Source organism: Aotus nancymaae, unplaced genomic scaffold, assembly GCF_030222135.1.
Source record: "Aotus nancymaae isolate 86718 unplaced genomic scaffold, 86718_ANA_hifiasm-v0.15.2.pri h1tg000008l, whole genome shotgun sequence".
Taxonomy (NCBI): Eukaryota; Metazoa; Chordata; class Mammalia; order Primates; family Aotidae; genus Aotus; species Aotus nancymaae.
This window is the reverse complement of record NW_026988419.1, coordinates 6,714,103-7,867,535: the sequence shown is the minus strand read 5'-3', so window position 1 is coordinate 7,867,535 and position 1,153,433 is coordinate 6,714,103. Positions and strand designations below refer to the sequence as shown.

Below are 1,153,433 nucleotides of genomic sequence, written 5' to 3'. Positions count from 1 at the left end.
AGTAGGTCATCCATGATTACTTCAAAGACTACATATTATTCTGTTTCATTTAGGATAACTCTTAGCCAGATCTTGAGATCTAGAAACAGGAGACAGACATCTAACAACCTGAAATGCTTAAGCACAGTTGCACCTGTAAACAGAAATGTGCCACTGATGTCACCAGAATTCCCCTTTGTAAACTTTGAGGTCTGTAGATGATTGGGTTGAATTCAGAGTTAAAATAGAAAGTTATATAAGGCAGATAAATCTTAGGCCAAAGTTTTAAGTTTAGGTTTAACTCTTTCCCGACCCTCTAATGTCACTTTCTACCTTCCTAGTCTTCCTCAAATTCTAGATATTTATGCAGTGGATTTTATCTTTCTGTCAGCCACAGGGCACTCTAGGTTTCCTTGCCCTTGATCCTGGATTTAAATCCATGCAGTTCAGCCTCAGCATTGGCCAATCAAAAGTTTTCTACTAACCTGATCTATATGACTGTTTCAGAAACAGTTAATTCCTGCAGAGCCAATGAATCCTTGGATGTATGCTATAAAAATTAGGAAAAAGAAATTATCTTGCTGCTGGGGGGCTGAAGCCCAAGGTTTCTCCTGGCAACTTGCCACAGTGACATAAAAGCTTACCTAATGAGTCAACTAATGCAAGGAAATATGGTGTGTGTGGAGGGATAGGGTAGAGAGAGAGAGAGAGAGAGAGAGAGAGAGAGAGAGAGAGAGGAGATCTTTCTCTATCCCCTTTTCGGTCCATCAATTTATTTTCCTTCCATACTTGGAGATCTGAAGGTTTGCCAACCCTTCTTGTCCTACAATGTAAACCATTAAGCAATTTTTTCTGCAGTTCTTTTGAGAAGTAGGGTTACTCTTCCTACTGCTTTTACAGAACAGCAGGGAGGTGCATGGACTTGCTCCTAGACTCAAATCAGTCCCTTCCCCTTCCTGTGATACTGTCTCTCCACTGGCTATTGCAAGTGTTCTCTATTCCCTCCAAGCTCCTCCTTCTTTGTTCTACTTCTACTTCTTCGATCTCAGGAGATGGTTTACCCTCCTAGTTTAGATAAAAGTCGAGATGCTTAGGAATAAATTATTTCAAGTTCATATTCCCAAATTGAATATATTTATATGTGATCCATTTCTTTTTTCCTTGTCTCAATGGAAAGAACTGTCTCTTCTCCTACTTCAAGTTGATTCCCCCAGCATGGGCTCTAGATTTTATCCCTTCCAATTGTTTTTGTACTCCATATTTATTCTCTCTCTTTCTCTTTCTCTCTCTCTCTCTCTCATTTTAGGTCATTTTCTTTCTCTCTCTATCTTCCTGTGTCTCTCTTTTTCTCTTCCTCTTTGACCCCAAACCCCATCCTTTGTCTATTAACACACATTCACTCGGCTATTGAGTTACTAATTTTAGCAAATAAATACGCAAAGCAATGTATTAAATTTCATTTAAACAATGAAAAATTTCTTAATACAAGTATGTCCCAAATATTGCATGATATATTTCTACAAAAAAGTATTTGATTTTTTAATCTAAAATTCAAATTTCAAATATATTTCTCTCACAAATATTAATCTCTCAGAGCATCATCTTGATGTCACTATATCAAAAGATCTATTTCTTCTTAGGAGTGAAGACAGATAAGGAAAAAAGAGACTATAGAAAGCAGAAAATCTGTCCTAATGCACACATATATACAAGTGCTTTACACACACATACATGCACACCATACACACACCTCACTAACACACACACCTCACAACATTCATCTCTAGATCTCATTCTAGTCATTGCCCTCACTTTTTTCTCTTGACACTGTTTGCTTACGTAATTCATTTCTCAACCCCATCTATTCTGCTGTTGTTCCTATCATTCCCATTAGTCTGTTGAAAATAAGGTTATGAACCAAATTTTAATCATAAAATCCAGCAGACACATTTTGCCTTGACCTTATTCTGCTCCATTTCTTGTGTTTTACCTTCCTTTCTTCCTGAATTGTTCCCACCCAAAAGATACGCTGAAGTCATAATTTCTAGAACCTATACATACAACTCTATTTGGAAAATATCTCTTTGTAGATATAATCAAGTTAAGAGGAGTTCTTTAGGGTGGATCTGAATACAATATGACTGAAGTCCTTATAAGAAGAAAAAATTTCAGGCAGGGCATGGTGGCTCATGCCTGTAATCTCAGCACTTTGAGAGGCTGAGGTGGGTGGATCACCTGAGGTCAGGAGTTCAAGACCAACCTGAGGTCAGGAGTTCAAGACCAACCTGACCAATATGGTGAAACCCTGTCTCTACTAAAAATACAAAAATTATCCAGGCATGGTGGCGTGCACCTGCAGTCCCAGCTACTCAGGAGGCTGAGGTAGGAGAATTGCTGGAACCCAGGAGGTGGAGGGTGCAGTGAGCCGAGATCACACCATTGCACTCTAGCCTGAGTAACAGAGCAACATTTTATCTCAAAAAAAAAAAAAAAGAAGAAGAAGAAGAAAATTCAGACACAGAAAAAAACAAAGAATACCACGTGAAAACACAGACATGGAGGCAGAGAGCATGTAAAGGTGAAGGCAGAGACTGGAGTTATGCAGCTGCAAGCCAGGAACCTCCTAGAGTCACCAAAGGCGGGATCAGGCATGGGAGAATCCTCCCTTAGTGGTTTCAAAGGGAGCACGGTCCTACTGACACCTTGATTCTGTACTTCTAGCCTGAAAACTATGAGAGAATATATTTCTCATGCTTTAAGCCACCCAGTTCATGATACTTTGTTATGGCAGCCCCAGGAAACAAATACACTCAGCTTCTTTAACGCTCATGAAACTATTCTCTAATTCCTCCTACTTCTTTTCAGGTTTTTAAAACCTTATTCCTTCACTGAATATTTAAATGTTGCTACATACTGGAATTTGGCTTTCAGCTCTTTTTTTCTTCTCATTTTCCATAATTTACTTAGATAACCCCATCTACCACAAAGCTTTTACTACCATCTACATACTATATACCACATATACATACAACAGTTTACTACAATTAATGTTAGTTTATTGGACAACAAAGAGCAGAAATTATGGTTCTTTTTATGACTCAGTCTTCAGCACAAATGATGCTATATTGGAAACAGGTTACATTTTATTTATCTTGAAGAAGTGGAGGAATCCATGATTGAAGAAATGCATGCACTTTAAAAAGATGCCCATTTGCTTTTTTTTGTCCAAGAAGAGAGCCAGTCAGCTTCCCCAACCTAGTTGTGCTGATAGTCATTAAAATATTTAATTCTGAATGCACTATAAACATTTAGTCTGGTAATTATTGTGTGGCATAATGAGTCACGGAATGAAAACTCTTGACAGAGACTAATTCTGAGTATCTTCCTAACAGGCTTGAGCAACTGATTGCAGCACCAAAGAGCCTGAGTCCTAACTATTATTATTTTATTACCACTATATAGGCAATATGGGTTAATTGACTGATTGATTCACATTTCATTTCTTTACAGTATTGAGGTGTTTTACAAGAACATGTGCAATAAAACAATAATGATAATTAACAACCTTATGAAGTGCACTTAATAACTAGGGTTTCTTGGAGTACTGTGTGGGTGAAAGAAGAGAAAACATGAAACTAGGCTTAATAATCTAAAGAAATAAAAAGATGTAAGGTATTGAGTTTGAGAAAACAGTAGCTGCTTTGCAGAGAAACAACAGTCTCTTTGAGTTACTTAGGACTAGATCAGAGTACTCCAAATCCAATATGACTGCCCAATCTGTGTGCGACTGGTCTGAATTTAACAAATGGCCTCACCTCTCCATTTGCTGAGAGGAAGAGGGACACAAGCCGAGATCAGCTAACCTTCAGAAACAGCTGGAAAAGAGAATGAAATGTGAAAAACAATAGCCAGAAAATGAGTGTCTCTTTTGTAGATGACATTTTTATATTACTGAAGTTCATGAGGATTATAGAGACATCCCCAATCTCTATTATATCAAGTTGCTTAGTCTTCTGATTTGTATTTTAACTTAAGGAAGTGCTTATTAACCTGTTACATAAGTATATATAACAGGTTATATATATTTGAAAAATACTATCATAAGAGAGCCAATGCACATTGGTCTTCATGATGAATGCATCCCATTCTCAGTCACCTGTTCACACCACCAAGCACATGATTCCATTATCTCAGGTGCAATACACCCCGTGACTCTCCCAGCATTTGGCACAAAACTTACCTAGTATGTTTTGTATGAGTGTATTTCTAAATGGCTCGTTTCTTTTTTGCTTCTTTTCTATCAAAGTGTTTTCTTTTAGACAAACAGAGAAACATATCTAGAAAAACAATGAAGCACTCTGCCATGAAAGACCTTTAAGCAAAGCACGAGCCAGTCAAGATCTGTACGTGTTGATTACGGCCAATACATTCATCCAGCAAACAGATGCAAATGGGAGTTAGAGGACACAAAGCAGTAAAGTTTTCTCTTGTGCTGTGCTGCACAGCACCGCAATTATAGGCACATCTGCAGTCAATCATATTTTCTGAGAATCGAATGGAAAGGCTTTCATTTCATTTTTCTACCTGCACTGAAAACCAGATATTGCTATTGCATACATCTCAGCATCCTGATTTTAGATCTTTCAAATCTAGTCACAACATGACTTCCTATTTTGACAGACTCCCCTCCTCTTACACAGCGCTACCACGTGATGGCCAGCAAACAGATCATCAACGCTCTTTTCACAGATTCTGAGAAAAACTGCTGACTGGAGAATATTTCTTCACAGCAGGCAGATGAACAACAACAATGAAAAATGGATGGAAATAATGAAATATAGGATAAAGGAATTGGCAACCAGGAGCTTAGCTAACAGAAAAGGATTTGCTAGTTAAGAAATGGAGGTTGAACATGACAGAGTCGAAATGTAACCTTTACAAGTAGAATCCACAGGAATTCAAATTTGAAACGTTGGAAAATACAATGATAGAGCTGCCTTTGTTTAATGGTCATCCCGGTGTTTTAAGGAGAATTGTAAATTTTATGAAAGTGGAAGAGAGAGATAAAAACAATATAGTATCTTTTCTATTTTTTTCTAGAACAAAATGGATTCTAAAAATATTTGTGAGAATGCTTAGATAAATTAACAAGATAAGATACACAGATATGTCTACCTTCAATTTACTTCAACTAAATGATTTTTAAAATCTATACAACTCAAATAACTTTTGGTAGATCTGCCCACATTTCTAGATGAAAAATACTCTCTTCTGCTAAGGTTAAGGTATACAGTATGACCTTGAATTATAAAAACAACTCCTCAGTCAGCTTCTTTTATGTATGTGCTTCCTGTTGACTTTAAATTTGCTGTTTTTGTAGATATTTTCCTACGTTCTTGAGTAGGTCATAAAGGCTTAGAAGGTGACTAAGTCTTAGCTAACTGCCCTGTTTTTCAAGCAGAAGAATATGTTAATTTATAATGGTCCCATTAGTACATTGTATAAAATTGCTAAATATCTTCTCTCAACTGTAAACTCTGAGACTGATAGCAGAACTATGGAAACATGAAATATTTTATCTGAAAAAAAAAAAAAAAAAAAAAAAAAAAACAGAATCTGTAATCTAACATCCAAAAGTGGAACCCGGCCTGAACCCAGGAGGCGGAGGCTGTGGTGAGCCGAGATCGCGCCATTGCAGTCCAGCCTGGGTAACAAGAGCGAAACTCCGTCTCAAAAAAAAAAAAAAAAAAAAAAGGTGGAACCTGAAATCCCAGAAGGATATTTGTTACAGAATATAGCACAAATTGACATTAAACATTTAAATTTCATTTAGACAAAAATCTTCCCACCACAACTCCTTCAGAGGCCTGGTCAAGTTTTGTCCATTTTATTTGTGAATTGACAAAAATAAAGATGTCTATGACTCAGAGAGGAAGGGCCAATTAGAGACCAAGTGAGCCCACTGATTAATAGAGACATTAATATATTTAGAGACAAGAAACTTTTTGCTTAAGGCTGCATAATTAGTTAACTAGCTAAAGGTGGAGTTGATGAGCTTTTACCTACCATTCTAAGTTCATCTGGAGCGGATAGAATTCAGTCTTATTCTCATTTCAATGAACTTTGAGAAATGTGCTTACTTTTCATGAAGACTAACCTATTGAAACTGTAAGATCAAACTAATTTATTATATAAATAAATGTGAGACAAATAATTACTTCTCTGTGTATGTGTCTGTCTTTTTCTCCCTCTTAAAATAATAAATTAGGTAAAAGGTTTCTAAAGTACCACTTTTTGAATTAAGCTTTGCAAGATTTCCCAGAGTGTAACATGGGGACCATTGATCAGATGACATATTCTGTGACGACAAAAGGTCCTATGATTAACTACATTTAAATAAACAGGCTTAAAATGTTAGATACTATTGTATAGTCTTTTAATATTGTATATCCTTTCTATCTTATTGTTTGTCTTTTTCAATAGGATATAAAAAGCTCTGAGTAAGAGTCTTGCTTAACTTTATATGTTCCCAAATTCATCTGACTATGGAAGCTTTTTTTTTGCCTTACTCCTATGAGAATAATTTGAAATTATTGTTCAAAGAAACAGTTTCTGAGAAATATGTAGCTAAAAATTATGAACTGGGAAACTACACATCCAATCTCCTTGTGTCTATTGCTTAATTTCTGAGATGTCATATAAATAAATTAAAACTTAAAACCCAGCTGTCTCAAAACCCCTTTTCAGGATGATGCCAAGTTTTCCCAGACATTAAGGCACCCTGCCTGTGCTCTGATCTGGTAGCTGTGACTGGCTAAGCAGGGTGCTTTGTTGATGAAGATGGTCTCTTCAAGGAATAATCAAATCTGTCCACTGGAGGCAAGCATATTTCCCAATAATGGAAACACGATAATGCAGGAATAAAATAAAATAAAATAAATAAATTCTCTGTTTGTATGTGAACAGAGGAAAGAAAGATGGACACCCTGTTTGTCATGAGTAAGATTTTATCACTGAAATGGAAGAAGTAAGCCCACAAGCACAGAGCAGCAACAAGAGAGGGCAAGTATCAGAGCTCTCATCTTTATATCAACAGCTCTCAATCAGGGACCACATTCCCCTCCAGGAGATGCTTAGAAACGTCTGGAGAAATGTTTGCTTGTTGCCGCTGAGATGGGGTGAGGTAGGGGTACTATTATCATCTACTTGTAGAGGTCAAGAATGTCACTTATCCTGCAAGGCACAGGACAGCCCCCACAAGAAAAGAATGTTCTGTCCCAGATGCCAATAATGGTGCCATTGAGAACCCCTTGTCTATACTGAGCTCATCTATTTTTCACTTGGACAAAGTAGAACTTGTCAACTGAAGTATTTTTGTGTGATGGCAAAGGCACACACAACATTGCTTCATGAGATGTAACATGAAGACTTTCCCACATGTTTTCATGTTTCTATGTGACACTTTTTGTATGAGAAGGCTTCTTCTCCAAGGGAGTCATTATTAGAGACCGCACAACCGAGCCTAAGAGCAAACATGCATGAAACAACTAATAATATGAAATACAAGCAATGCCGTCAAGTTCTCATGGTGATAAATCACTGCGTAGAGGAGAAAGTTTAAATGCTCTGGGAGGATTTTGCAATTCTTCCATTGATTTATTGCCACTTCCTCAGATTGTCTTTTAAAAAATTGAAAGAAATAAGTCTATAAATAATCTGATTACAAATAAAACATATTTGATTAATGTCTATCAACAGTCTAAATAACAATAACCCCTCTTATTTTTAGTATTATGGATTTGTGTGTGTGTATACACACAAATATATGCATGCTATTCTTAAAATATTTCTTCCTTGAGTCTCCCAAATTAAGTTTGGTGGTGGACACAAAAACTATAACACTGCCTGATCTGGTTCTAAATGGATGTAAAATAAATATTTATGAAAATTATATTATAAATAGAGGAAGATAATGAAATAACAGTTCTATATCTCACTTGAACTGGCAATATGATGACACTGATAACACACACATATATATATATGAAACTTTATATAAAATCTTTATACACACATATATGTATACACATATATACATATATATGTGTGTGTATACATATATGTGTATATATATGTGTGTGTATTAAGATTATGCACACACATATATATACATACACATATATATTATACACACACACATATATGTGTGTATAAAGATTATATATTTTTATATAGTCTTTTTATATAGTTGCTCAAAGAACTACTTTATATGTATATGTATGTATATACATATAAAGTATACGTATATATATATATACACGCACACATACACATATATACATATAAAGTAGTTCTTTTAGCAACTATATAAAAGCTATATGTCTTGGTTTGTTTGGGCTACTGCAACAAAACACCATAGACTTGGTGGCTTATCAACAACAGAAACTTATTTTCTCACAGTCCTGGAGGCTGGAAGTCCAACAGTCACTGGCAAATTCAGTATCTGGTGAGGTTCACAGACAGCATCTTTTCACTGTGTCCTCACATGGCAGAAGGAGCATGGGAGGTCTCTGGCATCTCTCTTATAAGGGCACTCATACCATTCATGAAGGCTCTGTCCTCATGGCCTAACTCCCAAAGGACCACCTCCTAATACTATTACATGGGGAATTACATTTCAACACATGAATTTTAAGGAAACACAAACACTCAGCCTATAGCATTCTACCCCTGATCCCGCAAACCTTATGCTTCAAAGGAAATTTTAAAAATACATTGAACCGAATACAAATGAAAATACAACATATGAAAATTGGTGGGACACAGCTAATGTGATGCTGAGGAAATCTGTAGCACTAAGTGCACACATTAGAAAAGAGGAAAAGTTTGAAATCAATCACTAAGCTCCATCTTCAAAAACCAAAAATGAAGAGCAGGAAAAAATGAAATAAAAGTAAACATAAAGGAGAAAATAATAAAGAGCAGAAACCAATGAAACTGAAAAGAGAAAAACCATAGAGAAAATCAATGAAATAAAAAATGGAAAAGATCAATAAAATTGTCAAACTTCTAGCAAGATTGACAAAGGAAAAAAAGAGAGAGAATACACATGCTATCAATATCAGAAGAGAAACAGAGATATAACCACAACCCTTCAGATATCAAAAGGACACTGGAAGAATACCAGAAGCAACTCTAGACACATAAATTTGAAATTGTAGAGGATATGGATCACTTTCTCAAAAACCAAAAACAACCAAAACTCACCCATTATAAAACAGATAATTTAAATAGCCTTATAGATTAAAGAAATTGAATTTGTAATTTAAGAAATCCTAAAACAGAAATCTACAAGCTCAGGGGGTTTCACTGCAGAATGCTAGCTATAACGGTTTTGCAGATGTTCTTTCTAAAGCTAAGGAAGTTCCCTTCTGTTCTTAGATTTGCTTTTTAAGAGAATCAAAGACATGCTACAGAGTGGGAGAAAATATTTTCAAATTGCATATGGAGATGACCATAATATCTAGGATATATAAAGAACTATCAAAACTCAAGAGCAAAAGAAATGAAACAATTCAATTAGAAAATAGTCAAAGACATGAAGAAATATTTCACTGAAGAGAATAAAAAGATTGAAAATAAGCATTTGAAAAGGTATTTAGTATCATTATCCATTAGGGAAATGCAAATTGTAACTGCAATGAGATATCACGACAAACCTATCAGGAAAACAAAAGTAAAATATATTGACAACACCAAATGCTCTGAAGGATGTGGGCAAACTACATTACTCATGCACTGCTGGTAAGAATGGTAAATGGAACCGCCACTCTGGAAAATAGTTTGGCAGCTTTTTTAAAAAAAAATCTATCGTGCAACTACTTTATGATCCAGCAATAGCACTTTTAGGCATTTATCCCAGAGAAATGGAGACTTATGTTCACACAAATCCTGTATGCAAATGCATATAGAGATTTTATTTGTAATAGCCCCAAACTGGAAACAACTCAATTGTTCTTCAATGGGTGAATGATTAAACCAGTTGTGGTACATCTCTGTCACAGAATACTACTCATAAACAAAAAATAATGAACAATTGACACACAAACAACCTGAATGAACCTCCTGAGATTTATGATGAATGTAGAAAGTCAACTATAAGTTACATACTCTATCATTCCTTTTGTACAACATTCTAAAACTGACAAAAATTGTAGAAATGGAGAACAGACCAGTGGTTGCTAAGGATTAAGGAAGAGTGCAGATGGGATGGAGGACAGGGTGGTTATCAAAGTGCAACATGAAGTATCTTTGTGGCAGAAATGTTCTCTATCTTAATTGTATCAATGTCAATATACTGGTTGTAATTTTGTACCATAGTTTTGCAAGACATTACCATTGGTGAAAACTGGGTGAAGGCTACATGGGATTTCTTTGTATTGTTACTTGTAACTATATGAATCTACAAATATCTCAGAATAAAAATTTTAACAAAAAGCCCTGTCTCTAGGGCATGTCAGAGAACTTTTCAGTAGCCCCTTTCATCACAGGCCCAGTCCCAAATGCCTAGGATGGAAAAATGGTTTCCTGGGCCAGGTCCAAGGCCACCTGTAATGTGTAGCCTCAAGAATTGGTACCCTGTGTCCCAGCCACTACAGCCATGGCTAAAAGGGGCAAAGGTCCAGTTCAGGTCATGGCTTCATAGGGTGCAAGTCCCAAGCTTTGGCAGCTTCCACATGGTGTTGAGCTTGCTGGTGCGCAGAAGACAAGAATTGAGATTTGAGCACCTAGATTTCAGAGGATGTATGAAAACACCTGGATGTCCAAGCAGAAGTGTGTTGCAGGGGTGGAGTCCTAAGCTAGTGCAGAAAGGAAATGTGAGGTTGGCACCCTCTCACAGAGTCCTCACTGGGGCATTGCCTAGTAGAGCTATGAGAAGAGGGCTACTATCCTCCAGATCCCAGAATGGTAGATCCTGGAAAAGCTGTAGACACTCAATAGCAACCCATGAAACCAGCTAGGAGGGGGCCTGTATCCTGCAAAGCCACAGGGGTGGAGCTGCCTAAGGCTCTGAGAGCCCACCTCTGGCATCAGCATGACCTGGACGTAAGACATGGAGTCAAAGGAGATCATTTTGGAACTTTGACGTTAATGAGTGACCTATTGGATTTTGTACTTGCATGGGACTTGTAGCTCCTTCACTTTGGCCAATTTCTCCTATTTGGAAGGGGTGTATTTACCCATTGCCTGTACCTCCATGCTATCTAGGAAGTAACTAACTGGCTTTTGATTTTACAGGCTTCCAGGTGGAAGGGACTTGCCTTGTCTCAGATGAGACTTTGGACTGTGGACTTTTGAGTTAATACAAAAATGAGTTAAGACTTTAGGGGACTGTTGGGAAGGCATGATTGGTTTTGAAATGTGAGGACAGGGGATTTGGGAGGGACCAGGGGCAGAATGATATGGTTTGTCTCTGTCCCCACCCAAATCTCACCTTGAATTCTCGCTCCTATCATCCTCACTGTCATGGGAGGAACCCAGTGGGTGGTAATTGAATCATGGGGGTGGATTGTTCCCATGCTGTCCTCATGATATTCAATAAGTCTCATGGGATTTGATGGTTTTATAAAGGGCAGTTCCCCTGCATATGCTCTCTTGCCTGCTGCCATGTAAGACATGTCTTTGCTCCTCCTTTGCCTTCTGCCATGATTTTGAGACCTCTCCAGCCATGTGGAACTGTGAGTCAATTAAACTTCTTTTTCCTTTATAAATTACACAGTCTCATGTCATGTATTTCTTCATAGCAGTATACAAATGGACTAATACATCCAGGGAACTTAAAAAAAAAAAATCTCAATTCCTAGGCAGGACTCAAAATTTATTAGATAAATCTCTTAGGGAAGACCTAAGGATACAGTTTTAAGTTCTCAAGTAGTCTCAAAGTTGGCCAAGTTTGGAAAGCACTGTATTAAACTTTAGGCTTGTTATGGGCTAAAGTTTGACCCCTCAAAAGTCATAGTTAAAGCTCTAACTCCCTGTACCTCATAGGTAACCATATATGGAGATAAAACTTAGAAAGAGGTAATTAGGTTAAAATGAAGCTGCTAATCAAATATTACTAATCAAATATTACTGGTGTCCTTATAATAAAGGGAATTTGTGCACATAGACACCAGGGAAGGCTAGCACACAGAGCAATGACCACATGAACACACAGTGAGAAGGTATCTGACTGCAAAGCAAGACTACTCTCAGAAGAAATATGCCTATTGGACTTAAAAACTTCAAGAAAATAAATTTCTGTTTGTTTAAGCCCCCAGTCCTAAGTACCAGCAGATATTTTGTTATGGCAGCCCTAGCAAACTAATACAAGGCTGAAGCCCCATACATTGTTGAATAAAATGATATCAGAGTGCTTGACCTAGAGGCAAAAATGAAGATCCTAGCAAAAGTGGAGAAAACCCTGCAACAGCCATAAGAGGAAAGAATTGGGAATCATCCACTAGCACTGGGGTGTGCAAACTACAGCCTCCTGGCCAAATCTGACCCCTCGTCCATTCTTGCCAATAAAGTTTTGTTAGAAAATATAGCCATACTATTTAACTTATGAATGGCTGTGTCAGTTTTCAGCAATGTTTAATAGTTGAAACAGAAATCATTTGGTCCATAAGGCCTAAAATATTTACTATGCAGCCTTTTAAAGAAAAAGTTTGTCAGTTCCACACTAGAATGTCAGTTCCACACCAGCATATTAACAGCAAGGGAGCAGAGACTTTATCTTTTTAGTGCAGCCCTGTCAGTATGATTGTCTGCAATGATCAAAATATTCTAAATCTGTGCTGTCAGATAGCCACACATATGGCTATTTAAACTTAAATTAATTAGAACTAAATAAAATTACAAATTCAGTTCCTTAGTCTCATTAAGTACATTTCAAGTTTTCAATAGCTGCATAGATGGTCAGACACTACCACATTGGGCAACACAGGTGTAGTCTCACTTCACCCTTGTATTCTGAGTGCCTGGATCAGTGCATAGCAAATAATAAATGGGTATTTCAGAAATAATTGTTAAATAAGTATATGAGTAAATCAGTGAAAGAGAATGACACTAATTTTTTATTCATATATAGCATTACAAATACTCACATTTAATTAAATTCCAAATTATGACATCATAATATGTAGACTTGCAAAAATATATCCCTGATTCCCATTCCCTAGTTATTCAGCACTGATCTGGGTCCTGCTATGAAGGGACTTTGCACATGTAATTAAGGCTATGGATTTTAAGATAGGGAGATGATATGATTTGGCTGTGTCCCCATCTAAAATCTCATCTTGAATTGTAATCCCCATAATCCCCACATGTCAAGGGTGGGACCAGGTGGAGGTAATTGGATCATGGGGGTGGTTTCCCCCATGCTATCCTCAGGATAGTGAGTCTCAGAAGATCTGATGGTTTTGTAAGCATCTGGCATTTCCCCTGCTGGCACTAACCATACTGCCACACTGTGAAGAAGGTGTCTGCTTCTCCTTTGCCTTCCACGATGATTGTAAGTATCCTGAGACTTCCCCAGCAATGTGAAACTGTGAGCCAATTAAACTTCTTTCCTTTATAAATTGTGGAGTCTTGGGTATTTCTTCGTAGTAGTATAAGAATGGACTAATACAGATTATCCTGAAACAGCCATGTGAGCCCAATCTAATCACTTAAATCTTTAAAAGCAGAGAAATTTCTCTGGCTGGAGTTAGATGAGGGATGTTGCAGAAAAGGATGCTAAGAGACATGAAGCAGAAGTGGGAGATCAGAGAAACTAGAAGCATGAAAAGGACTTCTCGACCCCAACCCACCACTACTGTTTTGAAGGAGTTCACAAGCCCTTCCAATGTAGGTGGCTACCAGGAGCTTAGAGCAATCTCAGCAACAACCAGTGAGGAAACTGGGACCTCAGTCCTATAACTGCATGGCACTGAATTCACCTGATTAAGCCTGAAAATGAATCCCACATTTGCAGCCTCTGAAAAAGGATGTGGTTATGTTGTGAAACTCTAATCGGGGAACCAGCAAAGGCTCATTATACCTGAACTTCTGACCCATGGACACTAAGATACCAAATGAACGTTAAGCGGCTATGTCTGTTGTGTCTTACTCACAATGCAGACATTAGAGACTCCAAAAATTAGGTTTTTACAGAATGATTATAAATAAAACATAAATATATTCGAGAGGAAAATTCACCTCTGACCTAGCCTCCATCTATTCCTTCTGAAGACATTTGGGGGAAAGGCAACTATTGAGTACATGTTAGACAATCCTGCCTGGTACAAAAACACATCTTCAGACAGTGGGAAAGAGGAAAGTTGCAGTGCAGACCAAGGCAGAGGGGGCACAAAGGTACCAGAACACACCTCCTCGCATTCTCCACACCCTACCAAATCTGATGGTAATTAGGGCTTTGTAAAGAAAACCTCAAGATAAATTGGACTGGAGAACCTCTTTCTCAGGTGACACATACACCAAAAAAAAAAAAAAAAATCACAAACCATGTCACCGAGTCCCCTTCTCATCTTTCATCTTACTTCCTCTGGAGTCATCAGTTTTCTTTCATATATCTCTTGAGAAATCCAGTATATTATGTTTAACACATAATTATGTCATCCCCAAGGGAGGCCAAACAAATATATATCTGGCAAAGTTATATATACCAAAAACACGTAGCATCTAGTAAATTATTTTCACATGCCATTAAGATAATTACAGACATTTAGAAATAGAAATTACTTTAATGATAATCTAGTAACCCATCACCCTCTTCAAGGGCACATACCTCCCTCCAGGACAATGTCAGACTCATAACCACCTTCTCTTGCTCTGTGTCCAGGGATTTTTCTACTATTCAACTTAACCTTTGGGTACTTCTTGATCCTCACATCTTTGTGGATATTCTCATATAACTTTCAAAGGAATTGCCAAGGTTTCCCTATAAAACACACCTATTACTAGTAAAAGTACAGAGATATTTATAAGGTCATTCCCAAGAAAGAAAACTGACTTTTGTATTTCTTACATGATGCATGTTGCAATTTCATATTTTTCTCTACTTTCTTTTAGTCCTTGTTCATCGTCTTCTTTGCAGTAAACTTCAAACCAATACCATAAAGGGAATTTCTATATTGTAAAGTTCTGCCTATCTGATACATAATCAAGCTGTTATTATCTTTCTATCATGTGAATTATCATAAATTATGAATTATATAAATTATTATGCAATTATACAACCTTATAATATATTTAACCTGGTATCAACATTGGGACTATTTAGTCCTGTCACTGATGAGTGGCAGGTACTTTTTAAAAGATTAGAGAAGAGTTAATTTCTTGCTCTTCAAGATAGAGTGATTTATAATATTTCTGATCGTTGGTTTTATTTTTTCTCTATTATGAGTTAATTCATATTTTTAATAAAATATAATGTTCTCTTTTCCCATCTCTGAAGTGTCTTTTTTTTTTTTTTTTGAGATGGAGTCTCTCTCTGTCATGCAGGCTGGAGTGCAGTGGCATGATCTTGGCTCACTGCAATCTCCACCTCCCAAGTTCAAGAGATTCTCCTGCCTCAGCCTCCTGAGTAGCTGGGATTGCAGGTACGCACCACCACACCTGGCTAATTTTTGTATTTTTAGTAGAGTCGGTGTTTCATCATGTTAGTCAGTCTGGTCTCAAACTCCTGACCTCATGATCTGCCCGTCTCATCCTCCCAAACTGTCGGGATTACAGCTGTGAGCCACCGCACCTGGCCCTCTGAAGTATCTTTTGATGTATTCTGACATTCTTTATTGGTTCATTTCCAAGCAATAAAATAAGGAAGTAACTTACCATAAAAAAAGAAAGCTCAATGTACATGGTCTTAATAATTACAAATATAAAATCCAGTATGATATATATATATGAGAATTACAACAATGTGATTGAAGTAGAGCTTTTGTTGGTGATAAGTATTCATGTCATGATTTTAGTAATCAGGTTATTGATGGGATTTATAAGAAAAATCATTAAAAAATCAGGAGACAGATGCTGGAGAGGATGTGGAGAAACAGAAATGCTTTTACACTGTTGGTGGGAGTGTAAATTAGTTCAACAATTGTGGAAGACTGTGTGGTGATTCCTCAAGGATCTAGAACTAGAAATACCATTTGACCCACCAATCACATTACTGGGTATATACTCAAAGGATTATCAACCATTATATTATAAAGACACATCCACACATATGTTTATTGTAGCACTGTTCACAATAGCAAAGACTTGGAACCAACCCAAATGCCCATCAATGATAGACTGGATAAAGCAAATGTGGCACATATACACCATGAATACCATGCATCCATAAAAAAAGGATCAGTTCATGTCCTTTGCACAGACATGGATGAAGATGGAAACCAACATTTTCAGGAAACTGACACAAGAACAGAAAACCAAATACCACATGTTCTCACTCATAAGTGGGTGTTGAACAATGAGAATACATGGACACAGGGAGGGGAACATCACACAGCAGGGCATCTCGGGGAATGGGGGGCTAGGGGATGGATAGCAGTGGGGTGAGGGCCTAGGGGAGGAATAGCATTAGGAGAAATACTTAATGTAGATGACGGGGTGATGGATACAGCAAACCACCATGGCACATGTATATCTATGTAACAAATATGCACATATACTCCAGAACCTAAAGTATAATAATAAAAAATTATTCATGCTTAGATGAAAATCATTTCTTAACGTATCTGCCATAGAACACTCATATGAGACATGTTAATGGGTGCTCCTCATCAATTGGAACTCATGCTTGGATAAATTTGATAAATTATTCAGGCTATATTCTATTCTTAGAAAGTTGCAGTTGATATTAATGCATTAAATTTCCTGAATAGTCTGTAAGGAAGAAAAACTCTTTCATTTAGTTAAATCCAGAGTTCTTCAAATTTATTTAACTGAAATCTTTTTCCCAAAGAACATCTACTAATAGGTCAGAGACATAGTCTTAAGCAGTTATGTTCTACAAAAGTGATCTTGTGTACATTTCTTTCTAAACTCAGTTATATTTCCAATTTCAAACTCTACAAAATAGTGAACATTTCCTATTATACATGTTCCAAGTGGTCTGTATAAAATGTCTTAGGTAATTTGCACAGATGCATGAAATAAAAGTGTTCCCACTTTGGGAGGCTGAGGCGGGTGGATCACAAGGTCAAGAGATCAAGACCATCCTGGTCAACACGGTGAAACCCCATCTCTACTAAAAATACAAAAATTAGCTGGGCATGGTGGTGCGTGCCTGTAATCCCAGCTACTCAGGAGGCTGAGGCAGGAGAATTGCCTGAACCCAGGAGGCGGAGGTTGCGGTGAGCCGAGATCGCGCCATTGCACTCCAGCCTGGGTAACAAGAGCGAAACTCCGTCTCAAAAAAAAAAAAAAAAAGTGTTCCCAAACTTAAAGCACTTGGAAGAGAAAGGGATGGGTTTTCATCAGGAGGCATTTCATCCATCACTCTCATTCCGATTCCCCGTGGTTCCCTTCTATGCACACAAAAACAAGGTGAGGGAGCTGCAGTGTTCACCAGCAGAAGAGAACTCTGCTCCTTGTGAATGTATAAAAGAGGCTTCTGAACTAAATTTGTAAGAAAAGAGAACACAAAGAAAAGCCAGGGAGGAAAGGAAGCACCAGATTTCTATTTTGAAGATTAGACATGATTTTTATTTTGAAGTTTAGACAGGATAATGCATGCTAAGCTCTTAGAAAAATACATCCTGCATGCTATGGTTAAAATTATTATTACTAGTATTATTTTCAGAGAAGAGTTCCTTTTTTCTCATTCTCCATTCCATTTTTTTGACCAGAGTAAAGAAACAAAAAGCACGGCTCCCTCTGGGAGACTATGTCTGATGCCACTGCAGCCTCTCTCGCACCCTTACTCCTGTATCACAGGAAGTAGGAGTAAGTCACCTGATGCAACCATGCATGGCCTTCACCAGGGCAATATGCCCTGGTGCACAGTCAGTGTGCCTCGCGGGAGAACCTTCCCCTGCCAGTTCTCTCTGGCTGCCTGTGTTCAGGCATGGAGGAGCACCTGCTGGGACTCCTCATTAGTTGTACTCTTGAGCTTCCTATTTCTGCTTAGTATAGAAACTGAACCATTGATCTCTTTTATTTTCTCTTGTGAAACAGGCCCACAGCCCACATCTAAGTAGCTGGCTGGGTCCAGCTGCTGTCAATACAGAGAGGAGGGAGTAGGAGGATCCATATAATTCTTAGCCATTTTCTCAATTCCAGCTTTTACCAGAAAGTTTCGTAGTGTAGGGTGCTTTCAGCTGTACAGAACAAAATATCCAACAAAAATAACTTAAACAGTGGGGATTTGTTTAACTCACCTACGATAACACACGGCCATAGCAGCCCAAGGGTTAATTCAGGAATTCCCTGCCAGCTGGGTACCAGTCGGACTTTCCTGAGCGTCTGTGGGCTTTGTTGTTGGATTGTAAAGTTTCTGAGGCAGCGTGAAGCATCACATCTATATCTTCACATGATGTTGTCCAACAGCAGCAAGGCAAGGGTGAGGTCCTCCTTCAATGAGTCCTCAGAAGACTTCTTTAATCCTCTGGCCAGGGCTAGGTCAAACACCCATGCCGTGGCAACAGGGGAGGTTGGGAAAGATTGTATTCAGCATGTCTAGTCACTGGAATGGTGTGGGTCTTGTCCACCAGAAAGAAGAGAGATGGAAATGGTGGTTGGGTAAGCAGCCAAGAAAATCTACCTGGATGTATACATAGTCTAATAAATGTTGTTCTGGTTTACCAATTGTCCAGAGAATCTTAGGGTGACCCATCAGCTAGGTCCCGGAAGGGAAGGTTAAAGAAGTGGTAGATTCTTAAACCCTAACATTACAAAGGAGGAGAAGGGGGAAGTAAGTGATTACAGGGAGCAGCAGAGGGAAAGATAACAAAAGAAGAAAGTGGTATCCGAGAGTGAAGGCAGATCCTAGAGCCTTCCTGCTGGAGCCTGTGAGTGCTCCACCCAGATTCCCTTTACTGGGCTGGTGCATCCACCTCCCAGCTGCAGTGAGTGTTGGTGATAGGGGCTCCCAGCCACATCATTCCCTGGAAAATTGCCCTTGGCTGAAGGGGCCCACCTCAGCTGATGCTTAGGATCTGCAGTATGGGTGGTGGGCTCTAACCACTGATAAAAGGGTACAAAGCTGGCCTCTGCCTCAAAGTGGAAAAATTTCATGGTGCCATTCATAATCCAGACCCCCTGAGATCAGACTCAAGCTAGACGACAGCTGAAACCGCATCTAGTGGTTTGCTCAGTTTCCTCCCCTGTGCTCTCCTGCTTCCCTCTCTTCTTTGAAGGCTTCTGCTGGGAACACCTCCATCATTTACTTGCACAAGAATCCTTATCTCAGATCTGGCTTCTGGGGGACCTGACCTTAGACAGTCAGGAGTACCTAGCTAACAAGTGTGAATTGTATTATATACACAATGGAGGAACTATGGAGGTTTTAGAGCAACTGTGTTCTGAGGTGACTAGTCTGGCAACAGACAGGATATAGAAAGAATTAAGGATAACAGATGCCCCTCCATTACGAATTACCACACAAAAGGCATGGTCTTAAAATTAGGGGCAGGAAAAGAGAAAAAAGAAGGGAGAGACAAAGCCAAAGTGTTAAAGATTCCACCACTGTGATAATAGATAAATTTACCCAATAGAGCTGTAATGTTTTTTGTTACAAAGTATCTGACAACAATCTCTATAGCTATTATTTGGCAGCAGCCTATGGGTTAAAAGGTTGCTTTTGTTTCCTGCAGATAGCCTTAAAGTACTTTTATTTTTCTCTCCTTGTGACATTGACCACCCATATCTGCTAAGGATTAAACAAAATAAAATAAATTTACCGTTAGCAAGAATGACTTAAGCTAGATATAGATCTGTTTAAGGCATGATTTAGACTCAGGAGTGACGGAAGGCCCTTGTAGATTTTCTAACCCTGAAAATCCTTAAAAAGAGACTATGAAAATACCTGTGTTTGTTGGTTTAGGTGATCATTAACATGAGTCCATGACCATACTCAAGAGTTCCCTTGGAAATGTCCTTAGACAGCTGATTCTAGGCAAATTGACAGGGCTTAAAGTTACAAGGCAAAAATCTGTATCAAGCAGAAAACATATAAAAAAGGAACATATACTTTTAACATATAAAATGTTTGCAGTTGATGTTAAATATTTCTATATAATGTATTTGCTAGATATTGAGGGAAAACGTATTCATGTTCATAGGGGTTTCAAACAAATGTTACTATCATAAAAATTGAAAAATCAAAACAAATCTATTTTGATTTATCCTTCCTACTCCCACTTCAGTGAAAACTATATCTATTTAGTAAAAAAAAGTTGAGTTTAGTATTTGCATCAAGAAATATTATAAATTATTTGCAAAGGTAGCTATCTACTTGGGTAACTTTCAAAGCTAAGGACCTAAGAACAAGCCCTGAATGAAAGGAAAAACAACAACAACAAAACAGTTACTTTCTTCACACAGGTAGTCATGGAGTGTGATATTTAAAGTAAGAAGGTGCAGAGAAGGCCTTTGACAAAATTCAGCAACCCTTTATGCTAAAAACTCTCAATAAACTAGGTATCGATGGAATGTATTTCAAAATAATAAAAGCTATTTACTACAGACCCACAGCCAATATCATACTGAATGGGCAAAAACTGGAACCACTCCCTTTGAAAACTGGCACTAGACAAAGATGCCTTCTCTCACCACTCCTATTTGATATAGTATTGGAAGTTCTAGCCAAAGCAATTAGTCAAGAAAAAGAAATAAAGGGTATTCAACTAGGAAAGGAGGAAGTCAAATTGTCTCTATTTGCAGATGACATGATCATATATTTAGAAGACCCCATCATCTCAGCCAAAAACCTCAAGCTAATAAGCAAGTTCAGCAAAGTCTCAGGATACAAAATCAACATATAGAAATCACAAGCATTCCTATACACCAATATCAGAAAAACAGAGAGCCAAATCATGAGCAAACACCCATTCACAATTGCTACAAAGAGAATAAAATATCTAGGAATACAACTAACAATGGATATAAAGGACCTCTTCAAGGAGAACTACACACCACTGCTCAAGGAAATAAGAGAGGACACAAACAGATAGGAAAACATTCCATGCTCATGGTTAGGAAGAATCAATATAGTGAAAATGGCCATACTGCCCAAAGTAACTTAAAGATTCAACACTATCCCCATCAAGTTACTATTGACCTTCTTCATAGAAATGGAAAACACCACTTTAAACTTCATATGGAACCAAAAGAGAGCCCACATAGCAAAGACAATCCTAAGCAAAAAGAACAAGGCTGGAGGCATCATGCTACCTGACTTCAAACTATACAATAAGGCTACAGTAATCAAAACAGCATGGTATTGGTACCAGAACAGCATGGTACTGGTACCAAAACAGAGATATAGACCAATGGAACAGAGCAGAGGCCTTGGAAGCAACACCACACATCTACAACCATCTGATCTTTGACAAACTTGACAAAAACAAGCAATGGGGAAAGGATTCCCTGTTTAATAAATGGTGTTGGGAAAACTGGCTGGCCATACACAGAAGGCTGAAACTGGACCCCTTCCTTACACCTTATACAAAAATTAACTCCAGATGGATTAAAGATTTAAAGTAAGAACTAACACCATAAAAACTCTAGAAGAAAACCTAGGCAAAACCATTCAAAACATAGACATAGGCAAGGACTTCATGACTAAAACACCAAAAGCCAAAATAGACAAATGGGATCTAATTAAACTTAAGAGTTTCTGCACAGCAAAAGAAACAATCATTAGAGTGAACTGGAAACCAGCAGAATGAGAAAAAATTTTTGAAAACTACCCATCTGACAAAGGGCTAATATCCAGAATCTACAAAGAAGTAAAGCAGATCTACAAGAAAAAAAAAAAAAAAACCCATTCAAAAGTGGGTGAAGGATATGAACAGACACTTGTTAAAAGAAGACACCTATGCAACCAACAAACATATGAAAAGAATGCTCATGATCACGGGTCGTTTGAGAAATCCAAATCAAAACCACATTAAGATAGCCTCTCACACCAGTTAGAATGGTGATCATTAAATAATCTGGAGACAACAGATGCTGGAGAGGATGTGGAGAAAAAGGAACACTTCTACACTGTTGGTGGGAGTGTAAATTAGTTCAACCATTATGGAAGACAGTGTGGTGATTCCTCAAGGATCTAGAAATAGAAATTCTATTTAACCCAGCAATCCCATTACTGGGTATATACCCAAAAGATTATAAATCGTTCTATTATAAAGACACATGCACACATATGTTCGTTGCAGTGTTAATTACAATAGCAAAGACCTGGAACCAACCCAAATGCCCATCAATGATAGACTGGACAAAGAAAATGTGGCACATATACACCACGGAATGCTATGTAGCCATAAAAAGCGATGAGTTCGTTTCCTTTGTAGGGGCAGGGATGAATCTGGAAACCATCTTTCTCAGCAAACTGACACAAGAACAGAAAACCAAACACAGCATGTTTTCATTCATGGGCAGGTGATGAACAATGAGAACACATGGACACAGTGGGGGAACATCTCACACTGGAGTAGATTAGGAGGTAGGGGGCCAGGGGAAGGGAAGGACAGCAGTGGGGGTGGGGGTTTTGGGGAGGGATAACACCAGGAGAAATGCCTGATGTAGGCGACAGTGGGGACGGAGACGGCAAACCACGATGGCATATGTGTACCTATGCAACAATCTGCAGGATGAGCACATGTGCCCCAGAGCCTAAAGTACGACAACTAAAAAAAAAAAAGGTGCTGGGAGAGGTGGCTCATGACTGTAATCCCAGCACTTTGCGAGGCCAAGGTGGGCAGATCACTTGAGGTCAGGAGTTCAAGAACGGCGTGGCAAAATGGTGAAACCCTGTCTCTACTAAAAATACAAAAGCTAGCTGAGTGTGGTGGCACGTGCTTGTAGTCCCAGCTACTCGGAAGGCCGAGGCAGGAGAATCGCTTGAAACTGGGAGGTGGAGGTTGCAGTGAACCAAGATTGCACCAGTGTACTCCAGCTTGGTGGACAAGAGTGAGACTCCGTCTCAAAAGAAAAAAAAGAAAAAAACATAAAATGGCAAGAATTTGCAGTTTCAAAGCCTAAACAAAATTTTACAAAGCCCCTAATATGTTAATCCTTTTAATTTGGTAGTGTGGGTTTATGTTACAGCAAATATTTACACATTCTAAGTACTTAAGTATTTATTCACCAGTTTTAAAACATTACACATAAACTACAAGGAGTGTTGTTTTTCAAATCTAACAATACCACACTACGAAGCATAAGAAGTTTTTAATGACTCCAATTACCCTAGAACTTCTAATCTTATAATATACAGTGGTAAAGAGAGTTCTTTATTTATCCATTTATTGCACATGTATTTTTTGAGCAGCTATATTTCTTAGGCACTAGAGATGGAGTAGTAAGCAAAGAAAACAAAAATTCCTGCCTTCATAAAGATTGCATTATGGTAAAGGAGACAGACATCAATCAAAATAAATAAGAAATACATATATATAGGCAACACATACTATTAGTACAAATATTAATGCAGGAAAAAAAGGTAGGTTAAAGCTGGGATTTGGAGAGGGGAACAATTTCATATTCAAATGAGGTCCCAGAAGTAACTCAGGAATGGAAAACCAAACGTTTTATGTTCTCACTCATAAGTGGGAGCTAAGCTATGAGGATGCAAAGTCATAAGAATCATACAACTGACTTTGGGGATTTGAGTGACAATGTGGGAATGGGGTGAGAGATAAAAGACTATGAATTGGGTACGATGTATACTGCTCAGGTGATGGGTGTGCCCAAATCTCACAAATCACCACTGAAGAATTTACTCATGTAACCATATACCACTGGTTCCCCAAAAACCTATGGAAATTAAAAATAAGACTTCATTAGGAAAATTCAGTCTTCTCAAATGAAATACCTAAAGAAGGTGAAGAAGTGAATCAAGCAAATCTGGGGGAAGTAATTATCCTAGCAGAAAACCTGCAAGAGGGAACGATAATGCACAAAGGCTCAAAGAAAAACCAACATAGCCACCCTGGCTTTAGCCAGTGAAAAATGTAGTAACAAAAAAATTAGAGGGATGTTGGAGGCAAGATCTAGTCCGGCCTTTTAAGGAACTTTGATTGTTACTTGAGTCATCAGAAGCCATTGGAGACTTCTGAACAGGTTCATAACCCATCTGTTACTTTAATAGGGTAAATCTTTACTTTAATAGAAAAACCAGTGGGGTTAAAAAAAAAAAAAAGAGGACTATGGTTTTTGCTATAGTTTAATAAAAAGATGACAGCAACTTTGACTAAGGTAGTGGCTGTGGAGGTAAAAAGAGATAATGATATTCTACCAAATTTGAATGTAAAGTCAAAACAATGAGATTCTAATACATTTGACAGTAATGCTGACTAGCTGTAGAGTGGGAAAGAAGTCGTCAAGGATAATGTCTGAACATCCAGAAGGTAACACTTTCTGCCTGGGCTTTGAAGGATGGACTTACCATTAACTGGGATAGGGATGACCATTGAAGGAGCAGATTCAGAGTGGATATGAAGTGGATGTGAAGATATCAGTTTTGGATATTATATTACTTTGCTAGGGCCACAAATAAAGTGGCTTAAACAACAGAAATTTTGCCTTACAGTTCTGGAGGCTGTAAGTCCAAAGTCAAGGTGCCAGCAGGGTTATTTTCTTCCAAGGTCTGTGAGGGAAAGCCCTATTCCAGATCTCTTTCTTTAGTTTGTAGATGGCCATGTTTTCTTACATTTGTTGATATGGTCTTCCCTCCTTGCATATCTCTATGTCCACATTTCTTTTATAAGGACACCAGTCATATGGGATTAGAGCCTAAGCTAACGACCTCATTTCAGCTTGATTACTTCTGCAAAGACATATTCTCCAAATAGGGCCCCATTCTGATGTTCTAGGGGTTAGGACTTTGGCATATGAATTTCAAGGGACACAATTCAACCTGTCACTGACATCGAAAGAAGTTGACAAAATACTATGCTATCTGCGTCCACTGCAGGCTGAAGATTATTTTGAAACCATAATATCAATTCTGGAAACAGAGTGTCCACAGTGATGTTAAAAGGCATTTCTTAAAGACAGAATTCATCGTTCTTTTTGCTTGTTTCATTGGCTTTTAAATTCCATACACCAAATACCATTGTGTCTTGCAAATAGTACAAAATACTATCTAGGCATTTCTAGAGGTACAATTCACAGAAAACCTTGCTAACAGAAGCCTTTTTTATAAGGGCATTTAATCTTTCCTAACAAGATGTATGAAGTCAGGCAGCATAGGATTGAAGAATGCAGCCACACAGGCATGTCACTGCAGACACTGGGATGTTCATTTTTCACTTCTGCCTTTCAGTGTGGCTGTCATCCTCTGACTGTCTCTTTATCACTCCTAGATGCCTGCAACAGCTCCAGCTGTTATATGCTCACATGATAATGGCCACAGAGACGAAAGAGAGTGATATGATTTGGCTGTATCTCCACCCAAATCTTACCTTGAGTTATGATAATCCCATCTGTCAAGGGTGGGGCCAGATGGAGATTATTGAATCACGGGGGCAGTTTCACCCATATTGTTCTCGTGGTAGCGAATAAGTCTCATGATAACTGATGGTTTTCTTAATGGGAATTCCCCTACACAAGCTCTCTTGCCTGCTGCCATGTAATATGTCCCTTTGCTCTTCCTTTGTCTTCTACCGTGATGGTGAGGCCTCCCTAGCCATGTGGAACTGTGAGTCCATTAAACCTCTTTCCTTTATAAATTACCCAGTCCCAGGTATATCTTTATTAGTAGCATGAGAACAGACTAGTAAGAGAGTTACTCCTAAGAGTTCCTTCTCATCATGGCATCAAACCTTTTCCAGAAGCTTCATATCCTCCCACTCTTGCAGTCTTCTTTTCAGTGAGTCAGAATTCTTTCACATACCCTACTTTCAAGGAAAATGAGGAATTGAGTATCTTGTCATTTCCATCTTTAACAAGGGCGAGAGATTCTGCTCTCAACTCACAAGAGATGGAAAGCACAGTGTTTTCCACAGTAGATTCTCCATAAATCATCAAGGAGTAGATGATACATAATTATGGTGATGGAAAGTCAGTGATATCAGTATTACTATTTTCTTAGAGATAACTCTAGACTCCAGGAAATATTTCTTTAATATCAGATATTTGACATTATGATTTCCAATCAAAGAACAGATCATAAGCACTACCTCTAATATACTTTAGTTGTGTTCTCCATTTAGAATTGCTGGAAAAAAATAGCATAGGCAGAGAATCAAGAATGAGGTTGGACATCATACAACAAATTTTAAAAATGTCAACAGGCATGAGTACCATGCTTTTTCTAAATACTACTGCCTTTCAAAAGCCCATTTCTAGTTAATGATCATCTTCTACTTTGCACTGTTAATAATTTAATTGCCTAATCTATGTACTATTCCTTTTCTCACTGGAAACAAAAATCTTGCAGCATCTCAGTTGGGGTTATTTTGCCTCTCAGGAGGCATTTTTAAAAATCTAGTGACAGGTTTTGTCATTGCAACTCAGGGATAAGGAGCACTACTGGTATCTAGTGTGTTTTAGGCCAAGGATACTAATAAATATCTCTCAAAGTACATGATACTTCCTTCAGCCTCTGAACCATGGGGCTGAGATTGAGAAACTATTTCACAGTCATCTTCAAAATTCATCATTTAACATGACACGCATTTGGATTTTGCCAATTCTTATAATTAAGGACTTAGCTGTGAATAGCCACTAATGTCTCCTTTAACACTGCATTAATGTGAACTATTCAGGCTGAACAGATTTCTTTATGCATGGAAATTTCAGTACTCCCCAAGAATGTAGATACCTGCAACTTCACTCAGTTCTAAGCTGACTGTGTATGTTCTGGAAATATTTGCTGAAAAGAATTGAAATTAGTTTGATTCAGGCTAATAAAATTATCTTTGGCCCTTTGCAAATATCTCTGCTACTGGCTCAACTTAGTTGAAAGGGATTGAACTGAATGAAAAATTATGTTGTGAGATTCTAACAGAAGTGCTTTTAAAAACTGTTAAATGATTACAGATGACACATCTCTTTCAGTTTCCGTAAGAACATCTGAGAGAGATAACAAAGTAGTTTCAAGTGATTCCCACCAACAATTTGAGGAAATTAGAAAAGATGCCAGAAAGCCACATGGCAGCAGAGAGAAATGCAATGCATGGCTTTCCTAAAAGACCAGGAAAGGGAAAGTGCTGTGTTCTCTAGCTGTTCTGAAGGCCCTTTCAGTAATCAGCCCTCTATTCTTTAAGTTCCATATAAATAGTATTTAGACTTCTCATTCTGACCAAGTGCCTGGCTTTTTTCAATTTCCAGCAGAGGTTGATAAGAAGGATACTTGTTGTATGAGTAGGTGTTCTGTGTTACACTTTCTGGTAATTTGCTTGATTTGTTTGCAGTTTTCTTAAAATGTGAAAGAAAAGGGTGGGGGAGATAAGAGTGAGGTTTTTCTCCATTATGTTAAAGTGTTTGGCCAGAAGCTCCCCTGAGATTTTGTGATAGCTCATTTATAATACGGTGCAATTGGATCATCATTATACTTACACGCCATCTGTTCCCTTCTCTTTTTTACCCACTTGTTTCAGTTTTAACTATTTTCATCTGAAGTGATACACATTTGCTAAGAAAATCCCAAGCATATTTGGTGTAGGAGGACTTCTGGACAAGTGGCTTTCAGAGTATTGGAAGACAGCATTTCATCTAGCACACATTTATCTATTTCATTTAGAGCTGGTTTTTTTTTTTGAATGCTTGTATTTAGGAAGTTCATTAACTGCACATTTCACAGTTTTGCTGTTCTTTTCTCTTTAAGGATGCTATTTGGATTCAGGCGCACATTCAGGAGAGTTGGAATGGAGCCAGTTTGTGAAATTTGGTATCTGAATTTCTAATCATCTTAGATTATGAATTCTACTCCACACATCCCTTTCTATCCCCTGATACACATACATTATCATTGCCAAGCCTCTATGCCACAGACTGATCTTTCTCAACCAAATTTTAAATACCAAGATAAGCTAGGATGTATTCCTTCATGGTCATGCCTTCTGGTGCAAATCTTTTCTCCCACCCCAACAAGAAAGTCATTGGTACTGCTGTATCTTTCAGAGAAGATCAGTATTTTTTTGCTCTTGCATTCAATAATAGTAAAGTTGAAGAGCTTCAGTATTAAGCATTACAACAGATGTGTTACCCAGCCATTATTTAAATAATAAACATATAGTGATTTATTCAATATATTGGGGCTTCTACATGGTTGATATTATGCTAAACACTTCACGTGTTCTCTGATTTGTTCACACAATAATTTTAGGAGTTAGCTAATGATAGTCATCATTTTTTTTCAAAGAAGAATATTGAGATTTAGCGATAAATCATCAAGCCTTCACAGCTAGTAAATCTTGGCACTAGAGTCAAAATCAGATTTTTCTAACCTCAAAACCACACTCCTAACAAGTAAGTAAATTTGAATTATCTCACATGATGCAAAGTTTTCATCAGTAGCAATACTGCTGTCACTATCTCAGGGAATCTGCCCCACAAGATGAGACTAACTTGGTCTCTCTCTTTCCCATAACCAAGAAAACAAGCATGACAACTCCCCTGAAGTAAAGAAAGCAAAATGGTAAAAAAGAATGTCCTTAAGTCAGAAACTTACCTTAATAAATTAGATGCTGAGTCATATGTGTAAGTGAAAACAACTGAATTCAAAATGCTGAGGCTGTGGATTCCTTTTCAGAAAAACTATTTGGTCCTGCAATGGATTCTAAAATTCTATATATTTTTCTGAAGCTGTGAGTTAAATCAGAATTAAAAGTTATTGGATGCCTGTAATCCCAGCACTTTGGGAGGCCAATCTCCTGAGCTCAAGGTGGATCTCCTGAGGTAAAGAGTTCAAGACCAGGCTGGCCAACATGGAGAAACCCCGTCACTACTAAAAATACAAAAATTAGCTGGATGTGGTTGTAGGCACCTGTGATCTTAGCTACTTGGGAGGTTGGGACATGAGACTCACTTGAACCCAAGAGGTGGAGTTTGCAGTGAACCAAGATGGCACCACTGCACTCCAGCCTAGGGCATACCACAAGACTCTGTATCCAAAGGAAAAAGAAAGTTATTGGACATTAGTGTGATTCTGTACACTAACAATGAATAATCTGAAAAGAAAATAATTCCATTTAAAGTAGCATCAAAATGAATAAAGTGCTTAGAAATAAATTTAAGAGATAAAAAAATTGTACACTGAAAACTACAAAACATTTCTGAAAGAAATTAAGGAATACATAAATAATGGAAAGATGTCCAATATTCATGGATTGGAAGACTTAATATTGCTAAGATGTGAATACTACCCAAAGCCATCTACAATACCTATTAAAATCTTAATGACATTTTGTTGCAAAAATTAAAAACTTCATCACAAAATTCATATGGAATCTCAAGGAACCTCAAATATCCAAAACAATCTTGAAAAAGAACAAAGTTGATGGTCTCACACTTCCTGATTTTACAACTTACTACAAAGTTGTGATTATCAAAACAGCATGGTACTAGCAAAAAGGTAGACATATAGACCCATACAATAGAATGGAGAGCCTAGAAATAAACTCTCATGTATACAGTCAAATATTTTTTGACAAGGATGCCAAGATCATTCAATAGGAAAATAATTTTCTTTTCAAAAATAATAGTGTTGGGAAAACTATATATCTACATGTGAACAAATGAAATTGGATCCTTAACTTACAATATATAGAAAAATTAATCCTAAAGGGATCAAAGAGTTACATGTAAGAGCTAAAACTATAAAACTGTTAGAAAAAAAAATAGAAGGCAATCTTCACAACATTGGATTTGACAATAATTTCTTGTGTATGACACCAAAGCATAGACAACAAAAGTAAAAATCAATAAATTGAACAACATTAAAAGGTGAAAACTACTGTCTATCAAAATACACAATCAACAGAGTGAAAAGAAAACCTATGGAGTGGTAAATATTTGTAAATCATATACCTGATATGTGATTAATATTCAAAATTTACAAATAACTCCTATAACTCAACAACAAAAATCCAATTTTAAAATGGGTAAAGGTCTTGGATAGACATTTCTCCAAAGAAGATATACAAATGTCCAATAAGTATATGAAAAGATGTTCATCATCACAAGTCATTATGGAAATACAAATCAAAATCACAATGAGATGTTACTTCACACCCATTATTATGACTACTATCAAAAACAAACCACCATCACAACGAAATAACAGAAAATAATAATTATTGGCAAGGATGTGGAGAAATTAAAACTTTTCTGTACTGGGAATTTAAAAAAGGCAGTATGGTGGTTCCAAAAAATTAAAAATAGAATTTTTACACTCATTTGTAAACTCATATTCATAGCTGAATTATTCACAATATCCAAAGGGTAGAGGCAACCCAAGTGTCCATCAATAGATGAATGAATAAAGAAAATATGGTATATACATACTGTACAATTGAATATTTTTAAGACATAAAAAGGAAGAACATTCTGACAAACGCTACAAAATAAATGAACCCTCAGAGCATTATGCCAAGTGAAAGACGACAATCACAAAAATACAAAAACTGTATGACTCCACTTATATGCTGTATCTAGAGTAATCAAACTCATAGAAACAGAAAGTGGAATGGTGATTGCCAGGGGCTAGAGACATAGAAAAAACAATGTTGCTGCTTAATTAGTATAGAATTTCAATTTTGCAAAATGAAAAATTTCTGGAGTTAGGTTGCACAACAATGTGAATACATTTAATACTGCTGAACTGTAGACTGAAGGAGATAGTTGAGATGGTAAATTTTGTGGTATATGCATTTTTTTCACAATTAAAAAGAATTACTGGAGTTGATAAAGCACTTCCCAGCTGAAAAAACTAAATAAAAATGCCCCACAATGATGGAGATACGTCAAAGGGATACAAATGTCAACTAGAAGAGTTCAAATTGAAACAATTGGAGCAACAAATAAGCAAAGCAGTATTGGCCTCTAATCCAAAGTACAAAATAAATATTCATGAGTCCACTGTGAAGATAGAAGATCTACATAAATTATTTGAAGTTCTTTGCACAGAGATTTGTCTATTCTCCTTTATTTGTTTATTCATTTATTTATTCATTCATTCATTGTTGATTAATTGTTGTTTTTGTTGTTGTTAAAGACTTTGACCATTTTGAGGCATATTCATTAGATATTTTGTAGATGGACCTTCAATTGATATTGTCTAATATTTTTCTTATCATTAGGTTAGGGTATCATGTTTAGGAGAGAAAAATCACAAAGGTAATGTGTGATTCTTATCATATCATATAAAGGGTACATACTATTAACATGACTTATCACTGTTGGTGTTGACCTTGATTTTCTGGCTTAGGTAGTGTTTTTCAGGTTTCTTTTCTGCAAAATTACTCTTTACATGTAGGGACATTCTACAAAATACTGTACCAGTACTCCTCAAAACTATCAAGGTCATCAAAAACAAATTAATCCTGAGAAACTCTCACAGCCAAAAGGAGCATAAGGGAACATGATGGCTATATCCAATGTGGTATTTTGGAGGGAATCTTGGGACAGATAAAGGACACTAAATAAAAACTAAGAAAATCTGTATAAACTATGGACTTTAATTAGTAGTAATGTATCAATATTATTTCATTAATTGTGACAAATATTCCATACTATTGTGGGGGTATTTGCAGTGGGGGAAACTGGATGTGGTATCCAGTGGATGTGATATGTACTGGAACTCCATACAACTTATGTAACAATTCTATAAGTCTAAAACTATTCTAAAATGAAGTTTATTTTAAAAGATAAAAAAAAATGTGATTTAAGTGTGAGGAAAAGGCGAACATTGTTGTGCTAAAGTAATACTCATCAACTCAAGCGTCTCGCACAACATTTTGCCTACCCATCTGCCACGAGATTCAGAGTGAAGGACCTTTGACGGAGGGGAGAAAAAAGGCAGTAAATTAAATGGAACTTCATGTTTTGACAGGAAAGAACAATACTAAAAATTAAATAATCTATATTTAATGACAATGGTGGAAGAATGATCATATGTTTAAGTCGTCTTTAGACACATGTCAAAGTCTTTCTGAGTTTATGAGTGAAGACTAGAAAAGAGATTACTATTCCTGCTGTATAGAGCTGTTTTGTGAAAATCAGCATGTTCAGCAGCCTTTACACATGACTTCAGTTTCAACAAGGAAGTTAAGCAAAAGCCGAGTGTGAGCATTGTGGCTTTGGACAATCTGTATAGTTACAATTCTGAAAAATTGGCTGAAACATTCATTTCCTTCATCAGCAAACCTTCACAACAACCCGCAGTACACCTGCTTTCTACAAACTGTAAGATAATGAGGTTTAGCATCAGGTTATCAACCACTTCCACCATCTAGTTGTGACTCTTCAGTAATCCAAAGTGATGTCAAACACACTAACTACTACCAAAACAATTTCAAGATCAGCTAATGGCCTTTCGGTTTGCAAAAGCCATTTAAGGACTGTATCCATTGGCATTTCTCTTGTCCTTGTCTCAAGAAACAGCTGCTTTCCCATTTGCCTGGCAGCTTGCCAGAAAAACAGGCAGTTAGTTAACACAGAGCTGTCAATAATCCATGGTAGCTAGATTTGATAAAGTAATCAGGAGGGGATATCATTTAATCAAGGTCTTCCAAACATGGAAAAGCAATTGGGATTGCTAATCAGGTAATTGCAGGGGAGAATTGCTCAGAAATAATTTGTATTGAACTAATGGAACAGCAAGTCTAGGCTACAATGGGGAGCAAGAATTTTTATGCTAGTGTCATCCTCACTATAATTGCTAATCTTTGTGCAGTGCGCAAATGAGATGGGAATCCATTCCTCCATGGCACTTGGCTCCCTAAATGTCACATTTCTGGCTTCTGCAAGTCACAGATATTGAATAGGCTGTCTCTGGAGAAAACAGACTTTGCTGAACCTTTGAAAGAAAATATGGACACAGTGGATCACATTCAAAGTCACTAACATATTGACCTGATTATATCAAAATATGTGATTATGAATAACATGAGCTTCTACCCCAACAGGGAATTTAACATCCTGTAGACTTTTCTCAAAAATTCTAAGGAAGTGTCTTATGTGGATTCTTCTTCATTCACTTGATTCACAATACATCCTCAATAAGGATCCCAGGGAATATGAAAATTGGAAACAATATAATATTAAACATATTCTGATTTATTATTGACTCACATGATTTGTCAAGACTGCACATAATTATGACCCCTTCATCATTGCAAGGATAATTTAAGAGTTTCCAGTGCTTTATAAAATAGAGCAAGATAGAATAAACTCAAAATCAGCTAGCCTATGAAATAAAATAAAATATATTAACAGTACTAATGATTAAGAAAAGTTGTCATTTCATTTATTTATTCTTTTCACTGGAAAAATAGTGAACATTTGCTCTGTAACTAGAAAGAGTATATACTGTTACTCTCCACTGAACTTTTTGTGGATAGTTCATAGTAGTTGCTTTTACTCTTCTATTTTCCTAATTTATAATATTCTACCAATTTTGCTGTAATTTGCAAAGTAATAAATATGAAGTCAGAGACTCTATAGTGGAAGTCCTTACAGGACTCTAATTTACCACTTGCTAGTTATCTGCCTTGAGGAAAGTTGATTATATTTCTGATCATTTGTTTCCTCCTTGAAAATTTGGGATAAAAACAAATACCGACATAAAGTTCCATTGTTGTTTTAGGATGTAAAGTGCTTGACTCCACCACATGGAATATAGTCATTAGTTAATAAACCATAGCTATTAACAACTCTTCCTATTTTTATTTTTTATTTTTTTTGCCTACTTCATTTCTAAGGTGTACTGTAGAAAACTGCAATTCTTTCCTTAAGTAAAAAGTGAGAATAATTACTAATGTCTTCCTCCTTTGATAGATGCCAATCCTAATTCCACAACTTGATATGACCTAGGCAGAATTTTATCAATCTGTACAAATGTGACAGGAAAAAAGTTATTTAGTATAGAAGTACTCTCAGCCTTGAACTATCTCTACTCTGGTCATCCCATCTGTCAAGGAGAATCTCATATTTTCCCACTAAACTCCTTCCTCCAATCCCTGATATTGATTCTCTAAAGAAGAGTTCTATATGAATGGACTATAAAATCATGTGATGCAAACTTGGGAGTATAGAAAAGACTAAAAATGAAGAATTAAAAATTAAAAAGTAAGGAAAGAGGAGAGAGGCATTTTGGATGCAATAGTATCAAGAGAAAAAAAATGTTGATGGAGATTAAAGACTATGAATAATGAGAGATGCTGGAGAAGTCTCTGTGCTGTACAGAATAGATGAACAGAGAAAAAGGAAATTTATAGTTGTGTCTAAGATTATTTACTGAATGCATTTTAAAATTATTAGAAAAATAAGTAAAGGTTGAAATTAATTTTTAATAATGCTGGTTATTAGAAAGTGTTTCTTTCAGAAAAACATACTGCTAATACTGAACCATGTGGCATCTTGAATTTTATTTGGGTTACACAATACTGAACCATGTGGTATCTTGAATTTTATTTGGGTTACAGAAAATCTCCCACTCATTCTTTTCTTTTCTGCATAAACTGATTGTCATTGAAAAGAGCTACTGATCTCAAAGAGAACTATAAGACTAGCTCTTAACTGGTGGTTTGTTTGCAAGGGAGGAGGAAGTTGAAAGATAGTTGTTATCTTGCAAATTGAGTGTTAATAATATTCTGTGTTATTCTGTGATTTATAGGAACATAGTCTTTGAAATAAACTGTTACTATTATGCTAAATTTAATGTCCTATCCTGGATATCCTGGACTTGGATAGACTTAAAGAGGTACTGGTTTTAAGTCCCTCTTTGAAGACTCATGCATTCATTAGAAACTCCTCACACAGTTTTCTATTCATTAGCCTACAAATATTTATTAACAATTTTGTGGTGACAGTGAAACTTTTAAAGAGGGACTTAAAATTAGAATGCAGCTTTCCTCTTTAAAAAAAAAAAAAGTCTATAAACATACCAGAAATAAAAAGTTATAAATGTCTTTCACTGTTATTCAGACTGAATATTGATCTAAAGCAAGGGAACTTACCTTTTCAAAAAAGTTCATGTTTTTCCATAAGAACTTACTCTATGATATCTCAAAAAGCCCTACAGAACTTCGAAGTCTCTATATCCAAATAACACATGTTGCTCCTGGCTGTATAATTATACATACTTAGATTGACAAAATTATTCTAAATGTTATCTGAAGACTAAATATAAAAATAGCCAAGAGCATTAAGAGAAAAGAAATATAATGACAGGGACTTTACCAGCTTTTTATGAATAATCAGATATTAAAGTATATTATAATTGCACAGCAATCTTAAAGGTATAATAATGGCGCAGAAACAGACAAAACAGAAAGAACAGAAGCTCTATCTCCATTGTGCAAGAATGTTGACATTTGAAATCAGTGACTGAAGAGTACATAAATGGTGCTGAAAATAACTGGGTAAATATTGGCAAAAATAGATAATTCCATTTTCATGCCTTTCATCACAAATAATTCTTGATGAAAAACAAAGTAAAATACACATTCACACTAGTAGAAGAAAATGGTTTTCTTTCAACATTGAAACTTTAAGTGAAATATTAATAAATTTAACTATGCAAGTTTATTTTAAGAGGCCTTTTTGAAGTAATGAGAAAAATAATTGCTTATAAGATGTAATGACACAATTGACTAACATATGGAGGAGAAAATGAATCTGATCTCTGCCTCATTCCTTATCACAAAAAGCCTTTGAAATGCACCCAGAAATGTAACTAAAAATGAAGATAAAAAGTAATGGAAGGAAATATCAGTTTATGTTTCTATAGTCTTAAAATGGGAAATAATTTCTATTTATAACAAATGATTCAGTAAAGACTGTATTTTTAAAGAAATATTCTATATTGTAACACTAAAGGATAAAAAGGAAGTGACAGGCTGGGAGAAGTATTTGCAATACACGTTCAAGTCTACTTTTATTTTTTAAATTATTTTATTGTACTTTAAGTTCTGGGGCACATGTGCAGAATGTACAGGTTTGTTACATAGGTACACACATGCCATGGTGGTTTGCTGTACCCATCAATCCGTCATCTATATTAGGTATTTCTCCTAATGCTCTCTCTTCCCTAGGCCCCCAACACCTGACAGGCCCTGGTGTGTGATATTCCCCTCCCTGTGTCCATGTGTTCTCATTGTTCAACGCCCACTTATGAGTGACAACATGTGGTGTTTGGTTTTCTGTTCCTGTGTTAGTTTGCTGAGAATGATGGTTTCTAGCTTCATCAATATCCCTGCAAAGGACATGAACTCATTTTTTATGGCTGCATAGTATTCCATGATGTATATGTGCCACATTTTCTTGATCCAGTCTATCACTGATGGGCATTTGGGTTGGTTCCAAGTCTCTGCTATTGTGAACAGTGCCACAATAAACATACATGTACTACTTTTATAATCAGAGAGTAATATTCATTTTGTAAATTACTAATGATGACATCAATATTTTCATTTTGTTAACTTTTATTTGAGATGTTGATATCTTTGGGACCTGGCTTGCTCCAGACAAGTCATTTGAATTGAAGATATAGTTTTTAATTGTGCTAGAGTTTCTTTTCAATTCTGTAAACTTACTACCCTTATTTAATTAGTTTATTTATTCCTGTTATGGAATTTGTGACTTGATAGTAGATAAAGAGGAACTTAATTTCAAAAGGTTCCAGTATATAAACTGTCCGCTCAACGTTCTTCTTTACATTATCACACCTATCTTTAATTTCCCTCACTGTTTTTTTCTTCCCTCAATCTTAGAATAAGAAGGTCACCTTCATTTTCTCTCCTATTCCACAAGTAACGTTATTTCTGTTTGTAGTATTACTTTTCTCTGAGGGTCAGCTCACCAAATTTGAATAGTTCACTATTTTTCATAGCATTTCTCAGTGTGAGTCTAGTCTCTGTAAAATTGAATAGACTGTGACCTATCAAACACAGTGATCTAGACCATAGAGCTGGAGACCATTGAGTCCAACTTTACTATTTTTCAGATAAAAACTGAGAGGCTTGCAAAGGTTCAGTGAGCCAACAGTCATCCGGCTTGTTAGTGACAGAACTAGAACTTGACCCTGAGGTATCCTGGCCTTGTCCCCTTCCTCATACGGCCGATTGGCAGCATGTAACACAGATAATCAAATCCTCAAAAGAAAACCATCTTACACTTACTTCCTTTTATAGAGGGAAGAGTTGAAGCCTAAAGATGTAAACAGGAAATTGCTTAGGGTCAATTTGTTACTGTTGGTAAAGACATGAACAGAAATTTCATGTTCTATTCTCAACACACAGAGAGGTTGTGTATAAATCAGGGGAAAAGCTAAACCTGGTGCAATAGGGAACCCTGCTTCCTAGTAACAAATCACTTGGAACATTCGGAAAACTCGGTGCTGCCCTCTTGGGAGACTCACAGAACTCACTGGTAAATTAAGGTACTGATAAATCCTGAAGCAAATGAACTTATGTTTTGCATAACCCAGAATTTTCCAAATGCACATGACCAGAAAACCCTTTGTCTCAAAAAAACTGTCATCATCCTGTAGAAATAGTGTTTCACTGACATTTTACGGTATTTTTTAGTTGAGAGCAAAGAAACCTGAGCTTTAATCTCAGATCTGCTAATCCCTGTCTAGGTGCCCAGGGGTAAGTCTCTTAATTCACTTCACTTTCTTCAAGTGTAACAACAACTAATGGGGGAAAAACAAGTTCCATAGTCGCTCTCATCTTTATAGGTGCTTTGTAGCCTCATCTGTTACATATATGCTAAGGATACACACACACACACACACATATGTACATAAATAAGATTATTAGCCAAGATCCACAAGAATGAGTGTTTATGTACATACATGAAATACTTCTGGTTTCAACATGTCCCCTTTTCTCTTCTTCCAGTTAGTGGAGGAGGAGACAGAATTGTACACGACACAAGACAATTCTGCTCACATCCCACTGGCTAGAACCCATGCCCATGGCCATACCTGACTTGAATAAAGTGGTCTAATTTTGGATCCAGGAGGGGAATATGGATCTTGGGAGCAGAGAGGAGCAGTCTCTGAAGTTGTTTAACTGGATCTGATGTCCCATCCAATTGCAAATCCCAATGATCATAAGATATCCTAGAGTATGCTAAATATGTTCAGTATACGGCTTGGGGAATTATATATATTTAAAAATAATGCATAATAAACTAGTTATTGAATAAATGGTGTGAGGTGCTATATGATTTAGACTCATACAAGACTTGAAACATTAAATGAGAATTCAGAGACCCAGATCTTCATGTTTGCTATGTAGTCATGTAGGTTGCTTAACCTTTCTCAGTTTCAGTTGCTTTAAATAGAAAGAAAGGCCAGATGCAGTGGCTCACACCTGTAATTCTAGCACTTTGGGAGGCCAAGGCAGGCAGATCACCTGAGGTTAGGAGTTTGAGACTAGCCTGGTGAACATGGCAAAACTGTCTCTGCTAAAAATACAAAATATAGCCAGGTGTGGTGGTGGGCATCTATAATACTAGCTGCTCTTGAGACTGAGGCAGGAGAAGTTCTTGAACCTGGGAGGCAGAGGTTGCAGTGAGCAGAGATCACACCATTGCACTCCAGCCTGGCCAACAGAGTCCATCTCAAAAAAAAAAAAAAAAAAAAGAAAGATAATAATAACTATTAAATAGGACTATTCTGAAGACACATATGAAAGAGATTTTGTCACTGTAAAGCAACTGTGAAGAAATCTTTATGCTATCATATTTCTAATAATGGATATAATATATACTGGCTTCATTAGTAGAATTTTTGACCCCATTAACTAATATCTGAATACTAAATTATAAAAGGATGGCTTTATATATACTATATTAGCAATCATCTGGTAAAGCTTTAACTAAATTTTTGTGTTATATTTAACATTTGGAGGGATTAATAAAGTTTGTTAAGAGGACAAAATGTGCTAACCCATATGGATTCCTTAGAAGAGCAACTGCACTAATAAGGTCTGAATAAATATTACCATTGTTGTTAGGAGAACTGACAAGTGCTGAGAACGCATGATGTCTCCAGTGCAATGCCAAGCATTTCATATATTATCTTATTTAATTATTACAACAATTCTATAGTATAGTTATTATTATCCCATTTTCTGGATTAGGATAACTGAGACTCAAGTAGAATAAATAACTGAAATTTGAATTTTAAACTCCAAATAAATATTTATACCCTTTATTTTGACATTGCTGATAAGCAAATATTTTTTCACCAACTCACAACCAACACATCTAAGCCCACTTGGATTCCACAATGGCACACCACTGTCCTGTACTCTGATCTCTTTGCAATTTAGATTGTGATGAAAACAATTCAGTAGATGCTTATTGTGAATGATTTCTCCATTGCTTTTCCTAATCAAAGACTTTTATCTACCTTGCCCTGGGTCTCCTGGAGCAACTGATAAGGGGCACAGAGGACTCAAGAAGTTACTAAATAGCTGTAGGAGACAAACTTTTGCTGATGAAAGTGCTTTCCTATTAGTGCCTGCGGTTGCGTGTTTAGCATGTGAAAGTCAGGAGGCTGGACAGGATATGGAGAAATAGGAATGCTTTTACACTGTTGGTGGGAGTGTAAATTAATTCAACCATTGTGGAAGACAGTGTGGTAATTCCTTAAGGATCTAGAAATAGAAATACCATTTGACCCAGCAATCCCATTACTGGATATATACCCAAAGGATTATAAGTCATTCTATTATGAAGACACATGCACATATATGTTTACTGTGGCCCTGTTCACAATAGCAAAGACTGGGAACCAACCCAAATGCCCATCAAATAATAGACTAGATAAAGCAAACGTGGCACATATACACCATGGAATACTATGCAGTAGTAAAAAGGATGAGTTCACGTCCTTTGCAGGGACATGGATGAAATTGGAAATCATCCTTCTCAGCAAACTGACACAAGAACAGAAAACCAAACACCGCACGTTCTCATTCATAAGTGGGTGTTGAACAATGAGAATACACGGACACAGGGAGGGGACCATCACACACCAGGGCCTGGGTGATCGGGAGCTAGGGAAGGAATAGCAGGGCTGGGGGTACTGGGGAGGGATAGCATTAGGAGAAGTACCTAATGTAGATGATGAGGCGATGGATGTAGCAAACCACCACCATGGCATGTGTATACCTATGTAACAAACCTGCATGATTTGCACATGTACCCCAGAACTTAAAGTATAATAAATAAATTTTAAAAAAAAAGTCAGGAGGCTGACAGTGATTTTCTTTTTGCCCAACATGTCAGCACAAATATTACACCCATCATAGACAGAATCTTCCTGAACTCTTTTTTGGGATGTGCGTGTCTATTTACTATTTTTATGTTATTACAGCAGAAAGCCATAGTTCTTGGTGACATAAACACTTTTCATTTCTGTTCAGTCATTCACTTGTCCTCTTTTCTCCATTATGGTGCTATGTGACACAAGCATTAAAAGTACCAAATGAAATGGTACTTTATATATTTGCACAACATATTATGCAAACATTTGGTCAAACTGGGACAGCACATTTGGAAGTGAAGGAGAAAACTTCCCCTGAACACTCAGGAATTCACCTTGAAGCTTTATCACCAAGTGTCTGTGCTATTTTCCCTTTACCTATGTACTGTGTAGGTCCAGATTGGACACTCTTGTTAAAAAATGTGTTTAGGTGATTCAGAATAAATATAGACTTCTAGAAGACATAGGTTACTTACATTGGAATCATAGTCAACAGCAATTAGCTGTTCACAATAGTGTCCTCTGTTCATTTTAAAGTTAATCATTAAAAGAATAAAATTAAATTGGTTTGCAAGAAAATCATGTGTTCAGTTACCCACACAAAATATCCATTTGTTTAACAGTCATGTAGAATCTCCTAGTTTTAATGTCCTGTGTGAATCTATGATATATTACATAAATACATGATACAAATGTATAATATTTAACATACATATGCTTGCATATTATACATATTCGTATACACCCAACACGAACAGCAGTAAATGATGGGATCAATGACCTCTCAGCAATGTCAGCAATGTTCAGTGGGAGTACAAAGAAGGAAGTAATTACTTCTGATTGAGACATGGGAGTGCTTGCTCATATCTCTTGAAGACACTGCCCTGGGCTCTATCATTTGAAACAATTCTAATAAATGAAAAATCCAGAACAAGAATCCCAGAGTGGGAGCAGTATGAGTAAAAGCCAAAAAAAAAATATGCCCACTGCAATTGAATATTGGGAGTTATAAAGTATAGATAGTAAATTAAAAGGGAAGAAAACTGTAGGATGTTAGACTGGAGAAACAGTTTAGGAAAAAATTGTCAAAGACAATATAAGTCCCCCAGATAGCAACTTCAAATCTCTTGATAAACCTACAGATGGGAAGCCTCTTGATTGGTTACTGTCCTTACGTTGGCTTACAGAGTTCTCCCATACAATCATAGATGTATATCTAATTTAAGTATTTTATTTATCATTATCATTATTTGTAACATTATTAAAATATCATTGTAGGCAATGAACCAGGGGAAAAGAAAAAGACACCCATACAGAAGAACAGAGAAGGATCTCAGAAGCTCTTGACTGTCAGTGAAAGGTATCAAAAATGCAATTTGCATGAAATACACTCAGCTGCTTGGAAGGAGGAATGTTCCCTGACCATTAGAGTAAAGACTCAGTGCAAACAAGAGAAGCTAAAGGTTGTCTTTCAGCCCCTCGGGAGGGTTCCCTGGAGAGTCAAGGACACAGAGAGGATAGGAAGGACACGTGCAACAGCTGTGAGACACCAGGCATGTGTCATGGGGAGCAGGATCCAGTGGAGCTGCCCTGAATAGCTACCAGATGTGCTCCTTTGTCAATGACCTCATCTGAAAGAGTTCCAAACCAGATATGTCAAGGCTATCTTTTTAGGACTGATTGGATGATTGGATCATATGAGTTGAACGAAAAGTTTGGTTATTTGGATCATTGGATCACCCTTGTTTTTTTTTTTTTTTTTTTTTTTTTGAGATGGAGTTTCGCTCTTGTTACCCAGGCTGGAGTGCAATGGCGCGATCTCGGCTCACCGCAACCTCCACCTCCTGGGTTCAGGCAATTCTCCTGCCTCAGCCTCCTGAGTAGCTGGGATTACAGGCACGCACCACCATGCCCAGCTAATTTTTTGTATTTTTAACATGTTTCACCATGTTGACCAGGATGGTCTCGATCTCTTGACCTCGTGATCCACCCTCCTCGGCCTCCCAAAGTGCTGGGATTACAGGTGTAAGCCACCGCGCCCGGCCAGATCACCCTCTTTAGGTGACTAACTTATAAACCAATAATTCTAATTTTATTTCAGCAGTTGGATTGGTGTTGGCCTTCCCTTGAAGTTTATACAAGAGATCTGAGAGAGATAATTCTTTCTCATGGCAGAAGTTATTTTTAACAGAAGTGTAGAAACCATTTCATTACCCTTGGATATGTGAATACAAAGAAAATTATGAACTGAATCTTGTTGGAAGGAGATTGGAGTCCCCAGGGCTCAAGGGACAAAAGAAATGGGGGCAGAGAGCTGAGGTAGAAGTAACAAATTGTTCTGGAGACCCAAAGACCCTAGGTCTGTGCCATTTTCCCTTGTGAGAAAGCAGAGAGTACAAAGTATTTTTTTCCTTAGCTCTTGGAGGGACAAAAATTGCAGCCAGAAAGACTGGTAGAGATGGAATTCTCATAAAACTGGTTAGAGAATTGATTGAAATCCAAGTTCTTATTTTTCCCCTCACAAATGTAATCTAGAAATCAAGGCCTACCAATATTAAATATGTTATGCTTTAGTTCTCAAAAACCTCTACAGAATGAAGTGCCAAATCATTATATTTTGGAAAAACTGCCATTTGCAACATATGGGTAAACAATTACAAACTCAAAAACTGATATTAACTCTATCAGCTGCAATGCATACATCTGTTAGGATCAACATTGATATATATTTATTTTAATCTTTCAGCACCACTGTATAAATATAGCCTGTCAATGTTACGACACACCACACTGAATACCAACTGAAGCCCGACCTTTAGTTTGCTGACTGCATGAACCATGAATGCACCATAACGTTCCAAAGGACATAAGGATGTTAAATCTCCTCTACATTTTAAAGTTTAGACAGATTTAACTTCTCCTTCAACTTGTATTCATTCCAGCCAGGCAGATTCTGCACAACCCAATGGAATGTGTGAGGAAAAGGGTCAAAGAAAGTGCATCACAGTGAAAAGAATCACTGAGTGTACCAGAAGTAGATTTTACCTTCTGCATTACCATTTGGGTTAACTCAGGCAATCATGACTTCGGGGAATTTTTGTCTTTATTTATAAAGTGAAGAAAGGTAAACTAAAGCCGTGGGTTAAAATTTTAATTTTGATGATGTAACTTCTCTAGAAAACAGAAGTGTGGGAAGCCAAAGAAAAGTACTGAAGGAGCTGGAGTAGAGGTAAGAGTGGACCTAAGCTGTCAAACCTGTGTTCCACTAGTTTGCAGAACACACTGGGTTAGCTAATCCCAGAGGTTTACGCCTTGTCTAGAATCCTATAACCATGAGATTATAAATTACTTCTTTTTTTTTTTTTTTTGAGATGGAGTTTCACTCTTGTTGCCCAGGTTGAAGTGCAATAGTACAATCTCAGCTCACCGCAACCTCTGCCTCCCGAGTTCAAGTGATTCTCCTGCCTCAGCCTCCTGAGTAGCTGGCATTATAGGCATGCACCACCACGCCCAGGTAATTTTGTATTTTTAGTAGAGACAAGGTTTCTACATGTTGGTCAGGCTGGTCTTGAACTCCCGACCTCAAGTGATCCACCCATCTCAGCCTCCCAAAGTGCTGGGATTACAGGCGTGAGCCACCATGACCCACTGAGACATTTCTACATTCCTGGCCCATGAATTCTCCTGGTAACATAGGAACCTATCTTTACTGCCAAAAGATCGTGTCCTTCATTTTGTTTGTTTGTTTTTAAATCTGCTTATTCAATGCCTAAAATAATACCCAAAAACTGTAAGTGGCTCTTTGTAAAATAAATTCTAAACAGGGTATTTTTAAAATTTTTATTTAACTTACTTAGGGAGGATATTGAAGCCCAGTTGACATGCCTATTTGGCAGATGCTGTTTGGTTATTTGGATCACCCTCTTTAGGTTGCTAACTTATAAACCAATAATTCTAATTTTATTTCAGCAGTTGGATTGGTGTTGATCTTCCCTTGAAGTTTATACAAGAGATCTACAGTGTAGAAACCATTGTAACTAGTTTGAACATTCCAAAGTGAAGGATGGACCTAATATTATCCTTTCCATTAACTCCATTTATCTTTATCCTGGGACAGGGGACCCTCACAAAATCATCCTTTCCCCATTTTCTCATGAATTCAACATCTACATTCATTTCTTTTACATCTATTAGTTGAGCACACACTGTGTGCCAGATGCTGAGCTTTATGCTAAAGATGCATTGCTTCACAAAACCCAAAACACATGTTCTTGGCCCTCCAACAACATGGAGTCCAGTGAGGAAAGCCCCAAAAGAGGTGATAACACCAACATATAATGAGTACTTGAGAAGTGATATAACACCGACATCTTAAGTACCAGAATGTTATGGGTACCCAAAGGAGAGTCACACACCCAACCTTTTCTTAGCAAGGTTAAGTAAATTTTCCAAAGGAGATGATTCCTAAAATAAGAACGAAAGGACAATAGAAACCTACTTTGCTGGGAGTGGAAGAAGTCTGACCAGTGGCACAACCAAGGCCCAAGACTGAGATAATATGCTGTCTTCGGAAATATAAGTACAATTTTAAGAAAAGTATAGTTTTAGGGTATAGGGGTAGAAAAGATGAGGTTGATGAAATAAAGCCTAACTAAAGTAGGGCCATTTAAGTATGAGCATGATACAATTGGTTATACATTAGAGAGATTCTAGAGAGTTCCATGAAACACTCAGCTCATGCTCAATATCAGTTTACATTGTCACAATAATGCCAAATAATCAACTATCCCAACATTCAGTGGCTTACAATGGCAAGTGTTTATTTGGCACAGAAGACTTCAGGTGGGCAATTTGGACTGGATGAGGTTGCACATTCCCCTAGGCTCAGTTGGGTTCACCATGTCTGGAAGGGTCACTGACCATCAGTTAGCTGATCTAGGCTGGCTTAGGCTGGGGCAACCGGGAAGACTCAGCTCTGCTTCCCATGTCTCAACTCTGTGCATGTTCTCCTGGGAAGACAGAGGAGCTAGAAGGGAAGCAAAAATGTGTAAGAGCTTTCTCAAGTTTCTAGAGTCATCTCTGGTAACACTCTTTGGTTCAAAAAAAGATGCTTGTCTAATATAGCAGACTCCACCTATGGCATAAGAGGCTCCACAAAAAGCATGGTTTTGAGGCTGGCTGAAGTACTGTGGCCAGTACTGCCATCAATCCGTCATACATACAATCGCTCCTGGTGCTAGATTCTGTGTTTCCTAAGATGACAACAAATCTAAGTCCTGAATAATTTTATTGAATGGGGTCATTCCTTAAATTGATCACTCACCTACACTCCACCACCAGCACACACATGAGGTGCTCTGTCTTCAATTTTCTGGGACAGTGGCTTTCAGTCTCCAAAAGAGTAAAGGCAGTGGCTGCACTTTGGGGTAAATTAGGGAAGTAGCAAAATTAAATAAGATATAAATATAAGGGAAATATGTTCATACAAAGAGATTTGTTTTAGTAAACTTAGGAAATAATTTCATGTAATTAAATCTAAATAAAAGTGCATTAACTGAGGATAAATAATGTGCCAAATAATGTGCTAAGTACTTTTACAGAGATTATCTCAGGGCTCGCTGTCTCTGTCACACACACACGCACGTGCGCACACACACACACCCCCCCCCCCAGATAAATGTTATTGTTATATGATCCTCCCAATTTTACTATTGAGAAATCTGAGGCTTTGTGAGTTATATGATAAGTTAGCACCTGAAGTTGAAACCCAGCAGTTTGAGTCAATAACCCATTTGCTTAAATAATGTATGTCAAATTGTATGTTAAAGTGTCTTAGCCCAAAATGTTGTAAATCCCACCCTTAAGAAAAGCGTATGTTTGAAAAGATATTACCAAAGACTATCTCTTTCTTATATACTTTTCTTAAAAGTAAATGCCAAGACCCATGAACACTTTCTATAAATGAATAATTCAGTGAAAACCACAGAAATGTATAGACTAGTGTCATGGAAAGTCTGCTTTCCTAACAAGTCTATCTTTGATCAGTGATTCATTTACATAGATTCTGTCTACATGTCAATCCTCATGATTTGTGGCACTGCATATTTTAGAACTTGACATATGTATTCTTTTCACAAGCCACGTTTCACAGCAGCCTCCATTGTCAATGATAATGAAGAAAGCACGTCAGTAATAAAGCAAGCCCAGTTTCTTTCGAGACTACGTTAAGACAGACATTCAGGCAAGCCTGACAATTATTCTACCTTCGTGTGTATCACCAGCCTGACAGGTTCATTGTCCCTTTCCCTATGTGTTAGATATTCATTCATTCATTCATTCAAAAGGATATCTATTGAGCATCTACTCTGTGTCACGCATTGTGCTAAGCATAAGAGATATAATGGGGAACAAGTCACAAATTTATAATCAAGTGAGGGAAACAAAGAACAAAATCAAGTAAACAAATAACTAAGAATAATTGCAAGTTAAAATAAGATGTATAGGGCATACCTATACTATGTACCTATACCTATATGCCTATAACAAACTTACTTTCATTAGAATGATCAGGAATTGGAAATATCGGAGCTCACTCTGACATGCTGAGAAGAATGAGACTTGTGCAAGGAGTTGTCTTTAATCAAAATGCTCAGGGAACATAGGATCTGGGTTATTCAAATGTTCTGCAGTTGAGAGTTGACCAGGAGGCACTCTTATTTTCTCCTATATTGTTGGAATATAACAGCCCTCTTTCCTGCTTTGGTTACATACACTCAATCAGGATGAATTATGTTCACAATGCCCAAGGTCATGGTTCCCATCTTCACTCAAGACTTGATCATATCTCTGGGTTTCCAGAAACCTCCAAAGTGACAGATACTTCTTCCCACCCAAATGCTGGACTCTGGCATAGACTTAAAGACATAACAGGCAGAGACGAGCAACAGCTCATCCTAAACCGTATCATGGAAGTTGTCAGGCTTTCCACAATCCTTTTTTAATATAGGCTTTAAAAAAAAATAGCTTCTTTCTCTGAAAATTTAAGTACATTTTTTAAAACAACTTGAAAATGCCAGTTGAGTTTGGGTTAACAGACATGATAAAATAAATCTAAACATGTACACTGGTCAAATTTTCAACAGTTTTTTTTTTTTTTTTTTTTTTTTGCTAGTAACTAAGGGAGTTTTTTGCTTTGTTTTGGTGGGGATTTTTTGGTTTTTTTTTTTGGAATTTTTTTTTTTTACACACTGGGCTAAGCATTTATATTTATAACAGCCCATCATGATTTTTTCCAGAGTTCCCCATTCACTTCAGCATAAATATATTAGAATATGGTAACAGAAAACACCAACTCAATTGAGAAGGTAAAGAACAAGTAGCCGGCAGCATTTCATCCCATTTTAATTTTCACCAAAGTTTTAATTTCTCTATAGGCTATTTTTCAACTTTACCTATTTTTATTTAGTGCCCAAGCATTCTAACTGGACTTTGCTTAAATCTGTGTGTTTACCAGCGGGCTTTAGTTACAATGATGCTACACAACAAAATAAACAGGCCAACAAAGGAAAAGGAGAGAAATGCAATATGTAAAACATCATTGATAAACCATGTGTAGGCTTGCTGAGAAAATATATGTATCATGTCGCTTTGGTTTGCTTCTGTCTGCACTTCTGTGTCCTCTCTCAACTACTGTTCACCTTGTTCTCTGCCTGGGGACACTGACCTGCTCGGATTGGCTTCTGGTTGGGTTCCACCAGATGGAGGCATCAACCAGGAGAGAAGAGGAAAGAAGGAGGATGTGGGCAGGACATTTGTATGCCAGGGCCACTTTAGTTGTGTCCCTGGACTGAAGGGCACAGCTGTTCTTGAGGCAGCTTCCTATATTCTCTTCCCCTTCTGGGTCTCAGGTCAGTAAGTTCTGAGGTTGCTTCTCCCACATTACTGCACCACCCTTGTAATTTCCTCATATTTTGTCCACACCTTTCTAAATAGCCCTTGTGTGAAATCCTAAAAAAGAAATCTTAATATGTGTGTTGTTCATCTGTTTCTTATAGGGTCCTTAACTCATCTACTTATTATTAAAGATGTGTTTTTCCATTTTCCTCAAATATTTTGACAATTGCTGTGCCATAAAATTAAATTAATTGCACCTTATGGTGGAAAATAACTATGTATTCCATTCCTTTTCTTATATATTTCTTTATTTGATTCTCCAAATAACTCTAAGATTGGTAGAACAGTTTTCAATGGCCTTATTTATGGTTTGGAAAATGAAGGTTTAGAGGGATGAAGTAACTGGACTGCAGTCAACATATAGATCCAGGACCCCTGAAGTGTATGATTTCTTCTTCAAGACTCACTTCCTTAAACCATGCTATGAAAGAACTCTGCAAACAACTAGATGACATTTTATTACGACCACAAGATAACAACCATAAATTCTGTGTATGCAGAATCTAAACAAGAGGTCTTCAAACTACGGCCCAGGCCAAAGGTACCTGTTGCTTGTATCTACAAACAAAATTTTGTTAGAACACAGCTGCACACAGTTCATTTACCTATTGTCTACGTCCGCTTTTGCCGTTTGGTTTGGTTTGGTTTGTTTGTTTTTGAGATGAAGTCTTTCTCTGTCTCCCAGGCTAGAGTGCAGTGGCGAGATCTCAGCTCACTACAACCTCTATCTCCTGGGTTCAAGTAATTCTCCTGCCTCAGCCACCTACAGGCATGTGCCACTGCGCCCAACTGATTCTTTATAGTTTTAGTAGAGATAGGGTTTCACCATGTTGGTCAGGCTGGTCTTGAACTCCTGACCTCAAATGATCCACCTGCCTCAGCTTCCCAAAGTGCTTGGATTACAGGTGTGAGCCACTGCGCCTGGCCTGCCACCTTTTGGAGTAAAGCTAGAGAACACATGACCTGCAAAGTCTAAAATATTTATTATCTGGTCCTTTATAGAAAACATTTGCTGACCCCCAACTTAAGAAGAAAACCCAAAGTTTTTTCACAGTTGTCTGACTGTGCTGCTCAAATTAAAGAACCTAAATGTGTCTTAAGCCTCTCCTAAATTACATATTAAACATTCAATAATTTCAGGCTTTATTTTTGTAAAACATCCATGAAGGGTATTTTGGGTAACTCTAAGTTAACCAGAATATTAAAATAATCATAGTGTGTCATTCTCTGATTAATCTGGAAAATAGGAATTTCTCGCCTTGTTATATTATTTTTTAAAAAACTTTTTAAAAATAACACTTTGAAAATCCCTTTACTCTAAAGGGATGCTAGAGAGTCAGTTTAACTTTCTTTTCTACTGCCAGAAAATATACCAAGTAAAATACGGAACACTGAGCCCAAAGACCAGAAATTTTTAAGTTAAAAGTTGGTTTTAACTTAAAGAAAAGAGAAAATTGACCTTGATGGTATTTTGCATACAAATCATTAATGAATACTGCATCAAATATTTGCTTCAATAAAGGTGTTCATCAGAAAAAAAAAAGAGGTTTATTGCTACATGCAACTTAAACTATTTTAAATCAGCAGAAACAAGTAAGAGAGAGAGGCTAGAAATCTATTTCTTATTGTGAGGCTTCTGGAAGCCAGAGATTATAGTGAGCAGCTCTACTTTTCCACCAGTCCCATTTCCACTGAGCAGGAACATGAATCATATGGCTGGGCCTCCCCCTCCAGGGGGAAGCTGAGTATGTTATTTCCATTGGCCAATTAACATAAATCACTTCTCAGCCACAGAGACTGATTCACAGATGGGCCTGTTAGCCAAGCAAGGCCAAATCAGATTTTTTTTGTTTTTTTTTTTTTTTTTTTTGAGGCAAGAGTCTCGTTCTGTTGCCTGGGCTAGAATGCAATGGCGCGATCTTGGCTCACTGTAATTCTGACTCCCCGGTTCAAGTGCTTCTCCTGCCTAAGCCTCCTGAGTAGCTGGGATTACAGGCATGTGCCTCCACACCCAGCTAAGTTTTGTATTTTTAGTAAAGATGGGGTTTCAGCATGTTGGTCAGGCTGGTCTCAAACTCCTGACCTTGTGATCCACCCACCTTGGCCTCCCAAAGTGCTGGGATTACAGGCGTGAGACACTGCGCCTGACCAATCAGAGTCTTTTGTGGGGAATGGATGTTCATACTGACAGCATAAGACATTACTATCTTCTGAACTTTGACTTTTAAAGACCTTATGAGCTTGAAATGACCACTGGTCATTTTCACCACACAAGAAAAATCTGCCTGAGCATGGAGTCAACACAAAGCAAGCAGAGTTGAAAGAGGGGGAATGAGATAGCCTCCTGGTGGTCTCTATCTAAGTGCTCAAATCAAGGCCAGAATGGAAATGATCCAGCCCCTCGATTTCCCTTTTATGTGACTCACTACTTACTTCCACCTTCCACATAGTTTTTGGTAAAGTAGTTTGAATAGGGACTCATCTCATACAACTGGAAGATTCCTGACTAGTTCATGGTACAAAGATAAGTGTATAAATACAAACGTTTATTCACTGAATAATAACATGTGTATATATCCAATGTCTATCATGAACAAAACCTGAAAACATTTCCACTAGAGTGATATAAGCACATAGGGAAGGCTGGTGGAAGAGGATGGAGCTAGGCAGACAGAGCTGCTATTCAGAGAACCTTGTGGCATGTGCTGAATGGCACTGCAGTGTCAAAGAGGCACATTTGCTCAGGTATTCAACAAAGAATTATTCATATCAATGCCCACTCTGTGTTCTTGGCACAGAGCAGAAAAAGGATGGAAAAATGAAACATTGCCCCTTCCCTCATGAAGCTTACAGGCTCATAAGGAAGGTAGAATTCAATCAAATAATCTCATGGAGTGGAATGGAATGGAAAAAGGAAAGGAAAGGAATGAAAAAAGGAAAAGAGAGAGAGGAGAAGAGAGGGTATAGGAGGGGAGGGCAATGCTATATTTAAAAAAGTGAGAACGGTCATTTGACCTAGTTCAGGAAGTCAGGGAAGATTTGTGTGAGGACGTGTCTATAGCCATCGGCCAGGTGAAGATGAGCTGGAAGAGCTCATGAGAAGGGAAAATGAGTAGCAAGAGTAAAAGAAGGTTGGCATGTCTGGAGCACTGAGAATGTGGAGTGGAGTTGAAGGTAGAGGAGCCCTGTCTTCCTGCATTCTAAATAAAGTGACATGGGGCAATTCCCATCTACACCTGCTGTCCCTGGTAATTATTAATAGCACCTCTTTTTCTCAAAAAGAAAAATCATCCCAGATTGAAAATTAAATTCTATAGTCCCCTGGATCAAACCAAATTAGGTTAATGGCAACGTGGTGAAATTCTAATAATGTCTGGAGTTTAATGATTAGTAATGCACCAATGCTAATTTGTTAGTTTAGGCAATGCACCCCAGAATAATTTAAGACGTTAACTGGGCAAGGGGTATCTAGGAATCATCCGTACTATATTTGAAATTTTTATATGAATCTACAAGTATTCCATTATTGTTTACTTAAAAAATAAAACACCAGCAACAACAAAAAGGTAGACTGACCAAAGGAAAGAAAGTTAAGGAGTTTCGTTTTTATCTTTTTATCTTAAGGAGAAGAGAAAGGTACTAAAGAGTTGAAGCATGGTGGAGTGGTGAGGAGGAGGAGGGTAGTCCTCAGATCTGTGTTTAAACAAAGCCACTCTAGCTGCAGGTGGGGAAAAAACTGGAGGGTGCCTGAGTAACTACAGTGAGATTGATCTGGGTCCATCTTGGTACCTCAAGGAGTGATGACAGTACATTGGACCAGGAGATAAAGAGAATGGCTAGATACAGGGTTATGTTAAGGATGAAATAAGCAGTTTTTGTGGATTGCATATGGGATGCAGGAGAGTGAGGAGTTTGGAATGAGCCCTAGGTTTCTGTACATTTGTTAATGACTGGGAGTCTGGAGGGACAACACACAGGACCCTTCTGTGAGCAGACCATCCAGGGAAGTGGAGAAGGGTGGATGGATCCCGATATGGAACTGAAGGATGAGAGGACACCCATCAAGCCCCTGCAAGGATTGGCAAGAGCCAGACAGCACCTCAGTATAAGCCCCAGTGGAACATTCAGCAGCTTATCAAGACAATGTGTCAGGCTCCTCAGAGCAAAGTGAGGACCCAAAGGAGTTACATCAAAGTCCTGCTCCTCAAATGGGAACCCAAAGCCACAATACCATTTGCCACCATAGAAACAGGGTTCTGTGTGGTGATGAGTCCTGCTCTGTGAACTTCTGTCCAGCCTCAGCCTACAAGTCCAGCATGGAATGGGGCAGACCTACCTGGAGAAAAGAGGTTCTGTGAAGAGAGCCATTACCTGGGGGTGAGGGACTTTGGAGACCCCTAGACCTCTAAATCCCAGAACAGTGCCTGGGACATAGTAGACACTCAATATCAGTTGAGAGGAAGAAGAACTAGATGAAAGATACTGAGCACTGATCCCCTCACCTGTGAAATCAGCCCAATAATACATAACTGATAGAGTTAAACAAGGCTTAAATTAGACAGCAGTGTTGCCTGCAGGGCTGAGTTCATAAAAAGTACTAGGGAAGCTATAACTATGAAGGGATGAAGACCTGGGAAAAAATATACGTCATTTATATTTATTTATCTGCAGGGACCAGGACATTGCCTTTAATTAGCAATCTAATTATATATTGGCACATTAAAATCATACACATGGGGCATGAGGATTTTATTCCTTGTGGACAAGGCCACAAATGATTATTCACCATTGCATCTCAGGCAATGTAATCCACTACACGCTTAACAAATATCTGATACAGAATTTGTTTATTTAATTCTTCTCCTGCAGCCGACAGAGTATCTCTTTGGGAAGGTGACCTCTGTAGTTTTCTTCCCCACCTTGGCTAGGGTTATGTTTTTCTCACCAATTATAGTGAAAGTGAGTAGAAAGTATTGGGTCTCTCTGTCCCTGAAAGGAATTCACTTACTTCACTGTCATGGTCCACCAGTGACCAAGCTGTCCCTGATAAGCACCACAGCTTCCCCCAAGCCCTAGGAATGAATGAATTACCCTTGGGGTGCGTTGTGCAAGAAGAAAAGCCTGCCCATTCCAGGAATAGCCTCCATATCCAGGAAAGGTGGCAGCAGCTGTTAGTGACTCTCAGAGAGTTGGCTGGGATATCAAGGCAGACTGAGAGGCATAAATTCCGAGGCTGGTTTTTGAGCCAGTTAAGCTCCTGAAGGGGAAGCCCACTGGACGGAATGGGCTGTGATTTGTTGCTGCCTGGTCGGAATATGAGTTGGGCTCCCTGGAAGCAGCAACCCTGCTTAATTTACCTGTCAAATAGCCTGATGGATTTGTCCATAGAGTTTTTAAACAGAAGATAAAGCTCTTCACTCTGGAAGGCTTTCCTCTTCAGTAGGGAACATAACCATCACTTGCGTGGATTGATGTGACTAATTCAGGGCTCTTCAGCTCCACCCTGTTAAGCACTCTATCTCTACTCTCTAAATATAATTATTTGGAATGGAATTTAAAAGATTGCCCATTGTGTGCTCAGTTTATTTTCCAGTGAAGGCTCCAAGAAGCCAGGCCACCAGTAGCCGCTAGCCGGTGCTCTGCTAGCATGCCCCATGGCAGTAACTGAGTGCCACTCATTGAAGGTGGCTGGACTCAGGGATCCAGAGGAGCTCAGGGGGCAAGGAGAACTCACACAGCTAGAGTGTTCATCCCATACCATGACTCTTCACTAATTCTCAGTCTTCTTTGGCTCACTTCCCTAAGGGTTCTATGCATCATTCCAGTCCTTTTACTAGTAAACATCTTTTTGGGATAAAGATTAAAAAATAGACAATTGTTGGAGATTACTGTTCTCCTCTATCCTGCCACATGAGAGATACGGAAGAAGAAACATGGAATTCTAGGTTCAGGGTACCCATCAACCGGCAATACTTGGACTATGCCTTTCAACAAAAACTGAAGAATCTAGTATAAAGCCACTAATAAATACGAGTAAGCCTGTTTGATTCATGATTCTATAGCAACTGTCAAGTATTAATGTGAATTTATATAACATCATTTTGATCTTTTCTTTGCCAGCAATAATGTATAATTCTACTCATCTCAACAAAGTGAACTGGATACAGAAATTTTCCCATTTAATAAAATATTAATTTTGCCTCTTTTAAAAACTGCTCATTTTTTTTTCAATAACAGAAATGGATAATTCAGTTTCTTCTGGTGGAAAAAAATATTAAGAACAAAATACTTATGTTCATATGATCAGTGTGTAATTATTTTTAAACATCTACATTGATATAAAATAAATAATTTTAAGAGGATAAAAAAATACAAAGTATTTTTTAATCCTCTTTAAGCAATACATAAGTAGGCTAAGGGATTTCCTGAAAACAGTTTATATTTTAAAATTTTATAACAATTAAAAATATGCTCCAAAGCATAAACACATGTTCTTAATCAACATTCTTAATCTCAATAATGAACTAAGACAGGATATTTTTTCTTTTATTTTTAACCATGATTTCAGTATCAGAAATCATAAAACAAATATTAAGTAGAATAAAATGAAAAGCTTTATAGGAAAGAAAAGAAAAAATACAGTCAAAAATCAAATGACACTCTAGAAAAGCACGGGCAACTGAAGATAGAGTATTGCTATTTTAAATATAGAATTAATTCTTACATAGTAATAAGAAAAAAATATATAGTTAGCAATCACAATATAAAAATAGCATAGAAAGTTGTAAAGGCAATTAACCAAGAAAGTGAAATAGCCAACATATTGTGAAAATATACTTCTACTCACTAATAAAAAAACAGTTAAAATTCAGATTTGCAAAAATGTGAAGAATTAGTAATTAGAACGCATTAAAAAACACAATTAGTACACATGTGAAGGATTGGTCACTTTCATGAATTGGTGATACAAGTTTCAATTTGATGTGTTTCTGAAGAGCACTTTAGGAAACTGAATAAAAACTTTTACCTATCTACCTTGTCACAGAAATTTAATTTGTAAGAATATGTCCTTTAAAAAAATATGTGGGCAAATAATAGTCAAGGTTGTTCAGTGAGGTATTGTTGAGTACATTGTGAAAAACAGCACAAATGTCCATTAAAAGTGATTTGATCGGGCCTGGCGCAGTGGCTCGGGCCTGTAACCCCAGCACTTTGGGAGTCCGAGGCTGGCGGATCATGAGGTTTGGAGATCAAGACCATCCTGGCTAAGACGGTGAAACCCTATCTCTACCAAAAATACAAAAAATTAGCCGGGCATGGTGGTGGGCACCTGTAATCCCAGCTACTTGGGAGGCTGAGGCAGAAGAATCACTTGAATCCCGGAGATGAAGGTTGCAGTAAGCCAAGATCTTGCTACTGCACTTCAGGCTGGGTGACAGAGCAAGACTCCATCTCAAACAACAACAACAAAAAAAATGACTTGATCAATTAGTTATAATACTATATGATACACAAGAATATATGTAGCCATTTAAAATGTCATGAATCTACAGCTATTGAAACAGGTATTTTTTAAGGTTGTAATGCCAAAAAAAAAAACTATTAAGAAACAGCATGTGTTACTTTTGGTATCAGAAATTAAAAACTATGACTTATCAAAAAAAATCCAAAAATTATTTAAAAACATTTAGGGGAAATACCATAATCCAAGAGAGCTTAGTTTCTATTATGCCCCAACCTCAAACAAATATACATAGTTATTTGCATGTTCAACTTGTATTTATTTCTTAAGTATATACCTTATTTAAAAGATATTTACTTATCTTTTTGGCAGGGACAGATTTTTAAAGGAGATTTTGATTTATATCTTGTTTGTAATGACATTTAGTTTTTATTTCTAAGGGCACTGCAAATGGCAACCCTGCGCTTTCCACTTGAGAGTGATGCTGCTGACCTCGTCACCAAATTTCACCCCCAGGGAGGTGAAATCACCATGGATGCTGTTTTTTTTTTATTTGTGAACTAATGTTGATTCACTTATATTTTCTTAAATGCATGCATACATGTATAAATAATTAAACAGAGTCAATAGGATTTAATCAGGTGATATAGTTTCCCTATAGTGACTAAAATAGAGTGAAGGACATGAGGACTTGGTGTGTAAGGACAACGTTCAGAAAGAGTGGCTGGTATACTCTTTTGCTCTGAAGATAAGTGGGCCTAAAAGCAATCATATCCCAGTAGCAATAAGCATATCCACAACCTAAATGTTGATCTATCTCAGTGTCCATTACAGAGAACCAAAGGTCCTCAGAGAAATGACTGATTCTAGGACTGGGGCAAGAAATGTATATGGTAAGACTGAGACATTTTGTTCTGCCAGAAAGTAAGAAAGTGTTAAACACACGAACATGCACTCATGCAGCACAATGGCTGCATATCTCAAAGGGATACAGAAGACAATTGAAAAAACTCCCAATGGCTAAAGCTGGAACAATTTGAACAACAAATAAATACCATAGTATTGGATTATAACCCAAAGTATAATATACATAGCGGTGAGTCCATACTGATGTAAATATATGACTGAATAAATAGGAAAAAAGAGAATTTCCTATGCAGAGGAATTTCAAACAACTTAGGTAGATACTCTGTACCCCAGGAGAGGAAGCATAATTTCCCACTCCACCAGTGTGAGCTGATCACAGTGACATCTTTTTGAAAAATACAGTTTGGAAAGTAAAAGTAAAATAAAAATAAGGAGTAATTTTACAGTGGAGAAATCTGACACACACTACCTCAGCCAGGTGATCAAGGACAACACAAGCCATGATAAGTCATGTTGATAGAATGTGTCCTCGGTATGATGTGATGAGATGGAACTTTAGCTCTGTGCTTTTCACCCTCTAAACATATTATCGCAGCCTAATATTGAGAAAAACATCAGCCAGATCCCAAAGAAGAGACACTCTACAAAACAACCAACCAGTAAGCCTCAAAATTTTCAAGGGCATCAAAAATTTGGAGTGTCTGAGAATTTTTCATAGTCAAGAAGAGCCTAGGGAGATGAAGATGAAATGCAATGTGGTGTCTTATAGTAGATGCGAGAACAGAAAAAAGAGACTTGGTAAAAATTGATAAATCTCAATGAAGTATAAACTTCGGTTAATAATAATGTAACAATATTTGCTCATTGGTTGTGACAAATGCACCATATTAATGTAAGATGTTAAATTAGAGGAAAATGGTGTGGGGCATATAGGAACTCTGTGTACTATCTTAGCAACTTTTCTGTAAATCTAACATTACACTTTAAAAATTTATTTTTTGTAGGAACAGCATGTATTTTTTTGGTTTCAGGAATTAAAAAGTGCAACTTACCAAAAAAACAAAAATTATTAAAAATCATTTAGGGGAACTATCACACACAGCCCAACTGATTTTAATTTCTATTATGCCCCAACCTCAAACAAATATGTATAGTTATTTCAAATATGAAAATATGCATATTCAATTTGTATTCATTTCTTAAATGCCTTATTTAAAAGATATTCACTTATCTTTTTGTCAGGGACATATTTTTAAAGGAAATTTTTATTTATATCGTTTGCAATGCTATTTAGTTTGTATTTCTAAGGACACTGCACATGACTGCCTAAATGAAGTATAAATGAAGTCTATCCCGACCACTCTAAAAATTAACTACCCTGACCACTCTTTAAAAAGCCGTTATTTTTTAAAAGTGTTATCTTTTAAAGAGTGGTCAGGGTAGACTTCATTTAGTTATTCATACTGAGCAGAGATATAAAAACAGTAAAGAGGCCGGTCCTGTGGATATCCAGGGGCAGCCCATCTAAAGGCAATGTGTGACTGGCCCTTCCCTTTTGAGGTGGAACAGAGAGACCAGTGTCCTAGCAGTGGTCAGGGTTGGAGAGCTGGGGAGGGTAGTGAGAAAAGAGGTCAGAGAGGACCGAGGGCAGTAGGGTGTAGCATATATAGGAGCCCTAGCATATAGGGACCCATAAGCTATTTCAACGCCTTTGCCTGAGTAAGAAGAATGGCCACTGGAGGCTTTCAAGCAGAGGAACAAAACCCAACTCGCTTCGAAAAGATCCATTTTGGCTGATGTGACTGTGAGAGGCAAGGATGAAATAGGCTGTTTCAGTCATTCAGATGAGAGGTAATGGTGGCTGGGTCCAGTTTAACAGTGGAGGCGTGAAGAAGCAATTATATTTGATAAAAAGTAGCTATATTTCAAAGCTTTTTTTTTTTAATACAATGAGATATAAAGTAAGAGAAAGAGAAGTATCAAAAATAATTCAAAAAACCAACCAGGCATGGTGGCTCACACCTATAATCCCAGCACTTCGGGAAGCCAAGGGAGGAAGATCCCTTGAGCTCAGGAGTTTGAGACCAGCCTTGAGAATATGGCAAACCCCTGTCTGTTCAAAACACACATACACACACACACACACACACACACACACACACACACACACACACACAAAATAAGCTGGGTTCGGTGGCATGCACCTGTGGTCCTAGCTACTAAGGGGATCACCTGAGCCTGGGATGTCAAGACTGCAGCGAGCCAAGATCATGTCATGCCATTGCATCTCCAGCTTGGGTAACAGAGTAAGATCCTACCTCAAAAAAAAAAAAAAAAAAAAAACGTGCAGAGCGCAGTGGCTCATGCCTCTAATCCCAGCACTTTGGGAGGCCAAGGCGGATGAATCACAAGGTCAAAGAGATTGAGACCATCCTGACCAACATGGTGAAACCTCATCTCTATTAAAAATACAAAACTTCACTGGGCGTGGTGGCATGCACCTGCAGTCCCAGTTACTTAGGAGGCTGAGGCAGGAGTATTGCTTAAACCTGGGAGGCAGAGGTTGTAGTGAGCCGAGATTGCGCCACTGCACTTCAGCCTGGCGACAGAGCAAGACTCAATCTCAAAAAAAAAAAAAAAAAAAAATCAAGAAACATATGTTTTTTGTTACATATTTACACCTTAACTCATATCAAAAAACTTTTGGGGATTTGCCATATTTCATAAATCAACAACATTCAAGTCCCTTCATGAACATGATGGCAGTTATATTCTGTCCATTGCTCCACTCCGTGGTTTGGTCTTTCCTGCATCCAGTCTGAGGGCTGCTTCCCGCATGTCACGTTTCATCCTATTGTTTAGCCTTGAGGCTCCAATAAAGTGACAAATGGGCTGAAAGCAACTTTCCCAGAAAGGACAAAGCTTTGGGGTGCAGAGAGATCTTATTAGTGGGAAGCTATTCCTAGGAGAGGAAAGCACTATAATGCAAAAAGCATGTTTTCAGCTTTTTCTGAATAAAACAATAAGCTACATGTCATATTTTTAAATGCAGAAATACATGTAGATGTAATTTCAGTAAACCATGTATTTATCCATTGAACACTCAATTCAGGCCAATGACATTTATTCTTGTCTTAATGACCATACTAGGAAATTTTCTTTCATTATTATTAAGTAATAGAACTTGTATTTTTTTCAATTATCATTTTTATTCTAAAAATAAAGAAAATATTTTAAGTTACACAAATAGACACTGCTATATGGACAAAAGTTCCAATTGTCCTGAAATGGAACTGTAAACATATGTTTGGCACTGCCATATTATAGTTTAAAATAATCATTGACCACGTGAAAAAAGTCTGACTGTGACGTATGAAAGTGACCTAAGGTAACAGTATGAAATGTATAAAAGTAGAGATTACACAAAAGGAAGCTACACAGAAGTTGAGGGTAGCCTATGTGAAGCTGGAGAGAAGTTCATCTTCGGTAATGCCAGGTGAATTTTAGCTCCTTCTGGCATTTTTACCTCCTCTTGGATGGGTCTGACAAATTAGGAGTGACAAATTCACATTTCCCAGGAAAATTTTAACACTGGCCACCTTAGCACAAAGAAACCGATTTAAATTGTTTATGTAGTCTCCGTGTTTTGAAAATGGGCATAATCATCCTCAGAATTTAAATCATTTTAAGGATTCAGTGACATTACATATACATATATATAAATATAAAGTAATGCTATGTCAGGTACATGTTCAACAATTAATTACAATAGCAATTGAACAATTACCAATTACAATAGAAATAGAAAAATTATCAATTATAATAATAGTTGATATTACTGTCAATAATAAATTATCAATCATTATTATTAGTGGTGAAATTTAGGGTACTTTGAGAAGACCCCAAAAGACTGTCATAATGTATTTCATAGACAAGAGAAAAATCCTTCTAATTCTAATAAGACTATCCTCAATGTAAACTACAACCCCTCATTCAGCTACACAAGGACACAGAACAGTGACACGGGAGACAATTATGTAAATATAGCCACCATTCCTATTTTTGAAAGTCCTGATTTCAGACATTGCCTTTGCTTGTTTCTGTATACCATATTTCAGTGCCAAACAGCAGCTCCCAGCTTGCCACTGACATTCTGAATTAGCATAAAATGCCTTTGTCAAATCATATGTTCCCATTTTTAATTGTCAAAGAATTGTCTGCAATAATATTAAGTTTAATGACTGCACGCCAATCACATCACCTGATATATCTGTATTCCATTTAATATCCCATTGCCTCTGCATTGCAGAAGTAGACTCCATGAAAGAAAGGAAATCAGCCCGTACATCTGAGCTTTCAGTCCAAAGGCAGAGAAGCAGTGCAGGGCAAGCAGGAAAGGCAGGGTGCTACTCTCAGCCTAGAGCAATCAATGCAAATCTATGCCACCGTTAGAAGCTGTTTTAATTCCAGTAATAGACATCCTGTGATTGATAAATCTTTCATAGCTGCTTTCTATGTAACTGCTTAATTCAAGCCTGCTGGCAGAGGTGGTTGCTCACTTCAGCAAGTTGCCAAACCCAGAGTATCCTGCCTGGCTGCCAGCAGATTGAAAGGACTGGCTAGGCCATAAGTTGGGGCATGAGAGTTGGTGTGAAGTCAATGCATAATGTGATGAGTCAAATTCCATCAGCTTCCTCATAACACCAACACACTGACAAATACAACATTAGGTGGTGGCTGATTCCATGGCCATTTCTGTCTTGTCTTTGTTATGGTCCCCTAGAAATGTTTCACCAGGGATCAAGATTAATCCCATGGAAAGGCTTTGTCAAGAACTTCAAACTACCTGGCCTTAGATAATATCATAACCACATAATACCATAATCAGTCATAATAAATGACTGTTGTTTGCACGTGAATTTATTTGAGTACCGTCCTGTACTCCAGATAGGAAAAAAGGTTGACACAGCCATTCTGAAAAACAAATTTGAAAATACATACGCCTCAAAACTCAGAAATCTTAATTCTTGCCATTTACCCTAGAGAAAATATAGCACAAATTCACGGAAAACATGTACACAGTTGCTTGTTAGAGTATTGTTCATGCTGTAGAACTTATAGTAACAAAAATTTAGAAATAATCTAAATGCTGGTCAGTGGAGGAATAATAAAATTGTGCTGCAACTATGCTATGGAATACTATACTGCAGTTAGAAGAATTAAGGTATATTTTTTATTACAAATGTCAAAAACATTAGGCTAAATGATTCTTAAAAGTTGCAGTATGTATAGTTCATACCAAATAAAATACTGGTGTTAACTTAAAAATTATACACTAAGCAATACTTTATAAGTTTATGGAATATGTGTATTTTAAGTCCTCGATAGGAGACAGATAGTTAAGTATTCAGATTAGGTGCCAATGCACAGAAAGAAGTGGGAACTGAAAAAAGAGACAAAAGGAGACAATAGTAGCCGTGGAGTTATTATTTGAACAGTAATGACATTGTGTTAGTATCCTGGAAGATGATTGATTGAGTCAGTTTGATTCTGTGCACCCAAGGTCCAACATGGGGACAAGAAGTTAAGAAACGTCTTGTGAGGAGTGTGGCTTTAAGGACAAATGTGGTACAAGAAACTTGAGCTCTGCCTCAGCTCTTCCAACCAACCTTCCCCCCTGTGCCTGCTACAGTCTGTCCTCAGAAAAGGGAGCAGGAGGCTCAAACTTCGTACACTGTTTAGGCATTGGCCTCTGTGTGGACACTGCCGAGGAGGACTCCAGTTTCCAGAACAGTCTGGTGATACTGTCACCCTGTGCTGCAAGCACATCCAAACCATCCACTCACTGTCACCCCTGCCAACACTGAAGATGTTTCACAAACAGACTGGACCCAGGCACTTAGTAATCCATTATGCCATCATGTCCTCTGTAATGCTCTTCTACCTGGCTCCTAGACCAGGCTGACCAACATGGCAAAACCCCAATCTCTACAAAAAATACAAAAATAAGCCAGACGTAGTGGTGCACACTTGTAGTCCCAACTACTCAGGAGGCTGAGATGTGAGAATCGCTTGAACCTGGGAGGCAGAGGTTGCAGTGAGCTGAGATCACACCACTGCACTCTAGACTGGGCAACAGAGTGAGACCCTGTCTCAATCAATCAATCAATGGAAACAAAGGTGTCTCAATTTGCTTCCATTGACCTAGTAACAGACAAATTTCTAAAAACAGCCACAGTGGTTTAGTGGCTGTCTTTATTCACCTTTTCAGCAATGAGGACTAAATGCAGATGACATTCATGTTGAGATAATTCGAGTGTAAATTACTTTTAAATACTTCTTTCTTAAAATAGAGAAGGGTCTGTCCTTCATATTTGAAGTTGACATTCATTCTGGTTATTCATAAGGCAGTGTGGTGAAATGACTTATTAACACTTATTTAGTTTTGTTGGAATGTCTTGAACAGTTAAGTCCTTATAAAAGATAAAATAGATTTAACTTTAGGGTCTTTACTGGAAATTTGCTTGGCTCCAAGCTAAGTTCACAAAGTAGAACAGTAATAGTACCAAATGAAAAAACTCATGGGGAAACTCCATAGAAAGGAGAAAAATTTCCAAAAGTAATCTCTGGTCTATAGCTTCTGTGTGTTTCTTTTTGAGGGGATGGGGGGCAGCTCTTCCATTTTACTTCATGCATTAGGTGAGACACTTAATTGCAATTTTACAGAACCGTGAGGCTCTTATGCAGAGGCACCTCTCATAGCTGCAAGGATACTTCTAAAAGCTTGCCTGCCTTCTCATCATTGACCCTTAGCCAGCCTGTTCTCTTTTAACCATTCTACGGCTACCAACTTATTGGATCATTTCCTAAAATAAAGCAGAGGAGATCCCTGTGCTAACTAGACTTGTAGAAAGGGTTTTCCAACAGTGGAAACTCTTGGTTCATCCCTTTGGCTGCTTTTGATTCTGATAATGTGCAAGGAACTTCATGGACCCATCTCTATTACACCCACATGGTCAGTTCCCTGACCAAAGGCAACTGGGATCTTTGGCATTCTTCCAGGTTAAGGCTAAGGAAATTCAAATCCTGATGGCCTAAAAGTGTCTAGGTATAAGAATAGAATTAAGACAGAAAAAGCTGAAGGAGAAAGTCAGACTTGGCCATAAAACAGGCTCATCCTTAGCTTCTTGTGGGAAGACAAGAGTCCATTAGAAACCAAAGTAGAACCTCTGCACATATGCACCAAGAGAAAGTGTCTAAGAAATGGAGCAATCAGCTCTGATTATTCAAATAATAATAATTATAATGTCTGTTTAATCATTAGTTCTGAATAGTGTTCAAATCACTAGTTCTGAATAGTCATCAAAATAACAAAGTATTATACAAGTTAATACTAATTCAATCATCTTTAGAGTCATTAAATTGATTTCAGTAATAAGTAGAAGGGTAGGGGTATTTTATGACCAAATTATGAAAAAAGGAGAGCCCCAGGAGTGCTGAAAACAACAATAAAATCTTCTCAATTTTACTCCATGAAATCCTACTTAAAATACCTTTAGGAGGTTCACTACATTCTCTGTTCTCCTTGAGCAACATCCAGGAACTTATTCCCATTGGCAATCTGCAAACACGTGGAGGCGTGTTTGAACAGCCTAAAATGATGATCCATACAGATTCAGGAACTCCCTAATTATTTCCAGTTAGGCCCACAAAAGTGAAAGACTCGAGATGGCCCATAATTTGTATTGTTCTAGGGCTTATTTTAACTTTCCCAAGCAAAGAAATGGCTATAATTCTGTGTATACTACAGAACTCCATCTGCCATGGCCAGGACAGCCATATTATCTGATTATGTTCAATTTTATTAATGCATTTAATTATTAATAATATTTAATCATTTAAATAAAGGTGGCTTTTTAACTCAGGAATGGAAAACCAAACATCGTATGTTTTCACTGATATGTGGGAGCTAAGCTATGAAGACGCAAAGGCGTAAGAATGATACAATGGACTTTGGGGACTTGAGGGTCAGGAGTGGGAGGAGGGTGAGAGATAAAAGACAACAAATATAGTGCAGTGTATACTGCTTGGGTGATGGGTGCACCAGGATATCACAAATCACCATTAAAGAGCTTACTCATGTAACCAAATACCACCTGTACCCCAATAACTTATGGAAAAAATAAAAATAAATAAAGGGGGCTTTGAATTATTGACTGTATATAATTATTGAATGTATATAATTTCCCATTACACTTTGGTGAGGTTGGAGGATGCTAACCACAGGGCATTTTGCTAAGCACTGTGTAAGTTAGGAGAGGCAAATCCCACATATAATAAAGATGAGGAATTTGTAAAACTTGAGAAACATTTGAGAGCAGGAGATTACTTTTAGGAAAATCTGAGTGCCTTATGGAAGGAAAGATGAAAAAAGACAAAAGGAACCCAGGAACAACAAAAAAGGCCACTATATGAACTTTCCTAAGTTCTAAATTTTTTTAATGACACAACTCACTCATCTGCTTTTCCTGACAGATCTTCAGTAGATTCTACACTGACCAATGCTTGATTTTCTCTTACCAGAATGGGGCAGAACGTCGATAGATAGTTTCAAGATGATAATGAAGGGACAACTGACATCTGAGTTACCTATGGTGTGTTTCAGTAGTTCCCACCATACACTGTGTATGATACTAAGCCAATTTTCCAGTAGATTAATAGCTGAATCTCTTTTTCTCATCCATTATCTACATTATCTACATTGGTCAACTCTTATGTATTCACTCAACAAATATCCATTGAACACAAATTTTTAGGGAATACTTAGCTAGATCTTTGAGAATGTCAGAACTGAATCAAGCATTTATCTTGCTTTTGAAAGGAATGCAATCCAACAGAAACAGTGAGACCTAGGCATTGGTAATTATAATACAGTGTAGAAATTAAAGACGCTATAAGAACGGGAGATTAAAGCATTTTGTCAAAGGGAAAAAAGTTAATAAATACTATGTGGAAGATTTAGGACTTCAGTTTATTCTGAGATGAGATTTAAAATCAATAAAAATCAATGAGTTAGATGTTTCCAATAAAACAGTGATCCACAATTCAGAATTTTGTTGTGCTAATGGTTGCTGCAATAAAATCTTTTGCCCCCTTGCAAAGCTCATACTCGAAAGGTATAAGATTTGGATAACAGAACTAATCCATTATGTAATTCATATTCCTACCTATAGGAACCAAATGTGACATGAAGAATAACAGAAAAAAACCCTGTGCTTGGAGACTTTAAATGTACATGTTTTATTCTTCCATTTTTATAATGCTATAGCAGTATAAAATACCCAAGACTGGCTAGTTTATAAAGTAAAAATGTTTAATTGACTCACTGTTCTGCAGGCACAACAGGAAGCACGACTGGGAACCTTCAGGAAACTTACAATCATGGCGGAAGGCAAAGGGAAAGCCAGCCAGCACTTCTTATCATGGCAGAGCACTAGAAAAAGAGAGAGCAAACTGGGAAGTGCCACACACTTTACAAAAAAAAAAAAAAAAAAGCTCATGAGAACTCACTCATTATCAAAGAGAAGAGCAAGGAGGAAGTTTGCCCCCTATGACCCAATCACCTCCCACCAGGCCCCTCCCCTGACACAGAGGGATTACAATTCCAGATGAGATTTGGGTGGGGACACAGAGGGATTACAATTCCAGATGAGATTTGGGTGGGGACACAGAGCCAGACCATATGCAAGGTACTCCGTATTTCTTTGACATTTCATTATTTCTAAAAAGTGGAGGAGGCCAGGCACGTGGCTCATGCCTGTAATCCCAGCCCTTTGAGAGGCCATGGTGGGTGTATCACCTGAGGTCAGCAGTTCAAGATTAGCCTGTCCAACATGGTGAAACCCCATCTCTATTAAAAATACACATTTAAAAAATCACCCGGGCGTGGTGGCGCACGCCTGTAATCCCAGCTACTCCAGAGGCTGAGGCAGGAGAATTGCCTGAATCCGGGAGGTGGAGGTTGGAGTAAGCTGAGATCACGTCACTGCACTCCAGCCTGGGCAACTCCATCTCAAAAAAAAAAAAGAATAAAAATACTCATCCTCTATAATCACCTAAAATATGATATTTTCTCTTTCTAAAACTATGGCATTGGCCTTCCAAACTGGAGCTCAAACTAGGGAACAGGGACTTATAGAAGCTGAAAACTGGTAACTTTAGGATAATAATTCTACTAAAATTTTTTTAATCTATCATTTTAATTACAAAATTAAAAAATAATTAGATTACACAGAAAAAGATAAACTCCCAACTTAAAATACAATTGTAATGGGGGAGAAAGCAGGTTTTTAACAAAGAATATTATTCTAGGCCCTTACTCAATAGTGTGGATAGCATTTAAATTCCTTTATCACAGCTTAATCTGGTGCTGCTTTATGGAAGTGTTCATATCTGCAATGAGTCTCGAACCCCAAACACTAACACTTCCAACCACAAGCTAAGTGCAATTGTTGAATAGCAATACATTTATTGTAGGAGGAGCTACTGAGTTTTCACACATTCTCTTATCCAAAGCTGACTCTATTTCAGCAGAACTCTGCCACCATCTGTCATGATACCAAATATGACTGATCACAAAATAAACAAATGACTGAAAAAATATGTTCAATTACTTCCTTTTGAGCTTCCCATAAAGAAAGGGTCAATCCAAGCCAATGTTAGTTTGCTACTATTTCTAGCTTTCTATGCTTCTCACTGCCACTTCTTTCCTAATAATTATATATTTTCTAATATTGTTAGACCTAATTTTGTGTTTAAGCAAAACAGATATGCAGGTCATGCAGAAGTGTCTCACATTATATAAGTTGTAGATAAATTAGGACTGATTATTAAGTCCTGCCTTCTTTTCCTTCATCTCCCCACCCACAAAAATACACAACACACACAGACACACACACACACACACACACACATCCTAATCATTACATTTGGGCATGCTAAATAAAATAAACAAATGAGTCAATAAAATTTAAGCTCCTTATGCTTCTAGGTAGGACCTAGGAGTAAAGGGTACAATAAAGGATAAGCCTGGATCATGGGAATATCTTGCCTGGAGACCTCATATGAGGTCAGCACTTTCACTGGATTACTTTTTAGCTGTCATACCATGAGCCTTATCCTATGAAATTCCTACTTTTTGCCACTCAGATGTTGTTGAGAATATTTTTCATGATAAGACACAAAGATCTCTCTGTGAGCAACCACTGGAGAATTTTTTTTTCATTTCCAGTTCAAACAATAGGTGTATTTCTCGTAAGTTACTAGCTTTGCCTACAGGCGATGTGAGTTGTGAAATTCATCATGTTTCCTTTTTTATATTTACTGCTATGAAGCCCAACCCTAGATGAGTCCATGATCCATCTGTTCTTAAAACAGTCTCCCAGATACCTGGAGCACAAGAATCAAGGATGCCTTGCTAGTCTCAGATTCTGGCCTCACAGCCTGGCAGTGTGCAGCATGGATGCTAACTTAACTCTCAGTTCACCTTATTTTTCCTTAGTTCATGATCTCCTCACTTACATGTATTATTACCTTGTAGGCAGTTTTAATATATCTATCTTCAATCTGAAGGGTCTAACTAGATAGTTTAAAGCTGTAGAAAACCAAGCAGGTTTTAGAGCCCATCTAATGGAGTTCAGCTTCCAGCTCCGTCATTTAACAGCTGTGAGACCAAAGGAAAATTTCTTAACCTCTCTTGGTTTTCTCATCACATAAATTAAGAATAAAGGTAATAACTACTTCATAAGGTCATTACAAAGAGTAAATAGATTAAGTGAAAAGATTTAGCTATCGTGCCTGGAGGCTAGTAAATAATATAAAAGCATTTATGTCATTGGTGTATCCAAACTAAATTCTTCTTTGTGTTGTATCTGGTACATTTAAAACATCTTCTTAACATTCTTACCTATTTTATAAGTATTAAGCATCATTGTGAATAGTTAAAAAATGACAGTAATCTGCACAGAAAATAAAACAATTCCCCAAATTAAAAAGCAAGCTACAGAATGGGAGAAAAATATTTGCAAACCATGTATTTGATAAAAGGTTATTATCCAAAATATACAAGCAACTCCAGAAAACAAATAACCCAATTTTTTAAATGAGCAAAGAACCTGAATAGACATTTTTCCAAAGAAGACACACAAATGGCCAACAGGCATACAAAGAGGTGCTCATCATCACAAATCATCAGAGAAATAGAAACCAAAGCCACAATGAGATATAACCTCACACCTGTTAGGATAGTTATTATTTAAAAAAACAAAGAAAGAAAGAAAAAGAGATACCGAGTGTTGGTTAGAGTATAGAGAAAAGGGAACTTTTTACACTGTTGGTGAAAATGTAAATTGGTATAGTCATTATGGAAAACAGTATGGAGGTTCCTCAAAAAATTAAAAACAGAACTGCTCCAGCAATCCCACTTCTGGATATATATCTACAGGAAATAAAATCAGCATTTTTGAAGTCATTTTATATTATAAAATATTATCTTTTATAATATAGATATTATATTATATATAATTTTATAATTTATTTATAATTTATAATTTTATAATATATTACATATTGAAATATTATCTTTAACATAAATATTATCATTTTATATGATAAAAAAATTTTATCATATAAACATTTTATCATACCACCATGTTCATTACAGCATTATTCACAGTCACCAAGATGTACAAACAACCTAAGTGCCTATCAATGAATAAAGAAATTGTAATATACCAAGAGGTGAATTTTTTGTTTTCACCTCTTAGCATAATGCTATTCTAAAGGCTTGTATTTTCTTTTTATACAATTTTTAACCTTTACTTTTAAAGTGTTTTCTTGCCTTTGGCTATTGCAGAGAGTGCATCGTCCTGTCATTTGTAAACCTAGTCTGCTTTCTATGGTCATGCTATGAAAACGATGTGATTTTTGTACAGTTTATGCTGATGTTCCTTGTAATGTAGTAGAGTCTATTTTGCCTTCCCTATTCTTTCTCAGCCATTTTGTAAACCCCATAATTATGAAGTGATTGCTTGAGAAAATAACATATAAACATAGAATAGAGTAGACTGACCAAGTTGGTTTACAATTTCTTCTTCTAATGTGGTTATTTATAAGTATTTCTGAACCACTTGGCAGAGAAATTCACAATACTTAATGTTCATATTTTGAGTAAAGGAAGCTAAAGCCATATTTGCTTTTTGGTACTACCTGCATTAGGAAAAGGCTATGTAAGTTTGGTTCTCTACTGAAGTAATATGTAACATCTCAAAAAAAGTCTTGTATGTTTCATAGTTTTGTATTCAGTCAGTCATGTCATAGCACTACATCAAATACAGACAGGTAGTTCACTTGTTTACAGTAGTACAGTAACAAATTCTCCCTTGCAGCTTCAGACTGGTATCTATAGACTTATAGTTCAAATGCCTGAATATCCCAAGTAGTTCTTTATAAACCCAGTTGAGCAGAGAAGAGAGGTAATAGGGAGGTGCAGTGTGTGGAAGCTGCAAACAAGTAGGCCAAAATTAAAGTAATCTGCACAGAAAACAAAATAATCAACACAATAAAAAAGAAACCTGCAGAATGGTAGAAAATATTTTCAAACCATGTATCTGATAAAAGGTTATTATCCAAAATATGTAAGAAACTCAACATCAAGAAAACAAATAAACCAGTTTTTTTTTTTTTTTTTTTTTTTTTTTGAGACGGAGTTTCACTCTTGTTACCCAGGCTGGAGTGCAATGGCGCGATCTCGGCTCACCGCAATCTCCGCCTCCTGGGTTCAGGCAATTCTCCTGCCTCAGCCTCCTGAGTAGCTGGGATTACAGGCACGCGCCACCATGCCCAGCTAATTTTTTTGTATTAGTAGAGACGGGGTTTCACCATGTTGACCAGGATGGTCTCGATCTCTTGACCTCGTGATCCACCCGCCTCAGCCTCCCAAAGTGCTGGGATTACAGGCTTGAGCCACCGCGCCCGGCTATAAACCAGTTTTTTAAATGGGCAAAAAACCTGATTAGACAGAGTTTGCATCTTGCGCTGTTAGTATACCAGAGTTCCTATTAGTTTAGTGGTTAGATATGGGGATAGAGAACACTTTTTGTAATCATATGAACAAGCTGAACAAACTTAAAGTGAACATTTTTTCAGACCCAAGAAGAAGGAAAGAATAATCACCCAGAGAAGGCTCCACAACAAAGGCCTAGAGAAAAAGAATTTACCAGAACCTTATTCAAGCCAAGAAGACATCTGTCCCCAGCTAGCCCTCTCTAGCTTTCCTGTCTCACTAGGGCAGGAAGCCGCAGAAAAATACTTGGGAAGATCACAGCCCAGACACAAGTCAGGAAAAATACCAAATGAAGGACACTAGAGAAAGCCAAAATCTCTGGTCCTACAGCTACAGCAAACAATAAACACAGCACAGTTACCAGCCACATTAACATAAATCTTCACGCTAAAGGCCAGTTATCTCAGTTCCTATTACCCAATGCAACATGTCCAGCTTCCAACAAAAAAAGGATAAGGCATTCCAAATCAAAAAAAAAAAAAAAAAAAAAAAAATGGTAAAACAGTCTTAAGAGACATAGTAAACAACAGAAACAGACTCAGACATGACACAGATGTTTGACTTATCAGACAGGCATTTAAAATAATTATAATTAATGCATCAAGAGCTCAGTGGAAAAAAAGGTAGACAGCATTCCAGAACAGAAGAGTAATGTAAGCAAAGAGATAAAACTCTAAGAAAGAAACAAAGGGAAATGTTAGATATTAATTTCTTTAATAAGCACATTAGTACTCTAGACATTAGGAGATAGAATTGCTAAGAAATAGAAACAAATTCTAGAATTCAAAAACAATATGAGAGTAATATAAAATGCCTTTAATGGGCTCACTGATAGACTGAGAAAAGAATCTATGAGCTTGAAGATATATCACTAGGAAGTTCTCAAACCGAAACACAAAGAGAGAAAAAATTAAATGAAACAGAACAGAGCATCCAAGAACCCTGGGACAATTTTGAAAAGTATGATGTGCAAATAATTAAAATACTAGAAGAAGAAAAAAGAACAGAGCATAAATATTTGAGGTAGCAATGACCTAGAACATTCTAACATTAATGACCAACACCAAATCACAGATCCAGGAAGCTGAGCAAACACCAAGCAAAAAAAATATTAAAAAACCGACACCAACATATGCTATGTAGATTGTAGCAAACTAAAAACAGAGACAAAGTTCGAAGAAACTAGAGGGAAAAAAAAAATCTTACCTATAAGAAACAAGGATAAGAACAACAAATGTACCGTAACTCACCTACCACGAAATATACAATTTGAACAGCCCTCTAGCTATTAAGGAAATTTAACTCATAATTTAAAAACTCTTAAAACTGAAATCTCCAGACTCAGAGTTTCAGTGAAGTTTTTATCAAAGGTTGAAAGGAGGATTAACACCAATTCTACATAATCTCTTCTAGAAAATAAAGAAGTGAACACCTCCCAATTAATTTTAGGAAGTTAGAATTACTTTGATACCCAAAACAGACAAACATAGTACAAAAAATGAAAACTATACACCAATATGTCTCATAAATATAGATATAAAAATCCTTAGCAAAATACTATCAAACAGAATTCAGCAATATATAAAATAATTATACACTATAACAAAGTAGGATTTATTTCAGATAATTTAAGCTTATTAAACACTGGAAAATCAACCATTGTAATTTACCTCATCAACAAGGTAAGAAAGAAAAGTAATATTATAACATCAGTTAATACCAAAAAAGCATCTAACAAATTCCAACATTCATTTATATTGTAAAACTTCTCAGCAAACTAAGAATAGAAGAGAATTTCCTCAACTTAACAAAAAGATCTGAAAAAAAAAATCCCTACAGATGACAACATACATATAATGAGAAACTGGATGTTTTCTTCCTAAGGAGGGAAAGAAATTAGGCAAGAATGGGGTTTGGCTTATGCTCCCAAAAGACACAATCCCAAACTCCATACTCTGTAACATTGAAATCTTGGAAGGTCAAAATTCCTAAAGATCAAAATCTCTGAAGCCCAAATCCCTGTAGTCTAAAATCCCTAACATGTAAAATCCCCAAAATCAGAATCCCAAAAGATTAAAATCCCAAATGTTGAAATCCTAAAAGCTGGATTCTTGGGGAAGATTAGTGTGTTTTCTGCTGTATACGAGATTGGCTGCAGAATGTTAGGCACAACTATTACTTTGTTGTTGTCTTTATTTGCCAATTAACTACAAGTTAAGGAGATTACATGGGTGCCAAATTGACAGTAGGTAGATTTATGAACTTGATTTTAGGTGTCAACTTGAATGGATAAAGGAACACCTGGAAAGCTAATACAGCATTATTTTGGGTGTAACTGTGAGGGAGTTTCCAGGGAAGATTAGTATGTGAGTCTGGGTAGACTAAGTGGGGAAAGATCTGCCCCCAGTGTTGGCAGGTGCCATCCAAATGGCCAGAGTCCCAGTGAGAACAAATATGGAAGGCCAACTGGTCTGACAGCTAGGACAGATTTCTTCTGCTCCCTAGAACATCAGAAATTTAATTCCATTAAAGTACATTATCACAATGATGACTTTGTATGCAAGCATTGTGTGGATACATGAAAACACTGAAACTTTCTCAATAAACAGAGAGATGTTCTTTCTGTACAGTTGCATTTGTGAAAGATAAAATTTCTGGAGATCTTATCTCTTTGGACAAAGGGTGGTGACACACAGCAGTTTTTGATCATCCCCTTAAAACATTGTTCAGTACAGTATTTCAGATGGCCACGCTTATAAAGCTATGTGCACGCAATTACCAACCACAGTGATATGTTTTTATACATTTGTTTTTTGACTTTTTTTTTTTTTTTGAGACAGAGTTTTGCTCTGTCACCCAGGCTGAAGTGCAGTGGCATGATCTTGGGTCACTGAAACCTCCGCCTTCTTGGTTGAAGTGATTCTCATGCCTCAGCTTCTCTAGTAGCTGGGATTACAGGCATGTGCCACCACACCTGGCTAATTTTTGTATTTTTAGTAAAGATGGGATTTCACCATGTTGGCCAGGATGGTCTCAATCTCTTGACCTCGTGATCTGCCTGCCTCGGCCTTCCAAAGTGCTGAGATTACAGGCGTGAGCCACCGCGCCTGGACTTTTATTATTTTTTTAAGAGACAGTCTGGTTCTGTTGCCCAGGCTGGAGTGCAGTGGTGTGATCATGGCTGACTGCAGCCTCAAATTCCTGGGCTCAAGGAATCCTCCCACGTCAGCCACAGTTCATCTTCTCTTAACTGTTATACCTGTGTGACTGTTGTTAATATGCCTAAGCGTTTATGCTTGCAAAAGTATGTCTTATTATTGCCTATTTTATTCTGCAAAGTGGACTATGAAACGTTCTGTCATGGTTTTGTTTCTCAAATAAATTTCCTTTAAAAGTGGAAATACATTTTAAATAATTTTTATTTTTTATTTCTATTTTTTTCATAAATTATGATTTTATTTTCGCATCCATATCTTTCCTCCTGAAGAAACCAGGTCTCTGACAATTCAATATATATTTGCACAGGACATTTACATCATGTCCTGATATGATGTTGTGTGTCTTCAAGGACATGATGTCACACTTCAGAATCAATTTTTCTTTTTTATATAGTTCTCATTGTGAATTTTCCCCCTACCCCTTGCTATCCCTCCCCTGCCCAGCCCCCACACCCCAACAGGCCCCAGTGTGTGATATTCCCCTCCCTGTGTCCATGTGTTCTCATTGTTCAACACCCACTTATGAGTGAAAACATGCGATGTTTGGTTTTCTGTTCTTTTGTCAGTTTGCTGAGAATGATAGTTTCCAGCTTCATCCACGTCCCTTCATCATGTAAAGAACATGAACCCATCCTTTTTTATGGCTGCATAGTATTTCATGGTGTATGTGTACCACATTTTCTTTATCCAGTCTATCATTGATGGGCATTTGGGTTGGTTCCAAGTCTTTGCTATTGTAAATGGTGCTGTAATAAACATACATGTGCATGTGTCTTTATAACTGAATGTTTTATAATCCTTTGGGTATATGCTCAGTAATGGGATTGCTGGGTCAAATGGAATTTCTAGTTCTGGATCCTTGAGAAATTGCCACACTGTCTTCCACAAAGAATTTTTAATATTTTATTTCCAAAATTATATTTATGGGGTTTTCATCTTTCAGGATTTCAGCACTGGGGATTATGGTATTTGGGTTTCTGCCTTTCAAGAATATAAACAGCTCCCACAAGGATGTTCTCTTCACTGTTCTTATTAAATGTCATACTGGAAGGCTTAGCTATTATAATAAGAAAATGAAATAAAAAATATACAGGTTCAGGCCAGGTGCAGTGGCTCACACCTGTAATCCCAGGACTTTGGGAGGCTGAGGCAAATGGATCACTTGAGCTCAGGCGTTTGAGACCAGCTTGAACAACATGGTGAAATCCCATCTCTACTAACAAAAAAAAAAAAAAAAAATAGCCATGTGTTGTGGTGTGCATCTGTGGTCACAGCTATTTAGGAGGCTGAGGTGGGAGGATCATTTGAGCCTGAGAGGCAGATGTTGCTGTGAGCTGAGATCCTGCCACTGCCCTCCAGCCTGGGTTACAGAGTGAGGCCTCATCTCCAATTAAAAAAAAAAAAAAAAAAAAAAAAAAAAGAATTTGGAAAGAAGGAAATGAATTTGTCTTTATTTGAAGATGACACAATACTCTATATAGAAAATCTCAAAGGATCAACAAAAATCATTCAAAACTACAAATCATTATAGCAAGATCACAGGGTAAAAGGTTAAGACATAAATATTAAATGTTTTTCTAATACCAGCAAGAAACAATTGGAATTTTAATTTTAAAAAATAAAATTTACTGACAGTGGCTCATGCCTGTAATCCCAGCACTTTGGGAGGCCACAGGAGGGCAGGTGGCTTGATCCCAGGAGTTCAAGACCAGTCTGAGTAACATGGTGAAACCCAATCTCCACTAAAAATACTAAAGTTAGCCAGGCTTGGTGGCACATACTTGTGGTCTCAGCTACTCTGGAGGCTGAGGTGAAAGGATCACCTGAACCTAGGGGACGGAGGTTACAGTGAGCCTGTTTATTCCACTGGACTCCAGCCTGGGTGACAGAGTGAGATCCTGCCTCAAAGGAAAAAAAAACTACAATTTACATTAACACCAAAAGGAAATCAAATGCTTAGATATAAATCTAACAGTATATGTATAAGACCTATATAGAAAAACTACAAAACTCTGATTAAAAGCATCAGCAAAGAACTAAATAATTGGAGAGTTAATCAGTTTTTATGGATCGAAAGACTCAGTATTAGTAACATATTAATTCTATTCAACTTAATCTATATGTTTAATATAATCTCAAACTCCAAATAACCTGTTTTATATATATTGACAAACTGATTCTAAAGTTTATATTGAAAGACAAAAAATCCAATAGCAAAAGCAAGACTGAAGAAGAATAACATTGAAAGACTCACAGTACCTGATTTATTAAGACTAACTATAAAGTTACAATAATCAAGACAACGTGGCATTGGCAAAAGAACAGATACAAAGATCAGTGAGACAGAATAGAACATGTGGTATTAGACCCACACAAATGCAGTCACCTGATCTTTGACCAAAGCATAAAGGTAAATTAATGGTGCTGGAAATTTTCAGATAGATCTCAATTGAGCGACAGTCTAAAAAAGTTCTAACCAGTTTTCCTCCTAACGCTCAAGGTCATCAGAAACCATCTGAGAAATTGACAACCAAGAGAAGATTTAAGAGACATGGTGACTAAGTGTAATGTGTTATCCTGGATTAGACCCTAGAAAAAAAAAGAATTTAGGTTCAACTAAGGAAATCTGAATAAAAATGGATTGTAGTTAATAATAATATATCAATATTGGTTCATAAATTGTAACAAATGAACTATACTATGTATGTGGATTATAGAGAAAACTGATGTGGTATATATGGAAACTTTCATCTTCATAATTTTTCTGTAAATTTAAAGCTGTTCTAAAACATTTATGAAAATATCCTCTAATAATCAGCAAAAAATCAGTTAACATTTTGACATACATATATGATTTGTCTATACAAAAATATATTTTTTCACAAAAGGTCTTTTTATATGTACTGCTTCATACTCATCTGTTTTTTCACATTTCAATATATTATAAATATCCTTAATTTCAATAATCATGGCTATTATCATTTCATTGTACTATTATACAATATTATTACACAATTGCCTCATTATATTTATCTCACTACTTCTTGACATTTCTGTTGTTCCCAATTATTTTCTAAACAACTCTGTAATTTATTCTACAAAATGTTTAGTCTGTCACAATTAACTCTCTAGGAGCATTTCCAGAAGCAAAATTTGTGGGTAAAATTTGGATTTTTTCATATTAGTCATTCAAAAATTCATGTTCTCTTATATTTATTAGGAATTTTGCTGTAATACTATTGATAAAATAAAATATCTTTAAAATTTGTAAAATGTACAAAGAAGTATTTTTTTTTAAGAAATAAACATGCAATACTTAGGTGAAAGTTATCAGACATAAAAATGCTAATTGTCACCCATACAGTGTATATTTAAGCATCTTAAAGGAAGCACTCCAGTGATGCTCACACTATTAAATTAAAAAAAAAAAAGAATTAAAACAAGGAAGTGAGGGAAGAGGGAGGGAAGGAGACTAGGGAGAAATGGAGGAAACACCATGAAAAATTCATTTGCAAGGGATTTTGGCCTATGATCTTATAAAACACTGAGATTCCACTGAACAAAAGAAAATCTAAACAGTTTAAGAAAATTACTGATTGCATTCTATTTAACATCCAGAAAATAGTTATGGCGATATATTAGCACGTCTTTCTTATTGTCTTCATGGAGATAAATGAATAACCAAAAGGAAAATATCTATTAACTATTTATGTCTCCAAAGTGTCTTTCTAGTATTCCATATAATATTTGTATTATGATTTAATTAATATACATATTCACTTATTCCCAGGATAGCCATATTTTAGATAAGTGCATATTGTAAAGACACAATTTTGCATAACTTGTATATGGGTCTATGTGTGTGTGTATGAACATTAAAATGTTGGCTATGCAACAGTTCCATCTGTAGCTCCTCTTATTTGGAGCATGTATTGTTTTCGAGGTATATACATACACTGTACGAGGTGATTGATGTCATTAGGGAGGCAATGAGGCAGGTGCTTAAGAGCCAGTCTGTCTTGGTCCATACCCTGGTTTCACCACTCAGTAGTTGTACTACCTAACCCCTGTATTATCAAGGTACTTACTTAACTTTCCTGTGCTTCAGATCCATAACCTATAAAATGGGGTCATTAATAGTAACTACCTTGAAGGGAGTTGCTGTGAAGGCTTATAATTACATGTTATACAGTATATAATATGAGATTGTGTTTAATGTAATATATATTTTTATATATAACATTATGTATTATATATAACATATATGATTACATACACATATGTAGACACATGTACGTATTAGTAAAGTGCCTGTCAAATGGTAAGCACTCAATGTCTGTTTGTAGTTCTTATCAAATTTTCAAAAACATCTTGCAAGTATTGCTATCTCTGTTTTTCAGAGGAGGGAGCCAAGCTCTGAGAATCTATGATTTTCCTAAGGTCTCACAGCTAGTAAAGGACTCAGGTTATGTCTGAAAACAAAGCGTATGGCCTTCCTTTGAAGTACCACATTTACTGTCAATAGTAACTAATGTGATTATAGCATAGGGATGCATTTCTTAGGTTTATTATTAGAAAAAAGAAAGGGACTCTCATCACAAATATTTTCACCAAAATAAAGCTCAGTAATGATTTGTTATAGCATTATTGACAGCTTAAGGATGTTTGCTTCAATAGTCAAAAGAAAAATAACACTGGAAAAATTCTGTACAAGTAATAGGCACCAGAGCCAGAAACCAGGAATTCTTCAACATACTGTACAGACAGATGTAAAATTAAGGGGATGATTAGCCAACATGCAATTACCATATTAATTAGAGAAGAAAAGCCCCTATACATGAGAGAGGGAGCAAACTGACTTGATCACATTGGCATATCACAACTTGCAGAAGAAGTGTCAGTAAAGCAGGGCTGGGGGCTGTTGATGGGGCTGAGAAGGTGGCATACCAGAGCCCAGGAGTAGAGCAAGTACCTACAACTAGATAAGGCATTTCCTCAAAAGTGTTCATTCAACCAGATGCAAATTCAGCCCAAGCCAATTTATTAGACAAAGAATGGGAGCAATGCCACAATATATCCTAATGATGAGAGCTAGGGCAGAGAATGGAACAATTGTGTGAGTCAACAACCTCAACGAGAAAGAGAAACACAACAAAACAAACTCCTTGGCGGTGCTGAAGTTGTTACTTTCACTACAACAAAACAAACTCCTTGGCGGTGCTGACGTTGTTACTTTCACTACCTACTCTCACAATACATATTACTACCCGGTAAATATAATTATTATACATAAAAATTGTTCCTCTCCTCTTCTCTGAGTCTAAAACATCCAAGAAGGGACCACAAAACGTCAGGTAGAATGCACCAGAATTTTCAATATTAGGAAACCTTGAGCAGGAAGGATGAACAGAGAAACATAGCCAGACACATAAAAGGGGCTTCAATACAAGAGAAATGAACCAATCCAAAAAATCGAATAAGTATTCCTCAGTTTCATCGATCAAACTTTCTGCAGTAAAAGAAAAAAAATATTTGGGGAAAAGTAAAAGAGAACATTACACCTATGAATCTATATTAGTCAAACACTAAGAAGCAGTCCTCTGAGATCTGAAATGACTATTTTCAGATTTAAATTTATGATGGAGGCAGTGAAACCTTTGTTAGAATCACTTAAAACCCTAATCTATTAAAGCAGATGTGGTTCACAGATTAGTCAATAACTGAGAATTAAAAATGAATATACAAAAATGAGAGAAAAGATAAGAGACATAGAAGAGATAACTTGGAACTATGGCACACATGTAACAGCAGTTTAAGAAAAAGAAGACAGAGGAAAAAGATGAGACATAATATTCAAAATAGCTTGAGAAATCTTTTCCTGAATTCAAGGCTTGTTTAAAGTTTTAAGTCAGAGAGATTCTAATTGCCACACAATAGAAATAAAAAAAACTTTTTTTTTTTTTTTTTTTTTTGAGGTAGTATCGCTCTGTCACCCAGGCTGGAGTGCAGTGACTCACTACTACCTTCACCTCCCAAGTTCAAGCAATTCTCCTGCCTCAGCCTCCTGAGTAGCTGAGATTAAAAACATGTGCCCCCATGCCCAACTAATTTTTATATTTTTAGGGTTTTGCCATGTTGGTCAGGCCGCTCTCGATCTTTTGACCCCAAGTGACCTGCCCACCTTGACCTCCCGAAGTGCTAGGATTATAAGCATAATTACAGGCATTACCATGCTTGACCTGGTATATTCTTATAATATGTGTGACCATTAATTTTAAGTGTCAACTTGACTAGGTTAAGGGATGCCCTGATCATCGGTAAAACATTATCTCTGGGTATATCTGTCAGGGAGTTTCTGGAAGATTTGCATTTTAATTGGTAGTCTAGAGTAATGCAGATGGTCTTCACCACTGTGGATGGGTATCATCCGAGCCATTGAAGGCCTGACTACAACAAAAAGGTGGAAGAAATTTGAATTCTCTCTCTGTCTTCTTAAGCTTGGGCATCTATCTTCTCCTGCCCCCAGACATCAGCACTCTTGGTTCTCAGGCCTTTGTACTCAGATTTACACCAACAAGCCCCTCAGTTCTCAGGCCTTTGGATTTGAACTGAATTACGCCACCAGCTTTCCTGCTTCTCCAGCTTACAGATGGCAGATTGTGGGACTTCTCAGTCTCCATGATTGCAGGAGCCAATTTCCATCATAAATATCCTCTTTTATATAGATACATCCTATTAGTTCTATTTCTCTGCGGAACCCTGACTAACTCAGTATGTTTTATTTCAAAAATAAAGGAAACAATAACCTGTGAGAATGCAGGCAGAAAATAAAAGGGTTGTCTATACAGGATAAAGTATTAGTTTTATATTAAAATTCTCTTCACAATACAAAATGACAGAATGCAATGAAGCAATGTCACCTATGTTGATGAAAAATGGCTGTGAAATAGGAAATTCGTAGCAAGATGGGAGAAGAGAAACAGGAAGACATTATCAAACAAGGAAGCCCTCAGAAGTTATTTTAATTAAATATACTTTCTAAAAATATATCTGTAAGTCTAATTAACCTAAGAAAATAAAAGACGACACAAATACTAAACCTTACATATTACATTAGCTGTCTAGGGCTTCTGTAGCAAAATACCACAGACTGAATGGCTTAAACGACAGAAATGCATTTTCTCACAGTTCTGGAGGGTAGAGGTCTGAGACCAGGTATGAGCAGGATAGGCATCTTTTGACATCTCTCTCCTTGGTTTGTAGGTGACTCTCTTCTCCCTGTGTTCTCTTGTTCTTCTCTATGTAATCTGTGTCCCAATATCCTCTTATTTTCTTAAACAGCTTTATTGAGGTATAATTAATATACATAAAACTGCACATGTTTAATGTATACAGTTTGCTGAGTTTTGATATATGCGTAAGCCCATAAACTCACCATAATCAGGTGATAAATAGATCCATCACCTCCAAAAATTTCCTTGTGTTTTTGAGTTTTATTTTTTTGTGTGTGGTATCAACATTTAACAGGAGATCTACTCTCCCCTTAGGCACACCAGTCCTATTGAGTTAGAGCACACTCTAATAACTTCATTTTACTTTAATAATCCTTTAAAGATCCTATCACACTGGGCATAGTGGATCATGCCTGTAATCCTAGCACTTTAGAGGCCGAGGCAATTGGATCAACTGAGGTCAGGAGTTTGAAATCAGCCTGGCCATCATGGTGAAACCTTTTCTCTACCAAACACAAAATATTAGTCAGGTATGGTGGCACATGCCTGTAATCCCAGCTACCTGGGGGGTGAGACAGGAGAATCGCTTGAACCTGAGAGGCAGAGGTTGCAGTAAGCCAGGATTGCACCACTGCACTGCAGCCTGGACAACAAGAACAAAACTCCATCTCAAACAAAACAAAACAAAAAAAAAAAACCCTATCTCTAAATACATTCACATTTTGAGGTTACTGGGTTAGGACTTCAACATATGAATTGGGAGGGGACAGACCACCCAATAGCACATAACAGACATAAACAATTATACACAGAATAAAAGTCTAAAAATTGCCAGTTCAGTCATGAACAAACTTTTAAAGAAAATATAAATGTTAAAATTTGACTCAAAAAAATTGAGAACTGAGATTAATAATGATGAAAACTGTGTCAAGCTGTCAAATGAAACACAGCGGACTTTACTGGTGTTTTTCTGTGTTTAGACTTCCAAGTCACAGAAAAGGATTAAACAACAAAAACCATTTAAGATTACAAAATGAATAGAAAAGCTATAAATGCCATTCTATAAAACCAATGTAAGCCTGGTCCTAAACCTGTCAAGAGGGCTAGAGTAGACAAAAGACTGGGCTGCCCTCCTCTCTCTAGTCACAGGCAATGCAATTGGGGGATCCAAGCCCCAGGCCTGACCACTCAGAGACAGTATCTTTATTGCCATAAGGATTGGTTAGAAATGCTTAGATGCTCCAGTCTAAGTCAGTCAGCCTCCCAGGAAGACTTTTGCTGTAATTATTTGAAAAAAAGTCACTCTCTCTTAAGATCCAAGATTTTAAGGGAGATTAAAGCCTGGAAGCAGAAGGTCAGAACTAAGACTGGCTGTACTGTCTGTGGGGTTTAGTGCAAAATGAAAACTACTAGGAATTTCAAGATGTTCATCACTATGGGATGATCGTATCTCCCCCAGAATTTATATGTTGAAGATTTACCTCTCAGTATTCCAGAATGTGATCTTTTTTGAAAACAGAGTTATTGAAGGTGTAATTAGTTAAGTTACAAAGAGGTCATTAGATTGGGCCCTAATCCAATATGACTTTATCCTTCTAAAAGGGGGAAATTTGAACACAGAGATACAAAACACCATTTGGACATTGTATTAGTTTGTTTTCACACTGCTAATAAAGACATACCCAAGACTGGGTAATTTGAAAAGGAAAGAGGCTTAATTGACTCACAATTCAACATGGCTGGGGAGGCCTCAGGAAACTTACAATCATGGCAGAAGGGGAAGTAAACACGTCCTTCTTCACATGGAGGCAGCAAGGAGAAGTGCTGAGCAAAAGGGGGAAAGTTCCTTATGAAACCATCAGATCTCATGAGAACTCACTCACAACCAAGAGAACAGGATGGGGGAAACTCATTAAATTATCTTCACATGATCCCTGCCACAACACATGTGGATTATGGGAACTAGAGCTCAGGATGAGATTTGGGTGCGAACATAACCAAATCATATCAAACACGAAGGCAGAGATTAGGGTGATGCATCTACAAGGCATGTCAAAGCATGACAGCAAACCAGCAGAAGCTGGGGGCAAGGTACGGAACACATTCTCCCTGATAGCTTCAGAAGGAACGAACCCTACCGACACCTGTGAAACCATCAATTTCTGTTGCTTAGGGCCTCCAATTTCTGGTACTTCATTGCACCAGTTCTAGAAAATCCTAGTAACAGCAGAGCATTAAACCAAGCCCTGTGCCCTTCTCAGCATGGGGCTTGGTGGCAGTGCACAGGTTGCATGCCCATGAGGCCAGCCCTGCCTGCAGCTGTCCATACCACCGAGTCCAAGGAAAGCACACCTGAGGGGAAGGGCCTCAGGAGAGTGAGAGGAAGTCTTGAAGCCAGGAGTTAAGCTTTAAATCTAGTGTGTCACTTCAGGTCTCTGCAAAGGAAATGCCAAGGTCTGATTGGACGTGCAAGTGAAGTAAGTCTTCAGGGAAATGTCTCTGAAGGGTAAACAAGAGTGGAGGGGGCAAAACAGGAGAAAGCAGGGAGAGGCTTTCATCTTCATTGCTGGCCTAGCACCCTGAAAGCAGTGAGGGAAAGGAAAAGAATTGGGTAGAAGACTCATGTTTCAGAGCAGCTTAGAGAAAGTCCTGACAAGGCTGATGAGGAGCTCTAGAGCGAAGTACTCAAAGGAACACTGCGTGAGGTAGGAATCACCCAGCTCACTACACCTGCCCTGCTCAGTCATTGGCTGGGAGAGCCTAGGAGAAATCACGGCCACCACATGGACACTGTGGGAAATTCAAAAGGGTGGCCGCTGGAGGCTTTCAGTCAATGACCCTGGATCTACCAGCTGCTCTTAACGTGAGATCTGAATGATACAGCTTAATGACAGCCAGCAACCACATGTCAGATGTAGCTACTTCCATACACATTTGGGAAACAGCTCCTCTACAGTGTCTAGAACTTCTCTTCCTAAGAGAAACACAGAAGGAAGAGGTTAGCAGGATAAATTGCAGCCCCCATCTCTGCATTTGAACTTGAGACCATACCTGGTACTCATTCTCTTCCCTTTTCACTAACTATTTAAAATTTTCCTCTCCTGTGTTATCACCTCAGTAGGTCTTAATGGCTTACTTGGTGGTGTGACCCAAACCCTTATTCTCTAGGGATCTCAGCCTGGGGGTGCCAAACAAATCTGTTCTGGTTACAATGGACCAAAAAACACTAGTTGGTGCCCAAATGAGTCACCTGGGTTCCATATACATTTCTCTATTGTGTAAAAGCCTTACCTCCTCCTCCTGATCAGAATCAGTTACCCATGGAATAAAGACTTCCCTTCTCCCCTGCTCATCCATGCACACATGAACTTCCCAGTGCCCTGGAAGAAGCCATAGCTTATCATCTGCTGGACTGTATGTCCCAAATGGCAAAACTGCTTATACCACAGCTTGACCTATTATAGAGTCCTTTCTTCCTTGAAGCACCACTCACAGTCACCAGCCTTCCATGTCACCCAGTATATGAGCCGAAGAAGCAGTCCAAAGACCCAGGTACAGAATATGATGCTTCCAGGACCTGAGGTGGTTTATAAGGAGCTGTGCTACCTGCCATCTTAGTAGTAGGTAATGCAGGATATGACCATTTGGCTTTTACTTTGGAGGTTATGTTCTAGAAATCCCCTGACACCTGGATCCCTAAAATGTTTACTGAAGTGACAGGTCCTTGACTTGTCACTGAGTTCACCCAAATGCATGCATCTTATGAGGGTGTCCAACATACTAACAACTTCTTGCTCATCCTGCCACATCAACATCATGCCATCGATGTATGGTGTGAATGTGACGCTCCTCAGGACATGCAGATGTTCAAGATCTCTTCAGGTTGTATTATGACAGAGGAAGGGAGAGTTAACGTAGCTGTGAGGCAAAAGTGTAATTATTGTTATCTGTTCCTATAACTATGAACTGTTTCTGACCATCTGTTCTGATTGGAATAGAAAACAATACATTCAGCAAATCAATGGCCACATGTACTATACTTGAGGCCTGGATAAATCTACTCTAGCACTGATACCACATCTGTATAGCAGCTGCGATTAGGGCTACTTGGCTGACTTTATCTGTAGTCATTCTTTAGGGTCCATATAGTTTCTGCCAGGGCCAGACTGGTGAATGAAGTGGGATATAATGGGGGCCACCACCCTTGCATCTTTCAGGTTTTCAATGGTAGCATTAAGCTTTACCATTCCATTGGGCTGTAATTTTGTTTTGATTTACTCTTTTGGTGGAGGATGGGAGGGAGCAAAAACAGCCCACACTCCTGCCACACTCAGACACTGGCTGAGAGCAGACCAGGGAGAGGGTGGCCACTGAGTGAATGAGAAGAATTCAAAATGGTGGCAGGTGACGGTGTCTGCTAGTTACTCATTGTAGCCTGAACTCTCAGTGGGAGAACTGATTGACACACCTCTACAGTCACCACTGCTAGACCTATCTACACTTATACATCGAGCTCTACATCTCCATCTGTATTGAAATATGTCTATTTATCATACTAAAGTAAGATTTGTCACAAGAATTCAAAGATATTTATTCACCTTAGAAGATATTTTGGTGAAATTCACAAAATCACAAGGTAGGGTTGGGGCATATAAGCAAATCAAAAAATGGAAACAGTTTTTTATTTTCTTTGGTGCTTTTCTGTATTTTTAAAATTTTCAACATGTAAATCTTCTGAGATTGCATAGAAAGATTCATAGTTATTTTCAAAGAGAATTAAGAAACTTAGCTACTGGTTCTTTGCATCTAGAAATAATGCTTTCAGAACCTGCTGATAAGCATACTCTTTGGCCAATCAGACCAATCAAGTCTCCTGGTTCTTTCCAGTTCTGCCACATGCACAATGACATGCCTGCCACGAGGTTACTGTCATCTGCACCTCCTCGGTAGCATCCCACCTGTAAAGGATAATATGCAACTTCTCCAAGGGCCCCAGCGTGGTCTCTTTCCCTCTGAGCAACAACAGAAAGAGTCATGATAGATAGTATCAAGAAATAGTCACCTCCTTTGAACAGTCAAGGACTCTATAACCTGGAATAATATTGCCTTCACATAGACAATAAGATTTAATTTAGTGTTGTGGAGCCCAGCAACTCAGGCAACTTGCACATACATGAACCAAGAAGGCCTGGAACATTCAACAAGCTGGATACAAGTTGAGCCACAAAAGCAAACTAAGCACACTTAAAAATAACAATATGGATAAGAAGGATAATAATTATAATCTCTCTGGTGAGATAGAAGGTCACTGTGACCACCAGACACAATGCCAAATATCCTGTTGGCAGGATGTTTCCTTGGCCCTTGTGCAATTGTGAGCTCAGAGCCAGGCTGCAGGCAGGCACCAGCCCCAGCTTTCACTTGCTTACCATCAAGTGACTGCCACGAGCTCAGGTTGCAAATTTGTTTATATTTAGATGAACAGGTGTGTGGCTCCATTCTAAATCAAGTCAGTGCCCTGCTGTTGTCATCTTAATGCGCTTCATATAGCTGGAATAATTTAATATGGAAAAGGGCGACACTCCTACCCTGACTTACACTTAGGGCTGCACCCTGCTTGTGGAAATTTTGTCATAACTTCTGTTCAGATTCAGTGCATCGTTCCCTTTTAGCATAAATCTGCAAAGGTTCTTGTGCCAGTAGGTGGTTTCCTGCGAGAAAAGGAATGAGAAGGCCAGGTTTCTAATGTGGCTTCATTATAAGAGCAGGTTACCTCTTCCTCCTTGCCTTTGCAACCTGGGGATATTTTATAATTGCTGATTTTCAGTTGGCTCCTCATTAATATACCAACATTGCTGTGAAACTCAAATGACACTATTTAGGTGACTGTGCTTCATAAACACTAAAGAACTCCACAAATGCAAACTCAATATGATGCATGTAAAAGATCTTTATGAAGCTAAATACGCTCTACAGATAAAAACTAGTACAGTGGATGAAAGTGTCCTGCAAGCAACGTTATAAACGTCAGAAACACGAGAGAATTCAAGACCAGGAGTTCTCAAAGGCAGTGGCTTTTCAGTCACCTTCTTCAATTGTCATTTTATCAAGAATTCTGATGGAAATGTAACATATAAGGAAGTGGAAATGCTGGTTACACTGTAGTTATTCTGCTAAGTATTTAAGCTCTGGTATTTACACAGGTTTTCATTCTGATCATAAGAATTCTACAAACCAGGTGACAGGGATAGACCGTGTATCATTTTTTGACATCCTTAAAAGAAGTAGCTAGCAAGTGGGAGGATTTTCAAAGAGGGAAGGAAAAGAAAATTTTGTTTCCATTCAGATTTCACTTCTGTTTATCATAGGGATCATCAGGTGTTATTAAAAGTGATATAAATATTTTATACAAGAAATATTTTTGACTTTTTATTAAGTAGCTTCCTCATAGGTATCTCTTAATAAAAATTTTCCTGTCTACCAAGTGACTCCTTTAGCCCGTATTCTAGTGGACCTTCCACTAAATAAATGAACGAACGAATGCACAAGGACATTGGCCTTCAGAAGCACACATGACGGCATGGGCAGTTGGAATGCATTTGAGTTTTTCTTGGTCATTCTATCCTCATTCATGTGTAAAGTCTCCTTAAATGCTCTGAAGTACAGGCAGGTAAGATAGACGTGTCACTACAAATATGCTTACCTAACAAACACAAGATTCCCGCATCATAAAATCCAGAGGAGGAAAAGCCCTGGAAGGGCCTCTAGTACTCCCACTCCCCTGGACAGGAAATCTCTCTGCAACTGCCTGGCCATGGCCGCCCTCCAAGTCAGACCTCTACTCATCCAGGCCTCTGCTTAGTGCTGCGAGCTACCTGGGGCATCCGGCCCCAGAGTCTTGTGCACTGATCAATTTCTTGTCTTTTGTGGGGTTTTTTGTTTATTTGTTTGTTTTGCTTGGTTGGTTTTGAGACAGAGTCTTGTTCTGCTGCCCAGGATGGAGTGCAGTGGCATGACCTCAGCTCACTGCAACCCCTGCCTCCAGGTTCAAGCGATTCTCATACCTCAGCTTCCCAAGTAGCATGCCACCACATCTGGCTACATTTTTTTTTTTTTTTTGGCATTTTTGGTAGAGATGGGTTTCACCATGTTGGCCAGGCTGGTCTCGAATTCCTGATCTGAAGTGAGCCGCCCACCTCAGCCTCCCAGCGTACTGGGATTACAGGCATGAGTCACCACGTCCAGTTCAATTTCCTGTGTATTTGAGCAAAGTTCAAACTGCAGGTGCTAATCTATTAGAGCCTGTAGAAATCCTAACTCCTTGTCTCTCTTTCCTGCTCGGAAGTACTTGATGTTTTATCACAGTGAAAGGGAAGAAATCTCCACTTGTTACTGCCAACCTGGGCAATGGCATGTCTAAAATGGTTTAAGTTAGATCGAGGGATTTGTTTTTTAAAAAGTAAAACATTTCTCCTGTCTACTTTTACTTTTTTTTCCAATACAGAGATTTAAAAATTTTAGATTATTTAAAACAAGTGAGTAATGAAATAAGCATTTTAAACAGATCATAACAAACTGAAGAACACTAATGAGATTGATGGGGATGAGTGGAAGATGGTGGGGAAATGTCGAGGTGGGGAGATTGAATGGAGACAGAGGAGTGACAGAGTAAAAGCAGTAAAGGCCAACAGAAAATAACATGCAAACAGAGGAGGAGGACAGAGTGGGAATGAAGGAAGAAGGAAGGAAAGAAGAAAAGAGGGAGGATAGAGAAGGAGGAAGTAAGAAAGAAAGGAAAGAAGAGAGGGAGGAAGAGAGGTAAAGGCCAACGGAAAGACAGGATAACTTGCAAACAGAAGAGAACAGAGTGGGAGTGAAGAAAGGAAACAAAGGATGGAGAGGAAGGGAGGGAGAAAATAAGAAACAAAGGAAAGAAGGAGAGAGAGAGGAGAGAGAAGGAGAAAGGAAGGGAAGGAGGGAGGAAGGAGAGAATGAAGGAAGGACAGAAGAGACAGAAGGAAGGGGGAGGAGCAAGTTTGAAGGGAGTGATTGGTCAGAGGTAAATTACTCAATAGACTCCAGGTTACTTGCTATAATAATAATTGTTAATAATATTTATTGAATGTATACTATCTCCCAGATACTATTCTAAGTACTTTAGATGTAATCCTCATCACAACTCTATGAGTTTGACTCAATAATTATAATTATAGCCATCACTCTCAGACATGAGAAAGCCCCATATCTAGAACTCTAGGTAGTGACTGGCAGAGCCAGGATTCAAGCCCAGGTGGACTGGCTTCGTACTTCTCAGACACTTGTCTCTAGTCCCCTGCACCTGCCTCTTATTCTCCAAGCTGACCAGGCATTGCACTATCCACTAAGATTTCTATGAGCCTTACAGAAGTTGAAAGCAACACTCTATTTAGTGGTGTTAGCAGATTACAAAGTCCGTTGTAGAATTTAAGTTTATTTTCTTCAGTGATGTTTCAAAACATACTTTAGAAGTTTACAGATGCTTGGCAATTTTCTAGCTGTTTCAAGCTCCTTCAACAGTGCCAAGATTTTTAATTGCCTTATTGTTTTGGTTAGAGTGACTAGAGTGGCTTTATTCCTTGTTAACTAGAGGCTTTAAATAAAACCAGCATTTATTTCTGCTTCAGATCAAATTCTTGTTTTGTGGTCTAGTTAAGACTAAGTAGGAAATATGAGAGAAAAATGTTAAAAGCTAGGAATAAATATAACATGTACCCAATCAACGCAACCAGCAAATGTTTAGTGAATAAATGAAATCGATTAATCATTGCCTGATAACAGCTTTTCAACTACTTATAACAGTTTAAAGAAAACCTACTAAAACTCATTCTAGAAACCCCTTCTGAAAGTACCTGCCAGTAGAAGAATGGTTCCTAATGATTAAGATCAAAGAAGTATCATTTATTTTCTATGAGTCTGCTGAAATTAAGCTTACCATTCATCCAGGAAAATTGAGTTATTTTAGGTGCCTTAAACAGAGGAGCATTAATGGAAGAAATTAATTATTTAAAGAGATGTTGCATAAACATGAGCTGCAGGAGTGAAAAGGAAACAGGGCTCATACCCAGACAGTGAGAACAGATGCCCACCACTGCCCTTGAGCTGGAGTTCACAGTCTACATGCACTGCTGAGCTGCTGGAGATGCTGTCAGTTTCCAAAAGCAAGCAAAGCAGGGCAACTGTGGATGAGATGAGAAGTCATTTAGATCTCACTTGTATAGAGGGTGTCTAGATGAGCACATTACTGCAGCAGAAGTATGTACACACCACCCTGCCATCTATTCCAAGCCCCTTGGTTTGACCTTCTAAGTAGTCTGTACAAACCAACTATTCTCAAAAAATAATAATAAAAAAATGGAAGACATGCAGGAATTTGGTAAAAGGTATTTTATAATTGTCTAGTTACTTAAAAATAAATCTAGGGAGCATTTTTCACTGCCTACAGGAGTCTTTAAATGTCTGTTTTCTTGCCTCTTCTATGTTTGATTTTTAACATTGTCATTATTATTATTATTACTATTATTATTTTTGCCTTAACCTTAACCACTTTTCAAATTTGGTGACTTACCACATTTTCCTTCAGCTTATAAAGATAATAATACTTATCTGCCCTTTAAATGGATTACGAAATAAATTATTGAGTGACGGGTATTTAGCTTTTAGGAAAGAGTTTATTAAAGAACAATTCTGATTGTAAAGTGCCACCAAGACTCTAAGAATATCATACTAAGTCACTTAATGCAGTCAGAGATGATGTTCACATGTTTTATTATAGCTGTTACAGAGAGCAGTTATTTCAAGGAGATTGCTTTATTCTGAATCCTGCAGCTGATTTTGAGGTTGATGGCATTTAATTTTATGTATGTATTCAGAGAGAAATGAAATGACTTGATGGTGACATGCACTTCAGGATTTCTCTTTTATTGGATTGAAAAGCAGGTACTTAGACTTGCATTAACGTCTGAAGCAAAGAAAGCCATGATTGGCCCAATTTCATGTTAGAAAAACAGCGACATTTTGGAAATTAATTAATCTTATCTGGAACTGCAGGTGCATTACGTTAAATTTGATCAAATGCTGAATGGCATCTGCAGTCAAGCTAATTTCACTAAGGGCCAAGAAGATGGTGTTACATTGAGGCGGGGCTAGTCAAGTGAATCTTGTCCATCAGCACAGTGGGGAATCTGCTGAGCTTATAGATTTAAAATCCTCAAAACAATTTCCCTCTCCTTAGAGGTTTTCCTAAGTGCATGTGGATTTGGGCTGAGATTCCTCCCCGCTGGACCCACTAAAAAGACTTTTCCTCTTTCTCGTTGACAGCTCTCAACCTGTACATAAAATACATTCAAGAAAATGTGATGTGAAGGATTAGGTTAGTTCATGGATCATGGCATTTAAGAGGAAGAATCACCCTTGAAAGGTTAAGTTCAGGATTCACTTTCATGTGTGAGATATTGACTAGTAATCAGGAAGTAGGCAACATTAGTAAGATTGTATTTAAAATACAGTACCAAATGGGGGTGACTTTCAGTGAATTCTTGAAAATTCCTTTGCCATGGCATAGTATCATGGTTAGAAATATGGGAACTAGACACAGGTGGCTTGGGTTTACATCCTTACTCTATCACTTAGCAAATGTAAGATTTAGAGCAAATTGCTTAACCATTCTGGGGCTCAGTTTCCCTATAAAATGAATCCAACAACAGTACCTATTTCATAGTGTTATTGCAAGGATTAAATTAGTTAAAATCTGTAAAGAGCTTAGAATGTTCAGCACATAGTAAGCACTTCATATGTGTTTATTAAGTAAACAAAGTCCTTTCTCAAGACAAGAAACTCATTCCTAGCTTTGTATACATAATGCACGCAAGCAAGTTACCATGCTGAAGCAATCAATCCTTCTGAGAAAGAAAATCATGGATTCCCAGAGGCTTATTTTCAGAATCACTCATGTTGCTTCCAGACATTGGCTATTTAATCCTTCCAGAACAACCGAGAGAATTTACGCAAATAAACTTCTCCTTTTACAGAAGAGAATGCTGCTGTACAGGAAGATCAAGTGTTTTCCTTGAGATGACCCACAGAACTCAACCCTTTCTCCATGTTTATTCCATTACTAGATGCCCTTGCTGTTTGGCATGAAGTAATCCTAAATTGATATGAGATTAAAAAACAAAAAACAAAAAGGACTTAAAAGTGTAAGATTCAAACCAATTTTAAAAAGTCAGGGTATATATAGAGAAATGAATCCACTGTATGGTATTTATGCAACTTTTCAGAAGCTGGATCTTTTCTTCTGACAGTTGTGGGAAACTAACGAAGTAAGTACTGCCGAATGGACTTCAGTTTCCACTCAAATTCCCTAAGTGAGAAAGAAACTGAAACATGTAGCTGGGTTTTTAAAAAATAATGAGTTATGCATGTAAGTTACATTTAAATCCATAGAAACATGATTTGACTCTGCCAGGTCAAGAAAGAAAAATTATTATTAGGGTGAATCAGGGAGTGTGGAGAGCTTCAAGGTCTCTCATTACTGTGAGATGTAAAACCTGGTCAAGGTAGAAATGAATGTGAGAAGAGTGTCTGGTGGGGATGACAGACATGTTCAACTCTCCCCTCCAAATAGCTCCTTGTCGAGTTTTGAAAAACAATCTTTGCCCATAAAAGTTTCTTCATGCCAAATCCTGTTTGTGCAAGAGTCCTTGAACTTCACCCAGTCCAGCAAAATGTCTTACAGGCAGGAGAGAGGAAAGCAGGGAGAGAGAGAAGAAAAAGAGATGAGGAAAAGAAAGAGCGAGAGCCAGAAAGTGAGGGAGAGGGGGGAAGAAACACAGATTTTCAGTTATTTCCATGTTAAGTCATGGTTTGAAAAAAAATTGGTAACTTCTAATGATAATAATTTCCCCAAATACCAAAGCAATATATGCTCATTGCACAAGACTAGGAATTTTTTAAAAAGACAAAAGAAAATCAAACTTACTAAAAGTATTTCACTTCACTGTGAGTATGTGAATATGTTGGGCTACATCACTGGTGCTTCTTCCCAATACACACACACACACACACACACACACACACACACACACCTGTTTCCTGTGCCTATGAATTCATATAGATTTTTAAAATCACATTAGTATCTAAGAATATAGCTTTTTAGCTTAGTTTTACTCTTTTTTTTTTTTTTTTTTTTTTTTTTTTTGAAACGGAGTTTCACTCTTATTACCCAGGCTGGAGTGCAATGGCGCTATCTCGGCTCACCGCAACCTCTGCCTCCTGGGTTCAGGCAATTCTCCTGCCTCAGCCTCCTGAGTAGCTGGGATTACAGTCACGCGCCACCATGCCCAGCTAATTTTTTGTATTAGTAGAGACGGGATTTCACCATGTTGACCAGGATGGTCTCGATCTCTTGACCTCGTGATCCACCCGCCTCGGCCTCCCAAAGTGCTGGGATTACAGGCGTGAGCCACCGCGCCTGGCAGTTTTACTCTTTATTATATCATGAGTCATTTCCTATGCCCTGCAATATGTTCCATAGATTTTGTTTATCTCTAGCATATTTTATGCAATGAGTTAATGTAATTTATTCAATCAGTTACACACTAATGGATATTGTTTCCATTATTTTCTTAAAATAAATAATGTGTATATTTGAGAATCTTGATGTAATTCTAGAGTTATTTCCTTAGGAAAATTTTCTGGAAGTGGAAATTCTGAATCAAAGTGTATGAGTATTTTAGAGCATCTAATATATAATATTGTGTTTTGTGTTTTCTCTGGTTTTAGTGACAATTGAATATTAATCTCTTCCCCCAATATAAAAATTCCAGTTTATTAGGTAAACTGTTTTTCTGTTTAATTCATAATTTTTGCTTTGTTCTGCATTATGCTATTTCCTATACTTTCCTCTGGGTTCTATTTTATAATTACCTGTTTGAAGGATTAGGCAATTCATTTTTATTCTTTCTATAGAAACATTGCTAACTATTTTAAGTGAAATATCTAATTTAACCCTAAAAAGAACTCAGTAGATATTATTCTTAGCTTCAGTTTATAGATGATAAAATGGACTTAAATAAGTTAAACAACTTCCAAAGTTCACATAGCTAACAGATGATGGTGAAATCTGGACTTGATCTCCTCATATAGTGCAAAGATTCAAAGACAGTGCAATTCCTTACCTGTGAGCACAAAGCTGTGGGAACAACCCATGAGATGGATGGGTCCTATTCTTTCCTGATCTTCTCTTAGAATGAAGGATACTTTACATTTTCTAGCTAGGATAATGTTTTCTGTTTTATTTTGCTAGAAATAGCACGTATTAATTGAAAATTTAATGGCAATTTCTAACAGTATCACATGATACAATTTATCAAGTATTTTCCTACTGAAAACTTACCAAGAGTTTTCCTAAGAATGCTATTTTTAATGATTCTTACAAATGTTATAGAAATATTTGGAAAGATGCATTCTGTTTACACAATAGAACATCTATTATATATCAGATAAGTTGAATTAAATTTTATTCACATTTATTTTATTCAATTTTTACCCATTTTTAAATTTTACTCATTTTCAGTTATTTTCACAGACTTGTTTTGCCCCAGCCTGGGAATAGTGTGATGTCTCTCTTTCAATGCCTTCTTACCTTTAATTCTTCTGTGTATGATATTAATAATGCCTCCCCACTCTCTACTTACCTAATTTACTTTGCCTTTTCTTTTATTTCCAAGATTTTCCTTTCATTTGACTTTATAATTGAATTCCATATGTATTACTATTTGGATCTAGATTTTTTTTTTTGATACTCAACATTAATCCATTCACATTTATTCTGGTAACTAATGTGCTTGGTTTTTACTTTTGTTTTTTCTTTTTCTTTTTTCCTTTTTCTTTCCTTTTCACATTTCCCAAATGATATGATTCCAGCTTTTATTTACATTACATACAGAAGAAAGCTCCAGCTCTTTAGTCTGGGACCTGTCTTAGTCTGTTTGTGATGTTATAACAGAATACTTGGGACTGGATTATTTATAAAGAACAGAAATTAATTTTCTCACAGTTCTAGAGGCTGGGAAGTCCCAGGTCAGGGCACCAGAATCTTGTAAGGACCATCCTGCTGCATAATCACATGGCAAACAGCAGCAAGTCAAGCGTGCAAGAGACAGTGCACCCTCTTCTAGAAGCTCTTTTAATAATGGCATTAATCCATTTATGAGGGTGGAGTCTTCATAATCTAAACACCTCCTAATAGGTCCTGTCTTCCAATACTGTTGTATTGGGGATTAACTTTCGAACACATGAATTTCTGCAGGACAGATTCAAAACATTGCAGTATCTGTAAGTCTTTCTGGGACCTGGTCCTAACTATTTCTACAACCTCTAGGCATCCGTGCTTCCCGCCATGACTTCCAGTATACCTGAACTGCTTTGCATTCTTGCTTACACAATGCTGCTTCATGCTCTAACTTTGTGTTGTTCCTCTTATCAGTAATGCTCTTGCTGTATTTTTTCACCTAGCTAAATTTCATTGTCTTTCCCAGAACTATTCTGTCATCTCCTCCAGAAGTTTTCTCTGAAATATCCTCTGAAACTTCTAATGTGTTCTCCTAGCACCTTGCATGCCTCTCCCTGGGTGCTCTATCAGAATGTCTCTTGCCAGGAGAAGTTTATCAATTATAAATAAACGAATGTCAAAGAGACCTCTGTTTATAGTTACAGTATTTCTGCATGAGAGGTTTAGCAATTTACTAATAAAAATGTGGGGCTTTCTTTTAAACTGAAAAACAGCTGCTGTTACATAAATGGTTCTATCAATTCAGACAATGGACATGATCATAATAAAAACCATGGACACAGCATTGCAGTGATAGCCACTTCCATGAAAGTATGAAGAACAGCATCCCACACACAGGAATCGATTTAGATTTGGAAGCCACCTGTCTGTTGAGCCAATATATTGACGTCCATAAAGGTGACATTCTACATTATCCTTAAATAGCTCCACTCCTCTCAGCAATTGCTCTAACAGTCACCAGCTGCTGTGTCAGAGGTGTGCACCAAGATCTTACATCTATGCCAATAGCTCAGCTCCAGGATAAACAAGAAAGCCCTGAGAAGCCCTTTCTTAACTTTTTCTTTCTTAGTTCAGCTATGTCTCAGATCATGGCCTTAGCTTGACAAATCACACTTAAAGCAGGGACTGGGAGCTTTAGCAAAAATGACAGATGACACTGGGTCCTCACAAAAGCCCATCTTGTGACCCAGAATGTTTCAGGCAGGTGCCATCTGCACACAGGACAGGTACTTGTGCCTTTATGCATTGAGTTCTTTATAGCATAAGTGAAATAGAACTTCACAAAACTCCACACCCAGAGGGAAACAATTTGAAGGGTCTTGCCAACTTGGCAAGTGAATCTCACTAGGACGCTGTGCTGACAGACATCACCTCTCTCTGCAGGATTCCCACTTTTCAGTGCAACAGTGAAAAATATTTGTGACTTTTGAAAGAGTAAGAGCATCTGTCAAAGCAGGCACACACAAAAAAGAGTAAGAAGATGATACAAAGGGCCACGTCAGAGAACAACAAAGATTGGACATAATCAATCAAAGTTTGAGGTAGGGGAGAGGTGGGGATGCAAACAATAATACCAGATACAGCATGTGCCCTCTGGGTGGAAAGGAGAAGACAGGGCTCCCTTTATGCACTGTGGCCAAGCTTGAATTCACAGAGACCAATCAGGGACTCTGCTTTCCTCACTATTTTTGGGGTGGAATTTTCTCTCCCTCTCTCCAACTTATTTAGCTGGGATTTCTTTGGTTGCAAGTGACAGAAACTACAATCCAAACTTGCTCAAACCAAAAGAAGACAAGAAAAAAAAAGGAGAAAGAGAAGAAAGAAGGGAGAGAGTCGGGGAAAGAAGAGAGATGAAGTAAGGAAGGAAGGAAGGAGGGAAGGGAGGGAGGGAGGAAGGGAGAGGAGGGAGGGAGGGAGGGAAGGGAGGGAGGGAGGAAGGGAGGAAGGGAGAGGAGGGAGGGAGGGAGGGAAGGGAGAGGAGGGAGGGAGGGAAGAGAGAGGAGGGAGTGAGGATCACTCACTAAAAAGCTCAGTATTTGGGTCAGATCTGGGACACAAATGTCATTACAGCTCAGTCTTGCTCTCCTCAGTCCTGGACTCCGATTTTATCTTGTGTGGGCTTTACTCTCAGTCAAGCACTTCATTTTGTGTAGCAATAGATCTTCAAGAGTTATAACCCTATATTCTTGGAAACCTCCAAAAGAAAAATAGTGTTTTTTCCTCTAATATGTCCAAGGAACCTGAAGCTCCTTGGTCTGGATTTGTTTGGCTGGGATCTCCCATGCATTCCTGGAGCTCCACTGATACCACATGTCTGTAGAGACCATTGTCCAAGGAGTAAAGAGGCCCTGATACCAGAAGAGAAGGATTTTAGAAAAGCAGAAATAACAGAATAAATATTTTGTTGCATCACTGGTTTGAGGATGAGCTGACATGAAGTGTTTAGAGGAAGTTGGCCTGGTTGTCTGCTGAGCATCTTCTCTCTGTCTATGGGGAACACCATCTTTACTTGTGGAACTTCCCTACTTCACAAGCTCTAGTGGAACTGCCAACCACAAGACTCTGACTACAGCATGAATATGTGACTCAAGTTAGCCAATCAGATTTCCTCTCTGGAAAATATAATATTTAGCTCTGAGACACAAAGGGTAGTTGTAGCTGTGTTATCCAAAGACAGAGCCTGAAAGGGAGGGCAAGAGAGTCTGTTTCCAAACTCCCAGTCACCCACTGGTGCCTCAGTTCCTGCCCTTCCACAAGGCTCACTGCTCAGCTCTTCCTTCAATTCTGTGGCTTACTCAGTGTGTACCCACAAGTGTCCTATTGCTGCTTGTGTTAGGGCCAGTTTCTGCAGAGTCAACCTCAAAGCCTGACTGCAGTGGGGCTAAATTCAGAGGCTCTCATAATAGTCCACATTACCTTAGAGTTTTTATCCTATTTGCCAGTCTGTGTCTTTTGACTGGGGCATTTAGCCCATTTACATTTAAGGTCACAAGAACAGAAAATCAAACACTGCATGTTCTTACTCATAGGCAGGTGTTGAACAATGAGAACACATGGATACAGGGAGGGGAGCATCACAAACTGGGGTCTGTTGGGGGAACTAGGGGAGGGACAGAGCAGGTATGGAGGTTGGGGAGGGATAACATGGGGAGAAATGCCAGATATAGGTGACAGGAGAATACAGGCACTAAATCACATTGCCATGTATATACCTATGCAACAATTCTGCATGATCTGCACATGCACCCCAGAATCTAAAATACAATATAAAATACATTTTTTAAAAAAAGAACTCACACACTATCACAAGAAGAGCATGGGGGAAACAGTTCCCAGTTTCCATGATCCAATTACCTCTACCTGGTATGGTCCTTGACACATGGAGATTATGGGGATTACAATTCAAGATGAGATTTTGGGTGTGGACACAGCCATATGATATCAGTGATCAGTTCCTAGGAGCTACTCACACTCTGTCACATGGTCTCCACCATCTTCAAAGCCAAAAACAGAGAACCACCCTCATGAAGTATTTCTTACCTGCTTTAAATCTTCTTCTTCTGGAAGAGCCCAGATCCTCTTTAGAGATTATTTGATTGGGTTAGGCTCACCAAGGATAATCTCCTCATTTTAAGATCCACTGATCTGGGAATTTAATTATGTCTGCAAAATCTCTTCACAGCAGTACCTAGCTTAGTTTCCCTAAATAACTAGAAGATGCGAGTATACCAGGGGCCCAGGTCTTAGGGGTCTATATTAGGGTTCTCTAGAGGGACAGAACTCTTTAGAGGCATATATATATACACACACACACACACACACACGCACACACACACACACATACATATACATATATATATACACACAGAGGGATATATATATAGAGAGAGAGGGATATATATATACACACACACATATATATATATCTAGAGGGATATATATAGATAGAGAGAGAGGGATATATATCTAGAGAGAGGGATATATCCTCTTGATATATATATAATACATATATATATCTCCTCTTGATATATAATATATATATAAAACTCGATATATAATATATATATCAAGAGTTAATACTACTTAAACTCCTCATATATATATATATATATATATATATATATATATATGCACAATCATAAGGTCCCACAATAGGCCATCTGCAAGCTAAGGAGCAATGAAGCCAGTTCGAGTCCCAAAGCTGAAGAACTTGGAGTCTGATGTTCAAGGGCAGGAAGCATCCAGCATGGGAGAAAGATCAAGGCTGTGAAGCTAAGCCAGTCTAGCCTTTTCATGTTTTTCTGCCTGCTTTTATATTCTGGCTGTGCTGGCAGCTGATTAGATGGTACCCACCCACATTAAGGGTGGATCTGCCTTTCCCAGCCCACTGACTCAAATGTTAATCTCCTTTGGCAACACCCTCACAGACACACCCAGGATCAGTACTTTGCATCCTTTAATCAAATCAATTTGACAGTATTAACCATCGCAGGGTCATCTTAGAATTTTGCTACCAGAGTAGATTAAGGAAAGCTTGCCTGAGGAAGGGATAACAGAACTGGGGCCTAGAGGATGCCTTAGCTAGATGAGGATGGAGAAGGAACATCAGAGGCAGAGTAAGAGTATGGGGGAAAGAGTTGCTCTGATGAAACTGAAAGGAGGCCCACAGGTAAGACCACAGAGAATGAGGGCTGGCGAGAGGTGTGGGCTGCTGAGAGGTGTGGACGGATCAGCTGGACCAGATCCTCAGAGCCACGCAGGTCACAAAAGGACACTGGACCATAGGCAGTTGAGTTCTCCCCTCTGCAGGGGGCTGTCAAAGCCACAGGATACAGGAGAATCACTGCAAGCCATCTAGAGAATTTGTGACTCTGGGAAACACCAAGCCAACAGGAGTGATACTGAAAATACTTAATAGCTGCTTAGACCAGGACACCAGCCTTTGTGTGGGTCATGCTCTCCTCCACAGGCCCTGACTATGCGGGCCGTAACCCTCCTCCAACTACTTGCTAGTTTGTAAAGAGGTCTGAAGGGGTGTAGGGTATAATTTATCACCCAAACTGGGACAGTTTTGAGAATGGCAGGTGTAATCCAGAACTTTCCTGGTGAAAGCAAGAATAAGAGTCACCTCAGTCTTTTGGAACTAAAGCAGTGAATATTCACCAAGCAAAAAGGAAAATTTTTTAAATATCTCAACTAAGTCTCACTCATGCATAATGACTCTACACCAGCTCTATGCACTGCAAGTGAATACAGTTGAGTTCAGTAACTAATCTGGCACTAATTGTCACTCTGAGAAATTGTTCTCGCACCTCAATTTCCCTACCTCGAAAGTAAGCTTATTGCTGTTTCTAGTTTAATTCATTCCATGTGAATTTCATTTATATGGATTTATGAATAAGCGTTTCTTTCTTTGTCAATGTGTAAACTGCAAAATATCTCCTATGGCTTTACATTGTAATGCCACTGGGGAGAAATTTGATCAGACAAATAAAAATTCCTGAATGAACAATAGTGAGAATTGTGCTGAGAGATTCCATATCTTTAAGGTCTGAGGTTCTTTAATCCTAGACTATAAGCCTCGACCGTGTCTTTAGTCCCTGTGTAAAAGGCCGTTCTCTATAGGAAGTCAGCCAGCTGTTGCTTAGCTCTGTTCTAGAGAAGAGGAAATCCCCACTCATTTCACAAGGGTGAATATTTACCGTTCTTTATATATCCATATTTTCCCATTCCTGAGAGCCTGTCTCAAATCCCATCCTTCTTGGGAATTCCTGGCTCATGACACCAGCTGGTGGCTCTCCCTCAAGTTACATATTTTATACCTTTTGTATGCACCACATGATGGGTATTTTATCCCATAACACCCTGTTCAGTAAGTGCCTTTGTTTAACAGTGTCCCGTTTTTGTATAACTTCCCACCGCCACATCCTCAAGTATAACAAATCGGGCTAATCAGCTTGAGCCCCTAGCTCTGGGAACCCCTCACTGCTGCTGGGGCAGGTGGCTAAAGTTTCATGTGGCAAGAATGAAGGGAAAGCTGGCGGGAAAGCTGGCTGGAAAGCAGATCTGAGGCTGGCGAACACTCGGTCAGCAAATCGTAAGGATCCTACAGACAGCAGCTGAGAAACAGCACACCGGGCCCTTCCCCTTCCACAGGCACCATTAGAACACATAGACCTTTTTCTTGTCATCTTTCAACCTACACTCAAAGTTCATCTTCATCTCAACAGTTCCCAAAGACTATGTGTTAATCCACTCATTGAATTCTACCCTATGACTGTAAATCTTTAGGAATACCTCTAAGTATTGCAGCCTTCAACTATCTAAAGCAGGGGTTTATAAACTTTTCCTGCTTTAGATGGATGGGTAGTAACTATCTTAGGCTTGCAGGCCATATGTTCTCTGCAGTTATTCTCAACTCTGCCATCATAGTGGGAAAGCCCCATAGAAGATATGTTACCCACTGAGCATGGCTTTATCCAATAAAACTTCGTTGACAAAAACAAATGCTGGGTTGGATTTGGTCATTGGACCATAGTTTCTTGATCCCTGGTATAAGCTGAGCTTAACATAATATCCTACCAGTATGTCAGCACATGAAGTACAAACTGCCTGATTCATAAAATGCTTCAATTTTGCTTTTCTCAACCTCTCCTTTTTCCTCCCTACGTTAGGTCCTTTATCTCTCCGTAACAGTAAACATACATTTTACTAGCATGTCCTTCCAGGATATGCAAGCTTATTAGGAAAACTGTATACTTTTCTACCCACAATTCATATTTTCCCATTTCTACAAGCCTTAATGCCACTTATAAAGAAAGAAGTAATACAAATAATTTTTATCTCTGGAGCCATTTGAAACTGCAAACATACGCAGAGAAGATTGCCAGTTTTGAGCATTCACTGCAGCACATTTGTTGGGGGATGTAACCCCATTACTGCTGACTTGGTTTCCCATGTGTTTGTTGCCTTATCACATAGGAATGTGTGTGAATGCAAACATTTGTTTTGCTGTCTTTTTAATAGTATTTTTCGTATGACGCTGGATGAATGGAACAATCTGAATTTCTTTTTTTATTGAAGCGGCTAGCAGGGTTTCTAGATTTCAGTAAGTTCGTGTTACTGGATTCATAGAAAAATGTTGAATCTCTGCTGGAACTCCTTGGAGTTGGGGAACTTTTGTGTTCTTCCTCCCTTAGTGGAAGTCTGGGAATCAATGTAAGTGAATTTCTGAGTGTCCCCCAAAGCCTCTAATTACTTGGTCTTTTCTCCATCACCCTGAATGCCTCAAGTCTCATTCTTGGGGAGACTTATTTACAAGGAAGCGAAGCAGTTCTAAGATTGCTTCTCTGTAAACCTAATAATTTTGTCCTCTTCACATGAGATCAGGCTCGTTACTGTCATCTTATTAATCTGTATTTTTTGCCCCTTTATCCTTGTACTTTAGCCCAGCATAGGCTATCTCTTTCAACTCCCTGTTTCTACCTTTTTATCCCCCTCACATTACCCAACTCCTATTAGATGGCTTTCTCCCTACCCCAAAACAGTGTCCCTCCACCTTAGGACTCTTTTCTCAAAACTCTGCTGTGCTTCAACCACAGTGCATTAAACTTTTTATCATAATTATGCACATGTCAACATTCTCTATAGTGACAAACAGTCAAGCCTGGAATAGAATTTACCAGGAAGGAGCATGAGTCTCTGAGTCACGTGTTAAATACACCGAAGAGCTACTTTTCACTAAATTACTCCCTCCACTAGCTCTCGCTTTAGGGGTTGCTTAGCTCCAGGGTTAAAGGTGAAGCATTCAAATCACCCTTGCCTTTGATAATTCATACATATCTCTCTGCTGGTGAGCAAGCCAAGTACAAAAGCTAAAATCAGCAACAGTAGCACTTTCAAACGTAAAGCATAAGCCCACACCACTTTGAACTCCCTATGGGAAAAAGTGTTACTGAGGTCAAATGGGTTTTATTGTGGACCCAGGGAATTTTATGCTTTCTTGAGAGACATAGAAGAAATTTTACTATAAGGAAGATTGCATAAATAATGGTTATTAAAGTGCCAAAAATAGTTAAATGATAGTCATACAACACAGAACCCTTGTTTAAATTTTAAAACAAGCCGCCCTCATCTTAATAGGAAAAACATGTGTTTGCTAAACCCATGGGACCAATTCTGCTTTTAGTGAAAATTTAGAATTTATGCCTAAGTCAATAAAGCCTGATCAGGATTGTGTGCATGTGTGTGTGCAGGTGTGTGAGGTAGGTGGGTGTTCTCAGGGTAACAGAGAAGAAATGGGTGAACAGATAAGTAAAGTAACCTTTCGGGGAAAGGTTAGAAGCTGGAATGAGGACAAGCCTGTGTTCGGTAAGTACCTGCCACACCAGTATGGCCAGATATCAGTTGTTGAAGGGCAGCATCCTCTCTCGTTGGTCAATACTCATGTATTACATTCATTACCTATTTTTAATATCACACTCAAAGGATATCCTAAAATTCTCAGCACTGTAAAGCCTAATTAGTCTAATAATTTAAATTTGCTAGAGAAGGCATCAAAAGCAATTCATTATTTAAAGAGGGGCTTTTAACCCCATTTTATAGGTACTATTTCTCTTATTCTCTTTGAGTCATGTATTCCTCATATCTTTCTTTCACATTTCCACTTGTTGTCAATCAAGAAAATTCTGTTGAGTACTGGATTATTAAATGCCAAGCAACAAATAAAATTTTACTTGTACTAGTACAAAGAAATAAGATAGTTTGGAGTGGAGTCATTAGATATCATTTCATTTAGCATAATTATTGTTATACCTAAAATATAGTATAATATATAGTGAAAATATAAATTTTTAAAAATTGAACTATTCTAAGAATGAGGAAAATATTCAGTCAAATATTCAGAGCTAGGCATACAAAGTACCCAACTCTGTAGGTAACTCAGTCGAGAAAGGGATTTGGTGGATTCACACAGTTAGGTATTGGAAAAGCAAAGGGTCTTCTAAGCAAAGATATGGCAAGGACACAATGTCTGGGGCACAGTCAGACCCTTCTCTCTTCAAATCTCATCTCCATATGTCTTTGCAGGTACATCCCTACTCTCACGCCTGTGCTTGGTGAAGGTTATGGCTCCTGACAGTTCTAAGGTTGTATCTTTACAGCCTTTTGCCAAAGAGCAAAAACAGCTCTTTCTTTCCCAGGTTCAGTCTTTAATATCCAGGGGAAGGATGAGGATTTGTCTGAATAGGCTTCCACTCCAAGTGCTACACCTGAAGCACAGTAAGAAGACAGTTTCTTGTCTTAACATGTGCTCTTCAATTATTTTATTCATTAAGTCTTTAAGTTTTAACAAGTCTGGGTCTATTGGCAAATATCAGTAACTTACAATTAAACAATACAGCTACTACATTGACTAAGGATGCAATGGAACAGAAGACAGGTCTAGAGAGGAAAATGCCAGAGTGGTTAATGTGAGTGAGGTGTGTTCAGGAGATAAGTTTCCTGGATGTGAAAGAAGCTTTGCTGTTCGCCAGGTGTCAGACTCTGGGACAAGTGCTGAACCTCTCCAAGCCCCAATGTCTTCAGATGGCAGGCAGTGGTACTGCTTACCCCAAAAAAGCATTGTAAATCCAAATACAGAGCCTCTATCCTTTTCTTACATAGGCTATCTCTTTCAACTCGTTTCTAGATTATTTTTTCTCCCTCACATTATTCAATTCCTATTAGATGTCTTTCTCTCTACTCCAAATCAGTGTCTCTCCACATTAAGACTCTTTTCTCAAAACCCTGCTGTGCTCCAACCACAGTGTATTCATCTGTAAAACCTCCCTGAAAGGTTGATTGACTCCTCTGTCTAACCATAAATTTTCGATTACCCTGAGAACACCCAACACACACACCTGCACACACACATGCACACAATCCCGAACAGGCTTCATTGACTTAGATATAAATTCTAAATTTTCACTGAAAGCAGAAAACTTAAATCCCAGACCAGTACCTGATACTTGAATCAGACATACGTCAAAATATCACATTAATTAACCCTCCTTTTAAGTGTTAGAACTTTTGTCTTAAAAGCTATCCAAATGCAATAGGAATAATCACCTCCAGGGTAAATTTTAGCAAACCTTAGTGGATATATGATGTTCATTGTGTTCTGATCCACCTCATCCCTCATACACACTCATATGACCACACCAAATTACCAGCCCTTCTCTGAACCAGACCTGGGTTGACTTCAAGCCTCTGGGCTTTTGCACTTAAGAATCCTCTACCTGCATTGTCCCCTCATGCCTGAGCTCCCAAGCATATCCCTACACATCTTGGAAGTCCTAGCTCCTATGTCTTCCTCTGGTTTCCCAAAGGAAGTGCAGATTGCCTTCTGCATTTGCTGCATCAATTACAACAATCATCATCTTGCATTACAATTGTTGAGAACTTTCTCATCTATTAGAATGAGAAAGAAGACACTGTGTCATATGTTTTTCACTTTATTCCTAGAGCCTGAAATGACCAGAATATAGTAGGGGATTAATAAATACCATTGAAAAAGGGGAGGGATTCATTTTCTTTCATTTCAAACTTCAATGAAGTATAGAGCAGTGACTGTATTTTTTGCAAATCAAAAAAATAAAAAAACTACAAGATTATCAGTTCCAAATTTATTGGAGCACAAAGGTGTTGTTGAACAGTGGATGTTATTATCAGTTACCCTCTGAAAGTCATAGATTTTCCTAGAGTGCACATCTAAGATCTTAGTACATTATTCCACTAGTCCTTAAGGTAATATACTCTTTAGTCTAAGAGGAATTTCCCCCTTGTTTTAACAAGTGTGATCAGCCCCTGGAAATATTTGCAAATCTCAATCAGAAAGGGAACTTGTTATAGCACACAGACAAACTGCCATATGTGTGATATTTCATGCAGTAGAAAGCAAAATATTATAGGGCTGACTAGCTCATATTAGTGCAGGGATGTTTCCTGCACTAATGTATTCAACAGATGTTAGGAACCTTCCCTCTTTCTATAGTGTGCTTTAGATTAATGTGTTATGCTATTCCTTAGAATAAAAAGACGTTTTAAACTTTCATATAAATCTATATTTGTCTTACATATAATTTCTGCTAAACTCCTATTTTGACTCTGTATAGCTCCTTGATTTATTTTTTCTCTGTCCACACTCATAACCTAGGATTAAATGTGAGAACTTTCAAGTAATTGCTCTGAGAATACATCTAAATTTCATTTACTCTAGGCAATTTGAGAACTTAGCATCTTTATAAGGTAAGCCTAAGATCTTACAACACTTGCCTAATCAGTATGAAGCAGAGAGGAATAAACAGCCCACTGCATTTCCAGAGTGTTTTAAAACAATTTTCCTCTTCAACAACTCCAAAGCAATTACACCTGAAAAGATCCCTAACCTCACAGAGTATGCATTAGGTTAAAACTCCTGAAGGAAAAAAAAGCTTTAAAATGTAATATACCATATCAACCACGTGAAATATTTGTAGTATGTGATACTAAATGACCATCAAGACTTCTTAGAATAAAATTGTTCTTTTCCCCACAAAGAAGGCTTTGTTTCTAAAAGTAGTATAATGTTAATTCTATGATTAAAGACATAAAATTTTAGCTATGTTTTTCACATATATGCTAAAGTAATTTCAACTAAAATCTTTTGAAATACATGATTTTATTCATACAACTACTTGATTTTGTATAAGAGCTATTCTAAGACCCCATAACAGATATTGCAGTTATGCTTACAATATAATCTAAAAAATACAGTCTGGCTTTCAAAATAGTAAATATAAGACCTATCCAGGCTGGGTGCGGATAATTCCAGCACTTTAGGAGGCCGAGGGGGGCAGATCACCTAAGGTTGGGAGTTCAACACCAGCCTGGTCAACATGGTGAAACCCCATATCTCTACTAAAAATATAAAAGTTAGCTGGGCATGGTGGCCCACACCTGTAATTCCAGCTATTCGGGAGGCTGAAGCAGGAGAATCACTTGAACAAGAGAGGCGGAGGTTGCAGTGAGCCAAGATCATGCCACTGCACTCCAGCCTGAACAACAGAGTGAAACTCCGCCTCGAACAAAACAAAACACCAAGACATATCCAAAAATAATGATATGGCAAAGGATTTTGTGAGCCTCAAATAAAAGGCATGAATAGGAAGCACTATCAGTGGTGTTCAGAGGAGGTCAACACACTGGAGCAAGGGAGACTCTGGTGGCCCCTGCTCTGGGTACTGAAGGGCAGGGAAGATTTCTGAAAGAATGAGATGGTGACAGAACATTCTACACAAAAGGAAGAGTATAAACAAAGACAGATAGCTGGAGGACTGAATTATACTCAAGATTGAGATAAGAAGTCTCAAAATGGAAGCTCACAGACCAAACCCAACCCATGGATATATTTTTTAAATTATGCTACAGATTTTTTAATTCAATTGACAGCATTCAAAAATTGAAAAATTTCATATACAAATTCAAGTGCCTAGCTTTATGTTATAAAGTTAAAGATCCAGCAGTGGTCAGCAAACATTTTCCCATGAACACCATTGGTAGGAACTTAGTAGAAGTATTTACACCCTCCCACCACCAACCACTGCGTCTTGCCAGTTTTTGCCTATCGTCTCATAGTTCCCAGCGTTCACGTTTTCATGACCCAATGGCCCCTTAGGTGCTGTCTGAATGGATGACTTTACATAAAAACCAATTCACCAGAAGGGATGACTAGGGAAATGATAGATAATATTTGTACATAGGAGAGAATCCAAGTTACAGAGAGCATCTAACACCATGCTAGAGAGTTTGGATTTAATTAACAGAAACCAGAAACAGAAAGATCTTAGGAGTAACATGATCAAAGTTGTGTTTTAAGGAATTCCATCTGGAGGCAAGGGCAGGATGTCTTGGAATGCAGAGAAAGGAAGCCAGTAACAACAATAACAAAAGATGTCATTTACTGAATTCTACCAATATTTTCAGAAACTATTAGAACTTAATACATACCATCCTCAAGAGCTTGAATCCAAGCTCTACCTCCTACTAACTATGTGACATTGGATCAAATTATTTGACCTCTCTCAGTCTTAATTTGCAACCTGTGAAATAGTGGCTAACATAAATGTATTTGTGAGCATTAAATGCATTCACCCATTTAAAGTGCAAAGAACAATGCTTAGCCCATATAAACCAGTCCAAATGTTTGTAACTATTTTTTTCTCTTTCACTCTCAAATATGGAAGATATTAATTTTCTCATTTTATTGGCAAGAAAAATGATATTCAGTAATTCAAAAAATTTTGCCCAAGAGAAATAGCTATGACATGGAAGAGGCTCATGTCCAAAGCAAGCCATGATCTGGCCTCTTTACTGTATTATGCCACTTTTTATTGACAAAGCTTTGGGAGACTCACTGAGTCTCATTTTCCAAATGGCAGGTTGATCTGGCTCACTGGATGATCGAGAAGATCCATTGTTACCCTCATGCTCTGACTATAGTTTTTTTTTTTCTATAAATTGGCACATTCTGGATCATAGAACAAGAAGAGAAAGGAAAGAACTAGCCCACCTCTTATAATTAGGTGGCAAATTTTATTGAGTCTACCTGTCATCAGCCCCTCCATTGACACTCTGGATGTTATGGCCCTACTTTAGATCTTCATTACCAATCACGGAGCCTAAAAAATATAAGGTAAAATTGTGACCCTCTCTTCCTTAAATATTTTCAATGGTTACCCAATTTTTTTTACAGAGAATAAAATCTAAACTTTTAAGCATAATACTCAAATCTCCTTGCAATCTTGCTTACCCTACAATGCAGATTCTTAACCATGTTCTTCCTTACTTGGACATTCAAATGACTTTATACATCCTTCTATGTTTATTGTAGTACCCTTTTCTTTATACTGTCTATAAGAATTTTACCCACTCCTCAAGAACTCACACCCAACATGAGCCCTTTACAACCTGCTCCCTACATCCCCAAACGCTAGCACCTTTTTTCCTTCTCCCATTGTCCATAGCATACCATCAGAACAGCCACAACAGTCTGTGTAGCTGAGATACATATGTACAACCATCCCATCCCCACTTTCTCACCACCAGTCTGTAAGCATGCTAATGATGGGATAAGATGTCAATCATCCCTATTTCCTGATAATCTTAGTGCACTTTATTGCACATGCCCAAGTGGAATGCCAGGTGCCACTAACTATAGAATAGAAAAAGAAAGAAGGAACCTATTGGGGTAGCAGAAGTATAAAGATAATTCCAGATTTTATAATGTCTTATCCCACTAATATTTAAACATACAAATATTTTAGATAGAAAATAGATTTTGCAAACCATTAATAATCTCACAGTTTTTAACAACAATAAAGGGGTAAGAAAGACCTAATGAAAAAAATTCATGTGTGAGTTGTGATACCTATTTCATTTCTGTGGAATCATACCTTATCTATGTGAGTTAGAAGTGTTTGTGTCTGCATGTGTGTGTGTATGTGTGTGTATTTGCACAGTGATAGGGACAGAATTTGTTATGACTCACATGAAAGAACGTGCATCTCTGAACAACTTGGCTGGATCAAGTACACAAATAAATATTTTAAAAGGCATCACCAACCCTGCTCTAGAAGAAATACACTGAGAGTTTGTTTATCAGCAGCCATCTATCCTTCAAAGTGAATCTGGATGTGCAGTCAAGGGAAGGAAAATATTAACCTATTATGATAAATAAACAGAAGATTTAAGTTTAGTGTTGGTCCCAAAGAGATAAAATAGATAACAGTATTATACGGTAGCAAAAATTATTCCTCTGGTAATTATAACCATCTCATCTATTGCAGATTCATGATGCCTAGGGTTATGAGTTTACAAAATGGGTGGTTCCATATATTCAGCCCTAAATCCAAATATTGCATAGATCCTAAAAGAGCAAAGCCTTCTCTGATGCATGTGTGTTTATACTTCAAAGCAAAAAACGCATTTTAACCAACTTTAATGGAGCTCACTTTTGTTACATACGTGCAGCTTATTTTGACATACAAGCCATGCAACTGCCAAATTTGTCTTCCCAAAATAGAATCTGGCTCTGAAATCTAACATGGCAGCAATTAACCTAAGCTGCACATCAGATAACTTTGCATGGTCATAAATCTTTGTCATTTGCTTTAAAAAGCAACAACTGATAGCTAATAAAACTGGATATGTACCTAGCTGTAAACATTAGTTGTTTATCTTGCTATCATTAGCCCTCTTTCCTTGAGCTACATCATCTAGGACTCACAGATTCTTCATTGGCTATATCTCTGGGTATTACTGGGGCAGCTGCAAATGTCACTTTTTATCCCCAAATTATCTTTACATCTCTTATTTATTTATAGTGAAGGATAGAAGAGAAATTTTTTTCAAATTATTTGAGAGTGATGATTGTCTGCTTCTTAAAATGCATGGTCTCATTGGGTCCTCTCCTTGCAACTTTCATTGCCTAGCTCAGTGTATTCTCTGAGATTCTCTGAGATTCTCCTCTACTACAAAATGCCAGTCCCAGGGAATGCTCCACTGGACTATTGTCGAGTAACTTAAGGAATTGCTGAACGTTGAATATTCTTATAGGGAACATTCTCATGGGAGAGAATCTGAGAAGTCCTACCATACCGAAGCGAGCAAACAAACAACAACAAAAGCTGAATTGCCTTGGTTTTATCTGATATCTTTGTAGCATATTTGACCATAGAGCTCTCTCTTTCTTGTATTCATTTATTTTTAGGTGGCACCTATTAACATCCTGGAAAAATCTGCATTTCTCAAATCACATGCTGGGAAGCGCTGCTCCCCATTGGAGTCTAGCTCCTCAAGTTAGATGTCCAGCATTATCCTCTCCTTCTCCCACGTGCTCTTCCCAAAAAGAAGCCCAATCGGCCACCTTTCCCAAATAATTTCAGCAGGGCTGCTATTCTGACAGGTTTTAGGTTAGACATCTTGATTTTTGCTTTCTTGATTGTCTATAATCAGTCTCTCAGGAAGGCTTATGTTTCCACTTATATGAAAAGATTCCCTGGACTCACCTTTCCCCTCCCCATCTCATGACCCCACAGTGATTTTCAGCCCTGTGATGATTAATTTTAGCTGTCAACTTCACTGAAATAAGGATTACTTAGAGAACTGGTAAAGGATTATTTCTGGCTGTGTCTGTGAGGGCGTTTCTGGAGAATAATGGCCTGGAAGTCAGAGAACTAAGTGGGGAAGATCCATCCTCAATGTGGATGCACACCATCCAATCTGTTGCGGCCTCGAAAGAAGAAAAAGGTGATTTTCTCTCTCTCCCGCAGCTAGAATATATTATTCTCCTGTCCTTGGACATCAGAACTCCAGGCTCTCTGGCTTTTGGATTCCAGGACTTATGCCAGTGGCCCCTTGAGTTCTCAGGCCTTCAGCTTCGGACTGAGAGTTACACCATCAACTTCCTTGATTCTGAAACTATGGACTTGTTTAAGCCATGCTATTGGCAGTCCAGGGTCCCCAGCCTGCACACAGACAGTCACAGGACTTCTCAGCCCCATAATCACATGAACCAATTTCCCTAGTAAATCCATTCTTGCATCTTTCTCTCTCTCCCCCCATATATGTGTGTATGTATATACACACACACATACACACACACACACACACATATGTATATACACATACATGTATACATAAAATCATATGCATCAATTTCCCTAATAAATTCATTCTTGTATCTCTCTCTCTATATATACATATATGTGTATATGTATATATATGCTCTCTTTATATATATGTGTGTGTGTGTGTGTGTGTGTGTGTGTGTGTGTGTATGTGTATCTTCTGTTTCTTTCTCTCTGGCAAACCCCAGCTAATACAAGCCCTCACCCTCTCATCAAAGCCTAACGGTTGAGGCAACAAGCCCATAGCAGCCACTCTTGTCCATTCTTTAGTGTCAGGCTCACCTGGAGGCTCAGCATCTCCATGTCTTTTCTGATACTACAACCCAAAGGAATAACACCTTTACCTAAATTCCTATGTAGGTGGTTGGTACCACAAAAGCTTACCTTTAATCATTCTCTGACTGGGAGGTTGGAGGGCTGCATTGAGCATCCTAGGTAGATTATAAATTTCTTGATGCATCTGAGCCTTTATTGTCTGTATTTCACAATATATGGACCAGTGTTGGGCACAATATTTGTGTATAATGAGACAATAATCAGTGAAAAACAAAAATAATTTAAAATCAACAGAGTGGGAACATGAAACTCTCACTTAGGATGCTTTCCTCATTCCTAGACAAGTAGGCTTTGTTTCCCTTATTTAGACACTCTCCTGGGAGGGATTTCTACAGAAATAGACTGAGAACGCTTCAGGGCTTCAATTTCCTCAAAGGTGATAAAACAAACAGAACCTGAAACAGGTATCAAGGCTAAATCTAGAACCAGAATCTGAAAACATTAGAAATTACTGTGGGGGATTCATGATGATCCATAAAAAATCAATAAATGATATAGACTTTTTTTAGAAGGTGGTACCAAAATTTCTCTCAAAGCCTATTAAGGATGATCTTCTTCCTCCTTCACCCTCCCCAGGGTTCTCATCATCCATCAGTCCTGGGTGCCTGTGTCAGATGGCAATGCTTTCTTCTAAGTCCATGGGTATATCAGCTTAAGCTCAAAAGAAAACTAGTAACTTCAAATCAGTTTTCCTTTCACAGTAAAAGTTTGAGCTTTATAAACTGCTTATAAACAAAGTTTTGACAAGGACTCTATAAGAAACATTTCAGATTGGTTGAAACTATACTGAAATACTTGGGCTTCCTTTAGCTCAGAGATTACACTTTATGTAAAACTATCCAGATTCTATAAATACTCGAGAAAAAATAATTTTATTATAAAAAGTGACCATTTTCAATTCACTTTAATCACGTCCTCACAACGTTCTCTGTTTTGTTGTTCCTTCCATGAAGTTCATTCACCTATTCTGTGACAAGGACTCTCCTCAATGATGGAAGCACAATGTTTAATACAAAAGTCTCTGTCCCTAACTCCCAATTAAGTAACGTTTCCAAAAATCACAACAGAGTACAGGTGAAGCTACAGGAAATTGGAGATGTTCAACCATGGCTACAAGGGCTACCAAAACAGCCATTTTGATGGCATAGCCTAATACAGTATTTGCTTTATATCTTTAATAAAGGTGTATAACAAGTCCTGAGTGCTGTAGAGAATCAGATGATCAATTGTCTTCAGGAAAAACCAGAGAAAGTTCTGGAAAGTCTTTTCCTAAGAGGACATGTTTAAGCTATACCATGAGAGATAAGGAAGGAAAGGGCAACCCAGGAATGAGGACTATCAAGTGCCTATGCATGAAATGGTCAAACCGGTGTTCATTTCAGCATGGCTGGAAACCTGCACAGATACAGAGGCAGTGAAAGATGCAGCTGAGGAGGCAGGCGAGTGACAGTGTTCTGAGAGCCTTGAAAACGGTCCAAACTTTATTCCAACAGGAAATGGAAAATCATCGAAGGGCTACAGGAAGAGGAGCAGGATGAACAAGTACACTCTAAGAGCTGCTTCTGAAATAATGCATAGCACCAATTATGGGAAATTGTCTAAGAGCTACTTCTGAAATAATGCATAGCACCAATTATGGGAAATTGAGACAAGAAAGAGGGGAAGAGGAGACTCTATAGTAATCAAGTAAATGCATAATGAGGACCTAAATAAGGACAATGAAATTTAGTGCAGAAGCTCAAGTGGGGTTTAAGAGAGAGAATCAGCATCACTAATTAGAGATGGAGGAAGGGATAAGAGGAACACAGGAAGGCAAGGAAAGCGGCAAAGATGACTTCTAGGCAGGAAGGGCTATGTGATGTGTGGGGCCCAGTGCAAGATGATATTATTTGAAAATTATTAAGAATATAAAGATGGAGATGGCTGAGAAGAAGCCAAGCATAGGACCCATGGCACCTGGGCAGTTGCACAGTTCACGTGTCCATGAAGCTGGCCCTGCTTCCAGGTTCTCACTAAAGTGCCTGAATAGATGGTGGGATCGTTAAGCAGGATCCAGAGCACCAGAGAAGGTGTAGATGATGGAAGAATAAAATGAGACTTGGTTAGTTATGCTGATTCTAAAGTTCCTGTGGCATAGCGAAGTGGAAAGCTAGTATAAGGTGGTGACTGAAGCAAGGGCATTGGAATCAGACAGATCTGGGTTTAGGTCACAGCTGTTGTGAGCCATGAGATCTGGGTGAGTTACCTACATTTAACGTGCTTTAATTTCCTCCTCTGTAAACCCCACAGGCTAATGAGGATCAAATGGGATCACGTTTTAAAATTGTTAGTCAAGAGCCTGATATATGGTGTGTGTAAGCCATTTAGAAAAAGCATTCATTATTATTTATTACTATTATTATATCCAATAGGCTGTTGGTTGAGGGAGTCCAGAGCAGTCGATGAGGTTTGGAGAATCATAAATACACAGTTGGCTCGAGATAGTGGCAGCAAAATAAAATACATAGTAATCAGAACAGAGGTCTGAGGTAGAGGCATCAGCACTGAAGAGCACTGACATTTGATGAAGAAAGAAAGAAAGAGAAGGAAAGGGAGACAAAATGAGTTCTGGACCCTACACAAGCACAAAGCTTAAACAAAGAAATAAGTTACTAATAGTGGAATTTCACAATAGAAAGAGACCTGGGAGGAAATGTTTGGGGACAAGATCTCTAGTTAGGCAGTCATTTATTCCATCAATAGATTCCTCAGCCCTGCTTCCCAGATACATGCTGCAAAGGTTCCAGATGCTTCTTTTTCCCTCAAGTCATTTTTATGCAATTTTCTAGCATGTTTATTAAATTATAAAAATCTGCCTCTGCTTCTAAGAGAAAATAGCATCTGATCAGTTTTACAGCACTCTACAATCCTAACCATTCAGAGAAAGTTGTCCATTTTTCAATTCATCAAGAGTATCAAGAACCCTTCATATTACATTAAGCAAGTGTCACCGTTTAAAGGTTGCCTCACTCTTTTGACAATCTAACTTCTAATATAATCTTTAACCTACAAGATACATTTTTAATCTGTTTTTCTGAATCACCTTAGTGACTTATGAATATATTCATTATCCTAAGTAAGGGAAAATGGAAGAAAAATCTTCAAACGCTCTGCTAACTCCCTTAAATTTATTTAAGAACATAACTTGGGACTCCATTCTGTAACTGTAATACCCTTTCTGCTCAAGTTCTTCAATTATGCAAGTTCATAGTTTTCCGGGTCCTTTAGTAATTTAGCATCTGGTTTTTTAGTTATGTGATTTTTTTCCATTAATAATAAAAAATTTTAAGTTAAGTATCAGTTCGCAAAATGTACAAACTCAACAGGCAACCTTCGATAGGAGTCAAGTGATATTTTCCACTCAATGAGTGCAGCAGACAGTGGTTGGGTAAAGCACAACCGGAAATAATATGCAAATTAAAAGCACATTGCTGCGTCTTTAGTGCAGGGTGAATAAAAACATATTTAATTAATTTTATTGATGGCAATATTTTGACTTTCTACAGTGGACCATCCCTCCTTCAAACCCACTCAAACCTTCTGCCATACTCATCATCCTCAGCACAAGATTTTTCCAAGGCAACAAGTATCATTAAGAATGAACTCCTTCAGTGTCTCTCCCACCTCCATAGTTGTCTGATAGCCACTCCTCTCTAGGACTCTCCCCTCCTTCCTTCACCTTCTCATTGAGATGTCTCTGGTCACCTTATCTGAAATTAACAACCATAACACCACTGTCCTGTGCCTCTGAAACTTTCCATCCTCCAGCTGTGCTTTCTTCTTCTCTCTTGTACTTACATTCTGTAACATGCCACATATTTTACTTATTTATTTCCTGTCTCCAATGGCAAAATGTAAGCTTCATAAAACCAGTTATTCTGTTGTACTTATTGCTGCATTCTTAACATCTAGAAAATGCTGGGCACAAATAGGTACTCAGTAAGTACACTTGAATAAATGGATGCCTGACTTTCAGAATCAAAGAAAAACTTATATGCACTTTTTTCTCAAGGCCTAACCCAATGCTCACATCCGAAATCCCTGTTTTTCCTTTGACCTCTGGAAATTGTATCCTTGATGACCTCTGTCCCTTCCCTTCTTCACTCTTTTTCTCAGTAGCAAAACTTCTCTTTGCAAGTATGTTTCACTCTCCCATCCCAAAAGAAAAAAAAACCCTTCTCTTAACACTACCGCTTTACTATAGTCTAATCTTTCTTCTTTTCCCTTCTACTGTTTCCATTTGTATATCACCCATTCACATCTAACTTCTTATGGCAATTAGTGAGTTTTTCTTATAACCTGCAAGACCTCTTGTGGAAGGTCATCCCTAGGCCCCACCTCCTAGCACTCTGGTTTCCTTTCTATCCTTTCTCCCCTTCTTTCAGTGCTTCCTTACATCTTCTGTAAGTACCTTCCCACCGCACCCCCAAACTTCTTATTCTATAATGTTAGGGCAATACAGCTGAACTTCCTGCTCTAATAGAAATTTTCTATCTCTGCTTTCTAATACAACAGCCACACGTGTCTACTGGGTACTTGAAATGTGGCTAGTGTGATGGAGGAATGAAATTTTGAATTCTATTCAACTAATTTTCATTACCTTATATTTAAGTTTGCATAGCAACATGTGGTGGGGTCTTCCATACTGGTCAGCAGTGCCCTAGACAATATCATCTACCCTCATATCCTCTGTCACCTAAAGTCATTGTCAACTCCTCCTTTTTTTCAGCTAAATCTATGTTGAGCATCAGGCACTGTGCCAGCCAATTAAGAAGACAGACATCAACAAAGAGTTCCCAGTCTAGCAGTGCAGTTGGATTGGTATTATGAGACAGCAATTATGAGACATATAATGTCACTGCTGATAGGATACGCATGGGTAAGAACAGAGAAAGAGCATTTACATCAGTCTGACAGAATTAGGGAAGGAGCTTGTTATTCAGGTGGACACGGGAAGTAAAATGCCCCAGACATACGGCAGCACAGTATGAAGCACAGGCATAAAAGAATGCAGCAGACTCAACATCACACATTCGTAGATTCCCCATTCAACCACGACTTTCAGTCTTCCAATGTGCTTGCTTAGTTATCCTCATGAAAATCATTATCTGACCTCATTACAGCCCCCAGTTCACCAATCTTACTTTCTCTGTCTCTGGTCTCCTTTGTCTTTCTTTTTTTTCTTTTCTTTGAGACAAGAGTCTTGCTCTGCAGTGATGCAATCCCAGCTCACTGTAAATCCTGCCTCCCAGGTTCAAGTGATTCTGCTGTCTCAGCCTCCAGAGTAGCTGGGACTACAGGTGTATGCCACCACATCCAGCTGATTTTTGTATTTTTAGTAGAGACATGATTTCACTATGTTGGTCAGGCTGGTCTTGAACTCCTGGCCTCAAGAGTGATCTGCTTGCCTCAGCCTCCCAAAGTGCTGGGATTACAGATGTGAGCCACTGTGCCTGGCCTGCTTTGTATTTATTTCCCTTCTTGTTCAGATTAAATTCTGTGGTCCATCAGTATGACGTCCTAGTTGCAGTATTACTAAAACTTCCTTAACTTCCTTGACCTCAGTAGCCTGGGATAATATATCCATAACCTTGAATTAACCCAAGAATTCACCTTCTCCAATATTTACATTCTTGAAGCAAATCTCTGCTGAAGAAAACATGCATGTAGTCAAACTGGTATCAAATTCATGACAGTCAATCACAAAAGGACACTCAAAAATTATACTTTGTTTCTAAGAAAGGTTCTCTCTCTCCCTCTTTATAAAGTTTCTTTCTTTTCCTTCCCTCACTGCTCTAAGCTCTCATCTTTCCTTCTCACAACATTCATTTGACAAATTTGCCTCATTCCATAGCACAGGGTTCCCTCATCTGCCCTAAGTTCTAGAATAGATTGCATTAATGGCCCAGGTTCTTCACTGGTCCCTGTATTCACACTATTTGCCACGTAACTTTGTGTGCTCTAACTCTGCCTCAACCTTGACCATGTGGCTTATTTGGCCAACGAGATATTATCAAATATTACACAACAGAAATGTTCTCATGATTGGACTCCTGCTCTTACTATTTGCCACGACTGTGAGAAGATGACTGAACTAGCCACTAGAGGATGACATACGTGACCCAGCTGCCTCCAGCACTCCATCGAAGAACTAGTCAACCACCAGATATCTGAATTAGCCCAGCTGAGAGCAGAAAGAGCACCCAGTGGAAGCAGCCTGCATCTGCTCCCAACTTCAGATTCCTTCCTCAACAAAGTGTTCCCTCCGGGTGTCATTCTTTTATTCCTGCCTGGCCAAGGACTTTGTTCCTTTGGCAAGCCTCTCTCTGCTGCATCAGCTGTAGCTACCTTTCTACTCAATCCTCAGAATATGTACTAACATATTCTACTTTCTTCAGTACAAAAAAAAAAAAATGCCATGTGCAGTGGCTCTTGACTCTAATCCTAGCATTTGGGGAAGCCAATACAGGCAGATTGCTTGAGCCAAGGAGTTTGAGACTAGCCTGGGCAACATGGGAGATGCCATCTCTACAAAAAATACAATTGGCTGACCATGGTGGCACATGTCTGTAGTCCCAATTACTTGGGGAGCTGAAGGGGGAGGATGCTTGAGCCTGGCACGTCGAGACTGCAGTGATCCAAGATCATGCCACTGCAATCCAGCCTGAGCAACAGATTGAGATCCTGTCTTGAAAAAAAAAAAAAGAATAAACAAATAAAATGAGTAAATAAAAATCAAAAACAACATACCTGTAGATACCACCTCCTTTCTTAGCTCCCTTTCAGATCCTTAATTCTCACCTTTCATCCACTCTCCACCTCCTTGCAATATGATTTTACTCAACACTTCTCTCCTCTTAAAATGCTACTGTTAATGCCCCCAGTAAGTTACTTTTTTGATGCACATGTTTGTCCTTGTCTTACTATTCTAAGAACCTCTGGAAAACACTCTGTCCTTCTTAGGATAATTTTTTCTCTTTGACTTTTCTCCTTCTTCCTAGTTGCCAATTGGTACCATTCATCTTGGCCAGTGCCTACAGTTCAACCCAAACTCTAAGGAGCATAATTAGGTCCCTTCTTTCATCTCTACACTTGCTTCTTGAGTGTGCACAAACATTCTTGTGGCTTTAAACAATGCATTTATGATGATAATTCCCCAGTTCATATCCCTACCCTAAATTTCTCCTCTGAAGTCCAGACTTGTGTTTTCAAATGCTGACTACATATGTCCAATAGGAAGGTTCCCAAAACATTTCAGAATTAACATGGACACAAAGGCACTCTTGATTTCCATCTAAAAATGTCATTCCACACTGCTCTTATAAGTTAAAGATGAAAGTACCCATTTAGTGCTTGGGGCTTTAGAGGAAGGTGGAAAGAATCATTAATTATTCCTCTCTCTCTCTTTCTCTCTCTCTCTCTCTCTCACTCACTGTATCCCTATCTAATTCCTCACCAAGACTGTGCTTCCTATATACAAAATATATTGCAAATCTTTCCATTTCTCACTATTTCTACAGTCACCACCTCACTCCAAGGCATCATATTCTTTTACAGAAACTTTAATAGATTTTTTTAAAGTCTTCTTGCCTTCTCTACTGCTGGGATTCTCCACTCAGAATATTCTTCTGCAAATATAAATTTAAACACACTGTTCCCCTGGTTGGAAAATGTTTCTTCCTGCTCTCCTGGAAAATCCAAAGACCTGACTTTGGCTGACAAGGCCCACAGAGGATCAAGGCCTCTGCTTAGCCTTTCATCCATCCTTCAGGGGCCATTCCCTTTTCCCCCTGTGTCCAATCCACAAGGACTTTTTCCAAGTTCTTCAAATGAGAACTATCTTCTTTGCATTAGATTTGATGCTCATATTGCTGCTTCCACTTGGAACATTTTTCCATCGTCTCCTTTAGTCTATGTTGACAATGCAGTTGACAGTTAATCTTTAGTGAGGCCTCTTCTGGCCATCCCATGTAGGGTAGGCCTCCCTTAACCTGTTAGCCTTTCTCTTGGTGCCTTGCTTATATATTTCTCAATTCTGTATCCAAAATTACTTTTTTCTTTTATTCTCTTATTCAATCCATATGTATGAAATGCCTACTGTGGGCCATGAGATGGGATAGGCACTTGGGACACAGTTATGAACAGGTCAGCAAAACTCCCTGCTCATATATAACAAATTATGAGAGGATATTTCTAATAAACATCAACAATAATAATATATAAAGAAATTACATAGAACGATAGAAGCTTGTAAGTACAGTGGAACAAAACAGAGCAGGTTAAGGAGCAGTCAGGAGTACCAAGGTAGGGAGGTGGGAAGAGCTACAGTTAAGTAGAATGGTTAGGATAATCATAGAAAGGTGATATTTAAGGAAGGCTTTAGGATGCAGATGGAGTGAGCCAGAATAGCTATGGAAACATGCCTGGGCAGAGGCAGAAGGAACAGTCAGTTCAAAAGTTCTCAGGTAGGATGATGGCTTCTGCAATCAAAGAACCAAGGATGCCAGAATGGCTGGGATGAAATGAGAGATGGGGACACCAGCAGAAAGTGAGCTCTAAGAGTTAAGAGGTGAGGGGGAAGGCTTTTCAGGACCTTGGAGGCCTTCATAAAGACTAGTCTAGCTTTTATGCTAAATTACATGGGAAGTCATTAGAAGTTTTTGAGCAACATGATCTGATTTGTTTACAATGTCTATTTACTTATTTTTGTTTGTTTCCATCATTAAATGATGCCCCTTTAGCTTGTCACTGAGCATTCAGTGACTATTATAGTACAAAATACATAAATATTTGTTTAGTGAAAAAAATAAATGCATGGCATTACCCTATGATATTTAGCATGTCTACGGAATACAGAGTATATCTAAGAGAATATGAGAGGAGAGATAAATGAAAATTAGGGATACTACTTTAATGTACACTGTACATAAAATGGTAAGTCAAAGCACATTAAATATTTTAAAAAATTATTAACTTGCAGCAACCAGAAACTAATCAAAAGTACATATGTAATATGTGATAATTAATTTTATGTGTCAGTTTGGCTGGGCTACAGGGTGCCCAGATATTTAGTCTGGGTGTTTCTGTGAGGGTGTTTCTGAAATGCATTAACATTTAAATCAGTGGTCTTTGAATAAAGCAGACTGCCCTTCATAATGTATGTGAGCCTTATCCAATTAGTTAAAGGCATGAATAGAAAAAAAAGATTGGTTTCTTTTTGAGGAAGAGAGAACACCCTAGCAAACTGCCTTCAGACTTCATCTTCAACATCAGGTCTTCCTGTTTTAACAGCAGACACCATTCAGACTTGGATGGGAGCATGGGCTCTCCTAGGTCTCCAGTCTGCCAGGCTTAGACTGGAGACAGTAACTGAAAAATATAGTAACTGAGATAAAAACTCATTAAGTGGGCTCAATACCAGAAGACAAAGAAAAGAAAGAATCATTGAACCTGAAGATAGAATAGAAATTACACAATCTGAACTGGAGAGCCAGGTTGCCAATCCATTGACCCACCCTGCAGACATTGGGCTTTCCAGTTTCCATAATTGTGTGAGAAAATTTCTTATAATAAACCCTAGTCTCTCTCTCTCTCTCTCTCTCTCTGTCTGTCTACACACACATAAACATGCTATTGGTTCTGTTTCTCTGAGAGTTCTGACTAATACATAACATATATTTTCCCTATCAGTCACATGATAGATCTCACTGGGTAAACTTGGAAACGTTTTAATTTTTTATTGAATGAATCCAATTCTAAGTATCTCTGTCACATATATTTGCTGAAGATTTCCTGAATAACTGAAAAATTAAAAGCCAGTGTAGAGATCTCCACTTCCAGTCATTACAGGATAAGTGGTACTACATTACCCACATGTAAATACGTTTGAAATTGGACAAAAAATAAGAGGCAGTTGTTTTCAGGCACTGGTCTACTGGCATCTCAGAACCATGACCCTCAAATAAAGGAAATACCATGATCATTAAAGAAAGGAAATGTGGTAAGCCCCATATTTTTCCAGCCTTCCTATCTAGGGCAATAGTTAAACCACAATGGAGAAAAAAAGGCCTAACAAGGGGGCAGTGATCTCCCTGACCCGAGGAGGCAAAGACTAGAGCTTGAGGTTGCAGAAGCATCTAGAATTTGTAGGCAAAGTACAAGAGAGCCAAGAAATATACAGAGGTAGACCTAAGGGGCCTGTACGTGGAATTTCTAACATTATTGACCAAAAATCAGGATATACATACTCATGGCAAAACTATGGTTGGCCCAGCACAGAATGACTGGTATGGAACTGGGATCTGAACCAACATAACAGAGGTCATCCAGAGTCAGGAGGTTATAGGAGTCTCCACCCACTCCATATAGGGGAACTTACTGAGTCTCTCAGGCATTTCGGGAAAACCCTGGAAAGGCCACAAGTAGGAGTAAGAACTAGGCCTGAGGGTAAAGGCCTAAGACTAGAAACAAAGTTAAAAGTGACCTGCCCTGCCTACTTCTGCGTCTGGAAAGATGGAGTCAATGCACTTTTCCCTCTTCCTCTATCTAAATACAGCCTAAAGCCCTAGACATTATATATGAAGTAAACATAAAAAGACATTAAGAGGCGGAGAGTAAAAGACAAGCTGACTAAAGACCCAAGGACAGAATGGCAGTGAGTTCCTTAGGTTTTATTTTTATTTCACGTATCCAGGCTGGGTGTTGGAGAAACTAACAATGTGGAATTGTTAATGGACACAGACAGAAAAAAAAAGAAAAAAATTCCCAAAAAGTCTGCTTTTTAAAAGACCAGAAATGGGACAGCCTAGCAAGACAGAAAACTTTTAGACCATAATCAGTCTACTCCAAGCATATACCAAAGAATAAAAACTGCAATACCACACCCAACGCCATCATCAAAAGGTGAATGGAGAGCCTACACTGACATGGTCACCTGACTGTAATGAAGTGTCCATCCCCTCTTCATTCAGGTGGTATCAGAGGAGGCCTAGTAGCACCTCCAGGAATGAGGTCAACCATCTGCCACATCATTAGAAGCCAGGTAGACAGCAGTAAAAAGTCACTGCTACTCATCCCAGCCAGGGTAGTGGCAGGGAAGAATAATGAGGGGCCTGAAACTCCACCCCTACCCAGCAGTAATGAAGCACCTCTTCCCCTTTGAGTGTCAATGGCAGCCAAGTGGGGAAGCAGGAGTTCCATCTCTGTCTGGCAGTAAGAAGGCAGTGAGTGGTCTCTTCTCCCACCAGCACAGTATAGAGGGAGCCTATTAAAAAAGGTGATTTTAATAAGATCCAAACTCTTATACCAAACTTATACCAAAATACTCAAAAGCTCAAGATTCAATTGAAAAATCACTCATCAGATCAACAAACAAGAAAAAAAAAAATCTCTAACTGAATGATAAAAGACAAGCTATAAATGCCTACACTGGGATGACACATATATTTTAATCAGCTGACAAAGATTTTAAATAAATTATTATAAAAATGTTTCAGTGTGCAGTTACAAACATGCTTGAAACAAATTATTTAAATGTTTCATAAAAAACAGAAGACATAAAGAACCAAATGAAGATATTAGAACTGAAAAATATAGTAACTGAAATAAAAACTCATTGAGTGGACTTAACACAAGAAGAGAGAGAAAAGAATCAGTGAACTTGAAGAGAGAATAGAAATTACACATGAACAAAAAAGAAAAAAATAGACAGAGTATTTGAAATAAACAGAGCATCTGCAAAATATGTATCTGCCAAAAGACTTAGGTCAACAATGTAGTTAAAAGTCATATGAGTCATTAATAAAATACTAACAACTTAATAAAAAGTAGGCAAAACCTGGAGGGTTCATAAAGGAAGATATTCTGATGACCCAGGTAGATAGAAAAAGGTGCTAGCATCCTTAATGATCGATGAAATGCAAAATAAAACCAAAATAAAAACTTTGGAAAACCATCTGACCATTTCTTAAAAAGGTAAACCCTATCATATGACATAGTTACTCTATTCCTAGGTATTTGCACAAGTTTCAACATATGTCTACAAATGGAATTGAGCCATAATGCTTATAGCAGCTTTAATAATAATAGTGAAACAACAGAAACCTTCTAATTCATCAACAGAAACATATCAATAAATTGTGAAATATTCATACAATAATGTACCTGTCACTAATTAAAAAAAAATGAAGTGCTGATAAATAAACAATATTGGTAAATCTAAAAAGTATATGTTCAGTAAAAGAAGCTGGATGCAAGAGTACATACTGAATTAATCCATTTAAATGAAGTTCAACAACAAAAAAAAACAAATCTATGGTGATATAAATCAGAACACTGATTGCCCACAGGCTGTGGAGGTAGTGACTGACTAGAATAAGACCTGTGGGAACTTTCTACGGGGGTGGAAATAATCTAGGTATTAACGGGGTGTTAAGTATGCCAATGTTTTACACTTGCCAGAATAATAAATTGTACACAGTAAATGTGTTTTTCACTATATGCAAATTTTATCTCAACAGAAAAAACTTTTTACCATAGTAACCATTTCACTATGTATGTTTATCAAAACATTATGTTGTACACCTTAAATATACAATTTTAAAAATAAAAAAGTTCACTGTGTTGTGGAAACAAAAATCACATATCTGGCAAGGAATGATGTCAACAATGACCTGCTTAATATGAAATGTAAAATAAAAATGGTCTGTTGGCAACACTATTTGAGTTTTGAAGGACTGACACCATGCATCAAAATCAGAGGAGTCACATAAAAAAAGAAGAAAAACTAATCTAACACAGTATATGGAAAACTCACATGGTTTTTTGTTTGAGATCTTAAGATGTAGCAGTCAAAGTGGATGGAATCTGTGAGGTTTTATATTGATTTGACTTTTGAGTAAGAGACACTTATTAGAATGTACTTAAAGAAATGTAAATTGTATAATGTTTATTATTTCTGTGTAAAGTACCTAAGAGAAAATACAATTTCAAGATGGTATTTTTTGGCTGGGCATAGTGGCTCATGCCTGTAATTCCAGCATTTTGGGAGGCTGAGGTGGGCAGATCACTAGAGGCCAGGAGTTCAAGACCAGCCTGCTCAACATGGTGAAACCCATTTCTCCTAAAAATATAAAAAACTTAACCAGTTGTGGTGGTACGAACCTGTAGTCTCAGCTGCTTGGGAGCCTGAGGTATGAAAATTGCTTGAATCTGGGAGGCAGAGGTTGCAGGGAGCCAAGAGGCAGAGGTTGCAGGGAGTCAAGATAGCACCAGTACGCTCCAGTGTGGGCAACATAGTAAGACCCTGTCTTAAGAGAAAAGAAAAAGATGGTATTTTTTTGAAAATGGTTTCTATTATAATCACTATTGTTATTGTTTGAAAAATGGCAATTAAAAGAAAACATGGATGAAGAGAAAGTAAAAATGATGTTTGATGACAACGCCCTTTCTCTATCTTTTTATAAAGTTAGGTTGCACTTCAGATTTTATTTGCATTCAAAATTGGAGCAGATTTTCTCAGTGGTAACATATTTATAACCGTATATTTTCATCAATTAAAATACTTTATAATTGAAAATTTACTTGGAAGTTTTTTTAAAAAAATATAGCATATTTCTCATTTCTAACTCTACTATATAAGAAATGATGATTAATATTAGGAGAGGAAATTATTCTCATGCTGATTTCCGCTCCAACAGCTCTTACCTAGGAAAGCATTAATATCTCTGCCATGCTTCTTTAAATTTGTGTGTGTGTGTGCGTGTGCATCCGTGTGTGTGTCTTTACAAACATGACCTTCTGTTGAGTTCCTTTTATGTGTAATGCACCGTTCCAAGTTTTTAATCATATTATCCCATTTAATTCCTAAGAATTCTGAAAGGTAGCCATTTTATCCCCATTTAACATTGGGAACTCAAGCTTAGATAATTTCAATAACAACTCTAATGACATACATGTGATAACTGATGAAGCTCAAATTTCAATCTGATTTTGTTTGACTCTAAATCCCTTTCATCTAAATTTTCAAATTGTTCTCACACATATAATTTCATTGGAATATCCCAGTAACAATATGAAGTAGAAAAATGAAATAAAATTCTCATCAGTGTGGGAATTTGAGTAAGAGACACACACACGAGAGAAAACTGAAGCTTGATGAGCTTAAGTACCTAAGATTTGCTTTGAACCCGGGTCCTATACTCCCAAAATGTTTTGATTTTATTAAATACTTCAGAAATTGGAGATTTTTTAATTAAAAAAAAAGAAAAGCATGCTAAGTAAAATAAAAATCAAACTCCACTGTGCAGACATTTTTTATTCCTTTAGATCATCTTCCCTATGTCCAGGCTACATGTCTGCCTTATGGAAAATACTACTCCTCAACATAAAATCTGAGAAGCTATGGCACAGACTTATAACCCAGGCTCCCATAATCAGATATATCTTCCCTGAACATTGAATCTCATGATAAAGATGCAAGAAAACAGAGTCCATATAGAATCAATTTTTGTGGGCTGGGGACAGGGCAGGAGTAGCAGAATGAACACCTACATTCAGTTTGTAGGGACAGAAATACCCAGCAGTGGTGTTGATGGCACTGGGTGCCATGATTGTGTGCAGTGGTAATGCTGTAATAACTTTATGTGTTCTTCAGGGCATTGCTCCTGGTTGCATATCCCACAAGTCAGATCTCTGTCCTCTTGAAGAGTTTATGAGCTGTTGCCTATTTTCTAACAAATTTCTTTATTACTTAAATTAGTTCATTTCTGTTGCTTGCCATTAATAACACTGTCTGATACACCCATGATTGCAACACATTTCTTATGGGAGTCATATTTGGCTGTTTAAACGAGTATAACTCCTGAGTTTAAATATACATCAGAGCACTCCTTTTATTTTAAATATTGGTGAGGAAAATGCCTTTGTCACAAGGAGAAAGGAATAAACATCACAAAGCAGCCAACTTCTTTAATTTCACAGATCTTCTGTAGATGTTTAATAAAACCACTTGCCATTTCTTTTGTAACAGTGTCCTAGCAAATATGTTATTACTATGGGGAAATTTTTAGGCGGGAATGATTGAAATGACTACAGGATTTACTGGCATCTTGAAAACAGTAACTGAAACCAAAAATATTTTGAAATTAACAGTAATATCCAGTCACCCTCAAGAATTTCTACTTTTTAATCTTCCACCTTCAAAATTATGACATTTAGTGGTCTGCTGTTTATATATGGGTGTGTATTCCTTTGATATTTGGATAATATTTTTATCCAAATACTATTTAAAGACTATTCATAATGTACAGAATATGTTTTGAGGATATCTGCTTTATCTATGAACTCAAAATAGAGTAAGTATGAAAAATTCTACTGACCTGGAGGATTTCTTTTCCCTGACTGCTCTCAGGGGCAACCGTTCAGCAGGTTGTAATACTGGTGCCAGCATATCATGTTGAATCATCTCAAATTAATCTGTTTTTATCTCCACTGTCATTTGGAAACTGCTTTTGAGACCATAGGAGTATTTTGCAGTGTGGCAAAAATAGGCATTGTGGGACTATTAGCCACCTTGTGCCACAGGACGTGCCTAAGTCATGCTCCATGAATTCAACCTCTACTTGATGAAGAAGCACTTATGGAAACACTAGGCTTCATGGCTGTGTCAATCATATGAATCTGAATGCATGATGGACACAGCTTGGATAGCATGGTCACCTTGTGTTTAGTCTCTGTGAAGTCCCAGTAACAAGCTAGGGTCTGTCTCCTTTAAAAAGCAATTACTTGCTGAGGAAATATGGCTTTGCTCCAAACCTCTATAGAGCTTGCCACATGCTCAAAACAACAAACATAGTTTCCACAGATACTGTATCAGTTAGGTAAGACCATTGCTATAGTAAATAACTCCCAATTCTCACGAGTTTAACACAATAAAAATTCATTATTTAATGTCCCACTGCAATGTGGGTTATTTGAGGGCAGTGAAAAGAGAAGACTCTGCTCGATGCTCTTTTTGCCTCTCACTCCACCAAGTCCTCAGATCTCCCTATTCCAACAGCAGTTAGGAAAAGGGGTTTTGGAAATGTTAGGGGGCTAGACCCATAAGTGATATACATAATTTCTGTCAACCCCACTCGGTGGAACTCAGTCACCTGACTGCATCTAACTTGGAGGAAAGACTGGAACATGTAGTCTAGATGTGTGCCAGGAAGAAGGGAATGTGAACACGGATGGGCACTAGCAGCCATTTGGCAAATATTTGAGCTCATTAGATCCAATGGGTCATAAATGAATTGGTGACAACATCTTATTAGGTTCTGATTACATTAGCCTTTTTAAACAACTCTGAGCTTTGCCAAGTCAAAGACATTGTATCAATGTTCTATGTTCAGGATGAGCAAAGGCTATCTGCAGACTGCTGATCAGACCACACACAGGACAACATCCTTCCCTAGGCTCAGTGTCCCATTAGCACACAAAAATAACTTTACACCAAAGCTCCACTCCAAGCTTTAGACCCATCAGTGCCCATCTCTCTCCTCCTTGCCGTTTTTGGCTTCTATCCAACATACAAGTCCTGTTGTGATTCACTCCCTCCTAAGCTTGCATTCAAACCCCAATTCATCAAACTGGTCTTCCCTTTGGTCTAGTACAATGCAGCTCTGACAGCTATGTAAGAAGAGTGGGAAGATAACTGGGTAGGAGGAGTCTCAGACCATAGTGAAGTTCTGAAAAAGTCTTGGTCAGGCTAATAAAAGCCCCTAAGCAAAGGATGACCAGGAGAGGACCCCCACGTCTGACAGAACTGGTCTGGATCTAGTTCTGTCATCCTGCTTAGTTACTGGTTGTGAGCAGCCAGGGGCAAGAGTGAGCTTGCTGTGAATGTCTCAGTGGATCCTAAAGTTCTGGTAGCCAGAGGCTGCTAGGTGACTCTGTTTCCTATAGCAATTCTCTTGAAAGAAGAGATGAGAAGTACAACCCCATAGCTACCATATAGATCTTCTCGAATTCTAGTATCTCTTCTGTTTTGTTATAGTCAGAGTCAATACAAATCTCTGCCTCTTCTTTACACCTACCCCATATTTATTATGTTACATCGAAACTGCTGCTGATGCTGTTCATAATATCAGCTAAGACCAATTACCAAAGTTCTCTTACCTGGAACTCTGCCTATGGTAGGCCAATGAAGCATATCTCCACAAAGACCAGATCAGTCTTTTGGAAGAGAATAATTGCCTTAATTTCTAGTTGCCTTCATTCTATCTTGAGAGTGGAATACAGCTGATTCTCAATGTTTGAGAGATCAGAAGTGTAACTCAAGAGGCAAAACAGGTGAAGTGGGAGCATCTAAGCTTTCAAGGGTCTTATTCCCCTTGTCTACCTGAAGTTCAGTGAGTCAAGATGCAAGAAGATACCTTCAAACCCATATGTAGGTCCTAAACTACTACCCTGAATTTTAAAAACATTCAAACCATCCTGAGCATGACTACTTCTCCCTTCTTGTCCTATCCTAGCTAATGATCCTACCATCCATTTCCAATTGCCCAGGCTAGAAACCTAGGAACCACTCAAAACCATACCCTTTCAATCCTCTCCTGCCCTCAAGCAATCACCAAATCAAAAGTATTCCATCTTTCACATATCTTCTATCTACCCTCCTCTCAAGCTCTTATCACAATACACTCGGATTAGTACAGAAGTCTTCTCTCCATTCTTGCCCTCAAGATGGGCAGTTTTCCTTTACTATACTGCCGCAGTGATATTTTCTAATTGAAAATCTGGTAACATAACTGTGATACATCCTTCAATGACTCTCTGCAGATTTTAGGATCAAGTTCTAACAGTAGGCAAGTGTCCAAGGTACTTGTATTACTATGTTCTCATGCTGCTAGGAAGAAATACCCAAGACTGGGTAATTTCTAAAGAAAAGAGGTTTAATTGACTCACAGTTCTGCATTGGTAGGGAGGCCTCAGGAAACTTACAATCATGGTGGCTCTTTACAGGGTGGCAGGAAAGAGAATGAGTACCAAGCAAAGGATGAAGCCCTTGTAAAACCATCAGATCTTGTGAGAACTCATGCACTATTATGAGAACAGTATAGAGGAAACTTCCCCCATGATTCATTTATCTCCACCAGATCCCACCCTTGACATGTGGGGATTATTACAATTTAAGGTGAGATTTGGATGGGGACACATGGCCAAATCATATCAGCACTAAAGGTCTAGACCTGCCAATATCACTAATCTTGAATCTTCCTGCTCTCTCATAAGTCCCTCATTCCAGGCATACTAGATGCTTCAGTCTCTCAAATGGCAAGATGGTTCTTATCTCTATTCCATTGTACAGGCTGAACCTTTGGACAGAACACCTTTCCACCCCACCACTGCTGTGCTGCCTTACTCGTCTCTCAATCTCAGATCAAGTCTCACCTCCTCTGAGAAGCCTGTCTTAAAGACTCTTCTCTTTCCTCCAATAATATCCAACTATTGCCATATTTACCCAGCCAATAGTACAAAAAAAGCCTAAAGATCTATCTGCAAACATGCTTCACTCTTGAGGGAGTTAACTTGTTTTATTCATTCCTGTCACATTACTAACAAAAAAGGATCAGGGAAATACTGGGCTAAATAGATGTTTAAATGAGATTCTTTTTTTGAGTTGTCATCATATCCCTCCTAATGAAATTGTCAGTGGCAGACCTTGAAAGTTTCTGAAGTTATCACACACATAACCTTAAGATGCTTGGAGAAATAGAAATGGATCAAATTGATTATTTTAACCAGGGAAAGAAGCCAAAATATTTATTACAGTCTAGTTGTCTGTAAAAGAAAAAAAATACAAATTCGGTAATCCTTCAACAACTCCTAAGGGTCTCCAGGCATCTAGAGTGGCTTCATCTTAATTGGACATAGAGTTTTCATTGACTTCCACTATCAACAACAACAGAAACTACAAAGAAGTGCACATTTTCAGTGCAGCAGAAGCAGGATGCGCATGCCTTGAGTTTTGTATTAATAAAAATTTCTCCTTCAAAAAAACCTTATGCAGATTACAAATAGCTAATCTTATCTTAATGGCTCTTTTAAATCACCTGGTGAAGTTTATATCATTATTCCCAGCTCATATATGAAGAAACCAAGACCAGAGAAATAAGACCTGAACTAAGTAAAATGCCCTGTAAATGTAAAGTTCATACCTGTCTCCTCCATTTTTCCATTGGTCACAATCCTATATATACTTCTCTATTACTCATTAAATTTTCCTAAAATACACAGCTAATTTAAAAGGAGCACTCTAATTATATTTCTAATTACCAAAAATAGAGCTCAGTGGTTAATAGCAGAAACTCTGCAGAGAGCTGACGCTGAAAGCCCAGTTTGGCCACTTGCTACCTATATGACCTAGACCTAAACCCCTCTGTGACTCAGTTTCCTTATCTGCAAAACAGAGGTTCATAGTACCTTCCTCAGAGAATTGTTTTGATTGTTGAACAAGTAGATAAACATAAAAAAGACTTAGAATGAAACCTATACAAAGTAAATGTTAACTATTATATAACATTAAAAAATTAATGATACTATGGAAATAAGGATCTATGAGATTAAGTTGCATCACACAAAAAAATCATGCTTACAGTGTACAGTTTTTTTCCAGCTAAACAATGCCACTGAATTTAAATGTACATGCCAAACTAATCACTCCTATTTAATTACATTTAAATATGGATACGAAATGGGATAACTTAAATATACCATTTAAAATATGATTGACATCTAACTGTTTTATAAACATAAGGACTTTTTAAAATCTTTGATTATATTTTGAGAAAGTATTTTTTTTTTCTAGCTAAATTAGTAGGCTGTACTCTATTTCAAGTATTTAGGAATTTGTAAGGAAAGTGAAAATGCAAATGTTTCATTCGTGGAAATGAATGTTGATGGACATAAGTAATAATTGTCATAATTTAAGTTTAGATTTGATAAATATTATAAACATAAAAATATTCTGCATAATAATTGTTTTTCCCTTTTCATCCTCTATGTGTAAGTGTATGCTGATAAGCTATGTGTAAATATTAAAATTCCATTGTATTAATTATGATTTTATGGTGTTATACTAATTTAGAAAGATGTGGTAAGACAAATTTAACATTATTATAAAATAATGTAAAACACTGTTATCATAAAAAGGAAGCATTGTTATTAGTACTTCCATGCAATGAAACACTTCTATTGTAAACCTAAAACTCAAATGATTATATTTTCCTAAAGCATTAAGCAGGAGTAACCAGATTTTGAAGTTCAATTTAATTTTATCATATCTACAATATTGAGTAAATAATAAGGATTAAGAAAAACCAAGGTCCTGGATCTTGGCATGGATGAGCCTGAGCTCCTTTTGGGGGAATGGGAAGAAGGTGATGGGAAAAAGGTGAAAGCAGCTGAGAAAGGAGCCAAGAGGTCAGAAAGAGTGAAGGGAGCAAACAAATATCTGTACAAAAGAATATATGAGTTGTCCTAACTGTACAAATATTTCTACCAAGCAACAGTTGAATTCCCATGAAGTAATGGCCAAACCACCCAGGAGGTAGAACAAAGAAAAGTGGGAGATATTAATCAAGACATTCCACCACCAGTAATGAGGAAACAGCAGCATTTCAACCATGGGAGGACCAACTATCATGAATATCCATCCTGGAAATGCTTACAGAGCATTTAGGCTATTTAACTGGCCAGTCAGTAAACACATTGCTTCACCATAGTGATCCAAATAAATGATTCCCATTGAAAATATTTCTCCCTGACTCTCTGGTTCTAATCATCTGACTTTGCTTACTGGAGACTCAGTTGAGCTAGACATGAAAAGCAGTCATATAATTGTGAGAAGAAAATTTAAGATTAGCATTCAGGATAATGGTGTAACAACCTTTCTCATGAACTAAGAAAACACTGCATATTTTTGACTTGCTCTTTTTCATTTCAGTTGCTGTAAGAAAAGCCATTTCCTTTTATTCAATATGTTCTCTCCACATTGTCTTGCTGAAAAATCCTCCTTATTCTATACAGCATGGGTGGAATGCCACTCTCTGACAAAAGTCTTCCCTAAATTTTGCAGGCAAAGTTAACCAAATCCTTCCGTGTGCCTCGTTCACATTTTTGTTAAGACATTTGTTATATTGCTGTAATTATTTCCAGGTTACTCTGTCTAGTAGGTGATGGGCTCTGGTTGAATAAACGAATGAATGAGTAAATGAATAAATGGGATGTGTTTCAGAAGGGGAAATTATTGCTTTTGCCTCGTGTAATTCTCAAAATAGCTTCTCATAAGCTAGGATTTCTAAAGCTTTGAGTTTTTTTTTTTTTTTTAATTAAAGAATTGGAGACAACAGGTGGTTTCAGTTTAACTAACCTAAAATTCACTTTTCCGAGTCCATGTACTCATTTTTTTTTTTCTTGGTGGTGTCAATAGCATGCTTGGGATCAGTGACCCTTTCCTGTAAGAAAGAAAGGTCATTCTGATTTTTATTAAGTCCTGGCAATTTGCTCTTTAGCTCTCTTTGTTGTTCGGCTTACTAGAGTCTTGTGAATAGCACATGTCATGTTCTTCTGGAATAAAAGCTTCACAGAGTTCCCCCATCCTGCTTGAAATGTTGAACAACTCTTGATTTGATTTACTGGAAAGAAAGAAATGCTGCTCAACATGCACTTCCACCTGAGCTAAATCTAGTTAAATATGAGGAAAGAAAGGAGTGTTTGCCACTCAAAAAGCTCAAATTATACTGAAAAAAATCAAATTTGTGGATATTTTAACTCATATATAAACCAAATCAAACCTTCTTCTCCTACTACATAGGTAAAACAGAAAGAAGTATGGTGGTAAAAAGAATAGACACAATGTCTTGCCTCTTTCTTAATGAGGAATTTTTAAAATAAGAGAATAAGAGGCCCTTTATATGGGATCATTTAATTACATACCAGTGGAAGCATAATGATTTTTTAAGTGCACTCTCTCTTATTCATTAGAATCATAAGGTTGACTTTTTGCATTCAAGCTAACTTAAGTATCTTCTTATACTTTTCTTAGTTCCCATTCCAAAATAAAATCGTAATGTACAGATAATGTGCACTAAACAATGACAAAATGAAGTTCAAGCACAGTTACCGATTTTTGTTGAATTGTAATTTGTTCACAGATTCACAACTTAGAAGTAGAGACAATAAGAAGTCATTAATATTGGACCTGCTTTTCTGACAATAGATTAAGTAAAAAGAACTATCTAGAAATCATGCCTGAAAATACTCATTTATTCATTAAACAATCATTTTCAGTATTTCTACTATGTGACAGATACACAGTAGACACACAGAACATGGGTGCTAGGCATCCAACAGGGAACTATCAAACAAAAATGGAAACAGTCTTTGTTGTGGAAATTATAATGTACTGGTGAGAAACAGAAAAATCAAGATCAATAAATAAATTGTGTGTGTATGTATGTGACGTTAGATCGCAGTAACTTGACATGTACCCAGGAGAAAAGTAACATGAAAATGGAATAAAAAGGGCTGGGTTCCTTATCCTATTTTAAACAGTGTTATTAAGATTATTTATATCTTAAGAGTGTGTATGTACAGCTATAGTTGGATTAAAGAAAAGTGAAGAAAAAGTCAGTTGTCATCTATTTGTTTTAGTCACTTGAAATCTAGGCTTTAAATTCTGAGTCATGGAAAAATATAAAGAATAGGTATTAGTGATTATTTTCAAGAATGAGTCCCAAGTGTCACTTAGAGTAGATGAGAGATTCAGTAACATCTCTCAAGCATAACTTCAGTGGCACTAAGTCAAATTTGATTAGGTCCTGACATTGTGTCACCAGAAATAGGTATTCTTTTAACCAGTGACCTTTTATCTTCAGAGCATGATGTCAGGTCAACATTATAACAGAAAGTATCCACTGAGAAAAAGTATAAATCTGGACAATTATCTCTCAAAAGCAAAGTAAAATAGTAAGTTGACTAAAATATATTTGCAGCCAGACACAGGGGCTCACGCCTGTAATCCCACTACCTTGGGAGGCCAAGGGGGGTGAATGACCTGAGGTTAGGAGTTCAAGACCAGCCTGACCAACATAGTGAAACCCCATCTCTACTAAAAATACAAAAAATTGCCAGGTGTGGTGGCTTGCGCCTGTAATCCTAGTTACTCAGGAGGCTAAGGCACGAGAATCACTGGAACCTGGGAGGCAGAGGCTGCCAGTGAGCCAAGATCAAATCACTGCACTCTAGCATGGGAGACAGAGTGAGATTCTGTCTCAATAAAAATAAAATATACTTGAAAACATCCATTAGTAAAGTGACACAACTAATAGGCTTTCTTACTATAAGCAATACTAATTAAGTGGAATTTCCAAAGTTAAAGGTATAGCACTTCTCTACCTTAAAGGAACTTTTGAAATCAAAATACTTAACTCTATGTTTCAAAAGAAGATGCAAGGTGAATGGGATGAAATAATATGTTCAAGATTACACATGCAGTAAACTGCAGGGAAAATTTTATTTCTAACTTCAATTCATTTGTGTATTGAATTTATTCAACTATTTAGTGAATATCTACTGCATACTGAGTCCTGGACTGTGCTGTGAAGATACAACTGAAAGCAAGGATGTCAGGGCTGCCCACACAGAGGTTTCCTTCCACTACGATACAGAAAATGACAGAGAAAATAGGTAAGTAAGATCATTTCAGATATTGACAGAAAAAGGAACGTAATAGAGAACAATATCAGGGTACAACCTTAGAAAGTACTAGAAAGGCCTCTTTGAGGAAATGGCATTTGAAGTGAACTGAGAACGACAGAAAAGACCCTAGGAAGTAAATATTTAAAGGCAAAGAATTCTAGAAGAGTTCCTAAAAGAATAGAGATTGTAAACTGTAACTTCTCAAAGCAATATTTAGAACACTAATTTTCTAATTATCTACTTTATTGCCAGGATTTCAGAAGAAAACAATTTTTTGATTTAAGTGGTTCTGATTCAAAATGATCCAAAAAGGGCTTTCTTAAAAAGACAAAAAAAAGTGAAATGCCATAAATTTGAAGCTCACCTGTCTCCTCCTATCCCTTATATCCAAAATAATATTTTTAGATCCTATTTTTAGAAATAGGCATTAAAGAAATAATATGCCTATAATCACTGCATCATCAACATTTCCTAAAAAGGAAACACAAAGAATAGGGGAAAAAATAAAACAAAAAGCTTAGAGGTTAGCAGATCTGGAATCTTTCGTGTCCAGACATGATTTATGTCACAGACAAAAGCAGTAAGTTTGGACCACAATACAGAAGTGGAAGCTGGGAGAACGCAGAGCTTTGTAACTTCCCCAGTAAATCACAATTACCAAAACACCAATGATAAATAGCTAGAATCTTAGAGTATTTAATGGCTTTTACCATTGGCTGGCTTGCTGATCATTTGGTTCTTTTCCTTAAAAACTGGTGTTAGGTAGCTCAACCCCAACACATTAGTGTTTAATTGTGAACCCTTGGAGATACCAGCTATAAAATTGAAAAAGAATTTACTATTATAAACAAGACTGGAGCACTGGGGAAAATTCTCTTGCATGAATCCATCCTACATTTTTGGAGAGGAAAAAGACTCCAAGATAGCTTTAGATTAAAGAGAGAGAGAGAGAGAGAGAGAGAGAGAGAGAGAGAGAGAGAGAGAGAGAGAGATGCTTAAAAACTCAAGAGAGAACTTTAAAATAAAGAAAAGAACATTGCTGATTTTCAATTTTCAATGAGAATGTCTCCAAAAGAGCAATAAAGTAAGTTATTGGTGTGTCTATAAAAAACATTACTCAAAAGAACAGGTAAAACATTAGAGTTATCAATAAATCCAATGAAAAATGTTTTTACATAGACATAAATTCTTCAAAATTTTAATATTTTCTTCTTGCAGAATGACTGCAGTAACATTTACATGGTTTCTTCTAGTATCTTTATGAAGCAGCATTGGTATCCCTATTTCTGAGATGATAACAACTGAGACATTAAAGTTATTGAGGATAAAATAAAATGAGGAAATGCCAGAATCAGAATTACATCTAAAAATCTTTGTTTTTAATATTTTCTTTATAACTTCTTAACCAAAGTTATTTCTTTTACACTACTAAACTATATTGGTTGACCGTAATTTTAGCATTGGCTTGACATAGTAACACCTGAATATAAATCAATACTCCAATAGGATTTCCAGTTCTTCCAAAAGTTGAACACAACACTTAGAGTCAATGCTGCTTCCACAACTCATGCAAATCAATCCTTCAGTCATCGTGAATGGGATTCCATTCATAGCAAGAGCCTGCTCACCATCACTCTAAAATCCATTTCCATTTTTGTCCTCACTGACGTCAGTGAGAACTACAGGCAGAAAAAAGGTTTTTAATGAACCATGAATTGGTATTGTAAGCTGCTGTGATTTTATGTAAAAAATGTGTCAGACAAAACTCATCCTGAGCAGCAATGTACATACAAATGTTTATCACCATCATCTTTGTCTATCCTTTCTGGTTCATTTTGTTCTATTTGGTTAAGTTGGTGAGTTGATTTGTTGGTGACTTTAAATCCAAACATTACACACAGTAACCAGAAAAGAAAACACAAGTAGGAAGAGCCCTATCATAGTCATTACCACATAAAATTTACTTCACATTTTACATACAAAAAGTTTGTTCATCCTGCCAGGTTCATTCCTGAATTTGAACTACACTGCTAAATGTAGCAAGAAACAGACAGAGTTCCACACAGCCCCAAAAGTGGGTGGATTACAATTTATTTTAATTCTCCAAGAATTCTCTATTCTAGACTCACCTCACACATTCAATTTTATGAGTTGAAGTTTTAACTTAAAAATTAAACACAAATTATGAATAATGCATAGTTGAAACTAGTTGAAATAAAATGTTTCCTTCTATTATATAAGATGACTGCTCACCTGATCACCTGTCCTTTCCAAAACACATAATCTAATTTACCAGCATATAAAATCCCCAAGCAAAATATTCTTTTTAAAATATAAGTCTTTGATTTTTTCCCATAGGTAATATATCATTTCACAGGTGTAAGTGAATGTCTTCCTTCCAACCCTTTTTCCTTTTTGCCTAGTTTTCCATCACCACCAACATTATGACTAACCAAATAATCACGAACCACCATTATAGATTCTTATGAATCTTTCTAGAAGTTATATATATTGCAAAGTGTGCATTTTTTATTTTATGTAATTGCTATCATACAACTACAAATACCCCAGGGCTCTGTATTTCCTTGGTTCTATTCTGTGGAATCATTCTCTACACACACAAAGAGCTTACTCATTTTTTTAAACAAGGGCTTAAGGCAACTCATCCTGAAGGTTGCCTCTTGTCTTAACAAGAACCAAATGAAAACACCTAACTGAGTTATTTCACTTATAAAGTCCTGCATCCTGCTTTTACACTGGGTTCTTACAATTTTCCCCAGCCACGTGCTAAAGTCCCAACTTTACCTTCTCCCTCATTCTCCAGCTGCCATTTTTGGTCTTGGTTATTGTCTGTACATGCTTTTTCTTACTGCTGGTATTAGTCTGTTCTCACACTTCTATAAAGAAATACTTGAGGATGGGTAATTTATTGAGAAAAAAAGAGATTAATTGGCTCACAGTTCTATAGGCTGTACAGGAAGCACAGTTCCATAGGCTGTACAGGAAGCATGGCCAGGAAACTTACAATCATGGTGGAAGGCGGAGAGGAAGGAGGCAGGTCTTTATATGGCCAGAGAAGGAGGAAGAGGGAGGGAGTGGGGAGGTGCCACACACTTTCAAACAACCAAATCTTGCGAGCACTCACTATCACGAGAGCAGCACCAAGGAGGAAATCCACCCCCTTGATACAATCACCTCCCGCCAGGCCCCACCTCCAATGCTAAGGATGACAATTCACATGAGAGTTGGACAGGGACACTGACGCAAACCACGTCACTGCCTAAGCACCCAGCTGTCTGGTCTTCTGATCTCTGCCTGAATTTGACCCCTATTAACTATGAATATTCTTTTTTTTTTGATTGAATTGTAATGACCAATTTATTCTCTAATTTACTTAATTTAATTACAGTTCATTAATATGTTATAGTGCTTTTAAGAAGTTCACTTTTTTAATTATTATACTTTAAATTCTGGGATACATGTATAGAACATGCAGATTTGTTGCATAGGTAAACACGTGCCATGGTGGTTTGCTGCACCCATGAAGCCATCATCTACCTTAGGTATTTCTTCTAATGCTATCCCTTTCTAGCCTCCTGCCCCACAACAGTCCCCAGTGCGTGATGTTCCCCTCACTGTGTCCATGTGTTCTCATTGGGTTCAGCTCCCACTTATGAGTGAGAACTCGTGGTGTTTGGTTTTGCATTACATGACCCATTAGTTAATCACTGTTCCAGAATTTTTCCTATCTTTCTAAACTATTAACTTGGAATACCAACTACCTTTCAGGACGTCTTATCTCGGTTGTTGATTCTAGGTAAAATGCCAGGGTACACATAGGTATCTTTTTTCCCATGGGCACAGATTATCATGTTGCTTCTTTCCTTTTTTTATTTTATCTTTTTTTTAGTACTATTGTTAACTTTAAGTGGCATCTTTTCTCTCATATATTTCAGTTTGGTTTTAAACAATTCCCAGAGCCAAGTCCCTCTGCTATACTATGAAAATACTGCTAGGAGGGTTTATTAGTTAAGGTTCTCTAAAGAAATGGAACCAATATAATATTTTATATATTATATATATCCCATATTGGTTCTGTTTCTCTGGTGCATGTGCATGTGTGCATGTGTATATGTAATATATATGTACACATGCATACACATACATATACATATGGGGAGAGAGATTATAAGGAATTGGCTCACATGATCAAAGAAACTGAGACGTCCCTGAATTTGCTGTGTGCAAGCAAAAGGTCCAGAAAAGCCAGTGGTGTAAGTCCAGTTTCACTCCAAAAGCTTGAGAGCCAGGGCACCAAAGGTGAAGATCCAAGTTCAAGGGAAGGAGAACAATACCTGAGCTCACACAGACGGGCAGGAAGGGAGTGTGTCTTCCCTTCCTTCTCTTTTTGTTCTATTTAGGCCCTCAATGAATTAGATAATATCCTCTCACCCTAGGGAGTGCAATCTACCTTACTGAATCTACCATTCAAATTTTCAATGCTAATCTCATCTGGAACACCCTCACCGAAACACCCAGAAATATCATTTAACCTGGGTATCCTTGGCCTAGTCAGGTTGACACACAGGAAGCAATTTCTGTAACTACCCCCTTTCAAAACTTGTATTACATACTTCTTGAAAAAGCTTTCATCACCTCTTAGACAGTTTATGACATCATCTGAAACAAAGAAAGGATGCTTAAAAAGCAGCCATTTACCCCAGGACTTTGAGTCCACCTGCCTCATGAATAATTCTATGCTCTTGTTACTTACTATCCAGGAAAAGATAAGAGGTGGTGGGCATCCTTCCCTTTTTCTTAACACTATAATATTACTTGTCAATCAACTTAATGCTCCGCTTACCCTTGACGTAGCCTCGGGATACTAGAAGATGTGTTTTGTTTAAAGGGTACACTAGAACCACAAAAAAAGCAGAAGTTATCTTAGCCTCTTGGTTGCTTCTCTCAGTTAACGGCAGCACCATGCTCCCAGACACAGAAGACGAGAAACTGATAATCATCTTCAGTGTCTCTACATCTCTCACTTCAGCATTAAATCAGAATTCTCAATGCCTTTGAGATCAGACAGTGTTCAGTCCCAGGACACTGACCTAGCTCAAATTCCCTCTACCTCTAACATTTGTCCTCTTTAACCCATCTTACAGGTAGGCCTCTGAAAAGACAAATAGCTGATTTCCTCATTATTTTTATTCATCAGTCTAAGACACTCATTGAATGAGTCAGACTCCAAGCATGTGCCTGGGCTGCACATGCATGGTTACTGTGGATTACTCATCACACCCACAGGTGTGGCTCTTTCTTTCTCTCTCCTTTTATGGCCAAGGAATAGCAAAGTGGCCCAAGTCTTTCTCCACATGGAGGAGATCGTGTCATCCAGTTGTCTTGCTCTTCTCATTCATGTATATTTGAGCCACTAGACTCAAAAGGTATCGTGCTTGAGACAAGTTGGAGCACAGCATCCAAGTGAGGGTCTCAGCTTAGGAATAGCAAGAAGGTTTCTTGGGATTCTTGTATACATGCCATGTTGCAAGTCCATCTTACCAAAGTTCTTGGAATTGGGGAGTTGTGGACAAAAAGTCCAACCAACAAAAAAATATTATTTTGCTTTTCTTTGCATTATCCCCAAGTATGAACATTTCCCTTGGCAACTTTATGAGATGAGTGGTTATGGTCTTGTGAAGATTAGTATAGCAGACTACCAGTCCTGACAGTCCTCAGAATCATAAAAACATGATCCTATTGTTCATATCCAACCGTGCCAGATTCTTTTGTGAACACCTGATGTCCTGCTCACCTCCACTGGGTACCACATGGCACTTAAGCCTAAAGGATGTCATTCAAGATCATCCAATATCTAGGATGAAATCTGTCTTTACGATTTTTTACACATTGACCCTGAACCCATGAATCCACTACCATGAACCTCCTAAATGGATCCTTCTTATGCCTCCATCTGTATCTGTTATTTCTGCTCCCAGAAAGCTTTCCCTAAATCTTGACTTTCACTTGCTATACTCAATTCTTCCATATATATTCACTGAGCATCTTGTGCATGGCAGCCACTGAGCCAGGTTTCATGGAGGTTTAAGACATATAAGATATTCAAAGTCCCACCACTGCTAGAAATCTTACCAGATTCTTCTAGCTATTGAGAAAGTCTCCTATCTTTGCATGCTAGTCTTACAGTATTTACTGTGCCTTGACTATAAAAATGTATATATTTTCCAATTTTCTTATTGAATGGTAGACCTCTTGGGGAAAGATACCAGTTTTATTCATCCCTGTATTCTTCCATTATCTTGAAAAGAGGCATACATACAGATGATTTTTACATAATTAGTTAAATTCCATATTGTCTCATGGGAAAGTCAGGCTTGGAGTCTACAGTTAATGGCAAATTTGTAATATTAAGTAACAACTTTACTCCCTGTTTATTTTATTCCAAACACAGTCTGTTCCAAACAACTTGCATGCATTTCCCTCTCAACATCCCTAAAAGATAGGTAATATTATTATTTCCATTTATACAGATGAGGAAACTGAAACAGAAAGATGTTAAATAATTTGCCCAAGATGACACAATCGGCAAGTGGAAAGCCAGATCATCAGTGTTTATAGCAGAGGGAGGGCAGTAGCTTTCTGGAAAGCGCTAGTCTATTTCTCTTGCAATTTCTTACAAGAGTAGAGATCTAGGGACATACCAGACCAACCAGTCACAATATTAGAAGGAAGAGCACCCCTGAAAAAAATGATGAGAGAATCAAAATTACTGACTACAGTACAAAGAGCCTTTAAACTGAGATTCCAAAGACTTTAGGTTTTGGCCTGGCTTTGCCACTTACGAAATGGGTAATTTTGGATAAGTCACCACATGATCCTCATTTTTCTCATCTGGAAATGGGATAATAATGATGGCTTTGTATGATCACAGAGAAGATCAAATATGATGTTAAACAGGAAAACATTTGACATTAAGAGATCATTGCATGTATTAAAGAAACCACTGTTGCTTCACAGACTCATAGCAGGACTCACTCTGGCTGGCAGGGCTATTAGACAGGGAGTTTGTTAAGAAGTCCTAGTGAGGAAGCTACAGCGACAAGTTTACTGCAAGGAGGCCTCCATTTGCTTCTACATTCTGGGGATTCAGCTTTTGCTACACTGAGATAGTGAAGGAGAGGGTGAACAGAGTCTGTTTAACTCCAGAAGTTTTTAGTTGAAAGTCTTTTTCTCTTCATTTTAAGTACCGACCGAGAACTTCTTCCGGTAAATAAAGTGATTTTCACCTAAGTTTAAAATCTAAGTTGATATTTTGTTCTTTTTTTAACTTGCAAGACTTGGGAATCACAGGCCAGAACTGACAACATTCAATGTTCTAAGTAAGAATCTTCATAAGAGATGCAGAAAGCTCCCTAGCAACTTCTCCCAGTTCTTTATGTTGAAGCTGAATCTCTCTAGTTGCAGCGCTTGTTCCTGTGGCTTGTTTTAGGAGGGAACAGCTGGTCTGCAATCTCCATATAATATCCATTCATGGATGTATTAAATCGTCATGCATATTATCTGTGTTATGTATTCTGAAAGTAGCAGGCTCTTAGCATTACCAGCAGTCATTTTTCAGTCCTGTGCAAAATATACCCCCGGGAGCTCTTAGCAGATGTTTGGTAAAAATTATTGAAAGAAACAAGTAAAAAGCCTTTCCCCTGTTTTGAATCCACAGTGAGTCTATCATTCAAAAACAGCCACAAGGCATCTCAAAGTCTCTAAAAATTAGAAAAGATACTCTTTTGTGAGTATCCTTGTCCAAGTAAAATGACACACCATAATTAAATTCCAAACAAATATGCCATTTTTTTTAACACAGGAGAACATACTCATATTGCAGCAGTTATGTCTGATGCATGTTAAAATACTGTTTATGAAAACTAAAGATTTTGTCTGTTTTTGCCTCTAAAGTAACAAGCACGATCAGATTTTATGTAACAACCCAAATCAGGAAGCAAAGAAAGAAAATATAAAAAGAGAAGAAGAGAAGAAACAGCAAAAGGAAGAAGGGAGGTGAAGAGACAGTGGGAGGAAGGAAAGGAAAAACTATTTCTTATTGTTGCTGTGGTTTAAATGTGTCTCCTCCAAAGTTCAGGTGTTGCCAATGTGGTAGTTTTAAGAAGTGGGATCTTTAAGACGTGATTAAGTTTTGAGGGATCCTCCTTTATGAATGAGATTAAAATGGGATTAAAGCCCTTATAAAAGAGGCTTTATGCAGCATTTGGTAAGCTTGCCCTTCTGCCTTCTGTCATATGAGGATGCAGCAGTAAGGTGCCATCTTATAAGTTCATCAGACAATGAACTTCCCAGCACCCAGATCTTGGACTTCCCAGCCTCCAGAACTGTAAGAAAATAAATTTCTAGCCATGTGCAGTGGCTCACACCTATAATTCCAGCACTTTGGAAGGCCAAGGTGGGTGGACCACTTGAGGTCAGGAGTTTGAGACCAGCCTGGCCAACATGGTGAAACCCTGTCTCTACTAAAAACGCAAAAATTATCCAGGCATGGTGGTGCACACGTGTAATCCCAGCTGCTCGGGAGGGTGAGGCAGGAGAATTACTTGAACCCGGGAGGTGGAGGTTGCAATGAGTGAAGATCCCATCATTGCACTCTAGCCTGGGTCTCAAAAAGAAGAAAATAAATTTCTGTTCTTTATAAATTACCCAGTCAGCAGTATTTTGTTGTGGCAGCACTAAGACACTTTATTCATAGAAAACATATGGCAACTTTTCAGCATTTCATTTCTTTCATTTTCTGAATCATGTTCGGTAATACCTATGCTAGGAGAAAACTTAGGAATAGTGAATCAAAATGAAAGGGATATGTAGAATCAGATGAAGAAAAACATTTCCTTAAAGAAATACTAACCCCTGCATCCTTACACTGCATTCATCATTGCATGGGTTCCATTCCTAATAACTAATCGTTTCTTTTCTAATTTGGTTGACACAGACACCATGAGCTTACTATTGTTTTTTCAGAAGTGGACATTTTGTCCTGCCACTCAGTGATGTTCAAATTCCTTACTCATAAATATCCCCCTGGGTGTAAGTCAAAAATTCATGCCATAGCAGTTAAGAAAGACTATGGGCCCTACAGTTCTGTGCTTTGAATTCTGTGCTCTAAGCCCTCCCCTTGGGCTTAGAGCTTAACATGTTTGCTATTTCTGAGAAGAGAAGTAAGTTTCTAAATTATACATTGTTATAAGCATTTTAGTAAATAATCTTCAAGAAGAAAAGACATCAATTTCCATTTGTACCCTACAAAAGAAGAGATTGAACTTTAATAATATACTCACAATAAATACATGCCAAAATAAGCCCAGGACTGAAACTTTGCATGTAGGGCAAAAGATAGTGGGCATTTAATGGAAAGGAACCTCACATACCTTCTTCGTTACATGGTACCACGTGCATACAGAATGTTTTCCTCCTCACCACATAGAGCCACAAATGCTATCACCAAAGACAAATATCCTTTATATAGGAGTACTTCTATTGTAATTTAATAATTTTAAATGAGACATAGTTACTGTGAAACATTTTAGAAGCACGGAAATTACAAAGGAAAAATTAAAACTCCTCTTAACTCTGCTACATATTGATCACACGTTAGTGCATTGTCCTCCTGGATTTCATTCATTCATCCATTCATTCATTTATGTATTTATTTATTTTTTGCCTTTAACAACAGGTATTTATTGTTTCACATTTCAGGAAGTTAGAAGTCTGAAACCAAGGTATTGTCAGAGTTGGTTCCTCCTAGAATTTCTTGTTACACCTATAAAGATTATTCCTTTCTTACAAAATTTGGATGATTCTGTAAATGTGGCATTTTTCATTTAATGTAATATCGTAAGTACCTTCCATGTCGTATAATGTATTTCAAAAACTTTAATTGAGGCATGTTATTCCATAGTATAGCCATGACATCATTTGTTCAACTATCTCTCTATTGCTACACATTTGGGTTGTTTCTAATTCTCTAGTATTATACATAAATATTCTATAGGTATCCTAGTACATAAGTCTTTGCCTCATCTCTGAAGTTATCCTTAGTAATTTCATGTTCAGAGATTTATCCTAAGAAGAAAACCCTTATATTAAGGCTTTTATCTCAAATTATCAAGTAACCTTCTGAAAGACTAGGTCAATTCAGTCCCACAAGCTGAGAGAAGAGCAAGCATTTCCTGTGCCCATGGAAACCACTGTTATAGTTACCCTTGGCAATTTAAGAGTCATAACATGGTACATCATTGTCAGTTCTACATTCATTTTATTAACATTTCCATGATTGAACATTTGATTTCTATTGGTCAAATATTCACTTCTAGTGATAGAATCAAACTGTTGTCACCTCAGATCTACTTGGCATTTCCCTTACTCATCTCAGGGACAGATGGAAAAGGAGAAGGTTGGTATTTGTGAATTCTGGATTTAATTTGCTTTTCAGCTTTTTTCTTTTTTTTTTTTTTTTTGGTAACCCTTTCATTCATAATACCAGCTTCATTCATGAAATCTAATTCACAAGGAATTAAGGTATTTACTTACAAGTGTTGACACAGTGAATCACTGAAGCAAGTGAGTATTATAAGTAGATTCTTATGGATGCTAAAGAAGACATTTATAAATTTCAAAATATAAAAGGAAACGTAAGTCAGTAGGCCATGAGAAGATACTATAAATTCCCCCTCACTATGACCTGTGTGGTCAGTGATGAATTTCAAGGGTCTAATGTCAATGTTACATTGTAAATTATACATTTATTATTTTGTGTGTCAGTTATAGTGAATGATTTCATCAACACAAACAACAATAAAAACAATTAGTAATGTTCCACACACAGAATAGTATATTAGATTCTAGATTCAAAAAAAAAAGCATTGATGTTGCTTTAGTAGAATTTTGAAGGGCAAGGACATACTCATTACAATAGAGTGCTAAATGGAATGAGACTGTATTTTGAAATATTATACTAACTGACATTTTGTGGGCATTTCTGAGTATAGAACCTCCCAACCTTACCAACATGGATATCTTCTAAAACTCCCAGAGGATGCCTGAAACCACAGATAGTACCAAACTTTATATACACCCATACCTATCATAAAGTTTAATTTATAAACCTGGCATAGTACTCTTGCACCATGGGGCCATTATTATGTAAGATAGGGTTCATTGAACACACGAGCACTGTGGATGCCTCAACAGTCGATTCTACAACCCAGTCGGCTACTAACTCACTCGCAGGCTTGGAGCGTCTACGGCATGGAGGTTCAAACAAAGACAGAATTCATGCCCTGGGCAGGACACAGGAGGATGACACCAGATCAGAACAGCAGGCAATTTGAAAACTTATCAATTGTTTTTTTCTGGAATTTTTCATGTCATATTTTCAGGCCACGTTTGACCATGAGTAACTAAAACCATGGAAAGCCAAACCACAGACACAGGATTCTTTCTCCACTTTTCACTCTTTGCCCAATCCCACCAGCCTGAGTCATTGCCTTAGGGCAGGGCTGCAGCCAGACCTTAAGCATACAGGCTGAAGACCACCAGCCTCTTTTCTATTTTAAAAGACTCTACTATTTTAAAAGTTCTAAAGAGCTTTCTGATTTCATTGAATCTGAGGGTCTGAGAAGTGAATTATTCTACCAAAGCCTCACTCTGGATGGGGGAAAGAAGAGAACAACAAAGAAGTGATCAGAAGAGAGAAGTAGGTGATACTCATCATAGGGGCTCATCAGTCTCCTAAGAAGAGCCTAAGACAGTATAAAAACAAGAGCTGAAGCAGGCAGCAAATCAGAGACACACAGAGAGAATGGGGATGGCCACGCAGTAAACCCAGGCATCCCAGGTGAGAGACTGCTTTATACATTCTGGTGCTCTGGTGCTGCACAGAAGTAACAGGATAGTTCTCATATGCCCAAGAGGGAGCTCCTCAAAACCTAAGGCCATGCAGATGAAACAAGGGTATTTTCACAGTTTCACGGGGGGAATGGTTACTAATGAGAGTAGGATGGGCATCTATTTGCAGGTGACATTGTGGACTTGAAGGCTTTATACTTCCTTCACTGAAAGCACTTTGGCATATCTTAGATAAGATTCCCCAGCAAACAGTCTCTAAGATGGAGATTGAGACAGGGGCCTTATTGGAAAGAATATTGCCCCAACAGAGAAGTGAGGGAAGCTGAACTGGACAGAGAGAGAAGTTGAATTGAACTGTAATGTAATTACAGTGGAAGTCTCAGCCAATTGAGGCAAGGAGGCAAGGCCTAGGAAACCTTCCATCATTCAGTCTTTGGGTCTGAGCTGCCTCTGGAGATAAGAAGGGGCATAACCTTGGGTAAGGTGGTAGCCAGTAGCCAATGCCCCCAGCAACTGGAGAATGAATGAATCCATCTCCTTTATGATTGTGAAAAAATAGAATGGTATTCATTCTGGCCCACCCCTCTTCAACTTAGATCCACTTATTTCTTATAGCAAACTTATGCCATTTGGGGAAAACTTCTCCAGGATTCTGATTGGTTTTGTTCCTTGGGAAAGCATGGAAAAAGCTGCTTAGTGAGAGAAGCTGTAACTCTCGTCTCTGCAGGTGGTCTCAAGGCTGCAATTAACACTCATGCTTCCCCTCCTCTACTGCTCATACTAGATTCCCCTCACCCTTGGTTGGTGACTTTGATAGTCTAGAAGGCTTACCTGGAAGAGTGATACTAATGTTCTTACCTGAGAGATCTAAGGATCTAGTCACCTTGCCATTCCCAGGCCACACATGATGCATTTATCCATTTCACATCAAACTGCACAAGAGACTACCAAGAGATGCTCACATGGTTCACCTGTGTAGCAAACCAATTTCTCTCTAGCCCTATATTCTAATAGTGACCCTACTTCCTTGTAGTGACTGGGATCAATAACTCCTGCCTGTCTTTTCCTTATCTTCTGGTTTCTTGAACAAGTTCTGTGGCAACCATAGCTTAAAGTTCAATGAGACTCTCAATGTGGTTCCTGGTGAAAACATTTTCTCTCTGGGAATCAGGACTTTGAGACACACACATTCTAAAGTCCACCATGGACACAAATTCCCATTGTGGGCACTAGATATGATGGTTAGTGAGACCATCTCTAAAACTATCTCTTGCTTCCCAGGCCCATGTATTCTACATAATGGGGCAAAGCACATATATTGGTTATTGATTGAGGATATACCCCGCATTCTGGAGAATGGGAATCCATTCTGTATTTATCACATATCCATATGTGATATGACCAGGAGTTTTCATCTCTTTTGAGGTTAAAAACAATGTTATGCAGAACCCTCTGTCAGTGGGTGAAACATTCTTTAAGCCCTCAGAGAGCAGTGTTAGGAAAGACAACTTACTCCCAGAATATTCTGTGAACCTTGGCAAGATGAATTGCTACTCCTTACAGGATAGAAGAAGTTCAATGTAATCAACTTGCCACCAAGTGGCAGGTTGATCTCCTTAAAAGATATGCTAATTCAGAAGCTTATTGCTGGTCTCTGTAATGAAATCAGACTTAGTGAGAGGGAGCTCAGGGCACGGGGCCCAGGTATAGCCTCCAACCTTAATCCATTGCTACATCCTTCATGAATCCATTTTGCCAGCACTAGGCGACTGATGACAGAGGTGGTTGAAGTTGGCTGGGTAGTTACTCTACTAGCCTGTCTTTCATTATTGATGCTGTTAAGATGGACGCAGAGATCCACACACTGTGATCAATCCCCAAAGCCCATCCATGAACCTACTTGACCTGATGTTCTAGTCTTTTGCCTTCCAGGCCCCCAGCAAACGAGACATGTCATTCTGCTCATAAAACCATGTTTATTCCTAATTTTACCTATTTCTCCTTTTCACTGGGAGAATCTACCCTCACCACTGGGTTTCAGAACCATCCCAAATGGAACCATCATAAGCACAGTTCATTTTCAACTCATCCTCACAAACCAAGCTGACATTCTGTAAACCAGGCATGGTTTAGAGATAGCATTAGCTGTCATAAACCAGCAGTGTGAGGTGAAGGAGAGGCAACAGTTAAACCCTGTAGGCAAAAGGGGAATGAATCATGGTAACCTTACATTCAGCTTACATAGCTTACATTTTTATTCTCTGTCTTTTTTTTTCAGATAGAGTCTCACTCTGTCACCCAGGCTGGAATACAGTGCCATAATCTTGTCTCACAGCAATCTCCATCTCCCAGGTTCCAGCAATTCTCCTGCCACAGCCTCCCAAGTAGCTGGGATTATAGGCACATGCCACCATGCCCAGCTAATTTTTGTAATTTTAGTAGAGACAGGGTTTCTACTTGGCCAGGCTGGTCGCGAACCCCTGACCTCAAATAATTCACCCACCTTGGCCTCCTCTTCTCATATATAATCTGATAGATTCAGCTGTCTCTTGCTTTCAATCAGTGAAATTGACCTATCCATGAAGAGGTGGATATAAACAAATAAGATGAGAAGACCCTATGGAGCTTTAACAGCACTACCACATGACGATGCCCTGCTGCTGGATCCATCCTATCTTACAACTTGGTGGTTCTGCAAGAACATAATCATGATATGTTCTGGACACGAAGTCACAAGTATCTCCACTTGAGCCTAGTATCATGACAGCACTAGAGGTATCAGGAATGGCACAGTCTTCTGCTGCAGATGCTGTGACCTAGTTCCAGGCTCCTTGGGTCATTGGGTTTTGCAATAAAATGTGTCTTTTTCCCTGTGGTGCCACGTGATCTGCTGACCCAAGTGACACATTTCTTGCATGGCAACCGGGACTTACTGCAGGACCTTTTCCTGCGCCAGGCCCCACTCAAAGTTGTCAGTCTTCCATGTCACCCAGTAAATGAATGAGAACAGCATATCCAAATGTGACATATGCTAGTATCAGAAGATATCTATTAAGTATTATGCTTCTGTCTTAGTGGTAGGAGATGCAAGCTAACTAGCCCTGAGAAAAGACAGTAAATGTATGCTTTTTTTTTTTTTGAGAGTCTTGCTCTGTCTTTCACCCAAGCTGGAGTGCAGTGGTGTGATCTCGGCTCACTGCAACCTCTGTCTCCCAGGTTCAAGCAATTCTCATGTCACAGCCTGCTCAGTAACTGGGATTACAGGCGCATGCCAGCATGCCCAGCTAATTTTTATATTTTTAGTAGAGACAGGTTTCACCATGTTGGCCAGGCTGATCTCAAACTCCTAACCTCAAGTGATCTTCCACCTCTGCCTCCCAAAATCCTGGAATTACAGGCATGAGCCACTGCTCCCGGCCAATGTATATAATTTTTTGTCTCAAATGAATGCAAATTTCTTCTGATCCTACTTTCCAGTAAGGATGGGGGTAATACAAATTTACCAGATTACTAGCTGCATACTATGCATGATGGCTGTGTTAATCTACTCTAGTAGATGACTAACTGCTCTGACCTAGCAACTGTAATTGGGCTTGTTTCTTGGCATTTGGCTGCCTGAGTTGAAACCCAAACTTTATCACTAATTAATTTAGTGATAAAGTTTGGGTTTCAACTCAGGCAGCCAAATGCCAAGAAACTTTTAACCTTTCTGGGCCAATTTTTACATGCATCGAATTGAGATTATTATAGTATCTTAATCATATAGTTTTTTGTGATTATTAAAACTACAAAATTTACACGAAGTAGTTAGCACTGTGCCCGGCACATAGTGATCACCAAGTAATCAACCTTCATACGTTTGTTTCGCCACCAGAGTTAAAAGGTAGTTTGATATCAAAATTCATCAAACATAGAGTTTTCTGTTATATAAAGCACTTGAAGTAAATCTGAAATAATTTAGATTAGGGTACAATCACGCAGAAGTGTAAGTGAGGGTTAATTTTGATAGCACCAACATTGCCATTGATCACAAATTATTAATGCAATTTACAAATCAAATACATAATTATCAAAGTAGAACATTGGCTTAGTTATTCACTTGTCTAAATTTTACACCACTTGCAATGATTATGCTATCAAGAATTTAGTAATCATGCATATGGGATAGCTTCCCCAATATTTGTCTTTAACTCTAGCATGAGGTCTAACTGCTAACCCATGCCACTATAAATGTACCCATATAGGCTTAGCAAATTTCCCCATCCAGAATCACATCTATCAATATATCGTCCCTACTATGCTGGAAATTTGACAGTTATATGGGAAAAGAAATCATACGAAGAAAATGAAACTTCTTGCTCATCACAGAAAAGAGAAACTACCTCCCCATCATGACCTCCACAGTCTCTTAACCACAAAGCAATAGTGCTCTGCCCAGTCTGGGCTTCCTCCTTCTTTCTATATCACTGCGACTGTCTTAGCAGGGGAAAACAAAGCAGAAACAGAACTCAGCAGTTCACATTAATATCATCGTCTTGCTACCTGCAAGACAGAGTGGGAAGGATTGTGTGTATGCATCATGGTCAGCCTCCTGGTCCCTGGACGATGGCAGATTGCTGATCACACACAAATGGTGAGCATGCAGCTTGCAGAGGAACTAGCTTGCTGCAGCAGAGGCTTAGCGCCTGGCTGTGCCTTGAGCTGGCAGGGGCAATCTTCATATTCTATACTGCAAAATCACAGGAAGGGCTGTTTATAAACCTGTGAAAGGAGGAAGTTGATTTCAAAGGAAAAGGCTTTAGAGGAATTCCAGCTGCCTGGCACATAGTCTGTTTCTCCTGCCTTCATCCTCGTGGGGCTCCTGCAGCAAGCAACACAGAAATGACCATTGTAGGGAGAAAGCACCACAGAGTAAGCGAGAGAGATCAAGATTCTTAGCAGGCAAAATAATACAGTCAATTATTTCCCAGCAACTTCATTTGGGGGCTGGTACATGCATTTTCTCCTAAATTGCTGAATATCTAGACTTTATGTGAAGCTTATCAGATGAATATCCTTTAACCCCATTTCATTTGCAGTCCTTGAGTACTCTGCAAGTATTTCAGTGATTAATAAAACATACTGGTAAGGTAAAAGAAAGGTCCGTGCTGGATTTTCAAAGAGCTCTGAGTCAAACATTCTATGCAAATTCAGACAGAACTCAATCACAGCTCCAATCCACAGTCATCAAATACCTTGTTAATGTGCGATTTACCAACAAGATAAAGATCGGTCACACCACGGTGTAACTCTTCAGCATAGAGAAAAACCAGTGAAACCACTAGGGAAATTAGTTTTAATCGTAGCACATAACTGTAAATCATTCAATGGCTGGTCACAAGTTTAATCTGTTTTCCAGTTTTTCTGTTGTTTTGCTCCACAGAGCTTAGGGTGCATCTGAATTATGGCCAAAACGACCATGGTTTTACATTAAACTACACATACACACACACACACACACACACACACACACACTCACTCTTGATTTGAAACAAACATCAACGGATCTTACTGCCAGAAACCTGACAGACCGAGTAAGAGAGAGAGAGATTGAGAGAAAGAGAGAGAGAGGAAAAAGTACAAAGACACTCCCGGCACTCTGAGTTTAAATAGTTTCTCCTCACCTTTCTTTTCTCAAGTGCTAAGGATATTATTTTGGAATGCTTCTGCAGGACTCCAAAGATTATTGCTGCCATATTTCAAAATCACACCTAGAATTACAATCTCTATTCCAAGAGGAGTGTGAGCCTGAGCCCCAGGAAATGCTTTGCTCATGCCATTAGTAATAGAAACCCCATTAATAAATACCTAACATGGAAGGAGTTGCAGATTTGAAAGAACTAAACACAATACTGCACCCTTTTAAAATCCCTCCCTGTGAGTCACATTTAAGCCAACTTTTCTTACCTACCTCAGTCACCTCTAGACATGCTTAATCCCAACCTACAATATTGAACATTCCTGACTCCTACATTCCACTGACCCTCTAATCTTTTAAATCTCTGCCCCTACTCCCCTTTTCTACATTCCTAGGACTTATCAAACTTTTGTAATTCAGGATTACTTTGCATATTTACTGTGGGTCACCCTGGGATACACAAAGCTATCCTAGGACTCAGGGTCACTGCAGTCCCCGAAGCTGGAGGTAGGTGACATAGAAACCCAGATACTGGGACACTATCAAGTGTCCTAAATGCTGAATTTAGGCTGCCGAATTTAGCAAACAAAAATATAGGACATCTAATTAAATTTGAACTTCAGATAAACAATATCTTGTATAAGTGTATCCCATGCAAGGCTTGGGCCATAGTTACACCAAAAGGTATCTGCTGCTTATCTGACATTCAAATTTAATTGGATGCCCTATATTTTACCTACCAACCTTAGCTGTATATGAACATGGGAAGGAAGATGCCAAAGCTTAATTATCAATTACATCCCAGAAGGGCACCTCAGTGTAGATGTACGGGGTGATAAAGGATCCATGACCTGCCCCAATGTTTAGGAAAAAAGAGCCCACAGCAGCGACAACAAAACCAGGCATCGCTGCCCTTCTGCTATCCAATGCCCATGGCCAATATCCTTCATCAATCAAGACACCTTTCTGGCTTCAACACAGCCACTCAGGCATTCAGTACTAATCATCAGACTAGGCTTGTGAGGTGACACCTTTTAGCTATCCCTGGTCTAGACAGGAGTAAGAGTGTGGAAATATGTAAAATTACCCAGGCTTGATTCAGGCAAATCTCAATGGGTTTTTTTGCATTCTTCGGAAATCAGAAAATATATTTTTTAAAAAAGAACTAAAAACCTATTGCCTTAAAAAGCTGTGAAATTTCAGAGTCATCACTAGATAGCTCAGTTGGGGCCTTGATAGTTAATGATTCTATAGTAGTGATTCTTAGAGTATGGATTATAGTCCATCTGGGGCCTCCTGATAATGCACCTTCCTTGGTTCTTCCTACTATTATTTTTAAATGCATTCAACGGTTACCTATTGGCCACCTTCTAAATGGATGATTGTTACTTAATATCACTTAATGTTGTATGCACAAAACTAAACTCTTTAGTAGAGGCTGCTGAGAACTCTGATTCAGGGTCCTACATTACCATGTAATGCTGGAGAGGTTGCACAATTCTAATGGTGCACAACTTGTGGGATTCCTGTTGTTTTCAGGAAGCACATTTGATTATCAGTGTGGTCTTGGTCATGGTTTCCAAATGCTTTCTACTTATAAATTACTTTTGGCTTACTTTTTTCATTTACATTGGACTTTGTTGTGGATTGTTTGGTTAACCCCAGAGTGTGTAGTGATATATATTTCCATCAACGGCATTTGAAGACTGTAATTTTGCAATCACTAGCCTTTGAGGCATGTATACGTTGTGATTCGAATACGTATCATCTCTACCGCTTTGCTAAGGCAAACCACAAAAATGTGCTTATACAGTGACACGTTCCCTCTTCTTATTATATTCTTTTCCCTCTGAGGACTGGGAATGGATAAGTGGTCTGTGAGGTCTTCTGCTTTCTCAGTCTCCACTATGGTTACAAAACATAATTTGAGAAATACTTTTCTAGAGCAATAATATTCAACTTTGATCAGATATTAAATATTAATATGTTTAATGCATTTATTGATATCACATGACCAAACTTTTCTCATATCAAGAAATATTTCATGTCAAAAAACATTTTTGATACATATAATTTTAACCAAAAGCATGTCGCCTATTTTTTTAACCTTTAAGCTAAGCATGATTGACTCGGACCAATTCTTTTTCCATGAATATTTGTCTCCTTTTCTTTTACTTTTGATTATGCTTACTGGCACTCAGTTGCTAGCAATCAAGCAGTGGCACAAGCTAGACCCTTAAAAAAATGTGTAGGAAAAAATATCTTTAGACAGACAAATGGTTTTTCATTTAATTTAATTTTCCTGCAAATTGGGAAAATATTTCCAGTATTCCATTTTACTGCTATGCCACTTAGGGTCTTTAGGTGCATAAACCACATATTATGAACTATTAGAGAATTACAAAATCGATGCAGTGAGTCTTGGCCGGTATTCTTTTCTTAAAAATAGAATAGAGAATAGATCACATTTTGCCTCCTGAAAAGTTTGCTTTGTGTGTGTGTGTGTGTGTGTGTGTGTGTGTGTGTGTCTTCTAGGACACAATGTAAAGCATCTTTCTTGCCATGTGGGAGGGTGTTGGTTAAAAGTTTGTAAAACAGTGCTGTAGAGCAGAGTTCCTCAATCATATATATATATATATATATATAATTACAGGGGAATCTTGTTAAAATGCAGTTTCAGACTCCAATATATATCTGTCTATCTATCTGTCTATCTATCTATCTATTGATGGGGTAGTGTCTTACATTCTTCATTTCAATAAAACTCCAAAGTGATTCTGATGCTGCTATTCCAAAGGAACACATTTTGAATAGTGATGGCCAAGAGGAAGAGCCACAGCCACAGGCAGAGAATGACTAGCCCTCTGGAGGAATGGTAACTGAAACTCTTGACCCTGAATATCCTGCTCAGGATACCATAGCTGCAAGAGGCATCTTCAGCTACAGCATCTGACCAAGGCAGTCCTTTCCAACAGAAGACTGCACCTGCTTGCCTTCCCTTCTCTGCTGTCTCCTTTCCTCTCTCCCTTCCTAGTATGAGTATCAAAAAGTGAGAAAAGACTGTTAGCCACATATCACCAATAACAAAGAGCTCGAAAGAGGTATCGATAATATAATTGATGAAAACTCCAGAGATATAGTTGATGAAAACTATGGAAGAAAATCACCCCTGTATCTATTTTCTACCCTGCCACTCAAGTGATCAATTCAAAACACAAATCTGTGTCTCATCCCTCCTTAACACTCTGCAGTGGTTCCTCATTATCTGCAGATGAAGTCCCATCTTCTTCTTATAGACTTGGGACTTGCTCTGCTTCCCTCCAGCCTTAGTTTCCTCTAACTCAGTGTGCCTTTTCAGATCATGCTTTATTCTCGCATGTTCTCCATCTGAATAATATCTTCTCATCCTTCAAGATGCCCCTTTAAGAACTTTCCTAACTGTATTTGGTTCAGTGGTTCCTATGGTAATCTCAGCACTTTGGTAGGCCAAGGCAGGCCGATCTCTTGAGTCTGGGAGTTCGAGACCAGACTAGGCAACATGGTGAAACCTCATGTCTACAAAAAATAAAAATAAAAATAAATTGGCTTGGCATGGTGGCACACACCTGTAGTCCCAGCTACTTGGGAGGCTGAGGTGGATTGTTTGAGCCTCACCTGGGAGGTCGAGGCCTCAGTGAGCTGCGATTGCACTACTGCACTCCCTCCTAGGTGGCAGAGCCAGAAAAACTTTCCTAACTACTCCTTTCCTGTGTGAGTCAGTCTGGGCTACTATGATAAAGTAGCATAGTCTGAGTGGCTTATAAACAACAGAAATGTATTTCTCATAGTTCTGGAGGCTGGAAGTCCAAGATCGGGACGCTAGCTTGGTGGTTCCAGTGAGAGCCCTCTTTGAAGTTGCAGATGGTCAGTTTCTCATCGTACCCTCACTGGGAGGAGAGTAGGCAATGGAGTCTCTTTTATAAGGATTCTAATCCCATTAATGAGGGCTCCAGCCTCCACTAAATTACCTCCTAAAGGCCCCATCTCTTAATATTATCACATGGTGGGTTAGGATTTAAGGTATAAATTTGGTGGGGGACATAAACATTCAGGCCATATGCTCCCTGCATACATATGCATGCGCACACAAACCCTTGGTTAGATTAGAGCAATGGTTTCCAATTCTGGCTACATATTAGCAACATCATTATGCATGACTTTTTAAAATACTAATTCAAAATATTGATGTCTGAGCCCCACCCTTCCCTTAGAGATTTCATTGGACCAAAAGGTATCTGAAGCATATATGTGTGCACGCTTGCATACATATCTCTGTGTGTGTGTGTGTGTGTGTGTGTGTGTGTGTGTGTGTTTCCCCAGGGATGGCTCTGTTCCTTGGTAAAACAGAATTTCAAGTTCCCACATTAATTATTAACCACCTCCATGGAGTTTGCCTCATGCCCTGGTACTTAAATACACCTAACACTCTGGGATTTTCAGTGTTGGTCAATTATATTTCTATTTTATTTCTTCCATCTTAGGTTGCATTTATCCTTCAAAGAATTTTCCAACTAAACAACAATGCCCTTTTCAGTGAATGATTGATTTGCCTCTGAACAAAACTGTTATATGTCTCCTTTAATGGCTGCCCTACAAATGTCTGGCCCCTGGATATGATATTTTTAGTGTTTCTAAAGCAAACCTCAAACATCTGGATATACCTGAGTCAAGTACAAAGAGTATGGAAGTGGTATGATTATTACATTGTTTAGGAATAGCTGAAGAATAATTACAAAGGGAATGTGGTATGTCACTCTAAGAGTATTTTCTCCTTTGCTAAAAAAGTCCATCCAAGAATTGCATTTCTATATTCTGTTTATCTGTTATTATTAGAAAATTATGTACTCTATATCACATTACTTTCCAGGTAACTGAGGCTTCCCTTTTCATGTGTTTCATTAAATAGATTCTCAATGTTTTTTTAAAAAACACGCATGACATTTCAATTTTAATCATTTTTATATTAAATATTTCTAAGCCATATTACCTACATCTTTGTTTTATTAAACATGGAATTTTAAACTTGATTTACCTTTCTCTAGATTGTGTGAGCATTATGACTATGAATTTTTATAATAAAAATCCAGAGACTGGTTTTGTTTTGTTTTTGCTGTTGGCTACCTTTTGGCTAATGGCTTATCTATTTTCTTCAGATATTCCTTTCCTTATTCACTTCTTTATTTCAAGAATTTTAAACAAGAGCAAAATGACCAAGTCATTAGAATTGATGAGAAAGGAAGGCAACCCAACAACCATCTATGAATCAGAAAGCCTGGGCTCTAGTCCTGAACCTTCACTGAAACTCTATTGGCGTTATTTGCCTCTCCTGGGTATTCCCTTAATAATATTGCTACCTTTATCACGTGCTGTATGTAATTGTCTGTATCCCTTCACCAGACTGGGTACAGCTGGAGGGAAGGGGCTTCCCTTCATTGTCCCATAGCCAGCACAGGCCCTGGCAGGTAATATGGAATGAGGTGTTACGAGGAGGCTTAATGACAGTCAACAGCTTCAATTATTCTGGGAGTCAATAAGTGTAAATGACAACCATGGAGCTCCCTTACAGTATGTTGCAAGAATTTAAAGCAATAGCTTTTTTTTTCATTGCCCTGTTCTATTGGGACTAAATTTGCTCGAAATCTGCTCTGGATAAGCTTCTTCTCTGAATGCATTTTTCTAGACAAGTTATTCTACGCAAGTTGAAAACTCTTCATTTGATTATAATTCATCCAAAAATACAGGGTGAGATCTTACACATTTCCCTCCTTTCCTTTCCGTTCCTGGGCTTTTTAAGATGAGGTATTCAGACCCATGCAGAGGCATGTGGGAATAGAAGTGACCTCACAATGGGCGGAGTCCAACTTAACTCTAAGGATGCCCCTAAACCCTGCCTTGATGTACATATCCCATGATCCCTCTCACAGGTGTAAAGCTCGCCTCTGCTCCTGCACCCTTTAGAAGTAAAAGGAAAGAAAAACACACAAAAAAAGCTCTCTTAGGTTAGAGCTCTGCCAATAACTACAGAGCACTGGGCTGATTATTGTGGCATCTTACGAGAATTTCTCTCATTTTACATGTAAACCTTCTGCAGTGTCGGACTGTACTATTGTGGATTCATGTGCAAATAGATGAGATGCATCTAGTAACAGGACGGACAAGTTACTCAGGTTAATTTTTGTATTTTGATCCTTGGCAGAGACTGTTTCTGAAATTTGATAGGTTGGATTCTCTGTATTTCTCTTTTCTAAAAGTGCTTAGAGGGCACTAAATGTTAACTGGATATGAAGAGACCCTTAATTCAATTTTAATTGACTTTTCTTAGGACATACCACAAGAACTCTACCTTCCAATGAAAGATGTGAGATGAGTATATTTTATCTTTTTCTGTGAGGATACATTTTTCCCCTCTTGGATTCTTCTGAGTTCCCCAAGTCTATTTTGCCTTAGGTTGAGCTAAACTGCCAAGTAGAAGCCCATTGTTTTTATGCGAATGCTAATTTAGTTAGGTGATGGAAATTCTACCAGCCTGCTTCTCTTATTATTCTATAAATATATATGAGAGAGAGTTTGATTTGTTCAAGCTCTCAGTAATCACAGAACAGAATTTGTCTTAAATATCAAATCTGACTTGGGAAAGATTCCTCAAGGACTCACTAAATCCCTGTTGGACACCACTAGGTTATTGGTTTTATAACAAAAAGAGGTAGGAGAAAAATTAAGTGAAAAGACAAATGTTCATTTAAAAAAAACACAACTCTTCCAGTTGTACATTTAAGATACATCAGTAATCATAAATATGGGAAAGACATAGATTTGTAGTCATTTGTTTTGTAAATGATGTCTCCACATATAAGGAGACAGACGAGTGGCTTCCTGTGCAATTGTCCCTTCACTCCAGAAGTTTCATTATCTATATATGAATGCTAATTAATATAGCCCAGAATTCTTAGTAATGCTTGATTTACATATCTACCCTGGGGACCTATTTACCCACATTCTTTCTGAAACTCAATTGCACATTTGTCCTTGTGGCATATGGGAGAAATTCAAGAGGAATTTGGGATTTTTGCCAAATTCTCTAAATTCTTGAATTCAAACATCTTAAGCAAGATGAAACAGGAAAGCCAAAGGACATTCTCTGAGCAAGAGAACTCTCCCTTAGTCGAAGGAAGGTGATAAAAGTGTGCTTTATTTCAGGACACTTGAGTGGGCTGTGAGAAAGGTGGTGTACTGGACTGTTAGAAAAATTTCCTTCACAAAGCAATTTGAGAGAACGTCGAATAACCGTTTCCTTCCTATGGTTCAACAGGGATGTTAATTTGTCCAGAGAGTAGAACTAAGGTGGCCTTCCTTTATCAAGGAACCTAGGTCAGTGCTATTCAAAATGTGGAGACTGGCGCTGGTCTTCAAACTATTTGTTACTTTTCCATAATTTTATAAGTATGGGAATTGAAATGAAATAATTAAAAACTTTTCAGCGATTTGACTTGTCTCAACATCCAAGTGTAGGATCAGCAGACTGGTGTTTACACGTCTTTTCTTTCTTGATAGGTTTCTAGCAATTCATTTTTATAGTCTCTTACAAAAGCATGTCTCTGACAGATTGGAAATGAAGGATAAAACCTAATCTTTCACCTGGTCTTTCTACAGTTAGAGAAGCCCTGATAGAGGCTCTTCTAGATTGCCACTATCAAAGATGTCCCTGGTGATGAGCATAACAGTGAAGAAGAGCTTTTCGGACACAAAAGCAGTGGCTGCTCTGAGTGCCCCAATTGCTTGAAGTCTTGTTCCCAGATTGAAGTTAATCAATAGGGAGAAGAGATATTACTACTGCCAGCAAATATCAGACAGAACGTTGGAGTTTTTTTTATACTATACTTCCATGAAAAAAAGATATAATAATATTTTTTCACTAGGAAATGGTACCGTACTCCACCCTGACCCCAAATTACACAGGATCTCCAGATATTTAATAATTTGAAAAGCCAAAACTCTAAACTGGTATCTGGCTCTCACAGTTTCAACTGGGAGAGAGGAACATAGTAAAAGATGATTCATTTTGTAGGTCCATCATCCAGAAGAATTATAAATAGGATTGTGAACATGGTGGGACAATATATCTGTTATTTCACCAAAAAGTTAGATGAACTTAGATCATGTAAACGATTTTCAGATAATCACCCTAAGATAGAGGATCAGGGACTATCATAAAAGAATTATCGCTTAGGGATATTTCTTCAAGTTCCTTATTCCTTTCTTGAGAATATAAGAGAAAACCCACAAAACAGAATATGTATGAACTAGAACTAGCTAAACCTACTAATAAAGGCAAGCCATATCAGCATAGTCTGCGACTGGCAAAGTCTAGACTGTTTGTTGAAAGCCAAGCAGTTTTCAGTATTAACTTACCAGTGAATCAACTATAAGATACTGTCAGAGAAAACTAAGAAAGACTTCTGTTTGGCCTCATAGGACAATTTCCTATTCAAAATGACACTACCAAGTAACTTTAAGTCCACCTTTAAGTACATCTTCCATTCATGAAAGTACATCTTACATGCATTTAATTTTAGTTTCATAAACAATGAGAGCTTCCCAAAGGTGAAAGTCCTGATGACTGAGGTTCTCCGTCATATTCTTAAGCTCCTGAAAAGGAAGAGGATGCTCAGTCTCTTCCTTTTGAAGAGATGGAGAATGCTCAGTCTCTTCAAACCTGCTCAGCCTTCTTGGTCCTTGTTGCCTGGAGGTGGCAAAGCTAGCCATGGAACTAAATACCTTGAGTTTGATGAGCACTGACTTTCTATTTTGGAAAGTAGAACAGCAATGAGTGAGCTATATTTTAATTATTTTATTTAGATGTATACTTAGGGCTTCCATAAGTATGTTGCTGGGGCCTATAAGAGAAATATTTTGTATTCAGCAACTTCCCACCAAGGTAGAATTTGGTAAAACATTCAAAGATTCAGCATTCCTGTTGAGTCCTCAGCAGGGATTTGAATAGCACTCTGCTGAATTTGCCACAGACATACCTTTAACAGCACCCAAAATTGCATTTCAGAATTTACTCTCAGTTTTTGATGTTTGATTGAGAGCCTAGATTGAACACTGATGTGTGCTCTAGCATGAGCTGTGAAGGGTAGGATAGCGGGGTTCCTCCTCAATGTGCCACAAAGCTAAGAAAATAAAACTCTATTTCTCTTGCTTGTCTTTGTCTATAAATGTGTCCAATGCTCGATGGAAAGAGCCACATAATGAAATGAGGGTGCAGTGTCCAGAATACTAAAAAGGCATTTGTTAACTTCATAAACTGGACACATTCATAAAGCTTAAAATAGCAAACAAGTAAGAAGCTATTCCCTACCAAGTGATAGAAAAAGTCAAGAGTCCCTGCTAAACGATGTGCAATAACTTCTACCAGTCAGGAAAGTGGTGAGATAAATAATCAAAAGGTATTATCTTTATATATGGGTTGATGATTTAAACATCAGTAAGGCCAAAACCCATTATGCCAAATTCAGCAGGGCAGTGATCCTTTGTTGTTCAGTGACGCTGATTGAAAAGAACACACTCTGATTAGATTACCCAACGATTTCTCCCCTAATACTGGAGATAACCCCCAAGCCAAAGCAGGCACCTCCCATTAATGACTTAACCTGTTGTTCAAATGCAATTGTGGTTGAACCTGAAATATTTAAAGTGTCTTTTCATCCCAGAAGGAAAATAATAATAGAAAGAAAAAATGTGATATTTCCATTTTGCTGAGGTGTCTTGTTCAGCAATTATTTAGTAAAACTTATTTTTCTCCTCTTCCTCCTCCTTCTCCTCCTCCCTCTCTTCCTTCTCCACTTTCGTCTTCTGTTGCTACTTCATTTTCACTTTGAAGAGTTGTAAGAGCCGGCAATGGCAGCCCTACAACTTTTCTAGGGGGTTGGATCTGCTGAGGGGGAAGATCTGCTGAGAAGTTATACTTTTAGAAAATAAAAGTGAGTATTCATGACAGTTGTGAAATGACACCCCCACACACACACACACACGTACACACACACACACACACACACACACACACCCAAGCTTTCAGAATCTCTCTACAGGACAACTAATGCTGGTGGCTGATTCCCAAGGAAGTCTTTGCAGCTCCTGTCATTCCAATGACTTTATAAGCCATCATGGTAACTGGCAGCAATAGACCCACAGCATGATTCTCCCCCTCCTCCCCTCCTGATGCCCTGTGTTCAGTAACAAAATCTCCACCCACCAAACAGAGGACAGAATTAGACAAATATTGTAAACAAATGTCATTTCCTTCTCAATAAAGAAGACTTACAAATGTCAGAGAAGGCATTTGGTTCCAGGGAAGGCCAAGAAGGAGGAGAAAGAAAACAAAGCAAAACAGGCAACAAAGGCTGAAGTTTTAAACATGAATCTCTGTCTCAAAGGCTCTGTGTTTCTGAACTTGAAAAAGGTCATTTAACCTCACCGCTTGCATTTTACCACCCAGATTGGAGGGGCTAATTCAAAACAGAGCTAATCTGAGAACCCCACTGAGGTTAGTATTTCTAAAATGCTTCACACTGTATGAAAAAGAGATCCAGGTGCCAAATGCTATTACTGTCCACTCCTGCTATGTTGTAAATTGACCTCTAACCTTTGATACAATGGAGTGTGAAACCAGCTTTAAGATCTATGTAATGCCAAATGGGCTGTAAGAGAAAATTTAAAATAGTAAGCCTGGCTAAGTTAAGCTCTAGCATACCACAATTTCACAGTTGACCCAAAAGCAGTACAAATTCAAATTGTAGGGTACAGAGAGCCTAAACTTTGAAGTCAAGTCCCTGGAAAGTGGAAAGTGGAACGTGGAAAAGGGAGCTTGTTTATAATCTGCAAGTTAACCCTTCGATGGGGCACGACCAGGCAACAGAACTCCAGCTATTACTCTATGGACGTCTCCCAAGTTATTGAGTCCCACTAACTATATTAATATGGATGATGACAATTATGGCAGCTAACTTTTAGTAATCTCTACTACATACCTGGCAGTGTGCTGTGTTTGACATGTCTTATCTCATATACACCTCAAAACTACACAATGAGGGAGAGTCTGTTGCAACTCCTGTTTCACACAGAAGATAAATAGAGGCTAATTACATTGTTTGGGGGTCACTCAGAGAGTAATCAGAGAAACCAGGGAAGCCAGGGTCTATATTCATGGAGCACAAACCACTACAAAGTGTTTATTCTGGGGCAAAAAGATCTGGTTGGCAACCAGAAGGCAGCCAGTAAGATGTTGCAGATACAGTACTTTCCTCACTCATCTGACTCTGAGGCCATTTACCTTTCAACATTTCATCACTCTTTCCAGCTGGAGCTGAGGTTTTTATTGGAATGTGCAAGTTGCAAATGATCCTCTGGCCTTCCTTGTGTCTTCTCTGTAAAATTCTCATTGAAATCCATCATACCCTCAGCCAGGTCCCTTTCATGTTTTATTAGTCCATTTTCATGCTGCTGATAAAGACATAGTTGAGAATGGGTGATATATAAAGAAAAAGAGGTTTAAGGGACTCACAGTTCCACCTGGCAGGGAAGGACACACAATCATGGCAGAAGGTGAAAGGCACTTATTATATGGCAGCAGGGAAAACACAATGAGAGCCAAGAGAAACGGATTTCTCCTTATAAAACCATCAGAACTCATGGGAGTTACTCACTACCTCGAGAACAGTATGGGGGAAGCCGCCCTGATGATTCAATTATCTCCCACTAGGTCCCAACCACAACAAGTGGAAATTATGAGAGCTATAATTCAAGATGAGATTTGGGTGGGATACCACCAAACCATATGACATGCTGCTCAGGGTTTTTCTATGGAGCTGTAATACCCTGGAGTACCCCAGGCTGTATGCCCACTGTCCTCTCTCATCCTTGTTCTTGTCTTGTAGGTAAAGAAGATGGAGCATATTTTCCCCCTGAGGAGGACAACTGGTTTTAGAGTAAACCTGTCCAGTGAGTGTCTAGCAGGCCTAACTGAGCAGGTGCAGTCTTCCTCCTTCTGCTGTGGAAGACACAGTCCCCATGACTTCTGCAGTGGCGCCAAACTGTCCCAAACACTGTTGACAGTTGAGAAAAAGACCCCAGGAAACTCAGTACTCTAGCTTTTTTTTTTTTTTTTTTTTTTTTGGCTTTCAGATACTTTCCTCATCCTCTCTGAATGGCACTTTTTATTCTCAAAAGGTCCTAGAAAAAGCTATTTCTGGGTAATTAGAAAGCTGGGAAAGGTTTCCATCCAAAGCCAAAAATAAATTTATTTAAAAAAAAATAACCTGTCAATTGAGTTAGAGCCATCTTCTTTTTACATAGAGACCAAATTTATGTGGCCAATAGCTTCTTTTCTAATCGTGACAATATCCCTTTGGTGAAAGGTATTTGGGATTTTTTTTTTTTTTTTTTTTTTTTGCTCTGCTCTGGCTACTACAGACACCAAAATATGAGACAATGGCTCCCTATACTCCCAGTTCCTTATAAAGTGATGCTGAGAAATTACTAGCAGTGCCTCTATCAGAAGTTTCCCTGCTTCTTCTATTAAAGAATCTACCTTTACACTCATGAGCTTTGCCATTGTCTAAGTGCCTAAAGTTAAGGGAAATGAACAAAGCAAGACCTGAAAAAACTGGATTAGAACCTGACCAGGTCAGCGAGACCTAGCAGAGTTCCACAGGCCTTAAGAAGTATCACATGTAGGAGAAAAGTAGCAGGAAGGTTTAGAATAGAGGAAAAAAAAAGATTATTGAAAACACGATTCAGGGTAACTAATGAAGCAATAAAGATAGGCAGACCTCAAAGAGCTGAGTTCAGGACCCAAGTCCAAACCTCCAGGTTGGGGAGAGGGGAAGAGGTCAAATTCGAAGCCTGAGTATACAGCTAGAATTCTGGGATTCAAGTGAAAAAGTGGGAAATTGAACATTTAAGAAAACTTTAAAGCACATCTCAAAAGCAAGAATGAGAAGGTTGTGCTGAGACAATGAACAGCTAGGTCTGAAACAGTCCAATCGGGGTTGGTAGGAGGTGCTCCTCCTGCAGATGGGCAGGGCTTGGCAGGTGCTTGAGCAAAAGCAGAAACACAGAGGCCTGGAGGACCCTCTCATGGATCAGAGGCCTGGAGCATCCTCCCATGGACCAAGGTCCCAGAGCCTCTCTCATGGACTAGAGGCCCAAAGCCTTCTCTCATGGACCAGAGGCCTGGAGCATCATCTCATGAACCAGAGCCCCGGAGCATCCTCTCATGAACCATGTAATCTTCTCAAAGGCAAACATGCTGACAAATTTCCAGTGTTCATGCAGTGTCATAATTTGTAAAAACAATTATAATGTATTCATTGACTAGGACCAAAGAGTGTAGTCAGTGAATGTCAAACCTTTCTTTTTAGGGCTACTAAGCTTGTATTAGAAAAGAGCAGTCTTCTGGGAATCCTATAGACCAAATATTTTGGCTCTAATCTGATTCTGCAGAGAATCCTCATGCAGACCTACTCTGAAAAAAGATGCTCAGGGTTGGAGTGAGGCTCCTGAGCACTTACCCAAGAAATACCATTTCACCTATGCTAAGATCAGCTAATGTTTGCTAATTCAGTTACATTAGTTCATTCTTACATTGCAGTAAAGAAATATCCAAGACTGGGTAATTTATAAGGGAAAAAGTTTTAATTGGCTCACAGTTCTGCACACTGTACAGAAAGCATGATGCTGGCATCTTCTCAGCTTCTGGGGAGGCCTCAGAAAACTTACAATTATGATGGAAGGTAAAGTAAGAGCATACCTGTCACATGGCCAGAGCAGGAGCAAGAGAGAGAGATGAGGGAAGATGCTACACACTTATAAACCAGCCACATCTCATGAGAACCCACTCACTATCTACCATGAGGATGGTATCAAGGAAGATGGTGCTAAACCATTCATGAAAAATCGATTCCTATGATTCTATCACCTCCCACCAGGCCTCACCTCCAACACTGAGGATTATAATTCAACATAAGATTTGAGTGAAGATACAGATCCAAACCATATCACCAGTTCAAGAACACAACTTCCATCCTTCATTGGCTAAATCTGAGATGGAGGAGGGTGTAGTAAGCAAAATAATGGCCTCCCAAAGATGTCTATGGCCTAATTCCCTGGACTCGTGAATATGTTGTGTTATATGGCAAGGGAGAATTAAGGTTGCAGATGGAATTAAGTTTGCAACTCAGCTGATGCTGAGATGGAGAGATTTTTCTGGATGATCTGGATAGGCCCAATGCAATCACAAGGGTCTTTTAAAAGTCGAAGAAAGAGGCAGAAAAGGAGCAATAGTCAGAGAAAGCAATGTGATAATAAAAGCAAAGATTGAAGTGATAAAATGTGAGAAGAAATCAACCCATTGCTGACTTTAAAAATGGAAAAGAGGCATGGGGCAAAGAATGGTGTAGCCTCTAGAAGCTGGAGAAGGCAAGGAAACAAATTCTCCACTACAACCTCCAGAAAGGAACACTTATCTGCCAAAACCCTGGTTTTAGTCCAGTGAGACCCACTATGGACTTCTAGCCTGCAGAATTATAGGATAATAAAGTTATGTTGTTTTAAGCCACTAAATATGTGGTAATGTTTTAAGCTTCCATAGAAAACTAATATACAGAGTTTCTAAGAAGTTCTGAGCCATCAACCACACATGCATATGCAGGACAAGGGAGGTCGGCTGTGCAGAGAGAGTTTACTATATTGAATAGAAGGATTGCAATTGCTGTCTTCACAAATGTGTAGGGTGACTAGGCCAAGGCTATCCCTTTGGGTAGAAAAAGTGAGTGGCAGGCTGGGCGCGGTGGCTCACACCTGTAATCCCAGTACTTTGTGGGGCCAAGGCAGATGGATCACCTGAGGTTGGGAGTTCAAGACCAGCCTGACCAACATAGAGAAACCCCATCTCTACTAAAAATACAAAATTAGCCCAGCTTGGTGGTGCATGCCTGTAATCCCAGCTACTCAGGAGGCTGAAGCAGAATTGCTTAAACCTGGGAGGCGGAGATTGCAGTGAGCTGAGATGGCACCATTGCCCAGCCTGGGAAACAAGAGTGAAACTCTGTCTCTTAAAAGAAAAAAAAAGTAAGTGACTATGTGACACAAGAGTGAAGAGTCTAGGTTGAGAAGTCAGACAAAACTAGTTAGCAAGCACTTGCCATGTAAAATTATCAGAAAAGAATGATCTATGCTCTCTATTCTGGGGTGTGAATTGTTTGAGGAATGGAACTTTTCTCCCTCTGCATTCTTGTTTTCTACCTCTCAAATATAAGAGGGAAAATCGACCTTCTTCCCCACCCAAACTCAGGCTCACTTCTCTAAACCTATCAAGAAACAAAGTGTTCTACATGGAAGACAACATTGTTATTACTCTTCAAATTCACTCATTGTTTGGTCAAAGGGTCAAGTAACTCAAACCTTCCAAAACAGAGAGAAAATTCATAATTCCCAACTAATACAGAAATGTGTGTATTAAATGCTGCTTTTAATATTAAAGAGTCTTACTTCTCAAGCCATGTATGAAGAACACAGGTATCCAAATACATCACCATTTCCTTTGCCAGTTTTGCTGCTGGAAGGGAAAAAGGAAGTGGGGATGATCAATCCAAATCAGCTAGGATGAAACCCAATACTCTCTGTATGTTTTTCTACCTATTAGAAAAAAATATATTTGAAAGATATTTTTCCTAAGTGGACATTAATCACTCTTACTAAGCAAAAATTCACTTTGCATTATATTATTCAACTTTTTTCCTCTAAAGAAATACAGAACAAAGGGGATAGAAATATATTTCAGAAAAAGTTACAAAAATTGTCAAAGAATATTCATAGAAAAGGAGGATCATGGTGCCACGCAAGCTGCATAAGGCCTCTTTGTATCCCAGGGGCATCTGGGGAAGCCACATATGTGTGTTGCAATGTAATTGAATCATTTCTCTGAATCTGAGGGGAGGGTTTCGCTCTACATAAATTGTGGTCACAGAAGCTAAGTTCACTTCTGCTGCGTTTGTGGCCAGGAGAAGAATTACACACAATTATACATATTTGCTGGCCGTGCATAGAAACAAATCCTAAAAATAAAACCAACTATTCTATCAAGTTCTCCCAGCACACATCTATCAAATTTACAAGACCTCAAGAGTGTGAATTTGGAAACTAAAGAATTGCACTTCCCCTAAAATGATTCCCTAAGGTGTGTGGGTCAACAGAGAATGGAATCCTTCACAGTGGGACAGGGAGCCAGCAGACAGTATCTGGGTATGACATCGTCAATGAAAGACTGTTTCGATCACCTAACACATCTGCAACAACTGTTTTGGCACCCAGTTATTGAGTCCACAAAGGTTTAATTTAACAGTGCAAATACACAACTTGCTGTGTGTATCTGTGTATGTTTTTAATGAATTACATACAGGCTACTATTTTATAGTGGCTTCCAGCAGAGAGTGGGAAAAACAAGATTCAACTATAGAAGCTGTCTATATTTAATATTTCTGTTAGTTTTCTGTCTGCCAGTCTGGCAGATTGGTCCAATTGGAAAAACAACATCTATGATTGCTGAAACGGTTCCTGGCTACATTTGGCACCCTTAATCACTGAATGACACAGAAATCCCTGTCTGAAAATTTAAGGCAAAAGAGGCCAGCCTTTGTATATCACCAAGACTTATCTGTTTGTCTTCATTTCAAAGTCCAAAATCTAATGTCATTACTCAATTCAATAGCATAGCAGTCCACAAGATTTCACAAAAACAATGAAAACTCTATGTAAATCCTTGGTAAACTGATGTCATCAGTCTCATGTCACTATAAAAAATGAAACTGTCTCCTCTTTTGTTTTGTTTTGTGCTATGTTTCTAGGTCAAGAAAAAAGAAAAAAAAACTTGCATTCACTTCACTCAAATTCTATTTTTTAACAGTAAAAGAGTTAAAGTAAATTTTATATATTGATAGGTAACAAACACAATAAACAAAAAATAACTATTGGCATCATGTGCTTTAGACCACTATTTGGCTTACAAAATTCCTAAATGTGGTGAAAAAAAGGTTTTAAGTACTGAACGTGAAGTTAGAAGTGCCAAGTTTGAAAGCTGGTCCTGACTCTTAGTAGCTGGGTGAGATTTGACAACTCACTCCGCCCTCTGAGTCACTCAGTCTCACATTATTGCAAGATCAAATAGGATTCCATGCAAAAAAGCTGGCAAAAGACAAAGTGTTATTCAAACGTAACATTATTATACTAGAAAACGAAAAGAGGACACAATAGCTCGCAGGTAGTATTTAAATCAAAGTTTAACATTGAATAAATATATAATTCTTAAAGGAGAGGAGAAAGAAGACTGAGAAATCTTATTCCCAAACTTCATCAGTGCTCATCTGCACCTTTTGGTCCTACATATAATTAGTTTCTGAGAACTCAACAGAATGCTAATGGAAGTTTTGTTTCTATGCAAGATCCTGGCAATATGAACATCTCTTTCTTCCTCAACACTTCAACATTACAAACCATAAATTACTGCCTTAAACTGCTGCCTGTAGGGCCAAGTATCTTCAGCCCTTTGGTGGCAAATGATAGGAAGCACATATCATCAGCAGTGATGGAATGGCCGAGTGACAGGCACAGGGGACAACTGATAGCACTTCAGTGAGGCTTTGTCATGGTCGTCAAAATGAAGCATGATCTTTGAAGTCAGACTGTTGAGATTCCAATCTTGGATCTACCATTTTTCCTTTTCTCACTGTAGACTGGCATAATCATACTGCAAGATAATCATGTAGCTGTGAGGTTTAACAGGATAATTTAAGATAAGTGTCCCAGTCCTTAGCACATAGAAAATGCCCAATCAGTTCAGGCGCAGTGGCTCATGCCTATAATCTCAGCACTTTGGGAGGTTGAGGCAGGTGGATCACTGGGTCAGGAGTTTGAGACCAGCCTGGCCAAGATGGTGAAAGCCCATCTCTACTAAAAATACAAAAATTAGCCAGACATGGTGGCAGGTGCCTGTAATCCCAGCTACTCAGGAGGCTGAGGCAGGAGAATCACTTGAACCCTGGAGGTGAAGATTGCAGTGAGCCAAGATCACACCACTGCATTCCAGTCTGGGTGACAGAGCAAGACTCCAGAAAGAAAAGAAAAAAAGGAGAGGGGAGGGGAGGAAAGGAAAAGGAAGGAAAGGAAGGGAAGGAAGGAGAGAGAAAATGCCCAATCAGGATACTAGTCCTTTGTCAGATGCATAGTTGCAAATATTTTCTCTCACTTTGTGGGTTGTCTATTTATTCTGATAATTGTTTCTTTTGCTGTGCAGAAGCCTTTTAGTTTAATTAGGTCCCATCTATTTATTTCTGGTTTTTTTGCATATGCTTTCAGGTTTTTGGTTTTTGAACTCTGCCTGAGCCAATGTCCAGAAGAGTTTTTCTAATGTTATCTTCTAGAAGTTTTATGGTTTCAGGTATTAAATTTAAGACTTTGATCTATCTTGAGTTGATTTTTTTATAAGGTGAGAGACGAGGAGCCAGTTTTATTTTTCTACATGTAGCTTGCTAGTTTTCCCAACACCATGTATTAAATACCCAACGAACATATGTAAAAATCTTCTACATCACGAATCATCTAGGAAATGCAAATTAAAACTACAATGAGATACCATCTTAATACTGCAAGATGGCCATAATTAAAAAGTCAAAAAACAATAGTTTACCACATCCACTGGTGTGGATGTGGTAAAAAGGGAACACTTTTACACTGCTGGTAGGAATGTAAATTACTAAAACTACTATGGAAAACAATATGGCAATTCCTTAAGGAACTAAAAGGAGAACTACCATTCAGTCCAGCAATCTTACTACCGGGTATCTACCCAGAGGAAAAGAAGTCATTATGTGAAAACGACACTTGCACACATGTGTTTATAGCAGCACAATTCACAATTGCAAAGATATGGAACCAACCTAAGTGCCCATCAACCAACGCGTGGATAAAGAAAATGTGGTATATATACAACATGGAATACTACTCAGCCATAAAAAGGAACAAAGTGCTGTCTTTTGCAGCAACTTGGCTGGAACTGGAGGCCATTATTCTAAATAAGTAACTCAAGAATGGAAAACCAATCATTGTAAGTCCTCGCTTATAAATCTGAGCTAAGCCATGAAGACGCAAAGGCTTAAGAATGATACAATGGACTCTGGGGACGATGGAGGGAAGGTTGGGAGAGGGGTGAGAGATAAACGGCTACATATTGGGTACTGTACACTGCTCAGGTGACAGGTGCAGTAAAATCTCAGGAATTACCACTAAATAACTTATCTATGTAATGAAAAACCACCTGTATTACTAAAACTATTAAAAATAAAAATAAAAATGTATCCCTTTGAAAAAATTTTAGAAGGAAAATGCTCAATGAATGATTGCTATTATTCTTATAATCAACTGTGAGCTGATGTTCTGGAGTATTTTAATACCTACCCAAATTTTCAATGCCTAAAAAACTCTTAGGATGATATAAGTGAACATGTGAAAAATAAAACATTATGTTTTTAATAGTATATTGGTATGTTTGTTTTAGAATAAATGTATTTTTGCAATAAGAAAGAATTTCACTTCACTCTGCTCCCTCACAAGCACATGAGTTCAAGCTGTTAGCACCACATTCTAACCAATGGAGCTAACTATCCAGTTCACATTGTCAAATTGGAAGACAAATTCATTCTAACTAGCTTCATTCTCACGTCCCTTATCTGATCAGTCTTTGAACCCTGTCTGTCCAACCTCGGAACCCTCCCTCAGAGTCCCCAACCCTATGCCTGTGCTGACTCTGCTCTGCCCTGCACCTCACCACCTGTCTCTTCCACAGCTTCTTGCTCGCTTCATCTGTGTCCACACCTCCGGTCTCTTCCTCTTCAATCCACTGTCTACACTGCCACCTGTGTACTGGGTTAAAACAGTGAGCCAACCCATGGATACCAAGGAGAATAAACTTCCAATGGTATTTCATTAACCAAAAAGTTCAACTTTCTTATTGTGAAGTGCAGCTTGCTTCACAACCGGGCCCCAGACAACCTGGCAGTCTCACGCTCAGGCACTCCCTCCTCAGCGTCGTTTTGCACCTAAGTACAGTCACACCCTATGTAATGAATACCAGAAGGTGGGTGTCATGGGGACCAGGTCAGAAGCTGCCTTCTACAGCCCTTATGACCCATTGTTAGCCAGTTTTATCAAAAAACATACATGTGATACTTTTATCCCCAAAGTCTGACTCTAGTGCCCCTTTCTCCACTGGTTACCATATCAGGAGGGGAAGAAGGATGCTAGTTAATCGGGCTTCTCAAGTAACTAACACCACCACTGAAATTATTCAACTCCCAGCTGGGCAACCTTTCCATGGAATTGAACACTGGTTGATCTCTAAGTCACTTCTCTGACTACACATTTACCCAATGTGGAGCAGAATCCTGCTGAGGATATTAACGTCAACCTGTAGCCAGTATGCTCTGCACATATCCTTACAGAAACTTGAGAGAATTTACCTCATGTCCTTATCTGGCCCAGTGATCTCACATAACCACATGCTAAGGCCAAGTGTATACTTGTCATGCCAGCTCTCAGGAGACAAAAATATTAAAGACTCATGTGACTCAGGAGGAATGACACCAGAGATCATGTGATGCCAAAATTTAAACAACGTCTCAGTCACAGAGAGGCATTGAGAAGTTTGCCACATACTTCTCACCACAAAGGTCCTGTCCACGTTGAAGCACATCCAAAGGATAGGATTGCCTGAATTGCACAAGTCCTCCTGTGCTCAGGAAGTATTCTCCAGTGCCATGCAAAAGAAAAGGCTCCAGAGCTCAACTGAAAACAGCTAAGCATCACTTGGGACACCGGTATACTCTGCCCTCCAAGACCTTGAAGTCAGTAGGTTCTAATTAAACAAGAGCTAACCGTGTATAAATTTAAAACTACATAAGCCCACCATGAAGGCAGAGACTAGATTATTTACATGTCACCAGGACATGCATATTGTCATATGTGTAGGATATTTTATAGACACGTGGTTAGTTGTTTAATGAATTGCAAAGTCTTTGTTGTTTGTTATCATTGTTGTTGTCATTTGGCTATTGACAACCTTTGCAAATTCTTGGTTTGTACTTTTGTTATCATATATGCAATTGTCACATAAGAGTTCTAGATGGACAAAGAACTAGTCTATAGGGGTTTTTAAAATTCTTTAATCAACAACATGTAATCAGGAGTACCCAAATGAGAACTGTAGCCATATCAATTACCTGAAGGACTAAATTGTATATATGTTTCTTTCCGGGGTGTGCTGATGGACAGTGGACACAATGTGTGCAAATAAGAAGATAAAGTCTCAAGAGAAATCTCATGTAGCTGGGATTACACCATGGCTTAGGAAATGCTAGACCTTTTGGTTATGCACTTTCTGAAAACACAGACCATTTATCTGGCAAACAGTGCTACCTTGATATTTCCAGAAAAAATGAACATGTTCTGTTTACAGCTTTGTACTCAACTGGAGTTCAACTCTCCATCTTCCATAACAGAGTTTTCCAATAGATGTGTCTGAGATGATAGAAATGTTCCCTTCTGAATAGCCCCAGATGGGAGCCACTAGTCATGAGGGGTTCTGGGCACTTGAGATATAGCTAGTGAGACTGAGAAATGGAATTTTAAATCTTTATTAATTTAAAGAGCCATGTGTCTCTGGTGGCTGCTATATCAGACAACACAATACTAAAGGTTTGCTACTCAAAGTGTGGTCTGGGGACCAGCAGCTTTCATATCACCTGCTGCATTTCTGTTAGAAATGAGAAATCATGAATCTACAAACAGAATCTACATTTTACCAAGATTCCCAGGTAATTTGCATACACATCACAATTTGTGAGATGCTGCTCTGAAATATTCCTTGATAAGGCTGATTAGCTTCTGGCTCTTCAAGGGAATAAAATCCCAGAGGTCATGTGTTCAATGGAGAAACTAGAGATTATAATATTACTCCAGTAATCTTCCTAGAAAGATACGAAGATAGATAAATGACTACAGAATTCAGTCCTCTGGAGTCCTTTTAAATGTGATCTGTATAAAACCTCACTCAACTTTGTAAGTATATTCCTTAAAAATTGTCCACTGATACTAGGGAGAGGTCTTTTTACTGCACCTGATAGCTCCCCTAAACTTCTTGCTGATGTTGAAATTAGTTTGCCAACTTTTTTCATAATTAGAGATAAAGCTTCAAAAGCATATTCTCCTGAAAAAGAACATATAATGTTTACACAAGGCTAGTGGAAACAACATTATTTACCGTAGTACTAAATGCGATAAGGAAGGGGTTAGAAAGGGGACCTCCCTGGGAACTTAAAGTGGAAAGAAAGAGAAACAGCAGAAGTGAAGTAAGAGAGAAGAAAGAAAAGCCAAGGTTCCATGCAGCATGATATATAAGCTCCTATTCTGGACTGAGAAGCCATCATGGTTCCGAAATCACATCCTACAGAGAATGTTAATAGCCACTCCAGCAAACTAAATCCTTGGAATATTAGAGACATGCATTGGAAAGGTCAGAGTGCCTTCAACTGATCCCCATGTTGAACCGTTTTTCAGCAGTCATTTGTTCCCCAATGTGATTTGTCACCGGCAGGAACACCAGTGTTCCTTCTGTAGTGGATATCTTGTTTTCAGGGCCAGCATGCACCTTCCCTTTTCCCAATATTAGCTGTAGAATTTTATCTAGGGATTTACCTTCCAGTCTGTTTCACATCAGGTAGGGTGCTTCTCCTACTCAAAAGTAGAAAAGATGGCAAATTCTAACCATTAGCCTGGTGACTGTGATTGGTTCAGAGGATTGCACATTAGTCAATCAAAACAAATCAGAAACATGGACTTCAGCTTGGACTTCTAAGAAAGATACCCTTGTTCTATTTAGTTGGACTTGAAGCTATAAAGCATGGAATTGTGCCAGCCATTTTGATACCATAAGGAGAGAACCTCTATGAAAATGAATCCAAGTGGAACCTGAGTTCAGTGACTGAAAAGATGAAAAGGGTCCTAATGACCTCTTTGAGTATCTGACTCAAATCTCACCTGAAGCCATTGCTACACATTGTGCACTGTGTGAGTCAATAGATGGCTTCTTTGCCTAAAAAGGTTTGGGTTCAATTATGCATCTCTTTGAACCAAATGAATCCCAACAGATAAATCTACTCTCAAACAAATATCCTAGGAGGAAAAGAAGAAGCTGGCTGAATGCATTAACGTAAAAAATTGGTAAATGCAATGCTTTTAGTCTAATGTGAAATAAGAGTTGTCTTGTGAAGACTAAGCTTTCTTTTCTCCTTTTCTACTATGCACAGATTTCTGTAAATAAATGTATGGCAGGAACAAACTAAAATAAGCTCTGTAGTAAACAAAATATAAAAATTAACTTGTAATCATAAGCTCTCTGTTGTTCCCATTTACTTAAGACAGTGATAACACTATTCATCACGAATGAGAAATTACAAGATTTTCAAATGTACAATTTAACTACTTACTATCTATATTTTACAGATTAAGCACAATTTAATTTTATTATACAAAAAGCAATAGATGTTGGAGTACACACTCGTGGCTATCTTGTCTATAGAAAAATCTGACCTCTATAGGGAAAGCTGTGAGAATAGAAGAAAAAAAAGGAAGACAAGTCAGTGATATTTTCCAAAATGTTGAAAGCAGAATTTTATAATGGTGACCACGATTATTCTATGGCATGCGTTAAGATGTCTGGGTCATTTCTTATTAAACAATGTTAGCAATTAATTTGGAGTCTATTTCACGTACGACATTAAGTCATGTAAAACACATAAGTAACAACAATAAATCACTGTCAGGGTTTCTGACAGTGCATAATGTAATACCAGGCATAGAGTAGCATTCTATCTTGAGCCACTTTAACCCCTCGCACCCTGAAAGGAAATGCCAGTCGTGTGTCCCAAATCAGAAGTTCCTACAATACCAGAAACTTCCAGCATGTCATTGGTCTTTGGAGACTATGTGCAAAAACGCATCTGTACATAGACTCATTTTAACATGAATCCTTTTTTAGAGGAAGCTAAGTGCTCTGTATCAAATCGGGAATGAGAGTTGCAGCCAATGAAGATGGAAAAAAAAAAAAGATAGCTTATCCCTTACGGCTGGCAAAGCCAATTAGGCCTATCTTTGCTTCATGACAGCTATATAAAGAATTGGGGAGTTGAGAGTGTGGGCATTTGATATGGATGTGCAAACTAATTCTTTCTGTTGGCTTACATAAACAACATTTAGGAGAATATCCGGTAGATGTTTTTTTGGCCTCATTTCCCCAAACCATGTAAGGCAACACAATTTAATACACCCAGTGGTTTTCTGTCTTGTATACCAAAAAAAAAAAAAAAAAAAAAAAAATACAAGAGTTTCTTCAGAGAATTTAAGATGAGTTGAGGAGTCAATTCTAATTCTTTGGATTATTCCATTTGAAACTAAAATTAAGCTCACATTTACATGATATGCTTGATGACTGATTTTCTCAGTTTCTGTCATGTACTAGTGATACAGTAATTGTGCAATATGCAAATTCAGCACCAACATAAATTTTGTATTGTAATTTAATTTATTTGAATGCCTTTGACCCTTTATAATTTATCAATCAGTCTTTTCTACTAGGTTGTGAACTCCTAGAAAGCAAAAGCTTCATTTGTGTCTACTTTGTCAGTTCTTTACACATAGTGGAATCTCAACTGTGAAATAAATTTAGTATTGGTTTCTACAGAGAAGTATATTAAGCATTTCAGTTAATATTTTATGAAAGAAGCCCCACAAATAAGGTTAAATATGATTCTTCTGGACAGCATTCATTCTTATCTCACAAACGTATATTTTTAGACGTTCTCTTAAGCATAAGACCTATAGCAATAATATCTAGCATTCCCTGACTGCTCCCTCTGCGTCAGGCCAAACACTAGCACTCTGATTCCATTATTCCTTCTTTCTTCACAACTACCGTATGCATGACTGTGCTATCTAAATGTCACAAATAAGGTAGCTAATGCTTAATGTTTAAAGAACTTTATGTATCCAAGGTCATACAATCTGACACCTGGATTTCTTGATCTTAACTCTCACTCTATGCTCCAAAGCCAATAGGTTTTGCATGTTGATAAGTATGAGAAGCAGTAGAAAAGTGCCAAGTCTATCGGAGCAATAAGGAAGTACTTACCTTTAATACAAACTTTAATTTTTTTTAATGCATTTAAGCCCAAGGGCATATATAAGGATGATTGTATGAGATCTTAAATCAGAAAACTGTTTGGCTCATAAAGGTTGACATAAGCCCGCACCACTGAAAAAGCATTCTGCTGCATTCTCAGAGAAAACAGGTGTGCAGAATGGGGTATGAATCATGCAACTGGCTTGGGTTGGTGGGTCCACAAAGTTAGTTGAGCATGGGATATCAGCCATTCCCTGTTACATCAGCCACTTCTCCCACGTTTCAAAAGATGAACAAAATTACATAAGCCAAAAAATATTACAAGCATTTACTATGACAATTGAAGATGCTTGGCTGGACAAAAGTTACCCTGAAAATAGTTAATGGTGACTCATGTTCATTCTGACACAAAATGTTACTTACTTGATATTTTTATATAACTGTTACAATAACTTCATTCCCTTTAAAGGATTTTTGTAATGTAAAATACGAAAAATAGTCTGTCTAAATTAGCACTAGAAAAAAAACAACTTTTGGCCAGATGCAGCGGCTCAAGCCTGTAATCCCAGCACTTTGGGAGGCCAAGGCGGGTGGATCACCCAAGGTCAGGAGTTCAAGACCAGCCTGACCAACATGGAGAGCCCCTGTCTCTACTAAAAATACAAAAAATTAGCTGGGTGTGGTGGCACATGCCCGTAATTCCAGCTACTTGGGAGGCTAAGGTAAGAGAATCATTTGAACCCAGGAGGTGGAGGTTGTGGTGAGCCAAGATCACACCATTGCATTCCAGCCTAGGCAACAAGAGCAAAACCCCGTCTCGAAAAAAAAATAACCTTTTATATAAGGTTGAATCCATTTTATTTATTTTACCAATAGTCTATATTGCATTTAAGAGCTAGCAAATAGGGTGTGAGATCAATTAGGAGTATATCAAGAGGGCTGCATTATTAAAATATTCCTGAAATCTCTATCTATTTTCTTAAGGCCTCTTTAATAGATCCAAGGAGAAATATGTGGATATGTAAAACTAACTACTTGTCAGAACAGGGAGAAAGTTAAGGTTAGTTTTCAAAAAACCAATAGTAGGAGGCACTTTATCCAAACTAAATCCTTACCTAATGGAGGAAAAAATAAAATCCTCTTCTCCAATCATTTCTAGCTTTCCAAAGATTTTTTTCTGCCAAAGGCCCAGAACAAAAGTAAGAGAATAGCAATTTTAGAAACTGTTGATTCTGAGATTTGAGAGTATGGTTGGTACAGTTGGGGAAAAAAAAAAAAAACATTCGTTTTTCTCTTTGGGGTAGGAAAGAAAGGAGTTTGGGTAGATATTTGACCTATATATACCTATTAGGCACATTTTAAATTAGACCCTCCATTTTTCACCCCTTTCTTATTCAAATCTTTCATCATTCCTCAAGTCTAAGACCTGAATTCCTTGTTGGCTGCATTTTTCTCTCAGAGTACTCAAGTCTACGGTTATTCTGCTATTCTATATTCTATATTTCACATCCAAAAAAATTTTGAAATACATTGTTTCATTAAGTTTGCCCCAAGCTACATTTTTTTGGAGGATCATACTTGGTCTTTATTCTGTTACTGTCATTTCATTCCAACTCTGGATGCAAAAGAAATAAACCTGTGTGTGAAACTCACCATTATCAATAGGAAGTCTGTTTATACTTAATAATGGAGAATTCACTTAATCAACCATTCATTCAGTATTCAAAAACCACTTATTGAAAATATTCTAACAGCCAGTGTTCTAAAAGTCTAATAAGCATATTATGTATTCACTTAACATTTTTTTTTTAATCCTATGTCTTCTGTGTACCAGGCATTGCAAAAAACTTCATGACTTAGTGTCGAGATACCAAAGGAGATAGCTAAGAGGAGACCTAAATTTTCTGTTCTCAAAAAGGTAAAGATGAAGATGAAACATTTTTCTCTCTCAGAAGCATGAAAAATAAGGGGTTCTAGAATGTTCAATTATTCTTAGAAGTTCAATCTACATGGAGACTAAATAATCTGAATTGCCAGTTTTGATAATGAGGTGAAGATCACTAATCATGCCCTTTCTTAAATAACTCTTCCTAATGGTAAGGTAGTTTCTTCCTTTTGTTTTGGCTGGAATCATAGGCAACCTGCTAGAAACTGCATCTTCAGCTTCCTTTGCAACAAAATATGAGTAGAAATAATATCTGCAAAACTTCCAAGTTATTTAAAATAAAATACATTGTCTGAGTCCTCCTCCCTTTTCCTTCATCATGAGCTGTAAATATAGATAAATCATGGCCAATTTTGGTCATGCAGAGTTAGTCAGTGACCTAATGGGTAGAGGAAGACAATATAAGTGGAATCCAAGTCTCTTAATGGCCCCAGGGAATAGAGCTTCCTCACCAGGCTAGACCAAGCAGATGGTTTCATGAGGAATAAAAGACTACTTTCTTATTCAGACCACTATTATCTTGGGATCTCTTTGTGAAAACATCTTAAAACCTGTCCTAGGCGGGGCACAGTGGCTCACGCCTATAATCCCAGCACTTTGGGAGGCCGAGGCAGGTGGATCACGAGGTCAAAAGATCGAGACCATCCTGGTCAACATGGTGAAACCCTGTCTCTACTAAAAATACAAAAATTAGCTGGGCATGGTGGCATGCATCTGTAGTCCCAGCTACTTGGGAGGCTGAGGCAGGAGAATTGCTTGAACCCAGGAGGCGGAGGTTGTGGTGAGCCGAGATTGCGCCATTGCACTCCAGCCTGGGTAACAAGAGTGAAACTCTGTCTCAGAAAAAAAAGCAAAACAAAACAAAACAAAAAAAAATTGTCCTAAATAATACAATAGCCTTATTTTGCCAAATAATTGTAAGTTTCTCTATCAGTTTCCACACATACATTAAAATTATTATTTAAAAAGTGTCAACCATAGTTTCCAAATATTCAAATTGTATTCAAATAAAATTTCAGGTGCTACATTGCTAAATAAAACTTCAGTAAGCAAAGTTCCATAATAGCAATTACTCTAATCTTAGACAAAGCAAAGAAACAATGGCTAAATCATACAATGGTTCCTGAAGGACCTACTCAGACACCACACACAGTCACTTCTACTCACATTCCATTAGCTTAAATCAGTGATGAAGCCTGACTCAATGGGGTTGGAATGTATAAACCCCAGCCCCACCAGAAAGACACTGTCGCTCTAATCACAATGAGTAGGAATATGCAATCCTCTTACAAAGAAAACAACAAACAAATGGGCACAATATCACAGTCTCTACCACAACCAGACTTTAAATAAGTTTCAGCTATAAGGCTAATAATTTAAATGGGCTTAAATTTCATTCATATGTCTTTATCTCCTTTGTGTCAATTGGATCTCATAACTAGAAGAAAATGTATTCTATTTAGATATACTTTTAATAACATTTTAACAATAATGTTCTGGCCTTGTTACCTTCTATAAATAGAACCTATGGTTAGATATTAAAGCATTCATGCCTTCATTTCTGATATTCTCATTCCTTTACCTCTGGAATAAAAACTTACTTGCTATAGAAAAGATCTCTACCATTTTAGATCAAATTTACCTTTAGCTTTGGGAAAGGCAACCTTAATCAATTCATAAATTCCATCTATTAGAATTCAAAACAATAATTTTAATTTTATCACAAAATGATGAGTAAGTATAAGGACATAAAATATCCCCACATCATCCTAAAAAACTTTGTTTTTTATCCTCTTAATTTTTACTAAAGTGAAATCAACAAAACTTCTAGTGAGAAATTTTTTATCCTTGAAAGGCAAAAACAAAAACAAAAACAAAAAACCTACCTTTATTCCATTTTTAGTAAAGATTTGGTACATGACTATATTAACTATATGTTACCCTGTTCCTTTTTCAGCATTAACTACATCAGCAAAATAGTATCAAGTTGATCAGGTTAAGTTTTATAAAATTACTTATCTGTCTAAATTGATTATGCAAAAACAGCTCTAAATAATTATTTTATTTAAAACATAGAAGATTAAAAGGAAGCCCTATGTTAGTAAACATGAGGCTTGTATCTTAAAAGATGACTCAAATTTACTGTTTTAAGAAGCACCTAAATAGAGGAGTTTGGGCTTGGGTTAGAACATAGAAAGCTGCAAGAGACTATTGCTTTTACCTTAACAACCAAAACCAAGCCATGTCAGTTATAAAATCATAGTATTCTGAACCTACTACTGATCTGAGGATGCAAAGAGAACTAAATTCCAGAAGGCGATTAGTATTTTATAAGAGAACTATAGCTGTTCTCAACCCTGGTAGGCAGGCAATAAAGGAATCCATCATTTATGCAGGTAAGGAGAAATCAATTGAAATTTTAAGAAACTTATGACAACTTTATGTGAGCTAGCAAGGCACATTAGAATCCCAAGGAACATCAGTCACAGGGCACGTTTACAGACACATGTCATGCTTTTTTTGTGTGTTTTTACAATTCTCTATCATTAAATACTCAGGAACTCAAAGGCTAGGGGCAAGGCAGAAGAGCTAAGAGAACTCTCCCTGATACATTCTGAGTGGAAAGATATCTCCCTAGGTGCAGTCTGGAAGTTTGGCGGTAGCTTGGCAGTAAAGCACAAAGAGGAACCTTACCAGTCCTCAGCCCTGCAGAAGGGAAATTTCTGACACTGTTTAAAATATTTGAAGTGAGTAGTAAGTTACATTCAACTAAAGTTGCAGTCAAGCCCAGATCAAGCTTGGCTACAGATGAGGTTGGCCCAGACCCCAAATCTATCAGTTTATACCTGAAGGGGTATGATATTTTCTAGAGAAAAATATAATTTACCTTACACTCTACTGTTATGATATGCAAGATGTTTGCTATAAAATAAAAACATTATAAAGCAAAAAAAAAAAAATAACCAATAAAACATGACTCATGATAAAGAGAAGAAACAGCAAAGCTGAAATATGGCCTAGATGTTATGAATCAGACTTTAAAATAATTATAATAAAAAAGTATAAAGGATGTAATAGGAACAGTATACCACAAGTATGAACAGCTAGGGAATTTGAGCACATGCATGGAAATTTATATGTGAGCATAGCATGGAAACTACGAAAAAGAATTAAATGGAAATGTTAGATGTGAAAACAATATATAAAAAATGAAGGATTCAATCGACTTAATAGCAAACTGGATTCACCAGAGGGAAAAATCAGTGAAACTGAAACCAGGTTAGAAAATATACCAGTTAAAACACAAAAAAAAGGTAAGAAGAAAGAGGAGGAGAAAGGAGGAGAAGGTGAAAAGAAGGCACAGGGGAGGAAAGAATAAGGGGTGGGGAGGAAAAAGAAAGTGATAGAAGTATAAAAATGAGGAGGAGCGGGAGAACAAAGAAGGGAAGAAAGAAACAGAAGCGGGGGAGAGGAAGAAGAATGTTCAAGATTTATGCTATAATATTAAATGATGTAAGACTACCATAGTAATTGGCATTCCAGAGGGGGAAAGAGATTAAACAAATATTTGAAAATATAATGGCTGAGATCTTTCCAAAACTAATAAAAAATAATTCAACACCCAAGAAGTTCCATCAACCCTAAGAAAAATAAACGCAAAGCAAACAAAACCTGGACACATTATAGTTTAACTCCTGAAAACCGAAGATTGCAAAAATGAATCTTAAACCAGAATATATATATATATATACACACACACACACACACACACACACACACACACACACTACATAGAGAAAGAATAATATAATGAATGAAGACTTATCACCAGAAACAATGAAAAGCAAATAATAATATTGATAGCATGCCAAAGAAAAACAATAGTAAACTAGAATTCTGTATCCAGTAAAAATACTGTTTCAAAACAAAGTGAAGATGTTTTCAAACAGGTACAAACAGATAATCCATTTTCAGCAGATATTTACCATGAGTGATAAAAGAAATTCTTTAATCTGAAGGAAAATGATACCAGAACTCAGAGTTGTACAAGAAAGGAAGAGAACCAAGAAGAATAAAGCTGGGTAAATATAAATTAGTAATTTTTACATATATATATATATAGTATATGTATACACACACACACACACACACATACACACAAACATATACACACACACACACAGCTTTTAATTTAAAATACTATTGACGAGGGGGATCTGGCAAGATGGCTGAATAGGAACAGCTCCAGTCTGTAGCTCCCAGTGAAAGCAATGCAGAAGGTGGGTGATTTCTGCATTTCAACTGAGGTACCCGGCTCATCTCATTGGGACTGGTTAGACAGTAGAGATGCAGCTCCCAGAGGGCGAGCCAAAGCAGGGTGGGGCGTTGCCTAACCCGGAAGTGCAAGGGGTCGGGGAACTCCCTTCCCTAGCCAAGGGAAATTGTAAGGGACTGTGCCGTGAGAGACGGGTGCTATCCAGCCCCAACACTATGCTTTTCCATGGTATTCACAATCCACAGACAAGGAGATTCCCCCAGGTGCCTACACTACTAGGGCTCTGGGTTTTAAGCACAAAACTGGGCGGCTATTTGGGCAGACACTGAATGAGATGCAGTTTTGTTTTTTTTTTTTAATACCCCAGTGGCACCAGGAACACCAGCAAAACAGAACTGTTCACTCCCCTAGAAAGGGAGCTGAAGCCAGGTGGCCAAGTGGTCTTGCTCAGCCGGTCCCACCCCCATGGAGCCCAGCAAGCTAAGATCCACTGGGCTGAAATTCTCGCTGCCAGCACAGCAATCTGAAGTCAACCTGTGACTCTCCAGCCTGGTAGGGGGAGGGGCATCCACAATTACTAAGGCTTGAGTAGATGGTTTTTCCCCTCACAGTGCAAACAAAGTTGCTGCCGGGGAAGTTCAAACTGGGCAGAACCCATGACAGCACGGCAAATCTGCTGTAGCCAGACTGCCTCTCTAGATTCCTCCTTTCTGGGAAGGGCATCTCAAAAAGAAGAGCAGCAGCCCTAGTCAGGGGCTTATAGATAAAACTCCCATCTCCCTGGGACAGAGTGCCTAAGGGGCAGCTGTGGACACAGCTTCAGCAGACTTAAACGTTCCTGCTTGCCACCTCTGAAAAGAGCAGCAGATATCCCAGCACAGTGCTCAAGCTCTGCTAAGAAATAGACTGCCTCCTCAAGTGGGTCCCTGCTCTTCATGCCTCCTAACTGGAGACACCTCCCAGCAGGGGTCAACAGCCGCCTCATACAGGAGAGCTCCAGCTGGCATCTGGTGGGTGCCCCTCTGGGACGAAGTTTCAAGAGGAAGGAATAGGCAGCAATCTTCACTGTTCTGCAGCCTTTGGTGGTAATACCCAGGCAAACTCCAGCAGCAGACCTTTGGTGGTAATACCCAGGCAAACTCTGCAGCAGACCTGCAGCGGAGGGGCCAGACTGTTAGAAGGAAAACTAAAAACAGAAAGGAATAGCTTCAACATCAACAAAAAGCACTTCCACAGAGAAACTCCTTCTGAAGATCATCAGTATCAAAGATCAAAGGTATACAAATCAATAAAGATGCAGAAAAAACAGCACAAAAATGCTGAAAATTCCCAAAACCAGAAGGTCTCTTCTCCTCCAAAGGATCACAACTTTATGCCAGCAAGGAAACAAAACTGGATAGAGAAAGAGTCTGATGAATTGACAGTAGTAGGCTTCAGAAGGTGGGTAATAACAAACTCCTCCAAGCTAAAAGAACATGTTTTAACCCTTCAGAAGGTGGGAAATAACAAACTCCTCCAAGCTAAAGGAGCATGTTCTAACCCAATGGAAGGAAATGATGAACCTTGATAAAAGGTTACAGGAACTGCTAACTGAAAGAATAAGAGAAGAACATAAATGACCTGATGGAGCTGAAGAACACAGCATGAGAGCTTCATGAAGCATACACAAGTATCAATAGCTGAATCAATCAAGTGAAAGAAGGGATATCAGAGATTGAAGATCAACTTAATGAAATAAAGCATGAAGACAAAATTAGAGAAAAAAGAATGATAAGGAACAAACAAAGCCTCCAAGAAATATAGGGCTATGTGAACAGACCAAACCTACGTTTGGTTGATGTAACTGAAAGTGACAGGGAGAACACAACCAGGTTGGAAAATACACTTCAGGATATCATCCAGGAGAACTTCTCCAACCTAGCAAGACAAGCCAACATTCAAATTCAGGAAATGCAAAGAACACCACAAAGATACTCCTCAAGAAGAGCAACCCCAAGACACATGATCATCAGATTCACCAAGGTTGACATGAAGGAAAAAATGTTAAGGGCAACCAGATAGAAAAGTCAGGTTACCCACAAAGGGAAGCCCATCAGACTAACAGCAGATCTCCCTGCAGAAACCCTACAAGCCAGAAGAGAGTGAGATCTGGTACTCAACATTCTTAAATAATTTTTCAACCCAGAATTTCATATCCAGTCAAACTAAACTAAATAAGCAAGGAGAAATAAAATCCTTTACAGACAAGCAAATGCTGAGGAATTTTGTCACCACCAGGCCTGCCTTACAAGAGCTCCTCTTGTAAGCACAAATTATGGAAAGGAAAAGCTGGTACCAGCCACCACAAAATATAACAAAATATAAAGACCATTGATACTATGAAGAAACTGCATCAACTAATGTTCAAAATAACCAGCTAGCATCATAATGACAGGAACAAATTCACATATAACAAAATTAACCTTAAATGTAAATGGCATAAATGCCCTAATTAAAAAACACAGACTGACAAATTGGATGGAGTCAAGACCCATTGGTGTGCTGTATTCAGAAGACCCATATCATGTGTAAAGACATACATAGGCTCAAAATAAAGGGATGGAGGAATATTTACCAAGCAAATGGAAAGAAAATAAAAGTAGGGGTTGCAGTCAATGCTAACCTCTGATAAAACAGATTTTAAACCAACAAAGATCAAAAAAGACAAAGAAGGGCATTACATAATAGTAAAGGGTTCAATGCAACAAGAAAAGCTAACTATCCTAAACATATATGCACCCAATACAGAAGCACCCAGATTCAGAAAGCAAACTCTTAGAGACCTACAAAGAGACTTAGACTCCCACACAATAATACCAGGAGACCCTACAACCCTACTTTCAATATTAGATAGATCAACGAGACAGAAAATCAACAAGGGTATTCAGGACTTTAACTCAGCTCTGGACCAAGTGCACCTATTATATATCTACAGAACTCTCCACCCCAAATCAATAGAATATACATTCTTCTCAGCACCCTGTAGCATTTACTCTAAAGTTGAGCACATAATTGGAAGTAAAACAATCCTCAGCCAGTGCAAAAGAACAGAAACTATAATAAACAAAAGTCTCTAAACAACAGTGCAAACAAATTAGAACTCAGGATTAAGAAACGAACTCAAAACTGCACAACTACATGGAAACTGAACAAACTGTTTCTTAATGACTACTGGGTAAATAATGAAATTAAAGCAGAAATAAATAAGTTCTTTGAAACCAATGAGAACAAAGACACATGTACCAGAATTTCTGGGACACAGCTAAAGCAGCATTTAGAGGGAAACTGATAGCAATAAATGCCCAAATGAGAAAGTGGGAGAGATCTAAAATTGACACTCTAACATCACAATTAAAAGAACTAGAGAAGCAAGAGCAAACAAATTCAAAAGCTAGCAGAAGACAAGAAACAACTAAGATCAAAGCAGAATTGAAGGAGCTAGAGACATGAAAAACCCTTCAAAAAATCAATGAATCCAGGAGCTGGTTTTCTGAAAAGATTAACAAAATAGATAGACCCTGATAGTCAGACTAATAAAGGAACAAAGAGAGAAGAACCAAATAGACACAATAAAAAGTGATAAACGGAGTATCACCACTGATTCCACAGAAATACAAACTACCATCAGAGAATATTATGAACACCTCTATACAAATAAACCAGCAAATCTAAAAGAAATAGATAAATTTCTGGACACATACACCCTCCCAAGACTAAACCAGGAAGAATTCAAATCCTTGAATAGACTATAACAAGTTCTGAAATTGAGGCAGTAATTAATAGCCTACCAAGAAAAAAGCCCAGGACAAGATGGATTCATAGCTGAATTCTACCAGAGGTACAAAGAGCATCTGGTACCATTCTTTTTGAAACTATTCCAAACAACAGAAAAAGAGGGACTCCTCCCTAATTCATTTTATGAGGCCAGAATTATCCTGATACCAAAACCTGGCAGAGACACAACAAAAAGAGAAAATTTCAGGCCACTATCTCTGATGAACATCAATGTGAAAATCCTCAATAAAATACTGGCAAGCCCAAGCCAGCAGCACATCAAAAAGCTTATCCACCACGATCAAGTCTGCTTCATCCCAGAGATGAAGGCTGCTTCAATATATGCAAATCAATAAACATAATCCATCAAATAAACAGAACCAATGACAAAAATCAAGTGATTATCTCAATAGATGCAGAAAAGGCCTTCAATAAAATTCAACACACCTTCATGCTAAAAACACTCAGTAAACTAGGTATTGATGAAACATATTTCAAAATAATAAGAGCTATTTATGACAAACCACAGCCAATATCATACTGACTGGGCAAAAGCTGGAAGCATTCCCTTTGAAAACCAATACAAGATAAGAATGCCCTCTCTCACTTCTCCTATTCAACACAGTATTGGAAGTTCTGGCCAGGACAATCAGGCAAGAGAAAGAAATAAAGGTATTCAAATAGGAAGAGAGGAAGTCAAATTGTCTCTGTTTGCAGATAACATGATTGTATATTTAGAAAACCCTATCATCTCAGCCAAAAATCTCCTTAAGCTGATAAGCAACTTCGGCAAAGTCTCAGGATACAAAATCAATCTGCAAAAATCACAAGCATTCCTATACACCAATAATAGAGAGCCAAATCTTGAGTGAATTCCCATTCACAATTGCTACAAAGAGAATAAAATACCTAGGAATACAACTTACAAGAGATGTGAAGATCCTCTTCAAGGAGAACAAAAAACCACTGCTCAGAGAAATAAGAGAGGACACAAACAAATGGAAAAACATTCCATGCTCATAGATAGGAAGAATCAGTATCATGAAAATGGCCCAAAGTAATTTGTAGACTCAATGCTATTCCCATCAAGCTACCATTGACTTTTCTCACAGAATTAGAAAAAACTACTTTAAATTTCATATGGAACCAAAAGAGACCACACAGCCAAGACAATTCTATGCAAAAAGAACAAAGCTGGAAGCATCAAGCTACCTGACTTCAAGCTATACCACAAGGCTACAGTAATCAGAACAGCATGGTACTGGTACCAAAACAGAGATATAGACCAATAGAACAGAACAGAGCCCTCAGAAATAACGCCACACATCTACAACCATCTGGTCTTTGACAAACCTGACAAAAACAAGCACTGGGGAAAGGATTCCTTATTTACTAAATGGTGTTAGGAAAACTGGCTAGCCATATGCAGAAAACTGAAACTAGACCACTTCCTTACACCTTATCCAAAAACTAACTCAAGATGGATTAAAGACTTAAATGTGGCCAGTTGTGGTGACTCATGCCTGTAATCCAAGCAATTTGGGAGGCTAAGGAGGGCAGAACACCTGAGGTCAGGAGTTCAAGACCAGTCTGGCCAACATGGTGAAACCCCATCCCTACTAGAAATAAAAAAATTAGCTGGGTGTGGTGGTGCACGCCTGTAGTCTCAGCTACTTGGGAAGCTGAGGCAGGAGAATAGCTTGAACTCAAGAGGCCGAGGTTGCAGTGAGCTGAGACCACACCACTGCACTCCAGCCTAGGCAACAGAGTAAGACTATCTCCAAAAAGAAAAAAAATTAGACCTAAATGTAAGATCTAAAACCATAAAAATCCTAGAAGAAAACCTAGACAGTACCATTCAGGACATAGGTATGGGCAAAAAGACTTCATGAGTAAATTATCAAAAACAATAGCAACAAAAGCAGAAGTTGACAAATGGGATCTAATTAAACTAAAGAGCTTCTGTACAGCAAAAGAAACTATCATCAGAGTAAACAGGCAACCTCCAGAATGAGAGAAAATTTTTGGAATTTATTCATCTGACAAAGGGCTAATATCCAGAATCTACAAGGAACTTAAATTTATAAGAAAAAAACAACCCCGACAAAAAGTGGGCAAAAGACATGAACAGACACTTCTCAAAAGAAGACATTATGCAGCCAACAACAATGACCAGTCATGATGAAAAAGCTCATCATAACTGGTCATTAGAGAAATGCAAATCAAAACCACAATGAAATACTATCTCACGCCAGTTGGAATGGCAATCATTAAAAAATAAGGAAACAATAGATTCTGGCAAGGCTGTGGAGAAATAGGAATATTTTTACACTGTTGGTGGGAGTGTAAATTAGTTCAACCATTGTGGAAGACAGTGTGGCAATTCCTCAAGGATCTAGAACCATTACTGGATATATACCCAAAGGATTACAAAACATTCTACTATAAAGACACATACACATGTATGTTTATTGCAGCATTATTTACAATAGTAAATACTTGGAACCAACCCAAATGTTAGACTGGATAAAGAACATTTGGCACATATACAGTATGGAATACTATGCAGCCATAAAAAGAATGAGTTCATATTCTTTGCAGGGACGTGGTGAAGCTAGAAACCATCATTCTCAGCAAACTAACACAGGAACAGAAAACCAAATACCACATGTTCTCACTCTAAGTTGGAGTTGAGCAATGAAAACACGTGGACACAGGGAGGGGAACATCATATACTGGGGTCTGTCAGGGGGGTGGGGGTAAGGGGAGGGATAGCATTAGGAGAAATACCTAATGTAGGTGATGGGTTGGTGGGTGCAGCAAACCACTGTGGCACATGTATATCTATGTAACAAATCTGCACGTTCTGTATATGTATCCCAGAACTTACAGTATATTAAAAAAAAAAAAAAAACTGACCTCCTGTAATCTTAGCACTTTGGGAGCCCAAGCCAGGAGGACTGCCTAGGCCCAGGAATTGGAGACAGCCTGAGCAAGATGATAAGACCTCATCTCTACAAAAATTAAAAAAGAAAAATTATCTGGGCATAAAAATAAATTAATTAATTAAATAAAATACTATTGACTCTATAGGATGAAAATAACATCTGTGTATTGGAGGTACTTTACTTATATAGTGAAGTAAAATATAAAACAAAAATGATAGGAGAAAGAAATTGAAACGATTCTCTGTTAAAGTTCTTACAGTATCCATTTTATTTGCAAGTAAACTGTGAAAACATAAAGATGCTGTATTAATCTATTTTCACTCTGCTGATAAAGACAAACCCAAGACTGGGTAATTTATATAGAAAAAAGGGTTTAATGGACTTACAGTTCCACATGGCTAAGGAGACCTTACAATCATGGTGGAAGGTGAAATGCATGTCTCACATGGTGCCAAACAAGAGAAGAGAGCTTGTATGAGGATACTCCTGTTTCTAAAACCATCAAATCTCATGAGACTTATTCACTATCATGAGAATATCATGGGAAAGTCCTGCTCTCATGATTCAATTACCTCCGACTGGATCACTACCTCAACTCATGGGAATGCAAAATGAGATTTGGGTAAGTCCACAGCCAAACCCTATCAGATACATATTGTAACAACTCAAATACCTAATAAGTAAACAACTCAAAAAGTTACACACAAAATATGTGATCTCTTTAAAATAATGCAAGAAAAAAGAAGGTAGGGATAAAAACGAATGAGATTAATAATCCAAATAAAATTTAAAGACCAAGATGGTGGATTAAATACAACAATATCCAAAGGAAAAGACTATGAAACGAAAATGATAGAAGCAAGACTAACTGCATGAGCTTCACAAAATAGACTTTAACTATAAAAGTAAGTCAAGATAAAATTAAAAGATAAAAAAGGGCATACCGAACAAACACTAAGCATAAGAAATCTGGTATGCTTTATAAACATAAGAGAAAGTGGATTTAAGGCAAGCAGTATTATAGAGGATAAAGGGAAACATTTCATAGCAATAAAATGATAAATTAATCAGTTAGACATAGCAATCCTAAATGCACGGGCACCCAAAACAGAGCTTCAAAATACACAAAGCAAAAACCAATAAGAGTAAAAGACAACTCTTGCTTCAGGCCAAGAAGTAATAGGGACTAGAGTTACTCTCCCATGTAAGATAACATTTTTAACAAAAATATATGAAGCAACTATTTATTTTAAAAACTGTAGGCTGGGTGTGATGGCTCACGTCTGTAATCTCAGCACTTTAAGAGGCTGAGGAAGGTGGATCACGAGGTCAGAAGTTCACGACCAGCCTGGCCAAGATGGTGAAACCCCATCTCTACCAAAAATACAAAAATTAGCTTGGCATGGTGGCAGGTGCCTGTAATCCTGGCTACTCGAGAGGCTGAGGCAGGAGAATTGCTTGAACCTGAGGGGGCGGAGCTTGCAGTGAGCTGAGATGGTGCCATTGCACTCCAGCCTGGGCAACAGAGTAAGACTCAGTCTCAAAATAAATAAATAAATATTAATTTTAAAAAACTGTAAAAATGCATTAAAGTTTCACAATCTCTGAGAGACAGGAAACAAATGAGTTGAGTTCCAAAATTACTCCAAGCTTACTGGCTTCAGGTTGCAGCATAGGGACCAAGCAGGACCATAGGGATCATAGGGACCAAGCAGGACCTGGTAGAGGCCAGTTGGCTGTCAGAGTTGCAGAGAAGGAGCAGAGAACTCAGGGAGACCAGCACAAACTATAAGCCCTCTGGACAGAGGACTGGAAAAGAAGAGAGTTGCCCAGATAAAGATCCCAGGGGGAAGGAGAGTCCTCAAAGATCTCCCTCAAATATTCAGCAGACTACTGATAAGCACATGCTTATAGGGAAACTATCCAAGCTGGAGGCAGAATCACCCAAAAGGATTAGAGAGAACAATTATTCACATTCACAAAGGGCCAGCAATAGTGCCCTTTCCCACCACATTGGAAAAACCTCATGATTTATGGGGCATTGGAGAGAGTGTGTGAAAGGTCTTGCCTCAGTAATGGAGAATCATTAGGCCTTGACTGAGCACTGCTCCAGCTTTCCCTAAATTAATCTTAAAAGCAAGACCGAAAAGTATCAAATTGTTTCTAAGTAACTTAACTGCATCCCAGAATAAAGCTCTAGAATTTTCATAGGAATACAAAAAATAACCAGCACTCACAAAGTAAAATCACAATGTCTGGTATCTGATTAATAATCACAAGACATTCAAAGAAGGAGAAAAGTATGACCCATAATGAGGAAACAAACAGGCAATCAGAACCAACCAAGAGCTGACACAGATATTAGAATCAGTAGAAAAAGACATTTAGACATTTATTATAAAAGTGTTTCATGTATTGAAAACTTAAGTAGAGGCATAGAAGATATAAAAGAAGACTCCGAACTATTAGAAAAGAGACTACAATGTGTGAGATTTAAAATACACTAAATGAAATTACCAGCAGATAAATAACTGTAGACAAAAAGATAGTGAACTTGAAGTCAGAACAATAGAAAGTATCAAAATTAAGGCACATGTAAGAAGTTTTAAAAAATGAACAAAACATTATACAGCTATGAGAAAACAAAAAAGTTTTATGTATATGCCTTATACATGTGGACTTGGATTGAGCAAAGATGTTTTAGACACAAAAGCAAAATGTATAGAAGTATAAATTAACAAATTGGAATTCAACACCAAACTTCTGCAGTTCAGAAAACATTTTTGAAGAAAATAAAAAGGCAGTTTATCATCTAGGAAAATAAATTTGCAAATTATATATCTGAAAAAGGACTTGTATCAAGAGAACTCACAAAATCCAGTAACGAGAAACCCAATTATAAAAAACAGGTATAAGATTTGAACAAATATTTCACAAATAAGTATGTGAAAACATGTTCAACATCATTATTCTTTAAGGAAATGCAAAGTTAAAACCACAATAAGGTACCACCACTCACTTATTGGAATAACTAAAATTAAAAAACTGATCATACCAAATGTTGGCAAGGATGAGGGGGAACTGGGGCTCTCCTACCCTGCTGGTGCAGATGTAAAATGGTACATTGACTTTGGACAACAATTTGGCAGTTCCTTGAAAGGTTAAATATTCAACTAAAACATTATTCAGATATTAAATTCCAGGTATTTACCCAGGAGAAATTAAGGCCTATGTGTATGTAAAGATTTGTACATAAACATTCATAGCTGCTTAATTTACAATAATCCAAATTTGAAAATAACCAAAATGGTATTAACAGGTGAGTAGATAAACAAGCTGCAATATTTTCATACAATGGAATATCATTCAGTAATAAAAAGAAATGAACTATTAATCAAGCAACAGCATGGATACATTTCAAAATAATTCTGCACCAACCTAATACATACCTATAGTCCCCTTTATCTGAATCCGAAGAACAGGTAAAATTACTATCCAGTCAGGAAGTAGTTGCCATTTGCCCAAGAAAGGTGGGAATGGACAAGAAAGGAGCACAATTGACTTTTCTAGAGTAATGGAATCTTGATTTTGGTAGCAGTTATTTACATGAATATAAGTGTCAAACTTCCTTGACCTGAATACTGAAGATCCATGCATTGTATTATATGTAAGTAATGCCGGAGTACTTTGAAAGATGAATCCTGAAAAAGTAAATTCCTTTTTATACCACCCTTCATGTAATTTTCTGTTTTTTCACATTGCTATTGAAGATTGAGCATATTTTCCATATACATAAAAACAAGCTCCAGACATAATTAAAATATATCAGATACTATAGAGAAAATATAGAAACATTTTTTTTCAAAACACTCTCAAATGCAATTCCAGGAAAAGCAGAGAAAAAACCCAAAGTGATTTTCTAGACCAGAAACCTTCTCCAAGTTTAGTTTAAACCCCATGTTTTCCTCATGCCCAGATAATTTTCCTAATTTCAGTTCATCTGAGGATATTATGAATTAATATTGATTTTCATGGTCATTTGAAAATAAATGTTCAAAACCTGTATTCTCAGGCTTTTAACAACAGTCCCAGCCCAGCCAATTTAAATCACATTCCTAAGATCGTTTCCGTGTGTTTGTTGTTGTTGTTATTATTGTTGTTATAAAGTAAGTCTGAAAGTAAAGGCAAGATTTTTAAATTACGAAAACAAAAGTCCCGCTTTACTCACCAACTCTGGGCTGTCATCTAACACAACTTTGAATCTTCAGAGAACCACACCCTCCAGCAGAAGAGACCACACCCCTAGCCAGAAACCACCTCACTTCAGGCTGCTGAACCCACACAAGATACACCTGACCTCACTTATCTTTCCCACCATCAGAGCTACACCGAAAATGAGTAAAACTTGGACATTTATCAATTCATTTCAATGGACGATGGTGTTGGCTAAAAGATAATTAGGAGGGAAGAAAAGAGGAAAGGAAGGATTTAAAGAAGAAAGCAAGCAAGCACCGGGAACAGGCCAGCAGACTCAGTACCTATGCACTGCTGTTATTCGAGTCTCTAAACAGTGGAGAGAACACACCTGCCATACAGGATTGTTCACTGGCTTTTTTAGATTAAATAGCACACAACAAAAAGTGTGAGACTTGCTTGCGTTTCTTCACTGGCAGGATTTTGTGATATGCTTTGACATTTGAGGACCCTACCTTAATGAATTTAAAAGTTAGAAGAACTAATTTCCGTTTGGACACAGTTGTGTGCGTGTGTGGTGATTATGCTACATTGGTTCCTTCAAGGGAGAGTAAAGCCACACAATTTTAAGCAGGCCAGAGCATTCTCCTTTTAGGGCAGAAATAATTAAAACATATGTACAGCCTACCTATCTGTGGGCTTAGGATTGAAGAAATTTGTTCCTTATGTCTCAATGAAGCTTACAGGGCCATTCTCTTTCCGAGAAACCACGATGTGGACAGCACTTTCTAGGGTATGCCGAGTACCACCTGAATGATATTCCATAGAGACCAGGAGTTCCTTCTTCCTTCATTAAAGCATCCAAATTTGAATCTCAGATTGTTAGCCTATCCCACCCGGCTCCCATCCCTATTGCAGCCACCTCTCATTTCTCAAGGGCTCTAACTTCTGGGCCAACAATTCCTCCTCCTTTGGTGTTTCCTATGTCCAAACAGATGATTCTTCCATTATTCTGGTTTCTTAGATCTTTGAACCCATTCATGCTTAATGATCATGTTCTTCAACCTATCTTAGCCATTTCCTTACCATGCTCATACACCAGACCAGTGGTTCTCAAAGTTCCATTTTGCTATCACTGGAGAACTTACTAAAAATTAAAACTCTCATCCTCACCTCAGCCCTGCTGAACCAGGAAACCTGGGATATGGCCCAGCAATCTCTATCAAATAAGCCTTCAATAAGATTATGGCACCCAAGTTTGTTCCCAAGTTTGTTATTACCAAAAAATGCAACCCCTCTGTAATTTCAATTCCAAGACTCCCACATTCTGACCTCAATCTGATTATAGTACCCTAACTCCAACAACCCTTGTACAACAGGACCTCATATCTCCCCTAAATATGCCTTGAACTCACTTTCTCATTAATATTACTCATATTTAGGTTATTTTCATTTTACTCATTTAGCAAAAATTCAACCCTTGTTAAGAAAAAAACTTTATCCCATTTCTGGCCTATATGCAGTCCTTACAGTGACCTGCAATGCCTACATGATCTGACCTGCTTTCCATTGTCACCAACCAATATGAAAAGAGCTAAATATGTATGACTAAAGAAAATCGAGTATCTCTTTAAATGTATGGACACACCCTCATGGGCCTTTTGTGCTGCCAGGCAATCATCCTATGTTATTGAGAAAGAACAACTATCAGTACAGAACTTCTACCCTCACTTCCACCCGCCTACCTGCACATGCACTCTTACACTCTGCCTTCCCACCTGTTCCCCTGGACTCTGTGTGCTTCTATCTAGGTCAACCTCTTCTACTTGTATATCAGATTTCGTGCCCTCTTGCCTATTCAGGAATGTTGTCCTAGCACCTATCCACTCTCTTTTGCTTCCTCATTCTTCTCCCACTCTGCCAGATCCTTCTGACTACATAAAGCATGCTGTTATTCCTCCCATCCTAAAAAACAGTATCTTCCCCTTCTAATTACTGCCCTGTTTCTCCTATTTATAACACACTTCCTCCAAGAGTTGTTATCTATGCTTTTTTAATTTTTACAATTTGTCCTCTCCCATTTTCTCTTAAACATACTCATTAGGCTTTCACTCCCACCACTCCATCAAAATGTTCCCGAAAAAGTCATCATTGAGACTCCTGCTGCTTATCCAAGGGGCAATCTTCAGTCTTCCACCTGCTTGAGCAATCTAACATACTCAACACAACTCTTTCTTCCTTGTAGCACTTCCTGCCCCTGGCTCTCCCAGTATTCCTCCCACCTCACTGTGACCCTTCTCTGTCTCCATCCTCATCTCCATAGCAACTGTATACCAGAATTCCCTATTTCTCAGTCTTTGCTTCCATTTTACTTCATTCTTTACTCACTTCTTCAGTGTTTCCCTCAGAGGTTTTAAATACCTTTTGTCCTGACAACCTCAAGATTTATAGCTGTGGCCCCTACTGCTTCACAAACTCCACACAGGTATAGTCCAACCACATACTAGACATTTCCACTAACACACATTGAAAACTCAATATGACCAAACTTGAATTACTCTTCTTCCTCAACAAATAACACTCTACAGCTTCTCACCTCTGTTCAGGGTGGCCTCACACTTCTAGCTCCTAAAGCTAAAAACTTTCAAATCACTGTTGACCTGCTTTTTATCTTCCACATCTCCCATCTAAATCCATCAGCAAACCTGTGGACTCAAATCTGATGCCACAAAGTCCAAACCATCTTGTCTGTCTCCTGGATTATTGAGACAGTTTCCCAACATTATAACTTCCCTTTCAGTCTAATATTAACCAGTCAGAGTAATCCTCTAAAATCACACGTCAGATTATGGCATTCCTCTCCTCAGAAGTCTCAGTCTCTTCGCACCTTATCTAGTCAAAATTCCAAAGTCCTTACGGTGACCTGCAATGCCCTCCATGATCTGATCTGCTTCCTATTATGTCACCTACTGCAATGATCGCCTTCAATCATCTTGCCTCAGCCATGTTTGTCTCCTCGCCGTTCACAGAGCATGTCAGGCACTTCCTTCCCTCAGGGCCTTTGCACTTATTGGAAGGAATGACTTGCTTCCTCACCTCCTTTAAGTTTCTGTCAAAAATATCCTCTTCTCTGTGAGACTTACCTTCCCACCCCTTTTCTAGCAGTGCTTACCCTTCCTTTGCTCTATTTCTCTTCCCAATCCCTATTTCCTTCTAAAATGCTATGTAATTTACAAGGTTATGGGTTCCCTAAAGGCAGAATGGCCTACTTCATTTGTTTGTTTTATTGTTGAATACCAATTATGTAGAATAGAGTGCTGGAACAGACTAGTCATCAGTAAGTGGTTTTTGAATGAATGCATGAATAAATGAGTCAGGTCTCTAAACGGGAACAATAAGACAGACACTGTGTTTGCTGGAGACAAGAATAGGTCACAAAAGCTTGGGCTGTCATGCATCAAGACTCATGCTTGCAGAAATTATACAAAATTATACAAAGCCAATAATTGTTGCTTTTGCATGGGGAAAAAAATTTTTAAGTGTCCTTTCACCTAAGCCAGCTTTGCAATCAAAGAAAATATACAGAACAGATCACTTTTAACAGAGAAAATACAAAATGTGTTCCCCTGCATAGCACTACAGAGTGTACCAACGGGGCAAGCTAATTTAATGATTTCTCAGTGCTTCACCACTTATCCCTAAGTCTTGGCATCTGAGATGGCTCTCCCCTAACCCCAATGTTAACATCAGTCTCCTTACGCTATATAACTTCAGGTTCCTAAATTTTATCCCCCCAAATTTAACTTTTCTTTTCCATTTTGTCATCACATAACACACACAAAAATTAAGCTATTTCCTAAAAAAGACACGGATATTAAGGTCATGAATCCAAAAATATATATATAAGAAATCAGAACTAGGACAAAAAGAAGATTTACTTGACACTGTGCATAAGGTGTCTTCAAACATTTTGTAATGGACCAGATAGTATTTAGTTTAGATTTTGTAGGGCATATAGTCTCTACCTCAACTACTTAACTCTGCTACCATAGAGCAAAAGTAACCATAGACAATATGTAAATGAGTGAGTATAGCTGCGTTCCAATACAGCTTTGTTTGTGAAAACAGGCGCATGGCAAATCAAGCTGCTGGGCTGGTGTTTGCCCGCTCCTGCCCTGTGTCTTCCCTATCCAGCCAATCATTATTTCAGGGGTCAACACTGCTTCTTGAGTGAACAAAACTGTCTACATATTTTGTATTCAGAACAATTTGTGGGCAGTTATAATGACATTGTTTCAGAGTTTATGAGTTCTGAGTTGTGCTCAAATCATTTAACTTGCCTTCCCAGAGAAAGTGCTAAAGAATATTAGAGACAGCAAATGGGAAAGCTGTAAGAATTCTATGGAACATTCTTAAAAGGAAAATGCAATGAGTCTATTTATTCATATAGATAGCCATATTTATGTAAAGTGGGTACTCTGAATTTGTAGAGTGTTCAGAAATGTGTTTATACATCTTTGTCTAATTTTCTGTGAATATAATCATTGGGACTTGGCAGTTAAAATATAAGGATCAAATTTGTAACCATTAGAAAAATTGTTGAAAGTCACTGTCCCAGGTAGATAGAAACAGTAAAGATGGCTTAGTCATCAGAAGTAAAGATGAATTAAAATAGATTTGGGGATTATGTCACACTTTTACACCCACTGACCTTTGCTTCTTTAACTTTCACCAGGATATGTGGTATGACAGAAAGTGGCATGAAAGAAAACATAGCAGAGCCCAACATGAGAAACATTTTGTGAGTCCAATGCAGTGGTTTCAGGAAGTAGCTTTTTTGTTGTTGTTGGCAGTAAGAGAATGAAAGTGAAGAAACAGACTGGCAAACTTACCATGTTCCAGGCAGTTCCCCAAGTGCCATATATATATGTGTGTGTGTGTGTGTGTGTGTGTGTGTGCGCGCGCGCGTGTGTATAAATGAATATATATATTATATACCTAATTCTTAAGCAACTCCATGAGGCAAACATGAAGTCCCAAGTATCCAATGTCCCAAGTTTCCAAATGAAACAATTGGAGAACAGATATGGTAAGTAATTTCCCAATGTATCCTGCTAATTAGAGACAAGCTGATATTTAAACTTACGGAATATGGTTCTGGAGCTCATGCTTTTATTAAACTTCACTATACTGCCTCTCAACAGTTAACAGATTGAAAGGACAATTTTAATTAGGAAAATGTCAGCCCACCAGAAAGCAAAATTTTAAATACTAGTAGAGGAAGTTAGAAAGTAGATAAAGCAAAATTTCTACAAAGACATATTCAGGTGTAATTTTAATTTTAATATTGGAAGAGAAAGGAGACATTTTGAATTAAAACAGAAGGAAAGACATGCTAGGATGAAGATCAGGGAAACTACAGTTCCTTCCACCCAAGTAGAAGTGGAGAAATTAACAGCTGGCCAGTGGACACAGGTCAGGACCCTGGAGAGTACGGAAATAGCTTAAAGTAGCTCCTGTGGAAAACTCTACAGCATCCCCAAAAAGCTAAATCAGATGACCTGCTCAAGGCCCAGTGGAGGCCAGGTGGCACAGATTTATAATGGGCCCAAACAAGGAGCATATTCTGACACTAGTAAAATGTACCAATTGTAAATCAGTTATCTATTCATTAAGGCAATTTCTCTAGTGACCTGTTAATTTAACCTATTTCATCTATTATAAATTCAAAAGTTAGAAATTGTATCCCTTTTTAAAAGATTCTACACATCTGATTGACACTAATTCAGACTGACCTTCTCCCTAATCAGTCCAAATCTTTGATATTTTCTCTACTTACTATATTTCATCCATAAGACATGGATTTCTTTCAGATTTTGACATCTCAGAAATCTAGATGTCTTATACTCAATGATGAAATTGGGAGCATTTTTCCCCAGTGGTAAATGAAAGAATGATATATCTGACAATGTATGGTGACTGAGATTGGATGAACCACATCATTTACTTTGCCTCCAATTAATGCGAACACTTCCAAGCCAAGGAAAGGCAAGACATTTAGCCTCAACACTACTCAATATTCCATAGTGTCTTATGCTACCTAACACATTTCTATATGTTCTTTCCATTCACATCAATTTTAAGTGATAGATATTTACTATTTCTTCATTTCACAGATGAGCACTTTCAGAGAAGTTAACTCTCCTGCACAAGGCTGCTGGCTGACAGAGCCAGCAGCCTAATGAGGTCTTCTGGCACCAGCCTCTGCTCATCTGACTACCCACTATGATTATTCTTAGGCTTTTGCTCTGAATAAAAGTCTCACTACCCTACATTTCAACTAAGGTCTGAAAACTACCTGTACAACTTTGGTTGTAGCTGGCAACCTTTTACTCAACAATATAGAGCAGTAGCATATATAAGAATCTTACTCCAAATCACCTTTTAATCCCAAACAATAATAAGAGGCATAAAAGCTGCCTGCAAAACCACTTTCTACCCTTTTGATTTTATAAGTCACAGACAACAAAAAAATTTCAGATTCTATTTTCTGATAGGTAGAAGCCTCTTGTGTGCAAGAAAACAATTTATTTAACAACAAACAAACAAAGATCATGCAGAAAAACTGCTCTGCAGAATTGGGGCAATATTTTGAGCTGATGCAATGAATAAAGATAGCCAATGTCAGTCAACAGCCAGTGGAAAAATAACCCTCAACTTCGGATTGATTTGAAGCCTACCAGAATGACAGAGTGAAACATAACACAAAACTGTCACAAAAGTCTGTTATTTATAGAGAATTGAATTAAATATGACAATTGACCAATAAAATTACACAAGTTAATTCTTCTTTTCAGGCATCACAAGATGGTGTTTACCTTATATTACCCAGAAAATGGACTGCAGATGATGATGAACTTTCCTCAGATTAACAAGCAGCCAACCAATTTGGATGTCCATGCAAACAAAACAATCAAGCTTCCAAATTACAGTCTGGCTGAAGAATCAGAATTATTTTGAGAGTTTGGCAACTAAAACAAATAGACTCAAAGCCATAGGGTTAGCAGGATGCACTTGGAATGAGGGTCTGATTGCAGCCAAAGAGAGAGAGAAAAGGCCAAAAGAGATGCTAGAGAAAGAGGCTAGTAAGGAAATTTTTGAATACACTCAGTGACATGGACACTTAACCAAGTTCTATTATAGCCTCATACTATTAGACTCTAAAATGTATTGCTAAGGAATAGTAAATAAAACAGTGTGGCACTAAGGCAGGGATAGATCCAACACAGGTGGAATACAGTAATTTAGCCAAATCAGTGGAGACGATATTTACTCATGAACAATTGGTTTTGGAACAATTGGCCAGCAGCTTGGAAAATAAGGTAAAACTGGATCACTACTTATTTCCTTAAAACAAAACAAATTCTAAACAAATCAGAAATCAAAATGTTAAAACTAAAACCAGAAGAATACTAGGAGAATACATAGGAAAATATTTTATAATCTTGGAAAAAAGGGCTTTCTAATAATACCAAAAATCAAAAATAAAGCAGTTATTTATCTAAGAAATGACCACTACCTTTAACTCCATAAAATTGTAAAGTTTCTGCAGAGAAAAACATCTTCACAAACTTGGCTGAAGGATAAATGACAACATGGAAAAGAAATTTTTAAAACATATATCCAAAAAAACAAAATACCTACTTTTTATAGTTTCTGCAAATAAAAAAATCTCAAAATAAGAAGGCAATAGCTATTTAAAAGGCACTTTCAAAAGAAAAACTAAAACAAATGAATCTGTATGAACAATCTTAGGTGGGTGATAAAAATGTTCTAAAACTGATTTAGGATGATGGTTATACAACTTGGTAAATTTAATTTAAAAAAAGACAACCATTGAATTGTACACTTGAAATGGGTAAATTATATGACATGTTAAATATGCCTCCATCAAGTTGTTAATAAATGACTAATAAAATTTAAAATAGATGTTCTTCCTCATTAGTATTCAAAGAATGTTAACAATGCTTCTTCAGTGGTCTCCTCCCTAAGCCTCAAGGACACCACATTGTGCAGGTTTTCTTCCTGCCTCTCTGATAGCTCCTCAGTGTCCTTTGTTCATTCCTCTACTCTAGAGATGGCCATTCCTTGGGCTTCTCTGTGAGCCTCCTTTCCACTGTACCACGTTCCCTCCCTAGGAGTTATCACCTGCAGAGGTTCTGCAGCAACAACAGCAACATAGTGTAAAACAACATTCCAGATCTTCTTTCTAAGCTCCAGAATTATGTATCCAACTTTTTGCATGGCTGCATGCCACTTGGTCGAATCACCAATAATCTTCAGTGCCATTCCTGCCCCTGCTCACAATTCTTCTCAAGAAGTCCCTCCTCTATAAATGATATCTTTATTTTCACACTTGCTCATGGCAAAATTCAGATTTAGCCTAGGTATATTTCTATCCCTTGTGTACCTCATCTAATCCATTTCCTATTCCTATGAAATCTATATCAAAAATGCCTTTGAGTTCCATTTATTTCTTTACCATTTTACAGTCACTCTGCAGTTCAAACCATCATGATCATCTTCCATTGATCCAAGAGCATTCTAATTGGTTTCCACTCTTAGTCTGTTCTTCACTGAACTATTCTCCCAAAACTGAAAACACGATTTTTTTTTAAAGCAATTAAGATTTTTGAGGCAGACACCAAAGTACACCACTCAGATCCCACTTCAGTAAAGACTTGTTCAGGGGCTGAGAGTATTGCCAGCCCCTCCAGCCTTGTTCTAGCTGCAAAGAACTACCTTGCCCCAGGAGGTCACACTCCCTCCTGGGGAGGCCCTCATCCAGTGATTGATCAATATGAAGTTATAAAAGCCCAACCATCTCAACCCAACTGGGGACCCCTCTGGAGAATCATTCTAATTCCACTGCCTGTGGGGGCAACCAAGGCTGTCATTGGGCCCAAACCTCAGGGCGCCTTATCTCTCTGCCCAATCCTTCTTCCTTCTCCTGCTTCCACATGTGTTAATCCAAGACTAGTCCTTAGTTACATCCTTCTCTCCAGACTGGCTCAGATTGCGTCCTTGGGAATACTATATACAAGACTTTTGAAACCATGCGATGGCTTTATTTGGGTCCTACTGATCCAGACAGATTCCTCTCTTCCACTCTCCTACCCTATTCTGCTGCATGTTTGTTTTCAAACATGCCAAATTCCTGGAGGCCTCAGAATTATTATGCTTGGTGGATCCAAAATAAGGTTTTATCCTGATGATGATATCCAAACTACTGCAGACTATGGTACAGAGACCCCTCATAGATGACACATATTTTCACTTTACAAGCTTCTTAGTGGAATGGCTCTTAGAAGGCTTGACATTCTCTACAGCACCTGGCACAGAGCTTTGCTCACAAAAGAAACCCAATAAATAAATAAAATGTGTATGGATTAGGTTACTTGGCAGCAAATACTCTATTGCAGGACCAAATCACTGTCAACAAGAGCTTGCTCAAAACAGCTCTTCTACTAGCACTAAAGCAAAACTCCAAAGAGACAGGAGACAATTGACATATAAAATTTACAACTGTCTTCTATGGTTAAGATCAGAAATTCTTCCAAAGCAAACTAAAGTACAACCTCAGCAGTGACTCAGACTCAAGAAGTAGCAAGATGTACATTGGGCTATCTTTTTTCAGCTCCAGTTTATCACATTTCAGAAACTCCCCTTTAGGAAAGATTCCTTCTCAAACAATTCCATACTAAATTTGTCCTCTTCTCCTATTGAATCTTTGTGCAAGTAGATTCAAAGACAAAGAATTCCTTTTTCCACCTATTCATAGTATATCCTTTCTAATCCCAAGGCCCCTTACTTAATGCTATTTTTCTTTCCATTCAAGATCCCTATGAACAAACTCCTATGATTCCAGTTTGTGTGTAAATACACACAGTTAATTATGATGGACTATACATCCCTGAAGCTAACTGTGACCCCTTTAAGAAGAACCTCCTTCTTTAAAGGCCCTTGGAAATAAGTATGGTGATTTAAATAGCTGGGTGTGGTGGCTCACACCTGTAATCCCAGCATTTTGGGAGGCTGAAGTGGAAGAATCACTAGAGCCTAGGAGTTCAAGACCAGCCTGGGCAACATAGGAAGACCCCCATCTCTATAATAAATGAAAAATTAGCCAGGTGTGGTGGCACATGCCTGTGTTCCCAGCTACTCAGGAGGCTGGAGGGGGAGGATCACTAGAGTCCAGAACTTTGAGACCAACCTGGGCAACATAGGGAGACACCATCTCTACAAAAAATATAAAAAATTAACCAGGTGTGGTGGCACACACCTGTGTTCCCAGCTACTTGGGAGGCTAAGGTGGGAGGATCATTTAAGCCTAGGAATTTAAGGCTGCAGTGAGCTGTGATTGCACCACTGCATTCCAGCCTGAGAAACAGAGCAAGACCCTGTCTCAATAAATAAATAAAATAATTAACTAAAAATTTTGGAAAAAAAAAAATAACCCATTTGTTCCCAAAAGATCTCCAAGAGAATAGTACCATGATCATACAGGCAGGATAATGTATCTTTGATCATGAGTAATACATTTGTCTTCGTATTTTAGTATTGATAAATAAACAGCTCATATGATAAAAATCATTATTAAACAGCTCTTAAAGACTTGAGGAAGAGGAACAAGGGAAAGAAAAAACAGTTAATAGAAGTTGGTGGGAGAAAAGGGATAACAGATCACCTTTAAACAAGCCAGAAACTTAATTATCACCTTTACTTAAACCCAAACACCCAGTCTCTTGTTTCAAGGAGACCAACTCACAGAATATTTTTCATGACTAACCTTATGCTTGCAACTGAAGATTAAAAACTAAATATTATTTGACAAGTTTTTATATGATGACATAAAGAGTGGCTAGCGCCCACTGTTGACTAAGACATTTATGCCAACCTCCTTTGCCTGCCAAAATATAGCTTCAATAAGCACACATAAATTTTATTTTTAATAAATAACCACAAAATAGTTTCATAAACACACTAAACTGTGGATAATTGTAGCTTACAATGAAGATGTGTTACAGTTTCGGTAAATAGAAGTTACACAGTCTGAAGCTGGCACACGCTAACCCCATCGTATGGATTGATGTCAAACCAGCTCATGCTGGAACACCCTGGTGATTTTCTTGGTAAGAGGCCTACGTGCTAACTACTTGGGTTCCTGCCTTCTTCCAGCAGCCCTCCTGTTTGTCTATGCAGACATTAGGTTTCAGAGTCCTGAGAATTTAAAAGGATAGCTGAGGTCTCTGCTCGGTGTCCCAAAGGGTCTTTGCGGTAAGAAAAGTTCTTTATGCCCTGACCAACATGTAGACACCTATGATACTTTAAAATAAATAAATAAAGGGCATTTGGGGAAATAAATGCTGATGTGATGAGAAGGAACCAGTGAGAATAAACTGTTCTTTCTAACTAACTTTTCTTGGAATTTACATGTTCCTTTTACTCAAAAGATCCTTTTGGAAGAGTGTATTGCCTTTTCCTCTGTTGGCAGACATTTCTTTCTCTCTCTTTTTTTTTTTTTTTTTGGTATTCCTTAAAAAAAGCAACTTATTGAAAGCTTAATGATTTTTTTTCCTCTGTTAGAAATCAGCTTTATTTTTAAGCTTCTTTGACCACACGTGTGCTTTGATGAACTTCCCTCCCATTCGTGGAAAAGAGCTCTGGGTTCCTAACACTTCCAGCTCCAATTCCCCACATTCTCTTTCACTTCACATCAACCCCTGGGAAAATTAGAGTGAGAAAAGTCAAAGGGGGACTTTTTTTTTAATGTGTTGAGCTTCCTTTTGAAGACGAGGAAAGAGAGTTTTATCTCTAGTAAAAACAGGCCCTTTTGTGAAAAGGAGACGTGATGATTGATCAAACAGCATTCAGAATTCCAGGGATGCCAAGATATTGCTGGGATAAATGGTGGAGATGACCCAAAGACCCTGTGCTGTTTGAAAGTGAATAAAATTACTCCGGCGACATGTTCTGCATTCCTGTGTGTACTCCGCAATTTACATGCTTTACATTTTGCCTGTGGTTACCTTTCACTCAGGTCTTAACTCACAGTTGAATTTACTCAGCCAGAAATTTACTGGGAACCTCCGTATGGGATGTATGAAACTGGGCCCTAGGGCAGATGGGGCGGGCAGTGTGCATGGTAAGAAGGTAGAATAGAGTAAGAGGGTGGCCCTGACATCAAGGAGTGCTCAGCCTGAGGGCTCGGGATATCAGAGCCATGGATGAAGGGCCTCACGAGCACCCGGAGAGAGTGACTCACTCTGCTGGAGGTTGACCTCCATCAGGAGGAATGCCTCATAATGTTTTGCAACCTATGAAACACTGGCAGCCTGCAGTGCTGCCGCACAATTCTGTTATGTTTTTCAGCACTGCCAAGGGTAGATTTCTCATCTTAACCTCAGTCCTCCTCCAATCTGCATCCTTTACAATCCTAGACAACCCCCAGCAATAGCTCTCTAAGCAAACTCTCCCTGACTCCAGTTAACCGCTGTTTCTATCCTCACCCCAAATTAAATTCAACACTTTCCGTATGTTTCTTATTAAACAGCTATGCTTAGAAAGCTATGGAGGTCACAGAGGTACAAGATGTTGTGCATCAAAAAGCTTATCACCCGGCCGGGTGCGGTGGATCATGCCCGTAATCCCAGCACTTTGGGAGGCCGAGGCAGGCGGATCACGAGGTCAAGAGATCGAGACCATCCTGGCCAACATGGTGAAACCCCGTCTCTACTAAAAATACAAAAATTAGCTGGGCATGGTAGCACACACCTGTAGTCCCAGCTACTTGGGAGGCTGAGGCAGGAGAATTGCTTGAAGCTGGGAGGCGGAGGTTGCTGTGAGCTGAGATCGAGCCACTGCACTCCAGCCTGGCACCTGGTGACGAAGCAAGACTCTGTCTCAAAAAAAAAAAAAAAAAAAAAAAAAAAGACTAATCACCCAACGGGAGAGTTGGACACGTAACAATTTAAGAGGGAAAAAAAAATGTTGTAATAGAGCTGCAAGCGCTGTGAGCACTTAGACAAAGTAGTGACATGTTTTGGTTCAGCAAGATTGTGAAGTTTTCACTAAGGTTCTGGCAAGTAAACTGAACCAAGATGCACGGACACATTTCCTAGAGCTCCAAGGAACAGCACGAACAAAAGACCAAAGGTATGTGGGTAGGCAGCCAAGAGTGTTCGAATTTGAACGTGGCCAGGGCACAGGATACATGAGAAACAGAAAAAGAGAGAAACAGAGAAACAGAAAGAGAGCTGGAAGGGCGAGTTCAGGCCAGATAAAATCCAAATCAAGAAAAGTAAAAGTTACTCTGTGGGTAATGGGGAAGAGTTGAAGTTTTCCTAGGAAAAAAATAACTTCCACTGCCTTGTGGTTAAGAATGCTAACTCTGGAGGCGGTGAGGATTAGACAGGATCAAGCCAGGAGCTGGAATGGACCCATGTTAATGACCAAGTAAGTGAGCATAGAAGACTTTTAGGTAAGAAGCCCTGTAGAGGCTGAAATAAATATTTCCTAACATGGACGAGCAAGGCTCCACTGTCCTGCCATTTTTCCTTTTTTAGTAATCAAGGCAAGTAAGCAAAGATATCAGATGTCAATAGAATGAAATGACTATAGACAGAACTATACAGAACCAATAGAACCTTCTACAACAATGGATACTGAGCACTTGATGTGGAATCACTCTGACTGAAGAACTGAATTTTTCATTTTGTTTGATGTTAATCACTTTTAGTTTACACAGCCCTATGTGGCAAATGCTATCATATAGGGCAGCGTAGCTCTAAACAACAAAATTGTACTGACTGAACCAAGAGATTCAAAGCATTTTGGAAAAATTTACATTATTCTTCTACCACCCATCAGACTTCAATGGTGTTTCTGAATTTAGAAGATGGTGTCTATCAAAAGCCCCATGTTCATATATAATAAGATGCAGTGCCTGTACTTAGCTCAGGCATGAAAAAGCTTCAAAACATTTTCACTTTTAAAAGGGATCCCTTTAAGCTGTTCAGAAGGGCCATCTCTTACCCTGGTCTACTCAGGATTGCCTATCAGTGGGCACTAAGATCACAGAGGTCAGGAAGAGGTTGACTAGTTCTCTCTGACTTCGCAGAGAGGAAAATCTGCCCCCTGACTATCTATTTTCCAATGAAAGTTTCCCAGTGAGTCATTGCCCCATTATAACCTAAGCACAGTAGAATGACCATGGTGTGTCGTTGAGTGTTTTTGTAAGCTGATTTGTGGTGTTAACTTTCTGGATCATAGAAATGGTTTTGTTCAATTTTTTTTTTTCCGTAGGTTCGGAGTCAAGAATTATAATCAGCTGCTAAGACTTTGAATTCTCCAGGTAGTTATTTCAAGAACATCCTTTTGCAGTTTTCTTGGAAACTGATTCCTTGTTGTGTGAATTTTAATACATTATATGTCATGGTTATTGGCCAGCTATCAGGACACCTGAACTTTTTGGCAATTCACTATTTATAATCCATTATGGAATATGGTAAAATCTCTTATACACTAAGTAAAACCAGGATTAGATAACTTTTTACTTGCTTATCTCGCCAACAAAATATATAAGAGAAGCATTGGAAGAAATTTAGCAATGAGAGACTACTGAAATAACACTTAATTTACACATTGGTTATTTCCAGTAGAACAAGTATTTTGAAGATGGCTACAATAATATGAATCTTTGATAACCTTTAAAAACAGAACAGATTGCTTTGAAACCAGAATGAAAGAAATAGATGTTCCTAAAGCCACAAAGATGAAATAATGCTTTTCAAACAGTGGGTCACAACCAACTAGGTTATGAAATCAATTTAGTGGGTCAAACCAATTTTTTTTAATCAGAATATTATTTTTTCTTTCTTTTTTTATTATACTTTAAGTTCTGGGGTTCATGTGCAGAATGTGCAGGTTTGTTACTCAGAGTAAATTTTAAAACTAGAACAGAATAGAAAATATCAGTGTACTTCACACATATTAAAGGTAGAAAATGTTGTATTCTAAAACTATCAATTGTGTTTATGTCAGTGTGTTCTAAGTCGTGATATAAAAGAAGTATTTTTTATAGAGCATTACTTTACCAAGAGCTTAAAAACCATTGATGACCAAATGACAGGACTTGAAATTTCTTGCTGGATAGATTGTAGGTAACAAATATTTATCAAACATTTGTTCCATGCCTGATATTAAATTCATTTATAAGGTGAATACATGCCTACTTCTTTCAAATAATTTACCACCTAACAACATATAGACACAAATAATTATAACACAATGAGTACCATAATAGACATGAAGAGGCATGTTAGAAACATGACAGAGGGAACTTCCACTTCTGCATGTGACAGAATGCAGACAGGAGACATGAGAAATACTTCACAGAGAGAGTGGCATTTGATGTCATCCTTGAAAAGTGACCTGCAAGAACAAGAGAAAGGCATTCCAAGAGAACAGAACACTTGCTATAAAGGTTGCGATGTGACTTGTGCTATGCCTAGAGTCTGGAGTGGTACTCTAAATGTTATTGTACATTTTAGTCACTTAAGATAGGCTTCAAACTTAGAGGTGCAGTGAAAGTAGAGATAGTTTATTTTCATTAAGTCTGAATTATTAGCAATATGCTCGTGTTTGATTCAGATCTTAAAACCATTGCTTTTAGGAGCAAAGTTTTTCAAATGAAGACTTCCTCTCAAATGGGTCAAATGTTAGGCTTCCTAGGGAAGAAAACAAAAGTCATTTGCATTATAACGGGGTTTAGCAAGAAGTCACCTATGGCTCAGACTGCTTTGTTTTGGTGGTTTGAACAAAACAAATATTTATTAGAAAGCAAAATCACTGTACATTGTAAGAAAATCAAGAAAATTAGGTCATGCTTTGTTATAACCGTTATGGGACACACATCGTTTAACTTAATTTCACACTTAAAAAATTTACATTCCATGGTAGAGCTGGGAGTAGAAATTGAGGCCCAGAACATTAGGTATGTGTGTCATGAATAATCATAAAAGGCTTTAGAACCAATTTAGGCAATATTGATAAGCATGAAATTATAGAATAGAAAGCACTAATTCAAAATAAAACTTTTTGTTAATTTTTTTCTTGGTATTATTTACGTTGAGTGTGACTATATTTGTTATTTATTTCAAATCATTCCACTTTCTTTCCTTTTCCATGATTCCTAACAGAAGAGCTTTTCCAATAGTGTTTCAACTCACAGGCACTAAATGATATAGCAAGATATAACAGAACTTTATATATTAAGCAAAGTAATAGCTAAAAAGAGATCAGCAATAAATTATTGCAGACTAGGTAAATAATCTGTCATTCTTTTAAAAGTAGCATGTGTATGAGCATTCTTTCTTTGTGATAGGAAAACTATTTTAGTTATTTTTCAAACAATCTCAAAGAGTGAAGATGACTCTTGTATTTTAGATTTTGAAAATTCCATGAGAATTGCCACTATGAAGATGTAATGGCGTTCCCATGGCCTCTAACTTCCCGAAAGTGGCTGTTATTTTGTTTTGTCTTTTGAAAATAATGACTTGGATTTGAAATGAGAAAATGAATAGTAATATTTCTAAGCTTTGCCATAACAGAGTTTCAAAACAAAAATTAAACTGTCCTGCTCAGGTACCTATTAAATTTTTCAGGTCTTAGAAGAAAGAAGCACAGTAATTATAATTGCAGACTCTACGAAAGACTTAAAAGTCAAACAAATCCAAAAGAGTCGTAACTTTTTAAGGCGGTTCTCAAGTGGTTTCCAGGATAAAAAAAGTGATTATGAGTTTGTGTTTGGATTTGATTTTCATCCTGTGGGAGCAAACATTAAACCATAAATACATGTATCTTGGAGGAGAAACCCCAGCTTCTTTCCCCAATTGTCTGAATGCTCTAATGTCAGATTTTTCAAATTCTTCTCTACCTTGGAGAAAGCAGATATTTCCAGGAGCACCAAGATGGATGCTTTTCTTTTCAGCAAGACTTCAATTGTCTACCTGTTTATATAGGAGAAGCTCTGTAATTTCATCTCCACCACAGAAGACAATCATTATGATTACATGAGGCACTGGTTTAACAAGGTACACCTAATAGGCACTTCTGCTCATGAAATCTTGCACAAACAACATTCTTTCATTGTGCAACATGTAAAATAACTTCTTCATCCTGTTGTAGCCTCTGACAGTAAGGCACAGCATGCTACCTCTTGACTGACTTTTCACTGGAAAACAGAAAAGTCATCACTCTGTCTTAGAGACTGTGGCCTCTGTTCATGTAGTCTATATGAAAGCAGAAAACAGAGGCATTTTTCCCATTCTTTGCACTCACTGAGGGATTTGGGGTATACCACGCAACAGAGGACATGTCTCTCTAAGCACTTGGTGAAAAGAATGTGCCTCAGAGAAGATAGATAGCTTTTTGCAAACTCAATTGATTTCCCCAGTTTGTAAATTATAAACATCCTCTCCCTTATCCTCTTATTCAAACAGATGCATGTGCATGCGTGCGCATGCGTGCGCGCGCGCACACACACACACACACACACACACAATTTGAAGAAAGCAAGGCAAAACCAAAAGACCCCGTAGAGCAGCAAAAGCAAATGAAAGGAAGACAAAGCCTTAAAAAGAGGAGAAACAAATGTTAAAAGGGAACACAACCCAGGGTAAGAATCCTAGAAAAGGGAAAACGAAATATTTGAGCACTGCAAAAGGGAAAATATTTCAAAGGAGTGAACAAACACCCAGCAGAACTGCAGTTCATGAGTGAATTTATGAACTATCATTTCCTTTCAAGCCCGAAGGTGGAACACGTGGATCAGCTTCTCCTATCTTTCTCTAGTGCCTTGGCTGTTTCTGTGTTTTTCTCACCATATCTCACATTTTACTTTTGTTTTTATTTTTTTTCAAACCTCCCTCCTTCTCAGGAGGTGAATAGAAGGTGGCCCCTCTATAAATGACTATTATCCCTTCAGGGTGAGGAATGTGTAAGAACCATGTCAGGAATTTCAAGCAGCCCAGCAGCGTTAGGCTGAGGCAGAGCTGTTGTTTGCAGAAGGGAAAGCAAGAGAGCCTGGACACAGGAATAATGGAGCTGATGTCCTCTGAAATCACTGCAGCTTATGTTTCCCATTTAGGTTAAAAAAAAAAAAACTGATAGAGTCACAAAGAGGCACTATGAACTTGTAGCATTTCGCTTATATACAAAACTTATTTTGATGTGTTCCTTCCATCCATTTCAGACTTTGGGGCAAGAGAAGCAGCCATCTCCCAGAGTTTTTCAAATCCTGCCTTGTGCAGCAAATATCACAGCTGCACCCTTCCTGTATTATGCATTCATGAGGTAACTCACAGAGGAATACATTCTTTCCCACGAGTTGTTTTGCCGGAGTTTCTAGAGTAGAAAGGAATTAAGTGTAGATATGGCAGAGATCCCCAAATCTTCTAAAAGAGAAACCAGAAACCAGACTTAGCTGCTGCTTTTGTGTGTGTGTGTGTGTGTGTGTGTGTGTGTGAGAGAGAGAGAGAGAGAGATAGAGAGAGAGAGAGAGAGAGAGAGAGAGAGAGATGGAGATAAATAAAAACATAAATAGGTATAGATAGGTAGATTAGATAGATTGATAGATCTAGAAGAAGATCAACTATGTATATGTCAGAGGCATGTGAAACAGAGCAACTCCATCTTGAATAAGAGCTGGCTAAAATGAGGCTGAGACCTAGTGGGCTGAATGCCCAGATGATTAAGGCATTCTAAGTCACAGGATGAGGTAGGAGGTCAGCACAGGATACAGGTCATAAAGACCAAACAGGCTGCAGTAAAGAAGCCAGCTAAAACTCACCAAAACCAAGATGGCCATGAGAGTCGCCTCTGGTCGTCCTCACTGCTACACTCCCACCAGCGCCATGACAGTTTACAAATGCCATGGCAACATCAGAATGTTACTCTTTATGATCTAAAAAGGGGAGGCATGAATAAACCACCCCTTGTTTAGCATATCATTGGAAAATAACCATAAAAGTGGGCAGCCAGCAGCCCCCAGGGCTGCTCTGTCTATGGAGTAGCCATTCTTTTATTCCTTTACTTTCTTCATAAACTTCTTTTTGCTTACACTGTGGACTTGGCCTGAATTCTTTCTTATGTGAGATCCAAGAACCTTCTCCTGGGGTCTGGTTCAAGACCCATTTCCTATAACATATATATGCATATACATACACACACACACATACATACATATATATGTGTGTGTGTGTGTGTGTATATATATATATATAAAATGTTTCCCCATCTCACCTTTTTAAAGCCCTGTGTCTATTTTTGTGTGCATATGTCTTTTCACACAAAGGCGATATTTATGACTCACCATCAAAAAGTCACACAAAAAGTTACCTAAAGACTATTATGGATTGCCAATGACCAAATCATGACCCAAATTTTGGTCTTGTCCCAGAGGACTATATTTAGGTAGCAGTTCATCAAGAAGCAGCAAATACATCTGCAGGATTTAGACTCTAACACTAACTTATTTGCATGTGGTCCTCAACTTTTAGAGCCCATGTGCACTGATATGAAATCTCCTCTTATCCTACCCTCAAATTCCAGCCTAAATAACAGAACAGCTGTTTTTCATAAGACGGTGGAGATGCTGATGCTGATAATAATGGAGATGATGATGATGATGATGATGATGATAATGAAGTGATGGTCATGGTGACAGTAACAGTAATAGCAATAATGAAAACCATCAACTACGAAGAGTTACCATTTGACAGGCATTAAGCTAAGCATGTTTTATGGATTAATTTATCAAATCTTCCAAACAACTCCATGAGCCAAGACCTATCCCTATTTAACAGGTGGAGAAGCTGAAGCACCAAGATGTTAGGTAAATACTAAATTTCATACTCAAAGCCACACATTGGTAGGTGACAGAACCCAAACTTGAATGCAGAAAATTCACCTTTAGAACTTGTGCTGTTCATGTCTACTATCTGCTGCACGATGCCCATGCGTGTTCTGAACCACTGAGAGCTTGGGCTCATCCACCAGATGTTCAGGCCAGGCGTAGCGGGGATGAGGTGTGCATGTGTCTAAGTGTGAAAATGTATCCAGCTGACTATGGGCAAGTTTAGAGCCAATTGCTACACAATTGATTGGGCTTTGGAAGGCTCCAAAAATGTAAGGGGCCAACACAAGCAAACTGTTTCACAGTCTGGCTATTCCTTTCACACAGACAAAATCAGCAAGACCAGCCCTACAGCAATGCAGAAACATCCCTGAATGGATTCCTCATGGCTTTCCCAGCCGATGCACCCCAAACATCGATGATCCAAGACATGTCATTTGTGTTCTGATACTCCACCTGAGACCAAAAATAAAATGACAATACAATATACAGACCCATGACCACACTAGATAACAGACACCTGAGGAAAGAGGCAGAAACATTTTGATACTAAAGAGCTCTAGGAAGGTCCAAAGTTCACAGTACCCCAACCCAACCTCTCACAACTGCTGCCATTCACACACACATACAATACACACCACCACCACACACACACACACACCTGACAAGAGCCATCAAAATGGCAGACAAAATCAGTCATAAAGCACTAGACAAAATTATAAGTGCTTCAAAGGGATAATGAAAGTGAAAGAGGGAGAAATCCTTCATTCATTCTATACAGCAATCACTTATTCAACAAATATGGTCTATCAGTACTTACAGATATAAGTTAAGGAACTGCCACTTTAGTGCAAGAGATAGACAAATGATAAAGTATAGAATATTCACCATCTTTATACATCAGCCTTTTCTGTGAATGACTGTGTGTTATGTACATACACATAAGTTTTTTTAAAAGCAGGTTTGAATCAAATAACCTATCTTATATATGGATTAGCTACTGTTTGGGGGTTCTAAATATGTCTCTTCCCATGTAAGAGTTAGTGGTCAACTCTTACATATGATTAATTTCAAGTATCAACAAATCTTGACTACACAGTTAGTTTCTTTACCTGATTTTTGGCTCAATTCCCAAATTTCAAGCACCCACAACCTGACTTCAGACATATCTTCAAGTAACTTTAATTAATGTATGCTGGTGTGGTATAAGAGAGGACCAGGTACTATATTCCAATATGTACATAGATCTCGCCTTTCTCAAAAGGACTTTATAATTTGTTTTGGTAATGAGGCAGGTAGATAAATAACTTTGCCACAAAAGGCATATAAATTATAGTGAGAGAAAGATAGATCATATTTGGTAGAAGGAACTCAGACACAGTTTTTCTTTTAATTTAATCTAAAATCTTCAGAGAAAAGTTTTTAAAAAAAAAAAAAAATGAGAAGCTGAATTCATAACAGTTCTCAAATTTTTTTTTTTTTTTTTTTTTGAGACAGAGTTTCGCTCTTGTTACCCAGGCTGGAGTGCAATGGCGCGATCTCGGCTCACCGCAACCTCCACCTCCTGGGTTCAGGCAATTCTCCTGCCTCAGCCTCCCGAGTAGCTGGGATTACAGGCACGCGCCACCATGCCCAGCTAATTTTTTGTATTTTTAGTAGAGACGGGGTTTCACCATGTTGACCAGGATGGTCTTGATCTCTTGACCTTGTGATCCACCCGCCTCGGCCTCCCAAAGTGCTGGGATTACAGGCGTGACTCAAATTTTTAAAAATATAATATTCAATATCCTTTATATCGAAAATCTCAGCATTTTCTTGGGTTTCAGATGTTTAAGCAGCTGATGGACTTAGCCAGAGCCTTTTTAGAGGGTGTGAGTTTCCCCACACTTAGTAATGCCCACACTTGTAACACTTGTGGAAGAGAGAGCTAGTTTCAGGTATGGTTTGATTCAGAGGCTCAAATAATGACATTAGAATAAAAATGTCTCCATCTCTGTAATCTGCCTCCTATTGTGTTAACTTCATTTTCAGTCTCCATGCTGTGACTCCTGTCAACTCCAGGCTCCTTCTCCCAAGCTCAGTCTAGCAGAGAAAAGAAAGTGTTTTTTTTTTCCAGGAGCCCTTCCACCTTCTCTGGATTCACTCTTTCCCATCTCTACAACAATCATTGTGGTTAAGGGGCTTTGATGCACTAAGTGACCAAGCTTGAATCACAGATTCCATTCCTAGTGTCAAATATGGCCACCTACCGGAACCAGATGGACAGAGTAGAAGAAGATGATCCCTCAAAGAGAACAAAATGCATCTGATGCTGAGTGTTTCAAACAAATAGCCTCTGCACATCCTTCATTCTCAGGGAGATAATATACACATTCATCTTATTTTTCAGTTATGCATGAAGCATAATGAGGAATTCCTCCAATGAGGAATTTAAAAAAGCAAAAATATACTTGTGGTTTTTGAACCAAAGCTTCAATCTAAATAACTATTTCTTAATTCTGAGGTTGACTTTTAATGAAGGGGGTTCCGCAGCCCCTTGAAACCTTCATCTTCTCTTCTGTAAACTCTAGTCTCTCCTGCTGAGTTCAGTTATGCATTCCGCTCCCCTTCATGAGGCTTACCTTTCATTGATGGGAAAACGACTCTAAAAAGAAAACACATGTGACTCTCTTCAATAAAACACATGTCGAGAAATTGGGAGAAACAGCACCCTTCAACCTTGTCAACACATTGAAGCTAAACAGGAGAATATATGCAGAAGCAGGAAACAACCAGACTACACATTGGGTGCTTGTCTACCAGCCCTGCTCTGTTCTCAAGGCAAATTCTTACTGCAGAGACTGTCTAACTGCAGAAACTGTACCATGACTCTGAGAGCACTGTTCAGTGACAGAAATGTAGGAAAGGAAGAAAGACCATAAATGCATATTAATGAATTTATTCCAGAGCAGATCATCCTTTTTGCTAGCATAATAGTAAACCAAGACCAATCACAAGTGTTAAACACACTCAAACACCCCACCAAAACATACTCTTCCCCATCATCTGTCTTTTCAGGTGATTATCATTATATTTCCAGTACAAAATTTTTTGCAAAGGCATCTTAAGTTGCTTCAAATTCTCTTTGGAAGTAAGTGTGGTTATACATGAACTCCAACTGTTTCCTCATAGCAGTAAGGAAGATAGCCAGCCCTTAATAAACATCTTATGAATTGAATTAATAATGATGGCTAAAAGGGTACATGTGCCCTACTTGGGCAGAATGTCATAATTTTAACAGGGGCCTGCAGAAGCCTGTCTGGAGACAATGCCATGACTCAAAGGAATGACTAATATTAGGTATTTCAAACACCATGGTAGATGCAAGGGGGGAAACCGTCAGCTTGTACTGTATTTGGGACTTCCTGATTCCACTATTTATCTTGCCAATAAGTAGAATGAGTTTCATCTGCATTAAATCTGCTTACACTAAAGTAGCAACCTCTGAAATAAGTTTTGTCGTATCCACCAGCCTCATTCAAATTAGACTGATTTTCTAAATACAGTTAGTTTTTTGGCAAGATTATTTCACTCATAAAAAAATTAAACATGAGAACTTACATATGATTAAGAAGTTTTCGAAGAATCTTAAAAACATGCTTGATGAAATTATACATTTATGTGATGACAGCTCCTACATATTCAAGTTTAAACGCCGAGCTCCACGTATTACACAAATCCAGAGGGTGTTCCATGCATGTTGAACTTCGTATAAGTGGTACCTCCTGGAGACGGACAATGACGTGATCCAGCACATGAATCATTCTCTCAAAATGTGGTGTGTTTATGAATGTGTGCTTGTGGATGCAAACACATCCTACACCCACATCTTTATCTGTCTATACATCTCAAACTAGATTTGGTCTTTCCGAACTTTTCCTCTACACAACAGATAACAAACTGACTTGGGATTTCTCAGTGAATTTGTAATGTGGAAGCTTCCTTCAAGCCATTCATATCCCCCTACTGCCATTCTACTTTTGAGCAACTGTAAATTACAACTGCAAATGAATCATTTAGCCATGTAGGCCTTGTCCATAAATGTATTTAGGAAATTCATTTCATCCCTTTCTTCCTATAATATTATTATATACTTAATATCAAGACTTTTGTGTATGTGTGTGTACTTATGTGTGTGCACATGCATGTGTGTGTACATGCACACATGCGTGTGTCAGAGAGACAGAGAGAAACTAACCAAAGTATCCATTTATCTCAAAACCATGGCAACCATAAACAGAGTTCTTTTCCATAAATCAGGAGAACAGGTTGTGCAACACATGTCAGGAACCAAATACGTGAGCCTAAGCAAGGCAATTCTGCTTCTGAATCTTCCTTTCATTTTAAAATTGCATATTTAGTTTCAAATAAGTTATAATTTATTAGTTGGTGAAGGTCTACTTGGTAGGCTCAAAATATACAGACTATCCTCAGTAGATTCAACAGTGAAAATAAACTGTATACTTCTGTCAAGACTTACAAAAAGTCATAAGCTGAAAACAAAATTGAGAAATCTGACAGAAGGTGTAATATTTTCTTTTAGGTGAAGTTAATGTGAATTAATTGTATAAAGCTTCCCAATTCCAAAAATGAAAATCAAGCTGGACTGTAAGAGGAATAACACTTAGCTAATCTATTCAAACTGGATCTCAACCAAGTTTCCAGGGTAGAAGAGACGTATGACTGGATACTAGTTCCCAGTACAAGTTTCCATTTTCAAAATATTTCCTTTAAAAGAAAAAAAGAAAAGGGCAGAATACCAATTTTAAACTTTAAAGAAAAATATCATTGCCGTATATATTCCTGGAACCCTGCTTAGTACTGTCTCACTTCTTCCCCTTACCTTAGCATTTTTCTAAAAAGAGACATTGTCGAATTAACATGATCCTTTCTGTGGACAGGGCCACCATCATTTACTATCCCAGAGAAAGAAAGAGCAAGCTCCTACAACAGTATAGCATTTCACACACTTAATCCTTACCACTAAGGTAATCTGTTTATTTTCCCCTTATTTCCTCCTATATAGATTTTCCTATGAAATGTGTATTTACACTCTGCTGATTTATATCTGTGGGAAATCAATGTCTTTCTTAATGCAGAGACTTGAAATAATCCATTCTTAGTGGCAACAAGAATTACATTCATGGAGATAATTTGCCTGTGAAATACTACCCAGCAGTCTTTTGAGCCTGTGACCCTCACTTTGCTCTGTGGTGCATTTTGCCTCTCCTGATTGAACAGTGTTTGCAAACAAAATATATCCACTAGTAAACCAGGTAGGAAAGCCATCTAGTGCTTGCTAAGATGGTGACAGACAGAGATATATCATTCATTTCTGTCAAATTCAACTTCTTCCTACTTCTCTAAAAACAATTGTTTTGCAGATGAGTGAGTCGATGGTTGACACCAAGTTAACCAAGAGTTTCCTTACTGCTCTTAAGATCCCAGGGCTCATTAAGAGGGAGACATTGAGCCTGGAACTATGCACCTGGTATCACCTTTTTGTTTTGTGTATAACAACACTGATATCCTAAGTGTTTAAAAGACATATCCAACATACCACAGATGATTAGTGCCAAATTAAAACAACAGCCCTAAGTCTCTGGCTAGTGTTGCTGGTTTTCCAGGAATCTAGTAACGTGTAACATGTACATCATTTCAGAGTTGGTATATTCATCATTTTGCTACACATATACAATAAAAGTCACTTCAGAGAACAGTTTGGCAAAATCATCAATAGCTTACCAGGAAAAAGGAAAAACTTTTTCTCCTGCCCCATGAACTCACAGAATGGGGGCGCCCATTATACAGAGTGAGCAGAGGGTTGCTCTATCTCTATTAACTGCATTTTACTCCAGAAGTCTTTCTTAGTGGTATGGTCTTGGGGAAGAGTCAAAACACTCTGAATGGCTTTTCTATGGGAACAGCAGGGGAACCTTAGAGGTGTTCTGAGCAAAGAGACTCACATGAAGGCCATCTTGAGACCTTTTATTCTGATGAATCAAATCCTGCCCGGGTCTATAAAACTGGCTCTTCTGCTACCTCCTTTGCCTTCCCAAGAAAGGATCCAGGAAGGAAACCTTCTTCTCTCCCCCTTACCCATTCTCTCATCCACAGTGAAAAGGAAGATAAGAGCCTCACTTGGGAGAGTTGATGGGACCCTGCACCTTTGCTCATGGACCTCTCTTGGAAACGACTTGTCCTATAGGGCAAGTGCTTTCTTCCTCCTGTCTCTCCATCTGCCCTGAGAACAGCTCCCTTCACCCCACTACCCAGCTATACAGCCTATGACTGGGCATGTAGGTGGTCAGAATGACATTGTAGCATTGGGTCCTGGTTGCATCCTTCTTATATCCATTAATAAAATGTATAACTCTCTCCTGACCCTCAGAGGCTATTTCTGAATTGGGTCAGAGTCTGGTGCAGGGAAACGTGGAGATGGGATCAATTAGCCCCTTCAGAAGCTTATGTGAGGAGAACAGAGAAGAGTGACAGGTCCCAGGGAAACTCAGCATTAAATTGGAATGTTAACAAAAGAAATTGAAGCCAAGACCAAAGTGTTGCTCTTATGCCTTGGGCCAAGACTAAGTGGACATTTCATCAAATTTCAGCAGGGACGAAATAGAGTGTTACTGGGCCTACTTGGATTAAGCTGTTAATAGATTCACAGAAGAGGTAAAAATTGTTGCAGGTATTTGGAGAGAAGCCACAAGGGATTGTTACTGGAGCTGGAGAGGGAAGCTGGGCTTGAGGCAATTTAGCATGGTGGACAGAGCCCAGAACCAAGAATCTACACCTGGCTTCTAATCCAGGCTCTGCCTCCTCCTTGCACTGTGCCCTTAGGAATGCTCTCCCAGCTGTTTTTCTGTGATAATAGTTTCTGCATGCAGTTGTTTTTATGACAATGCATGCGGAAGCCCTTAGGAAACTGTGAAGAACCATGAAAAGGATTATCCTGTGAGGAAAAAATAAACTAGAAAATGATTAAAAAGAGACAGATAAATGAACACTTCAGTGTTTTTAGGCGAGTGGGTCTGAAATGAAAAGAAGACTATGACTTGGAAAGGAGAAGAGAAAGAAGAGAACTCTCTTAGGGCAGGATACCAAAACAGGAAGAGTGTGAAGAGACCCAAGTTCATTTCAGAGCCACCTTTCAATCTCTCTTTGCAAACTGGGAAATGATACCCCTGCCTCCAGGTAAATAAGCCCCATGACAAGCTGTACAGTTTGGGGAAACTGACAAGGTTTGCATTTCACCCCATTTGTCCTTTTAGCCAGTAACCCTGAGAGCTGTGAGACCTGCCCCACTTGCCCAACTGGGCATGCAGTCCTAAGGCAGCTCTGGCTTTGGGGTAATCATAAGCATCTACATTTCTCCACCTTCCGGGGTCTCCCCGAAAAGCTAAAATTGCAATCATACATGCCATTCTCACCTGGTTTTAAAGATGACATGATATACATAATACAAAAACACTTTGGAAAACATGCAGAAATTATTACAGAGCAGCCTAACCCAAGTCTCCGCAGCCAGGCAGGAGGAAGGAGGGGGACTGGGAGGCTCAGTGCAGTGTGACTGCGCTTTAGGACACGCTGCGTTTGGTATAAAGACAGACTGCAGCACATCAGGAGGCACGTGCTAGGCAGAACCATGAGGAATGCCATGGCTTTCCTCTTGTCATTCTTTAAGCTGTGGAAGTTTACTGTTGTATTCATGTTTTGTACCATTACCCAGAGGCTATGGTGACATTTTTGCATATTTAATCAATCTAATAACCAAAACCTGAGACTGTGTGCATATCACCTCTATTAAACCTCTTCACTCACAGCTATTCACTCATCCTCCCCCTCACAAGCCTCTCAGCCCTTTATTTCTTTTCTCACACATTGCCGTAATTTATTCATCTCAAGATGCACTTCTGTCTCATTTAATCATTTAAACAGACCTTTGGTGCCTATTTAATTGATTCTTCCTGGGTTTTAATTTGCATCTTTTGACTTTGCCATCCTGATTTCTTTGACTACCCCTCACTCTGCGTGACATATGTTTATGATTTAACAGGTTTCCAATATTCTGGAAGACTTCAGAGGACAAGGTTGAAAAAAAAAGGCTATTTAAAACAGAAATCTATTTGATTGGCCAGGAAACTGAGCAAAACCGAAAGCAAATGCTCTGTGGCTTCAGGAGACAGATTACTAGGGTCATGCTCAAATGTCAGCTACCCAGAGCTCACCTGGCCAGCTCCTGGGCCAGCAGAGGGCCTGGCTTTCCCCTCTGAGGATCCCTGCCAGGATGGGGAGGCAGGTCCATTGATGAGAAAAGGTGAGGGTTTCCTGTGAAGGGTTTCACTTTGATTTTGCATCTATGAAACGTAGGGAATGACTGTTTGCTTCTTTTGTGTTTAGATTTGCTTTCCGATTTGAGAGAAAAGGAGGGTGATTGGTATGGGGAAAACACACAAGTGAGTTAATAAGCTGGTATGTTCAGGAAAGCAGGAAGGAGACAAGTTATTCAGCAACAGTGTATTCTATAATGCCCATTAAGAACAAGATTTGTGATTTTAATTTTGTGCAGATTAAATGTAAGTGAAGATTCGTATAAATTAATGTCACCCATGGAAGTCCCAAATGATAGGATGAAGGAAAGGGAGGCAAGGTGCTATGAATCTGACTCCATAAGCTCATCGTGCAGATGATCCAATAAAGTGTTCCCAAGTCCCCAGAGGGGAACATAACCCTGGGTTTGGGTTTCACAGGTGATTGAATTTTTAATGGGATTCTGCCACTGACCTGACAAAAAAAATCCTTCTATTTTCATTTTCTCCTTGATATAATGGGAGCTATAAAGCAGAAATTATTCCCCAGCAGTATTATGCAAAGAAGTTAATATTTTTAAGAACCCAGAAATTTTACCATATGACAGAGAAGTGCCGAATATTATGGTGCCACATGCATTTATTATGTTCTTCAAAGGAAAAAATTACTCAAGTTTTAATCACAAGCATAAAATCATTAAACTTGCAATGTGGTTGTATAATTTCTGCCAAAAAAAAGAAAACATTCCAAGTCTTTCATTTGTTTTAATGAGCTTCAGAACCAGCTATTGGCACCCATTTTCTAATCAGTCCAATGGTTTGAATATGCATCCACTCTCTTATTGCTATATTTAAAACCTCCTTCATGAAAAGTGGTAAATTTACTTAAAAAGTATAATGTGCTTTTTAATAAACCAAGACCTTGTTATAAGAGAGAGGATGCCTTAGTATTTTCTCTCATATCAATTGTAAGACCGAAATCCTGAGTGTACATGTGTAATGTTATGAGTAATATCAATACCTCCTTTATGTTTTTTATGAAATCTCAGCCATTTGTGGGTATTAAAATGATATATGAGAACTGGACCCAGTCTGTCAATATATCCATATGTTTTGCACTTTGGTCTCAGACATAAAATTTTCCATCTATGATCCTCAGAATTCTGACTGGCACCACCAACATGACCAAATGCCAATTTCAGTTGCTCTATGATTATTTCTAAATCCAGCATTGTGACTAACTTTAGTAGCAGAATGGGCCTGAGCTAAGGAGCTTGGATCTGGATGTTCAGGAGATAAACATTTATGGAGATTTATTTAAAAGGAAGCCTGGAACCATACAATAGGAAAAGGGAAGAGACCCAGGCACAAGCCTCTCTTATTCTCTAGGATGTTCTTTGTACCAAGATACTGGAGAAAGCAGCTGAGGTGGGGTGGACCTCACTCCACTTACCACTCACCAGAGAGCGAACAGGTAGATGGCTGCAACCACCTAGAAGAGGTACCTTTTTCTATCCCATTAAGCCTACTAAATCCACATTTGGAAGAAGGTAGCCAAATTCCAGTCCTGAACCCTGAGGCTCACGGGGAACACTTTAGTCTAGAGGTGTTGACTCAAGGTTAGGAATAGTTCAACTGCACAGCAGGTGTAGAGCTCCAGTGAGTCCTGACAACTGCTGGCCGCAGAGCTCAAGTGATGAAATTCAAAGGAAAAGAGAAAATAGAGAGTGGTGAAAGTGATGGCACCACTCTAGAGGCAATGATAAACAGGTATATTTTGGAAACAAGGACAGAGCAGTTAAATGAGGCTCATACACAGAGGAGATATCAAAAGATATTTAAGCAAGGAATATCTGTTCAAGAAAGTCTGGGTAGTCCAGCCACAACAAGCAAATATCACGGTGAATAGCTGGCCTGGGCTTTTTTCAAACTCCCATTCCTATGGGCAAGATTACCTCCATAATTAAGTAGCTTAACAGAAGCTAAAGGAGTTTGGAGGGAGCAGGAACTGCTAGTATGGAGCATATTCTCAGTTTCAATGGTTCAAGCATATAAGGTCAGGGAGCCAACTGCCTATGTTGAAAAGAAGCAGATAGTGGCAAGAAAACGAAGATAGGAGGAGCAAGTGACTAAGCTGCAAAAGAAAAGCCCTTTGGACAGGATCTGTCTTATAAATCTTATAAATAGTTGCAGGCAATTCTGGGAAGGATAGGAAAAGAAACTAAGATAGACTTTTTTTTTTTTTTTTTTTTTTTTGAGATGGATTTTTGCTGTTGTTGCCCAGGCTGGAGTACAATGACCCAATCTTGGCTCACTACAACCTCTGCCTCCCAGGTTCAAGCAATTCTCCTGCTTCAACCTCCTGAGTAGCTGGCATTACAGGCGCCTGCCACCATGCCCAGCTAATTTTTTTATACTATTAGCAGAGACGGGGTTTCACCCTGTTGGCCAGGCTGGTCTCAAACTCCTGACCTCAGGTGACTCACCCGCCTCGGCCTCCCGAAGTGCTGGGATTCCAGGCATGAGCCACTGCACCCAGCCAATAGCTGTTATTACTCAGTTAGAAAACAAATAAACATTCACCAGATATTCTTATACCCTGATGTTTAACTTTTGCTTGTACATAGACTTACACATGATAATGAAGTAGGACAATTTATGCTATAATAAAATATAAAAATAAATACCATACATGATAATAAAATATCTGATTCACCAGTGTTCCCACTTGAAATATCACATACTTCTGGATGACAATGTGCTCTGATTTAGCCCCTCACTTTATGTTACGAGTTGTGTTCCCTGAAAAGATATTGAAATCCTAACCCCAGTACCTGTGAATGTAACCTTATTTGAAAAAAGGGTATTTGCCAGTGATCAAATTAAGACGAGATCATTAGGGCAGGACCCAATTTAATATAACTCCACTCCTTATAAAAAGGGGAAATTTGAACACAGAGACATACATACTCACAGAAATTAAACAACATGCTCCTGAATGATCAGTGGGTCAATGAAGAAATCAAAAATGAAATAAAAAAAGATTTCTTAAAACAAATAAAAATAGAAATACAACATACCAAAACCTAAATAATACAACAAAAGCAGTATTAAAGGGGAAATTTATAGCAATAAACAACTACATAAAAAGGGAGAAAAATTTCAAATAAAAAAAAACTAACAATGCACCTCAAGGAACTAGAAAAGCAATAATAAACCAAGCCCAAAATTAGTATGAGGAAAGAAATAATAAAGATTAGAGCAGAACTAAATGAAATCAAGACTAAAACATGCAAAAGATGAACAAAATGAAAAGTTGCTTTTTGTAAAGATTTTTAAAAAATCAACAAATCATTAGGTAGACTAAGAAAAATAGAAAACCCAAATAAATAAAATCAAATGATGAAAAAGAAGATACTGCAACTGATACTACAGAAATACAAAAGATCATTAGAAACTATTATGAATGACTATATATCAACAAATTGGAAAGCCTAGAGGAAATGGATACATTCCTAGATGCATATAACCTACCAAGATTGAATCAAAAAGAAATAGAAAACCTGAAGAGACCAGCGAGAGGTAACAAGATTGGATATTCTCCCAACAAAAAAAATTCCAGAATTAGATGATAACACTGCTAAATTCTATCAAACTTTTAGAAAACTAATACCAATTCTTCTCAAAATATCCCCAAAAAATATTAAGAGGAGGGAATTCTTCATAATGCATTCTACAAGTCCAGCCTTATCCACAAAACGAGACAAAGAACAGCAAAAAAAGAAAAAACAACAGCAAAAAGCAACTACAGGCCAACATCTCACATGAATGTAGATGAAAAAGTTCTCAACAAAATACTGACAAACCAAATCCACAGCACATCAAAAAAAATTCTACATCATGTTCATGTGGAATGATCATGGATGATTCAACATATGCAAATCAATAATGTGATATATCACATCAAGTGATGCAAGGATGATTCAACATATGCAAATAATGAATGTGATATATCACATCAACAGAATGGAGGACAAAAACCATATGATCACTTCAATAGACACAATAATCATTTGATAAAATTCAACACTCATTCATGATTAAAAACTCATGAAAAGAGAAGAAAATGGAACTCTTACTCACTTTTGATGGGAATACAGTACAACCTTATGAAAAACAATATGGAGGTTACTAAAAAAACGAAAAATATAACTACCATATAATCCAGCAATCCCAGCCTGGGTATTTGTCTCAAGGAAAAGAAATCTGTATATCAAAAATATCTGTACCACACTTGTTAACTGCAGCACTATTCACAATAGTTAAGACATAGAGTTATCCTAAATATACTTCAACAGGTGAATGGCAAAAGAAAATGTAGTATATATACACAATGGAACACTATTCAGCCAGAAAAAAGATTGAAATTCTGTTATTCACAGCAATTTGGATGAACCTGGAGGATGTTATGTTAAGTGAAGTAAGTCTGGCCCAGAAAGCGAAATTCTACATGTTCTCACTAATATGTGGGAGCTTAAAATGTTGAGCTCATTGAAGAGCATAGAATGAGTTCAAGACCAACCTGGCTAATACGATGAAACCCCATCTCTATTTAAAAAAAAAAAAAAATTAGCTGGGTGTGGCAGCACACACCTGTAGTCCCAGCCACTCAGGAAGCTAAGGCATAAGAATCTCAACTACCCTGGAGGTAGAGGTTGCAGTGAGCCAAGATTGTGCCACTGCACCCCAGCCTGGGCAACAGAGTGAGACTCTGCCCCAAAAAAATAAATAAAGAAAATTTTTAAAAAAAAGCAAGAACAGAGAGAAAAGGAAATATAGAGCAAGTAGTATAAAAAATAAGATGGCACATATAAATCCAGATATGTTAATTATATTAATTGTAAATGGATTAAATATTAAAAATAGAAAGACTTTAAAAGATAAAAAAATTATATTAACATATTCCATTTGCAAGATACAATGGAAAGATAAAGACTCAGAGATGTTAAAATTAAGGGGATAAAGATATACTATACAAATACTAACATGACAGAAAAATACTAGCTATAACAAACAGGTGTAGCTATACTAATATCATACAAAATAAGAGAATGATATTGTCTAATGATATTGAGGTCAATACAACAGAATATACAACAATCTTAAGTATGTATGCCTCTAGCAGCATAGCTCAAAATATATAAAGCAAAAAATGATTTTAAAAAAATCAACAAATGTACAAGCAAAGTAAAAATCTTTAACATACTTCTCTCAATGACTGTCAGAAGACACAGATCAAAGATTGGTAAAGCTAGTGAATATTTGAATAAATTGAACATATACAGAAAATTTTACCTAGAAACTCTAGAATACATTATTTTTCAAGTGCATACAGAAAATTTACCAAAATTGACCATATGCTAGGCCCTCAAGCAAGATTCACTAAAATCAAAAAATTGAAATGATTATGTTCTTTAAACACTGTAGAATTAAGCAAGAAACGAGAAGCAAGCATTTAGGTAGAAAAATTCCAAATGTTAGCTATTAGGTAATATAATTTTCAATGATCTATGGATCAAAATATCACCATAAAAAATTAAACAAATGCATACATTATCACTAAATCAAGTTCATTCCAGAAATTCAAGATTGATTTAAAATTCAAAAATTCAATATAAAAACACCAGTGTAATTTTTCATATGAACAGGTCAAAGGATAAAAATAATTTGGTCATCCACATTGTGCTTTAGCCAAGGCAACCAAACAAAATTTAGAATGGTGAGGGGAGAAATACTGTCCTTATTTTTAGATAACATGATATGACATATGGAAAATCCAAAAGAATCTACAAGCTACTTGAATTAATAGTTTATCTACCAAAGATGGCATATGAAAAGTAACTATGCAAAAGTCATTTGAACGTCTATATACTAACAACAAAAATTCAGAATTAAAATTTTTAAAAGGATAGCATTCACAGAGGTAAAAACATCAATTACCTAGAACCAAGTCTAAAGAAAAATGTTAAAGACTTTTACACTAAGAATTACAAAATACTCGAAGCCTGAGGTAAGAGGATAGCTGGAGGCCAGGAGTTCAAGGTCACCTTGGGCAACATACTAAGGACCCTTCTGTATTAAAAGAAAAAGAAAAAAAAGAATTACAAAATATTGCTGATAAAAAATAAAGGGGACCTAAACGTAATGCAGAGACACCATATCATAGAATGGAAAGATGCCATAGGTTGAAGAACTCAATATTAAGGTATCAATTCTCCTCAGACTGATGCATTGATATAAATAAAATTTCAAATAAATTCTCAACAGTAGCTTGTTTTTAATGGAAACTGTCCAAAATCCTGCAGAAATGCAAATGAATTAGAGGAGGCAAAATAGTCTTGATAGAAAGAGAACAAAATTAGAGGACTTACATTATCCAATTTTAAGACTTACTATGAAGCTAAAGCAACCAAGACAAGACAATCAATTTATCTAAGGATAAACAAATAAATGAAACTTATAGGGTCCAGAAATAGAACTTACCTACATACAGCCATCTATTTATTGCAAAGGTAACATTGCAGTACAGATCGGAAGTGTTCTTCTCAATAAATAGTACTAGATCAATGGATACTCATGGGGGAACAAATGTATTTGACTCCTATTTAATACCATGCACAAAAGTCAATATCTGATAGATTGTAGATTGAAATATTAAAAATCAAGCTAACAAGACTATTAAAAATAAGATAGAGTAACTTTATGAATGTGAATTAGGCAAAGATATTTTACACAACTCAGAAAAGAACTAACCATACAAGACTGATAAATTATACTACATTAAAGTTAAGAATAATTAATTGCTTAATATTGAACTAACTTCCATTAATTAAGAGAATACACAGGTAATCGATACTGAGGGGAAAAGTTTTTTTTGCAATGTAAAAATATTCCATGTGGCTTGTATCCAAAATATTTTTTAAAAGTCTATAAATAATAAGAAAAAAAATTAATATTCCAGTAGAAAAATGAGCAAAAGATCTGAACAAGCATTTCACACAAGAGGAAATCTAAATGCTCAATGAACACATTAAAGGATGCTAACAACCATTAGTCCTGATGGAAATGCAAATTAAAATCACAGTGAGTCATCACCACACACCCACCAGAATGGGTAAAATTAAGAAAGATGATCACACCAAGTTTATCAGAATATGTGGCAACTGGAACACTTAAATACTCATGGTAGAAACATACACTGATACAACTTAGAAAATAATATTTACTAAACACGAAGATATTGATATCCTAAAAACTTGTGGCAACTGGAACATTTAACTACTCATGATGAAGACATACATTGATACAACTGGCTTAGAAAATAATGTTTACTAAACACAAAGATATTCATATCCTAAACTTATCAATTCAACTCCTGGCAATACCTGTATAAGAAATGCATACATATGTGCATCAAAAGATTGGTACAAAAATGATCAGAGCATTTCCATTCACAGTAACTCAAATAAGAAATAACATCAATGACCATCAACAATGAAATAAACAAATGTTAATATATTTGTACAATCCTGTACAGCAATAGAAAAGAACTATTCTATTGCTATAGAAGCCTGTACAGCAATAGAAAAGAACAAAACACAGGTACTCACAAAAGTATGGATGAATTTCACAAACATAATGTTGAAAAAGGAATCAGGTACAAAAAAATACTGATTATTCCACTTAAAGTTCAGAAACAGGCAAACTAATCTATGGTTGTAGAAGTCAGAATACTTGTTACCTTTAGATAAAGGCAGTTATTCAATGGGCAGAGCCTAAGGAATACTTCTTGACTGCTAGAAATGTTCCATTTCTTGATCCAGGTAGTGATTACATGAGCTTGTTCACTTTTGAAATTCACTGAGCCATTGACTTATGATCTGTGAACTTATCTGAATACATATGTCAAGTAAAAATGTTTTCTCGCCAGGTGTGGTGGCTCACACCTGTAACCCCAGCATTTGGGAGGCTGAGGCAGGAGTTTGAGACCAGTGGGCAACATGACAAAACCCTCTTTCTATGAAAACTGTAAAAAAAAAAAAAAAAAAAATCCAGGTGTGGTGGAGCACGCCTGTAGTCTAGCTACTCAGTAGGCTAAGGTCGGAGGATAGCCTGAGGCCGGGAGGTCAAGGCTCCAGCAATTGTACCACTGCACTCCAGCCTAAGCAAACAAGTGAGACCCTGTCTCAGAAAAAAAAAAAAATTTCTTTAAAAAATTATACAACCACTCTAACCTTCAGTAGCACTTGAAAATATTACATGTATTTTGTATTTAATGTGCTTATTACCTTATTTTTATTTGGCATTTTACTATATCTTTTAAGGACAAGTACCATATTATGCATTTTGGTATCTCTAGCACCACGTACTTAAAGAAATACTCATAAACATCTATTGATAATGAAACACTCAGAAATCGACAAGCATAGATAGTTATGAGAGAATCATTAACCCATCCATGCACAGAAGAATATACTTATAGACATTCATATTTCCTAAACCATATACCAATCCTTCCTTCCAAAGAGTAAGAGAAAGAATACTTATTAAATGTTTACTATGTTCCATTCATCAGCCTAAAATTTAGAATTATATCAATGTATACTCTCAACAATTCTTTGAATTAAGTGCTATCGTTACAGATGAGGAAAGTGAGGTACAAATGATTTTAATTAGCTTTCGCAGGATAACATAACTATCAACACTCAAAGCCAGAATGGTGCTGTAAATTAACTGGAAAGTGACCAGAATAATATACATTTCTTCTTCTGGGTCTTTTTCAATGAATATAGTTTGAAGGGTCTGTCAAACAAAGTCTACAGCCCATCACAGCCTTTTCCAAGTGACCCAAACTAGGCAAATCAAACTGTCTGCCTGAAAGCTGGTCCTTGAGCAAAAGGTACGAACACCGGATTCACCCAGGAGAGGGAGTGTTAGGGGGAAACAGTCTTCCTTTTGTACATTCTAGACTCGCGTGTTAGTTCACCCAGTTCCTTCAGCATTCTCCTAAATTCTGTAAACAACGATACACATTTACAGTAAATTGCTTTTCTACTTAAGCAGGCACGATTGGTGTCTACAGTTGTAAGGCAAGTACCCTAGCTGAATAATCAAGAAACATACAGCAGCAAAAAAAAAAAAAAAAAAAAAGAGAGACCCAGAGCGGACCAGCAACTTGCTCAAGCTCCTCCGCGGCAGATGAGACGCCCCACGACTAATCATTTCTCCACTCTATTTTCCTAGCTAAGGGATAGCTTTTGTTCCTGGGTTGCTAAAATATAACTGGAGTGTCTTCAAGGTTCCCTTCACAGCACCTCGGCTTTCTAGGCTTTTCCTCACCTGCAGCTGACTTTCCCAAGTACTGTGATCAATGGACCAGCAAGCTCCAAATGCAACCTCCACGGCCTTTTGCAGTTGAGCACCGGCGGCTTTGCATTGTTCTGTTTCATGAGCCACTTTGCCCACTTGTTTGCTCCTCTAAACTCCTCATGTTGCTCAGCATAAGGCCAGCGCTCTGAGGCTGATCTGAAAGTACAAATATAGAATAATGGCTTCCTGTTTTCCAATTTAATTCTGGTTGTCTTTGGGTTAAGGAAAAGGAACCCTTTGTTGATGTTAAGTATGGGAGCTAAAGCATTATGCGATCCTCTCCACCATCCTTTTCACAAATAAACCCATTTCATAAAGGCACAGAGCAAGGGCGTTCTACCTGGCTTTTGTAAGTGTTAGCTACTTCATTGGCTCTGTTCACCATTCCAAACCTACCCTAACGTGTCTGTGTTGAAAACTATGTTAAATATCTTCAACTATCTGTTCTGCTCTTCATCTCGATAGTTAGCTCTTAGATTTAATATTCCAAATAATATTCTAATTAGACTAAAGTCTAATTCCAATCGGGAAGAAAACCTATTTATATTTGCATTTCTAACTTTATACCAAAACTTATATTACTGGCTAGAACCTAAGCAGCATTCTTACATTCTGCTTCTTGGAATCCCTCAAATACTATCAGACGCTCAAAAACTAGCATGTAGCGACCCAGGGGTTTGAATAACAAACTTGGAAAAGGACGGCCAAAAACAATAAATTGGCCTCCTTGATCTGAGCCAGACTCAGTCATGTATAACTACTGAGCTGGAATAAATAAAACCTCTGTTTTAAATGGTAATAAGAGTATCTGAAGCATTCAAATAATAAAGTAAAAAAAAAAATCACTTAAGTTTGTTCTAAAATTCCTAAACTATGATGTTTCTAAAATACCAAAGCATCAATTTAATTAATGGTATTATAACCCATGTGGAGCTAAACTAAATGCTAATGTAAATAAGGAAAAGATCATTTTGATTCAGCCTGAGAGCTCCTTGACTTTGATACAGAATATCTGCAGAAGAAAGTGTTTTTCAAACATTTCTCCATTAAGTACCATAAAAGTAAAGGGATTGGGAACATGAGCCCACTGGTTGGATGGTAAACACAGTAGAAAGTAGCATATCTCAAGCACTGAATGTCTTTTAAGCTTTGTGTCTGTCCTAAAATATTATGGTAATTTTGAGTTATTCCTTAATATCTATCTATATATAACTATATATAGTTATATATAAAATGTAATATATGTAACATATATAGCCATATGAATATTAAAATTATTTATCTTAGGGAATTTTTGTAATTTTTTTTTATTAAACTCTGAGTGAAGACAATACTTGGGGACAATATGTCATATTGATCCTATAAGTAATTGGACTCTCTGGCAAGCTATCAGTTACCCATAGGAGCACATATAGCCCATGTTAATAAACATAATTTTAGAAAAATTTATATATTTCCTAACCTATTGGCAAGCAATTCCTGATTATATGAATGTAACATCAGGAAGCATCTTGCAGATATGCATATTTCTAAAGGATTAGTTAAAGAATTAATTTGGCTCCTATTAGACAGACTCAAAGTAATAAGGGCTTAAATAAGATAGATGTTTAATTTTTTTTTTTCCTATGTAAAAGTCTTGGCTAATATGGTGGCCTGTGTTGGAAGTCAGGCCCCATCTGTTTTGTTCTGTCATTCTCAACATGGTCCACTCCTCTATCTTCTGCCATTGTGAGTATATCCAAGAGCAGATATTTGTTCTTCCCTAGAAATTTCAAGCATCATTCCCACTCACATTTCAAATGCCCAAAATTTAGTCACATGGCCATACCTAGCTGCAAAAGAAAATGGGAAGTGTAGTATTTAACAAAGGAGGATTATGCTCTCCTTTTCAAAAAAGAATCTATAACTAAATAATAAAAGGGAAATAGATATTGGAGAACAACCAGCAATTTCGGCCACACTCAGCTAAAGTTAATGACAGAAATTTGTGTTCAGTATTCAGTAAAAGAATAATAGAAATCATCTTCTAGATATTGTGGCTAACCAGGCACATGTATTGACTAATATTCCGTAGAGGTATCAGGCAATTAGAAATTTAATTTAATAAAAAGAAGCTCAAAGATGAAGGTACAAGTTTTTGATAATTGAAATTAATAAAGAGAAAATATTACACACACATATCCTAAACCAGGTGGCATTATCAGCAGACCTTTAAAAACTAAACTATGAACATTGGAGGAAACTGTCTTTTGTGGAAAGCATTAAAATATATTTAATAATTTATTTCCAGAGTCAAATAAAACAATGAACCTTTACTAGAGTACTTTGTTAAGGTAAAAATTGATATTAAAAAATTAAACCTGGGATAGCAAACTATTGTAGGATAGGTTTCACAGGAACCAGACACATAGATGGACCTTAACATGCAGAAGGTTGACTGAGTGCCCTTGGAATCACACCCGTTAAAGAAAGGGAAGGTATGGAAAGACAACTGGACACAAGGAAAAGCTGGGTTGCAATGCAGTTTCAAATAGGGCGTCAGCAGGGAGATTTGAATGTGATTGTCCTACCAGAAATTTTCCAGGGTAAAGCGAGGATGACTGTATCAATCAGTCATGAAACATGGGCTGTCCCTAGAAGGAGCTATGACTTGATAGAGAAAGTTTTCTTCAGCTGAGACAAATTAAAGGCAACTGACATTTTACAGCTGTCTGCTGGTAGCATTTACTGCACCTGGAGGAAAAAGTCTTTCAACTGTTGCAGGTTGGTTTCCCCAGAAACAGACATTGAAACATAGATTAACATAACGGACGTTCAGGAAGTTTTCTTGAGCACCTGTTAAAAGGAAGGAATGAAAGCAGAATACAATATTAATGAAGAATTCAGAAAACTCTGTGGGAAGCTCTGGAACTTAGACGTTCAGACTCATTCCCTGCTGGAGAGAGAGGGTCAGGTTTTTACACCCTATATTAATCAATCACTGGATGTGGGCCATCCAGAAAGGCTATGACCTTGGGTGAGGTGAATTTCTTCAGCCAAGACAATCTTCAAAACGGAATGACAGCTAGAGTGTTTTCTGGCAGCATTCCTAGCAGCTGGGGAAATAGGTTCTTCAATCCAGAAGGAGAATCCTGTTGTGCATTACAGTGTCCACTATACAAGATACACTGTGCTTTCACTTTATGGCCAAAGAAAAACTTAAATCATGCTTTACATGGAGAACAGTTTCAATAATTTATCCATATGAAACTGAAGGCATGTTGTCTTTTATTTTCCCAAAGCATATTTGGTAATGTTCACAAAAATTAAATGTGGGACTGATATATGAGACTTTATTATATAAATATTTCTATTCCTCACTCCTCCACTCTATTCTTGCCGACAAATTCCTGCCCTTATTTTCCTGAAATAATAATAATTATTATTATTATAAGGCCATAAACCCTTAATTCCCTCACCTAACCTCCTTTAGACCTTGCTCTTGAACACTGTGAAATAAATTTAATCCTTCTCTAAGGTAATAAACCCTCCACCTGCATTCTCAATTCCTGTCGGTGCACAGTTCATATACTCACTCCATCATCCCCAGCCATCTTCAAAAGCTCCTTTTCCCCTAACTAAATTCCCATATTTTGCACATTTCACATATTTACCCATTTTGAAAATGTCTTTGTTTGACCCTTCTGTTTTCCCTCATTACAGCCATGCCTCTATTCTTTTCCTTACCAAGTTTCTTAAACTAGCGTCATGCAATCATCAATTCATTTCTACAACCCCAGTTCTCTCCCCAGTGCCTTGCAGTCTTACTTCTGTCCACACTCTTCTACCCAAATATGCCTCCTCACAAAGGCTAAATCGCTTTCTTTTTGGCAAATTGAAAGTGTTTTTCTAACCCTCAGATTTGACTTTAAGCATCATGGGCAGGGAACACCTGTTGTTTCTGACACTCTACTTGACTGACATTAGGTTTTGTCCCTATCTCCCACCACCCATTTCCACTTTTTCCCCCTCCCCAAGTAACTGACTGGGCAAATTCTCCAAAGCTATCTTTATCATCTGTCTAGAGCATCAGAACTTTATCTTTACAATTTATCTTCATTTTCATCATTGCCCCTCTGCTGACCATTCAGATCTGTGTCTCTGTTCTGTCTTCTTGGGCAATTTCGGCCTGGATCTCCAGCTGTGTCAGGGACATTTCTATTTGGACAACCAAATAGAGAATGGCCACTGTATTAGTCCATTCTCACACTGCTATAAAGATATTACCCAAGACTGGATAATTTGTAAAGGAAAAAGAGATTTAACTGACTCACAGCTCCACGTGGCTGGGGAAGTCTCAAGAAACTTACAATCATGGTGGAAGGGAAAGCAGGCACCTTCTTCACTAGGTGGCAGGAGAGAGTGAGTGTGAGTATAAATAGGGGATATGCCAGATGCTTATAAAACCATGGGGGTTTTATAAGCATGGGGGATAGTGAGTGAGTCCCCAGTGGATGCTCCCATTGGATCATGGGGGAACTTGCCCCCATGATCCAATCACTTCCCACCAGACCCCTCCTTCACCAGGTGAGGATTATGGAGATTACAATTCAAGATGAGATTTGGGTGGGGACACAACCAAACCATATCAGATGCCTCCATCCACTTCCACAACTGTAATCCTAGAATTGTCACTTCTAGAATATACCATATGTACTCTTTCTGTCTTTACTCCCTCTATATTCCTATTTATTCTATGTATTGCTTCCAAATTTAATTAAATTTTAACATTTTCTTTCCTTTTCCAAAGTCCCTTTTCCCAGTCTAAAAACTAGAATCCCAACTCAGAAGCTTGGATCTCAAGACCCTTCAGAATTTGGCCCACCGTTCATGGCCAGCTTCACCACAGCTTAAGTTTTCTGCCCTATATTCACTCTTAACTGAAAATCTTTGCTCATCCTGTTTTCCTGAGTGGAAATGCCTTCCCTCTTTATTTCTTTTATTTAAACTTACTCTTCTCAAGATCCATATTAGGTTTAAACTGTAGGGCATACTTCATTTCTTCTAGCCTGCGGGGATATTCCTTTTTTCTATGCTTCTATAGTGAATCTCAACTGTTCACTAGAATAGCTTGTCACACAGTGCTTTATGAGGACACATAATTATTCCACATGAATACACCTTGTCTTGGTATTTATGTTATAAAGTTCTTAGAATACTCCATAAGAAATTACACACATAAAAAGAATTTAGTACATACTTTGTGAATTAAAAGTAGTTTTTGTCCTATCTACCTATATACTAGTATTGTAAGAATAACCTTAAGGTATATAGAATTTCCCAAAGTTTCAAAACAGTTGAAACAAATCCACACCTATGTATTATTAAATAGTGAGAGACAAAGTGCTAAAGTATTACATATAATTATTCACAAAAAGTAAAATTATTCTCCTTTTGTTGGATGGTTTTAATTTTTTCTAAATGAAAGGAGGCAAAGTTGTAATAAACAGCTAGAAGAGTAAATGAACAAAAAGAAATGGTCTCTTGTTTTTTCTTACTTAGAACTCTTTCATGAATTATTCTTAACGCTAAGTAAACTGCATATACATATATATATATATTTCCCCCTGAAAAAATTCTACTTAGTTTTCTATGTATAATTTTTATTAAACAAGACCACACAAATGAGTAGGAAAGAAAACATTTTGTCATCCTTATGCTCGGACACTTACGCTAAAATATTTTTGCCAGGAAGGAATAGACTAAACATGCATCAAGCCAAATGGAGACAATTACTTTAGAGACTTGAGGTACTTCTTATGATTTAAGACATTAGACCATAATTTGAGAATGTTTGGAAAAAGCATGCAATGGCTTTATGTTTCTGACCATCACTGCATAAAAGTCTGCATATCCAAAAGACTGTACAAACACATATGAGTGACTAATACTATTGTTTGAAGCTACATTTTAGTTTTTAAACTAACTTTACAAACATTTTTGAGGGTAGCCTCAATTTCTAATTAAAATAAATTGTGATCTCTCTTCTTTATCATCTCTATCTTAGCATTTCTCAGCCTAGGATGTGAGTGCAAAAAATGCATCTCTTCGCCACATAAGTTACTGTCAGTCATAACTCATTTATCTGGTCAGGATTTTTTTAAAAAAATTAGTTTCTGCTCAATGCTAGTATTCCTCTGAGGCAGGAATGTATTTTAGGGTGTGGCATGAGAGTGGATAGAGACAGTGGTAACATTTTCTCATTCATTTGATGCATATGATTTGAGCACTTAACTATGAGCAAGACTCTGTGTTAGATGCTGGAGATACAGCAATGAAAGAAACAGATACAGCCTTTATTCTCACTGAGTTTTTATTAAAAGATACCTGGACATTAAACAACTAGTAATTTAATCATAATAGTGGTAACTATTAAAAAGGAGAGGATAGTTTGGCAACCCAGAAACCCTCCAGAATTAGATCCCTTTTAAACCATTGTTTTTCTATTCTTTGTTTAGGAGAGATTTTATTTAAACTACTAGTAATTAACAAACTCCAGACCGTCTCTAGTGAACAACTCAGCATGACCCTGCAAACTTTTCAGAGAGATCAGAGTACAAGATTTTGAAATATAACCAACATGTTTTGACCAAACTTAACCTATGAAATTCGACCAGGATAAGTTAAATATAAACAGGTTTCTCTAGGAGTAAACATACATGAGACAAATATGAAAAAAATGTATGGTGAGCAGTTCCCAGCACAGCCTCCCCCAACTTCTCATTAAATACAAATGAACACTGGGCAAAAGAGGACACATTGACAACACACAGAAAAACTAAGATAGACAGTCAAACTAAAACCAGAATCTAGAAGGAATTGGCATTCATTATAAGGGGGTTGGATCTGGATTGTGAAACACATATCGAGACTTATACATGGCCTTGTGAATGAATAAAGACTCCTTGACAGAGAGGCTTTCCACCTCTCAGAGAACAGGCAGCTGGCACATGGACCCGTGGGAATTTCTCTGAAAGGGCAGAATCTACTTCCAGGCACAATCAACGCTAGGAGTAAGCAGAGCAAAATGCTATGGATGAGGCAGGCATGAACCAGACTTGGGAGCAGTACTGTTTTGTTTTATGTTTAATATTATTATGAAAAACAGTGGAGTAAGAAGATAACACCACAGTAGAGTAGAGGTACACTAAAACACTAAATGAAGGCCTTCTAGAAATGGGGTAATGTGTAAAACAGCCTGTACCTCATCCGAAAATCCAAGAAAGATATGAGACAAGGCCAAGGAAAGGAGCAAAGACAATAATTCACCCTTCTACTAAAAACTCTAAGTCTTGACTGTTCCTGCATTGTAAAAGTACAAGATAAAAGACAAAGGGGGAAGAAAAACTATTATAACAGAATGAAACGATTAGAACAGCATCTGTGAAGCTGGAAGGAAGAATATGCTTTGATTATGAGTTAGACGTAAGGATGTCCCTATCACTGGAACATGAGATGTGTTTCCATTCAAATCAGAAATAAAGCTAGAAGGCCCACTGTCACCATTATAAGCTAATTTCTGAAAGAGGCAGCTAATAAATCAGCCATGTAAATCAAGTAAGGCATATAAATATTTGAAAGGAAAATGTAGATTCATCATTTTCAACTAAAATCAACATAAAATAAACAAAATTAGTACTATCTAAAATGTTGGTAATAATCATTTTAAATGTAATAGATAAAATACGCTCTTCTAAATAAAAACATCTTAAATATTTTCTATTAAACTTAAATATTAAAGGCCCACATTAAAAAAATTAAAAACCTTAGAACTTTACTCATAGACTCAAAATGCTTTTGTATATATTATATAAGACTTATATAACGAATGAGTCTTCCTGTATGGGAAGTTTCAATATTATAAAGATGTCAATTCTCTTCCAACTATAAATATCAGATACTCCAAATAAAAATTAGGAAACTTTTGTCATAGATATGAAAGGCAGAGAGTGGGAACTTAAAAAAAATCCAAAATTCATTGAAAGAATAATCATGAGTACACAGGAAAAACAATTTAGAAAACCAAGAGTAGTAAGTAGATATTTTTCAAGTGATAAAATGTGTCATAAAAGTATATGATTCTTGTACTTTTCAAGTAAATGCAAATGACCTTTGTTCCGAACCATAAATGTAAGTATGCTCAAAACTGAAGCAGTGTAAAACCCAGGCCTGCGTTCACTCCAGGTCCCAGACTGATGAGAGTAGAAAGTGCAGAGGTTATAGTGGAACAGAACACAGTCTGCTTTTAAGAGACCCATCTTCTCCTGTAGCACCCAACATCCCTATTTCCCAAAAGGAATGACTGACAGAGCCAGTCCCTCCCCATCCTAGATGAACTGACCCTAATAGACAGACTACTTTATACTCAGCCTATAGTTAACACTGATGGGCATTTAATTCAAAGTCCAACAAGTAATAACTACATTAACAGACTTAGTTTCACTTGATATATCTGTCAAACTTATGAAGAAAGAAGTACTTTCTTCACATAACACATAAAACATACAACAAAATGTGGAAGGCTGTATTCTTCTCTCCAGGAAACCGTATGTAAAAATAAATTCTAAATAATCACAATTTAAATGACATAGGTGAAACCATTAATTGTTTAATTAAAGGTACATTTGTAAACATTCTAAAAATATCTTCAAAAGCAAAAACACAAAAATGATTGAGAGCTTTGGGTAAACTAAATTAGTTTCTTGGTGGAAAAGAGAAGGATGACTAGGCAAAGCACAGAGGATTTTTAGGGCAGTAAAACTATTCTGTATGATACCATAAGGGTAGACATCTATCACTATGCTTTTGTCAAAACCCATGAGATGTATAATTCCAAAAGTGAACCCTTATGTAAACCATGGACTTTTGGTAATGGCATACCAGTGCAGGTTCCTCTATTGTGATAAACTGACCACTGTGGTATGGGATGAGAATAGCAGGGGAGGATAGGCATGGGTAAGGACAGAGGATATATGGAAACTTTCTATACTTTCCTCTCAATGTTGCTGTGACTCTAAAACTGCTCTGAAACATAAAGTTTATTACATTTTTTAAAAGACCACAGGAGAAAAAAATTTTAATTTCTACAGAGAAATATAAACATAAACAAAATTTTTAAATGAAAAATTAAGAGGAAAATATTTGTCTCATATATAACAGAAAAATGGTTAATAATCTTAATATACAAATTGTGGTCAGTTTTTTAAAACATCTGTAAATACGCTGTTATTTTCCTGAGGCCACCATAACAAATTACCATAAACTGGGTAACTTAAAACAACAGAAATATATTCTCTCACAGTCCTGGAGACTAGAAGTCCAAATCAAGGTATCAGCAGGGCCCTGCTCCCTCAGAAGGCTCTAGGGGAGAGATTCCTTACCTCTTGTCACTTCTGGTGTGGCTCCAGGGGTCATTTGGCTTACGGCTGCAATACTTTAATCTTTACCGCTGTTTAATGGCCTTCATCTCTGTGTCTGTCTCTTCTACTTTTATGTGTCTTACAAGAATACTTGCCATTGGATTCAGGACCCACCCAAATAACACAGGATGATCTTATCTTCAGCTCCTTAATAGAGCTACAAAGGCCCTTTTTCCAAATAAGTTCATATTCACAGGTTCTAGGGGCTAGGACATGAACTTAACCTTTTTGGGGGCCACCATAGACCTACTACATGCAGCAATTTTTAAAATGGGCAACCGATATAAACAGGCAATTCCCAAATAAAGAAATAAACCTTTTAAAAAGTCATCAATCTTAACAGAAATCAAATGAATGCAAATATAAGTGACATTGAGACATCCTTTTTCACTCTCCGATGTTAAAAAAAATTTTAAATAATAAATGTCAGTGTTGATCAGGGTAAGGGATATAGACATATGCATAGGCAGCTGGTAGAAGTATAAATTGACACAAAATTTTTAGAGATCAATTTCTTAACATATATTAAAAGCATTGAAAATTTTTAAATGTATTAATTCAGCAATTGCTATTCTATGAATTTAGTATAAAGAAATGATCACATAATTTCTCAAAGACACACATACACATGTTTATACATATCTACACAAAGATGTTTCAGAATTCTTATACTGACAAAAAATCAGAAATAACTTCATCTAAAATTAAGGGATTTGTTGAATAAACTATAGTTACATCGTAAGACGGAATACTGAAGTGTCGATATGGCCAGGCATGGTGGCTCATGCCTGTAATGCCAGCACTTTAGGAGGCCAAGGAGGGAAGATCACTTGAGGCTAGAAATTTTAGACCAGTCTGGCCAACATGGTCAAACCCCATTTCTGCAAAAAATACAATAATTAGCCAGGCATGGTGGTGAGTGCCTGTAGTCCTAGCTACTCAGGAAGCTAAGGCAGAGAATTTCTTGAACCCTGGAGGTGGAGGTTGCAGTGAGCCAAGATAACACCACTGCACTCCAGCCTGGATGACAGAGAGAGACTCTGCCTCAAAAATAAAAGTAGATATATATTTACTGGCAGTGACAGATATTCACAGTATATTATTAAGTAGAAACAAGCTCTGACACATTATACATGCATTCTTATTAAAGATCTTCATATTTAATTTAGATTTTTATTTATAAATTGGAAGTCCAGTTATTCTAGTAGCATGGTTTTATACAAGCATCTTATTATAAATTCTATTATATATTACAGAGAAATGCCTGGAATCCCATTAGCTGTGATTTCACACATTTAACACAAATTTTCATGTTTATGCCTAACTAAAATTGTATCTTTTCTTGCTGACACAAAGATCCCCTAGGTGGGCCTCCAGTGCTGATGAAACTTGGTAGGCAATGGTGGCAAAGCAGCAAAGGACTGGGAAATAAGATGAAGGCAAGTTTGAGTTTCACGTGTTGGGCTCATTTCCTGGATAAATACTGATATACTTGGAGTTCATTTCCCTACTGTGTATAGACATGTTTTTTTTCCCCCATTGTAGTCAAAGATGGCAATGCAAACTGTCTTAGTTCATTCTTGCATTGCTATAAAGAACTACCTGAGATGGAGTAATTTATTTTTTTAAAAAAATGAGAGCCGGGCGCCGTGGCTCACGCCTGTAATCCCAGCACTTTGGGAGGCCGAGGCGGGTGGATCACGAGGTCAAGAGATCGAGACCATCCCAGTCAACATGGTGAAACCCCGTCTCTGCTAAAAACACAAAAAGTTAGCTGGGCATGGTGGCGCGTGCCTGTAATCCCAGCTACTCAGGAGGCTGAGGCAGGAGAATTGCCTGAACCCAGGAGGCGGAGGTTGCAGTGAGCCAAGATCGCGCCGTTGCACTCCAGCCTGGGTAACAAGAGCGAAACTCCGTCTCAAAAAAAAAAAAAAAAAATGAGATTTAATTGGCTCACGGTTCCATAGGCTGTACAAAAAGCATGGCTGGGGAGGCTCCAGGAAACTTACAATCATGGTGGAAGGCAAGGGGGAAGCAGTCATGCCTTATATGGCTGGAAAGGGTGGAAGAGAGTTGGGGGAGATGTCACACTTTTAAACAGCCAGATCTTGTGAGCATTCTATCATAAAACAGCACTAGGGGAATGGTGCTAAACCATGAGAAATCTCCCCAAGATCGGATCACCTCCCACCAGGCTCCACTTCCCACAGTGGGGATTACAATTATTCAACAAGATATTTGGGTAGGGACACAGAGCCAAATCAGATCACAAACAACAGGAAAAATCCTTTTCCTTTTTCTAAATTCAGAGAGAGATTGATGTTATTCCATGCCATTCTGTACTTGGTTCACTGTTACTATATAAAGTTGCTCTTTATATAAGAAAGTTTATATTCAGTTAAAGGTAGAGAAAATTGGACAAGTTCAGTTTTGTTTAGTGTCTTTCTCTCATCTTTCATGGTATCTGGTTGCTAAAGACATTTGGAAAGTCCTGGTCTCCCAGTAATGATAAAGAGTTCAACCCAAATAAATAATTTCATTGTTTCATATCGTGCCAAGTGCTCTTCTCCTACATTTAACCTCTAAAATAGGTTGGGTGTGGAGAATACCTGATTAATTTGCCATCTTTCTTTTGTCCCTGTTGTTGCTTATTTTTCAGACTGGGTGCTCCATGAGGGGAAATTGTGTGTCTGCTTTCCTTTCCCAGGTGCAATACCACTGCTCAGGCAATCTATTTATTGAATGAAAGATAGACGAACAAGGACTCAGCAGCCCCAGCCAGAGGCCAGGCCTGCATCATGAGTTAAGACCGTGAGCTCAGAGCAGATCATTCCCTTGACATTCAGACATATTCCTGTGGCCTTACAAACAGCCAGACTTTTGAAAGCTGGACAAAGGGAGGGTTTAGGGGAGAGGTAGTGGTCCAAAAATGTGTCCCTGTCCTATTCCTGGATTAGTCTAAGAAGCAAAGTGCACTCTGGAAGCATCGAGGAGTGAAGGGTGAGCACGGAGGATATAGTGTTAAGATACAGTCTCCCTTTCCACAAACACTCCCTTCGTGGAAGCCTCTCTTCTCCTCCTAAGCTCTATCTCTATTCCCTTCCACTCAGTGTGGAAGCTGCTTTCCTCTCCTCATTCCATCTTTCTGGATTCTCTCACTCAGTGTGAGAATTAGCTGTTTCTTTCTCTCTCCTTCTCCTGTTTCTCTCTAAATAAATAAATAAATCACTTCCTACAAACAAACAAAAAAAAGATCCAGTCTAGGAACAGGCAGGCAAGAAAATGATTTGCCTCTTCTTGAAGTACCATTTTGTATGTGAATCCATGTGTTAGGCCATTTTTTCATTGTTACACAGAAATGTCTGAGTCTAAGTAATTTATAAAGAAAGGAGATTTAACTGGCTCACAATTCTACAGACTATAGGAGCCTGGCACCAGCATCTGCTCAGCTTTTGATGAGGCCTCAGGAAGCTTCTAATCAATGCAGAAGACCCTAGGAGGAGGAGCAGCAGAAAGAGAGAAAGAGTGGGGGCGAGAGGTGCTAGAGACTTTTTGTTTTTTGTGTGTTCACAGATCTCCTGTGAACTCTGTGGGGGAGTTATCACCATCACTTATCACCAAGCAGATGGCCCAAGCCATTCATGAGGGATCCATTCTCATAATCCAAATGCCTCCAGATTACATTCAACATGAGATTTGGGTGAGGACAAAAATCCAAGTCATGTTAACCCATTTTTGCATAATAAAATCTCTCTGTATACCAGAAGACCCAATTTACTTATACTATACACGAATGTCAAAAATTTTAATCAGATAGTTTTTTTCCTCTATAACTGAAAAATATAATCTAATCTATAATCTGATCATTTGTGACACTCATCTAATGGGTAAGATGGGGGAAAAAGAAACTATGCTTTAGTCCACTCAATTGACTTGGTTTGAAGCATTAACTTAAACAATTCCTTGAGACCAGTGCCTACATTCTCAGGTCCTCATATTCTCCCCTGCTCTTCTCTAAGCTGGCCTCCAACTACATGAGGCAGGAGCATAACCAACAGCACCCTATGACAGAGAGGAAGAGACAGGGTCTTAGAATTCACATAGTGCCCCCTGTACAACCCTGGACTCTGCATCTGAATGGGTGAACCAAACAGCCCCTACCCTGGTGCCTGCTGCTCTGTCCCTGGCCTCATCCCTGGGCATCTTGCTGGCTGGTCATGGCCTGGGATGCTGGCTGGATGGGACAACTTTGTTCACCTCTCAGTTATGCTGAATGAAGCATCTTCCATGTCCCCTGGCCAGCCTGTAGCCCTTCGATCTCATCACTGAGAGCACTTGATGCCGCCTTTATAAATAGTTAAGTCTGTACCTTGTACCATCTACCAAGATGTTAATGTTTCTAATACGAACGCCTCTCACCTGCCCCCCTTAAATCAGTATAACTTACTTTGTTTCTCTCTTCCCCGGCTCATGTTTTGACATTAAAACCAAAGCATGTTACACACAGCAGTCACATCCTTCTTGGATTTTCTAGGTATGATTTTCTAAAAACAGTGTTCCAGGAATAAGCCTTTTTAATTTCCTTCCAATCTTTTAAGCTTCTAATAATATCACTGAGTATTTTTCTCAGTTCAAGAAGATTACTTCTCTGATATGTAGTAAGAATTTCCCCTCTTCTTGATGTATTCACGAATTCACAAGGTTGACCCTTCCACAGCTCCTTTCTCATCCCTCAAAGTAGTTCGAAATAAGTCAAAAATAGATAGATTTGGGGCAGGTCACCTTGGGCTACCTAGTCAGGATAAATACTAATTAAAGAGTTGAAAGCTTGCACACAAGTTTTCTGGGGTTCACCGGAAAGTTACCTGCCTTTACAGTTTAAAGTCCTGGGTAAAAATAGACTAGATAGATAGATAATAGGCAGGCAGATAGGAAAAATTTCCCAATCGGTGACTAAAAAGCCTATACAACATACTGTCTGTTTTAAGGAAAGACAGCTACAAATAAAAATCTCCTTTTCCAAACCATTGTACACTATTGATGGGAGTGTAAATTGGTGCAGCCATTAGGGAAAAGAGTATAAATGTTCCTCAAAAAATTAAAAATAGAATTACCATATGATCCAGCGATCCCATTTCTGAATATATATCCAAAGGAAGTGAATTCAGAATCTCAAAGAGATATCCGCACTCCCATCTTTATTGCAGCATTAATCACAATAGCCAAGACATAGAAACAACCAGTGTCTAATAACAGATGCGTGGATAAAGAAAATAATATATATGTTATGTAGATATAAATACCCACATATACTTATAATGGAATATTATTTAGCCGTAAAAAGGAAGGAAATCCTGTTACTTGCAACAACATGAATAAACCTGGAGGACATTATGCCAAATGAAATAAGCCAGACACCAGAAAGAGAAATACTACATGATCTCACTTACATGTGAAATCTAAAAAATCAAACTCATAGAAGAGAGCAGAGTAGGGTTGCCAGGAATTGGGGGTGGGAATGGGGGAAGAAACGGGGAGATGTTGATCAAAGGTCACAAACTTTCCATTATAAGATGAATAAGTTCTGGGAATCAAGAACAAAGGGACTGTAGCAAAGTGACTACAATTAAAGTTATTAATACTGTATTGTATTCTGGAAATTTGTTAAGAGAATAGATGTTAAGTGTTCTCATCACACAAAAAAATGGTAACTGTAAGGTGATGGATGTACTTGTGTTGATCATTTTATAATGCACACCTTAAATATGTTTATTTGTCAACTATACCTCAGTGGAACTGAAAAAAAATCTCCCTTATCATATGTAACCAAAGCATGCCTTCTTTGGTCAATATCAGCTGCGGAGGCCATGGAAGCCACACTTGCTGAAATCTAAGCTACATCATCTGCATGCCTACTTGGACACTAGCCACCCCAGCCAAAGCAAAGAGCTGGGCATCTCCAGGTGTAATATTGGCACCAAATGTCAGTATGCCCATGCCTTCTGGAGGTTTTCTATTCTAGGCATGACCTATGAAGATTTCTAGAGAAAAGGGCACGGGAGATCAAAATATCAGCTTTAATGAAGGCATGACTAGGTTGGAGAAACAGGTTCAAACACAAGGCCCAAAGAGCTTCCTCCTCCTTCTTCCTGAAATAAGCAATCTACTTGTCACAGACAGATCAGTCACGAGGGAGAAAGCATTTGCTCTGATTCGAGCTCCACTTGAAGGAGAGCAGAGTGGGCAGAACCCATGGACTGTCCAGCTTCCGAAGAGCCAATAGTCATTCATGCCTGCATTAGCTTCCTGGGGTTTCTGTGACAAAGTACCACAAACTGCATGGCTCAAAACAACAAGAAAATATTACCTCATAGTTCAGAGGCTAGACATCTGAAATCAAAATTGACAGGGTTCTGCTCTTTCCAAAACTTCTGTGGGAGGATCATTCCTTGCCTCTTTCAGCTTCTGGTAGCCCTAGGCATTCCTTGAATGGTGTCTACACAATTCCAGTCTCTGCCTCCATCATCACGTGACTGTCTCCCTCTGTCTCTGTCTTTACTTCTTTCAGGAACAGTCACACTGGATTAGAGCCCACAATAATGACCTCATCTTAACTTGATTACATCTGCAAAGACCTTATTTCCAAATAAGGTCATGTTCACAAGTACCAGGGGTTAGGATTTCAACATATCTTTTTGGAGGACACAATTCCACTCATAACAATGCCTGTGACCTTTAGTATATTTATTTCATCACTTAGAGAATCTGGATAAAGGGATATCAGAATTTTGCCCTCCAATACATCAGATAATGTGTGCCTTCCATGGAGAAGATACAGTGAGGTAGAAAAGAAAAGCAGAAACCTTCAATAAAGATAGGCTCTTATTCTGTGAGCAATACTCAAAGGAAGCAAGATTTAAAAAGAAACACAGCTAATTTTTACCATTACAGTGGATGAATAAGGAATTACTGGAACAGTTTTGATAGCACCTCTGTGGTAATCTAACACTTTGTGTTATATCAATATCACTATTGATATAAGTCATTTAATATGCCAAAATAAATGTGCATGTTTCCCTCATATACAAAATTATGTTCACCTGAAGGAAACAGCTGATTTATGGTTACATATTAAACATGCAAGAAAAGGGAAAATATGTTCAAGTTCAATAATAGTTAAAAAACACAAGTGAAAAAAGTGCTTTTGCCTTTCAAATTGGATATTTTTATGTCCATCAAATTGGTAAAAAATTTTAAGAACTCCATAGTATGCATCATTAATAAGGTTGATATATAAGTAATGGCGGTTTTTGCCAATGAAAGTGATACAAAACTGCAATTACTTTCGCACCATTCCAATAGCAAGGGCATGGATAAAGACACTCTCCTCGACACCATTGGTGAGGATGTAAGCTACAATTTTGTGGACAGCTATTTGGCAATGCATGTCAATCAGTTAATAAAAGAACTTTCCATTTGATTCAGAAAGTCTTCTTCTGGGAAATTACCTTGAAAGAAACTAAGTGCATGCGTAATAAGTTTTCATTATAAGATTTTCAACACAATGTTGTTACTAACCAGACACAAACTAAATAAGGTCTATAACTAAATAATAATATAGCCATGGAATAAACTACTATTGGTGACATTTGAAAAAGTGATGCTGTAAAATAAAGATCAGCAAACTATAGCCCATGAGCTAAATCTGACCCACTGCTTATTTTGTAAATAAAGTTTTGTTGAAACCCAATCATACTCATTCATTTATGTGTTGTGTGTGACTGCTTTCTCAAAGGTAAGTAGTTGTGAGGAAGATTATATTCCCCCTAAAATCATAAAGATTTTTCCCAGCTGACCCTTACGAAAAGAGTTTTCTGCTACCCGGTATAGAAAAATAAAAATGATATGGAAGAAGTTCCCAATTAAGTCTATAAAAAAGAAAGTTATGGAATAGTGTACTCAGTGTGAGTCTATGGTTTAAATGTAGATGTATTTATTTAATATACATGTACATATGTGTATATAGTCCCATACACCAAAAATTAACAGTCATTATCTCAGAAAAATAGCATGCTGAGTAATTTTTCTTTTTTTTAATATTACACCTTTTCCAAAATTCCTTCAATGAATATCTGTGTTTATGTATATACACATAATCTTTAAAATAGCTACTCTTAATCCAAAAATTTAATTTTTTAACTTTGAGCAAATGTCCTCACTGAGCTTTAGTGTCAGCCTCTGTTAAATGCAATTAATAATAGTACCTACCTCACAGGTCTGTGGTGATTAACTAAAATATGATACATGTAAAATGTGCACAAGACTGCCTGGCACCTTCTATTTATGAATATAGCATCCTTGAAGAGTCCTACTACAGATGTTAAATGCAGTAGGAACTTGTGCAAAATCAACTTGAGAAAAAAATATAAAGAAGTATTCACATCTGGCAAAGTAGCATCAAAGTGGACCTCAATTCTTATTTTAGCAAAATAAAATCTGACTTACAAACATTGAGGGGGAGCTTTTTGCAGGAATGGAGCCTAGTTTTTGTAAAAAACCTTTTACACATCTGTGTTTGGACACAGATCTCACAACATAAAATATTTAGCCAATTTGGCCCAATTTGGCTTATTATTTGGTTATAATAAGAATCATGAGATTCTTATTACAATCATGAGATTCTTATTATAACCAAATAATAAGTCAAATTGGGCCAAATTGGCTAAATATAAAGACACTACTTTTGCACAAAGACACTACTTTATTCTCTATTAGTCATTTATGTCTTTAAAACCAAAGAACAGAATCACCCTAAATGAGAAAGCAGTATCCATGTTTGACTTGCATATTAGGCAGGCCCCACAAAAATATCATAAAAGAGTAAGGTATAAGATGTTATTCCAAAATTCTTCAATTGTTTCATGTCATATATTTAGAGCGATAAACATTGTTTTGTCTATTTTGAGGTTTGATTTCTCTCCTAGAAAATATGATATTTCATTAAATCAGTATGTGTTCATGGTTTCTTTTCATCTCTTTTTAAATCTCCTCCAGTCATTATGTTGCCCAGAAGCCTTTCCAGATAAGAAAGCAAAGGATATTTGAAAATAACTTAAAACCAGACCAAATTCCTATGCACTCAAAAACCTAGGAATGCATAAATTATATAAATTGTGTGTTCTTGTTACACACAGTTAAAATTACTGTCGGTGCCAGCTGTCTTTACATCAGAGAGGATATTTTGATCTCTGCTGAGTCCTATCTATCTGTATAATTATTTAACTGTTCTTTAACCCTCTCAACTTCCATTCATCAGAGCCAACATCCAGGGTGCCTTCTAGAAAAACGTAAAACAGTCATTTTTGTTTTTGTGATTTATTTATTAAGACTTTTATATTAATGCCCCAAAGTGTTATACAATATGTAAAACTATTGAAATCTATGGGTTATGTTAATAGAAATTAAAACCAAAACAAAAATGTATCAAAATTGGGTAAGAGTACAAATAGGACATAAGACTATGATGTGTATTATTTAGACTGAAGCTGACTTTGCAGGAAGCCAAAACATCCAGCTGATTTAATTAAAGAAAAGAGAAACTCAGTTAATCCAGATGTCTGGCATCATAACATCCAAACACAGGAATGATTGATTGAATCTTTGACGTGATTCACCAGATGTTTTAGCCTCTTGGAGACAGACTAAAGGGAAAGAATTCGGATGGATTTAAAATTCCTCCATTTTTCCCTAGGTACCCAGTGCGAATCTTCTGTGTTTACAATTTACTTACCTTCTCCAACAAATCTCTGCACCCTTTGGTAATGGTATCTCACATTTTTATTCAGACTGAATCTTGGGATATTCCAATCAAGTAACAAATTGAGAACCAAGTGGCAATGTAAACAATTTGGTTTTCTTTCTTTCTAAATATATGGCTTCATGATATCTTACTCTTTTTTTCTAGAAAGACCACAGTGCATTCAGGGTCCCAGGAGCACTGTACCTGTAAAATCTAATAGGATCAGCTGAAATGATAGGTCCAGGAGAAACACAGTTGACCCTTGAACACCATGCTTTAGAGCATCATAGTTCCACTTATACATGCTGAGATAGCAAGACCAACCCCTGATTCCTTCTCTTCCACAGCCTACTCAATACGAAGACTACAAGGATAAAGATCTTTGTGATGATCCACTTCCACTTAATAAACAGTAAATATATTATCTTTTATAATTTTAATAACATTTCTTTTCTCCCACTTACTTTATTATAAGAATACAGTATATAACACATATAACATACAAAATATGTGTTTATCAACTGTTTATGCTATTGAGAAGGCTTCCAGTCAACAGCAAGCTATTCATAGTTAAGTTTTGGGGATGTCAAAAGTATGTTACATGTGGATTTTCAACTGCACAGGGTGGTTGACACCCGTAACTCCCATGTTGTTCAAGGGTCAACTATATTCTTGATAGGGATTATTAGCTTGATTTCTCTGCAGTGTGAACATTGGCTGTTCAGATTGCCTATAATCAGCTTACTTCGTAGTAAATCATTAATGAGTTGATGGGGAGATAAACTGTTTCTCAAAGGAAATAAATTAGAGACTGGCAATTACAGAAACAATAAGAAGTGAGTCTAAGAGGGCCTCTTCATAGAACCACCCACGAGGATCAGCAGGTTTGCCTGAATTCTGAATTATAAAGCCCAGCTTTTATTTGGACAATGCTAAAAGGCAGAAGCCATCCAAGGTGTAGGCAGAAAAGATTCTATCCTGTGCATAATAATTTGAAAGAAAGAAAACTGATGATTCCGTTATATCCCCACCTTTGACCTGAATTTCCCATCCCTGAGAGCAATGTGATGACAATACTCACATTTTATATCTGAATACAGCATCCCCTGCATTCTCTCAATTGATTGGCTTAATAATTCTTTAAGAAACGTATTATTAAACCCATTTTCCTTAAAAAGATAAAGTTTTGCCTAAGAACACACAACAGCGAGCCGTGATCCAGAACACAGATATTCCAACTGCTAGACTTACTCAGTACTATGAGTGACTCTGCAAATTAGTTATAAAAGACACATTGAGGCTTGTTCCAGGAAGACAGTAGGTAAAATACACACCCAAGAAGTTTCTTTTCCAGAACATTATGAACATAGCACCCAAGAGTTTTATTCATCAGAATAGTCAGTCGACACCTTGAACTTTAAAGGGGGGAAAAACAGAACAAGCCTACTTGGGATCCAAAAACTACTATAAAATCTCATGTGTTTGAAGACAGACTTTGCAGAGCCAAACTTACTAATTATAAACTCAAATATTCTGGAAAACAAATTTTAAAACATTCTACCCCAAAGAGCAATATACTTAGAGAAATGCCCATGGTATTTCTCTCTGAATTTCTAGAATTCTGTTATCAGCTTAGGTTTTCATGTTCCATATAATTTCTATTCCTAGAAGGCATCATGCCTGAAGATATATTTTGATGTTCTAAATCATATTGCAAAGAGTAACAGCAATGCAGTGGGTATCAATATGCAATCTCCAGACTTTATCCTGCCTTAAAGGGACCCAAATCCAACACTCTACCACTGATTTCATCTGCTTTCTCAGTCAACATCTTTTTAAAGCACTGTATCCTCAGCCAACCATCAAACTTCTTAGCTTTTTCACCCATAATCAACCCATCTCAAAAATCACCACCATCACTGAAGCTTTGAAAAGAAAAATCTCCTCTTTGGTGAACACCTTTGTTTACCCAGCATCATTCTGTTTGTTTTTGTTTGTTTGTTAGCAAGTGTTGCTCCTCCACTTGGCTGGGTATTTATGATTTGATTCTACTCACCTCTCCTGGCATAAGGCTAAACACATGGCTAAATTCAACCAATCAGAGAATAAAGTTCTCAAGTCAAGCAGTTGGTTTTGGCAAGGAATTTGATCCAAACTGAGCCAAATAGTGTCCGTCCAAGGGCTTTTGCTGGCACTATCAGAGAGGAAGGTTTCTCTCTTCTCTGGTGTTAATAACTGTAAGGAAAACATGTCTAGGAAACAGCATGTGAAACATATATGAGGAAAAGCCAATAAAGTGGAAAATAGAGCTGAAGATGGAACAAAAACCATCATCTGACCTCCCAGCTCGTTTATCCCTAAAAGAAACCACAACCACCTTTGATTCTTCAATTACAAACATAAGACAATAAACTCATTTTCTTTTCCTTAGGGTACTATGAGCTGGGTTTCAAGTTTGTATAATCAAGACTTCTGTCCAACATACTCCTCAACCTAACCTTTAAACATTTCCAGTACTCAAATTCCTAATCTCTTTAAATTATAGTGAGGCCAACCTCATTTTTAACAATGGAGTTTTGGAATCACAGAACTTCTAATTGACAGGGCAGCCGTGAAAATGTACCTCGATCTCCCACAATATGGAAAGTACTTGATTGATGTCTCCAGCTGCTATGTCCAGAATCTACCACCACTTTTGATCCAAAGCCATGCTTCTCACAAGCTGCTCCCAGCCAATGACTGAATGATGCAGGACTACTATAGTAAGCCACTCTTACTAGAGGTGGAACAGCTCTGAAGAGAGGCACTGGTTGTAAGGTTCACTGTCAGCCTTGCCAAATACTTTCTTATTACTGCACATTGTTGAAAATTCTTCCACCCAGCATTCCTTCCTTTCTTTTCTCTCTCTTATACAAGGGTCAGACCTATATGGTGGTCTAACAGCTGACCCAGGCTATGCTAGTGTCCTCTCTATTTTCACAAGTATTTTGTCAAGAATTCTGGCATGGTGGCACATGTTGTAGTCCCAGCTAGTTGGGAAGCTGAGGCAGGAGGACTGCTGAGCCCAAGAGTCCAAGGCTGCGGTGAGCTATGATTATGTCTTCGTACTCCAGCCTGGGCAACAGAGCAAGATCTCAAAAATAACAATAATTAATTAATTTAAAAAAAAAAAACTTAAATTCTGGTGAGTTCAACACTTTCACCCTGCTTGCAAGTTGGCCTGCATGTCATCCATATCATGGATATTGGTAAAACAAGAGCCTCTTGGATCAAAGAAAAAAGATAGATTTTTGCTCATAATACCAGCACCCAGAGCATCAGCATTTGCCATACTTATCTAAGCCCCAGATCTCACAGAATGACATTAAAAGGGCCAGGTGATGCTTCTACACGCAGTGAGGGAGGGAGAGTTATTTTTGTTTTTATGGGAGAAGTCCCCAGGCTTGGGAGCCTGAATCTCTTCTAATAAGCATCCAGCCTGCCTGATCTTTACCTTGGAGAAAGGTATTATCTTTATTATCCTGGACAGAAAACAACCTTTCGTGTGCTGCTTTGGAAGGAGACATGATCTTTATTTCCCAAGGATATTCACTATGTAAGCATGCATGAACAGACAGTCCAGCGCAAAAGCAGCCAGTGCCTCTGCTTATGTGTGGAAATGTACAATACATTTCTTGCACATCTTATCCCATCTTGGTCTCTAAGTCTAGGAGACCCAGACTAACACAAATGATGCTACTACTAGTTAGATTGTGTGGCCTTCAAATGTAAAAAAAGTATGCTTTGCCTTTGTTTTCAGCCTCCAGAGTGCTTAGTTTGGCAATTACGTGTTTATAGTCTGAGCCATGGAATTGAGACTAACAGTCTAGCTAATGAACAGTAGACATGGACTTTGAAAAGGCGTAAGGCATTCTTAAAACAGGTCTCCATATATAAATTCTGTTTTCTTGTCTATATTTGCTGAACAGGGACTGCTGCTGGATATTGATGCCACTTAGCCATTTCTTTGTCTCTGCCTGCTCTAAACAGCCACAGCTTCCCATGGTAATGACATATAAGCTGGGCCCATTCAGAACTGAGCCAAGAGAGATCCTTAGGAGCTCTCAGACCACTGGAAAATCGAGCCTAAGAGATGTACTCTTATTTTCTGCCCGCTCACTACCTAAATAAGGCTATATGTCTCAAAATGTACCCACAGGATTTTAATTTATGGAGGTGACTGAGTGACATCATGGAGGAGCCAATGCCATTGATTGAAAGAAGTTTATTACTTACATTTCCCAAGAGGAAGGGGCAGCTGCAGCCTGCAGGACCACAGGGGGAAGCACCAGTTTGGGTCAGGATGCAGAAACAGCAAGAGGAATGCCTAGGCCAGAGCCCTTTGGGGAGTTTCCACAGGAACAACAGGACAGGACAGGGTGAGCAGGTTAGGAATGGTTCGTTTATATCATCCTGGTGGCCTTTGGGGAATAAGAGCTGTCCCTAGTTGTGTAATTCCTGGAACTGAGTTGATAGACCAAGGTAATATTGGCTTGGTGTGTGTATTAGGATTCTCTAGAGGGACAGAACTAATAGGATAGATAGATATATAAAAAGAGAAGTTTATTAAGTAGTATGAACTCACATGATCACAGGGTCCCACAATAGACCATCCGCAAGCTGAGGAGCAAGGAAGCCAGTCCAAGTCTCAAAGCTAAAGAACTTGGAGTCCAGCATTCGAGGGCAGGAAGCATTCAATATGGGAGAAAGATGCAGGCTGGGAGCCTAAGCCAGTCTGATGTTTTCACATTTTTTCTGCCTGCTTATATCCTGGCCACGCTGGCAGCTGATTGGATGGTGCCCACCCAGATTGAAGGTGAGTCTGCCTTTCCCAACCCACTGGCTCAAATGTTAATCTCCTTTAGCAACACCCTCACAGACACACCCAGGTTCACTACTTTGCATCCTTCAATCCTATCAAGTCGACACTCAGTATTAACCACCACAGTATATGAGAGTTTGATTTAAAAAGATGGTTGCGGGCATGAACTCTGGATTTGTTGGTTTGCATCTGAAAGGCAGGCCCTCAGGGGAGAGTTTTGCTGTCTCTCAAATTTGGCTAGTCCTGGGAGGGGCAGTCCCTGGCTAGTTGACAAGGCCACAAACACCAGAGCATCAAAAATACAGGAAGATAATAAGATAGAGTTAATTGAATTGACCCTGCGATGAACGGATGCTAAACAGACAAATACAGAATTTAAGAAAGCACAATTAGAACATGGTGCCTCTCTATCTGTCTGAACTACAGATAGCACATACTGCTCACTACAGCTTTCTCCGAGTTTGGAAGCCCACCCTCAACTCCCAGTCAGTTGAATGGTGGAAAAGGGTGATCTTTTTTCAATAAAGTCATTCCAACTTTTCTTTCCCCAGACGTAGACTTAGTTTCTGGTGTCCTTTTATTCACTTTGACCTTCACCTTCACCTTCCTGATTGTTGGCTCAAACAGGCACCAGTATTCATTGACAAGGCTACATGATCTTTTGAATTTCACTGGACTGTTGAGATCAACTCAAGGGTCGAATCATAACTGCTCTCATGGCCACCTTCTTCAGCCTTGGTCCACACCCACCTTCCCTTGGTTTTCTTCCCTGTGCAGCAGCAGGCAAAGCCAACATCTCATCCTAGATTAAAGCTATCATGTTCAGCTCCCAAACATCACTTCATTACATGTGTAAAAAAGAAGCTAGTGATCATGGCTTTTGTGGGAGCCTAGAGGTGGCACTTCCATTTTCTCTCTGTCATGAGATCACATTTTATGTGAGAGTTTACCTAATAAGACCCATTTAGTAATAAAATGTCCTCATGATGAATTATTCAGACAAAATTGATTGAATGTTCAAATAATTCTGTTCTGTAGTGGATGTAAAGGCACTGAAGCAACACAGGGTTACAGCAAATCAGTAAACTTCAAGTTGGCCTATAGGTGCCTGACCCTTTTTGTATATTTAATTTTAGATCTTATCATGATTATTTCCCAAAATGCAGTGAGAAGGGAAAACACAGATCAGTATCAATTTTATCCACTTTGGAGGTGTCATCTATCCTGCCCTAGCCCTGGGCTTTTTGGGTTTTATTACTAAACAGTCATACTGATTTCTATTACAGATGGTTACAAACTGTGTTTTCCACCAGAAAATGGCAATGTTGTTCCAAAGGCGAAATAGAGCAAAACATAAGGACTAATGAAGGGGCCATTTGTTGTTATCTCAAGGGGTTCAATGCCAAAATGCAAGAAGGAAAAAGAGAGTTGCTGCAGGTATTGTGCAAGGAGTGAAAACAACGTCTGCTTTTTCTCCTTTCTTATTGCCTTCTTTGTTTTCTTTCTTTTCCACTCAGTGTGGTGGCAGGAGCAGGTTAAAGCTACATGTGAAGAGGTGGTTAACGTCATGTTAGGAGCATGCCTCCAAAGAGAGCTTTATTTGGTGAATATCCACATATGCGAAACACATGGACTTCACCTTGCCCTGTAGAAATGTTTTTCATTCCACGTTTATATCCTTAATGGAACAAATGAAATCTTATAATGAAAATTACACGTGTGCAAATTAACTACTGTATTGATATGCTATATTAATTATACTATATTAAATTATCTCAAAAATATAGCTGCTTCCATATTTTAGTGTGAGTTAAGCAAGATATGCCTATAATTCAGTGTAGATATTGGGAACTGAATTTCTTTTTTAAAAAGATGGTATTTTTCTACCAAATCATTCATTTTCATAGCTTCAAAATTACCTGAGCATAGATAGCCAAAATAAATACCTTATCCGTTACAGTGGGAGTTGAGGGAGAAATAAATGGAAATTTAAATTTAAATTGAGAAATCCTTGTCTGTTAAAGTTGTGTTTGTGAAAATAAGTAAGACACCTGTCATTTACATGCTTCAGTATGAAACACTTTAACCTCTCTCTATTGCCAAAATCTAGTGAGTTAAACCCATAGTCACAAGTGGCCAATTTGATCATTCTGTTTATGACCTAAATGTTATTTGAAATGATAAAGAGCATCCCATCATGGCTAGTATTTCAGTTTCCTATGGCTAAGTGTGTTTACTAAACATATACTAAAGTCAACACATTTATTGTCATGGATGGGACCTCTATTATGAATTAGTGAATAAAATTCAAATTCACTGGGGTTCTTTTGTATGCTGTAGGGGTAGGGGTGAAAGGCTTCTCACAGAATACTCTGACATCTGCTTGAAAACTAAAAAATACCAAAACCGTCAAAAATCTTCTGAGATTCCAATCATGGATTTAAATAAATAAATACTTATTAAAATGCAAATTTTCAAAATGACATCTAATTTGGCATATATACAAAAGCATCTAGGAAAATTAAAATCAAAGTTTGAGTTACATGGGCTCCAGTTGACTTTATGCTGCTGAAAGCACTGGTCTTTAAACACTTCCTCGAAATGCAGCTACATGATGTAATTAATAGTATTAGCAACGCAGTAAAATTCACTGTATGAAATAATAGATTTTTACAAGGACAAAGGCAATATGTAACAAACCACTTTTTTCCTAAATTCCTCATGAGCTCCATTGCCCCATGGATGAAGGCACTCTGTAATCATTCGTGCTAGTCTGGAGACTTCACTGCCTTGCAATACCACATGATCCCCTGTTTTCATTTATGGGAGCCAATGATTCACAGGGTGCATTGAGAAATCTTTTACCAATTAGATATGAAGGATCATACTCCCATCTTGATTTGTATCAGTCCTGGGTGGAAACCATTTTTGCCAAGCACTATATAGTTCATCAAAATGTGCTTTTCCCCATCCCCCACAACCCCACTCAATTCTAGCTTCGTTTCTCAAGACAAAGTACAGCTGTAAGTGGAATTCAAGAAAACAAGGTGGTTCTAACTTGCAGTAGATTCTACTGGGGAAAATAAATCCTGCAATCTATTGCTGTGTTAAGATTAAAGAACATCAAGACTAGGGAAAAAATATACTCTGTGTCTAGCTGGAATCCATTGCTGTCACACATGATAAAATATAACTCAAAGTAAATATGCTTTATTTGGCATATATATGGAATTTTGGCTTTACTACACAGAGTCTTTTAACTTTTAGCCAATTGTCATGCATAATACAGAGATATAAGTATAGTAAAACCAGCATGATATACAATTTCACAAAAACAGAAATATTTCCAAACATGCCAGGGTATGACAGAGCTGTAGTATTTCAAGGCTGCTTTCTATGTAACCCTGTTTACCACACTTGATTTTCAAAATGACAAACTGCTTCCAAAACTAGCAATTTTTCCTTTCCCCACTAATTGGTGGGAACACACTCTTCTCCATTTATGGAGCTAATGCTGCAGATTTGCCATTTTCCAGGCCCAAGTAGGTAGATCATGAATGAGTTTGTCACTAGTAGGGATACATTTGTGCTTGTAGAGACAAGAGGCTATTTGCCCCTTGTCCTCAACCTTGTGACCATCAGCACCTATCAGTAAGATGATGAACTGGGAATGGGGGGTACAAGCAGTGGCCATGGCTCTAGACTTGTGGATCCTCCTACAACCTTGACCTTGTGAAAGCCACTGAAGACAATATCCATAAGGCAGTGGATACTGCAGAACTAGAGCCAACAGCAATTTTCTGGGTCACTGCCCTATCCCATCAACAATTCAAAACATGACATTACAACATATTTTATGCCTTCTACTAAGTTCACTTTTGAAAAATGGTTATATACAGAGAGGCAAATCTGTTGACACCTTCTCAGACTTAGAAGAAACTTGATTACCTGTTCAGACACCTTATACTATGTTCAAGAATATTAAGGCAGCTATGATGACAATATAATAGAATAAGGAAACAAATCACTCTGCAATAATCAATTCATAGGTGCTTACTAAACATATTATATATATACAGAAACATATACACACACACACATATATATGTATACATAAATATATATGTGTATATATATAGTCACTTCTTCAGATATTGGTCTAGGTAATAAATATAAAGAAAACTACTTTTTTCAAATTTTTTAATTTAAGTTCCGGGATACATGTGCAGAATGTGCAGGTTTGTTACACAGGTATACATGTGCCATGGTGGTATGCCACACCTATCAACCTGTCACCTAGGTTTTAAGCCCTGCATGCATTAGCTATTTGTCCTGATGCTCTCCCTTCCCCTACCCACCTCAACAGGCCCCGGTGTGTGTTGTTTCCCTCCCTGTATCCATGTGTTCTCATTGTTCAACTCCCATTAATGAGTGAGAACATGCGGTGATTGATTTTCTGTTCCTATGTTAGTTTGCTGAGGATGATGGCTTCCAGATTCATCCATGTCCCTGCAAAGGACATAATCTCATTACTTTTTATAGCTGCATAGTATTCCATGGTGTATATGTACCACTTTTTCTTTAAATTTAAATTGAGAAATCCTTGCCTGTTAAAGTTGTATTTGTGAAAATAAGTAGGACACCTGTCATTTACATGCTTCAGTATGAAACACTTTAACCTCTCTATATATGAACTACTATATTGATATGCTATATTAATTATACTGTATTAAGTTATGTCAATAATATAGCTGCTTCCATATTTTAGTGCGAGTTAAGCAAGATATGCCTCTAATTCAGTGTAGATGAATTTTCTTTAAAGATAACTACTTTTGAAGTCTTGTTGAAATATAAACAAACTAGTACAAAGAGTTTCTAAAAATGAATATGATTGCAGGGCAATAAATCTATTGCTAATGAAACATGCATCAAGAATCAGTACCCCTTCAATGAGAAGTTCTCAAATACTCTATTATATTTAGGAATTTGTATGCACTGATATTTAGAAATGCTTTTAGTTGTAAAAACCATATTATAAGAAGAATAAACACTCTAGCAATATATAAGCATCTATTTATACTTTTATGTAGAACCTTCAAATCATGAAGATCATTGTCTAGATACCATTTTATGATTCTACTACAAACATGAACATACTAGTTTTGTTCTTTTGTGGCATGTGAACTACTAGTTCTAAAGAAAATACAATAGACTATCAGAAAAGGACAACTTGATCATTGAGACAGATGTAAGCATTGTGCAATACAAGATTTTATTCCAATAAAAATGTACTTGCAAGGAAAATACTTGGAACCTTAAGACAGAGCTAAATGATGCTTCTCCAGGAAACATTAAATACTAAAGCATTTTAAAAAATGTTTAGAAAAACCTACTTCCAATGAATATTACAACATTTACCATGGAGTAAATCTAGATTTTGTGGAGTCTTTAAAAAAAGAATCCAAAATTGTAAAAACACAATTAAGTATAAAAGTGAATATTTATAATGAGAAAATAAATTACAGGGAATCAGGGTTTTTTTTTTAATGTGACAAACATCACAAAATCTGAGGAAAAGCATTAAATTTTTAATTATCAAACACCTGATATACCTATATTAGAGGTTTTTCCTACATCTTGAATGCATACTCTTCCATGGCTCTTCACATGGAAATTATACTATTTTTCATGGAGAGAAGAGAGAAAAAGGCACTCTTTCTTCTAGCATGACTCAATTTGTTTTGGGGGTTTTTAGGAAGTTTTGTGTTATTGTTGAATCATACTCTCACTCTGTCACCCAGGATGTAATGCAGTGGCACCATCTCAGCTCGCTGCAACCTCCACCTCCCAGGTTCAAATGATTCTCCTGCTTCAGTCTCCCAAGTAGCTGGGATTACAGGTGCAGGCCACCATGCGGGCCTAATTTTTGTATTTTTTTTTTTTTTTTTTTTTTTTGGTAGACATGGAGTTTCACCATGTTGGCCAGGCTGGTCTTCAACTCCTGACCTTAAGCAATCCACCTGCCTTGGCCTCCCAAAGTGTTGGAATTACAAGTGTGAGCCACTATGTCCAGCCTATTTGCTATCATTGATAGGTTGTAAATACCCTTTCCAGATTTGTAGTGCTTTTTGTAATATCAGATAGGTTTCTGAACCGTCACATTTAGGAAAACCTCTGTCTCTCAATCTTCTCAAAATGTTTATATACATTTCAAGCTTCTCTCCTATGTGAACACAACTCAGTGTTGGTCACACTGATAAATGTATACCCTTATTGTGAATTACTAATATATTGCTGACAGTGGGGAAAGACCCATAAAATAGAAAATGATTCTCCATTCCACTTTGTCTCACACCAAAACATGTCTATTCATCTTGATAAACTCTATAAAACTATCAAGAGAAAAATGACATTTAGTTCACACTAATATCCTTATAAGTACTCTGGAATACTTTATGAGTGATCAAACTAATCACAAGTGAACATGATATTTCTAAAGAAATTTATAGTGAAATTCATGTTCCTATCTTTCATTATTTCTCTTAAATTATCTATTGAATATATTTATTCATGTCTTTTTTTTTTGAGACAAAGTCTTGCTCTGTCGCCAGGAGCCAGGATGGAGTGCAGTGGCGCAATCTCAGCTCACTGCAACCTCTGCCTCCCAGGTTCAAGCAATTCTCCTGCCTCAGCCTCCCGAGTAGCTGGGAATACAGGTGCACGCCACCACGCCCAGCTAATTTGTGTGTGTGTGTGTGTGTGTGTGTGTGTTTTTAGTAGAGAAGGGGTTTCACCATGTTGGCCAGGATGGTCTTGATCACTTGACCTCGAGATCCGCCCGCCTCAGCCTCCCAACGTGCTGGGCTTACAGGCGTGAGCCACTGCACCCGGCCCCAGGTCTATTTTTAAATTAATAAAATGATCTACTTTTGTAATAAAATCAAGAAGTTAATGACTTTTGAAGCCAAAAATTTTTTAACCTTGTAGGATAAAAATTATGATATATTTTAATAAGAACACATAGTGAAACTAAATAAAATGGAATGCTGTATGACAAGTTTGAACCAGTTCAAACCTCATGCTCAAGACAGTTGAAAAGTAAAGAGGATGTTAACAAATTTCTGACATTGAAATTGACCCAGTGAACATCTTATATATTTTAAGAATATCTCTCATTTGATTTTATTCTGAGGCAAAGCCAATCTGAAAGCAAAATATAATCCATTAAATATGATTACAATGATAAAAGTTATTACAGTACTTACACGGAGTATTGTGTCAATGACTACAACACCTCCTATTATTTTGTAATGTCTTGCAAAATATATCATTATTTGGTTGTAATAAGCAGTTTTAAATCTGTAGAGTTTTTTTTTTTTTTTTTTTTGCTGCTAATTCAAGTTCAATCAAACTGCTATGCATTCTGATCCAAAACTCAGAGATCTTTAACCTCCAGTGGATAAATGTCATGGCTGATAAATATTTATAGAACGCCTCAGCAAAGCTTCTGTTTGTTACAATTTTCTCCAAGAATGACATGACCTAGGAATTTCCTGGAATCATGTTTCTGTTATGATCTATAGAGTTCAGAGGTCTTTGCCTCATTTAAATATAAAACCCTAGGGAGGACCTCTCAAAATCAAATTAAGTTTTGATGTTTGACATTCATTTCACATTGAAGCCACATTTTTTTGTTTTTTTCTTTAACTTTTTATCTGATAAGCTAAAAGTTCACATATGAGATAATGTATTATAGAAGATGAATAGTAAAGTGATCAGGACTGACAATTTTAATGACATCAAAAAAGTTGTTCATCTTTAAATTTGTATTTTACTACTCTGTTTTCCCCTAGGTTTCTCCCACCCTACCCTTTCTCCCCTACATACATCCAGGCATACTCTTACATTTTTCATTTAGTTTTGAAAGAAAAATCTCCTTCCACTTGTTTAAAGCTAATTTGAGACCAAAGAATGAACCCTGTGCCCTCCTGCCCTTGTCTGGGATCTTGATCCATAATTTATCCCTTCTCTACTTAATTTTCAATTCCTCCTTTCCTTAGTCCCTAAATATCTTCAAATCTCTCTCATTTGTGAGTACCTGCCTTTTATCTCATTTGCCTCCCTGTTGACTTCCCCCTCTCTCATTTCCATCAGAATCAAGGATCTAGGACATGTCACTTTCAGATTTCATCTCTTATAACTTCTTCATCTTCAACACATTCTGAGGAGGTTTCTGCCCCTACCAATACACTCAAGCCTTCTATATCGCAAGACCCAAAGGACATCTTTGAGGCTGTATCTTATGTTGGCTTTCCACGACAACTCTTGACCACTTCCTGAAATTCCCTCTTGATTCCAAGCACCTCTCTCTCCTGATTCTGTCCCTATGATTCGCTCATCATTCCTTCAGTCTAAAAGTAGGATGAGCTACATATCTCTCCTCTTCTCCCTTGTCATCTTCTCTGTCTGCCATCTCATTCATCTTTGTGATTGCAACTTTAACCTATATGCTGATGGACTGTAAACTGAATCTCCACCCTAAACCTCTCCTGTATATCTAAGCTATACTTCCCCTTTCCTAACAGACATCACACCTATAATCACTGTTTGAAGCCTCCCTTTATCACTATTAGTAACTCCACAAGGACAGAGAATATCCCTGTCGTGTTCATTGCCGAGTGCGTGGTACCAAGCCTGGGATGAGCTTCCGAAAGGGACTCAATACAAACTTGCTGAGTTGAATGAATTGATGTTCCATAGACACATTACACTCAATGTGTCAAACGCAGACTCCTAATCTTGAGAAAACAGTCACCCCTTAAAACTGGTCTTCCTTCTGCATTTCCTGTCTTGATTGAATTTAACCAACATCCTTCCATTTTCTTTTTTCTTTTTCTTTTTTGAGACGGATTCTCACTATGTTGCCCGGCTGGAGTGTAGTGGTACAATCTCAGCTCACTGCAACCTCCACCTATTGGGTTCAAGAGATTTGCCTGCTTCAGCCTCCCGAGTAGCTAGGACTACAGACATGCACTGACATTCCCAGCTAATTTTTGTATTTTTAGTAGAGATGGGGTTTCACCATGTTGGCCAGGATGGTCTTGATCTCTTGACCTTGTGATCCCCCTCCACGGCTTCCCAAAGTGCCGGGATTACAGGCCTGAGCCACCGGGTCCGGCCCATCCCTCCATTTTCTTAAGCCCAAAACTTGAGGGCAGTTTTCTGACTCCTCTTTCCCTTACCTCCCATGTCAAAGCATTCATCAAGTTCTGGTAATTCAACTCCTTAAGCAGTTCTTTTGAATGAGAATCTGCTCTTTCCTTTATTGCCTAGGATCCTAACTGCTTCCAGGTCACCAGATGTTTCCATCTGGTCTTTCTTCCCTTGCACCTCCCCATGACGACCTCAGGGCTCTTTATAAAATGCAAATCAGGTCATATCACCTCATAGCTATAAGCTTTACAGTGGTTCTCCAACAGGTTTAAATGCCTCAGTCCTTTATAATATGCTTATATGCGTGTATGTATGCATGTGCGCATGAATGTGAATGTGTGTGTATGTATATGTGCATGTGTATGTGCATGTCAGCCTTTCCTGACCTCACCCTGTTTCTTTGTTCAGTCTTTCTTCCTATTGCTCTTCCCCTACTGCTTTGACTTTTGCTCAGCAATACCAGATACTTTACAGTTTCCCAAACCACACGTATTGCTGGAATGTCTGACAGGTTTGTCTTGATACTCACAATTCAGTTCAGAGGCCCTACTTCTCAAAGGCCTCCCCTGTTTCCTCCTATAGCTAATTGTTCCCTTTCTGATGCTGTCCCACTTCTCAGTATTTACTTCCACTGTTGCCTTGATGACAGAACTCTGCCAAATGTGTCATCCATCAATCCCAAGTCTTTTTTTTAAATAGTCTTTATTTTCTAGAGCTGTTTCCATTTCACAGCAAAACCGTGAAAGTACAGAGCTTTCTCATATCGCCCCTACCCCAACACATGCACAACCAACCCACGATCAGCATCCTACTCCAGAGTGGTACATTGGTTTAAACTGATGAACTAACATTTACACATGTATTAGTCTGTTCTCACACTGCTAATAGACATACCTGAGACTAGGTAATTTTATAAAGAAAAAGAGGTTTAATGGACTCACAGTTCCACATGGCTGAGGAGGCCTCATAATCATGGCAGAAGGTAAAGGAGTAGCAAAGTCGCATCTTACATGCTGGCAGGCAAGAGAGCATGTGCAGGGGACCTGCCCTTTATAAAAGCATCAGATTTCGTGAGACTTATTTACTATCACAAGAATAGCACCAAAAAGACCCACCTCTGTGATTCAACCACCTCCCACTGAGTCCCTCCCATGACAACTGGGGATTATGGGAACTACAATTCAAGATGAGATTTGAATGGGGACACAGCCAAATCATATCACACTGGGGTTTACTCTTGGTGTTGTGTACTCTATAGGTTTTGACAAATATATAGTGACCTGTATCCACCATCACAGTTCACACAGAGTAGTTTTACTGCCCTAAACATTCTCTGTGCTCTGCCTCCTTCCCCACAACCCCTAACAACATCGATCCTTTTCCTATCTCTATAATTTTCTGTTTTCCAGAATATCATATAATTGAAATCATACAGCATATAGCCTTTCCAGATTGTCTTCTTCCACTTAGAAATATGTATTTCAGTTTCCTTCATAGAGTTAGTGGCATTTTATCTTTGCTTTCCTCTTATCTAAGATAGTTCTGGTTACAGAACAGGTATCAAATAATTTTAGTTGCATTAAACCTATAATTTGTTGATATTGTATAGTTATTGGCATTTTCCCTTCCTTGAAAATACACTATTCTATGAATTCTCTGACTTTTATCTCTTATTTTAAAAGAAGAAAAGAGTATCAAGCAAAAAAATACTTTAAATCTACTTAATAGTCTCTTCCAGGTTTTTACACACAATTTTAAAAGATGATGGATAGTATTTTCCAAGTGTAATCCTGAGATTTGCAAATACACTTGTACTTTCCTTTGATTTAAAAGCAACTGTGTTCATTGACAATTGAATGCCTTGTTTCCTTAAAACTATACCTTCTGTTGCACTTACTTCCTTCTATCCTGACCATCTTTCCCTAGTCACACCTTTCAGAACGAAAGATAGCCTTAAGATTGAACTGACAAACTAAGTTTTTATCTATAGCAGTTATCTTGCCATCCTTCATGGAATTCTCTGAACTCATTTCAATGAGTTTTATTCTCTGTTTTCACACTGATATGAAGGCACACCCAAGACTGGGTAATTTATAAAGGAAACAGGTTTAATTGACTCACAAGTCAAATAATCATTCCACTCTCTGTCAAAATTAAGAGTATTTTGGCCTAAAATAAACAAGAATGCTTGGCTAATCCTACTTATTAAAACTGATTATTTGTATCACCATATTTTATTGTCCTGTTAATACACCTCAACTACCTGAAAGCATACATACTAATCTATTATTTATCCACTGTTGGTGAACATCAGAATTATGAAGAATGCCTCTAAGGTTAATATTCCCTGGCCGCAGATCAGTAGACATCCAGTGGGAACCAGCAAAATGCATCTTTAAAAAGTATCCCAGGTGATTTTGATGCAGATCATGTGAAGATCTGCTTTCTGAAATGCCATACTTCATATCAAAATACTTGCAAGCTAGTGGCTACTAGCAACAAGAAACTTCTCAGTGAAAGTAATGAGATTGATCATCTGTTAAATTTAATGCTCTATTCTAAATGAAAATTGCAGAGGCAAACCTAATTGATTTCCATGCATTAACAGGAGGAAAATAATCAAAATGTCTCTAATACCTCAATCTGTAGGACAGTTTGTACATAAAAAGAGAATAGTTACTTCACTAGTGCAGCACACTCTGGGTGAGAAAAATTTTCAAGAATCTGAAACTCAAGAAAATTGCATGTTCTAGAAGTAGGTTGGAAATTTTGAGAATGTGTTCAAATCTGGAAAGCCCCGATACGTTATTTTTCCCATAAGATTAAAAATACGCTTACTTTGTCAGAGAATCGACAATTGCATTTAAATCTACACAGGGACCAGAAAAGTTTGTACGGCTGAGACCGATGAACTGAAATCCAAATAAGAAAGCTATTTTTGTTATCTTCTCTGTTGACTCCACTGCCTTTCTCGGCACAAGCTCAGGCACATATAAGTGATATTATTCTTAATATCTCATACTGTTTTACTAACTGGTTATGCCAGTGAGATAATCTTGATATGCTTGCTCTCTACTCTTACTTAAATTGATAAATAATAATGAAATTATGTTCTCAATTAAAAGAAAGTAACTGGTGATTGATGAGATCACAATGGGATCTGTTAAAGCACATCATGACTTTGAGCTGAAGGCATATCATAATCAAGGTTCTCAGTAAAAACCAGGAACAAGATAATGGTCTCAGGGCTTTCTGAAAGTACAATTATGTTTGTTTTTCTTCTTTAATACAATAATGCTAGTGGAATCTTTTTTATTAGTCTGTTTTCACACTGATATGAAGGCACACCCAAGACTGGGTAATTTATAAAGGAAACAGGTTTAATTGACTCACAGTTCTACATGGCTGGGGGCCTCCAGAAATTTATAATCATGGCATAAGGCAAAGGGGAAGCCAAGACCTTCACATGGTGGCACGAAAAAAAGAGAAAGCAAAAGAGGAGGAGCCCCTTATAAAACTATAAACTATCAGATCTTGTAAGAACACACTACCACAAGAACATCCAATCACCTTCCACCAGGTCCCTCCCTCAACACCTGGGGATTACAATTCGAGATGAGATTTGGGTAGCGACACAATGACAAACCATATTAATCTTTTAAAATGCTTACTCAATAAGAAGACAAGAAATAGAAAAATCTCATGATACAAGAATGAAGCAGACCAATAATTTAGACCAATGATTAGAGCAGGACAAATATGTAAGAAAGTAGATGCATTGAACATTAATCTACCAAGCAGAGAAACTATCTCAATGAACATCAAAAATTTAAAATAAACCCCTAATAGGAAAGTCACGAATATTTTTAGCAGGTGAACTTCAGACACTTGTGTAGTGGTTGGAAACAATGCTATCTTTAATCAGGTGCCAATCAATTATACTGCAGGATCAAAGTCAACCCCTTCTCCCAGGAAGGACCTTTCTCTTATCACTATTCCCCCTCTCTAAACATCTCCCAAATTTAAGACACCCAAAAGAAGGAAAAAACATACAGAGAGGTGAGAATACAATGCATTATTTGTTTTTCAAATAAACAGTTATTAAGTATTTTGAGGGGAGAGATGAGAAGAAAAATAGGTAGTTTTGAAATATTTATAAGAATATTTTATATTTTAGTAATCTTTTGTTCATTGACAGTAACCTCTCCCGTCTCTTCCACCACTGTGACTTGAGTTTAATATGTAGGTTTATCCACAGAAGGACAACATCTTTTATCTGCTTGCTCTCTACAAAAACATCTTATCGTTTCTTATCTTCACTTAGTTGGACAGTAAATAGTTAATGAGCACCTAACCTAACATTTGTAAGTAACTGTGTCAGCACTGTTCAGATTGCAAACATATTCAAGAATAGCCTTTATCTTTATGAAATTTAGATGTTCTAGTAGGGAGAGAAGACAAAATGTGCAAAGCATCATATATTAGTCTATTCTCATGCTGCTGATAAAGACATACCCAAGACTGGGTAATTAGAAAGGGAAGAAGTGAATTGACTCATAGCTCCACATGGCTGGGGAAGGCTCACAATCATGGCAGAAGGCGAATGAGGAGCAAAGTCACATCTTACATGATGGCAAACAAGAACACTTGTGCAGGGGAACTCCCATTTATAAAACCATCAGATCTCATGCGACCTGTTCATTACCACAAGAACAGTATGGGAAAAACCACCACCATGATTCAATTGTCTCCATCTGGCCCTGCCTTTGACAAATGGGGATTACTACAACTCTAGGTAAGATTTGGATGGGGACACAGCCAAACCATATCACCCTATCATAGTAAAAAGAATGTGTTAGGTTGTTTATATGGAGATACCCCTCACATTTGTTTAGGAGAAGAGAAGACAAGTTTTCTGTGATGCGGTGACACTAAAGTTAGGCACAGAGAATAAAACTAAAAAGATTCAGATTGACAAAGATGAGAAGGAGGCAATCTGATTGAGGAACTTCTTGAAGAAAAGCAAAGTAACAGGAAAATGAGATAAATAGTTGTGAGCAGATATTCGGAGGGTAGAGTACACAAAGAGAGAAAGAGAAATAAAACTGGTATGTTATAGAGCAGATAAACAGATAATCTTCCAAATTAGGCTAAATTGTTTGGCCATGGAAGGATGTGGAAATGCAGCAGGATATAATAATTTCTGAGCCTCTGCAGTGTGCCAGGTAATGAAAGAGAGGCTGTGTGAAACCTACATCCCTAAACATCAACAGGGAGCGAGAACTGTCCTCGAAAATGTTAGCATAGCGCAGCTTGTCAGGGAAGTTTGAGAACAGAAAAGCCAAAATTTCAGGGAAACAACCAACAACCAAAGATCATTTCAGAAATAAAGGAAAGCTTAATTCAAGCATTGGTGAGGAGGGGGAAATGGAGGAATGCTTCATTGTGCCATTTTGATATAGTAGTTTTTATTACATCAGCATTTTCACCATGAGGACATTCTGAATGTATTATCAGAATACACAACAACTGGAGGAGTTTGAAAGGAGAAAGTGTTCTCTAGGGCATAACTACTCAATCACCTTAATTCCTTGATCAACTTTCTGTACAGAAGAAACTGTTTCTAATTCCCCCCTTCTTTTCTTTTTCCTTCTTTTTTTTAATTTTTATTTTTTAAATATATTTTATTGCACTTTCGGTTCTGGAGTACATGTGCAGAACATGCAGGATTGTTGCATAGGTACATACATGGCAATGTGGTTTGCTGCCTCCATCCCTCCATCACCTATATCTGGCATTTCTCCCCATGTTATCCCTCCCCACCTCCCCACTTGCTGCTGTCCCTCCCCTATTCCCTATCAACAGACCCCAGTGTGTGATACTCCTCTCCCTGTGTCCTTGTGTTCTCATTGTTCAACACTCGCCTATTAGTGAGAACATGTGGTGTTTGATTTTCTGATCTTGTGTCAGTTTGCTGAGAATGATGGTTTCCAGATTCATCCATGTCCCTACAAAGGACACAAACTCATCATTTTTTATGGCTGCATAGTATTCCATGGTGTATATGTGCCACATTTTCCTTGTCCAGTCTATCACCAATGGGCGTTTGGGTTGGTTACAGGTCTTTGCTATTGCAAACAGTGCCACAATGAACATATGTGTGCATGTGCCTTTACAATAGAATGATTTAGGACACTTTGGATATATACCCAGTAATGGGATTGCTGAGTCAAATGGAATTTCTGTTTCTAGATCCTTGAGGAATTGCCACACTGTCTTCCACAACGGTTGAACTAATTTATACTCCTACCAACAGAGTAAAAGTGTTCCTATTTCTCTGCATCATCTCCAGCATCTGTTGTCTCCAGATTTTTTAATGATCCTCATTCTAACTGGCGGGACATGGTATCTCAATGTAGTATTGATTTGCATTTCTCTAATGACCAGTGATGATGAGCATTTTTTCATATATTTGTTTACCTCACATGTTCTCTTTTGAAAAGTGTCTGTTCATGTTCTTCACCCACTTTTCAATGGGTTTGTTTGTTTTTTTCTTGTAAATCTGTTTTAGTTCTTTGTAGATTCTGGATATTAGCCCTTTGTGAGATGAGTAGATTTCAAAAATTTTTTCCCATTCTGTTGGTTGCTGGTTCACTCTAATATTGTTTCTTTTGCTGTACAGAAGCTCTGGAGTTTAATTCAATCCTATTTGTCTATTTTGGCTTTTGTTGCCAATGCTTTTGGTGTTTTAGTCATGAAGTCCTTGCCTATGCCTATGTCCTGAATGGTATTACCTAGGTTTTCTTCTAGGGGTTTTATGGTGTTAGGTCTTATGTTTAAGTCTTTAATCCATCTGGAGTTAATTTTAGTGTAAGGTGTCAGGAAGGGGTCCAGTTTCTGCTTGCTGCACATGGCTAGCCAGTTTTCCCAACACCATTTATTAAACAGGGGATCCTTTCCCCATTGCTTGTCTTTGTCAGTTTTGTCAAAGATCAGATGGTTACAGATGTGTGGCATTGCCTCTGAGGCCTCTGTTCTGTTCCATTTGGTCTATATCTCTATTTTGGTACCAGTGCCATCCTGTTTTAATTACTGTAGACTTATAGTATAGTTTGAAGTCAGGTAGCATGATGCCTCCAGCTTTGTCCTTTTTGCTTAAGATTGTCTTGGCTATGTGGGCTCTCATTTGCCTCCAAATGAATTTTAAGGTGGTGTTTTCCAGTTCTGTGAAGAGGGTCATAGGTATCTTGATGGGGATAGCATTGAAACTATAAATTACTTTGGGCAATCTATAAATTACCACAAATTACTTTATCATTGAATCTATAAATTACTTTGGGCATTTTCACGTATTGATTCTTCCTAACCATGAGCATGGAATGCTTTTCCATCTGTTTGTGTCCTCTTTTATTTCCTTGAGCAGTGGTTCATAGTTCTCCTTGAAGAGGCCCTTTACATCCTTTGTTAGTTGTATTTCTAGGTATTTAATTCTCTTTGTAGCAATTATGAATGGCAGTTTGTTCTTGATTTGGCTCTCTTTAAGTCTGTTATTGATGTGTAGGAATGCTTGTAACTTTGGCACATTGATTTTGTATCCTGAGATTTTGCTGAAGTTGCTTATCATTTTCAGGAGATTTTGGGCTGAGATTATGGGGTCTTCTAAATATATAATCATGTCGTCTGCAAATAGAGACAATTTGACTTCCTCCTTTCCTAATTGAATATGCTTTATTTCTTTTTCTTGCCTGATTGCTCTGGCTAGAACTTCTAATACTATATGGAATACGAGTGGTGAGAGAGGGCGTCCTTGCCTAGTGCCAGATTTCAAAGGGAGTGCTTCCAGTTTTTGCCCATTCAGTATGATATTGGCTGTGGGTTTGTTGTAAATAGCTTTCATTATGTTGAGATACATTCCATCGATACCTAGTTTATTGAGAGTTTTTAGCATAAAGGGCTGTTGAATTCTGTCGAAGGCTGCCTCTTCATCTATTGAGATAATCATGTGGTTTTTGTCTTTGGTTCTGTTTATGTGGTGGATTATGTTTATAGACTTGTGTATGTTGAACCAGCCTTGCATCCCAGGATGAAGCCTACTTGATCATGATGGATAAGCTTTTTGATGTGCTGTTGCAATCGGTTTGCCAGTATTTTACTGAAGATTTTTGTATCTATTTTCATCATGGATATTGGCCTGAAGTTTTCTTTTTTCATTGAGTCTCTGCTGGGTTTTGATATCAGGATGATGTTGGTCTCATAAAATGATTTGGGAAGGATTCCCTCTTTTCAGATTGTTTGGAATAGTTTCAGAAGGAGTGGTACCAGCTCCTCTTTGTATGTCTGGTAGAATTTGGCTGTGGACCCATCTGGACCTGGACTTTTTTTGGTTGGCCCTTGTTATTGGTCTATTCAGGATTTCAACTTCTTCCTGGTTTAGGCTTGGGAGGGTGCAAGTATCCAGGAATTTACCCATTTCTTCCAGGTTTATTGGTTTATGTGCATAGAACTGATTGTAGTAATCTCTGATGGTAGTTTGTATGTCTGTGGAATCGGTGGTGATATCCCCTTTACTGTATTTTATTGCATCTATTTGATTCTTCTCCCTTTTCTGTTTTATTAATCTGGCTAGCAGTCTATTTTGTTGATCTTTTTAAAAAACCAGCTCTTGGATTTATTGATTTTTGAAGGGTTTTTTGTGTCTCTGTCTCCTTCAGTTCTGTTCTGACCTGTTATTTCTTGTCTTCTGCTAGCTTTTGAGTTTTTTGATCTTGCTCCTCTAGCTCTTTCAATTTCGATGATAGAGTGTCGATTATAGATCTTTCCGTGCTTCTCATTGGTCATTTATTACTATAAATTTTCCTCTAGACATTGCTTTAAATGTGTCCCAGAGATTCTGGTACATTGTGTCTTAGTTCTTGTTGGTTTTGAAGAACATTTTTATTTCTGCCTTCATTTCATTGTTTATCCAGTTAACATTCAAGAGCCAGTTGTTCAGTTTCCATGAAGTTGTGTGGTTCTGAGTTAGTTTCTTAATCCTGAGTTCTAATTTGGTTGCACTGTGGTCTGAGAGATGATTTGTTATGACTTCCGTTCTTTTGCATTTGCTGAGGAGTGATTTACTTCCAATTATGTGGTCAATTTTAGAGTAGGTGCAATGTGGTGCTGAAAAGAATGCATATTCTGTGGATTTGGGGTGGAGAGTTCTGTAATGTCTTTTAGGTTTGCTTGGTCCAGATCTGAGTTCAAGTCCTGGATATCCTTGTTAATTTTCTGTCTCAATGATCTGTCTAATATTGACAGTGGAGTGTTAAAGTCTCCCACCATTATTGTTTGGGAGTCTAAGTCTCTTTGTAAGTCATTAAAAACTTGCTTTATGTATCTGGGTGCTCCTGCATTGGGTGCATATATATTTAGGATTGTTGGCTCTTCTTGTTGCATTGATACTTTTACCATTATGTAATGCCCTTCTTTGTCTCTTTTGATCTTTGTTGGTTTAAAGTCTATTTTTTCAGAGATTAGAATTGCAACTCCTGCTATTTTTTGCTCTCCATTTGCTTAATAAATCTTCCTCTGTCCCTTTATTTTGAGCCTATGTGTGTCCTTGCATGTGAGATGGGTTTCCTGGATACAGCACGCCAATGGGTTTTGACTTTTTCTCCAATTCGTCAGTCTGTGTCTTTTGAGTAGGGCATTTAGCCCATTTACATTTAAGGTTAATATTGTTATATATGAATTCCATCCTGCCATTTTGATGCTAGCTGGTTGTTTTGCCTGTTAGTTGATGCAGTTTCTTCATTGTGTTGATGCTCTTTAGCATTTGGTATGTTTTTGGAGTGGCTGGTACCGGTTGTTCCTTTCTATGTTTAGTGCTTCTTTCAGGAGCTCTTGTAAGGCAGGCCTGGTGGTGACGAAAGCTCTCAGCAACTTCTTGTCCATAAAGGATTTTATTTCTCCTTCACTTATGAAGCTTAGTTTGGCTGGATATGAAATTCTAGGTTGAAAGTTCTTTTCTTTAAGGATGTTGAATATCGGCCCCCACTCTCTTCTGGCTTATAGGGTTTCTGCCAAGAGATCCGATGTAAGTCTGAAGGGCTTCCCTTTGTGGGTAACCTGACCTTTCTCTCTGGCTGCCCTTAGCATTTTCTCCTTCATTTCAACCCTGGTGCATCTGATGATTATGTGCTTTGGGGTTGCTCTTCTTGAGGAATATCTTTGTGGTGTTCTCTGTATTTCCTGGGCTTGAATGTTGGCCTGCCTTGCTAGGTTGGGGAAGTTCTCCTGGGTAATATCTTGAAGAGTGTTTTCCAGCTTGGATTCATTCTCTCCCTCACATTCAGGTACACCTATCAAACATAGATTAGGTCTTTACACATAATCCCATATTTCTTGGAGGCTTTTTTCATTTCTTTTTACTCTTTTTCCTCTAATCTTGCCTTCTAGTTTTATTTCATTGAGTTGATCTTTAATCTCTGCTATCCTTTCTTCTGCTTGGTCAATTCAGCTATTGAAATTTGTGTATGCTTCGCCAGGTTCTTATGTTGTGTTTTTCAGCTCCATCAATTCATTTATATTCTTCTCTAAGCTGTTTAATCTCATTAACACTTCAGCAGACCTTTTTTCCAAGGTTCTTAGTTTCTTTCCATTGGGTTAGAACATGTTCTTTTAGCTCAGAGAAGTTTGTTATCATCCACCTTCTGAAGCCTGTTTCTGTCAATTCATCAGAGTCATTCTCAATCCAGCTTTGTTCCCTTGCTGGTGAGGAGTTGTGATCCCTTGGAGGAGGAGAGGCATTCTGGTTTGGGGTATTTTCATCCTTTTTGTGCTGGTTTCTTCCCATCTTTGTGGATTTATCTACCTGTGGTCTTTGTACTTAGTGATTTTCAGATGGGGTCTCTGAGTGGACATCCTTTTTGTTGATGTTGAAGCTATTTCTGTTTTTTAGCTTTCCTTCTAACAGACCCCTGTGCTGTAGGACTGCTGGTGGTCCACTCCAGACCCTGCTTGCCTGGGGATCACCTGCAGCAGCTGCAGAACAGTAAGGGTTGTTGCCAGTTTCTTCTTCTGTTATCTTCATCCCAGAAGGATACTCGCCAGATGTCAGCTTAAGCTCTCTTTATGAGGTGTCTCTTTGGATATACAGGAGTTGGGGAGCTGCTTGAGGAGACAGTCTGTCCCTTATAGGAGCTCAACTCTGGGCTCTGTTGTTCCATTCAGAGCTGCTGGGCAGATACATTTAAGTCTACCACAGTGGTAGACGTGGAACTCATAACCACCTTTTTTCCCAGGTGCTCTGTCCTGGGAAGGTGGGGCTTTATTTATACTTTCCTGACATGCTGCTGCCTTTTTTCAGAGATGCCCTGCCCAGCAAGGAGGTAGCCTAGTTACAGTCTGCTAGCAGAGGCATTGCTGAGCTGCCATGGGCTCTATCCAGGTGCTGTGTGAACTTCCTTGTGGTTTTGTTTACAGAGGTATAATCAGAACTGCCTCAGTAATGGTGGTCTGACTCAGTAATGGCAGACTTTCTCAGTAATGGTGGACTGCCTTGGTAGTGGTGGATTGTCTTGGTAATGGTGGGTGCCCTTCCCACCACAGAGCTGGACCACCCTGGGTCCAGCTGCGCTTGCTGCGAAACTCAACCCAGAGTGTTTCAGATTACTGGTCTTTTTGGGGGTGGGACCTGCTGAGCCAGATCACCTGGCTTCCTATTTCAGCCCCCTTTTTTTCATTTGAATGAGTGGCTCTGTCTTGCAGGCATTCCAGGCACCAGTTGAAACAGCCACCCAGATTTGTGTGAGTTTTTGTGTGAAGACCTACAGTGCCAGCTGAAGCAGCTGTGCTGGAAACCCATAGCGCTTTCCAGCCTGGGAATCTCCTGGTCTGTGGGCAGTAATAGCTCATTTGGAAATGTGGTGATAACTCACCCTATGCATTGTTCTCACTGGGAACTGCACTCCAGAGCTATTCCTATTTGGCCATCTTGGATCCTCCCAGCTAATTTTTCCATTTTTATTCTTATTTCCCTAAAATTATCTTAAGATAAATTCTTTTTCCATAGAGACAGTTACAAACCAATAACTGATTTATCAATCTATTTTCTTTAGTGTGTTTGAGAGCTTTTTGTTCATTTATTTTATTTTGATTTTTGAGACAGGGTCTTGCTGTGTTGCCCAGGCTGGAGTACAGTGGCACAGTCATGGCTTGCTGCAGCCTTGACCTGCCGGGGCTCAAGGTGATCCTCCAACCTCCACCTCCCAAGTAAGTGGAACTACAGGTGCACAACACAATGCCCAGCTAATTATTATATTTGTTTGTTTTGTACAGATGGGATCTCATTTCATTGCCCAGGCTGATCTCAAGCTCCTGGCCTCAAGTTATCCACAAATCTCCACCTCCCAGAGTGCTAGGATTATAGGTGTAGGCCACCCCACCTGGTCTGTCTTGTTTTTAATAACAAATTTTTACTCTTCTGGGTTCTATTAATGTGAATGTGCTAATTGGTTCTCCAGAGAAATGGAACCAACAGGAGATTAGATAATGATAGATACAGAGATATATTGAAATGCATCATAAAAAATTGGCTCACTTTGTTATGGAGGTTGAGAAATGACACAATCTGCCATCTACGAGGTGGAAACCCCAGGAAAGCTGGTGATATAAATTCCAGTCCACGTCCAAAGGCCTGAGAGCCAGGAGTGCCCATGGTTGGTATAAGTTCTAGTCCAAAGTCAAGAGAAGACTCAGGTCTCAGCTCAAGCAGTCATACACAGAGACAGAATGATAATTCAGCTGTCCTCCACCTTTTTGTTCTATACAAGCCCTCAATGGGTTGGATGATGTGCACCCACATCGGCCATCTGCTTTACATAGTTCAAATGCTAATCTCTCCTGAAAATACTTTCACAGACTGATATGGTTTGGCTCTGTCCCTACCCAAATCTCAACTTGAATTGTATCTCCCAAAATTCCCATGTTTTGTGGGAGGGACCTAGAAGGAGGTAATTGAATCGTGGAGGCTGGTCTTTCCCATGCTATTATCATGACAGTGAATAAGCCTCATGAGATCTGATGGGTTTATCTGGAGTTTCTGTCTTTGCTTCTTGCTCATTTTCTCTTGCCACCACCATGTAAGAAGTGCCTTTCACCTCCTGCCATGATTCTGAGGCCTCCCCAGCCATGTGGAACTGTAAGTCGAATTAAACTTCTTTTTGTTCCCACTTTCAGGTATGTCTTTATCAGCAGTGTGAAAATGAACTCATACACAGACACATCCAAAAATAATGTTTAACCAGATATCTGGCCATCTCATGGCCCAGTCAATTGGTCACATTAAATTAACTATTACATTGCTCCTTTCAGCAGCACATATACTAAAATTAGAAAAATACAGAGGAGATTAGCATGGCAATTTGATTTATAAAATTTTATAAAACAAATAATTAATAAATCATTACAGTGAATTTTCTTTTGTGGCCAATAATTCTACCAAGTCCCATTTACCCAGGTTATATTTTTAAGAATCTAAAAATTGTGTCAAGATTTGATTTGCCATCAATTTGTTAGAAATATCAAAGTTTACCACTTGCCCTTTAGCTATGGCTAGATTTATTTTCCATTAATTACACTACTGGTATTGTTCATTATGATTTCTACTAATAGACTGATGGCTTGTATGTTTTTCAGGAAATTCATTAGAAATTTATGAAAAAAAAATCTTCAGATATCTCAACATTGATAAATTGACAAAGTTATTTAAGGGCTCAGAAATCTTATTTCAAAGGTGTCCCTAGTTACCTTTCCCCTCAAACGTAATGTTCTTGGTCACAGTTTTCTTAATCCCTTACAGATTAGACAAGAACAATGGGATCTAAATGAAGCCACCTTCACAAAATAAACTATGACAGTGAGAGAAGTCTAGTCTGGCTAACTCCCCCTTGCTTCTAGCCTCACAAGTGAACTTCCTTTGCTCATTCCTGTGTCTAGGACAAACTAACTATGGTAGGAATTTTATTTATAGTTTAACTATAAAACAAAAATGATACTAGTTCCTTCCCAAAACTAACCCCTTCCTTGCTTGGGGACCAAAACCACCCTTATAAAACCTAATGAATTGGCCACAAGTTTAGAACAATGACTCAGAAGTCATGTAGCTAGAGGTCACAAGATTAGTAACTTCCCGGATTGCTCCTATAGGTAACATTGCTATTGTAAAACCTAGAACTGCTATTTGAGGTATTTTTCAGACCTTGCATTCTGATGGACCAGCAGGCACCACCAAGCCCAGTAACCCATACCCAGAAACTGACTCAACCAGTCTTGTGACCCTCACTGAGGAACTAACTCAGCATAAGAAGACAGCTCCAATCCCCTGTGAGTTCATCCTGACCCAACCAATAAGCATTCTCCATTCCCTAGACCCCTGTCCACCAAGCCCATCCTTGAAACACTCTAGCTTCCAATTTCTCTGGGAGGCAGATTTACATAACACATCCCATCCTTCTACTTGAGTGGTCTTGTGATTATTAAACTTTCTTTGCTGAAACACCTGCTGTTTTCTGTGCATTAGCTTTTCTGGGAAGTGGACAAGAAGACACCATCAGGTAATTACAGTCAGTTTCATAAATTGTGGGTTTAAAATGAAAGTATCATGCTGGACACGGTGGCTCATGCCTGTTATCCTAGCACTTTGGGAGGCTGAGGCTGGTGGATCATTGAGGTGAAGAGTTCAAGATCAGCCTGGCCAACATGGCAAAACTCTGTGTCTACTAAAAATACAAAAAAATAGCAGGGCATGGTGGCATGTGCCTGTAGTCCCAGCTACTTGGGAGGCTAAGGTAGGAGGATTGCTTGAACCTGGGAGGGAGAGGTTGCAGTGAGCAAGATTGCACCATTGCACTCCAGCCTGGGCAACAGAGTGAGACTCTGTGTCAAAATAAAATAAAATAAAATGGAATGATCAAAACACTCCACTCCAATGTGAAAACCACTAAACTAGCAGTGCTGAAAGAACTTCCAGCTGGCTAGATAAAGTTGGGAAGAAGAAAATAAATAAAAGATTAACTCATGATTTTGAAACTGGGTGACATGTACTATTAACAGCATTAATGAAATTGAAAATTCCTCATCATGAAATCTGGCATGAATTCAATAATAAAATCTTGGTCATTGTTCCTGACAATGTGTCCTCAGAACACCTCAGAGGCAGAGAACTGGAAATCAGGTAGCAGTCAAGATTGGAAATAAAATGCAGATTAAAGGTCTAAAATTAACACACAGAGAATAGCTAGGGAAAGAAACAAAGAATGGAGCATAGCAAGAAAGTAGGAATGAGCATAGAACTTTAGAGTCATGGAAGAGGAAAGCTAGTGAGGAAAGCTACAGAGGAAGTTTGGTCAACAAAAAGGCAGGAGAGTTGGGAAGTGTGTCATGCAGAACCCAAATGTTTTAGTCCGTTTTCATGATGCTAATAAACACATACCCAAGACTGGGTAATTTATAAAGAAGAAGAGGATTAATGGACTCCCAGTTCTACATGGCTAGGGAGGCCTCTCAATCATGGCAGAAAACAAGGAAGAGCAAGGGGCATCTTACAAGGTGGTCAGCAAGAGAGAATTTGTACAGGGAAACCGTTCTTTATAAAACTGTCAGATCTCATAAGACTTATTCACTATCGCAAGAATAACACTGGAAAGACCCACCTCCATGATACAATTACCTGTCACCAGGTCCCTCCTACAACATGTGGGAAGTGTAGGAGCTTCAATTCAAGATGAGATTTGGTTGGGGGCAGAGCCAAACCGTATCCCCAAGGGAGGAAAACATTTCTGAAGGAGAGGAATGGCCAACAGAAAGAAGCACAGAATTCATCGTTTACTCATTAAATAACAGTCAATCACAGCTATGACTTGGGAATTTTGATAAGCACTAGGGAAAAAAAGGTTTCTGCCCTCAATGAACTCAGAGAACCAACAAATACAGGAAGAGGAGTATCATTATACATGAACACAGAGAAGGAAGGAGTAGCAAATAATTTATTTACAAGTCTGTGAACTGTAAAATGACATGCACATAAAATATTATTAAGAAAAAAAGCTGAGAAAAGGCTTCTGGACTTGAATTTGAGGAGACAGATTATCGCTAACTTTCAAATAACATTTCAGTCAAATACTGTCTTTTTCCATACCTATTTTGCTTTCAGTAAATCCACAGAAAGTCTGCATTGCACTATATCAAAAGAACAAAAGAATAACTGATTCTCTTGGAACTCATCTGAATTAATAATCCTTGTCATAAAGATTAAGAATCATGGTACCCAGTGATGAGACTAACTAAATGTTTGATCCTAAAATGATTGGTTTTGACATAACTTCTGAATTTTAAAGTTCTGCGCCTGGTGACACTGCTCTAGCCCTTTAATATTCTTTCTCAAGGAAACGCCACAGAACACTAATGATTACTAATTGGAAGAAACAGAAAGAGCTCTATTGAACTGTTTCTCAAAGGAAAATATCTAATGAGTTACATTAATAAAAATAGACTTCGAATATTTACGTTAAATAGCTCTTTTACATTTTGTAAAGTGAACTTTGCTATGTTATCATGTTCTAGATTGGCTTTTTTTTTTTTTTTTTTTCTTGGTGAGTTCAATTTTCGAAGTTTGACTGAAGAAAGATGCAGATTTCAGTATGGGAGAGTTGTTCTTGGCCGATTAGAATGGATAGAGGAAGAGACAGGAGAGTGAGCCAAGCAATGGGTGGAACACTAGCAAAATTCAAGGTTCTTTAAGAACAAGTATCATAGCCTAGGAGAGTGTAGGACAGGCTAGTAGCACAGGAGGTCATGCTACCTAGGTTAATTGTTCTGAGAAAGCAGGAAAGACTCAAACAAGGATGGTCATGGTACCAAGGACAGTTCCAAGTAAGTCACAATTCTTTCCTGCTGATTGGAGACTTTCATTTTGGGGACCTGGGTACTTTCTCATCCAGTATTAATTGTCCTAAATGAAAATTTCCTGGCCAAATGCAAAGTGCTTACATTTTAAATCTCAGTCTTCCTGCGGTAACCATTCCACCTCCTTTATATGGAACTCTTATCCTTCCAAAATTAGGCCAACCATATGTACAGCCTTGAGATTCAGTCTGAAGGTCTTCAAAGTCTTTGTAGAGTTGGCAAAAGAGGTTTCAAGCTCTCCATGAGCAGAAATCTTATTCACAGTGATTAAAACACTCTGGAGGCCAGAATGGGGTCCCCTACCATGGTGGTCTCCTCTTCTCAAAGCTTGGACATTTTTTCTATTAGTCATTGATCAATTAATCATCAGAAACAGCATATGTACTGCATTTTCCATTTACCTTCTGGCTCTTATCTTGGTCTTCTCGATGTAATCAGGGACAATTCCTTAAACATACTTTTTTTTTTTATAAAGAGTCTCTCTCTGTTACCCAGGCTGGAGTGCAGTGGCATAATCTTGGCTCACTGCAACCACCATCTCTCAGTTCAAGTGATTCTCATGCCTCAGGCTCTGGAGTAGCTGGGATTACAGGCTTGCACCACCATACCCAGCTAATTTTTGTATTTTCAATAAAGACAGGGCTTCACCATGTTGGCAAGGCTGGTCTCAAACTCCTGACCTTAGGTGATCTACCAGCCTGGCCTCCCAAAGTGCTGGGATTACAGGCATGAGACACCGCGCCCAGTCCTTAAATGCACTTTTGCCTTCCCTTGTGTATGTGGTCCAGAGCTGTGCACATGTTGATATTCCACTGATATCTGTCAATTTTATTTTAAATTACTGACATACCTCAGAGAAGTCTCCATGTTCTCTGATTCTGCACTTAGTTTAATTCTTATGAGATGATTAGATCTCAGCAAATCTGATGATTTCTTTTTACTTGTAATTCTAGTAAATATTAATGAACTCAAATACATAGCTTTTAATTATAGTGAAGATGTTTTGAGATTTACTCTTCTATCAGCCAAGAATACCAACTGATTCTGATTCAGTAAAAGGTCGAGGTTTCTTTCTCTCTTTCTTTTCTTTTCTCTCTCTTTCTCTTTCTCTCTTTCTTTCGAGATGGAGTTTAACTGTCTTTGCCCAGACTGGAGTGCAATGGCACAATCCCAGCTCACTGCAACCTCTGCCTCCCAGGTTCAAGCAACTCTCCTGCCTCAGCCTCCCCAGTAGCTGGGATTACAGGCACCTGCCACCACGCCCAGCTAATTTTTGCATTTTTAGTAGAGATGGGGTTTTACCATGTTGGCCTAGCTACTCTCAAACTCCTGACCTCAGGTGATATGCCTGCCTCCCACCCCATCAAAGATAAAAGTTTCTATCAATCAGAACAATGAAACTTATACTATGTAAGCAGTAAGCTTCCTATGCATTCACTGCTTTACTCAACAAACAATTATTAAGCACCTACTACATAACTGACATGGTAAATTCAATCTCTCCACTCTTCTACTTTCTTCATGAGGAGGGTTGTTCAAGTGCAAAATCTTAGGGGAAGAAAGGAAAATATATTAGTTTCCTATTGCTACTGCAACAAATTACCACAAATTTAGTGGCTTAAAACAAAACAAATTTATCATCTCACAGCTCTGGAGATCAGATTTCTGAAATGAGTCTCACTGGACTAAAATGAAAGTGTTGGCAGGGTCGAGTTCCTTCTGGGGACTCTGGGGAGAATCCATTTCATTGGATTCATTCCAGAGAATTTTACTGCCTGCATTCCTTATCTTCTGGCCCCCTTCCATCTTCAAAGTCAGCAATGGCAGACTGAATCCTTCTCATATCAAATCATCCTGACTTCTTCCATCATTACATCCTCTTTTCTGACTTTGACTCCTCTTCTGCCTCTCTCTTCTACATTTTAAAGACATTGGGCCCACCCAGATGATCTAGGATAACATCTCCATTTCAAAGACAGGCCGTTCAGAACCCTGATTTCATCTGCAACTTTAATTCTCTCTTGCCATGAAATTCAGAGTGAACATATTCAAAGCTCCCAGAGATTAGGATATAGGCATCTTTGAAGGGTCATATGCTATCTAGCAAAAGAAAATTAGGGAAAACTTAGATTTATTGCATCCCACTTGTATCAGGCACTATGCCAGGTGTTTTTAAATTTATTTCATATCCAGGACAACCTAGTAAAGAACTATTCTTATTTCCACTTTTGCATATGAAACTGTAGTGCATAGAAAGTAAGTCGCTTGCCATGTACCACAGCACTATCAAGTAGTAGAACTTGTATTGAAACCTGGGTCCATTTGACTCCAAGATCCATGATTTTCTCTCTATCACATTGCTTCCCCAGCACAGTCATTTAAGGAACGAGCCATCCAGCATAACTATTGCCAACTATCTACCTTCTCTATTGAGCATGAGGTTCTATCAATGATGTACAACTGAATTCTGAGTTATTGACTTATTTATTATTAGGTAGAAATACAGCTTTTATCTTCAAAGAAATTGCAATCTGGATTACTAAGTTATGTAACATTACAATAAAATTAATGGTATGAAAGAGTAAATAAGAAGTGTTTAATACAAATGCTAAGGGCTTGAGGATTTCAAAGGAAAAAGAATCTACTTGAAACAGAAGTTTTGCTGAAGGATGCTTTGGTCTTGATCTGGAACTATGGGGAGAAATTGGGTGGCTCAGGGTGGGAGGCTGTAGGTGACATAAGGCAAAGCAAGCCCAGTGACATGCTCAGGGAATCTGAATGAAGCAATCCCTTATTAACAAGCAGCGAATGAACACCTACAAATGTGCCAGAAAGAGAGAAAACTAAAACAAGAAGCAGGGACATAAAAGTCTATACATGTAAACAACAGAGTAAACAAGAAGGTAACATGTTGAAAACCATTTGGAGATAGTATGTAGAATCTGGAAGAGGGGAGATGATCTGAGAAACTTATACAGGAAGCCAGGAATGGCATACTGTGAAGGCCTAAACCACAGTGAAATAACAGAGAGGCAAGACACTTTGGGCAGGTGGAGAAGACGGGGAGAGAGACATTACAGATGGAAGCGACATGTCCAACACTTGAACCTACAAAATTATAGAGAATATTCTACTAACAAAAAGTCAGGCAATTGAGCTGACCTGCAGTTATATGTGATGAGGGATTTGATGGGAAGGGTCTTAATGCCATCAAATGGAAGCTTCCAGCTGCAAACAGACACACAGGGTTAAAACTAGGTCTTGCAGCTTTTGAAGAAAAGCCAGAAATTGAGACATTCATGCAAAATATCAACATCTGATTTTTAATCTTGGCCACTAATGAAAATTTTCAAAGACAATGTAAGTCAAAGCAGACCTAGGCATGGGCCAGAACTGGCCTGAGAGCAGACCCTGTGAGGACACCGTGAGAAGGTGGGCATCTATCTGCAAACCAAAAACAGAGGCCACAGAGAACACCAAACCAGCTCAGATCTCGATCTTGGACTTCCAGCTTCCAGAGCTGTGAGAAATACATCTCCATTGTGTTAGCTACCTGGTCTGTGGTATTTTCTAATAGCAGTCATAGCAAACTCATACAGGGATGTGTTAACCAACTCTAATTTTAACAAACTAAGGAGGACTGCCCCTCCACAGGGGGATAAGAGACTGGGCATTACAGAGAAGAAGGGGAAGGCAGAGTCAATTCATTCAACAAATTTCATTATCAAAGGAAAAATCAAAATAGCATGCTAACCAGTATCTATGCTCACTGACTCATTCATTCATATACATATATATAATTTCTGAGGCTCATAAAAACAAACCTGAAATATTACCTGTCTGCTTAAGCAGTCTCTCAGGGAAATAGCGTATCCTTCCACCTTCATAAATACTGTTTTGTTTGCAATGGGTTTCGGCTCACTGGTTCTCTTCCTTTTGTCCCTGGGGTCTCTCTCCGGAGTCCGATGCTCCTTCTAACTCTTCTGGCATTTAGGCCTCAGCAATCCTAAGACTTTCCTGAATCCCCAGCCACGCCACCTCCCCTTATCTTCCGTGAAGGCATCTCTGCCAGTCTCTGGTTCATCCCTGAAGCTAGCTCTTGTTTAAGCCAGTCCAGGTTCCCCCTCCCAAACAACGCTGGAGGGTTCAGGAAGCTAAAGGAGGAGCACCGTAAGGAAGTGTGTCTGAGCATGTGCGTGGCGTCCCAAGGGAACCCCAGGTGTGTTTGAGGACTTGTCTTTTAAACACAGCTGAATTCAAGAATTCCAAAAGGGGATGGGCTGCATGAGATCAAGGGCACAGGTAAAAGTGTTGATCCTAATGAGCTTCTCACTGGAAAAAAGATAAAGGGGAGTGCACAGAAAAAGCAAACTGGGAGATTCCGCTCTGCCTGGTGAGTTCTCAATTTTCTCAGCAAAGTCTAAGGGGACTGACTGTGAGTAAGCTGACAGCAAAGACTCCAAGAAGTAAGTGGCAGGGTGGGGGGTGGCAGGGAGAGCTGGAGAGAGTGCTGCAGCGATGTGTCCAAGTGTAGATGGGGCAAGGGATTAAGCCTAGCCAGAGAGAGGCAGGAGAAGATAGTTCCTAAACAGGGTCAAAGGTCAGGTTGTCCAAAAGGCTAAGACAACTGGCAATCAAAAGCTGTGCATTAGCTTCTGTGATGAAAGGTGAAAGGCCAGAAAAAAATGGCTCCTACCTTGCCCTGGTCCTGTCTCCGTACACGCGATGTGTCACATTTTATCCCAGCATTAAATACCAAGGCATTTATTATGTAAGGAAGGAATCAACTACAATTAAACGCACAACCAAGATATATTGCAAAAGACCATCCTCATTACAGATACACTTTTCTTTTAAACTTAGAAGTTATTCTAAACATACTTTCCTAACTACCTGCATTCCAAATTCCAAACTCTATTTCTTTGATCCACTTAAAAGTGGAAGCATTCTACTCTGAATCAGAACACGCAAACAGTGCAGCAAAGCAGCCTAGAGACCCCTGAGCACACCTCTAGGAGAAATGTTAAAGCTTGTGTTTTAATACAACACACCTGAAACTGCTGACAACAAAAGCCAATTTTCTGCTGTATTACTGAGTAATTAAAATTATATAGATAAAACCATTGTTACAGAATGATTTGGCAAATGTCATCATATTTGTTATATTTTACTTTGGTCCTAAATTGTACAAGGGCACTACATATTAACCTAATCACAGACTTTCTTGTTGTTAAATCATTCTATTAGAAGATGCCATTTTTCTTTTGAAAGAAATCTTTTTAAAGACTTTTTTAAATGATGCATTTATCAAAAATATGAAAATTGCAAAAAATCTAATTGTATACTGCTTTTGAGAAACTACATCTACTATAGAAAATAAGGTAATGTATTCAAAAGATTATAAAAAGATTATTATGACAGCTTACACTTGTCCCTGCTCTCTACTTTCCTTCCTTAAGTCGGATCATCTGCCTTTGTAAAAGAACCAGAAAATAACATCCATGTTTGAGTATCAGTGAGGAGATTTATAACTTCCTTAGGCATAATCCACTCTGCCCTAATTGAGTAGCGTCTGGCAAACTGGCTGGATGGAGCTCATGCAAGGATACATCCTCAGACGAGGTTTCTTGATTCTCAAATGCTGTGACCTGCAGACAAGTCAGGGTCATGTCTCCACTCCTGACAGCGAGACACTTGGCTTCAGGCATATGGTCTCATATCCGAAGCAAATCCATTTAATTTTTTATTCCTGCATTTTACTTACCCCATCAAATAAGTAACAATTTCCTATGTCCTAAAGATTCTTTTTTCTACTCAAGTTAGAACAACCTTTTCCAAAATGTGTGGAGGTCTTTGCATGCTTTCTAAGAAAAGGAATACTCCAGAGAAGAATGCATATTTGTTTGTTTGTGTTCCTGTCTGTCTGTCCGTCTGTTTTGTTGGTAATTTGCTTAATCAGTACAACATGTTAGAACTCTGTTAGACCAAGTTCCGATCTAAACATTGTTATTTAGAAAAACTGCTTCCTTGCACTTGAGCAGCAAAGCAAGAACAGATTTGTCAAAGTACTGGGTGTGTGAAGGATTCCTGCTCTCCTGTTGAGCTGTGGATCCAGCTTCATCCGCATTTCTCTCCCACCAGGCATCCCCTCACCCTTTGTTGTGAGTGAGGGTATGAATGAGTTTGGTCTGTTACTACAGGTACAGTTGCCTGCCTGGAACCTCAAAAGCAAAGCCATCTGGATTGTAAACATTTTTCAGACGAGGTAGGGCTGCCTTTTGACATGTACCATAAAAATCAAAGCATATTTTTTATAAGGCCAGGTGATATGCAAAAGAGGTGTGGATTCAGAATATGAACCAGGTGAAGCTAAAAGGTTTTTCTTTTTCCATTACCACATACCTGAAGCTCAAACCCAAGTAAAAGGTAAGACTCCTGCAAATCTTCCTGTGACATCTCAGAAGTATCCCCATTTACATGGAACTACTAATTTTTAAAATACTTTTATATAGTTAAAAACTCATGTAATTTTGCTTCCATTTACTTCTTAACAGATTACTGCCACTAGTCAGAAACTAACTTCCTAGAATCTCCTGATATTTGAAGATTCTATTTTTTTTTTTTTTCTGATTTGTATCACTGTTAGTAGAAACTGTAAAAAGAAAACCTCTTATGGAGGTTAAGACATACTCCCATGGTTTGGGTGGGTATGGCATTAGGTATGGTATGGTGGTCTACCAAAACCAAGCAAATATACACAGGAGCCAGATGTTAAGAAAATGGGCTTGGGAAATAATCAGACCCAGACGTTTGTCCTTTCTCTATAAATGTGTGCAACTATTTAAACTCTCTAAACCACAATTGTCCTATTTGTAAAATGGCAATTAAAAATACTGCCTGATTCCTAGCAATAGCAATTCTTCCAACTGTTATTGAAAGAATTTGCAAAGACAATCCATGTAAATAAAGCACTTAGCTCAGTCCCTGGCACATGATAAGCTTTCCTTATAATTTTAGCTCATCATTATTAGACACCAGAGCCCTGGACAGTTACCATGGGGCTTGCTTCCATAATAATCTTATATCTAGAAAGTTGACCTTTGTGAAACTGATATAAAAGTGATGCTAATACCAATGGTACATTGAGTCTACTACTGAAATAAAATCCTTCAGTAGGGGAGACTTAGGGAATGCACATTAACAAAAACAAATCCGAATTTGGAAAAATTTAAAGCAGTTGGAGTGATTGATTTCAAAGTAAGCAGTACACTGCTTATCAGTGAACAAAAAATGATATTCAGAAGAAATGAGATAATGTACAAACAACTTGGTTTAAAAAGAATTCAAAATATGCTTTACGAGGTACTTACATACCACGGTCACATGTCTGGTTTTCTCCAAAAGGGAAATGTTCAATCACTGACGTGGAATCCATGGCCCAGGACTTGGCCACTAAAACCATAGAGGTTTTGTGAGAATGAGCTTTGGCATTATGGCACAGACATAAGAACGTTTTCAAAGAGTGGTGCCACATTCTATATCATGGCATAAAGTACAAAAGAGCAAAGAGAAGGCTTCAGGGTAAAACTTTAAGAATTAGAACTCAAAACCAGTACAATAAACATTACCCTATCACTTACAAACATGTAGTCACCTAGTAAATATTAATTCTGTCTACTTCTTGCACTTTGGTCAAACAGGATGGCTGTTTGAGGATGGCTGTATAGAGAATTGCTTCCCTACTATGAACACCACATAGTTTGAATATGTCTATTTCTTCACTACCTTAGTTGGGACAGGTTAATAGAGGAAATAGGAATGATAAAAACGAGATAGATCTGAGTAAGTTTTATACCCCAGACAACTTGACTCCTCTCTCTTCCTTCTTAGTTGTTCAGTACAAAATTTTTTTTTGAGACAGAGTTTCACTCCTATAGCCCAGGGTGGAGTGCAGTGGCTCGATCTGGGCTCACTGCAACTGCTGCCTCCCGGGATCAAGCTATTCTTCTGCCTCAGCCTCCTGACTAGCTGGGACTACAGGTGCCCGCCACCATGTCTAGCTAATTTTTGTATTTTTAGTAGAGACGGAGTGGGGTTTCACCATGTTGGCCAGGCTCGTCTTGAACTCCTAACCTCAAGTGATCTACCCGCCTCAGCCTCTCAAAGTGCTGGGATTACAGGCATAAGAAATGAAAACCAGACAAAACCCTGGGAAATGCCAGTGCTGTCAGGATGAGGGTAACGGCAATGTCTATTTCCATGAACCCTTAAATGGAAATGTTGTCATCACCCTCCTAGATATTAAGAAAAAAAATCAAATCCAAATAATACCAAGTAATAGAATTTGAATTACTGGTGTGGATTGTACAACCCATCATTGCTATAATAAATGTGGAATTATAATACATAAATTATAGTTACATAATAGCTCTAATTTATTTTTATTGTTAAATAAGCATTTTTTCTTTAAGCTTATACTTCGTTCAACTGGTAATGCAAGCTTACTAAGTAAAATCTTATAAACTAGAGAAACAGAAAAAGTATCACCACAATGCAAAGAAAACACAGATCTACTGATGCGCATTCCCTGTCTCCTAGGGTTTGTGTATTAACATGTTTTACCACATTATACATGTTGTATATTGATGTCTGTTTTTATTAGCAACAACGTTCTGGGTACAGTTCTAAGTATCTTATATGTGTTTTCTTCATCCTCACAAAAATGTCATGCAGGAGTGTCTCCAATATTTCCATTTTACAAGTAATAAAACTGAGGCCCCTAGAGATTAAATGATTTGCCGAGGAAGATGCAGGGAGTGGTGTGTGGAGTCGTTAATGGAACAAAGAATAATATCCAGGTACTGTGACTCCAGAACCCACATCCAGTGGCAAATTTCATCTAAAACACACTTTTTCAGATAAACTTGTGGCTAGTTCAGAAGATGCCTCCACAACACTGAGCAATCATTTGCAGTAAAAATACTTAATTTTAGGCTCCATCCAGATGACATTGTGGAAAAAAGGAGCAAATTCTTTACATTCTTGTAGCTTTCTTACTGTGGCCAGCTTAATCACATTTGCTGGGGTGTCAGCTCACCTCGAGACTTGGTAAGTAAACTGTGTTCTTGCCCTTCTCTTAACCCACTGGGCATTGTGGCAGTCATGCTGTACCTGGGCTTACTTCTTGAATTTCATGTATTAAAATATGTCACTAACAGGTAATTTTGTTTTCAGAAAAATTAGATGGTTGGCATATTTTTAGTATATCTGTAAAGTATCTCTGTAAATGTCTTGCTTTTATATCAATAGATTTTTTTTAAACTGGGCTAAATATGAAATGATCATGTAAATGTTTTCTTTCAAAATGCTGTGGACGTTGCTCCATTGTGTCCAGGGAAAAAGTCAAGCTAAGGCGAGCTTAGCTTTGTTCTTTTTGTTTTTCACCATTTTTTCTGCATGGATGCTTATAGTCTCTTTTCCTCCATCCCTGTAATTCAAATGTAACAAAGTTCTCTTTCCATTTAATTTACTTTGAACATGGTGAGCTCTTTTGATATACTTGTTCATTCTTTTTCAACTCAGGAAACTTTTACTGAATGATATATTTGAATAATTGCTTCTGTTCTACTTGTTATTTATTTTCTCCTAGAACACCTATAATTCTCAGGTTGGCTTTCCATTCTCTGTCCTCCAAACATATCATTTTCTTGCATTCTTTTCTACCCTTGATTTTTTTCTTCCTCTGCATCCTAGTAGAATTTCTCAAGTGTGTCTTTTTGATGGCTTATAATACCGATTTGATTTCTTACAATATCACTTCTGCTCTCTACTGCTTTAATTCTATTTATGTACCTTTATTTTTTCAACAATATATTTCTATTTTTCTTTTCATGTTTCATTCCATTTATATGAAGTTCCAAGTCAGGCAGAACAATTTTATGGTGATAATAGAAAGAGGGTTGAGGTTGGGAGGACGTCACTGGAAAGGGCTGCCAGTTAGCTTTCTGGAATCATGAAAAGTTTTTATGTCTTGATTGGGGTGCTAACCACATGGGTGTATACCTATGTAAAAGTCCAACAAGCTGCATAACTAAAATCTGAGTGTTTTATTGTATATAAATTATAAGAAGTTGGGAAAAGACCACCACAGCAAACTTCAATAAATAAGAAGGAAATAATGAACAGAAATTGATGATATAGAGAACAAAAACTTGACAGATTAATAGAAGCCAAAAGCAGATTCTGAAAAAAAGTAAGAGGAAACATTTTTGGCAAGACTGGTCAGTTGAAGAAGACAGAAGATGCAAATGTAACCAAGCTTTTAAAAATAAAGAATGTATCTCAAAATCTAGATGAAATGAACATATTCCTAGAGAAATATCAAATGCCAAAACTGTTCCATGGAGAAACTGATTACTTAAATGGAGCAATTAGTAATATAGAAATTGAAATGGTAGTCAAGACCTTCCCCTTCCCCACCAAAGAAAAAGGGGGGTCCAGATGATTTTTTTTTTTCTCTCTGTCATCCAGGCTGGAGGGCAGCAGTACCATCTCTGCTTATGCAACCTTCACCTTCCAGGTTCAAGTAATTCTTCTGCCTTAGCCTCCTGAACAGCTAGGACTACAGGTGTGCACCACCATACCCAGTTAATTTTTTTTTATTGTGCTTTAGGTTCTGGGGTACATGTGCAGATCATGCAGGATTGTTGCATAGGTGCATACATGGCAAGGTCTCTAATATCCAACTACAATTTCATCTAATATGAATTCTTGCTTCTATTTTATGGTAACCCTGCTTATGCTTTTCTTTTTTCTTTTTCTTTTTTAATATCCCAGTAATGATGCCAGTTTTCTACTTTTTTTTTCTCATTCCTGTAGTAATTCTTTTTCAGAGGTCTGCTCTTCATTGACGTCTTCTGGATTGCAGAGTCCTAATTAGGTAAAAGGAGTCATGCTGAAAAGACCAATGGAAAGCAAAAAGAGAAAGCAGATAAACTCTAAGTCTGCCTTTCTTCATGGTCCAGGACACATAGCCCTCCTGCGCAAATAACTCACAATCCTCCCGTGCCCAGCTATCACCAGACACCTGCAACTTAGCTCACTGCAACCTTGGTGTTATCAGTACTACACAAAGCTGTCTTCAGCATACAGCTTAAACACTGTTCTAGATAATCCCCAGCAAGCCTTTGTTTCCATGCAGACAGCCCCTTCTCTGTCCTCCTGCCTCTTACACCCTTCCCCCAAATTTTCGTACTTTCTGTAATAAATCTGCCTTTATTTACCTACAACTGTCTTAGGAAATTCTTTATCCACTCACGCGAAACTGGGCCCAAAGAGTCATACTCACCTGCGACATGGATGATAAACTATTTCCCTTGTTCTATTGTGTATGTGTGCGTGTGTGTGCATGTGTGTGTGTGTGTATACATATATATAATTTTTTTCTTCTAATGAGAGATCTGCCAAACCCAGCATCCAAAAGACAGGATGTACATGTTAACTTTGGCTCTCTCATTTGTCCAGTTGGGTCTTCATCAGATTCCTTTTTTGGAGCTATGTGTGGATGGCAGACAGATGTGCACAGAGATCCTAGACTTATTCTTCTACTTGAACCGACAAAACTGTCCTCAATGAGATGGCATCTTCCCAGCCCCACTCTTTAGCTCTCTGACTCTGAACAAGTGGATTATCTAAGAAAACACAATACAGCCAGGATTCCTCTTATCTCTGCTCTCACCGACTATCATACTGTTCTATCCCCTGCCTCATTTCTTTTTTATCAAGTTGCTGTCTAGGAGTTTTAGGTTGAAGTGGAAAGAGGAGTAAAAAGATTGAGAAGCTCCTATGACACTAGGGCTGTTAAGTTTTATGATTGATGAAAACCTTAAGTTCTACATTGGTAGCAGACAGTGGGAAATGGTGAAAAGGCTGTCATGCCCGCATGCAGGACTACTGACAATTGTGTTCAGACTCATTCAGCCAGCCTTCAGTACTTAGTGCAGTGTTCTAGCTTCTGGTAATAGGTAAATGGTCAGTTTCAGGTTTCCATCAGAGGATAAAATTTTCACCTTTTCTGTGTAAAAGTTTACGTTTGGGGGCTGCTAACTAAATGCTATTTTCAAACCAGAAGTTCTAAAGTGGATACTGAAGAAGGAGATTCCTTTGTCCTCATTACATTATTATTGGTGACAGGTGGACATGGCAATACATTGGTCAGAGCCACGAAATACTCCCATTTCTTCTCTGCGAGTGTCATGGAGAATGATAAAAACCCAGGCAACTGAAATGCTCTAGCAGCACGTCATGGAGCTGACAAGGAATGAGAGGTAACATCGCCCCAAATCTCGAGCACCATCGCCTGTCTTAGAAGTGTCCTGGGAACAGTTTCTCATCACTGGTCCAGGGTAATTCAACTACTTTTTAGGAGAAAATTCAACAGAAAACCAGATTTTTTTTTTTAATCTTTAACATAAGAATACAAGTTTAACCCAGTATAATAGGATAAAAAATTAATTTAGAAAGGAAGACCAAATACTTAGAAATGTGATTAAGTGATAAGTATCAACTGACACGAAATGTTCAATTTTGTAATTTGTTACGGCAATCTACAGTTTCCTTCAGAAAAGATTCTAGGATTCTTCCATTTTGTGTATATATGAAAGTAATCAGGTCAGTTTGAGAAGCATAGTTGCTATAGTTTATAGCTTATCTTTTAGTAATTTCATATAACATCTAAATACTGTACAACAATAATATGACTCTGACTGTTTCAATAAGATATTTTTAGATAGAAAAATGGCCTGACAGCCTCAAATATCTGGGGAAGGGAGCTATTGTCTGTGAAAATTGAAACAAGGCCAACACACACATGTGTACACATGCACTCACATGCATACAACCTTCTCAGAGGAAGTTCCATCTCCACATTCAAGTACGACTTTGATCCCCTGGACCCTGCCATGTAAGCAGATTTGAACTTGGCTTCCTTTCCTCATTTAACTTTGATTTCTAGTATCAGAAAACTAAGCATAAGCTGTAATTAAGAGAATAATGCAGGAATGGAGGAGACAAAATAGAAATTGAAAATTAATTAAGATTAAGTAAAATTAGTTTCACTTAATAGACACACACTAGCCTGCGATGGTAATCACACACCAGCCTGCGATGGTAAGCTTATTAGTTCTACTGATGTGAATTCATAAGCGCTTAAAAGGTCTATATTAAGATTCTGTCTTTGAAAACGCTTCTCATTATCAACCCAACTGCTTGATGAAACATCCTAGAGGAAAGTCATGTTCTTATTGACTTGAGTCTTTTAACACCATGATCATCTCCCAACATGTATAAATGGAGTGGTCCCAAGAAAAGGTGAACTACACCCAAAAACGTCCCAGTAAATATTGCCTCATCTCCCCATCCCCAAGGACATGTTAACCCATGCAAATTTCTAAGTGATTAAAGTATAAGGTCTTTGTGAAACTTTTAAACTTTAATGACTCAGGTTTTGGATATGATAGGAACAGGCTGTTATCTTTCTCATAATGAATGATCAATTTTCTTTTCAAGGCTGATGCCTATTGTGTTGAACATTCAAGCAAAATTTACACTTTCATATAAAATAAGCATTTTTTGTTTTTTACAAGAGCTGAGATTTTGAAAAAATCATGTGTGCTACTGTGTAATGTAACCATCCTACAGTCTAAAAAAATGGCTTTAAGTGCTCATGGTAGAAATGAATATAATGAACTCCTTTTTGAATCCACAATTTCTTTGGAATTATTAATTCAATATCATATTGTTCTGCTAGGGCTACCATAAAACACCACAGACTGGGTGGCTTACACAACAGAAGTTCATTTCTCATAATGCTGAAGGCTAGAAGTTCAAGGATTTGCTTCTCCTGAGGCCTCTCTCGTTGGCTTACAGATGGCACATTTTGCTGTGTTCTCGCATAGCCTTTTCTCTGTTTGTGTAGAGACTTTCCTCTCTACACCATCTTCCTCTTCTTTCTTTTCTTCTTCTTTAAACACCAGCCCCATTGAATTAAGACCTGCCCTTTGATCCCATTGAACCTTAATTGCCACTTCAAAGGTCCCGTCTCCAAAAACAGTTGCATTGGAGGTTAAAGCTTCAACACAGGTATTTGTGTTATGGATACAATTCAGTCCATGCATAGTCCTATTATATAAACCAGTGATTCTGCATGATAAGTAGAACCTAAACTGTAAATAACATGACATTTCTGCTCCGACTACACTGCATAAGAACACAACGTTTAAACTTTGTTTTTCTAGCCAAATGCTAATGCTGGGTTGCTCCCCTTTCACCAACATAGAGGCTGACTCAGTGCCCAGGTGTGTGCAATGCTCACGCTGATCCACAATGCAACCTTGAAGGAATGGGACAGAGAGCTATCAGCTAGGGATGTGGGCGCATCTGACGATAATCCAAAATGTGAGTGATCCCATGTGTCCAAATCTCTGCTGTGCACCTCCTCCCACCCACCAACGACAGTTCTGCCCTCTGACAAGGAGCAACCCCTGGATTCATACTCTGAAAGCTCACATTTGCCCCAAAATTTATGAGTCATGAATCCTATTTTACCACTTTTATCAAGGATGTTTGATTTTTGACGATTAGGAGTGTCCTCACTTGGATTTTGCCCATTACAAAGATCAAACAACATAAGCAATTATGACAAATAGAAGTGAAAGATTTCCACTGGAAAAAAAAAACCCTCTTAGAAAATAACATTGTATCTGGTGGATTTGAACCCAGAATAGATCTAGAAGGATTAGGTCTTGAAGGAATTTAAATAAAAACTAAACTGAGAAAGTTATTAGCTTCTGTAATTTAACTACCTTTTTTTTTCCAAAGGCATCCTTGTACACTGAAACCACAGAAAATTAAAGTAAAATAAATGCCTCAGTGAAAAAATTGACCCTTATTTTAATGCTAATGCAAATACCTAAGAAGCAATGTTTATCTAGGAACATCATTAATACATCACCCACAATTCCCTGTAGGTTTACCTTTTGTGAGATTTGTAAACTTTTGTTTTTCTTATGGTTTTATTGGAACCAAAGACACTATATACATGCACACATACACACACACACAGACACAGTATGGGGACGATACTGAAGGCACAGATTGGTGAATCTATCTTTATATAAAGAGCATGTTAATTTATAACTTAAGTACACAGTCAATTGCTTGGCTTTCTAGCAAATTTCATATCTACCATGAGTTTTAGCCCTAAGGCTAGCCAACTTCACCCTTCAAAATTAGGTACTTGGAATTTATTTCCTCTGTGGATAAAGAACAAAGAAAAATACAGCCAAAGGGTGTTTTCATTGTTGTTATTCAGTTGTATGTATTTTTAATGATCTCTGTGGTAATATAATTATGACTTTCAGCCTTCTGGTTGAATCAATTGAAAGGAATTACTTTTTGGCTATACAAGATATGAAATGCAGAGGAAAATGTCCTAAGTTATAGAAAGAGAAAAATACCACAAAAAAAGAGACTTGACATGAATATGGGTATTAGCCTGTGTAAATTTTTCTAATATGGAGAGAAAATGATGAACACTTAGACATTAGTCTAGAATTACTTCTTGTTCCCAAGCATAAGAGAAGAATTATCTCATGTGCCCACAAAAATTGATATAATTCAAGCATTGTACGCTCTAGGTAGAATTTTAGTTTAAATGTTTCAAGTTACCATACATATACAGAAAAAGATAACTTATAAACCCTGAACTTATAAACAGTAGATTCTCATAAACAGCTTCATCTGAATCCCATCTCCCTCCCCTGAACTCAGAGCACACATAAGGGAGTGTTGCCGCTGTTCCCATGAAGAAAGAAACGGAAGAAATGTGGAGATTTTAAGAAATTATAAGGTTTAGAACATAAAGAGAAAGGGGGAAAAATCAGAAACAGAATAATGTCTTCCCCTGGCCCCAGACTCCCAGATGACATGAGCTCCCCTCTATTGGTTCCCGATATTTATTTTAAAAATAAGTAAATAAATAACAAAGAGGGAGGATAACAAAGTTCTGTGTTAGAAAGGAAGAAACCCTGGTGTCTCTTCCTCTTCTTATAAGGACACTAGTCCTATTGAACTAGGACCCCACCTTTGTGACCTAATTTCACTTTACCTCTTTAAAGGTAATTACGCTTTCTCCAAATACAGTTGCACTAGGGGTTAGGGTTTCAACATATAACTTTGGAGGGGGCACAATTTAGACCGTAACAGATGGAGTAGAAGGAACCTAAAGAATTTCTTTGAACTAACTGAAGTTAATAATAATGTATTGTGTATTTCAAAATTGCTAAAAGAGGCTTTAAACATTTTCACCGCAAAAAAAATTAGTATGTGAGGTGATCGACGTGTTAATTAGCTTGATTGTAATCATCCCACAATGTAAACATATATCAAAACATCACATTTTACCCCATAAATATATACAATTATTATTTGTCAATTAAAACTAAAATTGTATTAGAAAAGAATTTTTTGAGGAAATCACACAAGCAGTGAGACAGCTTTTCTCTCTAAAGGTTCTTGGTGTGAAACCACTGGGTTACACCTGCCATGTGGTCCAAACTGGGACAAATACCAAAGGACAGAGAGAGGCAGGAATGCATGGAGAGTGGGAAAGAATCAAGGGTTCAGATGACTGCAAGAATCACATGTAGCAATAGCATGGTGTGGATGCTAAAAACAAAACAAAGCAAAAAATCTTCCAATCTTAGGCCATAATTCCTTGCTTTTGGCCTCGTACCATCCTTCAGCATATATCCCATAGTGGTGAGTAACAAATCAACCTGTATGAATGAAAGTCACTGAGATGCAGGAGCTGTTTGTTAATGTGGAGGTCGAAAGTTGACTGGCAACAGGACCATGAAAAGAGTATGAATTTGGGAAGATTAAAGGAATCTCAATCCCTCCCCTAGGTTTTTTTTACCTACGTAGATACTTACTACATGTCTATTAAATCACAATGGCATGAGCTCCTCTATTTGGGGTCCTTCAATACATACAAAACTCCATTACCCTGGTTGTCACATAGTCAAGAGTCCAGATATTTCATAGAACCAGAAAGGCAGTAAGAACTTTTTCCTCCACTGTAAACTCAAGAGGTGACATTATTGGATTCTCTCGTGTAAGAAAGTAAAAAAGATGCTTATGGTTAACTAAAACCCTCCTCCGTCATAAAACCTGGGAGTAGACATTTGTTACTTTAGCAGGTACAAAACATTTTTGAACCACCTTTCTATATTCTGGTAATTTCCTACACATTTAGTTCAGAAAATTTGGAATCCCTGACTTCTTTATGGCTAAAGACCTAAATTCTTCCTTGTGATGCAGGTTCTCCAAATGAAATGCATTTGCACAGCATGGGATTCAGAAGTGAGTGACATGGGGTGGGATGTGGAGGACCTGTCTCTTCCAGAGCATATTGGTCATTGAGGGCAACAATAGAGGAAGAGCTTTAAGCCCAAGGTTTATGAAAATCAGTGGCTGTAATGTTTCCATTAAGGAAGTCTCAGCGGTGTGCTGTTCAGGATTCTGATTCTCTGATATAATCCCTCATATTACAGTTTTCCTCACTACAGGGAGAACAAGTTTATATGATGATTGCCACCAATGGTTTCTCTTAGCGTGTGCTCACTTAAAAATTTACAATCCTATTTAACCAGTTTCCCTTCTTCACACTCAAGTCTCTTTTTTCAAGCTATATGTATATTTCCGTCTGCTCCTGATATGATCTCGATCTGTGTCCCTATCAAATCTCATAAATCTCATGTTGCAATGTACTCCCTAGTGTTGGAGGTGAAGCCTGGTGGAAGGTGATTAGATCATGGGGGTGGATTTCTCATGAATGGTTTAGCACCATCCCTCTGGTACTGCTTTCACGATAGTGAGTGAGTTTTCACAAGATCTGGTTGTTTAAAAGTGTGTGGCACCTCCCCTCTCTCCCTCTCTTGCTCCTGCTCTGGCCATATGACATGCTCACTCCCCCTTCACCTTCTGCCATGATTGTGAGTTTCCTGAGGCCTCCCCAGAAGCCAAGCAGGTGCCAGCATCATGCTTTCTGTGCAGCCTACAGAAACGTGAGCCAATTAAGCCTCTTTTCTTTATACATTACCCAGTTGCAGATATTTCTTTACAGCAATAAGAGAATAGCCTAAAATAGCTCTGCAAGTACTTTCCACTTTAATGAGGCCAGTATTTTGATTGTAACCCATATACACACACATACACATAAACACAAACAAACACAAACACACTCATTGTGCACCCCCTTCCTTTTCTCGTATTATTTTCACCCTCAGTCACACTTGTCCATAGCAGGAAAGCTCCTCTGCTCCTCTCAAAAATCCTGATTCTGTCTTTTAAAAGTTCGACTTAGATATTAAGTCTACAGAATCTCTAATCACTCCAACCTTGAATCATCCATTTTCTGACCCTTCTATAACACTGTTTTCCACTTAATTACTTCCTAGAGATTCGATGTGTTAGTTTTGACTGCTTCTAACTAAAGCACTCTGAAAGTGTGTATTTGCTTTTTCATTGATTGCTGGCAAGTGTTCTCCTCAGCCGTGTGACAAGATCTTCACAACCAGTTTGCCATTCTTTCAATCTGCAATAATTTTCCATGGATAAAAATGCAATAAGTGAAAGGAGTTTAATAAATTGAAAAAACTGTGGCATATTTTAGATTGTGCATATTATTGGATTAAGTTTTTCTTTTCTCTATTTTTATATCATTTTTCTTTTATCTCTACTGCTATTCTGTACTTTTAATAATATTTTCTAGGGTGAAGAATTTTTTAAATAGTAAAGGTTTCTAAAGAAACAAAATATGCTAAATTATAACAACTTAGTAAAATATGTGATGGAATATTATGCACTTGGCAAAAATGATTATGTTAAGTGTATGCTAATTTGGAAAATAGGTTATAATATTGAATGCAAAAATCACAACTCTAATAAAAAGTCAGTTTTAATTAGCTACCCTGCTAAGCATAATAACATAATTTTCACATGTAAGCTCATTTAATTCTTATAATTACCATATAATATAGATATTTTTAATCTTCATTTCATATAAGAGACAGAGACTCAGCAAGGCTAAGTTATTTATCTGTGTTCACATAGAAGCTAGGTAGGAGAACAGGTACTTGAGTTGAGATTCACCTGATTTTAAAGATATTATAGTCTTCACTACTATATTGTACATAGATATAAAAACAACAAAGCCTGAAAAAGACAAATAGACGTTAATAAAGGCTTTCTTTGGATAACAGAACTATGGGAATTCTTTCAGGGATCTGTTTTTCTTTCAATATTCTATTTTTCATACCTTCATATATATAATTTCTTAACACATTGTAAAGAATTTTTTACTAAATTTTAGTAAAAACAGACAATTCATAAATGCCTACCATGTACCCATGACCTATCACTGCAGAGATGTCTGAAAAAGAATTCCAAGACAGACACCTGAGAATGATGATGCTTCTTAAAATCTAAACAGGAACTTGAAGCCTTTAGAGTCAGCTCACTGTCCTCAACAAAATCCTGTCCAACTCTGCAAGAAAAATCCTTTTAATTCCCTTGTGAGAGGTGAGGAAATGCAGCTTTTTCCAAACGTCCTTCACAGAAACACACATGTCTGGCTCGGTTGAGATGAGTTTCCAAGGATCCTGGTACTCTCCCTTGAGCAAAGTTGCCTACTTTCTATCTCACAGGGGCTTGCCCAGATGCCCATGGATTCTGTGGTACACACACCTTGCTAAGGTGTGGCCAGCCTTCAAGTGATACATGATGGTTGCTTCTTGAAGTGGACAAATTAATAAACCACTAACTTTTTTTTTTCTTCCAGACAGGTTCTTGCTCTGTCATTAAGGCTGGAGTATAGTAGTATGATCATAGCTCACTGCAGCCTCAAACTCCTGGGCTCAAGAGATCCTCCTGTCTCAACTTCCTGAGTAGCTGGGTCTCCAGGCATATGCTACTATGCCTGGCTAATTTAAAAAAAAAAATTGTAGAGATGGGGTTTCATGATGTTGCCCAGGCTTGTCTCGAACCCCTGGCCTCAAGTGATTCTCTTGCCTCAGCCACCCAAAGTGCCAGGATGACAGGTGTGAAACACCACGCCTGCTTACCTCTAACAGTTCTAAAAAATCCATTGAATATAAACAGCAAAATTTTGGGCACATCAAAACAACTACTGAAAAAACATTTTGTCAGTAACATGCCCACTTCTCTGTTGTATTGTTTTCCTCTTTTCTTCTCCCTTTTTAATCAGAAGCACCAACAACTAAATTCCCTGTATTTTCACACCGTGTTTCTAGCTTATCATATTACTTTGGGGGAGGGTAAGTAATTGATTGGATCCGTTACCTCTAATTCCTATCCTTCCATTATATATGGTCTGATAAGATTACACATAAACATGGACAAATTGCGTTTTATACCTGGCTTCCCAAGTAACCTAACTGTGGCATTCTTTGAAAGAATTTAAATGATTGATATACAAGTATGGTAAAAAATGCGGACGATAGGTGAACTTACTATAATGAGTTCCTCAGAGGCATCCAAGTGAACATTTGAGTCTTTAGAATGTTTCCCATCTAACAGCATCTACTTTCAGCAGCTGAGAAACCTGCCCCTTCTTTTCAGGCTCTCAGTATCAGAGATTTTTATTATGGAAATAGCTATTGGTAGGTTTAAATGATGGTTATTGTATCAAATGAACAGTATCCAGAAAGAAAAAAAAAAGTTTTCCTAATGGCGGCAGTAACAGCATGAGTGTTAACCTGACTTACAAACCCAGGTCAAAGCCAAGTTAACCCATATACTTAGTGAGCTGTTATCCAGACTGCACATCAGATTCTTGAAGTTCAGTATCTCCTCTCTTTGTGGCTACTGGCTTGTTGCAACTGGGCATGAGAGAATGGTTTCAGTGGAAAACTTCAGTAATTGCATTAGTTAAAGTCCTTGGTGATCAAGAATTTTGATTCTGACATGGGTGTAGAAGTTTTGTATAAATGTAAGCAAAGGTTACCCTCTGAAATGCAAAGAAAAAGGAAACTGAGTGTCCAAAAATAGGAGAAAAGTTCATAGACGGTGATGTAATCACTTTAACCAGTTAATGGAATAATGTTTTCCTTCAAAGTCATATTTTTGAATATCTAATGACACTGAAAATATTAAGGCATTATATTAAGTGAAAGAGGCAAGATTCAAAACAATATATAATTAGGATTCAAACTTCAGAAAAAGAAAATATGTGTGTGTGAGAGAGAGAGAGAGTGTGTGTGTGTGTGTGTGTGTGCACGTGTATAAAACTGAAAGGAGAGTTGTCAAAATCTTAGCAAATGCATCTTCTGGGAGGACATTTTTTTTCTTTTATATGTCTTTTCCAAATTTTCTACAAGAATGTGTATTACTTTTTACAGTAATAAAAGAATGTCCTAAGAACCCTTAGGAAAAAAAGCAGTGTAGAATAGATCTTATTTCTTACCTGGCTTATCCACTGCTAGTCTCTTTCCCAGAGATTTCTCAGGCAATCCCTACCCCACTTTATTTTTCACTGAGCCAGCAGATTTTTATTTCCAAAATACAAATGCAATTTTATCACTGTCTTTTTAAAAAATTTCAGTGATATCCCATTTCCTAAAAGAAAAGAGCCCAGACTCCTTTGTCTCCTTTATAAAGCATTCCTACCCACCAATCAGCCCATCTTCCTAGTATCCCCTCCCCTCATGGCCTTGCCCCCACCCCCATCTCTGGCTGGGACACACGTCAGCCACCGTGAACCTCCACGTTGCATTCTTTCCTTATGGAATTTCCTCTGCCAAATATCCTGCTCCAGTTTGCTACCTGTCAAACTCCTACTTACCTTTCAATCATTGTATTATGTAACCAATCTGTACTTCAATCTGTCGGCTAGGTATAATAGTCATAACTACTTTGTACAATTGTTGAGTGGACTTAATGTGTTAAGACATACTTGAAACAGTCCCTGGTTGATAGGACATGGCTGTGTTGCCACTCAAATCTCATCTTGAATTGTAGTTCACATAATTCCCATGTGTTGCGGTAGGGACCTGGTGGGAGATATTGAATCATGGGGTGGCTTCCTCCATACTGTTCTCACAGGTCTCACAAGATCTGATGGTTTTATAAGCGGAAACCCCTTTCACTTGGTTTTTATTCTCTCGTGCCAGTCGCCATGTAAGATGTTCCTTTTGCCTTCCACCATAATTGTGAGGCCTTCCCAGCCACTTGGAACTGTGCGAATCTATTAAAACTCTTTTTCCAGGCCGGGCGCAGGGGCTCACACCTGTAATCCCAGCACTTTGGGAGGCCGAGGCCGGTGGATCACGAGGTCAAGTGATCAAGACCATCCTGGTCAACATGGTGAAACCCCATCTCTACTAAAAATACAAAAATTAGCTGGGCATGGTGGCGCATGCCTGTCGTCCCAGCTACTCGGGAGGCTGAGGCAGGAGAATTGCTTGAACCCAGGAGGCGGGGGTTGCGGTGAGCTGAGATCGCGCCATTGCACTCCAGCCTGGGTAACAAGAGCGAAACTGCATCTCAAAAAACAAAAAAACAAACAAACAAAAAAACCTCTTTTTCCTTATAAATTACCCAGTCTCTGGTATGTCTTTATTAACAATGTGAAAATGGATTAATACACTGGCACATAACAATTGCTCATAAATGTTATCTATTGGAACTTGAAATGTCCTGTGGTCACCCCTGCAGCTTCCTGCAGGACCCTCTACCTGTGTGCCAGCTACCTGAGATGCACAACTTGGTGATCACCTTCCTTGCGTCATACACATTAAAGTACTTTTTGTTGTGTCTGTCTTCTCTGCAAGACTCTGAACACATCCAGGTCAGGGACTAGATTCTATCCATCTGTGTTGCCTCTGCTCCTGGCCCATAACTGGTCCTCAGTCATTATTACCAGACTAAAGGGTTTGAAATAAAACAGGCACAGATATTGGATACTGATTCAAAGAAAGTAAATAAAAGTAGACATTTAAAAATCATGAATAGGATGAGAGGCAATTAAATTAAATTAGATTAAATAATTTTGTTAATTTCATTAGGAGTGATAATGGTGTTATGATTCTGTTTTTTTAAGGTCATTATCTGTTCTCTGAAGCATTTATGGGTAATATGTCCCTGCTATCTATGATTTGCTTTAAAATATTTGAGCAAACAAAAATCCAAAAGAAAACCAGTGGTTGGTAGAAGGGATGAAAGTGGCAAAACGTTGCTCGTTGCTGAAAGTGGACGTGAGTGCCTGTTCTCACCATACTGTTCTCTCTGCTTCTGTGAAGGCTTGAAAATTTCTGTAGTAAGTTAACTAAACATGCTAGCAACAAATGGACCAAATTTTCCCAAAAGACTACCTATGTAGAAATTCATCCAGTGAGGAGCTGATTACCTGGCCTGTGTGAGAAGGCCCTGCTCCCATGCTTAGGTGAGTCACCAAGGCCCAACCTGACTTGGATTTGGCAACATGCTGTCCTTAGAAACCTGGATCAGTTGGAAATGGAGACCAGAGAACCCACCTTTCAGGAGAACTAAAAACAATAGATAATTAATGGCAATAAGCACCCTGCTAATATAAATGTAAATGATGGTCTGCCTACCTCCTCAATTTACATGCAAATGTCCTTTTTAAAAAAAAAAAATCTATGGATAGTGGAGAATCAATAGTGTTGGTGATGGGAAAGTGATTTCCAAAGCTTTTTTGAATGTTTTTGGCATAATTATCAGTAAAGCACAGTTTTAATGGTTACCTAGACCCCCTGAGGCCAGAGCCCTGTGAAAAAAATAGAATCTCTAAGTAGATGTTGACTCACTCTGTGACCTCAGGCCACGCATCTGCGTCCCTGTTTCACCAGAAAAGGAGTGAGGAAGGTCCAGAGGCTGGGATATCCCAAATCATCTAGACCTGAGCAGATGGGGGCACATCGAGAGCCAAGGGGCTTCCAGGGAAAGGATCCCATAATCTCCATAGATACCATCTCGTCCTAAGTTCCTGTGCTCCCCCACTTCTCTCTGGCTTCAGGAAAAGCCTATTTTCTTTGTCCCAGGGTACTAGACAATAGCCAATAGCCATTACCAAAAGGGCCTTCTGTGTGGACTCATCAGTTTGTATCATGTTACATCAACAAAAAAGGTCAGGTCAGGTCACATTCTGGCTGGTAGCTGTTAGATATTGAAACTAGAATTATGAAGCATTAACTGCATGGTGTGTTCAGTGATAAGCTGTGCCTTTATTGCATGATGAGTACAAAACAGCTATTATAGTTCCATTTGTATTAAGTATTGCAAAGTGCTAGGCACCCCGTAACACGAATGAAAGCCATAGCTCTCTTCTAAAGCACTCTTCATTTGAAACACACTTTAGAACTCGAATACTGAGAATCTTCCGTGACTAAAGGACTGAAACTAACTTCGTTTGATAAGAAATAGTTCTAAACAAAGAGAAGAATATTTATGTACAAATATATAAACTGACTCAAACTCTCAAATTTGTTATTGGAAAATTAAGACAATTTTCTATAGAATCAGTTATTGAGTATAAAAGGTCAATCTCGATAATAAAATTAAGTTTCTCCACATCCCGTGAAACTGATGATCTGAGCTTTACCAAATGTGGAATGCATGTTTGCAACCAATTGAAAATTAGTAAGCCACTGCAAAGATACAGAGAGTCAGTTGCCTCCCATAGCTGCTGGGAAAAAATCCAACTCATCTTCCAGTTTGAAAGGTATATTTGAGCTGCTCTGTCTTAAAACAGAGGCTATGTGGCACTCACAAAAATCCATTGTGAGGAACCCAACCAAGGGGTTACTTTCAAGAGACGTTAGGGAGATCCTAATGTCTAAAATGCCCTGCAAGGAGAAAAGCTCAGGCAACAGTAATTTTGAAGCTCCCAGGTGATGACAGTATGCAGCCAACATTGAGAACAACTGATCAGTATGACTGAGCTTTATAGCAGTCATTACAGACCCCTAATGGAACACACACCAGTCCAGAACGCTAGATGATTTCACTGAGGCCTCGATGGCCTCACACCCATTAACTCCTCCTACTCTACCACCCTGCGTACTTTGACTTCAGATCACATGACCACTGCTTACCCATAATGCTTCTCCATATCCCAAATTTGCACTTTCCTCAATATCAATATTATCAAAATAGATATGAGCTTTGTATGTTTCTTTCCATATTCCACCTTTCTCTGCTCTTAATTTTGAGCTGGATTAAAAAGGACGGTTAAATCTTTTTTACCTTTATACTGAATCCCCTGTTATTTTCAAACCCTTCCAGAAAACTAGTTATATAACTTGAAATACTCTGCCGCTGTCTATATAGAAGGAAATATATGTTTTTCTGGCAAATATCACTCTGAGCTTAGTGGTATATGTAACCCAGTCTATTCATTCAGGCTCCCATATACTCTGCAGAAATTTCATGTATACTGTCAGAACCAGGTGTCTCCTTATGCAGCCTCTAGTTATGAGTTATAAAAGGGAGACTTACCAATGAGCCATAAATGTCTAGGGATATGATAAAAACTATGAGCAAAGTTGGTTCAGAATAAAGTTGAGACCTGGCTATCAACTGACATTTCAGGTTCTGTTGACTTTTATGGCTGGGCCAATTATATCTTTACCTATGGAAGGAGAAATATGAAAGGGAAGCTCCTCCTGCCTTCATTTCTGAGCCAACAAAAACATACAAAAGAATGAACTGTGACTTTTCAAACCAAGCTGTAAACGCAGTCAACCAGCCAGCCACAGCCCAGAACAACATACTACTTCAATACTTTAAAGTACCATTTACTATGTTAACAGTGTTTCAGTGATTTTTCTGGTATGTAACTCAGACAACACGGAATTCATCATCTTCCTGGATACTCACACTTTATATCAGTTAGGTATGTTCAGTCTCTCTCTTTAATGAGGCAATTGAAGTCCATTAAGTGGTTTGCCCACGGCCTTTTTATGTGTACCTGGGACTATATAACCCAAGCCTTTATCAGACCCCAGATTTCCACACACAGAAATATTTGGGTTTTATTATTCCATAGTCCATTTTACTCCAGATGTCACTGTTACAATATAGGAACTAGGGGTGGGTCCTCCCTCACCGCTTTAAATTTATTGACCTTGCTGGGTTCTCTTTGTACATTTACGGGACACCATGGAGATGGGGTGACTGGGCAGTGGTTAAGCATAGTCCTTGGAGCCACTTTGCCTGGGTTGATTCATGACTTTCTAATCCCCAGCCACGAAACCTTAGCATGTTGCTTAGCCCCTGTATTCCTCTAGTAGCTTTGTCTATGATACGTAAACGATAAAACTTCCTTTCAGGGTTTCAGTGAGAATTGACCATTGCACATACAATTCTTAGAACAGTGCCAGATGCACAGTAAGGGCTAGATACACGTTAGCTAGTCTGAAGCATCCCTGAGATCCCTTCCAGCAAGCCATTTCTATACTTTTCTGAAATTAAAGCACCAAATTAATCTCTTAGATAATTTATAAAATTTGGGGGTCTGTGGTATTTCCTTTGGGATAGGGACATGAAAAAGCAGATAGGCATAGGTAAAGCAGGTGGCCTCTTACATAATGTGATGCAGTGGGTGACCATATTCTGTACTGAAGACATCAGGACCCTTTTACAGGGGAAAGGGGAAGGGGCACTATGAATAATTTCATTGGAACAATTGTGATCTGGTATTGTACAAGACCAATCCAGGATGTGTTGTCTGCACTCTCTATGGGATATTACGGGACTCCCATCTGAGTAAATATCTCGCTTACTGTTGAGCTGAGGTTGTCCTCTTTCCTCATACTGAGTTTGAATTTCCCATACTTGAGATTCCCAATATCATAGTCATCCCTTAAATTAGAAATAAAACCCATGTTTAAAAAATCCCATATACCTCTACTTTATTAATCCTACTCCTATTCTAAGTGAGATTCCACTAAATTTTTTAGAAGCTACATGAATCTTTACCTAAACCTTATACCATGTACAAAAATTAACTCCAAATAGATCATAGGCTAAGATGTATAATATAAATTATAAAGCTTTTAGAAAAAAAAAAACAGGAGAACATCTTCCAAATTTAGATCTAGAAAAGGAGTTCTTAGATTTGACAGCAAAGATATGACCAATAAAAGGATACATTTTTGCTCTGTGAAAGAGCATGTTCAAGATAGTGAAATGACACATTACAGAATAGAAGAAAAATTTGCAGATTACATATCTCACAAACAAATTATATTGTAAAAACTCTCAAAACTCAACATTAAAAAACAACAATCCAATTTTAAAAGTGGGCAAAAAAACAGTTCACTGAAGAGGATACACAGATGACAAATAAGCACATGAAAATATGTTCCACATCATTAGCCATCAGGGAAATCCACACTAAAACCACAAAGACATATAACTGTAGTGGGTATAGGCAAAGTAGGTGGCCACGTATATAATGTGCTCTAGTGTGATGACCACATACTGTATTGAGGAAACTGGCAACTTTAAGAGTGGAAGAAGCACTATTAATAATTTTGATGAAACAACAAGCTTCATCTGAGACTATTATGGACAAGCCCATTAGAATGAATAAAAATAAAGAATAGCAACTAGTACAAATACCAAATGCTGATGAGAATATGGAGAAATTGTTACCAAAAAGAGGTCTCAGTCCAGACCCCAAGAGAGGATTCTTGGATTTCACACAAGAAAGAATTTAAAGCAAACCCATAGAGCAAAGTGGGGGGAAATAGGGGAGGGACAGTGGGGGGTGGGGAGTTGGGGAGAGTTAGCATGGGGAGAAATGCCAGATATAGGTGAAGGGGAGGAAGGCAGCAAATCACACTGCCATGTGTGTACCTATGCAACAATCTTGCATGTTTTTCACATGTACCCCAAAACCTAAAATGCAATTAAAAAATAAGTGAAAGCAAGTTTATTAAGAAAGCAGAGGAATAAAGAATGGCTACTCCATAGGCAGAGCAGCAACATGGGGTGTCCAGCCAAGGATACCTATAGTTATTTCTTAATTATATGCTAAACAAGGGGTGGATTATTCATGAGTTTTCAGGGAAAAGAGTGGGCAATTCCCAAACCTGAGGGTTCCTCCTCTTTTTAGACCATATAGGGTAACTTCCTGACATTCTCATGGCATCTATAAATTGTCATGGTGCTGGTGGGAATGTCCTTCAGAATGCTAATGCTTTATAATTACTGTATAATGAGCAGTGAGGACCATCAGAGGTCACTTTCGTCATCATCTTGGTTTTGGTGGGTCCTGACTGGCTTCTTTATGCATGCTTTTTTTTTTTTTTTTATCAGCAAGGTCTTTGTGACCTGTATCTTGTGCCAACCTCAGATCTCATCCTGTGACTTAGAATGCCTAACCTCCTGGGAATGCAGCCCAGTAGGACTTAGCCTTATTGTACCCAGCCACTATTCAAAATGGAGTCACGCTGGTTCAGATACTTCTGACATAGCTGGATCACTCATGCATTGCTAGTGGGAATGTGAAACAGTGCAACCCCTCTGGAAAATAGTTTGCCAGTTTTCTTTAAAACTAAAAATAGATTTATCATGCAGCCCAACAATTGCACTCTTGGGCATTTATCCTGGAGAATTAAAAACTTATTTTTATGAAGAGAATTGTTAAACCTGATGCCACCAACACAGTGAAATATTAATTGGTCGTTAAAATAGATAATTATGATGTTTGTTTAGAAATAGATTTTAAGTGACCCTGGAAGAATGTTAACTTTAAAATGCAGAAATTGGAACTATACCCTAGAATGAGGATTTGTGAGGAATAAGCAGAAAGAAAGCAGCTATTGTCAGGGTGGTGCAATTGATTAGTGTGCTTACTTCTATTCTTTTTTCAGAAGCTTCTTTGCTGTCATGTTTATATCTTCCATTTTTAAAACATGAAACAAAAACTGGAAAATCATGAACAAAAAACAACTCATGGAGAGACACTGCCTGGGAAGGAGGGGCTTGCTTGGAGGGCCCCCTGCTGCTCTGGTCTTCCCCGAAGACAGCATTCACCAGAATGATCTTTATCAGATTAGCTGGGGTTGGTGCCAAGAGTCTGAAGGTTAGGACCCAAGAGAGAGGTATCAAGGGAAGCAGAAGAAAGCCAGAAACAACACAACAACTGCCTGCATTGCATGATTAATTGAGGAGATAAAGAAGGAGACTTTTACGCAAAAGGAGTAAAAAGATGAGTAGGAAGAGAAACAGGAAGTTTCAACCATGAAGGACAAAGTTAATCAGAGTGTTATCAGTCAGATCCCTAAGGCAGATGGGTAGGATGTGAAAGAAATCTGGAGCCCAGGTAGGAGACAGGAAGAATATAAGAAAAGGGGAGAGACGGGGTGGGACAGGGTGAGTACATAGACAAGTAATTTCTATCTTTGGCATTCCAGGATCATCATAGCAAATCTTATGTTCAACTTTCTAACAACATAAATAATTAGAAGAGATAATAACATCCTTTGTTAGCACAATTTCATTATTCTTTTAGTTATTTTGATTTTCATGTGCAGCCCGTAAACCCATAGGGGATCTTTTTAAAACCAAGCTATTAATTACTCCTTCCAAATGAGGGAAGGAATGAAAGCACAAATTCAGAAACAAAGAGCACCATTCCAATGAGATGATCTGTCCAAACACACCACAGGCCACTACTTCAACTATGCCCACATTAACACCCCACATTTACTTGCTGAATGGTGGGGTAGCTTGATCTTTAGATGATCTAAGAAAGAACTGGGTCTCTGTTGCTCATTGCAAAGTTACTTAATCTCTCTGAATTTCATTTTCTTCAAATGAAAATTGTGAGGATGACATGACACTGAAATATACGCACATGCTAACGTATGCAGTATCCCGCGCGTATTGAGCACTCAGTAAATGTTAATCTCTCACTCCTTTCCTTTTCTTAATGTCCACCTTGTTTTCTTCCATCTCTGATTATAGCAGACCCTGGCCACTTCCCTCTGCACTCACCATAAACACTAACAGTTTTGTATTGCACACAAGTGTTATCCTATCTGAGGTTTGCTTTTTTTTTTTTCCTCACTCTGCAGACACAGGCTAGGTTTCAGAGGGGCCAGGGGTTGACACTCAGAACAATTTTCAGTCAATACAAGTAAGAATTAGAGAATAAAGACTTTCAGTTACCTTACTGCTCAAAGAGCTTATGTCCAAGGCACGTTTTACATTGTCTCCAAGATGTCCCCAGCAGATACAAGCCCCAATTGCCCATATCAACTTAATGATTAGCATCCTGTATTTTTTTTTTCCTTCTCTTTTGTCCTTCTCAAGTCCCTATTCCTCTCTTGGTTCTTCCTGGCATCACTTTCCAAATAAACTACTACTTATCAAATCCTGACTGGAGTCAGCTTTTGGTGGGACTCAACCCAAGACACCAAGTAACCCAACCAAGCAGCCCCTCCTGCTCCTGAGCGGGTAATATACACCCAAGATTTTACCTGAGATTGGACTGAGTAGAGCTCATTCCCTGGCTCCAGAATTTCAACACTAAATCAAACCATAGCCCTGTGAAATGTGCCTTCAGCCCTCACTACTCTTCAGAAGCTCTTTTCTACGAAGTTTTCAGCAATCTCATAATTGCAATCCACGGTTCCTTGATCCTTGTCATCCCTATAGAACTCAACGCTGATGTCAACCTTTACTTCAAACTCTCTTCTCCCTTCTTTGTTCTGAAATTCATTCCCTAGTTTTTCTTTTCCTTTTCTCTTCTCTGGATTTCCTTTAAATCCCTGTTCTTTAAATGTAGGGTTTCACAAGACTCTAGAATTTGCTTCTGACTTAGCATTTTCCCCCTTGACAATCTCATCCACTTGGACATCTCAAAATATCTACTTTCTACTTTTGGCACCTAAACCTACAACTTTAACACTATCTTATTTCCTCTTGACCAAACTTCTTCTTAGCTATGGAATGATTTAATGCTGGTTGAGATGCTGATGCCAGTCAATGAACACTGCTCAGACCAATATCAAGCGAAATCTTGAGCATGTCTTATCAACTCAAGAGCAAGATGGAGGTATTGATTGGGTTACTTGGTGTTTTGGGTTGAATTTCACCAAGAGTTAAATGGAGCAAGAATTTGAGGAGAAGTGCATTCTTTGGCAAAGTCCTGGTAAACAAATCTACACAGAAATTCTCCCCCATTACCTCAAACCCACATGTTCCAAACTGAAGTCTTCATCCCCCTCCCCTGTCCCTTGTCCTGTGATTCTTGCCTCAGTTAAATTGCCTCTACCTCCCAGTGATGCTTCCTGTTGAAGTCCTCTCTTTCATTCAGGTCCCTTTTCAAAGGAGTTTCTCTCATATATATTGCCTCCTTTCAGGTGTCTTTAGTTCAGAGTTTCATAATCTCTCATCAAGAATAACACAGTTGCTTGCTAACCACATTGACATAGCAACTCACAATTAACCATCCATTGCATGTATATTATCACATGGCAAAATTCCCATGTGCTGGTTATTATTACCCCCATTTTAGAAATGGAGATATTGAACCTCAAATGGGGTTAAGAAGCTTCTTCAGTATCACCCTAGCCAGTATTCAGTGTAATCCAAACAGACTAGAAAATCAGCTAGAAAAATCTTGAAAATTTTCACTATGCTAGATGACTCTTTGGAGTGGATTTTAAAGGCCTTCCTGCATTTTATGCATCAGAGGAGGATACATTTTCTACTGCTACAGTAAACATAGTATTTGAGAGGGTAAATATATTAGCTGGAACATGGACTCTAGGCATGCACTCTGGATTTACTCTAGCCTGGGTTTAGATTTCAGTTTTGCTACTTACAAACTCCATGACCTTGGGTAAACTAGCAACTTCTCTAAGCCTTCATTTTTCCCACCTATAAAATGGAACTAGTCAAATGTACTTCAAATAACAGTAGTGAGAATTAAATAAAATACTGGAAGAAAAGCATCTACTATATGCCTGGCATGTTACAGGTGCTCTGTAAATACTAATGATCATAATAATTATTCTATGAAGTTGCTCTAAACCAAGGAAGAAAACAGAAGGAAATATAGGGAATGATGTAAAGATGTAAAAAATCAATTGTTTCTTTTTGAACAAAATGTTAGAGCAAATAAAACAGGCAAAACATCTCAAATTTGAACACTCACTTAGCAATGCCAAACTAAGGAGTCATTTTCATAAAGGTAGAATGCACTAAAGCAATACTTTATTTAGCTAAACCATCTATTTACAAATCATCACCACTGTCTCTGAAAATGAAGAAATATGGCCTTCATTTTGTTTGGATTCTACCTATCTTTGCAATTTTCACAAAAGATGCTCTATCCTTCTGCTTACAACAAGCCATTTCAGGTCAATCCAAAAGAGCAATGACAGATCAGGACAGTAATAGATCACTAAGGCCTTGAGACTGGTCTCAGTGCTTACTTGCATGAGGGGGAAGGAGAGAGACTTCATGGTGCTGTCATAGAAGAGCCATGCTCACCTGAGAATCCTTGGTGGAATCTGTGGCCACATCATTGTGTCAACCAAATCCACATTCCAGAACCCATCAGTGATCAATGCACTGTCTGGGTAGCGTGCTGGTATGAGAACAGGCATTCAAACTGGAAAAATGTTGACACAGTAATTTTCTCTATGTGGTTTAAATAAGAAGTAAGCAGAGATATTATAAAGATGTGAGATTCCAGTGAGACAGAAAAGTGTGACTAGAACCACAGTGAGAAGTGTCAATCTCAGGAGACAGTGACTGAGGCCAGGGTTCTGGTCAGCCAGGGTGGAGACAGTGAGTAGATGTTACTGAAAATGACTGACTTGAACACTTTCTCATGATGGAAAAGGCATTCTGGGTTATACAAAGGTTTGGAGTATAAATCTATTACACATATGCAATGCTCCCCTCCTCAAAAAAATATCTAAAGATAAGTAAAAAGTTTGACCTCAAATGGGCTGGCTATATTTTGGCAAGTCCAGGAAAATGACTTGCTTCCTCTGGATCTATTTCATAATCCACTGCAAAACCTAGGCCTGTTGCTTTAGAAGTCCAGTGAACTATCCCTACAAGTTCAAACAGAGTCTCTGCCTGGGGGTAGAAGGTAGAGAGGACCATGACAGTAAAATCTAGAGACAGGGAGAAGCCTAGAAATGTGGTGGCACTAACAAAGCACTTTCATCTTCAAAGCTCTTTATGTGTTAATTAATTCATCCTTCCCACACCCATATAAGGCAGCAAGAAGAGATCAAAGAGCTCTGCACAGAATTTGGCAGGATGACCAGAGGGAGGCATGTAGCCCACACATTGAAAATAAGGGAATAAGTAACCACTTGGTAGAGCTTTTCCCTCTAAGCACTACCTCCTCAGCACCACCTCCAACATCCCCAAAAAAGTCACACTGAGGAGACATTCTGGAGGAGAGAGATAATGTACTATTAGGAAAAACACATTTAGTGACCCCATGCCACCTTCTAAAAATATAATTAGGGAAGGAGATAAATAAGCTTTAATCCGAATAATCCAAGTTGTTCCTGAGTTCATTAATACCACATCTGTTAGTAAGAAAAAAAGAATCCACTACACCAGAAATCGCTAGATGATCAAGGAGAAAACAGTTCTGCAGAAAAACAGAATCTGGACCGTGTGGCCAAACCTGCAGATGTTAGTAAACCTGGTTATTTCATTGTTCTGATTTTGTCTGTTTATTGGTTTACAAATAAGTGAAAATAGATCTGGTTATTTCCAGTTAGTTTAGAAACTGATCTAAAAAACCTAATTCTTTTATTTCAGTGGAACTTAACAGAACATTCAAATCTTTTTTAAAGAACTTTTAAAAAATATTCTAAAATTTCAAAGTTAGGTACCAAATTTTTTTTCAACTTTTAGTTTAAGTTCAGGGGTACACGTGCCAGATGTGCAGGTTCATTACATAGGTAGACATGTGCCATGGTGGTTTGCTGCACAGATCATCCCATCACCTAGGTAGTAAGCCCAGCATCAATTAGCTGTTCTTCCTGATGCTCTCCCTCCCCCAACCCCTACCTCCAACAGGCCCCAGTGTGTGTTGTTCCCCTCATGTGTCCATGTGTTCTCATCGCTCAGCTCCCACTTATAAGTGAGAACATGAGGTGTTTGGTTTTCTGTTCCTGCATTAGTTTGCTGAGGATAATGGCTTCCAACTCTATTATGTGTCCCTGTAAAAGGACATGATCTTGTTCATTTTTATGGCTATATAGTAATTCCATGGTTTACATGTGCCACATTTTCTTTATCCGGTCTATCACTGATGGGCATTTAGGTTGATTCCACGACTTTGCTATTGTGAATAGTGCTGCAATGAATAGACACATGCATGTATCTTTATAATAAATAATTTCTATTCCTTTGGGTATATACCTAGTAATGAAATTGCTGGGTGAAATGATATTTCTGCCTCTAGGTCTTTGAGGAATCACCGCACTATCTTCCACAGTGGTTAAACTAACTTACACTCCCACCAACAGTGTAAAAGCATTCTTTTTTCTCTTCTACCCTGCCAATATCTGTTGTTTTTTACTTTTTAGTAATAGCCATTCTGACTAGCATGAGATGGTATCTCATTGTGGTCTTTATTTGTATTTTTCCAATGATTAGTGATGTTGAGCTTTTTTATGTTTGGTGGCTGTGTGTATCTTCTTTTGAGCAGTGTCTGTTCATGTCTTTTGCTCACTTTTTAATGGGGTTGTGTGTGGTTTTGTTTTGCTTTGTTTTTTATAAATTTATTTAAGTTCCTTGTATACTCTGGGTATTAGACCTTTGTCAGATGGATAGAGTGCAAAAATTTTCTCCCATTCTATAGGTTGTCTGTTCAGTCTGATGATAGTTTCTTTTTCTGTGCAGAAGCTCTTTAGTTTAAAAAAAATAGCAATTTTGGCTTTTGTTGCAATTGCTTTTTGCATTTTCATCATGAAATCTCTGCCTGTGCCTATATCCTGAATGGTATTGCCTAGATTTTCTTCTAGGTTTTTACAGTTTTGGGTTTTACATTTAAGTCTTTAGTCTATCTAGAGTTAATTTTTGTATATGGTTTAAGGAAGGAGTTCAGTTTCAATTTTCTGTATATGGCTAACCAGTTCACACAGCAACATTTATTAAATAGGGGGTACTTTCCCCATTGCTTTTTTTTGTCAGCTTTATAAAAAATCAGATGATTGTAGGTGTCTCGTCTTATTTCTGACTTCTCTATCCTGTTCCATTGGTCTATGTGTCTACTTTTGTACCAGTACCATGCTGTTTTGATTTCTGTAGCCTTGTAGTATAGTTTGAAGTCAGGTAGCATGATGCTTCCAGCTTTGTTCTTTTTCCTTAGGATTGTCTTGGCTATTTGGGCTCTTTTTTGGTTCCATATGAATTTTCAAATAGCTTTTTCTAATTCTGTGAAGAATGTCAATGGTAGTTTAATGGAAATTGCATTGAATCTGTAAATTTCTTTACAATATTTTTACAATATTGATTCTTCCTATCAATGAGTGTGGAATGTTTTTCATTTGTTCGGGTCCTCTCTGATTTCTTTGAGCAGTGATTTGTAGTTCTCCTTGAAGAGATCCTTTACTTCCCTTGTTAGCTATATTCCTAGATATTTTATTCTTTCTGTAGCATTGTGAATGGGAGTTCATTCATGATTTGGCTCTCTGCTTGCCTATTATTGGTGTATAGGAATGCTAGCAATTTTTGCACATTGATTTTGCATTCTGAGACTTTGCTAAAATTGTTTATTGGCTTAAGAAGCTTTTGGGCTGAGATGATGGGTTTCTAGATATAGGATCATGTCATCTGCAAACAAAGATAACTTGACCACCTCTCTTCCTATTTGAATACACTTTATTTCTTTCTCTTTCCTGATTACCATGGCCAGAACTTTCAGTATTATACTGAATAGGAGTGGTGACGGGGGAAATCCTTGTCTTGTGGCAGTTTTCAAGGGGAATGTTTTCAGCTTTTACCCATTCAGTATGATATTGGCTGTGGGCTTGTCATATATGGCTCTTTATTATTTTGAGGTATGTGCCTTTAATACCTACTTTACTGAGAGTTTTTAACATGGAGAGATGTTAGATTTTATCAAAGGCCTTTTCTGCATAAATCAAGATAATCATATGCTTTTTCTCTTTAGTTCTGTTTATGTGATGGCTCACATTTATTGACTTGTGTATGCTAAACCAACCTTGCATCCTGGGAATTAAGCCAACTTGATCATGGTGGATAGCTTTTTGATGTGCTTCTGGATTTGGTTTGCTATTATTTTATTGAGAATTTTTGCATCAACATTCATCAAAGTTATTGGCCTGAAGTTTTCTTGTTTTGCTGTATCTCTGCCAGGTTTTGGTATCAGGATGATGCTGGCCTCATAGAATGAGTTAGGGAGGAGTCCCTCCTTTTAAATTGTTTGGAATAGTTTTAGCAGAAATGGTACTAGCTCTTCTTTGTACCTCTAGTGGAATTCAACTATGAATCTATCTGGTCCTGGGCTTTTGTTTTGTTTGGTAGGCTATTTATTACTGCCTCAATTTTTGAACTAATTGTTGGTCTATTCAGGGATTCAGTTTCTTCCTGATTCAGTCTTGTGAGGATGTATGTGTCCAGGAATTTATCCATTTCTTCTAGATGTGCTAGTTTATGTGCGTGAAGGTATTTACAGTGTTCTCTGATGGTTGCTTGTATATCTTTGGGGTCAGTGGTGATATCCACCTTATCATTTTTGATTGTGTTTATTTAATTCTTCTCTCTTTTATTCTTTATTAGCCTATGTAGCAGTCTATCTATGTTATTAATTTTTTCAAAAAACCAGCTCCCAGATTCATTGATTTTTGAAGCATTTTTAGTGTATCTCCTTTAGTTTAGCTTGATCTCTTTGTTATTTTTTGTCTTCTGCTAGTTTTGGGGTGTTTGCTCTTGGTTCTCTAGTTCTTTTAGTTAAGTTGTTAGGTTATTAACTTGAAACCTTTCTAGCTTTTTGTTGTGAGCATTTAGTGCTATAAATTTCCCTCTTAACACTGCTTTAGCTGCATCCCAGAGATTCTGGTATGTTGTCTCTTTGTTCTCCTTACTTTCAAATAACTTGATTTCTGACATAATTTCATCATTTACTCAAGAGTCATTCAGGAGAAGGTTGTTCAATTTCCATGTAGTTGTGTGGTTTTGAGTGAATTTTTTATTCTTGAGTTCTTATTTGATTGCACTGTGGTCTGAGAGACTGTTTGTTATGATTTCTGTTCTTTTGCATTTCCTCGGGAGTGTTCTACTTCCGATTATGTGATCAGTTTTAGAGTAAGTGCTGTGTGGCAATGAGAAGAATATATATTCTATTGTTATGGGGTGAGGAGTTCTCTAGATATCTTTGAGGTCCACTTGATCCAGAGCTAAGTTCAGGTCCTCAATATCTTTGTTAATTTTCTGTCTTGACAATCTAATATTGACAGTGGAGTGTTGAAGTCTCCCACTATTATCATTTGGGAGTCTACATCTCTTTGTCAGTCTCTAAGAACTTGCTTTATGAGTCAGGATGCTCCCATATTAGGTGCACCTACATTTAGGATAGTTAGCTCTTCTTGTTGAATTGAACCCTTTACTATTATGTAATGTCCTTCTTTGTCTTTTTATCATTGTTGGTTTAAAGTCTGTTTTGTCAGAAACTATTCATTGCAATCCCTGTTTTTTTCTACTTCCCATTTGCTTGGTAAATTCTCCTCCATCCCTTTATATGGAACCTATGTGTATCTTTGCACATGAGATGAGTCTCCTGAAGATAACATACTGATGAGTCTTGACTCTTTGTCCAGCTTGCTATTCTGTGTCTTTTAATTTAGGCATTTAGCCCATTTACATTTAAGGTTAGTATTGTTATGTGTGAATTTGATCCTGTCATCATGATGCTAGCTGGTCATTTCACAGACTTGTTTATGTGATTGCTTCATAGTGTCACTGATCTGTGTACTTCTGTGTGTTTTTGTAGTGGCTGATAATGGGTTTTCCTTTCCATATTTAGTGCTTCCTTCAGGAGCTCTTCCAAGGCGGGACAGGACTGGTGGTGATGAATTCTCTCAGCATTTGCTTGTCTGAAAAAGATTTTATTTCTTCTTCACTTATGAAGCTTAGTTTGGCCAGGTATGAAATTCTGGTTCAGAAATTCTTTTCTTTAAGAATGTTGAATATTGACCCTCAATCTCTTCTGGCTTTTAGGATTTCCACTAAGAGGTCCACTGCTAGTCTGACAGGCTTCCTTTTATAGGTAACCTGGACTTTCTGGCTGCCCTTAACTTCTTTTCTTTCAACCTTGGAGAATCTGATAGTTATGTGTCTTAGGGTTGATCTTCTCATGGAGTATCTTCCTGGGCTTCTCTGCATTTCTTGAATTTGAATATTGGCCTGTCTTGCTAGGTTGAAGAAGTTTTCCTGGATGATATGCTGAAGTATGTTTTCCAACGTGTTTCCATTCTCCTCATCTCTTTCAGGTCCCCCAGTCAGTCACAGGTTCAGTTGCTTTACATAATCCCATATTTATCAGGGGTTTTCTTCAGTCTTTTTCATTCTTTTTTCTCTTTCCTTATCTGCCTATCTTATTTCACCAAGATAGACTTCAAGCTCTGAGATTGTTTCCTCTGCTTGGTCTTTTATGCTATTGATACTTGTGATTGCATTGTGAAGTGCTCATGTGGTATTTTTCAGCTTCTTCAAGTCAATTATGTTTGGCTATTCTGGCTATCACCTCCTGTATTGTTTTATCATGATTCTTAGCTTCTTTGCATTGGGTTACAACATACTCCTTTAGCTCAGCAAAGTTCACTATTACCCACCTTCTAAAGCCCACTTATATCAATTCAGTCATCTGAGCCTCAACCCTGCTCTGTGCCCTCGCTGGAGAGGTGTCGTGGTCATCAGGAGAAAAGACCCTGTGGCTTTTTGAGTTTTCAGCATTTTTGCATTGATTTTTTTCTCATCTTTATGGGCTTGTCTACCTTCCATCTTTGAGGTTACCGACTTTTGAATGGAGTTTTTGTGAGGTCATTTTTGTTTGTTTGTTTTTCTTTTAATAGTCAGGCTCCTCTACTGCAGGGCTGCAGTTTGTTAGGGTTCTACTCCAGACCCTAGTTGCCTTGGTTTTTCTCGTACCTGGAAATATCACCAGTGAAGGCTGCGAAACAGCAAATATGGCAGCCTATTCCTTACTCTGGAAGCTCAGTCCCAGAGGGATCACCGAGCTGTTGCCAGCCCAAATGTGCCTGTAGGAGGTGGCTGCAGACCTCTGCTGGGAGGCCTCACCCAGTCAGGAGGAACAGGATCAGGGACCTGCCCAGTGAAGCAGACTGGCTGCCCTTTGGTAGAACAGGTGTACTGTGTTGAGGGGAACCCTTTCTCATCTGGACCTTTTGTATTCTCCAAATCTAGCAGGCTGGAATGGCTAAGTCCACCAAACCACAGAGATGGTGGCCACCCTTCCCCCCAGGATCTTCATCCCAGGGAGAGATCAGAGCTTTGTCTGTAGAACTTTTGGAAAGTGACTGAAGCCCCCTCAGGGAGGTCTTGCACAGTGAGGGAGAATGGATTGGAATCTTAAAGAAGCAATCTGGCTGTGATCTGGCAAGGCAGCTGTGCTGTGCTATGGAGGACCCCTACTTATCCACCTGTATTCCTCATAGCTGGCAGGCTGAAACAACTGAGTCTACTGAACCACAGAGATGGTGGCCACCCCTTCCTCCGGAAACTCAGTTCTGACTCAGGCAAACTCCAGCCTGCTGCTGCTGGGCAGCTGGAATTTCAAGCCAGTGGGTTTCAAACCATGAGGCTTATAATTGAGGCCCACAGAATGATGCCGCTTGGCTCCCTGGATTCAGCCCGCTTCCTAGGAACATGCACAGGTGGATCTCCTGCTTTGCCATGGACCCCAGGTCCAGAGTATGCAAAACTGCTGGGTCTCTATGTGTTCCTGAGCAGCCACTCTGCCAAGACTCCACACAGCTCCATGTGTCGGACTCAAGACCCTGGGGGTATGGGCTCACAAAGGGATCTCCTAATTCATGGATTACAAAGATCCTTGGGAGAAGCACCGTTTCCCAGGTGGAGTCGCACAATCACTCACCACTTCCCTTGGTTGTGAGTGGGGGTTCCCCTTGGCTCCGTGCTGTTCTTGGGTGGGCCATCGCCCCACCCTGCTTCTCTTCACCCTCCATGGGTCAAGCTGTTTGTTTAGTGAGTCCCAATGTGAGAACCTAAATATCTAAGTTGAAGATGCTAAATTCGCTTGCTCCTTTCATTCATTTCCATGAGCACTGCAGACCACAGCTGCTTCCAATCGGTCATTTAGCTTTCCCAGAAACCAAGTATTTTAAAAATTGCACAAAACAACCATTCTTACTATTGCCCTCTTTCAAAAATTAACTTTTACCATATGTTTTTATAAATGAATTAGAAGAGCTCAGTCAATTCTCAATAAGACAAATTTCCATTATGATTTGGAAGAGTGTGAAAAAAGTAAATTAACAAATATTGGCCTAGAATAGCCATCTGCTCCCTCTAACCAAAATCAAAGGTTGGACTTTTGCAGGAGTGCTAATGAGCAGATACAAGGAAAAGGGAATGGAAAAGGGAAATACATTTTTGAAGAACCTTCTTTACAAAAGGCACTGGAATAGGCAGCTTATTGACATCACACAAAATCCATACAGCTTTCCAGGTCTGCTCATATTTTTGGAGGTCTGTGGACATAGAGTCACTTCTCCAACCTCCCACAATTCACTCAGAGAACCAGATGAGTCTTAATATAACAGCTTTATAAGTGGCCCTTCCTGTTCTGAACCCTGACCTTGGGACTTACCCTCCCCATTCACCCCACTCTCCACTCCCTACTCCGATGCTGAGCCTCCATGCCTCCTGTTTCTGGGAGCAGCAGACTTTCCCATGGGAACCACCATTTGCTCCATCACTTTCCAAGTGGTTCTGTAGAGTAAGCACCCTCCAGTAACCCTCCATATCTAGAGATGGGCACATTTCCCAATGTGACCAGTTGCTCCATCTCATTCTCTCGGTCATGTGATTGGTTGAGAACTGGGACTCAAGTTGGTCCACCAAGAGTCCATTATGGGACTTAAGAATAAAACCTGCTTTTCCACTCATGTCTGCTGTACTTTCCCTGGGAATGGAGATGCAAGACAGAAGCAAACATGACATACTTTTTAATTAGAAAGCAACTGCCAGAGGTCTCTCTAAAGCAACCTGTGTGACTCATTTTATGTTAGACACATGTTCCATATTTCAGCAATGAATTTACTGAGGAACTGGGTAATGTGTGAAGTAAATAGCATTACAAAATTATCATAAATGTTAACATTTTAGTAAAAGAAGACAGTAAATATGCTTGCAGGTTGGTGACCTACATCTACACTTAGCACCAATGTGTTGGTACAATTATTGATTATTCTTCCCAATTGAGAATCACAGTCATTTTCTCTTTGGTTTGAATGAAATGAAAATTGCTAAAAGTAGCTTTCCCCACATTACTTGTGGCTAGGTACTACATACCAAGTCAACAAAAAAAATGATGAAGAGGATTATTTTTTTCCCCAACAGACGACTTCATTAAGTACCTCAATTTTGTGGGCTTAGAACCTATGATAAATGGGAGGACAGTAGGCAATTGGGGTTTGGCTGTTTGTTTGCAAGTACCTATTATATTTTGTGTTTAATAAAAATATTCATGGTATGTATCCCAAATCCTCTTTCTTTGGCCATTTAAATACATAGATGCCAAATAAAATGTAATTAGTGTTTTCTTGCATGTTTAATCAAAAAGAGATGTTTATAAGAGACATTAATAATTACTAAATAATCACAGCATATTCTATTTTGAACTGAGAGTGGATTTTTGTGAAAGAGAAGCCAAAATGGAAGGTCAAAGATATGGTCAAAATCATAGCTAAGTTTTTGTTTTAAAATAGGGCCAGTCCCTGGGGAAGGGAAAATGGGAACCTTACATAGTAACAGAAAAGTTGCATATCCTGGTCTGAGTAATGACTACGCAGCTTTATTTATGTAAATATTTATCAAGATTTCGGTGAATTCATTATACTTCTAATATTTCAACTAAAAAGTTTAAAATCAGGCCATTCTAGCCATCTCTACATAGCAATTTCAACACAAAGCCTTCCCAGAAAAAGGTAAAAATTCATAAAAACATTGAAAATTTAAAATTTTTTTTCTAGGATCTAGGAATAGAGAGAATTGGGAAACATGATCCATTTCCTATAAGCACCTTACCCTTTAAATGAAATCACAGCCTTCAAGGAAGTTGATGGGAAGAAAGTTTAGACACACACGCACACACACACGACCCTGCAACCCACCCATCTCCACCCCAGCTTATCCTTACCATAGTGATTAGATTTGTACCACCAGAAACCTGAGTGTGATCAGCCCTTGATGTTGCTGAAACAAGAACTTTCTATGACTGAAAATCATGACAAGTTCCAGTTCCCAACCTATTTCCAGTCCGAGGAAGGACCACAAACATAAACCTACAATCTTCATTAATGTGTTGATGAGCACCATCATCTGTAACTCTCACACTTCCAATCTTGAAGACATGCCATTTTTGGTTGAAGCTATGCTGGTTTTGGTTGAAAGAGAGGAGGAAAGGAGAGAAAGAAAAAAATAGGAATTTTGAAGAGTCCCCTTTTTTCTTAATTATTAATTAGCCCTATATGTTCCATATAGTCATGCGAGCAGTGGGATGTGATGGGGACAGCTCCAACTTGGATCTTGCAAATGGTTTATTCTGGTACAACTATTCATTAGTGATAAGATGTCAGGACAGTTGTTTTAACTTCTCTGAGCTTAAGTTCCTTCATCAAAAGGAGGAGTTGTGTAGCATTTTTTGTGAAAGCATTTTGCAAACTACAAAGTTATGTAAAAATATAAGTTCTCAACACAGCTGTCAAGACTCTTTGCGAACACCGTTGGATCGTACCGTGTCACATCTGTGTTCAAACCCTGATTTTTTTTTCTCATCTCCCTCAAAGTAAAGGCCAAAGTCTCACCTCGACCCCAAATCATCTCCCCAGAAATCTCCTCCCCTCACTCTCACACTTGAAGCAACTCCTTGGCTCCCACAGGCTTGTTTCCACCTTGAAGACTTTATATTTGCTGTCCTTTCTGTCTAGAATGTTCTTTCCCCAGAAACCACATGGCTCATTCCTCACTCCCTTCAGCTTTCCATTTAAAATGTTGGTTCCTGGTGATAACTTTTTTGTCCACTCATCCAAGGGTCTCACCTCTCTTTCCCTCAAGACTTCATACTCTCCTCTTCCACTTTATTTTTCCTTCTTATAATTTACTAGTATTTATCTCATTCTTCATCTTCCCCTAGGTTTCTTGAGAGACATATATATACTTATGCCAAAACACTGCTAGAATATTCTGAAATAGTGCCTGGCATATGTTATGCACTAAATATATATTTGTTGAGTGAAAGGGTTTATTATCATCCATATCCTCCCCTCTGCTTAACTGTCTCCTTCATTTATTGGCATTTTCCTTAAGAATCTTAAATACTGGCCAGGCACGGTGGCTCATGCCTGTAATCCCAGCACTTTGGGAGATGGAGATGAGTGAATAACTTGAGGTCAGGAGTTTGAGACCACCCTGGCCAACATGGTATAACCCCGTCTCTACTAAAAATAAATTTAAAAATTATCCGGATATGGTGGCACATGCCTGTAATCCTAGCTACTTGGCGGCTGAGGCAGGAAAATTGCTTGATCCCGGGAGGCAGAGGTTGCAGTGAGCCAAGATCATCCCACTACACTCTGGCCAAGGTCAGAGAGCGAGACACTGTCTCAAAAAAAAAAAAAATGTAAATCTTATTCATGATTCAAGGCTCATGCATTCACCTCCTTTGTGAGGCCTTTTCCAGCTTCCTCCCTTCTTCCTCTTCTTCCTCCATAATGTGATTAATTCATCCCTTTTCATTTTCTCTGTAGTGCATGGCTTACAATTCTTACCTAGCATTTATGTTTTATCACATTGTATTACAGTTTGTGTGATCATTTGCACACACACATCCATATATTGTGTTCAGGATAGACTGTCCAAAATGATCACTTCAACTATTGCAGTCCCTAATATATAGAACTCTCTCAATAGACAATAATTAAATCTATATATATACGTTATACATTTAAATGTTATTTCCATTAACAATGAAGAATGTGGTTTTCAGCCAAATGTCTATTTGCATTTCTGTTTTAGAGAAGATGACAGCAGCCTACACATTTGCTGTCCTCTCGAAAACTCAGAGCAGCAAGGTTGAAAATCACCACCGTTTTCCATGATGACTGTTATGCTCTCTAAACACTCTCCACTTTGCTTTTATTCTTACCCATTCCTTTTTACCAGCCCCATTGCAATCAGATACAGACAATTTGGGGGTTTAATAACTTGCATAGCAGATGGAAATATGAAAAACCATAGAAATACGTACTTCAAAAAACAAGAAAGCTAAGATCTTCTTTATAAACAAGAAAATAAAGATCTCTTCAAAATAGACATCTTTATTTGAACTCTTCAGAGAATTCAAGGCTCTCAAATATTGCTCTCATTTTCAATGACATTAATTCTCAAATTGTAGCCTTCTCTCTATCCATATACATAATAACCACTATGAACAAGGGAAATCAATGACTCTTTTTATAGCATCTTCACACAAAATCTTCAAACCATTTGTTCAGATGACTGATCTCAGCAAAGTGGGTGAAGGGCATTAATAGACATTTGGAAATCCCTGTAAATCCATCATCCTGAAAGACAGCGCAGTGTTCATGGCAACTCCAGAGGGAGTGAAATGAAATATGCCATTGACTCTCTGGAGGTTAATCGATCATATTTCTGGTGCTACTTGGTTTGACATAACCAAATTTGCACTGAAAATCAAGTCATCTATCTTTGTTCTGGTCAACTTAAAAAATTTAATCCTATTTGACCTTTCCTGGGGTGTAGTCAAAGAAAAACAGATTTGTTTTTGAGCTAGGCAACCCCTTTTTATCTCTATTACAGTCACCTGAGAGGGTCCATCTTTCCTCTAACTCAAGAGCACTGAGTAGCCCCTGACAAATCTCATCACTGGCTTTTTGGCCCCCAACAGCAGGAAGACTCAGAGATTTTATTTCTTTTACTTCGAGATGGTTAAGGAAATGTATTTTAAGGAAAATCAAAGAGAGAGAAAGCAACAGAGAAAGAGTAACATGATGCTTTGATTTACCATATGACTGAGGCAAAAATAAATCCAGAGAAATCATTAGGTTCCCACAATCAACTAATTTTCTCATGGAAACTATCACCACTGCCTGACTCTTACTGTGGCCTCCAGAAAGCAGACTTGGCCCTCTGCTTTTCAAATTGTTTTTATTAACTTAATTTAGAACTTAATGGAGGGATGCTGCTTTTTACACATAGAGGCTCTCTTCCCAGAAACGCGAGTGTATTTGAAGTTGTATTTCAATGACTTTATAAAGGGATTTTTCTCTCTCCTCTGTTTCTCTATTTCTCTTGAACACTCTCTTGTTCTCAAATATTGCTTTGCATACCCTTTGTTGGATGTCTGAAACCGCTAACGTTCACTATTGTTGCCGAGGGTCCCTTGTTATGAGAGAACTATTTTCCAGGAAATAAAAAAGCAGCCCTCGACTCTGAAGATAATGGGTACATTTGATATGTTTAAAGTGGGGCTAAATTTCTGCAGGAACTATTCAAGGGGAAGGCAAGTAAAACTTACAACAAAGAACACGTGTATCCATTCATGATGGTGGCTGGAATGTGAACCGAGCACGAGTATCTGGAACCAAAAAAATTTGCCTATGAAAAAAGCCCATTTGAATGAAATACTGTAATGTCCATCTCATCGTCTTTGGGGACCTCAGGCTCTTCACACACATGATGTATGAGTGCATAGTGACCAGAAAAAAAGTTCTATTTAATATTTGATACTTAAACTTGATTCTTTGTGTGTGTGTGTTTATGCACACGTGTGTGTAGAGGCTAAGCCAAGCTCTTGGTCCTTGTAGCAGAGATAGGAGAATGTGGGTAGGTGGCCTTAGGATTTCCTTTTCTTTGTCAATTTTACTTTTTAGGGTTTTTTTAAAAAAAAAAAAAAAAAGACAATATTTTTATTTGCATCACACTAATACGTATTGTCCTCAGTTTTCACTGAGAAACAATTCAAAATGTCAGCTAATGCTTTAAAAAAAAAAAAAAAGAAAGAAAGAAAAAGCTTTGAGAAGAAAAGCCCTTCAGTCAAAACCCCTCTCCTCTAATATGTGGAAGCTCAGCTAGGTGATGGCATCCCTCACCTCATCCTGCATCATAAGGTAATTTCTGTCATCATCTGTAGAAGAGAGCAACATCTGCAGGTGATTTAAAACCCAAGCAAACATCCACTTTAGAAAAGTTGGTCCTATATGTGTTCTGTGATGCATAGGGGAGCATTTTTACCTGATAAATAAATGTTAGCAAATTCTGCACTAGAAGTCTAAGAGTCTCGGAAACATCCTTATCTTGAACTTCTCAATAATATAATCATATGGGACATAGATATATAATAGCATAATATATGTTATATGAATAACACAATGTAAGAACTTATATTAAACTTTTATACTAGGTAAGGGTCATCTAAAACAGAAACAAGCACTAATAAAAAGAAGGTTAATATGTGTTTACGTTCTTCATGTACTTAGCACACACATGCTAGGACTGTTTAAGTACTTCATAAGTTTAACTCATTAACCTTAATGGCCACCCTGAGAAGTAGCTACTGTAATTTCCTCCATTATCTAGATGAGGAAATAAAGGCACAGAGAGTTTACACAAATTTTTCAAGGTGCTATACTAAGAAAACTGTAAACTTCACAACTATAACAGCAAGCATTTATTGAGTATGTACTATGGGGAATCACAGTGCTAAGCAGTTAACATGCATTATCTTTCTTGAACTTCAGAAAAAAGTTCCATGAGATAGGTTCTGTTTTTAACCCAAATTTATAGAACTATAAAGAGCAAGTAGTGTGCATGGCCCCCAAATACTAAGCTGTATCACAACTCTCAAGCTCAAAGAGGCCTACCACGAAGACAAAATTTTGTCCTGATTTTTTCTATGGAATATTCCATTATTTGAAAAGGAAGACAGAAATGCCCATCTGCTGTGACCTTTCCTCTATGGCAGGGATTGGGTATTCTCCTTTACATACATCATCTTGCTTAATGCTCCCAACAACCTGTTATGCAAGAATTAACAGCCCCATTTCACATATGAGGAAATAGTTTGAGTAACGTTCAAGATCCCTCAGCTACAGAGGTGTGGAAACAGCATTCAAACCCAACTTCTTCTGATACCAAAGTCCAAATTGGACCACTTCATGGATTTCTCTCCAGGCTTTTCATCTAAAAGAATGCTGAGGATCCTGCAGCACTTCCTGTGAGCAGTTTCCCTCTGTGTGCCTCAGCGTGGGAGGACAGGAATGGAAGAGGGTGGAGGAGGTGGAGGTGGGTTTTCCACACTTTATCCTCATCTGCATTTTAGTGGTGATTGTGTAAACTACAGCTAAACATGAAATGACATGACCTAAAGTAAACGGTGCATTGTGATGAACTCTAGCAAACCAAAATAAATAAAGTTTCATGTATGTTAAATATGTGATGACTAGGACAAGGCTTCCATGGTGGACCTTCTCACATGGCCCCCAAGAGTTCCTGCTTCCCGGCATTCATGGCCTCATGTGGTTCCCTCCTGTTGAATATGGACTGTACCTAGGAACTTGCTTCTAATGAATGTGAATATGGAATACGGCAAAAGTGATGGGATGTCACCTCTGAGATTAGGTAAGAAAGGACTGTTCCTTGCAGTTTGCTAGCATTCTCTCTCCCTTGCTCTCTGTTCACTGGCTTTAATAAAGCAAGATGTCACGCTGAAGAGCCCCATGTGGCAAGGAACTGAGGGGGCCTCCAGCCAACAGATAATGAAGAATGAAGGCTCTCAGGCCAGTAGGCCACAGCATCCTAAATTCTGTCAGTAACCATGTGAGTGAGCTTAAAAGGAGACTCTCCCAATTGAGCCGTTAGATGAGACCACAGTCCTGGCCAACGCCTTGATTGTAAGATGCCTGGAGACAGAGAACCAAGATAGGATATTCTCAGATTTCAACCCACAGAAACTATGAGATAATAAATGTGTTTTAGTTTAAGCTGTTGAGTTGTAAGAAAATTAGTTATGAAGTAATAGAACTTACTTACGAAGTAATAGAACACTTATGAAGTAATAAAGGATATATAAGTTTCTTCCATAAAAAACTCTCCCAGAAAAGTATTTGCTGTCACTTTAAATTTAGCAGGATGCATTTACATTTACAGAGAATGAAGAACACTGATTTCAGAATTCTCGAGAAACAGAGAAAGCCATCTTGTTTTGCTCACCTCATTATTGCTGGAGCGGTCATAAGTGGTAGTTATAGTGAACAGCACCTAGAACTTAGAGTCAAAATACCCGATTCTGCCATGAGTTCGATGTCAGTTAATCTATCTAGGACTTGCATTGTTATTTGACAAAATGGGGTGAAGGTGCTTGCTGGAAATTACATCTGAAGTTTGTTCCAGCATAATGCACACAGAGAGTATCCTCAACAGCACTGGGGTCTATTGAAAGTGTTACTATTCACCAATAAACAACTCCATTAGGGGTTTCATACACACACAAAAAATCTTATTTAGGAACTGTTGCTGCCTAATTAATATAAAAGACTGGCCTTTTCCCCTTAAAATGGATTGCAACCCAAAATAGGGTTCAAATGAGCCATAGCATTGAGTTACCACCTTGCTAGGGTCCTACCTCAGGCCAACCCGATTCTAACAATGAGCCAATGGGAAGGCTGGAAGTCAGAATGGATCTCCTCTCGACCCCAGCCTCCATGCCTGGTGACCATGCGTTCATCAGAGAGTTAATTTATCCCTCTGAGACATGATAGTATGTACAAAAGATGTCCTCAGTTGTAAGTTATATGCTTTGCTAGAAATCACATTTCCAGGCCACACAAGGTTGATGGAAAAAGAACTGACTCGCTAGAAAACCATGTATGGCTAAGAAGTTAAATAATACCTAAACAGCCATATGTTTTTTAACAGTCTTACATCAGCAGACATAAACAAGGGTCTTGTGGGGAATCACTGGGCTTTAATGATTTTGAGAAGTCTAACTCTGCAATTCTGAGTGACAGGAAACACCACCTGAAACAGTAGCTTTAAAGGACAATACTCTTTTTAAAGTGGAAAATAATTTGGCAAAGATTTAGGGAGCTCTATAAACGATTTGTAATCTATCTGGGAAAAAAACTAATTAAAAGCTAAAATTAGTTCCTTATGATTTTCACAGGCTCACAACTGAAGAGCCATCCAATAATTCACCAGGAGGGAGTGGTGATTTGCTTTTGTTTCTATGCATGACCATATATGCCTTTTCAATGAAGAGACAGCTTGGCATGTGACTTTGAGGCTCACTATCTGTTAAGCATATCATTTGTATTATTTTGGCAGGAGTTGTTCGATTGTCTTATTAAATCTAAATAGTTCTACAGTGGAAATAAAGACAACACACAAGCACACATACAAACAAATAATGTCTGCATTGTTTCTTAAGTGAACCATAAACTTTCATCTTTCAACTGTTGGGCAATTATGCAATGAATCTAATCAATATAGATAGCCAACACAAATAAGTCAGACATAACTGATTTTGTATGAATTAGTACGTATGTAATGAGCCTTTACTGCTTGTTAGCATGAGTTCTGCAGATAATTGACTTCGTTCTCCATTTTCCTCTTGTGTCCAGAAGCAGCTCAAAGCAGTAGCCAAGAGAAAAAGGTATGGCAAGTATGGTTTGGTTGGCAACCATTTATTTTGGAGACCATTAAGGAAATAATTTGGGCCGTGGTATTTTCCACATTACGGTTCTGCAGCTCTGGCATGCATGTCCCCTCTAGTATATAAGTCTCTGATATTTAAAACCTTGGAATCAGTTGTTCCTGGTTCTGGAATCTTTGAGTGTTCATTTGTCAGTCTTTTCTTCCTTGAGGCATGAATGTTTCTTACATGCAATCACTCTTTCAGACATGAGCAAGTGGTTGCAGTATTAGAAAAAATTCATGGGATCAAAACTGCCTGGAAATATGCTGGAGTCTGATCTTGTTCCAGAAACTAATGCTTTGTTGAAATTCAATACCACATATTTTACCAGTATATATTTAATGTACAGCAGTGGAAAGGATTTGAAATAGCAAGTTTTAATGCTAATCCATAAGGTGCTATTTCCAGACACTGCTTACGGGATCTTTTTAATACTACCTTAAATTCCCATAGCCATAAACACTACCAACAATAGCAGTAACATCCCTGAGAGCACCTTTGAATCTGCAAAGCACTTCTGTATGGGTATAAAAGCTCTGTGAGAAAGACAGGACAAGAATAATTATTTCCAATCTGCAGAAGAGGGAATGGAGCCCAGGAAGGGTAAAATAACTGGTTTACAGGTAGCAAGAAGTAGAAATAGAATTAGAATCCAGGCTCCTAGAGTAAGCCAATTCAGTATGCTTTGGGACATAAGAAGACCAGATTTAATCAAAAATACAAAAGTAGAATAGCAACAATAATCATGTTGACATTTTTATCATAACCGGGAAAGCCTAAAATAGAACCTGGGTAACATTTGGAAGTAGCAATTGGGAGGAGGTAAGGTTCATTTGGAAATATGAGCAGAGATTTTCTATCTAAAAAAAGAACTGAGACTCATCTATGGACCTGTTGGTCCTCTCAATTTCCATCAGCTGCAAGGGTGCCAGCTACCTGAGGTTACCAATAAGCATCTCTCAGCAAGACAGATGACGCCAATGTCTTCATTGAAGAATGTCTTTAGCTTTTGTGATCCCAGTCCCCAAGCTGTGTGTGGTTCTTTAAGACTGACCAAACACTGCTCACCACACTACTGGATTGTGTTTCCACCACAACCCTACAAATGGGCTAGAGCAGATGTCATCCCCTCAATTTGCTTCAGAGGACTGTACCTTACAAAAACACCTCATCACTCATCTGTGCATGCAAGAGTTAGTGCATCCTGGGTGGTGGGATTAGAATTTGGGATTGATAATATCCTGTTTGAAATTGATCTTTCTATACCAAGCTTTATCTTATTAATCACTGTTTCAGAGTCAGAGTCCAGTCAGCAGGCAGCAGAAAAAGTTTAGTATAAACATTTTTAACTAGATAAACAATGAAGACATCAGCTTCATCCGTTTCACTGAGAGATGCTTATAGATAACCTCAGGTAGCTGGTATCTTTGCAGCAAATGGAGACTGAGAGGACCAACAGGTCCACAGATGAGTTTTAGTTCATTTGTCAGACAGAAAATCTCTACTCATATTTCCAAGTCATCTCCGTGATACTCTTCATCTACCTAGATAACTGAAAAGCCAGAAAGAGATCGCTAAATTATCACAGAGATAGGAGCTGCAGGGGCTGGGAGAACTGAAGACTAGAATTATTAGATTATTAAATTTCTAGAAACTTGAAGAGGAGCGCTGCAGAAGAAACACAGATCCCTGAGGAAAGACATGGCTCACCAAGGTGCTTTTATCCCTGAGGGGCAGATGAAAAGAGCTCTGCAAGTGTTGCAAATGCTGCAAGCAGGACTCACATGCTGCTCCAGGAAGGCACTCTCACTCATGAACTGAAGAAGCATAACCAGGGTCATTTTCACAGGAACTAGAAGCATCCGGGAAGGAGCAGTCTCTCTTTTTCTCCTCTAGCCTCAAAGCCCCCATTTAGTGTCTCCTGTAACAGAGCATAATCAGAAACCATCTAGCTAAACAGAAATATGGTTTGCACAGTCCTAGCCCGGCAACACTCAAGAGAGTGTAAAGGGGTAGGTCTGGAGCTAAGAGACAATATCAAGAAATGGGCACCGTCCACACTTTTGGGTACTCAGCATCCATGCGTATCCTTCTATTATTTGAACTTCTGTACAGTGATAAAAGCAACTTTGTGTTTCAGCCTAACACGATGCAACTACTCTTCCTACAAATAAAGACATTCTCATCCTCTTCCCTAAATGAGGAGATACAAGTCCAGAGAGTCTTTGTATCCATCTGGGAACTATGTCAGTTACTCCTCAAATTCAGCCAAGGTCCTTTCTGGATCTGTTTTTAACCTAAAGACCAATCTGTGAAGTTTACCTCCAACAAAACATGTATAAAACAGTAAAAGAAAGAAGAGAGAAGATGATAACAGATAATACATACACAACAAGCAAGGGGAAAGCATGCATATTTCCTGTGACCCTAAGTGGACATGAGGCCATAATGGAATTTGAAATTCTTTATTTCACTATTCTTTCCAAGTTTCCTTTGCCCCTAACTGGGACCTCAGCCAGCTGGGATTATTTCCATGGTAGGATTATCTGAACCTTCTTGAAGGTTCTATATCCTCAGTGGTCCGGCCTCTTTATGGTTACTCTGGTTGTTCATTAACTCTTCATACTGGCTATGAAAGTACTAAAAGGCACCCCTAGAGAACCTCCTAGGTTCCAGGTATATTATTTGTCCCCACTGTGAGTAACAATCCAGCTTCCCTTGCTAATCAGCGTCAGTCACACTGGCTGCTAGACTAACCCTTTCTAGATTTGCTGATTCAGTGGAGTGAGTAGCCCAAACTGGTCAGACGGCAATCTCTCATCTTCTAATTCAATGGAACACCTGTTGCAGTCCATGGATGAAGCATTTATCCAAAACCAAATGGAAAGCAAACAATAATAGTAATAATAATGTATGGGTTACTAGTGAGAGAAACCACTCCTAAATACACACCCAAGATCTGTGTCTTCTGGCCATAGGAGAGACAGTTCCAATGAGTTTCTGATCCCAAGCACGTAGAGACTCTTCCATTCAGGATGTTGTCTCCTAACTGACAAGGTAAGTCTAATTTTAGAGCAAGATAATAGAATTGCATCCCTTCGATGGCCCCATGGAACAAAATGTTTGTATGAAAGGCATCACTTCCTGTATTTTGTTAAACTGATCCCAGAAAAAAATCCTCTCCTAAGTTTACATTGTCAAAGTAAAGGTAGTTCCACTAGAGACAAAATGCAGATGATCACTTTGTACTGTAAAAGAAACCGCAATCAAAGCCAATCTAAAAAGGCTACATATTGTATGATTCCAACACTATGACATCTGGAAAAGGTAAAACTGTGAAAATAGTAAGAAGATCACTGGTTGCCAGAAATTGGAGACAGAAGAGAATGAATAGGTGGAGCACAGAGGAATTTTAGGGCAGTGAAATATGTTGCACGACACTATAACAGTGGACACATGTCATTATATGTGTGTTAAAAGCCTTAGAATGTAAAACACCAACACTAATGTAAACTATGGACTTTGGGTGACAGTGAGGTGTTAATGTAGGTTCATCCATTGTAACAAATGTACCAATGTGATTCAGGTTGTCAATAGCAGATGAGGCTGTGAGCGTGTAGTAGCAAGGGGTATATGAGAAATCTCTCTAATTCCCACACAGTTTTGCTGTAAATGTTAAAAAAAAAACAAAACTGCTCTAAAAATAGTCTTTTTTTAATAAAAGACATTAATCTAATTAAAGAAAAATCAATAATTATGCAAAAAGGAGACAACTTTGGATGTGCTATTCATTTTGAAGAAGGGGTAGAAAAGTGAAGTCAGGTGGTAAAAGAGTAATATGGCAATAGCCCTGAAGATCTTTGGATGGCTGCTTCACTCTGCCATTTTCTCCTTCAATTCACACCCCAGAACACACTACTCACCTCCATCACTCCCCTTAGTGACCTGTAGCCCCTGCAGCTGAGATAGCCCCTTTGATCAGTGCCACCTGCTTCTGTAACTGCATTTTCAGGAAACTCTAATGAAGAGAGAGCATTCCCCAAACCTGATAGAGGTTGGCATCATTTGCATGTGTGATTTAGATGTTTTGAAGGTGAATTTTTGTATTTAGATATTTATTCTCTACTATTTATTTAATCCTCAGTCCAAATGCTAGGTCCCTATAAATATGTAGAGAGAGAGAGCAAGTCCTGGGAAGAAGACATTCAGAGAAAAGCACAAGGTATTATCAGGGAGGGGAAAGTGAGTGAGATGGAGAGGGTATGTCAAAGGCTTTGCTCCCTCTGTGCTTCAGGGAAGATGCTCTGGATTCAGAATCTCCACTTCCATCCAATACTGCCTGCCAGAGCCTCCACATCACCCACACCCTTCCTTCTTACAGAAAGCCAGTGGCTACGAAGTCTTTTCCCCTATAAGATGATACAAAGCCAGGTAGCCAGTGGCTTACAGAGAGGCACCTTGGACAGGTGTGAAAGGACCATGCCTACATTTGAGAAAAACACCAAAGGGCAGACATAAGAAGGACCATCCCAACCCTACATTAAATCGCTACTGCGAACTTTCTAGCTCACTCACTTTCTTATCTCACACTCTTTTGCCGGGTTGTTGCCACAATTTTTGTAATGCCTAGGAAAGAGTAGATTCTGACTAAATTTTTGTTGAAAGGTGGATAAATGGATGGATGAGTCACTGTGTCTCCCTGCATACAATCTCTTTTCTAATTCATCCTTTGCAATATCAAGTAAATTATCTTTATGTATCATGTCATATTTCACCCAGCAACACACTCTACCCCACAAACAAAGACTTTCAAAAGCTCCCCTTATTTCCAGACTATTAAATTAAATTCCTTAGCACAGAATTAAAATCTGAACCCTACACCACTTCCCAGTACATCCCTCCACATTCCTTCACTCTCCTTAAGTTCCTGTCAGGCCAGTCACTAACTACGTTACCTTGGGAAGTTACTTACCTTTATGGACCTCCATTTTCCAATGCTTCATATGGAGGGTTGAAAGCACTGGCCATACTTCCTCCTGCTCTTCCCTATCCCCACCTGCCTCTGACCACTAGCCCACTTTCACGACTTTCATCATTTAGAAATAATCATTTTCTTTGGTGGGGCTCTCATATAGTATTTTGTGTATGTTTTAGCTATGATTTATTCTGTCTTACTTTATTGTTGTCAGTTGCTGTTTCTTCTCTCTTCTACCAGACAGTGAGATGCTTGAGGGTGGGGACTTGTTTTATTATAATTATTGCATGCTCCACAGCACTTGGCTTTGTGGCTTAAACATGGCAGACTCCCTTTAATGACTCCTTCAATGGAGACTTAAGCAGTCTCTTAATTCAGGATGTGATTAGAGGGAAAGTAAGATGGCAACATGTTTTCTCCCCTTCCCCTGTCTGGAAATTCTTTCACACTAAATTACTTTTTAGAAAAAATACACCCCCACAGAATCATTCCTGTAGCTTAAAACCTTGTCTCTCAGAAGTAAAATTGATATCCTTCTTGGAAACAATTGCCCTCTTCTAGGGGTCATACTTCTAAGTAAGAACACGTGTATTTGATCTTTTCTGGAAAGCAGATTTTCACAGAAAAGTGGAGAGCCTGGTGCTACTGAGACATGAAACAGATTGAAAGACACAAAGATGGGAGGCTGGGAACACCAAGATAAACTCCAACCACTTCATAATCCTGCCCAAACCGATCCTGACTGGTGGTCCCCAAGTGCCTCCTAGGTGGTCCATAGATGGGTTTCATGAGGAATCCATGTTTATGATGTGACTGTGTCTTTGTTTTTGTTTCTGGAATGAATTAATCATTTAGTTATAACAGTAAATGAGGATCAGACGCCGCCTTTTAATAAATGCAGTTCCTTTTGTCTCATTAGTCCTTGAGAAAATGTTGGCACTATAGAATGTAAATAGGTGAAATGTGTCAATTATAAGGTCTTCTCCCCTGATAACACGATACAAAAGAAAGACAAGTGTGGTATGCCTGTTACTGTTCCTCCTCCTAATTTTACAATTTCTCTCTAAGCCATCAAATTAAAATTGTTGTCAATATTAGGTTATCAGTTCACTTGAGAATGTCATATTATTTCTGGCCTCCAAGTCATCTTCTGGACTATTCATTCCATCTAAAAGACTCCCCCCATTTTTCCAGAAACATTTTCATTTCTCAAAGTTCAAGGGAAATATCATTTCTCCATGGAAGGCTTTTCTGATTCCTTCATATAAGAGTAGACAGCTACCTATGATCTCTCATTTGTCTATTTTATAGCCAGTGCATTGAATTTGTACATTTATTCGTCTATCTTTGTTTTAGTTATTTATAGCTGTAGAACATACCATCTCAAAACTTACTAGCTTAAAACAATAGGATATTTTTCGAGTTTTTATAAATTTATGGCCAACCAGGTTCAGTGGGGCAGTTCTTCTGCTAAGTGTTGTAGTCACAGAGGTCATTCATGCAGCTGTATTCAGATGCTGAGAGCAAAATATCTATGATGACATTTCATTATCTAAGGCCTTTCACCACATGCTGATTAATCGCTCAGTGGTCAAGCTTGGGCTTCTTATGGCACAACAGCTGCACAAGAGGAAAAACGTGGGAGTTGCCAGTCTTCTTAAGAGCTAAGCCTAGAGTTTGGATGGCACCACTACCTTTACTTTTTATTGAACAAAGCAGGTCACAAAGTCATCCAAGATTGGGGCAAGGTAGTAAGACTGTACCTCTTGAAAGAGGAGTAGCCAACTATTAATGAATATCTTTATTCTACCACCCTTCTCCACCACACAGTGAGCTCTTTCCAGGCTAGAATACTACTGACATTTCTGGGAGAATAATTGGACATAGTCATCTTTGAGAGATTAGGAAGACTATTTAAAGATGTGTCCAAAGGAATTTAAAGTTAAAAGCAAAAAAATAGGTCCCATAACCCACATTCTGAAGTTTCACAAAATTCTGGCTTCAAGAGGGTTCAAGAAGAACAATAGGAGAGGGAGTAGCCACCTGTATCATCTGCTGTCTCTCCAGATGCCTAAGAAAACAAGGCACTTTGTACCTGAACTGCTATGAAAAAATGCACTTCTTAAAGCTCCTTAGAGCTCAAAAATCTTCCATGTTCCACTACACTCCAAAGGTCCAACCAACATGAGATTAACCTGACATCAGGACTCAGGCCACTTGATATATTTAAATAAATTTTCAGCAATAGTTTTATCCAATGAACCATTACGAATGAACTAGTAGGGCCTAACCACTAGAATTTCAGATGTTAGTTCTGAATATGAAATTGTGTACTTCATTTGTTAAAGGCAAAGTTCATGCAATAGAAGGAAAATAGAAGATTTAATCTAGTTGAATCATTTATCAGAAGAACTCATATAGTCAGGTGCATGGCATAATAAGGAATTGATTCCTGATTGTAATTTTGGGGAAATTTTTGCTGGAGTTAAATTTGACAACATAAATAGCAAAAATGTTGAAATTTTTGCATCTCCTTTGACCTAGAAGTTCTCTTAAGAATTAGTCCTGGAGGAAATAGTCATAAGTAGTCACAGGGATATAATTATAAGATGTTTGCTGTAGCATTATTTGTAACAGTAAAAACAGTGGTAACAAGCTATATTAAAGCAATATAACATTATAAATTACAGCACACCTGTAAGATGGGATTGTAGGTAGCCATCAGAATTATACTGTAGAAATATATTTAATATGAAAAGGTAATTTACGATATGATATATAAAAAGTAAAACGTGAAACAGTTACTCAGCATCAGTATATATGTATGAGAATCCGGAAAGCTGTAAGTGATCAGCAGTGATTATCTCTGGGTAGTAGAATTTTATTATTTTTAATTATTTACATTCTACATAAGGAACATATAGCTGTAACACATGTAAAATTGTGCATTTAAAGTTTTTTTTAAATTTTACATCACCCATTGTGGACTGTTTGGAAGTTGTTAAAATAGAGCAGTTTAACTCAATAAAGTTGGGTGACTAGATCATGGAAGCTGTTATTTACTAAGCTATTTCTTGACATCAAAAAGTTCTTTGTTTAATGAAAAGCCATTGAAACATGCAGTATGTCAGACGCACCATACTACACAACAAATTGTGTTTTCTTATTGATATGTGACTTCAGAACACCCTGAATCTGAAATGTCTCTGAGATTTAGGACTAAGAAATGAAACTGTAGTTATAGACTGTAAATTCCACAAAACTAGAGATTTCATTGGTTCCATTAACTAAATATGCTTTGAATGGATGCATGATGAGATCACATGAATAATTAATCTCCTAAAAGATAGTCCTTAAGATAGCTTCCTAGATGACCTGAGGTCACATCATTATGTCCTCTGCTGTGGCGGCCACAAACAGACCACATCCCAAGAATTTCTGAGGAAAGGTTTTGATAGATAGTTTTATACACATACAGAAAGAGAGTTGGAAAATGTCTCAGTATCTACTGAGACCATGAGGAAGTTGAAACCAAGGAGAGTTGAGAGAAAAATACCAAGGACAGAATGTTGAGGAATAAAGATCTGGATGAGCTTCACTGTCTTCTCTGCCCACATGTCCATCCCATTTTCAGATGTGGGATTTCACAGCTTCTCACAACAGACAGAACTAGATTCAAAAGAGCACAAAACCAAAACTCAAGAGATCCCTGCCTGGCCAGACAAAGATGCTGCCTTGTGCCTGAGATCTAGACATCACATATTTATCCAATTATCTCATATTTGACTTTTATTCTTAGTGTCTTATTCCCTACTCTATGTTTTTTTTTTAGACAACGTGTTCTTGCTTTCTTTGACCAGAGCTCTCAATTCTGGACTCCTGAATCCTATCTATCTGGAACCACCTGCTTCTCTGTATCTCTGCTGTTTGCCTATTGCCAACTCCCAATTACTCCCATCTACCTATCCAAATTCCCTCTTACTGCTCATTGCCAAACTTGATCAGACTGTTTGTGTTGGCAGTTTCTTCACAGTGGATGTCCTTGAGCTGTCCACCTTCCGTCGACCAAGCCTACAGTCTGACGGGTAAATGAAACATTTCCACAGTGACCCCCACTCTATGCTTCCCTCTTTTGAAACATGAGTCATTTAACTCCTGTTATATGTATGGAATCGGAAAAATTCTAGGTTGGTTATTTACTGGCTCAGTGTTGAGTCATTCTTGATACTTTAATTTTGGATTAACTAGATTCATGACTTTTTTTTTCCTTCACTGAAGTTCTTTTCCTTAGAAGGGAAAAGAAACACAGGTCTTCCTAGGCCCAGGTCTCCAACACTTGCTGGGTGTTTGGCCAGTCCTCTTCTGAAACCTCAGTCTGTTCTTCTGTCTGGGATCTTCTTCTTCTTTTTTTTTTTTTTTTTTTTTTTTTTTTTTTTTTTTTTTTTTTGAGACAGAGTCATGAACTTGGCTTATTGTAAACTCCACCTCCTGAATTCAAGTGATTCTCGTACCTCAGCCTCCCGAGGAGCTGGGATTACAGACATGCACCACCACATCCAGCTAATTTTTGTATTTTTAGTGGAGATAGGTTTTTGCCATGTTGGCCAGGCTGGTCTCAAACTCCTGGTCTCGAGCAATCCACCCATCTCGGCCTCCCAAAGTGCTGGGATTACAGGCATGAGCCACCTCACTCAGCCCAGATCTTCTTGATCCTACATAGATCTCAAGTCTCAAATCTTAGACTTATTTTTAGACGTTTGCTGAAAGTATTTGTGATGCTTTCCAATTGTGTTCACTGTGACTGCCTTCAGGATGAAAGCACTCAGTTTTGGTTGAATCCATTAGATGTATATTCTAAATATCTGTCCTTACAATATCTTTTTGCCTTTTTTCTCTCTGTAAATTTTTCAGTTACCATGGCCTGGACTTTCAAATGATTTCTCTTGCTCCCATCTATGAACAGACTAAAAAAAAAAAAGTTTTCACTAATAAAATAGCTATATGTTTCCAGTGGATGTTCAGGAGCAAGATTGATGATAAATTCTTGACTTTCCTCCTAATGCATTAAAACTCTTCTTCCTTCAAGTCTGCCTTTTGACTTCTAGACAATTCTCTAGATATACTGCTTTTCCTCCTTCTCCTTTTTCTTCACATTAAAATTTTGAACAAAACCAACTCACCAGTCCACAGGTTGAGCTACAGCACTAGTTAACGTCTACCCCCTCATGCCCACCAGTGTACCCAGCAGTGCAGCTGTCTTGATTATTTCGTGTCAACACATCAATCAATCAATCAGTCTTCCTTCAGAGAACATTAACAAAGTAACTGTATTTAGAGCTTTTGGGTTCAGTGTTGTTCAGATTTTTTAATAAATTACATTTACTGGACATCTGATAGTAGCCCAAACACACAGGAACTAATCTGAAATATCACAGTGTCTAATTTCATCATTTGAAATATCACAAGAACTCAAAATAATCTGCTTTGCTAATAATCTGCATTAAGGCTGATGGTATTCAATATGTAGAGCAGAGTTCTTACCCAAATGGTTTAGAGCTGCCAACGTGCGTACAATAGAAATGATGTACAGCTTTCAAAGCCACAAATCAAAGAACTCGCTTGCTGTTTTAGAGAATAGCTAATATACTATTTTATTTCATCTGTCTTGAGTTTTCTAGATGAATTCGACCCTAAGAAAAAGGATGGTGGGCAGCTGGTAGACAGCACACACACACAAACACACACACACGCACACACACACACACACACACACACACACGCTTTTTCTATTGAGTTATAGAAATTTTTGTGCCCAGATCAGCAAAGCAATTATTCCACAGTACTTTATGCTTCTCTGTTTTATCTCAATCATCAATTACAATTCAACTGGAAGTCTTTGTTTTGAGAAAAATATATATTTGCCCCTATAAGTAAAAATTCCATGGTTAGTGCTGATTTGAACATGACAGCATTTAGGGCTTACATTATACCATCAGATTCCCTTGTCCTCTATCTCTGGGCTTAGCTTTCAACCATTTTAATAAAGCCAATGTAGAGGTAAGATGGCAACAGAAGCTCTAGCCCCACCTCTTCTCAGGCTAAAGACCCAGTGGAAAATCTCAAACAAAAGTCCCAAAACTCAATCATATTTATCCTGATAGGTATGACTTTGGTTACATGCTGGTAACAAATCCATCCTCCTAGCCAGTGGGATGGAATGTGCTGACTGCTTTGGGCTATGTACGCACATGCTTTCCAGGCTGAAGTCCGGTGGCTATCATTTTTTTAAAACAACAGGAGTTAATAATTGTTGGCAAGGATGTGGAGAAGAAGGAACTCTTGTACACCTTTGGTGGGAATGCAGTTGGTGCAGCCATTATGGAAAACAGTATAGAGTTTCCTCAAAAAACTAAAAATAAAACTGCCATATGATGGGTAGATACTGGAAGGAAAGGAAATCAGTAGCTTGAAGAGATATTTTCATTCCCATTTGCACTCTCATTAAGATCTTATTCATAACAGCCATAACATGGAAACTATCTAAGTGCCTATTGATGAATGAATGGCTGAAGAAATGGTGGTACATATACAATGAAATATTATTCAGCCATGAAAAAAGAAAATTCTGCCATTTGCAACAACACGAATGAACTTAGAGGACATTGTGTTAAGGGAAATACGCTGGAAATAGAAAGACAAATACTCTATGATCTTATTTGTATGTGGAATCTAAAAAGGTCAAACTCACAGAAACAGAGTAAGCAGAACAGAGGCCAAGAGGTGAGAGAAATGGGGAGATGTTGATCCAAGGTAACACATTTTCAGCTGTAAGAGGAATAAGTTCTGGAGATCTAATATAATATACAGCATGGGTAATGATGGATGTGCTAATTAGTTTGACTGTGGCAATCATCATACACAATGTGTGCATTTATCAAATCATCACATTGTATAACTTGGATATATATGATCTTTACTTGTCAGTTAAATTTTTTAAAATTTAAAAATAGATATATGGATAAAAAAGACTGAAATTCAGGGTGGCATCTGCTTCCCTGGAAATAAATGGTCAGAAGAAGGTTGATGATTTTCTAGAGGAAAATTCAGGTAGGTGCCAGATAGAACATAAATAGCATCTCATTGATAGGCAAGGCCTTGCCCTCAGAGAGTTCATGCTCTAGAAGGGAAAGAGACAATGAGCAAAATTCTTGAATAAGATAAACGTCAGTCCTCTAAATAAACAAATCATATGATGAGAGACCTACGAGTATAATAAATTAGACAAGATGGTTAGAAAAAGCCTATCCTATCCCAGGTGGTAAATTCTCCATATAAGATTGTATTGAGGCAAGTGAGGCTTTGATTTATGTAATTCTTCAGTAAATACAAATTATTTCTTTTCAGGTTATTTAACACAAGTGTTTCTTAAGCATTGTTCAGTTTATTGGAGATGATTTATACAGATTTTCAACAGATGCTGGCAAATCTAAATATTTGTTCAGTTCTTAAGGTTGTTTGCTGAGGGAAATATTTTGTATTTTTAGATAATTGCATTTGTTTGTATGTGACCTGGGTTTGTTGCAGCTAATTGTCTGGTGATCTCATATTTGTCTGCAATCAGTACAATGAGAACCCTTTTGTTGTCTTTTCCATTTTAATTCTTTCCTTCATCTGATAATTACCATTGTCTAAAGAATTACAAAAGGGACCACACTAAGAAAAGATACACATGGGGATTTTTTTTTTCAAAAACTAATTTGGACTACTAATTTATCCCATTAAATAAGTGCTCCCCCGGAGCTGGGGCTCATTTTTGTAGACCACATCTATGAGCAGAGGGGCACAACCACATTTTGTGGGAAACGCATCTCAGCATCAGGAGGCAGTTAAGTTTTCACAGGTCATCCAAGGACTGAATGGGCAATAGCTCACAAGTCTTTGCACCTCCCTTCCACAGAAAAGCTCTGTGCAATTACTGCCGTCTTACAGCTGTGGAGACTGAGGCACACACTGGCAAGAAAATTGCTTTAGGAACTGTCATCAAGCAGGGTTAGGAAAGAACCGGCCCCTGCCGAACGCTGTACTCGGTGAGCTTGTGTCCCAGGTATCAGGATATCAGTCTGTCTAGGTCCCAGCTATATTCCCAGTAACTGGCAGAGTTCCTGGGACAACGCAGCTACCTGCATTCAGTTTCTATTGTCACAATAACAAATTACCACAAATTTGGCAGCTTAAAACATTTACTGTCTCACAAGTTCTGTAAATCCAAGGTCCAGGATAATCTATTGTGGCTCAGGGAGAGCCCTCAGCTTAGAGTCTCATAGGCTGAAGTCAAGGTGTCAGCAGGACTGTGTTCCTTTTGGGAGACTGTGGGGAAGTACCCATTTTCAAGTTCACTCAAGTGTTAATCAAATTCAGTTCCTTGTGATTTTAAGACCAAGATCCCTGTTTGTTCTCTGGATATAAACTGAGGGCTAATGCAGAAGAGGCCATCTGGCTCATGGCCTCCTTCATCTTGAAAGCCAGCATTGAGGCACTGAGGCCCCTCTCATGCTTTGACTCTCCTTTGCCTCTTCTTCTGCTGTGTTTCTCTCGGGCTCTTCTCCCTTCTTCCCTTTAAGGGTCCATGTGATTATATTGGATAATCCAGAATAATCTCCCTATTTCAAAGTAATCTGCAAAGTTCCTTTGCCACATGATACTCACAGGTTCTAGGGGTTAGGGTGTGAATATCTTTGGAAAGGGACATTATTCTGTATGCTACACTTAATATATTTTTTCTTTTTTAAAATTTTATTTTACTGTATAAGTTTTGGGATACATGTGCAGAACATACAGGTTTGTTACATAGGTATATATGTGCCATGGTGGTTTGCTGCACCTGTCAACCCATCATCTAGATTTTAAGCTGTGCATGCATTAAGTATTTGTCCTAATCCTCTCCCTCCCCTTACCCCAGCCCCCAACAGGCCCTGGTGTGTGATATTCTTCTCCCTGTGTCCATGTGTTCTGATTGTTCAACTCCCACTTATGAGTGGAAACATGCAGTGTTTGGTTTTCTGTTCCTGTGTTAGTTTGCTGAGAATGATATTTTCCACCTTCATCCATGTCCCTGCAAAGGCCATGAACTCATTCTTTTTTATGGCTGCATAGTATTCCAAGGTATATATGTGCCACCATAAATGAAGAATTAACACCTAACAGCAGATGCTAATAATATTGTCTAGGCCATGCAGCAACATACCTGGAGACTGAATTTGATGCATCAGGTACTTGTGTAGACAGAAGAGGAAAGAAGAAATATTGAACACACGCTCTGCACCAGGCCTAGACTTAGGTGCCTTCTCATGAAAGTCTTCTTTGAACACAGTCTTTGTAGGCAAGCATATCATCCTACTTTTTAATGAGAACATTGAGACTCAGATTAATTAAGTGACCTGTCCAGTAGCAGAGCCCTCTAAATCCAAGTTCATGTGGTTTTCTATCATGCAGTATTTTCATGCTTCGATCTGTGCATGTCATATGTATTAAGTACACAGACTGTGAAGCAAGAGTGCCTGGGCTCAAATCCAGGTCTAAAACTTACCGACTGTATGACCTTGGGCTAAATGCTTAATATCTCTGTGCTTCCATTTTCTCATGTGTAAAAAAATGAAGATAATAATTGTACCAGGCTTATACAGTTACTGTGAGGATTAAATGCATTAATAGAAGCAAAGCTCTCAGTGTTAGTTATTACTATCTTACGTGTTTGAGCAATTGGATTTCATCCACATTTGTTACCTTTCAATTGGTAGTTTTTACTATCTCACCCATGAATAGACTTTTTTCATTTCTGGATATATTTGTGTTTGCACTGCCACATTGTCGTTAGTCTTTCTCCACAAGTCCTACTGAATGATGGAGGAAGTGATAGTGGTAAGACAATAGTTTTGAAATGACGACCATACCTAAATAATGTATTAGGAAGGATAAGTGTTGCAGGGGTCTGCCAGACACTGGGAGGTTTCTCCGGCATGACATAAGATGGCACAACCTGAGAGAGGTCAGTGGATCTCAGACAAGGTGGCCGAATGTGAGGAAACCACAGAGATCAGAGTGGTGTCACTCTCCAGACACCAACCAGCCTCCAACCCCTGCACACTCACACAAGCACAGGCTTGCCAGGCTCCATTTGAGAAATAGAGTGCATGGCCCCACTCAGGAGCAATGGGGTGGTATCCACAGATGACTTCCTTTCACTGCAAACACTGCCCATGGGTCACGAAGCATGTTCATCCATGATAGTCTTAGACCCCATCATCCTCTTTCTCTTCTCTCCCCCTCTCTTTCTACCCCTTCTTCCTACCCCCTCCTTTTTGACACCAAGATTATGGGAGCACCACTTTTCATAGCAAGGAAGACCACTGTCAAGGTCACGAAGCCCAGGATGAGCATTCAGGCCCCACCCAAGCTGACCACTGCTCCCAATCATTTCACAAGTGACACCAGACACAACTTCGTTCTTGTCTTTAGACATCAGAGAGGAAGAAGTCATTATTAATTCGATCTGAGTGCCAAGTAATCACCATCAACATGAAGCAGAAACATGAGTCCCAATGGAAATACATTACTGATCACTACAACCTAATGAACACCAGAAAGGAATCCACATGGAGGCATTTATTCTTTCACTCACAATGAGTGAGATTTCGCTATATTGTAGGAGCACTAAGAATGGTGTTTAAAGGAAGAAGTTATACAAGGAAAGCGAAATATTTTCATGCTGTCAGTAGTGTGTGAACATTCATTTGATCATTCCATTCTGTGATCTCTTCATAGCAACTGTTGGATCATATAGCTGTCCAGCAAACAAGTCTCTTCCATGAATTCTATTTCCCTCTTGGGCCACATGCCAAGAATAACAGACTGAACTTTAACTCCAAGTCTGAAAAGTTTCCTTTTACTGACTAGAGTTCAACCCCAGTCTATTATCCTAAGCTAACTGATAAAGCAATCCTTTGATGCTGTCCTTTGAACAAGTTGTGTAAGCTCAAACTCAGGGAGAAAGAAAAAAGCAGCACATAAAGGAAGCTTTTGAGTTAGCAGCTATGCTGATTCTTAATTGCAGACACAGTACAAACATTTCACACCTTAAGGTTGCAATAACAAGACCCACAAAACTTCAAAAGTACTGGCGGATATTTCTGAGTTCATTCCTTCATCTCACACAAAAACCTAAGCGGCCATATGTTACCTTATTTTTCCTGAGAGCGATGATTTATGTACATTCCATTTTCCCCTGAATCTGGAAGCAATTACCCCTGAATATGAATGTGAAGGCAATAGAGGAGGGAGGGTGGGAAGTGCTGTGTTCACAGAACAGTGTTTACACTGGCACTCTGAATATACTTCTAATATAGGGTGTGGCTGCTTATGTTGCAACTATTTATTTAAATCTGCCTACTTGTTTATTGCTTCCACGAACCATAGGCTACATTACCAGCCAAGAAAACACGTGTGAGCCTTTGACAAAAGAGAAGAAACAACAGCAACAACAAAAGAAGAAGAAGAGGCAGAAACGGAACTATTTTGATAAATATTTATTTTAACAAAATTATTGAAGTAATCACTATAGGAAAAACTAGCAGTTTGTTGGACTTCTTCTGCCTAGTTTAGTGTTGTTTGGGTTTGAATTGTATTAGGATGGGAAAGAGCCAAGGTAATCTTTTCATTGCCTGGAGCTTTTCAAGGAATTGATCTGGCCCTCCTTCTCAGTTCCTAGAAAAGAGGGAGCCTCCAGTGTTAATCCTGGGTGAAAATGTTCAAGAACGGGTCCTGAGCCAGAGTACTGCCTGACACATAGTATGAGTTCAACTGTGAACGGACAGACGTTGCTACCCCTAGTACTTGGCACATGTTTTATTTTTTAGTAAGCATCAATATTCAATCATTAATATTCATTTACCTATGACAATGTGGTGGCAAAGCTTAAGTTTTTCTTTTAGAAAGCCAAGTGAACAAATAAAAAATCAAAGTATTTGCAGATAAATATATCAGGTTACACACACACACACACACACACACACACACACTTCGCAACATGCCTTATATCCAGATTCTTCTGAAGCCACATAGCTGCAGCCTGCGATGTTTCTTTATATCAGTAAGTTATGTTATTTTCTCCTCCATGTGTTTTGTTTGATTACATTTGTTGTATCTAATGACTTGGCCAGATTGAAGAATGATTGCTGTGGGCTTGGATGGTTAAAGGTGCCTGCAAGCCAGGCACGGTGGCATGCACCTGTAATCCCAGCTATTCCGGAGGCTGCGACAGGAGAATCCTTTGAGCCCGGGATTTCGAGATCAGCCTGGGCAACACAGCAAGATTTCATCTCAGTAAGCTTTTTAAGAGGTGCCAGTAAGTTGAACTAGCTATGTTCCCTGAGGTGGCCCATGAATTGCAGTAAGGGTTAGGAAAGAATTCAGGGGCAGCAATGGTTAAGTAGAGGAAACATCCTGACCAGGCAGTGATAAGCAGCAGCTAGAAATACCACAAACAGCTATCACTGGTGAGGCCAGGAAGGGGTCATGGTCTCTCCTGATGGACTACAGAGCTTGAAAACAGGAACCTGGGAGCAGGCACTATTTAGTCACTCTGAAAAATGGCCAAGGTGTCTGAGATTAAAGAGTATAGCTCACAACAGGCCTGGGCTCAAAGATGCATGAAGTGTTCAAAATACGGGCAAGACAAATTCTGCTGTGAAGAACCTGCCGTGCTCCTGTCTTGGGGGGTGACAAACACTGCAGCTAGGGTGACAAGGCAGGAATTTAGGCACAAGAGAATTCATAGCCATCTACTAAAACTAGAGTTTGGGGTGGTGACTCTGTGCCATGAACAGGCCAGAAACCCAAGTCAGAACCAAACTGTTGCTGGTAGATGCCTTCCGTTCAATCTCCCCACCTCCTGATGACAGCCTGCAATGAGACTGACCAGAGGTGGAGACAGAGGTGTCTTGGCAGCTCTTCACTGATTTGTTCCTTCATTTAGAAAACATCATGTGGCTGCCACCTCTGTGCCAGGCACCAAGAACCAGTGGGGAAGACCATGACATAGCCCAGCAGAGAAAGAGAAGAGGGAGCACATTTCAAGCCCTAGGTGTGCTGCAAGGAAGCCCAGCAGGGAAGGGAGGTATTCAAAAGGAGAAAACTAAGAGAAGAGGAGAAAAAGGAAACAGGAAAATTAAAACCTTTCGAGTTACACTATCTTTCCGCCATAATTTAGGTTTTCCTTTACACATGATATTCAGTGATCTGATCTTTAATGAGAGTGAACGTACACTTGCAGTAAATTGTCCTTTCACTATGCTGTGTTGAATTACATCAAACTCTACAGACCATCATGAAGGGTGAAACTAACACAGCCAAAACAATGCATGTGGTTTCGATCCCCAAACCTGTTTCTCTCCACCTCCCCATTTCTGTAATGGTACCAATCATTCACTACTTGGACAAACCAAAAACCTAGGAGTCATCTTTGTTTTCTCTCTTAGTCTCATCACTTCTGCTCGCAACAGCTAAACCATCAGCAAACTCTTCCACTCAAAGGCTACTTCCAAAATATATCCAGAAATCATTCACCATCTGCGTGCCACCTCCTAGCCCAGGACACCCATCTCTTACCTATACCATCTCAACAGCTTCCTAACTTATCTTCCTGCTCTCACAGCTGCCACTCCCTAAATCCACTCTCTGCCAGAGTAGTCACTTCATTACCTGCTTAAAGGCAGTCAGGGGTATCCTGCCCCATTTCAAGACCTGGCTTGGACCTACCTGTTCCTGTGTTCTGGTGCCTAATGCCTGTCACCCCATGCCTCTCCCTGCTTATCCGCTATATCCCAGCCTCACATTGCCTGCTTCTTGTTCCTTAATCACCAATCCATCCCCATCTTAGGGTATCTATACCTCCTGATTACTCTGTCTAGAATGTTCATGTCCAGTCTTTGCATGGCTGGCTTCTTCACAAGGCTCAGCTTGAATTTCCCCTCCTTAAAGAGGTTGTGTTCTCTTAATGTTAAATCGTAAAGTGTGATCACAAAAACAACCCTTTTGTTACTGAATTTAAAAATCTTCCTCTAGCGTTGTATACATCATTCTGAAGATGGTATCCACTTTCTCCAGTTAAAAATAAATGTAAAGAACAGTGAGCTCACTGAAATCTTTCATCTTAGCAAACTGCTCAACTCAGTGGCCAAAATGAAGGCATTTTGACCTCAGAGGTCTTTAGCTGGTTAATTTTGCAAATCTCCCTCTGCTGGAGTTACTGTGGTGAGTGAGGTCACCGGGAGCTCTGCTAAGTTCCAATAGAACCTATCTGGTAGACATAGTCATTTATTTTTTAAACAACAGACACCTGAAGCACCATGTCGGAGCAAAATCGAGTCCTGGAGTTTGACTTTGACAATCACTGCATGTTGATCCATGAATTGCAAGTTTTTGATTAGTATGTGATAGCAAATGTAACACTTCAATTTCAATGCTTAGAGAAAATCGCAGACCTGGACATACTGTTCCTACAGTGAGAGCCACAGAACAGAGATGGAGGTTAAATTCAATGGTACTGTTAAAGGTCTTCAGTAAAGAGTATTTCACTCCTCTTCGTGATAATTCCTGCCTCCTTAAAGAAAATGAACCTCTGGCTAACAAACCTAAATTTGGTTGTCCAAGATAAGAGTAAGCACTCTTTATTGGGCCAGAAATCACTTTAAGCGTTTCACGTTCATAATGTCTAACTATCACATTATGAAAATGTCTGCCTCATGTTTTATATGAGGAAACTGAGGCTGAAGGGCCACCCAGTGAGTTAGGGGATGAGCCTGTATTCAAATTCTGGTTCGTCCAGGTCTAAGCCCCTGACTAGTCCTACTGCCAACATCGGCCCCCAATCTCTTCCACTAATTAAGCTAGGACTGAGACTCACCTAACATCACTAGAGAATAAAATGAGTCTTGTAATATGAAGGAAGTGAAACAGAAAAGAGCATAAAAAGAGAAAGGGCAGAGACGGTAATAAAGGAGAAAATTGGTACAAACCCTTATTATTCTTCGAAGTGGAGCGAGTTTATTGGATTCTAGCAAAATCCACTTTATCTTCTCAATTCAATCAGATTGATAAACCCTCTGAAGATTTATACCATGCTGTCATTGTTTTTCTGACCCATCTGGTGACTGTGATCATGTTCAAACATTAAATGAGAGGAAAATAAATGTGCATTCTTTTTGGAATGACAGACACATATGTTCTCAGCCTGACAAGTCAGATTCAGCTGAAGAAGACACACACCGAAAAATGGATTTGCTTAAATGGGAAAGGGCTCAAATCAGTTCCCAAGCAGCTGCTTTATTTTGAGCAAAGCTGCATGTAATACTAGATGGGATTAAACCTCTCTTTTTCTGATGAAGAGCCAGCCAAATGTTTCCTAGTTTCTAAGTTTGTAACCTGGTTAGATCCCGAAGAGGAACTAAGAGGACCTTCCAGGACATCGTCTGTTGAAGATGTCATTAAAGATTCTCCCTCACCAGACCTTTAATAATGAGAGAAAAATGTCTTTAGGTGAATTGCCTGAGAATAAATCACTTCGATCTGCAGAGCACATTAGTCTTTATTTAAGCACTCTGAGGCTTCAGTAAAATTCTTTTTATTTTTTTTTTCCAGTCAGGTGCTGATATTTACTGTGGTTTTTAATGGTATGCCAAAAAACATTCCCTCACTATGTATGTGTGTGTGTGTGTGTGTGTGTGTGTGTCTGTCTGTCTGTCTGTCTGTCCGACTAAAGATACTGATTAGTTGGTGGTAAAGACTCTCTTTTTCATAAGAGAATCACATGAATATTTTGTTTTTAAAGAGCATGGATTTCTTAGGCACGAAAATTATTTTTCAGGAGATAGATGATTTCATGTAAAATTCCTGTGAATCACTGAAGGGACATACAGCCTTTTGTACCCACCTCACAAATACGAAAAGAGGCCAGAGAGGCATGACATGACTTTACTGGGTGGTAAATTCTAGCCTCAGAGACTAAGCCAGACCACAAGCCAGCAAGTTCTTAAAAACTATGTTTCATTCCTTAGGTATGTTTTACAACTTTTTAAAAAGATTGCTCTACATTTTTTTCTAAATCCCTTTTTTAGCACATCCTACTAGAAATGACTGTGTTAGTCCCTTTTGTATTGCTATACAGGAATACCTGAGACTGGATGATTCACAAGGAAATGAGGTTTATAAAGAAACTAATCCCAGCACTTTGGGAGGCCAAGGTGGGCAGATCACTTGAGGTGAGCAGTTCGAGACCAACCTGGTCAACATATTGAAACCTCATCCCTACTAAAAATACAAAAATTAGCGGGGTGTTGGAGTGTGAGCTGTGAGCCTATTAATTCCACTACTCAGGAGGTTGAGGCAGGAGAATTGCTTGAACCCAGGAGGTGGAGGTTGCAGTGACCCGATATTGTGCCACTGCACTCTGGACTGGGTGACAGAGCAAGACTTGAAAGAAAGAAAGAAGAAAGAAAGAGAGAAATAGAGAGAGAAAGAAAGAAAGAAAATAAATTATTTTAGGTCATGGTTCTGGTTCTGCAGGCTGTACAGGAAGCATGGTGCCAGCACCTGCTACTGATGAGGCCTCAGGAGGCTTATGATCAAGGGGGAAGACAAAGGGGAGCCAGTGTGTCACATGGTGAGAAAGGGAGCGAGAGAGAGAGGAAGAAGTGCCAAACTTTTTTACACAACCAGCTTTCACATGACCTGAGAGTGAGAACTCACTCCATCACCAAGGGGATGGTGCTAAGCCATTCAGGAGGGATCCACCTCTATGACCCAAACACCTCCCACCATGCCCCACCTCCAACACCAGGGATTACAATTAGACACGAGATTTGGAGGTATATTAGTCAGTTTTCATGCTGTTGATAAAGACATACCTGATACTGGGTAATTTATAAAGAAAAAGAGCTTTAATGGACTCACAGTTCCACATGGCTGGGGAGGCCTCATAATCATGGTAGAAGGTGAAATGTGTTTCTTACGTGGTAGCAGGGAGGAGAGAATGGGAAACCTCTTATAAAACCATCAGATCTCGTGAGACTTATTCACTACCATGGAGAACAGTATGGGGGAATGACCCCCCATGATTCAATTACCTCCCACCACGTCCCTCCCACAACATACGGGAATTATGGGAGCTACAATTCAGGATGAGAGTTGGGTGGCAACATACTCAAACCATATTAAGAGGGGACAAATATTCAAACCATATCAATGACAGAGTGTTTAATTTTATGTTTGTCTTCAATTCCACAGGATAAAATTCACTTTCCTCTTGTAATCTCACATTTTGATTTCCGATGTTTTCTGAAACTTCTGTGAATAAAACATGCTTGTGATTGAGCGTCTGTCAGTAAGGGGGCAGGTGAGTGCTAGAGCATGCACCAGAGGCAGGTGCTGCATTGGGAGGAGTCAGGAGGCCAGAGATGTCCGTTGGTCTTTCCTTGTCACCATCCTTTCTGCTTATTCTTGTATTCTCACAGCATGAACTACCAACCTTTAGAACTTGAAGATTTTGCTTCAAGTGAGACCTTGTCTTTACAATAGATAAACAAAATCATCCAGGTATGATGGTACATGCCTGTAGTCCCGGTTACATGAGAGGCTAAGGCAGAAGGAGCACTTGAGCCAGGGAGGCAGAGGTTGCACTGAGCCAAAATTACACCACTGCACTCCAGCCTGGGAGACAGACCAAGACCCTGTCTTAAAAAAAAAGAAAGAGGCCGGGCGCGGTGGCTCACACCTGTAATCCCAGCACTTTGGGAGGCCGAGGCGGGTGGATCACGAGGTCAAGAGATCGCGACCATCCTGGTCAACATGGTGAAACCCCGTCTCTACTAAAAATACAAAAAATTAGCTGGGCATGGTGGCGCGTGCCTGTAATCCCAGCTACTCAGGAGGCTGAGGCAGGAGAATTGATTGAACCCAGGAGGCGGAGGTTGCAGTGAGCCGAGATCGCGCCATTGCACTCCAGCCTGGGTAACAAGAGCGAAACTCCGTCTCAAAAAAAAAGAAAAAGAAAGAAAGAGGAAAGAAAGAAGAAAAGAAAGAAAGAAGGAAAAGAAGGAAAGAAGGAAAAGAGAGAGAGAGAAAGAGACAGAAGGAAAGAAAGAGAAAGAAAGGAAGGAAGGAAAGAAAGAGAAAGAAAAAGAAGGAAAAGGAAGGAAGGGAGAGAGAGAAAGAAGGAAAGAGAGAAAGAAGGAAAAGGAAGGAAGGGAGAGAGAGAAAGAAGGAAAGAGAGAAAGAAGGAAAAAGAAAGAAAAAGAAAGAAAGAAAAGAAAGGAAGAAAGGAAGGAAGAAACGAAGGAACGAAGGAAAGAAGGAAGGAAACTAAATGATCCTACTCCTACTCAAAAAAGTTCCGTATTAGGTTGCAAATCAAAGCATGGTGGGAGATTGGCATATTCTAAGACGTTTCTTAGCTACTGTGACTATATTCTTTAGAGCACTAAAATATTAGAAAATATCTCTGGTCAGAGATGAACTTGGTAGCTTAGAAACAGACATCCTACCCTTGTCCCAGCATATCTCTTTGTTTTATGAGTGCTGTAAAAACACCTTGCCTTTTGAAAATGTGGCTTATTAACATGCCATCTCATCTGGTTATGTTTTTATATGGGTTACTTTCACCAAGGCTTGCTTCAAAAACTTGAAGTGATGGGAATTTTGTTTCTCTGGTTGGTTGGTTGATTGTTTAAGATACATCTTTTCTGCATTACAGGTGCTACACATAATAGAAATGATTAATTATTGGATAGTATCACGCTTTTATTGCTTACACTAACATAATTTTGCTTGCTTTTCAACTGGAATTTATTGGCAGTTATTTAATTAGCTATTATTTTGACACAAATAAGCAATTTTTAAATCATTGCTTCAGATATTTTACTGAAAAGAAGATAAATTAAAGAAGAAATGAAGATACAGAGTTTTAGCAAAAGGACTGGGTTGGTATCACATGACGGGAAACAGAATTAGAATACTGATATGGTTTGGCTGTATCCCCACCCAAATCTCACTTCCACTGTAGCTCCCATAATCCCCATGTGTTGTGGGAGGGACCTGGTGGGAGGTAATCGAATCATGGATATAAGTTTTTCCCTTGCTGCTATTCTGATAGTGAATAAGTCTCAGGAGATCTGATTATGAAGGGCAATTCCCCTGCACATGTTTTCTTGCCTACCACCATGTAAGACATGTCTTTGCTCTTCCTTCATCTTCTGCTATGATTGTGAAGCCTCCCCATCCGTGTGGAACTGTGAGTCCATTAAACCTCCTTTTATTTATAAATTACTGAGTCTCGGGTATGTCTTTATTAGCAGCATGAGAGTGGACTAATACAAATACATGACTTGATTTTGCCTAGCACTAATCTGTTTTCAGTGGTGGAGGAAGGAGGATTACCCTAGGTGAAGGGATTTGCAAAGACAAACCTGGAAGAGAGAGAGACTCTTCCCTGAAGCTGTTAGGAATGTCAAAAGAGGTCAAAACCAAAAATTATGCAAGCATGAAGTTCAAGAAACCAGGGAGTTCTGTGATGGAGGAAGCTGGCCAGGAAGTGCAGGTTGAGTGAGGCCAGAAGATCTTGGACCTTTTAACTGGAAGTAACTTTATGTTCTACAGCCAGTGTTTATGTGCTAGCTGCTGCATGCAGGGTGAGAGGGCTCACTGTAGGTCAAGGCAGATGGCATCAACTGCAAGTTCTAGGTGAATGTTTTACAGCTACAGGTCTCTATCCATTAGTGGGTCATAAAATAAATTCTTGAATGGCAAAAGGTGTTTGTTATTTTCATGGAGTAATAGAATGTGATAGAATACATAGATTAAATAGAAGAAAGAGCATTGTACATGGTAAAGGAAGTATTATTTGGAGGAATTGTGTGTGTGTGTGTATCATGATATAATTTGTTTTTTAATGTTTTTTTGGGTACATAGTAGATGTATATATTTATGGGGTAACTGAGGTGTTTTGATATTGTCATACAATGTGAAATAAGCACATCATGGGGAATGGGGTACGCATCCCATCAAGCATTTATTCCTCGAATTATAAACAATTCGATTAAACTCTTTAAGTTATTTAAAAATGTACAAGTAAATTATTATTGACTATAGTCACATTATTGTGCTATCAATGTAATGTGATTTGTATTTCTTAATATATATCAAGGTCAAGAAAGGCTCGAAAAGCGCAACTAGTGTTCCAGATAGACCCTGCTTGCTCTAATCCTGATCACAGAAGGCATTGAACAGGCAACTTTCAGTTATAGTTGGGTCTGTATCCTGAGTTTACTTAGCTAAGTATTTGGTCAGCACCACTACCACCATCCCATCCCACCCACTCCTTTGGGCCGTCTCTGGCTGTCTTAAGCCTAGTCAAGGTCATCTTGTTAGGAATCCACATAGCCTCCAGCTCCAGCCTTTCCTGTGAGCCCAATACATACACAAGGCCCTTTACTGAGACTTCTATCCTAACTGGCACTGAAATTCCAAGCCAGTCCTGAAACCTTGCTCTTAAAACCCAGAGTACTTGGCAAAATTCCTAACAACCTTCCTAAATATTGCTTGACGTGTCTTCCCAAGGATTTAAACTCTGGAATTTTATTCTGCAGATGAGCTAGAGTCCCATGTTATCTATATGCTTCCCTCTTGGAATTTTGCCTGTGCCATGCTAGGAACATCACCACTGATAGAAACCCTAGCTATTATGTACCCAGGGCAGCCTCAACCCACCTCTTAACTGAACTATGAATTATAACTACTTATCTGAGCTTAGCGTTGGGATTCATCTAGAGGAGTGGTTCTCCAAGTCTAGTCTCAAATGAGCAACATCAGCATCTCTTGGGAACTTACTAGAAATACAAATTATTGGGCCCACCATAGACCTACTGAATTAGAAACTCTAGAGCTATGGCCCAGCCATTTGAGTTTTAACAAGCCCTTTAAAGTTTGCACACTAAAGTCTTTGGACTATTGTTCTGGGCAAAGACACATGGACTAGAACATCTATTGATACATGATAACTGGGATAGTTTTTTTTATTCCCTCACATGGATTGCTATGTGATGGTGCCATGCTCAAATGAAATGTATTCATTTATTAACTTTATTATGTTAGAACAGGAATCTTGTCACTGCTGTCTTTGTTCCTATAGTTTTACTCAATTGAAATATGAGGACAGTTAAGTAGCCACCTGACTAAATAAAAATGGAGCACATAGTAGCATAACTGTTTTGAGGTTTGCAATTTTCCGTAATGCTAAAAAAAAAAAAAAGAAAAGCCACTTGTTAAGTTTCACTAGCTACACGTCTTTCTTCCAGCTGGGACCATTGGTAAAAACATGTGAACTTCATGAGGCATCTTTTTTCCTCAGGAAAACACAAACCAGTGTTTGCTTTTTTGTTTGTTGTTTGTTTGTTTTATAATGTCTTGGTCCATTTTCTGTTGTTATAATACTATAGACTGAGTAATTTATAATAAAAAGAAATTTCTTATAGTTCTGGAGGGTAAGAAGTATAAGGTTGAGGGGGCCACATCTAAGAAGGAATTTCTTGCTGTCTAACATGACAGAAGGCATTACAGGGTGAGCGGAGCAAGCATGCTGGCTTTTATAACAGAGCCACTCTGAGAGATAACCAACCCGCTCTTTTGACCACCCATTAATCCATTAATTCATTCACCCAATCACCTTCCATAGGTCTCCCCTGGTCCCACCTCTTTACACCATCACAATGGTAGTTAAATTCCAACTTGAGTTTTCAAGGGGAAACTCAGATAAGAGTAAATGTGGTTCTAGACATCAGCTTCCTTATCACATGTGCATTTTTTAGTTTGCCCATCAGACATTGCTTTAAAGCAATTACATAAAATGCAGATTACTGCTGCATTTTATAGTATTGTAATTCAAAAGTAAACACCTTGAGACAGCAGCATACCTTAATGGAGAACAAACTTTATTCATATTTTTTGGTCTATGATGCACTTAGGAACTTTCTTATAAAGAGACAGCTCCTTCCAGGCATTAGTCTACTTCTTTACTAATCCTTAGCCTTCCAAACCCAAGCACAGATGCATCTGTGTATGCTGACAGTTACACACTTACACACATACCCACAAACTCTGGTGTTTTTGCTTCAAAGACTGGACACACTGATTTGGGAGAGAGTAGAAACTACAAATCAACCATTACAATAAACATGAAGTCGGTATTCCTGTGATATGGTCTGGCTCTGTGTGGCACCCAACTCTCATCTTGAATTGTAATCCTCACGTTTGGAAGGATGTGATTGGATCACGGGGGTGGTTTCCTCCACGCTGGTCTCATGATAGTGACGGAGTTCTCACAAGATCTGATGGTTTTATAAATGACTGTTTCCCCTGGGCTTTTCATTTTCTTCTCTCTCCTGCCACCATATTAAGAAGGTCCTTACTTCCCCTTCACCTTCTGCCATGATTGTAAGTTTCCTGAGGCCTCCCTAGCCTTGTGGAACTGTGAGTCAATTAAGCCTCTTTCCTTTATAAGTTATCCAGTGGAGGGTATTGGGTATTTCTTTACAGCAGTGTGAAAACAGACTAATACATCCTGAGTTTCCATTTGTAGCCCTGTCAATGACTAGCTGTAGTGTGCAGGTATTTTTCTGGTCTATCCAGCATCACATTCTTTGGGGAGTCACCCCTCTACCATTTCACCATTTGGGGAGTCACCCCCTACCATTTCACCATGGGTCTCCTTAGACCACGTGGTGCAGGTGAAATTGAAATCGCCTTCCTGCTGAAGAAGCACCCATGACTGGGTCACTCAGAGAACTGAGCCCACACCCTGGGCATGGTGATTAGGACAGGAAAGGGTCTCTTCCCCAAACTAAGCCAAATCATAATGTTCCCAGTAGTCTTGCCATGACAGGTGGTTTCCATTTCTCTGTGATTATGAACATTGAAAGCTACATGCAACTGGAACTCTTGAGGGCCATTGTGCTGCCTCCTAGGGAGAGGATGAGAGGCAAGCCAGGCAGAAGAAAGCATCTCCAAGAGGCCTGAAACCACAGATGCCCAAGGTCAAGTGCATGTCTTTGCCTCCCTAGTTACCCATGTCAATCAACTCCTCTTTTTCACAAAATCTAGTTTGAGCTGAGTTTTGGTTATTTGCAATCAAGAGCCTCACAGAATTAGCTGGATATGCCTGTAAAACTGATTTTCTAATTGACTTAATAAATGGGCAAATCATTCTCAATGGCCTTTTTCTACATCTATGATTCTAAAAAAAAATCTATTCCCTAACTTGTGCATGTTATTTTCTCATAGAGCAATCAATTTATTTCTGGACCAGTTTTCTGTTGCTTAAACAACATTGGATTTATCCCCCCTTAATATTCTGCAAAGATGAATTAAGTTCAAATATATGGATGCTGTGAAGAGAAAGTCCCACTCTGGACTGCTGCAAAACAGTTCACTGACTGGTGCACAGGCACTGGAGTCTGCGAGTCCAGCTGCGTGAGGTTCGTCTTCTTGCCATTGACCTTGTTTTGTAACTGGTACATCAGTCCCTTATTTGGTTCTGGTGAGAGCAAAGGCAAAATGCGCTGATCATATTTGCTGACATGTTATGAGCAGTCAGAGCATAAGCACTGAAGTATTGGCGGCCCTGATAAACCCAAATGAACACAGGAAAAGGTTGCATTGTTCTATAAACAGCTTTTATATATAAATGTCACATGAAAGGCAGTGGGATTGAAGATTTATGTCGTGGGGCTGCCTGGAAAACATCACTCGAGCGCTGTTGTTCCTTTGCAGTAGATGTTGTGGCACTTACTGCTTCTTTAATCTGGGCTTCTCTTTCTTAGAACTCTACACTGTCAAAACAGTTCTTTGTTCTTAGTTTATATGTGTAAAATTTTATTAAAATGAACTGAGGCCATGTTATTTATTTTTTATTAAAAAAAAAAGACCAGAGGTAAATAGAAGAAAATGTTAACAAAGTATCCTTCTGGGTATTGGGAACCCAGGTGTTTTTTGTACATAAAAATGTACTTAGAGCTCTAATGGTTGCAGCAAATGATCACTTACAAGACTCCAGAAGGGTTCATGAATTCATTTTCTGTCCTAATAATAGCACATTAAAAAGTTCTCATCAAATAATATTATATTGAGCCCACAGATGAAAAATAAACCACATTGAGATGAGAATACTTGAAAGCTGCTCAGAACTCAGTTGCTAAACCTGGAATCTACCTCCAAACCTGTTTGAGTGGCAAGGAGCAAAATCTCACTCACCATTTATTAAAAGCAGCTTCTTCACCTTTAAGAAGAGAATTTAGGTTGTGGGGGGACTAAAACTACCGCAAGAAGAATGCTGCAGAAGGCCAATAAAGAAATTTTATATGCAGAGGAATTTGCCATATATGTGTAAATGATACAGTTATTGTGCAGATCATATGCATTTTTATTGCTTTAGTATAATTCGTCATTTTCATGATTACTTGCCAGTGTTTAATGGCAAGAAATTGTGGGGGGGGGGGTTGTAGCGTAAAAGCAATAGCTGTGTTCCCTTATGCATATTTATTTAATCAATGTTATTAACATAGCGCTTACTCTAGGAATGTAATATAATTATACACCAAAGGAATTTCTCAGAAAAACTTTCCTTTCATGTCATTTCATATATCACTTATAGGACAATGTTATTTATTCATGGAATCTGGCATTATAGTCACTCAAAATATATTGTTCTAAGCACAACCTGTTTCAGAGAGATACTGAGATTCCAATGTTCCAAATCTCTCACAGTGATCATTAGATTTGCTCAAAGAAAAGATCCCTGGCCTTACCTTCGAATATGGACAAATAAACACACATTTAAATGTGTAAGGTCAGTACTATTTTTTTATGATTCCCCAAAGTAAAGTGCCACTTTCATCAAATAGACAAATTGACAATCACAAGTCTTATTTCAGCAAAAACTTATTATACTTATCATTTTTCCATTGTTACAGCCAACCTATAGACACAGAAAGGTACAAGAGGCTTAATTACATTTACAGAACATGATGTAAGTGCTAAAATGGTGACTAAAGCAATGGAAAGATAGAACTGGCAGAAGTCAGCAGTCAGAAGAGAAAAGGTTACCTGATGTATAGGAGGCTAATTTCCTCCACCCAGGTAGTGAGGAGTCAAAGAAATACCACCTCAAGTTGAGAAATCAAGAACTAGAGATGTAAGCATAAGCAAAGTGCATAGAGTAACATGGGTTATCATGAACATAAGATAGCAGAACATATAATGAAGAGGGTTAAATCAAAAATGGTGAATAAACATAGGACAAATCCTTATCTTTAAGAGCAGAAATCAATACTGATATATTTGATGAAACAAAGAGAAGTACAAATATATTGCTTTTTGTGACTGTAAAAGTATTTAAAAATGAAACTAGAAATGGTTCATCCCCAGTACTCCCCTTACTTGACCTATCAGCGTAACTTTTCCCGTGACACCTGGCCTCTCAGTTTTCAGCACACACTCCTGTCCTCCCCAGGCTTTCTTCCTGCTGCACTTGCTTCTTGACAGTCCTCCTGGCTGCTTCCTCCTCTCTAACTGCTTAATGTCAGGGTGTCCCTGACCAGTTCTTGGCCCTCTCTTTTTCTCTTTCTGCACTCATTCCCTTGGTAGTGACAGTCTCTTGGCAGAGGACCATCTGCATATTTCTCTGAGATGTTGAAAAATGCAACCAGTTGTAATAATTTTAGTTGACAAATATTTATTAGGCACTTAGGATATCAAAAGCACAGTATGAGGTTCTCAAAGAGTGTTGTTCACTAGAACTTTCTGTTATGTAGAAACATTCCATATCTGCACTGTCCAATATAATAGCCTCTAGCCACGTGTGACTACTGAGGGCCTAAAATGTGGCTAGCATGTATCTGAGAAACTGAATTTTTAATTTTATTAAATTTTAAGGGCCACATGTGGCTAGCAGCTATCATACTGTACAGTGTATTTCTAGAGACTTGGCTATGAACAAGAAAGAGATCCCACTAAAGAAAAGATAGTTTGAGAAAATAGAGGGTAAAACATTCTTTAACTCTACTAAAAGTGGTCCAAGTTCACTCAACTATATTGTGGAAACATTTTGGAAAACTAGTTCTAATTTTTACTGGTGAAAGATAAAGATAGACAAATCAATTTTTATCATTCTTACCATTATTTTGTTTCTGATTTTAGAATATTAATCCCATTTTTAACTGTAAATTTTGGTGGTTAGGGAATGCAAAGTTAAGAACTAAACTAAAATCAAGGCACTAAATTTAAGCCAACTTAAATTTTCCATCTCCCTTGTGTTTCAGCATTGTCTCTTCAGTTTCAAAGCTCTCACTAGAACAGTTGTGATTTCATCAGTCTCTAATTCTGGGCTTCTTACTCTGATTTTGTTTCCTGATGTTTATCATATGCATTGCGAATATCTCCCTGCATCATTGATACCTGCCTTTTATCAATGCCAGTCTTCTGTGTTTATAGTCCACTAAGAGCTGCAATAATCTCAACTCACTCCTGGTTTGGAAGGGAAATATCTGATATTTCATTCTGATTTACACATCATCACATTAGAATTCCTATTTTTTATTGTGTATTTTCTCAGGGCAGATTTTCATATGGTGTATATCTAGGTTTTAGTTACTTAGTCATTTTGAGTTTATTTTGTAAAAGCTCCTTGTTTAAAATTTTTTAAACTACTTTTAGATAAATAAATGTCTGCTGTACCTTCATAATGTTAACTACTCCTGTCGATTTCATATTTCCAAAGCCACACCCACCATTATTTTTGAGACATGTCTCTCTCTCTGGACTTCACTCTTGGCAGTGGAGTATGAGGCTACTGTGGGACCACGGACATCCATAAGCTTTCTAAGATAACCTTCTTTTGTCTGGCTGAAGGAGTATTCTAGTTACCATTTTATTCTTTCCACAAGTTTTTAAAAGTTGTTAACAGCCTAACGTTTATTTTGGTCTTAAGCCTTGGAGCAAAGGTTAGAGTGAAAGGCCATGTCTTGCTGGGGTACCTGAGCTTGACTGTGGTCAGGCTGTATCTTCACTTAAGAATCTCCTACTGAATGGGGAGATGGTCTGAGAAACTCATGTTTTTCTAAGGGGGCAAGTTCTGGATTTTCTATAGTCCCTTGAAATTCTATTAGCAAACCAGTTGGTTATTTTCTGAGCCCATGATATATCATATAGCTAATATGAAATATTAGCTGGCTAAAAGAAGCCAGCTAATATTTCAACGTTCTCATAGAAACCATTTTTCCCATGTCCACAAGTTCATTGGTTACTTATCTACCTTCCAGTTTACCACAGTTACAGAACATGGGTCATCCCTCTTGCAGGCTGCTATGATGCTTTCTTCAGTATTTTACCAACCTATGCCACCACCCAGTCCCACATAATTTTGGTTTTTCTTATAGCCAGCACACCACTTGTTAATCCAAATGTCTATATTCATTTGCAATTGGTACAGAAATCTTGCATAACAAACAGCTTTAAAAAGCCTCGGTGGTATGCAACGGATATAGTTTGGATGTCCTCTCCAAAATCTCATGTTGAATTATAATCCCCAATGTTGGAGGTGGGACCTAGAAGGAGGTGTTTAACTCATGGGGGCAGATGCCTCATGGCTTGGTGCTGTCCTTGCAATAGTGAGTGAGTTCTCTCAAGATCCGGTTGTTGTAAAATGTGGCAGCTACCCCCCAGCTCTCTCTCTTGCTCCTGCTCTGGCCATGTGATGCGCAAGCTCCTGCTCTACTTTCCACCATGACTGTAAGCTTCCTGAGGTCTCTTCAGAAGCAGATGCAAGCGCTATGGTTCCTATACAGCCTGTAGAACCGTGAGCCAATTAAACATCTTTTCTTAAAAATTACCCAATCTCAAGTATTTCTTTATAGCAATATAAATATGGCCTAACACAGCAACAATAGACATTTATTTAGCTCACATTATCTGTAGATTGGCTGGGGCAGTGTCTGCTTATCCATGCAAATATGGCCTAAAACAGCAACAATGAACATTTATTTAGCTCATGTTATCCGTAGATTGGCTGGGGCTGAGTCTGCCTATCCAGGCTGGGACAACCCAGCTGGGTGGCTCAGCACTATGCATCTCATTCCCCTCCTGGAACCTGCGAACTAATCTGGTCATGTTCCCTTCATGGAAGCAGCACAAGTACAGGAACCCAGGACTTACCATACAAGACCATTTTCAGCCTTTGTTGAGTCACAACTGCTAACATCCCATTAGCCAAAGCAAATCACATTCTAAGTCCAAAATCAAAGAGTGGTGAAATATTTTCTATCCACTATGAAGACAAAGAAAGCCATATGGCCAAGTCCAACGTTAAAGGACAGGGGGAGTTTACTCTTCCCAAGAAAGTGAGAAGGAAGGGAATATATCTGACAAGAGGTAATTCTCATACACGCTCACACACACACACACACACTTCTTGTTTCTAATTTACTTTTGTAATTCCTATATAAGTTAGGTACACTTTAGTGTAAGCAACCAAAATAAATCTGGTTAAGCTAATCACAAGGAAATTCACTGGAAGAGTATGGGGTAATTCATAGAATCAAAGAAAAATCTGACTGTACAGACCTCAGAAAGGATTAGACCCAGAAAATTCAAAATATCAGAGTAGCAGAAACTAGTAGACAATCTCAGGGGGATTCTGTCATGGAATGGGGACAACTTTCCATCAAGTCACTCAGCTGAGGATTCCAATTCTCAAGAGAGAGAGTCTAATTGAGCAATTCTGCCTAGTCCTGGGCCAGTGAGGGGTCAGAGCACTGCCCTACCAAATCTGCAAATAACAGGGAAAATTTGGTCCCAAAGGAAAATCAATGTTTTGTTATCAGGAGTTCAGGGGACTGCACACTAAGAAGACAAAAACAATGGGTGTGCCCACCAGCTACCTTACAAGCCAATCTATTAGGATTTAAGAACTTTAAACTTGTCAAAAGTAGTATATTGTGCAAACCCACTTACATATATTTATCCAATTAAAATTTGTATGAAGAAATAAACCTATGTTACTGTACCAGACACAGTGGCTCATGCCTGTAATTCCAGCACTCTGGGAGGCCAAGGCAGGAGGATTGCTTGAGGTCAGGAGTTCAAGATCAACCTGGCCAACATAGCAAGACCCCCATATCTATTTAAATTTAATAAAAATAAAATAAAAAAGGAAACAAGCCTATGTTAGTCTGATAATCATTGTTCATCAGAGATCTTAGAATCAAGACTAATCAGAATTTTAAAGTTCCAAGTCTACCTTTTACCACTTATATGACCATGGGTAAGTCACTGACCCACAATCTTCTCATTATAAAATGGGAAAAACCTGCTTTATCAATTTCAGTGCATTGTTATGAGGCTTTAATGTTTTCAAAGATACATATACAAAAGTGCTTTAAAACTTGTGAAGTTACTCCCAGGTGACACCAACCCTTATGTGTCTCATGACACTGGTATCAGTTTACAATCTCTTACAAGACTTATCACCACAACCTACACCTATTTATTATTTCATCTAGAAACACAGGCAGGTCAGAAAAACTTTTCCTATTTAAGTTAATTACTTACAATTATAGGAAAAAGACACTCTCAATGCAGTGTTCCCGAAGAATGAAGAAGGGAAGAGGGAATGGTTATTTGCATGCCACTGTTGGAATACAGTCTTAGTGAAGCCCAGTGCTGGGGTCTATTACTGTATTCCACTATCATAAGAAGTACTTATGATACTTCAGGTAAGTATTCCATTATCACAAGTACTAGGTTGGGAAAGTATTCAATAGTCATACAAGGTGAAATGGCAGAGGCAGACAGAGACTGACAAAGAGACAAAGAAATTCTTTTCTCCATGGAAAATTTGAGCTTATACGATCACACCACTGCACTCCAGCCTGGGAAACAGAGCAAGACCCTGTCAAAAAAAAAAAAAAAAAAAAAAAAGGAACAGAAAAGTCAAGTTCAGAGTTGCTGAGTGAATAGCAGAGACTGTGTATATACTAAACAGCACCTTATTTAATTCCATACTTAATGCCTTTCACTCTTTTGTATGTTTGTCATTGGCAAAGACTTGCAAAAGGAACAGAAAATAGCAGAATATCCAAACAACTTGCGTGTAGTCTTCTGAGGGAGCATGAAATATACAAAAGTGACTTAGTGAGGCAGCCCTTGAAAGATTCGCCCCATCTGGGGCAACACAGCCTCCCTTTAAACAGCAGCTCGAAGTTGATAACTTAGTGAAGACTGTACACATGGAGTGGACATCAGCACCCCCATGGCCCCACACAGAAGCACTGGTGTCTTGAATTCCTCCTTGAAGGTCTAGCCACCTCCACATGTGCGCAGAGGGATGCTCAGCCCTCACTGCTTAAAGATGGAGCCTCACCGGGCTCTTCCTTAGCAGGTGGCTGGCTCATTCATGGCTGCTACTTTCTACAGTCGGGTCCTAGATATGTCTTACCTTGTAACTGATCTCTAGTTGTTCTCCCATTCATGTAGCAGAATAATATTTTTACAGCATTATCTTACTTGGTTTTATCTCATGGTAATTTTCCCCTACACAAGCGAAGAGTAGGCTCATGGTCCCTTGCACCCGCAGAACTGGTGTGGCAGAATCTCCTAGGCATGTGCAGCTCCAGGAACTTCCTCCCCTCAGAGATCATGCCGGAGCCTCTGATATGGACATCACTGCAGAGGGCTGCCTCTAGGAAGAGGGAACAAATCAATGGGGGGAAGGAGTTCCCTGAGGGTAGAAAAAGGTTTCCTGAGCTGAGGTAAGAATAAGGGAGCGAGTTATGGGGGCAAAGTCCTGAGTGTGTCTCAGGAAGAACACCCCCCACACAGACATAAATGGTCACACAGACCCAGATACACACAGACACACATGGTTACACAGACAGACACACATATACAGATAGATACAAAGAGACATGTATGGCCATAGTAATACACATGGACACATGGACACAGACACACAGATATATATAAACACAAATATACAGCTAGACACACAGAGACATACAGACACATAGAAGCACATACATATTTATACCAATGGCACATACTGACATATACAGAAAGCCACACATAGACACACATGGACATATATACATGATCACACATACAGAGAGACATGTATACACATACACACATGGACACATATAAACACACAAACACTCATGGACACACAAACACAGATAGACACATGGACACACATATGCAGATAGCCACAGACACGGATTCCCATGGACACCTGGGACACACACACAAAGACACACATGTGTCAACATCCTCCTCTCCTGTTCTAATTCTTAGGTCCTTGGGGGCTGTGTCCAGTTGACTGGGCCATGGGAAGCCTCGCTGAAATCCCCATGTTCCCTCCCGGTATCAAGCTTACAGTCCCTCCGTTATGAGACTTAGAGGGGCTCAAAAGAAAAAGAATAAGATGATCACAATCCATGGGCAACCAAGGACCAGGCAGCCCATGCAAGTCCCAGAGGATACCACAATGAATAGAGGAATAGGTGAGCTCACTGTCCCTTGATCCCAACAACTTGCTATTGAACCAGAAGAGAGAGAGGGAAGCTTTAGATAATCTGAAGTAAAGTTTCCATCATCCCAGCAGTATAAAACTGGGAACTAACTTGAGTTATAGGAAAAGTCAAATCAAATTTTGTGCATATCAAGGCTTGTGGACTGAGATCCATACCAGCAACCTGTGCACATTTTTGTCTCCTGATTAAACTGTGAGTTCCCAGAAGATGCCTGACAGATATCCTTCCCTGTAGTATTCTTACTTGAATCACTTGGATCTGGTTAAAACACAGATTCCAATTCAGTAAAGCTAAGATAGGTCCAAGATTCTTCATTTCTAACAAGTCCCCAGACATTGCTGATCATGAGTAGCAAAGCCACAGAGATTCATAGTAATCTGCCCATGTACTAGATGCTGGGGTGAGGGGTGAGGAGAAGAACAAACACGCAAATAGAAAATGGATCCTGAAAAATTTGAAGAATTGTGGAAGTATACTCACTCTATTCATCACTCATGTTTTGACCTTTTGGCTCAGCTAGAATAGGAGAGATAGATGGCACAACACAGGAAGAATACTATGCTAAATGAATTTTCTTCTAGTTAATACCATTTCTTCAGTAAACCAATACTTATTAAATATAATAATAAACCAATATTTATTAAAGGTTGGGGTGTCAACAAAATGTTCACTCTTGTGATATTTGCATTCTAATTGGGTTAATTAACTTTTTTTTTAAGACAGAGTCTCACTCTGTCACCCAGGCTGGAGTGTAGTGGTGCCATCTCAGCTCACTGCAACCTCCACCTCCTGGGTTCAAGTGATTCTCCTGCCTCAGCCTCCCTAGTAGCTGGGAGTACAGGTGTACAATACCGCACCCGGCTAATTTTTATATTTTTAGTAGAGACAAGGTTTTGCCATATTGGCCAAACTGATATCAAACTCATGACCTCAAGCGATCCGTCCACCTCAGCCTCTCAAAGTGCTGGAATTTCAGGTATGAGCTGCCATGTCCAGCCAGGTTAATCAACTCTTTGTGCATATATCCAGAATTATACCCAGATAGACACACCTGGAGACATATCCAGATCTACACATATAGATGCACAGACACACATGATCACACATGTTGGGTACATGTTATCTCATTCGACCCATAAAAGAACTACTTTTATAAGTGAGAATACTGAGGGCCATGGTGATAGTGACTGATCTAAAGCCAGACAGTCAGTAAAAGACTAGGAATGGATTTGAACCTGATTTTCTTTTATGTTCTATTCTCTTCCTAATATCCTAGTGAACCAAATTTGCCATAAAGGCATTGTTATAAGTGATTATTAGGGCTTTCATTCAGGCTACAGTATTTTATTGCTAGACAGGAACTGGCAAAAGAGATTCTTACCTTATTGGTCAAAAAGATCATTTTTATTTATGAAAAAGATGTTCACAGGGTGATTGCTCATCAGAAGGCATCTGATTTCCATTTGGAAAACAGGCAACAATCTCAATATGTGATTTAGTTTAAATATCCTTCTTTATATCAAATTCTTTCTGGATGTATTTGCCTTTGATGAAAGGCAGACTTACTCTCCCAATGGTTATTGCGATGTCACTGAAGACATTGTAAGTGCTCAGGAGGCAACTTCTAACAAAATGAGGAAAAATAATTTATTAAAAAATGTATGGAATGAATAATTCTGGTGGTTTGTTCATGCATCTTCTAAATGTTTGCAAAGAAATTTCTCTCCCAACCCTACAATTAAATTGTAAATGAATTCTAGAGTAAAATCGATTGTGTCATCTTTCAGACAAAATTTTTAGGACTGTCATTATGCTGCCTTGGGGTTAGAGAAGTATCAGGGAGCTAGGGGAGAAAAACAGGTGAAATAGGTTCATAGTACTGCACCTGAAGCCCTCATTAAATTGTGAGTTGCATGATTAAAAGAGACCATGTAATGTCTCTCCTGCTATATCTGGGAATTCTCTTCAACATAATATGCTTAATTTAGGCAACACAGTGCCACATTTAGACAGAGGTAAAGAAACGTACACATTAAATTGCATGCTGCAAAGTGCATACAAAATTCAATTAGTCTTGGCCGGGTGCAGCAGCTTACCCCTGTAATCCCAGAACTTTGGGAGGCTAAGGCAAGTGAATCACCTGAGGTGAGGAGTTCAAGACCAGCCTGGGCAACATGGTGAAAGCCCATCTCTATTAAAAATGCAAAAATGAGCTGGGCATGGTGGCATGCCCCTGTAATCCCTACTTGGTAGGCTGAGGCAGGAGAATTGCTTGAACCTGGGACACAGAGGCTGCAGTGAACAGAGATCACACCACTGCACTCCAGCCTGGGTGACCGAGAGATACTCCATCTCAAGAAAAAAAAGAAACACACCGCAAATTCAATTAGTCTTGTAATTGCTTCAACGTAGTAGCAATGCAGCTGGTTTGTGGTGACTGTCACAAGCAGAAATAACCTTGGTACCCATCTGCCATAACCAGGATAATCTGGGCTTGCCCTGGACAGCCTTGGTTTCTGCTGTGGAGCCAACACAACCATTAATAGCTCTTCTCTTCACTTTCAAATATGTCCTCATTCGGACAACAAATTATATAGTCACTTTATTTCTGAGTGACTTTCATTTCTGCACAAACATCACTGTTTGCTCATTTGCCAATTGTGCTGGGAATCCTGCCATGCAAAGAGAGGAGTGATGAGTATAGATCCAAGTTCTCCAGGTTAAGGAAGTCATGGAGTAAATCAATAGTAACAATAACACCACCTTAGATCTCCATCACGAATACCTGAGGGGATACGGATTTTTAAATAACTTTTCTAATTAATTTCTTACAGAGGGGGAAATCCTGTCATTATCACCACATGACAGGTGAATTCAAGCAAAATTAGTTAAAAAATATCTGACCACCTACTACTTGATGATGAGCATGATTATAGGTGATTGAGCATAAAAGCACCTAAAAATAAAACATGTTGTTCTATCCTCAAGGTGCTCTGAACCTATTGTGAGAGAGCCCAGATCAAAGAAGAAAAAGTAAGAAGTATTAAGTGACAGGTACAGACTATTATGCCCAAGTATTGAAAGATTCCCTCTCCGGGTTACATAAGAAATATGTGTCAGGGTTAAGAATAGAAGGAGCAGAAAGAAAATAAACATTTATCAAGCACATACTATAAGCTTTATGTCTACCCACTAGCTTTATGTCTTATCACACTAATTCTCATTACAAGCCCTAGAAACAGATCCTAAGGGAAGGAACTGGCCTGAGGTCACCCAGAGTCCACTCTAGATGACAGAGGCCAAAGCCTATGTTCCCTCCCCTGTACTATATGAATTGCCTTTATTTTTCATATCCCAGGGCAGAATTGGCCAATAACAAGAATCTATCAATTGTCTATTCTCAGGAGAAATCAATACAAAATTGTACAAAATACAATACCAAAAATTTAAAATCAGATATTTTGAAAAAATGAAAGAAGACTGCTATACCACATTTCCCTCATTCAGTTTCAAAAGCAAATTCCCATGCAGTTGTGTATGATTAGGAAAAGAAAGAAAAAAGGTGGATTGCGTAAAAAGACGTAGTGATCCAAGAAGTGTTTGTTGAGCTCGTCATGTTGAATTCCCTGGGAAGACTACCCTATGGACTATATTATCATCTACTTCCTCTTCTCCCAATGCTAATCAGAAGAAAATCCCCTATTCTGTGCTGCCATCATTGTGCAGTGGGTAAGGAATTGCTGAGCTGCTGCTGCTGAAGGCTGCGAAGGCTTTGTCCTGCTATTGAAATTCAACTCCCCACCCCTCAATTTATTAAATACTTTGGATTTGCAAAGCAAGGTGCTGGATGGAGAAAGGGAGTTGGGAGGATCGTTGAGACATAATTCCTGACCACTAGTACTATCCAGCAGGGAAGCGGAACACGTGTGGGTACAAGAGAAGTCACAATGCAATGAACCAAGAGTGAAGTAAATCACGTCCCCTGGAGACACAAGTGCCCAGTCACAATGAACTCCCCTCTCTCTTTCTTTCCCACTAATGAGCATGGATGTTCTTATTGAAACAGGTTACCTAACACCATCTATGACTTCTTCACTGGCTTGTTATAAGATTGTAATGTTTTAATAAAATAAAATCACTGAAAGCACACTTTGAAAACTCTAGTATACAAATGAAAGGTATTATTTTTAAAGAAATCTGGGGCCCACTTAACTGTTTAATGCAAATCCATACTGTCCTCCTAAATCATGAATCAAACAGGCTTATGTGCATCTGCTGAGAACTGTGAGTGCACTTGGAATCTCAGGTTCCTCCCATCTCTGCAGCCTCCCTGCCTGGTCTCTGTCCATTCTCCTGCAGCCCAGCCGAGGCCCTCTTTCACACTGAACTGCCTTCTCTGATGATCTCATGCAGACTCATGCTTCAATTCTCTGTTGACCCAAAGTTACGCCTCCAGCCCAGATGTCTCTGAACTCCAGACTCATACATTTGCCTGCCTGCTGGAGATTTCCACTTAAAAGTCTCTAAAGCCTGTCCAAAAGGAGCTCAGTATCTTCCTTCTCCTCCATAGAATATGTCCACTTGCCATGTTCCCATTCTCAGGGAGTGCCGATTACCGTTTACTAGTTACCCAAGTCAGAAGATGGCTGTCAACTCGGCACCCCCTGCCTCTTCTCCCTCTATCCAGGATTTTCTTCTTCCACTTAGCTTGTTTAGGATATAACGTAAGAAGGAGGGAGGTTGGAAAATAACATTTCCTATGCGCTCTTACTCATCATGTTCCCTCATGATTAAATGTTCATTTCTGATTTTGGTATTCCAAGAATGTCTTTTGTTTCTATAAAGAGAACAAACAACATTGAGCTCTATACAGACCAGCATTTTCCTCACTGGGTTCCCTGAAATGTTATTTCTAAATGATTTTAATAGGAGATGTTTCTTTAAAAAATAAAAAGGTTGAAGTGGTTCCAACATTAGATTGTATATTGACTGTGTTTCCCAGGCCTGACCCTTCACCTCTGGTTCCCAGGATTTGGGCTTCTAGGCAAATGCTATCTATCTTTTTTTTTTTTTTTTTTTTTTTGACAAGGTCTCACTCTGTCACCCAGATTAGAGTGCAGTAGCACCATCACAGCTCACTGCAGCCTTGACCTCCCAGGCTCCAGCGATCTTCCCACCTCAGCCTCCTGAGTACTGGAACGACAGGAGCATGCCACCATGCCTGGCTAATTTTTGTAGTCTTTGTAGAGACAGGGTTTTACCATACTGCCCAAGCTGGTCTTAAACTCCTGGGCTCAAGCAATCTGCCTGCCTCAGTCCCCTAAAGTGCGGGGATTATAGACATGAGCCACGTGCCTGGCCCCCAAATGGGATTTTCACTCTGGCTACAAGAAATGAATGAGATGATTATATCTGCTTAGAACACACTGATGACAGTATAATTTGTGTACAGATGTGATGTTTGAATTTAAGACAATGACTGGTTTTTTGCTGTTGTTGGGCTTGCTTGCTTTTTGATGTACATGAGCAAATCATGAGCTAAGTGAGTCTACGCACCTTAGCTTGTATGAGCTTGGCTATTTTCATTGGCAGCCCTGACTCTACCTGTCTGACCTGCCAAAGGATGAGGCCTCAGGTCCTTTCCTAAACACAGCTTGATGTAGCAGGACCCACAACCAACACGTTGCTGTTGCCCTGCTGGGACCTGCCGCCATACTGGCTATCCCCACCCTACTCCTGGTGAAGTAGTATACATTAAATGCAGACGCAGCTGGCTCCACCTGCCAGCAGCATGCATGTTACCCTGCCCAGGCTCTGAACGCAGTGACCCTTCCCCTCTCCAAAACTGGACTCTCCATTTAGCCCCAGTAGGTGTAGGGGTGTTAAAGACAGCCACAAAGTTTTCTGTGATTTTATTTTATGAGTCTGTATTCTCTGAGAAAGGCCCAATCCATTGAAAGAAAGTACCTATCCCTTGTTCCTTCTTTGGCATTAGCACTTAACCAGCTTAAAGCATAAGAGAACCCTCCATTCTTGAGCCTCATTATAGAGCCACAGTATGCAGCAGCATAGCCGTGTATCTGAGAAGCTCTGCAGCCAGGAACCTGCTTGCTTTCCTTTAATCTAGTTTTCCAAACTATTTTGAACATGGAACACTTTTGGACAACCTGCTTTGTAGGGATGCATGTTGATTAGGACTGGCAAAAGCCCTGGGGGCTTTAGAAAGAGCTCATGTGGCAGGATGCTCTGGGCACGCCCAAACTGATTCCTGACCCCAAGCCTTCAGCTGGGTCAGAACAGGTGGACTAGGAAGGGTTACCTGTGTCCCTTGGCATGAAAGAAGCTTCATGTGAGCTACAGAGCCTGCGCTGGTGAAGTGGGCGGAGTTGGTGCAGGAGAACCTGAAAGGAGGAAGGGAACAGGGAACAGGGAGGCCAGAAGGAACAGTGTGGAATCTGCCTCCTTCTGCCACCCCCACCCTTCTTACATACCTTCTGTGGGCTCCAGCTTGAGCACCTGGATAGAGAAAGCTCAGAGTAGCTCTGAAAACCTTGGCACGGTAGGTGCAGTAAGACTGTGAACTCGGTGGGAGCCACCTGAGGCCTAGAACCATGCTAAGTTGAAGAGAAAAATAATCTTTATTTTTTTTTTTTTTTGAGATGGAGTCTTACTTTGTCACCCAGGCTAGAGTGCAATAGCACAATCTCGGCTCACTGCAACTTCTGCCTCCCAGGTTCAAGCAATTCCCTGCCTGAGCCTCCCCAGTAGCTGTGATTACAGGCACCCACCACCACATCCAGCTAATTTTTGTATTTTTAGTAGAGATGGAGTTTCGCCATCTTGGCTAGGCTGGTCTTGAACTTCTGACCTTGTGATCCACCCATCTTGGCCTCCCAAAGTGCTGGGATTACAGGTGTGAGCCACCACGCCCAGCTGAAACATTTTTTTTTTTTAATTTCAACTTTTATTTTAGATACAGGAGGGACATGTGCAAGTTTGTTAATGGGAGTATTATGTGATGCTGAGGTTTGGGTATGGATCCTACCACCCAGGTAGTGAGCATAGTACCCGACAGGTTGTTTACCCACCCACACTCCCCTTCTTTCCTCCTCCCTCCAGTAGTCCACGTGTCTTTTGTTCCTATATTTATGTCCATGTGTGCTAAATATTTAGCTTCCACTTACAAGTGAGAACATAGGGTATTTGGTTTTCTGTTCCTGTATTAATTCATTTAGGATTATGGCCTCCAATTGTATTCATATTGCTGTAAAGGAAATGATTTCATCTCTTTTTATGGTGTTTAGTATTCCCTCATGTATATGTACCACATTTTCTTTATACAATCTACCACTGATGGGCACCTGGGCTGATTCCATGTCTTTGCTATTGTGAATAGTGCAGCAATGCAGCAATGAACGTACAAGTCCATGTGTCCTTTAGGTGGAATGATTTATTTTCCTTTGAGTACATGCCCAATAATGAGATTGCTGGGTTAAATGATAGCTCTGTTTTAAGTTCTTTGAGAAATCTTCAGATCTTTTCCGCAGTATTGAACTAACTTACATTCACACCAGCAGTGTATATGTTTTCCTGCCTCACTAGCATCTGTTATTTTTGGACTTTTAAGTGATAGCCATGCTGACTGGTGTGAGGTGGTATTGCATTACAGTTTTGATTTGTATTTCTCTGATGATTACTGGTGCTGAGCAATTTTTCATGTTTTTTGACCACTTGTATGTCTCCTTTTAAGAAGTGTCTGTTCATGTTTTTTGCCCATTTTCAATGAGGTTGTTTTCTCACCTTGTTCATTTGCTTAAGTTTCCTGTAGATTCTGCATATTTCGCCTTTGTCAGGTGTGAATATGGTTAGTTTGTGAATATCTTCCCCCACTCTATAGGTGGTCTGTTTACTCTGTTGATACTCTGTTTTGCCATTTCATTCCCTGTCCCCACTTTCTTGCCACAAATTGCAGCATAACTTTGGTATCTGAGCTCAAAAGAACAGTCTTTCCAGGGAGGGCAGCAGCAGCTACAGAACAAGTGAAAGGCCAGGCCAAGGAGTCCAGAGGGGAAGACAGATACAGAGTTATCACTGAGCACAGGAAAGACATGAAATGCAGGAGCATGGAAGGGTAAAACCACCACCATTGGACTTGAATGTGCCCATAATTATACCCAGGGGCTGGGACCCTCCCCCACCCCCAATCCTGCACTCTGTTAGCCTTCTGGTTTCTTCCTTCCCTTTTTCCCCAGGCCACACTTTCTCCTCCCTCAAAGTCTCTCTGAAACAATCAGATTCAAGAAGGAGGTAACTGACAGGCAGGGCCTTTCCTATTTTATTCAGGCAACTCAGTGGGTGGCAGTGTCAAGGCCCCCCATGGGGTTACTGTACATGAAACAAGTCCATAAAACAAACAGTCAAACTCAGGTCGGGGCTGCTGCTAGTAAAGGGAGTTCCTGTTGTCTTAAATCACCCTGGATTGTTTACTGCAAAAGACAGCCAGTTAATCTGAAACACAGACAGAAATAACTGCAGCCTTGCGCCTCTGCATGTCTTGGCTGAGCCCAACTTTTGCATTCTAAGCACTGTAAGTACCAAGTGGCTAGGATGGCTGGAAGCCAAAAAGTAATGTTTCCTTTTGCTGTTGTTGAGAAAGGCATTCAGGAAAACAATTGAGCACAATAAGGACCTTCCTGTTCCGGCAGGCAGGCAGGCGTGTGAATCACCCAGCAAACGTGGAGTGAGTCATCCTGGTGCGCTGTGAGTCCCTTGGCCTTTGTCAATAAGCCCTCTCAGAGCCAGCTGCATGGACCATGCAGGACACAGCCCCGGCAGGCTACAGTACTGCGGATTGCTCCCACAGATTAGCATTTCCGAAATCCATTTCTCCCTTCTCTCCAGGCACCGCCGGATTTTCCCCCAACAAAGTCAGCGTTTACACATGGAAATGTCACAAACATGTCTTGGTTGGGAAAGGCACTGGCCATGCATTTCCCTCCAGCTGGGAAGTCACTTCTGCGAGGGAAGACCCACTGAGGCTTGCTCTCGGAAGATTCAAACTGCCTGAATTTCATGGGTTTTTCATTACTGGTGTACACAAACTGTGTTGACTAACATGCATTTGGCTAATTGTAGCTGCCCGTAAGGAGCAAATGACAATGCTCGAGTTCAAATGAAACTAGCTACATAAAAAATTGATTAGAATGAGACAGGAAAGAGACAACACCTTAAAATGTGTTTTGACCTTCAATATTTCAGGCAATGAGACTGAAATACTAAGTTGCACTGACATGTCCTGGGTGGCTGAGAAAGACCTAGAGAGACCTAGGTCGGTCAGTGAGTCCTTGATAGGGGTAAAAATGGTGCATGTTTGCTTTCTCTTTTCCTTTCCCTCACTCTCAATCTCCCTCCCTTTCTTTGTGCCTCTCTCCCCTACTTCTAGGGTATTCCATTTTGCCATGAATGGAATCTAAAGTCTAAAAGAACTTTCAGAGCATGACCCAGTAGAGATGGTAGACTTGACATCATTCCTCGTACCCTGTTCCAGGACCCCACCTACAATGCTGCTTAAGCCAGAGTTACAATGATTGACTTTGAGTTTTAAGCATCCATTTTGACTGCTCAAAAAGAGTTGCCACTAGCCACTCATGTTTTAATAAAGTGAGATAATCTATTTAGGTAAGAGAAGTATGCCGTATAGTATTTTGGAATGACTGTGAGTTTTGAGACAAATGACACTAGTTGGGCCTGAACTATTCTATTTTCTAGATTTATCACCTGGAGAACTCATCTGACTTCTCTGTGCCTCAGTTTCCTCATCTTAGAATGGGAATAATAGTAGTATCTACCTCACAGAATTGCTGTGAGGATTAAATGAGATGATCTACACAGCTAATTTTACTTAGAGTCTTAGCCAGTGCCCAATAAATATAATTAGTAATACTACTACCACTACTACCATCATTACTACTGCAAACACTAATACACTAATCAAATAACCATTGAACCAATTATTTTAATTGAAGGTCTAATAAACTGGGCTTGGCTGAGCTAAAAGCATATTGTCACCCCTTAAAAAGGTATAGCCTCTCTCTTCTGCCAAACTAAAACTAGACTTCTTAGGGGAAGATGTTTTTGATGAGGATGAAGATGACTTGTCAGTTGAAGTGTAGTATCTTTTTGCCATCATAGTAGAAAATATTTCAAAAACGTGCAAGGTTATAGGAGAGTAAAGCTACCAGATTTCTCGGAAAAAAACTGTTGATCATTACAATTGATACATAGTTACTAGAAATTCACATTTAAAACACATTTAAGGTTCAACTAAACAAATCAGGTAAAGTAAATAAAAACATTAATCTGTATTACACTAAAATATCTGTGAGATCTGTGCACTAACTGGATTAGGCTTATAATTAGAGGAAATTGTAGGCTAAGTATTCTCTTCAGTCAGTATGAAGTAATCTAAAAAACAAATACACTTGAAAATCCATTCTTATAGGTCAGGAAGCAGCCACTTGCATATCTGAATCAGTCAGTAAGAAAACATTTTAAACTGAACTGTTCCGAAGAAACTCAGACATTCTTTAAGTTAAGACACATCTCATTTCCCAGCTACAATCTGCATCCCTAAGGGAGACGCAGATTTGATCCCAACAACAGTCCCGTGAAAGAAATATTTCCACAAAGTCAAGAAAACCCAAACTTCAGCAAGATTTTGGCAGTGTGGCCAGAAAATTAAGAATAATTCTGGTTAATATACCCTAAGTTTTTACCAATGGTCTTCTTGATGAGCACGGTACGTTTTCAGCTTAGTCAGATGTTTGGGAAACTGAACCACAGAAATAACGTTGATGCTGAGTAACTCAGACACATCCCGTGGTTTTGTGCTTCAAAGGTAGCCACAAATTCTTAAGGTATGATTCATAGTCATCAAAATGTATGAATAGCCTCTGAAATTGTTCTTCCACTTCCACTAAATGGCTCTGTAATTCTTCAAATCTATGACGCCATTGAGGTCAAGGAAGTTCAACAGTTAAGTTCTGAATGGAATGGGAAATGAGAGTATCTATCAACTGCTCGACCAGTTGGCCAGTTAGAACCTGTGTCTCCTTGAACGAGGAAAAAAGAGAAGTCAGCGTTCACGGAAGAGCTACTGAAACAGATATTCGAAGCCCACGGTCTTATGTCATCCAGGCTTCCATGCCGAAATTGGAGAATCCTATCAACCAACCAAAGTCTATACATATGCCAGTCAGGAGAATTTAGGAGCTAAGCTATGTAAGGAAAAAATGCTAGGGAGAAGAAACCTATTGATTCTGCCAGAAGAAATACTCTATGAATTCTTTACTCCAAAGCAGGGAACCATAAAAATGCTCAGGGAACCTATATAAAGAACGTCACTCCAGGCATTCCTTATCAGTTAGTTTTTACTGTGTAAGAAACCACTACAAAACATAGTGGCTTAGAACGGTGGCCATTTATTTAGCTCACAGTTCTTCAGGTTGGTAACAGGGCTATGATCTGTGATCTTCTGAATAGTTCTTCTGGTTTCAGCTGGGTTTATAAATAGGTCTGTGGTTGGCTGCTAGGCCAGTTGAGGTAGGCTGGTCTAGAAGAGTCTCAGCTACTTCGGCTAGTCTTTATTCCACAAAATCTTTCATCCTCCAAAGGTTAACCAGGGCTAGTTCATAAATTATCTGAGCAGGTCTCCAAAAGGGAAGAAGAAGAGTGCAAGACCTCTTGGAATCTATGCTCAGAACTAGCAGCACTTTGCCATTTCCACTGCATTTCGTTGCCAAAGCAAGTTACAGAGTCAACCTAGATTCAAGAAGTGGGGAAATCAATTCCACCTATTGATAAGAGGAGTTTCAGAGTCAAATGCAGGCATAAAAAATTGTGGCCACTTTTGCAATCCACCAAAACCCTCTCTCCCATGTGCTCCTTAATGCCCCACTAGCTAAACCAAGAAGACAGAGCACTGTTGGCAATAACTGAGTGCAGCATTCCTGTTTAGGACAAAGCAGAGCAGCAGCAAGAATGCCTGATGTTCCTTCATGGCAATCCTCCCGCTATTCGATACTCCGAAGATGGGAGATAATCTTTTTTGCATGAATAGTAGACAGCTACTGCTTCTCAGAGTAGTAGACAGCTGTCCCAAGTAACTTTGACTGTAGTAAAGCTCAGCTTTGTGTCTTGGGCAAATAACCAGAAGTGGAGGCATGAAGGAAAGCGGAGTTGGAATACCCTGAGCTGAGAGAGCCAGAGGAAAAACACAGGGATCCTGAGAAAAGAGGATTCGCGCTCCTCTGGGGAACTGGGATTTTCTTTTATGCTTGGAATAAACGAAAGCTACCGTGATAGTTCATTTTATGTGCCAAACTGACTGGGCCATGGCATACCTAGATATCTGATTAAACATTATCCTCAGCATATCTGTGAGGGTGTTTTGGGATGACCTTAATATCTAAAGCAGTGTGCCCTCCCTAACATGTATGGGCCTCATCCAATCCATCGAAGACTTGAATGGAACAAAAGGTTGACTCTCTCCCAAATATCAGGGAACTCCTCTTGCCAGATTGCCTTTTAGCTGGGACATTGGTTACTTCCTGCCTTTGGACTCAGAGTGAAGCATCAGCTCTTTCTGGGTCTCAAGCCTGCCAGCCTTCAGATTGGAATCACACCATTGGATCTCCTAGAACTCTGGTTGCTTGCCAACTTACAAATCTTGGGATTTGGCATTCTCCATAACCATGAGCCAATTCCTTATAATAAATAAATAAATACACACACCCACACATACACACACACACGTGAAATATCCTATTGATTCTGTTTCTCTGGACAACTACTTATTGGGATATTATGCCAGGCAAAAGGGCAAAGGAATATTTGATGCCTGGTAAAGGTAAATGGCTGGTCTGTACCCAAGCTTGCCATTCCTTGCTTCCTTCATTGTTAACAAATAATCTTAGTCATCATGGGAAGAATACAAACCTTGAACTAATAACTCTCTAGTTGCTGTTGAACTTGTTATGCTGTCGTCACGACAGTTGTCACGTATTATTTGTGTTGGCTGTTTTTGCTTTGTTTTGCTTTTGCCTAAAATGGTTAAACACCTCAAGTTCAACTGTGAGATGTGTCCCCATGCTGTCTATCAGCAAATACTCCTAATGTGCAACTTCTCTGGGAATCTTCCAAAAATCCAGTCCACAAGATCCAGTGTGCAAAGAAGCTCTGTCCTTGGAACCTGATAGCAGAAATGCTAGGAGTAAACTCACGGTGACCAATCAGTTTTTCCAGTTTGTTCAAGTATGTCTTGCAATGACTAGAAAGTTTACACAGGTACTAGATAAACACATCACTAGAGACAGACATTTCAGTGGTGGGCTTTGGTTTGTTACTGTGATGGCTTTGTGATCTTTCAACCTGGACCAATTGAACTACAATCTTCGGAATTCTCTTTCTAGTCTGTTTCTGGCTAGCATGGATTACAAAGAATATCCTTTCCTGGAAGGAGGATGGAAAGGGGGCAGCAGCCATATTATAGCATGTATCCATCTTCTCCCAGTGATTTGGCAAACTCTAATCCAGGTGCCAATGTGAAGGGATCTGGCAGGTGTAATTAAGGTCCCTACACAGTTGACTTTAAGTTTATGAATACGGAAGTCCTGTTGATCAAGATGGAAGTCCTTTAATCAGTAGGAAAGCCTCGACCTTCCCTGAGTCGAAAGATTCCACATTCCAGCTCATGCTTCTGGGCTTCTGGCATGTTCATTACTTCCCTTCCAACCATCCGCCCAATGGGCCCCAGGCCCGCTTAACCAGTCACCACACTTGCATAAACCGATTTGTTGTGATGAATCTCACTCTGGTTCTGCTTCTCTGGCTAAACCCGGACTGATATAATTGTCATCTGAAAATAAGAAGAATATATTCAAGTTTGCCATTTGGATCTTCCGCAAAACCATGGGCCCCTACAAAGTATGGTGTGGAAACCACAGACTCAGGGACCAAGTGGTGTACACCTTCTCCCAGCATCTTTCTTCACCAGCCAAGTGGCTTTGGGCTACTAAGTCTCATAACCTCCCTGAGCACCATCTCTTTATTTGTAAAATAGTGTTAATACTAAGTCCAAGCCTACCAACTTTCCAGGGTTGTTTTGAAAAATTAAAGGAGATATTGTATGTGGACGCACTTTGTAACCTCCCAAACAAATGAGAAGAGATTTTTTTTTTTTTTGAGACAGAGTCTCGCTCTGTCGCCTAGGCTACAGTGCAGTGGCACAATCTCAGCTCACTGCAACCTCCGCATCTCAGGTTCAAGTAGTTCTCCTGCCTCAGCCTCCCAAGTAGCTGGAACTACAGGTGTGTGCCACCACGCCCAGCTAATTTTTGTTTTTTAGTAGAGACACAGGGTTTCACCGTGTTAGCCAGGATGGTCTCGATCTCTTGACCTCATGATCCGCCCGCCTCAGCCTCCCAAAGTTCTGGGATTACAAGCGTAAGCCACCACGCCCGGCAGAGATGTTTAGTTTTAAGATCACCTAGCCTAGCAATTTTAGTTAGGGGAGGCGGAGAAATAAGAAACATTTACTACTTGCCCACTGTGTATAGGAAATAGGAATATATTCTCTCATGAAATCTTCTAGGCTTTCTCATGAGGCAGACAGCGTTCACCCCACATGAGAGATGAGAAAACTGAAGTTCTAAGAAATTGACTAACTTGCCTAGATCACAGAATATGATTTGTTGTCCAGTGGGAAAATGGTTCTTACAACACTTGAGTCCAGGCTCTGTGTGTCACACCATGCCAGCCTCCTTCAAAAAGAAAGACATTTCTTTTCATGTGATACCCTGATAGTCATGCTAACTCCCAGAAAACTTTCAAGAAATACTTCTAGTATCTCTTTGGAATTTACCAGTTTAATTAGGAGCAAACAATCTGTTTTGATTAGTGAAGAAGTTATTTCATCTAATATGCTCTGAGTCACAACGCTTAAGAAATCAATAAAAACAAAACCTTTTTTGCTTTTTGCATCCAGCAAATCTTCTTTTCCTAATTTACAATAGAACTATTCCTAGAATAATGAAAGTGAAACCTCATTATTTACTGATTTTGATTGCTTCAGTCTTTAAATACTCAGAAAAGACACTTTACTGTTGGTGCCAACAGGGAAATTATTGTGGTTAGAGGTTAAAGTTATTCAAAAACAAACAAAAAATATTAATGTGCCTTTTCCTCAAAAATTTAAAGCAGCCAGGATAATTTATGGGTTAGGCATTTTCTGAGAGTTAATGATCAACTATCTGAAAAGTCCTTGAGACAGTTAGTTTGTAAATGGCCAGGAAGTCCCTTCCACTGGGCACTGAAGATTTGGAGACATTTGTTATGCAAAAATAGAACCTGAAGTAAGAAAACACATATCACAGAAGACTGGGATTTTTTTCAGATCACTATAATACATGTAAAATTAATTCTACTCAACTTTAAAAATACAGGGAGAAATCATACAATATTTATTAAATACCCATCAATTATTATGCTTGGCATTTTAAATCACTTTTCTCCTAATTGTCACAAAGTTTTCATGTTTCTTAACCCCATTTTGATGATGAGGAAATTGTCAGTTCATGGACCCACCTAGCTAAGTAAGAGCAAAGCTGGGATTCAAACCCAGTTCAACACAAAGGACTTACAGTTTCTACTTTTTGCATACCTGTAGGATTTTATTTAAATGATTTACCTATTGTGATTGTAACTTAAGAAAGAATTCTATTTTAATAGATAATGTGTTAACCTTACACCTTGGCTCAAAAACAAAATGGAACCCAATGGCCAAAAAAAACATTTTTTTTCATGAATGCTATTTAAAGCTTCGTGAAGCTATTTCTATCACAGAATTTAAATTTTCATTACTTTTTATATGAGGGCCAAAGAATTTTAGTTCCTTCTAATTTCATGAGCTTCTCCTAGTGCAATCCTTGATGGCAGGGACCTTGTTTTACCCTAAACCTTGTCTGTTAAACTTGGATTAAACTAAGGTTGTCAACACACAGTTAAGTGCTCAATAATTATTGGTGAATGAATGCAATCTTACATATACCTGGTGTTTTGAAACTTACAAATCATTTTCACTCATTATTGGTTGTGACTACCACAATCAGGCTGTGTGTGAGTTAGTGACAATCACTGTAGCATCACTTTAGAGATAAGAAAACTGAAATGTAGAAGAAGTTGAGTAATCTGTTCAAAGCCTCTTGGGTTTGACTGCAAATCAAGGTCTCTTGAGTACAAAGAACAAAGTTTCTGTCCTACTACAAACACTCCCCCATTAAGGAATATCAATTTTTGTTAATGTTTGGTAAAACTATGCCTCTTATTTAAATAAAACACTGAAATGAACAGACTCAAATGATACCAAACTGTGTGTTAGAGTTGGAGGTCACCAGTTTATTTGAAGTGCTTGAATGTGCTTTTATCAAGCTGATCATCTTATAAAGTAGATCAGCTGTTGTCAACCATGATGTTGTGTCAGCAGAGTATTGCTGCATCTGAGATTAACACATGAGAAAGGAGAGGGTTTGGAGCTGGAAATTGCAGAATTATCTATGCAGCAACTCGATATGAGCGGCCATTTCCAACAGGAAGGTTAGCCATGAACAGCGTCCATGGGGGAGAAAGGTGGGGAACTAGTGAACTAGAATGATTATCAAAAGACCAAAACAAAGAAAAGATAAATAATGGAGGTGATGAACATCCCAATTATCCTGATCTGATCCCTATACATTATACACACTTATCAAAGAAAGAAAACAAAACCAAGATAAACAATGGAGTGACAAATAACACATGTATCAAAATCACATATACCCCAAAATGTGTACAACTATCATGGATCATTTTTTATAAAGGCCCAAACAGTAAGAATCGCATTTACTTGTTTAGCTGTGTGTTGACATGGCCTTTTTTGAGATTTTATATTTAGATCATTTTGATCAAATTGGATCATTTTTAAGAAAAATTTCTAGGCACTTACATAACATCAGGTTAGCAAAACTACAGTCATAGCAAAAGCAATACAAGCCAAAAACTAAACATGTGAGTGTGTGTATGTGTATCTCTTATAATATAGAATATACTGAAATTAAAATGTTTAAAGGGATTCATTTCCACTGGAGCTATCCCCGTGTGTGAAAATAAGCACATTTTCTTTTCAATTACCCATGGTCTTATTGGCTGTCCACAAACACTTGAAGGACATGACTAAGCCAAGTTATGCATTACTCAATGCTTTTTAGCAGTATCTCTTAAACTTTTTTTACTTCCATCTAATCCCTGGTCATAGCCTCTGGGAAATTCAACAGTATGTAGAAAGGGCCATTTGCTTCATGGTCTTATATAAAAGAACCTATCACCCAAAAGTCATGGGCTATGTTGCTCTCTCAACCTACAGAGGGATTTCAGATTGGATCAGCAACATATCCCAGGAGTCGAGGCCGCCAAACCTCCTCTCAAGGCCAAGTCATAGCAAATTTACTGAGATGACTGGATAGATACCCGAAATGACTGCTGGAACTCACTCCAAAACCAACATCTATAAAAAGAAACTTCTCTTGAATCTCCGGTCCAAATAATCAAACCTATGTGTTTTCCAAATGGAGAATAAACTACTTTTCCTCTTCACTCTGGCCTGTCTTGGGAAAGAATCCAACTTCTGAATATTCAGGAAAAGAAAATGCCTTTTGGTGTTGCCCATTAAAAGTCAGGTATCTTAATGTGGCAATGTAAGCAACTCTCTAAGTCCCCAAGGAGCAGGAAATGTGTAGAGAATGGCCATCTGAGTGTATATTACCTCTTTCCAGGCACTATTTTTTGTTAGCTAGCCACCAGGTTGCAAGTAGATAGTATGTACTTATCTGTGCACCATTTGAGGTCCACCAGATAGTTAAGTCACACTCACACTGAGATATTTCTCATCTGTCTCCATCCTCAGTTCCCCCACACCAGCCTGGGAGTTAAAATATCACCACAAAATAGAGGTAACCCTATCTCCTTGACTGTCAACTTCCCTCGCATATCTCTAGTCCCAATGAAAGTTCTATCTACTCACTAATAAGAGTGTTCCCAGGGGTGACCTCAGGTGCATCAGAAACAATCCCATCCCCTCTGTCCCATCTTTACTGCAGCTGTCTCCTACCTTCTTTCCATGAGGCCTCTCTGAACTGTGAGGCCTTGGAAGGGGCCTCATTGCCAGCCCTGCTCTGGGCCTCACAACAAGAAAATTGCCCCCCCTGCCAAGGTGTGTGTTCTCTGTGGAGGTCCTGAAGCTCCATGGTGGCTTCAGCCACTTCCACTGCCTTCTCCACCACCCAGGCACCACCCAAGGCAATGATCACAGGAGTCCCTGGATTCAATGCTAAAGTGAGAAGAATAATGACTGTAGTCGTCTAGTAGTCAGAATTCTCCAGAGAAACAGAGACAATAGGAAAGAGAGAGAGATGAGAAATGTGTGTGTGTGTATTTGTGTGTTTGTGTATTTTATATATATATATATATATACACACACATATATTCAGAGAAACAGAACCAGTAGAGAATGTGTTTGTGTGTATGTCTGTGTACTTTATACATATATATTTTATATATTTATATTATATACGTAGTGTATTGGTGTCTGTGTTTTCTGTGTTTGTATGTGTCTGTGATACATATATACACATACATACTGAGAAACAGAACCAATAGAGAAAGAGAGAGAGAGTGTGTGTGTGATATTCATATAGATAGAGAAATAGAGAGAGAAACAGAACCAATAGAGAAAGAGAGAGAGAGTGTGTGTGTGTCTGTTTGTATATGTGATTGATATATATATATGTATAATATATATATATTTCATATATTATATATATATATAGAGAGAGAAACAGAATCAATAGAAAAAGACAGAAAGGGCCAGGCGTGGTGGCTCACGCCTGTAATCCCAGCACTTTGGGAGGCCGAGGCGAGTGGATCACAAGGTCAAGAGATCGAGACCATCCTGGTCAACATGGTGAAACCCCGTCTCTACTAAAAATACAAAAAATTAGCTGGGCATGGTGGCGCGTGCCTGTAATCCCAGCTACTCAGGAGGCTGAGGCAGGAGAATTGCCTGAACCCAAGAGGTGGAGGTTACATTGAGCTGAGATCGCGCCATTGCACTCCAGCCTGGGTAACAAGAGCGAAACTCTGTTTCAAAAAAAAAAAGAAAAGAAAAAGAAAAAGACAGAAAGAAAGAGAGAGGATAAAAAGGGTTGGGGGTGGTATACTATTTTAGGGAATTTGGGTAAGTCCTAAATCTGCAGGGTAAAAAGAGATGACACTGCAGAGTCCAAAGGCAGTCTATTGGCAGAATTCTGTCTTCTGTTGGGGGGTCAGTCTTTTTTCTTTTAAGGCCTTCTACTGGGTAGATGAGACGCGTCCATATTATGGAGGGCAATTTGCTTTCCTCAGCGCCGCCTCATTTAAATGTTAATCTCATCTAAAAAAATTTTCATAGAAACACCCAAATGTTTAACCAAATATCTGGGTACTGTGGCCCAGACAAGCAGACACATAAAGTTCCCCATCACCTCTTTTGTTTGACATTTTAGTAACTCTCCTTGGGGTCCCACCTTCCTTTTGGTGGGCTTACAGCCAAAACCAGTCCTTCTCAACTCCACAAGACATCTGTGGCTGTCACAGCTGGGGGGAACCTACTTGCATCTAGTGGGTAGAGGCCAGGGATGCTGCTGCAAAACATCTTCTAATACACAGCGTGGTTCCCAACAACAGAATTTTCCAGTCCCAAATGCCAATAGTAGCATTGCAGTTGGGAAACCCTGCTCCAAATGACCAGTTCGCTTCCTGTCTCTAACCCTGTTCCTTATTGCTTCATCCTCTCTGGCCTCCTTTCAGGTCACAGAGCATGCCAATTCCTTCCCTCCTCGGGGTCTTTGCAATCATCATTCTCACTGCTTGAAACACTCTGCTCCTTGCAGGGCTGGCTCCTTGTCATCTGAAATTTCACCAAGAAATCCCACCCCCACATGCCCCTAATCCCTGTCAGTTTCATTAATCTGATTATGTCTTCATCACCAGCTAACGTTTGCCTGCTTTGCCTCATACATCTGTGTCTCGTTCCCCTCAAATGCAAGCAAGATGAGTACCTATCACTATGCTCCAGGGGCAAGTCCCAGGCCTGGCACAGAGTAGGTGCTCAACCAATAATTAGGGAAGGAAAGGAATTAAGGAAGGAAAAAATGTCTTAGACATTTTTAATGAATGCCACTCTCCCAAGTGTTTAGTTTCCATACACACACACCCCACTACCACCAGCTCAGAAACACGTTTATAGGATCCGTTTTTAAGGAGTCACCATGAGAGAAATTCCTGTACACGAACCCTGCCTGCAGAACTCTGAGTTGTTTTTATTGAGCTTAGAACATAAATCCAGCCTTTTTCTCAAGGACAGCCTTCTCCCAAGACACAACGTGGTTCCTCATGCCAACATGTGTGAACTCTACTCCCTGTCCCTTAATCTTCCTAACATGCAGAGATCCCTTAGATTCAAAGTGCAACCCCTACTATGAATCAGTAACTTTAGAAGGACTTACTACAAAAAGAGATTAGCATGAGAAAGCTAAGCAGATAGCATCAAAACGTTCACTTTAAAACTACCACCAATCATTCTATGACCACAGATGCCGTATTCTATCTGTGACTGCAGATGCCACCTCACAGAAGTGGGGCAAAGGTCATCTAGCCAGGACCATCTAGCAGGTCATCTGCATCTCCCCCATTCACCCCGATTCCATTCCTCACTTTTCTCATGTGTTAAGTTCTCCCATGTTCTTATGGCGTCAGCGAAGAATTTATAGATGCCTCTAAAGTGACTCACTGCGTGAGTATTACTATTTATTTTTAGCCCCTTGCTGTTTTCCCTATAAATCCCTATAAATGCCATTTCTTACTGCCTGGCCCCTTTCAGGACACATGGCATGCTCCTTGAAATGTCCTCTCACTGGATCCCTCTGTTCTCAGTTCTGCCCACAAGACCACTGCACATGGCTGCCCATGATGGAACTGACCTGCCTCTCCCATCTCTAAATCTGGAATAAATCCCCTTCTTGACTAAATATCCATCTATCAAGTGAGCAGGATAACTATTTCCTCCAGCACACCCACTGTTCAGGAAGAGAGATGGAGATCTTTGAGATGGGGCCACCAGGCAGCTCTGACCCTGGACTCCCTTGCTGCCTCCATTCAAAGCACCCTGTCTGACTATAAGTTGAGATGAGAGATCATCTGCCTTGTAGGAGCAGATGCAGAGCCAGCAGCAGAGCCAACTGTGTTTTCCCTCTGCCTTGCATGTAGGTGACTGCAATACTCTGGATTTCACAGTTGTAGTTTGGATTCACTGGTCTAGTTGAAGACGGTGCCAAGAATGGGTGGCAAAGGCCCATGTTTCCCATGACACCTGTAAAAATGAGGGGCAGAAGGATCCTCTGAAGTACCTCTCAGTCTACCTAGGAAAGAGTAGAATCTGTCCAGTTTAATTTTTTATCATTTTATGACCAAACAATCTCAAAGTTTAAAAAGTCATTAAAGACCATCTAAACTATCTCATGGTACCAAGGAGGCAAGGCCCAGATTGGGTAAAGTACCAGACCCAGGACTGCATACTTAAGTTACGGTACAGCCGAGTCTGGAATCCAATGCTGTCTTAGTCGATTTTCTGTTGCTATAGCCAAATAGCGGAGACTGGGTAATTTATAAAGAGGAAACATTTATTTCTTATAGTTCTGGAGGCTGGGTAACCCAAGGTTGAGTGGCTGCATCTGGTGAGGGCCTTCTTGCTGATGGGGACTCTGCAGGGTCCCCAGGTGGTACATGGCAAGGATTTCATGACAGACAACCAAATTGGCTTTTTAAACAGACATACTAATGTGATAACTAAACCACTCTTGTGATGACTAACCCATTCCTTCCATCGTCCATTAATCCATTAATCCAGTAATGACTCCATCACCCCTCAAAAGCTCCACCTCTCAGCACTGCTGCATTGTGAATCACATGAACTTTTGCAAGACACATTCAAACCATAGCAGATGCATTGACTTCTAGGATTGATCCTGTAACAATTACCATGCCATCTTTTCTTTTTCCTCCTATCCCTTCTTTCTTCATCTTATAAATTATCTATTCCCATTCCATATATTTCTGCTAGAGGTAAAAGTCCCTACCTCCCCCCAACTTCTTGGAAACTCTGATTATTCCAGAGAGTAGCCAAGTGACCCAAATTGAAATAATTAAATTTTTTTGAGAATTGATATTGATATATGGATTATGAGAAGTGTGTTAGCCAGGGTAAGCTAACTGCTGTAACAAACGACACCATGTTGAGGTTGCTTTCTGTTTGTCTGTTTACTCTCTTAATGGCCCAATGTGGATATTTGCCATGTGGTCTTCCACGAAGGCTCCCTGTATCCCCTGGGCCATGGAGTCCTCATTAAATCCCCTGCAGCCTCCTGGCAGCTGAGAGAAAGAGACCTGAGGTGAAGACTCCTGGGAGACAGTGACACACATCTCTTCTGCTCACCTCCCATTAATCAGAAACCATCATACACTCCCACCTAACAGCAAGGAAGGCTGGGAAAAAAATAGTCTAACTGTATGCCCAGGAGCAAAAGGAAAGAGTAGGACAAATGACCTAGTGGGAGTTACCATGACCCATATTTCCTGCCATGTGGAAAAAGAGCTGCTGGTAGATGAAAACAAAACATAGCAAAGCAGACATTTAAAGAAAAAAAAAAAAGACGTGAGAAGCATTTTCTTATCCCCTGGATAGGCCATGTTTGATGTTGGACCAATTCCTGTACCTATTATTTCAAAGAAAGCATTCTTAAGTTTATCAAACATAATCAGCAGAATAACAATTCGACTGGGATGGCAGATTAGAAAGGTTAAAGCTTAAACAGGGCCGGGCGCGGTGGCTCATGCCTATAATCCCAGCACTTTGGGAGGCCGAGGCCGGTGGATCATGAGGTCAAGAGATTGACACCATGCTGGTCAACATGGTGAAACCCCGTCTCTACTAAAAATACAAAAATTAGCTGGGCATGGTGGCGGGCGCCTGTAGTCCCAGCTACTTGGGAGGCTGAGGCAGGAGAATTGCTTGAACCCAGGAGGCGGAGGTTGTGGTGAGCCGAGATCACGCCATTGCATTCCAGCCTAGGTAACAAGAGCAAAAACTCTCTCAAAAAAAAAAAAAAAAAAAAAAAAAGAAGAAGCTTAAACAGGTGTCTGGATTGGCCTACTCTTGTGGACAACTTGTGCATCCTCTTGGGCCCACCTCTTCCTCCAGCCACTTCTTTCAGAGTCCAGTTCTGCCAGGCTTTGACCAGGCTTTCCCAGGTGCCAGCTGGCAAAGCCTCATTTGGCCCAGTGCCTAGAGCCTCTCTCTTCCTGCCTTGGGCTTCTCTGACCCTGCAGCCCAGTTATTCCCTGGGAACTGCCCAGCCATCATGGAGGGGCTACCCAGAGTTACAGGGAGTGACAACGCACATGGCAACCACCCTTGACCAAGGTGGTTCAGGAGCCAGTGGGTATATGCTCCCCCTTTTGCCTCCTATGGGGACAATTCCAAGACACAGTTGATAGGGCCTTAGTCAGAGGCTCAAATGATAGTTCCCAAGATGCCAGTCCCTCTTGCTGAACTTTTCGTCCTGCTTTCCCAGGTTTTGTTTTTATTTAGCAGAAAGTCCCACAGCATTGAGCACCAGGTGCCCTTCATGGTGGCCAACTCAGTGACACATTCTTCTGTTGGCTTTTTCTCCTTCCCTTTCTCGCTCTCCTTTGCTTCTTGCCCTGCCCTCTGCATTCACACTTCCTAATAAATTTCACACAAGCAATGTTTGGAAGTCTCTGCTTTTGAGAGGACCCAGGAAGCTCTACTGAAAGAGGAACTTTAATATGCTGATATGTGCTGTGATTCTCCTAGAAGAAGTCGTATGCAGAATTTCCCAAAGGTATCTGACTGGTCCACTCCTTTTTATTCTTCCTAGAACTTACATAACTAAAATAAACTGCCTCTCTATTGATCTTGCTTCTTGATTATAGGGTGTCTGATTCTCTAATTTTTTAGTATCTCCAACATTGAGGGAACAGACATGGACCCATTGATAAGCCCAATCTACCGCAACAGGAACCGGCACAAAGTTAGACACACAGTAAGTATTCAATAAACACTTGCAATTAGGGCAACAAGAGGCTCACTGGTTGAATAACACTCAAAGTTTGAACTATTTTCAATGATGCTTTAAATCAAAATGTTTTCAATTTTTATTTTACTTGATTAGAACAAAGTGAAATATCATTCTTTCAGTCTCTGTAACAGCACACTGATTTTTCTCTTTTCCCTTCGCTCTCCTTTCTCCTCCTCTCCTTTTCTTCCTTCTCTCTCATTTCTTTTTTCTCCCTCATTTTCTTTTTTCCATGCTTTGCATCTCTTCTACCATGGTTTATTTTCTCTCTCTCTCTGTTTTTTTTTTTTTTTTTGGTTTAAAATTCAGAGGCAAAGACTCCAGGGACAGTGACTCTGACTCAGTAAATGAAAACTGTGTTGACTCCCATGGTAGAGAAAGTTGTAAACCACTGAGAATTCCAAAATAGATGTATTTCTTGTGGGAAAACCATCACCATGTCTTCCACTCCCATAGATTATGATGTTAATTTGCCTGTATTCTTCTTCAGTGTTTATAATTATCTTGGGCAAAGGATTTTTTAAAGAGTATCTTTCCTACCTCCCAACTCCCACCTCCCCCAAACTCTGCTTTTTATTGGTGGTGCTTGCACAACCCAAAGACTAAAACCTCAGTGAGAAAGTAATAAAGTGCTTAGAAGTAATAATTGATGGTCAGCCCATCTTACATTTGGGATGTAGTTAAAGGCAGAGTCTTTGTAAACTCTCCTAATCCCATTTATTAATGGTTAGCAAATTGTAATTATCAATCAAAATCAAAATGTGTGTGCTGGCTCCTTGAGCTTTGGGTGGTAGACTTTCTTGTTACTCATTCAACCCCTGTTTGTTTATCTGTATGTATTAGGAGCTTTGATATGTGTAACATGTGGTAAATTTATTATTAGTAAGAGCCACTGTCTATTAAGAAATGACTATTTGATTCCATACCTAGTCTTTTACATATATCATTGTGTTTAACTTTAGTTTCACAAAGATTCCCTAAGGTAGGGATTGCTATCCACATTTTACAGGGAGGTTAAGTAACTGGCCTCCCATCACACAGCCAGTTAGGTGCCACAGATGGTATTCAGACCCATTTTCATCTGAATTCAAAACCAGCACTCCCTGAGTATACATCCATTTGACCGACATCAGACAAATCAGAGCTCTGAAAGGTTAAATGATGTAATATATGTGCCTAGCATGCTCCATAACACATAATAAAGTCTCAAAAATGTTTGCTGCTAGGATTATTATGATTATCATTATTACTGTAATTATTACTGCTACTATTATTATTTTCATTATCCAAGGCTCTAACCCTTCAGATCTAATTTCCAGGACTTAGAAATATCTACATTGTTAAAATGATAGGTACAACTTTAAATTCCCTAAACCAATGACAAAAGGTGAAGTGACAGGAATCCAACACATTAATAAACACATTACCAAAATGCAGAATAAATGAATGAATTTAAATAACAACTATCTCTAAAGGCCTCACAATTATTCACAGAACTTCACCTCTTTAACTGATTTTTAATAAGCTATCCAGATGAGAAGTTTACTTATTTCCATTGAATAGAAAATGTTGAAGATGGAGAATTGTGTGAGCAAGCTATGGTAAAGGCAAGTGGGTAACACGTTTCTGGAACATAAGAGACTAGTGTTTCTTATTGTACAAATGAAAGATCATATTCCAACTTCATGATGGACATATCCCACGTTGATGTGTACACCAAATAGCAGAGAAATTGGTGATGAAGTAAATCAACTTCTGCAAGCTATTAAACACTGAGTCACTTTACCTAGAAAAATTGTAAATTTCCTTTTCTAAAAGTGCAGTTTCTGGTTGGGTACAGTGGCTCAGGTTTGTAATCCCAGCACTTTGAGAGGCAGAGGCAAAAAGACTACTTGAGCCCAGGAGATCAAGACCAGCCTGGGTAAGATAGAGAAACCTGTGTCTGTACAAAAAAAGTTATAAAAATTACCTCGGTGTGGTAGTGCACACCTGTAGTCCCGGCTACTCAGGAAGGTGAGGCAGGAGCACCCCTGGAGCTCCGGAGTTCAAGGCTACATTGGGCTCTGATCGCACTGCACCACTGCACTTCAGCTGAGGCAACAGAATGAGACTCTGTCTCTAAAAAAATAAAAATAAAAAAAACAGCACAATTTGCAACTCACAAACAATCTGTGTTCTGAAAACAAGTCAGCTAGTTGGTGTCTGGTGCTCAGAGTGCTCTTTCCCATCTTCACATGATGCCGTCAGGTCCAGGGCCAACCCACAGATATTTGTTATAGGCAAATATAGCAAAAGAGCCCTGTAATCACAGTGACCCGCATACTATGGACAATGGGAAAATGCTCCTGGGATTCCAACCCAGGATTTCAAGAATGTGTCTGTCAAGCTGCAACCCTAGAAGCAGATGAAAGTTACCCTTCACTGCTTATGTGCTAGCTGGGAAATAGCACAGACAGAGACAGTAGTAGATCTCTGTGGATTGTGACTTTGGTGGAGAAAAGATCAGAGTGATGGTGAAGGGCTCAATCAGGGACTCCAAATGAGAGCAACTAGGAAAGGCTGCAAACTCTTGGATAGCACTGGAACTACTTCCGGTTCTGTGTGCTTCCCTAGCACAAGCCCACAGGGCTAATTTCTTCAAGGGCTTCTGATGGTATTTCCTCTTCCCCTATACATGCAGGAGACAGTCTCAAGTTTCCTTAACCTTCTTTGAGATTCTCAAAGACTTTCCTAAGGTGTTTGACTGCATATAATGTTTCTCAAAATGTGAGCTATACACTCTTCAGTGGGGCTCTAGAAAATGGTATGAGGATAGGCAGTTAGATTCCAGCCCCAGGTAATGGATCACGCCTTGCTCCTTGGCTTCCTCTGAGTCATTCCCCCTTGCTTAGTTACAATATTCCCAACTCCTTTGTGGTAATTACCCCCCCTCCCCACTGTTGAGACTCTAATTAAAGGTGCCCTGTCCTACTCTGGCCAAGAGGTGGGGCTGAGATCCACACCAGGCCCAATCTTCCCTGGAACATTGATTTTTGGGCAGTGTTACAGAATGAGAGGGCAAAACAAAGTAGTGCCTTGGAAAAGCTATAAGAAATTATTCATTTATGCTGCATTTATTCAATAAGTACTCTAGAACGCCATGCCAGGACGTAGAGATTTTGAGGTGAACAAATCTGTAAAAAGCCCCTACCTTTGTGAAGTTGACATTTGATGGGAAGGGTGAGGGAGGCAAACAATAAAAAGTAACACAAATAAAATATGTAATAATGTCTTAAAAGCAGTAGGAAAAAGATGGAGCAAAGAAGGGAGACAGGGAGAGAAAATGTGATTGCAAACAGTTCTTGAGGTTGTGATCACAAACAGTTCTCATTGAGAATGTGCTGAGACAGCAAGCCACGAGCATTTCAGGGGAAGATGGCTATAGGCAGAGGGGAAAAAAAATGCAAAAGCCTGAGCAGAGTGGGACCAGCAAGGTCAAGGAAAAGTAAAGAGACCGAGTAAATGCAGGAAGAAAGAGAGTTGAAAGGAAGCGCTTAGGGTGATTATGGGACAGAGTATGCCAGGCCTCGCAGGCCACTGGAAGCACACTGGCTTGCCCTCTGAGCCTGTCTCAATCAACTATTGCTTTGTAACAATCATCACAGACTTTCTGTGGCATACAACTACCAGCATTGCTTTTGCTTACATTCCTACAGGTCAGCTTAGAGCCAGCCAAATCCAGGCTGAGCTCAACTGGGCAGTTTTAACTGACAAGTTAGGTCCATGCCCACTCCATAAGTCTACCATCTTCTTTGGACAACTGAGCTCACCAGGGCATGTTCTCACAGGGACAGCAGTATGCAGAAGGCAACTGGAAACACATGACAAGTCACAAGGACTAAATTCTTTAGCCGGACCTTGTCATTTTGGATCACCTATCCCCACTCCTGTCCTCTTGCTCAAAGCAAGGACATGACCAAGTCAAAGTCAAGGAGTGGGGCAGCAGACTTCACCTCTAGTGGGAGGCACTGCAAAGCCACATGGCAAAGGGATGGATGGGGAATGGGGACTGATCATTTTTCTTAGAACCAGGGAACCATTGAAGGCTCTAAGCAGATGAGTGACTTAGTCTGGCTTTCGTTTAACATCAGTCTGGCTAGTGTGTTGAAAATAGGTGGTAAAAGAGCCAAGATGGAATCTGGGAGACCAGTTAGAAGCTATCACGTTATTCCATGAGAAACACTGTGGTGGCATGGAGCTGAGAAACAGCAGAAGAGTTAGTGACAACTGGGAAATTCCGGAAATATTTTAAAACTAGAGTCAAGGGATTTGCTGATGGATTGAATGAACATGAAACACAACTCAATGTTTTTGAGTTATGCAACTGTAAGGATAGATTTGTCATTTTTCAGATAAAAGGACTATAGGGAGAGTCCATCAGAAGAAAGGGAAGGTAGAGAGTCTAGTTTGGGACATGTTAAGTTTGCAACATGCATTTGACATCCAAGCAGAGATATCAAATAGGCAGTTGGCTATCAGGCTGAAGTTCGGGAGAGAGGTCTGACCTGGAAATATAAATTCTGGAGTCATCAACATGCAGATGGTATGTTAATTTTTACTGCTGCATAACAAAATAACACAAACTGAGCTTCTTAAAACAATACCCATTGTCTCACAGTTCTGGGGGTCAGAAGCCTGGACACAGTGTGGCTGGCTTCTCTGCTTAGGCTCCCACAGGCTGAAATCAAGGTGCCGGCTGGGGCTACAGTGAGACATTGGTCCTCTTCCAAGCTCACTGACTGATGGCCAAGTTCAGTTCCTTGTGACTTTGAGGCTGAGATCCTCATTTTCTTGCTGGCTGTTGGTCAGGGGTCTCTCTCAGCTCCCAGGAGCTACCCATAGTTCCCTGTCTTCTTGTCTTCTCTACAACATGACAATTTTCTTCTTTAAGGCCAGCAAGAGAATCTCTTTCTCATAAAGTCGTTCACTCCAGCAAGGATCCAGTTCCTCTTTTCAGAGTTCAGCTGATCGGACCAGGCAAACCCAGGATAATCACTTTTTTGATGAACTCAGTCAACTGATTAGCAATCAAATCACAGAGGTGATGCCCCATCACATTCATATTCCCACCCACAGTCAGGGAGAGGGGGTTCCACAGGGGGTAGGAATGTTTAGGCACATCTTAGAATTCTGACAACTGTAGAAAGTTATCAAAAAACTTGGGATTTGATGCAATCACCAAGTTGAATATAGAAGGAAAATAAAATTAGTTTCTTCTACCCAGAACCCCTGAGCTGCCCAAATCCTGGCCACTTACATCTAGAACAGGTTTCTGTTACTTACAACTAACAAACACCAATGAATTCATCCTTGGATGAGTCTTAACTCACACTGAGGTTTAAGAACCACTGACTCAGACCATCAGAGCAAAATTGATGCAAATAAATGATAATGAGTATTTTGCACCCCAAATTCAGAAATGAGATTTATTTTAGCTACATTTCAGAGGAAATCCCATCTAAATGATCCTCTTGATATTTGCTCAATAGAAAGAGAGGAGCCTCTGCGCAGAGAATGTAGGAACATGGCAGAATTGTGTTCTCAAGTTTACTTTAATAGACTAATTTCTTTTACTTCAAAATCAGTGACTAGTGTCTTGGTTCATCCTGCTGTTTTCTGCCTGGATGTGGTAGATAGAAAACCAGGGGGGAACTGCAACAGAGGGAGAGTGTGACAAATGTAGAAAGACCATGTAACCAACCAGTGGCCTCCATCACATCCCTACCTTCTCAAAACTTTGCTTTTAAAAAGGTTTTTAAACGATGGTAACAAAAGCACAGGCTTTAGTGAGAGGCAAATCTGGGTTTAAAGTCTAATGCTTCCATTCACCAGCTAGGCAGCTTTGAGCTCATTACCTAACTTTTTCTGCATCTCTTTCTTCTCATCTGTCAAATACAATAATATTACCTTCTTCCCTGGGTTGTTGAAAGGATTAAATGAGATAATGGATGTAAACGCATTTCTATCATGTGCTAAGTAACTATTTCGGTGACTATTGCTGTGGCTATTGTGCCTGTTTTTCTCTTTGAAACAGGAACTGGAGTGATGACCTCCCTTTGTCTCTTAGCATTGCCAAACACCCGCAGATCAGAAGCCTTAAGAGAGAAAAGCTGCAAATAGCATGAGGCAGCAGCACGACTTGTTCATATCCTTTGGCCTAATTGTGACTTGCTAATATTATCCGGCCCTCATCTAAGCTTCACTTTGGATTGGCCAGAATATTAACAAGCAGGTGGGGTGGGGGAGGAAGGGAAACCTGCACCATTGAGCTATGCCACGTGAATGAACACCAAGGCAACGAGGTAGGAATGATAGAGTCCAAAAAAAGTAAAAGCAAGCTAGAACATTAAAAATCTTTCCTTACACAAATGCAAATTCTGAATGATTGCAAAATTTATGACTTTGTTCCAGTTAACAAGTTCCTCAGGATCAATCTGGAGAAGCAACACTTTAGATGTGCATGCCATGGTGTCTTTATTTGAACATTTTTTACTACATAAATACACAGTATGACAACTGAGTGCTATATGGTTAGATTTTGAAGATGTTTTTCCACATTTACTACACCATAACTCTCACTTCTGGTATATTTGAAATCTTTATATTGCCTTCTGCCTATGAACAATTGCAATTTGTGCCAAACCCAGCTATTAATTTTTCTCAATAAATCTCACAGTTCTACTAGTGAAACTAATGAGATGTGCCCACCATCACATAGTTTATTCTAACGTTCCTTGATTGCAAGGATTCTCTTCATCCTAAGAGATAAACATCAGTCAAACATTCCTCTCAGAGTCCCACTTATTCATCAATGCTTTAAACAAATCAACTGCCACCTGATTCTAAAAGACAGGGTTTGCATGTGCATGATACTCACCCTATCATTTTTCTAGGGTATAGACCCTTGAACACCCAAATTTCTCTCATGTCAGGGGATTTGAAGACATCACAAGCAACAGAGAAGGGCCAGAGAGAGCTAGAGCAAATATGATTGAAACTTCTCTTGACCTAATGGTCCCTGGTTGACATGTTCTAATCCTCCTCCAAGTGTCACCTTAGCTAAACTATCATATTTATAGGACAGAATATAAAACAATTGCCTCTTCACTAAAGCAGGGAGAGGGGGATTTTGACAATCAAAAATGCAATTGAGCTGGGTGTGGTGGCTCTCGTCTGTAATCCCAGCACTTTAGGAGGCCAAGGTTCGAGGACTGCTTGAGTCCAGGAGTTTGAGACCAGCCTGGGCAACATAGTGAGAAAGTGGCTCTATTTTGAAAAAGTTTAAAAACTAGCTAGACATGGTAACACCTACCTGTGGTCTCAGCTACTCAAGAGGCTGAGGTGGGAGGATCCCTTGAGCCTAGAAGGTCATGGCTGCAATAAGATGTGGTCGTGCCACTGCACTCCAGCCTTGGTGATAGAGGGAGACCCTGTCTCAAAAAAGACGCAATTGTACACAGGGCCAAAGTTAAAATGATATTTAACCTATGAATTCAAAACTTCTACTTCTCATTTTAATTTGTAAGTGCTTAGGGTAAGGAGAAAAAGTAAACAATTTATAGAAAATGATCAAGGCTATTTTATAACTCATCAATATCCTTACATGAGATTCAATAAATAAACAAAGGTGTTTTGGGGCCAAATCGACTGGGTTTGTGAGTCAGTAGGTTATTGATTTCATCTGCCATCTTGTCACGTGTTACTGTTGTACTGGCCCGAGCATAGAAAGTCAACACCAAGACAAAAGTATGCCAAATTGCAGGGTCTTTATTGTCGGCGGCCATGGAGGACTCGCGTCTCTCCAACCCGTGGCCCCGAAAGGAGGGTATCAAGACCTTTTATACCTGTAAAACCACCTCGGGAGTGAGGGTGAGGGGCGGGGGTGGGGGTGGGGGTGAGGGGCTTCAGACATTCCGAGGGCTAGTGGATTTTGTAAATCACCTCCTGGGCAGAGACGAGGGTGAGGGGCTCCGGACATTCCGAGGGCCAGGGGACTTTGGACATTCTGATTGTTACTTAAGTGGTTCACAAAAGTCAAGATTAGCATTTGTTTACACATTGTCTGGGTAGGGTGGAAATTACAGTCCTTAATTACTTATTACAAGTCGCAGGGGCCAAGATGGCATGGGTTTGGACTGCTTGCCTGTCACATTTGGGTTACAGAGAGCAGTTTCAATAGAAAGCCGAGGTATGGTTGAGGTATGCAGTTTTATGGGGCTTTTACCATGTCACATTAACCCAATGTTATCATCACACAAATGACTGATGTAATACATTCAGATATACTCAAGGGCCTTGGTGAAATAACTAATTGTTCTCATTAAACAATGCCTAAATTAACTCAAAGATGGGAGAAAAACGTTAGAGGTCAGAGAACTATTGCATATGTATACTCTTTAACTCCCGATATTTACGTATATATTTATTTCTTCCATCTCTGCCTCTTTGCCTACTTTTTCTTCCCTTTTCATTTTTTCTCCCTTTTTTCCATATTTATGGTGAGACATCAGTAGTCTCACAGATGTTATTAAAAGCCAAAGAGTTTATTAACTCTTAGCTCATATTATTTAGGATTGCTGATACCTTTTCTATACTTTCATCGCATTTCCTGGGAATTACTTAAGATCCGCTAGGTTCACCATTGTGTGGAATTCATTCACTTGAGTTTCCTTTGAGTCAAATGCGGAAATTGACTCCAGTTGTCGATCCAGGTTGTTCATAACCTCAAAACCAACAGAAGCCTAGTAGAAGAGAGAGTGGATAAGGAAGGGGATTAGACGCCAAGAAATAAAGCCCTTTTCATGGTAAGAGAAATCTAGCAACCACAAACTGATAAGGAAGGCCCTGAGGCAGGCTTCCCAAGGAGATGCCAATTAGGAAAGCTGATAGTGAATTCAGAGGAAGCAGCTGCCAGCCAGGGAAGGATGGAGGCCAAGTGGAATGGCAAAGAGATGGCAGCAGCAGCAAAGCCCCGAGTCAGAATCTAGCATCAAGTCTTGCATGTGATATTACAGGCTTCATGGCTCCATGGCTCCATGCCAACCATTTCATCTCCCTGAGTCTTAGTTACCTCTTCTGTACAATACACATCATAAAAGTTTACTCTAGAGAATTGTCCTAAGGCTCAAATGAAATCAGGTAGTAGCAGTCCCTTGCAAAGTAGAAAGTGATTTATAAATGTCAGTGTTAGCCCTTATTATTATTTGCTGGACTCATGGTCCAACCTCATGATCTTTGTCTGGAAAAAATGCAGGACAAGTTTCTGCATCAGTCTGGTGCAATTTGGAGGGTTTCAAGGAAAATTTCAAAAAAAAAAGTCTTTATCCTTGATTAATGGTAAAAAAATAATTCTATCTCGACTACTTGGATTGAGTACTGACTTTCAGGCATATTTCAAAGTACGAAAAGTTCATTTTCTGATATTCCTAGCTCCCTTTCCTTATGTCCCATTCTATACAATCCTCCTCTGAGAAATACTTTCCTTTTTCCTCCTTTCCTCTATTTATTCTCCAGTACTAAAACCTGATCCCAGACAAAAACACTAATAACTTACTGTATTGGTTACATTCGATATTTTAATCCAATGGTTTTAAACAATGCAGAGGCGTATGATTCGCTTATCTGGAAGTCTTGACAAGGGCTGGACAATCCAGAGACTGAACAATGTCATTGAACACTCAGAGTCATTCTACCTCTGCTCTGCTAAACTCAATGTCAGCTTCATTCCAAGGTTGTTTTCCATGTGGTTATAGGGTTGTTATGTGTATCAATTAGGGGCCTATGCTTCATTGTTCATGTCCAAGGAGCAACAGGGGACTGTGGAGAGAAGCAAGAGGAACAGGAACGTGCTTTTCCCCAGACATTGAATCAAAGCTGTCTCTTCTGTCTGATTGGATCAACATATGTCACTTACCCCTGGGCTGTCAGACATAGAATATCACACTCTGTCTGAGTTCTTGAACCAATTACTGATAAAGGAAAGAAGATTACCATGATTGGCCAAGACTAATCAGAGTCCCTTTCTCCCTGGAGCTGGGTCAATCTCTGATCCCCATAGCTGCTACACACAGTGGGGACAATAGAGTGAAGACTGTGGAGTCAACCCCAATACCCAGCACATGCCAAAGGAAAACATTATTGATGAGATTTCTTTTGTCACTTCTCCCAGAGTTATCTGCATTCTATCAATGGTAGAAAGAAGATGAAGGAATGAATCACTGAAATAATCATATTTCAAGGATCTGATTAAATAAGGCTCCCTTAATGACTCTAATATCATATCCTAGAGATGATAGTTGGGATTGGGGAGGCACAGAAATTTCTCAAAGTATGTGTGAGGGAAAGCATTCTCACTTATAAGTGGGAGCTAAATGATGAGAACACATGAACACATAGAAGGGAAAAACATACATTGGGACTTAACGGAGGATGGAAGGTCAGGGGAGGGAGAGGATCAGGAAAAATAACTAATGGGTACTAGGCTTCATACCTAGGTGATGAAATAATCTATACAAGAAACTACCATGACACAAGTTTACCTGTATGACAAACCCGCACATGTACCTGTGAACTTAAAAATTAATATAAAATTACTCAATAAATCAAATAATCTAATTTAAAAAAATAATAATCATAGAGCATAGGCCAGTCCAGTTTTACCTTAAGAACTGTTTTTAGGTATGTACAACCCAAAGGAGAGAGGACAGTTTGGGTTGGGGTAAGAGGACATAGAAATGAGGTCAAAGCTAAGAAATTGCAAAATGAAGATGAAGGTATTAGTGTTGACCAAACATAGAGGTGGTGGCTCAGCTGTTGAGGTCAGAAAGTTTGGAATTAAGTCAGAAAGAGCTGGGTGTAGGGTCTTTGGGGGAAAGCCTGGTAGTTGTAACGTGTTCTTAGAGGAGTCACGGAGACTTGGCCCATTCCAAGGTAATATTTATGAACACCAAGTGAAAAAGGAAGATGTTCTCCTTTTCTCTGACTCCTAGTGTGCTTTTATTGCTTTCCAGGTTACCTTGTAAGTATGCATAACTCAACAAGCTGAATGAATTATCTCTACCAAGAGGATATCCTATATAAATATACAGTGTTTCATTGAAGCAGAAATCATAAAGAAATGAGGTACAAAATTGTTTCTGGAGATATTTAATGACATTTATCAATATATTTTGTTGAATTACAGGACTATCTTTCAAACCGTATCTTCCACCTTAGTAGAATAGACACTGTTTTGGGGGGATTTTTGAGTCGTGATTACACTTAGTCCTTCTAGTCAAGAGAAGTCTGCTTCGGAGGTTGCCTAACATACAAGTTACTCTCTGTATTCATCATGACTTTTTGGATTTCAGATGATGGAAACTCAACTCAAACTAGTTCTTGCAAAAAAAACACAATTGCTTATTTCTGGAAGGTCTAGAACGAACACTAGCTTCAAGCACAACTGGTACCGGGACGTATGTAATATCCTCAGCACTTGGCTTCTCCAGTCCTCATCTCTCTTGACCTAGCTTGGCTGTATTCTTCAGACCAAGTCTCTCCAAGGTGACCTCCAGTGGCTGCCAATCACATACTCTCAGTGTAGCAATTCCAGCAGAAAAACAGCTAACTGAAAGTTAACAATTTTAGGAAATACAATGATTGACTCAAATTAGCCAATGAGTCCATCTATAAACCAATGACTATAGCCATGCATAGGGGCTATTCTGAGTCATCTGCCCCACTGCTGGTCAGGGGAGGATTGGCACTGTGACCTCCAGCCCCACCAAGTTCACGTTGAACACACGGGGTAAGCACCAAGGCAGAACACAGGGCTGCTATCAGAAGGACCCTGAAAAATCACGTAGGGTAGAGAGGCCACATTTACCACTGTCCCTCCTGTTCTCTGGGTCTTAATCTTTACTCCATGACTTCCTGAAAGGTCATTTAAATATGTTCAGTGCCCCACTTTGAATATAAAATCATGGTAATTCCCACTCACCCACATCAGAGTAATATTGTAAAATCACCTAATAGATTAAGAGTTCAGCGAATTTAAAATAATAAAATGTTTAATAATAAACATGACAGAAGAGATCAGGAATACTACCGTGATGAAAGTGTTTACTTACCTCCAGTGGAGTTTGGCCTAATTAGATGGTAATCACACTTATCTGGTACACAGTGTTCATACATAAGAAACAGGCACAATGAATGTTTGATCTGAGTACCGATAATCCTGGCAAGGTTCTGCTTTTACACATATAAGTCTTCAAAGGAGGAAACTTTTTACCTAAATATTTTTGTATGTGCTTTGCTCTTTTGTAATTAGCTTTGAAGGATTAAAAAAAGAATTCTACCAAATCATATGAGCATAGATGTGTTGCAGCGTGCCTAAATAATTTTCCATTAAGATTCTGCCTTCAGCGTTCTAACAAAGTGAGCAGAGCTGAGGAGACATAGCAGTATTTGTTTGACTGACAGATTCTACTGCTCTCTGTTACCCTGCCGTGAGTTTCCTTTGTAGAATATCACGGGGCAATTAAAGACATTGTTCCTTAGATACACAGCTAGATTCTTTATTTAAAAGTCATTTTGCTAATTAGAAATTACAATATCAATATGTATTACTCTTTGTAACTATCCTACCCATCCAAACACTGACTTCATATTGAAAAATTTCTGAAATTTTCTTCATTCTGAAAAATTTCCCCCATCAAGAGTATCTTGGAACATGAAGGTCTACAAAGTACTTCATATATAATGTATTCACCGAGTAATAAATAGCAGTTACATTACTCTCACTAATAAAAGAACTACTTACTTACATGCAACAGAAGACCACACATAGAAAAATCAACTTCATGGCCAGGCGCAGTGGCTCATGCCTGCAATCCTAGCACTCTGGGAGGCTGAGGTGGGCAGATCACTTGAGGTCAGGGGTTCAAGACCAGCCTGGCCAACATGGTGAAACCTCGTCTTTGCTAAAAATACAAAAATTAGCTGGGTGTGGTGGTACATGCCAGTAGTCCCAGCTACGTGGGAGGCTAAGGCAGGAAAATCGCTTGAACACAGGCGGAGGTTGCAGTGAGCTGTGATCGTGCCACTGCTATCCAGTCTGAGCAGCAGAGCAAGTCTCTGTCTCAAAAAAACAATAAAATTAAAAAATAAAAGTCAGCTTCACAAAAATGGTTGCAAAAGTCAGCAAAACAACAACAAAAATCTCACTTCCAACCCAAAGTTCTTCTAAAAGAACTTTCAACCCAGAATTTCATATCCAGCCAAATTAAGCTTCACAAGCGAAGGAAAAATAAAATCTTTCACAAACGAGCAAGTACTTAGAGATTTCACCACCACCAGGCCTGCTTTACAAGAGCTTCTGAAAGAAGCACTATACATATAAAGGAACAACCAGTATCAGCCTTTCCAAAAAACTATGAAAAAGTAAAGAACATTAACATAATGAAGAATTTACATCAACTAATGGGCAAAACAGCCAGCTAGCATCAAATGACAGTATTAAACTCACATATATTATTATTAATCTTAAATTTAAATCGACTACATCCCCCAATCAAAAGATACAGACAGGAAAAAGCCAAAACCCATCGGTAAGATTTACCAACCAAACGGAGAGCAAAAATAAATAAATAAATAAATAAATAAAAAGCAGGAGTTGCAATTCTCACCTCTGATAAAATAGACTTTAAAGCAACAAAGATCAAAAGAGGCAAAGAAGGACATTACATAATGGTAAAAGGATCAATGCAACAAGAAGAGCTAACGATCCTAAATATATACACACCCAATACAGGAGCACCCAGATACATAAGACAAGTTCTTAATGATTTATAAAGAGACTTAGACTCCCACACAGTAATAGTGGGAGACTGTAACATCACATTGTCAATACTAGACAGATCGACGAGACAGAAAATTAACAAGGATATCTGAACTCAGACCCGGAACAAGTAAATTTAATAAACATTTATAGAACTCTCCACTTCAAATACATAAAACATATATTCTTACCAGTATTATATCACACCTATTCTAAAAGTGACTATATAATTGGAAGTAAATCACTCATCAGTAATCGCATAGCATTTCATAGGTTTAAATGAAATATTGGTTGGCTGCTTGTTTGTTATTTTCTTCCCTTATTCCTTCCTGTCTCCATTGTTAAGCACTATTACTGGCATAAAAGAGGTTTTCAATTCCCATTTTTAGACTGCATTCTCGCCTGGGCAATAAAGCAATACTCCCATTCTCTCTCCTTCTTTCTCTTCCTTTTTCTTCCTCTCCTTCATTTTTTTCTTTCTCTCTTTCTTTCTTCAAAAAAAGAAATTTCTTTTCTCTAGTTTACTTTAAAAAATAATAATAATAATAATCTGAAAAAAAAAGAAAAGAAAAGTTGATGACCAGAACTAGCACAGTGAGTATCAGGATGCTTATGATGAAAAAAGGAAAGAGTCAAGAAGTATTAAAGATGTAAAATAGTCAGTAGGTTATGAATGATACATGTTAGAATATATGCTTGCCTTTCGATTTTAAAATTCCAAGGGATAGTAGACCTTACAAAAATAAGGAATAGGAAAGAATGCAGCCTATGTGAGGCATATCAAAAGGAAATAACCTACATACAATAGTATTTTTAGAACATAATAGTTCTCGTATTTAACATAATGATATCAATGAAATTATATTACCTGTGAATGTTCAATAAAATGTCTATCTAACAGATAAATAAGTTTACACTTTGACACATACAAGTTTGATACTTAGTAGAGCATTCAGGGATAAGAGAATATATTAAAATTCAAAAACATATGACAAAAACTCACTTCCCTTCGAAGGCTGTAAAATTCAAAATGGTTCACATTAATAAAAAGCTCAGGCCTTTTGTTTTTTTGGGAAATAATATTACAATATAATTCCCCTGAATAACATTGGCCCCATGCCCAAAAGAAAGCAAGATGCAAATTGCAACCTATTTATGGAGCTGGAATGAGCTGCCTTTTTTGTAATTGTCTGTGCCCCCCAGGGACGCCTGACCTTGCTTATCTGAGCATGAGCTCACTGCTGAGTTCAGTCTGGAACTCTTCATATCTACACACGCTGGCTGGTAAACTAAGCTGGCCTCCCCACGCAGGTGGCCCAGCTTGTATATATGCTGCCCTCGCGTCCCAGTGACACTTGCTTGGTGTTACGTGGGTGTTACACACCAAAGGCCACAGAGACATTGGAGAAGTCAACGCTTCTGAAGTCATAAAGGAAGATAGGCACATGCCACCTGAGCTCTTTTATTTCAGTGTGTTTCTACGACACTTTTGTTTTATATTACTGTATATCAACGTAGGGGTGGAATAATCATCACAATTGTTTATTTGGAGGAGGGAATTTTACAGTGGAACAAATACATTTGGTTATTATTCCATATATATTTGTATTTGTGTGCATTATCTTCCAAAAGAAAAGACTACCAAACAATCTAATTTAAAGATCGTGCTTCAGCCAGGCGCGGTGGCTCACGCTTGTAATTCTGGTACTTTGAGAGGCCAAAGCAGGCAGATTGCCTGAGCTCAGGAGTTTGAGACCAGCCTGGGCAACCTGGTGAAACCCCGTGTCTACTAAAATGCAAAAGAAATTAGCCAGGCATGCCGACGTGTGCCTGTAGTCTTAGCTATTTGGAAGACTGAGGCAGGAGAGTTGCTTGAACCCAGGAGACAGAGGTTGCAGTGAGCCGAGATAGTGCCACTGCACTCCAGCCTGAGAGACTCCATCTCTCAAAAAAAAAAAAAAGAAAAAAAGAAAAAAAATGCTTCATAAAAAGAAAGCTCTCTAGATTTAAGTACCTTAGGGACTGTCTCTCTTTGAGGATAGGGAATGTGTTCTACCTATCCTTCTGTCTCCACTGCCTAGGACATGCCTACCGCATACACATTTGCCCTGTGAATGATCAAACAATAGTTCTCAGAAGTATTTGATTCATTGCAGGGTCTCAATCTGTGTTTCTCTCTCTCACTCAAACCTCTTCCTTCTACCGTTCCAATCTTTAGAAGAAGGAAGTTCTAATCTGTATGTTCCATAATGAAAGGAGCATGCATGATCCAGCCACCATTCTTAAAGCCTCACAAGACAGGCTGCATACCGTCTTGTGAGGCTTTAAGAAGGATGTGGCATTTCGGCTGGGTTGCACATTTCCACTGTGAATGATGGAAAGGAAAGGCTCTTCAGGAGGAAGAAAAGGTACTAGGAACACAAAGGTGAAAAACTGCATGCGACAACCTGTTGGAGAAGAGACTAGGAGATAGAGCCCGATCCTAGAGGTTCTTAACTGCCAAAATAATTCTTCTTCTGTGTTCTGCTCTCCCGAGTTAGCTCAGCTGTCAGATGGGTTGTGTGCATGAGACGACCTACCTCAGTGCTGGGCAGTAACACTGTCACATGATCCCCCCATTCAGTCTGTTTCCCTTTGCTGGGCTCAGGGACTTCACAATTCAGGGAGGCTATGCTCAGCTGGTGGGCTCTTGGAGCCATGTGCCTGCTGATAATCCTTTTAGAGCCTCTGCTAAATTAGTCCTCGCTCCGTGCTTCTCCTAAGAGAACTAGACATTAAATCTTACATGTTTGAGAGCTGAGATAATTAGACTTATAGGGACACAACACGAGAGTTTTAAGAAATGTCATGGATGATTCGATTTTTTTTTTTGTACTTTAGATTCTGGGGTACATGTGCAGATCATGCAAGATTGTTGCGTAGGTACATTCATGGCAAGGTGGTTTGCTGCCACCATCCCCCATCACCTATACCTGACATTTCTTCCCATGTTTTCCCTCCTCACGCTCCCTCCCACTATCCCTAGCACCCCCAACAGACCCCAGTGTGTGATGTTCCCCTCCCTGTGTCCATGTGTTCTCATTGTTCAACACCCACCTATGAGTGAGAACATGCAGTGTTTGATTTTCTGTTCTTGTGTCAGTTTGCTGAGAATGATGGTTTCCAGGTTCATCCATGTCCCTACAAAGGACACAAACTCATCGTTTTCTGTGGCTGCATAGTATTCTATGATGTATATGTGCCACATTTTCTTTGTCCAGTCTATCATTGATGGGCATTTGGGTTGGTTCCAGGTCTTTGCTATTGTAAACAATGCCGCAATGAATGTCCATGTGCATGTGTCTTTATAACAGAATGATTTATAATCCTTAGGGTATATACCCAGTAATGGGATTGCTGGGTCAAATGGAATTTCTATTTCCAGATCCTTGAGGAATCACCACACTGTCTTCCACAATGGTTGCACTAATTTACACTCCCACCAACAGTGTAAAAGTGTTTCTATTTCTCCACATCCTCTTCAGCATCTGTTGTCTCCAGATGGAACCTTTTTTTTTTAATGATTGCTTAGGAACACTGAAGTCCAAACTGTAAGTTGAAAGTCTTACGCAGTCTCAAAACCTAGCCCAAGTCATCAAATAATAAAAAATAAACTCTCTTAGGACCGTTCCCTTGGATAACAGTAAGGGCACCAAATGATGTCAGTACTATAGCAAGATCCTGGGGACCCTTTTAGTTGGAGAAATCCAGAAAATCCTGGGGAGGAGGTGGAGTCTCTTAAGGACTGAGAGGCAGTGGTTGGCTATTTAGCAATCAATATGGAAGTAGTAGGTTAAATCACATGAGATTACTGATATTTAACCATTTGGGGTTTAAACTACTGTCAATTTCATGGGTTTCTGCCTAATACCTCACTATGTTAATAACAACACAGCCATATCAGTACATACATACCAAAAAGAAAGCAGAGATTATGTCTCCCTAATAATGGGCAAAGTTCAACTCTTGGGTTGTATTTAAGTAGCACAAATAAATATGATCTGGCAGGTATTTAGTTCACCTTCTCCATGCAGGCACTCAGAATTTCAGACCATAAGTAGAAGGTGCTGAGATTGGGTGCTGAGATTGGAGGCATACCTTTTCTCCACACCCCATGCAGAAGCAGTTAATCTTTTGGGGGCATGTTTCAGGTTCCCAATATTGTTCTAAGACCTTTCTGTGAGTTTACTTACTAACTTCTTACACAACCCTACACGGTGAGTTCTATCATGACCCCCATTTTACAAATGAAGAAACTAAGAGAAAGAGTTTCCAAAGTCCAATGTGAGTGATGGCAGAGATTGGTTTAGCACCCAATCTGTCTCCAAACTGTGTGTTTGTATTAGTCAGGGTTCTGTAGAGAAACAGAATCAACAGGAATATATGCATATATAGAAAAAGTTTCTAATCAGGGATTGGCTCACATGCTTATGGAGACTGAGAAGTCCCACAGTTTGTTTTGTACAAGCTGGAGGCCCAGAAAAACCAATGGTGTCATTCTGGTCCAAGGTCCAAGAACCTGGAGTGCCAGTGTCTGTGTCAATGTCTGAAGGCAGGAGAGGATGGATGTCCCAGCTCAAGCAGAGAGCAGTCTGCCTTTCCTCCATCTTTTTCTTCTATTCAGGCCATTAACGGACTGAGCATGCCCACCCACACTGGGGATGACAGTCTTGACTCAACCTACTGATGCCAATGCCAATCTCTTCTGCAAACATCCTCCCAGATACTCCAGAAATATTTTACTAGATATCTTGGCATCCCTTAGCTCAGTTAAGGTGACACATAAAGTTAACCATCACAGTAGTTCCACAGCATTCTAGAGCTGACTGGGGAGCCAATGTGAGGTCAAGGTGTAGAGAAGGCAGGGTGTAGCAGACATTTGAAGATCAAAATGGCAAGGGTATTACCAACAAAAACTGGGTTGGAACACAAGGCTTAGTGCCACTGTGGAAAATGGTTGACATCCACCCCTGAAAGAGACAGATTTGCCACTTGGTCAACTGCAGGGCCCCCTTAGGAGAGTGTGCTGCTCTGGCACAACAGAGAGTGGATGGGAAGGTCAGCATTGTGCAGACAGGCTGGAGAGGATAATGGAACCCTGCGAGAGAGGCTGAGCTGAACAGAGTTCCTTTCCCTAATGTCACCAGTCAGATACTGTGTGAAGGAATAAGGAAAGGGTGACCAACAGAGGTCCCTGGAGAGAACTCAGGGTGGCCTATGAAATTGGAGAGGGGAAAAATTGCTTCTTTATTGTCTATCTGTTAAATTGCTTCTTTAACCTCTATCTGACCTACTAACCTGTAGCTGAAATTTAGTGTTTCCTTCAGTTACGAAAGGAAGCTATAAGCCAGGCTTACAAGAGCAGAGCTTGTGACTCTCAGCAACAGCCGTCTCAGACGGTTTCATGCTATGCTATGACTGTGCCAAGATCTGGAATCTCCCTTGTGTACATCACAACTTCAAAATATTGGAAGTTCAGACCTGCTGCTAAATCTTGTTATTAGTACATTAAGAAATACATATATAGGCCAGGGGCAGTGGCTCACACCTGTAATTCCAACACTTTGGGAGGCTGAGATGGGCAGATCACCTGAGCTCAGGAGTTTCAGACCAGCCTGGGCAACATGGCAAAACCCAGTCTCTACAAAAAATACAAAAATTAGCCAGGCATGATGGCGCGCACCCGTAGTCTCAGCTACTTGGGAGCTGTGGTGGGAAGATCACTTGAGCTCAGGAGGTAGAGTTGCAGTGAGTCGAGATCAGGCCACTTCTCTCCAACTTGGGCGACATAGTAAGACCTGGTCTAAAAAAAAATACATATATTACTGTATGAAAAATTTAGATTTTTTAAAAGTATTTTGATCATTGTATTCTGGGATAATTAATCTCTATAATTCAATGATTGTCTTGCATAATTTTGAAACATTATTGTGAGAAGAAATTCATAGGCTTTGCCAGAATTTCAAGGAGATTTCAAAAAATGTAAGAACCTTTGCTCCAGAAACAAGAGTCCTTCCTCCACTGCCCTACCCTAAAAGTTGTTTCTTTCACATTAAATAATCTTGTTTCTCTAGGTTTGATGTCTCTTCCTTCCACTTCATGAATCTGGTCACGTCTCTCCATTAGTCTTTAAAACACAGGGCTCCAAATGGAAGTCTCTCATGCTAGACTAGTAGATTGGAGTTTTTTTTTTCTTTCTATCCTGTCTGCTCTTAATCACAAATTGCTTAAACTGTGCAAAAGTGTTAAGTGTATATTTTTATTTTTGTTTTATGTATTCACGTCCTGTCTCATTCCAAAAATCTTTCCAGAGATTATTAAAACGATGCCTTTTAGGATCATCATGCTGCAGTATGACTAATTCTAGTGATTGACTGTTCCCACTTACAGCTGCCCAAACACCTTGCCCTGAGTTTCCTTTTAAGCTCCGCTTCCAGTCCAGGCACAGGGCAAGGCAGGGGCTCCTCCCAGAAAAATGCCTAAGAAACTGCTGCCACCAACAACGAGGGATGATTCACTTCTAGTTTATGAAAAATAGAATTAAAATTCTTGTTCCAGATACCGCTTTAAAAGTTGAATTGCATGTGCACATCAGGAAAGTTTTCACCAAAATGGGTTTGTGTCTCACCCTGAGGATAGCCCACCTCATTGTAGGAGTCTTGGTGGGGATCACTCAGCTTTGCCTGGAGTAGAAAAGATCAAGTAGAGTTCATGCTTTCTTTTTGTTAGCACAATTTCTCATTGTCCAACTGGAAATTGAAATTAAGAGAGAAAAAGAAAGAGAGACACAGGCTGTTGATTTAATGCTGACCTAATTTTAAATCTTCAATTAGATTGTATTGGTCTTCTACTAACGTCCTTTATGGAATTTCTTTTTTTTAAAGTAGTAGCCCACATATTTGCTCCGAAAACTCAAGTCTTTCTCCATATTCAATCATATCATGACATTCAATTCACCTTGTTTATTTCTATTGCTATTTTGAAAGCCTTTAGAATTTGATTCTCTCTCCTGAAACTTCTTTGAGGAAAAAAAATGTATGCAAATGGATTTCCTTCCCCATCTCTGCCAAATATAAACAATCAGTACAGGACCACTAGCAAGAGTGCTGCTGTGCTCATGTAACATGGACTCTGCCCAGGCTGGAACAAGCTTATCTGGGCACACTCTTGGAGGAGAGCTATCTATATGGTCAGCCTCCTCAGAGGATCTGAAAATCATATGAATTTAAAGTGCATCCCACCTGGTACAGATATGTGTATAAAAATATCTGAACGGGTTCTTTAACTCAGGACTTTATAAAGAGTTTAGTAAAGTGATGAAATAAAAATCCAGAGGAAGATTTCTAATTAATATAAGCATGTACACACACACACACAAACACAGACACACCAGCCACAGCTACCACCACCACACCCAGGAAACAAATTGCAAATACCATACTATAAAGCTCTGGTATTCACTTCCCAACCTTTCTTACGAAGGAATTGATAAAAATTCTTAGCCAGGTGGAGAAAAGGGTATTGCCCTGGTCTAGCCTGTCCACATCCTTTCCTGCTGTCATGGTCTCAGTTCTGCTGCCTAAAGACCCTTTTCTAGTGGTTCTAAACCTATTTGTGCCAGTGGGTTCTTTCTTTGTAGCAAGCCATTTAATGTTGGCTGCAAATGATTGTCAGTCTGCAACTGCTTTGAGTGGCAATTTTAAGTACAGTCTTTAGCAACCTCATTCCTACCGTGATTGCTTTCATTCAACGCCATCTGAAATGCTAGCCACCTGTCAACATGGGCATAATGGTTGTGCTTACAGGCACTCGAATTCTGCCTTTATTCTGCACCGAGAGTCACTTCATCACTGGAGTCCTGTCCAGCCTCTGAGAGGCTACAGAATCTCAGAGGGCTTTAAAAGCAACTGACATTAATTTCCAGATTGTATCCAAACTGAAAGAGGTCTCCCATACATGTGGAACTCATGGACCTCTTGATAGTCCCTTAGTCCCTGGGTATCCCCTTTCAACATGCTCCCCAGGGCCCATGCAAAAGTCCATAGAATTACACCGTTCATTTCCAGGGTAAGGTAGGCAATACCAGGATTTCTCAACCCTGAGGCTGTGACACTACATATATGAGTCGGGCACAAGATATTTTGGAAACAAATCATTACTGAAATTAGAAAATGATTGGCTTCTTTCATAAGTCGGAGCCAATTCCTTACCCTTCTTTTTGTACAAGAAAAAGCTACAGACATCTGCACTAGGAATAAAATGTAGTGATCTAAAACCTATGTTATCTATGCCACAGGCCCTTAATTCTTGTGATGATAAGAACTGTTATTGCTGTTAGTTCCTCCGTTCCCCCCTCCCATTTCGGGGTTTCAATGAAATCTGAGTATATTCAGAAAGTGTGTGGTGTCAAAGATGAACAAAGCCGGACACTAGTCAGAGTGGTAAGGATAGATTTTAATCAGTACTATGCGACTGCACTGAACTCCACCTCTATTTGAACAGCGGTACCTCAGTGTTTTAAACCGAGAAAGAGTGAAAAAGCAGAAGGGTGAGCAGGGGCCCAGAAGAGTAAGGAAAGTGAAAATTACAAAGAGCAGGGAGGCAGGGATCATTCCATGTGAAACCATCTGGGTTTGCTAGCTGACACTTACCAAAGTTAGACTCCTACCCTCCCACAGAGACTGGGAGACAGGGGCCATATCTTCAGGTATTGGCTGGAAAAAGATAGCAAATTCTTGGCCAGGCATGGTGGCTTATGCCTGTAATCCCAGCAATTTGGGAGGCCAAGGTGGATGGATCACCTGAGGTCAGGAGTTTGAGACCAGCCTGGCTAACATGGCGAACCCCATCTCTACTAAAAATACAAAAATTAGCTGGGCATGGTGGTGGGCATCTATAATCCCAGCTAATTGGGAGGCTGAGGCAGGAGAATCACTTGAACCTGGGAGGTGGGGGTTGCAGTGAGTTGAGATCACACCATTGCATTCCAGCCTGGGCAACAAGAGCAAAACTCTATTTACAAAAAAAAAAAAAAAAAAAGTAAATTCTTTTATTAGCCTTCAGTTTCTCAGGCGACACTTCAAGGGTAACTGGGGTCATCCTAGGGTTCAGCTTGCATGTTAAAAACTATGTTATTACTTGTGCAAATCTTCATAGGCCAAGATTGAAGCCTAGTTGCTAACTAGGCTCAGAGGAGGCTGGCTAGAGTTTGGCCAGGGAAGGAATCTTTGTCAGTAGTTGTGTCAATGTCAATAACTACAGTAGTAAAGTGTGTGCGTGAAGGTGGTGGCAGGTGTGGCACAGAGAAGATTTCAAATGCCTGATATAGTTTGAATATTTTTCCTCGCCCAGATCTCATATTGAGTTACAATCTCTAATGCTGGAGGTGGGGCATGGTGAGAGGTGTTTGAGTTATGGGAGCAGATCCCTCATGGCTGGGTGCTATCCTTGTCATAGTGAGTGAGTTCTCATGAGACCTGCTCGTTGTGACGTGTGGCATTTCCCATCCCCTACTCTGTCTCTTGCTCTTGCTCTGACGATGTGATGTGTCTATTCCCACTCTCTATTCCGTCTTGGGTAAAAGCTTCCTGAGGCTTCAGGAAGTAGTAGCGGAACAAAGGTCAGCACCTGCTTCCTATACAGCCTGGAGAACTGTGAGCCAATTAAATCTCTTTCCTTTACAAATTACCTAGTCTCAGGTATTTCTTTCTAGTAATGCAAGAACAGCCTAATACAATACCTGAGCCACTACTCCTCCCTTTTTCAATAGCTCTGGGCAATACAAACCTAGAAATAACCATTCTAAGTAAGACTATCAGAAATAGCCAATATTTGACCATTTCTGATTTCATATGGTTTAATTTAATATTATTCACATTGCATTTAAACATTTAAATCTGGAAAACAGATTGACAAAAATTACCCATATCTACCCAAAGGTAGAGGAAGCAGACAGCTTAAAAATAGTTTTATTTTGTTTTGTTTCATTCCATTTTAACCAAAAAGATTGCAATAATGTGCATTGTTGTAAATTCTTCCTTGTTTTCACTCATGTTTGGATAGCTACATCTGAGAATAACGATGGAGTTTCTTCCTCAGAAGAAATTGCAAGGAGAGTCCTTCAACACTACGAAAAAGCCCATCAGTAGAATTTAAGAATAATTGGCTTAAATTCTGCAGAAATGAATAGCTATTGTTTTAAAAGTTCTCAGAAAACATTTAACACAGAGGAATAAAGTATCTCAACTTGAACTTCTCTGATTGAGTGTCTCCCTGAGTAACAGGGAGTTATACCTGCCGCTGTAAGTTGACCCCAAAATACAAATTAAAATGACATAATGTGTGAAATAGAGAAATGATTATATTCTTTTTAAGTTTTCATTGCATTTTAATTTCCCAAGATAATTTGGTGGTTGTTGGTGTTTTTGCAAGAAAGGCATTAGGCAAAAACATTATAGATAAGCTTTACCATGCTGTAATTCCTCCTTAATGCATTTATCTGTGTGTATGGAACTAGGTCATGCTCCATTTTGCCAAGATCGTAACAATTCTTATTTCAAAACAAAGGTGTGGCCATAAGTAGTTCAAACATTGGCAGCCTAGATCTTCCTTTTTTAGTACTTAATTGCCATAAAATCAGAAATGCTCAGCAATTCAGGTCTTGCCTTTTGATCAAAAATTTTAAATCTATGCATTGTAAAAATGCCTTAAACATTTTATCAAATGCAGGCCAATTAGGATCAGAGAATGTATTCAGAGATGTCTTTACCAGTTGACATTTCCAAAGGATTTCAACCTCTGATAAAGGAGGAAAAAAGAATATGGAGAGGAAAAAAATGTTCAGTTGGCTATTCCTTGATTACTGAGCCATAACCATATAATTTTTTCAATACAACAGTGGCAATGCAGGTTTTGTTAGTCTGCTCAGGTTGATAAAACAAAATACCACACTCCAAGTAGCTTAAACAACAGATATTTATTTCACACAATTCTAGAGGCTGGAAATCTAATATCAAGATGCTGGTGGATTTGGTTCTTGGTGGCATCATCTTTCTGGCTTGTAGACATCTGCCGTCTTGCTGTATCCTCACATGAAGGGGAGAGAAAGTGAGAGAACCCTGGTTTTTCTTTGTCTTATAAGAGTACCGGTATCCTAGATTTAAGTCCTTGATCCATCTTGACTTGAGTTTTGTATAAGGTGAGAGATGAGGATCCAGTTTCATTCTCCTACATGTAGCTTGCCAATTATCCCAGGACTGTCTGTTGAATCGGGTGTCCTTTCCCCACTTTATGTTTTGTTTGCTTTGTCAAAGATCAGTTGGCTGTAAGTATTGGGTTTATTTCTGGGTTCTCTATTCTGTTCCATTGGTCTCTGTGCCTATTTTTATACCAGTGACTATAGCCTTATAGTATAGTTTGAAGTCAGGTAATGTGATGGCTCCAGATTTGTTCTTTTTGCTTAGTCTTGCTTTGGGATGCTGGCTCTTTTTTGGTTCCATATGAATTTTAGGATTGTCTTTTCTAGTTCTGTGAAAAATGATGGAAAATTTCTGGAACGTAGCATCGGAAAAACCCTTCTAAACATTAGCTTTAGCAAAGACTTCATGACCAAGAACCCAAAAACAAATGCAACAAAAACAAAGATAAATAGGTAGGATTTAATTAAACTAAAGAGTTTCTGCACAGCAAAAGGAACAGTCAGCAAAGTAAACAGACAACCCACAGAGTGGGAGAAAAATCTTCATAATCTATACATCCAACAAAGGACTAATATCCAGAATCTATAATGAACTCAAACAAATTAGCAAGAAAGAAAACAAACAGCCCCATCAAAAAGTGGCTAAGTGCATGAATAGACAGTGCTCAAAAGGAGATATACAAATGGCCAACAAACATATGAAAAAAACACTCAACATCACTGATGAGCAGGAAAATGCAAATCAAAGCCACAATGTGATACCACTTTACTCCTGCAAGAATGGCCATAATTTAAAAATAATGGATGTTGGCATGGATGCAGTGTAAAGGGAACACTTTTACCCTGCTGGTGGGAATGTAGACTAGTACAACCACTATGGAAAACAGGGTAGAGATTCCTTAAAGAACGAAAAGTAGAACTACTATTTGATCCGGCAATCCCACTACTTAGTATCTACCCAGAGGATAAGAAGTCATCATCCGAAAATGATACTTGCACATGCCTGTTTATAGAAGCACAATTTGCAATTGCAAAAATATGGAACCAGCCCAAATGGCCATCAATCAACAAGTGGATAAAGAAATTGTGGTGGGACACACACACACACACACACACACACACGTATGTATGTATATGATGGAATATACTCAGCATAAATGATGATGGAATACTACTCAGCATAAAATGGAACAAATTAATGGCATTTGCAGCAACCTGGATGGAACTGGAGACTATTATTCTAAGTGAAATCACTCAGGAATGGAAAACCAAACATCATATGTTCTCACTTATAAGTGGAAGCTAAGCTATGAAGATGCCAAGGCATAAGAATAATACAATAAACATTAGGGACTCAGGGGGAACGGGTGGGAGGAGGATGAGGCATAAAGACTACAAAGTGGGTTCAGTGTATACTGCTCAGGTATACCAAATCTCTGAAATCACGTCTAAGGAACTTACTCATGTAACCAAATACCACCTGTTCCCTCAAAACCTATGGAAATAAAAAATTTTAAAAAACAAGATATATAAAACTGACAAAAAGAAAAAAAGAAATAAGGTCACTAGTGTCATCCTGAGGATCTAAACCTTATGACCTTATCTAAAGCTAGAGATCTCCCCAAGGTCCCATCTCTAAACAGCATCACATTGGGAGTTAGAAGTTTTTTCAACGTATGACTTTGGAGGGTAGACACAATTCAGACCAAAACATTGATTAACAGAAAAAAAATTTTAAAGATGTAATTCATCTTAGAATGCAGCTTTCTATAGATATTACTTTAGGAATTAATAAAACACAGAGATGAGCATTTTAAAACTAAGGTCCTGAATGTCCTTCTGTACATATATTGCATCTTTAGTAAACTATGGCTACACACCAAGAAGCTTACATTATCTTTTCCCTTGAGCAGTTATATTTCCTTTCTTTTTACTTACTCTCTGTAGCTCTGTGTGTGTGTGTGTGTGTGTGTGTGTGTGTGTGTGTGTGTGTGAGAGAGAGAGAGAGAGCGGGGGGTTGTTAGTTTAACAATTTGGCTCAGTGTGCTAAAAATAGCCTATGTGCTCTGTTTTTCCTTTTAGCTTTATTGTTGCACACTGATTTTTAATTGTCTTTGAGACTAGGAAAATCTCCTGTGAATGTAGTAAGTACAATTGATGGAAGCTGATGAGCAGATTAATACAACCCTAGATGTGAGACCACAGTTCTGATCGCTTCAGCACTACCACTTCTAAATCATATACCCTTTTAGAATTTATTTCTGCCCATGCAGAATCTGGATATTAAATGCTTGAGTTGCTATAGTTAGATAGACTCTATTTTTAGTAACAAACTGTTTCCCTGAGATACATACAGCTGCTCATTAACACTAGAAGCCTTTTTTACAAAGCCGTATTCTCGTCCTTCCTTTTTAATGCCCAATAGGCTTAGGAGGGAAAATACAAACACGGGTTATATTTAGTTTTCTACTCAGCTATGTCAAGCCCTAAATCTAGAGGAAGTTATAAATACACTACAAGGAAAACGCTCTCATTTCCTTTTAAGAAGCATTTTAATACCACAGAGCATTATGGTATAAAAAGTCGAGAGGAGCCTGTATTAAAGTAAGAGGGTAAGTAAATTAAAGTTTGACTTTTTGAAAACATTGCCTGTATGTGGAGCTGACGTTCACACTGGGTAATATGAAAGCCCAAGACGTGGTAGGTGCCCATTAAATCTTTGTGGAATATGGTAGGATTGATGCTGTGTAGCAGGTACCCAAAAAGGGTCAATTGCTTGAATGAATATATCATTTTGTATCATTTACTCTTTGAGATCACAGAGAACACTCTCTGAAGCAAATTCCCTGAAAAGGTGAGCATTGCAAAACCACAAACTATTGATACATCCCCAGCAATGGTTCTAACAGTCAGCATTTGCAAATTGTCTCAGCTGCTTCCTCTGTGGTAAGGAGCTTTCATTAACACCAACAGAAGAGGCATTCCTTGCATTTGGAACCCCTGGCTCCCCACTCAAAAACCTCCTACCAGCCAATGGTCCTGCAATCAATCGCACCTCACTCCTCACCTGCTTTTAACTCATTTCCTAAGCTCTCTTGGGGACCTGGTGATGGGCACCAGAAATCAAGTTAACACTCCCCTTCAGCACCTCTTTTCATCCTTCTCAAATGACTCCTACACTCCATGGTCACCCACCTTTTTATCTCTCACTCCACACAGGGTAGCACAAAGTCTATCATAATAGAAGGGGCAAGGGCTTTGGCATTCAGGAGGCTTGGTGTAAATGCAGACTGGTTGTACCTGGAGGGGGTGGGATATACATTGAGTGAGTTGTTTAATCTCTAAACTTTGGTTTATCCATCTGAGAAATAAAGAGAAAACATCTACTTACTTCAGATGGTTGTCATGAGAATTATGTGAAATAGTTAATATAAATTATCTAGTCCAGCTCCTGTTGATGGGTGGAAGTGGGGATGGATAACAAGATTGGAATATCTTATTATTCACAAGACTGTGAATTTTACCTCCAGCAGTCATCCTAAATTTCAACATTTTCCTTTTTTCTATCTTTCATCTCCTGTCCATTATATATGAGTTCCTTTCTTCCTCTCAATTTTTCTTTCTCTCCTCTTTGTTCCACTCACAAATCAAAATAAGGCTGCTTAGTGAGTCTGAGAACAGCATTACTAATATGCCTACAAATAAGAAAAGCTAAGCTATCAACTTTGAAATGAAATATTTGGAGCAAAATATAGGATTAAGATAAATAAATACAAAAGCCCTTCAAAATAAGCCCAGATTATTCAAAATTTCTTCTTCAGAATGTACCCAGAAGTTTCTCTCTAATTCTAAGCTTAATCTGCTTTTCACTGAGCAGAAAACACTTAAAAACAAAACAAAACAAAAATAGTTTCTATTTAATGTTTATATCTTTTTGGAGCATAGTATTGGTTAATTAATATTGCTGGGTTTTGACGTGGACTTCCATTAACTAGTATTCCACAGAAGTGTTTTCTAATATTTTTATTATAAATATGCCACTCTTCAGCCCCATCATGGGCAAAATAGACTACCATGGATTAGCCTTGGAAACTAGCAAACTACGAAAGTGCTTCCATAAGATAGCATGTTCCAAATTCCAAAAATGACTTACCGTCACATATGGACTTACCTGGTAGCAAGTTGGGACCTGCCTTATTAAACGTTTTCTCACACTGAGCACATCTTCCTCTATCTGTTATTGTTTTCCTAACATGTGGCTTGGAAGGGAGTTAGACAGCTCTCCAACACTGACGAAAGTGCAGAAACCCAGCATCCAAAAATGACTGGCAGTGGTAAAATGGTCCACTGGCTGAAACATACCACTTTTCATCACAGCAAATGTTTGGCCAATAAATAATCATCAATCTTTCTCCAGGAACACCTGTAACCTCAGGGTTGTTTTTCTCTTGTCTTTTCTTTTTTTAATGAGAGTGTTATTATATTGCAGAAACATGTCTTATTTTATGATCAGCATAGCAGCTTCACGAAAAAAATTAATCGAAACTCCCCATACATTAAAAACATACACTGGGCATTGTCTCCATAATTTTAAATTGTACGTGAAGCAGGTGCTCACATTCCTGCTGCTATTTTTTTAGGAGTGTGCTATCCAATATATACTCCACCAAACCTACATGGCTATTTAAATTTAAATGAATTATAAATAAGTAAAACTAAACATTCAGTTCTTCAGGTTCGGTAGCCACATGTGGTTTGTGACTACCATGTTGGACAATGTAAATATGGCATATTCCCTTCATTGAGAAAAGTTTTATGAAGATCTACACTGTCCCCATATGATACACTCTTGCAAGGAAACTTTACTGTTCTTGACCAGTGTTCAAATAAAGCCTTTTTGATTGTAGTACATGATGACTTTGAATGTCTCAGTTTGTCACACAAGAAAGCCATACTCTGCTCTTCTAACTTATCAGCTGTTTGCTTCAGAAAGAGGTAAAGCCACAGATTCAGACTTCTCTCTTGCACAATGCAGCAGGCAATGAGCAGGCAGGGAGTCAACCTTTGTTCTAAACCACTTTGTTAGCAGGCAAATTGGGCAAGGACAACGATCTAGTTATCATGTTCTCCCTAAATGCAGCAGGGATTACGTGTATAGCCAAGGTTATAACACGGCTCTGCGAATAAAGCTTCCCCAGTTTCCTGCATGGCATTTATGACACTTATAAAAATGACTCTTGACATTTTCCAAAACTTCAGCACATGGACCACCTGCTCAGGAAGGGAAGTCAGATAACAGAAAACTATTTCCACAAAAGACTGGGCCAGTCTTTTGCAGTAGTCATCTCAGTTCAAGCACAAGAAATATTCTGACCTACTTCCCTTTATTATTTGGATACAAATTACCACCTTCTAAAAGGCATCTATTAAATCTGGTATCCCAGTAAGTGTTTTCATTAAATGTGGTTTGAGCTGCCTTTCACTTAACTCTACCATGAGCATATTAAATTAAATAAAAATTGTTAAGAAGATCAAAGTTCCTTCTTTTAATTCCTTTAGATCCTTTGGGGAGACCACTGTTTATCTCTGTAAAGTTCAAGTCTGCATAACTCTAAGTCAGCCAAATCTAACATCCAACCATGGAATCTTGTGGAGACCATTTCCTCCTCCTTTCTCAGTCTTCATATTCCCATTCCCTGCCCAGACTACAGTTTGGAAATTGCTGAATGAATTCACAAGTACTACCATTTGCACTTTCACACACTGTTTAAAGGCAGGAGTATCAGATTTCACAGCACTGTGAAGAAGTTGGCAACTACTTCAAAGCAATTTCGAAGCATCTATTACATTATTAAGTAAGGGCAATAATGATCTACAAAATGCCAACTAGCTCATGTTTTCCTGTCCTTTCTGCATTTCATTGCAAATACCACAGTCTCTATTTTCCTGTTTAAACACCAGTTATTACATTGCCTCTGAAATTATAGATCTGACAGCAATCACAAATCAGAGCTAAAACCACATAGCTAAATGACTTGCACAGCTATGAGAGCTGTGGTGAGGTGGAAAAGTCTGCTGTAAAGTTATCTGTCTTTTGTTGTTTTGTGTGGCAGTATGTACTCTATTCCCCCACTCCTTCATTTCTGCCCTCTGTCTATTTCTACAGATACTGTTTAATAGCCCATTACAAATGGTCAATCTCTACAGTAACTCAGCAGATATTTAACTGAGTGTTTCCATTGGTGCAACGTTTGCTAACCCAAGTAAAGACGGTATGAGTACAAATATGCTGTCCTATATTCAAGGAATGCGCAACCCAACCTTAGAAACAAGTCTAACCCACATTAAGCAGCAATGAAAAATGCTAGAATACTTAAGTGTGAATTTGGGAAAATGAATTATCCTCCTTGGCCCCCTTTCTGTTTTAATGCCTTATAAATTCCAGGACTGGAGAACTAGTGGGCTCGTTTATGCCTTACAGGCTTTAAGTTGCAGATGTTAAGAGCTGAGGTGACAATTGAACTGCCATTCCTGAAACTTGACCTTGTCACTTTTCACAAGGCCTGTTCTTACCAAGCGATCCCTTGCACTTAGAACCTATTTGTCAGCAGCTAGTGAAACTCTACCCTAGCTGATATCTACACTTACTTCTCCCCTCCCTGATAGTCCACACTGCGTTAGAGACATGGAGATGAATGACTTTCAAAGCCACAGTAACCAAGTTCGCCTTTTCAATGTTATCCATTAGGAAAGAAATTCCCTGAATTCCAATTCCATATTTTTAATCTATTATTGATGTTTCTTTTTTTTTTTTTTTTTTTTTTTTGATACAGAGTTTCGCTTTTGTTGCCCAGGCTGGAGTACAGTGGCACGATCCGGGCTCACTGCAACCTCCACCCCCCAGGTTCAAGAGATTCTCCTGCCTCAGCCTCCTGACGAGCTAGCTGGGATTACAGGAGCCTGCCACCACGCATAGCTAATTTTTGTATTTTTAGTAGAGACAGAGTTATACCATGTTGGGTCAGGCTGGTCTCAGACTCCTGACCTCAGGTGATCCGCCCGCCTCAGCCTCCCAAAGTGCTGGGATTACAGGCATTAGTCACCATGCCTGGCTCAGTCTTTCCATTTATATGTAAAATAGGCACAGTTTAGCAGTTATAATCCCTCTACCACATACACACACACACACACACACACACACACACATTATATATATATACACATTTATATATATATGTATTTTATATATATTATAAATATGTATTTTATATATATAATGTATATATATAATGCTGGAGAATTTGGAAATAATATCTACCGAGGAAAGCAGAGGCAGGCAAAGTATAGGGATTATCTATCAATATAGCCAGTCATATGAGTAATTGAGATCTCAGGCCTGAGGCCAATGACTATTTGATGAGTATACTTGGGTAGGGCAGAGCATAAGGGGATGTGAGAAGTGAAACGGGTCACTGAGTGTCTTCAAATCTCCTATTCACAAGATGGAGCCACCTCCCAACTGCTCCCTTTGATTAAGGTCAGAGTCAAAGTTAAATACCTCCTTTGACCAAGCCAATAAAGCTTGGTATTTGAATAATGACTTGCAAAACTCCAATGGCATTCTATGAAAAATTGGAGTTAAAGATGAATTTGTGTTCTTTGTCCTACATTGTTCTTGAGTCATAGGAATAATTTCTTGCCATCACAACTTATCTAAATTCAAAGAGAGTAAATTCCAATAAATATGGAAACAGAGGAAACATTTCCATATGCAAAGGACTAGCGAAAGGAGTTGAGAGAAATGATAAATGAGAGCTGGAGTGTGAGGCCCTGAACAGTATTGCCTGGCTTGATCAGTCACTTTATTCACCCAGCTTGACACTTAGCTACCGTTAGCTTTTCTCAAAATATCATATATGTTCTCAGGCAGCAAGAAAGTTTGGAAGAACAAGCCACAGTCTCTGAAGATCATTTTTAGAGACCCATTTCAAAATGGTTGAGGCAAAGATAATATTGTTGAGATGAGTTTTTAGTTTACAGTTTCCCAAGAAAACATCTCTAAATAACCCACGTGTAAACACCTAACGACTGTTTCATGCCATGGCATGCCTCCCAGTGCCACAGCTTTGCACAGTCTTCCCCATAACTGATGTGCCCTCAGACATACCACCCTTCTACCACCATCATCTCTGCCCCTTAGGTCTCATTCTCCTTAAGTCTTGCACCCAAGGTTAAGTCCTGTGTTGTCCAGGAAACTTTTCCTGATGAAGAATCCTACCCTTCGTCAACTCATAGCCAAAGTTGATTAGATATTTGTTATGGACTGAATGTTTGAGTCCCCCTAAAATTTATATGTTTAAATCCTAACCACCAATGTGATGGTAGTAAGAGGTGGGGCCTTTAGGAGCTAATTCAGGTCATAGTAGAGCCCTCAGGAATGGAATTAGTGCCCTCATAAGAGTCCCTAGACAGCTCTCTACCCTTCTTTCCACCACATAAGGATAAAATAAGGAGATGAGGATAAAATAAGGAGGATAAAATCCTGCCTCAGCCTCCTGATAAAAAAAATCTTCCTTGTTTTATCCTCATGTGGTGGAAAGAGGGGGTTAGAGAGCTGTGTAAGAGGACCCTCACCAGAACCCAACCATACTACCACTGTGGCCTCAAATTTCCAGCCTCCAGACCTATGACAATATATTCCTATTGTTTAGAAGCTACCCAGTCCATAACACTTTCATTATAACGAACCAAACAGACTAGAACAATATTCCTTTAGCTAGTTCTCTGTTTCTACTGGAGATATCTCGTATTCTTTGTCTATATTGGTCCTCAAACCGTCTTATTTATCTTTTCATACATTGTTTCATGTCTTCTTCCCCAATTAAATTGTAAGATATTTGAAGGCAAAGATCTCTGGTGGGCTTCATCATATTCACCATACAATCCAACACTCTACCTAGGATGCAGAAGGCACGCGATAGATATGTATTAATTTATGAGTTGCAAGATGACTCTTTTTTCACCTAACTTGTATCTAATATTTTCTTCTTGAATTTTTTTGGCTATGTTAAAAAAAAAAAAGAAAGTAAAACACATAGGCCATTGGATATATTCTTAACTTTGCACAAATGATACAACATTCATCCTTGCTTTCAGTCAACAAATATTTATTGGGCACCTTCTCTATGACAGCCGTGATTCCAGGTACTGAGAATACAACTGTGCAAGACTAAAGATTATATTTTCAGTGAGGGGAAGAGGGAGATAGTCGATTAATAATAATAATAACAAATAAAAAGTAAAATAGATATGATGTCAGATAGTGATAGGTGCTAGGGAGAAAGAAAAAGACGTGGAAGAGGATTGGGGAAGATGGACTGGAGTCCCAGGCAGAGGGTAAGGTTTAAAATAGGGTGCTCAGGGAAGGCCTCGATAGTAGGGTGATATTTGAGGAAATACCTGAAGGGAATGGAATATCAACCCATGTAATATGTCGAGAGCATTGAATATGTTCAAAGAAACAAGGATCCATACGAGTGGTTGTAGAAGTCTTTGGCATTTCAGTGGGTTATCTTCTAAGGCTGACTTTCCTTTTCTGGAATCCCCAAGGTGACTTCATATCCCCTCGTGCTTACTTACACCCAAATATGAATCACTCTGTGATATTAATGTTTTATCATGTGTCTCCCTCAAGAGACTCGGAGTTATTTGAAAGCAGGAATTATCTCATTTATCAATCCAAATCTCATAGGATTTAACATAACTCTAAGCCAGCAGTGAGAAATCAATAAATGTTTGTTGATTATTGAATAAATCTTCATTCAGGTAAATAATTCATCTCTAAATTCAAAACATAGCTTGTGCTAATTTGAGTAAAATGGTATTTGTTGTAGATATATTTATTTTTAATATAAACATTTGACAAACTTTTCTTGAAAAAGAATTAAATTTATTATCAACAGTTAAGTAAAACTGGCCCCATTACCTCTTTTGCCACTTCTGACTGGAACATAGAGAAGTCACCAAATGTGGTGGATCCTTTAACACCCTAATGTTAAATGTAGAAGTCACCATATTTGGTGACTAACGCCCTAATGTCAAATGTAGGGTGAACATGTGGACACCTTGACAAGTGTTTCTTATTATCTCCGACTAGTAAGCTCTCTTGGTTAAATTATTTCAGCAAAGTCACAGTTTGATTTGAAACTGGTTAGCATATTTGCTACTGTTCACTAAAGGAAGGACAGCTAGTATAAGAAGAGATGGGCCGGGCGCGGTGCTTCACGCCTGTAATCCCAGCACTTTGGGAGGCTGAGGCCGGTGGATCACGAGGTCAAGAGATCAAGACCATCCTGGTCAACATGGTGAAACCCCATCTCTACTAAAATATAAAAAATTAGCTGGGCATGGTGGTGCACGCCTGTAATCCTAGCTACTCGGGAGGCTGAGGCAGGAGAATTGCCTGAACCCAGGAGGCAGAGGTTGCAGTGAGCCAAGATCGCACCATTGCACTCCAGCCTGGGTAACAAGAGAGAAACTCTGTCTCAAAATAAAGAAATAAATAAAGAAGAGATGGTACAGGTTTTCATAGGAAATTGTTAAACGAGTACACACAGTACCAAGTTAACCCTAGAGTTATTAACATGAGGAAAGAGTAAAAGTTCAAGTTGTCCAAACACACAAGGGCAAGTGAGATGACTGCACAGCCTCCCCGGCATGATCATGGTTGTGTAGAGGCATAACTTTCTTGCTGGCTTTTAAGTGGGTGGGGAGGGTGGGCTCAAGGAAGGAAGGGAATATGATGAATGCCAGTTTCTTCTAACATCTCATGAAGAAGTTTTCTCTCTTTTAACTCATCTTCACTCTTTCTCTTAATGATTATGAGAACCTCCAAACCAGAAAAGTCTAGCAGTCTGTCATCCTGGTCAACTTTCCAGAATGGTTGGAGAAAGCCTATTATTGAGCAGCCCTGAAGGCTGATATCAACTCCCCTGTTAATGAGCTTCCTAGCAACAAAGAATCCTAAGGAAGTTGATTCCAATCAAGTAAAATCTATTGTAATTATAGTTTATTACAGCAGGTCAAACAAAGTCTTTTGGTGTCACTCGATACCCAACTGTGAGCATTGCACAATATCTCTGGAAGTGCTTCAAGAGAACACAGATGACGCAGGGCCTCCACGGTTTGCTCCTTGGCCCTGAGCTGGTGTGACAGTTTCGGGGAAGTCTGCTACTGGCTTCCAGCCAGTCAGGATCCCGCCAGCTAAGACTGTTCTAGTCAGTTAATAGTTGGCCTGATCCAGTTGTTGTCTTAATGGTAGCTCTCTGCCATCCCCAGTGGTGATAAGGTGGCTGGAAAAGGCTGCTACAGAGACACCCCCACTGCAACCAACAGTCACTCTCAACCTTCTTCACTCATCTGGTTCCCTTTCTATTGACTGGACTATTTTCTGTGCATGCATCCTTCAGATTGGCAAATGAAGCTGGATAGTTTTATCAGATTTTATTTCTGTTCTACCCTAGATGCTACTTCCTTCAGTTACTAAGCATTAGCACCAAGGGTATGGGATGGCCATCCCTGGCCCTCTCAGTACCATCCAACAAGTGTCCCGGGTTACTGCTCATCTAGCAGGGGACATGCATGAAGCATCATCTGTGGCCCCATATCAGAAAAATAAACACAAAACAAATGACATACAATGTATCGGCCTGCGAGGTGGCTCACACCTGTAATCCTAGCACTTTAGGAAGCCGAAGCAAGCGGATCACCTGAGGTCAGGAGTCCAAGACCAGCCTGGCCAACATGGCAAAATTTTGTCTCTACTAAAAATTACAAAAATTAGCTCAGCATGGTGGCATACACCTGTAATCCCAGCTACTCAGGAGGTGGAGGCTCGAGAATCTCTTGAACCAGGAGGCAGTGGTTGCAGTGAGCCGAGATTTCACCACTGTACTCCAGCCTGGGCAACAGAGTGAGACTCTGTCTCAAAAACAAACAAATAAGCAAATAAGCAAGGAATGTATCAATATCGATACAACAGCAGAAATCTGTCATCCTGTCATTCTAAGACACTCTCTAAGCCAAGAAATAGTGTACAGAGAATCATCTATATGCTCCTAGATGCTCTAGGCTGAGTGTGGCCAACACATCACAGAGAAACGGATGTGCTGTTCAGATGAGTCGGCACAAGGCAGATGGGGACATGATTTTGCCAATTTATTCTAAAGACAAATATTTTGAAAAAGGTAATCATGGGGTAGCTCAGGAAGATTCTAAGTCTCGTTTGTCTATGAACTTGAAATTCTGCCTTTAGGGAGCAGTGAATATTATGAGACAACGTGTAGATTATCTCTAAACCAGTAGGCAGAGACCCCTGAAATTTAGATTTCAAAGAAGGCTGGAGCTGGGTTTGAAATTTTAATTCTTTATTTTATAGATGAAAAACCAAAGCCTTGGAAAGTTAAATGATGACCACCAAGACTTCTGCTAGAGCTTTTCAGTCGTTCTTTCTCTCTTTTTTCAAACACAGAGTCTCTCTCTGTTGCCCAGACTAGAGCTGCTGGAGTTTTTCTTGTTTTCTTTTTTTGAGATGGAATCTTGCTGTCACCCAGGCTAGAGGGCAGTGGTGTAATCTTAGCTCACTACAATCTCCACCTCCCGAGATCAAGTAATTCTCCTGCCTCAGCCTCCCGAGTAGCTGGGATTATAGGTGCCTGCCACCATGCCCAGCTAATTTTTGTATTTTTAGTAGAGACAGGGTTTCACCACGTTGGCTAGGCTGGTCTTGAACTCCTGACCTCAAGTCATCCACCCGTCTCGGCTCCCAAAGTGCCGGGATCACAGGCATTAACCACTGCTCCCAGCCAGCTGCTGTAGTTTTTCTACTGAGCCTATTCATACCTCTGTTTCTGTTTATTTGAATTCATTTGTGATTAACACTAACTGTCATTCCTCTCCAAATTCTAATGATGTTGAATATCCCTTCCCTGAGAGAAGGACCACTAAATGTTATGAAATAAGCAAATTACACCTGGTTTCCCCAAATTACTCAAAGAAATGAACCCTGAGGTCTCCCTCTGACTCAACACTCCCAGATGGAGGCCTCTGTCTCAACTCAGCTATAAACCTCATAAAGCCAGAGATAGTCCTCGTTGTGGTTTTCCCAGGGCTTAGCACATAATTCATTATTAGCACTCAATATGTGTATCAAATAAATGAATGAATCCTCCTAATATTAAATGTAGGGTGAACATATGGACACATTGACAACTGTTTTTATTATCTCTCACTAGTAAGGTCTCTTGGTTAAATTATTTCAGCAAAGTCATAGTTTGATTATCTTATTAACTGGTTATTTGTTTTCTATCTATAGAGATTATTTTCACCCATTATCTTCTAGTCTTCTTGAAGCCAGACACCATAACTGAAAAACCATTTGCATCAAAGGCCATAACAAAGTTTGTGCTGTATGACTTGGTAGTTATAATTTTAGGACATCAATTTTTAGGAAAGAATCCCCAAAGCAGGTGATTTATAAATGTACCCAAAAGTATTCACGGTAATATTATTTATTTTAAAAAATTGTCCACAACTAAAGAAACAAGTTAATTAAAGCTCGTTCATTAATATATAGAAACATGGGGTTACTCTCTATTAAGTACCTACTATGTCCAGGCGCTACCTTAGTCACCTGATAAACACTGGTTAGAAAAACACACAAACATCTCTAATATTTTAAATAATTATGTCCTTGGGAGCATTTAGTTAAGTAGAAAAATGCTTGACATATTATTTTAAAAAGTAAAAAAAGCAGGATGCAAAATTATATATTCAATACAACCTTTATATATTTATATAGAGATATTTATATATCTACAGAAAACATATATACATTTATATATTTATAGATCTATATATTATATTATATATCTATATATTATATCTTTATATATTTATATATAAATATCTTTATTTGTATATCTACAGAAAATAATTAAAAGACAGGTCGAAGTATCAATAGAAGTTGTCTCTGTGTGCTGAAATTGAGTTGTTATTTTTCTTTATGCTTCCCTATATTTCAATTTTTTTCAAAAAGTTATTTCTGATGAGCAACTTCCATAATTAGATAAACACTGGAGTAGGTAGGAGAGTGAGTTACACAATCACCTGAGTCACGGGAATCTGGAACTCTTGTTCTAAAAAGGCCTACTCTGTTTCTTGTAGGTAGTATCATTTTTTTTAAAGTAAAGGTTTCCCAATCTACAAAGGCCCTTTTTAGCATTCCTTCTTCTGGCAGCTGAGAATGACAAGCAGTAACCTGCCATCGATGGGGCTGATAAGTTAATGAGTTGATTGGGCAAATGTAAACTGTGTTTTGAGATATTACATATTCTAATATCCATGGAATTATTTATATAATGCTACTTGTATACAAAGTAGACCGAGCATCTGTGAACATAATACACAGGCACACACACACATGCTCATCTGATGAAGGGTAACAATCCAAGAGTCGGGTGCCAGGGATTTCCTAAAATGATCTGAATGTTATACGATTTTATTATCATCAACACAATTAACTTTTAAACTAAATATACTTTAATTATTATCTCTTATTAGTATTTTGACCAAATAGATATTTAAACATTAGGGGAAAAAATGCTTTATCAAACTACATGTCCTAATTTTTGTTTCAGAATCTGAAGTCACCTAAAAGAAGAGCAATATAGAAATGCTCATGAAATAACTTGAATAAACAGTTTAACCTTTTTAATCCCAAAGAGATTATCAAGTGTGCACAAACATATCTAATTGCTCTGCTATTTGCCTGTGCAGCTGTGTGTTTTAAACACACACACACACACACAATTATTTTGAGCAAGAAACTAAGTTGAGCAGGAGGAAGGTGACTTGAAGGCATAATAAGTTAGGTTAAAATGAAGAATTGGAACAACAATACAAGGATCAGAAATTATACAGCATCTTAGCTCTGGTTAGTGGGATTAGGGGAGATAGGACATGAATTAAAGGGAGAGTTGAGTATCTGAGGTTTTATTATCATTATTATGGGGAGCTATTCAATCAATACCTTTGAAGGGAAAAAGAAGCTTCAAATCTTGATTAATACCCAAAGTGGAATAAGTTCAAGATTATTTATTTAACCAAAACAGTAGCTTTCCGGGCAAAGTTAATGACTACATGTAAGGAAAGAATGGCATGTCACAATCTATTGCAGTAGGTACAACTACTGAAATCGCTGTACTACAAGCAGTTGCAATTTATTGCTGCCCTCCCAACTAAGTGACTTGTAGAAGGAGGTCACTATGGAAGCAAAGAAAATGAATACAAGACTGCTCAAATTTTTCTCTAAATTAGTAGCTAAAAGAAAAGCAATCACTTTCAGCCCCGAGAACCAAAGAGTTTACTGACATGTGAACAAGCCAAGCTTGGAGAAACACCGTGGGGTCAGAAAGTCTGCGAAGCAGATGCCATGAGGGCCTTGATTCAGAGGGGACAGCTGGTAAGAAGAGGGCTGTCTTCCCTGGGGAGTACGTATGGATTCCATTCCCTAAATAGCTTAACCTTCTACCATGCAAGGAACACTGCACAAGGGGAAGGGATAAGGACTCAGATTGTTTTTTTTTTCTTGTCACTGTGTTCACTTTTTGTTCGGAAAAATACAAATTGCCTTGTTGTGTTTGTTTCTTAATATAACAGCAATACACATTAATACATGTTTATTATAGGAAATATAGAGAGGCAGAACAATACAAAAATGGCAATTAATACTACTTATAATCTCACTACTCAGAGATACTAAACTTTAACATACTGACACATATCCAGCTGTCTCATTTTTCCAGTGCTTAAGACGTTTTTAAAAAATTGGGAATCAATAAAAACACACTTCTTCGTAACCTACCTTTTAAATTTTAAATAATGTCATGGTATCTGGCAATATCATTAAATACTCTTTTAAAACATAATTGTTAATGGCTGCATGGAGTGCTATATCATATGGACACCCTCTAATTTATGCAGCTATTCCCACTCTCATATTTTGACTGATTTTGACTCATGCAATTTTTGTGATACATATTCTCATGTATAAGACTTTCAAAGATAACTTCCTGGAGTTGGAACTGGGTAAGTGGCTATGCACATTTTTCAGGCACTTGAAAGCTGACATCAGATTATTCTTCAGAAAAGTCAACTGATTGGTATTTCACCAGCAAAGTGTGGGGTTTCCTATTCCCCCATATCCACAATAACATTAAATATCACTAAAAAGAATCTGCTGGAGTGATATTTAACAATTATATTACTTTGTGGTTTTCATTTAAATTTTGAAAATTATCGGTAAAGTTTCCCTTACATTTATTCATGTCTTATGTTTTAACATGCAAGACAAAATCAAAATGTAATTTTCTATTGCGTGAATCTTTCTACGTGAAAATAGATGGGGCACACACTTATCTCCATTCCTTCCCAACTCCTGAAGTACCATGTTCCTCACTGTCATTTTTCTACTAACATGACAGTAAAATGGTTAACAATGAAGAACAAAAGGAGAATTACAGGAAAGGATATCAAAAAAGTTTAGAAGCTGGATGCAGTGGCTCATGCCTATAATCCCAGCACTTTGGGAGGCCGAGGCAGGCTGATAACTTGAGGTCAGGAGTATGAGACCACATGGTGAAACTAACATCTCAATTAAAAATACAAAAATTAGGCCAGGTGAAGTGGCTCACGCCTGTAATCCTAGCACTCTGGGAGACCAAGGCAAGTGGACCACCTCAAGTCAGAAGTTCGAGACCAGCCTGGCCAATATGGTGAAACCCCATCTCTACTAAAAATGCAAAACTTAGCTGGGCATGATGGTTTATGCCTGTAGTCCCAGCTACTTAGGAGGCTGAGGCAGAAAAATCACTTGAATCCAGAAGGCAGAGGTTGTGGTGAACTGAGATCGCAACTCTGCACTCCAGCCTAGGTGACGGAGTGAGACTCCATCTCAAAAAAAGAAGGAAAAACAAAAATTAGCCAGGCGTGGTGTTGTCTGCCTGTAATTCCAGCTACTCAGGAATCTGAGGAAAAATCACTTGAACCCGGGAGGGGGAGGTTGCAGTGAGCTGAGATCACACAACTGCACTCCAACCTGGGTGACAGAGGGCAACACTGTCTCAAAAAAAAAAATTTAATTAAAAAAATAAAAAATAGGCCGGGGGCGGTGGTTCAAGCCTGTAATCCCAGCACTTTGGGAGGCTGAGGTGGGCGGATCATGAGGTCAAGAGATCGTGACCATCCTGACCAACATGGTAAAACCCCGTCTCTACTAAAAATACAAAAATTAGCTGGGCCTGGTGACGTGCACCTGTAGTCCCGGTTACTCAGGAGGCTGAGGCAGGAGAATTGCCTGAACCCGGGAGGCAGAGATTGCAGTGAGCAGAGATTGTGCCACTGCACTCCAGGCTGGTGCCTGGTGACAGAGTGAGACTCTGTCTCAAAAAAAAAAAAAAAAAAAAAAAATTAGAACAGGAAAAGCAGATGATCAAGTGAAAAGTGACTTGGATTTCAACTTCTGTGGTCTTGAAAGAGAGGACTCAACAAAAAGAAATTGAATTTTTGCAAGAGATCATTGGGAAAACTCAAAAATAAGAGGCACTAGTGCCTCTGACAGTCTGTATTAAGAATGGTTCAACCGTAATCCTAGCACTTTGGGAGGCTGAGGCAGGTGGATCATGAGGTCAAGAGATCGAGACCATCCTGGTCAACATGGTGAAACCCCGTCTCTACTAAAAATACAAAAAATTAGCTGGGCATGGTGGCGCGTGCCTGTAATCCCAGCTACTCAGGAGGCTGAGGCAGGAGAATTGCCTGAATCCGGGAGGCGGAGGTTGCAGTGAGCCGAGATCGCACCATTGCACTCCAGCCTGGGTAACAAGGGAAACTCCGTCTCAAAAAAAAAAAAAAAAAAAAAAGAATGGTTCAACCTCCACATTCACTGTTTCAACCCAAAGGTCCTACAGCTGTTCCCCATCCCTCCCAGGGAAAATGAGTGGAGAGTGACTAGCTAGAGGGCAGCCACACAGCCCACTGTGCCTCGGCCTGGATACTTACTGTGTGACATTCTGTCCAGTTTAGTATTTGTAGATTCCAATCATGTCTTAATCTGGAAAAAAAATATATGTATTTATTGTATTGGGTTGAATTGTATCCCCTGCAAGATATCTATCCAACTAGAACCTCAGAATGTGACCTTCCTTGGAATAGGGTCTTTGCAGGTGTTATAAAGGCAAGGATCTCAAGATATGATCACTCTGAAGTAGAATGGGCCCTAAATCCATTGAGAAAAGCTCTTATAAAAGACAGAAAGATGGGCCCAGTGTGGTGGGTCATGCCTGTAATCCCAGCACTTTGGGAGGCCAAGGTGGGTAGATCACTTGAGGTCAGGAATTCAAGACCAGCCTGTCCAATGTGGAGAAACCCCGTCTCCACTAAAAGTACAAAAATTCGCCAGGCATGGTAGCATATGCCTGTAATCCCAGCTACTATGCCCTCAGGGAGGCTGAGGCAGGAGAATTGCTTGAACCCGGTGGGCAGAGGTTGCAGTGAACCAAGATGGCAACAAACACTGCACTCCAGCCTAAGTGACAGAGCAAGACTCCATCAAAAAAAAAAAAAAAAAGACAGAAAGATGAAGACAGAGACATAGGGGAGAAGGCCATGTGAAGATGAAGGCAGAGACTGGCAACTGTGCTGCCCCCAGCCAAGGAACACTATGGATGGCCAGCAGCCACTTGAAGCCAGGAGAGAGGCATGGAACTCTCCTTCAGAACTTCCAGCAGGAAACCACCCTGCTGAAACCTTAATTTGGAACTTCTGTCCTCCAGAACTGTGAGAGAATACGTTTCAGTTTTAGGCCGCCCAGTTTGTGGCACTGTACCCTGGGAAACTAATATAGTCACCCTGATTTGAAGAGGTCATCCCAGGAGCTTGAGATGATGAGGCAAGTTTCTGGACACAGGAAGGTGAAGTGAATGGGCAGACACCTTCAGCAGCCTCCTTTTCCTACTTAGCTTCAGAACTCCGTTTTCAGGTTGTTACATCCACCTCCTCCTGGCTCAGGCAGGAGAAGGGAAGAGATTTCTCTGGAGAAGCCAACTGCCCTGGCTGGTGGTCCTACTGAACACTCTCCTGTGAGGCCTGCAAGTCAGTAAGCTCTGTCCTTGAGGAATCAGCTTCCAATCACCTTTCCAGGTAGCATCCTTCGCTATACATGGACACCAAATGATCACAAAAGGAAACAAATTCAGAAAATCAGAAGAATGGCATGCACTGAGACATACAAGTTGTTGGAGCACTGCATTCCGTAGGAAACTCTCCTTCCTTCCCACCGCCCTACACTCTGGTTTCCTTTCAATTCTTACAGCGTGACCCAGCTGCCTTAAGCTTGGGACAATTACAAAAAATGTTTTTTCAATATTTATTTTACCTTCTCTTTCAGATGCTATGTACCAGGAAGATTGCATCTAAATTTTATTTATTTCTCCCTTCCCCACAGCATTGCCTCCTGTCAATAGTCTCTGTCCACAAGACTAAAGATGAGACTTGGTACATTTCTGCTCATACACATATTGTCAGTATAACCTTGATGAACCAACCAGGAAATCCATGTCCTAAGCATTCCCATGGCGGGACACATTATCCACAAGAGCCATCATGAGTTGAGTGCTTCTAGATGCCAGGCACCGTGCTGGAAGCTTGACTCCGATTATCTCGTTTAATCTTTGCAGCAACCCTAGAACTAGGAACTGCAATTGTTTCCATTTTATAGATAAGGAAACTGAGACAATCAAAGGTTTTACAATTTGCCCAAGATCACACAGTCCAGATTTAGACCCAGACAATCTAACTTCAGGATGCTTAGCCCTTGTACCTGCTTGTTTTCACACTGGTGATAAAGACATACCAGAGACTGGGCAATTACAAAAGATAGAGGTTTAATGGACTCAGAGTTCCACATGCCTGAGGAGGCCTCACAATCATGGCAGAAGGCAAGGAGGATCAGGTCTTGTCTTACATGGATGACAGCAGGCAAAAAGAGAACTCGTGCAGGGAAACTCTTCTTTGTTAAACTATGAAATCTTGTGAGACTTATTCACTATCGTAAGAACAGCATGGGAAAGACTTACCTGCATGATTCAGTTACTTCCCACTGGGTCCCTCACACAATGCTTGGAAATTCAAGATGAGATGTGGGTGGGGACATAGCCAACCATATTAAGCATTAAGCTAGTTCTTTGTTTAACATCATCCCGAGTTCACAATATCCAACTACAGGTCTCACTCACCCCTCCTCCATATAGCATCCCTATAGCACCGTAGGTCACAGGCACTCAGCTTAAATCTAAGGCCTTGTGCCAAAAACCTGAGAAGGAATGTATAGTCAGTGTCATAGATGGTGCTCTAAGTTGAGGAGTGGAAAGTAGCCAAGCCCACAGCCTCATACAGTATCCCTGGAGGATCCCACCCAACAGGGCTTCTGGTCAGTGCTCCTGGAAAAGGATTGGAAAAGTAAAGGACACGAGAGAATTGAAAGGGAACACCAATCATCTTTCTTCTCTTTCCCTCCATTTCCACACAAACTCAAGCAAACACAGCTTACCCCAGATAGTAGTGCAGATTGAATATAAAATAATGGTAGTAGGTGTTATGGATAACAATCTAACCTGGTTCCCAATCCCCTCTGTGGATATAATTAGCCCTTCAAGGAAGTAGATGGACTCCTCCTTGGGGCCTCTAGAATACCACAGCTTACTGGCACAGTGATTGTACCCAGTGATAGAATTAATTATGCCTTAAAAGAGAGGTTCAGATGTACCAATGAGGAAACTTTTGATCTTGCAAACAGTGGTTGGCTGAATAATGGTCTCCCAAAGATGTTGAGAATGTAACCTCCAGAACCTGGGAATGTTACTTTATGTGGCAAAAAAGATTTTGCAGGTATGATTAAATCAAGAATCTTGAGATGGGAGGATTATCCTGAATTATCAAGGGGAGCCTTTAATGTTATCACATTGTTCATGCAAGGTAGAGGCAGATTTGCCTCCAGATGAAGGCAATATGAAGACTGAGGTAAGATGCAACGCAGCTGACTTTGAAGTTGAGGAAGGGTCCACAAGAGGAGAAATGCAAAGAAAACTCTAGAGGCTGGAAAATACAAGGAAATAGATTCTGCCCTAGACACTTGGAGGGCACATGGCCTTTCTGACACCTTGATGTAGGCCCAGTGAAACTGATTCTAGACCTCCAGAACACTGATGGAGTAAATGTGTGTTGTTTAAAGCCAGCAAGTTTGTTACAGCAGCCATCAGAAATGAATACACAGACTCATACCTATTCATGAACAACAAACAGCTAGTGTATTCTGCATTCATTTCATAGCCCCATTTTCCTTTTTATGAATTGAGCAGCAAAACTGGTCATTAGGTGCTTTGTGAACAAAAAAGGGCAACAGCCGCTCAGTCAAATGCCACCACTATCTGCTAGAAGGCTTGCTTCTCACTTCTTCTGACCCTTGGCGTATAAGCCTGGAGGAAAGTGTAAGCACAAGGCAGTTTTCAGGAGTGTTCACTGTATAGCAGAGGCACCTGGTAGCCCTAACCAAAGCATACCCTGATAATGGCCCTATGGTATAAGAAGAATGTGTGCTTGGAGTCCCGAGTTAAGGAATTCAGGAGTGGCCAACCCAGAGTTTCACACCTTGTCTATGAAGGACACCAAACCCTTGGCCCATCCCTTAGAATGCAGTCTATACAGGGGATCAAGGCCCTTTGTTTTGGGTTAAATGGAGGTTGCTAGGTGGAGGGTGCTAAGTGAAAATGCTATATAAACTGCATGCTTTTTTACAAATAGTAGTGGCTCTTCAGTCCAACCTGCTGCATTGGACTATCCCTGGATGTAAATTCCCCCAGTAAATCCTATGTCTCCTTCACTGTCTTGGGTCTCTCCTTTAGCCTCTCAAACATGGTGCCATCCCTCTTGGAGTCAACAGAGGTCCGGCACAACATCCACGCATCCCAAAGCTCATTAAGATTTTCTGGCTTTTCTCAACAGCAGGTAGCAAAGCAAAAAACTGCAAATTGACCTGTTATTATGATGCCTCAGTTCTAGACCACTTCTCCCTTTATCACCATACCACGTAGGTGTACAGAGGCTAAATCACAGTGTTATGATGATGTCCGCAGATCAAGGGCAATGTATAACGTCCCTCTCACTTATTTTCAAAGGAGGACAACAAAAATAGAGGACAAAATGGACTTAGCCACTGTAACCCAAGGTCTGTTGTTTGAGTGAAGTTACCTTTAAGCAAGAGGTTTGAGAAAATTGCCCAAGACATTTGATAAACAGTGTTTGGTCACATTCTGGGCACTTCAGATCTTCTGGAAGCATTGGGTAGTAGAAGGCAGGCTGGTCTTAGAACAAGGCAAGTTCACATTTGATACTTTGCATTTGACTCACAGTACTTTCACCTGTAAAGTGAGAGGGTTGGATTAGATTGGTGGTTGCACTTTAAAATTTCTTGTTTATTGATTTTATTGGCCTGTGTTTTCTAAATAGCTTAAATATAACTACTTAACATATCAATTAGAAATAGTGCTGCTTTTCTAGAACATAAAGGCAATTCAAAGCATTTTCCTTTTATAGATTAAAAATCTGAAGAATATATAGCCTTTTAAATGCTGAATAGAGATGACTATTTTTGAAGGGAGTATTTCAAGAGAGCAGCCAAAATAATGACAGCCGGCACTATAACTATCGTATTTGTGATAGTCAAGTCTTATGATATTTAACCAAATATCTAACCAAGTAACATGTTTACTTCAAAACCCCTCATTTGATCCTAGGCATAAACATGTGTCTGTGATGTTAGATCCTTTGCTAAACTTTAATGAATGATAAAAATTTTAGAAGCTATCACAACACATACTTTGTCTTTAAGCACCTTCTGAAATAAACTTACGAAGTCTCTAAGATCAAGATACTCTGCAGAAAGTGCTGATCATTACTTGTTGAAGAAATTAATTTATGCAGTACCATAGGTGTCATAGGTGAGAAAGTGCTTATCGGTGAATATTTTCTACAATCGTAAGGCTGCTAACAAAATGCATTTGCGGTCCACGAAGCTGTTAGCTTTGTGTTACTTATATGGCAAGAGCTTCCCCTTTCTCTTTGATCTTTGTAGAGGAAAGTGTTTAACTTGCTGGAAGGCACAGCTGGAAGGTTGAAAAGACCCTCCCCATAAATGAACACTTCCCTGAAGGCTGGGAGATTGGAGTGTGACATGGTTTGACTATGTCCCCACCCAAACCTCATCTTGAATTGTAGCTCCCATAATTCTCACATGTTGTGGGAGGAACTCTATGTGAGATAATTGAATCATGAAGGCGGTTCCGATGGTTTTGTAAGGGGAAACCCCTTCGACTTAGCTCTCATTCTCTCTTTTACCTGCTGCCATATAAGACGTGCCTTTCCTCTTCCACCATGATTGTCAGACCTTTCCCAGCCACGTGGAACTCTGAATCCATGAAATCTCTTTTTCTTTATAAATTACTCAGTCTCTGGTATGTCTTTATTAGCAGTTTAAAAATGGATGGCTGCAGAGTGATTCTGTGGGTCCACACAAAGCTAGGCTTCCTTTCTGTTCCCTTAACATGAATGCTCTTCCTTCCATATTACACCAGCGCCCTGCCTTTTGACTGCCCTAAATTAACTGCTAGGAATAAAAAATACTAATGTCTACAGAAGGGAAGTCCACCATCCGTCTCTGTACAGCAACCTGGCTAAGGGCTCTGAAAAAGAATTCTGGCTCCACCAGCAGCTGATAAGGTGACCTTGAACAAGCCACTTAGTTTCCCTAAGCCCTGGCTGGGACCACTTGAAACGGAGAATTGGGTGCTCTCCATTCTTTTCTGCGCCTTAATGCCGCTCTGACTTTCCAATTGCTGTCTTTGGACTTGCCAAAATCCAAAAAGGATAGGAGGAGAGGTAACCAGGCAAAAAGTTCTGACGTGCTTAGTACTGCCATAAAGTGGTCCCATGCCCTCTGGGAATAAGAGAAGTTTCAAGCTGACACTTTCAGGTGTGGGGACTTTGGAAGCCAGCTCTTCTGTTACACCAAATATAACTTTTTCAAGAGCAGAGCTTCCTTCATCTGTCAGCTTGTGTTCCCAGAAAGGCATTCCATAGCTGGGATCCTTAGGTTTGTCTCAGGCACCTAACCACTGTGCTCTACAACTCCTGGGGAACACAGTTCTTTGAGTGAAATTAGACTTAGCTTGAAAAGTATCTCTAAATCCCAGTGCTTGAAGAAGACTGGGCTTCCAGCAAGGATCTCTCCACAAAATCCTCCTGACAAATCATCTATAAAATTCTATGTTCTTGACCTTTTTATGGTCTTCATCTAGGCAAAGGTCATTTGAATAAGATATCCAAGAGATATATAACTGGCTCTAGAATATATCTTTTGAATATACGTATATGAATGACTTTCTCATAGATAAATTTGGTATCTGACATTTAGAGCGCCTTTACAAATTGAAATATAATGTATTCACCTATGTAAAGTACACAATTTAGTGCACTAAAATGTATATTCATGAAATTGTGCAACCATTGCCACTGTTTAATCCTCAGAAGAAACCCAGTTCCCATTAGCAGACACTCCCATTCTTTCCTCCACACAGCCCCTGACAAATACTAATTTACCTTCTGTCTCTATGGGTTTGCCTATTATGAGCATTTCACAGAAATGGCATCATGTGATTTTTGTACTTGACATAGTATTTTCAAGGTTCACCATGTTGTAGCATGAGTCATAACTTCATTCCTCTTTATGGCCTCATAATACCATGGTATAGGTGTGCCACATTTTCTTTATTCATTCATCAGTTGATGGACATTGGGTTGTTTTCATTTGGAGGCTATTGTAAATAATACATAAGAGTTTCTGTGTGTATGTATGTTTTCAATTCTTAGGTATATACCTAGGAGTGGAATTGCTGGATGGCACGATAATTTTATGTTGTGATTTTCAGAAAATCCCAGTTCGTCTTACATGGCTGCAACCATTTTACAATCCCAACGTATGAGGATTCTGACTTCTCTATATCCTTGCTAACAATTGTTATTGTCTGTCATTTTTATTACAGCCATTGTCATGGGTGTGAAGTGAAATCTGGTGATTTTGATTGGCATTTCTCTAATGACTAATACATTGAGCATCTTTTCGTATCCTTATTGGTCATTCATGTATCTTCTTTGGAGAAATGTCTAATCAAATTCTTGAATCATTTTTCAATTGGGTAATCTGTCTTTTTATTGTTGACTTAAATGTCCTTTACGAATTCTGAAGACTAGATTAATCATATACATAATTTACAAACATTTTATCTTTTTCTGTAGGTAGTCTTTTCACTTTATTGGTAGTGTTCTTTGAAGCACAAAGGTTTTAAATTTTGATGTTGTCTAATTTATCTATTTTTTCTTTGTTTGGGCTTTAGGTGTCATATGTAAGAAATCACTGCCTAATCCAAGGTCATAGATTTATACCTATGTCTTCTTTTAAGAGTTTTATTATTCTAGCTGTTAAATGAAGGTATTTGGTCAATTCTGAGTTATTTTTGTATGCGGTGTGAGAATTTATTATATCTTGACACTGCATTAAAAATTCCAAGTCAGTACCCTGTTGTATCAAGACAACAATTATATTTTTATAAATAGGAAGTAGAAAAAATATGCCACTAAATAAAACTATTTAAACATCTTAAATAGCTATTAGTTACTAAAATTAAAATATTCATTTGTATATACATTATAAATCATCCTATGTATTGAAAGAGATCTCCTAAGGTCCTTACAAGGGAACAAATTATTGCCTCTATTTGACTTACTATTTTTACTTGAAAGTAATACAAGTGATATTTCTTTGTTATTAATTATTATTCTAAAAAACAGAATGCTTTCACAGGGTTTCCAAATTGCCAAAAATTGTTGGCTTCAGCAGTTAAATTCCTATTTCTTGAAGTTATTATGTGATGCATAATTTCAGGGTAAGACCGTAAGCAAAAGGTTTCTGCATGCAGGTAAATTTAGTTGCCATTCCAGTCTTTGGTCATGAAATTCAGGGATCTAATTTTACACTCGGGAAAAAGCTTGCAAGACCCACGGAGTAGTTATTAAACCATGAACACTGAGGAAGAGCCACCTAAGTAAAAATGGGGGAGCCAAAACAGCAGAAAACGAATCCCATAAATTCAGTGAATCAGTAGGAAAAAGCAAGAAACCTGAATTCTAGCCCAACTTTGACAATAGGCAAGACAGATCACTTACCTTATCTTGGGATTTCATCAAATGATCATTAAAATCAACTCCAGACAAAAGGTCCTATGGTTACAATTTCAAAATGATTATTACCATTCGCTTATTTTCAACTGAAGGCAACACTGCATCAGAGAAGAACACTTTGAAGGTTATGACTTAGAATGAAAGCACATATAGTCATCTTAGCACAGAATTTTTAACTTTTTATCTATTTAATTTTTTGAATAGGTAATACATTAATGTGACTCAAACAAGAAAACATACAAAATGGTATACTGTAAAAATCATTCTTTTCTCCCAGTTCCAAATCTTTTGGTGACTCCCAAAACACACACACACCAGTAGCCATGATTTCACTTTCTTACTATCCTTCTGGACACTGTTTATAAATTTAGATATGCAAGGCAACACAACGGATCTCTTTTTCCTCCTTTTCTACACACTGACGATATATAACATACTGTCTTCTGCACCTTACTGTTTTCAAATGATGCATCTTGGAGCTCTTTCCACATCAATAACAAAGATTTTCCTCATTCTCGTTCTTATAGGGACATAACATTTCATTGTGTGTATGTATCGTAATTATATAACTAGTCCCACTGATGACTAGATGGGTTTCCAGTCCTTCTTTATTACATGCAATGCTGCAGTGAAAAATCGTTTACATACTCTCATTGGCAAGTGGATCTACTACGTAAAATTCATGAGACGGTATTGTAGAATCAAAGGTATATGTATTTGTAAGTTTAATACCTAATGCCAAACTGCTTTTCACACAGTACCAATTTATGCTTTCTTCAGCGGGGAAGGATGCCTGCTGCCCATGTCACTGCCAACCCATTGTGTTTTTGACTTTTTTTATTTTTGCTAATCTGATAGGTGAAAAATCATTTGTAGAGTAAACCATATATTCCCCATGGATTTGAAATGCCCTTCATTCGTAAACTAAATTTACATAAATACATTTTAACTTTTTATAGTTAGCCCTTCCTCCATTATTGATTCCTGACAGAAATTCCCTGGCTATTTTTACTTACATACATTTCCATGTAAATGTTAGGGAAAAAAAATTCCTACATAGGAAAACAAACAATTGATATTTTTATTGGGACAATGCTAAATGCACAGGTTAATTTCAGGAGGATTGACACCGTTGTGAGGTTGTACCGTCCTGACCCAAATGTAGCGTGTCTTTTAATATATTTCAGTCTTATGTTGTCGTCCTCAGAATTTATACGTTTTTCACACAGTTGGCTTGGGTATTACTTGTTAAATTTACACATAGGTAATTTACCTTTTTAGAAGCAATTTTAAATGGTATCTTTTCTTTCATTATACTTTCATACTGGTTTCAAATATCTATAAAAAAGCTATTGGTTTTCCTAATATAGTTATGTGTGTTATAATCTTATACATAACATTTAATGATATCTTTTCATCTTTACTGGAATTCTTCTAGTGTTTCTCCACTAGGCATAATGATGGCCTGTGTGGCATGGGTGTGGTGTGGGGTATGTGTGTGTGGTGTGTGGTATGTGTGGTGTGTGTGTATATGTGTTGGACGTGTTTGTAGTGGTGTATGGTGTGTGTATGTGGGGGGTGTGTGTTTGTGTGTTGTGTGTGGTGTTGTGGGTGCTGTGGGTGTGGGTATAGAGGAAGTGGGTTGTGGGTGTGTGTCTGTGGTGGTGTGTGTGGTGGTGTGTGGTGTGTGTATGTGGGATGTGTGTGTGGTGTGTGGCGGTATGAGTGTGGTGTGTGGCTGTAGGGGGAGTGGGTTGTGGGTGTGTGTGTGCATGGTGTGTTTATGTGAGATGTGTGTGTGTGGTGGTGTGGGGGGTGTGGGGTGGGCGGTGGGTTGTGAATATGTGTGTGGTGGTGTGTGTGGTATGTGTGTATGTGGTTAATGTGTGCGCATGGTGTATATATGTGTGTGGTGTGTGTGTGTGGGGTGTGTGTGTGTTGTGTGGTGGTGTGTGCGTGGTGTGTGGGGGTGTGGGTGTGGTGGTGTGTGTATTGGGCATGTGGGGGGTGTGTGTGTGTGTGTGTTGAGGTAAGCTCCTATTTCTATTTTATTACAGGATGTTTTTCATTTAAAAAATGTATGTTGAATATTATCAAAAACATTTTCTGCATATATTGAGACAAATCACCTCCATAGTTTCAGCTACTTGTTTGCTAAATTATGTTAAATGTCTTGATTTTAAATAACGCTATGTTTCTAAAATAAACCCCACTTTATCATGCTGAATTATTCTTTTATGTGTTACTAGAGTCTATTTGCCAATATTTTACATAGAATTTTTGCATTGATAGCCATGTAATATTGTTTACAGCACTCTCTTTCTGCGCTCTTTGTCAGGTTTTGAGATCAGTATTATCCTGGCCTCATAAAAAATCATTTAGGAGCTTTCCCTTGTTCTGCTGTAACACAACCTGGGTAACGCTGGAGTTACTGCTCTGGGACGGTTTGGAAGAACTTTAGGAAACCAGGGCCAGGGGCTTTCCAAGGTTGCATTTTCACAAACTTGTATTTTATTGATAGAATTGGGCCTGTTTTTATTTTATTTTAGTTTTGTTTTTCAAGCCTCAGGTACGGAAGGTTGGGTTTTTCATACATGCCCCTTAATTCATGACACAGTATTATCATTCATTTTACAAGGATTTTTTTACTTTTAAAAACACCTATTTTTTCACCCTCCTTTTCCCTCACGTTCTCTTTCTTTCTTATATAGGCAATCATTCTAATATGTGTAATGCATATATTTTAAAAAATATATACATCTGTGCAACCTGCAAAGATGTATATATTTTTATTTACATAAATGTTCTTTTATTTACATAAATGACACTATTATAAACATCATTCTATCTGTTACCTTTTCCCTCAAGCACTGTGTTTTAAGACTCATTCACGTCACTTTGTGAATATCTAATCCATAGCTTCCAGTTGGTGCAGCCAACTCCAAGGAGTGCATCCACTTCCTTTGATATATCACTCTTCTTCCTGTGATGGGCGACCTTCTTGCCACAAGTGGCTATGCAACTAATAACACTGCACATGACTCCTTAGGAACGCATGTGAGACTTCATCCAGTGGAATTGCTAGATCATAGCCTATGTATCTATTCAATCTGAGCCCTGTCCGTGACTCCTAAGGAACATATGTGAGAATTCATTTGGTGTAATTGCTAGATTATAGCCTGTGTGTCTATTTAATCTGACCAAGTAGTGCCAGATTGTACTCCGGATTAGCTGACTGATCTCTCCCACCAGCAGTATATAAGGATTTCTATTCCCCAAAATCCACGGATTATTTAGTTTTCTAATTATTCTGAGTCTGGTAGGTGCACACTGATATACCACTGCTATTTCAATTTTGAATTTTCTTCAGCTACTAGTTACTTTTGGGGGTCACCTCATAGGTATTATATCCATTCATATCCTTTGCCCACTTTTCTAATGAACTTGCTGTATTTTTCTTTTTATTTTCAAGGGTTCTTGATTAATCCAGATGTTAATCCTTAGCTTTAGACAGTAAAGATCTTCTCTCATTCTGTCATTATTCTATCCACTTGAGCGATAATGATCATTGCTGAACAGAAATTCTTAATTCTGGTTTAATCAAATTTCTAAGGTTTTTTAGTTTATGATCTTGTTTTTGAAGTTTTATTTTAAAAATCTTTCCCTGCTCTAGATAACAAAGACATTTTTCTCTATTTTTCCTATTAAGAGTTTTTTTCTTTTAGATAAAATTTTCTAATTAAATCTATTTAGAGTCCACCTTTATTTGAGATATCAGGGAAGGAACCAGTTGTATTTTTCTCCAAGTTTTTTTACTACCACCTTAATTGGATATGTAATCGTAATACTAGGTTAACTTTACATGTCAAGTTGACTGGGTCATTGAGTCCAAATATATGATCAAACATTATTCTGGATACTTCTGTGATGGCGTTTTGGATGAGATTAAGGTTTAAATTGGTGGCCTTGATTAAAACAGGTTGCCCTCTATAATGTAGGTAGGCCTCATCCAATCAGTTGAAGGTCTGAATAGAACAAAAGCATCACCTCCCATAAGTAAGAGAGAATTCTGCAGCAGGCGAACTTTGGACTTGAACTGCGGCACTGATGGTTCTTCTGTGAGTCCTCAACCTGCAGTCCCATCCTGCAGATTACAGACTTACCAACCTCCATAATCTCATGATCCAATTTCTTAAACTACATCTCTTTCTATATAAACACACATCCTGTCGGTTCTCTTTATCTAAAGAACTCTGACTAATGCAGGATCTTCGGCTTTAAATATAATTTATTAAGGACCATACCTTCCAGTCTTCGGCCTTGAGCTCTTTATTTGTGTCATTGTTCTATTGGTAAGATTTCTTTTTTTTCACTGTCTGTGTAGTATGTCTTAATACTTTATAGGACAAGTCTTACTTCTAGTCCCCTTTTTTAAACTGACAATAATTTATAGACTTTTATTTCTATATGTACATTTTAGGGTAAGTTTATTAAACTTCTTTTTCAAAATATAAACGTATGGCCAAGCGTGGTGGCATATGCCTGTAATCCTAGCACTTTGGGAGGTCAAGTCAGGTGGATCACTTAAGATCAGGAGTTCAAGACCAGCCTGGCCAACATGGTGAAATCCCCTCTCTACTAAAAATATAAAAATTAGCTGGGTGTGGTGGTGCATGCTTGTAGTCCCACTACTTGGGAGGCTGAGGCAGGAGAATCACTTGAACCCAAGAAGGGGAGTTGCAGTGAGCCAAGGTTGTGCCACTGCACTCCAGCCTGGGTGACAGAGTGAGACTGACTCAAAAAAATAAAATAAAAATAAAAATGTACTTTTGATTAGGTTTGCACTGAAATTTTAGGGAAATTTGTCACAACCAAGAGCATAGATTATTTCTCCATTTTTCTTCATATCTTTCATGTCTTTTATTAATATTTTCTCCACAAAGATCTTGTGAATTATTGGTTAAGCTAGCGCCTAGGAATTTTGTACTTTTGTTATTGCGAATGGGTGTTATTTTTAATTACATTTTCTAGTTGGATATTATAAAATGCTATTGATTTTTATAGAATGATTTTGTATCTAGAAGTCTTGTTTAACTCTCTTAATAGTGGTTTTAAAAATTTTTCCAATTTTTAATTTTTTCAGCTTTGTAATCATACCATCAACAAATAATAACAATTTTATCTCTTTTCACTGTATAGACTTTGGTTTTGTTTTGTGTTTTGTTCCTGGGATTGGTGAGAACTTCTTTCTAATCCTGTAGGACTACTCTTTTCAGAGCATATTAGTCCGTTTTCACACTGCTACAAAGAATGCCTGAGACTGGGTAATTTACAAACAAAAGAGGCTTAATTGACTCACAGTTCCACATGGCTGGGAAGACACAAGAAACTTATAATCGTGGCAGAAGGCAAAGGGGAAGCAGGCTCCTTCTTCACAAGGTGGCAGGAGAGAGAGTGCTCCCAGGGGAAACTGCCACTTTTAAACCACAAAGATTTTGTAAGAGCTCCCTCACTATTATGAGAACAGCATGGGGTAACAGCCCCCGTGATCTAATCACCTCCCACCGGGTCTCTCCCTTAATATTGGCGATTACAATTTGCAATGAGATTTTGGTGGAGACACAGAGCCAAAGCATATCGCACAGTAAATGGATATTAACACACATGGGAAGTTTCATTTACACCTCCTAAGATAAACACCTGATTTTTCTTTAGTCTATTAATGTAACAAATTACACTTATAAGGTTTACAGTGGCAAACCTCATTGTTTTCCTAAGTTAAAAATCTCCTTAACCATATTGTATTTTGTTTTAAATACATCATTTGATTCCTATGTTATTTAGGACCTTTGCATGACATTACTTAATAAAATAGACACCACTTTGTCAAGGGTGTATGTATATGTGTTTGAATTATTTTTATCCGGTTTTGGAATCAAGGTTACATTAGCCACTTGAAATAAGCTGGACAGACTTTGCTCATTTTCTTTCCTTCTTTGTTTCTTTCCTTTTAAAAAACCACCTCTGTAAGACAAAAATTAACTGTTTCTTAAAAGTTGGATGAAACTCACATGTAAAACCATCTGGGCCAAGGGTTTGGGGAGAGAATTAAGGTTTTTTTTTTTTTTCACTATCATTTTAATTTCTTCAGTACTTGCTAATCTATTCAATCTATTCATCAATTTTGACATTTTATACTTTTCCAGAAATGCATTTCACCTGGGCTTTCAAACCGATTAGCAAATAATCGTGTATTATATTTAATTTTTTAAAAAAATCATCCCCCTTATATCTAAAGCTATTTTTCCTTTTTGTTCTCCCTCTGAATTCTTTTTATCTGTATCTTCTCCTTTTTTCCTTCAGCAATCTTACCAGGGATCTTTTTAATCTTATTAATATTTTCTAAGAGCCAGATTATGCTTTTGTTAATCGTTACTATTTTTTGTCATTAATACTATTTTCTTCCCTCTTGTTTCTTTGGATTTGTACCGTTGTTCTCTTTCCAACTCCTTGACTTGATTAGCATATTTTTTTAATCTTTCTCATTTTCAAATAAATATATTTAAACCTATACAATTCCTTCAAAGTACTATGTTTTTGTTGCATACTTTTTAAAGCCAACTTTATTGAAATATAATTTACATAAAATAAAATGTAGTCATTTTAAGAGAAGGAGTTGATGAATAAGCGTAAGAATAAGCCTGAATAACCAAACCACAGTCAAGTTACAGAACATTCTCATTGTCCCCCAAAATATTCTCTCATGCCCCTTTACAGCTCATCTTTCTTGACCCTTCAGTGAAGCTATCACTGATCTCCTTTCTGTTGCTATAGATTAGTTTTGCCTTTCTGGAATTTTGTATCAGTGGAATCATACAGAATGTATTCTTTTGTGTCTGGTCTTTTTTACTTTTTTGAGATAAACACATGACTTTTCTTTAAAAAAAGAAAGGGGGGCCAGGCATGGAGGCTCATGCCTGTAATCCTAACAGTTTGGGAGGCTGAGTCGAGCAGATCACTTGAGGTCAGGAGTTCAAAACCAGCCTGGACAACATGGTGAAACCCCATCTCTACTAAAAATACAAAAATTAGTTGGGCATGGTGGTGCATCCCTGTAATCCCAGCTACCCAGGAGGCTGAAGCACAAGAATTGCTTGAACCCAGGAGGCGGAGTTTGCAGTGAGCTGAAATGGTGCCATCACACTCCAGCCTGGGTAACAGAGAGAAACTGTCTCAAAAAAAAAAAAAAAAAAAAACAGAAAAGAAAAAAGAAAAAAAATGAAAAGTGGGCATAAGTCTGACTGATTTGAGTAGGGAGGGACACTGAATCACTAAAACTTGGATTTAAGTGGTAACGTGGTCAATGGGACCCCCAGGCTAGACAGGCTTAGGAACATTTAGACTACGTCTGAAATTAAAATGTGACTCAATGGAAAAATGCATTTTTGTATATTAATAATAAGCTTGCTTGAACAGAAATGTGAGGTTATGGTTGTGTATATGAAGCTCTTACTCTAACACATACAAATGTGCACTTTTGTCTTTAAATAAGAATCCAAGTTAGAACTGTACAAAATAAGAAAATACTTCCTACTACAACTACTACTTTTGAATAGAATTTAAATTCACTTTGTCTTTCTCTCTACTATACCACCCTCTGCTATAATGCACAGATACATACAACATGAGAGCCTTTGGGCCTTCTCCATCAACATGCATTGGGATTTCACATTCCTCCTCCAGCAGTCCAGATCCCCTCACCATAGTTCAGAAAAACAAAATCACCTCGTCACGAACCCTTGTCCAGAGACCACTTCTTCCTCCTTCGAATTCCCATGATGCTTTGTCTGTACCTCTCATGAAGCTTATCTCTTCCTGTCTTATATTATAGTTGTTTACGTGTGTTACATGTCATGGTCAAGAGGGAAGAAAGTCTGCTGGCTTTAGAGTCAGACCTGTCTGAGGACAGATTCCAGCTCTATCCCTCGCTAAGTGGGTGGCCTTGGGAAAATACCAACTCTTGGGAGCCTCCATTTTTTGTTTTGGCAAAATCTAAAATTATTCTCTCTCTCATAATTGTTTTCAGGACAGTGCTTGGTAAAGCACGAAAACGAAAAACTCGACCATTATTATTGCTGTCATTACTAGTGATGTTATTTTTGTTTCTTCATATGTCCCCTGCTAATGTATTTGTTTATCCATTCATTCAGCAGATATTTCTTGAGGACAAACTATGTGCCAGGCACTTGTTGACTCTATGGAAAAAAAAGACAGAGTTTTAGGGGTAAAGGCAGCAAATAAGCAGGCAAACAAATAAATGCAGAGGTAATTTCAGATAAAGATATGCTGTGAAGAAACGAAAACAAGATATGCAACAGAGAGTGAGAGACTGGGGAGATAAGGGAAGGCCTCTGGGAAGGGAGCATTTGGGCTGAGACAAGGATAAAAGGGAAGCACCTATGAGAAATTCTAAAGCCAGAGCATCCCAAAGGTGGGGGCAGGACAGCAAATGGGAAGCCTCTGAGCGGGGAATAAGCCGACAGCGAGTTAGTAAGCAAAGGAAAACATGGTATGTGGGATGCAGAGATACAGGCAGGGCCAGACACTGCGGGGCCCAGTTGGCCCTGATAAAGAGCATGGATTCTATCCTCAGTGTGATTGGAAACCTCCTTGAAGCATGGTTCACTGAGTGACATTCTGTATTGTATCTGCCTCCTGGAGAGATGCTACCCAGCAGCCAGCCCACAGATTTTTGCAAGAGGTAGAGATGGAGGGAAGGAAGGAAGACTGAAAAGAAGAGAGAGAGGGGAGGAGAGCTGGAGGGAGCAAGGAAGGAGGGAGGGAGGGAATATCACAGCAGACAGACATCCACACAGATGAATCTGATGGTTCTCCCCACTGTCAGGGACTCAGGTCCAGACTGTGGCTGGCCTTGATGGGTGGAGACATTTTCCATCCTCCTGTGAACATTTGGTGTCACACTGGCCTCGTTCCTCGGGTGGTTCCAGATGGCGATGGGGGCTGGGGAACTGGGAGGTCTTGCAGAGGAACAACTCATCACGGCCTCTGGCACTCATCGCTGGCAGTTCTGTCTCTCAGGTCGCAGATAACAACTGTCAGATGGTCTCACTGTGAAGCAATAAGCTTCCCCAAAACACGGAGGCAGGCCAAGCCCCAGAAAGCTGCAGCCTGGACAAAACACACAGCCTGGAAAGAATCAAAAGTTCATGTGCGATGAACAAAGCACCTCGGGGAAATGCAAGGGGTTAAATATAAGCACACAATGTTCCCAACGCTTTTGAACACACAAGCAGGAAAATCATCACACATCCTTGGTAAAGGGGAAAAGAAGCAAGGAGAGAAACAAGTTGGTGTTCCCATATGAGAACTAAATACTGCTGTGAAACGTTGACCCAGCCCAAAAATGGAGAGAGAAAGAAATGAAAGGCAGTAGGGGAAGGTAAGAAACAAGACAGGAGGAAGAGGCAGAGGGCAAGGCCTGCTCAGTGCAGCCCTGCTCAATGCTCCAGGCTCCTTTCTGGTGCTCAGGGCACTCCCTTCATCTGGGTAACAGAGCCTGGCTTGGTAGCGTTTCTCAGGACACCCTCCCTGCCAATCTCCTTTTTTAAGAAATTTTATTTTTATTTATTTATTATACTTTAAGTTCTGGGGTACATGTGCAGAACGTGCAGGTTTGTTACATAGGTATACGCGTGCCATGGTGGTTTGCTGCATCCCTCACCCCGTCATCTACATTAAGCATTTCTCCTAATGCTATCCCTCCCCAATGCCCCCACCCCCTGCTATCCTTCCCCTAGACCCCCACCCGCTGACGGGCCCCGGTGTGTGATGTTCCCCTCCCTATGTCCATGTGCTCTTATTGTTCAACTCCCACTTATGAGTGAGAACATGCAGTGTTTGGTTTTCTGTTCTTGTGTCAGTTTGCTGAGAATGATGGTTTCCAGCTTCATCCATGTCCCTGCAAAGGACATTAACTCAGCTTTTTTTTATGGCTGCATAGTATTCCGTGGTATATATGTGCCACATTTTCTTTATCCAGTCTATAATTGATGGGCATTTGTGTTGGTTCCAAGTCTTTGCTATTGTGAACAGTGCCACAATGAACATACGTGTGCATGTGTCTTTATAATAGAATGATTTATAATCCTTTGGATATATACTCAGTAATTGGATTGCTGGATCAGGTGGTATTTCTAGGTCTAGATCCTTGAGGAATCACCACACTGTCTTCCACAATGGTTGAACTAATTTACATTCCCACCAACAATGTAAACGTGTCCCTGTTTCTCCACATCCCCTCCAGCACCTGTCGTTTCCCGACTTTTTAATGATCGCCATTCTAACTGGGTGAGATGGTATCTCAATGTGGTTTTGATTCACATTTCTCTAATGACCAGGAATGATGACCTTGTTTTCATATGCTTGTTGGCTGCATAAATGTCTTCTTTTGAAAAGTGTCTGTCAATATCCAATCTCCCTTTTTTAAAAGCACTGTGGTGAGGGGAAGCTAACCCACGAATGAAAGAGAAACAACAGGCTTTTCTTAAATATTTTTCTTCTTACATTTTGATCTGAAATATAAAAAGAACTGAACTCAAGCCTGGCCAACCCCAGTGGCCAAATGGTATATGAGGTGTTCTCTAATGGACCAGCATCTCCAAAAGAACCCTTTTGGCTCAGAACAAAACAATAGCACTTACCTGAGTAAGAAGTGTGAGGTGAGAGAGTATGGAGTCATATATGAATGCACCTTAAAGGTTAGCAAGCCTGGATTGATGGGAGTTTCTAGTCGCAGCTCCTATCTGGAGGAAGCAGTGCAGTAGTTAGAATTAAAGGTAGAACTAGCTGGCTTGCTCATTATTCCTACCTTTCCATTCTCTTGTCAGGGTCAGTTTGGTGCTCAGAAAACTGCATGCGTTCAGTTCTGAGGAGCAGTGCCGTGATCACAAAAATCCCATCTTGGCTTCCTCCTGAACTTACTTTGAACATTTTTTTATTAACCAGAAAGATAGGATAAAGACTACCAGCAAGGAATTTTTCCTCCTGTCTAAGGCCTTTTAAACTTTACAGTTACAAAAAGGTAGAACAAACTGGAATGAAGGAAGACATTTTGTCCGAAAGTTGTAAAGCTGTGTAGAATTAAAATTATTACATAATATCTACAGCATACTCAGGGCCAGCTATGGATGAAGCATTTTCCAAATGCTTTGCCTATCTCGAGGTGCCTTTAATAACTTCCCAAACCTCTGCAAAGTATCATCATTCCCCCGTTGCGGATGGTAAAACTATGGCATGGAGAAGTTAAGCAATTTTTCCATCGCCTCTTCGTGCGTTAGTGGAATTTCCAGGTTGGCCTACGGCTGCTGAATTTCAATGCCAAAGCCCATTTTGAGAATATAAACTCATCTCTCCATAACCAATAAAAAAATTAAATGGCAGATTTCAATGGCATGGTCATCATTGGTGAAAATCTTTAATGACTGATTATGTTTTCATTGGGAGCTCAACACTTTTATGGAACAAGCACACAGTGGGGAGGCGTCTTATCTGATATGCTGTAATGTAGGTTCTCAGAGAAGATATTTCGAGCTCATAATCTCCAACAAGTAATGTACTTTTTTTTTTCAAGACAGAGTCTCACTCTGTCACCCAGGCTGGAGTGCAGTGGTGTGATCTCAGCTCACTGCAACTTCTGGGTTCAAGCAATTCTCCTGCCTTAGCCTCCTAAGTAGCTGGCATTACAGGTGCCCCCCACCATGCCTGGCTAATTTTTGTATTTTTTTTTTTTTTTTTTTTTTTTTTGTAGAAATGGAGTTTTACCATGTTGGCCAGGCTGGTTTTGAACTCCTAACCTCAAGTGATACACTCGCCTCGGCCTCTCAAAGTGCTGAGATTACAGACATGAGCCACTGCACCTGGCCCGTTCTCTTAAGATTTTTGGCTGAGGGTTTCTTTGTGTCATGAAGATCAACTCCATCACTGGGGTACGGAAGAGTAAAAATAGATTTCCCATTAGTAGCAACAAGGAGTTGTTTGTCAGCCGGAAGGAAATTCTTTAGTTCTTTTCCTGTTTCGGTTCTTTTTCTGCCAACATAATTAAGCAAGGTTCATTTTGGAGTAGGTCAGAACCAGCTGCATGTACTGGTGGAATAGGGGGGTCATCTATAGCAGATGACTTCAGAGGCATAAGCAAAAGGGTGTAGAACTCAGACGGGACTTGAAAGCACCAGTGAATCAGGGACACCCCAGTCCCCAAAAATAAAGGAGAGAAGAAGTATATCTTTGGTGAATTTATTCAGAATTAAAATTATTCTAAAAATTTAGAAAAGAGCTTTTTTCATTTAGAAAATATGTGAATTCTACAAGTAAAGTTTTATTTATTCATTTGGTTAGTTAGTTAGTTAGTTAGTTAGTTAGTTTTGAAACAAGTTTCTTACTCTGTCCCCTAGGCTGGAGCAATCATAGCTCACTGCAGTCTTGACTTCCCAGGTGCAAGCGATCCTTCCACCTCAGCCACCCAAGTAGCTGGGACCACAGGCACACAACACCACACACGGCTAATTTATTTTTATTTTTTACTTTTTGTAGAGGTGAGGGTCTCAGTATGTGACCCAGGCTGGTCTTGAACTCCTGGGTGCAAGTGATCCTCCCAACTTGGCCTCCAAAATTGCTGGGATTACAGGCATGAGCCACTGCACTGGGCTCAAAGTATAGTTTTTGTTTGTTTGTTTGTTTGTTTGTTTGTTTGTTTTTAATGACATGAAAAGGAAAAGGGCCACTTCGTCATAATAGTTTGCAAGGCTCAGTGTCTATAATATGCTAAATGTGTCTCAACTCTCCCCTTAAAATATGTCCCCACACTTATACCTAAAATGCCACGATTAGCAATCAGTCCCCTTTTGCTAAAGTGTTCTTTTTCTTCCCTCTGGATAGGTTTTCTTTTTGAGGCAAATACCTGGGAGTTCATCCATTAATTTCATATACCGCTGGGAAAAAAATAAGAAGCTTATCAGATATATATTCTCCATTCCAGAAGGACTCTGCATCCCAAAAGCATTTGGCAAGGGGGAGTACCCACTCTCAGCCAAGGTGTAGCAATGAGGGGACAAAGAATAGGGACGAACTTCCTTGACCTAACATTCTTGTCCTAGGGCAGTCCCTAATTCTAAAAAATTTGCTAGGGAATCACAAAAGTCATGATTTTTTTTTTTTTTTTTTTTGAGACGGAGTTTCGCTCTTGTTACCCAGGGCTGGAGTGCAATGGCGCGATCTCGGCTCACCGCAACCTCCGCCTCCTGGGTTCAGGCAATTCCCCTGCCTCAGCCTCCTGAGTAGCTGGGATTACAGGCACGCGCCACCATGCCCAGCTAATTTTTTGTATTTTTAGTAGAGACGGGGTTTCACCATGTTGACCAGGATGGTCTCGATCTCTTGACCTCGTGATCCACCCGCCTCGGCCTCCCAAAGTGCTGGGATTACAGGCGTGAGCCACCGCGCCCGACCCAAAAGTCATGATTTTTAAAACTCAAACGCAGAATTTTATTGCAACTACGAACTACAAAAACCAACCACAGCCTTTTTCCTCTAAGCAACATGTCTAAGGAGCTCATACCAACAACCTAAAGAAACAACTAAACTAACACTTCTCCTGCTTGAGCCTGTGGCCTCTCTGGGCCTGTCCCTGTAATGTGCTGGAAGGGATGCTGGCTCACAGCCTGCTGTCCTAGGGAGGATGACTTCTTTCTCCCCTTGGTGTCTCAGTTGACCCCCTCAGGAGGTGTGGCTCAAAGTTTAGCATCAAATGTCAAAACCATGAAATGTTCTGCTTTTGCAAACCATTTCTCTGCAATCACAGAATCCTTGGTAAATTCGCTGCAAGTCACAATCCCTTTCCCCCAGGAATCAAAAATGGACACAGCCACACCCACGAAAAACACTGCATTCAATTTGAGAGAAAATTCTCAACCCCAGGTTAAGATCAGATATCCTTCCTATTTTATAAACAACGAGCTAGAGAGCCAGAGAAGAAAAGTGCTTTGCTTGAAGTCACAGTTAGTTAGTGGCAAGACAAAACTAAGATCTGAAGTTTTCACACGGTCATTAAAAGAAATGCTCCCCATCAGATTTCCATCTGTCAAACATTTTGGCAAACAGAAATAGGAGGGTTACTCTATTCAGGAAGAAGTTTGTTTAGCTCAGCCAAACTTACTCTATTTTTCAACAGATGAAGTAAACCAGACTCAGAACTCTACATCCTTTTTTTCACATATGGGGGAAGGGACTCTCCTAACTGGGATAGTTGATGTGTGGTGGGGAGGACAGGAGGATGTAAAATTAAATGAAACGTTTGAATTTAAACTAAAAACACCCTGCTGATGTAAAAAAAAAAAAAAAAAAAATGACTATTTTAGATGAATCATTAACATTTCCTCCTGAATGTGTGTGTGTAGGAATGGGCTGTGTTTGTGGGTGTGTGTGTGTATGGGTGGAATGTGTTTGTGTATGTGGCTGGCTGTATTTGTGTCTGGGTGGGGTGAGGGGTGTGTGTGTGTGTGTGTGTGTGTGTGTGTGTGTGTCTGTGTATTTGGCTTCAGTCTTTTGTGAAAAGCAAATGAGAAGCTGCATGTACCCCAGTAGGGTAGGGAAAAACTTTTAATTAACAGTTGAGTGTGGTCAGGCACAGTGGCTCACACTTGTAATCCCAGCACTTTGGGAGGCCAAGGTGGGTGGATCACAAGTTCGGGAGTTCAAGACAAGCCTGGCCAACACAGTGAAACCTTGTCTCTACTAAAAATACAAAAATTAGTTGAGCATGGTGGCAGGGGCCTGTAATCCCAGCTACTTGGGAGGCTGAGGCAAGAGAATCGCTTGAACCCGGGAGGTGGAGGTTGCAGTGAGCCGAGATGGTACCACTGTACTCTAGCCTGAGTGACAGTGCCAGACTCCGTCTCAAAAAAAAAAAAAAAAAAGTTGAGTGTTAAGAGGTTGATAAGAGACAACCATGGAGCACTTCTATCCTGACTCAACCAAAGGCCTTCGGAAGCGCTGGAGAAAGAGGTGGGACTGAAGAGTGGGACCTGGGGAGGGGCACAAGTTGGGTCCGGAGTATCAAAACTGCAAATCAAGAGATTCTCCGTGGCATTTTTTGACAACCACGTGTCATAAATGTATACTCAGATTTTAAAGGACATGGACTTCTTTTTCAGTTTCCATGTGTTTGGATTATTAATGCAACTAAGTTGGAATCCCACTTTCCAACTGGGTGAACTTGGACAAGGCCCCTTCTAGACCTTACTTAGGGTGTGATGAAGGAATATTGGGATTTTAAGATTAAAATGTCAAGGAAATACCTTTCTATTTTATCCATGATTCCATTTAGAACAATGTTTTTTTTAAATCCAATAACCCCCGGATATTTTATTTTCCTCTGATAGGTTACCGTGCACTGTCTTTCTGGACAGAATCCATGTTCCTGGAACTCATCTCTATTCTCAGAACTGCAGCTGATCATAAGTTAGAAAACAAGAATGGAAAAGACCTCCCTGTTTGTTGTCCTTCCTATGAGTTGAGGTTCTGTCACTCTGGGTGCCGCAATCTGCTCTGAACTTCCTGTGGACCCTTGAGGAAACCCAATGTCTATTCGAAAAGGACAACTCTAACTGATTACTACTTTTTTTTTGTTTTTAATCTACAAAGACGGAAGTATCAACAAAAAAGTATCATCCTAGCTCTACTCTAATTCAGCTCAACTGTATTTACTTGCCCGGCTGTAAAATAGTGTTCTGGTGTTTGTAGATAAACACTTGTAAGAAGTCCTATGAGCACTTCAACAATCAATTGCATAGGGAGCCAGAGGAAATCATAAACTCTGTCCAGAAGCACTGTAATTGCAGCAACAAAACTCCAACATCTATAGCTTTTTTAGCAGGTCCAGGAGAATTTCAGAAGCCCGGGGCAAGGGACTTCGCCTCAGATCCCAATTCTGTCTTGAAAACATCTATGGCAGGAGCCAGAAACATTTTCTATGAAGGGCCAAATAGTATTTAACTTTTCAGGCCATTCAGTCTTTGTTGCAACTACTCAATTCTGCTGTCCTAGTGCCATAGGCAATATGTAATTGAATGAGTGCAGTTAGTTCTTGTTTAATAAAACTTTATTTACAAAAACAGGCAGCAGGCTGGATTTGGCCTCCAGGTCATAGCGGGGAATTGATCTTTGATTTATAGACTATGGAGTAGCAAGATTAAATCTGGAAATTCACTAAGATTCTCATCCAACTCCCTTTGTACTTTTAAATAATATTTTATTATTTTCTTTCTCCTGATAAAAAGTGATACTATTATTATAAAAATTTACAAAAAAATTGAAAAGAAAAATTATCCACAATGCCATCAGACATGCCACTTTTTAATATTATGGAGCAGAGCCTTCCATTTACATATATATATATATATAATCTTATTTTATAGAATTAGAATCTAAATTCTGCATGGTGCTATATATAAAAATTTACTTAATATCCTTATTTTCATGCTATTTCCTATATAAGTTTAGACAAATTTTGCTAATTTCTACTGTATCATTTCTTCTCTCACATTTACAATTATGGAACTTTAGTCCTTGAGATTTGGGGCAACTAACAGAGAAATGGGAGCAGATAGGATATTGACCAATGAACTCCAATAACATGTTCCTCTAAGGATATTGTCTAATGAACTCCAATAACACGTCCTTAAAGCACTTTGGGAGGCAGAAGTGGGTGGACCACTTAAGGTCAGGTATAGAACAACCCCAGAGAAAAGAGGTGTGTGCGTGTGTTTGTGTGTCCATGTGTCTGTGTGTGTCTGTGTGTGTGTATGTTATTGGGAAACCATTTATTAATATAGTTTCCCATAGCCCTTGTTAAAATCTATATTGTTTCAAACCCTTTAGAAAACTCTGATACAGGTGGTCTGCAGCTCAAGCTTTGAGAAGCACTGGGTATATATCAGAGAGAAGACTTCAATCATTCATTCACTTCAGGTGAGGGCTCATTCTCCAATTCAGATGATACTCAAGCATCCACCTCCCCATTTTTCCCGTTGCCAATCTTGGCATTTTTCTCATCATTTATATCCCTAACAGATAATAGTAAAAGTTCTAATATAAAAGGGTTTACAGGAGGTAATACATAAAACCTAATGCCTAAAATCACAGCTGTTAGGATTCCACGTGGCTTTCACATTTAACCTACTGTCCTTGTGTGTTCCTAAAATAAAGCCAGATATTTCAATGCTGTTGATGAAAAGAGGTGCACTTATTGGGAAAATAAATAGGGAACCAGAAAATGACTTTTGACACAAATGACCTAAGCTAGACACCAAGACAAAGAATGGAAATAAATAGAAAAAGGCCCTGTTACCTCATAGGGTGAAAGTTATCAGTTGGCTAGAGCTTTACTTTCAGGCTCATGTGAGATGATGTTTGCTCAGTGAATTTGTTACACAAGGCAGCTGGAGTAACAATGATTTTAATTAACGGAAAATTATTTTTTAAGTACTTGGAAACCAGAGATTTGCAGTGGTGTCAATGAGAATATAAATCATCAGGAAGTCCTCAGACCAAGCACAGTGGCTCACGCCTGTAATCCCAGCACTTTGGGAGGCTGAGGCAGGTGGACCACTTGAGGTCAGGAGTTCAAAACCAGCCTGGCCAACATGGTGAAACCCTGTCTCTACAAAAAATATGAAAATTAGCTGGCATATTGGCATGCACCTATAATTCCAGCTACTTGGGAGGCTGAGGCAGGAGAATCTCTTGAACCCAGGAAGCAGAGGTTGCAGCAAACCAAGATCTTGCCATTGCACTCCAGACTGGGTGACAGAGTGAGACTCGTCTCAAAAAAAAAAAGTCCTCAGTGTGGAAAGCAGTTCCTCCATTCAGCAGCCTGTGACCACAGACTTACCCCTTATTTACCTCTGGATTGCTGGGAAAACAAAATGATTGATATAAATCCTGGTAGCTAACCTACAATAAATGCAGAATAAATGTTGCTGTTTTTTATAATAGAATCACTGAGGTAATTACAAATTCTGCTTGGCCATTATTTCTCAAAGGCCTTTCATTGACAACATTTTACTTGCTATTGTTTGTTTCTGTATATGTGTAAAGGTAATAAGACAATTATGCTATAAATTGCACTATTCATTCCAACTAGACTTTCCTCAAATTAATACTAATTAGTGATGTTTACATGTAATTTCAATAGAGACTAGAGTGATGTTTGCTTTGCAATACCACTGGGAGGGAAAAATCAGTGTTTAAGTATAAATGGAGGAAGCTAATATAAAGTGAAGATCAAATAATGACTTTAAGCATTTACTAAATTGTGATGTGTGCTGCTTCTAAACAATAAAACTATCATCACTTACACGGGCAGACAGAAGGAAGATCCCTCTAGCCTGGTGCACCAAATAAGGGTGGAAAACTCAGTCTTTATACTCTCAGTGGAGCATTACACTCATAAAAATTTTTGTAATAATATTAAATTTTTTTAATTAAAAATTTTTTTCAGATGGAGTCTCTGTGGCCCAGCTTGGAGTGTGGTGGTATAATCATAGCTCACTTCAGCCTCAACCTCAGAGGCTCAAGCAACCCTCCCACCTCAGCCTCCCAAGTAATCAGGACTACAGGTGCACACCACCTCATCTGACTAAATTTTTAATTTTTTTGTAGAGATGGGGTCTCACTATTTTTCTGCAGGCTGGTCCTGAACTGCTAGCCTCAAGTGATCCTCCTGTCTCAGCCTCCCAAAGCATTGAGATTATAGGCATGAACCACCATGCCTAGCCTTAAAATACTAAAGTATCCAATAACATGAGTTTGCCCTAAAGCATAGGACACTTCAATCATCTTCTATTTTAAGTTGTTTAAGCAAGGTAGCTAAAGGAAGCAGGGGAGGACTTGACTGCTTTCATACTGGCAACATGATTTATTATTTTCAAAAACGGTAGGTGTTATCATCCCTTCTAGCGGTGAAATGACCCATAAAACTCCAGTTGTACAGAAATCAGGATTTCCTCAACTTGCCAAGCAGAAGAGTCTCCTTCTTAAAACTACACATTCCTAGATCACTCTAGAGAATGAGGATTTCTAATAGCAGCTCTAGTAATCAGACAAGTTTGGGTAACTCTTTCCAGCACTGGTTCTTAGCACTGACCACTTGCTAGAATCTGCTGGGAAGCCTGATCTATCATGTTGGTGCAGCAGCAACAACGATAACGGATGTCCAGGCCCCACCTCTGACCAATTCAATCAGCATGCATCCCCTGAGTTGGCCTGGCCATGGGCATGTTTTCTAAAGCCACTCAGATCATGCGAATACGCAGCCAGCCCTGAGAAACACCAGTTGCTTTGCCTCAGTACTCAGTGTCATCAAGACTAGCGGGACTGGTCTCCTCTGGGAGCTGGTTAGAAATGCAGGCTCTCAGGCCTGGCCCCAGACCCTGGGATGGCAATCTGCATTTGAACAAACTCTTTTATTATTATTATCATTATTTGAGATGGAGTCTCACTCTGTTGCCCAGGCTGGAGTGCAGTGGGATAATCTTGGATCACTGCAACCTCTGCCTCCCGGGTTCAAACAGTTCTCTGCCTCAGCCTCCTGACTAGCTGGGAGTACAGGTGCCTGCCACCATGCCTGGCTAATTTTTATTTTGTATTTTTAGTAGAGTCAGGGTTTTACCATCTTGGCCAGGCTAGTCTTGAACTCCTGACCTCGTGATCCACCCACCTCAGCCTCCCAAAGTGTTGGGAGTTACAGGCGTGAGTCACCACGCCTGGCCGAACAAACTCTTTAAGAGATCTGTGTGCACATTGAAGCTTCAAGCATGCATATTAAAGAAACAGAAAACTTTCCACCAAGAGGATGGAGTCTTACTCCCCTCTCCTCCCTCCCTTTGCCAGCACCACCATCAAAAGCAGCTTGAAGTCTTAACTGAGGTCTTTTTCTTCAAACACGTGGCCATTGGAAGCCAACTGAAGAGTTATAGGGTGAGGCCAACTTATCTGTTCCAAAATCATTTAGGAAAGTATGTTAAACAGCATACACTGCTCTTACCCAATCAAATGTCCCAGCAAAATTTAATTGGCAGTTTGTTTCATGTCCAGCAATCAAAGACATTAAGGACCACTAACATTTACATCCATGAATTCATTTAGACAGTTTTCTTTAATTGATGATGAAGACACTACAATTCTAAGTACCAGACAGAATCAGGGAAAAAAAAAAAAAGAAAATAAGCATAACACTATAAAGAAAACTTGGAAAAGTGAAACACTTCTAAATAAAAAATATATACCTGGCCTGGTACCCATTACATATATACATAATACATGTTATACACATATATACAGTAAATGTTTTGGTAGCAATACAGACCATGCATTGGTCTTTGTGTACACATACGAAGTAGCACCGGGAGCAGCACCACCATCTTAAGATGATAAACCAAACTCCACACACATTAAATGAAAATACATATGTGTTTAATTTGGCCCACCCTGTAGCCAAGAGGTGTAAGGAAAGTACTTTGCAAGAAAAAATTGTTTTGGGAACTACATTCTTAAGCCAATGGCGAAGTTCTAAAAAGATTAAAAAAAAAAAAAAAAGCTCTACAAATGTCTATGCACATACAGACAAGTTTTCCTGTTTACTGAATTTGTCCTATCATATGTCATATTGGTTAACACTGGAAAAATTAACAGCATAAGCAAAGAGAGATTTAAATGCCAGGTGAATGGCAGAACTCTAAAACACCAGATCTTTCGGTGTATACGTCACAAATGCCAAGTCATTGACAAACTAGAAAAGAAAGATAACTCTCCACCTAAGTTACGTGTTTTCTAAACATACTAGCTAATTATAAGCTCTTTATTCATAATAAATTCCTCGAGTAGGGTTAAGCACCTCCAATATCATTCCACCTCCTTCCTGCACCTAATCTGATGCTCTCTTCACAAGCTGAGACACACAACAGGCTACAAACACATTCTCTACCCATACTTAGGAAACTAACTTATAGAACTATGGAAGGACCACGAGGTTCTGTGGCACTGCCTTAGAAATGATGCACGGCACCAGTGTTTATCTTCAGTTCTACTGACTTGGACGTTGTTTTTGTTCTCCATAACTGAGCTCACAGTATGGAGGTCTTTCAGTCTTGGCAAGGTCATATTTCCTCACGTTTCTAGAATAGCATGCTTCTTCCTCTCAAGTTTCTTACCAGCCTATACACATACACATGTGCACGCGTGCATGCCCCCTATATAGATATACATACATATACAGCATTACCTCCAACTAACATTCATCATTGATGGCATCCTAGGAACGTTAACTGCCCTGTCAAGTCATTGCAAAGAAGAAATTTCATATTGGCTTCCACCCATTCTCCTTCCCATGCCTACCAAAAGGGTCATGTCTCTTCCCAGTCAAGGTCTTAATTCACAGTGTCTGGATTCAGGGCCTCCTTGTGTGATGGACTGACCTACAGAGCTCTCTGCAAAAGCAGCATGAGACCAAATATGGGATCACTGTCACCAGCAGTTGGGACAATGCATATGGAGACTATATTTCATGGTTCTCATTGTCTGTGGATAGTGAAACCCCATCCCCCCTTTTTTTAACCACCTGCAGTAAATAAAATTAAGGTTTCCAACTTCGTGGTATATTGCATTCAGGATGCAAGATGGAATAAAACAGCACTTCAGTATTGTAAAATACTATTTCTTACTGTACAGAAAAATTATTTCTTAATACTTTAAATGTCTCGAATTTAAATGACAGCTAGAATACAAAAGCCAGAAAAGAAAGAAAGGTTAAAAATCTCTACTTCTGGCTAGATGATTTTTAGTAGCTCCATTTTTGCAGTCACTAGATCAGTCAAGGGAGTCCCTGACCTTTGAAAGTCAGCGAGAAATAGCCACAAATGTAACATCAGTACTGATTTGTCACTATTGACTCAGATGGTTGATCATTAATGGATTCTCTTCACTTCTAGCTGGTTCTAGGGCCATTCTTTTGCCGAGAATGAAGATATCATCAAAGTCATGAAATATATTTGTTCTTTTCACAAAAGAGAATTTTTAAACTCTACCTAAGCCTCTAAGAAAGAACGCTGTGAGAGGTTGGTGTCACGAAGAAAAACCCACTAACTTCTAGGTTAAACAGAGGCCACCAGAAGCCTCAATAATGAAAGCCCTTGGCTGGCCTACAACCCTTTGAAATGGATAAAAGCCAGCTCTCCTCAATGGGAACTGAACACAAGGACTTAGCAGCTGACGTTGCTCAAAGTAAACCCTTCCTGTCGCCAGAGCATGAGTTTTTGGTTTAAGTACCAGCAACTTCCAGTTTTAAATCGGTAGTTTGATGCCACCATAAAAACCAGGTCAGGCACCACTAGAAGCAGCTTAAATAAGAATTTCTATCTTTATGGTATTTGACTCAACAAAAAAGTCAGAGAAATAGAGACGGATTTTTCCAGTCTGTTCATTCCTTTCCTCATCCAAAACATGTTGATAATTACACATGCAGAGGTATCTCGGTAACACATATTCAGAATGTAGGTTCCTTGAGAAACAATAACCAGCTTTACAGGAAAATGGTTGGGATTGACTTTGTTCATTGATCTCTCTTTAACTGTTTTAGTCCTCAAAAGAAAAGATCAGGGCAGCTTGCTCTCTTCTTCCACTAGCAAGCGTATGTATCAGACTACTTGAAAAAATGAAAAGTTAGTTTGACTAAGAAAGTCTTTTTTACAAGAGTAAAAAACAACTTTCCTATCAGATTTTCCAAATGGGTAGTGCTCTCTACTAATAGGAAATGACGTCATTCTGCAAGTTCCTTGAAGACAATGGATTCTTATGACTCTAGACCCTATTTATCTTAGAAATTGATGAGCATGCAAATGATTAAAATCTGCAACAATGAACATTGCACGACAGTCTATGAGGTACATGCCATCCGGTTGAATGAACAGTAACGTGGGCCTCAGCAGTGTGAGGGGTGCCATGTATCTCCGCTCCCTTTTGAGTAGAGCTAGGGTCCCCTAACAGTTCATCAGGAGGCAGCAGCTGCTACAATGCCCTCCAACCCTGACCCCTTCCTTGTAGTCCCCACTCCCACCCAGGGAGCTTAGGCACTCAGAGAAATAAAATGTTGCTCCTTCCAATAGTAGGGCTGGGAATTCCTGATAGAGAGTTTACATTGACTCAGTGGGAGCCTGATATTTGCATTATTTCACTTAACCTTTTTGGAAGTTTCTAGGTAAAAAGATTTAAAAATCTGTCAGCAATATATTTAAATGCATTCATTGCCATTTCTTTTTCTCATGGAAAAAATTCAAAGACGTGTATACTTTCCAAACAAGAAAAGAATTAACATTTTCACTGCTGGCCACATGTTTCAGTGGCAGGTCATTAAGCTTTTACGTGCTTTCTGTACACTGTGTTTTATTAACTAATCACTAATAGGCCAGCACCCACCAAGGCAAAGGGGCCAATTACATTCAGTTAACTAATGTAACACTGGAAGTTCTCAAAAACATGAGATAAGGGTCTTAGGGAAAGTGACATGTAGCCCTGGTCATGATGAAAAACACTTTCTGGAATTTTAATTTCTGGTTAGCAAGCACTCGTCTTACCATCTTTATCAACACAATGCAGGAAACGAAATATAATGTGTACACAGAAAAAAAAAAATGGTGGGAGTAGAGTGGGAAACTAACAGAAAGTGGGGGTGGGGAGGGGAGAAAAGAAAAGATCAACAGCATCTAGTTTATTATGAATAGAAAGACATTTCCAGAATTTACAAACACCCACATTGTTCGTTCCAAAGAGAGCTTTTGATTTGAAGGAATCACCCATGTCTCCTTCTCTTTACAATATATACAATGGAAGACTTTGATTTCCTCTTCTTGTAATTTTGCTTCCATTCAATTGCTGATTTTAAGCTGACACTTGAAAACACCCAGTCGAATATATCCTTCTCAGTTTAATTAACATAGCCTATTGTCTTACAGGAAAAAATACAAAATTAAGATTAATTCTTATAAGGAACTCAGCTCAACATCAGGTTGATATTACAAGAAATAGTATCAGCAAATATAACTATACAATTGAGAACCATCTATGGCACTATGATTCTTATTATTTTTTCTGAATTACAATCTTAAAACAAGGATCACACCCTACTCTACTCTTTTAAGCCTTGTTTTAAGCATTTGCTCCACTGTTTACAACAGAACATTGTATACCTCAGTCCTACATCCAAAAAAAAAGATGTGCTGTAAGAAAAGTTACATTTTCATTAAAAAAATTACACATATAAATCAAAGCCTATGTTAAATATTTAATACTCTCTCCACCCAATGTCAACAGTTTTGTATGAAATAATTTACAGCGATGCTTTGTTGTACACAATTTCAGCAGCAGATGAAATGTATCTTGTAAATGCATTGAGAGTAAACTCATTCTCTCAAGACACGGTGGCGGGCACATCAGCTCATTGTGGCCAGCTAAGTCCTTAAAGTTGAAGACGAAGTTTATGCAGACTCATTGTTCTGGTGTCACAGTGCTTTTTTTGCTTGGCACAATATAGAATGTGCAGTTCAGTCAAACTCCTGAGGATTGGATAAAGTAAACAAACTGAAATGGATGCATCGTACCATCTACTGACAAGAAAGATATGAGGTCCTAGTTGTGAATCATGAAATATTTAGAGTCTGGGTACCTATGAGTTAGAGGATTTGCTGAGGTCATTTAGGTCTTCATTCTGAAAAGAAAAATGAAAGAATTCATCACCATAGGCATCTCAAAATGAACAATCACTACTTGAGAACCTTTCTTTTAAAAGGGGCAGTGTCATATAAACTGAAGCCACAGGCACAAATAGTACTGTGCACCTAAATAAGATCAACAAACTGTATTTAGCTTTTTATTTATTTCAAAATGCAAGTCTAAAGAAATCACTAACTAAAAGTAGTCAATATGAAATCTGTAAACAAATCAACATGATCTAGATGTTTCAGAGGTTCAGCAAAGAAAAAAATGGAAAATTCTTTGGTGTTCTGACTGAATCATAAACATACATTATAATTGCTATACAAAATGACCATCAAATATGAGCAGGTTGTAGTCAGTCTACATTCCATCTCCTCCTGGTTAAAAGTCACTGCAGATTTTAGAATGTGAAGTTGCAGAGCTTCACATTACAAAGTTAGAAATCAATGTTTAATGTGCACAAACATTGTTTGACATGAAAATTTTAGATGCAAAGGGAGACCCAAGGAAACCAGACCTACTTAATCACTAAATAAGAAAACAAAAGGATTCAGATTTACATCTGATAGAAATAAGTTATTTAGGCAGAAGCACAGCATTTCTTCTTTGCAATTCAAGAAGGTAAATATTAAAGGGGCACTATCCATGATTCCCCTTTCGAGTGAAGACTCTTTTCTAACCTCATAAAGCATCTTTTACCCAAGTATTACATTGCATAGTCCTTTAGAGGTCCTTGTTTTTCATGCATTCAAAATGTATCTATAAATAACAGTATCTATAGAATGCACTGAAGGGTATTTAGCAGAGAGCATAGATAAGAAATACTTATTGAATAAGTACATGGTTGCAGTAAATACTAGGAAGTATACAGAGTTGGAGTCTGTTACCAGCCCTGCCTTCTAGCAATCCTAGAAAGGAAGGCAAGTTCTGTTCATAAATACGTGGCATGGGAAGTAGACATCGGTACATGTCATGATACATGCATGGGAGTAAAAGCTCTAGACACATGGAGGATGGAAAGAATCCTCCCAGCTAGGGGTGTAAGGGTATCACCTCACTGATACACTTGGCTTGGTTTGGGAAGAAAAACAATAATCTGGGGATGTGGAAACAGAGTCGTGTCTATGTTGCTTCAGTGTTACAGCCCCAGAACATAGCACAAGGCTTGCCACATAGTGGTACTTAATAAGTAGGGGTTAAATAAATGAAAAGGAAAAGGACACTTCCCCTTGAGGACATATGACAAGGTCCTATGGGGTGAGAGGGTAGCCATAAGCAGGCTAAGTAGAGGATGTGGCTTCACTAGACCCCAAGATATCTGAGGAGGGGTAGAAGGAATTAAGTCTACAAATGTAGGTTGAAGTAGATGGTGAAGAACCTTCAATGACAAGCTAAGAGGTCTTTATCTAATTATAGAGACAATGAGGACATCCTACACTGTGATATGGTCAAGATGTAGCAGTAATAATACACATCATCTACAAGGATAGTGACAGCTTCTAAAATACACGAAACCTAAGTGTGGACCAACATATCAGGTTGGTGCAAAAGTCATTGTGGTTTTTGCCATAAAAGAAATTGCAAAAGCCACCATTACTTTTGTATCAACCTAATATCTTTTTCCCCGTCTCCTCTTGAACGGAATCATCATGGCTGGGATCAGTCACCATTCATTATACAACAGTTTTCTGATTAGTCAAAGTTTACCAAATGAGGACTCTAGTTTTAGGAGATTTCTGTTTATTTTTAAATATTAACCCTGCCTCTAAAAGGCAGGTAAACAAACTATTGAACTGACTAACGAAGACCTGGCATGAAGATCCCAATGTAAAAACAAACAAAAAAGAAAGCATTCCAAGTTTACCCCTTTAATCGCCAGAGAAACAGGATTTACTCTGTGTGGTGTCTACAAGTGAAAGGAAAGCCCATCCCTACGCAAGCTGCTGGTAAGCCAGGAAACTCCTCACAACAAGCTCCAGATCTCTTGTTTACTGTCAAATTTCTCCTGAATGCATATAGGAATGTTCCCACCAGAACATATAGATTAGAGCTCAACACTGTTTCACACCTCTGGGCATATAATTAGGCAGGAAGGCCACATTTTATTAAGGGACTTGTGACAAGCAAACAAACTGCCGAATATAAAATGGGGGAAAGGCAAAGGGCATATGGTATGTTTTTCATTTCATATCTGGCTCTTCTCCAGAAGGGGTGGGTGAACAGCTTCGTACAGGAACACACTGTACCCTCTTTTATCAACACACGTGCCAACCTGCATGGATGCATAACAACAGAGACCGGGGGCCCGTGAGGAGATGGAAACAAACGCTGCTTCACTGGGTGCTGTAATCTATTAGTTTGGGCCACTTGGAAATGATCCCTGTCATTATCCACAAGTACATTCAAAGAGCAGGAAATAAAAGGACATATTGATTTTATGGATACCTTCCTTCTGAAATCTTACTTAGCACACTACTTTCCAAAACCCTTCATCCTAAGTCCTCATCAACACTTGTCTAAGCCACAAATGCTGCCCGTTGGTGGCATCGACATAAGAGACTATGAAAAAGTGAAAGCAAGTGGTAAAAAGTGTGAGGAAATGCTGATGAGGGGGTGGCGACAGGAATGGGCAGTAGAGGGCTGGACAAATGTAACGGGAAGGTCTGAAGTTCACACCTGTTTGACTTTGTACAGGGTGTGTGTACGTGTGTATGTACATAAAGTTGAGTTGCCAAGTAATGACACGGACATCCTTCAGTGAGAGCTGTCCTTCATCACAGCCACCTTGGGAGCTGCATACTTATTCCAGTCATGCAGCCATTGTTTGCAGCATTTTTGGAATGCCTGCTCAGCCTTGGGCATATTCTTTTGAATAGTCTCTATAACAGCCAGTCTTAGCCCTCTGAGGACACGTTTGATCTTTGGAGACAGCCAAAAAGCTTTGAAAGCCAAATATCGTGAATAATGGGACTGATTAAGCCGGGTAATAGTTCCCAGCGAGGTATTATCTAAAGCCAAAGAGCTCCAAAACCAAAGTTTGAAAAGCAGAGTTGTGTACAACAGTGCTCTGATGAGTTTGTTGGAAAGGAAGTCTCCTCACTTTAGAGACAGGCCTCAGCATATGCTTAATGAGACTAAAGTTCATCTGTCCATATCTCCCTAGCTCTACATACTGGCAATCAAGCAAGGCTGAACTTCAATAAATTGACTCACATAAAAACAGCAAACATTGGTGTAACTTAATATATTTTTAAAAAGAAAAAAAGCAATGCCCATACTAGGATCTTGCAGTCAGTCATTCAATAATAAGCATAAATACAATGATAAAGACTAGAATAAACAAGGGAAAAGCCCACGTAGGCATACATATGTAAAATACACTTTATATATACGCGACTTCAATTGACTGAAGAGAGACAATTGACTGACCAGAGGTAGCAAATACTGCTACAAAATTTTACAAATGCAAAAATTCATTTGTAATAAGCAGAAACTGGAAACAAAAAAGCAAAACATTTCCCTAAGAGAAGACACTGTGCAAATATCAAGTGGTGATGTTCCTGCAGTACATTCTCTCCAGTTACATCATTGGGGAATAACTTCTGAAGGCAGAAATACAATGCACCTGTCACAAGATTTAGTAGCAGGAAATTACATTTTGACAAAATTTCATCACCACATCAGTATCTACTATACCCTTCTGTGTGTATCTTCTCATAAGATAAAACCCACCTAATCCTGTTGCTAGTAATGAAAAATGTAATTTTTAAAGCATTATCAAATAAGTCAACATTTGAGCAATGCTACTTGAGACCTATGGATTATTGCATTATTGCATCTAGTAGGAATTTACATCTTCTGGACTCTATCCACTTAAACTATGCCTACAATAGCTGAAAAACAAATAAAGGCTTTGCTTCCTTTTACATTGTCTCAGCCTACCGATTGTTCTCACTGGGAAAGCAGCTGGAAACAGCGCAAGGGTATGATAAGTGTGATGGAAAGATCTGTACACTTCCAGCAATGCATTCTTGGACAAAACCATTGACAAATGTTTTCATCCTGTATTTATATGTTTTGAAACTTCTTGCCAGTATGTTGAGTCAAGGGCAATATAGTAATAAAAACCTAGTTGGGGCATTGCTAGTAGTTTCTACTTTTACTAGGGAAGTAAGAGTAAAATATTTTAAGTTGCTTGGCTACTGTCATATACTCAATTGTTAGAAAGTAACTCTTCTTTATCCAACTGTGCTTTAAAAAACGACTGTAGTGATGACTTTTTCTTCAAAGAGATCACTTTGAAATCTTATATTGTAGACTGAACTAGAAAATTCATATAAATTAAATTCCTCCACTTAAAGAAATGCATCAAAACAGCATATTTCTCTTTCAGTTAACATAAATAGCTGTGTTTTTTTAATGTTATCTTGAATATAACACAGAAAATGTATAAAATACAGGAAGATGTAAAGAAGGAATAAACATGACTTATATTCCCCACCACCCAGAAAAAACACTACTTAGCTGTGGTTGTAATTTCACAATTTACTTAAAGGATTTGAACTTTTAAAATGTTACATTTAATCTCCCCCCAAAAAAGTCTAAGTAGGAAAAAAAAAATACTGTTTTAATCGTACTTAGATCTTTCCCATTCTTAAAAATCCATGACGAGAAAATTTTTTGAAATGTTATCCAATTTTTTAAACCCTCCTGGTATCCCATCCCTTTTTCATCATCCCAATGCATTGTATAATATGGGGAGAGTAGGAATTTGAAAGAAGGAAAATCTTCTGGCTCCCTGGCTTTCATTTCCAAAAGCCTAAATATTTAAGGGAATGGCACAGGCAAAATATTTGGAAGAGCCAGGAGAGCAGAAGGATTCCTCTCAGGTTAGAAAAGATTACCTTCGTGACAGCAGAGGGCTCAGTGGGTAGCTCTATACCTTGCAAGATTCTGACAATGATGCCTGTGACCTCTCTATTCTGTCTTCCCCCGTCTGCTGATTTCTTATTTCACACAATTACTTTAAACTGCATACCCATACTACGTCAACTCGTTTCTTCAGTTACCTCGCTGCTGATACAATTAATTCATAGTACCACTAACTGGAAGCAAATCATGTCTTCTAGAATGCTTATTAATAAAGCACCTTATAAAACATTGCAAAAGTATTCTTTTTAAGCATACCTGAATCTGGCAAATGAGCCCAGTAAATATATATACACACACACACATATATATATGTGTGTGTGTGTGTGTATACGTATGTACATATACAGTATGCATATATATGCATATACATATATGTACACACACATATATATGTGAGCCCAGTAAACATTATGTGTATATATAATATGTATATATAATCATCAGTCTCAAATACCTTTATAGTTCTGGTAGTAGACGGGTGTTCCTCATTAAAATTCCTACCTCAATAAAATCCCACTATAAAAATCTCAGATGAATAAAAAAGACCACTGACCTATAGACTGTGAAACACTTATTAAAGGAATTTCCCAGCTTAAAGCCTTGGTTCTAGCATCTGAGTTAGTAGCATAGAAGGAGGAAGCTGCATTCTTCTGGTCCAGCGCTGTTAGCTATGGTCATCGCTGATACAAAAAGAAGACCTAAATCCAGAGAGCCACTAAAGTCTGAGGCATGGGATAATCTCCCTATTCTTCACAAGGGAGAGCTGGGAAGTGTAGGGGCAAGCTGAAGCTTGGAAAAGGACAAAACTAAGCGGTGAAGTCTCAATGCTCAGCTCGAAAGCCTTCAGACCATAATCACACACATATACACAATCAAGGGAAGATTGAGCTGAAGTTAGAGGTAAGACCAACATGTTTGCTACTTGGATGTTGAAAGGAGAAAGCCATTTTAGCTAAAGAAAGGAAACCAACTTCTTTTAAAACAGGCCAGGATTGAGCTGGAAAGACTTGGTTTTGTGGTCTTAAATGGCAAAGGGTAAGCCAAACAGCCAAGCCAGTGCTTTCATGGAGCTGCTTAAATAGCACTTTAGCCTGGTGCAAGTCACATGGGAGAGGGCTGGTGAAAATAACAAGGTTGCTGGCCAGACCTTCCAGTGCACAGGGTTGCCAAGGAAGAAAATTCAGGGAGAGTCGCCAACATGTGAGAGGCCATCTCGCTCCAGTTCCCCTTTTGTCCCAGTGAAAGAGCTTCTGGCAGGGCTGGTGACTTCAGGAGACCACCAATGAAGAAAGGCACACGCATTAAGAAAAGAAAAGAAGACCGAAAGGCGATCATCAAGCCTGTCAACTCAGCTGAGGCCTGTGAGGCTGAATTCTGTCACTCCCATAAACTTCTCCTTCCCCAGCTACCAAAGGCAGAAGGGGATTCTGGAAACTTTTCAGGATGATTAGGAATTTGCAGAGAAGACAGACTATAAAAGAACATTTAGTTCTCAATAATTAAAAGTATTCTGTCAATGATATATTAAGGAAATATGAATAAATATTAATACATCTTTTAAGCCAAAGAATATCCACCTCCATTATTTCCCATTCTTTTCATTAACAGAAAGCATGCTGATAAAGAAAATGAGGTCAAGACTATAACAGCTCCTCCCCTCAAATGTAAATCCAAATGTTTCCAATCTCCCTTTTACCAATACTATAATTTGTTCTATGTATATGACACAGTCAAGGTAAAAGGACTCAGGGAAAAAAAAAGTCTCTCTTCATTTCAAGTCAGACCGCATGCACTGTCAGGCAGGAAGGTTTAATTTTTTTTTTTTTTTTTTTCTTGAGACAGAGTCTCACTCTGTCGCCCAGGCAGGATAGTGGTGCCATCTCAGCTCACTGCAACCTCCTCCTCCTGGGTTCAGGCAATTCTCCTGCCTCAGCCTCCCCAGTTGCTGGGATTACAGGTGTGCACCACCACACATGGCTAATTTTCGTATTTTCAGTAGAGACAGGGTTTCACCATGTTGGCCAGACTGGTCTCCAACTCCCAACATCAGGTGATCCACCCACCGCAGCCTCCCAAAGTGCTGGGATTACAGTTGTGAGCCACAGCACCCAGGCAGGAAGCCTTAATTTTTTTTTTTTTTTTTTTTTTGAGACGGAGTCTCGCTCTGTCACTAGGCTGGAGTGCAGTGGCGTGATCTCGGCTCACTGCAACCTCCGCCTCCCGGGTTCAAGCAATTCTCCTGCCTCAGCCTCCTGAGTAGCTGGGACTACAGGCTCATGAGGAAACCTTAATTTTAACAGAGCTCCACCAAAATAAACCTGTTACAAAAAGACATGAAGGTAATATGACAGAATCTTTTCTACCAAGTGAGAATGGCATACCAATCAGTCTTTCTTCTGCTTTCATGGGCACTGTTTCTGCAACATCTTCCCGCACAGGAATTACATTTCAGTTCTGAGGTTTCTATTGTAATTTCACATCACTTTTGGGTTTTGGGTTTTGCTTGTAATGGTTAGAATACAGGATACAGGTTTTATAGGTCTGGCATTGATACAAACCAGTAGACTTACATTACAATCACAACTTCATTTAGCGTATGGATGGTGAAAATTGGGAGCAAGACTGTTTCTATAATTAGACAAAAGGGAATCAGGCAGATCCTATTTTCACTACCTTTACTTTTTGTTAAAAACTAATAGATTTCTCATTCTTTGCCTCTCCCTTGGGTCAAATTGCTTCAAGAAAGCAAGAGTCTGATTCTATATTTGAGTAACTGTCTGACTTACCCAATTGTTTCTCAACCATCATCAGTTTTTCCATAATAGCACGGGAATCAGGCACTGAACAAGCATTTGCATAGACATCCCCGGTCTGCAGTGGACTGAGGTAAGAATCATTAACACCACTGACATCACTTTTGGCAGCTGGAGAAGTGGGAAAACCTGTGTTTAATCTATCTCCTACTCGCCGCAAGTTTTAGCTGGAGTCCCCGATAATATGGGTTGTGGTTGACTTTATGGAAGAACTTGGTCATGTAAGAAAAATCTACTGAACTGAACAAGCATCTTCCAAAACAACCATGAGGTACCCTCAGCTGTGGGGCCCTGATCTTCCCATACGTTTTTCTGATCCTTAAACAGGCCTAACAAAGGACAATGCCATTCCCAATAGTTCCTAATAGGGGCAAGCTCAAGCTCAGTAGAAGATTTTCCCTACAACATACAACTAAGGCAGGGGTACTCAATTCCCAGGCTGTGGACTGGTAGAGATCCATGGCCTGTTAGGAACCTGGCTTCACAGCAAGAGGTAAGTGGTGGATGAGCATTATTACCTGAACTCTGCTTCCAGTCGGATCAGCAGTGACATTAAGATTCTCACAGGGCTGGGCGTGGTGGCTCACGCCTGTAATACCAGTACTTTGGGAGGCTGAAGTGGGCGGATCATGAGGTCAGGTGTTTGAGACCAGCCTGGCCAACGTGGTGAAACCCTGTCTCTACTAAATATACAAAAAATTAGCTGGGCATGGTGGCACGTGTCTGTCATCCCAGCTACTAGGGAGGCTGAGGTGGGAGAATCGCTTGAACCTTGGAGGTGGAGGTTGCAGTGAGCGGAGATTGTGCCATTGCACTCCAGCCTGGGTGACAGGGCGAGATCCCGTCTCAAAAAAAAAAAAAAAATTATCACAGGAGTGTGAACCCTATAGTGAACAGTATATGCAAGGGATCTAGGTTGCATGCTGCTTAGGAGAAAATAATGCCTGATGAAACCATTCATCTCCCCTACCCCCAGTCACGGAAAAATTGTCTTCCATGAAACCTGTCCCTGGTGCCAAAAAGGTTGAAAACCCCTAATCTAAGGAACACCTCCAGGAAATCATCATCTTACAGAAGCAAAAACGTTTTAGCCTTTATTTTCCTTTTTGCTTTGAGGAGAATATCAAGGGGAAAATGTTGAGAATAATTTGATCTGGGATTCTTTGAGGTGAACTGTTCCTTAAAAGGAGGTCTAACTATTGAAGAAACACTCCCTCTCTGAAACCAATTGAAATTGATTATAATACAAGTTACAGCAACATATTTCAAATATATTTGACCCACAATTCTCTTTTGTTTTACCTGAAGAATATTTGTTATAGAAATGCAAGTCATAAAGATTGCTGGTCTATTCTAGTAATTCTTAAACAAAAGTCGATATAAAAGGAGCATGGAAAAGTATACCATCCAACTTAGATTTCAGAAGGCCATATATAGGCAGAAACCATATTAATTAGCTCATGTTAAAGAGAAAGCTATTAACTGTTGCTTACAGTAAAGCAATATGGCAATAAATGTGTGTTTCCTTGAGTTGCCACTTCCTGAGTGTTAAGTGAGTAATCTGTAGGCAATTTTGAATTCAAAAATGTACGTCAGGGAATTCAACTCCAAAAAAGGTTATTTTGAGAATGACGATGGAGCTATTGCATGGTTATCATGCTTTTTAAAGACTGATAATTTTGTTGAAGTCAAACTTATTTCTGAATTAAAATTTGAAATGAAACTAAGACAAGTTCCCTTATCCTTTGTCTCAATGTTCTTTTCTCTGTGATTTCAGGCAAGTTGCTCACCCTCCAAAATCCCAGATGTTTTCATCTGTAACACAGGAGAGCAATGCCCATTTCATAGGGTTCTCATTGAGATTAAATGAGACAATACATGACATTTTTGTTATCATTGTGCCTGACACATAATAAGCCCTCAATCATTAGCTCTTAGGGTAACTACTGTTATGAAGAACTAGAAAGCCTTGGATCCCACATCTCTTCCTGTTGCCTGAAAACACACCAGTCAAAAACACTCTGGTGGAACTAGCAAACAAGGATGAATCTACCGACCAAATGCCAGGCAAGGACTGAATCTCAAGCCAACGTTAGGATGCATCTTGGGAAGAGAGAACAAAGTTATTTCAGAAAGGAGGAATGGGAAAATGCCAGAACAAAGAGAAAAAGTAAAAATAGCAGTAGTAGTAAAGATATGATGTGTAATATAATTTTATACAAGGACCTGTCTACCTACACAGAAAAGAGTACAAATTAAATACTGAGACAGTAGCATTCACGTATTTTTGGGAAGATCCCAAGTTAATGCTTTCTACAGAAACATCAGAAATGGCACTTTCATTGCTTGAAAAAAAATCAGAAACTTGAAGCCCCCACTACTCTAAGTCTGCTAATCAAAGACTTCTAATACTATTAAAAGTATTTACAAAGAAATCACAGGAATATGCTTAAATGGGTGTTCAGTGAGATTCTCATGCATTATTCCTAGGTTCTAAAGCATGTTTATAATTGATGGGGGTGGGGGGAAGGAATTGGGTGGCTTTTGTTTCCAAATTCTTTTCCCCAATCTCTCATCTGAAGGAACCGAACAGGAGTGTGATCCAACAGTCAAAGCTGCCTGAGAAACTTGATGAAAAACTGAAATTGCTGCCAGATGCACATCTAATCACTGGCAGCTGGAAGAGGAGAGGAAAAAAAAATCTCAGAAAGATAGTCTAAAATAATTGATAATGCATCCACTGCTCCCAGCTCTGAGGTCACTGAAGCAGACAATGGTGCCAGTTTCTAACTGACTGCAAACACTTCTTTATTACCTTGTGTAAAGAGGCAAAATTTTTCCAATTGACAAAGAGGGGTTGACCTTTCACCTACTGACCCCAAAGCTCCTGGTCCTTTGCTTTCATCTTTCGAGTCTCACTTCCACTTTGCTCCTGCCCCTCTCTGTTTTCTCCATTATCTGACATTTCAGCCTCTTTCTTTTTAATGTGGAAAAAGTCACTTGCTTAAAAGTTCCCTAACGGCATTCTTTTTTTTTTTTTTTTCTGAGACAGAGTCTTGCTCTGTCACCCAGGCTAGAGTGCAGTGGCATGATATCGGCTCACTGCAACCTCCGCCTCCCAGGTTGGAGTGATTCTCCTGCCTCAGCCTCCCGAGTAGCTGGGACTACAGGTGCACTCCACCACACCTGGCTAATTTTAGTATTTTTAGTAGAGATGGGGTTTCACCATGTTCGCTAGGTTGGTCTCTAACTCCTGACGTCAGGTGAGTCACCCGCCTTAGCCTCCCAAAGTACTGGGATTACAGGTGTGAGCCACCGCACTTAGCCTCAACAGCATTCTTAAATGAAACTGCATATCATGTTATTGTAATGTTGAGCCGTCTGTTTGGCTGAGCTACAAGCATCCCGTGGACAGTTGTGCCCCATTCTTAATGAATAGGTGGTAGCAACTTTTAGCTAAGGAACTCTCATTAAAAGATATTTATAGTGACTGTTATGGTCTGAAACGTGTCTTTCCTTGCAATTTATATGTTGAGATCCTAACCCTCAACATGATGGTATTAGAAGATGGGGCCTTTCGCAAGTAATTAAGTCACGAGGGTGGAGCCCTCATGGGTAGGATAAGTGCCCTTATGATGAAACATGAGAGCTTGCTTTCTGCTCTCTACCATAAGAGGCTGCAATAAGAAGACAGCCATGGCAAACTAGGAAGACGGCACATCAAACCTGGGTCTGCGGTGCCTCATTCTTGGATTCCCCCGTCTAGAGAACTGTGAGAAATAAATGTGTTGTTTAAGCCACCAACAACTCCATTCTGTAATAACAGCCCAAACTAAGACAGACTCTGAGGGGATTGCAGTCCCAACAGAGATAAAAGGGATCACCCTCAGGGCCATGGAAGAGCCACACAGAAGCCATTCATCTGGCCTTTGGCAGAAACATGCTCAGGAGGCTCAACCGACTTCTCTTTGCAGACATACCTTCTAGTCTCAAGCATTACACTAAATCTCTAGGATAGTAGTTCTCTATCCGTGTGGGCGAAAAAACTTTGCCCCACAGGGGACATTTGGCAATATGTGCAAATATGTCTGGTTGTCACAACTGGGATGAGGTGGGGCAGGAGAGATGCTACTGGCTTCTCAGGGGTAAGGGCCTAGAATACTACTAGACACCTTATGACACAGTGGATGGCCTCTTGCAACAAATTAACAGTTTAATAAAATGGAGAAAAAAAATACCTGATTTTCAGTTATTTGCAAAGCTCAGGGAGATAATGAGATAAAGTTGCAGTGAACAAGGAGACAATGTTATTTATATGACCCATTCATCATGCTCATTGCCCTGAAATCTGTAAGTCAGAAAAAAAAAGCCCTCAAGGGCCAGATGTGATGTGAGAGCTCACACCTGTAATACTAGCATTTTGGGAGGCCAAGGAGGGCAGATCACATGAGGCCCCAAGAGTCAGCTTTGCCAAATGATGAAACCCCATATCTACTAAAAATACAAAAATTTGCCAGGTGTGGTGGTACACATCTGTAATCCCAGCTACTCAGGAGGCTGAGGCACAAGAATCACTTGAACCAAGGAGGTGGAGGTTGCAGCAAGCTGAGATCTAGCCACTGAACTCCAGCCTGGACAACAGACGAAGATTCTGTCTCAACAAAACAAAACAAAACAAAAATTCTTAACTATTAGATTACCTCTGTTCCAGAATTAGTCGACTTTAAAAAATAAATCCACTACCTTTATTCTCTAAGAGGCTGTTCTTAAATCAGAACATTGTTTCATAGAGGTTTTCTCTACTTTGTAAAATAAATATCCACACCTAGAAAGATAATTTATGACAAAAAAAAAAAAATCCAACAGTCAAATGTCAAATGCAAGACTGAGATACAAATTGTAGTTGCTGTTTCTGTGTTTAAAATGTCTTTTTGGGAAGACGCGTTTAGGTCTGCTTTCCCAAAATTTAATCTTGAAGAAAAACAGCAAAGGAGGGAAGCACAGGGCACATATATCATCATCCATGAGTACACAGGGTTCCAGATTCTAAAAACTAGACAATGAACAGAACAAGTTGATTTCCAGGTATTTAAATACCAAAGTTTTCAGAATGAATCCTAAGGCAATGGTAAGAAGAACAGATCCTCCTTAAATATATCCACAGGAGCTGCTGCAGGTCCCAGAGCACACCAAGAAAGCAATGGCTTCTATTCCTTCTAGACCATAGCCTGAGACAGGATGCCTTCAATATAAAAGGGAGCCATACAACTTCACCTCACTATCAAACATCCACAGGCTATAATTAACGCTTAATTAACAGCGTTATGATGAAATCTGCTTATTCTCCTCAAAAACTGCCTGAAGCTTTTTTTTTCCCAACAAAAGATAGAAAACAAGGTGATATTCAATATAAGGGCCAAATTATTATATGTCACAAGTGGGCCATGGCCTACCTGTTCATTTGGTTTCTCCACACTTTTCTTCTTAACAATATAAGAAAGAGTTGTAGCCAGGTAAATGCCTTTGGAAAGCCTTACCCTTTAGAGATAGTTTTCTTCCTTCCTGAATCTCATTCCCAACCATGAGCAATACTCACCAGGGTCCCTAAACACAGCCACTGACTTGCCCCACATCATTTCTTTCAGGATCCTCTTTGTGGGAATTTCCAGTAGAAATGAGACCTTTCCAGGGACTCTTGAGCAGAGACAGGAGGACTTCTAAATCCTTGCTAATTTCCCACCTCTCTAATGCATAGTTAGAAAAAGTCAGTAAAAAGTTAGCTTGAGAACCATTTGCCATAAATCAATAAGCTGCGACCCTTCCCCATGGTGTCCTCCTCCCTCTGCCTTCGACCATTTAGTGGTTTACTTGCACTTTTTCCAGAGATGGATGCAAGAAATATAATGAAAACTGAACAAAAATTCAACTTAGCCCATTTTTTTCCACCTGAGAGTGGGAAGAAAGATGGTCTGATGACTAACCAAAAGATGCATGTGGATGTCAGTTATTCCAGTGTTTGTTTTAAATCCCCTAATCTCATTTCTACAGGTGGCATGACCACCACATGACCAAGTCATCATGTAAAAAGCTCATGAATTAATATGGGCAGAACAATCAAAAAAGTCCCAAGCCTAGTATTATGAGGGTATTTTTTTTATTATGTGGTATTGTTGACTTAGACATTAAATGAGCAGTCAGGCATGATGGCTCACGCCTGTAATCCAGCACTTTGGGAGGCCGAGGTGGGTGGATCACCTGAGGTCAGGAGTTCAAGACCAGCCTGACCAGCATGGTAAAACCCTGTCTCTACTAAAAATATAAAATTAGCTGGGTGGCTCATGCCTATAATCCCAGCTACTTGAGAGACTGAGGCAGGAGAATCACTTCAACCTAGGAGGCAGAGGTTGCAGTAAGCTGAGATCATGCCTTGCACTCACTCCACAAGAGTAAAACTCCATCTCAGAAAAAAAAAAAAAAATCATTAAATGAGTTATCTGGGTTCATGCAATTGGTTAGTAGTAGCACTGGGGTAAGACTAGGGCGTCTTCTTACTCCCAAATCAGTAAGATCTTAATGGCATAACTATTTAGAAAAAGAGCAAGATCCCAACAAAAGACAGAAAACCAGGTGATATCCAATATAAGGGTCAAACAAGATCCCTAGCAGCCAAAGCACTCAATTAAAAAAAGTGGGGACTTCCACAGGTGAGGCAGGTAAACATATAGCAGTAAAAAAGACCAAAAAAGTCTTCAGTGACTACCTATTTATTGTAAAGGACAAATACACATGAAATTTAGTTCAAAATGTTTTAATATCAAGGGTATTAAATTAATAGGAAGTTGAGGTTCATAAGTACTTGCTAAAACATTTCCACTATACTTGGTAATGCCCAAGTCATCATTACAGGACCACGTCTAGCTTTGTTCTCCACTGGTAAGCCATACTAGAGAAAAGCACAGAGAAAATACCCAGATTATAAGGATATAGAATGAAGTGACACTTCTCTAACTTGAATGTGCTTAGATCTCCTGGGGATTTTGTTAAAGTGTGGATTCTGATTCATTAGTTTTGAGGTGGGATCTCAGATTCTGCCTTTCTAACCAGCTTACAAGTGACCCGAATGTTGCTGGTCTGAGGACCATACTCTCAGTGGCAAAGGAGTAAAGAGCCTAAAAGGAAAGAGGAAACCTACTATTTGATTTCTATAAATGAACACTAAGAGGGCTTAGTTGGGGGACCAGTAAGGAGGGTGACACTGCAAGCCATCTCTGTAGGGTTAATGGGTTTCGACTTCAGAAATAGTTTTGAATTAAAACATAAAGGAAATTTTCCAGGTGGATAAAGTTCTAGAAGAGTTAACTAGAGAAGAATGAGAAACTTCTGCCCCCCAGGGCTCTTGAACAATACAGCTTTGGATGACTGCAAAGAGGACAGTGAGGGAAACTACAATAGTTAGAATTCTTTAAAAGACTCCACACTTGGGTATTTTTTTGAAAACCCTGCTTAGTGTTCAGGCTAAGGAGAAAGGAAGGCCCTGGGACATAGGCAGATGCACGGGGGAAAGAGGGATCGAAACTGTGCCCAATACATTTCTATCTCTTTACAAAATGAATGTGGATGACTGACACCTGAGAGGCTAAGTCAGGAGGAAATGAGGTAGGGCTATGTATGTTAGCTCAAAAGTGACAGGACCGAAAAGAAACAGGAATTCTCCAAACTCAGTGAAATACACTACCCTGCCCTATAGCCATGTTTTACCAAATAAACCACAAGGCACAAATTGGAGGCTAATTCCCAACTCCACATCTTTATTACTCAAGAGGACTGCAGGTATTCAAAGGCAACAAACTGCCAACTCAGATCTCATCCCAAATAAATGAGTAGAACTAATATAACAGTTAAATGACTATCATGGTCTATGACATCTTCAACTTTGAAATATCAAAACTAGTGATAATAAGACATGCTCCTATTTTCTGCTGAGTATTAATTCGTCCTCAGAATCTTTCTTTTTTCTTTTCTTTGTTTTTTTTTTTGAGACGGAGTTTCGCTCTTGTTACCCAGGCTGGAGTGCAATGGCGCGATCTCGGCTCACCGCAACCTCCGCCTCCTGGGTTCAGGCAATTCTCCTGCCTCAGCCTCCTGAGTAGCTGGGATTACAGGCAAGCGCCACCGTGCCCAGCTATTTTTTTTTTTTATTTTTAGTAGAGACGGGGTTTCACCATGTTGACTGGAATGGTCTCGATCTCTTGACCTCGTGATCCACCCGCCTCGGCCTCCCAGAGTAGAATCTTTCTTAAGAGCAAGAAGGATTCTGTGTGCAGGTAGCTCATCCCCAGAAGCACAGATGCTTGCACAGAATGATCCCAAAGTAATTTTGTAATTTGTAATTTTGTAATCCCAAAATCCCATTTTGTAATTTCAGGGGAAGCACAGAGCCATAATGACTCAAAGGTACCAACATTTAGAAAACACTAAAAAATAAAAAAGAAAGGATGGTCCGTGTATGCTAATTTCCACTGAGACCAGCAGACAGTAGCAAACTGGTCCCCAATTTCTATAGGAAGGCAAACAGGTCCTGAATCAAAGCACACCCTTCAGCCCTACTCATTAGGAAGTCAGCCACAAGATTCTCTTTTCCAGTCAATGAAGTTTGATGGCAGTGAACAGGCCTTAATTATTCCATGGCAATTTCATTCATCAGGCCTAACTCGGGTCTCTAACCCCAAGGTACAGCTTTACTACTGGTCTGCAAGCATCGGCTACTAAAGGCTTTAGGAAATGACAGGAAAATGATGAGGTGGCCAGAGATACTCCCCAAGAGCTAATTACAAAACCACTGCTGGGCAGTGCAATTCACATGCTGTGTAATTCACATGAGTTGTTTTCCTAACCAGTTGAGACAGTGAGAATACATTTCACCAAGAAATATGGGATACAACAAGAATATACTATGTAACCTTTCAAATGGTATCCAGTATACAATCCCACCTATAAGGCACTCACTGCTGGACCCATGGGACCACGGAACAGCAGGAAGACCCCAACTCCACATACTGGCGTGGGACCTCGGACACTTGATCAGCCTCACTGAGCTGCAGTTTCACGGTAAAACAGTAATAAAATTACCTAACTGACTGTGTTGTTGTGGGGATTAAATGAGATGGTGACTGTAAAGCATGTGGCACAGATCCTGACAACTAAGAAATTACAAGGCAATCAATTCATTCTAACCAGTAGCAAGAAGACACCAGAAACAAAACTGGCGTCGAGGAGGTGGCAGAAAGAGGAACTGAAAAGGGATGGAAGGGACTTGATATTGAAGCTCTGTCTCTTTGCAGTTTTATCTGTTTACAGAAAAAAGAACCTCAAAACATCATGCCATTAAAACCCAGACAATTACATTAATCAAGTGATATCACAGGCCTTCAATAAGGAATATTGCCAAATTACCACTGTTTTATCACTGGGTATAAAGACACTTCCTATTTTGCTTTAAACTTGTCATTTTAATCATCGACTCATTATTTGAAATGGATTGCCCTTAACGAAAAGGGCAATTCGAAAGCACCCTAAACTTGTAACCTGCATCATTACATTTCATTAGCTGAAAGGTAAAATTATGTCTAGGCACAGTAGAATCATATATTCCAAATATGCCATGAAATGTGATTTTCTGAGACTGCAAGTAAAATTCCATTTGATTACAATCCTTTACTAAACTGTTTATGAGGTTTCTTATCTCTAACTTTCTACCTGATCCATCACGGTGTTTTATACACAATTGGTACTTAATTAATAAATGTGTATACCAAGAAAGGAGCTATAAGAAAATCATATGCATTCTTACATATAGTCTAAGGTCCATATGACTTGATTAAGGATGAGTAATTTCAGCCTAAGCAAAGATAATGGACTCTGAAGTTTTTGTGACGAGATCTTCGTAGTTGGCAGTGTTTCAAGTAAGGGGTTTGTCAACCTTTTGAAGGTGTTATTTTCTTTTGATAACATATTTTTTAAAACTCAGCACTGATTGATTGATTAAGACAGGGTCTTGCTCTATCATCCAGGCTGGAATGCAGTGGTGTGATCACAGCTCACTGTAGTCTAAACCTCCCAGCCTCAAGCAATCCTCCCACCTCAGCCTCTGAGTAGCTGGGACTACACGCACATACCATCATGCCTGTCTAATTGTTTTTTATTTTTTGTAGAGATGGGGTCTCAGCATTTTGGCTAGGCTGGTCTCAAACTCCTGGGCTCAAGTGATCCTCTTTCCAAAGTGCTAAGATTACAGGCATGAGCCACTACCCTTGACCTCAGCCTGTCTTTTAATGCTAGAAATTAAATATCTCTACTAAGAAAATAAAGCAATTTTAGTATTGATGATAATTGATTTCAAATTACACTAGTATCCTCCTCCCTCCCAGTATATTTCAGTAAACCATTCCTGGAGTGAGGTTGGGGTATGTAAACTAACCCAACCCACAAACACATACTCAGTAATTTAGAATCTCCAAAAAAAATACAGCCATCATTTGTTACATGTCAGGCACTGTGTGAACAGCATTAATATGCATTATGTCATTTCATTCCCACCACAATCCTGAGACTGCATTACCATTCCTGTTTTAAACAAAAGAAAACCAAGGTTTAGAAAAGATGAATAAATAAATTCCTCAAGATCTCAAACTAGTAAAAAGGCAATTGGAATTCAAAATCCATGCTTTTAACCACATATTCATAGACAATGCTATAAAAAGCACGGGTGGAAGTATTGTCAAACTTTTTATCTAAATAGAGCCCACTGGAATATACAAAGTTATTTTTATAAAAGGAAACAGGGTAAGCTTCATGTTTACAAAGGTAATGAGAAATTACATACTGAAATGCCATTCTGTTACATCTAAACTAAATCAGCTAAAACAACATTTCACTTAATAGGCACTTGGATATCAGAAATAACTTGACTTCTAGAAAAAAGGCTGCAAAAGAGATTGTCTTTATAAAAGCACATTTTTATCTCTTACTATATGTCCTCCTATAAAAATACTAAGTATGAAATCTCATTTCCAGAACAGTCTAGACAGTGGTAGACACAACAAACTGGGTGTGACTAATAGATTTTGACAAACACAAACAGCCAAAAGGTAAAGCGTGAGGCCTGACATTTATTGATCCCATAAAATAGAAACCCTTTTAGCTCTCCTGCCACACTGCATGACCTGCTAGACGTGGGGATATTTTTATCCAACAACTTTCCTTCAGTCCTTCCGTCCTTTTTTAGAAAGCCAAAGTAAAAACCAGAAAAGGCATACTTACAAAGTCATAAGCCATACGCCATAATAGGTAAATAAAAGTCCTTTGACATTAGAAGCCATGAAAGAACAGAAGATTAAAAAGTAAGTCATAAACAGCTGCATCTCCCCTCCCAATGTTTACATTCTTAGACATCCACTTTTTAAAAATATTCCCTCTGTAGATCAAAACATGCTGTACTTTGAGAAGGGGACAACAATGACGTTAACTTTAAAATATTGTACAGTTTACATATAAACAGAGCTAAGTTTATGCACATCATTCTGGTTGGCAGCGACTCCTCTGAATGGCTCAAACGGAGAGCTATAATTAAGTGTGTTAATTATCTGTCTACACAGAAATCTCAAATATATATGTTCCCTATTATAGAGCATAGAATACAACTGGTTTAACAAATCAAAATAATTCAAAAAGCTTTTTCAAGTTAAATTTGGGTGCTCTGAGCCTGGATGAAACCAGGTTCAATTGTTGGGGAACTCTGTCCTCTTCATCCCCTCCTTCCCCTCCCCACAGTTTTTTATTCCTTTCCCTCAATATCTTTTCCCTTTCAACTAGTGCCACCCATCAATACTGCTCAGCTCATTACTGATACTCAGCCTTCAAAAACTGGGTGGCCCGATACCAATAACCATTTTTAAAATCACTGCCTTCAAGCATTAAAATACTAATCCAACAGAAAGCTAAGCTTAAGAGCATGGAGCTCCTCCTCCCGACAACATATATGTATGTGGGAGAGAAGCAAGGATGAGCCACATCTTTAAAACTCTAGTTTGTGACATTTTTCAAGAGATAAGCCTTTGGCAGAAAGTTTTCAAAAAACATATCCATTCACAGACTTTATGCACTCACTTTCAACCATCCTTATAAAGGGAAATACTTCATTCTAAGAAGGATCTAAGTTTTAACATAATACAGGCCAACTTCTATCAGGAGCAGCAAATTAATATCATTGGTAAGAAAGACAATAAGTTCAGGCAGACACAAGATTTGGGTGCCCTGAATTATTATTAAGAAAGCATTTATCTTATACCCACATGTCTAAGGTACAAGCCAAGATGAATCACCAACTCATCTGACTGAGAAAGTTCTGTTGCTAAAATCTGGTATTGCTGACCTCACTGAATCAAAATATATATGATCCATTGAAGGGGTTAAAACATCCCTAGTCAATGAATCACTGTCTCTCAGAAATCTCCAAGGATTATAAGTAAACATGAGCCCTGCCACTACAAGTCAAAGTCTTGACATCCAAAGAATTGGCTCTGGTGTTAATGCATGCCCAAGGTTTAATGAGGATAAAGAAAATTAAAAAAACAAGCAAACATATTTTCCCTTTAGAAGACAAGTAGGGCACGTGATTTTTTAAATCAGATGACTTACTGATCAATTATACTATGCTTATTGATGCAGAACAATAGCAACATGAAGTAAGGCTCAGGATTCAATCCACAACTGGGATAGGTTATAAGGAAGAACAGAATTGTCTCCTTTAGAATACAATGGCTCCAATGGGCACGATGGCTCATGCCTGTAATCCCAGCACTTTGGGAGGCCAAGGTGGGTGGATCACAAGGTCAAGAGCTCATCCTGGCCAACATGATGAAACTCCATCACTACTAAAAATACAAAAATTTGCTGGGTGTGGTGGCGCATACCTGTAGTCCCAGCTACTCAGGAGGCTGGGGCGGGAGAATCACTTGAACCTGGGAGGCAGAGGTTGCAGTGAGCCCAGATTGTGCCACTGCACTCCAGCCTGGTGACAGAGCAAGACTCTGTCTCTAAATACATACATACATACATACATACATACATACATACATACAACGGCTCCTTTCCCTAATGGGCCATATGTAGTCAAAGAGAGGTTTAACTGCCTGTGTGCTTACTTCCAATGACAAAGTACGTGTGTAAGAAGCACAGATATGCTTGACTGTTTATAAACTACTGCAATTAGTAATTTATGACAATGACGGCAAGTCATACAAGACTTAAGGATACCTATAATATACAGAGCAAGAAGCTTTCACTACTAGAGGATGGTATGTTTTGAACTGTCCTGGAGCCCTGGCCCTGGGCATTCAGTAGGCCAGCAACTCCCCAACATCTTCTACGGAACATGAACTCCATGAGAAACAGAATCTTGTGAGGTCAGGTGTGGTGGCTCATGCCTATGATCCCAGCACTCTGGGAGGCCAAGGCGGGCAGATCACCTGAGGTGAGGAGTTCGAGACCAGCCTGGCCAACATGGCAAAACCACATCTCTATTAAAAAGACAAATTATCTAGGCATGGTGGGGTGTACCTGTAGTCCCAGCTACTCAGGAGGCTGAGGAATCGCTCAAACCTGGGAGGTGGAGGTTTCGGTGAGCCGAGGAAAGAAATAGAGTCTTGTATCTGAAGACATTTAGGAAATATCTCCCTCCTGATGTCACCCATCTCATATTAGAGCTTTGACATTTTGTTTAACCACGTGTTTCCTCATAATCAGAGAATATGTAGTTTTCATTTCATATCTGTACTAACTACTCTAACATCTTGTAAAATGTATTATGAGAAAATTAAAATTTTCCCTCAAAAAGCATTTTCCCTTGAACTTTGCTATTCACAAAGAATGCTGGTAAAATATTAGACAAGATATAGACATAAGCAAAAGAAGTATGTTTAAGAATAGAAAAGTTGATTTAAAATTTAACAACAAAATACATTTTATTTTAAGAATATCATATTTGTGTTTTTAGCCCTAAATTCCTAATATGGTTTGTAGTCAATGAGAAAGATATTAACACTTCAATAATTTACAATTTGCCAAAACATTTTTATGTCCAAAGAATTCTTCACTTCTCTGATTTTGAAGGAAAAGAAAATGAGAGAGGCAGAGAGAGAAAAAATGAATTCAAAAGTTGAGACAAGCTTCTTCCCTAAGTATTCACAGGTTCCATTTGAATTCAGAAAACCATTCTTCATATTTCAGGACTCATGTACGAAGGTTGTTTTGTTTTTACTTCATGGCATTGGTATATAAATGTCATGTAAATTATTACCGCAAAAATAATTTTAAATAGTATTTGAAGAATTAGGCAAAAATAATTTTTTACCTTTCTAGAAAAACAGCTATATCATTAGTCTACTATCATGACCCAACACGAGTACATCTAAAATCATAAAATACCATAAATGAAACCCGAATACCTTTATTTTCTAAAACATACTAAACAGAATGTTATATTACCTTTTAGCCTAAATACTTTCCCAATATACAGTTGTCTCTATCAGGAAAATGTAAAAATTGAATGCCTAAATAGGAATATTTAGACTTGGGTAGAAATTTTCCTCTTATTAGGGAATTAAACTTTGATATGATACAGAAATAATTGTAATGAATCAAACAATTACTTTGATCCCCTTCTTGGTTTCCAAAATCCACAATATTTTCTAGGATATCTCTATGTGTCTAAAGTATATACTGCTGAAATGTGGAAATAAAACACAAAGGGCATCATGTTTACAGGGAGTTTTAAAAAAAAAAGGGCAGGTCGCGGTGGCTCACGCCTGTAATCCCAGCACTTTGGGAGGCCGAGGCGGGTGGATCACGAGGTCAAGAGATCAAGACCATCCTGGTCAACATGGTAAAACCCCGTCTCTACTAAAAATACAAAAAATTAGCTGGGCATGGTGGCGCGTGCCTGTAATCCCAGCTACTCAGGAGGCTGAGGCAGGAGAATTGCCTGAACCCAGGAGGCAGAGGTTGCGGTGAGCTGAGATCGCGCCATTGCACTCCAGCCTGGGTAACAAGAGCGAAATTCCATCTCAAAAAAAAAAAAAAAAGGTGTCAGTGAAGGGATGAGGTTAAATGACTGGATGCAAATGGAAACAACCTCCCAATTAGCCAGACAGGACTCACCCAATCTCCCCTTCCTAAAATGTCCAAAGAAGTGAAATTTGTGATGCTCTAGAGATAGATATGGGAGTTGTCTATCAAGACCTTCTTGTAAATTCCTTTAGCAAAGATGCTCATTGCACATTAGAAATTATTCTGGCCAGTAACTGTGGAATAAGTGGTTGTGTGATTATACATTCACTTCTATTTATGTCCAGAGTATGATTCATAGAGGCCCAATGGGAGATAATAAAAAAAAAAAATCGTCTCTAATATCCAAAACTGCTTGTGTCCAGGGCTGGAAAGAGGGATAACACAAGGCTCAAAGCACAAATAAAAGTCACAACTAGCAGGTAATATTCATTAGGCACCCATGTGGTTTTGAAAGACAATTCCAAATGCTTACTTACATAAATGTGAGACTTGGTTGCTAGATTTTTACAATGCCATGTTGGAAAATGGAAAAGTTCTTTCTACAAAGAACAACATTTAGTCTAGAGAAAATTTTACAAAGGTTCGCAGCAAACAAACTTCTAAATATATAATAGTACCTGCATTTAATAAAGGGACAAATACATTCTGGGTTCTTGCTCCTGAAGTTTCAGGGATTTTGACACAGTGCCAATGAACTATGGCAGCACCATGGCAGCTGGCAGGTGCCCTGATCCATTAACCACTGAACAGCTGCTGAAGCAAGTCACATTCCACAATTCTGTAGCACTTCCTATCATATAGTAAAAGTTGGTATGTGCTCAAATTTATTTTCTCACTAAAGCTGAATGAAGATCATGCAAGCAGAGAAAAGCTTTTATAACTAAAGCAGATATACATTTTCAGAGGTATTTTTTAAATGAATGGAAAACAACAGAAACTTTTTCAAAATTCATGCAAAAACAAATAAACACCCGTTTTTGATATAATTTAAAACTAGGTAGTTTCTTTATAGCAGAGGAAATACCAGAGAATCACAAGTCATGATAAAATGCAAATATGCCACGAAAACAAAGCCATGAAAATGCACAAAATGTTTTGTCTCTTAGCACTCTGTTGGAACATGTACATAGGCTTAGCTGAGAAAGAAGAGTTATGGGTTGGGTGCTGTGGCTCACACCTGTAATCCCAACACTTTGGGAGTCCGAGGCAGGCAGATCGTTTGAGCTCAGGGGTTTGAGAACAGCCTAACCAACATGGCAAAACCCCGTCTCTATTTTTTAAAGTACAAAACAGCCAGGTGTGGTGGCACATGCCTGTAGTCCCACCTACTTGGGGGGTGCTGGGGCTGGAGGATCAATTAAACCTGGGAGGTTGAGGGTACAGCGAACCGTGATTGTGCCACTGCATTCGAGGCTTGGTATCAAAGTGAGATTCTGTCTCAGGAAAAAAAAAAAAAGGAGGAAGAAGAAGAGTTATGCCTAGAATAAGTCCACCATCCAAATGAGTCTTTTAATTTATATGCACATATTAAATTTTTTTCATTATTTTTTGTCTTATTGCAAGATTAAAAATTATTTTAAAACTACAATTCAGTAAGTGGCTTTACTAAAATGTTCCTTGAAATATTATTTTGACAAAAGCTGGCATTAAGAATCTCCTTCTTACCCCTCGGAGAGAGTTAAAAATACCGTTACTTTATAACATGTCAATATAAGAGGATCTCAGATAGCAAATCTAATAGTGTCCGGTCCACACTTCCCTACAAATACACACAGTCATACTTCTTTTACCCTCTTAATCTGCTGTGGCTCCATTAGTAAGCCCCTAAAAATGCAACCTGGCATTTACACTATTGTCCATCTGGAATGTCTCTACATCAGAGGAAAACCCTCAACTCCACCCCCCTCCACAAAAGAGGAACAAGTGCACAGCTGGTAGAAATCTGGGCACGTAAGAGGGCAACCACTTGCCTGCATGCATACACAAGGCTAAACGTTTAATCCCTCGAGCACCTTCTTCTACCCATTTTCAGATGATGCCAAGAAGGATATGATTTGATTTTTTAAAAAATTGAATTATGTACTTTTATTAGACACCAAACAATCCTTATTGAAAAGATACTGCAAGAAAAAAAGTTTGAAAACTTGCCATCAAAGCTGTCTGAAGTCCAAAGTGCTGTCTTTTCCTGTCACCAGAAGACTTGGAACCAAATAGGCAGAATGCTAAGGCCAATCTTGTGAAAGTATCATTATGAAACCTAACCCTAGACCTTTCTCCTCCTCAGAGCTGCAGACACATATGTGCATTTCAGCAGAGACGCAGGAATTGCTGAGGTTTTCTATACTGCTTCCATGAAAACCAACACCTGTAGGTTTCACTGTCGGCTCATGATGTGAAGCTAAACTTAGAAATCAAGCTGGGTTCTATATCGAGCTTAGCACTTATACCACCTAAGTAGCTGTGGGCAGGAATATGACTGTAGAGACAACTCCAATTCTCAACTATTGGTTTTTAACGAGCAGAGCGGACCAATAAAATTCAGCTCTCTAAAACAACAACATAATTGCTTTGGAATGCATGTTGGTATTAAATTTGGCTGCTGTAACTGAGGTTTTGAGAGGACAACCACGGGGGCACGATTTTGCACGATTTACACCATTCTGTGTGTGAAAACAGTTCCATGGAATTGTACTATATACACAGCCCAGGTGATGGCAGGTTTTATTGTCATTCTATACCAACTTCCAAGATCTCTATCTCAGGGAAAAAAAAATCCATTGTATCCCTGATACTTTCCTATTTTGCTATATTTCTCAATTTCTTTCTGGCCCCCTTCTCCACATGGTCAACTGTCACTTATAGTGAGTTTTGTTTCTTATCAAACTTTAAATCAAATAAAAGCTAGTTGAGGTTCCAAAGAGCTTTACTCTTCCCACAAAGAATCCTAAGTTGCAGATGATTCAGGTGCTAAAATGTGAACAGAAGTAGAATTTTATAGGTACCTCAATAAACCTGAAATTCCTCAAATCCAGAACTCTGAAAGAGTTTCCTGACATAAGTAAGCTACAATTTGTCAGTCTTGAAACTTAAATGACTGTTTCATGAATGCAGGTTGGAAATAATGACAGAGCAGTAAGTACGGGCAATAACAGAGGTTGCCAGGTGACATTACGTTCCATCATAAATTTTAGAAAAATTAAAGCATTTCATTATTTTTAGTCAAGACCCTTGATTACTGGATTGCACGGGCACTGCATTCTGGTTATCCAAAAAGCAAGTAAGTGAGACTAAAATGGCAGTACAGAGGCTGAGCTGTCGACCTGCCACAACATAGCCCTTGCTCATAACAGAAGCACTAAATGCAAATTAGAAGGCACCCTAACATTCATTTTGTTCGAACAACCGAGATGTAAGTTTGGTTTGATTTATTAATTTGGTTACTTAAAATCTTGCCCTTAGTGACTATAAATATGCTCTATCACCATTCAAGGGCAGCATCCTCACTTGGAATCTCTACCCAGAAGTCTTCGGGAAGTTAGCATTAATATCTTATTGTACTGACAAAGACAGATAGCTCATACCTCCTGAGATTTTTTTCATATTATTTTTGAATTTGCATTTCTTTTTTTAAAATATATATTTCATTGCATTTTAGGTATTTGGGGTACATGTAAAGAACATGCAAGATTGTTGCATAGGTACATACACAGCAATGTGGTTTTCTGCCTTCCTCCCCATCACCCATATCTGACATTTCTCCCCATGTTATCCCTCCCCAACTCCCCACCCCCCGCTGTCCCTCCCCTAGTTTCCCCCCACAGACCCCAGTGTATGATGCTCCCCTCCCTGTGTCCATATGTTCTCATTGTTCAACACCTGCCTATGAGTGAGAACATCAGAACATAAAAATGCAAAAAAACAGAAAAAAAAAAAGAGAGACTAAATCTTTATCTAAACATAAGCTTTACCGACCACAGGTAACACTAGTGAAGCATCTGTATAACTTACTTACTGCGCTAAGGGTTTTAACCAGTGAAGCGCTGGCAAACTTTCTAATAGGGTCAGATTGCGAATATCTTGGGCTTTGTGGACCACACACGTACAGTCTCTTTTGCAAGAACTCAACACTCCCATTATAGCTCAAAAGCAACCAGACAATACATAAAGAAATAGGTGTTCCAATAAACTTCACACAAACAAGTGGCAGCTGGATTTGGCCCTAGTTTGCCAGCTCTTGGTCTACTGTAAAATCAGTAGAACTATAGGTTGGTGCAAATATAATTGCAGTTTTTGCCATTACTTTTAAAGTGCCAAAACCCATAATTACTTTTGCACCAACCTAATACATATTTCATTGTAAATCAGGAATAAAAATCCAAATGGGGCCGAACGTAAGCACAAAATCATCTCAAAGTTACAAGCCTACAAATGTAAAACACCTTCCCAATGGAAGGAATCGGATAAAAATATTAGCTAACAAGAGCTCTGCCAGAGCATTAACAGGTATGCATTTGTTATTTTTACAAAACAGTATAATATCTTACGATCATCCAGAAGAGAAAACTCACTTTGGAAACATTCTATATCATCATCTTCCTTTGAATGCTTTTACAATAAAGAATGTACAGTAACTTTCTGAACAGAAAGATAAAGGGGGAAAAGGGATGAGACGGTACCTCCAAAGGCAAGAAAGGGAAGATGGTTGGTTTCAGGAAAAAAGAAACTGAAGAGAATGCATTGCTGAAGGCCTTGTACTGCTGGAGGGTTATCTTAGTTTTAATTCACCATTCCCTAAACACTTCCCATACCATCCTATTTTTGGTTTCTTTTTATTCAAATTACTATATTTTTGGGGTTTTTCTTTTTATACCATGTTATGATTTCTACAGTCTCGAATTACACAAGATTCTCAGAGTCTTGCATTAAGGCTCTCTTGGAAGACTACTGTCCACATTTATGACAAAAATATTATAACAAAATCCACAAAAACTGCCATTCATGCCACATCTCAGATCCTGGTGGCTACCCCTTTGAATGCCAACGTGAAAATGAAATGAGCAATCCAGGAAGCTTGAATTTCAAGGATATTTTTAAAAAGATGCCATCTGCTTTCCAAAAGCAACACAGGCACAGAAATAGTTTTCTTCTTGACTAGCACCAGCACTACAAAATATTAGATTATGGTGAGTGCATCCTATCACCAATGGCCCAGGTACCCACATTTTCTGGTCTTTCTCTCTTGGTTTCTGTGATACTAGTCAAAGTTTATTTCATCTGGAATTATTCACTATCTTCCCAGTAATTTCAAATCAACTTTACTGCCATCAAAAAAAGACCCTACATAAATCTTCCATTCAAACAAACAAACAAATAAACACAAAACTGACTTTTGAATCAAATTTCCCTTTGGCAATACCCAAAATACTCTTTTCTTCATTGTGGAAATCTAGATTGAATCTCAGGGTATTGATCTATCTTATGATAATCTTTGGGCCAATCACTTAGTAATCAGACCTTCCAAACTCACTTGTATCAGTATTGTATAGTAAATGAACTTCAAATCCAGATAAAATGAAAATCCCTATACACAACTCTGTAGTTCATGCCAAATGATGAAAAATGGAACATGGATGAACTTCAGCAGCACACACTCCAAGAATCATTCCCATTCAGTCTGAAAGTAAGTTTTACCATTTCTCCCCATACTAGATTTCCTAAATAATATTTTTCTTTTGCTTTTACTGCATTGTTAAGGGATATGTTCCTTTAGAAACATCGAACGATCACTAAAGGAATGTGGCAAGAATCAGAGCTAAAAATATAGGTTTTTGGCCAGGCACAGTGGCTCATATCTGTAATCTCAGTACTTTGGGAGGCTAAGGTGGGAGGATCGCTTGAGGCCAGAAGTTTGAGACCAGCCCGGGCAACATGGCAAGACCTCTTCTCCAGAAAAAACATAAAAAGTTAGCTGAACATCATGGTGCTCATCGTAGTCCCAGCTACATTGGAGGATAAGGCAGGAGGATTGCTCAAGCCAAGGAGTGTGAGGCTGCAGTGAGCCATGATCACTTTACCATATTCCAGCCTAGGCAACAGAACAAGACCCTGTTTCAAAATATATATATATATATATATATATATATATATATATATATATATATATATATTTACCTAAAGAGAGACTTTTAAAATTGTCATGAAAGGTATCACAAAGCATGAAACATATGTCATCAGTCTCAATGAAGACCAGAAAAAGAAGACAGAATTAAAGAGGATGACATTACCAGTCCTAGAAAAGGGAGTTAAAGCAGATCGCAGTGATGGTGAGTCACAGTATAATCCCTGTGAATCCTCGCGCAATTCGCCTCTTGGGTTGCTGTCATCAAGGTTTGATTGCTCATCTATATGTGAGCAGATCAGAAATGGACCAGCTGCCTAGCTGGTTGTTCTACAAGATTATGTACCATAAGACGCTAATCAACTGCTCCCTAAAGACAACAGTGCACCTGTATTGAAGTGGTGGTTATAGAAATGCCGTCAATAGTGTGCTTAAAAGTCTATCACACAAACTTTGTTTCTTGTTACTCTCCTCAGAGCCAAGAAAATCGACTTATACTTCCATTTCACTCCTTTTGAATTATATCCCTAGCTGCCCCAAGCTTACACTATAGCTTTATCAATTCATATTCTTTTTATAAATACTACTTTTCATTCATTCATTCATTCATTTGAGATGGGGTCTTGCTATGTTGCCCATGCCAACTCAAACTCCTGGGCTCAAGCAATCCTCTGGTTTTAGCCTTACAAGTAGTTGGGGCTACAGGTATATACCACTATGCCCAGTTCACTAATTCATATTCTTTTCTTAGAAAAAAATCTGCTCAGATTTACCTCCCTCAGGAAATATACAGTTGAGCTGCAATGGAAATTAGACACGAGATAATGCCTTTACATTTTTATCGACTAGCAAGTAGCAAAAACTGTTACTGAATCACTATTTGTTCAGATAAGCTTCTCTGAAGGGTACTCTGTGCAGCCTACTCCAGGACTGGTCCATATCTATCTATATGGGCCAAGATTTTTACTGGGGCCCTGTGGGGAACTGACAACTTACTTGGATTTCCTACAAAGTTGACTAATATTGCTGTCTGTGAATTCTCTAAAACAACCCCATGAGCACTAATGGCCTTTCCTAGGCTCACAAGAGTAAAGTATCCATGGAGATTTTCCACCTGCCTATTCAACAGCTGGCCTCATAGCTTTGGAGCAATGAGAAAACTCCAGTTCCTACTGTGCAAAAACTGGGGAGGAACAGGAAAGGCCTTCCTATGTTTCTCTGCTGCCACTTCCATAAAAGAACTATGCAGGATGTCTTCATCAGCTGAACACAACAGGAATCAAAGAGAAGCCGTTTAAAAAAGTAAGTCTGTTGAAAACATGGACCTAATTTTTATTGTAAATGGATTTAACTGAAATTTTACATTAGGAAATAAAACTGAAATAAATGAAAAACCTATCTTACCTTATGTTTAACAAAACATGTTTTAATTTCATCTACTAGAAAGTTCTTATAATGAACAAAGTTTGATCAAATGTTCATGTTTTTGGATTACTTTTCCATCACGTTTCAACTTTGACTTCTTGCTTGGTTTTCATGAAACAATTATAAAAAGAATATACACCATGGAATATTATGCAGCCATCAAAAACGATGAGTTTGCATCCTTTGTAGGGACATGGATGAACCTGGAAACCATCATTCTCAGCAAACTGACACAAGAACGCAAAATCAAACACCGCATGTTCTCACTCATAGGCAGGTGTTGAACAATGAGAACACATGGACACAGGGAGGGGAGCACTACACACTGGGGTCTGTTGGGGGGAAATAGGGGAGGGACAGCTGGGGGTGGGGAGTTGGGGAAAGATAGCATGGGGAGAAATGCCAGATATAGGTAATGGGGAGGAAGGCAGAAAATCACACTGCCACGTATGCACCTATGCAACAATCTTGCATGTTCTTCACATGTACCCCAAAACCTAAAATGCAATAAAAAAAAAGAAAAATAATAAAAAATAAATAAATAATAAAAATAAGTAAAAAGAATAATTTCTGTAGAAATATTCAAAGGTTTCATCAGTTTTCCCAAGGCCCTCTCTTAATCATATATATATATATATATATATATATATATGATTATATATAATCTATATACCTCTGCCTCCCAGGTTCAAGTGATATATAATTATACATAATCTATAACATCTACCTCCCAGGTTCAATTGATTCTTTTTTCTCAGCCTTCTGAGTAGCTGGGATTACAGGCATGTGCCACCAACCCTGGCTAATTTTTGTATTTTTAGTAGAGATGGCATTTTGCCATATTGTCCAGGCTGGTCTTGAGCTCCTAGCCTCAAGTGATCCACTTGTCTTGGCCTCCCAAAGTGCACTGTGCCCAGCCAATCCTACACTATTTTTATCATGCATTTTAGAAGTACTAAAGTAGTCATTATCTTTGATTTGTTTCTTCAACAGTTGACTCATCTAATTCTGCTAGATCCTTACTGGTCATTGACTACTTGTGAAACCCAGCAATCCTCCAGCTTGACTTTCATTGACTTTATGAAATGCTGCGTCTTTCACAAAATGTGTATTTCCACATTGAAGAAAATTAGATGAAGGATCACTGGTGTTAAGTATAAAGAGATAATAAGCAAAGGGAGAGTTTAGAAGTGCTTAGTTCATTAGTGAGTATTTTTATATCTTCTACTAACCTACTAAACCCTTATAATTGCAGGAACTCAAATAATGAAGATCACTCTCTTGCCACCATCCCATATGGTAGGATTTGGTTTCATCAACCCACTAGCATGCCTTCATGAAACCACTAGAGCCAGTTGTCCAGAGAAGCTCAAAACAATAATGATCACAGAATTAACACCTAAAAGCACACGGCATAATAAAAAACATCATCAAAAGTTTACATAGCCAACATAATTTTCCAGGAAGCAAGTAAAATCAAGTTTAAAAAAAGAAAAAAGGCAATGAAAGTCAAAGCTAACTCATATTTACCTTATTAGTGCTAAATGTTTCTACGATGGGTTTTGAATGTTACCAAGAAAAGTCTCTCATATTTAGGTGTTAGAGCAGAATAGTATCTAGCCTACAGGAAGATTAAAGGATTAAAATGAACTAATGCTCTACTTCCTAAAACATACAGAGTTCCGCACAGTGCCACTCAAATGGCAGCCAAGTGTTATCAGCAAGGCTAAATTTGGATCAAATAACCTAAAAACCACTTAAGATAAAAACAGTGCTAAAACAAGCACAAGTCATAATAAGGGCCAGTGAGAGAACGGGGCATGTCAGGTGACATGGTTTCCAAAATTAAAAAAGACCAACTCAAGATACATAAGAACTGGGATACATTCTTGATAGCTAGAATGTTTGGTCGAGGTTTAAAATGAGGACCTTACACCCCACCCCCAACAAAAGGGCCCTTAGCCAGTCTTTATAGAATTGAGATCCTGCTTTAAAGAAACCAGAGCAGACATGTCTTGCAAGGAATGCATCAACGATCCTAACATGGGTGGCCAAGCATCCAGACAGGCCCAGAACTAGGACTAATCTCTGGTGGCAATACCCAAAGGGCCTGGTTTGACCAATGGGTATCTCAGAAGCTAGAGCAGCCTGCCACTGTGGCAAGACTAAAAAGGAAAGCTTTTGGAGCCAACCCTAAAATATGCCTGGGTGATGACGGTAATGAATGTATGAAAATCTAGGGTAGAGGTGGCTTTAGTTCATATCTAAGAGGTCTCAGCTGATTGGTACTATCAAACTCAAAGGCATGAGGATTAACAGGTCACACAGAAGAACTCCACGTCCCTCTAGAATAAAACTTAGTAGGCATGGTGAGTGGTCCAGGCACACACACTGACATTCCTGGGCTTCAATCATACTTTGAATGAAATTCAAGCAACTTCCCATGGCCTGTGAAGCCCTGTGAGACCTGGCCCTAGCCTGCTACCCCAATCATACCTCCTACCCCGTGCCTGCTACCCCAGATGCGCTGGAACATAGGATTGTTCCCAGCATAGGATTCTTCATCTGCTGCTTCTACTGGGACACTTCACCAGCACAGAGCCTCACCCCATCAGTCTCTCCCTCACCTCACTCAGGTGTTTGCTCAGTAACTGCCTCCTTTCTGGCTACTCTCATCAAAAGTGGCCCACCCTACCCATTCTTCTCTATTCCTTTACACTATTCATTAATTATCATTTGTTTCTTCCCTTGGAATAATATAAACTCCATGAACACAGAAACCTATCTGCCTGATTCACCACATAGTCTGTTTTCCAAAAACGTGTCTGGGCACACAGCAAAACTCAACAAGGAATGAGGTTTGGAATAAATGAATGGACATATACTCATTGCATTGATGCAAATATATTTTATAAAATAATGAAATATTAAACAAAATAATAAGCAAACAATTATAAACAAGACTACAATAAACCAGACCAAAGCCAAAGGGCTAATCAAAGATTTGAATGTTTGTATGCAAAATATTGTACCAAGAGCAGCTTGGTAAAACCACCCTGAACTCTCCTCTGTACCTGCTGACCTTAAAATCCATTTGAAACCAGGTTCTGGCTGTTACTAAAACAATCTGAATGCCAAAGGAAGTTCTCCAAGATCTTGATCCTTCTTTAAATTAACCAGAACTCACTGAGGCAAGAGAGACTGTACCTTCAATGACCCATTCTGTAACAACAGTGTTGTAACACTTGTTTGCAAAATAGGAAATCATGTTCAATATGTTTTATGTAACTATATTAAATATATTGCAATATTGTTTATGCAACTGAAGAAATAATCAGAACTTAGAAACTAGTAATAGAATTCTCCTAATTCAACACTCCCACTATCACTGAATAACTCTGTGACCATAAGTATATTATTAAAGCACAGAATACATGCCAAAGATGAAAATCCACGAAGCAGAGTCAAAAAAGAGTTATCAACAGATGACGAAACTGAAGACAACTAAGGCCACCAGCCTTGCCCTGCCAAAGATGGTCACTGGCGGTGCAGTACACATGGACACTGAACTCAGGACAGTCCAGGTTCAAATAATCAGTGACCAGCAAGGAAATGGAAGCTGCCGCAAGACTACCCAAAATGTCTTTAGGAAGCAATTAGGTCTATGGAAGACTAGACCAAGGCAATGCAGGCCTGCAGCACCCTACAGAACCACAGAGCCATTTCCAGGCTGTCCTTCCAGCCAACCAGACATGGATGGAAGACCTAGACATGTAGATGTCATTTTATGCTTCCTATCAGTTTCACAGGAGGCTTAGAACTTAACTTTCTTTTGAAAAGCAACAACTTATCAACCGATCATTATAGCCTCAAAGTTGTTTAACAAAGCTATTGTTTTCATAGGAATAGGGCAGATAATGGGGAAGGACTACTCATCATTATCTCCAGAAAACTTTCTATTTATGACTCCAGAAAAACAGGTACATACAAAAATAAGTCATAAGCCAATGGAATGGAGTCTTCCAACTTTTCTGAATGCATCAGGCCATTCACTGACACAAGTATACATTCACCTTAGTTAAGACACATCATCCATTGATCGCCTAACTGCCATATAAGGTATGGCCCTTCAAGTCTTACAAACTGTAGCCTTCCAGTTTCAGCACTCTCCTGTCTGGTAAGCAGTGGAGGCACTGGGAAATCTACTCCTCTCCCAGAAAGGAAATAGGAGACTAAAAAATAAAGAGCACTAATAAAGTCCTAGCAGTCATAAATGCATTTTGAAAACTTTATGACTAGGGTTGACTATGTCATAGATACAGGCAATTGATTACCAGTGTTCGGAAAGTATTTTCAGGCAGGGCTAATAATCAAACACTCTACATATGAAAGAGAAAATTGAATTTAACAAGCTACCTTGTAAAGCCTTTAATTATTCTAATAAATTATGATTTTCTTATCAAACATATGTATGAATCTCTGAATGCCATCTTGCCCAATATAATTTTTCAAAAGAAATTTCACAAACAGTAAAACTAAATGAGTGTGGTCTACTTAGACTCTTTGATAAACGTATGATGATACATTGTTCACAAACTCCTCTACCCTGCCTGATTTGTCCTAAGAATACTTACCACATCTGAATTAATTTGATCTGTTTAGTGCCTATTTCTCCCACTAGAACATAAGCTCCAGAAGGGTGGAAACTAAATCTTATTCCTAGCCCTATTCCCAGCACCCAAAATAGTGAATGCCTTTATAAATATTTGAGGATCAAATGAATGAACAATAACATCTATAACATACAGTGTTTGGACACACATATATGTGAATATGCAACATATATGTTCAACATGTTGTATATGTAGATACAAAACAGACAAAGCATTTTACACATGTGCAATCTCATGTAGTATAGCATGGGAGAAAACATTAACTCGGAGACAGAACATTGGGATTTTTTTTTTAATTTGCTAACTCTACCATGTAACAGCTGTATCATCTTGACCAAGTTAATTACACTCACTGGTCCTGAGTCTATTTGTCTGCGGAAAGAACGTTCTCAGCTTTATTATCTTTAAGGATATTTTTAACTCTAATATTTTTCTCAATAAACTCAAGACACTCTGGAAGGCTGAGGTGGAAGGATTGCTTGAAGCCAGGAGTTCAAGAAATATAGTAAGACACAGTCTCTATAAAAATGCTTTAAAATAGCTGGTCTGGTGGCATGTGCCTGTAGTTCCAGATACTCGAAGTTAAGGTGGGAGGATCCCTTGAGCACAAGAGTTTGGGGTGAGCTATGATCACACCACAGTACTCCAGCCTGGGCATCAGAGTGAGACCCTCTCTCTTTAAAGTAATATATATATATATATATACATACTGTGAATTTCACCCCTCCTCCAACCTACCCCTTTGTTCCTCTCCTCTCCTCATTTTCTACTTTCCTTTTCCTTGAATGGTGGAGCAGAATGCTCTGAAGTAATTTTGGAACACAAATGAGCTTACTGAGCCACCAGAGAGCAGCTGATACCATATGCTTGGGCACAGGAAAGGGGTCCCAGCTATAAACTCCTCAGCAGCCATGCAGTGCCCCATCACCATCATCCTTCCCAACACCTTCTGACCTCAATGAAGTCAGTCAGGACCAAGAACGAGCTCATATTTACATACACCACTCCCTTCCATAAAAATAAAAATAGGGTAACCTTTAAAATCACAAACAACACAGCCCACACTGCCAAAGTGACAGGGTTTAGCTAGTTCTCACTCTCCAAAGGTTTCTTTCATTGGGACAAGTAAACCGCATCATTTAGATTCTGTGACCTACCTCCAAGAGCAGATCTAGCGCACTCGTTAAGTTGGTGAGTCATGCCATTGGCTTTCCTTTACCCATCTCTATAAGATGGTCATGCCTTCCACCCGGTAGAGCACACAGCACTGGATCTCTCTGCCAAAGAGTGCTGAGACTCAAGAGCAGAGACATTTATCTACAAGAATTCCATGGAAGAAGACATTCGGCACTCCCTAGTCATGCTTTTATTTTCTATATATTATATATAATTAAATCCACAGGAACTATAAAATGCATGTACCTACCTCCTTTTAAAATTTAATAAATATATTTCAGCCTTTAATTCTGATTTATACTTACAGCTTATCACATAATTTAGCCCACATGTAGAACTTTGCTTTTTCTATGCCAAGCTAATAAATGCAACCCAGTTTCCTAGAATTTAACAGTACACCATACTCATACTTCATAAAATAAATATCTGAACGGAAGAGTCAACATTGTTCTATCTTTTCAGGCACTCAATCATGATATATTCTTCCAGCCAAGAAATCTAGGAAGCTGACTGAGTTCGAAAAACATTTTTAATAAGGAAGGAACAAAAACTAAAAACACCCCTATGTTCTAAGGGTGAAAGGGGTGTTGATGGGATATAACTCAAACCATGACAAACTATATGTATGAGAGGCAATTCAGAGTTTACAATTTTACTTTCATTTATTATTTCATTTGATCCACAAAACAACATTGTAAGACAGACCAGGGAAATATTACTATCCAGAAAATCAGGTCAAAGAATGACAGTTTCCAGGAGGTGGCAGAATAGGGAATAAAATTCACATCTCCTCATTTCTTGTCTGTGATGGTGGTTCTATACTTTCATTTGATCTTTCACTTATAATAGTCAAGCTAGTCTTGCACTAAAACAAATATAGAATCAATACTATCCACACACAATAGATACAGCTAGTGAATGAGTGAACAGTGGTATATAATTTGTCTCTTAGCTAAGCAAATACTATGAGTGGTAGGAAATGAAAGGACCTTATCAAGACAGGACAAATGATGTTAATAAATTATTTCTCTTCCCTCTACATGGATTTTTTTTAAAAAAATTTTTGAATCCTCTTATAGAAGATGATTACAAAAAAAGAACTCTTGGGATCAGGAAAGCAGAACTGAAACCTAAAGTTTATCATGCTGATAAGGATATTTACACAGGAAGTAATAAGTTACCACTGCTTCCTGTTTTAAGTATCTTATCTGTAAGACACTAAATTTTTTTCCACCACAGAATCTCACATTTAGGACACTTCCCAAAATAGCATCTTCTGATCTTCAGCTGTCAGCTGAAGTTGTTTCATAAATAGCCCAGCATCTGTACCCCAGAGAACTGGTCACACTCTAAATGCAAATACAGTCCGGTAATACCAATTCCTTTTAGGCTTTGGTGACAACATGAAACATGCAAAATCAAACAGCCACAGAACTTCTAAAGAGAATACCACAGAGGTCTATAGTTAATGACCTATGGAACTCTAGCTGAACTATTTCTGGACACTTTGAAACAAAGGCCATTAGCAGATATATATTCCTGTTTTTTAGTATTGGTTTATAAAGGAACACGAGGTTTGTTTCAGCTTAGTTAATCTATAAACAATTAAAAACAACTTTTTTGCAAAGATTCATTTTGGTGAATAGGATGTATATACAGAAGCAGCTGGGCTCTCTATTCGAAACAGCTTTTCTGGAGGCCTTCATAGTCAACAAGTACAGACAGCAAAACTGATTATAAGGAAGCCTGTTTGAAATATTAGACATGTAACTCTAAATATGTGGAGAAAACACACACATACACACAAGTATAAAAGAAGCCTAGCTGTAATCTGTATGATCTAGGATGTCAGGAATTCTACTACCAGAATTATACAACAAGCTGAGACAATTTCAGCGAGAGAGAGAGAAAAAAATCAATGTCTGTGTTTTTAAAAGAAAAAAAAAGATTGTGTAGAATGGGACTCTATAACTTGTTAGCTTGCAAGTTAAAAAATAAATAAAAAAGAATGAGACTGTGGAGCCTAACCTGGGATTTTATTCTTTTCTTTTGCATCTTGGTCCTTAAACAAATATGTGTGCTTTTGTGACCTCCTTCCTAAACCACCCTCTTCCCCTTTACCTAGCAGGCCCTCCCCATCACATCTGCCCCGGGAAGGTAGAGAAGGAAGGGGTTTTGCTTTGGTTAACTGTAGCCACTCCAGGAGCGTAGTCTTAAGATTGATTGCATGCTGTATGTAGTAATGATTCAAAAATATTTGTTGAGTGTTGAAATACTATATAAATATGATCCTCAAGCCCTTTTAGCTAATTGGATAGTAGCTGCTTTTTTTTTTTTTAGATGGAGTTTTGCTCTTGTCGGCTTTAGCAGCCAGGCTGGAGTGCAATGGCAGCGATCTTGGCTACGCCTCCTGGGTCAAGCAATTCTCCTCCCTCCGCCTCCCAAGTAGCTGGGATTACAGGCGCCCACCACCATGCCCAGGTAATTTTTGTATTTTTAGTAGAGACAGGTTTTCACCACGTTGGCCAAGTTGGTCTTGAACTCCTGACCTCAGGTGATCCACCCGCCTCAGCCTCCCAAATTGCTGGGATTACAGGCATGAACCATCATGCCTGGCCAGTAGCCACTTTTTTTCACATAAAGTTGATAGGCAGTGAGGCATGGCAGCATGGCCCCCTCTTATGATCCCAGAGATAATTCCCTGCAGTCCAACAGAGAAAGCCCTATTCCTACACTACAAATCCAGACAGGGACGCTCAGACCAGGAAGTCCAGGCAGTTTCGGCTTCCCACTGGATGTCCAGAAAGGACAACAACCAAGCTTCAGTGAACTTCATTAACTTAATTCCCTGAGACTTGAGAGTCCATCATAGTAAGAAAGAATAAAAACGTTATAAATGTCTATACTGAATCAAAATCACAAAATACTCAAAATACTTTTTGAAAAAGACTATGGTAGATGAGTTCAAATAAATCTCTTTTAAAAATGCAAATAACTGTCCTTCAGAGAAGAGTGCTTAAAAAGACTCCAAGGTGGTATATAAATCTATAAAGTTCTACTGTCAGTGAAAGAGTAAAGCACTAACATGGAGCGAATTAAAATGGGGAGAACATGGGGAAATCAGGAAGCAAATGTCTAACTATGTCCAGTCCAGGGTTGGTCTGAAACAATGTACTATAGAATGTTGAAGGTTTGGGGGAGGAAAATGATACAAAACAAACAAACAAACAAACAAACAAACAAAAACTCAAGGTTTTGGAAAGATACGCAAAATTAATTGAAGATTTGAAAATTAAGAATGATGAGTAAAGCCTAAAAATGATTAGTATTAAAGGAAAACTGAGACCTGATTTCACAAATGTCTTCAAACACATGCAGGGGAACATTCCATAAAAGGTCAATGGCTTAGGTAAATAAACTGTGTTTCATCCCTCCAAGAGTATTAACCAGCAATGAAAAGAGATGAGCTATCAAGCCACAAAATATGTGGATGAATCTTAACTGCATGTTGCTAAGTAAATTAAGCCAGCCTGATAAAAATATATACTATAATGATTCCAGTTTGATGGCATTCTGGAAAAGGCAAAACTATAGAGACAATAAACAGAACAGAGATTACCAGGGGTTGGAGAGAGAGAGGAAGTGTTGAATAAGTGAAGCATAGAGCATTTTTAGGGCCTTGATACTATGCTGCATGATACTATAATGGTGAATACAGGTAATTAAGCATTTGTCAAAACCCACAGAATTTATATCACAAACAGTAAGCTTTAATGTATGCAAATAAAAAATACACCTAGAAAGCTACTGATCCCAGGATGGAATTCAGAATGTAATAAAAGAGTCTAAACATGTTACAAATGCATGAAATGACTTCAATAAAAGAGGTAGGAGAATAAGGTGCTGATCTATTTAACTCTGGAAATGAAGGGAACCTATAAGACTAAATGCAAAACAAATTCTACAGAAGCATTGTACTCTAGTTAATAAAGTTGTTTCCCATGGGGCTAGAGTTAACAATCCTGATAGTGCTATGTATACATATGTAGTGAAATGGAACAAACAAATGAATCAAGGATAGAGTAGTAGCCAGACTTCACACTGTTGGAGTGGGAGGTGACAGATAAACAAGGAAGCGAGAATGGTCCATGTGGAAATGGATGGGAATTAGAGACAGCAATATGAACTCATGTTTAGCTTAGTACAGATACAGATGGTTACATATAGAAATATTTATAGATATGTGTGTGTGTGTGTGTGTGTGTGTGTGTGTGTATGTATATATATATGGGTTAGTATACACTTACATTTCCTTGCTCTGTCAGCTGAGAAGGCAAAAAAGAAATGATATCTCAGTAGCAACAAACACTGCAAGTTCCCAGATCTTACTTAATTTCTAATATAATTGTCCCTCAGTTATCTGTGGGGGATTGTTTTCAGGACTCCTGTGCCTACCAAAAATCCATGGATGCTCAAGTACCTTGTATAAAATGGTGTAATGTTTGCATATAACCTACGCACAACTTCCGGTGTACTTTAAATCATCTAGGGATTACTTGTGATACATAATACAATGCAGATACTATGTATAAGTGTTATACTGCATTGTTTAGGGAATAAGGACAAGGAAAAAAGTCTGTACATGTTTAGTAAAGATGCAACTATCCTTTCTTTCCTTTGAATAGTTTCGATTCGTGTTTGGCCAAATCCATGAATGCAGAACCCAAGGTTACAGAGGGCAGACTGTGAATTTTCCAATAAAAGGAAGCAGCTCCTTGAAGAAATGGATGATTTTAGAACTGGGGCAAGAAATAAACAAGGTGATCCTGTAGTATCTTGGAGTGTCGAAAAGTAAGGGAATGCGATATATATATATACACACACACAAAAGCAAGAACCTGCAATGATGGGAGTATGTCAAAGGGACACAGGTGCCAACTAGAAGGGTTAAAGCTGGAACAATTTGAGCAATAAAATAAAGTGTTATTGGATTATAACCTGTAGTATAAAATAAACAGCCATGAGTCCATACTAACATAAATAGAATTGACTAAGAAACAAATCTGTGCAGAAGAATCGTGTGTGTGTGTGTGTGTGTGTGCATGTAGACAATTGTTCACGCCTTAATTGTGGATTATGTATCGTCACTTTCTGCCAAAGAGCACATTATGAGAAGGGGGAAAAGGTAAACTTACAGTAGAAAAACCTGACAAACACTCCCTCAGTGAAGTTATCAAGGTCAACATCGACCTTGAGAAATCCTGTTGATAACAGGTACACTTGATAGGTGATGAGATGCCACTTCATCTTTGTGGTCTTCATCCCCAAAACACATTATGCAGTCTAATCATGAGAAAAACATCAGACAAATCCCAATTGAAGGATGTTCTACTCCTCAAAACTGTCAAGATCATAAAAAACAAGAAAAGTCTGGGAAACTGACACCACTAAGAAGTGCCTAAGGAGACACATAATGTAATGACTAAATGCCATGTGGTTTCCTGGATGAGACCCTAGAACAGAAAAATAAGGACATTAGGGAAAAACTGAGGAACTCTGAATAAAGTACCGATTTTAGTTAATAATAACATGCCACATTAGCCCATTGTGACAAAAATACTAAAGCAAGATGTTAAAGGTAGAAACTAGGTGTGGGGTACACATCTAAATCTCTGTACTGTCTGTAATAATACTGTAAATCTGTAACTGTCTTGAAATAAAAAGCTTATTTTTAAAACGCTATTGAGTTAAAAATGAATGATAACACAAGTTTAGGTGACTATATAAATATTCAGGTATTTTGTTTTCTACGGGATTTTCAAACCTATTTAAATTTCCTGACCACTTACAGAACCCCAAATTGTAACCTGTATTTGATGAATTATTGTTTTCCATAGAACAGTTGGATGATGCAAAGTTTCTTTCAGAGGAAACCAACTGACATGGTTTGGCTCTGCGTCCCCATCCAAATCTCAGCTTGTAGATCCCACAGTTCCCATGTGTTGTAGGAGGGACCCAGTGGGAGGTGACTGAATCATGGAGTGAGTCTTTCCTGTGCTGTTCTCATGATAGTGAATGAGTCTCATGAGATCTTATGTTATAAAAATGGCAGTTTCTCTGTGCTCTCTTTTTGCCTGCTGCCATCCACACAAGATATGACTTGCTCCTCTCTGCCATGATGTGATGCTTCCCACCCACCCCCCGCTCCCTCCCCATCCCTTACCCCAACTGTAAGTCCATTAAACTTCTTTATCATGTAAATTGCCCAGTCTCAGGTATGTCTTTATCAGCAGCATGAAAATGGACAAATATACTGACCCTATTATTAAATTTCAGCAAATACATATATGTTATATTTGAAACCCAGAAAAGTCATAGTCACTTTAATTAGTAGTGTCTGATCTATTATAAAATATTTTCTATTTATAAATACTTTTTCTAAGAATTTCTTAGAAAATTCATTTCCTGTCTTATTTCCTCTTTTAGCAAACTGATGAGTTGCAGTACCAAGGTTATAATTTTCCATTTAATCTTCTGCACATTTAAATATGTTCATTGTATTTTAAGTTTGTTTTTAGAACTTAATAGTACTTTACAGTATATTTCTATAATATAATTTAAATCTTCTGATAAAAATATAATTTATAGCCTCAATTTTTTAAAAAATGCCACTTGTCATGACTACTAAAATCAGAATGAAGGAAATTCTCTCACATGTAAATGACAGATTTAAGTTAGCAATAAAGGAATTTCCTCACCATAAAAGCTCTTATCCACTAGAAAAAGCAACCTTAAAATGGTGGGATTTCCTCTTGTGATGTATGGATTTAACAAGAATATGCCTGAAGATCCTTACTTGTAAAATACACAGCAATACCAAAGTAAAAGCTTTTTATATAAGAGCAGTTTCAAGATAGTCTTTCCTCCCAAACATCAAATACTTTTCTAACAGAATTTTCAAACAAAATTTTGGAAAAGAGAGATTATATACATTACCAGTTTTGCATAATAGTCTTAAGAAGAAAATGCTTAATAATATCCAGTGAAAATTACTATCATCCAATGTTGCAACATAAGCTATGGTTCATGACACCCCTGCTCCCTCCAACACCCATGGCCCAGTACACATAGGTGGCCACACTTGTTGCCAGCCCCAGTCTTCTCTAGGGCCTCACAGATACACCACATACTCCTAACATCCTTCTCTCAATATGTCACCTGGTCCAGATCTTGAGTTTCATGTAAGACAATCTCTCTTAAGCACATATACATTAACTTAAACTCTTACTTCCTTCTCTTTTATATTTTGCCTTATTACATCACAAAAATGTGCCCTAGGGAAGCTGGTCCTCTACAGCTTTCTTACTCACATGGCCCTCAAGAAAGGAAGTTCTATGAAAGCCTGAATTTTTGTCTGTTTTCTTCACAGTTGTAATTCAAGAACTTAAGAGTATGCCTGGTACTGAGTAGAAATTCACTAGCTCCTTATTGTACTACTTAACCAGCAGGCTCTCTCATGTCAGGTCTACAAACATTCGAGTCTTCAGCAATTCCCCACCAGGATCTTCATGATCAGTTATAATCTCTTTTAAATTTCAGGTTCGGCAATTATAACAGCTTAATTCTGCAATGAATGGAAAACTCTAAGAAAATATTCAATACCTACCAAGTGTCAGGAGTAGCAATGTAGTTAACAAAAACTCTATTTTCCTGAATAGAATATAATTCTGGTCTACAGATAAATGAGGTGCTGGTATATTTCCCATACTGTGCTTTAACACCCTATGGTCCAACATTCATTCATTATTTAGATACAACAAATAGTATCTACCAAATGCCAGACTCATTCCACTGAGCATTCAAACCTACTCAGCCACACTGGTGGAAAGAGAAATAGCCTAGCTCAATACTAGGCACATACCTATGAGGACATGCATCTTCAAGCTTTAGAAAGCAGCATAAATGTGAAATGGCTGTGAAGGGCTAATAAAATTGAAGTCTTATTTAAAATAAAAGAGAACTTATTTATACAGATCTTGTGGAGTTGTGGGTTTTGTACCCAAATGTGACAATAATCTGCCATAACTATTATAAAAGTGCTTGTATCCTAAGTTTCAGCTCAATACTTCAAATGTCCAACAATGTTTAAAAACAATTGCCACAATGGCTGACACACCAGTTTAGAATACACATACCATTACTTTGGCCATCACACCAGTCCAGCCTCAGTGAAGTGTGGAAACAAAAGTCAGGGACTGCAGGGGAAAAGTCTCAAATCTGAGCAATTAAGTTCAATTTTCCAGACCAAGGGAACATTTTAGCAGAGTAGCTACCAAGGGCTAAACTGGCAAAATTGACTCATTTAAATTTAATTCCTTTTCCTAGACTTTACCCATATTTTAGTAGAGAGGCTAATTAGCAACAATATTCCCAAGAGGAAGAAAAAGGAGGAGCAATGGGAGACATGACAAGGGAGGTCTATAAATCACCAACTTTGTAACTGGCCTCTTTAAAAACAGAAGTAGCAGCTGGGCGCAATGGCTCATGCCTGTAATCCCAGCACTTTGGGAGGCTGAGACAGGCGAATCATGAGGTCAGGAGTTAGAGACCAGCCTGGCAAACATGATGAAACACCATCTCTACTAAAGATACAAAAAATTAGCTGGGCATGGTGGTACACACCTATAATCCCAGGTACTTGGGATGCTGAGGCAGAAGAATCACTTGAACCCAGGAAGCAGAGGTTGTGGTGAGCCGAGATTGCACCACTGTACTCCAGCCTGGGTGAAAGTGCAAGACTCCGTCTCAATAAATAAATAAATAAGTAAATAAAAAGAGAGGTAGCTATGATATAATGTTTATTTTTCAGATGATTTTCTCATTGCTTTTGATATCTGAAACCTCAGTGAAAATGCTATGCTATGACCTAGATCAGTAAGCTACAATTAACATCAGAAGAACTAGTAGAATAAGTTGATGAGCTACTGTTGGAAGCACAAAAATGAATCTTGTCAAAACAAAGCAAAGTTTCTGTCAGTCTTCAAAAGAATGGTTTGGGGGAACGGAGGAAGTGTCCAAGACTTAAGATACATAGGAGTTGCAATTCATTTTATCCAAATTTTCATATCCAGTCATACCAGATTACAAAACTCTTGTAATTTTGATTGACTATTTTTAATGTATCTGATATTGTTAAATCTGAATTTTTAAGATATTTGGCAAATGAAATGGCTTGAGGTACTCAAAAAAAAAAAATCCATATTATTGTTCTTGTTTGAAACTTTTGTAAAGCCATCCTCTCTCTTGATTCAAGACTCTTCCCCGAACTGTTGATAAATACGTTTTCAATGTGGAAAGTATTTTGTGAGCACCAACTTGGGTAATGGAGTCATGAAATGAAGACTGAGCCTACTCTCAGGTAGCTCACAATTTTTAGTAGGAAGGAGTGCCATAAAACCAGTAACTGGAGCAAGGACAGGTGGTGTTACCACTTCCATCATCCTTCATGAAGGGGTAAATTTTCTGAACTAAAAAGAGAGACAGGGTGGAAGAGAGACAGGGTGGTAGGTACACTTGGACCCAGCTAATAAAAGATTTGGGCATTTTCTTTGGTCAATGCATTTAAATGCATTGATTTTACATTGCAATGCAATTTTACTTACTTTTGCTGGAACTTCATTCAGAACTCTTCTTAGATAGGAGAATTGATCCTAAATAACTTCTGCCATTATTTTTAAAAATAATATTTCCCATGCCACAAAAAAGGAAAAGAAAAGAAAAGGCTGAAGTTTCCTAAACTGGTGAGTAACAGTAAATCCTGTGAGTTGGGGTAGGGAGGAAACAGTGGAATGGGGCTCTATTCTTAGAGAGGAGACACATTAATTAAAAATCCACCTAAAAGGAGCCAGTGAATTAGACTGAATTGGGTGGTATGGGTTTTTGTTGTGTACTTGACAATGCAAAGACACTTTCCATGAGCCCATGTAACTAATACAGCATGGTGGGAAGCAGGCTTTGAAGATACAATAACATTCCTCCAGCAAGCTTCGAGCTGGAGGCTAAAGCACCAGCCATTCATTTTTCCATCTTGAGACACATTCTTCACCCAGTTCAAAGGCCCAAGAAACAACAAGCCTGCACACTTTCTGAAGGTCGGTCTTTGTAGGGACTTGTGAAGGACTAAAGGCTCAGGCTGCAAAATATTTGTAAAGACCAAGTTTTAGGAATGTAACCTTTTTTATTGGACTACAGTTTCCACTCCCTAACCCTCCTCCCCACCCCTAAACACACACACACACACACACACACACACACACACACACACTTGGGCAAAATGGAAAGTTTTAATTATACTCTTGGTAGCTTCCAGGGTACCCTACAAATGGAAATAAAATATTTTTAGAAATTAATTCATTACCCATTCTTTTAAAAATGTAATATTAATATCCCTTAACCTAACCAGAAGGAATGGGATCTGCTTTGAAAGGAAGTTATTGTTTAGCTGTGCTTCAAAGAGTATGCTGGAATTGGGAAGGGGGGCAGAGGGAGCTAGCAAGGGGTGGGTTAAGGGGGCGGCCTGAACTGCCAAGATCACAATATAAATACCACCACATTCAACTTTCAGCCTCTCCCTCTGGGCTCTCCTCCACAACATATTTTATACAGTGTCTTGTTTTGTTTTTTTCTATAACCTCGGGAATATGTAAGGTATTTGAGATTCTGGTAAAAGAAAAATGTAAATAATAGCTGATGGGAGAGCTGCATGGAGTTAACTAAAGAACTGCCTTTGCTCTGAGTGGAATGTGGCAAACCATTTGTATTTGCTTTCCAATCATCAGCAACTCTGTGTTCCCCAAACCTAGATTTCTGCTCAGGCAGCGAAAGCCCTTTCAAACCATTTCAAACTCTCTGACTCCATCTCAGCCCTTGCTCTCCACCTCTCCCCACAAAATGTCCAGTGCCCTGCACCACTTCTCATATGGCCCAGCTTGTTGTGTAAGTGGGGATAAGCAGTCAGTCATTGGTGAAGGGACAGCGGAACTATAACCCCTAGCTCTGGGTTCCCTTCCAGTACTACATTCGCTTTCAGGTCCTGTATGAGCCACCTGAGGACTATTACAAAGTGTAATCCCTGGTTGGGTGCAGTGGCTCACGCCTGCAACCCCAGATTTTTAGAGGCCAAGGCGGGCAGATCACTTGAGGTCAGGAGTTTGCGACCAGCCTGGTCAACATGGCAAAACCCATCTCTACTAAAAATACAAAAATTAGCTGGGCATGGTGCTGAGGTAGGAGAAACACTGGAACCCAGGAGGTGGAGGTTGCAGCCAGCCAAGATCTTACCGCTGCCCTCCAGCCTGGGCAACACAGTGAGACTCCATCTCAAAACAAAAAACAAAACAAAACGAAGTCTAATCCCCTAACCTAGCTCATAGTAGGCATCTAATACAAATAATGTATTTTCACTAGCCACCAATGGCACTAAAAGTAGAGACAAACCATGTCTACTACTAGAAAACTCAGTAGTCATTTTTGAATGTTTTACTCAGAGGTGAGCTTTCAGCCTTCACTCATCTAATAAGAGGTATTCTTGAGGAGATCTCACTCTTAAAAACATGCCATCAAGACTTGAATCTGTACCTGGCCCACAGAGCATGTAATATAAAATTTTTGTTTCTCCTTTACAAACCTGAATAGTAGAAGTACATTATGTATTTTCTGAAATCATTTCCTGCCCCCACATTTACAGTAGTGCCTGTTATTCTACTTCATAACACTTTGCCTTTCCTCTTCCTCATGCCACATTTTGCAGTAGCGTATTTCTTTATTTACTTGTTTATTCTTTGGCCCCTGTAAAGTGACACAAAGTCAGGGAAACACCTATTTCAGTCTCCACTGGCAGGCTCACAGAATAAACTCAATGAATATTTATTTAAGGGAATATAAGTGTTCATGTTTTTCCAAAAAAAAAAAAATGATGGAAAAATTGTACTATCCTAATATGAAGGAAATCACTGATATTTCACCCAAAGGTAGAATTCTTCATGATAAACATCTAAATATTTACAAGAAATGACTGCATTTAGTATACCATGGTATCCTAGTAAGTCAGACAATCTGGCTTATCTAATAGTGTCTCTATTTTACCCTTTAATACTCCATGTGGCTATGTCACTTGCTTTAGGCAATGGGAAAGTAGCAAATCTGATGTAAACAGAGGCTTGAAAAGTATTTATGTATTCATTGCTTCCCTGCTCTTGCTGCTGGGAATCTGTTTAATACCACATGAGGACTGGGTCAGCCTGCTGGGGATACGTATACCAGTCAATAGCAAGCACCAACTGATAGCCAGCATCATCTGCTAGATATGCGAGGCAGAGCATCCTAGACAACCAGCCCCCAGTCAACCTTCCAACTGACTGAACCATGTGCATTTGCCCTGATGAGACAAGCAGAAGAACTGCCCGGCTGAACTCAGCCTAAATCACCAACACACAGAATTGTGACCTAGTAAATGACTGATGTTTTTAAGCACTTCATTTGGTTGTGGCTTGTTACATATCGAAAGCTAAATGTTACATATACCTGAGAAACCAGATAGCTTCATATATAAAACTCTTTAACAGCTTTTAATCCTTCATATTGATGAATTTCATTCATCCTTACTTTAATCTGGATGAAAACTAATTCTATTGCTATTAGCAAACTCTTACTGGTAAGTCACACACACACACACAAAACAAACACTAACAATTCTAATTCAAATGTTACCTGTTACCACATTCTTGAAAGTTTCTGTTTTGTAACAGAGCTACCTCACTCTATTCATTCTCTTCCTGGACCACAATCAGCAAGAATAGCAGGGTATCAGTCATAAATGTTTTTGACCAAGAGAAGTTCCTCTTTGCTTCAAAGAAGTCATCTCAGCAATACACATCTTCCTTAGGATACAGGGTAGATTCTCTAAATTCTATTCCTGGCCAGTGCTAATAACTTTAAAGAAAATAAGAGAGAAGAAATCACTAGTGTAAATAAATTTCTTTACTTAGTTGTATGTAATCTTATGTATAAAATAAATTGCTCCTAGAATTTTGAAATGTTGAAAGACTATTCCAATAAAAAGCATTAATTCTTTTGAGCACTGAAAAATATGAGACATCGGTATCCAGAAATTCTTCAAAAAGATCCTTAACCTTCATACTTAATCCCATTACACTATATTAAGAACTAAGCTATTCACTCAGTGTTGGGAGAGCAAATGCCTGAGTACCATGAAAGTGAACAGGAAAAGAAAATAAAGTAATAAAGATTGGAATTGGTGGTGTTTAAAAACTTACACACTTTTCTGGCCAGGTGTGGTGGCTCACACCTGTAATCCTGGCACTTTGGGTGGCCGAGGCCGGAAGATCACTTGAAGTCAGGAGTTCAAGACCAGCCTGGCCAACATGGTGAAACCCCATCTCTCTACTAAAAATACAAAATTTAGCCAGGCATGGTGATACACACCTGTAATCCCAGCTACTCAGGAGGCTGAAGCTGGAGAATGGCTTGAACTGGGAGGCGGAGGTTGCAGTGAGCCAAGATTGCATCACTGCACTCCAGCCTAGGTGACAGAGTAAGACTGCCTCAAAAAGCAAACAAAAATAAATAAATATATAAGAAATAAAAACTTAGAAGACAATTTTCTTAATATGAACAAATGTTTCCAACTTGAAAACCAGATCATTTTTTAACCTAGGCTTTTCCCCTTCACTGCTATGCTAGATTAATCACTAGCAACTTTTTGAACCTGGGGAATGAAAAGAGACATGGAAAGTTAAATGTCCTTTTTTTCTCTTTTAACAATAACAACACCATCACCACCAACAACAATAAATCCAGTAAGTCTGCTGTACTAGGTTTATTAGCTGCTGTGCCTCTTTAAGTGCTGAAAGCATATTCTTCCATAGAAGACTTTGAGCAGTTGGGTATTTAACCAACTTTCTATTACAAAGCTTCAAAATTTATAAGCAGTTTATCTCTGGAAAGATAAAACCCAGCAGTGATGGTGGCCTATAAGAAACTGGGAACAAAGGTGAGAGGAAGCATTATTTTTCACTCTCTATCTTTTTTTAAAAGACAAAACAAACAAACAAAAACACTTGAAACATAGCATGTCCATGTATCACCTATACCAAAAGTACAGAGGAAAAAATAGCGTGAAGAGACCCAGCAAGCTATTATAAAACTTGGTAGTCTAAAAAAAATATTTCTTTTAATGTTTGTGTAAGAGACTACCGCAAACTTAAAAATAAATATGACCACATATCATCAAAACAGTGGGAGAGAAATCTCAAAAGTGATTATACTTCCAGGCAGAAGCAAGCTAAATACCACAGTTCAAAGTGCTAGAGCCTTTCTATATTAAAAATAAAACCACCCACCCAAAGGAAAAAAAGAAAAAAGTCCTTGAATAACAAAGCTAAGAGAGCAAGAACAGACTTTAAAATTTCTTTTGTAGCCCCTACTTTCACCCCACATTTCCTAACACTGATCAGCTCATAACAAGTTCGCATTCAGTCCCTCTTCATTTAACAGCTGGACGCCTCTTCTTCTGGCTGCTTTTACTGGGACTAAAGATCCAAAGCAAAGATAGCTTTTTCCTGCTTCTTGTCAATATTATGTTTGCAAGCTTAATATCCAAAATGGGCTGTTCTTCCAAATGAGAGTTTCAACAGCTTTCCTGATTATTTAGTATACAGATGGTATTGTCAGACAGGTAGCCATGGTTAGAAAGATTCAGAAAAACACAAACCTTTAAGGTAGATGGGCACTTTTGCCCTTTAGATTTATGAAAAATGCCAACTTTTGTGAACTCCACAATCTGATTCTTGATTTGCTTTTCCCAGATAATTTATGCCATAAGAAATCCGGTAACTAATTTGGTGACCTCCTCTTGGCACCATTTTTTCCCCTCCGTTTCCATGAATCCACCTTCATCCCCTTTTAATAAAAGGTATGCTATTTGGAACATGATAGGTGCTCAATAGTGCTTACTGAGTAAAAGGAAGAAGAGAGGAAGAACAAGAAAAATTGTCTTAGGGCCTTTTTGACCAAAAGAAGATAATTTACGTCAGGGTTGAGAAATAGGTGGCCTTGAATAGTATTAACGACACTTAAAGATCTTCTGATCTTCTGATGTCCCCACAACCCCTAAAACTCTAGGGTAAATATAATTATTTTTCATATCCATAGACCCCTCCAAATAATTTTCAAATGAACACGGACATGATGATTGGAGAAGATCAGATAAATGACAGTTGACTATATGGCAATTACTGATTATTCCAGTGGCCTTGAACTAACTGCTAAATGTTTATAAATGCCTTTTAATACTTTGCCAGCTCACTTAGATCATATCCTTCCTAAAAGTAAAAACCATGACTTTCTGCGCAGAACACAATTTGTTTGCCACATTAAATATATTTGAAAAAAAAAAGTCTCTTTGATCATTTCAACAAACGTTAAGAAAACTTCTCAAGATTAAGTGATACTGTTCAGCAACATGACCTAAATATGTCAGGGAGGATCAGAGAATGTGCATCAAAGTATTCTTTGGTCAACAATAAAAGCGGAGTGCAGGGATACATATGTAATATGCAATACTTAAAAAACATGGGATGGTCAAAGGAATACAGTGAGTGCAATCCAACTCAGTTTATTCAATAAAATGTTCCAGGTAGAGTAATAAAACCACAAAATCTCTACTCTGCTCTAAGATAACTACAACTAGAATCGTAGTCTGACCCATGTATTCAACTCTATTGCCATTATGAATGGAAAATACAGAAAAGAGGTCAAAAATCCTTTTCAACATAAACACATCATTTTTTTAAAAGCTCTATTATTAAAAGACTCATTGAATAAACACAAATAACATTTATCCAATCAAATTTACTTTAACAAATAGATTATAGCAGAGCCTGCTGCAAGAATACTATTAAAACAGAAAGTGTTCCTTTTACCATACATAACAATACCTTACACTTATCTAATCCATCTTCTCCATTTTTCTGTGAATTAAGAATGGGAGAGGTACTACCATTTCCAAAGTGTAAGACCAAAATAGAAGCAAATAGATGATACTTACTAACCTATCCTCTTAAAAAGCTTTCCAATAAATTTCAGTAACTATGTCATGCTGTTTTGAAATTAGTTTACAATTATTATACCATACTAATATTAAAATATAATTTTAAGTTAAAATTCAATATGATTACACTTTCTAAACATGCTTCAATAACATTTTAAAAAGAGCTCTTAAAATCTGCTGCATAGCTATGGACTAATAAGGTAACGAAAGAATAAATCAGTTACATAATTATAAATGTGGTAGAGCCAGGATCTATTCTTTTACATGCAAAAAAAAAAAAAAAAATACTGGTATGAAAAAAAAGTTACAGAATCTTTAGTGTGAAACTGACTTAAGCATGATTCACAAGAAGCTATTTTCCTTGAATACAACTTCCAGTAACTTTGTAACATGAGGAAATAATTGAGGAAATGGCTTTCTTTAAAACAAAACAAAATCTTAAAACTGTGTAATGTTCCAATAGACTACATTACCAGCCCATCAAAATAAAAGGAACCATTTATATACTATTCAGCTAAGACACATATCTGATTATAGTGAGAGGATTGATAAAGAATAAGTCCATGGAGTTTTTGAAGAGGCAACAGACTATTTTAATGATTTGTGAAATCCACGTGGAGGGAGAAAAAAGGCCGGAGCTTCTGAATATATTGAGAACTCAATAGCCAAGATAACACAGGGTTGGTAAAGCAGTGTCGGCTCAACTACCTAATCAAAAATCCTATAGTGGACAACACTAATTTTGCCAGCAAGAGAAATACTAAGTTGTTTCATATACCTAAGAGAGAAAAACAAAGCTCAACAAGAAATTGTGGAAGACCTCCTATAGTCTGCAATTGGCTTCTCACATTTCCTTTCCATTCACTTAAATGGCTATCTCACTGAAGAACACTGATGGTACAAATGAGAAACATTATCCACAAACATACCACCTCTAAAAAAGTGATTTCCAACAGGATGCATGTGTTGATTTCCACAGTGTGCACTGGTTAAAGCTTAATCTATACTGTGGGGAGGGGTGGGATGTTTCTGACAGTTGACCTTAGGATGCAGGAACTAGCAGGTGCCTTGCATTCCCACAAACATTTTATTTTTAAAAAGGTGGGAGGAAGAACAGCCTAATCCAGTCTAGAGATAGTTCCAAAAACTTAGACTGGTGCATTCAGGAGGGTTTGTTTTAAGGTCTGTTAAAACTTGAAAATGTCCCCTCAAAGCAAGAAAGGTTAAAATCAGCCTGAATCAAACAATATTTTCCTTCCAGGTCCCTAGTCTGGCCATAAACAATGTCTGATCCAAAGGCTAGAACTGGACAGAACAGGCTATTCTAATCCTTTACGATGACCCTGTCAACAGCTTCTTCGGAAAGAATCCTCATTGCAACTGACCCATTAAATAGTATCAGTCATTTTCTCCACAACATTCCTATGTTTAGAGCTGCAAAGGAGGTTAGAATAATTTAGAACAAAATCCTCAAGTTACTGATGAGGAAGTAGGTCCAGAGAAATTAAGCGACTTGCCCAAGGTCACTCAGCTAGTGAAGGGTACAGGCTGTGTTGGAGCCCAAGATCTCTGGCTCCTAAGAACTGCTTTTTCCATTGCATCATTTAAGATAGCACAAAACTATTTTCCTGGAATTCTGATAAACTAAAAAGAAAAAAAAAAAAAAACGGTGGCATGCCCTTTTGGATCCCAAGTCCCTTCCTGTAAGGCAATGCTGGGATAGTATTTATTGAGAGGGAACTCAGAGAAATAACTACAATATATGCAACATTTTATGGATTTATTTTTTTAATATAAAAAGCTACCTAAACAATTGTAAACATTAAGCAAATTATTAGATGCTCAGACTTTTCTGGAACAACAGAGAAACTCTCTCCGACTGCTCAGTAGCAGTTTTGGGGCATAGCATTTGCACCTGCTTGGTACGTTTCTACCTGCGATGTTTCATTTGGCCCCTCAGAAAAAGCGCTGCCCTGCGGTCTTATGATTCAGTGATGCACGAAGGATGCTAGCTGGTCAGAAATGCTTATTTAAGAGGGAAGGGGGAGGAGAAAATAATCCCATAGCACTTCTCTTCCTTATTTTCCTTGTTTTAGAAAGGCCAAATCTGAACACATTTTCTATCCCATGTAGTAATATATCTCACATAATTTTGGTTATTGGAGGGTGCACAACACAAATCTAGCAAGCTTTCAAAATCGGTGTGCCCAGCCTGACTCGACGAGCTGTCACTGAGACTGTCAATGGTGGAAAAATGAATCTGTGTCTGAGAAGGCGACAGCATTTCCTCCAAGCCTTTAAGGAACACAGTACCCAAACCCTCGTCATACGGGGTTCTCAGGATCTGCACGCAGATCATTTCTCTGTTAACTCCCTTACAGCCCAGGAGGCTGCGTCTTCCTAGCTCTTACCTACCTCAAGCGCTTTACTAGTATATGGAGCCTAGGGCACTTTGGAGCCAAAGGATTTCCCCCTCCCCCGATGACCCAAAACGACCTCAGCGGCAGCACTCGCACGTCCCTCTCCCTCCCTCAGTGGTGGGGGCCAACCCCACCCGACCCGCAGCCACGTGCGGGGCTCCCTCCTGCTCGCGGATCTCGAGACAGGAAGACGAAGGAACGTGGCCTCGTAGTAAACCATAGTAAAGAGAGAAGGGAAACAAAATGGGGCTCGTCACATGGTCTGGCCTGGATTTTTCTCAATTAAAAATAAGAGGAAGCGTGTGTTTCCGGCCCCCGTCCGTGGGCTGGTTGGACTTTTTCATTCTTAGGATTCTGGTCCAAATGCAGGAATACGGCTGAGGACACAAGGTCCTCAGTCGGCGGGCGCGGTGCGAAGGGGGTCTGTGGCTCAGCCTGCAGGCACTCGCGGGAAAAAGGTGCAAGGCGTGGGGTGGGAGAAAACGGCTCAGGGACGCCCGCCTGCCACCGCCGCCAGGGGATCTGCGGAGAGCCCCGCCCCGCACCCGCCGAGGCTCGGCCATTTCACACGCTGATTGGCTGTGGTGAGGGCCAATCAGCGCCCAGCCGCCCCGCCCCGCCCGCCCGGGGGCCCAGAGCCGCGCAGCTGTGCCCGAGGGCGGAGCCTCGCCCGCCAGCGCAGACCACGCGGCCCAGGACCGGGACCGGTCGCCCGGGGGGACCCTAGACGGGGGCGGGGGCGGGAGACCCAAGGGTGGCCGGGCTGCAGATTCCCCACCCCGGGTGAAAGGGGGCTCGGAGGAGAGAGGAGAAGGAATGCAGGAAGCGGAGGTGACCCGGAAAAGGGAAAGTGCCAGGGCCGAGGGGGTTTGCGCCAGCCAAAAAGGCCACGCGGTGCGGGAAAGGGGAGGGAGAGGAGGCAACCTTGGAGGTACGGAATCTTTGACATCACAAAAAGGAAACAAAATGAAAAAGAAATGGAAAGAGGCTTTTTCTGTTTTTCTTCTTTTCTTTTAAAGGGGGAGGGCATAACAAAGAATGACAAAAACAAAAAACTGAACCCAAAAGGCATGGCTGGGGTCTGTGTCTTTGTCACCTGCACTTTCAAAACTAAAAGACAAATCTGATGCCAGGTAAAGGTGGCAGGGCTGCCATGACGCAGTGTAAGAGGCTCTTTTTGCCCTGCTTCTTGGGCTCTCAATTTACTCTCTGCAGAGAGTGGGCCACAAGTACTGCGAAATTCTGAAAAGGAGCAACAGAAAAAGAAGGACAATGTCAAGAACCTGAAATAAGAGGTGGAAACAAAGAGAGAGCAGGGGATAGTACGAGAAAACGAGCAGGTCAGAACTAAGAGGCGATGCAAGAGAAAGGGCAGGCAGAAAAGGTTGCTGGACTAGGTAAACCAGAAAGGCTTCCAACAAGTTGAGCTCCTGAGCTCAGTGCTTCACAAGTCTTCTCCTCTAACAGACAATGAAAATTTTTAAACAACTCGAGATGCTTCAACAGAGCACACCCCTCATCATACCTCTATTCCTTTCACCGTGTCTCAGGTTTTACCTGAGAAATGAGGAAAAGAAGCAAAGACAGCAACTGCTGAGGCAGTGAGGAAAATAATGTTTTCACACATATACTCATTCGGAGCAGAAGCTGTTTGTCACTCACAGGTCTGACTTCTGTCTGTTTCAGATAACTATGGAATAACATCTTTGGACTCAACAGGGCACAGGCAAGCAAGCAGAATTGGGGATGTAAATGTGCCGGATAGCATTTGGTGCCTCACTTTAAACACAGACACAAACATCTTAAATATGCATTGTAGAATTTTCCTGGCATGGTGCAAAGCATGGTTTATTGCTACTCCAAAATTATTAGAAATAGGATTACATGATTATTCCAGAATATTTTATTTTCCCAAAGAAGGCTAAGGATAGAAGGTTGTAGGGTTTTTTGTTTTGTTTTTTAATGCATCCAAGACATAAGGAGAATTTTATTTTAAAGCCCTTTTAAAAAATGAAAATTCTAGTTGGTCATCAATTTTCTTTAGAGCAAACATCATTTATTCTACTCTATAAAAAGAAACCTAAACAAATTAAGATAACAGAAACTTATTCTCTTCATCTCCTTTAAAACTAAAATTTTAGTTCTGCTGGGCTTGTTTTCTTCAAATTCTCATTATTTTACCAATGAGGCACTTTATAATACAAATGCTTAAAGTGCTGAGGGATTCTGACTCCCAAAAACATCATTTGATATAACAAGATGTGTACTGCTGACGTTGATATACACAATTCAATCTTCTAGTGAATGATGAAAATAAATGCTGAAATAAATACTGATCAAATAAATGCTTTTCATAACATATCACCTAAAATCTTCATTTGAGTGATCACATACCTTTCACTTGTTCTACAAAATAGAGAATGATACGGATCAAATACTGGAAACAGAATCAAGAAGACTATGAACACATGATAAACAAATACCTATCAATAGGAAACCAGGGCACAAATTAATTTCTTATGAATGAACACACTTTAAGAAAATCAATGCTTTTAAAAGCTCATTCTGTGAAGCATATACAAAATTCACAAGATAATCAGTTTGTCAGAATAAAGTGTTTCCAAATGCTGGAAACTCCTGCATTGCCAACTCATCACATTATTTGCAAACTGAACTCCTCTCTTCTACCCACAATTATGACCACCAGAAAACAGGATCAACAAAATGAAGGGCAGGCTAATTTCCTATTACAAATGTTTTTCATTTTCAATACGGCATTAGCCTCAGAAGACCTAAAGCCAACTTTCAGCATTTACTGGGCTGCCTACTCTTGAACTTAAAGGCACACAACAAATATCCTAAAAGTGAAGGGTATAGAGTTTAGCCACTCTATTCAATGCAAAACAAAACAAAACATATTAAGGCATGTTCCTGACTTAATATGCCTTAAAGTAATTTTACAGAAGATGTATAGTAGCCCCCAAATGATATCTGTAGTATCTCAGTGCAAGAAGAAATAACTGTAAGGCAGACATACTGAGATGAACTCCCATAACTCGTAACTAATAATGGGTCCCAGACACAGAGTTTCCTGCATATCCTGTGTAAGAGAGTCCAGGTATGTGAATAGTATTTCACAAATCCTGGTACAGGAACAAAAGGACAATGTCTCCCATAATTACTTTCTTGAGAGATCGTAAAATAGATAAGTACTTCTCTATAAATATGTATGGCTACAAAGCTCTTACTCCTGAATCTTTTTAGGGCAGCATGAATAGAAATCAATGTTTCCCAGTGCTGTTTATGTTGCCTTGGTATTATGAAATCACAGAACAAAAGTACAGAGAACAACTTGATAAGATCACCCTTAAGGGCTCCCAGAAACTATCTTAAAGGAAGGGTTTAGGCCCTGTGTTAAGAAATAATTTTGTAAAACTGTCCCTTCCAGGGGCTGACCTAAATATATAGTGACAAGACAACTTCAACAAATAGATCAAGGTTCTTATGTAGGAACTTTACCAACCTCAGGACTGGCATAGGATATATGTTTTAAAAATACAGTAACTACTTCACTTGGAAATTCTCAAATGAAAAAGCCCTCCTGTGGCTGATTCTACATGTTTATTTGACTCTCTGCCAGATGTCATTGTTGGGTGAGCATCTTGTGTGCCCTGAGAATGTAAGTGCATTCTCCCTGAGGAAGCAATGGGAAGGACCAGGAAGGGGCAGAGGCGAAGAACAGAATTCAAGCACAAGGTTAAAAGCAGTTTTGTCTTCTGACTTTGTCACCATGAAACGCACCTGCTGTGATGTCCAGTTGAGCTACTGACGGTCCTCTGGCTGCTTCTGGAAACTGATGCTGGCATAGGCGCTTAAATCCTCACTGGAGCGGGGGGTGGAACTGTTCTCACTGCTGCCCAGGGGTTGATGAGGGGGTGGGGATGGGGGTGGGGGAGGCTGTGGTTGAGGGGTGCGCTCCTGAGGGCATTGTTTGAAGTCCTTGACCAAATCCAGGTCTATGTAGTTAAGACCATTCTCCAAATCCCCAGCAGCCCCGCACAGTTGGGCTGGCTCCTTGGGGGCTCCCCCAAGCTCCCCAGGCCTCAGCCACACGTTCTCAAAGGAAGCAGAGCTGTGGCGTTTCACATCCTTGCTGCTGCTGCTACTGCCACTGCCCCCTCCTGCTGCCCCTGCTCCAAAGGGCACCGTGTTGCCCACCCGGGTGGCACTGGGTGTTGAGGAGAAGGTCTCGGAGCTATGCCTCCTCCGGCACCCTTGTGCGTCTGCACGGATCACTTTGGCACTCTGGTTGCGGTTAGGACTGAGGTTCACCCGGGTGAAGGCGCTCATGCCCCCAGATCCTTGCAGTTCCCCCAGCAGGGATGAGCGGGCAGCCAGCTCTGCTGCCCCTTGAGGCCCAGCGGGGGAAGCAGAGGCTGCTGAGGCTGAGGCAGCAGCCATGGTGGCCCTGGGCAGGCTAACTTCCTCTGCAGCAATGCCTGTCCGCATGTCAGCATAGCTCACAGGGGCAACTGGTGAGGTGTCCACGTAGCTCTGACGGGGACAACCCATCTGCATGGTCATGTAGTCACCCCGGCTGCTGGGCACTGCCCGGGTAGGCCTGCAAATGCTAGCAGCCCCGGGAGGTGCGGGGCCCACTCTGCCCACCTCAACCCCAGTGCTCTCCTGCCAGGCTGCCCTCCGGCCTGGCCTCAAGTCCATCTTCATGTACTCCTCAGTGCCAGTCTCTTCCTCTCTGGGAGCTGGCTGGAGTTGGGATGGACACCTGACAGAAGGTGAGCTGTGGGAAGCCACAGGGCCAGACAAGTAGCCAGGCTGATCACTCCCAAATTCAATATTCACATATTCCCCTGGGCTCTTGGGTTCCGGAGGGTGCAGCAGGGGCTGCTGCTGCTGTTGCTGCTGCTGCTCTCCGGCCCGAGGTAAGGTGCTGGCCTTGGGATCCCCCAGGGACAGCCTCGTGGGCCGGGCCAGGCGGCTATTGGTCTGAGCAGCTGAGTCCACCTTTCGAGGCAGATGGGGCTGCAGAACCTGATGGTGGGAATGTGGAAGGCTGGGCTCCATCCTAGTCCCACAGTATCCCCCACCCAGGCTATCGCTGCTGGTGGAGGAGGAAGAATCTTCCACTGTTGCAGCATAGAGAAGGCGACCAGAGCTAGCGGAAAGGCGAAGGTGCTGATGCCGGGCACCCTCCTCCAGCTCCCCGGGGAGCTGGGTGTGCTTAAAGGATCTTGGCAATGAATAGTAGGAGAGGACTGGCTTGTGCTGGGGGTCCTCAGGGCCGTAGTAGCAGTCGGAGGGGCTGCTGGTGTTGGAGTCCCCCACTGGCGACATGTTCATGTAGTCACCTGTGCAAGGCAAGAGCTTGCCACTGCTGCTCTCCACTGGGGGTTTGGGGTGAGGCAAGACATGAGCGTGGTGGCCCCCTACCCCGTTTGTCCACAGCTTTCCATAGCTGCTCCCGGAAGGGACAGCCCTGCTGCTGCTGCTGCTGCTGCCGGGGCCACCTCCAATGTCAGGGGAGTAGCTGCTGCTGGGGGACATCATCATGTAGCCATTGGGGTCCACTCTCTGGGGATGGCGTCTGATGGGGTTGATGATCTGCTGTGGGGCAGACACGCTCTTGGGGCTCATGGGCATATAGTCTCCACTGCCCTTTCGGCTGCTGGGCACTGGGGCCACCCCTGGGGACATGGGCATGTAGCCATCATCACTGTGGAGGGTGGAGCTTTCTGGGCGATGGTGGCCCCCCCGACGCTCCAAGGGGTGCATTTCCAGACCCTCCTCAGGGTAGGAATGGGTGGGCACAAAGGCGGAGTGCCTGTGTCCCGGCAGTCGGCCTCCACTGCCACCTCCTGGTGGGTAGACAGGCATCATCTCTGTATACTCCTCAATGGAAGCCACTGAGGACTGAGACGGGGTCTTCTGGTGGGAAATGGAAGGGGATGTGCCTGCCGAGTGAGTTCTCTTTCGGAACCGATTATCCAGATCGGCAGCACTGGCTGCTTCATCCCCAGCCAAGGCTGGACTCGTGCCCAAGCCTGTTCCTGGGGTGTAGCGGTGGCCATTGCCACCCCGAGACAAAATGTAGTGACCGTTGGGGGCGGTCAGGGTGGAGGGCCCCTTGCCGCCCATGCAGATATAGTTGCTTAGCTCCTCCTCACCGCGGGCCGGTGGGGTGTGACCCACGGAATCCGGAGTGACACTGCGGAAGGAACTCCGGAAATCGCAGGGACTGGAGCCATACTCATCCGAGGAGACGAAACCGCCATCGCTGGGGGAACCAGACACCGAAGCACTAGACCGCCGTGGGAAGAGACAATCTGAGGTGGAGCCATGGCCACTGGTGCTGCTGGATGACAGACTGACCGGGCTGGTGGCCGAAGGCGAGCAGCGGGAAGCTGGCATGGGGATGGAGCGGCTGTGGTTGAGCGGGGGGTGCAGCCGCGCGCTGCCCCGATGCCGGTGGGCGTGGGTTCTGTTGGTGCTGGGACTCACAGGGCTGCCGTCCACAGAGGCCGGGCGGGACATGGTGCCTTCACCGTCGCTGGAGGCGCGGACACGGAAGGAGCCTGGCTTCCCGCCCACCATGCTGGCCGGGGAGGTGGCGGTGATGCTCTCGGTGCGTGATCGGCGGGTCAGCCCCACCTGGCTGGGCGGGAGGTTGTTGAGATGGTGCCGGCGCAGGGGGACGCTGATGGGGTTGGAGCAGTTGGACGAGGACTGGCTCTTGCTGCGAGGACGGAACTCATCGCTCATGGCCCGCATGGCCTCCAGGATGGTCTCGTGCATGTTCTGGGCCACCACGGAGTCATCCACCTGCATCCAGAACTCCCCGGGCCCCGTCACGGCAGAACGACCCACCTCGATAAAGAAGAAGTTCTCCGAGTGGCCACAGCGCCTGATGTTCATCAGCTGCAACACCACAGCGGCTACCTCCGAGTTCAGCTTCACGAAACTGATGGTCTTGCTTGTCAGGCAGAGGCGGTAGATACCAATCAGGTTCTTTGTCTGACCCAGGCCCTTGGGCTTCAGGATCACCTGCCAGACCTCTTTGAACGTGGGTCCTGGGGGCCCGTCCACGTAGCTCAGGTCCTCCCCAGCCTCACCAACTCCCGAGCTACCGCTGCAGCTGCTCCCGCAGCCTCCCGCCCCGAGGGCCGCAGCTCCATCGTGGTGGCCTTTGGCGCGGTTGTGCAGCTGCAGGAGAGCCTGGTACCAGCTGTCTTGTTCGGCCTCGCTGTCCGCCGCGATGGCAAAGTGCTCGTCCCGGGTGTAGAGAGCCACCAGGTGCTTGTTCTTGGAGTCAGCACGCTTGTTGATGTTGAAGCAGCTCTCAAGGGGGATCGAGCGTTTGGGGGCGCTCGACTTGTGCCGCCACTTCTTCTCGTTCTCGTAGTACTCGAGGCGCGCCGGGCCCCCAGCCTCGCTGGCCGCGCGCAGTACGAAGAAGCGTTTGTGCATGCTCTTGGGTTTGCGCAGGTAGCCCACCTTGCGCACGTCCGAGAAGCCCTCGCTCTCCGGAGGGCTCGCCATGCTGCCGCTGCCACCACCGCCGCTGAGCAGAGGGAGGCGCCGAAAAACAACCGGGTGGGGGGCAAAGGCTCCTCGCCGCAGCACCACACATGCAAATAGGGCTGGAGGCAGCAGAAACCCCGGACTCCGAAATCCACACCGTCCCCCGCACCGGGGAGGGGCAGCTGGAGGAGGACGCAGCTGCTGCGCCAAAGAGAGAGCCGGACCGGAGTTTTACCGGCGCTTCACGCCCGGGGGAGAGGCAGTGAGTCCGGGGCGAGGGCAGCCCTGATCCTTTGAGAGCCAAGTCTCTTCTCAGCCACTGCCGCTGCCGGGAAGGAGCGAAGATGCATCTCTCGCCGCTCCGGCTGGAGTCCGGCGCAGGGAGGCGGTGGTCGGGGTCCCCGCGGTGCCCCTCTAGGCGTGCGCGCGCGCCTTCCCTCCTGAGTTCCCCTCTGGAGTAGAGATTCCCGAGGCAAATTAAATATCCTTGGGTAGGGGGAGGCGGGTTGCCAAGTCCCAACGTTGGGTTCTCCCTCCTCCTTCTTCTCCTCCTCCTCCTCCGCCTCCTCCCACCCCCCAACCGTCCCAGCCGCCACCAGCCGTCCAAATACCAGCTCAATCGCAGAGACCGCGGCGCTGCGGCTGTTGCTGCTGCTGCTGCTGCCGCCGCCCGCGGGCGCGTCCTCTGCAGCCCCCATTCGGGCCCATCTCGGCGGGCAGAGAAAGTGGCTTTTCCATTCGAAACGCTACTGGGCAGCCAGGGCAGCTGAGGACCGGCCGGAGGGACAGGCTCATCCCTGCCCCTCGCTCCAGTCGGCAGGGGAGAAGGGCAGGGGACAAGGGCGGCAGGCGAAGGGGGAGGTTTGGGAAGGGTTCGGGGAAGACGCCTGTTCCCTGGGAGGCGCTGCCGCTGCAGTTACTTCTCCCCTCCTCCCTCCTCCTCCTCCTGCTCCTCCTCGGAGAGTTGCCGAGAGCCCCAACCAAAACAAGCGGCGGCGTCTGGCTCTGCGCGCCGGCCCCCTCCGACCGCGCCGCCGTCTCACTCAGAGGAGAAAAACACGTGACGGAGCCTCCGCGCTTGGCAGCCGGGCCGCCGCCGCCGCCGCCGCCGCCGGGAGGCTCCCGCCCGGGTCTCTACATTCCGGGCCGAGCCCGCCCCGCGCCCGCCCTTCTCCGCCCCCCGGCCTTGCCGCAGCGGCGCCCGCGCCGAGCCCCAGCGCAGCGCTAGGACAGCGCCCCTGCGCGGCCGCCAGCCCGGGCGCAGCGCTTCCCTCCCCGTGCGCCACCCAGGGCGCCCCGGGCCCTCAGGAATCCCCGCGGCGGGCGCGGGCGGGGGTGTTTGGGTGGCTACCCGAAAGCACGAGGGGAGTCTGGGAAAACGGGAGGGGGCGAGCTCGGGAAGACGCAGGAGTGAGGGTGGGGGCGACGGGGGGGCACTGCGGCTGTGGAGCCCCTAGTGGGAGGCCCGGGGGAGGCGGGGGCGCGGGAGCTGGGTTGCCTCTTACCTAGCAGGTAAGAGCGACTCGCGGGAGGGAGGTTTCTATTCAAGGCTGTTTCTCCCAGGAAATATACAAGCTAGATTTCGGCTTCGGGGCGATAGGCCATCATGGTGAAGGGATCTGTATTTTTGTAAGGTTTTCCAAAGGACTTCTGGGCCAGCCTTCCACCTTGGAATCCCCGGATTTTCTGCCGTGAGGTACCTGGAAGGAACAGAGGGACGCCCAAGGGCAGTGACTGGGGGCAGTTATGGTCACTGCCAAAGGAAAACAGGGATTCCCCAGGAAGCTGCTGATCAATTAGGGAGAAAATGTAAATAACACCTTTTCTCCTGCTCCCCTGGCCCATCGGATTGAGGGGGATTCACACCTAAGCCTGAGGGCATGGGGGAGGGGAAATGAAAGGTCCCTTATCATATTACAAGTCTCTCCGTGACTTTAAAAAACTGTTAGGGACTTACAGAGGATTCATAAGGCCAAAACCCTACTGTGCAAATATTGGCTGAAATGTTTGTTTCACACACAGCTTCCACACCCATTGAACCACCCTATAAATGTTTAACCTTGACCACAAGTATAATCGGGAGAAAACAAGGATGGTGCCAGCCCAACAGTACAGGAAAATGGGTACTTCATGAGTGGAGCAGGTCTGCAGCCTGGGTCTACTTGAAGCTCCTCTTTCAGGGTTACCTTGCGGTACCAGTCTCCCCACAAGCAAACGCTCCCAAGTTTTTGGTTGTTTTAAGCTGACCTATAAACAAACAGTTTGTCCCTGCTTGCTCTCCTGGCACTAAGGATCCACAGAGATGTAACTTAATGTTGTCTCATTTTGATGCCTGACTCGTTTGGGGTTGCCGCCCCTTTTCCACGCCGGGACCCTGCTCAGCCTCCGGCTCCCAGGCACTGCAGGATGCTGGTGGGGCAAGTAGCAGTCCAGGCACTGGGCATGCTCAGTGGCCGGGACTCGCCGGGCCGCAGGGGAGCGCGCCTCGGCCCAATGCGGGCTGAGGGGCGGGGCGAGTTTCCCGGGGTGGCCTGCTGATTGGTGGGATGGTCTGTTTTTCAAGCCTTGCACTGCAGAGGGAATGTGAGGAGAGGGGGTGAGGGTACCAAGGTAGGTTACAAAGCGTAGTAAAAAAAGAAAAAGAAGAAGATGATGATGAAGGAGAAAAAGAACCATAGGCTCCATTCAGAGGCGTGCGATACGTGAATTAGGGGGATCCGGCATCTGCAGAGGGGCTCCTCTACACCCAAGCCTGGGAGCCTCTCGTTTCTCCTCTCCCCTTCCTGTTCCCGGTGGTCATGCAGCCTCATCTAAACCTAGTTAATCTATAATTTGAGTACACATGTTGAATTGAAAGCCCTCCCTTCTTTTTCTCTGACAGCTTAGTGATGTGGGCACACGTGCCCACTACAGCAAGGCTATTAATAGCAGGTATTAGGAAATGGAAGCGAGGCGGCACAGTGACCGAAATTCTGGGGGTATAGAGTGCCTTATGGGGGCGGGGCAGGGAGGTGCGGAATAGAGAGACGCCTGAAGTTGGTGGAAAAGTGTAACTGTGTAACTGGTTTTACCCTAGACAAGAAAAAAGCGAGATAATAAAAGAGTTGTTTACTAGTAACAGTGTAATCCAGATAAGGCCAAAGGGCTTTTTACAGGTTTGACACTTAGCACTGAGATGGGGGTAGTGGAGTATTTCACATTTTGTATGACTACAAATCAAATCCATAGACATTTACTTTTCAAATGGCCCCGTCCCTACCTCCGTCCCTCTAGCCCCCCAGAAAAGCTAAATAAAGGTACTGTACCTCTATCTGTGGGAGAAAAATACTCCTTTCTGGAAGGAAGGAATGGTTGGAAAATTTATTTACACATATTTTACAATAATCTTCATAGAAAGGATTTTGATCATAAAAACCTAATTATGATAAAACGTTTTAAACATATAGCTCTCAGTGTTAAAGCATTTCTGCTTTAAAAAAAATCACAATTTCAGTTGCTAAATATTCGATAAAAATTATGAAATAAACCACACGGTGCGCTGAAAAATTATGTTCAGACCAATGGGTTTCCTTGGAAGATAATCACTGATCATAGGATATTAGTGCCATGTTTTCTACTTGCTGATGTTTTACTACCAATTTAAAGGTGGCTAATATTTGTTATAATTATACTACAGTACCTTCAATTGTTCGCTGCATTTTTTACTAATGGGCTGAGATAACTGGAAATGTATTTACATTTGGTTCATGCAATATATAGAATAGAAAAAGACGCGTTTGTGGGATCTCGCTGAAGTAATGCTGAGCAGGTATGAGTATTATTCTGTCACCCAAGCTAAATTAGTCTTTTGGTGTATTATAATGAAATACACTGTATGAAAAATTTACTCCTGACTGAAAATTCACAGAACAGCAAAGCAACCTATAACGGAAATGTGTTGCTCAATGCTGCCATCTATAGGAGAGTTAGAGCCGATTTGTGTAATACGCTAAGGTGCATTTTAAAAGAGAGCTAAAATAGTGATTGATCACAACATTGCAACAGCTATGTTGATGTCACTAATACAGTTCTCATTCGAGGAGTTAAGAGTTTACATGCTTGGGGCAATACATCTACAACTAGCTTTAAAATTGAATTATTGGTTTATGTATGATATATATCCGTAAAGTGCTTGAGCTGGGTGGATGTAAAACTAAACATTTGAAAATGATAAAGCACATCATGTCTTGTGTCAAAACAAATGTTTTCCTTAAGATGTATGGGTCATAACTGGAGGAGCTATTTAAATACTGGCATCTCTTAGAATTACTTTTGGCGATTTAGAACAGTGCTTGAAGGACAATTGAAATGTGGATTTTCTCACTTTAATGTCTATTTTTATTTTAAGATGGTTCAATAGTAATAGGCATTTGAATGCCTACTCTAGAAGGCAATATGAAATATATAAAAAGGAGACAGCTTCTTACAGCTTTGATGGAGTAATAAGAGAGTACAAAATAATAATTAATGACTAAAATGTGTATGTGTGTGTGTGAGAGAGAGAGACAGAGATAGAGAGAGGGAGAGAGATATCAAATAACAAATAAGTGGTGTTTACTTCCATGATGGATGAAATAACTAAATACATCTTTACAGAAGAGAGGAGCTTTAAGCTTGAACTTAAAGTGGGCTATAACTCAGATAAATGATTGGCAGGTTTTTTCCCACACAAGTTTTTTGGAACGCCTACTTGTGTTAGGCATTAGGCTGGACACTGAGAATTTAGATACCAAAGACATGCTGCCCACAGGAAGCTCACATTGAAAATAGCAGACAAATGAACACAATTACAGAGCACTATGATCTCATTTGTGGAAAAAATAGGCACAGGGCAAATGAGATCACATAACAATCAACTGTCTTCTGACGTAAACATTATCATTTACAGACAGTACAATTTGGGAGTCTGAAAGGTGCCTCTTCCCTTAAAAACTTTGTTTTCTCATGTAATTAAAATCTTTCATCTATTCTATTTTAAAAATATAAAATAGGCTAATTAAAAGTGAGCTGGAAAGTAACACTTGGCTTGCAAATCTGCTAGATCAGGGCTTCTCAAAGCCGAGGATCTTGTTAAAATTCAGGTTCTTGTTAAATGCAGAAGGTCGAGGGCAGGCTGAGATACTGCATTTTTAACACACACTAGGTGATGCTGATTCTGCTGGGTAAGAGGCAGAGTTCTAATGACGATGATTAATTAAAAGGCACAATAATTTTGTGCTGTGATATGAAAGCGGGACACTTGTATTTTAGTATTATATACATACAAAGAGAACAATAGCAAGAAAAATTCTACTTAGGCATCATTGTGTTTGGGCTTCTCTCTTTTCAATCACAGGCATCAAATCTTTCTGATAAGCATGAAGAGTTATTCTCAAACGGTTGTGTTAGTGTTTTCCAAGGTGTGATTAAAAATGGAGATTTCTTACCTCATCCCAGTCCTACTGAACCAAAATCTCTTAGGGAAGGATGGGCACCCCTGAACTTACAGTTTAAGCAGCATTACAATAGATTATTATTTACATTAATATTTAAGAATCATTGGCTTAAACACAAAGAAAAAAATGTAATTATATACTTCTGGAATTGGCAAATGCACAGCCTTAACCAGTCAACAAAGATCTTCACCTGTGGGCTGTTTACTACAGTTGAGTAGTAAACCAGCTGTGACCCAAACCTGCATGAGTCTCCCAATATGAACTGATTTTCCTTTGAAGAAAATCAATTACTGGCAATCAGCTAGTGAGAATCCAGTTCTGCTCTCATCTTGATTTCATCCCTCATCTATTCTAGAGAACTGAGGGAAAATAAAGGCACCAAGAACTAACATGGGATTTCAGAAAGACAATAATGCCCTCAACAGATGATTTCAAAACATTTGCTGTTTTGGGAGTAAATAAAACATGAAATAAACAGATGGATGAGGTTGGAGGAAATGCAGGAGGTGAAAACTCCATGCCATTGTTTAATTCTTTCACTTCAGAAATTCTACTGATTGATTGTTGATTTTGGGGGGTTAAATCCATAACTGATATTTGTCTAAAAGACTTGGTCCTGGTCCAGGCATGGTAACTCATGCTTCTAATCCCAGCAATTTGGGAGGCAGAGGCAGAAAGATCCTTGAGCCCAGGAACTCAAGGTTGCAGTGAGCTATGATCATGACACTGCACTCTAGTCTGGGTGACAGAGTGAGACTTTGCTTCTAAAAATAAACAAAGACAGACTAGCTTTTTCTTTTTTAATTTTCTTGATTTCCTTAACTATTATATTCTCTTTTTCTTTTACAGTCTTGTTTGATAAGAATCAGGGGTCTGCCAGTCAATTTACTATCTTAGACAATGCCACTAATTCGTTTGGTTATTTAATTGAGAGAAAGAACCCCAAATTGTTTCTTTCTTTTTTTTTCCTCTTTGAGACAGAGTCTCACTATGTCATGCCAGCTGGAGTGCAGTGGTGTGATCTCAGCTCAATGTAACTTCCACCTCCCAGGTTCAAGCGATTCTCCTGCCTCAGCCTTCCTAGTAGCTGGGATTACAGGCACTCACCACCACACCCAGCTAATTTTTGTATTTTTAGAGATGGAGTTTCACCGTGTTGGCCAGGCTGGTCTTAAACTCCTGACCTCAGGTGATCCACTTGCCTCAGCCTCTTAAAGTGCTGGGATTACAGGCATGAGTAATCCCAGGCCCAGAAGATGTTTCTTATATTTGAGGAGTCAAGTATTATATCTAGATAAGCATAGAAAGATTTGCAGACTTTACAACACCTTTTGCTGGTTTTTTCCCCCTTCTTTATCTTAAATTTGTCTTTTTGGTGCAGTGTACTCTAAACTTTGTAAATTTAAATTTATTTTTGATAGCCCAAAAATGTCTTCACAATAATCCCTCAACTTCATTTGTTTATATGTTAATGAGAATTTCAGTAATGTTGAATGTCCCGTGCCCTCTATTCAGTTGGCAGGATCTAGAGGTAGAACTAGTTGGTTTTACTGTTGCTCAAACTAACAAAGAATTGCTGGGTCACCATGGCCCCCGCATTCTTCTCACATCCCCTCCTCAACGCAAGGCTAATAAGCATCCCTTTTTCTCAGTAATGACGGATGTCCCATGCTGTCTATTCACTTGGCAGGGTTTGGTGGTAGACTAGTTGGTTTCACTAACAAAGAATTGCTGGGTTACCATGGCCCCCTCATTCTTCCCACAGCCTCTGCTCAACTGCAAGGTTAACAACCATCTCTCTCTTCCTCCTCTTCCTCTTCCTCCTTCTTCCTCTTCTTCTTCCCCACTGAGTCTCATCATTACAAGGTGATGATTTTAATAAAGAAGAAAAAAACTGTTTAGAAGCTTAAGGACACTAGCTTTGTGTGGATTAGGAGGATACAAATTAATTTGAACTTACTTAAGAAATTTGTAATTGCATCACTACCTGTGGTGTTGTCTGGTGTGACTCTACAGGTGGGCAAAGGGTTACCCATATCAGAATCGCCTGTGGAATTGTTCAAATTGAAGCTTCCTGCATCCCACCTCTAACCCTTCTAAATCAGATCCTCTGTAGGTCAATGTGTAGATCCCCCATTTCCCATTCTCAACTCCATGAGTTTTATGTATGCTAAGATTTGAAAACCACTGATTGGCCTATCTGTAAAATCCTAGATTACAAATGAAGATGTTAGGAAATATATGCAATATTGACCTCCAGCCACTGTCACAAGTGTGGTCAATGGTTTATTCTGAAATACTTTACTGCAATGACTTTAAAACTTTTGTCATGAGTGAGAGAGGTAAGGGTAAGTTCTGTTAAAGTATTTGCAGTAAATGACTTTAAGACTTTTGTAGTGAGTAAGTGTGGTAAGGGTAAGTTGTGTTTAGCCATGAGTCCACACCCAGACTCATGAATAAACACAACTTACCCTTACTACTTGCAATGCACTCAGATCTTTTTACTCTTTTTCTCTCTTTCTCTCAATCTCACACTTTCTCTTTCTCTTAATGCTTCTAAGACCCACTAAATTAATTTCCCAGCACACTAAGGTGTCATGACCTACAGTTTGAAAACACCAACTTTCTATGTGAATATTTCTGAATTCAAAAACTGAACAATGATCATCTCTAGATCCTCGGATGCACCACCCATAGAACCCGTAAGGAGGAAATTCACAATGCTTCCAGTGGATTCTGGTTTAATATTGTTTCTGATTCTGACCAAGAATGATTTTTCCACTGCTTTTTTTTCTTAAGCAGTTGGACACAGTCTGTACTTGCTAAGCAATGAAATCTGATGCACTTACAGTTTTCATACAGTGGAACTCTGAAGACAGGTAGAAGGCAAATTAAGAACAATGAATGTGGTTCAGTTACTATTTTTAAAAATAAACATTTATCATCACTTCCCAATATCATTTCATTGTGATATTGAGCTAATGTTGTTTGCTATATAAAGTACTGGAGGAAAAGAAGTTAGAGATTATAAATGCACTTAAAATATGTTATTGTAAATTTGTATTTTATTTTTGCATCAGTTTTGGATTGGGGCTAAAGGAGAAAGTAACTGTTCTCTTTTATAAAGAAGACAAATTTTTAAAAAACTACTTACAAGTAATTTAAATTATTAGTTTTATTAATAACATTAGTCTCATAAAAACTAGATAAAATGTTGCTATTTTGTATTTCTTAGTTTACCAAACATAAATATCTTTGATTCCTAGGAAATTAAAATTTTAAGGGCTAGTTCCCCTTCATTCATTCAACAAATATTTACTATGATGAAGAAATGGTCCATGCAGAGGAAATGGCCAATGCAAAGAGCCCCTGACAGAAGAGTATTTGACACATTCCAAGAGAGTGAGGGGGTAAGTGCAGTGGGAGCAGAGTGAGGAAGGGGAAAAGAGGAGAACGGATGCTTAGTGAGATAACAGTGATCATAAGATCATGTAGGCCTTTTGTAAGGACTTTGGTTTTTATTCTAAGAGGGGAAAACACCGGAGGGTGTATAACAGAGCAGTGATGTAATCTGACATATTTTAAAGACACTCTGGGCCGGATGCGGTGGCTCAGGCCTGTAATCCCAGCACTTTGGGAGGTGGAGGTGGGCAGATCACTTGTCAGGAGTTCAAGATCAGCCTGGTCAACATGGTGAGACCCCCGTCTCTTCTAAAAATACAAAAATCAGCCAGGTGTGGTGTTGGGCACCTGTAGTCCCAGCTACTCCAGTGGGGCTGAGGCAGTAGAATCATATGAACCCTGCAGGCAGAGACTGCAGTGAGCTGAGACTGCACCACTGTACTCTAGTCTGGATAACAGAGCGAGACTCTGTCTCAACAGCAACAACAATGACAAAAACACTCTGGCAGCTCTGCTGGAATAGACTGTTGGGAGGAGGACAGGGATAATGGCAGAAGCAGACCTGATAAAAGGCTACTGCAGAAATATGGTCAAGAGATACTGGTCATTAGTAAAGATGGTGAGAAGTAGTAAAGTTCTGAATAATTTTGAGGGTGACATCAGCAGGGTTTGCAGGTGGTTTGGATGTGACATGAAAGAAAAAGAATGAAGGATGACTTCAATATTTTTTTTTTTACTGTACAACTGAAAAGATAAAATCCCCATCAACTGAGACACTGTGTCAGTTTCCTATGGCTAGGTTAAGAAACTACTCTAAAGCAATAATGATAAAACATCAACTATTTTATTATGCTCTAGGATTCTATGGGCCAGGAATTCAGACAGTATACTGTGTGGATGGCTTGTCTGTGTCCCAACTGGGATGGTGCAAATGGCTAGGGGACTATTTGACTTAAAAGGCTGGAGCCTGGAGTCATTTGAAACTTTGTTCACTCATGTGTCTGGCACCTGGGTTAGAATGACTGAAGGCTACATCAACTAGAGTACTTACATCTGGTCTCTCCATGTGACTTGGACTTTTCACAGCATGGAGGCTGGATTTCAAAGGTGAGTGTCTGCAGAGAGACCATCTCAAGAGTTAATATACCAAGAGGGAGCTTCTAGAGAGGAAGTGTTCCAAGAGAATCAGACAGAAGTTGTGTAGTCTTTTATGACCTTACCTCAGAAGTCAGAGCTTCATTTCTAGTGTTTGTGTATTCTATTGATCAAAGTAGACACAAGCCCACCCAGATAAAAGGGCAAGGAACTTAGACCACAGATCTTGATGGAAGTAGTATCAAAGAACTTGTAGTCGTTGTTTTAAACTGCCACCAATTGGAAGAGTGTGGCTGAATAGGAATGGGGAAGATGGGGTAAGATCAGGAGTTTGGTTCTAGACATGTTGAATTTCAGGTGCTTATTGATCCTTCAAGTGGAGATATCAAGTAGGCATTTGTATATACGAGACTAGAGTTGAAAAGATGAGTCTGGGCTCAAGCTATAAATGTAAAGGTTGTCAGCATATGAATGGGATCTAAAGCCCATGATACTGAATAAAATCATCAAGGGAGAGAAAGTAGATAGAGAAAAGAATAGGACAAAGATGCCAGCAAGATGGACAGAAGAACCACCAGTAAAGTTGCTCTCTTTTAGGCAAAGGGAAGCCATTGTATCAGGAAAAAGAGAGTGAACAACTGAGTCAGTTGCTGCTAATGGTCAAGTCAGAGGAAGACTTGGAATTGACATGAGATTTAGCATCATGTTTGTGTTATGTGTAAGATATTAACATTGATCTCAGATGCACACAATGTTTATGATCTGATTGGATTCTTTAGGGGAATCATAAGAGTTCAACACACTCCGATGTGTATAGTAGGTTAGTAGTGTTTGCATAGATAATTATGGCAACATATTTTATATTTCCTAAATAGCTTTAACTTGAAAAATTGCTGTGGGAATGGAGATACTGAAGTACAATGGATATTACATTTAGTCTCACTATGCATTTTAGTCTTCTTGTCTCTGAGATTAGACTTCTAAACATTGTTAAGATTTTGAGAAAGAGAGGGAGAGAGATGTATTCATATTAATAGAGAAAATTACCAAGATATGTACTAATTTTTAAAACAAATCTTTTAAAATATTTTAGAAAAAGTTTATTTCTAGGAATCTACTTCTAGATTTATTAGCCTTTACTCATCTAAAACTTTACAAAATAACAAATAATAGTTTTCACCTTTTTAAAAATTATTTTAAAAGATTAATGTAAGGTAATTTAGTGCAAAAGACAAATATCAATACCAATACTACTTTTAAGTTGGAAAATGTAAAATAAAATCTTATGTAAAATACCTCAATACCCAACAATATAATAATGTAAAATAAAATTACCATGTCATTGGTGGGACACACAATTTGCCAAAGTATAAAAACCATAGCATAACTCTTGGAATCTCTATGGCACTATGAAATATAGTTGATGCTTGAACAATGCAGGCATTAGGAGTGCAATTCCACAAAGTTAAAAATCTGCATATAACTTTGACTCTCCAAAACTACCACTGACCAGAAACTTTACTGATAATGCAGTTGATTAACACTTATTTTGTATATGCATTATATGCTGTATTTTTAAAATAATATCAGCTACAGAAAAGTGCATGTTGGCTGGGCACGGTGGCTCATGCCTGTAATCCTAGCACTTTGGAAGGCAAAGGTGGGTAGATCACCCGAGATCAGGAGTTCAAGAGCAGACTGGCCAACGTGGCAAAACTCCATCTCTACTAAAAATACAAAAATTAGCTGGGTGTGGTGGCAGGCATCTATAATCTCAGCTACTTGGGAGGCCGAGATAGGAGAATCGCTTGAATCCGGGGGTGGGGGCGGGGGCAAATGTTGCAGTGAGCCCGGATCGCACCACTATTCTACAGCCTGAGAGACAGAGGGAGACTCCATCTCAAAAAAAAAAAAAAGTGAATTTTAAGAGAATCATAAGGAAAATAAAATATATTTACTACTCATTAAGTGAAAGTGGAACATCCTAAAAATCTTCATCCTCATCATCTTCAGATTGAGTAGGCTGAGGAGGGGGAAGAAGAGGAGGGCTTTGTCTTGCTGTCTCAGTGGTGGCAGAGGCAGAAGAATATCCTAGATAAGTGGACCCATGCAGTTCAAACCCCTGTTGTTCAAGAGTTAGCTGTATATTTACACACATCCATGTGTGTTGTAAAACTAATGTTACCATTGTTTTCATTTTGCAATTTTTCCATCATGATATAAAAGCGAAAGTAAAGCAAATCCACGTGCAATTTGTTATAGGTCAACTGAGAATGGCAGGCGACTCATCCCACCTTTGCCACATGGTGACTTGCCCTACTCCCCCAGGTGACCTTGCTCGACCATGTGGACATTTGCTCAGATTAACAGTGTTTCCCACAAAATTGCTTACTCTCTTTCATTCTGTCCGTGGTTGGTTGTGGCCTATTTGTTGATAACTGAGAGCATTTAAAAATTGCCGAAACAAAAGCCATTTCTTTTCTCCCCCAACAACCTTGTCACTTTTTCTATTCCCTGTTTCCCCTTCCTATTACATTTCAACGGACTCTAAAACAGAGCATAAGATGGTTCAGGACCACGGAGAGCGCAAGGAAGGGGAACTACCAACGTAGTTTAGTCATGCAGGTGGAGAAAGAGATGATCCTGGAATTGGTTTTATTTTTATTTTTTTATTTTTTGAGAAGGAGTCTCACACTGTCACCCAGGCTGGAGTACAGTGGCACGATCTCGGTGCATTGCAACCTCTACCTTCCGGGTCCAAGCGATTCTTCTGCCTCAGCCTCCCAAGTAGCTAGGGTTATAGGCATGCATCACCACACCCAGCAAATTTTTGTATTTTTAGTAGAGACAGGGTTTTGCCATGTTTTCCAGGCTGGTCTTGAACTCCTGACCTCCAGTGATCCACCTGCCTTGGTCTCTCAAAGTGCTGGGATTACAAGCATGAGCCACCAGGTCTGGCCAATCCTGGAATTGTTGCTGGACAATTTTTATTTAAAAGACATTATTGCAAAGAATAACAGTGGAATTCTGGCTTCTTGAAATTTGGGGGGAATGATTTTTTTTTGGACATTTGGCCAGTGCTTTCTGAACTTCTCCATTGAATTCTATCTAATGACAGATGAGAGAACACTGAAAGTAGGAGTAGCCATAAGTGGCCACTGCAAAATGTCTTCTCAAGTTTTGTGTTTATTGATTGCTACCATTTATGAAAAGTTTTACAGTTTTGACAGTTGTGGGGTACACCAGTCCACCATAGAAGAGAATTAAGTCATGCAGAGACAACAGGGTTTACAATGGATGAGTAGAGGAGTAAATGCAGGCTCCAGTTCCCAAAGTTTCTAGGACTATCCTAGAACCTTCAGCTCATCTGTCAATTCTTTCAACTACCCAGAATCCTCTCAACAATTATCCACCCACCTCTACCTTTTCAATTTCCTCCTGCTAGTTTCATCTGAGTTTTGTCACTTGCAACTGAATGAGCCCTATGAATGCAGATAGATTCAAATGAGAAGGGGAATTCTAGGTTAGGAGTACAACAAGGTTACAAACAAAAAGATAGGAACATATCTTGGGGCTTCCTGGGGCAGTGAGAAAACTGACTTTAAAAAATGCAGTGGTTTCCAAGAAGTTTAAACAGCTTCTCTCTATGACAATGGGGTAAGAGTATAAATTCTTTCAGCTTCTTCTGAGGGCAGTTGAACAAGAACTATAAAAATTTTAAATGCTGATAGAATTTGACCTAGCAATTCCACCTCTGAAAATAAATTCTGCAGTAATAATCATAAAAACATATTCATTGAAATGTTATTTTCTCGTAGAAAATGTCAAAACAGCATACATGTCCATCAATAGAGAACTTGCTGAATGATTTATACTACCTTTACATATTGAAATACTCCCTAGCCACGGAAGATAATTTAGTAGATCTATATGTCCCATTATGGAACAATCCCAATGGGAGAAAAAAAGCAAGGTTCAGAACTGTATTATAGATGTTCTCTCTCTCTCTCTCTCTCTCTCTCTCTCTCTCTCTCTCTCTCTCTGTCTCTCTCATTTTGTTTTGGAAAGTACATATATCCTTTTATATACACAGAAAAATTCTAGAATGGCAAACAAGATATCTTTGCAATAGTTTTTCTGAGAGAGGACTCATTTAAAAGTTATTTTATATTGCTTGTTTTGTTTTGTTAAATACATCCATGTATTCCTACTTGGGTTAAACCATGATAACTAAATATTATTAAAGCATAGAACAATAAAAATCTTAAAGATGTGTACATGGTTATCACTTGCTTAGAAATTTCTAGGTAGGTACTATTTTAAACCTTCTACATATATTATCTCATTCAATCCATGGAGCAACTCTAGGAGGGAGGTGTTATCCTCAAATTGCAGATGAGGTTGATGAAGCTTAAAGAGTAATGATGCCATAAGTCCATCCTCTGGCTTCAAAGCCCTTGTGTTTAACTGTTCTCCCTTTTGCATCCCTGTGCTGAACTGACTTTGCTATAATACCCTCAAGGAAGAATTCCTGTATAAAAACTAGATTTCCTTGCAGGCAGTCTATCAGTGATATCCAATAAAGACTGAATAATGGCTAAAAATACAAACCATATACACACACAAAAACCTTTTCCTTTTGTACCAGATACTTAGATTAGGTGTAGTGGTTTTCTTAAACTGACCGTCAAGGTAAACACCACCTCATACATTTCATCAGAGAGCAGTATATAACAGTGGTTTCTCGCCCCAGCAGTGGCAGCCATTGAATCAGGGCAATGCCACACAGTTGGGCTTTCATGTTAGATAGATCACTCTTGTAGTTTTGGAGAATGGAATTAGAAGAGAGGAGATTGGAGGCAGAGGGTCTATTGTCATGCAAATTTTGGGGTGTCCACCTAGCATTCATTTTTCCATCTTTTGCTAGGGAATACTCTATACGATATCACCAGTCATTTCATAGAATGGCAATTAGATCAGGCTTGGGTCTGGACTGCTTTCCTTCACTCAGCTCTGCCACTTGCCATGATTGTAAAGGTAGACAATTTAGTGTCTTTCATGCTTCAAGTATCAATAAGATAGAAATAGTAATTAGTATCACATTGAATTATTGTGAAGTTTTAAACAGATGATACTTGTGTTACAAATGTTAACAGATATTAGCTGTCCTCTTCCTTATTGTTGTCCTCAACCATGTATTTTGAATGGGATTAGCCTCACCACTCTTCACATCCCCCACCCATTAATCCCTGACTCCTTTGCACAATGGGGCTTAGCACATAGTAGTGGGGACTACAACATCATTACAGAAACTTCATATGTAAAGAAGGGGCAAGAGTTGGCCACTTTGACTCTTCCTTAACCTATTTTATTTTTCTTAAATATTATAATATCACCAGATATGCTTTCTGTTTATTTGTTCTCTGAGAGTATGCAATTTATCTGATTTGTTACCTGCTGTCTTTGGGTGAGTGTTAAATATGAGTTCAATAAAGGGGATGAAGAAAGCATCCCATGAGTGGGACTTATGAACAATGGAGAAAAATCATGAAGGAAAGATGGCATTCCATGTGGACTGGAGGAAAGTGAACAAGAGGTCTTGAATAGGTCTTATTCAAGGTCCCTCTTGAATAAGAGGGATCATGTATTTAAAGCATTCAGCATCCTGTACCCATCACAACAGTCATTCCAAGAAGAAGAGAGTATGAGCTCTTAGAGGGAAGAAGTGTCATCTTCCCTTGAGAAGCATTCACAGCATCTAGTACCACAGTTGGGATATAGCAGGCATTCAGCACTCACTTTAAGAAAAGAATGTTATTAAATAACTTTGAGGGCCCACATGAATGACTCTGAATACAGATCAAAAGTTTGGACTTATCTTTTCAGTAATGAGAAGCCTTTGGTATGATCAACAGGAGAAGTAACAGAAGCATATGTGAGATATAGAGTAAAATGGAAAACTTGAGCAAGGGTAGGCTAGTTAGGAGTCTGTTTCAATAGACCAAAGGAGATGGGAGCATGAGGGGCTCAGTTAGTCTTCTGGTGGTGGAAATAAAGAGGAAAAAAACAGGTTCAGGAAAAAAAATTCAGAGGAGGAAACAATGGGCTGTTGAAACAAATTGGATATTTGGGACAATGGCAAGAGAAAAGTCAAAGATGACTGGGATTTTAATCCTGAGCCATTGGTAGGCTAGTGAGACACCTAACCACTCTCCCTATCTCCTTCCCCAGAAAGTTAATTACTCACAGAAAAAGCATTAGCCAGAAGTCAGCATATTTATGTCGGTTCCTTAACCCTGCAAGTCCACAATGGCGATGCAGGTGGCCAAGATGGGTTCTGCACACACTGAATTACAGCATGGAAGAGGAGCCCAGGGCCACAGAGGAGCCCAGCAAGTGGCATAATGTGGGCACCTTGACCTACTGGATTGCCTATATGACCAGCTACAGAAGCCGCTCATTATCAGGAGATGGAGCTGCCTGCAATCTGGCCACTCAGCAAGAATTTTCAGACTGTTTCTATCCCATGGTGGATGCCCCTTCCAACACCATTCTTTTAAAGTGCACACACCTAATCACTTTCCAAGTAAAAGTGGCCTGAATTTATTTTCCTTTCTTTACTAAAATCTAACCTAATTAGTTTTTTCTTTCCATACTCCTTATTCATGAACTCTATTTGTTGGTAACTTTGAGAGCATTGGTCATCTTAATTTCTTACCACTAATGATATGGCAAGTTAATTTCCGTAATGAGTACAGCTGAAATTATTTTTCCATCTTCTAACATAATATTTTGTCATGAACACTTTCCTAGAATCTTCCATCTGGAATCCCACTTTTCATCTAGTTTGGAGATTCTCTTTTCTAAAATAAAGATTAACATGTAAGGTAGTAAAGTTATTATATATTTCATCCAAACTGTAAAAATACATTGAATATTTTACTTCTTAATCCCTCTAGGTAACATAAAAGTATTTTAGACATTTTTATATTTTATTAATTGAATCATATCAAAGTTGATTGGTTTCTAAAGACTGTGAACTTAACCTACATAAGAGGAGGCAAAAGTAAAGATTACAACTTGCAATTTCTATTCCAGTCCATTAATTCTAGCTTAAGCTATTTCCGGTAAGTGTGTACTCTGGAGAAAGAAAGGTTATTTGAAGAGTGTTCACTATATTTGTTCCTAGCAAAACTAAAGTTTTAAAATTCCAGTTCCTCAGCAAATGAAAGATAGAACTTTTTAGGAGTTCTTCAAAGTACGATTTTTAGGACTTGCTACCAAAGGTTAAATTTTCTCTCTGTGTGTAATAATATATTCACGGATCCTTTAGACATTAATGTAAAGGTGGAGTAGGAGGAGTAGAAAATAATAGAAGCCACTCACAGCTTTAGGTTTTCTTATGAATTGCCCCTGCTCTGTCTCTAGTTTGTGACATGATCCTAAAAGCATGTCTATTCTTTTTTTTTTTTTTTTTTTTTTAAAGAGAAAGAGAGAGAGAGAATAGGAAGGAGAAAAAAGGAAGAGAAAGAGAGAGAGAGAATGGGGAGGAGGGAGAAGGAAAAGAAAGAGGGAGAGAGAATGGGAGTATTGCTTTCTTGCCCAGGCTAGAATGCAATTTAGTAATGGGTATTGAAAAGCTCTTTTATACTGATAATTATACTTAATGATGTAGTCAGGAAGGAATAAGGGAAGAAGATAACAAACAGACAGCCAACCAATATTTAATTTAAACCTATGAAATGCTATGCGATTACTGAGGAGTGATTTACTTCCAATTATATAGTCACCTTTGGAATAGGTGTGAGGTGGTAATGTATGTTTTGTGTATTTGAAGTGGAGAGTTCTATAAATATTTATTAAGTTTACTTGTTCCGGGTCTGAGTTCAAGTCCTGAATATCCTTGTTAATTTTCTATCTCGTTGATCTATAGAATCGTTAGCTCTTCTTGTTGCATTGATCCTTTTGCCATTATGTAATATCATTCCTCGCCTCTTTTGATCTTTGTTGCTTTAAAGTCTACTTTATCAGAGGCGAAAATTGCATCTCCTGCTTTTTGTTTATTAGTTTATTTTTACTCTCTGTTCAATTGGTAAATCTTCCTCCTTCTCTCTGAGTCTTTGTGTATTGTTGGATGTAAGATGGGCCCGGATGCAGCATACCGATGGGTTTTGGCTTTTTATCCAATTAAAATATATATTAGTTTAATACCGGCATTTGATGCTAGCTGGCTGTTTTGCCCATTAGTTGATGTGAATTTTTTATTGTGTTAAAGTTCTTTGCTTTTTGATATATTTTTGGAAAGGCTGATATTGGTTGTTCCTTTATATGTATAGTGCTTCTTTCAGAAGCTCTTGTAAAGCAGGCCTGGTGGTGGTGAACTCTCTAAGTACTTGTTTGTTCGCAAAAGATTTAATTTTTCCTTCGCACATAAAGCTTAGTTTGGCTGGATAGGAAATTCTGGGTTGAAAGTTCTTTTCTTTAAGGATGTTAAATATTGGTCCCCACTCTTTTCTGGCTTGTAGGGTTTCTGCTGAGAGATCTGCTGTAAGTCTGATAGGTTTCCCTTTATGGGTAACCTGACCTTTCTCTCTAGCTGCCCTTAGTATTTTCTCCTTCATTTCAACCCTAATAAATCTGGCGATTATGTGCCTTGGGGTTGGTCTTCTTGAAGAATATCTTTGTGGTGTTCTCTGTATTACCTGGAGTTGAATATTACCCTGCCTTGCCAGGTTGGGAAAATTTTCCTGAATGATATCCTGAAGAGTATTTTCCAACTTGGATTCATTCTCTTCATCACATTCAGGTACACCTATCAAACGTAGATTAGGTCTTTTCACATAGTCCCATATTTCCTGGAGACTTTGCTCATTCCTTTTCATCCTTTTTTCTGCATTCTTGTCTTCTCGTTTCATTTCACTGAGCTGGTCCTCGACTTCTGATATCCTTCCTTCTGCTTGATCAATTCGACTGTTTAAACTTGTGCATGCTTCGCGAAGTTCTCGTGTTGTGTTTTTCAGCTCCATCAATTCACTTATATTCTTCTCTAAATTGTCCATTCTCGTTAACATTTCGTCAAACCTTTTTTCAAGGTTCTTAGTTTCTTTGCATTGGGTTAGAACAAGTTCTTTTAATTCACAGAAGTTTCTTATCACCCACGTTTTGAAACCTGCTTCTGTTATTGGAACACACGTGTAATCTATTAAGCCTTGTTCCGTTACTGATGAGGAATTGCAATCCCCTGTAGAGGGAGAGGCATTCTGATTTTGAGTATTCTCTACCTTTTTACGCTGGTTTCTTCCCTTCATTATATATTTGTCCGTCTGTCATCTTTATAATTACCGACTTTCTAACTGGGTCTCTGACGTCCAACTTGTTGATTCCCTGCGCCGAAATCTGAGCAATCCACTGAGCCGGCCACAACAGCGGTGTTAAGATTGATGGTGCTTTTCTGCCCGGGAATCTCCGGACTCTGCACCAAGAACTGGCGTGCTAAGGCACCAGCAAAACCGCCACGCCGGCCACAAGAGTCGCCCTGGTGACCCGTGGAGCTCCTCCACTGGGAATCTCGTGGTCCGTGAGCAACTAATATTCGTCTGAAAGTGTGGCGTCCTCTCGTTCTCTGCGCTTTCACTGGGAGGTACGTGCCCGAGCTGCTAATCATCAGCCATCTTGGATCTCTCTCCGCATGTCTATTCTTGTGTAGGTGAAGCTGCCTTCAGCTAGGATCTGGATTCAACAACATTATGCTGACTTGCAGGTTACAAAGTCTCTAAGGTCATCACATCTGGCACCTGATTTGATGTCAGGAGCTGATGTTCTTTTCACCTTCTTCCCCCATGAACTTCTTAACTTAGTATTTCTAAGGGTATTATACAGTGGCATCTTGCTGACTTAGGCTAGGCAGTGACAAAATTAATGTTACTTCACCTCTGCTAGGGTGAATTCAAGGCCCATCACAGTGCCCAGAAACCCAATAGCATATTCGAATATTCTGAACTGCAAACCTGTTTGCATTAACAAGAATAGTATGGGACTTGTGAAAAAAAGACAAGCTGTGCAGTAAATTATCAGTTTATATTCTAAAGAAGGTTACTTTGAAGGTCATTAAATTTCTTCTGTCTAAGGATGCTTGGAATGGTTTTAAAAGCAGCCTACTTATGGTCAAGGTTAAAAAATGAACAATCTCTTAAACTATCCCTCATATCCAAGACTGTTGTTTACAGATTATACGAAGAAAATATGAAACACAGATCTAGGCCAGGCGCTGTGGCTCATGCCTATAATCCCAGCACTTTGGAAGGCCGAGGTGGGTAGATCACCTGAAGTTAGGTGTTCGAGACCAGCCTGGCCAACATGGTGAAACCCTGTCTCCACTAAAAATACAAAAATTAGCTGGGTGTGGTGGCAGGCCCCTATAATCCCAGCTAATCAGGAGGCTGAGGCAGGAGAATTATTTGAGCCCAGGAGGCAGAGGTTGCAGTGGGCCGAGGTTGCACCACTGCACTCCAGCCTGGATGACAGTGCAAGACTCTATCTCAAAAAAAAAAAAAAAAAAAAAAGAAGAAAGAAAGAAAAGAAAAAAAAAGAAAACACAGGTCTAATGCCTTTTTCTGAGGGAAAACTTGCATTTAAGTTCATTTCTCACTGAAGCAAAATAACAATTTACATTTAAATTGTGGTTTTCCTTAGACATACTAAAATGTATAGTTCTTGAAGACACCCGCCTATGGGCATTTTCTACAGTTAATGCTTCCAGTGTCTAAAGTGGTGTCACGTCATCTAGACCACCTTCATTATACTATTTTTGTCTTGTGTAATAGTGCGTAATGAGCTATATACTCCTAGTAATACGTTTATTCCTCGTGTTTAAGGTCAGGCGAGGTCGGAAGTTATACTAATTCTTTGGGGATGAGTTCATTGGTCAATGTCATCAAATAACTTTTCTGAGAGCTAAATATTAGTCTAGTTATTGGCTTAATTAAAATGCCTAGAGTGTTAAAGTAAACAATTGTTCACTTCAGTCACAAGCAGTTGATCTGCTAGGCCTAGTTGATGGTGTTCTAATTAATGCTTTCTAGTAGTCAATCAAAAATTATTGGGCACTGATCAGGTACCTTACACTGATACTCAGTGGGGAACCAAGAGGAAACAACCCACTAAGGCATTAGCTAAATGAAGACATACACTGAGCAACCATAAACTGGAAGCTAATGAAGTATCAACCTGAAACTATGTAATGAAATGACCCGAATGCACAGACGAGTTCTGAATCACCCAACCAAGCAGGGATCCAAAGGATCCCAAACTTAGCCTGCTTAAATGGAACTGTCTCTGCCTGGAAGAATGGGGAAGATATCGGAAGTTAAGGCTGGCAGTTAAATAACATTGTAGCCAGTATATTCTCAAAGGGAGAAATTCCAGTCATGTTTGCATGTGAATCATTTGGGGATTGGGGTGCTCATGCAAAGTTAGATTCCCAGGATCAACGTGATACTTAATAAATAGAAATCCAGCATGCACCTTTTTAACAAGCTCGTCAGTGAATTCCCCAGTCTGTGGTGTACAGTTCACACATTGAGAAATACCATTCATGGTTTCACATAGATCCCTAGGTCTTTCCTTTTTCTACTGGTAAAATCTAACTTAACTGCATTTTTAAGGTTATAAAAAGGCTAATTTGGAGGTATAAGAATTCAGAATAATATGATAATTTGAGGAATGTTCTTTCTCCTATTACTTGTTTAAATCAGGAGTTGTAAACTTCTGGTCTGCTAGCCAGATGTGGTTGGTCCATGGATAGTCTTTTTAAGTGGTCCAAACAGTATTTTTTAAATTAATTGCCAACGTTAAACATTAGAAGATGATACAAACAAAATCCGAACTTCTAGTTTCTCTTTAAAAACGAGATGACCTCGCTGAGGGTGGTGGCTCGTGTCTGTAATCCCAGAACTTTGGGAGGCTAAGGCAGGTGGATCACAAGGTCAGGAGTTCGAGACCAGCCTGGCCAACATGGTGAAACCCCGTCTCTACTAAAAATACCAAAATTAGCCGTGGATGGTGGCAGGCACCTGTAATCCCAGCTACTTGGGAGGCTGAGGCAGGAGTATCGCTTGAATTTGGGAGGTGGAGGTTGCAGTGAGGTGAGATGGCGCCACTGCACTCCAGCCTGGGCAGCAAGAGTGAGACTCTGTCTCAAAAAAAAAAAAAAAAAAAAAAAAAAAAATCAGATGACTCGAGAGCACTGAGCCTTGATTGCTGCCACAAGACCTCAGTCAGCTAGAATTGAAAAGCAGCTGCCCCTTTCAATGACCAGCTTGCCATAGTCCCAGGACTCCAGATCATCTCCCTGACACCATGGCCAAATGTCAGGTGCCATTTGTCACCAGGATGCTTCAGATGTTCTCTTCTACCCGGCCCACTTGATTCATTTGTATCACCTGCCTATATCCTCTAGGCACTTGAGTTTATAACCCCTGTCTTAAGGGTACTTCAAAATCAATTGCTTTTGAACAGTATTTGATGATGAAGACAGATATTCCACATTCAGACTTATTCTGCTGCATTCCCCTGAGACACACATACTATGCTCTTGGGCAGAATCTCGGCTAATTTATTTAAAGAATGCTCATTAATCAAAAGAAAGTTCAATCTAACTCAAGTCTTTCTAAGAGACTACACAATTTGCCATGTCTAATTGATGTACATATTTTAAATTCTATTTTCTACAACAAAAGGAAAGATACTGCTTAAGAGACCGTTGTTTTACAGAAAACAGCTGTTTGCAATCATTTACAAAAATTTAATCATTATAGAAACTATTCTAAAATATCATTCTTGTGTAGTTCTGATGTGTCAATGTAGGTTCATCAATTGTAACAAATACACCCTCTGATGGGAAGGTTGATAGTGTAGGAGGCTATGTAGGGGAAATCTCTGTACTTTCTGCTTAATTTTACTGGGAATCTAAAACTGCTCTTTTAAAAAAAGGCTCAAAAAATTTATCTGAAATCAATCCCAGGTGCTTAACAGACCAAGAATATTCAGTGGTCAACATTCCGTATGTTTTTTCCACTTCATAAAAAATATAGTTTAAAATATTTCACATTATTTCTCAGCAGAACCTTGAAAACTGAACATGCTATCTTTTTTCCTAGATCAAATATGACATGGCATTGCAAAATAAGCCTTTCCCCTCATTACTTTGACTCCCTTGATTACGTGCACTAAAAACAAGTCTCAAAAAAATCCAAGGTAAAAATCTTGGTAAAATATTAAATTCAGGTTTAAATGTGAAAACTACATATTATGGTATTATTTTTCTGCTGAAATTCAAATCTCCCTTTTAGCTAGAGCAGCGGAAGATCTGTGGGTGAATTCATGGTATTTTAGGTTTGGGTTTCAAGTCTCTCCCGTTTTGGCACTGTGAACTTGAACTAGTTACTTTGTTTCTGACCTTCTCTTTCCTTATCTGTAAAATGAGATAATAATCCTACGTCATAGACTCATTAAAAGGATACAAGTAGTTTGATGAATGAAGTACGTGGCACACACTCAATAAATGATAGCCCTTATTTTAATTAGTGACAGTGCTGTACTGACCAAGCAGTATTTCCCAAGACCTAAAACCGTGCTATAAATAGAAAGTCATAAACCCTTTTTTCAACTTTTCTTTTAAGCAGCTTTATTCACCCAACAAAAGGAAAGGTAAGTGACTTTCTTTTCCATGACAGCATTGTTTAGGCTAATAACCAGTTATCACTCCTACCTAAGACTCCACTTTGCTCAGTCTTATATTTTTCATGTAAATACTCCAAAGAATTCCACAGAGAAGTAACTCTCTTTTAAAACTTAACTTTAACTGTCCAGGTGCAGTGACTCATGCCTGTAATCTGAGCGCTTTGGGAGGCCAAGGCAGGAGGATCGCTTGTGGCCAGGAGTTCAAGATCAGCTTGGGCAACACAGCGAGACCCTATCTCCACAAAATAAAAAATAAAAATTAGCTGGGCATGGTGGCATGCACCTGTAGTCCCAGCTACTCAGGTGGGAGTATTTCTTGAGTCCAGGAGTTTGCACCACTGTACTCCAGCCTGAGAGACAGAACAAGACCCTGTCTGTAAAAAAATTTTTAAATTAACTTTTACTTTAGAAAGTAGTATCAGAAAAGCTATTAACACAGATCAAAAAGGGGTTGTCAGAAATTTAGCTGGTGTGTCAAAGAATAGTGATGAAGAAATGGGGCCTGTAACTGGCCCAGGAAGGTGAGCAAACAGCATCCTGGCACCAGTCAGAGCTTTCCTCTGTTCCTCCCGGCCTCTGGTACCCCCATCCTCTCCTGTGTCTGTCACTCAAGCTCTTCCTTTTTTCCATCCAAAGCAGAAAACTGAATATGAGTGATAGTAAGTTTGATATTATAGTTAACATTTTTTGAGCCCCCTTCTATGTTTCAGTCACTGAGCTATATGCTTTGTTTGCCTTAATTAATCTTGACAAAAAGCCACAAAGAAAATAACTATTGCCCCACTTCAGAATTTGGTCAGACCACCCATTCTCTAGGCTAGAGCTGAGACTGAAGCTTGGGTTTATCTGATTTCAAGCTACTTCTAAATGCAATAGTGACTAGTATTTTTTTTTAAAGCAGTGAATTAACTTTTTAAATATTTTTCCTATTAAATGAAAAATAACCAACTTGTTCTTTGCTGGAGTTGCTTTCCACAGATATTGACTTTGTCACATTTTTTTCTCCCCAGCCCCCATGACTTAGTGGCTCTCAATAGGTGGAAATGTGTTTCAGTTTTGCTCTAATTTTTTAATTTTAATAATTATTTGTTATTCTGTAATGTAGGAGTTTTGTTTGTCCAGCACTGTCACTACCTCTTATAGACATCATAACATGCGACGTATTTATTAATTGTGAGTTGTATTTACCTACTGATTACTTCTTGGTTCTATGTCTTCATTCCAAAATATAGCAAAGTTATATATTTTATTCCTTCCATTTTCTACACCATAAAAGTTTTAATCAAATATATATGAATTTTTTAAATATGAAAAATTATAGTTATTCTTATTTGCATCTCAAAATTTTACCTTTCCTTTTGCTCAGCAACTCTTATTTCTAGTCATATTTTAACATCTTTTTGTCATCTTTGAGTTTTTTCTAATATGCTATTCACTTTTTACTCTAGATCTTAGAATCATAAAATAATCTGGAAGAGATGCTTCTTAGAAATAATTTCATGTTAGTATGTCATCTTATAGTTGAGAAAATTAAGTTTCAGGGGGTCTGAATGACTTACTCAAGGCTACATATCTAGTGGTAGAGCTGAAAATCATATTCCGTGAACTTTCCAATATTCTATGCTTTCTTTCTCATTGTAAATTAAAAGCATTAGAAAAAAAAAAAAGAGAGAGAGAAACTTCTGTTAGGCCCACAAATAGCTTTATAGCTTTATGTAACAATAATTTTTACCACAGCCTGTTAGACCCATACTTCCCCTGACTCTTCTCATCCCACTATGTAATAGCTTGTTTCTTTGGGCTTATATTATAGTTGTTCAAGCAATTAATTTTAAAGCTCTGGGCTATTATTTAGTCAAATGAATTTAATTTTGTTGGGATGCTTGCTCTTTTGTTTACATTAAGAAGGAAACGTTTGAGTCATGTTGGCAGTTCAACTCAAAGAGTGACAATGTTTGTGTCCCTCCAAAATTCATACGTTGAAATTTAATCCCCAGTGTGTTGTTTTTAAGAGATGGGGCCTTAGGGAGGTGACTAAGACATAAGGATGGAGCCTTGTGAATGAGATTAGTGCCCTTTTAAAGAGGCCTGAGGGGCCGGGTCTGGTGGCTTACACCTATAATTCCGGCACTTTGGGAAGCTGAGGTGGGTCGATCACTTGAGGCCAGGAGTTTGAGATCAGCCTGGTCAGCATGGCAAAATCCCATATGTACTAAAAATACAAAAATTAGCCAGGCATGGTGGTGTGCACCTGTCGTCCCAGCTACTCAGAAGGCTGAGGCAGGAGAATCACTTGAACCCAAGAGGCAGAGTTGCAGTGAGCCAAGAAGATTGCACCACTGCACTCCAGCCTGGGTGACAGCCAAACTCTGTCTCAAAATAAAAGAGCCCTGAGGGAGTTTGTTTGCCCCTCTTTGCCCTTCTGCCATGTGAAGATGCAGCAAGAAGTCACCATCTATAATGCAGAGAGCCCTCACCAGATACCAAATCTGTTGGACCTTGATCTTAGACTTCTAGGCTTCTAGAACCATGAACATTTCTGTTGTTTATAAACAAACCACCTAGTCTAATGCATTTTGTTATAGAAGTCCAAATGGTTTAAGATACAGTCAATTTGCATTCTGTTTCTTAAAAATCTGGTTTGTATTCTGCTTAATAGTTGGATGTATGGTCTAGAGTAGCTGTCAGCATTTCCTCATAACTGAGTCTCATGGCACTTCAATACTGCCAACTTAAAATGGATAAAATAGTGCACTAGACTTACCCTGGAAACTTATGATTAAGATATTTTTCTTAAAAGAAATCCTTGTTTTTATAAGTAAGTGCATACTGAAACAAAGAGACATCTTGTCTCCAATGTACATAAAATGATTCAGAAAAAAATGTGAAGAGACAGATGTACCTATCTTAGTCTAATTTGTACTGCTATAACAGAATACCACATACTGGATAATTTATTATAAACAGAAATTTGGGTAATTTATAATGAACTGACATTTATTTGATTCATGGTTCTGGAGGCTGGGAAATCCAAGATCAAGAGGCTACATTTTCTGAGGAACTTCATGCTGCATCATAAATCATGGAAGGCATCACATGGGTGAGAGACATCAAGATGGGGCTGAGCTTGATTCTATAACAAACCCACTCCCACAAAACCACATTAATTATTCATGAAAGCAGAGGCCCTGGTGACTGAATCACACCCCGTTAGGCCCCATCTCCCAACACTGTTGCATTGGGGATTAAGGTCTCAACACATACTTTTTGGGAACACTTACAAACCAGAGTAATACTTATCAGAATTATAATTGATATAATTGATATACCTACATTTTTTTCCTCTGCCTATATCTCTCTCTCTCCATATACATACATTATATACATATAAACTACATAAACATTTTATATGCACACACACGTATATGAGACAGAATATGATAAAGCAAATGTTTACATTTAGGACATTTGAAGAATACACAGGAATTCTCTGTACTATTTTTGCAACTTTGAAGTTTGCATTTATTTCTAAGTAAATTTGAAGAAACAATTGACAGCATTAAAACTTGTATGATTGGACATTCACTTAAAGACTAGCATCCTCAAAACTTAAGAAAAATAAATGAGATTGTAAAAAATCTTTTCCACTTATATATATTTAACATTCTCAGATAAGAGGCAGCCTTTACTTAATTAGCTCTCAAAGAACAAATTCCCTGGGAAAGAAAGGTTTGAGTTAAGTCAGGTGTGTTAAATTAAAACAGAAAAGGAAGAAATCTAAATTATGTAAAGTGGAGCTATCTGTGATTGTATGGGATGTCAAAAAATTGCCCCCACTCCTTGCTTCACCCCATGGCTTCTATTTTCCAAGCCCTATGCTAGTAATTTGGCTAGAATCTTAGCAAAACTTCTGCAAATTTTCCAACTGTGTCTTTTGTCCAGGCTCCCTTCACTCAAGATTTCTGCCTCTGGTTCCCTCCAGTCACTATCCAGGGCTGAAAAGATTGACCTTTAACTGAAATCCATCCTGTCTTGTATACAATGGTATGTCTAATTGTAGATGTAAAGGACTTTTTGAAGGGATTTTTAATCATTATTAAGCAGTGGCAGAGATACAGCTGTGTTTATGAGGTTATGGATGTGCATACATGTGCATAAAGGGGGTCCTAAAATCACTTTCAGGCTATAGGCACACTGGAACGCAAAGCCAAAATGCCTATGAGTCATCTGCTACTGTCACTGTCACAGACTGATTTCCCACATTTTGATGCAAGCTCCTTTTTGAACATTTATTTCAAAATAAATAAATGTTTATTTTGAATAAACATTCTAGCAGAATATTCACTGCTTCTTCTTTTCTAAAAGTTCATTATCTACATTAGTTTTTCACCAAGTACGAGTCTCCTATGAGGTCTCCAATGGCACACAGGGATTGTGATTTGGCAGCTGCAGCAAAATTGTTCGTTACACTCATGGAAGCATCAGAATTTTAGCTGAAAAAAAAACAGAAGTGGTAGTTGCAGATGTAAAATAAAATTAATGTTTATTACAATAAACTACTTATTTAAGATGTATTATTTGAAGGAAATAGGAACTGTCAAACAATATTCCACTATTATCCTGTGACCATAAGAACAATGAGACAGCTGTAAACCAAATTTAATTTTTAGATAATACTCATAATGGGTTAAAATAAGTTCAAGAAAGATTTATCTAAAACACTCAAAAGATAAATACTTCCTAAAATAGAAAAATGTCAAAAATTGGAAAGAAACACATCATTCAAAATAATTCTGAAATAGATAGTAAATGGTTATTTTCGATAGGTTAGATAATTAATAAAACAATGGAAATTTAACGCAAACATGCATGAGTAAAAACAAAATTAGCATTTATATGGACCAATGATTCATCCAATGACACCCAGTGCTAGATATTTAATATTCAGAAATAGAAATAATGTATTAAAAAGAAAGATAGAATCATTAATCCCTTTGCCCACTAGCTACATAAGCTTTGGCAAATTACTTAGACTTTCTGACACTCTGTCTCCTCACTTGTAGAAGGGAAATAAAGTGCCTCGAATGCAGCAGACACTTGAAAATGGTAACTAATATTATTAGCTAAAATAACAGTTATTGGATATCAAGAGTTTATTGTGTGCCAGGCACTTTGATAATATCTCCCAATGGATTATCTTATTTAGCTAGTAGGGGTTATACTGCTGGGTAATACTGAGCTCTTATAGGATGTCAGATAGAGGAGTGATAAAATTTTAAAATCTGTGATAATGAGTTGTAAGAAAATCATGGAGATTTTTCTAAGAAGATTTCTACTTCTTAGGAAAACATGTAAATGATGCATGAGTAGAGAATGAGGTTTCATTGGTTTAAGGCCCAAAATAGGAAATAAAATGATCTATTTATGGTATGATTGGAAATCAGGGAATGGCTGATCTAGAGGCAGGAGTTTAAGCATTAAAATTGTTTAAGTATTAAAACACTTGCAGTGTAACACAAATTACTTTATTGTTATCTCAGCTCTTCTCAGTTCCATTAGATTAATTGAGAGTTGATTAGTGAAAATTGATATGCAATTATAATGATGCCCTTAAATATGTCGGGATAATTACCCTTGGCAGGTCTACTTGCAAATGCATTGCTTCTATTTGTAGTTTTGGTAACAACTTATTACTGACATGATTCTCACTGGCTGTAGAACAATCATGATAGATTCTTAATTCTACATTCTTCTCTTACACCAATGAAAAACCATTTCCATATAAAGACTCAAAGAAAAGATCATTACAAGAATTTCTAAGACACCTTAATAGATTGTATTTTTTAAAAATTATTATTATTTCTTAAGACATGGCCCTTAGCATTTTTTTCTTCATTTCAACCCTGGTGAATCTGATGATTATGTGCCTTGGGGAAGAATAACATGGGGAGAAATGCCAGATATAGGTGACAGGGGGATGGAGGCAGCAAACCACATTGCCATGTATGTACCTATGCAACAATCCTTTATGATCTGCACATGTACCCCAGAAGCTAAAGTACAATTAAAAAACATTATCTACTCTATTTAGTCTGGTGCCCACATTGTAATGCTCACATACCAGGAGTATTGCACATGATGGCATACTTATGCCTCTCATTCCTTACTATTGATCAAAATGACATCCTGCTAAAATACTACATAAAATCTTATACATCACCATAATGATTCCTCAAAATATTGTTCTCACTTTGCCTTTTTTTGTTTTGTTTTTATGTTTGGCCTGCAATGCTCTTCCATTTAATTCAGTAAGTCCAATACCACCCATTTACACATTAAGTATTCAAATGCCAGCTCCATAAAGTATCCTCCCATCTCTACAGCTCTAGTCAATGTCCTCATCCCATAAACTCCCAGGTTAATTTAAACTTCACTTAAAGCAGATCGTTCTATCTGGTTTCATTGATGGTAACGTAGAGCCCTTGGTTTCTTTACAAAGCTAGAAGCTCTTAGGGCATGAGATCCACATATAATGGTTATCCTTCATCACAAGAATAATTTCTTGAGCACAGCATGTGGATGGCTAGGGCCTGGGTAGGACTGCCATGGTCAGTCTTTACTAGGCCTTGTACATAAGTGACCATCCATGTACAGACTGGTTATCTTCTTTAAATAGCTTTGTTAAGGTGGAATTTACATAGCAAAATATTCATAGATTATCTGTGTGTAGTTTGTGATTTTTAATAAATTTATAGTGTTAATAAATTTATAGGCAACCATCATCACCATCCAGTTTTAGAACATTTCTACGATTCCAAAAAGTTTTCTCATGCTCATTTACAGCTAATCTGCTCCCACTCCTGATCCCAAGCAACCATGGATCTGTTTTCTGTTTCTATAGATTTGTTTTTTCTGGACATTTCATATAAATGGAATAACACTATCTGTAGACTTTGGGGTTTGAGTTCTCTCAACTAACATAATATTTTTGAGGGTCATCCATGTTATAGGATGAATCAGTAGTTTATTTGTTTTTCATTGCTTAATCATTAACTGTTGATGGGCATTTGGATTGTTTATAGTTTTGCCTATTATGAATAATGCTGTCATAAAATTTGCAGGCAAGTCTTTTATGGACATATGTTTCATTTCTCTTGCGTAGATTCCTAAGAGTGAAATTGCTGGCTTGTATAGTAGTGTATGTTTAACTTTCTAAAAAACTGCATAACTATTTTCCAAAGTGGCCACACCACTTTATAATCCCATCAGAAATGTATGAGCATCACAATTACTCCACATTCTTGCCATAATTCTGTCTTTTTTTATTATAGCATCTTAAGGGAATGTGGAGTGGATTCTCATTGTGGCTTTCATTTGCATTTTCCTAATTACTAATGATGTTGAGCATATTTTCATATGTTCATTACTCATAAATCTTCTTTGGTGAAGAATATATTCAACTCTTTTGTCCACTTTTTAACTGAATTGTTTTCTTCTTGACTGGTAAGAGTATTTTACATATTCTAGATGAAAATCCTCTATTAGATATAATATTTGCAAATATTTTCTTCCAATCTCTAATGTGATTTTCATTTTCCTAATGTTAAGTATTTTTTTTTAATTTTGAGAAGGCCCAATTTATGAATTTTTTCTTTTGTGGATTATATGTTTCCTGTCATATGTAGAAGTATTTGCCTAATGTAAGATGACAAAGATTTTCTTTTGTGATTTCTTTGAGAAATTTTGTAGTTTTAGCTGTTATATTTAGGCTTATAATCTATTTGGAGTTAATTTTTCTGTATTGTGTGGGCCCAAGTTCATAGCTTTTTTTCATACAGACATCCAACTTTGCCAGCATTCTTTGTTGAAAAGACTATCCTTTCCCCATTAAATTGCCTTAGCAATTTTGTTGAAAATCAACTGACCACATAGTGGGTTATTTCAATTCTGTTCTGTTGATCTCTATGTCTATTCTTACAACAATAGCACATTCTCACGATCACTATAACTTTGTAATACATTTTGAAATTAAGTAAAATAATTCCTCCAACTTTATTCTTCTTTTTCAAAACTGTTTTGGCTATTCTAGGTCTTTTATTCTAGATTATACGGATTAGCTTATCAAGTTTCTACCCCAAAAAAGCCTGCTGAAATTTTGAGAGGGAATGTGTATTGAATTTATAGGTTTATTTAAGAAGGAGTGCCATTTTAACAATATTGAGGCTTCCATTCCATGAAAGTGGAATGTCAATTTCTCTCCGCCCTATTAAGTATTTTTTGGTGTACAAGCCTTACACTTCTGTTCTTAATTTCTTTCTAATATTCCTAAGTATTTTATTCTTTTGATGCTACCTGGAATGAAATTGGTTTCTCAATTTTATTTCAGACTGCTAATTTGTAGTATACAGAAATATGTTTTTTTAAAATTTTTTATCCTGACGCTGTGCTAAACTTGTTTATTAATTTTAGTAGTTTTTATCTGTGTGTGTGTGTGTGTGTGTGTGTATTTTCTACATATAAGATCAGGTCATCTGTGAATAAAGACTTTCACCTTTTCCTATTCATTTTGATCCTTTTCTTTCTTTTATTTCTTTTATTACGCTAGCTGCAACGTCCAGTACAATGTTCAATAGAAGTGGTGAGAGCAGACATTCTTGTTTCTAACCTTAGGACAGAAGCTTTTGGTGTTTTATATTAAGTATGATGTTGACTGTAGGTTTTTTATAGATGTCCTTTATTATTACTAGATTGAAGGAGTTCTCTTCCATTCCTACTTCCTAGAGAGCTCTTATCATAAATACATGTTGGATTTAAAACAATGCTTTTCTGCATCTATGGAGATGATGCTATGAGCTGAATATTTGTGTTGTCCCAAAATTCTTATGTTCAAATTCTAATCTCCAAGGTGATGTTATTAGGATGTGGAGCCTTTGGGAGGGGATTAGGTCATGAGGACAAAACTCTCAGGAATGAGATTGTGCCCTTATAAGAGACCCCAGAGAGCTAGTTCTCCTTTCCACCATGGAAGGACACAGTGAGAAGGCAAGAGGGCACTGTCTATGAGGAGGCAGGAGCTCATCAGACACAATGTGTCCATGATGCTTCATTTGTCAACTTTCCAGGCTCCAGAATTGAGACATAAATTTGTTGCTTATAATTCACTCAATTAATGGAATTTTTGTTATAGCAGCTCAAATAGGCTAAGACAGATGCTCATGTGGTTTTTATCCTTTAGTGTATTAATATGGTGTTTTATATTAATTTTTTGCCAAGAGGGTCTTGCTATATTGCCCAGTCTAGAGTACAGTGGCTATTCAAAGATGCGAACATAGCCCACTAGAGCTTCAAACTCCTGGCCTCATGTAATCCTCCTGCTTCAGCATCCTGAGTAGTTGGAACTACAGGTGCATACCACAGTGTCCAGATATGATTTTTTTTTTATTTTTTAAGAGATGAGTTCTCCCTTTGTTACTCAGGCTGGACTGCAGTAGCACAATCTCAGCTCACTGCTCCTTGAACTACTGAGCTCAATTGATCTCCCTGCCTCAGCCTCCTGAGTAGCTGAAACTACAGGTGTGTGCCACCATGCCTGGCTTATTTAACTTGTTGTATAGACAGGATCTCACCATCTTGCCCAAGCTGCTCTCAAATTCCTGGGCTCAAAGACTCCCGCCTCGGCCTTCCAAAGTGCTTGGATTACAGGTGTGAGCCACTGCACCTGGCCTTTTTCAATGTAAAATCAAATTTGCATTCATGGTATATGATCTAGCCTTCATATATATTGCCATATTTGGCTTGCTAATTCTTTATTGGGAATTTTTATATGTTCACAAGGGATGCTGATCTTGTAATATCTTTGTCTGAATTTGTTATCAGGGTAATAACATCCTCACAGAAGGGAGAACTGTTCTATTTTCCAAAACAGTTTGTGTATGATGGTATTATTTCTTCCTTAAATATTTGATGGATTGACACCAGCGAATCCATCCAGACCTGGGCTTCTCTTTGTGGGAAGATTTTCTTTGTGGAAAGTATTAAATTTCTGTACTTGTTATGTCTGTTATGGGTTGAACTGTGTCATCCAAAAAGATATGTTGAAGTCCTAACCCCCAGTCCCTCAGAGTATGTTATTTCAAAAGAGGGTCACAGCAGATGTAATTCGTTAAGATGAAGTCATACTGGAGTAGGCTGGGCACTTCAACCTCTAGGACACAGGCACGTGAGGGAACAACACATGTCAGTGATGCAGGTAAAGACTGAAGTGCGGCAGCTACAAAGCCAAGGAGCACCAACAAAGGCCAAGGATTGCTGGAAACACCAGCAGCAGGAAAGAGACAAGAATTCTCTCCTCTAGGTTTCAGAGGAAGCATGGCCCTGCCAACACTTTGATCTTGAACTTCATGTCTCTAGAACTGTCAGATAATAAATTTCTGTTGTCTTAAGCCACCTAGTTTGTAATACATATATATATTTTACAATAACCATAGAAAATGAAGTCTCTTTGGATTTTTTATTGAGTCAGTTTTGACAATTTGTGTCTATCTAGGAATTTGTCCAATTCATCTGCATTGTCTAATTTATTGGTACAATGTTATTTACAGTCTCTTACAATCTTTTTAATTTTGGTTGGTAATGATGTACCTCCTTTGATTCCTAATTCTGGTCTTTTAAACTGTTTTGGTCAGCTTAATATAGGCTCATTAATTTTACTGATTTTTTTTTTCAAAAATTGATTTTCATTTTCTCTATTTTGTTACTTATTTCATTCATTTGCAATATGATCATTACTTCCCCCTTTTGCTAAAGCTTTAAGTTCTTCCTCTTTTTCTAGTTTTCAAGGTGGAAGTGTAGATTTGAAACTCTTTTTCTTGGTGTTCAAGGAATGAATACCCTTCTGATCACTGTTTTGGCTGCAGTGCGTGACTTCAATATGTTTTCACTTTCATTCATTTCAAAGTACTTTCTAATTTGCTTTAGTACTTCTTCCTTGGCCGATAAGTAATCTAATTTCCAAACATCTGGGGATTTTCCAAATTTCTTTCTATTGTCAATCCCTAATTTAATACATTATAACTAGAGAACATACCTATATGATCTCAATTCTTTTAAATTTATGAGACTTATTTATGGCCTACCATAGGGCTATCCTGGAGAGTATACTTAAAAAGAACATAAAATCTGCTGTCATTAAGTACGGTGGTCTGCGCATATCAGGTTGAGAGTCTTGCTCAAGGCTTCTATGCACATAGTGATTTTCTGGCTAGTTGTTCCATACATTTATTGGGAGTAGGGTACTGAAATATCAAACAACTGTTGTTTGTATATTTCTCTATTCAATTCAATCATTTTTGCTTCATGAACTTAGGGCTCTGTTACTAGGTGCATATACATTTATAATTGTTATATCTTCTCAATGTATTGACCCTCTTAACCAGTATGGAATTTCTGTCTCTAGAAATATTTATTGTAGGCCGGGCACACTGGCTTATGCCTGTAATCCCAGCACTTTGGGAGGCTGAGGCAGGTGGATCACCTGAGGTCAGGAGTTGGAGACCAGCCTGGCCAACATGGCTAAAACCCATCTCTACTAAAAAAAAATAAAAAAAATTAGCTAGGCATGGTGGTGGGCGCATGTAATCCCAGCTACTCAGGAGGCTGAGGCAAGAGAATTGCTTGAAATCAGGAGGCAGAGGTTACAATGAGCTGAGATCGTGCCATTGTACTCCAACCTGGGCAACAGAGACAGAATCTGTCACACACACACAAAAAAGAGAGAATAAATACTTCTTGTCTTAAAGTCTATTTCATCTGATACTAGTATAGCCACTACAAATCTCTCATGGTTAGTGTCTGCATGGTCTACTGTTAAGTATGTTGTTCTTATTATCATTATGTTACATGAACCAGTTCTCACTTTTCAGTTCTTAAATTGAGTCTTGAATTATTTAATTTGCTATAAATCTTTGATCAGTTTTACACATATTTTGGTAGTTTTGGGTATAACAGTAATCAATATTTGCTTCATTAAAAGCAATGAGAAATTCAAACAAGCTTCTCCCTTTAAAAGATAATCCAGGTGTATATTTGTTGCCTGGTGTTGTTGAGTGGTATTGTTGCCTGTCATCCTCTCACTTTCTGGCTGAGTTCTGAAAACTGAGAATGACACTTGTTTACCTTCCTGCCAGTTCCCATCCTGGATTTGTGAACTGTACAAGTGTTGTTACCGCAACTCCTCTGCTTATGTGCAAGCACCACATCTTAGAAACATTCATTTAAGTCAGGTGACTTAATCATAGGTATTGCTGCTTTTCTGTAAGCCTTAGTAAAAGTTAAAAAATTATTTTAGACCATTAAATGTCTCACATATTACACACAATGTGCATACTGCTACCTCGTCTCATGATTGAGATATATACTTTTGAGCATTTAGAAATCATTGTTGTATATGGCAATGTAGTCATTACATATCTTTTATGTTAAAGAATTTCTTCTGGCATTGATTCTTTGGTATTTTTAAGTCTTGCTCAGTGAAAGGACGGTGCTGCTTCATATATTAATATTTAAGATATACAGTTATTATCCAAGCGATGTTTGTCAATTTAAATGGGATATGAGCATGTTACAACATGCTCATTTCAATAAACTTAAAAAAAAAAATCCAGTCTGCTCAACAAATCACATAGGACAAAAGAAAAGGTCATTTTTAAAATGGTGGATTTTTTTTCTACCTGTCAAATGTCTTCTACCTCTTAAATGTCTATGAAATTTTTCATTGATAATATTTGAAACAGAACATAATTACCTAAGTATATTCTTAATTCCTATTATTTCTACATTTTAATGGAATTACTGAATTGAGACTTCTTAGTTAGTGGCTTCCTTAAAATCACCTCTGTATTTGAAGCATTATGATAAAGACAAGAAAATGATGCAATTATAGAAAGGTGTAGAGAGTGATGGAGAATAGACGATATGATTAACATTAACTGAATGGATTCATATGATTGTGGATCAGAAGGATAAATGAGGACTTCTTCCTTTTGAGAAATTACACATTTCCCCCTCTAGGGAAATATAGAAAATACCTCTATAGACAATTTACTTTTCCCCACATTCATTTGACTTTTCATTTCCAGAAATGCAGTTTCTCATTGTCAGCTGAGCTTTTGGAGTATATTGTTTTTCTAGGAAAGGGGTAACTGATAAGTCTTAAGGAACATATTCAATTTGCTAAGAATCTTCTTTGTCACTTGAAAGTCATATGTACACCCACACCTATGCATGAGCCACATTTTCACTTACATTTCAAACTCCAAAATAAATATTTCTATGAAGAGTTTTAATACACAATGGCAAAAAGAAAACTCCTGGTTTAGGCAGTTTTTGTTTCAGCAGACTATCTAAACACAGCTGCTACAACTTCCAATAAACAAACAGCAACACTAAACCACCTGTACTCGGATTCAGCCTCGGAAAAAGAGCATCTTTACCCGATCAGAAAATTCCATACCAAATAAGAAGACAGTTTTTGGTGTTTTTCCTTTTTTTTTTTTTTTTTTTTCCCCGGATTCTCACTCTGTCGCCCAGGCTGGAGTGCAGTGGAAGGCTCTCAGCTCACTGCAACCTCTGCCTCCAGGGTTCAAGCGATTCTCCTGCCTCAGCCTCCAGAGTAGCTGAGATTACAGGCGTGCACCACCATGCCTGGCTAATTTGTGTATTTTTAGTAGAGACGGGGTTTCTCATGTTGGCCAGGCTGTTTTTGAACTTCTGACCTCAGGTGATCCGTCCGTCTCGGCTCCCAAAGTATTGGGATTACAGGCGTGAGCCACTGCACTCGGTCTGTTGTTTTTTAAATAGAGACAAGGTCTCACTGCTATCCAGGCTGGTCTTAAACTTCTGAGCTCAAGCAAGCCTCCTGCCTCGACCTCCCAAAGTGTGGGGATTACAGGTGTGAGTAACCGCGCCAGCTGTAAGATAATTTTTATATATTTTATGAAATAAATATAGATAGCACTTGCAACATTTAACTTAGCCTGACTTCTACAACTGAACATAAAACTTGCTTCCGAGTAGCAAACAATTAAAATTGTATCAAATGATCTATTAATCAAAATTTTATGAACTTTAATACGAAACACCTAAAACGCTCAAAATGGGCAAACGCTGCGTGGTGCAGTTCCAGACCCAAGCTTTTGGGAGTGAAAGGTGCACCCCGCGACCTTGCCCTGCTGGCCGGCTCTGGGACTCTGCGATAAACCGCCCTCCCGCGGTCTGCAGATAGCTCCTGAAGCGGGAGAGTGTCCTTCCCACCCTCCGCCTCACAGGTGCTCCGGACAGCAGCTCCCCAGCCTGCCTTTGCGCTGGGGCCGGGAAGGACGAAGCTTCCTGGCGGAGATCCTGGGCAAAGGCGCCCGGGGCAGGCGGCCAGGACCCACTCGCCGCTTCTCCCCTCGTCGTCGTGTCCCTCGAACGCAGGTCGCTCGTCTCTGCTTTGCGTGTGGTAAGCGGCCAGTGGCTATTTATGGCAGTAAGGAATATTATTATCCACATTTCACATGGAGGTTGGAGGACAGGGCGAGGGTCCACGCTCTCCCTACTGCGCTCTTGCCTTGCTGTGCCCTCGCGGCCCCTTTTGGGCTACTGCAGTCACACGCAGTCCACAGATAGCAGAACGCGGGCGCGCACAACTGGGCATGCGCTGCGGCCGAGCCGTCCGCTTTAAAGGCCTCCCCTCCCGCACCTGGCCCGCAGTTACCCGAAGCGCTGGGTATCGGGAACGTGCGTAATGACGCACGTGCACGCAAAGACGTGGGGACGCAGGCTGGTCGTACAGAGCGTGAGTTTCCGCGTCTGTTCGGTCCCGCTTCTGTCGTCGGTTCTGCGCGGCGTCTCTCGCCGTTTCTCGGGGCTGCGGGCGCCGGCGGCCGGGCGGGGGCTGCTGGGCGGAGGTCGGCGCCTCCCGGGGAGCCAGGGCGAGGGAGGCGTTGCGGGGTTGGAGGTACAGCCTCCCCGTCCCGGGCAAGTCCGAGAGCTAGGAGGGGGTTTCCTGGGGCAACTCCACCCGGGGTCCCGTACGTTGCCCCGTCTCCGCCGGACCGCTCGGGAACGACGTACTCACACTCGGAGGAAGGGGTTGGCGCTGAGCGAGTATAAGGAGTTCCTTTTGAAAGCAGGAAGTTTGAAGTGACGTTGCATCAGCAGCACAGCCTGCAGTTTCAGGTGCCCTCGGGACAACTTTCAGTTTCTCAGAACGAGCCCAACCCTCACCGCAGTAATTAGGGTACAAGAAGTCCACCAAAGTAAACCCTTTCTGCCCAAACCCTAAAAACCTTTGGATAGACCTTTGCAAGAAACGAATCACAGGCTTATTTGTTTTTCCAAACTGAGCATAAACTCTCTTAAAGACTAAGCGTTACTGTCAAAATGAATGATTGCCTGCTTAGTTATGATTCAATTATCGAGGTGTTTAGGTTTCTTTACAGTACGCCCAGACTTTTTTCCCCCCTTTGAAATTGCTTGTTAGTAGTCTTTGTCTGATTTCTCACAGTTGTGTGTCTTTTCAGGGATGGTTCTAATAAACTTTAAAGACTCTGATTTGCTGCGGGCCTGGCATCGCTGTGGAAAGCAAGCACTCTTTCCAAGAATAGAAGTGCATTGGTTTCTAAATAGTCCCAGGACTCTAGCATCAGCATCACTTGGGAACTTCTTGGAAATGCACATTTTGGGATCTTACCCCAAACTTACTGAATCAAAAATATATTTTAACAAGGCTTTCAGTTGCCTGGATGCTAAAGTTTGAGAATTACTGGCGTAGTGATAACACCCATTGTGGAGTCATATATAATGGAATTTGAATTGAAGTAATTCCTAGATGGAGAAACTTGGACATGTTACTTTATAGGGTTGTAATATGAAAATGTAAGAAAAATGTTTAATGCTTAGTATTTTGTTCACCGCAGGGTTCTCAACTCTGTGTAGTCAAGGTTGTTGGATGCAGGATGTTCAAAGTTATAGCAGTACATACTCTATTGTATTTTTAAGAATAGCATTAGTATTCATGTTGAAGAGTAGTTTTTGATTTTTTGGCCCTCTGATCTCTTCAGTTTTATTTATTTATTTGGAGACAGTCTTCCTCTGCTGCCCAGGCTGGAGAGCAAGGGCGCGATCTCGACTCACTGCAACCTCTGCCTCCCGGGTGCAAGCGATTCTCCTGCCTCAGCCTGCCGAGTAGCTGGGATTACAGGCGTGCACCACCACGCTGGGCTAATTTTTGTATTTTTAGTATAGACAGGTTTCACCATGTTTGCCAATCTGGTCTCGAACTCCTGACCTCAGGTGATCCCCATGCCTCGTCTTCAGTTTACTTTTACCTTCTTTTGACCCGGAATTTGGTAAAGACCAGTTGAGAAGTATTGTATCTTAGTGACTTGTAAGCAAAAGCCAAGGCCGAAGATGTTCGTATCCTTATCTTTGTTTCCCATATGTCACACAGCTCCAAGATAGCGAAGACGGTCTCATGTCTCTCTAGATCCTCCATTTGCAGGAAGGATCACAGGAGTGCCCTCAACCCCCTGTGTTTTTTGGATGCATTGTTTTCTTACAACTTTACCTCTTTCAGGGGCTCAGTGTAGGGGGAGAAATAAATATTCAGGATTTAGGGCAGCTGCTCTAAAGGCTAGGTTCATTGCAATGTTGAGAAGGTCAGTGCCAAACCATGGCCTACACATGTGGTTTTCATTAGAGCACACTGCCCCCAAGGCTACACCATTGCTCCTGGATATTGAGAGAGTTTTCACATAAACATGAGTCACTTTGGATGGATTATTACTTCTGCAAATAATTTCGTTAGCTTTGCCACCAAACTGGCACTGTCTCATCATGAAATGTTTATTTTTCAAAGGCCTCAAATACGTTTTTGTTCTCCTTATCAGAGAGGCAAATCTCTGGTTTTCGGTCAGACAAGTCCTGCTCTGAATCTTGCCTCTGCTACTTAGTGATTGTTTCCATTAGACAAATTAACGCCCTTCCCAATTTAATTTCTCCTGTAAAGTAGGAGTCATAGGATGTGCTGCTTCAGGCCATTGAATTAAATGAAATAATGCATAAAACATGTCCACCTTGTTTTAGGCATAGAGGCTCAGTAAATGTTGCGTGTCGCACAAGGGGAAAAAAAGGTGTTTATCGCCCCAAACCTAACTTTATGCCATTCATTTTATAATATTTTTATAAGTGAGGTAATTTTATTACCTAACTGCACTGCTTTTCTTTTTAACCATAAAAGATGAAGAGTCAAAACTTTAACATTATTGTGAATGAGAAAAAACAAACACCTGAAAAATGTTAAAACTTTAACATGGAAAAAACCCAATCTTGAGTCTTATCACTGTAACAGAGCAACTTCTGTAAATTGTTTATGGGTGTTTATGGGAAGGTAAATATCCAAAGGTCGGGGGATGAGTAATAAAGTACCTTCTGTTAATGAGGATAGTCAGCTAGAGAAGGGGACACTGTTACAGAAAATGAGACCTCATTGAAGGTATGCACTAAAGGATAAGAAAATGAAAAAAAAAGAAAATGCCGTTAGCCCTGAAATTGCTAATATTTTTTAAAAACACAAATGCTTAATGATAGCAAACTGAAAACTTTTGCATTCCATTTTAATTAAGTGATAACATCTATTACATGTATTTTTGTGTGTATATATTGCATATTAATGTCTGAGCACAGAAAATACTTGAAAGAACTCATACTAGGTCATAATTTTACTTGTCAATGTATTAGAATACAGGGGTGGGGACCAAGTATAAAATGAAACAATCTATACATTTATGTAAAGTTAGATAAATACATGTATATGTAAAGTTAGATAAATACATGTATATGTAAAAGTTCTTTTAAAAAAACTATTAAAAACAGAAATGATTCTTTAAAAGGTAGATTTCCTTTTATGTTGCAGTTGTAGTCGTGTAAACAGTGGTCCTCATATCTTTTTTCAACAGGGAGCCCCTTAATCTTATCTGTAAACCTCAGGAGCTGAGGAACGTGAAACTCTGTGGTGAAATAGAAATCGTCAGGGCATGAGCTATGCCTAAAAAGTAATGGCATTAAGAATTCTGGTGAGTGGGATTCACAAACTTGTTCTGAAGACAGTTTCCAAGGTTGGCAGCCATGTCACCATATGGATGGCTTCTCATGCAGGGGAGTGAGTGATTATTGAGAAAACAAAAATCTACCTGACCCGTACTTTACAAAGTAGGATTCTGTGCACTTTTTTGAGGAATTAGCTTTAAAAAAAATCCCTCCAAGTTGTGACAGCTCTATCACTATTGAAAGCTATTTGGTATTTTAACTGTCATTTAGGATAACAAATGACTCAGGGAAAAAGAAACAAGAAGTCAAAGGAAATGTGTTACTTGTGTTTATAGCCCTATCATTTTTTTGTTGTATGAAAGCAACTACTTTATATGGTAAAGTGCTTTTTTTAGAGAGTTAATTTTAAGTTAATAATGAGCCTTCATAAGAAAATTAATTTCAAATGCTAAGTATTTGTTAGATTGTTATTAATAGTGGTAGTTAGTGATACTATATTGTCTTTTTCACACATTGAAGAGGGTTTCCTGGTGACACCTGGAGTGTGGGGGAGGGGTAGTCACTTTCAGTCAACCAGCTGCTTTGTGCAGTATCATGATGGTGATATTTCAAAGCCCATAGATAATTTTGGCTGTATTCAGGAAAGAAAACCAGATTTCTGGGAAGCAACAGATAGTGTGCAAGAGCCCTTTGGGATCTAGATGATAGCCAACTAACATTGAGGTTTGCATGTTGAGGTTACTTACCATCTAGTTTCTTGGACGTTGTTACCTGCACCTCATAATTACACAGCGATAAAGTCTAGTTCTAAGGGCAGGAAAGGCTACTTTAAGGAGAGGAAAGGAGAGTGAAAAACTTGGTGGCACAACACGCTATTTCATTTATTCTTGACAGTGATTCTAGAATGTAAGTGGAAAGTTTTTCCGTCTATAGATAAAGAAACAGAAGCTGAGCAGTACCAATTATATGATTTGTCCAAGGCCACGTACTAGTACATGATGGCATCCATATTTGACCCCAGATCTTTTGACATTAGCTCCAGGATTGTTGTCATTCCACCAACAGCTGTTTCTGTAAGTAAGTTAACAGGTGTTAACTTACTTGTGCATTTTTTAATGCAAAATCACAGTATCAGGATAGCAATGAATGAAATAAGTATAAATGTTACTTACACTGACTTTGGTTTTGTAAATAACTTATAGGGGTGTGTTTGTGCACTTGTGTGTGTATATATGTGTTTTGGCAACTACATATAATTTGGGATTTTTTTCCTCGAATTAAAAGTCTCTTGGGCAATACTGTGAAAAAAATTCACTACCTTTTAAAAAATACTACCAATACCAGCAATTTTGCAATTATGTATGTTGTAATGATTCAGTTATGATTCTAAATTTGAACAAGTGTAGGAATGAATTTTGTGCACACTGCCCATGTAGTCCCCTCATCTCAACATATTGAAGGAAATTTTTTTCTTTCAAGGCATATTCATTTTTCATTTATTTATTTTTTTTGAGACAGGGTCTTACTCTGTTACCCAGGTTGGAATGCAGTGGTTTGATCTTGACCCACTATAGCCGAGAACTCCTGGGCTCAGTTGATCCTCCCATCTCAGCCTCCTGAGTAGCTGGGACTACAGACATGCATTACCACACCCAGCTATTTTTTTTTTCTTCAACTTTTAAGTTAAAGGGTACATGTGTAAGATGTGCAGGTTTGTTGCAGAGGTAAACATGTGCCACTGTAGTTTGCTGCACAGATCATCCCGTCACCTAGGTGTCAAACACTGCATCCGTTAGCTATTGTTCCTGATGCTCTTCCTGCCTACCCACCCCTCTGGCAAGTCCCAGTGTGTGGTGTTCCCCCACCATGTATCCATGTGTTCTCATCATTTAGTTTCCAGTTAAAAGTGAGAACATGCAGTGTTTGGTTTTCTGTTCTCATGTTAGTTTGCTGAGGATAATGGCTTCCAGCTTTATCCATGCCCCTGCAAAGGACATGATTTCATTCCTTTTTATGGCTGCATAGTATTCTATATGTACCACATTTTCTCCATCTATCATTCTTGGGCATTTAGGTTGATTCCATGTTTTTGCTATTGTGAATAGTGCTGCACTGAACATACACATGCATGTATCTTTATAATAAAATGATTTCTATTCCTTTGGCTATTTACTCAGTAATGGGAATACTGAGTAAAATGGTATTCCTACCTCTAGGTCTTTGAGGAATCACCACTCTGTCTTCCACAATGGTTGAACTAACTTATAACTTACACTCCCACCAACAGTGCAGTAGCATTCCTTTTTTCTCTGCAACCTCGACAGCATCTGTTGTTTTTTGAGTTTTTTATAGTAGCCATTCTGACTGGCATGAGATAGTATCTTATTGTGGTTTTGATTTGCATTTCTGTAATGATCAGTGATGTTGAGCTTTTTTTCATATGTTTTTTTGGCTGCATGTGTGTTTTCTTTTGTAAAGTGTCTGTTCATGTCCTTTGCCCCATTTTTTAATGGGCCTGTTTTATTCTTCTAAATTTGTTTAAGTTCCTTGAAGATGCTGGATATTAAACCTTTGTCAGATGGATAGATTGTACAAATTTTCTCCCATTCTGTAGGTTCTCTGTTCACTCTGATGATAGTTTGTTTTGCTGTGCAGAAGCTCTTTAGTTTAGTCAGGTTTCATTTCTCAAGTTTTACTTTTGTTGCAGTTGCTTTCGGTGTTTTTGTCATGAAATCTTTGCCCATGCCTATGTCCTAAATGGTATCGTCTGGATTTTCTTCTAAGGTTTTTATAGTTTTAGGTTTGACATTTAAGTCTTTAATTCATCTTGAATTAATTTTTGTATGTAGTAAAAGGAAGGGTTCTAGTTTCAATTTTCTGCATATGGCTAGCCATTTTTCCCAGTACCATTTATTAGAGAATCCTTTTTTGCTTGTTTTGGCTAGGTTTGTCAAGGATCAGATAATTTTAGGTGTGCAGTCTTATTTCTGAGTTCTCTATTCTGTTCCATCAGTCTATGTGTCTGTTCTTATAGCAGTACCATGCTGTTTTGGTTATTGTAGCCTTTTAGTATAGTTTGAAGTCTGGTAGTGTGTTGTCTCCAGCTTTGTTCTTTTTGCTTAGAATTGTCTTGGTTACTTGGGCTCTTTTTGGTTTCATAAAATAGTTTTTTTCTAATTCTGTGAAGAATGTCTTCTGTGTTGCACCCCAGTGATGAAGCCAACTTGATCATAGTAGATAAGTTTTTTGATGTGCTGCTGGATTCAGTTTGCCAGTATTTTATTGAGGATTTTTGCATTGATGTTCATCAAGGATATTGGCCTGAAGTTTTCTTTTTTGGTGTTGTGTCTCTGCCAGGTTTTGGTATCAGGATAATGCTGGCTTCATAGAAGGAGTTAGGGAGGAATTAGAAAGTTTAATGGGAATAGCATGGAATCTATCAATTACTTTGGGCAGTATGGCCATTTTGACGATATTGATTCTTCCTGTTCATGAGCATGGAATGTTTTTCCATTTGTTTGTGTCCTCTCTGATTTCTTTGAGCAGTGGTTTGTAGTTCCCCTTGAAGAGGTCTTTCACTTCCTTGTTGGCTGTATTCCTAGGTATTTTATTTTTGTAGCAATTGTGAATGGGAGTTCATTCGTGATTTGGCTCTCTGCTTGCCTGGTGTTGGTATGTAGGAATGCTAGCATTTTTTGCACATTGATTTTGTATCCTGAGACTTTGCTGAAGTTGCTTATCAGCTTAAGAAGCTTTTGGACTGAGACGATGGGGTTTTCTAGATAAAGGATCATATCATAAGCAGACAAAGATAATTTCATTTCCTCTCCTCCTATTTGAATACCCTTTATTTCCTTCCCTTGTCTGATTGCCCTGGCCAGAACTTCCAATACTGTATTGAGTAGAAGTGGTGAGAGAGGGCATCCTTGTCTTGTGCTGGTTTTCAAGGGGAATGCTTCTAGCTTTTGCCCATTCAGTATTATATTGGCTGAGGGTTTGTCCTATATGGCTCTTATTATTTTGAAATATGTGCCTTTAATACCTAGTTTATTGAGAGCTTTTAGCATGAAGGAACGTTGAATTTTATCGAAGGCCTTTTTTGCATCAATGAGATAATCATGGTTTTTGTCTTTAGTTCTGTTTATGTGGTGAATCACATTTATTGATTGGTGTATGTTGAACCAACCTTGCACCTGGGTGATGAAGCCAACTTGATCATGGTAGATAAGCTTTTTGATGTGCTGCCAGATTTAGTTTGCCAGTATTTTATTGAGGATTTTTGCATTGGTATTCATCAAGGATATTGGCTTGAAGTTTTCTTTTTTGTTTTTCTATCTCTGCCAAGTTTTGGTATCAGGATAATGCTGGCTTCATAGAAGGAGTTAGGGAGGAGTACTTCCTTTCAATTGTTTGGAATAGTTTCAGTAGGAATCGTAACTGCTCTTCTTTGTACCTTGGTAGAATTCAACTGTGAATCCCTCTGGTCTTGGACTTTCTTTGGTTGGCAGGCTATTTGTTACTATCTCAATTTCAGAACTCATTATTAGTCTATTCAGGGATTCAGTTTCTTCCTGGTTCAGTCTTGGGAGGGTGTATGAATCCAGGTATTTAGCCATTTTCTCTAGATTTTCTAGTTTATGTGCATAAAGGTTAGTAGCTAAGTGAGCTCTTAGGGTTTGGGCAGACTTGGTAGATATGGAAAACTCTTCAAATTCATGCTCTGAGAACCAGCTCCAAAAGTTGTTGGTCACATAGTTTCTCAGCACAAGTTTTAAATTCCAGGGAAAGAGGAGTTATTCCAACTTTGGTCACTATCACCTGGGATCAGTATTAGAAATGGCACCCTTGATTAATAGCTGCCCCACCCCCACCCAAAGACCACATCCAATGATAGTGGGAGACAGATTCTTGTTACTGAAAGAATGAAGTATTGATGCTGTGTAGGCAAAAAGCCCTAAGTTGTTACCTATCACCTAATAATTTGTGGCTATCCCATGTGGTTTGTGGTAACATAACTTGTATTTGAAGCGTGGCATGCTTTCCCCTCTTTTGTTGTTGTGCAGGGACAACTTGAGTTACATAAATAATTCACAAACAGTTCCTACACAGAGATTAATTTAAATCAGAGCAGGGAGTGGTGGTAGCTCTTATTTTTTCATTGACGTTAGGTAGACAAAGAAATGGTGCAGAGTAAACCTGAGAATGAAACCACTTAAATCTTCTTGAAGGAGCAATCATGGGATGCTGGCATTGCTGTTCCCTGTGTGCCTCCTGGTTTAAAAGCCTAGGTCTGAAGGGCTGTCAGTTGGAGAACTTTAATGAGCCCTCATTACAGTAAACCTTGTGGTCTCTGAGAGAAGAAACTGGTTTATGATTAATACTGGAAATCATAAATGGTGATGGGATAGAATTGGAGTTGGCACTAATTCACCTAGCAGTGGGGCAAAATTTAAGATCATATACAAAATCTAGTAGTTTCATTTTTTAGCCTTTATTTTTTTGTGTATAAAAATAGTCTAATCATTTCTGTTAATACTATATAACACTTTTAAAAGGTGGAGAAAGAATTTTGCCAGCTGACACTTTTTTTTTCCCTAAAATGGAGGCTCATTAAATTCTCAAATTACTAGAGAATATTGACAGAGATCTTGGTTTGAGGTTTTACATAAAATTTATTTTAATGAAAAAAAATAATATCTGCTTTCAGGTTTCTTCTCTGTATTTGTTATACTTTAAAAAAAAGTATGTGTAAATTAATCACATGATGCAGTTTTAAAAAAATGTAGGGTCACAGAAAGTCTTGGAAAATGCTAATTAGTTATCAAATGCTAATGTTATCAAAAACACTTTAAAACTATTTTAAGCCTTAATTTATTTGTTTATATGGGCGAAACCAGTGTCATGTAACAATTTGTGATTTTGTATGTGTCTGTATACACACACACACACACACACACACACAGACACACATAAAATCCCATTTAATCCTCATGAAACCAAATGAGCCTATGTTACCTTCTTTTACAAGTGAGACTGAAGGTTAACTTTCCTGATGGCACATGGCTGGTGTATGGTAGAGCCAAGGACCATACCTTTAACTGCTGTCCTATACTGCTTATGTTAATATTGCTACCCCGTACATAATTTTGATAAAAAGCACTGGGACATTTCTTTTCCCAAAGCCCATCTCTTTACTCTCAGTTCCCTGACAACTTCTTTATGCTCTGAAACTGTTAAAATGTGTCGTATTATCCATCATCTTGTGCTTCTGTTTGCTGCGAATGTGGCAACAGCTCCTGTATTGCAGCAGTGTGCCCTGTGAAGCTGTTTGTCCTTTATGTCTTAGAGCAGCCTGACAGCCTTTCATGTGGAGTTCAGCAAGATTGCTTTTCATTTAACAAAGCTGAGTGTTGCTTGCTAGGTGAAAAGTAATTAAATGCTTTTAAAGATATATTTGATTAACAGGAAGCTGATCTGTGTAAATTAATTGTAACTGTAATGAAGTCATAGCCTTGTCTTTTGTTATTAACCAGGTAATTGACCAGAAGTTTAGAAGCTTATTGTAACTGACAGTTAGTAGTTTGACCTTGTATGCTGTCTGGAAGTGAAACATGCACAATGAATGTAAATGCAGTTTGTTCACTGAGCTGCATGTGTTGTCAGAACATCTGATTTTGGGTTCTTGTTTTTATTCTTCCATTACCTCTTTGTTGAAATTGGTGGTCAGGATTATATACTCACAGTGAATACTATACTTATTTCTCTTACTGAAAGCATCTGGCCAAGGACAAATGTTGCTTGAGTCCTTGGATAACTATAATCAGACATGAAACTTTGGCACATTTAGGACATTTAGGACATGCAGTCAAGTAAACAAATGCCAAAATTAAATGAATCTCGTTTTCAAAGTCTGTATGAAGGATAGTAAAGCAACTTTTGATAGAGAAATCAGAAAAGGAAAAATAGAAGCATAGTCGATAGAGAATTTATCCCCTCTCATTCTAATTTGTCTAAGAAAATGAAAACCATGTGATATTTTGAATATTTGAGTAGTGAGAACTTCTAACTTTGGTAATTTTGATTAAAGAATGGAAGTGTAGTCCAGGCATGGTGGCTTGTGCTTGTAATCCCAGCACTTTGGGAGGCCCAGGTGGGTGGATCACCTGAGGTCAGGAGTTCAAGACCAGCCTGGCCAACATGGTGAAAACCCATTCCTACTAAAACTACAAAAATTAGCTAGATGTGGTGGTGAGTGCCTGTAGTCCCAGCTACTTGGGAGGCTGAGATAGGAGAATCACTTGAACCTGTGAGGCAGAGGTTGCAGTGAGCTGAGATTGCGCTATTGCACTCCAGCCTGCGCAACAAGAGCAAAACTCCTTCTCAAAAAAAAAAAGAATGGAAATGTAAGAGTAAAACATGGAGAACATGGAGTAGAAGTGGGATAATAATGGTTGACAACCAGCCATTATTAAATGTTTAAAAAATAGGTAAGTACTATGTATGTAAGTAAATATGGTATTTTACCTTCAAAAGTCCTGACCTTTGCTTGTGGAAGTAGTTCTCAGGATTGTAGCTTATGAATTTTTGTCAAGTAGTGGAAGGAGGGTTATCTGAAATTGGATAGAAAGTTGTAACTGCACGTGTGGATAGGTATAGCTCATAATGTACTCCGTGAGCTGGGGAACTGATAGATGTTTGAAATGTATAAAATTGCTCATTTTGTTAATTTCTATACAGTTTGCTTCAGCAGGTTGCAGTTTTCTGCATGCATCAAATGTGAAATTTGTACTTTGCTCAAATTATTCCCTAATATACAAGCTTCATTTGAGCAAATTTTTTCATTTCAAAACAACCATTATAGCAGAGCAGAATGGAGCATACTAATGACTTCTACTTCCCTAAACATTATTGTATTTTATGTCTCTATGGTAATAGCACATCATGCTATTTTCTTCAAATTCCTTTCTTTTATCTATTTTTATCTTTCAAAGCCTGGCTGGGGTGAGGAGACTTCCGTAAGGTCTTCGCTGAATTAGACCGACTTAACATTTCTATATTGACATATATTTTTACATTATTTGCCCATTTCCAAAAAGTATCTGTTTTAGATGACATAAAATAGTAGTAAAGATTGTTGTAAAGAAGGAAAACAACAAACCCAAATGGGTGAGTGGCTCTCAGCAGAGCAAAGCATATTCATTTATTAGGCAAACTTAAGCTTTTTCTAGCTCTGATGGGGTTTTGCATGAGAACCATTGTCTGAATGGTGTTTCACAACACTATGAAGATGATTCTTTGGGTGAGATCTGTGTCAAGGCCTCTCGTATTAAATTAAATCTCTGCAAACGTCATTCTACAAAGGGAAAATGATATGAACTAACCATGCAGCTTTTAGTGATCTGGCAAAACACAGGGATAGTGATCTTTTATACTAGTAATTCTTAAAAGGCAGAAAAGCAGTTTTTGCCTCTCTGTGGCTTCTCTCTCAGAGTAAACCTTGCTTTGCAGGTTAGGGCTTGGGGGTGAAGGAAAGCCAAGCATGGAACGCCTTGCAACCCCCTAACCCCCATAGTCCTCCTAACCAGAATCCTAGCCAGCCAGATGCCTGGCCCTGGTAGGAGAACATTGGAGAAGCTATGGGCGCTTTTGTTCCTCAGCTTCTCTATTTGTATAGAATACATTCTAAGATGAGGAAAATGACATTTGTATGATTGTTACTTTTTTGTTTTTAACTTGATTTTAAAAACTGATTTTTTTTTTTTAGCTGTGACTGTGATAACGATTACTGAAAGAAGTTGGGTATTTGAACATTACTTGGTACTATTCTCTATAGTATTCTATGCTGTATAGATCTACAGATTGACTTGTCCTCAAGAAAACAATTACAATTGATGTAGAGTATAAGTTTTACATAGTGAGATTTTGTTTATTTGAAATGTTTTAAAAATGCATGTATGTTTTGTGTAATGGAAGTCACCACTTACCTTTCTTGGGAAAGACTATTCTTTATGCCAAGATGATGTTCTCCCTAATTTTTTGTAGTCAAAGTGTCATATCTTATTAGAAGACAGTGGGGTTGACTTCTGATCTCAGCTCTGACACATAAAGATCTTGGAAGTCATCATCTGTCACAATAAGAAAAACGTTGGACAAACTGAAAATCAAATACTTTTCTTAGGTCCATCAGGCAATTGAGGTCACAAGTCAAATCACCACCCTGAAATCTGGAGAAAGACTAATATAAAAAATCAGCCAAGATCAACTTACTGGAAGCCACTAAAGGCAGTAACCAGTAGGGACACTTAAATGGCAATTTTGATGAGTTGCTGGAGTCTGAGTGTAGACTAGCTTGAGAATTAAGAACTCTTTTCTGCAGACAAACCGGACCACAGTTTCATTTTAAGGACAGTCTCGGGAGTGAGATTAAAATCACTGCTTATCTGTAAAATCGTTAATAACAATGCCTACTTTATAAAGTTTAGAGATTGAATAGGGTAATTATGTAAAGTTTGAGAGCAGTACTACTACAGATTAGCTAGAAATGTGGTTGTATGTCACTTTGGCTGGTGGTTTGACTTCCTTTTGTATTTTAGAATAACTATAAATCAAGTAGCAAAATGGGATTTCTTTTTCAGTCATTAAAAAAATAGCTGTAATTTATTGAGTGATTACTGCATGCCTGGCGTTATTCTAAGAATTTCAATGCTTCAAGTTATTTAGTTTGTTTAAGAACTTTAGGATCAGATTTAGCTATTATTACTACTCCATTTTACATGGTGGGAAACTGAGGCTTAGATTAAGTGACATGGGCAAGGCCACATAGCTCTTCATGCTAAAGCCAGTCAGTAGGACCAATTTAGTTTCAAGAGTGTATGCTCTCAAACTCCAAGGTATAAGGAAAACACACCATTTGTAAGAGATGATGAAGGTTCCCTGGTGATATCCTGTTGACACCAGTGGAACGAGCGTATGTGCAGGAAGCATTTGGGAGGTTAGTGAGCACTGGCATGGGCAGGGAGCCTGTCAGGAGGGAGGCAGGTCAGGAGCTGGCTTTGAGGATTGGGAAGGAATTGAATGGGCTGATAGAGGCAGGTGTGTGTCTCAGGCTAGGGTGTGATGGTAGCATTGCCCTCAGGCTCTGCTCACATCGTCTTGCCCTTTTAAGGGACATTCCAGCAGGCTTTTAACCTCCAGATTCTGCATTTCTTTGACCAATTGCTTTCTCAGGCAATGCAGAAATGCCAGAGAGCCAGGGCAGACTCCCTTGCCCTGTGGATATAGCACTGAGGCATATCTATATCTATACTAGCTTTCAGAGTTCCCCAGTGAGATTAAGCTCTGGTTATTCACAGTGACAGCTCTTTTGAGAATATATATATATACACATAAACTGTCTCTCTGTCTTTCTCTCTCCATATATATGTGTGTGTGTGTGTGTGTGTGTAAATATATAAATATATATATATTAATTTTTTTATTTTTTAGGTTTTGTCATCCCTGTCTTACTTCCCTACTCCCCAGACAGTGTATTGGTCACCTATCAAATAAATAACTTCCACAGGGACTCTTGTATCAGAGTCTGCTTCTTGGGGAAGCCTGGACTAAGACAGTAATGCACAATAATAATATCAACAGCAAAGAGCTGCATTTGTTAAGAGCATGCTAACTGAATCTCTACTGACCTGTTTTACAGATTGGGAAACAAGACATAGGTTCATGAGATAATTTGCACAAGGTAACTAACACAATAAATAGACTAGCCAAGTAGTCTTGAGTCAAGAATGGTTTGATTGTAGTCAGCCATCTTAACCACCTCTTGGCACTGAGCAAACACCTAAAGACAAACATGATCTGATTGGGAAAGTAGTTGTAGGAGTGTAATAGAAAATAAGGTTAAGTACTCAGTGTTTTAAGTTTAATTTCTGTGGTTTCAGAGAAGTATTTTAGCAAGGGTTCTCTATCCTACCATTACAACAGTGTACAAAGGGTTTCATTCTTTTAAAATTGCTTGGGTTGGATTTAAGAAATTAGAATAACCCTAGTTAATCTGGAGTTTTGAATTTGTTTTTCCCAGTTGGGAAAACACAGAACAGCAAAACCTCCCTGCCCTTCTAAGGTGGTGTCATCCTGGTCTCGAATGTGGACATGCAGGATTCTAGGTGGGGTCTATAGGGAAGATAACCTTACACTATCCTCCTTTCCAGAAGTTTTAATCCAAAACAGAGTGATTTTTAAGAGGCTCTGTGCACATGCATGATTTTCTGAGGTCCCTTATAGATTCCAGTGAGATTGTGTGAAATCCACCCAGCAAATGGGCAATAGTAAATGGATAAAAGTGTTTGTATGCATAAAAGGACTCCTATCTGCTACAGAATCTTCTGTGAGACTTCTTTGGTGACCATAGGAAAAGGAAAGCTGAGGTAGTTGGGTGCAAATCTTACGTGTGTTTTTCTAAATCTACGTCCTTAATCACCCAAGGGAGTTGAAGCATTGTCTCCTCTCTGCTTATGTTCAGGAAATAAAGCAACTTAACCCCTTTGAAAAAAGTTACAATAAATGTGCCCTATGCCTTTTTTAAAAAATCTTTTTTTCTGAGCCTAATAACTTTGCCTCACCTGTGGAAGATGGTCAGTATGTTATTTGTTTTGGGTCCCAGTGATGACCTTGTTAACATTTAGCCTCTTCCAGGAAGGAAGAAGCTAAACTTTTTTCCATCAGGGAGAATTGATAAATTCCTCTCCGTTTCTCTCTCTGTGTTTCCATGTCTCTTTCTCCATCTGTGTCTCTACATTTGGGTGTGTGTGTTGTGGGTTCCAAACACATCCCCAAATGCAGAAACACAGATGGAGAAAGATTTTCAATCTTAAGACTAGAATTGTGGCCGAGGCGGGTGGATCACGAGGTCAAGAGATCGAGACCATCCTGGTCAACATAGTGAAATCCCGTCTCTACTAAAAATACAAAAAATTAGCTGGGCACGGTGGCATGTGCCTGTAATCCCAGCTATTTGGGAGGCTGAGGCAGGAGAATTGCCTGAACCCAGGAGGCGGAGGTTGCGGTGAGCCAAGATCGCACCATTGCACTCCAGCCTGGGTAACAAGAGCGAAACTCTGTCTCAAACAAACAAACAAACAAAAAAGACTAGAAGTAGACTTTCTGAGCTCTGTGTGTGACAGAGCAACTTGATGATCCAACTGAGCCTAAATAAACCAGTCATTCAGGAGGTTGATGACCTTGTGTATCTGAGACTGCAAAACTAGGAGACGAGTCAAGATAAGTAGAACCAGGACAGCTGGCAAAAGTAGAGGTGGAAGCATCACCTCTCTGGGGAATAGGGCCTCCAGTTATTTTTTATTGTGTTTGCTTTTTTTAACCTCAAGTTTCCAAATTGCCTGGGGATCCCCTGCACCTTGCTCACCACTACCAAAGTTTTATCTTTTCCTCTCACTTTGACAAAAGTCCCTAGTCCCTTGGAATGAATGAACTGTAACTCTTAGGCCTTCACTCTGTGCAATTTAGTTAAACTGACACATGAGCCTTTTTGTTGTTGTTGAAAGTAGTTTAGAGCATTTTATAAATTTGCAGTTCCCTTCCTCAGCCTTTTGCCTTTACCTGAAACCAACACGTATTTAGTTCCTTTGGACTTTTTACCCTCAGCAGCCAGACTTCAGTGTAGTAAAGCTGGGTGTTTGTTGTGGTGGGGTTGGCGGCTTTTTGTTGGCTTGTTTTATCTTTTTAGTTCTTCAGCCGGTCTATCCTCCTCCTCAGTGGCAAGGCCAGTGCAGTTGCTGAAGTCTTTTGTTTAGCCATGTGTACTTTCTACCCTGCCATATTTCCTCTTCGGTGAAATTGATCTCACCTTTCCATAAACACTCTGAATCAATCTTACTGCTGCTGGAATTTTGTTGAATCCCTAGGATTGAACTGATATCAAGTCCTGACTTGACAGTTTCTTCTGATGATTCTATTTATTGTCTTGAACATGCATTTCTGTGGCTTAGAATAGATGATTTTATCATTTGAAATCACTTTCCCATAGTTAATGTAAACTTCCCTTTTTATAGCTACCACCTTAGTTTTGCCACAGTAATTTTTGTGTTTACAAAAATAAATTTTATAAAAATATCGGTGTGCAATGGCTCCAGAAATTCTGGTGACTCTAGAATACCTAAAGTGATGGTATAAGGATGTGGAGCCTTTGGGAAGTTATTAGATCATGAGAGTGGACCCCTCATGAATTGGATTAGTATGCTTATGAAAGGGACCCCAGAGGCCAGATGCCTTTAATCCCAGCACTCTAGGAGGCCAAGGTAGGTGGATCACCTTAGATCAGGAGTTCCAGACCAGCCTGGCCAACCATGGTGAAACCCCATCTCTACTGAAAATTCAAACAATTAGCCAGGTATGGTGGTAGGCACCTGAAATTCCAGCTACTCGGGAGGCTAAGGCAAGAGAATCACTTGAATCCAGAAGGTGGACGTTACAGTGAGGTGAGATTGTGCCATTGCCCTCCAGCCTGGGCAACGAGGGCAAAACTCCATCTCAAAACAAACAAAAAAAAAGTTGAGGGGACTCCAGAGAGCGGTCTTGCTCTCTTTCTACCATGTGAGCATATAACAAAAGCAGTTCACAATCCATAAGAGGGACCTCACCAGAACCCAACCATTGTAGTACCCTGATGTCACACTTGCAGCCTCCAGAACTGTGAGAAATAAATTTCTATAGTTTATAATCATCCTGTCTATGATACTTAGTTATAGCAGCCTGAACTAAGACAGTTGCCAGAAACAATATCGAACTCAAAATTTATTGCTCTACCTTGTCTCTTTTAGTAAGATCTTATTTTTTAAATTTTGTTAATTTTATTTTATTTTTAGAGACAGGGTCTCACTCTGTTGCCTGCTATGATAGCTCACCACAGCCTCAAAGTCCTAGGCTCAAGCAATCCTCCTGCCTCAGCCTCCTAAGTACCTAGGACTGTAGGTGTGTACTACTGTACCTGACTAACTTTCTAATTTTCTGTAGAGATGAGATCTTGCTGTATTGCCCAGGCTAGTCTTGAATTCCTGGCCTCAAGCAATCCTCCTAAATAGTCCTTACAAAGTACTGGGGTTATAGGTGAGAGCCACTGAGCCAAGCCTGCAGATTTTCTTTCTTAAAATAAAGGAAAGCCTTTTGCTAAATGATAAGTATTGAAATCTTCACACTTGTAATCACTTTTTTCTCATTATTAAATTTTAATTAAAATTTACACTGCATATTACAGATGTGGCTGAGCTAAAATAAAGCATTGTTTTGGTCCCTTTTAGTACTTTTAAAACATTCAAACTTCATCTTATCCTCCAGGAAGCATTTATGTGAAAGAAAAGTAACTGACATCTCTTCTAAAGGTTCCTAGTCTAGTGACTTAAGTTAAAAAATATTGGCCATGAAGCAGAACATTGAACTATTTCCTGGCATTCCTCTAGATCACAGCCTAGAATTTTAGAAGATTTTTCTTTAACTACTTATAGCCATTTGAGGCATCTGTTACATGCTGTGGAAGTGTAGAATGTGGAACTTGGGCTTTCTTGACTGATGGGCAGGCCGAGCTGCTGGGGCCTCTCACAGGCATAGAGGCCACCATAAGGTCACAGCTATGAGTCAGGAAACTGCCAGACTTCACAGTGGAGCAGCACCGTCTGGGTGGAAGAGCTGAGTTTGGGTGCTTATACTCCAGCATCTGGGCATCGTCAGTTTGGTTTCTTTATCAATGTAATAAAAAAAGTGGAATTTCTGTCTGTCTTTCATAGTTTGACACGAAAACTGCTGGAAGGCCTTTTGCTAAATTGGGCACAAGATGTATGGGATGCGTGTGAAATTCACTTTGGTCACCTCTGGTGGTGAGAGAGTCCATGTGACTGCCCATCTGTGGGAATGGCCTTGCTTATTAAGCACCTTGGACAGAGAAAGTGAAGGCCTGAAATTTCAACATTTCCAGAAAGTCTGACGGGCCGGAGCTCCATGGACGTACATCTCGCGTGGGCAACTCTACAGAGTGCTTTAGAATGGGCAGCTGGACAGTTAAGTGATTTTCTTGGCAAGTGGTGGGTAGACCAGCTAGTGGATAAGGTAGAACTAATTTTGTCTGCACAGGATTGTGAGAATTAAGTGAAATGAAGCAAATTATATATGATTACTTTTAAACTATAATTGCATAAAAGTTATTAGGAGTTATGTAAATATTGTAAGGCGTTGATTCCTAGAATAAATAGCTTGAAGTTGATCAGATGATGTTGATAAAGATTTAATATCTACTAATATTCATATAGTACTTACTGTGTTTCAAGAATTATCCTAAGTGTTTTAATTGTATGACTCATCAACAACTCTATGAGGTGGTCCTCATTATTACTTAGTGTCTGTTTTATAAATGAGGAGGCTGAGGTAGAGATTGATTAAGAACTTACCTAAGGGCCGGGCATGGTGGTTCACACCTGTAATTCCAGCACTTTGGGATGCCAAGGCGGTCGGATCATCCAAAGTTAGGAGTTCCAGACCAGTCTGGCCAACATGGTGAAACCCTGTCTGTACTAAAAAATACAAAAATTAGCTGGGTATGGTGGTGTGCAACTATAATCCCAGCTACTCAGGAGGCTGAGGCAGGAGAATTGCTTGAACCCGGGATGTGGAGGTTGCAGTGAACCAAGATTGCACCACTGCATACCAGCCTGGATGACAGAGTGAGACTTATTTTCAAACATTAAAAAAAAAAAAAAAAAGAGAGAAAGAACTTACCTAAGATCGTGTAGTTCCCAAGCATTAAGTCAGGATTTGAACCAAGTCATTTGACTCCAGAGTCCATTCCATTAATTATGACACTATTCATCATTTCTTTTTTCTACTTAAAGATATTTTTTTCCATAAAGGGTATCACTATCTGAAACACTATTCAGTGTTGTAACCATGAATATAGAAAGCCATTAGGTGGATTGTGGGAGGGGCATAACATGATGAAATTGGATTCTAAGCAAACTGAGTCAGGTCCTGTGTAAGTAGAGTAGGGGAAGAGTATAAGGTGATAAAGGCCCGATTTCTGTTGAGTTCTTTCAGCATATAACACATGCTTTTAGTAATGGCTTATCTCTCTGGAACATTATTCTTATGTCTGTTTAGTGGTCTTAAATCCTTACTCCTCAAAGGTCACATATTTTACCTATACATGCCTTCCACGTGGGTGGAATTGATACTAAAGGTAGGCTATTACAAAGGACAACTGGACATTATCCCACTAAGGGATCAGAAATTTGTGTTCATATTAATCTGGGAAGATGGTGTATGAAGGAATAAAGGAAGGAGGAGCTTTTATGTCTTAAGAACTCTAGGTTTGAGCCTGGGTATGGTGGCTCACACCTGTAATCTCAATATTTTGGAAGGCCAAAGCAAAGGGTTGCTTGAAACAAGGAGCTCAAGACCAGCCTGGACAACACAGCAAGACCCCGTCTCTACAAAAAATAAAAAATAGCTGGGTGTGGTGACACTTGCCTGTAGTCCCAGCTACTTGCGAGGCTGTGGTGGGAGGATCACTTGAGCCCAGGAATTCAAGGCTGTTTTGAGCTATGATTGCACCACTGCACTCCAGCCTGGCAGCAGAATGAGACCCTGTCTCTAAAAAACAAAAAACCCTCTAGATTTGATAAAGTCAAAAAGATATAGCCAGTTGTCATTAGAGAGATAGTCTAATGGTGTGTCAAGCTGGGTGAGACAGTTTCTTAATATGGTTATAACAATAAAGTGTATGAAGTTGGAGAACCGTTGTATTAAAGGTCTTAGTAGCCTTCAAAAGGAGAAAATACTCTCAGTTCCCAATTTCTTCTGGAATAGAGTCTAAGTTATAGATATTTCCATGAATAGATGCTGAAATATAATTACTGAGAGAGTGTCACAGTAGTCATAATGACTAGATTCCCATTACCTTCCTAATATAATTTGATTCTAGTTTTCATTTTTTATTCATGAAATCAGTTTTTATTCATTTGATTGTCTTCATTTCTTTCTATCTCTGCCATTAATGTGAAGGAAGAAAACAGAGATCCCTACTCTAATGTCCTCTGATTTTATCATTGATATAGCTCTGGAAGCCATTTAACAGATTTAGATGACCGGAAAAAAATATCATTTATGTGCAACTAGTCATCAAATAATTATGCTGTCTAACCAAGGTTCCACACTATACCCCCTGGACTCCCTATTTACTAATCGACTGAGGTAGAATATGCATCCTGGTAAATTGAACATGGTGTAATGATGTGAAGCCATACCATCTGCTATTACATTAAACATTTAAATATTAAATTTTAAAAGCACAATTTACATGTTATTCAAACAACTATGTTTTGCATATAGCAAAGCTTTTTGAAATACATTCATGTATTTGAAAAGAGAAAACAGATTACTTTGCAAGTATTCAGTTAATAAATTCTTGCTTTTCACTAAATGCAGATGTTATACCATTTTCATATTTTCAGTAATATCTTGAAAATCTGCATTTCGTAATTGAATTCTCTTGGAACCGAAGGAAGCTAAAGCTTTTAAGAAAAATTATGCTAAGAAGTTTTGCTGGAAAAGCAAATAATTTTTTTGTTATTGTGTTGGACGAAAAAGTTCTCAGTTTTTGGCTCTGCAATAACAATAACAAGTGGAGCAAACAGTTTCATAAGTTTGGACTAGAAAAGCTATGAATGAACAAGATTCCTGAGAGAGTTACAGGGGTGGGAAGAAAAGCTCAAGTTCAGTTTATCCCTAGAGAAAGTTGACTGTGATGAAACAAAATAAGAGAAAAAAAAATGCATCTAGTGTTTCTGTATATTTTGACCAAGTTAATGTGCTATTTGTGATGCACTAATTTGCTGTCTAGCTCTGTAATTAAAACAGAGGAAGTTTTTATGTTTAATATAGATAATTTGCTATTTTCATAGCATTTTTGCTTTGTTTGCAGTAGTAAAACACACTAACCCTGTTTTTTTCTAAATAATTGTACAGAATTTGCAGTTAAATGTGTTGACCTAAGCAATAATCTTGCCATCGAAGTACATTTGCATTCCCTTCCAGCATATTATAGCACAGGGGGATGGTGGGGCTGCAGTCTACGGTTTAACCAGGATAGGTTTTTTTGTGGTTTCACCTTTCTTGAGATTTCTCTTGACCTGAGCTTGTTAAATAATTTTCTTTAGAAAGAGTGTGTGTGTGTGTGTGTGTGTGTGTGTGTGTGTGTGTGTTTGGGTACATGTGTGCTTGTCTGTGTGCCTGTGAACGTGTGTGTTTATATTGTATTTGAAGCAATGAAAATCTAAGCATTTTCTCAGTATCATGAGTCATTATGGAAATGAAAATCAGTATTACTTCACATCCACCAGGATGGCAACAGTAAAAAAGATGGATAAGTACAAGTATTGTTGAGGATGTGGTGAAACTGGAACCCTTGTACACTGCTGAAGGGAATGTAAATGGTGTAGAAATTTGGAAAACAATCTGGCATTTACTCAGAAAGTTAAACATAGAGTCACTGTATGAATCAGCAATTTCACTCTTAGGTATATACCCCAGAGAACTGAAAACATATGTTCATAAAAAATTGTACATGCCATAACATTAGGAGAAATACCTAATGTAGGTGATGGGGGAATGGAGGCAGCAAACCACCATGGCATGTGTATACCTATGTAACAATCCTGCAAGATCTGCACATGTACTCTAGAACTTGAATTAAAAACAATTGTACATGAATGTTTATAGCAGCATTATTTATTATAACTAGAAAGGAAAAACAACTGAAATGCCAATCAGCTGATGAATGGATGAACAAAACATGGTATATTCACACAATGGAATATTATTTGACTGTAAAAAGAAACAAAGTAGCAATACTTGCTGCAACATGGATGAACTATGAAAGCATTATGCTAAGGGGAAGAAGCCAAATACAAAGGGCTACATATTGTGTGACTTAATTTATATCAAATGTCCAGAATAGGCAAATTCATAGGGACAGAAAGTATGAATAGATTAATTGTTGCCAGGCACTAGGTGGGGAGTGACTGACTGCTAATGGGTATGGGGTCTTTTTGAGGTCATGAAAATTCTAGAATTAGATATGTACAACCTTGTGAATATACTAAAAAACATTGAATTGTATTCTTTAAGATTGAATTTTATGATACGTGAGTTATATTTCAGCTTTTTAAATATGAATGCTAAATCCCATTTATGCCTATTGTTCCATTATTGGAACACTAAGCTTGTGGGAGTTATTTATATCTTGCTCAAGGTCATCGCCAAGGTCTGATTTTTCACAAAAAAAATTTGCAACCTCCGGCATAAATGGATTAAGCATCTGGAAGATCAGGTATTAGCAAAGTACGGAGTGTGAGTGATAAGAGGGCTCTGATAAATACTTGCCAAATGGCTTGAACAAACCTTAATTTTCCCTTATTTCTTAGAGCATATACTTCAAATATTCGAAACTGTTAAATGAAACTTATCAATGGCGTGAAAGTAGCGCTAATGACACAGCATTCATCTATCTCAATTATATAGTGACAGACTTCTTGAGTCTTAAAGGGAAAAAAAAGCATACAATTTAAGAATGTTTTAGTGGATATTTTTGGAATTTGTTATACTTTTAGTAATATGGACGTCTCAATCTTCTGAACAGCATTTGATTACTCCTATTAAAACTTTGTAGTTCCTGTCTTTCTTGTGAAATTAATTTGGTTGGTAGCAGACACCAAATTGGGAATAGAATTTATAACTGATATATTCTTGCAATTTAATGGTCTCAATTCTTATTGAACATTTAAATCTGGAAATTGAGATATATACTGCCTTAGTAAATGATAACAATGAAATATTTTCTGCTTTGTAAGTAGAATTGAAAATCACTGTAATTAGTTTCTTTTCCCTTTTTACTCCTTTCTCTTCCCCTTGAGACACATTGGTTTCCCAAGTTATGAGTTCAGTTTCTTTTGTTTGTTCTAGCAGCTTAGTCTTTCTTATAACATACCTGTTAAATTTTTAATTTCTCATTAAAAGTAAATATGGCTAATTTTCCTACCAATATTTCAAGAAATCTTCCATTTCTCTCTGTCACAGCCTTGATATAGTACTGTCTAGTCTACATTATTGCATAATTAAAATGCGATTTTTTTGTCAAATAGTTCTGGCAAAGCAACTTATCAATATATTTTTAAATGAGTAAGATATTTATTTCTATAATGTTGAGATTAACGTTATAAATACTGTTGTGGACCTAAAAACACTAAGTGGAATAATATGTATAGTGCTACGGGCAAAGTTGTTACAGGTGCAGGAAAAATACTTAAAGATGAACATATCATAGGTATTCAGACCTTCTTAATCAGTTTCGTTTATCATATAATGTAGATACATTAAAAATATACTAATCTTGGGTCACTTGAGAAATACAGTTGGCCCTCCGTATCCATGGATTCTGTATCTATGAATTCAACCAACTACAGATTGAAAATATTTGGGAGGGGAGGGGTGGGAAATGGACGATTGCATTGGTACTGAACATGTACACACTTTTTTCTTTTCATTATTACATAACAATACAATAAAACAACAATTTGTATAGAAGTTACATTGTATTAGATATTATAAGTTACCTAGAGATCTGAAGTATATGGGAGGGTGTGCATAGTTTATATGTTTTATATAAGGGACTTGAGCATCCATTGATTTTGGTATGTGTTGGATGAAGGTCCTGGAACCAATCTTCCATGGATACCCAGGGACGAGTACGTTTACTTAAGTATGGACCATATGCCAGTCACTGTGTATTCGTGGTGATCCTATGGTGGATCTGGGTATTGTTGGTGATCAAAATGGATAAGGTTATTCCTGCCCTCGGCCATTTATACTGTAATCCCAGAGCTACTGATATGGGAGGCTTGAGATGAGACCATAGCGGTGGGCAGGGGAACTGGTGATATAAGCATACAGTTATGGGAAAGAGTTTGGACTTACTCTTGCTGCAATGGCAAGCCATCAAAGGCTTACTTCTGGGGAGTCCAACTTCAGTTTTATAAAAGATTACTCTAAGCAATGGTGGAAATAGTTAGTGGGCATCAGAGGAGAAGCAGGGAATTCAGTTGGTTGGATTTTATAGTAATCAGGCAAGTTATGATGGTGACCCAGACTAGAGTAGTGGCCCTAGAGCTAGAAAGAAGTAGATTGATAAAAACTATTTAGAAGAATTAATAAAATTTGATGGATAGGATTTGGGTGTAGCAGGGTGAGAAGGTTAAGGTTGAAGGACATGTCAAGGATCTTTCTACGACTTAGACTTTGACTTGAACAACTGGATAGATGGAGATGCCGTATCCTGAGGTGGTGAGCATGAGAGGAGGAGCTGATCTGGAAGGGACAGTTCAGTGTTCAGTTTGGGGCATGTTGAGTCTGATGGTAGGGTATGTTTGTAAGGTAAGGGAGCATAGGGACTGCCCTTTCTTAAACTCTGGTAACTGTCTTGTGGTCTGGATACCAGTTAGAATACATAAACCACTTCCAAAACCCAACAGATTTTACAGGTATTCAGTTCACAGATAAGTTGCTATAATTGATGATGCCTCTGTGGTCTTTCAGAGAGTGCAGCACTCTAAAAATTTCTGTGGGTATTATCTGATAGGCAAGACATTAACAATATTCCTTTTATAGTCAGTGCTCTCTTATTATGGTCTTTCTTCCTTGGTGTTCCTAGAACTGTGCCTCCCTGGGCCACATGGTCAGGTTACAGATTTAATCTTTACCTGAGTCAGTTGGATATTCTAAGTTGTCTTGTGACAGGCTACATCCCTCACCTTGGGTGGCTGACTTGGTAACTGATTAGGAAGGAAACTACTCTACAGTTGTTATGAACTAGAACTGATTTGTCTTTGCTACTTAAAACTCAAAACGTATGTTCTACCTACACTGACACGCTAAGTGGCCTTTGTTTATGAAGGTTGAGCCCCAAAGATATGCACTTATCACATTGGCTATGGTTATATCTCCTTTCACATTAAGTATGTATTCATTGAGAAGTCAAGCCATACAATTTTACTTCTTTTTCGATTTCCTGTGGACAATGTTTTTATTTCCTTCATCAAATAGAAGTAGGCCATTTAGGGGCTGAGAATATAAGTGTTTTGTTATTTGCTGTGACTCCAGTGCACTTGGTAAATATTTATCGAATAGATGAGTGAAATGACACTTGGTAAATATTTATCAAATAGATGAGTGAAAGGAGGAATGGCTGAACTGTTGTTCTATAAGAAAGGATAATTCAGTTTTCAGAAAGCAAGACATCAGGCAGACTTTATTTTCCTCTAAGATTATGTACCTGAAAACTGCTGAGAAATCAAAGCTGAAAAATAGAAATGTGGGAATCATCCTGATAAAAAGAATTATAAAAATCATGAAAGTGGAAGCCCTTGAGTGTGTGCAGGAGAGAGTAGGGATAGAGCAGAAGTGAGCGGCAGAGAAATGGATTGGAAGGAGGATGGAAGCCTCAGGAGAGCAAGGCGTCCCATGGAAGCAGGAGGAGTCAACAGAGGAGAGCTGGGAGGTGCGAAGGGATCCAGACAGAAAGACACCTTTGCATTTGGCCAGAAATAACTTAGGAAAGTGTGATCAGAACCTGGGACACAATGTGAAGTAAGACTGAGAATTCTGTTCTTTTATCTATGCTCTTCATCACTAATGATTCTAATTGAGGGGCAGCTTTTTCTGAAGCAAAAATGTAATTAGTTTTGAATTTCTGCTACATAGAGCCCAGTGTCATAAGACACTGTTGGCAATGGTATTGAATGGTTTATTTTGTGATTTCTTTTAAGTGGATGATTTATTGATCAATGATCAAGGCCAGTTTTTTCATTGTTCCTATGAAAGGTAATAATGTTTGATATGTATAATATACATATTTATGTGTGTGCGCACACACATGTGTGCACACATATTGATAAATTTAGGAGAATTGCAAAAAAGTCACAGTAGGTAGAAAGTTGAACATTGACATGAGTTCTAATGTGAAAAATATAAATGTTAGTAGAGACCGGGTTTCACTATGTTGGTTAGGCTGGTCTCGAACTCCTGACGTCAGGTGATCCGTCTGCCTCAGCCTCCCAAAGTGCTGGGATTACAGGTGTGAGCCACTGCGCCTGGCCTCATGTTGAAATCTGATCCCTAGTATTGGAAATAGAGCCTAATGGGAGGTGTTTGGATAAATAACATTTATCCAAAGTTATGGGAGCATTTCAGTTTAAATTTCATTAAATTTTCTAGCTCATAAGAATTCCTCAGAGCTACAGTAATAAAAATATAGAAGCTTGGGTTGTGCTAATACAAGGAGTTGTGCCAATAATATGTGTGTGCATGCACTTGTGTATATATGGCTAATTTGTGTGTGTGTGTGTGTGTGTGTGTATGCATACACACATATATACGTATGCGTAACTTTTTTCTGGACATTGCTTTGGTGTGATGTTGATAATAAGAATTCATATAGGGGCATAGGAGTACATTTGAGTCTTTTAGGATGTTACCATTTGCAAAGGAATTAATTCTCACATAAGTGAGTTTACTTTATAGAAATGAAAGTAGTAGCTACTGTTTATTCTAACTGTTTTATTCCAAGCATGTTACAGTAATCCTGGGAAGGAGGTTTAATAATTCTTAATTTAAAGCAAAGAAATTGAAGTTCAGAAAGTTTAAGTGATTTGCCCTAGGTCACAGAGCTAGAAAATTAGAAAATCCTGCCCCCTTTTCACTTTAAAGCTCATGCATTGTCCAGTGTGCAGTCCATATTAGAATCCTTGGGGTATAGGAGTGAGTTACCTGTTTGGTTTGGGTCAGGTAGTCTCCATAGAGAAAACAGAAACATTAGATGAGAACTTTTTCAACATTTTGCCCCTAATCTATTTAATATCCACAGATACACCTAATTTTTTTTTTCTGTTAAGAGGAAAAGACTCTTCCCTCCAAGCATTGATTCTTTTTTTTTTTAATCTCTTGCATCTTTAATCTGTGTCTCTGGCTGCATCTCTTCCATTACTAGCTTCTTTTCATGAGCATAAACCAGTCTTTCCCTGTCTTGAGTCCATTTAGGATTGCTATAAAGAAATACCTGCATCTGAGTAATTTATAAAGAAAAGACGTCTATTTAGCTCACGGTTCTGCTGGCTATAAAGTTCAAAATTAAGCATCTGGTGGGAGCATCAGGCCACTTCCACTTGCAGTAGAAGGCAAAGGGGAGCTGACATGTGCAGAGATCATGTGGTGAGAGAGGAAGAAAGGAAGTGGGGAGGTGCCAGTCTCTTTTAACAACCAGTGCTGGCAGGAACTAATAAGGGTGAGAACTCACTCACCCTTGACCTCAGGGAGGGCGTTCATCTTTTCGTGAGGGATACTCCCCCATGACCCAAACACCTCCCATTAGGCTCTATTTTCAATACTGGGATCAGATTTCAACATGAGGCCTGGTGCGGTGGCTCACGCCTAGAATCCCAGCACTTAGGGAGGCTGAGGCAGACAGATAATCTGAGGTCAGGAGTTCCAGACCAGCCTGACCAACATGATGAAACTCCGTCTCTATTAAAAATACAAAAATGAGCCAGGTATGATGGCACATGCCTGTAATCCCAGCTACTCAGGAGTCTGAGGCACAAGAATCACTTGAACCCAGGAGGTAGTGGTTGCAGTGAGCCAAGATCATGCCACTGCACTCCAGCCTAAGTGACCAAGCAAAAAAAGAAAAAAAATTCAACATGAGGTTTTGGAGGGATAAACACCTAAACCATAGCACTCCCAAAGGTAGTAATTCCTGTATTAGTAATTGCTGCCTAACAAACCACTCCAAAGCTCAGTGAAGTAAACCAAGTACCATTTATCTAGCTCACTGTTTTGTGGGTCAGCAAATTAGACTGGGCTCAGCTGGAATCACTTATGCACGTGTGGTCAGCTAGACAGCTTCCCTTCTGGGGTGGTAGCTGACTAGTGGCCAGGACCATCAGGGTGACTGGAGTCTGTGCCTTTCTTACATTACCCAGCAGGCTGGCCTAAACTTGTTCACATGGTTGCTTAAGATGGTTTCTAGAGAGAGAAGCCTATAAATCATCTTAAAGTGTAGGCTGGGAGCTCATGTGGTATCCCTTCCTCCACATCCTGTTAGCCAAAGCGTGTCACAATGCCAGCCCAGGTCCAGCAGCATGGAGAAGTGGGCTAGTAGGCCATGGAACTTCTCATTGTCATTAACCCCAGATCACCCTTGAAGACCATAGTCAGATCACCACCTCAGGCTGTGTTGTGTGCCTGTGCTCTGGGTTCTGTCTCTTATGCATTTGGAACATTGTGTGGTGGCTGTTGGTTTATTTCTTGGTGGAAAGTGAGCCTCTTAAAAACAAGGTCTGTGTTTCAATCCAGGATTTGGCTTGTCGTAGGTAACTAAAAGCGTAAGTTGTTGTGAAAATAGAGTTCAGACAGTTGATATCTGGCAGCATGGAAATTGGGATTAAAGGTAATGTATGCTTGTGTCTTAAAACTTGTTGATGTTTAAAAACTTGGGAGCAAGCTCATTCTAACATATCAAAATCAAATATTTATTTTAAAAAAAATGGAGAGGGTAAAGAATCCCGGCCAGGATTCTGAGTAGAAATCATTAAATACTTGCACACTATCTTTATAGGCTTTTCATGAGGTTACATGTTTGTATACAAGGAAGTCAAATTAATTTCATGACATGTTTGTCAGAGAAAAACATACCTGTCCATTAACTGATTCATTGGGATTTGGGATAAAATTTCTATTCTAGAATGTAAAATGAAGGAAGGGTGTCAGTCAGCATCTTATATATTACTCTTGAAGATGTTGAACATAAATATTTCTGTTAAAATGAGAAGTAGCATTTACCTCATGGGAGTTTATCTTGAAGTGAGTATGTCTTATCCATGTAATAATTCTTAAAAGATGGTTTTTCACATGTATTTTGTGTTTTAGGTCTATTTATCTCTCCGGATACCTAAAACCTGACCACCTGACCACATTTTCCCATTGCTGAGCTATTTCCCTGATATCTGGCCATGCAGCGGAGATCAAGAGGGATAAATACCGGACTTATTCTGCTCCTTTCTCAAATCTTCCATGTTGGGATCAATAACATTCCACCTGTCACGCTAGCAACTTTGGCCCTCAACATCTGGTTCTTCTTGAATCCTCCGAAGTCACTGTATAGCTCCTGCCTTAGCGTGGAGAAGTGCTACCAGCAAAACGACTGGCAGCGATTACTGCTGTCTCCCTTTCACCATGCTGATGATTGGCATTTATATTTCAATATGGCATCCATGCTCTGGAAAGGAATAAATCTAGAAAAAAGACTGGGAAGTAGATGGTTTGCCTGTGTTATCACCACATTTTCCATACTTACTGGAGTGGTATACCTGCTCTTGCAATTTGCTGTTGCCGAATTTATGGATGAACCTGACTTCAAAAGGAGCTGTGCTGTAGGTTTCTCAGGTAAGGGAGATGAAATTTTGAGATTGCATGCATAAAGGAAGCAAGAGAGGTGCAGCTGCTGTAATTTTATGAAGTATCCCTAGTTGGTGAGAGGACCAAATTCTGAGTGGTCAAGGGCTGCTGAGACTTGCATCTTGGAGAAGAGGCTGGAACATAGCAGGGACTAGTTTTTGCATTCTACATTACACTGCATCATTCACTCTTTGACAGTCTACACTAGGACCTGCTGGAAGGTGGTTTCGTAAGAGACATCATATTGGAAACATGTACCAGCTCCATATGGTAGGGTCACAGAAAGACCCACAGATGTATTTGCAATAGGGAGTTCTCTAAAAAGATGAGTGTGCCCGTGAAGCAGACTCGGTGTGCTCTCTCTGGTCACCAACTTGTCTGCACCAGACGAGACAGAGCACACTCATATGCAACAAGTTACATGAAGCAGATTTAATATATACAGTTAGGCAGCAAGGGACAACAGAAACCTAGATTTCATTGTAAGCCCATCCTTCTAGGCTCAAAAAGCTGCCCAGGGCTGTTGGGGTCTTGACTGTGTGTGCCCCTTACATGAAGATAAGGAATCTCGAAGAAGCAGCCAGGTACAAACCTGGGAATCACATGAATCACTGGGCAAAGCTTTGAAAGACGTCCTGTTCGAGGAGAGTACTAGGCTGTTTCAGCCAGCTCCTTTTTATCTCAGGGTGTTAGATTTCCAGCACATTTCCACAGTTATTCTTGTGAACTACAAGCAAGAAAGGAGGGGGAGAACTACATAGACCCAGTGCCACCTGGAGAACTGTCCTGCATATGCCTCCTGATGACTACATTAATAAATGTACCATACCCTGCCATGGCATGCTTGCCATGTTGCAGGAGTCATGATAGTCACTCTGCATAACCTAACCTATTTCACTTATGCAGCAGATCCATGTGGAGATGGGATTGTCTTGATTTTATTTTATTTCTTTATTTTTAATTTTTTTTCTGATCACCTGCTGCCCATTGAGGGATTGTCTTGATTTTATAGTTGAGAAAACCAAGACCCAGAGAAGTGAGGTTACTACACAAGGCTGCACAGCTAGGAAGCGTTAGAGCTTGGATTTGAACCCAGTCTGAATGACATTAGCCGTGTGATGTGTTGTCTCTCATCTTCTTCCTCACTAGTTCTTTTTTACAGATATTTAATGGAACCAAAATTGCCAGCAGGATTAAAATTAGGTGTTCTAAATATTAGACTATGAAGGGGAGGAGAGAAGTAGTTCTGAAACAAGGAAATCTAATCCTTCCTTCTGCTTTTCCTGACATCCTTTCCCTTTCCTTCCAAGATGTGTCCTTATGCATCTAATTATGGGAGAAGAAAGAATATATGCCCTGCCTTCAGGATGTTTTTTCATAGAGGTTAGAAAAATGCATATTACTGATTTTTTTTATTAAGTTAAAATTTATATAGCATAACTATTTTATAGTGTAAAATTCACTGGCATTTAATACCATTGCTAGTATTTTATTCACATTTTAGGTGTTACATATTTAGTAGCATACTGAGCACCAATATGAACTTCCATATTTAGAAACATCAAAGGAATGACTGTCTTTAACGTCTTTTTACTGAATGCAGGATTGTAAGGAATAGGGTATGTTTCAAAGCACAAAGTTGGATGTAATCGAAAATCATTTTTACTTTTAATTAGCTTTCTTTGTAAATGTTGATGCTCCTATATTTGGATTGTTGATATTTGTGTGTTCTTTATTCTTTTTTAGGAGTTTTGTTTGCTTTGAAAGTTCTTAACAACCATTATTGCCCTGGAGGCTTTGTCAACGTTTTGGGCTTTCCTGTACCGAGCAGATTTGCTTGTTGGGTCGAACTTGTGGCTATTCATTTATGCTCGCCAGGGTAAGTGTTTTCTTTTAGGGAATACAGTTGAAGAACCTGATGTTCCATGGAGAAAACAATTGCAGTAATAATGAAGTAACCAACTGTTTTTCACGGTGAAGTTTATTCTTTATCTATTAGGACAGAATCAAGCTTAATGGTTTTAATGTCAGACATTTCTGGGTTTGAATCTTGTCAACTATTGGGCTGTATAATTTGGGGTTACTTGTTTTACATGAGTTGCAGATTCCTCATTTTTTAAGTAGGAGAACCTGCTATACAGATTTGAGGATCAATATTAACCGGCCAATCAGCTAGTTAATTCTGAAAGCGATATTCCAAAGAAGCACATAGAAACCACATAACTCTAAAGATTAAAAAGCTGTAGGGTATGTTGATCTCATGTTTTTAATTTATTTTAGCTGTCAGTAGTCTTGGTAATAGAACTTTTTAAACCAAAGGCTTTACTTAACTCTTAGAATGTGAAATGGATCAGCTCTGAGGTCTTCTGGGTTGAGTGGTGGCATGAGGCCCTTTTCATCTTACTCCGTGTTGCTGCGGCTTCCTTAGAGGAGGCACTTCCATAAAACCCTAGAGCTTAAAGAAGTGCAGTTTCAGAACTGCTGATCTAGATGAATTTTTTTTCCTTACCGAGAAGGACTTGGAAGGTCAGAAGGTTAAGGAACTTATCAACCAACAGTTTGTGGTAGACACCAGCCTCATGAGGATTCAGGCGCCCTGACTCCTGTCTGGGGCTCCTGCCCATTCATGCTGCACTTCTCTCCTTTGGTTCCTTTCCCTGCTTTTTGTTTAGAAAAAGGAGGATAAGTTTCTTTCTCTGCTTTTTGTTTAGATAAATTATAAGTTGTGTTATTTTTTCCATCTCTTTCACCAGCTTGACTTTCCTTAATCTGTATTGTCCAACTGGAAATGCATAATGTTTGCTTATTTTCACTATGGGACTGGACATTGGCAAAGGGAGAGATTCAGGAAGGTTCAGAAAGAAGGAAGATTTCTATTTGCTACTGTTCTTTTTAGACAGTTTTTATTTTGGTTTTGATTTGTGTGACTGTGCTGGGTGTCATACCTTATTTGAGAGTATTTTCATTGGGCTGTGTGTCAGCCCGGTAACTCCTGGTCCTTCTTTGATGCTAATTTCCCATCATGGGCAGCCACTGGCAGCTGGCCTATAAATGGCAGTGATGTGGCCCCTGAGTATCACTCATTTACAATTGTATTGCTACTTTTGACAGTTCCACGAAGAAAGCCTCACAAAATCTTCAAAGTTTTCTTTGAAAAAGCATCCAGTAATGTCTGTCCCTTATCTGAACAGCCCTCTCTATACCTTGTCACTCACTGCTTCCCTGACTTGCTTGATGTCACTTGGTTCTCTGTGTCCATGATGGGCTCTTGTATGCGACTGGAAACACCCAACATTCATATGAAAATCATTCCCTCTGCTATTTGAACTTTTATCCTGTGATGAATCCATTGAATAATGGTGCATTTAATATCCTTATGCAACTGCTTCTGAAGAGCTTATTATGCATTTCATTTTTTAGGGTTCCCCCCACTTACATGGAAAAGGCATGGTTGCATTTTTGTGTCATAACGCATATTCTTCATGGAGGAACCTGTAATTCTGAGCCTGGGAAGTAAATGAAATTTCTTGTCTTTGAACTTGAAGTTCTTTTGATTTTTAAGATTTGACTGCTTTGAATGATAAACTTCTAATGTCCAAGCATAATGTGTCCAAATAAAGACTACACTAAACACTGGTCCAGGAAACCTAAGCAGTGAGTGCTTCTTTGAGACGGATCTTGGAAGAATGGCTGAAACTAGAGCTCTCTTTGCCATGCATTGTTATTTGCCTGATGGCTGTCAATTAGAATTTTCACTGAGAAAACACTGTAAATCTTTAGAACAAAGCTTGCTTTATTGCAGGACTGTATGGGCTGCCCTTTGGGAGGAAAAAAAAATCTGCCAAAGCAAACATTTGGTAGACCTCTGTGTTTTATGAAAGCCACAGAATTAGTAATTTCCCCAGATTTTTATTAAGGGAAGCCACTCCAAATAGGCAGCTGTTGGGCATTGTGAGGAGTGCGAGGGGCATGGACTTGACGCAGAGTGAAGCAGTCTCACCCATTCACGTGGTGCTTTTGCTTCTCACAGTCTCTGTGTGTACTTACTTCAGTGGTTGCTCTGTCTCATACCCAGCTTTCCATGTTTCTTCATGTCCTGGGACCCTGACAGGTGATAGTGTCTGAAGAGGTGTCCCAGGAGGGAGATGTGCAGGCCACCTCTGCTGCCTCCTTCCTAGACCTGGCTCCTGTCCCTTCCCACCTCCTACCCCGACCAAGATTCTGTTGATGGGAGGAAGGGGAATCTGTTGCCTGGTTTTACCTTCTAGCCAAATTATGAACCTCTGAGTGTTCTCATCTGAGCCTTAGGCTATCTAGGCAGAAAACTGAAGTTCAGAATTGTGAACATCACCAGAGTAAGACAGCCACTCAGCGACCATGCTAGAGGATAGCAGTTAAATGTGAGGGGGCCAGGCTCACATACTGACCGTGGGACCTCGGGCAAGGTACACAGCCTCTCCGAGACTCATTTTCCTCATCTGTGAAATGGGATATTACTCACCTTCTCTGTTTAATAAATCAGTTTTAAGGAGTCATATGCGAAAGACCTCTTTGTGAACAATAAGAAGTACTCAACCCTTTTATTATGAAATAAATCACTGAATGTGTACACTGTTCCTAAATAGAATCATACCTAATTTCTTTTTCTTTCTAAAATTAATAGATCAGCTGTTATTTGTTTGTTTGACTTCTACTCCGTACTTCCCTTTGCTCCTACTTGATTTTTTTCATCCTGAATGACAGCAATCTAAAAATGCTCATAAGCCACTTGAAAATATGAAATAAGCAGGGCATGGCTGCATTTGGGCCCTGGGGTATTACAGTTAACCCTTGAACAACTTGGGGTTTAGAGGTGCTTAGCCCCTATGTAGTCAAAAATTTGTGTGTAATTTTTGACACCCTAAAGACTTAACTATCAATAGCCTTAATGATAACATATACAGTCAAGTAATGAACATTTTGTATGTTATGTATATTATAAACTGTATTGTTACAGTAGAGAAAATAAAATATGATTAAGATCATCATAAGGAAGAGAAAATGTATTTATTATTTGTTAAGTGGAACTGGATGATCATAAAGGTCTTTATCCTCATCATCTTCACATTGAGGAGGAGGAGGAGGAGGGGTTGGTCTTATTGTCTTATGGGTAGCAGAGGTGGAAGAAAATCCTCATGTAGGTGGATCTGCATAGTTCAAACCCATGTTGTTCAAGGATCCACTGTATTTGGTAAAATATGGCAGCTGAAAGCACTACCCCCTAGGCTTTAGATACCGCTTCACTGATAATATTTGGCAAGAATAAAATTACTTTGACTCAACTAAAAACTCTGGTTAGATTGATTAAATGAGAGAAAAATATCTTTATTCTTCTAATTGTTTCAATTTTTTACCATAAAATTTTCAATGTACTTGTTTTTCAATTTCAATTTTTAAAAATTTATTTTTCTACTAATTTCAATTTTTTATTTTCAGAAATATTTATAAATTTTCAAACATAAAGAAAAGTTGATGCACCATTTGAAAGTAAGTTGTAAACATGGTAACTTCACCCCTAAAAACTTCATCAGGCATTATTTAAACATAAAATTAAATTTTAGAAAACCACATTACTGTTGTTGTGCAAGAGAAAATTGACAGTAATTCCTTAATGTTGTTTGGTAATTGGTTAATGTTCAAATTTTCCTAGTGTTCAGTTCTCTTTGATAACTGTTGTGGCCAAAGGAGAACCAGGATCCAAAAATCACATATTACCTTTGATTATTATATTTCTTTATTCTTTTACTCCAGTACATCCTTTCCACTGTTTTATTTTTCCATGAAATTGACATTTTAAAGAGATCAGGCCTTGTGTTGTGTAGAATATCCCACACTCTAGACTCATCTGCTATTTCCTTTTGGGCTTGTCTAACTTGTCCCTCTATCCCCTGCATTTCTGGAAGGGATAGAGGGACAAGTTAAACAAGTTCGCATTTCTGAAAACTGAAAGTTAGGTCTAAAGCCTTAATTAGATTCAGATTAAACTTTTTTTTTTTTTTGCCATAATACTCCATAAGAAAGATACATATTGCATTACATCAGGAAGGACATAAATGCCAGGTTGTCCCTTTGTTAGGAATTGTAAGTTTAATCACTTGGTTAAGGCAGTCTCCATTGTAAGGGCACCTTTATCCCTTTGGAATTAGCAAGTACTATATGAGATGACACTTGGACATCATGCAACTAACTTCTTTCCAGTAACTTTTTGCCTTATGGTTTTTGTATACATCAGTGGTTATCCTTGTCTGGATTGTTTATTTTAGGGGGAGTTATAAAGGATGCCTTTCTGATCAGTTAATTGTTTTTACATTTGTTTGATGAGATTAATCCAGAGTTGGGGGTTAAGACCTCAAAGCAAGGAGTTGAGGAAGATGAATGTTTGTCAAAGACTGATCTTAATTTTACAGACTTCAAGCTTATTTGGTTTTGTGGGTTCCTCTTAGGAAAAAAGTACAAAATTACACGCAAAAGTAAAAGTTTTAAATGAGAAAGGAAAAGACAATAAAATTTTAAGAGCTGACAAATATTATAAACATTATGAAATCCATAAAAATAATATAATACTAATTCTCTGACACACCTCTGTAATATTTTTCCTCACAGGTTTTGTTGCATGTTCTTTGATCTCTTTGTCATATGAAAATAATCTGGAAATAGTATTTCCAGAGAGAGAGCATCATGGTGACTCAAAATTAGTTTTCTATTATTAAGAGTTTAGAAGAGCTTTCTTCACAGCTCATCATGTAAATTTTTAGAATCATTGTCCAACTTTGGAAAGCCTCTGTGAAGGTGTTTTTACAAGCAAGCTATAAAATTTCCGTACTTTTCAAGTTTTTTTGTGAAGTGATCAGTATCAAATGTTCTTTGAATTGAATTGAATGTTGTCATTGAACTTTAGTGGTAAAGTGCAGGTTTTATGTTTTCTGCATTGATATACTTTGTTCTTAAATCAGGAAGTAATTTAAGTACTTTATTAATGTTCTTATGATGCAGTCCTCTTCATTAATTGCCAGAAATCCAAAGTCCTACTGATTATTTGTTTACACTTTTTGATGTGATTTGCATATAATTTTGTTTGAGAATTATAAACTTAGGAATTCTGATAAAGTTAGTTTGCAGGATTCTCCAAAATGAAAAGGAACATAAGGAAAGGTACATTTATAATTGCATATACTGCATTATCATGTATGTCCCTGATGTGGGAGAGCCCCTAATTTCATTTTTGACTGTGTGAATGAGAAGTGAATCCTCTTCTTACAGTTTTACATGCTTGATGATTGGAAGACTTTTCCAGACATTGGGTCCTGATTCCAGAATGCTGATTCTACTGAGAGTGCTTGCCATAGGACACTTGAGAGTGCTGTGGCATTGCTGCTCTTACATCTCCTGTTAGCATCCGAGTTACAGATGCATAGTGGGCATTAAGAGTGTTTTTGGAAGCTCTTTCTGCACTGTAAAGACTGGCAGTGACTCAGCTATGCACAGAAATGACCACAAACCACATAAATATACCATGCTGGACACAAACCAATTGTGTCCTTAACTCAGCTTCCCTTTAGCTGAATTTCAAAAATGCCTGTGGCCACTCCAGTGGTAACTGCCATGGGAGGAAGTGTGACAGAGAGGAAGTTAAAGTGGAAAGAGACAGCAGGTTTAGTAGATTGTGGTTAAGATATCTCACTTCCGCAAGTTTAAAAGAAATACAGCCATGTGAACACATTGCTGGAATCCCTCCCATAGCTCTGAAGGAGCCCAGGCAAGTGAAAGACCTGATGCCTCATGAACTTATTGGCAAATCTGCATGTTTCTGTTGAGAGGCGGTTGGTGCAGTGATGACTCTGGGGAAGGGAAAGTAATGGAGCTCAAGAGCCTTGTAGACTGTGGGATAATGGAGGAATTAAAAATAGGAGGTTTTGTCAAGTTTGAAAACTGAGAAAGCTGTGGGAATAGAAATTGGTAGTCAGAGGGGAGGATACTGGAATTGGTTTTACTGGTAACATGGCCCTGAGCATGTCTATGGTGGTATGAAATTGAGGCACGGAGGAAGAAAAGGTCCTGGGAGTCAAGGAGTTGTTCAAAGAGTTGTGAGTTTCAGGTGTTGGGTGGGTCTGTTTTCACACAGCTATAAACAATATCTGAGACTGGATAATTTATGAACCAAAGAGGCTTGATTGACTCACAGTTCCCCATAGCTGAGGAGGCCTCACGAAACTTACAATCATGGCAGAAGATGAAGGGGAAGCAAGGCCGTCCTACATGGTGGCAGGTGTGAGACAGAGCACAGGGGAAATACAAGACCCTTATCAAACAATCAGATCTCATGAGAACTCACTATCATGAGAACAGCATGGGGGAAACTGCCCCCATGATCCAGTCACCTCCAACCAGAACCCCTCTTGACACATGAGGATTATATTCAGATTACGATTCAAGATGAGATTTGGGTGGGGACACAGAGCCAAATCGTATCAGGTGGATTATCTGCATGGACAGGGACATTACCTAGGATGACTGTAGGAGGTGGGGTTGGTGGACAAAGTATGAGGCTACTCCAGTGTTCTCTACGGATGTCAGCAAATGGTATTGGAGGCAGATAGTAGACAGCATCTTTATTAGTTTCTTATTGCTGCTGTAACAAAGTACAACAAATGGGGGCATAAAATAACACACATTCCTTCTACAGTTGGTGTTGTCAGAGTGGAGTTCCCTTAGACTCTAGAGCAGTTTGTAAGGGAGAAACTATTCCTTACTCCTTCTAGCTGCTGGTGGCTGCTGGCATTCCTTGGCTTGGGGCTGCATCACTATATGTCTGTGTCCAAGGTCATGTGGGCTTCTCCTTTTCTATCTGTGTCAAATATCCCTCTGTTTCTTTCTTACAAGGACACTTGTGATTGCATTTAGGAGTCACCCTGGTAATCCTGGATGATCTCTGCATCTCGAGATCCTTAATCACACTTGCTAAATCCTTGCCATATATGGTTACATTAATGAGTTCCAGGGATTTGGATGTAGATGTCTTTTGGGGAACCATTATTCTGCCTACTACAGCATAAAAGAAAAGTAGAAAGTGGTGGAAATTCACAGTGAGAATGCCAATCACATGTGCCTAGACCTGTGCTTGTGCATCTCCCTTCCCTTTCCCTGGCATGCCTTTTATTCTCTCCTTGTGACTTCCTGGTTATTCAAAACCCAAATCAAACACTGTCTATCGTGTGCTACTTTCCCTGATTCCTCCAGGCAGTGTTAATTACTTCTTTGTCTTTGCGTCTAGAGCGTCTGTAGATTTGTCTACCCTAATCACTTACTCCATCATAATTTATCTGTGTTTTTCACTTTCTTTCTAAGCTGTGAGCCTCTTTAAGAGCTGTTTCTTATTTACCTTTGTATCTTAACCATCTGCCTGACACATAGTAGGCACTTAGTAAATATTTGTGGTTGAATGACATAAGTTAAGGAGCATCAGTTATATCCATGGTTGCTCTTTGGCTTGAAATGGCTTGCAATGCTTTGTGACCTATCGCAGGTATTTTGATTTTCCTTTATTCTTTCCATTATAAGGTGGACTGATAATCTCATTGTTTTAGAACTCAGTATCTCACTCAAATGTAAGGAGGTAGTAATCCAGAACAATTTTGAATTAAATCTTTAGTAAAAGAGTATGTTTATTCGCCATGTGCCTGTGCTTTTGAGATCCTTGTTAAGTGTTAACCTGAATCAATACAGTATTTCCCTACCCATAGAGACTTCACAGTTTAGCAAAAGAAACACTAACTACCCACCAAACCAAAACAGAAGGTGGGAATTTTAGTTCAATGAAAGTAGAGGAACACAAAAGGAAAGTATCTCTGATTTGAGAAATTAGGAGGCTTTGCAGAGAAGAGGGGTATGTATGTTGAGTGTTTGGAAATAATAGGGCAGATGATGAGATAGACTATTCTTTGAAAGGTGAATAGAAGGCACAAATACCAGGAAGCATGGCAAATTTATGAAATTACTATTCATAAATGCTGGGAGATAAAACTAGTGGTGTTCCTTCAAACATGTTCCTTTGACCACTAGTTCCTTGAGACATATCCTGAAACAGGACTTCCTGGTCAGCAAACTTCAGCTCATGTGGTGTTCTGTGTTCTTGCAAAGATACGGTGCCCATGAACATGTGAAGGGTTCTGAAAAGACTGCAGGATGGAAATCAGATTAGTCAATTAGTTTCCCAAATTTACTTGACAATAGCTCCTGTTGTTTTAGCACTAGCATGAAGTAATATGCAGAACCAGTGTTCTTCCAGGTACCCAAATCATAGAGGGCCTTGGATGGCAGGTTAATGAATTTAGGCCTTGCTTGTAGTCAGAATGGACACATGGCTTTGGTTTCTGAGAAGGAAAAGCCATGAATGAATCTGTGGCTTAGGAGAGGAGGCCACAAATAGGATAAAAATTTGCAGAATTGGTGGCAGGTATCCAGTTACACTGTTGACATAGACTAGAGAAGAAACTGAAGACTAGAATTAGTGCAGTGACTGAGAGAATCAAAAAGAGCAGGGTCATGGGAGAGGGGTTTCCAAGGCTCAGTGATAGTTCCTGGGCCGTAATAGGAATGACTGGTGTACTGGGAACTTCCTACATGCCAAAAAACCATTTAAGCACTTTATGTATATTATCTCATATCATCCTTTTTACACCTACTTTGTGAAGAAGGAATTATTATTCCTACCACTTAAGAGATGAAGAAACTGAAGCACAGGAAATCAACTTACTTAAATATCAGCTAGTCCGTGGGATAGTAAGTATTTAAGTTTCTGCAATCAGGCCCCTAAATTCATACTCTGAACTAGTGATTCTTAAACTTTTGGTAATAAAACCTATTTAGAGTCTTGAAAATTATCGAGGACCCCAAAGAGTTTTGGTTTCTATGGATTATATCTATCAATATTTACCATATTGGAAATTAAAACTGAGAATTGAACATATCAATATAATTCATTAACATTTATAACATAATTTATCAATAATTCATTTTAAATACCAGTAGTAAGCACAATATGTGTCCACATAAATAAGTTTATGAAAAATTAATGTTTTCCAACAAAAAAATGAGATGAATGGCAACATTTTTGTGAAACTTTTAATGTTTGGCTTAATAAAAAAATCTGATTTCCATGCTTGCATCTATGTTAACTCCTAGAGCTATATCATTTTGGTTGAATGTCAATTTGGACTCACACAGCTATGTACTAGGGAAGGGTAAGAGGGATTGTTTTAGTAGCTTTTTCAGATGATCATGAGTATTCTTTGCACTACATCAAAAGTTGGCATTTGGTAGTTTCTTGAAGGTTAGTTCCGATGTGGAATCTGAAACCATATCAGTAAACCTGACCACGTTCTGTAACATTAAAAGCTGTTGACCTGTCTTGAAGTTTGAATGGATCTTCCCCCCATATATGATTTTCTAATATTATGCATTGATTATATGGAAATAGTGGTTTACTGATTATGTAAACTTCGTAAATATTGACTTAATTATATAATATCAAAATACCACATTTATTTATATCACCACCGATCTCATCAGAAAACTCTTAAGTATTGGGAAGCTGTTAAGCTCAGAGTGCCAGATAGAAGTTTTCTAAAATTCTAATTTTCATGTCAATGCTCAGATCTTATCATTGACAATAAATTCGTTATCATTGACAATAAATTCATTAGTTGTTTCCCTTAAATGCTTGCTTTATTTTTTAGAAAATGTGTGCCATTTTCCATTTTTTTAACCACAGTTAATTAGTTTTTCTTTTAAGTAAACATGGCAGGGGGAAGCAGGGAGGGTCCATGAAAACAATGGCTCGTTCATCTCACAGCTCAAACAACCCCACAAGTGCTTTTCTTTTTCTACAAGCGTCTTCTCTGCTATACAGCTGAAGTGCTTTATGTGTATTTCATATTTCATCACACAGTGTATTAAAAAGGTATGTACTAATCTTGGTGTTTAATAAAATTAGGAATTTTACTGCTTTGTTGGATATATATATATATATATATATATATATATATATTTTTTTTTTTTTTTGTCTAACTTTCATGAATTTTCTTTTTTTTTTTTTTAATTGTACTTTAGGTTCTGGGGTACATGTGCTGATCATGCAGGATGGTTGCGTAGGTACATACTTGGCAATATGGTTAGCTTCCTCCATCCCCCCATCACCTATAACTGGCATTTCGCCCCATGTTATCTCTCCCAACCTCCCCACCCACTGCTGTCCCTCCCTTAGCTCCCCACCATCCACCCTATCATTCTCAGCAAACTGACACAAGAACAGAAAACCAAACACTGCATGTTCTCACTCATAGGCAGATGTTGAACAATGAGAACACATGGACACAGGGAGGGGAGCATTAACTGGGGTTGGAGATATTCTTAAAAACCGTGAATATGTGGCTGTGAAAAATACAATGAGTATTGGTATTGTTTGGGGCCACTGCCTTACGTTTGATTCATGTTAAGGCATTGGCAGTTGTCTCCTTGCTTTTGTGCCATTAGTGTAAATGTCAACATGGTAAAAAGGCAGATAATGTCTTAATGTTGCTATGAAAATAATTTTGACTTTGTGAACCTCTAGAAGGGTCTTAGGAGCTTCTAGTGATTCATAGAGCACATTTTGAGAATTGCTGCTTCAAATTCTGATGCTACCTCTCTAGTCATGGGAACACTGCTTAGCTTGTATGAAAGGAAAGATGGTTATTTGCAACCTAGGAGCTTCCAAGGGAGCTTCATGTAGTTAGGGATGAGAGGGAGAAAGAAGCAGTGGAGTATGTAAAATTATATATAATCACTGAAATTGCTATTAAGAACTGTGGAGTTGAACTGTTAACTCTTTGTACAAAAGAGAATGGCTAATAGCAATTTAGAAGATAACTGTCACAATATCTTCAGTACCACATGTTCTTTTCGAATCTTCCCACTCAGCCATTAAGAGGTAGAGTCCAATTCACTTGTCCTCTAGTTAAGTGGATTTGTGACTTGCTGTAACCAATAGAATCCAGTATTAAGTATCATATTGCTTCTGAAAGAAGTTTCTTGCCTTGTGAGCTGGGATGCTTGTCTCTGGAGCCCATGTCAAAAGCTTGCAGCATTCCTGATGTCACCATGCCGTTAGGAAGAGGTGCAGTCATCAGTGGCATCAAAGCCAGACATGTGAGTGTGTGGCCTTTGATGTAGCCACCAAGTTACCTTCAGTTTTCTCTGCCAAGGCTGCTGACATCATGGAGCAGAGACTGACCACCCCATGTGCTCCTTCTGAATTCCTGACTCACAGACTCTGAGAGTCTAAGAAAACGATTTCTTTGATTCCACTATATTTGATGAGACTTGTTCTGTACAAGTGGTTTGGCAACCATGAGCTGAATGAATATAGGAAAAGTAGAATGAAAAATGTGCAAAGGACAGTGTTGAGGAGTCGGGAAGAGTAGAGTGAAAAGAAAACAGAGTGAAAGTCTTAGGGACAGATCCATACTGAGTTGTTGTGCTACTGTGAGTCCTAACAACATAACCCGTTAAGTAACAGGACTTTAAATCAATGGTTTTCAACTGTGGGTTCTAACTCATTAAAAGGATGTGAAATCAATTTAGTGTGTCACAACTGGCATTCTCTCCCCACAAAAAAACAGACATAGAAATATTAGTATTACATATTAGAAAGGGTAAGTATTCTTTCAAGGACCTTTGATATCAGCTATGTTTGTATATGTGCCGGGTGAAGTCTAAAATAAGTATGTGGGACACAGTACAAAAATTTTGAGAGATGCTGCTTTAAACCAACTACTAGTTGCCTGAACTAGATTTAAATATGTGTGTGGGATCAGCATCATTTATTGCCTTTGGTGGAAGAGAGAATTCAGTTGCCAGGACTCTAGTGGCAATGAGAACAAGCCATGATCACAGATTTCTGCTAATTTATTGTCTTCTGTTAGAACAAGTACTGTTTGTTCACAAGGCTTACTAATGAATGTGCCAGCTCTCAAGATAGTTGTCTATATACAGAAATGTGTGCTAATGGATTTAGACTTCACCTGAGCCAGAAATGCTAATAACAGTTGTTCAGTTACAAACAAAGTTATTAATAAAACCCTTTAAAATGCAAGAGGAAAGAGTTATCTAGAGCAAAGGAGAAAATGAGATATAAAATTTAATATATTTTCCCAAATGAAAGTATAACATTCCTTTCTAAATTGAAGTCTAAAAGTATTTCTGACAGCTTAGTAGAAAATAAAAACCAATGGATCAAGAGATACATTGGGAGTTTATATAAATAAGCAAGTGATAAATATATAAATTCAGTGATACCCGAATTAATCAATCTTGGGAGAGAAACCTCCTTTAACAAAAATAACCTGATGGATGAGGACTCCAGAAGGAATTTTGGTCTTCTCAGAGTTCAGTTGGTGTCTATGGCAGCTCTTTGAGAAGGGAGAAGGTGGCCTGTCTCAGATTTAGGTTTTTAAAGGATGGCAGTTTAGGTTATTTTTCGAGAAATTTCAATTTACTGTGTTATTTTGGTCACGTTGAGCACAGATTGACCTGCATGTGCATGTGCATATGTGTATAAACACACATTTGTTTATTGTCTAGGATGAACATTTTCTGAAGCATGGTTTTCTGTTTATATTGTAGGATTGCATCCTTTGTCTTTCTACTTGGACTGTTGCATGTTTCTAATAAGCTTGGATGACAAGTCTATATAGAATGATACTCACCCTGTCTTATTTCATGGAAACATGTTTTCCTAGCTTACTAGAGTTCAGTTTAAGTCAACATTCCAGGACTGTCCCGAACAGATTGGTGAAGTAGGGGAAATTTTTCTTCTGCATTCCTTGGATGTTCGTTTATATGTTTCCTCCCTTTCCTCTTTACAGATTCCCATAAAGGAAAGTTATTTGAGTCATATGAAAGAGTTAGTTAATTTGTCCTGCTTCCCAGCAGGACTTAAAATTGAACAGAACCCAAGGTGAGAGCAATACTTAACCCAAAACAATGATTCCCTTGAGTTAGATTTTATGAGATGAGAAGGAGAAATTTTGAGGCAAGGGACTTTCCCTCTCACTACAGTTGGAACTCTTTGAGGGAACGGAGATGTATTAATCATCTCTCTGCCTCTGAAGTCCAAGTCTGTGGAGAGAGAGAGAAGCCCCAGCCCTGTCCTGAACAGCTGGACAATGACCCTCCCATTCCCTGACCACCGTGGGAAGAACTTAGAGCACAACTAGGGGCACATTCAGAAGAAGAGACAGTTTCATCTGACTGCTGAGTTTTCTTTAGGTATTCCTTTCAAAGAAATTTAGTATAACAACTTTTAAAAATGGGTTGAAGTAAATAAGCTGAAAAGAAAGTAGTGAAAGGCTAAGTGAAAACTAACCTTATTTCTGAACCTCTAATTGAAGGAACAATATATTCCGTGTGGAGAAGCTGCAGATATACAAATGTATGATGAAGAAACCAAACTGCCTGTATTAGTTTATTTTTATACTGCTACAAAGAACTATCTGAGACCAGGTAATTTATAAAGGAAAGAGGTTTGATTGGCTCACAGTTCAGCATGGCTGGGAAGGCCTCAGGAAACATAATCATGGCAGAAGGCAAAGGGGAAGCAACGCACCTTCTTCACAAGGTGGCAGAAAAAGTGCTAAGAGGAGGGGTAAGAGCCCCTTATAAAACCATCAGATCTTGTGAGAACTCATTAAAACGAGAACAGCATGGGGGGAACCACCCCCATGATTCAGTTACCTCTACCTGGTTTCTCCCTTGGCACTTGGGGATTATGGGAATTATGGGGATTACAATTTAAGATGAGATTTGGATGGGGACACAAAGTCTAACCATATCACTGCCCAGTCTCTCACCCAGAGAAAATTATTAGCATTGTTCTCTTACATCCCTGACTCTTGAATGCAACTGTATTTTCATTTAACATGCTATAAGCACAGATAGAGAAGCTTCCTTTTTAATGACTGCATAATGATTTCTCCTGTAGTTCCTTAGCTTATTTTCTGATTCACTAATTTTACACACTAATTTTACCACTTTGTCATTCAGATTATAAGTGAGGATGTCTATCAGAGCGTATTTGTAGGTCTTGGCTCCCAGGTCTGAGTATGTCCTTGGAGTAGAGTCCCAGAACAAGATGAAGTGCTGGGACTATTTTCATGTGTCTTTATACACACTGTCACTTGGTTTTTGTACGTTTATTCTAGTTTATAGGTCATCAGCACCATATGAAAGTGCTGGCTTTCCCGTCCTGGCCAGCCTGAATATTTTCTGTAAGTTTTTCTGGGAGTTTGATATGTATTAATAACAAAAATTATTCCACTGCTGTTGCTTACAGTTCTTTTATTAGTAAAATGGGACACTTTTAACATTTCCTGTTTAGTCAGTTCTATTTTCTTGTCTGTGATTTGTCTGTTTGTGTCCTCTACATGTTTTCAAGAAGCTGTGATCAGTATTAATGAGTGGTGATTATAAATACCAAGTGATTCTTATTAGATTATATATAGTAATAGACCTTAACTACACAGTACAATTTTAGGTTCTATAAGTAATAGCAAAGACAATGCATATGGGGATTTTCTTTTTTGCTGACATTAATGGATACAGATTTATCATACATCATAGCTAATAACAGAAAGTGTTTTATACTGAAAAAGATATGGGCCAGGTGCAGTGGCTCTCACCTGTAACCCCAGCACTTTGGGAGGCCAAGGCGGGTGGATTGCCTGAGGTGAGGAGTTCTAGACCCGCCTGGCCAACATAGTGAAACCCTGTCTCTACTAAAACTACAAAAATTATATGGGCATATTGTCAGATGCCTATAGTCCCAGCTACTCAGGAGGCTGAGGCAGGAGAATCGCTTGAAACTGGGAGATGGAGGTCGCAGTAAGCTGAGATCTACTTTAGAAAAATAGAATTTACTTAAAACATGTAAGTAAATAAATAAAGCCTGTGTCTTCCATCTCCCACAGAAAAGCAGCCCGTCATATCATTTTTTAATTAATTAATTAATTTGTTTTTGAGATAGAGTCTTGCACTTGTTGCCCAGGCTGGAGTGCAGTGGCCCAAAATCCCACACCTAATTTTACCCATTATCAGTGTCTTAACATTAGCATGATACTTTTTATATATATAATTAATGAAACCAGTATTGACATATCATTTATTAACTGAAGTCCATACCTTATTCAGGTTTTCGTAATTTTTACCTAATGTCCTTTATCTGTTCAGGACCCCATCTGGGATATCATATATTAGTTAATCCTTGTGTCTTAGATTCCTGTCTTAGTCAGCTTGGGCTGCCATAACAAATACCATAGACTATGTGGTTTATCCAACAGAAACTTATTTCTCACACTTCTGGAGGCTGGAAGTCTGAGATCAGGTTGCCATCATGATTGGTTCTTGTTGAGGCCTCTCTTCTAGGCTGCTTTCTCACTGTCTTCATGTGACTCTTATGTCCCTTCTTATAAAGGCACTAATCCCTTGATGAGGGCCCCACCCTCCTAACTTCATCTAAACCTAAATATTTCCCAAAGACCCCATCTCCAAGTAGCATCACATTGGGAGTTAGGGCTTCAACATATTAATTTTGAGAGGACACCATTCAGTCCATAGCAGTTCCTCTTGGCTATGACACTTGTTTTTATTTATTTCTAATGAAGAGTTATAAAATCATTCCTGAATGTCTGCATGTATGAACATTAACTCTCATTGACCCTCACGTATTTCAGAACAGTGTTCAATTAGCCACATGGCGTGATTTCTAAGCAAGTTTTAATTTAGGTACATGAATACATATTGTCTTCTGTAATTAGGCCTGCTGTGGTTCCATTTAAAAAGTACACGTCATACACAGACGTGGAATTAAACTATATGGATATGAGACATTTCTGTACCAACCAGAGGGGGCCAGCATGGAGGATCCTGCTGTCTATACATTAGTCAGACCTTGTTTAGGGCCTGTTTTACCCAATTGGCCTGCTCAGAATAACAAGAAAAGTGGTAGTTTGAAACAAGGAAGCAGCTGGTTTTCTAGTTGAACAGAGTTATAAGGTTCATGACCCAGGTTGAAACTAATTGGCCATCATGCTGGGATATAATTGTGGGTGTGTGGATGATAACACCTACCTAATCTGTACTTAACTAGGCTTGTTAATGATCACTTTTGGTGACTTGGTGACAGGTGCGAGACTTGAGTGCTAAGTTGGATATCTCAGATAATGATGACTAGAGGTTATTTTAAAAAGGTAAAATTTTTTAAACTTAAAAGGCATATGTCATGGGTTAGTAGGTGATAATCAATAAATGCATCTAGTTCAATTGAAGAGCTCTGTTAACTGTATTTTACAGGAAAAGGGTGTTTTCAATATGAGAAGTTAATTACAAAGTAGCAATTATTTTGACTTGATTTTTTTTCTTACTAATATTGTTTCATTAAAAAAATAATGAAGCCTCTCAACAATGTATTTCCCTTGGGAGTATTTGGAATGTGCACTTTGGCCGGTTTGGAATTTTTTTTTTAGAAGACACTACTGGAGATAAATGTTATACAATTAAATATTCTCAACTAATAAGATGATAAATCACATCTCTGGAGATTTCTAATGTGCTTACTTAATTCTTCGTATTTCAGGAGAAATACAAAGGAGAAATGTTTTAAAATAGAGAGTTCTTTTTATTTTCTAATTTCCTTTTCCTCTTCTGCTTCTGCAATATTAAGTGATTTTTAGTTAAAAGTCATGGGAGTTAAATAGGCATGAGGACTGTTTTCCATTTACATTCAGGTTTGGTTCAAATTATGTAAAATGAAGACAGTTGGTGCTATGAGTTGAAATCATTAGTACATCAATTATTCTGTGATAACCAGCTGAGAACAGGCTGCAGCCTGCATAAGTGTTCCCTCCATTTAAAGTTGGCTTCTCATTAGCTTATATGAGAGATAAAATAATTTGATTCTAATTTATCTCTGTTTAAATGGACATTGTTCCCCTCTGAATTCAAGAGGAGAGCATTTTAATTTTGTAGTCATTTATAACACATGGGTCAAATAAATAACAAGTTTTATTTCTAGCAATATATGTTGCGTCTGTAATTTATATTGCCATAGTTTCTTGATTCTAAGACACACATCTTTTTATGACATAATTGACCACAAACATGGTAATGATAACATGAAAAATCAGTAGAGAAAAGAGTTTTTAAACAAGGTTGCTTAAAGAATTTTTTAACCATTTGGAAGAAACTAAAGTTAGAGCATGCCTCACTATACTCTAAAACAAATTGCTGTTGTTTAGAATGTGTAATAAGCCAGATAAGGAAAAATATCTAAGAATGTGTGAGGAAAATTTTAATTTCTAAGCATGAAACAATGAACATAATTTCCAATGAAGACAAAAATAACAGGCTGTTTTTCATAAATTAAAATAAAGGGCAAAAATTAGAAATAAATGAGAAAAAAATGAATTATGTCTTTAGGATGAACAATGCTAACTACAGGAAAAACACTGACAGGCAGATTGGCAAAGCCTATCAATAAGCAATTTACAGAAAAAAATCTATCAATAGCTAATAAATGTCTAACATAAAAGCTTAGTTTTGTTTGTTTTTCTTTTCTTTATAACACTGGGTAACCAAAAGGCTCATTATTACTTAAATAAAGGAAAATTAAATTATTTTTAAACTGTTACTGTTGAGGGTTTGGTTAAATGGTAATTTACATAAACTTTTGATGGGGCTGTACATTGGTATAAACATTCTGGAAAGTAATTTGGGCATGTGTATCAAGATTTGTAAAAAGGTTTATATCTTTTGATTCAATAACTACCTTTCTAAGAATTATTGCCTTAAGTATAAATGGCCAGAAATACATAAAAAGATTGATGTCAGCATATATATTGTCATGAATTATCCTGTAAACATTCAATAGTACATAAACTCAGTATATCATGTTATACATCATGATAGAATATTGTGCAGCCATTAAAATGGTATTGTCGGAATATATTAGTAGGCTTAGAAAACATAAATAAGGGTAGAAAGAATACAAAGTATTGCATATAAAGTGATTTCAATTTTTTTCAAAGTAAAAATAGTCATACAAAAAGGACTAGAGAGAAACACATCAAATATTAACAGTGGTTAACTCACGGTTGTGGAATTATTAGTATTATTGATAGATTTTTCTTTAAACTTTTTCCCCTAGATTCTCTACAGGGAGCTTACGTTATTTATAGTAGAAAAATTTAGTTTTTAAACTATAAATATATATAATAGTCTCCCCATTATCTGCAGGACATACTGTTGAAAACTCCCATTGGATGTCAGAGACCACCGCAGATAGTACAGAACAATATATATGCTGTGTTTTTTTAATCCAATAACTGAGATGGCTACTAAGTGATGAATGGGCAAGTAGTGTATACAGCATGGATCCACTGGACAAAGGGATGATTTGTGTCCTACCTGGGACAGAGCAGGACAGCGTGAGATTCATCTCACTACTCAGAACAGCGTGTGATATAAAACTTGTTTATTTATAGAATTTTCCGTGTAATATTTTCAGACCACGGTTGCCCATGGGTAACTGAAACCATGGAAAATTAGACAGCAGATAAGCGGGGACTACCGTCGCACCCTATTTTTACAAGCCTTAACTTATTTGTCTCTTCCAAGTTTCAGACGGTAGGGATGTTGTCTGTTAGTCTTGTTCTCTGCTTATCCTCAGTGACTAAAACAGTGCTTGGTACATTGTAGTTACTCAATAAATATTTGTTGAATAAAGCCAGCGTTTGGGGTGGCTGGCCCACCTAAAGATAAATAGCAAAGTTTAAAAATAACTGAGTTAGTGACCCAAGTCCCTAAGTTTGAGGTGGGCAGCAAGGAAAGATGTCAGATCCAAAATTCGAGCGTAAAGCTAGAAGGCAAAATGTGAGATTCAAACAAGAAAAAGTAAAACTGAGCATGTAGACTTGAAAACACAGCTAAGCAGCTGGAGTAGGACAGTGGAAGCTCCCACTCCAAGTGTTGTGCGGGGCATGGCCCCGCCTCATCTCACACAAAGATGACGAGATTAGGCTGCAAAGGCAACTTCAGTCATCTCTAAAAATACAGAAATTTTATAGGGCATATTCTTATCACAAGGTAGTACTGATTTTAAAAAGTAAACATGAAGTAAAGGTTAAATAACAGTCATAATCACTTGAAAATCTAACTCCCCAGTTAAGAGGAATTTTTTAAAAAAAGACTTTAGAAATAAACATTGAGAACACTACATATCAAACCTGTGGGCTTTGTCAAACTTTTCAGTGCTTTTTATTATATAGTAAAGAAGTGGAAAGAGTAAGTAACCTTAGTCTTTAAAAAGCTAGATTGGGAGTCTGAGGTGGGTGGATCATGAGGTCAGGAGTTCAAGACTAGCCTGACCAACATGGTGAAACCCCACCTCTACTAAAAATACAAAAAATAGCCAGGTGTGGTGGCACTGACCTGTAATCCCAGCTACTCGGGACGCTGAGGTAGGAGAATCACTCGAACCTGGGAGGCAAAGGTTGCAGTGAGCCGAGATTGTGCCACTGCACTCCAGCCTGGGCGACAGAGTGAGACACCATCTCAAAAAAAAAAAACAAAAAAAAATCTAGAAAAGTAACAAATAAGTAGATAAGAGGAACATGGAATTGATCATGATAAAGGCAAATTTTAATAAAGTAAAAAAGGAAAAAAATGATAGAATTAATAAATGAAGAGCTGTATCTTTGAAAAACAAGTAGATGAGCCTGTGGCAGGTTTAATTAAGAAAATTAGAAAGATAACTGTAGATTTGAAAAAGATGTAGTCACAGATGTGGAGGAGGCTAGGTCAACTTTGAAGACGATGTGTATTGGCAGGTTTAATTAAGAAAATTAGAAAGATAACTGTAGATTTGAAAAAGATGTAGCCACAGATGTGGAGGAGGCTAGGTCAACTTTGAAGACGATGTGTATTTTGAGAGAGAATAACTTTTTCTGCTTTAAGACTGTTTTAGAAGAGTCACTGTTGGTTTGGATTTTTTAAAAGTTATTGACTAATATTATTTTTAAGAAACTTAATTTTCATTTTAAAAGAAGGCCTCAAATATCATAATCCTATCAGTATTTATTATATAATTATTAAAATGTCTTTTAAGTTTCTCTGATGTGTTCTAATTGCATCTGTAGTTGTAGATTTCATTCAATGAGTTCTTATCCAGAGAACTTTCAATTATAATGTCAGTTTGTTAAGGGCTTCCGATCCTGTAATTTTTGAGGGAGGATTCCTCAGTGTAACTGACTTTGAACAGATTTTGATGAACCAGTTAATTTTACTTAAAGGGTTGTATAAATTCAATGCGTGATATATACCAAGTACTTTGAACTCTGAACAGAGGGTCACATTTCCTCCTCTTTCTCTCAGGCAGTTTTGTGAAGTGTGATGCACCACTAGGTAAAAATACTTTAGGACTTGCTAATGAAAGACAGTGTGTACAGAATCTGCTTTTCTGGCACATATTTTTATAGATGTTGAAAATGCTCTTGTCAAACAGTATTTTAAAAACTGTCAGGTATGTGTGTGTTTTTCAAATGAGTTTTAAATAATTCAGTACTATGCAGGCAGCAGAAAAATGACTTTATAAACTTGGAATGCTTTTTGTATTGAATGTGCAGGTAGAGTCTATGAATTTAAAATGAATGCTATCTGATCCATCTTTTTACTAATAACCAGTGTAGTGTTGATGGAAATTTACCGTTTACTAATGTTTGGTATTTTTCCGTTAGAGAATAACCTTAAAGTCGTTTCAGCACAGATACAACATGTACACAGATGGTGAAGTAGGTTACTAATAGAAGCCCTATCTGGTTTATATAGCTCGATGGCCGACTCAGGGTGGCCTCCTTCCCTTTTCTTCCCTCCTATGAGCTGCTGAATCAGAAGTGAAGATAGAGTCGACATGGAAGATAGTTTACTTCAAGTGAGTAAGTGTTAGATTCTTAGTGCTTGCCCATCCAGTCACGTAGTGGGTGAGCAGCATTGGTGGAATATTTAAAGTTCTCTCCCTAATTACACTGAAGAATTCTCCCTCAAAAGTTACAGGATCATAAGCCCTCAGCAAACTGATGCTATAATTAAGTGTTCCCTGGGTAAGACCTTGCTGAATAAAATCTGCAACTTCAGATGCAATAGTGTTACAGTAGTTAGAACACATCAGAAACTCAGGCCTTAAAAAATTATATATTAAATACTGTTTGGATTATTAAATCTCAGTGAGGTTTTCTTTTTAAAACTTCCGTTTTAATAATATTAGTTAAAAACTTAAAAATCCAAACCACCAGTGACTCCTGTAAAAAAGGTCTAGAGTCTAACTGGGAGTGAAAACCTAAGGATCACATAATGAGTCTTACCACAGTTTGCATGGACTCATTTTTCCTAATTCTCATTATCCTGACCTTTCTTTCTTTTTTTTTCTTTTTAAGGTGTAGCAAGGGAAAATCTTGTTTTTGTGAAAAGGTGAGGTGTAACGCATAGTACTGTGTACATTTCTTTCTTTGCCAAAGGACAATGAAGAACTCTGGTTTTTCTAAAGTCAAAAACATTTTCTTCTTTATTGTTGTTATGACTGTAATTTGGTTTTGTTTTCCTCAATCAGATATTTTACATGAATAATAATTGTGTTAGTCAGGTTCAGGAGTTATCAAATCTCTGGTCTGAGAATCTGCACGTTAGAAATTAAATGACTTCCATGGCAAGTGATTTAAGGTGTATTTGCAGGAATTGGGAAATGGCAGAAGTTACAGCCACAGGGAGGGTTGTGGTTAGATACAGAAAGGGTGGAAACATGTCTGGAAGCATTAAGTGCAAAGCTTTTTACCTTGCAGTAGTAATTTTAAAGATTTGCCCTAAGAAACCATAAAAGTTCATTTAAAATTCATAAATTCCACTCCAGTGTCTCTGAGTGCACTGCCTGTGATTGCTATCAAGGGTCTCGAGCAAGCTGATTGTATACTGTTTAACACACATTGTCTGTCATGGTATTTCCCATGCTGCAGGACTGACTTGTTTTGCTTATTCAGTCTGAAAGGACTCATCAGAGCTGTTGTCATCCATATGGCTAGAGGTGGACTGCCCAAGTAATGAGAGAGGTGTTCTTTATGTGCTCTGCATTATTTCAAGGTCCTCTTCAGAGATCTTTATTTTTAACAATGGCTTGAGGTCCCCCTTTGATCTGGGTTTTATACATTTTTGCATGTTAGTTGCAATTGAGTTTTCTTAAAGCTCAGCTAAGAACCAATAGTAAAATAAGAGTTGGAGGGGAAAAGGACAGCAAAAAATCTCAGAAAATAATAAAGGTGATTAAAACTATCTGGTGAGGCAAACCTTTTAGCAGGCTTGAAGGCATGTAGTGTTTTTGAAAAACTTTTGTTGAGGAATACAAATTAGAAATCAGAGTGGATTTCATTTTCTGGAAGTGTCTTGTGGGTCAAGACACATCATTAGACTTGTGTTACATAAACAATTATATGGCTTCTAGTCAGACTGTTGCTTGTTCTCATGTTCTGCATTACAGATTATAAATCCTAATTATACTTTTCCAGACATATAGATGCTGAGCAAAGGCCAGCTGAAGGTATATCCATCAGGAAGGAAGTACTGGGGATGGCTTCCTTACTGAATTTTCCTTCTTTCAACACACCTTTTTTGAGTGCCACTCCCTCTTCCCCCTAGCTCCCTACTTCATAGTCCTAGGCCCTTGATTCAATTACTTTTCTAAGTATCAGTCCCTCATCTGTAAAACGAGACCAGTAATAGTACCCATGTCATGGACTTGTTGGGAGAATTAAAAGCTTGTGCAAGACAAATGCTGACGTCTGTGTCTGGCTGATGGGAAGGCTGCTACCATTTCAGTGCTCCTGGCTCGTCACCTGCAGGTACAAGGAGAGGGGTTGCTAAACCTCAGCCCAGTCGGAGCATATCCAAGTCTTCCAGAACTTTGTAAATCGTGGAATTCCCTTGAAAGTATTTGCTAACAACTTACTAAATAAAATAACTACAGATTTTAAAGAGCTCTTTAAGAGACATAATAAATGAGTACTTAAAAATCATGTTTTTGTTTTTGAAAAAGTGAGATGTTTGAATTTTGACTCACATTTTGTTTATGAGCAATGTGTCAGGCATTCTACAGGATTCTTTTATATGTATTTTCTCTTTTAATTCTTAATGGTATTTTTATCATCTCCTGCACATGAGGAAGTCGTATATTATAAGGGTCTGGGAATTCATTCAGTGATGAGCGTCTGTGTGCTAACATTCTTCTTGACTCTTTTGTTAGAATGATCAGGTCCTCCATTCCACCTGTAGTCTGCTGACTCTGGAGCTGAAATAGAATGTTCAGGCAAATTTTCTTTGAGAGTTTGAGGCCTGCTGGATTCTGTAATGCCTCAGTCGTCTTTTCCTACCTTGGCTAGGAGTCTTTTGGTTACAATTTAAGGAAACTCAATTCTTTGTGTTACATACATTCTAATTATGCTCTTTTAGTTATTTTTAAATGCTTGGGGTGAATGATACCCCCTTTACCCTGATGTGATTATTAAGCATTGTATGCCTGTATTCAAATATTTTATGTACTCTATAAGTATATACTCCTATTATATACTCATAAAAATTAAAAATAAAGTTTTTTTTTAAAAAAAAAAGTAAAAAAAGAAACCCAGCTTAAGCAAACCTGATCAAAGAAAAGGACACTATTAAAATTTCCAATGGTGTACTTTAGGGTTCCAGGAACTTTAGATATGATGAAACTCAGGGGCTTACTGTCATTAAGATCCTGTTTCTCCCTCCTGGCTCTATGTCATTATCCACCTACCCCCAACCCCTCTTTTGGCTTTTGTATTTATCTGTTGCTATGTAGCAAATGATCTCAAATCCAGTAGCTTAAAACAATCACATTTAGTATCTCACAGTGCTTAATAGGTCAGGAATCTAGGCGTGGCTTGTCTGGGTCCTTGGTTTCAGGCTCTCTCAAGGTTGTAACAAAGGTGTCAGTACAGAAATCTCATCTGAAGCCTTGACTGGGGAAGGATCCAATTCTAGCTCCTATGGTTGTTGGAAGAATTCAATTCTTGGTGTGTCGTTGGACTAAGAGCCTCACTGTTGGCTGGAGGCTGCCCTCAGTTCCTTGCCACTTGACTCTGTCTTCCTAGGGCAGCTCATAATGTAGTACCTTCCTTCAGCAAGGAAGAGTCTGTTAGTAAGGCAGAAATTACAGTCTTGTGTAATATTGATAGTGTAATCATAGAAGTGACTTATATTCTGTTGGTTAGAAATAATTCACAGGTGGGGGTTATCTAAGGCATGAATACCAGGAATCAGGGATCACCAGGGGTCATCTTAAAGTCTGTCTGCCCAGTTTCATTCTCAGAAGAGCACTCTCTCCGCATGGTGACAGAGCTGACACCAGCAGCTCCTACATCCTACTGCTAGCAATCCTGAAAAAATGCAGCCACTGTCTCCCTGGCATTTGTATAAATACCTGTACCCTACAGGTAGAATTCTTGGTTGGAAACCCTAGAAATAAACTCTGGCAAACTGAGCCATAAAAAGACATATTGGAAGGATATCGGGTAGCTTCTAGAATTTTTGAGAATACTGAAGACCTGGGCCGGAAGAACCTGTAAAAACTGGCAGGATGCTTGTTGTCATTGGTCAGTGCTTCATTAGACTGTCATCACTATACTCTCAGTATTAGATACAAAGGGTATCTGATTGGCCAGTGCAGGTCGCATGCCTGTGCCTTGGCTGCCAGGAAGATGAGGGACTATCTGCACCTCATGAGCCTCCACTGGAGGTGGGGCTGTGTTTCTTTGACTGTGATCCTGCTCTGAGATGAGCCCATATGAGTCACCTGGCTTCACTAGGGTCTCTCTTGTTAACAGATGTTCAGCCTAGCAGCTCGCATTGCATAAGCAGATTCAGCTCAAATGGGCAGTTTTTAGAATTTTGTAGCTAGTGATTATGTACTCTTTGTTTAACTATGCCTTACAGACATACCAGTAAAGCTGCCACAGAAGCAGTATGTGATGTTGATGGCATCTTTAGGTCTCTGAGTCGTGTAGTAGATGGGGCATGTCTGTTTTTCATAGTCAGAATTTGTATTCATACCAGATTTAACCACAAGCAGAATTTACTTTTTCTGAAATTATGGGCTAACTTTACAATGCATTTTTCGTCCTAATATTGGTGTTGACTATAGGAATTCAGGGATTATCTTGACTTTTTACTTTCATCATCTTTGGCCATGTGCATATGACTTTTTTACATGTGAGTACACTGACTTGAGCTATCAGGTTTTTATAAGTCCAAAGAACTTGTAAATCTTTTGAAATAAGTTCATGTTTCCTTGCATGCATTTTCAAAGTTATACTTAATTCTTATGCAGCATTACAGTCGAATAGAATAAGTAGGACCAACTTACCAAGAAGGGAAACAGATGCCACTTCTATGGGGTTATTTGTGAGGTGCAGTCTTGCCTACTCTCAAAACGTTTTTCTTATTGGCCCAATATGGCAACTGAAATCTCACCATTAAAACTCAAATTTTGGGTTAAGATCAATAAACCTCAACCTGAACACACTGGAATTTCCTGGGGAATTAAAAACAACATTTCAAAAAAATAACTAAATGGAAAAAACCATGTCAGGACCCTATCCCATAGCAATGTTGCATAGTTTCTGGGAGTGGGGCCCAAGGAGCAGTAACTTTTAAAACTTCTTTAAGGGATTCTGAAGTGCAGCCAGGATTGAGAACTAGCAGATCAAGATGAGAAAACCTGGGAAGGGCACTGCATTCATTCATGTTATGATGTCTACAAGGAAATACTATAAACATCATTTCCACAGTCCGAGTTGAGACTATTTCCTGCCATTCTTTCTTCTTCATGTATCTGCATGATGAATTTCCATTAACAAAGATCAATAAGTCAGTTTCTTCCTGCAGCCTTAGAGAGCCTAACTACTATAGGGCCGTGGAATTTCTAGTCATGACATTGCTTCTGAAAATACCTCCAAAAGACTGAACTCACAGGAACATTTATTTGCTTCATAACAATAGCATATGTTAAAATCAGGCTATGAACAATCCAACTTCTCTTTCATTTTACGTTTACTTTCTGGAGGTGATGTGCAAATAATCATTTATGTGGTATCCAAAAATATTTTTGTCTATAGTAATAGCAGATGGCGGAGCATTTTTCATGTGCCAAGTCGCATTTATTCTACCACAGTGCAATGTGGAAGTGATCATGGCCTCTTTCAAATATTCAACTCCCCACGTGCATTGCAGTTGTGGTGGGAACTTTTCTTGGATATCAGTTCAATATGTTGTAGATTGACTTGGAATCCTTGGAATTTGTACATAGTATGGTCATATGAGAAGTACTTTGAAAAGAAACATTTTTGAAGCTTCATGATTTAAAGTCATCAATTTAGCAAACATTTGATAAGCATATTTTGTGTGCTAAGCCAGTTGTTTTCCACTGGGATGGGTGGCTTTGTCCCCAGGAGGAACTTTGGAAATTTGCAGGGTTATTCTTAGTAATCCTAATGATTAGCAGGGTGCTACTGGCATGCGGTGTGCAGCGGCCAAAGGTACTAGCTGTCTCGCAGCTTACAGGACAGACAGACCTCTCCACAACAAGAATGGTCCTCTACACACACTCCTACCCACAGCCAGTCTGTCGAAAGGACTTTAATGTAAATGAAAAACCTGTTTATGATTACCTGAGCCTAAAACCTAAGTGTGCTTTTCATATAAACAGCAGTTTTTGGAGGGACATGGATTTAATATACAGTGACTTTTCCAGGAAAATTATATTAATAAATTAAATTGTAAATGTAAAGGGAGGGAAAGTTGAACTTTACCTTATTTGGAATTAAGAGTTTTTTTACCTCATGTAAAATCACATCACCCATGGAACCGTGAATGTGGTACGTGAGTCACAAAAAGCCTGTATCTGTAACCATCTGCATTCATTGTTCCCATATTTATGAGGATTCCATATATAGGTGTAAGGAAAGGGCTACTTTATATGTCTCCTGCTGGTGGTATGTCTGTGCATTTATAATCCGTTTTTTTTTTTTTTTTTTGAGACAGAGTCTTGCTGTGTTGCCAAGGTTGGAGTACAGTGGCACCATCTTGGCTCACTGGAACCTCTGCCTCCTGGGCTCAAATGATTCTCCTGCCTCATCTTCCTGAGTAGCTGGCATTATAGGCATGTACCACCACACCTGGATCATTTTTGTATTTTTAGTAGAGACGGGGTTTCACCATGTTGGCCAGGCTGGTCTCGAACTCCTGACGTCTAGTGATCCACCCACTTCAGCCTCCCAAAGTGCTGGGATTGCAGGCATGAGCCACTGTGCCCTCCCTATAATTGATATTATTTTAATTTTATTACTTTTTAATTTTTTCTTATTTTTATAGCTAGGGCATTATGTTGACTTGTGATTGTGTATTTGTATATGTATCTGTGTTTTAAAAAGTACATATATATAAGATGTGTTATTCATAAATTTTATTTCAAGAAAATGGGGGAGCATTACAAAATATTTGGGTTATAAGGGAGTATTGGGTGTGATTGGGTTGAAAGTCACTGGATTAAGCAGCAGGGAAATGTCAGGCAAATCAACAGACAGGGAAATTTCAGTATGCTCGAGGAGCCCAGAGGCCACTCCAGGGTCCAGAGGAGCAGCCCTTGCCAAGTCCTGAAGGAGTGTGGTCAGACTGGTCCCCCATGATCAGGAGCTGGGGGATGTGGAGGGCAAAGGGAACGGCACATACAATGTCCTGAAGGGTGGATCCTTAGTGCTGGGGAGTGACTAGAGCCTGGGGTATGGTAGGACTGGGTCCTGGCAGAGGGGAGAGAGAAGGCTGGAGAAGCAGACAGAAGTCCATGAAGAGCCTAATAAGCCTTGCTTGCATTTTATTCTAGAGACACTGGGGTGCTACCAGCTTCTGGGCTAGGATCAGGTTTGCTGGTTAGACAGACATGCTTGTCACAGTGGTGAAAATGGGCTAGATGAGGGCATGGTTGCATGAGCCAGGGTGAAGCCTGAGCTAGGCAACCATGGGTTAGACTGCTAGGCTAACATCTTTGCAGGCCACGTGAACCTTTCTGAGCTCTCCTGCTGCCTAGCAGTCAGCCCAGCGGTCTCACCATAGTAGCTGTGCTCCTGATCACTTTCTAAGAGGCTGGGATGTGGGTGGGATGGGGTGGTACAGAGCAGATGGAGGGGATTGTGGTCAGTGGGAGCTACTCAGCATGGAATATGGAAGAGACAGGGTAAGGAACTCTAGAATGTATCTGGTTCCATGAAGCATCTGAGGAAAAGAACACTAGCCTCACAGAATCTCACTGACTCTTTAACCTCTGTGCCCAATTAAGGGAGTGGGGGGAGATTCTCATCCAGTTATTTTGTGTGATTTCACTTACCTTTACTTTCATTTAACTTAGCACAACCTATCATTTTGTTTTGAAGGAGATTTGAATAACAACACAGTTCCAAAAGAAACTTAGTAATACTGCAAAGCTAATGATTATGACTTTCCATCCTGAGTGCTACTTAGAAACACTTGCATGTGCCAAATGGGGGAAGGTGGTTCTCAGCAATAGCAAAACGATCTAGGTTTATCCATCACATTGATGAGAGAAATACTGTTCTTAAAATGAGAGCCTTGCTTGGTGTCTTTTCCCTTTGCATTTAAAAATAAATGAAATTACTAAAACACTATTATAAGAAGTTTGGAAAATAAGGGGGGTGTTACCTTCCCTGCATATTATCTGTTACTATTTTTATGTATTTCCTTTAAATCTTGTTTTAAGGTATGTTTATGTATATTTGTGTATGTGTATAATATGTTGTATATATAAATATGTAACATTATAATTGTATAAAATTATTCTAGGAATCAACACGTGAAATATGGGAGCAACATTTTGAGTCATTCTTCCCTCTCAACTTCAAACTTGCAACCTAGCTACCTACTGAATACTAGACGTCTCTATTTCATTGTCTCGCAGGCATCTCAAAGCAAAGAAAACAACTGAGCTCTTGCACTGTCTCTCACCCTATAACCTTTCCTTTTCCCAGTCTTCTGCATCTCAGTAAATGGTTCCACCATCCGTTTAGTTGCACAAGCCAGAAGCCTAGATTTCTTCCTTTCCCTCGCCCTCTATACTGAGTCCATCAGCAAGTCCTTTTATCTCTGCCTCCAGGATACATCCCAGATCCATCCATTACCCTTCCCTGATAGAAGCAGTCCTATCAAGACCTGTTCTAGTAGTAGTAATATTTCTGTAGCCCACTGCCACTACCTTCTTCCAAGCTGCCATCATCTTTTACCAGGACTACATTATCCTCTTTACCTGTCTTCTGCTTAAATTGGCCATTCTTACTTCTCTAGGGTCTGTTCTCTCAGAAGCAGAATAGATCACTCCTAAAAATGCTCCTGTTTGAAGTCCTCCAGTGACCTTCCATTGTACTTAGAAAACAACTCAAGTTCTTTACTATGACACATAAGGCACATGGCACACAGGAGTTATATACCATGCAATATCCTGTGCCCATACTTCTTCTTTACTATGCCCCAGCCAGCTGTTAGTTATCTCAATGTTTCATAACAGCAAATTCTTCCTGCCTCAAGCTGCTACCTATGTGCTTGTCCCTGCCTGAAGCTTCCATTCCCACTTCTGAGCATGCTAGCTCCAAATCCTGCAGTGTCACTTAAATGACACTTCCTTGAGAAGCCATCCCAGACAGTTCTGGGTGAAGTAGACTTGCTTTCTTACACTTAACACAGTTCGGAGCGTGTGCGTGTGTGTGTGTGTGCATGCACGCGTGTGTGTCTGTCCATCTGTCTCCTCCACTCTAGATTTTAAGCTCCAGGAGTCAAGGACCATGTTTGTCTTGTTTACATAATGGTCACTAAATATTTGATAAGTGAATGAATGAATATGTCTTAGTCCATTTAGTGTTGCTATAAAAGAAGTACCTGTGTCTGGGTAATTTATAAAGAGAAGAGGTTTATTTAACTCACAGTTCTACCAGCTGGAAGGCTCAAAACTGAGCCTCTGCTGAGGGCCTCAGGCTACTTCCACTCAAGGTGGAAGATGAAGGGGAACCAGCTTGTGCAAAGACCACATGGCAAGAGGGGAAGAAGTAAGACAGGTGGTGCCATGCTTTCTTTAAGCGCCAGCCCTGGGCCGGGCATGGTGGCTCATGCCTGTAATCCCAGCACTTTGGGAGGTTGAGGTGGGTAGATCACTAAGGTCAGGATTTTGAGACCAGCCTGACCAACATGGTGACACCCTGCTTCTACTTTAAAAAAATACAAATATTAGTTGTGCATGGTGGCATGTGCCTTCAGTCTTGCTACTCAGGAGGCTGAGGCAGGAGAAGAGCTTGAACTTGGGAGGCGAAGGTTGCAGTGAGCTGGGATTGCACCATTGCACTCCAGCCTGGGCAACAGGAGCAAAACTCCATCCCCCCCTCCAAAAAAAGTACCAGCTCTGGCGGGAACCGTTAAAAGTGAGAGCTCAGTCACCCCCAAGAGAGGACATTAATCTATTCATGAGGAATCTGCCCTCATGACCCAGTTACCCCCCCATTAGGCCCTACCTCCCTATACTCCTACATTAAGGATTAAATTTCAACATGAGTTTTGGAGGGGACAAACATCGAAACCATAGCAGAATGGTACCTACTTGAACCAGTTCAGGGAATTGTCTTATTACCAGGCATAGGGACGTGGAATTGAGAGCCAAGGAATTGCTAAACATCATCTTTTACAAAAGAAGAAGCTCTTTTGTAAAAGAGGCTTCTGTTACCTTTGCAATACCCTTGTTTTTGACCAGATTCTGTTTGTCTGGACCTCAAGTAAATGTCAGTAGTCAGTTTCCATCCCTGTGTCTGCAGTTGGTGCCATATTTAATAAATTATCATGGATTGTAGAGGGTGCATTGTCAGTATAGCTGCCTTTGGGGGACATAGCATTGGAAGATGGCTGGTTTTTACTTCGGAGGACAAAGGTGCAGGGAGCAAGGGAACCGCGGTAGAGAGAGTGTGTAGACCAGGTCATTCAACCGTGCTGGTTTCATGGTTAAAGGAGGCATCAAGGACAGAAAAAAAGAGGTTTAAGAGCAGTTTCTCTTGAGAAGAAGCAATCTTATCAAAATCTTTCCTCGTGGCATTAATGTTCAGAAACCTGAAAAAATTGTATTATGTCTTGTTGCTAGTGCTGCAAATCTGGGACCACTTATTAAGATCCCCAAACCCCAGAGCTTCGGATCAGTACAGCCCCTACCTGCTATTAACTGCTTTTACAGGAGGAAATGGTGGAGAGTACAATAGGCCACTTCTAGCTGACTGCCTCTTCTTACCTTACCTTGTTCCCTTACTTTGTCCAACATTGTGTCTCCAAGTTTCATCCTTAATGAGGTCATTTGTGCTGCATACATTGTAAGATTATGTCTCAGAGTAATACATTTGCTGCTTTCTGAGCTATGCTTGAGAGACAACCTCTTCAACTGTGGAAAGAATTTGCCATTTAATCGAGGAGGACCTTTATAGCTTGTCACAGCTTTCAGTCATAGCTCTAGTTTTTGATTCTGTCACAGTGGCACATGAGAGCAGGAACATTTTGCATAACCACTTAGCCTTACAACAGTCTCTTAAGTGGGTGAGGAGCAGCTTAAGCTGGCTTGATAGGAAAGAACACTGTCTGTTGGTGTTAATAATACCTGCATTTAATTTGCATAACTTAAATCCACAATAATATCTTAATCTTAGTTTTGCTCCAAAATTGCCTTTTTACTATCATTATCCCGTATAAATAATGTACAGCAACACTGATTTGATTGTAACCTTATATTTTATTAAATTTTTTTTCTATAAATGTATATTGAGCACTCCATGTCAGGAAACATACAAGTGCTGAATATCTAGAGGTCCACAGGACAAAAAATAATGGGTAAGGATTTTCAGAATTGTTAAAACACATGAAACCTCATGTTGAAAAACACAGCACATCTTAGCAGGTTAAATAAATCTACAACCAGCTATGATGATTGTGGTATAAAGACAGTATGTCCAAAATAAAGAGAAAATCTTTAAAAGCTGAGAGAAAAGACAGATTGCCTACGGAGGAACGCCTTTCCAACTGACAGTACATTTATTATCAGCAGCAGTAGACCCTATACCTGTCATCAAAATAGGATGCTGAAATAAAGACCTTTTAGGACATGCAGAGACTCGGATAATTTTTTACTCTCAAATATTAACTGAAAGAACTATGAAACATATTGTAACAAGGAGAAAACTGAACCCAGAAATACACTGGACCATTACAGAAGCAATGACGCAACAAAGAATTTGGACAATAAGTTAATGAACTTGAGTAATCAGAATAAATGGCTACCTCTGTGCTATGATTTGAGTATTAGCAAGATGTTTTCCAGTTAAATATAGAACTACTTTGGTTTGGTGCTGATGTCTGAAATTCTTGTTTGTGATGAATTATTCACCTCAGGAAAGAGTTTTTAAGAAGGGGTCCATGGATGGAGTTGAAGGAATCTATGAACTTCCTAAAATCACAGGTGATGTACTTTGTGTATGCACAGTTTGTCTTAAGACAGGCTTGTTGGCTCTCATCAGATGCTTAAAGATGCTTAGAATTTGAACTAGTTTAAGAACTACTGGATTCAGTTATTGTTCCTTATTAAAGTGAAACTACATCAATATTTACCTTGCTCTCAAGATGAGATACATGATCTGAATTTGAATAGTGACGTTATTGGTTTCCTTGCAGAATCATTGTGACCCTGGACAAATAGCTTTTCTTCTCACTGTAGTCTGAGTGTGCATTGTATGACCTGTGTGGGTAAAGGCAGCAGTGGTATTGCCTGGCCCCTGTGACTGTATCTCAGTATCACAGTCAGTATTTGATTATAGTTACGATTTTTCTAAAGACAATCACTATTAAGCTAACAAAAGAAATAAAGCTTTTAAGTTACCAGTTTTAGTATATAATAAAATATTTATTATTATTGTTTTGTTAATTGAACATATATTTTGTGTAATACATTGTTCAAGTGTATGTAGTGGGGTAGGCAGGGGGAAGCTGTGTTCAGTCATTATCTATACCAGTGAGATTTCCTGCTAAAACAACTATTAACTGGTGACCATGTACAACTTGTATTTTTTCCCCCAGCTTTGTTGAGCCATCACTGACAAATATTGTGTATGTTTAAGATAATATAATGTGATGTTTTGATGTACATATACATGTAGAGTGATTACCACGACCAAGCTAATTAACGTGTTACCTCAAGTAGTTAACATTTTGTGTGTGTTTGGTGAGAACACTTAAGGTTTACTCTCCTAGCAAATTTCAAGTATACAGTGTGATTTATTATTATTAAGTCTATGCACCATGCTATATATTAGCTCTCTTACTTACTCATCTTACAACTGAAAGTTTGTAGCCTTTGATCAACATCCTCCTATCTCTCCCATCTCCAAGTCCCTGGCAACCACTGCTCTACTCTGTTTCTATGAGTTTGACTACTTTAGATTCCACATATAAGTGAGATCCTACAGTATTTATCTTTCTGTATCCGGCTTATTTCACTTAGGAAGATGTCATGTAGATTTATCCATGTTGTCTTAAATGGCAGGATTTCCTTATTTTTTAAAGCAAGGTAATAAAAATTTCATCGTGTGTGCGTGTGTGTGTGTGTGTGTGTGTGTGTGTATACATACCACATTTGCTTTATTGGTTGATGGACACTTAGATTTTTTTCTTATCTTGGCTATTGTGAACAGTGATGTAATGAACATGAGAGTGCAGATATCTTTTTGAAATACTAATTTCAGTTCCTTTGGGTATATACCCAGAAGTAGAATTGCTGGATCATATGGTATTTCTATTTTTAGATTTTTTAAAGGAACCTTTGTATTGTTTTATATAATAGCTGTACCAGTTTACATTCCCACCAACAGTGTATCGGGGTTCCCTTTGCTCCACATCCTTGCCCACATTTGTTGTATCATTTGATTTTTTATAATAATCATCCTCACACGTGTGAGGTGGTGTCTCATTGTGGTTTTGACTTGCATTCCCTGATGATTAGTGATGTTGAGCAGCTTTTGATGTACCCATTGCCCATCTGTACCAAAAGAAACAGCATGATGAAAAGGCAACCTGTAGAATGGAGACTCTATTTGCAAACCATATACCTGATAGGGAACTAATATCTAAAATATATAAAGAATTACAACTCAGTGGCAATAAAACAGATAACCCCACTGAAAAATGAGTAAAGCACTTGACTAGACATTTTTTCTAAAAAAGACATACAAATGTCACTTGTGATTTTTTAAATACAGTGTATTTTAGATACATGTATTTTATGTGTAATTTAAATTTCACTCTTCCTCTCATCTGGCAGTTCTGTACTGAGTACTAGTGTCAAGTTGTTTACTGTAGTAGGTGCGGTCATGGATGTAAAGTTGGTGGTGGTCCTGTCCTGGAGGGAATTACTCTGAATAGGATAGAGGGTGGTAGGTCATAAGCAAATCCCCAGTCCTAGCCTAAGACCACCCAGTAAGGTCAAGAGGAAGTTGTTCCTAGTCGCAGTGTTTTCCCTGCATGCTGCTTTGGATGGCAGCTTCCATGTATAGCTAAGAACAGAATGAAGCCACAGTCTTATTCAGAGACCTCAAGCTTCACAACTTCTCTTTAACATTTATAATTATGATTGTGACAACCCAATCTGGTTTTGATGCTGTTATGTTTGAAGGTAGATCCCAGCCACTGATCAGAGCACTCAGATGGGTCGTCTTCCCCCAAAGCCCAGGGCTTCTTTCTGTCTCCACAGCACCCCCAGCTCAGGGTAAAGTGCCCTAACCCTAGGACTGGTGAGAACCACCTTCCCAGTTCAGCTTTCTCCCCATCTGCAGGTCCATCTTCTCACTCAGCATGTGGGTATTTCTTAGAGGGTGAAGGGAGGTGATTTTTTAAATGGTTACCAAGAGCATGGAGAAAGTTAATTTGCCTCTTAAAATTAGTTTTATATTCCTTTTACATTGGTGAAATTCATTCTCCGATTTTTTGTGTAATGTTGAGAGATTCTCAGTTTTGATTGAATAAGATCATAATCTCAGTTTTTTTAAAGCAAACACTTTCATGGAGCTTAAATGAAACAAAACCAGTTAAATGTTTTGAGATGGAACTTTTGTGGAAAATGCTGAATGTTGGAGGATGACGATGCAGTGAGTTCTCGGGACTGAGAGCCTCCCTTCCCCAGATACTTGAAATTATATTAGAGCAATTAGATTATAACTCAAACTTCTGAAAACCATTTAGAGATAGATAAGAAATTCATTTCACTGTATTGTGCTGTAAATTGTAAATGAGATTCAAGATTAATTGTTTAATAGGTTGAAGTTTTAAATTGAAATTTCCTTCTATGTTATTTTATATCTGTATGATTCACCGTGAAGGTTGGTTTGAAACCAGAGTTTCAGAAACACTGATATTATTATATTATTTTCATCTAAATTGAAGTTATTTTTTAAAAAATTGGTCCTGGCCACTTCTTTGTATCTCTCAAATTGCCACTTTCTTTGTCATTTTTAGGACTATTAATAGGTGGCTGATTGTACTGAGCCTGGGCATAGAATAAAATAAGTACAGTGGTCCCCCTTATCTGTGATTTTGCCTTCTGCATTTTTAGTTAGCCCCAGTCAACCTTGATCCAAAAACATTAAATGGAAAATTCCAGAAATAAGCCGTTTATAAGATTTAAATTTCACGCTGCTCTAAGTAGCATGGTGAAATCTCACACCGTCTCAGCCGGGACATGAATTATCTCTTTACCCTGTGTGTCCATGCTGTCTGTCCTACCCACCCATGCGTCACACAGTAGTTGTTTTGGTTATGAGATCAGAAAAGCGTAGTATATATAAGGTTTAGTACTATCCGTGGTTTCCGCCATCCACTTGGGGGTCTGCAGATAATGGGGGGACTACTATACAATATTTTAGCATGATTGGGGAGCTAAAGCATAGTTCCTACTATTCTCGCCAGAAAATGGGCAAAAAATGTTCAATCCCATATTTTTATTATCAGGTCACACAACTTGTGAAGTAGTGACATGGACAGGAGGTGGGGAAATAGTGGGTAGAAGAAGGCAGTTCCCCAGCAAAGGTCCCACCCTCAAGCCTGGAAACCCACAGCCCTAAATGGGAACAGGCATTCCTGTTTTTGCACCCACAAGCTGCCTTTTGGCCCACCACCACCCCCTATACTGTACCCATATAAACCTGAGATCTCAGGCTTCAGAAGGAGACAAGGAGTTGAACAGAGGAGCAGAATGGCATAGCAGAGAGAAGAGAAGGAGCATCTGAATGCTGAGAGGATGATCGGAGGGGAGATAGGTCATTGGACAGCCAAACTTGAGGGGAAGATCATCTTCCCACTCCATTCCCCTTCCATCCCACTGAGAGCCACCTCCCTCATCCAATAAAAGCCCCACATTCATCCTTCAAGTCCATGTGTGACCTGATTTTTCCTGGATGCTAGACAAGAGCTTGGGATACAGAAGGCTATCACACTGGCCCTCTGTCTTTGTGAAAAGGCAGAGGGTCCACTGAGCTGTCTAACACTTAAGCTGCCTATGGATGGCAAGGCTAAAAGAACACACTGTAACAAGCGACCACTTGGGCTTCAGGAGTCACAGACACACATCTCTGGATGCTGCCCTGGGGCTGAAGCCCAGCGGCACTTGTCCTAGCTCCTGCACCTGCCCATCTGTGGGCTCCCCTTCCCATAAGGGGTTTAAGCATGTATTGCTGCCAAATAGACAAGTCACACCACTGTGGCACGTCCTGCAAGGTAGGTCAGGGAACCCTCTTGTTTCGGTAGATATATTTGATAAAAATAATGCTCTCCTGAGGAATGATCCTGTACGTGGTGTGTGTGTGTGTGCGCGCGCATGCGTGCGTGCATGCACGTATGTATGTGTGTGCATGCATGCATGCATGCACATGCATGTGCCATGACTTTTAGTATGTGCATATGTACGTGAGGTCTTGTTTGAGCAATAGTGTCATTTAATTGGCTAATGGGAACAAGCAGCAATACTCTTCTCTCTACAAGACTCCTGTTTGTCTCTTTCTTGCAAGTGTTCCTCATTGCATGTTCTTTTCCTGAGAGCCAACAAGTCTTTTTTTTTTTTTTTTTTTTTTTTTAAATATGGAACGCTTCACGAATTTGCGTGTCATCCTTGCGCAGGGGCCATGCTAATCTTCTCTGTATCGTTCCAATTTTAGTATATGTGCTGCCGAAGCGAGCACAAGTCTTTTTATGTCTTGGAGACAATGAAAATTACTCAAAACCATCTTGCTTGTGGTGTTTCAGGGACTCTTCCCTAGGCTGCTGCTGTAGTAGGTGAAATGTATTGGTTTTGACTCTGAGTCTCCTGTGTAGGTTACCGAATGGCAGATTCTTAGCTCTGTGACTGCCATGGCTCAGCAAGCACCCTGAACTGAAGATTGAGTGGTTTTAACTTACCTCCTGATGGTCTTGGTGAAACAGTCCTGGCACACTCAAGCCATTCATCCAACACATCCTTGAGGGACTCTCATGTTCCTAGCATTGTCCTAGGCATTTGGAATACATATGTGAAAGCCACAAAAATGGCTGTGCTCCTGGAGTCTCTATCAGACTCCTTCATGACTTTCAGTTGCCCCCCTTCTGGAATGAGACGTCACTATTCCAGGCTATGGGAATGCATTCATTTGCGTGGCTCTTTTTTTTAAAAAAGCTTCTAATTTTGTATAATGTGACACCATTGCTGCCCTCAGGGAATATGTGTGTGACCGAGACAGACAGAAGGGCAGGCAGACATACAAGCACTTTGCCACCAGCAGGCTGGCTTCATGCCATAATAAGGTAGGAGCTGTGACTCCAAGGGGAGGCAGGAGAAGGAAAGAGCGACTGGGGTGGGATTTTTTGACAGAGGTGCTGCTTGGCTTGGCCTGTGGTCACTGAGAGTACTTCAGGGGTGTGACAGTGGGGCACGTGGGAATGGATGTAGCAGACGACGAGGGTCTCCACCCTCTGCCTTTGCAGAGATGGGCAAGGCCGAGTGTTGGAAGGGCTTGAACACACACTGGAGTATTCTGTGAGAGCCAGTGAATTTCAGAGGATGGCAATGACACCATTTGCCTTCTGCCTTGGGAAGATAATTGATGGCCGTGTGTGGGATGCACTGGAGAGCAAGAGCTGGGTCGCAGGGAGACCAGCTGGATGATTTTCTTTCATTTATTTTATTCATTCAACACACATTCATCTGGGGTTCCCTATGTGCCCAATGCATCCAAACAGTCAGGTGTCAGTAAGCATGGTTGTGGGAGTAGGAGTGGGAAGGCTGGGATGGGTGTGAGAGGCATTACAAAGCGGATGTGGGAGTGGCACCCCAGAAAAGCCTAGTTTAAGGTGTCAATGGATGTGTGCACATGTGCGCAGGGGTTTTCTCAAGGGTGGCGGGCAGCTGGAAATTGAGGTCCGGTGCTTAAAGAACAACTCGTTGTATAGGACACCCCTTTGTGGTCAAATGCAGAGGTTTTTGAGAATCCCCAGTAATTTCTTAAACTCAGGCTGGGAGGTCATTCAGCCAGGGAACTCCACAAAGAGCGTTGCCACTTGGGTCGAAGTGAACTTCTCAAAATAAATTTTCTAAGTGATTGCCAGTTTTAGATGCCAGTTTAAGAAGAGCTAAACCACTTTCTAACTCATCTTTCAAATTTGAAATGTGTATTTTTGTTTCTTCATTCTCAGTGGCTGAAAGATACATATGAAGACAACTTTGGGGGCTGCAGGTGGGCATCTCAGTCTCTTTTGCTGAGTTTCACTTGCTCTCTGCTTCACTCATCAGTGGTGCAGAAAACTGCAGCAGTCCGCCCCACTGTAACACACACAAACATCATCCCTCACAATGGCTGGATAATTCCAGATTTAATTCCAAACAGAGAAAACTGATTTCATTTATGTTTTATGATAAGAGGTACAGAGAAAAACTGAAAGCAATATAATGACTTGTCTTGACAAAATGCTTCCGCTGCTCTGGAAGAGCCAACCCACTTCCCCTGGTTAAGGAGGGGTGTTGCATTTTAAACATGTGGTGGTCGTTATTCATTGTACTTTTTTTTTTTTTTAAGGTAGGAAATGTTCTTTGGACTGAGTTAAATGCTGCTGAGCATAAAAGACTCCGTGGAACAAAGCCTGTGGACTGTGACTACTTGACATGCCCTGGGCTAATGAGAAGACAGAATGTCTCTCATCGCAGCAGAACAAATACTCACAAAGGGTCTCCTTCCCTCCTAGGACTTCATTTGCCGGGCATCTGGCTGGGATTCTTGTTGGACTAATGTACACTCAGGGACCTCTGAAGAAAATCATGGAAGCATGTGCAGGTAGAGAATAAAACGCCTTTGGCATGACAACAAGTTAGAAGTTCATCTTAATCTTAATGTGAACAGAAGCTACCCCAAGTTTCCCTGTGGTTCAACTCAGGAATTCCCTAATATGTTTTTCTTTTTAAACCAAAAGGTAAAACAACCAGTGCAGTTGCTTACGTTGCTCCACAAAAGAGGCTGCAAAGTTAAATTGGGAATCTGATACTTTCTTAGGGGACAAATATCAGTATATATTTATACCTTCAACCTTAATGCTACCCACAGAAAACCACGATTTCCTAAAAAATGCAGAGAACTAAAGTGCGTTTAAAATAATACATTCTTCTAGCATATTCCATGAATTAATATATGTGCAAGGCAAAGTTAAAAAAGAAAACAAAGCCTGGCTGGACTGAAGTGCAAGGCCAGTATTTTAAAGAATTCAGAATGATGACTGGGTCCTTGGTGGTTGAGCCATATATTCATGCATAGCCAAGCCAAGTCTGTTATTGCTTGAAGCTTAGCTCCTGGTTTTTTTTTTTAATTTTGTTTTTTTCCCTTCAAATTGATACTCACTGAAAATATTTCATTTAGAAATACTTGCAATTTTTAGACCTCTTAATTTTAAATGCTATACTGATTTTGACTTGTAAGAAAACTGGTTTGCAAACACTTGTTTTATAGACTGCGTTCCAATATTTCATCTTTTATTCATGGGAAATCTTCTGAGACTATTTTACCTTTTCTTGAACCATAAATAATTTGTTTCACAGTTTGTGCTGATGACTGGTATTCTTGAGAACCATATAATATTCATGATATTAGACAGCATTGCAGGCACTGCCCTGGCACCTTTATTAGCAGGTTGTGTTCACTTTGGGTTGATTTTTACAGACTGTGTTACATCTCAGCAGATTCTCATTTTCCCACATTTGCTTATTAATGTGTTTTTACTGTATGTACTTAGAGAAGGCAGTGGGAGCTTCATATATTGAAAATGTCCAGTTTTATTACAATTTAATACTCATTAGTACTGATAAAAGAGATGATTCTCAGGAGTTTAATATCTTGTTTCTTTTTTCTGTGTGTTTATGATGAAGTGGTTAGTAAAGCTTTGCAGACATGTTATGAAATTTAAGCAAGTGCTTTGCTTAATTTTTAAAGAGGATTTTCCCCATAATTATAATATTTAAACTCTTAGTTTTAAAAGTCTTAAAAAACTAAGTAGAGACTTATTTTTATACTACTCTATTTTCAAAGTAATAAATACAATAGAAAATTAAATAGGAAAATTAGAACACTCAGTGCAATTTGCAAATAGCCTGCAAACTGGGCCTTTTTTCTTCGAGCTGAGTATTGAAGGACACAGGAACCTTATGGGAAATGACCTCGCATGTGGAAGCTACTGTTTGATGCCCACTGGAAAAGGAGGGTCACCCTGAGGGTGTGCCCCTTGCCCCTCCCTCTCTCCCTTCATTCAGCTGTGCCAGTTGACTAAGTCAGCAGTCCTACTGCCTTCTATAGGGACAAGAAAGAGTCAAGTCCCCTAAGAAAGGTACGGAGCAGGCTCTCCTAACACCCTTGTTTGAGGAAGGTTCTCCATTTACCTGGCACATCTCTACTTGTACAGAGGCATCAAAGCCAAGCCTTGGTACTTTGGCAGGCAAAGACTAAGAAATTTCAGTGAGTGTAAGAAATTTCAGTGAGTGTAAATTAGGGTTTCATTGTCTGCTCCCTACCCCCAAACACACACATACACGCACACATACACGCACGCGCGCGCGCGCGCACACACACACACACACACACACACACACAGTCTCTCTGTCTGTCTGTCTGTCTGTCTCTCTCTCTCTCTTCCCTGTAGGGCTGGACCCCAAACAAAAGGGAGTTTACCTTGGGCTTTCTCCCAGAGAACGTCCTAATTACTGGAACAATTAGCATTTAAAGCTTTATGGCTGCCATTAAAATGTTTGTTTCTTTTATGTTTAGGCATTTTTTCCTCCAATGCTGGTTACCCAGGACAGCAATACTACTTTAATAGTTCAGGTAAGCACTTTATTTCATTTAACAAATTTTAACTTCTTTTTAAAATTATAGTATTCAGCTCTACAGAGTACTTTAGGATACTAGTTTATGCCGTGGTAGAGTAGTTCACATGTTATGTAACTGTGCCTCTAACATGCCTGGAAGCTAAATAGAGGGGTGACCTAGGGAGCACATTTGTGGGGGTTGGTAGGGAAGGAGGTAACTCAGGCATGAAAACATGGTATGATTGGTATAAGGTCTCTGATATGTGATAAGATTCATATTAGACCTTGGTCCTTTGAGTTTTAGTCTGAAACTCTACTCCTGGCAAAGTGTTAGAAGTTGGTTTTAGGTATACAGTTCTCCACAGCCCATCCCATCTATATTCAGGAAACTCTTGCATACCCTAAGATGCTCTAATAAATGCCATGTGACTTAATGAAGAAGAATGTACTTTTTTCTAAATGTCTGTGTAGATAGATAGAAAGGACTTCCTATTAAAAGTATAAGACCTATTTCAGGCCAAAGCCTTTGCATTCCAGTCTGGGGTGGCTACACAGTAGTATCTTGGGTCAGGCCCAGCAGACAGGTGTTAGCGGTGGCCATTGGAACACTCATGTCTTAATGCAATGAACTGAATGGACCCCTCCCAAAATTCATATGTTGAAATCCTAACCCCTAATGTGATGGTTTTAGTAGGGTAGGGATTTGGGGAAAAATTAGGTCGTGAGGGTAGCGCCCTCATGAATGGGATTAATGTCCTTATAAAAGCGACCCTAGAGAGCTGTCTAGCCTCTTCACTGCTGCATGAGGATACAAGAAGTTTTCAGTGCCACCATGATCGGTTATGGTAAGGACCCTCTTTTGCAACCTGGGAGAGGGTCCTTACGAGAACTGATCATGCTGGCATCGCAGACTTCTAGCCTCCGGACTGTGAGAAATAAGCTCTGTTGCTTAAGCCAGCCAGTCTATGGCTGTTTGTACAGCATCCCAGATGGACTAAGATATGTTTCTCTTTATATTAATTGACGACCATTATAGCTTAAAGCTAAGACTAGCAGTTTTTTCTTTAAAGGGCCAGACAGCTAATATTTCAGGCTGTAAGGGCTTTATTGGCCATATAGTCTCTGCTGCAACTAGTTAACGTGTCCTTGTGGCATGAAAGCTGCCATAGACAATGCGTAAACAAGTGCGTATAGGTGTGTTCAAATAGAATCTTATTCCTAGCCCCTGCCTTTTCTACTGTGTAAGGATATGAGATGGGCACTCTGCCAATTTAACCTTACAAAATAGGGTAATTCTACTTACTTTCTCTCTCTCTCTCTCTCTTTTGCATTCCATTTATTTTCTATTTTTTAAAAAAGAGAACTGAAGAGAACAGCTTCTTTTCTTCTTATATGGAAGAAGCATGCACACAACAGACACACGGACAGAGAATTAAGGGCAAAAATAAAAAGCCCTTTTTACCTCTTTTAACCTCTGTAAGATTACCATATTTATATGCCTTTCTCTGAAGTGATTGGATTTCTTCAAAGGCAGTGCTACAAAAGGCCAGGTGGCTGTGCTAATGGTCATCTAGGGAACTTTTATGAGAGCATATGTATATCTTACAAGTAATGATTTATTCTTAATATGGTTGTCCTTAGCTAGAAAAGTCTTTATAGGTCAGAGAACCTCATGAATGTTTAAAAAGCTGTTACCAATTTTTCTAATCTTGGTGGTGTTTCTTGATCTCCTTTGCCATGAAATCCTGGTATGTATACAAGGAACAGATGGAGTAGTTAATAGAATAATGATAGCTAGAGTTTCTTTTACTAAAAAAAAAAAATTAAACTAGTATTCATCTCAGGACATAATTTAAGTATATTTAAGTGTTTGATTGCTAGGTTTTTCCAGGAATGTTTGTTATGAAGATTTAAAAACATCTGAGTGGGTGAGTGAAATAGCCGTAGAAAATTTTTGGTCCTACAGGAAGGGACCGGTTCTCATTATAATAGATATGGATGTGATTTTTGGTCCTGTTGGTGATTTATGATTGATGATATAGAACATTTAACCACACTGGTCTTTCTGATTTAAGGCACCAGAACTTTCCCATTTTCTTTCCCCATGTTTTGTCTGACAAGTTCCAAATTAGGTTTTATAATATTCAGATGTTTAGAGTTGTTGACTTGATTTCGTTGAAGAACTGTGAGATTATTTTAAAATAAGAAACAGTATGAAGAAAAATGTTTTTCTACATCAAGAAAATGTTGCCTCAAATCACTGCATGTGTATCTGGCAATTAAAACTCTACATAAATATATAATTTCTATGTGGTGAGCGAATATTCAGAGATTTTGGGTTATTTTGGCTTTTGAATTAACTGAGCATTTTTGGAGGTGGATAGGTAGAAATGCTGCTTAGATCTCACATAACGGAATGCCTTTCCACAGGGGTTTGAAAGTGATAATGAGCCATGTGGGAAATTACCCAATATACTTTTTGTGTTCCTGTAAAATAATTGGCACTTTTAGGGAACTGGGCAGTTTCTCTATGCAGGGATTGCTGAAGCATCCCATAGTATTCAGTGACATATCTATAAATATTCCATTAGTGTTGCAGAGTGGTTGCTGCTTTCTTTTGTTCTTTGCGGAGATACATTAATTGTGTTTTCACTGTTTGTCTGTATACGAAAGATTTTTTTTTTTTTTTTTGATAAGGAATGAAAAGTAAGATTTGTAAAAACACTACCATGGTCTCCTTTACTCTCAAGGTATGAAAGTTGCTGGTTGGGTGTTCCTCAACACAGCAATGGGAGCTGAATTTTTCTGATTTTATTAGATAAAGACCAGTTTATGAATAACTGTTCAGATTTAAAATTGCATCCAGATCCAAATTCAGTTTTAAGCCATTGTGAAGATTTGGAAAGGGTACTTGTCTCCTTCTCCTGTTGTAAATATCAATAATGTTAATATTTTGACATGGGAAACAGGTGAGAGAAGATATGAAAGTTGGGTTGTTGGAGGTATTTAGTAAATCCTCATTAATGTTTACTGCACTGGGGCAAGGTTTTCAGAATTAGTCTCTAAAATCCTAAACAATTTTGTTTAATGTTTATTTAAATCATTTCTTTTTTTTTTTTTTTTTTTTTTTTTTTTTTTTTTTTACTTTCACGGACATTCAGTGAAATAGAATCAAGCTAGAAGAGTTTTATCATAATCACTAAGAGTGGACAAAAAATCTGGATAAACATTTCTCCAAGAAGATATATACACGGCCAATAAGCACATAAAAAGATGCTCAACATTATTAGTCATCAAAACCACAGCGAGATACCACTTCATGCCCTAGGATGTTTGTAAATAAAAAGGCAAATAGTAGCAAGTGTCAGTGAGAATGTGGAGAAATTGGAACCCTCATACACTGCTTATAGGAATAGAAAGTGGTACAGCTACTTTGGAAAACATTCTGGCATTTCCTCAAATAGTTAAACAGAATTGCCATGTGATGTAGCAGTTCCACTTCTAGGTATCTACTCAAAAGAAATGAAGTCATATGTCCACATAAAAACTTGCTCACAAATGCTTATAGCAGCATTATTCATAATACTTGAAAGGTAGAAATAATACAAATGTCTATCAGTTGGTGCATAGATAAATAAAATGTGGTATAAACCATACAGTGGAATATTATTTGCCCATAAAAAAGAATGAAGTACTGATAAATGTAACAAAACTGATGAACCTGGAAAGTATAGTAAGTGAAATAAGCTAGACACAAAATGCTACATATTATATGATTTCGTTTATGTGAGTCATCCAAAATAGGCACATTCTGTAGAGACAGAAATTATTAGTGCTCACTTCGAGCTGGAGAAGGGATGGGAGGGTGAGGATTGTTAGCTGAAGAGTACAGATATCTTTTTGGGGATGATGAAAATGTCCGAAATTGATTATGTGGTAATGACAGTGCAACTCTAAAATATACCAAAAACCATTGAGTTGTATACTTTAAATTGATAAATTGTATGGTTGTCAATTATGTCTCAATAAAGCTGTTCTAAAAACATTAATAGACGCAACTACTTTTCATGGCAAATATTTAATAAACATATATTAGGCTATCAGCTGAAAGTATTGTGTTTTGCCATTTGTTGTTTATATGAAAACAAAGTCTACTAGAATGCTGATTAACAGTTTCCCTTTTAATCTTACATATTAGGAGACATAAACAATGCAACAGTAAATTTTAAAATAGCCTCAGGACCAACTATTAAAAATTCTGAAAATGAAATCTCAATTAATGAGATTCTGCTGTTCAGTGTTGCTCTTTTGGCTGGATTGTGTGTTTTTTTCTGTAGCCTTACTAAATCTCTAACTCAGGCATGTACTGCTGGACTGTGTGGGATCATATGGAGATCTGTCACAAAGATTCATAGTAAACGTTAGGAATCTTCATCAACAACCAAAACCACATTATTTAAATATTTGAAACATCACCTTCAAAGAACATAATGGCAGGAAAGAAGAGAAAAAATCAAACAGACTATTTTACTTCTCTCTCTTTATGCCAGAATGAGATTGATAATCTTCTGTGGGGAAAAAAAATATCTTCCAAACAAATCTCTAACTATTAGGCAGTTAAAGAAAATGTAAGAAATAAACTGAAAAGATGGATGGAAATATCTTGCAAAAGTGAACTTTTCTCTGTTATTGACCTTTATTAATGGGGTACCTAAGTTTGATACCTAAAGCATTATTTAATGACCAGATTGTCTCTTCTCTCTTGTTTTATCTAGCAAGCTTTTTTTTTTTTTTTTTTTTTGGTGGTGGGGGGACTGTAATCTCTGGCATAGAATTACAGCTACAGAGAAATTGGCTGCACCTTAATGTTATTGTCTGAAGTATTCTGTGGTATCTGTATGAAACATTGGTCTGCCTCTCATTGTACAGAGCAATAAAACAATAAGGCTTTATCAGCTATTGTTTCCACCATTCTCTTGACTCAAACCAGGAGGACTTCATGGAAAACTCTCCAAGTATTGAGTAGTCTAAGCGGAAAGAATCCACTCCGTATGTCAATAGCTCATTGCAGTCTCTTCTCCAGGACTTCTGACTACCCTCTGAATTAATATCTCCTTTCCTCATTAGCACATAAGGGCTTATTCATGCCCAGCGCCATGGTGGGCACTGAGGATACAAGAGTGACAAGACAGTCATTGCCCACCTTTGTGGAGTCATTCTCCATTTGGCATCTTTTCTTATTCTGAGGATAATTGTTATGCTTAAAATAATGTTATGCCTTACTCATTTGTCTTTGCTTATACAAAACAGGAAGTATAAAACAAAGATTAGTCCATAGCTGTGTTCTATAACCTTTTCCTTGTGCCTGTAGGCAGCTCTGGATATCAGGATTATTATCCATATGGCAGCCCAGGTCACTCTGAAGAAGCACCCAGGAACTATGACGCATACACAGCAGGACTGAGTGAAGAAGAACAGCTTGAGAGAGCATTACGAGCCAGCCTCTGGGACCGAGGTAGGAATCTTGTGCCCTTCAGTTATTTTAAAGCATTCCTCATGTGGTAAGGTAGTCTGAAAAAGGGCTATTTGTAGCAAGTTAAGTTTTAAATAGTTCAGAAAAAGGATATGTAGATGAAAAATGTGTGCAGATTGTGATTACAAAGGATGGGGTGTGATGCCTGCCATGTTCCCAGTAACCTAAGCTAATAAGGTGCCAGACTGTGTATGTATTGTTAAAGTGATTCTTTTTATACGCCTGCTGCTCTTTGGTGCCTTGGCATTAAAATCAAGAAACTTAAAATTCTTAGGTGCATAAAGAAAAGAGAGAATTACTTTGGAATTCATATTTGTAAAGAAAGCTCAGTGTCTCTCAGTATCAAAATATTGCCCATCAACCTCCCGCCAATCTCCTGCAACATCACATGGGCTCAGAATTCAGGCTCAGGTTTGACTTCTGCTGAACCAATCTGTCTAGGGGTAGAGCCTAGAAATTTATATTTTGAACAGGCTTTCCAGGAGATTCTTTTACAAACCGATATCTGAAAAAAGCACTGTATTTATTCTGCCATCTTTGTTCTAGATTTGGATTATGAGTTTGGGTATTACTGTTTTTATTGTTTGAGTAGTGACTAAAAGTCGTCTATTCATTTAAAGGAAGTTTATCAACGTCTTATGTTTCGCGTATGATGACAGGGACAATAGGGAGCATTGAGTGGTAAAAGAGGGAACCTACCCTCAAAAAGTTAACAATCTGTGTTTGGGCATATGCCTGCTAGATGTAATACCACACAGGTAACCCTAATATCAGGTGACAAGAGAGGCTTAGGCTAGGTGCTAGAGGTAGGGAGAAGATGGTGAGCTTTTCCTACCTAGAACTATCAGATTTTCACAGAGGAGATAGCATTTGAATTGGACCTTTGAGAATGCATAGAACTTGAAGAGCTGTGGACAGGCTTTCTCTGCAGAAGTCTGAGTATTAGCACAGACACAAAAGTTAGGGTCATGTTCGCCAGCCCTCACTTTTAAATGGACAGTAAGTGAAGAAAGGGAAGAAGAATGGGAAGCTAGACTGGGGCAGGATCACAGGGGTCCTAGAATTAAATAGGCCAAGTGGAAAGCGGATTTAGTATGTCGTATAAATGCCAATAGAGCTCTGCATGGGAGACTGATGTGGTCAGAGCTGTGTTATAAGAATCTGGTAGTAGCAGTCGTTCTGCAAACAGATTAAGCACCAGTCGGGTACCAAGTATTATGCTAGATGATGAGAGTACATAAATTATGACAATATAGTTTCTGACTTTAAGGAATGCAGTCTTAGCAGCAACAGTGTGCATGGAGGTGGAGAATGACAATAAGCAGGGAGACAAGTTGGAATATTATATTGCAGTATCCTGAACAAGATAGGAAAGCCTAAATTATGAAGGTGGCAGGGGAAGTGGAGAGGAAACATAAATCTGTATTTCTCAGGTGAAGAGTTACAGAACTGTGATAATATATCAGTAATCTTTCACTGTGTAAAGAGTCACCCTGAAACTCGTGGATTAAGACAGTAAACAGTGGTCTGCTGGGGGCTGGCTGCTCTAGGGTGGCTTCCTCTGCATGCCTGCCTGACTGATGGTGTTGTTACTCCACGACTCACCCCATTCCTCATCCAGCAGGGTAGCCTGGGCTCATCCACCAGGCTGCAGCATAAGGTTTACAGGAGAGTGCAGAAATAAACAAGTCTTATGCTGGTACAACGTCAGTTCCACCATATTCTGTATACTGTTACTGAAGCAGGTAACAAGACTGGCTCAGATTCATGGGATAGGGAGATAGTTTCTACCTCTTGGAGGAACAACAAAGTCACATGTGATGGTTATGGATAGAGGGAGAGGTGGAGAAGTGTAGCCATTTTTGTAATCACTGTATCACATGTAGTCAGTGGACTGCCAGTAGCACAGTCATTCAAAAGCATAACTTAGCCATGGAATCTTGAAATCTGGAGAAAAGGCCCCAGAGCCTGTATTTTTAACAGATTCTCATGGTTATTCTTGTGCACACAGGGATTTAATCACCACTGGGCTATCCATGAACTATTAGGGGACAGGTAAGGCAGGACAAACTTCTCAGCATGGACTTAGCACAGTCTATCTCTATCCCCATCTAGGCTGACTTCAAATAAAATCCCAAGACACAGCATGATGGGAAAGATTGGGATTTATATTTGGGTGACATCATCTGATTATTACCTTCTGTTAAGAAAATGTGTATTCTAAAGTAACAAGCCTTCAAAAATAATTAAAGAGTGATGAAAACTCAGAGGGAAAAATTAGGTAGCCCGAGTGAGAATATTTGAATGTGAGACATAGAAAACCTCCTGCGTTAAATGTAGTCAGAGAAAGGAAATGCAAGAAGACATGCATACTTTTTGTAGTTTTATTTCTAAAAGTCTGCTATATACCCTGATTAGTAATTATACAGGAAGTTACTACTAATAGTGCAGGTGTCTTTTTTAGAAAGAGAAAGAAAATGATGATTTTCTTCAATGAGACATGAGCATGGATGATCTGTAGATGAAAGCATCCTCTGATGGCCCTGGTGATTTTGGAGCAATTTTGGAGACTTTAATACAGCTACAACGGAAGGGTCTTACCTTTTGGGAGTCAGAAGGAAGTTGGAATAGATTTTTGAGGTAATTTCCTTAATAAAAAATGTGTTTATTATTAATATGTCATTAATATTAATTTTTTCTGCTTAATAAATGGTATTTAAATATTTACTAACAGGCAAAAAAAAAAAAAAAAAAGACCCAGGGTACCTTAAGAGATTTCAGAAAGTCATCTGATAGTAGTGTTGATTTTTCATAAATTTAAATCTTATTCTTAAAAAAACTTCTTGCAAAAATAATTATCAAGAGAGTATACTAAACAGAAATCGAAACAACTTAAAATTTTTTACTACCCCTATTTTAAATTATTTTTATGTTTTTTCATCTTATCCTTAAAACATTTCAGTGAAGTTAAGAAATGCATTATTTTTACGTAAATGGTTTTTACACATCAGATGCTATAAGACTTGCTTAATAAGATTATTTCTGGGATTATTTTGAAGCCAAGGATTTTGTTTCTACCTCTGTCTAACTAGTTGCTTGGTCTGAAAAAATCTAGCTGCTTCTTTATGAGTATGGAGTTAAGTTCTAAAACTCCTCACAGTATAAGATTGCTAGGACTAAATGATCCAGAGGTTGTGCTGAATTATTTCTGCTATCTGACCTTTTAACAAAATCACAGATTGTTTTCCTCCTTTTTCCTTCATCCTACACATGTATTTTCAGAATTTGAAGCATTCTTTTCTTTCCATTCATGAAAAATCACAAAAGTATGTAGAACTTGTTTGTCTCTCAAATGGGCACTTGGTACATCTGAAACAGAGTGGCCTTGTTTAGCATTTTGAATTACAGTGAAATAAATAAATAAATAATTTTAAAAAGAAATCATAAAAGTTAAGTTAATTGATGATTTTTGAATATAGGACTTTCTAAACAGAAAAGTAAGGAAAAAATTATGGAAGATAGACCAATAAAATCTTTAACAAAAATTATTATAATCAATATGTAAAGAACTCATCATATAATGAAATAATTAATACTAACTCCTATTAGAAAAAAGGAAAATAATTTTAACATATAATCCAAAGACTTATAAGTGACCCTTGTGCATCTAAAAAATAATGTGCTATATACTAGCAGAGAGTTACCTGGTTTCTTCACCTCACCACATTTATTTTTTATTTTTAATTTAAATTTTTGTGGGTACATAGCAGTTGTATATATTTGTGGGGTACATGAGAACCTTGATACAGGCATGCAATGTATAATACTTACATTAGGGTAAATGGGGTATCCATCACCTCAAGCATTTGTCCTTTCTTTGTATTACAAACAATCCAGTTCTACTCTTAGTTATTTTTAAACGTACAAAAATTATTCTTGACTGTAGTCACCTTGTTGTACTGTTAAATACTACATCTTAGTCATTCTATCTAATTCTTTTTTGTACCCATTAACCATCTTCATTTCCTCTCGTCCTCCACCCCAGCATCTGGTAACCATCATTCCACTCTCTATCTCCATGAATTTGTTTTAATAGCTCCCACAAATAAATGAGGACATGCAAAGTTTGTCTTTCTGTGTCTGGCTTATTTCACTTAACATGGTGACCTCCACTTCCATCTATGTTGTTACAAATGACAGGATCTCATTTTTTTTTATGGATGAATAGTATTCTATTGTATATAAGTACCACATTTTCTTTATCCATTCGTCTGTTGTTGGATACTTAGGTTGCTCTCAAATCTTCGCTACCATGAATAGTGCCACAGTAAACATGGGAATATAGGTATCTCTTTGATATAATGATTTCCTTTCTTTTGGGCATATACCTAGCAGTGGGATTGCTGGATTATATGGTAGCTCTATATTTACTTTTCTGTGGAACCTCCAAACTCTTCTCCATAGTGGTTGTACTAATTGACATTCACACCAAAAGTGTACAAGGGTTCCCTTTTCTCCATATCCTTGCCAGCATTTGTTATTGCGTTTCTCTTGGATAAAAGCCATTTTAAACTGAGGTGAGATGACGTCTCATTGTAGTTTTGATTTGCATTTCTCTAAGGATCAATGATATTGAGAACCTTTTCGTATGCCTTTTTGCCATTTGTATGAGAAATGGAAAATTTGAGAAACGTCTATTTGGATCTTTTACACAGTTGACTATTAGATTTTATCCTATATATAAGCAGCTGTTTGAACTCCTTGTATATTCTGGTTATTAATATCTTGTCACATGGATAGTTTGCACATATTTTCTCCCATTCTGTGAGTTGTCTCTTTGTTGATTGTTTTCTTTCCTAGAAGAAAGTTTTTAACATGATGTGATCCCATTTGCTGATTTTTACTTTTTTACCTGTGCTTGTGGAGTATTACTCAATAAATCTTTGCCCAATTCAATGTCCTGGAGAGTTTCTCCAACATTTACTTTTAGTAGACTCCTAATTTGAGGTCTTAGATTTAAGTCATTAATCCATTTTGAATTGATTTTTGTATATGGTGAGAGATAGGGGTCTAGTTTCATTCTCTGCATATGGATATCCAGTTTCCCCAGCAGTGTTTATTGAAGAGACTTAGCCTTTTCCCCAGTGTATTCTCTTGGCACCTTTGTTGAAAATGAGATCATCATAAATGTATGGATTTGTTTCTGGGTTTTCTATTCTCTTCCACCAATCTGTGTGTCTGGTTTTATGCCAGTGCCATGGTCTTTTGGTTATTATAGCTTCATAGCATAATTTGAAGTGGGGTAATGTGATCCTTCCAGTTTGCTTCTTTCTACTCAGGATAGCTTTGGCTATTCTTGGTCTTTTGTGGTTCCATGTAAATATTACGCTTTTTGTTATGTCTGTGAAGAATGTCATTGGTATTTTGATAGGGATTACATTGAATCTGTAGTTTTCTTTGCATGTTATGGACATTTTAAAAATATTGATTCTTCCAATCCATGAACATGGAATACCACTTTTTGTGACTGCTTCAGTTTTTTCATCAATATTTTATAGTTTTCATTGTAGAGATCTTTGACTTCTTTGATTAAGTTAATTCCTGGGTATTTTATTTGTAACTATTTTAAGTGGCATTACTTTCTTGGTTTCTTTTTCAGATTGTTCACTGTTACCATATTGAAATGCTACTGATTTTTGTATGTTAACTTTGTATACTGCAACTTTCCTGAATTTATTTATCAATTTTAATAGATTTTTGAAAAAATCTTTAGGGGTTTTTCCAAATATAAGATTATACCACCTTCAAACAAAGATAATTTGGCTTCTTCTTTTCCAGTTTGGATGCCCTTTATTTATTTGTCTTGTCTGATTGCTCTAGCTAGGACTTTCAGTACTATGTTGAATAACGGTGGTGAAAGTGGGCGTCTTTGTTGTGTTCCAGATCTTAGAGGAAAGGCTTTCAGTTTTTCCCCTTTTAACATGATACTAGCTGTGGGTCTGTCTTATATGGCTTTTATTGTATTGAGGTATAGTCCCTCTATACTCAGTTTTTTGAGAGTTTTTTTTTTGTCACGAAGGATGTTGAATTTTATCAAGTGCTTTTTCAGCATCAGTTGAAATGATCATATGGTTTTTGTTCTTCATTCTGTTAATATGATGTATCACATTGATTAATTTGCATATGTTGAACCATCCTTGAATCATTAGGATAAATCCCAAATGGTCATGATGAATAATCTTTTAAATATGTCATTGAACTCAATTTGCTAGTATCTTTGCATCAGTGTTCATCAGGGTTATTGGCCTGTAGTTTTCTTTGGAGTCTTTGTCTGGTTTTGGTATCAGTGTAATACTGGCCTCATAGAATTAGTGTGGAAGTATTCCCTCTGCCTCTGTTTTTCAAAATAGTTTGTGTTGGATTGGTATTTATTCCTTTTTAAACATTTGGTAAAATTTAGCAGTGAAGCCATTGGGTCCTGGGCTTTTCTTTGCTGGGAAACTTTTTATTATGGCACCAATCTCATTACTTTTTATTGGTTTGTTCAGGTTTTGGATTTCTTCATAGTTTAATCTTTGTAAGTTGTATGTGTCTAGAAATTTACTCATTTCTTCTAGGTTTTCCAATTTATTGGCATACAGTTTCTTATAGTAGGCTTTAATGATCCTCTGAATTTCTGCAGAATAGGTTGTAATGTCTACTTTTAATCTCTTATTTTCATTTAGGTCTTCTTTTTTTCTTAGCCTGGCTAAAGGTGTGTTGATTTTGTTTATGTTTTCAAAAAAACAACTTTTGTTTCATTAATCTTTTGTAGTTTTTTATTTCATTTAGTTCTACTCTTATCTTTATTACTTTTCTACTCATTTTTTGTTTTTTTTTTTTTTTTTTTTGCTCTTTTCTAGTTGTTTAAGATAAATCATTAAGTTATTTAAAGTTTTTCTACCTTTTTGACATAGTGGCTTATCCCTATAAACTTCCCTCTTAGTACTGCTTTCACTATATCCCATAGGTTTCAATATGTTGTGTTTCTATTACTTGTTTACAGAAACTTTTGAATTTCCTCCTTAATTTCCTCATTAACCCACTGGTTATTTAGGAACATGTTGTTCAATTTCCATGCATTTATATAGTTTCCAAAATTCCTCTTTTTAGTTATTTCTAATCTTATTCCATTGTGGTCAGAGATGATACCAGATTTAATTTCAGTTTCTCTGAACTTTTTGAAAGGCTTTTTTGTGGCCTAACATATGGTTTATGCTTGAGAATGATTCATGTGCTGAGGAAAAGAATGTGTGTTCCGCAGCTGTTGGAAGAAGTGTTCTGTAAATATCTATTAGGTCCATTTGGTCTGTAGTGCAGATTACTTTTTTTGTTGTTGAGTATCTGTCTGGAACACTTGTCCATTGCTGAAAGTGGGTTGTTGAAATCTCCAGCTATTATTGTGTTGGGATCGATCTCTCTCCAGCTATTATTGTATTGAGATCGATCTGTTTCTTAAGCTCTAATAATATTTGCTTTATACATCTGGGTGCTCCAGTGTTAGATGCATATATATTTACAATTAATATATCCTCTTCCTGAATTGACTGACCCCTTTATCATTATATAATTACCTTTTTTGTCTCTTTTTACAGTTTTGTCTTCAAATCTGTTTGGTCTGATATAAGCATAGCTACTCCTGTTCTTTCCTGGTTTCCATTGGAATGAAATATCTTTGTTTCTTTATTTTCAATCTATATGTATTTTCATTCTCTATAGGTGAAGTATGTTTCTTATAGGCAACAGATCATTGGACCTTGTTTTTTATTTATTTATTTTTTATATATTTTATAAAAAATATGGAACGCTTCATGAATTTGCGTGTCATCCTTGCGCAGGGCCATGCTAAACTTCTCTGTATCATTCCAATTTTAGTATATGTGCGGCCGAAGTGAGCACTGGACCTTGTTTTTTAATCTATTCAGCCACTCTGTGCCATTTAGTCTTTTTTCATTTAATGCTATTATTGATTAGTAAGGATTGCTCCAATCATTTTGTTACTTATTTTCTGGTGGTTTTGTGGTTTTCCCTTTCCTCTTCCCTTCCTTCCTGTCTTCCTTTTAGTGAGTGATGTTCTCTGGAGGTGTGTTTTAATTTCTTGCTTTTTATTTTTTGTGTATCTGTTGTATACTTTTTGATTTCTGATTACCATGAGGCTTGAAATTAATATGTCCTATTATTTTAAACTGATAACAACTTAACACTGATTGCCTAAACAAACAAGCTAGCAAGCAAAGATAAAGTAAATAAAAACTCTAGACTTTAACTTTGTCCCCCTGGGTTTTAGCTTTTGTGGGTTCTACTTATATTTTCTCATACTGTTATGTTTTATTACTTAAACTTTGTCCCCTGGTTTTTAGCTTTTATAATAAAATATAAGTAGAAACCACAAAAGCTAAAACTTAAAGTCTTAAAACTTAAAAGTTTAAAGTTTTACCTTTTGTTGTTTCTACTTATATTTTATTATACTGTTTATGTTTGAAAAATTGTTGTTATTATTTTTTATTGGTTCATCTTTTAGTCTTTCTACTCAATATATGAATAGTTTACGCACCACAGTTACAGTGTGTTTTTTAATTCTGTTTTTCTCTGGGGTTACTATTACCAGTGAGTTTTGCACCTAAATAATAGTTTTTTTTTTATTGCTTGTTAACATCCTTTTCTTTCAGATTGAAGAACTCCCTTTAGCATTTCTTGTAGGACATGTCTGACATTGATGAAACCTCTCAGCTTTTCTTGGGAAATTATTTATTTCTCTTTCATGTTTGAAGGACATTTTCGCTGGATATACTATTCTAGGGTAAAAGGGTTTTTTCCCTTCTGTGCTTTAAATATATCATGCCGTTTTCTCCTTGCCTGTAAGGTTTCCACTGAAGTCTTCTGTCAGAACTATTGGAACTCCATTGTATGTTATTTGTTTCTTTTCTCTTGCTGTTTTTAGGATCCTTTCTTTTTCCTTGACCTTTGGGAGTTTGATTAGTAAATGTTTTGAGGTAGTCTTATTTGGGTCAAATTTGTTTGATATTCTGTAACTGTCTTGTACTTGAATATTGACATCTTTCTCTAGGTTTGGCAAGTTGTTATTGTTTTGAATAAACTTTCTCCCTCTGTCTCTCTGTCCCCCTACATCTTCTTTAAGGCCAATAACACTTTGATTTGTACCTTTAGGGCTGTTTTCTGGATATTGAAGGTGTGCTTCATTCTTTTTTATTATTTTTTCTTTTGTTTCCTCTCACCTTGTAGTTTCAAATATCCTGTCTTTGGGGTCACTAATTCTTTCTTCTGCTTGATCAATTGTGATGCATTCTTCGGTATGTTGATTACATTTTTCAACTCCAGAATTTCTTCTTGATTTGTTTTAATGATTTCAATCTCTTCGTCAAATTTATCTGATAGGAGTCTCTCTCTTCAGGGAAGTGGGGTCCTCTCTGGCCCAGGACAGGTCCAGAAATTATTTCCAAGAGCCAAAGCCTAGAATCAGGTACCCCAAGAGCTTGCTTGATGCTCTGCCCTTCTGTGGCCAAGCTGGTACCTAAGCTGCAAGACAAAGTTCCCTTTGCTTTCCTCACTTCTTTCCTTAAGCAGAAGGAGTCTCTCCCTATAGCCACCATACTGGGAATGTGCTTGGATCACACCCGAAGCAAGCGTGTCTCTGAGTCTTACCAGATACCACTGGGTGAGTACTGCCTGTTTACCACAGTGGCCTATTCAGGTACCTAGAGCCCTTTAGTCAGCAGGTGATGAGTCCTGCTAGGATTGAGTCTTTTTCTTCAAGGAAGAAGGTTTTCTTCTGGCCCAGGAAGTGTCTAGAAATGATGCCTGGTAGCTAGAGCCTGGAGTAGGGGCCTCAGGACTCTGATCAGTACCCTATCCTTCTGTGGCTGAGCTGGTATCCAAGTTGCAAAACAAATTTTTCTTTACTCTTCCATTTCCTCTCCTCAAACACTGGGAAGGAGTCTCTTCCAGAGCTGCAAGTTGGCTGTCCCAGCTGATATCTCACTGGAAGGCATGCTCCCCAAGTCCACTGGCTCTGAGCCCAGCACAGCACCAGAACTTACCCAAGAATTGCAGTCCTTGTGGCTCAGACTACCTTTCAAGTTTATTTAGGAACTCCAGAGCACTTTTGCCTATGGTGTCAGGGCGTGATGGAACTCAGGTTCTGACCATTGGGATGGGCAATTCCCCTCTGGCTTGGACTGGTCTAAAGGCTGACTCCCTGGGTGCTGGCTGAGTCCTGTCCAGTATTGCTTTCTGGCAGTGCTGAGTTCCAGGGGATGTCCACAATCACTGTGCTCTCCCTTTCCCAAGTGCACAGATTCTCTTTCTGTGCTACCAGGGGATGGATGAAGAGTGGCACTGGCAATTCAAGACTGTCTTTCCTTCTCTCTTCAGTGCCTCTTTCAGTGATGTGAAGTTAAAACCAGATACAGTGATCACTCACGTTATCTTTGGTTCTTGTGAAGGTGATTTTTTCTGCAGATATTTCTTAAGTTTGGTGTTCCTATGGGGAGGATGATCTGTAAAGGTTTCTGTTTGGCCATCTTGCTCCACTTCCCTCCATCTCACCATATTTAATGTTAGTAGTGATAACAGGCATTTCTATATGCTGCTGATATGAATGCAGATTGGCATAACTTTTCTGGAAAACACATTGGAAATGTATAATCAAGAGGCTTGCCTTCAATGATTCCTTGACTAAGAATCTAGACTGAGGAAATAATAGAGATTTGGTCTAATATTTGTTTATAAGTTACTTATTCCCTGATTAAATTTAATAACAAAAACTTAAATACATTGAAATTTGCACAACAGTGTGTGCAAGGGTTAAATCAGTTATGGTCTCATTGTAAAATGGAAATATTCTGCATCTATTAAAAATAACATTTTGGAAAAGTTTAGTGGCATGAAAATAGGATTACAGTGTAATTGCTGGATGAAAAAAAAGTAAGGTGCAAAATAGTATGTACCATATGGCCAGAATATTATCAAATAAGCCAACTCAAACCAAATCCTTTTCCATAGGAAAAAAATGAAAAAGGCCTTTTAACAAATGTCTTCTTGGTGTCTTACACTTAGTGAGACAATTACAAAGGTTTCAAAGGAAAATAAAATTCAAATTAATGTAAATTTGTATAAAGCTGTTCCTTTGCCATTGTCAGTTACTGTATAATGCACTTCAAAAGTCTTTTTAGATCTGTTTCCTTGAAACTAGTTTCATATGCTATTCAGACATTCATTCAAAATAAAATTTTGTGGTCAAATAAGCTTGGTATATATGTAAGTAATTGGTTTCTTAATTGTGGAACTAATTAGATACCAGTGTAGTTGTGGATATTCAAGGAGATATGGTTTGCAGTATTTCCTACATTTATTTGTATGTAGAATTTGTGTGTTTATGTGTGTATGTGTTTGAGAGGGGAAAGGGAGGAGGGGGAGATGGAGGGAGAGAAGAATAGAGAAACTAGAATTGTTTGGGCTGAACCCTCTGACATTAGGTTGGAGACATCCTGTTACTTTGTCTCTAAATCCTTCATTGTGTAACTTTTAAAAATAAGGGCCTTTCTGCTACTAATCTACAACATCATGGTCACATCAAAGAAAATTAGCAGGAATTCCCTAATAACATCTAAAATTTAGTCCAAATACTAAATTTTCCAATTTTCTCAAAGAGTATCTTTAATAGTCAGGTTTTCAAGGTTCTAATGTTGCATTTGATTATTTCTTTTTAATATAAAACCATACCCTGCCATTTTTATAATTTAATTTTTCAGGACACCAGTCTCATTGAATGATAAGTATCTGATTATTTCTTTCATGGCATTTTTAAATAGTTCTCTGCGTTGCTGTATATTGGCACTTACATTTGAGAACTTGATTAATTGGATTTGGATTACACATTTTTAGCAAGAAAATGTCGTAGGTAATGCTGTGTTCTTGAGATTGCATCAGGTCAGGAGATACACAGCGCCGAGCCATCCCACTAGTACTGCTAAACTCGGTTACTAGTTTGAAAAGGTGACTGACAAATATCTCTGTTACAAAGGTACATTTTCCCCTTTCTTTTTATACATTCCACATGAGGTGATACTGTGTTACCATACGAACATCCTATTTCCTAAAAATTACTTGATAACCTTTCAAGTAATGGTTTTTGTAGTCCTTGTTGATTTTTATAAGACTTTCCACATGAGGTGATACTGTGTTACCATACGAACATCCTATTTCCTAAAAATTACTTGATAACCTTTCAAGTAATGGTTTTTGTAGTCCTTGTTGATTTTTATAAGACTATCAGTTATTTCTTTGGGTTCCTTGTTATTTTTTATTTCTTTAAAATTTATTTATAGTAAAATTTACTCCTTGTAGTGTACAGTTATTTAAGCTTTGACAGAAGCATAGAGTTGTTTATCATAACAATCTAGATACAGCACAGTTGTATCACTCCAGAAAATTACCCATCACTCCCCCTCTGTAGTCAACCTCCCCTGACCCTTGATCATCAACAAGCACTGTTCTCTTTTCCACTCCATAACTTTGCTTTTTCCAGCATGTCATATAGTTTGTGGGAATCATATGACAAATTATATGTCATATAATTTGTGTGAATTTGTGTGAATATAAGTTTTCATGTCACCTAGATAAGCACCTAGGAGTAGGGTGTCTCGGTTATATGTGGTGAATTTATGTTTTGTAAGAATCTGCCTGTTTTCCAAACTGTTTGTACCAGTTTTCATTCCTGTCAGCAGTATATGAGAGTTCCAGTTGCTCTAGGTCCTCCCAGCATTTGGTCTTTTCAGTTGTTTTTATCTTAGCAATTCTAATAGGTGTCAGGTTGTGTTTTAGTTTATATTTCCTTAATGACTAATGATGTTTCTTTCTGTTTATTGGCTACCTATATATCTTCTTTGCTGAAGTTTCTGTTCCATTATTTTGTCTACTTTTAATTGGATTGTTTGTTTTTTTATCATTGAGTTTTGGGAATTCTTTATATATTCTGAATAAAAGCCCTTCATAAGATATGTGATTTGCAAATATTTTCCCTGAGTCTGTGGCTTTTTTCCCATTCTCTTAACAGTATCTTTTGTGACACAAAAGTTTATAATTTTGATGAAGCACAATTTATCAATTTATCAAGCTTTTAGTGTTGAGTCAGGTCAAAAGATTTACAAGACCATAATTTTCTGCTATATTTTCTCTTAGAAATTTCATGGTCTTAACATTTACATTTAGATAGATAGCCTATTTTGAGTTAGTTTTTATATAAGATGTGAGGTATGAAGCAAAGTTCATTTTTGCTTGTGAACTTCCAAATATTTCAGCACCATTTGTTGAAACAGCTATTGAATATGTTTATGTCAATATATTTCTGAAAATGTAAAAAATTGAAATCATATCAAATATCTTCTCAGACCCTTGCAGAGTAAAACTAGAAATCAATTCTAAAAGGAATCCTCAAAACCATACAAACACATAGAAATAAGCAAATATGCTCCTTTATGACTTTTGGGTTAACAATGATATCAAGATGGAAATTAAATAATTCCTCAAGATGATTGATAATAGTGACACAAGATATCAAAACCTCTGGGATACAGCAAAAGCAGTGCTAAGAGGAAAGTTTATAGGGCTAAGTGCCTACATCAGAAAGTCTGAAAGATCACAAATTGACAACCTAATGTCACACCTCCAGGAAGTAGAGAAATGGAACCAATTAAACCTAAAGCTAGAAGAAGAAAAGAAATAACAAAGATCAGAGCAGAATTAAATGAATTTGCAACCAAACAAATACCAAAAGATCAATGAAACAAAAAATTGGCTCTTTGAAAAGATAAACAAAATCATAGACCATAGCTGGCTTAACCATGAAAAGAAAAGACTCAAATAAGCTTAATTAGAAATGAAAATGGAGACATTACAACCACCACAGCAGAAATACAAAAGATCATTTGAGATTACTGTGAACACCTCTATGCATACAAACTAGAAAATTCAGAGGAGAAATGGAGAAATCCCTGGAAACATACAACCCTCCTAACTTTAATCAACAAGAAATAGAAATCCTGAACAGAACAATAATAACCAGTGAGATTTAATCCATAATTTTAAAACTTGCCAACAAAAAAAGCCCAGTGCCAGACAGATTCACAGCCAAATTCTACCAGACATTCAAATAATTGGTACCAGTCCTACTTAAACTATTCCAAAAGACTGAGAAAGAGGGAATCCTCTCTAACTTATCCTGTGAAGCCAGTATCATCCTGACGCCAAAGCCACGAAAGGACATAACAAAAGAAGAAAAATACAAATAAATGTAGATGCAAAAACTCTCAACAAAATACTAGCAAAGTGAACCCAACAGCATATCAAAACAGTAATTTACCATGAACAAATGAGTTTCATCCCAGAGTTGTAAGAATGGTTCAGCATACGTACACAAGTCAATAAATGTAATCTATCACACAAACAGAATTAAAAACAAAAACTGTATTTATCTCAGTAAATGCAGGGAAAGCATTTGCTGAAATCCAGCATCCCTTTATGATAAAAAATGTCAACAAACTAAGAATTGAAGAAACATACTTCAAAAAAATAATAGCTATCTGTGACAAACCTACAGCCAACATCATACTGACTGGGAGAAAAGTTGAAAAGAATAAATAAATAAAATAATATAATATAATATAAAAGGTACATTTCCAGGAGGGATAGGAAGAGATTTGCTAAAGGTTACAAAATTATAGCAAGATAAGAGGAGTAAGTTCATGTGTACTACACCACCGTAGATGACTATAGTTAACAGTAATAGTTTCAAATAGCTAGAAGGAGGATATTGAATATTTCCATCACAAAGAAATGATAAATGTTTGAGATGAGGATATGCTAATTAACCTGATCATATTAGTATACACTATGTGTAGCAAAACATCATTAAGTACCCTTTAAATATGTACAACTCCTGTATGTCAATTAAAAAATTAGAATTTTATGAAAAAATATAAAAAAAAAAGTTGAAAAGAATTCCCCCTAAGACCTAGAACAAAACAAGAATGGCCACTTTCACCACTCTATTCAACACATTACTAGAAGTCCTAGCTAGAGCCATCAGGCAAGAGAAAGAAAGGATATTCAAATTGGAAGAGAGTCAAAATGTCTCTGTTTGCTGATGAAAGGATTGTATACTTAGAAAACCCAAAATACTACTACAAAAGACTTCCTAGGTTTTATAAACAGATTCAGTAAAGTCTCAGGTTACAAAATTAATGTATACAAATCAGTAGCACTGCTATACACCAGCAACCACTAAGCTGACAATGAAATCAAGAACTCAATTACTTTTATGATAACTGCAAAAAAGAAAACAAAACAAACAAACAAACAAAAACATGGAAATAAACTTAATGAAGGAGGTGAAAGATCTCTACAAGGAAAACTGTAAAATACTCCTCAAAGAAATCATACATGATACGAACAAACAAATTGAAATATGTCCCATGTTCAAGTATTGGAAGAATCAAAATCAGTATCATGAAAATGACCAGAATGCCCAAAGCAATCTGTGTATTCAGTGCAATTCCTATCAAGACATTAACACTGTTTTTCACAGAAATGGAAGAAATAATCCTAATATTCACATGGAACCAAAAAAAGAGCCTGAATAGCCAAAGCTATCCTAAGCAAAAAGAACAAATCTGGAGGCATTACATTACCGGACTTCAAATTACACTCCAGGTGGCGTAAGGTAGTATCTCATACTTTGTATCTACTTTTATATCAGTACCATGCTGATATCAGTACCATTTTATATACTTTTATATCAGTACCATTTGTATCTACTTTTATATCAGTACTACTTTTATATCAGTACCATGTTTTGGTTACTGCAGCAGTAACCAAAACAGCATGGTACTGATATAAAAGTAGATACAAAGACCAACGGAAAAGAATAGAGAACCCAGAAATAAAGCCAAATACTTAAAACCAACTGGTCTTCAACAAAACTTACAAAAACATTAATTGTGAAATGGACACTCTATTCAATAAATGGTAGTGGGAAAAGTAGATAACCACATGCAGAAGAATGAAACTGTATCCCTATCTCTTACCATATAAAAAAATTAAGATGAATTGGAGACTTAAGTCTAAGACCTAAAACCATAAAAGTTCTAGAAGAAAACCCAGGAAAATCTCTTCTGGACATTGGCCTGGGCAAATAATTTATGACTAAGTTAAATTAAGAAACTTCTTCATGGCAAAATAAATAATCATCAGAGTAAACATGCAACCCACAGAATGGGAAGAAATATTTGCAAATTATGTATCTGATAAAGGACTAATATCTAGAATCTACAGTGAATTCAAACGAATCAACAAGAAAAAAAAATCCTGTCAAAAGTGGGCAAATGACGTGAATAGATATTTCTCAAAAGAATATATACAAATGGCCAAACAAACATATGAAAAATGCTTAACATCACTAATCATCAGGGAAATGCAAATTAAAACCACAGTATGAGATACTACCTTATGCCAACTGCAGTAGCCATTACTACAATGTCAAAAAAGCAATAGATGTTGGCATGGATGTGGGGAGAAGGGAATGCTTTTACACGGATGGTAGGAATGTAAATTAGTTAACCACTATGGAAAACAGTGTGGAGATTCTTCAAAGAACTAAAAGTAGATCTTCCATTTGATTCAGCAATCCCAATACTGGATATCTACTCAAAGGAAAAGAAGTCATTATATCAAAAGAAGTCATTGTACACATCTGCATGCATATGTTTATTGCAGCATAGTTAACAATTGCAAAGATGTGGAACCAACTTAAGTGTTCATAAACCAAAGAGTAAAGAAAATGGTGGTATATATACACCATGGAATTCGACTCAGCCATAAAAAAGAATGAAATAATGTCTTTTGCAGCAACTTAGATGGAGCTGCTGTAGGCCAAAATTCTAAGTATTAATAACTCAGGAATAGAAAACCAAATACCATATGTTCTCACTTATAAGCAGGAGCTAAACTATGAGTATGCAAAGACATACAGAGTTGTATAATAGACTTTGGAGACTCAAAAGGGGAATGAAGGGGAATGAGTGAGAAAGCGGTGAGAGATTTAAAAATCTACATATTAGATACAATGTATACTACTCAGGTGATGAGTACACTAAAATCTCAGATTTCACCACTGTAGAATTCATCCATTTAACTAAAAACTACATGTATCCCTAAAGTTATTGAAATTAAAAAAAAATTGGAAATCTGTTTCTGGACTCTCTATATTTTTTCATTGATCTTTGAGGAAATCTGTCCTTCACTAATACTACATGGTTTGATTTCTTTTGCTATATAATCAGTCCTGAAATCAGATAGCATAGATCCTCTGTTCTTTTTCAGAATTACTTTGGGTATTCTAGATCTTTTGCCTTTCTGCATGAATTTCAGAAGAAACTTGTTGATATCTACTAAAAATCCTTCTAAGATTTTGACTTTATAGATCAGCTTGAGGAAAATTAACATCTTAACAACGAGTTTTTTAATCCATGAATATGGTATATTTCTCCACATACATAGGTCTTCTTTGATTTATCTGACCAGTGTTTGATAGTTTTGAACATACAGATCCTCCGTATGTTTTCTTAGATTTATACATAAGTATTTTATGACTTTTTGTAGGATGAGATATGCTATTATAAATAGTACTTTTAAAAATGTTGGTTATCTGTTGAGATGATTATATATGTTTTCTTTTTTGTTTATTAGCATACTGTATTACTTTGACTTTCAAAGTTGAAGCAGGTTTGCATTCCCAGGATAAATCTCACCTGGTTGTGCTATATTGCACTTCATTCTGGTAAAAATGTCATGTGCACCTGAAAACAATGTGTATTCTGCTGTTGTTGGATAGAATGTTCTATTTAAATGTTATTTAGATGAACTTAGCTGGTAGATTTTTTCAGGTCTTCTATATCCCTGCAGATTGTTTACTTTTTTATTGAATACTGTATTTTGAATTACATGTGATAATTGTGAGTAATATTGAATACATATTGTTGCAGTGGTTACCCTGGACACACCAAAGGCTTCAAATTCCTTTACCATTACCTTGTTTTTAGGATGGCCTGATTTGCCAGAGGGTTTTGCTCAGTGCCTGCTTGAACTTCAGTTTCAGGTCCTCCTTTTGTACTGTGACTCAGATAGGTTCTCCTTCCATTCCTTTGTCCCTTTCCTGGTGATATACTGCAATTACTTGTTGCTCTGTGCTTTACAGTCTGGTGATGAGAGTCAAGTTATGGGTATGTCCTGATTAAGTCTAGTATTGGGCAGTCACTGTGCCCCTGGGTTTGGAAGTATGGCCTTCTCAGTGTTCTTGCCCCAGATTTAGAAAATATGTTTTGTTTTCCTTCCTTTTCCCTTCTTAAAGTTGCTATGTTTTTGCCAGCTCCCTAAGGGAAATGGTGATTCTACTAGTCCATTCTCACACTGCTATGAAGAAATACCTGAGACTGGGTAATTTATAAAGGAAAGAGGTTTAGTTGACTCACAGTTCCACATTGCTTGGGAGACCTCAGGAAGCTTACAATCATGTTGGAAGGCAAAGGAGAAGCAGGCACCTTCTTTGCAGGGTGGCAGGGTGGAGTAAGTGCAAGCAGGAGAAATGCCAGAGGCTTATAAAACCATCAGATCTCGTGAGAGCTCACTGTCACAAGAACAGCATGGAGAAAACTGCCCCTGTGATCCGATTACCTCCACCTGGTCCCACCCTTGACACCTGGGGATTGTAGGGATTACAATTCAAGAGGAGATTTGGGTGAGGACACAGTCAAACCCTATCAGTGGTTTTTGCTCTTCTTTCAGGCATTTAAGGCATTTTTCTGTAGGGTATTTAGGGGAGAAGGATCTGGGCAGCCTTTCATACATTTCCTGCAGTGGCTGCTGATCTTTTTCCACAGGGCTGTACCATAATGACAAAGGACGCTTTCTCTTGACTTTCACCGGTTTCTCTTGTGAGACTAGGTGAGGTTCTGAGAAAAGCCTGAAAGTGGATGTGAATTTTTTTATATCATAGGCCCCAGGGATTCTGGGTTCCCTTGCTTGCTTACAGTCAGCCTTTAACAATCTTCTCAAAATGTTGGCCAAATTCTTTTCACTGGTGTCCAGCAGAGTCTGTCCTGGGTAAGCAAGTGCTGTTTGTTTAGTTGGTTGGTCTACTACCTCAGGTCTTTGATGGGTTCAAGAAAAGTTATTAGGTAGTGTCTCTGAGCCTATTCTGGCTTGGGAGGCTTCCCAATTAAAAAAATTAAGTTATTAATTTGTGGACTATGTAGCATTTATGTTTTTTGTAAGGATGAGAATGATACCCTTTCCAGCTTTCTACATCCCAAGAGGAAGCTAGGCGCTTTCCTTATTCTTCATTGGGATTTGAATTATCATTCCTTGCATACTGTTTACCTGATTTTGGTTTTTTGTAATAGTTACCACTAATACTGAGTTTTGAAAAGACCCACTAATAAGTTCATTTGGTAGAAAGAATGCCAGTACCCCAAAGAAGCATCCAGTACCATTTGTGATCATACACTGCATAATGTTTCACTCAGCAACAGACCACATATGTGATGGTGGTCCCACAACATTATAAAACTATATTTTTACTGTACCTTTTCTATGTTTAAATACACAAACACTTACCATTGCGTTACACTTACTTATGGTATTCAGTGCAGAAATGTGGTATAGAGTTTTGTAGCCTAGGAGCAATAGGCTATACCATATAGCCTACATGTGTAGTAGACTATGCCATGTAGGTTTGTGTAAGTATACTTTATAGTGATTACACAGTGACAGAATTGCCTAATGACACATTGTTTCAGAACACATCCCTGTTGTTAAGTGATACATGACTATTCTTTCAACCTCTTCTTTAGTTAAATAAATTGTAAGGGTAAATTAAATCAAGGTAGCAACTTTTAGCCTCAAAATTTGCTATTATCATAATTCATAATAGTACCTGGCCGTAATTACATGTCCTAAAGATAATGCCAGGAATAATAATGCCTAAGTTACCTTTGTAGAAGAAATATCAAAATTTATATTATTTCAAGGGGCTTGCATGTTTACTACTACTAACAGAAATCTTGTCTTGTTCTATTGGCAGTCTCAGCTTTTATAAACGAGTCCAAAAGGTGGCTGATACCAAAGTAATAGAAAAATTTTGGAAAGGAGCCATCTTTTTCTTTGAGTCAAAAGGCAGATGCCAACTAGGAACATTAGCTCCTTGCATTTTTTTTCTCCCCACTCCCTCACATCCCTCCATGTATAATTTGTGCCTTTTTTTTTTTTTTAATAGCCTGCCACCAGGTTCAGCTGGCGCTGGATACAAAGCTCTGTCCTTTTCAATTTCTATCTGCCAGCCTGCAGCATGGGTACTGGTTGAAGCCGGAAATCCTTACTGACATGTGGAGTAACTTGTGCTTCTTTTCTTAGATTCTTCTAAAAGGCGAATGGCCACAGTCACACTTTGGCTGTCTTGTGAGAAAATCAAGCAGAATTGTCACCCCCCAACCCTGTGCAACACAGTTGGGGTTGCTGGGTAGCATGTTTGAAACTATGGTGGAATATACTACAAAGGCCTTGGCTTGAGAATGAAACTGATTGCTGCTTTGTTTCTTAGTCTCTAGATGTAAAAACCAGGAAAGCTATATTGGAAAAAATATTTAGATTCCAAATTAATATGTAGTGCTTTGTTAACAGAGCATTTAATGATCCCTTGAATCCTGTTTATAAGCATCATATATATTCATAGGGCCCTATTGAGATACACTTTAAGTTAAAAAAAGGGAGATAATTTATTTAATTAAGGTGTACATTTTTATTTCTTCTGATGCAACATCAAGGTATGTAAAAGTAATATTTGTCTTATTTGTATGGAAATTTTTGTGAAAAATTGGATAAATTATGTTCATGTTCTTTTCATCTTTTATGGTGTGTTACAAAGAGAAAATGATGGGAATTTCAGTGAACTGAGTTTCAGTCCTAGTATGAATGTTAAATAACTTTATTTGTGCTATGAGTCAGTGAATCTGATCAGATCTCAGTTTTATTTTTATTTTTTTTTATATTGAAGAAATTGAATTGAGTATGCTTCAAGTCTCTTCCAGTTTCATTATTCTGAAAAGAATGTAGCTAAAAAGAGGTGGGAATTTGGGGAGATGTCAGGAATATTGGTGAGTTTTTGACATACAGGTGTCAGGGCTTATCAATGAAAGATTTCTGAAAGATAAAATCAAACAGCTCTACAAAGCAGATCTAACTTGATAAACACATGTATTAGATGGTAGTACCTTATTCAGTTGCCTGATTATACGAGCCTTTATTGGCCCAGTGCAGGCATAATGCAATTGGCAATTTTTAATGTATGCAAATTTTCACTGCTGCCTTGCTTGGCATAGCAGAGGCATTACAGCCAGGACAAAGATGTATGACTAATTCTGCGTGACCACTTAACTTCTTTTTTTTAAAGTAATTTGGTGTGTTCTCCCCCAGGAAAACTTTCTAGGTAATAAAAAAGTACCATCTGCCAGATTGTCTAAAAGCAATTTCAATGCAAAACAACACTTGCTTTAGATTACTGATTCTTACTTGCTGCTCTGTGTATTGAAGGTTTTCATTTCAGTGAATAAAGTTTGATATCTGAGAATGTGTCTAGATGTGAAATTTTACAACAGATTGTGCTTATATCCAGATTGTGCTTTTATCTGCCTTTACAGTGCTAGAAGATTGTGCTTATATCTAGATTGTACTTGTATCTACCTATACTTTTTCAAATCTATGAAATTAGGTTCTATATTTTAAAATATTAACTGTAGCTCAGCCATTACTTTAAAAAAGAAAGAGAGAGAGAGATACATGGAATTTAAATGTTTGGGAAACTGACATTAATATTTATCTGTGAATTAATTTATATGTAATCTTTTCTCTACCACCTACCCCCATAATATCATTTATTGAAAGGCATCATTTGGATGCTGATGAGAAGATTTAGCAGTAAAAGCATAAACAAAATTGTAATGAATTAATTCTACCCACTTATCCCCTATGACTGATGGAGACTATGTTTTGAGCTACCAAATCTTAATGATTTCAGAAATTTTTCTTTGCACATCCGTGATGTTGCTCAGTATCGTCATTCATTCTGCCACTCGAAAGAACCTTATTGAGCCTCTCATGTGTGTCAGCATTATAAGAAGTTAAGCATTGTAGGCTTCTATAATGAATAAATCTTGTTCATTACTATCAAGGTAAAAATACTCTTCTTTCTGCCAAACGACAAGAGATTTAAATGACCTATGTCGGTTAAGCTAAGCAATATAGTAGATTTAGGAAAGAAATATAGTAACTTTTGACTTCAAGTGAGGTAATTGCTTTACTTATCAGTATGTGACATTCTCTAGTTCAGCAACCATGATTCCCTAAGTTATGAAAGAATTTACAGAAAATTAAGTTTATTATAATACAATGATTTGGATATTCAAGTTATTCATACAGTTTTTAGTCTTAGAAGTTTTTGATGTGTATATACTGAATTTAATGAAATCAAATATAATTGAAGAAAACTATTACTTTAGGCCTGATTCACAAACTCATGTCATTTTTGTAAAAATGTATTAATTTGGAAACGATATATCACACAGTACTTTAATAGCAATGAATCTTATGTTCTTATTCAACAAAAATCGAGGGTTTGAACAAGTTTTTATACTATGTATCTCTACTAAAAAATAAAACAGTACCCACTTTTTTGAGCTGAAAACAACCAGACTTTTTTTTATAAACTCAATAGTTGATATTTTCAGTAAATAAAATTTTCTTATCTTTTAATTTGAGCCTTTCTAATTCCTTTCTTTTCTTAACTTTTATTTTAAGTTCAGGGGTACATGTGCAGGATATTAGAGGTTTGTTATACAGACTATTTCACCACCCAGGTATTAAACCTAATAATCTAGTTATTTTTCCTGATCCTCTTCCTCCTCCTACACTCCACCCTACAATAGGCCCCACTGTGCATTGTTCCTCTCCATGTGTCCATGTGTTCTCAACATTTAGCTCTCACTTACAAGTGAAAACATGCATATGATATATACTTTTCTGTTTCTGTGTTTGCTAAGGACAATAGCCTGCAGCTCCACCCATGTCCTTGCAAAACACACAATTTTATTTTTTTTGTGGCTACATAGTATTCCATGGTGTGTATGTACCACATTTTCTTTATCCAGTCTATCATTGACCAGCATTTGGGTTGATTCCATGTCTTTTCTATTGTGAATAGTGCTGCAGTGAACATGCGTGTGCATGTGTTTTTATTATAGGATAATTTATATTCCTATGGGTATATACCCAGTAATGGAATTACTAGGTCAAATGATATTTCTGTTTCTAGATCTTTGAGGAATCACCCTAGTGTCTTCCACAATAGTTGAACTAATTTATATTCCTACCAACAGTGTAAAAGTGTTACTTTTCTCCACAATCCCACCAGCATTTGTTATTTTTTGACTTTTTAGTAATAGCCATTCTGATTGATGTGAGATGGTATCTCCTGGTTTTGATTTGCATTTCTGTAATGATCAGTGATGTTGAGCTTTTTTCATGATTGTTCGCCACATGTATGTCTTCTATCAAAAAATGTCTTTTCATGTCCTTTGCATACTTTTTAATGGAGTTTTCTTTTCTTGTAAATTTAAGTTCTTTATAGATGCTGGAATTTAGACCTTTATCATATGCATAGTTTGTAAAAATTTTCTCCCATTCTGTAGCTGGTTTACTTTGTTGATAGTTTCTTTTGCTGTGCAGAATCAGAAATGATAAGGGGGATATTGCCACGGATCCCACAGAAATACAAACAACAACCAGAGAGTATTATAAACACCTCTATGCATATATATTAGAAAATCTAGGAGAAATGGATAAATTCCTGGACACATACACGCTTCTAAGACTGAAGCAGGAAGAAATGGAATCCCTGAAGAGACCAATAACAAGTTCTGAAATTGAAGCAGTAATAAATAGCCTACCAACCAAAAAAAAGCTCAGGACTAGATGTATTCACAGCTGAATTCTATCAGAGGTACAAAGAAGAGCTGGTACCATTCCTGCTGAAACTATTACAAAAAATTGGGGAAAGAAAAAAACAAAAAACTGAGTCCTTGCTAAGTCATTCTGAGTCCAGCAGCAACCTGATACCAAAACCTGGCAGAGATACAACAATAAAAGAAAATTTTAGGCCAATATCCCTGATGAACAATGATGAGAAAATCCTCAATAAAATACTGGCAAATTTAATCCAGCAGCACGTCAAAAAGCTTATCCACCATATCAGTTGGCTTCATCCCTGGGTTGCAAGGCTGGTTCAACATACACAAATCAATCATCACATAAACAGAACTGAAGACAAAAACCTCATGATTATCTCAATAGGTGCAGAAAAGTCTTTCAATAAAATTCAACATCCCTTCATGGTAAAAACTTTTGATAAAGATATTGAAGAAACATACCTTCAAATAATAAGAGCCATATATGACAAACCCACAGCTAATATCATACTGAATGGGCAAAAGCTAGAAGCATTCCCCTTGAAAACAGGCACTAGACAAGGATGCCCACTCTCACCACTCCTATTCAAATAGTGTTAGAAGTTCTGGCTAGGGCAATCAAGCAAGAGAAAGAAATAAAAGGTATTTAGGAAGAGAGGAAGTCAAACTGTATTTGTTTGCAGATGACATGATCCTATATCCAGAAATCTCCTGTGTCTCAGCCCAAAAGCTTCTCAAGCTGATAAGCAACTTCAGCAAAGTTTCAGGATACAAAATTAATGTGCACAGATTGCTAGCATTCCTATACACCTACAACAGACAAGCTGAGAGCCATATTACGAATGAACTCCCATTCACAGTTGCTACAAATACCTAGGAGTACAGTTAACAAGGGAAGTGAAGGACCTCCACAGGAGGAGAACTGCAAACCACTGCTCAAATAAATCAGAGTGAACACAAACAAATGGAAAAACATTCCATGCTCATGGATAGGAAGAATCAATATCATGAAAATGGCAATATTGCCCAAAACAACTTATAGATTCAGTGCTATTCCCATTAAACTACCATTGACGTTCTTCAAAGAACTAGGAAAAACTACTTTAAAATTCATATGGAACCAGAAAATAGCCCAAATAGCCAAGGCAATTCTAAGCAAAAAGAACAAAGCTGGTAGCATCACACTACCCAACTTCAAACTGTACTACAGGGCTACAGTAACCAAAACAGCATGGTAGTGGTACAAGAACAGACACATAGACCAATGGAACAGAATAGAGAACCCAGAAATAAGACGGTATACCTACAACCATCTGATCTTTGACAAAACTGACAAAAACAAGCAATAGGGAAAGAATTCCCTATTTAATAAAACTGGTTAGCTCTATGCAGAATACTAAAGCTGGACCCCTTGCTTACACCTTATACAAAAATCAACTCAAGATGGATCAAAGACCTAAATGTAAAACCCAAAACAATAAATACCCTAGAGGAAAACCCAAGCAATACCATTCAGGACATAGGCACGGGCAAAGGTTGCATGATGAAGATGCCAAAAGTAATTGCAACTAAAGCAAAATTTGACTAAAAGGATCTAAAAGAGCTTCTGTACAGCAAAATAAACTATCTAATTGTACACATTAAAAGTGTCTGTAACATTCTAAAAGGCTTTGTCTTAACATTTTTGTCTTCAACTATGACTTGTCTCTTGGTGTTTATAAAGAGCCACATTGTTAAGAATATTAGGAGTATAAATGCCATTTAAGTCTTGGGGAGAGATGTATTACTGTGATCATTTGCTTAATTTATTTGTGTGTGTGTGCATATGTGTATGTGTGTGTGTATCATGACATATGCCCACAATTGTATATGGTTATGATAATTCACTAAAAATTTTAATTAAAAATAATTCAAATTGTTTCTGAAGTAGATAGATGATGGAGAATGAGATAGGCAGTACCATTTTCAAATAGAACTATAATGTGCTAGCACTGAAAGCAAGCTTAGGGGTCATGATATCTGACACATTGGTTTCAGATCAGGAAACAGAAAACAAGAGGCTTAATTCTCTATCACAGTGTACATGCCCATTGAATGTGAAAACCAGGATTGCTGTTGACAGTGTCCTGCCCTGGGAATGCAGATGTGAAGTAGGCTGGTTCTCTAGGCTGGGCTGTGGCCAGGCTGGAAGTCAGGACCTCTCTGGAGGTCCTGGAAAGTGCTACATTAGACTCATATATTTTTTTTTTTAAATGAGACAGAGTCTCACTCTGTTGCCCAGGCTGAAGTGCAGTGGCACAATCTTGGCTCATTACAGCTTCCGCCTCCCAGGTTCAAGTGATCCTCCTGCCTCAGCCCCCTTAGTAGCTGGGATTGCAGGCACATGCCTCCATGCCCAGCTAATTTTTTTTTAAAGTAGAGATGGGGTTTTGCCATGTTGGCCAGGCTGATCTCGAACTCCTGACCTCAGGTGATCCACTGCCTCGGCCTCCCAAAGTGCAGGGATTACAGACATGAGCCACTGCACCAGGCCTAGACTCTCATTTTCTTGGGCTCCTCTGCGTCTCCCTAGAGCTGAACCTCAAGTGCGCTTCTGTGTCAGCCTTCAGCCTTCTGGGCTTGACTGAAAATGGACTCTTGGCCCTTCTCCTGCTGGCACGGGCAAATCCACCTGGCCTTTGGAGGTATGGGGGAGAAGTAGGTGATAAAGTGTGAGAAACAGTTCTGATATATGTGTGTTAACACTTGTTATATGCATGCTGTGATTGGTGTGCAGTTCTGGTTTTGTTTTAGTATGGGAATTGACAAGAAGTCCCACCTGAATTCCAAGTGATCCCAAGGTGGACCATGCTGAGAGCCCGAGAGAGATGATGATGGTACTTGAGCTCATCTATTCTGGTCTTTTAGATTTTGTGTAGCATTTGTTCTGATTATGAAAGTAATATTCACTATGGAAAAGACAAACCAGCAAGAAGAAGTCAAAAAAGTATTCTGTAATTTCACCACACAGAGAAAAGCCACTTTGCATTTGGGGTATATCCATGAAGATACCCATAACACAAGCACCCAGAGGAAACCACTGTAAACATTTTGGTGATATTCTTTCCAGATTAAAGAGTATTAGGTGGTAATGACTATGCTAGGAAAATTCACATACCCATACAGAACCCTATAAGATAAACATTTTAAAGTACTTTCATTGTTTTAGATTGTGAGGCAGAGGCACAGAGAAATTAAATGACGTTTTCAGGGTCACATTCTAAGTGGTAAATATCAGATTAGAGGGCCAGATGTCTCTCTTCCTAATTGGGACGCTTTTTACATTATACAGTATTATGGCCTCTTCAGAAAAAACATATTTAGACTGCTGCTGAACTGTCAGAGATTAACATGGTTTTCTTGTAAGTCTGTAGCCCACCATATAATTGTCCCATGTAACTTAGCTGGAGGACGTTTGTATTCTTCGAGTTAGATTGGCTGTTGTAATCTTCTTGAATTCAGAAAACTGAAAACTCTGAGGTATGTGTGACTACTATTGATAATTCTTTGCTAAATTAAAAAGACTGCATTATTTATAGAGATAACAATGACATTTCTCTTACTTTTGTCTTCACCTGCTCATATATGTTTGGCTAAGTTTGTTGATGTTTTTTGTTTGGTTTGGATTTTTTTTAAGCAAAAATTCCTGACAAAAATTTAAAAACTGTTAAAAATCATTTGTATGGGAAGGAATACACTCCTTACACAAGAAGCCTGCCTCTCGGGTACCTCATAGGATATGTACCCCCCAAAACTGCTTACTGCAGACAATCAGAAGTAATCTGCTGGGCTGCTGTTGGTTTCTACAAAAATTGTAGCATATACAAGTTTGAAAACATTTGTTTTTCATATAAATATGTTAGTGACATTTGAATTAAGGATTTGTTTTGTTAACTTAAATAGGACTCAATTTGTCTTCGATAGTTTTCCTTTTAGAAAAGAAATGATTTGTAACAGAAAAGTATAAATGTGCATGCATTAAGGGTGCCTTAAGACATCATGATTTTATGTTGAGCTATTGCCCATTACTCCAGTTACTTAATGGGAATTACTCACCTGCGAATTTCCACTGTCGTCTGCTCTGCCTCTCTTAAACAATCTTACTCACAGTTTTGCACATTCTACCATCCATTATATTGTGTTGTGTTGCTGGTGAGAAAAACCAAGAGTCATATGTTGGTTTCCATTTATTATACAATCACAAATAACTCTTAAAGTGGTCTAGTGTCATCACATGGCAGTTCTCCAATGATTCAAAACTGTATTTCTGTTGTACTTAGTTATGGAGAGCCACATGAGAGTCATGTATTTGTATATCTTCATGAATCTCATTCGGAGGACCGAAGATCTTTTTTTTTTTTTTTTTTTTTTTTGAGACAGTGTCTTGCTCCATTGCCAGGCTGGAGCACAGTGGTGCAGTCTTGGCTCACTGCAACCTCCACCTCCCGGGTTCAAGCGATTCTTCCACCTCGGCCTCCCTAGTAGCTGGGACTACAGGCATGTACCAAATGCCCAACTAATTTTTGTAATGTTTTTAGTAGAGACGGGGTTTCACCATGTTGGCCAGGATGGTCTCAATTTCTTGACCTCGTGATCCACCCACCTCGGCCTCCCAAAGTGTTGGGATTACAGGCGTGAGCCACCACACCTGGCTCAAAGATCTTCTTATGATAGATACCTGGCCCAAATTGTACAAAGTTATTAAGATTACTATAAATATTAAACAGATGAAAATTACACTGTAATCATTTGCTTTGGAAAAATTGCAGATGGCCTAAGTGTGCAGTCATAGGAGACAGGTGAAATAAATCATGATATGAGTTGACTCTTGAATTATTGCATTCAAGATTCTTTACAAATCAAAACAGAACAACCCAAAGCCCAGTAGTTTTTAATTTTCAGCTCACTGAGTGTAAAAGGGAACCACTTGCCCTGGCTAGCATGATGGTAAAATAAAATGTAGCTAGCCCATGGACATTGCAGGAGATAAAGTATTTAATAAGTGTCTTCTAGAAGTGACATCGAGATAGAACACCTGCTCTCTTCATTATGTCTTTAAACAAGCTGAGTCTCTTGGGCTTAGCAAGGCCCTCCTTTTGGCACACTGTGCTATGACAAAGATAAATTTTAAACCTCAATTAATTTGCTGTTGTCTAGAGCATGCATTTTGGAGAGGAGGGAAATAAGTCCCTGATTTAAGGCCCAGTAAGGCCCATTTTGAGTACAACTCTGAGATTGTGACATTTGTCAGGTTATGCCACATTTCCTGCCCCATTGGCAGCCTTCATTATTTGCTCATTGTTATTTTCAAGATTTATATATTACAAAAGCACGTAGACAGTTGGTCTGTAGGCATACCTGTGCAGTGGACTTCTGGATTTCTCTGTGTGCTTTCAGGAAGGGATCTTAGTGGCCATTGAGTAATGCCTGTGTTGATGGCTTGTTTCTGTTATGCCTTTGCTTGGTACAGTCCTGCCTGTGGTAGCAACAGGGGTGGGTGGAAGTGAAAGAGCGCTGAGTGCCTCTTAAATCAGTTGTCATTTTGGCAGTTTCAGTCTAACCAAGGATAACTTCCATATGCAATGGCTGTGAAGGACCTTTTGGCCCAAGAAAATAATATTTAATCAGCAGTGTGGTTCATCTTATTACTCTGAGGAGAAAATAACTCAACACCAAATTCTATTCTATCATAGATAGGATTTTTTAAAACCAAAATCAAAACATCTGCTGTTTTGTAGCCACATGAACCTGAGACTCTGTGCTCCTGGAGGAGCAGCAGTTGTACAACTGCTGTGCACTCTGTATCTCATAGACCTTGCCACCAGGCGAGGGGGATGCTCTCAGAGTTAATAAGCAATTAGGATGTTCTTTCCCGTCAATTAACTGTCAGAATAATGAGACCACAGGAGCACTCTCTTTAAGAATGCCAAGACTTGTATTTTCTGAAAAGCATGCCTTTCTCTGCTGCTTGCAGTCACACAAATAGACAACTACTTAACGCTGGGAAAATGCAATAAAAATTGTACCTACAGCAAACAGAAAAGAGAGGTATACAAATGGGATACCATTCACTCTAAACTCAGAATTCATGGATTTCCCTCCTGAGTGGCCGTAGTGACATTATAATACCTTCTGTCACCTTATTTGGCTTAAAGATTGACAGATAGAATACTTAAGTAGTGAACATACCAGCAGCATTGCAAGTGACCTGTGTATGTGTGTATACATGGCTGGGAGGCTGACATAGGTCCCATAGGTAATAAAGGGTAGGGCTGAGATTGTGTGGAACCCAGGCAGTTTTGTTTCACAGTCTATGTACTTTATCATTACATTGTTTTACCTTTCATATTGTATTGGTAGGACATAATAATAGTGATTTTTTTATTACTAATTATTAATTAGTTTGCTAGGACCACCATAACTAAATACCACAGTCTGGGTAGTTTACACATAAACATATTTTCTCATATCTCCAGAGGCAGGAATTTCAAGATCAAGGTGCCAACAGGTTTGGCTTCTCCTGAGGCTGCTCTCCTTGGCTTGCAGACAGCCTTTTCCCCATGTCCTCATATGGTCTTTCCAGACAGAGGAAAGGCTGTCTGCACATCTCCTTGGTGTCTCTTTGTGCATCCAAATTTCCTTCTCTTATAAGGATCCTAGTCAGATTAGATTAAGGAGCACTCTAATGGCCTTATTTGTAAAAATAAATCATTTTAGTTGATCAAAATTGTATATATTTGTCACGTACTCCACAGTGTTTTGAAATGTATATCCGTTGTGGAATGGCTAAACAACCTAATTAACGTAAGTTCCCTCACATACTTAGTTTGTGTGGTAAGAACCCTTAAAATCTACTCTTAATGATTTTCAAGAATACAATACATTGTTATCAACCATAGTCACTCTGTTGTACAGTCACTGTATCATAGATAGATCTCTATCTAACTTAAATTTTGTACCCTTTGACCCAGCATCTCCCTAGCTTCCAGCCCTGTAGCCACCCTTCTACTCTCTGCTTCTGTGAGTTCAACTTTTTAAGATTCCATGTATAAGTGAGATCATGCAGTATTTTGTCTTTCTGTGCCTGGCTTATTTAACATACTATCCTCCAGATTCCTCCATGTTATTGGAAATGACAACATGGAGGATTTTTTTCTGTTTTAAGGATGAATAGTATTCATTGTGTATATGTTACCACGTTTTATTCATTCACCTGTTGATGGACACTTAGGTTGATTCTTGGCTTTTGTAAATAATGCTTCAATGAACATGGGAGTGCAGATATCTCTTCAACCTACTGATTTCAGGTCCTTTAGAGGAAACTCCATGCTGTTTTCCATAATAGCTGTACATTCCCACCAGCAGTGTGCAAGGGTTCCCCTTTCTCCACATCCTCTCCAACACTTTTTCATCTATTTGATAACAGCTATTGTAATAAGTGTGAGGTGGTACCTCATTGTGGTTCCAATTAGCATTTCCCTGATGTTTAGTGAGCATTTCTTCACATACGTGTTGGCATTCATATCTCTTCCTTTGAGAGATGTCTGTTCAGGTCCCTTGTCCATTTTTAAAATTGGGTTGTTTTCTTGCCTTGAGTTGAGTTCCTTATATATTTTTTAAATTAAAGCGTTATCAGATGTATGGTTTGCAGACGTGAAATTTTTCCCATCCCATCGGTTGTCTCGTCACATTGTTGATTGTTTCCTTTGCGGTGAAGATGCTTTTTAGTTTGATGTAATCTTGTTTGTCTATTTTTGCTTTTGTTGACCATGCTTTCAGAGTCATATCTAAAAAATTATTGCCCAAACCAATGTAATGGAGCTTTTCCCCTCCATTTTCTTCTGGTAGGTTTACAGTTTCAAGTCTTATGTTTAAGTCTTTAATCTGTTTCGAGTGGATTTTTGTACATGGTGTGAGATAAGAGTCTAATATCACCCTTCTACATGTTGGTATCCTAATGGATTCCATTTAACTCCATCACATTTTTAAAGGTCCTATCTTCGAATACAGTCACGTTCTGTAGTACCGGGGACTAGGGCTGCAACAAGTGAATTTTCAGGATATACAATTCAGCCAATAACAATAACATACTATTATTAATATTAGTATTCTGCTAAATGCTGTCAATACTTTATTAGTTAATTTTTTTTGTTCGCATACTCATTCCTGTTGAAGTGAAATTAGAAAATTTAGCAAATAAGAGGTTTTTTGTAAAGTATTCATGAAAAGGTTTCAAAGTGTTGGCTATTAATGTCTTCTTGGTCAAACTTTAAGCTTCCTATGGGAATTTCTATTGTAAATTTCATGATTGAATATTTTCAGGATCTACAGTGGATATCTGAGAAAGGCCAGGGAATATGAAATCCCAAATGTTTTCCAACTCATAGTTAACAGCTAACTGACTATATAATCTTCCAATTCAGTGGAAAGGTAGAATTTAAAGATGATGTTAAGAATAAATAAAGGAGAGTGAACTTTTATCAAAGATACAACTCACATCAAGAACTAAATATATTCATAGTTGCAATGTCTTCAGGTGATTTCTGAACAAAAGAGAATAACCATTGTTGTCCAACATGTTTCAGTTAATGAATAGAGATTGTGGATATATCCAAGGACTACAATTCAAGAAAGAACAAAGATATAGTTTGCAAATAATTTTAAATAACTAGAGGCAACATTTCTCTCAGAAATTTTGGTTGTTCTCAACCCTGGTTGCCTATTAGAATCATTTGGGGAGCTTTGTAAAGTTACTAGTGCTCTGGCCCCAGAAGAAATCAGAATCTGTAGCCAGTGGGGTTGGGGTGAGGGAGTGGCCACAGAGGTGGTAGCCTGCCGCCCAAGCGCTAGGATTGCTCTGTAAGCTCCCCAGGTGATACCAACAGGTCTTTATCTCCTCTTAGGAGAAGAATTCCCTGAGAATCAAAGTCAGAGGTTCTCATTTATCTTTGTTTCTCTCAAGAAGCTCTAGCAGAAGGTAGTGGGTGCTTTTTTCTTTTCTTCTTTTTTTTTTTTTTTGAGAAAGAATCTGGCTCTGTCACCCAGGCTAAAGTGCAGTGGCACCATCTTGGCTCACTACAACTTCTGTCTCCTGGGCTCAAGTGATTTTCATGCCTCAGCCTCCCAATTAGCTGGGATTACAGGCACATGCCACCATACCTGGCTAATTTTTGTATTTTTAATAGAGAATGAGTTTCGCCATGTTGGCTGGGCTGGTCTCAAACTCTGGCCTCATGTAATCTGCCGGATTCGGCCTCCCAAAGAGCTGGCATGAGCCACCGTGCCTGGCCTGACTTCTTCGTTTTGTTAAGTTGAAGGTACACATCGTACCATCCACTGGATGTCCTCCATGTTTTATACATAATTTTTAAAATATGTAGAAAACCTATATCGTGCCAGTTATGAGCAAGATAGCTTCTCCCTCACCCCAAACCCCTCCATGTAAAGAAAGATAAGAACCAAATTATCTGCCCTCAGGGAATGTGGTCAACAGGGAGAGAGACGGGGAGGGAGGGAGGGCAGGTGAAGGGAACTTGTAAGGCATCAACAAAAATAGCTGCTACCTATAAACTAATGCTAACCAAACAGAAGGTCAGCAGATGGTTGGGAATGTTCAGGGATGTGGTGAGATGGAACGGGTGGAGGGACGGATGAAAGGAAAGTGGTAATGGTTTCCTAATTTGTGTCCATGATGAAAAAAGAAGCCATTAAGACCAACTGTCATCATTCTTATTGGAATTGATACAATTAAGAAAATGTAAAATAGCGTGTTTTTTGTGTATTCCATTCTCTAGGCTTGAGACTTTCCTTATGAGGAACGTTAACACAATGTGTTCCTTTCAAAAAATTGCCTTTTAACATGTTTCTTATTAGAGAGGAATGAAATTTTTTTTCAGGTCTTTTAGTGGTTAGAAAAGTTGCAGTTCACATCAGCACCAATTAGAGAAGATTATAACTTGATGGCATGGTTGTGCCATTTAAGGAGAGTTCAACTGACACTTTCTGAAATTGTGGAAAAATGTTAGTTTGAGAGCCAAATAGCAGTGGTTTGGCCCTGTAAGAATTACACAGAGTTCTCAGTAATATAGTTATTCTAAGGCCTTAGAAGTAGCCTGGTCCAGACTGCCTTGGCACTCTGCACCCTAGAAAGAGAGTTTATTAGCTCAGAGGCACATAGCCTGTCGATCCCTGGGCTTATTCTGTAATCTACATCGTTAAACTCCCCATTGACAGCTGTTTCTACCTTATCACATAAGTTTGTTTTAACTGTACAATTAGAAAAATAAACTAAGTTCTTCAGGAAGCAATAGTGCACCTTCTGAACATCATGAACTATTCTCAGCTACCTTAGAGGATTGTTAGTAAGATCCTCTGGTACTCACATTTGCTTTGAGAAGCATCTAGTGAACAGCTACAAAAAGGTGCGAACTTCATGCTTTATTTTAAAACATATTTTACGTTTTAATGGGTTCCAGAGATCATTTTGGTGATGTATTCTTAAGACCAAAATAATGAAACCTGACAACCTAACAGGTGCTGGCAGACTGCAGCTGGACATCTCTGCCATTTTACATTTACTGTTAGATACCTGGTTATTTTGGCTGCTCTCACATGTGGGAAGATGGCAGGTGGCATTGCACTGTCCTCCTGCCATGGCCTCTGAAGCACAGGATAAGGTTAAATGAAAGTCGACTGCTCTTCTTCCTGGGTGCTCATAGCTTGTGTTCATTTAACGACTATTGATCGAATACCTACTGTGTTTCTGTGCCGTGCTGAGAGGATGGTAAATAAGACAGCACCCAAACCCTGAGTGGAGAAACTAGACAGTAAAGAAGACAGGGAGGGGGAGAGACAGACAGAGATACACAGGTAAGTCCTTCTCATCTATAATTTCCCTTGGGGGAAAGAAGTTAGCTTAAAATATATGTATAAAATTTGAGACTTTAAGGAAGTCTATGGCCTAATTTCTTTCTTCCTAATAAAAGATTAGTAATTAATAATGAGGGTGATTGATTTTTTAAAATTCTGAATATTGATATTTCTTAGACCATTTTTTTCAACAAGAATTTGTAGAGTACTTACTGTGTTCAAGAGAATATGCTTATAGATTTGAGAACCCATGATATAATCCTTGTTTTGTTTTTATTATTTTATAATAAGGTAATAGTTTTTAGCTTTCTTGTGATATGAATAGACTTTAGTGACAATAAAAATGTTAGCAGAAAATAATGATTTCTAGTCACTAACAAACAAGTTGCTTTGTTCTTTCAACTTTTCATCTGGTATTAAATATTCCCCCTCCCCCCCCCCGCCCAAATAAAAAGAGAGAGAGAGAAAGAGATAGGAGAGAGGATGAAGAGATGGACAGAGGGATAGATAGGCAGATGGAGTGATAAAGGTAGTTAAATTTGGAGGCAGTGCTATGAAGAAAATAAATCAGTATGTTTAAAAAATAATGGGATTGGAAGAGGAAACTAGTGGGGTGAAGGGTCACCAAAGACCTTTCTAAGGAGATGATAATTAACATTTAGATTGAGGCCTGAAAGATGAGGAGTGAAGGGGGCATTGCCTAGAGAGAAGGAGACATGTGTTCATATAATACATGTTCATACATGTATGGCAGGATGTGTTAGGGGTGGAAGCAGGCACAGTGGGGAGTGTTGACCAGAGGGACTTGCCTTCCAACAGTATCAAGGTCGGGGAGAGATTGGTGTGCTTGAGGGTGCTGAAAGCAGGAGAAGTTGCCAAGCAATGAATCAGGTAGTAGACTGGGGCCAAGAACTCACAGGACCTTGAGGGCTCAGGGAGGGTCACTTGGCTGAGGGGGCTGTGAGCTCTTCTTTTGGATGCCCTGCCTGGCTCTGCCTGAGACTTGACAACATCATCAGGGAGATGCAATTGGTAGTGTCAAGAAGTGGGAGACAGGAGCTCTGTTTGCACACCCTTCCCAAACCTCAGTCAAGGGATTCATGTGCTTGTTTTGCAAGACCCTGGAACCACATAAAGTAGCAAGTCATTCATTAGAAAGCCACAGTTAGTTAAAGCTTGTTAAAAGTTGTTAGAGCAGGTTAAGCACTGTCACCTTGCCCCAGGGGCAGATGCAGCTTTTCTGAATGCTGTTTTGATGTTACTCTTTGTTGTACATTTGCAGCTTTTTAGCATCAAGGGTTACTGGTCTTTGAGAATGGGACCACTATGTCATGTCATCCCAGCTGCACCCTCCCATACTGGTTTTGCTGTTCACAGTCATGTATTTGCATGCTAGGGATGCCAGAACAAAATACCAAAGACTGGGTGGCTTAAACAACAAAAGCTTATTTCTCACGATTCTGGAGGTTAAAAGTCCAAGATCAAGGCATCAGCAGGCTGTTTTCTCCAGGAGGCCTTGCTCGTTGGCTTGCAGGTGGCTCTCTTCTCACTCTGTCCTCACATGGCCTTTTCTCAGTGCACACACATCCCTGGAGCCTCTCCCTCTGCTTATAAGGACATCAGTCCTGTTGGATTAGGGCTTCACCCATATCACCTCATTTAACCTTAAATACCTCTTAAGGGCCATATATCTAAATACAGTCACATTGAGGCTAGGGTTTCCATAAATGAATTGGCAGGGAGGATAAATTTAGTCCCTAACAAGTAGCGATATATCTACTGAGTGCTTACCACATGCAGATGCTAGGATCAGTGCTTTACTTGGATTCACATATTGCAATCCCCATGACAACCCTATGAAGTCCCATTTCAGAGATTTGGAAATGAATACACGGATGAAATGAGTGGCACAGATTGTATGATTAGTGAGTGGAATTCAAATACTATGCTGTCAAAATACCATCGGAACCTCACACTGTTTCTCAATCTCTTGGTGTCCCTCTGGGAGTCCCACTGTGAGCAAGGACCCCCTGCCCCACTAAGCTGTGCCTGCCTCCGTCCTAAGGTGCTCAGTCCCACTCAGCCTTCTCCCCAGAGTCACATTTTAACATTGATGTGGTCCTCTCTTTCAGCCAGTCATCTGGCCTCTCCAGACACCCCCATGCCCTTGTGTCTTTAGTAATAGCTGCAGCAGCAGGTTCCATATTTGTCTCATTCCCCAGGAGACATGCAACCCTGGTGTTATGAGGTGTTACCTATCATCACCAGTCCCCAAGGTCTCCTGCTCATGATTTCAGGGTGTAGGCCACACATTCTGCTGGGAAGATAAAGTGGTTTTTTTCTTTTGTTGTCAGCATTCGCTGTGTTTGGGCTACATCTTTTGTACCCTGACATCTTTGTTAGAATTCCAAGTGGAGAAATGATTTGGGGCCCAGAATCTTCTAATTATTAGGTTTCCTCTTCCCCAGAACTTCCCACAGAAAGATCTGACTCCCCAGTGCTCAGAAGTGTTAGGACAAATGACAGAAGCTGTAGCAGGTGATAAGGGAAAGGAAGCTAGCCAGAGACAGTGAGCTACAGGAGTCCTAAGCATGACACAGAGACAGAGGGATCATGGTGTCATTGACCCGCGTGGCTTCTGACAGTTAGACCAGCTCTTTGGCAGTGTAATGTTCCAGGGCCAAATCAGCCCATATTGTGTTCCTCTGCCCTTCTAGCTTATGCGTGTCCTCCACACCTGCTTATATGCTTTTGTTTACTTACTGCTTCAGAGTTGAAAAAGGTAAGAATATTTCTTGATTGGTGGTCTCAGTGAGGTGTCTTTGAAATTTATGGAATTTCCTATTTGTAAGAGATTTTAGCAAAAATCGATTCTATATTCATTTTAGTGATACTGCCCAAGGGGGCAGAAAGGCAGGATGAAATTCACCCCAGATTCCAGTCTTGTTTTAAGCACAAATAACCAAAAGGCCCTATGTGAAGGCACAGCAAGGCCTAGACATGGTTTGGTACTCCTGACACTGGGTAACGTACAGGAGCAGGTGTGGAAGCAGCTCAGTAATCTAAATGTAAGAGCTAACACTCGAAAACTTTTAGTCGAAAATATAGATGTACATCTTCATGACCTTGGATTGGTACTAAAAGAATAACAACAAAAGAAAAATAGATAAATTGAACTTTATCAAAATTAAAAATGAAAAGAGCCTGGGCACAGTGGCTCATGTTGCCTGTAATCTCAGCACTTTGGGAGACGAAGACATGAGAATTACTTGAAGCCAGAAGTTCACGACCAGCCTGAGTCTTGAAGAGACCTACTCTCTTCCCGCCCCCACCAAAAAAAGAAGGAAAAAAGTAGTGAAAAGGTCATCACAGAATGGGAGAAAATGTTTGCAAACCATGTGTCTGATAAGGGACTTTTATCATGACTATATAAGGAACTCTTACAATTCAATAACAAAAAGCCCACTCAGAAATGGGCAAATGATCTGAATAGACATTTTTCTGAAGAAGATATACAGAAGTCCCATAAGCACATGAAAAGAAGTTCTACAGCATTAGCCATCAAGGAAATTCTGATCAAAATCACAATGAGATATTACTTCACATCTACTAGGATGGCTATAATAATTATTTTTAAAAGCAATCTTAGGCTAGCAAGGATAAAGAGAAATTAGAGCCCTCACCCAAAGCTGATAGGATTGTAAAAGTGTGTATTTGCTTTGGACAGTAGTCTGGCAGTTCCTCAGAAGATTAAACACACAGTTTAACCTTAATATATTAATCACCAGTTTTTAAGAGAAAACATATTCCTACACAAAAACTTACATATAAACATTTGTTATAACATTATTCATAATAGCCAAAAAGTAGAAACAACCCAAATGCTGGTCAAATTGATAAATAAAATGTGATATATGTATACAGTGGAATATTATTTGATCCTAGAAAGTAACAGAGTGCTAATACAGGCTACAATGTGAATGAACCTGAAAGTTTTATGCTAAGTGAAAGAAGCCAATGACACATGGCCACATTACCTGATTTGATCAATGTGAAGTGGTCATAATAGGCAATCCATGAAGACAGAGAGTTGATTGGTGGAGCCAGGGGCTAAAGGTCGGGGGTGGGCAGTGAGAGAAGAAATAGTGAGAAGAAGAAATAGGATGATTGCTAATTGGCATAGACTTTCTGTTTGGGGATGATAAAGATGTTCTAACATTGATTGGGGTTATGATTATACAACTCTGAATATCATAGAAAGCATTGAATTGTCCACTCTAAATAGGTAAATTGTATGGTATAGAAATGAAATCTTAATGAAGCTGTTGAGTAAAATCTCAATGAAGCAATTATTTTTTCTTTCTTTTTTTTTTGTACTTTAAGTTCTGGAATACATGTGCAGATCTTGCAGGATTGTTGCATAGGTGCACACATGCCATGGTAGTTTGCTGTCTCCATCTCCCCTTCACCTACATCAGCCAATTCTCCCAGTATTATCCCTCCGTGACCTCCCCGACCCCCACTGTCCCTCCCCTGGCCCCCCACACCGCAACGTACCCCTGTGTGTGATATTCCCCTCCTTATATCATGTGTTCTCATTGTTCAGTATCCACCTATGAGTGAGAATATGCAGTGTTTGGTTTTCTGTTCTTGTGTCAGTTGGCTGAGAATTTCCAGATTCATCCATGTCCCTACAAAGGACATGAACTCATCGTTTTTTTTATGGCTGCATAGTATTCCATGGTGTATATGTGCCACATTTCCTTTGTCCAGTCTGTCATTGATGGGCATTTGGGTTGGTCCCAAGTCTTTGCTATTGTAAACAGTACCACAATGAACATACATGTGCATATGTCTTTATCGTAGAATGATTTATAGTCCTTTGGGTATATACCCAGTAATGGGATTGCTGGGTCGAGTGGAATCTCTATTTCTAGGTCCTTGAGAAATTTCCACACTGTCTTCCACAATGGTTGAACTAATTTACACTCCCACCAACAGTGTAAAAGTGTTCCTATTTCTTCACATCCTCTCCAGTATCTGTCCAGATTTTTTAATGATCGCCGTTCTAACTGGCATGAAATAGTACCTCAGTGTGGTTTTGATTTCCATTTCTCTAATGACCAGTGATGATGAGCATTTTTTCATATGTTTGTTGGCCTCGTAAATGTCTTCTTTTGAAAAGTATCTGTTCATATCCTTTGCCCACTTTTGAATGGGTTTGTTTGTTTTTTTCTTGTAAATCTACTTTAGTTCTTTTTAGATTCTGGATATTAGCCCTTTGTCTGATGGGTAGATTGCAAAAATTTTTTCCGATTCTGTTGGTTGCTGGTTCACTCTAATGATTGTTTCTTTTGCTGTGCAGAAACTCTTAAGTTTAATTAGATCCTATTTGTCTGTTTTGGCTTTTGTTGCCATTGCTTTTGGTGGTTTGGTCATGAAGTCCTTGCCTATGCCTATGTCCTGAATGGTTTTGCCTAGGTTTTCTTCCAGGGTTTTTATGGTCTTAGGTCTTATGTTTAAATCTTTAATCTATTTGGAGTTAATTTTACTGTAAGGTGTAAGGGAGGGGTCCAGTTTCAGCTTTCTACACATGACTAGCCAGTTTTCCCAACACCATTTATTGAATAGGGCTTCCTTTTCCCATTGCCTGTTTTTGTCAGGTTTGTCAAAGATCAGATGGTTGTAGATGTGTGGTGTTGCTTCTGAGGCCTCTGTTCTGTTCCATTGGTATATATCTCTGTTTTGGTACCAGTACCATGCTGTTTTGATTACTGTAGCCTTGTAGTATATTTTGAAGTCAGGTAACATGATGCTTTCAGCTTTCTTCTTTTTGCTTAAGTCTTTCTTAAAGTTCTTCTTAAAGTATTAGGATTATCATCCTAATAATAGAGGATTAAAAACTGAAGCTTACTATGTGGTATTCCAAATTGAGCAGTTTGAGTTTAGAATGAAGGATTTTTCTGTGTGTGTGTTGGGGGGTGGTCTGTGTGTGTGTGTAAAAGCTGGGATATTGAAATTTTAAAGATGCTAGATTCTTGGGACATATCTTCTTTTTCACAGACTCCAGGAGTCAGATACCCAGTCCCCAATCCCTCTTTGAGTTCATTCCCTTAATTTGGTTAGAGATAGACATAAGGCTTTTTTTCTTCCCCTTTCTGCTCTCTTTTGAGATCTCTTAAAGGTTTTTAAGATTTTATAAAACTATACTCTGGTTAACAGGATAAACCTCGAAGATCATAATGTATATGCCCGGATCCTCCTTATCCTATTGGTAATAGTTGTCTTTAGCATAGAGCAGCCGCAGCAAACCGAAATGTCTTCAGGAGCCAAACAGTTAACCAATAAATCTCATTAAAGCAGTGACGAATTGTGGGGCCTATTGAGTCTCTCAGTTCCTTAACTGAAATTTTTTAGTACAAAAGTTGTTCTAGGAATAATAATACCTTCTTTTTGTAAGGATCCAATGAGATGGTGTTTAAGAAGGCATTGTATAGCATGTAGAGAGCTATACAGTTATTAATTTGGATATGAAATGAAGTCTGTTCTTTTCTCAAAGAATTTGTAAAGATTAATTTTTATCATTTTATTGAGATATAACCCATAATCAAGATCACATCCAACAGACTCCTCTGCCTCTTGGTAATTTATTCCTACCCTCCTCCACCCTTATTCCCTACCAGCCACTGGTTTCCTGTCTCTGTGGTTTGGTTTACATTTTGTAAATTTTTTTGTAAACAGAAACATACCATATATATTTTTGTTGTCTGACTTAATTTACTCAGCATAGCTACTTTGGGGTTTATCTATGTCACTATGTGTGTTAATAGTTCATTCCTTTTTATTCCCAAGTAGTAGTCCATTGTACAGATATACTGTAATTTGTTTATCCAGTCACCTGCTGATAAACACTTGGATTTCCAGTTTTTGGCTATTGCAAATAAAGCATCTATGAACATTCATCTACAAGTATTTGTATGGACATATGCTTTCATTACTGTTAGGTACATACCTAGGAGTGGAAGAGTTGGGTCATGTGGAAAATGTGCGTTTACATTTTCGTAAACTGTCAAACTGTTTTACCAAGTGGGGGTTCTATTTTACATTCTCCCCACCAGTGTTTGAGAGTTCCAGGTCCTTTCTATCTTCCCCAGCACTCGCTATGGTCAATCTTCTTAACTTAAGCCAATCAAGTGGGTGTGTAGTACCATCTCATTGTGATTTTCATGTGTGTTTCCCTAATGAATAAGTTGAACATCTTTTCTTGTGTTTATAAGTCTGCTACTTTGGCATCATTTCATGTCTAGCCTACTCTGTGCATAAGGGAATTTCACTCTTTTAACTGATTGGATTGGAATGCAACCCAACATGTCATTAGGAATTCTAGTGGATATTCTGTTACTTCATATTTAATGGGGCATGTTTGTGAAAAGACCCAGAACATCCTCCAACTAAATTTTCTTTGTATGCGTTAGGCTATTTTGATGCTCTAAAATTTTGACCAAATCAGTTTTTAAGGTGTTGCCTGATTTCAAGGCAAAATTAGGGGTTATCAACTTATTTTATTAGATGTCTAATTCTATAAATTAATATATGTACAGAAGTGGATTTCCAGTTGAAATAAGCTCTAATATTGACATCTTGCTATATTCAGAAATAAGATGTTTGAGTTGGGAGAGACCTTAGCAGACTCTCAGCCATTCCCATCGTGCCCCCCGCAGCACTCATAAGAGGGTTCATCTTTCCACTGTCAGAGATTCAAGTATTTGGAAGGGCCTTGTAAAATAAACATAAAACAAGAAAAATTTTGCTTTTGTAGGTTGTTACCAACTGACCTTAATTTGAAATTGTTTTATGGTAGTTATTTATAGTAGTTATCAGGTGAGATTTAGCCAGCCAGCCAGAACAAGCTCTGCCTATTAAGAATTTCATTGCTATGTTTTTAAATATATGTAAAGCATAAAAAGGGGTGGAGGGAGTGGGCAGAAAGAGCCTAGAATCTGTATGCCCCCCCAGTCTGTGATGAAGGAACACTATAATTGGTGTTCTGGCTGTCCAAGCCTTAGTTTCACAATCACAACATGGCATGGGCTTTGTAATCAGTCAGGTCTGAGTTGGAATCCCAGCTCTGTCTGTCCTTCTCCATGAGTGGGGTCAAAAGGGATTATGGATATTTTGTGGGTAGAGAGTTATGTTATACCCTCCTTGTAGGGCAGCTGAAATGCCTACCTGAGATAGGAGATGGAGAGTACTGGTACCAGGAAGGCACTGGGTCTGTTTCCTTTTCTTGCCTCTTTATTTCTCTTTCTCCTCTTCCACGTTTTCCCTAATCACTTATCTTAGATCACTTACAGAAATCATTCTTTTTACTTCCATTTCAATCAGTTTTGGAGATTTCTCCAAAAATATAATAATGGTAATGAATACTTAAACTGTAACATTTAGCAAGTCTCTTTTGTGTACCGGGAGTATCAAGTACATTTCATGCATTTTTTTCATTTACTTTTCACAAGAACTCATGAAGTAAGATACAATTAAGGCAGAGAGGAAACTGAATGAGTGATGGAGTCAAGGTGTGAAGCCAGGCCTATCTGATTCCAGAGCTCTTAATCACTCTGTGTATTGCTCCTGCATCTAATTTTAGGAATGCTCAGATTTCTGTGTTTCTACCCCCATCCAGATGATGGTAATTTGAAAGCAGTAACAGCTGGTATGTACCTTGTACTGAGCACTGATCTGCCTACTTTCCACATATTAACTCATATAAGGCTCACTATAACCCATTACAGTTCTATTGCTGTGCCCATTTTTGCTCTCCCCATTTTTCAGGTTGAGGAAACCAAGGTGCAGAGAGGCTGAGGTTCACATGGAGTTATAATTGGTGTTCTGGCTGTCATTCTTAATGCTTCATGTACCTTTCCCCTATCACTTCATCATTTCTTAAAATTCATTTTACAATCCATTTCAGACCAACCAGAGAAGAGATGGCAACTCCCTCCTGCTTAGCTCAGACATCCCAGCTACTCGTTCCAGTAACCTGTGGAATTCCTTCCTTATCCTTGCTCCAGTCTTTCTAAAGTGATGATATATTAGATATTTCATCCTAAGGCTGAACTGAGACTAATGCCTAAACAAGAAAGAAAAAATAGCAAATTTATTAACTAGGAATCTATTTACAGTCAATTCCCAAGGCTCATTGTGCAGTCAGTGGTTCTGCGTCATTTAGAGTTGCTAATAAATGAAAGCCTTTGCGTCTTTCCTCGTGCCTTGATATTTACAAGTCTCATATTTTACCATAGGAAGTGACTTCAACAAGCGTATTCATGTGTTGACAGTTCTAATTAATATAAGTAATTAGCCCTGACAGTAGAACTATGAAAAGGAGACCCATTCATAAATTTGCTAATTATGTTACTCTGCTCAGAATTTAATCGCAGTCTAGTCTTTAATCATTTCTGTATATGGGCAAAAGGCCATCTTACTAAATTCTTCAGACTTTTACATTTACTTCTAGTAAGAGGATTTTATTGAAATTAATTTGTGGTTGCAATTTAATTTTCCAGTATGCAGGAACTGGTGAAGAACACAGATTATAATCTTTCTGGAAAGAAACAAGAAAATGAGAAAAGGCAGACAAGGGAGGAGGAAGGCATCAAGCACATACCATATGCTTTCTTATATGTAAAGCTTGCACCTTTCTACCTATTTTGATGCCTTTTCTGAAAATGAAGATAGTCTTGTTCAGGCCACTGGTAGGTTTATGGTACAGAAAATTTGAAGATGGTTGGTTACTTTGGTCCAAAGTTGAGCCCTCCTCTCTCAGATGTAAATAGCCTACTTTTTCGAGTGCTTTTGTTCTCTAGCAGGGCCTCTCAATCTTGGCGATATTGGAACTGTGGGCTGGATGATTCCTTGTGAGGTGGCTGTGACTGTCCTGTGTCTTATGGGGTGTTGAGTAGCATCCCTGGCCTCTACCCATTAGATGCAGGTACAACTCTCCCCTAGTTCTGACCCCCAAAAGTGTCTCCAGACGGTGCCAGTTGTCCCCTGGGAAGCAAAATCAGCCCGCTTGAGAACCACTATGCTAGATATTACCTTAAGATAAAAAAGAATCCAGTAAAACTTCTATGTAGAACACTTACAGTGGCTGTAGCAAAATAAGTAAAGCACCTGTTCTTGGAATTGTTTACCAGGCATCATGGTACAGAATCCAGATTTGGAATGATATTCTTGAGTGACAGTACCTCCTTCCTACTTTTTCAGCATTAGGCTCCCTCTGGTCCTCTTAGATAGAAAGTAGAGTTGTGCTTGGTAGTAGAGTAGCTTACTTAAAACCCCTTTATTTTTCTTTTTATTAATAGATACACTAGGCTCTCCACATTCGTAGATTTAACATTTGAAGTTTTGATTACTCTCAGGTGACCCCAGTGTTCTGAGTAATCAACTCTCAGTGTTCTTTGTCCCCCTTTCCAGTTCATTGATTCCTTCCTTTGTGGTCTTGCTTTTCTCCCTCCACTGCTTAGATTTCTGGTCCTTAAAAATGCCTTCCATGCCCTTGCTTCTCAGCCTTTCCTTCACTTACCTGGAAAAATTCCAGACTTTAGTGAGCCTGGCCACTAGGCTTCTTGGAACGTGATCTGGCAGCTAAGCTTGATTAGAGAACATGACTCAACAGAGCAGACTGAGCCTATTATACATGCACATCAACCTTTCAGCTATCCCAGACTTCCCCAAGACAATGGAATCCACCTGTAGGTAATGCCCCCAACCTCCCATCATGAAAACTACAAACATACCTATTCTGTACTCATCCCCCACACCCCCCACTTAACTGGTTCCTTCCTGACACCTGGGCAGGGAGGTCTTCTTTCTCTTATCAAAAGCTAATCCTTCACCCACCTACCCCAACTTCTCAGAAAAATATTTTGTCATTGATTATACCCTTTTCCCTTGTGTCTTCAGCCTCCCAGTCTCTACTGGATCTTTTCCATCAACACTGAAACATAATCTTAGTCTCTCTACTCTTATCCTGAGAGAGAGAGGAAGAGAGCAGGTGAGTGTGCAGTGACCCATAGCAGCCTTTCAGTAACCGTCCTTTCCCTTTCCATTTACATTCATACTGTCCTCTTCATCTTTGAATCTTGCCTCTACTACTACAGTTATGTTGCTGCTCCCATTATTCTAATGAAACAGTTCTAGCTAAGTTCCCCTGCACCCTCTATGTTGCTAAGGCCTGAAGTCACTTTTCTTCCCCAAATTTACTTAATATAGTTAAATACTCCATCCTTGAAGCCATATCTTTTTTCTTCCTTGTTTTCCCAATGTCACACTTTCCTGGCTTTCCCAGTGTAGTCTGGTCTCTTTCCTGGGTCGTCTTTGCAGGCCCACCTACCCCTACTCTACCTTTGAATATCGGCCTCCCTAATGACTTCGTTCTAGGTCTTCTTTCCTTCTACCAAGGCTTTAGTTGCTGTTTATATGCTGGCAACTTCCAAATTTCTCTCTTCAGCCCAGTTTTCCTTCTGAGCTTCTAAAATTACATATAAACCTACTCAAAGACATCTCAGATGTGTCATGTACAAACAGAATTTATAATTCTCTTATCCCTTTGCAACTCATTCCTTTCCAAGTGTGGCCTTTTGGATGTAGTCAGTAACCAAGCCTTCTTGTTGGTAACTCAAGATACATCTCAAATCTTTCACTTTCACTTTCTCCATCTATTAATGAGAGCCACTGTTCTTTACAAATGGATAGTAAAAGGTGAGGATGTAGAAATAAGAGCCAGGTCACACAGGGCCGTTTTGGCCATCTAGGACTCTGATTTTTTCTGAATGAGATGGAGCCATTAGAGGGTTTTGCACAGAGGAACATTATCTAAGTCACTTTAGAAGGATCACTGTGGCTGCTGCATTGAGCAGAGCAGCATAGTGGGTTGAATGGTATCCTCCAAAAGATATGACCACCCAGGACCTCCAAGTATGACCTTATTTGAAATAAGAGTCTTTGCAGGCAATTTTTTTCTTTTTTTTTTTTTAAGACGGGTGTCACCATGTTGGTCAGGCTGGTCTTGAACTCCCGACCTCAGGTGATCCGCCCGCCTTGGCCTCCAAAGTGCTTGGATTACAGGTGTGAGCCACCACGCCCAGCCTTTGTAGGTAATTAAGGTAAAGATCTCAAGATGAGATCATGCTGGGTTAGGGACAGGTGTCCTGATAAGAGACCGAAATGGAGAAAGCAGACACAGATGAATGAGCCATTTGAAGACAGATGGGAGAGCAGTCACAAGCCAAAGAACACCAAGGACGGCCGGCACCACCCAAGCTGGGCTAGAGGCATGGAGGGGTTCTCTGCAGAGCCTCCAGAAGGAACCAACCCTGCCAGCAACCTTGATGTCAGAATTCTGGCTTCCAAAACTGTGAGAGAATGAAGTTCTGTTGTTTTAAGGAATTCAGGTTGCGATAATTTGGTATAGCAACCCTAGGAAACTGATGCAAGCAGCAAGGATAAAAGAGGAAAGCCAGTTAGGAGTCCATTGCAGTAATCCAGACAAGAGAGGACTGTGGCTCTCTTGGTAGTAGCAGTGGAGGAAGTGTTAAGAGGTCAGCTTCTGGACACATTTTGCATCATTCCTGGGAAATAAGGTCGTTTCAACATAAGCAAATCAATAAATGTGATTCGCTACATAAAGCAAAAACCATATGATCTTCTCGATAAAGTGCTGCCTTTTCCAGCATCATTTAGGAGGGTAGTTAACTAGTGTTAAATAAATAGATCCTTGATGCCGCTCATCTTGGAGCCGTGGAGAATTGCCCAGGTGAGAAGCAGGGTAATCACAAGCAATGCTGCAATTCGGACCATCTGTCCTTGCACGTCTCACCGTGAGGCTCATCTTTGATATCAGTTTTCTCTGCCTGCAGTACCTAACCATACAAAAGGGATTCTCCTAGGGGCCTCCTGAGTAGCTCAAAAGCAACACAATTCAGTAGAAGTATCTGCAGTAACGGACGTGCTGTGCGTTTTCATTGTCCATTATGGTAGCCACTAGCCACAAGTGCTGAGCATGTGGAATGTAGTTATAAACGGATAGCAGGAGGTGAGGATGTAGAAATAAGTACAACTCAGTACAACTGGGGAATTGAGTTTTTAGCTATATATAATTTTAATTTATATAAATTCAAATAGCTGTGTGTGCCTGGTGTCTGTTGTATCAGTGCAGATCTGGAGCCTTGATTCTAAAAGTGTTGCCTGGAAGCTTGTTAGAAATGCAAATTTTTGGACCCTGACTTCAAACTCCTGGGCTCAGGCAGTCCTCCCAACTCAACCTTCTGAATAGCCAGGATGACAGGCATAGACCACCACAGCCTTTTTATTTTTTGTCTTATTTTTTTGGCAGAGATGGAAGTGGGGTGGGTTGGGGTGGTTGGGAGCATGGGAGATCTGCTGCACCAGAAGCTTTGGGAGTGAGACCCAGGATTCTGTGTTTTAATAAGCTCTGCAGGTGATTCTGTTGTACATTAAAATTTGAGAACCATTGCTATTTCCCACTCTCAGAGTTCCTGATTTAGTAGTTCTGGGAGGGGGTCTGAAAATTTGCTTTTCTAACAGATTCCCTAATGATGCTGTGATGCAGGCCTGGAAATCATCTGAGAACCTGTTGTAGAAGATAGACCGCCTCTTTGTGAGGTGGCCCCAGATCCCGAGAGTAAATTCCATAAATCCCTCATAACACTTATTTCAAGTCAGGATATTCCAAATGTACCCTCCATACTTCATGAAAATCTGCCTAGCTTTTTTCCCATGATCTGGTAACAAACTGTGTCTTCCTCATGGGAGGGCTGTTAAGTACTTGTTGAATTAATAAAGAGATTATATAAATTAGCCTGAATAAAATATCTGAAGTTAAGAATTCTCATCCCACCTGTAACTTTATGCATGTGATGGCTTTTTGCATTCATAATAACCTGTTAGTAGAATTCCATTTTTCTGATCCATAATTCTGCAACTTGTACAAGTCATTGTAGTAATTTTTCTCTCTATAGTTTCATAAACTTTAATTGTTGCAATGGAAAGAAGTTAATTCTTAACTAGAGATGGGTGTAGTGTATCCATACCCCCAGGAGGCATTTGCAAATATGTGTGTGAGAGGGCTTTTGAGTTGTTGAAATGATAGGAGTCAGGGTAAAGGGGATATAATAGTCATTCAGTGCCAGGGGCCCGGGAATATCAAATACGCTGCATACACAGGACTGTCCTGTACAGTGAAGAGAAACCGTGTAGCCTGTTGGTAGGTGACAGTAATATTTCCTCAGTAAAATTCCTTCTAAGGCCATGACTCTCTCTTGCTAGCTATAGCTCTCTCTCCATGAGCATTTTGTATGAGTTTTACGTATCTCACAGGAGGGTGAAGCACCCTCTGTCCTACTCTTGCATAACATAATGTGATTCTTGCAGCAAATATTTAGTGCTGTATGGTTTACAAAGATGTGAGACATGAGCCTACCTACAAAGAAGTGAAAGTACCAGCAATAAGCTGGAAATGGTGTAAGAGTTGCATAAACTGTGGGAACAAAGAGCGGGTATTACCTGGTTTATCAGTTAAGGTTCAATCAGGAGACAAAACCAGTGAAAATATGGGTTAAGAGCTATTACAAGGAAGTGCTTATGCAATTGTGGAGGCTGACCAGGCAAGTGCCTGGTCATGTGTCCAAGGCATGAACCAGGCATGGGCACAGGCCAGCAGCCAAGCAGGCATAAACAAGGGGTGGCTTTGCCTCTGGCTGATGTGAGATGGGCACCACCAACTAAAAGGTACTCTTCCCAGGTCAGGACACTGAGGTGTTTTATAGTCATAGAGGTGGTGACAGTAGCATTGGTGAGAGTGAGGTTGGTGTGATGAAAACCAAAGGCTTGGCCTGTAAAACAGAGCCAGATTGTTGCAGGCTTTGTCTAAAATTTGTGTTTTTAGGGGGAAAAAAAAAAAAACAAAAATGGTGACATTCTCTTGACCTTAGTTCCTAATGGACTCAAAGAATGAAAAACATCCCTGAATATAGTCTGTGCCCAATTGTCACAAGGAGGCAATAGCCATTTGCTCTGGGCTAGGACAGCTCCGCTTTTTTTTTCTTTTAATACAGAAGTAGAACTGTTTTTGATGCTTGAGATATTAGAGGTGAGGGAGAGTCATTTATTATAAACATGTTGAATACTTTGCCTAAATAGGGAAAGGGAATTAAACCATGTCCAAGTAAGCCGTTCCAAGTTTCTTAGGTAATAGCCATTATAGCCAATTGACTCCGTCACCAAAGAAAGCACCAGAAAACGATGCTAACGTGAGTACCGTCAGACATACTCCTTTCCTTTTCAGAGCTGGGTCCTACAAACCAAGCTAGTCTCCCCCAGCTGTTAAAACCATATGCATTTTGAAGGAAATTTAATCCATATGTTTTTGAGTCACTTATGCCTAAGTCATTAAAAAGTCATTTTTAAAATGTGACTTCATGTTTGAAGTCATTTTAGAGTATTTTTAGTAGACTTTCATTCTTCATAATGCTAAATTTTTCTTGGTTTATTTTCTCATTTTATTTAAACACACTGTATATCATCTTAACACATCCTGTGGTGAGGCACAAAGGAAATCTTGAACTCAGAAGGAGGCTCTAGGGTGCCGAGTAACACATTTGAAGCAGTCAGTTTCTATTTTCAGAAGTTTATAACTGTTCTCACTCCTTAATTTTTTATTTTATGTCCTGGTCTGCTTTTAACCTGGTCACATCATCACCCCAGCCCTCTCCCACCCCACTCCCCAAATGGGCATCCATGAAGAAGCAAAGGGAAAAGAGAAAAGCGACATGGCCTCTTAGGATCTATTTCAGTGCTGTGTTACGTGATCCTTTCTTTCCAGAACTGAATGGCTTTTCCCCTTTTACCTACTATTGTTGCTAGCTGGGAGAATTAAGGTGTTTCATAAAGTGTCAACAAAAGAGAGAAGTAAGACTGAATTGAAGAGCAGTCTCCAGCTTCTCATTCTTAGGGCAGATAGAAGGTGGTGTCTGCTTAGAACGGACACTAATTGAAAAATGGTTTCATTTTCTACTAAAATAAGCTTTTCCCCCCTTTTAACCTTTGTCTGGAATCTGATGATATGAACCAAGTTTTATCTGTACATGAAGCATCCTGGTTTGTGTGTGAATTTGTCCATCGTGAACATCTGTTGGCTGCCAGAGGGCACTGAAGCAGCCTTATTTTTAGGCTGTGGTAGAGATTCGTTTCTCTTCTGCTACACGGTAACAGGTGTGTAGCATCAAACATAGCGAGAGGCATTCACCACCTGGAGGAATAAAGATGTAAGGAGTTAACGCTTTTACTTTTCATCTCTGCGAGCTTACGAAATGCTTTCCAGTGTACTTTTTAAAATTTGGTTCTCAAAACTGCCTTGAGGTCCATGGTTTCTGTTTGCTTTCATAAGGAAATTGAGGCTCAGGGACGTGACTTTCTTCAGGATGTCACAGGCGATCTTGGTGATTGGTGTGTGCCTCGGAGAGGACCGATGTCCTGCCCATCATGTGGGGACATTTGAGGACCTTGGCGGACTTTTACTTTTGAAAGCCCTGCCCCCATATCAAGTGTATTAAAACATATGCAATCTTACATCTGTCCCACAGATCCCATTTATAATATATATCATCATATATGCGAGTTGAGTTACAAATAGTTGACATGGTACATTTCATAGATAGTTAAAGGTTTATTACTTTTAATTTTATAGTTTCCTTTTCATTTTGGAGCCAACTAATTATTTTGAGGTCTTGAACATTTTCATAGGCCTTTGAAAAACTCACCGTCCCTTGAGCGCTGTCCCTACAGTGACTGAAGTCGCCTTTTGCTCACATTCACTCCTGTTTCCCTCCTTACACCTGTGGCAGAACTGAGGCAAATGCTTAAAAAATATTTGTTGGTGAATGTCCAAGTGAGTGGGAGGAGGAATAGAAGAAGTAACAAATAAGTGAAATACAAATAAGTGGCGAAGCCTGGTGTCAAAGGACGTCTGAACCATTTGCTGGCACGTTTCTTAGCACTGCCATCACAGTGAAGCAGAAAGGGCATCTTCAAGCTGAGTATCAAAGTGTATTCCTCCTAATTTCTCATTTTTTTTTTCCAAGAGAGTTTTCTTCTCGGTTACAGCTAAGGCACAAGAAAGAATAGACGACATGGTTATTTGACTATTGATAGCTTCATGAAGTAGCAGTAGCCACTTTCAGGTCATAATTCATTCTTTTCTCTCTGTTTAGTTGCTATAATTTATTTTTTTGCCTTGCAAATATGGGATAAATGTGGCTATTAATATTCAAATATTCATGTACTTTGCCCACTTTTGAAAAGAAGACATATATGAGGCCAAGAAACATATGAAAAAATACTCATCATCATTGGGCATTAGAGAAATGGAAATCAAAACCACATTGAGATGCCATCTCACACCAGTTAGAATGGTGATCATTAAAAAATCTGGAGACAACAGATGCTGGAGAGAATGTGGAGAAATAGGAACACTTTTACACTGTTGGTGGGAGTGTAAATTAGTTCAACCATTGTGGAAAACAGTGTGGCGATTCCTCAAGGACCTAGAAATAGAAATTCCATTTGACCCAGCAATCCCACTACTGGGTATATACCCTAAGGATTATAAATCATTCTGTTATAAAGACACATGCACATGGACATTCATTGCGGCATTGTTTACAATAGCAAAGACCTGGAACCATCCCAAATGCCCATTGATGATAGACTGAACAAAGAAAATATGGCACATATACACCATGGAATACTATGCAACCATAAAAAATGATGAGTTCGTGTCCTTTGTAGGGACATGGATGAATCTGGAAACCATCATTCTTAGCAAACTGACACAAGAACAGAAAATCAAACACCACATGTTCTCACTCACGGGCAGGTGTTAAACAATGAAAACACATGGACACAGGGAGGGGAGCATCACCCCCTGGGATCTATTGTGGGGGAATAGGGGAGGGACAGTGGAGGGTAGGGAGGGACAGTGGAGGGTAGGGAGGTTGGGGAGGGATCACATGGGGAGAATTGCCAGATATAGGTGACAGGGGGATGGAGGCAGCAAACCCCATTGCCATGTATGTACTTACACAACAATCCTTCATGTTCTGCATATGTACCCCAGAACCTAAAGTGCAATAAAATATATTCAGATATTCAGACAAGTTTCTTGACAAAACCAGAGAGGTGTTTTTTGCCTGTTGTTTCTTTTGTTTTTTTTTTTCTTTAGAATACTAGATGTTTGCTCTTAGTTAACTTTCATGTGATTTGTGTGTTGTGAGATATGACTTTATTTTTTTTTTAATCCAAAGGTGAATTTTTGTGGCCTTTCTTTAAAGCTCTAGAATTTGATGGCAAGGAACTTACTGAACATAATGGAAAACTAGAGAGAATACCCACTTTTTTTTTTTTTTTTTACTTTAAGTTCTGGGATACATGTGCAGAATGTGCAGGTTTGTTACATAGGTACACATGTGCCATGGTGATTTGCTGCACCTATCAACCCATCATCTAGATTTTAAGCCCCGCATACATTAGCTATTTGTCCTAATGCTCTGCCTCCTCTTGCCCCCCAACCTCTAACAGGCCCTGGTGTGCACTGTTCCCCTCACTGTGTCCATGTGTTCTCATTGTTCAACTCCCACTTATGAGTGAGAACATGCAGTGTTTGGTTTTCTGTTCCTGTGTTAATTTGCTGAGAAGAGTAGCTTCCAGTTTCATTCATGTCCCTGCAAAGGACATGATCTCATTCTTTTTTATGGCTGCATAATCTATGGTGTATATGTGCCACATTTTCTTTAGCCAGTCAATCATTGTTGGAAAAAAAAAAACACTTCTTAAGAAAGAAACACAAAGGTGCTAAATGAGAGGAGGAAAGAGAGAGACGGGGATTATCTAAAGAGCAAAGTTATCCTCTTTCTCAGCTCTGCTGTGCCCCCTGGAAGAGGGGGTCTGCCCATATGAGTGGGCGTGGGAAGGCTGCTCCAGCCGGTTCATCTGGTCTCCCAGGGTCACTAGATGGCACCAGGGTAGACGTGGGCCACACTCAGAACCCGGCAGTGCTGCTTCCTGGTCCGTGAGTTGGAAATGGTGGAACTCGCCCTGCATCTATGATAATTGAGTCAGTCATTCAGCAAATAATCAGTGGACACCTGTGATAGTGACACGGCAGTGAACAGCACAGACTTGCCTCTTGAGTCCAGGGGCTCTCTGCTCACACTCAGTCAAGCTCTTGCTCTTTGAGAGTGCCTTTCGTGAAGTCTATTTGAAACGGTTTTGGTTTTTGTCAGTTTGGGGTTGGGTTATAGGTAGATACACAAGTTCCCATGTGTATTCAGAAGACTGAATCCCTCCATTTATCAACTAAAGTTAAAGGAAGGGAGGCTGTAGCAAAAAAATAAAAAATGGGCATGTGAAACTTCAGGTTCCCCCCACTGCTATAGGATTTTCTATATTTATGTTTTAATTTCTTGGTGGGCCTGGACTTCAAAGTAGAGACGCAGAGCGCTTCCTGAGTTTGTGTTGTACCCTCTGACTGCCATCCTTCCTCACAGAAGTTCCTCGCTGAGATTCAGCCTCGGGATTCTTGTTCACTTTCAGTATTTCCTTTTTGCAGTGTGTATGTGTGTGTGTGTGTGTGTGTGTGTACAAAACTATATAATGTCGGTTGTCTTTAAATGATCTTCTAAGCTCATCTAAACTATCTAATTTATAGCAGGAATGTCAAAGTATATCCTCCCCAGAGAAAGAATGAGATTTGCCTGGCATCAAGTTTAGGAAGTAATTACTCAAAAAAATTGTGTGAGACATTTTCCTGTGCTAGAGATGCTGGTGAGCACGAAGTGGGTGCCTGGGGGAGATGTCTGGCCTCACTCTCTAAGAAAGCTGCGAAGCCGATGTTTTCCTATTCCCCTTTCCACTCTGCTTCCGCATTCGCTTCACCATTTACCCAACCACACCCATTCTAAGAGTGATCAAGAGCAAAGCTCTACTGCCTTAGGAGTATTTCATAAAATTATTCCTAGATGTAATATTCACTCTCTTCTCTGCTCAGTCCCCTTCAGCAAGGACCTCTCTAACATTTTATGTTTGAATTGTTTTCTTCCAAAGACAAAGGTAAGTTAGATCACGAGTAAGCAGAGGGAGATGTTCATTCTTGGAAGCACCAAGCATTTTGTTATCATTGTTATTGTCTGAGCGAGTGAAAAGCAAATGAGAAGAGCCTTGACCTGCCTCCTTCACTGGCAGAAGTGAAGTAGATCATATTTTTCTTGCAGCATTTCTGTGAGTGTTAGAACAACCCCAGAGCCCATGAATAAGACAACTCTGTTAGAATTGTAATTCTGCCTGTTCATCCTCCTAGCTGCCCATCCTCTCAGCGGCCCACTCCTGGGAGTCTCCTTTTCGTTCACATGGGCTCCTTGGTAGCAGAGTAGCTGCCTCTCTGCGACGAGCTTGAGGGTTTTGTGGGGAAAGACCCGGAGTCCCTCACCGCCTTTCCACGTGCTTGCCTCCTTACCTAGTTTCTCAGGTCTTGACAGATGACCAGCATTTGTCTCATCTACGATTCCTTTTTACACAGCACTTGATATAACACTTTAAGGAAATAATTGCCATTCTGAGTCTTCTATGCCCTGTGCATAGAATGTGGAGTGGTTCAGCTGAAGAGGGAACTTGACCCCAGAGTGTTGCATGGGTGTTGCTTTCTTGAGTCCTGAGTGTCAAGGTGTTGACTACTTTAGGGTCATTTTTTCATTGAACAAGGGTGTACAAAAGAGACATCTAGTTATTAGATTCTTCCAATTTGGCTGAAAAATAAATGGGAATGTACCTGTGGAAGTGATTTGCATAGATTTCCAGGCACCAGGATCCTCATTAGTGTCCTGCACCCAGAAGCAGAGTGGATCCCCCTGCAGTCTGAGAGTCTTGCTCCGTATAGTACTCATGGTGTGGTTAATATAATCGGAGATCACTCTTTTCAGGTACCTCACCAAGGCAGGGCTCAGACACATCCTGGAGACCTTGGTGCTCCCATTACCATTTTCAGGCCATGTATTTCTTCCAGGCTGTGCTCCCATGGCACAGACAAGGCCGGGTTCTGCTGCTCTGATGGCCACACATGAATCAGCAGCAGTGACTCCATGGTCTGTGGTGAGAATTGGGACTCTGGCTGGTAGCAAGGAAATTACGTTTTTAAAACCACCTTCCTGCCATTTAGTTGGCAGTTCCGTTTCTAACATAAAATATTTCAGTTCTGAGCTGTCATAGGGCCTCACAAGATTTAACATGGTGGCTGGGCGTGGTGGCTCACGCCTGTAATCCCAGCACTTTGGGAGGCTGAGGTGGGTGGATCACAAGGTCAGGCATTCAAGACCAGCCTGGCCAACATAGTGAAACCCCGTATCCACTAAAAATACAAAAAAATAGCTGGGCATGGTGGCTGGCACTTGTAATCTCAGCTACTCAGGAGGTTGAGGCAGAAGAATTGCTTGAATCTGGTAGGCAGAGGTTGCAGTGAGCTGAGATGGTGCCACTGCACTCCAGCCCAGGCAACACTGCGATTCTCCATCTCAAAAAAAAAAAAAAAAATTTAATATGGTGCCAGAATGATAAATGAGAATAAAGAGAAACTCTTCATAACAAGACCATGTAGAAAACATGGAATAGATGCCCCTGAGGTAACTAACTTGATTGTGGCACTCATTTCACTATACACACACACATAGACACATCCATAAATACATATGTAAAATCATCACGTTGTATACCTTAAACTTATACAATTTTATTTGTCCATTATACCTCAATAAAGTTGAAGGTGAGAGAGGCCTGAACTCAATGACAGTTTGCTTTCCTCAGAATGGTCTTGGGGTGAAGGGAGAGCCCCCTCCTAGAGGGAGCAACTTCTTGATTTTTCTCATCCTTTCTTATTTCCCCCTGGGGTAATAAGCCAGGCCTGTCCTACCCATATTATAGAAAACCTTGTTAGTCTTCCTAATGAAAGAGTCAGTTTGATGTAGAACAAGGGAATCTGCTTGAATTTAAAGATAATGTCAAACTATTGTCCAGTGCAGGGAAATACATGTATTTCTACATGAAGAAGGAATTCTTTAAAATCTGTTAGGAAACAATCTAAAAGGAAACGATTCCTCTTAGAGGATTACTTTTTTTCAATGTTGGTTTTCGTAATCTAGGATTGCCTGTAAAGAATAAAACGATGGATTTTAAATACTATTTGTGGAATGTGTTTAAAGGATTGATTCTAGAACCTTTGTATATTTGATGGTATTTCTAACTTTCATTTCTTTACCGTTTGCAGTAAGAAATGTTCATGTTCTGCTATGCAATCAATTTTATGCACGTTTCTTTAATTTTTTTTAGATTTTCTTGGATGTATAGTTTAAACAACAAAAAGTCTCTTTAAAACTGTAGCAGTAGTTTGCAGACCTAGCAGAGAGGAAAGTTTTGGGGTTAAACTTTGTATTTTCTTTCTTATAGAGGCTTCTAAAAAGGTATTTTTTAATGTTCTTTTTAACAAATACTGTGTATAACCTTTAAGACGTCAAAGTTTGGATCAAAACAAGACCCAGCTTATTTTCTGCTTTCTGTAAATTAAGCAAACATGGTATAATAAAAACAAAATGAAGGAAAATAAATCCTTAAGTAGTTTGTGTATGGATCATTGTCAAAAATTCCAAGGAAATGTTTGACAATGATCCATACATAAACTCCTTAAGTATCACCCCGTGTACTGACATATTAAAAATTATAATGATGCTTAGGAACTATGTATCATTTAGAAAATATTTGAAAAGACATAATACACAAAAGCAAGATTTCATTGTCACCAATAGAAAGCAAGCAAGATTTCCTTGTCCCTCTGAGGGCTCTGATGAGTGCATTTGGCTGCAGGAGTAATACAAGTAATTAAGTAATACAAGTGGGCCTGGGTGTTGTTCTGTCTCTAGATCTGAGCAACAGAGAAAATACAAGGGAACAGTCACACTAGTGGTTCCAGTTGAAAATAGTCGGGTCTCCTGCCCCCATTAGCATCTGGTCACAAGTCCTGACTGTTTGGTTTGGAGACTGTGTGCTGTATGGATTGGAACAGAGGTACAGTGCCCCGTTTTTGGTACCAGCGACATTTGGAAGGTATAAGAGCATGGCCTGCTCTTCCCTCAAGACCAGCCCAAACTTAGCAGCCCAGCAGGGCTTCTGGGGCAGACCAGGTGTGGAACTTTTGTCCATCATCACTTAAGTCCTCTGTCATTTTGTCCGCGTCCCGTGGTCATACTAGATCTTGGATATGCCCACCCCTCTGGAGACACCACTAGACAAAGAGAAATGAGGATGTCTCCTCAGTGACTTCCCAAGTCCAAGTCAAAATGTCTGCTTCAGCTGCTTTGACATGCAGCAACATAGAAGGAGCAGTATCCTAATATAGTAACAATTTGTTGTAAATTATCAAAATGTGTGAGCCTCACCCACACCTCCTTACCTCAAAACCTGCCCCTGCCTTTTCCTCTTCTTTGACCATCTCATCTTCACTGTGTCGGAGACTCACCTCTGTACACTGATGCAGAATGCACACAGTTCTGTGCAGTGCTACGCTACCTTAAGCTCGTCTAGAACACTCAAAGGACGAAGAGACCCCATTCTAACTTCACACATCAGACTACTGTCTCATTTTGAGGGGAGGAGAGAAGGGAGGGTTAGGAGTACCTTATCAGGGCCTGGGTGTGGCTTCTAAATGCTGCAAGCACAAGGTACTTATGGGGTAGGTGTCTGGAGTAAGGCCTCTTGGCCCTGAGGGACAAGGGCAGTGGTAAATTTCAGTGACCACAATACTGTTCTGATATTTTCCCCCACCTGATGGCATTTTATATATAAAATGGAGGCTTCATTTATTTTGACCCCCTCTTCCTGTTGAAGGAGCCATCATCTTTTTCTTAGAGGCCCCAAACAAGCAGGGTGATGGATGGCAGAGGCCTCTTGTCTGGCACAAGACTCGGGTTCCTGGTTCGCCCTCCAGACTGGGATAGGCTGGCCTCACAGGTGGGACTCAGAAACAAGCCACTGCTTTCCTGAGCGCCTGTGTTCATGGAAAACAGATCTTCGTGATCATTTGTTTCTGTGCCTTTGTTTTGGAAATGAGGAACTTGAGGCCCAGAGAAGTCAAGGAGCATGGCTGGGCGTCTTGCGTCTCTGGTTTCCCAGTTCAGAGTTTGTGTCTCCCCTTCATGAGCTCCCCGTCCCTTTAGTTTTTGCATTTAACACAGTCTTGCCTTCATGACTGCTGCCTCCTTTTTTTCTGTAAACAAGAATATGAAGTGTATTTGCTTTGCTCTTCAGCCCTGTCTGCCCCCCTAAGTGTCCAAAATAGCCGGCTGGAATTCATGGGAATGTTATGTCTTCAGATGTTTGTAATCCAAAAGAATCCCTTATGGTTTTTTATAATAAAACAACTTAGATGTCGGTATTTTGTGTTGGAAAGGCGAGCGAAGTTCACAATGCAGCAATTACAATGCAGTGCATTATGTATAATTTGCAGCCTGCCCCAGGAGCAATGGTGAACCATGAAACACTATCCTGGCCCTGTAGCGTAATTAGCAGGATCAAACGCTGCACAGGGAGAAGCATAATAGTTGTCATCCGAGGTAAATAAAAGTAAGGAAAAGTTCTGATACACCCCAAATTATATAAAGAGCAGCCCTTATATCAGGCTGCAAATATGTCAAGAGTCTTCATTGCTAATTGAAGAAATCTTTTGAGGTTTCGCACCTCGTAAATTCACACTGGGAATTGCCCTATTGTTCTAAGGTTGTAAGTCTTGTCTTTGAAGTTTAACAGTTGTACTTTCATATTGAGTTCCTCCAATAGTACCACTGTAAACATGAAGAGTTTGCCTTTTAACATAAATTTGAACAATGTGGTTTTAAAAGAGTTCGCCACATCAAAAAGAGGCTGTTTGGGCATGTTTTATACATTCTTTTCTCTGTAGTATTTAAAGCTGTAAATGAGTCATAGAAGTATGTTCCATTTAGATCAGTCATGTTGGTGTAGTGTCCTCACTGGAGCTTTTACTGCCCTGATTTTTTCTACTCTGAGATAATTATCGGAAAACAGGTCTAGGCCTTTTGCCAAGTCAGTTGCCCTTAATCTACTGTCTTCAGATCCATAGAAACAATTCTAGAACACTGTTACACTTGGTCTAAACAGCAACATATTTGGTGCTTTTTCATGATCATCTTTTTTAAATTCAAATGTACAATTTGCAATTTCTTCTTTCTGCATATACCAATTACAACCCCCTTCCTATAGCCTCCTAGCCCCCTCATTAAAAAAAAATTCTCTGAGCTTTTGCCAAGCTACTAGTTGGAGTGAGGAAAGGTTGGATGGTAAAGGGAAAGATGTGTGTGCTGGTGTCCAAAGCAATCTGGTGGAGTACGAAGAGCACTGGGCTTGCATCTGACCCCTGGACATATGGGCCATACCGTTTTCTGGCACGAGACCTTAGGAAACTGCCTACCTACCTTGAGCCTCAGTCTTTCCATCTGTTTAATGAAGACAATACTTAGCAGTCTACATCTCCTTCCGTTCCTGCATTTGTTCATTTATTTATTCATCCCCGGGGATAGAATGTGGACACAAGCCCTCACTATCCTTGCCCCCATGGAGCTCACAACCCAGTGAGAATGCACACTGTCAGAATGATCAGATTCACAAATAATCACGAACCGTGGCATCATGCACTTTGAAGAGAGGGGACCCTGTGAGAGCTTAGGGCAAAGGACCCTCATTGGGGGTGATCAGGGAACACAGTCACTTTCCTGGAGAAGTTGTGTTTGAGCCAAGAACCACAGGACCTGGAGAGGTGGGGGGATAGTGGGACCCAAGGAGGCTAGAGAGGCAGCTGGTGGCCATGCCCTGCACTTACTGGGCAGAGTAAGGTTGATTTATTTTTGCTATATAAAAGAAAACTTTGGAGGGTTTTAGGCAGAGGGTAAAGTGGATGAGATGTTTGTTTTTGAAAAGTTCTCCCAGCTACAGTGTGGAGAATGGCTGGTAGGAAGACAGGAGCCAGTGTGGGGAAATGGTTTAGGGGTTGTGTTAGAGTTCTTCAGAGGGACAGAACCAATAGGATATATACGTGTATAAAATGGAGTTCATTATGGAGAATCACCTAAGTGATTACAAGCAAAGTCCTATGATAGGCAATCTGCAAGTTGGGGAAAGAGAGAATCCATTAGTGTGGCTCAGTCCCAGTCCAAAAGCTTTAAAACCAAGGAAACCTGCAGCGCAGCCCTCCGTCTGAGGCCCGAGGTCCAAGAGCCCCCCCGGGAGGCCACTGCTGCAGGTCCCAGTGTCCAAAGGCTGAAGAAGCTGCAGTCTCATTGTTGTAGGACTTTCTCCTCAGTTCAGCTAAAAACTGGGTTCTTGTCACACAACCAAGAAAGATTAGGCTCGTGGACACATAGAAGAGTGAGAAAAGCTGAATTTATTGGGTGAAAAAGGAAAAAACTCAGCAAAGAGAGAGGGATTCATATTAACAGGCCTCCATCTCACCAGTTGAATCCAGGTCACCACCTAGGAACAGGAGGGGTGGGCTTCTTCCCCCGGCAAATGGCTCGAACTTCCTGAGACCCCACCCCATCCTCCCATTGCAGAGGTCATTTGGAGATTCTCTGGGGAGCCCTTTTTACTTGGCTGGCTCATCATATCCAAAGGCAGGAGGAGAGGAAGCAAGCATCCTGCACAGGAACAGAGAGGGAGAGCGAGAGCAAGAGGACTCAGCAGGCTGCATACCCTTCTACCATCTGCCCTGTTCTAGCTGCACTGGCATCCACTGAATGATGCCCACCCACATTGGGGCATGTCTTCCTCTCCCAGTCTCCTGACTTGAATGTCAGTCAGTCTCCTCTGGCAACACCCTTCCAGACACACCCATGAACACCCGCCTCATCAGCCATCTAGGCATCCCTCAGGCCAGTCTAGCTGACACCTAATATTAGGTGAACTATCACAGGGTTTCAGGCACTGGTGTAGGCTCGTAATACAGGTGACTCAGACAAAGTTGGTGACAGGGGCAGATGGAGAAGAATGGACAAATTTGGTAATGTTCAGGTTAAAATGACAGGTTCTGATGATGCATTGAATTTGGAGGCAGGGCTAGTGGAAGAAGAAGGTGTCAAGGATGACTCTAGAGTCTGGGCTTGTGTGGCTAACCAGAGGGATAGCGGGGGCATTTCTGAGAAGGGGCAGCCCAGAAAGGGGGTTATTAGTGTAACAGTCAGCACCACTTACCTTTCATTGCTTTGACCCAGGTGCTAACAGCCTTTAATTCATTTGGTTCTCAAAACACATCCATAAGATTTTACAGATTAGAAAATTGAGGATCAGTGAGCAAAGTAACTCATCCTAGGGCACAAAATAAGAGGCAAAGCCAGTACTCAAACTCAACTGTTTCTGGTTCAGAACCCTCACCCTACTGCTGATCCCCACCAGAGCCAGGTAGCAGAAGGGCAGCTTTGTCAGACACCAGTGTCCACTCCAGATTCGGTAAGCAAGGCTTTAAGCAGAATGAAATGCCTAGAAGAGAAAACAGAATATTTGGGGTGTGGTTCGGTGCCTCTTAGCTCTTAGGAAAACCATTTACCTTCTCTGGACTTCAATTTCCCATCTCTGACATGAGCAGGTCAGATCTACCATCCTGAAGACATCCATTGTGTTCTGGAAATGCATGATTTTTATGATGTCATCCTGATGCATCTCATACAGTCTCCTGTCCACACTTGATTAAATCTTTAGAGCTTCCATCTTAAAACTATATAGTCCTTTCTTTGCTAGCTTTTTATCTGACCAAAGCATTCAGAGAGCAACATATTCTTCCCTTATCTAAATCTTCATTTATCCAAGATGAGCCTAATTCTAGGTTCCTAACTTGGGATTGAAGTTTTAAAAATTTAGTTCTTGGGTTTTCTTTTTCTGTTCATAAAATAAGTTTTATTTTACTAGAAATTATTAGTAGACATGTAGGAATAACTCATTTTTGTTGTTTTTAAATATCTCTCTGTAGCAGAGACCATTTTTAAATAATTTCCAAGTTTAATTCTAGTTCAGTTTGAGACTGAGGCAGGCTATTTCAAGGGAGTAAAACCAGTCTGAGACACCCCTTGGTCTGCTTGAGGCTGAATGGGCTTGTTTGTAAGAGATGTTAGATTTCAGTCACAGGATCGCCTCCTGTCTCTGTAGGTTAACACAGAATATAAGAACACACCCATGCAAGCACGCAGACACATGCAGGCACACACATACATGCACTCATGCACAAGCACGCATGCACACACACACACACACACAGACACACACAGAGTCTCTAATGGGGCACAAGATTAGGATTTGGGAGAGGGATAATGAGTTACTCAGACCTAAAAGAACACACAAAATGTGGTTAATTAGACTCAGGGTTAAATGCCATCAAATACAGAAACAAGCATGGTTTTAAAATGACCATCATGCTTCTCGGACAGTTTGTCACATCACAGAAACTGGCTTCCTAGCCATCACAGTTCTAGGCTAACTCTGACCCACATAAGAATTTCTCAGCTCCGAGGTGCAGAGAGCAAGTCTCCTGCTTGTTTGTGCATTTCTCCAGATGGTTTCTCACTGCCACGTATCTCAAGGAGCTTATCCACCCTGAACGGATAAAGGTTGCATCGCCCTCATGATCCAAGTTATCTAGACCTCTGTGGAGAAGCCCACCCTGGTTTCCTAAACCACAGGCTGCTACCTCTCAAAATTCGTAGCTATCATACTTTTTTGATAAGTATGTCATTCCTCTTTCACATATTTTCAGCTTCCCTCCACCCTCTTTTATTTTCCTCCCTGGCAAGCACACATCTGGCCACAGGCCTCTCATGTGGTAGGGGTGGGCTGGGAGGTTCCCAGTGATGCCCTCGCCCTGCTCTGATTATTTGGGTACCTTTTATACTAGCCATGACTCACTCTAATTGCAGGTTTTTCTCAGAGTGGTTTATCTTCCTCTAGTTCCACCTGCAAGAGATGGATGCCAGGTGGCTTTCAGCTTTAATAAGGGCTTTGGACCACTGTGTTCTCCTAGGCCGCTAAGAATCCCAGGGACAATTTCCTAGGTCAGGGATTGTTTTTGTAATTATGCATTGATGTTGGTATCTCTGGACATGTAGTTATGTACTAATCAGGCTTATGGTATTTGAAAAGTAAAGATAATTTGAACTTTTAAAACATTTAAGACATCACTCAGCATAAATCGATGTAATACATTTCGTATCTCAGCCTATTTCTAGCTACTGAATGTTCTTTAATGTGTCCAGAACCCCAGAGCCCAGGCAAACCATGTGAATTTCATAGAGAAAACAGATAGACTAAATTGTGTTGCGAAGTCTATAGGTTTGTAGCCCCCACTCTCCTCTTCTTCACTATTTGTGTCTCAGGATTTGAGAGCTGTTTAGTGGCTGAGGCCAGAATTTGACATTTGTCCTAATGGTGTGTTAGGACATTCATTCCTCAAGCATTTATGATGCACCCACCATGTACCAGGCACCATGGATCCAGAGGTGAATTCCTTTGTTCCTAGGACTGAGTGAGTGACATTGGGCAGTTTCTTCTACACTAATATAATTTCAACCAACAATTTTATTTGTTGCATTTTTCAGGATAGCTGTGTTGCATTGGTATCTTTTAAAATCAACGTCACCCAAAGTCGAGCATAGCACAACCTAGGAAACTACCAGAGTCTTTGACCCATAGTAAATGTCACCAAAAACCTACTTATACAAAACCAAATGCCATGCTAGTGCAAATTGTCAAAGCCAGACATAACCACAGAACACAGTGTGGCATTTCTGTGACCAAACTTTCTCAAAGTGGGGCATGTGGGCCAACGGCATTCAGCTCACTTGAGGTGTATGTTAAAAATGCACATTTCTGGGTCCCCCAACAGACATTGATCTGAAATCTCCCATTAGAACCCTAGAATCTGCCTCTCACCAAGCTCCCTGATGTGGGTTTGAGAACCACTGTTCTAGATTCAGCATCTAGTCTTTAGCCCTTTGAAGCATGCTGTGTTTTCTGCGGGAATGCGGCATGGAAGCACTGGGTAGATGTGGGACCTGGGGCCACGTAGGTGGTTTGCTTTATTTGCTGCTAGTCAGTCAGGCCACCTAGCCTAGGGGCCAGCCACCTCAATCCACATCTTTTCCCGGGCCCAACAGCCTTGCTTTACTAGACACATGGTTATCTGTAGCACTTGTCCAGGGTGACCCAAACTTGACCACTCGGAGATGGTTCTTCTCAGCAGAAGTTGCCAACTCTTTGTCCCTTTTCCAAGTTCTCTTCCCACTGGCTCGTCTTTTTTTTCTTATTCCTTGAATGCTTGGGATGATATTTACTTGTACTTTTTTTTTTATGTGCAAAGGTTAAAGAGTGTTTTGAGAAGATTGAGGTTTCTGAGGGAAATGTTGGCTAATTTCAAATGGCCTTTGATTTCAAAAGCCGATGAAAACATTACCTTGATCCTTTGTTTGAAGGGCTGGAAATTGGGCCATCTCTCTGGTTTGAAACTCAAGTGGAAGGGAGTGAGAAAAAACAAAACAGGTCTAAGTGTTATCAAAAAATGCTTCTTTATACCTTTGTCCAAACAGGAGATTTGAGAGCTGGGGCCAAAAAGCAGTGGTGTGGGGGATTTTGTTATCTGTGATGGAGGAACTACCCCTGCTTGTGTAGGAGGGTAAGCCCTGTAGCTGGCATTATGTCCCTTGGAGGGAGAGAGCTGCTGCCCCAGACAATCATGAAGCCACCACTTGGGACAGGGTCCCAAGAAAGATGTGTTCTCTTCTCCACCAGAAAGCACATCTGTTCACCCCTGAGATCACTGGGGGCCTGCTCAGCAGCTGTGCCAGCCCGCACCTGCTGACTACCAGTTGCCAAGCTGCCAGCTTCAACGATGCTGCCTTAGCCAGTCTGGGCCACCTTAACAAGACTCTATCATAGACTGAGTGGTTTAAACAAGAAAAATTTATTTCTCACGGTTCTGGAGGCTGGAAGTCCCAGATACTAGTATGATCAGGTTCCAGTGGGGTCCCTCTTCCTGGATTATAGACAGCCACCTTCTCACTGTGACTTCACATGGCAGAGAGTGCAGGCTCTGGCCCCTTCATTCCACGATAAGAGTACCAATCCCATCATGGGGACTCCACCCTCATGACCTCATATAAACCTAATTACCTCCCAAAGGCCCCACCCCCACATACCATCACACTGAGGGCTAGGACTTCAACATACGGATTTTGAGGGAACACAGACATTGAGTCCATGACAGCTGCCTCGTGACCTCCCTGAGCCTAGGAGGACCACGGAGCACAGCAACAGCGAACTCCCTGGGGTCAAAGGCTAAGGAATTAGAAATATTCTCCTGAAAGAAACCATTGTTGCTGGAGACTTTTGCAGATTCCTAGAACTCGTGGAATACTCTCTTTATAAGTCCTGGTCTTGTACATTTACTCAGTGCTAGGCAGAGTCAAACCAAGTTCTTAGTGTCTTTAGACAACAATGTGCACTCTGAACCAGGCATCAGGCACAGTCAGAATGAGAGCTAGATGGGCCTTTTATCTCACTTCCTCCCTTCTGATGCTCTCTGGGGGTTGGTGGGGGGATGAGGTGGAGGGGCAGAAGCAAAGAGGAGGAGTGGGGGTAAGTACAAGCAGGGGATTTGAGTGAAAATGTGAGCCAGTAACCAGAACCACCTGGTTAGACCTAGCGTAAATCATTTTGAGTATTACCGTATCCAGGATTGATTGTCTTATTACCATAGAATGTGTCTATTTATCTCCTCTGATTTGGAGTTAGCATATTAAGGAGGCTCTGGATCATTCCTGCAGAGCACTCACTAACACAAGGCAGTGTGCACAATAGCAGGAGGAAATTCAGAATTAGAACTGGTGAAACTATCTGCATTCATGTCCATATCTGTATCTATATCTCTTCCAGTGCCTTGTCAGTCTCCTCTACTCTGGAAGAATTCTGATATGACATAGAAACTGCTAGATGCTGGCAAATAATCCCTGGGTTTTAGGCCATCTAGACAATAAACAACTCCATAATATTCAGTGCAGCAGCCTCTGTAGCGCCCATCTGTTTCAAAATAACCCTAATTCTGCTTACGATGCGGAATGCTTTGTTGACTGGAATTTGTCCTAGTTTTCTTCAGCAGATTTAATGTCATAGGCCTCTGGTTCCACCTGCTGGCAGATGTAAGTACCGGAATGAAACTCGAGGAGGATGTTTTCAGTTACAAGAAAAATCTGAGCTGTAGCTCAGTGGTTCTCAAAGTCTGATGTACTTTGGAGTCACCTGGGAGTTCATTAAAACTACAGCAGCCTGGGCTGTATGGCAAGCCACCCAATCAGTAACTATTTCTTAAACAGCTCTCCTGGTGATTCACACACCCCACCAACATTAGAGGACTCCACTTCCCCTGCAATGAGGGGTACAGAACCCGGCAAGTTTAGGGATGATTCCAAACCACCATATCCGACTCATGCCCGAGCAGGGGATGATACAATGACAAAGCCACCTTGAGATGCCCATCCCCACCGTTTGTCCAGGTAACTCTTAGTGCCAAAGGCCAAAGCTTTATTCCCTTGGAAATCATTTTAAAAAAGAAAAAAATTAAAAGTGGAGAAACTTGGTGAAAGCACTACTCATCTAAGTGCTCAAGGTTGACACCAAAAGTGATGTCACGTTGATATGTGATGAAAAGGGCATTTCACCTCTGTGGTGTTCTTCACCAAAACCCAAAACCCCAATCTATCTAACCATGAGGACAAATAGACAAACCAGATGGAATGACACTCTGCAGGATATCTGGCCACTACTACTCAAGATTGTCAAAGTCATGGTGGTCAAGAAAAGGACTCGGAAAGAGCCACGGACCAAAAGAAACTAAGGAGACTTGGTAATAAAATGTACTGTGGTCTCCAGGATCGGACCCTGAACAGAAAACCGAAATTAGTAGAAAAACTGGTCTAATCCAAATGTCTGGAGTTTAGTTCAAAGGAATGCATCAATGTTGGTTTCTTAGTATCTTTACAACTTTTGTGTAGATCTAAAATTATTCCAAAATATAAAGTTTATTTAAAAATTTTACAAGAAAAACCCCATCAAAAAGTGGGTAAAGGATATGAACAGACACTTCTCAAAAGAAGACATTTATGCGGCCAACAAGCATATGAAAAAAATGTTTATCATCAATGATCATTAGAGAAATCAAAACCACAATGAGATACCATCTCACGCCAGTTAGAATGACGATCATTAAAAAGTCAGGAAACAACAGATGCTGGAGAGGATGGAGAGAAATGGGAACACTTTTACACTGTTGGTGGGAGTGTAAATTAGTTCAACCATTGTGGAAGACAGTGTGGTGATTCTTCAAGGATCTAGAACTGGAAATACCATTTGACCCAGCAATCCCATTACTGGGTACATACCCAAAGGATTATAAATCATTCTACTATAAAGACACATGCACACATATGTTTATTGCAGCACTATTCACAATAGCAAAGACTTGGGACCAACCCAAATGCCCATCGATGATAGACTGGATTTAAAGAATGTGGCACATTACACCATGGAATACTATGCAACCATAAAAAAGAATGAGTTCATGTCCTCTGCAGGGACATGGATGAATCTGGGAACCATCATTCTCAGCAAACTAACACAGGAACAGAAAAGCAAATACTACATGTTCTCACTCAAAAGTGGGAGTCGAACAATGAGAACACATGGACACAGGGAGGGGAACATCACACACTGGGGCCTGTTGGGGAGTAGGGGGCAAAGGGACGGATAGCATTAGGAGAAATACCTAATGCATGTGGGGCTTAAAACCTAGATGATGGGCCGATGGGTGCAGCAGACCACCATGGCACATGTATACCTATGTAACAAACCTGCACATTCTGCACATGTATCCCAGAACTTAAAGTATAGTAAAAAAATTTAAACATTAGGGTGGGAGGGTGGCACTGAAGAGAGACCAAATGTGTTAGAGGCCATTGCCAAGGAGCATTATCTGCATTTTTAACAGGTTCTTCAATTTCTGTGCACACTTCAGATTAAGGACCACTGCAGCAAATGGCAATGATTGCTGTTTGATGGAAACTTCTATGCATGGGGCCAGGGCTGCTAAAAACTGGGAAGGGGAGAATCCAGCTGCAGCCGTTCTCTTAGGATGAAAGTCATAGCAGGTGGGAAGCGGCAGGACCAGGACCCAGTGTGTTTAGGAGGCAATATTTTATTCTATTTTGAGCTCAATGTTTTATCTTTTAAGCACTCTTGCACTCACTCCTCTTTTCTTTTTAAAATAATGAAATTAAAACTTACCCAAAGACAATCTCGAGATCAAGAAGCAAGAGGTTGGGAGTGAGACTCATACCAGGGCCCTGAGGAGGCCACTTCCCCTGTCCTTCCCCGCACTATGCCCCACCTGAACATTATCAGGAAAACCAGACCATAAAGAGACAGTGGCAAGTCTCCTGCGCCCAAGATAAAGGTCAGAACAGACAAAGGACCTAGATGCCTGGGAAACTTGGAGCAGGCTGCAATTTGGACCTCGGGAATCCTTTGAGGCCTTAGGATCCCTGTAGTGGAGTTGAGCCAAGACTCCAGCCATGCGAGGTGGAGAGCAGCTGCCCACACTGTGCCAGGCTGGCCTTCTCTGTGGACTGGTGTGGAATCTGCATCAGAAACATCAGAAGAGGCTGGGGGCTGCCGTTGCCTCTCCAAGCAGACACATTGGCCCTGGAGCTTCTGAGAGGAATGTGGAATATTAATATTCCAAAGAGTTTTCATACTTTTTCTATCATTTTACAGACCTCATATACATAGATATAGATATATTAAGAGATATAGGGCACAACTTCCCTCCCCCACTAACAAATGACTTCCTTACTTTACTTTCACTCATCTTTTTTCTATTGTAAAATACATTCTCACATCTGTGCCTCAAGACAGGGCACATGTGTGGTTTCTCTCTGTCATCCCAGCCAGGCACTGAGGACCCTGGTGTGTATTAGGCAGTGAGAACACAGAAGTGAGAGACACAGCCCCTGTCCTCAGGGAGGCTCACCTCCAGTTTTCCAAGAGTTTTCATATATTTGTTCAGGGATTATCCCTAGATGATTCTGAATTGAACAAAAAGGAGTAGAGACCCAAAGTACATGAACAGGGAAGGATACTCTTGGAGATAGTCAACTTCTTTTCAATCCCCAGAGTCAGCTGGTATGATTGAGTAAACTGAGAAACTTCCAGATTGCTCACCAATAGAATTCTATTTTAAATTAAGGAAAAGTTGAGACAGCCTAAAGCATCATTAAATATATTCGGTTGGTGCAAAAGTAATTGCGGGTTTTGCCATTACTTCAAATGCAAAAACTGCAATTACTTTTGCACCAACTAAATACATAAAGGTCTTTGAAAATCATTCCCACTCTCAATACAATCTTTCTTGATAAAGTGCTACAGTGGTGGCAGAATTTTGAAAGAATTTAAGACAGACTGATTTTAAGAAAATACAAAAGTCCTTTTCCATGAAAATCTGTATTCATTTTTTTAATGCTTCAAGTTCTGATGATTCCTAATGAGAGTGGGACACACTATTCCTGAGCTGCTTCTTCCTTCCTGGGGCTCCTCAGGGAAAATGGGATCGAACGAGCATAGAGAATTATTCCTGTAAGAAGTTATAAACTGTTCTCTATTTTTAAAAATACTCGAGAGTTAACTACCAAGGCTGACTTTTGCAGCTGGACCTATCTGTTGCCAAACCTTACTCCTTGTCAAAGGCGATCCTAAGTCTAGATGCATTCAGTTATCCAAAATAAAGCCTTACTATTTGTAGTGAGCCTAATTTAAGGCAGAAGATGCATTGCTTCTGCTGTCTTTTAAAACAGACCCTGTCTCCAAGTCATAATTAAAGCAATAATATATTCTTGAGGGTTTACACATGCTGGTGTCGGGGCTCAGGAAGACACTGGAGCACTTCATGTCTGAAGGAGACTCGAAGGGGATTTGAGTTCTTGACTCAGCCACTGACCAGCCATTTAGCTTTGCCAAGTTACTTTAAATCTTTAAGCCTCAATTCCTCACCTATAAAAATAGACAAGGACATTCTACTTGGAGGGATAAGTAGGATAAAAATCACATATAACAATAGGGATGACTCTCACAAGCATAATGTAAAATGAAGCCACTCACAAAGCGTACATACTGTGTGGACCCACTTATGGACAAAAATAGGGAAAAAAATCTATAGAAATCAGGATCGTGGGTACTGTTGGGTGTCGGGGTATAGGAACTGGAAGGGGGCATGTGGGGGCTTTTGAGTACAGGAAATATTCTGATATTTTTAGAAATATACATGTATTTTGACCTGGCTATTGGCTTCACACATCCAGTTTGTGAAAATGAATCAAGTTATACACTTCAAGGTGTTGGGGGAGGGGGCAGTAAATAGAGTGAGCATGTAGAAATTGTCCCACAAATATTCTTTGTCTCCCTTTGACTTTTCTTGCTGTTTTTTTTGGGAGCGGGGGCGGTGGTGAGGGAATTCTAGAAGTCAGACCATATCTTGTCTATATTACAGGAAACACTGACCTGATAGACTGGACCTGATGCTATAGGTTACTTAAATTGCTAACTGGATTGTAGCCTGTTGATTTTAAGTCACTTGTGTTCATTAAGGGTCTCCAAAATTAACTAACTGGAGGGGAGAGAAAAGTTCAACAGGTAAAGTGGTAAACTAGGTCCTGAATTGATCTCCATTTCAGATTAGCAGAGTGCTAATCACGGTAAATCGCAGAGACCTCCATCACAAAGCTTGTTGTTTTGGGATTCCAGATATTATTTCAGAATTAGGGAATCTCTGCTGTTGCAGACCTGATTGAAGAGATAGAAATGTGAATGTTTTCTCTCTAAAGTCACATCTAAATATTACCTTTCTCGTAAACCATAATGAAATTTCCATTTGTATGAAAGTTATACCACTTTAAGTTAATTTCATACTGTGTATAAAGAGAGAGAATATTATAATTAGTGACTTAAAGAGTAAAGTGTGGTTACTGCCTTTAGCATCTCCCCTTTTCAAAGAATGTCTTGCTGAGTGGTTAGACCTGGGGTTCCTTCCAGGCCTTTTTGGTCCTTGACAGTACATAACTTAACCATCCTTTCAGGAGGCATTTTGGAAGCTTTGCAGTTCATGGAATGCTAATAAAGTAACGTTCTTGTAAGAGAGAACATGGGTCCCATGCTGCTGCCCTCATCTGACAATAGAAATCCTGGAGAACACTAGTGATTTATTTAGAGGTTTCCTGGTTTAGAGAGAAAAAAAAAAGGTGATTGCCTCTTTAGCTCCCTAATTTAAGGGATAGATATTATGCTATCCCGTGACTTCACTTTAGTATAATTTCACTGTATAGTATCGTGCGTTCATCAGATCATGGGTAAGATCTATGAATACCAGAAAATTAAACATCTCTATTTACACATGTGGGTAGGGAAATGGCCATCAACTCATGGTGCTCCTTTTAGTAATTCTTATCTGGATAAAATTGCTTCTCTTCTCTTAGATGTAAAATGCAGAGGCTACTGCATTTTACATAAGGTTAGAGGACTGAACATTTTTTCACCAGGAACCACAAATCAATAAATTTTATGATGTTACTACCAGTGCTATAATTGAGGTAAATCATCTTAAACAGGCTGTGTTCCTCAGGTTCTCTGAAGCATGCCCACTGTTTCTCTGAGTAAAATTGAGGGCTGACCTCCATTTACAAGAACACGGAGGCAAGGCTCATAAATACTCATATTCTGTACCAAGTTCTTCAGAGCAGGACTGTTTCACCCAGACCTGTGAATGTCCAATGCATGATTTAACTAAGCAGAGAAAAGATCTTGGCTGGGCACTCCAGCTCTGTCAGCCACCCAAAGGCTCCTTCATGTGACAAAAGCCTGCTGCTTAATGAAGGTCATTAGTTACCTTTTTTATATCTATTTCTTAGAAGACAGATACTTAGTTACTAGCAACTCAACACTTTGTGCAAAGCACTGCCAAAGGGTTTGCAAACAGAATTGAGCTCTGTATTTTAAGAAGTCACTGTTTTTGAAATTTTGTATATCTCTTATAGAGTTAGTTAATGATAGGAATAAGTAGACCTTTAGCACGTGATTCTTTTTTTTTTTTTTTTTTTTGAGACGAGGTCTTGCTATGTTGCCCAGGCTGGAGTGCAGTGGCTATTCACAGACGTGATCCCACTACTGATCAGCACGGGAGTTTTGACCTGCTCCGTTTCCGACCTGGGCCAGTTCACCCCTCCTTAGGCAACCTGGTGGTCCCCTGCTCCCGGGAGGTCACCATATTGATGCCGAACTTAGTGTGGACACCCGATCTGCATAGGCACTGCAGCCCAGAACTCCCAGGCTCAAGTGATCCTCCCACCTCAGCCTCCCAAGTAGCTGAGACTACAGGCACACGTCACCACGCCTGGCTGGCACGTGATTCTTGATGATGATCGAGAGAACAATCATACCATCCAGTGCTCAGCCGGCATTTACTGTCACGTGGCACTCAGCTAATCATTTTATATGCATTATCTCTTCTAATCCTTCAACAACCCAACAAAGGAGCTACTCTTAATATTCCCATTTTATAGATAAGGAAACTAAGACCAAGAGCAGGAGGGTAACCTACTTGCTCAAGGATGTGTAGCTAAAAAGTGGAGGAGTTGGGATTTAATCACAGGTTGTCAAACTTCAGAGTCATGGAAAGGACCCTGGAAGTCCCCTTTTTCGTAGCCTCCTCTCACAGATGAGTCAACTGGAGACTGCTGAAATGAAGCATCTTGTGTAGGGTGTCTCCACGAACCCCAGGCAGAGGTGGGAAGCCATCTCCTAATTCCCTACTAACACTTTTTCCTTTACACTCATGGGGACACCTCCTTCTACCACCCCAATGAGGCTTGTCCAGATTCTTTCCTCTGTGCTTAACAAATGTTAAGTACATACCATAATCACAAAGATAAGACCCTTTGAGAAAGCCTGCAGAGGATGCTGGAGATTAAGAAGAAAGGTAATAGATTGTATGACACAAGTGGCAAGTATAGAAACAGATAAATGAATGCAAAGGTGGGGAAGTGGAAGACGGAGCATACCTAAGACTGAGTGGACAGCCAGGAAGTCTTGTCCCGATTGTGGCACCAACTCAAAACACACACACAGTAGTCTGTGTGGGTTAGTGGCTAACTGACATCAAGTTTGTGACTCTCTTTGAAATAAGTTTTAATGCTTAAAAACATTCCCCCCAAATCAAGTCATATTCAGAACCGTGTAGTTTTCAGAGCTAGAAACAACCCAGCTGTTCTTCAGAGAGTAAGATGGCTTTTATATCAAAAACACTGAGTTTGAAGGAATTAAAATACCCTTAAGAACAGGCATGGAGGCTGGGTATGGTAGCTTATGCCTGTAATCCCACCACTTTGGGAGGCCAAGGCAGTCAGATCACGAGGTCAGAAGTTCAAGACCACTCTGACCAACGTGGTGAAACCCCATCTCTACTAAAAATACAAAAATTAGCCAGGCATGGTGGCATGCACCTGTAATCCCAGCTACTTAGGAGGCTGATGCAGGAGAATTACTTGAACCCAGGAGGCGGAGGTTGCAGTGAGCAGATATCGCACCACTGTACTCCAGCCTGGGCAACAGAGTGAGACTCAGTCTCAAAAAAAAAAAAAGGCATGATTACAAATCAGGCATTATTGTGGTTTTGGTTGTTTATTGTTATATCCAAGGCCTTCTTGGTTCTTCTAGAAAGCCGAATTATGCTAGTAGCCAGTGGAATTTAAGGAAACCCACATTGGAAACTTTTGAGTCACATCTTTGATATCATCAGAGTCCCACAGAATTGAGGACTTAGACTGGACCTTCTTATTTTTCTATTTTCAAATAGCAGTGAGCTTCCTACATTTCCATATCCATGAAGAAAAGGGACACTGGGTTTGGTCAGGAAGGTGGGGGATCATGAGATGTGCAACCCTGAACACATTCGGTGTGAGAACTGATGGCCATGTGGGGAAGTGGGAAGAAACTCAGAAGGTTCGCTTTTCTTCATGCTAGCTTAGTGCTCTCAGATGTGTCCCTAACACTCTTTGAGCCTCTGTTTCCTCATCTGTAAAACTGAGATGATTCTGTTGGGAAGGGATCATCTAAGTGGAGAAGGGCACCTTGAAAGGGCTTTATAAAGAAGAGTGTGATGATTGTTCTTCTCCTAACATCAGTTTTCTACTTCAGCATGTGGCATTTCTTCGGTTGGCTCAGCCCTGGTTCTCCTCGAATGCCCTGCAAATGGGTCCAAGGCCATGTGTGCTGGCTGCTTATTTGAGAGCTGGACCTTGGGCACCTTCCCAGTCTCCCTCTCCTAATTCCTCCATGCAGTTGCCTTCATGGAAATTATTAATCCTTGGGTTTTTTCTTTTGAAGAAACGCTAAAGAAAACACCAGAGGACACTGTGTTTTCCTCTGGGAATCTAAGCAGTCTTTCAGCCTCTGTGGGTTTCTGCCCTGTGGCCCTGAGTCAGGGTGCCACGTCGAGCTTGCTTCTGACTCTGCCCTTAGCTAGTTCTAAGAGAGTTCCCGGTCCATCTGGAATGAGGTGTCAAGTCCTGGCCTGCACTCACAAGTGCAATTAAGACCAGTCTTTTTAAAAACAACTGTTAAAGGCAAAGTAGGATTTGGATCTCATCATATAAAACAATTTTAAGCAATCAACTGATGGTGATTTGATTCATGAATTTGTCATTTCAAAGCATTTACCATTTTGAACAAAGAGAAATTCCTTTACAAATACATATGGCTAAAAAGGTATCCAGGTTTTTAACTTTTTATCTTACAGTATTCATAAAATCTTTATGGTAAAAGTTTTATAAGCCTATAACATGCTTGAGTATCATCTTTAATAAAAGTTAACAAATTGGCCTATTTTTCACTGTATCAAAATGCCTCGAAGCAGGGATTTATCCAGCAGAAGTAAGTGTCGGGGCTAGGCCTGCCTTGTTTATTTTGGGGTGTTGTCAGGAAGGGTACAAGGGGTTGGGGAGGTATAATTCTCCCATGCTTCCAACGGGAAAGGAGAATCAGTTATGGGAAACCACTGGCATCTTCATCAGTAGAGAAGCAAAAATATAAAAAAGGGGTTGGCTTTGACTACTTTTTGAATTTCTCGTTGGCAACATAAACTTACAGTTGTAGATGGAAAAGACGGACTCTGTTTCCCATTGCTTTCTCTAACATCTTTTCACTATAGTTTTTGCATCGTCATGTCAGCATATGCATAAATGGACACATCTCTGAAAAGGTGCCACTCTTGGGCAGTGAGCAAGAGGGATTGACTGTTTGTTCACTTGCTTTCCCTCTTAGCTTAACTGTGCTTTGCTCACCCTCCCTTCCCAGCCAGGCCAGTGCTGCCAGAACATTTGGCCCCAGGTGGGTCACGTCAGAACCTCACTGGGCAGCATTGGAAATCATAGCAGGTGCTGTTGAGTCAAGGCCATACATTTATTGAACAGCTCCTGTGTGTTCAGAACTGTCCCAGACACTGTGGAGAGGGAGATGTGTCAGAGAGGTCCCCTGCTATTTTACAGCTTATGATCCTGGCAGGAGAGAGAGGAGTGGTGCACAAATATGTACACGTCTGGCAGGATATGGTGATGGTTGAATGAAGACAACCAAATGGGAAGTGCTGAAAGCCAAAGAGTTTGAATTGGGAGAGTTCTTCCATTGGTTCCATCAGGGCTGGCCTAGCATTACAAGAATGAGTAAGACCTCTGGTTGATGTAGGTGATGGGAGAGAGCCTTTCAAGGCAAATTAACATGTTAGCAGAGCTATAGTAGTGAAAAGGTACAGCCTTTTTGGTCCCCATGTTTAGAAGTGAACCTCTACTTACCCGTTTCTATCAATGATGCATCTTCCTGGTTACCTCATGGGGAATATTGAAGCTCTTTCATTAGCTTTAGGTTGCTGGTTCCTTGAGATCAAGGACTATATATTTTTCTCCCTTTATTACTACTCATGATGCCTGGGAGAATGTTTTTTTATGTAGCGATTGAAATTCTTGTATCATTACAAACTGTGTTTTTGGTAAATTTGCATCACCAAGAAACCCTTTTCAGTAACTATTTCCTCAGTCCTTCCTATGATCTTGAAATATGATGCCTGCATTTTTGTTTGCCTGCCCAGGTATTGATCAGTATGATAACTCTGCTCCCGCTCTGTGGCCCAGTGTGCCCTGTCGGTGCTTGTGTCTTTCAGTCACGTATGATTCTGATCGGCCACCTTGGTGCAGGAGGTAGCACATTAAAGGAAAGAAAAGGAGACCCAAAGGCTGATCAGGAGAAGCCAACCAGCCTCGTTGGTGGGGAAGTTAGTAGAGATGGCAATAAGTTATATATGGGCATAAAAAAACAAGACAATTAAGCCCTTGAGACACTGGGTAAGCCTGAATGATGCAAATTATGGATCCCGGTAGAGGAAGAATACAAGTGGGAGGATAATCAAGAAGCCTCAAAATGAGTCAAATCAGGTTCATGGCTGAACCACTCTAAAAATATTTACTTGATGTTGAAATTTAGTACTGACAACTGAAGTTGAAATATGTTTTATTTCTGTTTTGTGTTAAAATAAAGATGACACCCAAGCTATCATTATGTTCCCTTGGAATCCTAGAGTACACATGCCTTGTAATGTCAGAATGATTGATTTTTCCTTTTAATTTCTCACTACAGGAAATACCAGAAATAGCCCACCACCCTATGGGTTTCGTCTCTCAGCAGAAGAAGAAATGAGGAGACAGTGGCTTCGCAGATTCGATGGCCAGTGAGGTGGCATCTTGGGAAGACATGGTTTTTCATGTAATTCTTGTTCATTTGGTTCATTCCGCAAGCCCCTAATTCATTTTAAACAAAAGCAGAGTGTACCAGTATTGCCCTGGATCGCTCACATCTGCCTGGGATGGTCCTTCCATGACCCCTCTGGTTCAGCTCACATCTTGGTGGGCGTGGGCTCACATAGGTCACTTCCTCCACGAAGGGACCAGTTTCCACACTCCCCTCTCTCACTGCTGACTCAGCAATGCCTCTGCCTCGCTCTGCTTTTGAAAACTGTGACCTTCACCAGGAGGTTTTACTTTCACCAGGCAGGAAGATGAGTCCCTCATCCTGCCTGGAGTGCCCTGTGTTTGACTTGGCAGTGGGTGCAGAGCCATCTCCCCATCCTCCTAGCGCGTCGCCACTGCGGCTGTCCAGGAACAGGATGTGGCTGCCTTGGCCGCGTGTCGTCCTACTCTCCCCTACCCCGGCGCCTCAGCTCCTCGGCTCCTCCGGCCCCTGCATCTGACTGCTGTTTGCAGGGCCTTTGCTTTGCTCTGGTATTGCTCTGCCTCTATAGAAAGTCTTATGGAAGAAGTATAAGAAAGACCTAAGGTGGGAAGACCCCTACACACACCATTAGTATCATGTGACACCAGCAGTGTAGGTTCCCAGCCACCCCCCAGTGGCAGCTTGTGTGCCTAGGAGACAGGACTTGTCATTTATGAATCAGCAAAGTAGCAGCCACATACAGAGTAGAGTGAAGGCATTTGGTGGACCAGTCACTAGAGATCTATCTTGCAGAAAGTATGTTTTTCCTCATCAAAGTGCCTCTTAATTGGCCACTGTACCAGCCACTTGTCCTAGCCAAATGTCCAAAACACGCCCTTGGGCCCCACAGTGTTACAATCCACAGACTGTCTGTTTGAGTCATTCGAGTTTTTTCCTGGTGCTTGTGTTCCATGAATAAAAGGGCAAAGTCAAAAGATCACTGATGTCTTACTGTCACAGAGATATTTTAAAAGAGAGAAGCAGGGGCTGGGCATGGGGGCTCATGCCTGTAATTCCAGCACTTTGGGAGGCAGAGGCGGGTGGATTAGCCGAGGTCAGGATTCGAGACCAGCTTGGCCAACATAGTGAAACCCTATCTCTACTAAAAATTCAAAAATTAGCCGAACATGGTTGCACATGCCTGTAATCTCAGCTACTCAGGAGGCTGAGGCAGGAGAATTGCTTGAACCCAGGAAACTTGCAGTGAGCTGAGATTGTGCCACTGCACTCCAGCCTGACTGCCAGAGCAAGACTCTGTCTCAAAAAAAAAAAGAGAGAGAGAGAAAGAAGCAGTAAAAGATCTTCCTTTTTTAATCTACAGTTTATATAGTTTTCTGACTATGCACATAACAGATATGCCTTCCATATGCATAAAGCAAACATCTGGAAAGAAATATACCCAAGTGTTAGTAGGGACTATCTTTGGGAGGGGAATACATGGGATTTTGCTTTCTTCTTTTTTATAATTTTATATTCCTGTCTTTGAAAAATGTGTATGTGTGTGTGTGTTACTTTTACAATCAGGAAGATGTATTTATATAATAATAAGAAATATGCAGTCAGAAAAACAGACTTCAAAATAAATACTATGTATCCATTGAGAAAATTCACAATATAAACAGAAATACATATAAATAGACACACAACTTTAAAGTCACCTGTATCCCTACCCTTAGAGGGACCTAGGATTAACATTTTGGCGGTATTGTCTTCTCAATTTTTCTCTTTATATATTCAGCAAATTTAGGGCATACTGACTACACAGTTTTGTATCCAGATCCAATCTGAATTTCCCCGGAAGAGGCCTCGGCACTTGCATATAAATGAGCTAAGAAAACCACTGGAGCCTGAGGAGCTCTTTGGCCTCCTGGCTGGCCCAGTAATACCTGAGCCCCTTTAGTTAATTTATAACTGATGTAAAACTACATCTTTGTAATATAAATTGTACCTGTGAGTCTGGAAGCTTTAAATGTGTTTAAATTAAAATATTCAAGCGAAATGTTATTCCTCTCTCCCAAATTCTGGAAGTTTGACTCCTGTTACCTTAATTAGAAGTAACTTCTTTGTTGCATGCCACTTTGATAGCATATGTTAATTCTGCTGTAGCACTTCCATCTTATCTGATTATTATGGTGTGCTTCTACATGAGAACATGGATTCTGAATGACTCTGTGATGAGGCCTGAGTCTCAGATACGTTTCCACCCTCTCCCCATCTCCCCTTTCCAACCCGAAAGGCTCACAGTTGGCGCTTATTAAATGTCAGTGTTTCACCAAAGTATTTTTTCCAATAGTTGTATTAAGAGTCCAATCACTATATATGGAAGTATTTTATGTTTTGTTTTTTTTTTAATATCACGTGAGTCCTCTAGTAGTACTTCCTTGCTCTGTTTGACTTGTGAGATACAAAGACACAGGATTAGATTTTGGGTGGTAAACTTGTGATATGCTTGTCTTCTTTATTTCTGGAGTGGAACGTCTTAGTGATGTGAGAAAGGCCATTTTAGTCATAAATGTACACCACTTATTTTAGCACAACAATGAAGATGTTCTGGAAATTGTTATAATTATTTTCAGTTAGTAGACCTGCCTGCAACAAGTCCTTATTGTTTGGAATGTCCATTTTATGTTTTTTCCTCTGCAATAAGGAATCCCTAAAGTTATGCCAACAAATGGGAATTGGATTGAGAAAGACAAAAGCAAGTGAGCAGGTTTATTAGACTAATGATCTCTAATAGGGAATAAGTACTTAGAGCTGATTTTTGAATTTGGTTTATTTAATAGTAGTTTCCTGATTGTCTGTTAAGCCCTTGGTTCCCACAGTTTGGTGTGATCAGTCAACCTAAGAGACCTCTTTATGCAGAATCTTTACTTAGTTCTGAAGAGGAGGGAGTAGTTAAAATTGCTTCCTCTTAATGACTCTGAATGTATTGCCTGTGATTCCAAAGTTGTACATAATTGTTCAAACCTCCTCCATCCTTTTAAATTGCCTGCTGCAGTAAATAACTAGTTTGAGGAAAACTAGAGCCAGTCTACATATTTGGCACATGTTCTGCTGCCTGGGGAGTAAGTAAGCTAAAGGGATGAGAAAGACCACCTCCCCCTGCCCTGAAAATTGGACTGCAAGGCAGGGCAGGAATGGGGTAGCTGGCAACCTGGCCTCCTTGTTCCCAGTCTTAGTTTTTCTTGAGAGACTTAGTATTCAGTAAAGAATAGTATTCAATTCTTCATTAAAAAAAAAAAAAAAACCCTGTTATTTCTTCCTTTCCTTTTCCATGAATCATTGCAGTCATTCCCTAAGTTTCATCTCCTTCTTTTTTTTTATTCATGGCTGCTAGTATTTCATTTTAGAATCACAAACTCTGAGCTTAGAGTCTCAATATCTCACTTATTTGCTCTGTTCGATACTTATAATACCTCCTCCCTCAATTCTACATAACTCTGCCAACTTTGTTTTCCAGAATTCACTTTCATGGTGCCACTCATCATCGCAAATACCTTTTATTGGCTTTCTGCTGCCAAAAGATAAAGGTCAAAGTCATTAGCCTCAAAAGTGGACTCTAACCAGCCTTTGGACCTCAGCCCCATTTATCCATCACAGAGGCTGGTAACTAGTCTCACTGCTCAGGCTGTGAGTGTTCCTGATCTTGTGATATTCTGTGCTGTGCTTTTACACAGAACAGCCCTTTCCTCTCTCTTGGCCCATATCCAGATCCTCCTCATCCAGCCCCCAACTGAATCCTTAGCAGACACAACCACATCTACACAGTTTCCACATACCACTTGGAATTGCAGGTTATGCTGCAATGAGAGAATGTTTTTGTCTTTAGAGTGTAAGCTTCATGAGGGCAGGGACCATGACTGTTTCTCTCTCTCTCCTCACAGTGCCTTGAGCAGTGCTTTGTCTGGAATGTCAGAACCAATAAATACTTGTGGATTGAAACAAAAAGAGAAGCTTTTTTATACTGTCATCAGTGGTGCATGTAAACACAAATGCCTGCTGCTTACTGATATCACTCAGGTCTTTTTTTCCCTTGAATCATGTAAAAGGAAAGCATTTGCTAATAGAGATAGAGACTTTGGGGCCTTTGTCAATCTGAAGACATGTCCCACTGCATTGAATGCTGTGACCTCGTACACAAAGCTCAAGATTCCCACACAACCAAGAAGTGTCACCGAGGAGTCCTTGTGAGTAGTACCGAATCTGGCTATGTTCTTTTTACAGGTCTGCATTGGATGTGTCTGTGCTAACATTTTTTTTCTTCTGTGGTATTTAGGGGCAGAGAGAGAATGATCTTGACATCTTGATCAGATGATAGAGATGAATTGGCAGATTTGGATATGTAATTTATACTGTAGAAAAACTAAAATGTTCCTAATATAATAGAAATCATTAAATTTGGTTATAATACATACTGCTGCTTGGGAAAGAGAGAGTGTCATAAAATCAGTGGTATCATGTGCCTTAAAGAGACTCTTGGAATCTGGGACACACACACGCGAAACCCTAGGAACAACACTTCTGCTATGTGGCTCTCTGGATGCGAAACTGGGTCCCTTCTCTAAGTATTTTGAAAAACACTGTTCAGCCACCTCCAGTGACAGTTTCTGCCAGGAAGTTGTGAAATTACTGTTTCTTTCTCTCACTCTATTGCCTCCTTAGATAACTTGTGTAGTGCCTGGATGGAAAGTCTAAAAGCAAAAATCAAACAAAAGTGTGTAACTTAAGAGATTCATGATACTTATTTGAGATTCTTGCAAGTTATTGTCTGCCTCTGCCCTTGAGATACTGTCTCTTTGCAAGATCCTCTCCCTCAACAATTTTAATCTATCTTGCATATCCCTAGTAGCAGATAATTATTAATGCAATTGAACAAGGTCTTCAGAGTTTCGTTATAGAGGAGCAACCAAGGCCAGACTCTGCTCTTCAGGGTATGCACTCAGGGCCCACAGCCCCTGGGAGCGTCTACAAATTCAGACTCCTGCTCCCCAAACCGAATGATCAGAATCTATATTGTAATAGGTCCCCAGTGGTTTATAGGCACCATAGTACTTCTGCAATTTCAGTGCACACAAGTGCATTTCACACCATTTATTGTATGTAAAGCAGATTGACTGCTTGGGGACCCGAAGAGCATTTTAGCCCTATTATACCATTTTCCCTACTTTTACCAAACAGATAAAAATGATTATAGGTTGAGAATTTCATCTTTGGCTGATAAAATTATAACCACTAAGTACATAATCACTGAGGATGCAGGATACCCCCTAGAAATAATGTGTGAAGGAATGGCCTTGCTGGCGAATGGGAGAATAAAAATGACTAAGTTGGCTGGTGCTGCAGTGACTGAGCCATCAAGTAAGGGCCTTCAGATCCTCCCTTCTCCAGCTCAGAGCAGTTGCCCTAAATGACTTACCTTGGGTTTCTAGGGGCTCCAGAGGTGATATGGTTTGGCTGTGTCCCCACCCAAATCTCATCTCGAATTCCCACGTGTCATGGAAGAGACCCGGTGGGAGGTCATGGAATCACGGGGTAGGTCTTTCCCATGCTGTTCTTGTGATAGTAAGTCTCATAAGATCTGGTGGTTTTGAAAAGGTGAGTTTCCCAGCAAAGCTTTCTTCTCTTGTCAGCCGCCATGGGAGACGGCGTTTCACCTTCCACTGTGATTGTGAGGCCTCCCCAGGCATGTGGAATTGCAAGTCCAATAAACCTCTTTCTTTTGTAAATTGCCCAGTTTCAGGTATGTCTTCATCAGCAGCATGAAAATGGACTAATACAAGAGGCATGGCTGGTTTTCAGTTGACCCTGAGATATAGACCTCTGGGCTCCCCAAAAATAGCTCTGTCCTCATTGGTTCCTCACCCCCTCCCTCCAGAACAGCTTGAGATAGTCTCCAAGCTGAGCTGGATGGGCTGCCGTAGAACCTGTAAAACAAGGGGCTTTGCAGTGACAGCAGTAATCCAGGACACCTCTATGTGAGACCCTCTATTTTCTAACCAATTCACAAATGGGGAAAGCCCCTGGGAGGTAATACAGTAAAGGATAAAAGCATTATCTTTAGCAATAGATGGATAAGGGTTTGGGTTCTACTACATGGTGACTCTATGACCTTAAAGAAGTTACTTCTCTCTAAAGCTCAGTTTCCTTGTCTGCTAAACAGGACAGCTGTAGAGTTGAGAGGAAACATATATAGCAGAGCCAGTACTGCTCCTGTCACATAGTAGATGGTCAGGGAATATTAATTGAGTATCCTTATTTCTCCATCAGGTATAAGGTTGGCCCAAATACCAATGAAGTTCCTTCCTACTAAAAAGTAAGTCCAAGGCTGGGTGCAGTGGCTCATGCCTGTAATCCCAATGCTTTGGAAGGCTGAGGCAGGAGGATGACTAGAAGCCAAGAATTTAAGACTAGCCTGGGCAACAGAGCAGGACCCTGCTTCTACAAAAATGAAAAATCAACCAGGCATGGTAGCACATGCTTGTAGCCCAGCTGGGGAGGCTGAGGCAGGAGGATCACTCGAGCCTGTGAGGACAAGGCTCCAGTGAGCCATGATAGTGCCACTGCACTCCAGCCTGGGCGACAGAGCAAGACCCTGTCTCTTTTTTAAAAAGCCACAAAACAGTTATTGAACATCTACACTCCACCTATCCCCATGTTTGGCAAATGATACAGGGGCCGTAAAGAGATACGTAATCAATACCTAACTCCTGACTTCAAGTCACTGTGGTTAAAAGTAACATTATCTTTGGTTTCACAGATCCCTTTGTAGTTGACTTTCACGCCTTGAATCCTCCAAACAGTGCTGTGAAACAGGTGGTCTTATTCTCACTCAACTAATGAGAAAGCTGAGACCATGAGGGTCTGAGCCCCATGCCCACTGGCCACTGCCCAAGCAGCTCCCCTGGGGTTGATACAGACCTTCCACCTGAGGCCTGCTTTCATTTCTCTTCTGCGCCCCATCACTGTGCATAGAACAGTGTTTCCAGGAGCCGCCGTATCCCACGCTTTCCAGCCTACTCTCTTCCCTTCTGCAGTTCACACTTCCACAAGAGTGAGCCACATTACAGTGTAGTTTTAAAAAAACGTAAACCTCCATTAGCTTGAAAGAAAATAAATGCACCAGATAAAACACAGTTGTTTTTGGAAGTTATCACAGAGTTTTATATATAATGAACCATATTATAAATCGTAATACAACAAAGATGTCAGTGCCAATGGCAGATCAGGCATCTTGCAAAAGTTACAAGCTGCAAAACCAGAGCTTAGAGAAAGGGATGCAATTTATTAGACACATTTCACATTTTTCCAACGAATCATTAAATATTGAAGCACCATAAAATTCAAGCATTTCACATGGATGTGGCAGCCAGCGTTGGTGGTTTAAAATGCATTATGCAGAGTTTCTAGCAGACAGTAACAGTGACAATTGCAGAGTACCGATTTTAATGTCAATTGTTTGTTCCCTGCAGAACTTACTGATCATATCTCTGCAGGAAATTGTGATATTTTTTGTGCTACAGTAACTTTGAGGATTGAAATTAAACAGCATTCCCAATGACGTTAAGAATTGGCCACATATAAATAATTCTAATCAGCAATTTATATACCCTGTGAGAATCATAATTCTACTGTGTAAAAAACCCAGGAAATATTTCTCATATTAAATAGTTTATTTTCAATACAAAATGTGACCATAGTAAGTGTATGATGACGGATATGTGCTAGACAGGTAATCTAACTTAATTGTCAATGCAAAAGTAGCTGTTATGTCCCACCTTATTAATGAGGGAAATGAAGCTAAGAGAGTTGGCAGAACTCACCCAGGATAACAGCTGAAAAATGATGAAGCCAGATTTCAAACCTGGGTTCAACCAACTCTCAAGTCCTCCTCTTTCCACTATTCTTGCAGCCATACCAAGTAAAAGTAACAATTATCAGATTATTCCAGTGAGCTGATAGAAACACAGACCTAATATGATTTCCTGGAACACACTGAATGGTTTGCTTTACTGTAATATACACGAGGTTCAAAATAAGATGATAAAGCCCAATTGTAGTGCACCATTCCATTGACTATTTTTCGGAGCACCAATAACGTGTACAAATGTGTAGCAAAGATTTTATGCTAGAAAGCTCTTAAATCCTGAGGGAATACAGATTACAGCATAAGGTGAGTTATGTCACATTTCACTGAAGGGTCTTCTCAGTCAAATCTCTCAGATATCATTTCTAAAATTTCCATTTGTAGAAAAACATATTTTTGGAGGGGTATGATAAGCTCATTAAAAGCTTATCAATTGGCTGTCTGGCAATAATTGTAACAAGAGATTGTAGATATACAGATATATTGAACATGAAAATATTTTGAAGTAGGAAATGGTTTACTTGCTGATGAAGACCTTCTATGCAGAGCTGAACACCTAATGCCTAATGATGTTTATGGAATTGTCATTGAAAAAAAGAATTGGCAGTAATGTGTTCAACTCTGTGCTAAGCATTGAGCATACAAAAATGAGCCAAGCGTGGTTCCCACCCTCAAGGGGCTTCTATTTTGGCAATGGAATGAAGGAAGTGTACTGAGACGTTAGAGAAGCATGGGGAACGGAGAAAATGAGGACAGTCCCATGGACTGCACAAGAGCAGCAGAAGGGAGCCCAAGTTTCCCCCAGGGAATTCACCTTCCCTGCAGGGTAAACTGACCCCCAGGGAGTACATCACTGGTGGAGCAGGAGCACAGTCAAAGAGGTGCTGGGAGTGTCTGCAGAGCTGCACACAGTTCATTGTGACAGGAAATACTCCTAGAGGTAACCCTCAGACAGTCTCCACTGGACTTTTCACCCCATAGGAAGTGGTTTGGACTTCATGGGCAGTGGTGTCATAGTAGGATTCTAATCCAAAGGATGACAAAATCAAGTTTGGATGGATCTTAGATGGCAACTGGGATTTGAAACTAAGGCACCAGCTAGGAGATGCCTACTGCAAGGGTGGAGGTGGAAGACAAAGGCTATGTGAGACAGGGGCACAGGGATAACGAGCAGGTAGCCATCTAAAGCAGCAATGACTCAACTTTCAACGTGGGGAGTGTGACAGCAGAAGGAAAAGGCCACTCATAGCATGGAGACCTGCCTGGATGAATGGGCTCCACTCACTGACAATCAGGACCCACAAGGAAGCATCCCAGATCTCCAGCACAGGCACAGAACAGTTCCCATTAGGGCAATCTAGGTACATTCCGGTCTATAAGGTTGGTGGGGAGAGGAGGGTTTGATAAGGATCATCACCAATAATGGGTTAGAACAGCTTAAAAGCCCTGTTCATCACCTCCATAGAGAAAAGGTAATTGAAGGCACATTGATCTATAACCAGGTGAAGAAAATAATGGTTTAAGATAACAGGATCTTCTATTCCAAGAAGTTAATTTTTCTATTTTTCTGCCCTTTTGATCCTTTAAAATACTTTTGCAAAATTAGAGGCCAGCGTCAATGCTGCATTTAGAGGTAGCCCTTGTAATACGAACATTTTGGATTGTCTGATGCCTTCCCAGGCTCACTGTGGAGTAAACTGTCTACATAATTTAGCCTGTGTTTGTGTGGGGTGTTTTTTTTTTTTTATTTATAAACTTATGAATACTCTAATACCAAAGTTAAAGTGTTTAAAACAATTAAGCAAGCAAGCTTATGTTTCTGATGATGTTCCATTTGTTACCCTTACCTCTTCCAAGAAAATGTTCTCGGGCTAAGTTCATGATGAACAAATTGAACTTTTAGGAGGATTGACTTCTGGTAATAGATAAAGCTTTTTTGGAAGGAGAAAAGTAATTACAAATAAGATTGAAATTGGCTTAAATTTTAGGTGCTCAAAAATATTTAACATGCCAGAGCATAGTTTAAAAAATATCGAATGGGTCAAATGAACTAGGAAATATTCTGCTACATCGAGAAAACATTTCATCTTAAAAAATACCCTTAAAATAAATTACCATCCTGGGGGTAGCCCATGGCAAAACTCATTTGAAATGTGTTACGCATATAAGAGCTCATTACAAATCAGAGTTTGGCAAGGAAAACATTTCTCATAAACAAAATTTTAATTGAGTTTTTCTTCTCAATTATTTTTAAGTGCATGGAAACTAAGCACTAAAATGAGTGTCACGCTCTTGAGAAATTTCTTTAGTTTTCTCTAAAATGCCTTTTTCTTTCAGATGAGGAAAGTAAGTTTCCTAAAAATTTTTCCAACAAATAATATCTTTTTAATTTGGTATTAGACCACTAAATTCCTAGCAATTAGAAAAAGGGATCTTTTGCTCTACAGAAAAAAATACTCATTATAAATTGACACACATTCTAAACTTTATAGAAAATACTAATGCCAAATGTCAAACTACTACCTGGGTACAAGACTGGTATAAAATACAAGAATGTCTTTAAAACTGGTAGAATGTGATGCTCCTATAACAGACAAGCACAGGAGCATAAAACTCAAATTATAAATTGTCTTTGTTTCGTTTAAAGATACTGCCGCATCCTCCTGGTGGGGTAACCCTGACTCAAATGAATCTTCTTACCTAAGTTTAATTAAGTCGGCCCTTAATTTTCTCCCAAGTGCATAATGATAGCTCTGTCACGTCCCCGTGTGAGCTGCCATTATGTGTGTGGAGGAAACTGTCCGTTGTGAGTGTAAGAAGCTGTGCAGGCTCTTCTGGGGAGGGGAGTGAGATGCTTTGTATGAAGTGTGCGCCTGCCTGTGTGAGCCCCATGTAGCGTCAGTCCCATTAGCATGCACGCACTGGTGACATGCCGGACCCCGACTGGGGAAAAGCAGTCTGTCTGGAAGTTCACTGCAATGGGGAATCAATTTTTGTGAATAACTACCTTAATATTCACTAATAGCTTTTAGGCTTCTAATCCCTTATTGAATATATTTTTTTCCATAATTGCTGCTTTTCAAAAGGGTTGCCAAAGTAGGCATTTCTATTCTCTGAAAAATGCAGAAGAGAACATAATGTTTTATATTCATCTGTGATGTGTTTATGCTAATGTCGCATCTCTGGAATACGGCGACTGTGGGCCTTCCTGGCATCATGATTCATTCTGCTTTGAAAGGAACTGTTAATGCTGGCAGTATGAATTTTTTTTTTCTTCTTAAAAAAAAAATCTCTTTGGGTCATTGTCTTACCATTATTTAAAGTATATGGAAAAATAGATTACAGAGGAAATCATTTTGAAATGTTGAAAATCTCTGCTTTCTAGTTTCATTTGTTGACCTGTTTATTTTTTCCTGTAAAATCTATCCAGAAGCCCACTGTATTATAGTATTATAGAGTAATCGACTTTAATTGTTTGAGATCCTACACCCATGAATGAAGTTTTCAGTAATGTAATTTTTAATCTGGCCTTTAGCATCTACTTGCCTTTCTGTGAATTAGTGTGTTTTAAAATAAAGCCACCTCTTCTGTCATCCTCAGTAAAATAAGAGTATCTAGGTTCCATCTAGATTGGGAGGTCCAAATAAATCCATCTGTGCAGCATTTGCTTAATGCATAAGGAATCCTAGGACTCCAGGAATAACCATGACAAACAGAATGAACCACTGAAAGGGAGTCCAAAATGAGCACCATGACATCTCTTAGCACAGTCTAGGAAGTCTTAGCCCCCTAGGAAGTTTCTCTTGGCCACGTGTTGGTGAAGATCGCATTCTCTAGCTATATTTCATGCAGACCTGGCACCGGCTGGTTTTCTGGCGTTGGGCCTGGCTTTCTTTTAAGGTGTCTGGTGCTGGAGCAGGGGAAAACTGCAAGTCTGCTTTCACCGTTGTTAGCCAGAAACTATACTCATTTGCAAAAAAGTGGCAAGTTCCCTGCCGGCCTTGGCATTCAAGGAACGGTGCTGCTCTGAAATCTTCCAGGCAGCTGCCGGGTGACATGAGGGCCTGCCCTCCTCCTTGGTCCCCAGCTCCTGTGTGCTACCCAGAAAACAAGAGAGAATTAGGGCTCAGACATACACAGACAACCCCAGACCCAATCAGGGACATGCCCAGGTTTGGGTCTGATCTTGACATTTCTCCTTAGATTATTCCATAAAGAACAAAATACAAGCGCTGAAAGGGGGTCGTGGTGAGTATGGTGAGTGTGCACACAAATTGGCTCCAGTTTCACCGATGGCTGAAGCAAATTCATCTTCTAAGTTCTATGAATGTGATAAAAATCAATCAGTGTTTTTAAAAACTAATGGTCCTGTATCCCAACAGGCTATGGTTTGCAACAGCCTCCGTGACCTTATATCCTAAGTGCAGAGTGGGCAGAATTACTGTCCAATCCAGACAGAAAGGGCAGAAGAAAGTGTTAAGAAATGGTGGATGTGTCAGGGCACGGGACTCACCATCAGGAATGAATATCCAATCCAGAGGCTCCTCCAGGTCTGTGGACATGGGGGGATGGACTGGTCCTGGCTGTGCACCGCCACCGCCTGGGCCGGGGCCTCGCATACTGCACAGCGGCTGATGTAGGGGCGGATCGCCTCTTCAGAGAGTGGCATCATGGGGAGGGGCGCAGCACTGGCCAGCCAGTAGGATCTGTCGTTTCTTTGGGCATAGTGGCACACCTGGTGGATGTTGCAGTAGGCAAAAGGCAGCGTGCTAAACATGGGAAGGCAAGACCCTGCCAGACCTTGGGAGGGAAGAAGAGACAGCTGGTGTCCAAGCAGCCCATGCAGGTATTCCCAGACCCTTCCTTCCTCCATCTGGCCTTTGCAGACACGTGTTCTGGCATCTAGAGGCCCTCGCCAAAGCATATTTCTGTGGTGGGGAAGCCATTTCTGATACCTCCTTGGTCCTGTGGTCCAGCCCTCATCCCCTCATCCCTCACTCATGAGCCAAGCTGGGGCCCAGGTGCTGGAGGTGAGTGCTGAGCACATTTCTGTGTTCAGGAAGCTCATGGCCTAGTGGGGAACTGGATGAGCAAACAAGCAATGAACATACAGCACAACAAACTCTAAGAATGAGAAGTGTGGAGTTCCGGGACCCAAGGAAGGGTAACTGGAACAGGTGATTTTAAGTTAGGACTTGAAATATGAAAAGGATTTATCCAGGCTTGGAGATAGTGGTAGTAACTGCTCAAAAGAGATACAGTAACAAGAGGGGACTGGAGTTAAGGGAGCGTGGAGCTCAGAGAACTCAGACGTGTTCAGTGCAGGGAATGTGAGCAGATGGTGTCTGTATGTCTGCTTGTCTCAGGGGCGTCCGGTGATAAATCAGACCATTGGATGTGGGCTTTGTCAATCTCGTTAAGGAGTTTAGACTTTATCCCAAGAGTTCTGCAGAGCTTTAAGATGTGTGCTCTGGTTGGACCAAGGCAGGAGAAGCAAGACTGACGGTACAAAGACGAGGCAGGAACTAAAAATGGCAGAAGGAGAGGAGGAGAGAAGAAAACAGATTCAGGATATTAAACATCACTTCTTCCTTTCTCCTGTGCTCAAAGAAACTAGGTCCTTGTTATGGGAAAGGCCATAGCCAACCCAAGGGAGAAATGCAGGGGGCATATAAGTAGTTGCCACCCCAGGCCTGCACTTTTGGACCACCCTTATTAACAGCTGGAGTCACTGCCTAGTGAGAGCAACAGCAAGCACCTCACCATCAACTGTCCCGTCAGCATATCCTTCCTGTGCCTTCCATTCTAACCATGATTTTCTTGGAAAGACGGTGTTTCCCAGCAGCCAGGTACTTAAGCCTTTGACTTAGAATCAGTCCCTGCAGCTTGTAAACCTACTATTGAAAATTGACAAGGGCTAGGCACAGTGGCTCACAACTGTAATCCCAGCACTTTGGGAGGCCAAGGTGGGCAGATCACCTGAGGTTAGGTATTCGAGACCAGCCTGGCCAACACGGCAAGACCCCAGCTCTACTAAAAATACAAAACTTAGGCCAGCTGCAGTGGCTCATGCCTGTAATCCCAGCACTTTGGGAGGCTGAGGTGAGTGGATCACCTGAGATCGGGAGTTTGAGACTAGCCTGACCAACATGGTAAAAACCCATCTCTACCAAAAATACAAAAATTAGCCAGGCATGGTGACGGGCACCTGTAATCCTAGCTACTCAGGAGGCTGAGGCACGAGAATTGCTTGAACCTGGGAGGCAGAGGTTGCAGTGAGCCAAGATCGCACCACTGGACTCCAGCCTGGGCAACAGAGTGAGACAAAAATTAGCCAGGCATGATTGTACAGGCCTGTAGTCCCAGCTACTCAAGAGGCTGAGGAAGGAGAATTTCCTGAACCCTGGAGGGAGAGGTTGCAGTGGGCCAAGATGGTGTCACTGCACTCCAGCCTTGACAACAGAGCAAGACTCCATCTCAAAACGAGAAAAGAAAATTGACAAGCAGCACCAAGAGATAGCCGTCAAAATAAAGTTCTGTGAATTAAGAAAAATTGCAGTAGGGTGAAGAGTTGATGCTGGCAAGTGCCCTGAAGTAACTATCAGGGTGCTGTGACTGCCCCATGTTACATATATGTACAGGAACTGATCACATTCTGGTTAGACAATTTACATTTGGAAGCAAAAAGTGCATTTTATAAGAGAGTTACATTTAACTTACTGAGGAAGAATCACTTTTGTAAAACTAATAATCAGTAGCCAGATAGTAATTATAGCCAGAATGAGCTTCTTTGGCACTTCTTAGGATCATAGGTTTAAAGGGTTAATTGAGAATGAGCATGGTAGTGTTTTCTTTTAAAGTAAGAATAATCCCATAGAAGATTAGTGATCATTTAAGGTGTTAATGAATCAGTAAAATTAACCCCAAATTTTACTCTTCAAGCAATGGACATGGGCGACCATGTATTCATACCAAGGTCTTGATTGTGAGCTTTCTCTTGCCCTTCCAGGTATAACAGGCTGTACCCAGTCCAGAGCCTGGGCATTCCCAGGGGGCAGGTGGGCTCCCGGTCCGACTGACTGTGGAGAACCAGGAGGAAGCCACTAAGGTAGCCAGGTTCAAGCCCTTTGGGCCCAGGATCCCCAATAGGACCAGGAGGCCCTGGAGAAACAAAGGAAAAAGAAATGAAGGAAGGTTAGGGGGTTCAGTTTAACAAACATGTTAAGCACCTCTGTTCTGGCACTGTGCTAAGCACTCAGGGAGCAAAGGGGAGCATGACTCAGCCCTTCCCCGCCTTCTGGAATCTACACAGCTACACAGCTGCGGTACACACAAACATAACTCATTCAGCAAGTATTTGTTCCAAGCAACTCCTAGATGCCTGGGCTACAGTAGCGTAAAGACAGAAAACAGAGGAAAATCCCTATCCTCCTAGAGCTCGCATTCCACTTGAGGAAGAGAAATAAGAAACAATAAGCATAACGAAAAGGTAAGTTATGAAATATGCTAGGAAGAAAAGAACGAGGACAGTGCAATGGCACACCCCAAGTGTGGACCTCCCAGACTGAACTGCCGAGCAGGTGCTCCCCAAAGTCAGTCTTTCTTACACCTTCCAGACCTCTCCCCTGATTCCAGCATGTTGTCACTTCCATTCTGAGAAAGGCAGAGGCTTGGGATCCACATCTACAACTTTGGCTCTCTTCTTTGAGAAGAGAGGGAAATGGAAGGAAGGCCTTGTTGTAGCATTCTTGTTGGCAGATGGGAAATCAACAGTTCTAGAGAACGTGAGCAGGGGCTGCCTCCTGCGGCACCTCTAAGGGGCTGACCTATTGAAGGAGGCCAGGAGCTGTTTCTTATTGCCAAGAGCAAAAGGTGAAGTTAGACGTAGAAACCAAAAGGTGTTTCGTTTTTGTGTTCCACCCTTGGTTCTGCAAGACTGGCAGGAGCCTGTGGACTGAATCAGGCCTGCTTGTGTGTTTTGTTTGGCCTGTAAGGATTTTACAAGTTGATATTTTGAACTTGAAAAGAGCAGAGTGTAGGCCCACATTTCTGTAGACTGTAATTGGCTGGAGCTGAGCTGGAGCTTTTAGCCAAAGCTCCATACAGACTCCACCCAGCCCTCCTCACTCATTTCTACTCAGTACTAACCTGGTACAGGAGTTTGCACCCCCGGCCAGGTACTCTCTGGAGATGGGATTGTGTCTTAGGGTTTTTGGGTTTATGTGCCTAACGAGCTACCTGGTACATTGTTTCACATTTCTGTCCCACAGACAGCCAGGCTGACAGTCCCTTCATGACCTTGAAAAGTGAACAGCAGAAATGGCCAAGACTTTGATGATGATGTATAGCAGTTTGGGAAAATCCTGAATAGGATGCAGGACCTTGTCTAGGTTTTCTGATGGTTTAGCATCAGTTAGAACGTAGGAGATGCATCCCAGTCTGTTCTCATTGCTTCTCTCTCTGATACCTGCTGAGTTAGCATCTAAGGCAAATGCTCTGAATAAGATCCAGTTTGGAAAGCTGCTGGAGAGGTCAGAGATTTTGCATACAGCTCTAAGGTCTACAGTGTCAGAGAAAAGAGGGGAGACTGAAACTCTACCTGGTCCTCCAGGGCAGCCATCTTCTCCTGTGTCACCTCTGTCTCCGGGAAGCCCAGGAGACCCAGGGGCGCCATCCACACCCCTCCTGCCATCCAGCCCAGGCTCTCCTTTGCACCCTGCACAAAAGTTTATGATGCTGGTGATAAAAATAACCATGAAACCTTTACCGTGCGTATACCATGTGCCAGCCCCAGGCTTCCTTCCCACTTTGACTGCAGGCATCAGCTTATTTAGTCTTTGCGATGACATGAAGTTGGGATTTTACTATCCACTTGCAGTTGGGGTAACTGAGGCTCTAAGAGGTCAAATCATGTGCCTAATTGAAGTCAATGAGCCAGTAAAGGGCTGGGCCAGGATTTGAAGCCAGACCATGGAGGTGTTGAGAGACAGGTTTTCACATTTTCTTTCTAGTCTTGTATATTTGACTTAAAAAAAAAAAAAAACTACTGAACATATATGGCATTTATAATAAATATTCTTCTTAATAATGATTGTTTAAAAGCCTAGATGGAGAAATGAATGAAACTTAATCGGTTCCATTTGAGGTCAAGTTAAATCTGGAGCATGATAGGGACAGCAATTTTTTAAAATAGCTTTTTACTGAGTGTTTACAATGTGCTAGGTACCATGCTAATCCCTTTACGTGGATTATCCAGTTCAGTCTTCCCAGCAGCCATATGACTAGGTACTTGTACATGCCAGTTGTACCAGTGAAGAGACGGGGGCTCAGAAAGGTCACAGAAGTGATCACATGTGGAGAGGAAACTTGGGCCCAAGGGGGCCAAGTACAGAGGCCTTCGGCCACCAGCCCCTGCCCCTGACAAGCTGCAGAGCTCTGGAGATAGTGTGGGGGACTTGGCTGCAGTTGCTTTAATCCTTGAGGGTATGCGGTTAGTTTTCTGTCAAGGCCTCAATTCATTAACCACCATCTCCCTTCAGTCAGGGTAGTAGACACATCATTGTCTTTGGGCAGTTTACTGCTGTTACACCTAATTTCCTGAATCACCAGTCTTCCCCATGTTTCCAGGCTCTACTTACTATTCTCTCTTTCTCTCTGAGTGTGTCACAGAGTAGCCTGGTATGGGCTGATATTTGTGTACCCCCAAATTTCATATGTGGAAGTCCTAGGCCCCCATATCTCAGAATGTGACTGTGTTGGAGATAGGGGCTTTAAGGAGGTGATTCTGTTAAAATGAGGTGGTTAGGCTGGGCCCTAATCCAAGCTGACTGGTGTCCTTACACAAGGAGAAAATTTGGACACACAGAGGGACCCCAGGGATGCATGTCCCTGGAATGGCACAGAGGTGCCACATGAGGACCCAGGAAGACGGTGGCATCTCCAAGCCACGGAGGGAGGCCTTGGGAGAAACCAGCCCTGCTGTGGCTCCTTGATCTTGGACTTCTGCATCCGGAACTGCGAAAAGATGTCAGTTGTCTAAGCCACCGTGTCGGTGATACTTTGCTGTGGCAGCCCGAGCAGACCAACACATAAAACCTAAAATCAAACATGAAGTCAAAGGGGCTTAAGTGGCTTTCACTCTTGCCTTTTGCCTTCACCCTCCAGTGACTATGTGATGATGACAAAGGTGAGGATGCCAGTCAACCACGGAACTCATGGCGCCTCTGTCTCCCACCCTGTTAAGGGACCAGCCTCGCCTGATAACGTGGGTTCCAGACCATGAAATGAGTGTGTTAACACAGACGCTGACTGAAACCCTCTGCCCTTAAAGCAGCAACCCTGCCATGAAAAGGATGCATGGAGGTTTAAGGAGGTTTGACTTGGTGTTGCAAGCTAGCCGAAATAGAAGATTACCCATGCAGGCGCCTCCCTGCCCCTCTGTGGCCCCAGATGAGGCCTTGACTGTGCATCCACACTTGGTAGAGTGCCTAACTTGACTAAGCAACCCTGGACTCTAATCGACCCCCTCCAACCCACCTAAGCAACATCAACAGGCAACACAGGCCTAAACAGCACGGTGACGCAGTCACTACTGCTCTGAGAACAGAAGCCCAAGGATGTTCTGGAACACTGGTTCACACTTTGGTATAAATCAGCATCTGCCTCGGTAGGGCTGGGGTGGGGGCCTGAGAATCTGCATTTCTAGAAGTCCCCAAGTGATGCTAATGCTGCCAGTCCCAGGAACCACACTTTGAGAACCAATGCTCTAGATGATTTAACTTCAACATTCTTTCTGGTGACAACCTCGGTGGCATACTTTGAAAATCCTACATTTCTGCCTGTTCTTGAAACCAGAAATTCTACTCAGAGAATTTATTTTAAAGAAACAACAATAATCACAAACACATGTACTGTTTATTCTGTGTCAGGTCATGTTCTAAGTGCATCCACATAATCCTCACGATCAGCCCTTCTTACAGATCATGAAACTGAGTCATGATCAGATTCATGTGGTAGAGCCAGAGTTATGAACATATGTCATCTATTTCCAGAATCTCTCTCTTTTTTTTTTTTCTTTTAGATGGAGTCTTGCTCTATCACCCAGGCTGGAGTGGAGTGGCACAATCTCGGCTCACTGCAGCCTCTACCTCCTGGGTTTAAGCGATTCTCCTGCCTCCCCCACAGAATAAAGCTACAGCCTCCCGAGTCGCTGGAACTACAGGCGCATGCCACCACACCTGGCTAATTTTTGCATTTTTGGTAGAGATGGGGTTTTACCATATTGGCCAGGCTGTTCTTGAACTCCTGACCTCAGGTGATCTGCCCACCTCAGCCTCCCAAAGTGATGGGATTACAGACGTGAGCCACCACGCCCGGCCCTTATTTCCAGAACCTCTGTTCTTATCCATTATACTATTTCTTCATGATAATCAGGGATGTGATGCATATAAGTAAGACATCATTACCAGTTGCTCATCATAGTGAGAAAGTGGAAATTCCTTAAATCAGAGTAGTGCATGGCAGCACCTGGGAACGCATGCGAAGCAAAGACTCTCAGAGCCTTCTTCTTACCTAACAAATCAGGACTGGGGTGGGCCCCAGCGAGCTGTGTTTTAACACGCTCTTCAGGAATTCTAATGTTCTGGGAAGCTTGAGAACCAAAGCCTTAAATGTTCCTCGTAATGCCCCTTCCCTACCCCCAGGTCCAGCTCCCCTGTTAGAATTTCCCACACTACCCCTTGTTAACACTCAATGCATCCGAACCGACTTGCTCGATGTCTTCATTTTCTGCTAGCCTGTGGCTCCAAAAAGCAGGACCTTGTTGGGTTAACTTATTTCTAGCAGGGCAGCTGGCAGCAAACCAATCAATAATTGGTGAAGGTAGTGGTTAAATTGTGGCACAATCCGATAAGGCAATATTCCTCAGCTACTACAGATAATATTGTAGGAAAATATGTAATGACATAGAAGAAAGGTTACTTTCTTCTGGAAAAATATACAGGCAGTTGTGTCTTTTGAAAATGTGTTTAGTTTTAAGTTACCTTTTTTTTTCTTTTGTAATAAAGTTTTTTTCCCACCTTCACCTTATGCCTCCCCCATAGACTAAAGATACATCTCCCATCTCCTACCACATCTCTCCCTACGTAAATGGTCTTCAACATTAGGTGGTTCTGCACTGCCCCACTCCCCCAGTAGACGCTTGACGATGTCTGGAGGCATTTTTGGTCCTCACATGGGGGAGGAGGTCATTACTGGCATCTAGTAGGACAGAGGCGAGGGATGCTACCCGACATCCTAGAATGCACCAAGCAGCCCTCCAGGATAAAGAATGATCAGGCCCCAAATGTCACAGCACCGAGGTTGAGAAACTGCTCCACACAGTAGGCTACACCCAAGAGTCACATATTCATTCACCAAATGTTTAGCAAAGAGCTTCCATGACCCAGGCCTGTGTATGGATATCACGTTAAAGAAGACCATATCCTGCCCTCAAGCTTCTTACGGTCTCTAGAACAGTGGTTGGCAAATTATAGCCTGTGGGCCATTCACTGCCCATTTTAGTAATCCCAGTTATAGTGGGACACAGGCATTCATTGACATATTATCCGCGGCTATGCTGCAGCAGCAGGGCTGAGTGGTTGCAGCAAAGGTCATCTGGCTCCAAAGCCGAAACGGGATTGAAGTGCTCGGGTGATGAGGTAGATGTCTCACTTCCCTCGGTTACACATGCCCCACTGCTTGTAAAATTGTATCCTCATATTGCCTGCCTGAGAGTGTCCCCTCTTCTTCCATCCCTATGACCAGCTGGTGTCTCCCCTCCATGCCCCGTGCTGGTTGAGCTATACTCAATGTAGAAATCCTAGTGTCTGAAATGCTCCTGTTGTGCTTTTGTGCCCCTGGGATTAGAAACGAATTATTTCAGAGTGTGCTGGACTGCATTCTGTATGTGGCTACCATTCAGTAAGTGAGAAAGGGAACATCCCCTCCTCCCCATCTGGATGAGAGGAGCCCTGCCCTTCCTGGTGACTGGGCAGAAACCCCCTCTCCCTGGCGTGGCACTGCTGGTGGAATCTGAAATTCCAACATCTTCCAAGAGTGTAGCAGTTATTTTGGAAGAAACATGGGGCCCCAACAGTGAGCTCAGACCATTCCTTTCTCTGTAAGAAATGATTATGATTTCGGTAAGATGATTCCAACATGCAATCTATTCTAGCGCTGCCCTAGTGCTTATGGGTTTGTTAGGAGTTTTCTCCTTCCACTGAAAATGCCTGTTCTTCCTGGTGTACAGACTCATGGTGAGATCACTGTGGATCTGGGAAAAGAGTCCTCACACCAGATGTTATCACGTGGACTTTACTCCCTTTAGGGTAAGGCAGAGAGAAATTGTGAGGCAGAAGACATTTCCCAAGAAACAGGAAAGAAGGCTCTTGTTAACCCAAGTTGTCTGTTCAGAGCTTTCCACCGTATGGACTTGTTCTCTACTTGGAACTAGTTTTAAAGAATAAAACTAAACATCAAAAAAACCCTCCAATGTTACATGGATGACCTCCTGAGAGGGCAAGTGTTGACTTGAAGAGAAACACAACCCTAACAGGGTGTGAGTATGTCCATCAGGCAGGAACAGTTCAAAACAAAATGGATAACACTTTTGAGTTCACTGTGGGAAGCCTCAGCCTTTGAGGACGACTTGGAAGGAAAAGTTGTAGATCAAAGAGATCTGCGTGAAGAGCGTTAGAGCTTCTGTGGTGGAGGACTCCTCATGGACGCACTTCGTGTGGCTGTCATCCACCCATGCTGGGCAGGAAAGAGCCAGAAGTGAGTTTATTTCTATGTAAGTCTCAGCTGCAGCACATGGTTACAAAATCCGCTTAGCAATGAAAGAAAAGATTTTTTTATTTTATTTTTACCTTTTAGGTTCAGGGGGACATGTGAAGGTTTCTTACGTAGGTAAACTCATGTCATGGAGATTTGTTGTACAGATTATTTTACCACCCAGGAATTAAGCCCAGGACTCAGGAGTTATCTTTTCTGTGTACTTGAAGGTAGAGGGGAGGAGTGGGCAGAGGAGCAGAAAAGAGAAGATTTTGAAGGGAAAACAGGAAGAGGCCAACAATGGCATTTTAAGCAAACATTGTTCTTTCTAGTGGCAGCCCTTTCTTTACAGCACCCAATCTTGAGGGTGGTATATATGGTCCATCACACCCTGCTGAAAAAATGCCTTCAGAAAATACTGGAGAATAAGCAACAAGCCCTGCAGATGGCCCAGGTCAGCCAGGGTTGGGCATTAGGCCCTTAGAATAGACCTGTCACTCTTTAGTAACTGGACAGGATGGCCAGCGGGCATAGACAGGACCGAGGAATACACTGCAGGGAAGAGAGGTCCTTTGTAACAGGAACCCAGAGGCTCCTATAAGAGAAGAGGGGCCCCAGAAGAAAGCAAGGGCTTGGGAGTGGGTGCAAAGAAGGACAAAAGGGAGCCCCAGGGAAGCTGGGCCACATGGTGAGAACACAGGAAGAAAAGGTGATGCTTCACCAGAAAGACTGGGCACTTTTTAGAAACATCATCATCATGTAAGTGGCAGAAAGGTGACATTGGAGTGTCCACACTTCCAGCAGGCAGAGTCAGTGACTCCAATAAAGAGGGCACAGGAACCCAGGGAAGGCCCTCCTGTGGCCACATACAGATGATGAGCCCATGAAACCCTAAGTCAGGAGGAATTTGAGATCATAGGCAAGCACACCTGGGTCACATAGGACTAGACGGTCTTTGAGAAGCTCACAGTCTATGAAGGGAGAATCTTGTACGTGTCAAAGATAACTATCATGTTAAAGTGCAAAGAATTGACCCATTCACATATTTTTCTCTTCCCAGTTATGGTTATTTTTCAGAACCACCACAGTGGGTGGTGGCCTCAGTTTTGATACTGAGGTGAAGCAGTACATTTCAACCCTGGCTGCCAGCTACAGTCACCTGGGGGCCTTTGGAAAATGCTGACATTCAGGCTCTGCCACCTTCCACATTCTATTGGCCTGAGATGAGGGTCAGGCACCAATACTCTTTCAAGATCTTCCCGGTGGGCTGGGCGTGGTGGCTCATGCCTATAATCCCAGCACTTTGGAGGCCGAGGCGGGCAGATCATGAGATCAGGAGATCGAGACCATCCTGGCATGGTGAAACCCTGTCTCTACTAAAATACAAAAAATTAGCCAGGTGTGGTGGTGCGCGCCTGTAGTCCCAGTTACTCAGGAGGCTGAGGCACGGGAATTGCCTGAATCTGGGAGACGGAGTTTGCAGTGAGCCAAGATCGTGCCACTGTACTCCAGCCTGGTAAAAAGAGCAAGACTCTGTCTCAAAAAAAAAAAAAAAAAAAAAAAAAAAGATCCTCCCGGTGACCTTAACCAGCAGCTAGGGTTGCCTTGTTAAGGAAGGTTCTACTCCTGGCTGAATTGTTGAGGACTGCATTCATATATTAGTGAGGGCTTCTCAGATTTGCATGGGTATGTAACTATTTGGGGGACCTTGTTAAAATGCAGAATCTGATTCTGCACATCTGGGGCGGGACCTGAGTTGCTGCTAGTTCCTGAGCCAGGACCACAGTTACAGTAGCAAGGATGGTGCTGACTCCTAACTGCCGAGTTATCAGGCCAACCAGCCCGGCCCGTGCTCCCGCCATTTCCCTGTTGAACAATTCTGGCTCCTCAAAGCCCAACTTTTCCTTAAGGCTCTGTTCAAATACCAGCTCTTGCTGGGGTCCTGGCAGTCCTGCAGTTCTCCATGCTGGAATTAACCTCTCCCCATCCCATTCTCCCAATACCCTTGGCTTGCAACTCCCTTTTTTTTAAGATGGAGTTTTGTTCTTGTTGCCCAGGCTGGAGTGCAGTGGTGTAATCTCAGCTCACTGCAACCTCTGCCTCCTGGGTTCAAGCAATTCTCCTGCCTCAGCCTCCGGAGTAGCTGGGATTACAGGTGCATGCCACCATGCCTGACTAACTTTGTATTTTAAGTAGAGGCAGGGTTTCACCATGTTGAATCCAGGCTAGTCTCAAACTCTCGACTTCAGGTGATGCACCCACTTCAACCTCCCAAAGTGCTGGGATTACAGGCATGAGCCACCACACCTGGCCTGCAACTCTTTTTTTAACAAGAATTGTGTAATAATCTACCATTACCTTAAGTTACTTATATTCTGCTGGCTATTTCTTTCATGGGATTTTGAGACCCTGGAGGGGGAAGACACATCTTATTCATCTTTGCATCACCCACACCACCTAGTAGCCTACTTTACAGAGAGTAGAGGGAATCTGGAAGTAATTACTGAATTGCATTTTCAGAACCAGTTAGAGATCACATCTTCAACTTGAAAGTTATTTTTTTAAGTTAAAGGGACCCAACTCTTGATATTGCAAATATATACATAACAAGGTAGCTTTGAAAATGAGGTTGAGTGACCAGTTACACTGACTGACAGAACTTTATCCATGCAAGGAGTCCCAAGAAAGATGAGTTAAATAATGACTGACCCAATTCCCAGTTCTCAGGGGCCATTAAAGGAAGTTGCTACAGCCAACACCCAATTAACCTGGTGCACAAACACAGATGCAATGCAGTAAATGCACAACAAAAACCCCGTATTAATTTGAGGAAGACTCTGGGGCTGTTTTGGCCGCCACCTAAGAACTAGTCTGACTCCGGTTGAGAGGGACATCTCTTGGGCACTTAACTTTTTGGTTTTGGGGAACCACAAGAAAAACAAGTGGTACAAAATTCAGTTCTGCTTCCAATTCCTGTTTCCCTGAACCAAAAAGAGTCCAAATCACAGTGGGGCAGGGGGGGGAAAGAAAAGAGAACAGCCTGGTTTCTTCTTTTCAAAGAATTTGCACATGAGTTTTCTAGACTCAAAGCTACTACCAATGGGTCTGAAGAGAACAGTGACTTCTAGATGCTCAGCCCTGGGCTCCCTAATATCTTTTAAATTACCCAATGAAGTGGGGATATGTGGAAAGAAAAATCATTTGGAGAACACTTTTTGGTTTTGTTTCTTTGAGATGGAGTTTTGCTCTTGTTGCCCAGGCTGGAGTGCAGTGGCGCCATCTTGGCTCACTGCAACCTCTGCCTCCCAGGTTCAAGTGATTCTCCTGTCTCAGCCTCCTAAGTAGCTGGGGTTACAGGCACCCATCACCATGCCCAGCTAATTTTTGTGTTTTTAGTAGAGGCAGGGTTTCACCATGTTGGCCAGGTTGGTCTTGAACTCCTGACCTCAGGTGATCCACCCACTTCGACCTCCCACAGTGCTGGGATTACAGGCGTGAGCCACCACGCCCAGCTGAAGAACACTTTTTAAAAGAATGGTTTAGCTTAAATACTTAAATTAGGATCCTGCCACCCAGCAGTTACTGAACAATGCTCCAATGATTAAATCAACAGTGTAGAAACTGCCAAAATGTAGAGCAAGGCTCCTACTTTTCCCCATCCCTCCTCTAACAGCTCCTTCGTCCTTCTTGCAGGTTCTGTTTCTGCACCACCAAGGGCAGATTTTGAATTGTTTTTAATTCAAAATCAAGTAGGCAGCTATTAATGACTGTTAATGGAGCATCTACTATGTTGTGCTAAGAGGTTTCAAAACGCCACGTCCAAAAGCTGGCCAAGTATGAAAGACTTAAGTAGGAGTTCCACGTAAAAATAGAAGGGATGTGTGGGTCCAGTTAGCCCATGATTAATGTACTTTGGATCAAGGTAGAAACAAAGTATGAGGGGAAAGACATGCTTTCTCCTCGCTAGCTGTTTAGGCTCCATATAAAAAGCTACAAAATAAAACATCTAGAATTTCACTTCAGCAATATATAAAATAATGAACAATCAGCACGAGGCTCATACCTGGTCCTGGGGGGCCTCTCATTCCAGGGAGCCCCATGGCTCCTTCTGGTCCTCTCAAGCCTGGTACCCCAGGAAGCCCTGGGATTCGGGGACAGTCATCCACGTCGGCAGGTGGCCCCGGTGCACCTGAAATTGGAATCACCGCAGGTGTAATAGATGCACATGCTTATGAACAAGCGGCTTCTACAGTCTCTGGTTAAAGTTGGACTTCTGACACTATACTGAAATTTAGTACATATTTAGTATAAATTTCAGTATAAATGTTTGTAAAGGTTCAACAATCCAATGTAAGTTCCATGAAGGCACAGATTTGTCTTGTTCCCTACATGGAAAACTTCCAGAATGTTGGACTGACTAAGTGAATGGAGTATCAGAGGAAGCAGAAGTGTGAAACAGTGAAGGTCGGATGATGCAGCAATGTGATGACCCTCATAGGACTGCCCAATCTTTGCCCCGGTAGGGCATTTTCTACCGGAGTAGCAGCCACAGGTGGCATTGCAAGAGGGACTGGTGGTTCCTAAAGCTCAGCTTAACGTGTCCCTGAGTCATTACTTGACATCATAGACACATAGGTTTCCATAATGTCAGTTACTCAAATACAATTTCAGCATTGCTAGAGGCTCGGAAGCAGTGACTTTCAACCTCATGTGAACGCTGGATTTATCCCGGGGAGCTGTGGAAATATACTGATGCCTGGGTCCCACTCCCAGAAATACTGGTTTAGTTGATAATAGGATGTGGCCTGAGCAGTGTCCTCATGATTGGCTGCTTAATAAACTCAGCTGGTCAGCTTTTCAAAAGTACTTATTAATATTGGGGCCCTATCTAGACTAATTAAGTAGGGATTTCTGGGGGGGGGGTGTCCCTGGGTGTCAGTAGTGTCGTTTGTTTAATTCCCAAGGTGATTCTAGTGCCATCAGGGCTGAAAAGCATGGCTGTAAAGCTATAATTCTGACTGTAGCACATCAGAATTGTGTTACTAATTTGTTAGAAACCAGAGTTCCTGAGTCAGAAGGTCTGAAGTGGGAGCCATGTACATTTCTACCATGTTCCCAGGGAGGCTGATGGCATTGATCTAGGAATCTCACTTTGAAAACCACAGGCTGGGCACAGTGGCTCATGCCTGTAATCCCAGCCCTTTGGGAGGCCAAGGCAGGTGGATTACTTGAGATCAGAGGTTTGAGAGCGGCCTGGCCAACATAGTGAAACCCTGTCTCTACTGAAAAAACAAAAAACTAGCTGGGTGTAGTGGCGAGTGCCTGTAGTTCCAGCTACTCAGGAGGCTAGGACAGAATCACTTGAACCCAGGAGGCAGAGGTTGCATGAGCCAAGATTGTGCCACTGCACTCCAGCCTGGGTGATAGAGCAAGATTCCATCTCAAAAAAAAAGAAAGAAAGAAAAGAAAACCACTATACTAAAGATGTGACTTTTTTTCCTTTTACCTTCACATCTTTAAGCTATTCTTTCTAAAGCTTCATTCAGTCACTCTGCAAATATCACACAGTGATAAGAAATAATAACACTGAACAATAATGGTAACAGCTGAGACTCACTGGATGCTTTATCATGTATCAGGCCCTGTGCTGAATGCGTTTACTATTAAATCCTCCCAACGTGACTGCATGTGTGCTACTGTTATGAGAAGGTTACGGATAACAACGCTCAGGCTCAGGTAAATAAGTGACACTTCTGTGGTGACACAGCTTACACATGGCAGAGTCTGCATTGCAATCCAGGGCATTCTGGTTCCAAACCCATGTACTTAACCACCTCAACAGACTGTATCAAGAACTCTTAATAATCTGGGTGATGAATTCTAAAAAATGAAACATATTTTAAACGGTATCATCTGGCTGAGCTTGGTGTTTCATGCCTGTAATTCCAGTACTTTGGGAGGCCGAGACGGCTGGACTACCTGAGCTTGGGAGTTCAAGACCAGCCTGCGCAACATAGTGAAATCTTGTCTCTACTACAATTAAAAGAAATTAGCCAGGTGTGGTGGCACATGCCTGTAATCCCAGCTACTTGGGAGGCCGAGGTAGGAAAATTGCTTGAACCTGGGAGGCAGAGGTTGCAGTGAGCCAAGACTGCACCACTGCACTCCAGCCTGGGTGCTAGATCAAGACTCTGTCTCTAAAAAATAAAATAAAGATATCATCTGATTAGCTATGGTGTTCTTCAAATATATGCAAATGTGTGAAATAATTACAAGAACATCAATCATAAAGCAGTAAGAAAATCCTTAATAAAAAGGGAACATCACACACCCAGGCCTGTCAGGGGTTGGGGGGCTGGGGTAGGGATAGCATTAAGAGAAATACCTAACGTAGGTGATGGGTTGATAGGTGCAGAAAACCACCATGGCACATGTATACCTAAGTAATAAACTTGCACATTCTGCACATGTACCCCAGAACTTAAAGTATAATTTTAAAAATGTGGCATAATAACAAAGTTTCAGTCTGCTAATTCTTATTGGGTCTATGCAAAATGACCTGGAATTCTTATAAGCCATTTGGAATTTAACCCCATGTAAAGTAGCATATAAAACCACAAGCAACATGGGGCCAAATGCATTTTTATACTAGGTACAGTTTCATGTAAAACTTGGGTTTTCTACGATGGGTGACTTGAGAGAGGTGCACAGGGACATCTCCTGCTTTCCCTGAGCAATCCTGGCCCTTCTCAGTGGGAACAAAGCTGAGAAAGTGGGAGCATGTGGCTGGTGCTTCCTATTTAGAATTTTGATGTTCTCTTGAAATGACTTTATACAATCACAGAGAGACAAGATTGAAATGAAAACATCAAATGTACTTCAATTTTTTTATGTAAACATTTAAAATACCAGGACTTTTTACATTTTTTATTTTTCTTTTCTTTACTTTTTAATAAATCAGAAACTGAAAAAAGGGGGCAGTGCTGAGGCCTCTCTTCTAAAGACCCTAAAAATAATACATGGTGTCTGTATTCAGAGCGGTTTTCATTAGGGCTAAGAACAGAGGCCGGGAAAGAACACATGCAGGCATTCACAATTTTTCTTCTTTTCTTTTGAGAAACGCTTTTTGTTTTCTTTGAAAATGCCAGGCACAAAATAACACGTTGTTTTTGCATTACAGAGCATTAAGTGAACATTTTCCTTTTAACACACAAAGAAATGTGCTCCTTGAAAACGGACTTGAGGGTGTGATAGGAAAGGCTTGTCACAGCCCCTTACTGGGAGGCGAGGCCCCATTTTTTAATGTTGTGTATACCACTTATTTTAGGGCTGCTCTATGTATTTATATTGTAGAATTTATAAAAGGAACTTACATCGGTATGTACAATAGCCTTTGACAGAGAAAGCCCACATACTTCATGCCCAAGTTGAAACTATATAAGCTAAGGATCTACACTGCCTTGGCAACCTGTAATGAGTCTGAGTGTTAGGATGCTCTAATATGAGGTTACTGTATCTGTATTGAGGAAGCAAAGCACTGCAGCCTCACATCCTCAGAGCAGCCCATCTATAAAAATGTAACAAAGTTTAGCTCACACATACAGAGGAAAAACGACAAGTACAGAAATGACTAGAAACCAGAGTGAGGGGAAATTACCAATTTTATAGCAAAGCTTACCTCTGGGACCTGAAGGAATCCAAAGACGACAAACAAGGCCAGGCAATGATTTTCACAGGGTGGAAAGAGGTTTTAAATTTGTGGATTAGGACAAAAATGAAACAGATTGAGAACATACATAATAATTTGAGGCAGCATCAATAACAAGCAGAATGGCAGCATCTTATTTACATAAAAAGTCTACATCAATGTGACTGACAGGAGAAGCTATGATTTAGTAATGGAGTTTCCATCTCTAGAAAGACTTTAAATGAAACTCTCTTGAGCAATATAAAATTCTAGTTGATTTCTTATGACAAATATCCCCTAATTTAGCACATGTAGGAATTCTATCCATTTAAAAGCTTCTGAAATTTCCATAATAATTTGCCAAGTTGTATAGGGTGTGCATAGAAAGGAAACATAAAAAGAATCAACATAGAATCCCTTGTTCCTGCTATATTATGATAACATCATAAAGCAGTGCTATTTATTTCTTTGGACTACAGTGCTAATTTAGGACATTGCACAGTATTCTGAACTGATGCCACATTACCATAATACTGATTTAGGATCTTGAAACATATTACTTCTGCCCATCTCAAATAAACACAGCTGTTTGCCCCTTCTCTCCCCAACTCTTCCTTGTCACATTTTGACCCTATGGTTAAAAAGTGTTGTCTACAGAGTTAAACCGAATAGCTTTTTTCCTTCCTAGGAACTAATGGACTTTACAGAAAAAGTTAAATAAAACATGTAGGAAAATCAATGAAAATTCAGGGATCAGCATTGAATATACAATCCTAACAAACAATAATCAAATCAGTCTTCGCTTCTTGCATAAAGGAACACATATTCATTTTCCTTAGAAATAGTCTACATAGGCCAGGCACAGTGGCTCACGCCTGTAATCCCAGCACTTTGGGAGGCTGAGGTGGGCTGATCACCTGAGGTCAGGAATTTAAGACCAGCCTGGCCAACACGGTGAAACTCCATCTCTACTAAAATACAAAAATTAGCTGGGCGCAGTGGCACATGCCTGTGACCTTAGCTACTTAGGAGGCTGAGTCAGGAGGATCGCTTGAACTTGGGAGGTGGAGGTTGCAGTGAGCTGAGATCACACCACTGCACCCCAATCTGGGTAACAAAGTGAGACTGTCTCAAAAAAAAAAAAAAAAGAAAGAAATAGTATATGTAAAATCAACTCTTAATTTTCAAACTTATTCATTCTGATAATAAATATTACTTTACCGAACATAAGACTTTGTGATGCAGCCTGAAAGAAATATACTCTTAATAGAAGAAAGGGCTTAAGGAATAAGAATGTGTTAGTAATTCAGAATATTAACTACTTTCTGAATGATGACCATTTTAGTAAACATTTAAGCAAAATGCTGTGTGTAGGTTGGAAGCTCACCTGGAAGACCAGTGGGCCCTCTTCTCCCTGGAGGTCCAGGTAAACCCTTCTCTCCAGGTGGCCCAGGAAATCCATGTGGTCCCTGTGGCCCTGGGAATCCCATTGGTCCTTTAAAAAAAAAAAAAAAAAAAAAAAAGTAAAAATGAAGGAACTGAAATGAGACAATTAAAAACAATGACAGTTTGATAGACTGAATTCAGAGATTCACTCCAACGAAATGCAGTACATAACTGGCCTGAGAGTCAAGATTAGCCTCGCTTTCCTCTGTAAGGCTTGGAAGGGTTGCCTCTGAAGGAAACATAGCGATCCGCCGAAAGAACTAAGGAAATGGTTCCATGATCAAGACAAGGCTAAATTAGATTGAAAAGTCCTATAACCCTGAACTTTCTCTGGAGACAAAGGACTGGAACTGAAGGGGAAATCAGGAACGAGCTTTCAATATCCCGGAACAACGTGGCTCCCCAGCTGAGTTCAAACTCCTGTCCTCCTCACTCTTAGTTTTAGGCACAGTTCAGTTGCTCATACGTGGTGTTCCTTTGCTTCTCCCGCATCCACGACGTCTTCCTCCTTCTTTAGAGTTAAGACCAAGTCTCACTTTCTCAGGGAAGCCTTCCCTGGAATCCCAACTGAAGTTCAGTTGCTTTTTGATAAGCTCTTCATTCAGAACACTTAACTAGATTTAAATTGACATATCCCTTAGTGCCTGTGCCTTTCACAAAACTAGGCTTTTAATAAAAGAAATTATTATTATTATTATTTGCTCCGTTACCCAGGCTGGAGTGCAGTGGCACAATCATTGCTCACTGCAGCCTCCAACTCTTGGGTTCCAGTAATCCTCTCACCTCAGCCTCCTGAGTAGCTGGGACTACAGGCACACACCATCATGCCCAGATAATTTTTTAATTTTTTTGTAGAGAGGGGGTCTTGCTGTGTTTCCTGGGCTGGTATTGAACTACTGGCCTCCAAGGATCCTCACACCTTGGCCTCCCAAAGTGTTCGGAATACAGATGTGAGCCACTGAGTCAGGCTGAAACTCTGTCCTTATAAAGATTAGAGACTCTCCTTAAATTTGTTCACTGCTATATTCCTGCAGGCGCCTAATAGATATTTCTCACTGTGTAAGTCATAAAAGGTAAACTGAGGAAACTCAATCTCTTTATAATAAAGCCCTGTTTGGCCCTTATATTCTCTAGACTGGGAGTCAAGAGGCATGACTAGTGATTCTACCAATATTTCTAACTCCCTGTGTATTCTTGCATAGATCACTGGTATTTATATGTCATGCTATTTCCTCAGTCCTGCATTTTATGTCCGGGTAGAGATTTATTCCCTAGAGCAAATAAGGAGGAAGAGTGTTAGCCAGCCCCTTCTTCCATCCTCTTGGTGACTAGAGTGTTAACATGTCAGTCCAGTTCTGAAGTTTAATAATTGGAAGCCCACTTACCTGTAGATATGAGCCACATTCTCTAAAATTGACATCATTGCTAATATAGATGAACAGGCTTGCTCCATACTGTTTTACAGGGTGTGCACTGCACAATTTCACAGATGCCCCTTGCACTGTAGTCATGGCAGCCTCACAGTGAGTTTGATCTATGACCTAATCTTTTGCCTTATTTCACAATTGGTTCAGAAATCAGGCCAGGTGCTAGTTATTGGGTTCCTTTTCCAAATTTCAACTGCTGCTTTTCTGATATCCAGCTTCCTTATTTATGAAACAGGGGAGTTAAAATGGATACTCATTAGTCATCTTTTTTCAACAAAAAAACTTCTTTGAACCTAAGGATTCTCTGAAATTCTGGTGACCAAAAACTGAGGTCACAAATATTAGCGGTGGATAACAATTAATTAAAATACATATTTTAACCTTAAATAGTGGGGAAATTTGGCCCTTAGTGGGGAAATTCAGTGATTGGGGATCTTTGCATGAGTATGAAAAAGCAAAGGCAGCAGTCTAAACCCGAGCTGCCCAGTACAGAAGCTACTAACCACACATAACTAGTTAGCACTTGAAATGTGGCCAGTCCAACCTTAGCTGTGCTGTCAGCGTAGAACACACATGGGATTTCAAAGGCAGGAGGAAGGAGTGGCTTATTTGCAAGAGGAACTAGGTTTGCACAATCAGCTGAATTATCTCACTGATAAATGTATATTAACCATATGTTAAAATGATTAAATATATTAAATATATATTTAATATTTAAATACATTAAATATATATTTAATATTTAAATACATAAAATATTTAAATATATTATGTTAAATAAAGTATGAAAGTTGACTTCATTTGTTTTTACTTGTTAAAATGTGACTACTATATTTTTAAATTGCACATGTGGCTGGCACTACATTTCTACTGTTCAGTTCTAACCTGGAAGATTATCAAGAGTATTATTAGGGGCTAAAGATGAACTTGTGTTTCTTCCTTTTACTTGTCCAACTTTCACCCAAACTTCAGGATTCTTTGGGGAAATAAGGTCATTTTGGAAAGTAGTCACTGTGCATAGGAAATAGGAATGATGGTGCAGGACCCCAGACCCTCCAGGGCAAGACAAGGTGTTCACACGCTACTTAAGGGAACGACATTCATACCTTTCTGGCCATCTTTTCCATCACATCCTGGAAAGCCTTTGTATCCTGGAGGGCCTGGTGGGCCGGGGGGACCTGGTGGCCCTGGTACGCCACAGTCACCTGGCTCCCCTCTCAGAAGGTCAACACTCCCAGGGGGGCCTGGAGGTCCAGGTGCACCTGACCAAAGAGAAGAGACAAAAATCTTCTTTTAGTCAAAGACAAATGTGTACACTGGCTGCCTGACAGCTTCTTAAGAAAAATAATTTAATGATTTTCAAGCAAGGAATAAAGAGAATTAGAAGAATAAGAAAGACAATGATATCAGAAATAAAACAGAATGGGTCACAACACCAAGTTGAGAAATGGTGTAGATGATGGGCTGGCAACTGTTAGACAAAGTAAACCCAAGCAAAACCTTCCTTCCCTTCAGAGTCATTCCTGTTGAAAATATCATTTTGGGGTTTTGTTTATATTGCCATCTTACTGCTCTAATAAGATGGATGGATGGATAGATGGTTGGATGGATAGATGGGATAGATAGATGGATGAATGAATGGATAGACAAACAGAGTACCAAACAGGCAGATGAATGGATAGAGGGATGGGTGGATGGATGGATGGATGGTTTGATGCATAGGTAGATAGACGGTTGGATGGATAGATAAGATAGATGAATGCATGGATGAATGAATGGATAGATGAATAGAGTACCAAACAGACAAATGAATGGATGGATGGGTGGGTGCGTGGGTAGATGGATCAATGGATGGATATGTTGATGGACAGATAGACATTTGAGGAAATATGTCTAGTGGGAAAGAAATGTTCACTCAATTAAATTTGTAATCTTAATGGAAAACAAGTTTCTACAAATAGGAATAAGTTGACCCCAATTATATTCCTACTTAGCTTCTACACTTCTTAGCACACTTTTGAGAGCTTTATTCGTTTTAGTGTGCAATCTCTAAAATCCTAAAGATTCAAAGATGATGGGCATGTGTCTTTATAGAAGAGTTCTAAGAGCTTAAATGAATGCAATTGTCTGCATTTAGCAAAAGATCACACAGAGCCACGCTCTTCTCCCAACTCTCAACCCATCTCTAGTCTAAACCTATTTGTTCAGCTTAGCAATGACTTCCAACATCTTTCCTTGCCAAAGTTTATCCTTGTGAAGTGATGAAAGAAACAACATGTACTGTCAGCAGCACATGAAGAGACTTTCTGGCGTGCAACAGGCCTGTGTCCTGTCACTCTGGGCTACTGGCTTATGTGACATGGTTTATGTCACAGTTTATGTGACAGCATTTATGTCACAGTGTTTTATGTGACAGTTGCTAGAGACCAACAAGGAGGGTGCAATTCCTACTTGCTACCCACTTCTGAAGACTTTTGGTCAGCACCAAGCTGGTAATAGGACATGCTCGTCAGTCTCTACCCTGAAGAGGCAAGGGCCTAACGGAGCTGAAACAGAAGCATGAGAGGGCCAAGTCCTGGTCCTGGATATGCTCCTGAGAGCCACCACTACCCACAGTCCCACCCCAACTGTGTCCCACTTGTCCACCTGCCAAACTAATGGGGGGCCTACTTCAGTGCTTCTGTCCTGCCACTCTCTGGTCCCACATTCCTCCAGAGCTGGCAGCATCTAACCGAGGAAGCACCGCCATCCTTTGTCACGAATCTCTATACCTCTTGGGCCATCAGGACCAGGAGGCCCCTGATCTCCAGGTGGGCCCGGGTCAGGAACATCCTTAGGAGGTCTTCCTGTGGCACCTGCAGGACCAGGTGGCCCTGATCTCCCTAAGAAGAGACATGTTCACATGTTAGCCTCATTGCATTTGGAAGGTTGTGGTTTAGTTATTGGAAGAAGGGCAAAGCATGCTGCAGCTTACCCGCGGGCCCTGGAGGACCTTTTTCTCCACAAGGACCTGGAGGAGAGATTCCAGGGCTCCCAGGGTCTCCTCTCTCCCCTTTTAGCCCAGGTATTCCCACTGGACCAGGTGGGCCCACATCATGCAAACCTTAATGGGGAAAACAGAATTAATACTATATCTTCTCCTTGCTTGTCCCAGTTATAGTGCCTGGAAAGGAATCGCTTCCCAATAGCAGCAGAGAAGTGACTGATTCTGCAGCCACCAACCACTGGTTGCAATGGTGGTCCAAATGGCTGCACCATTCCTCTCTCAGGAACCATCACACTGGTCAGTCATACGTTTTATTTCTTTCATAATTATTTTCCAGATTTAAACAACAACAACAACAACAACAACTTAGAGACAATACCAGCATTCCCGCCTCTACATTGGATAGAGTAAAAATAAATGAAATACAATAAGTAACTAAGAATAAGTTGCTTGAAATTTGAGGTAGAAACTGGCATAATTAGAACTATTGTGGAATTTCACACTGGGAAAGAAGGACATCAGTGTTTTCTTGCAAGGCACACACATTTAATCTGACTATTTGGAGGAGCTACTAAATGAATCTTATGTAACTATATCACAGAATCTTCCAATTTGTAGATTTCACCTCTCTCCAACAATATATTCAAATCTAGCAGCACAATTTCTGTCCCCCAGGGTCATTGCAATTTGTACATTAGGTCCCAGCTACTTTGATCATAAGCAGTTTTTCTGAGAAAGTAACACAAGAAATGTGCATTATATTAACAGAACAAGGTAAAATGCACTTGCTGAAGACTAACCTTTTTATGGTATAAAAATAACAGCAAATTGTAGAGGTAATTTGTTTTAGCTGTGGCCATAAAAGGATGCTACAAGTACTAATTCGGCCCACGTGGTCAAACATGGCATTACTATACTTCAATACAAAAATTCTAAAATCCCCAAGTGTTTACTTGTTAGGATAACATTTTGAAATCTGGCTCCATTAACGCAATTGTTCAGAGTACTTTTAGTAGACAGAAAATTCCAAGCAATGCCAACATTCCTTCTTAAATAGGGTTTTCTCAAATGTCCTTTTCAAATGTCATTTTCAGCACTAAAAATAGTTCCAATCGTATGTCTCTAACCTCAGCCAGTTTTTGTAGTTTTGCCTGCAAATCTCATGAAGTTCAGAAACACCAGGGGAGGGTACCACTTTCTCTCATGGACCATTGATTGAAACCCAGTATGTTACGAATGATTAGGGACTTACCTGAAGCACCTTTGGTTCCTTTCTGACCCTTCAATCCATGCAAGCCGTCCAGGCCAGGTGATCCGGAGGGACCTGAAACACACACAGGCCTGTGATCCAAGAGAAAGCCAGCCACCGGTACTCAATCTAGCTACAACCGCAGGCACTGCCCAGCAAAGGGCGCGCTGCTCGGGCCAGCAGACGGCTCTCAGTCTGGACTTCATCATCAGGGTGGAAACCCAGGCCCAGAACTATTTAACACATTCATCCGATAAAGGTTTTCTGCCAAGACAGCTTAATGTAAACAATTCTTTGGTTTTAAATTACTGCTGTTCGTTTCTGATCCTATCATGACCAGATACAGTCTAGAATTACCAAATCTTGGGTAGTAAGTGATCTTTGCTTTTATGACAATAAAATCACCCTAAATAGGTAAGGAAAGAGATTGGATGGAAGCAAATCCAGGCCTCCCACCTCCCAGACTTGGGGTCACTGCACCCTCCCAGGGGTTGCAGGCTCTGGTTTCATCAGGATCTAGTCATGGAAATGCATTCAGAGGATGCGTGGAGCCGTGGCGTGCTGGCAAATGCTTGTCCTGCGATGCTCAGGCCTGCGTGGCGAGTATGGCTGCAGCTGTTGCTTTGCAGCCACTTCTTTCAGAACCATTCTGATGCCTTTGTGCAGAAACTAAGTTTATTTGCGATGATCACTGAAAACTCCCATCTCTGCAAAAAGACACTACCTCACTGATGCCTGTGCCTTCTCTCAGAAACTTCTGTTTAGTTCTCTAAAGAGCCGTCCACCAGCCTGGCTTGACTGAAGTTGTCACTAAACGCTTCCAGTGGAAAATTTGTCTTTTCATCAACGTATGTTGCATTGTGCTGAACTTGTGTGAATGAGAGCCTTTTCAAATGACACTTCTTAATGGCCCTTGGTAAAGTTGGAGGGGGACAGGGAGGGAAGAAAGCAGGGAAGGAATATTTATCGAGCATCTTCTGGGCACTGAGCCCTCTGCTGGGTGCCTTCTCACAAGTCCTGTCCCACTGATGGGTATGGGCACTGACACTTCTCCCCAGCCTCTGGCCAAGCCTGGGAAACTTCCTTTCTCATTGGTAGATCTTCCACTCGGTGAGCCTCTCAGCGCACAGGCAGCCTGTTTGATTAGTTTAGGGTCACATCTCTCAAACTTGGGATAAAAATATCGTCAGCCTATATGGTTGAACACGGAGGGTGCCCCTCACCCACCCCCATAATATAGGACCCCCTTGATGGTTGATGTCCATACCACACTGTGCAACAAGCATGTCTTTGGGTGACTGTCTACCCTGCTCAGGGATAAATCAGAGTTCAAGACTAGGTCCTATTACTCTTTCTATCCACATACTTAGTATGGATATGCTCAATATTGAATACCTTGTAGTGTTCAATAAATGTATGTTGAGTGAGTCAATGAGTGAATGAGACAATACGGAACAAGGTGGATAAGGGAGAAAGCTATAAAAAGGAGCAGGCTACAATTTCTATTTGTATGCCATATCTTTCTTTAATAGATTTATAGGACAAATAGAATTTACAGAAGTTAGAGGTATCCATTTGCATATAAATAATTCAAGTGCTAATTGTTATCTACTCATTTTAAGCAAGTCCTCTATGGATTCTTATTAGAAGATGGCACAGTTAGTTGGTTCCATTCTATTTAAAATCAGTACTTGAAACAGTCATTATTCTTTTCTTTATGATCTAAACTGTAGATTGGTTCAAATGAGCCATATTCTCTTGCACCAAAACAAAACAAAACAAAACAAAACAAAGGAATGCATCTTTATTTTCCCTAAATCTCTTATACCTAACCACTTTTTACAGTTCTGGTTTATTCTCCCATCCTCTTTCCTATTTTATGAGCCAGCATTTCAAGTTTGCACCAAAAGAACACACAGACCCTCTCCATCTGCCAAATCTGGATATTTATTGCAATCTATCTGAAATGATAATAAATTTTCAGGAGACCATTCACTATTTCCACATATTTTGATCTCCAGCTTTAGTCACCAAGATTGATGGCTTGGGGACTTGGCTGGGGTGGAATGTCCCTGCTATTTTCTGCCAGCTCTCCATTGTCACATCAACACATCCAGATCCTGGGTTGTCACGGTCCCAGCCTCTCGTCATTGTTGAACTGGCCGACCCTTATCTGACCCAATGTTATCATTCTAAATTGAATGCAGCTACATCTGAGTAGGGTTGTAAGGGTAATTTTTCCTTTTTACTGAAAGCTTTTTATCAATCCCATCTCTACATCAGAAAGTTGTTCATGCATGAAATATATACAGTGCAGATGAGAGGCAATTAGGCTAACAAAGCACATTTCTGGGTAATGAGGAATTTTTATTCACCTCTCTGGTCGCCCTCCTGCAAAACAACCATCATTTAAGGCTGCAGCACACTGCACTTTCAGGCGGGTGCTCTTCCTCTAGTCAGTGAGTCTTACCTCCAATCCAGTCGGAATTGCAGCTCCCATCTTTGTTAGCCAGCAGGTCTTTATGACTAGATTCCCACTCTCAGGCTATATTTTGTTCTAAAGCCTGAAAACATTTCTCTACCCCCCCTCCCCCACAAGAGCCTTTATATGGATTCATACTTTTAACAGATAGGGTGAGCAATGTGTTCCTGTTTGCCTGGGACTTTTTCCTGGTTTCAGCACTGAAGTTTCTGTATCCTGAAATACCCACTTAGGCCCAGGCAAAACAGGACAACTCGTCATCCTAACTTTAAAGCTGAAGGGAAGAGAGACCTTTGTGACTATAAGTGATGGTTGAAAAACCTGGAAGAGTCTTATCAACAAAGATTCTGAAATAAGATTTAAATTTTTTTTATATTAGCAAGTTCTTGAGTGCCTACTAAGGGCGTAAGATATGATTCCCTAATGCACAGGGAGTCTGCCCCAAATGTACCTCCCGGCAGGTGCTGCCAAGACAAGGCAGAACAAGAAAGAAGCATTTCCTGACTTGACAGAAGAAACAGGCAATTATATCCAGTGGGGTAAGTGCCGTGGGGGCAGGGCAGGAGGGGAGTCATCTAGTAAAAACGTGGGGAGAACATTGCCATGATTTTCCTAGCTCTAAAAGGCATGGCATTTCTTTTCTGAGGAAAGCCATTTGCAGATTCTTTTTTCTGATGAAATATTTTACTTGCTACCAACCAAAATATCCAATCCACATTCTTTCCAGCTCTTGTCACGCTATAGATAATTTTCTTTAGGTTTCCATTATTTCAATCTTATATTACTTTCCAGGTAGGAATTGGGTGTTTTCCTTTTAGAGTGCATATGTACTTAAAATTTTAAGTCTAGAAATCATGCCCTTTTTATTATTATTATACTTTAAGTTCTGGGATATATGTGCAGAACATGCAGGTTTGTTACATAGGTATACATGCGCCATGGTGGTTTGCTACACCCCTCAACTCATCATCTACATTAGGTATTTCTCCTAATGCTATCTCTCTCCTAGCCCCCACCCCCCAACAGACTCCAGTGTGTGATGTTCCCCTCCCTGTGTCCATGTGTTCTCATTGTTCAACGCCCACTTATGAGTGAGAACATGCAGTGTTTGGTTTTCTGTTCCTGTGGTAGTTTGCTGAGCATGATGGTTTCCAGCTTCATCCATGTCCCTGCAAAGGACATAAATTCATCCCTTTTTATGGCTGCATAGTATTCCATGGTGTACATGTGCCACATTTTCTTTATTCCATCTATCATTGATGGGCTTTTTGGTTGGTTCCAAGTCTTTGCTATTGTGAACAGTGATGCAATATATATATGTGTACATGTGTCTTTATAGTAGAATGATGTATAATCCTTTGGGTATATACCCAGTAATGGAATTGCTGGCTCAAATGGTATTTCTGGTTCTAGATCTTTGAAGAATCGCCACACTATCTTCCACAATGGTTGAACTAATTTACACTCCCACCAACAGTGTAAAAGCATTCCTATCTCATTGTGGTTTGATTTGCATTTCTCTAATGACCAATGATGATGAGCTTTTTTTTCATATGTCTGTTGGCCACATAAATGCCTTCTTTTGAGAAATATCTGTTCATATTCTTCTCCCACTTTTTAATGGGGTTGTTCTTTTTCTTGCAAATTTATTTAAATTTCCTGTAGATTCTGGTTATTAGCCCTTTGTCAGATGGACAGATTGCAAAAATTTTCTCCCATCCTGTAGGTTACCTGTTCACTATGATCATAGTTTCTTTTGCTGTGCAGAAGCTCTTTAGTTTAATTAGATCCCATTTGTCAATTTTGGCTTTTGTTGCCATTGCTTTTGGTGTTTTAGTCATGAAATCTTTTCCCATGCCTTTGTCCTATGTGGTTTTTTCCTGGGGTTTTTATGGTTTTAGGTCTTACATTTAAGTCTTTAATCCATCTTGAGTTAATTTGTGTATCAGGTGTAAGAAAGGGGCCCAGTTTTGGTTTTCTGCATATGGCTAGCTAGTTTTCCTAGCACCATTTATTAAAAAGGGAATCCTTTCCCTGTTGTTTATTTTTGTCAGATTTGTCAAAGATCAGATGGTTGTAGATGTGTGGCATTACTTCTGAGGCCTCCGTTTGGTTGTGTTGCCTTATATATCTGTTTTGGTACCAGTACCATGCTGTTTTGGTTACTGTGGCCTTGTAGTATAGTTTGAAGTCAGGTAGCATGATGCCTCCAGCTTTGTTCTTTTTGCTTAGGATCATCTTGACTATACAGGCTCTTTTTTGGTTCCATGTGAAATTTAAAGTAATTTTTTCTAATTTTGTGAAGAAAGTCGATGGGAACTGCAATCAAGACATTTTTAGCATATGTTTAAGTTAAAGTTTAAATATGATTGAACACAAGCAGGATTCAAAATCCATATGGCCTGTTCTAGCAGAGCAACTCTTCAAAATAAATGGCTTCTCTCTCCACGGAATCACACCAAGTAACACCTACCACACTACAACTTCTGGAAAATTGGAATTATTTCAAAGCTATCTGATGTGTAAAGAAGGCAAAGTATGGGAAAATCATATTTGAATTTTCAAAACAATAAAAGGAATAATCCCAGAAGAAGGGGTTTCCAACTCAGTACCTTCTGAAAGGAGGTACTTTTTGTTTTACCAAGATTTCGTATATGTATGAGTCAATGAATGAAGGCAGGTGGAAGGAGAAGGGAAAGATGAAACTTGGTTAGAGGACGCTACCAAGTAAGCTGGAACCATCAGCTGTTGGTTCAGGTAAGGACTGCAACCACATGGCTACCAGCTCAGTTATTCATTATCCTGTTTGTCCATTCATTCATATCACCAACCAATATACTTATTGGGTTTTGACTGGGTCCCAAGGATATATGAAAGGTCCTTGCTTATTAAAAAAATCATACTCTATTTGATGAGAAAAACCTCCAAACAAATGTGATACAACATTAAGTGTTATGGTAAAGATATGCCCCAAAATACCCATAGAAAATGTATCTTTTCTTTTCTTTTCTTTTCTTTTCGAGATGGAGTCTTGCTCTGTTGTCCAGGCTGGAATGCACTGGCACGATCTTGGCTCACTGCAACCTCCACCTCCTGGGTCCAAGTGATTCTCCTGCCTCAGACTCCCAAGTAGTTGGGATTACAGGCATGCACAACTACATGGCTAATTTTTATATTTTTAGTAAAGATGGGGTTTCACCATGTTGGCCAGGCTGGTCTCGAACTACTGACCTCAAGTGATCTGCCCACATCAGCTTCCCAAAGTGCTGGGATTACAGGTGTGAGCCACCACACCCAGCCAAAAAGTACTTTTTCTGAAGTGGACGAAATGGACTGAGGAGAGATGAATACCATGGATGAATGTGAGGGAATAAAGATTGGTTAATGACATGCATTTTATATTATCTTATTTTATGTTATAACCAGATTTTTATAACGAGTCCAGCACTGCGTTTACAGATCAAGAAATTCAACTCAGAAAAAATTATTCTTGATCGAACAAAGGTAATGAACACTAATTACTCTATCTCTGTAGCACCTTATTATTTTCTCTTTCTTCTACTTATCATGATCAGTAAACATATATTCATTTCCACATATATTATTAACGTCTTTCTCTCCTGCCATACTGTGAGCTCCATGAGGGCAGGAAACAGGTCTATTTTCTTCAAAACTGTGCACCTAGCATCTAGCACAGAATCTAGGACATAGTAAGAGCTTAGCCATATGTGAAGAGAATACATGAATAACGTAGTCATGTATTCATTGGCTAAATTCCTTCAGAAATAAGATGGCAGCAGCTGGGTGCTCACATCCTAGCAGTTTGAGAGGCCAAGACTGGTGGATCATTTGAGATCAGGAGTTTGAGAACAGCCTAGCCATGTTTGAGACATGGTGAAACCCTGTCTCCACTAAAAAATACAAAAATTAGTCAGGTGTGGTGGCAGGTGCCTGTAATCTCAGCTGTTCAGGAGGCTGAGGCAGGAGAATCACTTGAACCAGGGAGATAGAGGTTGCAGTGAGCTGAGATCATGCCACTGTACTCCAGCCTGGGTGACAGAGCAAGACACCGTCTAAGAAAATAAAGGAAAGGAAAGGAAGAAGGAAAAAGAAAAGGGAAGGGAAGGAGAAAGGAAAGGAAAGGAAAGGGAGAGGAGAGGAGGAGAGAGACAGCGAGGGAGGGAGGGAGCGAGGGAGGAAGAGAAGATGGTAGCACCACCATCTCCCCAGTAGAAGGCATGTCAGCTGGCTGGATGGGTACCACCTATAGCCCTGGCTAAGGAACAGTGGGAAGATGCTAATGGCACCTATGGAAAAGAGTGGCATGACCAAGAGCAGGGTCACTCACTGGTACAGGAAAAAACACCTTCAATTTGCCCTCATTGGTCTGTATCCTTCTGATGGAATGGGCTTCCTTTTGACTTACCTTTTATTCCTGGAGGACCTGGTATCCCTGGATCCCCCTGGAGGCCTCTTAGCCCAGGGTCTCCCATTTCTCCCGGCTGTCCCCTCAGTCCAGGAATCCCCTGATCACCTGAGGATGACAGAGAAGTTTGGCAGACACCCAGATCCAGATAATAAATGCGTTACATTCACTGGGAAAGTCATCTATGTTATTAATATATGGGTAATTGTGAACATTGTCTCATTACTTTTTTTCCTATATATCTTAACTCCAGGGAGTTAAGATATATAAACAAAATGCCCATAATTTTGATAACAAAATGCCCATAATCCCAACACCTTAACCCAATTGTCCATATGTACATACATGTACAGATAATACTCACAGAGTTCAGATATATAATTTAAAATACGTTTAAATTAGGGAGGAGAAAATACACTTCCAAATGAATGAATGAAGTTGCCAATTATAGTTTTAAACTTTCCCTTTTTTTTTTTCTGACTTGGCAGAAAAGGTATCCATTAATTTACTGTGCTGTAAGTGTGACATCTGCTTTAGGTCTAAAGGAGAAAAAAAAATCCAGCATCCTGAATGGCAGGGGAAATGCAAAGGGCTAGAAAGGAGCTGCAATCTGGGCCAGACACAGTAGCTCATGCCTGTAATCCTGGCTCTTTGGGAGGCTGAGACAACCTCGAAGCCAGGAGTTCCAGGCTACAGTGAGCTATGATTGTGCCACCATACTCCAGCCTGGTTAATAGAGTGAGACCTTCTCTTTCTAAAAAAAAATAAAAACTAAAACGAAAGGAGTTGCTATCTGTCAGACCACTGCTTTGTGTCTGGTGCCATGCTAGGCACTTTACAGGTGCTGTCTTAGTCTACTCCAAGTCACTCAGTGAGACCCACTAGCTTACAGGTGAGGCATAGCTGAGTTTGAGTGACCTATCCAAAGTCATTGGTCTGGGAAACGGCAGGGCCACATCTGAATTTAGGTCTAGTTAAAGACTGGCTGTTTCTGAAACACTCTGAGACACAAGAGCACTCAAGTCTCCAGATTTCCTTTCAAGGTACCTGGGCACCCTGGTGATCCAGAGGAGCCAGGTGGTCCTGGCCTTCCAGGTGATCCTCTAGGCCCTTGAATGCCAGGCAAGCCAGGTTCTCCGGGTGCTCCAAAATGCCCTAAAGAAGGAAAGATCAAATATCTGAGTTGCTGTTTGAGACAATGAATTTATAAAATCGCCAACTTCAGCCCACCTTCTTCTTTTCTATCCTTACTTTTTTATTTTTAAATAGTTTCTATTGGAAATGAAAATAACATTAAGGAAAAACTGATAACAAAATGCCCATAAACCTACACCTTAACACGATTCTCCATATGTATATACACGTACAGGTAATACCTGCAGATTTTTAAAAAATTAGTGTTGTATCATAAGTAATTTTCCAAGTTTATAATAGTTTCCCTAATTTATCATTTTTAAGTGAATGGCCGATAGCTTTTTGAGTCAATCTTAAATAAATTAACTAATCAAATTTTCCTCTACTATTAGCCATTTAAGTTATCTCTAGCTCTTGGCTGTTATTCATAATGCTCTTTGTACACCCTTCGTAATTTTTTTTCTGCTATTAAATTATTTCTTCAAAAAAATTCATAGGAGTAGAATTTCTGGACAAACAGCATGATATTTTGGTATTTTCAAATGAATGTTAAATGGTGAAGTATTTTAAAGTATATTACATCATAGTGTAATTCCATCCCTAAGTACTTCAGGAGGTAAGAAGTCTGAAAACTAAGAATATTTTTCTACACTGCCAAAATAACACTTTCACAGCCAAGAAAATTAATAGCCATTAATACCATCTAATACTCATCCCATACGTGAATTTCTCCCCTTAATGTCCTTCACAGTTGGTTTGTACACACCACATTCCGTCCCAGAACCACTCATTATATTTCATGGATAGATCTCTTCAATTTTAAAAAATTTAAAACAGTCCTTTTCTCATAACAGTGACTTGCTGCAGAGCACAACTCAGTTCTTCTCTAGTTTTCTAGGACAGACCATTCAACATCTGGTTCTTGGTACGGGTTGTCAGTAAGGTTTGGAGTAAGTGCTGCATGGACTCAAACCACCATATGGAACCTACGCACAGCTCCAAGAGCATGCCATGTTCTTACTGAGGACATTTTAGTTTGTTGGCTTCTTTTCCTGCTAATTTATTAAGGATAAAATGATATTTCAGACACATGAAATTACATTTCTTTGATTGCTAAAGAGGATGACTATTTCTCCATGTGTTTATTTACAATGTATGAGTTTAGTGCATGTTTATAGGATAAACCAGTAGTGTGTGCTGAAAATCACTGGTTGAATTTGCAAATAAAATATGTCTCTGTATTTACAAACCACGGTGGGGGGCTGTAGTCATCATTTATTATAACACACATGAAACAAGATTTGTTAGTCTACACCTGTTCACTGATCAAATTTAACATCTGTTAGTCTCACTATGTGTTATCTTATTTATCCTGAAAACATTCCTACAGTAAAGGTAAGGCAGCATTATTCTCAACTACAAGTGATAACACTGAAATATATTTTTTTTTAAAGTGTCTCCTGAATTTTGTGAAGTTGTATTAAGAACAGAACTTTTGAGTTAATTTGCACTGTATTTTCTCTCTGAATAGAGTGCAGAGTGGGTAGGACTGAAGCCAGGACAATCACATATAATCCCAAGACCAGCTGCAGATCCATGCCTTCTCGCGGTGCTCATTCAAATTCAGTGCAGCTTTCTCCAGTCAACGGAAATAGTATATTAAGTAAACTCCATGCTGGTGAACAACGTATAATATAATTTAACATTTCTAAGCTGAGGCCATGGCATATGGGAAAGGGGCCAATTTAAATGGTGGTAACCACAGGAGACCAGGCCAATTCAGCCAAGGCAAATTTTCTGAAAGAGTCAGCCTAAGTGCAAAATCACTTGGGTTTATGATTTTTAACTTAAAGTACTACATAACATCACAGGCCCCCATTTTGGACTACTCTGAGCTTATAAAATCTTATTATCTTGATGATTTGCTGATTGATGATGATCATCATCATCATCATTGCACTTTACATTTGTATAGTCATTTTCAGTTTCAATTTATTTCCTTTGCTCCTCAGGATAATCCTTCAATATGCATAAGGCCTGTTTATAGGTGAAGGAACTATACTCAGAGAAGATACTCAGCTTACCCAAGACCACAGGTGAAGTAATAATGGAGGTTGACTTTGAGCCACTGATTTTTCCCTTCTGAGGCTTCTCATTTTGATATTTGTCATGGACTCCCATAATCTTGACCTCAAAACTATTTTCCCCATCAAATGTACACTTCAGTTACACAGTTCAGTTAACATATTATGCTACCTTGGCTGGGAACGGTGGCTCACACCTATAATCCCAGCACTTTGGGAGACCAAAGCAGGCACATCACTTGAGGCCAGGAATTTGAGACCAGCCTGGCCAACATGGCAAAACTCCGTCTCTACCAAAATATAAAAATTAGCTGAGTGTGGTGGCACACACCTGTAGTCCCAGCTACTTGGGAGGGTAACGTAGGAGAATTGCTTGAACCCAGAAGGTGGAGGTTGCAGTGAACAAGATTGTGCCACTGCATTCCAGTCTGGGCAACAGGGTAAGACTCTATCTCAAAAATTTAAAAATTATATTGTCTAAATATATCTGTCCATGTCAGAGGTAAAAAACCCATGGGAAAGAGTGGGAAGAAGATGAGAAAGGTACTTTTTGCCACTGTACTAACTTGTTTTTGTTAGACTTCCATTTTAGCATGGCATAAAAACAAAGAAAATAACATTTCTCATAATAGTTTTGCTCAGAAAATATCTAACATTCTTTCAGCTACATGAAATGAAACACGACTATTGCCAGGGGGAATTTTAAGATAATGCACAAAATTATTAATACTAGGTGTTTTAATTTACAAGGGACCCATCTAAACACAAACCTGGTTTCTAACCTGACCACTATTGGCTGAATCCCCTGGGGCATAACTTATTTAAGCAGGCATCTGTGGAAGGACGTTTGTTCCATCCAAACAATGCATATTCCTGGGCATCCATCTTTGTATACTTGTCTGACTATTGACTCCAGATAAATTCCTAGGAGTAGAATTCCTAAGTCAAGGGATATGCATATTTTAAATATTGATGCATTTCCATAGGGCCCAGAAAGGGAGTATCAATTAATATCCCCAATATTTTCTGAAACATAAACATATATGAGTGCAAACCAATAGAGCATTCTGTCCTAAGGCTGCTTTCCCCTCTGGGGGTCCTGTTCTATTGGCTTGAGCTCCAGTGATTTCCCTTTCCCTGTAAAGCATAGAACTGTGCATAGCACTGGCACCCGCCTTCTGCTGTGGATCATCCAATGTAGCCAGTGGTGGCCTCAACTGTCACAAGAACTCAATGGTGCATCACAATCCATTCTGAAGAATTCCATGTTAATTGTTATTGAGAAACAAAATGTTGTTTTAAATGACTTAGATTTCTTGTTGGTGATGAGGTTTATGTTTGCTTGATTTGGTGTGATTTTTAGTAAATTAAAATAGGTTCAGTGATAGCACAACAATGGTGCACCTCACTTACACTGGCACGTGCTTTCCTCTGCAGAAAGAAAGAGCTGGAATGACAACCTGCAGCTGTAATCAGTGTGAATGGTTATTGAAAACGCATCATTTTAAATGATAGAAATTTCAAAGCAGTCCAGATTTTAATTGTTTGCAATATTCATTTTTGAGTTTGCCAAAATATGGGCATGCCTGGGGAGTTTATTGTTGTGTCAACATCGTTGGTCACATGAGCCATGATGGAAAAATGATTGAGAATCCCTAGTGTATAATCCTGGTGTTCTTCTAGGCCAGAAATGCTATAGAAGTGTTTATACGTAATTTGTTTTATCTGTACCTTAATGCACAAAGGGAGAAGAAAATACTGATACAATCATTGCTAGCTACAAGTAATTGTTCTGTTTTTCAAACTAAACTATTACTTTTTGCTTTAGTAAGAAAAACATGCAACTATACCTGGACATCCAGGGCTACCCAGCTCACCCTTTGGACCAGGTGGACCGAAGTGACTGGCAGGGTCACCTGTGTTTCCTGAAAGGGATAAAACACATGTGACATTATTTCAGACAATTTAATTTGGTCTCATACAAGTGACAAAAACTTTTATGGTATTTGTCTGCATAGCCTATCTTCAGATATTTTAGGAGAGTATTTCTGAATACTTTTTTCTAAACAAGAACAAATATAGATGCAAGATGCAATGTAAATCACACGCGCACACACACACACACACACACACACACACAGTTTTAGAGTTCATCACGATTATAAGGATCTCCAGGTCTTGATAAGTTTGAGTTTTTAAGTCCTGAAAAAATTTTCAAATTTAGGTTTCTATTTAAGAAATTGTTCAGCATTGAGTGACTATACCCGTAGTCAAAAAAGTGACCAAAATCGTTACTGTTCTGGCTGCTGCAATCATATTTCAAGCTCTCTTATAAGGCAGTTCAACCCAGTGTCCTTGCAAAAAGAAAATCACAAAGGCATACTGCGGCGTACTGCATGGATGACAAGAGACAGCACATTCAGGAGCCACTGTAGGCCATGACTCCCACAGTCCCATGAAGCTACTGGACACAGCCCCATAATGCTTGCAGACACAAGGATCTACATTATGGTTGGGAGCCAGTTTGAAGTGGAGGACTCAAAGCGGAGTGGGAGGAAAGGCAAGAAAATCGACGGGGTTTCAAGAGAATTAGAGAGTGAAGTTAGGTGTATCTTACAGTAATTGTCCATTTATACCCTTTTCTAAAGGGGTCCCACCAGCACCTTGTGGAAGCCTTTCTCCTATCTGACCCTACTCATAGTCATGGCCAATTGCTTGAGGGGTCGGACTCTGACCCACTCCAGATCAACCAAGTCTCTCCTTGAGAAGATGGAAGAAGAAAGTGAGAATTTGAAGTCCTTGGCTATTGGGACAGAAACCTAAAGGATTATCATGAGTTGCCCCGATGTAGAACATGTTGGAGTACACCCCAACATATCCAGAAATATCCAGAAAAGGTACTGCGTAGAGAGAGATGAAGCCAGGTGGTAGACAGACAAGTAAAAATTAGACCATGGGGAAAGGTGAGAAGCCATGGGTTGCCTAAGGGCTAGGTCCCTTTAGCCTTGGCAGAACTATGTCTCCTATCTGTGGGATCCATGAGATATCTTTGACTCCAGGTACCTTGAGTGCATTTCAATTTCTTGTAAGCATGGCCCAATACAAGTATAAAGGAAGTGAGAAAGGGTAAGTTTTTACTGTGAAAGAAAGGTAAAGAGATTACAATAAATGTATAGGTAAGCAGAAAAGAGGTGATTTCTGAATCTTGAAGTTATAAAATATCAAAATCAAATATAAAACCTTTTCTATTTGCAACGATTTCACAAGAAGGGATCTTGAGAAATGATTATTCTTTCTGAAGAAATAAGCCCACACAGTTCATGTTTTTTACAGCATTTAGCATATTATTTACAGAGTGTCTCTCAAAGTAGTAAGACAGAAGATTTTAGGTGGTTCATTACTTAGTATTTTATATTTTAAATTTATTTTAACCTATATCAAAATGAAGGATAACTGCATGTTAACCTGTGAATTTACAGCCATTTAGGCTAAGGCTAAGGTTAAAAAGGTGAATCATTTTAAAGTAGATTTAAAGAAAAATACTAACCCAATGGTATACCAAGGTAGTAAAACTATTAAAGGTTTTATGCAAACATTGCAATTCAAGATATCTGGCTTTTTGATTGTTTACTTGTTTGTCTCAATAAATGGGTAATGAAGCCTCTCTTTCACTATAATATCAGGTATGTTACAATGCAACATTTTTTTTGACACAAGGTAAACTAAGACTCATGGGCCAAATCTAGCCTGCAGCCTGTTTTGTAAATAAAGTTCTACTGGAAGACAGTCACACTCCTTTGTTTACATATAGTCTAAGTTTGCTTTCACACTATAACAACACAGTCGAATAGTTGTGACTGAGACCATATGGCTCAACAAGCTGAAAATTATTATGATCTGGCCCTTTAGGAAAAACATGGTTTGCTGACTTTGACTTAAGGTAAAAAATAACCCAATTGTAAATTACGTCTATCTTGGAACTTCTTTTTTTTTATTATTGTACTTTAGGTTTTGGGGTACATGTACAGATCATGCAGGATTGTTGCATAGGTACATACATGACAAGGTGGTTTGCTGCCTTCATCCCCCCATCACCTATATCCGGTATTTCTCCCCTCGTTATCCCTCCCCCACCCTCCCACCCCGCGCTGTCCCTCCCTTAGCCTCCTCCAACTGACTGCAGTGTGTGATGCTCCCCTCCCTGTGTCCATGTGTTCTAATTGTTCAACACCCGCCTATGAGTGATACCATGTGGTGTGTGATTTTCTGTTCTTGTGTCAGTTTGCTGAGAATGATGGTTTCCAGATTCATCCATGTCCCTATGAAGGACACAAACTCATTGTTTTTTATGGCTGCATAGTATTCCATGGTGTATATGTGCCACATTTTCTTTATCCAGTCTATTGTTGATGGACATTTGGGTTGGTTCCAGGTCTTTGCTATTGTAAACAGTGCCGCAATGAACATATGTGTGCATGTGTCTTTATAATAGAACAATTTATAATTCTTTGGGTACCTTGGAACTTCTTAACACCTGCTAGAAAGTCATGGCTTTAGCCTCTGTGTCCTAACTGGGAATCTAAAAGCTGTACTTATGGAGTCTTTAGAAGAGATACTGGCTCCTGTGGGACATGGGGTTTCTAAGCCAAGGTGGGCACTGCCCACTGATATGAATCTGTTCTCCTTGCAACTGAGCTGTTACTTGAGGGACTGCAGTCACTCCAAGGACTGCCACTGGGACTCTCACTGAGGAGGAGGACCCAAAGAGCCTGCAGGCATGCTGTTTTCTATCTGATGCCCTTGGACCTGAGTGACAACTGTAGAACATTTGGATCTTCAGTGTTTGACTGCCTAAGAAGAGTCCCTTGAGTGTGGTAGTTTCTTTTATATACTTTGCTTATCATGTAAGAGGCACTTGTTTACAATGGTGTAAACACTGAGTTTGACAAGTGGCTTCTGTATCTCCAAACCATACCTTTAGGTCCTCTTGATCCATCAATTCCTGAAAATCCAGGGGGACCTGGAGAACCTGGCTCACCCTGACAGTTTAATGAAACAAAAGGCCTGAATCAGATTTCAAATACAAATGGCACATGCATGACATGATCCAGTTGTAATCCTCTATAACTAATTTGGTTTTTGTAATTTGCAGTGGTAATGAAAATTGAAATGCATTGCAGGCTTCCCACTGCATGTATCTAGTTTTTCAAAGTTGATATAGCTCCTCCAGAATTAGAGTTCTCAATAGCAACTGGCAGCATCCCATTCTCTACAGTTGGTTGTGAAACAGTAATTGTGTTTCTAATTGAATTTTAAATTATAAATAAACAAGTTGATACTAAATACAATAGTATTATAGGTCATAGCATATGAAAGACTTAAAATTCATTTCTTTACAAAAGATGGATAGTGAGTTATACATTTTCCAGAAGTGTAATGTCGGGTACTACACGTATTGTACCTCCTGGCTTCTTAAAGGGTATTTCACTCATGGTTGTGAAGATTGAATATATTTAAAGCAAAATCTGTGATATCTGAAATGGGAAGACCTTAAAGACAGAATTTAGGTGATTTTTTCAGGACAACTTTCATTCCAGTAGACCAGTGGTCATAAGGCAAGTCTTTATGGGGTTGTTTAAACCAGGCTGCGGGATGTGGATTATGCGACCTGGTCCTCTATGTTAGGGGAACCAGGCAGGAGCACTGGTCAGAAATGTCAGTTTCATTGTGGCCCTCTAGAAGGCCCCATTTTTTCCTTGGGCTACACCTCTCATTCTAAAAGCCAGTGAAAAGGCAATGGTATACACTGGCAAATTATAGCTCCTTACGGACATACTAAGAGCAGAAAGGTTTTATTATCTCTTCCCTCACAAAGCAGTAGCCCCTTACCTGGTCACCTGGAAGTCCTGGAAAACCAATGAACCCTCTTAAACCAGTTGAGCCTGGAGGACCTCGGGGTCCAGGAGGCCCTGGCTGACCTTTCCCACCAGGTTCCCCTCTGTGAAATCCAGGTGGTCCATATCTTCCTGGCTCTCCTCTTCTCCCTTGCATCCCAGGAGTTCCTTTATCACCTGAGGAAGTTGAAAGTGTTACAGGTCTCTTTGCTGAAATTTTGAGCTAGGTAGTAGTTAAGCTGAGGGACTTGGTCCTACTTTTAGGAGGCAAAGCCAAAGGTATTGAGAATTCTGATTCCTGCCCTCAGCCGCTTCCTGGCTTCAGTGGCCTCACTGAGGAAAGAAGCTGCCTGGGAACACACTAAGGACTCAGAGGTGGGAGGGAGCACGCAGGACCACTTGCTTCAACTGCTTATTTTACAAACAAGGAAGCACTTACCCAGAAAACTTAAAATATTTGCCCTGTAACAACTAGCTGAAAGAAGCCAAGATGAGCACTTCATGCAGACTAAGTCTGACCCTGGAAGAGCACGTAAATGGGGTTGTCAAAATCCTCACTCTGCCATGTTTCTGTGGACCAGCAGCATGGGCATCGGGGCACCTGTTAGAAAGGCAGGATCCCTGGCTGCCCCACAGGCTGCTGAATCAGAATCTGCATTTTAACAGGCTCGCCACGTGATTGTTCATTGAAGTTTGACAGGCACTGGTTACAATGATATGAACAGTCATTGTGCTATTCACTTTAGAACCAACTACCAAACCTGAAACCAGTATTTTATGTATAGCTCAGGTTAATCCTAGTTTAGAATATCCAAATCTAGGAATTCACAGGAACTTCAGGTAAGCTTTAGCATGGGGAAGCAAAAGATGTACCACAAGGTTTATTAGTGTTTATTTATATCTAAAAAATGGCCTTTTCTCACTGTGGCTCACGCCTATAATCCAGCACTTTGGGAGGCCGAGGCGGGTGGATCACCTGAGGTCAGAAGTTCGAGATCAGCTTGGTCAACACGATGAAACCCCGTCTTTACTAAAAATACAAAAATTAGCTGAGCGCGGTGGCGTGCACCTATAATCCCAGCTACTCGGGAGTCTGAGGCAGGAGAATTGCTTGAACCTGGGAGGCGGAGGCTGCAGTGAGCCAAGATGGCACCATTACACTCCAGCTTAGGTGACAAGAGTGAAACTCGGTCTCAAAACAAAAGGCCTTTTCTAATCTCAGCTTTATTGAGGAAAGTTGCCTAACAGACATGTGACCTATAAAGATGTCAACTTATTTGATATGGTTAAAAACTCTGTTTACCTCTTTCTCCTGGGAGTCCCTCATCTCCAGGAGATCCAGGTTCCCCGGGTTTTCCCTTTTGGGAAATGATGGCCATTTCTCCTTCATCTCCGGGCGGTCCTATGGCTCCTTTAGATATTAATTATGCAAGAGCAAAATGAACAGGAACATCATGCACATAATTCATCCATTACCACAATTCACTCCCAGTTCACAAATTCCCACTTAACCTACAAAGCTGTATTTATGTAGATCACAAAATGTCACCATCGTTGGCTGATTTCCTAAAGAAAGGTCAGTTATCTTTTACATTCCTGACCCCACTTGTCCAGCCACGGAGTCTGGTGTACAAGGTATGCTCAGGGAATGTTTGCCAAATTCAACCAAACTGGTCGGGGTCTTCACTGAGGTTAAGACAAATTTGAAAAGTTCCTGTCTACAAAAAAAAATGTTGCTTTATTCTATAAAATTTGAATTTGCCCATCTCATATTTCCAGTTCCGTATCTCCTAGCCACCCTCTCTTACTTTCCTTATGTTAAAAGAACAGATATTTATCTCAATGTGGCACTCCTCACATTGACTTCCAAAAGACAAGAAGGGCATATTTAACTTCTGCCTGATTTCGTAAGCACTGCCCAGCTGTAGCAGTGCCCAGGCATGGGCTCCTACCAGCTTAACGAGTGCTAATTACCAAACCCTGCAAGCCAGTTGTTAAACCACTGCTAACTTCACATCAGCCATGGTGGGAGCATTTACACCATGGCACTCAGCAAACACTACAAACCACGGTGCTCTTTTTTTTTTTTTAATTTCAAAGAACTAGTTTACTAGCCCATCACTGGGATTAGTCCAAATTTTAATTTTTAGTGGGATAATTGTATAGTAGCATAATAGCACAGCAAACATCACTCATCTAAGTTGGCAAAGAGTGACTGATTGATTCCTTGATTCTACATAAATAATTTACAAGCTAGTAAAACAAAAAATTGTAGTAGCATCAATGAACTAAGAAGAAAAGGTAATTTTAATTCAATATGAGGCTACTTGCCCAAAAGGCTTTAAGGGCAAAAGTCCTTGTGTCTGAAAATTGTCAAGCATTTTTTTCTCAACACTGGAAAGGAAATATCTTCACCTATTGGTGCCGCAGGGCTAAGGAGTAAGAATAAACATTTAACAGGGATGGGGACATAATATTTAAACCATTGGTCTCAAAACTCATTTTTCATAGTAAAGAAAACATTTCTTTCTAATGAAGCTTGGGGAAACTTTATTCATGTCCCAGATGAAAGTGGACTCATGGTAGCTCCGAGGTTGGCAAACTGCAGCCCATGGGCCAAATCCCTTCTGCTGCCAGTTTTTACAGCCCATGAGATGTGAATGGTTTTTACAACTGTGAAATGGTTGAGGGGTAAAACTCAAAAACAAGGTCATATTTTGTGCTGTGAAAATTATATGAAATTCAAATCTTAGCATCCATAAATACCATCTTATTGAAAATTTTATTTTACCTTTGTTTCTGTGTTGTCCATGGCTGCTTCCATGCTGCGAAAGCAGACTTGAATCATTGTGACAGAGACTAGATGGTCTGCAAAGCCTGAAATTGTTACTATCAGGCCTTTTACAGGAAGAGCTTACCAACCTCTGTTCTAACTGAAACAAGAGCCCCCCTTCCCAAAAGGTGAGAAAGTTCTCTGAAACCTAGAAGCTATAAATCAGTGCATTAAAAACCACTTGTTAATTTTTTTCAATTAATAGAGCAATTCATTTGCCATCTATATGTAAAAAGATTAAGAGGTAAAGAAAATAAATTTTGTTTAAATTTCTAAAACAAGCACCATAGAAGTAAAAGGAAGAGGAATCCAACCTTCAGAGAAGTCCTATTTTATTTTTCAGAGATCACATTTCTAGGTTTGGATCAAATACTAGAAACAAATGCATGTTGCATGGCTGTGTTTTATTTACCTTTGGCCCCTCTCACTCCCCGATCTCCAGGAAAGCCAGGCATGCCCTTCTCTCCAGGTTCTCCCTTTGTGCCAGGACATCCCTCTGCACCAGGCTTTCCTCTTTCTCCAGGAAAACCTGGGAAACCAGGCAGCCCCCGGGGTCCTGGTGAAATGACAGCATAAAGTTTTAGGAAAACATTTTATTTTGTATTGATTTTTCTGGCGGTGGTGGGGTGTGCACAGAGTCTCACTCTGTCACCCAGGCTGGAGTGTAGTGGCATAATCTCAGCTCACTGCAACCTCTGCCTCCCAAGTTCAAGTGATTCTCCTGCCTCAGCCTCCTGAGGAGCTGGGATTATGGGTGTGAGCCACCATACTCGGCTAATTTTTATATTTTTAGTCCAGACGGAGTTTCACCATGTTGGACAGGCTTATCTCAAACTCCTAGCCTCAAGTGATCCACCCAACTTGGCCTCCCAAAGTGCTGGGATTACAGGTGTGAGCCACCATGCCCAGCCCTAGGAAAATATTTTAAAGGCTAGTATGATTCTTATATTTGTATTCCTCGTAGTTTATCTAGAGATGCAAACTCCTGCCTAACTCTGAGTTTGTATTCAAAGGAAACAACAGATATCAACCTCACTGCATTTAATAGCTAGGCTTGGCTGCAGCAGGAGGATCCTTGAGGCCAGGAGTTCAAGACAAGCCTGGGTAACATAGTGAGATCCTGTCTCTAAAATAAAATAAAATAAATAGCCAGGCATGGGAGTAAATGCCTGTAGTTCTAATACTCAGGAGGCTGAGGTGGGAGGATCACTGAAGCCCAGGAGTTAGATGCTGCAGTGAGCTATGATCCTGCCACTGCCCTCTAGCCTGGGCTACAGAGAAAGCCTGTCCTCAGTTTCCTAACAACAGACCTGAAGTGTGGCCCCTGTTATGTCTGAGTCCTCATCTCCTAATTGAGGGTGGGGATGAGAGTGGAGACCCCACACAAAATGAAAATGTGTCTGCCCCAACCCTAGGACTTTACTGTGCTATTCAGTCCTCTGAAGTGTTCATGAATTCTGTGGCCCTAACACATTTAAACCCCTTTTCCCATTGACCAGCACAGAATCATTCTGCCACTGGAAATAATGATATAGAGGACAAGAGCCAGAGAGGCATCATCAAGAGAAGGACAAAGCCAAACTAACAGTTATCTCTCTCTGTGTGGTCATCTGTCCAGGCTTCACTTGGCAGTGGATATCATGTTTCTAAGATGGGGGAACATAATGGAAAAACACTGCCTACCCTTTGGACCTGGAGGACCAGGTAGCCCATCATCCCCAAAGGGACCTGGGATTCCTGGGAGCCCTGGGGGTCCATGTGCCCCAGGATGTCCTGGGAGTCCAAGGAGACCCTTCATTCCAGCTGGTCCAGGAGGCCCCGCATCTCCCAGCTGTCCTTTCTCACCTGGAGCACCTAAGACAAACCACAGTGACCACAGTGTGTGAAGGCTGAACACTGGCTTTACACCTGGCAGGAAAAGCATACAGTAGCTTAAACAATGCATTAAACAATAGTAAAACAATATTTGTTAGCTAAAATAACATAGCAACTTTCCATCAATCTAAGAATACATTTTTCTAGATGCTCTAAATAGAAGGGTGACCACTTGAATGAATGTTTCCCAGTAGGGATGAATGAAGATTATAAAAATATTTGTAATGGAAAACAGGGAGAAAGAACAAACATTGTATTTGTATTTACTCTTGGTGGAGGGAAACTAACAGAAAAAAACTTTCCATGTTTTTCTTGAAGCTCTACAGACGAGTGAACTTCAGTCAGAAGTCAGAGCCAATGTCTAGTGTTATTGGTGCTAGAAACATGGCTGTAGTGGAAACTTTGCCTCAATCTTGTTTGCCTCAATCTTAAATTCTTCAAGTGAGTATATTACTGCATTTGGATAGAAGCAATGGGATTTAAACAGCAGAGTAAACAATGTGAATGGTGAAATGAAAATCATATTGGAAATAGCCCCTGCTGTGTTCTGAATGTATCACTCCAAAACTCGTATGTTGAAAGTTAATCACCAATGTGATAGCATTAAGAGGTGAAGACATGGGGAGGTGATTAAGTCATAAGGGCAGAGCCCTCATGAAAAAGATTGGTGACCTTATTGAAGAGTTGCAAAAGAGCTGTTTGCCCCGTCCACCTATGAGGACACAAGGAAGTCACACCAGATCTGCTGGCAGCTTGATCTTGGACTTCCCAGCCTCCTGAATCATAAGAAATAAATTTCTGTCCTTTATAAATTGCCCAGTTTAAGGTATTTGGTAGAGCAGTGCAAACGTACTAAGACAGCCTCCCTGCACCTTGCGTTAGAAGACATTCCAGGGGTCTCTTGTGTTCCTACATCTTTCCAAGATGTATGGATATGCCAAGAATGCAAGGTCCTGATGCTCTTTACCTGGGAAATTTCTCAAGCCTGTGTTTGCAGCAAGCACCCTTGATAGATGATACAGTACTTTCCTCAATAAGAAAAGCAGGCTTTCTCACAGGCTGTTATAAGCAGTGGTTCCCTGGTTCAGGGCTCCTCTCACATAATGCAACCCACCGTGTGTGTGGCCAACTAGTCCACTATGTTGCCCCGTGAGACTTGGGTGACAGGGGGAAATGATGCAAACCAACATGAAACTCATGAGTAATAAAGTCCTTTTTCTCTGACTCAGGACTCATGCTTCTGGCAGCATCCACAAAAGAGTAAAGGGTGAGCTTATTAAATTGTAAGTAGGGTAAGCCCCAGACCCTTCACAGTTCTTGACACTTACCTGGACTACCTGGATCCCCAGGAAGTCCTGGTTGCCCTGGTATCCCTGGAGCACCTCTTTCACAGGAATGGCCAGGTGGACCTGGGACACCTGGAAACCCAGCATGTCCCTCTCTGCCTTTGGGACCTTTGAGACCTGGGAATCCAGGAATGCCAGCTGGCCCTGAAATAATAAAATGCATCCGTGACATTCATGACATAAAACTATACAGATGGCCTACAATGAATTGTTCATGCCTATCAATACTGTAGGTGGACATTTTCATCCTGAATCATTGCTCAAATGAGTTAAGTCTCTGAATGGATTTTCTTATCATAGATGTAATGAGTGCCTTATGAATAGAGAAACAATGCATTGCTAAGTGCGTTACGTGATAAGGTTATGTGGACTGCAAAGTTGCCTATGCAAATGAGAAACCACTTGGTTCCTTGTAATCTTAATTAACCTCTAACTTTGCATCAGGCTTTACACCAAATCTCTACAATATTTACAAACCCAGTTTGCACTGTAAGAATTTGCATTTTATAAGAGATTTCATCACTTGCATTCTCAAATTTCTACTTACTGGAAAGACAGTGTCATAATCTTCAGGAAAAAACATCCCCCATAATTCCACACCCTAACCCCAAAATCTACTTTGTTTTCCTATGTTTTCTTTGTGTTTTGGTTCATATGTTTACATTTAAAAATAGTAATCACAGTGCACATTCATTTCTTGGAGCACGTCAGATCACATGTTAATCTGCAAATGCTTTCCATGTTTTTGTAGTCTTTACAAATATGATTTTAATCGCTAATGGCTGGATGATATTCCTTTGAAAGACAGAGAGTGTGTATGTGTGTGTCTTTGTTCTTTCCAATTATTCCTCTACTGTAGAGAATACTACAAGAGCATTTTTATATCTGTACCCTTCTTGCACTGAACACTTCCCTTAGATATATTTTCACAAATGAGATAGTCGGATCACTGGGTCATTATTTTTATTAACTTACATCATCCTTCACCAGCTACTTTCCAATTAATTGTTTCTTTGTATGTGAATATTTTTATTTACAAACTGCCATGCAAGCTCCTTGAGGGTGCTAACTCTCCTCCTCTCCTCCACGTGTCCTGTGCTAATGCACTCTAGTGGATGCCTAATAAACACTGGCCCACTCACTTTTGGAAGAGTGAAAATGTTGTTTATAAACATCTGGTCTGTGGTCCACATCTTGATCACCATCACCCAAGAGGCCCACTGAAGTTCAGAATGTGGGGCCCCACCCCAGAAATAATGAATCAGAATTCCTCAGACTGGGGTCCTGAGGACAATAATTTTAATGAGCCGCCCCACCCTCGCTTGGTTATTTTTAAGTACGTTAAAATCTGAAAAACTCCACTGGGAATCCTGAAGGATCCTTACTGATTTCAGAAAAGGATATGAATGAGTGTCCAGACCATCTTCCCCTCCTGGGTTTGATACCCTGCTTGCCACCCCAACTGGAATGAACGTCCCTCTACCCTGTCTCTTGTCCAAAGGCAGCTTGTCCTCCAGGCTCAGCTCATGCCCTGCTCTCTCACAGAGTGTTCCCAGATGCCAGCCTACAGCTCCAGCCTCTAAGCTACGCTTCCTCATAGAATCAGGCCTGCCTACCTTCCACCTGGCAACAGCTCCAGGCAGGTTACACAGTCCCTGCTCTCGGCCTTTGCAGCACCAACATACTAGCTGCGGAATCAAATTGAGTTGAAAAAACTACAGCGAGCTGCCCTGCATTTGAAAACAACCAATAAAATGCCAAGGCAAGGCTGGAGATTCAGGTTATTTGAAATGTAACCAGCACCCCATATGAGGGAAAACATTTAGGTAAACTGTTTATATTCAACATGCCTAAAGCAAGACAATCTAAACATTTCTTCAGTGACCCGTTCCAAAACTGAGCCAGTTCTATGCACCAAAAGGAGAGCAAAGCCTTCATACCTTCAGCCCCTGGACATCCCGGATCGCCTCTGGGTCCCTTTATCCCTGGCACTCCTGAAAGACCCCTTTTTCCCGGGGGTCCCAGGTGACCAAATGCAGGGTCTCCCGGGATTCCTTTCTGACCATTCATTCCTGGTGACCCGGGAGGGCCTGGGGGCCCAATAAGGGAGGACCCCCTTTCCCCTCCAAAACCCGGATCTCCCATGTCACCACGGAAACCTATTTAACAACAACAACAAAAATACATTTTAATGATAATGTTCAAGTAGAAAACTAATACATATAAGAGTTACTTTGATAAAAATACATTTCTTAAAAATACAGGGGTACTTACTAAAATTAAGGGCCGTTTAACAGGTAATGTCATTTTGCCACCTTTTGTAGAGAGATAAACTGCAACTTTTTGTTTCTTATAAGCCAATGATTTCCCCTAATTGCTTTCCTTCTCTGGCAGACATTCTGGCTGGACTGAGTAGTTTCAACAACATAATAGACAAAGAATAGCTCATGCTTCAAGGTGGAATGATCCTTGGCAACTTATAAAATTATCATAATCTGAAAGTTATCACAATATAGCTAAGGGTCTAATGTATCAAGAAACACCACTTCCCTATTATCTAGGGATCCCTGGGCCATTTTCTTACTGAAATCATTTATCTGTAGAAATGTTTAAAAATTCCTCATAGATATTCCCACAACAGAAAAAAACAAAAACAAAAAAACTTCACCGACCAGGTGGACCTTGTATTTCCGACGTTCCTGGTGTGCCACGTCTGCCTTTATGCCCATCTGAACCGCTCCGCCCAGGGGCACCTTGGGGACCTGGAAATCCCTTTGGACCTAAACAATAACAAGAAAACACAGACTCAATAAAACAAAATCTAATGTGAACAAAATGAGATGATTTCTTAAAAGTTTATGTTAAGTCCTTTTAGACTATGTCTACTTTATAGAAGTAAGAATGTTGCCTATCCTGATTTACAAAATCATTTTATGAGTCATATGCTCCAAATAAATGTTTTCTAGAGAGTGATTTTGTTAAGGCACTTTCTCAGAAGCCATCCTGTGAAGGATTCTTCCTGAAAGCCTTTGGAATTTGTTCCACCAACTGTAGATGACTTCTTTTGGTATCTTCCCATCCTAGGTCTGAAACACAAATATGCAACCATCGTCTGTCCTTGTAGGGGTAAAGGGACAGTGACCAGCGTCTATCTTGATAAGAAAGGACCAGATTAAAGGCCAAAATCTATTTCCCTGATTCTTACTGAATTTGCCCTTAAATGAAGTATAGGCAAAAAGCGCTTGCAAAAGTAATTGAGAATCTATTTTAAACCTTCTGTGATTTTCTACAAGGAGTTATCTCAGCTAAAATAACTTATAAATCATAAACTTCAATGGAAGTACAACTGTCAAATTAAAATTTGAGTATTCACTTCTCTAGAAGTTACAGCTGCTGAAAGTAATCAGACTTTTGGTATCCCCATCATGACCAGTAAAAATAAAAATGAATGTTCAATCAGTTAACCTGCAATTCTCCACTCCACTGATACAGAATTATATTTCCACACTCTTGCCATTGCCTTGTGGTCGGGGGAGTGTACTTCCCTGCCCTTTTACCCAGGGCTTGGTCATGTGACTTGCTTTGGGCATTAGGAAATGAATGACCCTGATGCAATCAGATGTGTGGAAGGAACCTGTAAGCTGAGCCAGCCCCCTTGCAATTCTGCAATCACATGAGAAAAGCCTGGCCTTGCAATGAGATGCATGTTGCAACCCCAAAACCTAACTTGGAGCTACGCTCCAAGCCAACAGAGACCATCTCAGATCAGCTAAACCCGATCAACCTGCAGACTCATAAGATAGAAAATAAGTATTTGCTGTTGTAACCCACTGAGATTTTGAAATTATTTACACATTATTGTCACGAAATCTGATGGTAGAAAGAGTAACAGAGAGTCAGTTATCATTCATACTTCTAATTAATGGGTCGTGAACTCTAAAGAAATAAAGAAGAGTCAGGCAAAATATCTTAGATTGATTTTGGATTTAATTCATCTAAAAATCAGCGATTGATTCAAATGAAGCTGTTGCATGAAAGTGCAAACAGGGACAGAGATACTCAGGCATTTTTTCAAATGTTTCTGATCAGATGTTGGAAAGTAAAACTTATAATAAATTTTTTAAATGATCATTTTTTACTCGAGGTACAGGAAAGGAAAGAAGATACAGTTTTTTTTTTTTTTTGAGACGGAGTTTCGCTCTTGATACCCAGGCTGGAGCGCAATGGCGCGATCTCGACTCACCGCAATCTCCGCCTCCTGGGTTCAGGCAATTCTCCTGCCTCAGCCTCCTGAGTAGCTGGGATTACAGGCACGCGCCACCGTGCCCAGCTAATTTTTTGTATTAGTAGAGACGGGGTTTCACCATGTTGACCAGGATGGTCTCGATCTCTTGACCTCGTGATCCACCCGCCTCGGCCTCCCAAAGTGCTGGGATTACAGGCTTGAGCCACCGCGCCCGGCCGAAGATACAGTTTTAAAACTTTCAAGGGGCAGACATTTTAACTGATATGTGAGCAAATCAAGGTAAATCTTGTTGCATAAAGATTTGAAAAGCCCATCTGGAGTGTTCTCAAACCAGCAGACTAGAGGCCCAACTACGAATTACTACAAATGCTCTTTTCCCCTATCCATGGTCCCTCAAAACTTTGGAAATAACTTTGGAAATGTTCTAACTAGTTGTCTGAGGATTCATTATTGGTTTCTCTCTCTTGCTGGTTCTTTTATTCCGGGAAGTATATAGGACAGTAACTTCTCACTGATACTACCTGGAGGTCCATCAAAACCTGGAGGACCTGGCCTCCCAGGGTAGGTTACGTTGCAAGAAACTGTGTCACCTGCAATGAGAAAAGAAAAGCGGCATTCACATAACTGATAGCTCAGGGCAATGTGAGACTGTCTTAATGACAACTTGTGCAAGATATTTTTCTGTATAGTATATGTAGAAGTCAAAGAAAAAGAAGACTCCCAAGGATCATTAGATCACTTAAGCTGCTTTCATACAGAATTTGTAGGTTTTTCCTGAAATCTGAATTTCAACTGTCAGAGGAGTTATAAACATAATGAAGAAAAGAAATATATTGATTCTAAAAAGCATAAGTTTCAACAACCTAGAAAAAATAAGGTAGATGATAATAATGTAATGGAGATGTATTATGTGGGTAGTAGATAATAATAATAATAATGTAATGGAGATCTATTACATGTATATCTAACACAATACAATGAGAAGCTTTGATAAATCATGAAATAGCAGAAGGCATTTAGAAGATCTGGCTCTTACTATGAACACGGGGAAATTGTGCAAATGAAGAGGTTGGGCTAGATGTGAATAATAGCTACCAATTATTGAGGACCAGGTACTTCAAACATATTGTCTCATTTTTCTAATGACTTTGCAATCTAGTTAGCACCATCCCCCATGTTAAAGAAATGTTTAAAGAAACTTAAAAAGCAATTCAGGTTATGAACAAAACATTTTCTAGAGAGAGAGATATCATCAATAAGACACCAAAGTTTGGGTCTGTCAGTTCCTCTCTCCTAAAATGGAATGTTTCTCTTTTATAACAGAAATAATATCTTGTAATACATTTCTTTTTATGCTCTCAGATCAAAGATACATGAGATGAATAAAAATAACATCAGATTTTTTTGGGTTCTAGACTATGAATTTATACCTTATCAAATTCCAACGTACTTGCTTGCCTTTCTATGTTGTCAAAACAAGAACTAAGGATATTACTTTATTCTAAAACTTCACAATTAGCAATGTAACTCAAGATATATATACGTATTATAAAAGGAAAAAACTTAAACCTTTTTTTGGCACCTTCTTAAGAGTTTTCAGCTATAATCCTGAAAGTCATTTTATTGTTTTGAAATTCACATAACTGAAAAATGTATTTAAAATATCTTCTTTTTTCTCACTAGAATGCCAACAAATGGTTTTTCATGGACAATGATAGTTTACATGGCATACTAGTTTTTAAAAGTTAAAATATATAGTGTTATCTCAAAAGACTATAAAAAATAATTGTATACTTTGAGTATGCATATATAATATATACATATATGCAATTTTAATATAGTCAGATTGTATGAGTTCATACCAAGAAATGAAGGAAAAGCAATTTTGGCATGTCAGATAAATAAAACAACAAAGATATTTTAGCATCTTAAGGATTTATTTTAAATATTGATTGTGTTGTAATGCTTTTATTTAACAAGGCCCAAGGTTTGAACAGTGCCTGGATGAAACTTTACTTAGTTATTATGCCATAGCTATAATAACTTTGCCAAGAAGAGACTCATTTTAGCTTCCATGATTTCATGTGACATTCTACCACAAAAATATTCAAAATTCCTTTCTAGGTGAAAACATCATAAATAAATTTAAAAAGCAATTCAGGGTATGAACAAACAATGTCTCTAGACAGATAGATATCATCAAGAAAAACCAATCAAAACTCTGACAAATAATAGACATACTGAAGGAATTACAAAATGCAGTGGAAAGTTTTAACAATAGACTAGAACAAGTAGAAGAAAGAATTTCAGAGCTCAAAGACAAGGCTTTTGAATTAATCCAATAAGACAAAAATAGAGAAGAAAAGAAATGAACAAGTTTTTAAGACATATGGTATTACGTAAAACAGCCAAACCTAAGAATAATTGGTGTTCCTGAGGGAGAAAAGAAAAGAACTAATTTGAAGGAGTAATTGAGGAAAACTTCCCTGGCCTGACTACGGATCTAGATATCCAAAGCCAAGAAGCTTAAAGAACACATGGAAAATTCGTTGCAAAAAGATCTTCACCAAGCCATGTACTTATCAGGCTATCTAAAATCAATATGAAGGCAAGAATTCTAAGAGCAGTGAGACAAAAGCATCAGGTAACTTGTAAATGAAAACCTATCAGACTTACAACAGACTTCTCAGCAAAAACCTTACAAGTCAAAAGGAATTGGATCCTATCATCAACCTCCTTAAAGAGAACAACTGTCAGCCAAGAATTTCATATCCCACAAAACTAAGTTTCATAAATGAAGGAGAAATAAAGTTATTTTCAGACAAGGAAATGCTGAGGAAATTTGTCACTACCAAACATGCACTACAAGAAATGCTAAAAGGAGTTCTAAACCTTGAAACAAAAGCCTGATATCCACCAAAATAGAACCTCTTGACAGTTTAGAACTCACAGGGCCTATAACACAATAAAAAGAAAACTATCTGGGTAACAACACGATAAAGAGAACAGTACCTCACATCTCAATATTCATGTTATGTTGAGTATAAATGCTCCACTTAAAAGATACAGGATGGCAAAATGGACAGAAACACCACAATCTAAATATCCGCTGTCTTTAAGAGACTCACCTAACACAGAAGGATTCATATAAACTCAAAGTAAAAGGGTAGGAAAATGTATTCCATGCAAATAGAACCAAAAGCAAGCAGGGATAGCTATTCTTATATCAGAAAAAAACAGACTTCAAAATAATAACAGTAAAAACAAAAAGACAAAGATGGTCACTAAATAATAATAAAACAATCAATTCAGCAAGAAGATACTACAATCCTAAATTTACATGCACCAAACACTGGAGCTTTTAGATTCATAAAACAATTACTACTAGATCTAAGAAATGAGATAGACAGCAAAACCATAATAGTGTGAGACTTCAATACACCACTAGCAGCACTAGACAGATCTTCATGACAGAAAGTCAACAGAGAAACAATGGACGTTAAGTGACATACTAGAACAAATTGTCTTAACAGACATTTACAGAACATTCTACCCAAGAGTTCCAGAATATACATTCCTCTCAGAAGCATGGAACATTTTCCAAGACAGACCATATGAAAGGCCACAAAACAAGTCTCAAAAAATTTTTTAAAATTGAAATCACATAAAGTGTCTTCTCAGATCACAGTGGAATAAAACTAGAAATCAACTCCAAAAGGAATCCTCAAAATTATACACATACATGGAAATCAAATAATCTGCTCCTGAATATCTGGGTTAACAATGAAATCAGGATGGAAATTTAAAAAATACTTGAATTGAATGATAATAGAGACGCAAGTTATCAAAACTTCTGGAATGCAGCAAAAGCAGTGCTAAGAGGAAAGTTTATAGTGCTAAATGCCTACATCAAAAAGTCTGAAAGAGCACAAATTGACAACCTAAAGTCACACCTCAAGGAACTAGAGAAACAAAAATATACAAAACTTAAAGCTAGAAGAAAAGAAATAACAAAGATCAGAGAGAACCAAATGAAATTCATACAAAAATAAATACAAAAGGTGAATGATTAAAAAGCTGATTCCTTTAAAAAAATAAACAATAGACCATTAGCTAGATTAAACAAGAAGAGAGAAGATCCAAATAAGCTCAATTAGAAATGAAACTGGAGACATTACAAGCAACACCACAGAAATACTAAAGATCATTCAAGACTACTATGGATACCTTTATGAACACAAACTAGAAAACATATAGTAAATTCACAAATTCCTGGAAATGTACAACCTAGTGGATTAAATCAGGAAGAAATAAAAACCTCAAACAAATCAATAACAAGCAGTGAGACTGAATCAGTAATTTTTAAATTTCCAACAAAGATATTCCAGGATCAAATGGATTCAAAGCTGAATTCTACCTAGACATTCAAAGAAAAGAATCGGTACAAATCCTACTGAAACTATTCCAAAAGATTGATAAAGAAGGCATCCTCCCTAAATCATTCTATGAAGCTAGTATCACCTTGATACCAAAAACAGGAAAAGAACACACACACACACACGCACACACAAACTACAGACCAATTGCCTTAATGAACATAGATACAAAAATCTTCAACAAAATACTAGCTAAATGAATTGGACAGCATATCAAAAAGATAATTCATCATAATCAAGTGGGTTTCATCACAGGGATGCAGGCATGCTTTAACATATGCAAGTTAATAAATGTGATCCATCACATAAACATAATTTTTAAAAATCATATGATTATCTCAATAGATGCAGAAAACGCATTTGACAAAATCTAGCATCCCTTTACAACAAAAACTCACAACAAACTAGGCATAGAAGGGACCTACCTCAAAATAACAAAAACTATATACAACAAACCCACAGATAACATCATACTGAATGGGAAAAGGCTGAAAGCATTCGCCCTGAGAACAGGGTCAAGACAAAGATGCTCACTTTCACCACTCCTATTCAATATAGTTCTGAAAGTACTAGCCAGAGCAATTAGGCAAGAGAAATAAATAAACAGCATCAAAATTGGAAAAAAAGGAAGTCAAACTATCACTGTTTGCAGATAATATGATTGTACACCTTCAAAATTCTAAGGACTCTTCAAAAAGACTCTTAGATTTGGTAAACCAATTCAGTAAAGTCTCAGGTTATTGTACACAAATTAGTAGAACTGCTATACACCAACAATCAAGTTGAGAATCAAATCGAGAACTCAATTTCTTTTACAACAGCTGCAAAAAATAAAATAAAATACCTAAAAATATACTTAACCAAGGAGGTGAAAGTGCTCAAAAAGGAGAACTACAAAACACTGTTGAAAGAAATCATAGATGACACAAACAAATGGAAACGCATCCAATGCTCATGAATTGGGGTAATCAATATTGTGAAAATGACCACACTGCCAAAAGTAATCTACAGATTCGATGTAATTCTCATCAAAATATGAACATCATTTTTCATAGAATTAGGAAAAACAATCCTAAAACTCATATTGAACCAAAAAAGAGCCTGAATAGACAAAGCAATTAGAAAAATTATGGCAAAAAGAACAAATTTGGAGACATCGCATTACTGAATTTCAAATTATACTACAAGGCTACAGTTACCAAAATAGCATGGTACTAGTATAAAAGTAGGCACATAAACCAATGGAATAGCATAGAGAATCCAGAAACAAAGCCAAATACATACAGCTAACTGATCTTCAACAAAGCATACAAAAACAATACACTGGGGGATGGACACCCTATTTAATTAATGTTGGTGGGAGAACTGGCAAGCTACATGCATTAGAAGAATAAAACTGGATTCCTATCTCTAACCTTATACAAAAATCAACTCAAGATGAATCAAAGACTTAAATATAAGATCTGAAACTATAAAAATTCTGGAAGACAACATTGGAAAAACTCTTGCATACATCGGCTGAGGCAAAGATCTCATGAATAAGACCCCAAAAGCAAATGCAAGAAAAACTAAATAAATAAATGGGACCCAATTAAACTAAGAGGCTTCTGCACAGCAAAATAAATAAGTAAATGGAATAAAAAGAAACCCACAGAATGGGAGAAACTATTTGCAAACTATGCACCCAACAAAGGCCCAGTATCTGGAATCTAAAAAGAACTCAAATCCCCAAGAAAAAAGCAATAATCCCATTAAAAGGAGGGGAAAGGACATTAATAGACATTTCTCAAAGGAAGATATGCAAATGGCCAACAAACATATGAAAAAATGCTCAACATCACTAATCATTAGGGAAATGCAAATTAAAACTGCAATGAGATATCACCTTACTCCTGCAAAAATGGCCATTATTTAAAGGCAAAAAACAACAGATGTTGGCATGGATGTGGAGAAAAGGAAACACTTATACAATGCTAATGGGAATGTAAATTAGTACAACCTCTGTAGAAAATAAGTATGGCGATTCCCTAAAGAGCCAAAAGTAGATCCGTCATTCGACCCAGCAATCCCACTACTGGGTATCTTCCCAAAGGAAGAGAAGTCATTATATGAAAAAGACACTTACACACATATGTTTATAGCAGCACAATTTACAACTGCAAAAATGTGGCACCAATCTAAGTGCTCATTGACTAATGAGTAGAAAACAAATGTGGTATACAAAACTCATGGAATACTATTCAACCATTAAAAGGAACAAAATAATGGCTTTTGCAGCAACTTAGATGGAGCTGGAGGTCATAATTCTAAGTGAAGTAACACAGGAATAGAAAACCAAAAACTGTATGTTCTCACTTATAAGTGGGAGCTAAGTGAGGAAGTATGCAAAGGCATAAGACTGATATAATGGACTGCAGAGACCCAGAAGGAGGAGTGTGTCCCAACACTAAACCAGGAAGAAGTCAAATCCCTGAATAGACCAATATCAGGTTCTGAAATTGAGACAATAATTAATAGGCTACTGAGCAAAATAACCCCAGGACCAGATGGATTCACAGCCGAAGTCTACCAGAGGTACAAAGGGGAGCTGGTATCATTCCTTCTGAAACTATTCTAAACAATAGAAAAAGAACTCCTCCCTAACTCATCTTATGAGGCCAGCATCATCCTGATACCAAAACCTGGCAGAGACACAACAAAAAAAAGAAAATTTCAGGCCAATATCCCTGATGAAGTTTGATTTGAAAATCCTTGATAATACACTGGCAAACTGAATCCAGCAGCACATCAAAAAGCTTATCCACCACAATCAAGTCGGCTTCATCCCTGGGATGCAAGGCTGGTTCAACATATGCAAACCAATAAACATAATCCATCACATAAACAGAACAAATGACAAAAACCACATGATTATCTTAACAGATGCAGAACAGGCCTTTGATAAAATTCAACATTCCTTCCTGCTAAAAACTCTCAATAAACTAGGTAATGATGGAACATATCTCAAAATAATAAAAGCTATTTATGACAAACCCATAGCCAATATCATACTGAACGGGAAAAAGCTGGAAGCATTCCCTTTGAAAACCAGCACAAGCATTCCCTCTCTCACCACTCCAATTCAACATAGTATTAGAAGTTCTGGCCAGGGCAATCAGGCAAGAGAAAGAAATAGAGGGTATTCAAACAGGAAGAGAGGAAGTCAGATTGCCTCTGCTTGCAGATGACATGATTGTATATTTAGAAAATCTCATCATCTCAACCCAAAGACTCCTTAAGCTAATATGCAACTTCAGCAAAGTCTCAGGATACAAAATCAAATGTTCAAAAATCACAAGCATTTCTATACACCTACAATAAACAATCAGAGAACCAAATCATGAGTGAACTCCCATTCACAATGGCTACAAAGAGAATAAAATACCTAAGAATACAACTTACAAGGGATGTGAAGGACCTCTTCAAGGAGAACTACAAACCACTGCTCAAGGAAATAGAGGACACACACAATGCAAAAACATTCTATGCTCATGGATAGGAAGAATCAATATTGTGAAAAGGGCCATACTGCCCAAAGTAATTTATAGATTGAATACTATTCCTATCAAGCTACCATTGACTTCCTTTACAGAATTAGAAAAAACTACTTTAAATTTCATATGGAACCAAAGAAAGAGCATGTATAGCCAAGATAATCTTAAGCAAAAAGAACAAAGCTGGAGGCATCATGCTACCTCACTTCAAACTATACTACAAGGCTACAGTAACCAAAACAGCATTGTACTTATACCAAAACAGATGTACAGATCAATGGAACAGAACAGAGACCTCAAAAATAGCACCACACATCTACAACCATCTGAACTTTGACAAACCTGACAAAAGCAAGCAATGGCAAAAATATACCCTATTTAATTAATGGTGCTGGGAAAACTGGCTAGTCATACGTGGAAAACAGAAACTGGACCCCTTCCTTACACCTTATACAAAAATTAACTCAAGACAGATTAAGGACTTAAATGTAAAACCCAAAACCATAAAAATCCTAAAAGAAAACCTAGGCAATACCATTCAGGACATAGGCAGGGGCAAAGACTTCATGACGAAAACACCAAAAGCAATTGCAACAGAAGCCAAAATTGACAAATAGGGTCTAATCAAACTAAAGAGCTTCTGCACAGCAAAAGAAACTGTCATCAGAACGAACAGGCAATCTAAAGAATGGGAAAAAATTTTTGCCATCTACCCATCTGACAAAGGGCTAATATCCAGAATCTATAAGGAACTTAACAAATTTACAAGAAAAAACCAACCCCATCAAAAAGTGTGTGAAGGATACAAACAGACACTTCTCAAAAGAAGACATTTATGTGGCCAAGAAACAAGGAAAAAAGCTCATCATCACTGGTCATTAGAGAAATGCAACTCAAAACCACAATGAAAAACCATCTCATGCCAGTTAGAATGGTGATCATTAAAAAGTCAGGAAACAACAGCTGCTGGAGAGGATGTAGAGAAATGGGAATGTTTTTATGCTGTTAGTGGGTGTGTAAATTAGTTCAACCATTGTGAGAGACAGTGTGGCGATTCCTCAAGGATCTAAAACCAGAAATACCTTTCGACCCAGCAACCCTATTATTGGGTATATACCCAAAGGATTATAAATCATTCTACCATAAAGACACATGCAAACATATGTTTATTGCAGCACTGTTTACAATAGCAAAGACTTGGAACCAACCCAAATACCCATCAATGATAGACTGGATAAAGAAAGTGTGGCACATATACACCATGGAATACTATGTACCCATAAAAAAGAATGAATTCATGTCATTTGCAGGGATGTGAATGAAGCTGGAAGCCATCATTCTCAGCAAACTAACACAGGAACAGAAAACCAAACACCGCATGTTCCCACTCAAAAGTAGGAGTTGAACAATGAGAACATATGGACACGAAGAGGAGAATATCACACACTGAGGTCTGTCAGGGGCTGGGGGAAAGGGGAGGGAGAGCATTAGGACAAATACCTAATGCACTCGGGGCTTAAAACCTAGATAATGGGTTGATAGGTGCAGCAAATCACCATGGCACATATATACCTATGTAACAAACCCACACGTTTTGCATATGTATCTCAGCTTAAAATAAAATAAAATTTAAAAAAGGAAAAAGAAAAACACTTGAATACTGAAAAGAGAAAAAATGGGAGGGCGGAGGAGGGTCTAGGGATAAAGAAAACTACACATTAAGTAAAATATATGCTACTCACGTGATGGGTACACTAAAATGTCAGAATTTACCACTATACAATTCTTCCATGTAAGAAAAAAAAAAAACACACTTGTACCCCAGAGCTAATGAAATAAATAAATTTTTTTAAATTACCTTTCTGACCCTTCAAGCCATCAGGGCCCCTCACACCTGGGCGGCCTGGAACTCCTGGGTGGCCTCGCTCTCCGGGTGGACCAGGAAATCCCAGTCCTGGGGGCCCCACAGGTCCTGCTTTGCCCGGGGGTCCCAGAGGTCCAGGAAATCCTTTACCACCTGGGATCGCATCTTCATGATCCCCCTGGGAATGTTACGTCATGAGTCAATTACCAACCATTGAAAGTTCATGAACTCAAAGCAGTCATTATAGGTTGTAGAAACACATGCAAAAGTCCATAATTTCAGGAGACAGGTACTCTGTAGCAAATGTAATTTTAAAATAATTAACTTGGATACTTCTTAATATTTTAAATATATATTTAATGTATATTATAATATATAAATATACATATGATATATATATATTGAGAGAGAGAGAGAGAGAGAGATGGAGTGTCTCTCTGTCACCCAGGCTGGAGTGCAGTGGTGCTACCTCTGCTCACTGCAGTCTCCGCCTCCTGAGTTAAAGCAATTCTCCTGCCTCAGCTTCCCGAGCAGCTGGGATTACAGGCAGCTGCCACCTCGCCTGGCTAATTTTTGTATTTTTAGTAGAGACTGGGTTTCACCATGTTGGCCAGTCTGGTCTCACACTCTTGACCTCAAGTGATCCACCCTCCTTGGCCTCCCAAAGGCGTCAGCCACTGTGTCTGGCCAAAAAACACATTTTACATCTTTATATACATATATATGATATGAGCATGTGTGTTATGCCTCAAATACTAGAAATAATGTGTGTGATATGCCTTAAATACAGAATAAGAGATTTTATGTCAAACCACTCTCTAATATCATATGTCATAAAATATAGAAATAAGTAGATCAAGGGAGGTGGTGAGCTTACAAATCAAATACACCATTCTTATGTATTTGAAATTGTTTTCCTGCATTCTCTTGAGAAGATACATAGATAGACTCCATCATCCTCCACCCATTTGGGTAAAAGCCTAACAAGTCCTTCTCCCTCCTGCATGAGAATTTGATTTTCGGTTAACTGTCTAGTTCTATTCTCTGATAAAAATTAGATTGTCAACTACATTCCTAGACAGTATTGCTTTTAGCAAAATCAATCCCCACTTGCAAAATTTGCATCTATCTGGAAGAACTCTGGGGAGCCTGCATCAGGGGTTCCCTCACTGGCAATCCCTGGTGGGGTCCTCAAAAGCTGTGCAGTGGATAACAGCTCCCATGGGGAAGGAGGCTTTCAAGTCAGGGCTGCCTCCATGTCTGCCATATGTGGGTCTCATCCTTCTTGCACCCCAACTGATTGAACAGCTGAAAGGACTCTCAAATGCAAGGAATATCTGACACTGTCCTGCTGGCATTTTGAGGGACCTTTTATCCTTCTAAATGGTATGGTCTCCAATGTGGTCTAAAGCAGTCTTATGGATCTGGATTGTTTCCATGAATCTAGGAAGACCTCAGTGAACATTGTAGAAATTCCTCTCCCAGTTTGATCTATATAGAACACTCATCAATTAGATGAGTACATTATGACAATGTCCACTCAGTGACAACGATTTCTAAGTAGCTCCTTAAGGGGAAGAATTAAATAAGCAGAGATTACCAAGCCTAAAGCAGAGATCATTCACATACTTGTAACCAGGAGAAAGGTCAGAAAGCTATAAACACCGTCTAAGCCAATTTCCAGGCTTCTCTCTCTTAGTCGCTTGTATTCTGTCTGAAGGGGTTCCTGTAGAATCAGGACATGGTCTTTCCCTATGGCAGCACTCTCAATGGCTTCCCATTATATACGGCAGGCAGCACAGTTTGGTGGAAATAGCATGCACTTTGAAGACAGGCAAGTTTTCACTCCTATTTTGCCTACTTGACAGATGGGTAGCCTTGAGTATCAGATGCTAAGCCTCTATTTTCTTACTGTAAAATTGGAAAGGTATTGCTTTACAGAAGATTGCTGTTATGAGGAAAACATCTGGCCTGGCTTACGTGACATTGTAAGCATTCAAAACTACTGCATATATTTAAGATATTTTAAGTTTCTAAGCATTGGATCATCTCATCCTCTTCTTTTATGACTTTAATTACCTACACCTGATGTCCACCAAAAACACGTCTATGCAGCAATATCCTTTATCAGTGAGATTTTTCCATCAGCCAATGCCTTGACTCTGTGGATTTGCATGAGTTCACCCTTTCATGCTCACTACTTTCCCCATGTGCATCTTCTCCAGGAAACAGAACTGATACTAAGTATTGGGACCCAAGCTCCATCCTCTACCCGACAGTCGACTGAAAACACCTAAAATCAGTGGGAGCCTTCTAAGACACAAGTTTCTTTCTCAGGAGAAAGTAAACACCACGAGAATAATACAAAGACCAAGGACCGAAAGTCTTGCTAGGACTGAACTGCCAGTGAGGATTTTATACCATCTCCAATACCATTTATAACAATCGTCTTTTGGTGTCAGGGTGCCAAAGGTGATTCTAATTTGTGGCATGTTGATATTTTACTGAATTTCAGCTTGGCACACAGAGAAGGGGGAAATAGTTGCTTGTATGACCATATAAGAAAGTTAAATTCCAACAAGAGAAGAATTATACATACTGGGGGTCCTGGATCCCCTTTTTCTCCAGCACGTCCATCCAGACCATGTAATCCCAGCTGCCCTGGAAATCCTGGGGGCCCATCAGGACCTCTTTCTCCTTTGTTCCCTGGGAATAGAGGCCAAAACATATTCAAGCTCTTTAACAGCAGGGGTAAAGTAGGATAGAGAGGGAAAAAAGAAAGAAAGAAAGAAAGAATGAATGAATGAAAGGAAGGAAGGAAGGAAGGAAGGAAAGAAAAGAAAGAAAAAAGAGAAAGAAAGAAAGAAAAGGAAGGAAGGAAGGAAGGAAAGAAAGAAAAGAAGAGAAAGAAAGAAAGAAAGAAAGTAAGTAAGTGACCTTGACTCTGGGTTAGTATAGTTTCCTGAGTATCTCAATTGCCCAAGTCACATAAAACACGCCAAAGCCAGAGGGAAGAATGGCAATTGCTAGAACCATTGAATCTCTTTACCTGGGAAACGCTCCTTTTCCCATCCCAACAAGGAGCTGGTACGCAAAGGTGCCAATTACAGAATCTTCCCCTACTTGTGTGAAGCTAAACACAGGACTCTATCCCTGGTAATGGGGAAGGGGGAATGGTTCGTGGTTGGGCACTTGCCTTAAGCTAATCAGTCCTTTCTGCAATTATTCTTCTATTTGGAGCTGACAAAGTGGAACTCTCTCCATCTCTAGATGTAAGAACTTGGAGCTGCCTGGGGGTATGAAAATCAGTCTGATGGGAGAAAATATAGATGGTGCAATGTGAGATGAAAGATGCAGGGACAGCCTCTTGATGCCACTGAGGTCTGGATCTGGTTGTCCCAATGCAAACCTGTGATGGCTAATATTAAGTGTCAACTCGATTGGAATGTAGGATGCCTACATGACTGGCAAAGTGTTTCTGGGTGTGTCCGTGAGGGTGTTGCCAAAGGAGATTAACATTTGAGTCAGTGGATTAGGACAGGAAGACCCACTCCCAATGTGGGTGGGCACCATACAATTAGCTGCCAGCACAGCTGCAACAAAGCAGGTGGAAGTGGGAGGCTTGCTGTGTCTAACGGCTTTCATCTTTCTCCCGTGCCGGATGCTTCCTGCCCTTGGACATCAGTCTCCAGGTTCTTTAGTCTTTGGACTCTTAAACTTAGTGGTTTGCCAGGGCTCTCGGGCCTTCAGCCACAGACTAAGGGCTACACTGTTGGCTTCCCTAGTTTTGAGGCTTTTGGACTTAAAAGTAGGAAAGCCACTACTTTTTGGGCTGAGCCACTTCTGGCTCCATGCTCCTCAGCTTGCAGACTGCTATAGTGGGATTTCACCTGGCAATCATGTAAGCAATTCTCCTTAACAAACTCCTTTTCATATACGCATATATCCTATTAGTTCTGTCCCTGGAGAAGCCTTGCTAATAAAAGACCTTACCTTTTAATCTTTCACATTTTGTTTAGGTCAATAAATTACTTGAAAAAAAAACCTATTTCAAGCTGGGCTTCTTTCACTTATAACTAAAATATTATTGACTAATACAGAGTACTGTAATGCAGTGAATAAACACCAGCCAAGCGAAAAGAGGGCTTGATTCAAATCCAAGTTCACTATAATGAAGATGTGAATGTGTGACTAAAGGAATATTTATGTTTTCAAATAAGAGACAGGGGATTTGGCTCCACATCATACAACCCTATGAAGGGCAGGAAGTATTTTTTTTAAGTAATTTCAACCATCCTAAATTGTATAGAATTGATCTGTGGTCACAGGGGAAATTACTGCAAGAGGAGGGTCCATACATCATTCATAAAATAGGGAGTTAAGTGATTGATTATGCTTACCTTTAACTCTTGATACAACCATGTCACCCTTTGCCCCTTTGTTGCCAGGTCGTCCAGAGGCACCAGGCTTTCCCTTGGTGAAAAATAAGAGCAACAAATTAGACTAATTGTGATGGGTCAACAGTTACATCTGTGCATATTGAATCTCTCTCTTCCTCCTAAATCTCGTTAAAGATTCTAGCTTGGCATTCTTGGTCTCATCCCCTTCCCTGCCTTCCAAGGTAGTCCTGTCTTGCAAAACTGAGGCTCTTGAACTGCATGTAAAATGTAAAAACTGGTGAAATCTTAATACGATCTGTACTGGAGTTAAGAGGAATAAATTGATGACAGTTTCCTGGGTTTGAGAGTGTACTGTGGTTATGCAAATATGGTTGTGTTTATGTATCACTGCGGAAGCTGGGGAAAGCATATATGGGAACTTCATGACTGTGTAACCTCTTGTGAGTCAACTACCTCAATTTTTTTTTTTTTTTTTTTTTTGAGATGGAGTTTCACTCTTTTTGCCCAGGCTGGAGTGCAATGGCACAATTTCGGCTCACTGCAAACTTTTCCTCCCGGGTTCAAGCGATTCTCCTGCCTCAGCCTCCCAAGTAGCTTTGGACTACAGGCATGTGCCACCATGCCCTGCTAATTTTTTATTTTTAGTAGAGACGGGGTTTCGCTATGTTGGCCAGGCTGGTCTCCAACTCCTGACCTCACTGCTGATCCACCCACCTTGGCCTCCCAAAGTGCTGGGATTACATGCATGAGCCACCATGCCCAGCCTTCAAATTACAATTTATACTTAAAAATTTTTAATTATCGTGGGCTTTGTAATGTGAAGTGGAGAGGAAGGAAGAGAGTGGGATAACCACAAGAGATGCCACTGAAGCTGAAGGTAGAGGTTTAAGAATAAGTTTGCAGTGCAAAATGCATGGAAGTGATGTGCTGCTAAGGAAAGCTGATGAGCAGAAGAGGAAATAAGAATCTTTGCTGCAGTTAATATATTTCTTTTGTATAGCAGGTAAATAGCTAATTTTGGCTAATAGGCTCATGATCTCTTAACCACATTGCTCAAAAACCAAACAATTTGAGTCATGCTTTTTAAGTGTTACATATTATTGAATATCAAACCATGTCAAAATTATGGGAACCTGGCTAGGCGTGGTGGCTCACATCTGTAATCCTAGCACTTTGAGAGGCCGAGGAGGGTGGATCACTTGAGGCCAGGAGTTTGAGACTAGCCTGGCCAACATGGTGAAACTCCATCCCTACTAAAAATACAAAAATTATCTGGACATCATGGGACACACCTGTAATAATAGCTAGTTGGGAGGCAGAGGTTGCAGTGAGCCACGATCATGCCACTGTACTCCAGCCTGGGTAATAGAGCAAGACTCTGCATCAAAAAGAAAAAAAAAATCTATATCTATCTCTCTGTCTCTATCTCTATATCTGTAACTATATGAACCTATTGTCAGTATATTAGGGTGGCCAAGCACATCAAATATCATTATAGAAGCATCATACAGAGTCCAAGGTTACTTACCTAGTGATAGCAATAATAAAAAATCCACAGTCAAGAAATTGGAGGATGGTAAAAACGATTGAGCAGGCCAGCTGCTTTGCTCCCACAGATGCCACTAACTTGTCATGTTTTCTTTTTTCTTTCTTTTTTTGAGACAGGGTCTCATTTCATCCCCTGGGCTGGAGCACAGTGGTGCAATCACAACTCACTGCAGCCTTAAACTCAAGCGATCCTCCTACCTCAGCCTCTCGAGTAGCTAGGATGGCAGGTGCATGCCACCATGACTGGCTAATTGGTTTTTACTTTTTTGAGCGTAGAGATGGGGTCTTGCTTTATTGCCCAGGCTGGTCTCAAACTCATAGCCTTAAGGGATCCTGCTGCCTCTGAAAGTGTTGAGATTACAAGAGTGAGCCACCAACCTGATCTTGCCTTATCTTCACACAGTCTAACAGTGTGTTCGCACAAGCTTAGCTATCTTTTTTTAACTGGCCCTATTCATTTATAAGCTGTGAGCTACAGAGGAGAGGAGAGTACCCATAGAGATAAGCACACTGGCATCAGCAATCATCAGGCAGTAATGGTGAAGACGAAGCCAAAAACTCACACAACAGGCATAAAAACTCAAATGGACAGAAGGGTTGGGAGCCTTTTTCCTAGAGAAAAAATATGTCCACACAACTCGATATCATTCTAGTGTACTACCCTGTTTGTAACAAATGTCTGTGACCCATCAAAAAGGTGGGTAGAACAAATTTCTTACAATACATTAGAAAGAATTAGAAACCATAAAGTACTACTGTAGGTTGAGTTTTGTTTTATTCTTATTTTTCCTATATATGCTAGTCATAAGTCGCAATGGGGTATGGCCAAAGTGTATGGCATATGGTATCCTATCCAATAAATGGATAAAAAAATGCCCTTCTGATGAATAAATTATCAGGACAGAAAACTGTTCGCATAGCATTTGCACCAACATCTTTCCAGAATGAGAAAAATGTGGTCTGCTTAGTAAATAAGACTTTGGTACATTGGAAGAATGAACACACCCCAGGAGTCTGAGCAGTTTACTACTTAGCACATTGGAGACTCTGAATGTTTGATGAATTGCTCTAATGCTCTGTAGGTGTAGAATTTTAAGTACTAGCATAGATCATAGACTTATTTGAGCTAATAAGGAAAAAATTATGAGCTAATAAGGAAAAAAATTATCAATGCTGTTATTGGATTTCATTAAAGAAACAATTACTGAAAACATTAAGGAACCATTTTGAAAACTACATAGAACCAGGCATTACTCTGAGTACTGAGAATACAGCAGTTAACTAGACAATCTTGCCTTCAGGCACTTAGGCTCTAGTGAAATAAATGTGTAGCCTAAGAGGTTCCTGGGGTAAACGTTCTCAGCAGCTTCAGATAGAGAGCTACTTTTCACAGTTTTAAGACCTGAGATCACCAAACACATTTGCTACTCTTAACAATAGGAAGCCCAGCAGCAACAAAAACTCCTCTCTGGGCTGGGCAAGGTGGCTTACACCTGTAATCCCAGCAGTTTGGGAACCTGAGGTGGGAGGACCACCCAAGGTCAGGAGTTTGAGACCAGCCTGACCAAAAAGGTGAAACCCCCGTCTCTACTAAAAATACAAAATTAGCTGGACATGGCAGCACATGCCTGTAGTCCCAGCTACTCAACAGGCTGAGGCAACAGAATCACCTGAATCCTGGAGGCAGAAGTTGCAGCGAGCTGAGATTGTGCCATTGCATTCCAGCCTGGACGACAAAAAATTCCACTTCAAAAAAAAACAACAAACCTCTCTGCCAGGTAGGTCCTAATTGTTCTACACACAGATTAGACAAGAAACATCAACTTCAGATGTCTACAGGGGTAGCACCTGTCCAGTCCAAAGGGAACAGGTGGGTAGGCATGGGGGGAATAATCCCACAGCCACAGCAGAGGTGGGAAGGCAATAACATTGTGTTCATAAACTTCTAATGTCTCAGGAGAAGCCATAAACCTCACATTAATAATTCAAAAACAAACACCATGAGGACACAACCAAATATTCCAGCAGGTCAGAAATAGCCTGTTTGTTAGTCTGTTTTTGTGTTGTTATAAAGAAATACCTAGCTGAGGCTAGGTAATTTATAAAGAAAAGAGGCTCATGGTTCTGCAGGCTGTACAAGCCTGGCACCAGCATCTGCTCAGCTTCTGATGAGGCCTCAGGAAGCTTCCAATCATGGCAGAAGGTGAAGCGGGAAGCCAGTGTATCACATGGCGAGAGAGCAAGAGAGGGAAGCGGGAGGTTCCAGACTCTTTTAAACAACTAGATCTTCTGTGAACTAACTGGGCAAGAACTCACTCATCACCAAAGGGATAGAGCTAAGCCATTCATGAGGTGTTCCATAACCCAAACACCTCCCACCAGGCCCCACCTCAAACACTGGGGATTACATTTCAACAAGAGATTTGGAGGAGGCACACATCCAAATTTTATCAACCTGTGACAGTTTGCAACCATTGGTGCACCCTGCAGTCTCCGAGACTTTAATTCACTGGTATGCACCTTAGACAGTGCGCAAAACACATGACTGAACTGAATTTTTACCAACTAGCTTCGAAGATGGTGGTGTTATATTCATTTTATAAATGCTGCAAGTAAAACTCAGAAGACTGCAGAGCTCCCAAATGTCAGAGATGGGATCTGAAGCTGGGTCCACTTGCTCCTAGGCCCTAGTGCCTTGCCTTCACTACAGAATCCTGGTGGGAAATCCCATTCTATGGAGCACTGTCAGGCTAAGGCAATGAATGCAAAGACTTGGTTCAATTATAGAAAGAATTACACATTACTTAAGCCTACTTTTCTGTTTTCTACTTTTCTACCAATCTGTGGCTGCTAGGGCCAGAGACCAGCAGATGAGAGAGGAGATGCAGGGAGGATGGGGAGCCCCCAAGAGTGAGAACACCCAATAGTCTGCACTACCTTTCATGCTCTCTCTTCTGTCTTCTTCCCTTCCTCCTTTTCTTTCTTTTCTTTTCTCCTTCCTTTCTTTCTTTCTCTTCCCTTCTCTCCCCTCCCCTTCTCCTCCTGCTCCATTCTCTACCCTTCCCTTCCCTAGTGCCCCATCGTATGACCCTGGCCCCTGACTATGACCACAATGTGATAAATTTAAAGCAGAGAAGCCATATGGACAGAATCATATACACAACAGACAGCAGAAATGTGGCCAGTCTAAAAAGGTAAGCCCTAGAGTAACTGAAGTAAGTAAACCTTATCCATGATAACCCTAAATAAACAAGCAGTCCACACTCAAAGATGTTAGCCCTAAATAGCAAGTCAACAGGAAGCCACAAAAATATTTTAGGACTGTTAAAATCTTCACTAAGAAGATTAAGTAGCAACACACGCAAAAATGACTATGGTAAAACGTTGGATTTAAAAAGCAGACAATAAAATGGAAATTACTTAACAATTGCAACCTTGCTCATGTACAAACATGCATTAAGGACCCAGCTTCCTGTTGAGTAGAGGTGGCCAGTGTGCTTTGTACATGTGACAAGGGTACTGCTGGGACACCTTAATCATTACCTTCACTTAAGGCCCTCAGGTTGGAACCTTATTTTCATGAGATTTTCTTGGGAAAATGGAAAAGAGTCCTTTGGGGCTTGATGATCAAGTTCCAGGCCATTCCAGGATTGAGCCTCGTCAATAAGGAGGGGACAGAGGGCTCTCTCCAGTCACCACAGGAGTACCCCACTGGGCAGTGCTTTTATTCTGAGCAATCAGACAGCTGAGAGGCTTTGCCTCAACCTGGGTCATCTGTAACTTTCACCAAATGAGAACCATTTTGAGATCAATCTCATCAAGATCACATAAACTGTGACAAAGCCATCATTTATATCCCCAGTCTGAACCTCTCATCTGAATCCTTAAGTTGAATACCATCCTACTGCCTACTTGACTTCTTGCTTGCTTGTCTAATAGGCACCTCGAACTTGAAATGTCTCAAATAGAACTCCTTTCTTTCCTCATCCTATGCCATTTCTTCCATTGCCTTCCCATCTCAGTACATGGCAACTGCCTTCTTCCACTGGCTCAAACAAAAAACCTTGGTTCTGTCCTTTACCTCTCTTTTCCTTATATCCTATGTCCAATCTAACAGCCAACCTGTTGGCTCTACCTTCAAAATATATCCATAATCTGACCACCTTGCACCACACCCAGCACCACAACAATAAGGCATTGGTTGTCATATCTCACCAGGATTACACAGCAGACTCCCAGCTAATCTCCCAGCTAATGTCCCCTGTCCGTATGGTCTATGCTCCACAGAGCAACCAGAGTGTGCGATCTGTTTGAAACTACTGTCTCTCTCTTCTTAAAACTCTCCCCTGGCTGTTCCATGTCATCTAGAGTAAAGGCTCAGATCTGACCCATCTGTAAAGCCCCATGCTTTGCAACCCCTCCTAACCTCAAGCCAGTTCTCTGACTTCATTTCCTGCTCTGCCCCTCTCTCTCTTCACTCGAACTACAATCGATGGTGATGGCCTTTATCACTACCTGATGTACTGGATATTTACTTGCTGATCTGTTAGATGGTCTGTGTCCTCTCTGAAGCTCTAGGAGGGCAGAGATTGGGCTCTGGTCCTTGCTGTACCCCCAGCACCTGAAACAAGGCCTAGAACATAGTAGACGCTCAATAATACTAATTAGTTGAATAAGTAAATGATGGATGGATGGATGAATAAATATACGGTTTTTGTAGTCATTAATATAATGTTTACAGGTTCAAAACATAAAGCATATATCATACTATAAATTAGAAAGAGGCACCTTGATTTTTATCTCTACATATTTGATATGGCTTGGCTTTGTGACCCCACCAAAATCTCATCTTGAATTGTAATCTCCATGATCCCCATGTGTCAAGGGAGGTACCTGGTAGGAGGTGATTGGATCATAGGGAGGGTTTCCTCCATGCTGTTCTCATGATGGTGAGTGAGTTCTCATGAGATCTGATGGTTTCATAAGGGGGCTCTTCCCCATTCATGCTCTCTGTTACCTGCTGCCATGTAAGACATGCCTGCTTCCCCTTCTGCCATGATTGTAAGTTTCCTGAGGCTTCTCCAGCCATGCAGAACTGTTAGTCAATTAAACCGCTTTCCTTAATGAATTACCTAGTCTCAGATAGTATCTTTATAGTAGGTGAAAATGGACTAATATAGTGTCTCTTTTACTGGAAAGATGACTGGTAAGAGGTACTCACTGGTAGCCCTGGAGGTCCTTCAGCACCAGGAGGTCCTGGGTCACCTTTTGTTCCAAGCCAGCCAGGCAGCCCCAAGTCTCCCTTACTCCCCTGCCTCCCATGAAGTCCTGGAGGGCCAGGAGGGCCCATGGGACCAGGCTCACAGGCACAGAGTCCTTCATTTCCTAGACAGAGGATCAATGGCAGATTTGTCATATTTCCTGAATAAAATCCCCAATAAGGGCTTTACTGTACAAAACCAATAGCATAAATGAAGAACAAAGAATCTGATATGCTAATTCTTATTGCAGATAATTGAGAGTATATGCTGTGGGGGCTGGGTGTAGCATGGGGTACTGTGTGGGGTGCCTAGACGTGGGATGTGGGGTGGGTATACCATTTCTAACAAGTGGAGGTTTCTGTTCCTTAATAAATTTATCCTGACAAATTCTAGGGGAAAAGCTGATACCCAATTCTACTGAAGAAACATTAAAAATAACACAACTTTTTTATTTTTAGAAGTTTAAAAGCCTGTTCTTTGGTTCCTCCTGAAAAAAAAACTAAAAACATTAATTGGTGAGCACACAAACCCTAAACAACTAAGGAGACAAAATAATACTTGAAGAAGGATTTTGATTGCATTGATTATAATTGATAATTCACCACAATGCATTTTCCAATTATCAAGATTTTTTGTCTTAACCAAATATCTTCAAGATAGTCGGACTCCTCATTCGTGCTGATGCAGTCACACCCACCTGACTCACTTGCCCAGAATGGCTCCAAACAATTTAGAGTGAAGAAACAGAGAGACAGGCAATGGACGAGTCTGGGAAATATATGATCCACAAAAATCAGACATCAGTACTGTCCTATCACTGCCACTCTCAAGAAATCAAAAGGACCTTGTAAGCAATGTCACCATTTGCAGGCAAATTTATTGGCAGGCAATTGTTTCCTTTATACTCTAAGGTACAAGGCTTTGACTTTTCAGTGACTTTTAATCACATCGCATTTACTGGAGTGCTCTAGTGGGTGACTGAGGTGAGTAACAGATCTGAATGAAATGCCACATCACACATCTCAGAAATGCCCCCGATCATCCATGTGTGATTGCCTTCTAGAAATTCTACCTTTGGTTCCTACTTGCCTTTTTCTCCTTTTGAGCCTCTTCCTCCTGGAGGACCCACTTTGCCTTTTATTCCTTGTGGTCCAGGGTTCCCAACACTACAGTATGTCACTGTGAAGGGAGTAAAGAGGTGGGCAGAAAGAATCACATAATTTTTCTGACTGTCCTCTACAGAGCAAGTGACTTTTGCACTCATATCCTCCCTGATGTGTTTCCTTTCCCAGGCACATTCTTTGCTCTCTTGCTTTCCTAGGATTCTTTCTTTCTGAAATAAGAATATACATACATATAGATGATGCAGTGGTTATGGCATGCTTCTGCTACCATAACCATTGATAAGGACAACCCTAATCTCAGCCCTAAATTAGTGGGCTGCAAAACAAGACAATGGACAACAAAACAAAACAAACAAATAAAAAAATGGAGTCAGTGTATGGCAAAGATATTCCCCCCTCAGTTATCAATCCTTAGCTAGTGAAGAAAAGGTAAAGCAGAAATTCTGTAAAAACAAAATTTTGTAAAAACAAAATTTCACAGATGTCTGTTAAAGATGATAGATAAAATGTGAACAGTAAGTTTGGCGTCCTCCCCAAATCCCAGTACAGTAAAAGAATATTATACAAAACAGCCAGGTGCAGTGGCTCACACCCATTATACCAGCACTTTGGGAGGACGAGGCAGGCAGATCACGAGGTCAGAAGTTCGAGACCAGACTGGCCAACATAGTGAAACCCCAACTCTACTGAAAATGCCAAAAATAGCCAGGCATGGTGGTACACACCTGTAGTCCCAGCTGCTTGGGAGACAGGAGAATCGCTTGAACCCGGGAGGTGGAAGTTGTGATGAGCCAAGATTGTGCCACTGCACCCCAGTCCGAGCAGTAGAGCAAGACTCTGTCTCAAAAAAAAAAAAAAAAAAAAAAGAAAAAGAAAAAGAAAAAAAAAAAGCATAAACCTGCCTTGTGCAGTGGCTCACACCTGTAATCCCAGCACTTTGGGAGGCTGAGGTGGGTGGATCATTTAAGGTCAGGAGTTCATGGTGAAACCCCATCTCTACTAAAATTGTAAAAATTAGCCAGCCGTGTTGGTGTGTGCCTGTAATCCTAGCTACTTGAGAGGCTGAGGCAGAAGAATAGCTTGAACCTGGGAGGCAGAGGTTGCAGTGAGCTGAGATTGTGCCACTGCACTTCAGCCTAGGTGACAGAATGAGACTCCATCTCAAAATAAATAAATAAATACAAATAAATAAGCATAAACCCACAGGACAAGGAAAAAGGAGAAGAATATCATCAACAACAACACGTAAAAGAACTTAACAGATCCTTTAAAAAAATAAAGAAAGCTGAATTTGATGCAGGAAGCTTAGAAAGCTGCGAAAGAACTTGATTTATCCCAGAAATGTCTCCTAAAATTCAGGAAGAAACCTCTGGAAGAAGAACAACAGTGAGGTCCAAAACAGGATGATTTGTTCACAAAAACAGTTAGACTAAAAGATCCCCTCCCTGAAACTGGCAGTAGAAAAAGACAATAGATCCCCCACTACCCGGCCAAAAAAAAAAAAAAAAAGAAGAAACACACATTGCAGCAAGCTATTTTAATGTATTTTATAGTTAAAACAGCAGATGAAGGAGGGTATTGGATCCCTGAAACATGAACAGCCTGCTACAAAAGGAAACATTAAAAGAAAACAACAGCAATTGAAAATTCCTGAAATTAAAATAGATACAGATAAATAGACCATAAGAGCAGAAATTTAAAAATTCAGGTGGAGGATTGGAATGTAGACTTGAGAAAATCTCCCAGGAAGTGTTACAGAAAAATAAACAGGTGAAGAGTGGTAGAGTAAAGGTTAAAAAAAAAATGGCATGAAGGTCTCCTGACAAATAAATAGAGTCCAGAAAGAGAAAAAAGAGGAAAAAAATGGAGGAGACAATGTTTTCAAAGGACAGTTGATCTCTTCTCAGCCTTTTGGCTAAGATCAAATGCAAAGAAACATTTGAAGAAACTTTTTCAGAAAAGAAAGATATAGGGCCAGGCACAGTGGCTCACACCTGTCATCTCAGCACTTTGGGAGGCCAAGTCGGGCAGATCATCTGAGGTCAGGAGTTTGAGATCAGCCTGGCCAACATGGTGAAACTCCATCTCCACTGAAAAATGCGAAAAATTAGGTGGGTGTGATGGCACATGTCTGTCATCCCAGCTACTCAGGAGGCTAAGGTAGGAGAATCACTTGAATCAGGAAGGCAGAGGTCACAGTGAGCCAAGATTGTACCATTGCACTCCACCCTGAGCAAGAGTAAGACTCTGTCATAGGAAAAGAAAAGAAAAGAAAAAAGAAAGGCAGGCTACATGCTGGATTAAAACTGCCCACTGACTGTGTGCAAGCCGGTGCAAATGTACCCACACAAAGGCAAATCAAGTGGAATTTAAGACCCTGAAAACAACAAAAAAGAGTCCTATGAGCTTCCAGAAAGGAAGCTGGATTTCAAACAAAAAAAAAAATCAAGCATCTAAATGTTATGAGTTCTCAGTAGCCAACACTGGAAGCTAGGAAACAATAGAAAATGCCCTCAAAATCCTGAGGGAGAAAGATTTCCTACCTAAAATTTTATACTCAGCCAAACTAGCAAAGTCCACAGCAGAATTAAGGCATTTTCAGACAAGCAAGATCTCCCAACTTAACCGTTTTATTTATACTTTTTCCTAGGAAGTATAATGAAGTAGTAAAGCATTAAAAAATATGTGGAAAACAGAGGGCCCTAGAGAAAGAGAGAGGATGGAGTAAAGAAAGTCTCAGGATATTGGTAAAGGAAGATCTCAAGACAATATTCTGGCAACAAATTTAAAAAAAAAAAAAAAAGAAACCTGACCTAATTTGAACAACTCAAAAAGCTGCGGGAGAGATTTATTCAAGAGATAATACTAATAGAATAGTTAATGAGTTAGAGTGTATAATGATAAAATTTACATAATTCTGGGCAGTTTGAGGTTAAATTTTAGGTATATTGAAAACCAAGCAAACAGACAAAGGAAACAAAACAATTGACAAAATGTTCTGGAAAAGCAATAGTTTATACTATTATAAGGCTCAGCTGGTGAATAGCCCTTATATAACCAACTATTTAGTGTAAACTCTGAATATTTATGCAACCAAAATTGTGACAATAATTGTATTGTAGTTTATGGGAGTAGAAAATGTGCACATGTGGGGTGGGGGTGGGGGTGAATGAAAGCTAAATTCATCTTCCATAGAGAAAAGTCAAAAGATAACGCTGAATTGGAAAAATTGAGAAATAGCAATATAAATACATTGAATGTCAGTATAGAGGCAAGTGACAAAAGATCCAGCCACATGTGATGAAATGATTGCCCTTGAGGAGGAAGGATTAGGAGAAGGAGTTGTGGGGGATTTCAGTTGTCTATACCACACCATGTAGAAAAGTTTGACTCTTAAACCTGAAACTGCCCTTGCAAAAATTCTAACAGTGAGAAAATTGTGACAGTGAAAGAGATATGACCTAACTAACTTCATCTTGTCTTTAACCTCTAAACTGCCCTTGGTCATTTCTGAGCATGAGCCGAGCTAACTTTGAAAGAATTTAGTTATAGTTTAAATAATTACAGCCCTTCCCAAAACTAAACTGTCTGCATAATTCTAATAAAAGACCACCAGGTAAACAAAACAAAACAAGAGGGGCCTGTATTCTACCAAGATTTAGGCATACTTAATGATTACCAGCATTATTATTCCAGAGGTCACAAGATTTGCAATCTCCCCAATTACTCCTGTAAATAATATCACTATTATAAAACCTAGAGATTGGCCTTTTGAGATGTCTTTTCAGACTTTTGCATTTCTGATGGCTGGATGGCCCCACCTAGACCCAAGACTCATAATCCAAGTGTCCCATGGCCCCCACTCAGAAGTGGTTTCAGCACATGAGGATCATTTTCCACACCCCCATGATTTCATCCCCAGCCAAGCAGCAATACTCATTCCCTAGCCCCCTGCCTGCCAACCCCTGCCTGCCAAACTATCTTTAAAAAAACTTTGGCTCCAAATTTTCAGAGAGGCTGATTTTAGTAATAATAATAACTCCAGTCTTCCATTTAGCCAGCTCTATGTATGCTAAATGCTTTCTTTATTGCAATTTGCCTGTCTTGACAAATCAGCTCTATCTGGGCAGTGGGCAAGATAAACCCATTAGGCAGTTACAAACCAAGCTCTTATATAACTCTGATGAAAACTAAAACTACACGTAAAAAATAAAAATTGCATTATTTTACAAAGTTCTATCATTTACACTGAAACTCCTAACCAAATGATCGCACATACTTTAATTGATGTGATAGTCCAACTTCAGCTTATTTTTTTGTAAAAGACTACCAACTTAGCTCATGAAACATCACATAACTTTTAAAATATTTTAAAAACTACGCTTTCTGAATGACACTGCAAATATCAAAAGCAGCATAAATGCTAATGAATATGAATAAGGACTACTTTACCACTTGATCCTGGGAGGCCCTGCAGGCCTGGTGCTCCAGGCAGGCCAGGTGATCCTGGCTTCCCTGGTTTTCCTGGAGCAGAATCAGGTCTCCCAGGAATACCAGCTTCTCCTGGAATCCCAGGAAGACCAGGAAATCCTTGTGGCCCAGGGGGTCCTGTCATGCCTGCAAGATAAATCAAGAATGAAAACTACATATGCTCTCAGAGTATATGTCTCTGTAGAAGAAATCAAGATCAGTACATTCTTGCTTTGGTTATAGAATTTTTTAAAGGAAAAGAGATGGACCTGGAGGCCATTATGTTAAGTGAAATAAACCAGACACAGAAAGAAATACTGCATGATCTCACTTACACGTGGAATCTAAAATAGTCAAACTCATAAAAGCAGAGAGTAGGATAGTGGTTCTCAGGGGCTGGGAGAAGAGAGGAATGGAGTGATATTGGTTAAAGGGTACAAAGTCTTAGTCATGTAAGATGAGTAAGTTCCAGAGATCTAATATACAGCAGGAACATGATAGCTAACAATACTGTATCATATATTTGAAATCTGCTAACGGGCTAGATCTAAAATAAATCTTCTCCCCACCCCCCACAAATGATATCTATGTAGAGGTGACAGGTGATGTTAATTAGCTGGAATTTGGTGATCATTCTACAATGTATACATATATCAGAACATCAAGCTGTATACCTTAAATATAAACAATTTTTATATGTCAGTGATATCTCCATAAAGCTGTTTTTTTAATGCTCTAGATGACATTTTTCAGAAGTAGAAAAAAAAAATAAGTGATGCATAAAGTTTCCTTTTCCACAGAGCAGATTACTGCCACAAAGCAGAAGTTATAATAATTTGAATAAACTGCATTACAAGAAAAAAAAGCAGTTCAAAAATAAAGATAATATCCCAGCCATTAAACCATCTTGCCTTCTTTGAAATAAGTACACAGTGGAAAGAATTGGGTTTAGAGAATCAGATTTTCCTTACCTTTTCCCCATTCTTTAGAGTTATTGGAGAAGAAATATATTCAATTTAATTAAAAGGATTACTTTTCCAATCTTTCTACCTTGATAATTTGGTAAAAATAATCTAAATAAACATATTAGCATACCTCATGGGTAAAAATAGACTCATATAATCATCTATGTAGAACATAAAATATTGTACCTATCACAGCAGCCCAGGCTGGTGGGGAGGGATGGAGGTGCCAGATTTGAACTTGCCTCTCCTTCTCTACCCAGGGGACTTTAAGCAGATTATTTAACTTATTGAGTATTCTGTATATACCTCCAGAGGCTTGTTATGAGGATTAAATAAAATAATCCATGTAAGAAGCTTAGTGTAATAGTGTAATATCAGCAAGAGCACATGCTCAGTGAATGTTCAAATGTTCAGTGTGTTCAGATGAGGTCAAAATGAATAATGTTACAGCAGGAAATCCTACTTCCCCTTGACATCCTACTCCCCTTGCTGTGGTCTTTGGCTTAAAGATAGCTGGAAGCTGCCTGGGCACGGTGGCTTATGCCTGTAATCCCAGCACTTTGGGAGGCTGAGGCAGCCGGATTAACTGAGGTCAGGAGTTTGAGACTAGCCTGGCCAAAATGGTGAAACCTCATCTCTACTAAAAATATAAAAATCACCTGGGCATGGTGGTGGGTGCCTGTAATCCCAGCTACTAGGGAGGCTGAGGCAGAAGAATTGCTTGAACCTGGGAGGTGGAGGTTGCAGTGAGCCTGGAGGTTGCAGTGAGCCAAGATCATGTCATTGCACTCCAGCCTGGGCAACAAGAGCAAAACTCCATCTCAAAAAGAAAAAGAGAAAAAAAAGATAGCTGGAAGCCTTTGTGAGAGTGGTCACCTCTCACAGCTTCCTTTTCCTAAGTGTGTCTGGCTCCAGAACCTCTTTGTGGAAGACTGCATTTTTCACAGATGGCCACCACAGGAGCTCTGTCCCACACACTCTGGTAGAATTTTGACCTTTCTCCATCAAAAGGTGGTGTGTTTCCTTCCTCCAAATGAGGCCATTAGAAGAGATCATTCAGCTTCTGCCTTGTGAGCCAAAACACTTGAGACTGGAGTTCTGAGCTACCATATAAGCAATAATATGAAGCCCCCATATTGCAAGGAAACCTCAGTACACAGCCTACCCATGGAGGCTCTTGAGACTATACAAGAGAAATCAGGTGTCCAGCCAGGCCCAGCTCTTCTTGAACTCTTAAAACTGGAGAAAGAGTGCAAGGTAATGTACTGATTGCTATTGTTTCAAACCATTCAGTTTTAGGAAATTTTTTCAGCAAGAGATAACTGAAACCCTGTCAGTAATCAGTAATGTAGCATGCTCATTAAATTAATGGCTGTAATTATTGTGTCCATATGTGCTGGGCTTCACTAGACTTACAAACATATTCACTCCTTGAACAACCCTGCAAAGTGTAGACCTTACGGATAAGGCACAGAAAGTTTAGGCCAAATATCCATAGTAATAATAGCTAACATATTGAATCTTTACTATACACTAGACTAGACTAAAGGCTGTATATGTATTATTTCTTTCAACCCCAAGACCTTGTTTTACAGATAGGAAAACTGAGGTACAGAGAGGTTTAGTACATGTCCAAGATCACACAGCTTGCAAGTAGCAGAAACTGGACCTTTTCTAGTTCATAGCGTAAATGTATACGTATTTCAGTGTACCACACTATACTATGTGGCCTTCACTAAGTGCTAAGGTGGGATTTGATTACAAGTGTCTGACTCTGAAACTGCGCTTTTCTCATGGTAAATATGGTAGATAATTACCAAATTATCTATAAGATATTATAGATATTGTATACATAGTAAATATTATAGATATTACCAATTATCTACAAATTATATATACAAGTATGTACACTAGGACTAGACACACTGCTGTACTTAGAACATAATGAAAATGGGCCCCTGTGGATTTGGCTGCCACCTTGTCTTCATGCCATTTCTAAGACCTGATGTGGACTCAATACAATCAGTCACTGGATGAACCTGGGTGCTTCCTGCTGCCTTGTTCCATTGCCAAGAATACTTAACCATCTGCTGACAGGGAGAATGGGCTACAGTGTGTGGCATATTGCAATACTGACTACACAACTGTAGAGCATGAAATCAATAGAGTAAGTTGTGATAGCATTACATGTTTTTATTATAAAAGAAATAAACAGAAGAGTGCTTCACATACCAAAAATGTATAATTTTGTGTATTTTTGTCTCAATCATTTGTACATATAGATACATACATATGTTCGTGTAATGTAAACGTATATGTTTTGCATATAAATGTAATGCAAAATCAAATGCATTTCTTACTATGGGTCATAGGCAAGATTTGAAAGCTATTGGGTTAATTCATTTTTTAAAAGCTTGTGAATTAAGAGGTTTCCTGGGTTTTAATCCACTAGAGACACTTGTTACTTACTACTAGATTTTAATTTTAATCTGCTGGAGACACGATTCTATTATAAACAAGCCTGAGTGGAGAAATCTAAGACCAGAGTTTAGTGCTTTCTGACCAACAGAACACCGTATGTGATTTATATACTCTTGGGTCAGCTAAGCTAAGGCTGTGCTATCTAAAGATTAAATGAACTAGACAAAGCTTTTCCACCTTTGTGGTCATCGAATTCTGCAAAGCGGAAGCTAGATTGATGGAAGATTAAATGAGAGTTTTGTAGCAGTATTCCTGAGTCGAATATCTCAGGAAATTTCTCACTTCTTCTCAGTAAATATAACAAGAGAGACAGGCTGAGTAAAACTACGATTATTCTAGACTTTTCTCCTCATAGGTTTAATCAGTTCTCCTAGGTTCACAGACTGAAAACACCCTCTAAGCTTCAATACCTAATCTTACTAGGAATATCAACCAGCGTAGCACCTGAAGGCGCTCAAAGTTCTTATGTCAACAGGACTCTTTCCCAGGCTTTTTACCAAATGCCAATGTGACCCATCATTTTCTTATTTTTGTTTTTATTTTGAGGGGAGGGGAGAAGAGTTTTTTAAGGTAATTATGAATGAAAGTTATTTTAATCATAATTTTTACTTCCACCTTTCATGCAGGAGATTTAAGTGAAGGATTAGGTGAATGAACTAAATTTTACAAGTAGTTGTCAACAAGGAAAGCCTTCCAGAAGGGTGGGGAAACATTAACCCTAGCAGTGGCTTCCAAGCCTTATCTGCATGTGATGATTTTGTGGGAGGCCTGTTGTTATGCATACATATGCCTTATAACACCTCTGTGATATCAACTGCATAGTTCTGGGGCGCAGCTGAGAAACCTGTATTCCTCCCATGTAAGTGACTAATTGGCTTGAGTTCAGTGGTTTTTAACCCTGGCTATATATTACAAATACAGGAGCACTTCTACAGTAGCAGATGCCCAGGCCTGTCTTCCAAGAGTCCAACATTCTTGGTCTGTGGTGTGTACAGGCATCGGTATTATTTTACACACTCCTAAGGTGATTTCAATATCAGCTACAGTTGAAAGCCGCTGGTGCCGATGACGACGCCGGATATCTGACCTGTAAAAGCCAGGGCATCAGGGCATCCGTACCTGCACAGGCTTCCCCTGGTCTGCCCGAGAGACCTGGGGGACCAAGTAGTCCAACATCCCCTGTTTCTCCGTAGCGGCCAGGGAACCCTGGGTCCCCTGGCGGACCTGCCAAAGATAACAGCACATGTGAATAAACAAGTGATACGTGCATTTTAAAACTCAGACAACAATTACTTTTTGTGAGACTCAGTAAAGTATAATTAGGAGACTCTTTTTTGTAGTTTCTCATCACATTTAAAATGAAATATCTTAAATTTCAGCCCCTTTGGCTGTGCCTCTTCCTCAGACACATGAACTTTGAGCGGAGCGCTTTGACATTGCTTTAGGCTCCTCTTTTTGGCCGCAGCATAGTGATAGGTGTTAGTCAAATCGTTCTGTTTTTGTTATTTTGAGACAGAGTCTCACTCTGTCACCTAGGCTAGAATACATAATTTCAGGTCACTGCAACCTCTACCTTCCAGGTTCAAGTGATTCTCATGCTTCAGCCTCCCAGGTAGTTGGGATTACAGGCGTGTGCAACCACACTCTGTCAATTTTTATATTATTAGTAGAGACAGGGTTTCACCATGTGGGCCAGGCTGGTCTCCAACTCCTGACCTCAAGTGATCTGCCTGCCTCGCCTCCCAAAGTGCTAGGATTACAGGCATGAGCCCCTGAGCCCAGCCAGTAAAATAGTTTCATACAATTTTTAGCTATTAAAAAAATGACTTTCTGAAAGACGACATAATAAAAATCCCAGCCTACAGTTTATGTACTGAAAAAAACCTCATGCACATGCATAATGATACACTCATGCTAAAGCTCATGCATGCAGCCTGCCTAGTGTGCAAGCTGTGGAAGTGCTGGGTCAGACTCTTCTGTCCTGGCCACTCCACTCCTATTTCTGCATAATTTATGGAGGAACTGAATGGAAACACAAACCTTTGAGCGGAAGAGGTGGAGTCACCAAAACACCTGGTGGTCCTGGGTGCCCCCGGTCTCCAGGATCCCCCTGAAATCATTCATTCATTCACTTTTTAAAGAAATACTAATTTTACTCATGTTGCCTGGCATTAAACCAATATTAGAATTAACGTGCCCATTCATACAAGAAGCAGAGATTACAGGCTGACTACAGAAATGAAGCATTCATGGAGTTTTAGGAGCAGCAAAGATCCATCTAATCTCTTACCTACAAGTAGTGGAAGTAAATAGCAAATTACAAAGCTCCCACAAAAGAAAAGAAGCTTAACTCCAATGAAATTATTCTATGCCTATAAATTGGATACCTCTGATGTCACCAAGTTTCTTAGCTATACTATGAGCATTAATGTCTAACTTGGCATCTATGACAAACAGTTTATTCACCTAACAAGGTCTGAATCTACATTTTATTTTAGCTACAAATAGTGTCTTCCCAAATTGTGTTTCCCTAATGCTGCCATGGCTTTAAGGGAACACAATTCCCTTGCACATGCCAAGCAAGTGCCACATGTGAGATCACAGAGGTTTTTTGACCTGTGTGAAAAATGCAGTGGTTAAAAGCAGAAAACTCTAAGACGTCCTCTGTTTCTAATATCAATATTATGTGAGCCCATGGAATTTTGGAAACTTTCGTGATTATTCACCTTCAAAAGGATCACTTCACAAATGTGGAACATAATTATGCTTAATGTGACACTGACATAATATGATAATCATGCATAATAATGCACAGCATGCATTAAAATAATATACAGTCAGCGCTCTTATGTAAAATAGTTTAAAAACAGTAACAATGCAACAATAAAAATAATAAAACAATAGAATATGACAACTATTTACATAGCATTTACATTGTATTAGGGATTATAAGTAATCTAGAGATGATTTGAAATATGAGGTAGGGTGTGTGTAAGTAATATGCAAATACTACATCATTTTACATCAAGGACTTGAGCATCTGAGGATTTTGGTAGTCTGGGGGTTCTGAAACTAATCTCCCACAGATAATGAGGGACAACTGATACGGTTTGGCTGTGTTCCCATACAAATCTCATCTTGAATTGTAACTCTCACAATTCCCACCTTTTGTGGAAGGAACCCAGTTGGAGGTGATTGAATTATGGGGGTGGGTCTTTCCTGCGCTATTCTTGTGATAGTGAATGAGTCTCATGAAATATGACAGTTTTAAAAAACAGGAGTTTCCCTGCACAAGCTCTCTCTTTGCCTGCTGCCATCCATGTAAGATGTGACTTGCTCTCCTTGCCTTCTGCCATGATCGTGAGGCCTCCCCAGCCACATGGAACTGTGAGTCCATTAAACCTCTTTCTTTTGTATATTGCCTAGTCTCAGATATGTCTTTATCAGCAGCATTAAAACAGACTAATGTAACAATTGAATAAAAAATTAACTGTGTCTCTTTCAAAAATTATATTCTTGTATGATTCCTTGCAATACTTTTTAAAATAAATTAGATAACATTAAGGATATAAACTTTTATCAGGAAACATTCAAATATGCTCACTTTTTACCTTTGGGCCAAGAAATCCAAATAGCCCAGGATCTCCAACCCGTCCTAGTTCTCCCTGCAAACAAGCACAAACATGCACAAACATGTCTTTTAAAAAAAAGTGACTGGGTGACAAATTATCTCATTCTCATTTAATTTAAGCAACACATTGCCCACTGAGACTGTGCAAATTCTTAACACTATTCATTGGTTGCATTAGACAATCTTGTACTTCAGTTTTTGCACCCACAGCTAAATCCTGCAATCCATAAAATGAATGTGTCTGCTTTCCTAATTACTGTGTTTGCACGGAAGAGTACAACTTCTGAATTATACTAAGTTGCATTTACTAATGAAACTGTATTTATTATCTCTACAATGAGGTACAATTACCTTTAATCCTGGAAAACCTGGAGATCCGTAGGAACCAGGATCCCCCTAATAAATTCACAAAAATCAGCATAAACATTATTAAATCAAAACCAGCTCAATGCATCATTTTTTACCTTATCAAATTGTCCCATGGATATTTAGTCTTGTTTGCAAGGCTAACTGAATAAAGGGAAATAAATAGAAAAGAGATCCCATTTCTTTATAACATTTGCTACTTGAAGGATCTTTAGTCTTATTCAAAACATCTGTGTCATTGCCAGTGTTTTAATTAAGAATGTATTTTTGTTGTTGTTGCTTTTCCAGTTTTACTTTATTTCACTTAGTGCTTGCACTGGGCCAAATATCTTTAAAATCCTTGCAATATAATTTTCCTGGAAATTAATAGTTGCTCTGTGCATCATTAGTAATAAAAATGACCATGGAAACTAATATTGCCCCTTCAGTACTAAATCTAGAACCAAATAAACTCAATGCCTATGCCAGCTGTGGTCTAGCCTCCATGGTGACTCTACGAGTGGGCATTCAATTAGTGACACATGTGGTGATGTTTGGAGCTTAATATTGTAGTTTTTTCCTAGCTACTCCTCCTAGATCACCATCTTGTTTTATCAAATAGACTTAAATTAACTATTCCAAGCTACTGTCATACTGACACTGAGGTGCCAGACAAGAGATGCCACAATCCTGTTACTTTTCCCAAATTCTTCTATCTCTTGCTTGCCTGTTTTATCTAAATGATCTCAACGGAAGGATGCTCTGGGATATTTAGCTATTCCATAATTCTTGTCCAAAATATTTTGCTCTTACATGAGATATTCTTCACTTTTGAGCTTATGGGACTACTGACCTGGTTTTATAAAAACGTGAAAGAGAAATATCTCCAAATTCATGAATATTAATAACAAATGATGCTTACCTCAGGCCCTGGAAATCCAGGAATACCTTTTTCTCCTTTTGCCCCAATACCAGATTCTCCCTTTAAGAGATGACAACATTTAGAGGGGTTCAAGTAACAATATTTCAGCAATAGGGAATGCAAAAATAAAATGAGAAACAAAAATTATTGTCAGCAGCTTAAAGAAAACAACTACTTTAGAATAGGGGCTCTATAGGATTATGATAAAATAGGGAAAAATTCTGGTAATATATGTTAGTACTTAAAGCAATGATAAAGACAGTGAGGAATAACATTTTAAGTTAAGAAAGCACATCACACAAATGAAAAAAAGGAAGAAGAAAAAGAAGAAGGAAGAGGAGGAAAGGAGGAGGAGGAAGAACAAAAACTTAAATAACTACCTTGTGTCCTGGTGGTCCTGGCAGTCCAATCATTCCGGGAATTCCTTTTATACCCTAAAAATTACAATGAATATAATTTGGTTTATTCTTATTATTCAACATACTGAATTCCATCTCCTTCAGAAATAATTTCTTTTGACAATCTGTCTCACCTTAAAAAAAAAAAAAAAAAAACTCAAGAGATTACTCTTCATCTGTTCTAATTAGCACTAAGATCTAAGCCCACTTGTAAACCAGACACTATTTGAGCCAGTTCTCTATGTGAAAGGTATATGGCACATCACAGTGGACCACCATGGGACCAGGCAGCAGATACAATTTAGGAATGTAGCCATTGAAAAAAGTGGCTCATTTTGAGCAAAGTAAAGAAATTTAACCTAGTAATTGAAAAGCAACAACAGAATCTGCATGTGGCACCAGTAATATCAGCACTGGAAGCTGACAGAGGAATTAATATTTGCCAAGAGTCTATTATGGCCCATTTCTATGCATTTGTTACCTTCTCAATTATCAAAACATCAAACTCATCTGTAACATCTAAAGGACAACTGGGCTTCCAGTGGTCTTTTCAATCCACACATCAAAACATTATCAAGCACATGTCACAATTCAGCAGCCTGAGCTAGGTCTGCCACTTAGCAGCTGGGTAAACTTGAGAACACTGAGAACCTTCCAAGCCTCCTTTTCAATTCTACACGATGGGGCCAATAGTAGTACCAACCTATTAAAGTAGATTTGAGACTAGCACAGAGATGCATAGAAAGACCTCTGTACTCTGCTGGCAAGGATACATTTTCAAAAAACATTTTCTATTGCTACTTTCTAAGTGACATACAGATTTGGGAATTACCTTTTCTCCTTTATAGAGACCAAAGTCAGGTGGCTCTACCAACAGGGTAGGTCCAGGAGAACCTTGCTGGCCAACCTCACCCTTCGAAAAGAAGCAAGATAATAAAAATTTCATATTAATTTATGTTTTGAAGATTTTTATCCATGTATTGTGGTATAATGCTTCCAATCCTATGTGTCATGGATTTAAATTACAAGTCATGGCAAGTACCTCATAGAATATAAAAGGATATTGTTTTTCTTATTAAAATTCAGTACATACTTATTGTTAAAAATAAATTTAAAAAATGAAAATGATTCTTAATCCTACTATCCAGAGGTAATCTCTGTTAAAACTTTGATATAGTTTTTTATGGTGTGTGTATGTGTATATGTAAATATGTACATATATGTGTATGTATGTGAATAAGTAATTTGTTTCATGTATTTGAAAATATATCAGAATACTATATAATAAATATATAAACATAATTTAAAATATACAGCATATTTTATTAAATTTTTAAATAATTTTATATTTTTCATATAACAATATTTTGTGAGCGTTTTCCTATTATATTAAAAGCTCTTCAAGATACTAATTTTTTTTTTTTTTTGAGAAAGAGTTTTCTTCTGTAACTCAGGTTGGAGTGCAATGGTGCAATCTCAGCTCACTGCAACCTCTGCCTCCTGGGCTCAAGCGATTCTTGTGTCTCAGCCTCCCTAGTACCTGGGATTACAGGTAGGTTCCATCATACCCAGCTAATTTTTGCATTTTTAGTAGAGACGGGATTTCGCCATGTTGGCCAGACTGGTCTCAAATTCCTGGCCTCACGTGACAATCCTGATTTTTAATGCCAATACAATAATCTATCATAAGAATGTACTGTGATGTATTAAGCCATCCCACTCTAGTCAGATTAGGTTATTTCTATTTATTTTCAATAATATTTTAAAACTATAAAAAAAAATCAGCCAAAATTTTTTATTTATGCCATAATAGATGTTTTTCTCCTGGAGAAAAGAATGTTTCCTGAATGAATTTTACCACAATCATAGATTCTCACCATTCATTAGAAGATAAATATTTTGTACTGTTCTGGGTATTACTATTATTCTACACTTAGTATGATCTTTCCTCTTTGTCATAGTTAAGAACGGGCTACAGGTCACCTATGTTTGCAAACCAGGCCCTTACTGGCTCTGTCACCTGGGGCAAGTTCCTTAAAATCTTTCTCAGTTCACATTTCCTTAATTCCTCTAAATCTCATTTTTCTTCTCTGTGAAATGGAGATTATCATATTACCCATCTCAAACTATTCTTCTATTGAATAGATAATACACATAAAATGCTTCCTGTGTTGAGGGTGACAAAGTAAATTCCCCAATATGTAATTACTAAAACTACTAATGGTTTTGATAGTTGGGATTTTTACAAGAATATCGAGTTTAAATGAAAAATAAAAATAAAACCAAGAGTTCAGTGCATACCTAAATGTGAGAACTTGCAGAAAAGCCAGGTTAGGAACATTGTTTTTTTCCCCCTTGATTTATCTGTGCACCTAACACAGTGTTGATGTAGCAGCTGCTCTAAAGACATCTGTTTCGTGAATAAACCATTGAACAAGCACATAAACAAAACATGAGCAAAGCATAGCATGTATTGGTAAAGATAGCCGCTCTTATTCTTGCAATTGAGATAAACCTGAACTAAACCCCTAAAGGCTGACGAGTAGGTGGATTCTTCAAAATACTGGTCATATTGCTATTTTTTTTCATATTGTAAAAATACCATATACTCAGTATAGTAAAAAGCACCAAGAAGGAAAATTATGAAGAATTAAAATGTAAAAGGTTCATAATTATGTCACTTAGGCATAATTAGTAGCAAACATTTAGGGTAGCATTTCTTAAAATGGGGTGGGCAAATACATTTTTGAACATTTGAGAATTCTGCATCAATATTTTATTTTATTTTATTTTTTAGAAGTAGTATCATTCTGTCACCCAGGCTGGTGTGCAATGGCACAATCTCGGCTCACCGCAACCTCCCCCTCCCAGGTTCAAGCAATCCTCCTGCCTCAGCCTCCCGAGTAGCTGGGACTACAGGCATGCGCCACCATGCCCTGCTAATTTTTGATTTTTAGTAGAGATGGGGTTCCACCATGTTGGTCATACTGGTCTCCAACTTCTGACCTCAGTCCTGATCCACCCACCTTGGCCTCCCAAAGTGCTGGGATTACAGGTGTGAGCCATGGCGCCCAGCCCAAAATTATAAAATGATGTGTTCATTCACCTGACAATCTAAAAGAATTAATGTAAGCGCATTTGGGATTATTTGAATGGCCACCTCATAGCCAAATACTTCCAAGTTATTCTACAGCCTGAGTTTGCAAATGCGTTGTGACTGGGCTGGTGCAGAAAGTCACTAAGATGCCAACGCTTGCTGGACTCTGCAGTGGTGCATGGGGTCCTGTGGCTTTGACGAATATATTCCAGGGCTCCATGGCTTCCCAAACTTGAAAAACATTGTTTTGATATATTTTCATTTAGTCATTTCTATAAGCCAGAGATTCTCAAGGTGGGAGTGTAGGGGAAAGTAGTTAGGCAAACCCTTCCCTCAGTGACATTTGGCAATGTTTTGATACATTTTTAAGTTGTCACAATTGGAGGGAAGGGATTTTACTGACATCTAGCGGGGAGAGGCCATAGATGCAGCTAAACATCCTGTAACACACAGGACAGCCCTGATAACAATGAAATAGCCACAGCTGGAGGTTGAGAAACCCCTAAGTGTATATTTTAATGTCTTTCTTGTTGCTGTTGCTTTTACAAAGTTGAGTTTATATTTTCATAACTTGTACTTTTTGTTCAACATTATATCATGGGCACTTCCACACATCATGTAATCTTCACATATATTTTTGACTCTTGTGCCGTTCTGTTAAATGACTGTACCATGACTTACTCAATCGCGCTGGAACTCCATGAGAGCAGGGATCGGGTCTGTCTTGCTAGATCCCCACATCCAGTGTCAGTCCTAGCTTGGGATGGAGCAGATGCTTAATATCAACTTGCCCTCAGTTGTTGAAAGAGCCACTTGCCTACTGCTGGACGTTCAGATTGTTTCCAGGTGAGTGACCTTCTTAAATCCCTTTTCTAAGACTTATCCTTACTAAGTTTTACGCTTCAGCTGAAAGGACAGTGAGTGTGAGTGGAGGAGGGGAGAGACGGGGAGGAGGTGTGTAGAAAGGGAATGGGTTGGAGATTGTGTGTGGCTCAATGCTCTTGGTTCCAGTCATTAATATTTGCATTTATGCGCATATTTATGGGTGGGGTTTGGGATTTCCATGAAATTAAGCAAAACAAATCGTAATTTGGCAAAACTGTCACTCTAGATATAATATGTTGTCAAAAATGTTCAATCTCTGTTTGCTAGGGTGAAATGTGTTACACAAATTAACCGGAATGTAGTGTTAAATTTTGTCAGATCTGTCATTTTACAGTCAAGGGTAATGATGACATAATAATTCGGCAAAGAAAAGTTCTCAGCCATAAAATTGGACAGTGACTAGATAATGAATACAAGTTCAAATAATCAAAACAGCCTCCACCCCCGAGCAGCACACACACTTTACCATCTGCTCCTCTGAGCAAAAGGGGATTCTTACCGGGTCTCCCATTTGCCCCTTTACTCCCACACCGGGATTTCCCTGAAAAAGAAATGAAAAAGAATCTAATTGCTTTTGAATTTTGAAAAAGTAACTAAAAGCAATTAAAACTTCTGGCTACACAATTTATTGCAGTTTATTAAATACTTTCAGAAGTCTGATAAGAGGAAAGATATAATTCTGATAAGTATTAGTGGTCAATTATTTCATTGTTCAGGGCTCTATTTGCATATCTTGCTCATGACTGCCTACCTTCAAACCTGGACGCCCTGGTTGGCCCGGAGGTCCCTAAATCAAGGGCAAAAAAAACACAAATCAATCATCAGACATAGAAATCAGAATGTGCCTTCTTTTGTTGCCCCAAAGTCTTATTTAGGAAATGCTTAACTTTAAAACAGGTAATGATGGAGTTTCTATCACGGATGGGCTGTTGTTTTATGTGAAGATGATGCCAGTGGCTCAACCCCAGGGAACCTGTGCTTCAAGGGGGAGTCCCACTGGTAATGATGGGTTTTCACTGATTCACCAGTTATAATCTTTCAAACAGCCCACCTGCATCTGACAACTTTGCTTCTTTATTTCCTGCAGAATCTGGTTTTTAAAGGGATCACATCAGCAATGCTGTACTTACCACTAACCCTGGCTCTCCGGGATATCCTGTGGGACCCGCTGGTCCTCTTGCACCCCAAGATCCCTAAACATGAGAAAAATCAGTGCATTTGTTACCCAAAATTGTAATCATCTTTCACAGAAAGAGTTGTGTAAACTTCTCTTTCTGTGATTCCATGTGGCTGAAAACCCTCTAGAAAAATCATAGCCCCCAGCACTTCTGCCCTGCTAGGTCATCTTCAACAGCAGCTTTGATGCGGCCCTAAAAGAGCACCAAGCTAAAGGTAGCAGCACTCTGGTAGTTGTGATAAATTCCTTCATTTAGGGTCCAGGTAAGACCCAGAGATCAATCTACCTATTTACAAATACATCCTGTAATAACAAAAGTGGAGAACGAAGAAAACACATTACTACCTACTCCTAAATTCTGTTACAATTTTGATACACATCAGGAATACTGTTAATTAACATTAAATATTAATGTATTTATACTTTTTAGTATATTTTTAAAATATGGCCTACAAGATCTCAAATTGGGGAAATATGGTCCCTGATTTGAGACCAAGATGAGTCAGCCATACAAAATTTTCCGCCATGCATCACAGTGGAGCATGTATGTGGTGACAAAATTACACATCCACCGATTGTCAAGAAAAGGTTACAGCCCGGCAATCCTGGAAGTGCAGAGAGATGGTCCCTGGGCTCCTGCTGACTCTGCCCAAGGCAAATGATTGGGGAGTGTGTAATGAAATGGCTCTATTTAGGAGGATGAACTAATACTTATTTTAACAGCAACATTGAGGTATCACATTTGTTCCATGGAGCTGAGTGTCAATCACAGTAAGGAAACCAACCCAGGAAAGTAGTTCCATCACTTGCCAGAAGTTACAAGGCAAAATTATAGGTTAGCCATTGGAAGTCAAAACTGTTTTTTGTTTTTTTTGAGATGGAGTTTCACTCTTGTTGCCCAGGCTGGTGTGCAATGCTGCCATCTCGGCTCACCACAAGCTCCACCTGTGGGGTTAAAGTGATTTCCCCTGCTTCAGCCTCTCAAGTAGCTGGGATTATAGGCACGCGCCACCACACCTGGCTAATTTTGTACTTTTAGTAGAGACAGGTTTTCACCATGTTGGCTAGGCTGGTCTCACACTCCTAACCTCAGGTGATCCACCTGCCTTGGCCTCCCAAAGTGCTGGATTACAGGCATGAGCCACCACACCTGGCCGGCAAAACTGCTTTCAATTTTAATCTTGTAAGTAAACATCAAAAAACTGGAAAGACTAATATAATCATTGAATTGCTGATTTCAGAGATGTAAAGATGGGCAAAATATTAAATATACAAACACTGATTCAGCAGGCAAAATGGTAGAGAGAAGCAATGCAAGATCATTCTACCTGGTATATATTATATACGTGGTTGCTAAGTGGACTCACTTTCCTAAATATTAAGTGGCTGTGTATGCCTGAGTAAAGCCAAAAGATCATTAGAAGACAGAAGAGAAAGACAGGAGGGAGCTTGCTGAGCTGTAAGTACAGCTACATGGGCATGAAACTGATGCAGTTACACAGGGCCCCATGCTTGAGTTAATGTTCTGCTGTTGCCATCTTGAAATTATTAATAATTTTGAACAGGGAACCCACATTTTCATTCTGTACTAGGTGAGCCACACAAATTATGTAGCTGGCTTTGCCGGGATTAAAACGAGGGTCATAGGATATTTGAGGAGGAAATAGAAACACGTAGCCTGCTCTGGAGACTTACTGGTAAGCCAGGCAGTCCTGGGTCCCCTCTGTCTCCCTGCAAAAATAAGAATGCATTGCTTTATAAGTCAACACAATGTTCCTAAAACACAGATTATGTAAAAATAGAAATAACACACAAAATGTATTTGGAATCATCTAACTGTGCAGTTTGTTCAGTTTTTGTTTTTTGTTTGTTTTGGTGTTGACTAAAATAGAGGAAGGGATATGCGGAGGTGATTTTCTTTCTCCTTAAGCTCTGAATTTTCCTTCTACCCAACAGAGAAAGATCATTGGAGTAGTGACATGGAATCAAAATTAGATTTTATCTTTGTTTAAATTGTTGCAAATTCCCAATCCAGTGGTCCCATTTCCTCACAGTTTACCTGTTGCTGGTCTAGTTCCACACCTGGCTATGTTTTATATACATCTTGACCCCCTTAACCCTAGAGCAGACAGAAAAGAAACTCAGGTGGAAACTGCCTCACACCAGCTTCTGTCTATCACCTTGTGACTCTGTGCTGAGACTCAACCTACTTTAAAAGATCAAAGGCTATATATTCTCTTGAATGAAGGCTCTTTTTTAAAATGTAAAACTTGACATTTCAACCATTTTTAAGTGTACAGATAGTTCTGTGGTATTAAGTACATTCACATTGTTATTCACCCATGAATAACACCATCCATCTCCAAAACTTTTACGTTTCCTCCAGTGGAAACTCTGTTCTCATTAAACACTAACTCCCCATCCCTCTTATCCCCAGCCACTGGCAACCACCATTCTATTTTCCATCTCCATGAATTTAACTATTTTAAAAACTTAATATAAGTGGAATCATACAATATTTGACTGGTTTATTTCCCTTAACATAATATTATATCTTCGAGGTTCATCCATGTTGTTTAAGTGTCAGAACGTATTCCCTTTTTAAAGCTTTTACCATCTTCCATTGGATGGCTATACCACATTTTGTTTATCCATTCATTTGTTGATGGACATTATTACTTCCACCTTTTGGCTACTGTGAATAAAGCTGTTATGAACATGCATGTATAAATATCCATTCAACTGCTTGCTTTCAATTCTTTGGGGTATATATCCAGAAGTGGAATTGTTAGATCATATGGTAATTTTATGTTTAATTTATTGAGGAATCACCATACTATTTTCCACAGTGGTTGCACCATTTTCCATTCCCACCAGTAATGCACAAGGTTCCAACTCTCCATGTAGTTGCCAACAATTTCTAGACTTGTTTGTTTTTATAATAGTCATTCGAATGGGTGCAAAGTGGATATAAACTCTCAAGAGCATTGTCTCTCGAAGGTTATTAATCTACAGACCATTTTTATTAGGGAACTTCTGTTTCCCCTCAAGGTAAGGAATTCTCTATATTCATCCCCCCTTCCATATGTCTATATCACATGTCCTGTATTACCACAATTACAAAAAAAATGCTCACTATATCTAATATGATATGGGACATTACTATTTACAATGTGCTGCAATATAAATTATTATAACAGCCTTAAAAACACTGAGAAGGGGGCAGGGTAAATATTATTTTAATCTTCCTTCACAATTAATGAAAACGAGGCTGAGAGAGGTTAAGGGAGTTGCTTAACATCACGGTGGAGAGTAAGCCTCAGTTCTTTCCTTCCAATACACCATACTCGTTCCTAGAATGATTCTGCTGTTGATGTTTAGTTTATTAATATATCATTTAAGCTATAAACAGAACCATCATTCTTGCTGTTTAAGAAGGAAAAATAGGCACAGAGGCTACACACATATACAGTGAGCTCACTAAAGGGATCACTGCTCAGGTGTGTCCATTCTGGGTGGCACAAAACCTAGGATCTGATAGAAGCAATCTAGGACTAGTTCTATCTATCTAATTGCTGCAGAATATTCTTCCTTAAGAGAAATGACCACACATCTTGAAAATGGGCTGTATTTTCCTGCAGATGCATCATTTCCACTGATCCCCACCACTGATCCATGGCTTCTCATCTGAGAAATGAGGTGGTCACTCAAGAGTTTATTTCTAAACATTTGTGCATCACTCCCTGCTAAAAACACAACACCATTATATGTATCAAGCAAAGCGCTATAAGGTTTACATCGTTTTCAAGTTAAATAATGGTGACTTTTACTGTACTGGATGGTAAGTACTAATATTACGATATTTTAATTACAAATAAATCAGTGGTCCTCCACTGGGGTTACGTCCCCCCAGGGGACATTTGGTAATGTCTGGATATATGATTTGGGGAGTTCAGAGTTGAGGGATGCTACTGGCACCTAATGAGTAGAGGTCAGAGGCCAGGGATGCTGCCCAACATCCTATAATGAACAAGTCAGCCCCACACCAAACAAATATATGGCCCAAAATGTCAGGAGTTGAGAAAACCTTGAAATAAATACATCCCTTGCAGTTCTGAATAGTTCAGAGGTACTGGGATTTTACAGTACTGGGATTTTACTGGTGACTAAAGCCAGTGGCTTCACACAAAAGTATGGTGCCAACCCTGAGGGTCAGGGTAATGATAGAAATTGGTGTATTCAGGGACATTTTGAAGAAAAATCCTGTCTGAGTATTTCTTGCAATGGCTTACCTATTTGGGAAAAAAAATTCTTTTAACCCATCATGATCATAATACTTACCTGAATACCTTTAATGGCACCTAAAATGAACACTGAATTTCCTTTTTCTCCCTTTTCCCCAGGATGGCCCTGAAAATAAAATATTTATGTACTTAAGAGGAAAATAGCATATTATCACTTCAGTACTTTCTTTTCTATATAAAACATTACTCATCAGCTAAAATTACCATGATTGACACAATTAACAAGCAGACATTTCTTTATCCACTTCCTTATTATCATCACCCTAAGGTTCTCACATATATTTATTCAATGTTCAGCTAATATCTGTTAAGGAATCTTCTAAGACCAAGTATCTACTAATATATAGCTATGTAGCAGAACATTTTCCTTTTTCCCCACAATATAAAACACATGCATTTTTCCTACAAGTGACTAATTTTACAATTGTTAATTTATGCCCTAGAAACAGTAAATATATATATATATATGTATATATAGTGATTTTATCCATTTCAGTACCTGTATTCAAAATAGACCTACATATTCTTTGTAAGTTTAACTTTTAAAAAACATAACATGTTCCTTTTGGAAGGTTTTTGTATACAGTTGCTAGTTTGCTTAGGATATTTTTTTAAAGTGAATGAAATACCTCAATGTATTCTTCCTCCTCCCCAAGGTTTTCCTACTTAACATCTTAATATCCTACTTCAATTCTTAATATATCTTCTCTTGGTTACCACATAAAAATCCTACCATCTTTATATATCAAGCTCCTATGAAAGATACACACATTTGAAAGTTAATCGCTCTTAGAGGAGTGCCTGACTTGGCTTCTGATGGGAGATATTTAACAGTTTTAGGTTAAATTATATCAACAATTTGCTTGAGAAACCAGATTTGATGCTATCTGCAGTTTTGGCTTTGCACAGTTCCAGTCTGAATGAATTTCAGTTCCACAGTTAAGTTAAATAACATCAATTCTCCAAACCATGGTTCCAATTTCAGTTACCATTGTAAATTAACTGACTACTTGAATAAAGTACAAACTTCACTGCTAGTCCCTCAGTCCACAGATCGCTATATATATAACGGAAGTGAATCGTGATTACTGCATGATCACGTGATGTTACCGAAATGTGTTGCACAGAAAGCCAATGACTGAGAGGATGACTACTGACAAAGAGGAAGGCTTTAGTTGGGTGCTGTAGCTGAGGAGATGGAAGATCGGTCTCAAATCCATCTCCCAGACTGACTAAGATTAGGAGTCCACATTGCAGGGAAGAGATGTAACAACGCATTGGAAAACAGGACCTAGGGAAGGGTAAAGAAACAAAACCAGGGGTCTGGCTTCTCATTGTCTGGATGCCATGATCTGGTGAGTTTCCATTCTTTGAGACTTTTTGAGAGGCCTGAGGGTCCTCTCCTGAGGAAGGAACTCAGATAAAACACAGAAGTTTCAAACTTTAAGACCAGAAAGATCCATTTCTATGTTGATCCAAAGAACGTCTATGGGACTATTGGGTCAGTTTCAATGACTTCTGTCAAAGTCTGTCTGTGACTGGCCCTTGCACATGTATTATTCAGAGCAGACACACAGACACAGACAGCAAAGCTTGTAGCTGGCTTGCCTCCTTATTTCCCAGCAACAAATCCAAATAACATTCTACAAAAATGAATAATTGAAAGAGGAAATTAGCCAACAATGATGAAAATGAAGCAATGAAAGGAAAAGGGTAATGCTGGAAATGAAATTCAAATAAAACATAAGTGGAGTTAATAGAAGAACCAGCTGACCATGGGAATAATGACACCGTTGTCATTTGAGGGACTGTATTTGCAGCCAGAGGAACTTAGTAAAGATGAACTTATCAACATAAACTAGGAAAGAGGTTGTGATGAAAAGGATGACAGTGTCCTAGATAAAGTGACACAGATAAAAACTTCACATTGATGGAACCCTTAGAGATATTTCACAACACTGGAATCAGATCCAAACTTAGAAAGGAGTGTCACACTTCGTCAAAACACGAAAGACATGTTCCTTTAGTATCACAAATTATATGATGAGAAGAAGGCAGTACTGTTGCAATTACTCTTGGTAAGTTTTTACAATCAAATAAAACCCTTTGTTCCCAATGTTTCAAATTACAGTATATTAAATAAATATTTAGGTTTTTTTTCATTTCCTTATGTATGTATAACTGGCAGAAAGTTTCTAATGTTTTAACAAAACATTTTTAAAGGTCATGGGACGATAGTAATTTTTCTCATCAGCCAATAAGGTTGCTTTGTGTAGTTTTTAGCTTGCCTGGTCCTTTTCACATTACTGTGCAAAGTGAGGGGTGTCTGTACAGCAAATGAGTCAAGGGGAAGTAGGTTGTTTTGTAAAGAGACCATTATGATGAACTTTAGGTTTGTGGTCGGTACCGCATGCTATGTTAAAGCTAAAACTGAGAACCCTCGCTCTCTTGAACGCTCATGAATCTGTAGAAAGGGGTTTGGCCTGATGTGAGGAGCTTAATAAATGTGCATTCACCAGACTGCACTTGAATTTTCAAATGGCTGAGTCTGAGAGTAAAGGATGGTTGAAAAACTTAGCGATGAAAGGTAGTGATTGTTCTTACTTGATACTAGAAAAAAAAATGTGAGTATGGAAAGCCTTTTTGAGTTTAGTGTTCAGATCAATTCCTCGAAGATCTGGAGCAAAAGGAGGACACATGAGTGAGAGCAGGATGAATGACTGTGGTGGTCATGCAAAGAAAACTTTCTAAAAGAAACTTGTGAAATGATATGTAATTAAGGAAGGGAGAAATAGTAAAAAAAAAAAAAAAAAAATCACAGAAAAACAATTTTGAAAGGCCAAATGATCTCAGATCTTCTAAGTGAGAAAAAAAAAGAGAGAGAGAGATAGGGAATGTGGGGGGTAGTACTTGCTCTAGTTGTGTTTAAATGAAAGTCCAAAGTTCTGAAGAAAAAAACTAAGAGCCGTAAGGTTTCCCTCAAGTGCTGGATACTATCAACTGTTGCTGGACATCCATTCCAAATCTTTTCTAATACATTTTCTTGCATTACAAGGGCTAGAAAGATAAAAACTACATTGCCCAGACTCCTTTATAGCTGGATGTGAATTAGGTTCCCCCTAGGAGATGTGGAAGCCGGAAGTTTGGAAGAGACTCTCTTCCTGGTCTGTTGTTGCTGCCAAGCAGGAAAGCAGAAACTTGAATGTTCTGTTCACCAGTGTCTAGACGTGGGGTGAGAGGCAGTGGTTACAGCGCAGTTACAGCCTCCTGACTCTGGAGCTCAGCTAGCTGTGAACCTTGGAAATCACTGGTCTTGTGTGGTCCTAAGTTCTACTCTTCCAACTATTATAGTAAGTGCCAAACTCTCTGTATCAGATTCCTTTCTGCTCAAAATATCTAGCGGGGTTTATGCTTCTGCAGTGAACCCTGAATGATAAACAACTTATGTTTTGCTAACTGGTCTCTCTGCTCTTGTTTTCCCCTGCTATCTATTCTCTTCACAGCAGCCAGAGACATCTTAATGAAACATCAATCAGATCAAGTTGTTTCCTTCCTTAAAACCATCCAGTGCCTTTACCTAACATGGAAGAGAAAATCTAGCCTCCTTCCATCTCTTCAAAGCCCTGCATATTCTAAGTCCTGCCTATCTTTCTGTCCTTATCCCTCAGCCACCCTCATTTGTTGACAATGCTCCAGGCACACCCGTATTAACTCTGTTTCTTAAATACACCAAGCCTGTTCCACCACAGGGCCTTTTCATTTAAGATTCCTGTTAAGATGAGCTGCAGGTGTCTTACTGGGGGGCCTTCTGGGCCAAGAGCTCCTCTCTCTCCTGGAAACCCTGGGTCACCTCTAGAGCCATTGTAGCCACTCATACCAGGTTTGCCTCTGGGTCCAGGAGGCCCTGGGTACCCCTGCAGAAAACAAAATTATAAGTGAAGCATTTTTGCAAAAATATCACAACACAAAGTTTACACAATATGAATACTCAAATTATGGCAATTGTGATTCACACATTTACTATTTAGTTTTGTGAAACCTTCTCTCTACTCAAAAAGGCTATGTAGCATGTAAAACTAAAACCTAAATTTTTTTAATATAACAAATTTAAATTAATTTAGTTTGCAGTACTCTGGGAAATTGAGGAGGGAACCTTCCTTAGAATCCTTAGAAATACTATAATCAATTATAAAGCACCCCAAATACCTCTTTTTTCCATTTCATTTTCATATCAGAAATAAGAGTATTAAGCTCACTTCCAATATTAGGACTCATCAGCAAATAAAAACATTCCTTATGAATATGAGTATACATTTATTTCTAGAACATTGTACTTGACATAACAAGTACACCTAGCTCATATTTTGAAATTTTTTCTCTAACCTGTTTGAAAATGTTGCTTTCTAAGTAAAGTGTTTTGTTCCGGGAGTTACTTGACAAAATTTAAATGTGAAAACCCTTCCATGCACTAAAATGAGAAAAAATAAAAAGAGTTTGCTATATATAATGTATATTGTGTGCTATAATATATATTATATATAATATTATACATACAATTATATACATTTATTGTAGTATATTATAATTATATATTATATTATATAATTATATAACTATGTATATGTTATTAATATAATAATATATTATACATTATATATAGCAATTATATATAATATGCTATTAATATATACTATATATCATTGTGCATGATATATACTATATATAGCAAATATATTGATATATGTAAGATATATATAAGACAAAAGAAATTGGGGTACAATTTCATATAATATGTATCTTACATATCGTATATATGTCTTACATCTTACATATACCTGATATCACATATAAGATATTATACATAAGGTATATGCAATACATATCTTACATATAATATATATCTGATATATGTAAAATATAAGATGTTGTATAGCGTATATACAATATATATCTTATATATACAATATATTCGGTGCAAAAGTAATTGCGGGTTTTGCCATTACTTTTAATGGCAAAACCCACAATTATTTTTAATGGTAAAACCCACAATTACTTTTGCACCAACCTAATATATTCTATATATTGTATATCTAATATATATCTTTTATATATGTAGATATATATGTATTATGGTGTTTGTGGTATATATATAGCAAATGTTTGCTATATATAATATATATCACAAATGTTTGCTATATATAATATATATCTTGTGGTTTATATAAATACACGTTTTATACATATATACATGTGGTTTTAAGGATTTTGAGGAGTACTTCTGCCTTTTTTAAAAAGTGGAGAAAATTTAGGGATACTTACAGGTATGCCATCTAAACCTGGAAATCCAGGAACACCAGTTGGACCCTAAAATCCCAGAAAATAAAACAAAGATATAAACATCAGTAAATTAACAAGCTGATTTACTTAAAAACATGAACAACATAGAACAGTCATTGTCACCTATTTTTTTACAGTGATGAGTTGAAAATCCAACATTTAAGAACCAACTCTTGTATTTTTTTTTTTGTATTGGGAAAGCAACTTGGCAGTACTGATTTCAGTAAATCATCCAACATGCTGTGAAAAGAAATCTAACAGCTCAGAATCTCGATCCTAGAGTAACAAACTCTTAAATGTGAATACAGGCAATTTATAGGATTATTTTTGCACACCTGCACTACCCCAAGTTGGGGTAGAATCTCAAGTGCTCATCAATAGGGAATAAAGTATACTTTTATTCATACTATGGCATACTATACGATATTTTTTAAGGAGTAAGTTCAATCTGCATAGCCTGATTGGGAATGGTCTCTAGGACATATTGTTGAGTGAAAAGTGAAAGGCTCAGTGTGATGCATATAATAAATGTCATGTAGGTTTTTTAAAAAGCCATGAAATAATATAACTTCTCACTGGTACACGCATGTATTAAGTGCATAGAAAGGTATAGAAGAGCATGCTCCTCAGGAAAGGGGCCAAGAACGAGGATGGACTATTGCAGAGGAGTTCAGGTACTTCATTTATTATAAGGTTTAAGTATATAGTACTTGTGGTTATAAAACTCCGGTGCTGGGCAGGTACAGTGGATCATGCCTGTAATTATAGTACTTTGGGAGGCTGAGGCAGGCAGATCACTTGAGGTCAGGAGTTTGAGACCAGCCTGGCCAACAAGGTGTAACCCTATCTCTACTAAAAATACAAAAATTAGCCAGGTATGGTGGTGCACACCTGTAATCCCAGCTGCTTCAGAGGCTGAGGCAGAGAATTGCTTGAACCCAGGAGGGATAGGTTGCAGTAAGCTGAGATCGCGCCACTGCACTCCATCCAGCCTGGGTGACACAGCCGACACAGTAAGACTTCATCTCAAAAAAATAATAATAATACAAAAATTAGCTGTACATGGTGGCACGTGCCTGTAATCCCAGCTACTCAGGAGGCTGAGGTGGGAGGATCGCTTGAACCCAGGAGGCAGAGGCTGCAGTGAGCTGAGATCCCACCACTGCATTCTAGCCTGGGTGACACAGCAAGACTGTCTCAAAAAAAACAACACAAAACAAAATAAAAACCGGTTACAGTAGTGCTGGTGAGTGGTTCATGTGAATCTCCACATAAGATGTGGCTTACCTTATCTCCTTTGTCCCCTGCTGCTCCAGGAGGGCCGTGGTCCCCTTTCATTCCTTTCTCTCCTGAAAGTCCAATGGGTCCTGGGGCTCCCAGGGGCCCAATTGGACCCTGTGGCCCTGGTGGTCCTGGTGGACCCTGAGAAAGAAGATTAAAAAGAAATGGGGGTACAATTCTTAACTACTGTCTTCTAACACAAATATATAGTCATTCAGGCCTACAGAAGACTTGGAAATTAGATTGCACAAACTCTGAAAATAGAAAGAAATGGCTGGGCATGGTGGCTCACGCCTGTAATCCCAGCACCTTGGGAGGCTGAGACCCATGGTTCACTCGAGCTCAGGAATTCAAGACCAGCCTGGGCAACAAAGTGAGACTCCCCCATCTCTACAAAAAATAAAAATAAAAAAATTAGCTGGGCATGGTGGCGTGTGCCTGTAGTCCCAGCTACTCTGGAGGCTGAGGTGGGAGCATCGCTTGAGCCTGGGAAGCAGAGGTTGCAGTGAACCAATCGCACCACTGCACTCCAGCCTGGGTGACAGAGACAGACCTATCTCAAAAAAAATAAAAAAAGAAAGGAAAGCAAGACAAGAGAAAATGAAATGAAAAAAATAGACAAGAAAATGATTGATTTAATTAAAACATAAGAAATAGTGACATTGCCCTTTTCAATCTGAATTAAGCTATATGATAAATTTCAATTATTACACGTGTATATGTATGTGTGCAGTGTGTGTGTGTGTACACAGAAACACATGTATCAACTGATTATAGTTATCTTACTATTTTTATTCTGTCAATCACATTTAGAGATCTTGAGCTGTTTAGTGAAGCAAGATACTAAAAAATTAAAGTTTTATTTACCTTTATGTTTGTGATACACATAGAGTAAGGGAAACTGCCAGATCTTCTATTTATTTCAAATAACTAATGATTTGCCCTTTTGAAGGAAAACATTTCTTTTTTGGCTGCTTTTATCTAAGTTCTTAGTCATATTTTGGAATTAGGCTCCACGTCACATTAAATTTATGTAATCCAACTTTCTATGAATGAAAAGGCCACCTCTAGTTTTAAGTGAAGAAGCTTTACGGGGCTCCTACTTCAGAACTCATGCCTCAGGGTCCTGCCCCATCTCCTTTCCAGAGTCTGGGCCTGGGTAAGGCCAGCAGCAGCATCTAAAGTGACATCCCGATCAGGTGCAGTGGCTCACACCTGTAACCACACCACTTTGGGAGGCTGAGGTGGGTGGATCACCTGAGGTCAAGAGTTTGACCTGCAATTTTTTGTACCTCTCAAAATTGTTCCAAAGATTCAAGAAAAATTATTTTGTAACTTCTTGCCCCACAAAACAGCATATATGACTGCATTCAATGAGCAAGGAAGTCTTGATGCATGGACAGAAAATCCTGGCAGGGTTCAGGAGATATCTGCTCAGATCAGATGTCTTAGGTGTCTAGGGTTGCCCCTTGGGAGTCCAGGGCCCTGAGCAAAATATTTCCTGCAGAGTCCCATCTATATAAAAGTTTGAGTCACGTGAAATCAGCATGCCAGCTCTACTCTGGCAACCCAATGTCATGCAATCCCATGAAGAAAATATTTCATGGGCAATAGAAAGTGTTCTGCTAAGCAGCCATCCTCCTGAAACCAGGGCTCAGCCACAGGGCCCCAGACCCCAGACAATCTCATAGCATGAAGGCCAGAGCTCCTCATGTGGTCAACTCCACATTGAATAGAAAGTGAGCCGGGCGCGGTGGCTCACGCCTGTAATCTCAGCACTTTGGGAGGCCGAGGCAGGTGGATCCCGAGGTCAAGAGATCGAGACCATCCTGGTCAACATGGTGAAACCCCGTCTCTACTAAAAATACAAAAAACTAGCTGGGCATGGTGGCGCGTGCCTGTAATCCCAGCTACTCAGGAGGCTGAGGCGGGAGAATTGCCTGAACCCAGGAGGCGGAGGTTGTGGTGAGCCGAGATCGCGCCATTGCACTCCAGCCTGGGTAACAAGAGCAAAACTCCGTCTCAAAAAAAGAAAAAAAAAAGAAAGTGAGAGAGCACACTGACAGGAAGAAACAGTAACCAAGACACCCACCTGGTCCTGATCCACATTTAAGGTGTCACTTTTCAATTATTATTATTATTATTTGAGACAGGGTCTCACTCTGTTTCCCAGGCTAGAGTGCAGTGGTATGATCTGGCTCACTGACCTCCCAGATTCAAGTGATATTCCCACCTCAGCCTCCTGAGTAGCTGAGATTACAGTTGCATGCCACCACACCCGGCTAATTTTTGTATTTTTAGTAGAGACTGGGTTTCACCATGTCGGCCAGACTGGTCTTGAACTCCTGACCTCAGGTGATCCACTCACCTCAGCTTCCTGAAGTGCAGGAATTACAGGTGTGAGCCACCGTGCCCCACCGGGATGTCACTTTAGATAGTGCTGCTGGCCTTGGCCAGGCCCAGACACCAGGAGGGAGATGGGGTGGGGCCTGAGGCATGAGTTCCAGGGCAGGAGCCCCATAAGAATAGTGCAAGATCATTCACCACAGTGCTATATGCAGTCACAAGAGAAACCGGAAATCCAGGGGAAAGGCACCAACCTGAGACTCAGTGAATAAATTAGGGTGCCTTCAAACAGCGAAACCCCACACAGCCTGACTTTATCAGGGTGCTCCAGGAGCAACACAGAGGACAAGAAGTCAATGAGGCCAACTTCTCCATTTGAGAAGTGAAGGAGGTACAGGTCAGGAACAGAGTGCGACCCAGCAAAGTGAAGGCAGCCAGTAAAGGAGCAGTTTCAGGTCAGTTATGCTGTGGACACCTGGAACTTAACCGTGAGGGGAGCCTACATCTCACTCTTATCCCAACCTAGGGCCAGGGAGCGGGGTATTTGCCTTCTTGCCTCAGGGCCCCTGGTGATGGGTATGGAGTGCCTGCCAACTGTGTCTCTGGGGCTTTGAAAAAAGCCCTGGCAGACGCAGATGCCAGCAGCAGACGTCCCCCAGAGCCTGAGCACAGAAACGAAAGGTCTGAGGAAGATGTTGCAACAGCACGTGCAAGCCGCCAGCAGAGTCCATCTGTCCAGGCCAACTTAGAACATCCTCCCCACGCTCATGAGGGAGAATCAGAGTGGCTGAGCACCCAGGCTATGCATCAGCCTCCTGGTTTGAAGCCCAGGACCACGCTGACTCGCTGCGTAACCCTGGGTATGTTCCTTAACCTCTCTGTTCCTCAGCATCTTCATCTGTCGATGGCTCATGAGTATAAAAAGAATAATGCATGTAACAGCGTTTAGCATAGTGCCTGGCATAGCAAATGCTAACTGTTGTTATTATGTATTATTATTATAAATGGATAATTGTTAAATGAGAGAAACAAGCCACAGAGTATTATGTCATATAATCCCATCAGTAGAGAAATAAACGAACAGACACTTTCCCTAAACAAACTTTTATAAATGAACATTTTTAGAATATGAAAGAAACTGCATGCCTTAGAAGTGAAAACACAAGCCAGGGCAATTTTACATTCTATTACGTTGGTGAAAAGTAATTGTGGTTTTTGCTTTTTTTTTTTTTTTTTTTTTTTTTTTGAGACAGAGTTTCGCTCTTGTTACCCAGGCTGGAGTGCAATGGCGCAATCTTGGCTCACCGCAACCTCCGCCTCCTGGCTTCAGGCAATTCTCCTGCCTCAGCCTCCTGAGTAACTGGGATTACAGGCACGCGCCACCATGTCCAGCTAATTTTTTGTATTTTTAGTAGAGACGGTGTTTCACCATGTTGACCAGGATGGTCTCAATCTCTTGACCTCGTGATCCACCCGCCTCGGCCTCCCAAAGTGCTGGGATTACAGGCGTGAGCCACCGCGCTCGGCCCAGTTTTTGCTTTTTAAAAGTAATGGCAAAGACCACAATTACTTTTTCACCAACCTCCATCAGCAAAAGTGACTTTATAATAAAGATCAATTACCACTTCTTGTTCACTATTATGTCATTAACTCGACAAACATGATTGACAACCTTTAAAATCTGCCCAAATTTTACAAACCTATATTTTATATGTATTTTCCCTTTTCTTCATACCTGTTCATCATTGTTGAATAACTACTATTCACTGAGTATCCATATAATGCTAAAAGCTTAGAATTTTAAAGGAAACTTGAATACATAAATATGTATTATGAAAATGATAACAATAAAATACATAGTGTAATTACATGGGCACAAACCATTTGGGACATTGTGAGGGTTTATCAACTTACAATGGATAACTGCACAAATTCTAAACTACAGTCTAAAAGGAAAAACAAGCAATGACTTCAGAGTACCTTTCTGTCTACCCTGTGTTAGAAATACGATTAATTAACATAATTTAAAAGCTCCCATGTTTTCTAAATATAAAACTCAGGAAATAAATGCTTTTTCATTGAGTTTGGGAATTATCTTTTCATCTTGCATGCAATTTATACATAAACTCCCCCAGATTATCTTTTGTGAGTGCAATACTTTACAGTAATGTACTATTTAGATACATACCAAAATGCATGCTTGGATATAAAAGCGGAAGTGAAAAAGAGACAGCCAATTAACCGACTATAAATCTCTTTAATGTGTTTCCTTTTAGGCATGCAATACTGAATCCAGTGAGCTAATGGGAATTTTGCAGAAGGGGAAAATCGAGTGGAAATGTTTAACACAATGGTAAGAATAATAAAACTCCGTTAAGTATAGAAATGTGTCCTGATTTCAGAAAATGCCACAAAAAATACTTTTTTGTGTTTGTTTCTTGAGCCAAAGTGCAGTGGTGTGATCTCGGCTCACTGCAATCTCCACCTCCCAGGTTCAAGTGATTCTACTGCCTCAGCCTCCCCAGTAGCTGGGACCACAGGCGTGTACCACCACACCCATCTAATGTTTGTATTTTTAGTAAAGACAGGGTATCGCTATGTTGGCCAGCCCAGGCTCAAACTCCTGACCTCAAGTGATCCTCCTGTCTGGGCCTCCCAAAGTGCTGGGATCACAGGCATGTGCCACCATGCTTTGCCCACATAAAATACTTTGGAGAAAAAAAAAGTAAAGCAGGGATTGGTTATTTGCATTATTGAAGGATGTTAGTCCACCCCTCTCTCTCTGAATCTCCTCCCTTCTCCCAGCCTGCCACCCTGACCTCCCTGCACCAGAGTTCTAAACAAGCTCTGTTCTTCACAGCGTTTGCACAGGCTGTCCTGTCCCGGGAGCGCCTCCTCTCTGCCTCTGGCTGACTCATCTCTCAAGGCTCCGATGGAAAGATTCCCGTGCTCTCCTGCCCCTGTTCTGGAGAATGAGATGCCTCTGCAGTAACACCGTCACCTGTGACTATCATCCTCTCTTTACTTGTATGTCCCTCCCAAACCCACACCCACCCAACCTCTGCTCCCAGAGGGCCAAGTTTAAGTGCCCAAGGTCATGACGATAAGAAAGGCAGAGAACAACAAACACTTCAAAAAATAAGACCAGTCCACTCCTACCCCATGGTAAGACAAGCGGCCCTCCATATCCCTGCTTCCCGATCTGAGGACTCAACCAACTCAGAGGGAAAATATTTAAAAATCAATAAACAGAAAAGAACAATACAACAAAAAACAAATTTTAAAATACAGTATAAAAACTGTATACTGTACATAGCATTTACAAAGAATTCTAAATAACATAGAGATGCTTTATGGTATTTGGGAGGATGTGCATGGATTATAGGCAGATACTATGCAATTTTTATCAAGGACGTGAGTATCCAAGGATTTTGGTATCCACAGGGGAACTGGAACCAATTCCCCATGGATACAAAGAGACAAGTGGAAACGCTTTCTTATGTCTCTGACTTGTCTTCCTAGAACATTGGTTTACAGTAATTATGCAAAATAGCGATGATTCCACACCAAAGTGTGCAGAGTACAATTTCACACCATGAGCAATGACTCTGAATACAGATATGTTGGTGTTTTTCACTGTTGAGCCATAATGTAGGTATTGATTTTTTTTCTTCGTTTTTCTTTTCTTTTTTTTTATTTTTATTGTATTTTAGGTTTTGGGGTACATGTTGAGAACATGCAAAATTGTTGGATAGCTACACACATGGCAGTGTGATTTGCTGCCTTCCTCCCCTTCACCTATATCTGGCATTTCTCCCCATGCTATCTCTCCCCACCTCCCCACCCCCGACTGTCCCTCCACTAATTCCATTTGACCCAGCCATCCCATTACTGGGTATATATCCAAAGGAATATAAATCGTTCTACTATAAGGACACATGCACACGAATGTTCATTGCAGCACTGTTTACAACAGCAAAGACCTGGAACCAACCCAAATGCCATCGATGATAGACTGGACAGGGAATATGTGGCACATATACACCATGGAATATTATGCAGCCATCAAAAACGATGAGTTTGTGTCCTTTGTAGGGACATGGATGAACCTGGAAACCATCATTCTCAGCAAACTGACACAAGAACAGAAAATCAAACACCGCATGTTCTCACTTACAGGCGGGTGTTGAAAAATGAGAACGTAGGTATTGTTATGCCTTTATTTCAACCATATGAAACAGCAAATACTACCCCTAATTTGCAAGTGGAAAAACTAACATAAATGTCTCCTTTCTACAGCCATGAAAACTTTGTGATTTTGTATTTATTGCTGTTTTTTTTTTGTATTAATAAGGGTTTTGCTACATTATAGATTTTTAAAGGAAATACATTAAAGCTTGAATAACAGCGCAAAATCTGTCAGAAAGCTGCTCACCAAAATTTCCGAAACACCAATCTCTGAAATAGTCATTTGTTAGTTCACCTGATTTGAGTAAATAATTTACTCACAGCAGACAGAGAATAATTCTATTTTCATTAAATTCTTTCATGTAAAAGAATGGGTCAGTAAAAGAAATTGTGCTTATAAGTAAATATTTAGGTTTACTTTTAGTATAAGGTTATAATAGAATTAACTTCAGGACAAGTAGATATAAATAGCAGGCCCATAAAAGACATTTTATAACCAGAGAATCATTAAATCATCACAGGAATTTTGCATCCTTAAAAAAAAATCTTTAAAGAAATGTTTCACCCAGTCCTAACCCGGTACTCTCCACCACAAACAATAACCTGCTATAAAACAGGTTGCCGTGCCAGATTCAGTCTCGCAAAAAGAGGAAAACCTCCCAGTGGAATGACTGGCTTTCCGCTGCTCCGCATCCCTGGGTTTTTTTTGGCTACCATGTGCGTGCAACTGCCTCTGCAGTTTCTGACTTTCAGTGTGAGACAGCGAAGTCAGAAGACAGAGCCGCTGGATCCACAAATGACAATCAGCTTGACAGCTGAGGAAGCTTTGGCATGCCATGTTACTAGATCATCTCTTTCTTTCTACTCAAAGGCCAGATTGACACCGTGTCATCAGACCTGTTATTTGCGCCTCCCTAGAGCAGCAGTGGGCTCTCGGGTCAGCTGTACAAATAAAGGAAAAAGGAGATCGGAGGAGAAACAGAATCGCAGGCCTCCCTGGCTTCTGAGGCCAGGGCATTCCTTTAGGATTTTGTCCCTTGTCGGTGCCTAAGTCTAGAATGTCTCTTGAGCAGGGCTAAGATCAAATTACTTTTATTTCATGATAAGTTAGTAGAAGAGACCAAAAGATAAGAGGACATGTACTGTACTTTTTAGAAACCAAAATCTTCAAATCAGCCTTTTTGGCTGGCAATGATCTTCTTGCCCCAGAGACCAAACCCTGTGGGGAATGACAAAAATCTAAGATATCCTTCGTCATTTTATCAGTAGGAGCACTAGGAGAAACACTTACAAATAAACAACTGCAAATTTATGTAGAGCCACACCTTTTCTGCCACGACTTCCTGCTCTTTCTCAGCCAGAAGTTGAATCATGCAAAGTATTAATAAATGAATGAATAAGTGAACAAATAAGAAAGATGCTTTTGTTATACTAATTATACAGATTTTCCAAAATCACCCTTGAACTCTAAACCATGACACCGATCATCAAAAATGTCACGGGAGAAGGAAGGGATGTATTTATTAGGCTTGGTTATAGGTTATGTGCCTAGCATGCTCCTTACCTAATTTAATGCAACCAGCAACACTGAAAAATGCAGGCTATGATCCCCATGTAGATGAAGGAAGGTGTAACTTATTCAGGTTCTCACACGTAGCAAGCTCAAATTCACACCTGGACCAGGCAGTCTCTCTCTCCCAAACCTCTCCTCTTTCCCCTACCTGAGCCTGAACCTAGCACAATGGAGGGTCCGTCCATTAAACCAAGCTCACGCCATGCCTGGAGTGACATTTCAATACCTTCAAGCCTCTTCTTATTTTTACACTTAAAAACAATCTATCCAGATATACTTGATGCTCTTTTATAAAGTTTCCTTAGGAAGCAATGTTATTAATTGAATTAACTGAAGACCTCTATTTTTGTGGTTCTCTGTGGGTAATATCCACCATGGGCACCAAGGAGGGAGAACTGTCCAGACCCCAGGCACAATTAGTGCCTGAAGTATAACTTACTGCCCATATATATCTAGCTTATATAATCATACTTAATACTTATATCTAATATACTTAGTTCTATATAATCTTTCTATATCATCATATAGGTATTGTAGTCGGAGCTGTACTGACACATTTAGTGCTGATTTATATAATCCTTCTATATAACCATATAGTAGTTTGTAGTAGGAGGAATACCTAGAGCAGTCACAGAACAGAAGCAGTACATGGGAAAACAGCCAGACCAGGATGAGAACCGAAGACCCAGGCGGTGGTGTCCCTGCCTGAAAGGGCATACACTGTATGGCAGGCTTGGAGCAAGAGCCTCTCCTCCTGATGAGGAGTTGTCGTATCTTGCATCCAGTTCCTGTGGAAAGTAAGCCTCAGGCCTGAGATCCTGGAAATAACCTCTCTGATGTGACCAGTCACGGTGGCTGTACACCCTGTCAGTCTTTTCTTGCTTCTGTGCTAGCTCAAATCATCCTCCCATAAATATCTTAAGAGAAGAGCACAAGTCTGTCAGCTCCCACTGCATTGGCTTACAGTATCCTTCTATTAGAAATCCTTTGAAGTCTCCAGCCCCCAGATAAGAAGTGTTGCACACAGCCCTCCTCCTTGCCTCGGTGACCTAATGGGGGTGGACCCCTTTTCTGTACACGACCCTCTACTACTGCGCACGGCCCCACCCCCTACTGCACACAGCCTACCTCTCTACCCAGGTGACATAATGGGGTGGCCCCCTCGCTTGTGACTCATGTGATTATGTATGCCCTATTACTAAGCCTATAGATGATGACCTCACTCACGACCCTGCCCCCTGCTAGTACCTAATAAATACAGATGCTTCTGGGCATCTGGGGCCCCCACTGATCTCTGCTCACAGGTGGTGTGGCCCCCCCGAGTCCAGATGTTCTTCACCAGTTCTTCAGTGTCTTGTCTCTTTAATTCTCGGATCCTGCACTTCAGCACAGCATAACGACACCCCATGACCCTGTGGGGCCCTACAGCCCTACAGTTCTCAAATCGACCTTAGTAGTCCCAACCTATATTTCCAACTGTTTTCTAGAAACTTTCTTGCATCCTCTTCCCCTGTTAATTCATAACATGTGTTGTGTTGGGTCAAAGCTGAGCTCAGCCCTCTGCCTCCTCCTTCCCTGTCACTGAAGAGAGTGACTCTGTTCCTTGCATCATCTAAGCTTGCCATCCAGCTGCCAGTCTTGTCACCCTCCATTCTCCATTTCCTTCTCAGGACCAAGGCAATCACATCTCAACTTGAACCAAAAACCAAATCTCATGCTCCCGTCTTACCTCCCTCCCACTGCCAAGCGCCTGGCCCATGGCCTTGTCATCTCTCGCATGGGTTCCACAAGCACCGATCTCCCTTGCCTACCTAACCCTGATCTTCTCCTCACCGCCCCATACAACTGTCCATGAATCTTCTTCAGTCTCCCCCTTCCTGGTGTCATTGCCTTCACCAACACCTGCAATGGGTACGATCTCCTTTCCACGCACTAGCCAACCTTATTCCCTGAGGTTTCCACACCCACACCCTCTGCCCCAATCACACTCGTTTCCCTGAGGTCGGAGGAGCCTTTCTTCATCTGTAGCTCAAATTCTGCCATCCCTCCACCAAAAATATAATGACTATAACCGTAGCAGTAATAACTGCCTCCATGTATGAATCTAGGCACAACATAACAGTGTATTAATATATTCTTCTCATGGAATCCTTACCATCCTATAAAGCAGAAAGTCAACCCTGTATCTACGACCTTATTCCCAAAGGAGGAAGCTGAGACTCAAAGACGTGATACAAGGGACCTGAGGCTGCGCGGCTCTGACTTCAAGGTTTCTGCTTCCACTTAACCACAGTTCTCATCAATTTCACTCCCCTCCGAACTACACATCTACCCTAAAATAATTAATGACTAAATAACCTCATCATCTGTTGTTCATTATTGCCTTGTACATGCTACTTTGCTTAATATCTGCTTGCGGTGATGTCTTCTAGAACACTTTTTCATTTTTTTGAGACGGAGTCCTGCTGTCACCCAGGCTGGAGTATGGTGGCACAATCTCAGCTCACTGCAACTTCCACCTCCCAGGTTCAAGCATTTCTCCTGCCTCAGCTTCCCGGGTAGCCGGGATTTCAGGCACCCAGTACCATGCCTGGCTAACTTTTGTATTTTTAGCAGAGACAGGGTTTTATCGTGTTGGCCAGGCTGGTCTCAAACTCCTGAGCTCAAGTGATCCGCCCGCCTTGGCCTCCCAAAGTGCTGGGATTACAGGTGTGAGCCACTGTACCCAGCCTCTAGTACACTTTTTGTAGCAAGGGATTCATGCATGTTTTTATTTCTGCCCCAGCATCTTGGCCACTGTCTTGCACGGTATAAATTCTAAACATATACTCATAGATTACATGATAAATTAAAACTTCTACAGTTAAAATAAACAAATATTCTTTTAAATATGTTCATCCTTTTTGAGTCTGATTATTCTTATTCCATCAATACTATCATTGCCTTCTTTTCCAATGCTTCTGCCAAGACTTGGGTGTAATTCAACCAGTAAGCCACTAGGTGGCACTACAACATCACTCACAAATTCTTTGACAGCGCCTCCAGGGACCTCCCCTATTCCAGGAAGAAGACCCGTTGGGCATCAAGAAGCATTATCAAAATAAATAACAAAAGGTGTTGCCAACAGTAGACAATCCAGAGACGACTGCGGTGGCAGACTGTTTTCTTGTACCTTAAAGTGACCGCACCTGTTAACAATGAGATAGGGGTAAACTGAGGGCTTTAGCCTGCAGTAACACTTATTAGAGATTTTCACTGTGTTTGTTAAGAGCAGCATGGTGGGAAGAACCCTGCACTGAGAACCAGGAGAAGTGGCTTTGCCACTGAACAACAAGGTCATCCCTTAGTCCCGGCCACTGAAAAGAATGGTCTTCCCATTTTGAAACACTGCATCTGCACCTGCTGTGGGTCCTAAACCAGGCTAGGGGCTCCAGGGGAGCTCCCTGATGAGCTCTAGTCCACTTGCCTCTGCCTCCTTCTTGCCTGCCCTGTCCTCCAGTGTCCCTGCCCCTTGGCCTTGCTGCGATTTGCTCCCACCTGTGTCTTCTGTGCTGGCCCCTCTTCCTCCCGTTTGGAGGCTCCAGCCCAGAGCTCTTCAGGGCTGCCCTGGCTTCTTGTCACTTTCTCTCCAGCAAACACATCCATTTCCATGGGGTCAACTTCACCCACAGTCAAACAATCCCTCCACGTCCCTCCCTAGCCCAGACCTTTCTTTCTGAGCGCCAGTCACATACCAAATGACCTCAAGCTCTGCAAGTCCAGACCTGGACTCATGGCCACCCCTGAAACGTGCTTCCTAAGTAGCACCACCGCCTACACAGCAGATTACACCCCTTCTGGCCCTGCCTGCACCAACCGCCCCACGAGAGTCTCCTCATTCCTATCAAGTCTGACTCCCAAATACCTCCACCTCCCATCCACTTCCCTACCCTCCACACTCACCCCTCACTAAACCCCCAGGACCTCCACCTGCATGACCACAGCAGCCTCCTAACAGGTTTTCCCCAACATCACCTACCTGCCACCAGCCACATTCTCCAAACAGCACCAGATCACCTTATAACGTAAATCCAGCCTGCTTCTTCCCTTCTTAAAATCTTTGAAAGATTTATCAGGCAGGAAAACCTGTCTGCTTTTTCAGCGGAATTGCATGCTGCTGGGTTCCTTACCCACTGTGGTCAAACCTCCCTCTGGTCACATTTCAGTCCTTCAAACATGCCAGCCTGTCTCCTTCCCACCTCGGGGCTGAGCGGAGGCTGTTCCCCTTGTCTGAACACTTGCAGGGAGCTGAATGGTGCCACACACACACACACAAAAAAGATACGCAATGTCTGAATCCCAGAGCCTGTGACTATTGCCTTACATAGCAAAAGACACGATAAAGTCTTGAGCAAAAGAGTTTCTCCTGGGTTATTTAGGTGGCCCTAAACACTACCACATGCACGCTTCTAAGGAGGGTGCAGAGGGAAGTTGATGTGGACACACAGAGGAGCAGGCGTTGTGAAGCAGAGGCAGAGACTCTGTCTCTGGTTGCAGTGAGCCAATATCACACCACTGCACTCCAGCCTGGGCGACAGAGCAAGACTCTGTCTCAAAAAAAAAAAAAAAAAAAATTGTAAGATTGTGTTATAGAGAAAATAAGCACCTTGGAGGCAGCTGTTTGTGGGTTTCTTGGGAAATTGTTGAATATAATTATTTGAAAGAAGAAATTTGCTTTTCTTTCTTAAACCCTTTAAAATAATTCCTCATCTTAGCTGATCAGTCAGATGTTACATTTGTACTAAAGAGGTCTTCTTATACTCAGTGCACCTGTTTTGCGGGCCCTTATTTCCTGCCAATAACAGGCTTAACAAGATCCCACCAGGAACCAAGGAATGCCAAGGACTGCTAATGCCACAAGAAGTGGGAGGAGGCAAGGAGCAGGTTCTCCCCCAGAGCCATGGAGAGAGCCGGGCAGTGCCAGCAGCTTGCTGTTGGACTTCTGGCCTCTAGAGAATACATTTCTGTTGTATTAAGCCACCACGTATATGGTCCTTTGTTACACAGCCATAGCAACTGACAAGGCTCCTCCTCCAGGCTGAGGCTAGGAAACTTCTAATTCCACCGCGTTCAAGCTCAAGTGTTAATCCACAGCTGCCTGTGCCCTGACCTCCGATCTGCTCCCATGCAAAGTAAGTCAGGGCATCAAACTGTCCACCTGGGGAGGGAGCAAGGATTTTTGTCTTGTCTTTTCTCTGATGTGACTGCCTGGTGCTCATCAGGCACCCAGAAATAGTGGCCAGAGGGGAGTCTTGTCTGTCTCTCTGCTCCGCTCTGAACTCCAGGCTGCAGGGATTTTTTTTCTTTATCACTGAGGCCTCCATGGCCTGTTTGGATGCCTGGCACATGGCAAGTGCTTGATGGTTACTTGCTGAATGAACGGAAAGGTATTATTATTTGTTGCAGTTAAGATTGGGTGATAGAGGCCGAGTGCAGTGGCTCATGCCTGTAATTCTAGCACTTTTGGGAGGCTGAGGTGGGCAGATCTCTTGAGGCCAGGAGTTCAAGACCAGCCTGGTCAACACGGTGAAACTCTGTCTCTAGTAAAAATTAAAAAATTAGCTGGGCATGGTGGTGTGTGCCTGTAATCCCAGCTACATAGGAGGCTGAGGCAGGAGAATCGCTTGAACCCAGAAGGTGGAGGTTGCAGTAAGCTGAGATCACGCCACTGCACTCCAGCCTGGGCAACACAGCAAGACTCCATTTTGAAAAAAAAAATTGTGTTATAGAGAAGAAAAATAAGCACCTTGGAGGCAGCCGTTTGTGGGTTTCTTGGCAAATTATTGAATATGATTGTTTGAAAGGAGAAATTTGCTTTTCTTTCCTAAAACCTTTATAATTCCTCACCTTAGCTAATCAGTCAGATGTTACATTTGCACTAAAGAGGTCTTCGTATACTCCGCACTTTCTATTTTCCTATATGACAGAATATTTCTCCCAAACTGCGCGCTGCTTTTGAGTGCGCCTCTATCACTAGCCCTTATTTCTTGCCAATAACAAGGCTGCCGGGCGCTGGTGACGACCTTGCTCCTGTAGAGTTCAGCGCGGCCCGCATTTGCTGAGCTCTGCACCAGCCTGGCCTGGGTCATGCTGGGTCACATGGCTTGGCGTTGTTGCTATGGAATTGAACTCCACATGAGGAGACCAAAGGCCCTGCTGCAAATCACTGAGAAGTTAATGAGGTGACTGACCAGGACAGATGTGCCCAAACCTGCCTTCAGACCCAAACTGCAACGAGGATTCCCAGGGGAGAATCTGTTATGTTAGCTCTATACATAGTCTTGGTCTGTTTGGAAAATAAGTTATACATTCTACGATGTAATAGGCAGATAAAAATTTCTCTCTCTCTCTCTCTCTCTCTCTTCTCATGCACAGATACTGGATTTAAAGAGATATTTCTCAGCCTACTGAAATGATGTTGGTTAGTTGGGGTTATTTTTCCATATAGACATCAGCTGCTGCTGCTGCTTCTACCACTATAATTTATTAATAGGCCAAATAGTATTAAATGGTAGGCAGGGATCCTTCGTTTCCTCTCTAGGCTTCCCAAACCCTGTTCAGAAATCCTTGCTCAAGGCCGGGTGTGGTGGCTCACGCCTGTAATCCCAGCACTTTGGGAGGATGAGGTGGGTGGATCACCTGAGGTCAGGAGTTTGAGACCAGCCTGGCCAACATGGTGAAACCCTGTCTCTACCAAAAATACAAAAATTAGCCATGCATGGTGGGGGTGGCTGTAATCCCAGCTACTCAGGAGGCTGAGGCAGGAGAATCGCTTGAACCCGGGAGGTGGAGGTTGCAGTGAGCCGAGACAGCACCACAACACCCCAGCCTGGGAGACAGAGACTCCATCTGAAGAAAAGGAAGGAAGGAAAAGAAAGGGGAGGGGAGGAGGGAGGGAAGGGGAGAGAGGAAGGGAGAAGTGAGGAGGTTCTCCTGCCAAAGGGAAGGGATGGGAAGGGGAGGGGAGCGGAGGGAAGGGGAGGGGAGCGGAGGGAAGGGGAGGGGAGCGGAGGGAAGGGGAGGGGAGCGGAGGGAAGGGGAGGGGAGCGGAGGGAAGGGAAGGGAAGGGGAGGGGAGGGGAGGGAGATGGAAGGAAGGAAGGAAAGAAAGAAAGAGAGAGGAAGGAAGGAAGGAAAGAAAGAGAGAGAGGAAGGAAGGAAGGAAGGAAGTCCTTACTCAAGCACCTACACAGACATCCTATAGCTGGAGATTCATTCAGCCTTTGACTTTTTTAAGTTTTCCATTCTTCAGAAATCAAGGTTCCTGTTCTTGACATGGGCGGACACTTTAACGAGCTAAGCCCAAATTGTAAACTGGAAGCTGATGGGCTGAATTTTACTGGGAAGTGTGTTTAATTGCTAGACATTAGGTTTTTTCCTAAAAAATTCTGAATTCTGATGCCTTTAAATGACAAATGCACTGTCCAGCTCCCAGTGGTCCCGTCCTGAGCGCCTCCCCTCCCCATTACCACATTCAGGTCACCAGCTGTACCCTAAGGGCATTTGAGTCTACGACCTCAGACAGGGATGTCATTTACCAGGGAATTCTCCAATAGCAAAAACATGAGCCAGAGAGTTCTTGGAGCAGGAAGATGTAGCAAGAAAAACAAAAAAGCAAACCCAACAAGCTCAGGGGTTGAAAAAAGACCAACTTTGCCCACTTCCAATTGTCAACGGAACTTGTTTACATCAAAATGGAACACAATTGACTTCAGTGAACTTTGGGGACATAAAATTATTGTTCTAAACTACTTATCAGGCTACAGGTAGAAAGTGTCCTAAAACACAGCTGTGTGAGTGATAATGAGACTGAACTCCGAGTGCAAGTAATTCAATGAAATGAAAAATGTTAACAGCAATTAAAATTTCCCAAGTAAATTCCATTTTTATCATGAAATGCAAGCTCTTAGGAGTATAAGGGATGAGTGAATAAGATCGACAGGGACATACTTGCATTTTTTTAGTGATTTGAAATTCTCGAAAGAAAGAATTACTCACTCATGTTTGATTCTGGTTTTCAAACCAGAAAAACTAAGACAATTCTTGACTTTTAAGCCATTGGACCTCCGTGTTTGTAAAACCACCACATCAATTGGTTTTGTTAATTTCACAGTTGTTAAACTTCCTTGAATGGAAAACAACATGGATCTATTTTATTCTGGGGAAAAAACTATGGACAGTGTCTTTACTATCATCCTTGTTACTAAAGTAGAACTTATAAAAGGCCCCCATCCTAATTTTTAAGGACGTGTAATTTTCTCTGCCAGGATCCTGCTATTAACACCAAGAGCTTCCTCCCTCGAAACTGATGAAGAATAATGGAAAATCCTTCCTGATACACCTGAGTCACACCCTTAGAGACAGGCCATATGAAATGTTCAGGGAAATGTTAGGGCCTGGTCACAAGTCATTTTGGAAGCCAATTAAATAGCTGTCATATGCGAAAACCCACACCCCATATCACAGAACCATGGGCTGCTAAAGCCAAGAGGGACAGACCAGCCCCCTCGGGGACAAATTCCCTTGTCCCACGTGAGGACTCTGAACCTGAAAAAGATCAAAGAGGCGAGCTCCAGTCCCGTCCCCTCAGCCTGGAGCCACTGTACCTTAAAGGATCCAAGAGCTGCAACCCCCTTATCTGTTGCTGCTGCTCAAAGTGCTACCTGAAATTCACAAGGGAATTTGAACTATGTGAGATTACTCATGTCATACCGCTTAAATGCTAGTGTGTGGCGAGAAAGTCTAGGGATGGGGAAGAGACTCCCCACTAATTCTGTCCCCCTCTTCTCTTGGGTATGGGAGATCCCCCTACAGAGCCCCTGCATGCAGGCCTGACCACCAGCTGAGCTCTCAAATCTCGTCCATTCTGGAATCTGATTTTTTTTTTTTTTTTTTTTTTTGAGACAGAGTTTCACTCTTGTCAACCAGGCTGGAGTACAATGGCGTGATATTGGCTCACTGCAACCTCAACCTCTGCCTCATGGGTTCAAGTGGTTATCCTGCCTCAGCCTCCTGAGTAGCTGCGATTACAGGCACCTGCTACCACACCTGGCTCATTTCTTTGTACAGACAGGGTTTCACCATGTTGGTCAGGCTGCTCTCGAACTCCTGACCTTAGGTGATCCACCCACCTTGACCTCCCAAAGTGCTGGGATTATAGGCGCGAGCCACCGTACCCAGCCCCTAAATTTTAATTTCTTAATTTATGTGTATTAGCTGCCTGTTATGTGCTATCTACTGTGATAATCTCAAAGTACAAAAAATGACCCCCAGTTTGCAAAGGGGAGAAGTGAAGTAGGCAAACTATATTTCAAGGGTGTCCACAATGGGTCGGGAGTCAGGATCAACGTTTTACAGGTGCTCTCATGACCACCTTCAAGGAGTGTCTGCTTGCAATCTAATCAGTAAAGTCAGGCACATTCACACTCAAATCCAGCCAGAGCTACAGGGCAGGGCAGACAAGAACTGTGGAATAGAAGCAGGTAAGCAGCCTGCTAGGGGGTCCCAGCAGAGGATGCTGACACTGGCTGCAATGAGCAGAAAGCCCTCATGATTTGGCATCTGCACTGAGCTCCTTTGAGAAGAACAGGAGAGACGGAGGCAGAGTGCAAGTGGGAAGGCATTGAGAAAAGCGCCAGGAAGTGGAGATACTCAGATGATCTTCAAGAGTGAATGAGTGGTCCAGCTGCTGCAGCTGGAAAGCATCAAAGGGGCAGTAACAGGGATTACAGAAGAAAACTCATGCTGGGGCTAGACTATGGGCCTCCAGGGGTACATTGATGGGGCTGGACTTTATTCTGCAGACATTAAAGGAGGCCCCCACATGGTTCTCCACCTTTGACGGCCCCAGCTCCACCTCTAACTCTAGCTCTCCTCTCCAGTTAAATTGCGAACCATGGCTGTTCCTCAGCACACAGAACCAGCCTTGCCTGTCAACAACTGCTTTAGACACAGCAGTTTTGATGTGGGGGTCGATCAAACTACCTACCTGGACATTAACCCATACGAGAGAAACCCTTTCCTTCTTAAGAATACCCCACTGTGCTACTCTTGGGCTGTGCGGCCTCAGGCAGATCCCTCAAGCCTCAGGAATTAGGTATATTCCTATTCTGATAGTCCCATTTACTATGTCACTGCAGCTCTGAAGCTGGCCGGCTGCTGAGGACTTGAGGGTGCAGCCTTCCCAAACCACCTTCCGTTATGCACAAGCCATGCTCCCAAATCCTCGGCTGGAAAATGTTACAGCGACTTGTTGCCTTCCCGTGGAAAACCCATCCATCTCAGGAAGGGCAGAGGCTCCCTGATGTGGCACACACAGCTCTCCCTGACCACGCAGACACAGAGACACCCACAGCAGAATCTCCGCTCGGGACCAGGAGGCTTTACTATCCAGAGACCGCCTTAGAGGGTGGAAAGTACATTGTCTAAACATGTAACAGCTTGTGCTTAACAGCCCAAGGACATGGAAGAGAAGGACCAATAGGGGTACATGCAAAGAAACCCAGGCTTGGTCAGATTAAAGTGGCAACCCAAGTTTACAAAGTGATGCCACAACCCAGCAGTTGGTACCTTCATGTAATCATCTTTCCACGACAGTGGAATAAATGCTGGAGTTGAAGCCAGACACTTGGGTGTGATTCTTGACTCTTCCACATCCTAGCAAGTTATTTAGAACTATTGGGAATTCCGTTTCCTTGCTCTGAAGGGTGGAAATAATAATACTTGCATCACAGAGTGGTGGTGAGATTAGAACAGGGTTTCTGAATCTTGACACAGCTGGCATTTGGGATAGATAATTCTTCGGTGTGGGGACTGTCCTATGCATTGGAAGATCTTGAACAGCACTTCTGGCTTCTACTTGCTGGATGCCAGTAGCATCCCCCTTTCTGCTGTGTTTTAGCAAAGAGCTAAGTTTTAGCAGAATGAGGCTGAGAGTAAACAACTCTCACATTGGGGGACCCGCCAAGGTGCCTTTATCAAAGCAACTGGTCCTCTTTGTTTTGTGGTCTGCTCATCCCATTCTTGCCACAGAGCTGATCAAATCTATTTTTCTTGGGCCTCAAGCTCAAAGTCATAAAATTTAGAGGCACTGAGTTTTTTTCTTTTTGCATTTATACAATCTTGGTATATTTATATTAATAACCTCACACAAAAGTCAGGCTTTTTTTTCTATATAATGTACACATTAACACAGAAAAGCTAAAGACTTTGTTCTCTTGAAGCTTCACTTTTAAAATTATATTATGAAAGTGGCTCAAGATCAGCTGTACACAGTGGCTCTCGCCTGTAATCCCAGGACTTTCGGAAGCCAGGGAGCGAGGATCACTTCAGGCCAGGAGTTTGAGACCAGCCTGGGAAACATAGCAAGACTCCACCTCTACAAAAAAAAAAAAAAAAAAATCAAGAAAATAATTAGCCTAGTGTAGTGGCACATGCCTGTAGTCCCAGCTACTTGGGAGGTGGAGGTGGGAGGCTCACTTGAGCCCAAGAGTTTGAGGCTGCAGTGAGCCAAGATCATGTATTCCGACTGGGTAACAGAGTGAGACTTATCTAAAAAAGAAAAAAAAAATAGGAAAGTAAAAACTCAAGATAAATTCTGATGGCCAAAATTTTTGATGTATTGAAGAAGGAACAAAGCAGTTTAAGTATTGGGATCTGTCACAACTTACGCTTAATAAGGTAGCTGCTCCCAGTAAAATAGGTCAACAAAGGAATTCATTGCACGCCCGCTGTGTGAAAAGGAAACTGTATCATGGGCGACATATGTGGTCCCTTCTCTCTGGAGGGGAGCGTTTTATGTCCTTGTAAATTCCTCCTTACTGTACTGTGCTTTTCGGATGTCATGTACAGCCCCTACGATTGACTTGAACACTGTTACAAACTGATTGTTTGTGGTCCCCAAAATTCATATGTTGAAATTCTAACCCCCAAGGTGATAGCAGGAGGAGATGGGGTCTTTGGGAGGTAATTAATCAGAGTGGAGTTGTCATGAATTGTATTAACACCCTTTAATGGGACCCCTGAGAGCTCTTTCTCTCCACCATCTGAGGATACAATGAGAAGGTACCATCTGCACACCAGGAAGCAGGCCTTCAGCAAGACGCTGGATCTGCCGGCACCTTGCTCTTGGAGTTCCCACCCTCCTGGACTGTGAGAAATAAATTGCTTTTAAGCCACTCAGTCTATGGTATTCTGTTATAGCAGCAAGAATGGATGAGGACACATTTCAAATGAATCATTGATCTGACTCAAAAATTGTCCCAAATTTCTACAACACACTCCTTTCTTGTGAGACTGTGGGAGTAACTGTAATTAAAGAATTGTTTGATCTAATATTGCATCACAAATAAATTAGTGGGCTGCTGTCAGAACACGGGCAGATGTTAATAAATGTTCCAGAACAGGGAATCTAGCGTGGTCAACAATGCCACCGTCTGGTTGGACCTGAGCAAGACTAACTTTCCTGGGCTTCGGTCCCCTGCACTGCAAAGGTGGAATCCTAAGGAGGTTCTTGTGAGAAATTAATGAGCTGAAGCATTTTGAACTCATAGAACAGTGCCTGGCACATAATAAGCATGCAAAAAAATACAGCTATCCCTTCATTAAAACACCATGCCACATGTTTCAATAGGTATGATCCAAGAAAGAATCCTATGGCCAACTGTCTCGAAAGACAAACAAACTCAGATTTTTTTCTACCAAGTTCAGTACTTCTTAGAGCCTTTAAAATGCCGTATTTCAGGATGGTGACCCAGTAGATACCATCTGACACCAGGACCCTTCCCCATAGGACAATTCACAATACTAGTGTCGTATAAAACAGTGAGTGAATCGCAGCTTCCTAGACTATCTTCTAAGCCCAGACTGTCTAATATAATTGAGATTGCTTATTAGAATGTGAAAAACATTGACTGTGAAATGCATAAACATTATTGAGGACTAAAATTTGCTAAGAATCTGGGACTACTTAATATTCACAAGGTCTCAAAATTCAGGAATGCTGCCCATGTCAGTTTTTACATCACTTACCCGAGACCCCTTTTCAGGAATGCAATGGCAAACAGAGCAATCTCTTCCTCCGCAAGGACCAACGTATTTCTTTCCACTCTGGAAAGTGAAGCATCTTATTTAGTATACCAGTACTCATCATTTAACTGGGTACGTAATACATACATTATAACAAGGACCCTTGGTTTACCTTTGACTTCATGAGAAGAAAGACTAATCTTGACATATAAAAATATGGACAACTTACACAGTGGCTTAATAAAAGGGAGGGTTGATTACATGAGCAAGAAGCTTCCAAAACTGAGGACGCTAAAGGAAAATACGTCTCCTTCTAAAGTCATTTTGCTTTAACTGGGATCTTCTGCAATTTCTCTCTAGGTAATTTGTTAAGTTATGAACAGTTTTAGAGTGTAAACCATGTGGTTAGGCGAACCATAAACAGACAATGGAGTCTAGTTTAAATGAAAAGTTTGGCTTTTTTCCAGGACCCTTTTTGTTTTGTCTATAAGATCAGCTACGGTGTGTCTCCTCCCTCATCGAACTGTCCTTTGTAGGACAATTCTCCTTCACATCCTTGGGCTTAAAATTAAAATTGTTCTTCCTACAATTTGCTGAGACTCCAAGATGCTTTGTCAAACAGAAACTTCTGAACTTGAATAATATGGACCTTTTCTCCACTTTTAGCAAGCATTTCAACACTCTCTTTAGAGCATCGCTACACACACACACACACACACACACACACAGACAAACACATGCCCTTTGGGAAGAATCAGCTCCTGGTTCTCATGAATTCTAATCACTTATATCCACCTACATCCACTTCCACACAAAACCATAGTCCCAGAGTACTGTTTCCATAAGCAGATCCCTTAACAGCAATCATCATGATGCCCCTGCAATGAACATGAGCACTGAGCCTGCATTCCCAGACTGGGCCTGCCAGCAAGGAGGGAGTGGTGGTTTAGGCCCCTACGTAGTGGAAAAAGCACCTCTAGGTGCTAGGACCTGAGGGCATGGATAAGAATATCAAGAAAGCATCAGAGATAAGCTTTGCCTGGTTCATGATGTGGTCTAGCCGGCATTGCAACATCTATACATTGACCTTACAATTTCATGATTGATCAAACTTTTTAAACTTAAGGCTATAAACTTAAGCCTTTAGATCAATGTATAATGGAAAAACATAAAACAATGAAATTGATATTTATAGTTCTCATAGAAGACATATATACATATGTATGTGTGAACACATATGAACATATGTATAAATGTGAATATATATATATGTATACATATATATGAGCAGGTGAATGTGCATGGGAGGGAAAAGAGTCTATCCAGCATATATTATTTTTCTTTTCAATCACACAATTTAGACTTATTTTTTGGAGAACAATATGCTCAGACACAATCCAAAGGAAAATATCTTTAAGCATTAATTTTAAAAAGACATCTTTATAAACGATATTCTCTTGGATCATTAAAAGCACACAAGAATTTAAAGCTTGACAAGAGCCAAGCAATTAGATAATTTAAGTTTAAAAAAGTATTTGAAGTTTCAGAAATATATGCCTCTTGAGTTTTGAGTAACATTGTTATCTATAAATGCAGAAATAATAAGTTCAACACCCTGATAAGGTTTTAAAAAAAAACTAAATACCCAGGGCCAGGTCGGGACAGCATGAAAGCACTTAAAGTAACTAGACCGAATACTTGGGTTCATTTAAGGTTGGTCTCCATTACTATGTGTTCACTGAAATGTCAAAACAACTAGAGGAAAAAAATAAGGTCAGTTGATTAGATGGTTTGATAATAAGCGCAAGTTTGTTTATTTTTTTTGCTTATTTCTTTGCTTATTTTTGCCAAGCATCACTGAGATATTTGCAGCAAAATTATGTTTCAAGAAAGAATCAGTTTAAAATAGATTAGCAGATTCTAATAAAAAAAAAAATAGTCACATACCAAGCTTTGACTTGAAACAGTAAAAGAATAAAGCAAGAGGTGATTTTAGCCTTTGCAAAGTTAGTATTCTTGGGCATATTTATCTGTATGCATAAATCAGAATAAATACATATGACAAATTCCAAACAGACACATTCCTGTGTCTATAGGCATGTGCATTCAAAATCCAGATGGGTAATGCCAAACTGCTTCCCACAGACATTGCATCAATTTGTATTGCCACCTTTAAAACCCAACGATAGTATGGCCACTCCCTGTGTGAAATCTCTAGAATCTCTGCACACCACAAGCTGGTAGAAGGGCCTGGGATAGAAAAATCTTTGGTTCAGGAATTATATTTACTTGTATGGAATGTAAAAAACTAAAAAGGCAAAATCTAGCACTCCACAGACTTTTATAACAGAAAAAAGAATATAACACAAAAATAAACTTTTAAAAATCAAGTAAGAGAAACAGAAAAAATACACATGTATATATTACAGTATTGTTTCCACTCATTAATTCAGGCGATGCTCTCAAATGCATGTCAACTAAGCTGGCAAGTCTTATCATCTCTACTCAATACAGGACATAACTGAGTCTTAGATAGGCTAAGGAACGAATCACTGGCAGAGCCAAGAACCATTGGCTCCTCATTCTTTGACCCAGGTGTTTTCTGCTCCCAACTTGTACAAAAAGGAGAACATAAGGTAATTTTGCATTTTGGTTTGCGTTGAAAAGACCTACAAGAACTTGACTCACTGAAATTGCACTGGGTGAATCCAAGGTAGAAAGTATGAACAGATAGGGATGTGTTCCCTAGAGTGATTTAAACCAAGTCAGTTGTCTCAAGATCAACCTGAGTTGCAGGCAGGCCACATGGAATTTCCCAGACACATCTGAGAGTGAGTTTAATAACTGAGACTCTTCAGTGAGGAAGCAGAAGAAAGAGTTTATTACAGAATGTTCTGGGCTTATTTTTTTTCTGAGCTAAAATGTTCCAATTATTCTTATACTTCTTGATTTAATCTTGAAATGACCCAGCTGCCTTCTGCCTGTCTCCAAAAAAAACGTTTAAAGAAAGGGCTATGTTAGTTTTAAAATCAAGAAATCCCCAATACCTAGGCAATTCGGTAAGCAGTCTTAACTATGCAATATAAAAGAAATCTTAGAATTTATTTAGTCCAATCTTCCATTTTATAGATGAGAAAACTGAGTCCCAGAGGGTGATTTGTTTGAAAGCATAACAAAAATCATGCACTCAATAAAGCGAACTTTCAAAATGCAGCCGGAGCTAGTGAAGGTACTTACCCCATACACATAATGTACAGAAAAGAGAATGAGTATAAGTGACCTACAGAAAAACAAAAATGCAGATTAATTTAAATGGCTTCTTTTCATGTGAAACAAATTAAAAAGAAAAAGAGTAAAGGATTTAATCCCAGAAAACTACTTTTTATTTCTAGCAGGTTGCTTCCACTAGCTGACTTGCCATCAGTGACAAGATTCATGTTTTCCTCTCTCTGGCTGCCATCGCTGCCTTTCCTTTTTAATCAGCCAAGAAGTATGTGTTGAACCCCTTGTGTGGTCCTCATTGCGCTGGGGACCGTGAGGGCACTCTGAAGGTGAGACCTAGAGGGACAGACGAGTGAAAGAAGATGATTCTCATAACAAAAACTGCAGGAGAGAGGGAAGGAGGCAGTTTTGTACAGAGTCACTACTGAGACCAGCGGATCCCAAATGCTATTTAGTGGAAGCAACTAGGAGGGAGGATGAAAGGCAGCCTAACTGGACTGGGAGGATGGTTTGGAGAAAAAGGGAAATAATATGGAATAGTTAGGGAAAAGTTATATAGTCCAGGGCCTTAGAAGTAAGGCAGAAATCCAATTGGGGTAATTTCATTATTACAAACACATTTTAACAGAGGAGGTACGCAGTTTTAAAAGACCACTAAAAAGCCGAGTGAGGTGGCTCATGCCTGTAATCCCAGCATTTTGGGAGGCCGAGGTGGGCAGATCACCTGAGGTCAAGAGTTTGAGACCAGCCTGGCCAACATGGCAAAACCCCGACTCTACTAAAATACAAAAATTTGCTGGATGTGGTGACACGTGCCTGTAATCCCAGCTACTCCGGAGGCTGAGGTAGGGGAATCACTTGAACCCAGGAGGCAGAGATTGCAGTGAGCCGAGATTGTGCCACCGCACTCCAGCCTGGGCGACAGAGTGAGGCTCTGTCTCAAAACAAAATACAAAACAAAACAAAAAACCCACTAAACATTTGCACATATTTTCCAGGCCTTATATTTGTCAAACAGCTTCCGGATCCATCATCTCATTTAACACTTAAAACAGCTGTGGTTAGAGCTTCAGGTCACACTGTTCCGAAGGATACTAGGAGAACTGGGGCTCAGTCCTGGGCTGTGATTTCTCTGCTGTCCTTGTTCTTTTGTTCTGTGTAGAGCTTTCTCCTCTCTGAAACCTCATGTCCTAAGCGAGCCTTCCTTCTCCACCCTCTACTTCCTCTTGTGCTGAGATGCTGACAAATACCACAGATGTTTACAGGTCTGTGTGTCTGGATGAGACCCTGACTAGGAGATGAGTGACTGGGTTCAGCCCATGCTTAATGGCTTCCACACTAAGTTCCCTCTCTCCCCAACTGTTTTCATGATAATTCCAATACAAGCCAGGTGGGCTTTTCATTGTAGTAACCAAGTAAATAAAGAGAAAAATATAAAGGAGGTGTGAAACACTAGGAATCAACTGTTCAGTTTGAATGTGTATTTACAACTCTTGCTTGTTAAATGAGTTATTATCACTGGACATTTTTAAATAGGATATGTTGCATTTTATAGCCATTGTGGCTTCTCTCTATATAATCTCATTGAGGATTGTAGGTACAGCATGTTTCTTAAACCTTTTATAGAAGAGCAAACAGAAAAGTTGGATAATATGCTCCAAAGAATGCAGACAGAATGGCCCTGAGGGAGACAGCTCGGGTCAGGTCTGAAGCTCCTTCACAGCCCCTTTATCCTGCTCTGGACTTGTTCTTTCTCCCACTGTGGATATTTTTTTAAAAATATCATTCCTTTTTTTTCTTTTAAAAAACATGCAATTAACATTCCTTTCCATTTCTTCTACATCCACTGCAAATCAGTAAGACTGGACCGTATTCCTTCCCATCATCCTCTCTTCTTTCACGCCCCATAATGTCTTGCTCATCAACCTCAGAACTTTTTGTATTTTTCACTATTTCACATTTCCCTGTGTTAACTCCCAGTGTCTTTTTGAGTCTCATCAAACAATCTCAGATTGGTTTCCTGTATTCCTATTGCTGCTGTCACACGTTACCACAAACTCAGAGGCTTAAAACAACGCATATATATTATCTTATAGTTCTGGAGGTCAGAAATCTGAAATGGGTCCCACTGCCAAGAACCAAGGTTTTGGCAAAGCTGTCTGTATTCCTTCTGGAGGACGCAGGGAAGAATCTGATTCCTTGCCATGTCCAGATTCTAGAGTCTGCCCACATTCCTTGGCTCTTGGTCCCCTTCCACCTTCAAAGCCAGCAATAGCCAATGTGTCTCTCTTGCTGTATCCCGCTGGCCTCTGCTTTTGTAATCAAAACTCCTTCTCTGACTATTCTCCTGCTTCTCTCCTTCAATTCCAAGGATGCTTGTCATTATATTGGGCCCATCCAGATAAGCTCAGATCAACTTCTCCATCTCAATGTCAGCTGATTAGCAACCATAATTCTATCTGCAGCTTTAATTATCTCCTGCTATGTAACATAACATAATTCAGATTCCAGAGATTAAGATGTGGACATCCGTGGGGGACTGGGGGTGTTATTAATCTGTACTATATGAAGTGGTGTGTCCTAACTCTACTAGTTATAGGGACCCTGAGGCTTTGGGCATGTAAGTTTTTTGCTATTCAAAGCTAGTGAATAAGAGAGCAAGAATCTGGGGCCTTTCCTTGTACAACTTCCCATTTGGTAATTATGTGGGTGCACTTCAGGGAAAGTCGAGAGGGTTGGTGTTCAATAACAAAAATGAGTCACAAAATGGCAGACATAACCCTTAGCCTTCTGGAATGATTTGGCTTTTTGACATATTAAGCATTCAGATGATTTATATCCATAGGACAAACACTGAGTAGAAAATTACTAAATAAAAGCAGGCAATCACACTGAGGATACTCACCAGGGGTCTGTGCCCAAGGCCTTGGTCAGTCTGAAAGAGCACCTCATTAGCACCATGTACAGAGACTATATCACAGGCAAATCTTGGTACTTAAAAATTATTCTGCCAGTCTTTTCTTCCAGAAGGTTCTTGTTGAAAAGTGAGTTTGTGTGTCCTGGGTCAAAGTCTGTTCCTGTTAAATATAAATGTATCACTTAAAACACAGTATGTATTATAATATTGAAAATAATTACTTTCATTTTTTATAGTAATGGAAATATTTTCTAAAGGGTAACTTCAATGAATTTTAGATGTAACAATCTTTCCTTAGTGATGCTTAAACTGAATAAATATCAGTTTTTATCTTCACAAATAAAAAATTCTCACTCTTTCTATATCATAAATATTTTTGATAAATGGAAAAATTATGTACATATATTCTTAAAATATATATTTTTAAATATAAAATACTTTTTTATGTATGTATAAATAATTGCTTCATTTTGCTATGTGGAATTTTCTTCTGTTTGATTATTTCCCTTGAACATGCAACTTAAAATTCACTCAAATGCTTCTTTTACTTTATGAAACTAGAAAAGGAAACTTCTAGTATACAAATATACATTTTTGGATATTCATTCACAAACAGCACAGACATATAAAAGGATTTTTATGTAAAATGATACAACTACTGTGAAAAATATTTTGACAGTTCCTCAAAAAGTTAAACGTAGAGTTACTATATGATCTGGCAATTCTACTCCTGGATATGTGTCCAAAATAATTGAAAACACATGTTCACACATAAACTTGCACATGAATATTCATGGAAGCATTATTCATAACAGCCAGAAGGTGGACACAACCCACATGTCCACCAATGGGTGAATGAATAAGCAAAATGTGGGATAGCCATACAATAGAATATTATTGGGCCGTAAAAAGGAATGAAGTAGTGATATGTGCTATAACATGAGTGAATCTCTAAAACATTATGTCAAGTGAAATAAGTCACATATTTTATGAATCCATCTATATAAAAAGTCCAGGGTAGGTAATCCATATAGATAGACAAGTTTTTGATAGTTGTCAAGGTTTGGGAGAGGAAAGAATTGGGAGGTAGAGTTTCTTTTTGGGGTGATGTAATTGCAGTGGTTATGGCTGCACAACATTATGAATATACTAAAAACTGCTGAATTGTAAACTTTAAAAAAGTTAAAATGGTGAATTTTATCTTATCTTGTGAATTATATTTTTACTGAGATAAATTTAATTTTATCAATAAAATACAGAAAAAATATTTTTAAACTCTTTGATAAAAGATATATTTGGCTCAAATAATTGAAATGTATCATTTTAAAAAACTTTATCTTCTTTAAAAGGCCTGTCTCTATGACAATTAGGTAGAGATAAGGAAACCAGGAGTGTTCAATGTTACTATTTTTAAATTTCTAGATAAAATCTGGGTAAATTAATTCAATGCTGTATTTATGGAAGACTGGTTTCCCAAGCAAGTGGTAGACAACATTCTACAATAAAGTTTCAAAAGAAAGCAGAAACAGAATCACTTTGAATACACAGATCTTTTCCTATCCCTAAATCCATAATTTCAAATTGGTTTTAGTTATACACTCAGGGGTGCCTAAGGGAGAGAATACAGTCATAGGTTCCTAGTTTCTGTTTCTTTTTGGGCCAGTAAAGACCCTTTCTCATCTCTCTTTTCTGCTTATCACTAGAGACAGAAACTAAAACCGTGGCGTCAGGCTGCTAAAATCCTAAAACAAAACAAAACAGAACAACAAAATGAGGCAGGTTGGACAAGCTTGTCTAGAAGCACATCTCAATAAAACAAATTCTTGTTTTGGAAGGAAAACACAAATTGTTTGAATTATTCAAATTGTATTTGATATTTTTAAACAAATAGGAAACACAGTCAGAGATAAAAGAAAAACCAGAGATATTTACATTTTAATCCCAAAAATATGATACGAATAACATTCACACATATTGTCATAAATGTTGTACAGAGGAGAATTTTATTAAAATAGAGTGGTGTTGCAGTCAAGTTCTAGAGGAAGAAGGCCTGATTGTGGTCCTAACACCTGGGAGTTTCTCAATACATTTTAATTGGATGGATGAATGGATGGATGGATGGATAGATAGATAGATAGGCAGATGGACAGGCAGATGGATGGATGGATCAATCTGCAGAAATGTAACTTGTCTCTCTCTAGGCAAAACAATAAAAGGACACCGGGAATAGCCAATGCATTCTCATCACATGCCCTTGGTTACCATGTAAAATCTATGACAATAGCAATTTTGTCTCTTTTTATTCACAGATGTAGCCCCAGTATCATCATAGTGCCTAGAATGTAGTAAGTGCTCTAATATATATTGGTTGGGTAAATGAACATATAGAAGATGCTTTGGGATCTTTTGAATGTAAATTAAGTATATTTAATAGGGGATATGAAAGGAGGCTAACTTTGACTATAAGTAGGGGAGTGGAGGAAGAACGAATGAGAGGAATAACCGGCCTTGGGAAAAGTGGAGAGAAAAGGACACTGATTACATGTAGGACATCGAGTTACTTAATTCTCACCGTCATTTAGTAAGGAAATTACTATTTTCACTGTGCAGGAAAAAAAGTGAATCAGTTTAAGTAATTGTACAAAGTCACAAGGCTAGTAAGTGGCAGAACCAGTTTGTTGACTCCAGTATGTAGCCCTTCTTCCTAGTGACACTCCAGCTTAGCCACCTTTGAACTTCCATGTTCTTCTACTAAGAATTCTCTTATAATAAAAATTTTGAAACTATGTACCTACCCTTTTGTATTCGTCCATCCTCATGCTGCTATGAAGAAATACCCGAGACTGGGTAATTTAAAAAGAAAAGAGGAGATTAATTGACTCACAGTTCTGCATGGTTGGGGTGGCCTCAGGAAATTTACAATCATAGCAAAAGATACCTCTTCACAGGGCAGCAGGAGACAGAGTATATGCTGAGCAAAGGAGGAAGCCCTTTATATAACCATCAAATCTCCTGAGAACTCACTTACTGTCACGAGAACAGCATAGGGGAAACCACCCCCATGACTCAGTTATCTCCACTTGGTCCTGCCCTTGACACATGGGGATTATTACAATCAAGGTGAGATTTGAGTGAGGACACAGAGCCAAGCCATATCAGCCCTCCCTTTATTTTTTGACATCTTAAAACTTTCATCTTCTCTTTTAATAGCTACAAAGATTACACTTTCTGGAGTATTATAAATGATGAACTTTAAAATAAAAAACTGCTACAGCATTATTTTAGATGCATCCAATATATCATAATGTCACAGCAGTCTGATTTTTACTGCCATCAGCTTAAAATATATGCTCACAAGCTCTTTAACAAGAATTTTACATGGCTAACTTTTTAAATTTGTATTTCTGTTCCATTCCCCCACATATATCCTAAAGCAATGTATTTCCATACTTGAAAATAATATATTGATCACCCTATTATACTTCTCTGCAACAAAAATACTTACGTAAATTGAATTTTTTTCTATTTCTTATCATTATAAGTCTCCAATTCTTAATTGTTTTTCTGAAATTGGCTTTCATTATTAGTAGTATATAATTCATCAAAAACATAAATTTAAATCCTGATAAACAATTATCAAATATTAAAAGTAAAATTTCCCACAAAATGTAGTTGGTGAATGAATTGGGCTTTTTTATTTCTTATTAGTTTATTTAGCTCATGATCAATAATCCTTTCTACTGAAATGAGACAGGTTCAGCAACAATCCTATTTCCATTTTAATTTCCAAAACTGTAGATTCTAATAAAATTCATTGAACATAAACAAGAAGTTGTGAATGAAAGAAATGTGTTACACAAATGTCACTCAATTCTTCTAACTTCTCTTGAGTAGTAAACTGCTATGGTCTGAATGTTTGTGTCCCCCACCCCAAATTCATATGTTGCAACCTAACCCCCAATGTGTTGGTATTAAGAGGTGGGGCATCTGAGATGTAATTAGGTCAGGAGGATTGAGCCCTCCAGAACAGGGTTAGTGCCCTTACAGAAGAGACCTGAGAAAGCCTGTTTGCCCCTCCCTTCCACCACATGAGGATGCAACAAGAAGGCACCATCTGTGAAGGAGAAAGCAGCCCACACCAGACACTGAATCTGCTGGCTCCTTGCCATTGCACTTCCCAGCTTCCAGCACTGTAAGCAATAAACCTCTTCAGGGGTTTATTCGTTTATTTAGTTCATTCAGGCTGCTATAACGAAACACCTAAGACTGGGTGATTTATGAACTGGGTGTTAGATATTTCCTTATAGCAGCCTGAATGAACTAATATATATACCAAGAGTGATATAGTAATTTATCATCTAGAATTACTTTGAATGATTTCCAGGCTGACGAGTCCTCCCTCCATTATGATGAAAGCAAAAAGTTGGGAACACCCTGACTTAGGAGGTATGGGGCTGGTAAGTTCCGGTTCTTGACACCAGTCAAAGCACTGCCCTTCATTCAGCCCCCAGAGAGCTCTTACACCCTGGGATAAAGCAGGATAATAATATTTGGGATAAATTGTGGTTGAGGGGTTGCCTTCCTTTTGTGAAAAGGAAGTGAAAACTTCGACAAAACACCCATTTTCAGATAGAGCAATTCTATAAAAGAATATACATGGCAACTGAGACTCTGGAAATGGAATCCTTTAGTGAATTTTCCAAGTTGCTTGCATAACTCCTGAGACTTTGTTTGTCTCCCAAGGGTCCATGTATTTCACTTTGAAGATCTCTGTCTGGAATAAGCTGCTAAAGGTTAAAAACTGCCCTTTTCACTGTTTCACCAGAAGCAGGCCTTAGAGGACCTAACAAGCCACAAAGGAGTTCAGAGACTTTCGTGACTGTTCTCCTGCCTAAGGTGCAACTACTAGGTCACAGCTGAGCAAAGCCCCCATCTCGCTCTTGGCCTGACACTGTAAACAGCAGTGTGCCTGGTGCTTTGCAGTTCACCAAATGCAGTCACATGTTATCCACAACCATCTAAGAGGGTTTTCTTTGTTGCAACTACCTATGTTAAGAGCACGAAGTATTTTGTTTCAACCAAACTTTTGACTGCACCAAACAAAAATACCCCATCACTCAGAATAGCATCCCACTCATCTGCCTTCTCACGAATGAATAGGCATCATCATGTGGGAATAGATGAAGAAGTGGGTTTCTGTTCAAGTCTATCACTATCAGAAAAAAAACATAACTTGTATTTAGTCTGTTCTCACTCTGCTAACAAATACATGCCTGAGACTGGGTAATTTGTAAAGGAAAGAGGTTAATTGACTCACAGTTCCACATAGCTGGGGAGGCCTCGCAATCAAGATGGAAGGTGAATGAGGAGCAAAGTCACATCTTACATGGTGGCAGGCAAGACAGAATGAGAGCCAAGCAAAAGGGGAAATGCCTTATACAATCACCAGATCTCATGAGACTTATTCAGCACCACAAGAATAGTATGGGGGAAACCTCCCCCATGATTCAATTATCTCTCACTGGGTCCCTCTCAGGAGACATGGAAATTATGGGAGCTACAATTCAAAATGAGATTTGGGTGGAGACACAGCCAAACCATATCATAACTGCAATAAGCCAAAGTGTTATAGCACTAAAATAGAAGACAACAGTTTTAGAAGATCGCCTCTATAGGAAACTTCTGCAGAGATTCTGTGCCTTTTAAAGGGCATGCTTTATTTTGCTAACTGTTGTTCTCCAGGAAGGAGCATTCTCTACAGTGTCAGAGCCCCACCTTCATCTCAGCTATGTGGGGTCATGGCCAGGTTTTCTATCACCTGATTTTGTCTCTCCAGCTACATGGAAAGGCTCGAGATAAGCCACTGACCCAAAGAAGCTCAACCCAGAGCTTGGGTAAGTGACAGAGAACTGACTCTGGGATGAGGATTGTACAGAGAGAATGTGGATCCATCCTCTAGGAGAGCTGGAATTAGGAAACTGAGAGAAGAGAGAGAGATAAGGAAAGAAAGATGCATCAACAGATATCCTGAGGTAGAATTGGGCACTAGATGGCTGAGGCAGGCCAAGGTGAAGGGCAAAACTGAATATAGAGAAAACAGATACACTGAGTAAGCATGAAAAGCTGTTTCAAAAGAGATAAGAAGGACAGTTGGTTTCATGAAAGGATAAACGATCAGCTTACTCCTGAGAGCTTCCCCATTCCTGACATAAAGTCTTATAGTCAATTTACTTAAAAAACTGACCTCTGCAGCCCAGTTGGACAGAAGGCACGGCCCCACCCATCACAGCTGGGTCCAAGGCTGCATCACCACAAGAAGCAGCTCAGTTCCTCCTCCTCCTCCTCCTCCTCCTCCTCCTCCTCCTCCTCCTCCTCCTCCTCCTCCTCCTCCTCCTCCACTCCTCCAAGAAGGAAATAAAACATAAGCACCCTGGGCCTTTGACATCCACCTTGCTCCCCAACCCAAGTAAGATCCGCACCCTCTTTACCAGCAGTAGTAATTTCCAGCACGTATATTCAGCAAATACCATTTTGTTGTCCTCCTTTAACTCCATGAGAGTATTTTTTCCCTTCAACTCCTTTATGAAAATTCCTGGACTCCAATTCCCCTCGGACTCCTTATGAGTCTCTGCCCAATGCTTTCCAAATGACAGGTTTGGGAACAAGATCTGAGATCTTCCAAATCATTTTCTCTACCACAGGGAATTTATTTTCTCTGCAACCCAACCTTGAAAACAAATACACCCTGCTGGGGTTTTCATCAAATGGGAGAGGAGAAATGTCCAAGATTGGGGGACCAGATAAACAGAACACTGAGTAGTGGATGCTTCCAGTCACAGAAAGGTAACAAAAGCATAAAAATGTCTTTTCCCCCTCTTCCAAAGTAACATTAAATCTTTGATTTCCATTTAGTGATAACTTTTTGTTGGTTCAGTAAAATACTTTACTACTAACTCAATGACTACATGTACTTTTCTTTTTGGCCTTTGACACTGAGCCATCTGAATACTCTCTTTCCAAAATAATCTTTTTGAATGTCTGACCACCTGTTTGTATATACATTTCTCTTTCTAAAATAGAATTCTCAAATATTCAACTTTTGTAGAGAAATAAGCAGACAATCTCAGAGGTCAAAAAAGTGTTCCCAGAAAAAGAATGACATGTCCTATTCACCTCCATCCACCTGGACACCTTTGGAGGACTACATTGTTTTTCTGTTTGGAGTCAACATAACCATTTCCCAATATACAAGCTGGTTACTTGGTTTTCCTCTTTCTAAAATCCCACTTTTGAGGGTTGACCCTACCTTCAGACTTTTAAAGAATTTAGGTTGGTTTGAGCTCTTTAGCAAAACAGTCACTCTCATCCCACATTCTAAGGTTTTCAAAGTGGGTCATGAGTCTGTGTGGTCCATGGGCCACTGGAATGTAGATGGAGCTTCATGTTCTCTGAGAAGCAACAAGGAAAACTGGACAATTACTCAAGTAAATTCTTGAGAATGACTCGGAGTTCCAACTTGATCAGAATGTGCTGGACTATAGCCAAGCCCACCCCCATCTTTCCTTCCCTCCAGATTCAGCTGAACTGTTTGAGAGTGCTGCAGAGTCCTCAGTTGACATTGGAGTTGAGTTTGCTAGTACAATTGGACCAGATCTCAGTTCACCCACCATCTGGCAATATGGGCTTTTATTATCATGTTCCCCTTGAGGTCTCCTCCCAATATCAACAAAAAATTTGACAGCAACCATAATAATGTCACTTCTCAGAACCACACGAAGGTGATACATGTTCCAAAAATATACAATTGACTTTCCAAATCAGAGGAGCCCTTTGCCTCCAATTTAAGAATGACATCTTGATTCGGAGTGCTGTCCAGTCTCTTGCCGAAACCACTAATGCCCCACATTTCTCTTGGTCTATGACTTTCCCCCTGAGTAGGGCTGGAGACTCTATCTGAATTCTCTGGACCTTTCAGATCTCCCGGAACTGCCTTGGGGGTGAACTCCAGCAGTAACACTGAACAATTCCAGTGGGCAGGGCCTACTCCCAACTACAATGTGAGGCTAGCATGTGCCTTCAATGACTTCTCACCTCTGCTGCCACTTCCCCTCCATCAAAACAATCTACCTCCCTTCATTGCTATCTGTGTGCTCACGGTTAGTGAATGAAAGCAGAGCTCTGAAGTTAAGAAGATTTGTGTTCAGACTTTGGTGACTCCAATCACACAAGTTAGCAATTAATTATGCAACTAAAAATTACACTTCACCATGTATTCCTTAGCAAGTGTGTAGCCCCTCTGAGCACTTGATTCCTCAGTGTGTAAAATTAACATCTAATGGACTTAAATGAGTAGGACTTGGTGCCTAGTACAATGCATGGCATGTAGGAGCAGCTCAGTAAATGTTTCTTTCCTTCCTTTCTAATCTGCCATAGAGAAAGAAAAAGAACTCACAATATATTAGAGAAAAGCAATAAAAGTAAAAACCCAGCTGGGTGTGATGGCTCACATCTGCAATCCCAAACTTTGGGAGGTCAAGATGGATGGATCGCTTGAGCCCAGGACTTCAAGACCAGCCAGGGCAACATGGTGAAACCACATCTCTACAAAAAATACACACAAAAAAATTAGCCAGGTGGTTTGCATGTGCCTATAGTTCCAGCTACTTGGGAGGTTGAGGTGGGAGAATCACTTGAGCCCAGGATGCAAAGGTTGCAGTAAGCAGAGATCGCACCACTGCAGCCATCCTGGGCAACACAGCAAAACCCTGTCTTTAAAAAAAAAAAAAAAAAAAAAAAAAAAATACCGGGCAGACCCCAGGAAGAAGGAAAGACTTGATTTAGGAAGGAAGGAAGATCTGGGGAAATGAAAGAAAAAAAAGGAATAAGCTATGACAGTACCTTATAAAGTACCTTTTAAACATCAGGAGAGAAAAATTACCAGAAATAAATTTTTCAATTTGTTAGAAGGAGATATACAGAAGGACAATTCTAGGTAAAATCAGTTAGCATAAATTCACTCTGAGAATAGAATAAAAGACTAGAAAAGACATACCACACAAACAGTAAACATAGGAAACCTATAATGGATATACTAACAGCACATAAAATAAACTTCAGGATAGTAAGTGGCCCTTGATAATGATTTACAAATTAATATTGCAGGAAGTTATAAATATAAATATATGTGCTTAACAACAGAACTTCAAATTGATGCAAAAACTACAAAACTGAAGGAAAAAAATGGACAAATCCTGAAATATAGTTGGGAACTAATAATATCTTGGTTATTGATAGAACAAAGTACAATATCAACTAAGACACAGAAGATTGGAACAACACTATCAACCATCTTTACTTAATTTAACACACACTAGGACACTATACCAAGCAATCATAGTATATATTCTTTTCAAGTGGACATGGCATGGATAGACCATATATGGTGGATCATAAAACAAGTTTCAACACATTTCAAAAGACTGAACTCTTGCAAAAAAAATTACATTAGAATTCAATAATAAGCCATCTAGGAAAGTCTCAAATATTTGGAAATTAAACATCACACTTCCAAATAACCCATGAGCTAAAGAAGAAATCAGAAAATATTTTAAGCTGAATGATAATAAAAGCACTATATATCAAAACAGGATGCAACTAACCCAGTGCAGAAAAGGATCTTCTAGGTAAAAAAGTTCATATTAGAAAAGAAAAAAATCAAAAATCAATTACCTAAGCCTCTATCTTAGAAAACTAGGAAAGAAGAACAAATTAAATCTGAAGCAAAATGAATATTTAATAATAAACATTAAAGAGGAAATTAACAAAGGAGAAAGCATCAAATAGTAGAGAAAAATCAACAAAACCCAACGTTGGTAGCTTGGCTCTGTATACAATTGATTAAGTCTGAAAACTTGGGAATGTTAAAAATGGCAATATGACAGTATCAAATGACAAAAGTGATTAAAAAGATAATTAGAGAATCTTCTTACAATAATATGCCAATAAATTTAACAATGTAGAGGAAATAAATAATTTTGTGAAAGACATCAATTATCAAAACTGACACAAGAAGCAATAGAAAATTTAAGTGGCCCTATAGCAATTAAATTTATAATTAATTAACTTTGTAAGTAAAAATATTCCCCAGAGAAAACTGCAGGGCTAGCTGGCTTTACTGGTTAATTCTATCAAACATTTAATAAAGAAATAATACCAATTTTTCTACATACTCTTTCTGAATATAGAAAAAAAGAGAATGCTGGCCAACTTATTTGATGAGGCTAGCATTATTCAGATGCCATAACTGACAAAGATATTACAGGAAAATTACACAGCAACATCTCTTGTGAATATAAACACAACTCTCCTTAACATAATATTAACAAATAAAATCTATATATACGTAAATGTAAATGACCTAGAATAGCCTAAGCTGTTTTTATAAAAAGCAACAAAGTTGAAAGATTTACACTAGTCTTGCTAAAAAACTACAGTCATAAGAATTATGGTAAATAAATAGACATATAGATAAATAGAACATAAAGACTCAAACATAGATAATCAACTGATTTTTCACAAAGGTGCCACAGCAATTTAATGGGGGAAAAGTCTTTTCAACAACTGGTGCTATAACAACTGAATATTCATATGGAAAAAAAGTTTAATGAATCCTTACCTCATGCCATACCCAGAAATTAACTTGAAAGAGATCATTGAGGTAAAAGTAACAACACTACACAAGAGAAAAACATAGGAGAAAATTTCTCCAACTTTGGCATAAGTATAGAGTTCTCACTCAGGTAATGAGAAAAGCACAAATCACAAAATTTTAAAAAATTATAAATTGTATTCCATCAAAATAAAACTTTTGCTTCTTAAAAAATACCAATAAGAAAATGAAAAAGACATTCCCCAGAATAGGAGAAAATACTCACAATACTTGTATCTAACATTGATCTTGTATCTACAATATATCAATAACTCTTACAATTCAACAATAAGAAGATAAGAAGCCAAATTTTAAGTGGAAAAAAGATTTGAATAGGCACTTCACAAAACAAGCTATACGAATGTTCAATAAGTACATAAAAAGGTGTTCAACATCGTTAGTTATTGGAGAAATGCAAAATACACTGGAATACCTCTGTATAAACATTAGCATGGCTAAAATAAAAAAATTAACAGCAAAATAAATATATGGAGTGACTGGAACTCCTATGCACTGTATTATACCTTATATTGAGAAGGTAGAATGATAAAACCACTTTGGAAAACAATTTCTTTTAAAATTAAATGCACATCTACCATATGACCCAGTCATTTCATTCCTAGGTATTTACTTGAGAGAAATAAAATTGCATGCCCACACAAAGACTTGTAGAAAAATATTCATAGTAGCTTGATTTGTAGTAGCTCCAAACTGGAAACAATCCAAATATCCAACAACAGGTAAATGAATTTTTTTTCAAAGGGTGAGCTCCACACAACAGAATACTCCTCAGCAATAGAAAGGAATAGATACGAATCCACACAACATGGATGAATCTGAATATTGCTATGCAGAGTCAAAAAAGCCAGATACAAGAAAGTACACATGGTGTAATTCCATCAAAACAAAATTCTAAAAAATGCCAACTACAACGCAGTCTATGGTGACAGAAAGCAGATCAGTAGTGGTCTGAGAATGGGTTGTGGAAAGAGGAATGGATGGCAAAGGGGCAGAAAGAAACTTCTGGGAGTATAGAAAAATACTGCAGCCTAATGGGTGGTGGTAGTTTCACAGGGTAGATGCGTCAGTGAAACTTCTTCAATTCCATGTTTTAAGCAGGTGCAATTTATCGAACATAGATTATACCTCAAGAAATGTACTTTACTTTTAAATTCCCTAATGATATAGTTTGACTTTGTGTCCTCACGCAAATCTCATCTTGAATTGTAATCCCATAATCCCCATGTGTCATGGGGTTGGTTTCCCCCCACATCATGGGGGTGGTTCCCCCCATGCTGTTCTCAAGATAATGAGTGAGTTCTCGTGAGATCTGATGGTTTTATAAGGTGCTTCCCCCTTGGCTCCACTCATTCTCTCTCCTGCCGCCCTGTGAAGAGGTGCCTTCCACCATAATTGTAAGTTTCCTGAGTCCTCCCCAGCCATGCGGAATTGTGAGTCAGTTAAACCTCTTGTCTTTATAAATTACCCAGTCTCAGGTAATTCTTCATAGCAGTGTGATAACAGACTAATACACCTAATAATGTACCTGCCCTCAAAGGCTTTGTAATGCAGAACAATAAATCACCAGACACTATTTCTGTGCTATATAATAAAGGTCTGGACAAAGGTCTTCACAGGGACCACACTCTCTAATTTTTGACCTAGATCTTAAAGCACAGGTAATTGTAGCAGACAGACCAAGAAGAAGGTCCCTGAAAACAGAGGGAAGAGCAAGGACGAAGGTGTGAGGTGAGGAAGTGTATATAGTGAAACAGAAATCATAAAAAGCTTGGGATGACAAAAGAGATAAAACAAAAAAGTTGATTTGAGACAACACTATCTTATTCCAACAAATGTGAAATCAGTTGTGAAGGCAAAGGGGAACTTCTGGAAGCTTTTAAACAAACAAGTAGCACGATGTGTGTGATGGGTATTACTGACGTTTGCCACCTGTTTCCCACTCTTTCAAGGCATGTGGTAGATTTCATTTCCCTGCCCCTTACAGAATAAAGCATGATCATGTGATCCATTTGGCCAGCGAAATGTGAATAGAAATAGCCTGTGTCACATCCAGGAGGAAGCTTGTAGGGTAGTTTTAGTCTAGCACATTCACCTCCCCTTCTGAGGTGAATAGAGATGTTGAAAGGGAATTTCCAGGAGGTCCCTGAGTGGCTACGAGAACCAGAGCTCCCCCATCCCACTCCCACCTCCCCATGTCCTGTGATAAATATGTAGTGTGAATGATGGGAAAGCTCCCATGATGATAAGCCTCTGGATTGGAAGGACTGTTTGTAATTGCCCCTAAAGTCACCTGTCCTTGCTAGCACAATCTGCAATTTTAATTGTTAACTCTGATAATTACATAGAAGATGGGTTTAAGAGTAGAAAGCTCGCAGGACAGAAAACTAGCTAGATGGCTACCACAACCCAATAGTGCAAGGCAGGAGCCATGAACTTAGAGAAGCAGAAAAGGAGTCCAGAGATGCAATGGCAAGAACTGAAATGAGTTGGTAATCACTCAGATTCTAAAAGCCCCTAAGAGGCTAATTGTTTCAGATGTGTTGAAAAGAGAAAGTTCTTGAAAGAAAAAGGACACTAAGAGGGGAGATGAAATAAAACAAGATGAATGAAGCAGCTATGGGCATTATAAGAGGTGTATTTTATATCTTATCAAAAGCAGAGGCATGTCCCTCTGCAATGAAGGCTAGAGGTAGATCATGAACTTAGGAAGAAAACAGACTACGTGTGAATGTTGGGTGAATCTGACAAGCCATTCAGCTTCATTTGTGCACTTATTAATTCATTCAGCAAATAGTAACAGCCTCACTTATTCATTCAACATCAGTAAAAAACACAAAAATGGCCCCTGCCCTAATGGGGCTTACACTGAAATGTAGTGAAGCAGATACAACTATTTAAACATTGTGTAGAAAATGGGCATGACACTGTAATTACGAAAAGAGGGCAAAAATAATTATATAGGACTTGTCAAAGGCAGTGACCACTCATCTTGTTTAAAACCCCTATATGGCATCAAAGTAAAAAACAGAGATCTTTGTGTCCTTTGAATGTACAAAAAGAACCATCCTCCTTTCCTCTTGCTGTTTTACATTTATTTAAAGAACCAACTGTTAAAAATCAATTCTCTTGACCCAAAGGTGATTTTTTAAAAATCAAGACTTCTGGTTAATTAACACCACCTGGTGAGCCTTTCAAAGATTGTTCTAAAGGTGGCAGGTGGGGAATGGGTGGTTAAATGTGGTTTTTAGATAAGCAGCTTCTCAGGGTTTCAGGTACCAGGTGCATATGAATCACCTGGAGATCTTGGTCAATGTGGGATCTAATTCAGTGGATCCAGAGTGGGACCTGAGACTCTGCATTTCCAACAAGCTCCCAGGGATGCCAACGCTGCTGGTCTCAAGGGATGCCAAGGCAAGGTTCTAGAGGCCTTGGAAGTGTACTAACCTCAAGGGAGCTCATGGGCTGTGCTTGCCTCCCAGCGTTGGGTACTGAGCTCAGAAGAGCATCTCTACCATGTGCCACCATTTTTCATCAGGGCCACCTGTTTTCCTTTGTACAAAACAAGAATCAAATTTCACTATGTGACTACTATGTGAAGATCCTGCACAAAGGGTTTCTGCTAGGTTATTAGATTCCAACAACTCCCTGAAGTGGGTACTGTGAATATGTCTATTTTATAGAAGGGAAGACTCCAACCCAGAGAGTTTAGGTCACACTAGTAAGTATGGAAAGCATTCAAAACTCCAGAGTCTACTCCAGAGGTCAAGCTCTCCAGCACTGCCTCTTTCTTGCTGTAGTTACATCACAAGTTTCTTTCTGGCTCTGTTTCTGGATCAGAAATGACTCGCAGTTGACTGCTACCTCCTGTTCCAAAGTTGATAAAACCAACTCTAGTCCTCCAACAAAATGAGTTGGTTTCAGGAAAAGGCAATTAAAATTCAAATTGAGGAATCTTCTGGAATTCAGCAAAGAGAAGAAACGTTTAACATTAGCATTGAGATTGTTTTGTTTGTACTGTTTAAAATGAAGTATTGTCAGTTTGTGAAAGACTATCATGTGACTCTCAGAACTCTTGGACACTGTCACTTTATCAACAGAACACCTGCTGTTTCATTCCACAAGAAAAGCAGAAGTTTCCATAAGAACCTTCCCTACCAATGCAAAGAAGCTACTGCATACCACATTGCAACATCTGTGATATGGTCATAAACTCCGCGGTGTTCCTAAGTTGTAATGAATTAGAGTTTAACATATGTGCTTTTTATTATTCTACTAAGAAAAGACCCAACTCAACATATGCATGAAATTTTCACATGTGTGTGAAGAGGGGCTCTCAAACTTGATTGTGCATGAGAATCTACAGGAAATTTTAAAACAACTAGAGAGTCTGATAAAATTGGTCTGGAATGGTCTGGGTATCAGCATTTTTTTGATGTTCCTGAAGGGATTCTAATGCACAATCACAGTTGAGAATCACTGGCATAAAAGACAGAAAGAAGACTTTAGATTCACGCTACAGTCAAAATAAAAGGAACAGGAGGAATGTCTTCATTTACTGTTAGGGTTTTGCCTATCTGCATAGCTACAAACGTCTAAGATACCCATAGTCTCCAATTTTAACTGCAAGCGATTCCCTACAATCAGTGACCAACTGCATAGATCGTACTTGGTGTCTGAAACCAATCACAGCCAATACCAGCAACACTGTTCCAAGGCAAAGATCCTTAACCTGAGGATGGAATTCAGGTGATCTGTATAGAAAACTCGAATAGGAAAAAAAGCTGCATCTTTATTTTTAGTAACATATCACAGAAGTTCAACATGTCCTTTCTTTATGGGCATAGGCAACAGACCACAGAGGTATTGGCAGTTCTTGATAGTTTGCACCCCGTGGTATTTTCATGTCACATTTCAATCTGGGCTATTATCTAAAATACCATTTGCAGTCATCACTACTTTGATATTACAGTTGCCTAATTGGCCTGCTGTTAAATCTAGCTATTTAATGCAATAATGATAATGGACCTATGTTACTATATCACGACTTGAGAACTTCCATAATTGCATTCCAATAAAACTGATTCTGGTTTGATTGTATTTTATGTATTTCACAACATTTTCTGAGAAGGGGTCTAAATGTTTTACCAGAGCCAGTGCGGTTCCCTGGGACAGGAAACGGTGAGAGCCTGCTGGAGGACGGTGCCCTGACAAGCCAGGCACCGCGCACTGGCATCCCAGGCCACCCCCAGGAAGGGCGCACCCTGATGAGAGCTGGGTCTTGTTTTGCTCTGCATTTCCGCAGATAAGACTTGGCCTGAAAAGCAGTTCAACTCAACGGAGAATAGGATGGGCTTTCTCTTTCTCCTCAGCTGCCTCTTTCTCTTGGCATTTTGGAGTGCCCCGACTGCCAGGCCGGTAACTCGAGCCTCCAAATTAATCAAAACACACAGCACCCAGTTAAAGCCCAGGCAGACAAACCCGGGAGCCAGACGAGCTCTCCTCTGGTGACCTCCGGGCCACAACTCCCCAGCCGGGCCCGCCACCATCCCTTGACTGCCACACTCCCTCCACTGCCCCTCCCAGGCAGATGCCGGGGCCCCCGGACGGAGGTTGCCCCGCCTATGGGCGCCTTACCTGGGGGGACGCCCGCAGCGCCGGGAGCTGCAGCCTCGCCCGCCCACGGGACGCGCACCTCCAGCCCCAATCCACCCGCGCCCCGCTGCCTCTTCGCGGCGCTTTCGCTGCCAAGCCCGGCGGCCGCAAGTTGGAGGCGGGCTAGAGGCGGGAAGGCGGACAGATGCACCGCCGCAGGCGCGGCAAGTAAGCGGGGCCTCCCGAGTGCAGACGCCCGCCGCGCCTCCCGCTTAATCTGGGCTGGGCCGCTGGCCACTCCCTCCACCCTGCGCAGTCACCTCCCCACCGCACACCCCCAAACTCCCCACCTCCGACCCGCACCCCACTTCCCCGCCTGGGCCCCGGACCTGGGGAGCATCACCTCCTTAACCCCTTACCCTGGATCCGCGCCCACCTGCCCCGCAGGCGCCCAGCCCTTTCTCTCGCCTCCTGGGCACGATGCCCGGGTAGAAGGGACACTGCCTGGTAAGTTGGGAGGGAGGGGGGTACGAGGGCGGGACCTAAGCCACGTCTTCCCTCCCTTGGAGCCACAACCAAAAAGCCTGAGTGGGGAGGGACGGACCGCGCTACCGAGCCCTACAAAACCCGCCCCGGCCGAGTGGCGAGGCGAGCTCTCCAGCCCGGGCTCCCGGAGCCGCGCTACGCAGAAGACGCTGTGACCTGAGAGCCTGCGGGTCCCCGGACTCGCTGGGGCTCTGAGCGCGTGCCCACCATGAGCCCCCGGATGGCGCTCAGGCCGCAGGTGCTCCTGCTGCCGCTCCTGCTGGTGCTCCTGGCGGCGGCGAGCGCGGCCGGCAAGGTGAGTGGGGGCTGCGCGACCCCCACCCTCGCACTTCCATCCCTCCTCCCCGCGTCCGGGGGACACGCTGGCCCCACCCGCAGCGGCGCGGTCGTGGAACGGCTACCGAGCTGGTGGTGGGGCTGTGGGCTCCACGCAGGTCCCGGGACAGGCAGCGGGAGGAAGGGAGCAAGGGTGATGCCCCGGAACAGGTGGAATGCGCGGGGCTGGGGGAGGAGGCGAGGAGGGGGCTTGTCCAGTGCCTAGGGGTCAGGGATGGCGGGGACAGGCCTCCAGAGGTCAGTAAATTAAAAAATAGACACAAAGATAATCGCCAAGGATGATACGTGAGAACACCGGATGTGGAGATGCAGGGTGTCACGCTGGTGAATCAAAGCAAGCAGCTTGGCTGAGAGCACAGAGGGCTGGCAGGAGACACCTGCAGGGAGTCCCATCCGCCACTTCCTAGTGGGACCTCGCACGAAACTCTGACCTCTCTGGGGTTCAGTTTCTTCCTTGCAAAACTTGCCCTCCCGTGTTCCTTTGCTATTGTTGGGAAAAGCAAATGCACTCGCTGAAACATTAAGAGCACCTTAGAAATTAGAACTCAGGTTAGAATCAATTAAGCAATCTGTCACTTTGATTTGATTGTTAACTTGGAAGGTGAGTGAAATTGGATTTATTTAAATCCACCCGGCATTTCTTATTCTTTGCCATTAAAGAGAAATCGAATGTCCTTGAAAGGTTTGTGCCTCCTAGAGTTGACTCACTTGATTTTATCTTGTGAAAGTCAACTTTAACTTTTCAGATGCTTTATTTTTGCCCTTCAAAAAGTTGATTTGGGTGATAACGTGGCATAGTAAATTTCATTTCCAAGGATGAGATGTTTTTACAAATTTTATAATTGAGATCATGATTGGAAATTAATGGTCACAGAAATATTTATATGTGTTACATGAAAAGAATTTTAGAACCTAGGGTCACATATAAGTTTTTCTTATTTAAATTGCTACCACCTATAATAGCAGACATTATAGGTGAAAGTAAAAGCCCTCTCTGAGCACCCCCATACTTCTCCCCATTTCCCTGACTTCCAAGAGGTATCCACTTCACCACTTTCATGTTTTTTCCCAAACATTTTCCATGCATTTACACACACTTACATGAACCCACAAACTGTGTATGTTTTTGTTGGCTTTTTAACATAACAGATACCATGCTGTATTCCTTTGAAACCTGTAGACCAGTCCATGTCAGTATTTAAGATCTTCCTGTTTTTCTTTTTGCTTTGTTGCAAAGTTTTTCACAATATGCCAAAGTTAACTGAACCATTTCCCTATCAGTTTACATTTAGGTTACTCGCTGTTTCACATTCTAAAGGACATTTGTAATCCATGTAATCTTCACGTAGCTGGTTCTAACAAAAACGCACTTTGCATGGATTAGGAATTCGCAGCATTTAAAATTAGGAATTCCTAGTATTTAAATACTGCTCGGCATGATAGATGAGACTCATGCAAGTCAGTGGGTATTATCTACTAGCTTTAACCAGAAACAAAAAAAAAATCAAAAAAGCAAAATCCTAAAGAAAATGTATGTTGTGGGGAAGCCTGGGGAAGAGCTCCAGAGCAGGATTTGCACGTTTCTGAATTTAGAAGAAAAGGAATGAGATTGGGAAAGAGGTGGAAGCATCGTACTTGTGTAAGGATCAGCCTGAAAAAGTAATGCTTGGGGACCATGCAAACTCTAATCATACCATTTTCAATTCTGTTGTTATATTCCTTTATTATTTTTACATGTAAACTTTTCTGTTTTGAGTTTGGCCAAATCTTGGTAACTTCTTGCTGAAATTAATACATTTGTATTGTTTTTCTCAGCACTTGAAGTCAGTCTTTCATTAAAAAGTTTTCAGGATTATCATTTCCAGTGTACCCACTGGGATGGAGAGAAAATATGCCATTAAAGCAATGAAATGTGCCTTCATCTTGTAGAAAAAGGAATCACAACGTTAACTGATAATCAGGCAATGGGCACCAACATGGCTCCCTTCACAGAGAAACTCTGCCATTGGGCAAGGCTGCTGACCACTCTGAGCCTCAGTTTTCTCATCTGTAAAATGAGAGAGTTGAAACCCCAATGGGGCCAGGAGGTGAAGTGATGAGTGAGGCGATGGGGTAAGAGACAATCTTTCAGAGTCAACTAGTTGTTAGCATGCTAGAATTCAAGTGCAATTGTACCAGCATTACTTCAAGAGAGAAGTTGGGAATCCAGTTTTTATTAGAAACTTCTCTCATTCTAAATATTAGCAACTAAGCCAAAACTTTACAAAAACATAGTGTGGGCCAAACAATGTATAAGTGAGAGCTAAATGTAACTTTGGAGCCATTATATTTTATTATTTTTGTAATACTGTAGTTAAGGACATGTTTCGCTCTAAATTTTTTCAGTTTTACTTTAGCATTTCTCAAAACGGGGAAATCGCAGTGGTGTTGACTCTACATGCTAAGTTTGTTTAGTCAGGGTGGAACTGTCCACCCACACAATTTGTACTGATGTGCCCAGAATGAAATACCTCTGCTGCTTTGCACAGGCATCCAGTTCCAGGCCAGCTGCCCAGTGCATCCCCAGGTTTTATGGCTGTCAGGGCTCAGCTCACCCACTTGAGACAGGGAGGCATTTTGCTGTTGTCTCAGGCAATAGATCTGGGAGCGGAGGTATAGAAAGCCCCATTTTTGATTTCTGGATGAGGTGAGGTTCACACATTAAGATATCACGGTTTATCCTTCTTATTGCTTTAGCATTCCAGACAGGGCAGCAATACAAGAAGCAAATGTCAAAAATTGAAAAACACCTGCATTTGGGGAGGATGCTTTCTCACCAGACTTCATTTTCAAATTTAAACACTTTCAGTTAAATTAGAAAACAAAAAATAATGGAACAGACAGCAACTTATCTACCCCTGAGATTAAGCAAGTATTAATATACTTTGACTTGTTTGCTCTCTGACTTCTTCCTTTAGGAAAAAAATCAGAATACAGAAAGTCATACACACATTCTTTACTCCCTCTTTCATCCCCAAAAGTTTATGTATGTAATTCCCCTGCACAATTTTATACTGTGTGTGTGTGTGTGTGTGTGTGTGTGTGTTCTCCAGAAAAAATAAGTATTACTGTTTTGTGGTCTTTGAAATGTAATAAATAGTTTCACATTATACATATCCATTGGAGCTTGCTTTTTATCACTCCATATTGTGTTTTTGGATTTTATCCATGTTGATACATATAGATGTGAAGTATTTATAGTAATAGCTGCTGCATCGTATCCAGTTATATAAAGTATGGTTTATTTTTCCATTCCCCTAAACAAAGTAAGCTTGTCTTTATATTTTCATTTTATAAAGTTGCAATGTGTATTTTGCTATATGCACCATTGTGACAACTAGAATTTGAATTCCTAAGTGGTTCATAAAGAAAACATATTTGAAATATATTAGGAATTGACAAGTTCGTCTGCAAAAGGGTTGTGCCAACAATGTACCAGAGTGTCTATTTCCCTATATCTTTGGCAAAGCTTGGTGTGCTTAGACGTTAATGGTGTGAAATGAGATCTTGTTTTGACTACTGAGTTTGTAAACTTTTTCGTATTTTAACTGGCCGTTTCTATTTCCCTCAGTGTGAACTGCATAATACAACTTTCTGCCTGTTTACCTAGTGAACTTTGCCTTTTTGTTGCTGATTGGAAGTTATTTACATATTTAGATACAAAACTTTTGTCATTAAAGTGTATAGCAAGCATTTTATTCCAATCTTTGGTTCATCTTTGAGTTATTGGTGCTTTAATGTATAATACTGTTTTCACTATAATCTCAAACTTACCTTTTTTTTGACATTTTGTCTTTTATACTTTGTCAATTTTTTTTTCCTTTCCTAGGATTATAAGAATGTTCTTCTACATTAAAAAAAAAGTTTCATAGTTTAACTCTTTTACATTTAGATCTCTTAATCCTGGAATTATTTTCTACTTATGAGCTCTAGTTTTATTTATTTCCATGTAGATGACAAATTATCCCAACATTTTAAATCAAATAGTATACTCTTTCCTTCTTTGTTTTGCAGTGTTCTAGCTGCAAACATGTATCCCACGTACCCATTCATATGTGGGCTATTTGTAAGTTCTCTATTCCATTGGTCCAATTTTTTTTGTCCCTCCACCAATACTACTCTGTTTTTGATCACTATCTTTATATTAAATCTATATCTGGTAGGACAAGTAGAAGACAGAACAGTTATCCCTGTCATTATTATTCTTTAAATTTATGACAGGTATTCCTGTCTCTTTGCTCTTCTGGTTGAATTTTAGCATCTGCACGTCAAAGGTTCATCAAAGATTCCTGTGGGATGTTAACTGGCATTGCATTGAACATATAGGTTAACTGTTTGTTGCTGAAGTATAAACACATGGGTGGTACACAGAAATGCTACTGATTTTTGATTTTTGATGTTGAGTCAAGCAATCGTATTGAATTTTCTTATTATTTCTAACAGTTTGTAGATACTCTTAGATTTTTTAATGTAACTAGTCACATTGTCAGTGAATTAGTTTTTCTTCCTTTGTAATCTCTGTCTTTTTTTCCTTTTATTACTTGACCAGCTGTATTAGTCTGTTTTCATGCTGCTGATAGTGACATACTGGAGACTTGGTAATTTATATTTAAAAAAAAAAAAAGAGGCTTAATGGACTCACAGTTCCATGTGGCTAGGGAGGCCTCACAATCACGGCAGAACAAGGAACATCTTACATGGTGCCAGGCAAGAGAGAAAGACAGCCAAGTGAAAGGGGAAACCCTTTATAAAAACATCAGATCTCATGAGATTTATTCATATCACAAGAAACCACCCCCATGATTCAATTATCTCCCACCAAATCCCTCCCACAACACATGGGAATTATGGGAGCTACAATTCAAGATGAGATTTGGGTGAGGATACAGCCAAACCATACCACCAGCACTTGAGTGCAATGCTAAATAAAAGCAGTAACAGTATATATTTTTTTCTCATTACTAAACTTAGAGGAAATATTTCTAGCATTTTATTAAGTATGAGTTTCACTCCCTAATATTACTGTCATTGTTCTACTTAATGACTGGATGTTAATGTTATCATTTATTTCATCTGCATCTATTTTAAGAAAATCATATATTCTTTAGCCAGTCAAGGTAGCAAATTAATTTATTTTTAAAATATTTAACCATCCTTGGATTCCTGTGGGTCAAAATCTAGTCATAATGTCTCTTCATAAAACATATCCTATTATTAAATGTGGCACAAATATGGAAAAGTACATTAACAAATGTAGCATTTAATTGCTTCTTAGCTGAATACCCACATAAAGACCATTAGGGTCAAGGAACAGCACACTGACAGCACCCAGAAGTCACCCTTGTATCTCTCTCAGCCACAGTCCCCTTTCTTTTCCCTGAAACTAGAATCTGACTTCTAATCATCATTTCCTTGCTGTTTAAAATATCTTTATCATCTAAATACTTATTCCAAGTGCTGTATTTTGGTTCTGCCTGATCTGACCTTTATGTATATAGATTCATACACTATGAGATAGCATATGTAAATTCTAGTGCCATGCTCAGGGTATAAATGTAGCTAACACAGGAGTGGGCACCTGTGAGAGTCTACCTAAGACATATACACTATGGCCGTATGTTTGCTGACGCCTCTAAACAGGAAAATTGAGATCTTAAATAACTGTTGTTTATGATGGAGCAAAATCCACATATGCTTTGCTTTGTGGAATGAAGCTGTTGGCTTGAGCTGCCATGACAAAATACCATAGATAGAGTGGCTTAAATAGCCATTTATTTCTCACAGTTCTGGAGGCTGGAACGTCCAAGATCGGGGTCACAAATTCTTACTGGTGGTGAATCCGTGTGGGTCTGCAGCAACCTCAATTCTTGCCTGCTCAGAAGAAAGAATTCAATTGAGAGGCAGAAGGCAGAAGGAGAGACCAAGGCAAGTTTTAGAGCAGGAGTGAAAGTTTATCAGAAAGCTTTACAGCAGGAATGAAAGGAAGGAAAGTACACTTGGAAGAGGGCCAAGCAGGCAGCTTGAAAGGCAAGTGCCTGGTTTCACCTTTAACTTAGGGTTTCATACCTTGGCATACTTCTGGGGTCTTGTGTCCCTTGTCTCCTGATTCTTCCCTTGGGGAGGGCTGCCCGCATGCGCAGTGGCCTGCCAGCGCTTCAGAGGGGAGCATGCGCAGTGTGTTTACTGGAGTTGTACGCATGTCCATTTGAGGCGTTCTTCCCTTACTGGTGGAATGTCCGTGGAAGGTCATATAGTAGCTAAACTCAGCCATTTTGCTTCTTAATGTGCATGCTTGAGCCCACTCTCCCAACTCCCGAGATCTTATCAGGGAGAGGCTGCTCACCACCTTCAGGTGTTTTTTATTTCTTGGGAGACTGCCTTTCCCTGGCACTGGCTGCAACCAATTATTATTTAGAAAGGCTGTTCAACAACCACCTGACCATCATATGATAGTTGCCTGAGATTCCTGATGAGGCAGGGGCCCTCTCCTGCCCTGCTCATGCCAGACTAGCTACCTACAGTAACAAAATGCCTGGGTGCTGGTAAGGGTCTTCCTTCTGGCTTGCAGACTGCTGACTTCTCACTGTATCCTCACATGGTAGTTGTGAAGACGGGGAGAGAGACAGAGAGCTACTGCCTAGTTTCTTCTTCGTTTTTTTGAGATGGAGTCTTGCTTTTTCAACAGGCCAGAATGCAGTGGCGTGATCACGGTTCACTGAAACCTCCACCTCCAGGTTCAAGTGATTCTCCTGCCTCAGCCTCCTGCGTAGCTGGGATTACAGGTGTGTGCCACCACGCCAGCTAATTTTGTGTTTTTAGTAGAGATAGGGTTTCATCATTTTGGCCAGGCTAGTCTCAAACTCCTGACCTCAGGAGGTCTGCCCGCCTTGGCCTCCCAAAGTGCTGGGATTACAGGCGTGAGCCACCACACCTGGCCTGCTTTCTTCTGATAAGGGCACAGATCCCTTCATGAAGACTTCACCCTTCTGACATCATCTAAGCCTAATTACCTTCAAAGGCCCCACTTCCAAAGACCGTTGTCTTAGGCTTATAGATTCAACCTAGGAATTTACAGGGATAGAAACTTTCAGTCTGTAACATTCTATCCCTTGTCTCAAGATTTATTACAAACAGAAAGAAGGCCTTAAAGCTCTTTAACTGAAAAAAATGAGTTAAAGCAAAGCTACTAAATGAAGCAGGAAAAGCTCGGAGAGTAAACTTAACCCGTAAAAATCACAGTCTAAAATGTTAGTTTTAATATAATTTGTATAATAAAACTTCTCAGTGTTAGACATCAATGGGAATTAGGAACTATTAATAAAAATCTTTTAATACAACAGAAAACTCTTTACTCTTCTTAGCAAAAAGGATCAGACAGAAGCTTCACTTGACGGTGATGAAATAAGTACAAATCTGGTAAGAAAACACCTTACTCCAGGTTCCACGTTGATCTCCCAAAATGTAGTCCCTGGCTCTGGTTTTCTCAAAGTAGCTGTGTCAGTCTGTCCATTCTTCCAGGTGTTCTGCATGTAAATGCTAATTATGGCCTCTGGTTTCAGGGCCATTTCTCTAACCAAGATTAAATTAAATTACATTAGTGCTATCATTTTCCAGTTCACACACCTACAAAACTCCAGGTAAACATCTGTGTCCATGCTATACAATAGAAACATGATGTGAGCCATGACTACAAGCTTCATATGTCATTTTTAATTTGAAATTTTCTAGTAGCCACATTAAAAAATAGAGATGAGGGCCAGGCGGTGGCTCACGCCTGTAATCCCAGCACTTTGGGAGGCCAAGGCGGGCCGATCACAAGGTCAAGAGATCAAGACGATCCTGGCCAACATGGTGAAACCCCGTCTCTACTAAAAAATACAAAAATTAGCTGGGCATGGTGGCGTGCGCCTGTAGTCCCAGCTACTCAGGAGGCTGAGGCAGGAGAATTGCTTGAATCCAGGAGGCAAAGATTGCAGTGAGCCAAGATTGTGCCACTGCACTCCAGCCTGGCGCCTGGCGACAGAGCAAGACTCTGTCTCAAAAAAAGAAAAAAAAAAGATGGATGAACTTAATTTTAATATGTTTTATTTATACCAACACATCTGTAATATTGTTTTGATATGTAATTACTATTGAAAACATTAATGAGATCTTTTACAAACTTTTTTTTCCTATTAAGTCTTCAAGATCTGGTGTGTATTTTGTACTTCCAGAACATCTCAATTCAGATGAGCCACATTATCAAGCACCTGTAGCCATATGTAGCCCAGCTAATTTTTGTATCTGAAAATGATGACAATGTATTTATAGCAGATAAAGTGCTTCATATAGTGCCTGGTACAGAATACATATCCACTTTTTATAGTCTAGAGACTATTGTTAGTATTATTATTAATCATTGTTTTGAGATGGAGTCTTGCTCTGTCACCCAGGCTGGAGTGCAGTGGCGAGATCTTGGCTCACTACAACCTCCACCTCCCGGGTACAAACAATCCTCCTACCTCAGTCTCCCAGGTAGCTAGGATTACAGGCACCTGTCACTATGCCTGGCTGATTTTTGTATTTTTAGTAGAGATGGGGTCTTACCATGTTGGCCAGCTGATCTCGAACTCCTGACTTGAAGTGATCTCCCCGCCTTGGCCTCCCAAAGTGCTTGGATAACAGGCATGAGCCACCGTGCCCAGCTTAGCAACTATTATTTTATTATCATTACCATTCAATGCCAGACATTAGGATAGAAGACATAGGCACTGGGCTAGATGCTGGAGACTCACTGGTAAACAAAACAGTCTGAATCTCCAGCCATGATGGAGTTAGAAAGCAGCAGTCCAGTAAACCAACAAATGTGTAACATCAGATTGTGGTGCTGCAGGAGAGGATAGGATGTGGTGATGGAGAAGGAGAAGGAGACTTTTTAGCAGTGGTCAGGGAAGCAGACTGAAGCTGGACATGGTGACAACCTTGTGAAGCCCTGAGGGATGTGGTCCCGGACAGGGCCTCTCAAAAGTGGAGAGAGGCCAGAAACTTCCAATTTTACCACTCCTGGGTTGTCAAATAATAAAACCAGGCCAGGGGCGGTGGCTTACGCCTGTAATTCTAGCACTTTGGGAGTCCAAGGTGGGCAGATCACCTGAGGTCAGGAGTTCAAGAATAGCCTTGCCAAAATGGTGAAACCCCGTCTCTACTAAAAATACAAAATTAGCTGAGCGTGGTGATACACACCTGTGGTGCCAGCTACTCAGGAGGCTGAGGCAGGAGAATTGCTTGAACCTGGGCGTTGAAAGTTACAGTGAACCAAGATCACGCCACTGCACTCCAGCTTGGGCAACAGAGTGAGGCTCCGTCTCAAAAAATAAAATAAAAAAAACAAGACCAACAGAGCTTTCGAAATAAACAAATAACATGAAATTTTAAAAGCTGAGTTTATTTACTAGTCACAAAGGGAACTCCTGGCCCTGAAGGAATATGCTGAGTATTTTGCTCCAGGTGAGGTGTGGGATGGGACACGGGGAGTCAGGGTACCACAGAGGAGGCAGGTCTGTCGTGGTTATGCTAACTGAGGATTGAGCGTTGCTGGAGGAATAGGGTACAATAAGTCCACAGGCCTCTATATGGCTGTCTATGGTATAATGTTAATGTTTACACTTAACGAATTAAAATTTTAGCAAAAGAGATACAGTGCAGTGCTTTTGTGCTATTCGCAAGACATTGGTAATGAATTCACAGTGTGGTTCAGGGATGAACCCACATATAAAATGGTGTGATGGAATCATTCTTCTTTCATTCCTGTAGACATATCTCTGCCTCTCTCTCCTCAATCTCGTTGGGATGGGTATGAATTTGCCAAATGTGGCTGTGAAGCCCAGAGCAAGAATGCCAAGCTAGGCCAAAGAGCCCTCAGCTGACACAGGACCAGGCCAGATAGGACTTTAACACAGAGAAAGATGAAATCCAGTTAAGGACATGGAAGAAGTGAGGAGCTCCTCAGAAGAAGAGGAGGGGAAGAGAGCCAGTCTAAATCAACATGGCAATTGCCCAGTCTGTCCCAGTTAATTGATTTGGTACCATTAATTTGATAATCATTTATGTACATATAGAAGGTTAAAGCTCCACCCCACTTCTAGTGCTTAGTACATACAATATCCAGCTATCAAAAATGTTTCTTGACTCTTCCTAGTGTATAAAAATAAATATTTCCACATACCATGGTTGGTATTGTATGTGTGTGATATGAGTGTGTACATGTAAATTTGCACACACATGTATATTTGAAGGATAGTTTATATTCTTAGCATTTTGGTATTAATGATTGCAGTGATATAATGAGTTTAAAGTTTGTAACCTTCAGAGTGATTTGAAACAAAGCCATACAAAAATCTTTTACTTTTTTTAGTAGTTTTAGGCTAAGTTAGGAATTTTCCATTTTTAATCTTTAAGATCCACGTTTGTTAATTAGATTGTCTCTCCAAACTGGTTTCTTAGAGAAGTGATCCCAGTGTTTAAACATGAGTTCAAGTGTATTTAGAAACATTGGGAGATTTGTCGTTATGTAGACAAAACAGTCAGGTCATTGGATTTTTTTTCCCACCGGGATATTTTTGTTGTTACATGAGCTTCTCGAGGAAAAAAAAGTTCCACAAGTGGGAAGTTGAAAAATCTGCAATATTCTTTCTTTGTATCAAATGACGAAGTTTGTCTGGAGTGACCCAAGGCAACAAGGCAAGTTATTTATTTTCTTTGTTGAACAAGGATGATAGGATAATTTTATGCTGTTTGTTTATATATGATATTGAGAAAGCTAAAGAGTTTGCTTGCTGGATCAAAAAAAAGTTACATGTGTTGTACAAAATTTGGAAAATGTCTACAAGAACAAAAAGAAACAAAAATTAAAACTATTTATAATCATATTACCCAAAGAGGATTACTGTTAACATTTTGGTCTATTTCCTTCCAGATATTTTTTTTTCCACTCTGCTTTTTCCTCCTAACAACAGACTGGTGAAAATTTTTTGTGTGTAATTCATTTTTCTAAATATAATTTTTAAAAGTCCATAAAGAACTTTATTATAGATTGATACCGTAAGTTATGTAAGTAATGCCCTCTTATTGAACATTTTGGTCATTTCCAATTTGGTATTTAGAAATACAGTAGTCCTCTCTTATCTCCTGTTTTGCTATTTGAGGTTTTAGTTACCTCTAGTCAATGGGTTCCAAAATATTCAGTAGAAAATTTCAGAAATAAACGATTCCTAAGTTTTAAATTGTGCGCTGTTCTGAGTAGCATGATGAAATCTCCCACCATTCGCGGTATCCCACCGGGGCGTGAATCATCCCTTTTTCCAGCAGATCCACGCTGTCTATGCTCCCTGACCACAGGTCACTGAGTACCTTCTGGGTTATCAGAGTGACTATCTCAGTATTGCAATGCTTGTGTTCAAATAGCTCTTATTTTACTTATCAATGGTCCCAAACGCAAGACTTGTAATGTTGACCTTTGGGATATGCCAAAGAAAAGCCATAAAGTGCATTCTTTAAGTGAAAAAGCAGAAGTTCTCAACTTAATAAGAAAAGGAAAAAATTGCATGCTGAGGCTGCTGAGATCTATGGTAAGAATTAATCTTCTATTAATGAAATTGTGAAGAAGGAAAAAGAAAATCGGGCTGGGTGTGGTGACTCACAGCTGGAATCTCAGCACTTTGGGAGGCCAGGACGTTCAAGATCAACCCGGGTAATATAATGAGACCTCTCTACCAAAAATTTAAAAATTAGCTGGGCATGGTGGCATGTGCCTATAGTCCCAGCTACTCAAGAGGCTGAGGTCGGAGGATCACTTAAGCAAGCAGAGTGGAGACTACAGTGAGCCAAGAGCACATCACTGCACTCTAGCCTGGGCAGCAGAGTGAGACCTTGTTTCAAAAAAAAAAGAAAAGAAAAGAAAAGAAATTTTTGTATAGTATATATAGGGTTTTATACACTCTGACATTTATTAAAATTGTATTTTAAATGATTATGTATGCAGATGCTTTCTTACCAAATGTCTAATTTAGATGATAAGGTAGTGCTTTGCTTTTCTTTCTTTCTTTCTTTTTTGAGATGGAGTCTCTCACTCTGTCACCCAGGCTGGAGTCCAGTGGTACCATCTCGGCTCACTGCAACCTCTGCCTTTTACGTTCGGGCAATTCTCATGCCTCAGCCTCCCGAGTAGCTGGGATTACAGGCATACACCACCACATCTAGCTAATTTTTTTTGTATTTTTTAGTAGAGACTGGGTTTCACCATGTTGGCCAGGCTGGTTTTGAACTACCAATCTCAGGTGATCCACCCACCTTGGCCTCCCAAAGTGCTGGGTGTCATTCTTGATTTATAGGTGAGAGATTGATCCAATGATATTTATCAAGGTAGTTGAAAAAGTAGGCTTATAATTGGGATTTCTGGTTAAAAGGATATTTGATAGAGCCTTTTCCTTTTTAAAAAAATTACCATTATTATTATTTTGATACACAGCTTCACCTTACTCTGAGGCCCAGGCTAGTGTGCAGTGGTGCAATCTTGGCTCACTGCAGCCTCGACCTCCAGGGGTCAAGCAATCCTCCCTCCTCAGCCTTCCAAGTAGCTGAGACTATAGATGCATGCCACCACACCTAGCTAATTTTTGTGTTTTTTGTAGACTATGGGTTTCTCCATTGTTCACAGGCTAATCTTGAACTTCTGGGCTCAAGTGATTGGCCGGCCTCAGCCTCCCAAAGTGCTAGGTTTACAGGCATGAGTTACCATGACTGGCCAGGACCCTTTCCAACCAAAAATTTTCTAGATAATTAAAAATGACTGTCAGATGCCACTGTATTTACCATTTAAGTAATTAATATATGAGATAAATTTGAATTTTAAAATGCTTTGGTTGTCAATGATGACTGCCTCATGACATTTTAAAAAATCATCAATTGACCAGTCACGGTGGCTCACACCTGTAATCCCAGCACTTTGGGAGGCCAAGGTGGGCAGATCCCAAGGTCTATAGGTCGAGACCATCCTGGCCAACATGGTGAAACCCCGTCTCTACTAAAAATACAGAAATTAGCTGGGCGTGGTGGCGTGCACCGGTAGTCCCAGCTACTCAGGAGGCTGAGGCAGAATTGCTTGAATCCAGGAGGCGGAGATTGCAGTGAGCCGAGATCGCGCCACCGCACTCCAGCCTGGTGACAGAGTGAGACTCTGTCTTAAAAAGAAAAAGCATCATTACTTGACTCTGCAATGAAAAATAGTTTAACCTATGTCCACGTTGCTTCCCTTTATCAGCTCCTTGAAGACAGCTGTCACATCTCATCCATCTTTGTGGTTCTAGCTCTTAACATCACATTTGGTATTTTATTCGATACCAAAACTAAAAAGTCAATAAAGAATTAGTTCTTTAATCCTTTGACAGAAAAATAAAACGTTATTTTGGGACAAAATATTGAATGCTTCATTCATTCATTCATTCATTCATTCAACAATGCAGCAAATACTTTACCATATCTTACTATGTGACGGGTACAGTGCTATGTGATGGGTACAGTGCTACATGCTGGGAACAAAGGGAGATAAAACTCCTGTGGTCCCTTCTGTCTTCAAGGAGTATGCCACCAAGTGAGGGTCTTAGATACATGTGCAGAGTAACAGTAAAATTATGCATGCTCTAACAAGGTAAATATGGAAAAGCAAACTTTGAGTGGAGTTGACAGGAGGCATAGGATTGGTAAATGTACTGAACTTGCAGGCATTATACTGAGCAAATGTGTAAGTTCAACGGAGCCAGACAGCATTATAGTAAGATTTCAGTGGCTTGAAAACATAGTTTATCTTCAAAGTAAAGTGTTTAAAAATGTTGATAATGAATTCACAAAGCAACAAGTAGAGTTACCGGGTGGTGCTTTTACCGTCTTCTAGTATATGCCTCGGCTCAAGCCCTGGTCAGCAATTAGTAGCAGTGCTTCCAGGCTTGCAGACATGGACTAGATTCTCATTTTGCCATCTTAGCAGATCAGCAATCCCTTCCAAAAAGCAATAAAAACTGAGAACAGTGCAACCTCTGAAATCTTATGAGGTGAAGTTCCAACTGATTGGAAGCAAGACCGCGTGTCCCACGCAGGTGCCAGTGCTCTCTAATTGCTGCAGAAAGGCAGAAGACTGAGATTGGATTTATTGAGTACTGTCTGTGCCTGGGACTGTGCCCACGAAACCGTTCAGAGCTTCTACTCGCCGTGACCTGCTCAGGCCTTTCAGAGACGGAACATTCAGAGCCCATGTGACCTGAATGAGCAGCATCCCCACACCCTACAAGGGCAGTCATGCAGGCAAGGACATCTGAGGCACCCTGGGATCTAATAGAGGCAGTGCCCAGCAGCAGTAAGAGCCCTTCATCATGGTCCAGAAGAAAGACACTGTTGTGACCGTTTGGGGCAAGTCACTAAAATTCCAAGGCCACTCAAATTCAGATTCAGGTTCTGTTTCCTGAATCACAAAATGTGGCACATAAAATCTTCCCCTCCTATCTCCTGAAATAATACAATCGCATATTTTGCACACAGTCAAGCATTCCACAGATGCCAAGTATTACTGAGACAGGAATGAGATTCAATATCAGAAAAGCAATAGTCCAAATGTTTCTTATACTCATTTAATTCTCCTTTTATTTTGTGACCTAGTATCAACTTCCTGGAATGCATTAAGGAGTTTCTTGTTTTCAAAAATATTATTCAGTGCATTCTTTGTTGCTGGTATTTTCTAATAACATTATTTGAAACATCAGCAGAAATGGCATCCTCCCTTAGGACTATCCCGATTAAAAAATGAACAGGGTATTTACCTTACACCATCCTGTGTAAATACTGATGCTAAAACACACCCAGTGATTTCATCACTCTTATGGTGACTTTACCAGATACCTCAACGAAAGCACCTGTTAACAGAGATAAAATACCTGTACAGAGATATTTCTGGGTAACATTTAATATTAATATTATTAATATTCTTATCTTTAAAATATAGAACTCTTTGACATGTATCTAATAAAGAAGGCATGGAACAACCAACTTTCATACAGAGCCTCCTTCAAATTCCATTAATAGGTAGTTGGCTGCATCGGGGTTGGCAATGTAAATTCATTTTGTGCACATTTACTGAGTACTTAAGTGTGATGCACTCCTTTATGGAAACTCTTGAAATATCCTTCAGAGGGTGAATCCTTGTGAAGTTTCAAAATGAAGCCACTGCAACTAATTATTAGATTGAGCGTTAACTCTTCTTTATAGCAGATCTTTTTTCCCTGCTGTACATGTAATACACGTTGTTTGTGAATATTTGAGATATATAGATAAAAGTAAAAAAACAATAAAACAAAAATAACTCCTCATATGAGAACCTGGGGATAACCAGTGAGAATATTTTGTATATTTGTATAAAAGTGAGATCATATGGCATATGGTATTATGTATTCTGCTTTTCTGACATTATATTTTCTAACATAAGTAAATATCCCTTAAAATAAATGCATAATATTCTATGATGTTTATATACCATAATTTAATCTAAAGTTTTTATATTTTTAACAAGGCTATGATGATTTTTTCCTACATATCTGATTTTTTAATAACATATAGAATTATTAATTAGAGTAATGGGTATAATTTGTTAATACTGCAAGTTCTCCTTGTCAAATAATAGATGCAGTTTTAATACTAATGAGCAAAAATAAATAAATAAGATCACCCTAAATTCTATCTTGTAAATATAACTAGAATGAACATTTTGATATATAACTACCTTTTCTTTTTTAATCTAAAATATGATTTCCCATAAACTGAAGATCTAAATTTGAAAAATTTCCCCCAAATAGCCAATTTTCACAGCATTATTTCTAGAATAACTCACTGATTCCCCATTGATTTGTCTCAGCTCTGACCAAAAATGAACCAAAGGACTATCTTGGCCACAAATAAATATGGACTTTACCAGTTATTTTTCTTGTTATAGGCCAGGAGTCAGCCAAATGTTTGCTAGGTTTAAAGACTCCAGCCTCAATCAATTCACCACTTCTGTACCCCTCCACCCACTCATGACAGCTGTGAATCTGAAATGAGGTAGGTTCAGAGACCTCCCATTGGTGAACACCATAGAAAACGTAAACTGGCTCAAGATCATTCACTCATTGGAAGAGAATTTTGAGTCAATGCATCAAAGAGCAATTTCCCCTTTTCTAGACCACTCTACTCATCCCATCCCCTCCTGATTCTCTCATTCATTTTAGTGACCTCCCAGCAGGGGATGTTTGTGCATAAAATCTATTAGATTTTTTTCTAGGTTTCTTAAAGGCTGATCTGGCTTAAACCATGTATCAAAATTAAAACTAAATTGACTTCCTTATATCAAGTTGAGCAGTAGCTTGATAAACATTATAGTATATTATAATCTCATTAGATTATATAATAGCTGTAGTACTATTTCAGAAGCAAATATAGCGGAGAAGAAAACAGACTTGCAATAAAGGCCTTAACACCCACAATTTTGTATTGGGGAAAAATGTTAACAATTTTAATCTGCCTCTATTGAAACAAAACATCAGTCAAACCCCTCTCGAGCTATCACACATATATCCAGTTCAAGAATTATTTATTTACACAAATTAACATTTGCAATGTGTTTAATATGTTCTGATATAAAACCAGAAGACTAACGCCAATTACTCTAACCTCTACTAACATACTGTAAATGATTTACTTAGGAGTCTGTTTTAATAAAGTTCACCTTCACAAAACAACAGTTAGAGAAACCTCCCCAAAGTCAGACTTGTTTTTACATGTGAAACTGCTATGCTTTTTCCATGGGATAAATCATTGAACTGATCTAAATAGAGTAGACTGCTCTGTGTGTTCTAAGCTCTTTCTGGCCTCTAATTTTCCTGTTAATTCAAAGTAAAGAAGGACAGTATATTTTGTTTCTAAAATCAGAATGGTGGTTCCTCACTCTATAAGCAAATTGAAGATGATTACGTTCTTCATGGCCACCATAGCAAACCATGTCCCACAAGAGATGATGTCCCACAAGAGACGACCTCCCACACTCTCACTTTGGGGCCTCCAGGAGGAGGAACTCACTATGAGTTAGAATAAGTTTAAGGGATGATTCATTCCAATTTTAAAAATTGGCAATTAAAAAAGAAAAAGAAAAGAAATAGCGCTCAGGGATATGTAAAAGTCCCAAGGAGCAACGCAGACCAGAACCAGAATCCAGAACAAGGTGGTGGATGGATATGAGGAAAATACAAATCAGACAGCTCATTGGAATTGAATTTGACTTAAGACTTTAGGTCAGACCAGGCATTAGGGGGCACAGAGATAGAAGATTGATTCTAACTTGGTGGGGTTACCAAACTTGGCCAAAAAGCCTCCAAACCAAGATAAGATAGTATGTCCAAGGTCAACAGGCAGGCATATGGAAGCCATGAGACAGCAGAAAACAGAATGACATGGCTGTCTCCTATATTTCCCTGACAAGTAGTCTTTCCTACTTCTGGTGGTAGCATGTCAATTTCACTTGAAAGAACTACCCTCTCCTCCCTGCTTGTCAGTCCCTTAGTCAACAGATTGGACACAGAACCTAAGCCAAGCCAGTCAAGTGCCCTCTCCCAGGAATTTAAATCTTCAACCAAGAGTGCAAGGAGGTTATTCATCCTGACAGCAGTCCCTTGCAAAAACTTTCTGTTGGTTCTTGTACCTTGATTCTCACAGCAGCCCTAGGGCTGTTCTTTTCTGAGTTTTGTTTATTTAACTTTTCTTCAATTTCTATGTGCTGCCCCCATGTCATTCCAACAAATTCCTTTTTGATCATTGCGTTAGTCTAAATCATTTCTGTTGCTTGCCACCTCAAAAGCCTGGCAAGATATCAGGAATCCAGACAGTAGTCTGGCCAGCAGAATTGGTGGATCATCAACCTTCTACCTCAGCCAAGAAGCCTCTTATATGAACAAGTGAGGAGAGAAGTACCCTCAGGATCAATAAATGCAGACCAGCAAGTGCACATGGGTGAACCCTGGCTAGGAAACTCAACTGGCAGTTACCCAAGATGGACAATGGAATGTGAAAACTGAGTTGCTGGTTAATTATTGCTTATCAGCAAACTGTGAGGCACTTCAATTTTTGCAGACATATGAGTGTCAGCCCTGGTAAAATTAAGATGGACTCAATCAGTCTCCAAAAGAAATGGTAATTATTGAAATATTAGTCCTTCCTAGGTGACCTTGAGTGCCAGCTTGGTTTCAGCTTCTGCCTTCCTCACTGATGCCCCTTAAAAAGTGATAATTCTTACTTTTTTACCAAGAGAGACCTGGTCGATATTTTTGCTATGCTACTACATTTTGGTATTCATTTTCAAGTCTGTCTTTATTAATATATCCTTTTACTTTTTGGGGATTACCTTTCCTTTTCTACCAGCAATAACTTAAAATGTTACCTGTTTCAAAGTACCCAAAATATAAAATAGTGATATATCAAGTTAATAAAACACAACAACAAAATTTGATCACACTTAAAGTTCATACTCGGAACCAGATAAATCAAGTAGAGCATTTTAAGTACATACAAAGACTCCTCTTTTTTTTTCATTATGTGCATTTTGGAAAAATTCTCTCTAAATTCTTGTGCACATTCTTGACCTCTCCTTTGCATGCTGCCTCATTGGACTTTTGACATGAGGTTGCAATTTTTTTCTTAGGAGTGGATTCAGTCAGCCACATTGTAAAAATAAAAAGCTTCTGGTCAAGTGCAAAGTTTAGTTGAGCACTGATCAAACAAAGAATGGGTGCTTTGAGGTGTTTTGACAAGGGGCTTTTGGCAGTGCACCCCAAGAGTGAGTACACAGTGCTGCTAGAGAACATACCAAGATCAGATAAAATCTCTATATGGACCAGGTACCTTTTAACTGTATGAGAAGAAGAGCAATTGTACAGGTTGTTCTTGCTCTTGAATATATGTAAGCTAGTCATTGCTACTAAAAAAGCAATGGCAAATGTAGCTTTAAGATAGCGTGTTCATCTTCATATATAAAGAGAAATCTAAATTTGTTATATCGTACGCCAATTTTCCCCCATTCCCATCACCATGTAGCTATTTGGTGTAATTGTAATACCGAAGAGAGTAAACATTCATTTTCAATAGGGAAGAAGTAAAAAGAGAACTGAAATTCAGAAGGAAAACCTTAGACCACCGGTTTTCAAACTTTAGTGTGCAAGAGATGGAGCTTATTTGAAAAGGCTGGCAAAAGCCTCAGGCATTCTGGCTCAGTAAGTCTGTGGTGTGGCCTGGAAATCTGCAGTTGTAACATGTCAGTTCATTCAGATGTAAATGTTCCTTGGAACTGTGGAAACACTGCCTCAGACTGAGGAAAGGGTGGGAACACTTGCCCCTCTCTGGGCATCATCCTGTTGGACCTGGAATTCCAGACCCTTGAGCTACTGGAAGTGTCCAGATAATGAAGGAGTCAGCGTCTCCTACAGGGAAACTCAACAGCATGGGAGTGGACTGTAGTTTGTTAACCACAATAGCTGGTTGTGTGCTAGTCACTCATTCTGTTTCTAAAGACTCTCCCCCACCCCACCCCCCGGCACTTGGGGTGGTGGTTGGAGAATGGAAGATTATTTGATTTGGTTTGATTTTTCATATATGTTCAAGCTTCTATCATGGCCTCTATCACAGCACTCTTGTGAGAATTGAATGAGATAAAGAGCATTATATAATGAGAAGTCAAAGAAACCAGGAAAATAAAAATCAAACAGCTCTTGTGGTGGTGTGATTGATGATGACTGTCCAATGATGAGGCTTATGATGACATCATTGTCTGGCTGTCCCACTGCGAGTTAAGGGGAGACTCTGCTGTCACCCTTGATGCACACGGCCTGTGTTGACAGTGGTATCATCATCTCCGCTCTCCCGAGGCCAGGCTAGAGTGGGGAGCAGCTACTAGTGAGAGCAGCATAAAAGGAGTTTGAATTTGGTTGACCTGAAATGAGAGTTACAAAGTTCAGCCAGTGTCCTCCTCACAAGGAGGTTCTTCCCTTAGGCCAACCTTGGAGGATTCTGAGTGTGGTTTTATTAAGGGAATAAGTAGGCTCTGCCATCTGTAGATGTTGATAGGATTGGGATGGCGTGGGGGAGAGTGTAGACCATCTGTTTTTGAGGGGGTATTTTATCACATTAAATGTTCTCATTTCAGGACACGTGAAGAATAGAAAAGGCTCTTGTCTTAGTCTGTTCAGGCTGCTCTAGCAAAATACCATAAATCAGGTGGCTTATAAATAACAGAAAACTTATTAAATCTGGAGGCTGGGAAGTGCAGTATCAAGGCATCGGCAGATGGTGTCTAGTGAGGGCCTGTTTCCTGGTTCATAGATAACACTTTCTCATTGTGTCCTCACATGGTGGAACGAGTGAACAAGCTCCCTTGGGACTGTTTAGTAATCTGCTTGATGGAACATTTAGTTAGAAAAGAGTTAGTTGGAACAACTCCTCTCTGTGGTGTTCTCCTCATTCATTAGAGATTTTCCAGATATTTTTAGTATACATGGTGAACAGTAATTCGTTTCTTCCATCTTTGTATGCAGTTTAGAGCACCCTACTCAGGATAATAGAGTAATTTTTCTATCTTCTTCCTGAATCTGGATTCCAGCAACCTTTTGAATACTGACTTACCAAGCTGCTAGACTGGGACTTCTGCAAAGAGAAACTTGGAGGGAGGATTAGAGTGAGGATGGGAAATTGATAATCACACAGTCCTAATCAGGAGAATGGTTGCTCCAGGGATGCCTTAGAGTGAAGATTGACTTTGTTGGTGTGGTCATGGCAGGGGAGAAATACAGCAGCAGGGAGGACCTGTGTGTGATCCAAATGGGTCTGCAAGCTAGTTTTCACATATATATCTGGATAGGGTTTCTTGCGGGGAGAAAGGTTTGGGCAAAGACCCAAGATATTGAGTTTTCTGTAAATATACACCCTTAACAATAGGATAAATAGAAATTTAGATCTTGAGGCAGGTCTCATAGATAATAGAAGTTATTTTAGAAATATGCAGGCTTATTGACCTCATTAGCTCATTGTCCCTTCAACAGTGGGAACTACAGCAACGCAGTAGAAGTTCTACCATTCCTGCTCCAGACAAGGAACCCATGTGTGTTCTAGCTCATGGTTTCTGCCTACTCAGCTTCCACTTCATGGTTTCTATTCATTCATGGCTTCTCCTTCGAGAGTGTCTGCCTTCTACCTTCTGTCTCAACTTTTATTCCCACTACCAAGCATCTAATGCCCCCTATCTCCAGAGGGAATAGGATTGGTCCAGCTGATCACTTCATCTTTGACTTGTTAGAGCTCTTGAGTCAGGGCACAGCACTGGAGACTCACCTGCTTTGGTCCAATCAGCTGTACCCAAGAATATAGTTTATAACAAACGAACGGCAGCCTTCATTGTTTTGTTTTTATGAGGGCTAGAAGAACAACATCCCCAAACTACTCCCTTTAACACATTAAAGTAAATGTTAGTAACTCCAAATATTATCTGAGTGTTCTGCTACAATAGAAAAGTATGTTAGACCCAAATCTAGCAACTCTTCTTTAGAGGAATCCTGGCTTCTTCACTAAATTGTTAAAGGACTTTGTAAAAAAAAAAAAAATCACTTTTAGTATCAACATTAGAATTTTTTTAAGTATCTGGAGTTAGAAAGTGGTAACATTTGGATATTGTATCCTTTTTTCTAGGAAAGTTTTAGCCTGATCTGTTTATAAGCAGATATTTCACACTGAAAAAGGACCCCAAATAGCCTTTTCAAAGCTCAGCGAGCCATTGTGAGTCATTGGCTTAACACAAAATACTTTTACATAACCCAGGGCACCGAGAGGGATATCCGGTCAGGTCAGCTATTTTTAAAGCACTTCTCCCCCACTCCATCTCACGTAACAGAGTTACAACAGTTTGCTTAGAAAACTGGCTCAGGTTCTGTGATTCATGGAATCAAAACCCAAATGAAATGTTTTTAACTTGTTTCAGACTGGAACCATTTTCATTTAAATGTGCTACATTACCAAAGAACTAACTTTCTGAATTAGACACATATATATGCAAGCAGAATACAACTTTTGCACTGATATGTATATGGCATTATGTGTTGGGCTTCCCATATAATTTCCTAATTCATTAACTCATTCAACAAATATTTATAAGGCACTTCCTGTATACCAGGTGCTGTGTTACGGCTGAAGACATGAGAGTGAGCATGGTGGACCTGTCCTCACAGAGCTTCCTGTCTAGTAACAGTTATAGACCAAGAAAAGGGCAATTGTAATATCACATGATGGGACAGGAATGCAGTGACAGATAGTGCCTGCCAAAGGAGCATATAGAAGGATGTCAGAAAACCCTTTCCAGAGAAAGTGATGTCCACCCTGAGACTGAAATCCAGACAGGAAGGATGGGAGGAGAGAATCTTCCAGATACAGAAAACAGCCCATGTTGGCTTGGGATTCTGTTTGAGCACCAGAGAGAAGGCGAGTATCTGGAGGGAGAGAGGCCGGGAGAGGAAGGAAAAGGGAGCTGGGAATGCAGGAAGGGCTCCATCCTGCAGGGTCATAAGAAGGAGTTTGACTTTGATCCTTAGAGAAATGGGGAGCACAGAGAAATCTTGAGCAGATCAGAAACATGCTCAGATTTGTGCTCTGGAAAGAGGACCCTGGCTGTGGTGTGGGGAATGGATTAGAGGTGAGCAAGAGAGGAGGTGGGGAGAACAGGGAGAAGCAGAGACAAGGTGTGATGGTGATCTGGTGAGACGGAGAGGTGGGCAAAAGGAACACAATGACTAAGAATGTGGAAAGGAGCAAGCAGATCTGTGAGTTTTTTTGGTCTAATCAACATGATGTGGTGATGACTGATAGATGACTCTGCGTCCTTCCAAATTTAGCATCAAAGCACTGCTCTCACCAGGGACTTGTGCTACATTCATATTATAAATTAGTATCAGTAAAAAGTCTGTTCATTTCACTATATTAGTATGCATTTCTTTTATCAAGTAAGACCTAAATAACCCAGAGTTCTAATTTTCAGGCTTGAAATTGTAAGTAACCTAAAACTCTCCATTCAAAACAGAGTAAACAATTTTACATATATTTATTTGCTTCCATAATTAAAAAATTCAGAAGTCATGGAGGTTTCAGGTGAGGCTGGACCTAGCATTTCAAAGATATCGTCAAAGACCAGGTTTCCTTCTGCCCCTTGTCTTCACATGATGTCTGCTTCATTCTAAGATTGCTTTCCCTCGTGGTCTCAGCCATATACTTCTCTGTGTTATGTCTACCACGAAGACAAGCCATTTCTACCAGTAATTCTTCCCCCAAACCAGCAAGTTTCCTTTCCCAGAAATCATCAGAGAAGAACTTTGGAGTCGCATGCTCTAAAGCCATCACAGTGGCCAGGAAGATGGATGTGCTTCTACTAAGAGGAAGGAAGAAGAATGTCAAGTGGAAAAAAAAAAAGAAGAAAAACAAAAGCAAACGTCCCCTCCATTCAGCACATTTTTTGGTCCATCTTAGCTGCAGTCACTATTCATAAATGAGTTGAAAAATTCATCAAACAAGAATACATTGAGCTAAATTTTCATTTTTTAAATGCAGGGCACATGCAGGTCCTTCAAGAGCTAGAGGCAACTCAAGAGAGTGATGCTTCCACCTTACTGCCATCTTGGCTCTGCCTGCTCCGTGATACTTTATTTCCTCTGCTGGCTCTGCAAACATGCCTTGAATTCTATTTCTGGCAGATCCTGACTGCCTTTGAAAACATGGACATACATGATACTTCTCACAACAGTCTGCACGTATTCCTGAGAAACTAAAATGGAAACACTTATACAGTCTAAAACAAACACATAAATGCATATACATGTTTTACATATTATCTAGAAATATATACATATAAGTTTATTATTTCAGATCAAAGTATGTAACAGAAGAGGGACTTTGTGTTTTCTTTGAGGTTGAGATGTATCACTAGTTAAAACAAACCGTATTAATGATTTTCTATTATAAAAGTAATAGGTAGTCTGGGCATTGTGGCTCTAATCCCAGAACTTTGGGAGGCTGAGTAAGGCAGATTGCCTGAGCTCAGGAGTTCGAGATCAACTTTGTCTCCACAAAAAAATACGAAAATTAGTTAGGCCTGGTGGGACACACCTATAGTCCCAGTTACTCAGAAGGCTGAGGTGGGAGGATCATTTGAGGCTGAGAGGTGGAGGTTTCAGTAAGCCAAGATCATGCCATCACACTCCAGATTGGGTAATTGCAACAAAGCAATTTATTTTTATTGTATAAAAATAAATAAATAAATAAATAAATAAATAAATAAATAAATAAATAAAAAGGTAATATTTCATAGTTAATGAAAATGTGCAAAATTCTGAAAAGTTAAAAGGAAAAAAGCAAATCATAGTTTCACTACTTCAGGATAGTATCATTAATGTTTTTAGTATTTTCTTCTAGCACGTCTATTATGTATAGAATTTTTTTAAATGTAGCTGTAAAGGTATTACATGTGCAATTTTATGCCTTTTTTCTCTTAAAAATAGACTACGTATATAATATGTATATGGCCATGGAAACAACTTTTAATATTCGAATTTTCTCAACCACTTTGCTCTTATTGAACATTCTGGGGATAACGAAATTTTTATTATTATAAGTAATACCGCTATGACCGTGCTTATGACTCTCTGCTTGATTTGGAAGTATATGCCTTGTTTACATTCCCAGAAAAGGATTTTTTTTTTGAAAAGGACACAAAAGTTTAAGACTCTTGGCATATACAAAAGACCTATTTTCTCATTTCAGACTTTATGCAAAAACAAAACAATTAAGTGGGTGAGGGGGCAGGAAGTACAATAAAGAAAGCTAAGAAGTGTTTTGAAAAGCAGTTCACAAAATCACTCTTCATCAGCCACATAACAAATGTTGAATGGCTCTATCCACAGCGCGTTTATGGAGCTCCCCGGTTGGCCATGCCCCACATCAAGGATTCAAAGACCATGCCAAGGGGCTGCAATGGGAGATTACAGTGACTCAGCAAATCAGAATGATCAGATTTCAAAGTCTGCCAAATAACTCATCTTGGAGACAGATGTAGCTGAAATTTTACATTATGGCCTGCAATAGACTTTTAAAAATTTCAATATAACTCTAATAAAAGACAACTGTGTTTACAACTACTGGGAATAGCTCAGGTTTCCTAAATGAAAATAGTTTTCTTATTTTGGTAATTATAAAGGCTAAAAAAATAAAGATATTTTTTCAAAATTAGTTTCTGGAACACTAATAATATGAAGAACTTAGAATATTACAGATTCTCTTACAAAACACAAAGATGTTGGAATAAATTTGGCAATTTCTTCAAGAGGGGTGCCCTTATCAAAAACAGATACTTGAGAATTGTGGAAAGAGAAAAAAAATTATTAAGGGAAAGAGATTCATATTTCTTTAAATTTCTCTCACTGTGAATATGTACAGTAAATTTATTCATCTCTAAAGCAAATCTTTTAAAAGGGAGAATTTGCTCTAAATTCAAGCATTCATTTTTGTCTCTCTGTGTTCAAATATTCATTTTTATCTCTGTTTGCTTTTGGCACAAAGTATAAATGATAATTACACCATTCAGATGTAAAATGTCATTGAAAAACAGATGGAAAATTAATCCCAAACAACTATTACTCCAGGTGCTGACTACCTATTTTGTCTTGAACAGCTTATCGAAACCTAGTTATAGAATTGTGAAGAAGGCTAACTTTGTGTCTGGTTGTCTTTCTCCCCTGCCATTATATTAAATATCTAATTTCTTCATGTGCACATAATCCTTTCAAATGTTAAATGTGGTTTAGCTTACACTATCATATTTAACTTGCTCATTTCATTTTCCCCAGAACCTGATCAGGGCAGGTTGAAAACCAATGCCAGGTCTAAGTTTCCTCATCTGCCCTCTTTTCATCTCAGCTAATTGTGGAATAAAATGATGCTGTATAAATAAATGTGATCCCCTGCCCCACCCTTGGTATTGGGACTTTGAAAGTTTTCAAAACCCACCACAATGGTGGTTGTATGGAGATCACTTGACAGTCTCATGTGCCCAAAATCCTCAATCTCTGCAAGTGTCCTTTGGGACTTTGCTCAGTGTGTGTTTGTGGTGGTAGTTGTTGTAGTGAAGGATGGAGAGAAGGTTAGGGTTGGCATGGAGGGCAGGGAGAGAGGTCTCATTGTCCCCTGGGGAGTGAGAATGAAACATGAATGAACAATCCTTGACAAATTGAATCAACCCAAATAAGAGTTTGGAAGAGTGTTTCTCAAACTTTCTATAGTGAAGGAAGTTTTGTTAAAACGCTGTTAAATTAAAAGAAAATAGAATTAAAAGATATAAAATATAAGCCCAAATACTTTATTTTAGATTTCATCAGAATAAAGTTGTTCTATCAAACCTCTATAAGCTTTCTAAATGCTTACTTTCAATTTCTATATTTACCTTGTCATAGGTAAGAAACTGAGACCCATGCTTTGAGTTACACTAGTTTAGAGAAACTGAATAATGCAATTAACAAGCTTCACCTGCTATGTCTAACTCCATCTCCTGCATACAAGGATACATCTTCTTTCCCAGTGCTCATAGAATATCTATAAAAATAGGAATTCTACAAATAGATAAACTTGTGGAATTGGATAAAGAATCAAAATCTGTTCACAATGCAATAAAATTTAAAACAACAACCACAACAAAAAACCTACCTATGCATTTTAAATCTTTTTCCTAAATAGCTCTTCATTTAAGGAAGGACTCAAGATCACAGTGGCAGGATATTTAAATAAATATTGATGATGGAAAGATTAGAAATAAAATACCATGGGTTATGTTCCAAAGAGTCTTCTGAGGAAAATGTATACCTGTTTTATCATCAGCATCCCAGTAAGAAGCCCATGACACACTCACAATTGGATCATTTGAGAAGAGTTTATTTATGGAGACACTGTTTACAAAGGTGAGGGACAGGTAAACATCAGCGATAGTTCAACAATCAAATTGTTTCCACCACTGCTCCCTTTCCTGGATCCAAGAGAGTGGTGTTGAGTTGGCCACCATATTGAACGGTGAGGGACTGTAAGGGAGGGCCCAGGTGCTCAAGGCAACCCTGCAGGGAGGGAGCCAGGAAAGCAGAGGTTCTGACCTCGCTCTGCTCCTTCCCTCTCTCTGATCGTTTGCCAGAAGCCTGAGACCTCAGGAGCCCCTTGTTGTGGGAGCCCCTCTCTGTGGTCCTCACAATCAGCCCCGTCAAGATAAGGAGCAGGCCTGGAAGGAGGAGTGAAAGTTACCTGGCACTGCTATGAGCACATTCTTAATAAAATAAAGAAGATAAATGCAGTACGCAATCAAATCAAAAAGTTTTCTTAAATTCAAATATAAAAAAAATTAAATCAAAGGGGGAAATTCAGCACATAAAAAGAAGTGAGCACAAAAGAAAATAGAAATGCTGTAAATTCATAAATATTGTGGCTGTTTGGAAAACATTTGAAAATAGAAAAATACTTGCTCTTCTAATCAAAGAAAAATAGAAAAACCACTGATACACAAAATGAGAATATGGAAGAGACACAGGCAAAAGGAAACATAATTTGCATCTGCCATGCTAATGAATTTGAAAACATGAATGAACTTAAATGATTTCATGTTAGAGTACATATTACCAAAATTAGGAGACAGAAAATCTAAATAAGCTAACAATCTTGGGGAAAAAAAGAAAATTTTCTAGTAATTATCCTTTGAAGAAATTCCTACCCTAAAATTATTATAAGTGAATTTTTCATTATTTCCAGAAATGACTATTAGGTTATTAAACAGTTCTGGTGCATAGAGAAAAATGATGGGGTCCTAACTTTTTGTTTCCATTTTTGTTATTTTACAAATCATTATAAATAGATTTTAAACTTGAGATAGATAAGGCAGAAAAATAAAATCATAATCCAAAATCAGGTAGGTATCCTGACAAAAAAATCTTTAAAAAATTAACAAAATAACATAAAATAATAAAATAAAAACTCAGTGCAATCATGCATTAAGTAACAACGATGTTTCAGACCAAGACACACCACATGTACAACAGTGGCCCATAAGATTATAATGAAGCTGAAAACTCCTCTACACTAGTGATATATAGCAGTCCCAACGCCACAGTGCGACACATTACTCCTGTTTATGGTAATGCTGGTGTAAACAAAGCTACTGCACTGCCAGTTGTATAAAACTCTAGCACGTGCAGTTATGTACAGTATTTAATGCTTGATAATGACATTTTACTGGTTTATTTGTTTACCATACTATACTTTTTATTATTATTTTAGAGTATATGCCACATATATATACATGCTGTAGAACAGCCTCAGGCAGATCCTTCAGGAGGTATCCAGAAGAAGGCATTTTTATCATAGGAGATGACAGCTCCATGCATTATTGCCCTTAAGGCCTTCCAGTGGGACGAGAGGTGGAGGTGGAGGGCAGTAGCGTTGATCATCCTGACCCTGTATAGGACTAGGCTAACATGTGTTTGTGTCTGTGTTCTTAACAAAAAAGCTTAAAAAGTTAAACAATAAATAAATAAATAATTTTAAAATAGAAAAGAAGCGTATAGAATAAGGATAAAGAGAAAGAAAATGTTTCTGTACAGCTGTGCCAAGTGTTTGTGGTTTAGGCTGTTATTACAGAAGAATCAAACTGTTTTAAAAAATTAAAATTTATAAAGTAAGAAAATTATAGTAAGCTCAGGTTGATTTCTTATTGAAGGAAGAAAAATAGGTTTTATAAATGTATGGTAGCCTAAGTGCACAGTGTTTATAAAGGCTAGAGTAGTGGGCCGGGCATGGTGGCTCATTTTGGAAAGGTGAGGCAGATAGATCACGAGTTCAGGAGTTTGAGACCAGCCTAACCAACATGGTGAAACACCGTCTCTACTAAAAAATACAAAAATTAGCTGGGCATGGAGGCGCATGCCTGTATTCCCAGATACTCAGGAGGCTGAGGCAGGAGAATAGTTTGAACTCAGGAGGTGGAGGTTGCAGTGAGCCAAGGTCGAGATCGCTCCACTGCATTCGAGCCTGGACGACAGAGTGAGACTCTGTCTCAAAAATAATAGTAATAACAATAATAATAAAATAAAGTCTACAGTAGTGTACAATAGTGCCCTAGGCCTTCACATTCACTCACCACTCACTCACTCACTCAGAGCAACTTCCAATCCTGCAAGCTTCATTCATGGCAAATTCTCTATATAGGTGTACCATGTTTTTATCTTTATACTGTTTTTTTACTGTATCTTTTCTATGTTTAGATATACAGATAGCATTGTGTTACAATTGCCTACAATATACAGGTTTATAGCCTAGGAATCAGTTAAGTCCCTCATCTGTTATGTACTTTTGATCTGAACCAACAAACCTATATATGTTTTTAGGTTATATATAAAACAGAGTTATCTATTTATGTGTTTGTTTCAGACTGCAGATACACTATATAGCCTAAGCCTATAGTAGGCGATGTGGTTTGGATGTGTCCCCACCCAAATCTCATCTTGAATTGTAGCTCCCATAATTCCCACATGTTGTGGGAGGGACCCAGTGGGAGGTGACTGAATCATGAGGGGTGGGTATTTCCCCTGGTGTTTTCATGGCAGTGAGTGAGTTTCATGAAATCTGATAGTTTTAGAAAGGGCTGTTTCTCTACACAAGCTCTCTTTTGCCTGCTGCCTTGTAAGACTGTGACTTTTGCTTTCCACCATGTTTGTGAGGCCTCCCCAGCTAAATGGAATTGTTGGTCCATTTAACCTTTTTTTCCTTGTAAATTACCCAGTCTTGGGTATGTCTTTTTTTTTTTTTTTTTGAGATGGAATCTCGCTCTGTCACCCAAGCTGGAATGCAGTGGCGTAATCTCAGCTTGCTATCTAATCTAACCTCCATATCTCTTTGTTTAAGTGATTCTCCTGCCTCAGCCTCCTGAATAGCTGGGATTACAGGTGTGTAACATCGAGTATGTTTTTATCAGCAGTGTGAAAACAGACTAATACAGTAGGCTATACATCCAGGTTTGAATAAGTACACTCTATGATGTTTGCACAATGACAAAATTGTCTAATGACACATTTCTCCGAACATATCCTCATTTTAAATGACACATAACTGTATACTAAAAGAATAAATCACCAAGACCAAGTAGTATTATTCCAGAAATGAAAAGTTGTTTAACACTTTTATTTATAAAATTGACCATGTTTATGTCAAAAGAGAAAAACATAACCTTATCCCTAAGGTTACTAGAAAGCATTTGGGAAATCTTCCAGTCATTTCTTACAACACATACACACCTATCTTGGAAAAGTGGAAATGCAAACAGCAGGATAAGCATAGTGGTTAATACTCACTGAGCCTAGTATTCTGAGCCAGGCATGGTGCTAAGGGTGCTCCCACACCTGCATGAGGTAGGTTACAACAATTATCTCATTTCACTAACGAGGAAATGGCTGAGATGAGAAGTAATATCTAAGGTGAGTCTCAAGGTTGATGAGTGGTAGAACTGGGAATCAGCCTGGCAGTCTCACTCTAGAACTCTGGGGTGACCCTTCCAATATATTACCTCTCCTGTCTTCTCTGTAAGTTGTGGAAATCATGTTTATGCAGAGTTGAAGGACAGTCAAATGCCAAATCCCTTGGAAGTGGCCACTGTTTGACTCTTCCCTCTTAGTGAGGCCCCGCTTGCCAGCTTGTTGTTGTAAGGACTGTTGCATTTTTCTCTTGGTTGGAAAAGATTTAATTCACTTCTAAGCTATCTATGTGGGTCATCTTCTGTAAGTGATAGTGGAGGCAGCTCACTTCATGATTGTAACCACTCGTGCCATTGAAACCAAAGATTGGAGCCAAGATACTTGTTTCTGTATCAAGATTTAATCAAGCTTGGATTTGTGAATGGCCATCAGAGTCTGATTAGAACCAGGTTGTTAACCTCAAATGCTGACTTTTCAAATTGTAGCAATATTTATTTAAAAATTCAAATACGGTGTATCATTTATGAAGAACATAAACTATTCTATCAATAAAGCTATGTGTCAAATGAACCAAATAAAGTTGAATATGTTATAAATACCTTATTTATGATATTAGTTAGACATGTTTTTAGACAATCATGTTAAATAATTTCTTTATTCATCCACCTTTTAAAAAAAATGTATTCATTTAACAAATACTCCACACCACATGCTACTGCTGGAAAAATGAAAATGAATGGGAAAAAATTCCCTGACCTCAAGGAATTCCCATCACGGTGGTAGGCTTTAAAAGTTTCAAAGCCAATTGTGTATGTATTACAGTGAGGTAAGTTTTTACAAGATGAGAGAGAAGAGCCTGTAGAAAAAGGAAGAGATATTCCATATATATGAAAGCCCCTCTTTTATTTATTTGAATTTTGTCAGTTAAAAATCATTTCAATTTTGTGTTGAAGGCAATGGGGAAGCAGTTTAGGGTTTGTAGCAGGGAATCAACAGAGACTCCCACTTTAGAAAGATCCTTTCAGAGGCAAGGTGAAGTGAAGGATGGCTGGAAAGGGAGGTGAATGAATTAGAAATGGCAGCAACTGAGATGGCCCTGCTGAGTCACAGGAATTAGGGCAGGGGACATGGGACTCAATGCCCTACCCACCATCACCTCATCCTTGCATCCAAGCTGGTATAGAGTAAGGATGTGACCTTGAGCAGGGGATATCCCTCTCTAAAAATATAAGAATTTCACAGAAGACTCAAAATAGTGCATATAACACTGGAAAATAAAATGACATAGCTGAAGGGTTATATTTTAATATTTTCCAAGTAAATGAAATATTTTTTTCTTTTTGTTGGTTTATTTTCCAGTGCAGAGTAATAGCTGTTTTCACTCCTAAGGACAGATTAGGAGCAAACCGAATTGAAGAATGAAAAAATGCAGGTTAGGCTCAGAGGAGCATATTACCAGTAAGTTGAAGGTTGGTAAGCATGGCAATGGGCCCTTGAGTGAGATGTTTATCACAAGAAAAATTCCACTTTCTTCCGGAGGATTTACCTGTGTAACTGCAACCTCAGTAGTTTTATAGCAGTTAGTTATGAATTTCCTTGTATATTTTACCCCCACTCCTTCCCCAGGATTGGGTTGTTTCTATGTCTGATACCACTTGGAAATCTTTACCTCCGAAAATTCTTGCCCTGGCATATTATCATCCTAGAAAATAAATATTTTAGAGATTTAAATATAACCAGGTAATCAATGCCCTGTTGTAGTTCACTTTGGCTCATTCAGTCTGCAACTATGACTGGATCAAACAGACCTTAGGGATTTGTCTCTAATCTGAAGCATTCCAAAGAGATTGATTTGAAATTTTCCTGAAGTCCCTGAAAGTCTTCAGTTTGAGAAGTGACCCAAGGTCAGGATTAATTCCTGACTTCAGTGTTTCTGCATTGTCATCCACAACCCAAAGGCATCAAAATCACCTGAGATCTTCTTAAATACTGAGATTCTTGGGCCCAGCCCAGACTAAACATTTATATCTGTGGCCCCAGCTCAAACTCAGTGAATCAGAATGAAGACAGGTGGTTGGGAGAAGGGAAAGTTCAGAAGGGCTTGTACTTTTAACATGCTCCCTAGTTCTTGTGCAAATAAAAATGTTAAAAAAGAAAAAAAAAGAAAAACTAGTCTGAAGGATGGATCGTGCCTCCCATGATGTTAATAGGAAGGTTGCTGCAAGAGCTTATCTTTATATATGTTAACTCATAAGTTATATTGCATGTTTACTCACAGTCTAGAAGGTATCACATTCTGTAGGCATGTGTATGGTTTGACCTCATCACAGAAAGCTAGAAGTAGAAAAATCATGGAGATAGCTTTGCCCAATCTAAGAAAGCTGAAGACCAGAAAGACTGAAGCTTTTCCCAGGTGCACACAGCTAAATGCTGGCAGAGCCTGACTGTCACCTCACCATCTTATGATATTTCTTTTTGTGATCTGGATGTAGTTTGAAAAGAACGAACAGGAATGAACTTTGTATCTTTATGTAGTGTACGTATGCAGATTCAGTTCTAAGAAGGGGCTTTTTTCCTTTAATCTATACTGACTTTCCATTAGAACATTCCTCAACACCCACTGCATTTACAAAGTCCTTCCTGGGGGCCAGCAGCCCAAAGCACCACACTCTTCCCCATCGTCCCAAGTCATGCTGGTTCTATGCAGAGTTTCAACCCTTGATTGTTCAATTATTGGCTCTTATCTCACTTCTGTTCTACATAAGGCCAGTGCACACAAATTTTCCATTGTCTCAAGCACAGCTTTAGTATATATTCGGTGCCTGAAGAATAGATACAGATTTAATAGTTGCCCTATTTTAGAAAACAAGGAAGGCACTAGTGGATGTTTCTAGTGTGCATTGGACGCAGGACTCAAAAATATGCCGTGACTCACAAAGCCATTCATAGCTGACTCTTCAGCAGTACAAGCAGGGCTAAAATGTTTTAGATCTCAGTTGCAAATTCTAGAAACTTATGCATAAACTCCAAAAGCAAGTATCTTACTTCTCTGTGATTTGTACTTGTAAACTTGTTTCTGCCATGAGTAACATGGTGTTAATTTATGTCAAAGTTTATGGCTTCATTGTTCAATTACAAACATCAAATCTCCTCAACTCTCTACTTATGTTTTGTTTGGTTTCGATTTGCATTTATTCCAAAATTTTATTATGGAAATGTTTAAACATTCAAGAAAATGGGAAGAAGTGTTCTTCTTAAATTAAGTTTAGATTAGAAATTATTATTATTCATATTTAATTTTAATGTAATTTTTTAACAAACATATTTATTCTTATTAGATTATGTTACCTTAATGACTCTTTTTAGAGCCAATTAGCTCAAGAAGAAAGAACCAAGATAGTAAAAGCTAAACAGTATTTACTTAGTGTCTGTGTAAAAAGCAAGAGAAGATTTTCTGTGAGAAAAACACTCTTATTTACAAGTTCATGATCGTTTTAGGATATGAAACTTTTCCACTAAGGAGGAAAAATTTCCTCTGTTGGTAAAATTTTAACAGTAGTTTAATAGGAGTTCACATAGGTGGAATCAAAAGGCAAAACGAAAAAGCCCAACACATTTTGGGTAGAAAAGGCAAATTTGTCACATCCCAGGTTTACATTATATTTGCCACTGTCCTCTCACTCAATGGTTTTTGTTAAAAGCTGAAGGCACAGAAAGAAGAATAGAAGCAACATATTCGTTTACAGTTGACCTTGATTTCAATAGACTGTGAAATCCAAGGTGTGGGGTCGTGTGTTTAGAGAAACAAGTAGTTCATTCTAAAAACTGAGAAATACCAGATGTCACTATAGACACCAATCAGAAACTTCCAAATCCTTTTCAACTGTAAAACAGAAAGGATCCTCAATGGAATGAGAGATTTAAAATCATCTATGGGAGTCAGGCATTGCAACTGTATGCGTTTCTCCTATTGAAATTAATTACTCTTGTTTATTGGAAATGGATAGCCAGATTTATTTTGTTCTAAGTACCTCCTGATCCCAAATGATAAATTGGTCTTGTTTGCCATTACTTGTTTTGACGTATTTTTCAAACATCATGGCGTGATGTATTATTAACTAAAGTATTAAATGGAAATTATAGTACACTTTAAATTAACCTTTAACCATTAACCTGAATGCTGGTAAAAGGACTTCAAATGATTTTCCAGTACACTAAGCCCTATTTAGCAGTTTGATTTCAAGGTTGGTTAGCAGCTCAAAAATCCAGGTGCAGAATTCCCTTCCAGAATTATTCTTGCTATTAAATACTATTAAGTATGGATTGATTAGAACTTGTTTTGAATGTGCTTTAACATTGTAGGGTGTCAATATGAGCACACCACCAGTTCTAGCTTGCCTGTGGTATGCAGTCCACTTGTATTCTGAGAGCAGTGTCATTTACACTGTCTGTATTTTCCTTGTGGCTGTTCTCATGTCTTTTTTCATGCTTTATTGTTCTTCCTATCAAATGTTACCATTTCCAACCATAGGTGTTTCTTGAAGCCCCAAATAATCATGGCTGTGTTTTTTTTGGTATTCAAAGTTTACTATCTGTAGTGAACTGATAATGCTGGTATGCTGGTATTTTAAAAGACAATGTATTAATACTACAGGAGCAAAGTCATTTATTATCTCCTCATTTGTTTTATTTTCAGCAATAATATTCCACAAATATTTACGACACGACAAGCCCATTCCCCTAAAATATAAGCCTCTTGAGCATGGGAATTTTGTCTAATGTCCATTGCTGGATTCCCAGGTCCCAGACCAGTACCAGGGCTTAATAAATATTCATTGACTAATACTCAGCCTAGATAGAATCTGGGGATGCAGAAGTGGAAAAAATGATAAGAACCTTTACAGTATGGAGCTTACCACTTCAATTTACAGAGCTAACATTGAGTTGGGCATCTTAATAAGTCACAGTAGACCTAAATTACCTGGATTCAAATCCAAGAATCAAAGATCCAGCATTTAATAGCCAAGTGACCTTAAGAAAATTACCTAGTCTTTCTGTGCCTCAGTTTTCTCATTTGTAATATGCAATAAGGATCAAATGAGTTATTAGAAATACTGTACTTACAACAATGTCTGTCACAGGAGTACTCAATAAATCTAAGCTACTACTTTTAGCTGCCACCTAGTACTACTTCTATTGCTCTCTTTTTTCATTTCCTTCTTTTTCTCTTTTTCCATCTTATGTTCTCACTAATTTTTCTTCTCCTTTTAGGCTTCCCCCTTCTCCTTTACTATAGTTTTGCCAGGGACTCTCACAAACATTGCTTAATCTTTCTGATGATGCTCAGGGTTAGACTCCACGATGTACAAAGGAACGCTTGCAAATGATGGCTCAAATAGGATAGATTGTCTGGGATTCTAAAGACAGACTAACATAATTCCTTGTTGGTATTTTCCTTCTGAATGCCTCTGTCTTAGCTTAATCCTATTACCTAACAATTGCCTAGCTGGACACAGTACCAAGTAGCCAGGGATTTTCAAATTCTATCCCCAGATTTGCCTCAGCCACACTTTAGCTCTTAAGCTGTTCATGTGTAGCTTCCATGTTTAGTCAGGAGACCTAAAACATTCCTTTACTCTGTATCTGGATCCTCACAACAAAACCTATAATGTCAAGTATGTTCATGAATATGTGTACACACATAATCACAATCTTCCAAATGTTTAATATTTCCAATGTGCATAAGTAATGACTGGTCATATGCATGGGCACATACATAGTACATGAAGTTGTGTACAGGTGCAACAGCAGTGATGAAAAACAGGATTCATACATCCTTTTGATTCATCTTCTACAATGGGTAAGTGAAAATGATGGAAAGATTTGATTATATTCCAAATAAGAATCAGAAGTTTCTTTAAAGAGAAATGTAAATTTGGGTTACGTCACAAAAATTAGCATACTTCTAGATGCAATCTGGAGATTCCAAGAGCTGATATATTCTTTTATTTCATAGTTTAAAATAATCTTATCTGTATATTAAAAATAAAGACTACAAAAAAAGTTATGAGGTTATGTGAAGTTATGCATATTATTCAGCTAATTTTAGCTACCCCATAATGTATACATATTTCAAAATATTAGGTTGTATATGAAATACTGTATATACAATGTTCTATCAAATAATAATAAATTAATTTTTGAAAAAGATCAATAATAAGAGTATATTGTTCCAGACTGCCAATCTCTGCAAGGCAAAAACATTATATTTGTTTATGACATAGGAGAATTTGATTTCAATGCCTTGAGACATACAATGCTTTTATGATATCTCATAATTATAGAATGAATATTTTATATTAGAAATTGTTTTTGTAATTGTACATGATCCCAGACATGTAAACATTTTCTTGATAATATTAATTTATGGCTAAAATTATTATTGATTAAATTAAAATATGGAAACAAGTAAATAACTTCAGAAATATTTATCAGTAATAGTATTACATTCCTTCCCATAATGCTTGAACCCATATGACTATACAACTTAATTTGACAAATATTTTTTGAAATCAACCAAGTTCAAAATATTCTCTTAAACATTTCATGAGCTTTGAATATTATTAAGACAGTCTCCACTTCCAAGGAACTTCTGTTTTCTTAGGTATAAAAAGGCAAAGGCCCATGCCACTAAATAAAGCAGCATGATGCCAAATGTCATAAGAGCAGTGCCTTGGCAAGTTGGTGCATCGTATCTGGGGAGATCAGGAGCAGCTTAGCTGAGGCTTTAGGGCAATGGTTCTCACCCTGGACTCTACAAGGAAAATCATCTGGGAAACTTGCAAAAATGCTGATAACTGTGGTTTTGATTCAATAGGCCTAAGGTGTAGCCTGGGGCATCGAGGTTTTTAAGAGTTCCCCTAGGTTTTGTTTTGCCTTGTTTTTTGAGATGAAGTCTCACTCTGTTGCCCAGGCTGAAGTGCAATCGTTCAATCTCAGTTCACTGTAGCCTCCACCACCAGGGTTTAAGGGATTTTCCTGCCTTAGCATTCTGAGTAACTGGAATTATAGCACCTGCCACCACACCTGGCTAATTTTTGTATTTTTAGTAGAGACAGGGTTTCACCATGTTGGCCAGGCTGGTCTCCAACTCCTGACCTCGGTGATCCACCTGCTGTGGCCTCCCAAAGTGCTGAGAGTACAGGCCTGAACCACTATTCCCGGCCCCCTCAGGTGATTCTAATGTGTGAGCAAGTTTTCAGAAAAACTGAAAAATCATCTTAGACTTTGGTTCTGAAGATCAAATGAGATTTTGATAGGTTCGGGTGGAAACTGAGGAGAGGGCAGGGAGGAGAGCAGGAAGAAAGCCAGCTGAGCAGCAAAACTGAGTTACTGTGGGAACCCTGAAGAGTAGGAGGAAATGGATGGATTCTTCCAAATGCAGTCCATGACCTCAAACCAAGGGAACTTGTATCACCTGATAACTTGTCAGAAATGCAGACTCTTAGGCCCTGCCCCAGGCCTAATGAGTCTGAATCTGTGTTTTAAAAAGACCCACTGAGAATGAAAAAAAAAAAAAAAAAGACCCATATGTATGCACGTGGAGGTTTGAGAAGCTTGGGCTTGATCACAGGGTAACAATAATGACAACAATCACTGACACACATTCGTATGCAGGTTCGCATATCTTAGCTAAGCTTCATACCAACCCATAAGGAAGTATTCTTTATCATCACCCATTTTATAGATGAAGAAACTGGAACTCAGGTTTGTTTGCCCATCTAGAAAGTAATGGAACAGAGATTCAAACCCAGACCCCTGACTACTACAAAGCACTTGCACTGCATCCTTATATTATGTCACCACTTTTGTGGCTGGGAAGACTCCCAGGAGACACCCTGGAGTGGAAGAGGAGGGCTTTGATATGTACTCCAGAGGAAATCCTGAGTCCTGGGCTAGGAAGAGCAGGCCTGTAATGCGGGGTCCTCGCCTACCCTCCAAGCCAGGGCCCAAAAAAGGCATTCCCAACCCTTTCCACTCTGTCATCTCTTGCCTTTCACTCCAGATTTCTAAACTAAGAGAACTTTTTGGTGCCTTAGAAAAAGAATTCTAGAAAAACAACAAAGAAAGATAATAACCCCATAGAAATGGAATACTTAGTCACCATATTAAAAATAAAAATAAAACACAAGGACTACCCCAGCTCCCTCCTTACCCTCAACTCCTGCAGTTTGATGATTGCTGATTTCTTAGTCTTAAATTTTGTCGTGACCTATTTAGCATTTCCTGTACATCAGGAAGAGACTTGACTTTAGATTAGGAAGTAGTCTGTCAGCATTAAGTTCCACTAAATGAACTTGAACAAAATCCAGTTCCGAGGAGTGACTAACAGCGGTCTAGCATGATCACACATGGGCCATCTGATCCCCTTCTCCAAACCCATGAGTATGATGCAAACAGAGAAATTCAAACAGGTATTCAAGCTTTTTAAAACCAATATCCAGCTGGGTGCAGTGGCTCACGCCTGTAATCCCTACACTTTGGGAGGCCAAGGCAGGTTAATCACCTGAGGTCAGGAGTTCAAGACCAGGCTGGCCAATATGATGAAACTCGTCTTTACTAAAAATACAAAAAATTAGCCGAGGGTGGTGGTGGGTGCCTGTAATCCCAGCTGCTTGGGAGGTTGAGGCAGGAGAATCACTTGAACCTGGGAGGCAGAGGTTGCAGTGAAACGAGATTGTGCCATTGCGCTCCAGCCTGGGCAATAAGAGCAAAACTCTGTCTCAAAAAACAAACAAACAAACCAAAACAAGATGGGACCTTTACTCAGTCCTGTTCAGTTTCTTTTTATGTGGATATATTCTGACCAACTCTCAAATGCCTGACAGAACGAACTAGGTAATTGAGATGTTAGGCAAGTTATTGATTTTTTGTTTGTTTATATTTCTTGTCCATAAATTGGGAATAATAATACAACACACTTATAAGATTGTACAGATCTAATGAGTCCTGTAAGTAAAGTGCCTAATACAGTGCCAGGCGCGTAGTAAAAGCTCTATGTGTTATTTATGAGTAACTACCTTTGGAGCATCACTGAACCAAACCTTAACTAATGTTAAATATTGTTGCAGGAACGGGACAGAGGCTCCAAAGTATCTTTGTAGGTTTCTTTCACAAGCATGGCAAAGCTGTCCCACATTATAAAGTGCAACATCCATATGAAATGATGTACATATTATATATGCACAGTGTAAAGAATAACACCCAAGTACAGATGTACACAGACACACATGCCTGCAGGTGCACGCAAATGCGTTAAGATGAGAACATAAGCAGCAAAACTCCAGTGTAATCTACCACAAGTGCATTCCCTTCTCACAGCTGCCCCACCACCAAATGCAATCCAGAATTTTATGTTATTTACTTTCTTATTTTTCTTTGTAGTGTCTCCCCACAAATATTATTCCCAAACAAACAAAAATATATATACATATATTAGTTTCAACTATTGTGGGGGGGATCTCTATATAAATGGAATCATACTGCATGCATTTATTGTGACTTATTTTTTCAGTGTACATGTGTTTGTTTTCATCTTCCATGTTAGTTATAAAGCTGTAATTATTCATTCTCATGGCTGTATAACATCCCATTCTATGAATGTAACAAAATTTGTTTTTCCATCCTACTATTGGGGCATGAGTGGGATTTCTCCATTTTTACTATCATAAAGCTGCTGTGAACTTGTTTGCACGTTTGTCCTGGTGCAAGTATGTCAGGTTTTCTCCAGGGAATATATTGGGGTGGAATTGCTGTAGGGTTGGGGGATGCACACGTTTATCTTTATTAGGAAGTGCTGCATTCACTTAGAAATCAATTTACAGTCTTACCGGGAGGACACAGGCGTTGTGCTTTCTCCTCACCTTCACCAACATTTGGTGCTGTCAGACTTGATTTTTGCCAGTCTGGAACCCACTTTTAGCTTTTGTCAAAATGATGTGTGTGAAGGCATACCTGAATCTGGATTAAATGTGCAGTTTTCCTTATTACTAACAACATTGAGCACGTTTTTATTTATTTATAGGTCATTTGTGTATCCTATTCTGAAAAATGACTGCACATATCTTTTGTTCATTTTTTTTTTGTCTTTTTCTTATTGATTCTTGGGCACTAATTCTTTGTTGGTTATAGATGTTGCAAATATGTCACAGTTCGTGACTTAACAATATCTTTTGAGAAACAGATTCTTAAATTTAATATAGTAGAATTTATCCACCTTTTTCTTTATAGTTTATGTTTCTGCATCTTTTTAAAAATATCTTTCAGTACCCCAAGGTCATTAAAATTCCCTCTGAAATTTCCCCCTAAAGGTTTTAAAGTTTTGCCTTTTCCATATGTGTTCTTAGTCCATTTGGCATTGAACTTTTATGAGTTAGAGAAACTTTGCATTGTTTTTTATATGAATGACCAACGTGCTCAGCCTCTATCTGTCCTTTCCCCAGGAATCTGTAGTGCCAGGTCTGCTATGAGGTTTCTACATAGGGAAGGACCATTTCTGGGTTCTCTATGCTGTTCCATTGGTGTATTTGTCCATCTGTACACCAACGTCAGGGTATCTTAATTACTATAATTTTATACTGTAAGTGTTGAAATCTAGAAGGGCAAGCTCCCTGCTGGCTCCTTCCCATTGCACTTCCATATACATTTTAGAATGGTTCTTTACATTTTTTATCACTCTTGCACATCCCCAGTGCATGTTATTGCTCTTGTCTTGCAGCAAAAAAAGAACATTCTTAGCTCTCACTCTGAGGCCATAATGTAGGGTGAACATCCATGATTTAATGAAAGTAGTTGAGAGGTTTCAAAGTCAAGACACAACATTGCCTTTCTTGACTAACTGGAGACTATAAACCTGCTTAAAGTCAAACTAAAAACCCTTGCACTAAACATCGTTCTTGACTCAGTAAGAATAGCCTTGGCCGTTCATAAACAAACCTGTTTTGGTCAAACTTTTTGGTTTGACATTTAAAACCTTGTAAACATAATAACTACTTCCTTTCATCCTGACCCAACTTGGCTTCCTCCAAAGCAAATCAAGGTCACAGTGCTATTTTAGGATACAGTGAAAATTAAGTTTCTTAGGACGCCTTAAATGGCTGAAGCGTAGGCTGAAACATAACTGGAATTAAATGAAAAGAGACCACATGTATAAGAGTGTGGAGATACAGAGAGGGTACTTAACCAGACCTAGGTCACACAGTCTGAAAAACTCAAGTCTCTTTGCTCTCTGTTCCATTTTTTTCTATTCTGTAGTAGGTGTTGGCTGACTGTTTTTGGAGAGTAAAAGAGTAAATATCCTAGGTTTTGTGGGCTAAGAGGCAATGTCCTCAATTCTTCCAGCAGTTGTTCCCTGGAAAGACCAATATTCCTTTAACATCTAAAAATGTAAAACCATCATTAGCTCAAGGTCCTGCAAAAACAGGGAGGTAGATTCAATTTCCCTGTAGGCTGTAGTTTTTCAACCCAGGCTCTAAACCATATATGAGATGTAAATTCTTGTTTCTGCTTTTTTGATGATTAAAAGCATACATATAAATAAAGTTACAGATCAAATATAACAATGCACATTAGGAACAAGCAGAGGTAAAATTGTGTTCCTAGAAACGGACTAATGCCATATGGTATGTATTTGAGGATTGGTTCTGACGATAGCCTAAGTAACTTGGAGTCCGCTTCATTTTATCCTCCACATATTGAAAAGTCTGTTATGCCTCAGGAACTCCTTTGTACCAAATCACAAAATTAAGAATGATCATGGATATGAGAATTCTCAATAATTTGATAAAATAAAACGTCTGTGTAGAGTCTAAATATGCACTCTGAGGAAACAGGGTTATTAATATATATTATACTTTTTCTCCATTTAAAGATTAAAAGTCATTGTAGCAAGTCTTCAAACCCAAGTATATTATAACTGTGAGTATATCAGACATGTCATTAATTTTTCCAGTGTTCTATATAAAGAAGCCTTCTTTGATGTGAATTTTGTCATTTGTATATTCTCTGATGTAGACGTGTTATTTGTATCTTAAACATCACAAATGAAGTTGCATTTTCATAACAGCTTATCATAACCTTTTCTCTATTTCTTGCTTTAAATCCAAATCACTATAGAGCGTGCCCACAGTTGTATCTTTTTACATGTTTTTATTCCTTAGGCCAGAACCTATTAACTTCACAGGCCCTGTTGCTATCTCTGGGCATAAAACTGGCTTTCCATTCTTCAAATACCTGTTCATTGTGAATTACAGGCACTAGCTGTGTCAAATGAAAACAATTTCAAAGATTTGTGTGTGGAGAACTTGAGAATTGCTACCTAGTCCTTTGAAAAATGGTCAGCTGGGTATCGTTAGCCTCCTTCTCATTTGTTTTGTGTCCTGTGTTTTGAAGAGCCTTCTTACAAACTCCTAGGGCTTGATAGTCTGGGTGTCTGGTTTAAGAACTTTCTTATCACATTATTACCTAAGGGCTAAAAAAGGCACAACTTACGAACTCCACAAACATGAAAAGTGTACCTGAAAATATCTGTCTTCAGACTGACTCATTCTTGAATGTCTGAAATGTATATTGGATATTTTTCGGTTTTTTAAATTGGTTTAGAATGTGGGATTGAAATGAGAAATTAACATCAACTAAACCTAAAACATAGACTTTTCTCAGCAATGCATGTTTATTTTTCACTTTTGTGGATATGTCAAGAGCTTACCAGTCTCATCATCTTTTTTTTTAAATGAGAAGTCATTACTGTTTCTCACTCATTATGAAATAATGTACAGCCAAATTTTTTAAGCAATTCAAGAAAGTATCAAGTCAAATAGGAAAATCACCATAATCCCTGGAGTAACCATTTTTAATCATTCTATGTGTTTACTTCCAGAATTTCTGTTCATATATATAGATTTCTTACAACAATATGATCATATAAATCTGCCTCAGGTTTTTATAAGTTGCCATAATATTCTGCTGTACTGATATTAGCACAATGTATGTAACCACCTCCCTACGTGCTTGGTTTTGTTTTTGTTTTTTGGTTTTGTTTTTGTTTGTTTGCTTTGCTTTTGTTTTGTTGTTGTTGTTGCTTTTTTGTTTGTTTGTTGAGACAGAGTCTTGCTCTGTCACCCAGGCTGGAGTGCAGTGTCATTATCTTGGCTCACTGCAACCTCCACCTCTTAGGTTCAAGCAATTCTCTTGCCTCAGCCTCCTGAGTAGCTGGGATTATAGGCACCCACCACCACACCAGACTAATTTTTTGTATTTTTAGTAGAGACGGGGTTTCACTGTGTTGACCAGGCTGGTTCTGAACTCCTGACCTCAGGTGATCTGCCCACCTCCACCTCCCAAAGTGCTGGGATTACAGGCGTGAGCCACTGCGTCCCACTTATGTGCTTGTTTTATGTGCAAATTTATCCTCTCTTGGTTTTCCCTAGCATCATAGGTACAGTCAGCATATCATAACCTTAGCTTTCATTAATAGATGTTGCACTACTCTTTTGATATTAAAAATTTTCCTTATGATAAAACAAATAAGAGGGTGTTTACATGCTACAACATAGACCAGCCTTGAGTTCCTTATGCTAGGTGAAAGAAGCAAGTCACAAAAAGACAAATATTCCATGATTCCATTTGTATTTAGTACATAGAGTAGTCAAATTCATAGAGACAGAATTCAGAGTCCTGTTTGTCAGGGACTGGAGGGAGGGGAGAATGAGAGATTGTTGCTAAATAGGTGTAAAGTTTCAGTTTTACAAGATAAAAAGAATTCTGGAGATTAATTGTGCAACAGTGTGAATGTACTTAACACCAACGAACTGTACACTAAAAAATGGTTAAGATGGTAAATTTGGCAAGGTGCATTCTACCACAATTAAATTTTTTTCAATCAGAGAGTGTTTAAAATATGACTGTATATATTTTATTGTAAAATGCACTGATTGGCTATATAAACACCACCCTTGTCTATTAATTTCAGTTATCTAGAAGATAAACAAAAACCAGGACAATACTACAAAGATTCTGCTCTTCATTTGTAGTTGAGGCCCTCAGACCTTACCAAGTCTCTTTATTCTGACTTTATAAGTAATTCAATCAAGCTTTAGTTACTCATTTCTTAATTAGTAGCATAGATTAAAAATTAGAAATACATGAGAGGTATCACAGAGCTATAGGTAAGGAAGGGACAGTAGAAAAAAGGAATGCAGGAAGCCTAATACCACAAAAAGAATCTTCCTCCCAAAAAAAGCATACTTAACAATCAAAACCATATACCATCCTGCAATCAAATGATATAGATGCAAATAAATATGTATGCAATAGCATCACTCAACAAGTATTTCTTTAGTAGTTATGTACCAGGAATCCATTAGGGCCCAAAAGTGTTCACAGTTACAGCAATATTGTTCAGGAAAGGAGTATTATGTCACTTTCAGTCTATTTACAAGGCAGGAGAGCCTGTAATACAATCACAGATCAGAGCAGAGTCTGGGTTTTAATGGTAAACTTCAGTTATCCAGAAATTGTACTTCTATAGACTCTCATGTTTCCCAAAATCCTGTGTCCAGATGGTATTCTGTTTAATAATTGTATATGGTTTAGTAACTATATTAGTCTATTCTCACACTGCTGATAAAGACATACCCAAGACTGGATAATTTATAAAGAAAAAGAGGTTTAATGGACTCACAGTTCCACATGGCTGGAGTGGCCTCACAATCATGGCAGATGGTAAAAGGCATGTCTTACATGGTGGCAGACAAGAGAGAATGAGAACCAACCCAAAGGGATTTCCTTTTATAAAACCATCAGATCCCATGAGACTTTCTGCTACCACAGGAACAGTATGGAGGAAACCACCGCATGATTCAATTATCTCCCACGGGGTCCCTCCCACAACATGTGGGAATTATTGGAGCTACAATTCAAGATGAGATTTGGGTGGGGACACAGTCAAACCATATCAGCGATCTTACCTATCTACATGAACTTGTACCACCTTGCTCCTTTTGTAAGCAAGCAATTTGTAAGCACATTCTTCACCAAGCACCAATATGTGCTTGTTAACAAAGGCATATATTAGCCACTATGTTATCCTGACTGTAGTCCTGTTTTATTTGAGTGTTTGTACCAATAGCCACAGTTTATAGATTTAGGTTATAGAAAAAGTTGATATTGGGCTTAAAAAACTAATGCTTGATGTACCATCGCTATAGGATGGTAAGTTTGTTTAAATCTCTCTCTTTCTCCAGGAAAGCTATAAATTGTGAAATTATCAATATGCCATCCAGCAGCTTATTATGTGAAAATTTGGAAGTAAAATTTGTGGTTTCAGCTACTGAATTAAAAGGTAATGATAACTGTTCAAGAAAAATGTGCTTATAGAGAATTCTTGATTACCATCACCTGTGATAGGGCCTAAATATTTTTCTTTGGAGAAAAAGTAATGAAATTTGGAGGCCTTACAGTTAAACATTATTCTGGATATTACTGGTTTTGCTTGTTCTGTTGTACAAAATGCTTCTGCAAATAAGATGGTGCTGGCTCAATGGCAGAAGATACTCTCAGCATTGCTTTAAGAGTTGGATTCACCCATTAAAACACACATTCAAACTCCAAGAGTTAATATAACTTTTGATATACATGAATATGCCTGCATATTAACACTATATAATGACAATAGTTCACAACACTGTGGGTCTCATAGACACTGGCTGCCAAAGCGTTGTTGAAGGACAGCTACACCATTTCACAGGTCTGTGTATATATGTGTGTGTGTATATATTTGCACACACATACATATATATTTGCACATATGTGTGTATATATACACACACATATATATACACATATATACACAAATATATATACAGACATATATATACATATGCGTGTATATATACATATATATATGCAAATATATATGTATGTGTGTGCAAATATATACACACACACACACATATATATAGTTATTTTGAATTTGCCTTAATAGCCAAACTCCTTTTTAAGGTATTCCAAATGCAACTGCTCATTTAAAAAGAAAAAGTCGTGAAAATACTGAATTTTTTATTAGAATATGATACTGATTCCGTCTCTGTCTTAGGAAAACTAATTTAAATGCACTTTTGTTGCTGTTTCTGTAGTCTTCCTTCCAAAACTAACAGCGAAGCAAGCTATCAAGATGCCTGCTCTGTTGATCCAACTCGAACAATCAAACTCTACATTAGCAACAAGAAAAACATATTTTTAATATTAAGAGAAAAGCAAACCAAGTATTAGGAAAGGCGAAAATAGAATAGTCTTGGAGACTTATAAAAGATACTTGACGCTTAATGTTTAGAAATCTTGTGACTTGAATTTCAATTGCTTTGAATTCTGAATTAGTTTATATTTGTCTATTTGTTTTTTAGTTCTAAAAAGCAGAATTAATACAAGTTCTTTTTTCATACCCTTTTGTATTCCTACAAAACAGATGTTGCCATTGTGTGGAATTTCTCATCTTCCAATCTACAATAAAATAGCCTAGCATGAAGTGTGTATCCTCAGTCCCATTATTTCTCTTCCATCTTTGCCTTTTCCACTTGCTCTGCTACCTGGCTCCTGCACTCACTCTTCTCTTAGAGCTCTTCCCGTTTATAACACTACGCACTGTGCCAGCGGGGTGGGTTGTTTTTGCAGAGCCAATCCTAAGAACTTTTGTTAATTCCCCCTTGGCTTTCTTGTCTATCTGCTTCTAAGATTTTATTTACTTGGTATGAGTCATCTGGATGAGAAGGAAAACTCAGTCAATCATCAAAATGTCTAAAATATCCCAGCGTTTGTTTTCCCAGAGACATAGCTTACATTTTCTTATTTATTTTTGTATGACGTCTCACTCCAGCTGTCATTATATTTACATGCTTATCTCTCCGGAGTCTGTTTTCAGGCTGTGAAGCACTCTTGTATTCTTGACATTTTCCCAGTTTAATTTTTAACCTTCTTTCCTTGTTTTAATCATAGTGATATATTTTGTATAGTTAAATAATTTACACCTGTGACCTAGGTTATGTATTTAGTGCCTTGTGATTTACTTTTTCATGTAGTCAGTATTTACCGAGCATCTTCTGTTTGCAATTGTTGCCCCAGTGCTGTCTAGAGGTATCCTGTCCTTTGAGGTTTAAAACTACATGAAATTCCTTGAATACCATCTCGATCTGTAGGAAATCCAAATTCTGCCCCCAAGATTTCTCCACCTTCCCTGGGGCCTGCATGTTCTTGGTAGCTTTTCCTTCTGATTTCCTGTACTTGCTGAAGATTGAATCTTACCCACATCTCAATTTCGACAACTATTCTTCCATTAATGGACCAGAGCTTCTTGTTCAATTTCCCTAGAATAAGGGCAGGTGTGCATGTGTGTGGGTGGGGGGGGGGGGTGGGGGGGAGTGGCTAATTTATTTTATCTATTTTTTTGTAGAGACAGAGTCTCACTATGTTGCACAAGCTGGCCTCAGATTCCTGGCCTTAAGCAATCCCTACCTCAGTCTCCCTAAGTGCTGGGATTACAGGCATAAGCCACCATGCCTGGCCATAAGGCAGTTTTATATGACAAACAGTATTGAAGATTCAGAAATAACACAGGAAACTTCAACTATATTGATAATAGGCTATTTCTGAAGCTGGTGGTAGCTGTGGGGGCATTTGTTACATTATTCTTGATACCTTTCCATATAGATGGAGAATAGTTTAAAATTTTGGTGTGTCAGTGGAGAGTCCTATAATTATAATGATTTTATCTGCATGTTATCAGAAATGATGGCAGATGCTTTGAGGAGCTGGTTGCTTTGTCCAATGAGTTGTAGATAGATGTTATTGCTGGAATTTTTTATTAAGCACATTTCAAAGTCATCACCCCTCTTCGTTTTACCTTGCCCAGCACAAATGAATTATCAACACCTGTACATATTATGAAATTACCATTGCAGTGGTCTCGTCTTCTTCCTGACCTTTGTCACCGGTTCCCCGGCAAGACCGTACTCTCGATCTTGACATTACCAATCACAGTTCTTCTGCAGGCACCCTCTACTCTTTCCATCTTTGTCCCCAGGACTCCAAATCCCACAATCCTTCCACCTCACTGGTACTTGCAATTCCTTCACCTATTGCTTTGCTCCTGGAGTCTCCTGTCTTCCTTCCTTGATGACCCTTCCTCCATGGTCACAGAGCCATCACGACCACCTTTTATTTTTGCATTCATCCCCAGCTCTCTTGCTTGATCAAATCCATCTGGAAAAACCACAAATCTGCTTGAATCCCACTGTCTCTATGCAGCCCAGTCACTTTCTTTCCTCCTTCCTTCAAGTCTTTATTCCAAAAGTCACCTTTTCAGGTGAGCCCTTTCCTGGCCACATTATCTAAACATTCACAACCCACCCTGACATTTCATTTCTTCCTTTCCTGCATTATTTTTTCTTGGAAATTATAATTAGTTAATATGCATATATTGTATATATTATATATTTATCTATTGTTTTCTTACCCCTGTTAGAACATAAACTACAGTGTCCCCCGTATCTAGAATAGTGCCTGGCACATAGTACATACTCAATAAATATTTGTTGAATGAATGAATAGATGATACCACTTCTAGATTTGAATATAAATTTGAGGTTAGACTTAAGGGGAAAAAAGTGGCTGAGGGAAAATGGCTTTAAGGGTGAAAAAGTGCCCCATCCTATCACTGAACATCATAGATCATTTAACTCAGCATCTTGTATTTAAAAGGCTACTTGAGCCAGGTGCAGTGGTGCACCTAAGTAGCTTGTAGTCCCACCTACTTAGGAGGCTGAGGCAGGAGGATTGCTTGAGCCCAGGAGTGTGAGACTAGCCTGGGCAACATAGGGAGACACTGTCTCAAATACTACTACTACTAATAAAAGGCTCCTTAAGAACCCTGGACACACAGTGCCCAATCTTGCTCCTGCAGTCCTTCAGCGCATTGACACTGAGCTTGCTAACTTTCAAGCTTCCTTGCACATTTTCCTTTGCTGGCACTGTTTCGGTTCTGCATGATTCATGTTCATTTTGTATGTGGTGCAAGTTACACATTTCTTGGCCTGTTCTATGGTCGACATCCACCTGCAGGCTCTGTCCAGAGGGCCTCCTGTTATCATCAAATGGGCCCATGAAGTCACAGGAGGCAGCTAAGAGGACACTTTCCTCTCTGGGAGAATGGCTCCCCTTCTCTCCGACACCGTAACCTAGTCCCCCTCCTAGGAATGTAGGGATGAGTAAGATATGGCTTCCTATGAGAAAGTTTGCAGGGTGGTGGAGAAAGGCATGTAAACAAATAATTACAGTGCAATTAGATACGTGTTCTAAGTCAGTTATGCACAAAACAAATGAGGGAGCAACTAACTGCCTTGCTGGTTGAGGGAGGTAGTCTTCCAAGAGAGGTAACCTTTGAACTGCTTTGGAATGAGCAAAACTTAGCCAAGCAAAGTCAGAGGTGGTGGGCATGTCAGGCCAAAAAACCATGTGGAAAAGCACAGGAATGTGAAAGAAAGCACGGGGTATGAGTGGGCAGCAATTGCGCCGGCAGTCCAGTGGGGGCCAGTGGCCTCTCTGCTAGGGATATCGGGGACACAGAATATAGAAAGCCTCCTACATCATGCCCAAGAGTTTTAGATTCAGCACTGATGGACAGGCTTAAATATACAGAAAGTCTCCTACACCACACCCTAGAGTTTAGACTCAGCACTGATGGACAGGTCTAAATACTTTTAATCACACAAGTAACATCATCTAATTTGGGGAATTTATTTAGGATTGACCATTAGTCTCAACCATCCCATATTTTTACAAATAACTGCTGTTTTATTATTTTATGGAATACCAAAGAGACTGGTATAAAAGTTTTGGGGATGAATTTTAGTTCCTTTTTAATACTTGATATGCCAAAGAAGTTCTGAGGGTGTGGTCTGGGAAACCCCTGAAACTGAGCCTCACCAGGCTACTTGTTTTGAGTACCAATTCCAGGCCTCAGACCCACTCACTGAGGATGGGAACTCGGGGGAAAAAGTAAGGTTACTAAAGGCTTCAGCTAATTTATATACATGAAAAGTTGAGAACCAGTGTCCTAAGGTTCTGTTGGAATATCATGAAACTATACGGAGACAGTTTTCTTAATCACAATTTGATGTGAACTGATACTATCAAGGAAGTATGGTACTCATAACAAATGGGGCAAAAATATCCCAAACATTTACATCATACATTGTAGAAGGCAAATTCAGGCTGGGCACAGTGGCTCGTGTCTGTGATGCCAACACTTTGGGATGCTGAGGCAGGCGGATCACCTGAGGTCAGGAATTTGAGACCAGCCTGGCCGTCATGGTGAGACCCCCCCGACTCTACTAAAAATACCCCCCAAAAATTAGCTGGGCATGATTTTAATCCCGGCTACACGGGAGGCTGAGACAGGAGAATCTCTTGAACCTGGGAGGTGGAAGTTCCAGTGAGCCGAAATCATGCCACTGCACTCCAGCCTGGGTGACAGGGTGAGACTCTGTCTCAAGTAAATAAATAAATAAATAAGTAAAGCAAATTTCAGGTGTCAGCTTTTCTTCTTATCCTTTACAGATAGTTATAGTCATGATCTATCTCACTTATATCCAGCCCCAATCAAAGTATTAATCAGGTAGCGTCTATTGTCCTCCACTTACAGGGAGAAGATGTTTTGCACAGCAGTGAGCAATTAAGTCAGGAATGAATTCAGCCCTAAGGAGTACTCTTCTCTATGCTGAGCTCCTCTAAGACAAAGCCCAAAGGTGTGGGCTTTCCAGGCCAGACCCTGGGCAGAAAAGTTAACATGAAGCAGAGCCTCTGTGCTTTGAAGTTTGCATACAATCTCCCTGAAAGCAGTCACTCATCTGCCCAAGGGAAAATTAGAAGTTCCAGATTCCAAATTAGATCTGGACTGACCTTGGAGTAATGGTATGAGACAGATGAAAGTTAAGGCCTTTTATGATCTCAATATTCTATTACTTATAACAATGGAGAGAGTAGCTCTCCCACCATTGGCCAGTGGAAGCTCAGGTGACCTCTGGGGTTTCCCTGTGTCTGCAGATAACTATCATCTCTAAGCTTTCTTCATGGAATGTCTCAACCATTGTTCTTTAAAATTTTCCTACGTTTATTCTGACTTTTTTTTTTCTACCAGGAAGTAAAAACTAAGTAGTTTTCCAAAATGAAAAAAAAAAAAAAAACAAAACAGCAAAACATTACTTAAGATGAATGCTGCTGAGCATGATGGCTCATGCCTGTAATCCCAGCACTTTGGGAGGCTGAGGCAGGTGGATCACCTGAGGTCAGGAGTTCAATACCAGCCTGGCCAACATGGTGAAACCCCATCTCTACTAAAAATATAAAAAATTAGCTAGGCCTGTAATCCCAGCTACTCAGGAGGCTGAGGCAGGAGAATCGCTTGAACCCGGGAGGCAGAGGTTGCAGTGAGCCAAGATCATGCTATTGCACTCCAGCCTGGGCAACAAGAGTGAAACTCTGTCTCAAAAAAAAAAAAAAAAAACCAAAAAAAGATGAATGCTTATAGTTTAAGAAAACAATTAATTAAATTATAGGACTTTAAATTTCTATTTTTGAGATGAACTGTCTTCTCTATTTCTCTGAACTAATTTTGTTTTTGTTGTTTATTTTTATTTTTAGAAAAAGTATTCTAGTTTTTGCTGCTGTTGCTACTGTTTGATGGGGTTTCACTCTGTTGCCAAGGCTGGAGTGCAGTGGTACAATCACAGCTCACTGCAGTCTCACTCTCCTGGGCTCAAGCAATCCTTCCACCTCAGCCACCTGAGTAACTGGGACTACAGATGCGCACCACATGCCCAGCTAATTTTTTTGATTTTTTGTAGAGATGGGGTTTCACCATGTTACCCAGCCTGGTCTAGAACTCCTGGGCTCAAGTGATCCACCTGCCTTAGCCATCCAAAGTGCAGGGATTACAGGTGCAAGCAACTTCACTTGACCATAGATGAACTTTTTCGTTGATTTTTAGCAAAGCAAAGCATGCCATTTCCTTCTGTGTTTTTCACCTGTTTCCCTTGTCTTATGGGTTGATACTTTAAAATTCTTTATCTAGCCTATTATTCTGCTTTTCCAAAGGACAGGACACGTATAAAAGTATTTGATCAACTGTCTGGATTAGCTCTCATACATAAGTGAGACTTTTTTCTGCTTATTATTTGTAATAACATTACTACCTAGGCAGTGTCTATATTTTCAGGTTATGTGACATTGGAGTCTTCCCTAGAATCCAAAAAAGGCATCCAGGCAGGTGTGGTGGCTCACATTTGTAATCCCAGCACTTTGGCAGGCCAAGGCAGGTGGATCACTTGAGGTTAGGAAGTTGAGAACAGCCTGGCCAACATGATGAAACCTCCTCTCTACTAAAAATACTAAAATTAGCTGGGCATGGTGGCACATGCCTGTAGTCTCAGCTACTCAGGAGGCTGAGGCAGGAGAATCGCTTGAACCTGCCAGGTGGAGGTTGCAGTGAGCCGAGTTTGCACCACTTCACTCCAGCCTGGGCGACAGAGTAAGACTCCTTCTCAAAAAAATAAAAATAAAAATAAAGAAGGCAGCATCCATTTAGAAAAAGAGACTTGTCTTATAGGTGACCCACAGCATCTTGACATTTGATTTTTCATACTTATGAGTTCACAGACACTAATGGATGTTTTCTTGAAATGTCTTATATTTCTATGATAAAAAACAAGTTTTCCAAACACATTTAGCAAAACTCCCAGAACCCAAAACTGAAAATATAAAACTGTTAGAGACACCTTAGTATTTGCTCTTGATCACTGGTGTAGTTAGCCAAGAAGGAGCTTGTGGAGGTCGAGAAAGGCATCAGTCATCCTCCAACTGGGCAAGGTCCAAGTGTGGCCTCACCAGGGAGACTTCTTCCCATCAGAAGACTCTAGCCCTCTGGCATGGTCAAGGAAAACCCTGCAGGACCTGGTTCAGTTATGGGTTCACAAGTAAAGTTCTATCAAGTGCTTCTTCACTGATTATCAACTGAAAAAGAGATACATTGCTTTTGTATAGAAACTAAACCCATGCTTTGTCTCATTTTCTTTTTTTAACCATGATCTCACTCTGTTCCCAGGCTGGAGTGCAGTGGCATGATTATGGCTCACTGTGGCCTCAACCTCCTGGGCTCAAGCGATCCTCCTGCCTCAGTGTCCCAAGTAGCTGGAACTACAGGCATGTGCCACCATGCCCGGCTAACTTTGTTTTTCTGTTTTGTTTTTTTAACCAGGATCTCACTCTGTCATCCAGGCTAGAGTGCAGTGGCACAATTATGGTTCACTGTAGCCTCAACCTCCTGGGCTCAAGTGATCCTCCCACCTCAGCATTTTGAGTAGCAGGAACTACAGGCTTGTATCATCATGCCCAGCTAATTTTTTTTCTTTTTTTTGTAAAGACAGGGTCCCACTATCTTGCCCCGACTGGTCTCCAACTCCTGGGCTCGAGTAATCCTCCCCGCTTGGCCTCCCAAAATTCTAGGATAACAAGTGTGAGCCACTTAACCTAAACTTTGGTTTTGTAAATAACATTTTCAAAAAAAATTTTTTTAAAGAGCTGGTCCTACAAATAGACAAACCAGGCACATGACCTAAGAAGCCCCATCCGCCCTAATGTGGGCGACCAGCCAGTCTGCAGCTCTAATTTTCCATCACTTGTGGTGTTGTGACAGCTTTTTGTCTTTTTTGTTTGTTTGTTTTAAGAGATAATGTTTTCTGAAAAAAATGTGTCAGGGCAGATTTTTTTTTAATTTCTTTTTTTTTCTCTATATATTTTACTTTTTTATTGCATTTTATGTTTGGGGTACATGTGAGGAACATGTAAGATTGTTGCATAGGTACACACATGGCAGTGTGGTTTGCTGCCTTCCTCCCCATCACCTATATCTGGTATTTCTCCCCATGTTATTCCTCCCCAACTCCCCACCCCACACTGTCCCTCCCCTATTTCCCCCCGACAGACCCCAGTGTGTGATGCTCCCCTCCCTGAGTCCATGTGTTCTCATTGTTCAACACCCGCCTATGAGTGAGAACATGCGGTGTTTGATTTTCTGTTCTTATGTCAGTTTGCTGAAAATGATGGTTTCCAGGTTCATCCACGTCCCTACAAAGGACACAAACTCATTGTTGTTTATGACTGCATAGTATTCCACAGTGTATATGTGCCACATTTTCCCTGTCCAGTCTATCATCGATGGTCATTTGGGTTGGTTCCAGGTCTTTGCTATTGTAAACAGTGCCACAATGAACATTCATGTGCATGTGTGTTTATAATAGAACGATTTATAATCCTTTGAATATATACCCAATAATGGGATTGCTGGGTCAAATGGAATTTCTATTTCTGGGTCCTTAAGGAATCGTCACACTGTCTTCCATAATGGTTGAACTAATTTACACTCCCACCAACAGTGTAAAAGTGTTCCTATTTCTCCACATCCTCTCCAGCATCATTGTCTCCAGATTTTTTAATGATCACCATTCTAAGTGGCATGAGATGGTATCTCAATGTAGTTTTGATTTGCATTTCTCTAATGACCAGTGATGATGAGCATTTTTTCATACATTTCTTGGCCTCATATATTTCTTCTTTTGAAAGTGTCTGTTCATATCCTTCACCATTTTTGAATGGGCTTGTTTGTTTTTTTCTTGTAAATCTGTTTTAGTTCTTTGTAGATTCTGGGTATTAGCCCTTTGTCAGATGGGTAGATTGCAAAAATTTTTTCCCATTCTATTGGTTGCCGATTCACTCTAATGACTGTTTCTTTTGCTGTGCAGAAGCTGTGGAGTTTGATTAGGTCCCATTTGTCTATTTTGGCTTTTGTTGCCAATGCTTTTGGTGTTTTAATCATGAAGTCCTTGCCTATGCCTATGTCCTGAATGGTTTTGCCTAGATTTTTCTTCTAGGGTTTTTATGGTGTTAGGTCTTATGTTTAAACATAAGACTTTAAACATAAGTCTTTAAACTCCATCTGGAGTTAATTTTAATGTAAGGTGTCAAGAAGGGGTCCAGTTTCTGCTTTCTGCACATGGCTAGCCAGTTTCCCCAACACCATTTATTAAACAGGGAATCCTTTCCCCACTGCTTGTTTTTGTCAGATTTGTCAAAGATCAGATGGTTGTAGATGTGTGGCATTGCCTCTGAGGCCTCTGTTCTGTTCTATTGGTCTATATCTCTGTTTTGGTACCAGTAACATGCTGTTTTGATTACTGTAGCCTTGTAGTATAGTTTGAAGTCTGGTAGTGTGATGCCTCCAGATGTTCTTTTTGCTTAGAATTGACTTGGCTATGCGGGCTCTCTTTTGGTTTCATAAGAAGTTTAAGGTGGTTTTTTCCAGTTCTGTGAAGAAGGTCATTGGTATCTTGATGGGGATAGCGTTGAATCTGTAAATTACTTTGGGCAGTATGGCCATTTTCACAATATTGATTTTTCCTAACCATGAGCATGGAATGTTTCTCCATCTGTTTGTGTCCTCTCTTATTTCATTGAGCAGTGGTTTGTAGTTCTCCTTGAAGAGGTCCTTTACGTTCTTTGTTAGTTGCATTCCTAGGTATTTTATTCTCTTTGTAGCAATTGTGAATGGCAGTTCATTCTTGATTTGGCTCTCTTTAAGTCTGTTATTGGTGTATAGGAATGCTTCTGATTTTTGCACATTGATTTTGTATCCTGAGACTTTGCTGAAGTTGCTTATCAGTTTCAGGAGATTTGGGGCTGAGATAATGGGATCTTCTAAATATACAATCATGTCGTCTGCAAATAGAGACAATTTGACTTCCTCCTTTCCTAATTGAATATCCTTTATTTCTTTTTCTTTCCTGATTGCTCTGGCTAGAACTTCTGATACTATATTGAATAGGAGTGGCGAGAGAGGGCATCCTTGTCTAGTGCCAGATTTCAAAGGGAATGCTTCCAGTTTTTGCCCATTCAGTATGATATTGGCTGTGGGTTTGTTGTAAATAGCTTTTATTATTTCGAGATACATTCTATCAATACCTAGTTTGAGCTGGTTTTCTGAAAAGATCAACAAAATAGACAGACCACTAGCCAGATTAATAAAAAAGAAAAGAGAGAATAATCAAACAGATGCTACAAAAAATGATAAAGGGGATATCACCACAGATTCCACAGAAATACAAACCATCATCAAGATTATTACAAATAACTCTACACACATAAACTAGTAAACCTGGAAGAAATGGATAGATTCCTGGACACTTGCATCCACCCAAGCCTAAACCAGGAAGAAGTCGAAACCCTGAAGAGACCAATAACAAGGGCTGAAGTTGAGGCAGCAATTAACAGCCTACCACCCAAAAAAAGCCCAGGTCCAGATGGGTCACAGCCGAATTCTACCAGACATACAACGAGGAGCTGGTACCACTCCTTCTGAAACTATTCCAAACAATCCAAAAAGAGGGAATCTTTCCCAAATCATTTTATGAGACCACATCATCCTGATACCAAAATCCGGCAGAGACTCAACAAGAAAAGAAAAGTTCAGGCCAATATGCATGATGAACATAGATGCAAAAGGCTTCAATAAAATACTGGCAAACCGATTGTAACAGCACATCAAAAAGCTCATCCATCACGATCAAGTAGGCTTCATCCTGGGATGCAAGGCTGGTTCAGCATACACAAGTCTATAAACATAATCCACCACATAAACAGAACCAAAGACCAAAACCACATGATTATCTCAATAGATGCAGAGAAGGCCTTTGTCAGGGCAGATTTTTAAAAATTAACCCATTAGCTGCATGAGGCGAAAGATTAGCTTACTTTCACCTCTTTAGACAGAAGACCCCACAGCAGCAGGTGACAAAGCAAAGACTGACCAACAAGAATGGAGGTGGGTGTGGCTAATTCAGCACTTTCCAGGGCAGGGTTGCACCAGCCCAAAGCAAATGATAAAAATAACAACAAGGTAGATATTTTTTATTTTTCAAGTAAAATGGGAGCTTTTTATCAAGTTCCCATTTTAAGGGAACATCTTTTTTTTTTTTTTTTTTTTAAATTTTAGATAGATCTTGCTCTGTATCCCAGACTGGAGAGCAGTAGTGTAATCTCGGCTCACTGCAACCTCCACCTCCCAGGTTTAAGTGATTCTCTTGCCTTAGCTGCCTGAGTAGCTGGGACTATTGGCCCATGCCACTATGCCTGGCTAAACTTTGTATTTTTAGTAGAGACAGGGTTTCACTATGTTGACCAGGCTAGTTTCGAACTCCTGAGCTCCAGTGATCTGCCCGCCTCAGCCTCCCAGTGTTGGGATTACAGGTGTGAACTCCTGGCCAGGAACGTCTTTTATTCTGTGGGCATTTACTTGTTTCTGGTATGTTAATTTTCCTCTGGAATGTGAGGATAGATGAGAGGTCTGCTGTTGGTTGGGGGATGGGAGATTGTTTTGGTTTGTTTGTGTTTGGAAATGGCCATTGCCCTAATATTGAAAAATATAAATAAGACACTCCTCTGTTTGTTTTCTTTTTAAGACATATTTATTTTACTGCCCTGTAAAGTTCAAAACATGACTAGAGGATCTGCTGGGTTCTTCCAGTCCCCAAATTGTATTCTCTATGTCCCCCAAGCCCTGGACAGAAGCGCAGTGGGAGAAGGGGAGGCAGAGGGTGGGGAAAGAATGAAGAGAGAGGTCCCAGTCTGCCATTCCAAGGTAGAAGACCATCTCTCACTGGAGCTCACAGCTAATCTCTTCTTTAAGTTTCTATCTTAATTTTTTTCTTTTTTTTTTTTTTTGAGACGAAGTCTCACTCTGTTACCTAGGCTGGAGTATGGTGGTACTCTGCTGACTGCAACCTTCGCCTCTCAGGTTCAGGCAATTCTCCTGCCTCAGCCACCCAAGTAGCTGGGATTCCAGTTGTGCACCACCATGCCCAGCTAATTTTTGTATTTTTAGTAGAGACGGGGTTTCACCCAGTTGACCGGCTGGTCCTGAACTCCTGACCTCAGGTGATCTACCTGCCTCAGCCTCTCGAAGTACTGAGATTACAGGCATCAGCCACCACACCTGCCCTCTATCTTAATTTTTTAATGCAATTTTCATATTGCCATAGAAAAAAAATATAATCAAGATAAACTGCACCAGAAATCACCAAGCTTTTCCCATAAAGAGCCCGGTAGTAAATATTTTAGGTTTTGCAAGCCAGGAGGCAATATGAAGGCTACTATGCAGATACCTATATAGCAACAGAGAAAATAAACATCCACAAAATTTGTATAATGAAATGCAAACTCAATTTATGGACACTGAGTTTTGAAGTTTATGTAATTTTCACATAACAAAATGGTATTTCTCTCTTGATTTTGTTTCAACCATTAAAAATATAAAAAGCAGTTTTAGCTCATAGGCCAGATGGAAACAGGCAGAGGGCTGGATTTGGCCTGCAAGCTGCTGTCTGCCAGCTCCTGAATTATACAACTAATTTCATGAGCTACTATGTTATGTTTATCACCGGGATTTTACATCCCATTATGTGGGGCACAGTGATAGGGTAATGGGAAGGAGAATCATATCCCTCCTCCTCCATTGCCTTGGTCACTAGCAGAACCCATCAATAATGAAATACAGGCTGGGTGCAGTGGCTCACGCCTATAATCCCAGCACTTTGGGAGGCCGAGGCAGGCATATCACTTTAGGTCAGGAGTTTAAGGCCAGTCTGGCCAACATGGTGAAATCCTGTCTCTACTGGAGAATCACTCGAACCTGGGAGGCAGAGGTTGCAGTGAGGCAAGATCACACCACTGCACTGCAGCCTGGGTGACAGAGTGAGACTCCATCTCGAAGGAGGAAGAGGAGGAGGAGGAGGAGAAATACAACACTGCACCTGAGAATATGATCCTGGATCAGATAGCCTCACCTGAATTCAGATTCCCACTCCCAATGTTTTCACTATCCTTAGCCTCTCAAAATCCTAGTTTTCTCATCTATCAGATGGAGCTTATAATAATATCTCCCTTACAGAATTGTTATAAGATATAATAAGATAATACAAGACAGCCAGCACTGAGGGAAAGTACTCAAAACATACTGAGATCATTACACTGCTGATGGAAGTTCATTTCCTCTACCACTGTCATGATCAAGGGATCCTGTAGAATCTATTTGTCTTACAAGAATGGCAAAGGTTTCTCAGTCTTTCTGCATTCAAAACCTTTTAGGGGGAAAAAAGAATAAAAAAGAAAGGGGGCCTGTCAATGATGATAGATGTACCTACCATTCTCTGCATTGCAGAAGACAGGCAAAATTTTCTTACCATATTGTTTATTGTCAAATGTACCAGAGGGCTCTCATTGCACCTTCTTTGTCAGAGCTAGTAATCTGTATACTTGCTGTCATCCAGAAAATCAAAAACGGGTGGCTGGTTTAGATGTCTAGACTAGTGATGTGTCTCTGGACAGGAGTTGAGAGATAGGAAGTGGCAGCTGCAGTGAGATTTCTCTGATGTCCAAGAGTGGTGACAGCAACTTCAGGGTGGGCCAGGCAGGGGCACCGTGCAAAACAGTCCATGGGTGTCCTTCTCCTTCACTGGAGGGCATGGTGCCAGGGCGCACGGTCGGTTGCTTAAGGCAGACACAGGCAGAGGCGGCCCTGCAGAGGACAGCTCGTGGTGTCTGTCTGGCACGATTTGGCTGTATTTGGTCAGCTCCTTTCACACACACAAACTTTCCCCTCAGGCTATTGGCTGGGCAGAGGGACTGGCAGGGTCAGTAATCATAATGCAAAATCAACAGACCTGCTCAGTAGGGTGTTAACCAGCTGTGAATAGTGCCAGCTTCCCTGCTATGAATCCAGGCTGGGCTGGGCTGGGCTGGGCTGGACTAGGGGAGAGAGATTGGAGAAAGGTAGGGCAGGCCACGTCTGTTTCACCAGTACGCACAGGAACCGGCATGCTGGGTGTTGAGGGTAGAAAGAGGAAATAGTCAAGATTATTTGGAAATTACGTTCTGGTCTATTAATAAAAATGCATATGCATATTTCCTGGTCCTTTCAATGAACAATAAAAATGTATGTGTTTAATGAGATCCTTCATCAGTTTTAAGGTTAAACAGTTAATTATTTACAGTGCTAGGGGGATATAAGGAAATTGTGAGACACAATTCCCACCCGCAGTCTAGGGAAAGTGATTAAGCCCTGAACTCAGGAGCACCTAATGATCAATATCAAGTTAATGAGTTAGTAATAGCCTACAGTAACAACCGTCAGCATATCCTGTGAGCTCTTCTCAGGGCTCACCTGTGCTAACCAATCCGACCCCATTTCACAGATGTAGAAACTAAGACACCTGAGACTGCCTAGAGTGACAGAGGTGAGGTGGCAGAGCTGGAACTGGTGCCTTTCACCCTGTACCACCTTGCCTCGTAAGGGAAAGTGATGTGCAGGTGAAACAGGGGTGACACATGGGCACTCCAAGAATTGAGATCAAGAGAAGAGTGTGAAAGCCAACTGATCCACACTCCTGGGAGGCTTGCTGCCTTTGTGTGACATATTTGATCTAGCACCTTTCGTGGATAAGCATCAAGTACCATTGGGGTCTCTAACTAATATTTTGTTAAATAAAACATTGTAATATGTCTGTGCTCTTAGGCAAATGATATTTGGTTAATCAACCAATATAGTCGGTGTACTCTAATAATACTATTAACAAATACTAGTTAATTCGTTTGTTGTTTCTTAGAGATAGATAACAGCAGTCTCTCACCCTTGCTCTTAGATTCAATGCCAGTTCTTTGGCACTGGATGTGGGACTTCAAGAGGAAATGTCAGGGAGGAAGGTGGCTAGGGCAGACTGATGGAAGAAAGGGTCAAACAATAGTGTGGATGTCCTGTGGCTTGGGATCCTGTAGCCAAAAACGAGAGAGGGGAGGCCCCAGTGACTGAGTCCTTACTGATGCAGAGTACCAGGGGTGCTAGTGACAGCATCTCAACTCCTTCTCACAAAACACTGCAAGATGCATCCTAATATCTCCCTTGACAGATGGGGGAACTTGGAAGGATTGAGAAATTTCCCAAAGCTCCAGTTGTAGCTACAATGCTGGGAGTAGATTCCACACAGATGGGTCCATATGTATTCAGTAGGTCCATATATACATGGCCTGTGATTTCTGGACTTCCGAATCTTTTTGGATTCTCTACAATAAAAGTTTGTTTTGCATTCTAAGTAAGGTCGTAAAACACAAATGCAACTGTGAAGATAATGATTTCCACAAGTTTAGCTACTTAATATCCACAAGTGCTAAAACATCATGTCATCTTGGGTCATTTCCTGATGGTGGGAGGGGGTTTAAAAGCCATAATATTATTATTTAGAGCTTTCAGTTCATGACAAATAATTTTGTTCCATTAAGGTAGGAGGAAACTATGAGGTAATTTATTGTTGGAAGGAGAAAAATCATATAAATGTTGCTTAAGAAATATCCATTAGTTATGCTTCCTTAATAGTTAGCCTTAGGCCATCCTGATTTAACAGTTGAATAGTAATTAATGGGTTATTACTATTAAAGTAGCCATAGTGTTTCAAAAACATGAGTCCAAGAAAAGTAGATTAAAATCAGTAAGAATAAAAATATGGCCTCTGTATCTTTTAAATAATCCATTTGAATTTTTGAATTATTGAAATGTTTGCAAATTGAAAATGCATTTAAGAAAAAAACGGCATTGGTAAGAGAAATTAGTATCTTGAGTCTTGAGCTACTGTCATCACCATCCAAAAGCATTGAAGTGCCCCTGTGCTGGAATCTCTGCAGTATCACACAGGCAGGGCTTGTTTCTAGAACAGCAGCTGAACAGCAACCAGAGAGCTGTCCTGACTATAATTCACACAATCAGGTTCAGCATCCACGTCAGCAACATTGTCACATACTCTGAAGTCCTAGTCAGCTTAATTATGCAGCTGCATGTGCAAGCCACGCCTTGCCAATTTAACTGAGAATTAAAGCTGGAATGATTTTGGAGCAGTTCCACTAACTCGGGCATAGAAGCACAGCTCTAAACCTGGCTCTAGAGCCTCGTCTGCAGGGCGGACCACATGTACACAGATAATATGGCAGACACATATCACTGGAGAGCACTGTCAACCCTTTCACAATGGCTTCTCATTTAACTGACTGCTGGATACCCCAGAATTCTCCATACCTCTGTGCAATAGTAGCTGAGAGCTGGAGGCTTCTCCCTAGTATATACCAGCACATGTCTGCTCCACCAATGTTTTATTTTTTATATTATTTTTAAAACAATTTGTGGATACATAATAGGTATATATATTTATGGGGTACATGAGATGTTTTCATGTAAGTATGCAATGTAAAATAAGCACATCACGGAGAATAGGGCATCCATCCCCTCAAGCATTTGTCCTTTGAGTTACAAAGAATCTAATTATTATTTTATTTTATTTTATTTTTTGAGACAGGGTCTCCCTCTTGCTCAGGCTGGAGTACAACAGCATGATCTTGGCTCACTGCAATCTCTGTCTCCTGGGTTCAAGCGGTCCTCCCACCTCAGCTGAGACTACAGGTGTACACCACCACCTCCAGCTGAATTTTGTTTTTTTTTTTTGTTTCTTTGTAGAGTTAGGGTTTCTCCAAGTTTCTCAGGCTGGTCTCAAACTCCTGAGCTCAAGCGATCACCTGCCTTGGCCTCCCAATATGCTGGGATTACAGGCATGAACCCCCGTGCCTGTTTACATTCTTTATTTTAAAATACACAATTAAGTTATTATTGACTATAATCACCCGACTGTGCTGTCAAATAATCTTATTCATTCTTTCTAACTTTTTTGTACCCATTAATCATCCCACCTCCCACCCAACCCCTCACTACCCCTCTTAGCCTCTGGTAACCATTCTTCTACTCTCTATGTCTATGAGTTCAGGTGACTTGATTTTTAAATCCCACAAGTAAGTGAGAATATACAATGTTTGTCTTTCTATTTCTAGCTTATTTCATTTAACACAGTGATCTCTAGTTCCATCCATGTTGTTGCAAATGACTGGATCTCATTCTTTTTTATGGCTGCATAGTACTCCATTGTCTATATGTACCACATTTCCTTTACCCATCTAAGTGTTGATGGACACTTAGATTGTTTCCAGATCTTAGCTATTGTATACTCTGGTTTCTCTTCAGACCATATAAATCTTCCACCTTTTACCAAATCTCAGCTATTGTAAACAGTGCTACGATAAACATGGGAGTGCAGATATCTCTTCCATATACCGATTTCCTGTCTTTTGGATATATACCCAATAATGGGATTGCTGGATCATATGGTAGTGCAATTTTTAGTTTTTTGAGGAACTTCCAAACTGTTCTCCATAGTGATTATACTAATTTACACTCCCACAGACACTGTACAAGGGTTCCCTTTTCTCTACTTCCTTTCCTTTGTTATTGACTGTCATTTGGATATAAGCCATTTTAACTGGGGTAAGGTGGTATCTCAGTGTAGTTTTGATTTGCATTTCTTCGATGATCATTGATATTGAGCACCATTTCATATGCCTGTTTGCCATCTGCATGTCTTCTTTTGAGAAATATCTATTCAAATCCTTTTTTTTTTTCTTTTTTTTTTTTGAGACGGAGTTTCGCTCTTGTTACCCAGGCTGGAGTGCAATGGCGCGATCTCGGCTCACCGCAACCTCCGCCTCCTGGGTTCAGGCAATTCTCCTGCCTCAGCCTCCTGAGTAGCTGGGATTACAGGCATGCACCACCATGCCCAGCTAATTTTTTGTATTAGTAGAGACGGGGTTTCACCATGTTGACCAGGATGGTCTCGATCTCTTGACCTCGTGATCCACCCGCCTTGGCCTCCCAAAGTGCTGAGATTACAGGCTTGAGCCACCGCGCCCGGCCTCTATTCAAATCCTTTGCCCATTTTTTGACCAGATGGTTTTAAGAGTAGCTATTTCACTCTAATTCCTAATGGCTGAACTTATTATTTTAATGAAGTAATTTAATTAAATATTAAATAATTAAGTGATTAAATATGAATGCATAAAAAGACATTTATTTATGTAAAAATAAAGTTGAAAGATTTGATAAAATTGAGAGGAAAAACTATGATTCAAATACATGTGACTGATCTAGCACTTAGAGAGTTAGAGAAAAACATGGATTAATATCCAGAAGAACTCTATAGTCAGCTTGCTCCACAGCATCTTTTTAATTTTTTACTTTATTTATTTATTTATTTATGAGACAGAGTCTAGCTCTATCACCCAGGCTAGAGTGCAGTGGCACAATCTCAACTAACTGCAACCTCAGCCTTCTGGGTTCAAGCAATTCCCCATGCCTCAGCCTACTAAGTAGCTGAGGTTATAGGCATGTACCATCACACCTGGCTAATTTTGTATTTTTAGTAGAGATGGAGTTTCACCATATTGGCCAGGCTGGTCTCAAACTCCTGACCAGTGATCTGCCAGCCACCACCTCCCAAAGTGCTGGGATTACAGGCCTGAGCCACTGCGCCCAGCCTCCACAAGCATCTTTAAGCAACTGACCTGTTAAAAAAAAAAAAAGCCTAAACCGGAATTTGTCAATGGTGCACTGTGGGTGTGATTTAGCAAGAATGACACCATCAAACTCTAAACAGCAGACCCATTCCCAAAGGAATGACCTGGACCCTATCTCGCAAGATTAAAGAATTCCTGAGCATTTATATATTTTAAGTTAACTAGTGTTCATGTTTCTGTGTGTTTGTTTTTGACTCTTCACTTTAATTTTTTCAATTAACCAATAAGCTGGTACTCAACTATCAAATAGAAAATCTACCTTAATGTGCAAACAAACCAAATACATCAAAAACTAAATATTTTACCACTGAAAGTTCAAGACCCAAACTGAGGGACAATAATAATAAAAATAAAATCAAGAACTGTGGTTTTGATGACAATAAAGGAGGCACCTCATGGCTGCAGGTGGTGATGGGAAGGCAGACGCCAGGCAGGGAGGACTCACGGGAACAGCATGCTCACATCAGAGCCCGCACCTGACTGCTGAGCACTTGAGTGGGTCCTCAGGATGCTTGCAACCATGACATGCCACTCATTGACATCAGGCCTCACATGTTGATTACAGGTGAAAGCACTGACAAAATATCTAGCATAAAATGATGGGTTTGCTAAACATTAAACAGTTTTTCAATTTCTCTGGTCATTGAGGACCTTGTATAAGGCTGAAGATCTAATTTAAAAACTGGTATCCTGAAGTTATTGTGTGAACATTGATTTCTTAGTTTGAAAGACAAAGGTAGGAAATGGATGGGGGAGAGGCATTCAGAAGTATTCGGGGTGCAGTGTCATGTTGCATGCAGTCTACTTTTGAATGATTTGGGGGAAAACTGGTGTGTTTGTGCGTGTGTGTGTGTGTGTGTGTGTGTGGAGAGAGAGAGAGAGAAAGAGAGGAGAGACAGACAGAGAGATGGAGTTGGAGGACATCACAGTTGGTGAACTTAGATGGAAGAAAATACCACTGTTCACTCTACTGTTTGTCAACACTTCTGAGGGTTTAAATTTTTTCCAAAAGAATTTCTTTTAATCCAAGCAATTAACAAATAATTAGCCTTGTGTTAATTTTAACATGTGTTAAAATAGCCAAAGCCTCTGGTTCCATTTTTTGCCATTTTGATCATTGTTGTTCATAATTCACACATATGGAAAATATCTTCATCATGGCATCCCATCAAAAAGCCATGCAATTCACATGCCTTCAAATTGGATGCAAATAAACCAGCCATCCATCTACTCATTGATTCATCCAATCAATCCACAAACATTTGTGTAGGACATCTTATGTGCCAAAGATGCCAATGTGAATACGACTGCACAATTTCTTCTCTCCTGGGACAAGCAGTCATTGGAAAAAGTAGGCACGAAATATCTAACAGCAAAGGCTCCATGGGAGTGCATAGGAAAAAGGGCCCCGTCTAGTCTGGAGAAGATCAGCAAACACCTACTTGCTTAAGCTAAGACCAAACGATTTCCAGTAGTGTATGGTGAACGTGACTCTTACTCCAAGAAATAAAATTAAGCCTGTCTTAAGGCCCCCACACCTTCCCATGCGTTAGAGAATTGCCAATCTGCTCTTCCTCCCTCTGGCCCTAGAGGCTCAGAATCCAAATGCTGTGTGGCATCTGCGGGGCAGAAGAATCAGAGATGATCATTGTCCATTTGAAAACAGTGGCCAGCTACTCCATGCACACTTGAGCCCAGGGTATATGCCCAGGTTGAGTTTCCTTGCCCAGTGTCTTGTACCCTTGGACATAGGACTCAAGTTCTCTTTCAGAGCCCCTGCTTCCTCCTCCGGATGCCGTGAGGGAGTAGCATGCTGGCGGGTGGAAGGCGGCATTGAGGACTTGCATTTCTGACAAGTCTCCAGGCGATGTTGCTGTCTGGGAATCCACACTTTGAGTTTTAGTAGAGTATACTTAAAGATGTGATTGAAATGAGCATTAAAGTTTAAAACCCCAGAAAGACAAGATTAAAAAGATTAAAAACTTTGGGGAGACTATAGATTTGCCTTCTCAGTTACTTTCTGTTTTTTAAATTTCAATAGGTTTGGGGGTACAGGTGGTATTTGGTTACATGGATAAGATCTTTAGTGGTGATTTCTTAGATTTTGGTGCACCCATCACCTGAGCAGTGTACGCTGTACACAGTGCGTAGTCTTTAATCCCTCACTCCCCTTTTACCCTTCCCCCAAGTCCCCAAAGTCCATTGTATCATTCTTATGCCTTTGCGTACTCATAGCTTAGCTCCTAATTCTAAGTGAGAACATACGATGTTTGGTTTTCCGTTCCTGAGTTACTTCACTTAGAACAATGGTCTCCAATTCCACCCAGGTTGCTGTGAATGCCATCATTTCATTCTTTTTTCTTCTTCTTCTTCTTTGAGATGGAGTTCCACTCTTGTTGCCCAGGCTGGAGTGCAATGGCACAGTCTCGGCTCACTGTAATCTTCGCCTCCCAGGTTCAAGCAATTCTTTGGCTTCAGCTTCCTGAGTAGCTGGGATTACAGACACCTGCCAACCACACCTGGCTATTTTTTTATTTTTAGTAGAGATGCGGTTTCACCATGTTCCCAGGCTGGTCTTGAACTCCTGAACTCAGGTGATCTGCCCGCCTCAGCCTCCCAAAATGCTGGGATTACAGGGGTGAACCACTGTGCCTAGCCTATTTCATTCCTTTTTATGGTTGAGTAGTTTTACATGGTATATATGCCACATGGTCTTTATCCACTTGTTAACTGACGGGCATTTGGGCTGGTTCCATACTTTCGTAATATTGAATTGTGCTGTTATAAATAAGTGTGTGCAAGTGTCATTTTCATATGACTTCTTTTCCTCTGGGTAGATACCCAGTAGTTACTTCCTAGTCCTATAAATTGCAGTGTATAAAAACATGATGAGTGTCAAATGATGAATGTCTCAAAATTACTATGCACTCCCTTCCTGGAATGACAGCAAGGCCGGCCCAAGATTAAGGAAAGATATTCAATTAAAGATATTTTTGTTTGTTTGGGTTTTTTTTGTTTGCTTGTTTTGGTTGCATAAATAGAATTCTCCACCTTAGGAATATCTAGCATTTCTTTTTTTATTTTCCCTACTAACCAGCCAGTATATCCCCTAGACTTGCCTGGCTTCTGTTATCAATATATTTTCTGGAGAAAGCAAATTAATTTTCAGTTAATATTAACCTGAAAAAAAAATAAAGCAAAGGATTAATGTATAACAATATAATATGTAGCATGTATGTCAAAACACTTTTTTCTTTTTTGAGACACAGTCTCGCTCTGTCACCCTGGCTAGAGTGCAGTGGCATGATCTCGGCTCACTGCAACCTCTACCTCCCAGGTTCAAACAATTCTCCTGCCTCAGCCTCCTGAGTAGCTGGGACTACAGAAGCCCGCCACCACGCCTGACTAATTTTTGTATTTTTTAGTAGAGATGGGGTTTCACCAGGTTGGCCAGGTTGGTCTTGAAGTCCTGACCTCAAGTGACCTGCCCGCCTTGGCCTCTCAAAGTGCTAGGATTATAGGCATAAGCCACTATGCCTAGCCAAAACACATTTTAAGTCTATTATTTGAAACTATTTCTTTATTTGTTCTTCTGCTGGCAGAGAAAAGTTTTAAAACTTTGATGTCCATTGGAGCTGGTATGTGCACAGGTGTGAGGGCTGGGGGGTAAGTATAACACAGTAACTAGTTAGGTAGGATAAGGCATGCCTAGCTCACAGCTACATTTTTTTGTTTTGGTTTTAGTTGTATAAGAAAAAACATTCTGTTGCTCAAAATATTTGAGAATAAAAAAAAGAACATTCTGATATTAGCATTAATGAGTCAGTTTGTTCTCCTTAAAGATGCATAATGGGTACTGAATGTCTTCTCAGTCTTAAACATTATTTCAGGCAAAGAAAACCTTAATATCACCTATAGAATATATTACATATTAATCTACAGAAATACATGTAAGGTTGGCACAAAATTTATTGTGGTTTTTGCCACTGGAAGTAGTGGCAACAAAAAGAAATATCCAAGTAATGGCACCAACCAAATACATTGCGTTCTACATACAAGGTACGTATACATGTATACAGTATACATATATACACATATACATATATGAACATTATGTAGAACCTAGGAATTTGCCACTATTTGACCACTTTCTACCTATGACAGTAGCAATTTCTTATGATTCAATTAGATATTATTCTGAAAAAAAGGACAGGTGACTTTGTCGTTTCATAAATAAATTATCAGGATGATACAAAAATAATTAAAAGTAATGGCAAAAACCATAATTACTTTGGTACCAGCCAAATACTTAAAATTCCCAAGTACAATACAAATGATGTATTCTTCTCTGACATTTCTGCCACATGCAACATCTTCTCACTTTTCTGCTCTATTTCTATTGATCTATTGCTACAAGTCACCTGGCTCCTAATGGATAGTGTCCAATACTCAAAGAACAGAGAAATACATTTGCTTTCACCCTGTTGATTTGGAGGTATGCAGCTGTTTCTAAACAAAATTCTTTCTCTGTCTCTCTTCTTAGGGCTGCATCTGTAAAGAAAAAGGCCAGTGCTTCTGTGACGGAGCCAAAGGGCAGAAGGTAAAAACAAAACCTAATACTGCTTCTTTACGCTGTAAAACTCTAGTAATTCACTGTCTTCTTTCATCGGTGGCAGAAAGATCAGCAGTATGTTGTTCTATTTCCCAAATCCAATTTTAAAGTAATTGTATATAAACATTAACCTTAAAAAAGAAAAAAAGTCGTCTAGGAAGCTTCAGATACCTTGTACATACACTGGCGATTAAATAATAACTCTTGGTCTGTAAAGAATAAGCAGCAAATGAGGGAGAAAAAGAAAGTTTATGACAAGCCTCCATATGTATACACTATTTACAATGTTGCTAAACACCAGAGAAGAACTGAAAACGATTTGGTTCATTCACTTTGACAGAAAATAAACATTTAAATTCACAGATTTTTGTCCCGCAGCATTGGTTCAACATCGCCCCCTGGTGGAGAAATTGCTAATTCCATAGCAGCACACTGGTTGAGGCAAAAATTCAGCAGAGGGAAATAGCTCCATTGCAGAATTCAAGAAAAAAAGGAATGCCGTGAAATCTCATTAATTCGCTCCATTAACTTGCAATTTGTGATAATTAAGATAGAGGCAGAACTAAAGTTTTCTTCTTTGTTTACCAAGCCCTTTCTTCAGAGACACTAATTAATTGTTTAACAATACTGAAGGATGACTATTTTAAAATGTTTTAAGAACATATTTAAGCTCTTTATCTAAAATAATTTCTATATAATGTGTGTGCTAATTATACTTATTATTATACTTATTTACAGTTATGTCTTAATTCACATGTAGTTGGATTTAGGTTTTTTCTTGAATCTATGAATGTCTTAGAAGTCAGGTTCCCATTGGGAAGCATCTTTTCTGGGATTCACCTTGCACTCAAGAAGCATTTATTGAGTTTCTACTATTTGCAAGATGCTATTCTAGGGTGTATGAAAGTAACTAAGTAGTGAGAGGGGTCTAGCACATTCTTTTTTTTCTCTTCTTACTGAGTGTGTGTGCACACACACAATGTAAAATAGCTGACTTGTTCTTTTTTGTTTTAATTTGCCAATTGTGTCACTAAATTGACCCAATTGACCAAATCAGCCGGTGGCCTTTACTGTTGAAAAGTACAGTCGGCCCTCCTTATCCACGGGTTTCGAGTCCTCAGATTCAACCAATGGCATATTGAAAATATTTGGGGGGAAATAATAAAAAATAGCAATACAACAATAAAAAGTAATACAAATTTAAAAATGCAGTGTAACAACTATTTACAAAGCATTTGCATTGTATTAGGTATTATAAATCACCTAGAGATTTAAAGTATATGGAAGCATGTGCTAGGTTATATGCAAATACTATATCATTTGGTATAAGAATCCACAGGTTTTTGGATAGGGGGAAGGTCCTGGAACCAATCCCCCACCGACACTGAGGTACAAACATAATTCCAAGATCCACATCTATGGGAAGATTGTTTGTTGGTAGAACCATGTCAAGCCTTTGGCTTAAAGTACTTTCACTCACTTTTGCTAGGTACTTTGCCCTAATATTATCTGACTCCTTCTAAAACATTATTGAGCTCAAACTTTTTTGGTTATGCCACCGTTGCTACCTCAATTGCATCTCCTACACAAATAGCAGATTAAATTACACTCCTGTGTAATCAAGAAAGGGCTGAGACTCATGACCTGTCTGGTGGCATTCTTTCGAGCTACGTAATTATGTTCACTCCCCAAACACCTTCTTGCACCTGACCCTCAGTGTCTCTCCATCACACAACAAACACTCCACTAACCTTGATGTTTCTACCTGGGCTTTCCCTTTAATTTTTTACTTCTTCTCCCTTCAGCGCTACTCTACATAGCTCTACCATTTGGGGAAAATTAAAGTTTCTACAAGACCACGGGCCACCACTTGCAAGCCTATAGACCAATGCTAACAACCGGTAGCTTTCTGGTTACCTATGTAGTCACTTCTGAGTGCTAATTATGGTTTTTTTATTCCAAAGAAAAAAATATGCAGAGTCACATGAAGTCATAAACAAGAGAACATAATGGTTATTGGTGTGTTTATTGTTGGATAGTAGCTCTTCTGTGCGTTTCTCGTGTTTTGGTTTTAACAGGGGGAAAAAGGCTTTCCTGGACCCCCTGGTTCTCCTGGCCAGAAAGGATTCACAGGTCCTGAAGGCTTGCCTGGACCACAGGGACCCAAGGTATGTCATCCTGCAAGCCTGGAAAATCCCCAACCCACCCAACCCTCTTCATGCCTACCCCCTGGGCTGTTGCAAACCTGGTGAGAATTCCACATCTTAGCCAGCTACTAGGTACATGGCAAATCCTGGTTTCCAGAATTTGCTGGCCACATAGAACCGGATCCTGTTCCAAGACTTGCAAATGATCATCATTAGCTCCAAGTCTGTGGCTCAGATTCATCTCCCTCCCTGATTTACACAGTTTCTACATCTGCATCTGTTCCTACCTCTTTTCCTCCTACATTAGAGAATGAGAGCTCTTTTTGCTTCTATTCAAGACCTGTCCAGCCACCTGTGCCTCCATCCTTGGGATTCCTTGTTCCACGAGGTGCCTCCTCTCTCTCCGGACATTCCAGCTTTTCTTTGGTTATTAGCTTTTCTCTTTCAGTTCTTAAACATGCAAACATTTTCCCATGATAATACAAAACTTCCTCTTCATCTTTTAGGTCTTGTGACCAAGGGATTGACATCTTCTCCCTGACTTTCCGTTGTCTGTCAAACTTCTTAAAAGAACATGCTGCCTATAGTTCATCAGCTATTCAGTCCTCAGTAATAATTTGCCTTCTACCACCTCTCCTCTGAAAACACTCCAGCAAAGATCACCAATGACCTTCAGGAGGCCAGTGCCAATACATACTTTGGTGTCTTAATCTGACCTGAACCCCTCTGCTTAGTTTCAAATTATGTGGATCTCTCTCCACTCCTTGAAACACTTGTCTGTCTTTGTTTCTGTATTTCTCCTACCTCGCTATCTCTTTTCCTTCTGGTCCCTTAAACATCCAGAGTCTATGACCCTTCACACTCATCACACATTCTTATCCTAAAGTCTGTGATACAGCAAAGAGCTTTGTTTAAATAAATACCCTAGAGGATTTACTAAATTACTGCATAACCACTGGATTTGCTGAGTACTCTTTCCCGCTGTGGACATTAGCTAGACTTAAGCCTGGCTTCTCACGCACCCACACATTCATTCCCCTGACTACTGGCCTCTAGCAAGCTATAAACCAACTAATGAGCTATGAACAGTAATTATAATTGATCTATACAGGGTCTTTTAAAAACTTCGTAATATATTAGAATATGTATTAGAGGCCAGGCACAGTGGCTCAAGCCTGTAATCCCAGCGCTCTGGGAGGCAGAGGCAGGAGGATCACGTGAGCCCAGGAGTTTGAGGCCAGCCTAGGCAACATAAGGAGATCCAGTTTCTAAAAAAAATACAAAAATCAGCCGGGTGTGGTGGAACATGCCTGTGGCCTCAGCTACTCAGGAGGCTAAGGTGGAAGGATTACTTGAGACCTGGAGGTAGAGGCTGCAGTGAGCCATGATCATGCTACTGCACTCCAGCCTGGGCAACAGAGCAAGACCCTGTCAAAAAAAAAGGAATATGTATGAGGATAATGTATGGAATATGTAAATAATAACGCCACAGCCAACCCACTGCGTGTGTACTCTGTGTTTAGTATTGAGCCATCAATTTCTTTCTGGATCTCATTTACTCCTCACATCAATCCCCCAAATCATGACTATGGTGACTTATAACAGTTCCCATAATTACCTCCACTCCACTACCTGGATGAGAAAACTAACACAGCGCATTGGAGTAATTCTTCCCGGGTCACGCAGCCCACAGGGAGCAAAATAAGAGTTCAAGCCTAGTTTTACATTGTGTGTGGGGTTGCCCTCACACCAAGCAATTCTCCAACTCTCTGGATACCAACTGGGTACCCAACAATTCAATTATGATATTAAATACCTGGAGTTAGTGCAGATCCCGTATGGTAAGGGCTCAGTCCCACAGAACTGTCCCCACTTCAGGACTAGTCATAAGTAGTGGGTCCTCAGTTACCCATCATTCTGTCCAACTCGGCTACAAATAAATCATGGGTTCCCATGGCCTCCTCCTCTGGTTGGATAATTTGCTAAAGAGCCTCATAGAACTCATGGGAACATTTATCAGTTTATGAACAAGAGATGAAGAGATACATCAGAGGAGGTCCAGAGGATCTTCTGTCACCATGGAGTTAAGGTGCACTACCTCCTGGAACGTGGATGTTCACCCACCCAGAAGCTCTCTGAATGCCATGCTTTAGGGATTCTTAAGGAGGTGTCATGATTTGGGCAGGATCAACTATAAACTCAAATCTCCAGCTCCCCTTTCCTCACTGAAGAGTGCAGCTGCAGCTGAAAGTTTCAAGCTTTGAATCATGGCTCAGTCTTTCTGATGACTAGCCACCACCTGGGAGCCCACCAAGAGTTGCCGCTTAAGGACAAAAGACACTTCTATCACCCAGGATATTCCAAGGAATTTAGAAGCTCTGAGTCAAGAACTGAGGTCAAACATCAAATATTAGAAGAAAAGATGATCTTTACGCTCCTATCACTCAGAATATTAGAAGGGTTTTGGGAGCTCTGTGTCAGGAACCAAAGGCATAGAACAAATATGTATTTCTTATGTCACATACATGATGCCAGAATCAAACTCTTGAAACCAAAGAAACTAAATCCACAGCCACAGCTTACAAGTAAAAATGCAAGAGCTTGCTGTTTTCCAGTAATTCTGCCATTTCCCTGTCTACCATATTCATGTATGTGTTCTCTTTGTCCATTTCTCCTTCTTCTCATCCTAATTTTGAAAAAGTCATTCAGAGTCTGAGCAGAAACTGAACACTGACTTCCTCTAGGGTAGGGACTCAGGTTTTCCTCCAGTTCCACTGGTAGAACGAGTTTGCCACTTCAACCCTGGACTTAGATCAGCCTAATGCCATTCCTTTCTTTAAAAAAATTGCTTTCTATACCCTACTCTGCTTGATTCTCTTCAGCATTTCTTTAGAGACGCTACAATTCATTAAAATAGTCATAAACGCATGGTGCTCAGTATGAGTTACATGAGTGCAGGCATTCCATAAAATTAATCCAGAAAACCTGAGTGCCCTGTTGTCACAGATTCATATTTTAAAGCATATAAAGCTTTCGGATATCTATTAATAGCTACAAAAGATAATATGACCAAAGGCAGACAATTAGAGGATATTAAAACCTGACCAAAAAGATGTCTTAGATTTACAAGATTTCTTAGTTTTAAATATTTTCTGCATGAAAAAAATTTACAGTAGGAAAGTAAAACCTGCAAGTAAAACCTTCTGCTTTCTGCATAACATGAGTAGAATCCTGTAGAGAAGGGGAATGGCTTTGAACACAGTCACACACCCCAGAATTCCACCTCAGATGGGAGAGACTGACGTTGGCCTTGACAGTGCAATCTCGGAGGATTCTGTAACAACCCTTTTCTCAAACAATAATAATAAAAATAATAAAAGAAAATATACTGAAACTCTCTGGAATGATGAAAATGGCTTTTGGACAACGAAACTTTCATACCACATAGCCTAGCTGAAACAGTCTCCATTTAAGGTTATTCTCCAAGAAATAGGGCCTCGAAACTGAATGCATTACATGCCCAAAGCAAGCTTATCTCTGGTTCAGGCAGTCCTTGCTTGGCTATTTATTTCCTTGTGCATGTCAGGCACATTTTGTTAATACAGTGTTTCTTGTGCACAGAAATATGGCTGCCATTCTCATCCACCATTGTAATTGTGTCATTCATTTTTATCAGACCCCAGCAGCTGTGTGGCTAATTGGCACTTTTGCAGCAGCACATCACAGACTTTAATGTGTACAAGAATCACTTAAGAATCATGTTAAAAAGGCAGATTCTGGATCAATAGTCTGAGAGGTGAGGCAGATCTAAGATTCTACATTTCTAATGAGTTTCCAGGTAATGCTAAGGCTGCAGGCCCCAAGCCCCACTTTGAGTAGCAAGGGTTTGAATGAATTTTTGTCTTTTCTGATAAACAGTTTAGCTCCAATGAAATAAACAAGCAATAGAATCTTATTAACAATGAAATAATCACAAGAGCAAAACAGCTTGGCATGTGAATAAGACTGGGTTTAATGTATAGATTTCTTAGTACCAAATAATTTTCAGAGCGTTTACTTTTTCTTTTTTCACTTGAATCTAGGGCTCTCCAGGACTTCCAGGACTCACTGGTGCCAAAGGTGTAAGGGTTAGTAGTCCAACCAGTCCATCCTGATCGTTTGATGAATTCATTCTTCTTTTTAAAAGATCAGCTTTGTACCGTAGGAGTTACACAAATGTCATGAAGGAGTACACTGCATATAGTTCCATAGATGAAGGTGAAGAACAGGTATAACTAATCCATAATGATAGGTGTCAAAAGAGTGGTTACCACATTAGGGGCAAGAGTTAAACCAACAAAGAAAGGGCGTGAAGGAATCTCTGGAGCGATAGAGAAGCTCTGTGTCTGATGGGATGATGGTATATAAAAGTGCACGTAGGTCAACATTCGTTAAGCTGTTCTCAGAAGATTGGAGCACTTTATTGTATGCATATTGTACTTTAGGAATCTATCCCAAAAGCCAAAAATAATCTTAACGATATCTTTTTAACAATTACATAAATGTGAGATTTACAAAATTTGTTAAACCTTTTGTGTTTGTTTTCCCAATCGTTTCGAGCTATTCCCAGTTATAGTTGCAGAAAGATTATTGCAATGGTAAATACATTTATGTTTATAGATCAAAGATGTTTCAAGTTTTTTTTGTTGTTGTTTGTTCTTTTTGCCACCCCCTCCTTTTTTTTCTGTCTTCAGGGAATAACTGGATTGCCAGGATTTTCCGGTTCTCCTGGACTTCCAGTAAGTAATAGGAAAAATCCGTAGCTAGAAAATTTAAACGTAAGCTCATTTTAATAAAGAAGTTAAAACAGTTATACAAGGAAATGTGTTCCAATACATTTGTTACATGAAGAAAATAGCACCTTAGGATGGCATATGATATTAGTGTGTGGATTTATATGACATATGAGTCAAATTGTACTTCCTGAAATACAAGCAGGATAGAATGGGATAGGATGGGATGGGATGGGATGGGATGGGATGGGATGGGATGGGATGGGATGGGATGGAATAGGATAGGATAGTTAGTAAATTATATAGTAAGTCAGTCCTCCATACCCATGAATTCCATATCCATAGATTCTACCAGTCAACTGTAGATCAAAAAAATTTTTTTAATAATAATAAAAATGGCATAAACTTAAAAACCATTACAGTATAAGAGCTATTTACATAGCATTCACACTGTATTAGGTATTATAAGTAATCTAGAGATGATTTTAAGTACAGGAGGATATGTATAGGTTATGTGCAAATATGATATCATTTTATATAAGAGATTTGAGTATCTGTGGATTTTGGTATCCATGGGGGTCCTGGAACTAACCCCCACAGGTACTGAAGAAAACTATATATTACAAGCTGATAGGATAGGATAGGATAGGATAGGAATAGAATGAAATGATTGTATGTAACAGCACAGAATAATAAAATAGTTTCGTCTGTGCATACTTTCCTCTTCTTTTTCCCTTCCTTTCTCCCCACCTTAATACAGTGTGTTAAGGGACTTTATTTTATGGATAAAAGGGTTTTGCTTTATCTAAAATATCCACATCTCACTTGATAAGTCTTCATTTTAATCATTCTGTTTAGTTTGTTGTTACTGAAATTATATACAAAACCACAATGTATGTAATTACTACTCAACCATATAAACAGTCATTTATATTTCAAGAGATATTTAAATCAGTCCATCTTTTCCCTTGGGTTCGGTGCTGTTTCTTGGGATGACCCTCCTCATTGAGATTTGTTCTTCTTCCAGGGCACCCCAGGCAATACTGGACCGTATGGACTTGCTGGTGTACCAGGATGCAATGGTTCTAAGGTATGTACTTTTCACACAGAAGATGATTAATAAACAAATTTACAAGAAAAAAACAACCCCATCAAAAAGTGGGCAAAGGATATGAACAGATACTTTTCAAAAGAAGACATTTATGCAGCCAATGAACACATGAAAAAAAGCTCATCATCACTGGTCTTTAGAGAAATGCAAATCAAAACCACATTGAGATACCATCTCACGCCAGTTAGAATGGCGATCATTAAAAAATCAGGAGACAACAGATGCTGGAGAGATGTGGAAAAATAGGAACGTTTTTACACTGTTGGTGGGAGTACAAATTAGTTCCACCATTGTGGAAGACAGTGTGGTGATTCCTCTAGGATCTCAAACTAGAAATACCATTTGACCCAGCAATCCCATTACTGGGTATATACCCAAAGGATTATAAAACATTCAATTATAAAGACACATGCACATGTGTGTTTATTGTGGCACTGTTTACAACAGCAAAGACTTGGAACCAACCCAAATGCTCATCAATTATAAACTGGATAAAGACATTGTGTCACATATACACCATGGAATACTATGCAGCCATAAAAAAGGATGAGTTCATGTCCTTTGCAGGGACATGAATGAAGCTGGAAACCATCATTCTCAGCAAACTGACACAAGAACAGAAAACCAAACACCACATGTTCTCACTCATAAGTGGGTGTTGAACAATGAGAACACAGGGAGGGGAACACTGCACACTGGGGCCTGTTGGGGGTTTGGGGAGCTAGGTGAGGGATAGCAGGGGGTAGAAGGATTAGGGAGGGATAACATTAGGAGAAATACCTAATGTAGATGAAGGGGGAATGGATGCAGCAAACCACCATGGCACGTATATACCTATGTAACAAACCTGCATGATCTGCACATGTGCCCCAGAACTTAAAGTATAATTTTTTAAAAATGCTTTGCTGAATGACTGAATCAAGGTGAAGTGGCAATGAAAGGCAGACAGGCTTTCCTTGAAACATTCCTTTAGGCCAGAACCAACAGTAAGATTTGGAGCCAAGAAACTTCCCATTTTCTTTATCCGTATTCCTTACTTTCTAATTGTCTTTTAAGGAAAGTTCTCCCACAGAAAGAAAACTGGGAGCTCAACTGGTTGTTTTCATCTGAGGTTGTGTACATAAATCAGAAACCAAAGCACTGAGTGAAGAATTCGTTTTGGGGAAGGAATGACTGAGCTTTTCAGTGTTCACTCACCTCCTTTTGTTTTTGAACTGAGCTTTCCTTTTCTCCAGAATGGTGGCCATGAATGAACTAATTACTCAAGTTTGAAGGAAACAGCAATTAAAAAGTTCTTGGCACAATTAGACTTTGCCATTTATGCACAATTTGAGAAACAGTATTCTAATCCTGTTTTTAATTAAGATAATGGTTTTTTGGTCTTCAGCCTCATGACCCAGTAGCCATAAGGAATTCGGATTACTTTGTCTAGATTTACCATTGCAAGGTTGGAAGCAAGAAACAGGAAAAATATCTGAATAGGCTATTCTAGAACAACTAAGAAAAATGACAAACTTTGTACGTCTTTTAGGGTGAGCAGGGGTTTCCAGGACTCCCAGGGACACCAGGCTACCCAGGGATCCCGGTAGGTTTGCATTTCTAATTTCCCATCAAAGACATAAAGTATAAATAAAAGTGAACTACTCCATATGGCCATATACACAAATCTGTCATTACTTTAGCACAGTCTGGGAAAGCCAATAGTAGACATTTAACTAATAGGGAATGGATGAATACATGCATTATGAGTGTAAGTTTAGCAGCTGAGACTTTATTTTGCTTTTGAGACATCCAAATGGAGATGCACGACAGGCACTTGGATTCATTCAGAGAAGAGGTCTCAGCTGATGGTGACTCAAGGAGTCAGAGTGAGGAGAAAGGGGGCTTAGAACTGAGACTTAGCTCCAGCAGTAATGTTGAGATCAAGGAGAATGAGCCTGCAAAGGAGAAGTGGCCCTGGTGGTAGAAAGAAAACCAGCAGGGGTGTATTATGGAGGCCCAGGAGAGATCTATTGTATTAGAAAGGAGTGACAGACAACTGCTGGATGCTGCTGCAAAGTCCAATCAGAGGAGGACTGACATGTTGGCATTGGTTTTAGCAACATCAGTATCATGTCTGACCTTAGCAATGGACAATTCCATGGTAGGATGGAGCAGGGGGCAGATTTGGAACTGAGGAATGAATGGGAAATGAACAAAATGGGAAGTTTACAGGTGAGACAAGAGAGAGACAGGACAATATGGTGGGAGGTAAAAGATTCAAGGGAGACTTTGATTTCTAAGCCCGTGGGAGGTGTATGGTGGGGAGGGGATGCACAATAGCAGAGAGGGCACAGTAGACCAAGTAGGAGTGTGTGCATTTGATTTTCTTCTAGTTTTTCATAGGCTGCTTTTTTTCCTAGGGTTCTGCTGGTTTGAAAGGGCAAAAGGTAAGTCACTGGTGGAATACTGTGGCTGAAAATCTCTAATTGTACATATAAAAAGGACTTCTATTAAATAATGAGACTTAAGTCATTACAAATAAGATTTCATAATCCAGACCTTAATCATTCAGAATCCATAATAATGAGGACATGATATTTATTCCTATTAAACAGCTCCTTCTGGCTCTTGTCATAATGAGTCTTAAATATATAGGTTTTGTATCATTCTTTAAGAAAGCAGAGTCTAGGAGAAGAGAACTGACCTCATGCTCAGGGCCCCACATTCTAGAGCTGGAGCTGCCACTATGTTGGGTGTCTTGGGAAATGATTTATTACCCCTACATCTTTCTTCTTTCCACTGTAATTTTTTTCTTTTTTTGAGATGGAGTCTTGCCGTGTCACCCAGGCTGGAGTGCAGTGGTGCATTCTCAGCTCACTGCAACCTCTGCCTCCTGGGTTCAAGCGATTTTTCTGTCTCAGCCTCCCAAGTAACTGGGATTACAGGTGCATGCCACCATGTCTGGCTAATTTTGTATTTTTAGTAGAGATGGGGTTTCGCCACGTTGGCCAGGCTGGTCTTGAACTCCTAACCTCGGGTGATTGCCCATGTTGGTCTCCCAAAGTGCTGGGATTACAGGCATGAGCCACTGCACCCAGCCCACTGTAAATTTTTGATTGTAGAAAATATAAACATGCTTTGAATTCTTCATAATGGAATAAACTATAAAATCCAGATCATTTCTCTAAGTATGTATCTTCAAAAGGACTTTTATCTTTGAAGAAATATGACCTTGAATAAGCATTTAAAGGGGTTTTGAAAATATAACATTGATGATGTTTGATGAACTTCTTCATTTTTAAGGGTGCTCCTGCTAAAGGAGAAGATATAGAACTTGATGCAAAAGGTGATCCCGGGTTGCCAGGGGCTCCAGGACCGCAGGTACAGCACTTCAGAGAAGATCCCTATTATTCTCAGTTTTTCACTCTCTTTCTCTCTTTTCACCTCTTTCCTCCATCTCTCTTTTCCCCCAAAGGTCCCTCTCACTCTCTTAAAATGATTTTAAATATAAACTCCTATTTATTCTATTTACATGTCTGGCCTCATTTCATTCTAAAGCTTTCACCCTATTCTGGAAAACTACGTGATGCTGATATACAAAGATGATTTTAGTATGTTTTTTGTTCTCTTCTTCACTCTCAGTCACCAAGCTTGCCTGAATCTCACAGGAATAGTTACGTTCCACTTAATTTGTATTTGTTGAAAATAAGGATAGATTTGTATCACACATTGAATACCATTTAAAACTGTAATGTTAAACAACAGCCTATTTTAAAATTTGCATAATGGTAAATAAGAGGTTTTGATTTAAATGCAACTCTCTCCAGTTGAAGTCTTTGCTTTTCTGATTTATGTGTATGTAACCTGAGTGTGATCCAAAAGGGATAGATATAAGGAGACACAACTGCCTTTGGGGCTGTGTGGGTTTTACTTTGTGCTTCAAAAAGACCCTTTCTAGACCTAAACCACATGTGTGAAGCAAGTGTTAACTGTCAGGTTATAGTTATATATAACCAGAATTAATTTGTTTTATATGTGTGTGTGTGTATATATATATATATATGTATATTTTTTTTGAGACGAAATCTGGCTCTATCACCCAGGCTGGAGTGCAGTGGCGCAAACTTGGGTCACTGCAACTCTGCCTCCCAGATTCAAGCAATTCTCCTGGCTCAGCCTCCCGAGTAGCTGGGATTACAGGCATAAGCCACCATGGCTGGCTAATTTTTGTATTTTTAATAGAGACGGGGTTTTACCATGTTGGCCAAGCTGGTCTCAAACTCCTGACCTCAGGTTATCTGCCTACCTCAGATTCCCAAAGTGCTGGAATTACAGTATGAGCCACCATGCCCAGCCAATTAACCAGAAATATTTTAACTTAGTTCAGAATTATATGTGGAAATTCCTGGTAGAGATGGGCTATTTGCCTAAGTGAGTTTGAGTTGAGGCTGTCGAACTCCTGTATGGGGAGCCATCCCAAATGAGGATGTAAAGTTAGACTAGGAGCTGCAAAAAATGCAGAATGATGCAATTAGGAGCTTCTGAGAAGAGATGCAAGATATGGTGGCTCTTGCTTTTTTGCTTAGAAAACATTTAAGAGTCCAGATGCTGAAGGCAGGGTATCCAGAATGAAAGAGATAACAGTAATCTGAGATATTGACACATTTTTTAAATGTGTATTGATTATCATTTATGTATTAGTCATTGTGGTGATGCTGAAGATATAATGATGGTATATTTGATTATACAAGAATTATTTTTTACATGCCAATTATATGCCAGGGGCTATTTCTAGGCTCTAGAAATATAGCAGGGCACAAATCAGTGAAAATATAGATTTAAGTCCGGTCATGGTGGCTCACACCTGTAATCCCAGCACTTTGGGAGGCAGAGGCAGGAGGATCACTTGAGGTCAGGAGTTTGAGACCAGCCTGGCCAACATGGTGAAACCCTGTCTCTACTAAAGATACAGAAATTATCCAGGTGTGATGATGTGTGCATGTAGTCTCAGCTACTTGGGAAAGCTGAGAGGAGAAGGTCTCTTGAGCCTAGGAGTTCTAGGCCAGCCCGGGCAACATAGTGAGATCCAGTCTCACTATATATATATATATATATATGCCTCCATAGAACTTACATTCTAGTGGGGGAAATAAGTAACTCTATGGTATGCTAGTAATAAATGCTAAAAATAAAAATAATGCAGGAAAGCAGAATAGGAAGTGTCTGGGTTGGAAGGTGAATTTCAACTTTGGATAAGCAGGAAGGCTTTATGCAAAGGATGACAATTACATAAAGACAGGAAAAGGAAAAAGGAGTGAGTCATACAGATACCTGGGAAAAGGGGATTCTAGGCCGAGGGAGAGCAACTGGCAGGCCCTAACGTAGGAGCATATTTGGCCAAAACAAGAGAGAGAAAGGAAAAGAGAGAAGAAAAGAGGTAGGAAGAAAGAGAAAAGCAAAATTTTGAAACTTCTCAAGTAAAGCAACTACTCTGGTCATTTTCCCAGAAATGGTATCATCCAGATGGTCCTGCCAGCCTGTTACACACGGCAACACACTTTTTGATGTTTGTTGTAATTAGCTGCAGTCACTGAAAAGGAAGGTGTTATGCTCTTCTGAATGTATTAAAATATTTTAATGCATTTAATTAATGGACATTGTTATTAAGTGAGAAGTCAATTTAAACTCACTCTTATTCTCTTAATTTCAAGGGTTTGCCAGGCCCTCCAGGTTTTCCTGGCCCTGTTGGCCCACCTGGTCCTCCGGGATTCTTTGTGAGTATGAAGTCATCCTTGCTACAGACTCTGTCAACTAATAGATTATTTATAATTAAAAAGTTATTAAAATAATTTTCTGGTTGAATGCATTTTCTGCTGTGATTTTCATTTGTGGATTTTTCTAGGGTTTTCCAGGAGCCATGGGACCTAGAGGACCTAAGGTAGACTACAGTTCCTATGATGTAACAGCTAGAACACCCTACTCAATCTCAAAGCTAACCCTGGTCTGATTCTGCATGTGGGTCACTTTTAGGCACCTCTCTGGAACTCACAGGGATTCCTAGCAGGAAAGAGCAGGGCTAGCTGCTCTCACCTCTATCCTCCCTGCATTTCAGTAACTTGATCCCTGATATAAAGAGTCTTTAATTCAATTTATAAGAAGCTACTTATCAGGAAAAAGGCAAGGATTCTTAATCCACAGGTTTTCCATTTCTGATCATCTCACAAAACACATTATCCTCTGAGTTTCTGTAGTGTGGTGCTTCACAAAGCCAACCTGGTCGGCCGGGCGCGGTGGCTCACGCCTGTAATCCCAGCACTTTGGGAGGCCGAGGCGGGTGGATCACGAGGTCAAGAGACCGAGACCATCCTGGTCAACATGGTGAAACCCCGTCTCTACTAAAAATACAAAAAATTAGCTGGGCATGGTGGCGCATTCCTGTAATCCCAGCTATTCGGGAGGCTGAGGCAGGAGAATTGCCTGAACCCAGGAGGCGGAGGTTGCAGCGAGCCGAGATCGCACCATTGCACTCCAGCCTGGGTAACAAGAGCGAAACTCCGTCTAAAAAAAAAAAAAAAAAAAAAAGCCAATCTGGTCTTATGCTAGTAAGTAAAAGATGACTATTTGTGTGCTCATTATACAGGGTCTTGCATGCATTTTTGTTAAGACCAGGCCAGGCGCAGTGGCTTGCACCTGTAATCCCTGCACTTTGGGAGGCCAAGGCAGGTGGAACACTTGAGTTCAGGAGTTTGAGATCAGCCTGGCCAACATGATGAAACCCTGTCTCCACTAAAAAAACAAAAATGAGCTGGGCATGGTGGTGCATGCCTGAATCCCAGCTACTCAGGGGGCTGAGCCAGGAGAATCTCTTGAACCCAGGAGTTGGAGTTTGTAGTGAGCCAAGATCATGCCACTGTACTCCAGCCTGGGTGTCAGAGAGAGGCTCCATTAAAAAAAAAAAGTCCAATTGTTAGTTTAAGTATAAAAATGTTGAGTGAGACTGAGCCCCAATAGGAAATTAGTCCTAAGAACAGTATCTCCTACTATCAGGTAGTAGTATTATTTTATTTTATTTTTATTTTATTATTATTATTTTGTTTGTTTATTTTTTTGACACAGAGTCTCACTCTGTTGCCCAGGCTGGAGTGCAGTGGTGCGATCCTGGCTCACTGCAACCTCCACCTCCTGGGTTCAAGTGATTCTCCTGCCTCAGGCTCCCAACTAACAGGAATTACAGGTGTGTACACCACCACGCCTGGCTGATTTTTTTGTATTTTTAGTAGAGATGGGGTCTCAACATGTTGGCCAGGCTGGTCTGGAACTCCTGACTTCAGATTATCACCTGCCTCAGCGTCCAAAAGTGCTGAGATTACAGGTGTGAACCACCATGCCCGGCCTTGGGTAGATTTTTATATAAGGTATTTTCCAAGATGCTTTTGTATTTATTATCTCATTGATACACACACACGCATGCGCGCACACACATACACACACACACGCAACCCTGAGAGATGGGTAGGTTCTGCTTAAGTGAATTGTCCAATAGACAGTACAGGGCAGAGCTGAGGTTTAAAGAGTTTTGATTCCTCTACAGCTTTTGGTCTAACTGGGGGAAGATCTGCGCACTCAATGTTGATTAAGCAAGCAATATTGGTTGAAATGATGCAACAGCCATCATTAGTGAAGAAACTATTCACATTAGACTCATGTCACTAAATTACTAGTGAAGTCAGGTAGCTGGAATTCTATTATTAGATTCTCTATTAAGTATTGAATTTCAGAATTCTGAAATGCAGCTACCCATTCTTACTTTTAAAACAAGAAAACAAGGGCATGAGGAAGTTAAGTAGCTGGCCAGTGGGATCAAAACTAGCTACAGCTGAGCCAGAAAAAGATGCTGGGCTCCTTTCCCTCCCCCACACCCCTGCGTGTCAGCATTTGCCATGTTAAGTAAGTCCCTTAAGCTTTCTGCATCTCAAGAGCTCCTCCTTTAAAAGAAACATCTCGATGCTCTTCTCTAAGAAATAGCCAAAATAATTTATCATTCTAAAATTAAAGTTACAATATAAATGCTCAGTTACAAATATTGGAACTTTGATGGGCTTTGACTATTTATTCATATTTATTTTTAGAAAATAATTTGGTTTTGTGTTTTCTTACAGGGTCACATGGGTGACAGAGTGATAGGACAAAAAGGAGAGCGGGTAATTTAAATACTATGTTTTATTAGCAGGCAAGGTATTTTGTCTAGAGCATAACAGCCTATGCCGTTTACTTACTGGCCAGGGAGAAATTAACATATCTTCATTTGTTCTATCTTCCAGTACAAGCACTAAAGGGGAAAAGTAGACCTTTCAAACGTAGTAGTAACATTGAAATGCTGATGCTGTTGTTTATTTTCTCACTTCTGAGTGTTTTTGTCTTTAGGGTGTGAAAGGGTTAACAGGACCCCCAGGACCACCAGGAACAGTTATTGTGACCCTCACTGGCCCAGATAACAGAACGGTAACTCTGCAATTTTATGATTAGGGTTGCGCCTTCCTGTGTCTAGGATGAAGTCCTTGTGACCCTGAACCTCTTTTACAAGCTCTTGTTGTCTAAGCCCAGCTCAGCCTAGCTCCCTCAGCCAGCTGGAACCTCCAGGATTAATTACTTCCTGTCCTTTACTCATAAACCTGAAAATATTACGTGGGGAAGATGTGAGGCTCCAGCCTGGGCAACAGAGTGAGACTCTGTCTCAAAAAAAAAAAAAAAACAAACAAAAAAAAAAAACTTTCTTTAAAAAAAAAGTTTGCAGGTAGTTTCAGTGAGTTCACAGGTATAAAATTTGAAATGTGAGGCTGGGCACGGTGGCTCACTCCCATAGTCCCAGCATTGGGAGGCTGAGGCGGGTGGATCACCTGAGGTTAGGAGTTCGAGATCAGCCTGATCAACATGGAGAAACTGTCTCTAATAAAAATACAAAATTAGCTGGGCGTGGTGGCGCATGCCTGTAATCCCAGCTACTTGGGAGGCTGAGGCAGGAGAATTGCTTAAGCCCAGGTGGCGAAGGTTGTGATGAGCCAAGATTATGCCATTGTACTCCAGCCTGGGCAACAAGAGTGGAACTCTGTCTCAAAAAATAAAAATTAAAATTAAAAAATTGAAATGTGAGAAATGGAAGGTCTAATGGGTTGTGTTAACGTGAGACACATTCATAGTTTGTAAACTCAGTTTATTGAACAGATAGAGGATTTGTCCCACTGTTGAATCAGTGAAATCTCATTTCATCTGCTTGCAATAATGTTGGACTGTTTCTTTGGCAGAACCTCAAGGGGGAAAAGGGAGACAAGGGAGCGATGGGCGAGCCTGGACCTCCTGGACCCTCAGTAGGTTATTTAAAGTTATATTGTACCCACAACACAAAGTAGAGCCTTAGTATTTAGTCTGATGTATGTTTTCCCTTAAGTTGCTTTTTTTTTTTTAGGAAAGTAAAGGAATAAAGAAGGGCTACTCCACAGGCAGAGCAGCTATTGCTTTTAAGTCTTAATATTGGCTAAACTACAATAACATTTGACCTCAGAGATCATGAATACACTAGAGTTATTTTACGGCCACTCCTAGCTGACATCCTTGCACTGTTGTACATGCATCCAGTGCCACCCATGTTATGATTTATCTTCAGCATCAGCTTTTTTAGCATCTGTTTTTTAATTACTATTCGTCAAGATTTCTCTCTTAGATGGCTTATTTAAACATGTTTAAAAGATTTATCTCTTTTTTAGCATCTGTTTTTTAATTACTATTCATCAAGATTTCTCTCTTAGATGGCTCATTTAAACATGTTTTTAAATGGCAGAATAACCAAAAGGGACAAATTAATGAAAATCAATGTAAGCAAAAAAGTCAATAATTCTTAAAACTTGACAATGCTCTAATTCATGTAGGGACTGCCTGGAGAATCATATGGATCTGAAAAGGGTGCTCCTGGAGAACCTGGCCCACAGGTAAATTTGGAAATTCAGTGCCATGTGAAACTTTAATTAGTCAGGACCTGGGACTCTTTAGGTTATGGGAACAAGATACCAAACTCAAACTAGCTTTAAGTTAATTTTTGTTCTTTAAGATTTGGAAGGCAAGATTTACTTGCTTAAGTATCTAAGAAGTTCAAGGCTAAAACAGGGTTCAAGGACTTCAGAGTCTGAAAAAATAAGGGCAGAATTCCCTCTCCACCTCATTTCTGCTTCTCTGCATATCAGCCCCATTCTCTCCTCTAATAAATGATGTTCCATGTCAGGGGAGATGGGGAGAAAGAGCTACCTTGCAGCAGACAAATTCAGGATAATGGCATTAAAGGAGAAAGAGAGCATCTTTCTCCCTGTGTCCATTTATAAAATCCCAGGGAATTACTCTTATTGGCCTAGCTTGGTCATATGTCTCACTCTGGAAAAAAGGCTGCAACCAAGAGAAAAGGGTACCATGATTGGCCAGGCCAGTTGGGCAGTGGGCTACTGAAATTGGCAGTGCCATCAGAACCACCCAGAGAGTGGAAAGAGCAGCCCCCAAAGGAAATAAAGCAATCTGTGGCCAGAAGTGTGCAGTTGGGAAAACAGAAACAGCAAGGGCCCACACTCCCCCTTGGAAAAACTTAAATTCATATGTTGTGTTAAACCTCTAATAATTATACATTGGGAAAAGTAAAATCTATAAAAATTATTTGCCTAATAAAACATATTCAATGAACATGATTTTTAAATTTTATCAGGAAGGGCAAATCCATCAAAGTCAATCCAAGCTGTCGGTTGAGATACCACACTATATCTTTTATACATGTATTTAAATACAGGCACACCTGGGGTGCAGGGAATTACCAATATTTCAAATAAATAAATAAATGGACTGTGAACACCTTTCTTTTTCTAGGCTTCCTTATTTACTTCTCCACCCAGTGTGGTTTTTATTTTCCTTCCAAGCTTAGGACGAACAGCATCAACTCTAATTTAAGTTTGGCTGATAATATTCTTGCTTCCTTCCTTCTTGGACTTTCTCTAGTTTCCCATTCTGACTGGCTTCTGCCTGCCCTGGAAAGAGAGGGTCATTGTGTATTCCGTGGTTAATAGTTTTTCCTTCTAACACCTGGTTGAGGAGCCTTACTCAGACTTCATGCCTGAGGTCAAGAGAAGATGATCATATCACTTAAGATTTCGATATTTGTAAAGTTAGCCATATTTATTAAATTTCATGTTTTTGCTGTAGGGAAAACCTGGAAGAGATGGTGTTCCTGGCTTCCCTGGAAGTGAGGTATATATACTTCATTTAGCCCATGGAGGTAGTGAAACTGTCATTCCTACTAGATGAAGAAGGATTTTTTAAGTCACTAAATAGTTATAAACAAACAAAAAGTCTACAGCTTTTAAAAATTGCATTTGGGAATCATAGTTTTACATCTCCCGATCATCTGAGCACAATGCTTGGTTTCAGAAGAGTTCAAATCGCATCTGCTCCCCACAGAAGCAGTTGGCTCATGTGTCTTCTGACCCATTTCCTTTTGTTCTTTTCTTTAGGGAGTCAAGGGTAACAGGGGTTTCCCTGGGTTAACGGGTGAAGATGGCATTAAGGTAACCCTCTTCCTAATATCCTATCCATAGCCTTTTAGGTTGGGTTTTGCCTATGCTTTTACTTTTGCCTATACACTGGACCTAAGTACAAGGGATTATAATAACAGATATCATTCAAATACCCTACTAGCTCTGTCAAGAAGAAAAGAGAGATATGGCAACTTTACTTAAACATTTGAAGAGTATTATTGATGGAAAGATATTAAATATGTACTGTGTACTTGAAGCTGTCTGACTTAGAACCAGTGAGATTCCAGCTTCCCACGAGGAAGAGACTGAAAAAGACCTACAGTTGTAGGAAGTTTGTGGTTATTTCAGAGCAAGCATAGGCTAGAGTCCATGAGTCTCAATCTGAGTCGTGATACATTGAAAGGTCGTGATTAATTAGTTGTGAACTGTATTCTGCACTTCTGACAATATGTTACAGACATTTTCAAATAATTTGTAGAGATGTGTTTCTTAAAGACAGGGATATGTTCTGAGAAATGCATCATTAGTTGTTTTTGTCATTGTGCAAATATCATAGAGTGTACTCACACAAACCTAAAAGACAGAGATTGTTGATCCTAGGCTACAAACCTGCATAGCATGTTACTGTACTGAATAATATAGATAATTGCAACACAGTAGTGGGTATTTGTATATCTAAACATATCTAAACATAAAAAATGTGTAGTAAAAATATGGTATTATAATCTTATGAGACCACTGCCATATACATAGTCCATCATTGACCCAAACATTGTTATGTGACACATGGCTATATAGGTAGGTATATGTGGAGATTCAAGATTTATCCTTTAATGGTATCACTTCCAGTAGAATTCTCAAATGCCTTCTTGAAGGAAAGGGGGTTGGTTGCAGCTGCAACACTTGGAAATTCATACAACCTACAGTCTGATATTCCTGTGCCTCTAACCTGGGTGAGAACACAGGAATGTGCAATGCACATGAACAAGCATTGAAGATGGTGCTGTCAAAGAAACCTGTAGAACCACCAGGTCAATAACAACTTCTATACAACCTTGTAGACAGGATTCCTTACCCAGATATGGGCTCTCCAGGAAAATAATTTAACGTCAGTGTCCCTTTAACTTTGATTTGGTTAGTACATGACATCTAAACATCAATCTATTGTTCATTTTAACTATACATTTTGCTTTTTATATGTAAATACTTTGGGTGAACATATTTACAATTTGTAATTGTCTTTCATTGTAGGGACAGAAAGGGGACATTGGCCCTCCAGGATTTCGTGGTCCAGTAAGTGTGATTAAAGACAATATCAGTGCTGTGTTTGATCAAGTCCTTTAAAGTAGCAAGGAAATTTTGAATCAGGGTCTCTCATGTGTGAGAGAGATTGTAACATTTGCCTTTTTATCAAACCAGGGCAGAAAATAGCTGGTCACTATTTGTCCCTTTGACAATGGGTAAATATTTCTACGTGGTCCCTGGAATGCACTAGTGATGCTCATGCTGGGCTATGGAAGAGAAGAAAAGCTTTGCTTAAGCAGCCCACGCCCAAGGTGATCCTGCACCTTCGGGGTAAAGGAGGACAGTGAGGCACCAAGGGGTAAAGAAGCCAACTTCTCCTCCCCTCCACCTGGCCTTGCATTATGACAACTCCTGAGCTTGTAGGCAGCAGAAGCTAAGCTATGGGTTTAATACATGGTCAGCAAAAAGCAATCATTCCAGCCCAAGCTCTGTGTAGGAGGCAGTGCTCCCCTTCCCAGCAGATATGTATTTAATGTCAGCTCCTAGCTGCAAAGCAGCCACATTCTATATTCTGTGACTCTGCAGATGAAGAAGAAAAGAAAGGGAATCTTGACTCTGAAGTGCTGGTGTCCATTCTTCTCCTACCTCAATAAACAGTTTGTTTTGTGAGAACCAAAAAACAGTGGTTCTCACATTGAGTGTGCCAAGCAAGGCTGCCATGAATGGTCATGCTAGTTGAACAACATGGCACATGGTGGCAAAAGAGTCATGAGGGGAAAAGGTGTCCTGTTAAAAATACAGTTTTCAGAACCCCATGCTCAGTAATGTAACTCAGTAATTGGAGGGGGGCCTGGAAATCTGCATCTTTACACTGAAAGCAAATGATTTGGATGCATAGAGTCCTGTCTTAGTCTGTTTTGTGCTGCTACAATAGAATACCTGAGATTGAGTAATTTATAAAGAACAAGAATCTATTTTCACAGTTCTAGAGGTTGGGAAGTCCAAAATCCAGTTGCTGGCCCTTGATCCGGTGAGGGCTTTTTCTTGGCTGCATTCTCAAATGCAGAAGGCAGAAAGGCAAGCTGGCCTGAGGCTGCTCAAAGCCTCTTTCAATAGAGCCTTAATCCCATTAATGAGGGAGAAACCCTCACGGCCTAATTACCACCTAAATGCCCTACCTCTTAATTCTATCACATTGATAGCATCTGAATTTTGGAGGGGGCACATTCACACTATAGCAGTCCCAAAATACTTTAGTGGAGTTGCCAGGAAGATAAATGAGCTATGTTTTAAATCACTTAGCACTGTGCCCAGCACTTGGTAGGTGCACACAGATCATTACAGATTTCATGGTGAACATTATTATGTTATATTATTAATCTAATACTTTTGTGATTGCATACATATTGCTTAACCACAAGGCTCTTGTTACTTCATCTTAAATAAGTCAACAAAGTAATTGATCCATCTAGCATATGAAAAAACAAAGAGAGTTTTTTTTTTTAAAGCTTTGATAGTTTCACCATTTTTCTTTCAAGATAAATGTACTGAGTGCTAAATGAAATATACGTTTCCATTCCATTCCATTTCAGCGGAATTCTTAGCATGCCTCACTGTGTATTTTCTTATATTCCATTCCGTATAACTCTGTTTGCAGATTCTACTAACCTCAAAAGAAGTTCTACTAGGAAGACAATGGTTAGGAACACCATCAGTAGATCCACTGAGCATGTCAGAAACAATATTCCTCGATTCTTGCAGGTCAATGGTGCCCTGGAATTTAAAGAAACAATAAATACATATTTTTTTTTTTGATGCTTGGGTTCTATACACTTCCAAAATGGAAATAAGTTTAGTCCACCAGGACAGCATTTTTGAAAAGTGAAGTAGAATAGAATAAAATGTATCGGGGTTGATCATATGTTGTAATAATAAGTCATTATTTTGTGAAACTTTAATTTTTCTATAGCTACGTATGTATACATATAAATGTGGGTGTGTAACCTGGGTCACATCATAAAGTGTATTTCTAATTGAAAACCCATAAAATATCTGATGCTGTGACACCAGAAAGGTCTACTTATTTAAATTTTTCCACCTACATTTTTTTTTTTTTTTTGAGATCGAGTCCTGCTCTGTCACCAGGCTGAAGTGCAGTGGCACAATCTCAGCTCACTGCAACCTCCTCCTCCTGCATTCAAGCAATTCTCCTGCCTCAGCCTCCAGAGTAGCTGGGACTATAGGTGTGCACCACCATACCCAGCTAATTGTTGTATTTTTAGTAGAGATGGGGTTTCACCATGTTGGCCAGGATGGTCTCAATCTCTTGTTCCACCTACATTTACATGAATGTTTCATTCCTGCTAACATGTAAACCTATGAATTCAGGAAAATAAGGAAGCCATCTTTGGGCCAAAATGAAGAAATTGAAGTAATTATGCTTGGTGAGCTGTCCAAAAATAGCTATCCTTTCTCTGTATTCATTTCTTTCTCCTCTAAGACAGAATATTATGATACATACCAGGAAAAGGGAGATAAAGGCATTCCAGGCCCACCAGGGCCCAAAGGAGCTCGTGGCCCACAAGGTAAGAATAAATTTCTTCCCAAAGCATTTGCTGAACATAGTTCTGGCTTTCTTTCAAGGTAATAAATAGCATGTGCTTCTAGGATTGACATGGGGGAGGAATGGGAAGGGAGATCTCTTAATTTTCATAAGGGTGTTATTTTTTGATGTCTCCTACTCTTCATATTTTTATTTCATAGGTGATATATCAGGAAGGTAATTAAATTATCTTTAGGTAGCAAAGCATAAAGTTCAAATCTGTCACGAAAACACTCACTGGACGGCAGGAGGAGGGAGTACAAGGCACTGGCAATCTCAGTGGGATTAGGAAAGGAAAAATGGAGACCCAGAAGAAACTTACACAGAGATTTACAAGGGGGAACTGAAACTCTGGTTCCCTGACTCTTGGCACAATGATCTGTCCTTGATGCAATGAATTATTGCCACATGTACTTACACTGTACCACTCTGGAGAAATTCAAAAGTTCTAGGCCAATCACTCTAGTCTCTGGCTACATATTTGAATCCCTGGGAACTTCTATAATGACCTCACCCTGTGATTCTGATGTCATTTTCTGGAGGAGGGCTGTGGACACTGGTAGACTGTAAAAACTCCCTGGACTAGTCCAACGTGCAGCCAGGATGGGGAGCCACTGACCTAGACAAATTATTGATAGGAACAAGATTTCAAAGGAAACTTTTACTTAAAAGAATAAAATTTCCCAGTGTATTTAAATAAAAGGACAGATCAATACATTGATATAGATTTTCTTAAAAATCTGGTACACTTACTATAAATCACTCACATGTATATATAAACGAATGATAACCCCGAGAATGTTACAGGTGGAAGCAATCTAAGACAGAACATCAAGACAAACTGCAGATCCTGGATGTTCCAGCACTATTTGATTTTCTTGCATCTGAACTTCCAGCAAAGTACTGAGCACAGAACAGGCTCTTAGTAAATCTCTGCTGAATTATATGAAAATGATAAGACGGCATGATTTACTTTTGAATGTTAGACTTCTAAGATTAGTTTTCTCTTGTCTAAGTAAGTGACAATTTCTAATGTTTGTCTAGATGAGGGTAGGAAAAAATATGAAAACTCTGTCTTATTAACTATCATTATATTGTCACCCAAGATTTCAAAAGTGGATGGGACAGCGTTTGTATCTTTCTAAGCAATTAATTAACGTTATATATTCCCAGGTCCCAGTGGTCCCCCAGGAGTTCCTGGAAGTCCTGGTATGTCCATGTTTCTTGGGGTACAAATAGAAATGCTATTACAAAGGAAAATACACTGTCCTCTATTAAGTTTGCATTATTTACATAAGACAAATGTTTCATTAACTGATCTAAAAGTGTTTCCAGGCTGGGCACAATGGCTTACGCCTGTAATTCCAACACATTGGGAGGCCGAGACCAGTGGATCACCTGAGGTCAGGAGTTTGAGACCAGCCTATCCAATATGGCGAAACCCTGTCTCTACTAAAAATATAAAAAAAGGGGACATGGTGGCACGTGCCTGTAATTCCAGCTAGTTGGGAGGCTGAGGCAGGAGAATCGCTTGAACCTGGGAGGTGGAGGTTGCAGTGAGCTGAGATCATGCAATGAGCTGAGATCATGCCACTGTACTTCAGCCTGGGCAATAGAGTGAGACTCTATCTCAAAATAAAATAAAGTAAAATAAAATTAAATTAAAAAGTGTTTCTCACTTCTAAAATTGTCATCTTTGCAATTTATAGTGGAAGAAGGAGTAGAGCTGATATGAAGTGATATAGAAATGCTGTTTTTCACTTCTCAGCAGTTTTAACTATGTGTAAAGGCCTTATTGTCAGGGAATTTTTATAGAGACCTTGGGGTATGAGCAGGAGCCTTGAAACTCAAAGGTACAGAAATAGAAAACAATGTCATAGTAGTGAGGTTGGTTGAAAATGATAGTTTTTATAACATATCACAAGTTGCATAAGAATACGTACATTATACTTTTTCTGTGAAGTTCCAAACTTTCATCTGTGACTCATTAGTGTTTACTTTTTGAGAGAGGAAAAAGAGTTGGATCAGGGATGGCCCATGGGGACGCAACAAGTGTAACTGTAGTGTGTTCTTTTTCATGGAAACAAAACTAAGAAAAAGAGCAAAATTTGATAAACTACTGTGGCAGGTGCCTGCCACTGATCATATTTTTCTCTATATGGTACTGTACATTATACTACTTCATAATTTTGAAAATTGATCAAAATTAAACAGACTGCAGAACTATAAATATACTATAATTCACTATAAAAATAGATACAGACATAGATAAATATTATATGTACCTAAATATGCATGGAAAGACATACCTCAAACTGTTAATAGTAGATATAACTTACAGTTAGAATGGTGCAAAAAGATATTTTAGAGCTCTGACACTAAGGAAAACCTCCTTCCCCCTGCCCAGCCCCTAAGTGAAAAAGCAGGCTCCTTTAAGAAGCCAATAAGTGAAAAATTATAAAGCTCTGGTTCCAGAAGAATTTTAGGATTGTTTTTTCTGTTTCTGTGAAAAATGGCATTGGCATTTTAAGGGATTGTGCTGAATCCGTAGATTGCTTTGGATAGTATCATCATTTTAATGATACTAATTCTTCTGATCCATGAGCATGGGATGTCTTTCCCATTTGTTTGTGTCCTCTTCAATTTCTTTCACCAGTGTTTTGTAGTTTTCCTTGCAGGGAACTTTCACCTTGTTGGTTAAATGTAATCCCAGGTATTTTATTTTTTATGTGTGGCTACTGCGAATGGGATTGCCTTCTTGATTTCTTTTTTGGCTATTTCATTATTGGTGCCTAAAAAAAATGCTACTGATTTTTGTATGTTGATTTCATGTCCTGCAATTTTATTGAAATTGTTTATCAGTTCTAAGAGTTTTTTTTGATGGAATTGGGAGTGAAGAAAGATTGGTTAATGGGTACAAGCATACGGTTAGAAGGAATAAATTCTAATGTCTGATAGCAGAGTAGGGTGACTATAGTTAACAACAATGTATTGTATATTTCAAATTAACTAGAAAAGAGGACTTGAAATGTACTCAACATAGAAATGATAAATACTCATGTCATAGCTATGCAAAATATCCTGACCGCTTCATTACATTACACATTCAGTACATGTAACAAAATCTCACAAGTACCCCATAAATTAGTACAAATATTATATGCCAAAGTAAAATATGATAAAAAATTACAAAGCTCTGAAACAGATGTCAATCAGAAGAATTTGCCTTTATGTTCGAGTAATAGGACATAATCAGATATTACCCCTGCTAGTTTCTCAGCCCTTTGCTGTAGCATCTCTCTACTTAATAGTTACACTGTTGGCCGGGCGCAGTGGCTCACACCTGTAATTCCAGCACTTTGGGAGGCTGAGGTGGGCGGATCACTAGGTCAAGAGATCGAGACCATCCTGGCCAAACTGGTGAAACCCCGTCTCTACTAAAAATACAAAAATTAGCTGGGCATGGTGGCACGCGCCTGTAGTCCCAGCTACTCAGGAAGCTGAGGCAGGAGAATTGCTTGAATCCGGGAGGCAGAGGTTGCAGTGAGCTGAGATCGCGCCACTGCACTCCAGCCTGGTGCCTGGAAATGGAGCAAGACTCTGTCTCAAAAAAAAAAAAAAAAAAAAAAAAATAGTTAAACTGTTTGGGGGACAGAGATTTGAGACTGTCTCATCCTCACCATTTTAAGATTAGGGTGGAGTTTGTGCCACGAGACACAGCTCCTTTCCCAGGAGATGACTATCCCCTATCACACCCTTTTATGTCTAAGACCCTGACAGGAATAAAGTCCACTTAGCAACTTTCTCTCTCATTTTGGGCACTGCAAGCATCCTCTAGTCTCTAATAAAAAACATCTACAAAGTAGCATATAAGGAAGTATTTCTCACTTCCTTTTAAATAAAAAGACTACAGTGCATCCCAAACTCTGTTTCAGTTTCTTGTAACAAATTAGATAAATTTTCTTGTGGGAATGGAATGTTCTGCACTTTGCTGTAGTGTGGTTACTTAACAAGGCCGCAGATGAAAAAAGCAAGGATATTCACTTTGTTATTTTATATGCATTATGTACCTCTCCATTGTGCAACTTTTATAAATAAAATTATATCACTCTTGCAATTGAAAAATAAATTTGTATTAATCGGGAAAAAATGTAAAATACAAGAAATGATTATTTTCTCCAAGGACCATCAAGGCCTGGCCTCAGAGGAGTCCCTGGATGGCCAGGCTTGAAAGGAAGTAAAGGGGAACGAGGCCCTCCAGGAAAGGATGCCATGGGGACTCCTGGGTCCCCAGGATGTCCTGGTTCACCAGGCCCTACAGGATCACCGGGACCTCCAGGACCACCAGGTAAAGATGTGAAGAGGATCCCTTTTGCGTACAGCTCCCCATGACAGATGTGTGCAAACCAGGGGCAAGAAACCCTCTTCACAGCTTAGCCATCAGTCTGTGTGGTTTTTATGAGTTATCTTTCTGATAGTCTTTATTTCACTAACTCTCTGTGAAAGAAACTCATGCAATGACTACTTAACAAATGCAGCAAAGTCTAAGCCCAAGTTTCCCAGAGAGCAGAGCAGGAGGCAGGGACTAGGAGAGTGAAGCGGGGAAGGATGGGTAGCTATCAAGTTGGCCTTGGCCAAATGCAACTGCCTGTTCAGCCCTGGAGACTATCTTCTAAGAAGCCTGTGCCAGGGGAGAAAGAGGCAAGAATTTATCCATTTGCTTCTAGTTCCCATGGCTCAAAGATTCCCCACCCCCCGCACCTCAGAGACAAGCAGCCCCCCACTTCCCATCCTCCCACCTCCAAGCTGTGTTTGCATGGTTCCCAGAACATCCCATGCCTTGGCATCACCAGGCAAGCCCCAGGGCAGTAGGCCAGAGGTGTGCTGCATGGGGTGTAAGGCCACATGCTATGAGGTAAAGGGGTCAGAGATGACAGACCCATGGCCCAATGGACTTGAAGTGGTGCTCAGAGGTCCTGACATAGGCAGCCTTTCCTTCGCATCCCTCTTCAGAGCCACTTAGCATTCTGTGTTGGCTCATAGGTACAATAGGTTGTCACGAACATATAGATCACACTTTATATTTTAACATACTTTTTCTGGGGCCAAGTGTGGTGGTGTGCCTATAATCCCAGCCTCTTCCAAGTCTCTTTTAAAATGGAGGTTTAGGCCGGGTGCAGTGGCTTATGTCTTTAATCCCAGCACTTTGGGAGGCCAAGGCAGATGGATCACCTGAGGTCAGGAGTTCAAGACCAGCCTGGCCAACATGGTGAAACCCCATCTCCATTAAAAGTGCAAAAATTAGTTGGGCATGGTGGTGGGCACCTGTAAGCCCAGGTACTCAGGAGGCTAAGGTAGAAGAATTGCTTGAACCTGGGAGGTGGAGGTTGCAATGAGCTGAGATCCGGCCACTGCACTCCAGCCTGGGCAAGAGAGGGAGGTCCATATCAAAAAAAAAAAAGACAGAGGTTTAGTATCCTCTTTTTTCCTATGTCAAGGCTGACATGCAGAGCTCACAGGACTAATGAAGCTAAAGCCAGGATCTGGGCCCAGGGGCTTACTGCTCCCTCCCTGAAGTGTCGTGCTCCCTCTGTGTCTGCTACACGCTGCCCAGAGCCCTTTGCTTCCTGCCTTCCCTTCTCTAAACAACACTCATCTATCCTTTGTGTTGCAGCTTCAAGTTCAAGTCCAGCAGAATGCTTTCAGTGGGCCCATATCCTGTAACCTCCAAGCTTCTCCCAATTGTAGAAGTTTTCACATTGCCTTATCTTTGTCTTGTCAGTTTTTCTTACAAGAATCAAAGCATTTTGAGGTCAAAAACTGTGTCTTTTTGACTGTTTTAAACCCAGTATGTAGCATAGGGAACACTGCAGGTACTCAAATATTTTTTGAATTAAGCATCAATTGAGTATGAAAATATACAAGTACACAAAAATGTACGAATGTAAAAGTATTCATATAAGTCTACACTAAGTATTAAACTTTTATCAGATTGTACCATTTAAAGAAGATCCTCCAGGTATTTTAAAGATGAAGAAAACTGATCACAAAATGGTCACTCTTTTGTGTTACAATGAAATTAAATGTTTCCAGTGGTACCTTGTTTTTCTGAAATTTGGGACAGCTATGGTACCGTTTTTAAATATTTACTTTCATCACCATTGCCTTCAACCTGTAATTGAAATGGCAAAGCCAAAAATTAGATTACTGAACACACTTAACCAGCTTAAGAGAAGTTGCTTTTCATTGTAACAATACAGTAGCAGAGAATGTGGAAACTGAAAAGAGCTTTCTTAGAGACTTGCTTTAAGGACGACAATTCAATTGATACGGACAAGCAACAAACAGAATACGGATGATATCCTGAGTCAGGATCCATTATTTTTACTCAATATATATTAAGCATCTACAGTATATCAGGAAAATACAATGTATCTAAAAATATCCAGAATAAGATTTGATCATTTGTCTCAAGATGCTAAAGGGATTGTCTGTGTATTAGCCCTTTCTCATGCTGCTAATAAAGACATAACGGGACTGTGTCATTTAAAAAGGAAAGAGGTTTAATTGACTCACAGTTCAGCATGGCTGGGGAGGCCTCAGTAAACTTACAATCGTGGCAGAAGGGGAAGCAAACATGTCCTTTTTTACATGATGGCAACAAGGAGAAGTGCTGAGAAAAAGGGGGGAAAACCCCTTATAAAACCATCAGATCTCTCACGACAAAGTAAAAGAAAAAAAAAGAAAAAAAGTTATAATAAAACCATGAGATCTCATGAGCACTAAGTCACAAACACAAGAACAGCATGAGGGTAACTGCCCCCATGATTAAATTACCTCCCACCAGGTCCTTCTCATGACACATGGGGATTATAAAAACTACACTTCAAGATGAGATTTGGCTGGGGACACAGTCAAACCATATCATCTTGGAATAATTGGAAACAACTAAATAAGATAAAATAGGTTGATTCTGTGACAAAAAAAAAATTATATAATGAGCTTTCAAAGATCAACTACATTAAAAATACCATATCTATGTAATATGAAGGGAAGAGCTGGTCACCATGCTTTCTCAGCTGCAGATAAACTTCTAAAGACTGGGCTTCCAATACAAAGATGAGAGAGATGCATTTTAAATAATATATATATTAAAACACTTGCTACATTAAAAAAAACACAATAAAAAACTACGTTTGGTACTGTATCTTTATAGGTGACATCGTTTTTCGCAAGGGTCCACCTGGAGATCGCGGACTGCCAGGCTATTTAGGGTCTCCAGGAATCCTCGGAGTTGATGGGCCCAAAGGTTGGTTCTTTCAATAATGTTCTATTAGGATAAGTCTTTTTCATCATCATTATTATCATCGATTTTTTTCCCCCTGAGATAACAGTGATCCCAAACAGCAGCCAGTCAGTGATGACTTCTTTTCAATTAGGTAAAAGTATTCATTTATCTGTAAATCAATAATTTATTTGGCACCCATGCAATAAATTGTTGGATATCAATGATATAAAATGTGAGTTTTTGCCTGCATGCAAGAAAACAGACGTTTTATGTTAGACTCTTGGAATTTCCCCTCTCAGAAGAACTGATAGCTCAGAACACGAAAGTAAGCCGATCTATAATAGATGAATTTTTAAATTAATATGTATAATGTCCTAGATGATTTTCACTACCTAAAAATGTTTAAATGTAATAAATGATAGTGTGGTTGGAAAGTATTTGTTTCTTCTGAGGACTCGATGTAGTTTTATAAGTAATGCTAGCCTACTCTCATTGCAGGAGAACCAGGTCTCTTGTGCACACAGTGCCCTTATATCCCAGGGCCTCCCGGTCTCCCAGGATTGCCAGGGTTACATGGTGTAAAAGGAATTCCAGGTACAAACAATTTGCATGCAAGTGTTTTTGCAAGCGCAAAAGGGTCAATACACTGGAAGAAAATAAAAGCATTAGATTGGTGGATGTCATGACATGGTTTATATGAACTTGGAGGGAAGAGTTTCACAAACATATCTCTATTAACATAAAGTCAGCCAAAATCCAAGAAAAGCTAGTATTTTTCCCTGTTCCATTTTAATTGCTGACCCCTAGCAAAGTATTGTATTAAGCAGAAATTGTCAACACAGTGTCCTACAAGAGAACAGCAGGTAACTGAAGGCAGTGAAGCAGCCACATGAAACACACCCCCTCTTTCTCTTCCATAAAGAAATACGCTTTCTCCCTTTTTTTCTCAAAAGACACACTACTCAGTCCATTTTTTCATGTTCCTACTTTTAAAAGAGTCATAGGAATATGTGGTATTTCACTTTCTTCTTAAGGATGCAAATGCAATTTAAAAAATTGCAACATCCACAGCACTGGGGACAAGAGAGAGTTGCAGCACTGCAGTTAAAAAACTGAGGGAACATTTGAACAGGCCAGCAAGCAGTCAGCACCAGCCCATTGTTACTACGCAAAATGCTAGGCCCTGCATTAATAAATCTTCCAAGTTTTCATGAGACGAAAAGAATTGGAATTTTTATTTAAAATCTCATGGTGTTTTATAAATTAGCCACTAAGTCAACTTTTGAAAGAAAAAAATACGACATTTTATGCCATGTCCTGAGGCTTAAATAAAGGATGATTCACAGGCTTTCCCTTGACAGCTCTGTGCCAGGCCAGGACTCTCCACCCTGCATGGTTGCTCCCAGCTGTCACCACCTCTGCTTTTAACCTCCCCATCTTTAGTCACTGAAGTGGCTATGGGCAAAACCTTCAATTACAAAACATCTCTGTTTATTGATTGGGTTTCTCTGCTCCTTGTGCCACTCCCCTGTCTACACAGGGCCTCTCCCTTGCTACCACCCACAGTCCTAACTCTGCCACCAGCACCTTGGTCTTCAAGACAGTGTCATCAAATTATGTATCATTAACCAGTAAGAGGTGAAGTTACAGAGCCAGTATGTTGGCCAGTATGACCAGTGTGTTGGGTACTGTTCTAAGTGTCTTATGTGTCTCCATTCCTTTATTTCTCACATCAACCCTAGAGATTGGTGCTCTAATTAACCCCATTTTACAGATGAGGAAGCTGAGGAATCAGGTGGCATAGCTAATAATGTGGCAGAGACTGAATTCAAATCCGGAGGCGTGCTCTTGCCCTCCATGCCTCCATCCCCTGACTGCGATGCTATTGCCTGTCTCCTCGGGGGCTGCTTTTGGAGAGTTAATCCAAAGGTCTACCTAGCAACCTGGATAGGGAATGTTATACATTATCACCATCTAGTAGCCATCTGCATTGGCACAGGGTCTTCTGGGAGGCTGGGTCTCAGTCCAAAGAAGAAAGACTAATGGTGGCAGCCATGGACACCGTGGCCAGCCACTGGATGACATGCACTTGGGCAGGGATCCTTTGTCCCCTCAGATCCCACTCACTTCTCCTTTACGAAGGCCTCTGCTACTTTCAATGGCTGTCCCTGCTCTGACTCACAGGCCTGTGAGGGAAGGAGGGGTAGGAAGGTAGGGGCTGTTCCTCATGTTATTCCTAGGGGAAATGTTCTATTAAAAACCAAAAGGACAAAAATGGAGGGAAATAAGGAGGAAAAATAATAAAAGATAAAATATCATTATTGTAAACTCTCCTTATGTCTTATCTTTGACTCAAGGTGAGCAGGTGAGCAGCTCACTGATGCTGATCACTCATTGCATGGTTGTAATTTCCATAGTTTCTCTACGTTTGGCCTATCCAGATACAGTTCAAAGAAGCTTTGTAAGCTGTAAAATGGTTTCGATTACTATAAAAATATACATCCCAGCTCAATGTCTTGCAAAAAATAGAATCTGAATAGATATATGTTGATCAGCTGACCAAAGACCTACCCAGAAAGTCATTCAAAGGGATCCTTTACATAGACATTTAAATACCTCCGAGAAGTATAAAATTGTGCAATAAAATGCAATTTGGCAAGAGACATCCAAAACCTTAGAAAAGCTTGTCATCATTTGGTTCTGCCGTTATACTTTTAAAAATTTATTATAAAGGAAATAATTGGATACATTTGGAAACCTAAATATCTAGAGACATCTTTCAAAGCATTGTTTACAACAGCCAAAAGTTAACAAATGTCTACCTAACATCTAAATGTCTAAAAACAGCATTTAGCTAAATAAATGATGGCTCACCAACACAATAGGGTGCTATGCAGCCACTTATAATGAAGCTAAAAATTCATACTTATTGACATATGTATACTATAATTCCAAAACAGTGTGTTTATGAGTCTTGTGCAGTTATGGATATAAAAATTTATGACTAATATACATTAAACTTTAGCAAATATTATCTTCTGGCAGATTTATGGGTGATTTTTAGTCACTTCTTTCTGCATAATTTTCTTACAATCAGCATATATTAATTTTTTTTTTTTTTTTTTTTTGAGACGGAGTTTCGCTCTTGTTACCCAGGCTGGAGTGCAATGGCGCGATCTCGGCTCACCGCAACCTCCGCCTCCTGGGTTCAGGCAATTCTCCTGCCTCAGCCTCCTGAGTAGCTGGGATTACAGGCACATGCCACTATGCCCAGCTAATTTTTTGTATTTTTTTTAGTAGAGATGGGGTTTTACCATGTTGACCAGGATGGTCTCGATCTCTTGACCTCGTGATCCACCCGCCTCGGCCTCCCAAAGTGCTGGGATTACAGGCGTGAGCCACCGCGCCCGGCCAGCATATATTAATTTTAAAAGTAATATATACTCAGAAAAATAAAGATATATTCTTAAAATTATGAAGATGAAAATTTTAAGAAGCTAAGATCTGAGTTACTTTTTACATGATCTCTTATTCTGGTTATTTACTCCTATTCTCTTATTGCATTTATATTTTATAATAGAAGTTGTCTTTCTTTCCCCATAAGAAAATACTCTATTTTCTTTATATATTGTATTACCCTGATTACTCAAAGTTGGTGTTCAAGGAGGAGTTAGTTAATAATTCGTTGATTTGCAGGAAGACAAGGTGCACCTGGCTTGAAAGGAAGTCCAGGGTCCCCAGGAAATACCGGTCTTCCAGGATTTCCAGTAAGATTTCATGTTTTTAAATCTTTAGCTTCAATTTGAAAAATTGCAAACTCTGGAAATATGGTTGCAACACACTTAGGTTATCAACTTGGTGCCTTGCAAACAGTAGGCACTTAATAGATAACTGCTGATTAAATGAATAAATGTGTGACTGATTAAGTGAATGAGTTAATGAATTTATAAACAGTTTGAAATGGTATCAGAAACAGAAAGCAGATTAGCAGTTGCCTGGGGCTGAGGGTTCGAACAGAGATTCATTGCAAATGGATTTGAGGGAATTTGGGGGAGTGATTGAAATGTTTTAACACAATTGTGATTGTGGCATAATTCTATAAATTTACTAAAAATCATTGAATTGTACTATTATAAAGGAGAAATTTTACATTATGTAAATTATACCTCAATAAGTCTGTTAAAAATTAAAATCTTGATTGTCATCATGAATCAAAAACTTATAGACAAATATACTTAGATCAAATTATTCAGAGAGTCTTGTTAAAATTTACCAGTCTTCAAACACAACATGAATTATGGTGATCGTTCTATGATATTGAATTATATTATTGTGTGTATTGTCTTGAATTGTACTATCTAACTGAATTATTTTTCAGTTTTGGAAGTTAAAAACAAAGCAAAACAAACAAAACACTTGAAATAATAGTTGTGGACCAAAAAAAATGTGTTGAAAAGTTCATGTTAAAATTCAAAAGTTCTTGTTCACACTGTTTTTAAGATTGACACAAGAAGAATTGTATCAAAATACACAATGCAGATTCATTTCTGTACTACCCTAGGGATTCCCAGGTGCCCAGGGTGACCCAGGACTTAAAGGAGAAAAAGGTGAAACACTTCAGCCTAAGGGGCAAGTGGGTGCCCCAGGGGACCCGGGGCTAAGAGGGCAACCTGGGAGAAAGGGCTTGGATGGAATTCCTGGAACTCCGGGAGTGAAAGGATTACCAGGACCTAAAGGCGAACTGGTTGGTATCTAGCAACTTTACCCTCCCTATAAATGAAGTACTCTGAAGTTAAGAGATAAAGTGTTTTCCAAAAATGGCTGGCTGCTCAGCACAGTTCATCACTCTAACTGAAGAATGAAGCATCTTCAAATGAGCAGGAATAACCCAAACAAATAGTTACAGTATTTTGACAAAATAAATAGGTAGCATTCAGTGATGTCGCCCAATCAAAATTCTACATTGATAATGACGCCATCTCATACACAAATTACAGTTCCATATTTGCATCAAATGAGTCTATTGAAAAGTTCAGAAAATGATATATAGTGGAAAGTTTTAGTAAACATTTTGGGGGCAATGTCCATACTTTTAAATAAAACTAAATGCATAAGAGACAGCATATTTCAGAGTATGGTAATCAAATAAAGGGATTAAATGTTGTCATTAATGGCATGATCTCGGCTTATTGCAATCTCCGTCTCCTGGATTCAAGCAATTCTCCCACCTCAGCCTCCCTGAGTTGCTGGGATTACAGGCATGTGCAACCATGCCCCATTAATTTTGTATTTTTAGTAGAGATGGAAGTTTATCATGTTGGCCAGGCTGGTCTCGAACTCCTGACCTCAGGTGATCTGCCTGCCTTGGCCTCCCAAAGTGCTGGGATTACAGGCATGAGCCACTGCACCCGGCCCCAAGATCTATTTTAAAATGTTATAGAGAGGGTGAGCACCTCTCATCATAGTGTATTTATAAGAGGTTTGCAAGGGATGCTGCTCAAACTATTCTATGAAATACCAGTTTCTCCCGGGGCTAATCTGTATAATCCAATAAAAGATTTACCTCAAACAGGTTTGGAGAAACCTGGTAAACAAATTTAAAGGTTCATTAACAGGCCCTTTAATATCAGAATATATGTTGTGAGTCTTCCACATGAGGACAAGCGATCCAGTCTTTCCTAAATGCTTCTGACTACAAAGCCCTTTCTGGCTGGCAGCATCTACAGGACCAGCACTTCTCAGACCCTGACTTGGCCAAGTCCCAGGCTGTTCACTTTGTGGTAGTTATGCTTATAAAGCAACAGTGCTAGAATTCTGTTGGTCTAGTATTAAGAGAATTTGTATGATGTCCCTATTTGTATCTCACCAATTTTTCTTTATAAGGTCTGGTAAACATGGTCCATAAAGTACATGAGAGAAAATCAAGGTGGTGATATGTTGAGTCTTACATCCTGTCTTAAACAAAGGAGACAGACCACTTAGCCATCTGATGATACTGAACAATGAAAAATTGAATCAAATTTATTTCAGGAGGCCATGATGGGAAGGAAGAGGGCTTACATTATTTTGTCAAATTCAACTTCTTTTAAATATACAAATCATTTTCAAAGTTGTAGCATATGAAAATTTAAAAACTAGACAGTTTAAGAGAGAAAATGGAGGTGGGAAATCTCCTTTGTCATGAAAATACCTGGTGAAAACACAAACTTTTAGTAGAGATGGGGTTTGCTCTACTCATTTTATTTAAAAAATGTAGCATTATGATGAATATCACCCCTAAAGTCATTTGAACTATTGGTCAGTTTGAACGTAGTTTTAGTGGCTATTATCATATGGGAGACCCGTCTCAAGTGGGACTCAAGACAGTTTCAAGTTCAAAAAATGTTGCTTCACTCCAAAGGACATAAAACGGCAGAAACCTGCAGTGCTCTTATTTTAGTAATAATTCCCATCAAATGCCAAATGCTTTTTAATTCAAGATCTCAATGACAGCCTAACTGGTATTCATATTTGGAGGACAATTAACCTGTTGTAAGAAGATACTGGAATGAAGCATGATTCAAACACATTCCTGTTGTCACAGGCTCTGAGTGGAGAGAAGGGGGACCACGGTCCTCCAGGGGATCCTGGCTCTCCTGGGTTCCCAGGACCTGCAGGACCAGCTGGACCACCTGGCTATGGACCCCAAGGAAAGCCTGGTCCCAAGGGCACTCAAGGAGTTCCCGGAGCCCCTGGACCACCCGGAGAAGCCGGTTGGTTAGTTTTCTTTCCAGTCCTGTTTTCCGATGGAGTGGGTTGATATTTTCTATAGCTAACGAGGCTTTTCCAAGACTAAGAAAAATGTAGAAACTTGCTTCTAATGAATAGAATATATCAACTCGCAGATACCAGGAAAGAACATGTAGCGTATGTTAGAGAAAACCCATTTTTTCTCCATTAGTGGGCAATTCAACTGAAATTTCCTAGGATATTCTGTATCTATTACTTATATGAAATGAATAGACCCTTGTTTTTTGTGTTTTTTTCAAAGACAGGATCTCACTCTGTTGACCAGGCTGGAGTACAGTGGTATAATCATAGTTTACCGCATCCTCAAATTTCTGGGTTTAATCTATCCTCACACCCGGTCTCCTGAGTAGCTGGGGCTATCGGCGCATGTCACCACAACCAGCTAATTTATATTTTATTTTTATTTTTTGTAGAGACAGGATCTTGCTGTGTTTCCCAGGCTGGTCTCCAACTCCTAGCCCCAAACAATCCTTGCTGCAGCCTCCCAAAGTGCTAGGACTACAGCTGTGAGCCACTGTGCCCAGCCGCAGATTTGTTTTTTTTTTTTGATCCATAACTCAATAGGCACTTTATAAATAAAACTTTAAAATATCTTAGACAAAAGAAGAAAAATAGTCTGATAATAGTTTAAAAGTCCAAGTAACTTTGGGGATACACATATACAGGCCCTAGTTCTGGATTCAGGAGTGTGACTAAAGTTCAGAATAGCATGCTACTGACAGTTTTAGGCAAATAATGCCACCATGGTCATTTTTTACTTCTAAAATCACTTTAGGCCGGGCACAGTGACTCACACCTATAATCCCAGCACTGTGGAAGGCCAAGGTGGGCAGATTACTTGAGGTCAGGAGTTCAAGGCCAGCCTGGTCAACATGGCAAACCCCCATCTCTACTAAAAATACAAAAACACAGCTGAGCATGGTGGCACACACCCATAGTCCCAGCTACTTGGAAGTCTGAGGTAGGAAAATCGCTTGAACTTGGAAGGTGGAGGTTGCAGTGAGCCGAGACCATGTTACTGCAATCCAGCCTGGGCGACAGACTAAGACACTGTCTGAAAAATAAATAAATAAATAAAATCACTTTAAAGGGTGAGACCTAATAAACTGTGGTCTCTAAATCATTTTACAGGGTCTTCATGGGTAAAACTTTTTGAGTGCACAACCTTATATGTTATAAACATATGCATCATTTTTGTCCACACATGTATATAAATCTTATGACTTTCTCTATGTATTAAATAAGTAAATATCTATGTTTATCTGCACCTTATTTTGGAGGCTGCTGTCCTTTTTCTTTTTTTCTTTCTTCTTTTTTTTTTTCTTTTTGAGACAGAGTCTTGCTCTTTCGCCCAGGCTAGAGTGCCATGGCGCAATCTCGGCTCATCGCAACCTTTGCCTCCCGGGTTCTGGTGATTCTCCTGCTTCAGTATCCTGAGTAGCTGGGATTACAGGCACCCACCACGACACCCGGCTAATTTTTATATTTTTAGTAGAGACGGGGTTTCAACATGTTGGCCAAGCTGGTCTCGAACACCTAACCTCAGGTGATCCGCCTGCCTCGGCTTCCCAAAGTGCTAGGATTACAGGCGTGAGCCGCCACGCCTGACCAAAGAAGGCTGCTGTTCTAATCCAGGTACTAGCAAACGGTGGTGGCCCACAGTCCAAGTCCAGTCCACTGCCTGATTTTGTATGATCCGCAAGCTAAGAATGGTTTTCACATTTTCAAATGACTGAAAAAATGTTTAATGATATTTTGTGATGCATGAAAATTATATGAAATTCAAATGAGAGTACCCATAAATACAGTTTCTTAGAACACAGCCACACTCCTGCATGTACTATCTCTGGCTGCTTTTATGCTACAATGGCAGAACTGAGTAGTTGAGTAGATTTGGATCACAAAGCCTAAATTATTTACTATCTGGCCCTTTACAGCAAAAGTTTATTTAGCCCTGTTTTAATCCATTATCAAATGCTCTTTTTTTGTTTTTTTGTTTTGTTTTTTGAGATGGAGTCTTGCTCTGTCACCCAGACTGGAGTGCAGTGGTGTGATCTCAGCTCACTGCAATCTCCACCTTGTGGGTTCAAGGGATTCTCATGCCTCAGCCTCCCAAGTAGCTGAGATTACAGGCAACAGCCACCATGCCTGGTTAATTTTTGTATTTTTAATAGAGATGGGGTTTCACCATGTTGGCCAGGCTGGTCTTGAACTCCTGACCTCAAGTGATCCACTCGCCTTGGCCTCCCAAAGTGCTGAGATTACAGGCATGAGCCACCATGCCTGGCCTCTTCTGTAACTTTTAAGTGTGAATCTTTACTAAAGAACTTCATTGTCATAAAATATATTATTATCAAAGTTGTCCCATCACATACTGTAAACCTGTTTTTCTATAAAGAAGTGACTATATGGACAACACTTATCACTAAACATGTTTTAATGTTTGCCACTGTGGTTAGAATATTATCTCGAATTCTTATCTGCTGGATAGGCATCCCTTCCCCTGTGACAGATGAGGAACTTATCAGAGAGGTTAAGAAAAGTGTCCAAGTTCCCAAACCCACGTCAGCCTTGCCCATATCAAAAATAGCCTTCCTGTGGAAACTAGTCATCCAATAAATAAGTATCCTATCAGTATTCACCAATGTTTACACCTAATTCAATATTATCAATTTTTTGGAACAGGCTATTTTCAATAGACCAGCATGTTGGGTTATTAATTTCCCATTTAGGAAAAAAAAATGCAGCTCACTGCCAGTGCTCATTTCATTTACACAAACAAACTCTTTGAGGCTGAAGCAAATCTGATTTTCATTGTGAAATAAAATGCAATAAATGTTCTTGGAGTTATTTCTAAACAGAACTTGTCTCTAATCCTAATGTAAGGTGGTAAAGTTAGGACCATAATCTGTGAGTTATCTCAGAACAGGAAACAGGTTAAAACAGAGTTTAGACAACAGTCTAAATTCATAAATATTTGTTGACTCAGTAAGAAAGTCTCAATGGGCTGGTGGTCCTTAAGCTAGTTTTGAAGCCTGTGAAAGTTTTTTTTTTTAATTTTCTTTGTTTATAAACCCTTTATAATCATATTTTCCCCTATCATCTAAGAAAAGCTTCAATATATATATACCCCAATCTTATGATCACAAATTTCCTTAAGGTCCTAGGGGAGAAGTCAGTGTTTCAACACCAGTTCCAGGCCCACCAGGACCTCCGGGGGCCCCTGGCCTTGCTGGCCCCCAAGGTCCACCTGGTAAGTACCCTATGCCAAATCTGGTGCATGGCATCAGACAACACCCTGACTCTTTCAAAAAATATACTGTCTCCATTTTAAGAAAAAAATGTATTCATTGGCTCCAAAAGAGAGCACAGGGCAGTGTCCTATCTGATAGGCAAGCAGGCTGGGGACTTGCTGTAGTTCTCTGAGGTTATCCAAATTATTCTCACTGGTGCTTCTAATATAAAGGCTCCAGAGAAGAACCTATAAAACTACTTAAGAGGAATTCTAGAGCAGAACAACCTTTATGGAGTTTTGGTAGGGGAGAAAGTGATGCTTGCTTACTGGCAATTTATTAGGATATTTTCCACGGCACCTTTCATCTTTGCCATCTACATCTTTGCCAATGTGATCTAAAACTGAGTTTTGCATGCATAGAAGGAGACTTACATAGTTCAAGACATCTAGAATATTTCTTGTTAGGAATTAAATCATATTTACAAAATTATTTGCAGTTCCTAAAGATTAGTCCATTGGATAGGGACACAGAGGAGGAGCATATGATTGGTGTTGTGTTAAAAAATTTTTCTTTATGTGCAAAAGGGATAGGATGACACAGATAACTTAGACATTTTCTTTTAAAACAAGATGAAGAAAAGTTGCTGATGTGGAGATGCATATGTGTATTTGTTTTTAAGGTATCCCTGGATCCATGGGGAAATATGGAGATCCTGGTCTTCCAGGGCCTGATGGTGAACCAGGAATTCCAGGAATTGGATTTCCTGGGCCTCCTGGACCTAAGGGTAAATTTTAAAAATTTTTAAACATAAAGTTTATTGTGAATATTTAGAAGATATACATATGCATAAATAAAATAAGTAAAATACAATATAAAGATATAAATAGGACATAAGATACAAAGTGAGTAAAATAGGAAATATCCATAATACTCTGTAAAATGTTTTCTGGCTGGGTGCAGTGGCTCACGCCTGTAATCCCAGCACTTTGCGAGGCCAAGGCAGGCAGATCACTTGAGGTCAGGAGTTCGAGACCAGCGTGGCCAACATGGTAAAACCCGTCTCTACTAAAAATACAAAATTGGCCAGGTGCAATGGCATGTGCCTGTAATCCCAGATACTCACGAGGCTGAGGCAGGAGAATTGCTTGAATCCAGGAGGCAGAGGTTGCAGTGAGCTGAGATTGCGTCACTGCACTCCAGCCTGGGCAACAAAGCAAGACTTTCTGGGGAAAAAACAAAAAAAACTTTTCCAAGAGCCTTAAATAGTAAAAAATCTTATAATAATGTTAGGCGAAAAGGCAATTGATTTATGCGATATCATCTCAATTGCATTTTTCAAAACACAGAAAACAACTAGAAGGAAATTCACCAAAATGGTAATAGTAATTCTTGATTATTGGATTTTAAGGACATTTTTGGTACTTCTCAATAAATGCCTGCACCTTTTACATTTATACAGTTATTTTTTTATATAAGAAAGTGACTATTAAATCACAAATAGCTGTTTTCCCCACACACTCCAAAATAAATTACAGAAGTTATTTTCCTTTAGGAAAAAAGTGCTGTCTCTCCTTAAAAAAAATCTAGACACTGAGAGCTCACACAATGACATAAGCCTGCCCCCTGACAATTATATCAAAGTCCTGTCCAGGATGACATATGAGTAAACTGAGTCCCTGGATTCTCACATAGAACTAACTGTAAGTTTTAGGATAATTTCATGTTTGTTACAGTATTATTTAAAATGTTTGTTAAAATGGCATCTTTTTTTTTTGGTGTTTCAGCTCTTGAATTAGTATGTCATTAATGTTTATTATATATTAATTCTGCACAAATATGAGAATATTGATTTCAATTTATGACTATTTGAAATGGAAAACATAATTCTATTTCTCATGAAGTCTCAAGAATGGCTTTGAACAGAATTTCTTGGTTTTCTTCCTAATGATCTGTGAAGTAATGGAGCATGGCTCGCATTTGTACCTCATTCCTCTGGGACCCTGCATTAACAAATTACATCCCTAATTTGTAACTCTATGTATTGACTCTCTGGAAGAAGACTGTTGACTGTGGGAACCAGAACTAACCCAAGAGCTCCTTGAAAGTACAGATTTACAATTTCACAATTGAACCTAATGAATTCCATGAACTAACAGCAAATTAAATATTGGTCAAATTAGGGTATGAAGGAGCTGTCTGAATGCAGCCTTGCTTCACCAGGGCCTCCTCTTCTGAACCAGAGAACATAGAAAATGTGTGTGACCCCTTTCTCAATTCACCTACTATAAATGCATAAGAAGTTAATCCCTTACATGCAATGGATGCTATAGGAACATTAAGACTTAATTCTCTTAAGCAACTCCTGTTGAGAAAGGCTACCTGGGGTGCTGAAAAATCTCTATTGCTTAATCTAGGTCATGCTTGCATGAATATATACACATATAAAAATCCATTTACCTGTATACTATATGTAAAATATACTTCAAAAACAAAGTCAACTGGTCAACCAGGTTTGAAGAATTGCTGAATCAAGATTATAGCCATACTTAACAACAAAATGGAAAACGTTATTTTTTAAATTGGGAACCAATGTAATTTGGGAACTTTTAAAAAATTGCTAATTTATCAATTGGTTTATTATCATTTAAACTTTCATAAAAGCATCACTAGCTGGTTGAGAGATAAGAGAGTTACTTCTCAGAATATTTCAATAAGACTAATCCGACAACAATGTTTATTGCTTTTTCTCTGTAGGAGATCAAGGTTTTCCAGGTACAAAAGGATCACTGGGTTGTCCTGGAAAAATGGGAGAGCCTGGGTTACCTGGAAAGCCAGGCCTCCCAGGAGCCAAGGTATGCAAAAATTCAAACTCAAACTGTCACAGGGGAGAGGGCAGGTGACCATTAATTGGCCAGTTTATATGCACCCACCTGGCAGAACACTCTATACATAGAAATTATCAATATATTTGTAGATGATGAAGACATTAAATTTTTTTAATGTTTTTCTGGATCATCTTCCCTTTTAGAAAGGAAAATATGAGGTGTCAGAATGCAGATTTCATCCTGATACCATCTTTAATGGTTTCATAAACACTCAAGACTGTTTAAAATGAGACAACTCTAGAAAGAAATGTGGGTAGCTATGAGAAAAACTATCAAAAGTAAAGACATCTAGGTTTTTCTCTTTACAGACAATCCCATAGTCTTCTGAAAAAGTGGAGGCTACATATCCCAAAGTGTTATTAAGCATAATCTTATAGAAAAGTCAGCAACTAGAGTTCAAAAAGGAAAGTTGATGGCACGGTGGTGGCTGTACAAAAGGGACTTAGAGCCTCCATGACACAGACCAGTCAATATTAGTGAGGATTTGGAAGCATTATATAGTAATAATATAATTTCTGTGCTATAGGGAGAGCCAGCACTAGCCATGCCTGGAGGACCAGGAGCACCAGGTTTTCCAGGAGAAAGAGGCAATTCTGGGGAACATGGAGAAATTGGACTCCCTGGACTTCCAGGTCTCCCTGGAACTCCAGGAAATGAAGGGCTTGACGGACCACGAGGTACAATAGCAAGTGTCATTACTTTTCTCCACTGTAAGCTCAGCTAAAATGCAGCAAACTGAATGCATAGGTGTTCTAGGAATGAAGAATTCTCAAATAAAGCTTCTGGTTCAAGAAATAGAATCTGTGGAGCCTAATTATTTTCCCATCCAATGTTCCTGCCCTACCTTTCTCCCTTCCTCCTTCCTTCTTTTCTTTTTAAAGAGTGCCCTCTACAAAAGGCATATTAGTGGTAGTAAATGTACGTCTGATTTAGGTGGAAAAAAGTTAACAGAAGAATGATTGGTGTAGCAATACCAAGACCTTAAGTTCTAGCACCTGGGTATATACTTGGGCTTTCTTTCGCAGGAGATCCAGGGCAGCCTGGACCACCTGGAGAACAAGGACCCCAAGGAAGGTGCATAGAGGGTCCAAGGGGAGCCCAAGGACTTCCAGGCTTAAATGGATTGAAAGGGCAACAAGGTAGGAGGAGGGCCTCAAAACTGGCCACCAGATGGGCAGGAGGCATGAGACTCCTGCTCTGTGCTTTTCTGCCTAACATGGGAACTGTCCAGCAACAAGTCCTGACCATTGTTCAGTTAGAAATACTTCAGAAATGGAAACCTTGCTGCCATGGATTTGTTGCATACAGTAATGTATACCACCTATAAAGGAAGAAATCTGAAGTTAATATAGTGAGTTTCCTTGTGTCTTTTATACAAGAAAATATGAACACTGAAGACAGAGAGAGATTGGTGTGTGTTTACATATATTTATATACATATAAATTTTCAGAAAACATTTTACCTTTAATACATTCGTAATTATATTAAAATAGTAAATGTATACTTATTATTATAATAGGGCAAATGTATGCAATGGTACCAGTTAAAAAAGTTATAAACTAAAATATGTAGTTGATTGTTTTATACACAATAGAAAATAAAAAACAAAAATAAATCTAAATGATGCAGGCTAGATGTTCCAGATGATGGGAAACTTACTTTATCTTTTTGGATTCCCTCAATCTGATCTCATGAACTGTTCCTGGAAAAAAAGTTATTTAGAAATCAGTTAATGTTTGTGGTCTATCATACTGCTTATATGTTCACAAATCAATTTTTGACCAAGATCTTAACTATTATAGTGGCATTATTATTGTTTCTGGAGGCAGCCAGTGGCTTCCCTACACATGAATGGCTCTGTATGTCTTTTGTAGGATACAGAGTGAGCAGCACTCATAAGGTCCCAGAATGTGCCTGCAGGACTAGAAAATAGATATAAAGACTACACTTTTACTACTGCATGAGTCATTGGAGCAGAGAATGTTAGAGCCAGAAGGGAGCTTAGAAATTTGGTGGGACATTAAAGACACATACACACACACACACACACACACACACACACACGTGCATAAGTGTGCAGTTACCCAAAATCACAAAGCTAAATATTTACAGCCACAAAATATTTCTGAAGTGGCTGGGTGCAGTGGCTCATGCCTGAAATCCCAGCACTTTGGGAGGCCAAGACGGGAGGACCGCTTGAGGTCAGGAGTTCGAGACCAGCCTGGCCAATATGGCAAAACCCCATCTCTACTAAAAATACAAAAATTAGCCAGGCGTTGGAGTGCATGCCTGTAGTCCCAGCTACTTGGGAGGCTGAGGCAGGAGAATCACTTGAACCCAGGAGGCAGAGATTGCAGTGAGCCAAGATCGCGCCACTGCAATCCAGGCTGGGCGACAAAGGGAGACTATCTCAAAAATGTATATATTTCTGAAGTTATGGGGAAAGCATTTGTGGGTTCATTCATTTATTTGTTCATTCATTTATTCATACACAGGCAGAAGAGGTAAAACAGGGCCAAAGGGAGAGCCAGGAATTCCAGGCTTGGATAGATCAGGATTTCCTGGAGAAACTGGATCACCAGGAAGGCCAGGCCATCAAGGCGAGACGGGACCACCAGGTCAAAAAGGATATCCAGGAAATCCAGGAATTTTAGGGCCCCCAGGTATCCTTTTTTGTGTTTCTATTTTTCTTTTTATGTCCTCTTCCTCTTAAGGTAGCTCTGTCAACTACCTAGGCATATGCTTTTTGACTCTATGCTTTTACTTCAGTTAATATAAGATTTTCCTTCTAAATTATTTCTAAGAAACCAGGGGCCAGGGTGCAGGGGAACGGTGGTGGCGGGATGAACACATTTCACAATTACCCAGGATGTGGCTATTTTTGCCATGTTATCCTTTTAATATGCTACTATTATAATATTTTTGCTAGTATTTTGTTGAGAATTTTTGCATTTATATTGAGAAGGGATATTGGTCTATAGTGTTCTTGTGTTAGCTTTGGTTTTGACATCAGAGTAATGCTGGTCTGACAGCACGAGCTGGAAAGTGTTTCCTCCTCTTGTATTTTCTGGAACAGCACGTGAAGAATTGACACTCTTTAAACATTTGGGAGAATTCATCAGTGAAGTTATCTGGGTCTGGGCATTTCTTTGTGGGAAGTCTCTAAATGACTAATTCAATCTCTTCATTTGTTATAGGTATATTCAGATTTTTTATTTCTTCTGGAGTCAGTTTTGGTATTCTGTGTTTCTCTAAGAACTTGTCCATTTTGTCTAAGTTATTTGATTTGTTGCCATAAAGTTGTTCATCATATTTCTGTATAATTGTTTTAATTTAATGGCTATGTTTATTGTTTATATGTTTGGGGAGAATATTCTGTTCCCTCATGGCATAAAAACCTCACTGATCTCTCATCCAGAGAAGAACCCAAAACAACTTAATCAGCACATTATCCTTTCATTCATGTTATTGGGCTACTATCACATGCCAGCATTCTTCCAGACCCCAGAGACACATCAGTCAGTGGACAAGTCTCCCCTTCCATAGTAGAGGAGCAACAATAGAAACATTTAAAGTCTAAGTTCAACTTGAGACCAGGTGTTATGAAGAAAATAAAGTGAAGAGATATAATAGAAAGTTACTGGTCAGGGTGTGGGAGGATAGAATGCTCCAAAATTTCCACATATTCTATCCTCATTCATGAATATCATTTGCTACCAATCACTTCCATATAGATGAGTTTAAAAGACCATTTACCAACCCATCTCCTGGACTAATATGGTAATCTCACTATTTACAGAGGCCATTTTTTCAACTACCAAGCTCTACTTCTAAGTATAATTTATTTTAGCATATGGAATATTTTGCTTTTCTCACTCTGTACAACATGCACTGCTTTGTGTTAATTTGTTTCCATAGGTGAAGATGGAATGGTTGGGATGATGGGCTTTCCTGGAGCCATTGGCTCTCCAGGGCCCCCTGGGAACCCAGGCATGCCAGGGCAGAGGGGTAAGTGATGGAGTGTCTTTCTAGAGAGTAGGAAGCAGAAACAATATTCATTTATTTTGCAGCAAAAAAAACCCAAAACTTATGTTTCTTTGGAAGAATAGTTCTGAGAGAGCAACAGCATTTGATTTTGCTGTTTTCGGTGTTCCTTTTTTCCATTTGAATGGAATCCTATTTTCTCCCTGCAGGCTTATACCACTACCCTTATGAGGCTGCCTGCCTGAGGAAACTATTTACCAAGTTCTCAGCACTGTTAGCATTTTTTGTTTCATTTGTTCTGTTTTATTATAAGCACTGCCAACTTTTTAATCCCTATGAACTACTTAAAGAATTAGGGACCTGATGTTGTTACTCCTGTCTGTTAGGAAGCCTTGGAATTCCAGGAGTAAAGGGCCAGAGAGGAACCCCAGGAGCCAAAGGGGAACAAGGAGATAAAGGAAATCCCGGGCCTTCTCAGATATCCCACTTAATAGGGGACAAAGGAGAACCAGGTCTCAAAGGTAAATAACTGCTTATTTGGAATTAGAACATCAGAGCTGATTCTCAGGCTAAGAAATTATCCAGGCAAATCCCTTTAGTTGACAAACAAGGACACTGAGGGCCAGCGTTTGGTTACCTGCCCAAGTCACACAGCCGGTTGGTGGCTGAGCAGCACCAGAACTGAGTCACCTTCCACCATATGTTGCCTCCTCAATGTGTAACATTTTATTTATGAGTTAATTCTGCATTTTGATTTGCTATATTTGAGGTCATCAGCAGTTTTTAAATTATAAGCCTCAAAACTCCCTCTTTGCCAAGTATGAGGAAAACTAAACCCTAAAAAAAAAATCCACATTAAAAATCTTTTCTGTCTGATGTTGAAATACCCATCTCAAATTCAACTTTATTCTGTTGACTACCAGGATAATTTCTTCTGATTCCATCTAAAAACTTCTTCTGTTCAAAATCCTTTGGAGAATAATTACTAAAAAGAAATGCTTCAATGAAAATGTAACCCTTTAGAAAGACTGTTGTTAGATGTGGCTATTAGGCTAAAATTCAAACCCATTCACATTATTTCAAGTTATTTGGGCCCTTTTTATGGCAGTTTTTGTGATATGATCAATACAACCGATATAAAACCAGATTTTCAGAAGCCCTCCCTTGCAGTCTTCTTGACCAAATGTAATCCCAAGCAACTTTAGAAAAACAGAGAACTGCTGGGTAAAATACACATTTACAGATCAGACTCTTAGAGCTGGAAAGGATTAAAAACAAATGTGTCATCACAAGAAAGGAATAAAAGAAAAATGTGTTTACAGTTGCAAAACCATGTTAAGTTTTGAGATATTTGAAATGACTTTTGAGAAATGAGACTGTATTCAACAAATATTTATATGCGTGGCACATAAGGATATAACAAACCTTCACATGTACTGCCAAACCTTAAAAAAAAAAAAAAATTTTAGCAGGGCGCGGTGGCTCACGCCTGTAATCCCAGCACTTTGGGAGGCCAAGGCGGGTGGGTCACGAGGTCAAGAGATCGAGACCATCCTGGTCAACATGGTGAAACCCCGTCTCTACTAAAAATACAAAACATTAGTTGGGCATGGTGGCGCGTGCCTGTAATCCCAGCTACTCAGGAGGCTGAGGCAGGAGAATTGCCTGAACCCAGGAGGTGGAGGTTGCAGTGAGCCGAGATCGCGCCATTGCACTCAGCCTGGGTAACATGAGCGAAACTCCTTTCAGAAAAAAAAAAAAAAAATTGCACAGGGTGCTGTATACCACAATATAAAGACTGACTAACTGGCAAGTTAGGAAGTAAAAGCCTTTTGGGTAGTCCCCATGTAACCAGGTGTTGAAGAGATAGTCTAGTTCTGGTACAAAAAGAATATTGCATTTCATTTTTAGCAATGAGAAAGAAAGTAATATGACTTTTAAAAAACTCTGCTAGGACTAGTCTAAGCCAACAAATGAAAAAAAAAAAAAAATACTGGCACCAATCTCCAGTCCTCATAAACTGCAGAGACACCACTTCACTAGACTATTTTAGATTATTTAAGTAGTGTTAGAAACATTTTGGAAAAAATATGAATAGCATATCTCTGCCTACATAAGCAGAAATTTGGCTCTCACAGTATAAATGCACAATGAGTACTAATTTGCAATTGAAGAATTCCTTTTGTAAAGTATAGAAGGACACATGCTATGGGCTATTTCTATGCTTCCAACAAAATTCTTTTACTCACCCAGAGTATGCATCGAGGCTGTTCTATGTGTTTTCCTTAGGCTTTTCAAATGCATAACCAAGGGGCACAGATTGAAGAAGAATAACAAAAAAAGAACCTGTAACTAGGCCTCCCTAATTTCAGTGTGATCCATTTTTTTTTTCCTTTTTTTGGAGAACAGGGTCTCCCTATATTGCCCAGGCAGGTCTCGAACTCCTGGGCTCAAGCTATCCTCCTGCCTCTGCCTCAGTAAGAGCTGGGATTACAGTCATGAGCCACTACGCCCAGCCAATCCATTTTTTTTTTTTTTTTTCTAAATCTGAATTTCTGACTTAAAGCTATTCATTTTAAATGTGGAAGAGATATTGAATATATAGATAAGCACAATAACATGTCACTATCCTCTCCACAAGGAGTCTATGTGGGAGAATTAGGCATATGTAGAAAAAAAAAAATAAAGAACATAAGTGCAAGTCAGTATGCTGTATTATTTAACAACGATGTAAGTAGTATTCATGTGCAGGTACTGTTCTAAGCTTTACAAATATTGACTCATTTAATCCTCACAATTACCCTAGGAGTAGGCTGGGCCCAGTGGCTCATGTCTGTAATCCCAGTATTTTGAGAGGCTGAGTTCAAGACGAGCCTGGCTAACATGGTGAAACCCCATCTCTACTAAAAATATAAAAATTAGCCAGTTGTGGTGGTAGGCACCTGTAATCCCAGCTACACGGGAGGCTGAGGCAGGAGAATTGCTTGAACCCGGGAGGCAGAGGTTACAGTGAGCTGAGATTATGCCACTGCACTCCAGCCTGGCCAACAGAGTGAGACTCATCTCAAAAAATGAATAAATAAATAGCATTAGGAGTAGGTACTGCTATTGCAATCATCCCATTCTACAGATGGGGAATAGGGAGGTCAAGTTATTGCCCAATGGCACTCTGATAGGAGATGGGAGAGATGGCCCTCACCCTTGGCCTCCTCACTGTGCTGCCAGAGCTTTGTAGGAGTTGGGGGAAGCAGAAAATACAGCAACTACACTAGTCAGTGAAACCTCCATGAAGGAGGATTTAAATGTTTTGTAAGATTCAGATGAACAACTGAAATTCTTAGCTTAAAATCTTTCCAAGGCTCTTTGTGCTTTGAGAATGGAAACTTCTTAGACTGACCTACAAGCTTGTTCACCACTTGCACTTGGCCTGTCTCTCCAGTCACATGACATTTATGTACTCAACAACTACTTTGTACTTAATAAAATAAAAAAACAGACTAGGCATTTTGCTATGTCCTGACTATACAGAGGCGAACAAAGCAGACTTAGTTTCCTAGTCATGTTGAAAGTTACAGTTTAGTGGCGGGAAGAGACATAATGGGTCCATAAACAGTTTGCATTTAGGCTAGGTAGGAAGTATCTTAGGCTTTGTGGATTATATGTGATCCCTGTTGCATATTCTTCTTTGCTTTTTATTTTGTTTTTAATAATCTTTTAAAAATGTAAAAGCCATCTTTAACTCTCAAGCCGTAAAAAACCAAGCCAGATTCAGCCTGAAAGCTGTATTTTGCCAACTTCTAAAAAACTGAATAAACACATTAAACATTATACATTTTCTTAGATTGCAATCAATGGCACAAATGGAAAAAACGAAGGCTGTAAAACAAAACAATCTAACCCCTGATACTCATCACTCCTTTCTACAGGCTGTTTTACTGTCTGGGAATCTTGTCTCATTCCAGGCCTTCTTCACCCAATTCGTTTTCATTTGGTCTTCAAGACTGAGCTAAAAAATACCACCTCTTCCAGAAATTCTTCCCTGTAGCATATTGTGCCCAACGCTAGTACAGAGTTTATCTGCCTGGATGATAATTATTTGTTTACTTGGCTGTCTCCCCAGTTAAACCCTAAAAACTCGGGGAAAGACAACATGATAATTTCTCTCTCCAGGACTCAGCATAAGACCTGTTCATTAATTAGATGTTCCATCCATATGTGAATGAATAAGTATATATGCAGGAAAAGAGCCAAGGGAAGTGAATCTGCTTGAGAAAAAGCACAAAGTCAGGCCGTAGACAGACTGCAGAATGCTTCATGCTGCCAAAGGAGTTTGCAATTTACTCTGCAGGTAATAGAGATTCAATGACTATTTCTTTCTTTATTTACAGACAGTGTCTCGCTGTCACCCAGGTTGGAGTGCAATGGCGTGATCTCACTGCAACCTCCACCTCCTGGGCTCAAGCGATTCTCTTGCCTCAGCCTCCCAAGTAACTGGGATTACAAGATCCATGCCCAGCTAATTTTTATATTTTTAGAAGAGATGGGGTTTCATCATGTTGGCTAGGCTGGTCTCAAACTCCTGACCTCAAGTGATCCGCCTGCCTCAGCCTCCCAAAGTGCTAGGATTACAGGTGTGAGCCACCACGCCCAGCCCAATGACTATTTTTGAACAGGAGAAGAGTATGATCAAAGTCATGTTTTAGGGAAAGTTGAATGGTGTCCTGGGAGATGTATGAACTTCTCAACCATGCAGAACTGGATTCAAATCCAAGTGTTATTAACTGACTGACAGTGTAATTCTGGGTAAAGGCTTTGACTTACCTAATACTTAATAAATTATAATTTTAATATATGGATTGAGAATAGAATCAGCTAGATGAAAATAGTACAATAGATAGTGCTTTGTCTTTACTATTAAAAAATGAAGAGAAATTTAGGCTGCTAATTCTTAAAATGTTGTTTTAAAGAGTATATATTAAGATCATTGCTAGTGTTCATTGAGAAATAACTTATGCCAGGCACTGTGCTAATGCTTGACACATATTATCTCATTTAATCCTCTTCTTTAAAAGACAGAAGCCCAAATCTGCCCATGCTCTTAACATATCTGCTATGCTGTCCTACAATAATATGCCGTCAGTTTAAACCAGGATGTGGATGGGTATGACAAAATTTTAACCTGCATTTTTAATACCTGGTTTTTTGTTTTTTGGGTTTTTTTTTTTTTTTTTTTTTGAGATGGAGTCTCACTCTCACTCAGGCTGGAGTGCAGTAGCAAGATCTTGGCTCACTTCAACCTCTGCCTTCCAGGTTCAAGTGATTCTCCTGCCTCAGCCTCCTAAGTAGCTGGGATTACAGCCATCCACCACCATGCTCGGCTAATTTTTTTGTTAATATCTGGTTTTTAACTTTAGGATTCGCAGGAAATGTGGGTGAGAAAGGAAACAGAGGTGTTCCAGGGCTGCCAGGTTTAAAAGGCCTCCAAGGACTACCTGGACCACCAGGACCACCAGGTACAGCTGATTCTCAAATAGAAATAACACATTTTACACTTTCCTACATCTAATGTAATAAAAGTTGTTTCTAGGCTTAATGGGTTTAAATATCAATTCCGTTCTGATAGTGTTCCAGCAGAAATTTGCTACTAAATTACTAACAAGAAGGTGTTTATAGTTGGTGTGTAGTTAACAAAACCATATTAACCTACAAATAGTTCCATTTTGTCCTCAAAATTTTATTCTGAAATTGCTGATATGTATTACAGATTATAATTTATCACCATGTGATAACATATCAGAGATGAAAATTAGAGAATGCCTTAGAAGTTTTCAGATTTGCATCTTTCTTTTTTAAAACAAATAACTGAGTTTACAAAATAATTTTTAAATAACTAAAGTATGCCACCATTCCTATAACCACCTCAGTAACAAAATATATTACATGGCAATAACACTTCAGGATGCAGTTGGAAATATATTCCCATATGACTGCAGGAGCCCACTTTTTCCTGCTGGCGTTGGTCCTAGGATGATTTTAGTGTTTGAAAACCAGGCCTGCGGACAAGAATCTAACTTTCTTTAGTTTTACATGTTCTGGGTCCCCAGTTCCTTCCTTATTTGAAGGAAAAAGGACAGCTAGACAAGTGCCTAAACCAGCTGGCCTGGCTGTTCTGGATTCATTAATTCATGCAAGCAACAAGTCTTTATTAAACACATACTATTTCCAGGAACTGTGCAGGGCAATAACTATTTATTTGTCCTCAAGGCCCCAGAGGAGATTTGGGCAGCATTGGGCATCCTGGAGAACCAGGACCACGTGGTGTGCCAGGGAGCATGGGGAACATGGGTATGCCAGGTAATGAATAAAGTCCTGTTATGAGCCCACAAGCTCACGATGGGTCAGGATTCCAGATTTTCTGTGTTATGCATTGTTTTGGTTTTCCACTTGATAGAAAGCTTATATTTAAAAAAAACTAGATTTGCTATTAGACAAATATACTGTGTGCAACTAGAATATAGATGAGAACAAAATAAATATTGATGTTATATAATAATCATCCATTGTAATTACCTGATGTATTTGCAATTCTGAAAAAGCAATTCTTGGAAGAAAGCTTATGCAAAGGTGAAAAGTAGAAAACTTCAAGATCCTCATGTTTATCTATTTTACCTGATTTTTCTCCCTAATTTCAGGTTCTAAAGGAAGGAGGGGAACTTTGGGATTCCCAGGTCGAGCTGGAAGACCAGGCCTCCCAGGTATTCATGGTCTCCAGGGAGATAAGGGAGAGCCAGGTTATTCAGAAGGTACAAGACCAGGACCACCAGGACCAACGGTATACAGGCCAATGAAATATTTACATTTTGGTGGTGGAGTGAGCCCCTTGAAAAATATCAACAAGTACCCAGATTCAATGTGGGCAGAGAAAATTGAAACTATTGCTATACTTTCAGGCAGTTATTTGGATTTTTAAAATCCTATATCCACAGCTGAGGATGCTTGTCTGTCACAGAGCTGTCAACTTCTGAAAGTCTCTTTCAGTCACCAAGGAATTTCTCACACTGTCCCTGCAATTTAGCTGTGCTGCCAGAAGAGGGCAGTGATTACAGGCCCATGCAATCAGATGGGACAGTGGGTTTTTTCTTGTGATACAAAGTGGCCCATTTCTGCTGTACCCATCTCACACAGACTTAGAAAAATAAATTTCCAAACCTTCTAATAAAAAACACTTGTCAGCCAGGCGTGGTGGCTCACGCCTGTAATCCCAACACTTTGAGAGGCCAAAGTGGGCAGATCACAAGGTCAAGAGACCGAGACCATCCTGGCCAACGTGGTGTAACCCCATCTCTACTACAAGTACAAAAATTAGCTGGGAGTGGTGGTATGAGCCTGTAGTCCCAGCTACTCGGGAGGCTGAGACAGAAGAATCACCTGAACCTGGGAGATGGAGGTTACAGTAAGCCAAGATTGAGCCACTGCACTCCAGCCTGGTGACAGAGCAAGATTCTGTCTAAAAAATAAAAAAATAAAATTTTTTAAAATACTTGTCTTACTAAGACATAACAAAAGGTACAAAATAACTTTACATCATCATTAGAAAGCAAACAAAATCCTAAGATACATACATTTCTCTTTCTTGTTTTAGAACTTTTTCTGTGTAATGGGATAGAAATACTTAATCTTGCTTCAATGTTTTCAGTGTTTGTGCTCTGTCAAATTGAGGTTGGATGTTAAAGCCCTTACTACTGTGTTATACGAAGCAGCAATCAAATGTTTCAGTAAGACTTGGCTGCTTTCTTAGGTTCATTCTCTCCCAAATTTTCTGAGTACAGCTTTCACACTAAAAGCCAGAGAGAGACCACTAGAAATGATAACAGAAGTTCCTATAAGCAGAGGTTACTAACATGGGATTCCATGGACTCCCAGAAAAATCTATGGGATCCCAAGAAGCCCAGCAGCCTCTTGAAATTGAATACAAATGTTTGAAAATGTTTTTGTAAGGGAGAGTCTATTTTTCAGATTTAGATTTTTAAATTTTCAACAGTATATGACTCCAACATATAAAAATTATTACTTAGGGAACCTCTCCCTCTTTTTTGAGACAATAAAATACCACCTTTCCTAAAGTTTTCCACCAGCCATAGTCTCCAGTACTGATTGCTAAAACAAGAAAAAATTTAGACACCACACAGACCAAAGAAAGCAACTGTTTATTACTTGGAGCACAGACAAATGTCTTTGTTCTTTACATGTAGATTAAGTCCTCAGAAAACCAGAGATTGCTTCCACTGAGATACTTGCTCAATGAGAAATCCTATTTGACTTCACATTCGATGAATTAATAGTTTCATTTAAAGTTTTCACAGGTAACCACCAGAATAAATTGTTAGAACTGTGCACTGAGCATGAAATGAGCTGGTTTTATCATGTCACCAAATGAGAGTAACAGAGTGGTATATTTTAATTGGCTACCATAGAAATTTTGTAAATATTTATCCAATCTATATGTTCTGGCTTGTCATAAGACTGAAGTAAATATTTAATGAATATTAAATCATTGGAAGGTTTTTAAAACATGTGATTGACATATTTATCTGCATGCATAGTATTTGTAGGACACATCTTTATTTAGTCTATTTCTTTATTACCCCCAGCTAGTCATCACAATTTGTAATTATATAGTTGTGTGATTATTTAATACCTATCTCCTTACTGGTCTCTGAAGCTCTATGAAGGCAGGGACTGTTATGTCATAGATCTATATAGGTTATTATTATATCCTGGTAAGAGCCAGCTTCCTGAGTATGCTACCAGTGCAGTCACAGAGGTCCTGTGCTAACAAGGACCTCCATGCTTTGTCTGATGTGACACTATTGATGTCTTGAAATTCTCTTTAGAAAGTTTTAAGGGAAGGTGCATTTTCATTTTGCACTGGGCCCCATAAACCATGTGGCCTTCTTATTCCCAGCACCTATCGCAATGCTGGCAGATAGCAAATACTAAATATGAATTGATGAATGAATGAAATAATTAATGAATAAAGTTTATGCTGAATTCTAACCACATATCCTGCTTATATGAGAATTTTAAAGGTGTTTGGCTAAATTTAAGGGGGATCCAGGACTGCCAGGTGATACGGGAAAGAAAGGAGAAATGGGGCAACCTGGCCCACCTGGACATTCGGGGCCTGCTGGACCTGAGGGAGTCATTGGAAGTCCTGGAAGTCCTGGCCTTCCAGGTAAGGCTTGGGTTTACAATTCTAAAAGCTGAAAGCAATACTCATAGGATAGCCCTCCTGAAATCATTGTGGTAAACAGAAAGCTATTTATACTTTTATGCTACAGTTGCTTTTATTCAACTTTGAACTTCAAACTCTAACACACTAAGAAACAGAGAATTCATTAAGAAGAGCCCAGTTTTACTAATCAGCCCATTTGGTGGACTGAAATATAAAAATATGTTCCTATAAACACTTTTGAAGAACTGCCTCAACAAATTCAGCCTAAGGATGCAAAATGTTAGCCACTGTACAATCATGTTTGTATTAGTTTGTTCAGGCTTCCATAATGAATACCACAGACTAGGTGGCTTAAACTACAGACATTTATTTTCTCAGAGCTCCAGCAGCTCCAAGGCTGTGATCAAGGTGTTGGCAGCGTTCATTTCTTCTGGGGCCCCGGTTCTTGGCTTGTGGATGGGTAGCCTCTTCCCGTGTCTTCCAGGTGTCTTTAATCTTCTCTTCTTATAAAGACACCACTTATATTAGGGCCCACCCTACTGACCTCATTTTAATTTAATTACCTCTTTACCAAGCCTATCCCTAAATACAGAGTAACGTTCTGAAGTACTGAAGGTTAGGACTGCAACATATGAATGTGGGGACAACACAATTCAAACTACAACACTGTGTTCTCTTTTTCGAACACATTTCTGAACTGAATTTTGGCTTTCTTGCTTATTAGCTTACAATTCAACTTTAGGGTTTTGTTTTATTAAAAATAACTATGAAACTGTTGGGTTGCAGATTCAGGTCTTACTTAAACACAATAAACTACCTGTTCAAATACAGAACGTTTCAATAAAATTTGCATTTAACTCATAATTAAAATAAAATTGCATATTGAGTGGTCCTTGTGGTTGGCGTACACACATCTTTGAAAATGATTCGATGTATCTCTGCAGTGGTTCTCCGGGGAAACAGCAGCCTGGACAAAACCCTGGGGTGACCTTGCAACAGGAGAGCTTCCTTAAGGCCAGCACGAGCACGGCTGACTATAAAAACAGACCGTTTCAGTCACTGTTGTAATCATTTATCTTTTGGTGCTCTTTTTTTTTTCCTTCCCCCTCTTCATTTCTAGGAAAGCCAGGTCCTCATGGTGATTTGGGTTTTAAAGGAATCAAAGGCTTCCTGGGCCCTCCAGGAATCAAAGGCCCTCCAGGTTTCATTTTTGCACTTTCTCTTTCCTTTTTATGTGGGAGGCACATTTTCTCCTGAAGTTTTAATTTCTGTAAACCTACTACTCTATAGACGATAGTTCCTACTCAGTATCCAGAAAAAAATACCAAAAAATGGGGTTAGACATTTCTATTTATTTAATTCAAATATTTGGCAACCTATTCCAAACTAATCATCTTCATGATAATAGTAATCTGTGTGTGGTTTTCCCTGGGAACATAGCTTCACATAGCTACAGTTCTGAAAAATAGTCCCTTTAACACATTCGACCCATCTCCCTGGTATTCCCATTAGGCCATTGGCAAGAAATAAATCCTCTTTTTGTATACCATTGTTTTGGGTTTTTTTTTTTTTTTTCAGGTCTTCCAGGATTCCCAGGATCTCCTGGACCAATGGGTATAAGAGGTGACCAAGGACATGATGGAATTCCTGGTCCAGCCGGAGAAAAGGGAGAAACAGGTACAACTTGCTCATTATCTTTGATCCGCTAGTTTTATTTTGGATAGAATCATTAGTAACATTGTAATCCTTTGCTGCTCTAAAGATTTTTCTCTGATAGAACTGATTAACATGTTTTCGGTTGTACTAATTAAACTTTTGTTATAGACATATAATATAATGAAATTGACCAAATATTAATATAACAAGATTCTCTCTTTCAGGTTTATTGGGGGCCCCTCCAGGCCCAAGAGGGAACCCTGGTGCTCAAGGTAAGCAGTTCGTCTTCTCTGTCCTAATTTACACATTTTCAAGGAGAGAAAGCAGTTGAATGTGCTTGATATATAAAGTAAGCTTAACGTAGGGAATTAAAGATGTTCCAATGTAATATAGGATATTTATCATCTTGGTCTTCAATTTAAAATGTTTAATTATTACCATCACAACAAATGGAACTAATTAGAAACTGTGATTGAATTTTGGAATTTCCTAAGAAAGTCTTGAAAAGTAAAAAGGATTCTTCTGTATACGCCTTGCTGTTGTTAGCATGGTTTAACGTACCACCTCCTAAAAGGTGAAGATGGAACTGATGGGTTCTCAGTGAGCATCTGTCCCTGCTGTTCTGAGACACAGGAGTAAACCAAATCCTTTCCTACCTGTTATCTTCGTAGGTCTGATTCCAACTCCCAGGTCCAGCTTGTGGTCCATGCTATTGTTTATTAAAGGCTACCCAGAGAGTCTCTCAACATCCCAGACATGGCAGTTTTCTGAACATGTCTTTCAAAGTATTTACAAGTTTTTTGTTTGACAGGCCACAAGTCTGGATTTCTCACGTCACTGCTTTACAAGATAAGCAGCTTCTTTTAACTCTTTCCCATTTTCTAGTGAAACTTTCCAGGAGAAACATCAGATTGTTTGCACATTTCATTGACCCATCTCAGCCACAGGTCCTATGAATGGGAGCATTTCATTAGCAATGAGGCCTAGCACACTGAAGGCCCCTAGTTACTGATGCTCATGCAAACCAGCGAAGAGCAGCTCAATGCCAATAAGAAACTCAGGTGGGCAGGAACCACCTCTTCACAGAACAGTTGAAGTGTAAAGGTACACAAGAGCTGTTCTCTCCCATTTGTTTCTCATTGGTTTGATCGTTCTTTTGGTTGAGCTCAGTCTTCTCCCATCTCTCAGACCTCTCCTTTCCCAATGAACACAAAGGCTTTTCCTGTTCCACAGTGTAGTTTTAGAATTGTGATCAACAGGAGAGTTGCTCTCCAGGCTCCCAGGCTAACTCACAGTTTAATCATTTGGAACAAGAACACTAGCTTTTCACTGGAAATAAAATTTGGTATAAAATAGTCATACTTTAGGTTTAAAAGTCTTAAAAGTAACAAATGGCCTAATTATGTAAGTGAATGATTATGCACCTCAATCCCTCTAGGGTAACTAAATATGGAGAAGAGTTCATTGAGACTTGGAAGGTATGAATCCTTTTAATTAGTTTATTCTCCCAAATCCTAAAAAGAAATCATATTGCAGAGCATGTAATCATTTTAATGAACATGAAATATATAATCCAAGACATCTTGGTGCTTCAGGTCATTGCCATGCAAAAACAGTATTACAAAGCTTGGAGTGAACTGAAGTCATCTAAGCACTTTCTTTTAAAAGCATAAAGTACAGGCATTAAAAAGCTAAAGGATGTGAATAGACATAGGGCTAAATAGTCAATATTCATCAATTTGATTTTCATTGTAAGTCTTCACTATATAATAACTCCCAAGCCCTCCCCTGAGCTATTAGCCTCCCTCCCCTTCTCCCTCTCCTTCTCACATCTATCTTCTGTTTTCATGCCATTTACTACTTCTAGAATAACAAGAGATGGGAGAGAAGAGGGAGAGATTATTTTCAATTCATATATTTTTCATTCACAAATGTCAAAGCACAATTTCTTGTGCTTTGTGACCTTTACATTGTGACCTTTTTTGGGGGGGTGAGGGGGAGTCTTTGGTAAATCCAAACCTCCTGCCACTACTATTCCTATTATGGGGGATGAGTGGGGAGGTTAACTAAAGGACAGAATAAGGATTGCAATTTTGTTGCTCCTTTGTCTGGGTTTAGCTGGATAATACTTCAAATGCACACATCAATGCTATGCAGTTTAACTTCTTAAGCTCTAATGGATTATCGGTGACTCAATAATGTTAACATGATTAAGTTCATCAGCTGATAATAACTGTGGCTCACATTTATATAACACTTTAGAGCTTATACCATGCTCTTCTGTCTGTATGTTATCTCACTTGATCTGAAAGAAGTAGCTAGAATGGGTATTACCTTCATTTTTAAAATAAGAACATCAAAATTTGTAATAGTAAGTAAATCTGAAGTGACTTTGCCAAGATCGAACAGCTAGTTGGAGACAGACTGAGTCTCAACTCAAGTTTTTGTAGCTCTATATTGCATTTACCAGCAATATATTATAAAATATATATTTTAGAAATATATATTCTGAATCTGAACACTTTTAAGCAAAGTACCTACATTATTAAAGATAGCCACAAACTCTAACTCAACCATATAGACAAAAAACATCAAGCCTTCTTTTCAGGAGCCAAAGGAGACAGAGGATCCCCAGGTTTGCCTGGCCTCCCTGGCAGAAAAGGGGCCATGGGAGATGCTGGGCCTCGAGGGCCCACAGGCATCGAAGGATTCCCAGGGCCACCAGGTCTGCCGGGTGCAATCATCCCTGGCCAGAAAGGAAACCGCGGTCCGCCAGGCTCAAGAGGACGCCCAGGTAGAGGGTTTACTTTCAAATAGCATAAAAAAACAAAAATCATGTTTGACCTCAAAAGTTTTCCACCTCCTCCTCATGTTACCTCATTGCTTCTTCTTTCCCTGTGGTCATCTCTATTCTTCCTCTACCCATGGTTCCCACACCGAGCAGTTGTCAAGGCAGGGTGGCTTGTTTGAGAGATGCACAGTTAATAAATTAATGAGCCTGGCCGGATACAGTGGCTCACGCCTGTAATCCCAGCACTTTGGTAGGCCAGGGCAGGTGGATCACTTGAGGTCAGGAGTTCAAGACTAGCCTGGCCAACATGGTGAAACCCTATGTCTACTAAAAATAGAAAAATTAGCGGGGCTTGGTGGTACATGCCTGTAATCCCAGCTATTCGGGAGGTTGAGGTGGGAGAATTGCTTGGACCTGGGAAGAAGAGGCTGAGATTGCACCATCACACTCCAGCCTGAGCAACAACAGAGCAAAACTCTGTCTCAAAAAAAAAAAAAAAAAAAACCTAATTCATTAATTAATTAGCCTAAAAGACAGTGATGCATTCATTCAACTCTATTTGTTGAGCGTCTATGCTGCATCAGAATCTGGGCTAAGCTCTAAGGAAGCAGGCACATACCCTGCTCTAACAGACCCTCATTGAGGAGACGTAGATCTTGCCAGTGCCAGGTGCTTCACTGGCATCATCTCATCCTGTCTTTACCACAATCCCATCACATGCCCAAGGGGAAAGAATGTTTGTGGTAATGCTAAGTGAAGGGTTTACACTTCGTTAGAATCACTGATAGAGAGAAACTTCCAAGTTCCCTGGCTGGCAAGACTGACAGACTTTTCATAAATTCAGGTGACCCTGGTCCCCTTGGACCTCCAGGGAGTCACGTAAAAGGCATAAAAGGAGACAAAGGATCTATGGGCCACCCCGGCCCGAAAGGTCCACCTGGAACTGTCGGAGACATGGGACCACCAGGTCATCTGGTGAGTATGGATAATTATTTTGACTCATTATTAATTCAATATCAACCTATTATAATTGTTCTTATATTGCATTTATATTGTATATTGTCGATGTTGCTAACTGTATTAGTCCATTCTCATGCTGCTAATAAAGACATACCTGAGACTGGGTAATTTATAAAGAAAGGTTTAATTGACTCACAGTTCTACATGGCTGGGGAGGCCTCGAGAAGCTCATAACCACGGTAGAAAGCACCTCTTCACACCACAACAGGAGAGACAATGAGTGCCAAGCGAAGGGGGAAGCCCCTTATAAAACCATCAGATCTCATGAAAACTCACTATCACGAGAACGGCATGGGGGAACCCACCCCCATGATTCAATCACCTCCACCTGGTCTCTCCCAGGACATGTGGGGATTATGGGAACTGTAATTCAAGATGAGATTTGGGTGGTGACACAGCCAAACCGTATCAACATTGACTTACTGTGAGTACAAGAGTATTATTATACTCTTATAAATTGATTGCCAGATCAGAGGTGCCCGGGGGTAGCAAAAATTTACAATTTTTTTGATGCATCTGTGCAGTGTGCCTAAGGGAACAGAGTCCAGAAGGTTCAGAAAATCAAAAAATCTTCAGATTTGGAATGATTTGGCCTCTAAGAGGCCTCCAAAACTTTGGTCTGTATGGAACTCACCTCTGCAGCATTTCAGACCCTTGCTTATTTAGACCCTGAGAAGTCCAGTAATGGAGTCTTCAGAAAGCAGCTAGGAGTTCAGAGTCAACTCTAAGTGACATTGTCATTTTTCCTCTATTTATATGCTTCTGAAGTTTTCTGCGTTTCCCTGTAAATGTCTATTTATTTTCTGGCCCCCATCATGCTTACCAATATTTCTAAATAACTGCCATTTCTTGCCAATTATTTTATTCCTGGATACTTGGTTCTTTCAAAGTCAGTTTAACCATTTATCAGCTTTGCCTCTATATTGAATACACCCTAGTTTGTCAGTATCTCCCTAAAAAATACAGTCCTTGGAATGAATGCCCTCCAGAAATAAGAACTCAATACCCCAGTGAGTGGCTAAAAGAGAGAAGGGCCTACTGTCCAGAACATCACCATTTTAGGAATCTGACCTAAAATTTTACTTGGGCTGTCGGGCTGCCTTGCCTGTTTCCACATTGCACTTGTAATCAACTAAAGTCCATGGGCCTTTTCCTTATGAATTGCTACTAAGTTTCCTCCATTATTTCTTGTCTAGCTTGTTGTTGATGTTTATTTTGTACTTAAGTGTAGAACTTTTACATTTATCAATCTTAGACATCATCTTATTCATTTAGGCCTGTGTGCCCAGCTTGCGATCTCTCAATTCATATTCTCTCTCTACACCACATCCGTCATCCCTGGCTTTCTCTTAGCAGCATAATAAATAAGCTGACCCCTCTGTTTACATCAAATCCTTGGAGACACACGTTGAATAGATGAATGTGACTCAGGGATCATAACTCAGTGTCTACTCTGTGCCAATGGATAGAAAAATAAAAAGCTACAGTCCTTTGCCCTAGAGGAGTCCACAATAAAGTGAGGGTGACAGACGCAGAGACAGGCCATTTTCACACCGTGGAAGAATGGCAGGGGACTGTGGGAACACAGAGGAAGGATATTTAATCGACTACAGGGGGAAGGCACTCAGAAAAGCTTCCTCCTTGAATAGACAATGCCTGGCGTGAGTCTTGAAAGACGCATAGGAGTTATCCAGGAAAACAAGAAAAGCAAGGGTATGGGTGGGGTAGAGGAAAGGAGCTTTCTGAGCAACATGACAATGGTAATGGGTGTGTGTGGCAAAAACACAACTCTATTACTGGAGCTGAGGTGGGAATGAGGACACCTTGGGAGAAGTCTGGAGGGCTAAGCAAGGGTCAGGTAATGGAGGTCTAGTTTTCTAGACTAAGAAGAGGGAGACATCATTTGTTGATCCAAGAAACACTTACAAAGCAGCTCTGTATGCCCAGAGTTCTCTCTCTACAAGCTGGAATTAATCCCTTAATGAACTGCCTTTTGATGTGGCCATTTACCAACCTTTAAATCTATCCCTGTTGCTCTATGCAGCAGCCATTTTGTCCACAAAAACATGGTAGAGAGATCTGTGCTTTGACAATTCATATATAAATACAGAACATCTACAACGTAACTCATTTTCTCCTCTACTAACCTCATCAGTGATGCATAATGAGGTTTTTTGCCATAGCTCATTGTTAGGGATCACTTTTAAGCTCTCTTGGTATTTGACTTCCAGAATCTACCTTTAAAAGTTTTTGGGTTTTCTTTTTTTTTGGAAAATGACATATTTGCCCATCTTCAGTCTGTAGGTGTCTCTCATGTTCTCCATGATTCTTTGAAAGTTGCCAATTTGATCCATGGTTATATCTAAAGACACTGAGATGTATAAAGCTTGGTTTGGAAATACAGTCTGGTGATTTCATGGTCATTCATAGGCTTCTACACCTACAGTTGAAAAATAATTCTTGATGGATGTCTCAACTGACTTGGTCCCTTTAACAGCTTCCTCCTTGCATGGAACAGCTCCCTCCTGCTGCCAGGAAAAACCCTGACACCAGGCCCTTTTTCATAGTCACCTTAGCCTCAGGAGAACAGGCAGACATCAGAAGCCAGCAAGTCCTTGACCAGATGGTTCTGTTTTCTCTCTCTCCTTTTTTAACAACCCTTTATCAAGCAATCAGATGGCTCCTTCTTTGGTCTTCTTGCTCCAAAGATAGCTGGTTCAAGGCCAGTTTTATTCTTGGCACTTTCATGACCCTGGAAGCCCATTATTCTCAGGTAATAGCATTATCTCAATTAATATGGACAGTATGAAAGTAGATTTAGCATATGTTTCAACAAATAGCTCTTTTCAGAAGCCTGCTCCCTCCTCCCTACTCCTATGGCTTTGCTTGAGCATCTCCTGGCTACAAAGCCAGTTAATGTGAGCCTCACAAGAATGGAGTACCTCCTCCCTACTTCGATCATTGCATCCTTGTCAAATATGCCTGTCAAATACTCTCTCAACAACCCCTGTACACTCCCATCCCTGGATACTACTTCTCCTATCACCATGATCAAGAGTAATTTATGGCTCTGTTACTTAGTTAGAATGATGCTTGGGTGCAGTAATTCAACATGGTTTTGTTGTCTTTACAACAATTACAAATACAGATTATAATTTTCATTGTGGGCCAGGCATGGTGGCTCACTGCTATAATCCCAGCACTTTGGGAGGCCGAGGTGGGCAGATAATTTGAGGTCAAGAGTTCGAGACCAGTTGAACCAATATGGCAAAACCCTGTCTCTACTCAAAATACAAAAATTAGCCAGGCATCATGGTGCATGCCTGCAATCCTGTAATCCCAGCTCTTCAGGAGGCTGAGGCCTGAGAATTACTTGAATATGGGAGGCAGAGATTGCGGCAAGCCAAAATCATGCCACTGCACTCCAGTTTGGGTGACAAAATGAGACTCTTGTCTCAAAAAAAAAAATCATTCCGGCAGCACTGGGTTGCTCCATTTAGGACACAGAGTATCTAGTTGTACCCAATACTAAAACAACATGCACTACCATTAGAAGGTATGTTTGCTCTTGGGCTTAAGGGAAGCTTCTATTTTACTTTTAAAATTATAGTCCTAAGTAAAGGTTCTAAGTGGCCAGAAGAGTTACAGCCTTGATTAAAAGATAAAAATGATGTCTCCTAACTTCAGCTTATTCTCACCCAACATAATATTATACCCTATTAGCATGTTTTAAAAACTGCTGTGAATTTAGTGATTTGAAAAATTTGTTTTGGTTCTTCTCCCTTTATTTGAAATATAGGGAGCGCCAGGTACTCCAGGTCTTCCAGGCCTCAGAGGTGATCCTGGATTCCGGGGGTTTCCGGGTGTGAAAGGTACTGTTTTTGTGCATTGCTCTTTATATGCAAATGCAATAACCTCAATTCATATTTTGGGGCACACAGCGTTTGCTGAAGTACAGACAGCTGGGGGGTAGGACAAATAAGACCTTGATATGAATGAAGACGTAATGATCCACTACACTATTTCAAGATTCTTTAAAATAGAGTATTTCTCCAAATCATAGCTCTTCGTAACCTTCTTTTATCTGTGTAAAAGACTGTGATTGGAAGAGAAATCTTACCACTTTATTAGTTCATATCAAAGCAAATATTCTATAGTACATAAGAGAATTCCTGACATAACTAACTCTAGGCTCTTAATAAAGCTAGAGTAATAAGCTGAGAAAGTAGATAACTATGACAACCAAGCAATATAATTCAGCAGATGGTAAAACAGGTTTTAATGTGACTTTGTATCTTACCTTAAATATCAAATTGGTTTGTGAACTCAAAAAGTGAACTCTTAGCAACATTTCCCCTTCAATGTTAAAATACAAGTTCTTAATGCCTACTTCTAGAATATATTTCCTCACAAACTCATTAAGCATGACCTACTGAGTCCCAGTGACATGCCAAAACCCATGTGAACAAAATGAAATTGTAGCCCTTGTGACAGAACCCACGGGACAGAGCCTCCAGGCACACGTCTAGCATTTACCATTAGAGTCAATCATTATCAACCTGAAGAACTAGGAAACCCATTGATCTAAGTGGAATCACATTGTTTTGTTGTTGTTGTTGTTGTTGTTAGGAGAAAAGGGTAATCCCGGATTTCTAGGATCCATTGGACCTCCAGGACCAATTGGGCCAAAAGGACCACCTGGTAAATAAATTTCCTTACTGTTATTCTCAATGAAGAAAGGTAACGCATCCATGAAGCCATCATCTTCTTCTTATGTTTATGTCAACAGGTATACGTGGAGACCCTGGCACCCTTCAGATTATCTCCCTTCCAGGAAGCCCAGGGCCACCTGGCACACCTGGAGAGCCAGGGATGCGGGGAGAACCTGGGCCACCAGGGCCACCTGGAAACCTAGGTGTGAGACTGGAAGCATTGACTTGGATCACTAGGAAGTGCTTGAACCAAAATACCTGTAAACTGCCTTGGAAACAGCTGATACAACTTCATAAAAAGTGTTGAACATGATGGTAGTGGTTTTCACAATCGGCCTTAGGATTGAGCTTATTTTACCCTTGCCCAGCAAATAAAAGACCTTGGAGTCTATTGAAAGCTGTTGTACGTAGTATAACTTGAACGAATACACTTTAGGGCAGCATGGTTTTGTTTTTTATTTTTTATTAAGGTAAAGGTATTATGTCTATTTCCTATGACAACTGTCAGTCTTAAGGCTCTATTTCTAAATTATTGTATATACCTGAGTTCTGTGACTGGATACTTTGCTAACACTTTGTACAGCAAAGTATTAGAAAAAAAATGATTTAGAAATCTTTTCAAAATACTGGTGTTTGGAAATTGAACTACATAAGCATAGCACATTGTAATAGGCTTCTGAATGAAATGATTATGCCTTAAGTTTGTCTGAATCACCAGGGATATAAAGATATTACTTGTTAGTTTGATCAATAACAGGGACATAGTGGATTCTAGAAGAACACAAATCAAAATTGCAGCACAATTTTAAACTGCTACATTTAGTATCCTCATAGTTCATTTTCAAGAGTCTTTTTTTCTGGGAAGTGGGGCTAACAAGTTAGGTGACTAATCATCCTAGCTTCCCCAGGACTGAGGATCTTCCTAGGATGCAGGATTTTCATTCCTGTAACTGAGAAAGTCCTGGGTTAATTGGATGGTTGGCCACATTACCTTTCATTCTATATGATAAAATGCAATGCAGTGTTGGTTTTTGCCTAGGACCCTGTGGGCCAAGAGGTAAACCAGGCAAGGATGGAAAACCAGGAATTCCTGGACCAGTTGGAGAAAAAGGCAACAAAGGTTCTAAAGGAGAGCAAGGTAACACCGAGCTTGTTTCCTCACTGAAGAAGTGATATTTCAACATACAGAGAAGTCTTGTTCAAGCGGGTGACTATACGAGTTAGGTCTTTTGAGTTTCTGTTGTTCAGATCAGACCAAAGGCCAAGGATCAAATGTTCATTTGGAATATGAGAATCAAGAATTATTGGAACACACTATTTTTCCTAACTCTTAGATGGTCAGATGGGCTCCAAACTGATGCACAATTTAGCCTGAGGACAAACAGAACTAATAAGTCCTATGGGTGTTCTTCTTTCAAAAAGGCCAATACCTGTTTTTAATAACTTGTAGGAGTTGTTAATAATTATTATTTACAGGAGTGGTACATAAGTATGTAGCTAGAAAAACATTACCATGGTATGAGTAGAAGAGCAACTTAGTATCCTTTTTGAAGAAAGCCATTTTTTAAAATGCCATTCTTCATGGTGGCAGGTGCCTGTAATCCCAGCTACTTGGGAGGCTGAGGCAGGAGAATCACTTGAACCCAGGAGGCGGAGGTTGCAGTGAGCCAAGATCACACCACTGCACTCCAACCTGGGTGACAGAGCGAGACTTGGTTTCAAAAAAAAAAAAAAAAAAAGCCATTCTTGAACGGAATTCAACAATTCATGTGTGTCCTATAAAGGAAAAGGGGCCTCTTAAATATAGTGTTTTATTCTGAATATAGGCTGTGTCAGTTTGATACCTGGATTAATATCCACCTTCTGCAAATGTTTCAAAGCACTCTTCTGGAAACTACCTTGATGTCCAAATCTTCTATTTTTAGGACTGCTGACTTTGTTAAAGAAAAAATTCTAAATGTGATTTCTAAATTTACTGACATATATTATGCTCAGATCTACCATATTAAAATGGTAAAGACTATAGACTTAAATTTTTAAAAATTCAAATATGATATTAATAATATTATAATATTAATTGCATAATTATATATGATTTAGTATTTTCATGGGTGCACAGTAAAGTACTATTAATCATTCAACTTTCCTTTAATGACCAAGGCTTTACTGTCCTAAGAATGGAACAACAGCAAGAGCAAGGGTACTGCAATACAAATTTTGTTGGGAATTAATTAACATGTAGGTAGGTAGTTCAATGCTATGGAGGCCTCACAAGGATGATAAAGGGATCTAAGAGTCAAACTGCACTGGCATAAACCGACAGCCTTGGCCCCTTTCTTGGAGTCACAGAAATGCCTTGGCTCTCACACATTTGCATAAAAGCTTACTTCCAGTTCCTGCCCTGCTCAGTTAATCACTTTCCAATTCCTGCACAGATATCAGGAGGCATCATTTGTTTGGGGCCAATCATAGCCCCCTCTGAATGAGGGTAGGGGTTAGGAAAAGAGGAGAATGTGCATCCCCAGTATATCAAAACCAAGGCAATTTGGATTTTTCAAGTAAGACATCAGACTAGAGAATTTGGATGTGGCCTATTTTTAATTTCAAAAAAACAGCTCCAGGTCCCTAAAGGAGAAAAGAGTGGGCAGAATTCAGAGAAAATTGAAAAAAAATATATAAATAATATTGGGGCTTTTACAAATGTTTGTGAAAAGTCCTGACTTCTGAGTCAGGACTAAACTGTGACACTGCCTGACTCCCAAGGGCATGGATGTTTGTGGGCAACAATAATATTTCCTGTGATGGTATAGGCCCAAAGTCTAACCATCTTTGCTTCCTTAGGACCCGAAAGAGCCATGGCCCAAGTCTGGTTGGGGAGGGAGTCAGGGTGCAGTGGCAGCACAAATGGATGGGGGTGAGGAGGTGGTGGCCAATGCCAGTACCATAAATAATAGCTGTTCAATGAAAGAAAGCAGAAGGAAGTTCAAGAGGAATGGAAGAGAGGATAGCTCACTGGTCCTCATTTAGAATGTCACAAGTGTGGATTAGACTTCTCCAACTCCATACTCCGATGTATAGAAAGTTCTTCTCCACGGAGAGAAAAAGTACAGAAACCATTTACTTTGTTTTTAACTCATACAAATAAAAAAAGCTAACCCTTATTACAGTTAAAAAAAAAGAAAGTCTTCTCTTCTCACTTGCCTCACAAATCGATCAAAACTTTCTTGAAGTTTGAACCTTTAAAAAGAACTTTCAATATTTTCTGCAATTGTTTGTTGGAGAAATAATTTGTGAATTTATCAAAACCATAATTTTTAAATTATCTACTTGAACAGACTTGAAGTTGTAGATATTTGATTTTTCCCCTATCACACTGTAGGAGGATTCATTCATTATTCATAAAAAACATACATAAGACCTACACTGTGCCAGGCCTCACAGAGGAATTGAAAGATAAAGACCTGATCTCAAAAAACTCATCAGATACACACAAAGATTGATAAGAAGAGGCACTGTGTGATAAACTGCTTAACATTTAATAATAGAGTTTGACCATTTTTATAAGCCACTCTTCTCTAGGATTTCTTTCAATATTTGGGGTTCAACAGATACACACACACACACACACACACACACACACGTATTTAAATCAGTACTTTGAAAAAAACGGGTTTAAGATTTTGTTTGTGTTGCAATATTTAGAATGTGTTTTTTGAAGGACCACCTGGATCAGATGGATTACCTGGTTTGAAGGGAAAACCTGGAGACATTGGATCACCTGCAACCTGGACAACGAGAGGCTTTGTCTTCACTCGACACAGTCAAACCACAGCAATTCCTTCTTGTCCAGAAGGGACAGTGCCACTCTACAGTGGGTTTTCTTTTCTTTATGTACAAGGAAATCAACGAGCCCACGGACAAGACCTTGGTAATGCCCCAGTCCTAGCTGCCAGTTGTGTTGTTCCACATGCAGATTGTAAGTCTTTATAGCCTAGGATGCTTCCCTCTGAAGTTAAGTGTAAACAACCTTGACTATCTCCTGGCACATTTTAAAGACAGCAAATAAAACAACACTGGCCTAATTTTCATTCTGGAATGTAAAATGCTGGAAGGAGCGTAGCTTGGGAATGCTAACCTAGCTCCTCCCATTCAATGCAAAAAATTTGCCTCTAAAACTCCCTAAACCACCTGTCTGTGTTTATCTTTTTGGTGTTTTTCCTTTTTTTTTGAGACAGGGTCTTACTTTCATCACCCAGGCTGGAGTGCAGTGATGCAATCACTGCTCACTGAAGCCTCAACAGGCTCAAGCAATCCTGCCACCTCAGCCTCCCGAGTAGCTAGGACTACAGGCACACACCACTACAACCAGCTAACTTTTTTGATTTTCAGTAGAGATGAAGTCTGGCTATGTTGCCAAGGCTTATCTTGAACTCTTGAGCTCAAGCAATTCTCTCTCCTCAGCCTCCCAAAGTGCTGAGATTACAGGCGTGAGCCACCATACCCAGCCCACCCATCTGCTCTTTAATCTCACAAATAACATCTATTCTAAACCTTTATCTGGTTATTAGCTATTATGTACATATAAATAAGTGGGAATACTTTGAAGCAAAAACACTGTCCCAACTGACCTATGCTAGCCCCCAAGTTCTAGATCAATTAGAAAGGGCCACAAGAAGTATCAAAGGTGGGAGAAAGAGGATTTGTTTGCCTATTGGATCTTTGATTTCTATCAGTATGAAAACTTTTCAGTACTTTGCAGATAACTCTTTTGTGTTGTCTTTGTCCAGTTTTTGCTGCAGGTTATGTTTTAATTAGCTTCTCTCTAGTAATGATGACAAAAATAACTTTAACTTACTGAAAGTGATATTCAATCTGATGTTTCATTAGGAACTCTTGGCAGCTGCCTGCAGCGATTTACCACAATGCCATTCTTATTCTGCAACATCAATGATGTATGTAATTTCGCATCTCGAAATGATTATTCATACTGGCTGTCAACACCAGCTCTGATGCCAATGAACATGGCTCCCATTACTGGCAGGGCCCTTGAGCCTTATATAAGCAGGTAAAAATCCAATCCCTTAGTTTTATAATGGGACCAAGTGAATCACTTCCCTTGGAATGTAAGGTGGCACATCACAGTGCAGAAAGTGGCAATGCCGCCATAGTCTTTGTTTCATATTACAGATGCACTGTCTGTGAAGGTCCTGCGATCGCCATAGCTGTTCACAGTCAAACCACTGACATTCCTCCATGTCCTCATGGCTGGATTTCTCTCTGGAAAGGATTTTCTTTCATCATGGTGAGGAGAAAAGGAACAGGAGGTTTACAGTAAAGACTAACTGTAGAATTTTACACTGTGCTTGGTCACGTGTAGTTCCCAGGGTCAATGCTGCCTGGTATCAGTATGTGCAACATATTGAATAGACATTTTCTTGAAAATCTACAAATAGTTTTTTTTTTTAATTTTGGTAAAATAATGGAGTATTTAAAAAGACCTCTCAGGAAATACCTACAAATTCTATTATGGCATTCAGGTGAATAGTAGCTGCCATTTATTAATAATGGAATGCCTCTTTTTAAATTATTTTTATCTTTTGAGACAAAGTCTCACTCTGTCACCCCAGCTGGAGTGCAGTGGCTTGATCTTGGCTCACTGCAACCTCTGCCTCCCAGATTCAAGTGATTCTCCTGCCTCAGTCTGCCGAGTAGTTAGAATTACAGGCGTGCGCCACTACACCGGGCTAATTTTTGTACTTTTTATTTATTTTTATTTTTTAGTAGAGACAGGGTTTCACCATATTGGCCAGGCTAGTTTCAAACTCCTGACCTCCAGTGATCTGCCCACCTCAGCCTCCCAAAGTGCTCGAATTGCAGGCGTTGAGTCACTGCACTCAGCCTGGAATATCTATTTTTTATGTGATAGCTGCTCTATATACATTCTCTGTAATTTTTATGAAAATGCTGAAAGATAATTTCTATCATCTACAGTTTTACAAACAAGAATAAAGCAATTTCCCCAAGGTCTTACAACTATTTAGTGGAAAAGATAGGATTTGAACCCAGGGCTGTCTGCTCCAAAATCTTTGTGCTCCTTTGACATTCATATGGCGATAAAAGCAAAGAAAAACAGCCTTTTAAAGACAAAGCTTTCAGATATAAATGCTAGTGAAGAAGTCTATGGACTGGCCATATGTGACTGTGATGATTGTCATAGCTGCACACAGGTAGTTCTTTTTCTTTTTTTTTTTTTCCTTGAGACAGAATCTCCCTCTGTCACCCAGGCTGGAGTGCAGTGGCACCATCTTGGCTCACTGCAATCTCTACCTACTGGCTCACTGCAATTTCTGCCTCCTGGGTTCAAGCGATTCTCCTGCCTCAGCCTCCTGAGTAGCTTGGACTACAGGCACATGCCACCATGTCAGCTAATTTTTGTATTTTAATACAGGAATGGTTTCACCATGTTGGCCAGGCTGGCCTCAAACTCCTGACCTCAAGTGATCTGCCCACCTAGGTCTCCCAAAGAGCTGGGATTACAGGCATGAGCCACCGCGCCTGGCCACATAGGTGGTTATTTCTAATCTGTAGCATTGCTTAAAATCATTCTCCCCCTTCTTTACTCACAGTCACCCATTCATAAAAAAAAAAAAGTACAGAATTGAAAATTCGAACCCCAATGGACAGAGTGTTTATTCAGATTTTTTAAATTGTGGTAGTTCACAAGTGCAGGTTCTGAGGGCGCTGGGCAAGCACTGGCTTCCCCTGGCTCCTGCCTGGAAGAATTCCGAGCCAGTCCATTTCTCGAATGTCATGGAAGAGGAACGTGCAACTACTATTCAAATTCCTACAGTTTCTGGCTGGCTTCATTAAACCCAGAAAGAATGTTCAGGTAACTATTCACCATCAAGCTTAATCTGATGACACGATTGCAGAACTATTCAAAGGTTGCCTGTGTTCTTGTGTCAATGAGTAGCCATGATCTTGTACAACTGTGCCAATAAAGACAAAATGCGTTTTGTCATCACTAAACACATTTAACATTTGTGTGTAAATTTATAGTAAATTACTTGATATAACCACTAAATGATCTTCTCATCTGAATTTACTGTATTGAAAGACTTGGTGAATAATGTGGATTATTTAAAGGGTGGGAGTAATTTTTATTACAAAAAAGATGATATGTAAGTTTTCATCAAGGCCTATGTTTCTTTAGTGCTGCTGAATATGACTAAAATTATAAAATGCTATCATATATACCTTTTTAGAAATATACTTCTTCTATAAAGAGAAACAGTCCTATAACAAATTTCTTTCTTTTTTTTTGTTTTTTGTTTTTTGTTTTTTGAGATGGAGTCTTGCTCTGTCACCCAGGCCAGAGTGCAGTGGCACAATCTTCACACGCTTCAACCTCCACTTCCCAGGTTTAAGTGATTCTCCTGCCTCAGCTTCCCAAGTAGCTGGGATTACAGTCATGTGCCATGACACCCGGCTCATTTTTGTATTTTTAGTAGAGGTGGGGTTTCACCATGTTGGCCAGGCTGGTCTCGAACTCCTGACCTCAAGTGATCCTCCCACCTCAGCCTTCCAAAGTGCTGGGATTACAGGCGTGAGCCACCACACCCAACCCTGTAATAAATTTCAAAATAGTGACAATATTCATTAATAAAACTCAAACTCAGCAAGTATTCCCTTTTATGCATAAATCAATGAGATTTTTTTGATTTGTTTTTATTTCAGAAAGCCTATTCCATCAACTATGAAAGCTGGGGAATTAGAAAAAATAGTAAGTCGCTGTCAGGTGTGCATGAAGAAAAGACAATGAAGCTAAAAAAGACAGCAGAATTGCTATTTTTCATCCTAAAGAAGGAAGTAATGACAGAGCATGCTTTTACTTAGTATTTTTCTTTACCCAAACAATATTGCTGTGATTTAGTAAGAAGTTTCAGTTTGTTTCCTCACAGAACAAAGCAGTTCTTCCAAGTCAGTTCTGTGATCTGGGTCTCTAAATCTGTGCTGTGTCAAAGTTCCCTGTGGCAAGGCAGCAACTATTCACAAAATATCACCAAAAACTTGTATCCAAGGCACTGTCAATATGGTGATTGTATGAACTTTGAATGCTACAAGTTATGAAATATTTGGTCCACTGGATTCCTACATTTGTCCTCTTCTCTTCCTGTCTTTAAGACTCAGGGAGGCTAAATCAGTGTTTGATTGCCCTGCCACCCCTTCCTGAAACTTCAGACCCTGGGCAGGGGAAGAGAAGGAGGGATGTGGTATCCTGGAGCATCGTGTATAGAACTGGACTTTCAGACCTGCTGAGGACCATAAGGCCTGACGGAACACAGAGTTGAACTGATGTTCAGGGATTTTCCAGGACTGTTTCAAACATACCCATGGCGAAGGGCAAAAGGGGGATTCCCTGATGGGATCATAAAAGCCTTGGAAATACTGTATGGTTTGTTTTGTTAGTTTTTAAAGATTTTTTGTTTGTTCGTTTATTGAATTCATTTCACTGCAGCACTAAAGTCTGCTTAAATTCAAATCATATAGCATTTTCCCCCTTAGTGAATTAGCTTTCAAAGGATATTATTACATACATACTATGAAATATGTATAACTTTAACTTCTCTTTTACCAGCATACCCATATAAATAACAAGATACTATTTATAAAATGTGCACTTTATCCCCATCCCATAAATGTTGGTGCATACCTTACATAATGGAGCAGTTCAATAATCCATTGAAAGAACTTAAGGCATTTGTTGGTTTATCAGACTCAGAATCTATTTTTTCATTGCTCTGAATATGTCATCATTCTAGGTTTTACAGATTTATTCCTTTGTTACTTCTCTAATTCTTCCTTTGTTAAAAAAAAAGCAACACTTTTTATGTTATATATTATTACAAAGCATATTCAAAGAGTCCATTGTTTAAAAATCTTAATGTATCAAACTGTATAAATTGGCAGCTGTATGTCTTAAAACTTGCTTTTCAATATGTTGATACATTCCCAAGGTTACTTAATTCAACTTAACAATCATGTTATTCAGCACCAAGCATGTCTCAGACACTGTGCTAACCTACAGAGATGCTAAGAGAAAACAGAAACTTGTTTCCGATCTAATATACCAGAAAAAGTGACTCATTGCTGTATTAAGAATCTCACATATACAAGTAGCTGCCCTCCCCCTCTCGTTTTTTTTCCTTTTCACTGATTTTCTACTTCATCATGATAATTCAGCAGGCCCAAGTAAAGGTTAAAAATAAGGCCTATGCTTAAGGAAAACCTAAAACTTCTAGTTTCTCTTTAAAAAAGCTAAGAGAATATAAGGTCTGAATAATAGTGAGAAAACAAAGATCCACAAACATTAAACTGGTGTTATATTTGACAATAACACTATTTGATGAGTCTTAGAGTCCAGACATCAAGAGACAAAGCTTTGAAGATGCTTCTTGATCAACCTAGGTGGAGTTGGTGGTGCCGATATTTAAATTCAGGCTATTGCTTCAATCTCAATTGCTCTGTAAGTGAAAATGTGGCCCAGAGGACAGCACAGACTATGGCCATGGTTCACATGGTTTACATCCCTCACTGCTCACGTGACTGCTGTCAGGCCATTTTTACATGTAAACTAAGATATGCAGCATTTCACCTATTTAGATTCACTTAACAAATAAATTTTTCTGCTTTAAAAATGTCTTATTGTCCCAAGCATACTATAGCGGCATATAGAGCTCGCTAATCTCTACAAACTCTCCGCAGGCCAGTAGTTCTCAAAAGAGCAGCATCAGCATCATCTGTGAACTTGTCACAGATGCAGATTCTAGGAACCAATCCAAACCTACAGAATCAGAAACTCTTGGGGGAGGGCCTGAAAAAATCTGTGTTTTACCAAACCTGCCATGATTCTGATGTACTCTAAATACAGAGAAAGACTGTTCTAGACAAATACTCAAGCAACAACTCCACAGGCAGTTACCCGATATGGCTGGCTACAACTGCTCTATCCATGTCTCTTTTTAAAGTTCAAACTCACAGGTGACTCTAGGGTCATCTACTTTTACTCATAAGTAAAAGCCTTAGACTGGTGGTAATGTCAAACCACTGGCCTCCACTCAGGCCTCCATCTTCTCATGCCCTCTTATCAGTATTTAACTTCTGAGGAAGACAAGTGATGCTCAAACCTGAAATTCCAATGAAGTCATATGAACCGTTGTTCAGTCGTACTTCTAAGACTTTACTTAGAAGATCTTCAGCACTAAATTATAGCTCATGTGCATTATTGTCCAGATAACTACGAGTAGCTTGTACAATTATGAAGATTTAATATTACAGATAAAATGTAAGCTGCTCCTTTAAAATTGGGGCTTCAAGTTTGGAATTCCACAGTGTATTAAAATAACATTTCTCAGAAGTCTTTCGGCAAGATACATTATTAAGTAACTTATTTATAAAAGTATTAAAACAATGCTGACATTTGAATTTGATGGCTAACTTACAAAGACTTTTCTGTGTATCAAATGTAACTTACTGCTACTAAACTTAAATTAATATTTACTCTATAACCAAATGAAATATATTTAAAATATATTGAATATTTTATATTGTTATATCCTGACAAGATTATAATATTTTAATGTACTAATATTTCTGTAATTATATCTAAAATATTATTTTATTGTATTGCCTAAGAATAAAAAATTTTTAAATTGAAACTGGTCCTCTTTTTTCAAAATGAAAATCAATTTTTTTTAGGATTGTAAGAACAACAAATGTTCACTGTAAAAAGAACAGACAATACAGAAAATACAAAGATTGTGGCCAAGATCTAATCCTCACCCCCATCCAAGATAAGTGATAAATCTATTTTTAAACAAAAATGACATAAAAGGATGCTATTTTATCACCAGGTTTTTAAAAACTTAATACATAGTGGATACATTTTCACACCAACAGACAAGAATTAATCATGATTTGCACCACAGTTCATTGTATGAGCTTGTAACCTAAGACAATGAATCCCCAATGACAGACATTTAATTTAGTTATATTATAGACATATTATACCTATGTCACCACAGGTTTGTCCAATCATTTCTTTAGGATAAATTTCTGGAAGGAACACTGTAGAGTCAAAGGTCTCACACAATCTTAGGCTTTTGATATATATACGAAAATGCCCTCCAGAAAGGTTTCTAGAATTTTCAGCTGCATCAACCATGTAATGAAAACACTCATTTCCCTATTAATTTACCAATACTGAATATTGCTATTTTTTACATCTTTGCCTATTTCATTGCATTGCGGCAGAATATTTGTCACTTTTAATTAGTGTTTGTTTTTAATTAAAGAAGTATTTTGATAATTGCCTGTTTCCCTGTGAAGGACCTAATCATATCTTTGCTCATTTTTCTACTGAGGTATTTAAGAAGCCTTTACAAATCAGTAAGAAAGGCATATAGATTACAGTAATTACGGGTCATATATTTTCATAAATGATTCCCATTTACAATACAAATACTCCTTATTCAAGGAAAACAATTCATAAAATTTCAAATGTAGAGAGTTGGTAAAGAAAAAGGTCTTTAATATGCAAAATATAGATAGGCTGGGCATGGTGGCTCGTGCCTGTAATCCCAGCACTTTGGGAGATCAAGGCGGGTAGATCACTTGAGGTCATGAGTTCAAGACCAGCCTGGTCAACATGGTGAAACCCCATCCCTTCTAAAAATACAAAACTTCTCTGGGCGTGGTGGCCGGCACCTGTAATCCTGCTACTAGGGAGGCTGGGGCAGGAGAATAGCTTGAATCCAGGAGGCAAAGGTTGCAATGAGCCAAGATCATGCCACTACACTCTGGCCTAGGAACAGAGTGAGACTCTTGTCTTAAAATATATATATATATGTAAAATATGAAATATCATAGAGAAGAAACTTTCTGGCTGCATTAAATGACAATAAAGATATAATCAAGGGAAGAAATGGAATGAATAGATGGTTATCCTGGGCAATAATTCTAAGAAGACCAAGTTAATTCTAAGAAGACCAAGAAAATTGTTGCTCACATAAATACTTTAGAAACACTGTCACTGTCATAGGTGGGCCAAAATAATCTAATTTGAAAACACTTTGAGTAAAAAAGTACTAATCCATTTCAATGAACTTATTTTATATATATATGTGTGTATTTTTTAATTGCACTTTATGTTCTGGAGTACACGTGCAGAACATGCAGGATTGTCGCACAGGTACATACATGGCAATGTGGTTTGCTGCCTCCATCCCCCCATCACCTATATCTAGCATTTCTCCTCATGTTATCCCTCCCCAATCTCCCTACCCCCTGCTGTCCCTCTCCTAGGCCCTCCCAACAGACCCCAGTGTGTGATGCTCCCCTCCCTGTGTCCATGTGTTGTCACTGAACTTACTTTTACTTCAAGTAAGTCAAAGAATGAATGCTGTGTTTGGGCACATTCTCTTTCTATTTATAAGCTCATTTGGAAAGAAAAATTTTGATTAGGACCCATGCAGGAGACTGACAAAAAAAGTGATTGCCTCCTTCAATTTGTGCCATAGGCATCTAACTCATCTCACCCTAATCCCAGCTCTGCCTACTAGAAATTAACAGAAAATCAAACACAGAAGAAAAAGTAATTGGTTTTTAATAATCAGGCTAAACTTAAATATTTAGATTAATATGATCCTTCCTAGGATTTTGCAGACTCCATGCTTCTTCTAAAAATGCTGAATGCTCAGAACCTCTTTAGAATATTGCTTTGGAATTATAAAATCTTCAATTCCAATTTTTGAGCCAAACAAGGAGCTAGGTCTCATTATTTTATATTGAAGACCTACAACATGTTTAACATGTTTGGTTCCACAGCACATACTTAGATGAGTGAGACACAAACCTTGGTCTCAAACGTGGAGTTTACAATCTGGTAGGGGAAATAAGACAAAAGCATGGATAACTTTAATACTAGACAGAACATGATTAAGTGCTCTAAGGGACCACAAATACTAGTTCAAAAGTTGGAGGCCTCAGGAAAGAATTCATAAAAGAGGGAACAATTTCAGTATTCCTTTAAGGGGAGTTAGAAGTTTAAGAAGCAGAAGATGGTCAGAATCAGGGTGGCATTCCAGGTAGCAGAATTAGCATAGATGAAGCTAAGTAGTTAGGAATGGATGAGGCAATCTCAGGGAACAATTAACAGTCAAGAATATATGACATATATTTATATACATACACAGTGGTAAGTAAAGCAGCATGGCAGGAGGTTAAGACCATGTTGGGCAGAGTTTAGAATACCAGGTTGAACTTGTACTTCATTGATTGCCACTAGAGATTCAGTGAAGATTTTGAGCAAAAAATGGAATTATTATATAAACAATAACCTGGAAGATCTAATATTTAATATATGGTACTTGTTAGGCTATTTTATAGTTTCAAATGTTTTTCTAAAATTGCTGGATTGCTGTTATGAACTTTTGGATTGGAAGATAACTACAAATCATCAATTTCCTTTGAACCTGGGGCTTCATATTTGAGACGTCACAATTTGTAAACACAGGTTCTATGTAGACCCAATGTCTAAGATGAATTAGAGCAAGAAAAATATTGGAAATGGGGAGGCCAGTTGAATGGATAACAGCCCAGATGATGGGTGATCATCTAGGAGTAGGAACAAAAAGGACAGATAAAGCAGAGAGCTGGCATTGAAGAGGGAGAATCTAAAGGATAAAAGATACTAGGGAAAATAAACCATTTTACCAAAAAGACACATGTTCATCACAGCACTATTCACAATAGCAAAGACAGGGAATCAACTAGGTGCCCATCAAAGGTGGATTAGATAAAGAAATTGTGGTACATACACTCCAGGGAATACTACACAGCCACAAAGAAAGAAAGAAATGATGTCCTTTGCAGCAACATGGATGCAGGTGGACCATTATTCTAAGTGACCTAACACAGGAGCAGATAACCAAACACCACATTTTCTCACTTAGAAGTGGGAGCTAAGCATTGGGTACACATGGACATAAAGACGGCAACAACAGATACTAGGAACTACTAGACATGGGAGAGGGAGATGGGGGTAAAGGCTGAAAAACCACCTTGCGGGTACATTCATAGGCCAAACTCAGCTTCACACAATATATACATGTAACAAACCTGCACATTTACCCCTAAAATCTAAAATAAAAGTGGATTAAAAAAACAAAGGATGGTGTGGCCAGGCATGGTGGCTCATATCTGTAATCCCAGCAGTTTGGGAGGCCAAGGTGGGTGGATCACCTGAGGTCAGGAGTTTGAGACCAGCCTGGCCAACGTGGTGAAACCCCATCTCTACTAAAAATATAATTATATATATATATATTAGCTAGGCGTGGGGTGGGTACCTGTTCTTCCAGCTACTCAGGAGGCTGAGGCAGGAGAACTGCTTGAATCCAGGAAGCAGAGGTTGCAGTGAGCTGAGATCCCTCCATTGCACTCCAGACTGGGCAACAAAAGTGAAACTCTGTCTCAAAAAAAAAAAAAAAAAAGTGTATTTGTAAAGAAATCCCTTATGATAAGGGGTTTACTGTGAAAATTGGCTCATGCAATTGTGGAGACTGAAACATCCCATGATATGCTATTCCATGATACGCAGCTCCACAAGCTGGAGAACCAGGAAAACTGGTAGCATGGCTGAGTTCAAGTTTGAAGGCCTGAGAATGTGAGGACCACTGGTGCAAGTCCTGGAGTCCAAAGACTAGAGAATCTGAAGGTTTCAGGTTCAAGGGCAAGAGAAGTATCCCAGCTCCAGAAGAGTGAGAGCAAATTCGCCTTGCCTCTGCTTTTTGTTCCATATGGGCCCTCAGCTGATTGAACGGTGCCTGCCTGCATTAGTAAGGGTAGATCTTCCTTACTCAATCCCCTGATTAAACTGTCAATCTCTTCCAGCAACACCCTTACAGGCATACCCAGAAAAAAAGCTTTATCAGTGATCTGCGTACCCTTTAATACAGTCAAGTTGACACCTAAAATTAACTATCACATGGGACTTGGGTGACAGTGAAAGATAACTTCAGTACTTTGAACCCTAATGACTAGAAAAATAACCCAGCCATTAATTGAAAAAAAGGAATTCGGGAGACGGTATCTGGAGAAAGAAGAGGGAGAAAAAATTTGAGTTGGAAACCCTGCTGGGATCAAAGCTCCAGTGGGACACTTAAGCAGAATTGGCTAGAACTATGCAACAGGGTAAGATTAGGTGGATAACTTAGATTTACATAGCACCCTACCACAAAAGATTTGAGGCAAGCATGGTTGCAAAAATTATCAATGATGGATTACATCATAAGACAGGAACGTCCATATTAATGGTGAAAAAAAGGAATATATATTACAATGAATACGCATCATTGTATATATATTAAATATAAATATATATCACATAAAATAAATATACATTACATAAAATGAGGGAGTTAATAAATAAGGAAGAGAAAATGCCTTTTCTCTGAGAATTATCTACCAGATAGTGTTATGTACTTTGAGGCACAACACTATCTCATTTAATTTAACAAAAACCAAATGATGCAGGAAGATAAAGGACAATGAGGTTTACGGAAGAAGATATTGGGTTTGGTAACTGGATCGCAATCTTCATTTGAAAGTGATTTCAAAATGTTTTGCTTTGAGGGGAACACAGAATTAAAAACCAAATTGTAAATAATTAAGAAGTGGAAAGGTTAGTGGAAGCAGGAGGAACATGATTTCTAAAGGTTTTAAAAGTTATGATTATAGGTTGGTGCAAAAGTAATTGCGGCTTTTGCCATTGACAGTAATGGCAAACTGCAATTATCTTTGCACTGTTGATGAAAAAAGTCAAACTCTGTAAAATACTTTTAGATAATTATTCTGAGCCAAATATGAGTGGCCATGGCCCATGACACAGCCTTCAGGAGGTCCTGAGAACATGTGCCCAAGGCAGTTGGGATATAGCTTGGCTTTGCATATTTTAGGGAGGCATGAAACATCAATGAAATACATTTAAGAAATATGTTGGTTTGGTTCAGAAAAGTGAGACAACTCCAAGCAGGGGCTTCCAGGCTATATAGGTAAAATATTTTCTGGTTAAAAATTGGTTGAGTTTATCGGAAGACCTGGGATCAACAGAAAGGAAATGTTCAGGTTAAGATAAAGGATTGTGGAAGCCCAGTTTTATTGTGCAGAGGAAGCTCTCAGTAGATTTGAGAGAGAGAGAGAGCAGGCTGTAAAATGTTTCTTATTGGACCTAAAAAGGTGCATGGCTCTTAGTTGATTATCTGCTAGATGTAGAAAGGAAGGAAAGAAAACTAAGGAGAAAGGGAATTCTCCACAGAATGTGGATTTTTCCCAGAAGAGAATTTGCAGGATAAACGGTATGGCAAGGAAATATATTTTAGGGTAAAATATTTTTATTTTCTTCCTTCTTATGCCAAAGTCATATTGGAAAGTAAGTCATAATATACAGAGTTAAATAAAACGCATCTGATGAGAATTTGTGGTTTGGAAGGCATGACTCCCCAAACCCCTTAGATAGAAATTTGGGCAAGATAAAAAAAATCAGAGCTTAGTCTTCAGCACCAACCTAATAGATGATCTCCCAATTTGATCTCTATTTTCCCACAAGGCTTATTGGTCTCTGTAGAGTAGTTGCAAGAGTTAAAGAAAGAAGAGAGAAACATGAAAAGCAGCTCAACAGTCAAAGATAGGTTTATTTTGGAGAACAAACCTGAGAGAGGCTTCTGGTCAATTTTGGTCAGGAACATTCTCTCTTACAGACTAAGAGTACTTAAGGATTTAGGGTGAGAGAGCTTATCACAGGCTTGGAATGTTTCCACGTGGAGCAGTTTATTGCGGGTCAGAATGTCTCTGGTTGGAGAGGAGGTTATCTGGGTCTGGCATGTCTCTGATGGGAGAGGGGTTTACCTTAAGATTGGAATGTTTCTGGTCAGAGGTGTCATTTGTAGTTTATGGTCATGCTGACATTAGCCATTAGGCTGATGCCCTTTTGGTTGGATTTAGGCGGTTTTTGATCAAGGGGAACTTTAAAATGGCAGTGCTTGTCCAAGAGGGTGATGCGTCAAAATATGGCACTTTGGCATAAAGATTATTTTCAAGTCAAAGGCACTTAAAACAAAAAAGCAGACGCGAAAAGAGCACTGTGACTTTCCTTTTTCCTTCCTGAAAGCAGGAGATAAAACTTCCATATGAAAGGTGCCCTCCCTGTACCAGGAGGAAGGGAGATGTTCTCATCACCAGAGACAGGGAGTCAAAGCTGAGATACAGCTGCACAAACTGATGGATTTTTATTTTCACTTTGTTACACTAACCTTTATCTTCCTAGTGACTTCTGCATTAACTACACTAACCCAAACCTGTTTGTTTTCTCACATTTTCACAATTTACACTCTTTTTAGCCTTCCCTAGAAAAATGAAGACCTGAAAAACAGTTAGGGTCCAACTGTTAATTTGGGTCTCCATTTTTCTTTTTCTTTTTTTTTTTTTTTGGGTCTCCATTTTTCTAGGGAAGGCTCCAAAATTTGTATGCTTTCCTCCTGTTATATTTTATGTCTCTGTTTTATGTGAGTGGGAACTAAGCTCTGATTTTATCTTGCTCAAATTCCTACCTACCTGGTCTAGGGAGTCATGCCCTACAATCCATAAATTCTCATCAGATGGGTTTTATTTAACTCTATATATTGTGACTTACTTTCCAATCCGACTCTGGCATAACATTATGAGACAAGAAAGAAAATCAAAATATTTTACCCCAAAACATGTTTTTGTTTTTGCCATCTCTTGAAATGGCCCTGCAAAGCTGTCCTTTGTTGGGGAAAAAATCTGCATCTGTATAGAATCTCTATTAACATAGCTAGATCATTTTCTTCCAGGTCCTGCCAATCCTAAAGATATTACCTAGGAGTCTAGCATCTTTTAAAGATCTGTATAGGAAACATTTATCATCTGTTGTCTCTAAGGGCAGCCACGGTAAGACGTCAAAAGAACCTTGGTCTCCACAATCTTTTATTTTAACCTGAACATTTCCTTTCTATGGATCCCAGGTCTTCAAATGTCAACCAGAAAATGTTTAAATTTATCTGCATGGAAGCCCCTGCTTTGAGTTGTCCTGCCTTTCTGGACCAAAACAATGTATTTGATTCATGTCTCATCCTCCCTAAAATATATAAAACCAAGCTGTTCCCCAACCACCTTGGGCACGTGTTCTCAGAACCTCCTGAGGGCTTTGTCACGGGCCACGGTCACTCATCTTTGGCTCAGAATAAATCTCTTCCAACATTTTACAGAGTTTGACTCTTTTCCTCAACATCAGTTTAATTCTTAGGCCCAACTAAGACCTCAAAAGAGAGGAGGAAATATTTTACTTTTCCTCCACCAGTGTTAAGAAGCCAAAGAACGCAATTCAGAGGGCTTCCCAAATCATTTTGAAGAATGGTAACATCTCTAGAGTATCAATTAGATTGTAGAGGAGTACATAAGTCATGCGTACACCTTTAGCTGTTTGTGAAAACCGAGGTATACAAAATACTCCATTATTTGGCTTCGGTTCGTTCCCAAACTGGCAAGCGTGGTACCGGGAGCTCTGAGCAAGGGCTTCCTGGGGGGAGAGTCTGTGGTTGGGTGGTCAGATGCAGACGGCGCTCTCCCAAAGCCAAAGACGCTGCCAACTACTACCTAATTTCCCTTTTCTCGGTATTCTCATGGAAGACAAGGACTGATCATCAGAGGACTTAAGGAGTAATCAAATTGGAATGCATGGAATCACTCGTGGAGCTGATTTACATATGAGGATTCCTAAGCCTCACAGCATAGAAATTGTGATGCAGATGGTTCTGAAAAAGTTATTTTAATTGGCTACCGAAGGTTTACCTTGCAAACACCAGGTTCTTAAAGATGACATAATCTAATAAAGCCGAAGCGAGAATTAACCGAAAGAAGCGTTACCTCAGGTCAGCTCGCTTCGCCCACAACAAAGATGTCTGCGCATCGCTTATCATAGCCCCGTTGCTGCGCGCGGGCCCCACGTCCGCCCTTTTCCGCGTCACATGACCACGAACCCGCTTCCGCTACGGCTCCCTGAAAGGGCCCGCCCCGGCCTTTCGCGCTTCTGCCTTGGCCCTCTGCGGGCCGCTTCTCCGGTGGGTGCTGTGCCTGGGAGCCTCCGTGCTCTAGGCCAACGGCCTCTGAGAGCGCCCACTCGAGCGCCCCGGGAGCCGGAGGGCGGCGGTCCTCGCCGGGACCCTCCTGTGGGCCCAGGGGTGAGTGCTGATGTCTCCCCGACCCGCAACCCGCCGCCCGGGCTGACTGTCGGGCCTAGCGCCGCCGCAGAGACCCTCCGGCTAACAGAGGGACCCGCGGTGGCCCGGACCCGCCGTTAGTGTCTCCCTGACTGGAGCCCGGTCGCCGGGCCTCTTGCCCTCAGCCCTGCCCTTTTCTCCTCCCCGGGACCTTGCGTCCCCTAGGAGAGCGAGCGAGAGAAGCGCCGTCTTCTGCAGGTGTTTTGGGCTAACCTCTTCACCCTGTGTGGTTCGGCGTTTCGTTTTGTGGTTTAATCCGGACTTTTCCGACTAGAAACTAGGAGTTTGGGAAGCAGCGGGCATCCCGGCTTTGCAGGTCTTCACTTGTCCTTCTCAGCCAAGGCCCTGACACCTTCCAGTATGACCTTAAACCTGCCCTGTTTAAAAGGAGGTTTTTGTGTTGTGTTGTGGCGGTTCATGTTGGAAAAGAAGGGCCTTGTTGGAAGCCCGGGTCGTGGCATCATGGGTGGCTGCGGGCCACCCTGTCCGTCTGTGAGCATCCTTGCTCGCAGGTGTGGCTTGCTGGCAGTTGCTCCTCGGGTTTCTTTCCTGGAGCTGGGAAGCTGGAGGGAAGCTGCGATTTCTGAGCTTCTGACCTTCTCTGCAGGACGTGTGGCATTATTGTAAAAGAAAACCTCTGGCTACGTCCCACAAAGTTACAGCAAAGGGCGTTCTCAAGGGAAGAGCACCCTTTCAAAAGTGACATGTTTTAATTGCAGAAGATTAAAAAAAAAGTTTTTTGGCTCCTCCGCCCAAATACAGAACCATTTGTATTCAGGCCTCTCATCCACCAGGAAACTTAGAATGCTTACGAATGTTTTCTTTCCCTGGGTGAAAAACATTTTTTCTGCCTCAATTCCGTTGGCTAATGAGATCCCAAAAGAAAAACTCTTAGGAAAATTAGGACGATTTAGTTATAGTTAGTAGTCTTTTCCCATGCAATTAAATTGCTTGAGGGACCTACTATCTTGGTTTCAAAGGCTTGTATTTTAGTTTTGCTATTATTTCCAAAAGGAAATTGTGTTCTTTCTCTTCCTGTCTGATAGAGCTGCCTGCTTTCAGAAGTACAAAGCTTAGTTGTCGCTCTCCTCTCTTCTGGTGTTGAAACTTTTCTGTGGCTTCACAGCCTTATTTTAAAGGTCATTAATATATAGTTTTCAAAATTTGCAGTGACTTTTTAGATATCGTTTTTTTGGAAAGAGAACTGAAACAGGATGTGCAGAGAAGCCCATTTATGTGAACTAGATTCACACAGTAGGCGATGAAGAACTGGAGTTGTTTTGTTTTGTTTTTGTTTTTGTTTTTGTTTTCAGTTAGTATATAAACATTTGCAACCACAATCAGTTTGACTCAAGTTGTTTCAGTGACTTCCTAGGCTTTCTGGGTTCCAGTGTTCTGATGTAGAAAATGAGAAAGTTGTGCTAGAACCATTGTGTTCCAAAATGGGTACACGTTCCACTAGTGATATGTGACTTAACTCTAGGCCGTATGTGATATGTGACTTAACTCTAGGTCGTATGTGGATGAGGATTTTTTTGTAATAGGATGTTTTTGCAATCTGTATTTGTATATGTACAGCCATGGTCTAAGGTAGTGACTCAGAATTTTCTTTTACAGTACATTTATTTAAGATTTTAAAAAGTGGAGTTAAAAAAATTAACTGTAGCTAAAAGTAAATGTACTCTGTGAACATGGGGGAAAAGAAAACATGGTAAGTTAGTTACTGGTGTTCGGGAACCACTGGGTTTAGAAAGTAGAAATCTGAAATCATCTGTGATTCTAGGAGAGATTTTTGTCTCATTTGTTGTTATACAACAGAATCATGTACTGGTTGCCTACTGGATTCTAAGTTACAAAACTTCTGGAATTAACATAACACCAAATGAGAGGTTTATTTATTGCTAAAAGATATCAGAAATGCCACAGTCTAATGAGGGAGAAAAAAATTAGATTTTGATTGGTTTTAAGCAGAAAACCCAATAATTAGGATAATACAGTGTTAAATCTTAGTAGAAAAGCTCCAGTCACTTTTTAAATTTAAGTAGTTCAGCCACAGGAGAATTTGGCTTTTTCCAGGAGTTGGCATTTTAGTGTCCACCTTTATTTTCTAAGTGAATGGTTTTTTACAAACTCAGAGATTCAAATAAGAAAAGATATTGCTGGCTGGGTGCAGTGGCTCACACCTGTACTCCTAGCACTTTGGGAGGCCGAGGCAGATGGATTGCCTGAGCTCAGGAGTTCGAGACCAGCCTGAGCAACACAGTAAAACTCCCTCTCTACTAAAAATACAAAAAATTAGCCGGACATGGTAGTGTGCGCCTGTAGTTCCAGCTACTCTGGAGGCTGAGACAGGAGAGTTGCTTGAACCCAGGAGGCAGAGGTTGCGGTGAGCCGAGATCGCGCCATTGCACTCCAGCCTGGGTAACAAGAGCGAAACTCCGTCTCAAAAAAAAAAAAAAAAAAGATGTTGCTGTAGAACGAAGTAACGAAGTGTACTAGTGAGACCTACGAGATGTACTAGTAGAAAGTTCTTAAGAAGACTGAAATGCAATGAATCAAATGCAGAGAAAGCACATTTCAAGGAGATACTGAGATTCTAGCCAGTTTCTTCTCGTTTATTACTATAAAACTTCAATTTATAATGCCCCAACGCTATAATCTTTTTGAGGTAGCTCTTTTCAGTGTTCTGAATATGAGCTTTTACTATGTTTGAGACACAAGTATTAGAAGAGCATCTCATCTAGAATGATGCACAAAAATTGATTATAAAGGTTGCCTATGGGAACCTGGGAGGTTAAGGATAGGATTGGAAGTAGGACACTTCCTTTTCTCTGTATATCTTGTGTATTTTGTACCAAGTACATGCATTACTAGTTCAAAATTTTAACATTTTAAGTGAATGAAAATTTAAACAGGCCAGGCACAGTGGATCATACCTGTAATCCCAGCACTTTGGGAGACCAAGGCCAGAGGATTTTTTGAGCCTAGGAGTTTAAGACCAGCCTGGGCAACATAGTCAGACCCTGTCTCTACAAAATTACAAAAATTAGCTGGGTGTGGTGGCATACGCCTGTAGTCTCAGCTTTTCGGGAGGCTGAGGTAGGAAGATTACTTGAGCTCCTGAGATCAAGGCTGCAGTGAGCAGTGATTGCTCCATTGCATTCTAGCCTGGGTGACAGAAAAAAAAAAAATTTAATAAATGCGTTTGTTCCTTTTTGACATATGTGTGTATCTATATACGTATGTATACCTAAGTATTAGATTCATTTAAACTCACATATTTTTCATCTGCCACATTTTTCTAAATACAAATCAGAAACAATGACAGAGCTAGTCTTTTATATTGCCTTGCCTAATGAATAGTCATAGGGCCCATCTGTGGGATTAAGATTGGTGGTAAGCTTCATTTTTTCTTTCTTTCTTCTTTTACTGGTCTCTTGATGTCAGCTTGTGCATCTTTGTGACTGTTACCATTTGGAAAATTTCCAACAATGAATCCCTAGTGGGTATCATCTAGTTTCTCAATCAGCTCCTGTTTTTCTTCCCCAGGGACAAAAGTGGCTCTCAATCCAGCACATGCACACTGAAGCAAGTTAAAGGATTTAATATGAAGCACAGAAGCAGATAGTGCCACATAGCAAGCAATAGTTGGTACACATTTGTGAGTAAAAATTGTCCCTTTGGGCTTATTTTCTTAGTCTTTAAATCATCTGCATGCCAAATCCTTAAATATCTATGTCCCCAGTGATGTTTTGATAAAGAATGAAAGACATGAGTTAGCAGTCATAATCAAACCAGTTGCCCGGGCTGAGTGTCCTGAGCAACCTCTAAGAGCTCTTCTAGGCATCTGAGTGAGGCGGGGGCTTAGGGTGGGGCTATATCTCCAGCATGGAGTTTAGGAAATCCCTTAGCCATGGTTAAGTCATGTATGCTGTCTTTAACTTTTACGCCCTTAATTTATATATAATGTCTTTGCTGAAAATTTAGTGTATTTTCCGTTTGAAGTTTACACTAAATGTTGAAGTTTATTTCTATTTAAAGAAACTATTACTCACATCAAATTTGTAGGCTACCTCACTTATATTTAGTTTTTCCCTTTGTATTCCCTTCATGATTTCTTCATTTGGGCTTAGTCTAAAAACAAGATTTTTCCCCTTTGGAGTATAATTAGAGGAGTTTTATGGCAGTATTTTTTTTTCTAATCTGACTTCATATTTGTATATACATTTGATACAGCTTCTGTATCCTATTTGCAAAATCTTAAGACCAACTGTGCTTAAAGCTGTCTTTATTATTCTCAAGGCATAGAAAAATTCTTCTTAGGATAGTTTGGAAGATGGTTTCTCAAATCAAGCCCCAAGTCATGTTCAAATCCCAAAGTAATTTTAAGTATTTACTTTTATTCATAGTTTTCTTATGAAATGAATTGTTGAAATACTGATTTTTATTCTTTCTTTTTTACAGCTGGAAAAGCAGTGTCCGTGTTGTTATGTACACCTCCAAAAAAAGTTCAGATGTGTAGGGGAATTATTGTGTAAAGTAAACTGAACTACAGGGTAGCAGTATTTTAATAGCTATTATAGACGTGTATTTACTGTATTAAAATGAGTAAAAGAACAAGCAGTGACACACCACTAGGAAGGTCAGTGAAATTTTATTCAGCTGAGCTGGTATTCGAGGTTTGAGAGACAATGGTTTTAACGCTTACTGCTGTAGGCTGACCATGCTCTTTTACATTTTTATCAGCATTTTGTATTTGGCAGCAACAGTCTTTCTACTGCATTAAAAAATAACACACGTAAATATGATATTAAGTACAAATTAATAGGGTAAAAGTTTCAATTCCTCCAAAGATGAATATAAGCATTAGAATTTATTATTACAAATTCTATATTTGGTATTCATTGCATCTCAGTCATTAGGAGAAGTTTTAATTTGTGATGTAATTTTCAGGGAGTTGCATCTTCTTTTTTAGTAAATTCAGAGTTCATTTTATGCATCGTCATTTAAAGGTTTTGAATAACAGGTGCATTTGTCATTTAAAGGTTTTGTTTTTTCATGCATGACAGCAGTTTCTAATTGTAATTTTTTAAAATTCCAACCAGCTTTCCCTCAAATTGATGAGGAAATTTAAATTTAAATCTTATTTCAGGCATTTTTTAGTTATAAGCAGCATGCATATTTATGCAGAGAAAGAGAGTGTGTGTGTGTATTTGTACGTACACATTTGTATTGTAGTTCTATAATAATTTTAAATTTTGCTCCTAAGCAATATCATCAAGGTACAATTTCAGCTGATAAGTAAAAACGCATTTTGTTAAGGAAAGCATTTTCTTTCATCATTTAATTTTTCCTTTTTATATGTTAAGCACTTGCAAATGAGAAGTTTCCTTTCGCTCATTCTATAAGGTATTGTCTTCTAACTTCATTACGTAGAGGACACTGATATTACAACACTCAGTCAGCCCTGTTTTTAAATTTTTCTCCCACAGAGTGAGTGGGGCAGCATTTCCTTCTCCCACTGCTGCTGAGATGGCAGAAATTAGTCGAATTCAGTACGAAATGGAATATACTGAAGGCATTAGTCAGCGAATGAGGGTCCCAGAAAAGTTAAAAGTAGCACCGCCAAACGCCGACCTGGAACAAGGATTCCAAGAAGGAGTTCCAAATCCTAGTGTGATAATGCAGGTTCCGGAGAGGATTGTTGTAGCAGGTATTTCACCTTTATTTAGAAGGTTGCCTGTTAAATCTTTGTTTTACATATTTCTATGAAAACTTTGGAGTTTTCTTTAATGTTACTGAGAAAAGGGGTTGGAAAATGCAACTTTACACTTTTGACATTTCTATTCATTATTATAGTCTGAATTTCAAAGTATTTTTTAGTAATTCAACTAATTATTGAAGTTTTACACACATAAAATATATACATTTTTTAAGTGTATACTTGAGTTTTGACAAAAGTGAACACCCATATAACCACCACCACAGTCCAAATACAGACCATTTTTTACTCCACAAGGTTCCCTTGTGCCTCTTTCTCACTCAGTCCCTACCCCTCAACTCTAGGCAACCATAGTCTCCTTTCTATAGGCAAAGACTAGATTTGTCTTTCCTAGAGTTTCATGTAAATGGAATCATAGAGTATATGTTCTTATCTGACTTCTTTTGTTCAGTGTAACGTTTTTGAGATTCTTCTGTTGTCACATATATCAGTTGTTCATTCAATTTTATTACTGAGTAATATTTCAGTTTGGATACACCATAATTTATCCATTCATCTTCATTCATTAATTGCTTTTTGTTTGAGGCTGTCAGGATTAAAGCCACTGTGAATACTGAGGTTCAAGTCTTTGTGAGGACATATGTTTTCATATCTTAAGGACTGAAATTGCTGGATCATATACTACAAGTTATTTTCAACTTTCTGAAAAACTGCTAAACTGCTTTCCAAATTTTTGTACCATATTCCATTCCATCAGTGATGTGTGAGTTTCAGTTGTTCCACATCCTTGCCAACATTTTGTATTGTCAGTCTTTTAAATTTTAGCTGTTTGGGTGTGTAGGGCCATGTTGTGATTTTAATTCTATTTCCCTGATTATTAATAATTTTGAACATATGCTCATGTGCTTTTTGGCTACTTATATGTATTCGTTGCGAAGTATCTATTCAAATGTTTTCTCAGTTTGAAAAATTGGGTGTTGTAAAAGTTTCATATATTCTGGATACCAGTTTTTTGGTCATATATTGTTTATTGCATAATTTCTTTATCATTTCTGTACCACAGTAATAACTATTAGTGAAATGTCAGTTCTTACATGCTGGAAGCATATTTTGAAAGAAACTAATGTTTATTGGGAGATAATGATTCAAAAGCAGAAGGTAAATACATGTTTAACAAAAATCACTGTCTTTTTAAAAAACCTCCGTGCTTTTCTTTTCTCTCCCTCTCTCTCTCTTTCTCTCTCTCTCTCTCTCTCTCTTCTTAACTCCTAGGAAATAATGAAGATGTTTCATTTTCAAGACCAGCAGATCTTGACCTTATTCAGTCAACTCCCTTTAAACCCCTGGCACTAAAAACACCCCCTCGTGTACTTACACTAAGTGAAAGACCACTAGATTTTCTGGATTTAGAACGACCTGCTACAACCCCTCAAAATGAAGAAGTAAGTAGAATTTTAACATCACCAGAATTTGAAATAATACAGACAAAGGTAAAAGAGAAGAGTGAAAAGAGTATAAATCATATCATTAGCAATATGTCATGAAAGCTTTCCAAATAGAACATTACTAATAATTCTATTTACAAATATGCCAAATAAGTTACTATGCTATTTTTAAAATTTGAATGTAATGTTTTAGGAAAATGTAAATTTTGTGGAAAGCATAATTAAGTTCCTGTGGTTTGAAGAACGAGCTTTTGCTTGCTAAATAATAAGAAAAAGTTTTGAAATTTAGCAATAAAAAGTAAATATATCACTTGTTATAAAATCAGTCTAGCAAACAGGGCAAAGAAAGCTCTTTTTCCGATATTACCCATTCTCGCTATTTGATTAAAAGTTTCCACTGAGTTAGCTACTATACAGCATCAATTAATATGCCCATTGACCTAAATGTAGCAGTGTAGACTAACAAGGTGTTAGTAGCAGAGCTCAAATCCTGCCTCTGCCATTGACTTACAGCTAAGCTTTGTGCTTCTTTGCTGTAATGATTTTTAGAGTTGCATCTTTTTCATACAACTTCTGAACTAACTAACATGTTGCCGTGAAGCAAGTATAAGACAATGTGCAAACATATGTTTTTATTAAGAATGGTGCTGCTTGTATCTGGTTTTATTTTTCATGTAGTCCTTTCCAAAGAGGGTCAAGCACCCATACTGTCTAGGGCAATGCAATTTTCTAGGACTAGGTTCTTAGATTGTAAGTTTCTGCTGAGGTAATTGAGCTGATATGCTCATAGTTTGGATATTCTATATATTTGTTTGGTGAAAAGCACTAAATATGAACATTTGCATGACAAAAAGGCCCTAAGATATTTGCAGAATTGTATTACTTAACAAATATTTTTGAACTTTTATGTTTGAGATACTGTATGCAGTAAAAGAATTAATGAGAGTTCTTGCATTCAAAAAGTTTGCTGTCTGTCTAGTTCCAGCAGGACAATGATATGAGTGAGGGAAAGACATCAACACACACGAAAGATATAAAATTTTTTAATAGAAGAGAATAATGAAAGTCGCCAAGATGGTTACACAAAACAAGAGTATCCAATGTGCTCCCAGTTTGAGGCCAAGCTTTCTAGCTCCCCAAAGTTCCTTGGGAATTATAGCTGTAAAAATAATTGTCCTACAGTGAGGATTTTGACAGGAGAGAAATGCTCCTTACTATATTCTTTGGGTTTTGTTTTTCTTTTGATCTTTCTGCTCCTCCTAACTGATTGAAAGCAACCCAGGCACTTCTCTGAGTGATTATTTTAAGAGTGAGTGAAAAAAGTTTGCCAGGACTTCCCTCAGTAGACCCAGGCTTTAAGACTATACGGGGTTCATTCCTGCATTAATTGTGATATTTAGTCAAATGTGATAGATGCCCAGAGTGTATAACACTGGGGTAAAAAAGTTTGTGTGAGAATCAGACCTAACTTTGAAGGCCTACTTTGCCTTTTTTGGGCAAGTTATTTAACAAATCTAGGGCTTATCTCTGAAATAAAGATAAGAATAATGCCAAGTGCATAAGATTATTATAAGAATTAAATGTAATAATGCATGTGAGGACATGTTCTAATTTGTGTTAAAAGCTCAATATGTATAAATGTTATGGTTAGGAAGAAGTTAAAATCCTGTGGCAGGAGCCAGATCCTGAGATGAAAGAGAGGAGTTTCTGAGATTAATACCAGATGCCTATTGAAAGCAAAGATGATGGTTTGGACTTCAAGTTTATACAAGTTTATAGAAGGGTCCAGTAGCCTTCAACAGGCATTCAGCTACAGTGAGCCAGGGAGGAAGGGGTAAGGGAGCCAGAGTTCTAGTAGCTCAGAGAAATCTACTGAAATAGAAAAGCAATAATGCCCTGAGTGCTGATAACATTGATGATACATTCAGGTGTTACTCAGAATCTGTAAAGTGAGATCCCCAGAACATTTGCTCCGTAGTAATCACTCTGCAGTGGATGCCAGGGTTTCTCTACCTCAGCACTGTTGGCATTTCGGACTGGAAAATTCCTTGTTGTGGTGAGAGCTATCTTTTTGCACTGTAGAATGTTTACAACATTCATGATCTCTTTCTACAAGATGCCATTACCATCTTCCAAGTCATGATATCCAAAAATGTCTATAATAGCGAAAAGTGGAAGCAACTAATATGTTCATCAGCTGATGAATGAATAAGCAAAACATGATCTGGTCATATAGTAACTCTTATTCAGCCATAAAAAAAAAATGAGATACTGGCCAGGTGCAGTGGCTCACGCCTGTAATCCCAGCACTTTGGGAGGCTGAGGCAGGCAGATCACTTGAGGTCAGGTGTTCGAGACCAGCCTGGCCAACATTGTGAGACCCTGTCTCTACTAAAAATAGAAAAATTAGCTGGGCATAGGGGTGTGCACGCCTGTAGTTCCAGCTACTCCAGAGGATGAGGCAGGAGAATCACTTGAACCTGGGAGGTGGAGGTGGCAGTGAGCCAAGATAGCGCCGCTATACTCCAGCCTGGGTGACAGAGCCAGACTCCATCTCCAAAAAAAAAACAATAATAAGATACTGATACATGCCACAACATGGATGAACCTTGAAAACCTGTAAAGTTTAAGAAGTCAGCAAAGGTCGTATATTGCATTTTTCTACTTACATAAAATGTCCAGAATAGCAAATGAATGAAGACAGGATACAGATTAGTGGTGACCAAGGGTTTAGAGGATAGGGGAATTGAGAGTGACTGCTTAATCGGTATGGGGTTTCTTTTTGGGCTGATGAAAATGTTCTGGAACTAGATAGTGGTAATGATTACACAACATTGTGAGTGTACTATATGCCACTGAATTATATACTTCAAAATGGTTGAAATTGTGTATGTTATGTGTGTTTTACCACAATAAAAAAGAAAATATCTCCAGACATTGCCAAATGTTCTCTACAGGGCAAGATCACCCCTGCTGAGAACCATTGACCTATCTCAAGAAAGGAGACTGCCACGAGAAACCTTATGAGGAAGGCTGTAAAATTGTTGTCTAAAAGCCTGATTGATACAAGGGATAAATTCGTAGAAAGCAATTGTACTTGAGTTCTTAAACTGGCTTAAAGAATCCAGGTGAGCCCTTGAGGAGGGCTTAAAACATAACATAAATAATCCCTTAGCTCAAAGAGGGTTTAAAAACCTGGATGCTTGTCTGGAAGAGAGGACGCTGACAAACCCTTTCAATATGCCTAATCTCCACCAATATTTGGAAATCAACTCTACGATAAGACCATTGCTTGGTGATTCTGTTCATAGGGAACTAAAAACCATGCAATAAACCATGTGATCTGGTCATGAAATACAAAATGCCCAAGTCATGACAATTTTCAGTGTTCTTACAGTAGACTGGGCAGTGTGAGTGAGGAGAAAGAAGCTGTGACACTGACACTACTACCTCTTCTCAAAAAGGAATCCAAACTGGAGCAAGTCGGGAAGGATCTTCCAGAGAACAAGAAGGAAGAACTGTAAAGAAAGAGTTGGAAAATGCTGCCTGTAAGATTTGACACAGCCTTGAACAGTGTGACCGAGTCAAAGATGTGGACTCTGCCATTATATCCTGTCAGTCAGGGTATGGTGTGCTTTGAAAAAATAAGCTACAGTAAATCCTAAGAGCTTTGTGAGAAGTCCATTGAAGTTGGAAGAGAAAACAGACTGGACTAAAGATAGAGAGTAAAAGCTTTTCCCCAAGTTGACATCTTTTACTTCAAAGAGAAGTACGAGAATACTATTCATTTCTATAATAAATCTTTGAAGAACACTGAACTCCAGATATATACAAGAATTGTCCATAGTTAGGAATTAATCTGGAAGGAGCAAAATCAGTTGGCGAATGTAAACCGTGACCTGATTTTGGAAGAGAAGAGTAAAGGCAATGAGTGTCTTCAGAAATGGAACTATCTCCAAGCCATGCCAGTTTTATACAGAAGCCATCAAATGGCATCCACAGGATTCCAGATTCTACAGCAGTTAGGTACAGAGTGTACAGCCAGAGCTCGAGGAGTAGGAGAAATAATATCCAACTAGAACCACCCTTAACACAGATTAATACTTAGAAAGCCACAACCTTAGAATCTGAAGGATAACCCAAAAGCCACAGATGGCTAGCAGAAGGCCGTAGAACTGTAATTCTACCTTATAGAAGTAGCAGATGGTTGTTGGTACCCAGTTCAATTGCCATGGCAATGCTAAGGATGTGAAGCAAAAAACCTAAAATGATATATCCTAAAACAAATGCAGAAGGACTCCCAGGTACTCAGTGAATATTTAAAAGGCTCCTGCGAGAGCTTAGAAAATCAAGAACTTCATGAATATGGGTCTGATCATAGTTTGGTGATAGTTTATTGAGCTCTTTTTCCTTCCTTTTCACTTGTGGAAGGAGGAGCTGGGACTGCAATGAGCAGATTGGAGCAAAAATCTGGAGAGACAAGGAAAAGCTGAATTGTATATATGTATGCACATTCATGCATGGAAAATTCAGAGATGTGCACTCACATTCATTGTACAACTACTGTTTGAAGGCCCTCTTAGCACAAGCGTGGTGTCTTCATTCCTGACAAATTGGGCCATGTGTCCTTCCCAAAACCCACAGTTACTGGCTTAACTGTTCTCCCCATGATTCATGATTTTACATTTTGGACAGTGACCATTTTGGGGAAGGAAGATAATTTTATCCCAATTGTCAGTCTACATTGTTAATTTGTACCTTTCCCCCTTCTGCAATAAAAGTCCCACAGAAAATGGGGATGAGTATAGAGGAAAAACACTAAGGCTCTTAGTAGATTCCTGAGAGGTGGGCTTTGAACAGATTGAATCAGCCATCAGAAAACCTAGAGGCCATTTACTTGCCCAGGAATTTATGAATAATCAAATTTAACTTGGAGTATAAACATATTAAAGGAGAATTGTATGCATGCGTGCAACATGTGTCTAGTGCTGCATGTTATATAACTAGACACAGAAGACCCTATGACCCAACTTCCAGGAAGCTGCTTGAACCTAGGAAACTATTTCTCAGCCTCAGGGATGAATAAAAGTAAGTGCTTAATCAACGAAGGATGATTCTGAGAGACATTTTAAAATTTTCCATTGAGGCCAGACATGGTGTCTCATGCCTGTAATCCCAGCACTTTGGGAGGCCAAAGTGGATGGATCTCTTGATGTCAAGAGTTCAAGACCAGCCTGGCCAACATGGTGAAACCCTGTCTCTACCAAAAAACACAAAAATTAGCCAGGTACGGTGGCGCACACCTGTAATCTCAGCTACTCAGTCAGCTGAGGCAGGAGAATTGCTTGAACCCAGGAGGTAGAGGTTGCAGTGAGCTGAGATCGTGCCACTGCACTCCATCCTGGGCAACAGAGTGAGACCCTATCTAAAACACAACAAAACAAAAGAAAAATCTCAGATTGAAACAAACATCCAGGCCAGGCATGGTGGATCACTTGAGGTTAGGAGTTTAAGACCAGCCTGGCCAATATGAAACACCGTCTCTACTAAAAATACAAAAATTTTCTGGTCGAGATAGCATGCACCTGTAATTCCAGCTACTTGGGAGGCTGAGGCATGAGAATCACTTGAACGCAGGAGTTAGAGGTTGCAGTGAGCTGAATTCGCACCATTGCACTCCAGCCTAGACAACAGAGCGACACTCTGTCTCAAAAAAAAAAAGAAAAAAAAAAAAGAAAAACATCCACCACCCCATCTTGAATGGTAAAAATTTTTTAAATATTTAAATAATTAAAGATCATTGTGTTTTTTACCACCCCAGGCAGTCATCTGAATTCTTTAGTATTACAGTAAACCAGTTAGTCATATTAGCAGGCATAACAGATGATATGCTTTTATCTTATCTTGCTTCCTCCTCTGCCCCTCATATAGCAGTAATGTCAAGCTCAGTGTTCCTGTTAAGATGTATTTTAAACAAGATTTCAAATGGTGAAAATAGCAGTAGACTTAGGATCCTGAAATGGTGAAAATAGCAGTACACTTAGAATCCTCTCACTTCTCAAGCTTTGTTGAAGTCATAGGTATATTTGTCTTTTCCCATTGTTTCCAGTTCTCTTGATCTTGGTTCTCACCACATAGCCGTAGGAATGGTTCTGACTTAATAGACAAATCATCCGGATCTTTGCTATATGGAAGAGCTGTCCTCCTGTAGGGAAAGCAGCCACAACTTCTCTAGTAGGTAGGAAGGCAGATGTCGGTGGGATTCTCACAGACCAACCCAGTAGTCCCACTGTACATGAATAAGATGCACTTAATTGTGAATGTGTTAGATTTTATGTATAATTACTTAAAAGTAATTTTTTATTTTGAGGTTAACCTTTAAAAGTTCTTGTAGTAGGGCCGGGCTCAGTGGCTCACACCTGTAATCTCAGCACTTTGGGAGGCAAAAGCAGGTGGATTGTGTGATCCCAGGAGGTCAGAACCAGTTTGGGCAACATAGCAAAACCCCATCTCTACAAAAAATACAAAACATAACCAGATATGGTGGTGCACACCTGTCGTCCCAGCTATCCCAGAGGCTGAGAGATAGGAGGCTTGAACCAGGGAGGCAGAGGTGCAGTGAACTGAGATCACGCCAGTGTATTCCATCGCAGGCAGCAGAGACAGACTCTGTCTCAAAAAAAAAAAAAACAAAAGGTACTGCAGTAGGCTCCAAACTGACTCCTCTGTTTTCAGAAGTTGTTTTTTTGTTGTTGTTTAGATGGGTAAGTGGTTCATGATCATAACTGAATCAAAACTATGTTCTGAAATTGTGTGCTGCATAGTGTGGTTTTAAATTCTGTTGGCAAGAAATACAGGATCTGTTCTACCTTAATGGTGCTAATAACCTAATAATCTACTCCCAAACCTTTTAAAAAACATATATATATTTTATATATATATATATTTTTTATATATATATATAAAATATATATATATCATTTTATATATATTAATTTTTTCTTTGTCACACAGGCTGGAATGCAGTGGCACTATCTCAACTCACTACAACCTCCGTCTCCCAGGTTGAAGTGATTCTGCTGCCTCAGCCTTCCAAGTAACTGAGATTACAGGTGCCCACCATCATGCCCAGCTAATTTTTGTATTTTCAGTAGAGATGGAGTTTCGCCATGTTGGCCAGACTGGTCTTGAACTCCTGACCTCAGATTATCTGCCTGCCTCAGCCTCCCAAAGTGCTGGGATTACAGGTGTGAGCCACTGTGCCTGACCAAAAACATCAATAAATATTGATTGGTGCTTTTGAAAATATTAATTTTCAAATTCTTTAATTCATATACTTGTTTTTTACAATAAAGTTTAATTTTTTAAAAAAACATAATGTTGGCTGGGCATGGTGGCTCATGCATGTAATCCCAGCACTTTGAGAGGCTGAGGCAGGAGGATTACAAGGTCAGGAGTTTGAGACCAGCCTAACCAATATGGTAAAACCCTGTCTCTACTAAAAATACAAAAATTAGCTGGACATGGTGGTGCACACCTGTAATTCCAGCTACTCGGGAGACTGAGACAGGAGAATTGCTTGAACCCAGGAGGTAGAGGTTGCAGTGAGCTGAGATTGTGCCACTGAACTGCAGCCTGAGACAGAGCCAGACCCTGTCTCAAAAAAAAAAAAGCCAAAAAGCAAAATAAAACCATAATGTTGCCATGGCTATTTTAGTGGAGGGGGGGTTGTTTTGTTTTTTTAAGTACTTTGCAGTGGCTCACACCTGCAAAAGTGTAATCCCAACACTTGGGAGGCCAAGGTGGGCAGAACACTTGAGCTCAGGAGTTCGAGACCAGCCCGGGCAACGTGGTAAAACCCCATCTCTACAAAATACAAAAATAAGCCAGGTGTGGTGGTGTAGTCCCAGCTACTTGGGAAGCTGAAGTGGAAGGATCACTTGAACCCAGGAGTTTGAGGCTGTAAAGAGTCATGATCATGCCACCGCACTCCAGTTTGGATGACAGAGCAAGATTCTGTCTCAAAAAAAAAAAATGTATTTTTAAATAAGCAGAAAAGTTAATGATTACCACTGTTCTAGTTATCCATAACAAACCATCTTAAACTTAGTGGCTTAAAACAAACAAACCTATGTTTTGCTCATGCATTCTGTGGTTAGGAATTTGCAGTTGGCATGGTGGGAAAAGCTTGTTTCTGTTCTCCCAATGTCTGGGGCCTAAGCTAGGAAGTCTCAAAGGCTAAGGATGACTCAACAGCTGGAGCTACAATTATCTGAAGGTTTGCTCACTCACATGTCACTTGGTACCAGCTGTTGGCTGGGACCTCCATTAGGGTTGTTGGCAGGTGCACCTACACGTGGCCTCACTGTGTGGCTACTTGGCCTTCCTTATGTCATGGTCCCATTCCAAATATGAACAACCTGGGGAAAGAAAGCCTTCTGTCTTTCGCACTGTTACGACCTAGCCTCAGAAGTCACTTTGCATCATTTCTATAGGAGTCACCAGCTCTCTGAATTTCAAGGGAAAGAAGCAGATCCTGTCTCTTAATGGAAGAAGGTCAAAGTTACATTTTGTAAGAACATGTGGGATTAGAGATGGCGGCCATTCTGGAATGCCAAAACTGTTAAGCTAGATACATTTTTAGTCTAGTTTTCAAATATTCAACCAAATCTTAATTTGTTATAACCCTAGAAACCAGGAACATTTATTTATAATACAGATACTCTCCATTTTCTATATGTGCCTGTAAAAACTTTTATAAATTGTTCTTATAAATAAGTATATAAGATTAAACAAATAATAATAATTGTACCAAGTAAGATTGAAACTTAAAAAAGAAACCAGAGTAGCATTCTTCTTAAAGTAAATAGACATTCCTGTTTATCTGCATTATAGTAAGTAGGGTGTGTGTGTGTGTGTGTGTGTGTGTGTGTATTTTTTAACAAGTCTGTCAGTAATACACTGCCTGGCAGCAGTTCTTGGTTGCCTTTTCTTAGTTATATTCTTTGTAAATTTTTTGACTAGCCTTGTATCAAGGTTCTTTTGATGCTAAGCAGCTACTAGGCTACTAAGAATATTTTTATTTCCTTCCCTTTCTTTGTGCCTTAACAGATCCGTGCAGTTGGCAGACTAAAAAGAGAGCGATCTATGAGTGAAAATGCTGTTCGCCAAAATGGACAGCTGGTCAGAAATGATTCTCTGTGAGTAGCAGCACTAAGCATTATATTTCCTTTGTAAGTTTTCTCAGGATATTTTCTGTTTAGAAAAGCGCATGTTTTTCTAAATAATTACTTCCCGTAGTTTTTAAAATTCGTTTACATTTTTACCATACTTATAGTCTTAAAATCTGGCCATTTTGTTGGTTGTGAGAATTTTTCAGTAACCTTATCCTCTCCTGTGTAGCATGGTTTGCTAATTAAGTTACCATAAGATTGTGAACTGGTCCTTTCCAGCTTTGCTTCTAATGAGCTATGTTTAACAATGTAGCGAGACAAGCAGAATTTTTTTTCTTTCCAAAAGTATTTTTTAGCTTTCTCCCTTATGATTCATTGATTTTTTTTTTTTAGATCTTTTTCATTTTCAAAAAATACAAGTATGTTGTTTAAAAGACTATTTGTTTAAACCTTTCTTTTTCATTTGGTTGTATTATCAAATTCTGATTTTAAAGCTACCAGAAGATATATTATTGCTTTTTTACTTTTTTATTAAAATTAATGAATTTTTACAAACAGAATGTTCCTTGAAAACTGGTCAGAATTTTAATCAGAAAGTCATTGTCAGTAATAGCTTTTTAAATAGATTACATAAATTAGTATTTCTTTCCCATTAATTATTTGACCAGTTTTCATAAACTCATCATGGACCACGTGTGATGGCAAGCATCATATTAGCTTCTGTGGAAACTGAATGAATCAGGAGATGATACATCTTTTCTGAGAGCTAGCAAATCTAGATAGATGCAAACATTTAATTTTATTTACAAACTAACTAGAGCACAAGACAGTAGTTTATATTATACCGTATTAGTTTCTAGTTTGGACCTGTCTAAAGAGTATAGGGATACAGAAGGGGCTTTGATGGAGATAGGGTCATTAATATTCAAGGTAGAGAGAGGATTTTTTTAAAGTATTTTTATCCTTGCTTTGAAAGAAAAAGGAAGTTCTAACTTCTATATAAATTATTTGCTTGCCTTATTGAAATTCCATTATCTTGTATTAGGTGAAAGGAGAACTAAAACTGCTCTGATTTCTTGGAGAATATTGAAATGTCTCCTAAGGTAGTTAAAATTATTCTGAAAGACTGTGTAGGAAGAGAGTAAGTTAAAATGAATATATACCTCCTTCAAGGAATGCTTACTGCAAGATTCAACCATTAGTAATATAAAATGTTTTATGATTGTGTTTCCCTAAAGGTATCTGGTTGGCAGTGATGTCAGCAGGTCCATGAAATCCATTTTTCTAGACTATTTCCAAATGTATTACACAAACGTAAAGAGACTGTATCATTTATGGCTAAAGTAGCTTCTTGATCTTTAGTACTTTACAGAGTGATTAAACATACACTCAAGGGCTTTAATTATTTTCTTTTTGTACCATTATCATAAGGCAGCAAAGATTTCTAGTAAGCTTTTCCACTGTATAAAGATGTGGCTTACTATTTAGGTCCTTAGCTGCTTTGACATTTTATGTTAATAACATAAAAACAGGATTATTATAATATAGTACCACTTTTATTTTTCTCCCAAAGTATGTATTATTGATAGCTGCATTCAACTGAAGAAAAAGGAAACCCCTTTATTGTGTATGAAAACCAGTCCAGTGAAGTATGACTTAGAGTAGATGATTATAGATATTTTTGCATTTACCTAATAACATAAGTTCCTCATAACAGAAAAGATTTACAGTGTTAACTAATGTTTGATTTCTTTTTCTTCTTTAAGTTGCTTTAGTGACATTTTCTAAATTTTTAATAAAACTGAAAATCTCATTTTTGGTAGTAAAAGTAATGAATCTTTATACATTTTCACAGTGAAATGCTTAACATTGCTTAACCATATTTTTTGTTATGGTTGTTATGTGTATTACCATGTTATATACGTAATTTGTTAATAATGTAACCTTGCCCTTTCTTTCCCTACTGTTGTTAATTTTGTAATTTACAATTGAATTCATCTTTAAGAATCTACATCTTAACTTTAGAATTTTGTGTAATGAACATATGATTCAGTGTTGTTAACATAATGAAGAAAAACAATATAGTACCTCTATTAAAATAACGATTAAACTCCTGCTATCTTTACCTACTTTAGTCTTTTCTTTGTAAGATGAAATTGTTTTGCATCATAGTGCATGAAAAACTTTGCCTGCCTCCACTTTATTTTATTCCATGGCTTTAAGGATAAAAGTGGAAATGAGTATGAGAGCAGAAGCACTAGCCTTTGTTTTCTTAATTTCTTTGAAGAGGCCATAAGATTATCGTCAGCTATTGGCACAAAAATGAGTTCTAAACAGTAAAATCAGATCTAGCTTTTTCTTTGTGTTATATAAAAGCTGAATATGTAAAAGAAGCATAATTATTATTTAAGGTGGCACAGATCAGATTCTGCCCCAAGAAATAAAATTTCAAGGTTCCAAGCACCGATTTCTGCACCGGAGTACACGTAAGATTTTATCTGCTCTGCTTTTCACAAGTAGGAGTTGTTTTGATTTTGAAGGATTGTGTTAATACTAATCTATTCACCAGGTAATTGACATATGCTATCCTAATTATCTTCCTGTTTGGCTTTTTAGTACCTCTGTTTTAGGATTTCTCAAACTGTCATTATATACTTTATTAAGGAAAAAAATAACTAGACCAGCTAAAGAAGTTGTATATGATTTTGCATGTATTGGTGAAGGGAACAGGGAATATAATATGCACATAAGGACCAAGCATCCTTTTTATTTTGCTTTGGTTGGCATAATAGTTCTCGACAGATTCAACTTCACCTGGTTAAGTGATCCCAATTTTTTTTTTTAATTTCACCACACTGTCTTTTCTCTTCTATCTTGTCCCTGAAGAATGGAGTCTAAGTGTGTTTGTCATTTATTTTTAAACCCACTCTTTCCATGTGACAAAATAAGGCATGAGAATGACTAACTCTCATGGAGCAGAACATTTTGATATATAATACAAGTATTCAATAGCTAATATAGGTCTTAAGCAACAGAAGAAACCACACTGATAGCCAACAATTTTCCTCTTATTCTGGTTCGATTATTTTACATCAAGGAACAGCTATTCAATTGCCATATATAGTGGCAGTGTATTAGAATTTCCTCTCTATTTAAAATTCCAACAGAAATTAATATATTTGTGTTTTAGTGAAAATTTTTTCTCTTTATTATTTTACCCTATTTTTTGGAAGAGTCTGATACCTCACTGAAGAGGTTATACCCACAGTTTGAGAAACATTATTCCTATGAAAACTCATTTTGAGAAACATTATTCCTATGAAAACTCAAATAAAGAGGTACTTGACTTTGAACTTACTTTTAATAATGACATACTTATGCCAAGTACATTTTAATTTAAATTTTAGTTCTGACATTGGCTGGTGTTGTTTTTTTTGTTTTTCGTTTTTTTGGTTTTTTGAGACAGAGTCTCTCTGTGTTGCCCTGGCTGGAGTGCAATGGTGCAATCTCAGCTCACTGCAACTGCCACCTCCCAGGTTCAAGCGATTCTTCTGCCCCAGCCTCCTGAGTAGCTGGGACTACAGGCACGGGCCACCACGCCCAGCTAATTTTTGTATTTTTAGTAGAGACGGAGTTTCACCATATTGGCCAGGCTGGTCTCAACTCCTGACTCCAAGTGACCCACCCGCCTCGGCCTCCCAAAGTGCTAAGATTACAGGCGTGAGCCACCGCACCCGGCCCTGGTGTGGTTTACTTAACTCTTGTGTAATAAGATTCCATGTAAGCATGAGGTAGAGCTATTACTAATGAAGCATGATAAACATCAGTGCTTTCTTCAAAATTTTCTAATCTTTTCTTTTAAAAAGGTAAAGTTGAGACTTTACTATTTTATAACATCACTGGAATCAATTTATCAAAGTGCATTTTTATTAAATTACTAATACATATAATGCCATTTACTTAACCTTCTCAGTGCCTTTGTAGTATGTTTACTTTTTTTTATTTTCCACAATAGTTCACTTGTCAAAACAACAGAAACAGAGTCACTAAACGTTGGATGGGTACATGAGTGGACAGACATAAAAGCACTGTTTCCCTCCACCGTTTATACCTGTGGAGTACATTTTAGCTACTGTCAAACTGATTGTTAAAATGGAGCTTATTCTTTTTTGTTCTTACATTTGTTTGTGAAAAAGACCAAAAAGACTGCTTAAAGTTTTAAAAAGGAAAGAGAATTGATAAATTATTTATTGGCTCTAATTACTAATGTAATTTTGGTGATCTTATGGTGATTCATTTCATCTTTAGATCAAATTAAATGTTACCAAGCAAAGACATTTAATCTATACCTAACACTGGCAAAAGCAGTCATCAATTTTAAAAAATACTCCCAATTTCATTTTTGCTGTTTATGGAGGATTGCCATACACATGAATGAAAAGCTGAATTTTTTTATTAATCTTTGAAATGTTAATTTCTTTTGAGAAACAACTAGAAACTCAAGTTACGATTTTGATGCTGCTTTTGATGAAATATCTTTACTAGTATTGATAATAACAACTTTATCTTTTATTTTTCTATATAAGTATTTTTCATATTAAGTTATAATTGAGAATCATGTAAGGTTTTTTCTAATTTCATGTGGTCATAGACTCTTAGAATTGGGAGACATCTTATGGATTGTTTTAGAATCCAACCTTCTGTATATTCCATCTTAGGAACTCCTTGTAGTTAATCTGAAGTAAGTTTATGTTTGACTATTTTATAAGATGACTTCCTCATTTCCTATGTATGGACAGAAAGTATTTGCACTTTTACAGTTTAAATAAACGGTTCATTGTTGTTTGTTTCCGGCAAGAGGATTTCTCTTAGAGGAAGTAACGTTTCTTTTCTTTTAATTGTTAATGGACAAAAATCCATTAACTTTTTTTCATGGATTTGAGTTTAGTTCATTCATACTGTTGCCCCAAGATTATAATTTTAAATATTGATTATTGGAGCCTTTAATATGTTAGTATGTAGCTAGTTTATTTATCAATACGTAATGATACACCGAGTGTTCAATTTAAGCCTCCAAATGCAAAGGCAAAGTACTGATTAGTCCTTTAAAACTTGCTTAAGTGAATTTAGGCATTTACGCTGGCTGCTCTATCAAGAAGAGTATAAGATGGATTGTTTGTTTTTGTTGATGCAAAACTGGCCATTTTTAATTCTGCCTCCGATGATACATATTTTTTTTAACATGAACTCAATCTGTTTTCTCACAAGCAGTAAGAGCTTCAGGTTTTCAAGGTGCTGCCTAAAGAGAATTCTGAGTGTAAGACTAACATATAGTTTCGTTTCACAGATAGGCTGGGATTTTTGTTTTGTTTTCCTTCTGGCATGCCCAGTATGAGTTTTGCCAAGTACCATGGGTCAGTAGATAATGTTGGCTTATATGTATTCCCAGAGATTGCCAGTCTCTCAACAGACATTTAAGGTCACTAACCATGAGACTGCATCTGAAAATTTGAGTTTATCTTGACACCATTAGGCCTAAATCCTATGGTGAATCAGGCTTGGTGGATTAGTTGCTTCCTATGTTAAGATTTGGCTTAGATCTTCTAAGTAGTCTTTGAAAAACATGGTTTTCATATTATGGCACTCCTCTCTTTGGATCACCAAGCCATTCAAAGTTATTCATAAAATTGTGAAGGAGATTTTGTTTTTTAATTTTCTGGGACTCTGAGAATAATATTAGATGACTATAACTATCCTGTCAAAAATTATCCTACTTACTTTGTAGTTTGCAGACAAATACGTGCGAAGTTAGAAAAGATTACGCAGTCAAAATAAGAGATTTTCTTTTTTAACTGTTTATCATCTGCTTCGCTTTTATTCTTTTAGACATAATACACATGGGATGACATTTAACCTGGTGTTAGTTTTGCCTTGACATTGAGAATGTCGAGCCCTCATTCCACCGTCATAGCCCTCTTATTGTAACAAACCATCTCCCAAGTCCATGTGTCACTTAAGTACCTCACAATAGATAATTATGCTGTAACATTAAACAGCTTCCTGAAAATACTGACACAGATCTTAAGAGTTTAGGTTAGAACAATAAGAATTGGTTTATTCAGCTTGCAGAAAGCACTGGCCGGGGGGGACAAATGAAATTGTGCATTTCAGCCCACACATGAAAGAACGATTAATATTGTCACTAAGAAGCCCAGAAATGGTTATCAGCCATTGATAACTTAAGAAGTGTCCTTACCTTCTTTCACTGTATTCACAGATTTGGGAATGTAGTAGTCATTTAACTAGAGAACAGATAGAGTCATTTATGCTGTAGTTATTTAACTAGAAAACAGATGCTTACTATAATTAAGCAATCAGGTGTCATTTGCTCATTATAAACTTCAACTTGCTTCATTGTCTCTATGAAGTATTTGAAATGGTGTTTTTATGGAATCACTTTTGATTCATGTGTTTAAACTTTGGCATCTGTGTATGAGAATTCTCTGTCCTACTCTGGTAATCTTCCATAAGTTGACAGCAGTGTTGTTTCTTAGAAGTTTGGTTTATTGAATTGGAATATAAACACAAAGTAAAGAATGTTACTGCTTCTCCAATGGTAGGGGTTGAACACATTCATTGCTGTAGTTCTCTTCCCTTTGTAAAGTTGTTCTTTCATATTCGGTTTATTTTGATGTTTAGGGTTATAAAGTTATAAGTGCTGCTTTGTAGCTAGTTTTTGAAAACAATTCAAAATGTTTATTCTTTGACTGTTTTCTTGTGGGGAGAGTGAAAGGTGGGAAAGGGGGGCAAGAAAACTAAGGTAAACTAAGAACATTAACATAAAGACTGCTCAGCTGAAGTTTTACAAAAATCTGACTTGAGTGTTTTTCTCTTCATTTGCTGTGCTTGTGTAAACAGTGTGACACCATCACCACAACAGGCTCGGGTCTGTCCTCCCCATATGTTACCTGAAGATGGAGCTAATCTTTCCTCTGCTCGTGGCATTTTGTCGCTTATCCAGTCTTCTACTCGTAGGGCATACCAGCAGATCTTGGATGTGCTGGATGAAAATCGCAGGTGATTGGCCATCCGTGACTCTTGCCAGCTTTGTTGCATATTTTTTGGCCTCTTGTGTAGTGGACTGTGGTGTCTTCCTTTTCTGTTTTTACCTTCTAGCCTCCTCCTAAGATGCAATGGTTTGAAACAGCTTGCTTTACTTTCTTTTAATTCAAAATTGTTGTCCAAAATTCACATTTCACAAGATTACATTAGCTTTCCATCTATCAGGGAGAGTATACAAAGAAAGCGAATGATTTTTTTCAAAGGCTTTTCTAGCCTGTTCTAAGTACTTGACTCCATTTAGGGATATGCCGAGGGGTCCCGTTGGATTGAGTGTTGGACTGAAGCGTACTACTCCTCTTTAGTCTTTTGATGTAATCATTTATGCTACTAAAATGATTGGATTATTAAAGCAAATCTGAGGAGGTGATGTTAGGACACTTTTTCCTTTCCTCTCAACGACTGATTTCTAGGCTTCTTTTGAAAATTCCAAGTGCTATCATCTGTTTGAGAACACTGATGTTTTTCAGTGTTGATAACTTATATCACTTTCGAACATCTCCAAGTAAAATCATTAGTAGTATACTAAGACTTACTCATACAAATAATTTTTTTGTAGTTATTTCAAGTACTTTTTGTCCTCACTTTGTTACTACATAATGTTTTAAAGGAAATTCAGGGGCTTTTTTGGCATAGTGTGGGAAAGATAGAGTCAATTTCATTTCAACTCTGAACACTTATCTAGTGGCTTTTGGTAGTCAGGGTTTGAATTTTTATGATTATTTAACTAAATTCTTACTTTCTGCATTTTGAAGAATTCACAATAAATTAAGCTGGCCTTTCTAATAAATCCTGCTTCTTAGGAACGAATATGTCTTCTGGCTTGCACTGAACAAACTTTTTCTTGTTGAATGCTTGTAGTCCTCACACAGGCCCTGAGTATGTCACCATACTTCTCAAGCACTTGTCCATGCTACTTATCATTGTTGAATTCAGGGCCTTTCTAAGCCTTCCCAGAGATGACCTAGTGCTATACACTTGGGTCCAAGGACTGAAAGCTGCACTAAAAAGAGATGAAAAAGAAAGCTCATGGTATGAGGGTGTGGGAGGCAAATTATATATACATGTTTATGTATAGATATGTTTTGTTTGTTTTTCCCCAAGGGTTTTGACTCCCTTTTATGCTTTTTGAAGCTTCAAAGACATTCTTGGACTATTGGGAAGCTGTAAGAAGCAGGAAGATTCAGAACAAAAAGTATGGATTCAGGAAGTCACTCAGAATTAACCTGGATCCACCCCGTGCATAGCTGCATGATGGCCTTGAACACACTGCTTAGCTTCTTTGGGCCTCATTTTCCTTATATGTTGAAAAATAGGGAAGAAGGATAGTAATATCTAGCTTTCTGGATTCTTGTAAGGATCTTCTCCTCTCCCTACCTTTACTTATAATATAGGGATAATGGCCTCCAATTCTTTATTTAGTGTAGTAGGAGATCTTTTAAATGATATTGAATATAAAGTAGCAGGCACTTAAGAACTAATATTTACAAGTGCCTGTTTTCTCTTCCCTCCTTAAAACAGAATTATTGACCATCAGCTAAGTTTTTTAACTTTTTGATTACAATAAATCCTTAGTAGAGACCAGATTATTAGGTCAGAGTATATAATATCAAATGCTATTACATTTAAAATATCTGAATGAGAAATATATTTCTAAATCTTGTATAAAAACTAATAGCTAGATAATAAAGTCACATTACATTAAAATTATATGTCCCAAAGAGAAAAAAAAAGTATTTGTCCCAATCCCCCCACTAGCATATACACAGTTCATTGCAGTAATGTGGAACTTGTGAAAATACGGATTTTTTTTCCTCGTAATAGGAAAACAATTGTGCCTCAGGGTCAAATGCACAAAATCAAAAATTGTATTAGTATGAACTTTGTATTTTTTTAATAATGAAAAATATTTTTAGACTTTAAGTGAAATTTTATTTCAGTTTTTTACATTGTGATGAATTGATAACTTTAAAATCCCTTTTCTGGGAAGAAATTATCTTTTCTCATTCACTTAAGTAAGTTTTTAAAAATTCATGAAGGAGTTATATTAATAATGCTTTGCTCCTAGATCTATATGTTAGCTTGGAGTCCGGAGGGTTAGATTCTCATCAGTCTTATTGCCACTTCAGTATTGAAGGATTTTTTAAAGTTGTATTCAGATCTCTTAGGATCTCAACGTTGAGCAAGATTTGATCAGAATTTTAAATACCAAATCAGATTTCCTCTATGAGAATTATACAGCATAACTTTTCAGATATAAGAAATAGGAATGTGAAATTTGGATAATGTTCTACTTGCATGATTATAAAATAATACTGCTTATAAAATTTTTACTGCTTCTACGTTCCTTGCTCTGTACATCTTTATTTCCTTTCTATTTTATTACTCTTGGCTATTATGCTAATGCAATATCTTATCTTTTGTTCATACGTCATCACATTAGGTATAGTTAATTTAAGCTAGAACTCTTGGGGGGTAAAAAAAAAAAGGTTCCTGCTTGCTTTATCACTGAAATAATGCAGATTCACAATTCCTTGACATAAGAACTATTTTCAGTTTACGTTTTAAAGGACACTGTCAAAAGGTTTATGTACTATGTATTTTTTCTTACAAGAATGTAGATGATATAAACCAAGCTCAATATAAACACCAACTTAAATTGTAGGTACATGTTAGAAAAGTTTATTTACACAGGTCAGTGTCATGCATTTGGAAAACTCATACGCTGAAAATTTACCAAAGCACCAGGTATGCTATTTCCTCAGGTGCAGCAAAAATTAAGATATTATTACGATTTGGTCCTTAACTGGTTAGAAAATGCCCATCTCTCCTTACATCTGTTAGAGCTATGTACGTCATTTTACAATGTAAAATATTAACATCTTAAAAAAGAAACTTCATTCCTGTGTAAGAACATTGGTTAAATATTGATAGATGAGTAATGCTTAGCTTTTATTTTTAGGAGGGGCTTGATTACTTTTTACAGTTTTTTCTTAACAGATTGTACCAGCTTTAAGTGAATAGAATAAGAAACCAATGTGTGAATAATTTATATTTTTGGCAAGTATTCCTATAAATAGACAACTTGGAAGACCTAGAAATCTAGAGTTGCAGTAGATACAATGTTTGTTATTTATAATTTTTCTCTTTTAAAAAAATGTGTAATTCCTGATCCCCCAATCAAACTGTTTATTTCCTGTAGCAGGTTATGTTTTTATAGCAAAGAAACACATATTATGTTACATCAGAGCATATTTACTCAGAAACGTCAGTACACAAGTTAATGGTGGAGCTCAGTGGTAGCCTTGGATTTCTTTCCCTTTTGCCACTCTCCAAAGCATACTGTTGAAAGATTTTGTGTATTAAATCATGCTTATAGAAAATGGTACTTGAATGAAGTTTCTAACTTTGCCAAATACCTGTCTAATTTACTTTTATATTATATGTGTCAATTGCCAGTGTGAGAAGACAAAATGAAATACGTTGTGAAAGGTAACTGTATTATTTTCTGGCTCTGCATTATAAAAGGGAAATCTCTGTGGTGGAATATGTTGAATATCACAGACCCATTTGAACATACTGTGTGCACTTTAAAAAGCCTTAGGAAGCACACAGTGTTGGCTTCATCTAGTTAACCATTTTCATGTTAGTGTAATTTAAGATTGTAGTTAAATAACAGGTTTCTAATACCACAGAGTAAATACGTTAGTAGGATGAGATGAATTTAAGACCTGTCTCAAGCATATGTGATTTATTCATGGTTTTTAGCCATAAAATAAAAGTCAAACATGTTTCCCCCGAAAGTCTCTGAATCCCTTATCATCTAGGCTCCAGAAATTTCTTTTCTCTTTTTTTTTTTTTTTATGAGACAGAGTTTTGCTCTGTTGCCAGGATGGAGTGCAGTGGCACGATCTCGGCTCACTACAACCTCCACCTCCTGGGTTCAAGCAATTTTCTTGCCTCAGCCTCCCAAGTAGCTGGGACTACAGGCACATGCCACCACACCCAGCTGATTTTTGTATTTTAAGTAGAGATAGGGCTTCACCATGTTGGCCAGGATGGTCTCTATCTCTTGACTTCGTGATCTGCCCTCCTCGGCCTCTCAAAGTGCTGAAATTACAAGCGTGAGCCACCGTGCCTGGCCCAGAAATTTCTTTAAGCCTGGTAGTACCTTTAAGACATAGAGAAGTTAAACATTAGAATTTTATTCTATAAATTGAATTATCAGAAAGTAATGATTTGTATTATAGTCAAAATTGCACAACTGTGCCAACTTACAGAAAAAATTGGTGTATTTGGTATTAAACATTAACCATTATATAATTATTGTCTTGATACTTAATTCAGGCAAAACCAGATCAGTTACTTAGAGAATGAGATATCCAAAATAGGATTTAATAATTCTTAAAATCTTTATATGGATCGAATACTCCAGTCTTCCCTCTCTGCTTAGTAGATATTGCTGATTGTTTTACGGGGAATTGACCAGTGAACATGTATAAGCTTTTGTTTCCTGATTTTAAAAGATAACACTTATTGGAAAGGATGCTGCTTATCAAAGTAGAAAGCTAACTGTCCTCTAGCACCAAAGTATATACTGAGAATGAGTGGAAATCCCCACCAATTTCCCAGTACACCTTAGTCTTCATTTCCAGCGGCCCTGTATGTCACTCCTGGTTGTCTCAAGATCAGACTCAAATTGTTGGTTGCACTTTCTGTGATGTGCTATAGCACGTTGCCTGATCTTCACCACTTCAGAGCAGAGGCTTGCATTTTCACTCTGGAGAGCTGAGAGTTTGAATGAGACACAACTACATTGAGACATCAGGCATTACTCAAACTTAATAAGGTGGGTGGGAAGGAACTGTGGAAAATGGAGTTTCTTGAAATTTATTAATACATTTTTTGAGATAGAGCTGTTGATACCAGATGAGCAACCATGGTCATACAGGTGCAGCTAACAGGTGCTGATATGCTTTTAAAGATGCTAGTGATTTTTTTGTCAACTAGAAGAAAGGAATTACACTTTTTAAACAGAGTTGTCCTCTGTCTTAAATTTCATAAAGCACCAAAAAAATTATATGTTGGTGCTGTTTTCTTGTAAATATAAATTCCCTTTGTTTCTTTAATCAGTAGTTTATGAAATGATAAAATGTTTAGTTTATAAAAATGGTAAAATGGAGAACACATGAGACAGGAATTTTTTAAAGTAGTTGAGAGATATTATATTGTATTGAAACATACAATATAATCCTATTTGACATTTATTTGTCTTGTTTTTGCTTTTATTTTATTACTTCTCTGTTTCCTGATTCTGTCTTGTGCCTTCTCCCGCAAAAACCTGCCTTAGACCTGTGTTGCGTGGTGGGTCTGCTGCCGCCACTTCTAATCCTCATCATGACAACGTCAGGTAAATTTTGAGACTTTGTAATTACCAGGGTAAATGGTTGGCGGAATTTGTGTGTTGCAGGACATGGTGCATGTTGTAGCCATGCCTGTGTGTTGTAGCTGAACTTCTTTCTACAGCTTTCCTCGTTGAGTACATCTTGCTTCTCTCTGAGAACAATGAATAATCAGTCATGACATCTGGCCAGTTAGTATGAAGGAAAATGTTTAATAATTATGGTATGATGTGAACAGCTGAGATATTTTATTTAAATGCAGTGTTAATAGTTTGTTAGTGGTTTATAATAATTTGCATACTAAAACAGAAAAAATTGTCTTAAATCTTATTCTATGTACATCATTTTAATGGTTGCCTGAATTGTGCCCAGCATTTCCTTTTAAGTCATTAATTATCTGCAATGTCACTTTTAGTGTGTGAGCAAACCTGTAAGGCATCGTCTTAAATTGGGAGAAGTCAGCACTGACTACTCCACAGTTTGGGAAGGTGAATATTAGAAAGGAAATTTAGTTTTAAGCTTTTTTATCATCTGTTGATCTAAGGCCTCTATTTTTGCCCTTTTCACGCTTTCAGACATGCTTAGGCTGAGTGTTCCTTTCTTCCTGACATGCACAGGCACTTAAGAACAGTTCTTAAGTGCTGAAATTCCCATGTAGTTTTCTCATAGTCTGGAAAAACAAAATCAAAAACTATTGGTATTCACAGATGCTATTATTGTATAATTTTTTCAGTCAGTTTTATTTAAGCAGAAATGTATTATCTGTAGCAGTAGATTTTAAACTGGCAGCATCATTTCTGTGCTTAGAAGAAGCTGGTACATTCATTGAAGCAAGAGAAAAGGGAAACATTAGCTGCTCATTAAAACTGAACTCATGTTGGAGAAATTGAGAAGTGTGACTGTGGTGGTCCCCTACCACTCTGCTGACTTGTTTCTTTTTACAATTTTAGTTCAGTTCATTGTCGTTTTCCCTTCTATTTTTCTCTAAGTTTGTGATCCTTTTATCTTTCTATCAGAGTATTTTCAGCCAGTGGTCTAACTTAGCATTAGAGTTTTTTAGTTCTAATAAATACTGGTTTTTGTTTAAAACACAATATAAAGTAACATGTTTTTGTTTTAAATTGAATTATATAGGCAAAATCTTTTGTCATATCCTTATATTTCTTTGCAAATGGAGATTTCCTTTTCAGATATCTAAACCTTAATTAATTCAGGATATAAATTGTGAGTAATCGCTTTCATCTGTACTTCATTCTCTACGTTCAGTCTAGATCCCTTGAACAGTTGCTTCTGTTTGATTTCTATTTCTAATTATTCATCTCTTATGTGGCCTCACAGAAATAGAAGAGTTTTATTTTGAGGATGAAGTGAAGGAAAAGGGAATCTTCAACCTTTATTTTTTCCACTAATCATTTTCAACCCATGGTTCCAGCAATCTACTAACTTAGAAGTTAACTTCTCTAACTGGTGTAATTACCCTCAGTATTCCAGGTTATTTATTGTGTTCTCGTGAAAGAATCGGACAGTTAATGAGAAAGCAAGATAATTTAGCCATAGAAGGAACATGTGGAGATGGTTGTCAATTATCTAGAGTCAGTCAGTACACACCATCTATTATTTAAGGTTTTTGCATACTTTAAGTATTTTTATTACTTTTAACTATATTTGAGACAAAAGGATTTTTTAATAGTTTTGTCTTTAACATGTCTGAATGAAAAATATAATTCTGCTTCATATCCCTTTGTGTGGGTATGTGCTTTTTGTAGTGGGGACTTGCTGGGAAGCATATTAGAATAGATGATCCATGTGCCAATTCTGTGGACTACACAGGAGTAACTTTTAATTCAGTTTATTTATATTCTGCTCATTTAGAAAATTTACTATGCCATTTTACTAGAATAACCATTTAGGATATTAAATCCATGTGTGGTGAATTGTGTGGTTATATAAGTTGTATCTCAATGAAGCTATTAATTCAGTTAAATTTTAAAATGCGGAAATCCCGGCAAAGGAGAGGAATGGCATTTGTCTTTGTTTTTCACAAGTTCAGTGTCAGTCATCTAAAAATTAGTTCCCCTTTTAGAAGTAACTGCATTGGAACAGAAAGTACTTTTTTAATATGCTTTCTCTGGGTTTTGTCTTAGTGATTTTTTAGTATTATTATTTTATACACAGCCTCTTATTCATTATTGGGTCAATTCTGGAGCGAAATGTAGTGGCAAGATATATTCAGGAAATTTTATAATTGTTTCTGTGGGAGAACACAGTAGAACGTAAATAATTAGAAATAAGAATAGGCCAGGTGTGGTGGCTCACGCCTGTAATCCCAGCACTTTAGGAGCCCAAGGCAGGTGGGTCACCTGAAGTCAGGAGTTTGAGACCAGCCTGGCCAACATGGTGAAACCCCATCTCTACTAAAAGTACAAAAATTAGCCGGGCGTAGTGACAGGTGCCTGTAATCCCAGCTACTTGGGGGGCTGAGGCAGGAGAATCACTTGAACCAGGGAGGTAGAGGTTGCAGTGAGCTGGGATTGCACCATTGCACTCCAGCCTGGGCAACAAGATTGAAACTCCATCTCAAAAAAAAAAAAAAAAAAAAAGACAAGAAGCAAAGAATAGGAATGGCAAGACAAGAGACAATGAGAAGAGGTGATGAGTCTTTCTTCAGTTAGAGTTAGTCTACTTTGCGTTGCCTGCCAGTGAGTCTATGCCTATGGGCTTGCACATGGACATAAGTTTGTATAAGAATTCTATTTCGTTCTATCCTAAGTGGCAGCTCTCAGGACCTTTTCAGCCAGGGATCCTTTTTAGCATCACCAGTCCTTCTGGCTTGAGAATTTTCTGTTTGTACCTTTAGTCAGGATTTTTTTCTGATTCTCCAATTTTTAGTGCCCTTTTTCAGTATTGTAGGTAATTATCATTTTAAACTTTTTTCTTTCCTTTATTTGTAGAAATTCAAGTGGTAAAATTTAGTAATTCATATTATTAGGTACCAGTTTTCTGAATACTACTTTGAGCATTACACTAAACATGACATGACGTGCTAATTACTCTTAGTTCTGTTTTAATATTCATTTGTAGTTCTATTTCTTATCTGCAGGTATGGCATTTCAAATATAGATTCAACAATTGAAGGAACATCAGATGACCTGACTGTTGTAGATGCAGCTTCACTAAGACGACAGGTATTTAGTGTACCATATAAGATATACTTCTAAGTTACATTCATACAATATTTTAAAGTGATAGTTCTCAACATTTTATCGATTTCTCTTCTGTGGGACCCGTGAATTGAAATATTTTATCTATCAAACTAGTAAGCCATAATTGATTTTCTCATTTTGATTAAACATATATTGAACTACCATTTACATGTTTTTATCAGCATAAAACAATATTACCAAGATAGATTAATGTAATTCTAGACAATAACAAAGAATTTTTAGCAAACCAGTATAGCCCTAAGTTTGGCTTTTGAAATGTGGAACAATCACTTTGGAACCTTTGTTACTGTGTTTAATAACTCCATTTAGAAACCACTCCTTTCAGCTTGCAAAGGGTCTCTGCATACGTATGTCTTGTATTCTGTAATAAATCCTTTTTTATAATTGCAGTTTCACATGCATATTTTTAATACGTACTCCCACAGTTTCTAGATCACACAGACATACACACATGTAAAGAAGGCAGATTTGGTTTTCTCGTTTTGTCTGTGCCAAATAGATATAGAAGGAAATTGGATTAAATAAAATATTTTTAAGTAAAGCTCAGTAGGAGAGCATGAGCTTAGGCAGGCAGTTGTTCAGCCCAGGGCTTTTCACGGTAAGGGCTAACAGCAAGGGTGGTACTGTCAGCCAGCGGCATTTCCAGCAGCTGGGGAATTAGCCTTCAGGCCTGAAGGGTTTGGGTGGCATATCCCAAGGCCGACTGCAATAGGTTATTTTATTGGATTGCCTTAGTAACTAAGAGAGGTGGACAGAGAAGGCATTTATAGCCAGGTTAAATATGAACAACTGAGGCTGAGTGACAAGAAGTTCATAGGAGAGGAATAGAAAGGGGAAGGATGTTTAAATGAATTTAAGCTGTCATGAATGACATGTTTTTCTGTATGTAGTTGTGTTTATTTTGCTCCAGATGAAACTTTCCGTGTTATAATATTTTTGACAAATTATTTTACTGCTTTATAGGAATCATTAAAGCCTCTATGTTGTATTTTTTGTGTGTTTGTTTTTCACTTAGATAATCAAACTAAATAGACGTCTACAACTTTTGGAAGAGGAGAACAAAGAACGTGCTAAAAGAGAAATGGTCATGTATTCAATTACTGTAGCTTTCTGGCTGCTTAATAGCTGGCTCTGGTTTCGCCGCTAGAGGTAACATCAGCTCTCAAAAATCTTGTCTCAACAGCTGGAAATATAAAATATTTGCAAACTTCTTTGTTTCTGTCTCTGCATTGTATGCCATTTTATAGTCCACACACTGAAAATGTATTTCTTCCAGAAAGTCTGGGGGAAGGACCTATATTTGTAGAAGTACAGGTATATTCTGTCACTCTGCTGTATTCACTTTTGAGCAGTTTTGCAGTAACACCTGCTTAAAATTCTCCCTTTGCATGTTTTGTAAATAGGCTCCACTGTGGTTTTCTAAAAGGAATTTATTTTTTGCCTCCTTAATCCACACAACTGATTCTGAATGGGAGAGAGTCTGTAGAGAATTGATTTAGAAAAGTGTCTGTGAAAGAAAAACAGTATTTTGTCCTGGTTCTCAAAACTGTTAGATTAAACAGTTTTGTTAACAGATATTTTTGCATCTACACTTCAACATTAACACTTTCAGAGTCATGGCTTGGTGCCAGATTTAAGAAACTCAACCACCTAATATTTCATAATCTCCTTCATTAGGTACTTGTACAGGTTAATTTCTAACATTTCAGCAGTTAAATATGTGTGCAGTATGTGCATTCTTTCATTTTAGTTTTGCACTTGGTTTTCTATAAAGTACGTTTTTACTCAGTTCATGTGTGAACAATTTAAAAACCTACAGAACAAGATACAAATGTAGTGTATTTAATAAACTATCAACCAAAGCAGTATTTGTCTATTGAGGGATTTTATTTCATCATTTGTGCGATCAGCTAAATTTTGTATCCTGTTACCGTATATGATCCTTCCCATCTCAGGAGCAACTAATACAATTAATGTCATGGTTGGGTAGGTAGCAAGAACCTGCTGTGCTTCCTTTCAGACCTTCATCCAGGTAGTAGTGGCTGTTGGTTGCATCGTAGGTGGTTTTCTAACGTATAGTATCTAGAAAGTGGTTCAGGTTTAAATACTTTGAGTTGTGTATACTTTTGTTTTTTTTTGAGATGGGGTCTCACTTTATTGCCAATGCTGGAGTGCAGTGGCATGATCTTGGCTCACTGCAACCTCCACCTCCCAGGTTCAAGCGATTCTTGTGCCCCAGCCTCCCAAGTAGCTGGGATTACAGGTGCCCGCCACCACCACACCCAGCTAGTTTTTGTATTTTTAGTAGATAGGAGGTTTCACCATGTTGGCCAGGCTGATCTCGAACTCCTGACCTCAGGTGATCCGCCTGCCTTGGCCTCCCATATTGTTGGGATTACAGGCGTGAGCCACTGCACCCGGCCGAACCACCTTCCAGGTTCAAGCGATTCTTGTGCCCCAGCCTCCCAAGTAGCTGGGATTACAGGCGCCCACCACCACCACACCCAGCTAGTTTTCGTATTTTTAGTAGATAGGAGGTTTCACCATGTTGGCCAGGCTGATCTCGAACTCCTGACCTCAGGTGATCCGCCTGCCTTGGCCTCCCATATTGTTGGGATTACAGGCGTGAGCCACTGCACCCGGCCGAAGTTGTGTATACTTTTTCCATTGTGGTATTTATTTGCTAATTATATATACTGATGTATTTACATGTCAAGGCTAGGTACAGTGGCTCATGCCTGTAATCCCAACACTATTTGAGGCCAGAAGTTTGAGACCAGCCTGGCCAATACAGTGCAACTCTGTCTGTCTTTACCAAAAATACAAAGTTAGGCAAATGTGGTGGCAGGCATGGTGGCAACAGCTGTAATCCCAGCTATTCGGGAGGCTCAGGCAGGAGAATCGCTTGAACCTGGAAGACAGAAGTTGCAGCGAACTGAGATCGCGCCACTGCATTCCAACCTGAGCGACAGAGCCAAACTCTGTCTCAAAAAAAAAAAAAATTTTTAACTTTAAAGATAAATCTCAAAAGAATTAAATCCACCAGTGAAACCAAGTGTTGGACAGTTTTAACTCTCAAAACTTTTATTTCCCCATTTTTGGTTCAGAAATGGGTAGAATTTAGTTAGGTGCAATATTCTCCACACATCTTTGGTATCTTTCTTCTAAGGCAGGAAGTTTTGGGAAAGGCAGTTGAGGAAATTCCTTGGATAGAGTTAGATTTAACATTTCTGTTCTTGTTTCTTATCCCTCTAAAATAAGACAAAGATTCTTCTCTGTACTTAGAAATTTTCTAACTTTTGGTAATGATGCAACTATATTAATTCTAGATTTGTATGTACTACAAGGTAATTTCTGTGGTTATCCTCCAAATTGAAATCACAAAAATGATAAAAAGTGATGGTTAAGATTAGTATCTTTTGATAGGCAGGCATGAAAAGGATTCCACAGAGGCCAACAATGAAATAAAAGCAGGAATCCTGAGAGAGAAAGTGCAAAAGCTCCTTTTTTCTCTCATGATTGTTAACCAAGGACTGTAAACTTGGAGCTTTCTCCCTTAATGGTTGAGCAAGGGATACAAGATAGAATGCCCTACCTCAGGCAGGCACTAATTATAAGAGGAGACTTGTGAATGAAGCTAGGACCCCAGTAGACTACACCCTTGCTGGAAGCATGACTCAGAACTCTTTTTACCATGCAAAAGAGGACAAAAAGGAAACCTGCTATGACCTTGGCACATATCTAAAAGTAGAAAAGCTTGAATCTCTCTAACTCCAAAGTTCAGATCTCTCATACCTGTGTACTGCCCCTAAAAATTGTTCATTACTGTTAAAATATATTTTGGAGTTGAGAGGAATAAATTCACTCCTGGTTATTGTAAGGCTGGTTGTGTCACCGAGAGCTCAGACACACCCCCTCCCCTCACAGGGACATCGGACACACCCCCTCCCCTCCCTGGGAGCTCGGACACGCCCCCTTCCCTTGCCAGGAGCTCGGACACACCTCCTTCCCTTGCTGGGAGCTCGGACACACCTCCTCCCCCCGCCACCAGGAGCCCAGGAAAAAAGCCCTGTCAGGACCTACCTGATAGCATTTTGTCCTATCCAGGCCCTACTCCGTACCTGCCATTTTGTCTTCCTGCTTACCATTTTGTCCTATCTGGGCCCCACTCCCTGCCTACCATTTTGTCCTGTCTGAGCCCCACTCCCTGCCATTTTGTTTCATCCGGGCCCCACTCCCCACCATTTTCTCTCATTCACCTTGGGCACAGCCAATCAAAGGCCTCCACTCCCTATAAAACCCCGTGCCTGAGAGGAGTCTGCGCGACTTCTCTGGCCCCTCCTGTTGGACCGCAGAACCTCACCTGGGAGCCTGAATAAATTCCCTTGCATTGGATTATTTTCGTGCTGGCCTCAGTTTCTTCATTTTATCCTCGGCGAGAACAGACCTTACAGTTATTATAACCAGATATTTGAGCTGAGCCTTTCAACAGCAGAGAAAGAAGAAAAATATGTAGAGAATAGAGTACAGAGAATAGAGGGAGAAATGGATACAGTCAGGAGCCAAAGTGGGATCATACAACTAAGTATAGCAAATATATTAATGCTGCACTACTGAAAGTGCCCCCTCCCCTCTTCTAGTAATTTTGGTTGAAGTACTTGCAGGTTGTTTACACTTTGAGAGATAACATCATGGAAGTAGTATATTTTGAAGAGAGCTTTCCTTTCTTCTTCCTTTCCTGCATGAATGTGTTTCTAGCTCCTTAACTATACTGATTGCCCAGCCCTAATCCAAAATTCTTTGGACCAGAAGTGTTTTTGAATTTCAGATATTTTCAGATATCAATTTACATATACATAATGAGATATGTTGAGGATGGGACCCAAGTCTAAACATGAAATTCATTTATGTTTCACATACACCTTATACACATAACCTAAAGATAATTTTATACAGTATTTCAAATTATGTGAATGAAACAAAGTTTGTGTACACAGAACCATCAGAAAGCAAAGAGCAAAGATGTCACAGTGATATCTCAGCCACGCATGCAGTCAGGTTGTTCAGCATCACTATCATTCCTGATTCTGAATGTACGTGCTACCAATAAACAGTCATTTTTTCTTAACACTTTTTCACACATAAATACTTAACATTAAAAATGACACTATTAGCAGTTTGACAGTTCATTTAATAAGTATTTAGTCTTCACTAAAAACTGGGTACTGAAGATAGGATTTATTAATTCATTCAACTAAGTGCAGGATTCATTAATTCATTCAACTAAGTACAGTGTTTCTGCTTTGTACCAGGCACTGTACTAAGTACTGTTGATACCAGGAGGGAATAAACATGTTTCTGTACCCCTGGAGCTTATGGTCTAATGAGAGACCTTGAAATTTAAGAAGGAAGCACAAATGAAAATGCAGTCATCATTTTGATAAATGCTGTAAATGAAAGCATGGGAAAAGAGTACCTAGTTTTCATTAGATGGTTAGGAATAGCCTCTCAGAAAAAGTGGTATTTGTGCTGAAGTCAAGGTTAGAGAGGATTCTGCCGGAGATAAGGCAGGTCAGGGTAGGAATGGGGCTGGGGATGGGGAAACAAGAGGCCTTGCTAAGGCCTTGAATCAGAGAGTGCTGATTAAGAACTGTGATTCCTGTGCTTCTAAATACTGTAGTGATGGATGTACAAACACATTGTGTTACATTATGACAGCGTATGATAACAGAGGCTTGGGTAAGTGCTAACTTGGTTTATTGAATCTTGAACACTGGGAAGCCTTCCTCAAGTAGGAGATATTTAAGCTAGGCCTTAAGGACAAATAAGTATTTGTAGGGGTGTAGGGAGAATGTTTTTATACAGTAAATGTTCAGAAAAAAAGGCTTATAAGCTCCTGATGTTATTATATTTAGGCAGCTATAATATAGGTACTGTAAATTATTTCTAGAACCTTAAGCCCAATGAACATAAACAATTGAAATAAAATATGGAAATAACATTCGGAAAATTTTAGATTTTTAGTTTTGTTGTTTTATAACATTTTAATGTGATAAATACACTTGTTATCCTGTTTTTTAAAGATCGGCACATATAGAAAACAGCTTTTGAAAGACTTAAGTTTTTCTAGGTATTGTTTTTTAATTAATGAACAATGTAAACATAGGAAAATAGAAGAGTATAATGAATTGCCATGTACCTATCACTTAAATATAACAGTAAACATTTTTCCATTGCTTCACAGTTTTGGTTGAAGTATTTTTAAACTTATTTTCTCACCAAATGTATAAATAGGCATTTCTTTAAAAAAAAAAAAAAAAAGGCATTTTTGTATACAGGTTGAGCATCACTAACCCAAAAATTCAAAATCCAAAATGCTCCAAGATCCAAAACTTTTTGAGCTACTAACGTAACATCACAAGTGGAAAATTACACACCTGACCTCATGTGATGAGTTGCAGTCAAAACTTTGTTTCATGCACAAACCTATTTAAAATATTGTGTGCAATTACCTTCAGGCCAGGTGTGTAAAGTATGTATAAGACATAAATGAATTTGGTGGTTAGACTTGCATCCCATCCCCAAGATATCTCATTATTATATGCATAATTCCAAAATCCAAAAAAATTTGAAAGCTAAAACACCTCTGATCTCAGTCATTTTGGATGAGGGATACTCAGCCTGTATAATATAAAACCATTATCAGACCTACCAAAATTAATAATTCCTTAATAACATCTAATCCAATTCTACATATTCTTCCCTTTATCTCTGACAAAGTTTACATGTGTTTAGCTGACACATGTCTCTATTCTCTTAATCTGGAACAGTTTCCTTAAAAATATTTTTCTTTTATAACATTTTCTTGTTGAAAATAGGGCCATTCTTTGTCTACTGACCCACTTTTTGGATTCATCTGAGTGTTTCCTGCAAGCTGAGAATTAGATCTAAAGACTTGATAACATTCAAGTTATATATTTGTTCCTTAAAGAAATACAATAAAAAGGTCTTGTACTTTGGGCACGGTGGCTCACGCCTGTAATTGCAGCACTTTAGGAGGCTGAGGCAGGCAGATGACTTGAGTCCAGGAGTTCGAGACCAGCCTGGGCAACATGGCAAAAGCCCATCTCTATTAAAAATACAAAAATTAGCTTGGTGTAATGGCATGTGCCTGTAGTCTCAATTACTAGGGAGGCTGAGGTGGGAGAATCACCTGAACCCAGGAAGTTGAGGCTGCAGTGAGCTGAGATGGTACCACTGCACTCCAGCCTTTTTAGAGATCCTGTCAAAATAAAAGGTCTCATACTTTTATTTTCAGAATGACTTCTATTCCTTCTCGTCTTCCCTCCCTTCTCCACACACAAAGAATGAAGCGGTGAAAAATTTGAATAGCATGATACAAAACTAATTGAAAATTCTCTCCACCTTTCCCAAATCAACCATCAGTATGAAAGCGTTATGCCTTTACAACATGCTTTCTATGTGAAAGGTTGAGTTTTTAAGTCCCCTGAAAGATGACTTTGAAAACAAGTGTACTTCTCAAATTACTCAAACTACTGATGCTTACATTTTATTCCCATTTAACTACACAATTTGACTTCTTCGCTTAGAGACTCCGCACAGACAGCCAAGAAAACCAATGACTATCTGACTGAGCCCAAACAGGAGCTCCAGAATTCCAACAAGCAAGAGACCTACAAATACTGAGAAGTGGATAAGCCTGTGTTTGTTTTCTTCAGAATTGAAGTGCAAACTAGCTGCTCTCCAGCCACTGGCCGTGATGTCGTTACTGGTGGGGTTATTGAAGCCAGTAGGAGGTACACAAGAGTCATTGAAGAACCACTGCAAGTCGAAGGATTCTGGATGAATGTAACTGAAAAGCAAAAGATAAAAATCAGATATTTACAAGTATCACCGATCAAAGGAAAGTAGCATTATGCCTATAAAAGAACTAGTAAAACAGAATGTACTTTTGAAATAGTGTGCCCAGAAATGGTAACAGAGGTTTCTGAGCATATGTCCATACTCTACTAGTTCTAAAACTTTTTCTTATATAGCCCATCATTTAACAAGCATCTCTATAGTACATCTTCTCTTAGGTTGAACCGTATAAAATTGCTGTTTTTAGATGTCAGAAAGAGTTGAATGTCAAAAGTTTTTCATGGTTCAGCCTATTTATTTCATTTATTCAGATATTCTTCTACTTGCCAGATATGAAAACTAAGGAGCCTCCCCGCCACCCTTTCAATGAGCTCAGTTCTTAGTGCGGAACTGCAGTGTTGTCTCTGCTCTTCAACCAGATATACAACTTTTATTCACAAAAGACATTTTAAATATGTCAAAGTGATGTGCCTGTTCTTAACAGGGCTGTGGAAAATGAGAAACTTTTAGCCCTAACACATCTATCTCAAGATGTTTGTTTGTTTGTTTATTGTAGAGTAAGGTAGAATGTTCTTAGGGAGTTTACATTGCTGGATACCAGCAACTGACATTCAACCTGGGAAAACAACAGTATTTTCAGCACATGGAAGGTGAGTGTGTCTTGTGAAACATGTAGCAAGCCAAGGATCCCTCTCTTGTAACTTGGCTAGCCTAGCTCATCTCCCCAGCTAGACTGAGAATATCTGAGTGCTGTTATCTGCAGAGCTTAGAGCCTGGCGCCTAGTACATTGTGGGCTTTCATTCCCTGAGGATTTAATGTACATAGCATCTGTGGTAGAAATCTTTAACCTTTTACTTTAAGTCTATCCATAAAGAGACTTTCCCTAGCTTTGTTTTTGAGACAGAGGAGTCTCACTCTGTCACCCAAGCTGGAGTGCAGTGGTTTGATCTTGGCTCACTGCAACCTCCACCTCCCAGGTTCTAGCAATTCTCCTGCCTCAGCCTCCTGAGTAGCTGGGACTAGAGGCATGTGCCACCACGCATGGCTAATTTTTGTATTTTTAGTAGTGATGGCGTTTCACCGTGTTGGCCAGCTGGTCTCGAACTCCTGACCTCAAGTGAACCACCCGCCTTGGCCTCCCAAAGTATTGGGATTACAGGCATGAGCCACTGTGCCCGGCCTTCCTTGGGTTTTGATTTAAAACAAATATGCTACATAAATTCTGAGGAACTTTTCTTTTTTAATGTAGCAAGGTAAGGGAAAAGGAGAAAGACAATTTTTTTACATAACTACAAAAGTAAATTCTGGTTATTTGCTAAACTGAGCAGTCTATATAGATCACTAATGGATTAGATTGTTTTTTCCTTCCAGTTTTTACAAATTGTGTCTAGATTCAGTCACAGAATGATCTTAAGAGACTAAGATGAGCCACTTACTAAGTACATGTAAATCTCCAGTATTATTTGTTATTACACAACAAATTTTTGATTCATTCCCTGCATGCAGTATATTTATAGTATGTCTGTATGAATCTACTGGCTGCTCTGTTCTATTTAGGGCCTACAGGCAAGGCTCTGCATTTTATTTATTGTGTTTTTATTGAATTTTTAAAATTGTAAATGTATTATTTACTCATGGTTTACAATTTTAATTAGTTCAGAAGTGTTGAAAGTAAATATTCTCTTCACTCTCCTAGTGCATTCTCTATTTCCATTCTCCAAGCATAAAAGTTTAGTTTCTAGTGTAAATCTCCAGAATTTTTTAATGTACATACACATAGGTAACTGTAGATTTTTAAAAGACAAGCATAAGCCATTTGAGATTGACTAGTCCTTTAAGACAATATCTACGGGCCCTTTGAGAGCATTGTAAATCTAGTGCTTCCTCCATTTCTGTGTGGGGTTGTGCTAACTGGCATTAATTCCTAAGAATCTGTTTGTCCCAGCAGTTGCATCAAATAAAAACATGGCATTGTTTCAGTACTGCATTAGTCTAATCAAACTAGTTTAACTGTGTAAGACTGTAAGCCAGTGAAAATCAGGTTACTCACCTGATGTTTCTCAATGAAAATTTACAATTGGCAGTACTGTTGACTTGAGAATTACACATGAGAGGACCTTCTAAGAGAGCCAGGGTGGATATTGCAACGCAATACCCAGCACCAATGATCGTGATTACACTGAAAAGTGATGAAAGAAACATCTGAAAAACAAAGTAGAACCATTTGCACATGTTATTACACATTATTGATCTGTTTCAAGTTTCAGGAGCATATGCAGTCTTTTTTTTATCTAGTCACCCTAAAATCCTAGATCTTAAGATCACAGTTCGATTAGGTATAAATGATACAAAAAGACAGAGGGCAAAGTCTCGGCTATTTGATTACACTCTCTAAAAGATAGATGGGGCCAGGGGTGGCGATTCACACCTGTAATCTCAGCACTTTGGGAGGCCAAGGCATGTGGATCACTTGAGGTAAAGTGTTCAAGACCAGCCTGGCCAACATGGTGAGCCACCACGCCTGGCCAATGCTCCCAACCATCTGAGAACCATTGCTTTGAAACCTGAAGCTCAGCCAAGCAGATTTACTGTGACTGCTTGCTTTCAATCTACCCCCTTCCATAAGGAATTGTGAGAGACCTTATGTTGCTTAATAGTCACGTTCATGGCATAAATAAAGATTGCGAATTTTAGGGTGGTCCAGTGGGTTTGGATAAAAATCCACTTATCCAGTGTGCTACACTGACAAAAATTATTAACTTTCTCTGAGCATCTGTTTCTTCATCAATAAAACAGACACCTTACTTTTTCCCACTTAAGGGTTTAGAGAGAATTAAATGAAAACAGCATAGCTGAAAATGTTCTGAGCAGATTGACACTTAGGTTAATGAATATTAATTTACTTTTAACTTAGTTATGACTCTATACATAGTGGGTAGGCATTAAATGTTTGGGGCAGGGAGGGGGAAACCTGGCAGCTCCTTTAATTTAACTGGATAAGGGCAGTTGTCATTCTAATCTTAGCAAACCAGTCTGTCATTGCATGAGAGAACTGAGTACATTTTCCCTGAGTGTTTTATACATGCCACAAAAAATCACACCTGAGTATCATGAAATTGATTACAGCTGTGGGTGTGACTTATGACTCTCCTTTCTTTGAAAACCTTTAGACTGAGGAAAGAATAATCCACCGAAGACTGAGGAAGGGACAGAAGGCTGACGCTAATGCTAAAAGTTTATGGAATAACAACAAAAAAAAACCCTTCTCACTTTTTCCACTTTTTCTTTTCTTTCTTTCCTTCTTTCTTTTCTTTCTTTCTTTCATCTTTCTTTCTTTCATCTTTCTTTCTTTCCTTTTCTTTCTTTCTTTCTTTTTTTTCCCTGAGATCGGGTCTCACTTTGTCACCCAGGCTGGAGTGCAGTGGTGTGATATCAGCTCACTGCAACTTCTGCCTCCAAGGTTCAAGTGATTCTCCTGCCTCAGCCTCCTGAGTAGCTGGGATTACAGGTGCATGCCACCACACCCAGCAAATGTTTGTATTTTTAGTAGAGACAGAGTTTCACCATGTTGGCCAGGCTGGTCTTGAACTCCTGACCTCAGGTGATCCACCCATATCAACCTGCCAAAGTTCTAGGATTACAGGTGTGAGCCACTGTGCCTGACCCACTTTTTCTATTTCTGTGTAATCATCCTAAATAACCTGTTCCAGGCCAGGCATGGTGGCTCACACCTATAATCCCAGCACTTTAGGATGCCAAGATGGGAAGATCACTTGAGGTCAGGAGTTTGAGAACAGCATGACCAACATGGCAAAACCCCATTTCTACTAAAAATACAAAAATTAGCTGGGTGTGGTTGTGCCTGCCTGTAATCCCAGCTACTCAGGATGCTGAGGCAAGAGAATCGCTTGAACCTGGGAGGCAGAGGTTGCAGTGAGCTGAGATCACACCACTGCATTCCAGTCTGGGTAACAGAGCAAGACCCTGTCTCTAAATTAATCAATAAAAATAGCATATTTCTAAGGTGCTGCCCGGTCAGTGGAGCCCCACTGTGATTCTCTAGATGTAAATGACTCAGTGTGGCTTTGCTTAGCTAGCGGTAATGGTTGATGCCCTTCTGCTTCCACGCCGACTGCTCCGTACTTACTCCAGTTCTGCTGTTGCAGCACGCTCTTTTTCTTGCTGCCAAGGACATTGTTGTTGCTGGAATGACCTGGAAATGACATGAACAGGAAAGATGATTATTATTACTTCTCATCAGAAGAAAAACTAGTCGTCATCATCACCTTCCATTTACCACCAGTTGTGGGAAATCAAGGCTGAAAGAACGAAAAGGAAATTTGGCAATATCCGTGGTTTTGTGAACCTTGTCATCCCAGTTTCGACCATAGAGATTAAAAGCAGTAGTGGGAACAGGGAAATTCAAGACAGCAGTTTTGAAATCTTCTCTCTACATTCTTAGTTTGCTCTGAGTCATCTGCAGAGAATTGGATTTTAAATAGATTAGGATGATTTATTTATATATTATTTTTGGAAGAAATGTTTCTGATGAATTGGTTGCATCAGCTAAACTCCTTTCCTATTTTTTTCCCTTCTTTTTTTGTTTAAAGTTTAAAGAGTCGAGTTCTCTGTCACCCAGGCTGGAGTGCAAAAGCTCAATGTAGCTGCAAACTCCTGGGCTTAAAGAATCCTCCTGTCTCAGCCTCCTGAGTAGCTAGGACCACAGGTATTGGCCACCACATCTGGCTTTTTTTTTTGAGATGGAGTTTTGCTCTTGTTGCCCAGGCTGAAGTACAATGGCATGATCTCAGCTCACTGCAACTTCCACCTCTCAGATTCAAGTGATTCTCCTGCCTCAGCTTCCCAAATAGCTGGGATTATAGGTGCCCACCATGACACCCAGCTAATTTTTTGTGTTTTTAGTAGAGACAGGGGTTCACCATGTTGGTCAGGCTGGTCTCAAACTCCTGACCTCAGGTGATCCACCCGCCTCAGCCTCCCAAAGTGCTGGGATTACAGGCGTGAACCACAGCCCCGGCCAACACCTGGCTAATTTAAAAAATATTTTTGTAGAGACAAGATCTCGCTCTGTTGCCCAGATTGGTCCTGAACTCCTGCCTCAAGAAAACCTCCTGCCTTGTCCCCCTAAGGTGCTGGAACTGAAGATATGAGCCATCACGCCTGGCCCAATTTCCCATAAATTGGATGAATTAGTCTGGCAAACCTCCAGAAAAGAAATTGATGGTTTCATTTGTCTGGCAGTTGGGAACAAGTCATTCCGTCACCACCCGCTCCCACTCGCCTTTCTTTTCCCAGGATCCCCGCTGTCTTGCTGGTTCCCCCAAGCTTATATTTGAGAATTATTTTTGGTTCCATTTTCTCCTTTCTCTTCCTATATCCATGATATGTAATGATCTCACTTTACACTGATGCTCAGAAATCTATAGATCGCAATATGTCTTCAGGGATATACATGTTGCCAAGGAAAGCTGTAAGTAAGAACACCATGTTCTCAGGACTTGGGTTTCAATTTTTAGTAATATCTAGGCAGCAGCTATGACTAGAAATTCTTACTGGAAGGAGTTTTGTATCATTGAGGGGTGGAATGTAAATTATTTCCTTCCACTTGAGAAATTTTAGCCGTAGGTTTTTTTACCATCTCAGCACAGCTGCCCTTGAGAGGTTTTTCTGTCGCCTACTCCCACTCTCTAACATTTTCCCGAGCTCTGACTACATGCCAGGCACTGTTACAGGCGCTTGAATGCTTTAGTTTATTCCATCCTCATAATGATTTTATGAGGTAGGTGCTAGTACTATTCCCATTTTACCAGTGAGGAAACTGAGGCATAAAATGTTTGAGGAATTTGTCTAAGAAAGTAGAAGAGTTGGGATTCAGAACTAGTCATTTAGGGTGCACAGCCCAGACATTTTTTGTTTGTTTGTTTGTTTGGTTGGTTGGTTTTTTTTGACAGGGTCTCATGCTGTCACCCAGGCTAAAGTGCAGTGGCATGATCACGGTTCACTGCAGCCTCAGCGTCAGCACTCAAGTGATCCTCCCACCTCAGCCTCCCGAGTAGCTGGGACTACAGGTGCATGCCATCACGCCCTACTATATTTATTTCATTTTGGGGGATTTTTTTTGTAGAGACGGAGTTTTTGCCATGTTGCCCAGGCTGGTCTCAAATTCCTGGGCTCAAATGATCCGCTCGCCTCGGTCTTCTAAAGTGTTGAGATTACAGGTGAGCCTCTGTGCTCGGCCGGAACTCTTAATCCCTATTCCACACTGACTCAAGTCTTGCAATTCTCCCTCATTCCTACCTAGAGTTTGTTCGTTCTCATCTTCCCTGCTGCCTTCACCCTTGCCCATCTCTTTGTCCTTCCAATTGCTCCCTCTCTGATTCATTTATCCAAGGCCACATCTGCCTTTATTCTTTCAGCACAAGTTTAAAGTTTATGCCTCTTTACAAGGCAGCTTTCCTAAACAAATTCATTCCATCGGATGATGGACTGCCTCCATGTCACTTTGTATTGTTAGCAAGCTTTGCTTACACACTGCCTTGAATACCACCACCCTTCTTATTTAGAGGCCACATGTATATGGCTGCCCAGCCACCTTGGTGCATAGCTGAAAGCCTAGAAGAAAAGGGAAAAGAAATTTTAGCTCCCAAATAGGTGTCAGTATTCATTCACTAAACATCTTTTATTGTGCATATAAGCTATACTGCCTTCTGAGCTTACAGGACAAATCATTTAGAATGGAAACTGGCAAATGATGGCCACCACCTCTTTCTTGTAAATAAAGTTTTATTGGAACACCATCACATCCATTTATTTACATATTGTCTATGGCTACTTTTGTGCACCAGCAGTAGAGTTAAATTTTGTGGAAGAGGCAGATTTGTAAACCTAAAATATTCACTGAATATCTACAGAAAAGGTTTGCCAGCCACAGATTTAGAAAATTAATGATTCTTTTAAAAGAAAGTTCCAGTGTACTCCAGCCTAAATGACAAAGCAAGACCCAGTCTCAAAAAAAAGTGGATTTACATTATGACTTAAATGGATAAATTATTTTATTTTCCTTGTTGATGCAAACTTAACTCTGCTAATTTTCTTTAAGATAAGTTTATTTCAGAGTTGCTAAATATTTCCTTCCATGATTCGCTTGCAAAGTGGTTTTATAAAGGGACAATTACTTATAGTGTATAAATCACCACCCCATTCACTTCAAGCCATGTTAACACATCTGTGTAATGCTGTTACTGGTAATTTGACAACTCACTGTGGTTTCAACCGCTTTCCCATTCAGAGCTCTGGAAATTGGAGGGGCTCTTTAGAGGACAGACACTGAAAATGTGAATGGTGTGTGTGTGTGTCTGAATTATATATAAATTTTCCAGATAATCTCCTGCCAAAATGAGTAATTATGAGAACACACTTTCTCTTCATTTCCTAAGCATATTTGAATGCCTGAGTTTTTGTAAAATTAAAATTCCTCCTAGGCTTTTGTTTTTACAAAGAAAAGTAATATTGTTCATTTTTTCTTACAGAAACCCATAATTTTATTTAGTCTTAGAAGTTGTATGAGGAGCTGGGCATGGGGCTCATGCCTGTAATCCCAACAATTTGGGAGGCCAAGGCAGGTGGATCACAAGGTCAGCAGTTCAAGACCAGGCTGACCAACATGGTGAAACTCGTTTCTGTTTTAAAAAATGCAAAAATTGGCCAGGCAAGGTGACACATGCCTGTAATCCCAGCTACTCAGGAGGCTGAGGCAGGAGAATTGCTTGAACCTGGGAGGTGGAGGTTGCAGTGAGTTGAGATTGCACCACTGCACTCCAGCCTGGGGGACAGAGTGAGACTGTCTCAAAAAAAAAAAAAAAGAGAAGAAGTTACATGATTTTACAAATAAAGTACAGAACTTTAGAACATTAAAAATTCTGTGATGAAGTTCAGACTTTTGGGAGTCCTCTAAGAACTTGAACATGAGAGTAACATGAGAGTAACACACAAAGTCTTAGCTCATCACAAATATCAAAACATACTTTGCAGCCAGGCATGGTGGCTCATGCCTGTAATTCTGGCAATTTGGGAGGCCAAGACAGGAGGATTGCTTGAGCCCAGGAGTTTGAGTCCAACTTGAACAACATAGTGAGACCCTATCTACAAAAATAAATAAATAAAATAAAAAACACTTTTTTTTTTTTAAGACAAAGTCTTGCACTGTTGCCCAGGCTGGAGTGCAGTGGCATGATCTTGGCTCTCTGCAATCTCCACCTCCAGGTTCAAGCAACTCTCCTGTCTCAGCCTCCTGAGTAGCTGGGATTACAGGCATGCACCACCATGCTCAGCTAATTTTTGTATTTTTTAGTAGAAATGAGTTTCTCTATGTTGGCTAGTCTGGTCTTGAACTCACGACCTCAGGTGATCTTCCCACCTCAGCCTTTCAAGGTGCTAGGATTACAGGCATGAGATACCACACCTGGCCACAAAAAAAAAAAAAAAAATTTAAGATAAGCTAGGCATCGTGGTGCATGGCTATAGTCCCAGCTACTTAGAAGGCTGAAGTGGAAGGATCACTTGCTCCCAGGAGGTTGAGGTTGCAGTGAGGCGTGCTCACAGCACTGCATTCTAGCCTGGGTGACAGAGCACCACCTTGTCTCAAAAACAATAACGACCAAAAAATCAAAAAAACTAAAAGCAGAAAACCCACAAAACTATATTTTACAAATGTTTGTCATGCATAGTATTTTCTCCTCTGTTTAACTTTCAACAATTTGTTCTCTATTAAGATTTTAATAACTGACTTTGATGAGTTACTATTAGCTAATAAGTGAACTTAATAAATAAGCATGGTTAAGATCAGACTTCCAATTAACCTCATAGAAAATAAAATGGCCTTTCTGTTTGTATTTTTTCAAGAAAACATTTTGAGATTAAAAAAATACTTGAACAAATAACATTTGTATCGATTTTTCCATTTAAAGTTAAAGATAATTAAGTATGTCATATTTTTACTTAGTCATGGTTTTGGAAGATGAAAAGTTCACCTCTGTTTTAGGTAAGTCATGAAGCCACAAAATGAATATATTTAATGAAGTAATCAATAATGAATTCCATTGTTTATATGATTACCTACTTCTTGTAAAATCTCACTTTTGATAACATTACTAATTTGAAACACCACAGTAATTTTGGAAAGATTTCAAGAACTATGACCAAAGTGCTTATCACAGGCAATGATTTCTTCTCTATTAACTTTTTTATGTAGTTACAAGTATATTGAAAGTTCGATATTTTGAACTAGTGAGTATTTTCATGGGTATTGTAAAGGACATGTTAATAAATCCCTTTGAAAAAGACTTTCTTCCACGTTCTCTATATATCCAAGGATTATGAAATTATACCTGTAGTCTGAGCCCTTTTTACCACCCACCTGTTTGCTTATGGGCATAGCCTCTATCTATAAAGTTCACGTTGGACTTTTCAAAGAGTTCTTTGATGCTTTAATGACATTCTATAATACTGAATAATAGAGATAGTCTGGTGTTGATATCTTTTGATAATACTAAGGATAATAAAGTAAATTTAGCTGTAGAACAAGGAAGTTCAGATTCTCTGAAACTGTTCCGTAAGTTTCTATAATCTTTCTGTGATTCAGTTTCCTGGTCACTTGACTTTATGCATTCATTTATGGATTATATCTTTCACCTCTGGCAGCCCTGAGACAGGTGTTGAGGACTCTGGAACTAGCACTGGTGGAAAAACAGAGTTTTGACATCAGATAAATCTGGAATTGGGTTTCACACCCATTATGTGACCTTGTTAATATTCCTAACTTTCTGTTTGCTGGTCTGTAAAATATAAGTAATAATAAATGCACAGATTATTATAGAGACTAAATGAGATAACAAGGTAATGCATGAACCCAGTAGATGGCCCTTGGCAGATGGCCAGCAAATGAAGACACGTTTTTCTGTCTGCCTCTGTCTTTCTCTGTCTCTACTCTCCCCACCACACCCACCACCATCCTAAAATTATACATAGGATATAGGTGTGTGTCATCGCCACTTCAGGCTCCTTTAATGTTAACACAATTTTTTTTTTTATCTCATGGGATTTGTGGCAGAGCCAATTTATTTCTAAAGCTGCATGAGTTATTCTAAGTGGATACTCTTAACTCAGGAACTCTTAGGAGATTCATGGAAATTGCTGTCGTTAAGTTATGCTCAGCCAGCTGCTCCTGGCTTCTGGTATATAAGCAAATGCAAAAGAGGCTTCTACTACTCAAGTAGAGAGAAGCCTTCTACAGGGGAGAAAACAGACACACGGATGTATGGTTGCTTCATGCTGTTGAGTTGCAATGTGTTTTCTGTCTCTCAGCCTGGAAGAGAGCATTTGTGGCAGTGTGAAGAAATAGTCCAAAACTTTCCAAAAGCTTTTTCTTTAGTTAGACCTTTCTACCTAAAGCAGAGGAATAGATTCCTTGTGACCATAAAGGAAGTGTGTTTTTGTAAATCTGGGGATAAGACCAGCAGCAGTAACTGATCATAACTAACAATCAGTGATTCAGGTAGAAAACCATGTCCTGAATTTCTTTTAAAATCACTTCCACAGCTATAAAAAAGGAATGAGATCATGTCCTTTGCAGGGACATGGTTGGAGCTGGAGGCCATTATCCTTAACAAACTAATGCATGAACAGAAAACCAAAAACTGCATGTTCTCATTTATAAGTGGGAGGTAAATGATGAGAACACATGAACATATAAAAGGGAACAACACACACTGGGGCCTATTAGAGGGTGGAGGGTGGGAGGAGGGAGAGGATCAGACAACATAACTAATGGGTGCTAGGCTTAATACCTGGGTGATGAAATAATCTGTACAACAAACCCCCATGACACACGTTTACCTATGTAACGAACCTGCACATGTACCCCTGAACTTAAAAGTTAAAAAAAAGTTTAACAACAACGGTCACCTCCGTGTTTTATTATCTCTAAAACACTGATAAAATCAGTCCTTACAACTTGCTATCTCTCTGACACACACACACACACACACACACACACACACATTTCTGGCACTAAGTAAACCCCTTAGTGACATAACAAACAAAAACAAACCTCTTGGATGCTGAATTATCAACTTCATCCACATCCCCATTTAACAAATATGGAAACAAAACCATAGGATAAATTATTTGCTTGCAGTGATATATTGGAGGCAGAACCATAGCTGAGGTATTCTGCCAGATTTGAAAGCAGTTTTCCCTATACAAATGGGTCCTACCCAGGCCTACTGCATCAGAATTCTCAGGAGAACATCTATACATCTGACTATTGCAAGTTCCTCAGGTGATTCATGATCAGTTATATTCAGGAGTTCCATACTGCACTGCTCTGCTGAAGATTCAACAAGGATAGACCTGGTAACAATCAATCAAACTATTCAACAAGTTCGATGTCCTGGGATCTATAGAATAGCTGAATCAAAAAGTCCCTGAGGCCAGAGACCCAAGATTTTAAGTCCACGTCTCTTAGCCCAACTCCCTTGAGGTACAGGCAATGCAACATTCATGCCTCATGATTCTCATCACCCAGGCTAGTTATCATGCATGGGAATGTTTCTACTCATTCATATTAAGCAACCTCTCACTCCTATTGCATTTTCTGTAAATACTTAGAGGCTGGTATGGAGCAAAGGAAAGTTGAAGGAATTAATTCGGAAGGTCCCTAACTCTAACCATAAAGCTTGGAAGAGTAGCCCTGCATGGGCAGAAATGTGGGCGATAATAACCCAGCCAACTTCTATCTATTTATTCATTTATTTTTGCTCAGCTCTCTATCCAATACCACACAGTGTACTTTACTTAACTTACCACTCCTCACTGATGACCAATATAAATTAATGCCATACCACTGCTCCAAACTGTATCATAAGCCAAGATATAGCTGACTGCAAGACCCAAAGATAGCCTTTAGGATTTTGGTGAAATAGGCAGGCCCTTCTTCACATCAAGTCAAATAAATATTACTCACCATCAGGCCTGCTCCTATAATTCCTGGGAACCACCACTCAAAGCAAGAGATGGGGTTTTGAGAAAACTGGTCTTTCTCAATTAAGTTGACAATTAGAGGTATCGCATTGAGAACTACTCCTAACAGCAGAAGAACCAGCAGGGAGAACCCATTGCAGGATGTCCATCCTTCACAGCAGGTCATGTTCAACCCTGGTTCCGTTAGAAACGTTGTCCAAGTGGCCGTGCTTGCATGGTACTCTGTTGCCTTTTATCCCGATCTTCTGGTTAAACTTTAACGCTAATAAAAAAGGAATCACAGAAAATAGTTCAGAGTTCAATAGGATAAGACATTATGACGACTATGACGGGAAATGAGAAAATAATTTTATATTATAATGGGGTGAAGGAAGGAAAGCAGAAAAAAATATGAGATACATTTATGCACAAAGATACGCAAACAAAAACTTAAAAAACAAAAGATGGGTTTACAATAAGCTCCTTTAATATACTCCTTTACTAGTATGGCTTCTAAAAACTAAAAACAAGAATATCCAGTTAAACTATATTTTCCTGTTCTGTTGATATTATTACCAGCTATGGAAGTTTCTTATTTTGAAATTGTTCAATAAGAAAATGAACAAGTATGAGATGCAGAGAAAAGTATTTTCTCCCAATGTTAGAGTTTAGTTTCAAGCTGTATGATCACACACACAAAATAAAATTTTTATGTCATATTATTCCAGTGTTGCAGACTAATCCATTTGGAGATAGCCCACCTGAGACATGTGAGAAGTTTGCCTAATGCTACCAGACTGAAAGACAGCAATAGGAGAGAGATTGGATGGGGAGATTATCATATTTTATTTTAGCCCTCGAACACTTACTTGGCCGTGTACAGCACTTCACACGGTCTCCAGACCGTGGTTCTACATTGTCTCTCCACTAGTTTGTGAGCTCCTTGAGAAAAGACTATCATTTGGGATAGACTTTAAAATACAAAAGTTCTGGCTGGGTATGGTGGCTCATGCCTGTAATCCCAGCACTTTGGGAGGCCGAGGTGGGAGGATCACCCCTGAGGTCAGGAGCTCGAGACCAGTCTGGCCAACATAGCGAAACCCCCATCCCTACTAAAAATAACAAAAAGTAGCCAAGTGTGGTGGCACACACCTGTAATCCCAGCTACTCAGGAGGCTGAGGCAGGAGAATAGCTTGAACCTGGGAGGCGGAGGTTGCCGTGAGCTGAGATCACATCACTGCATTCCAACCTGGGTGACAGAAGGAAACTCCGTTTCAAAAAACAACAACAATAAAGTTCTTGTTGCTGGGCGCGGTGGCTCATGCCTGTAATCCCAGCACTTTGGGAGGCTGAGGCGGGCGGATCACCTGAGGTCAGAAGTTTGAGACCAGCCTGACCAATATGATAAAACCCTGTCTTTAAAAAAAATTTAAAAAAAGAACAAAGTTCTTGCTTATGCTAACTGTCCACCCTGATCAAAACGGGGTCCGTGCTCATGGTAGTCACTGAAGGACCTAGACTGGCAGAGGCACTATCTTGAGCGAGGCTTCCACAGTTAGTTACAGAGGCAGGGTACAAAAACGTGGTGAGCCACTTACTGGATCTGTGTTTCTGCCCAGAAGCGACCCATATCACTTCTGTTCACATTTCAATGGTCAAAAAAAGTCATTCAGTTATGCTTGAGTTCAAGCGGGTGGAAATACAAACCAATATGTCTAGGAGAAAAGATGGGAACTTTAGGCAGCTTTAATCTCTACAGCACCTTCCTTCTGCTTCTGTGGAATCCCCAGCTCAGCCCAGAGCACAGATTCAGTGAGCGCTGTTAGGAATGGTGAGATAATGCATGCAGCGGTGCAGTCAGTGTGGGCCAAAAGCTCAGGTGTGGTGGGTTTAGGGAGCACCGCTCCACCCTGCAGCAGCAGGAGGGCACACAGCCTGGTACAAGGGGCATGCCCGGTAGTGGACACCGAAACATTAGCTCCAGACTGGGGGTCCAGTTACTAGACCTCAGTGAAATGGCTCTTTGTATCAAAGAATTAAAGATAACCCACATATGGGCCAGGCATGGTGACTCATCCCTGCAATCCCAGCACTTTGGGAGGGCGAGGCGGGTGGATCACTGGAGCCCAGGAGTTCGAGACCAGCCTGGCCAATGTGGCGAAACCCTGTCTCTACTAAAAATACAAAAAAAAAAAAAAAAAAAATTAGCTGGGTGTGGTGGTGGGCACCTGTAATCCCAGCTACTCAGGAGACGGAGGCAGAAGAATCGCTTGAACCTGGAGGGTAGTGGTTGCAATGAGCCGAGATTGTGCCACTGTACTCCAGCCTGGGTGACAGAGCGAGATTCCATTTCAAAACAAACACTAAAAACACCCACCTATCAACACAACACATAAAACACTGAGAATAACTCAAAGAATACTACAGCTGGGTTGAGAGAAAGGAGACACTTCTGTTGTATGGTGTATATACTTCTGCATGGTTGAGATTTCTACTACAATTACATCATATTCTAAAAATACGTATTTTTTATTTTATAAAAATTAACAACTAAAATTTGCCCTCCCACTAAGTCATATAAATTATTTCATTCTACAATATATAATATTATAATAAGTAAGTTATATATTTATTAGTGGCTTGAATGAGTGGGAGGTGGTAGTTACTTAGAATGTGATTGTGCCATTTCAAATCCTTTTGCTGTCTTCATAAGATGTTGAATTGAAGAACTGTTTAGGTAATCATTTTATATGTAGGGAATTGGATCGGCTGGACTCCCCCTGACTATGAGAATCAAGTGTCTTATTTCCAGAGTCTTTGCCATTTGATGAAAACTGAGTAAGTTGCACGCTTTTGCTAGTGGGCACAACATATTTCCACTTGGGTTTGGTACTCCTCACATTTGTGGCTAAAAGGAAGTATCCGCAGATTTCTTTTTTTTTTTTTTTGAGACTGAGTCTTGCTCTGTCGCCAGGCGCCAGGCTGGAGTGCAGTGGCACAATCTTGGCTCACTGCCACCTCCACCTCCTGGGTTCAAGCAATTCTCCTGCCTCAGCCTCCTGAGTAGCTGGGACTACAGGGGCGCGTCCCCATGCCCAGCTAATTTTTGTATTTCAGTAGAGACGGGATTTCACCATGTTGGCCAGGATGGTCTTGATCTCTTGACCTTGTGATCCACCTGCCTCGGCCTCCCATAGTGCTGGGATTACAGGCGGGATATCTGCAGATTTCTGTAAAGATGTAGAAATTTAGTCTGCATGCTATAAAGGGGAAGATATTTCAGGATAAAGCTGAAAAGAGAATTAGCTTATAACTGAAGAGAAGAATGTGACAACTTTTTAGTATCTGCCCAACACACATGCCTGTTTCTGTGAAAACAACCCCCTGTAACTCACATGCATACACCCTCTGTATCCCATTTGTGTTATGGAACTTTGCTCCTCTAGCCATTATTGATCAGAATATCAGTACATACAGAAGCTAAGTATTTCCAGTCTCCCTAGGAGCTTGGAATTGAAACCAAGAGAAACTAGTTATTCCCTACTATGCATGAAATGCGTGAAATGGGAGAGCATGTGTATCTGTTAAGATTAAGCTTAGTTGGCTGGGTGCAGTGGCTCATGCCTGTAATCCCAGCACTTTGGGAGGCAGAGGCTGGTGGATCACCTGAAGTCAGGAGTTCAAGACCAGCCTGAATGACATGGAGAAACCCCATCTCTACCAACACTACAAAATTAGCTGGGCCTGGTGGTGCATGCCTGTAATCCCAGCTACTTGGGAGGCTGAGTCAGGAGAATCACTTGAACCTGAGAGGCAGAGGTTGCAGTGAGCCGAGATCACTCCACTGCAATCCAGCCTGGGCAACAAGAGTGAAACTCCATCTCTTAAAAAAAAAAAAAAAAAAAGATTAAGCTTAGCTGCACACAAAAAGAAATTTAAAATAAAAATGGCTTAAAATAGAAAGTTATTCACAAAGCCCAGAGGTAAGTACTTGATATGCCTTGGCTGTGTCCCCACCCAAATTTCGTCTTGAATTGTAGTTCCCATAATCCCCAGGTGTCATGGGAGGGACCTGGTAGGAGGTAATTGAATCGTGGGGGCAGTTACCCCAATGCTGCTGTTCTGAGAGTGAGAGTGAGTGAGTTCTCACAAGATGTGATGGTTTTATAATGGGTGTTCTCCCTTTTGCTCGTTCTTCTTTTTGCTGCTGCAATGTGAAGAAGGGTGTGTTTGCTTCCCCTTCCACCACGATTGTAAGCTTCCTGAGGCCTCCCCAGTCATGCTGAACTGTGAGTCAATTAAACTCCTTTCCTTTATAAATTACCCAGTCTCAGGTATGTCTCTATTAGAAGCATGAGAACAGACTAATACAGTACTCAAGAGTTGGAATGGTAGCTCCACTTCTTCAGAGATCCTTTCAGTACATGGATCCACCATCTCTTTTATCTCTTCATTCTCATGTTCAAAATGTGACAACCGTATCTCCAATAATTGTATCTACTCTCCACTCAGAAGGATAAAGGAAGACAAGAAGAATAAACAAAACAGAAGGATAAAGGAAGAGAAAGGCCTATGCTCTTCCTTTTAAAGAGCCATCTCATTGCCTAGAAAATAGCCAGGTAGCAACATGGGAAATGTAGTATTTACTCCAAGTGGTCTGTGCCCGATTAACACTGGGGAGAAGAACGAGACCAAGGGTATTGGGTCGGCCATAGAAGTCTCCACCATATTTAAATTCATGAGCTTAGCCAGGCATGGTAGCTCACACCTGTAATCACAGCCACTTGGGAGGCTGAGGTGGGAGGAGTGCTTGAGGCCAGGAGTTCAAGACCAGCCTGGGCAACATAGCAAGACACTATCTTTACAAAAAAATAAAAATAATAGCTAGGCACAGTGGCTTATACCTGTAATGGCAGTGATTTGGGAGGCTGAGATGAGACAATCATCTGAGGTGAGGAGTTTGAGACCAGCCTGGAGACCCCATGTCCAAAAAACTATTTAGCCAGGCATGGTGGCACACACCTAAAGTCCCAGCTACTCAAGAGGCTGAGGCAGAAGGATTGCTGGAGCCCAGAAGGTGGAGGTTGTAGTGAGCTACGATCACGCACTCCAGCCTGAACAAGCAGAGTGAGACCCTTCTATAGAAAAAGAAATAAAAATAATAAAAATACAATACAATACAATGAATTCATGAACTCTGCTGGGAGAAACAGAGAAAGCAATCTGTACAAGAAGGAGGAGGAGGGGCAGGGAGGAGAAGTATCCAGGGAGAAGAGGTAGGAGATCGTACGGCTTTAGAGGGTGGCAGAGAAAGGGTAACTGCTTGGTTTCGCAATGGCATTTTACATCTTGATTTCTCCCCTGTGAAAACTGATTGCAAGGTCTGTCTGTTTTCTGTGAGATGCCCCTGTGTTATTATCCTTTTATACTGTTTTTAGTGGGTTTCTATTTTTCCGCAACCAAAAGAGCTAAAACTAAAAGTTGCTAAAACCAAGGATAGAAAAGTATGCAAATAACTTGTCACATGGCATGCCAAAACAACAAAAGCCTCGGAGTTCAGAAAAAGGAAGATTTCATCAAGAAAGGCTGGGAGCCAGGATTCCTCACAGCTTTGGAGCATGGCTAGAATTTGGTATGAAAAGATAGGACATGTCATGTACCAGTGTCAGTTAGTTGCAGAAAACTGCAATTCAAGCTATGGAATTGGGAAGAGATGGAATGGGAGAATCATGTGTACAAAACTGCTGGAAGGGCTAGAAAAGCAGGCTCTAGACTTATCTGCAAAAATACTGGCTGGGACATGAGTGCTGAACTGGCCCTGGGAGATGCCGCTGTCTCTGATGTAATGGAAAAGGAAGGGAAGCCTGGGCGTGGTGGCTCACGCCTGTAATCCCAGCACTTTGGGAGGCTAAGGCGGGTAAATCACCTGAGATCAGGAGTTTGAGAACAGCCTGGCCAACATGGTGAAACCCTGTCTTTACTAAAAGTACAAAAATTGGCCGGGCGTAGAAGTGGGCGCCTGTAATCCCAGCTACTGGGGAGTCTGAGGCAGGAGAATCTCTTGAACCTGGGAGGCAGAGGTTACAGTGAGCTGAGATTATGCCACTGCACTCCAACCTGGGCAACAAGAGCGAGACTCTATCTGGGAAAAAAAAAAAGGCAGGGACATCAAGAAGCCACCTCTGGAATGATTAAGTTCAAGAACACCCCACTACGGCTGCAGTCCAGGAACTACGGCTGCTGTTGTCATCTGTCATCCGTACACCACAGGTTAGTGATTGAATGGCACAACACTGAATTTGACTACAGCTGCTGCTGTAACTGGTTATTAACTTGCATGACACTCTCTGGACCCGGGAACATTGCTGCAGTGCAGAACGCTCAGCTCCTCCACCCCAATCTTCCTTATCAGCAGCAACAAATAACAGTAGCAGAAAATCACCTCATTTCTGCCTTTTATACCCCTCAAGGGTTGATCTAATTGTTGCAATATCCAGATGCCAGATGCAGAGGATTCTGTGCAATGTAATTTTTAATCATCTCAGCCTCCTCTGTAAGGAAAAAAAAAATACTAGAAGGACATGGAAATGGCTGTTGAGCAAGACAGCTCACGCTAGCCACCACTATGATCTCATTTAAATGGTAAGGAGAAAACTTTCTCTAGAATATCTAGATCCTTTTAAAAGAATCTGAATGATGTTTGTGGTTGTAATTCTAGAATGATATGTAACATTTTAAAAAACAAATCAAAACTACCTGGTTAATTCAAATAAGAACAATGTTAGCAGTATTAGAAAAACTTGTTCTTGGCATGGTGGCTCACGCCTGTAAAGCCAGCACTTTGGGAGGGCCAGGCAGATGAATCGCTTGAACCCAGGAGTTTGAGACCAGTCTGGGCAACATGATGAGACTCTGTTTCTGAAAAAAAAAAAAAAAAATTAGCTGAGCATGGTAGCACAAACCTGTGGTCTCAGCTACTCTAGAGGCTGAGGTGGGAGGATCACTTAAGCCTGGGAGGCGGAGGTTGCAGTGAGCCATAATCACACTGCTGTACTCCAACCTCGGTGACAGAGTGAGACGCCATCTCAAAAAGAAAAAAAAAGACAAACTTTTCTTTGAAGAACGATCTGCCCCAGGGACCAGTTTAACTACTCCAGGAGAAATGCAGGTGATACAATGGCTAATAAACACCCACCTGAGTTACCTTAGGGCATCCCCTTCTGAACACACTGCAGTCACATCAGCCAAGAGTTTTACTAGAACATGAACTTTATGTGGTAGACACAGCTAACTGTCCATGAGAAATGTATGCCTTTCCCTATCATATGACAAGGTTGTTGCTGGGAAGTATCAGTCTAACTATGGACTGAGTAGGACCATATGATTACTTTTTTTTTTTGAGACAGAATCTCACTCTGTCACCCAGGCTGGAGCTCAGTGGCGCAATCTCAGCTCACTGCAACCTCTGCCTCCCAGATCCAAGCGATTCTCTTGCCTCAGCCTCTCGGGTAGCTGGGGTTGCAAACATGTGCCACCATGCGCAGCTAATTTCTTTTGATTTTTTAGTAGAGACAGGGTTTCTTCATGTTGACCAAGCTGGTCTCGAACTCCTGACCGCAGGTGATCCACCCGCCTCAGCCTCCCAAAGTGCTGGGATTACAGGCATGAGCCGCTCATCCTGGCCAGGACCACGTGATTACTTCCAACCAATGACAAGCTGTGTCACTTTCAAGCCACAGCGCTTAAGAAGTGATGGGCTATCTATTCTTTTCTTTTCTACTCTGGGGACCACTAAGCCATCTTAGAAGCCATGTCTTGGCCGGAAACGGTGGCTTACGCCTGTAATCCCAGCATTTTCAGTGGCTGAGGTGGGCGGATTAGGAAGTCAAGAGATCGAGACCATGGTGAAACCCCATCTCTACTAAAAAATACAAAAATTAGCTGGACGTGGTGATGCGTGCCTGTGGTCCCAGCTACTCGGGAGTCTGAGGCAGGAGAATTGCTTGAAACCGGGAGGCGGAGGTTGCAGTGAGCCGAGATTGCCACAGCCTGGCGCCTGGCAACAGAGCGAGACTCTGTCTCAAAAAAAAAAAAAAAAAAAAAAAAAAGAAGCCATGTCTTGAAAATGTCAGTGCTTTCTTCAACCTAGATCCCTAAATGACTGAATGGAGAGTAGCTTCCCTAACCTGCATCCCCTTCTGCCCACCTAAAACTGCTCAGAGTAGTTCATATCAACAGGAAAAGCTGCTTCATTGTGTTGAGTCATCGTGTATTTTTGTGTTAATTACAGTAGCTGACATTTCCCTAATAAATTCAGAGTTTACCTTGTCTTTCTCATACGACCTTCCTACAGTTTGCAACAAGGTTGCCAAACATCAGCTCCATCGCTCTCTCCCCGTCTTCAAACACAGCAGAAACAAATCAAAACAAACACAGTGAAATACTATATTTTTCTGGTGTTTTATTAAATTATATTTAGGAAGATAAGGGAACACTAGAAGCTGTAACCAATGTAGAGCATATAACCAATATAAGCAGGTATACAAGTACAGAATTTCCACAGATAGTAAATGTTTCAAAAGCATGGAATACATGAGTAATAATTATTTCATTCCACTGAGCTCACGAATGTAAATTTTGTACTTTCGCAAGGTAAGTTATGGCCTGTTTTTGTTGCAGTACAGATTATAACTGATGAACCATATTGGAATAAAGGTGATTTTTTAAAACAAATTTTAATGCTCACTATAGCCAAGGTATATATTTTTTAAAGCATAAGATATATAAAAGAAATCTTCGGAGCATGGGGCTGGAGAACCTGTGAGTTTAGTTCTGCAAAGTCAATAGATCTCAATAGATTCAAATGTTGTGAAAATGAAAAGTTCCTTACTAATTCTTAGTTCAACCTCATTATTTTATAGGTGGATAAGCAAGTCTCTGGGAGGCTGAGTGACTTGTTTGTGGCCAACTGCTGTGGCAGAGCACGGACTTGAATTTGGGCTTCTGACTTCTAATCAGGTGTATTTCTATTAAATCACATGCCCAGGCTGGAGTGCAGTGGCACCATCTAGGCTCACTGCAGCCTCCACTTCCCGGGTTCACGTGATTCTCCTGCCTCAGCCTCCTGAGTAGCTGGGATTACAAGCCCCTGTCACCATGCTCAGTTAATTTTTGTATTTTTAGTAGAGACAGGGTTTCACCATGTTGGCCAGGCTAGTCTTGAACTCCTGACCTCAAATGATACATCTACCTCGGCCTCCCAAAGTGCTGGACACACAGGCAGGAGCCACCGTGCCCTGGCCAACATGACTCAATATTTAGTTGAACCAGAGGAGATGAAAGTACACAAAGTCTACAAATCCAAGCACAGGAAAGAGCACCTTCCCAGAGGCCAGGGGCCCGCCTAGCAGCAGCATTGCTTCTGGCAGCAACACTTTTGCTGGCAGCATCCCTTCTGCTGACAACAGCCCTTCCCGCAGCCACAGCCACATGAGCTGCAGGTGCGGCGGCAGCAGCAGATCACGGGTGTGCTACAGCAGCCCCCACAGCAGCCGCGGCAGCAGGGGCAGCAGCTGGAGCAGCAGCCCACCCGGTAGCACCTGCAGGTGGTGCAGCTGCCACAGCCACCACCACAACCACCACAGCCGCCGCAGCCACCACCGCAGCCACCACCACAGCCACCACCGCAGCCACCACCACAGCCACCACAACCACCACAGCCACCACAACCACTGCGGCCACCACTGCAGCCACCACCACAGCCACCACAGCCACAGCAACCCATGGTGTCAGTAGAGAGGACTCAGGTGAAGTGAGGAGGGAGGACTCAGGAGAGGTGAAGGGAGTCTGAGGCCTCCTTCTGCTGGGGACGCCTTTATATACCATCCTTGGCTTGGGCTTGACCCAAGCACGTGGCTACTTCCCTGTTGTTGTTTATCTCAATTCCTTTGGGAGAATTTTATAGCACCTCTGCTTTACTTCCTTCTGAGGAACTTCTGACTTCATAAATAGCTTATTCTACTTCTGACTTTATTTTCTTTCAAGACATTTAAAATAGACCTATAAGAATATGAAATATTTTGCTATTGTATTTATTTCCTGCACAACCAATATAAGTCCAGCTCTGAAGCCCTGATGTGAATTGTAATCATTGTTAGAATTGTGACCTCTACCCTTTTCCATTTTTATTTAATGCCATTGCTTATCCTTTAAGAGATGGTGCAGTCTGGGCACAGTGGCTCACACCTGTAATCCCAGCACTTTGGGAGGCTGAGGCAGGCATATCATGAAATCGAGACATGGTGAAACCCCATCTCTACTAAAATTATAAAATTTAGCTAAGTATGGTGGCGCATGCCCGTAGTCCCAGCTACTTGGGAGGCTGAGGCAGGAGAATCACTTGAACCTAGGAGGTGGAGGTTGCAGTAAGCCGAGATCACGCCACTGCACTACGGCCTGGCACCAGAGCAAGACTCCATCTCAAAAAAAAAGAGAGAGATAGTACAAAGAAAATACCTTCTGAAACACCCAAACTGAACATTTTCAAAATCTCCCATTTGCCAGATTCAAGGAGAAGGGTCCGTGGGGCCTTTCCCATCCTTCTTTAGGCTTCCTGCTGTCCCTGGTTCGTCCTCAGATTTTACAAAGAAGAGATAGAGTGAGAGTCAGCTTAAAAGTTGGCAAAGGACTCTCAGAATTGAAGACTTTGGGCCACAGGGATGAGACCTGAAGCCACTGGTGCACTGCAAGCCCTGTGAGAACCTCCACGCATAAACAAGTGTGCAGAGATAGGCCTGACCTTGTGGCTGGGCATCCCACAGCCGTGTGAACCATAGCCTTTCCCTGCGGCATAGTGGCCTTCCACCGCCGCACATAAACAGCATGGCAGGAGGACTCGGAAAAACCTATTTAGCATCATACTTTTAAATTAAACAGGTATTACCTTTGAAATATGACAGAGAGCGAAATACAGGTAAATCTTGTTTGTAAGCCAGAGGTCCTTAAGGAGATTGCATTTGAGTAAAAGCATCAAGTAATTTCAGATAGGATCAAGTAAAATCAAGTAGGAGCAACAGATAGTTTCAATGTCATGTGTTAAGCCCTATTTTAGAACTGTGGCCCAGGTGCCACAGGCCCTCCTTCACAGAGGAGGTCTCCACAGGTGGTGATTCTTCAATAATCACAGGAGTGGCCAAGCGTGGTGGCTCATACCTGGAATCCCTGCACTTTGGGAGGCCAAGGCAGGAGGATTGCTTGAACTCAGGAGATGGAGACCTGCCTGGCCAACATAGTGAAACCCCATCTCTACTAAAAATACGAAAAATAAGCCAGACGCGGTGGCATGCACCTGCAGTCCCAGCTACTCCAGAGGCTGAGGCAAGAGAATCACTTGAATCCGGGAGGCAGAGGCTGCAGTGAGCCTAGGTTGCACCACTGCACTCCAGCCTGGGGTGGCAGAGCGAGACTCTGTCTCAAAAAAATAAAATAATAATAATAAAAAAATTCGCAGGAGTTTTATTATTATTATATTATATTATATTATACATGCACCCAGTATCAACCTTAGATCTAGGCAAGAGGATCCCCGGTCCTGGGCTTGGCACTTTAGAATCCCACGTATCACAAGCATACAAAAAAATAAATCTATTTAAAAAAAACACAAGCCCTGATCCACCCTCACCACTTAGGACCCAGAGCTTAGCCCAGAAGCCTAAATATGTGCAACTGGGACTAGTATGGCTCAGTGACATGCTTCTTCACGTCTCTTGCCCCATGTCCTCAAAACAGGGGCTGCCAGCTTCTCTCTCCATGCTGTAGAGGTTTGTGGGTTGATTCCTTCAAAGTGTGACAAGAGATTGTTGGAAAGTACCTAAGTGAGAGAAAAGATGGGTTAACTTGTCAAACCCTTCTTGTCAGCGTGACTAAACAATATTCTTGTGTAATAAAATATTTCCAGTAAGCAGTGGCAAGAATCCAGTTTCTTGCTCATCTTGTTCTGCTCCATTGTTGGAGGTACCGACGTGCTCATGTGGTGTTTACAAAAATTGCATGCTGTCACTGAGCAATGTTTGCACTATGAAACAATTCGTATTTTTCTTAGATTTCTTTACATGTAAGTCTAAATATAGCATGCATGAAATAGGCTGATTCTTTACGCTGTCAATAAATGGACATGAAACACTACACTTGTGAATAATTTTACTTTCATAACACACTTTCTTAAATGTACTTACATGTTTAAAGAGTCAATAAATATTGCAGCTCCCTTTAAATAATTTTATTTAAAATTTGGATTTTCATTATTTATAATTTGAATTTTGTCTTTATATTTCAAAATTTAAAAAAATTTTAAAGATTTTTTTAAAAGAAAGTTAACTTTTTTTTTTTTTTGAAATGGAGTCTCACTCTGTCTCCCAGGCTGGAGTGCAGTGGCGTGATCTCTGTTCACTGCAACCTCTGCCTTCCGGGTTCAAGCAATTCTCCTGCCTCAGCCTCCCAAGTAGTTGGAACTACAGGCGCACACCACCACACCTGGCTAATTTTTTATTTTTAGTAGAAACAGGGTTTTACCATGTTGGTCAGGCTGGTCTCAAACTCCTGATCTCAGGTGATCCACCCACCTCAGCTTCCCAAAGTGCTGGGATTACGGGCATGAGCCACTGCACCCAGCCAAAAGTTAACTCTTAAACCTGAGAAAAATATTTTTAATTTTGTTACTTTTAGCTTCCTTTATTTTGTTCTCTTAATAAAAATATATTCAGATTTTTTGAGGGGTAACCCCAGGCAATTTTATTACTTTATCCCTGAACCTCAAATGGCTCATCTATAAGATGGGGATGACAACAGTACCCATTTCATAATTATGAAGATTAAATACACTAATGCAAGGAAAGCACTTTAGTATGTGCCTACCAAATGCTAAACACTCAACAAAAGACATTATCTGTGCACGCTGATGCTCAAACAGGGATGGAATGTATTCAGATTTTATAGTTAGAATGTTGTTACATTTCCTTTTTAATCTTTTAAATCATTGTCAATGGAATGCAAATTATTTTTAAATTCTTTATAAATATTTAAGAATTTTGCTGAAATGAAGGTAAGAAAAATATTCTGAAACAAATAAATGATTTATGAATTATATATATTTCTATTTTCTTACTCATCCAAACATCCTGCCCCATTAGCAGAGCATCTAGCTATAATACAATATTATTATGTATGATATTTTGCCCAAAACCACAGATTTACACACTGTTTTTCTTTTTCTTTCTTTCTTTCTTTCTTTTTTTTTTTTTTTGAGACAGAGTCTTATACTCTGTCACCCAGGCTAGAGTGCAGTGGTGTGATCTCTGCTCACTGCAACCTCTACCTCCCAGGTTCAAGCGATTCTCCTGCCTCAACCTCCTGAGTAGCTGGGATTACAGGTGCCCACTACCACACCCAGCTAACTTTTGTATTTTTAGTGGAAATGGGTTTTTACCATGTTGGCCTGGCTGGTCTCGAGCTCCTGACCTCAAGTGATCCACCCCCTCGGCCTCCCAAAGTGCTCGGATTGTTACAGGAAAGAGGTCCCTATCCAGACCCCAAGAGAAGTTCTTGGAACTCTTGCAAGAAAAAAATCAGGGCGAGTCTGCAATGCAACATAAAAGCAAGTTTATTAAGAAAATAAAGTAGTGAAAGAACAGCTACTCCATAGACAGAGTAGGACGTCGTGAAACTAACAGGAGGAACACGTCCACTCTAGGTACAATGCTTGTACGTATATATGGGGAGATGTAGTCTGCTACAAGGGTTTGTGATAAAGGATTAATTTGCTTAATTACTATATTTTGCAAGAATCAATATTATTATCTTTAGAGCAAAATTAGGATTGCCTTTGTTCTCAAGATATTGGGATATCTGGACACTCCCAAGTCTGGGTCTGTTGAGTAAATATTATTAATTTGCTCCCTCAACCATAAACATCTAAAGGCTCGGAATGCTTAACTTTCTGGGAACGCAGCCCAGCAAGCCCCAGCCTCATTTTCCTAACCCTCACTCAAAATGGAGTCACTCTGGTTCGAGTGCCTCTGACAGGATTACAGGTGTGAACCACCGTGCCCGGCCTACACTACACATTTGGTTGTTATGAAGGTGTATTTGACAAGGCGGAAGGATAAAGTACATCTTATTTAAAAATCGGTTACATGATCTATCACTTTTAAATATTTGAACATAGTGTCTGTAGGCTTCCCTTTGTACTCAAACCTCAGCTCTGCAAATGACAGGGCTAGGCCCACGTGCTAACAAAAAGGGAGGGCATCTGAGCCCAGGCGTGCAAAGACCTGGCAGCTCCGAGAGCAGCACGTGCTCAGGACACAAAGGCGTGGTGGACCTAGAGCACAGGGGGAGGGAGGAGTCCTGTGAGGGATGAGGCCAGTTAGGAAGGCGGCTCAAAAGCTGCTCTCAGATGTTTGTGTTTATTATCCCCAGGGGACTCGCATCACTGCTGGCTTAGGCAGGGGAGAAAAAATTCCAGTAACTCAAGGAGCAGGGGAGCTGTTCTTCCTGCAGGTAAGTTGATTACAATGCTCAAAACCACACCTTCCAGGAGGGAAACCCCAAGATGCTGTTTCCCTCCAGTCACTGGATAGGAGGTAGGGTCTGGGTAGGATCATTTCAAATCTAACTTTTGTAAGGAGTTGCCACTACCCTTAGAAAAAGAGAACTGACCAGGCGCAGTGTCTCACACCTGTAATCCAGCACTTTGGGAGGCCGAGGGGGGCAGATCACTTGAGGTCAGGAGTTCGAGACCAGCCTGGCCAACATGGTGAAGCCTGTCTCTACCAAAAATACAAAAATTAGCCGGGCGTGATGGCAGGTGCCTGTAATCCCAGCTACTTGGGAAACTGAGGTATGAGAATTGCTTGAACCTGGGAGGCAGGGGTTGCAGTGAGCCGAGATTATGCCACTGCACTCCAGCCTGGGCTACAGAACAAGACTCTGTCTTGAAAAAAAAAAAAATGGAGGGTGGGGAGGACTGGTTGTTTGCCTTCCCCAAATCACCTGAGGCAGAATAATATTAAGGTTAAAAGAGGGCATGTTCTTTACAATGAAATATCTGGTCATTCCTTCCGTTGTTCATGGGATGCCACTGGGGAAGATGATAGGATACCACTGGGGAAATGTTCTTGAATGTGAAATTGGAAGAGGGGTCATGATAGATTAGGAAAATGCATGCGGGTGCAAAGTAGCCACCTCCAGGCATTTGGCTTGTGCGGGTCCCTGGCACTTCCTGGCTTACAAAAAACCAACAAGCAAACAAAAGCTTCTTCAGGTCCTCCGTCTCCGTATGTGGTCATTCTTTTGATCTGATGTCACATTCCACATTTCATTGCCTTACTGAAAATAAACGTTGTTTATTTTAATTTATGGGATGCTGACTTCCGTCTGAATTCCGCATGTATCTTGCTATTTATTATTTCCCATCTTTCCAAAATGCTCAGCTCTGCCCATAGGCTCAACTTCAAGTAATAAAAGGGAAGTAGTGAAGAGCTTACTTTCTCTCTTTTTTTTTTTTTTTTTTGAGACGGAGTCTTGCTCTGTCGCCGAGGCTGGAGTGCAGTAGCATGATCTTGGCTCACTGCAATCTCCACCTCCCAGGTTCAAGCGATTCTCCTGCCTCAGCCTCCCGAGTACCTGGGACTACAGGCGCGCACCGCCACACCCAGCTAGTGTTTGAATTTGTAGTAGAGACAGGGTTTCACCATGTTGGCCAGAATGGTCTCAAACTCCTGAGCTCAAGTGATCTGCCTGCCTTGGCCTCCCAAAGTGCTGGGATTACAGACGTGAGCCACCACTCCTGGCCTCTCTATCTTCTTTATCACACAGGAAAAAGGAATATGCTTCTATGGGAAGGAAACAAATTAGGATGACCGAGAAAGAAAAGTGAATGTGGGGTTGTTTTGGAGTCCCATGCCCTCTTGGCGGCAGAGCAATATTAAAACTTCCTGGAAGATATCGGAGTAGCAATTCTAATAGTCATGTGTTATGTGTCTGCAATAAATAATCATGAGTGAAGTAGCAAATTGTCTTGCTTGTTTCTCAGAAGTCATTTTCCGTACAGCTTTTCATCCCGTGACCATCACTGTTTAGATGTGGATGTTTGACTGCAGTTCTGTGCATGTGGCAGTGCGTAACAATGTTTGCAGTGTTGTTCAGAGTCAGAAATGTTACAAGTCATTGGGGGGATTGGTTCAGGGATAGCTTATTAAATCAATTCATTCAGCAAATGTTTATTGAGAGTCTACTATGTGATAAGCACTTTTCTAAGCGTGTGGGATATCCCAGTGAACAAACTCAACACAAATCCCTGCCCCTTGAAGCTTCCACGCTCATAGGAAGAAACAGAAAAGCACCGATGAATATCAGCAAACTAAGAACATTGAAAGTATAAGATTTTTTTTGTGATTTCAAACAAAAGCATATCCATAATACATGCTGTTATACAACTTTTTAAACAATGAGACAAAGGTATATAGTGCAAGAGATCTCAAATGCAAAAGAAAAGGGAAAAAAAAAAAAAAGAAGTTGCAGAACCATATAAACTCATTTGAATATGGCTGTGTGTGTGTATATCTGAAAACGTATACACCAAACCATGCTTCTGCAGATCTCCCACTTACCATATACCCACCACCACAAGCTGCGGCAGACATGCTGAATTTCTCACTTTGTCATGGTGGATTTTTTCCAAGCTCTCCTTGGCGCTCCAGGGGCTTTTACAGCTCTGTATTTCTGCAGATGTCTCTGCGACAGCTCTGTCCTTGCCCAGCTCAAGGCAGCTGCAGCATCCAGTTTGTGGCCTTTTTCCATTTCTTCTGGGAGCTGCCTTTATTCTGAGCCAGCTCTACCCTTAAAGGGGCATTTGTTCTATTTTATCCCGAATTCCTAAATGTTTTGTGGAGGAGAGGGAAGGTTTTTAAAAATATCTAGTCTACCATATTGCCAGGAATAAAAATGATTTCTATAATTTTTAAAAAGCTATATAAAGTTAAAAGTAAATCAAAATGGAAAACAATTATATTTGTTCATTCCGTATCTGTTCTTGTAAGAGATGTATTGACACAAGGATGCCACATCATGGAAAGAGAATTCTTTGCATGTGAAAGTGTTAGCATAGACCCTTAGGAAAACAGATGAAATCCTTCAGCATGAGAATGCTGTCAGGATAAATATGCCAGTGCCTTGCAAATAAATCTGAGTCGTTCTTTGTTTTAAAAATCAGCACATTGTTGTAATTATAACCTATGTTTTTCTCAATTATAAAACAAAATATTTTTTATTGATAATTTTGAGATTCATTTTTAAAGCTAGATTGTAATCACACACTCCTAAATTATTTGCTCTGAAACTGTAGTTCCTTTTTAAAGTCACTTCAAGTTTTTCATTTTGTAAAACCTGTACCAATGATCCTTGGATAATGAAGACCTCCAGTAGTCCTTCTTGAAGATGAAGATACTGAGACTCAAAGAGTTTAAATACTTTTCTCAAGGTTTCCCAAGTGATGACTTCGAGTTGAGATTTTAGGCCAGGTCTTCATGGCGGCAGAGCGCAGCCTCTGTTCATCCCCTGTATGAAGCCAGAGAGGGCACCGCCTACACCTGTGTCATTTCGCCAGCCCACTTTCTATTTTGCTTGTTCCACTTTTTGTTTCTCAGCCCTCTTTCCTGTACCTTGGCCTCTTGCTCCATTGGGCCACAGAACCTGAGGTCCAGTTTTGAGTTTGCTTTGCAGACTTCCGCTCTGAAGGCAGAAAGCCTCTATCTCTTCCTTGGGCTCCACCTTTCACAACTCCAGGTGACAGATTATGTATGTCTGTTCTCACACGGCTGTAAAGAAATGCCTACCTTGCCTGTTTTTTAAAAAATAAGCCAGACATCGTGGCTTATGCCTGTAATCCCAGGACTTTGGCAGGCCAAGTTAGGCAGATCGCCTGAGGTCAGAAGTTTGAGACCAGCCTGGCCAAAATGGCAAAACTCCATCTCTTCTAAAAATACAAAAATTAGCCGGGCATGGAGGCATGCACCTGTAATCCCAGCTACTTGGGAGGCTGAGGCAGGGTAATCACTTGAACCTGGGAGGCCAAGTTTGCAGTGAGCCAAGATCATGCCACTGCACTCCAGCCTGGGTGACAAAGCAAGACACCATCACAAAATAAAATAAAATAAAATAAAATTTAAAAAAATGGAAAAAACACAAATATCAACCTGGGTAATTTATAAAGAAAAGCTGTTTAATTGGCTCACAGTTCTGTAGGCTGTACAGAAAGTATGATTCTGGCATCTGCTCGGCTTCTGGGGACGCCTCAGGGAACTTACAATGATGGCAGAAGGCAAAGGGTAAGTGGGCTCATTTTAGATGGTCAGAGAAGAAGGAAGAGAGATTTTGAAACAGCCAGGTCTCCTGAGAACTCTATCACAACAATAGCACTAATGGGATGGTACTAAGCCGTTCATGGGAAATTGACCCCATTATCCAATCATCTCCTACCAGGCCCCAACCTCCAACATTAGGGATTACAATTCGACATGAAATCTGGGCAGGGACACAGACCCAGACCATATTAGACCGATATACCCTGTGGGGCCTGATTAGAATGGACCAGCCTCTCTCTGGGCCCAGAGCTGACAGATGAGGGGCCCTGGAGGTCATGTTCCGTATTCTGCTTCTGTGACGTCATTGTGATTATCTTGAGGCTGAAACCTGGACCCGGCCAGCTTAATGCCTGAGTCAGTGGGAGGGGTGAGCTGTTATTGCCTGCTGTGGCTGCCTGGTTCCCTTTATCATTTCCTGCCTATGGATTCCATTGCCCACATCCCTGCCACAGATATTCAGTAAATGATTATTTAATACTCTGTTACTGGAAATAAATGAAAAACGTCATCATTGTTAATGCAGTTCATAGTGTACTCATGACAAAGTTATAAGGTTTATCATTTCCAAACTTCATGTTTTCTTAACATGAAGACGGCATATTATGTGTGTGCTTTGAGGAAACTAGACTTTCTGAATACATAGAGGGTAATTAACAAACAGCATTAGAATCAAGGTCAGTTTCTCATACAGTGAATATAGATATGAGACTTAATTATCCATAATCATGTGTATCCAAATGCTAGGGAAACTCAACAGTTGTCTATCTTATCCTTAAAGTCTCAAGAACTGAAGCTAAAGGATTGCTTAAAGCCAGGAGTTCAACAGCCTGGGCAACAGAGTGAGACTTTGTCTTTACAAAAACTTAAAAAATTAGCTGAGTGTGGGGATGTGCTTCTGAAGTCCCAGCTACTCAGGAAGGTGAGGTGAGAGGATTGTTTGAGCCCAGGAATTCAAAGCTTCAGTGAGCCATGATTGTACTACTGCACTCCAGGCTGGGTGACAGGGTCTCAAGAAAAGGAATTATTTAACCTCTTTCTGCAGTTAGAAAGTTTTTTCCCACATAACTAAGCTGAATGCTTCTATACGTTGAAGCTGGTCCTTCTTCATCCTCACATTTGATAGAAAACATCTAGTAAACGTAAGAAGTCAGATAGCCCTTCAAGTGTTGGCTGATAGCTCTCACATCCCCTTTTAGCCATTTTTCCCCCAGAACATGTTATTGTAAGCTTTATTATTATTATTTTGAGATGAAGTCTTGCTCTGTCACCCAGTCTACAGTGCAGTGGTATGATCTTGGCTCACTGCAACCTCTACCTCCCAGGTTCAAGGGATTCTCCTGCCTCAGCCTCCGGAGTAGCTGTGATTATGGTGTGTGCTTCCATGCCCAGCTAATTTTTTGATTTTTAGTAGAGGTGGGGTTTCACCATGTTGCCTAGGCTGGTCTCGAACTCCTGACTTCAGGTGATCCACCCGCCTCAGCCGCCCAAAGTGTGGCCTATAAATGGCCACCACGCCTGGCCTATAAATATCTTTTAATTGCACCTCTTTGGAACATTGTATGGATTGTCAGCTAATCATTGACTTTGGGGAATTTCCAAGGTGCTAGCCATAGCTTTTGCTCTGAGCCTGGGGTTCAGCTCTTTCTACAGAAAGAGGAGCACGGGCAGGAGCCCAACCCACCTTCCCTCTTCATCCTGGCCCGTTCCTCATTATCCCCCTGCTCTTTCTCTCACTTCTTGTTGCGTGCTCCACTTTGCACCCAGATCTTCTGTGGTGGACCCTTGCAGGTGGGGCAGTCAGATATAGTGAATCTACCCTTCTGGATTATGTCTTGATCTTGCCAGCTGCTACAGACATTTCTCTTGTCAAATATGTTCGTGTTCCTTGGAAGAAAAATTCTTTATGGCCTAAAGTGTAATGAGTTGACTTATCCAATAATAGATCTTTCATATAGACAGGTGGATCTTTTACAGAGTCCTGAGTATATAAAACTCTCTATTATTATTATTATTATTATTTTAGACAGAGTCTTGGTCTGTCACCCAGGCTGGAGTGCAGGGGCGTGATCTCAGCTCATTGCAACCTCTGCCTCCAGGGTTCAAGGAAATGATTCTTCTTTTTGTTGTTGTTGTTGTTGTTGCTGTTTTTAAATTAGACATTATACATGATAATTTATTTAAACCCAAAGAGATCCTGATTCATCTTCTCAAATATCTGTATTTTGTTGATTATTCCATGGAGAGTTTACTCTCTTGTTTTATATTTTCTCTAAAGGAATAGGTGGATCTTAGCTTGATTTGATGTTCCCTCCCAGGCCAGGAATACAGGCAGGCCTGTTTCCCAAGTGACTTTTTTTATCTTTCTAGAAAAATGCTGATGACAATAACTTCTTTTGTGTGTGTGTGTGTTATCCCTCCTCATCCTCCCGCCCCACCCCCTCATCCCTCCCCTCCCCTCCACTCCCCCGCAAATAGCCCAGTGAGTGTTGTCCTCTTCCCTGTGCCCAAGTGTTCTCATTGTTCATCACCTGCTTATGAGTGAAAACATGGGGTGTTTGGTTTTCTGTTCTTGTGTCAGTTTGCTGAGAATGATAGTTTTTAGATTTATCCATGTCTCTATAAAGGACACAAACTCATCATTTTTTATGACTGCATAGTATTCCATGGTGTATATGTGCCACATTTTCTTTGTCCAGTCTATCGTTGATGGACATTTGGGTTGGTTCCAGGTCTTTGCTATCATAAACAGCACCGCAACAAGCATACAGGTCCATGTGTCTTTATAATAGACAGATTTATAATCCTTTGGGTATATACCCAGTAATGGGATTGCTGGGTCAAATGGAATTTCTAAAGAAATGATTCTTCTGCCCCAGCTTCCTGAGTAGCTGGGATTATAGGCACACACCACCACACCCAGCTAATTTGTGTATTTTTAGTAGAAACAGGGCTTTGCCATGTTGGCCAGGCTGGTCTCAAACTCCTGACCTCGGGTGATGCACCCGTGTCAGCCTTCCGAAGTGCTGGGATTATAGGCGTGAGCCCCCGCGCCCAGCCTGAACTCTCTATCTTAAATGTTAACTCTATTCTTTCAGTCCTTCCCAGTCACCCCACTTGACACCTCTCTACAGCCTTCAATCGCACGGCACCCAGCCCACCTCCCCACTTCACTCCTGATTCTGGCATTGCTCCCAGAACTCCAGTGTCGTTGTTGCTGTTGTTGTTTTCCTGCTGCTGAATTTGCTAGAACATTTTAGTTTTCCTGTAAATTTTCACAATGACACTCCTTAAGATGTTGAGCAGCCAAAACTTCCTTCAATTGTGTAGATTTCAGGCCAGGCGTGGTGGCTCATGCCTGTAATCTCAGCACTTTGAGAGGCTGAGGTAGATGGATCACTTGAGGTCAGGAGTTTGAGATCACCCTGGTCAACATGGTGAAACCCCATCTCTACTAAAAATACAAAAATTAGCTGGATGTGGTGGCACACGCCTGTAGTCCCAGCTACTCGGGAGGTTAAGGCATCAGAATCACTTTAACTTGGGAGGCGGAGGTTGCAGTGAGCAGAGATCACACCACTGCACTCCAACCTAGGCAATAGAGTCAGACTCTTTCTCAAAAAAAAACAAATCAAAAATTGTATAGATTTTACCCTTCTTGGAAGGCAGGTGTGGTTATGAAGAACAAAACCTATATTCTGGTTATAATGGTGAGAGGTGTTGTGAAGGAGAAGCTTACAGCAGAGGGGTGTTGACCTAGTATGTGGGATAGGGAAGATGTGCTTGGAGAACATGGCTAATAGTTGAAGTCTGAATAGGAGCTGGCCATCAAAGTAGAGGAACAAGAACATTCTAGAAAAGCCAAGAACAAGTACAGTGGTGCTGAGGGAGGAGGGGCATCCTGGAATTCAAGGAATCGAAAGAAAGTCAGAGCATGTGGGCTGTGAAGAGAGAAGGGGGAATTGCTTACAAGGAGGCTTTGGGAGTGAGGGAGGCAGGTTTTGCTTATAAATGAAGGACTTGCAAGTAATTCTGGACTTTCCCCTGATTGAGTGAATATACTGTAAGTGGAAGAATGAGGGTTTCCTTTGCTGTGATGTGGAAAGGGGTTGGAAAAGGATGAGCATGGAGATGGGGAGACCAGGGAGGAAGCTGCTGTAATAGGCAGAGGGGTGGTGATGCTGGATCTAGATATGGCAATGGAGGTGGAAATGTAACCACCCACGGGGTTCACCTTGCCTGCTGCCTAGACAGAGCTGATTCATCAAGACAGGTGAATTGCAATAGATAAAGAGTAATTCACGCAGAACCGGCTGACTAGGGGACCAGAGTTTTATTATTACTCAAATCAGTCTCCCTGAGTATTTGGGAAGCAGAATTTTTAAGGATAACTTGGTGAGTGGGAGGAAGCCAGTGAGCCAGGAGTGCTGATTGGTCAAGGTTAAAATCACAGGGAGTCGAAGCTGTCTTCTTGTGCTGAGTCAGTTCCTGGGTGGGGGGCCAATATCAGCTGAGCCAGTTTATTGATCTGGATGATGCCAGCTGATCTATCAAGTGCAGGGTCTGCAAAATATCTCAAGCACTGATCCTAGGAGCAGTTTAGGAAGGGCCAGAATCTTGTAACCTCCAGCTGCATGACTCCTAAATAATAATTTCTAATCTTGTGGCTAATGTGAGTCCTACAAAGGCAATCTAGTCCCTGGATGAGAAGGAGGTCTGCTTCGGGAAAGGGCTGTTACGACCTTTGTTAAAGCTATAAACTATAAACTAAATTTCTCCCAAAGTTAGCTCAGCCTATGCCTAAGAATGAACAAAGACAGCTTGGAGGTTAGAAGCAAGATGGAGTTGGTTAAGTTAGATCTCTTTCACTGTCCCCGTCACAATTTTGCAAAGCTGGTTTCAGAAAGAAGTCATGGATTTGACATATATTTAGAAAGGACTTAATGATTGATTGGATAAGGAAGGCGAGGTGGGTTGTTTGGGTTAAAGCAAGGTTGTGACTTAAGGTTCAGTCAGGTCGGCCGGGCACGGTGGCCCATGCCTGTCATCTCAGCACTTTGGGAGGCTGAAGCAGGTGAGTTGCTTAAGGTCAGGAGTCCGAGGCCAGGCTGGCCAACATGGTGAAACCCCGTCTCTACTAAAATTATAAAAATTAGCCCCATGTGGTAGCGGACGCCTGTAATTCCAGCTACTCAGGAGGCTGAGGCAGGAGAATCACTTGAACCCAGGAGGTGGAGGTTGCAGTGAGCTGAGACTGTGCCATTGCACTCCAGCCTGGGTGACAAGAGCAAAACTCCATCTCTAGATAAATAAATAATATTTTTAAAAAAGAAGTTTCAGTCAGGTTGAATTGGAAGTACCTGTTAGTCATCTACACGGAGATGTCAAATTGGCTGTTGGAAGGTTGGCCCTGGGACCCAGAAAAGGGACAAGGAGGAGGAGCCTCCACTGGAGCCACAAGAGGTGAGCCAGAGTCGTGGGAGGAAAACCAGGAGCGGGGTGGAGGACAGGTCAGATTGGACTGGATTTAGTTTTGATGTTGTGATAGGATCCAGACTAGAGTGGAGGCAAGTGACGGCCAGTTATATTTAGACTTCTCTCTCCACCCAAGAGGAACACACTTTCATGCCCCAGACAAAGGGAAGTATCTTCGGAATCACTTGGAAATAGTAATCACACTGATCCCATTGGGTGCTCCACCGTGTAGGAACTAGCCTGGAGACAACTGAGTGAGGTCTTTGTGCTTTTAACCTAATCTCTTTTACAATCCAAAGCCAAGAAACGAGGAGAGCCCTGACCTTTACCCTCAATTTACTATAACGGGAAATCAGAAAAAAAATTATGGAAATAATTTTGGTCAGAACAAATCATATTCCTCCTATGCTAATGTTAGACAAACATGGACCCTGCTGTAGTCAAAGAAAGACCTTAGAAGCAAAGGTCAGATTCCTTCCCTGCTGCTGGACCAAGTGTTCGTTGGTGTGTGATATTAGAATAAGAAAAGAAAAGAGGGCCGGGTGCAGGGGCTCACGCCTGTAATCCCAACAGTTTGGGAGACTGGGGTGGGAAGATCCCTTGAGTCCAGAAGTGTGAGACTAGCCTGGGAAGACCACTAGGCCCTGTCTACAAAAAAAAAAAAAAAATTAGAAAAAAGGAAATAAAAAGAGTCCTCTTTTAGCAGAGATGACAGACTCAAACATAAAAAGCATGTTTGAAGGGATGTCAGAAATGTCAGGCTGCACAAATGTCCCCCTTACCTGCTGATCACTAACATGGTCTGGAGGTTTGCCAGTGGAGCATTGCTCTTTTGAGGTAAGAGATTATGCCCCATTAAAAACAGGGTGCACCTGTTAAGAACAGGGGGTGGAGAAGCACACAAAAGTCCCTAGGGAGACAGCTTTACCACTAATGCCCTGGGGATCTTAAGGGGAGGTAGGGAAGTACAAGTCTTACTTACTTCTTGAGGAATGGCCAAAAATGGGGTTTTAAAGGCATACTCTGAGCCTTGGGACTCTTTAGGCAGTAAGATATTGGGTCAAGGCTGCTTGGTAAGGATGTTCAGGTTGTGCACTCTACAGATGCACAATTATCACAGCCAGTGCCTCCTGCAGAGGCCCTGATGGCAGTGTTCTGAAGGTAAGGTACACTTGTGTGACAGATAGAGGCATAACATTTACGGAGTGTAAGGTCTTTTAGGCTGACTGATGGCGCCATGGACACCATGGTAACCTCTGTGACCTGCACGGACACACCAGATGAGTTCCTGGAACTAGAAAGCCTGAAGCAACTGGAAGACCATGAAAAGGGGAAGAATGATCAACCTCTGCAACACCTAATTAACTTGAGACACTCTTCTGTTGTTCCTTATTCCTGCCTCAATTGATAAGGCAATTGTACTTTGTAACCTATCTTGGTCAACCTCTGACTCCAGACCCTACAACCCCCTCCCAGCTTGCAAAAAGTGCCATAAACTATAACTTCTGTAACTTTCCACTGACTACCCCAAACCTATTAAACCAACTGCTAACCCACTGCCCTCTGCTGACTCTCTTTTCAGACTCAGGGTGAATAAACAGCCATGTTGCTCACACAAAGCCTGTTTGCGGGGGGTCTCTTCATTCAGAGTGCATGTTTAATATATAGATGAAGGGTGTCCCTTCCTACTGGGCAAAGTATGTCTTTATCTATACTACCTAACTTAGAACAATACATAACTAAGTGTTCAAAGGACGATTTTTATAGTGTCTGTAACATGGTAAAAAGCCCCATAAACCTGCATACCTCAACCATACCTCGGCTTTCTGTTGAAACTGCTCTCTATAACCCAAATGTGAATAAGTAATTAAGGACTGTAATTGCCACCCTACCCAGACAATGTGTAAACAAATGCTAATCTTGACTTTTGTGACCCACTTAAGTAACAATCAGAATGTCAAAAAGTTCCCTGGCCCTTGTAATGTCCGGAGCCCCTCACCCTCATCTTCGCCCAGAAAGTGATTTACAGAATCCACTAGCCCTCAGAATGTCTGAAGCCCCTCACCTCCACTCCCGCCCCTCACCCTCACTCCCAAGGTGAATTTTACGGGTATAATAGGTCTTGACACCCTCCTTTCGGGGCCACGGGTTGGAGAGACTCGAGTCCTCCGTGGCCACCGGCAATAAAGACCCTGCAATTTGGCATACTTTTGTCTTGGTGTTGACTTTCTATGCTCGCTCCACTACAACAGTGTCAATGTGGAAGTATCTTTTATTCTGGTCTCTTTACTTTAAAAACCAGTATAATAGGCTGGGCATGGTGGCTCATGCCTGTAGTCCCAGCACTTTGGGAAGCCGAGGTGGGCAGATCACCTGAGGTTGGGAGTTTGAGACCAACCTGACCATCATGGAGAAACCCCATCTCTACTAAAGGTACAAAAAAATTTAGCCAGGCGTGGTGGTGCATGCCTGTAATCCCAGCTACTCTGGAGGCTGGGGCAGGAGAATCACTTGAACCCAGGAGACGGAGGTTGCAGTGAGCCAAGATTTTGCCATTGCACTCCAGCCTGGGCAACAAGAGCAAAACTCCGTCTCAAACAAACAAACCAAAAAAACCACAATACAGTATAATAGAGGCTTGGGTCACCAGTCTCATCCAGACCACACTTGGGTCAGTGATTGTGGGAGCTTTAGATTCAGGTATTTGGTGGACTGCCAAAACACCCCTTGCTCCTGCTTACAGGGATGGAGCAGTGAGGACTGATGGGGCAGAGATCCAAAGTTCTTCTCTCTCCATGAGAAGGTGTAGGAGCAAGCTGAGCAGTCTGAAGTCGTAATTAAGAATAGAAAACCTTGCAGATCGGCATATTGACACACATGGCTTGTGTGGGTGTGGGTGTGTGGATAGGTAACATCAAAGAGGATATGAAAGGCTATTCAAAAGTCAATAGATCGAATATGAAAGTGCTAGGAGGACATCGTCATGTATCTACAGTTTGGTCCAACTTTCAGTTTATGGAAAATGTCCCCCTCTTTTAGAAGGTAAACATTTTCTGCCTGTGAGCTCTTGAATATGAATTTTATTGCACCGTATACATTTTTGAACTTTCAAAGCTCTGGGTTGGGTAGTTATTAGTACCATCTTCACAAATTCTGGACTCTTTCGGATGCTCTTGATATTCTGGGAAAATTGATGCGTTTGTTCTCCCTCTGCCTTGTACTGAGGTCTGTAGGCTTAAGGGCTGTTACCAGGTTTCATTTTGCTGTGTGTTAGCAGCTGCTAGAAACGACCTTGCCAAATGTGTCATAGACACTAGAGGGCGATGTGTGCTCAAACGTCAACCTGGCCGAGGAAAAGGAATTCATCCTTCAGGAATTTTTGGCTGAATTCCCAGACCTAAAAAAGATTAACAAAGTATGTTTGGGAGGGGCAAAATTCAATCTGAAACCTAATCAAAGAGGCAGGATGTGATGTCAGAGTGTGGAGACGACCTGCCAGGAGCTTGGAGGGGATTCTTACCCTTGGGTTCAGAACTGGGCATTACTCCAGGCTAATGATCGCTATAATCAAGACTTACTCTCTGTCTGGATATTCAGAAAAGATAGACTTCAAGCCTGCAGAGAATCAGTGGCTGTCTTGGTCCCTGATGACAAAAACTTTATTCTGAGAAGGCCTCTCATTTATGGGAGGAAAACTGGCTGTGTACTTATTACATGCCAGGCATGAGTCTCGTAGGGGCTAAGAATTCAGCCCTGAGTAAGACAGCTGAGGCCACTGCCCTCTGGAAGCATCAGTGACTCTTGGCACGTACTTCCATCTGTTCGTTTCTTCTCTCCCTGAGCCAGTCCGAACCAGCAGTGTCTACATCATCTATTCTTATTCTGAAAGAGAATGCAAGTCACACATTCATGGCTGTGGGCCACATTTTTTTAGAGATACCATCTGGTTCCAGTTTTTCTGACTATTTATGGAGAGTGGTGATTCCAACAATCTTCTACCAAATGTAAGGGGGTGATGAAAGTGTTTAGCGTTTGCCATAGAGACGTCTCTAACTTGGCCTGATCTCAGTGCACTGCTTTTTGGGTTTACTCAACAAATTGAATGATGCTCGGCCCCTCTTCCATGGAATTTTTCCTAATCTCTCTAGCTGGGGTTAGGCTATGACTCCTCCAGGTCTCTGTACATCATAGCACCTTTGTGGGAGAACACTGCTACCTCAGATCTCTGCTGATGGCACCATGTTTCCTTTCGTTGCCAGCTTTTTAGGATTCTAAAGCCTACTTGGCCCTTAGCCTTTTCTTTCTTTCTTTTTTTTTTTTTCGAGACAGGGTCTCACTGCGTTGCCCAGGCTGGAGAGCAGTGGTGCAGTCACAGCTCACTGCAGTCTCAACTTTTTGGGCTCAAGTGATCCTCCCGCCCAAGTTCCCCAAGGAGCTGGGACTACAGATGCTCACAACCACGCCCAACTAATTTTTGTATTTTTTGTAGTGACAGGGTTTCATTATGTTGCCCAGGCTGGTCTCAAATTCCTGAGCTCAGGACATCCTCCCACCTCAGCCTCCCAAAGTGCTGGAATTACAGGCATGAGCCACTGTGCCTGGACTAGCTATTTTTAAAATTGGAGTTTAAAGAAGGAGGAATAGAAAGGCTGCATCTGCTTAGTAAATGACTCCCCGCCACCAACACACGTACCCAGTAGATGGCAACACCCATTCAAGTTCTCCTATCCTGTTGTGAATGATGGATTCCCAAACTCTACAGGACCCTGCACTCTTCAGCATCTGCTCTTCCCCCTTGAGTCAGGGAAAAGTCTGCAAAAAAGCCTGCAAAAGTCTGGGGTGTATCATAGGCATCTTGGGGCTCACCTTCTAGAGAAGGTCAGAGGGTACAGCGAAAAAAAAGCTTTCTGACTGTGACCTAATCCATAGACCCTGGCACACTTCATCAGTCAGGTGGGAGCACGCCCCGTCCTCAGGCTGTCTTTCACCGTGGCAACAGGCTGTTCTGTCACTAATCTTCTCCTGTAATTCCCAGCGCCCTGCTCGATCTTGCAATTCTCTGGCCCAGTGGCCTTTACAGCGGGTCATTCCTGGGACACGGGGAACCAATGTGCCGTAAAAAATGCAACCTGACAGCAATATGTTCTCACCAAAAGTGGGACTCTTGGATTTTGTGTGCGTCAACTCAGAAGAAACGAAAAAAAGACCCCACCATGTGTTGGATGAGCATGAAACATGGTTGCAGTGACTAAAAGGTGCTTTGATTAGGCAAATCCGTTGACAGTAAGAAGGAAGAGACTTTCCATGTGCTTTGCACTTCGCTTTGTCTCGCTTTGGGTGAACAGTCCCAGTTCTGTCAGGAGTACATCTTTTCGTCTGGCAGCGCCGTGTCTCTTGCCAGGATGCTTCTCTCCATCCATCAGGCAGAATTTTCAGACGTTGTCTTTCCTGTCAGGGAAAGTTTAATTCATCATTTTCCTCAGGCCTTGAAATAATTTTTGCAGGGAAAAAAATGGTGGTGATGGGTTGGGGGTGGGGGGTTATGACAAAAACATGTACAGATTTTTCTTCACATATAATTTAAAAATCACTTATTTTTGCCAGGCAGCGTGGCTCATGCCTGTAATCCCAGCACTTTGGGAGGCTTGGCAAGGGGGCAGATCATTAGAGGTCAGGAGTTAAAGACCAGCCTGGCCAACATGGTGAAACCCCGTCTCCACTAAAAATACAAAAATTAGCTGGATGTGACAGAGGCGTACTCCTGTAATCCCAGCTACTCGGGAGGCTGAGGCAGGAGAATTGCTTGAACTTGGGAGGCAAAGTTGCAGTGAGCCAAGATCACGCCACTGCACTCCAGCCTGGGTGACAGAACGAGACTCCTTCTTAAAAAAACAAACAAACAAAAAAACAAAAAAACTATTTTTCAGTAAGTAATACAACACATACACACAATACAAAAGTCAAAAGGTTCATACAAATGGAAAAAAACTCCAAACTCTCTTCCCCTTCATTCCCTAGGCACCCAGTTCCTCTCAACAGAGGTAACCCTGGGTAGTAGGGGTTTACATCTTTCTAGAGATTGTCTCTGTATAAATTAGCAGAGATAGTCTTCATGCATATTTTAAGAGCATCTTTTAAAATTTCTAAATCTAGGTAAGTTCTGAAGAGCAATGTATCAAATATACATTAAAATATTCTAAATGTGGTCAGGTGCAGTGGCTTACACCTATAATCCCAGCACGTTGGGAGGCTGAAGTAGGCAGATCACTTGAGGTCAGGAGTTCAAGGACTAGCCTTGCCAACACGGCAAAACCTGGTCTCTGCCAAAAATACAAAATATTAGCCAGGCAATGAGCTGGACGTGACGGCAGTTGCCTCTAATCCCAGGTACTTGGGAGGCTGAGGCAGAAGAATCACTTGAACCTGGGAGGTGGAGGTTGTAGTGAGCCGAGGTCACACCACTGCACTCCAGCCTGGGTGACAAAGCAAGACTCTATCTCAAAAAAGAAAGAAAGAAAGAAAGAATGAATGAATGAAGGAAGGAAGGAAGGAAGGAAGAAAGGAAAGAAAGAAAGAAAATATACATTTTCACCTGAGGTCAGGAGTTCGACATCAGCTTGGACAACATGGTGAAACTACATCTCTACTAAAAATATACAATTAGCCGGGTGTGGTAGTACATACCTGTAATTTTAGCTACTTGGGAGGCCAAGGCAGGAGAATCACTTGAACTCAGGAGGCAGAGATTGCAGTGAGCCGAGATTGCAGTGAGTCGAGATTGCAGTGAGCCGAGATTGCAACACTGTACTCCAGCTTGGGTGACAGAGCGACGTCTGCCAAAAAAAAAAAAAAGAAAGAATGGAAGGTCTTGTGTTATTAAGACCTAGGAGAAAAGTTAGTTGAGAATCCCACTGGCCACACCCCAAGAGGGGACGTTTGGCCACTGGGGGTACATTGGGTGGTCTAGGGAATTGGCTGGGTCTCAGACACACTTGTTATGCTCCGGAAACTTAGAGTTGAAGAGAATAACAGCAGCTGGTACAATGACTTGAAAGGTTCTTTGATGAGTTTTAATAACTGAATGTGTAAATATCTGTGTTTGATGCTCTTAGGCATCTGATAGAAGTGTCTGATGTCCTTTCTAGGGGATTGGCCTCAGAACAGATGCACACCGGTGTTGACGCTCTCCCCAGCCTAGTGAGTGGCAGCGATTCTTGTGCGTCTGCCCTCTGCCTGTGTTGAGCTGCTAAACTGTAAGAACTTGTACGTTGGTAAAATGCTTCTAAGAACCCCCGGCTCTGTAAATATTTTTAAATTTAAATTTAATTTTGTTTTAGAGGTGGAGTCTTGCTATATTGCTCAGGCTGGTCTCAAACTCCTGGGCTCAAACCATCCTCCCACCTTGGCCTCCAGAGTAGCTGGCACTACAGGCACAGGCCACCATACCTTGCTTTGCTCTCTAAATTTTTTTTTGTTTTGGAGATGGACTCTTACTCTGTCGCCCGAGCTGGAGTGCAGTGGCGCAATCTTGGCTGACTGCAACCTCTGCTTCCCAGGTTCAAACGATTCTCCTGTCTCAGGCTCCCAAGTAGTTAGGATTACAGGCATGTGCCACCATGCCCCAGCTAATTTTTGTAGTTTTAGTAGAGACGGGGTTTTACCATGTTGGGCAGGCTGGTCTCGAACTCCTGACCTCAGGTGATCTGCCCACCGTGGCCTCCCAAAATGCTGGGATTACAGGTGTGAGCCACTGTGCCTGGCCAACTCTCTAAATGTTAATGTAGTAATACTCTTAATAATTTCTCAGCTGCTTTTCTCCGTTCAATCATTTCTGACAGAATGCTTTATTTATAGGTTGACAATTCTTGGTACCCCCTAGTCAGCCAAATGTATCTCTCACTGTGACAGAGACCCACCTTGTGGATGCAAGCTGTGCAGCTGAAGACGGATTCTGGAGAAAGAAGGGGCATCCTTTTGTTTGGGTCTATTAATACTACACAATGTGCCTGAGTTCTTGGAGGAAGACATGTCTGTGTCCTCCTCATTCCCTCCCATTGACTATATAGGAGAGAGTGTATGGAGCTTACTTCAGAAAAATTATTAAGTCCCAAAGATGTGAAGTGTTTTGAATGTTATTCAAGTCCAACCTTCCAGGGCAACAACTCACCACAGACATTCCTGCTCTTTCAGGAGAAGCCATAAGTGTGGGAAGACAGGCAGCTAAGTGCAGAGCACAAATTAGCCATACTGTCTCCTTAGATCCCGAGGCCCGCGTCACTCTCGAGGTTTCCTGGTGTCATCTTAAGGTGCTAGTTACTCCATTCAGGCTGCCTTTTGATTCATTTGGTTTTCTGTCCACAGGCAAGCAGAGGTGAAACCAACCTGCCAACTCTTACCTCAAACCCACTGAGAGAGGCCTGGGGATTTCCTAGGGTTTTATTTTTACCTATTGCTCCCCAAGCAGAAGTTCCATTACACAGAAGCATTTCTTTTTTTCTTTTCTTTTCTTTTTTTTTTTTGAGATGGAGTCTTGCTCTGTCACCCAGGCTGGAGTGCAGTGGCATGATCTCTGCTCACTGTAATCTTCGCCTTTGGGGTTCTCAGCTTCAAGCGATTCTCCTGCCTCAGTCTCCTGAGTAGCTGGGACTACAGGAGCACCCCACCATGCCCAGCTAATTTTTGTATTTTTAGTAGAGATAGGGTTTCACCCTGTTGGCCAGGATGGTCTCTATCTCTTGACCTCTGGTGATCCGCCCACCTTGACCTCCCAAAGTGCTGGGATTACAGGCATGAGCTACTGTGCCCAGCCACACAGAAACGTTTCTTTTTTTGTCTTTTTCTTTCTTTTTGAGACAGAGTCTCGCTCTGTCACCCAGGCTGGAGTGCAGTGGCACCATTCGGCTCACTGCAACCTCCACCTCCTGGGTTCAAGCAATTCTCATGCCTCATCCTCCTGAGTAGCTGAGACTACAGGTACGCACCACCACACCCAGCGAATTTTGGTAGAGACAGGGTTTCACCATGTTGGCCAGGCTGGTCTCGAAGTCCCGGCTTCAACTGATCAGCTCACCTCAGCCTCCCAAAGTGCTGGGATTACAGGCATGAGCCACTGTTCCTAGCTGCACAGAAGCATTTCTCAGTGCCTAATCTCATTTGCATACCAACCATTATGGAATAAAGAAACCAACAAGACCTTACATTGGACTCCCCAGGTGGGATGACATATGCCTATAAAGGCCAGACCGCCCCCCCAATCCCACCTCTTATTTCTGTTGGCAATGCTCCCACCCAGACAAAAATGAGTTGGAGTGAGGCATTCTCCCCAGTAACCACGTGAAGCAGGATTTCTCCCTGCAGATGAGCAAAGGAATAGAGGAATGAACGTCTTTGGCTCCTACTCCTATTAACCTTATGGGAGGCATCTCTGATCCACACAGCTAAAACACCACCGCTTCTACCCCATTCATCATCCGTCTCTATGCTTTAATCTGGCTTTATCTTTCCTGTCTTTTCCCCACCAACACTTACCTCCTCCTGCCCTAGAATGTGAGCCCACTGAGAACAGGAGCTGCCTGATTCATTTACTGCTGCATCCTCAGTGCCTGAACAGTACCTAGCCCATTTCTGAGTGAACAAAAAATATCTATGAAACAAATAGGGGGTCGGGCACAGTGGCTCATGCCTGTAATCTCAGCACTTTGGGAGGCTTAGGTGGGCAGATCACAAGGTCAGGATTTCGAGACCAGCCTGGCCAATATGGTGAAACCCTGTCTCTACTAAAAATACAAAAAAATTCACTGGGCAAGGTGGCACATGCCTGTAGTCCCAGCTACTCGGGAGGTAGAGGCAGGAGAATCGCTTGAACCCAGGAGGCAGAGGTTGCAGTGAACTGAGATTGTGCCACTGCACACCAGCCTGGGTGACAGAGTGAGACTCCGTCTCAAAAAAAAAAAAAAAAGAATAGGGGACCTCTCCTATTGCCATTGACAGGCACTGTGTCAAACCCTGTGCATACACTATACATGTGACACAGGAAGGTGTTAGTGGCATCATTCTACAGATGAAGAACCCAGGGAGTAACAAAAGAGGCCACATAACTTCCTCAAGGTCCACACTTAGTGAATAGTTGGGCAGGTACTGCCTCTAAAGGGTCTGTCCTCTTAAACTCAATCCCTTTTGTCAAATGCAAGAACTAAAGAAATGTAGAGTGTGTTTCACTCTTAAAACCACCTCAGTTTTCTACATAGGTAGAATTTAGGAAAACAGAAGAGATGGCAAACTATATATATATATCTCATCTCTCTATATATAGATGACAAGTATATATATATTTGCCATCTCTCTCTCTATATATATATTTATTCTCAGTTTCTCTCTCTCTCTCTCAATATATATATAAATATATATATATAAACAGAGAATATAGAGAACGTATATATATATAGAGAGAGAGAAATAGAGAAAGTCTTCCTGAGGGTTACAACTCAAACAAGCACAGCCCAATACAAAATGCTCTGAACTGAAATCAAACAACGATTCTCAGTATCTCAGAGGGTTGGATTAACTTACTTAAAGTTTTCCAATCATCCCATATGCATTTACTGAGGCCCTTGTATGTGCCAGGTTCCGTTCTAAGGGCTCAGGTACTAAGGAGGTAGACTTAGCCCTGTGGGATTTACTGTCCATCTGAGAACAATGAGCCCAGGAAGTGTAAGATACCAGGCTTTCTGAAGGATACAGAAGAAATATTCAGTGTGCTTGGAGAGCAAGTGAAACAGGGTGTGGCATAGACTGTGGGGCGGGGAGGGCGAGACAGGGAAGATTGGCCTGAGGAAATGGTTTTAGAATGGGACTAAACTTACCCTGGAGATTATAGTTGTCAAAGAAAAGCAAATCATAAACAGCCAGAACACACAACACAGACATGGTGGAGACACTGACAAGAGGAGACGTGAAGGAGGTGATTAGATTCATGGGCAGGGGCTCAGAGGCGAGGTGTGGGCTGGAACTATATTTGGAAGTCATTGGCTTACAGAGGGTAATTGAAATTGTAGGTGTCGATGAGATCATCTTGGAAAAAATTATACAGCAAGCAAAGAAGGGAGTCCAGCATTGAGCTTTAAGGAAGTCTAACATGTAGTGGCTGGGAAGGGGAGGAGGTGCCAGCCAAGATGCCAGGGAAGGAGCCGGCCAGAGAAACAGGAGGGAATGCAGAAGTTGTGGTCACGCAGAACCCAGTGAAGAAAGGCTCTCAAAGGGTTCACCTGTGCAGAGCCAACACAGCTGGGGGCTGGAGATATGATGAACAGGTGACAAGGAGGCCATAGGTGACCCCAGGGAGAGGTCCTTAGGTGGCACGATGTGAGCAAGGGTCTGATGAGAGGCAGTGACAGAGGGTGGGAAGGGAGGGAATGGAGACAGTATCACCCAGTGGTCTGCAAACCAGGGCCCACACACCAAATCTGGCTGGAGGCCTATTTATTTATTCATGATATATTTATTTATTTTGCAAGGACCTGTTTTTGTAAACAAGATTTCATTGGAACAGCCATACCCATTCACTACATACTATATTATGGGCTGAATTTTATCCTCCTCTTCAACACTCAATTTTTTTTATTGTCTACATTTTTTTTTTTTTTTTTTTTTTCAGAGACAGAGTCTTGCTCTGTCGCCAGGCTAGAGTGCAGTGGCACTCTCTCGGCTCACTGCAACCTCCATCTACTGGGTTCAAGTGATTCCCCTGCCTCAGCCTCCTGAGTAGCCGGGACTACAGGGGCGCACCACCACGCCCAGCTAATTTTTTTTTGTACTTTAGTAGAGATGGGGTTTCACCATGGCCAGAATGGTCTCGATCTCCTGACCTCGTGATTCGCCTGCCACGGCCTCCCAAAGTGCTGGGAATACGGGCGTGAGCCACCGCACCCGGCCTTATCTACATTTAAGGTATATAAAATGATGTTTTGATATACATAAACATATTAAAATGATTTCCTTTTTTAAAATTTTTAATTAGGCCAAAAGAGAGGAAAAAAAGAATAAATGTTCTTATGGTGAAATGATTTCTACAGTTAAGCAAATTAACACATTTCTTCATCTCATATAGTTACGTTTTTGTGTGGGGTAGAAGTGCCTAACGACTGTCCTCTTAGCAAATTTCCAGTCTACAATACATTATTATTTTTATTATTATTAGAGACAGGGTCTCACACTGTTGCCCAGGCTGGAGTGCAGTGACAGTCGTGGCTCACACTGCCGCTTCAAACTCCTGGGCTCACACGATCCTCCTGCCTCAAGGTCCTGAGTGGCCAGGACTACAGTTATATGCCACCACACCTTGCTAATTTCTTTTTAAATTTATGTTTTATTTTCTCTAGAGACGTGATCTCACTGTGTTGCCTAGGCTGGTCTCGAACTTCTGGCATCAAGCATTCCTCCTGTCTCAGCCTCCCAAAGTGCTAGGATTATAGGCATGAGCCACTGTGCCCGGCCACGTACAATATTATTAACTATAGTGTCTCTCTCAAACTGCTATATGGAAGTCCTAACTCCAGTGCCTTAGAATGTGACTGTATCTGGAGATAGGGATGGGGTCTTTAGAGAGGTGAAGAGTTAAAATGTGGTCGCTAAGGTGGGCCCTAATCCTGATAAAGATGGGGAGATTAGGACAGACACACGCAGAAGGCAGGCCATGTGAAGACACAGGGAGAAGACGGCCATCTGCAAGCCAAGGAGAGAAGCCTTAGGAGAAACCAACCTACTAACCTTGTTCTTGGACTTCCAGCCTCCAGAACTGTGAGGAAATAAATCTCTGTTGCTTAAGGCATCTAGTCAGTGTTACTTTGTTATGGCAGCCCTAGCAGCCCAGTGGCTGTTTCTGCACTACAACAGTTGCAGAGTTGAGTAGTTACAACGGAGGCTATATGGTGAGCAAGGCCAAAATGTTCAGTAGCTGGCTCTTTATTGTTTGTTAAGGCTAGGCATGGTAGCTCACCTGTAATCCCAGGGCTTTGGAGGTCAAGGCTGGTGGATCATTGGAGCCCAGGAGTTTGAGATCAGCCTGGGTAACATGGCAACACCCCACTTCTACAAAAACTGCCAAAAAAAATGTCAGGCATGGTGGATGGTGGCATGTACCTGTAGTCCCAGCTACTTAGGAGGCTGAGGCAGGAGGATCATTTGAGCCCAGGAGGCTGAGGCTGCAGTGAGCCATGATCGTGCCACCGCACTCCAGCCTAGGTTACAGAGCGAGACCTGTCTCAAAAAAATAAATAAATAAAAAAGGAAAAAGAAATTATTTGCCAACCCCTGGTATAGACAGTTGTTTCAAGGTCACATACCTGGTACATCCCAGAGTCGAGATTTGAACCCCAGTCAGCACTAGTGACTCTTATTCCCTGCCCTATCCCCTGGGAGCAGGCTGCCTCCCCTCAGCCAGGGGAGCTGGAGCTCAAAGAGTAAAGTCAGCATGGTTCTTTTCTTTTCTTCAGTTCATGCTCTGTCCTGTAGGCAGCTGTTGTGGGGAAATGCTGAGTCATAAATAATTCTTACATTAATGCCAAGGCAGCCGGAAGGGAAATGTCAGTAGGAAATGGTATTTCAAATAAGTACAAATTTCAAAATTCAACCAATTTTTTAGACCATTTCTCACAGCAACATTTTCTTAATTTGAGTTTGGGTAAACTCAGAATCATTCATAAATGTGGATGAAACGTACCTTCATTTGGACATATCATCCAGATATATACATGATATAGAATGGGCCAAACAGATCAGAGCAAAGAGAGGAACAATTGGTCTTATGTGTAACTGACCCTTGTATCTTTACACCACCCAAGACAATTATAGTATTGTGATATTCCCTGTTTGAGCTTATCAATGAGAAGCTCCAGGAAACTTTGATTTCTACTAAAACAGAATGGCTCATTAGTATAATTTTATCCTCCCAGAAATATATTGCAGAAGTCAGCCGTCACAGTCAGCTTCATACTTTTGAAGGCCTCTTCGGGGTAGTGCCCAGAGACACAGGGGCTGCCAATGCCAGTGTCTGCGGGGCCAGGAGGGAGCTGAGTGAAGCCAATTAGGCAGAGAAAGCACCTTCCTCTGCCCCCAACCCCACCACCCCCAGCCCATTGCGATTATGAGGAAACACAGGTCAGCTGTTCCCAAATCTTCTGCTTTTTCACAAGAAGCCGGAAATCCAGATTTGATGTGAAATTTCCCAGTTTCTAAATATTGGCAACTAATTCAAATTAAAAGAAAGATAAAAACACAGATTCTTTTTGCCTGTGGGTTGGACCCTGCCATAGGATGCCTGTTAATGACTCCTGCTCTGGTAAAACTCCTTGATATCCAGCTTCTTGTAAAAAAAAACAGAAGATTTAGGAACAGCTGGGCTGTGTTTCCTCATAACCACGATGGCTGGGGGCTGGGGCAGAGGGTGAAGGGCAAGGGTGAAGGTCGAAATTAGTCTGTGCTCACCAGTGTTCATCATCACTCATTGCAAAACCCTGCTTCCACGTGTTGTCTTCCCCACGGTGTTTCTGTGGCTGTGTCTGACTTTTCCAGTCTCATACCCAGTTTTTCTCTTCCCTTTATTTCTGGATACTGAAATTCTTGGGGTTATTTAAGCCATAGCTGTTTAAAAATGTCAGCATCTGAACCTCATGTTCCCAAGCAAGGAACTGCTGGCTGAGTTGGGTCAACAGGAAGGAGTGGACTAGATTTTTCTGTCACCCTGACAATGTTTTCTAAACCTGGAGTGAGGCTTCCTGACTCAGTCTCCGCCACTCTTCACATAGGAGTTGCCAAGGAACAGATGAAGGGATACTAAAAATACAAGCTTTGCCATCTCCCTGTTCTTTTTTCTTCAAATCTTTTCTCCAGTAAATGCCTCCCCTCTTGAATCTCCATTTGTTTTTCTCATTTGTCCAATCGTTTATACACTCCATAAACGTTTATGAAGCAAATAATGTGTGCCCAGTACCACCGTAGGTGCTGGGAGGGCCAAGACAGGTCAGACTCGGTCGCTGCCAGTGAAGGGCCTGTGCCTATGGTGAGTGAACGTCTGTGTCCTCCTCAAACTCATATGTTGAGATCCTAACCCCCTAGGTAATGGTATTAGAAGGTGGGGACTTTGGCAGGTGATTAGGTCATGAGGGTGTAACTCTCATGAATGGTATTAGTGCGTTATGAAAGAGACACCAGGGAGCTCTGTTGTTCTGTTTCCGCCACATGAGAGCATGGGGAGAAAGAGGCCGTCTATGAACCAGAAATGGGCCCTTGCCAGATACCAAATCTAGCACGTTGATCTTGGACCTCCTGACCTCCAGAACTGTCAGAAATACATTGTTGTTTAAGCCACCGTGTTGATGATATTTGTGTTGTACAAGCCCAAAGGGACTAAGACATGTAGCTTCCTGGACGATCCAGAACTGAGGCCTGTGTGTCTGGTGACCACCACTCTCACATATATAACCCTTACCACCCGCTCCTAGGTATGGTGAACTTGGCTTGAAAGAGTGGAAGTGAACAATAAATACTAAATTGAAAGGGATACCACGGCGTTCCCTAGGAGAAAAAAAAAATCATCGGGCCGGGCGCGGTGGCTCACGCCTGTAATCCCAGCACTTTAGGAGGCCGAGGTGGGTGGATCATGAGGTCAAGAGATCAAGACCATCCTGGTCAACATGGTGAAACCCTGTCTCTACTAAAAATACAGAAAAACAAATTAGCTGGGCATGGTGGCACGTGCCTGTAATCCCAGCTACTCAGGAGGCTGAGGCAGGAGAATTGCCTGAACCCAGGAGGCGGAGGTTGCGGTGAGCCGAGATCGCGCCACTGCACTCCAGCCTGGGTAACAAAAGCGAAACTCCGTCTCAAAAAACAAAAAAAAACATCATGGTAGATTCCTTTATACCAAGCAATTATTTTAGCAAAGGCATTACTAAAGTTTTTTTCTTTTTCTTATTGGACTTTATTGTATTTTAGAGCAGTTTTAGGTTCACAGCAAAAATTTTTTTCAGCAAAAATTTTTTTCATTTATTTATTTTTGTACATGAATAAATTCTTTAGTGGCAATGTCTGAGACTTCGGTGCACCCACCCCCCGAGCGGTATACATCATACCCAAAGGGTAGTCTTTTATCCCTTATCTGCCCCCCACCCCGTCCCCCGAGTCCTCAAAGTCTATTGTATCATTCTTATGTCTTTATGTCCTCATAGCTTAGTTCCCTCAAGGCAAAATTTTAAGGAAGGTATAGAGAGTTTCCGTGTGCCCCTCGCCAGTGTACACAGCTTGCCCCACTATGAAAATCCCACAGCAGAGGATACATTTTTTACAATTAATGGACCTATGCGGACACATTATCACCCCAAAGTCCATAGTTTACAAGGACTATCACCCAAACTATCACCCAAAGTCCATAGTTTACAAGGGTTCACTCTTGGTGTTATATATTCTATACATTTGGACAAATATATAATGACATGTATCCACTATTACAGTATCATACGGAATAGTTCCACGGCCCTAAAAATCTTCTGTGCCTTCCCTATTCGGATTTTTTTTTTTTTTTTTTTTTTTTACTTTGAAATGCTTAAGAACAGCCTCAGTAAAACGTTTATATCCTAGACAATGAATAATTTGATCCCTATAGGAATGAGCTGGTTGTTATCATATCAGAGTTTGGGGGTAAGCTACAGATGCTAAAACAGGAATATAGAAGGTTTTCCCCAAAAAAGTCAGCTGAGATTACCAAATAGCATTAAGGCAGTTAACCTTGATGAAACAGCTAGTAAGAGATCAGTGATGTTATCCCAGAACTACTATTCTCTTCCCATCTCTTCTCTTGGCATTTACCATTCAAACCATTTGGAATCTTTGGTGCTTGAGGCATTGCAATAGCTACTTTTTTTTCTTTGAGAAAGATGATGTTAATTTCTAGTTCAGTTTGAACTTGCTGCAGTGAAGAATACCTATATTTACTGAATTTTACCAGGAAAGGAAGACATCTTCAGTCCAACCTCTACTGGACTAATACTTTAGGAAGCTTCAATCATTCCAGCCCATGAAGAAAAATCTCCTCAAAAAAATTTGGAAAATATTGTGTTTTAAAAATGTGGTCAAGTGCGATGGCTCATGCCTGTAATCCCAGCACTTTGGGAGGCTGAGGCGGGCAAATCACCTGAGGTTGGGAGTTCGAGACCAGCCTGGTCAACATGGTAAAACCCCATCTCTACTAAAAATACAAAAATTAGCAGGGCGTGGTGGTGCACATCTGTAATCCCAGCTACTCAGGAAGCTGAGGCAGAAGAAATGCTTGAACCTGGGAGGTGGAGGTTGCAGTGAGCCAAGATCTCAGCCACTGCACTCCAGCCTGGGTGACAGAGCGAGACTCCATCTTAAAAAAAAAAAAAGGATATATTTAAAAGTACATATTAAACCAAATGTTTAACATATTTTTATATTAAAATGTTTGGTTTCACTTTGCTATCTGTTTATAAAATTAGCCAGGTGTGGTGGTGGGTGCCTGCAGACCCAGCTACTTGGGAGGCTGAGGCAGGAGAATTGCTTGAACCTGGGAGGCAGAGGTTGCAGTGAGCCGAGATCTCAGCCACTGCACTCCAGCCTGGGTGATAGAGCGAGACTTTGTCTCAAAAAAAAAAAAGAAAAAAAGGAAGCGAAATGAGCATTAACCATTTAATGCTCAACAGTAGCACCAGTTCCTTCCCCTGTCCACCACTGAATCCAGTCTGCAGCATTTTCAATACTTACAGAACTGGTCTCCTCACAGCCCCTCACAGACCTCTGCTGTAATATATGGCACCCCTGTTTGAGAATCTGGTGCTCAGCTCGGCAAGGCTCTTCCTCTAAACATCTTAGCTTTAATAGTTTGAGCCTCTTCCTTTTATTCCCCAAGTCCCAACACTTCCTGTAGTTTCTACCTCCACGGTTGTTTTGTGTTATCATTTTGCCATTTATGTTACCTAGCAAATTTTATGTTATCAGCAAATTTATACTTAGCTGACAATTAAGGCCTCTCTATTCAAGCAATTGATGTGCTTTCTTTTCTTTTCTTTTTTTTTTTTTTTGAGATGGAGTCTCTCTGACTCCAGACTGGAGTGCAGTGGTGCTATCTTGGCTCACTGCAACCTCCATCTCCTGAGTTTCAGCTACCTCCTGCTTCGGCCTCCCAACTAGCTGGGACTACAGGTGCGCACCACCACACCTGGCTAATTTTTGTATATATTTATTTTTAGTAGAGACGGGTTTTCACCATGTTGGCCAGACTGGTCTCCAACTCCTGACCACAAGTGATCCACCCTCCTCTGACTCCCAAAGTGCTGGGATTACAGGCATGAGCCACAGCGACTGGCCAGCGGATGCATTTTCTATCTCCTTACTGGACCCTGATTGACACATACCTAAAGTTTCCTCTGTTTACTCACTTAGCAAATATGTGATGAGTTCCCACTATGCACCAAACACTGTGCTGAGTGCTGGGACACAGGGAGGAGGATAAAAGACCATAACCAAATAGAAGGGAATCTCTCCACACACCTCCACTTACCAGAGGGAGAGATTTAAACTTTCAATCTGGGCCGGGCATGGTGGCTCACACCTATAATCCCAGCACTTTGGGAGGCCAAGGCAGGCAGATCACCTGAGGTCAGGAGTACAAGATCAGCCTGGCCAACATGGCGAAACCCCATCTCTACTAAAAATACAAAAATTAGCTGGGCATGTTTGCGGGCACCTGTAATCTCAGCTGCTTGGGAGGCTGAGGCACAAGAATCACTTGAAACTTGAACCCGGAAGGCAGAGGTTGCAGTGAGCCGAGATCGCGTCATTGCACTCCAGCCTGGGAGACAGAGTGAGACTCCATCTCAAAAATAAATAAATAAACTCTCAATCTGTAATATAAATGGTCAATGCTCATTTTGCTTTCTTTTTTTTGAGATGGAGTTTTGATATTGTTGCCCAGGCTGGAGTGCCGTGGCTCCCTCTTGGCCCATTGCAACCTTCACCTCTCGGCTTCAAGCAATTCTCCTGCCTCAGCCTCCCAAGTAGCTGGGATTACAGGCACCCACCACCACATCTGGCTAATTTTTGTGTTTTTAGTAGAGATGGGGTTTACCATGTCGTCCAGGCTGGCTTTGAGCTCCTGACCTCAGGTGATCCACCCGCCTCAGCCTCCCAAAGTGCTGGGATTACAGGCGTGAGACACAGTGCCCGGCCGCATTTCACTTCTTAAAGAACTTTTAGTATTGAAGTAGCCAGTGCTTTCCACTCTGTCACAAAACTCAGTGGTGGATGCTCCTATGGTGGAGCCCTCGCCAAGGTGAGACTCACACTGACCAAGAGTCAGTTGTGTTTGCTCACAATCCTGTGTAAGGCATTTGTATTCATAGTTCTGATTACATTATTCAATGAAATAGTATGTAAACCAATCAAATGTGAGTGATAAAAGGATGAACATTACTTTTTATAAAAACTTAATTACGGGAAGCTTCCTATCAACAGTGATACAAGGAAATACTAGGTGACTGAGAAGGGCACTTCACCTATGTCGTATTCCGTCCCCAAGCCCATAACTCCAGTCTAATCTGGAAAAATTTTCAGATAAACCTATATTGGGAGACAGTCTACAGGATACCCAGCCAGTATGTCTCAAGACTATCGAGGTCATGAAAAACAAGGAAGGACTGAGAAACTGTCACAGACCAAAGGAGACTGGGCAGATATGACAACTACTTGCAAGGAGGAACCTTGGACTGGAGGCGGACAGATGACAATGAAAAAAGTGGCAAAGGCAGGACGTGGCGACTCACGCCTGTAGTTTCAGCACCTTGGGAGGCTGAGGTAGGCAGATCACCTGAGGTCAGGAGTGTGAGACCGGCCTGGCCAACAAGATGAAACCCCTTCTCTACTAAAAACACAAAAATTAGCTGAGCATTGTGGCAGGCACCTGTCATCCCAGCTACTCGGGAGGCTGAGGCAGGAGAATCGCTTGAACCCGGGAGGCAGAAATTGCAGTGAGCCGAGATCACACCACTGCACTCCAGCCTGGCAACAGAGTGAGATTCCATCTCAAAAAAAGGAAAAAGAAAAGAAAAGAAAGGAAAAGGAAAAAAGGTGGTAAAATACTACTGAAGTCTGGAGTTTAGTTAATAATAACATGCCATTGTTGGTTTCTTAGTTTTGACAAATGTACCAGAGTAATGCAGATGTTAACAACTGGGAGGATTGGGTGAAGGGTATTCAGGAACTCTCTGTACTATCTTTGCAATTTATCTGTAAATCTAAAATTACTGCAAAATGAAATGTTTGTTTAAAAAAACAACTAAATTCATGGCTTGAAAGATTTTATAATAGTGCTTTGCTTTTAAACAATGCTGTTAAATTAGGCGTGGGCATGACCTAATTGTAAATGATAAGAACAATTTTTGAAATTTCGCTTTACACATCTCCTTACGTTCATGTTCCACTTTAAAGAAAATGAAACCAGAAATTGTAGATGATGCTTTATGGCTATAGTTTATGCAAGAAAGATGATGCTGAATTCCAATCAACATATTCAGGGTGATGCCCTAGGTTAAAACATAGGCAAAAAGAATGTACATTTATTTATATTTTTACAAAAATAGTTAATATACATGGTATATATTGCTTCTTATGATTCTCTAATTTTAGCGTCTAATTTTTAATCAACTTACCAAATACTGGTCTCAATTGCGTTCAATAAGATGACTTCTACCAAAAACTAAAATCAGATAATCACGGGTTGTGAAGGGCATTCTGAAAGAAATAGGCAGGATAGGGTAATAGAGAATGACAGGCAGGGATGGAAGAGCTTCTTAGAGAGGTCAGGGAAACTCTGAGAAAATGACATTTGCGTTGAGGTCAGAATATGGCTTGGGAATTTTGGTTGGCAGAGTGTAATGAAGGAGAAAGTCCTGTAAACAGATAAGTGCAGCAGAGGGTCATGAGATGGATGTGCTGACAGGGAGCAGCGGGAACCGAGAGACGCGTGCTCATTTCTTGCTGCAGATATCAGAAGAGGCTTCATGGAAGAGGCTGCCACCCAGCTGTGCTTTGAAAGAGAGAAAAAAAAAGTTTCCCAGGCAGATGCAGGAGGGAGCAGAGTGATCTCCAGCAGTGGGGGAAATATTTAAAAAGCACAGACATATGAAATATTGGGGAACCATAAACAGTGTGATACAGGGGAGTGACATGTTTGAAAGGGCTGTTAGCAACAGTCTAACCTTGCTACTTAGAGTGTGGTTCAAGGACTTACAGCATCAGTGTCACCTGGGAGCTTGTTAGAAATGCAACATCTTGGGGCCCTCCCAGAACTACTGAATCAGGGTCTGCATTTTAAGAAGAATCCCAGGGAATTCAGATGTACCATATAGTTTAAGAAGCACTGGTGCAGGGGATGGGCTGAAGAGATTAAAAATTAAATTAGATACACTTTAATAAAATAAACTATATTAAAAATAAAGGTAATGAATTCTCAAAACTCATCACTTCATAATTATTTTACTATTATCCAAGTTGTAGGGGTTACTTTTATTTAATGTATCTGGTGGAAACACCGCATGGTGGCGTGATTCTGCGCATCTCTTCCTAGCTCCACCATCAGTGACGTCACAGTTATAACTTGAAATCTGCCACAGTGGGAATATTTACACCATGATGATCAGCAAATGCTATAAAGCAGAGCTTGATTTGTTGTTTTGCTGACTTTCTAGATCAGGAGTCGGCAAACTTATGCTATAAAGGACAGATAGTTAATATGCAGGGCTTTCTGGGCCATATTCTGTTGACTATTCAACCACGCCATTCTAGCATAAAAGCAGTCAATGGTACTATGTAGAAAATAAGTGTGGTTGTGTTTCGATACAATTTTAATTTGTGTTTTTTTCTTTTGTTAATTAATTTTTCTAACCTTTGCTTTTTTCTTTATTTTTTCTTCAATTATACCCCAAACCTCAGTACAAATTTTAATTTGTATAAATTGTTTTCAATAATACTATTATTTTAAAAGAATTATTACTATTATTATGTCTACCAGCCAAAGTTTGTCAATTCCTGATTTAGAATTAAGAAAGTGATGGAGAAAGGGTTAATAGTATAAATGAAAATTTGAAGTGTTTCTTGGCTGTAGCCATTACATTGTGGCTAACATAAGACGTCGAGGAAATATTCTGCCAATATTCAAGATCTATTATCTGATTCAGCTAAGAAGTTGCTCACATCACTGATGAATGAGAAAAGTTCCGATATACATCTTCCTTCCTTTATATTCATGATTGTAAACAAAAATAACACCAATATTCATGTTGATGCCACTCATTTACCAGTTGCCCCATAGAATGGCTAGAGTTAGAAAAGTTCAGCAAAAAACGATAGAAGTCTTCTGTGAGAATCAACTGGCTACATGGAATTTACAATGCACATTGTTGTATTATTTCTGTTTTATTATTATTTCTAAATTGTGTGCCACACATATTTATATCAGTAAAATTTTAAATACGTTTATGTGCATATAGGCATACTTTTTGTTTTCTGGGTTGCTGGTTGTTATACATTTATCAGCACACCATTGTTCAGGTTTCTGGTTTAGATAAGAATCTGATGGGGGTGTTGGGAAACACAAGAAGCAGTTTTGCAAAAAAAATTTGGGTTCAGTTTTGGACACTTTCCCCAATTGTAATATGTTACATTAAAAAGGGGCCCACTGGTGAAACCCCGTCTCTACTAAAAATACAAAAAAATTAGCTGGGCATGGTGGCGTGTGCCTGTAATCCCAGCTACGCAGGAGGCTGAGGCAGGGGAATTGCCTGAATTCAGGAGGCAGAGGTTGCGGTGAGCCAAGATCGCGCCATTGCACTCCAGCCTGGGTAACAAGAGCGAAACTCCATCTCAAAAAAAAAAAAAAAAGGGGCCCACTTAGGACCCAACACTACATCCCATGAGCAATCCCTAGTTTCTTACCAGATCTTGAATGGGATCAAAAGATTTTCTAAAGCCATTAAGTGTCCACCCATATCCTCTTCCCCTATTAAAATAAGTGGGCCATTGTGTAAGGCTGTTCACTTTCAACTCTGAAGGTGTTATCCACATGGAAGTCCATGTGAAAGCCAGGTACAGATTGAGCTCTTCTCTCTCTACCCCAACCTCTTTTAATCCAGCTAAAAAACACATAATATAAAACTTACCCTCTTGGCTGGGCACAGTGGTTCACACCTGTAATCCCAGCACTTTCAGGGGCCAAGTCAGACTGATCACTTGAGGTCAGGAGTTCAAGACCAGCCTGGCCAACATGGTGAAAACCCGTCTCTACTAAAAACACAAAATTAGCCAGGCATGGTGGTTCAGGTCTGTAATCCTAGCTACTAGGGAGGCTGAGGCAGGAGAATCATTTGAACCGGAGAGTGGAGGTTGCTATGAGCCAAGATCATGCCATTGAACTCCAGCCTGAGCGACAACAGCGAAACTCCATCTCAAAAACAAACAAACAAACAAATAAATAAATAAAACTTAGCCTCTTAATCATTTTAAGTGTAGAGTCAAAACGGGCCAGTTTGGGCCCTGAAGTTTAGGAGCTCCATCATGAAAGTATATTGCCTCCCAGGTAAGATTTCCAGATAGAAACTCTAGCTCTGACCCTCAGTTTGAGGTTAGTTGAAAAAAGCATGGGGATCATTCTCTTCCCCTTCATCACTGCCTCTTTCAACCCCACAACCATTTCCTACTTACAAGCATCCAGAATTGCATGCTCAGATCTTTTCTTCTGCCAGCCCTGGATGGTGCTCCCAGGGTGACTGCCCCCACTGTGTCCTGGGCCCTGAGGAAGACCCTGCTGTGCCAAGGAAACCTGTGAGTTGTTGGAATGACCAGCAGAGAGGGCAGGCTCAGCCGGGACCTGGATCTATTCTGGACTCAGTAAAATTAACTCCGACGCTGGGATTCCCAAAGTACATTCTGCAGAATAAGAAGGGCTTTGGTGAAAAAAGTGTTCTGAGGCCACTTAGATTCAAAATATTCCAAGTTAAGTCAAGTTACTGATAAAGTTAAATGTATTTTAATGTTGGCAGAACATCTTGGAATCTAGAATGGGCCAATGTGGATTGTGACTCTAATACAATGGGTAGAACCTGTAGCATTTCTCTGCCTACTTGATCTCAGAATCCCTTTTTCTGTGTCTGTCTTTCATGACCACTTATCATGGATTGAAATGCAATTGCTATTGTCGAAGTGTTAAGAGGTGGGACTTCTTAAGAGGTAGGAATGAGGCCATGGGGGCTTTGCCCTCACTAATGAACTAATGCCATTATTGTGGGAGTGGGTTTGTTAGAAAAGGGAGGGTTTGGCCCCCTTTTCTCTGTCTCTCACTTGCCGTATGATGCTCTTGTGGTGTTACAACGCTGGAGAAATGCCAAGGCAAGATGCTGGCACCTTGATATTGTACTTCCAAGCCTGGAGAACTGTGAGCCAGTACATTTCTGTTCATCATAAATACCCAGTCTGTGGTATTCTGCTGTAGCAGCACCGAACAGACTAAAACAGTATTGCTCTCTAGAAGACAGTTTGACAAGCAGAACCCTGGGCCCTCCCAAAAGGTGGCAACATCAGGGAAGAAAAGTGGCTTCTTCCATTTGTCTGGGCACATCCCTCTTCTTCAAGGCAAAAATGTGTATTCCAGTGTTTTAGTTCAAGTAGAGCACTTTTCAGCTGCAGAACCCAGGTTGGGTTTCAACCAATCCTTTTTACCACAAGATGAAGCCATATGTGATTTCAGGCTAGAACTGGAACTGGCCTCATACTTTAACTGAAGTGGTTTTTTTCTATGCCTTGCCCTTTCTTTCTTTCTTTCTTTCTTTCTTTATTTCCTTCCTTCCTTCCTTCCTTCCTCCTTTCTTCCATCCTCCCTCTCTCCCTCCCTTTCTCCCTCCCTCCCTCTTTCATTCCTTCCATCCTTCCTCCCTCCTTCTCTCCCTTTCTCCCTCCCTCCCTCCCTCCTTCCTTCCTTCCTTTCTTCCTTCCTTCCTCCCTCCCTCCCTCCCCTTCTTTCTTTTGACAGAATTTTGCTCTTGTCACCCAGGTTAGAGTGCAATGGCACAATCTTTTTTCTATGTGTCTCTCTCTTGTTCTCTCTCTCTTTCTCTTTCTTTTTTCTGCAATGGCACAATCTTTTTTTCTATGCCTCTCTTTCTTTTCTTTTCTTTTCTTTCTTTGTCTCTCTCTTTCTTTCTGTCTTTCTTTCTTTCTGCAATGGTACTTTTTTTCCCCTCCCTCCCTCCCTCTTTCCCTCTCTCCCTCCTTCCCTTCCTTCCTTCCTTCTTTCCCTTTTTCTTTTTGACAGAGTTTCCCTCTTGTCGCCCAGGCTGGAGTGCAATGGCGTGATCTCAGCTCACTGCAAACTCCACCTCCCAGCTTGAAGCAATTCTTGTGCCTCAGTCTCTCAAGTAGCTGGGATTATAGGTGCCTGCCACCATACCCAGCTAATTTTAGTATTTTTGATAGAGGCAGGGTTTCACCCTGTTGGCCAGGCTCTTCTTGAACTCCTGACCTCAGGTGATCTGCCTGCCTTGGCCTCCCAAAGTGCTAGGATTACAGGTGTGAGCCACCACTCCTGGCCACATTCCTTGATTATATTCTAAGAAAAGGATGTTCCCATGTTAAGCAAGTTATTAAATCCAGAATCTGCTAATTGGTAAACGGTGTTAAGAGAATCTACAACCTTATTTCCACAGATGCTATAACTATCCACTCATCAATCAATTACTTAGAAATTCCTACGGGATATAAGTTAAGCAAAGAGTATTTTCATCTATTAGCTATATCTGTATCCTGTTACTATACACCCTGTGGAAAGTTTTAAGGATGCTCTCAGGAATGTAGGGAGGGGAAAAAACCACAACATTTTCTATTTCCCAGAAAGCAGAAACCACAATGAAAATAATTTAAATATTTCCTCTTATGCAAAGAATGTCCCAGATAACAATACAGACAATGAGTGACAATATTGCCAGATTTGAGAAGCCAAGGGGAAGGAAATGGCAGGAATTCGGGGAGTAGAAAAGGCCTCTGTGTTCCATACCGAAGATCCTAGCATTCAGAATCACAGGATGTGAGGCAGTTTAAAGATCAGTTAGTATACCCTTTCATCTTGCAGATGAGGCAACTGAGCCGCAGCAAAGGGACTTGTGCAAGGACATCCAATTAATTTGGCAAGGCCAGAATGAATGAAAGTTGCCATATTTTCCATTTACTTATCTGTTAAGCTCTGGCCCCTGGAGGCAGCCTGCAGCCTCACCCTGCCTCGCGAATGTGGGTCTGTCTAAATTCATGTGTTGGCCAGAATTGCCTCTACTTGTACTCTGTAGCCTTTCACTGCTCAGGTTTGAGAGCCAATTTCTGTGGTATTTACTGACTCTTGCTGCTCACCTTTTTTCAGTGCTCTGGTAATGCATTGTAAAGGCATCAGAATCTCTTCACAGGAAACAGTCCATTTTACCTCTCTTAAGTTGAGTTAATGTCTAAGCTCCAGTGAGATACAGAACAACTGGAATCCTATTATTTAAGATCAGAAATGGCCATAGTCCTAGTTTTTCATTTCCTTTGAAGCAGCCAACATACTTTTCTCCTTGCTTCTTTTTTATTTTTATATAATACAAAATATGGGGATGATTTTATGTTGGAGAGTTCTTTTATTGGCATGAAGAGGGTTTTTTGATAAAAAATATTTGCAGCTCTTTAAAAAAGATTTTTAAATCTTTTTAAGATTTGCATAGAAACCTGCAAGCTTAGTTGCAGACTGCTTAAAATAGACGCGATAAAATGACATGTAATGAAGAGAATGAGCTTGTTATAATCTATTGACAATCTGCTTAATTTCAAGCATCAGTTTAGTCAATTAATCAATAAAAAATATAAAACCATACTCATAAAAACCATAAAGTTACTTCATATGACTTATTACTTGAGTAGCTACTTCACAAAGCAATATTATGCAATGTCAAAATGAATAACGTTTTCTAAAAGTCAGCTTTATTTATCAACGCATGGTTACAAACAATAAAATTTATGCAGTTAAGTTCAATGGCCTTTGATACATGTTACACTCATGCAACCATTGTAACCATCACCACAAGGAAGACATAGAACATTTTCATCAGCCAAAAAGTTATCTCATGCTCATCTACCAGTAAACCGTAAACATGATGACCTTTTACTCCCTAAATATTTCATATTATACTTCCTAAAACCATGAATTCTCTTATACGACCACAGAACGATTATCAAAATCAAGAAATTAGACCGGGCACGGTGGCTCACACCTGTAATCCCAGCACTTTGGGAGGCTGACGAGGGAGGATCACTTGAGGTTGGGAGTTCGAGACCAGCCTAAACAACATGGTGAAACCCATTTCTACTAAAAATACAAAACATTAGCCGGGCGTGGTGGTGCATACCTGCAATCCCAGCTACTTTGGAGGCTGAGACAGGAGAATAACTTGAACCTGGGAGGCAGAGGTTGAAGTGAGCTGAGATCATACCATTGCACACCAACCTGAGCAACAAAAGAAAAACTCCATCTCAAAAAAAAAAAAAAAGAAAGGAAATTACTCTGAAACAATGCTATTATCTAACCTACAGACCTTAGTAAGATTTTTCCAGCTGTCTCGACAATGTCTTTCATGGCAAAAACAATCTAAAATTTGAATTCAGTCATCTGGTCTCTTTAGTCTCCTGGGATATGGAATAATTTTCTGAGTCTATTTTTCTTTCTCATGACATTGGCATTTTTGAAGAGTACAGGACAGTCGTTTTGTATATTGTTTTTCAATTAACTCAGGTTTGTGGGTGTTTCATCATGACTATGTTCAGGTTTTGAACTTTTGGCAGGAATACCACAGGAGTAGTGCTGCGTTCTCAGTGAATCTTATCAGGAGTTACATGCTGTTCACAAGTCACATTGCTGCAAGATTACCTTTGGTCATTTGGTTAAGGTAGTGTCTGCCATCTTTCCCCAACTTAAAGTTGCTATTTTCCCCTTCATAATTGTATTAGCCCATTTTGCATTGCCATAAAGGAATACCTGACACTGGGTAATTGATTTTTTATTTTATTTATTTTTATTTTTTTGAGATGGAGTCTCGTTCTGTTGCCCAGGCTGGAATGCAGTGGCATAATCTCGGCTCACTGTGACCTCCGCCTCCCAGGTTCAAGTGATTCTCCTGCTTCAGCCTCCTGGGTAGCTGGGATTACAGGCATGCACCACCACACCCAGCTATTTTTTGTATTTTTAGTAGAGACGGGGTTTCTCCATGTTGGTCAGGCTGGTCTCGAACTCCTGACCTCATGATCTGCCCACCTTGGCCTCCCAAAGTACTGAGATTACAGGCGTGAGCCACTGTGCCCGGCCAAGACTGGGTAATTTATAAAGAAAAAAGGGTTATTTGCCTCACAGTTCTGCAGGCTGTACAAACATGACATCAGCATCTGCTCAGCTTCTGTTGAGGCCTCAGGAAGGTTTTATTCATGGTAGAAGGCACAGAGGAGTAGGCATGTCATGGTGAGAGAGGAAGTAAGAGAGAGAGGAGGAGGTTCCAGGCTCTTTTAAACAACCAGCTCTCATGTGAACTAATAGAGAGAGAACTCATTCGTTACTGTGAGGACAGCATGAAGCCATACATTGAGGAATCCACTCCCATGACCCAAACACTACTACCAGGCCCCAGCTCCAACATTCGGGATCACATTTCAACATATTTGGAGGTGACAAAACATCCAAACCATATCATTCCACCCTTGGTCTTTCAAATATTATGTTCTTCTCATGTTACAAAATATAGTCATCCCTTCTCAATAGTCCCCAAAAGTCTTAACTAGTTCCAGCATCAACTCAATCAAAAGTCCAAAGTCTCATCTGAGACTCACCGGAAGTTTCTTCTACCTATGAGCCTCTAAAACGAAGTTCCAAGATACAATGGTGGGACAGGCATTGGGTAAACATTCCCATTCCAAAAGGGATAACTTGGCCAAAAGAAAGGGACAATAGGCTCCACACAAGTCCAAAGTCCAGCAGGGCAGACATTAAACTTTAAAGCTCCAAAACAATCCTTTATTCCACGTCCCACAACCAGGGTACACTGGTGCGAGGAGTGGGCTCCCAATGCCTTGGCCAGCTCCACCCCTGTGGCTTTGTAGGGTACAGACCCCATGGCTGCTCTCATGGGTTGGAGTTGAATGCCTGTAGCTTTCCAGGCTTAGGGTGCAAGCCACTGGTGGCTCTACCATTCTTGAGTCTGGCAGGCAGTAGCCCCCTTCCACAGCTCCACTAGGAAGTGCCCCAGTGGGGACTCTGGGGGCTCCAACCACACATTTCCCCTTGCATTGACCCAGTAGATGCTCTCTGCATGGGCTGTACTACTGAGGCAGGCTTTTGCCTGGACACCTAGGCTTTCCCAAAGATCCACTGAAATCTAAGGGAAAACTGCCACTCCTCCTTTACTCTTGTATGTTGTGTGCCTGCAGACTTAACCACCACACAGAAACTGTCAAGGCTTAAGGCTTGTGCTCTCCAAAGCAGCAGCCAGGTCTATGCCTAGGGCCCCTTGAGCCATGCTGGGCTTAGAGCTGGAGCAGCCGGGATGTGGGCAGCAACGTCTCCTGGTGGCACAAAGAAGTGGGGCCCTGAGCCTGATCCCCAATACCATTCCTTTCTCCTAGGCCTTTGAGTCTGTAATAGGAGGGACTGTCCTGAAAACTTCTGAAATGCTTTCTGAAAAGCACTTGGCTCCCTTTTAGTCATGCAAATCACTCTAGCAAGTGGTTGCTTTGCAGCCCACCTCAATTCCTCTCCTGAAAACACTCTTTCCTTTTCTACCACATGGCCAGGTTGCAGATTATCTAAGTTTTTACATTCTGCTTCCCTTTTAATTATAAGTTCCAACTTTAGGTCATCCCTTTGCTCCCGTATCAATCATAGGTTGTTAAAAACAGCCACATCTCATCTCTCACCTTATACAAAAATCAACTCAAGAAAAAAAAAAAAAAACAGCCACATCACTTCTTAAACACCTTGCTGCTTAGAAATTTCTTTTGTCAGATAACCTAGGTCATCACTCTTAAGTACAACCTTCCAGAAATGCCTAGGGCATGGACACAATGCAGCCAAGCTCTTTTTGCTAAGGCATAACACATGAGATTTGTACTCCAGTTCCCAATAAATTTATCATTTCCATCTGAGTCCTCATTAGTCTGGCCTTCACTATCCACATTTTTATTGGCATTTGGTCACAGTCATTTAACCAGTCTCTAAGAAGTTCTAAACTTTCCCTTATTTTCCTGTCTTCTTCTGAGCCCTCCGAACTCTTTGAACTTCTCTGCATATTACCCAGTTCCAAAGGTGCCTCCACATGTTCAGGTATCTTTATAGCAACAAACACCCCATTCCTGGTACCAATTTTCTGTATTATTCCATTTTGTGTTGCTGTAAAGGAATACCCAAGACACGGTAGTTTATTTTAAAAAGAGGTTATTTGGCTCATGGTTCTGCAGGTTCTACAAGCATGGCACCAGCATCTACTTGGCTTTTGGTGAGGCTTCAGGAAGCTTTTACCCATGGTGGATGCCACATGGGGAGTAGGCATGTCACATGGTGACAGAGAAAGCAAGAAGGATTGGGGGCGGGGTTTCACGACTTTTTTAAACAACCAGCTCTCATGTGAATTAACAGAGCAAGAACTCAATCATTACCATGGGAAGGCCCCGAGCCATTCATGAGGAATCCATCTTCATGACCCAAACACTTCCCACCAGGCCCTGCCTTCAACATTTGGGATCCTTTCTTTCTTTCTTTTTTAATTTTTTTTGAGACAGAGTTTTGCTCCTATTGCTCAGGCTGGAGTGCAATGGCACAATCTTGGTTCATGGCAACCATCCCTCCCGGGTTCAAATGAGTCTCCTGCCTCAGCCTCCCAAGTGCCTGGGATTACAGGCATGCATCACCATGCCTGTCTTTTTTTTTTTTTTATTTAGTATAAACAGAGTTTCACCATGTTGGTGGCCTCGGCCTCCCAAAGTGCTGGGATTACAGGCGTGAGGCACTGCACCCAGCCAGGATCACATTTCGACATGAGATTTGGAGGGGACAAAACATCCAAACCATATCAATAATTAAATAGCATTTCTGGGAAAATTCATTGAGATCCACTATATTATTCAACACTTATACTCATGAACATTTTTCTCCTAACATGATAGAATCTCAGTTGGCCAGAATCAATTAAATAGAAGTTGTCTTTTGCTAAACTTTTTGTTGCTCCCTACAATCTGGCAAAAGAAGAGAACTTAAAACATGTTTTAGAGCTCACATCAGGAATTTATCTCATGAAAAGATATCTGTAGGATCCACCTGAAGTTCTGAATACTGGTTTTCAATGCTGGCATCTATTGTATTTGCCCATCATCACTAGACATTTAGACACCTCAGTCTTAAGGGTTAACTCAACTGTGATGATTCTTCCATGAAGAAGTCATATATAAAGTCGTAAGTCAAATATATACATTTTTTAAGTCAGAAAAGCTTATGTATTTTAGAAAGAGCTTCAACAATAGATGTTAAAGTGCTAAAATAAATTTCCCCATTTCCTATTTACGCTTGAATAAATGCTTTCAGATTAGTTGAAGTTTTCTAGCATATAATGAAATCCTATTCCATCTTTGACAAATATATTTCTAACAAATGCAACATTGTTTGTTTCTGTCAATATTGACTGGGTGTGTTTTATTACATATTTAATATTTTATGCCTTTCCACACACTGTGACATTACACTGATGAACTCTTTACCACAATAATTTCCCTTGTCATTTAACCTTCTGAGCTGTTTTTAAATGAACATTCCTGGCCTCAAATCATCTGGTAATTAATGGGGAGGAATTATGTTCATTCTCTAAAATCATCTAGAATATTTATTTCTTTTGTTGTGTCTTTAGTAGACGTGGGAAAATGTGCTACACATATTTCTCAAAACCAGGCTGTTACCACTTAAAAACAAAGGTCGGATTCTAAATGCATGCTTACACATCACTCGGAAAGCTTTTATATCCTACATTTACTGAAGCACAAGGTCCTCTGCTATCAGATGCCTTCATTTTATGTTTTATTAATTAAGAAATTTAGACTGTAGGGGACACATATTTGAACATTAAGTATGACTGAGAGTCTAGCTTCCTGTTCATTTACCTGCACGGATAGACCAGTGGAAGCAGAGGAAAGACCTCCTGTTTTCTTTTTCAAACAAAATAAAGATGAGGAGAACAGGGAAGCAACAATGAATTTTGGAGATTGGATGTATCTGGATGCTTATTTGGCATCCTCACCCTCCATTTCCTTCCCTGACTCCCACATGGGCCATGAACTGCTCTCCTCTGGGTGCCCCGCCTTTGATCACACCCATGAATATGGTTGTGCTCTTGCTCCCATTAAACCTGGGACTCTTTCTTACACATATTTGTATACAGGGCACCTAG

At 39.4% G+C, this 1,153,433-nt stretch overlaps 7 protein-coding genes, 2 long non-coding RNA genes and 3 other non-coding genes across 39 annotated transcripts; 3 read left to right on the top strand and 9 right to left on the bottom strand.

Moving 5' to 3' along the window:
- Positions 1–467,294: 467,294 nt before the first annotated feature.
- On the bottom strand, positions 467,295–534,851 carry IRS1 (insulin receptor substrate 1). Its single transcript, XM_012446319.3, has 2 exons — positions 530,551–534,851; positions 467,295–471,929 (listed from the first exon to the last, which is right to left on the bottom strand). Exon 1 carries the CDS (start codon positions 534,304–534,306, stop codon positions 530,572–530,574), a length of 3,735 nt encoding a protein of 1,244 aa, XP_012301742.2. The 5' UTR covers positions 534,307–534,851; the 3' UTR covers positions 467,295–471,929; positions 530,551–530,571.
- A 37,562-nt stretch (positions 534,852–572,413) lies between these two features.
- Positions 572,414–731,989, top strand: RHBDD1 (rhomboid domain containing 1). Of its 6 annotated transcripts, none has more exons than XM_012446200.3 (8): positions 572,761–572,835; positions 575,999–576,115; positions 602,121–602,636; positions 604,395–604,527; positions 644,172–644,260; positions 646,235–646,291; positions 651,647–651,790; positions 672,195–674,730. In XM_012446200.3, exons 3-8 carry the CDS (start codon positions 602,204–602,206, stop codon positions 672,329–672,331), a joined length of 993 nt encoding a protein of 330 aa, XP_012301623.2. In that variant the 5' UTR covers positions 572,761–572,835; positions 575,999–576,115; positions 602,121–602,203; the 3' UTR covers positions 672,332–674,730. The 6 variants fall into 6 exon arrangements, with proteins under 6 accessions (XP_012301624.2, XP_064228996.1, XP_012301621.2 ...); XM_012446199.3 differs by lacking the exon at positions 572,761–572,835 and adding an exon at positions 573,024–573,218; XM_012446201.3 differs by lacking the exons at positions 572,761–572,835; positions 575,999–576,115 and adding an exon at positions 572,414–572,499.
- Positions 642,033–642,139, bottom strand: LOC135273797 (U6 spliceosomal RNA). The gene has a single exon (XR_010341598.1). It is a non-coding gene; the product is annotated as a U6 spliceosomal RNA (small nuclear RNA).
- On the bottom strand, positions 659,641–659,746 carry LOC135273810 (U6 spliceosomal RNA). The gene has a single exon (XR_010341609.1). It is a non-coding gene; the product is annotated as a U6 spliceosomal RNA (small nuclear RNA).
- On the bottom strand, positions 701,541–701,674 carry LOC135273743 (small nucleolar RNA SNORA48). Its single transcript, XR_010341553.1, has one exon. It is a non-coding gene; the product is annotated as a small nucleolar RNA SNORA48 (small nucleolar RNA).
- Positions 731,990–737,052: 5,063 nt separating the features above from the next.
- Positions 737,053–874,297, bottom strand: COL4A4 (collagen type IV alpha 4 chain). Its single transcript, XM_064372756.1, has 48 exons — positions 874,274–874,297; positions 871,467–871,531; positions 868,577–868,619; positions 865,343–865,420; positions 844,175–844,309; positions 842,870–842,914; positions 841,348–841,464; positions 837,588–837,656; positions 834,942–834,977; positions 833,200–833,262; positions 832,821–832,856; positions 832,569–832,610; positions 828,920–829,000; positions 828,070–828,123; positions 827,690–827,749; positions 826,774–826,818; positions 826,403–826,456; positions 824,832–824,901; positions 823,911–824,015; positions 819,328–819,492; positions 814,841–814,930; positions 813,712–813,875; positions 806,943–807,015; positions 805,142–805,248; positions 802,537–802,720; positions 793,231–793,299; positions 791,136–791,243; positions 790,404–790,622; positions 788,446–788,607; positions 786,926–787,096; positions 785,655–785,798; positions 783,713–783,820; positions 782,405–782,586; positions 781,491–781,554; positions 778,366–778,440; positions 774,345–774,452; positions 773,298–773,405; positions 766,393–766,464; positions 765,129–765,257; positions 764,926–765,036; positions 763,261–763,416; positions 760,669–760,776; positions 759,273–759,281; positions 755,658–755,783; positions 746,382–746,498; positions 744,755–744,943; positions 742,296–742,582; positions 737,053–741,879 (listed from the first exon to the last, which is right to left on the bottom strand). Exons 1-48 carry the CDS (start codon positions 874,295–874,297, stop codon positions 741,616–741,618), a joined length of 5,091 nt encoding a protein of 1,696 aa, XP_064228826.1. The 3' UTR covers positions 737,053–741,615.
- A 14,256-nt stretch (positions 874,298–888,553) lies between these two features.
- Positions 888,554–1,036,349, top strand: LOC105712694 (collagen alpha-3(IV) chain). Of its 5 annotated transcripts, XM_064372925.1 has the most exons (52): positions 888,554–888,640; positions 958,543–958,599; positions 960,690–960,779; positions 964,841–964,885; positions 965,492–965,536; positions 966,558–966,620; positions 968,173–968,226; positions 969,044–969,070; positions 969,927–970,004; positions 972,335–972,397; positions 972,526–972,561; positions 974,783–974,824; positions 975,048–975,125; positions 975,926–975,988; positions 976,547–976,606; positions 977,856–977,900; positions 978,164–978,217; positions 979,439–979,480; positions 981,933–982,017; positions 983,208–983,243; positions 986,218–986,382; positions 989,251–989,343; positions 989,821–989,916; positions 993,019–993,089; positions 993,884–994,066; positions 995,906–996,074; positions 999,272–999,364; positions 1,000,027–1,000,131; positions 1,002,102–1,002,199; positions 1,002,759–1,002,909; positions 1,003,258–1,003,371; positions 1,004,729–1,004,896; positions 1,006,152–1,006,241; positions 1,006,604–1,006,738; positions 1,011,632–1,011,730; positions 1,012,482–1,012,571; positions 1,012,910–1,013,049; positions 1,015,326–1,015,452; positions 1,016,573–1,016,653; positions 1,017,031–1,017,129; positions 1,017,333–1,017,380; positions 1,019,717–1,019,902; positions 1,020,744–1,020,874; positions 1,024,719–1,024,791; positions 1,025,549–1,025,620; positions 1,025,709–1,025,834; positions 1,026,671–1,026,769; positions 1,029,350–1,029,559; positions 1,030,519–1,030,696; positions 1,030,819–1,030,933; positions 1,032,348–1,032,520; positions 1,033,369–1,036,349. In XM_064372925.1, exons 1-52 carry the CDS (start codon positions 888,554–888,556, stop codon positions 1,033,451–1,033,453), a joined length of 5,013 nt encoding a protein of 1,670 aa, XP_064228995.1. In that variant the 3' UTR covers positions 1,033,454–1,036,349. The 5 variants fall into 5 exon arrangements, with proteins under 5 accessions (XP_064228995.1, XP_064228992.1, XP_064228993.1 ...); XM_064372922.1 differs by lacking the exons at positions 888,554–888,640; positions 958,543–958,599; positions 960,690–960,779; ... (6 more) ...; positions 972,335–972,397; positions 993,884–994,066 and having other exon boundaries at positions 972,502–972,561; XM_064372923.1 differs by lacking the exons at positions 888,554–888,640; positions 958,543–958,599; positions 960,690–960,779; ... (6 more) ...; positions 972,335–972,397; positions 1,029,350–1,029,559 and having other exon boundaries at positions 972,502–972,561.
- Positions 958,128–984,033, bottom strand: LOC135273640 (uncharacterized). Of its 2 annotated transcripts, none has more exons than XR_010341396.1 (3): positions 983,978–984,033; positions 981,101–981,205; positions 958,128–958,550 (listed from the first exon to the last, which is right to left on the bottom strand). It is a non-coding gene; the product is annotated as an uncharacterized LOC135273640 (long non-coding RNA). The 2 variants fall into 2 exon arrangements; XR_010341395.1 differs by lacking the exon at positions 958,128–958,550 and adding an exon at positions 965,194–965,560.
- On the bottom strand, positions 988,079–1,044,715 carry LOC135273639 (uncharacterized). 2 transcript variants are annotated; one of them, XR_010341394.1, is made up of 4 exons: positions 1,044,631–1,044,715; positions 1,040,037–1,040,155; positions 1,003,893–1,003,935; positions 988,079–988,206 (listed from the first exon to the last, which is right to left on the bottom strand). It is a non-coding gene; the product is annotated as an uncharacterized LOC135273639 (long non-coding RNA). The 2 variants fall into 2 exon arrangements; XR_010341393.1 differs by lacking the exon at positions 988,079–988,206 and having other exon boundaries at positions 1,003,522–1,003,935.
- Positions 1,044,716–1,044,764: 49 nt separating this feature from the next.
- Positions 1,044,765–1,078,933, top strand: MFF (mitochondrial fission factor). Of its 17 annotated transcripts, XM_012446157.2 has the most exons (12): positions 1,044,872–1,044,944; positions 1,048,533–1,048,644; positions 1,049,448–1,049,625; positions 1,050,476–1,050,696; positions 1,051,978–1,052,147; positions 1,061,262–1,061,350; positions 1,063,735–1,063,809; positions 1,068,242–1,068,400; positions 1,071,902–1,071,934; positions 1,073,793–1,073,852; positions 1,076,945–1,077,029; positions 1,078,084–1,078,933. In XM_012446157.2, the coding sequence occupies exons 3-12, from the start codon at positions 1,049,588–1,049,590 to the stop codon at positions 1,078,213–1,078,215; spliced, it is 1,062 nt and encodes a 353-aa protein (XP_012301580.2). In that variant the 5' UTR covers positions 1,044,872–1,044,944; positions 1,048,533–1,048,644; positions 1,049,448–1,049,587; the 3' UTR covers positions 1,078,216–1,078,933. The 17 variants fall into 17 exon arrangements, with proteins under 17 accessions (XP_012301581.2, XP_012301587.2, XP_012301597.2 ...); XM_012446158.2 differs by lacking the exon at positions 1,071,902–1,071,934 and having other exon boundaries at positions 1,044,765–1,044,944; XM_012446159.2 differs by lacking the exon at positions 1,063,735–1,063,809 and having other exon boundaries at positions 1,044,874–1,044,944.
- A 4,140-nt stretch (positions 1,078,934–1,083,073) lies between these two features.
- On the bottom strand, positions 1,083,074–1,097,215 carry TM4SF20 (transmembrane 4 L six family member 20). Its single transcript, XM_012446366.3, has 4 exons — positions 1,096,994–1,097,215; positions 1,089,098–1,089,163; positions 1,087,001–1,087,152; positions 1,083,074–1,084,941 (listed from the first exon to the last, which is right to left on the bottom strand). Exons 1-4 carry the CDS (start codon positions 1,097,174–1,097,176, stop codon positions 1,084,653–1,084,655), a joined length of 690 nt encoding a protein of 229 aa, XP_012301789.1. The 5' UTR covers positions 1,097,177–1,097,215; the 3' UTR covers positions 1,083,074–1,084,652.
- Positions 1,097,216–1,106,393: 9,178 nt separating this feature from the next.
- On the bottom strand, positions 1,106,394–1,106,774 carry LOC135273574 (small cysteine and glycine repeat-containing protein 8-like). The gene has a single exon (XM_064372755.1). It carries the CDS (start codon positions 1,106,772–1,106,774, stop codon positions 1,106,394–1,106,396), a length of 381 nt encoding a protein of 126 aa, XP_064228825.1.
- Between the last annotated feature and the right edge of the window lie 46,659 nt (positions 1,106,775–1,153,433).

What these genes read in the sequence shown, in the direction of transcription:
- IRS1 (XM_012446319.3), bottom strand. Translation starts at nt 534,306, where the DNA reads ATGGCGAGCCCTCCGGAGAGCGAGGGCTTCTCGGACGTGCGCAAGGTG.
- RHBDD1 (XM_012446201.3), top strand. Translation starts at nt 602,204, where the DNA reads ATGCAGCGGAGATCAAGAGGGATAAATACCGGACTTATTCTGCTCCTT. An exon ending in ATTCATTTATGCTCGCCAGG is followed by an intron (nt 604,528 to 644,171) that starts GTAAGTGTTTTC and finishes CTTCCCTCCTAG; the next exon opens with GACTTCATTTGCCGGGCATC. An exon ending in AATCATGGAAGCATGTGCAG is followed by an intron (nt 644,261 to 646,234) that starts GTAGAGAATAAA and finishes TTTTATGTTTAG; the next exon opens with GCATTTTTTCCTCCAATGCT.
- COL4A4 (XM_064372756.1), bottom strand. Translation starts at nt 874,297, where the DNA reads ATGAGGATGGACGAATACAAAAGG. An exon ending in GGTTGTATCAAGAGTTAAAG is followed by an intron (nt 805,249 to 806,942) that starts GTAAGCATAATC and finishes CTCTATTCCCAG; the next exon opens with GGAACAAAGGAGAAAGAGGT. An exon ending in TGGCTTGAAGGGTCAGAAAG is followed by an intron (nt 793,300 to 802,536) that starts GTAATTTAAAAA and finishes TTCTCATTGCAG; the next exon opens with GTGACACAGTTTCTTGCAAC.
- LOC105712694 (XM_064372925.1), top strand. Translation starts at nt 888,554, where the DNA reads ATGAGCCCCCGGATGGCGCTCAGGCCGCAGGTGCTCCTGCTGCCGCTC. An exon ending in CGGGTGAAGATGGCATTAAG is followed by an intron (nt 978,218 to 979,438) that starts GTAACCCTCTTC and finishes CTTTCATTGTAG; the next exon opens with GGACAGAAAGGGGACATTGG. An exon ending in CAGGCCTCCCAGGAGCCAAG is followed by an intron (nt 1,002,200 to 1,002,758) that starts GTATGCAAAAAT and finishes TCTGTGCTATAG; the next exon opens with GGAGAGCCAGCACTAGCCAT.
- MFF (XM_012446157.2), top strand. Translation starts at nt 1,049,588, where the DNA reads ATGAGTAAAAGAACAAGCAGTGACACACCACTAGGAAG. An exon ending in CTGGTCAGAAATGATTCTCT is followed by an intron (nt 1,061,351 to 1,063,734) that starts GTGAGTAGCAGC and finishes TTATTATTTAAG; the next exon opens with GTGGCACAGATCAGATTCTG. An exon ending in ATTTCTGCACCGGAGTACAC is followed by an intron (nt 1,063,810 to 1,068,241) that starts GTAAGATTTTAT and finishes TTGTGTAAACAG; the next exon opens with TGTGACACCATCACCACAAC.
- TM4SF20 (XM_012446366.3), bottom strand. Translation starts at nt 1,097,176, where the DNA reads ATGACCTGCTGTGAAGGATGGACATCCTGCAATGGGTTCTCCCTGCTG. An exon ending in TTATAGGAGCAGGCCTGATG is followed by an intron (nt 1,089,164 to 1,096,993) that starts GTGAGTAATATT and finishes TGTCATTTCCAG; the next exon opens with GTCATTCCAGCAACAACAAT. An exon ending in TTTTCATTGAGAAACATCAG is followed by an intron (nt 1,084,942 to 1,087,000) that starts GTGAGTAACCTG and finishes TTTGCTTTTCAG; the next exon opens with TTACATTCATCCAGAATCCT.
- LOC135273574 (XM_064372755.1), bottom strand. Translation starts at nt 1,106,774, where the DNA reads ATGGGTTGCTGTGGCTGTGGTGGCTGTGGTGGTGGCTGCAGTGGTGGC.